Genomic DNA, 1009440 nt, shown 5'->3' on the forward strand with positions numbered 1-1009440 from the left:
CAATTTCTCACTAATCTTCAAATCATTTTGGAGTAAATAGTACAGTAAGGTATTATACAAACAGGAAACATGTAAGTACTACAGTAAGGCATTATACTATATACCCTCATTTTAAATTTAATTTTATTTATTTTTTAATTGAAGTATAGTTGATTTACAGTGTTGTGTTAATTTCTGCTGTACATAAAAGTGACTCAGTTATACACCTATATATGTTCTTTTTTTTAATATTCTTTTCCATTATGGTTTATCCCAGGATATTGAATATAGTTCCCTTTGCTATACAGTAGGACCTTGTTGTTTATCTATTCTAAATGCAATAGTTTGCATCTACCAACCGCAAACTCCCAGTCCAACCCTCTCCCTCCCCACCCCCTTGGCAACCACAAGTCTGTTCTCTATGTCTGTGTGTTTGTTTCTGTTTCGTAGATAGGTTCATTTGTGTATATAGGCCTCCCATTTCCTTGGGTGTCAGAATCCCCCACCAGCAGCCGGCAGGCGCCCTACTTGTTGGGAGACAGTAAGTCTGCGTCTTTCCACACCGCCATCTTGACTCCGCCCTCCATAGACTTTTTAATGGTGGCCATTCTGACCGGTGTGAGGTGATACTCACTGTAGTTTTGTTTGCATTTCTCTAATAATTAGTGTTGTTGAGCATCTTTTCACTATGCCCTCTTTTAACTGATCCTCTCTTGATGGATGTAGTGGTTGTATTCAAAATATTTAATAACTAGTACTAACCCTGACCAATCAGAGTGGACCTGGCTATACACACCCGCAGGGGCCCAGCAGCTGATGCCCCACTGCAGGTACGCACAGCTGCACTCTTACAGAACTTTTTCCCTCTCCTGAAAGCTGGGGAAGTAAAAATAAGCACATACTGGTTTCTTGTTTGCACTGTCTTCCTTCTCTGTGTCTTCATCTCTGGATAATTTTGGAGCCTGTATGTCTAACAGGATGAGCCCTGGGTTAGGAATTCTGGCATTCTGTCATTTCGACTCATCTTCAATCAGGTCTTGTTGTTTTACCTGTTTACCTTGTTGTTTTACCTTCAATCAGGTCTTGTTGTTTTACATTTCGACTCATCTTCAATCAGGTCTTGTTGTTTTACCTGGGGTCTCAGGGTTCCCACTCTAAAACTGGGGCAAGGGACTTTTAAATCCAGTTGAACTCAGCAAGTTTCTTAAGGTCTGGTTCACCTAGCATCTCTCAGCAACGGGTAACCAAGTCATTAATTGTAGAAAAGCTACGTGCCCTGAAGGAGGCGGCCACTCAGAATCCGGCTGTTCCCTTAGATTGAACAGCAAGATCGCCTAAAGTTGGAGATTTCGGTCTCTCACGTGGATAAAAGTTAAAAGTACACGCACTAGTGCCTGTTTAGCATCTCTGCTGTCAGAGCTAGCTTTACACAGAGAAACCTTCCCCTCCAAAAAAACAAAAACAAAACAAAAACAAAAATAACAGCTTAATGTCTCAGCCATTTAGAAACCAAATCACTGGTATGTTTACTAATGAAATGTTTCATGCTCTTTGGAGCCTTTGAGAGGAGAAAGGACAAACGCTCAGGCCAATCTATAAATCACGTTAAATAATTTCTATTCCTTTCCAAGGAAACTTTTTCCACCCTCTGTGTGTTATATTATCTGTGTGCAGCAGACACTGGCAGACGGGAAAATGACAGGACACTTTAAGCAAATTGAATGAAGTAGCTCCAAATATTGTATCAAAATAAATGAAGTGAATAACGCAAGAGTGTGTTCCTGGGTCTCTTTTCACAACAATAGCCATTGTGTGAACCACACACCACAGGCCATTCAGATGGACAGCTGAATGTAAAGGTGCCACTGTGATGTATTACGTACCAGGAGACAATAGGCAGCTTCAATTGCTGTATTTAATTTCAGTAATTCTTTGCGTCCACGAACTGGGAAGAAACAGGAGGGGAGGGGAGAATGAGAGTTACAGCCCCTTTGAGCCCAAGTTTTCGCTTTAGATTCCATCAGATAGCCCAGACGGGTTCTTGGTTTTTTTGGGGTTTTTTTGTTTTTTTAGTTTTATTGAAGTATAGTTGATTACAATGTGGTGTTAATTTCTGCTGTACAGCAAAGTGACTCTTATCCATATATATTCTTTTTCATATTCTTTTCCATGATGGTTTATCACAGGGTATTGAATATAGTTCCCTGTGCTATACAGTAGGACCTTGTTGTTTATCCATTCTATATATACTAGTTTGCATCTGCTAACCCCAAATTCCCAATCCATCCCTCTCCCACCCCACCGCTCCTTGGCAACCACAAGTCTGTTGTCTATGTGTGTGAGTCTGTTTCTGTTTCGTAGCTACGTTGATTTGTGTCGTATTTTAGATTCCACATATGATATATGATATTTGACTTACTTCGTTTGGTATGATCATCTCTAGGTCCACTCATGTTACTGCCTGGGTTCTTGGGTTTTAACTCTTCTGGATCTATTGGACCCCCTCTGTTTTCTGAGGGAACATGACTCAGAAATTAGCGGCTCCCTTTGGGGTGGATCTTTGTCATCTTTTGATTGTGCAACACCGGTGATCCCTTTAGGGAAGCCCTCACTGTTCTCTGCTGTAGAAGCTGAAGGAGTAAGATTCTGTCTCTGACAGCGAGGGGTTAGCACGTGGCCTGGACTTGGCCAACCCGATTCTTTCTCCAAGATTCTGATTCTTGAGTAACAGGTACAGGGAGGTAGGGGATATAGGAGGTCACACCTGTGGCCGGGACATTAAGAGGCTTTTGTCACCTTTGCCGTGGTTTCCACTATCTGGGTCTCTGCAGTCCCCTCCGTCCCTGCTCATTTCCCAGGTTTCTTTTATCCCTGTCTCTGATATCTTTCCAATAATGGGTCAATTTCCGTTGCTTGCCATCAAGAAAACTGACCATCTTAAATAAGCTTCTTAGGAGAAAATGCCATTTTTTTGCCACAGGGAAAGAGAGGTGAGGTATTTTTAAAACACCCTGGGGCTGAAGATAAGAAGACAGTATGCCAAACACTCATTAAACTCTTGCTGTGTCAGAAATGGTTCTAAGTAGTTTGTACCTATTAGCTCAGTGCTCACAATTATATATATATTTTTCACAATTATATTTTAAGGGAGTTCACTATTATTTCCATTTTACAGATTAGAAAATGAAAGGTGAGAGATGATCAATTACTTAAGTGCATCAAAGTAAAAAAGTGGAAGGGCCAGAAATTGAACCCAGGGAGTCTGGGTCTAGTTCTTCCCTCTTAAGGATATTCCATTGCCTCTCTTGAACGGTAAAACTGCCCACACCCAAGATAATGCCAAACAATGAGGCAGGTCGGGAAAGCCTCTTACTGTGGTCACAAGAATAGTGACTTCTTTGGTGGACAAGGTGTATTTTGATGCTCCTGTGGGTTCTCTCTGCATCCTCTCCAAACAAGGTACCTGAGAGCAATTTCCCATCCCTATTGCCAGTGGTATCACATCACTTAGATAGCACAGTAGGCTAGAAATATTATTAATCTGGATATAAGGGAGGTGGTACTTGCTGCTTTGGGCAATTATCTGTCAGCCGTGTGCCCTCTGTATAGGTCCTGGCTAAGCTTCCTGTACCTGTCCCTCTCAAACCCTGTAGAATTAATATTCCTCTATCCAAGGACATCATTATGTCGTCACATCAACGCCTTGCACACATGTTACTTTGTCATTTTCATACCGTCAGTGGACAGACAGCATAGCAAAAATGCCTAGAATTTTACTCCAAATGGCATGTGAGAGTTAGGAGCTCTGGTTACTCGAGTCATCTCTGAAATCAGGAAAGGTGGTTTTGGGGTGATTTCACAACAGCACAGCTGGGGATGCAGGAGGCTTGGGAAGCTTTCCTTGGGGCTTCCTACGATGCTGACAGACCACTGCCACCATCTCTCTTGGGGAAGGAGGAGCCTTTACTGATTATCACCCAGCCCAGACCTCTGGAATCCGTTAATAACGATTTACCCTTGGTGTTGACTGCAGAATTCGGAACTTGTGTACGATTTATGCATAAGGTTACTCCTTGCCGCTCCCACCCCAAGCTTCAGCCTCTGTTCTTCATGGGATTACTTAAGCTTTACCTGGCTACCTTTTCTCCAGGTATAGCTTTTCTGGCTTGGCCAACCTCCCTCTAATCTTGCAGATTTGGAAATACAACCCAGTTACTCTCAATGTCTCCCAGTTACCGTCCAGGTCTCGCATCTAGATGAGCATGTATTTTTATTCTTCTTTATTCTCCACTGGGTTGATAAGCACCATGGACAGGTCTACTTATTACCTTGTGATAATGACCAAGTTGAGTGAGTTCTGGGCTCAGCCTTGGTGTCATAAACGCGTGATCGCCTGCGCAGCCCAGTTAACAGATTGAGAAGCTGCAATTAATATGATAACGTTTCACACAGGACATTTCATCTGCAGATATAAATCACAAGGAACATGCATGGTGTTCGGCTAAGGTGAATTCAGCTGAATCACTGAGAAGTTATGGTCTCACTGGGACAGCTGAATGCCTTGAAAACAAAAATAGAAAATGAAGGAATTAAAGTGAGTCTTTTTTTTTAACGATTTTTTTTGATGTGGACCATTTTTAAAGTCTTTATTGAATTTGTTACAATATTGTTTATGTCTTTTTGGTTTTTTGGCCATGAGGCATGTGGGATCTTAGCTCCCCGATAAGGGATCAAACCCACACCCCCTGCAGTGGAAGGTGAAGTCTTAACCACTGGACCGCCAGGGAAGCCCCCTAAAGTGAGTCTTATCTGTAGCAGACATACACAGATGTAAGTTGGGATTGTCACCTTGAGTTACTGTGTGTATGTGTGTACATACATGCCACATGTATCTATGGAACAGGGATTAAGAATGCAGGCTCTGGAGGTAGCCTGTCTTATTTCATATCCTGGGTCTGCTACTTATGAGATGTACGATCTTGGGCAAGTACCAAGGAACTCAGAATTTGAGCCCAGGCATTCTGGCCACAAGTCCAGGCCTTAAGCCACCATGCTGTACTGCTTCTCTAGCATACATAATAAGTCAAGAAGACAAAACAAATATCCTTCCCATTCCACCTTTTGTCCTCTGATTCTTTCCAGAGTCAAACAGAGTTACTAGTTTCTTAGTTTTTAAGATTTATTACTGTTTTTATTTTTTAATTGAAATATAGTTTCAGGTGTACTGTACAATGATTTGATATTTGCATAATTATGAAATGATCACCACAATACGTCTAGTAACCCTGTCCCCATACAAAGTTATTACAGTATTATTGACCGTATTCCTTATGCTGTATATTACGCCCCCATGACATTTAATATATGAATACAGGTTTGTACCTCTCAATCCCCGTCACCTGTTTTGCCCCCCACGCTCTCCCCTCTGGCAACCACCTCTTTTTTCTCTGTTTCTAGGCATCTGTTTTTTGTTTTGCTTTTTAGATTCCACATATAAGTGAGATTGTGGTATTTGTCTTTCTCTGACTCATTCCACTCGGCATAATACCCTCTAGATTCATCCACGTTTTCACAAATGGCAATATTTCACTCTTTTTTATGGCTGAGTAATATTCCATTGTGTATATATAGTGTTTATTTTTGTGTATGGTGTGAGGAAGTAGTCCAGTTTGATTCTTTTGCATATAGCTATCCATTTCCCCCAACACCATTTATTAAAGAGGTTGTCCTTTTTCCACGGTATATTCTTGCCTCCTTTGACATAGATTAATTGACCATAGAAGTGTGGGTTTAGTTACTGATTTCTTATGTATTGCTCCAGTAATAATAGATTTTGATGAAGCGTGACCTAGCCCTAGTCCTTATATCTGCATGTTTGACTTAATGATAGAACACAGAGTGTTCCATATTATATAAAGGCGTCCTTCATTCCTTTTAGTATGCTTTACATAAACTCCACGGCATAGAGCTGTCCCTGGTGTGAGACACGGTGTGGGCGGTCCTGCTAGAGTTGACATCATGCTGGTGAACAGGGGGGTGGGCAGCTCAGCCAACACCCAGGTTGACTTTTCCAGAGCCACTCACAGTGACAACATCCCCTTGACGGCTGTGGTGGCACTGTGGCCAGCGTCTTCCCCAGAGACACCTATTTCGATGTTGATAGAAGGGGGTTCCTGGGATCCTGTGGTGACTTCATATGTCCAGGGAAGACCCCACGGACCCCCTGTAACCATGGAAACCATAGAATCCTATGTGGCAACAGGAAGCCACACTGACTCTGGAGACTAAAGAATCATCATGGCCTTACCAACGTGTATCAGTTGGCTATTGCTGCGTAACATCCAAGCACAGAAATCCAATTGCTTAAATTAATAAATATTTCTTTAGTTCCTGAGTCTGTGCATTGGCTGGACGTTTCTTCTGATCTTGGTTGGGCTTACTGATGTTCCTATGTCAGTTGGTGAGTCGACTGTTAGATCGATTTTGCTGATTTTGGCTGGACTCTCGGGTGTCTGGGGACTTGACAGGACGACTGGATTTCCTTTACTGCCCTACATGACTCATTCTCTGGCAGGCTACCCCAGGCTTGCTGACAGGGAGGCAGCGAGCTCCAAAGAGTGAGGTGGAGCAGGTCTCTTGAGACGTAGGTGTGGAAAAGGCACAGTGTCACTTCCACCATACTTTGTGGGCTAAAGCAGGTGACGAGACTAGCTCACATCCAAAGGTGGGGAAATACACTCTACCTCTTAACAGGAGGCGCTTCAGAGTCATGTTGCAGATGGTGTGACCCACAGGGAAAAGAATCGGAGCCTCTTTCTGCAGTCAGTGCCTCACGCCAGTAGAGTATACTGTCCCAGAAGCTTGGAGACACTTACGGGCTGAGAAAAGGCCTTGGAAGCCTGTACTGAGCCCTTGGGGCCTGAGAGCTGGTTATAACCCAGAGACCCAGAGGAGCCCCGTGGACTCTGTAGCCAGTTCCCTGTTTATGGACATTTAGATTGTTTCCAGGGTTCTGTCATTCAAAAGAGCTCTGCAAGAAATATCCTTAGGCCTACATCTGTCTTTGTGCAAATGTGCAGGTCCAGTTGTGGGATAAATGGCCTAGTGTACTTTGGAGAGAGAAGCTTTCTTTGTGGGGGGAGCGCTTGGTGAGGTACCTAAGTAACTCCGCACAGGCTCCATACAAGAACGGATCTCCTAGAGGCTGATCCATCATCGGAGGCACCAGTGTCTGGGACCAGCGGCCGTCCTCTGCACCCAACCTCTACTCATCACCCCTCCCCAGCATTCAGCGTTGGTCTTCCTGACAGCATTCCACTGAGTGCTTCTCCCGAGGATCCCTCTGCCGGGCGCGCTGAGCCAAGGGCTGCATTAAATCAGGTCTCTGTTGAATGGCTCAGTAATGCAGAGCATCCCGGATCCAGTGCTGCGAGCCAGGGCTGTTGCTTAAGGAGAGCATTCTTTGCCCATCTCTGACCTCAGGAACCTCAGAAACTTACAAGCAGCTCATGCAGCTCAATATCAAAAAAACAAACAACCCAATCCAAACATGGGCAGAAGACCTAAATAGACATTTCTCCAAAGAAGATATACAGACTGCCAACAAACACATGAAAGGATGCTCAACATCACTAATCATTAGAGAAATGAAAATCAAAACTACAATGAGGTATCACCTCACACCAGTCAGAATGGCCATCATCAAAAAATCTACAAACAATAAATGCTGGAGAGGGTGTGGAGAAAAGGAGACCCTCCTGCACTGTTGGTGGGAATGTAAATTGATACAGCCACTATGGAGAACAGTATGGAGGTTCCTTAAAAACCATATGACCCAGCAACCCCACTACTGGGCATAAACTCTGAGAAAACAATAATTGAAAAAGATACATGTACCACAATGTTCACTGCAGCACTGTTTACAATAGCCAGGACATGGAAGCATCCTAAGTGTCCATCGACAGATGAATGGATAAAGAAGATGTGACATATATATACAATGGAATATTACTCAGCCATAAAAATAAACAAAATTGAGTTATTTGTAGTGAGGTAGATGGACCTAGAGTCTGTCATACAGAGTGAAGTAAGTCAGAAAGAGAAAAACAAATACATATGTTAACACATATATATGGAATCTAAAAAAGAAAAAAAAAAGGTCATGAAGAACCTAGGGCAAGACAGGAATAAAGACGCAGACCTACTAGAGAACGGAACTGAGGACACGGGGAGGGAGAAGGGTAAGCTTGGACAAAGTGAGAGAGTGGCATGGACATATATATACTACCAAACGTAAAATAGACAGCTAGTGGGAAGCAGCTGCATAGCACAGGGAGATCAGCTCGGTGCTTTATGACCACCTAGAGGGGTGGGATAGGGAGGGTGGGAGGGAGGGAGACGCAAGAGGGAGGGGATATGGGGATATATGCATATGAATAACGGATTCACTTTGTTATAAAGCAGAAACTAACACACCATTGTAAAGCAATTATCCTCCAATAAAGATGTTCTATAAATGGTATCCATATTGGAAGGGAAGAGGTAAAACTCACTCTCTGCAGAGGACTTGATAATTTACATAGACAATCCTGAAGTCTCCAATCCCAAACAAACAAAAACAAAAACCAAACCAAACCAAAAAAAACACCAACAAGTGAACACAGAGGACTTCAGGCAAGGTCAGCTTCCTTCCCAGCAGCTGAGGCCACACTGAGGTCCAAGCCCAGATTTCTGCCCACATCTGCCACTCACAGGAGTGGCAGTTGGAACCACGTTCAGTCCTGCTGTTTCCTGACCTTAAGCTGCTTGGTGGGTCAGGGGAGCCGGGACGGGAGCCAGGAAGCACGGCTGAGTGGAACTTGCCTCCTTAGAACTATAGCACCGGCATCTGTATGTCGATACGCATGCTTCAAAGGGTAGATTGGGAGCAAGGCCGCCAGTGGAGCTGGGAGGCCCAGCCAGCACAGAGGCCTTTGGGGAACGTCGGGCTCCTGGGCGACACAGCAAAGAGCAAAGCAGAGACGGTCCGTTCTCGGCTGCCTAATTGGCTCACACCAGCTATGAGGCACTGGCAAGAAAGTCCCCAATCATTCAAGTTGGTAGTGAGAATCCCAATTAGACCTCAAGAGACCTCTTCCCTCTCAAGATACTGTGCTTGTTCTGCTCCTTCGGGCCAAGCTGACACTGGCAACCGAGTCATGCAATCCTTAAAGGGGAAAAATAACCCAGTCGGGCATGCATCCGGTCGCCCCTCCCTCTGTCTTCCTATCTTTACAGGAAGGTTGGCTCTCAGGAATCCAGCCACTCCATAAACCAAGCAGCTTCTACTGGACGCAGCTAGTGTATTCATCAGGTGGGAGGAGGTACTGCTGTAAAGAAGCCAATATAGCAGTTAGTGAAACAGAATCAAGGTCTGTTTCTCGTCAAGAAGGGTCTGGGAGGGTCCGATCCTCTCCAGAGCCACCAGCGTCCTGCAGCCACTCAGGGGCCGTCCCAGGCTCCCTCCAGCCGGTGGTGCTACATGCCAACGTGTGTCTTCCCCAAATACCGTATGATATCACTTATATGTGGAATCTAAAATATGACAGAATAAATAATAAAAAAACAATAAAATAAAATATGACAGAAACAAACCTATCTATGAAACAGAAACAGATTCATGGACGTAGAGAACAGACTTGTGGTTGCCAAGGTGGGGGGGGTGGGGATGGATGGAGTGGGAGTTTAGGGTTGGTAGATGCATACTATTACATTTAGGATGGATAAACAACAAGGTCCTACTGTAAAGCACACAAAACTATATATTCAGTATCCTGGGATAAACCATAATGGAAAAGAATATAAAAGATGAATGTATATATGTACGTATAACTGGATCACTTTGCTGTACAGCAGAAATTAACATTGTAAATCAACTATATTTTAATTAAAAAAAAAAAAACCCAAAACAAAAATCATACGTCTTCCTGGTCACGCAGGCAGGGTAAGAGAGAGCATGGGGCGCTCGCTCACACTTGCTTCTGACCGCCCCTTCTGGGAGTGACCTGTCATCCCGGTTCACTCGTTGCCAGAACTAGTCACGTGGACCCAACTGGACTGCAAGGCTGGCTGGGAAATGTACCGAGAACAACTGTCTCTACCACAACTTCCATGTGTTAAAACACGCCCAAGTATTTGGGGGCTCTAGACAAAGAAGGGAAACCTCTCCCTTCCCTGGGGATATGAAAAAGCCAGAGAAATGTCTATTTGTCAGTAGACTTTGGAGGTACTGATTGGAGCACAGCTGGCAGGATTCTGACTAAAGTGAAGACGTCCACACAGGTTGATCTGGGAAGAGGGGGGATATTTAATTGTTACCATGCTACACTCACAGCCAGTAAGCCAGCAAGGTCTGTATAGAAAGAGATGAGAAGAGGTATTATCTCCTATGCCCCTCTTGAGGGCAGGAGTTGCATCAACCTATATTTGTCACCCCTGAAGTGATCGAATCTGAAGACTTGTCTACTGGCCCAGGGGAAGAGGCTGGTGTCACATCTATGAGGCAGCATAGCTACATTATAGTAGTTTCCTAAATTATTATTCAGTTTCCTGGTTTCCACTAGGTGGCCAGCTTAATTTATCAGACTATGCCTTTGTCACTCATGCTCTGTAAACCATTCATTGTCTGTCTGCCCATCCATCCACTCACTCAAACATTCATCCATCCATCTACCCGTCCAAACATTTGTCCATCCATTCAAGCATCTATCATCTATCCATCCGTCCATCCATCCATCCATCCATCCATCCGTCAAGACAAATGTTTACTGATTGCTGACTCTTGCTAGGCATGGCTCTAGTCATGGAGTACACAGCAGAGGACAGGTAGCACTAGATCCTTACTCTTCTGGAACTTACGTTCTGCTAGGGAAGACACACAACAAACAGGAAAGGCACTACTTGGAAAGGACAATGCCAGAGTTGTCTACAAAGTCTGTAAAATGGGATGACAGGAGAAGGGGGACTTGAACGGGAGGGGGTGTGAGGCTACTCTAAGGTGGGCAGAGAAAGCCTCCCTGAGGATGTGACATATGAGCTGAGACCTGAATGGTAAGGAGGGGTCAAGCCTGTGACAATACGGGAGAACAGAGTTCTGGAAAGGAGAGGCAAAAAGGGCAGAAGCTCCGAGGTGGGGATAAGCGTCTTTTGTTAGAAGAATAGACAGAAGGAAACCAGTGGGGCTGGCGTTGGTGAGGCAAGAGGGGCTGCAGTGGGAAATGAGGGTGGGGTGATGGGCGGCGCTGCATCGCGCTGGACCTGCCGGCCACGGTACAAGTCCAGGTTTCACTCTAGGATTTACGGGCATCTATTGGAGGGTTTTAAGCTGGGGAGTGACATGATTTGAATTACGGTTTTAAAAGGTCACCCTGTTAATTTTCATTTCGCAAACACTGACTGTCTACTTAGTAGATTCATTTAAGTGCCATGAAATGCCCTGGAGGCAGGGGGAGCAAAGGAGAGCAAGACAGAGCTTTTAAACTTATGAAACAAACGTCGGCCATCATGCTTTGAGTCCATTAGCGTAACTGGCAGATCTGACTAGATTGAACATCAGGGAAAAACCGCCGTGAGAAATTCAAAGTCTGGCTGTCCTGGAAAGAGGAGGGGACACAGGGTCTGCTGGCCCATGGGACCCTTTGATGGGGATCCAGCCAGAGAGTGATGGGTGGGTCTCCAGGGTGGACCCACACAGTTGGTTTGTGAAGAGATTTGCTACCTCTTCTTCAGCATGAACCTCAATTTTCTGGGGTCCTGTACCTGTGGTTCCAGGGTCTTCCCGAATGTCCAGAAAGCAAAGCTCATGGGAATGGAATTGTGGGCGGGAGAAGTGAGGAAGCCAGGAAGAGCCAGAAGGGGATCGATCGCTTTGCGGGACCCACATCCATTTTTACGGCAAAAATATCTTGATTCTCCCTTTGAAGTTCGTCCTTTCTCACTCTGAGTCCCTACTTTTTTGTTTTTTACCCGAGATTTAATGTACCTTTATTCTTAACACGTGGACCAAGAGTATAATGGTTTCATACTGAATAAAAGATACCCATTAAGCCAAAGAAGGAAAAAAGGAGGCATTTACATCAGGTTTTAGCTACATTGTTTGAAATACAAATATTTTATCACTGAAAGAAATCTCAGTCGTGTTTCTTCATCAGAAACTTCAACTGAACCTAGAACTTTTCCACACCTCGATTAGAAAGAAAATAGAACAAAACAAAAACCCAGAAAAAAATAAACTGTAAGTTGATTGGCTGCTGAAACAGCAAGGCACTAATCTCTCCCCCAGGCTCCAGCTGGAGGGAGATGTCTGTGATGGAGGCCTGAACATTACATCTTGCAGGTGACAGACTTATGTTCAGCTTGTGACTCCAGTCAGCCAATAGGGGTCAATTGAGGGACTTTATGTGAAAGTGTCAGGACACTTACTGTCTTTACTCTGAGATTCTTTGCTGTGAAATGCCAAGGATAGGGCTTCCGGAGGCCACTGTATGTATGACCTAAGCCTCAAATCAAACAGGCAAATACTAAGCCCAGAGTAAGAGAGGGGAGGAGATAGAACCCTGGGTCCAACCATTCCTGAAGCCAGCTTCACCTCCGCTTGTTCAGTCCTATGGAGCAATAAATTCCGTCCACCTCCCCTATTATTTTTCCTGAAGTCCAGTTGAAAAACAAAGTTTAAAATCACTTGCAATGCAAACATCAGGATAGGACTTTTCCCCTCCTAAGGGGACTACTTCCTCCCTGGAGTGGGTAGACTTGTCTCCCTCAAAATATGTGTTGAAATCCTAACCCTCAGAACCTGTGACTGTGGCCTTATTTGGAAAGAGGGTCTTTGGAAAGAGACAAGGGATTCCAAAGATTGCCAGCGACCAACAGAAGGCAGGGAAGGAGCATGGGACAGATTCTCTCCTTCACAGCCAAGGGAGGAACCCATTCTATTAACTCCTTGATTTTGGACTTCCGGCCTCCAGAACGAGGAGAGAATACGTTCCTGTTGTTTTAAGCCCCCTAGTTTGTGTACATCCCAAAAGACATGTAGCCTTTTTTAAAAATTCTATTTATCTATCTATTTATTTATTTATTTATGGCTGCGTTGGGTCTTCGTTGCTGCACGTGGGTTTTCTTTAGTTGTGGCGAGCGGGTGCTACTCTTTGTTGTGGTGCGCGGGCTTCCCATAGCAGTGGCTTCTCTTGTTGCATAGCACGGGCTCTAGGTGCGCGGGCTTCAGTTGTGGCACACGGGCTCAGTAGTTGTGGCGTGTGGGCTCAGTAGTTGTGGCTCGCGGGCTCTAGAGCGCAGGCTCAGTAGTTGTGGCGCACGGGCTTCGTTGCTCCGCGGCATGTGGGATCTTCCTGGACCAGGGATCGAACCCGTGTCCCCTGCATTGGCAGGCGGATTCTCAACCACTTCACCACCAGGGAAGCCCCGAGACACGTAGCCTTAGCACTCTTCAATCCTCCTATGTGCAGGAGGCTAGATTCACAGATTAGCACTCCCCCCCCATCATGTGATACGCACGTCAGCTGGGGCCAGATGCAGGCAAAATGTATGGTAGAGAACTTAACAGGAAGGCTTCTGGGGCCAGTCGGGTGTCAAACTTGCATCCGGATCTCTGGCCACAGCATCCTCTTCGCTCATCACCCCTCAGGTCATCCCTGATCCCTGGGCTGGAGGACCTGAGCCGCCCTGGGGGAGCATCCCTGCTTCACCCGCATTCCTGCCGGAGCCTCCACGGCTGCAGCCACAGCAAAGCGGGGGGGGGGGGCTCCCCGGGGGGGGGCTCCCCGGTGGGAGCTAATGACTGCATCTTGGAAAATGACACACGGGGTAGTTAACTCACAGTTCTGAGCTTCCCCAGAGGGAAACAGACAAACCATTCTCTTGCTCTCCCAGGGTGTCCTAGCACAGCCTCATTTGTAAAGTGGGTGTGAAACCGAGGCTTTTCTAGATAAGACACGTTCCTGGAAGCCCAGTGCCCTGGTGGGTCCGTAGAGCAGTCAGCTGCCCTGGGTCTGCACACAAGTTTAGCTGCCCTAGACCTCTGGCCAGAGGCCGGTGTTATGGCCTTAATTGTGTCCCCCAAATTCAGGTTTTGAAGTCCTGACCCCCCAGTAACTAGATGGGACCTTGTTTGGAAATAGGGTCTTTGTGGATGCAGTTAGTTAAGACGAGGTCTTCATGGAACAGGGTGGGTTCTACTCCCACTTGCCTGCTGTTCATCTAAAAAGGGGAAATCTGGGCACGCACACGGGCGCATCCTGGGGAAAACACCACGTGAACATGGAGACAGAGACGGGGTGAAGCGGCTGCAGGACAAGAGACACCAAGGGTGGCTCCGGGAGCCGGAGAGGGCCTGCACCAGAGTGTCCCTTAGAGCCTCAGAAGGAACCAGCGCTGTCGACACCTGATCTCAGACTTCCGGCCTCCAGACTGTGGGAGAGCACATTTCTGCTGCTCAAGCCCCCCAGCTTGCGGGACTTTGTTATGGCCGCTGGTAATGGATTGCTCAAGTCTGGGGCACCAAAAGCCGCAGGAAGCCACGGCCTCCACTGGGGGGCGCTGATGATGCCGGGTTCCATGCGCTTGGGGGTCTGGTCTTAGGCAACAGGACCTGAACTCACTGTCTCAGGGAGGGGGGCCGGGGCTTGGCGCGGGAGGTGGAAATGAGCAAGCAGGTCAGGCTAGGAGGAACCCAGCAGCATCACTTATTTTATTCACACCCCAAAGACACCCTGTTGAAAAGTCAGTTCGTAAGACGTTCATAGCATTTCTTTCTCGGGCTCTGGGCGCACAGAGGGCGGTGTGATCATCGTAAGCTGTGTTCTTTAGGCGATGTTCCCTCTCTTCCCAGGAGACGCACAGGGGTACGCTCTCCCTTTCATATAACAATACACTTCTCCTGATTCTGTCTTGAGAACACACAGCTCCCTCCATCTATTTTTGTTTTCTGTACTTGGGGGTTAGAGACATGGCTGGGGAGAACTATTTCCCTGTTAGAGGAGAAACGGTGACATAGACGGCAAATGAAAGTTTGCCCTCTGGGCTGGGGAGACTGGGTGTGAAGAGGCCTGCAGGGACGTCTGCCTGGAGACGACAGCAGCAAATTCACCATGTCCAATAAGGGCCACGCTGATTGTAAGCCCCATTTTCCCAGAGTGTCTGCATTTTCAAGAGAAGGCAGAGATCCAGATTTTTTAGGTGAAGTGGCCAAAGTCTTAAGTGTTGACTCAGTCTTTTTTCTATTCTGTAACCTGCTTTATTATCCTTCATACAATTTATGACCACCTGAAAATTATTTCGTTTGCTGTTAATCCCCCAGCCCCGGCTAGAGGCAAGGTCTTCGAGCGTCGGCCTGGGTCTGTTGTATTTACCGCTTACCTCCTGTATTTGCACCAGTTCCTAGCACACAGGAGGTGCTCAATAAATAGCAGGTGAATAAGTCAGCGACCCATCACTTGATACTGTTCGCACAAAGACCAGGATTTCACGCAACTTCTTTTTCTGGGGAATCGTCTCGGGACTGCATTCGATTATTAGAGGAATCTAAAACTCAACCAAAACACCCCAGCCCAGAGTCACCACGGGCACACACGTGCCTCAGGAAATTGACCTCTGAATGTACGTGTGAGAGCCAAAGACAGCACAGAGCCCTTTTTGCTCCAGCCCAAAGGGAGGCTGGACTACACGCTTGCCTGCCGTGGTTCTCACTTACTGCCATCAGTCAGCAGGCTTTTAGCAGAGAACTGCACACGTGATTGATTTTCAACTCCTTTCAGGTCCTGAAGGAGAGATACTTAGTACACAATGTACTTTGTCATCATGTGTCAACATCGCCTCAACGCAGAGAGAGGCATTACGCTGCGTAAGACTGTAATCGGATTGTTGCCGGGATCCGTCAATCTGCTTCTTCATTTCCCCAGAGCTCAGCTTTGGAGGGCCATTTGCCATGGATGCCAACCGCTGGGAGGGGGTCAGTGTGTAGAAAGACAAAGGACAGCCATAAAGCCGTGGAAGGCAAATTTTATATTTACAGCCGGTAAGTTTATAAATATATATTACATTCTTACTATCTACAATACATTCTGCACGCAGACGGATTCGAGAGGGGGCAGCGGCAGCGTTATGAAACGGAACATCACGCGGGAAAGAATGAAAGAAATGAGGGGGGGTTACTGAAAGCAAAGGATTATCCTTGAAAAGTGGTGACAGTTTAATCACCCAGCCAGACAATGTAAGTCAAGTGGGGGACAGGAGCAGGTAGCTGATGGCTGCTGGAATCTCAGTCTTAGAGCAAACGGACAGCACCTTAGTTTGGGGGAGAGTGCTGAGGTCGAGAGGGTGAACTGGTGGAATTTACACACTTGATCTCAGGAGAATTCAATTATATGCATAGAGACTGAAAGAGAGAGAGAGAGAGAGAGAGAGAGAGAGGAAGCAGAGGGATAGGTTCAGAAAGACACAGGGACAGAGAGGCACACAGAGAAAGAGAAACTGACCTTAGAACCCAACACTCAAATAACCCAGCTCTCTGCCCCGTAGGTGGTTACCTCAGGTCCCTCCATCCCTCCAAGGTGGAGAAGAAGCCTCCCCCGCCCCCCGCCACCCCCTGTGTGTGAATGGGCCAGGCTTCCTGCCCAACCCACCTCATCGCACACCCCGAGTCCCAACTCTCCCCGCCCTGTACCCTCCATGTGGACACCCAGATTTAGCTCATCAACCTTGAGCAGCAGACTGGATGGGACCGTCCACAGAGGCATCACAGAAGAACCCTGCTTTCCAGAAAAGCAAGGGGAAGGAGCATCCCTGGGTGTTGACTTCCTTGTGAGCGCTGCTGACCCTCTTCAAAGAAGGACACGTGTGAAGTTTGCCCAGTGGGGCTTCAGTGTAGAATGTCACCTGGTGGTTGACACAGACGCCACAGTGGAAGAGAGGGAATGGTGACGCTGCCCTCCACTGCCGAGTGACCAATGACTTTTGGAAAGGTGGCGATGTGGGGCGTGGTGGGGGAGGAGTACAAACGTGAACATAGTGAATTTGCTAAAAAAAAAAAAAAAAAAAAAAAAAAATTCTGGTCCTTCGAACCCAGTTGAAAGTCTACACCCAGGCTCCCTAGTTTACTAGTAAAGGGATGCTCTGAACGGCTCAGAGCGCTTTTGTTTGTTTGGGTGGTGGTTCTTGGCATGTAGTTACAAAGGTACTGGTGGCCTATTTACCCTCCTGTTCCGTTTCAATCCTCCTCAGCGATTGCCTTGCTTTGCCCCAGCCTTTGGGAGATAATAACTCGAAACTGGAAACTCTTGCTTCCCAAGAGCTGACTCTAGGTGGCGCTAGACTCCACCTCTGCTCATATGCTCACAGCCAGATGTGCTGCCCGAGGTCCAAGGACACGCTTCCTCCCATCCATCCCCTTGAGCCCAACCTGAGTCTCATTTTTCTCCTGTGGTCCACAACATGGAATACGGCAGCTGTGTGGCTTCAATGAAAGAAAGTGAGATGGCAAGAGAGGGATTGTTCTCTCCTGGAGGTTCTCTGAAGTTCAGTGATTCAGAACTCATCTTTCTTCCAATGTAAGAATCTCGCTATGCATGATAAACCCCTTAACACTGACAGAAACATTGGACCCTGGACTGTTGACATCAATTCCAACTCGGGGCCGTCCCAGGGGAGCCAGGGTCATTGTCTGTGGCTCTGTGGATAGCGTCACCCTGCTCTTGTCCCGTCTTTTTATTTCCCCACCGGGCACACGGTTGCCCCACATCCCCAAGTTAAAGGCCGAAAGGTGAGTGAGAACCAATGTCTGTGAAGGCCCGGCTTACACATCTTCATGTAATCCTTCCATGTAGCCGCATGACTCTTGGCATCCCCCAGGGTCCAGATCCTGGCAGACCCATTTCACGGCATCCTCACTGCTGGTCGCTATGGAGTTCACGGCGGGGCATCTGTCATCCGTAGAGACGGTGGTGAAAGTGGTGAACTCCACTCTTTTCCTTTTTGAGGTAGGGGACGTTGGGGGCTCGCTTTTCGGATCGCTCCCGTCCATGAGTGAGGGTCCTGAAGATGCGAACAGCTGTCCGTTGGTGCTGTTTGGGGAGTTTGTGCTGAGGAGATACTTACTCTCTTCGAAATCCATGCCCCTGTCGATGGCGGTGATCTGCTCGTCCTGGGAGGAAGCCAAGTTGATGTGATTCTCCAACAGTTCGGCCCGGTGGCTCAACCCGACCCAGTCATGGTAGTGACTCATACCTTCTTGTTCCTCGAAGGGAACCTGCTTGTGCCTGTACTTTAACGCAAAGGTCACACAGTTTATCAGGAAGACCAGAATGGCCAGGCAGAAGACACCCAACAGGGCGTACATCCCAATTTCCAAGTCGCTCAGCCCTTTGGAGGCCTGCGTGAGGTCATTCTCATCCATTTCCCCATAGCTTCTGGGCAGGTCCACCTGGGCAGGGAAGCTGGTGAGGTCAATGGAGATGGTCTGCAAATGGCTGTCATCATCCAGAAGGCTTTCCTGGCCACGGTTCTTCTGGAAGGTGGACCTTTCCGTGGTGGAGCCCCTTCCTTCCATGAGGCCCACAGAAGAACTGCCGTAGTACCGTCCCTCTTGACGCCCCCATTCTTGCGAGGGTTTTCTGGGTCTTCTGTCACTGACATTATTATCCAGGTGACCTCCTGCCCCCGTGCGTCTGCTGTCGCTGGTGTTGGGATTGGCATCGTTTGGGCCAAATTTAACTTTGACGTTGGCTGTCCCCACGGCCAACACGCTCTTCCGTTTGGATTTCTGGCATGACTCACAAATAACCATTTCGACCTTCACCAGGGCACCCTGTCCCTCGGCTTCAGCGGTGATTATAGGCCACTTGAATTTGGGGTCTTGGTGGATAGAGACCACCTTCTCATCCAGTGATGTGGCCATCAGGGAGAAGTCTTTCGCGTCGTAAATATCCAAGGGGGTGACAGAGCCGTCACTGAATTGGACCCAGCAACTGATGGCTGCTTCCTGTTGAAGAAAAAGAGTAAGTTCATCAAAACAGGCCCCAAAGCTCACTGAATACAAAGTCTTAGTAAAAACAGACACTGTCACAAAGATAATACTCCAAGAACAAAGGGAAACCTTTTATGCAGCGTAGAAATAAGAGGCGAGAAGTACTGAGGGTATGAAAGAAAATGAATTCCTGTAAAGATGTAGAAGCCAAAGAAAACTACAACAGCAAAACGACAATGACGAAACAGGCCCAGGAATAACCCTCCCTAATAAGATCTGCTTTCTCTCCTGAGGTGTTGAAAGAAAGATGGCTTCTTTCGGCGGTGCAAGATCTACTTCTGCAGAGTAACCAACTGCCTATCGACGGAGATCTACCGGTTAGTGGGGTCATTTACAAATGTTACACGTTTAAACGGAAAATATTTATTACGTTATTTTTAAGTTGCTTTAATACCGAGTCTCCGTGCATTACTCACAACACAGGTTAAAACCCCTGACCTAGACAAGGGTGCCCCAGAGCGGCTGCAGGCTTTGGTTGTGTGGGTCCTGCTACATCAGCATCTAAGGATGGGTTTGTATTGGCCTGTGGACAGTCTTGGCTTGGAGGTGAAGAGTAAAACCAACCAGCCAGAGAGAGGGTTAGGGCTAGGGTTAGGGTTGGGGTTGGGAAGGGTTAGGGTTAGGGTTAGGGTTGGGGTTGGGGTTGGGGTTGGGGTTGGGGTTGGGAAGGGTTAGGAAGCTTTCTGTTGGGAGAATCTTTGTCTTCCCTTCCACTCTCCAACCCAACCAGTTGGGGGAAACTGGGAGACCCAAAAGTAGCCAGGGTCAAGACTTGTGTCCACCTCAATCCCTTGTCTTTTTACTTTGTTGCTTTAGACCAGCTTTCCTTGGGACTAGTCTGTCCAGGGAGACTGTAATAGACAAGATAACCTCTAAGCCTTCAGTTTCAGTGACGATGTCATTGGCCTTGACAGCAAACTGGGAGGCCCATTGCTCCCTCCTGCCTCCTCCTAGCTCCCGGAGAAGCTGCTCCACCCCAAACCCAGAAGGATGCACAGCCCTAAGAGGCTTGTGTGCCTGCCCACCTGGCCACAGCTGATTGGACCCATAGGACGGCTGCTGTCAGAGCCATTCATCTCTGCAGCTCTGAGCCAGCCGGCATGTCCCCCTCCAATTTGAAATAAGCAAGATGGGAGACGCTTCCCTGGTGGCGCAGTGGTTGAGAGTCCGCCTGCTAATGCAGGGGACACGGGTTCGAGCCCCGGTCTGGGAAGATCCCACATGCCGCGGAGCGGCTGGGCCCGTGAGCCATGGCCGCTGAGCCTGCGCGTCCGGAGCCTGTGCTCCGCAACGGGAGAGGCCACAACAGTGAGAGGCCCGCGCACCGCGATGAAGAGTGGCCCCCGCTCGCCGCAACTAGAGAGAGCCCTCGCACAGAAACGAAGACCCAACACAGCCAAAATAAATTAATTAATTAACATTAAGATGGGAGTGGGAAGATGTGTCGGAGCTCATATAAGACTGGAGAATGAAGCCCCACTTTGGAGCCCCACGATGGATCAGGTGTAAGCAAATGTCTGGGCACGGCATTTATTTAATGAGATGATGGACGTGAGAGAGACTGTCGACCCCCCAGTTTCCCCAAGTTCTTATAGCTGGGGTCTAGGAGGGTCCCACCATCCTTGTAATAAATCCTGTGTTATTTAAACTTGCTTAAGGGGATTTCTCTTGCTTGCAACCTAAGAGCCACTGACCACGACAGAAGTTAAGTTTACCTGGTGGTGTCTGGTCTTTGAACTGAGAAGGGAGCTTCTGACATATGACTGGTGGTCTCTGCTTCTCCTTCAGCACAGCCAGTAAATACCGACCTTGTTAGCCATCGGCTTGGGGTGGCTGCTAAGTGGAAAATGCCTCCATGACACAGGCCGGAAGCCACTGGATGTGACCTCGGTTTACCTGGGCCTTCGGACTGGCTGTGAAATTGCAGCAGGAACTTCAAACGCACGTTGGATTTCTTGAAACTGAAATGTCAGAGCCAAGTTGCAGGCAGGGACTAAGCTCCATTCAAAGCAAGCACGGAGCAAACCTCAGGGTCACGTGCCTAACTCTGCATGTTGGAAATGGATTCGCTCTGTGGCCCTGTTCTAACTGTGTCTTATCGCTTCCTTAACTCCTAACCGGCAGTCACCTGATTTGATCACCCCAGGAAGACAGGAAGAAGCCTCGGGTCATTTCTCCTTTGCTATCTGTAACTTGCAACCTGGCTGGCATCACGCCCTGAGAAAAGGCAGGTTTGTCTCTGGCAAGAATTCGTATCCATTATTGAGATCATCCACTTTCAAGTGCTTTCTAATCCAAAGCCCTGCACACACAGACCACAGTGAAAGGACAAGGGGTTAGCTAACACCTGGCAGGGGAGCCTTCAGTGCTGGGTACGGGCTGGGAAAATGGTAAGGCTCTGTGTGTCCAGGGGCAGGTACAGCTTAGCCCACCTTCCTGCCCAAACATAGTCACAGCCTCAGCAGGTGCAAGAGGGGACCCAGATGGCAATGTACCTGCCGAGGGAAGAGCTTCCAGGAAGCGCTCCTGACCAATAAGGAAAGCTGCCCGAAAACCCCCTATGTGGGCTGGAGGCCTTCTAGCATCCCCACAGGAGGACAGTCCTGTCTCATGGGGCGCACAGAATCAGTAGCCTGAGACCACCGTCCTTGGGCATTAAACAAGGCTCACCAAAGTCTCCATCCAGTTTCCTTCTAAGAAATAAAGTTTCTCCATCTCAGATGAGGGAGGAGATCAGATGACGTTTCCAAGTGCCCTTCCAACAGTCCTCTTTGTTTGGAAACCATCGTATCAACACACAAACACGCACCACGTGATACACACCACAACAGGTACACATACACAACGCACACTACACACAACACACATACATAACACAAACATACACATATGCACAGTACACACATACACACACTATTAGCGCACGCTGGTTTCCAGCAAAGAGAAAGAAGGCCATGACTGATGTCACCACTGGCCTGTTACTTCTGCTTTGAGCTAAATGACAAATGTGGAAGCATCTCCTCCAATCTCCTTCCGACCCCCAGACCCGTTAGCCCATTTTTTTGAGCAGGGACTTAGCGGAAGGCTGTGGACCCCTCCTTGGAGTCTGTGCCCGCCCTCGCTTTCACCCCACTGCTCGGGGAGGTCAGCGGGGTCCAGAGCCAGGACTGTCTGGGGGGGGGGGGGTGGTGGAGAAGCAGCACAGGTGACGCGGATGGGGCGCGAGGAGACTGCGTCCAGCCTCTCTGGCTCCTGGTGCGCTATAATCCATCACTCCTGGCAACCTTGGGGTCTGGCATCTCCGTCGGGGGGTCTGGGAAGCCTGAGGCTGAGCAGTTGCCCCTTCACGACGCCTCTCCAGACTGCGGAGCGCCCGATGTGCGAGCCCACTCTTTTGCGGGACCCCTCCACCCCAATTAGTGATTCCACCACACAGGCAACCTGATCCAACGTGTGACCTCACCCCACTGTGCGACCTCACCTGAAGTGTGACCTGCTCGAGGCGGAAGCCCACCCAGTGAACGACCCCACTGACATGTGATGCAACCCCACCACGTGACCCCAAGAGACGTGGGATTCCCCCGCTGGTGTGGGCCCCACCTGCTGTGTAACCGCACCTGGTGTGTGACCTCACCTGGTGTGTGACCTCACCTGGGTGTGACCTCACCTGGTGTGTGACCTCACCTGGTGTGTGACCCACTCCCCCATGTGTAACCCCCCTGGATATATGACCCCACCTGGTGTGTGACCTCACCTGGTGTGACCCGCCTGTTGTGTGACACCCCCCCCGACATGTGACCCCTTCCCACGGTGCCCCATCCCCACCCCACACCTGTCTGGGCCTTTGCAGAAGTTCTTGAGCCACCGCGGTGGCGAAGATGGCTCTGTTGCTCCCAGGGCTGAGCTGCAGGGAGAGGGACAGCCCTGCCACCAGCTGGACCCCGAGGTCTGTGATCGTCACCTTCTCGTCTAGCACGGTGATGGTCTTCTCGGCCAAGATGGCATCTGACAGAGGCGACAGGATCTGAAAGGCAGAACCGACATAGGCAGGAAAAGCTCTCTGTGGTTCCAGAAATCCCCCCGATGGTGTAAACGATGGAGGTGGATAGGGACAGACAGAGCCAGAGGAGCAAAAACGGGTCTTTCCACTCACGCCTTCTTCTAAAAGATACAGCTTGCTTGTGAAAATATATAACATTTTTTAAGTAACAGCAAGATGGTATCAAGGAGTGGATGGGGTAGGACCTGGCATCCCACCCACAGCATCAAATAAACTCCATTGCCTACCGTGCACTGCCCTCAGACCCTGAGAGGAAGAATTAACATTTTCATTCATTTCAGCACTAACTTTACGATTCTTCTACAGCATGGATCATTTCTACTATTACTTAGTGCATATTTTGTTTAAAATCATTTTATGTAAATAATTTGTTTAAAAAAGCTTCATAGCGTCATAGAAAAACGGTTTCGATATGCTAGCTATATATTTCTATATCTCTCTCTTCTACACATGATCGCCAATGACCAGTTACACACAAAGAAGAGACGGTCGGTCCATGTACCACCTAAAGCATCCCGTGTGTCACCGGGAGCTCGCACTCCACACTTTGGGGAACACTGAGCAGTGACACTCAGTTGCATTTTGGAATATCAGCTTCCGTCCTCTGATAAACTCAGCTGCGAGTCCTACCCTTGACGCCGATGTCCCAAAGTCTCATTGGTCTCTGGACACCTGTGATGCCCTGGGGAATGAAGCTTCTGTTCAATTTAGACCCTGAGGAGGAAATCCTGCTTTGGAAGATTGTCTGTGGAAGCACCTCTGCTCCCCCCCGCCCCTCACCCGAGTTACAAAGTGCTGACTTAGACTCCCCTCTATGAATCCTTAACCTTCTGGGTGAAACAGGTTTCATTCTCCCTTCCCCAGCTCTTTTGACGTATTTCTCTTTTCAAGTTGTTGGTGATATTTATGAAGATGTATCTCAAGATAGTTTCCCCTGGATTCATTAAATTCCTTTATCAAAGCCCCACATTTCTGTTCAAATACCTTCTTCAGTTTCTAAATCTGGTTGGGACACCTTGAATGGCGCTGGGTATGAAACATGAGTCCCCAGAAGAAAGTGGCCAAATGAATTTATAACTCAGGAGGACTCGGTGGCCATAAATAAGAGGGAAAAACGAAGGGTCTCAGGAGCAGATGCCCCACTAGGACAATTTTCATGTTTCACGCATGGGAAGCTGGCCCCTTCGCACTCACTGATTTTCACAGAAATACCTGATTTCTGAACAGTGTTTCATTGCGTCTTTGTAGTTAACTGATCATCTTGAGTGGTTAGTGTCAAGTTGTCGTCTTGGTTCCAGTTTCCAGATATCAGCATCACTTTAGCCCATGGATCAACTTTAATTTAGATCTTTCAAGCAAAAGTCAACTGTGAAGATTACAAGTGCTTGTCTATGGGGCGGATGTGTTTTGTTTGACATAATACTTCAAAATGGGATGAATGGCCATCCTTAATAAACAGATGATTTCGTATGAAAGATAGATTTCTAGCTATTCTAGAAAAGTTGCAGCATCTCTCCACACTGGGCTCCCATTTCCTCTTGGCACCTTTTGGAGGTATCAGCCTCCCTTTGCCACACTCCTCACCACTCCCTATTGTCCTCCTAACACTTAGGGCCCAACTCAGTCATCCTCTTTCACCTGATGCTCTGGCTGCTTTCCTCACAGAGGGTACCTTCGCAGCTTTTAGAGAGCATTGGAGCATGTAACACCTGAGTCCCAGTTCAAAGTAATTTACTTTCCCCCTTGAATAAAATGATCTCTTTTATTTTTATTTTTTTCCAGTGGCTAAAGTATTTTATCAGATTAAGTACGTCATTTGCAAATGGTTTCATGTGAAAATTTAAAAGCAAAGTTATAAAACATTTTTAATAAAACAGTACAGAGTTAACAGCAAAATTACATTTTCTTGATTGTACAAATAAAAACATTTTGTTTCTGATAGACTGTCTGAAAATTTTATAATGTATTCTCCAACTGATAGCTGCAATATTCTATTTTAATGAGACGTCTCAGGGTTAATTCAATCATTTGATAATAATGGGTTCAAAAATGATCTCTCTTAAATATCAGCCCATTTTCCAGAATGTTTGAAGTCTTCTACAATCCAATAGAGTAAACCTCACTGTTTGGCTAATAGGATGATCACCTCTTCTATAAATGGGGCAGTCACTGAGGAACAATATTTGCTCTCAGACAGGAGGTAAGTGACTCCCAAGTGACCTCCCAGAACTGTGTCTTGTGAAAGTGTTTGTTTCAAAGCTCCCATGTTGCATACTGGTTCACCCCATCCATTCCTAGCAGCAGGTGCTTACAGGACCAGTGGAATCATAATAACTCTGTTGCTTCCTTCAGTACATTTCTGAAATGCTCCAGGTTTCATCATGTGGCAGGCTGGGCCCTGGTGGAGACAGCTGAGCATCACGGTGGGATGGGAAGCTTTTCAGTGACCATGGTCAGTGAGGTGGAGTGACCAAGTGAGAAGCTGCTGGCCACACCCATGATTCTGATGCGCTTAGCCCACCCCAAGAGCTTTTTTAAAAATATTTTTCAATTACAAAACTTTTATTTTATATTGGGGTTGGTTGATTTACAATGTTGTGTTAGTTTCAGGTGTACAGCAGTGTGATTCAGCTGTACATGTACATGTATCTGTTCTTTATCAGATTCTTTCCCCATATAGGTTATTACAGAGTAATGAGTAGAGTTCCCTGTGCTATACAGTAGGTCCTTGCTGGTAGTGTGTATATGCTAATTTCAAACTCCTAATTTATCCCTCCCCAGACCTTTCCCCTTTAGCAGCCATAAGTTTGTTTTCTATGTCTGTGAGGCTGTTTCTGTTTTGTAACAGTTCATTTGTATCATTTTTTAAGATTCTACATATCAGTGATATCACATGGTATTTGTCTTTCTCTGTCTGACGTACTTCACTTAGTATGATCATCTCTAGGTCCATCCATGTTGCTGCAAAGTATTTTATTCCTTTTTATGGCTGAGTAGTATTCCATTGTGTACATGTACCACATCTTCTTCATCCATTCATCCATCGATGGACATTCAGGTTGCTTCCATGTCTCAGCTGTTGTAAATGGTGCTGCAGTGAACATTGGGGTGCATGTATCTTTTTGAATTTGAGTTTTTGTCTTTTCCAGATATACGCCCAGGAGTCAGATTGCTGGATCATATAGTAGCTTTATTTTTAGAGCTTTTGTCCCAAGATAGTAACATCCACCATGTCTCAGAGACAAATAATGTCTTGGAGTTTCAAACATGACCCATCCTGAGAAGCCAGTCCATCATTATACCTCTTCTGTTGTTTATTTGACAGCTTCTTTCAGTCTATTCACTCTGAAAATGGATACTGTTGAATAGAGCTACCGTATGATCCAGGAATACCACTCCTGGGCATACATCTAGACCAAACTCCAATTCGCTACATGCACCCCAATGTTCACAGCAGCACTGTTTACAATAGCCAAGACATGGAAGCAACCTGAATGTCCATCTACAGATGAATGATAAAGAAGATGTGGTATAGATATACAATGGAAGATTACTCAGCCTTCAAAAACAGAATGAAATAGTGCTATTTGCAGCAACAGAAATGGACCTAGATATTATCACACTAAGTAAAGTAAGCCAGACAGAGAAAGACAAATATCATATGATATCACTTATATGTGGAATTTAAGAAAATGGTAAAGTGCACTTATTTACAAAACAGAAATAGACCCATGGACATAGGAAAAAAACAAACGGTTACCAAAAGGGAAAGGGGGGGGATAAATTAGGAGTTTGGGACTAACATATACACGCTACTATATACAAAATTGATAAACGACAAGGACCTACTGTACAGCACAGGGAACTCTATTCAATATCTTGTAATAACCTATAATGGAAAAGAATAGATGTATACATACGTATAGCTGCATCACTTTTCTGTACACCTGAAACGAACCCAACATTGTACATCGCGACTATACGTCAATAAAAAAATAAAAAAATAAAAATAGATATTGCTCTAAGTGATGACAAACGGCCGAGTTCTCGTCTGGGTAGAGACGTGACGGGAACACAGAGAGGCCTTGCCTTGGGGGTCTTACCTGAATGGCGGTCATCCCGAGCTCCTGGCCAATCAGGACTTGTCCCCCTTGCAGCTTGGCAATCCGGGGCTCCTCCACCTGCATGAAGTCATTTACCAGCTCCGTGATGTCCACCTGCCAATCGGAGCCCAGCAGGTGGGCCAGCTGCCCCCCGGGCTCAGCCACTTCGGCCACAAACTGAGTCAAGACCCGCACCATGGCGTGCTGGTACTGGAGAGTGCAGCCCCGGCCTTTCTTCTCATCTTCTTCCTCCTCCTCACTGTCCCGAGCTGGCCTGTCAAGGGGTCAGTTCGATTGAACAGATGCTGATTGGTCGGGTCAACTGACCTCAAGGGGTCAGTTCGATTGAACAGGTGCTGATTGGTCGGGAAAACGGTTGGGGGCTGGGGGTGAAGCATGGCAGGGGCTGCAGAGGTGAGTGGGCATGAGGCCTGCCTTCGGGGAGTTCACAGCCTGGGCCGGGGGGGCGGTGCTCAGACACATGTGCAGGGGTGATGCTCAGAAGATCGGAGCCCTGCTGTGGCCTGAGCGCTGACCAGTCAGAATGGGCTGGTGTGGTCAGCAGAGTTCTAAGGTGTCCCCTATGAGCCCCATCTCCTGGTATTCACTTTGTGAAATCCCCTTCCCTTTGGGTGTGGGCTGGACCTAGTAAAAGTTTCTTCCAATGAAAGATTACAGCGGGACTTCCCTGGCGGCCCAGTGGTTAAGACTCCGCGCTTCCGATGCAGGAGACACGGGTTCAATCCCTAGTCGGGGAACTAAGATCCCACGTGCCGCGCAGTGCGGCCAAAAAAAAAAAAATTTACAGCAAAAGTTACGGGATGTCACCTTCAAGATCAGGTTTTAAGAAACTATGACTTGTCGTGTTCAGCCCTCTTTCCTTTGTTCTTCTCTCTCTCTTTTTAATTAATCTTGCTTTCCTTTTCTATTACTTGTATACTTTCTTTTTTAAAATTTTATTTATTTATTTATTTATCTATGGCTGTGTTGGGTCTTCATTTCTGTGCGAGGGCTTTCTATAGTTGCGGCGAGCGGGGGCCACCGCTCATCGCGGTGCGCGGGCCTCTCACTATCGCAGCCTCTCCCGTTGCGGAGCACAGGCTCCGGACGCGCAGGCTCAGTAATTGTGGCTCACGGGGCCAGCTGCTCTGCGGCATGTGGGATCTTCCCAGACCAGGGCTCGAACCCGTGTCTCCTGCATTGGCAGGCGGATTCTCAACCACTGCGCCACCAGGGAAGCCCCAGGTTCTGCTCTCTTGCCTGCCCTGGTGAAGTCAGCTGCCGTGCTGTGTGCGGCCCTATGGAGACACCTGACAGCTGGAAGCAGCACCCTCTGGCCAACAGCCAGTGAGGAGCTAAGGCCTCCCAGGAGCCACATGGGCTTGGATGTAGGTCCTTCCCCAGCAGAGCCTTGTGGTGAGACTCCAGCTCCGGCTGACAACCGGACTGTAGCTTGCGAGAGATCCAGCTAAGCCTGGCCTGGATGCCTGATCCAGGGGAACTGTGAGATGACAGGCTTTTCTTTTAAGCCACCTGGTTTTGGGGTAAGCCACTCATTTATGTAGCAATAGATAATTAATACAGTAAGGCTCTGGGTGACCAGTATAGCCCTACAAACCAGTACACGAGGGAAGCGAGTGTTTAACTCAAGGGAAGGTATTTTGTGATAATGAATGTAGAGAGGGCCAGGCAGCAGGCAGATGTTAGCTGCTCCCTCAACATCTGATGCTTTATGTGCTGTCAGTCCTTCCCAGCACCATCACGGTCTCCATCAGAAGAGCTGCTCACTCCTCGAAGTGGTTCTCTTGCCGTATCTGAGCTGGACAGTCGTGACAGCACCTGGACTGTTCACAATCACACTCGGCCAGTCCTTGGGTGAGTCTCTCCCTGCACCCACTTTCCCTCAGTAGCGTCAGTAATCATGCTGAACTCCATGCTCCCACCTCAACCTCAGAAACCCCTGTGGTTAAGGAAAGGGTCATGGCCGAAACCATCTTCCAACGGCACGCAGGACCCAAGCCTTCATTCCTGAAGCCCTGCCCTCTCCCAGGTGCCATAAGAACTCAAAGGGGTGGACTTCCAAGGGAAGGAAAATAAAAGCTGCCCCTCACCTAAGTACCAGTTCACTCCTCCTGCTGAGTACCCAGACTCCAGGAATAGTTCCTGGGCTAATTCTTCACATGCTCGCTTTTTACTTTCAACAAGTCCCTTAAGCATGGGTTTCTCCAAGGTGACCGAGTCTCTGAAAAAAACTCTCTTTGTACCTGATGCCTGTTTATTTGCCCGAGGTGGGCGATGCAGACTTATCAGTCCATCTAACGCCACCAGAGGCACACAGGTGACAGGCCACGGACTTCATCTCCCCAAGGGAAACTGATCTCAGTGATTCTGGGGGAAAAAGAGACTGCCCAGGTCAGGTAGCATCTGTTAGACAGCTCTCTAGTGGACCTCCGTTGCCTGGGGCCTCCAAGAATCAATTCTTCCCTCCTCCTGGCATTGATCTCTTGCTTCAGGCAGGGTTGACCTCTTCCCTAGCTCCTCTGGCCCCAGCCAGGGGAATGTGGCTGCAGCCTCGCAGGCCAATCAGTGTATTCTGTCCCCTCCCCTCCCCTCCCCCCTCCCCTCCCCTCCCCCCTCCCCTCCCCTCCCCTCCTTCCCCCTCCCCCTCCCCTTCCCCTCCCTCCCCCTTCTCCTCCCCTTCTCTCCCTTCCCCTCCCCCTCCCCCACCCCTCCCCTTCTCCTCCCCTCCCCTCTTCCTCCCCTCCCCTCCTTCCCCCTCCCCCTCCCCTTCCCCTCCCTCCCCCTTCTCCTCCCCTTCTCTCCCTTCCCCTCTTCCTCCCCTCCACTCCTTCCCCTCCCCCTCCCCTTCTCCTCTCCCTCCCCCTCCCCTCCCCCTCCTCCTCTCCCTCCCCCTCCTCCTTCTCCTCCTTGGCTACAGTGATTGGATCAGGAATGGACATATAACCCAAGTGAGGATAACACTTAACTCCAGGATTCTTGCATGAGTTACTGGGCAAAAGAGGATGTACTCTCTGCACAGTCACGGAGAAGGTAGAGTGAAAGTGTGGAACCTCGTGAGAAAAGCCTGATGGATGACGAAGCCAACACAAAGCAAGCAGGAGCCAGGAGGTGGAGAGAGACCCAGTCCTTGGGGTACCAACGGACCCCTGGAACCAGACACGCCTGAAATCGGCTACCCTGTAAACTTCCGTCTTCAGCCTAAGCGCACTTGACTTGTTTCTGCTACAGCGCCTGACCTGCACACCCACCTCTTGCTGGAGACAATGGGGACTCTCCAGCCCTTGATCTGGTTGAGCTCGGTGTCCGAGACCTCAATCTGCAGGGGCAGACGGGGCACCCACACCATCATCTCCAGAGGACTGGTCAGGTGCTGGTACGTGAAGTTCACCACCACGTTCACCTTGCCCTTCATTTCCTTCCCGTTGACAAAGACGTAGTCACACCTGTCAGAAACCTAGGAAGAGGGGAGAGAAGGGTGGGGGACGTATGAGTTCTTATCACATCCCAAAGCAAGAGCAAGAAAAAGCGGAGGAGGAAAGCAGTGTCGTGACTCTTTTGGGGTCACAATCACGAGGAGCTGGTCCTAACGTGGACACTGGATCTTGCTTTCCGAGACAGCAGAGGCTGTGACGACAGATGCCACGGAGCCCACCCACCTCTCCTGGGAGCTCTTCGACTGGCTGGGTACACTCACCCCCAGCTGCTGCAGGTGCTTTGCTGACAATCTGTGCTGCACCTCCTCTGACAGACTGCCCTTAGGTGCTGGAGCCGAACCTGCAGAATCACCTGGGTGCCCTGTACCGCTCAGCCCACCTTTTTGCCCGACGATGACTTCCTGGTTTGCCTCAAGGAGGAACGAACCGTGTGTATAGGTCATGACCCGGAGCTCCTCTGGGGATCGGCCGAGGCTCGATTTCCTCTGAAACCATCCCGGCTCAGCTTGTCCCCTTTCTGCATCCGGCCTCCCTCACTCCCAGATGGATGTCTCCAGAGAACATCCTCAGTAAGTCATGTGCAGACAAGCTCCCATCTCAGCTGTGCGGGCAGATTCCGAGATATATTCCTCACGCTTCCTGCGAGCCTCTCAGTGGGATTCTCCCCACCTGCCCGCCGTGGTAACTAGCTCAGTAACTCATTTCCCGTCTCTTCCATTTAGGTGTCCTGTCCTACCCCCCACTCCCGCCTCCACATCCTGGAATCAGTCCCCAGACGCACCCGCTGCCCTCCAGTCCGTGGCCCAGGCTCTGCTTTCCAGAGAATCCAGACACGTTAATCCAGGCCCACGTTAGCTCATTTCCTCCTCAGAACAACCCCGAGACGAGCATTCGCATCAGTCCCCTATTCCAGATGCGGAGGCTGAGAGTTAAAGGAGCTTGACTGTGCTCCCGACATGCGGCCCTGGGGTCCTGCTGTGGAATCCACGATCTCAGCCTGTGCTGGTCTACCAGGCTGCCCCCCTCTGGCCACGTGTGACGGAAAAGCCAGGTTCAAAGAAAAGACCTTATGCCCTTGTCTTTGTCTCCCAGCTCTCCAGGGGAGCTCGTGCTCATCCTAAGCAAGACTTGGGGCAAAGCTCTGGGGTCGTGTGGTAGCATGAAGACGGCCCCCAAAGATACCAGGTTCTGATCCTCGGAACCGGTACGTTACCTTATTTGGCAAAAAGGACTTTGCGGGTGTGATTAAGGGTCTGGAGATGCGCAGATTACCCTAGATTACCCAGGTGGGCCCTAAACGTAGTCCGAGTGCCTTTATAGGAGAGGAACAGAGGGACATTCGACCACCGTGACAGAGGAAGGACATGTGTCACCGAAGCAAGATGCTACACGGCCGGCTTTGAGGATGCAGGCCAGGGCCAAGGAATCCAAGGAAGGCGTCTCTAGAAGCTGGAAGAGGCTGGGAATCATTCTCTCCTAGAGCCTCTGGAAGCAGTGCAGCCCTGCCGATACCTTGTGAAGCTGATGAAGGACTTCTGCCCCCAGAACTGTGAGAGAATAAACGTGTGTGGTTTTCAAGTCATTTTTTTTTTTTTTTTTTTTTTTTTTTGGCCACACTGCACAGCTTGTGGGACCTTAGTTCCCTGACCAGGGATCGAACCCGCGCCCCCTGCGGTGGAAGTGCAGAGTCCTAACCACTGGACCGCCAGGGAAGTCCCTAATGTGTGTGGTTTTAAGCCACCGGGCTTGTGGTCATTTGTCCCAGCAGGAGACGGCCACAGAGAGGGAGAGGAGGATGGGCAGAGGCCACGCGGGCTCCTTCCCGGCTCTGGGGCTTGGCTGCTTGAGCTTGGAAGAAAGATGGGCAGGAGCAAGGCCCCTGGTTTATTGAGCACGTAATACGTGCCCGGCCGAGCAGCTGAACACATCCCAGGTGTGGTCCCAGTTAGTGGTCACGAGAACCCAGGACGTGGGTGCTGTTACTGTCAGTTCACGGGAGGTCAACCTGAGGTCCAAGACATTAGGTACCATTTCCCAAGGACGCACAGCTGGGAAGTGGAAAAGACCAGACTCAACCCAAGTCTGCCCCCAGCTGCCCCGCCTCCAGCACGGGCATCGCTCTTGCCCGGATGCTCTCTCGCCGTCTGTTGTTTTGTTCGTTTGTTTGTTTTTGCGGTACGCGGGCCTCTCACTGTTGTGGCCTCTCCCGTTGCGGAGCACAGGCTCCGGACGCACAGGCTCAGCAGCCATGGCTCACGGGCCCAGCCGCTCCACGGCATGTAGGATCTCCCCGGACCGGGGCACGAACCCGTGTCCCCTGCATCGGCAGGCGGACTCTCAACCACTGCGCCACCAGGGAAGCCCGCAGTCTGTAGTTTTTTAAAGGATGCGGGCCTTCCCTCCAGCACTTAGAGGGGCGTGAAGAAAAGCAAAGCAGAAATCACTAGGTTGTTCAAACATCTTAGAAAGGATTGCTAGTGACGGCCCCTTTGATCTTCCTGGTGAGGGGACAAGGGCACAGCACACACGTGGGGGCACTGGGAGGCTTGGCACCAGGGGATGGTCAGTGACCCGGAGGGAAGCACGGGCCCGGGTCCATTTCTGAGCTGCAGCTGGTGACCCTCCTGTAGCGGAAGTACTTAAATCTGATGAAAGGCAGAACGGAACCAGCCCACGGGGCTCTGCTGTAACTTGTGTCCTGGCCACGGCCCTTTCTTCTTCAGGGCTGGCGAGTCTTGAATCTAGGCTTTTCTCTTTTTACGCCTTTCAAGTCTGAATCAGGCTGAATTGCCACAGATAAGCCGACGGGGGCGGGGGGCGGGAGGTGGTGAGAGAGAGAGGAAATAGTGACAAGACTTGGTTTCAGAAAAAGAAGCTGTTTCATGACCTTAATTTTCTGGGCCCTCTTGCCAAACCAGGGGTTCTAAGAAGAGACACGTGGAGATCATCGTGGGTAAAAGCCCATCCCCTAATCCCCCTGTGGGTGAGAGATGCAGATGCCTGGTGTGCTTAGTCTTCATGTTTTGTTGTTTTGATTTTAAAACTCTGTGTTTTCTCCTTGAGGAAATAAGAAGAAGTTGGGGCTAGACACGGGTAAAAGGGCCGAGGAAGGTAAGCGGAGGGAAGGCAGGGCTTGACACCCAGGAAGCTGCTCTTAGCAGACACGCGTGGGGGCAGCTGATGCCCCGGACTTGGAAGGGCAGTGCTGGGTCGGAGGGGCGGAGCGCTGAGGTAGAGATTGTGTGTGTGTGTGTGTGTGTGTGTGTGTGTGTGTGTGTGTGTGTGTGTGTGTGTGTGTGTGTGTGTGTGCATGTGCATCAAGTAATAAGAACAGCACCCTCATTTGATGGGGGGTTTGTAAATCTCTGCCCCAGACGCTCCTTCGGGATGGACTGCAGTCAGCACCCAGCCCTCTCTGTCTCCCCTTGGGCTCTGCCTGAGCTGCACAGGTCACCTCCCTGCGGCAGGTCACGCCAGGTGCATGGGAGAGGAGGCAGCACCGCCCAGCAGTTCAGCCGGCAGGGGACAGAGCCCCTGCTGTGGCCCGATTTCTCCCTCTGCCTGACGCTCTCCCTCTTTCTCTTCACAGGGCTTGATCCCTAAGAGACATCTTGGGACCTCCCTGGCGTTCCAGTGGTTAAGACTCTGCGCTTCCATTTCAGGGGGCACAGGTTCGATCCCTGGTGGGGGAACTGTAAGACCTTACATGCTGAGCAGATAGGCCAACAAAGAAAAATAAAAGACCCGAGACATCTTGGCCCCAGATTCCAGCTCAGCATCTGTTTCTGCAGAACTCACCTGTCTTAGTCAGCTCAGGCTGCTATTAAAAAATGACCAAATGGGGTGTCTTATAAATGGCAGACATTTATTTCTGACATTTCTGGGGGCTGGAAGGACAAGATAACGGCTCCATCAGATTTGGTACCCGCTACCTGCTGCATAGACGGATGTCTTCCTTTTGTCCTCACAGGGTGGAAGGCGTGAGGGAGCTCTCTGGGTCTCTTTTATAAAGGGCACTAATCCCAAAGTGAGGGCTGCATCCTCACCTAATCACCTCTCAAAGGACCCACCTCCTGCCACCATCACATTGGGCACCAGGTTTCAACGTATGGGTTCCGGAGGGACACAGACCCCTCAGTCTATACCACCACCTATGACACGAGCTTCTTAGTATGTCCTTTCCTCCAGGCAGCCCTCGATTTGTCTTGTGTTAGTGGAGAATGGTTCATGTCAGCAGGTTCCTCACCTTGAATGGTCATGGACCAAGGTCATGGTTCCGATGGTTGAGTTTCTATTAACAGGGTGCTACGCAAGATAAGGACTGACTACATTTCACTGTTATTTGAAACCATGTGGAATATTGCCAAAGAAGAATAAAATCTAACAAAGGCAGACTCCAAGATCTTCTGCAGACCTACGATAGTGGATTGAATCCCCCCAGATTCCTGTCTACCCAGCACCTCAGATTGTGACCTTACTTGGAAATAGGGTCTTTGCACATGGAATTAGTTAAGATGCGGTCAGACTCGATTAGGGTGGATTCTAAATCCAATGAGAGTGTCCCTGTAAGAGACAGAAAAGGACACACAGAGACTGAGGGAAGAAGGCCAGTGATGACAGAGCCAGAGCTTGGAAGGATGCGGCCACAGCCAGAGGATGCCTGGAGCCCCCAGTAGCTGGAAGAGGCAGGAAGCCTCCTCCCCTAGAGCCCCCAGAAAGAGCACGGCCCTGCCCATGCCCTGATTTTGGGATTCAGGCCTCCGGAACTGCGAGAGAATGAATGGAGTGACCCAGTTTGTGATAATTTGTTACGGCAGCTCCAGAAAACGAGCGGACCTCCCAGGCGAGACCTCCCAATTAAGCCAGTGAACCTCCATTTTGACGGACGCCACGGCTGCTTCTCATTTACACTGACAGTTCAGAGCTACCGACAGGAGGACGTCCCACGCCCAGAGAAGGGGTAGTTCTATTACCTTCTCATTCCACAAAGAACGGGCTGATCTGAGTAGCTTCTTCCAAAGATGAAATCCACCCATCTGTTCGGAAAGGCTCTGGCTTTGATTGCATCTTCTAAGGTGAGTGAGAACTGATCATGAAGCCCCTTGTCCCTGTCAATCCTTCAACAAAAGCCCAGCTTTCCTGGCTGCTTTGCGCCGTAGGATTCTCTGCTTAACATCCAGCAGTGCTGGACAGCAATCCTTACGAGGCTAACATAAATGCCATCTGAAACACGCATCGCAAATGCAGCCTGATGGCGCCTGTGTCGACTCAGCGTCACCTACTTAACATGTTTATTCACCACCGCCGTAAGTGACGTTACTGGTGGTACAGGGGTCCTGGATCAGCAGTTCAGGGGGTGCCCCTGCAGCACCTTTTGTTTGGTGGAGGTGGTGGGGTGGCAGTGCCACGGCTGGAAATGACTGCTACATTTCTGACATCACCCCCTCCCTCCCTCCATGCATCCATCCCTCCCTCCCTCTCTCCCTCAGTCCATCCATCCATCCATCCTTCCATCCATCCATCCATCCATCCTTCCATCCATCCATCCATCCATCCATCCTTCCATCCATCCATCCATCCTTCCATCCATCCATCCATCCATCCATCCATCCTTCCATCCATCCATCCATCCTTCCATCCATCCATCCATCCTTCCATCCATCCATCCTTCCATCCATCCATCCATCCTTCCATCCATCCATCCATCCATCCTTCCATCCATCCATCCATCCATCCTTCCATCCATCCATCCATCCATCCATCCATCCTTCCATCCATCCATCCATCCATCCTTCCATCCATCCATCCATCCTTCCATCCATCCATCCATCCATCCATCCATCCATCCTTCCATCCATCCATCCTTCCATCCATCCATCCATCCTTCCATCCATCCATCTATCCATCCATCCATCCTTCCATCCATTCATCCATCCATCCATCTATCCATCCATCCTTCCATCCATCCATCCATCCTTCCATCCATCCATCCATCCATCCTTCCATCCATCCATCCATCCATCCATCCTTCCATCCATCCATCCATCCTTCCATCCATCCATCCATCCATCCATCCATCCATCTATCCATCCATCCTTCCATCCATCCATCCATCCAACCATCCATCCATCCATCCTTCCATCCATCTATCCATCCATCCATCCCTCCTTCTTTCTCTCCCTCCTTCCTTTCTTCCTTCCTTCCTCCCTGTATTATTTAAATAATCTTATTATGACTTATTTTCTGTTTAACTTTTTTATTGCCTACAGATAGGTGTACACATCATGACTGTTCTGCTCAATGACATTTCACAGTGAACAAACTTGTAACCTGAACCCAGTTCCAGAGGCAGAGCACCGTGGTTCACATGGGAAGCCCCTCATGCCCTTCCAGCCCTAGCCCCACCCCCGACCTGAGTAAGGGCTCTAACCTCTCTCCTCATATCTTTGCTTCGTCTTCCCTGTTTTAAGCCTTTGGTATAAATGGGCTCACATCCCCTGTACTTGTGTTCGTGAGACTGAGTTATGTGGTTCATTCCTTCTCATGGTGCGATACACCACAGTTTGCGTATCCATTCTCTCATCTGTGGACATTTGGGGGTTTCCAGTTTTGGGCTCTGACACATAGTGCTGCCCTGGACCATCATACACATGTCTTTGGGTGAACAGACATAGGCTTTTCTGTGGGTACATACGTGGGGCACAGAGTTTACATGCGCCCCACTTTTATTTGTACAAAAGTGCACAGGGCATTCTTTAAAGATGCAAACATATATTACTACCACGTGACTCTCTGGACACTATTCTAAAAACTCATCCAAGGTTCTCCACTGCTTTAGGGTAATATAGTAGAGTCTTCACATGAGCCGCCAGGTCTGACGTGGTCTGGCTCCTGCTGGGTTCCTTGGTCTCATGCAACACGACTCTCCTCCTTGACCCTGCATTTCACTGCCTTTCAGTTCCCTGGAGTTGGAAAGATGGGACAGTCTCCTTAATCAAGACTCTAGGATGTGATGCAATCCATGGACGAGTGGTTGGGTCTTGGACATCTAGAAGGGTGAGGATGGTGACGAAAATCGGGCTCACCCACACCTGGGCATCATGGAACTCAAGAGAATTGGCTGGAAATCACTTACTAAAGAGAGGTGAGGCCAGAACACATTCCTTTTCTATTAATAAGTAACACTCAGACTGTATGAAGGAGAAAACACGTATGCAAGCATAGTAGAGACATGATAGATGGGAAGTGGAAAAGTGAGTCAGGAATAGCGAGTCTGCTAGATGGACACCAGGAGTCTGCAGGCACCCTGGCCGTCAGGAAGGCTGAGCGCTGCCCCCAGGCTGGTGGAAGCCCGCGCCCAGGACAGCCACATCACAAGCACCGAGGTGGCACATGAGGTTACCTGGATGAGTTCCTGCTTCTTCCTGGCAGGACTGGCTGCAGGCTTTGGTGCAGGGGGCCCAGCAGGTGGCAGGTGAGGGCAGCCACACCTCCCCTTGGCTGGACACACTCTTTTTGAAGGCATGGAGGAGGGTGTAAGCAAACCATCTTAGGGTCCCCTGGGTTCCCTTCCCAAATGGAACAAAAGAAGCAGTGTAGCAACCTTATGCAGAAACATCCGGCACAGATTTCTTTGGCTTTTGACTGAATTTTGCAGTGAAAATGCTTCTCCAGGCCACCTGCAGAGAAGTTCGCCCTCCCTGCCTCTTGGCAGGCATCCCGTGGAACTCCCATCTCCAGCAAGGTCTCCCACAGGGAATCCCTTATCCAGTGAGACCCCAGATCTGTCCTCAACCACAGAGCCTTCCTCTGGTGCACCCCGGGCAGGCGAGTGCACGAGAGGCTGATCAGTTAGGAGATCTGATGGGTCATGCTAAGCCCGAGGGCTTGGCACAGAGATGGAGATAACATGCTGTCGCTTCTCACTTAAAAAATGATGCAAATGAACTAATTTACAAAACAGAAATAGACGCACAGACATAGAAAACAAACATGGTTGCCAAATGGAAAAGGGGTGAGAAAGGGATAAATTAGGAGTTTGGGGTTAGCAGATACTCACTACTATATATAAAATAGATAACCTAGGACCTGCCATATGGCACAGGGAACTATACTCAGGACCTTGTAATAACCTGTAATGGAAAAGAATCTGAAAAGGAATATACACACACACACACACACACACACACACACACACACACACACACACACATGGCTGAGTCACTTTGCTGTACACCTGAAACAAGCACAACATTGTAAATCAACTACACTTCAATCAAAAATAAAATGATAGGGCTTCCCTGGTGGCGCAGTGGTTGGGAGTCCGCCTGCCGATGCGGGGGACGCGGGTTCGTGCCCCGGTCCGGGAGGATCCCACATGCCGCGGAGCGGCTGGGCCCGTGAGCCATGGCCGCTGAGCCTGCGCGTCTGGAGCCTGTGCTCCGCAACGGGAGAGGCCGCAGCAGTGAGAGGCCCGCGTACTGAAAAAAAAAAAAAAAAAGAAAAAGAAAATGATAAAAAATTCTTCTTGGGTAAAGGAGCACCTAACCAACCCTTGTCATTTCTTAGCAAGAAAGGCACAAGAATACTGCAAATCTAAATTTACATGACTGATGGAGAATGATAGTAATCACAGCTAACGTTTAGACAAGCCACAGCCTGGGAGAAAATATCTGCATGCATCTGATAAGGGCTGGCGTCCAAAATATACAAAGCATTCTTAAAACTTAACAATAAGAAAAACAAAATAAAATGGGTGAAAGAGCTAAACAGACACCTCACCCAGGAAGGTACACAGATGGCCAAAAAGCACATGCAAAGGTGTCCCATATGCTGTTAGGGAACCGCGAATTAAAACAATGAGATACCACCACACACCCATCAGAATGACTAAAATCCAGAACATTAACACCACCAAATGCTGGCGAGGATGCAGAAGAGGGATACTCTGCTTCACTGCTGGTGGGAATACAAAATGGTACAGAGCCACCCTGGAAGACAGTCTGGCAGTGTCTTACAAAGCTGGGCGTATCCTCACAATAGGATCCGGCAATTGTACTCCTTGGTATTTACCCAAATGAGCTGGAAAACATATGTCTACATGAAATGTTTTTAGCAGTTTTATTCATAATCGCCAGAACTTGGAAGCAACCAGGATGTCCTTCAGCAGGTGAATGGATGAATAAACTGTGGTCCATCCAGACACAGGAGTATTCAGTGCTCAAAAGAAATGAGCTATCAAGCCAGGCGAAGGCGTGGAGGAACCTTAAAAGCACGTTGCCACGTGAAAGAAGCCGATCTGAAAAGACTACACACTGTATGATTCCAACTCTATGACTTTCTGGGAAAGGCAAAACTCTGGAGACAGGAAAAAGATCAGGGGCTAGGAAGGAGGGAGGGAGGGATGAACAGGCAGAGCACAGAGGACTTTTAGGGCAGTGAAGCTACTCTGTGTGATACTGCGATGGTGGATACGTATCATTACGCTTGGGTCAAGAATCACAGAAGACACAACATAGACGTTTCACCAAGAGTGAACTCAAGAAGATGAAATAATGCCATTTGCAGTAACGTGGATGGACCTACAGAGGATCATACGCAGTGAAGGAAGTCGGACACAGAAAGACAAATATCATATGAGGTCACTTATAGGTGGAATCTAAAATATGACACAAATGAACTTAGCGATGAAAGAGAAAGAGACTCACAGACATAGAAAACAAACTTGTGGTTACCAAAGGGGAAAAGGGATAGGAGAGGAATAAATCAGGAGTTTGGGGTTAACAGAGACACACCACTATCTATAAAACAGATAAACAATAAGGACCTACTCTATAGCACAGGAAGCTATATTCAATATCCTGTAATAAACCACAAAGGAAAAGAATCGGAAAAAATACGTATACGTATGTACAACTGAATCACTCTGCTGTACACCAGAAACTAACAGAACGTTGTAAGTCAACGACACTTCACTAAGAAAGAATGGAGACTATGAGCTTTAGTTATCAATAAATATCAAAACTGGTTCAAAAAGCCCCCTTAGTGTTTATTATAGTATTGTCTATACTCCAGACTGTTCTAAGTGCTCTTCATGTTTTATTTAATCTTTATAATAACTCAGTCAGGTAAGTATTGTTATCATGACTATGTTTTGAGAGAGGAAACTAAGGTATCGAACGGGCCAGGTCACAGCTGTCAGGAATCTAAGTATCCCGGCTCCTGGGGCTGCACTTTCAGGCTCTCTCCTATACCGAGCCTTGGACTCCAAACCAGAACACACCAGTCAGCTCTGAAATGACAGTCTGATCTCAGACTGCATGGCCACGCAAAGAAATACTTCTGTCAATAAGGTCAGGTTTCCTCTCGATGAGTTTTTAAAACTTATAAAGCTTTGTCATATGTTGTAAACGTTTTAGATTGGCTTTGCAAGTCTGAACACCTCGTTGGAGATTTTCTTCTCAACTGTTAATTATTTTTCAGTATAAGAATTGGAAGTTGATACAGGCTCATGGTTTAAAGTCAAACAGAACAGGAAGAAGCCTGTGCAGTGAAATGTAAGCCCCGCCCCCTCCCAGCCTGCGCTCTCCCAGCTCCCCACCCTGAAAGTAACTGTCATCATCAGTCTCTTGTGCCTCCTTCCAGAAGGTTCTATGCATGTACAAGCATTTAAGTATATATTTTCTTATTTTTTTAGAAAACATGATGGCCAACATTCTATGTTCTGTGCTTTTTCCTTAAAAAATCTAGCTTGTGGGTAGTTCTAAATCCTTCTCAGTCCATTTCAGGTTTCTAATATTCAAGAGTCTAAGAATCAAAGCCATACTTTTGAGTTGCCATATCCTACTCCTAGACATATATCCAGACAAAACTATAATTCAAGAAGATAGCTGCACCCCAATGTTCATTGCGGCACTATTCACAATAGCCAAGACATGGAAACAACCTAAATGTCCATCAACAGAGGAATGGATAAAGAAGATGTGGTGTAGATGCAATGGAATAGTACTTAGCTATAAAAATGAACGAAATAATGCTATTTGCAGCTACATGGATGGACCTAGAGATTATCATACTAAGTGAAGTGACTCAGAAAGAGAAAGACAGATATCGTATGATATCACTTATATGTGGAATCTAAAATATGACACAAATGAACTTAGCGATGAAACAGAAACAGACCCACAGACATAGCGAACAAACTTATGTTACCAAAGGGGAAAGGGGGTGGGGGAGGGATAAATTAGGAATTTAGGATTAGTAGATACACACTACTATATATAAAATAGATAAACAACAATGTCCTGCTGCATAGCCCAGGGAACTATATTCACTACCCTGTGATAAACCATAATGAAGAAGAATCTGAAAAAGAATATATATATCTGAATCACTTTGCTGTACACCTGAAACTAACACAACACTGTAAATCAACTCTACTTCAATTAAAAAAAAAAAGCAGGGGATGGTAGAGATTAAGTGTCTGATTTCAAGAAGCTGATGGCATCGTCGGGGGCAAAGACACACATTCAGATCACGGTGGGATTGAGAACATGAAACAGAACCACTGCTAGGCTACAGAGGGATGAGGGAGGGGAATGGAGACAGGGGAAGAAGGCGATATTTTAACTGAGACCTGAATCTTAAGTCATGGGTCAACCATGAGAGGACATGAGCTGAGGGTATTTAGGAAGAGGAAAAAGCAAGTGTAAAAGTCAGACAGTAGAAATGACCATGACGTCCTGGAGAAATAAAACAAGTGCAGGACACGATGGCCGAAGCCCAAGGGAGAGAAGCAACGTGGGTGAGTGGAGGTTGGCAGGGCCAGATCATACACGGTTAAGGTGAGGAGGTTAGATTTTAGAAAAAGCAGTGCGTAAGGCCATCAGGACGCTTTGTGCATGGGCCTGATTTACGTGTTTAAGAAGCCAGTTCGGCTACTTGGTGAGACGTGGGCTGTGGGGAGCAAAGGGGCTGAACGCAACGTCCCCAGGTGGATGCTAATGTCAGTGCACAAACGTCTGAGGAGAAGCAGGATGTTTGCATGGTAGCAGGGTGCCACCCCGAGATTAACTGCAAAGGGGAAGAAGTAACTTCACAGTGGAGACACCTGCCATGTCATCAAAGTGAACACCACTGGGGAAGAAACCACACTGATATCCCATCACATCACTTTTGGGCTGTGTTTGTCAGAAAAGCATAACCTCCATCTACTCAGGAGAAAATATCAGACAGACCGAAATCGGGAAACACACTACAACACATCTGACCGGGACTCTTCAAGGATGCCAAGGCCATGAAAACTCAGGACGGACGGAGGGATGGTCCCTGGTGCTCACCTGGCCCCAGGAGGGCCAGTTGCACCCACGCCCCGGACCTCCAAGTCTCACCTGTAGGCACACATACTTGTTTGTAAAACAAGTTGAGTTATAACTTCCTACCCAAATGTGCACGCATCTTACCTGCACAACTCGGTGGCTGCTTGCACGTGTGTACACCTGTACAGCTCTCCCAGCTCCACACCACCCGCAGCCTCCCAAAGTATCCCTCATCCTTCTTTCCAGCACTCCCCCACCCGTTAACCCTTATTTTGGCTTTTCTTCCTGTGGATTAGTTTCACGTGTTCTAGAACACTCCATAGAGAAGAAATGATATTGCATATGTCCTCTCTTCTTTCCGGCTTCATTAGCTCACCTTTAGGCTTGTGAACTGTGTCCATGCTCACTGCTCTCGTTGAGTAGCATTTCATTTCTTTCTTTCTGTTTTTTTTTTTTTTTTTTTTGTGGGAGAGCGGTATTTCATTGTGCGAACCCACGACTCTATGTTTATCTATCCTCCTGGCTCATGTCCAGCTTTGGGCAATCACACATGATGCTGCTGTGAACGTTCTCGTACACAGCTTTTTTTCCTTAATTAAAAAAATTATTATTGAAGTATAGTTGATTTACAATGTTGTGTTAGTTTCAGGTGTATAGCAAAGTGATTCAGTTATACATACATATAATATATGCATATATATATATCTATTCTTTTTCAGATTCTTTCCTCATATAGGTTATTAAAAAATATTAAGTATAGTTCCCGGTGCTATACAGTAGGTCCTTGTTGTTTATCTATTTTATACAGAGTAGTGTGTCTATGTTTATCCCAACCCCCTAATTTATCCCTCCCCACGCCCTTTCCCCTTTGGTAACCATAAGTTTGCCTTCTATGTCTGTGAGTCTGTTTCTGTTTTGTAAAGAAGTTCATTTGTATCATTTTTTTTTTAGATTCCATGGATAAGTGATGTCACATGGTATTTGTCTTTCTCTGCCTGACTCAGCCATAAAAAAGATGGAAATAATGCCATTGGCAGCACCACGGATGGACCTAGAGATGATCCTGCTAAGTGAAGTAAGTTGTACACAACTTTTGATGATGCGTGCACGCCCTCATTTTTCTTGGATGCATTTGCTCAATTCCGGACAGACCTGTGTTTCATCCCCAGCACTTCCTCTTCTTTCTTGGCGGATAAACTCAGTTTCTGCTGAGCTACTGATGTAATTACATTTCCCCAGCCCATTACAATGAAGCGGCTACAGCTGTAAGTAATCCCAAGAGGAAGACGGGAGGAGAATGGGCCGTTTACCTTCGGCATGAAGTACATCCGAATAAGCCTGGGACGGGGGAGGGGGGAGATGACTGATGGTTAGTAATGGTGCCTCATGCTTTTCTGTCAGTTCCCACAGAGCCATGATGCGACCCGGCTCAGAAATAATGGGACGTCTTCCTGGAAGTGTGCTCGTTTCTAGAGGGATTATGTACGTTGACGTTGGAAAAATCTAGACCCACCAGTAGGCACTCTTCTGGGATACTATCTCCCAACAGAAATTGTATCCGCGCGGTTGAGCACCACATCCTGGAAACTCATCCCCTCCATCCTTCCAGAATTTAGCAAGAAACTAGCTCAGTGGGTCTGAGTTATGCCAACATAAGAACACAATTCTTCCAGCTCAGGGCTCCTTAATCTCTGTGTGATGGAGAAAACTATTTATTTTTCTTTAATTTCCATCTGGCACAGACTCACACTTTTGTAAAATACAATAAAAATGTGTTTGGAGGATGTGTCAACGTTGAGTTACTATAAGCCTTTCTATCAGTAGATGCTTACCCTTGATTTCTGTACCTGGCTCACTGAGGATGTGTTGCAGAGAATATGTGGGTCTGGGCTCATCCACGGACCACCCTGAGATCACAGCGATGAGACGCGGTCCTCTCCCTGGCCAGAAACTTCCTCTCGAAACATCATCAACACGGCCTTCCTTGCCCCTCCCAATCTCTTGCTAATTTACACGGTGCACAGGGCCAGGCCACCTTCTGGAGGATGTGCCCTGCTTGCCCAGCCATGCCTGACCCAAGCATGCCTCTCCGTGAGATGAGGGGAGCTCAGAGCATCGTGTGCTTCTTAATAAATTTCCCTTTACTTCTGCTCAATGCGAAGCGAGAAGTACATGGGCTTTAAAATCAGCCCAGGCCAGACGTACAGACAGAATATTGAAATGCACTGATAATGATATCTATAATCGCTCTCTATGTTTATATCTATGTATCCATAGTCACATAAATATCTGTGGCATCTATTTCAGTGGCATTCCAGAGCCAATTAAAAATCTTCGCACTCAGTCATAAAAAAGAATGAAATAACACCACTTACAGCAACGAGGATGGACCCAGAGATGATCATACTGAGTGAGTCAGACAGAGAAAGACAAATACCACGTGATGTGACTTCTATGTGGAATCTAAAAAAATGATACCAATGAACTTCTTTACAAAATAGAAACAGAGTCACAGAATAGGAAACAAATGTATGGTTATCAAAGGGGAAAGAGGGGGCAGGGATAAATTAAGAGCTTGGGATTAGCAGATACAAACGACTCTATATAAAACAGATAAACAACAAGGACCTATTCAACATCTTGTAATAACCTATAATGGAAAAGAATATGCAAAAGAATAGATTTATACGTATGTACAGCTGAATCACTTTTCTGTACACCTGAAACTAACACAACATTGTAAATCAACTCTGCTTCAATTAAAAAAGAATCTTTGGGTGGTTTTGAGACCTTGGGGACATGGCTTTCTCTCTCTTGTCTCCATTTTTTCATTTTCCAGCAAGATCTTGTTTGCAGTTTCTGGCCCCCAGAACTCTCCTCCAGCAGAGTTCCCGGAGCACTTGAATGTATTTAAGGAAGGGACAGACGTCAGAAGCGGCGAGAAATGCTACAGTGGGTTTCTTCTATCTTAGTTTAATTAGCGTAGATAAGATCTCGTGTACATGAGCCCACTCAAGGCTGTAAGCATCCCATTCGTATCTAAGGAATTTGCCTAACTGAAGAACAAAAATACGACAGCACTACGGGATGGTGGGTGAATGGTATGGGAATAACTACATGAAAATACGTACACATTTGGCAGGAATTTATATTAGGGATTGAATTAGCATTCCTTGAATTAACACAGGGTTCTACTTCAATACATTTTTCAAGAGTCTGATCAAATGAACTAGCACCGAGAGTTTTTTTCTATCTTAGTAGCACTAAAATTTTAAATTTAACAAAGAGCTTTTCTCTTATTAGCATCAGGCAGTTACAAGAGAGGGCTAAGGTCTCCATGAAAGGACGTGTCATGAGCGCTAACAGATTGGGACACTGAGATGCCAAGAGTCACGAAGAGGATATCACAGCCGCGGTGATTCGGGGTGTGGGACGCCCTGCAGTCGGAGATGACATCGGAGGGATGCAGTCCAAACGAACTCAATGGTTTCAGGGAAACATTTAGAGGAAAAGCATTGGGCGTCAAGGACCGACAGAAATGCCCACGTCAATCACAGAGGCCGAGAGAGAGGGACTCATAACACGAATGAACACATTTGCGTCCAGGCTGTCCCATCACGCTAAAGGTACCAAAGCACACATTTCCTTGATTATGTTTTTGATATTTCTAATCACTCACATCGAAAGAGTGCTTCTTCTCCTCACCTTAGATATTTTAAAGAAAGACTAAGACTAAGCCTTGTGGAACAAGGCACAGACAAACCTTTCCCGCCCCCTCACGCCAAATGCCTCACAGGCCCCAGAGCCAAACCACCCCGGAGCACCCGAGGCTATAACTTCATGACAGCGGCCGAGATTCAACAACCATCAGACGTGGGGAGACTTGCCCAGGGCCTGAGGCTTCCGGCAGGTCCGGAAGCTTTCCCAGGAGCCAAATGTTTGTCCTTTACTCATATACAAATGACAGCAAATAAGCCAAAGGCCCAAGAAAGTCGACCATTTAAGAATATGTAAGCAAGCGACGCTCCAGGCATTTGCTAAATACTGGGGCTTCTGAAAACGCTCCTATCTTACCCTAGAGTTTTGGCCAGGCTGAAAGCAGAAGGCCACAGAAATACTCCCTCAAGCCAAGAAAGAAGCAACTAACGCAACCACAGCAAAACAGATCTTTGCTTAATCGGTGTATCTAATTTTCTGAATGAAGATGTCTGGCTGATCAAGAGGAAGGGTGAAGATGACTGGCGTTCTGTGCCGGACACCTCCTGTGTCTTGTCTCGTACGCGCTCACCTGTGATGGTTCCTCCTGCAGTCAGCATCTGCAGGCGTAGCCCAGATTGTGTCCGACTGCCACGCTGACACCTGGAGGAACCTGTTCATGGGGGTGACCAACCACCCCGAGGTGCCCAGGAGGGAACAGCACCCTAGGCTGTGGGACTTGCAGCACTCAAAGTGGGGCAGTCAGGGCAGCTGGTCGCCTCCTGTTGGCCGCAGGGATGCCCGTGCACACTTGAAGCGCAAGGGCGCTAAGAGTCCTGGTCGCCCCTGGACCAGTGGGGGATGGGAGCTGGTAGGCGATTACTCCCCCTCGTGGTGTCCTGGGCAGATGATTCTCAGGTGCCCTCTGCACGCCTCCCGAGGGTCCTGAGCAGGACTGAGCCCTGTGGCCCACAGCTCTCTGGTGGCTTTCCTCCTTCCCTGCGTCACTCTCCCCAGTCCTCCAAGCCTGCTCCTTGGGATAACACTGAAGTGAGGTGGACCCTCCATCTGCACGTGGGCACGTGGCTCAGGACTCGCTGAGTAGAGCGTCTCATTTCCTTGCAGTCTTCAGTTAGTTGAAGGTGCAACTGGCTGATAAAAGTTCTATCCACAGCCGTTGTTGGAGCTATGGGAATACAGGCTGGTATGTATTTCCTCCAGGGTTACTAAGGTGGGGGAAGATAAACTTAGAGCTGTTGGAAACCATATTTGCCACCTAATGGAAGAGGCTGCCTGAGAACGAACCCGGTACTTAGGGAAGCAGAGCCAAGAGATGGAGAGAGACAGGTCCTCGGGACACTTCTTGAGCTGCTGGATCCAGCAGTACCTGAAGCTCACAGGATTTTAAAGTTATAGGAACCAACAGAGTATTGTGTATATTAAATTAGTTTGAGTTGGGTTTTGGCCACTTGCCAGAGAAAGAGTTCTGAAAACCCAAATTACTAACAACGGAGTTACGTATGACACTGCCCTTTCTCCAACCAGCCTTGAAACGTTTGTTCTCATCAAGTACACAGACAGAGACAAGCAGCCTGGAACTCTAGCGGGGGCATGGCTTGTTGCTCTCCCTCTGCCCACCTTGTGATTCAGGACTGGCTCCGTTTCCTCCTCCTGACAACAGCTTTAGCTCAAGGTAATTCTTTTCCCTGACACAGACAGGGGTTGAAAATGATTTAGAGCCTTTATTCTTTGCCAGACACTGTTCCAAGGACCCTGTGCACATTATCTCATAGAGGCCATGTGACCGACGTGTGAGGTAATTTGTATTATTATTCTCATTTAATAGTTAGAAAAGTGAAACTCCAAGAGGATAGCTTGTCCGGTGGTATTCAGTAAGTGACTGATGGAGTCCTATTTCAAGCCTAGGCCGCCCACCTCCTAGCTTGGGGTCTTCACTGTTACATGAGGTATGGGATTGTGTTCTTGGCCCTTACAAGGCATATTTCCAAGGACTGAGGGAGACTCTGGGCTCAGCAGGTCAGAAAAAGGTTGTCTGTGGTTAATGGTCTGATCTTTGATGGTGGACAGACCAGCCCACTGTAACCACTCGTTATGGGGTGACGTTGGGCACTTAAGCAAAGACCTAAATGATTCCTCTCATGGCCATTCCTTTGATTATCCCACTTCTTCTGGGATAGACCTCATCCCGCAATTGGCACAGGTCTTGGCTGGACCCATCACAGCACCTGGCTACAGTGACCTGTCCAAGGATGTGCCCTCAACCCAAGCTGGACCAATCAGAGTCCTGCCCTCAACCCAAGCTGGACCAATCAGAGTCCTGCCCTCAACCCAAGCTGGACCAATCAGAGTCCTGCCCTGGTATTTTGCTTCAAAGGAAAGTCTATGAAGAGGCATTCTTTCATCCTCTCTGGTCATGGGTCTCCATGATGGAAGAAATACATGAATTTCTCGTGCCCGTGCTCCCATTGCCACGGGGAAAGCTTGCTGGGGGTAAGAGGAAATTATGTGAACACAGGAAAGACCAGCCAGGATGGAGAGATCAGAGACTGAGGACAGTTCCTCGGTCTTTTCTGATCACTCACGATCTCGACAGTTCAGGGAGTATCATTCAGTTATTTGGGAAAATGCCCCCTGATTTGGATGTGTCTGGTATTTACTCATGATTCAACCGAGGTTATGCATTTTGGGGAACAGTGGTGTGCCTGTCTCGGGGGGACATTAGCACCACTTCAAAACTCTATTCGAATTTGAAAAAGAATAGATACATGTGTATGTGTAACTGAGTCACTTTGCTGTACACCTGAAACTAACACAACATTGTTAATCAACTCTACTCCAATATAAAAGAAACATTAAAAAAGAAAGTTCTATAGCTTCCATCTATAAGTTCTAAATGAAAACCAATCACCATCATCACCTTTTATGATTGCCAACCCTGTGCCAGGTACTGTGTGAATTCCTTCATAGTCACGAACTCATTAACTCTCACGAAAATCTGATATGATAGGTACTATCACTACCTCCATTTACCAAGTTAGAAACTGCGGGTCAGGGAGACTAAGTAACCTGGTAGTAAGTGGTTAAGTTAGACCTTGAATCCAAGTCTTAGTGACTGTATGTCCCATATTATATTCACCCTTCCTCGAATCTGATATTCACCCCTTTCTGCCCATACAGTGTTCAGTGCTGCAATGTGTCTACTTTTCTAAATTCCCTTGAAGGTGCCTGGCTATGTGATACCTTTTGGACAACAGGAAATAAGCTAAAGTGTTCTGGGAATATTTTACTTTCTTGATATAGTTTGTACTCCTTTCGGTTTCATTCTTTGTCCTGTTTGGAATGTAGACCCGTGGCTGGAGGTGAGGCAGCCACCTTGCAACCATGAGGCAACAGACCTGAGCAAGAAAACCAACCTGCTAAAGATGGTGCCGCAAAACCAAAGAAAGAGGCTGAGCTCCCTGTTAGCATTGCTGAGCAGCTACAGCAGCTCTGGACTCCAACCTGTGGACTCCTTGTCACAAGTCCAATCACAAAAATAGAATTTTGGTTTTGTGTATGTTGCTACTGTCAGATCCTTGTTATTTTTAGCAATGTGGGATCCTGACTGATCCCCAAACACAAACACAGCTTCCTTCTGTTTAAGGCATGCTAGTTTCTAAACCTTTTTTGTAAAATTTTTAGTCAAATTTGGGGGTCACCAAAGTCAAATGGCTCCAGAGGGTATATACCATAATATAAATAATAAATAACATAAATAAATGAGTTAAATGTGAACTAGAAAGCTCCCTCCCAGGCAGAAGAAGAGCAGCTGTTAGATTATCTCGCTGTTGCCTTGTGAAAAAGGGGGTCAGCTACCAGTTATTTCATTCTCTGAGAGAAGCTATAAATCCCATTTTAATATAACTTCTAATGTAACAATTCCAGATTTTAAAATCTTGGCCACTATGCTAAAACTTTAAGGCCAAACACAACGTGTGTATTGGCTGCACGTGACCCAAGGACCTCGAACTGGCAACCTCTGACTTAGAATAAAAAGCTGGCATCATGATATTTATTTATTTTGGGGATATAGGAGAAGAAAAGTGCTTCAAGAAAGCAGGCTGGAACTTTGTGATCTTTGAACCAGCCGTAAAAACAAACAGCAGAAACACGTTGACAAATAGAATCTTTTCACATTGCCACTGTTCATCAACACAGAGGCTGGAAACCATGCAATATTGTGACGGGAAGCCCATTCTTCCGGCCTCTGCTGTGTCTCTAACTGTAGCACCCACACCAATGACCCTCACCTTCATTCTGATGACAAATGGTTGCCCCCAGACTCAGCCTTGGACGCTGACTTTTAGAGTTGGAAACAGCAGCCCTGACTATTTTAGTAAGAGCACATTAAAATCCTCCCCTCACCCAAACACTGACTTTTTTTCTTTCTTTTTTGCAATATTAGTTGAAGTCTGCAGGGAGCAGGAAAGCTGAGTCCCAGTTTATAGTTAGAAAAACAGAGAGGGAAAAAAATTATCAATTCTCCGAGATCCAGCAGGAGGAAATTTGATGTTGTCTGGAGCACATGATGGCTTGGCATGACTTTCAAAGTTTTTCTCTTTCCAGTAGTTTCTGGCTCCAAAGAAGGTGTGTGTGTGTGTGTGTGTGTGTGTGTGTGTGTGTGTGTGTGTGTGTGTTGGGAGGTCTGAATGGTTTTTGAGTTGCTGTTACTTGCAATGCTGGTTTTCAGAATCTTCGACTTCCATGGCTAGAATGGCCACCTAACCAATCAGATACCAGCTGTCAACTCGCGGTTCAGTCACTGAGTGGAATCTTGCTGAACGCCCACCTTGGTCACAGAGAAGACCCAAAGGGGTAAGGACAGAGGGAGAGAAAGGAAGCCTATTTACCCGACTGATTCCACTTGCCACTGGTAAATAATGACATAAAAACACATTTGAAATCTTGTCTCTGCCGCAGAACTGTTGCCTGGTCAAATAAACAATTGGTTCTTCCAAAGGCTGTATGCACTTATTTTAGTGTATTTCAAAGTCTGTAGAAATACATGCGTTTTTCAAACCTGCCATGAACTTGTCCCTCTTTTTTGTTTATTAGGATACTATTCACGTAACAATAATATTCAACAATATTAAGCGTACAGTTTGATGGATTTTGGTATTTGCATACAATCGTCACAATCAAGATACGGAACAATCCTTCACCCTGTGAGTGTCCTACGCCCCTTCTTATGGGATTCCCTTCCCACACTCCTGACCGCAGGCGACTACTCATTTGCTTTCTGTAGTTATCGTTTTTTTCCCCCCAGTACTTCACACAACTGGAATCCTACAGTATGGAATTTTTAAAGTTTACTTCTTTCATGTAGCATCATGTTTTTGAGATTCATTCACTCCTTTGGATGGCTAAGAAGCATGCCCTCGTACGTGTATAACACAATTTGTTTATCCATTCACCACTCACTGGACATCTGGGCTGCTTCCAGGTTTTGGCTTTTATGAATAATATTGCAAAGCCCCGACTTTTGCCTTGATTTTTAGCACTGCACCTCACACTGATGGTCTTGCAGATCTTACTTAGAAATATATAAAAATAGAGAGATGGAAATAACTTGGCTTTAAACAAGTTTGTCACTGGTATCAGTAAAACTATGAAAGCCACAAGAAGGTTGATGCCCTTGGTGTTTATGTTCCTTATCAGGTTCAATGGCCAACACGATTAGATGGGAAATCATTCATTCAGCCAACAAATGTCAACTGAGCACATTTTTTTTTGCGGTACGCGGGCCTCTCACTGTTGTGGCCTCTCCCGTTGCGGAGCACAGGCTCCGGGAGTGCAGGCTCAGCGGCCATGGCTCATGGGCCCAGCCGCTCCACGGCATGTGGGATCCTCCCAGACCGGGGCACGAACCCATGTGTCCTGCATCGGCAGGCGGACTCTCAACCACTGAATTGAGCACTTTTGATGTCAAGCCCTGTTCTAGTATTTGGGGACACGATTATGAATTAGACAGAAAACGTCTTGGTCCTTTTGGAGATTACAGTTTAAAATAGGGGGTGGGGCAGGAGGTGCACAAAGTGAAAAAATAAATGAACAAGAGCACTTCGGGTATTTAAAGGGCCTGATGGTGAGCCCTGGTTTTGATTGAGTGATCAAGGAAGGCCTCTTTGAGGGGTGTCGATAGGAAAAAAATGTGGTCGTTTAGGGAACTCAATTGACAACTGTCTTTAGACTTAATTGAAAGAGACCAGGCATAACCTAGGACAAATTATTGAAAAATAGGCTTCTTTGGGGCCGCGCTCTAAAGACTCAAAACAAGCACCATTTTCATGGAAATGACAAGATTGTTTAAAGGTAAGACTAGCCGGAAGCAATAAACTGGACATTTTCTCATAAGCGGACAAAATGTACGTATGACACAAACCGTGTCCCACTAGTCACAGATCTGTGGTGCATCTGGGAAGGTGCCCCCAGGTCTCCTGCTCCGAAGACAGAGCCCGGCACCTGCACGTACGTCTTCAACCTCAGCAGATGGTGACCTTGATCCTCCGCATGAGTGAAGAACATCAGATGCCCCCAAAGGAATAACAACGTGAATTAGAGACGAACAGATTCACAACCATGGTGTCAGTTTTCATTTATATCCAGTTCCTGTGTGGTTCAGTGGGTTGGTTTCATATTCTTTGTTTACTGTGTGTTCTGCCGAATTTAAAGCGTTTATGAAGATCTGATATATTAAACTTGTGATTTTAATTGAATGCTTGGAAATTTATAATTGATTATGTTTATAATCAATATTTAAATCTCATCTGTAAAATCTGTTGAATTCAAAAGTATTAAACTTTTTGGGCTTCCCTGGTGGCGCAGTGGTTGAGAGTCCGCCTGCCGATGCAGGGGACGCGGATTCGTGCCCCGGTCCGGGAAGATCCCACATGCTGCAGAGCGGCTGGGCCCGTGAGCCGTGGCCGCTGAGCCTGCGCGTCCGGAGCCTGTGCTCCGCAACGGGAGAGGCCACAACAGTGAGAGGCCTGCGTACCGCAAAAAAAAAAAAAAAAAAAAAAAAAGTATTAAACTTTTGAATGGGAGTAATATATGACACTTTAGGGTGTGTTGACTCATTGGTTAAAGATTGATCAATTGGACAGGAGAGACAGTACGAGGAGTTGTGAGCACTGTCTTCTGAGAACAATGGTGCCAGTGGGAAATTCTCTCTCTCCACGGCTTTCCTTTGCTGCCTTCTAGTCATAAACCTTCTCAGGCAAGCATGCCCCTTTGGGTGTATGATGTCTACTAGCAGTGCCAGCCAATTTTCCAATAATACACGCTAATTTCCAAGACTGACTTTCATTGGACCAAGCTGGGTCCCATGACCATCCCTCAACCAATCACTGTGACCAGAAGGATAAAATTTTCTATCCTGCAAGACTTGAGCCAGAGAGGGTTGAATTGGTCCATTCAAACCACAAGCACACACGGGATACTCCTCTGCTCCTCCTCAAAAAACCTCCAGGGGAATGGCCAGGCCGAACCAACATACCCTAGATTGACGAAAAACTGCAGAGATAAGGAGAAACAGCAATTCTGAGTTCCTGGCAGCCCGTGCAGATGAAAAGTTTTTACTGAATTCCTGTGCTTCTAGACTGTTCTTATTTCCCCCCTGAAAGCCAGTACAGTTTGAGAACTCAAATGACGCCCTTCAGAAGAGAGGTGAGCAGATCTGCTGACCGGCCTGGTGACCCCGCCCACTTTGGCGCTCCCAGAGGAAATTCCCTGGATTTTTTCAAAAAATAAATTTATTTATTTTATTTATTTGTTTTTGGCTTGTCGGGTCTTTGTTGCTGCGCACGGGCTTTCTGTAGTTGCAGCGAGCGGGGGATACTCTTCCTTGTGGTGCGCGGGCTTCTCATTGCTGTGGCTTCTCTTGTTGTGGAGCACGGGCTCTAGGTGCACGGGCTCAGTAGTTGTGGCTCGTGGGCTCAGTAATTGTGGCTTGCGGGCTCTAGAGCACAGGCTCAATAGCTGTGGCACACAGGCTTAGTTGATCTGAGGCATGTGGGATCTTCCCCGACCAGGACTCGAACCCGTGTGCCCTGCATTGGCAGGCAGATTCCTAACCACTGCACCACCAGGGACGTCCTCGATGTTTCATTTGGAGCTGTCTTGTGACAGCTGAGCGCTGCCCTGATTCATTATTTAGCATTTCTCTTGCTGGACCCTTATCTACTCAAAGAGCTGACCAGTGGCCTGAGGGCTAAGATGATATCTTCTTACCTCTCCCGGTATCCTTTCCTACTCCTAGCATTGAGGCTTCCCTGCAAGAATCTCAATTAATGAAGAAGAAACATGGGGAGAAAGGAAAAGAGGGATGAACCAGGGTGAAGGACTCAAGAACAAGCAGAGCATGGAAAAGACACGGCAGGAATCACGTGCTTGTCACTCTGTAGTAGACGTTATGCTAATGGCCCCTGATCACTCGTGCACCCCCCGACAGTGTCCAGATCCTCGGGGAGTCCCTTCCCATATCGGCTCTGGGCTTCACGTCAAAATGATAATTTTCCAACTCACTTTGGCTAATGTAACATCAGTGAGCATGACACAAAGGCTCGGTAGGTGCCTACCTGTCCTTTAGGAGCCCAGGGAGCCCCAGCCAGCCAAGTGGAGAAGGCTGGTGCAGAAGAAACGAGGTCACCAGCCGACAGCCTAGCTGACCGCCAGACCTGTGAAAGGGTGCCTGGGACCATCCAGCCCCGGGTGGGCTTCCAGACGACTGTAACTACTTGCGAGATCGCTGCAGCAAGTCTAAACTGCAGTCATACATATATTTGCACATAACTGATTGCTGTTTGAAGCCGCTCTGGTTTTTCATGCAGTAATAGGTAACTGACACACACTCCATTTGCCATCATCAAAGGCAGTATGTGTGTGTGTGTTTATATATGTACATATAAACACATATATGAATTATTTATATGCGTGTATTATTTTATACATGCATAGCCTGAGACACAGTGTTCCTATAGAAGCACATATAACCAAAACGAAAGTGGTAAAAAGCAAGGCTTGCTTTTGCTACATCATGCATGTTATTTCCTTTCTTTTCATTCCATTCTTTCTCTTGTTCCCTCTCTTCCGCTTTCTCTAATTCTGGTTAACCCACTAAATTGATTTCACAATCCACTAATGGCTCGTTACTCACAGTTCAGTCCCTGACCCAGAGAAGAGGTTTTTTAACCAACGAGGAGGGAGCGGTTGGGGGGGATGAGCTTCCAATGGTCGTTCCTTAAATTTATATGAAGATTTCTCAGCGTAAGTGGGCATGTGCGTTTTCCAGGAGAGAACCACAGGTTTTGTCAGGTTTAAAGACCCTGCCACTCATCCTGAGAGTCACCCTGTCTGGGTGACATCATCCACAATCACATGGTCACCAAGGTGACAGTGATAACCCTGAGCTCTGGGCTCACAGCCAACCGCCTCTTGGACATTTCCAACTGGATGTCCATTAGTTTCCAAACTGTTTCAATTTTTTTATTGTGTGAAAAAAATTTAAATAATTTAATACATTTAATGCCTTTCTTTCAATTTACACTATGACAAATTACAAAGTATTGCTCACTTCACAAAACAAAACCATTTCCAGATAATTTTTTTTTTTTTTTTTTTTTGCGGTACGCAGGCCTCTCACTGTTGTGGCCTCTCCCGTTGCAGAGCACAGGCTCCGGACGCGCAGGCTCAGCGGCCATGGCTCACGGGCCCAGCCGCTCCGCGGCATGTGGGATCTTCCCGGACCGGGGCACGAATCCGTGTCCCCTGCATCGGCAGGCGGACTCTCAACCACCGTGCCACCAGGGAAGCCCTCCAGATAATTTTTGACAGTATCCAGAAGTACGTAAGCTACAACCCACAAACCTGTACAGTTGGGAGGAACGATAACAGCAGGGACCCTGCAGAAGCATCTTGACCCCTGTGGGCCAACAGAGGCCATCCACACAGTCCTTGGGCTGTTCCAGGATGACAACTGCAAGTCCTCTGCCCCAAACGAGCTCCTCCTATCATTTTCCAAGCCAGAAGCCTGAGAAGGCATGCTTTTTTTTTTTTTTAATTGAAGCATAGTTGATTTACAATGTTGTGTTAATTTATGCTGTAGAGCAAAGTGACTCAGATATATATATATATGCACATATATATTCTTTTCCATGATGGTTTATCACAGGATATTGAATATAGTTCCGTGTGCTATACAGTAGGACCTTGTTGTTTATCCATTCTCTATATAATAGTTTGCACCTACTACCCCCAAACTCCCAATCCACCCCTCCCCCACCCCCTTCTCCTTGGCAACCACAAGTCTGTTCTCTATGTCTGTGGGTCTGTTTCTGTTTCTTAGATAAGTTCATTTTTGTCGTATTTTAGATTCCACATATAAGTGGTCTCATATGGTATTTGTCTTTCTAACTTATTTCACTTATGATAATCTCCAGGTCCATCCATGTTGCTGCAAATGGCATTATTTCATTCTTTTTTATGGCTGAATAATATTCCACTGTATATATCTACCACATCTTTATCCATTCATCTGTCGATGGACATTTAGGTTTCCATGTCTTGGCTACTGTGAATAGTGCTGCTATGAACATTGGGGTGCATGTGTCTTTTTGAATTAAGAGTTTCACCTGAGTATATGCCCAGGAGTGGGATTGCTGGAACCTATGGTAGCTCTATTTTTAGTTTCTTAAGGAACCTCCATACTGTTCTCCATAGCGACTGCACCGACTTACCTTCCCCCCAACAGTGCAGGAGGGCTGGGAAGGCATTCTTGGTGTCTGCTCGACACCCACCAAATCAGTCACCCAAACTGTGTCGGTTCTACCGATTTTACCTACTAGACATCTGCAAATCCTTCCCTCCCGTCTAGACTTTCTGCGGTTTCCCTGGTTCCGATTCTCATGATCTGTTCCCTGGATCGTCACCATCCCTGTCCACTGGCTGGCACGTCACTTTGATCTGTCAGGTCTAGTTTCTACCGCAGCTACCAGAGTGGTCTTTGAAAATTACGAATTGCTATGCCACCACTGACCCGTCTGAATCTACATTAGTCACCCAAACACCGCACTACGGAACGGCAAATAGTAACACTCCTTTGCAAGGAAGAACCACACTTCGTCGTCCGGCCCCTGCTCAACTGTCCAACTTATGCTACGTCCCACCTCTCACTGGAGTTTTCAGCAACATTTCCCTCGAATCGACAATGCTCTTGCTCTGCAGAGCCAGCTGGCAAACTTTTACCCATCTGCCAACTCTCAGCTAAATATGACCTCTTCTAGGAATAATAACAACACAGTAGTTCTGCTGGGCACAGAGCCCCCTCTTCCAAGGGCTTCATGTGAGTTAGTTCATCTGACCTGCACACGGCCCGACCAGGGAGGTGCTGTGTGTATCCGTATTTTACAGATGGGGAAACAGGCACAGGCTGAAGTTCACATAGCTAATGAGAGGGCACGGCCAGGACTCAGCCCCAGGCAAGTCTGGCTTTGAACTCACACTTTGCTCACTTAAAAAATGCTTTTTATTTGGAAATAATTTCAAACTTACAGAGAAGTTGCAAGAATAATACGAAGAGTGCCCTTGACCTACATTCATCTACTGTTAACATTTTACCCAGTTGCCGTAGTTTGTTCGAACCATGAGTCTATTCTCTATCGTCACTCTATCAATTATCTATCTATCTATCTATCTGTGTTTTCTTTTTGAACAATGTGACAGTGAGTTACATACATCGTGGCCATTTGCTCTTAGAGACTCAAGTATGTATTTCTCAAGAACAAGGATATTTCTTCTTGAGAAATACATACTTGAGTCTCTAAGAGCAAATGGCCGTGATAACCATGGTGCAGTTATCATGGCCATTTGCTCTTAGAGACTCAAGTATGTATTTCTCAAGAACAAGGATATCCTTCTTGAGAAATACATACTTGAGTCTCTAAGAGCAAATGGCCGTGATAACCATGGTGCAGTTATCAAATTCAGGAAACAACATTTTATTTAAATTCATCTAATCTTCCTTCCATATTCCAGTTGTCTCCACTAACCCAGGAATCATGTTTTTCTCTCCAGTACAAGAGCCAGTCTTAGATTGGGCATCGCATTAGGTGTCATGGTTTTTCTTTAATTTGGAACATTTCATCATATATCGCTTATATGTGGAAGCAAAAAAATGATACAAATGAACTTATTTACAAAATAAAAACAGACTCACAGACTTAGAGATCGAATTTATCGTTACCGGGGGTGGGGGGAAGAATAGATTGGGGGATTGGGATTGACATATACACACTACTATATATCAAACAGATAACCAACAAGGACCTATTGTATAGCCCAGGGAACGCTGCTGAGTATTCTGTAATAACCTAAATGGGAAAAGAATTTGAAAAAGAATAGATAAAAGAATTTTGGAACACTTCCTTGACCTTTTGTTCTCTTTCACAATATTGACATTTTTGAGGGATACTGCCAACTTTTCAAAATAAGATGTTCTCCATTTGGGGTCCGTCTAACAGTTTCCACAGGATTCGATAACTCTATGCCTTCCCAGCTGGGATGCTACCAAGGGGATATTGTATCTTTCTTGGGGGAATCCCAGCCATAGGCACTAGATGTCCATCTGCCCCTCATTAGTGATGTTAACTGACACCCTGGTCAAGGTGTTGTCTGATTTCTCCACCCTAGAATTACTACCTTTTTCCTCCTTGCAACGAATAAGCTTTCTTTGGGAGACACTTCAGACCGTGAGAACATCCCACTCCAACAAACACCCCCTCCCACCCTAGATTTAGCATGACTGACGATTCTTGTCGGAATCAACTTCAGTATGATTGTTTCAAAATCATGACTTTCCTTTTCTAGCACTCTCTCCTCGTTTCCTGGCCAGCACCTGCACATATGCCATGATTTCCTTCATTCTTCCAGATTTAGGCATCCCTCATCTATTTCCCCATGCTACTATAAGAGTAATGCATTGCTTTGCAATTGTTTCGTTTACCTAGCTTTTTCCTCTATTAAACCTACAAGCCAATTGAGGGCAAGCACCCCACCTTTTCCTCTTTGTATCCACAGCGCTTATGAAGAGCTTGTCCTAAAATCTGCTTTTGAATGAGATAAATCTGTAGCCTAGTGGGGTAGACAGACCAATGGCCCCCCCAAGATGTCCACATCCTAACCCCTGGAATATGCTGCCTTACATGGTAAAGGGAACTTTGCGGATGTGATTAAGTCGAGTCTCTTGAGATGGAGAGATTAGCTCTTTGGCTACCCCAGACCCCTTCCTGGGACCCTCAAGACATGCCCATTATACAGCAATTAAAGGCAAGGGCAGGCTTCTGGCATTGACTCTGTGTCTGCTGCCTGCCTCTGCTACCTTTGTTACATATTTGTATATCACCTGTCCAAAACCCCGTGCCTTTAATATTATTATTTAGTTACTCTGTACCTTTTATAAATTCCAGCTAGATTGAAGTATAAAATTGTAAGATATTAAAAGTCCACATGGTGAAGATTTGATCTATGTATACATTGTGAAAGGATTCTCCCCATTTAGTTAATTAACCCATCTATCACCTCAGATATTTATTTTGTGTGTGTGTGAAGATTTAAGTTCTACTCTCTTAGCAAATTTCAATGATATGATACAGTGTTACCACCTCCAGCCACCACAGTGTACCTTAAATCCTCACACCTCATTCATCGTATCTACCTTTGAATCAACTCTCTTTAAAAATCAATTCACTTTATGAATTATATGAAACATTTAAATAGCTACATAGTTTTTTTTTTAATTTTTAATATTTTCAGCTGTGCCGCAAGGCTTGCAGGATCTTAGTTCCCTGACCAGGGATCGAACCAGTGCCCCCTGCAGTGGAAGTGCAGAGTCTTAACCACTGGACCCCCAGGGAATTCCCTAAATCAATTCGCTTTAAAACAAACAAGCAACACATTCTGGGTTTCCGTGGCTGGGCTGGGACATTTTCCCTGCGGTCCTGCAGCCTCTGTTGCTAGGTGATAGGGTGTTGAAATAGAGCATTTCTCTATATTCCTGCCAACTTGAAAATTCCATCAGCCGAGGTCTTAATGCAGAGACTCCAACCCATCTCATCTTCAATCTGCATTTTGATCAGTGTCAGGGGAGGGAAAGCAGGGGCAGTCGGACTTGTTAACTCTCCAGTCCTCTTAACTTTCTGCTCAATAAGGCAGGCGCACCACGAATGTGCTTGAAAATCCCCCCGGTGGGACCTGAGATAGGTCCGGGCTCTGGCAGGAAGGCACTGCAATGAGCAGCAGTTTGCCTTGGGCTGGCCGCCCTTTCAAGAACCTCCAGCCACTGCTGCAAGGGCGTTTTCTCCCCCAGACAGAGAAGGATTCCGGCGCATCCAGGGAGAGAATCGGCATTCCTGGAGGCCGGCTCTCTCTCTCTTCTGTAACACGGAAGTTATATCCTGCGTACCTGGCATTTCCTCCTATAAATGTCACCCCCACCCCTCCCCGTCGCCTTCCACTGCTCTGAATCACACAGGTCTTTGCAAACCATTCCCAGGCTTCAGTGTCAGCTGGCTTCCAGGTAGGTCAGGCCACCTGGAGGTAGGGGTGGGAGGGGTAGGAGCGGGGATGCTGGGGGATGTCCCCACTCTTTCTGTGTCTTCCATAGCATCTCTGGTAGGGGCCGGGTCCCTCCGTGGTTCTGCAGACACCGCCTCCTCCGTTCATCCTTCCAGACCTACCACTAATGGTACGTGCTGTTGCTAATCTCTCGGTTCTTTCAGCATCTCCCCTTTGCCCTTTCAGCTCCTTGACGCCAGTCCCACATCTTAAGTTGCCTCTCTGGAGCCTGCTGCCTTGGTTTCCAGTGTCCTGATTGGACTTTGCTTAACGCCCTGACTTTGTATCCAGCCTGGCGCCAGGTATGGGGAGAGAAGAAGGATTCAGACGTGATGATGTATCAGGTGCAGGCCAGAGAGACGTGCGTAAGGCATCCTTGGGGGAGCGGGCGCTCACCGATCACAGAGTTTAAATGTGGCATTGCCCACAGCAGAATCCGAATATGGTGAGATCAGGGGTTTCTGCCTACAGACATGGACATAGATGCTCTGTAGCTTCTTCTGTCTCTCCCCTGAGGCTGGATCTCGGCGTTCAGGTCCCAGTGATATGTCACAACCTCCTAGGCTCTGTTGGGGAGACAGGAAGAAGAGCTGCACACACTAATCATTTCTACCCTCGACTTTTCTGTGCTTCCAGCTGACTTGGTGAGGCACTTTCATAGTTCTAAACAAATATGATAAATATTCCATCTGAAAAATGAATAAGTGCTTTTCAAAACTGCCAAATCAGAAGGAAGTTGGCTTTTCCCAGAACCCCAGGCTTGGCTGACTGTGGCCGCCACCAGCAAGACCAGGATTTCCTGGGACCCCCTCGTTTTAACTGAGAATCAGCAGAGAGGCAGAGTTATCAGGTGAAGTTTATTGGGGTGACTCTGGGGGTGGTGGTGGTGCTCCAGCATCTTCGCCTGTGCGCCTGGGATGACGTCGGCTCTGATTTCAGCTGGGAGTCATTTCATGGACTGGAACCTGACATGGGAAATGTATTTTGCAGGAGTGAAGCCCTTTAGAAGTCGGGAGATGATACATCACAGCTGCCCATCCCAGGCAAGACCATTCAGAACATTTACTAAGTTTCCGGTTACTCTTTCACTGTTACAATTTTCTTTGAAAATCATAATTCATCTTATGTTTAAAATGCATGACATCGTCACGTTTCATCGCCTCTTTTCTGACAACTGAGAACAGCTTGATAGATTGCTGGGTGGTCCGCAGACCACAGTTTGAGATGTTCTGGGGATGCAGTGAGGGGGAGTGACAGAGAGACAGTGCACTGGTGGGATTATAGTTCAGTAGGGTAGCAGAGACACAGGCAGGTACCAGCGTCCAGAGGGACACCTGTATCATTCAGGTTTGAGCGCTACCTTCCTGCACGTTTTCAGAAACTGTGGAAAACATGCTTAAGTTTCCCCAATTTTGCAATTTATATTAGAGAGCTAGGATGAGATGACATAGATTTATTCGATAATTCAACAAATATTGACTCTTTTTCATCCATGAGGATTCAAGATTTACAGAGAGTGTAGAAGATGGATCTCGCTTTGGGGTACTCTTTCTTCAACGTTTGGCATCCTCAGATCATTTAATGAGGATTTGGATGCAAAACACAAATTTATAAATAAAAAATAATATCTTAAAATGTAATAACAATGATACGTATATTACTAAGAAGGGTTGTATTTCTGATAATTCCCTGTTACATCTCTGAGTCAATGACAGATAGCTTGCACCCTAAGCCATTTTTCTCACTCACTTGGTTACTTTTCTCTCTCTTCCTTCCTTCCCTCCTTCCCTCCTTTCTTTCTTTTCTTTCTTTCTTCCTTCCTTCCTTTCTCTTTCTTTCTTTTTCTTTTCCTTTTCCTTCCTTCCCCCCTTCCTTTCTTTCAAGTTTTTTTTTTTTAAATGCGGACAATTTTTAAAGTCTTTATTGAATTTGTTACCATATTGCTTTTGTTTTATGTTTTGGTTTTTTGGCCGTGAGGCATGTGGGATCTTAGCTCCCTGACCAGGGATCGAACCCACAGCCCCTGCATTGGAAGGCGAAGTCTTAACCACTGGACCACCAGGGAAATCTCTCTTTCTTTCCCCCTTTCCCTCTTTCCCCCTTCCTTCATCTCTTTCTTTCTTCCTCCCTCCCTCCCTCCCTCCCTCCCTTCCTTTCTCTCTCTCTCTCTCTCTCTCTCTTTCTTTATCTTTCTTTCTCTCCCTTCCTTCCTTCCATTCTTTCTTTCTCCCAGCTCATGAGAGACAGCAGGTAGAATGCATTGGTTCTAACAGCTCTGTATGTCTGAAATGACCACAGACCCAGAGCCTTTGATGTGGCTTTTAATTGTCAACTGTTTCCTTAGAGTTATGTAATTCCTGCCCCTTTTGCCGCACACTCCCTAAAAGGACATATTCCCAGGACATCTTTGATCACATTTACACCTCTCTGGCATTACAGAGTCAAGATCAAGAAGCATATTGTTGACCACAAAATAATGAACAGAATATGAAGTCATCTAACGTTTCTTTCTCATTCACACAGGGAACAGCATACACACAGAACTGTTTTGTTTGAAACACACGTTATCAGTGATTGCTTACATTTGTAAAATAAAATATTTGTGAGAATACACAAATACGAATGATTGCTTTTCCACATAGAAAGCCACCTGATAAAGGAACTTACCAATACCGTATTGCACTCTCTCCCCAAGCATCTCTCGCATTCAATTTGCACCTGACTTTGCAAGCTTCTTAGAACTAGTGTGCTAGGTACTCATTTTATGGTACAAGGAATACATACGTCTTTGTTGGTGATTATGTAATTTTGATTTCTTTACCTTTAACCATGATGCTAGTTTGGCACAAAAAGCACTATGTTGCTCGTGTTATAACGGGTTTATCAGAGAGAGACTTCTTTTGAAATGTCGCAAATATTTCCATGGCTTCCTGTCAGTTTAATAAAATCCAATTTTCAGGGAGTCATTATCATTCTTACTAGTTGGTCTTTTCTCTTTCATGAAAACTCATCATATTGGCAGATTCACCAGACTCAGTACCTTCAGATCTACACTTGGGATCTGTCCACTCTTTATGTTAATATCATCATTCTAGATAAAATACTAATATTGCTATTTTAATCACTCAGTTTGACACTTGGTTAGCCTGTGTGGAGTCACTGACCCATTTTTATGAATTCGGAATATAATGACAACACGATAGAAGCAATCCACCTTGCATACTTAACAAATGTCAATGAAACCCACAAATTATATAAAAATACAGTAGCTGATGTTAATTCCACCCTGATCACTGAATGTTCGCTGCAAATAAAACCCCAGGCCATCTGGTCTTTGCAGCGCCCACACAGCTTGAAAGTTATAATGATTATTAAGAACAGAATGCGGTTTCCTTGATAATCACAGCCCATATTTACAATGTATGACATGTCTAACTCCATTGCTTTTTCCCCTGCAGCTGTCAAAGCACTTGCTAGATGGCTAGATGCAATCTATCAGGAGTAGGGTGTGGAATTTATAGCACAGTGTGTTGGTGGAAGAGTAGTTCAGTTTGGCTGGAAAAATACTTTTTTTTTTTTTTTTGCGGTACGCGGGCCTCTCACCGCTGTGGCCTCTCCCGTTGCGGAGCACTGGCTCCGGACGCGCAGGCTCAGCGGCCATGGTTCACGGGCCCAGCCGCTCCGCGGCATGTGGGATCTTCCCGGACCGGGGCACGAACCCACGTCCCCTGCAACGGCAGGTGGACTCTCAACCACTGCGCCACCAGGGAAGCCCAACGCCATAGACTTTTAAAACAGGCTTCAAATATAAAACCCCAGAACTTTCTGGTTAGCAAAGCTTTCTGCAGACATTTAGCATGATAACTGAATTATCTCAAGGAGCTATTTCAGAGAGCTGGGAAACATTTATAATAGATCCCTTCTATGTTAACAAAACAAAGGCAAGCATATCTCACTTCTAAACCAATCCTTTATGTGTTTCCAGTAATTTTACAGTCTCTTATGTAACTGTTAATGTGTAAGAAGTTAGATCATAATCCCACTCTTTTCTTTCAGCTTCCAGTAAAGCATTACTCCCCAGAACTTGCTGGTTTTATGTCGAACTGCTAGGTTCTCCCTATATTTACCTTATCGTTTTGGACAATTCCAATATTTTTTCCTGACTTTTAATTTTTCACAGCCCCAGCAATGCCAAGATTTTTGTTAGGATCTTGTTTAAAAGCTAAAGCTTTGAGCAGATTCCGAGATGAAACTTTCTTCTTCCTCTATGGGCTCAAACCCACTTCTTTTTCGCTGTTACCCCCTAAATCCCCGAGTCATAAATTTCTCTTTGCTTCTCTCTACAACCTGGATTGATTCTCACCTGGTGGGCACATTAACACGCTGGCTGGCTTCTGTTCCAATTATTTGGTACCTTGGCCATTCTGGACCATGAACTGTTCCGAGTACCAGCTCCCCTACTTAGGAAACAGCTAAACAATCCCCTGAATCCCCTGAATCCTCTGCCCTCTTCTCTCCCCTCAGGTCCTAGAACTTGGAACTTATACTCCCTTCTTGAGAAATAGTTGGAATAGACAGGAAAAACCGAAATGCCCCTCATTGAGAAACAGATTAAATAAATCACGGTACATCCACGCTACAGAATACTACAGAGCGGTTAAAGCAGAATGATGCAATTCTATGTATGTGTCATATTGTGATTCATAATACGAAATACATATTTGGTCTTCTCCATGGTTCCTGACTCACAGCTCCCCAAACCCTTGGAATTTCTTCAGCTCTAAAAACAATGGGAGCATCTTTTGTTGTAATATTTGGTCTCTCATTCTCAGTTCCTGAAAAACTGTTTCAGAGCCATAAAGATGAAATGGGTGTCTTCTCATTCATAACAAGCCCCCTTCCACCTCAACAGCGTTCATGCTAATGAGGTGACTTTTGGAAATCCTTTCAAGGTGGGGAAGCTGGCTGCCAGGAGAACCACCCTTGAATAGAGTGTTGGAACTTTCAGTCCCACTTCCTGATTTTCTGGAGCAAAAGGGAGAGGGGCTGGAGGTTGAATCAATCACCAATGGCCACTGATGGAGTCAATTTTGCCTATGTAATGAGGCCTCCATAAAACCCCCAAAAGGATGGGGTTCAGAGACCTTCCAGGTTGGGGTATCAGAACACATCCACGTGCCACTGTGTCAGGGCCCAAACTTCACTAGGACAGAAGCTCCTCTGTTCGGGACCCCACCTTATGTATCTCTGTCTCTGCCTGTTGATTTGTACCCTTTAATATCCTTTATAATAAACCAGTAATCTAGTGAGTAAACTGATTTCCTGAGTTCTGTGAGCCATTCTAGCAAACTAGATGAACCCAAGGAGTAGGTGTGGGAACCTCTGAGTTATAGACAGTTGATCAGAAGCACAGGTGATGACCTGGACTTGCAATCGGTGTCAGAAGTGGGATGGGGGGGTTGTCTTGTAAGACTGAGCCCTTAACCTGTGGGATCTGATGCTGTCCCCAGGTAGAGAGTGTCAGCATTGAGTTGAATTGTAGGACACCTAGCTGGTGTTGGAGAATTGCTTGCTGGTGGGGAATTCCACCCCTCCCCCCAAACAGACACACATTTGAATGGATTCCTGAACTTTTAGTATGCTAATCTGATATGATCTCCGAGTTTTAGGGTTAAGTGGAAAAAGCAAGGAGCAAGACCCTACAAATAGTGTGATACATATTTGTATCAAAAAGGAGGGGGTTAGAACTGGATGGGCATTTGAACTGTTGCTAAGTAGAATGAGTAACTCATTCGGATGAGCTGGGCACTGGGGTTCACGTGTGCCTTTACATCATTTCACTGTCAAGACAGCATTAAAGTTAATATATGAGTCCTATAACCAGACAGCCTGGGTGCCAATCCTGGCCTCTCCACTTACCATGAGTCACCACAGGCAAGTTATTTAACCCCAACGAGCCTCAGTTTTTCCGTCTCTATAGTGGGGATAATAATAGTATTTACCTTATATGGTTGTTACAAAGATTATGTGAATTAACATATAATAGTATTTACCTTATATGGTTGTTACAAAGATTATGTGAATTAACATATGGCTCATACTAAGCACTATATGAGTGTTCATTATTATATAATCCCTGGTTGGAACGCTTTACCATGGACATGTAAAGCCTTTGGTAAATTAGGGGAAAATGTGTGAAAAAAATAGATGAAGGTAAAAAAGTAAAACACTTCACACTCAGACCCTGATTTGGACTCAGAAGACCTCCTGTCAAGCCCAGGAAATGAATGATCTTTTCTCTTCACTGCCTGCTACCTCAGCTCCCAGCATCACCAAAGATGAAAGCAGAGAGAAGCAAGGCTGCCTAGAGAAAAAGACAGTACTTTTGAAAAGGACTAAATAACAGTGTCCACACGCAATAAACACCAAAGGACACGGTACCCAGAGGTTCTCAAGTTGGGGGGCTCCAGGCATCAACTTGAAAGTTGACTTGAAAATTCAAATGGACACTTGGAGCCTCCAGCCCACCTTCTATGGTGAGACCTTTCCTGGCCTGAGAAACTGAAAATAGCAAGAGCTCCACACTCTTCCTGTCAGTTCAGTTCAGAGCCCACTTCCTCTTCACCTCTTGGTCATGACCCTGTGGTTCTCTTTGTACATCCCTGTGACCCCTGCATGGCCAACGCCAAATTCCCTTCGTCCCCCTCCCCCTCCCAGAGGTAGCAAACATACCAGACTTTTACTGATTGTTTCAGAGTAAGAGAGGGGTCTGCTGGGCAGAAGAGGACAGACAACAGTTCCCCTGCATGCTGGACAGACTGCCAGCAGCACAGAGTTGCACGTCCGACCACTAGGGGGCGCCCCTTGACCATGGAGCTCCATCGTTTCTTCCTAGTCCCTTCTCTTTTCTTCCTTCCAAATGTCAGTCTCCAACTTCTAGGTTGTTGCTTCTGTTCTTGCAGCACTCGCTTCATATTCGTCCCCTCCTTCCAGATGATGCCTCGTCCTTAGGTTTAAAGACAGTAGCGGGGGCTTCCCTGGTGGCGCAGTGGTTGAGAGTCCGCCTGCCGAGGCAGGGGACGCGGGTTCGTGCCCCGGTCCGGGAGGATCCCACGTGCCGCGGAGCGGCTGGGCCCGTGAACCATGGCCGCTGAGCCTACGCGTCCGGAGCCTGTGCTCCGCAACGGGAGAGGCCACAACAATGAGAGGCCCGCGTACCGCAAAAAAACCCCCCAAAAACAAAAAAACACAGTGGCGGGGTGGAGACAGTGCCCGGTGGAGGGGGTTGTGGCTTACTTTCTGTCCTTCAACAGCTATTCAGGTGGCCTCCTGAATCTGTCAGCAGTTTCCCGAACCCAGGTTCTCTGATACAGCTTTGCCTCTCTCTCCATCCCTCTGCCAGGCAGGGGCAGGGTTGGAGGACCGTTGAAACAGTCATCCAGATTAGGCCTCCTGTCCTATGCCGACAGGCGGTCGCCACAGGCCCCCTTGAGGATGACCTACTTTGCTGTGTCAGAGTCCCATCATTCTAAAAATGGAGTGTTAGGAAGCATCTAGTGTCCTGGAGAACGGGGGCAGTTAAAACCTGGGGGCTTCTAGAGCTGGGCCCTCCTAACACTCCTTTGGTTCTAGGAAGGAGGTAGATTTTTAAATCATGTGACGGTACTGGATGACCCCACGAGGGGACTGCATCAGGAGTAAATGACTAGTCTGCCTTGGTGACTCACGATTAGGACAAAAGCCCAAGGGTGTTTTTTTTTTTTTGCAGAACATGTGGTTTCACCTTCTGGAGTGTCATGTTTTGGAGAATAATCGTTTTCAGTTTTAGACTAAGTTGTGTGTCTCTCCCCACCTCCAATTCATATGTTGAAGCCCAGTATCCCACTCCTCCCTACCACCGCCAAATGTCTTTGGAGATTGGTCCTTTAAGGAGGTAATCAGGGTCATAAGCGTGGGACACCCTAATCCAATAGGACTGGTGTCTTTATGAGAGAAGGAGGAGACATCAGGGTCCTCCCCACTCCCCCGGCCCTCACCCATGCACAGAGGGAAAGCAATGTGGGAACACAGCAAGAAGGTGGCCATCTGCAATCCGGGAAGAGAAATACTGGAAACCAACACTGACGGCACCTTGAGCTTGGACATTCAGCCTTCAGCAGCGAGAAAATAAATTTCTGTTGCTTAAGCTGCCCGGTCTGTGTTATTTTGTAACAACTGCCCGAGTAGGTTAATGCAGTGAACGTGTGAAGTAAGTGAGTGTTGATCTTGGCATCTGTGCAGGCCTGTCTCAGACCTGGGTTAGCAAGGTCTCCACCTCAACATCAACCACATGGCCCCTGGACTCTGCAAACCCAGGTCTTGACAATGCCACCACGTGGCTGCAGGATGCAACAGCAGTTGTGAACCTATCACAGGGCGTCCTGTACGGGTGGGAAACTTCCCCCTCGCTTCCCACCTATGCCCCCTATCCTCCTCGTTCACTGAAAGCCCCTGTAACTCTTGGACAATGCAAGAGTGGGTGGCCATGGAAAAGAAGATTCTAGACCTCCTGATAACAAGGCAGGTGTGTGCTTAAGAAATTAGTTTACAACAGTACAAGAGGTAATTAATTGTATTTGTGTCCAAGCTGGTGAAGCGTTTCATGAGACAACAATGCAAAAGCAGCTGCAGCAGTTACTGTTTTTGTTTTTTTGTTTTTTTTTTTGCGGTACGCGGGCCTCTCACTGTTGTGGCCTCTCCCGTTGCGGAGCACAGGCTCCGGACGCGCAGGCTCAGCGGCCATGGCTCACGGGCACAGCCGCTCCGTGGCATGTGGGGTCTTCCCGGACCAGGGCACGAACCCGTGTCCCCTGCATTGGCAGGCGGACTCCCAACCACTGCGCCACCATGGAAGCCCAGCAGTTATTGTTTTAAATAGCATTTTAATTTCTTCCTCCTACAGCTGAGCAACAGCTACTATGAATTCAGTGAGCTTTGGGACTGTACTGTGTGTGTGTTTTTTTTTCTCTTTCTGCCTCTTTGGATACATTCTCTGCCCTTCCCTGTCCGTGTCCTCCCCCAGGAAGCCGACGTCCATGAATGAGATCAACAGATCTCCTTTTCCCACTTAGATTCTGGGCTGGCTTTGACCAAAGGAAGACAGTGACAGGAAATCAGACTGGGTGCAGGGAAAGGCGGGGGTATTTATTCCTGCCTGCCGGGGTGCTGCCTGGCCCCTGGTGCCTCTAGCTCCTGTATACACGGGCACAGCTACTCAGGGGCAGTGTCTCTCCTGCTGTGACTCTTCCTGGGGTCCAGCACCAGCTCCTTCTCGCTGCCCCTCCCCACCCCAGGAGTTAACGGTTTCCCGCTGTTACTGTTTCCCGGGCTTTCCACTTTGTCTGCCCACACCTCTGAAAATGCCCTCCGTTCAATTCTGTTCAGTTCTCTCTTCCAGTTTCCCGCTAACCCTGAGTGGTATAGGATAATGGACTCCTTATTCTACTCTTGTTCACCTGTCTTGACTCCCCAATCCGCTTCACCCAAAATGACAATCTACTCTGTAGGAAAGAGGAACGTTTAGCTGTTCAGCTGGATGGAAACTGGTACCTAAGGATCGTCTGTTCTTTTTCCAAGTGTGTGATTTCTGTGACGCTACATGGCCTCCTGTGGGACCGAGGACCCCAATACTGTGACCTTCTCCAGCAACTCAGCGAGTTTCCCCACAGGCATCTTGATTGATAGATATGCAAAGTCTTCAGGAAAAACCCACAATGCACGCTTGGGGTCTGGAGGCTGGTGGGAGATCATTTCAGCTCCCGGCTTTGTGCTCACCAGGACCCACGTTCCCCGGTCAGCCAGCGGCAAGAACTGGATATGATCCATTTGCTCTGAACCAAGTCAAGCACTGACGTCCCTGGTACCCACAGTTCTACGCTGGCCCGGTGGCTCCTTCACTGCAATGGGATCTGACTGTGCACCCACTGGAGCGGCTGCCATGAAAAGGGCTAAAGGCATCATTTAAATATTGCTTGAACGTTGGCAAGAACGTGGAGCGACTGGAACTCAGACTTGGTGGGTGGGAAGTCTGGCTGTTTCTAATTACAGGAATCGTACACCTAGCTTATGACCCAGAAATTTTACTCACAGTTACAGGAAAGCCATGAAAATACATGACCACGTGAAAACCCAGAAATGTTCACACCAGTATTCATGTGAGCTAGAAACTGAAAACGTCACAGGGAAACTCACAAACAGTGGTGTATTCAGACAATGGAAAACTACTCAGCCATTAAAAGGAAAGAATGATTGATTCACACAGTAACATGAAGGAGTCTCAGACATATTGCACTAAATGAAAGAAGTCTCCCACACATACTGAATGGTTCCTACGGAGCAGCGAGCTCCCCTGACAACGCCTATAAATGGCTGGCATCTAACACCAGACTACCGGTGTCTAGGTCGTCTGCTGGTTTACCAGGTGCTAGGGCTGCTTCACACCTGCCAGGTAAAACGCAACGGCAGCAGCAAGAGTCAGGGCCCCTCTGCAGGTACCCTGCAGCCCTTGGTCTCAGCACATCTCTCCACGGGACGATGAAAGATCAGGGGAACTTGCCTTCTCTCGCTGCTTCCTGATTCATAATTTTCCCCATTAAAGCCCATCCCTTAACACGTATCGTGTGACCCTGTGGACTTCGCCGTAACTCCCTTTGCACAAGAGGAGGCATAACGTAGGTCTACAGGATGTGCGTCTCTGTAACATTTAAATAATCTAATTTTTAAAAATTATTATTTATTTATTTAGGCTGCACTGGGTCTTTGTTGTGCCACGTGGGATCTTTAGTTGCGGCATGCGGGTTCATAGTTGTGGCATATGGAGTCAGTTGCAGCACGCATGAGGGATCTAGTTCCCCAACCGGGGATCGAACCCAGGTCCCCGGCACTGGGAGTGCGGAGTCTTACCCACTGGACCAGGGAAGTCCCTACATAATTTAACTTCGAATTCCAAGGGCAGTTTGACAAGTTGGGAGCCGGCCCACGCCCCGCATGCAGAGTTTCTAAGATATGCGAGCTCAGGGAAGTGCAAAGAATCACCTTGGCCCAGAATACTACGGAGGCTGCCCTGAGCACAAGGGCTCATGCACTCTGTAGCTGCTCAGGGAATGTGTGAGGAGGGTTGGAGGGAACCCTCCAGAAGAAGAAAGCTGTCGAAAATAAGTCTTCTTCCTCTGATCCTCTCGTAGTGGTTTCCAAAACAATCAAGCCTTTTGCAAAAGGTAAAAATGACAGCCATATTCACAGAGAGAAGATGACAAATTCAGAGCTAATAGAAGGAAAAGTACCAAGTCATGATGATTCTTGGAAACATGTATTCTCTTTTGAAAAAAGTTAAGTTATTAGCAGTGGGAAAATTGCAGCTTTTTCTATGAGATAGAAAGAGAAGTTCCCACCGCAGGTAATGCTTTCACTAGAGTCCTCTGTTTAGGCTTTTCATTTCATCCCCTCATCCTTTTTTCCCCAATAATATAGTTCACATACCATAAAAACAACCCTTTTTAAGGGTGCAATTAAGTCGTTTTGAGCATATTCACAGAGCTGTGTAACCATCACCACTTCCAATTTTCATCACCAAAAACAGAAACCCTAGACCCATTAGTAGCCACTGCTCTTTCCCCCTCCTGCCGGACCTGGGCAACCAATAATCTACTTTCTATCTCTATAGATTTGCCTCTTCTAGATATAAATGGAGTCTCACAATATGTGGCTTTTTGTGTCTGGCATCCTTCACTTAACAGAACGTTTTCAAGGTTCACCTGTGTCGTGACATCCCTAGGGCCATCTCAGGGCTCCCCGGCGTTGGCACTATTGACGTTTGGGGCTGGATAATGCTTTGTTTGGTGGTGCTGTGCTTTGTACTGTAGTCTGCTCAGCATCGTTCCTGTCTTCCACCCACTAGATGCTAGTAACACCCCCTCTCACTTTGGTGGCAACCAAAAGCGTCTCCAGATATTGCCAATCGTCCACTGGTGGGGGAATCGCCCCTGGTTGAAAACCACCGATCAGATCAAACCTCTTCCCAAACCTGTCCCCCAACTCCCATTACCATCTAAATAAATAAAATCTGGGAGGTTAAGTTACTTCCTGAAATCACACCGTTCGCTAGTGGCCGAGAGAAGGACCAAAACTCTAGCACTTGATACCTACTTTGTCTTTTTAGCAACTACCTTTCAAACTTAAAATCAGGCTGCTTTTTACCCAAATAGCATTTTCCTAAAGCAGTGTTTTTTAAACTTCATCATGCAACGAAATCATCTGAAGGGCTTGTTAAAACATAGATTACTGGTCACCACCCTCAGAGTTTTTGATTTGGTTGTTCTGGGGTGGGGCCCAAGAATTTGCATCTCTATCCGGTTCCCAGGTGATGTTGATGCTGCTAGTCTGGGGATACCACTTTGAGAACCAGCGGCTGGAGGAAGCTCATCCTACCCTTTATTATGGACTAAGACTCTCAAACACAAACATCTGCTGTGGCCAGGCAGGAAACATAACCATGAGACATGGTGGTGTGAGGATGTTGTAGCTGGAGCTGTGGCAGCCATTCTGTGACAGTGAGTTAAAAAGCCAAGAGATCACTGGAAGCTAGGTTGGAGCCCTGATATCAGGGGCTGCTGACACAGCCGCATCTGGAACTGGCAACCTCTGGGCATGTCGTCTTGTAGAATGGATTATAACTCCTATTAACCACTTTTAGTCTGTTGTTCTATTATTTTTATCTGATAGCATCTTGAAAGATCCATTCCCATCTTAGAATGTAAATACACTGAGGGAAGTTACTTCATCTGTTTTTGGTTTATCTCTGTATTTCCATTATCTGTTACCGAAGAGCGTCTGACATTCAGAGGGGTTTCAAGATGTACTTATTGAATGAATAAGTGAAAGAATGAATGAATTTTCCGCTATGACCCTTGTCAAGCTTCAGTCATCCATATATACCATTTTCATTATTTTTGCCATGTATCTAAATACCACTTCTACTTTTTTCTTTTTTAACAAAAATACCCTTAACCTTCTTCCAAGCAAAATATTTGCAATCCCAGTTTTGATATGTTACTTATATTTTTCTAAGAGAGTAAATGAAATCCACACATACTGTGTCTCAGGAACATCCATCTATGTCCCACCTAGAATCCTCGTGCTTGCTATGGGCTGTAGTCATGTCCACACTTCAGGATGCCCTGCTGGACCACAGCCAGTCCTTAATTGGGTCCAGGGCAGTCTGACTTTTTCGTGAATAATGAGGAAGTCTCCAAATCCCTTTCTCATTTAGAGCTGCTCCTTCTAGGTCAGGGGTGAGGTGATGAGGGGAAATTGTTCCTGAATGCTCTTATCATATGCAAACTGTGAATAAATAGAAGATAATGACATCTGAGGCTGGCAGAAAAGATCCTCAAGGCAGTAACTAATTCACCAACAGATCTGGGGTACGGATTACAGTGAAGAGAGCAAAGCAAATACGCCCAGTAGGTATTTGTTGCTCTAAAGATTAATATACCTTGTCTCCTCCAAAAGTCTCTAAAATGGACTCTGGTTTTAGAAAAACTACTTTTGAGGTGAAGGACATGATGCTTTGTGCTCCTGGACATTTCTCTTACATCGCACCTAAAAACTGTAAAAAGGATGTTCCCTAATGAGACATTATTTCTCAGGCCAGTTCAAGCAGCCTTTTTCTAGCTGCCTCTTTTTGTCCAAACCCCGATTATTTCTCACCAAAGATTTCCAGGGGCTTTCCTGGTGGCGCAGTGGTAGAGAGTCTGCCTGCCGATGCAGGGGACACGGGTTCGTGCCCCGGTCCGGGAAGATCCCACATGCCGCGGAGCGGCTGGGCCCGTGAGCCATGGCCGCTGAGCCTGCGCGTCCGGAGCCTGTGCTCCGCAACGGGAGAGGCCACAGCAGTGAGAGGCCCGCGTACTGCAAAAAAAAAAAAAAAAGGTTTCCAGCCTGGGGGACTCTTCAGCCCATGAGTGGGTGATCTTTTCAACACCAGCAGTTTCTGACTCTCATGTTGCACCGATCCAATCTTCTTTTGTGATTTATACTTATGCCGATGTTCAATTCTGCCCCCTTTTCCTTCCCACAGCCGCAATTTCCTCGCCAATGGTTTGGTCCTGATTCCATCATTTTTGTAGCTACGTCATAGGCTGTTACTTTACATTTATGAACGGAGCGAGAAACGTGCGTGGTTATTTTTATGACTGTCCATAATGACTCATGCATCGATCGAATCTCTAGGAAGGGGTTTTAACTTCTGCCTAATGGACTGTCCCCCCACCGCCCACCCCAAATGCTCAGCTTTTTAACACTCTGCCTGTGCGGGACAGGTGACGAAAATCTGTCATTCTTTTTCGGATGTTCTTTTAGATATTGTGAAGAAAGCCAAGCCTATCCTCCAATTGCTTGAATTTCAGAATAATTTTAAGTTGTGGTTCAAGACAAGAGGGTGATGCACATCTATTTTAATAAAAATTGGACAAGGATGAACTTAGCCTGGCTAATATAAATACTCCTCCAAAGTCATAGTGAGGCCGTCTGGAGAAACGACGTTCTGCTTTTGCAAGGGAGATGCAGCGTGGTGGGCTGGTATGACTCCAGGGGGGACACGCAGAGCCAGGTTCTGATGCCACCTCTTACTTGTTCATCTGATATCAAGCATGTCAGTTAACATTACGTATTTCAGTTTCCCTATCTGTCTTACAAGTTTTTGTAAATGAGGAGAATATAAGAAATTATTCAGAAACCTGTAAAGTGCTATATAAATAAAATCACCCTAATAAGGCTAGGCCAGCTTGACCAAATTTATTACTGCTGCAGAGGCAATGGTGCTGTGTCTACCTAACTTCCTAGCATTAGTATCCTTAGCCTTCCAAGCTTGTTTTTGTCACACCCAGGGACCGTCTAGTTTTAGCAGAATGGAATCTCCTATAGGGGTTAGGATGTAAGGCAAAATATTTTGGAGAGCCCACAACCCCCTTTCGAACTCCTTAGAGCAGCATGGGGTTGGATCTGGAGACTGTCTCAGTAATTCCAACACGGTCGTGCCTCCTCCCAGCACTTGACTTGGTCACCGTTTCTTTAGCTGGGCAGTGGATCCAGTGAAGAGGCTTGTACCAGGGACCACGCTGTGTGGAACCAGGTATTTTCAAAAGCTAGTGCGGGAAGATGCTCACATCCGGAGAAGCATCTGGGGAGGAAGATGGTCAGGGGAAGAGGAAACTCTGGCTCCCTTCTTGCCATTGGCCCCAGGGAGCTCCTGTGTGGGTGGAAAGTGGGTGGAATCTCCTTGTTATCTGATTAAGGCTTCTCTCTCCAAGCTCATGCATGTACTTGAAGTTCCATGACCGATTCACACACGACGTGGCTCCACTGGGCCTAGCTCTGACGCCTGAACTTCATAAAATCTTCCCACCACGTGGCAAAGGCCATGGAGAAAGTGGGTCTCCAAGAGACGTCTGAATATTAGAAACACAAGCTTTCTACGCTACAGAGACGACCCCTGACCTTCTGGGACTTGCCATCTCTGCTTGGATGACTCTCTCTACAACCCAGCAGAGAATACACTTCTAATTACATGCATTAAAATCCATTTTGAGGATGGAGAGAACGTGAAACATCCCTCTGTCAGTAATTCGCTTTGCTGAAGGGCAGCCAATGATGGCAGGCCTGGCACTGCTCATCACAGCTGTGAGGACCAAGTTCAGAGGGTCACGTCTAAGAAACAAAACGACTTTCCTCGACACGCGCCGTGGGCACTGCCCGGTACCAGCTGTGACGAAGCAAAATGCCACGTGCAGAGGTGTATTCAGCCTGAGAAGAAAAGCTGCCATTTGGGAAACAGTCTGTCAAACACGTTGCAAGGGAAATATGCCAATACAGCCAAGGATCGCCTTCAATGGTCTTGCGCCAACTTCACCGTTACTCTCCTCTTTAACATGGCGCATGGCCTGGAGGAGATTCCTTACCAAGGAAGGCACCCAGAGCCCTGAAAAGTTTGTTGGTAAAACCACAATGGGTGAGGTTTAGTCCTCAGGAAATGGGGAGTTGATGGAACTCAAGGAAAAAAGAATGACGTTAAATACTTATAGGTGGAATCACAAGGAAGGGTTTCTCTCACTTGTAAGTTAGGTTCTAAGTCAATGAATTCATTCATTAAAACAAATGTTTACCGAGGGCCTAATGAGTGCCTGATGAGAAATGTCCCCATATGGGCTCCATCAGTCAATACAACAAACAAAAATCCCTGTTCTTATGGGTCATGTATTCTACTGACGGTAAAGGGACAATGAACAATCAATACGGTAAATAAGTACGTTACACAGTAAGTTGGAAAGCGATCCATGTTACGGAAAAATAGATCAGAGTAAAGGAGGATGGAGAGCCCGTGAGATTTTAAATAAGATGAGTAGCCTAGGCTTCCTTGAGGTGATATCTGAGCAGAGACTTAAAGAGGATGAAAAAATAAGAGTAGTCAAAATGACTATCAAAAGCCCTGAAATTGCTTTAAAAAAATTATAGAATACATGATATGGGTGAAAAAAAAAAAACAACGGCTGCACGTTCATGCCACGCACGTGCATTTGCTACTGGGCTTTGCTGATGTCGCTACCATCATGAGACCGATGTCTTCACCCCTCGCACCTGGGTTTGCTCCTGCGGCTGCTTTGGCCAACGGAACATTAGCAAACGTGAAACAAGCCGAGGTTTCCAAAGCACGTGTGCAGTGAGCTTCTTCCCTTGCTACCCCTGGAACCCTGGGACCACGGTGAGAACGGCAGGAACTAGCCCGCCCGAAGATAAGAGATGCATCGCGAGTCACACCCACACCTGAGCGGGACGCCAGACCGTAGACCGTCCTGCCCCAGATGAGCAGCCAGGTGACTGCAGCCCTGCAGATGTCAACTGAGCTGGCCTGGGGTGAGGTGTGGCTCAGAGAAGAGCTGCCCTCTGCCACACAGGTGGGGCTGGGCAAAATGTGGTCTCTGGAGGAGGATGGAAAACCCATCAGCAGGAGGAATGGGATGGAAGAGGAACAAGCAAAAGGGGCCACAGTCCCAACAACGACTCCCAGAAAACCCAAGCCCAAGGTGCCCCTTCCCAGTGCCGGGGAGGGGGCCCCTCCGGAGGCGGCTCTTTTGGAGAAGATAAAGGAGCTATAGCTTCTCAAGCTGCGGTAGGACAGCTGTAGAGAGTTTCCAGCTTCTCTCCAGTTTGGGAGTCAAGACACAGGGGGCAGGGGGGATCCCTGGGGTCTTGCTCTGTGGCAGACGAGGAATCTGGTGTCATCCTCATCAGCTGTTTCGGGATCCAGAGGTGTGGAGGGACGCTGGTGCTGCTTCCTTTATTTCCATCCTACCAAGGCCATTGGGCGATTCAGGCCTGGAGAAACCATGGCTTCTCTCTGTCTGTTTAGAAGGCAAACAGACCCACAACGAATTGTACACTTTCTCACTGGCTATGCAGTGCTCACGTAGGAAGCTGCTGACCTGTGGTCTTATGAAACATGAACTTGGGTCTGATGAAGACGGGGCAGCTTTTATGTTGTCCCCAGCTTCCAGGAAGTGACACCAGGGAGGTCAGAGCACTGTCATAAATGGCAGATTCTACACCTGCCATTCTCTCTGGACCACTGACCAGTGAGCTTCCTTCAAGAGATGTCCAATTTATTCTCAAGCAACACAAACAGGGAGGAGAAGGCAGTCTGTACTTAATCTTCTCCTCCCTCTATATTCGTTCCCCGGGCAATGAATCCATTCGCACGGTTTCAACAGCTAACTTACATGAAGGCAACTCCAGCTGGACACAGCTGGCCCACAATCCTTTGAGGGACACCCTGACTCATGCTGAGTGCCTGCGTATGCATTTATCCGCTAGTTCACACACTCATTCGGCCATTCATTTATGGATTTCTTCAACACTGACATGCTGAGCCACTACTGTGTGTGTGCCCTGCACTATTCTAGGCATTTGCAAGATGCTGAGGCCAACATAGTCAGGTCTTTGCTTTCATGGATCTTAGAGGGAAGCTTTCAGATAGTGTTAAGCTCTGTGAAGGAAATGAGGGGAAAGATTAAGCAGAGCAATGGGATGGTTTAAGATGCGGGTGGTCAGGAAAGGTCTTTGAGAAAGTGACATTTGAGGGCTGAGTGACGGGAAGCAGGTGGCCGTCCCCGGACCTGGGAAAGAGCATCGCAGACAGGAGACAGAAAGGGCAGAGCCCCTAAGCTCCTTCTTTAGTCTCCTGGCTCATCCAGAATTGGCCTCCAAGAGAAAAGGAAAGAAGACCAGGGTAGTCATAACACGGTGAGTAGGGGTAACGTGGTCAGAGAGAGGGGCAGAGGCCAGAGGACATCAGGCCTTATAAACCACGGAGAAGAGTTTAGATTTTTTTTCCCTGGTGGGATGAGAAGATACTGGAGGGCTTCAGCAGTGAGAGGACATGATTTGATGGAGTTTATGGGACCACAGAAGGAAATATGGACACTCATAAGAAGGATGTTGCAGTTATCCAGGTAAAGGATGATGGTGGCTGGACACAGGTCGTAGTAGTGCGGCTGGGGTATGTGAGCAGATACAGGAAATGCTGCAGGCAATACACACTCACTATAAACAAACTAAGTTCAACCATTTTTCTGCAAATCTGTTCCTTCTCTTTTTTTTTTTTTTTTTTTGCGGTACGCGGGCCTCTCAACTGTTGTGGCCTCTCCCATTGCGGAGCACAGGCTCCGGACGCGCAGGCTCAGCGGCCATGGCTCACGGGCCCATCCGCTCCGCGGCATGTGGGATCTTCCCGGACCAGGGCACGAACCCGCGTCCCCCGCATCGGCAGGCGGACTCTCAACCACTGCGCCACCGGGAAGCCCCCTTCTCTTGCTTAAAGGTCAGGTGCTGCTCTCCACCCAGAATTCTGGAAGCCTCTGAACTTCCTCCTCCTCCTCCTTTTTGGACACCGAATCAGTCACCTAAGCCTGCAGACTCCATCGAAAGACAGCCTCTAAAATGCACCCTCTTCTCTTCAGCCCCGTTTTATCATGTCTCGCTCAGACTATTACCGTGGCTTCCAAATGGATCTCTCTGCCTCTGATTCCTCACCCTGCTTTGACTGATTCTGCAACATGAGGGCGATTTTTCTGAAATGGAAATCTGAAGATGCCTTTCCATTTCTGAAATCCATTCAGTGGCTCCCATCCCTACAGGACAAAGCCTGAACCTCGGCAGGGCACACGTTCTGCTCCCCGGATGATGCTTTCCCACGTCTCCTGCCTTATTTCCCAGTGAGCTCCAGCCCTAACTCTAAGCAAGCCTGCCGCGCATAGGATGCAGGCTGTTTTCCCCTCTACGCCTTGTTAAAAGCCATTCCCTGTGCCTAGGATGCATTTCTTCTAAACCACATACTGGATGAAAGTCTGTGTGATCTCAGATGACCCAGCTTCAACGTCATCCTCTGACCATCCTCTTCTGCCGCGTAGCTGTGACTATTCCCTCCTGTGTGTACCTGCTATACTCAGTTTACTTTTCTATCATCTCCCATGCAATTCTTTATTGCACTATTTCGAAAAACTGTTTTTCTTTTAGTGCAGATTTCTCTGTTTCTTACTGCCACCGTGTGTTTCATTCATCTCAGTGTACCTAGCACCTAGTAGAGCATCTGACACACATCAAACACAGAATATAGCCGGTGGAAGGCATGAGCGAAGGTAAGAAGAATTTCTCTGCCACCCACGTGAATGAAATGTGGGGCAAAAGCAATTGACCTTCCTGTTGACCGGTGCATCCAGCAACCGGAACACTGTCAACACCAAAACCAACCACGCTTGCCCTGGTGGGAAGGTGCACAGGTCAGGGTTCTCTAGAGAAACAGAACCAGTGGGACGTATGAGTGTGTGTGTGGGTGTGTGCCTCTGTGTTTGTACACGTATATTTATATAGACATCTATAGATATCAGTGGATATCTGTATCAGATATCCATACCTGATATAGTGTCTATATCAGATACTTTGCTATATCTATGTATCTATCTATCTACCTTTGTATCTACCTATGTATCTATGCATCTATCATCTATCTATATATCTATGTATCTATCTTTGTATCTATTATCTATCTCTTTGTTATCTCTCTACAGATCTATGTTTTTATGTATATCTATGTATCTGTATGTATATTTGGCAAAGATATATATAATATAGAGAGAGAGATTAGATATATAGATATGGCAAAGTGTCTGATATAGGAACTATATCAGATGTATCTATGATATAGATCTATGTTTTTACAACTATGTATCTGCATGTATAGTTGGCAAAGATATAAATATATTAGAATATATATAAAGATATTAGATATATAGATATGGCAAAGTGATGTAGGAACTGTATCAGATGTGTATGTCTGATATACAGATATAGAATCAATTGATAGCTATGGATATCTGTCTATGTTTCTATCTATCTACCTAAGTATTTATGTCTTTGTCTATCTAGAGAGATTTTGAGGAATTGGCTCACGAAATTGTGGAAGCTGGTAGAACCAAAGTCTGCAGGATAGACCGTCAGGCTGGAGACCCAGGGGAGAGCTGATGCTGTGATCTGAGTCCAAAGGCAGTCTGCTGGCAGAATTCCTCCTTCCTTGGGAAAGGACAGCCTTTTTTCTATGAAGACCTTTACCTGTAGATGAGGTTCACCCACTTTACAAAGGGCAATCTGCTTTACTCAAAGTTCACTGATTTATAGATTGACCTCACCTAGAAACTAACTTTACGGATGCATCTAGAACAATGTTTGATCCAATACTCAGGTACTGTGACCTAGCCACTCTGACACCTAGACTTTACCGTCACACAAGGGAATGACGTCATCCAGCTGTTTGATCCTGTGCTGCTGGGGGACACATTGCCCCAAGGCTTAGTGGCTAAAGCAACAACCATGTTATTGTTTCTCGAGATCACGCGGGTTGGCTGGAGCCCATCTGGGTGGTCTCCTGCTGGCCTCCACTGGGATTTCTCATGCTCTTCGATAGCAGCATGGCTTGGAGGGGATGGCTGGGAGGCAGAGACTCCCCTCTCTCTCCACACGGCTAAATAAAGCTTCTTTATGACAGCTGGATTTAAGAACAAGTATTCCAGGAGCCAGCCCGTGTGTGCACTTATCAAGCCTCTGGTTGCATCACTCTTGTTAAAATTTCATTGGTTAAAATTGCCACATGGCTAAGGCCAGCTTCAGTGTGGGAGAGGACAACATGGGCGTGTCAGTACCAGGAGGCCTGTTAACAGTCAACCACAGCAGTCAATGCCAGGCTGCATGGCAGCCTTTGATGCCAGAGGGCACGTTATAGGCGAAAGTGGTACCCTTGCTGCTCCCTGAAAGAAGAACTTCCTGTCACTGTCTTCTCACCAGTGAGAAAGTTCTCTGGAGCCAAAGGCCATTTCCTGTCTTTGTTTTCATCACTGTTCATCTGTAAGAACTTACCTTTACCTGTGCCCCAGGTGCATTTCCATTTCCACAGCACTGGAGCTCTTAGATTACAGAACTTCTAGAAGGAACCTTGGTATATTTTAGGCCTGAGGTTACTTACAGTGGCCTTTCAGCCACATTGGGCTCATGGAATTTGTTTTTCTTTTTTTCTTTTTAACATGTATCTGTTGCCACCATTTCAAAAAAAATGAGAGATTTTACTTTCAAATGATGAATATACTAACAAAATGTGGCATATCTACATAATGGAATATTATTTGGTCATAAAAAGGAAGGAAGTACTGTCCATACATGGATGAACCTGGAAAACATGATGCTAAGTGACAGAAGTCAGTCACAAAACACCACATGTTCAATGATTCCATTTATATGAAATATTCAGAGTAGGCAAATCTATAGAGAAAGAAAGATTAGTGGTTTCTTGATGCTGGGGGGTGGGGATGGAGAAACGGGGAGGGTGAGAGCTAAAGGGCACAGTGCTCTTTTGGGGGCAATGAAAATACTCTGAAATTAATTGCGGTGATGGTTGCACAGCCCTGTGACTCTACTTAAAAAGCTGAATTGGAGGCTTCCCTGGTGGCGCAGTGGTTGAGAGTCCGCCTGCCGATGCGGGGGACACGGGTCCGTGCCCGGTCCGGGAAGATCCCACATGCCGCGGAGCGGCTGGGCCCGTGAGCCATGGCCGCTGAGCCTGCGCGTCCGGAGCCTGTGCTCCGCAACGGGAGAGGCCACAGCAGTGAGAGGCCCGTGTACCGCAAAAAAAAAAAAAAGCTGAATTGGACCCTTTAAATGGGTGAATTCTATGGTATGTGAATTATATCTCAATAAAGCTGTTACCAAAAAGAAAAAAAAGAGAGAGAATTTACCTAAAAATCTGGGTTTCTAGTTTCTGTTGAAGAGCTACTAGCTCCGGCAGCACGGGGGCGATGTCTGGTCACAGGACGATTATTTGGGGCTGAGTGGCGGCTGGCCCCTTGAAGTGGGGACCTTCTCGCCAGTTTTGCAGAAGGCCCACCACTCCCTGTTTTCCCTCCGAAATTAAGTCACGCGCCAGATGCGGTTTATCGTTGAGCGAATGTTGTTTTTCTTTTCGTGGAGGCACATTTCCCCGTGACCGTGGTTTTAACCCAAGAGAGACAAGAAAAGCTGGCCTGGGAGAGGGATGTGCTCCTCAGACCCCCCACCTCCCCGCCACAGAACCCACTCGTGTCACTGCCCTGCTCCGTGCCACCACTGAGCCTACAGTCCTTGGCCAGACCGACTCGAGTGGAGCCAGGCAACCCTGCATCCCCGTCAGCAACAGGGCAGGGAAGAGGGAAGGATCTGGACAGGCTCCAGGAGAAGTGGGGATGCTCTCCTATCTCATGCCTCTCGCTGTCAGAATTCCTCACGTCTCACCAATGACCAGTACGGAACCCAGAAACTGGTCTCATTTCAGGAGCGCCTGTCTGCCTTTGCATTTCAGTAGAGGCCCGAGGTTTTCAGAGCTACGCTCCTCTGCCAGCTGTCCTTTGTATGAGCTGTTTCGAAGCAAAAGAGAAGCGTACTTGCTGATGGGCTTCCATGGGGCAAAAGTGCTTACAGGAGTCGGGGGCTTAAGGGCTGTCACTCCCGGGCACATTCACGGCATCCCCACAACCTACAGAAGGGTTACACTGGGTTTAGTCTCTTCATGGCTTTCATATGTGAAGTTCAAGACCACCCATCCTCAAGCACAACCCACTCTAAGAAGATGCACTTGTGATCACATCCTCAGGGTGGTTTTGTTTTCCCCCCCAGTGGCCTCTTCTTTTTGGCCCTGTATTGTTCAGCGATAGCTCACTTAGCTGAGTCTGACTCAGAGAGGGCTTCGTGCTGCTGCCCTTAGCACACTTCCTCTTTCCTACAAAATCATCTTTGGTTGTTTCATCAGAAATGCGATACATTAAATTCTGGGGAAATCTACCCAAAAAAGAATTCGTAAAGACGATCCAAGACCACAGAAAAAGAATGGAGGCACAGATGGAGAAGATACAAGAAGTGTTTAACAAAGAGCTAGAAGATCTAAAGAACGAACAAGCAGAGATGAACAATACAATGGCTGGAATTCCGGTGAAAAACAGGACAGGTGTTCGGGTGAAGGCAGGACAGGGGCCTGTGTGTTTCTGCCTCAGGCGACCTGAGCTGACCCAAGCCTGAGCCTCACACGAGAGGAATGGGGACTAATTTGCTAAACAAAGCAAACAGAACCTGGGTAGAAATTATATCGTGGAATCGCAAGGCTAAAACCAATGCACGTGAGCTGGGTTGAACCTGCACTTAAAATGTTTATTTTCTAAAATTACAGAATCATCTTGGAATTGAACTTGAAGCTGATCTTACAGGTTAAAATTCCCACTTCTACCTCCACGGAGAGAAGATGCAGGAGCTCATTTACGCCACCCCAAGAAATGGACCAAAGGATACACAGAGCATCAGGAATACGGATGATCACCTACATATGAAAAAACATGGCTAAGGTTTCAAGAAAAGACGATTTCTGTTATCTGTCAGCACTAGGACAAAGGGTGTGGCAGGACAGAAAAGAAGAATCACACTTTCAATTCAAAAGAGCCTTTAAAACAAAACAAAAGACCAAGTTATCACATGGCAAGTTCTTGATTAATTGTCCACCTAGAAAGTGATTTTTTCCCCCAAATATATCAACAGTTGGTGATTTAGTACGCCCAACATTCTAAGCTTGCTTCTCAAAATCAGCTGGTTTAAGATTTCTCATAGGAATGCTTGAAGTTTCTATCTATCACCTATCTATCTGCCTTTCCATCTGTCTATCCATCCATCATCTATCACCTATGTATCCATCAATTCATCTATCTCTATCATCCATCTATTATCTATGTCTATCTGTGTATCATCTGTCTTCTATCTATCTGTCTTCTTATCTATCTATCTACCTATCAATCTATCTAGTTTGATAGGTAGTTATATCTAGTTATATCTGCCTTTCCATCCGTCTATCCATCCATCATCCATCTATCATCTATCTATCCATCCATCCATCAATTCATCTATCATCTCTATCTGTGTATATCTATCTATCATCCATCTGCCTATTATCTATGTCTATCTGTCTATTATCTATCTGCTATCTATCATCTATCTACTTATCTATTATCTATCTAATCTATCAATCTATCTAGTTTGATAGGTAGGTAGTTATATCTAGTTATATCTGCCTTTCCATCTGTCTATCCATCATTCATCTATCATCTATCTATCCATCCATCCATCAATTCATCTATCATCTCTATCTATCTGTCAGTGTATCTATCTATCTATCTACCCATCTGTCTATCATCTGTCTGATCATTTCCATATCACTGAATATAAGCAATTTTGCTCTGAAATAGACTGCATATAGAGCTTCTGAAACAATCCAGAGACCCTGGAAAAGCGTCTTATTCTAATGAAGTGATCTTCCCCTGACAACACCGTGGGAAACCTCTAAACGGAGCTGCCACAAGAAATCCTCAGACCTGTCGAGGGTTACACTAAAGAGTCCAGATCTGGCATTGAGCTCCTTGACTCCCACTGACAGCAGAGCTCAGAGCCTTGAAGTCTGCAAAATGCCCGACCCTTCCTTGAGGAGGTGGCTGGGATTCCCGTGGAGGGAGAGGAGGTCCAAAGGGGTCTCATTTGTGCACCTGTTCAGAGTGCAGGAGCCTTTGCATATTTGAAATCCAGGTGAGCCAAAGCCTCCCCTCTGGCACACCTCCGGCTTAAGCCCTGCTCCTCTGGCCTGAGATGGGCATCTGTGTTTGCAGCCTCTGTAAGGAGCCCTCCGGGCTCACCCAGCCTTGGCCCAGCTTCGCCTCCTTGACGCCTCTGCTGGGCCAGACTTGACCTTCATTCCTCCCAGGCCACCGCGTTTCCCCCTGTGCCACTGGAAAGGGGTCCAGACATCCCCTGTGGAGCAGAGAGCTCCGGGCTGCCTCTCTGCACCTCCCTCTGCATGACCGTCCACCCCATCCCTTCGGCAGTCTGCATTTTCACGGGTCCCCACTTTCTGAAGGAGGGCTCTCCCTTTTTTTTGTCTTCTTGTTCATCACAAATTGTGTTTATCTGTGATGAACACCCTGGAGAACGCTGGAGCCAGACAGCCTGGTTCCAAGCTTGGGCATGTGCCCCGGATTCCTCATCTGTAGCACAGTCCCCTTATGGGGACTTTAGGAAGGTGAAATGAGGAACGGGTGTAAGTGCCCAGGACAGTGCCAGGACCAGATGACCATAAAAGGTTAGTACACTTATCATCATTTGCTAAAATGTAACAACAATTGCAAATTCATTGCAAAAATCACAACGTCATTTTTTTCAGAACTGATTTTGCATAACATTAGTATCTCATGTTCTTCAGAATTCATTAAATTAAATATTTATTCATAGAAACACTATTTATAATAGCCAAGGCATGGAAGCAACCTAAATGTCCATGGACGGATGAATGGATAAAGAAGATGTGGTACATACACAGAATGGAATATTACTCAGCCATAAAAAGAGTGAAATAACACCATGCGCAGCAACATGGACGGACCTAGAGACGATCATACTAATTAAAGTCAGTCAGACAAAACAAGTATCAAATTATATCCTTATATGTGGAATCTAAAATATGCTACAAATAAACTTATTTACAAAACAGAAACAGACTCACAGACATAGAAAACAAATTTATCATTACCAAAGGGGAAAAAGGGGAATGATAAATAAGGAGTTTGGGGTTAACAGATACACACTACTATATATAAAATAGATAATCAACAAGGACCTACTGTATAGCACAGAGAACTATATTCAATATCTTTTAATAACCTATAATGGAAAAGAATCTGAAAAAGGCTATATATATATATATATATATGTATATATATATATATATAAAACTGAATCACTTCACTGTACACCTGAAACATTGTAAATCAACTATACTTAAATAAAAAAATTTTTAAAAACCTAAAATTTAACACATTTTAGATATTATAATTTTACATGTTATACAAATCTGTAGTAAATCATATATTTCTAACATGACACATGTGGAACAACTACTGTCAATTTAATATAAATAATTAGTTGCTATAGGCTCTCCTACATCTTTAGATGTGAGTCCCCTCCACCCGGAGAGAGCTCCTTTGCCCCTCTTCTTCACGGGTGCACACCTAGCCCCTCTTGCACTTAGGTAGGACCATGTGACTGTGTTCCAGCCAATGGCACATGAGCAGAGGTGCATCGCTTTCAGGCCTGGCCATCAACCATTGGGCATGATTTTCCATGCTCTCCGCAGCTCCACCAGATGGCGCTAGAGGAGCCCCAGGGACGGAGGCGCCACAACAGGGAAGCTCGGGTCCCTGAATCACCATGTGGAGGATGACAGCCAACATCAAGACTGGACTGTTTCACAGAAGAGAAGGAAACTCTGATTGTGTCAGGGCCCTTAAACACGGAGGTTTATTTGTTACAGCCGTAAGCCTTACCCTAACAGATACAGACAGAGAAGGGGAATGGGAGAATACTAAGAAAGTAGCTTCAAGGTATTGGAGGAAAATGGGGCTGGAGGGATTTAGGTGAGGGTGTCAGGGATGTAGTGGTGATGTGGGGGTGAGTAGGGAGGAACTGGAGTGAAAGTCTGAAATAGTATTACTTAAAAGGTATTTAAAAATTAGCGCAGGTTATAAACCTCTAGCATAAGCATGAAGCCAGAACCTTTAATTTTTAAAATAGTAATAAACTCAGCGGTGCAAAGTGGACGCTTCTTCTGTGTACGACTGCATCCTCACAGTTAGAAGTGATGGCTTGCAGCTCTCTGCCTTCTAAGAAGTGATGCATCATTGTGCGACACTGGAGCTTTACTTGTGTCTTTTCCTGTAGAGTCATACTTCTAACGAGTACAAAACAGAGCAATTGGGAATTTCCACAAAGAGGGATACCTGTGCTTATCGGGGTAGGTAACAATCTCTCCACTTGAATGCAGTCATATGTCAAAGCAGCATGGTCTGATCACTTGTGTACAACCTTCACTGTTTGTCACTCTACCCATGTACCACCTGTCTTATCATTTACTACAATGTTTCTTTACATCTTCTTTATACTAACAACTTTTAAAATTTAGTCTGGTCCCAAGGAAGAATATACATAAAATCACAGTTGGACGTCCCAGACGTGTTATCCTAGTAAACATTAGAATAAATAGAAACCTACTAACATAGAAAACGTTCTCACCCTCTAGAAAAATGATGTTATTCTACCTTAGAAAACACTGCATGAAAGGATCCAGGACATGAATTTTCCTTAAAAGCAAACTGCTCAGTGTGTGAACCCTGGAGAGCTTCCAAAATCACTATTGTGTTCTTTCAAAGTCTTACCTCAGGGGTGACTTTTCCTTTGGAAATGGCATTCAGCTGTAGGTTGCTATTCAGTGAGAGACTGTTTCCCAGTTCTGAGCCACAGAAAACACAACAGTGCTCACTGTTAAATTTCTCTGAGCTCATGATTCTCGCCCTAAATACCAGATGCACCCCACCCAGTGAAACACATCCTCTTGACCCACATTTGGGGTGACCACACATCCTGGTTGGCCCAGAACAGGTCAGCTTTACACCTGTCATCATGAATACTGTCTCCTTCCATTCTCAAAAGTGGCCCAGTGTGAGAAATATACTAAATTATATTCTACCCATAAGCTGTCCTGATGACACTATTCCCTCAGCATCTGAAATCTCAAACACAGCATCTGTAACATCTGAACTTCATTTCTCCTCCCATCCCCCATGAACCTGCTTCTTCAGTATTTTGATGAATGGAACCACTGTCCCCAGATACGCTCAAGCCACCCATGGCTGATCAACCAAAGGGTTCGGGATTGCAGGATAAGAGGTCGTTCTATTGGGGGAGGGTAGTGCTCCTGAGAGGAACTCTCTCTGGTCCTCAGTTCCCCTTGAGAGAGGAGAGGAAAGCCCTTGAGAGGTTACTGTCCATCAAATCATCAGATGCTAAATCACCTACAGCATTTGGAGGTGTCCAAGCTGTCCCCTCTCACAGAGTCAGAGGCTGATGACCCGCGATCTGAAAATGTGGGGGCCCATGGACCAATAAAATGCTTGGTACTGCTTGGAGGTAAAGAAAGCGAGAATAAAAGGATGGTCTGATGTGAAAACTCTCAAGTTGCCAACTGAGAGTAAGGAAGAGGGTTCCTGCTCAGGCTTTGGAATCGGGGCCAAGAGATTAGATAACGGTGGGGGTGAGGCATGCTTGCTGGAGGCAAGAGGGACATGTAGAGGAATGTGGAGCACAGCCCCACCCATTCCTGCAAAGTGCAGCTGGATATGAAGGGCTGTACTGGCCTGGAGCCAGCAGTCCAGGCATCCCTACTGATGGATAAAACGTGTGATGTTCAATCTGGAAGAAGATGTGCATGGCCGCGGCAAGCCACGGGAGACCACGTATGTGCGTGGCCATGGCAAAGCCACTGGAGACCATGTATGTGCATGGCCATGGGAAACCACGCATGTACATGGCCACGGCAAAAGCCACGGGAGACCACGTATGTGCGTGGCCAAGCCATGGGGGGCCACGTATGTGTGTGGCCGCAACAAAGCCACAGGAGACCACATTGGGTTTTTCTTTCTCCTGTTGTGTCACCTCCAAGCCAGAGACGTTTGTTCAGGAGAAAGGGGTGTGCGTGACACTTCTTCATCTAAATATCAAGAAAGGCACATCCAGTTGGCTGAGAAGTTGGCAAGATGGCAGTGGTAAGCAGGGCAACGTGCCTCCAAGGAGGCCGACACCCTGGTTCCTGGAAGCTGTGCGTAGGTTGGGTTACGTGGCAAACGGAAATGAGGTTTCTAGGTTCCTAGATGGAATCAAGGCTGTGATCAGCTGACCATGAGCCATGGAGATCGTCCTGGGTGATTCCAGTGGGCCCAGCGTAGCAGTGGAAAACAGAGGCAGAAAAAGAGAATCAGAGAGAGCTGTGACCTTGGAATAACAGACTAGTCAGAGACGCAAAGCTTTGCAGATGGAGGCAGGGGCCACACACCAGGGGCTGAGGGGGGCCTTTATTTACTTACTTTCTTTTTAAAAAATATTTATTTATTTATTTGTTTATTTGGCCACACCAGGTCTTAGTTGCGGTACGCATGCAGGATCTAGTTCCCTGTCCAGGGATCTAACACGCGGCCCCTGCATTGGGAGCACGGAGTCTTCACCACTGCACCACCAGGGAAGTCCCTACTTACTTTCTTAAAGGCAGATTTTAAATTTTAAGTGGGAACATCTTTGAAGTTTTAGCCAATACATCTCCTGCTTTGTGCATTTAGACAAACCTTCCCTAAGGATATTGAAACGTAAAAAAGTAAATACCTTTTTAAAAGCATTTGCCTAAAGCAGACTTTATAAGCCTAGGATTCTGTCCCTAAAGGACAACTGAATTTCATCTGTCCTAAGACTGCTCTTTTCTCCTTCCCATGTGTAACATTTCTGAAACCAGGACGCACTTTACAATTAACAGTGTCAGCCTTGGGTCCTGTTTTTAGCTGCAGCATTTTTCTTTCTTAGTGGTATTTGAAATCAATGTGAAAATCAATGATGGATTAAATCAGATGAAATATGAAAATTGATTTATTCTTTCATTTTTTATAAGTATTGTATTTTATTATTTTATTATAGCTATTGTAATCCTTTCTGTTTTTATGAGTTTTGCTTTCACTCAGAGACAAAACTGGAATCACCACTGGTTTCAATATTAAACCTATTTTTTCCTAGTTTTTTTCCCAGTTTTTTTCCCCTTGCTTTATTGGGATATATTCGACATACAACATTGGGTAAATTTAAGGCGTACAACGTGATGGCTTGATACAAGTATATATTGTGAAATGATGACCATAATTAGGTTAGTTAACACCTCCACTTCCTCACATGGTACTGGTGATGATTTTATTTGTAGTGAGAACATTTAAAATCTGCTCTCCTAGCAGCTTTCAAGTATATAATACAGTATGATTATTTTTTTCTACATGATGTACAGCTTTATTTTTTGGGAGGGGGTACATTCTTTTCTAAAATTAAAAAAAAAATTAAATTGAAATGTAGTTGATCTACAATGTTTCAGGTGTACAGCAAAGTGATTCAGTTATATATATATATACACACACACACACACACACACATTCTTTTTCGGATTCTTTTCCATTGTAGGCTATTACAAGATATTGAATATGGTTCCCTGTGCTATACAGTAGGTCCTGATGGTTTATCTGTTTTATGTATTGTAGTGTGTATAACACAGTATTATTAACTGTATAATCACCAGGCTGTACATTCGATCCCCAGAACTTACTCATCTTAAAACTGGAAGTTTGTATCCCTTGACCAACATCTTTAGAGGATGATAAAGTCAAGGGAACAGATTTTCCCCTAGAAACGTCCCAGAAGGAATGCGGCCCTACTGACCCTTTGATTTCAGCCCATACTGGCCTTCTAATCTACAAAACTGTAAGATAATTAATGTGTGTTACCTTAAGTCAATACATTTGTGTATTTTTTTTACAGCTGCAATGGAAACTCATGCAGACTTCAAGGGGGTTTGAGCAGTCCCGTCACTAGCCATCTACCGTCTACAGCAGCCAGAGACCTCCCGCCACGTTCAGACAGATGGCGGCCCCGCTCTGGTCCAGGCCTGCTGGCTCCCGGCCCCATCACGGTCAAGGCGCGGTTCTCGTGTCCCCACAGCCTTCACCGACCTGCCCCTCTCACCGCTGCTCCCAGCTCTTCCCCGACGCTGTCTCTCACTCACTGCTCTCCACTGCTGTTGCTCTGGTTCCTCCCACACACCGAGGGGTTCCCACCTCCGGCCCGTCCTGCCCGAAACGGTCCCGCCTCTGCTCTCAGCGACGCGCTCACTCGGCTTCGAGATCTGGACCCAGCGCCACTTTTCCAGGAGGCGCGGACATTTTATATACACATATATATGCGCACACAATACACCTTGCTGAAAAGGCACAGAGGAGGAAGATAGGATATATGTATGAAACTATTATATAGGATATAGGACTACATATATATAAAGGATAAATATAGAATATATATATGAAAAGAGGATATCTATATATGTGGAACTATTATATAAGATATAGGACATTACACTACATATGTATAGGATAAATATAGAATATATGTATGAAAATAGGATATTTATATATGTGAAATTACTATATAGGATATAGGACATATATGCTACACATATATAGGATAAATATAGAATATATATATGAAAAATTGGATATTTATATATGTGAAACTATTATATAGGATATAGGATGCATATATTATACATATGATATATATATATGAAAAGACTATGTAGGAAAATATGTATATATAGGATATATAGAAAAGTGAAACTATCTCTTCTTTTCCTCCCCTATAAAGGACACTATATAGATGAAACGTTCTTTAGGATATAGATAGATTATATATAATATACATACATATATGTAATATGTATATTAATATGTAAATAAATAATACACAAATAGGATATTTACATAGGTGTCCTATTTTTCGCCTCCATGGAAGAAACTATGTGAAACTATATATAATATATATGAAAGTATACATATAGGATATATATCTGCCTATATGTTAAACCATATATTATAGCTTATATAGGATATAATACATATAAGAAAATATCTCCTACTTTCCTTCTCTGTAAAGTATATATGAGAAACAATGTTTGTGAAGAAATATATGTAGGAGATAGGAGATATATATATACATGAAAATAGAATTTTCTGTTTTCCTCTTCAAATCATGAGGGCAGGACTTTGTTTTGCTCACTGCTGAATCTACAGCACCTGAACCATGCCTTCTGTGCGTCAAAAACTCAGCAAGTATTTGTTCAATGATTTATGTTTATAATTTAGCTCTTCATTAGACCAGTTACAAGCATTTCAGTGCAGTTTGAATTTTGACTACCATATGGGAGCCTCCACAATATTTTCTGCAATTTGGGCTTCTACAGTCTTAACCTGGCTCTGCAAAAAAAAAAGTATTTCCATGTACAGTGGTGGCCCAAACGCTCATCTCTGGTCTTCACCAATACCTGAGCATTACCTGGGCTGGGCCTCTGCTGTTTCTTACAGCCTGACTTGTGTTCAGACCTGCTGGAGGCCTGGGATTTGGGATGGATCTCTGAACCCTCCATCCAGTTGCTCAGAGATTTGAGGGTCCAAAGAGGCCCCTCATTTGCGATTTGAAACCACACTGATTCCCCTCCTTGACTGTGACCATTGCCTCCAAACTGAGAAATCTAACTCACTAGTTTTACTTGGAAGGGCCCTAAGCTGGGCTTTCATCTTGGTCACAAACACTCATTATGCTCCTGGCACTGTCTCTCCCTCTCTTCTTGGATCAAAGATCACTCCCTCAGGGGAAAGCCAGCAGAAACTTCTGCAACTCACCCTAAAATTAAAATCAAGACTCTGTGTCAAGCTCTTGTCAGACAGAAACCCTCAGTGCCAGGCCCTGAAGGACAAATAATGAAAAAAAAAAAAAAAAACAACCTTTTGGCCAAGTATAATCTCAAATTTTGGATTCCACATGTACATTTTTGCCATCCTTTATCCCCCTATTAATTTTAACTCAGTAGAAGCAGAAGACAAGGATGTGCTGCTGGGTTAGTACTAATTATTACTGCTATCTTCATTAATGAGAATTTCTGATGTAAGTTGGGGTATGAATCACAGCAGGTGTGTTGTACATTCAGATACATTTTAAATGTGATGTGCGAGCTGGTAGCTGTGTGCCTCATTTTACCACCAATGGAGGTTTGACTCCTAACTCATCATGCAAAACACTACCATTCTTTTGTTAGGTTTCAGAAGAACAATGCAATGGCTTTGTGCCAATGACATGCATCCTGTACATGATGCAGTCTTCAAATGCCTGAGCACTGAGTCAGAGGATTTAAAAGGGCTTATGACTCATATCTCATGCCTTAATGCACCTGTTGTCAACATGTTTTCCTTCTTCATATAACAATGTCCTTGTAGTCACAGAATTATAAGTCAAAGAAATAATTTCCATCACAGAAATGGAGGGGAATTAGCCAGGCTCACCATTATAGGCATGTTAGAATCCTGGAAGGTGCTGTGCCTGCAATTTGGGCTTCTGCCACCAGGAGGTGCCCATCAGGAATCCTTTGGCTGATAATGAGCATCTGGCTCCAGGTGTACAGAGATGATGCCTACTGGCATCAAGCAAACAATACATCCGAAATCCAAATTTCACAAAGTATGTGTGTTAACAAAAAAAATCAATGTAACAGAAAATACCATGGGAAGGGAACGGAAGATCTGACACTTTGTGCCTTGCTGGATGTTTATTAATGTTCAACACAAATCTGGGTTTATTCTACCATTGATTCATTCCACAAACATTTATTTATTAAGTAACTGCTATGTGCCAGGCCTTCAGTTAAGTCCAAGAACACAGAAATGAGTCTGACAAATACCCAGTCTAGAATGTCTCCAAACCTGGCAGTCTGTCCACACATAAATAACTGAGGATAACCACATCCCAAGCACAGTCACACCTTTACCTAAGAGTTAAGGTCTAAAGAAAGGTGCCTTCACCTCTAGTGAAATTACTCTTGAAAAATTTTTTAAATTGGGGCTTTTTGGACGATGAATGTATTGTTTGACCTCTAAAGAGGTTCCATCAGAGCATATCCCAGAATTTATATAGGACTGGCCTAGAAACCATATATTCTTTGCTCTTGGATTTGAGCCAGTTCTGAGGCATCCATTTTGCTCCCACAAGGGGCAGCCTCTGTGAGAATGAAACTCATACAGAAGAAAATGTGGCTATAGGTGAGGGGGTGGGAGAGAGAGACAAGGAGAATATTCTCATGGTATCTCTTGAGGTTCTGAACAAAACCCCCCAAAACTAGCCCTGAATGAACTTTTCAATTACATCAACCACACTTATTTTTTTATATAAACTTATGTCAGTGTGGGTGGGATTTCCTGTTATTTCCAACCCCTAAGAATCACAAAGGATAGTCTCATCAGTATCTGAAATGCATCCTGAGGGACCCACTGCCTTCTTAAAAACCCAGCATCCTTGGGAGGCGTAAGGTATCATGTCTTCACATAATTTACAATTCAGCGCGAATAAGCCTTCCAGTGATTTCCTGAGAGGAGGTTTTGATATGGATGGAGGAGAACACAGCAGCTTACTGGGCCTCTGGCTGGGAAGGAAGAGAAAGCAAATAAAAATAAAAAGATGGGGGGCAGGGGAGATGGGCTTTAAAGACAGACCTGCTGCTCAGAGGTTTCCCAGGAGCCTCTGAACAGGTGTTGAGATGCTTCTCCAAGGACCCCTTGGCTTCTTTCTCAAGGGCCTCTAAATGACACCGAAACATTATCTACACCAAGTGATTCTCTTTCAACACCTGTGATTCACAGAGCAGCATGGTGACAGCAGTGGAGGTTGTGGATTTTGAGTTTTAAGTTGTGCATCAGGTGGTGAGTCCTGTGGATGGATGTGAAATTGAATGCAGGGAGCTTCTCTACTTTCCTTGAGTCTCTGCATTTCTGACGGTGATTTCATGACTCCCAAGATGACTCAAGTCATTCGGAACTCTTTAGGGCACAAATATCAATGCAGACTTCTTTGATGACTGGTATGGTAAGACTTACACAAATTGCTTTGCACAAAAGGACTCTATTCGCTCTTATTTAGGAAGTGGTGTGGTGGGATTCAAGTGTTTGAGCAGTGTCATAAGGAACTGACTTTTCTGCACAGCGGTCCTGGCTTCCTCTGTTGTTTTTAACTCCCTGGCAGGCTCTTTTCTCAAGATGGACCCTAATAACTCCAGCATATCCTCTCAGGGATAAGGAATAAGAACAAAAGGAGATAAAATGCTTCTCTTGCAGGAGTTCCAGCCAGAGTCTCAGGACTGCATCTGATTGGCTGGGATTGGATACTGGCTCTCTCCCTAAGCCAATGACAGTGTCCAGAGGGATGCAGAGCTTTGATTGGCCACGACAGGTCACATGGCCACTGAAAGCTGAGATGGACATACCATTTAAATTGCATGGATTTAAAATAAATGAGGGACCTCCCTGTGGCGCAATGGTTAAGAATCTGCCTGCCAATGCAGGGCACATGGGTTCGATCCCTGGTCCAGGAAGATCCCACATGCCGCGGAGCAACTAAGCCTATGAGCCACAACTACTGAGCCCGCGTGCCACAACTACTGAAGCCCGTGTGCCTAGAGCCCATGCTCCGCAACAAGAAGCCACCACAATGAGAAGCTCGCGCACCACAACAAAGAGCAGCCCCTGCTCGCTGCGATTAGAGAAAGCCCGCGCACGGCAACGAAGACCCAACGCAGCCAAAAATAAAGAAATTAAAGAAATAAATTTGTAAAATAAATTAACTGAGCCACGGGTATGAAATACACACTGTGGGAATGCAGTCAGTAACTATGTATAATATCTCTGTGTGGTGACAGATCGTAACTAGACTTATCTTGGTGATCATTTTCAAATGCATAGACATACCAAATCACTAGGCTGTGTACCAGGAACTAACAAACATAGTGTTGTAGGTCAATTATACTCCACAACCAACCAACCAAACAAAAGAGATCAGATTTGTGGTTACCAGAGGCGAGAGGGGAGGGGAGGGGGAATTGGATGAAGACAACCATAGGTACAAACCCTTAGTTACAAGATAACCAGGTACTAGGGATGGAATGTACAACACGATAGACAGAAGTAACCCTGTCGTGTGTTATACATGAAAGTTAAGAGAGTAAATCCTAAGAGTTCTCATCACAAGAAAAAACACTTCTTTCTGTTTAATTATGTATCTATAGGAAGCGATGGATGTTCACTAAACTTATTGTGATACTCATTTCATGATGTAAGTCAAATCATTATGCTGCACACTTAAACTTATACAGTGCTGCATGTCAATTATATCCTCATAAAACTGGAAGAAAAAAATAAAATAATTAAAAAAAGAATTTTGAAAAAGAAAGAAAAAATTTGCACAAATTTGCTGCAAAGACGTGGAGGAATTTTCTAGAGAAAACCAGGTTATTGTTATCAGAAAAAGGGTGGATGAAAGCTGGAGAGACAAAGCATACACGTCCATGACAGGAATCGGCAGTGCTTCCTAAAAGCTGTGCAACCGAGAAGAAACGCACAATGGATGACATACCCCGTTCATAACAAATAACCGACAAATAGACTTTCCGGAATCTAAAATGACACGCAGAGCGTCGCAAACCGGAAGCTGATAAAAGTATAAGTAATAGACCTCCCCAGGGGTATTTGTGGTTTCTGAGATCTTTCTCTTCTGCAGGTTCACCTGCATAGTTTCCTTAGCACTTTCCTGGGGCCATGATGGAGAGGGTCCTCAATAAATGATAAACCAGACGGAATGGCATATGGCTTCAGTGATAAGGAATAGCGACGTGGGGCAGACGCATCACAGAGGACTTCATGGAAGAAGCACATCTTCAACAGGACCTTAAAAAGCAGGAAGAGCTTGGATGGGTCAGAGCAAGCTGGTCAATGGTCTTCTTGGCCGAACTTCCCGATCGTGGTTCAATAAATGCTTGTTTGAGGAAATAATAATAAAGTTAAGTAAACCACCCCTCTGCCTAGACTCTTGCAGTGATTATCTGACATCTACAGGACTAAAACCCCAGGACCCGGCTTCCGTGGGTCCCCTGCATCTGAGTTAGACTCCCTCTCCAACTACACGTCTTCACATATCAGGTTGTGATGTTTGACTAGTGAAATGAGACCCAGTTTCCTTATTTTTCAAATAAGGATCCTGCCCGTCTCTAGAAGTCAAGACCATCACTGCTCCTGGCACGTAGTAAACGCTTCAGAGAAGGGAGTTATTTTTATCATTAAAATGAACAATCGTCCTCCCACATTCAAGCCATGCTGAGCTCCAGTAGTTTTCCAAACATCCCACGATCACTCATGCCTCTGTCCACTATCTTAGTTTGGAGTCTCTTTTTAAAAAATAATTAATTAATTTATTTATTTACTTTTGGCTGGGTTGGGTCTTCGTTGCTGGGCGCAGGCTTTCTCTAGTTGCGGCGAGCGGGGGCTACCGTTCGTTGCAGTGTGCGGGCTTCTCATTGCGGTGGCTTCTCTTGTTGCGGCGCACGGGCTCTAGAGCGCAGGCTCAGTAGTTGTGGCGCATGGGCTTAGTTGCTCCGTGGCATGTGGGATCTTCCCGGACCAGGGCTCGAACCCATGTCCCCTGCATCGGCAGGCGGATTCTTAACCACTGCGCCACCAGGGAAGTCCCAGTGTGGAGTCTCTTGAAAGCAGAGCCTGAGACCAATAGCTGTAGGCAGGAAAGTGGTTCCTGGCAGCAGATGGGAGGAAGGTAAGGAAGACAAGAAGAGGAAGGAGGAACGACAATCAAAGCTGTGCTGTTGATTTGGTTGCCCCTGAAGCATGGGGGCTCAGCCCTGCTGGGGGCTTCTGAGCAACTGCGTGGGAGGCACAGGCGTTCAGAAGGACGGAGGCGGCAGCTGCTCTACGGGGGTAGGGTTGCCCCTGGGTATGCTCACTCCCCAGAAGACTGAGAAAGCTCTCCCAGCTTTGGAAACATCCCTGAGACAGATAAGCTGAGAGGCTCACCAGGCTCTAGGGCGGGACACCGTCAGAGCATGTGCAACAACTTTCCACTTCAGTTACAGCTGAAATCACAGGGGGCCAAGGTAATATGGCCACACAGCACCAAGACCACCTCCGACCACCTTCCTTCGCGCTGTTTCCTCTGCCTGCCATGTCCTTTCATGTCTTTTTCCAATCTAGCCGACTGGATGTATACTCATCCTTCAGGTCTTAATTGAAATATTTCCCCTGAGAACGCTTTCATGATTCAGTTACACATTTCCTCTTCAGCGTTCCTTGTTCATTACTGCACTGTTGATTCCTTCATTCCACAAACACCTGTTGAGTACCTACTACAGGCCTGGCATTGTTGTAAGCGACGGGGATACAGCAGCGAATGAAGGAGAACAAGGTAGCACTGCCCTCGTGGAGTTTACATCCTGGTGAGGCAGTGTGACAATAAATAAAATGAAAATTTTGAATATATAATATAGTTGAAGACATATAAATGTATGATGTACAATTATATAGACTAGACTATAAATAGATGACATATATGAATAAATATGATGGATAAAGGGGAAGCAGGGATGGAGAAAGGCAGGGCTGTGTGAAAATTTTACGAACTTTGTGCAGGAAAGGCTTTGGCAGGAAGGTAAAGGAGGGAGCGGGCTGGGCAGCCATCGAGGCAAAGAGAGTTGGCAGATGGGGGAGGAGAAAGGGTTTCTGAACTGTAAGAGGAACAGCAAAGTCTCGTGGCTGGAACAGAGGTAGCGAGAGGGAACTTGGCAAGAGGTCAGACCTGAGGCAGGCGTGGCCGGCTGGGCTGCACTTGCCCTGTCCTCATAAACACTCTGACTTTTCCTTTGAGATGGGAGGGAGCCAGGGGATGGTTCTGAGCTGAGGAGTGACATCACCAGGCTTGCACTTGGGTCATCCCGGCAGCTGCATGCGGCCAAGGTGGCCCCTGGGAAACCAACGAGGAGGTCGCCGCTTTGACCCAGGAGGGTTACGGCGGCTTGGAGTGGGGTGGTGGCAGGACACCTGGGGAAGGGTTGGCTCCTGGCTCCTCGGTGTGTTCAGATAGCACTGCCAGCGGGAGAGAGAGAGAACGGGAAGTCCAGGGTGTGCCATGATGCTGCTCTGGGCCACTCGAAGGATGGATGTACCATGTACTGATGTGAAGGGGCTTCTGGAATCAGTGGGCGGCGGCGTGCCATGTAACGTGCCACAGGGCTCTGTCGTCTTCTCCCATCTCTGCCTTCTCTCCAAGCAACTAAGGACAGGGATGTGCCTCTAACTTGTGGTCCTAACATCTGAGACGGCACCCAGCGCTTAGCGGCGAGTCAAAGCTGCGTTTGTCCGCGGCCCTCTCGTGGGTGGAAACGCGCCCTGGGGTTCTCACGGGGGCAGAGAGGTCTCGCGGTCCCTGCGCAGAACAGGCAGGAAGGCTGTGCCTAGTGCCGGGACCACAAGGCTGGGAGTCCCCCTCCCCGGACCGCACCCCTCACCAGCCTGGGGCGTTTGCTGGCATCTCACAGCATCAGAGGAGGTGCCGGGATGCCTTCGTCTCCACAGTGGGTGGTGGCAGCGTGACAAACCCCTCTCCGCTGCCGACTGGCATCGTGCTACAAGCTGCCTGGCAGAGCAAACTCAGTCCCCCGCCTGGCACAGCCCCCAGGGGGCCTTTGCCTTAGAGCACTTCTGCGTTCAGTGGAAAAGGAGAAAGGAGACGCCAGAGGAAAGGAAAGAGTCTGCGGCACTCACATGAGGCCCGGCGGGAGCTGGTCACCTCATCCCTAAGTCAAGGAGAATTCTGCGGCTTGGCCAGGGAAGCGGAGACCGGTTGTGAATCAAAGCTGGGGGTAACTGTATACTTTATACCCACACTGACGTTCCCCAAACGCTTTGCGCACTTAAGTCACCCCAGAGCGTGGCTGCATACGTGTCCATCTAGCCTCCCTCCCCTTCCCAGCCGGGCGGTCGGGGGCCCGGAACCTCGCTCAGGATGCTGGTCCCTCACCCTCGCAACCTCCCCAGGAGGTGGGGAAGAGGCCACAAGCACTTGGAAACGCGGAAGGTCAGAGCATCACAGACCAAGACTCCTCCCCAGACCAATTCTCATCCTGTTCTATTCCTGGGCAGGGAATGGAGGCGGCAGAATAACCAGAGCGGGATCGGGGGGCATCCCGAAGGGCCCCGTGGTCCCAGCGGGTCAACCAACACTGATGCCGACACGACAGCGGATTTCTGCGGGGGCCGGGATGTGTCGACTTGCCTTAATGACGTCTTCATCGGAAGAGCGGCACTCCACAGACTTGAGATCGGTCACGGCGCCGTCCTCCTCCACGGAGACCACCTTCACCGGCACGGCCACCGTCTTCCCAGTGAGGACGGCTGTGTTCAGGATCTCCGCCTCCTGGAAGACCAAACACACGCTACGGTCACACCCCTGCACGCACGCAGGCAGACCGCCTTCCCCAGCCTCCCTACCAAGAGCCCCACCCCTACTCAGGCTCAAAAAGCCCGGCACTGGGCACCGGCCGAGGGGTCACGGCGGCCAGGAGAGAACGTTCCACCATCACCCAGACTTGCGCAGGGAGAGTACGACGGAGAAGGGGTATCACATGTGGGGGCGAAGGAGCAAATGTATCACTAATATTGTGCTCGACAAACCTCACCACGTACCAGGAACTGCCCTAAGCACTTTATAAATATGGACCTATGAATTCTCACAGCATCCCAACGCACATTCGTATTCACTCCTTTTTGTGGATGGCACAGAGAGGTTTTGTCATTTGCCCAAGGTCACACAGCTAGGAAGTAGTGAAGGTGGGATCTGAACCCAGGATGCTCAGCTCCTGAGTCCATGTGTTCGCCATTCCAATTGGTATAAATCCACACAAAATGATTCCAATGTCAGCAGTCAACTGTTGACCAGAGGAGCAGGGTGCCTAGATTAGTAATGATGCAGGGGGCAGGCAGAGGCTGTGAGAGACCCTCACTCTGTAGGCTGTCGCTCAGGCTTCTTTCACTTACTGCCAGTTTTCACATCCTGGCCTCTGTGCTTGTCTGGAACGCTGTGATGACCCCAGTGACACTCCCAATGCCCCATCAATGTGACACACGCACGCACAACACACACCCAAGCACGTGTTTTCCCTACTAAACACTCCCTCCAGAGCTCAGCTCAACACACGTGTGTCCTCTGGGACACCCCCCGCCTGCCCCTGTTATTTGCTTGCAGAGGCCGAGGACATGACAGCCCCTCAGAGCCCAGGAAAGAAAGGCAGGGCCTCTCCTTCAGGCACCCGACACACCTGCCGTTTTACTGTTACTTATAGTCGTTCAATCCTTTCATCCCTCTTCTAGAAGGTAAGCTCTGCGGGCTCCATCTGCTTTCTGCTCACCAGAACCTCGCCCAGAGCCCGTGGAAGGCATGGAGAAGGGCCCAGCAGGGAAGGAACTGGAATCCACATCGGCATGAGCATCTCCTTGCTGTGTCTCAGTCCTCTGTGCATGAGGACCTTCTTTTATTAATTTTAATTTTTATCGAAGTATAGTTGATTTACAATGTTGTGTTGGTTTCAGGTGTACAGCAAAGTGATTCCCTTACATATATACATATATTTATTCTTTTTCAGATTCTTTCCTACTATCGGTTATTACAAGATATTAGAGTTCCCTGTGCTAGACAGTAGGTCCTTGTTTATCTCTTTTATATATAGTCGTGTGTATCTGTTAATCCCAAACTCCTAATTTATCCCTCCCGCACCTTCCCTTTTGGTAGCCGTAATTTGTTTTCTATGTCTGTGATTCTATTTCTGTTTTGGAAAGAAGTTCATTTGTATCATTTTTTTAGATTCCACATGTAAGTGATATCATATGATTATTTGTCTGCATGAGTCCCTTCTGCTTGGCACTGGGTACACAGGTGACTTTTCCCGGACACTGAGCAACAATCCCTACTCTGCACTCAGTGCGCCCAAGCCCTCTCTGGCTGCTCTGCACTCAGTGCGCCCAAGCCCCCTCTGGCTGCTCTTACTTATACTGTTGTGGCTTGTGAACTGGCACAGTCCTGGGAGGTCATATGAGCCCATTTCTCAGATGGAGAACACTGAGTCCTAGGAATCTCATTCTTCTCTGCAGGGATTGTCACTTCGAATCACATGAAAATCAAAGTCCCTGGGCTTCCCTGGTGGCGCAGTGGTTGAGAGTCCGCCTGCCGATGCAGGGGACGCGGGTTTGTGTCCCGGTCCGGGAAGATCCCACATGCCGTGGAGCGGCTGGGCCCGTGAGCCATGGCCGCTGAGCCTGCGCGTCCGGAGCCTGTGCTCCGCAACGGGAGAGGCCACAACAGTGAGAGGCCCCCGTACCGCAAAAAAAAAAAAAAAAAAAAAAAAAATCCAAGTCCCTGTGTAACCCGAAATCTCTGTATAACAAGACTTCCAAGTTCTAGCCCATGGCATTCTCAGTTCAGCCCCCATTCATCACACGTCCATCGTGTTCTAAGAGGTTCTGTGTCAGCACGCACACCGAGTTTCTTCTGTCAGTCTGAACTTGACTGACTTAGCCTGGGAACAGCAACAAGAGAACATCTGGACAGGCCTTAGGAGCTGTTTAGGGAGGTTCTGCATCTCTTAGAGACAGGCTTGCAGAGATTCTGGTTAATTTGGTTTTCATGTGAAATCACAAACGCCTGTTTAGCTGCACGCCAGAAGAAGGCGTAGAAGTTTATCATCTTAAAATTACATAACCGTTTTCCTTATGTCAACTTTCCATTTCTTATATAAGATCTTACTTTTCCTTTATAGGACACGGTTCATTTTATACTTAGCTCATTTGGTTTAGCCTTTGGAAATGATAATATATATATACACATATATGGATATAAATATACATTTTGTTCCTTTATTTTAATTCTGAAAGACAAGACTACAGTTTGTAATGTTCCTGAATTTCAAAGACCATGCCTCAAACTGTCTGAATATGCATAGGCCTCCAAATGCCCCATTGCTTATGCACCTTTTTTTTCCCTCCCCTGTGGGTTCCCAGCCAGATTTTGTTTTATTTTGGGTACAAACATAGTAAAAGAATAAAGGAGCCCAGTCAGAATGTGGTGCTACTTTCTGTTGCCTCTGGGAAGGAAAAAGGCCAGCCGTATTTTTCTACTCTAAAGGGTAGAGATCAAAGGGAACTATTCTCACTTTGGGAAGAAGTGGAAAAAATGCATTTTAACTCTCGGGCCCAACCTGGCCCACTTCACAGGGAAAAAACAGACTAGAGGAGCAGCATTAGGACGCCAGTATCAAAGAAAACAATTTTGCACATCAGTGGTGGAAAAGTAAAGAGCACGTCTGCTCCAACTCAAAGGCCTTTAATGCATTTGCAGTCAGCTCAGCATCATGAGAAACGACCCTGCGGTAACCAATGAGCAGCTGTGAGCCCGCACATCTGGGGTGTTTTCTTATCCTCTAAACAGAAAGCATCGCTCTGCCTGCAGGATCTCGGTGGGGATGAGGGACTGAGATTTCAGGCTTGGTATTCCCCTGCCTTCTCTGGGCAATTCTTTGATATTAAGAACCTTCTCTTAACTCTGCTCAATATTCGGTAATAACCTAAATGGGAAAAGAATTTGAAAATGAATAGGAGATATATATATATATATATATATATATGTTTACAGAGAATATATATAACTGAGTCACTTTGCTGTACACCTGAAACTAACACAACATTGTCAGTCAACTATACTCCAATATAAAATAAAAATTACAAAAAAAGAAACCTAGATCAAATCCACCCAATAATCCGTGGACTTCATGGTTATAAAAAGCAATATATTCCCTACTGCTTTTTTTTTTAAGTTGTTGCTGTGTTTCGTTTGAATGAGTTAAGTTTGTTTCTTTCACTTGCATTAATAAAGTTTTGAGTAGTGCAAAAAATAAAATAAAATAAAAAATAAATAAGGTGAAAACAAAAAAGAACCTTCTCTTGTGCAGCACTGGCTTTCTCTAGGACGTGAATGGTGGGTGGATGGCTCACAAGTCTCTAGACAAGAGGGTGGTGGTGATAGTACCTGCTGAGCCCTGGCTTGGGCTGAGACGTCATCCCATAAAACCCTTGAACTCAGCTGCCTTATTGCCGTGAGTTCACCTTACCAGAGCCCCTGCGCCTAGGAAACAAAGGCAGCATCTCTTGAGAAAGCTCTGTCTCAGTCCTTACCGATAGCTCCATGCTCGCCTTCTGCCACCTGGACATCCTGTTCTTGCCAGTAAGTCCTTCCTGGGAATCTGACAACACAGTTGCAGAACTTCAGGGTCACCAGAGGATAGGAGGGAGTGTGGGTGGGGGAAGAGAAGCTGACTGTGGCACCAGAAAAAGGGACAACCTCCTGAGTGAGGCCACACATCCTTTTCTTGGAATCTAACTAATTATCATCTATTGTAAGGAAACAATAACCGTCCTCATTTTGCTGGAGAAATGATGACCCACATCTCGTTTTGGAAAGCCCCTAGAATAGATGCTGGGGCGAGGACTCAAGGGCCACTTGTTTGGGAGGTTCAGGAAACTTCAGGAAGGGAGTGGGGAAAGGATACAGGGAGGAAGAGGCAGCCAATGAGGGTGTGTGTCCTGCCAGCAACCACAGTGGAGGCTGGACCTTAGTCCTGCAGGGGTTGATCTCTCTTACGAAATATGCCGTGCATTTTATATATTTTATATATTTCAATAGGTTGAAATGGATTACGATATATTTCCCTGCGGGGACGTTATCTGAAATCACCCCTAAAAATAATTCCCCGGAGGGGCAAGGGAGCTGGGGTATTTATACATTCGTCCAGCCTGCTGTGTGTGTAGGCAGACAGGCTTCGACAGTCCCAAGGAAAGCTCCTGGCAGACGGTAACACTGGGAATTGGTCTGGAAGGGTGTAAGGGAAACGCATACAGCACCGACAGTCTGCTGTGACTTAAGTGTGAAGTAATTTGACATATGGAGGTCTAACGGATTGGAACCAACATTAGAGTGTTTGTTTGTTTTTTAAAAATTTCCTCCTGCTTCTAGGATTCCAATTTTCTCTTCGTGTACGAGCACCGTCATGTGTTCACAGGCACTCTTGAAAATTAATTGTAAAACAGAGAAGAAGATAATGGGCACAGGAAAACATTACATGAGACAGGAAACAGTCTAAATCACGTCAGAAACAGAAACAGACTCACAGACATAGAAAACAAACTTATGGTTACCAAAGGGGAAAACAGGACAGACGGATAAATTAGGGGTTTGGGATTAACAGAGACACACTACTATATATAAAATAGAGAACTAACAAAGACCTACCGTGTACCACAGGGAACTATACGCGATATCTTGTAATAATCTATAAGGGAAAAGAATCTAAAAAAGAATATATATGTATGACTGAATCACTTTGTTGTACATCTGAAACTAACACAACGTTGTAAACCACCTATATTTCAATAAAAATTTTTAAAAAACACATCAAGGGGGCTTTCCTGGTGGCGCAGTGGTTGAGAGTCCGCCTGCCGATGCAGGGGACGCGGGTTCGTGCCCCGGTCCGGGAAGATCCCACACGCCGCGGAGCGGCTGGGCCCGTGAGCCATGGCCGCTGGGCCTGCGCGTCCGGAGCCGCTGCTCCGCAACGGGAGAGGCTGCAAGGGTGAGAGGCCCGCGTACCGCAAAAAAAAACCAAACATCGAGAGGTGGATCTGTGTGTTAGAGACAGTTTGTAACTCACCCAGTGTGCATTCTGCCTTCCTGCCTACTTACCAAAATGCCAATTTCGTTTGCGGCTGTAAAATGCCCAGCTAAAATTATTCCATTTCTCTGGCTGTACTTAAGCTGTGACACAGTTCTGGTCTGTGACATATAAATGGCAGTGACTGGGTGAAGCTTCCATGGAAGTTTAAAAAAAAAAAACAGACTCTGAAGGTTGTTTCGTGCTACCCCTTTCTTCCTTCCCACGGTGCACAGATGATGCTGGAGCTGGCGCTGTCTCTTGTACCCCCAAAGTTGGAGTTTTCTGTTAAGAGCCACACGGTTCAGTGTAGTACAGTTGGTTAAGAGTGTGGAAGCTCTCCCTGGTGGCACGGCGTTTGAGAGTCCGCCTGCCGATGCGGGGGACACGGGTTCGTGCCCCGGTCCGGGAGGATCCCACATGCCGCGGAGCGGCTGGGCCCGTGAGCCATGGCCGCTGAGCCTGCGCGTCCGGAGCCTGTGCTCTGCAACGGGAGAGGCCACAGCAGTGAGAGGCCCGCGTACCGCAAAAAAAAAAAGAAAAAAAAAAAACAGTGAGGAAGCTCATATAGGACCATTGGGTTCAAATCCCACCTTTGACACGATTCACTGGGTGACCTTGGGCAACTTAACTCCATTTTTAAAACAATTTTTTATTAAATATAATTTTTTTTTACTTTTTGGCTTAGCTCCCCAAACCCGCGCTCCCTGCATTGGAAGTGCAGAGTCTTAACCACTGGACTACCAGGGAATCCAACTTACTTAACTCTTGGTGCCTACATTTTCTCAACTATAAAATGAGGATAACAGTATCCACCCTCACGTTTGCCCTATAGGTTTAGGTGAGTTTATAATTGCAGACTGTTTACAACACTGCCTGGTGTCTAGGAAGTTCTAAGTGTTCGATAAAGACAGTAGGTCCCTTACATACGAACCTTCAAGTTGCGAACCTTCAAAGATGCAAACGTGCATTCCATCAACGTCAGGCGTGAGTGCAATTGCAGGGCGCCCTCCGTCCCCTATTGCTGACGATCCTTCAGCTCTACCACCTCCCACCTCCTCTCCCTCCTCCAGTCAGTAACTCTTCCTGCCTGTTCACTCGATGCCAGCCCCTGTGTGCCAGCTGTTGTACTGGTACTACTGTACTTTTCAAGGGACTGTATAGTAAGATTAAAAATGTTTTCTTAATTTTTTGTGTTTGTTTTTTATGTATTATTTGTGTGAAAAGTATTATAAACCTATTACAGTACAGCACTATATAGCCGATTGTGTTAGCTGGATACCTAGGCTAACTTGGTTGGACTTGAGAAGAAATTGGACCTCTGCACCCGCTCTCAGAATGGACCTCAGAATGGACTTACTGGACCCAAAGGTGCACGATGACTGCAAAGGAGTAATGTCCCCCAGAATTCCTGTCCGCTTGGAACCTCAGAATATGACCTGATTTGAACATAGAGTCATTGCACATATAATTAGTTAAAATGAGGTCATGTTGGGTTTGATAATCCAATGACTGGTGTTCCCCATAGGAAGAGAAAACACAGTCAGAAGCTCAGGGAAGATGGTCCTGTGAAGATGGAGGTGGAGACGGGAGGGATGCAGCCACCAGCCGAGGGGCATCAAAGATGCTGGCCTCACCAGAAGCTGGAAGAGGTAGGAAGTGTCCTTCCCAAGAGCTGGCAGAGGGAGCATGTCCTGTTGACAGCTGGAGTTTTGATCTGGAGATTGCTGAACTGTGAGAGAATACATTTGTTTTTTTTTTTTTTTAAATTGAAGCATAGTTGATTTACAATGTTGTGTTAATTTCTGCTGTAGAGCAAAGTGATTCCATTATACATATACATACATTCCTTTCATCTTCTTTTCCATTGTGGTTTATCACAGGATATTGAACATAGTTCCCTGTACTGCACAGTAAGACTTGTTGTTGATCCATCCTATATAGAATATCTCATGTCTGCTAACCCCAGACCCCCAGCCGGTCCCTGCTCCCGCCCCCTTGGCAACCACCTGTTCTCTATGTCTGTGAGTCTGCTTCTGTTTCGTACATAAGTTCATTTGGATCATATTTTAGATTCCCCCATAAGTGATATCATATGATATTTGTCTTTGTCTGACTGACTTCACTCAGTATGATCATCTCTAGGTCCATCCATGTTGCTGCAAATGGCATGATTTCATTCTTTTCTATGGCTGAGTAGTATTCCACTGTATATATGCACCACATCATCTTCATCCATTCATCGGTCGGTGGACACGTAGGTTGTTTCCACGTACATTTCTGTAGTTTTAAGCCACCGCATTTGTGGCACTTCGTTAGGGCAGCCCCAGGAAACTAGCACAATGACTGAGCCCCGAGGAGAAGCAGCCTGGATGCTGGAGGCCCCACAGCACTAAGCTGGGACAGCGTCCTCTGAACACACCTGGAGACAAGACTAAAATCGTGCTCATTTCATCCTTCTGTGTTTGTGTGTCCTGCTACTCACAGATAATCACAGTCCTATCTGACACCCTGGAGGGAAGAAATCCTCATCAGTTTTCACAGGTCTTAGGCTGAAATAAGCAAGGTAAATTGCCTATTGTCCCTTAATGAGAAGAAAACCATGTTTGGACCTTCAACATTACTGTGGCTTTTGGAGATCATTTTAACATGTGGTTTTGAGACGATCCCACGTTTGTTCAACTGGACAAACACGGTTGGAATAGAACAAATGCGGTGTCAGCCGCATCCACTGCTTCCTCTCTGAGCAAAAGCATCATAGATGAAGCCGTGGGCACCCCACTGGAGGAGCGGCGAGAAGGACAAATGTCCCATTAAACAAACAGAACGGAGCACAAATGGAAGCACCGCCTTCGGCTACGATGTGCGAAGCTTGGCTGCACGTCCGCGTCTGGGAAAGTTGGAGGCTTGTCTGATCAAAGCGGCACGCAGCCCCATCCCTTCACCTCCAAGCAGGGCGTTTCACATCTTTTAACTCAGTGAGAGAGAAATTTGAAAGATGGGCGTTATGAGGAGTTGGCAATAAAAGTTAACTGGCACACTCAGCTTGCTTTTACTTAGATTTGCACAAAGATAGCATCTCCTCTGGGGGCTTATAAGGACAGAAGAAGAGGGTGTAAGCTCTCCAACAAACAAGATTTGAGGGAAATATCAAAGTAAATTTCCTTATAATATTTTTAAAGGAAAATAAAGAGTTCCTGGGATGGACAGCTTTTGTTTTCACCTGCCCCAAGTCCTTCTGCCTAACAGGACTTCAGTTTTCCTTTGGGGAAACCATCCCTTCTTTTTAGGACTGAAAATCACTATAACCCTCTGCCCCTGGCCACAGAAGTCGGCAGACCTCTCTGAAGCTATGACAGTCAGGTCCTCCTACCCTGGATTTGAACTTCATTCAAGGAGAGTGAGGCAAGGGCCAAGGATGTTTCTATTTCCTTCGTCCCACTGGCGGCACCTGGAAAAGTCTGTCATTTGTCCTCTTACCTGTATTTCCACTAAGGTAGTGGTTCCTGCCTTTTTAACTATTTTTATCTACTCTCTGAGAGAGCCTGGATTCATTTGATAAATTCCTTTTTAGAGGGTAGAACTTATGTTAAGTGTTCTCACCACACACACTAGTAATAATAATAATAATAATAATAGGGGAGGGAAGAAACTTTGGGAGGTGATGGATATGTCCATGGCCTTGGTAGTGGTGCTGTTTTCACAGGTACAGTTAAGTCCCCTACATACGAACGAGTTCCATCCTGAGAGCGCGTTCGTAAACCCATTTTGTTCCTAAGTCCAACAAAGTTAGCCTAGGTACCCACCTAACACAATCGGCTATATAGTACTGCACTGTAATAGGTTTATAATACTTTTCATGCAACTAATACATAAAAAGAAACAACACAAAAAATAAGGAAAACATTTTAAATCTTACATCGCAGTCCCTTGAAAAGTACAGTAGTGCCGCACAACAGCTGGCACACAGGGGCTGGCATCGAGTGAACAGGCAGGAGGAGTTACTGACTGGAGGAGGGAGGGGGGTGGGAGATGGTAGAGCTGAAGGATCGTCAGCAATAGCAGACGGAGGGCGAGCTGCAACTGCACTCACGCCTGATGCTGATGGCTCAGGTGCTGGTTCCTTGCTGGATTCAAGTCTATCCACCCTCTTGAAAAAATGATCCAGTGATATCTGGGTAGTAGCTCTTTTTTTCTTGTTGTAGATGACACAGTAGCACTGGATTGCATTCTGAACGGCAGCTGCAACCTTCGTGTACCGTTCTACGTTAGGGTCCTGTGCCTCAAAATCTAACAGTGCCTCCTCAGATAAAGAAAATCCCCTGCCACTTCCTGCGTCGTGAATCTCTTCGGTTCTTCAGTTACTTCTTCTTTCTCTTGTTTCTCACGAAAGCACAAACACTTGTAGAGGATACACGCACGTGACAATGTACGCCAGACACGTGAACTAACTTATGTGACTGGACATGTGGACGGACGTTCACGTCTTTGAAAGTTAGCAACTTGAAGGTTCGTATGTAGAGGACTTACTGTATATACTTATCCCCAAACTCATCAAGTTGTATACTCTAAAACGTACAGCTTTTCACATGTCAGTCATACCTCAGACGTGGTTAAAACAAACAAACAAACAAAAAACAGAATCATTTTCTTTTGCTTACAAAGAATCCTACTTGATAAAGGCAACCAGGAGACTTTAGATGAAAGCACATTGTTTTATAGGGTTTCCTTCTAATTCTTATTGAGAGGCAGACTTTTTATTTCTTTAATGATTATCAATTTGTTAGCCAATCTGCAAACTGGATACTGCATTAGTTTGAGTTTTCCCCCAAAGCAGAGCCTGAGACAAGGCTCTGGATTGAGTTAATTTATTTGCAGGGGGTGGGAGTGAGGAGTGAAGCATGGGAGGCAGGGAAGGAGGGAAAGCCAACAGTAGGGTGTGCACAGGCTGGAAGCACTCGTCCCCCAGGGGTGTACTGTCCACACTTGGGCACAGGCTCCCAGGATGCAAGAAAAGCCCTGGACCCACCTGTGGGAAGTTGTCTGAACGACTCAAGCTGGGACCAGGTCAGGGAACTGCCCAGAGGAGGGCTGAGGGCACGTGACAGGGCACCAGCGACAGCAGCTCCAGAAATGGCCCCAGGTGTTAGAAAGTTGCTCCCATGTCGGGTAAGAAATTTCCCAGGATAAACTCTGGGATGAGTATTTTACTTCATTTTTTTAAAAAAGAAACACACCTGGACATTCCCGCTTGCACGGAAATATGTGGGCAGAACTCACACTAATTGAAACAGCAGGTTTCAGAACTCAAGCTTCTTTGCTTTCCTGCTTATCATCCTTGGATAGACTAAAATAACTTATCACTGAATAAGACCAGATCAAATGCTCCACTGAAGCAAAGACACAAACACGGTGGCATCCCTACGGGTCGTCAGGAGATGAAGAATTCACACACCCTGAATCAAGGACCTGCACTGAGAGCAATGGTACCATCTGGGGAGCTGACCTTGTGCCTTTGGGAGCACAGCTGAGATCTGCCTGCAATTTGCAACATTCGTATTCTTTTCCTGACACTTCTGCAACTTCCTGTATTGCTAATAGATTTGTTTTTTTTTTAAAAAAAATAGGTACTCGGGCTTCCCTGGTGGCACAGAGGTTAAGAATCCGCCTGCCAATGCAGGGGATACGGGTTCGGGCCCTGGTCCGGGAAGATGCCACATGCCGCGGAGCAACGAAGCCCGTGCGCCACAACTACTGATCCTGTGCTCTAGAGCCTGCGAGCCACAACTACTGAGCCCGCGAGCCACAAGTACTGAGCTTATGCGCCACAACTACTGAAGCCCGCACGCCTAGAGCCCGTGCTCTGCAACAAGAGAAGCCACCGCAATGAGAAGCCCGCGCACCGCAACGAAGAGTAGCCCCCGCTCGCCACAACTAGAGAAAGCCCACGAGCAGCAACGAAGACCCAACACAGCCATAAACAAATAAATAAAAATTTTAAAAAATTTAAAAATTGGTACTCGATTTCTTACCATATTTACCCATTCTTCAAAATATCTTGGAACTAATGTGCAGTTCCGAGAAACACTTGTCAGTCAAGGATCTCAGTTGCAGACAACAGAATCCACCGCAGCTCATTTCAGCTGAAAGGGATTTGTCGAGTGCGGGCAGAGCCCTGCACTGTTGATGGACTTGAAGGAATGGTCTCCAGCCCACGTCCCAAGATCAAGGCCTGGAGCCATGGACTGGCCGCCTCTGCCATGATTAGGAAGCTGACAAATCAGCCAGATTGTTCTAGAATCTCATTACCTCTCCCCAGATCTCAGGCAGCCATGGGGATGCCCACACACTTCCTTGCCCCAGCGTTGGAAACAAGGCATCACAGGTGCCTCTAACTGGCAGAAAGTAACTCGCAAGCCTGAACCCTCAGACACTTTGCTCTCTCCCAGGAGGGCTGCATAAAGTAGGCTTCTGGAAGTTACCTAGAGAAGACGAGATTTATCCTGTGGGGAGCTCTACGAATGCCAAGAGGTGCGTGCCTCTGGGGCAGCTACGCACGATAGTTTTCCACTACATATATCAACACTACATGTGCTGGTATTTTCCTGATGTTGAAACACAAGAAGGCATATTCTGTTGTCTGTTAATTCCCTTAAATTAACATTTTATCATATTGGCACTATGCACCCCTCTGATTTTGATGCCAACTCCAGTGACACAACAAATAATACCTTATGATTCCTTGTCTGCAGCAGACTGCATTCTAGGACATCGAGCGTCAAAGGGATATAAGAAGCGAGAATTTAGGTTTCATACTAAAATAAATACACTGCTGACTTAAAGACGGATGCCCAGATCAGGTCTAAAAATGATTTTTCCCCTTCTTGCCAAAATAGATCATATTCAAACGTGACATTTAAAATACAGGTGAGGGGAAACCCTAAAACACCAGTATGGCATGGGTACCCATCAATCAGAAGAGATGCCTGGTCCATCAGTCTAGATGTCGGTGGGTACGCCATGCAGTGAATTCCAGCTGACACCAGAGAAAGGAAGGCTCAGCAAATATGCCATTTGCGCCTCTGTATTTTCCACCCTTGCTGTTAGGCAGGGCCACGTAAACACTTACAGTCACTAAAATGTTAGGGTCAATGTTGTTTGCTACCTCTGGGTTGAGGCAGTAACGCTTTCAGGCACAATTATCCATTCTTATCCATTCTTTCCCATCACCTGCCCTGACTGAAGAGGCTGCACATTCCAGGCGGTTCAGCTCCAAGGTGGTAGAGCCTGTTAGACCCAAGTCAGTGTACGGAGAAGAGCTTCCTGCTGCCCCCTGTGGGACACAAAGCAGGAGGAATAAAAATGCTTTCCTTGTCTTACGGCAATGAGACGGCAGAGCTACTTGTTACCGTAATACAACTAAACCCACCCTAATACACATTTCCCAACTCCAGTTTCAGCAAGTATGTATCCATTGAGTTCTGGACTGTGCCCCCAGCCAAAGGAGACGGCTCAGGTGTGAAAACTCAACACTGCGAGGCGACTGGCCCTTCATCTCCGGGTTGACCGGCCTGATTCCTGCTGAAATGAGCTGGGGCGGACCCAGCCTACGTCAGTGGGGGACCTAACATCTCTGTAGCCAAGCTCTTCCTCAATGTGATTCCCTCACTGCGGTTAATTTCTTAAATCTTTTCAATTTAATTTCTTAAATTGAAATTTCTTAAATTAAATTTCTTTAATTTCTTAAATTGCGGTTCATTTCTTAAATCTTTCCAACAAAGATCAATAACCTAATAAATAGAATAGTGACTCATCACCCTGTCTTTGTCTCTTGCTTGTTTGGCCAAGCTCTGTTATTCCAGTACCCCTAATGAATACCAAACGTGCCAATTCAAACCACATTAAACAGAAGAGCCATTAGATGACCACGCAAATACTCATCTCATTAGCGATAACGGTACATCACGATCAATACTCTCTGTGCGTCTCTTAACAAGTGAAAGCATCAGTCAATTTGGCACCTGCATTGCAAACAAATTTATAAACCACTCTGTTTTTCTAAGGTACAGCAGCCCTTGGGTTTAATGGCTGTCGTGTGGTATGGAGAATTATTTCAACAGCCATACGGGGTAGAATAAAATTATTCTCCCTCTCATGGGGAAGCAGGGAAATGTCCCACCGCGGAGCCCCAAGGCGGCTGGCGGTCTGCTCATGCCTTTCACCAGTTAGGCTGTTTTTTGGATGCCACTGAACCACAAGCCCAATGCACGGTGCGTTTACATTTTTTTTTTTTTCCGGTACGCGGGCCTCTCACTGCTGTGGCCTCTCCCATTGCGGAGCACAGGCTCCGGACGCGCAGGCTCAGCGGCCATGGCTCACGGGCCCAGCCGCTCTGCAGCATGTGGGATCTTCCCGGACCGGGGCACGAACCCGCGTCCCCTGCATCGGCAGGCGGACTCTCAACCACTGCGCCACCAGGGAAGCCCACGTTTACATTTTTGTGTGAATTTTAAAATTTTATCAAGGTTACACAACCTCGTTGTTAAAATATTGCATTTGTGATAAAAGGTTTATCATAAAATATCACGAAAAGCCATCCCACCCATTTTTGTTCTCAGGTAACCACTTTCAACTCTCCTACTATGTTATGAAGACTTTTTTCCATATATCTAAATAACATGCTCTATTACAGTTTCTTGACATAGTAGGTTCAAGTACTATCTACTGATTTTCTGGGATGATGGATGAAATCTTCTCTCTCCCTCCGCAGTCTCTCCTGTCCCTGTCCATATGATTAGGTTCCTGTTCTGGTCCCTCTATTAGCTCTCTTTTTCATTTTAAGCAAACATACCTCTCATCAAGAGATAACGTGTTGACTCCCGAGTGGTTTAAAAGTCTGTTTGCCCAGTTCTGACACTTTTCCTATGCAGAAGTGGAGTCTAGGGACCCTCCCCTGCAGTACAGGCTGGCCTTAGCGACTAATGTCTGAAGCTTAGAGTGCAGTGAAGTGATGCCCTGTTATTTCTGAGGTCGGTCATCCAAGGCAATATAGCTTCCACCTGGTTTTCTCCCTGGGGCCCCTTGTTATTGGAACGCAGCCGCCATGCTGTGACGAAGCCCAGGCCACATGGAGAGGCCGCTGTCGTGTAAATGATCTGGTCGGCAGCCCTGACCCACCAGATACAGCAATGAGGAAGCCTTCGAGGGGACTCCCCCAGCTGAGCAGAAGCCAGCTAGCCGAGTCAACTCCCAGAACCACCACAGAAAACAATATAAATGACAATCGCCTTGGTTATGCCACAACGTGAGCTTTCTTATGCAGCGAGAGGTAACTGAGACTCCACACACTTTAGAAGATGAGACTTATAGTCTCACACACTGAGACTCCACACACTTTAGAAGATGAGAATATTAGCACCGCTTAAACGCCCCTTCAGCTCTTAATACCACACGGACCTCCCAACTTTTCTCATTTCCAACTTTTCCTTTTATCCTCTCAAGGTTGATAATATCTACATTGCGTCCTGAAGTATAATGAAGCCTCCGGTGCTTTCTACAAAGGCTGAGTCTAAAAGCTGGAAACCAGTAATGGATCCATTATACTCATACAAATATGTTCACTGGGGAGCAGAGGTTCTCCGTCTAGATGCTATTGATGTTTGGGGCCAGAAAACTCTTTGTGCTCGGTCTAGTCTCTGCACTTTACATGTTTAGCAGCGTCCCTGGACTCAGCACACGAAATGCCAGTATCATCCTCCTGTTGTGACGGCCAAACATGTCTCCAGACGTCACCCAATGCCACCTCAGTTGAGAACCACCGTGGTAGGACTAAAGAGTATCCTAGGATCCGTTTCTTTCCACTCTAATATTTACAGATGATGGTGTTACTGATCACCTGTCTCTTCTACCTTTCTCAATTTATCATTTTCATAACCTTCATTGTTGTCAAGCTCTTTACTGACCTCTCCATTCTCCTGGGGGTCTTCCCAGCAGAACTTCCCGTGCTTCTGTTCCAACAGATACATTCTCCAAGGAAACAGCATAGATGTAATTTGGGGACTTTCCTTTACTAGATTCAGAGTTTAATAAATATATGCACCAAAGGATGGAAAAAAATTTTAAATGCTAAAGCAGGAGGGAGGGAAATCCTTAATTTTCTTCATCAGCAGCAATTACAAACTCTACTGTGTACAGGGTTTCGTGCAAGCAGAACTGGCTGTCTATAGTAGATGTGCCTTTGAAAACTGAATGTAAAGAAATTTTTAAAAATCATTTTGTGTGTGTGTGTGTGTGTGCCAGTGGAGCGCACTGTTAAAAATGATCCTAAAATGGTAAGATCAAGGTCCGGCTCAAATGCTACATTCTTCTCAATCTCTCCAGGTAGAAACAATTGTGGAAAGTTTATTATAGATATTATAGAAAATAAATTATATATGGAGACAGCAGAGCATAGAGTGAAGAACACTGACTCTGGAATAAGGCAGCCGGGCTTTGAACCCCAGTTTCTATACCTACGAGCTCTGTGACTCCCGCAAACCAGTGCCTGCGCTGTGCCTCTGTCTGTCCATCTGTACAATGGGGGCTGTAAACGTTTCCATGTTATTGGGTGGATGTGAGGATTGTATGCACGAAAAGTACTTAGAACTGTGCATGGCTTGTGGCAAAAGCAAAAATACATGCTAGCTATAACTGGACAAAACTAAAATTCAGGAAGATACACGCACCCCTATGTTCACAGCGGCACTACTTACAATAGTCAAGACATGGCAACAACTGAAATGCACACTGAGAGATGAATGGATAAAGCAGATGTGATACACACACACACACACACACACACACACACACACACACACACACACACACACCATGGAATATTACTCAGCCATAGAAAAGAATGAAATAATCCCATTTGCAGCAACATGGAAGAACCTTGAGATTGTCGTACTAATTGAAGTCAGAAAGAGAAAGACGAATTTCACATGCTGTCACTTCTCCATGGAATCTAAGATATGACACAAATGAACTTGTTTACAAGACAAAAACAGACTCACAGACACAGACAGCAGGCTTTGGGTTGCCAAGGGGGAAGTGGAGTGGGGGAGGGATGGATTGGGAGTTTGGGGTCAGTAGATGCAATCTATTACACATAGAATGGATAAACAACAAGGTCCTACAGTATAGCACAGGGAACGCTATTCAATATCCTGTGATAAACTATAGTGGAAAAGAATAAAAGAATACATGCTAGCATTGCTATCATCATCCGCTTTGCCTGACCTCAAGACCCCTTCCAGCCCTGCCTCATACGCTGTGGGAACAGGAGAAAGGGAGCCCAGTCTGAAGGATTTGAGCCCCAGCTTTACACAACTAAGCGACCTCGGGCACATCGTGACTGCTCTCGGGGGCCAAGTTTTCTCACCTTAAAAGAAGATCTAAATGAGATATCGTAGAAGCCTCCCTCTGTGTTTCCTGCTCAGGCTCTGGACTCAGCCTGCCTGGGTTCAAAGTCCAGCTTTGCTCCGTCCTAGTTCTATGACTTGGCAAGTTACTTAAACCCTCTGCCCCTTGTTTTTCTCATGTGGGAACAGAGTTCTAAATAGCATCTATCTCTGAGAGTTCTTTTGAGGAGCAAAGGAGTTAATGCATGGGAAGTGTAAAAACCGTGCGTGGCATTTATTAAGTTTTCACTAAGGTTGTTTATCATCGGCAGAATCATGCGATACACACCATGACAGATACGTATTCAATATGTTCTTGGCAACTGACATAGTGAGAGAGGGAAGGAGGGAGACGAAACCATCACACCATTCAGTGAAACCCTGCTGCGTGCTGGGGGCAGGCAGGAATTCTCTGTTCCCTCAGTCACTCTCAGCAACACAGCCCCTCCCACTGGGAGCACGGGAACCGCACTGACAGTCACTCTTGGATTAAGGATGTATTTTTCACACACAGCCTCCCCGCCCAGAAGCCAACTTGGTGTTCAACCAAGGAACGCTAATCTGCTTCAACGCCGGAGGAAAAAACTGGAGGTTTTGAGGCTTCTAGATTGTATCTTATCAGCGGTTGAAGGAATTTTCAAGGGCAAGGTGGACTGCGTGTTATTTTCACGTCACACATTCACTTTGGAACCCGAAATCCCATAGAAGATGGGCCTCCACTCCCATGTGCAGTGCCTGGCACACAGTGGGCTTGCAGAGAGATGTGGGTGAATGAAATCTAAAACCATGAGTTCATGCAGATGGCCAACAGGCACACGAAAAGATGCTCATCGTCGATAATCATTAGGGAAATGCACGTCAAAACTACAAGGAGGTACCACCTCACACCGGTCAGAATGGCCATCACTAAGAAGTCTACAAATAATAAATGCTGGAGAGGGTGTGGAGAGAAGGGAACCCTCCTGCACTGTTGGTGGGAATGTAAATTGGTGCAGCCGCTATGGAGAACAGTATGGAGGTTCCTCAAAAAACTAAAAATAGAGCTACCATAGGATCCAGCAATCCCACTCCTGGGCATATGCCCTGAGAAAACTACAATTTGAAAAGACACATGCACCCCATTGTTTATAGGCACTATTTACAATAGCCAAGACGTGGAAACAACCTAAATGTCCCATCGACAGATGAATGGATAAAGATGTGGTACATATGTACAATGGAATACTACTCAGCCATAAAAAAGGATGAAATAACGCCATTTGCAGCAACATGGACGGACCTAGAGATGATCATACTAAGCGAAGTAAGCCAGACAAAGAAAGACAAATATCATATGATATCACTTATATATGGAACCTAAAATACAACACAAATGAACATATCTATGAAACAGAAACAGATTCACAGACCTAGAGATCAGACTTGTGGTTGCCAAGGGGGAGGGGGAGTGGGGCAGGGAAGGAATGGGAGTTTGGGATTAGCAGATGCAAACTATTATATATAGGATGGATAAACAACAAAGTCATATAGTATAGTACAGGGAACTGTATTCAGTATCCTATGATAAACTGTAATGGAAAAGAATATGAAAAAGAATGTATATATATATGTGTGTGTGTGTATGTCTGCGTGTGTGTGTATAACTGAATCACTTTGCTGTACAGCAGATATTAACACGACACTGTAAATCAAATATACTTCAATAAAATTTGTGAAAACTTCGTGAGTTCTTGGCCACATTCATTCTTCATACAAATGCACATCGGGTTTATTTCTGGAGGAAACATCTGGGCAGGACTGCAGGATGACGCAGCTCAAACCTGGAGCATTTCTGGTCACATCCATGTTTCCTATGGAGGTTTTCAGAGCCTCCAGGTGAGGGCTCACATGGCATCTCAAGGGATGGGGCAATTCTCATACAGTTTGCTCTTGCCTTGAGTGGCACCTTATCTCTTTGTCCAGACAAATGTGCCCGGACTCGGTGTCTCAGGACATGGTATCAAAGCTTTGGTTTCAACCAGGGGCCTGGAAGGTGATGATGGTAAACTCTGGTGAACCTGGGTCTCATGCCTGATCAAAAGTGGGCGGTTTTAACTCCAGCTAAGGGATGCCTTGTAGGAACGTGGACCTGGGGGTTGCACATTTCCAGATTTTTTGAGAGAAGCCAAGAATCAATATTTTTATGTAAGATCTCTGATTTTTCTTACATTTGGCTCACCTTTGGTGAAAGCCCCTTGGAAGTCCAAACAAAACACATTTACAGGTTGTGTTGGCCTATGGGCTCCAATCTGTGACTTCTGTCCTAGTAGATAATAATCATCCCTAACAGTAAAGTCCTTTGGGATAAAAACAGGAAGAGTTTGAACTCTACTTGTCTGCACTCCCCAGCGAGTTGAGTTGAGGATTTTCCCAGGACCCCAGTTCATCTTTTTGGGTCACCCCACGACCCCTGCTGGCTGCGAATAAGGTCCCCTTTATTCTGGGCCACCTGAAGAAATCCCCTGGTATCACAAAAGAACTGCTTACTTCTGCATTACTAATTTCCAATCTTATTTAGCATCAAGTTTCAGAATTAAGAAGCTAAGTGACAGCTGTTTAATTAACTCCTTAAGCTGATTAGACAGCATTATTGAAATCCCCTCAAGGAAGAATGTGTAGCTGTAGGGAGAACCCAGGGCCATGCTGCTGCCCCTGTTTAAATTCTGTAAGATGCTAAACCCATCAGCCAAGCAGTCTTGACATCTTCAAGGATGTGGTCAAATATAGATTTTTATTTATTACATTAACGGCTACAGAAGACTCCAAATGATAACAGTCACACGAACTTCTTTAGATCTGCTAAGCAAATGTGTCCTGCATTGAAAAAAAAAAAAGAAAGAGAAGAAAAAGGAATTTATTGGGGGTTTCTCAAAAAGCACTTTATGATGTGCAGAAATCCCAAGTGTTTAGTTGTGTTGTATTAGGAGAAGGGTTTGAATTCCCCCTTGGTCCTCACATAATGGGTTGTCAATCCTCCTCCTAATTAAAAAGACAAAGGCATATTAATGAGTTTAAGACTTTAAGCCAATTTTGTCTTCAACATTTTTGTTTTTAAAGTGGAATTTCCAAGGAAGGGAGGAAGCCACCATTTTTTGCCTGATTTTAAATGTGAGTCTGAGGTTGGCTGGACATCCCTGCACTGGAGAAAGAGTACAAAATGATGGATTTTTAAAAAAAATTTCCACTTTTTAATCCGTCCAGGCAACACTGAGCAGATGCCAACAGAACATGGAGTGAAGAGAATGTCAAAGATCTCGCGGCAGAAAGAGAGGCTGGAGCATAAATTCCCATTTGCCTAAATTCTTTAGAAATGGAACGTAAGTTTAACTTAAAAATTTTTTAAATTTCGTTTTTAATTGAAGTATCGTTGATTTACAATGTTGTGTTAGTTTCAGGTGTACAGCAAAGTGATTGAGTTTTCCATATATATAGGCACTCTTTTTCATACTCTTTTCTGTTATGGTTTATCACAGGACACTGAATATCGTTCCCTGTGCTATACAGTAGGACCTTGTTGTGTATCCATCCTATAGTGGTTTGCATCTGCTGTAAGTTTAACTTTTGAATTGAGTTTTAGGGGGACGTTTTCAGGAGGCTGGGGAGGCATGGTGTGACACAGATTTTGTGGGCTGGTTTTGTGTGCTGAAAATTTCACCTCCTTGCTCAAGGCACAGAGGTCTTTGCTGTTATCTATTTTCCAGACAGCTTATGGAGATGTAATTCCCATATTATACAGGTCACCCATTTAAAGTTTACTGTTTTTTAAAAATTTCTATTTATTTATTTATTTTTGGCTGTGTTGTGTCTTTGTTGCTGTGTGGGGGCTTTCTCTAGTTGCAGCGAGCGGGCTGCTCTTCATTGCGGTGCGCAGGCTTCTCACTGCGGTGGCCTCTCCTATGGTGGAGCACGGGCTCTAGGCGTGTGGGCTCAGTAGTTGTGGCCCGTGGGCTCAGTAGTTGTGGCTCGCAGGCTCTAGAGCGCAGGCTCAGTAGTTGTGGCGCACGGGCTTAGTTGCTCCGCGGCACGTGGGATCTTCCCAGACCAGGGCTCGAACCCATGTCCCCTGCATGGGCAGGCGGATTCTTAACCACCGTGCCCCCAGGGAAGGCTATTTATTAGTTTTTAATATATTCACAGGTACACGCCACCATCACCACAGTAAATTTTAGAACATTTTTGTCACCTCAGAAAGAAACTCTGTATCCGTGGCTTTTCTTCCCCTCCAATCACCACCCCTACTCTGACCCTAAGCGATTACTCATCTATCTCCTGTCTCTAGGGGTTTCTCTGTTTTGGATATTTCAAAGGAATTGAAGTATGCAATATGTGGTTTTTTTTTTAAACCTCACTTTTTTTTTTTTTTTTGCGGTACGTGGGCTTCTCACTGTTGTGGCCTCTCCCGTTGCGGAGCACAGGCTCCGGACGCGCAGGCTCAGCGGCCATGGCTCACGGGCCCAGCCGCTCCGCGGCATGTGGGATCTTCCCGGGTTCATGCCCCCCTCATTGGCAGGTGGACTCTCAACCACTGCGCCACCAGGGAAGCCCCTCACTTTTTAATTTTAAAAATTGAGGTGTAACTGATGTATAATATTATATGTTACATGTATAAAATATAGTGATTCCCAATTTTAAAGGTCATACTCTATTTATAGTTATTACAAAATATTGGCTATATACCCCCATGCTGTACAATATATCCTGGTAGCTTATTTTATAACTAATAGTTTGTACCTCTTAATCCCCTACCCTTCCCTCTTCCCTCTCCCCACTGATAACCACTAGTGTGTTGTATTTTTTAGATTCCACATATAAGTGATATCTTACGGTATTTGTCTTTCTCTGTCTGACTTATTTCACTTAGCATAATGCCCTCCAAGTCCATCCATGTTGCTGCAAACGGCAAAATTTCATTCTTTTTCATGATTGTGTAATAGTCCATTATATATATATATATATATATATATATATATATATATACCACATCTTCTTTATCCGTCCATCCACTGATGGATGGACACAGGTTGCTTCCATATTTTGGCAATTGTAAATAATGCTGCTATGAACACTGGAGTGCATGTATCTTTTCAAATTAGTGTTTCTGCTTTTGTTTTTTGGATATATAACCAGGAGAAGAATTGCCGAGTCATAGGATAGTTCTATTTTTAGTTTTTTGAGGAGCCTCTGTACCGTCCTCCATAGTGGCAGCACCAATTTACATTCCCACCCACAGTGTAGGAGGGCTCCCCTTTCTCCATATCTTTGCCAGCATTTGTTATTTGTGTTCTTTTTGATGATAGCCATTCTGACTGGCTTCCTTTACAAAGCATAACGCGACCACGGTTCATCTATGGTGTGGTGTGTATCAGTGCTTCAAATCCTCTCATGGCTGAATAATATTCCTCAAGGCATGGAGTTTTACTGTCTTCCATTTTGCAAAAGTCAATTCTAATGCTGTTCAAATCAGAGTTTGTAAATTAGGGCTCTGTAGACTGAATCCAGCCCACAGACATGCTCTGCTTGGATTGTACAGACTTCATTCTTTTTAATGGGTCACAATATTTAAAAATTGGTACATATGCAAAAATCTGGATTTTTGGTTTGTCTTGAAAAATCAGAGGTGCAGGCAATTCTGGGGCATCGTTCAGTGGGCATGGAGTAGTGACCTCTCTCCACTTCACCAAATTCCACTTGTTTGTACAACATGGCCGGCCACAGGAGGCTTTGAATCTGGGGTCCGTTGTTTAGATCTTTGCAGACTAGCAACACTTGTAGAATTCAGCAATGCCAGGATGCAAACATTGCCCAGTCCCAACACTAAAGCTAAAATGTATCGGAAAGTATGAACGACACAAGGGTAAGTACCCAACTTCCTTTATTTATTTATTATTATTATTATTTTTTGCGGTACGCGGGCCTCCCACTGCCGCGGCCTCTCCCGCTGCGGAGCACAGGCTCCGGACGCGCAGGCTCAGCGGCCATGGCTCATGGGCCCAGCCCCTCCACGGCATGTGGGATCCTCTCGGACCGGGGCACGAACCTGCGTCCCCTGCATCGGCAGGCGGACTCCCAACCACTGTGCCACCAGGGAAGCCCTATGACACTTTTTTTAAAGCAAATTTTAAATCCAGTGATGCACTGCCCTCCCTGATAAGGAAGTCTGACATATGACAAAAATACCATTGAGTGCACTTAACATACATCAAACACTGACAGCTCTGGACGTTGGTGAGGGTTCTTCTAAGAAACTTAAACTTCATTTATGGCCTCCAAACAGCAATTCCATGAAACTCAGCGTGAATATTTAATTTATGTCTGTTGACAGAATCCTCTTGCTATTGTAAAGTATTTGCTCTTTGAACATGGGGGAGTTTTTGCCTATAGCCTTGAACGAAACCAGCTGTCAGACCCTTTTCCCTATCACTACAGAAAAACGCATGTCAAATTGTCAAAGGCGACAGAATTTTCCATAGGCTGGGAGAAGTTTATTGGTTTTATGAAACCAAGGAATTCATTCAGTTGAGGTGGAAAGGACATACAAAATTAAGAAACATGAAAGAACTTCATTTCACTGAATGGGTACACCTAAAAGTGGGTCTAGTTTAGCATCTCAACCCTCCAGGGGGACTGTAAGTGGTTCTGAGTGCTTTTCTGACCTGCAAGCCACAGGGATCTCAGCAAGACTTATTGGTGGGGCTTGGAGCCCAGCCTTGATTATCTATGCTAATGAGGATTCAGTGGTACGGCTAATTTGAAATGGTGTAAAGTCCAAAAGTCGTTTGCAATTTGGCCCCGGAATACATTATGTGCTTTTTCCTTTTTTCACCAGACAACTTCTTAATTATGTTTTTCTTAGGCTAATGTCAAAATGAATTTGCATGTCTTGAGCCCAAACTAATTAGGAAGAGAGCGGACACAATTAACATTATTCTGGGAGGCAGGGGAAAGTCCATCTGGGATTTTATTTTATTTATTTAATTTTTTTGCGGTACGCGGCCCGCAGGCCCAACCGCTCCGCGGCATGTGGGATCCTCCCGGACCGGGGCACGAACCCGCGTCCCCTGCATTGGCAGGTGGACTCCCAACAACTGCGCCACCAGGGAAGCCCCGGGACACACAGTGTTGAGGGTATTATCCCGCTGTGGCCCCCCTTTGCCTGGCAAAGCAATGAAGCTATTCTTTTCTACTTCGCCCCAAACTCTGTCTCTGAGATTCAATTCGGTACTAGTGTACAGAGGCCACATTTTCAGCTACAATATTCACATTCTGGTCATTTCCAGAATACGTCTCCAGCTCTGACCTTTCCCATGAGCTCCAGACTAAGATGTTCCCTACCTACTCGACCTGTCTGCCGGGGTGTCTCAAACTCTCTGGGTCCGAGACAGAAGTCGTGATAGACTCCCTCAAACCAGCTCGTCTTTTCAGTGTTCCATGCACTGGGCAACTGGCTGCTCCCGCCAGAACCTCAGGCACCATCATTCATTATGTTCTTCAGCTCATCCCCCAGGTCACATCCATCCACGAGGTCCTGGCCGTGGAAATGGTCCTGTGGGCATCGTTCCAATACGTTCTGTCAACCCAGCCACCTCCTTCCAGCTCCACTGCCGTCACCTTAAATCAAGCCACCACGATGTGTAGTAGTCAGGATTATGGAAAAGTCTTTGAAGCCACCCATCTTGTTTATTTACTCCATAGGAGAGCACCTGTCACTCTCAGACATCACTTTTTCCCTCTGAATTTATTGCCTGTCTGACCACATCAGAACATAAGCTCTAGAAGGGCAGGGCTTTTGTGTGGCTTCTCACCAGCCCAGAGCTGACCCCAGGAGGCAAGTGGGACTCGCATGTCAACCTGCAGAGGATCACGTGCTTAACGCGGGACTCATCAGTACTCCTTGAGTTGGTGTTGAAGTCCGTCCCGTAAACGTCCATCTTCAGCAGACACTCTGCATCACGGCCAGGTTCTCTTTGCTATTTTGTTCCGCGGTGAAAACTAAATACATCCTTGGTGGATCCTCATAGAAATATCTCTAGCGCTCCACATTTCCTGGCTGGAATTGGGAAATCTTGTCACATCCATTACAGCTCGAAGTGAAAAATGAGTCACACGTCTAAAGCAACCAGACTTCATTGGACTTTGTCCAATTCAGAGCAAGAACTTAAGGCAGTGTTGCTTCATTCGCTGGGATCGCCAAGCTGTGACCACCGTGTGTCACCATTATCGTCATTAGTTTTTATTTAGTTCAGCTGGACTTGGGCAGGAGCGTTCCTACTGATGGGCAGCAAGGTAGCATCTGCCGCTGACGAGTTCGGCTGGTCGCAGCACAGTATTAATGAGCCCAAGGCCATGGGTTCACCCTACCTGGCTGCAGTTTTGCTCAGAATCAGCTGCTAATTTTTGGAATAAATATTCCAAGCAAAACAGAAAGACAACGACATCGAATATAAATGTATCTCATGACTTTCAAACCAAATCTTTCACCCAGATTCTGGCCAACAGCTTAACACGTACAAGAGGAACCATGGACATATCAGAGCCAAACCGTCTTGTCTTCCTAACGCTCTGGGGCACTCGAGGTTGAGTCCAGAACACTGGTTCTCAACCAAGGCTATGGAGGATAATCCCACAGGGAGGCCTGAAAAACACCAATGCCAGCGATCCCACCTCGAACCAATTATATCAACATCTGGGGAGGGAGACTCAGACACCAGGCTTCTTTTCATATCTTCACCAGTGATTCTAACCCAATGGTCCTCACACTCTGCTGCACATTAGAATCACCTGGGGAGATTAAACATACTGATGCCGGATCCTGCACCCATGGATTCTGATTTAATTGTTATGGGCTGCAGTCCAGATCTTGGGAGGTTTCAAATCTCCCCAAAGTTCTCATGAGAACCACTGAGAATCACCTGTGTCCATAAAGGATGGTCACTTTCCTTAGTGGTTCAAAAGCACCCTCCACTCTGTCTGATGTATAAAACACCTGGCCCACGCGCCAACATGGCCCAAGACAAATGACTAGACAGAGAGTGCTATCGGCAAAGCCGTGTGAAACAACAGGTTTACTGCTCAATGTTGAAGGAATATTCAAAGAGAGTGATGGTGCCGTTAAAGGAAAAACAGAAGCAAGGGAAGCCGGCTGAGTGCAGAGCTAAATTCAGGAAGAACCACGTGGGCTCTGACTTGCCTGTTGGACCCGATCTGGTCCAGAGGTTTCAAGCTGTAGCCCAGGCGAGGCACTGCCTCATAGCTCCAGCTCTTCTTTCAGGTTTCCACTCCAATACCATCGTCTCAGAAGGGCTTCTTCTCAAACTGATTTACTATTGTTTGTCCCAGGTCCCCAGCCCTCCTCACAGCCCTCCCCACCCCTCCCCCATTGCGAAGCCTCCTTTTTCATCTTCAGTTGGAAATGATCTTATTTTTATACATATTTAGTTTTAAAATGTAATTTATTAAATATTATTACATGATTTAAACACGAAAATAATTAAAATGACTGAGTAATTAAGATGAATTATTTAAACTTTTAAAATGTCTACCTCCTATGCTAGACTTTAACATGCGTGCGCACAAGAAGGATGTGTGTTTTGCTCACAGCTCTGAGCCCATCCCACGATGTAGTGATGCACAGTGCTGGCTTTCAATCATCCTTGAACGGACGGATGGATGAATGTTACCATGGGTTTTAGAAGAAAGAATTCTTTTCTTTCCTAGACTTAGTCTTCTTTTCATACTCAAACCCCCCAAACGGTAATTTTTCTCTCAAAAATGATGTCCTGCTATAGTGGTTTTGAAAGCTCTTATATCCTAACTCATTACAGGATATATTTTTGGTGAGAGCAGAATTGATTCTGTGAAATACGCTTCCTAGTATATTGGAGAAACTGAAGCAAACAAGGTGATAAATACCAATGAAACTTGGGAGAATAGATTGAAATCACAAACTGATATTAATTTTTTTTTTTTACGTGATTGGGTCTCTATATTGCCAAGGGGCAATGGATTAAAATAAAAACAGCAAAGTATATATTTTAAAAATCACTACCGGGCTAAGTTTTGGAATAAATATTCTAAGCAAAACAGAAAGACAATGACATCGAATATAAATGTAGCTCATGACTTTCAAACCAAATCTGTAATGAGGGCTGTAAAGCCTACTTTGTTTTCCTGACCCATAAGTCAGAACTGCGCATACAAATAGGATTTGAAATGTAAATTCTGCTCAGCCTGTGGCGAAACGTGACTTTAGGAGTTTGGCCATTGAGAAGAATTCGTAAAAGTGATGGTAGAAAAAATTCAGTCTAATCCGTATCTTCTTTATTGCAATGCAGGAAGGATGGTCAGAAATTAAAGAATGGAAATTAAAAAAAGGGAAAAGCATGAAGATCATGCTGTTGGTCATTTGCAAATCTAGGGAGGTTTGGAAATGGGGAATTGAGAAGCCATTATGAAAAGACATGATTGGTCTTATAAAAATATTCTTAGAAAGTCCTGTAAGTAAAGGCTTCCAAGCCTTTCTCATTGTACGCTCTGCAGCAACGTTTAAATAGCTAATCTTTTCTGACTGGTTCCAAGAGAATTTATGTTAATGCCCACTCTGTGCTCAAGAGAATACATCTAGGCTTGACTTCCGCTTTCCAAGACTGTGCTTGAAAAATCTACATTTCTCCAAAATCTGATTTACAATGACCTGTAGACTTGTTCTCACCTGCCCCGAACACAAAACCCGTATTTCTTTGCTCCTTCTTTACAAGAATGAAGCACATTTCATGAAATTTCCTACTTTATCTAAATCTCTTTAAAATACCATAGGCACACAGAATCACAAATCCATAAAGAGTGCCAATAGTAATGACTTCTTGTGTTAATTGGATAGGTTTTTAATAACTGATATAGAAGTGCTATTATTGTGGGTGCATATAATGATTTTTATTCTCAAAGGCAATCTATGTGAGTGAAATCCATTATCTCAGAAGTATTCTGATACGGATAAATCTGTGGAGAAAGGGCTAGGCATCTCGCCTGCTACTGTTAGCTCCATTAAACATGCTGCATGATTAGTTGGCCGAAGACTCTCATTAGATGTACATTAAATGGGTATTTAAGGCACATCTGAGACACTTCATTAAGAGCGACATGGTAAGCTTTACTGCATACCTTTAATAAACATTCTAGTTAAATTAAAACTTAAATTTATGGTCACTCTTACACTTTCTTTGCGAATAAAGTATTGCCTTGAAGTCTATTCTATTTTTTTTTCCTCCACAAGGACCAGTCTTGGCCATGTTACATATTTCATAACTGCTGTGTTTGGGTATAATTTACATACAATAAATTCAACCACTTTAAAGAATCTGACGTTTTAGTAAATGTATACAATTTTGCAACTATCACCACAATGCAGTTTTATTTTTTTTAATTTTTTTAACTTTTTTTTTTTTTTTTTTTGCAGTACCAGGCCTCTCACTGTTGTGGCCTCTCCCGTTGCAGAGCACAGGCTCCGGACGCGCAGGCTCAGTGGCCATGGCTCACGGGCCCAGCCGCTCCGCGGCATGTGGGATCTTCCCGGACCGGGGCACGAACCCGTGTCCCCTGCATCGGCAGGCGGACTCTCAACCACTGCGCCACCAGGGAAGCCCTTAACATCTTTTTAAAAAAATTTATTTTATTTATGTATTTATTTTTGGCTGCGTTGGGTCTTCGAAGCTGCACATGGGCTTTCTCTAGTTGTGTCGTCGGGCTTCTCATTGCGGTGGCTTCTCTTGTTGCAGAGCACGGGCTCTAGGCGCGCAGGCTCAGTAGTGGCACGTGGGCTCAGTAGTTGTGGCTCGTGGGCTCTAGAGCACAGGCTCAGTAGTTGGGGCGCATGGGCTTAGTTGCTCCGCGGCATGTGGGATCTTCCCGGACCAGGGCTCGAACCGATGTCCCCTGCACTGGCAGGCAGATTCTTAACCACTGCGCCACCAGGGAAGCCCTTTTTGTCACATCTTTATTGGAGTATAATTCCTTGACAATAGTGTGTTAGCTTCTGCTGTATAACACACACAGTGCACTTTTAGAACATTCCATCACCCCTACAAAGTTCCTTCATATCCCTTGGTAGTCAGTCCTGACTCCCAATCCACAGCTGATTTTTTCACTAGTTTCGTATTCCTAGAAATTTCGTATATGTGTCGTCATACAATACAGCATCCTTGGTGACCGGTTTCTTTCACTTAGCATGATGTTTTTGAGATGAATCTATGTTGCTGTGTATATCAGTCATTTTCCTTTTCACTACAGAGTAATATTTCATTATGAGGCTATAATACAACTTGTCCAGACATTTGCCAGTTAATAAATATTTGGGCTGCCTCATCTGGCTGTGATGAATAATGCCTAATCGAATATTCACATACATGTCTTTGTGTGGACATATGTTTTCATTCCTTTTGGAGGGTGGAAATCCTGGGTCACATGGGAGTTTATGTAACTTTGAAAATCTGTCAGCTGTTTTCCAATGAGGCTGTACCGTTCACCTTCCTGCCAGAAAAGTATGCAGGTTCCAGTTTCTCCACATCCTTTCCCACACTTGATCTTTCACATTTTAGCCATTTTAGTGGGTTGTATAGTTGTATCTCATTGTGATTTTACTGTGCATTTACTAATAACTAGTGCTGCTGAATATATATAGATTTTATATTTTATTTATTATTTATTTATTTATTTATATTATTTATTTTTGGCTGCGTCGGGTCCCAGTTCCTTTGAGGCACGCAGGATCTTCGTTGAGGCATGGGGGGGGGGGGGTCTTTCGTTGAGGCGTGAGGTCTTCTCTCTAGTTGTGGTATGCAGGGTTTTTTTTTTTTTTTCTCTTCTCTAGTTGTGGTGCGCAGGCTCCAGGGACACGGGCTCTGTAGTTTGCTGCATGCAGGCTCTCTAGTTGAGGTGCACGAGCTCAGTAGTTGTGGCACGCAGGTTTAGTTGCCCCACGGCATGTGGGATCTTTGTTCCCCGACCAGGGATCGAACCCGCGTCCCCTGAATCGGAAGGCAGATTCTTTACCACTGGACCACCAGGGAAGACCCTTGAATATATTTTTAACGTGCTTATTTGCCATTTGTATATCTACTTTCATAAAGTGTTTATTCAAATCATTTGGCTATTTTTATAGGACCGTTTGCTCTATATCCTGACTTATAGGACTGACATTGAATTATAAGTGTTTTTAATACACACTGGATACAAATCCTTTGGAAAAGATGTTAGTTTTTGAGTCCCTTTGGTGTCCTTGAGTGACTATAGTATTGGCATAATCCTGGCCTCATAAAATAAATTGGAAACTTGCTCCTAATTTAAAAGAGATTGTGCAGGTTTGGTATTGTTGAATTTTTTAAACTAAACACCTTTGTTGGCGTATATCTGTCATGCAATCAACCACACATATTTAAAAGTCCACGGTTAAGTGTTATATGTATACCAGTGGAACCATCTTTACAACCAATACAATAAACATATCCGGCAGCCTCGAAATTTCCTTGTGACCCTTGGTCATTCTTACTTACACCCCTGCTACCACCTCTCTCCCCCACCCCATCTCCTGGCAAGTATGCTCTGCTTTCTGTTATTATAGATTGGTTTGAATTTTCTAGACTTCTATATAAATGGAATCATTACATAAGTATTACTGTAACATACCACTAAGTTTGAGAAAACCTGTATTGAGGGTTGAACTGAGCCCCCCCCGCAAAAGATATATTCCAACCCTAATCCTCAGTATCTGTGAACCTAATTTGGAAATGGGGTCTTTGTACATGGGATCAAGATAAGATGAGGTCTTAGGGCTTCCCTGGTGGCGCAGTGGTTGAGAGTCCGCCTGCCGATGCGGGGGACACGGGTTCGTGCCCCGGTCCGGGAAGATCCCACATGCCGCGGAGCGGCTGGGCCCGTGAGCCATGGCCGCTGAGCCTGCGCGTCCGGAGCCTGTGCTCCGCAGCGGGAGAGGCCACAACAGTGAGAGGCCCACCTACCGCAAAAAAAAAAAAAACCAAAAAAAAAAAGATAAGATGAGGTCTTACTGAATGAGGGTGGGTCCTAATCCAATGACTGGTATCCTTGTGATAAAAGGGAAATTTGGACACTGACACAGAAAAGGGGGAATGCTACGTGACTGCTATGGCAGAGACTGGAGTAATGCATCTACAAGCTAAGGAGTGCCAACGATTGCAGCCAGCAGCGTTAGGGCTAGGGCTAGGGTTAGGGCTAGGGCTAGGGCTAGGGCTAGGGTTAGCGTTAGGGTTAGGGTTAGGGTCAGGGTCAGGGTCAGGGTCAGCGTTAGGGTTAGGGTTAGGGTTAGGGTTAGGGTTAGGGTCAGGGTCAGGGTCAGGGTCAGCGTTAGGGTTAGGGTTAGGGTTAGGGTTAGGGTTAGGGTCAGGGTCAGGGTCAGGGTCAGGGTTAGGGTTAGGGTTAGGGTTAGGGTGGCAAGGAAGGATTCTCCCCTAGAACCTTCAGGGAGACAGCACGGCCCTCCTGACCCTTTGATTCAGACTCCTACCTCTAGAAGTGTGAGAGAGTAACTTTCTGTTGCTTTAAGCCATCCAAACGTGTGGGAATTTGCTAAGGCAGCCTTACGACACTAATACACTTTGTCTGGAACAATTGTGATTTCAGTCCCCCGGGTCTGGACCCAGATTTCCTGAACATACTCCCTCTCAACAGTTTAATAGAACTGGTCTTCTCTTAGCAAGGAAAAGTGAGAAATGGCCACAAGGTTTGCAATCAATGATGTCTGTCTCCCTGTCCAAAAGGATGGATATCCATTCTTTCGCATTAGAGATGAAAGTGGACTCAGTGTTATTGCAGAACATTTGGAAGCTACATCTAAGCCTAAAGAAGAAAATAGACATAAGCAGGAATCCTACCATCCAGACAGAACTACTGTTAAATTCTCATTGCATATCCTCCAGGATTTTTTCCAATATGTATGAATATCTGTTGGTTTCATGTATAAAATGACTCCCTAGCTTGCTTGTGCCATGTGGATGCCTCGCGTTTCCTATTCTACTGCTCATGTACACGTGTTCGATCCTGGTCCAGTAAATTGGTTGGAATTTCCCCCAAGATAGCAGTGATTATGATGCTCAAGTAGATGTTACAACACAGAGGAGCTGAGGCAGTTGGGCATCGTCAATTCTTAGAAAGTCTGTGCTGAATGAATAAGAACTTTAGAATTATCCCAGAGGAGCTTGTATCCACCTAGACAATATAATGTTTCTAAACTAGGACATCAAGAAGCTGAAGAACGACGCAAGTCATCAGAATCAACGTGCAGAATACCTTCCTGATTTGTGATTTAAAAAAGAAGGCTTGGTGATTTTTAAGTGTTGAATTCACCTCTGTCATCATTATATTTTTATGGATATTTTCTCCCTCAGACTGAATTCTTCAAGGTCGGGCACTGGGCCTTGTTTATATTTGCACTAATGCCCAATTTCTAAGGTACTTACTTCAAGTTCAGTAGACACATACCTAAGCCTATACTTCCCCCACAAACTTGGTTTGCTTCAGTTTTCCTCATCTTAGCGAAGCACATTACCTTCTCTCCAGGTGTTCAGGCTATCAGCCTAGGAAGTTAACAGACATCTTCACTTCCCTGTGCATCACTGTTCTGTCTCTATTCAACCTTCTGACTCTCCCCCTAGCCAATCCCCCTCTCTCCACATCCATCCCGATCCACAAACACCCTCATCCAAGCCACCATGTTCTCCTGCCTGTGTTCTGGCAACAGAAAGGACTCACTCATTGGCTCACGCACCTCCAAACATACTCCAGCCAGAAAACTCCTTGTAATCTCCTGGCACCCCATTCCGCTTGCCCTTCCCCACCCCTGGCCCCAACCCAACTTCAATACTTTCCATTGCTCTTGGAATAGCAAACCTTCCTGGACTGGCCCACAGGTTCTGAGTGATACAAGCCATTGGCTACCTCTTCCTCCACTATTTATGACACTTGCCCTGCTCTCTGTTCTCCAGTCGGAGTCCTGCTTCCCGCATCTCTGTGAGATGCTCCCTCCTGCCCCAGATTCTCTGCATGTGCTGTTTCCTCAACCTGGAACACCGTTCCATCCCCTGGGACCCTGGTTCCCTCCCATCTACCCTTTAGATCTCTAAGTATCACTTCCTGGGAGAAAGCTCCTCTGACCTCTCTTAATAAGCCAATCTCTGTACTGTAGCTCTTCTAGCACGTCCTCTCTCTCCTTCATAGTACTTGTCAGAGACAAAGTTTTAAATTTATTTGTGTAATTATTTGATTAAGATCTATCTTGCTCACCGGATTCTGTGCTCTCCAGGGGCAGAGACTGAACGGAGTGCTGGGAAAAGAGCAGAAGACGAAAGATATTTCCTGAATAGAGGATGCACAGAAGGTGCCCATGATTAAAAAGAGGAATGCAAGAAGGGAGAAAACCAAACTTATTTAAGGAGAGAAAAACATGCACTATCTCCTTTGATCTCACTATTCTGAAGGAGAGAGAGAGAGACCCTGAAGATTGAGCCACTGATCCTGGGTGTTTGGTCAAGGGATGTTTTGTGACATCCACTCCTAGTGGTCAAATGGGTCTCAACTGGGACACTAGAGTCCATCAATCAAAATGTCGTTGCAAAAGTGGCTGTCAGCCCTATTCTTTCCTATCTCTGACAAATGGGATTTTACAGCTTCTCCCATTGACTAGTTCTACAGTTGAATCCTCCCCCATTCAAGAAAGGTTTCCTTATGTCTAAAAAATTTGCTTTTCATCTTAGGGGAGGAGTAAGGTTTCAGAAGCCTCTTATTTTTGGTGAAATATTTATGCATTTAGAAAGGGTATAGAATGTGTGTATATGGGTACATGGATAGATAGACAGATCTATCTATGATAGATAGATATAGATAGATAGATAAAGACCATTTGTAATATGTCCCTTACACTTTTTGCTTTAAAATCTATTTCACTTGATAGTTATATAGCCACACTAACTTTCCTTTGGTTAGGATTTGTTTAGTATACGATTTTACAACCTTCTACTTTCTTTCTGTGTCCTCATTTTGTAGGGGTGTGTGTGTGTGTGTGTGTGTGTGTGTGTGTTTAACACAAACATACAACTGCTGTATTATATTTTTAAAGTTTAGTCTGACATTCTTGGTCTTTTAATTGCAGAGTGTAATTCATTTTCATTGGTTATCATTACCTATATGTTTGAATTCATTTCTTTTGTGATTTGTATATTTTGTGCTTCCTATTTGCGTAGGCTTTTAAAATGTGTGTTTTCTTCTCTTCTTGTCTTTATTTTTTCTGATTTTTTTTGATTGTGATTTTCTCCTGTCTTTCAATTTTTCTTCCTCTTCTATTTTCTATACCCTCATCTCCCCACTATTTTCAGTAATTACTCCAGAGATTTTATTTTTAATGGTCCATTGATTCGTTCTTTAATCATTTAATTGCTATTGAACTGTGACAAAATGTCAGACCGTGGGAATGTGAAAATGAATATCTAGCATCCTTGAGGACACTAGAGTTCAGGGAGAGAGGCAATAGTTTTCAATTAGCGTCTACAAGTGTGGCCCAAAGCCTGGCTTTCCCATAGCTTGTGTATGGAAAACACTGTTAACGGAATGCAGAATCTAGACTTCGTTTCATGATTCTGTTCAAAACCAACGGTTGGATTCAGCCCTCCAGCACAGCAAGGCGACGCAAAGCAAGCACACGTGTGCACGCGCCCACACATTCACACACGTGCTTCTGCCCCCTCTGGTCAGAATAGATGAACCATCACACAAATCTCTAAGCGCTTTTCTGAATGTAACGTAAGCACACGGAGCGTTATAGTTGTAGCTAAAAGCACTTCTACTCGCTCACAGCTTTTCCTCGTGGTGGTATTTCCTATTCAATTTTACAGATGAGGACTTGTGAGTTTAGTAGTCAGCAGAGTTGAACCCAAGATTTACGAGCAAGTCTGGCCCTCTTTCTCTTATACCGCAGTTGCTGGATAAGCATAATTTTCATACAGGACATATTTAGGTGAGAGTTGCCTTGTTGTTGGTAGGCTGTAAACGTGTATACGGGTTAGAAGCCCTGGGGGCGGGGCCTGCAAACCTCAGCTCAACCTAGTCCTACCCTGCATGCACGTGCAGGTGCTGAAGCAGTATAATTTTGCACCCCAGGTTAGAACAGCTGCAAAGGGTTCGAACTTTGGTTGATCACTTGGTCAACACAGCGCTTCGTCTCCAGATACTTCGTAAGTCTCATTGTTATCATCAGGTGAGATTTGATTTCCATTCTTGTATAGGTGAGTTTAATGAAAAGTAAATTCGATTCTTCAATGGGATTTTCTTTAGCATGAATGAGAAATATAAAATGTCAATATCATACAGCAAATTACTCTTGACTAATTTTTTTTTTTGTGGTACGCGGGCCTCTCACTGTTGTGGCCTCTCCCGTTGCGGAGCACAGGCTCCGGACGCGCAGGCTCAGCGGCCATGGCTCACGGGCCCAGCCGCTCCGCGGCACGTGGGATCTTCCCGGACCGGGGCACGAACCCGCGTCCCCCGCATCGGCAGGCGGACTCTCAACCACTGCGCCACCAGGGAAGCCCTTGACTAATTTTCTAATGGGTTTAGCTAACAGCCAATTGAATACACCTTAGATAAACACTTCTATGACCCCCGCATCTTGGAATTTTAATTAACTGGTGAAATGCTCCCGTTTTGATGGATTTCATTTTCTTGGGTAAATGAAGCAGGTACCTGCCTTAGGTTTGCATCTGGGATCTTAACACCCCTCAGGGGAGGAAGTGCTGGGGACTCCAATAGTCACAGTCACTGTTCCCACAAGGATAGGGACAGTGGTGAACAGTGAGGGGCATCACGGAAAGTGACTGCCACTGACCACAAAACAAAGGGCAAACATTAACATGTCTACATGCATGTTGAGTCTACTGTGGAGAAATGAGAAAGGGGCAAGAAATGAAGAGGAAACTAGGAAAAGTGAAGCGGGTGGACTTAGAAAGATCGGTTTATTACACCAGAAAATAAAAATCTAAAGGGCCACTTAACAGCTCTCTCTTAAGCACTGAACAGTATTCCATTGTCTGGATGTGCCTCCGTTGGGTCATTCCTCTGTTGAAGAACATCTTGATTACTACCAATCAGGGCTCAGTTATGAATAAAACTCCTCTAAACATTTATGTGCAGCTCATTTCTTATTATGTGAGTATATATTTCTGGATAAAGACAGGTTTTGCCCTTGGTCGATTTCTGATGTCAGCTGATAAATTAATAGCTGTCACTGCCCATATTTTTATGGGGCTGTGGTGTGTCTGTAAAGGGCAGTGACAGCCAATGTAGTAGGAGACAGGGTACTGCTATGGGCTGCAAAGCAAATAGTGGGCAAAGTGGTAAAGAGAGAAGAAAATTGACACAATATGAAACAGAACGTGAGAACTGTCATCCCAGAAGGCAGACCTGGTCCACGGATGGGTTCTGCTTAGCCTGCCTAGTGTTAAAAAACAAAAACAAAAAACAGAGTTACTTGCCAGCCTTTAAAAATCAGGAAGTTTCACCTAAAAATAAGGAATTAAGGATTTTATTGAAAAAACTGGAAAATCTGCCAACTCGAGGTGTTACTCTGGCAGACATCGTTTGACCGAGTTGAGAGGCAGAGGCTCCTCTTAGGCTAGAACATGTATTGGCTGATTTGTCGTCTTTCCTGCCTGGCCCTTTTCATAGCATCCACTGACTTCTACAGGCATTTACGTTTTTCATCTCACGAAGAAGGGTACCATGTTCATAGAGAACTTAAGGCAACTGAAGTTCTTTTAGAGTAAAGATCACTAGAAGAGAAAGGAAGGATGGTGTATCATGGCAGGACGCAGAAGCGTCGAGGCTTTTTCTTTTCAACATACGAACCTAAGCTGGTAGAAGAAGAGAGATGGAAATCAGTGGAAAGAGATGGAATGATAGCTCAACAAGGTCACAGAGGAGACTGTACACAATAGGATCAAAAGTTCTCATACCCGAGGGACTTCCCTGGTGGCACTGTGGTTAAGAATCCGCCTGTCAATGCAGGGGACACGGGTTCGATCTCTTGTCCGGGAAGATCCCACATGCCGCGGAACTACTAAGCCCATACACCACAACTACTGAGCCTGCGCTCTAGAACCCATGAGCCACAACTACTGAGCCCGCATGCTGCAACTACTGAAGCCCGTGCACCTAGAGCCCGTGCTCCGCAACAAGAGAAGCCACCACAATGAGAAGCCGGCGCACCGCAATGAAGAGCAGCCCTCGCTTGCCACAACTAGAGAATGCCCGCGTGCAGCAATGAAGACCCAACACAGCTAAAAATTAAAAAAAAAAGTTATACCTGAGACATGCCAAATACATTATTATTATTATTATTTGTACAGCAGAAACTAACACAACATTGTAAAGCAACTATATCCCAATCAAAAAAAACCAAAACCAAAACCAAAGTACATTATTATTTAGCGATAGGCCAGTTTCGTTCATTTACTGGAATGGGAGGGTCTTTTATGGTCCAGAATAAATTATATACTCATACAACCAATTTTTTTTCTGCTCATTAAGTTGGTAACAAAGGTATGAAAACTGTACATACTATAGTATGGATTTTTTTGTTTATGTCTCTTGTTCCTTAATCGAAAAGGTGTTTCAAAAGCCTTCTGAGTAGCTGATTTTGTTTTCTAGAAAAATGTATGTCAGCAAATTGCTAAAGCTAAAAATCTGGGAGTCAAAGTACAGATTTTCTTTGGGAAGTGGACAAATTGTTATCAACTTATAGTTCACTAATTCTTCAGATTTGGGCTTAGTCGTAGAGGTTTTTCTACATTTCAGGCCTCAGAACATAAACAGGCAGACCTCACATGTGCGGAGGGCAAGGGTTGGGATCAACATGTAAAATGATGACACTTACAAGGGATGTCTAGACCAGATTGCCAATTTCTCCCTCTCCGGCTTTCAGAATTCTCAACACATATTAAGCTATCAGCCTCCTAAAATATTACTAAAATAGGTCACGCTCTGGATTTGGCAACTAAATGATATTTTCTGGTATATAGATGACCACAAAACACAAATCCTGAACTGCTTTCTCTCCTGTAATACTGTTCTGTGGCTTCTCATTCTTTTTCACAGACAGGAAACAAAATTTTAATGTAAATTGTCCTGATAAGATTCACAGGGACGCGGAACAGAGGATAGACACAATACTATCGAAAATAACTAGACACGATACTATCTAGAATAACCGGATATAATACTGTCTAGAATAATGGGGCAGAATACTATCTAGAGTAACTGAAACAGTCATTAGCTCTCAGGAAAGTTCCCTCATAATGGGGGGGATGTCCTTCCACAACATCTCAAGTCAAGGTGCAGCGTTGGCTAGTGTGGAAACAGAAAATGATTCTGCCTGGCTAGAAAGGTGTCACTGCAATTGGAGGCTTCCAGCCTCAAAGAGCAGTTTTTCATGATAAAACTTGAAAGAATAGAATAGGAAACTCGTTGTGCTTTGAAGCAACAAAGTTCCAAGCTAGCAATGACATTTTAATAGATAAATAGGATTGCACTGATTGAATATTTACATACCTATAACACAGAATTTAGGTCAAATCTATAATTATTCTCTATCTTGATATCATGGAGTGGAACCTCTGCAAGTCTATTTGCAAAGAAAGGTAAAATGTTTTCATATCAAATTCAAATACCTAATAATTCCAATCACTTTTGACTTGTGATTTTGAGACAAAGGATGATTGTTGAGGAATCTACCTGTGTTGAAATGTCTGCTGAAGGAAAACAGCATTTGTTCCCTTAATGCTGAAACTGTCATAGATGGTTGATTTCCCCATCAACTTGGTGCCGGAATTCAATATAATCCTCTGATCTCACACTGATTAACTCAGCTATCATGAAAGGATGCTGCAGACACGCTTAATATTATAAAATAGCGAAGATATTCCTCCTTGCAAAATTCATTCTCCAAGTAAAATGAAGATAACTCTAATGGATTAATTTTAAAATTGAATTCAGAATCTCATCGTGGTATAGCATGGAAATCGCTGAAAGCGCTAAATGAGAACGAAATAAATGGTTATTTACTGCCACACAAAGGACTTAGAAGCTAATGAGAACAGAGAGGTTTTTTTTTTAATTAAAAATTCTGTTTTAAATTTTCTTTTCAGACAAGATTGGTTATTACAGAAGCTATCTCATCTCTAAAATCCCACGATGCTATGAGGGAGCTCATTAAGCATAATAAAATCACCTTACAATCATGTAGGCAGTCACGTTTCAGAATACTGAATTAAATAGAAAAATCACGTTCATAATCAGTGCTTCCTGGGGAAGCCCTAAAATGCTTTCCAAATCTTTGACTACCCGAAGTACCCTGTCACATCCAGGCATCATACAGTTGCTTGAAGAAGGTCTTCTTAGCATTTAGAATTACCTGCAATTACTATGTCCATTTATTAGTTTATTCATTGTCTGTCTTGCCCCCCCAGAGGAGGCACCACCAGGAAGGGGTTGGAGGATACACTTGCTTGTGGAGGGAGTGAAGGAAGCTGTTGTCCTCAGGAGGTCACTGTGTGACAGGTGAGGGGCTGTGGTCCTGGCCGCCTAGCCTCCGTCTAGCTGCCTCTGCTGGCCTTCTTCCATGTCTCCTTCCAGATGGAATCTCCCTCCCTTTGCCCCTGCTGGGTGGCCTGGGTAGTGCCTGGTATGGAGTCCCTTTGCCCTACCGGCTTCTGGTTTGGTTCCTGGATGGGTTCAGCCAGTGGGAGGCGCCAGAGAAGTGGGAAGCTCTTGATGGTGCCCATGGCCCTCCTCCTTGCAAGTTGTCCCCTGATGGCTCCATCCCCTTTACTGAAGGTCTCTGTAGCTGTAAGTCAGCCTTGGCCACACAACCCTCTCTGCCTCCCACTTCTGATAATTACTTTCTCTTCTCGTCCAGTCGGGTTTCAGGGGTCTGCTGTCACTATTCGTATCACATCCTGTGAACAGCTCTGCTAAATTCTTTGTTAAAATCGCCTCATGTCTCCTAATGTGAGTGAGTCATGTGTTTTCTACTGGGACCCTGAACGATCCACTGTCCATTTTCTAAATGTGGTTCTAGGGTTTCCCCTGTGATCCTTTAAGCCATTCAGTATCTTTTCACATATATTCCTTTTCTGTCTCTACCAGCCAAGGGAAATATCTGTTATTGCAACTGAGAACCCCAGTAGACACAGCAATTGGTCACTCCACATGGGCAAGACCCTGGCCCAGCTATGGGGACTGGCACATAGTAGGAACTCAGTATATGTTTGTTGAATGACTGAATGAGTGTGGCTAATGAAAGAAGACTGATGATCCAACATATGTCACAATTATATGCAATGACTTCTGGGACATTCAAAGTTGTTCCCTTGGAAAATCATCTATTTACTTCATTGCTCAAAGTATTCTTGGAAAACGATGCGACCAACAAAGGCTTAATTTCCCAAATATACAAAGAGCTCATACAGCTCACAAACAAAAAACCAAATAACCCAATCAAAAAATGGGGAGAAGACCTAAACAGATACTTCTCCAAGTAGACATCCAGAGGGCCAACAGGAACATGAAAAGATGCTCAACATCACTAATTATCAGAAAAATGCAAATCAAAACTACAATGAAGTATCACCTCACACTGGTCAGAATGGCCACCATCAAAAGTCTACAGATAATAAATGCTGGAGAGGGTGTGGAGGAAAGGGAACCCTGCTACACTGCTGGTGGGAATGTAAGTTGGTGCAGCCACTGTGGAAACACTATGATGTTCCTCAAAAAACTAAAAATAGAGCTGCCATATGATCTCGCAATCCCACTCCTGGGCATAGAACCAGAAAAGATGAAAAGTCTAATTCCAAAAGATAATGCACCTCAATGTTCATAGCAGCCCTATTTACAACAGCCACGACACGGAAACAACATAAATGTCCATCGACAGATGAGCGGATAAAGAAGACGTGGTCCATATATACGGTGGAATATTACTCAGCCACAAAAAATGAAATAATGCCATTTGCAGCAACATGCTGAACCCAGAGATGACCATACTAAGTGAGGTAAGTCACACAGAGAAAGACAAATATTATATGATAGCATTGATATGTGGAATCTAAAACATGATACAAATGAACTTATTTACAAAACAAACTCACAGACATAGAAAACGAACTTATGGTTACCAAAGGGGTAGAGGGAGGGAGACATTAGGAGTTTGGGATTAACAGAGATAAACAAGGTCTTATTATACAGCCCAGGGAACCATATCAAGATCCTGTAATAAACTATAATGGAAAAGAATCTGCAAAAGAATAACTGTATTATATAACACAACACTGTAAATCAACTATACTTCAATTTAAAAAAATTCTTCAGAAGTCTTCTTTCGGAATTACTTTTAGAGTAAAACAGTTCATTATCTGTGTAAATTGCGTGGAAGCAAGCGCTTACTTCAATTGGCTCAGCAGCACGAATCCTTCTCAAGTCCAATCCTCTTGCACATCTAATGAGGGTTTGGGGCAGACAGAGCACTTCTGCACAGGGTGAATTAAAAAAGCCATGAAGTCCCCAAGCTGCTCTGAGATCCGTGGTCCCTCTTAGACCAAATGTCTGCTTATGCTTAATACAGGGAGGGATTCATTCATTTTTCTCTATGGGGTGGTTTAAAATGATTTAATGACAGAGCTGCCCACTTTCCCCACAAATATACGGTGCTAGTGGCTGACCCTGGGGAGGATAACCAGATCCTCCAAAGACAAGAACACAAGCCCGCCTGGTTCTGGTCCTTTGGGCGAAGTTCATGTACCCCAGGCTCATGAGATGAGAGGACAGTGGGAGTTACTAATTCATAGTATTTCTACCCCAGATTTCCTGATGCAGAGGTGTTGTATTTTACATAAGAGGTAGTTTAGGTCAGCAGGTGCATCAGGTAAAACTCTGTGTAATCAAAAAGAGTTTTGAAAATCGGCTTAATTGCCCATAACTTTCAACTTCCATGGTTTCATGTGTGCAGCCCTGCCCAAACAATTCTCATGCACGATGAAGTTTGGAAGCACTGAGCAAGATGAAAGGAAGGGGTGGGAAGACAGCTCCCATGTGGACCCTATAGGCCATTGAAACTCCTCCACCTTGAAGTTCACCAACAGATCCCTTGCATGGATGAAGGATGGATAAATAATTCTCAAGTGTGTTCCTACTCGTCTGCAGGAAGTCCTTCAGTTTACCTTACAGTAAGCCTCTGACTTTCACATCTTCACATTTTCCTTGAAGACTCCATGAGATGGAGAGGCTGCATGTGGTGTTAAAGTGTTAAGGTCATGGTTTTGGGCAGAAACTCGGGCTATCACCTACCTTCACTCTCCCCTTTTTATAGGACACAAGGCTGGACTACATTTCCCAGCTTCCCTTGCTGTGGGCTGTGGTCACGTGACTCAGAATGTCCAATGAATGGGCTGAGATGGAATAACGAATGCTCTTTGGAGCATCTCCTTTAAGAGAGCAAGGGTGCCTGCTGCATGTTTTTATCGACTGTGTGCCTGGACGTCCGATGTCATATGCCTCTAGGGCGATGGCAGAGACACAGGATAGAAGGAACCCAGGCCCCTAGATCACTACTTGTATGAGAGCTCCTTGGTAACTGCAAGTGTCAACCTGTAGTTTTATGCGAGTGAGAAATCCTTCTATTATAGCTGGGCCACAGCAGTTTAGTCTCCCTAACTAATAATACGAGGTAGTCAAGTCATTCACCTATTTAATAAATATTTATGGATCTACATGCATATGATGAAGAGTACAGAGCCTCCCCGACTCGTATATTTCAAATTTTCAAAACCTGAGAAAATGAGAGGATTGTTTAGAAAATAAAAGGAGGGACGTAGGCATAAGATCTCAGCCCAATAAAGAAAGAGAAGAACCAGAATATGGACAGAGTGTTTTGTCTAGAGCAGAGGACTGGTTGTGGGATTTGCTTGTCCCCCTGAGATGGAAGGGCTGTACCCGTGTGTGTGTGTGTGTGTGTGTGTGTGTGTGTGTGTGTGTCTGCAGGGACAGGGGGCAGGGGGCAGGGGGTACCAGGAGAGAAGGTGATTTCTGACTTCAGGCTTCTCGCCATCACCGCTGGGGAAGCGTGAGCACCCACAGATGCAACTGGTGGTGAAGCCAGGCAGAGCAGACCACGGGTCGCCTCCTGGAAAGATTCCAAGTTCCCAAGCGTTGCCTGGAACCCTCAGACAGCTCCCGGTTCACGCGACCAAGATTACCGAGGCAATGGCCCCCCAGCAGTGACCAGACTGGGTGGGCGATCCGAGGACCCGATGGGCCCACCCCACCCTAAGTCCCAGTACTCTGAGCTCATTCACCACACGTTTAAATGACTTCAGAAACAAACAAAATGACACCAGGGTTAATTTTCCAGCCAAACCATAAATAACGGGGTCTGGGAAAAGTAATTAAGTTGAGTGACAGCAAAACAAAGAAATAGTTCTTGGGGAACTAAGCCTGTCCACTGAGATCTATATCCACTAGAGACAGGCTTTGGGTGTTGAGAAAAACGGAGACCTCAGGTCTCCTAGTCAGGAGTGGGTTTTCTGTTCCGTGTCTCAGCTGAGCAAAGGGTGGGCGTAGCAAGGCAAGTAGCCTTGGAAGGAAGTGCAGATCTAGCTGGGTCCTTTCTGGTGCCTCTTGGGGGATGCCTCTTTTGTTTTCACTTCACATTGTGGGAGGGAAAGGGACCTACTTTCCCGCAAACTCAAAGACTCCTAGCTGAGCATCTATGCTTCTAGGTGAGCTGGGATCTGGTAAGTCTTCCCACGGTAACAATTAAGAAGAGAAATAAACGCACAGTTGTGAAAAATTAATCTCCTACCACAGCCATTTGAATCGAAAGAGCTCTTTGAAAGGAACTGGGAGTGGGCAATAGAAAAACTCAAAACGAAACCCAACCTCGCAGACTCTCCCCGAAGGGATCGGACTTAGGGATGTTGGCTTTCTCCGCGGAAGTGGAGGAACTGATGTAGCGATAAGGCCGATTACTGATATTATCTTACTGTGGGAGGGTCTGGTGCCGAAAAGAGCTGAAGGCACAAATCCTCCAGCCAGGGCATCCCCACCATGTGGGGTTTTGTGGGAAATTACCCAAAGGAGAAAACTGCGTGACAAAGCAAGACTCAAAATGGAGGGGGGCTTTGAAGATGGTGCCTCTGTCTCACGGCATCCCTTTGAAGGGTGGGGAATTTAAGTATGAGCATGGAGTGTTACGTGGCCTTGGTGCAGTCCCCAGCTCTGCCACTTACTGGATCTGGGACTTTGGCAAATCAATCTTGTCCAGTTAATCTCTCAGATCCTTCAGTAATCAAACGGAACTAAATAAGAGTATCTAAATTGTAGAGGTGCAGGGAGGATTCAATGAGACCACGTCTGTAAAGAACTCATGGCAGTGCCTGGAACATTCAAAGGACTCAACGAACGTCATGGAGTTTTGTTTCTCCTAAGAGAGCACGCCTGACGAGAACAAGGCTCTTATGACCACTTCTGGGATGGGCCCTGCCCAGGGACACGTCTGTGAGTCTCCTTTCTCATCTCCCCCACCTCCTGCATCTCCTTAGGGTCTATACATGTCTTTATTTATGTTAACCAGGTTGCAGTCCAGTCTTTCTAGCCTTGAAGTCTCCTCTCTCTCTCTACACTGTCCCTGGGTAGTGGTCAGGACCCAACTCAAGCTGAAGCTGAAAGGGAATTTATTGTTTTGCAACTGATGAGTTCAGGCAAAGCTTGATCCAGGGGCTCAAGCTGTGTCCCCCTGCAGGGACCTGATTACACCCCATCTCAAAGCGTCAGCTTGGCAAGAGTTAGCAAATAAAAATACTGAGTTTCAGATAAACAATTTTTCTTTAGTAAAATTATGTTCAAATATTGTATGGGACATACTTATACTAAAAATTGTTGTTTATCTGTATTTTTGTCTGGCAATCGTATGGCTTTATAAGTTCTCAATTTCCACCTCTCTCTCACTGCACCCCCTAAGTGCAACCCATCTCTGTTCTCCAAGATCAGCACTCTTGCGAGTAAAGTAGCCACAGTATTGCCAGACTCCAAGTCTTCCGACGATGTCCATAGAGGGAGAGGAAAATAATTTACAAAGGAGGGAGTTTTCTCTTTTTCAGAAGCGCTAACAAATATCTCCTTACTTCTCATTGGCTCTGATCGGGCTTACTAGCCGTTCAGGAACCAATCACTATGCCCTGTGGTGTGGAGCGTGCTGAGTGGCTTACATCGCTCCGGGGCCACCCCTGTAGTTGGGGGAGGAGTTAATCCCACCCAAGTCACGGCTGATAGAGCAAGACGGCACCGTTTGAAGGATTCTTCCATAAAGCGGATGGCTAGGTGCTGGGGGTCAGATGAAACGTGTCCATTTCCCCAAGTAGCTCTTCTCTGATAGGACACATCTTGTTTTTATTGTTTAACTACCAGCAGGAATCCTAGCTTTGAGGCTTCCTGGGATTTTAGGCACTGTCCACAGGCAATTATGTGAGCAGATTCTCCAAGAGTCCACTCTGATGTTCTAGAACTGGGTCAGAGACCCACCACGTGGTACGCAGCATCCTAGCTCACCGGGAGAGGCCACATGCCCACACGTGACATGCCAAAGGGACTTGGCAAGAAATGAGCTCACGGAAGAGTGAACTTACCTGTGTTTGACAGGTAAACGGAGCTTGGCGGTAGAGGCAGTTCTAGCGGCACTCCCCTCCCCGTTTTGACCACCATCCGCCTTTCTCCTGCTCAGGCCACCCCATGATGTACTCCCAAGGAACCAAAGCCTCTTCCCATACCAGCCTAGTCCAGGGGTGAACACGTGACTCAGGTCTGGGCAATCGGAGCTTCGCATTCTTTCGGGCACAGCAATGGGTCTACATATGGCTATGTGACTTGTGCAGAGATAAGGCAGCAGAAGAATGTCACTGGGGTTTCTAAGAGATGCCACTGGATTTGAATCTAGGAGGATCGAACTTGAACTCGAACTACTGTGGGCATCCGGACACCACATGGCATTAAGCTGTCTGGGAATGGAGCGGGCTCAAGGGAGGGAGAGAATGCAGATCCCAGTGACCTTGTTTGAGCTCCTGGATCCAGCCACACCTGAAGTCAGTGCTGACTTCCTATTCCCTGTTATTTACATGCGATGCAGAGTTACACGAGCCTTTTCTACCTAAGCCATTTTGGGTTAGGTGATCTATCTCTTGCGACTAATAGAGTCCTAACGGATGCAATAATTAAGAGAGGATGCACAGCCCTCACACTCCGCTGTTTAAATAGGACACACTTTTTTTCTTCCATAAAACTAGATACATGTGTTTGAATTCTATTCGAATCCCTTCTGGATGGCTAATCCTGGCCAAGTCATTTAAATTCTCTGAGCTTCAGTGTTCTCATTTATACAGCTGGGCTAGATCCCACCTAACTTACAGGGACTGAGGGTTGTTTTTGAGAATTAAATGAAGTCATCTACGTAAATCAGAGAGTACATATATGAGCCACAGTCAGAACACTCTATCCAAGGTAATTATTATTATTATCAACATCACGATTAATAGTAACTGGAGTATCAAACATGCACGTATATAAGGCGACTCTATTCTGGACCTATTCTGCAAAAACGGAAAAGGTGCATTCCATGCCTATAAATTGCTTATCCTCAAATTAAGGAATAAATCATTCCTAATATATATTGGCTTATAGTAGGCCAATGGGAGAAATCATTTCTGAATGGGAAGTTATGTGACAGTCCTAAACGAACTCCCATTGACATCTGCAAGGGGAAGGATAATGACCTGAGCCACGTGTTCACTTTTTGCCTCAGTGCCCGAAGCCAGTCAGTTTGCTAGTCGGTCACGGAAGACAGGCTGCCTGCTTTGCGTTCACTCATTTGTTCAATTTTTCATTTTCTTGTGTAATATTTCTAGGCACCCATTATCTGGGCTCGAATGGCACTGGACATGCATCACCTCCTTTCAAAGAACTTACAGCGAGAGAAACAGACAGAAAATAAGCAAACAAATAGATCGACTGGATACATTTAGAACATGATAAGTGCTATGTAGTAAATAAATAAGATAACGGGGTAATGTGTGTCTTTGGTCCAGTTTCCGGAAGCAGAGTCCGAGATGGGGTTTTGGGGTGTGTGGCTTATCGAGGGAGTGGTCTTTAGGAAACACTCTACAGTAATGAGGGAAGCAAGAATATGTCTCAAGCAGAGTCCGGGCTTGGTGGACCCTCACGGGCTTCTAGGGCATCAATCATACAGCATGAGCGTCCACAACTTAGATGCATACCTCAACCAACCGTTGGCTCTGGGCCGCCCTCAGGAGAGGGAAACGGGCGTAGGAACATCGGTGGAGATGCTGGGCTTAGAGCTGGGGTTCCCAAATTGGCAGTGAAAGAAGAGGGCTGTGTGTGGACGCTCGGGTCACTCTCGATTTGGGGAATTGAGAAGAGCTATCCAAGGAGACCAAGAAGGAGTGGGCCACGAGGTGGAAGGAGAAAAAGCAGGAGAGCCTGAGAGAACCGCAAGTGTCTGGAGGGAGGGAGGCACGCACTGTCTTAATTCCGCGGGCGCTGGTGGTGGTCAGATGAGAAGAGAGGGGACACCACTTGACTGGGCAGGCTGGACTTCCTTGGTGGCTGTGATAAAGAGTGGTTTCAGCCACGGGGAAAAAAAGTGAGATGTGAGCCAGGCACCAAGACACGCATTGAACAATGTTTCCAGGAAAGCGGCTTGTAGCTGGAGGTGGAGGGGAGGTCTAAGGGAGGGTTTTTTCCCAAACTGAAGCCTAGTTCCCGAACCATATATGTTACAGGTGTACAAGCTGGTGATTCGCAATTTTTCCAGGTTATACTCCTGCTATTATTACAGAATATTGGCTATGTTCCCCATGTCGTACAACACATCCCTGTAGCTTATTTCATACCTAGTAGTTTGCACCTCTTAAGCCCCGCCCCCTATCTTGCCCCTCCCTCTGCCCTCTCCCCCCTTCACCCCGGTAACCACTAGTTTGTTCTTGATATCTGTGAGTCTGCTTCTTTTTCGTTCTACTCGCCAGGTTGTTGTATTATTTTTTAGATTCCACGTATAAGTGATGTCATACACTATCTGTCTTTCTCTGTCTGCCATTTCACTTAGCATAATGCCCTCCAAGTCCATCCACGTTGCTGCAAATGGCAGAATTTCATTCTTTTTTTGTGCCTGAGGAGTATTCCATTGTATATATACACACATCTTCTTTAACATGCATCTGTTGATGGACACTTAGGTTGTTTCCATGTCTTGGCTGTTATAAATAATGCTGCTGTGAACACTGGGGTGCATGTGTCTTTTTGAATTAGTGTTTTCCTTTCCTTCAGACATATACCCAGGAGTGGAATTGCTGGGTCCTATGGTAGCTCTATTTTTAGTTTTTTGAAGACCCTCCATTCTGTTTTCCACAGTGGCCGCACCAATTTATACTCCCACCAAGTGTAGGAGGGTTCAAAGGGAGGGTCTGTATTAGTGAAGCTCGCCTTCAAGAACAGAAATGTAACTTTCTCACAATTCTGGAGGCTAGAAGTCTGTGATCAGGGTGTCAGCAGGGTTGGTTTCTCCTGAGACCTCTCCCTTTGGCGTGTAGATGGCTGTCTTCTCTCTGTCTTCGCTTGGTCACCCCTCTATGTGTGTCTGTGTCCCAATCTCCTCTTCTTATAGGGATACCAGTGATTAGGGTCATCACCTATTTAAAGACCCTATCTTCAGTTACATAATCTTCTGTGGTGCTGGGGTGAGGATTTCAACATATGAATTTGAGGACATTACAGGATGCTACAGCATATTTTCTTGTTGATACAAATGGGAGAAATTGACGATGCAACAGAGAGGAAGAAACCTCAGGTGGCCATGTCCTTAGGCTGGTTAGAGGGGATGGGTCCAGTGGCACCAGCACAGGGGCTGGTCTTTTCCCGGAAACCCCTGTAGCTGAAAAATTCCCTCCAGAACCTATGCTTGTGTATTACTGCCTGTCATGGCTGCTCATGTACTATTTGTGAAGAGGATGTACCAACAGAGCAGAGTTTCAGCTAATTTCTTACGGTAATATCCTTGATCACGTCAAAAGACCTTCACTGTATAAGCGATTAGCTTTGAAAATATCAGTGCACACAAAGGCATAACAAATGAGTTTTCTAATTATTCTTCCCTTCCAGAAGCATCAGCTGTTTTGGCCTTTGACAGGAACCTTCTAACCCTTGTAGGTATGCCATTAACTTCTAGGTACGTACTGAGTTCTGGGCATGTTAAAGGTATAAGGCGGATGTCCCAAACTCAAGTGTCTGCTGGGTTGGGAAAGTTTATGATGGGTGAATGGCTACAGAGGATCAGAGCCATGAGATTCTGGGAAGTACACACTGCAACTAAAGAAATAATTGTGGAAGAACGTGGGTTCAGGGCTGCCTGATGGGTCTTTCACAAAAAAGGCAGCAGGACCCAGGAAGAACTTGAGTGTATCCTTGTCGATATGACCCTAGAGGCTCCAGTGTGCCACCTCTGGTCTGGGGTACCAGCACCCCTTTCAGAGGCTCATGGTTCATGCAGAGGAGGGTGGGAAGGTTAGCAAAGTCCACGCCTGAGGCGTTCAGAGCACAGCTCAGGACAGGGCGAAACAATGACAATAACGTGTTAATGCTTGTCTTCTAGGTACCTCATCCTCCAGACCAGTCCTACCCTTCCCCAACCTGCTCAGTGACCTGGAGGTTGACCAGCACGGCATATCCATGGCTCCTTGGCCTTGGGTTTCCAGTTGGGTTAGTCCAATGGGGAGCTCCAGCAGCAGACCAGAGAGAAGGGAGAAGGTAAATCTCAGGGTTCATTCCCCTGCCTGAGCACCTGCTCTTCTCTGCAGGGTCACTGCCTGAGCACCTGCTCTTCTCTGCAGGGTCACTGCCTGAGCACCTGCTCTCTGCAGGGTCACTGCTCGAGCACCTGCTCTCTGCTGGGTCACTGCCTGAGCACCTGCCCTTCTCTGCGGGGTCACTGCCTGAGCACCTGCTCTCTGCGGGGTCACTGCTCGAGCACCTGCTCTCTGCAGGGTCACTGCCTGAGCACCTGCTCTTCTCTGCAGGGTCACTGCCTGAGCACCTGCTCTTCTCTGCAGGGTCACTGCCTGAGCACCTGCTCTTCTCTGCGGGGTCACTGCCTGAGCACCTGCTCTCTGCAGGGTCACTGCCTGAGCACCTGCCCTTCTCTGCAGGGTCACTGCCTGAGCACCTGCTCTCTGCAGGGTCACTGCCTGAGCACCTGCTCTTCTCTGCGGGGTCACTGCCTGAGCACCTGCTCTTCTCTGCAGGGTCACTGCCTGAGCACCTGCTCTCTGCAGGGTCACTGCTCGAGCACCTGCTCTCTGCGGGGTCACTGCCTGAGCACCTGCTCTCTGCAGGGTCACTGCCTGAGCACCTGCTCTCTGCAGGGTCACTGCCTGAGCACCTGCTCTTCTCTGCAGGGTCACTGCCTGAGCACCTGCTCTTCTCTGCAGTGTCACTGCCTGAGCACCTGCTCTTCTCTGCAGGGTCACTGCCTGAGCACCTGCTCTTCTCTGCGGGGTCACTGCCTGAGCACCTGCTCTCTGCGGGGTCACTGCTCGAGCACCTGCTCTCTGCAGGGTCACTGCCTGAGCACCTGCCCTTCTCTGCAGGGTCACTGCCTGAGCACCTGCTCTCTGCAGGGTCACTGCCTGAGCACCTGCTCTTCTCTGCGGGGTCACTGCCTGAGCACCTGCTCTTCTCTGCAGGGTCACTGCCTGAGCACCTGCTCTCTGCAGGGTCACTGCTCAAGCACCTGCTCTCTGCGGGGTCACTGCCTGAGCACCTGCCCTTCTCTGCAGGGTCACTGCCTGAGCACCTGCTCTCTGCAGGGTCACTGCCTGAGCACCTGCTCTTCTCTGCAGGGTCACTGCCTGAGCACCTGCTCTTCTCTGCGGGGTCACTGCCTGAGCACCTGCCCTTCTCTGCAGGGTCACTGCCTGAGCACCTGCTCTCTGCAGGGTCACTGCCTGAGCACCTGCTCTTCTCTGCAGGGTCACTGCCTGAGCACCTGCTCTTCTCTGCAGGGTCACTGCCTGAGCACCTGCTCTTCTCTGCAGGGTCACTGCCTGAGCACCTGCTCTCTGCAGGGTCACTGCCTGAGCACCTGCTCTTCTCTGCAGGGTCACTGCCTGAGCACCTGCTCTTCTCTGCAGGGTCACTGCCTGAGCACCTGCTCTTCTCTGCAGGGTCACTGCCTGAGCACCTGCTCTTCTCTGCAGGGTCACTGCCTGAGCACCTGCTCTTCTCTGCAGGGTCACTGCCTGAGCACCTGCTCTTCTCTGCAGGGTCACTGCCTGAGCACCTGCTCTCTGCGGGGTCACTGCTCGAGCACCTGCTCTCTGCAGGGTCACTGCCTGAGCACCTGCCCTTCTCTGCGGGGTCACTGCCTGAGCACCTGCTCTTCTCTGCAGGGTCACTGCCTGAGCACCTGCTCTTCTCTGCAGGGTCACTGCCTGAGCACCTGCTCTTCTCTGCAGGGTCACTGCCTGAGCACCTGCTCTTCTCTGCAGGGTCACTGCCTGAGCACCTGCCCTTCTCTGCAGGGTCACTGCCTGAGCACCTGCTCTTCTCTGCAGGGTCACCGTGGGCTGGCTGTGTCCTCTGCCTGAGGCCGTCGCTTGTGCTCAGCGGTCCTCTCCACCTAGCGTCCCTCTGGATTAGAGTAACTGCACCCTCTGCTCATTTCTTGAGATCTCCGGGTGGAAAAGTTTCCTTGCTGTTACTAATCCTGACACACAACACTGTGCTTTGTTGCTTCCCTGCATCCCTTTATTGTACTCTTCTCGAATGCCCCCATTTTGGTGTCCTTTCTTTTTTCTGATGGGATCTAGAACACACCAATAATGTTGTTGACAATGTTCTAACTGGTTGGAACTCACTTCATCAAATACTATATTATTTCTATTTCGCAGGCAGTAAGACTGAGGTGTAGACTTGCCCAAGGTCACACAAATGGTAAGCGGTGGAGCTGGGGTTTGAACGCAGGCAGCCTGTCTCCAGATGCTGTGCTCTTGACTGCCATACAGAGGGAAGCCCTTTATACCAAGATAGGAGGAGGCCACAGTGATCAGGACAGTCTTAAAGGAGCTATTTTAACCGTGTCCTGAAGGATGGACATAGGCAGAGAGGAAAGAAGGAAGAAGGAAGGAAGGACACACCAGACGTACGACTGCTGTGAGCAGAGGAGGGGGTTCTGTAGACGTGCCGAGGGGCTGATGAGGCAACTGTTCTCACCCGAGAGTAAAGTACAAGTCCTAGAACAGGGGAAAAGGAAGCAGAACGACACGGCAGGCAGGGTTCTCTAGAATCACTAAGATGGGTCAGAATATAAGACAGTGAGTGTAACTAGTCAGTATGATATCAGATCCAAGTGACAGGAAATTAGTTGAAAACAGACTAAGAGAAAGCAAAAGGAACTTGTGGACTCATGTGACTGGGAGTCCAGGGGTGGGCGTAGCTTCAGGGCGCTGGAGTCTGTGACCTGAAGGAGACCATCGGTCCTCGCTCTCTCCATCTCCTGGCCCTGCTTGCCTCCATGATGGTGGTCACTGTTAGGCAGCCCCTCCCCCAAAGTCCAGGCTGCCATCATCCTGAAAGATACAGTCTTGGTGGGAAGAGAACGGTCCTCTCACAATCGTTCCTACAGAATCCAGGACTTCACTGTGAGCTGCCTGGCTGGGGTCTACTGCTCACCCAAGGACCAATCACCAGGGCCAGAGGGATGACATGCTTTCATTGGTCATTCCAGGACCAAATGACCACCCCTGGAGCTGGGGGGTGGGGGTTAGCCCCATCTGAACCATGAGGATTAAGGGTGGGGCAAGGATGGTTCAATAAAGAAAAACTGGGTTGAATGTCAGGCAACTAAAAGAACGAACGTCCACTATAACGGTGGATGGCAAGCCACAGGAAGTTCTTGAAAATGAGGCGACACGGAAGATCTGTCTGAGAAATCTGCTTTTGCTCGGCACGTGGCGTGTAGAGCTATATACGTGGCCAATAACCTACAGTGTTGTCTAAAACACCCGTACGCCCTTCTTCACCTTACCTGAGCCCCATCTCCCTCGGAGTCACACCCAGCGTTCTTCCTATGACCTGCGTAGCCGTGCGCGAGGGGTCGTGTTCCTCCTGCATCCTCATTGCTTCTGTGAATACATCTCTTCTCCTCTCCCCTTGGCACCTAACCTCCAGCCACCACGGCCACCTCCGTGGGTCTGCATCGCTCTCCCACGGTAGGTTTTTGTCCTTGTTACCCTCTCTGCTTGCTGGGCTTTGCCCCCGAGAAACCCAGGCGCTCTATCACTGTCTTCCTGCAGATGTCATGTCCCCAGTGACGTCTTCTCAGACCGCCCTAACCAAAATTTCTGACCCCTCCCCTTCCAGACACTGCTGTCCCTCTTACATGCTTTATATTCTTTTTAGCACCTATCACTAACAGAGCATGCATCTTACTCGTCTCAGTTATTATGTCTTCCCAACAGTGATGTCAAACAGAGATTTTTTGTTTGTTCATCGCCTAGCTTGACACCTAGTAGGTGCCAGGTAAATAAGCACGTTGAGTTGATTGGATGAATTCCACCTCCATCTGCTCCACTGGGGGTTCTGTCTTGGCTACTAAGGTCACTGATGGCCTTTGTGTTGCCCTATCGGACGGACATTCCAACCTTCTTATCTTTGCAGAGGCAACATGAAGCACAGATGTCTCCTACCTCCTTGAAACACTTTCTTGTCCCGGCTAATGAGTGTCCAATGACCACCACACAGTGCTTCCTCTTCAGCCTCCTGGGCTGGCTCTTCCCTCTGTGCTCAGTCTCTCCGGAGCCAAGTGCCAACAAACTCTCTCCTCCTTCCGTGTTCATCTCCCTCCATCTCCGCTGTGACCGCCTGATCTCACCCAGACAGACAAGTCTCCAAACGTTGCTGTATCTTCTCTCTCTCTGGACCATCCCGCATCCCCATCCATTCTTCACCCAGCAACAGAACGAGCTTTCAACACCTCTCCCTCACTGCTTTAAAAACCTCCAGTGCCTTCAGATCACACCTTGGAACCAAACCCAACTTCTCACAAGCCCTGAGACAGGGCACCCCCCAACTCTCTGAGCTCCCCCGTTTCTTTCTTTCTCTGGGTCATCACATTCCAGCCACAAGTGCCTTCTTTCACTCTTCAAACAGGCCAATCTGGTTCCCGTTTGGGATTTTCCACTAGCTGTTCCGTCTTCTAATTACACTTTTTTCTGATCTCTGTGTTACTAGCCCTTTCATCTTACTCAGATCTCAAGACTTTGTCGGAGGGAAACTTCCAGATACCCCAGCCTAAGGGGGGTCCTTCCTATTGCATTACCTTACGTCCTTTCCTGAACAGCACTTATTCTGATATTTTCTCCCCACTCCTTTTTTTTCCTCCCTCCCTTCCTTCCTTCTGGATGTCTGTTCCACTAGAATGTTAGTTACACAGAAGCAGGGACTTTGCCCACTTTGTGCTCCGCTACCTTTCCCAGGCCTAAAGTGGTGCTTCGTACGCAGCAGACGCTCAATAAATATTGTAGAATGAATGAATGAATGAATGAATGCATTACGTGTTCAGGGCCAGCATGGCAGAGAGAACTGAGAGGGTTATCAGCATAGGATGACTGCAGAGCGGGGAGGGGATAAGCCTGGTGACTTCGTACTTAGAATCCTCAGGGACCCTTGTTCTCAGCACTGCTTCAGCTCCTTCCCCCTCAGTCCCACTGGCAGTCTGGTGCTTTGTGTCTCATTATTGGGTTAGACCCAGACCCAGCTTCCTCCAAGCAGAGACTAGATCTAATTTCCATGCTGTATGCAGAGCCCAGCAACTTGTTAGTGAAAGTGTCAGAACAACAGGGCTTCCGCTACTGCCACTTAGTAATGGATGGAATGTGACCAAGCTCCTCCAAAAGGGAAGGCAGAGGCGTGAATTCAAAGGGGTACCATCTGATGAGTGAGTGACACTGACAGCCGGACCGGAAGGGGAAAACCCAGCTGAGGAAGCGAGGAAAGGGTCTCATAGGGCTTTGGTAGGCTCTGGCTTCTCAGAGTTGCACTTCGTTTTGATTCTCGGTGCTGGTGTCCTGTAGGCAGATAAGTTTATGCTGGTTCTTCCTTGGTTCTTTTCTCATTTTTCTTCCTGCAGTGATGCCTCATCAGCACCTCTGCTAGAAAGGTAAGTGTTGTCAAGAGCAGGTTCCCACAACCGAAGCTCAGTAGCCGCATCAGAATCAGAAACCCAGCCCCCGCCTGCCTGGCCTGGTTACCACAGAAACCGCCTGGAGCACAGGGTACCACCTGAGTTTAAATTCTCAGACCGAAGAGTCAGGGATGACTTCTGGAAAATGAAGGTATTTAGACAATCTATCCAAGAACTGACTGCATCATTAGGCAAGATGGTACCAGCCTGCATGTGTCATCTTGTATTTCTGTGAAAACAAAGCTTTGCGACATCCCCTACTTAAATGCCATTAGAATCAAGTCTAGACAAATCTCCATCAGGTGACAGAATATGAGATGCAATCGCATATTCAGAGGGCTTCCCTCTAATCTCTGGAAGTGCCTTCCATTCTTCACGGTCAAAAGCCCACAGGGTTGGCCTGAGCGTGAGAGCGTGTGTCAAGGGAACGGGTGGGTGATAACAGCTTACGGCTCAAGTCGCAAAAATAAGTGCTTTACTAGGCAAGTGAGATTCTAAAGTGTTCCACCAACAGAAGGCTGAGCTGCTTTCAAATTAGCCCTCATCCTCCAAGTTGGTCACATGTCAAAATATTAGCCTCCATTTGGAATTCATCACAGATAATGACAGTCATGACAAGGTTCAACTTGCATTTTAAAACTGGTTGTCCCTGAGTATCTTCCAGGAGCATCTGCGGGCCTGGTTTTCTGAGATGCAGGGATACTTTTGCCACAGACAGTGCTTCCCCATGACAGCTGCCTCAAAGGCTTCATTGTTGAGAGCAAATAGAGGAATAAGGCTCATTTTTTATAATGCCACAGACGTGGACACAATGGTTTTGTTGCTGTCTTTTGGTTTTGTTTTTTTTTTTGGAGTATATTTTCCCTAAAGCTGTAGCTTTTAAGTCATGTTTGTGAAGCTGATTTGAAAAAAAAAAAAGACCAAACCATGTTTTACTGGGACTCAGTGATGCTGCCAAGGGAAACAAGACAAAAAACCACCTCCTAAAAAAACACCACCACCACCAACAACACCCCCCCAAAAAAACCCCAAAAGCAAACAAACAAAAAACCCCCCAGACAATCCACTATCAGAAGATTGGGGGCTCCCTTTAGTGGGTATTCAAGAAGACTGTTATCCTCAGCTTTGTAACATCACAGCTAAAAGCAGGGATAGAGAGTTCTCCTGTAATGTTCTGGCTCGAAAAATTATACCTCTTCTGTAGAAGGAGAGATCTCAGGAAGATCTTCCTTCTCCAAAGTTGGGGTGGTTGAATGCCAGGTACTAAAACATCTCAGGGGTGATAGGACCAGAAAGAAAAGGACACCCCAAGCCACATAGCACTTGGCTCTTCCAAAGAAGGTCCTTGGGGCACCAGAGATGACACCGGAGCTTGCTAGCAATGCAGAGTCCCAGGCTCAACTAGACCAACGCAATCAGTCTTCATTGTAACCAAATCGCCAGGGAATCCGTATGCAGATCAGATCTGGGAGGTACTTTTCTATCAAGTCAGGGGATTAAGTCATCAATAACCCTTGACTGTAATACTGAAGGATCACCTACCAGCTTTTTTTCCTTTTTTTAATTTTTAAGGGGTATAGTTGATTTACAATGTTGTATTAGTTTCTGCTATACAATGAAGTGAATCCGTTATACATATACATATATCCACTCTTTTTTAGGTTCTTTTCCCATATAGGCCATTACAGAGTATTGAGTAGAGTTCCCTGTTATACGGTAGGTCCTTATTAGTTATCTATTATATATATAGTAGTGTGTATATGTCAATCCCAACCTCCTAACTTATCCCTCCTCCCCCATCCTCCCCCACCATCCCCAGTAACTATAAGCTTATTTTCTACCTCTGTAACTCTATTTCTGTTTTGTAGACAAGTTCATTCGTAGCTGTTTTTGTTTTTAGATTCCACATATAAGCGGTATCATATGATATTTGTCTTTCTCTGTCTGACTTACTTCACTCAGTATGATAATCCCTAGGTCCATCCATGTTGCTGCAAATGGCATTATTTCATTCTTTTTTATGGCTGAGTAATATTCCATTATATATATGTGCCACATCTTCTTTATCCATTCCTCTGTCGATGGACATTTAGGTTGCTTCCATGACCTGGTTATTGTAAATAGTGCTGCAGTGAACGTTCGGGTGCATATATCTTTTCGAATTATGGTTTTCTCTGGATATATGCCCAGGAGTGGGATTGCTGGATCATATGGTAATTCTATTTTTAGTTTTTTAAGGAACCTCCATACTGCTCCATAGTGGCTGTACCAGTTTATAGTCCCACCAACAGTGTAAGAAGGTTCCCTTTTCTCCACATCCTCTCCAGCATGTATTGTTCATAGATTTTTTGATGAATGGTCATTCTGACCAGTGTAAGGTGATACCTCATTGTAGTTTTGATTTACATTTCTCTAATAATTAGTGACATTGAACATTTTTTCATGTGCTTCTTGGCCATCTGTATATCTTCTTTGAAAAAATGTCTATTTAGATCTTCTGCCCATTTTTTGATTGGGTTATTTGATTTTTTTGATTTTTTTTTGATATTGAGCTGCATGAGCTGTTTGTGTATTTCGGAGATTAATCCCTTGTTGGTTGCTTCATTTGTAAATACTTTCTCCCATTCTGAGGGTTGTCTTTTCGTTTTGTTTATCGTTTCCTTTGCTGATTCATGATTCATTTTGTAATTTGAAATCCCACAGATCTTAACATCTTAACACTTAACTCATGAGCCCGTTCACAAATTGGATATTTCTTTACTATTGAAACACAGTCTTGTCCTTAAGTGTGTTTGCACCTGACTTCTAATACAGGACTCACCATGTCTTTACTTTGCCAGTTATGGAGACTGAAAACACACCTAAATTAGACGTCCTGTACTTGCCGTGGTAAAGAAGATACATTCTCTTTGCTGTGCGTCCCATCGTTGTGGAATAGAGAGGATGAACTTTAAAGGACCAGCTTTCCCCTAAAAATGGGGAGCTGGGCATGAATGTGAAAAAGCATGGTGGCTACTTTGTTCCCCCTGCCTCTCCCCCTACGGGAACACTTTTACTCAACATTGCGGGCTCTTCAAGCTTATAGAAAACAGGACAGAAAACTACAATGAGGTATCACCTCCCACCAGTCAGAATGGCCATCACCAAAAAGTCTACAAATAATAAATGCTGGAGAGGGTGTGGAGCAAAGGGAACCCTCCTGCACTGTTGGTGGGAATTGGTACAGCCACTGTGGAGAACAGTAGGTCCTTGTTAGTTATCAATTTTATATATAGTAGCATGTATATGTTAATCCCTATCTCCTAATTTATCACTTCTCCCCGCATTTCCCCTTTGGTAACCATAAGTTGGATTTCAAGATCTGTGAGTCTGTTTCTGTTTTGTAAAAAAAAGTTCATTTTTATAAGTACAACCACTATGGAGAGCAGTATGGAGGTTCCTTAAGAAACTAAAAACAGAGCTACCATAGGATCCAGCAATCTCATTCCTGGGAATATATCCAGAGAAAACCATGGTTTGAAAGGATACATGCACCCCAATGTTCACTGCAGCACTGTTTACAATGGTCAAGACATGGAAGCACTGTATGCATGGAAGTATCTGTCAATGTCCATCGATGGATGAATGATAAAGGAGATGTGGTACATATATAAAATGGAATACTACTCAGCCATAAAAGGAATGAAATAATGCCATTTGCAGCAACATGGACGGACCTGGAGATTACCATACTAAGTGAAGTAAGTCAGACAGAGAAAGACAAATATCCTATGATATAACATGCGGAATCTAAAAAAAGATACAAATGAACTTACCTACAAAACAGAAACAGACTCACAGACTTAGAAAACAAACATCGTTACTAAAGGGGAAAGGTGGGAGAAAGGGATAAATTGGGAGTTTGGGACTGACATACACAGACTACTATATATAAAGTAGAAAAACAACAAGGACCTACTGTATAGCACAGGGAGCTCTGCTCAATATTCTGTAACAACCTGAATGGGAAAAGAATTTGAAAACGAATAGATACATGTATATGTATAACTGAATCACTTTGCTGTACACCTGAAACTAACACGACATTATTAATCAACTATACGCCAGTATAAAATAAAAATTAAAAAAGAAAAAAAAGAAAACAGGACAGAGTCTGCTCCAACAAAAGATGCCCCTGCAGTGGAATACCTGGGTCTGGAACTTCTCAGAGGATGGCCCTGGGGGAGGTTTCAGTCAGTGACACGCAGGGTCCCCACTTTATTCCTCCACCAACGGTTCTGAGGACGTTACAGGGTTTGATGCTGATGCGATTTGATCATCCTTCAAACACTGCCAACACCTCCACCTTTTCTTCCTTTTAACAAAGAGCAAGAAGCCTTTTCCTGGCAAGGAGATGCACTGGGATCGTTTGCTTTATAATGCTGTTATTTTTACACTTACACTTTTGTAAGCAATCATAGCAATAAAAGCGATATAAAGTGTCGTTTAAAACATATTTATTAAAGGAAAAGTTGAGTCTGTTCGAAGAAGAGCACGGAGCTGTTAGCAGAAGCAGGAACACAGAACTGCCACGCAGGTTGTACTTGCGTGACTAAAACGGGGCCAAGCCTGCTGTGATCTAAACAATAACGTGTTTATTCATATTTAGTATCGGTCTATTTCTGTGCCACTTCCCAGCTTTGAAAAGACGCTAAAAACGCAAAACACGTGCTCAGAAAATGCAAACTCCTTGTAGAGTTGAGTTACCAAAACAAATGGTTCAAGAGGGACCCAGGGCAGCTCAAATACTGCACCCCAGTGGATGGGAGGACACAGAGATGAAGGTCAGAGGGATCCGTGTTCCATCTTTTTTCATTCTGCAGTCGTTTTCAGATCGCTTCCAGGTCCCACATCCCCTGTGAGTCACTAAAACTATTCTTGAGATCAGGGAACTTTCCCGCCCCCAAAGGAGTAACGTCTACAAGGGTGTGGAGCCTAACCGGGTCTTTCAGACTCTGTCCATTTAGGAAAAGAATATCTACATAACTCCCTGATCATTCTTGCATGCAAACTTTCTCTTTATATTGTTACCCAAAGATAAACTGTTTGCTACCCAAGGCACCATTTCGTTGAATAGCAGCTTTGATGGGAACTGAGTCATTGGCAACTCTGAAAACCATAGTGTCAATCTGCCGGGAGTGTGCAAAAAAAAAAAAAATTTTTTTTTGAGACAGCTTTCAAGGACACTGACGATAAATCTTGAAAAGAGAGCTACTTACAAGCCAGGGATTTATGGAATCTGCCAGTCACTTGTGTCTTTGCTTTTGTCAATAGCAGTACAATTTGCTGTTGGTGCGGAATTAACGACCGACCTAAATCCTAGCAAGCTATCAAAATCTGTTTCTCAGATAAAGTCGTGCAGGAGTGCGATACATATATCAGTGCCAGGCACGAGGCCACTCCACAGAGGGGGCTGTTTGCGACTCCTTTCAGCGCCGGACAAAGTGGGGAATCAGAGATGAATCACAACCGACTTACACGGAGAGTTTTTCAACCATCACTAAGCGCTCATTGTTTAAGAAGTACAATAACACGATCGCTGTCTCCTGGTTTCCTGCAAACTATTTAAGGATAATGACACACAATTTGTTTACCTAATGCACAGCCCCAAGAATTACTGACAAGGCCAACATGATTTATTGTTCTTACATTATGCAAAGTGCTCCGGGGAGATCACGGCTCATTATGCAAAATCAAAACCATTGCTGTTCACTTGAATGAGTCCCAACGTGTCATTGCCAGGTACCCTCCTTGACTGAAGACAGCGTTTGTTAGCGTGCCGCTGCCGAGGAGTTCATGGCAGGACCGAAATGCAAGTACGCAGTCTTAAGGGGGAGACGCAAGTTTGGACCAAAGGCTGGGCTTCCAAAGCCAGCACGAAGAAAGCAGCACAGAAGGTGCTCAGTAATAAAAAGGTGAACTTCAGGGTCTTAAAATACAAATGCGAGAGAAAAAGGTGGCTGTGTATAAACAGAAACTGTAGAAACAAGCCTGCCTTTCTCCCTTTATTTTTCTGGCTAGAGGGATTTGGCCTTGTGTGCCTGTGAGTCTCTTTAAAAAAAAGAGATTTATTCTTCTCAACCACCAGACTTAGCGGTATCTCTGTCAGATTAGAGTTTCATCATTACTTTGAAATATATATATATATATATTTTTGCGGTACGCGGGCCTCCCACCGCCGTGGCCTCTCCCGCTGCGGAGCACAGGCTCCGGACGCGCAGGCTCAGCGGCCATGGCTCACAGGCCCAGCCGCTCCGCGGCATGTGGGATCTTCCCGGACCGGGGCACGAACCCGTGTCCCCTGCATCGGCAGGCGGACTCTCAACCACTGCACCACCAGGGAAGCCCTCTTTGAAATATTTGACATAAAAAAAGTTCATTTGATTAGCGATCTACTCATATTATCACAAAAAATTTCAACATTAAATTTGTCAAGGGAAAAAAGAAGAGGTAGCTTCAACTGCTGTACATTTTTGAATGCTTGTAAAAAATGATTAAAAAATTTTTTTATCAACTGCTCATCAATGCTATCAAGAAATTGAAAGATTCATTAAAAAAAAGATTTGATGCGGCCATTTCAAGAATAAAACCAGATATTTAGAAGTTATGCTCAGGCATGCCAGGTAAAGTTTCTCATTAAGAAATTTAAAAGGTTGTATTTGGAATTTATAAACAAATTTAGTATCTAACGTTTTCCTTAATTGCTTCTATTGTGTTTTTCCTATCATAATCATATCCTCATAAGAAATATACCACTTTTTCAGGGACCCCCATAGACGCTCTGAAATGCCTCTCAATCCCCCCCAGGGCTGCTCAAGTGTATACGGATGATAAAGCTTGGTACATGCGGATACCGAGAATGATTTCATAGGAGTAAGAACCCCCCTCTCCTCATATCATCTTTGAAAACTCCCATCTCTCTGTAGAGACAAATGTCCAGGCCTTAGTTGAGTATCAGCTTTCTGGTCGACCCTCTGCCTTTTGCAACGAGTGAATCCAAGCCAGGGGTAGAGATCAGAGAACTCAGGAACAGGTGGTCCCAACAATAGGTCCTCCTCAAGACAGACATGGTCCTAGGCTAGCTTGAGTCTGTTTTCTTTTTTCTTTTTTAACTTTATTGAGGTGTAGTTGATTTACAATGTTGTGTTAGTGTCAGGTGTACAGCAAAGTGATTCAGTTATACATGTATACATATTCATTCGTTTTTAGATCCTTTTCTCATATAGGTTACCACAGAATATTGAGTAGAGTTCCTTGTGCTAGACCGTAGGTCCTTGTTGGTTATCTATCTTATATATAATAGTGTGTGTGTGTTCATCCCAAGCTCCTGATTTATTTCCCCCCACCTTTCCCCTTTGGTAACCATAAGTGTGTTTTCTATGACTGTAAGTCTGTTTCTGTTTTGTAAGTAAGCTCATCTGTATCATTTTAAAAAAAATTAGATTCCACATATGAGTGAAATCATACGATATTTGTCTTTCTCTGTCTGACTTGAATGTAAGTTGGTAAACCACTATGGAGAACAGTATGGAGGTTCCTTAAAAAACTAAAAATAGAACTCCCATAGGATCCAGCAATCCCACTCCCGGGCATATACCCTGAGAAAACCATAAGTTGAAAAAATACATGCTCCCCAATGTTCACTGCAGCACTGTTCACAATAGCCAAGACATGGAAGCAACCTAAATGTCCATCGACAGAGGAACAGATAAAGAAGATGTGGTACATGTATACAACAGAATACTACTCAGCCATAAAAAAGAACGAAATAAGGCCATTTGCAGCAACGGGGATGGACTAGAGATTGTCACACCGAGTGACATAAATCAGCTTGAGTCTTAATTACTCTCTCCTTTACATACCACCCCAACCCCTGCAAGCCCTCAAGGGCAATGCAAGCTTTCACAGCACATTTCCTTGAGGCCTCTATGAGTTCAGCACAGCAGCAAACTTCGTATCACAGTGGTGGACGTCAAATGAACGATGAACTCAGAGCTGGGGAAGGGGAATTCAGGGACTGTCATTCCTGGGAATGACTCAACGACAGCAACCACACACACATACACACACACACACACACACACACACACACATACATGGCCCCGAACGCCCCTGGGTGATGCTATGTTACTGCTGGGTGACTAGAGAAGGTCAATGAAATACCTGGGGAGGAATTCTTCAAAGAAGGGAAGGGATTAGTACAGAAGGCAGCAATAATGATTTCATTCCAGACCACACACTCTAAGACTCCATCCTAACCCCAGTCTTGCAGCTGGGTCCCAGCCACTCTTGGCTTTGAGATGAGAGAGCACAACACTCTCAACTTTCTAGGGTCAAGTGACCATTTAACTGCATTTTGATTCCTCCTTAGGAAACAGGAGAACTACCGCTATTTGAAAAAGTCACCTGTGGCACGAAGGGCTTCTGTGGACTTTGGGTCCGGGAGGAATAAAGAGAATTTGGCTTTAGAAAGAATCATGCTTTCCTTCCTTCAAAGAAATATACTATGTAGTCTTAATAGCCAGCCCTGGATGGTCCAGAGGGTAAAAGAAATGCAGAGAAATGAGCAGAAGACAGGATAAGCGTCACGGGCATCAACAACTTGCTCAATATTTATTTAGAGATCACTTTGTTGTTGTTGCTGTTTAGATCCGAGGTCTCCCACAAATGCCTAGATGGGGCCAGAAATGGAGGGGACTGGGTGGGTCCTGAGGTCAGCTGGAAAATGCAGTGTCTGAATCGGACAAGCTCAGCTGGCTGTGACCAAGCAGAGTTCTCACCTGCACTTCTGAGTTTTACAAGAGAACTCAGACATCCAGAACTGACATAAAATTTGCCGATGTTAAACTTAGCAGTGAAATTTAATTTCGTTTTCTTTTAGAGAAAAGCTCTGTGAGTAATCAAAATGCCCTTCAATAGGTGAATGGACAGATAAGCTGTAGTTATTGTTTATAGATTTTTTGATGATGGCCATCCTGACCGGTGTGAGGTGATACCTCACTGTAGTTTTGATTTGCATTTCTCTAATGATTAGTGATGTTGAGCATCTTTTCATGTGCTTTTGGCCATCTGTATATCTTCTTTCGAGAAATGTCTATTTAGATCTTCCACCCATTTTTTGATTGGGTTGTGGTTAAAAATTAAGTATTCTTTAGGGCTATAAAGAAATGAGCTATCAAGCCATGAAGAGACAAGGGGGAACCTTAAATGCACATCCTTAAGTGAAAGAAGCCATCTGAAAAGGCTGCCTACTGCCCAATTCCAACTTACGACATGGAAAAGGCAAAACTGTGGAGACAATAGAAAGATCAGTGTTTGCCAGGGGTAGGGTGGGGGGATGAATAGGGGGCACAGAGGAGGCTGAGGGAAGTGGAAATACTCCATATGAGACCATTATAATGGATACATTTCGTTACACGTTCGTCCAAATCCACAGAGTGTACCACACACAAGTGGACCCTCAGGTAACTTATGGACTTCCGGTGATAATGGATGTCAGTGTAGGTTCATCACTTCTAACACATGTACCACTTTGGTGGAGAATGTTGACAAGGGGGTCATGCCTATGTGGGAGCAGGGGGTGAAAGGGAAATCTCTGTACCTTCCCCTCAATTTTGCTGTGAACCTAGAACTGCTCTAAAAATATAAAGTCATAAAAAAAGGTCCTGAGTAGCCAAGCCCAGCATATCTGACTCACGGGACACCAGTCTGCAGCTTTTGATTCAAAAGGAGACGTTACTATCATCTAATTAGTGTGTAAGAAAGACACTTAGGGAAATAGGATTTTCTCTCGCAGATTAATGGTCAGTACCTAAAACTCGGTGAAGCCAATAGCACATTAAGTAAGTAACTCTAATGGACCTTGGCAAAATAATAAATGTTACGGCAAAGGATTCTTTTTTCCATTTCCTTTGCTTCTTAACGAAATTTTAGGAATGAGGACTTTGTACTCCTTTAGGAGAGAACTGCCCAAGAGTTCCAGCAGCTTGCGAAACATCATTGCTAAAACTGCAAACCTGGAGTAGAAATGGTAACCACACTTCATGCTGTTTGAAAAAACAGTCTGAGAATTCCCTAATGGGTACAATCTTTAATATTTGATTTTTTTGTTTGTTTTTGGTAGAAAAGCCCAAAACCTAGGAAATCTTTTAGCAAGAGATTAAATAATGAATCAGAGCCAATACTTTAAGGGTGTTAGGTCAATGGGAAACCCACCATCTCTAAAGGTGGAGCTTTTGGTCTCATGAGTGAAAACTGAGAAATCGTGCAAAAAATTTTCTGTCCACCCTTCTCCACGGCTCTGTCACACGACTTGGAAAATCGATAGCAGTACAAGTATCCTATGATGATCTCATTTTATTTTTTTAAGGAGCTGCGTCCATTCCCTTCTAAATGACAGGACTTCATAAAGGACAGAGTCAGGTAATTCCGTTGGATCTGAAGTCGAGTACGTTAATGTAGCCTGAATTAATTTTCTTGGTGTTAAAGTGCAAACTGGGCTAATAAAAGTGACAAACTGACTATTCTAGAGAATAACGTGCGGCTTATGAGGGATGGCAGAGCATAAATGAAAATTAGCCTCAAGACAATGTTAATTATCCTCTATCCATTAGCAGGAGGGGAACTGAAGTACTCATTTTATAGCAAAGAAAACCCTGCTGGCTTCCTAAAGGGAAACTATAGTATTTAATGTTCTAATTAAGGCTAACAATGTAGCTGTATAGAGAGAAGAGGAAGTGAACCACACAGAGTATATTCGGGATACAACCTGTGAGTGCCACCTTGTTGAGTTCTTTTAACACCCTCATCATCCCTCTAATTTGTAAGGAGGTGAGTCACGAAAGGCGTTCAAGACAGGAGCTATATAATGGCAGTCATTTCTACGACACACACACTGACCCTGGCAACACACAAAGTCGGTGTATCACTGCTGATGTAATTTAAACCAACATAATTGTGTTTACAGTGGAGTCATAATACAGTGTTTGTTTTTCCAAAACAAACAACAAAACATGAATATCAAATGATTGATTTTTTACAACCAACGGCCATTTCCTTAGGTCTTTTACCAAGTCCAACTCCCTACTCCGCTGTGGACCTTCAGAAGACGGCTGAGACGGGCTCACGCTAAGGCTGCTGGTGGATATGTATGGACTTCCCAGTGGTGTGAACCTCAATTCTGTGGATGCAGAGGCATCTGTTTTGCAAAATTTGGAATACTGTGGCTAATCTAGATTGTCAACTCGCTGAGAACGGAGAGGAACTCCTCGATGCCCAGCGGCAGACTGTAGCGCTCAGATGTATCCAATTATCTTGTATGTCTAGATAAACGGGACCACGAAACCCCTATCCCAACCCTGAATCTGCTCTGGTGGTTGGATGCTAACAGCTCACAGCTCAGGAATCCCTGAGAACTGCCTTTGGCCAATGGGACCTGCCTCCCCTGGTATTATCTGGAAGGTTCTGCTCTTCTCGAAAGCCAACCCAAACCACTGCCCAAGTTGGACTGATCGGGAAGACAAAAGACCGTCTTCTTGGCTTGAAGGGGGCTCACGTCAGTGATGCATTCACACCCTGGAGCTCTCCATGGGGTCAGGCTGAGGGTGGGCTTCCCTGAACCTTTGCCTGGCTTCTCACTCAGCTACCTGGTTCCCTTCCTTCTCTCCTTACAGGTTTCTCCTGAGAACGTTCCCTCAATTAATCACTTAGACGAGAAACTTCATCCCACTCCTAGAACACCCAACCTAAGACAGAGTCATAGCCGTGATATCCCTAACCCAGAAATAAGAGTGAAGAAAAAGCTAAGGGTTCCTGAGAGGGCAGCTGTAACCTGACTCCATCCTGGGCTGAATTCCAGAAGGAATAAGGTCACCTTCAGGTAAGGGTGGGAATACGAGGGCAGAGGGAACAGAACCCTCCCCCCAATTCCATCCCAGAGCATAAACTAGGAGCTGACAAGGGGTAGCCCCTGAAGACAGCAGCTGAAGTATAAAAAGAATCTGCATGAACAGACTCACAGACTCAGAAAACAAACTTATGGTCACCAAAGGGGAAAGGCGGGGCGGGGGAGGGAGGGATAAACTAGGAGTTTGGGATTGACATATACGCAATACTATATATAAAAGAAAGAACCAACAGGGACCTACTGTACAGCACAGGGAACTCTACTCAATATTCTGTAATAACCTAAATGGAAAAGAATTTGAAAAAAAAATAGCTACATGTATATATATAACTGAATCACTTTGCTGTATACCCGAAACTAACAGAACATTGTTCATTAACTCTACTCCAATACAAAATAGAAATTAAAAAAATAATCTGCATGAAAATAGGGGTTGAGACAGACACGGACCCTGCTACATCTCCCAGTGGCACAGGGAGTAGAAAGGGCACAGTCGTGGCTCGGAAAGCTGGCGTGTCTGCAGAGGCCAGTGGTCCCAACGAAGACCAGTATCATCTGGGTTGACCCACAACCCCAGGTGGCAAGAAGGACTGACCCGGAAGTTCAGTGACCTTCTCTTGAACCCAATGCATGCTGCGGCAATAAGAAAGTCCATGGAATTTGTACCGGATCCTGGAGAAAGTGTGAGTTCAGACTTTGGATCACCTGAGATATAAGTGGAATGCAGGAGAAAATGAAAATCAAGTTGAGAATTAGAAAACTACATACATTTACATTTCTTGCATGGCTAAGTTACTGAGATAATGGTTGTACCCACTAGGCTTCAGAAGCATTTCAGGTCCTGAAAATCTGTTGGCTGCTACGGCCCCAACGCACATGCTATGAAAGGTCAAGTATCTAAACTGAAGCACAGGGCTGGTGGTGCTTTTCTCACTTGTGAGGCCAGCCAGAAGGTGGGAAACTCCCCCAAAGCCCATCAACCGACGAATGGATTAGCAAGATAGGGTCCATCCCTACAAAGGAATCTGATTCAGCCATAACAAAGGGATGAAGTGCTGACAGACACATGCTACAAAATGGATGGACCTCAAAAACATTATCCCAAGTGAAGGGAGTCGGACATGGAAGGTCACATATTGTATGATTCCACTTATATGAAACGACCAGAACAGACAAATCCATAGAAACAGCAGCAGGCAGATTGGTGGTTGCCAGGGGCAGGGCGAACGGAGTGGGAGGAATTATTTCACGGGTACGGGGTTTCCCTTTGGGATGACAGAAATGTTCTGGAACTCGACAGAAAGGGGTGGCTGCCTGACTTTGTGACTGCAACCGAATTGTTCACTGAAATGGTTAATTTTATGTTATTTGAATGTCACCTCAACAAATTATATTCAAAGCAATCATATTACCTTCATGCCACTAAGACAGTATCCTTAAGTGGTGACGCTGTCCTTTGTGCAGGAGGGACCCGTTTAAATCTCAGATCGGGACCATAACGCAACAACAGGTCAACAGTAAACCAGACAAAAGGTACCATTCTGATGCCAAGAACTGGGAAACCAACCCCAGGTCGCTACGATTGATCGATGACATAACTCGAGAAAAATATGTCATCGTAAAAGGGAAATGATTGAAATTCATTTTCACCTTTATTTTCTCAAGTAAGTTCCTATTTTGATACTTTTATATTTAAATCAAGTTGCCTAAAATATAGATGTGAAAAGAACCTACTTTCTCCTTCCATCATTCTAAAAATATAATTTCAGTCCACCTCAGTCTTCTCTTCCTACACCAGCAATATTCTTCCTTCTGCTTCTGCAGTTTATCCATCAGAATCTGCTTGTCAGAGAGGCTGCTAATCTAGATTTTTCTTTAGCCATAGTTTGTGGTAGAAATGATGTAACTTTTTACTAACCATAACTCACAGTTTCATATTCTATTTATTCAGATGGGTGCTTTTAAAAAACATGTTATGGAAGTCTCTGATTTTCTTCTTGCTAACAAGAGAGGTGTTTTTTTTTTTTTTTTTTAAATGAACAGTTTATAGAAGGCTGTGGCCACCAACCCCTGAGTCTAATTATGGAGAGAAGGTTTCTCTAGTTTTGGGTTCATCAGGGAAAAAAAATCAAACTAAAAATAAGGTAACTAGAATCAGAGTTTCAGACATACCAGCTTGCTACAATCCACTTGAGATCGTTATACAGGGAAACCAGCTGATGACAGACGCAGAAAGAGTGCAGAACCCAAAATATATGTGGGCCATGGTGTTTCACTTGTGGTGGCAACTAAAATTCAGAAAACATCACCATGGCCATATTTGAAGCTGTCCTGATCTTCTTATAGATCAGCTGAGATATATTTTAGTTACAAGGAACATGGATAATCTACTGGGAATGTGACCAAGGAGACAGGCGTGAAGGAGTACATCGTGGGGCTATTTTTAAGAGTGAAAAGTTGGAAAAACAGGACATGGGTAAATAAACTACCGAGGGCTCAGCACACTGAGTGCTACTGTAGTGGCAACGATGCTCTGTGCTCATCACATTGCATCCTCTTCTGGGTACCGGAAACATAAGATTTCTGTCTCCCTGATTCTTAGGCTGGGAGCATGTGATGGAGAGCTGGCAACTGGGAATGAGAGCAGGGGACGATGCATTGTGTCTGTTCAAAAGCGGTGAAGAGCAAGTGTATGCCCCTAGGACCCAGATCGTGGAGCCTAAATAACGTCTCCAATAAAAGGAATCAGGGATCCTTGGAGAAATGGCAGATTCCAGTCTGTGACATGAAAAGTACCAGGTGAGCCTGGGAACTCTTATGATGGCGGGACATTTAAAAAGTGCTCCAAAAAAAAGGATGGTGACATCCCCCAAAGACACAGGACCAACTGGAAGCTTCTGAATGGACACATCTGGGATCATTTGAGCCAGAAACGAAATCATGAGAGTGATGGATTATATCCCATAGAATGAAAGAAATACCCACGGGTCCACAGCTGATATAAACACCTAATGGGACACATCAATGAACCGCAATTAATAAATATAGACGCAATGATGGAAACAGAAAGCCAGCAGGGGCAAACACCACGGTGATGATTGTTTCGGAGTACAATTATCCAAAGATGCTACGATTTGTGGGCAAAGTGTGACAATGAATAGGATATTTACATAGTGTCAAAGTATCTCTAGTTATTTAATACATAGGGGAAAACAGAAACGTTACAGTTGATACATCTGGCAGATGCTATCCTAACCAAACGCCCCAAGCTAACCTCACCTGTAACAGGATATGATGACATCATCCACCTGCCAATACAACACACCAAGAAAGGCACAGCATAATTTCCATGGTGTTCAAGCCAAAAAAGGACATCCTGAATTTAATCACAAGGAAACATTAACCAAACCCCAACTGAGGCACATTTTATAAAATAATTGGCCAATAGTCATTAAACATGGCAAGGTCATGAAAAACTAAGACAGTATAAGGAATTACCCCAGAGTAAAAGTGTGTAGCCCTGGGCTAGCTCAGTCATGCCAGAAAAGGACATTAATGGGTGGAATTCAAATATGTCTGTATTTCGTCACAGAGTTCCATATCAATGTTTATTTCCTAGTTTTGATCATTGCACTGTGGTTACATAACACATTTAGGGAAGTTCAGTAAAGGGACTATGGGAACTCTTTCCATTATTTTTGCAACATATTCTTAAGCCTAAACCTATTTCAAAATGAAAAGGGAGCAAATACAGTCCATGTGTTTCCTTCACCCCTCTCTTTCCATTCCATGGTATTCTTGGAAACCATGCATTGAGGTGGGAGCGTCACGAAATGGAAAAAGCCTGGATCCCTGAGTCACCAAATGAAAAAGCTCCTTGCCAACCTGACGGTAACTCTACATGAGTGAGAAATACATTTTTGTTGTGCTAGGACCCTGAGATTTCAAGGAACGTTTGTTACTGTATTATAACCTACATTATTCTGGTTAACATAACTATGTGATAGTTAACGGGAATAGCTGGTTCTAGGTGTAGAGACGTGGGCTGATCTCTAGAAATATTGCTGGTTAAAGAGAAAGGAAGTTGCAGGACAACACTTTCAGAATGACACCTTTTATGTTGAAATAAAATTCAAAAATTCAATATAGGTTTCACCTGTGCAAGAATGTGTACGTGTATGAGATGTGGATGAATGTGTAGGAAATGTGTATATGTTACATGTGCATGAATGTGTGTATGAAAGTCTAGGAAAAGGTCAAGAAGGATACACAATTGAAACAGTGGTCATTCCTGATGAGGGGAGAAGGCGTCAGAGTGTATACAGGAGGGGAATTTTATCTGCATATTTAAAATATGATAATATATTCAGAAATCGTTCTTGTAATTAAAATTGAGAATAAAAGCAGGCCGTCTGTTAACTTGTTGACTTCAATGAAGTGATTTGTAAACCCACGGCAAAGATGTATTTTCATAACAGACATCATTAGTCTGGTAGGACCAGACTCTCTATTTACTGTATAATGAAGTTGCATCTCCCCAGAGGATAGAGGCTCAGAGTCAGAGCAAAAGGCAGAAACAGCATAAAGTTCATTCCTCTTAAAATTTTCCTTTAACTGTCCATAAAGTACAGTGTAGATGGTTTCATGAATCCAACACAATACAGTGATTCTCATGGACTTGAATGTTAAAGAATCATTAGGCTAAAGAGAGAAGCCAGACAAAATTCTAGTTGCAGACGTTTGGGCTAAGTCCCTCCAATGTTAAGTATACAATCCCTAACGGTCAATGGCTGGAGAAACATCCCTGCATGATTTCTTTTATTTTATTTGAATATTTTCTGTCTCTAGTATAAGGCATGCTAAGAGATGTGTCCGTTGTTGGAAAATTAAGTAAAATAATGAAGTTTCACCTTCCTGGGGTTCATTTCCAAAGACAGTTCGTAAGTTAAAGTAATTACAGCCCAACTTCACTTTACGAGGCTTTCTTTTCTCTTTCTTTCTTTCTTTTTTTTTGTAATTGGAGTATAGTTGATTTACAATGTTGTGTTAGTTTCAGGTGTACAGCAAAGTGAATCAGTTATACATGTACATATATCTACTCTCTTTTAGAGTCTTTTCCCATACAGGGCATTACAGAGTATTGAGTAGAGCTCCCTGTGCTTATACGGTAGGTCCTTATTAGTTATCCATTTTATATATAGTAGTGTGTATATGTCAATCTCAATCTTCCGACTTATCCCTCCCCCACCTCTTACCCCCTGGTAATCGCAAGGCTTTCCTAATGGGGGCTACATCTTGTCTGTAGTCTTTGCACCTGGCTCTTCCTTACAATGATCTGGAATAATTACAATTCTCTTGCTTTCTTCTTGTTCATCCAGACGTTTTGTCTTAATCTGAGCTACTGAACTGCGACTCAGTCCCCCGTCTCTCTCCCCCTACCCACACCTGGATGGACCAACTTTTGAGATACTTATTCAATACTTTTACAACAGCAGGTAGGCAATAGAGGAAGATGCTCAGTAAGAATTGGGGGCACAGGCTATGAAGTTGGAATTTGAGGTCTCTTCAGGGTTAGTTTTGACTTGAATGTTAAGATAGCCCATGGACCGCAGGGTTCCCTCCAGCCACTCCAGGGCTCCCTGGTTCCCTCTGGGGTCCTGTATCATTGGGAGAGGGAGGATGGTGAGGGAGAGAAGATCGCTGGGAGAAGGGCTCAGGAATGATTATAAGGCCATTGCAGAGCAATGATTCCTGGCCTGAGCAGAGGCTGGGAAGCTGGGTAAAATCAAAGTAAGTATCACTTCCAAGGGAGAAGGCAAAAAGGTTTGCTGCAGGGAATCAGAAAGACAAAGTGAATGGGTTTGAAGAAGCCCACGTGAGAAAACCAGGAGGTTAGGGCACATAGGGGAGAAAGCGCTGTAATGTGAGTGCACAGCGCAGCCTGTGGTGGTGAGGAAGTACTGCAGGCTGAGATGATTAGAGCATGCCTGTCACATAGGATGGGGTTTATAATCAAAAGAATATACATATATCAATGGAACAGGATAGAAAGCCCTGAGATAAGCCCACACACATATGGTCACCTTATCTTTGATAAAGAAGGAAAGAATGTAAAGTGGAGAAAAGATAAGTCTCTTCAATAAATGGTGCTGGGAAAACTGGACAGCTACATGGAAAAGGATGAAATTAGAACACTCCCTAACACCATGCACAAAAATAAACTCAAAATGGATTAAAGATCTAAATGTAAGGCCAGACACTATAAACCTCTTAGAGGAAAACATAGGCAGAACATTCTATGACATAAATCACAGCAAGATCCTTTTTGACCCACCTCCTAGAGAAAGGGAAATTAAAACAAAAATAAACAAATGGAACCTAATGAAACTCAAAAGCTTTTGCAGGGCAAAGGAAACCATTAACAAGACCAAAGGACAACACTCAGAATGGGAGAAAATATTTGCAAATGAAGCAACTGACAAAGGATTAATCTCCAAAATATACAAGCAGCTCATGCAGCTCAATATCAAAAAAACAACCCAATCCAAAAACGAGCAGAAGACCTAAATAGACATTTCTCCAAAGAAGACATACAGATGGCCAACAAACACATGAAAGGATGCTCAACATCACTAATCATTAGAGAAATGCAAATCAAAACTACAATGAGATATCATCTCACACCAGTCAGAATGGCCATCATCAAAAAATCTACAAACCATAAATGCTGGAGAGGATGTGGAGAAAAGGGAGCCCTCCTGCACTGTTGGTGGGAATGTAAATTGATACAGACACTATGGAGAACAGTATGGAGTTCCTTAAAAAACTAAAAATAGCACTACCATAAGACCCAGCAACCCCACTACTGGGCATATACCCTGAGAAAACCATAATTCAAACAGACACATGAACCCCAATGTTCACTGCAGCACTGTTTACAATAGCCAGGACATGGAAGCAACCTAAGTGTCCATCGACAGACGAATGGATAAAGATGTGGCACGTATATACAATGGAATATTACTCAGCCATAAAAAGAAACGAAATTGAGTTATTTGTAGTGGGGTGGATGGACCTAGAGTCTGTAATACAGAGTGAGGTAAGTCAGAAAGAGAAAAACAAATACTGTAGGCTTACACATACATATGGATTCTGAAAAAAAAAAAAGATTCTGAAGAATCTAGGGGCAGGACAGGAATAAAGACGCAGACATACAGAATGGACTTGAGGACACGGGGAGGGGCAAGGGTAAGCTGGGACGAAGTGAGAGAGTGGCATGGACATATATACACTACCAAACGTAAAACAGATAGCTAGTGGGAAGCAGCCGCATAGCACAGGGAGATCAGCTCGGTGCTCTGTGACCACCTAGAGGGGTGGGATAGGGAGGGTGGGAGGGAGACGCAGGAGGGAGGGGACGTGGGGATATATGTATATGTATAGCTGATTCACTTTGTTATACAGCAGCAACTAACACACCAGTGTAAAGCAATTATACTCCAGTAAAGATGTTTAAAAAAAAAGAATGTACATATATATGTATAACTGAGTCACAACATTGTAAAACTCAATTATACGTCAATAAAATTTTAAAAAGAGATGGAAGAACATGACTAAAGGACAAACTTATGTCCACTGGTGCTATTCACATTCTTTGTATGATTCATTGAACAAATCCATTCTCATCAGTAAGAAGAGATATGGGTCCCTGTAAAGATGCTTCCTCTCCCATTTCCCGAACATAGCTCTGATGTGGTCAGTAGAGCAATAAGAGAAGAAATCTGTCGATTTCCTCCCCATTAGCCTGCCTGAGCGTAGCAAATACTAACAGAGCAGCCACAGATCCTCATAAAAAGGAGGGAGCCACCCACATATGCCTCTTATCGCCAGTCAGATCACATCCACGCGAGCAAATGAGGTTGATCCGTCCTTTAAAGAGAATCCTTTAACTAGAGAAGGGCAGGGTTAATTAAAGGAAACAGACTAGCACACTTCAACCTTTCTCGGGCATCTCAATTCCAGCCTCAGGTTTATAAACCTTACTTCTGGTTCCTCATATCCTGCCACCAATTTTCCTTACTATAGAAGGACATGGATAAATGCCAGCAGAACCACCCAGAAAGTCCAGCTGGTATTACTGAGGATTATAACGACATTATTTTTAATAATATTCAATGATGAAAAATACAGACATACACATGATCAATTATGCCATTGTGTGGGACAAGATGTGTGAATAAAAAGTAGAGAAGAAAGCAAAAGGAGAGAAAAGTCTTTTCCTGGCTTTTAATTTCCAAAAGTCTACACTGGACTAGAAAAGAAAAATACAGCCAGTGTTAAGATTTGAGGGAATACTCAGTGAGTAATAGCAAGGGTCCTTTAACTTCCTGAATTTGCTTTCTCAAGCTAAAAATAGGGGAAGATGATCATCGAAGAAGTGGGGTTGGCGGGTTTCACATAGAGTCTTTGACTTCAAGCTAAGGAAAGACGGGATCTGAGAACAGAGAATCTATTCCATTACTTGCTCCCTGTGGCAAGTTCCCAGGGATGTGGAGAGTCTCCGGAGACAGGAATTGCCCGAGATTTCACTAGGCTGCCACAGCATCTTGGACACGTACCATGCCCTGAGTTGTAGAGAAGCACACAGTTCTTGTGTGCCCAGGAGTGGCTTGGAAGTAGCCGAGAGAGCTTCGGGACCTGAAAAGATGCTTTACTATACAGACGAGGGTAAAACGCTTTTCCCAGTGGCTTGTGTGCACGGGAATTTTCATGGACCAATGTGTAAAAGCCAGATGGGAGAGCTGGCATCTCAGAAGACGCTCACATGAACAAATTATATGCACTCAGATGTCCCCGTCTCCATACGCGTTGGAAATACATTCTGGGACTTCCCAGGATGTAAACAATTCAAGAAGAAAAGGGGAGGTGGGGCTTCACAGTGACGGAGATTAGGTTTCTGGTAACTAGCCTAGCAGAACTTGGAAACTTGAAACAAATCAAGTTACTGAAAAGTAATAAAAATATTTATCTTGCATCTTGAAGTTTATGGCTCAGGACACCGTTCCCATGGATTGATCACGAACATTTATGTAATCAGAATAGTGAGGGATACGGACCAAAGTTCAATGTCTCTTCCATGATTCAGAACACACTTCAAGACGTTCGGTGCCTCACATGCAAATTATGGGTACAGGGAAAATCACTGGTTGGCAGATCTCTACGTCTGTTTCCTAATCTGCAAAACAAGGTCATTGGCTGAAATATTTTATAAAGTGAAACAACGCAGTGAAGCTTACTGTAAAATCATAAAGCTGGTCATAAAGTTGCTTGCCCTGTGTTAGTGATTTGGGGCTCGAGCAAGAAAGGCATCGCAGGGAGGCGTCTCACCATGGGGTGTGCAATTGCTTAGCACAGTCTCCTGCTCAGGACAGAGCCTCTCAGCAGGGCCAGAGCCTTTCTCACTCACCCTGTCCAGACAGCAACCCTTCTGTCTCACAGTGGGAGCTTGGTGGACAGGTGACACTAGCAAGGGCCGCAGGAGGGGCTCTGGGAGGGTTAAGTATTTCTTACACAGAGTTTCAGCTTGCCTTCCTATTTTCAGTAGCACCTCACACTGATTTCCAAGATAACTGGAGCCAAGTCCTGAGCTTTTTTATTCTCTCTCTGCCACACACACGCTGCCTCTCTCTCTCTCTTAATCAACATATCCCCCAGACCGCTCTGCACGTGGTTAGCTACCTCTGGTCTGCTAATTCAGTGACCACCTGAGAGGCTTCTTTCCACAATTTCAATATTTTGTTGCAATCTCTTATATGACTGTTTACTTGTTTCTTCAGGTGACGGGTGTTTGAAAAAAAGATTCTTCACTGTTGCAATGGTTAATTTTACACATCAGCTTGACTGGGTTACGGGGTGCCCAGAGCGCTGGTTAAAACATCACCCTAGGTGTTTCTGTAAGGATGTATTTGAATGAGATTTTAACATTTAAAGCACATGGCTCTCCATGATGTGGTGGGCCTCATCTAATCAGTTGAAGGCCCGAATAGAACAAAAAGAATGGTCCCTGCCAAGCAAGAGAGAATTCTGCTGCACACTGCCTTTGGACTTCACTGCAACAGTGGCTCTTCCTGGCTCCGTAGAAGACGGCCTTTGGACTCACACTGGAACATTAGCTGTTTGTGTCCTCAGTCTGCTAGTCTACTCTGTAGACTTCAGACTTGCCAGACTCCATAACTGCTCTTTATAATAAATCTCTTCATATATATATATATATATATATATATATATATGTGTGTATATATATGTGTATATAAAATTCTGTATACGTACATATATAATGTATACATACATTAAACATATATAATGCATATATTGTATATGTACTTTTATACACATATATAATGTATATATGTGTGTGTCTATATATACATATATATGTAAAAGTAAAAAGTATATATAGGCAGAGACCTCATTCCATTGTGCTTTGCTTTATTGTGCTTTGCAGATACTGTGGTTTTTTTTTTTGCAAATTGAAGGTTTGTGGCAACCTGGTATCAAGCAGGTCTGTCGATGCCCTTTTTTCCAACAACGTTTGCTCACTTTGTGTCTCTGGGTCCCATTTTGGTCATTCTCTCAATATTTCAAACTTTTTCAGTATTATTATACTTGTTACAGTGATCCGTGGTCAGTGATCTTTGATGTTACAACTATGACTTGCTGAAGGCCCAGATGATGGTTAGTATTTTTAATCATGAAGTATTTTTGAATGAAGGTGTGTGTAGTGTTATTTTAGACATAATGCTATTGCACACTTAATAGACCACAGTATGGTGCAAATGTAACTTTTATAGGTACCGGGAAACCAAAAAATGCATGTGACTCACTTTATTGTGCTATTTGCTTATTGGCAGTGGTCTGGAACCAAATCCACAGTATCTCTGAGATCCGCCTGTATATATACTATTGGTTCTGTTTCTCTGCATCACCCTAATACAATCGTAAATATAAGTAACAGTCCACCACAGAAACCTAGATTTGGCAACAATAACGCCTTTTGACTGTGTTGTATGTACTGGGAGAATCTGAAAGCATTATCCCATTTAAACCTCCCAGTGGTGTTGTAGAGAGATGCTTGGACTGAATAACAACTGGATTGTCAAAAGGAAAATGGCAGTACAGGTATTTTTTAATATGAAAAGTGTTTTCAGCTTTATTGAAGCATAATTGACAAATGAAATGATAATATAGTTAAAGTGCAGAATATGATGATCTAACATATGTATAATTGTGAAATGATTATCACAATCAAGCTAAAGAACACATCTATCACCTCACCGTTCCCTTCTTTTTGAAAGAACACTTTACATCTACTCTCTTAGTAAATTTCAAGCAAAAAATACAGAATTATTAACTATAGTCACCACGCTGTACACTAGATCCCCAGAACTTATTCATCTTATAACTAGAAGAGTGCACCCTTGGGCCAACATCTCCCCATTTCCCCCACCGCCAGACACTGGTAACCGCCATCCTACTCTCTGTTTCTATGAATTCAACTTCTCTTTATTTAGATTCCACATATAAATGATACCAGAGAGTGTCTGTGTTTCTCTGTCCAGCTCATTTCACAGTCTCATGTCTTGGAAGGAATGTAAGTTGGTGCAGCCATTATGGAAAACAGAATGGAGGTCCCCCCCCCCCCGCCACCCCTGCAATTTAAAATAGACCTACCATTACTATCCAGTGATCCCATTTCTGGGTATATATCCAAAGGAAATGAAATCAGTATCTGGAAGAGAGATCTGCACCCCTGCACTGCAACGATTGCAAACTTATTCACAATAGCCAAGATAGGGAAACAACCTAAATGTCCACTGATGGATTAAAAAAATGCACTATATGTATACAATGGAATATTATTCAGCCATAAAAAAGTAGAGAATCCTGCCACTGGTGACAACAGAACAGATATTTTAATCTAACTGCACTACACCAGAGTTACCTCTCTAATCACCTCTAAATCACCTTTATGTTCTGTTCTAGAAGCAACAAGATATTCTTTGGGCAGGACGAAAGAATCTCCTGCGTTATGTACTTTGCCTTCATGCTTTTCACAGCCATGCGGCATGATCAGTGGACGAGTGTTAGAAGCTTCCGAACCATGCTCTTGTTTCTATGTCTGAGTACTGTGTAAATCTGGATAAAACCTGTAATTCTGTTTTACTGAAGTGTATCTTCCTCCCCATAGTTCCATCATGTCCTAGGTGTGTGAGGTACTTTAAGGCATCTAAGAAAGAAAAGGCACCCATGTCTTCCAAATAAATCATAAATCGTCACTCAGCCTGTGTGGAACAGAAAGCAGAGCCCGAGGCAGAGGTTATGTGCTATGAAAGCACGAGGGGCGTGCCAGCCTTGGGGCAGAAGCGCCGGAAAAAAGGAGAGGGGCAGGGAAGGAAGGAAACTGATGAACACACGTGAAGGAGTGGGCCAGTGTTTGATATCAAGCATGAGAAATTGCCCAAATCTGCCAGACTCTTTTCTGGGAGACCATACTAATGGCTGCTTCTCAGATCCGTCCACCTGGGGAGGGGTTTATCCACTAGTTTCAATCTTTTGTTGGTCAAAGGTGTGCCCTGCAGGATGCTAATTCCTCTTTGCTTCTGGGTAGCGTGTGTGTACTTGTCCAGAAAATGTTGCACGTTACAGAGTGAACAAGAGAGCCCTAGGGCGGGACAGCACAGGCCTAAGGTCAGGCACTGTTTTCTTGTGCCAAAGCAAATTCCCTGGTGTCATTAGGGAGTTTAGTGCTACAGCAGCTGAAAAAAACAGCCCAATGTCCCTGAACCAGGTAGACCTGGCCTTCAGAGAAGGTCTGAAATGGCACAGAGATGTGTAACTGATAGAAATTCTTTGGTCCAGCTCTCTTACCCTGCCCTCCAAAGGCCATGGTGGGTGATTCTGGCCTGGCTAAATTTCACAGTGGGTACAGGGCAAGTATCCTGATAATAGTGTTTAAGCGCCTGGATCAAGCCATACCTGAAACCCATGTGCAGACTGTTTCTTATGGAAGTCGACCAATATCTCTCTTCTGTTTCACCTAGTTGAATTGGGTTTACAGTCACTTGCAACAAAGGGTTCTAACAGTTTCACATTAGACGGATGTTTCTGAAAAGCACATTTTGGTCCAAAATGATATAAAGAATCATTTACAGAAAGCTAGGGCAGCTCAGAAAATGTTTTAGGTGTGACAACTCATGACAATCTCCACCATCCCGTCTCTCATCAAACTGGACATTTTTAATGAACAACTGACATTTTTTAAAAAACTCCTGGAACCTGCAGACACTATTAATAATCAGATCTCATTTTGACATCTTCATTCGCACTAAATTTAATTCACTGCTGAGACAAAAGGGAAGGGTACCCAACATCTTTCTCAGATGCCCTTCAGGATGTTCTCACAGCGCTGCTAAAGAAGAGGGAGCTATCATTTCTATGAACCTTTTGTGCTGTCAAGTTAAACCAGTTTCTTCAGTGAACCATTAGGCAAGCGACGTACCTCGAGCCCTTTCCTCGTGCTTTCAAAATCTGAAATTAGTCAAACACAAAGATAACTCGAGTGCTTTAGAAGTTGACAAAAAAAAGTGCAAAAATGAAGGAAAAAAAAAACCTCACTTTTTTTTTTTTTTTTGCAAGTCTCCACATTTGGAGTTTGGGCACAAAGGAGCTTCAGAGAACAATGGCTGCTTTCACGGGCCTTTCGCAGTGTACCGGGAAGCCGACTCATCTTAGAGGCGACGGTGAACACCTGAGCAGCTACTTTATGAAGATGCAGGCGTGTGGGGTGTGAATGCAAAACTCCCACTGGCCAATCAATGCTCAGAGAAGCCATGAACCCGCAGAGCAAAAGGCACCTTGCCAGAGAGTCACCCTGTAAAAGGAGAGAATTCTGAGAGTCATAAGAACGGGAATGTCATGGACCCGCTCAAGTGAAAAGACATCCGATGTTGTTTGGAAGCCAGGGCCAGGGATGGAAGAACAGGCCTACAGATGAGCACGCTGGGCCCCGCCCAACTTAAGAGCTCACACACATACAAGTACCTGTTAAGGACCTTGCATTAGTTTCCCGTTGCTGCTGTTAACACGTGACCACAAGCCCGGCGGCTCAGAACAATGCAAATGCATTCTCTTTCACTTCTGCAAGTCAGAAGTGTAAGAGCAAGGTGTCCACAGGGCATGTGCCTTCTGGAAGCTTCAGGGGGAGAATCTGTCCCCTTGCCTTTCCAAATATCCAAAGGTTGGGGCTTCCCTGGGGGTCCAGTGGTTAAGAATCTGCCTTCCAATACAGGGGACGTGGGTTCGATCCCTGGTTGGGGAACTAAGATCCCACATGCCGCGGGGCAACTAAGCCCGTGCGCCACAACTACTGAGCCCACGCACTCTGGAGCCCACGAGCCACAACTAGAGAAAAACAAAAGCCCTTGTGCCACAACTAGAGAGAAGCCCGCAGGCTGCAACAAAAGATCCCACGTGCCGCAACTAAGACCCAACGCAGCCGAAAATAAATAAATAAATAAAATTTAAAAACATATACATATCCATACAAATCCAGAGGCTGCCAGCATTCCACGGCTTGTGGCCCCTTCCAGCATCGCTCCAATCTGTTGCTTCCCTCCAGCCTCCTCTGAAAAATCCTCACGTGCGTGTCCTACTGTAGCCGATTCTCTGCTTTTCTCTCCTTTATCAGGACTTTTGTAATCACATCCATGTGGATGAAGACGGCAACCACCTCGTGTCACACCCTTAACCACACCCGCCAAGCCCCTCTTGCCATGTAAGTTAACATTCCCAGGTTCCAGAGTTAAGGATGTGGACATCTCGGGGGCCATTCTTTATCCCACACAGTCTTGAAAGTGGATGATTGAGATCAGAGCACAAACTCTCATTCTAGAAAGGACTGTCCCATTGGAGCAAGCCCTGGGTTTGGCTGTGTCATTTATTCAAGCTTCTTGCTAATGTCTGGTTTTTTTTCCCCCAGAGTCTGGTTTCTCAGGTCCCTGTATTATAAGTATCTGGATCGTCTTCTGGGTGCTTGTATAGAGCACATCCCAGTACAGAGCTCGGGGCTGGGCTGAGGGCTCACGGCATTGTCCCACTCTTCTCTATCTCTTAACATTTATTCAGTAAATGTTGAGCAAAGACCTTTGGGGAGATGTTTAAAGAAAAGAGACTCATACAGGAGACTGAAGTGTCCCTGGTAATTTACCTCATCATCAAACTTGCTTCCAAAGCATAGACATTCTTCTTATTTTCCAGATTGGGAACCTAAGCACTTCTGTTGTATTAGGCACTGTTCTAGGACTTTCATGTATTATTTACTTACATCTACCCTCCTCCCCAAGCTGAGTGGGTGGGTATCATTGCCTCATTTAACAAATGAGGAAACTGAGGTTTAGGGAGATTAAATGAAATACCCAACAGCAAGAGCAAATAAGTGGCAGATACAGAATTCACTCTCAGTCTTGCCTAATTTCCGGGCTCTGCCTTTTAAGCACCACATTCTATTGTCTCAAATGATGACGTCTCTGGGAGGGAACAGAATATTTTAAGCGGGTGCATTGTTTTTTGTTGTTGTTTAATTTTTATTTTATACTGGAGTATAGTAGATTAACAATGCTGTGTTAGTTTTGGGTGTACAACAGAGTGATTCAGTTATACATATACTTGTACCAATTCTTTTTCAAATTCTTTTCCCATTTAGGTTATTACAGAATATTGAGCAGCGTTCCCCGAGCTATACAGGAGGTCCTTGTTGGTTGTGTGTTTTAAACATAGCAGTGTGTATATGTCAATCCCAAACTCCCGGTCTATCCCTCCCCCCGACCTTCCCCTCTGGTAACTGTAAGTTCAAGTTCGCAAGTGCATTGTTAAAGACCTTCACAGCACCAAAAGGCCTGGAGAGCTATCAACTCTTTTCTTTTTTCTTTTCTCTTTTCTTTTCTTATCATCTATCTACAGCATTTATCTTAAGGACATACACTGTAGCTACTGTGAAACCTAGCAGATTCCCAGGCTCCAAAGGCTTTGCTTATGAAGAGGCAGAGCAGGGCTTATCCATATTCATAAGGCTTGTCTGCCACACTTCCTACGGCTGGGCTGGTGCCTCTGAAGGGCTCTGCCTCAGTTAGCCAGCGGCGTACCATACGGAGCGTTTATTCTCAGCATCCCTGATCCGTGGATCAGACGGCGATGCTCTGCTTCAGGCTGCGGGTCAGCTGAGCTCAGAAGGTCCACAGAACTTGGCTCCAGGCTCCACATGGGGTTCAGGCCTGCTCCACACTCTCATTCTTCTGGGGCCGCCTGACTACATGGCATGTTTTTCTCGTAACGATGTCAGAAGCACACGAGGGCAAACCCAGCCACGTAAGCACATTTCCAGGACCTGCTCTGCTCACCTCCACCAACATCGCCTTGGCCAAAGCAAGTCGCGTGGCTAAGTTCAAAGCTAACGGGAAAGGAAGTGAACTCCACCCACCAGCAGGCAGGGAGGCAGCTATAAAGTACGGGACGGAGGGCTGGGGTCCCAGTGTAATCTACCACAGCCTGTTCATATCTGGTTTGTTTTCCCTCACTGATGGTGATTCCCTCACTTCTGCATCTGCTTTGATGGAGGAAGAACCAAAAAGTAAAACCCAAGCTATTCTACTCCACTGACAAGTTCTTACTCTTCATTCCATCCCCATATATTGAATCCACCGCAAGCTCCAAGCGTCAATGTCTCCACCCAATTCTTCATCTGCACTGTCTCACTGCAGCCCACCTCCCACATCACTGGATTCTCAGAGCCTCGAAGCAGTGCCCTTGACTCAAGACATCCCCTCTGGACTTCACACACTGGCTGGGGTGATCCTTTAAAGTGTAAACTCCCTACCTTTCAACTCTGCACTTACAATAAAATTCAAATCCCAGATCATGCCCTAAAAGACCCCATCTTCTCCAAAGCCCTGCCAACCTCTCTCATGTCATCTTGTAACAGTCCCCCACTCTGACCTCGTGTCCCAAGCATACCTGGGTCTTTTTTTTTTTTTTCAGCTCATGAGTAAGTTATTTATTTAAGCCATCTCCTGCCATAAGCAAAGGATGGAAGATATCAAGTATAATGGTCATCACCGGACACAGGAAGGTGAGCTTAAGGTCCCCTAACTTTTCTGGTCCATGTGTGCAGAGTAATGGCCCAAACTAGTGCTGTGGTCCCCACTGTAGTGGTCCAGGTTCTCTTTATTCATCTTCGTAGCCAGTTGGAAGCAGATTCACATGAGGGTTATGGACAAGGGTATGGTTACCATCTTCCCAGGGAAAGGGCTTGGACCTGATGCGGAGATGGGGGTAGTCGACCGCCTCCGGTCTGCCCTCCTCTCCGTGGCGCGACTTCAGGAAGACGTCCAGCATGCTCGCTCCACCCTGGGGAGCGCCACGAGGCAGGTGAGGGCCTTCCACATGCGAGCTGTGGGCACCACTCGACATAGGCCGACTCAGCTGCAGCCGGGAACGACCCAGCGGCCCAGAAACCCGGGATCCAGCTGCTGCCGCCATTTTCAACCGGGATCACCGCCTACCTGGGTCTTCTCATTTGTTGTTAGCACTTGCTGCTCTCTTTGTCTGGTGCCCTGGGACCCCGGATCTTCACACTGCCAGCCCTTCTTTGTATCCAGGTCTCTTAAAGGCTAACTGTGCTTGTAAAGAAGGCCGCACCTTGCCACGCCCACACTACGTGCACCACCACGCACTAAACTGTTCTCAACTGTTCGGATTTTGGTATCACTTGGGCAGTGCCGGTCTCTTCCTTAGAAAGGAATTTAACTGACAGCAGAGACCTTACCCGCCCAATTCAGCGTTGTACCCCAAATAGGAAGGCAGAGACCTTATCCGCCCAATTCAGCATTGTACCCCAAATAGGAAGCACAGTGCGAGCTTGTGTTAACAGCTTGCTATATACTGCATCGAATTCAAAAATGATTAAAGGCATCTGAACAAGAAACTCACACGTGCTCCAGAAAGTTGGAGGAAGCATGGCTTCATAGAGATTACCGGAAACTAAAGCACTATTGCTCTAAGTCTGAGCTGCTCATCAACGTCAGCGGACGCCTACACACATCGCTGATATCTGGGAAGTGGAAGCTTGATTTGAGTTTCACGGAGTCCAAGTGTCACTGTATTCCTGAGGCTTGGCCAAGGGCCCCCAAAGAGTAGGGGCCCCCTAAGAACATTGAGTTCTGTGTTAGTTACCAAGTCAAAGTGAAGGAATTGGGCCCCCGAATTGGGCCCCCAATTTGAGTCCCCAAAGAACATTGGGTTCTGTGTTAGTTACCAAGTCAAAGTGAAGGAATTGGGCAGGAATGTATGTCTGAGGACAGAGAGCTATGCGATGTATTGCAAGGCTGGTGAAAGACAGCATGATAGGAGTGTGAGCTTTGGAGCTGCACTGTCTGAGTTAGAATTTGGTCAGTTTCTTAACCTCTCTTAACCTCAGTCTCACCATCATTAAAATGAGGACAATAATAGCGCCCACCTCCTAGGTTATCACGAAGATTAAATGGGTTAGTTCATGCAAAGCCCTTGTGAGCACTGCCTGGTACAGAGTGAGCAATCCATCTGGCTTGGCTATTATTAGTATAAATAAATATTAATTTGGATCAAATTGTAGATACAAGCAGAAAGAGGGGGAAAATCATAATTAGAGCTGTTAAATAACACTTGGTATAATTTTCTGTGCTGCCTTCTCAAAATAAGGTCTTCTGTAAATGCTACTTCAAATCTCAGAATTCAGCAACTCACCCACGAGCCAGCTGTCAGGGAATGGGTTTAACTCGTAGAAGTGGTTCTGTTCAGCCATTTCTTTTTCTCTGACAACGTTATCTCAGGGTTACCCGGTAGAAAAGTTACACTGCTTATTATAACCACAGTACAAACAAGGCCTGGGATTTATATAACACCCCAGATACCAAAAGCTAAAAAGCACATCTAAGTGATGCAGTCCTGTCTCTTTTCACAACATCCACTCAAAATCAAGAGTTTGATAATATTGTCCCCTGAGCAGATAAAGAGATTAAAAAGAAATCAAAGAACTTCTTCAGGGAGACCCAGGAGAGAAGTTCCATAGCTGAAAAGAGGTCTGAAAACCAATGTTAGCCTACCAAGCCTTCGGTAATTTACCCGCCTTTACATTTTCAGTTTGTTTACTTATGTTTCATCTCTTTCCAAAAAAGGAATTGGAAATATATTTCCAATTAAGAGATCCCAAACTGCATCCCATGGAACAATTACGGATGGTGGTCATCGTGACTTGGGAAATAGCCACTGGCCAATAGGATTCCACGGTGAAGAGAATCTTAACTCCTCTCATGCAGAAAAGGATCGTTACTTACAGTTCCGGGTGGTCTGACTGTGGAGAATCCTGCTAACTTTGGTTAGCCCAGCATCTTACATCCCTGGCAAAGCATTTTTTAAAATACAAAATCAATACTACTCAGGGCACCAGTGTTCCATGAATCATCTGTTTGGGACACGCTGACTTGAGGAAATCACGGTGCAGAGAAAGATGAGGGTGATAATGAGAAATCCAGGGTCAGGGCAGTGCGTATCAGTCCAGACCACCACCCTCTCTGCGTCCAGCTGCTACAGGCGGGATGCAGACGTGGCCATCAGCATACCCTACAGGCCAAGGGAGAGGAAGGAATACAAGCGGTCCTAAGGATCAGCTTATGGACAACAGGTAAATCTGGAAACAGGTAGTTTTGGGGGACTTGGTGAGCCTTTAACCCAGGCTTCTTCTTCAAATATTTCAAGATCTGAAATGAAGAAGCAACACAGGGCACCGAGCAAAGACTACCTTGGATTTTCTTCCCTGAGCAAATTTAGCGATTCCAAGTGCAACGCGTGACATTCATAGAGGCACTATTTAAACTTGTTTTAAAATTAGTGCTACTAGTTTGAAAATGGTAGTGTATATTAATGCAGAAAGATTTTAGAGCTTCTAGAAGTAGAGAGAAACTCAACAACACCATGGAAAGGATATAAATTTTAGAAATGACAGCAGCTATAAGGCACCTACCATGCACCTAACAGAGAGCGGGCATTCAGCAAATGACTCCCTTGTTGTTATTATTACTGCTATTTAAAAAAAACAAAAAACACCAGTGGAAATACCACAGCTTAAGCTTCAATGCTGTGCTTAGTTGGTAATTCAAGCCTAGAGATTCTTCTTGGCAATGAACATCTGATTTATATGAAGGTCATAACCTTAACATAACCTTAACTCTTCTTCCTATTTCCCAAGCATCCCCAAATTTACATATCGAAAACTAATTTTTTTTTTATTTCTCCCTGACATCATGCCGCCCCCTTCTTCACCTCTCCAGTTCGTAGCAAACGCCTCCTTATTTCCATTTATTTGAAATCAGACACAGACTTATCAGGATCCTCTTCTTTCTCTCGATGCCCCCATGACCATCCACCAGCAAGGCTCAACAGCTCTCATTATTATACAGTTAGTCCCCTACATACGAATGAGTTCCGTTCCGAGATCGCGTTCTTAAGTCCAGTTTGTTCGTAAGTCCAACAAAGTCAGCCTAGGTGTCCAACTAACACAATCGGCTACATAGTACTGTACTGTAGTAGGTTTATAATACATTTCACACAAATAATACATTAAAAAAAGCAAACAAAAAATAAATAAAACATTTTAATCTTACAGTACAGGACCTTGAAAAGTACAGTAGCACCAGCTACATCACTGCTGCTTTTACGCTTGTTTCTGGACACCCTGGGCTCGAAATAAAGGTACTGTACTGCTGTACTCTATACAGTACCGTACAGTAAAGTACACAAAAGCACAACCACTTGCAGAGGATGAAAGCACACGACAATGTACGCCAGACACGTGAACTAACTTACCTGACCGGACATGCGCACGCACACTCGCATCTTTGAAAGTTCGCAACTTGAAGGTTCGGATGTAGGGGACTCACTGTAACCTCAGGGAACTTGACTCCGCCCCCTTCTCGCTGCCCCTCCCTCTGCCATTGTTTCCCTGCAGGATGCTGTAAAGTAGTCCGCAAATTCTCCTGCTGCCTGCATCGCTGCTCTCCTCCAATACAATCTCTACTCACAAAGTATTTAAAATTCATAAAATATATATTTAAAATTTCTCTAATTGACACCCCCCGAATTCTAACCACTGCACTTGGAATAAAACCCAGATGCCGCTTCAAGCTCATCTTGGGACACTTTTCTCTGACTCTTTGCCCTCGGGCCACCCTGGCCACTGTGAGCTGTTTTTTGCCTTAGACCCCACCTGTAGAAGGTTCCTTCTGTCTGCAGCGCCCACATCTCCTGAACTGTGTAGGACTGACATGTCTCTATCCCGCAAGCCTCAGTTTAAACACCACCTCCTTAAGGCTGACCTTCTCTGATTTTCCAAACTAAGTGTCCCCCTTCCCCAATCCTTAATTCTCCATCACTATATTCTGTTTGATATTTTAAAGCATGTTGTCTGATACGTGCAATGTTCACTTATTTATTTATTTACCTGTTCATTATCTGTTTCCTACATCTTTACCGCTAACATCACAGGAGTGGGATTTATCTCTGCTTTATTCACCAAACCTTACACTATACCTAATATATTCAAGACACGTGCACACACACAGACGCACATATTTGTAGACTATATGCACGACTGAACGAATGAGGAAAACTCCAGAAAGGATTCTTTATGAAAAAGGAACGTAATTTGATTTCATGGTACAGTATGGAAATCATTTGTAAACCATCCGTGAAAGGATGATTCACTGATTAATTCCCTTCCATTTTCTCTCTGTCGCAAAACCCACTTTGGCCAACATATCAAAATACAAGCAGGGCTTGCTGACTATTATTTCCCTTGAAAATAATCAACGACCCCTTGCCTGTTTAGAAATCATAAATTGATTGCAGCTGCAAAATAAAATCATTCTCCAGAAAGAGCAGAATGCCACTTAGTTAATTCTCAAATGAATAATAAAACACGATAAACAGCCCATGCCACTTAGATGGACTTATTAACTAGAGTTCAGGAAAAGAAAGAGCAGTCATAATTCAGCCAATCTTTCTGGGGCACTCCCAGCTACACGTGCGCAGAGAATGTTCGATGGAATGAGAATGTCCTAGGTAAGTGGTCTCTACCTACCAGGACGGGGTCAATAGCAGACTCTAGGTCGATATTGATTAATTCTCCATTTTAGATGTTCATCTAAATGACATTCTTATAAGGGAAGTAGGTAGTTGCTGGAAAGGAAGTAGGTAGCTTTTGGTCAAAATTTGTAAGGAAAATTAAGTAAGGATAAGTAGCTTACGTAAGAGGAGAGCCAAAGAGTTAGTCCTCAGGATGTACGGGATGCTCTTCTGAGCCTCAGTTTACTCATGCATTGGAGGGAGGCCGACCCTTCCTCTCTTTATGTCACCTGTGTAACCTCCTGAACAAACACACTCAGAAGCCAGCTATGTAGTATGGCTGTCAAGAGCAAAAGCTATCATCATTATCTTCTCTAAAGAGTGAACTGCAGGGCTTCCCTGGTGGCACAGTGGTTAAGAATCCGCCTGCCAATGGTTCGAGCCCTGGTCTGGGAAGATCCCACATGCCGCGAAGCAACTAAGCCCGTGTGCCACAGCTACTTAGCCTGTGCTCTAGAGCCCGCGAGCCACAACTATGAGCCCACGTGCCACAACTACTGAAGCCTGCGCGCCTAGAGCCTGTGCTCCGCAACAAGAGAAGCCACCGCAATGAGAAGCCTATGCACTGCAACGAAGACCCAACACAGCCAAAAATAAAAAAAATAAAAAAGAGTGAACTCCACCTGGGTCCTCCACCCTATGTTCCCTCTGGTTCTCTGTGAAAGTTGAGTCTTAACGTTCTTTTTATGGTTGCTGGTGACATGTTGCTGTTGTTAAACACAGAGGTTTAATAGTTGTTAAACTGTCCAGTCACCTATTTAATTACTAGTTCAGCAGTTACTTTACCACAATTAGGTACCAAATTATCTCAGTAGCTTTTGTTCCAAGATCTGTCTTTATAGCCCTCTGGGGTTTGTCTCCTTAATGTAATTCTGGCTCTCTCTCTCTCCACACATGAACGTGGGTGGCGTCCATAGGGATGAAAGTAGGATTGGGATTGGGGTGACACATGGTTAGAGATGCTCTGCAGGTGATGATCCAACCTGCAGTCTGGTTTCAGAAGGACTCCCAGCCTGACCATGTAGGGCAGAGCTGGGCTTCGTGCAGGACCCGTGAAATCTGACCTTCGCTGTCCCTAATTGCTAACTGGCCCCCGCACATCAGGAGCACTAGGAGTCTTACACACTGAACCATTAAGATGTGCTCAGTGAAGCTCTTATTGGAAAAAGAAACACAGGGCACTCCAAGCTCACTGGAGGTTAAGAGGCGGTCAAATCACGTAAAAGGGAATCCTGGGAAAAAAAAGAAAAGTGAAGCTAGAGCTCAGAAAACTCTAAGAAAGCAGCCTATAAAAGCTAGAACGGAGTCACTCTCTACACTTGGAACGTTCCCACGAGACACCTGGCTGAGTTGGAAGTGGTCAGTGGGAAAAAGTCACTTGTCACCAAGCAGGGTCACAGAAGGAAACCGGATTTCTAAAAGTTTTGAGAAAAGAAAAAAAAGTTCTACGGACAGAAAATCTAGATGAGGTCTGACCAAGGGGGAAAACTGAAATTCTGATTTCACAAAGGCAAATGATTGCTAGAGGAAGGAAAGCCAAAAACATCTGAAGGTCTAAGTTTGGCCAGGGAAGGGACAGCTGGGGGGCTGTGGTGAGAAGTGGGTCTTTTTTAAAATTTAATTTTTATCGGAGTACGGTTGCTTTACAAGGCATTAGCTTCTTGCTGTACAGCAAAGTGAATCAGTCATACGTATACATATATCCACTCTTTTTTCTTTTTGTTTAACTTTTTGTTTCCTGTTAGACTACAGCCGATTAACAACGTTGTGATAGTTTCAGGTGCGCAGCGAAGCGACTCAGCCGTACGTGTACATGTATCCATTCTTCCCCGAACTCCCCTCCCATCCAGGCTGCCACGTAACATTGAGCAGAGTTCCCTGTGCTCTACAGTAGGCTGTCATTAGTTGTCTCTTTTATACATAGTGGTGCATATATGTCAGTCCCAATCTCCTTGAGGGAGGATTCCTAGAGCATCAGTCAGGGTCCCCACAGAAAACAGGAGAGCAGGTGGATAAGGGTTAATTTAGAAAGGTGGCGACACAGAGGGACCACAGAGAAAGCATCAGTAACCTGGAGCCAGCACCTGCCCTGCTGTTGCCGACCCTTGGGGGAGGAGGGACGCTGCTGGGAGGAGCAGTGATGTTTGGCAGAGGGACCGCCCCCCGCGGCACAGGCAGAGAGACAGCCAGGAGGCAAGAAGCTCCGCCTCCCTCCACTGCTGCCCTCTGGCCTCCTGCTGGGGCTTCCAGAGGCTTCTCTCTGGCCAGATCTGGCTGCAATCCAGAGGCTCTTGAAGTCCTTTAAGGCAGAATATGCAACAGGATGGCAAAGCAAATGGGTCTGCCTGAGCAAAAAGAAGGTTCCAGGCACAAACATCTAGGAAAAGGAAGGCTTCTGGAAAATGGTATCAGCTACCAAAACAGCTCATTTCCATTTCTGCTTCGATTCCATTGTCAGAAAGTCATCAGAGCAGAAGTGAGAGTGGTTAAGAAGGAATTAGACCCACGTTGGGTGAGTAATTTGCAAGCCATCACCGAGCCTTTTTAAGCGAGAGCAAGCCTCCAGAATTGGGTGTATCACTCCGAGGGACAGACAGACTTTGTAGTGTTTTTACTGAACCTGTGAGGAACCATATACAGACAGAGAGGCCCCAGAATAATTTCCAGTGAACAAAAATGGACAGGACAGAAAGTCGGTTATGAAAACTGCAGACCAGTAAGCCTGATATCAACACAGACAGAGGTGCAGCAAAGGTTGTTAAAAATATCATGCGTACTCTAACAAAGAGCTACCACTCCCTAGAAGATGCTATGGCTTCATAAGGACACGTCATGCCTGAATAACCTCCGTTATTAATTGCTTGGATCTTAGATGCACCATCGTTTAATCATCCAGCAAGTATTTTGAGCCCCTACTATGTGTCAGTTCATGTTCCAGGTGTGTGGATACTGCATCCATCAAGGTGGACAAGCTCCCTGTGTTCAAGTCTAAAATCTAGTGGGGAAAAATACTCGCAAGGACACGTAAAAATAAGGAGGATAAGTTCCCATGATTAAAGGTAAATCAAAGCAGGTGAGCCATGTGATGGAATAAACATGTCTTGATGGCGGTGGGTACAACACTGATTTCTTCACTGACTGAAGAAAACTTATACAGAAGGACAGGACGAGTGATGAGTCAGCTGTGAGACAGGCTTGTGGAAGAGACCTCCAGGCAGGGGAACAGCCAGTGCAAACACCCTGCGGTCAGGGGAAGTTTCAGGAACACCAAAGGATGGGAGTGTGAAGCTTACCGGCAAGGGAGTTGGTTTTAGGAAATGAGGTCAAAGAGGTAGGTTGGGACCAGACAATGAAGGGGTCTTTGAGTCTTAGTAAGAACTTTGAATTTTTCTGTAAGTGTGGATGGAATTGGATGCAACGATCTTAGGCAGAAAGGACGGGTAGGTGTCTGGTGTTCCGAAAAGATCTCCCAGCTGCTATTGGGGAAAATGGGTCAGGTGGGAGTGGGGGTGTGGCAAAAGTAGAGGACAGGAGACCATGTCGTTAGGGCAAGAAATTAAAGTGTCTTGAACTCGGGGAATAGCAGAAGAGATCAAATTCAAGGATATACTTTGGAGACAAGACTAACAGGGTTATTGGTTGGTACGTAGGGTACGAAAAGTCAGTACCACGGACAACTCTTAGGTTATTGGTTTGAGGACAGATTTCAGGCTGAAAACATGGGAAGAAAAGGTTTAGGGAAAATTTTTAATTAATTTTTAGAATATGGCAGACATGTTGTATCTGGGATATTGGCCAGACAGTGATAGAGTATCTCGTCGTGTTATTGTGGACGGTGGGAAGTGATACGAATCTGAATGAGGGGGCGCCTATGATTTATTCATCTGAGACATTTTTGAACACTTACTGTGTACTACAAACTGTTTTAGATACTAAGAATAAACACGTAAGAAAACACACAAAAATTCCTGCCCCCGTGGACTTACAGTTTGAGGAACCAACCAATAAACTGAACATCAAGTGAAAGAGATGGCGTGTCCGCTGATGTCTCGTACCGGAGTATTAGCCAGATATATGATCAGGTTCTGGATTTACTGTTAAGGTAGAACTACTGGGACCAACCAAGAGACTGGATGTGAGGTCTGAGAGTGAAGGATTCCATAGTTTGGGTCTGAGCAACTGGAACGATGGAATTACCATTGACTGAAATGGGGACATTTCCAGAAGGAATACGTTTGCAGGGTGAAGATCAGAAGTTTGGTTTAGGACATGCTAGTGTGAAACGCCTACTGAACAGCCGAGAGTAGCTGTGGAAACTGGAGTTCAGGGGAGAATTCCAGGCTAGAGACATACATGGTGGAATTATCAGTGACTAGATGATATTTAACATCACAAGAAAGGATGCCATCACCAAAGGATTAGATTAGGCAGGAAGGAACTCTAAGGACTTCCCTGGAGCAGAGCAGGTGGGCAGATGAGAAGGAATGAGAAAAGGGGTTCAAGAAAGTAGCCCATGAGTTCGGAAGAAAAGCCGGCACGTATGTGTGTTAATCTCAGAAGCTTTGGAATTCCACAGAGGGTGCTGTCCTCGTCCACGTTCTGTTCAGAATTCCTAATGAACTGAATGCGGACACTGATAGGATGCTAATTACAGTTACACATGACATCAAGCTGAGATGTATCATCAAAATGCTCCACGACAGATTCAGGATCCTAAAATATTTCAAGGAGCTGGAATGACAATGGACTGCATCCAACGAGATCAGCTTCCTGGCCCCAAACCCTCACGGAACCAGAACAATCAGCGATAAGATGCAGCTGAGGACCCGCATGTGAAAAGAGCAGAGATCTATGTAATTGGGAGTCGACAATGCCACGCAGCCTCCCAAGAAGGGTCATGGCAAACTGGCCGGCATTCGGGGGAATATGTTGCCCCAAATAAGATGTTAAAGCCCAGCTCCACTCTCTTCTTGTTGGTTCATGCCCTGAATACTATTTTCAGTTCCAGGACTAAAAATTCAGTTTGGGATCAAAACTGAGACTCATGGACAATTGAATGCTGAAAAGAGGAGAAACTGTCATGTCCAAGGATACTAACCAACCCAAGGGTATTTAGGGAGGAACGCCTGGCTTAGTTAGACAGTGATAACAGTTGAAAGAACTGAGAGATATTTAAACTGGAGAAAGACTGGATTTGCCAACTCCTCAGGCAGGGAAAACGACACTTTTCAGCTCTCTTATAAAAGACGGTGATGCTAGAAGAGGCTGGAAAGGGAGGCAAGGGGTAGATCACAGACAGTAAGTAGGCTCCACGTGCCGTCTTAAGCATTCTGGTGTCTCTTCCCAGAGCAATACGTCATGTCATTCACATGTTTCAAACGGAAGGTAGTAACATCATCAAAGCTGAATTTCTAAAGGATTACTGTCTGCCACGTAGAGAGCAGAATGCAGAGGGATTAAGAGTGGATGAAACATATGTTATGACTGGAAATGAAGATAATTTGCACTACGATAGTGGCAGTGGATATGGAAGAGAAGGATGGGTTTGGAATTAGGAGGTAAAATCAGAAGTTCTTGGTACTGGGTTGGATATAAGGATACGGGACAGACGGGTTTCAAAGATGGCCTGAGTGTGTAGTGAAATGGCAGAGATGCCATCCACTAGATGTTGAACATTACAAATCTCTCCTCTCTCTCTCTCTGTCTTTATGTATATGTCACCTATAGCTAAATTATCTCTATCATTCATATTCATATCCATATTTTACCCATATCTTTACCTTTACCTATTATGTCTATGGTGTGGGTTTCCCTAAGAGGTAGTGCATTATTCTCTATACCCAGAGAAGATCCGTAAGAGCCTATACAGTTCCCTAGAGGGGAGTGCTGTAGAGGAAATTCCATCGTAACATGGAAAATTCGTTCGCTGTTGTGAAACAGATCACCACTGATCTAACAAAATGTCAATAATTCTATTCAATGGATGGGCTCAATGCGGCAGTATTTCATAGATAAGAAAAGGGAGAGAGGAAGACAGAAACTTGCCAAAGTTACTATGAGAAGAGGTGACAGCGACAGGGGTTTTATTTCTTGGGAGTCTCGTGTATTTTCTCCTGTCATTTAGAAAGCTCCTAACGTCATCCATCTACCACTTAGTCAAACCGTAGCTCTGCTTTTTCGACTTCCAGTTTGGAGATAAATGTATACAGGATCACTGCGTGAAGTACAGCTTTATCATCCATTCACGTGTGGGACTGATGCTGTACGTCTGCTCATCTTCAGGCACATAGATGTGCCTTATGTCCTGCATCTCTGTTCAGAGGACAAGTGATGCTTCTGCATATTCTTACTGGCATAGCTCCACCCTTAAACCCTGCTGGTTAACAAGTACCAGACTCTTTCTAGCCGTGTGACTTTCAGTAGCTTATTATCTTTCCATGAGTCTCAGTCTTCCCATCTGAAAAATGGCCATGATGCCTCTCGTGTTTTTGTGAAGCTTAAATAAGAAGTTCTATAAAGAGCCTACCTGGTGAGTCAGGGAACAAAACACAATAACTCCCTAGATAATCAATAAATGAGACAGTCTCTTTCTTTTGCAGGATTGAGCCCTTTTCTCAGTAATGTGTGCTTATTATGATTCCCCAACTTCATTACCACAAAGGGAATTTCTTTAAAATAAGGACAGAATTTTCTAGAAAGACATGGGCCCTGGGTTCCATCACTCTACCTGGATTCATAGACTGGGAGGTTAACTTTGCCACCTGTCTTGTATCTCGGAAATGAGTTCAAACTTTTCCTATGTTTTTAAAAGATGAATCTGTTATACACAGTAAGAGGTAGGTAATACCTAACCCGCTTATATCCGTTAAAAGAATTAACTGGCTAGTCACACATATTTTCGAAGTGGAGAAAGGCAAGATTTATGGATAGAACCCTCAGATCTCTGGTGACATGCTTAGCAAAATCCTTTTCTTAATTACTCCATTGCTTTTCCATATGTTACCTTATTATACTTGCATATAACTACAAATTCATAAGGCCTGATGGCCTCCATTTCCATTTTAAAATTGTCAGGCAAACAGATCTGCATGGAACACAGGAGCAGTTTAAATGCTTCCTGTCCCACAGTTTGTTGCTGACACGTTTAAGAAAAATAAGGTCTGTTAAAAAAATCACTTTGAACTGTAAGTACGTCATCCCTCAGGTAGTAATTCTGAAGAATTCTGCTGCAGGGCAGTCGTTCCGCTGCTTTACGGTACAGCTGCCTTTTTAGACGAGGCATAAAAAAGTCCCTTCTCCCTGTTACTGTTAATATTTCTCATGTTTTTACAATTTAAAAAGCTTAAAGAGTAACTTCTTCCATCTTTTCTGATCTAGCCATGATATTCTCTGATACACACGATCATTCTATTAGTAGAAAAATGGATACACATGCATTTGCTACGGCCTTGGGGATGAACACCAAGCTTTGTGAACACATTCCAAACAGAGAAATTAACAGACAAACACAATCTAGCCTTAGATGAATTAATCAACCAAAGACTCCCCACCGGGGAGCCACAGAGAATTAAACGGATTCTGAAGGAGAGTGCTGATTCTTCAGGAAAATGTGATTAGAATTAGTTTGGACTTGAGTTTCAGATTGTCCGATGACTCTGTTTCATGTTTGTTAAAATCCCTTTTAGTGGGAAATTCACAGGCTATAAATAAACACATTTCAAGGCTTTAAACCTTGGCCGACACTCAATCTTCGGCTTCTAATATCACCAAGCATTTCAGATCAGCTATGGACGATGAGCTACAGCAGGACCAATATGTTTGCTTCAGTAAGGACCGCGGTACCGTTGGTGATATTCCGAAGGTGGGAAGTAATTTGTTTCCTACTGTACACAGGTGTGTTTTGCTAATGAAGGATGGGTTCTTTCTTCACATGTCTATTATTTTGATTTCCGATCACCTTTCCTATAGAAAGTGTTTCACTGTTTTTGTTGGAGGTTTTAAGGTTCGTTTGTACGTGATACGGAAAGGTAATTAACTCCTTTCACCCAAAACCCTATGCAATCATATTTGTCCTGTATTTTTCCGCCAGGGATTTTCTAGGCAACTTTCGTGTAATTTCATGCTTCCATTCTTCCTCCCCTCCTTACTATCAGAAACCTGGTTTTATTCAAATATCCATCCTTACTTACAGCCTGTGGATTCGGAGAGCTGACGCTACCTGCCCTCCTAACCGAGCACGTCAATCCTATCCCCTCGGCTATGATGAGTTTAGGAAGCCAGCCTTAGACTTTTCAGAGCATCTGGTGACTGTTCAGGGGCAGGTGATGGCTTAACCTGGAATGAGCTGACCAAGAGGAAGGACTTCCGTTTGAGAGTTGGAGGACAGCTGTTCTTTCTGTGACTGGATCCCTTTGCTCCAGTGGTTTGGTGATAACCACGAAGGGAGTGTGGAGGACAGGATCCCACAACAGCCGAGCAGGACTGAGAGGATTACAGTGAAACAGGGTTGGCACCTGGACCGGCCACCCCGGACACCGCCCCTCTAAACTCCTTAGGGTGTGGCACGAGAAGTCTGCTCGTTGGGTCCGCATGCTTGAAGTGGGTCCCCTGTTTCTTGCATTCTGAAAGTGTCTCAACTGATAACACACTGACACCTGATAAATTCAGTAATAAGCTCCTTAGGCATCCCACAAGCTAAAGGCCCAGGAGAGCTGGCAGTGTAAGTCCAGGCTGGGTCTGAAGGTCTGAGAAACGGGGGAGCTGCTGGTACAAATCCCAGTCTGAAAGCAGGACAGGGTGAGATGAGACGTCCCATCGCCGGGAGGGAAAAAAGGGACAAATTTCTTCCTTTTCTTAGTTTGTAATGTAATATTAATATAGTATAATATAGCATAACATTAAGAAAAGGAGAATACTAAGAGATAATGATATAATATATATCCCTCCTCATCTGTCTGTCTCTCTGTCTAGATACATATATAGATGTAGAGATAGATATATCTATGTCCCTATCTATCTGCTATTGATTCTGTTTCTCTGGAGAACCCTGACTAATACAGGAGGAGAGAAAGGAACAGGGGAGAGAGAAGAGGAGGGGAGAAAAAGAGGAAAGATAGTCTCCTCCACCAAAGTAAGAGTAGGGAAGTGATGTCTTCTGCATTTGCATTCATAACCTCCTCTCTGAAGCAAAAGAGAAATTGCATTTAAGGATAAATCAATCACTTTCGCTTAGGCTACATTTAAGGGATAACTGAGCCACACACTGAAAAGACTGGTTTATACAAACGGAGATGGCAGATTTTTATTTCTTATTTGCCCACATGGTAAAGCTCTAACTGCATTTACCATCCGTCACACAAAGATGAATAAAGAAGTTGTGGAATTGTTACTTCAAAAGGAGTTTTCTTGAACTCTACACCAACTCAAATTTCAGCATCTATTGAAATTTCCACTTTTCTTAGCATCTGTCAAGAAAATATTTTTTTTTGTTGATAACTTCCCAGAGTTAAAGAAGACTGGGAAAATATTTCAGTCCCACATGAGACAACCACTACTTTGTGAAAACACATACTTTAATGTGCTATTTGAAAACAATTTTCAAAAATTTTAATATTTTTTTCTCAATATGACTGCCACGTAATTACCAACGTGTTTGTAGTTAGATTTTTTCACGTTTTGTATGAAATGAGTTTTCTCCGCTTTCCCGTATGCTTTACAGCCAACACTGGTGAATACTGAATGGCTTCTTATCTAAGACAAACATGGTCTAAAAGAAAGAAAATAAGGTTCCCTGGAGACTCTCTTATTTGGGGCTGTTTTTCACATGCTGCTCTATTACATGACATCTGCATCTGCATTTAAAAAAATTTTTTAAACATTGTTATTGGAGTATAATTGCTTTACAATGTTGTGTTAGTTTCTGCTGTATAACAAAGTGAATCAGCTATGCATATACATATATCCCCATATCCCCTCCCTCTTGCATCTCCCTCCCACCCTCCTTATCCCACCCCTCTAGGTGGTCACAAAGCACCAAGATGATCTCCCTGTGCTATGCAGCTGCTTCCCACTAGCTATTTATTTTACATTTGGTAGTGTATATATGTCAATGCCACTCTCACTTCATCCCAGCTTACCCTTCCCTCTCCCCAGGTCCTCAAGTCCATTCTCTACGTCTGCATTTTTATCCCAGTCCTACCCGTAGGTTCTTCAAAAAGAATAAAATACCCAAGAATAAACCTACCTAAGGAGACCAAAGACCTTATGCAGAAAACTATAAGACACTGATGAAAGAAATTAAAGATGATACAAACAGATGGAGAGATATACCATGTTCTTGGATTGGAAGAATCAACATTGTGAAAATGACTATACTACCCAAAGCAATCTACAGATTCAATGCAATCTCTAGCAAAATACCAATGGCATTTTTCACAGAACTAGAACAAAAATTTCACAATTTGTATGGAAACACAAAAGACCCCGAATAGCCAAAGCAATCTTGAGAAAGAAAAATGGAGCTGGAGGAATCAGGCTCCCTGACTTCAGACTATACTACAAAGCTATAGTAATCAAGACAGTATGGTACTGGCACAAAAACAGAAATATAGATCAATGGAACAGGATAGAAAGCCCAGAGATAAACCCATGCACATATGGTCACCTTATCTTTGATAAAGGAGGAAAGAATATACGATGGAGAAGAGACAGCCTCTTCAATAAGAAACTGGACAGCTACATGTAAAAGAATGAAATTAGAACACTTCCTGACACCACACACAAAAATAAACTCAAAATGGATTAAAGACCTAAATGTAAGGCCAGACACTATAAAACTCTTAGAGGAAAACATAGGCAGAACACTCTATGACATAAATCACAGCAAGATCCTTTGTGACCCACCTCCTAGAGAAATGGAAATAAAAACAAAAATAAACAAATGGGACCTAATGAAACTTAAAACCTTTTGCAAAGCAAAGGAAACTACAAACAAGACGAAAAGACAACCCTCAGAATGGGAGAAAATATTTGCAAATGAAGCAACTGACAAAGGATTAATCTCCAAAATATACAAGCAGCTCATGCAGCTCAATATCAAGAAAACAAATATCCCAATCCAAAAATGGGCAGAAGACCTAAATAGACGTTTCTCCAAAGAAGACATACAGATGGCCAACAAACACATGAAAGGATGCTCAACATCACTAATCATTAGAGAAATGCAAATCAAAACTACAATGAGGTATCACCTCACACCAGTCAGAATGGCCATCGTCAAAAAATCTACAAACAACAAATACTAGAGAGGGTGTGGAGAAAAGGGAACCCTCTTGCACTGTTGGTGGGAATGTAAATTGATACAGCCACTGTGGAGAACAGTACGGAGGTTCCTTAGAAAACTAAAAATAGAACTGCATCTGCATTTCAAAGTCTTGAGTTCTTACTAAAAAGACAACAAATGCTTCACTCATGTCTTGACAATACTTTTGGATAGTGGAGTCACCAGGTTTTGTAGAAGCTATGTGGCCAGACATCTGAATTCTCAGTCTTGTCTAATGGGTTTGCAGGCTACTTTGCAGAGCAAATCTGCAAAATCTATGGAAGTTCACCTCTACTGGGCAACATAAAGAGGCACAGTGGAATCCATTTGAGCCCCTTCCAGCATCCAGTTCTTTCCTCTCCCATTAACAGCCACAGATAGTTCTTTGAGGAACCATTTCTCTTCCCCTGGGTTTGGAAAAATGAAGATGTGCAAATCTGTATAGTCTTCAGCATTTTGCTGCCAAGAGGGAATCAGCCTGAGGATGAATCTGGTTCCTGGATGAGAATACGGACGAGAGAATTTCCGGGAAGCAGACTCAAATCAAAATCAAAACAAAACAAACAAACAAACTCGAAACAAAATCAATCTATGATATGTTAGGTATCAAGAAATACCATGACGAGAAAGAAAATGAAGATGAGGGGGTCAGAGTGATTGAACATGCTCATTAGACAGGGTGGTCAGGGAAGGCTTTTCTGATGAAGTTGGATTTTACGGACCATGACCCTGACCACATGCTATGTAATGCCAAACTCTGACCCTGACATATAAGCCAGGTGGAGCTGGATGTTCTCTCAAAATTACGTGGATCCTGAGATCTTCCAAAATTTTGAGTTGGGTTTAGGTGGTCTCTCTTGTGAGAAAGATAACTTTCACAGAGAGGAGAGACAACAGTGGCTTGGAAGTTGGCATAAATGTCTGAAAAGCCTGTGGATCGTCCATGCAATCCCATTTTCTGAGCGGTGTTTTCACCTCCTGGTAATTGCTACCAAGATTTCAGAGGTCTTGGAGACAGCCAGGCTTTGAGAAATAATTCAAGAGGCAAGGAATTGTCGGCTCTGAGATTCGGTGGCAAGCACGCTCATAAATCCGTTACCACCTCTCTCCTTCCTGTACCACCTTCAACTCTTTGATAATGAGGTTAATTGAAAGGTTAATGGAAGGTGTACCGCCAACAAATTTTTATATCGTCCAGTGGATATCACCAAAGAGGAAGATGATGATGTTAACCAAACAGCACGAGGGATACTGAGGCAGATTTAAGAAGAATAAACGTCCTGAGGGTGGGGGACCCCCCAGGACTCTAGAAAGATGTGAGACATTCATTTGACTGTAAGTGTCAAGAAGGGTTTGGTCAAGAGGGGAATTCACAAGCGTGGGGCTGAGTTGTCAAACCTGAGATGTTGATCAAGGCTCAGACTCTCTGCTCTGGCTAGCCTGAATCTTGTGGAAACTCTCCACAGAGTGGAATATGATGGGAAATGCATCCCTCTGTACTGCAGAAAATACACGTTTCTCATGCTAATGTTACCTTTTAAATTTGTTTCTATTTTTAGGGAAGTCTTCAGGCAAGGAGGTCAAGCTTTACAGCATGACTGGACCCCACGGGAGGGATGTTCTCAACCTCCAGAAGGAGAAACTGAGACAAAGATAAGAAGAGGCTATGTCTACCTTAGACCAGGGATGGGCAAATTATGGCCTGCGAGCTGTAGTTTTTGTACAGCCTGCAGCTAAGAGTAGTTTTTATATTTGGGGGAAAAAAATAGTTTTTACATTTGGAAAAAAATCAAGAGAAGCATACTTTTTTTGGTGACACATGTACATTACATAAAATTCAAATTTCAGCACCCAGAAATAGTTCTGCTGGAACTCAGCCACACCCATGTGCTTCTGTGTTATGGCTGCTTCTGAGCTACAAGAGTGGGGCTGCCTTGCTGTAACACAGACCGTATGGCCTGCAAACCTGAAAATATTTACTACCCGTGCCCTCACGGAAAACACGTGCCAACGCCATTGTTTTCAGCCCTATTTGAGCTATTGCTCCTTTTATATAACAAATGAAGTATTTTATTTATTATTATCCCAAAATAAGAACCATAGTGAACATAATCTACCAGCACACATGCTTCAAAAAATCAATATAATGTCTTAACTGAATTATAAAAGGAGAAATACAAGCGAATCGTTTATAATAAAATAATATGTATTTCCACACATGCATTTGGGGGCAGGAACTATACAATAAGACATAATAGTGCATCAGATACTTCCACCTAATTGTAGAAGAAGTGTGAATAACACAACGATTGGTGCATAGGGACACAGATGCTTGTCTTTGCGACACACACCCCACAACTTGTACTGACCCTGTCCCTTATTCAGAATGTTGATTGACAGGAGCTGATGCCATTGGCAGAGCAACACAGCCATTGAGAGACTGTGGCCCATCAGGGAAGGAGATAGGGGACGCAAAACCCAACCTTTCTCTTCACCCAATATCTGATCTTCCATTGCCCTCCACTGACTGGACCCAACCAGAATCCAGTGGACAAAGCAGCCCGCTGGAGGCAATCCATACAGGAAAGACTCCAAGGGCATAGCTCAGGGTGCAGAAGAGGGAGTGCGGGTCCACAGACCACGTGGCGAACGTGCAGACCACCACCTCAGAAAATAGCATGACAGCCCTCTCAGCTTCCCAAGCCAAAACCTTAGCACTGTACCGCCCAACCTGATAGCCACCAGCTCATATGGCTATATAAATTTTAATTAATTCGATTACATAAAAATTCAGTTCCTCTGAGATATTAGCCACCCTTCCAGAGCTCAATAACCCCACGTGGCAATGGCCGCCATATTGGAAGGCTCAGATTTTAGAGCACTTGCATCACCTCAGAGAGTCCTACTGGACTGTACCGTCTAGTCTAGGCTCTTTCATCTCTCCCGTGCAAACACGCTCCTTGTCTATAAGCAGGTTCTGACGGCTATACTTAGAAAGGACATCCCGAGACCTTCCATTTGTCTTCAATATCACCATCATCTTAGCCCAAGTTCTCATCTCTTTCCACTTGAACCATTAAAGTAGCCTCCAGTACGGTCTTTCCATTTCCATTGTTGCCCCCCGCCCCAATCGGTTCTTCCCTTAGTGTTCAGTGTGATATTTTAAAAACAGATCATGAATCAGATGAGATTTAAACACAGTAAATCAGAATCCTACTGCACACACCATGGCTGATTAGGTGCCTAATCCAGTGGCTGCCGGCTCTGACCTCATCTCCCCATCTCACTATTGCCCAGCTGCACTGGACGTTCTCCATTCTAAGGTACACCGAGCTGGCCCTGCTTTGGCATCCACTTCTCCTGTCTGCAAAGCCAGCTCTTCTTGGATCTCCCCAAGCTGGATCCTTCTTCGCAGCTCAAATGCCACCTCTGCAGAGATGACTCCGTCTCAAAGAGCTCGCCCAGCCCGTCCCCCTTCTTCTCAACATCCTGTTCTGTCTTCTTCCAAGCATAAGTCAGTTCTGAATCCATCTCTGCTCAATTATTTTTTACTTATTTTTTTTAAATTAAACTATACTTGATTTACAAAGTTGTGTTAGTTTCAGGTGTGCAGCAACATGATTCCACTATACACATATATATATTCTTTTCCATTATAGGTTATTACAAGATATGGAGTATAGTTCCCTGTGCTGCACAGTAGGTGCTTGTTGTTTATCTGTTTTATATGTAGTAGCGTGTATCTGTTAATCCCAAACCCCTAATTTATCCCCCTCCCTTTCCCCTTTGGTAACCATAAGTTTGCTTTCTATGTCTGTGAGTCTATTTCAATTTTGTAAATAAGCTCATTTGCGTCATTTTTTTAAGATTCCACATATCAGTGATATTTGATTCTATTTCAGTTCTATTTCTATTCTATTTCTATTCTATCAGTGATATTTGATATTTGTCCTTCTCTGTCTGACTTATTTCACTTAGTATGATCATCTCTAGGTCCATCCATGTTGCTGCAAATGGCATTATTTCATTCTTTTTATGGCTGAGTAATATTCCACTGTATATACGTGCCACATCTTCCTTATCCATTCCTCTGTCGATGGACATTTAGGTTGCTTCCATGTCTTGGCTATTGTGAACAGTGCTGCTGTGCACATAGGGGTGCATGTATCTTTTCAAATTAGAGTTTTCTCTGGATATATGCCCAGGAGTGGGATTGCTGGATCATATGGTACATTTTTACTTATTTACCAGCCACCTCCCCTGAGCGGGATACGAGCTCTGTTATCCCCTCCACACAAAGGTCAATGCCCGGCACGTAGAGGGATCTCAGTGAATGTTTTGTGAACGGACTGCCTTTCTGTAGTGTCTACAAAATGAGTTACATTATGAGCATTTGTTCACTGAGAGCAGTTGGTTGTCCAGTCTCTGGGGCTGTAATGACCACCCAACAGACAACAATAGCAGTAAACCTCCTGATTTGTTTTGTTTGTACCATGTACCTTTAAAAGCCCTGAGGTGCAGCCGCCGCTGTCTCATTATAAATCACCTCTGGAGAGGGCAGCTCATTAGGGAGCACCAAAGGCAGCCGAGTGGGCTGAAAAGAAAAGGCTGTGGCTTTATTCGTAATAAACAATTCATTTTCAGATGACTTTTCCTGTTTCAGTAAGACTTCTCAATTTCATGTTTGTATGAGAGTGCTTTCTTGCATTCGCATTTTCCAAAGATCTTTTTGCACACTGAACTGATCAACAGTCTTAACTCTGTTTTCACCTAACTTTGTTTTCGCGCTGCAGTGCACGGGTTGCGAGCACAGACTCTGGAGCTCGTCAGTCTAGAATCTACTTCCAGCTCAGCTTCTCAGCTGAATCACTCGGGGCCATTCTTCAAACACGGTGTGCTTTCATCCATCTGTGACATGGGGATGAGAGGAGTACCAGTATCAATGGGTCTCTGTTAGAACTGAATGAGGTAACCCCTAGAAGGAGGTACCTAGAGCCATACCTGGTACATAATAAACAGTAGGTACCTGGTGTCATTATTACTGATGCAGTTTAGGGGGGTCACGGTGACTCAACAGAAACACAAAGCAAGAGTGCGTCTTGGGGCAGAGATTTTTCTCAAAGCCTGTTGCAGCATCTTAATTTGCACTTGGTTGAGAAAGTGTAAAAATGAAAGCAGTGCTGTGCTGTTCAGTGTGACTGAATTTTCAAAAAGTCTTGAGGAAAACAACAGAGGGTATCTGGCATATTAATTAACAGGCTGACACAGGAAAAGGGTATCACGAAAAGTCGAATAAAAAGGAGCCAAGAGTCTGCTTTCATGCCAAAAATTACAAAAGAAACTCCATTATTGGAGCCAGAAAAGACAGTTTCCCTCCATAATTTGGGAGCCTTTTCTCAAGTTCTGATCTCAGAAGGTGACTGTCACGGCCAACGACCTGTGCTAAGTTCACAAGTGATGGGGGATGAAGCAGCCAGTGTGACCCTATTCCACAGACCCATATGTATTCCAGTGGGTGGTAAGACTGTTCTCTGGGCTCCTACTACGAGTTGTGCCACGCCTTCTGCCAGGTGTACAAACGGGAAGGGGACATAGTTTGATAACAGTCACAGAGTTGGCAGGAGATAATTCAGGGAAGGTGGACGAGCCAGATGATTAAGTCCTGAGGGTTCTAACGATTAGGGGAGGGCGCAGTGGATGAAAAGGCAGTTCATTTTATCTAACAAGAGAAATGTATTCAATTCAGGAAAGCTTATGGAAAATGCATTTATTTCATCAGAAGCTTTACAATAGTAAATTATATGGTTATGAACACGTGGGTGAGTTTTGTCTGTGAGGTTTACAGAAATAGGATTTCTACTGAATCCTAGATTTACGAGGACATGCCCTGATCAGCAAGATTTAAGAAGATGCAGATAAGATGAGAAGGGAAGACGTTATTTGATGATTACTTTCTTGGAATCCCAAGAATTATAGAAGAAAGAACTCAAGACTCAATCAAGTAAGTGAAGGGTCTGGTGAAGTCTTAACTGCATGGCTCCTACCTGCCGTTGTCTGGGTTACAGAGGCCCTTAATGCAAGCTCATGAGAAGAAGGCATTTGAACTGGAAATAAATGGAAAGTCAGGAGTGGTGCACCGGAGTCTAGCTGCTTCTACTTTGGAAGTGGGACTTGGAGATCAGAAGGGTTTAGGTGGGGTTCCAACAATAAGGTGACATAAGGAAGGACCTGGAAGGTCAAATGGACATCCTGAGTTTAGGTCTCCCCAAGCATCTTGGGTCCATTTCGACTTCCAATGGTGTGATCTCAACGGGCAAAAAGAACTCAAGAGTGTTTGAATTCCCCAACTTGACTACTGTCCTCGATGTGAGCAAGGAAACCATGCGGTAGACAGAGCAGGAGAGCCAACAAGAATCATGTCTGGCTCTAAGGATCCAGGAGGACCCCCTGGAGGAGGTGGCATGGGTGGCGGGCTATACAGAGAATTCTGAGTTGTATCTGTGCTCCCATGAGTGTCACATTTGAGGAAAGGCTTGCAATATATCAAATTTCACCTCACAAGAGCACGTATGACTCTTTGATCTTGCTTAAAAAGCTCTGTTGGTCTTCTCCAAGCAGCTGCAGGCCTGGGTCTGGGAGACACACCTGTACTCTTACAGCATCTCATGTAGACACCATGAAAGGCTGCCACCGCCAGGTCACTTTAGGGTGAGAGTCCTCCTTTGATTTTTTTCAAGGATGACCTGTCTGTCCAGACTGTATCTCCTGATTACATTTCATCTAAAGTCACAACTCAAGTCTAATCACTAAAATTCAGTGGTCAAGGCTGAGACACAGCGAAATGAGAAACTCATCAGAAACCCAACACGGTAAAAGGGTGTGTCCTTACAAACCAGAGGAGAGCTGAGTCACACACATCCATCCCACACTTAGAACAGCTACCACAGTCACGGTACCTGAACAGCCACTGCCCAACAGGAATGAAAATAATGTTTGTTTTATTTTAAAAGAAAGAGCACATGTTAATATGTTTGAAAGGATGTTCCACTAGCCGGTATGGCATTCAAAGTGATGAATATCAGTATCATTATGTCTGAATCCTGGCGGAAGCTCAGAACACTTATTTTAGTGGAAACTCAGGAGGCAGATGGGAGAGAAGAATAATGAAGAGCTTGAGAAACTGGGCACCCCCTGCCACCCCAGAAGGATGTGTTTCAACTCTTCTAAGAAATGCAAACATTGCTCTCCAGAATCTGACACTGACACGCAGCTACAGATATGCACTAACTAGATTAATGGTGGTACTCACTTAATGACCTTTTCCTCAGAATTTTCTCCCAAAGGACAAAAAAAAAAAAAAACAACAAAAAACAAAGATTGACCCACGACATAGTAAGGCATCATTTCCTGAACAGAAAAAAAGACTAATGTGATAAAGTCCTAGAAATACATGAACGGATTTAAAAAAAAAAAAGAAAATGTTTTAAGGCCATAGACATCAGGAAAAAGTATGCAAAATATCGAGGAAGAAATAAACGTCTTTTGGAAAATGAGCTTTGAATGGAAAGGCTTAACTGCGTCTCATCTCAAAGCTTTCCTGGAGATGGAATTATACATCCTACAAAGAATAGTGGGTCATGTGCTCACTCCCGAGTTGATCTCAAATCCTTAAAAAGAGTACAAGGAGTCACAACTGCGTTTACTTTTAGCATTCTTTTCTGAAGATTATAGTTCTACCTATTCAAATATGCTGTGTGCGGGTATTTTAATATTTGGAGGTTTTACGAGAACACATAAAACAGGCACGTTTTTTTCTTCTTGGTTATAACTGGGGAAGAGGAAGGAGGTCCATTATGGAAAAGATCAGTAGATTTGACTACATCAAAACTAAACAAATACCTCCCCCTCAAACGTCTGCATACTATTATATATACGATCTGCGACATCAGAAGGCAAACGGGAAATTGGGAGGAATATTTGCAGTATGTCGATCAAAAGGCTGGTATCACTAATACATGGAAACTGAAAATAGAAGGTGGCTTCCAAGGGCTGGGAGTAGGGGGATGGGAACTAGTGTTGAGTGAATGTAGAGTTTCAGGGTTTTGCCAGATGAAAACATCCTGGAGATCTGTTGCACAACAAGGTGAAAATATTTAACAGCAACAGTTAAATTGCTGTTACATTGCAACAGTTAAATTAAATTTAACAGCAACTGTTGAATTAACAGTTAAAAGGGATCGAGATGGTAAATTTAATGTTTTGTGTTTTTAAACAGCAATGAAAAAATATACTTCTTTTAATGACAAAATAAGAAGCTGAATTTCCAATAGGAAAAGAAAGTTGGCTCAGATCAAATGTTTAATAAGGAAATGTTTAAAATTAAACAAAACAGGGCGAACGAAAGCCACACTGAGATATAAATTTTGCTTAACAAATGGTCTACTTTATGATTTTAATATTCTGTGTTAGTGAAGTTGCAAGGAAATGGGTATCATTATACACAGCAGGTGGAAGAGTAAATTGGTTAAACTTTACGGAAGGCAGTTTGGTGACCGTTATCAAAAAAATACTATAGTATTGCAAATCCTTTGATTCCCATCCTTTGATTCAAATGTATTTCTAAAGGTTTATCTCAGGAAATTAATCAGAGATGTGTGCGAAGATTAGAGGGCAAAAAGGTAAATCATAGGATATTTTATAATAGAAAATCCTTTAAACATTTCAAGTTTGTGCGTTGGTATCATGGAGATATACAGAACTTTGGGGTTGGGTCTAAAACTAGAATTTTTTTTGCCAGTGCCAATAATTTTTAATATATTTTAAACAAGTTTAACATAATACATTGAAAGATGCACAGATCATAACTGTACATCTCCATGAATTCTCTCTCCTAAAGGTAGCCACTACCCTTAGCTTTATGGTTTAGTTTTGCCTGATTTTTGATCTTCATGTAAATACAACCACACAGCTTCCGCCCACCCCTGCTTCTTTTGCTCCACACTGTATTTTTTTAAATCGAAGTCTAGTTGATTTACAACGTTGTGTTAATTTCTGCGGTACCGCAAAGTGACTCAGTTTTATATATATATATATATATATATATATATATATATATATATATATATATATATATACATACTTTTTAAAAATATTCTTTTCCATGAGGGTTTATCACAGGATATTGAATATAGTTCCCTGTGCTCTACAGTAGGACCTTGTTGCTTATCCATTCTATACATAATAGTTTGCATCTGCTCATCCCAAACTCCCAATCCATCCCCCCAACGCCCCCTCCCCCTTGGCAACCACAAGTCTGTTCTCTATGTCTGTGAGTCTGTTTCTGTTTTGTAGATATGTTCACTTGTGTCCTATTTTAGATTCCACATATGGTATTTGTCTTTCTCTGTCCGACTGACTTCACTTAGTATGATCATCTGTAGGTCCATCCATGTTGCTGCAAATGGCATTATTCCATCCTTTTTTATGGCCGAGTAATATTCCACTGTGTATCTGTACCACATCTTCTTTATCCATTCCTCTGTCCATGGACATTTAGGTTGCTCCCATGTCTTGGCTGTTGTGAATAGTGCTGCTGTGGACACAGGGGTGCCCTCCCAAATCTGCTCTCAACGTAGTGCTCTTCTAAAAAGATACATCAGTTCAGTGGCTGCTGTGCTGGAAACCTTCCAGTGGCTTCCCATCACATTTAAAGATTTGCCTCATTCTAGCTTACAAGCCCCTGTGGGACCCTGAGCTCAACTCAAAGTATTCTCTCCTCATGGACTTATCGTGGTCCAGGTGAGCTGGCCTTCCCTCTGCCTCTCTAACATTTCAAGAATGTGTAACACAGATGTGTAGATAAATAGATGCAATGATATCAGATGCCTTTCAAAATCTCTCAGTGAATACATAATGAACAAAAACAAAGTAAAGATGAAATAAAATGGCAAAAGGTCTGTTTATGGAAGGTAACGCCCCTAAAAATGGCAAAAGTCCTTTCACCAGTCAAGTCAAAGGTGAAATGAAGCAGCTTTCTCTGGAAAAGGGACTCAGCATTCCAAATACAAAAGACTGGGGGTCAGTACTCTGAAGACTTTACTCTTAGTTCCAGAGGAAGATGCTCAGATAGTATTAGTAAAAACTCACCAGACCAAACATGTTTTTTTTTTTTTTTTTGTGGTACGCGGGTCTCTCACTGTTGTGGCCTCTCCCGTTGCGCAGCACAGGTTCCGGACATGCAGGCTCAGAGGCCATGGCTCACGGGCCCAGCTGCTCCACAGCATGTGGGATCTTCCCGGACCGGGGCACGAACCCACGTCCCCTGCATCGGCAGGAGGATTCTCAACCACTGCGCCACCAGGGAAGCCCAGACCAAACATGTTTTAATGCAATTCGTTCATTTCAGTTCAAGAATCAGTGAGCATCCCCCAATGTTCCTAGCAGCATTATTTACAATAGCAAAGACACAAAGAAACAACCTAAGTGTTCATCAACAGGTGAGCAGATAAAGAAGATGCGGTACATATACACAATGGAATATGACTCAGACATAAAACAGAACAAAATTTTGCCATTTGCAGCAACATGGATGGATGTGGAGGGCATTATGCTACATGAAATAAGTCGGATAGAGAAAGACAAATACTGTATGAAATCACTTATATGTGGAATCTAAAAAATACAACAAACTAGTGAATATAACAACAAAGAAGCAGACTCACAGATATAGAGAACAACCTAGTGTTTGCCAGTAGGGAGAGGTGGGGGACAGGCAATATAGGGGAGGGGGTGGGAGGTACAAAATATTGGGTGTAAGACAGGTTCAAGGATGTGCTTTACAACACTGGGATATAGCCAATACTTTGTCATAACTGTAAATGAAAAGTAACCTTTTAAAATTGTATAAAAAAATCAGTGAGCATCTACACAGTTCCTAGCACTCTTCTTATCTTAGGATCATTCCCTTCCCGAAAGAATTTACAACATAATTGCCAAGGAATTATTTATCCTTTGCATTCTGTAACTAAGTGATCATAATAAAAGCAAACATTTACTGTATGTTTGACTGTACTCGGTACTCTTCCAAGCCCTCTTGAATTATCATTTTATGCTTACATCAACCTTATGAGTAAGTATCATCTCTCCCCACTTTACAGATGAGGAAACTGAGCCACAGTGAAATTAAGCACCGTTGCATAGCTAGTAAGAGCAGACCAAGATATAGGTGTCTTATTTTGCTTCCCAGGAGGCCCAAAAAGATGAATACAGAATGGAAAACACTCAGGTGCCGGGATGAGGGACCTCTCTGAGCCTCAGTTTCCTCATGTGGAAATGGAGGAGGATTGTTTCAAATACTGCTCATTGCCTCAGAATATCTAATCTCCTCTTGTTCCCTTGTAATAACAAAGCCTGAGTGATGTGTCATGCTAAAAAGTCAATTTACAAGCCTTCCTTCCAACTAAGCACGTCCATGTGACCAAGTTCTGGCTAATTGGATATAGCCAGAAATATTATGTTGGATTCTTGCGAAGACTTCTTGCAAGGGAAAAGGAACTGATCCAGTGTGATTTGCATTCTTACTTTTTCTGGTAAGCAGAATATGGATATGTTGGCTGGCACTCCAGCAGCTATTTTGGACCATGAGGTAACCATGAGGATGGAATCTATACCCTTGACTGCTGAAGCAGAAATAAAGATGGAGCCTGAATCTCAGATAGCATGGGGAACCATACCAGCCCTAGACCACCAACCTTAGGAGTTCTTTTACATGAAAGAAGAAACCTACTTGTATTAAAGCCACTATTGGCCTGGGTAGAGTGGAGTGAGTGGGGTTCGTTAGGGTTACGGTAAGGGTTATGGCTAGGGCTTGTTCTCGGCCAAATGCAATTCCTAACTGATAAAAGGGTCAGCTAGGTCTTAGCTGAGATTCTTTCTAGCTCTGCCATTACACACACTTCTGTGATTACACGTATCATAGCCAGAAAGGTTGATGTAAGGTGAGAACGGTTTCAGAGACCAGCGGCGGACAGAGAAAGAGGCTCTTGTGAGCGTGGGGATTCCTGTGAGTTGTGAAGAACAAGGGGGTTTGGAACGGGTGGACAGTCCAGGCGGGAGAAATGCTGAGCGAGGGAACCAAGCACAGCACCTGGTGCAGAGCCAAGCAATGGAAGCCGCTCAGAGCACCACTAAAAGCTCATCAGACCAAAGGTGCTGAAAGGGAGCAAATTCAAATAACTACTTATTTGAGACAAATGGTCTCGCCATCCCCAGTCATAGAATCACGAATAGCCTAAACGAAGGACTGCTGCTGTCACACGTGAACACATGAAATAATGTACCAGGGGAGGCTCGGTGCCTTTAAAATAAAAGAAATCGTTAATAAGAGCCCTGATCAACTGAAGGCCCTCAACAACTTTGCGTTTCCTAATGAACAGTATAATAACTAACTTATTGTCCCTAGGCAACTGTCCGCGTCACCTTGTATTGAAAGACTGATTCCTGACGTCCTTTCACAACCACGACACTTGTCAATAGTTCCTGATAGATGGTGAGGGAGAGACAGCAGGCTGTCAACGGATAGGTCAACCCATCCCTCATTTCCGACAGCAAAAGTACTTTTGTAACAGGAGAAAGCTCAAATCACCGTCCTCAGTCACAATCCCAAGGCATTTGAACTGGGAAAATTCCCATTAAGAAAATGTGTTATTCCTTTGCAGAGAGGCCCCGGGGAAAGGCGGGGCTAGAGAGGGCTTTAGTGTGCTTTGTTTAGGTGAACCTGGGTGATCAGTCCTCCCACAGGCAATGTATTCCGTTGCATAGCAACCAGGGGGCAGGTCCTTTCAAGGAGGAAAGCCCATCTCTGTTCGACAAATCCTAGGAAACACATGGACAGACCTAGAGTCCTAAACCGTTTAGAGGCAGGTGACAAGTTATACATAGGTGGCCTGTGAATGAATTATAGTTAACTCTTTCTTAGATGGGCTTGATTAAAAAAAAAATTAGTTCTAACAGGGACAAATTGCTGTTTCGCATTAAAACTATATTGACGGCTTCTCTTGAGAAGTCAGTAGATATTAAGAGTTCAGAATCCGGCTTGGTTTTCCTGCGTGGCAAACACGGCAGGGCCCTTTCACCGGGTAGGTGTTTGGCAAGTCGCCTGCCACATTTCACTCAGATACTTGATCTGTCTGGTCTCTGCAGGTGTATGTGTTTGAGATCCTTGAACAGTCTCCAATGTATCATACAAACATCTCGATTAAATCATTCATACTTTTCATATAATGGAAGACCCAAATCTAATTCCTGGATTTTGATTACTTTCTAAAGAATATTCTAAAGATACTACTTAGAAAAACATTTTTACAGAATCGGCGATTTGCAGTAACTTCATCATTCAGTTTCCCCCCACCCTGGTTCTGAGCTCACTGATATGTCCCCACTGTGTCTGGGTCACGGTGTGGTACCTTGCCTTTCCCTGAGGTCCGTACTAACAACCCAGGGCAGGGACATTCTTACCATGGCCAGTGGGATGACGCCAATCAGGTCCTTCTGGCTCACGTAGATCTTGGAGACGCCCAAGTCAGATGTGATGTCTCCTGGGTATTCAACCTGCCACGTAACAAGCTGTGTGGTTGGCGGGTCACTGGCCTCTTGGATTTCTACGTCGATCTGCATGACTTCATAGGAGGCGCCCTCCGCACTGGAGAGAAGGAGAGAACAACTTTGAGGACTGGGGTGGGAACCCTTGGCAGGCAATGGACTATTTCAATGTGTGTTCACATCACCCCTGCAAAGAGCTTGTCAGAAATGTGATCCCCAGCGTCCACTGACAGATGAATGGATCAGGAAGATGTGGTACATTTATACAATGGAATACTACTCAGCCATAAAATAGAGTGGAATAATGCCATTTGCAGCAACATGGATGGACCTAGAGATGATCATACCAAGTGAAGTAAGCCAGAGAAAGACAAATGTCATATGATACCACTTATATGTGGCATCTAAAAAAATGATACAAATGAACTTGTTTACAAAACAGAAATAGACCCACAGACATAGAAAACAAACTTATGGTTACCAAAGGGGAAAGCAGGGATGGGAATGGAGGAATAAATTAGGAGGTTGGGATTAAAAGATACACACTACTATGTATAAGATAGATAAGCAACATGGACTTAACTGTCTAGCACGGAGAACTATATTCAATATCTTGTAATAACCTATCACGGAAAATAATCTGAAAAAGAATATATATGCATCCCTTTGCTGTACACCTGAAACTAACCCAACATTGTAACTCAACTATACTTCAATAAAAAAAGAAAGAAAGAAAAAAAAGAAATTCGATCCCCAAAAGAACAAACAACCTTTAACAAGATTCACAGCCTTCGTCTGGCCTTAGACACCCTCACTCAAACTTCCCAACCCCTGTTTTCTGTGAGCCTCTCAGAGTCCCCAGGACAGGTGTTTGTGGATAATTACGAGAAATGCTGATTGAATTTCCTAAATGCTTTCTTCCCTGTGCTCCTTCTAGGAGGGTGGAGGATAGGATTCTTTCCCTCACTCCCAGAAATCTCTTTGCTGCCTATATCGGATTTTCCAAAGCCACGGTCCATTCAAGTTGGGGGCACAGACTTTTAAAGGACTTTGAGGGTGATGTGGCTTTGTTACCCAGTGGGGGCGAGAGAGAATTGCAGGGAATCAGAGCTGAGGCGTGAACAGGAGAATGGGACCACAGGACCCACACGGATGAACAAGGAGACGTAGCCAGATGTTACCTGGATACAGGAGTCATTCTGACAATGATTAGTTTTTAGACAGTCTGGGTTTTCTAGAAACACGTATCCAGAAATGAACCCAAGTTAGAGTATCGGGATGATTTTTGCAGCTATTCTGGTTAGTTTAATTTACTGGCTACCCCTTCTTCTTTTTCATAGTCTGCTTTTAGAAAATGTGTGCTCTTCTAAGTGACAGGTTAAACAAAAAAAAGGCAGAGGTGGTACCAGACACTCCCTGAGGGAAGAAGTGAAGAAATACAGGTGAGAATTCACCTGGGAGGCAGCAAGGAGAGACACTTTTTAACCCTTCGTGACCAAAGCCACTTCCACCTATCAGATCCTTCTCCAGAGGTTTGAATTTCACATAATTGCAAAATGACCACTGATTCTGACATTTAGGAGGACAAGGTTTGGCCTTTTATATACATATGACCAAGCTATTGAGACTTCTTTATCAAACCCACGCAAATGTATCAATAAGAAGCTCAGAGATAAATGGTGGTGATTTCGGGGAGCCTCCTTCTTTAAGTAAGGGATGAGGTGGGATACTGGGATATCAGGGGTGACTAGGATAAGAGGAGAGAGGGAGGGAGGAAGGAAACAAGAGGAGGAGGAGGGCAAGAAACAGAGAAGGAAGATCAGAAGTGTTGCCCAAAGAGACCGCCCCCGCCACAGAGGTTAAATTCCTGCACGAGCACTGGTCTGTCACACAGAACAAGAGTAGCTACAGTTGTTAAGAATCCGCCTCCCAATGCAGGGGACACGGGTTCGAGCCCTGGTCCGGGAAGATCCCACATGCCGCGGAGCAACTAATAAGCCCGTGCTCCACAACTACTGAGCCTGCTCTCTACAGCCCACGAGCTGTCAAATTCTTCCCATTCCGCAAGACCCACCTAGGACAACATCAGTAATAATTTTAATTTTAATTTTTTTATTTTTTATTTTTTTGCAGTACGCGGGCCTCTCACCACTGTGGCCTCTCCCGCTGCGGAGCACAGGCTCCGGACGCGCAGGCTCAGCGGCCATGGCTCACGGGCCCAGCCGCTCCGCGGCATGTGGGATCTTCCCGGACCAGGGCACGAACCCGCGTCCCCTGCATCAGCAGGCAGACTCTCAACCCTGCAATAATTTTTAAAGTGCTCTATTTACTTCCTCTAATTTTATTCCTTCAGTAACCTTGCATGGTTGTCCTATCAAGTTTGATTTTCTCTTTTCCCTTAGATCCCTTGTCTGGCCAAGACGTAAAGGAAACAGTTTCTTTTGAGCTAACTTTCCTCTATCTGACGCGCTGATGAAAACACCCTAAGTTGGGAATTCTTCACCTGGAGACCACAGCAAACTTTAGGAAGGTTGCGTATCCTGAAATGGTAGCTTTCCTTGAATGACTCCTTAGCTTGCACGAGCGTCTCAATATTTCTGATGCAGGAGGGTGTGCACCAGGTTCCTGACAATTTCCTCTGTAAATTCTGCATATGGTGATCTAGCTTTGGAATAGCTCATCATGTGTGTCTTGTCGAGTCAGTGGAAATTTGAATTTTAATAACTTTTTGTAAATATTTAGCACTTGAGAGCTTCCAGAACGCTTGCATATTTGGCAACGTTTACCACGTCCTCATGTTTAACTGGAAAGCTCAGGGCTGTACCTTTGCAGTTGGAGTGTGTTTTAGCCTGAAGCATCCTGAAAAGAGTAGCCACGCTTAGCCCGTGTGGCCAGCACAGAGGATGATGCCTGGCATCTGCTGTGTTACAGGAGATAAACAGAGTAGAATTAAGTAGAATTTTATATAACGTGGCTGCGTATTTTACATGCGGTGGTTCTCCGCTTTACCAAGGCACTAGCGTGGCCTGGGCAGGGGGAGCTTTCCTGGTGGTCCAGTGTTTAAGGCTCCCCACTTCCACTGCAAGGGGCACGGTTTGATCCCTGGCCAGGGAACTCAGATCCCGCATGCCACACGTCAAAAACACCAAAAACCAAACAAACAAAAAACTGCCTGGGGGAATTTTACAAATAAACCAGTGGCCACAGGCACCACTCAGATTTCTGACTGTTCCTGAGTGGCGTCAGGCACCAGTTTTGTTTTATTTTCTCTTCTTTTCTTTTTTCTCTTCTCTGCTTTTCTTTTCTTTCTTCCCTTCCATTTTCCTTTCTTTCTTTCTTTCCTTCTTTCCCTCTTTCCTTCCTTCCTTCATTCTTTCTTCCTTCTTTCATTCTTCTTTCTTTCTCTCTCCCTTTCTTTTTCTTTCTTTCTTTCATTCTCTCTCTCTCTCCCTTTTTTCTTTTTCTTTCCTTCTCTTTCCCTTTTTCTTTCTTTCTTTCTTTCTTTCTCTCTCTCCCTTTCTTTTCTCCTTTTCTTTCCTTCTTTCTTTCCCTTTCTTTCTTTCTTTCTCTTTCTACTTCTTCTCCTCCTTCTCCCTCTCTCACTCTTCCCTCCCTCCCTTCCTTCCTTCCATCTTTCTGTCTGTTCTTTTATCCAGGTGATTCTATTATGCAACCAGGATCATGAACAACTGCGTTCGAGGTTTATAAAGGTTTAATTATGTGGATATCCACGCTCTTGGACGTACTTTGTGTATACTGGTATTAGAAATAGAATGTCCTAAGAGAGCGCATTTGGGAAATACGGTCAGTAAATCGTGAAGACACAGATGAACCAAGAAGAAGAAACATTCAGGGTTTCCGATGTCCCTGAGTATGAAGGTGAGGAGGGACAAGAACAGAGTTCCAGCCGAGGGGGGCAGAGGGGCTGGATTAGCATAAAGCATTCAGATGCCACTTCTGGTGGCCCTACACCCAGCCCCACCCTCCCTACCTCCCTGCTGTCCACCCGCCATGGGCGAGTCAAATAGCAACACGGATGGGCAACGCTCGATGTGCGAGCTCCATCTGGAAGGCGGTACTGCTGTCGAGTGTGGGCAGGGTTTGCTTGGAGAACAGTGCAGTCACCCACGGCGAGGCTCAGGGCTGGATATATATAGGCCTCAGAACACTGTGGGCACGGAGCTGCCTGTAGGTTTAGTTTCTCCCACGGCATAGGTGCTACCAGCACAGGTAAGCTAGGAAGCCAGCTTCCTGCCCTGTTCTGCTTGCAGCCGTCCTTTGTATGGAAGACAACAGACGTGGAAGCAAAGGAAGGAACGCAGGCTCTCCTGGGCACCTCAGATCCCTACTGACTGGTTCCACATGTGCGGGTGTGGAGGGATCTCTTTGTAGTTTATTCTCTTTGACAGAGAAGATGAATAACATCTCGATTTGAGGAACTCTTCTCATTTTCCAATAACGTTCCCCTACGTGGGCCCCTTGGTACACTGGGTTCAAAATCTAAGCCTCTTAGATAAGCAACAAGGACTTACTGAATAGCACAGGGAATTACGCACATTATCTTGTAATAACCTACAATGGAATATAATCTACAAAAATACTGAAACACTATGCTGTATGCCTGAAACTAACACAATATTGTAAATCAACTATACTTTAATAAAAATCTAAGGTTTTTTCACTAGGAAGGGCTCCCTTTGAATAAAGACACACGGTTGGTGACCTAGCCTGAGGCCTCCCCAGATTTAAGGAAACTAAAATGCCCTTCCAGGAAACAAGACACTGGGTCAGCTCAGACACAGGCAATGGCCACATCCTCCCGGGCCCCGGCTCCCAACTCTAAGAAAGGAAACTGAACATGAGGCTTTGCAGGACCACCTCAGTGCATCCCAAGGCCACAAAAGGGCATCATTTTCAAAGAAGAAGAAAAGCCTTGCTTTGGGATGGTCATGCTGCTTCTTCCTGAGTGCTGGAACAACTAACCTCCATTGAGTACTTTTAATGTGATAAGCACTGTTTTAAGGGCTTTTTATGTCTTACGTCGTGCAACCCTCAACGTATTCCAATAAATAACTGTTATCTACTCGCAGTTTGTAGACTAGAAACCTAGGCTCAAGAAGGGGAAAGTATTTGTCCAGGGTCACCCAGCTACTGCATGCAGGAGCCAGGTGATCTGGCCACAGGACGCCCACACTCCTGATCCTGGGTTCCAAGCCCCCCACCTCTTTTTCCAGTGCGAGGACAGGCGTGCTTATTAGCGATGAGGATCATTAAAGCAACTTCTCACCCCCCAGTAGAAACACAGGTCAGGACGTTACATAGGGCTTCTTCAAGACCCCAAACTGGATGCTTTGAGCGAATTCTGCACAAGCAAAGCTGGGACATTTCTGTAACAAGATGCTTTGAGATGAGCACGTCTTCATGGTCTTCTGACAACTCTTTAAGTTCCGTGATGTGTCGATAAATCAAAGCAGAGATGGGCAAACGAGAGCTTTAGATACGGAAGCCTACCATTCATTTGGAGAGATGAGAAACCAAGCAGACACGGACCTGCTAGCACTAGAACAGTTAAGAGCTAAGTGTTTGAGATGCAAGTCAATGCGTCTTGAAGCTACCTGTATTTTTCTCCAGTTTAGAAAAACAGCATATCACGGTAGGTCCTTACAAGAGCACACCAACGATCAGACCGCGTTCTGCCACCACCCACGTGGGCAACTGGCTTCCACCGCGAGTGTGAGTGTCGCAGGTAAGCTCCTGGGGTGGGTGGGGGAAGAAGAGAGTGAAATTCCATTTCCAACTTAGGTTTTTCCAGATGGCTCTCTAAAGGATAAATGGGTGAAATTTCTGGAAACAAAAGTAAGGCCGGAGAGAGGGCGAATCTATATCTGAATGATCACAATCCTTAGGAAAGAGTGGGAGATTCCTTCCCAAAACTTCAGGACACTTTCTAGAGGTCATATGAATGAGAGCCATTTACGGCTGGGGAGCAAGTTATGGTGGACAGTGTCAGGGTTCCCCCCAAATCTCCTCATATCCCTTCATCATTTCCACATGTCTTACCCCTGGCTTCTAAGTGCTTTTTCTTTTTATGATTTTAGGTTTTTAAGTCTTTATACAATTTTTAAAGGTTACTTTCCATTTACAGTTATTACAAAGTATTGGCTATATTCTCCGTGTTGTACAATACATCCTTGAGCCAATAGTTTGTACCTCCCTGGCGCCCAGCCCTACGTTGCCCCTCCCTCCCTCAGTGGTAACCAGTAGTTTCTTCTCTATATCTGCGCTTCTGCTTCTTTTTAAAATTATATTCACTAGCTTGTTGTAGTTTTTACATTTCACATATAAGTGATATCATACAGTATCTGTCTTTCTCTGTCTGACTTACTTCACTTAGTATAATACCTTCTAGGTCCATCCATGTCGCTGCAAATGGCAAAATTTCGTTCTCTCTTATGACTGAGTACTATTCCATTGTGTGTGTGTGTGTGTGTGTGTGTGTGTGTACACACACACATCACATCTTCTTTATCTATTCATTGGTTGATGGACACTAAGCTTGTTTCCATGTTGTAAATAATGCCGCTATGAACACTGGGGTACATGTATCTTTTCGAATTAGTGTTTTTGTTTTTTTCAAATATATACCCAGCAGTGGGACTGCTGGATCATACGGTAGCTCTATTTTTAGTTTTTTAAGGACCTTCCACATTGTTCTCCACAGTGGCTGCACTAGTCTACATCCCCACCAACGCTGGAGGAGGGTTCGCTTTCCTCCACATCGTAGTGCTTTTGTTTTTCATGACATCTACCTGTGGCTGTTGTTTTTCATGACATCATCTACCTGTGACTTTCCCCGGGTGGCTCTTCTTGAGTTTCTGGAGCCATCTTGCCCACAAGTGCAAAGAGCTGCACGTGCCTCAGTGTTTCCTGCCCTGGGAGATGGCCCTTGGCCAGCGTCTGATGGTGCAGCAGGCAAACCCAGCTCCCTGGCCTCCAGCTGGGTCAGTTGGGGGCACTGTGCATGCGCCAGAGTCCCCCCATGGGATTAGGCTGAAGCCACCCTGCACGTAACTTCCGAAACGGCACTAGTGCTTGGGTTCTTCTCTTCTTCTTTTATTCTCTCTGCTCTCTTACTGGTTTCTCGGGAACTCTTCCTTCATAAATCACTTGCACACACATTCTTGTCTCAGGGTCTGCTTCTTGGGAAACTGAAGAAATTTTTCAAGTAAGGAGGACACCAAGGGCAACTGACAAATGCCATGTGAAAGATTCTGGCAATGGAAGAGAAATGAGGAATGCGTGAAGGGGCGGAGGGGCCATTATTCAAGGTACTAAGCTGTCCTAGCTCCACTTGGAGAAATCCTTCTAACCAAGCCAATATTTGTCTGCAATGGCATTCTGCAAATCTGCATCAGACCCAGACACGGGCAACCAGATGTCTCCCAAATGCAGGAGCCGTGGTCCTCGTTTTCCTTCCCTTCACATCTCATTTTCAAGATTAAAATAAGGATATTACTCAAATTGTTTCTTCTTAGACATTATCACAGGATTAAAATTTTCCATTACTGACATCTTTTTTCTAAGCTTTTTCATTAGCATATTCAGAATAAAAACTTTTCATTATGAAGTAAAGTATACTCAATCCCTTTAATGCATGTACTTTATAATGAGATTTTTGTCCCCATAAATTTGTCTTCTCACGTCCTCTTGTTTCTGCCTTATAATACTCTGAGGTCTGGTAACCACGGTTATTCTAGAGAAGAAAAATGGAAAGCTTGCAGCTTGAAAGAAATCATGCTGCATTTCTTCCTTTTCTTCTGTGCTTCATTGCTCTCTGTCCCAATATTTACTTCATTCATTCATTCAAATGATATTTCTGTAATTCTTCTTATTTACTGGACACTCTTCTGGGTGGCAGAGATGCAGATACAAAGTGAGTTTAAAAAGATGGAGATCCAGTGGGCGCCCAGACAAAGCTGATTCTCAGCACCTCTTTCCACCTCCACACTCAGTGACATCCTTTTGCTAACTTGACATTGACTAGGGGGGGAATATTTTTTTCTTTTTTAAAAAAATTTTTATTGGAGTAGAGTGGATTTACAATGCTGTGTTAGTTTCTGCTGTACAGCAAAGTGTATCAGTTATACATATACATAGATCCACTCTTTTTTAGGTTCTTTTCCCATATAGGTCATTTCAGAGTACAGAGTAGAGTCCCCTGTGCTGTACAGTTGGTCCTTATTAGTTATCTATTTTATATATAGTAGGTGTATATGTCAATCCCAATCTCCCAATTTATCCCTCCCCCCATTACCCCCTGGTAACCATAGGTCTGTTTTCTACATCTGTAACTGTCTTTCTATTTTGTAGATAAGTTCATTTGTATCCTTTTTTTAAGATTCCACATATACGTGATATCATATGATATTCATCTTCCTCTGACTTATTTCACTCAGTATGACAATCTCTAGGTCCATCCATGTCGCTGCAAATGGCATTATTTTGTTCTGTTTTATGGCTGAGTAATATTCCATTGTGTATATGCACCACATCTCCTTTATCCATCCCTCTGTTGATGGACATTTAGGTTGCTTCTCTGTCTTGGCTATTGTAAACAATGCTGCAATGAACGCTGGGGTGCATGTATCCTTTCAGACCATGTTTTTCTCCAGATATAGGCCCAGGAGTGGGACTGCTGGGTCATATGGTAGTTCTATTTTCACTTTTTTAAGGAACCTCCATACTGTTCTCCATAGTGGCTGCACCAATTTACATTCCCACCAACAGTGTAGGAGGGTTCTAGCACGGGAATATTTACACCATGGAAATTGGCAAATGCCATAACTCAGGGTTCCCTCCAAACCCCCAAAAAGCAGATGGCTGAAGATCTTTGCTCTTCTCAAGCATACAGTCTAGTGGGGAAGATGGTCACGCAATAAGTTGTCACTTCAAAAAGCGTAAATTGGCCACTGTAAGAAAAGATGAGAAACAGAGGTAGCTGGCGAGATACAAGCTATGTTAGAGGACCCTGGTGTAGTCAGGGAGACACGGACACGTTCCCTGGGGCAGCAGGGCTTGGGCTGTGATCTCTATACAGGATGGGTTCCAGGCAGAAGGAACTGCACATACAAATGTCCTGTGCTTGGGGGAGCAGGGTGGGTTGAAGAAAACAAAAGAAACTGGCGTGGATGGAACACCCAGAGGGCTTGGAATTGAGGCGTGAGATGCAGGGTGGGTAGAGGGAGACAGTCCTCGTAGCCACATTCAGAGCATCTTTTTTTCCAGAGTCAGCAAACTATGTCTGGTCAGTCAATTCCAGCCATAGCTTGTCCATACACAGATCTTAGGCTAAAAACACCTTTGACATTTTTAAACACTGTCAGAAAATAAATAAGAATATGCAGACTAAAACTCCATTGTAGTATTCCCCCACTGAATAAAGTCTTCCTTACTGTAAAAAAAAAAAAAGAATATGCAGGCTACAAAGCGGAAAATATTTACTATCTCACCCCTTACGGGAAAAGTTTGCAAATCTCTGCTCTTTATCATGGGAAACGGGAAATCATTAAAACTTTAAAAAAATAATAAACTAACATTGATTTCAATATGTAAATGCTTGGAAAAAATCATCACTGGAAGAGATTAGGAGATGGGCCAACATTTATTCCCAATGATGAAAAATAAAATTTGGGTTTAAGAGTTGATCTGAGACTGTTCTGAGTAGGAAAAATAGGAAATGAAAGAGCACGGGTGCAGGCAGAACTCCTTGAATAAAAACTGTAGCTAGGATAAGAATTCACAGACCAGACTTATTTGTATAAGATAAGAAAAAGTATAGAATGACACAGAGAACTCTATTCAAAATCCTACGATAAACCATAATGGAAGAGAATATTAAAAAAAAAGAACGTATATATATGTATAACTGACTCACTTTGTTGTACAGCAGAAATTAACACAACATTGTAAATCGACTATACATCAATTTTTTTAAAAAAGTACAGAATGGTCTTAATTGAACTAGGAACAGTTGGTCAAGCCAAATTATAGATCATTGTAATGGGAGAAAAAAATGGAAACAAAAAGTGACATTCTTTCAGATGGGTTATGAGTCCTACAAAAATGTCTGCAGAACATTAGCATTTGAAACAGAGTAATGGACATTCTTCATTGTGTGGAACCACCTGTCATCCTGGGCCCTGCCCTATAGGTGCTGAAAGCAAACCCCAATTATTATGACAATTATTATTAGGCTGAACCACACCCAACACTCGCTAAAGAGAAGCACAGACCCGCTGCGCGTCTAGGATCTTTAGTCTGATTTATCTGTCCTTAGGGAGTCCTTCTCTGAACCAGGTGGGGAGCAGAAGTGGTCATTTCCTTTCTTTTCTCCCAAGTGCACACCCTGTTTTGAACACCGCGATCCTCCATGTGAAAGTATAAGTGTAGGATCAATGGGGATGAAGGTGGGGGGACGGACAGAACAAGAGGAGGGATTCTTGCTCAGGCCTCTGGATGGGGGGAGAGGAGGAGGCAGTGGTGACTCTGCTCATTCCACAGCGTAGGGGTGTGGGACAGGCTCCCCTGAAACTTGCGACCACAGCTACCCTCCATCTGACCACCCAGTGAAGGTTCCTGACCTGGGCATGCTGGGTGGGTTTGCAGCGGGAATGCGGAAAGAGGGTTTTCCAGATCAGTCCACGGATGGGTGGGGGTCAGGAACGGCTCCCACAAGGAAGTCAATCCAAGAAGAGGTGAGGTCTCCCCTGGAAACGTGGCCACCACCTTCTGGGCCAAGCAACTCCTGATTCCTCACCTGGATTCCTCCCACGGCGCAGTATGGCTTTTGCCTTCCCCGTTCTGATGACAAAGGTGGCTTGCAGAGTCTGCATTTCAGCCTACGGCTCCTTCGTGGATAGGCCCACTGCTGGGGTCTGACGGAGGGGACCCTAGGGGTCAAGCAGTCAAACCACGTATGGGTTTGTCCTTGTCTAGGAACACAAATGAAGTTTAGTAGTCAGGGCATCCTGGGGTACACCAGGACCCTGCCACCTGCCAAAGCAGCCCTAGAGTCCCACAGTCTAACTGGGAGTCCATCAAAAGGGTGAATGGTTTGAAAACATCAAGACGGCTACAGTGTTGAGAAAGGATCAGAGGTGGACCAGAGAATACCCAGTAGAGATTCAAAAGCAATGAGGTTGTAGGAGAGACACACTTGAGCTTAGGTGGGTGGTAGGAATGGGCAGGACTGATGCTCAGGGTGTACGTATATGAGCTTCTGTCTTGATTTAAAATTTTAAGCTCCTGTTGGTAGAGCCACTGTCTTCCTGCCCAATGACTGTCTCCACTGGGTACCACATTCTAGTGCAGATTTGCAAGAAAACAGACACACCACAAAGGTATTCACTGCTCCTGTTAACCACAAAGACACTAAAGCATACAGACCAGCCTTCCCTGCAGCAAGGAAGGGTAAATGAAGAAACTGAAAGCAGGGAAGATACTTGAAGAAATATAGGGGCTCCTTGTATCTGGACAAGGATTCTGTGATGTGCCACTGACAGAAACACAGACCTCCTTCAATGATCTCTCCTCACTCAGCACCTGCATCCTAAATGTCCATCATAAACGTCACTGCTATGCAAACTATTATATAGAGAATGGCTAAACAACAAGGTCTTACTGTATAGTACAGGGAACTATATTCAATACCCTGTGGTAAACCCTAAGGGAAAAGAATCTGAAAAAGAATGTATATATATATGTATAACTGAATCGCTTTGCTGTACAGCAGAAATTAAATCAACTATACTTCCATTAAAAAAATAGAAAAAAACAGATTGAAGTTAAAAAAATTAACTAAATGTCATTGTTGATTGCTATTTGTATATAGAATGCAGTCACAGGCAAACACCATGCAAATCTACTGCAAAGGGATATTTTTAATCTTTTAAAAGATGTCATATTTAATAAAATCCACCAATGGAATCTTGGGTAGAATTGCTTTCATTACTTGATTCACACATGAAATGACTGATAAATGGGGACATGGCAGACCTATTAGTGCTTCAGATACAGGGAAAATCAGGAAGGATGATGACAATTTAAGAACTTCAAAAACATATGACATGACTAACAAAAGAATGAGATAAGCCTTTGATAAAAGTTGATGAAGACCTAGATCACTTTTACAAAATTGATCAAAACTGAAAGAGGGTGTTTTGTTTTTCCTTCTGAAAGATTACCTCTCCCACCCAATGAATACTGGTTTCAGTCTTTATCTGAGAACAAGGCCATAATTCTTTTTTTTTCCTGCTTTTTTTAAAATTATTTTTTAACATCTTTATTAGAGTATAATTGCTTTACAATGGTGTGTTAGTTTCTGCTTTATAACAAAGTGAATCAGTTATACATATACATATGTTCCCATATCTCTTCCTTTTTGCGTCTCCCTCCCTCCCACCCTCCCTATCCCACCCCTCCAAAGGCCCTAATTCTAATTATAACTTTTGTTTACTTAAGGTGAAATAACCTGATCTTCTCTGTCTTAAGCTTCATTTATAAATGGCAAGCTCCTAATCAAACTCATTTGTAACGAATTTTATTATGACATTTCAACCTCTATTTGACATACATGGATTTTTTTTTTTTAGAGTATAGTTGATTTGTTACATTGATACAATTTTGATACAATGTTGTGTTAGTTTCAGGTGTACAGCAAAGTGAATCAGTTATACATATGCATATATCCATTCTTTTTTAGATTCGTTTCCCATATAGGCTATTACAGAATATCGAGTAGAGTTCCCTATGCTATACACTAGGTCCTTATTAGTTAGGTATTTTATATACAATAGTGTGCATATGACACAGATGGACTTTAAATGATTTTTTTAAAGAGTATGTATTATCCTCAGTGAAAGAGGGTTTCCAACACTCATAGTAAAAGAGACACAGGGATGAAGTGGGAAGGATGGAGAGTCAGAAACCACGAAAGGTCTCCGCTCAAAAAGAGGAAAGAAAGGCAAAGTCCTACTTAAAAGTGAAATGTTCTTGGAGTGATCCTGGAAGCGCCCCCACACCCTCCCACCCCCATCAGGAAGTGTTTTCCACACGTGAGTTGAAACTTCTGCTGCAGACAAATATAGAAAGAAAAATATAGTAAACTCTTTCCTCTCCATATCGTGACATTTTCTTAAACATATTCACTTGGAGATGGAGAGATATTTTATTGTACGTATTTCTTTCCGTCAGGAGTTTTTTTTTTATTATTTAAAAAATCCGATTTGTACGGCACAGACACATTAGCATCCTTGCCAGGGCTGCGGACGGTTGGAGATCACATCGCATCTGCATAAACGGGTAACAGGAATGCCATCAACTCTTTCTGCCTGGCACCTCCGATGAAACCCTAGATGCGCCTTGGGCAGAACACACAAAATCAGAATACAGCGGAACTGGCAAGGAAGGGGAGCAAACTAATTATGCGCAATTAGCTCTGAATATCTCAATCTCTCCTCTTCGGGTCTCAGCCAGAGGGTCTATCTTTGAAACACCAGCTCTGCATGCAAGCTCCTTCAGCCTTGTAACTCAGACTGACAATTGTACATGGCACGGCGTTTCCCCTCAGTCTTTGTTCTTGATAATTTTTAATGAAAAATATTTCCTCTGCGATTTACTGTATAGTACAGGGAACTATATTCAATACCTTGTAATAACCTATAATGGAAAAGAAAGTGAAAAAGAATATGTATATAATAGATATATTATATACACGTATAACTGAATCACTTTGCTGTATACCTGAAACTAATACAATATTGTAAATCAACTATAGTTTAATAAAAATAATTTTAAAAATTAGTATTTCACAACTTCAAAAAATGTTTCCTCTAATCCCTCCACTTTTATTATATTTTCTTATATTTTAAGAAGAACACACTAAGAGCAAAGTTCATCTCAGCAGACGGGTCAAAGGAAGGCAGTTTGGAATGAAATTCTTTGTGTGTTTTTTTTTTTTTTTTTTTACATCTTTATTGGAGTATAATTGCTTTACAATGGCGTGTTAGTTTCTGCTTTATAACAAAGTGCATCAGCTATACATATACGTGTATCCCCATATCCCCTCCCTCTTGCGTCTCCTTCCCACCCTCCCCATCCCACCCCTCCAGGTGGTCACAAAGCACCGAGCTGATCTCCCTGTGCTATGCGGCTGCTTCCCACTAGCTATCTGTTTCACGCTTGGTAGTGTCTCTATGTCCATGCCACTCGCTTTGTCACAGACAAGGGTTTTTAGTACCTCGTCTTAGGGGAAGCGCCACGGCTCACAAGTGACGGCCAAAGAACTGTCTCCATCAGGCAAGCAAGGTAGGATTCCCCAAACGTGCACCTCTGACAGCTACACTGAATGTAAAACCTTAAGCACGAAAACCTAACACCGTCAGCTTGATCCTGAAAGAAACGACAAGCAAAGACGAATTTTCTTTACCTAGCTGTGATCACTCGAAGCGCGCAATCGAATTGCTGGAGTGGAAACAAAGGTTCTCTGTTCATGTGGACATGCAGACAGGATTATTAACTGATGGAGATGACCATGCTAGCTCTCCCAGTGGTTTTCTCAACTCCCATCTGATGCGACAAATGAAAGCACTGAGAGGCTCAGTCATTTTATTCTTTTGCAATAAGAAACCAATTAAAATATGTATCTAGTTAACTGCTCCTAGGAAAGCGAGGATGCTGTTTCTTTAGGCTTACCTGGTCCACTCCCACACGAACAAGCCACACCACCCCCCACGATCAATATGGAATCGTGCTTCAGTCCCTCACGTGCTCCAGGTCTGAGGTTGAAGAATTAATTTGCTGGTTGAGTTAATAGAATGTCAATGAATTTCTCGGTATAAATGTCAACACATTCACTTAAGCTTCATGATTTAAATATAATTAAAGATAAACTTTAAGTCAATGGTGGCTTTATGGTTTGGAACAAAACTGCTGGGAAGGAGAATTTCATCACGAGTTTGTTTTTCTCCTGCAAGCAGTTGTGTTCGTTATCAGTTTCAAGTGAGGAAAGAGAAGTCACTCACATGATTTTATTGACGGCTTCAAACATCCACCTATTAACCTTCACAGTTCGGGTCACTCCCAGAGAGATTTTACAGCATGGAAGTTTATTTGGTCTTTGTGAACATTCTCTAAATGGGATATAGTAGCTATAGGCAGGGAAATGTAGTGGTTGAGAGAATGGACTGTGGACCGAATTACCCTCAGAATAGAATCCTATGTTACCAGTTATGTGATCTAATTTTTTTTTTTTTTGCGGTACGTGGGCCTCTCGCTGTTGTGGCCTCTCCCATTGCGGAGCACAAGCTCCGGACACGCAGGCTCAGCGGCCACGGCTCACGCGCCCAGCTGCTCTGCAGCATGTGGGAGCTTCCCAGACCGAGGCACAAACCCATGTCCCCTGCATCGGCAGGCGGACTCTCGGCCACTGCGCCACCAGGGAAGTCCCGTGATCTAATATTTAATCTCCTTAAGCTTCAGGTTTTTCAACTATAATATAGTCAATAATCACAACTATCTCAGCACAAATAATCCCATTTAATCATCATCACCAGGGCAAGGACTCCCTCATACATCCGTGCAGGTCGTGCACTGCCCAAGTCAAAGATATACCGCACTGACTGTGTGACTGATGCCCCTTGAACTGTTCAGTGCACCCCCTGCACACTGTACTTAGAGGGCTGACCACCATACCAAGAGACAGATGCGGTTCTTGATTAATTACCCATTTTCATATCTGTTTCTCTTAGCAGAGAGTAAATGTTTTGAGGACAGGAAATATTCCTTCCCTTGCTTCTCATTTCCTTCCTCCCCCCTTCCCTCCCTCTGTCCCTCCTTTCTTTCATTTCTTTCCTTTCAACTGTTTCTTTTACTCAGACTTTATAGACCCTGTATGTTCTAGGTTCTCAGTAGATTAGTATTCCATAATGGCGTGATTCGATAACTGTGTGACCAATGTTGGATTTACTCAAATTCCATTCTCCCCTCCCTCTTTACCAACAGAGCATGATTTGTTCAAGTTGAAAATACCTACCCCCCCCCACCAACAAAAATATAACTGACTGGGAAGCTGGGTTATGTGTATATTTCTGGCCAATAAGATATAAGCAGAAATCTATTGTGTGGAGCTTCCAGGAAACAAGATTTTCCCCTGATAGAGAGGTGGAGTTTCAGAGGGCATATGCTTTTCACCCACCCTCCTTTCTCTTTCTTTCCTGAAACACTGATGTGATACCTGGAGTCTTGTGATGGTGAGATGGCACAGGAGGAAGGTAGAAGAAGGAGACCCCATTGCATCAGTTACAGCCATCATACCAGCCACGGAGTACCCACCTATATCTTTTTGTTGTCTGGGATACACAAACCCCAATGTTTTAACGGTAATTATGTTTGGGCGTTGGTTACGTGCAGCTGAATGCCATCCTAATAGTACAGAGAGGGTGTATACCTCTTGCTGTGTGTATCTGTGGTGTCTGTGTGAAGGTCTGCTGGGATACAGGAAACAAAGCCGGGAAAAGGAATGTTTGCTTTTCTGGACAGTATGTGACAAACAGAATGCTCACTGCCCAGCTCCTTAATCAATAACCCACCTTTAAAAAATCTAACTTTATAAAAATGATCTGTTCCTCATGCTGTTTTTTTCTGTTTTTAATGCAGGTATCGGTCTTGTTGTATTAGTACTTCTGTATCCGAGCCTTGTCAGGAGAATGAGGTAAGAAACTGACGGCACGCTATACTAACCTGGAGAATACAATCACAGGGTTAACCCATCATGTTTAAATGCTCACAGGTAGCTGGATCTGATCCACGGGAGCCAGCACCCCCTCTGTCATTTATTCTTGAAACGTCCTGCCTCGCCGTTGAGAAGCAACTTGGGGCGGATCTAAATAGCTGGGTCTCTGTCTGCCAGAAAGCTAATTTGCAAAGATCGCTGCATGATGAAAGTGATATGAGACATGACAACTGAATTTTCCAGCAGCAAAGAGAAGAGCCGAAGGCATGAAAGTCATCTTAAGCTACAAACAGGGAAAGGGAGGGGGAGAAGTTTCTCTTAAGAAGAGATTAAAGCCAGGTGAGATCAAGTAATTTTAGCGTGCTTGTAAGCTCTCTTTATCTTTGACACATACAAGGATATAGGACTGGGAAAGAGAACTCCAATTTCAAACACTACAAAGGCCAACCAGGTTAAACAGTGAGGGGCGTAGCCAGCTGAAGGAAAACAGCAGTGGTAGACACTGTCGTCAAACGGAGGAGGTTCTGGAAAGAAACGCAATATTGGCAGATCTTCTGATTCTTTTAAAAGGAAAATCCATCAATCCGCTTTTAAAAATTCAAAGCTCCTGATTATTAAACATTGAAAACGAATTCAAAAGTTCTTAAAACCCCATGTAGACCAAACAAATATGTCTTCAGACCAGGTCTGGCACAAATGGTTTGCAATGTCTTCAAGGAAACTTAGAGACTGGATGTTTCATCCTTTGTTGCCACAAAGCTGTGAAAGGGATAAAGGTTTCTGGAGAATCCTCCTAACTTCTGACATCCATGGTTTCCAAGGAAGGCTGGCCCGTACAGTGCTCGTGTGAATGAGTTCACGGCCCCTTCTCTCTATAGTGACAGCTCATGGCAAGAGGCATGGGGTTGGGGTTCAGAGCCTTCTGCCTGCAGAACTTGAATAAGCAGGCTTGTCCATGAGGGGCCTCTGTTAGGTCTTAATCTCAGGATGGAAGGTATATTCTCTTCTCTCCACATTTGATAAGTCCACTTTTCTTAGTAAAGGTTTTACAGAATAAAGTAACACTAACTATCTGACCTTTAAGAAAGATGATTTTTATGATGAGGACAAAGGTGGTGATGATAATAACGATAATGATGGTGGTGAAGGTGATGGTTATGGTGATGATGGTGATTATTATGGTGGTGGTGATGATGATGATGATGGTGGTGATGGTGATGATGGTGATGGTGGTGGTGGTGGTGGTGATGGTGATGATGGTGGTGGTGATGTTGATGATGGTGGTGATTATTATGGTGGTGATGGTGGTGGTGATGATGATGGTGGTGATGGTGATGATGATGGTGATTATTATGGTGGTGGTGATGATGGTAATGACGATGGTGATGATGGTGGTGATGGTGATGGTGATGATGATGGTGGTGGTGGTGATGATGATGGTGGTGATAATGGTGATTATTATGGTGGTGATGGTGATGGTGGTGATGGTGATGATGGTGATTATGATGATGGTGGTGATGGTGGTGGTGATGATGATGGTGGTGATGATGGTGATTATGATGATAGTGGTGATGGTGACGGTGATGATGATGATGGTGGTGATGGTGATGATGGTGAGATGGTGGGGCATTGATTAGACATGGAAAAATACTGAAGTCTATACATATCTATACTTATCTGCTAAACTTAGATCAGTGTTGTGGGGTTATCAAAAGACATTTAAGAGCTCATCTGCCCCACATTGTCTCACCACACCACGTCACGGCCATGAACGGCAGGACACTTGCCGTTGGGCCAACACATGTTCTGCAGCCCAGATTCTGACTGCGCCAATACGCTTGCTGTGATGGTACTTAATGCGTTGGCCAGGCCGAGCATGTGATACAATTTATCCCTCAGTTGTTACAAAGAAAGAAGGGGCTGTTTCAGTCAGCCCCAGGCAAGGGAGGTTTCCTGCTGCCGTTGGATAGGTGGGTGTCATACGGCAGAACTGAGGGCTGTGGAGCAGGTAGAAAAAAATATGCATTACTGCTTTTATTTCTTTTTCTCTATCAGGTCCCCAATATTTCTTTCAACTAAGAACCAGTGTGGTCAGCTGACTAATGACCCCCAAAGACACCCACATCCTAATCCAAAGAACCTGCAAATGTTTCCTTATATGGCAAAAAAGACTTTGCAGCTGTGACTAAGATAAGGCTCTTGAGATGGAGAGATTATCCTGATTATTCAGCTGGGCCCTAAATGTCATTATAAGTGTCTTCATAAGAGGGAGATGTGGAGATTTACCACAGGAGAGGGAGAAGACCGTGCGACAGGACAGAAACAGAAACTGCAGGGGTGAGTTCTGAAGATGGAAGGAGAGGTTATAACCCAAGGAACACAGGTGGCCTCTAGAAGCTCAGAAAGACAAGGAAACAGATTCTCCAACAGACCCTCCAGAAAGCCCTAGCCTTGCTGACACCCAGTGAAACTGATTTCAGACTTCTGACTTCCAGATCTATGAAAGAATAAACTTATATTGCTTTAAGCTACACGTTTGTGATTACAGAGGTTCATAGGAAACAAATACAACCAGGGACTCCCTCCGTGTTAGAAAAACCAACTTACTAGGGCAACATGCTATTTCAAATATTTAGAAGGTCACATGCCAAGTGCTATAGACTGAATGTCTGCGTCCCTCCAAAATTCATGTTAAAACCTAACCCTGGGGACCTCCCTGGTGGTCCAGTGGTAAAGAATCCGCCTTCCAATGCAGGGGACGCGTGTTCGATCCCTGGTTGGGGGGCTAAGATCCCACGTGCCCCGGGGCAACGAAGCCTGCGTGCCGCAAACCACAGAGCCCACGCACTCTGGAACCTGAGTGCCATAACTAGAGAGAGAAAACCCGCACGCCACAATTAGAGAAAGGCCCACACACCACAACTAGAGAGAAGCCCACGTGCCACAAGGAAAGATCCTGCATGCCGCAACTGAGATCCGAAGCAGCCAATAAATAAATGAATAAATAAAATATTTTTAAAGACCCCCCAAACCTATGATGTTAAAAAAAACGAAACAAAACAGGGCTTCCCTGGTGGCGCAGTGGTTGAGAGTCCGCCTGCCGATGCAGGGGACGCGGGTTCGTGCCCCGGTCCGGGAAGATCCCACATGCCGCGGAGCGGCTGGGCCCATGAGCCATGGCCGCTGAGCCTGCACGTCGAAGCCTGTGCTCCGCAACGGGAGAGGCCACAGCAGTGAGAGGCCCGCGTACCTCAAAAAAGAAAAACAAAAAAAACACCTAACCCTTAATGTGATGGTTTTAGGAGATGGGAACTTTGGGAGGTGATTAGGTCATGAGGGGAAGCCCCCATGAATGGGATTAATGTCCTTATAAAAGAGACCCCAGAGAGCTCCCATTAGGTGAGGACACAGCCAGAAGAAGCCATCCATGAACCAGGAAGAGGGTCCTCACCAGACAATGAATATACGGACACCTTGAACTTAGACATCCCATCTCCAGAACTCTGAGAGGGAAATGTTTGTTGTGTAAGCCCAGTCTATGGTATTTAGTTATAGCAGCCTGAGAGGGCTAAGACACCACGTTATTTTTACATAGATACATGCATCTGAATGCATGTGGAAAGTGATTTCATGCCATCACTTACATGAACAAATCCTTCCAGCCTAATTTATTACCTCTCCACCACCCCATCTTTCAAACCTCATTCCAATAATAACTGTATTTAAGTGATAAAAGTTTGGGCCTCATAAAAATAGAGAAACAGAGTAGGACCTTACACTCAGCATCATGAATTTGTTAAAAAAAAATTAGGTAGGAAACTTGTTGGCACGTAAATAAACACTTCCTATTTCCCATTGGTGTCATCCGGGTCACATTTATATTAACTCTAGAAGGCCAAGATCTGGTTAGTCCTTAAAGATTTCAAGATATAAAATTAAGCCAAGTCAACTGAGGATTATGGTAGGGTAATGTTTTTGAAAAAAATTAACTGTTTATTTCCCTTTTTCTTCCTTTCACCGCGTTCAGGCAGAGAGGGTAGTTGGTGCTTAGTGTTTCTGGGAAACAAGAAAAAATGGAGTTTACTTCCTGGCTGTTAAAGGGCCTCTCACTGTTGTGGCCTCTCCCCTAGCGGAGCACAGGCTCCGGACGCGCAGGCTCAGTGGCCATGGCTCACGGGCCCAGCCGCTCCGCAGCATGTGGGATCTTCCCGGACCGGGGCACGAACCCATGTCCCCTGCATCGACAGGCGGACTCTCAACCACTGCACCACCAGGGAAGCCCGAAATGAAAATCTTGAAGAATAAAAAAGAATGTGTAAGAATGCGTTTCCCCCACTGCCCAGAGAATAGTCCAACATGCTTTCTTCATTGGCCGGGGCTGCTGGAGCAGAATATCACAGACTGGGTGGTCTAAACAATAGAAATTTATTTCTCACAGTTCTGGAGGCTAGAAGTCCCAGATCACGACCGGTTCTGGTGAGAGCCCACTCCCAGGCTTGCAGACGGTCGCCTTCTTTCTGTGTTCTCACGTGGTGGAGAGAGAGCTCTCTCTTCCTCTTCCTATAAGGACTCTAATCCTATCAGACTAGGGCTCCACTCTTATGACCTCATTTAACCTTAACTCCCTCTTAAAAGCCCTGGCTCCAAATACAGTCCCTTTGGGGGTGACGGCTTCAACATGAATTTTGGAGAGGGGAGACACTATTTTGTCTATAGCAGATGCCTTGGGCTGTGAGTGGAAGGGGATTCAGAGATGGTAGGAAGAAGATGTCTCTAGGTGAGACGTAAGGACCCGTGCTGAGGAGAACAGAGTCATGGGACAGACTCACAGCCTTGTTTTGAGAAAGCCAAGAGGCATCATCACCAGGACCCCAAGAGCTATGCTGAGCATTTCCAGGTTGCCTGTGAGTATTGCCTTTTGGCCACTGCAGCACAAGTCCTGGTGAGTGACAGCAAGAAGGACACTCATTTTTGCCCCAAGAGTACTTAACATACTTTGGCTTACTTGATGTAAACAACCCTTTGACCCAACAGTATTTCAAGAAGCATCAGAGAAGGAGGAGAGAAGTTGGTAGGGTAGCAGCAGAGTGGAGTATAATGCTTCAAAAACTCTCCTTGGATGGGGCTTCAGGTCACCCCTGGGGAACCACCAAAATGCACCCCAGCTCCAGGAAACATCACAACGACCCCTACCCGGCGCTCTCCCACCTGGGCAGAGCACCAGTACTCCAGCCACTTAGAAGAGCTATGCCTTTGCATGGTCGACCAGGCGAATTCTCGAAGTGACATAAACGTCAGCCACGATGCAATGCACAGGGAGCTTGGGCGCCCTCCAGCTTACTTTATCTGTCATCATTTCTGCCACAACGAATCCAACAGTCATTTGCCACTTTAAGTAAAGGAGCTAATAAACCAACATCAAATATATTATGCTCAACCTTATAACAATTCAATAACTTATTCACGACAGCAGTCAGTAAACACAGAGCAATTTACAAAGAGCCCAGTCACAGGAGATTGTGATTCAGGCCAAACATCTGCAGTTGTGTCTACACTGCAGACTCAAAATCGGTGTCATGTTAGAACAGAGGTTTAGGATGCTGGCTGCATGTTGAGGATCACCTGGGTTGCCAGGTAATACGGATGCTGAGGTTCCGCCTCCCACAGAGTTGGATTTCATTGGTCTGGGGTGTGCTCTGGGCATGCCTTTGGGTTTTAAAAAATGTTGCCTTGCATGCTTCAAATATAAAGCCATGATTTAGAACCATCATTTCTGAGTGCAAGGAAACTAAACTGGGGCGGTAATCCTATCAGATCTGGGGAGGAAGTGTGGAGAAGGGACCCTTTAAATCAACGTCCTCACCTGGGCAGCATATTAGAATCACCTGGATCAGGTGAAGCCTCCGCTGAACTGGAGGTCAGCATCCCCTTCTCCCCATTCCTTCCTCCCCCATTCCCCCTTCCTCCCCAATAAAACTTCTGCACCCAACTCTTTTCCTTAAAGTCCATTTCCAGGGAACCCTACTAAGAGAAAAGCTCTGTAGAATACATAATGAAGGGAAGGGATAGAGATTCCACTTTTGATATGGTAGGCATAGGAGACGTTACGGGCTGAATGATATCCCCCCAGCATTCATATATTGAACTCCTCTTCCCCCCAGTACTTCAAAATGTGACTCTTTGGGGAGAAATGACTCCTTTAAAGAAGTCTTTAAGCTTAAATGAGGTCTTTAGGGTGGGTCCTAATCCAAACCAATTGGTGCCCTTATAAAAAGAGAAGATCGGGAAACAGACACACACAGAGGAAAGGCCACGTGAAGACAGAGAGAACATGGCCAGCTACAAACCAAGGAGAGAGGCCTCAGAAGAAATCAACCCTTGAGCTCAGATTTCTAGCCTCTAGCACTATGAGAAAATAAATTCCTGTTGTTTAAGACACCCAGGCTGTGGTCCTCTGTTATGGTAGCCCAAGCAAACTAATATAGAAGGCTTCTCTGGGCATTGGGCATTTCAAACAAGTCATAATTCAAGAGCGATGTGAGCCATGGGGACATCTTAGAGAACAGCATGCCAGAAAAGAGAAAAGCAAATGCATTAAGCTCTCAACCTACATTGAGCAATATTAAAAGAAACAGTAGAATAAAAATGAAATATTCTTCCTAATTGTTGAGATCTTGCCAAGGGCGTGGTCTGCCATGTTCCATAGTGGCCCTTCTCTGAGGACCAATATAAAACATCTACTCAGGTCTTGTTACCAAGAGAAGTTGTGCATCTACTGAGTAACTAGTTTGGATCCATTTTGTGGTCACTTTGAATCTTTTACTTGATTGCATTCTTTGGTCTGTACATCACTAGGATTTTAGAAAGAAACATCTGGTCTACCCCCTGCAACTGTGCAGAACCATGCGGTGTATATTTCCATTATGAATCCCCACTTGACTTTTCTGTCTCCATCCAAGTTTTCCTTTCCTTTCCTTTCCCCTAATTATTTATTTTTTAAGTCTCTTCTATCATTAACTAGAGTAATCAACCACTTGAAATCATCTGTGGAATGAAGTAGGTATAATTACACAAACTATGAAGTATTCATATCATCAGTATGTCTGAACTATGGTCACCATCTCCAAAGCCAACACATCACATGATTTTGTAATCTTATCAGTTTCTGCCATTGCTGGACGGTATCCTGAAATATTTGCGCGCATCTCTTTTAATGACATTTAATAATCACTACCGCCTCTTTTCTTTCTCAAGGTCACATCAAAATAATCACTTCCTCAAAGTGAAACGTCAAAATATAGTGGAGAACAATTAAGTGCCCTACACCTCAAAGGGTATTTTAATTAAAAGTGAGGGTATTTTAAGGGTGAGAACATGCACATCATACATCCAGTTCTGTAGAGCCAGGCAAGTCCAGCCTTTGAGGCCGCCTTCCAAGTCTAAAGTTGATCAAAGCAACATTACTTTCAGTTATCCAGTACTTTGGGGGCAGTTCAAGCACTCTTGAAGCTAATTGAAAGCTGTGGTCAGGCTGTGTCCTGAAACACACACACTTTCAAAGTTGTCAGTGGCTAGGAGTAGGTTTCTAGGAGCTAATCAAAGGTTTTGGGGGGAACCTGAGACAAATAATGTCAAAGCCAGCTGAAAGCTAAAGAGCTTTGGCTGAAACTAAAAATTAAATAATGGGGTCTCTCCATGCTTTGCTAGCTCGCTCTTAGGGCTGTCTGCCCTGAGCAGCATGGGCCAGCTCTAAATGGAAGAATGCTACCTTTCCATTCAGCTACTTGCAGGATCCCATTTCCTAGCTATCGGGACTCGGTGAACTGTGGCCGAGCTGAGCTATTTTCAAACCTAGCCATCAGCACCATTATTGCTGGCTGTACATTTTTAGCAAGGACTCGGATGCCTTTGGAAGGTTCAGTCAACACAAATGGCAGAGCTGATGGGGTAAATTTTGCAATAAATGTCTTAAGCAGATTCAGAGACAGAAACAAATATAAGCTCCGAGTGGTATTTTCAATCACAACATATGCCTTTGAATGCTGTAGGGAGTTAATTGCCCGGGAACACTGGTGTAGTCAATCAGATAGGTCTGTTGAGAATAGGCCTTTAATTCAATCAATGGATTACGTTTAATGAACCTGATTATGTGTAATAAACGATGAAAATGTGTTATCCTGGGGGGGCTTTCATTCTAAGATGTGATTTAATGTTGTGGAAATACTCTTTCAGTCCTGTTTAAATCTGTTCACAGCCCTGCTGTCAATTACACACACACACACACACATACACACACACACACACAGAGACAAGCATAGGTGGTTATATTACATGCTTAATAGATTTTACTCAATGAGAATAGAAAGAAGGGAAGATATTCTGCACAGTTTTTAGAGCTGCACCTATTGTCTAGGTGGCAGCAATCACCAAAGGTCTATGAATGAATGAATAAATGAATGAATGAAACTGGGCTGAAGATGTCTCTTTCCACAACAAGACATTTGGATTAGTAAGTGGGAAATACATATAATTTTAAAAGATACACGCACCCCAATGCTCAGTGCAGCACTATTTATAATAGCCAAGAAATGGGAGCAACCTAAACGTCCATTGACGGATGCATGGATAAAGAAGATGTGGTGTAGATGCAATGGAATACTACTCAGCCATATAAAAGAATGAAATAATGCTATTTGCAGCAACATGGATGGCCCTAGAGATTATCATGCTAAGTGAAGTAAGTCAGACAGAGAAAGACAAATACGATACCACTTATATGTGGAATCTAAAAAAATGATACAAATGAGCTTATATATTGTACAAAACAGAAAGAGACCTATAGACATAGAAAACAAACTTATGGTTACCAAAGGGGAAAGAGGGGGAGAGGGATAAATTAGGGGTATGGGAATAACATATACACACTACTATATATAAAATAGATAACCAACAAGGACCTACTGTATAGCACAGGGAACTCTACTCAATATTTTGTAATAACCTATAAGGGAAAAGAATCTGAAAAAGAATACACACACACACACACACACACACACACACACACACACACACACATATAACTGAATCACCTTGCTATACATCAGGAATTAACACAACATTGTAAATCACCTATACTTTAATTAAAAAAAGAAAACAAGTGGGAAATACAACTGTTGAACCTGAGATTTAATCACAAGCCTACATTATCAGAAACGCCCTTAGTAGTAGGGAAAAAATGCCAGTATTCCTCTCCTGGCATAGTTGAGTTTTAATAGGAAAAAACATTCCACAAAAATACGTTTTATGAGAGGTGGGTGACAAGAAGATTTCACACATAAATTGAGATGTTACAGAGGGAGAAATATTTGCTTACAGACATAACCCACAGACCTTGCTGAGCTGTATAGTTTATTTTCTTGCAATACCAGTGACAAACCGAAGTTGGCCTTACGTTGCTTTATAATATCTCTCTGGTATTCCCTAGACCCTGAAACTTCTTCATTTCCTCAGTTCTAAGATGACTTTTTCCCTTTTACATTTTCACCCCTTTGAAATTGGCACGATGGGGTTGTCTCTGCAAATGTGTGAACTTGGTTGTTCCACCGCTGGTGTACCTGAACAAAGGCCACCCTTAGATATTTTTTAGTCAACAATCCACTTCAAGGGACATTTGAGGGAGGACTATGAGTCCTGGTTGTGTTCCGAAAACCTTTCAGTGACATCGTCTGGAATATCAAGAAAGTGTCAAACTCTAGCATTGCTGCTAGAAGGGGTGGCAATGGTTCGGAAGGGAATTCTGAAGACAACAGTTGAGAATCCTTTTAAGAAGTGCTTTCCTCTTGAAGGTGAGACGGTATTACTGGGTTGGCCCAAAAGTTCGTTCGGGTTTTCCATAAGATGTTACAGAAAAACCCAACATACTTTTTGGCCAACCCGTACATACTCTTCACAACCGGGGTCACTGATAACTCAGAGGTGACGTGACTCAAAGAAGTTAGACTCGATAGGAGAGGGTTAGAAATGCCACAGCCAATTTATTTTGCTCTATCTTCCTTTATGTGATAAAAACCTGAGTCTAAATAGGTCTAAAAGAGATCTTTCATTTAGCATAAACAACGATGAAGAAGAAAGATGGTGTCATAGTTTAAATGGCAGAGTTTTTCTTACGGCAGTCAACATATTAGTACATTTTATAACCTGTGGCACTTCAGCTCTAATAGAACACGGTAGTAACGACATCCACTTACACGAGAAGGCAATTAATGAGGTATGTTTCTAAAAACTCCAGACAAATATGTCATAAACTGCCAACTATCTTGAGGATTCCCTTAGTCGGCAAACACATGATGCAGAAAAGAAAACTTTCCATTTCTTTACAGGAAATATTTTTAAATGATCAACACTCAAAGACTGCACATTTGTGGTATTAATTGAGTATTTTTAATTTAAATTTATATTGAGATAATTGTAGTTTCATGTGCAGTTATAAGAAGTAACAAAGATCTCCTTTACCCAGTTTCTCCCAATGGTAACATCTGTGCAATATCACAGTTAAAATACTGGCATCGATTTAATCCACTGATCTTATTCAATTTCTCTGGTTTTACTTGTACTCATTTGCGTGTGTGCGTGTGTGTGTGTGTATTTAATTCTACACAATCACAAGTATTGGTTCTGTATCCATCACCACAATCAGAATACCGGAGTGTATCATGACAAGGATCCCTCATGTTGCCATTTTATGGCTGCATCCACATCCCTCCCGTCTCCCTGCCCCCCATCCCTAATCCCTGGCAACCACTATTCTGTTCCCCATATCTAAAATGTTATCATTTCAAAAATGTTATATAAATGGAATCATAAAATATGTAACCTTTTAGGATTGGATTTTTTTTCCCACCCAGCATAAGTTTCTGAAGATTCTTCCAAGTTATTGCATGTATTGATAGTTCATTCCTTTTTATTGCTAAATCAGGTGTTTTAAAGAAAGAAAATGGATACTGGATCTTTTTCAGTATTGTTCTGAGTGGGTATTCGGATAAGTGTATGAAGAATGTCATTTGTATGGTTTCTGTAAAGGATAGAAGTGATCCTTCGAGGCTAGTCGTAGCAAATTTGATATAAATCATTAATCACGCCTGTGAGGTGATAAGAGGGCTGAAAGATACAGCTGAAACTCACCGGTAATTCTAGAAGCTTACTGCATCTGAAATCATCTTTTCAACACCTGTATTTTCTTTTTACAACAAAGTTACTGCTAAGCGCAACTATGCCTCTTGGTATGTGATTTCTTGTTTCTTTCCTCCTACAAACTCATAGATATACAAATAAATAGTGATAAAGTTGCCCAGAATACCTAGCAAATGAGGAAGATTAGGCTCTGAATGGCTCACCAAAGGATCATCTGCCTCTGAGAACACTGGAAATCACTTCTATCCTTTCAAACAATCACCCGACTTGGAATTACAGCTTTTCATTGCAGTTAGGTTTGGAACATTCTTTCTGGGGTTTTTTTAGAATTTATTTAACAAGTGCTTCTAGAGGGCCCGCTGCCATGTCTGAGGTAGATCTTCTTTTTATGATTCCCATTTTTCACGTGAGGAAATGTAAACCCGTATGGTTACAAGAGTTTCCCCGGGTTCTGTGGCTCTGAAGGGAAAACCCAGCATCTGATTCCAGGCAGTCTGACGCTACTGTTGCCTCTACTCCCTTTTCACTGTTTACACTTTTCACTGAAGTATATGACGCCTATGCCACGTGGCGTAGGTGCAGAGCTTGACAACTTTTCACAAAACGAATTTGTTGGGTAAAATCAGCAACTGGATCAAGGAACAGGAAATTAACAACGTCCAGAAGTTCCTCTCCAGATACTCTGCCCTTTTGCCAAACAGTAACCACTTATCTGACTTCTCAAAGCATAGATTTGTTTTGCCTGTTTTGGTACTTGAAGTAAATGAAATTACAGAGAGTGGACTCTCCTATGTCCGACTCATTTAATAAGACCTCATCCCTATTGCTGAGTACAATCTTAGATCATTTATTCTCAGAGCAATATAGTATTCCATTGTGTGACTGCGTTGGAATTTATTTATTCGTTCTACTCTTGAAGAGCATTTGAAAAGTTTGCCATTTGGGGCCATGTTCTATGAATATTCTAGTACATTATCTTCTGGTAACATACATGCACCCGTTTCTTCTGGAGTATAATTCACTCAGGAGTGTAACTGTTGGGTCAGAATCCATAATCTGGGCTTCCCTGGTGGCGCAGTGGTTAAGAATCCACCTGCCAATGAGGGGACACGGGTTCGAGCCCTGGTCCAGGAAGATCCCACATGCCGCGGAGCAACTAAGCCCGTGCACCACAACAAGAGAAGCCACCACAATGAGAAGCCCGCACACCGCAATGAAGAGTAGCCCCCAATCGCCACAACTAGAGAAAGCCCGCGCGCAGCAACGAAGACCCAACGCAGCCAAATAAATAAATTTATATTTTAAAAAAGAAGGTGCAGACAAAGAGTTGCATTGAAAATATTTGGGGGACAGCTGGATTAGCAAAACCTTAAAACCTTATGTATAAAAAAAGATGAAAATGCAATATTCAGCTACCTAGCCGATTATGAAAATTTAAAAGAGCTTATTGAAACTTTGAGTGAATTCAACAAAACCGAACAAAGCAAAACAAATAATGAATAATAGTCAAAAGACAGCTGGCAACGAATTGCATCACAATAGGATGGGCTCCACAAAGCTGTCTGGGGGTAAATCTGCAAGAAACTAACATTAGGTAGGACTCCTGGGGATTTAGACCATGCTTTTATCTTTTCTGCAGATGAAAACATCTCAAAACTCAAGGGTATCCCTGGGTTCCTAGGAAACAAATGAAATGACAACACTTTGCTCTCCTGGCTCTATTTATGGAAGGAGGGTCTACACCAGGTTATTGTTCCACTTCTTCCTCAAGGACAAACCCTGGCTACTCAACGTGTGCTCCACGGACCAGCATCTCTTGGAACTGGTTGGAGAGAACACTATCACGCCTGCTCCAGACCTCCTGAAGCAGAATCTGCATTTGAACACAATCTCCAGGTGATGCATACATACACGACAGTCTTAGAAGCACCAGAAAAAAATGCCCTCTATTTCTTCCCATGTTAGGCTACAAGTGTTTTTGCTTCCGTTTTAAAGTATCACGTCCTATTTTCAAGTTTTGGAAATTCACAAGAGGAAGCCAATCACCCCTCCCTCCCAAGACAGAATGTGCTGATAGACCCCTTCTTTTTTTTTAAGTGGTGATGGATTTCATTTTATTTATTTATTTAAAAAAAATATTTATTTAATTATTGGCTGCACTGGGTCTTAGTTGCGGCATGTGGGATCTTTAGTTGAGGCATGTGGGATCTAGTCCCCCAATCAGGGATCAAACCTGGTCCCCCTGCATTGGGAGCGTGGAGTCTTAACCACTGGACCACCAGGGAGTCTGATAGACCCTTATAGAGCAAAACCGTTCCATTTATCTCAAATTGTCTATAATATACATACATCCTAGAAACTACAGTTTTGTCCCTCTCTGCATCCAAAGAGCATTTTAAACGGTTCAAGTTCTTCTTCAACTTACTGGACTACAGATCTACTAGGATATTTGCAGGAAAATAGTTTTGTATCTTGGTTATTCCCAGTGACCTGAAAATAAACGGGTTATGCATTCAGCTCCCGCCCACCACACTGGCTCAGTAACTGATCTCTGACTCTCCGGTTGGTTTTTAAGAGAATAAGACTGCAATTTCCCTCTTCTTTAAAAAAGCAGCAAGAATTAGTGGGAAACACAAATCACATTTCCTACGCACTGACAGGAGAGTGAGGAGACAAGATGAACGGCTAAAAATGTCTGTCTTATCTTTAGGTTTAATAATTTAGAGCTTGAATTGTTTGCTCAGAAGGCAAACCATGTCTTCTGTTGCATATTTCATGACTGTGTATTACAGAGAGCAGTGGGCTGACCCACTGGTGCCTACTTCACGGACTCCTCGGGGAGAGAAGCTTTATTAGGGAAGAGAAGGAAGAGGATGGGATCAACGCTGGCCAGCGCAGAGGTTCGCAGACAATCAACTCACTGCAGTGAGTTAAGAACCTCTTCATTAATTTCCACCAGAGACAGGCCGCTCTGTGGCGTATGCAGCTCACAGGCTGTTTCTGCAACCTCCCGTCCCTGATGTTCTGTCTACACACCGGCCAATTAGGACAACACTTCCCTGATAATTCACGGTGCCTCAGTCCTGGGTAACCAACTGGTTTATGGGATGCACACAGCCCTAATCCCCTGTTACATCCGGCTATCTGACGCTGGGGATGGAAAGACCTCTGCCCAATTATGGAAACAGTAACAATAGCATAGAGTGACTGTTTCAAAGGGCTGAAGACACTAATACTAACACCAATACTAATACTAACCCCAATACCAACACTAATACTAACCCTGACCCCAAACCCAACACTAACACTAATACTAGTACTAACCCTGACCCCAAACCCAACACTAATACTAATAATATTAACAACAAACCCAAACCCAACACTAACACGAATACTAATACTAACCCTGAACCCAAACCCAACACTAATACTAATACTAACCCTGACACCAAACCCAACACTAATACTAATACTAACCCTGAACCCAAACCCAACACTAATACTGATACTAACCCTGACCCCAAATCCAACAGTAACAGTAATACTAATACTAACCCTGACCTCAAACCCCAAACTAATACTAACACTAATACCAACCCTGACCCCAAACCCAACACTACCACTAATACTAATACTAACCCCGACCCCAAACCCAACAATAATACTGATACTGATACTAACCCTGACACCAAACCCAACACTAATACTGATACTAACCCCGACCCTAACCCAATACTAATAACAGTAACACTAACACTGTTACAAATACTAACTCTGATACTAACACTTAACACAAGTAGTAACCCTAACAGTAACAGCAACACTAACCCTAACCCTAACCCCAACACTAACACAAATGCTAATACCAACCCTAACACTAATACCAACCCTAACACTAATACCCTAACACTAATACCAACCCTAACACTAATACTAACCCTAACACTAATACCAACCCTAACACTAATACCCTAACACTAATACCAACCCTAACACTAATACCAACCCTAACACTAATACCCTAACACTAATACCAACCCTAACACTAATTCCAACCCTAACACTAACAGCAATGCTATCCCTGACTTGAACCCCAACATTAATACTAATGCCAGTGTTGATGCTAATACTGTGCTATGTTCATACCAATATGAATGCTAATACCATGCTAATACTGAAACGAATGATATTCTATAAATAAAATAATAAAAGCTAACATAGATTGAGCATTCACTATTTGCTCTAAGCTATTTAAAGTTTTGACTCATTTAATTCCTGAAAACTTCTCTGAAGTAGAGATAGTCCCACTTCCAGGAACAGTTGAAGAAACCGAAGCAGAGAGTGGCTAGGTTGCTTGCCCAAGGTCAAATGTCTGATGAAGACAGAAGGTTTGAAGATGGGCCGTCTCATGGCATAGCTGAGGCTTATAATTCCCCTCCTACCTGGGGACATGTCAGGTGTTAACCCCACAGATGGGTTTCTAGGACATGCCGTATAGGAACCACTGTTCTCAGTGAGCATCGGGACCTCCTCTTTCAGCATCAGGATCCCACTTCACAGCACCGAAAGCTCGCCACCAGCCGGGATGCTGGAGGACCAGCTGGGGAGGAAGGTAGTTGTGTGACAGGGGTTATCACTGTTGTGGATGCCCGGATGTTCCTGTACTTTCTAACAGCAGTAAACTTTTCTAGAGTATAGTCTACACCAGAGGCTAGCCAACTATAGCCTAGGGCGAACCAGGCCTATCTCTGCTTTTGTACATGAAGTTTTATTGGAACACAGCACACCCACCTGTTTACAGATGACCTGTGTATCTCTAGTGTCCCAACGACTGGGAATGAGTACTTGTGCCGTCAAAGCAAAGATATTTACACCCCGACCATTTTCTGGTGTATAATTACCACCTGAACTTCTTTACCCCTTCACCTCCCCCTGCCCCCATGATGATCTGGAGTCCACGCCACTGACCAGAAACAGGTTTCCAGTCCTTCTGAAGTTTCTAGAAAGCTGCAGATAAAAGGCACAGAGGAGTCAACTCAGAGTGGCTTCAACCACAAAGAAAGCATTAAGTGCTTTTTAGAACTAAAAAGATCAGACTGACGCTGGCTTTAGATGTGGAGGGAGCCAGAGATTCCTGAGGTCCTCTGGTCTCCACGTGGTTGAGCCATGAGTCAGGGCAATTCTCTAGAGTAGAACCCAGGTGTCCTCACTGGCAGAGTGGGTCCAAATGCTGGGAGGCAACTGATACGATTGTCCATTATCACCTCCCATCTGCTGATTTCAAAGGACTGTTCTCGGTCCTCATGCTTCTTCTTGCTGGTGACCCTGTGATCACCATTCCTCCTGATCTTGTCACCTGACACTACCTGGGTCAACTCTCTATCTCAGGCTATCTTATCGAGAGAGGGTATGGAGCCAGGAGCCAGGCTGCGTTCTCAATCCCAGCTCCACACTCTGGGTGGGGTGCTGGGAAAGTTACTTAAATTCTGTTCATCTTAATTTATTTATTTGTAAAATGTGGGTCTTAATATCACCTATCATAGGATTCGTGTGAATCTTAATTACTTAATACGTGCCAACACACACGCATATGTACGCACCATATATACATCTAGCACATTGTAAGTTCTATATATCTGCTAATTATTATATCTGCTGATTATTAAGATCATTATTCTTTCCGTGGCTACCTTTCTCCCTTTAACCTAAGAAAGTCAACCCCAAGTTTCTGCCGTTAGCATGCTTCTTGTAATTTCATTATTTCCCTTAGGTGAACTCACGTCTACTTGCACATTGACACAGTAATGACGTAATAATAAGATTATCAGCAGAGGATATGGCGTGCTTGCAATATACCCGTTCTAAACATTTTGAGTGTATTATTGTATCTGTTGAGAAAGCCCTCCCCTCAAAGGATACCGATAGGTCGGTGGTGCTCTAAATGAGACCCCGAGGCCAGCTGCCTAAGGATCACCATGAACTTGTTAGAAATACAAGTTCTTGGGCCCCCAACTATGTTTACCGAATCAGAAACTCTGGGTGGGGCTCACAACCTTTGACGTAACACCCCCCCCAGCCCAATTTTCATCCCTTATGTGAATTTGACGCATATAAAATTTGAGGACCGCTGTGATGTGATAACCCCATTTGAGAATATCTGCACTATATCAAATGTGACAAAGTCAAATGCTTATAAGGACCAGACAGGTAATTCAAGTGAACAGACTGGGCCAGTAATAAGAAAAAGAATAAGACAAGGTGGATGGTAAATGCCTCATGACGGTCCCCTTCATGTTGAAATAAGCATCAGAGAGAGGGACGTGGCTACCTGGAGCTGCGTCCCATCTTAAGGCTCTACTCATCTCTGATCTATGTTACAGACGTTTTTGATTTTTCAAGATGCTAGATGCCCAGATTTTCAGGTGAAAGCCCTTGATTTTTCAAACAAGGCATGTAATTAATTTTAATTGAAACACGATTCAAAACCACATCCCATGGCAGCAACGTAAATGTCCACTGACAGATGAACGAACAAATAAGATGTGGTATATAAAGACAGTGGAATATTACTCAGCCATAAAAAAGAATGAAATAATGCCATTTGCAGCAACATGGATGGACCTAGAGATGATCATACCAAGTGACTTAAGTCAGAAAGCGAGAGATAAATACCATATGATACCACTTATATGTGGAATCTAAAACATGCTACAAATGAACTTATATAAAAAACAGAAACAGACACAGAAAAACTTATGGCTACCAAAGGGGAAAGGAGGTGGGGGAGGGAGAAGTTAGGAGTTTGGGATTAGCAGATACAAACTACTATATATAAAACAGATAAACAACAAGGTCCTATTGTATAGCACAAGGAACTATATTCAATATTTGTAATAAACAATAATGGAAAAGAATATATTATATATCCTTATATATATCTTTTATATGTGTATATATACATATATATATATTTGAATCATTTTGCTGTACACCAGAAACTCACATGACATTGTAAATTAACTATGCTTCAATTAAAAAAAAATCCTATGGGACAACAGAAGACTTATCTGTGGAACAGACTCAGCCTGTGGCTCTGAGTTTCTGATTTCTGATCTAGACTGTGGAGGTTCCTGGAAGGAAGGGCGATGCTGAATGCACCATCTTTGCCCAGTGTGTGTGATTGCAGAGGCACAGAATGGTGTTCACCGAATAAATGAGTGAATGAATGAATAAACCAAAACGGACGCCACCCAGCTCTTTGTTAAAAACGTCCATCCACCTGGTGTGCCAATTTGTTTAAATGGTCAAAATTTAGTGTCAGTGATTTCTGGGGATTTTCCCCGTCTCTTTCCAGAGAACAGCGGTTGTGTCTGAGGAGTGGCTGAGAGTATGTTACGGGGTTTGCTGAAGACATACTTAACCTTCTTCGGTTTGGACGGCACGGGGCCAGACTGCAGCCTTCGTGTTCTCTATTTGAGGGGAGCAAAGTTCACATAATTGCCGTACGCTGCTTCTCGGAAACTTGGCTACATTGAAAACTACTCTTTTCCCCCTATCCTGAAAAACTTTTCAAAAGCCCCTCTGGAAAAGTCTTGAGTGGCTGTGCTCTCATGAAGATAAATAGACTCCAGCTGGCTTGAACGCAGCCAGCAACTCACGGCAAACTGAAGTAGTTTCCCTCTTGCAGGTAACATCCATCACTCAAAAATGCCCATCACAACCCACAGCGGTGCATGTACACAGACGGAGCAAAGCAGTGCTCGCCAAGTACTGACCCTGGGAAACATAAATATCACCCCAGAACTCAATCACTGATCTGTCAGCCTTCTCCAAAGACACATCCACCTCGCGACCAAATAGAAATATTTTTCTCGACAGGCCCATCATTTAAAATTAATATGGAAATAAGTGACAAAACTTTTTCATCATCACCACTTCGTTAACAAGGCAGAATTACAAGTTGAATTAAACGGCCTCCATCTCAAAGCGGTTTTGTGGCATTGCACGTTTTTCAGTAACAAGCCAAGAATGCTAAACCACTGATCAAACTCTGCCATCTCAGAAAGATGGGCGGGGAAAAAATACAACTGGCTTCTGAGCTGGGAGTCGTAGCTGTTACTGTCAATTACGATTTCTGCTGAGAAGCATGAAGAGATTTTATCCTGACTCCCTGCTGCTTCCTTCAATACGTTTTTGTAAGAACTGGGGATACAAACCCCGAATGTGAAAGGAGGCCATTACAATTGCCCGCTAAGCTGAAATACGACTCGGAAACTTGAGGACTAGACCCAGTTGGTCAATAAAATGATTGAGATCAGTTGGCTTAGAAATGACAGTAAATGTTTTTCTCACTAATCACTAACTAAGAAAACAGTTGGATCTCTGGGGGCCTGCATTATTTCTTGGAAATTTTGTGGGAGGTTCTAGAAGTGATAAAGGACTCCCAAACCTGGGCCATCCTGGAGCTGGGGGAAGTCGGGAGAGGTATCCCAGGGGGAAGGAGTTTAGAAGCAGGGGTACGTCAGTGCAGCATGTGATGACATTCTGGGCTTGGTGGCTCTGATGCGCTAAACTGTGCACATAAGATGCCCCCAAACATACTCCGTGACATGTCACATCACACCTGCTGAAAACACAACAACATTGAAAAGACCACAGATTATATGATTCCATTTATACGAAATGTCCAGAAAAGGTAAATCTCTAGACAGAAAGTAAGCGTGTAGCTGCCTGGGGCTGGTGGCAGGAAGGGAGACTGACTGCAAAGGCTCACGGTGATTTTTCTGGGGTGATGAAGGTGTTTTAAAATTGGATTGTGGTGACGGTTACACAACTCTGTAAATATGCCAAAAGCCACTGAACTGTACACACACAACAGGGGAACTTTATGAAATGTAAATTATACATCTATAGAGTTTTTAATGAAACATGACATTGAGGACTGTCATCCATCCACCGTGCTCTCCATAAGCACCCCTCCAAGGGTGTGAGTACTCCAAGCCATCTATGAGTTTCTACCACCAAGTAGAACAGGAGACTCAAGTAGAAATTAACTTGTGTTTTCGATTTGAATTTTATTTTATTGTTTTATACAGCAGGTTCTTATTAGTTATCTATTTTATACATATTAGTGTATATATGTCAATCCCAATCTCCCAATTCATCTCCCCCCTGCTTCCCCCCTTGGAGAAATTAACTTTTATTATGAAATATTAGAGGTGCCTTTTTTTACCCACTAGATGGGTGCCAGTTATGATGTCTGACAGTGAGAAGGGGAGCCAGAATGAGGAAGTGGTATTCTAGTGTAAGACTGGTGGGGTGGTGAGTTGCGAAAGCCACTTTGGAGAGGAATTTGGCTGTACTTGGTAAAACAGAAAATATTCATAACCCAGAGTCCAGTAACTCTCTAGTATACACCCGAGAGAAACTCTTTTTCATGTACTCATGGGGATATGCACGAAGATGTTCATTGCAATAATGTTTATCCCGGTGAAAAAGAGACAACAACAAAAATGTCCAAATAAGCCAATGAGCCAAAAAAGGATGTATTCATAGAGTGAAATACTATTTAATAGTTAAAATAATCTAGAAAAATGGTATAGATGATCTTATCTGCAAAGCAGAAACAGAGACACAGACGTAGAGAACAAATGTATGGATACCAAGGGGAAGAGGGGGTGGGTGGGAGGAACTGGGAGATTGGGATGGACACATATACACTATTGATACTACGTATAAAATAGACAACTGATGGGAACCTACTGTATAGCACAGGGAACACTACTTAATGCACCGTGGTGACCTAAAGGGGAAGGAAATCCAAAACAGAGGGGATATATGTATATGTATAGCTGATTCATTTTGCTGTACAGTAGAAACTAACGCAACATTGTAAAGCAACTATACTCCAATAAAAATTAATTTAAAACGTTTAAATAACGTGATGCATATATACATTTCTATACATGGCATGTTTCTATGTGTATATGTAGATATATTGACACATATACAAATATGGGTGTGGCTTAATCTCAAAAAGCAAATTCACTGAAAGAAAATATGGCAAAATGATACGTTCAGTATCATTATTTACGTAAAATGAAAATAAATACACATCCACGTAAAATTTAAAGGTGCGCACCAAACCAAGGGCAGAGGTGGGTCGCGGGATGGTGAGGAAAGAGATGGGACTGGAGAAGGCAGTTGTGGAAGGAACTGCTAACTGTCTCTCGTATTTCATTTCCCTTCCTCCTGCTAATAATAGGAACCTCTGATTTGTGAATTGAGCGTATGGCCCCCTAACCTCATACCATGTGCTTAGGTGCAGACATGCGACTAAGCTGTATCCACTGGAAGAGGAGAAAAAATCATTTGTGCACCCCCAAGGTCACATCCATAAGTGGGATGTGCTTATCGGCCACCTGCCCTTTCCCTTTCCTACTAACTGAAAGAAGGACTTGATGGTGCTGGGCCATTTGTGTCCATGTGGACGAGGGCACCATCCTAGAAAACAAGACAATACAGGAGCCTGGGTCTTAGGAGACGGTGTAGAGTGGACCTGCCTTCCTCATCGGGGTGGCCCGGCAGCCTGGCTTTCTGTGGGAGAGATGAACACATCTTTTATCCTGTTCCCACTGCTAGTGATTCTTCCTTAAAAGCACCTAAACTCAACACCCTGCATAAGGTCATATTTAAAGATGATGTTATATCTGAATATTTTTATTTCTTAACATATCCAAGAGCACATATGATAAAACCAAATTGTCTTTCATTTTTATGGAGGTGAGCTATGTCTCCGTAGTTATTTCTACATCTGTGTTAGTTTTTAAGCTTTCCTGAGACTTTCAAATGTACCCAAGAAAATATAAAGACAGTCACGTCACTTGTACACCCAAAATTGTGATCTAAGATCTGTTTCCAGGGACTTCCCTGGCGGTCCAGTGGTTAAGAATCCACGCTTCCACTGCAGTGGGCCTGGGTTCGATCCCTGGTCAGGGAACTCAGATCCCGCGTGCCACGAGGTACAGCCAAAAAAAAAAAAAATTCTGTTTCCACAAGGGATCTATCCATTTGTTTGGTTTGTGGGTCATTTGTTTAATGTCTCAGGCATTTATTTAATGCTTCTGCCAAGCCCTGAGCAGAAGAATAACCCCATTCTTAAGCTTATAGGAATATTGCCAACACGCTCCCAGGTTTTTAGTGCCAAGGTCTATACAGAACCCACAGTCCACTTTGAGCATCTCACCACACACAGTGCATCTCAGCACAGAAAACGCAATGGGTATTTATTAACCTCTTCAAATAGCCTTTTATAAATTCCTCTTTGCCCTGTGAGCTTTCGGAGGAGTCTTGCTTCTCCGGGAGATGGAGTTTCCCATGCCCATCACTCACCAAGTGTGTGGCTGTCACTTAGGGTCAGAAACTAGACTGAATTGTGTTCTTGATGAACAGGGGTCTTTACAACTCCACCAGTCCTTAACTGCGTTATGCATTTAACCTTTCCAACGAACACCATAAGACTTAATGAAATATAGCCCCAGAAGGCAATCAGAGTGGTACCCATCAAACACTTGACTGAACACTTTCTCGTCTCTTGATTCCATTAAGCCTATCCTGGGACCGAGGATAAACAGAGAACAGAATCTGGGAGTTGAGAATTCAGGAGAACTTTAGTGACAATATCTTCACTGCCTGGGAACGTGTCTGACATAATCAGTGATCATTATGGGTTGGTTGAATGATTTTCCAATCAACAAATTATTCTGTCTCTGCCAACATTTTTCTTTTCCAAAATGGCCTAGAATGGAAAGCAAAGCTTGAGAGCAGCATCCACTCTTGAGAATTCACATCCGCTTTAGCTACACTACTTTGATTCATCTCAAGTTACGGAGCCAGAAGTCTTCCAAGAAAGCAAAGTCAACCCGCAGACATGGAGCTGACGGACCTCTGCAACCAGGGCCTCATATGTAGGCCCAATACTTTGGTTCCTACATGGGAATGTACTGGGGAAATAGTGTACGTGGTACCTGAAAGTCACAAGAGGTGAGAGGAGAGTGGATTGGGGAAACTTGTAACCCAGGAGTTCCAAGGGAGATCCAGAACGAAGACTAGGTGAAAAGGTCAAGTTCAGGGTTGGTGGGAGCAAACACATAAGGCCAAATCTCCAAAATTATTATCCAGATGAGGCAGGCTGGGACCTGGGCCCCTTTGCTGCAGGGCCTGCACCTGGACAAACCTCTCCTTCAGCAACAAAATACAAAGAAACTATAAGGGACTAAAAATAACCGCCCGGCATGAGCAGTTGGAGCAAATTACGGACAAAAAGATACAAAAACGCCAAAAACCCAACTGCTGGGGAGCGTGCGCATAAAGGTGGTGGTTATAGGACCACCCAAGGCGCCAGTACTAAAAGGTGTGCTTCACACACACTAACCCATTTAACCGTCCTCCTGACCATGTGAGGAAGGATTGCTATTCTCCACTTTAGGCACAGAGAGGGTAAGCAACCCCTCCTAGGTCACACAGGCAAGGAGCAGGGATTGCAGCCCAGGCTTCTGGCTCGAGTCTGCGTGCCCTTCCCTCCACTCCTCTGTTCTCCTGCCTCCTCACCCTCCGTGTCCAGCACAGTCTGGCACTCTCTAGACACGTGATCACGTTGAAGGATGTGAACAGACCCAGCAAGGTCAGCCTGTGGAACGACGCACTTCTTGATGCGTCCGCTGGCTCTGTGATGGTGGTGCCCGTGTCGCAGTACCACCAGGGGAAGTGGACAGAGGGGGATGAGTTCCCAGGGGAGCCCAGCCACCAAGCCTCCATTTCCATCCATTTCCACAACCCAACGTCTCCAAGGACAGAAAACAACTACCCCAGGCAGTCTGGGGGGTCAATGTGCTTCTTGACTAGTCAGGTCCCATGTCTGCACTTAGCATCTACTTTTGGAATTTGTTGTTGTTGTCTGTCTAGGGAATGGCAGAGAATGATGGGAAACTCTTAGGGGAGTCTTGATGACAAACTTGTAACAGATTTCCTAGAAGTCTGCCCCTAAGTCTTCATGAAAGAAATCAAACTCATGTGCTATCTAGAATCCTACATTCGTTTGAGCCTGTACAACTCCGGTCAATGACATTTTCCCCCAAAGGAAGAGGGGCTGTAACAGTCCCTCTGAGTCCCTCTGAGAAAATGCCCAGGAGGCAGGGGTTAGTGTGTATCGCACGGGTCTAGGAGATTTCGTCACTGGGGTACTCACCGGAAATGTTCAATCTCAGCTAGTCAACATGCTTCAACCCTTTAGTCCAAGGACGGGACATGGTCCACCCATTTCATTTTTTAACTGATGGGATAGAGAAAGTGTTTCTTTTGCATTGGCCATGAGGCTGAGAGGATGGGCAGGGAGTCTGGAGGGACAGCTGGTGTAGAGCAGAGAGACTAAGGATCTAGTCCTGGGGGTACTTCTCGCAGAATCCAGCGTCAGCCTTATTTCTGAACGGCGGCTTACATACACCAACCAATTCTCCTTTGTTTCGTAGTTTGGATTGTGTTTCCAGCCATGGAAGCCCCATCCAGCAGAATCATTTACCAGGATTGTGGTAGGCTCTTTAAAAGTCCCAACTCAGTGTTAAATACAACTTATTAAAGGACTTTAAACAAGAGTCTTCATTCGAGGTCCTTACTAGCCACCTCGATACCCAAAGGATAAAGTTCCCAAGGCTTGAGTAATTCAACTGCTTGTTATCAAAGACTTGTCAGGCAAGGCAACTGCTACAGTGAGCCTCAGATTCGAAGACTTATCTAGAAAGCTCAAAAGCAGCACATGGCTTCAGAAAACGCTCCCAGGCATGTCTCTCTTAGGAGAATCTAGACACATCCTTGAGAATACACACATATCTCCCTCAAAAAAGACAGTGTAGCAAGGACTAAATTCACAAAACAGAGGTTAGGAGTGATGGCAAAGCAACCTGAAGTGAGCAACCTCAAACAGAGAACGCATTGATCACTTTAAATAGATTTCGACCTGTGAAAATTCAGCTCACACATAACTTTTGAGGAACACACCTGGTGTGGAAAGTGCAATGCACTTGTAATGGGGAAAAAAATCAGACAAAAGCGAGGACCCCTCCTGAACAATTTGTCAATGTTCATTTACGTGTCCGGTTACCATCTCTTGGGCATCTGCTGTGTGTCAGGCAAGGTTGTAACAACTGCAGATACAGAGGAACATGAGAGGGAAAAAAGGTCCCTGCTATATGCATCTGTTAAGTGACACTGGGTTAGTTTTTTTTTTTTAATTAAAAAAAATTTTTTAATTTTAAAGTCTAATTTTAAATAAATTTTTAATGTAAATATAATTGATTTACAATGTTGTTTTAGTTTCAGGTGTACAGCAAAGTGATTCAGATTTTTTTTTTTTTTTGCGGTACGCGGGCCTCTCACTGTCGTGGCCTCTCCCGTTGTGGAGCACAGGCTCCGGACGCGCAGGCTCAGCGGCCATGGCTCACGGGCCCAGCCGCTCCGCGGCATGTGGGATCCTCCCGGACCGGGGCACGAACCCGTATCCCCTGCATCGGCAGGCGGACCCTCAACCACTGCGCCACCAGGGAAGCCCTGGTTCAGATTTTTTTTTTTTACATTCTCTAAAAATCATAAATTCATGACGATGCTGTAAAGTGGATGGAGAATAATGAGGACATTAATTAGAACGGTTGGTCAGGAAAGGCTCTCTGCACAGGTCACGTTCAAGAAAAGAGCTCGGGCTGCCAAGTGGCCCAATTAGGGTTTCTTTTGGAGAGCAGACCCAGCAGCATTTGCTGATGGACTCAGGGTGGGCCTTGGGTGACATAAGGAAGTCCAGGCTCCTTCCAAGACTGCCATATTTCTTTACAACGCAAATCCCTCTCTGCTGACCCTACGCTCCCACAACTCATCACTTGTAGGGATACAGAGTAAGTAGAAGACTTCCTCTGAATCTTAAAAAAGAGGGGAAGCAAGAGTTTATGAAAGATACCGGGCTTTTCTTTAGCATTCTTTTTTTTCTTCTGGAGGGGAAATCTTAATCAAGTTCTCTATTTTTAGATAATGGTGCATTAGACAAATTAATTAAAATGCCCAAACGTCCATAAAACTCAATTTGCTAATTCACTCAGAAACCCCATAGAAAGACAAGTATCCTTCTTCATAAATATACATACATTTTCATGACGGTTATATAAAAATGAAATTTCAGACCTGTCAAGGCTTTAGGTAAGTATTTGTATTTTAGAGTAATTCAGCTTTACAACCTATACTTTTTTAAAACAGTGCCTTTTTATATAATTTAACTGAGAGTGATTTAGGAACAAAGAAGGTTATTTAAGCAGACTTCAATATATAGTTTTACGAAATACATTCACATATACCTACTTATACACAAATATTATACACAGACAGACAAACGTATATAGGTGCACCTGCACATCTGCACACACGCGCTTTGCGTGTTAATGCATACATGCGTATTTATGTGTAAGCACACACACGTGCGTATTTATGTGTAAGCACACACACGTGCACACACCATACACACATGGCACACGCTGGGCACACACAGAAACTTTCAGTACTGAGATGACAGGCTGGGCTGCTTCACAGGTCATGTGCTGTGTAATCAGATTCTCATGTGAATGGCGGCAAACACCCCACTCACCCCAGACTGTGCAGTGCGCCAGCTATACCCCCAGGAGCGGCGCTCTCAGGTACAGACACAGGAGATGTGAGATCTGTTTCCAGCCCATTCATTTTTCTCCTTGCCTTGTGTCCCTCTGCCCCAACACACCCTGCATATTAATGACAGATTAATTTTCTTTTATCCATGTCCCTATTAGATAAAGCAAAGGTCCCCTTGATCCAGGAAAAACTTCTACAAGAAAAAGGCAACTCGAAGTGAATCTTCTTAAGCCAGGGTCCAACGTTTCAAAATCAACAATGAAAAAAGGCTTAAGGCTTGATTAAGACTTAATTTAGGAAGCTCAAGTTATTAACATCAGTTTGCTTCATATCACATCAGCAAAATTTAGGTCCTAACTGCAACTATAGATGGATTCTCAGGAAAAGCAGAGAACGCAAGCCAAGTCATTCCCTAATTAACACAATTTTTACAGAGGTTAAAAATGTTAATTTGTTAAATATAAACCTTTAAAATGCAACACCACACTTGTAACTCTCTTTGCCATCTCTTCATCGGTAAGAATCATAGAATCCTTACAAATGGGAAGTGGCCCTACCCCTCTACCAGACTCTAAGAAGTTCAGAGAAAAAGGCGTAAGGCTTTAATAAATTTATTAATAAATGATAAATAATTTAATAAAGTCATGTATTTGTTTTATTGGACACAAATATAAAAATATCTAAACCACCATGGTGGGATGATTCGAAACGTCATCATTAATAGATGCTAAATTATTAAAATACACAAGTTCGTTTCTGGATTAAAGTCTGTGCCGTTGACCTATCTTTTCCAGAGAAACCTTTCCCGGCAATCCAGCCGAATGTAGCATCCTCCTGACCCTGGGCCATCATCCCTCACAACACACCGTTTCATTTTTACCATCACTCTTGTCCATAAGCATTTTCTCTTTGTCTCCACATATGACAACATAAGGGATCTTGCTTTCTTGCTTATCTTCTGCACTAGGACAGCGCCTGACATGATACATACTCGCGGAATATGAATGTTTTCCATTTCTGTACCAGCATTACGTAGTTATTAGCACGTAGATTTATAGTTTGTTTGTAGCATGTGTCTTCCTTCGTTACGTCCTTTTTTATGAAATCTTTTGGTTCTTTTAAGCATTTGTTCTTCTAGATGAATGAGAATTATTTTGTTATTTTTCTGAATACCCTGTTAGGGTTTCAATGAGCGTAATACTGCATTTATAAATTAATTTGCTGTGAATCTACCACTTCTTGGTATCAGCTTTTTTTTTTTTAATCATCTAGGAATATGGAATGCTATTTCAATTACTTAAATCTGTTTCTTACCTCTTAGTTGAGTTTGGGAGTTTTTTCCATGTTGTTCCCAAACAACTGTTCTTGAGTTTATTATTGGGTATTTGACATTTTTACACAAGGCCATTTAATATCATTTAGAGACGTTCAGAGGAAAAATAACAAAGCATGCTCTGGGTCAGTGGCTCCAAACCTTTTTGCGTCATGAATTTCTTTGAGAATATGATGAAGTTTAGTGACATTCATGAACTCTCTGTACATATGAAATGTGTGTATGTGTGTGTGTCTGAGTTTCATGGGTTCCACGACCATGGGTTGACCATAAGTTAGGTAAACCTTCTGTAATGACTTTTTTTTTTTTTTTTTTTTTTGCGGTACGCGGGCGTCTCACTGTTGTGGCCTCTCCTGTTGCGGAGCACAGGCTCCGGACACGCAGGCTCAGCGGCCATGGCTCACGGGCCCAGCCGCTCCACGGCATGTGGGATCCTCCCGAACCGGGGCACGAACCCGCGTCCCCTGCATCGGCAGGCGGACTCTCAACCACTGCGCCACCAGGGAAGCCCTGTAATGACTTTTTAAGTACAGAAACTGACACACCACCAGAGAGAAATCCTCTTTTATTTAAAGAGATCATTATGTCCGTACGTCTGTCCTCCAACTTATGTCTTTCTTGGGGAAAAAAAAGAGTGAGGAATAGAGGTAAATTAAGGTAGGAAGCCTGTCCATCTGACTCTTATACATACGCATGCACACGCGCACACACCCGTGTGCTCTTAAGTTCAGGAGACGACAAGGAAAGCAATGTAAACATTTTTCTGGATCCTCTGGGAGAAAACATAAACATTTCTGTGTCTTTAAGCATTTCTGTTCCAGCAACAAAAACACCATGGGAGAAAAATTTTCATCCTGTAGATGCTGAGAACCTGGTGGTGAATCACCTGTAGGAACTGTGAATGGCTGCGTTCAGCAATTCGGGAGGTTATCTTGTCAGCAGTGTTCTGAAACCCCCCTGTATTGTTCTAACTTCCGTAAAATACACAGAAGTGTTTCTTTACATGTGGAGCGTGAAGGCACTGGGTATAATCTAAATAGTAAATACACGTATTTGAACAGTATTTTATTTCATACTTATATGTTACAGAACTCCGACTGCGGAGCTTAATAATGCATATAAGATAGTAAACACCATTCACTCAATTTGATACAAACACAAAAGCACAACTCAAATGCCTGAATGGCCCAGAAAGGCGGGCATGTTTATAAATGGAGAGACAAAACACTAGAGGGTTGTAAAACCTGTTAACAGATTTAATTGGGTAATTGAGCGTCACCCAATCGGTAAGGCTCCAGGAAGCTGATATGCCTTTGGAATAAATCTTTGTTTTTTTAAACACTGTATTTTAAAATACTTTTATAATGAACATTCAAATAATAAAAATCGTAATCACCATAAGCAATAAAGCTATTTCCACTCAGAGAGTAAAAGGCATACTATCACAATATAATACAAAAATTCATTTGAACGATGAATCCTAGATCATTGGTCAACATTACATGAACAGAGCCCGATAAAACGGCATCACTATTGGGTTCTCGGGATACAGCCCTTCATTTAAGGAGGTCACCCACCACCAGCGCAGAGGTCGGCTCAGCAGCGAGGGTACTGTGAATCCGGCTGCGGTGAGTTCTTGGGCTCTCACCTTAACAGCTTCCTAGGGCTGTCGCCCTGGGAACTGATGGACAACCGTAAAATGGGCCCAGCAGTCCAAACCCGAGTCCAGTCTGAGTGAAATTGCATTTGGAAAGAACTTGCATGGCTGCTTCTAAAATCACCCTTTCATGCACTCAGAAACCTCGTTCAAAATACTGGGTCCTCGTAATAAAGATGTTGGTGCATGTGTTGGGATTAAAGGGAAGATGTCTTGGCATTTCCCGAGGACGGACCGTTCCTTTACAGGGATCTTATGTCCTCTAATACTTTGATCATCTGCTTGGATCGCCTGGCATGCTTGTTTCCACATAGAGATACTGAGGTGCGGAGAGTCTGTGTAATTCACCCCAAATACAAGTTGATTCTCTCATTTTTCCAATGAGCATATTTCTCCAAGTTTCTTTTCACCCAATTGGATATATCTATATTTATATCTGTATCTATATGATATACATAAACCTTTAGGGATATAAATGAACTCATCAAATAACCAATTACACACTTTTAATATTTTAAAAATTATGTGATTGTGACATATTGATTTGGAAATATTTGTTTCCCAGGCTGAAATTTTATGATAGTTTTGTACAAACTCTCCACATATCTTTTGAACATAACTTCACTTAATTGGATATACACACACACACGCACTCACACAATATATGTATATATATGATATAGAAGACTTTAGGGATATAAATGAACTCATCAAATACTCAGTTATACAAATGTCTTTAAAATTATACAGTGTATACAGTGATATATTGACTTTGAAATGTTTATTTTTCTCATGCCGAAATTTTATAATTTTGTACAAACTTTCCACGTCTCTTCAACATAGCTGTCTTTGTCACAGACATAATTGTTTTAGTGATTCAAGATTTTTATAGATTATACTCCATTTCAAGTTATTATAAAATATTGACTATCTTCCCTGAGCTGTACAATACATCCTTGTAGCTCATTTATTTCACACACAGTAGGTTGGACCTCTTACCCCTATCGTGCCCCTCCCCCTTCCCTCTCCCCACTGGTAACCACTAGTTTTTTTCTCTATAAGTCTGTTTCTGTTTTGTTATATTCATTCCTTTGTTTCATTTTTTAGATTCCACATATAAGTGATAATTTGTCTTTCTCTGTCTGACTTATTTCACTTAGCATAATACCCTCCAGGTCCATCCATATTGTTGCAAATGGCACAGTCATTCTTTTTTATGGCTGAGTAATATTCCATTGTGTGTATATATAATGTATATACCATATTATGTATATACCATATACCACCTCTTACAGACACCATTTTTCAATCACAGTTTTTCAGAACACATGGTGGTTACCCCCATAAAGGTTGTTTGAGGACATGTGTAACCACTTATGATATTAACACTGTAAGTTTTACTCCAAGCTGTGAGAACTCCTTCATGTAATATTTGGACAGTTGATTTTCTCATTTATTCTGTAGGTGTGTGCTCACGAGCCTTAAAAACTAACTGCTTACTGTACTGCTTTTTAGACTGAATCTTCTAAATCATGTTCGCAATCATGGTCATTTCCTCAGGAATGATAACTTGTTAAATTTCATCCCTTCCCCCTCCCTCTTATTTTGTTTAAAATCTGTCCTGTTAAAGCTCTGTAAACTTCTAAAGCTACTATTGGTTGAGGGAGGTTCAGCTGACGTGTCTTCCCCAAATGGCTATTAGCAAGTAAATAAGACGGTTTCAGATGCTCCCTGCTTTCTAGAAATCTCGCTATGATCACACTAAGCAATGTTTCTTTTGACAATCTTTGTTTTCACCAGCACACAGGGCTACAACGTTTTTCCCATAAGCAATTATATTTAGCACAAGGTAACCCTTGACTTTTACCTTCACTGCTGTCTCAAAGTCATACGCTTTAAAAAATAATCACTTTGGTATACGTTCAAAATCAAACGTCATCGTGTAAGAAACTTCTTAAGAACTTCAATATTAAGAATCCTCCCTCTTTTCTGAAGGATGACTTTTTGGGGAAAACTCACTTTATATTTGTTCATGTAAATGTCAGACACCTGAATTAACCCTAGAATTTGACTCCAAAACGTATGCTCTCCTCACCACACAGCCACTAGCCCCACGTGGCTATCCAGCACTGGAAATGTGGCCAGTGAGACTGAAAGACAGAATTTTAAATTTTATTTCATTTTAATTTAAATAGCCACAGGTGGCCAGTGGTGTCCATACTGGGCAGTATATTATGAGTCCACTTCCATGTAATAATAGTGAGAAGCAAGAAAACAAAGACCACATGGATTTAAAAATACCTGGTTTATTTGTCCTGGTCCTAACAATGCTGTGGGATGAACAATGCTTGTGCCCAAGGTGCCCTCAAGCAAGCAGGCTCACATATTCTCTTATTTACCTCCCGAGCCCTTCTTTGTATGTTCTTACGCTTTCTTTTTGCAAGCTCTCCCAACCCATCTCCTAATTCCTCTTCACAGGCTGTGCTTACAAAACAGGTGTCACTATCGCGAATTACTGTTCATGTCATCTGAATAGGATTCTGTTGTTTGTGATGTAATTACAGGAGCAGGGGCCAACAACTGAGCACACTGCAGTGGTACCCAAGTAGTTCAAATGTAGGCAGATCTCAGCTCCAGTGGTGAAACCCCACACATTTTTTACTATTACAGCCTTGCAAGAAAGTCTTGTGCATATCCAGCTCTTCATATACTTGGCAGTGTACCCCGGAGAGAGATCTCTTGGCATGGAATTGCTGGTCAGAGAGCACATGCCTGGATAATCACTGGGATATTGTCAGATTCTCTTCCTTGTGCCGTTTTTTATTCATCAGAAATGTAAGAGGGTGCTCACTTCTTCACGGCTATGCCAGCAGAGGATGCTGTGAAACTTTCAGTCTTTTATTAATTTGGGGGGTGAGATGTGGTAGCTCAAAATACTTTTCATTTGCATTTCTCTTTTTATGAGCAGGACTGAGCATATTTTAATATGCTTAAGGACCATGTGCTTCTACCTTCTGCAATCTGTTTATATTTCTGACTGTTTTTCTATCGGGCCATTGATCTTTTTTCTCCTCCGGTTTTAAACTTTCTTACAGGGATATGGTCAGGTCTGTCTTACGATTTGGAGATATTTTCTAAAGCTTGTTATTTTCGCCTTCTTATGAATTTTTCCCATGCATATCTTTATGTCATCCTGTTTATCTTTTTCCTTCTGAATTTTGTGTCCTAGAAGACTTTTTTCTCAGTTTCAGATAACAGAGGAATTCATCCATCTTATCTACTAATACTTATATTTATTGTTTCAATTTGTTTTGTTTTTACATTTAAATCTCTGATTCCTTTGTTATTCATCCTGGTATGATATGTGCAGAGCAGATCCAATTATGTAATTTTCATATGGCGTTTCCAGCTATTCCCATACCTCTTATTAAAAACTCCATCTTTTCTCCACTGATTGTGATCCTACTTTCTCTTATAATAAATTTCAGTATGATAAAGGTTTTTTTTTAAAATTTTCTACTATGTTCTATAGACTTATCTTGCTACCCATGTAACATACCGCAAGGACCAATACTATAACCCTGCTTTAATTACAGAAGATCTCTGATGTGTTTTAAGATCTGATAGTTATACTGCACCTTATTCTTCTTGTTCAAGCTATTCCTGGATCTTTTTGTTTGTTTATTCTTCTAAATGGATTTTTAAAGCAACTTGTGTAGCTCCAGAAAAAATATATATAATGGTAATTTTACTAGAAATGCATTGAATTTATTTATTACTTTAAGGAAAACTGACATCTTCATGATATAAACACTTCTTATTCAAGGACATGGTGTATCTTTCCATTTCAAGTGTAGGGTTTTTTTTCCTTTTGAACATTTAAGACGGTTTTATAGTATCCTACATTTTGGTTTTGAAATTTTTTTTGCTAAGTTTGTGCTTCAGCACTTTAATTATGTATATATATATATATATATATATTTTGCTATAACAAGAGGGATCTTGTTAACTGTTTTGTTGTTTGCATATACAATGGCTATTAATTTTTGTGCTGATTTTTATAAATCCATTATTTTGTTATTTTGTCTTACTCTTTTTCTTAGTTTTCCCATTGATTACTTGGCATTTTCTAGATACATAATTATATCATCTGCAAAGAGAGATGCTTTCACGTCTTCTTTTCCAATTCGTATGCCTCTAATTGCTTTCATTTGTCCAATGAATGACCTGATATCACCAATGCAATGTTAAATGGTTGTGAAGAGAATGGACATCTGTATTTTGTTTCTGGTTTTAGAGAATTCCTCTCCATTTGTTAAACGGCTCTAACACTAGTTTTCTGCAAGACTTGATATTTTCAAGTCCTAAGCTCTCTGAGGTTCCGAGAGGACACGCAGCCCTTCAGCTGTTCATCCCTACGCCTCTCCCCAGCCCCTTCCATCCACAGAGACCTCGACATCCCCTCCTCACAGGTCCCCAGTCCCTGTCTTTCTCTGTTGTGTGTCCATAGCTTTTTCATTTCCTTCCTATATTTTATATGGTACCTTGGCAGGGAAGGATGTAATATGTGTGTATAATCCTCTCCTTAAACTAGATTTATCAAACGAGAAGTTGACTGAAATATAATCCTCTCGTCCACCACCTTTTTCTGTTCATTTGCTTTGAAAATTAGTTTCTTATCAATAATCTGCATTGGAACAATTAGCCAAAATGCCAGAAAATCTCATTTCAAAGATAGTCCAAATACACACACACACATATATATAATATCAATATTATTTTAAATTTATTTATATTTAAAAAAGAAATATGTTTAATATACATATAGAATATACATGTATATGACAGACTATCCTATATATAATATACGTATCTATGACATATATATATATATTTATGACATATATATGTGACAAACACTATGGTAAATGCTATAACAGAGGTTTTAGACGGTGAGTTAAAATGTACAAAAACACTCATTGCTTTTGCAGAGTCTAAATTCCTATTTGTTTGGGATTTTTTTCCAATTCGCGAATCGCTTGGTTTATTCCACACAATTACCACACAGATTAGTCAAGTAGCGAAAATAGAAAAGAGGGGAACGAGCCTCTCCAAGAAGTCTGGGAAGGAAGAAACTTCTTGTTTTTGAGGAAATAAAATATGACTGGGCTCTCTCTCCAAAGCATGAACAGCTTGAATAAATTGACTCGTTTATTCAGGAACCCTGCGTGGATGACATTGCTAGTCATCTATCCATAATCCAGTTCCCTTCTCTCCATTATTTAGAAGAACCTCAATTTTGCTTGGGTTGGCAAAGATCCTACCCTTGACAAACCCAAACAATGACTCCCCTTGCCTACAGGGTGGCCGGGGCACAGTTTTGCCCAGCATTTAGGACGCAAAAGTCTGCCGGGGATTCTGAAAACACCTTGCTTTCCTGCTGCAAGTGCCACCTCTGTCTCATTCTTCCTTCAGAGGAGGAAAGAGGGGGAGGAGCCTCTGTCTCGTTCTTCCTTCAGAGGAGGAAACAGGGGGAGGGGTTTTCTGAAAACCAAGAGGGAGAGAAAGCCATGCTTTGGGGACAGAAGAGTGGAAATGAGCCAATCTCGGACTTTCGATTCATCGCGTCTTGGGCCGTCTTCATCTGGACTAATTTTTTTTTTTTTTTTTTGAGAAAAACATAATCCTCTTTTGGGTTTAAATAGGTTAAATTATAGTAGTCCAGTTTTGGCCACACAGATTCAAACACTATCTAATCAATACACGTTTCTGTATATTTAATATTATTGGTTTGAGATCAAAAATTCCTATAGAAAGTAAGCTATGCTATTTCCTACAGTTTGGGCATAAAACTCATTTAGGAAGATGGGGTGATTTTTGCACCCTGAGAAATATAGGCTATATTACAAAACGTCAGATAAATCCCTTTTTCAGCAAGCACTATTCTAGAACCTTTAGCCTTTGGAAGATGGTAGTACAGCCCCCAAGGTTTTATGTTCCACAAATATTTATTACATGCCAAGTACTTCGCTAAGTGCAACATGAAGAGGAAACTCTTACCTTGACCTTGGAGAGATTATACTCTATTCTAGGAGACAATCAAACAATATGCTAAATACTGTCATAGAGGTTTTGGACAGTGATCTACTGAAGTACAAACAAAAGAGTAATTATTCTTTCCATGAAGTCATATGAATTAAGTACCAAGAACATCTTAGCTGGCCACGAATTAACAATGTCTTACACTCAATAAGCACTCACAAGATACTTTATAAATAAAGATGTTAAAAAAAAGATACTTTGTAAATGGAATTAAAGCATTTCATCCTCCAGGGAGAACACAACCCATGCATAGCTCCGAGTGCTCTGGCCCTGTGACGCTTTCTTATAAAGAACCAAAATCAAGTCACTACAACTGAACTGTGTGCCTGGGCTACTCCTGTTCAGTCCTCCTGGATCTCTTTGTATAAGCCGGGATGCCTTATTACTCTTTCTCTTGACGCCACACACTTTTTCTTCTTAGCGCTTATTACAATTTTAAGTCATGTGTTTGTTTTGTGTTTATTTTTAACGTCCGTTATTCAAACAATATTGGAACCTTTGTGAGGGAAGGGAATGGATCTCTGGCTCGTTATTTTTTCCAAACGTCCAGCACATAGTACACACTCAATAACCACGTTAGCTAAATGAATGAATGTCAGGGTTGCTGTGAATGTGTGATAGCCATATTTGAACTTGATATTAATAAGTCACTTCTTCCTTTGCAAGTAGAAGGTCTGGTTTGACACAGAGACCATTTGTGACAGGGAAATGTCAAGACAGAAAGGAAGTTCTAGCTTTATAATTTGAAAAATATCTTATACAAGAAACACAGGTGAGTAGACATAGATAAATAATGTTTTCTGCCTGGGACTAGATTCACTTCCCAATACTGTCTCTGACCCAGAGGAGCTGTGACTCAGGAGACATGTGCTGAATTACCTTTTAAAGTATAAATGTCATTCAAGGGCAGTGGGGTCTGGACCTCGCCTGCAGTCCCCACGTTAGTCTCTAGGTGGCGCCAGAGGATCCACGTCTTTTGCAGTGATGCTCTCCATCCCCTCCTCCAGCAAACTCACAAGTGCATCTGGTTGCACGGAAAGCAAGCAGTGCCTGCCTTTAGGGACCATTCATGTCAGTAAATCTGGTGATCAGACAATAGGTGGAGGCTTTGAGATTTTCACTGAGATCAAGGAGAGCCTGATTCTCCTCTGGGGAGTTCAGACCTCTGCTATTCTTTGCTAACTTTTGGCCACTCTTGGTTTCGAGGTGGGTTCTGTTTGGCTTAAGGAAGTTAATACTTTCCCTTCTGTATGGGGTTGCATAGTAACCCTCAAATATCCATGTGTACAGACTTTATGATGATGCCAAAGCGATATGCATTCAATAGAAACTGTACTTCGAAGTTTGAATTTTGATGTTATCCCAGGCTAGTGACACGCGGCACAATCCTCTCTCGAGATTCTGGGCAGCGGCAGCTGTATCTCCCATCAGCCATGCCATCACCAGGGTAAACTGACACACACCATCCTGGATGCAGACCACCATTCTGTTTTTCACTTTCACTACAGTATTTAACAAATTACATGAGACATTCAACACTTCATTATAAAATAGGTTTTGTGCCAGATGATTCTGTCCAACTGTAGGCTAATGTAAGTGTTCTGAGCATGTTTAAGGTGGGCCAGGCCAAGCTATTCTGTTCAGCAGTTTAGATGTATTAAGTGCATTTTCAACTTATAGTATTTTCAACTTAAGATGGGTATATCGAGACATAACCCCATTGTAAGTCCGGGAAATTGTGGACTTGGAACCTCAGAAGAACTTGACCTTATTTGGAAGTAGGTTGTTATGGTTGTAATTAGTTAAAATGAGGTCATACTGTATTAGGGTGGAACTTAAATCCAACAGCTGGTGTCCCTAAATCCCAACGGCTTGTCACAAAGGCAGATAAGAAGGCCATGTAAAGATGCAGGGGCACAGATGCACGTGGGGAGAAGGCCACGTGATGATGGAGGTGGAAATTAGAGGGATGCAGCTACACCCAAGGAACACCAAGGATTCCCGGCAACACCGGAAGTTGGAGGAAGCAAGGAAAAATCCTCCCCTAGAGCCTCCAGAGGGAGCATGGTCCTGCCTACACCTTGATTCCAGATTTCTAGCCCACAGAACTGTGAGAGAATAAATTCCCATTATTTGAAGCCACCCAGTTCGTGGTACTTTGTTCCAGCAAATTAGGGGCAGGAAACTAATACACCATCTTTTTTGTATTTTCTTTGGGGAGTCACCATTTCCCCAGTTTAACCCCCAGGTTCAGGTGGGGCTGATGCCATCAGCGTGTTCCCATGGTGATCACAGGACCCATACCTGGCCCATCAGCCTCGGCTGTGACGGGGTCAGGAAGAGGGATATGACCCAGTTTTGGTCAATGAGAGAGGACTGACTCACAGAAATTCTGTGGAACCTACAGAAGAGTCTCTGTTTCCCCTGGATGCTCTGGGATGAAGATGTAAGTTCAGGCACTACGGCAAGTATTTTGTCACCATGAGGGAGACAGGTGCTGGCAGGAGACGTGTGTGCAGCTTAAAGATGAAGACTTCTACAGAAGAATATGGCAAAGGAGATAACAACCCTGCTCCTGGTAACATCACTTAGGGTAATTAATGAAGCTTAGCCTGAAACCAGAACTAACACTCTACTTTTCAGTGGCTCAAGCTAGTATTACCTTTCATGGGCAATCTACCTCAGCTTGTACTTTCTGTTACTTACAACCAAGAAAATCCTAAATATATACATACTTGAAAAGGGCTATACGATATATATAGTTTTCTTCACTGCATCTATGTTTAACCCTACCCCGTATAAACATAAATTGCGAAGTCCATGGCCTTTTGTTTCAGAGGTAGCAAGTTATCTTTACAGATTCTATATAGCCATGTCTTTCTGTAAAATTATCTGGGGGCTAACATTTCTAGGGGGAGGGTTAATTTTTGTTTTGTCCTAGTTGACTATCGCTCACCATCTAACCAAAATGAACCTAGGATATTAAAACTGTTGTAAGTAAAAATTTAAGACAAGTTGGGCAAATTAGTTTCATCTTGAATGGCCATCCTTAGACCCTGGTAGTAATTTCTGGAGAACAGTGTTAAGGAGGATTCTGAGTTCATGACAGCTCAGGGGAGAAGTGTGCTGTGATCAATTAATGATGCCTGTTAGAGCAAGATGCTGTATATCTTTAACTATCACAAAGAACATTCTGAAGTTCATTTTAAAAGATTACACATTTTGGAGGGATTATCTGGGCCACTTCCATTTGCAAGAATAATTGTCAGTCATCTCCACCTCACACCAGTCAGAATGGCCATCATCAAAAAATCCACAAACAATAAATGCTGGAGAGGGTGTGGAGAGAAGGGAACCCTCTTGCACTGTTGGTGGGAATGTAAATTGGTGCAGCCACTATGGAGAACAGTATGGAGGTTCCTTAAAAACTAAAAATAGAACTACCATACGACCCAGCAATCCCACTACTGGGCATATACCCTGAGAAAACCATAATTCGAAACGATACATGCACCCCAATGTTCACTGCAGCACTGTTTACAATAGCCAAGACATGCAAACAACCTAAATGTCCATCGACAGAGGAATGGATAAAGAAGATGTGGTACATATGTACAATGGAATACTACTCAGCCATAAAAAGAACGAAATAATGCCATCTGCAGCAACACGGACGGACCTAGAGATTGTCATACTGAGTGAAGTAAGTCAGACAGAGAAAGACAAATATCATTATGATATCACTTATATGTGGAATCTAAAAAGAAACGATACAAATGAACTTATTTACGAAACAGAAACAGACTCACAGACTTCGAGAAGGAACTTATGGTTACCAGGGGTAAAGGGTCAGGGGGAGGGACAGATTGGGAGTTTGGGATTGACAGGTATACACTGCTATGTTTCGAGTAGATAAACAACAAGGCCTACTACCACAGGGAACTCTGCTCAATATTCTGTAACAACCTAAATGGGAAAAGAATTTGAAAAAGAATAGCTATGTGTATATGTATAAGTGAATCACTTTGCTGTACACCTGAAACGAACACAACATTGTTAACCAACTATACTCCAATATAAAATAAAAAGATTAAAAAATTGTCAATCATCCCCACACAAAACTGTCACTGATAGGCTCCGCTAGTTTTTACGTGAGCACTGACAGTTCCAAATCATGTCTAAGACAGCGGAGTGTAGTTTCCTGTGATCAGCACCATGGCAGACCTGCCTGATAAACGAGGAAAGCAGCAGGGGGACAAATGCAAGCCAACAGGACAACCAGAACCGACAGGAAAGCTAGTTCTTGCTTTATATCTTTATTGGAGTATAATTGCTTTACAATGGTGTGTTAGTTTCTGTTGTATAACAAAGTGAATCAGTTATACATATACATATGTTCCCATATCTCTTCCCTCTTGCGTCTCCCTCCCTCCCACCCTCCCTATCCCACCCCTCCAGGCGGTCACAAAGCACCGAGCTGATATCCCTGCGCCATGCGGCTGCTTCCCACTAGCTGTCTACCTTACGTTTGGAAATGTATATATGTCCATGCCACTCTCTGTTTGTCACAGCTTCCCCTTCCCCCTCCCCGTGTCTTCAAGTCCATCCTCTAAAATGTTCATTGCAGCTCTATTTACAATAGCCAGGAGATGGAAACAACCTAAGTGCCCATCATCGGATGAATGGATAAAGAAGATGTGGCACATATATACAATGGAATATTACTCAGCCATAAAAAGAAACGAAATTGAGCTATTTGTAATGAGGTGGATGGACCTAGAGTCTGTCATACAGAGCGAAGTAAGTCAGAAAGAGAAAGACAAATACCGTATGCTAACACATATATATGGAATTTAAGGGAAAAAAATGTCATGAAGAGCCTAGGGGTGACAGGAATAAAGACACAGCTATTTCTTTTGCTGGCTTGTTTGTGTGCTGTCTCACCAAGCTCAGGTCCTGCAGGAAGTCACAAAGGCAGGTGATTATTCCTGCCGCTAAGAATCTGTCTGCCCAACTGACAAAACGGTGAGGGATAAAGCCCCTGGTAGACACCCTCATTTCTGTCTGCCTCTGAAATCTGTCTCCAACTAAACCAATACAGAGTAGGTGCGACCTCCAAGTAGTTTTTGAGTACTGACACAGGATACCCAATATTAACCTATTAACTGGCGAAACATTCCAGGAATGTTTATGTTTCCATATTTAATCATTCCATATGGTGTCTGAAGGGGGTCTTTGGTAACTAGCCTTCATCCAGTTAAGAAAATTCTCATCAATTCCTACAATTTGAATGTGTGTATCTATTTTAAAAACCAGGAAATGGCATTCAATTTTGAGACATTTTATTTAGACGTTTATGAGACATCCGTTGAGATGCACATATGTTTTTTCATTTATTCTGCTAATCAATGATATTAATCCAGCCGTTCTCATCTAGGGGAGATTTTGCTGCCTGGGGGACGCTTGGCAATTTCTGGAGATTTTTTTTTTTTTTTTTTTTTTTTTGCGGTACGCAGGCCTCTCACTGTTGTGGCCTCTCCCGTTGCGGAGCACAGGCTCCGGACGCGCAGGCTCAGCGGCCACGGCTCACGGGCCCAGCCGCTCCGCGGCACGTGGGATCCTCCCGGACCGGGGCACGAACCCACGTCCCCTGCATCGGCAGGCGGACTCTCAACCACTGCGCCACCAGGGAAGCCCTCTGGAGATATTTTTGATGGTCATATCTGATGGTGGAGGGTGCTATGACATCTAGTGGGTAGAGGCCAGGGATGCTAGTAAATATCCCACAGTGCCCAGGACAATATCCCCCGACCCCTCGACAAAGAATCATCTACTCCCAAATGCCAACAGTGCTGAAACAAACACACCAGGCTGGAGAGACTGCTAATGCCGATCCCCCCGATGTCCTAATGTTGAATTCCTAATGAGCTACATTCCAAAATAGTCTCGACTTGGTCATATTTTTAATACATGGTCTGACTTGATTTACTAATATTTTATGTAGGATTTTTGCACCTATGCTCGTAAGTGGTTGACATTTATTTTTCTTTGTTTTTCAACTATTGTCCAATTTTGTGATCAGGGTAAAGCTAGACTCATAAAATAGTTGGGAATCTTTTCTCCTGTCAAATTTGATTTATTCATTTAGATTAACATGTAGTACAATTCCCTCTTAGGGTGTGCATTTCTGTGAGTTTTGACAAGAGCATAGTTACGTGACCACCACAATAGTAAAGATACAGGAAAGTCCCATCAGCATTCCCCCCAACCCCAAGATGACTTCCTTGTCCTGCCTCTTCATGGTCAAATCCTCCCTTAACTTCCTTCCTTCCTTCCTTCCCTTTTCTCTCTCTCTCTCTCTCTCCCCCCCAGTCCCTCCTTCTCTATATTCTTAATTTTAAAATTAATTCATGCTCATTGCCATTAATCAAACCATACAGCAATGTCAAATAATGCTTCTCTATTCTTCTCTCATTCCCACTCCTTACTGGAACTAAGGTTAGTATTTAAGAGAATATTTACATACTTGGGGATTAGGAAATGTCCTCTACAAGAGACAACACTTCACATCCATATAATTTTAAAACTTTTGTCGGTGAGAGTCACCACCAGCAAAACCAAAAGAGGGGTGTGTGGTTGCCGTATCACCACACAGAAATGTTGCCTACTCGCCACAGGACAAGAGTGCCTACAGTGGACAAGGTAAGACACACAACGAGAAACAGAAACATTAGCAGAGGGTATCAACAGGCAAGTACCCAAAGAGAAGATGCTAAAGGCCAAGAAACATCTGGAAAATGCTCTTCCTCATTAGTAGTCAAGTCAGTGCAAAATAGAACCACAAAGATAACACTTTTCCTTATCAGATTAGCAAGAAATAAGCGAACATCTAAGTCTGGGAAGCTCACTGGTAAATAAGGGCTTTTACAAAGCAATTCAGACAAATGAATTGCTTCAACATTCTGATAATAATCTGGCCAATGTCTATCATCCTAAACAACTCAACGTATTCTTTGACCCATAAATCTCACTTGGGAATCTATCTACAGTAATAAAGTCACTAGTAGGGAAGGATGTGTGCAGAATTATTGATACTGACAAAAATATTGGGAGGAGACTTACCTGTCAGTAGGTGAATGGCTGAATCGATTATGGTTAAACTATTCTTTTGATTATCATGCAGAGTTTTAAAAAGAGAAAGAATTCATTCTATAGGTATTGCTCTGGAAGAACATACAGAACATAGTTTAAGTAAAAATATGTTAATCCCTTATGAAAAAACATGCAGACACATACAAACACTTATTTAGACAGGTGTGGCTGACAGTTTAAGTCTGAAATGAGATCATTTGATAGTTTCCTTTCTTTCTTTTTCCTCTCCTGCATGGAAGCATGAAGAAGTGCTCCGCAGATTAGAATCAAATTAAGGATGGAGATAAGCCCAGTGGACTCACATGACGGAGGGCATTGCAAGTCTTTGCACTGGTGACAGTCTCTGTACCTGCCCTGTCTTGTCACACAAAACATACTCTCTTCTGTGACATTTTGGTGACATTCTCATTAGAGGCCTGATTCTTCCGGAGTTGGGGCAGCGAATGGATTTCAAGAGACAAATTTAGTCGATTGGTAGTGGCAGCCTGGAGCCACATCAGGGCTCGATGGGAAAGCATCATGATTGATCACCAATGCCTTCCACACATGGGGGAGGGGATTGGCGAACGAGAGTCTGCATGCTGCCAACCTAGTTCTAGATGCTGTTCAAGACAGGTGCTCTAGGGGCTTCCCTGGTGGCGCAGTGGTTGAGAGTCCGCCTGCCGAAGCAGGGGACACGGGTTCGTGCCCCGGTCCGGGAAGATTCCACATGCCGCGGAGCGGCTGGGCCCGTGAGCCATGGCCGCTGAGCCTGCGCGCCCACAGCCTGTGCTCTGCAACAGGAGAGGCCACAACAGTGAGAGGCCCCCATACCGCAAAAAAATAAAAAATAAAATAAAATAAAAATAATTTACAAAGACAGGTGTTCTGGGGTGGGAAACAGAAATCGCTGTGTCCATCAGTAGAAGACACTAGTACCAGATACCTTCAAAATGTCTCCATACATAAATATTAACTCCTAATATTATCTATGGTAATATCTGTTGACTTGAAATAGAAAGATGTCACAACTTTGGACAAGGAAAGCCCACTGCATCCTAATTTTTAAAAATATTTTGTCCAATCAGAGCCATTTAGGGCATGAAATTCAATTCATTAAAGCCAGACAGATCATAAGTCTGAAAGTCCTTCAATTTTTTTAAAGATTTTTTTTTTGATGTGGACAATTTTTAAAGACTTTATTGTATTTGTTACAATATTACTTCTGTTTTATGTTTTGGTTTTTTGGTCCCGGGGCATGTGGGATCTTAGCTCCCCAACTGGGGATTGAACCCACACCCCCTGCATTGGAAGGTGAAGTCTTAACCACTGGACCACCAGGGAAGTCCATACTTCAATTTATAATAGCCTCCTTTTTTTCAAAAAAACTTTTTGGCCGCATCCCATGGCATGTGCGATCTTAGTTCCCTGACCACCCTCATGGGAAAGTCTCCTGGGCAGCTTTGGCTGAGAAAATATTTAACACTTTTAGGAAATTACATAAAAATTTTCCAACCTTTTAAAAAAATCACCTTCACAAAGATGTATTATTTTCTATGAGTATTATAACTGTCTGCTACTAATGACAGTTGGATGATGATGGTGATGATGATGATGATGGTGATGATGACGGTGATGATGATGATTATGGTGATGATGATGGTGATGATGATTATGGTGGTGGTGATGATGATGATGTTGGTGGTGATGATGATGGTGATGGTGGTGGTGATGATGATGATGGTGATGATGGTGATGATGATGGTGGTGATGATGGTGATGGTGGTGATGATGATGATGGTGGTGGTGATGATGATGGTGATGATGATGGTGATGGTGATGGTGGTGAGATGATGGTGATGATGATGGTGATGATGGTGATGATGATGATGGTGGTGATGATGATGACGATGGTGTTGATGGTGATGATGGTGGTGGTGATGATGGTGGTGATGATGATGGTGGTGGTGATGATGATGATGGTGGTGATGATGATGGTGATGATGATGATGATGGTGATGATGGTGGTGATGGTGATGATGGTGGTGATGGTGATGATGATGATGGTGGTGATGATGATGATGGTGTTGATGGTGATGATGATGGTGATGGTGGTGGTGATGATGGTGGTGATGATGATGATGGTGATGATGGTGGTAGTGATGGTGGTGATGATGGTGATGGTGGTGGTGATGATGATAATGGTGGTGGTGAAGGGGGTGATGGTGATGATGATGATGGTGATGATGATGATGGTGATGACAGTGATGATGATGATGGTGGTGATGATGATGATGATGATGGTGGTGATGGTGGTGATGAAGATAGTAATGATCACTGTGATGACGGAGATTGTGAAGAAGGTGATGATGATGATAGTGAGGGTGGTAACAGTGTTAATGATGAAAGGACATGAGGATGGGGATGACACGAGGATGGTGATGGTGATACTGGTGATGATGGTGATGGTGGTGGTGGTGATGATAATGAAATTTCAAAGCATCTCTGGGCATGGATGATTTACTTTCCAAAAAGCTACTTGTAAGTCTTTTCATTTGTGCCCAAGGGGAGTCTATGACAAAACTTCCATAAACAGAACTTCCACTGTTTTTACCACCAAGTTTCCCAAGTATGTCATACCTTTCTCCTCCATTTACACCAGGAATATAGGTGTTAAATCTTGGGGCTGACCCTCCAATAAAACACTCAGCTTTTTCCATCCCATCATCCTCCCCTGCCTCACCCTGATTTTGGCGTAGCCAAGGCATTCCCACCTTTTATGTGATAATACTCTTTAGCCTTCAGAATTCTTCCCGTTTTCTGATGACTCCTAAACAGGAAGAATTCTTCACTGTGAAATGACTTTGGGGTTTTCAAAAACATGGATTGAAGTACATCTTAAATAGTATTTAATTCAACTATTGCTGGTGTACATTTCAATTATTTTAATTACATTTACCAAGTTGTGCGACCATCATCCTAGATCAATTTGAGGATATTTCCATCATCCTAGCAAGACCCCTCATGCCCATTTGCAGTTAATCTCCATTTCTGCCCTAAGCCCCTGGCAACCACCAATCTACCTCTGCCTCTGTAGATTTGCTTTCCCTGGATACTTCATATACATGGACTCATGCAGCATGTGTTCTTGTGTCTGCTTTGTTCCCTTAGGATCATGGTTTTGAGGTTCAGCCATGTTGCAGTATATATCAACAGACCATTCCTTTTTATTGCACAGTATTCCTTTGTACGACTATAACACACTGTGCTTATCCATTCATCAGCCGATAGGCATTTGTGTTGTTTCCAATTTTTGATTATTATTAATAATGGTGCTAAAATCGCTCATGTGCAAGTCTTTGTGTGGATATATAATTTCATTTCTCTTGGGTAGACATCGAGCACTGAAATTGCTGGGTCACGTGGTAAATTCATGTTTAACATTTTAAGACAAAGTTTTCCAAAGCTGCTGCACCATCTTCCATTCCCATCAGCGGGATAGGAGGGTTCCTGTTCTCCACACGCTTATATTGTAGGTTTGTTTTTTAATCCCTAGGTTTGTTCCATCGTAATGGAAGCTTTTATATTCCAGTTGATTTTAACCTAATTTACATTATAGGATTAAGATACACCCAGTGTTCACAGCAACACTATTTACAATAGCCAAGATGTGGAAGCAGCCCAAGTGCCCAACAACAGATGACTGAATTAAGAAGATGTGATACATATGCAATGGAATATTACTCAGCTATAGAAAAGAATGGAGCACTGCCATTTGCAGTAATGTGGATGGACCTAGAGAATATTATGCTTAGTGAAATAAGTCTGACAGGGAAAGACAAATACCATATAATATCACTTATATGTGGAATCTAAGAAATTCTACAAATGAATATATATACAAAACAGAAACAGACTCACAGATATAGAAAACAAACTTGTGCTTACCAAAGCGGAGAAGGAAGAGGGGAGGGGTAAAGCAGGGTATGGGATTAACAGATACAAACTTCTATATATAAAATAGATAAGCAACGGGGATTTCCTGTACAGCAAAAGGCATTACACCATTATCCTGTAATAACCTATAATGGAATCGAATCTGCAAAAATACTGAAGCACTACGCTGTACACCTGAAACTAACACAATATTGTAAAGCAACTATACTTCAATAAAAAATATTAATCTCTTTTGAAAAACACTTTGGAAGCAGGACAACATGCCGATGACTAATGACCACGGTGGTCAAGAATAAAGTGACCACACACACCCCCTGATATATTTTAATCCTGCCCTGCCCTCCTTTCTGAAAGTGGAACTTTGCTCCCATTTACATAGTCAACTAGAAGTGATTCTGCGATACTGATGTGGGGAGCAGGATATGGTATTTGCAGCTGACATTCACCGAACACTTTCCAAGAACAAGCATCTACTGAAGTAATTTCCAGCTTTATTGTGTGTAAAAGACCCAGTGAAGCAGCTTCCGCTGTCTCCATCCACAGGTTCACAGACTGATGTCTGGAAAAGTCCAGCACATTCCTCAGGGCCACACGGGCCGTAGAGGACTGAGTAGACACATGAAGGCCTGCTTGGTCCATCATGAGGTCTTTGGGAGGAGAGTCTGACAATTGGTGCATGTTTGAGGAAGAACGGGACATTGCTGTGTGTGGCGCACAGATTTTCAGGGGCCCATGAAACTGGCAGCTGAGAGACAACCATCTCCCCATCTAGATCCACTGAAGGTCACTGTTTGTATTGGCTAGAAATTATGTTCAGGTGCTTGTAAGTGAAACCAGAGGAGCGATTCATTTTTCTCAAATGCCCACAAGTCCAGAAGTAGGCACTCCAGGCTTGCATAACATCTCCTTGTGTCTTCATGACCTACTGCATGGCCTTCATGCTATGACTGTCTCATGGTCACAAGATGGCTGCACCATCTCAGTCCTTCCATCAATAATTCAGGAAGGGAGATTATGAAGGAGAAAACAAGGAGAAAGGAGGCTCCCTGAGCAAAAAAGCAAAACCTTTCCAGAAACCTTCTGGGAGCTGTTTCATAGGACCTCACCTATGAGCAGAGGAGACTCAGAAATGTAATCTTATAGCTGAGACACTTATTCCCCAGTGCAGAGTCAAGATTTTATAATAAGAAGGAGGATGGGGAAGGTAATGAGCAGTAGTTACCACATTAATGCCCAAATGTCTCTCATCATGCTGAGATGCTGAACACCCTCCTCCCTCTTTGATCCTGTCTTAAATTGTGAAAATATTGGAAGAAGCATTTGTAAGCATGAAGTTCTAAATAATAATAGCAGCAGCTAATACATGGTGCTTACTCTGGACCAGGCACTCTTCTCTAAGCTCTTTACGTGTATTAATTAAATTTAAATCTCACAAACATCACGTGAGGGAAGCACCATCATCATCACCATTATTCAATGGGGACACTGAAGCACAGAGAGGTTGAGTAATTTGCCTCAAGCCACACAGTCTGGAAGTGGCAGAAGTGGGAGGGGCCACGGGGCAGCGCGGCTCCAACGTACATGTTTCATTCATCCGACCCCCTGCCTCTCACAAGCAGAATGTGTGGTCTCGTTCAGAGACCTACAACCTCTTAAAAGATACATGACCTTGGCCAAGTCACTTTCCTCCTGCTGAAACTTTCTTGCTCATGTGAAATGGGGGTGACGACACAAACCTCAGAGGAAGCTTGTGAGGAATAAATAGGATCCCACACGTGAAGCACACAGACTGAACGATCCTCGTATTCTCAGCGCGTTTGCCGAACCGTGTGTCATCTACTCGATTTGAATCTCCTCCAGGGTAAGAACCACGATGTGTGGATGGTGAGAGGGAGATGGACAATCTAGGAGGTAAACTTGCAAGGTCTGGCCGAGAGATAATGCTGCATCACTTCTCGTGTTCAGAACATAGAGCCTAATATTATGAGAGCACCCTCTGCTATTAGTTCGATCCTGGTCATTTCCACTCCCTTTGCATCCCAGTTTTTGTAAGAAAAATGTAAAATTAAAATGTACTTTTAAGAGAATGGGCTTGAGGACACAGGGACGGGGAAGGGTAAGCTGGGACAAAGTGAGAGAGTGGCATGGACATATATACACTACCAAATGTAAAATAGATAGCTAGGGGGAAGCAGCCGCATAGCACAGGGAGATCAGCTCGGTGCTTTGTGACCACCTAGAGGGGTGGGATAGGGAGGGTGGGAGGGAGGCGCAAGAGGGAGGGGATATGGGGATATATGTATATGTATAGCTGATTCACTTTGTTATACAGCAGCAACTAACACAGCATTGTAAAGCAATTATACTCCAATAAAGATGGTTTAAAAAAAGAAAAGAAAAGAAAAAAAATACTTTTAAACAACTGCATTTCTGCAAGAAAGTAAATTTTGTAAATTTCCTACAGGAGGAGAATAAAATAGTCGATCTTAGGATACCGCAAGGCAGTAAGTATTAAGACTTTGATTTTACTTCAAGGGTGATTTTCACTTTAATTGCTATATTAACAGATTTTCCAGGTATCAAGTCCCACTGAGTTGATCCCAATCCCCCTTTTCCCATCTTATCTCTGCTCTCATTGCTGTGTTTTCAAACCTCTCTAGGATTAATGGAAATTTCTGGATGGGTCATTTAAGCTTCTATAAAAATGTATATATGATAGTAAATGTTTTCACCGACCTGACAAAGAAAAACACAAAATCCATGAAGAGTGGATACAGGGACAAAAAACAAAAACAGAAGCACAAAGAAGAGAAAACCAAGAACACAGTTACGTCAAATGTAACAGAATTAGGGATAAGAAATCTGTTTCTTTTATGTGGATTTATAAATCAATTTTTAATTGGATAATTCAGCTTCCAGGTGTACTTTACAAATATGCCACAACGCAACAGCATCATGTTAACAGAACATCAAAACACCTTTCCTTTAAAGCAAAAACAAAAGAAAAGTAAAACCTTCAGGGCCGGAGTGTGAAATTTAAATGATGAAGACCAAAGAGGTGAAGCCTTCGAATTTGCATTTTTCTATTTTGTAACTTTGTGATTAATGCTATCCATGTTCAAGAATTCGTAACAAGTGTTATTGCTTGGATGAGGGATTTCATTGCTTTTATTTGACATAGAGGGTTCAAACAGAAACTTTCATTTTTATTGATTTTTTTAGCCCTAGGACAAAATCTAGTTTTCCTTAGTAGAGAACAATTTTACATTATTCATAGAGGCTGACATAAACCACTATTTGGCAAAAAACACCCAAAACAAAACAAAACCCAAAAAACAATATTTGGCTTCAGGAGGCATTAAGCTTTTTATGCAAATGCATGACTTGGACATTTTCTCAAGGGAAAAGCTATTAGGTTTCCTCCTCACTCCTTAAGAAAGCACTTGATGAGAACAATGAATTCCTTTCACTACCGCGGGGGTGGGAACAGAAACACGCCATCAGCGGTGGCTGGATGTTCACATCCGGACACAGAAGACTCTTGGGAGCAGCTGAAAAAGTGTGAATTTTGCCCCTTAATTGCATTCAACAGTTCAACATCACTCGTCAGAAATCACTCATCAGAAATGACCAGGTCTTCGGGAATCGCGCCCTAATTCTACGGGAAGATGGATTATATGAGCTGGGTCTGTCCGTCGGGGTTCCGCTGACATTCACAGAAACCCCCCTTGTGGTGGAGGAAGGGGGTTCAAGATGGGATGACTTTGCAAAATCATTGTCAGCGCTGGAGAAACTGGCCCCAGGGTGGGATTCAGGAACCCACGGAGGACGACCACCTCGGAGCAGCTGCAGCCTTTACTAATCAGGAATCCAGAATTCGGGAAACAGTGCCCCGCCAGTGGCTCCTGGGACACACTTCAGCTCTCGCTGGGGAGGTTTTGCCAGAAATGCTGGATCCAGAACGGCGCTGGCCCCGCCAGATCCACGCCAGGGAAAGGATGCCCGGCACCTGCTGCTTCTCATCTTGTGAGGTAGTTTCGCGTTTTGATTGCGTTTGAGAGCATCGGATGGACAGATCCTTAATCTGCAAGGTCCTGGCTGCCAGGGAGTCTGGGAAGTAGAGTGTTTAGCTTTTCTGTCTTTAAAGTCTCAGAGGATGTTGACTGGGCCAGCTGACCATTTCTGCCGCACCTGGGTTTAAATCCAGCTCTGCACTTTGCCTGTGGAACAGCCCTAGACTACACTCTGCCTCATTTTCCTCATCTGTAAACAGTGATAAGCGTCACCTTTCTCATAGGGTTGACTGTGAGAATTAAATAATCTCTATGAAGCCCATGACGATTTGCAAATGCACAAGAAACGCTGGTTCCCTGTGACTTCCCTGACCTTTCCCGTGGGTACGATTCCCCAGCTGCCAACAAGAGCAGACTGACATGGAGACTCACGGGAAGGAAGATGTTCTGGCTCCTTAAACTTGGGGAGGGAAGTGGGGAAACTGCTAAGGGGAGTGGAGGAGACCAGCATATTTCTCAGCCAAATTAGATTGAACACCGAGCTCGCACTCTGGCTGGGCTTCGCGGATGCACACCTGGTGGAGGGAACCTGGCCTGAGATTAAGTGTTAATGCCAGTCAGCTTAGACCCACTGGGCATAGGTCCCAGGAGCTCAGGTTCACGTTCTTCTGCCTTATTCTGGGGAGCTTCCGCGGATGGGAGCTGGTCCCGCACATCCTTAACACAGCGAGTGGGAAGGACGCCTCCCACCTGTGTCTCATCAGGTCCTCACAACTTCCCCTCACGGGGGCTACTGTCCTTAGCCCATATTTGTGACAAAGGACACTGAGTTTCACAGTGATTCAGTGACTCGACGATCCCAGCAGCTGAGTCTAGAGTCTGCGCTTTTCCAGTTCAACATGCTGCTCTCCTGGATTTCCCCAATGATTATCCCTCTTGGCCACAGATGTTCCAGAAAGCCAACTTCTTTCCTGTTTACCTCTCACAGAATATGAAGGGCAAAGACACATCTGTCATGTCTGGGCTGAGAGCCTGAAAACCCAGCTGCCTGGAGTGTCTCTCATCTTCTCCAAAACGATGCAAAAACAGGATTCCTTTTGGGTATTGGATGCCAACCTGTGGGCCCTACTCTACAAACCAGATCCAGCTTCCAACCACATGTTCCCACTCCTGCTCTGGTGCAAGCCATCCCGGATAATTACAAGAACCTCAGGCCCTAATGCTCCACCGGGACCCCTACAATTTCTTGTTCATGCAGCAGCCAGAAAGGACTCAGAAGAGGCCCCTCCTCTCCACGGGTTTCCCATCTCACTCTGGACAGAACTTAACTGAGCGCCGCCCGTATGATGTGGAACTGGGCTACTTGGTTGACTCACCTCCTATCATACCCTGCTGCCCCTCTGCTCTATCCCCACTGGCCTCCTTGCTTTCCTGAAGCACAGCAGCCACAATCCTGCCCCAGAGCCTTTGCACATGCGGTTCCCTCTGTCTTAGTGCCCTCTTCCCACATACGTACAGGACATTCAGGTCTCTGCTCAGATGTTACAACATCAGAGAGAACCTGCCCTGACATCCAATACAAAATTCCACTGAACCCTGCTCCATCACCTTGCTTTATCCATCGCCAAACACTTATCATGACTCCCAGGTTACGTACGTACGTATGTTTGGATCTTACTTCCACCCACTAGAATGTAAGCTTCTTTTAATGCATACATAGGTCAGAATTTTATATATATATATATATATATATATATATATATATATATATATACACATATACATTATTTTTCATATTCTTTTCCATTGTGGTTTATCACAGGATATTATATAGTTCCCTGTTGGGCCTTGTTATTTATCCATTCTATATGACTTTGCATCTACTAACCCCAAACTCCTAATCCATCCCTCCCCTCCCCCTCCCCCTTGGCCACCACAAGTCTGATCTCTATGTCTGTAAGTCTGTTTCTGTTTTGTAGATAAGTTCATTTGTGTCCTATTTTAGATTCCACATAGAAGTGATATCATATGGTACTTGTCTTTCTCTTTCTGACTGACTTCACTTAGTATGATCATCTCTAGGTCCATCCATGTTGCTGCAAATGGCTTTATTTCATTCTTTTTTATGGCTGAGTAGTATTCTGTTGTATACATGTACCACATCTTCTTTATCCATTCATCTGTTGATGGACATTTAGGTTGTTTCCATGTCTTGGCTATTGTAAATCGTGCTGCTATGAACAAAGGGGTGCATATATTGGTTTGAATTATAGTTTTCTCTGGATATATGCCCAGGAGTGGGATTGCAGGATCATATGACAACTCTACTTTTAGTTTTTGGGAGAAAACTCCATGCTGTTCTCCATAGTGGCTGCACCAATTTACATTTCCACCAACGGCGTAGGAGGGCTCCCTTTTCTCCACACTCTCTCCAACATTTGCTATTTGTAGACTTTTTAATGATGGCCATTCTGACCAGTGTGAGGTGGTACCTCATTGTAGTTTTGACTTAAAATGCATAGGTCAGAATTTTTAAGTACAAGCAACAGAAATCAACACTGATGGACTTAGCCAGAGAAGGAAGATGAGGCAGCCCCAGCATCTCTCAGAGGAGGAAAGCCAGGCTCAGCATGAATCATCTGGGAGCAGAGGTAGACAGGAAGCTGCAGACCTGGCAGCCCACGGGCATGTGATGCTTCTAACAAGCAGAAACGGCTGAGCTCACCCGATGAAAGCTCAGTACCCGCCACGGAGGTTGCTGTTGCTGCAGGGGCCACGTGCATCACACTTCACAGCCATCCCCACCTGACCTGCTTCACACCTTTGCGTGACTCTCCTGGCCACTGCAGGCAACTGACTTTGATGGTCAAATCAACCCTAAAGGTTGGTTTCTCACCTCCTCGCTTTTCCCACACCACCTCTCCACCTCAAATGTTCTCCTCTCCATTTTCCTTGGCGAACTCTCCATTCATCTTAGGGCTTACCTCGCCAAGAGACTCCTGGAACCCCCTGGTTTGAGCACCTTAACGCAATGCTCAGATAAGGCACCTGTGCAGACCTATATTCCTGCCCTTGCCCCATCACTCATCCCTCCCGCTAGGACTAAGAGCCAGCATCTATGGTCTGGTACTGCTCTACGAATATTATATATAACCAATCACTTATTCTTTACAACGAGCCAGCAAGGAAGTACCGTTTATACCATCTTCATTTACAGAAGAGGAAACGGAGGCACAGAGGGTTGAACGAGCTTTGGCCAAGGATATTCACCCAGCACGTGGCCAAGTCAAGACTTAGCCTCAGGTTACCTGGCTCCAGAGTCCAGGTCTCTATTTACTATATGAGACTATCTCTCCTGTACACTAGAGTTTGTTTATTGAAATGTCTCCTTCATTAGTGAGAAAAGTCCTAGAAGGGAGGGGATTTGTCTCTTCCATCCTCTCCTTCTGTTGCTGCGTCTTCTCTTCTGACCTAAGAAGGATATTTTCATTCTATGGTAACTCACATCTACTGTATGTGAGACCCTAGAATGTCACTCAGGTCTGTATAACCCTGGAAAGAACACCAGGGATGGTGTTCCAGGTTGCTTCTCCACCAAAATATTCCCCTGGTGACACTTCTCTCGTTCCTTGGTTATTGGATATGAATCTAGAGTCATAAACTTAGATGCACAAGAAATATCAATGTCTCTGTTTTCTACAGCTCAAATCACTTTCTGATTCCAGACCCGATCCGTCCGCCTGGAGGGACACTTAGCCTTTGTTATGCTCAAGGATTTTTCCCCAATCCTCTCGTTAAAGGGTTTTTAAAGAATGGAAACATGATCATACTTGTATTTCCAAAAGATCAAAAAATTAAATTAAATTTAAAAAGACTTTCGACGATGTCAAGTGTTGGTGAGGACACGAAGTAACTGGAACGCTCCTACACTGCTGGGGGGAGGGGTGGAACTTGGCATAACCAGTTTGGGAAAGTGTTTGTCAGTGTTCATGGTCAACATACCTATTCCTTACGACATAGAAATCCCATTCCTGAGTACACACCCTTGGGGAATGAGTGTTCATGTTCACCAAAATGCACACGCGACGATGTTCAGAGGAGTATTCTTCATAACAGTCCCAAACTGGGAACCACGCAATTACCCACCAGTCAACAGAATGGATAAATCTTGTGCAGTAGACACATGTAATGGCGACCACACAACAACAAAAGAAAACACTCCTCCTTACAACAGCATAGATAAATCTTGCTGCTATAATTTTGAGCAAAAGAGTGTATACTCTATGACTTCATTTCTGTGAAGTTCAGTAACAGGGAACACTAGTTTATGGTGAGAGAGGTCCAAATAACTCTTCTCCTCCAGTGGAGGCGGGTCCTGGCACAGAGGGACGAGAGCATCTGTTGGGATGATGGAAAAGTTCTGTATTTAGATCTGGGGAGTGGGGACCTGACTGCATATATGACATTTCATCACGATTGACACTCAAGATGTTGCACGTTCACTGTATATATTAGAACTTGATAATTTAAAAAATTATATTGTTCTATCACCAATTAGTTGAAGAGAAATAAATTGTAATTAAAGGGTAACTCAGACATAATATCACAGAGCAGTATGTGTTTTGAGAATCAATTTACTTGTCAGTTCCATGTATAGTATGCCATCTGCTTTGAAAGCTTTTCTTTCTTTCTTTCTTTTTTTTTTTTTTTTGCAATTCTCAATGGAATCGCTTTCACAATAGCTTCTTGGCCACTAATTCCTCATTCCAAATCCCCAGGTTTTATCCTGGTTTTATCCTGATTAAAAGTAGACCAATAGCTACCGGATTCACAACTCTTTTCCAGGGCTTTCCTCCTACAAACAACACTGCAGGAGGTTAGGGGGAAAGGACACTCAAGCAGGATTTGGGACTTTGGGAACGACTAAATACACGGGAATTAATAGTAAATACCCCAAACTGGAAATGCACAAAGTTAATCAGGTTAACCTTTGGGAGCAGATTCCTTTCTTTGGGGGCTCTGAAAAGCAGTACGAGAACTTCTGTTTGAAAACAATACCCTCATCTGGTAACAGAAAAATCCCTGTAAGTATAAGGTCAGTTCAAACGCCTGATGGCCAGTGCTCTGCTTGCATTTATGGTGAGACCACGTTTGTTTGTTTTTTTAGTTTTTAAAATTGCACTACAGTTGGTTTACAACGTTGTGTTAATTTCTGCTGTACAGCAAAGTGATTCAGTTATACATGTATATACATTCTTTTTTAAAATTCTTTTCCATTATGGTTTATCATAGGATACTGAATATAGCTTCCTGTGCTATAGAGTAGGACCTTGTTGTTTATCCATCCTATAAATAATAGTTTGCATCTGCTGACCCCAAACTCCCACTCCATCCCTCCCGCAACCCCCCCCCACTTGGCAACCACAAATATGTTCTCTATAAGACCATGTTTTTTAACATGACCTTAGGTCCTCCTCTCCCCACTCTCTACCTTTTCTCTTCACCCACTTTCTCTCCACCATTCACACATAGGCTAGTCTGTTCTGTTCTGAGTGTTCAGCATAAGGGCAGACACAGAGTGTCTTCCAGGCACTGACATTTTTGAAAGTGTGGTAGATTGTTCTATCGTTTCCGAATACGTGCTGGCGCTCCCTTTGGTAGGATTCTGCCTTCCTGCCTATTGACATCAGGCTTGGGCACGTGACTCACTGTAACCCATGGAATACGGGCAGAAGTCATAGAGGGCACCTGGGGGCAGACACCTGAAGAATTATGATGCGGCTCTAAGGTCTCACTTTTCCCCAGAACAAACCCGTCCTGACAGCAGCAGCTCCTTTGCTCCTGTCCCAGAATGGAAAAGAGGAGGCCCATAGCTAAACACCACCAAGCAGAGGCTGGCAGTGAGGGTAGAAAGCAAGCTTCGGCTGGCATGAGCCCGAGGCTTTGGGTTCATCTGTTACGTACGCTGACTTCTACAAAATACAGTTCTCCTAGGAAACAGGAAGGATGCAGGTGCATAGAAGAAGTAGTGGATGCTGGAGGATCCATGATAATTTAAGAGCGAAACTTCCCGTTGTCAAGACAGAAAGTTGTTTTTTTCAAATAACTTTACAAGGTAGATATTTGAAAGGAAAGCAAGGAATGAGTAGAGATCGTGGATGTCCGATTTAAATGGCCAGGTCCTCTCCCTAAGTCTCAGGGAGAGAAGGCCGTAGATGAAGAGATTTAGAGAGTGAAGAGCACCTCTTAACTAGAAGCAAGAACCCAGAGAGGAAATGATCGTGGGGTGTGACGAGGCAAAGAACTCAAAAAAGAGGGTGGAGTTTCTCCAGATCCAGTGATGTAAGAGCATGAGGATAAACAGCTCACGTGTCCCATAGGAGCACGGGGGTATCTAAGAGACATCTCCATGCAAGTGACCTGTAGCAGGACAGATTCATGATGTAGAAACAACCTGGACAGACCCGCACCTGAAGTCCAGGTAGACCTCAGACATCTCCGGAGACGTCAGCTGGCGAAACGATGGGCAAATCCGACCTCCCTTCACCTTCCTCTCGAATGCTTGGTAACTGCAGACCACTCAGAACGTAGATGCAATTGTTCAAAGAGACTGGGAGGCCGGAGAGGCAGGGTGCGTGTGTGAAAGAACCCGAGTTGATTGAGACTGACGGGCCTTCTTCGAATAGAACGGAAGTTTGAAACAGACCCTAAGATCAACTACAGAAAAATCAGATTAGGTCTCACTCCTGCGAGTTTTTAGATTGGGATTTGTATCCATCGCTATTCTATTTACCAATTATTTTTGAGGTCTTCATTTATCTAAGTTTGATTAGTAATTTTATGGATTTAGAGTCCAGTCAGGAAAACACCGACTTCGTCTGGAGTTTAACAGGGTGACTTTAATCCAGGGGATTAGTTTAGAAGATGCTGGATGTTCCCAGAGATGTGAAAAATTATATGAACTTATCTGTATACATAATACATTTCAGCAAAACTTCAAAAGGTATTGGAAGAACCAAAAACCATACGAGGAAATAGCGAGGCAGCCCAGGGATCAGTGATGGCAGCAAGCAACTCACCTCTCTAGGGAGGGAGGCAACCAGAAGGAGGTGGTCTTACCAGAGCCAGAAACTGAAGCCACCTGATAGGAGCTGGAGTCATGGCGGAGGATGTTTGGTGTTGGGGGGGCTACAGGGGAGGCATGACTGCTGCCCGAAGCAGAGACAAAGAGACGTGGCGGGGGGAGAGGGAGGGGGAGAGAGAAAGGGAGGGAGAGAGACAGCGAGAGAGAAAGAGACAGAGAGGGGGAAAGAGAGAAGGAGGGGGGAGGGGAGGGGGAGAGAGGGGAGGGGAAGGGAGAGAGGAAAGAGAAATCATCCTGAGTCTCCTGTGTCTCTGCTCTCAAAGCTCCTAAACTCGTCTTCCACTGGCTGAACCTTACCAGCATCCAGGGAGCAAGGGAGCCTGAAAAATGGCATTTGGAGCAATCAACCCTTTGTGATCGCGAGTACAGCAAGGAAAGTGTGAAGAAGGGATCTGTGAGCAACTTGCCAGAAACGCCTGGTTCTACATCTGCCCAGATAATTAGCGCAGCTGTTCTTCGGAGCGAGCTCCATGCCTCCGTGTTAAAGTAGAAGTGATCCTGGACTTAAAAGGCTCAAGATTCTTCTCTTTCCCCACCGTGTAACCCTGGGAAAGTCCCTGAACAGCGCCCATGTACTGAGGGATACGAGCCAGGACTCACAAAGTCTTTGGATGACCCACCCAATTCCCCTTCCATTCTGTCACGTCACCTCTTGAGTGGCAGAGACGGAATCGGAACAGGGTGCTGGACATGACCGCAGTCTCAAAGCACAGCAAAACGCTGAACGCATATTTACGGTTGATGGTGCTGGAATTCACACCCAGCACAGCACAAGCTGCATTTGGATAAGACGGGGGAGGCGGACTCTCCTTCCACGAACACAGTCCAAATAAGCACAAGGGAAAAGTCACATGCATTTTGTTCATGACCCAGTGTTTCTAATTCCTTACCTTTGGTATATGAAGAGAAACAGCCTCATGGATGCCATGGGGCGCTGCCCAGACCCCTGCTTCTGGATTAAGGCAACGATTCCCCAGCTGACTGGAGCACTGGGGGTGGACACTCTCTGGGAATTGCCCCCAGATAAAGAGAAGCACCTCCCCTGGGGTCATGCTCCCTCCCGGATAGAAGCTCCCATCAAAAGACTGGTCAAGGTGAATGCAAAGACCTGGTACCCTGGCTTCACCCCAGCTCCAGAGCTCCCCTTGGGGTGGGCTAGGACCTTTGTAGAAACCACATTGAATATGCCCAATCCTGCTTTCTCCATAAGCTTTTCCCAAGGACACACTTCCAAACACGCCCTGTACACACCAACCTCCATCTCAGAGCCAGTTCCTGGGGACCCCGCCAGGGATAAGTGTGCATTTCAGCAATGGGATCCTCAAGGCTATCGGCCTCCTGCACTCTGTCCCAAGCCTCAAGGGCCCTGTAACTCCGTGGCACTGCAGAACCCGAGCATTTGAACCGCCACGTCCCATTCTGATATCATCAAAAACAGCTTTACATGCCCTCTGATGGGAGGATAAATGTGGGAGGATAAAAGCGAAGCTTGTTGAGCAATGACTCATCCTAAGATGGGTGCCCAGGTGTCCTTGGACACGGTCTCCCATGGTCTCCCCCCACTTCCGCCTCTCCCCTTCCTCCCTCTCTCCACGCCCTCTCTTCCTGCCCCCTCTCCCCTCCCAACTGCAGTTAACATGTTTAATTCCCACTTTACTGCTCACAGCGTCTCTCCTTTCCTCTGGAGAGCCACCCTCCTCTGCTACTCCATGTGATTCAGAAGCTATGCATGCTTTCCTGCTCCAGAAATAAGCATCTAACCCAGGCCTGGTCCATAAACGTATCTCATATTCTCTGTCCAAAGCCATTGCTTTCAGTTTGACCATCTGATCCGAATGACTACAACGATCTAAACCCAGCATTTATTTTTCTCTGAACTGACAAGGGAAAGAGTCTCTTTCTTTCAGAATCCAGAGTACTAGGATCTAAGCCTTCAGTTTCTGGAGGCCATGTTTTCACTGCCTGAGGTGTCTGCCGGAGACTAAAGCCAACCCAGAGGAAAGAGGAGACAAAGGTGGAAAGAGGTTAAATGATGGTATCATCGTATGAACCCCTGGATCCAGCTATACCTGACGCTCCCCCCACCCTGAATTTTTCAGTTTATGAGTCAGTCAGTTGCCTTCTAGGCTCACGACAGCATGGGTCGGGTGTCTGTCCCTTGCACCTTAAAGTCCTAGAGTTCACCCCAATAAATCAATCCCAGCAAATCTCACAGCAAAGCCCTACATGGCACATTTTTACTCTTAGGCGTTGCAGCTCAGGCGTCCCAGGAAGCTGATTCTGAGGTGGATTTACATGCAGAGAAGTTACTGAGGAGTGTTACTGGGACAAACGCCTGTAGGGGAAGGAAGGAAGGAAGAGGGATAGGACAGAGGGAAACATCGAACTGTGATGCCGTCACAGGGAGCCTATCCCCGGGGAGGTATGGAGCTTGGGGGGCCCTTCAGGGCCGGAGGTTGTACACAGCTATGTCCCCCAGTCACTGGCCAGGGGCTGCCTCCTGGAAAGGAGCCAGACACCCAGGATGCTGCCCAGGGCAAATCCAGAAGAGGGGCTACACGTTGATATGCACCGGCTGCTCCCATCACTCCCCACCCCAGTAGCCAGGGCGGGGGAAGAGCCTCAGGGCTGGAGCAGAAGATCTGCGGGGCGGGGGGGCAGTGCACCAAGACCCCCACCACTGGTGCAGCGAGTCCTTGAGGGGAGAGAAAATGGGAGACGTTCGAGAGAATATGGTGTGACGTGGTCAGTCCTTCCATCCCTAATACCCAGGGCTGCAGGACTGCTGCTTAAACGTGACACGGCCTGACTTCCAGGGGTGTGCAGGGCGCCCTCCAGAGCCGTGCACCTTAGCTGCCCTGCTGGTTCCTATGCAGAAATGACTTATCTTTTCATTTGAAGCTATTTGCTGGGAATCCAGTGTGCCAGATGGAGGAGGTAGAGCAGGGAGTGAAGGGGACAAGCTCAGCGCCGCCACGTGGAATGAGATGAGCCCATGCATTTATTAGCTGATGGTGAATGTCCACTTTTTTTTTTCTGAACAACAACCAGGGCCAATTTTATTTTTATTTATTTATGTTGGCTGTGTTAGGTCTTCGTTTCTGTGCGAGGGCTTTCTCTAGTTGCGGCGAGCGGGCGCCCCTCTTCATCGCGGTGCGCGGGCCTCTCACTGTCGCGGCCTCTCTTGTTGCAGAGCACAGGCTCCAGACCCGCAGGCTCAGTAGTTGTGGCCCACGGGCCCAGCTGCTCCACGGCATGTGGGATCTTCCCGGACCAGGGCTCGAACCCGTGTCCCCTTCATCGGCAGGCGGATTCTCAACCACTGCGCCACCAGCGAAGCCCTGAACGTCCACTTTTGACATGAACGTTTCTCAGACCTCTGTCCTTAAAGAGCCCAGTCCTCCCCTGCCTTCGGAGCAGTAAATATCTCCACTGTTCCACGTGCTGTGGCCAAGGCAGGTGCGTGAAACTCATTAAAGGGAGGGAATTAAAAGCTGAAGTCAACACTGTCTTTCAGGCTTTGGCTTTTCTCCTTCTGTTACTTTAAGAAGGAAAAATGCTGTAAGGGCTGAGTTCTCTATTAGAAACAGCAACTGCGCCTGCCCACGTTTAATCAACTCGTCTGGCCGTGAGACCAGGCTGGCATTAACTGTCTTCGGGAATGACATGCCTCCGATTTTGAGCATACGAGTAGCATGGGGCCAAGTCCCCAGGTGGACACAGCATTATTTAACTACCATTTTGACTCTAAGATAGGCTAATCTGCGGTGACAGAAACCTACAGCTCTGGAATTCCAGGTGCTGGGTTTGTCCTTCACAGACAGAAACTGACAATTTCTCTGTTTCTCTTCGCATCTCCCCTGACTGCAGGGAAGTGACTTTTCGGCACAGAAGCCAGTGAACACATGCACAGTTTGCTTTTCCAACTATTCAAAGTTGCACTTCCTCCAATTTTATCTTTTCTTTAAAGAGTTATTTTTAGCTCAGTAAATAGTCTGGCTCAGGGATTTTCTACTTCAGTCATTCTGGAATCTGACGTTTGTTCCATATGCATGCAAATGGCACTCTTATGCAAACTTAATATTTTTATTAAATTGACTTGCTTTCTTGACTTAAATACATGCATTTGGAAGGGACGTTTTATTGCACAACTGTTAAGTGAAAATGGTGTCATTTGCCGTAAATAGAAAGCAGTCGTAACCATAGGCAAGGAGCAAATAAACAGCATGATTAATTCTAAGTGTATACTGTTGCCTGCCAAAGGCCCTGCCTCTGACTCGTATTTCACTGTGAAAAATGAGGGAAGCGAATACTGGGGTTTAAAGACAGCCTGGAATGAATGGATAAAGAAGATGTGGTACATACATACACAATGGAATATTACTCAGTCCTAAAAATGAATGAAATAATGCCATTTGCAGCAACATGGATGGACCTAGAGATGATCCTACTAAGTGAAGTCAGACAGAGAAAGACAAATACCATATGATATCAGTTCTATGTGGAATCTAAAAAACGATACAAATGAACTTATTTACAAAAAACAAAAATAGACTCACAGGCATAGAAGATACACTTATGGTTACCAAAGGGTAAGGAGGGGAAAGGGATAAATTAGGAGTTTGGGATTAACAAATACATACTACTATATATAAAATAGATGAACAACTAGAACCTACTGTATAGCACAGGGAACTATATTCAATATCTTGTATTAACCTGTAATGAAAAAGAATCTTAAAAAGGATATATATATGTATATATGTGTGTGTATACATGTGTGTGTGTGTGTGTGTAGAACTGAATCACTGTTCTACACCTGAAACTACCACAACATTGTAAATCAACTACACTTCAATTAAAAAAAAAAAAAAAGGACATCCTAGTATCAAATAGAGCCTTTCTCTGTAAGGGAATCCGCATGGTTGGAAAAGAAAGGAAATGAGGTTCACATTCTTACCCTGTGAATCATCGTTATCTACTGCTGGGTCCACGTACCTGCACTGAAGCACTTCAGCTTTCCAAGATATACAATAACGTAAATATTATACACGGTCATTCATTTGGTGATGTGGAAACAGCAACAGGATCAAGAGACCTTAGTTCCTTGTCTCTGCCACTAAACCAGCTGTGTGAAGCTACCTAATCACTTTGCCCATCTGGGTACCACTCATCTGAGCTGTAATAATCTGTAAGTCTGGCTGCCAGCAAACCATGAGCTCTGGGAAGTTGAAAATTACCTCTTATGCGCTGCTATCTTCAGGACAGGAACAGAAAGAGATAAGGTCTGTAGAACCTTCAGCATGATGCTCAGTGCGTTGTAGGTCCTTAGTGAACTTATGTGTTGAATGTCTGTGCACCAGGCACTTTACATACTAATCTCTTTATTCTTGATAATTATACAACAGAGTGTTCATTCCATGTGTTTTACAGTTAAGGAAACTGAGGCTTACTTTGGTTAAATAACTTCTTCAAAGGATGTAACAATATATGGTGAAGTGTGTATATATATATATTTTTTAACTTTTTTATTCTGAAACACTTCAAGCCCACAGGGAAAATAAAGGCAAAGACATAATGAAAGCTTGCAAATCCTGCACCTGGATGTAAACGGCTGTCTGTGCTTTGCCATATTTGCTTCATCTCATACTGAAAGGCAGAAGTACTTCAACGTAATATAGTAGTTTGTTATTAATTCCTACACTATACTTTCTGCTATAGACTGAATGTCCCCACCCCAAAATTCATATGTTGAAAGGCGATGGCCAATGTGATGGTGTCAGGAGGTGGGGGCTTCAGAAGGTGATGAGGTCATGAGGGTGGAGCCCCCATGAAGGGGATTAGTGCCCTTATAAAAGATGACGGAGAGCTCCCTCTCCCCTCCTGCTATGTGAGGACCCAGCAAGAAGCTGGCCGTCTGCAACCCTGAAGAAGGCTGTCACCAGAATTCACCCTCACTGCTCCCTGACCTTGGACTTCCAGCCTCTAGAACTGTGAGAACTAAATTTCTGTCCTTTGCAAGCCGCCCAGTCTGTGGTATTTTGCTATATAGCAGCCCAGACAGACTAAGTTCCTATTTGACACAATGCCACTAACATATCACAAATGAAATATCTTCAAATGACCAAAAGTAAGAAGACATGTTATGTACTCCAAATCTCCTAAAAGAAAGACAAGGTACCCAGGTATTCCACCCAGTCATTAGTCCCCAGGAAAGTGTGACGAAGATTTTGCAGCTCTCTTACCCCCATCTGACTTGCCTGCTTTGTATCTTCTGATAAGTGAGATTTCACTGTTCACGGTGGGAATACAGTTTGATTGAGGGGATGGGGAGGGTGCTAGAAAGAGCATGACTATTGGTGTTGGGAGGTCCAAGGTTCAAATCCCAGGTCAGTCACTTCATCAGTCTTGGGCATTCATCTATTAACTAGTGACAATTAGAAAAATATCAACTTCATAAAAATGCTTTGCAAATAAGCTACTTGAGGACAATGTTGAACCCTGCCTAGTGTTCAGTTAAGGAGCAGGGAACTGACCAGGTCAAGTTCTAGTAACCTTGCAGTGGGTGGTTAGACTGCACTATAAGTTTCCACCACACCTACTGGGGCTTCTGAGGCTTAGGAGAAGGCTCTGAGGTGTGACACATCTTTATGTCTTCATACGTTGTTGGGGAAGCAACCATTATATGACCCTACCCTCCTAACCCACACCCTAAGTGTGGAGCATTCCTGAGACGGAGGCCAGGTGACGAGCACTGTTGGTCCGGATTCTTCTTCCATGTTGGGAGAAACCTTTCCCACAGAATGAACTTCATAGTATTGGCCAAGGATGTGGTCATATCATGTGGGGTCATACTGGCCCCACCAGTACATCTGCCCTCCATGGGGTGCAATTGAGTCTTCACCTTCAGCACGAGAGGGGTCTCTGCAGCCCATTGCCTGGTGTGGGCTTTTGGGAGGCACCTGTCCCTTCTTCCTGTGAAGAAAGCATGCCAACCTGTCCCTTGTGTGTTCAGCCCTCCTTGGCATCTCCAAGCCTGGAGAAGATGCAATGGCCCTAGGTCTGTGGGCACCTGCTTCCCGTGCGTGGCAACATCAGGATCTTCGTCCTTCACACCACGGAAGGCCTCCCTTGGGGTTGGTAGGTGGATCTTCCTGACTCCCCCGGCCATGCTAGACACCAGCACAAGTCCTGTAGAATCTCAGCATATATGTGGTCACTTATACAAATGCAGCTTCAGACGACATTGACCATCAGGTTGGCTGGCCATCCGACTGGTCAGCACCTTGGAGAGGGATGCAATGGGCGACACGGATGTGCTGTCTTCTAGAACCTCACAGTGTGAAAAAAAATCTGAGCACACGGAGTAGGAGTCCAGGGTTTGAAAATGTCCATTTTCCTGCAGTGTGGTCCTCAGTAGCAGCCAGCCAGCGACCTCCTTGGGTGCTCCAACAAGACAAAGCGAGCCTCCTAAGACAGAAACGATGGTCTACTCCGTGCTGGGGGATAAACGGATATGTTTGATTAGTTTAAAGTGAGTGTATGGGTCTTGTGATGAGGGATTTTCAAAAACGATTTTGCCTCTAAGTGATTTTCAATGATGCTTTGATTTCAGTCTGATCCTTATATAAGTTAAGATTCCAGGTATGATTTTTAAGTAGAAGTGAAATGCACTCCTATTAGAAAAGAAAAAAAGCGAACTCTGCTATGTTTTGAAAAATTATTAACGAGAATGTGCTGACAGTAGCATCAGCAGTGAAGCCTGCAAATTCCTCTGCTTCTCTGCAACAAGCAGGTGTTAGTGCTTATTAAAGAAATCACTTGGCATCCAGACATGCATTTCGTCCCGGAAAGTTTCCATAACTTCTTATCAAGGTTTCCCGGGCTCACCAGCAAGTGTGTCTGACTTTTGCTTCCTGATGCAGTGACGTTTAAATCATGGCCCACAGATGCTCTGTCCTCTGTGAATGCTCACTTCTTGAACTTCCCACAATGACTGAAGCTCCTCCGTGTTCTCAAGGAAGATAAAACACACAGATGCTGGCAAGGAGGTCTTCATAAATAAACATCACCAAAATCTGCTGGAATGCATCCAGCTGGCACCACGGAACCATGATAAACAGGCATTAATCATGTAGAAACATCGTTAAAACTCAGATCTGCATGACTTTATGCCTCTTGTTTCCCTGTGTAAACTTTCTGCTGCATGTCCGGTGCCTGCAGACTGAACACTAGTTATAGCTCCTACGGAACTCACACAGAAGTCTGAGTGGCAATCGCAGGGTAATACCTCATGTAAATTAATGAAACATTCAGAAAGAAGGAAACCAGCGTACGACTAACCAAGCAAAATTATTATGCAAAGATCTGTAAAAAGCCAAAGAAAGAACTTTAAGAATGAAGCAGAGGTAGAGTGAAGTCATTCAACGTGTCAGAAATCAGACACCTGACTATACAGGTTTGTCATTGTCTCAATGCGACCTGCCTAAATCAAGGTTTTTCTTGTGTAACAGGAACGTCAGATAAAGGATGGCCAGGATTGAGCAGCAGCTTACTAAAGGCCATAGGAACCCAGGCTGGAGGGGAAACTGAAGATGTATGTCACTGAAGTATATTCTCCTAGAAGCTCCACCTGGAAAATTCCACCTGTGCTTATTACAAGAACTGTGTCACATGCCTTCTTAGTGGCAAAGGAGTCTGGGAGGATGGTTTCACCTAGAACACTGCTCTCTCCCACTGTTAGTGGGGAGGGAGTGCAGAATTGATATGAGGCAGACAGATAGCCATGTGCCACGGTGACATAGAGGCTAGAACCAATAGTTCATCTTGAATCTGGGTTCCTTGAGGTCAGTTTAAAGAGATGAAATGCTACCTCCCGGCCCTGGAGCATGCTCCCCGCTCCTCATTTCCTCGGAGACACCCCATGGGAATCATGACGGATGATACCTCCCCACCACTCCATTTGGCCCACTGTGCAGAGCAGCTAGGAGGATTATTGGATTTTGCCTGAAAAGAGGGCAGTGCAGTATAGCGCCTGCTTGCGGGCGGCGGGGGGAGTAGTGTGCGGCTGACAGATAGAGAACCAAAGTCCTCAAACTTGTTCTCTTGTCTGTCAGTAAAACTCGGAAGCCACCTCCAGAGGGAAGGATGCAGTTGTCATCATCCGCATTCATCCACATTCACAAAGGGATGCTGGTTGCATTCCTTCCTCTTGCTTTTCCTGGATGTTGACTTAACTCTTATCGGGGTTATTATCTCCATCACAACCCAAGTCTGCGATTGCGTTTCCCAGCCAACATCCGGGAAAATGAAAGGGTGTTCAAATCGGTGGTGAAGTTATCTTAACAGAAACATCCTGGGAATTCATAAGTTGACCATTTTTCTTTCTAAACCTTTGTTGATCCATGGTTTGAGTATTTGTTAAAAGGAAGGAAGGAGGGAAGGAAGGAGCTTGGGAGGGAAAGAAAGCTGTTTTTTGCCTCTTGTTTTTAGAAGCACTCATACCCCTCCCTCCCCCATGCCGTGCAACAGCTGAACCAGAATACAGTGTAAAGATTCTTCTGCAACGTTTTAGGATTCACTTTGTATTCTAGCTCTTAGCACAAACCCAGGCATGTTGCAAATTATCTAAAAGATCTTTGCGGACGAAGTGAGCAAACTTTGCAAAAACTTTTGCAAAAAGTGAGCAAAGTGAGTTTCTGACTCTTGGCTTCTGCGTGTGGCAGTCCTTTGCCTAGAATTCCCTCCCACAATGTCCCATCTTTTCTAAACCCCAGTTGTGTTCAAAGAAGGGGTTAAAGCTGTCTCCTCCAACTGGACAGGACCCTTTCTAATAACAACACATGTTCATCTCAGTTGGTTGCAAATAATAGAAACCTCAACCTAAATGAAGCCAACAATAATAATGTAAAAAAAGATTTATTTCACATGCAACGAAACAGTCTAGCAGTGGCTGGACCCAGGGCTTCAAACCAGGTGCAGGCTTAGCTGCTTCCTCTAGTTTTTTTTTTTTTTTCCGGCTCTTTTCTAGCTTCATCGGGGTGTAACTGACAAATAAAATTGTCATATCTCAGGTGTACGATGTGGTGATTCCTCTTGACTGGGCGATCTTCCCTGTGACTTCACTCCATCCCCTGGACAGGCCCCGAGAGCTCCAGGCTTCCCATGCTCAGTGCCATTAAACCCAGGGGATTGGAACCGTCTCTCCTTTGACGTGTACCCAACAGTCCTAGAATTGAGTCCCAGCACGTCTTATTGACTTAGCTAGGATCCTATACCCACTCTGGAGCTAATCACTGCCCCTCCTGTATGTGTACGTCTGTGTATCTGTGTTTGTCTGTGTGTGTGCATGTGTGTCTGTGTGTATCTGTGTGTGTCTGTGTATAAGTGTGTGTATCTGTGTGTCTGTGTGGGTCTCTCTGTGTGTATCTGTGTGTGTCTGTTTATATGTGGGTGTCCCTGTGTGTATCTGTGTGGGTATCTCTGTGTGTATCTCTGTGTGTGTACCTGGGTGTATCTTTGCGTGTATCTGGGTGTAACTGTGTGGGTCCGTGTATATGTGTGTATCTGTGTCTGTGTGGATATCTCCGTGTGTGTATCTGGGTGTATCAGTGTGTGTCTGTGTATATGTGTGTGTAGGTGTGTGTGTGTGTCTGTGTGATGCTCTCTTTGCTCTCCTCTTGTTCTCACGTCCCCGCTGGAGCCAGTGTCCTGTCATTTACTCAACCACATGACAGGACAGTACAGGAGAGGTAGCTGGAGTTCTATTTCTCAAACATACTAAGCAGCAACTGTAACATTAACCCTCTATCGCCACTCATGTTACACCTTGTATTATAAACCTCCGTAGCGTTTGATTATCCCTCAGGCCAGAACTCCTTGAGGTTGCATTCTGTGTCTCTGGGCTTTGTTTCCTGCCAGTGGTAAACAGAGCGCGTTGACTATCACGCGTTTCACTGAATGACAGTTTTGAGCATCGCTATTGCCACTGAACAAGGATATTTAACTCTTCTAGAACTACTGCATGGGAGACATTAAACTACTATTAATGTTGCAAATACGCTATGGAATTTTGGAAAAGATTAGACTTCAGATGCAGGGCTTTGGGTGTAAGGCCCTCCCCTCAGCAGTGACGGAGCGGTGGGTGTGATGCAAGTGACGGACTCAGGAGGCAAAGCCAACAGGGGCAGAAACATCTGGGAAACAACCAAGGCCCGTTCCTGTGAAAGATTTTCCTTGTGAGAAGATCCCACAAGGGGCTACCACTGACTTTAAGAGTTTCTCCCATTTTGCTTCCAGCTGGGGGATGAAGGAGTTCTGAGATGGTTGATTTAAGGCACTCTAGACACAATGATACTTCACTAGCGAGTGAAAAGTGTCTTTCCCAACATGATACACCAAATGATCCTTCAGCTGGTGTATGAGACTAGCTTACGAAGCCCTGCATTTGCCCTTCAACACGGCAAGAGCTTTCTCCCTAGAAATCACCTCTTCAGCCGTTGCATTAGCCAAGGATGATACGATCTGAGAGAGAGCTGATTCTCCTGCAAGAGGATGCGCTTCCTGTCTCTCTCTGCCTCTCCTCTTCAGTTTGCCAACGCTCCCTTCTGAGCCACTGTCTGTGACTATCAGTGCAATCCAAGAGCTCCGCGGCTGCACACACTGGGCGTGGCCTCCCATCTTTAATGATGACAACCAAAGTTAAGTGCAAGAAATCCAGCTAACTCACAGCCAACCTTTAGAGAGTCTGAAAAGAGTCCAAAAGGCAACCAGCACTCACAACCCAGCTTGAATGCCTGGAACCACGGGCAACATGTCTAAAGCAAACAGACGTAGGTATGGGAGCCCCGAAGCTCGCAGGGTTCATCAATGAATACAGTCCAGTGTCTGGACTCTGGCTACTCATTCCAAGAGGGAAGCTGAGTTTATCCAATACACATGTATTTGGGTTCTATTACGTTCTAGAATTATAAAAGTGTAAGGTAGTCAAAGACAAGTATATAAAGCCACAGGGATGCGACACACAGAGCGCTGAGTGATTCTAGAGAGGAGTTAAGAATGAGCAAAGCTTGGGGGCTGGGGTGTTGACATCCTGGGTTCAAATCCGACAGCAGCACTTAAACGCTGTGCATCTTTGGGCAGAGTACTTAACCTTTCTGAGTCTCCATTTCCCCAACTTTAATTGAGAATCATACACTTGTCTCACCAAGCTTTTCTTGTTTTAGTACTACAGGAGGTAATATGAATGACTTAGTTACTATTTTAAAGATTACAGATTTGAGGTGGAAGCTGACTTCAGCAAAGCGATTACAACACATTGTGATGACAGACACACAGAGTAGAAAGGACAGAAAAGGAAGACGAGTATCTGAGAAGGAGGAGACTGGGAAAGGCTTCCAAAGAGAGCATCACTCCCCTGGGTGCTGAATTATTACTAAGAATTCTCCATGGCAGAGGGGGTCGGGGGAGGAAGGAGGGAACTGCGGGCGGAAATCACAGCAGGTGCAAGGCCATCCTGTGTTCTGGACGGGGTCTGATACATGACCCATTAAAGCTCTTCAGCTTGAAGAGCAGGAAGCAGTGGCCTCACGAGAGGCTGCTGGTGAGATGGGTTTAGACCAGCTTGTAAGGACCTTGCCTGAGGCGAAAAGGAGACTGAACCTGTCCTCTGGGGAGCCAGAGGTTTTTAGTTCAGGGTGACACAATGGCTGTGTTTTTCCCGAAGGACAACCCTACTTTTCATGTGTAGAAAGGACCCACAGGGAGGGACAGGGCAGGCAGGGAAATGATTTCAGGGCCCATTGCCATCACCCAGTGATTGCACACTGGGTGTGCACAACGGTGGGAGGTGAAGGGTTCAAGAGATGCTTAGTAGCTGGAACACCCAGAACGACGTGATGGACTGAACGTGCAGAAGAAAGGATATTGCAGACGTTAAGACTCGAAAAGCACCTGCTTCAGATCTTCACTGTGCTACCTAACCGCTCTGTCTGGATACGTTATTATGCCTGCGGATACGGTTTCCTCATTTCTAAAGTGGAGACAATTTTAGTGACTCTTTTTTAGGGCCCTCATGAGGATTAAATAAAAGAACATATAAAAAGTTGTTAGCATAGAGCCAGACACAGGGAAAGCGTCCAGTAAACGATAGCGGCTGTTACCGCTGATTTTATTACTGTCGTCATGATAATGACTGTGGCGGCGCCGGGGAGGGGGGAGAGGAAACACACCGAGTTCTGTGTTCTCCGCACTCCTGGCGAGCCCGTCTCAGGGGTCCCCTGGCTTAGAAGACAACCCCAGTATCTTCCCTTCTTTCCAATCACTGACTCCCTAGAGTGTCTTCAGATTCTTTCTGGAACAAATGGAGCTGGCCTTCCAGATGGCTCTCCTGCTGCACCTATAACGCAAACAGTCCCTGTGCACGAAATCAAGAGTCTGTGTTTGTCCCTAAAAAATGAAGTGGCAGGGCTACCAGCCATTTTCTTTTGAGCTGTAGATAACGCAGGCCTCTTCATCTGCTCCCTTTATCAATAAATGATCTTTGGAGCTGGGTTTTCTCTATTAATATCACCCCTCCCACCAACCCATCTGCCACCCCAGGTCCACGCCCCTTCCTTCTGCTCTGCTGTGGGACCCCCTATAGGCTGCATCTCCGAGATCCCTTACTTTCTGGTTTCTGGTTGGTTTTGGACAAAGGGCAGAAGAAGACAGCGGAAGGGGTGTTTATACCCCAGTTCTACCCTGATTTGCTGCCCCATTTCTGACAGGAGCTATGTCTCTCCGTGGTGAGAGCTCCTACCCCCGGGGCCTTCTTCCAGGGGTCCAGCTCGACCTGCACTCTGATGGTATCATTTTCTCCCTCTGTCCTCCAGACCCGGGGAAGTAAGAACTTCCTGCTGCTGTTGGTCACTTAGTGGGTCTTTCTTCCTCCCCACACCTCTGAATAATCTCTGCCTAATTGTTCCTCTGCATACTCACTGTGTGTCTCCTGTTTCTTGGCGAGACCTCGGCTGTAACCACAATAAATGGGGCAAAAACTCAGCCAGGCTGGCTCGTCTTTTGGTATAAGGCCTCCCTCTCCACTGCAAGGGATATTAAAAAAATTAAAAGTAAAACAACAATATAATAGTGTTGCTATTTCCCAAGCTGGTATTTGCCTTACATCTGAGAAGGAAAGGAAGAGGATTGTGTTTTCCTTTGTTCTCTCTTTTTTATTTTAAGATGGGGTTTGAGTCCACTGATAATGGTATCACAAGACACAAGCTAAATTCATTACAGTTTTCTGCCTTTTCTACTAAAAGATCTTCTGAAGTGGTTTAATCAGATGCATCTGATAAGGATAATGACACAGTGAGCTTTGGGTATCACACGGAGATAGAAACGGATGTGGAAGAACTGCTGATGAAACTCGGTCCTAAGGGGATTTGAACACACAGCCTTCCAAGCAGGAAGGAAGAGGCGACGGGCTAAACGATGGAGTTCCAAAGGAACACCGTGCAGGTGCTAAATTATTCCCCAGAGAGGCCCACGGTGGTTATGAAATTCATCAGATACGACCTACAGGAAGACTGGAATTGAACACACACATATAAGTTGGCTCTCCACTTCTGACAGTTTCACCCAGTGCAGTGGAGAGAGATGACATCCAGCTCACAGCTGGTAGGTAAGACCCACTGAGTCATGGACCTGGGAGCTGGAAGGCAGCTCAGAAACTGTGGACTCCACTGTCTCCCCTGAGACAGAAAAAGGAAAGATATTTTTCTGAATTATCAAGAAAGAGCCCAAGGCTAGCGTTTGCTGTCTGAGGCTTGGAACAACGCAAGTTTCCTGAATAAGAGCATCAGGGCTCGGGGCTCAGCAGGTTGTAATGATACCAGAAACACCTCCTTGTGTGTTCCCTGAACATCTCCATAACTTTTCTGTCACCTTGGCTCCTGGTGGCTTTCTGCTGGATGGATATCCTGGGCAGCTCAGAGAATCACCCAGAAATGAGGACAGGCTGCAGACCGGCAGTTCTATTGGTGCCCCTAAAAGGATCCCTTCTGCAGTCAAAATCAAGAGAGTAGCTGTTTTGTTCAATGACCAGGATCAGAACACTCTTTCCTCATTTGCAATGCTTTGTTTTTGCACGCTCTAAATGATGGGTCACGCTAACTCAGTCATCAATCCATCAAATGTTTATTGAGCCTCCGTAACTTGCCAGGAGCTGTTCTTGGTGCTGAAGTTACGTGGTGGACAAGTTAGACAAGTTTCCATGATGGTGGGCCATGCAGACCATGGCAAAATGATTTCCATTTGTCATGGAAGTATGTATTTTAGAAAATGTGAATTGCCTGGCTAGAAGTATTCTAGAACACTGGTTAAAAGCAAGACTGCATCCAGGCTGGTGTTATGAATTCTTGAGCGATATGAATATTTGGGACTTGCAAAAGAGAAACTGAACGTCCCAGCAATTCTCAGAGGATTTTTGAAATCACAGATTATTCTTAAAATACTTCCAACACTCTTCACATCCTTTACTCATTATTACGGATAAATAAAGTGTGTCTAATAAGTACTACTTTTAGTTGCATTTACAAATAACGAGAGCCCATGGTGAATATTCCAACACTAGAAAACACCAGCGAACATTTTGGGGTAGACTATGAATAAATTTACATTAAGATGTCACACCAAGGTTAACAGCAATCACAGATTGGGGTTTGAAGTGACTGATTTAAGGACTTATTTTGCTTCGAAGATGTGTTATATCTTGATATGTCATCCCAAGTGTTGACATAAAGTATGCTGTGTGTAAAAACGTTTTGCCATTTCTTTTATTAGCAATAATGAAACTCACTGTTAGCAGAAGACAGGGCCCCCAGCAAACATCATAAGGGACACAGTTACAAGCAAGACCCATTGGATCCCAAGGGCTTCAGTCCTACGTGCTGTGGCTTCACTGTCCCCAAATGTCCACCTTGTCCCTCAGGGCCACTCCCAGTGTCCCCTCTCTTGTTTTTCCCTTGACTTTGGTGGATTCTCCTGGAGCAGGACACCTCTGTGTGGTTTGTTGAGCTTTAATAACTTGTGTGAAAACTGTCATACTTTTTCTAGATTTCCCCACTCAGTTTTCTCAGGATTCAAGATTTGGAAGAACAGATATGTTTCTCATGACAGGCTGGGAAGAAATTCCTGCCTGGGAACGCTAACTCATGCTGTCTGGGTCAGAGGAGCAGCTGCGACTTTGGACGTGTTTTCTAACCTTCTATGGGACTCCATTTCCTACTCTGAAAAGGGCATAAAAATTAGCACCCACGTCATGGAACCGCAGTGAGATTCAATTCTTGAATGTGTAGAAAGCAGTGAAAACAGCGTTCGGCATGTCATTAGCACTGAATAAATGTTAGCTGTTGTTAAAAAGGTTACAGTGGGGGATTGCTGAAGACCACCTACAGATGACGAGGGATGGATCGCTGAAGAGACTTACTATGTGTCTGCATATGCGCGTGCGTGTGATCAGTGCCTATAGAATTCAGAGAGCTTGATCAGAAGGAGAGACAGCAGGAGAGCCACACACACACAAAGACCTATTAAGGTGATTATAAAGACCTTATTTCCCATTGAGGGGCTGACGAGAAGTACATGTTCAGATGCCTGTGGCTATAAAGGCAAACCCAGACTGCTGGGGACAGAGAAATGGAAGTGAAGTTGAGAAGCAGGTGTGTGGAGCAACTCACTGGATATCAAGCATGCATTAAATGAGCCGAGGTGATGCGGGCTTGTCGGATGTGAACGGAGGTGGTCCTCGAAGAGGTAATGGGGCTCTCTGGCTGCCAAGCTCATCACTGTGAGTTTAAGTTACGGCAGAGCTGGAAATTTTAAGGCAACTCTGCTGCGCAAGGCTGAAGGTGACGGGGGCGTCCAGTCAATGTAACGATGAAGAGTAGAGGCTTAGAGGAAACCAGCTGGATGGAGGAGGGAAAGATAAGAAAGAGCACAGAGGCTTGAAGTTCAGGATATTTTTACTGGAAGGTTCCGTTCAGGAAGATGAAGCAAAAGCCAAGAAAAAGACCGAGAACCAGAAAGGGGACTCCGAGAGCAAAGCCACGTGTCATCGGCTAACCTGAGCTTTTCAGGGGATGCGGCGAAAGAGATTTGAACAGAAGCCCTTAGAGGGCAGGAGTCGAGATGCGGATTGAGAAACCAGACCCAAAGGCTCTGTTAGTCCAGGGGCCTGAGAGGTGAGAGGGGTGTTTCGTTTGTAGATAGACATAGATGGACTCATATGCAAAAAGTAAATACAAAACAAAACAGAAAAACCAAAACCCAAAGAGAAACCAGGAAAGTGAGACAAAGTCTTCATCCTTGTGTCTCATGAAAGGATCAATCGAAAATTCCATGTTCCTTCTGACTCATTCATTTGTCTTTTTGAGGGTCTTCACATCAAACTGGAAAGGCTCGAGGGGGCTGAGCAGATGTGTAAGCTCTTCTGCAGAGACCAAGGAAAGAAGAGAAGAGAACCAAGTGATGGGTGGTTGGTACACACAGGTAGATACATACAGATGAACACGTTCTTCTCAAAGACGGAAGGTTCAGTTCAAGACTAAGCAAGGAGGCATCACAGGATAGACATTCCAGGAAACTCCAAGACCATATCTCAGTGGATTCTCCAAAATTCCAGAAGGTAGGCGTTGCTATCTCGTGTCACAGGTAAAACACTTCAGTAGGAAGAGTTAAGCGACTCTCACTCCAGGCTTCAGAGTCAATAGGTCGTGAGCGGGGATTTGAGTCAAATCTGAATGACATCAAAACCCAGGGCATTTCTCCTAAGAGGAGTCCCCAGGCAGAAGAGGTAGGAGAGAAGAGAAATTCACAAACCGAGGAGAAGTGAATCTTTGGTGTGAGATCACTGTAGGGGCCTCTTGTTCTGAAAGTTTAAAGAGAGGTATGAGGGGGAGGTGCTGTTTCAAGGAGTGCTTACGAAGCTCATTCCATAGCAGGAGAAAGAAACGGAGACAGAGACCAACAGAAGGCGGCAGAGATGGGAAAACAGAGCGAGGGGACCATGGAGGAAACCTAAAAGGAAGGAGGGCGGTTAATTTTCATCTTAAGACGGACAAGGAATTTGAAACATTGAAATGGTATCACAGCCCAGAAAAAAAAAAGTGTTACAATCTGAGTTGTAATTTTCGCGTTTGTATGATGGAAATAAAATGATGCTCAGGACAGAGTTTTATGGCCGCCTTTGCAAAGGAAATTATTACGAAATCTATGCGGTTAATAAACGCTATTCACATTACCGCTCTCTCAGCCCTCGGACTATTGTGGAGGTTGAAGCATAACACACCCAATTAATTTCACAATGGCACTAAATATCCCTCTTTGTTAGACAGAAATTGCCTCTGCACAAACAAGGCTCCAGCACTTACATTTTGGCTACCCTTGGGATACGGCAATAAAGAATCCTTTTGTCCAATTAACAATTTCAAATTGATTATAAACGGGACTTGGCGAATGGGAGGTCAAGGCAATAGAGAATTCACCCACTGAATTCCAAGCCTTCCATGGAATGAGACACGTAGTCCATACATACCCTGTCCATCTTGTGTCTTTCACTGCGTTTATGAGAAGGGAGGTCTTGGCAAATAGAGAGGCAGGCTCCGTCGCCTTTGCTTCAGGAGACCTAATCCAGGAATTCTCAGAGCCCACAGCAAACCCCAAAGATCCTGAACTGACAAACACCTGAGATTCTTATTTTAAGAATTCTGACCTAAGGGACACACAAAGGGACACTGGGTCCAGCCAACATCACTTGTTCCTCAGATACAGTGGATCAGGTGGCTGTGGACAAGAGCTCACAATGGAGACAGTCCTTCCTGGGATCAAATTTTGGTTTTCTCTCCTACTAGCCTTGAGCGAGCATATCCCCTTAACATCGAATGAACTTGGTCAAGATGAACAGCATCCCCTAGCCCCGTTTCTCTCATTAAAAACAGGGATATTCATAGTTTCTGTATCGCTGGATCAACGTCAACAGTGATTGACACAATGCAAGTCAATCGCTCGGCACAGAGAAAGCACTCCACAAATAACAAACCACTGCTAGTTAAGAATATTTTTGTTGTTGTCATTTGCTACATGCTCAATCCAATTAAATGTCAAAGACTGTCATGTCTGGTCTCCCATTCAAAGTTGGTTTGGCAGGAAGGACTGGTGTAACACTGGTTGGTTGAGGAGACTTTTAGGTTTCATATAAAAATTTACTTATCTGAGCCTCAATTCATCACTCCTTCTCATAGTGATAGCTGTTATGAATCTTCTACTACCTATAATAGCACTTGACAATGACATTCACTCATTAACTCACTCATTCAATGAACATTTATTAAATATACTCCATGGGGGAAGCACTGTCCTGTAGGTACTTCAGAGATCATTTGGGAACACTGGACAGTCTTCCTGCCATGACGAATTATGTGTATTTTCCCCCAGATTCACTATGTGTGCTCTTATCTGTTCTCACACATTACTTCCTTAGCCTGGAATGCTTAGTCCCTGGTGGCCTGTGTAGGAAACTCCTACTCATTCTTCAACATGTAGCTTACATGTCACTACCTCCAGGAAGTCTTCTCAGATATATCCAGGGTTGCATGAACAAGGGAGATTCTCCAAAGTGTCTAGTGAGATACTTTGCACTGCTGTAATTATTTACATCTCCCCCTTTAGTCATTAGCCCTTAAGAGGTAGAAATCTGACAAACAGGGAATCCGACAGATACTATGTACTTAATAAAAATGTACGTTAAATGAATAATTGAGAATAAAACTTAAAATATGCATTCATGATTATAATCCAGCCAAGAAAATAAGTACTACTGCTTTTATAAGTACCTGAATGAAAAAGTCAGTAACGCAACTCTGGCTTAGACCAAAAAATTAATAATAATTTATTGGATAATATTCCTGGGAAATTCAAGTGGTGAGTCTTGATCCAAACCTAGCTGAATTTAGAGTTTAAACTCTGTCTTCAGGTCGTGCTTTTAGCCATGCTTTTCTCTATCTCAATTTTATTCCCAAGCAGATTCTCAAAGATGGTGATTGAGCCCTTCCAAGATTAAGTGATATCAGCTCCGTACCACCCGTGCAATGAGAGCTATTTTCCTAATAGCTCCAGCCAAAGTCCTGGGATGGGATCTTATTGGCTACGCTTGAGTCACATGATCATCCCCGACCAATCACTGTGGCCCACGGGAGTGGGCTGTTCTGATTGGCTGAGGCTGGATTACCTGCGCACACCTGTGAAAGGGAGCAGGTTCCCCTCACACACTCAGGATGCAACAAGGGTAAGAAGAGGCAGGGATGCTGGGCAGCCAGAAGAGCAGACCTCCACCTTTCAAACCTTATAAAGAAAATGAGATGCATCATAGGAATTCGGAAATGATGACAGGGCGGGCATGGAGGGGTCAAGGCATTTGCACTTGGCCTTCAAACCAGGAAGAATTTAGACAGGTACACGGGGCTCTTATGGGAAGAAGGCACAACGGGGTGATGCGTTTTGCGTTGGAGCAATTATAATGGGCTAAACATTTGGAAATGCAGTTTAGAACCAGCTCCCCAAAGGCCTTGAGTGCTGGGCTGCAGGCGCTGACTTTTACTTGGAAGCCAGTGGAAGACCACTGGAGCTCTTCACTTGGAAGGAAGAAAGCTGGACCCTATTCGTGCTTTCGAAAGATGAATCAGTCAGCTGCGCTCGCTATGCCCTGGGCGGGCGTGGAGAGAGCGTTTCAGTCATCCAGGTAATAGGTAACGAAGGGCTGGCGTTCTAAGAAAAGCACACGGGACAAGGGGGTTGTAGAGCAGCTGGGTAGGGAAAGGTCGCTCCTGAAGTAGTTTTTCCACCCAGGCCAACTCCGCACTTCAGCCATTCGGCGTCTGGGGATGGCATTTATGAGAAAAGCCAAGACGTTTCCAAGCGCTAGCATTACGAGGCATTACGCACAGCTGCATTTTTTTTTTTCTGGCTTCTGCCTCCCAGGGGTTGCTTTTGCTTTCTCTTGCAGAGAGAAGAGGGCAGTGAGCTAGGAAGGTGAATTCCGTCACTCTCTGGGGCGCTCGGACCCTGAGCAAGGCCACTCGTGGCTGATTCCTCCCAAGGGTGATGACCAGAGACAGAGAAGGCAGAAAAGCACATTCCTGGCTCCCTTCCTGGACGCACATCAGCATTTATTATTGCAAAAGACACGTGGATGATGCCAATGCAAATGTCCCCCAGGCATCATTCCTGCATCCCCCGGAAGGTGGGGGGGGGGGGACAATGAAACAAACAGAGTTCGTCCCCAACCCCGGCCTCAGAGAAGCTCCGAGCATCTACCCAGCCTCCGGAGACCTTCCGTCCACAGCCTCTGGTTTTCGTTTTTTCACCTTTTTGCCTTCCCAAAATGCAAATCATGAGGGCTTCATCAAAAATGCAACTAGATCCATAAATGTTTCCCCAGTTGTATCTTGGTGATTACACTTCTTTCAAACGCTCCTTAGCAGCCTCTGCGTGGCTCTCTTCACACTTCATGAAACAGTGTTTTCCGTAACGTACTTTGCAAACCGCTCTCTCCCCCGACAGCCGTATATTTCTAATGACGCCAGGCCGAGGGTGCGTGCTGCACGCTGCATTTTATCTTGCTTTATCTTTACGATTAGATAAACCAGTTTTAACGTCATACCTTTAAAGTCTGGCTTCTTCCCGATGAACAGATTTTTGCTTTCTTGAAGGTGCCTTAATGAGGCGTTCTCTGAAAGAGGCCCAAGTGGTAAGACAGGCTACTTAAATTCTCCTCTCTTACGCTGTGCTCCAAACCTGCATGTCACCTAACAGGGCGGTCCCCAACCTTTTGGGCACCGAGGACCCGTTTCATAGAAGACAGTTTTCCCGTGGAAGCGGGTGGAGGGGGGGATGCTTTAGGTGGTACCGCGAGCGAGGGAGAGCCGGAGGGAGCGGCAGGTGAAGCTTTGCTCGCTCACCTGCCACTCATCTCCTCCTGGGCAGACAGGTACTGGTCTGCGGCCCCGGGGTTGGGAACCCCTGACCTAACACATTAAAACAGCAAGAAAACAAAACCTTTCCTCCCTGACTTAATGAAAAAAATTGGCCCACAAACAAGGGACCTTAAGATCAAAAAGAAAGAGTTTGGTTACATGCTGTAAAGATACAAGAGACTGTATCTTTTAAAAAAAAATTTTTTTTTTTTTCCGGTACGCGGGCCTCTCACTGTTGTGGCCTCTCCTGTTGCGGAGCACAGGCTCCGGACGCGCAGGCTCAGCGGCCATGGCTCACGGGCCCAGCCGCTCTGCGGCATGTGGGATCTTCCTGGACCGGGGCACGAACCCGCGTCCCCTGCATCGGCAGGCGGACTCTCAACCACTGCGCCACCAGGGAAGCCCTAAAAAAATTTTTTTTAAATAAGGTTTTTAAAAATTATTTTCTTATTTCAAAGTAACATACGGTAATTGTAGAAAATTAGGAAAATGCAAATAAGTAAAAAGGAACAAGAATCAGCCACAAATATACCGCTTGTATATAAGTTTTTTTAATATAAAACAATTTGGGTATTTTCTTTTTTTACTTTAAACTGTGTGCCTTTGTAATCTATCTACCTACCTGTCTATCTATCATCTATCTCTTTTCAATGAGGTCAGACTATACATACTTTGGGCAGTTTCCTTTTTTTCCTTCAACAATATGTCATAGATAGCTTCAAAAGAATTACTTTCAAGTAGTTCTTTGCTTTTCCGCCATTCCCTTTCATAGAAAGACCTGATAGCTCTTCAATACTGTACATTCATTTATTTTGAATTATTTGATATAGTTTTTTAAAAAGTGTCTTGTGAACAGCCTCATAGTAAGTTCAATCGGTTTATGAAGAATTTTAACTGAGAAAGTGTCAAGGCAGGCAACGAAAGCAGAAGCAAAATGACCAGGACTAGAGAAGTGTTAACTAGAAACATAATATTCTGATATTTAAATGAAAACAAACCACTCCAATTCCCAACCTGTCTCAGAGCTCTTGTGACTTATATCTCAATTCAACACCCATTATTCATAAATTGCTATCGTGATTGTATTCCTATGGTGACGCGAGGGCCTGTAGTCCCACAGAATGATTGCCTTTTAGATATTTACTGCACGTTTCACCCATATGAGGCTGTATCTTACGCAGTCATTCAGAGAGAGCAAGGTTGCTACTTTTTTGTCTCCGTTAGTACAACAGACATTTATTCATTGCCTCAAATCAAGAGGTTAAAAATGTCTGTCTTGATGAATAGATAAAGAAGATGTGGCACATATATACAATGGAATACTACCCAGTCGTAAAAAAGAATGAAATAATGCCATTTGCAGCAACATGGATGGACCTAGAGATGATCGTACTAAGTGAAGTAAGTCAGACAAACAAATATCATATGATATCGCTTATATGTCAATTTAAAAGAAATGATATACAAATGAACTTATATACAAAACAGAAATAGACCCACAGACATAGAAAACAAACTTATGGTTACCAAAGGAGGGGGGGGAGGGATAAATTAGGAGTTTGAGATGAACAGATACACACTACTATATAAAATAGATAAACAACAAGAACCTACTGTAGAGCACAGGGAACTATACTCAATATTTTGTAATAACCTATAAGGGAAAAGAATCTGAAAAATAATAGATATATACGTATATGTATAACTGAATCATGTTGCTGTACACCTGAAACTAACACAACACTGTAAATCAACTATACTTCAATTAAAAAAAAGTCTGTCTTTTCTAGTTTCTATGCATGCAAGACATTTTTCCTTTCAAGTCTACAGATGTTTAAAATAATTAATGGGATGAAAAGTGATAGGAGTTCTCAAAGTGTGTCCCCAGCACCAACTGGGAGCTTGTTAGAAATGCAAATTGTATGCTAACACATATATATGGAATTTAAGAAAAAAAAATGTCATGAAGACCCAGGGGTAAGACAGGAATAAAGACACAGACCTACTGGAGAACGGACTTGAGGATGTGGGGAGGGGGAAGGGTGAGCTGTGACAAAGCGCGAGAGAGGCATGGACATATATATATACACTACCAAACGTACGGTAGATAGCTAGTGGGAAGCAGCCGCATAGAACAGGGAGATCAGCTCGGTGCTCTGTGACCGCCTGGAGGGGTGGGATAGGGAGGGTGGGAGGGAGGGAGACGCAGGAGGGAGGGACATGGGGATATATGTATATGTATAGCTGATTCACTTTGTTATACAGCAGAAACTAACACACCATTGTAAAGCAATTATACTCCAATAAAAAAATTTAAAAAAAAAGAAATGCAAATTCTCCAGACCTGTTGAATTAGAAACTCTGCGAGAGGCCCAAGGATCTGTGGTTTCACAAGCCCTCCAGGTGATTCTGATAAGTGTTAAAATTTGAGAACCACTCCTGTCGGGTAACTGAGAAATTAAAAACAGTCTAATAAGAGAACAGAATGTTTATTCCATCCATCACTCAAGCAATCACTGATCACCTGTTCTGTTCAAGATACACGACGTTGACCATGCCACCGGGCACAGAGAGTGAGAATACTGCTCATTATTGCTGCTGTAGTATAGCTCTTCCTTTCTTACAGAGCCAGACAGAATGACCCTTGTATGCTTCTGAAATTTACACAACGCCTTCAGATTACAAAGGGCCAAACACTGCGGGTTTCCCGCTGTGGTAAATCTGTGTCGAGGGATTTTCCCCTCAGGAAGCTGAACGGACACACTTCAGCTTCAGTCTTCACATCACTTCGATTTTGTCACTTGTTGTCTCTGTTGAAGATCAAAACCCCAGAAGCACCTCTAAAGTGGCCTCACAGACAATGTCTGGCAAGCTGAAGCTAAGAAACTTGAAACTGAAATTCCCCAGCCCCTGCTGGACGCAAAGATAACCTCTATGAGTTACCTCCTCCCCGTCTCGCTGGGGTCACATTCCCCTTCAAGCCTTTAGAAGACACGCTGAGTGGAAAAGGTATTGACTATGTAATTTTGAAGAGGGATGGAGTGCGGCTGCCGGGCCTGTGTACAGTATGCGAATCAACCTGGAATCTATAGATGGGAAGATATCGGGGTGATCAGTCTTTATTCCCATGCAATGAAGCAAAGTAGCGTCTTCAGCTCTCCCCATAGACAGCTCCTAAAATGGGGTAGTGATCAAGGGGTCCAAATTTGTAGTTCTGACTATAAAAGCCATTTGTTTCGTGGAACTGTCATAAAAGATGAATGCCTTAGGGTGACGAACTTCAAAAACAATTCCTCTGGGTAACTCTGCAAGGCTCTGCCGCAGGTTTCTTTATGAAGTTACCACGCAGTTTTCGAGTATTTTTATGGGCATGTGCGTGTACATCATTTTAGGCGATTTAAGTGCCTACCAACACACCTGGAAGCGTAATTCATACTTTGCGATCCTCTGAATGACACGAGCTAGCAGTTATTAAGGACTCCCTATTTTGCGTCAGGTGTTTAATGGGGTTTTGCTTTTGATTCCTGATTTAATGTATCCTCCTGATAATTCTATATGTGGGGTATTTACTTTTCGTCTTTATTTTTCGGGTGAGGAAATTACTGCTATAGCAGCGACGTAACGTGCCCAAGGACACACAGCTAGTAAGCCAAGAACGGACTCAAGGCTGTTTGTCCCTAAATCCCGTATTTCTTAAGGGGGTTGCAAATATTGCGGCAGTTGTACGTGCCGGGTTCCAGGCCACACGACAACATGCAACGATGTGTACAAATCTAGAAACAGCTTCTTCCCTCAAAAACGGACATTTATGAAACGAGTTGCTCCTTCAGGGCGCTAAAACTAGCCCATACGTTATCTTAGCACCTTTTGCCCCTAGCAAAGCAGAGGAAGGTTGCCATTTGTGGTGAGAGTCTGCAGGTAACCAGGGCTACGTGTAAGTTAGTAAATGATCAGAGAACTAGTCCGCAGGGTAAGAAGAAAAAAGGAGAATGTAATAGAGATGAGGAATCATGAGGACCCAGAGAAACAGAGAGAGATGAGAAAGTAGGTACCCGAGAATTCTGGGGACCTATGAAAGCTGACCATGTATCTTCCACTAATGTGTAAGTATTTGGATTTTCAGCATGAATCCTTGATGACATAAGCAAGCATTTGTGAGTTTCTCCTTGTGACATATCCACTTAACTAGGATATAAACTACAGTCTATGAGCTACAAGGAAGCGAACATTCAATCTTTCTTCTTCACCATTGTTTCCACATGCCTAGCACAATACCGGGTACATCACAGGTACTCCACCAAAAACTGACCAATGGGTGAATTAATTCCTTAAATACGTGTGGTTGGAAACCACGTTTCTGTACAAACAACACAAGCCAACTCTGAACCCCTGATCTGTGCCTTTTGGGTGGAACTCTGGAGACTTAAACAACAGGGCTTTCCAAAATGCAGACACTGGCAAAGTGGATCAGTGTGCGTCCCCTTTGTTTTCCTTTCAAAGATCTGTCTTCTCCCCTTCTGACAGTTCCGATGGCTGTATTAATTCAGGTCAATGGATGACAGTTATTTCTCAAAGTTAATCCTTCAAAGGCATCTGCATTATAATAGAGGATTCTGGGATACAACGGTCTTCCAAACTGTAGAAACACTATTAATAACTACATGTGTGCAGAGATACATTCTCTTCTAAAATATTACCCATTAATTTGTGGAGTGCTTGCTCTGGTCTAGGTCTAGTGACGCTTTAGGTAATTTATTATGTTTGATTCTCACATCAATCCATCAATCGGGTGTAGCTGGTGTGATTATTCTCTTGCTAGGGCTATAGAAACTAAAGCTTAGAAGTGAGATATTTTGTATAAGTTCACAGAAAATAAGTAGAATAATTGGTGCTCAAATGATGTCCATGGCACCAAAGTGTGTAGGGCTGACATCCAGCTCACTGTCCTTTTGTTCAGACTAAACCAGTGTCTCTACTGACCCACTGGAGTGGAAGGGATCCAGTGACAGAAGGCTGGACGGATACACTTAACATTGTGCCACACCGGGAGGTGAAAATTCCATCAACTTGCATGGCTCACGTCGACCGTCTCTAGCCTACAGGCCACGGCAGGGGCAGTTACAGGCAAAGACTAAATCATAGGGTATCTCTACCGGCTCAGTCTACTGGTCCATTTGTCCAACTCATGTACCTGACTGTCATGCCAGGAGATATTTCCTGGAATGTGTGACATTGACCTGTAGATGTTGGTACCATATTCTAGCTTCTCAATATCTGAGAGAGACAGAAAAAGAGAGAGAAGACACACGGAAAGGCTAAGGTTCCAGGTAGACTGTGCTGGGGGGGAAGAAGCTTTCTTCTGCCCTTCTAGGTTCATCTGGCTGGTCTAAGACTTGGGAAGCAGATAAAGAGGAAAAACTCAAACAAAAGTTTAATCCCATGTATACTTGGAAGAGACCCAAGAACACTGAATAACTCACCCAAATGGCCGAGACCCTCACCTTAAATACCATCTTCAGCTAAAGACAAAAGAGGATATTGGGGTAGAGGTTTGGGACCTCAAAGGGGAGGGAAGGCAATTCACATGGAGATGGAAAAGCAAATGTTTGGTAAATAGATGTTTGCTGGGCCAGACAGAGACAATGGAACACAGAGAGGAATTTAACAAACAGACCTTGCACGTTCCCCCCTGTCTCCATGGCTAGTTCAAACTATGGTACAGGTCCTAGATCTACATTCTTTAGGCAACTAAGGGGAAAGGTAAAAACTTCCCGAGTCTTCTGTTTCTTTTTAAAAGAATAAACCTAAATGAATCGTCATGCCAAAGAAACACATTTTGGGGTGGCCTATTTTGCTCTCCTACAGTTTTTGGTTCACTGAATATTTCCTCTGTCCCTACTCTGCGCTAATATCAGTCACTCCTGAGCATACAAAGGTGAATAAAAAACTTTAGGAAGCTTGTACGTTGGAGGAGTTAACAGGAGACACACAAGGGGGCAAGACCCACGTGTATAATTATAAACTGGGTCATTGCTATTAACAGGCTGGGTCTTGAGAATGCACACCAGGGGGACCCTTTCACTCTATTAACAAGAAAAGTGGCATTAACTGAGATCATAAAGAGTAAGCTGGACTCTGCCCCATAAGTAGTGAGGGGCCAGCATAGATGAAGATCCTGGTGTAGAAACAGCTCGGTGCTTCAGGAACCTCAGAGAAGGCCACTGTGGCTGGACTTGCCCAGATGTGGGGAAGGTGGGACGTTGAACTTAGGCAGGCATCTCCCATCTGCCACCTCCCATTCCTGTGCTACTCATTCTGTGCACATGACTCTTCATGCAACCGGACCTGCAGAAACAGGCTTCCCTCCACAAACTGCTTCTTTGATTCAGGGAAGATAGGAGAGAACACACATAAGGCACAGAGAGGGAAAATAATGGGGTCAGACCTTCTCGAAAAGTAGATTTTGCCTTCAATCTGTCCAACACAGTATTTTCAATGCCCCCCTCTTTGTAACAAATATTTTGTTTTGTCCTCTTTCATCTCTAAAGTGAAATTCATAGATAAGGGGATTATCTACATCCATAATTCAAACGAAATACAATGACTTAACCATAAGGTAATGGATCAATGAAAGGAAAGTGATTTCTAATGAAATAACACGCATGTCAATGTGAAGAGGCATCACATGACTACTTTGAAAGGCACGAAGAAGTCATCAAAGGCTTTTGCCATTTGAAGACGTATCATGAATGTGATACCACGTAAAGTGATAGAACTCTCTGGAAAGTTATACAACTTTTGAAAAAGTTCTGAATTCAGTGGAATGCAATCTTGTTTTGCCCAGTGATTGCATCCTCAAAATTTGGTGTAGAGTAAAACGATGCAAAATACATTGTGTTTATATATAAACAGCCTCAAGTAGGAAGATCGAACACTTACATATAGGCTACCAATCTTTCATCACCATTGTACCGCAGGGCATGTGAAAATCGTGTGTGCACGCAGGACTCGATTCTCCGTTGGACAGACAGTCCCCCACACTGCAGGGCATTAAACATCCCTGGTCTTTGTCCACTAAACACCAGTGGCACCTCCCAGTAAGTGCGTCAACCAAAAACAATGCCTTCTACACATTAACAAAATGTCCCCTAGGCATACGTGCGTGCGTGTGTGTGTGTGTGTGTGTGTGTGTGTCCACGTGTGCACGCAGTGGGAGAGATTGCTATGGAAATTTATGGGGTTGTTGCTTTTGGTTGGGGAATCACCGTTCTGAGAAGTGATACTGCTTGTGACCAGAATGACGAAGACACCAGGACGACGTCCCGAGTTTTACAGGACCAGGTGACCCACGGCCATTTTGAAATATATTGACGTATTAATAAAGGAGAATGAAAACAACATGATCAATGGAATGTCATATTCCTGAAAAGAAAAATTCATAATTTCAAAGGCATCTGTCCCCCCGCCAATTAACCTATAAATTTATTACAATTCCGATCCACATACCAATAGTAGTTATTAGGAGATTTTCCAAGACAATTTTTAAATCCACACGAAGGAGGAATCTGTAAGAATAACCACCACGATTTTGCAAATGGTGAACCATTATGAAGGAAGTGTGGTACCCACGACTAAAGGCAGAAGTATAAAGTTCATACAATTAAAACAGTGTTAAACCTGTTCAGTGGAGAGGGGAGCAGGGGATGAAACAGAATATTGAGTCCAGAAATAAATGGACTGGATTCACATGTAGAGATTTAGTACACACCACAATTGGGCACTTCAAATCAGCAGGAAAATAAGACTATATATTTAGTAAGTGGTCTCGGAACATTTTGGTTATCCATGGCAGAGCTGGTGGAGGGGAATCTATAAGGTGTCTGTGAGCTCAAATAGAAAAACGAGAAAATGCAAACTGAAAGAGTACAGCAAAGTGGTTACTACAAACGAAGTGAATCAGAAATGGTAGAATGTAACAGTAGATTCAATGTGAAGAATGACCCCTCCCCCCCAAATGAGCCAGTGTTGAAATTCAGGATGAAAAGCTGTATGATGGTTAAAGGTCGCAGTGCCCTGACTATTCATTTTTCAAGAAATATTTAGCTTCTTCTAAAAAATAACATAATGAATTCACTAATTAATTGATTTGTGGATCCCCTGCACAAAAACTAAATTAACTCCCAAAGCCTTGGCTCTCTGACTCTGGGTGTTCCACACTTTGCTTAGGTAACAGAGTTGCTCAGGTGTACAGAACGTGGCCCAGGTTACCCTGACCTTGATCGTCCCATCACTACCTGGGGCCAGTGACTGACACCTGCCACTCGGTTTTATGCTAAAGCTCACTTCTCTAAATCAATTAAGAGCACATCTCTGAGCTCGCCATGATGGAATACTGTCAGGCACACCTTCTCAACCTGGACATTTTGAGCCAAATAATTCTTTGTTTTGGGAAGCCATTCTGTGCACTGTAGGATGTTCAGCAGTAACCCTGGCCTCCACCTGCTAGATGCCTGTAGCAAACCCCTCTTCTGCCAAAAATGTCTCCAGAATTTGCCAAATCTACCCACACTGAGAACCACTGATATGAGATGTGATATTTGATGTCTCTTGGTAGTCATATGAAAAGAACGTACACAAACTCTTCAGCTGTCTTAAGATTGCTCCTGCACTTTACAGGCTTAACGTCCTGAGATATTCTAGGCTAACTCTCATATATGCCCCAGGCCCAAATGGAGAGGCCAAGGGAGAGACAAAAAAAAAACTAGGTAATTTTTTAAAGTCTTGTCTTTTCTTCACTAGATTGTCACCTTCTATTCCCAAAGTATCTCCTCCTCTTAAACCTGGCCTCTTCTTCAAGGTCTAAGTTTGGAGAGAATCAGGTAAAAAATATATTTGACCAAACTGACAAGGCTAGGGTTTGGATTGGCCCTTCATCTGTGGGGCAGTTCAGAACTTGCAGGCCAGTATTTTCATTTGGAACTAGACTGAGGCACCCAGCGGTGTCTCTGCAGCCCACATCCCAAACCTCCTTCAGTGTGCTGAGAGAAACTCCTCTTGGCTTCAAAACTGACTACATATGTAGCTGTGTCCAAAATGTCTTGTATAACTGGCAAATCTCAGAGGCTGGGGAGCGTTCCTGGACCCCCACCCTAAATCCAAGAGCAGGGATGCAGGATGCTGACTTCAAATTTTAGAATCTGAGCTTCATGAAGAAGTTTTCTTTGAATGGGTCTGAAGCTACAATAAAATGTGACTACCTGCCTCGTTTTTTTTTTATTTTTATTTTTTTTTTAGGATTTGGTATTATGCCCTCCAACCTCACAAAGACTTAAAATATGTTAGAAATACATAAAAAACGAAACCTACACACATGGATGAGGACATATTCGCTGAGCACTGCCGGAGCCGAATTCACTGTTACCTCCTCTCTGCTCCCTGCCCTCTGTGGGACTTCCAGCACCTGCATCTCTATTTTACACCCAGTGGGTTGGGACCATCTCAAGAACTTGGTCCTGAGATGGAGCTCTTTCAGACCATGGTGTTCTCTCAATCGCCTCTGAATCTTCAGCACCCAACAAAGCATGTGAAATGACTTTGATTTTAGTTTGTTAACAAAGTATGCTGAAAACCAGGGAAGTTTTTATTATTATTATTAAGGGAAGTAGGAAGGGATTGGACCACGTGAATAAGCCCTGGTAAAACAAAGCAAAACAAAACCCCCATTTTGCTGCAAATTTATGGACTCTGTAGCTAGATCGCGAAGGAAGAGAATGATCTTCTTTACTGGTTGAATGTCTGGAGTGGAGATCAACTCTGGAGTTTCTGGGAGGATGGAACCCTGATGGACACGACTGGCCCTCATCACCTCTTAAATATTTATGGAGCTCCCAGGATGTCCCAGGCACTGGGGATACAGGAGTAAGATAGCAAAAAATAAAATAAGATCCTGTAGCCATCTAGTGGAAGATGATGCTCTGTGGGCCAGCCCAATCCTCGGAGAGCCTCAAGCAGAGCTTTGAGTGGTGCTGTCCAATAGAACTTCCTGCAGCGACGGAAATGTTCTCTAATACATGATCATCTCATCCTGAGACCCCACAGTCAAACATTTCTTTAGGGTCAACTGGAGGACTGTGGATTTCCAGGGTCCAGATAAATTTGTTGCCATATTTAGAAAGTAGGACAGTGCTAAGTGTTGGCAAGAACATGGGGAAAAAGGACCCACCCTGCAGAGCAAGCTGGAAGAACGTGCTGAAATGAAGTCGACACGTCCCCTCCTCCCCAGGGATCCCCTTCTGAGACACAGCCAGAACGATTCCCACGTGGGACCGTAAGGCACACGTGCGAGGATTCTGCTGCAGCAGCGTCTGTGCAGCAGGGCTCTGGGGCCAACCTGGTGGCCTCGATGGGGATGGGCAAGCACAACGTGGTCCATGAGCTCTATGGAATATTTCCCAGCAGTTAGAAGTAACTAACCAGAAATACACACAGCCACATGGATGGACTGTAAAGGGACAGGGCTGCATGAGAGAAGCAGGAAACAGAACAAGGTCTAGAGCACAATGGGATTTATGTTCAACGTGGTTGAGCTCTATGGAATATTACATGAGCTCTATGGAATGAGCTCTATGGAATATTACACAGCGGTTAGAGGTAGCTCACTAGAGCCACACAGATGGACTGTATAATCACGGGGTCACATGATTAAAGTAGGAATCAGAGGAAGATCTAGGGTACATCAGAAGTCCAGATATCTAGAACAGGTACACACAGCCACACACATGGACTCTGTAATCACGGGGTCACGTGATTAAAGTAGGAATCAGAAGAAGATCTAGATCAGAAGTCCAGAGATCTAGAACAGGTGGTTCCTATTGAACTAGAACTTAGGGAAGAGATTCACACACAAAAAGATCCCATGAAACTCTACAAGAGCCACCTTTATATAAAAGGAGAAAAATATAAAACAATTTACAGAAGGGGAAATTCAATGCACCAACAAATATATGAAAAGATTCTCAATCTTAGTCATGGCAAAGGAAATGGAAACTAAAAAGATACCAGCTTTCACCTACAATATTGTCAAATTTAAAAAATTAACCTTTACTATGTACATTGAATTAGTAAACGAGCTCTCATACGTTCCTCGCGATAATGTTAATGGCCACACCTTTCGGGAAGGTGATTTGGCAGCGTTTACTAAGATTAAAACTGCTTATACCCTTTGACCAAGTAAAACTACTCTTGGGACTTCCCTGGCAGTCCAGCAGTTAAGACTCCAAGCTTCCACTGCAGGGGGGCAGGGGTTCGATCCCCAGCAAGCCATGCGGGGCGGCCACAAAAAAAAAGACTGCTCTTGGCTGGCCCCCAGTGAGCCATTTCTCCCAGTATTCACAGCATTCTGTACCCACCCATTGCCACACACCCACATAGATACTGGACTTGACCATGACACTTGCACTGGCCAATGGGACTTGAGGAAGTATGAGACATGAAGAGGTTTGGATCACTCCCTCTTGGAAACCTGAGACCACCCTATTGTTAGAAACTCCAGCCACATTGACAGACCATCTGTTGGAGAAATAAGGGGTCCAGCTGACCAGCCAGAATGAGGTCCCAGACCTACGGCCTTAGTAGAGCTGTTTCAGCCAAACCTAGCCATTCAAGCAATCCCAGCTGAGACCTCAGATGTCATGGAGCAGAGCTGAACCATCTCCACCACGGCTGTAGCATTACTCCAGTCAGTGGAGTGGTGAAAACTGGAGGCAGCCAGGATGCCCACCAACAGGGGGATGATGGAAGGACTACATCCATCCTACAGACTCATGTGTGAGGAGCACAGAAGGAAAACTCTTACACCCGCCCATCCAAACACATACCATCCTATCATAAGTGGAAAAGCAAACGGCAGCATCGTGAATAATCCCGATTTTGTAAAAATACATTCAAATCCTTAAATAAATGCAAAATAAATGTGTGCAGGAGCAGGAGAAAAGTGGAAGACTGCATTGGGTTGATGACACGACTTATTTCAGGAAGGTGGGAGGAGGGACATGGTGAGGTGGAGATTATTGACTTTTTAAATGTGTTTTTAAAGTAATGCACTCATTACACGCACGACTCTGCTAATTAAAGAAAATCTAATGAGAAAAATGGGAGTGCAAAACCGGTTTTTAAAAAAGATCAGCCTCTGAAAAAAATCAACATCAGAAAACTCGGAAAGTAAAGCTGAGGGTGTCTGCAAGAAGTTTCTCTCACGAATTTGAAATGCAGCATCTTTTCTTTTCTTTCTTTTTTTTTTGCCAGCCTTAAATTCAGATTAATTCTGTGAAAAGTTTCAGTAGCCTTTTTCCACCTGGGTTTTCAAGATTCATTTACTATGACTGTTTGGCACTTTTCCTAGCAAGTTCCACTGGAAAGGGCAAACATCTGGTTTTATCTCTGGGAACATATTTACTGCGTCTGTGTGTTGCAAGAGGTGTACTGAATGATCAAACCTTCCAGAGCAAAAGGATTTTAATTCCTTTTGCTCAGGAATTCAAGTGACCTGAAAGCTTAAAAAAAGATCTTGTTTTCTAAATACCAAACTCATGAAACAAATGGCCCCAAATGCTGCTGTCAGATAGATCCCTGTCATTGTGTTTCTTTTTTTGTAGGAAACTTCTGCCTGTACAGTAGCATCTGGACAAATACATGCCAATAAGCTTGACTTTTTCCTTCTTTTGTCTAATATGCTGGTCTCTACTTTGCCTTCCCATTGGAATCTTCCAGAAGGCTCTGGAAAAAATACAGATGCCTGGGTCCCACCCAGAGATTTTGATCTAATTGGACGAAGCCTGGACATGAGGATTTGAGAAACAAACCTCAAGTGATTTTAATCTGTACCCAACATTAAGAGCCATTGGTGTTATGATGAATATAAGTCACAACTACTCTCAACGAACACTTAACATATTCTTATCTTATTTTTTTCGAATCCGTGACAAATTGAATTATATTTCACATAGTTTTAATATGAACTTCACTTTATGGAAGTTGAGTCGTTTGAAAATTGGTAAAAGAAGTATCATTTAATTAAAAATTCTGCTAACCAGGAACATAATTTAGAGTGAACACAAGCCTTGTGTGAATGCTAGAGGTTTTCAGAGGCTGGCATGTGTGTCTCCATGTCAAAATATCAATGCCTCACTTGAAACGGACACAAAATACAGTGTCCAGGACTCGGTGCTGTAATTAGGTGGCATTTCGTAGCTCTTTTGTAATATTTTATCAAGGTTGTAGCATTTCTTTCACAAAATTGCCCCCATAAGGTAACCCCTGATAAAAAGTATCTGCATTTCTCAATGATTTTTCTCTAATTTAGTTTGAACTTGCCAAAACACATGTGGACAAGCTCTCTTTAAAATCGTGAACTTGCCCTGAATTGATCTTTACTCAGTTCTTTATTTTTAAAAGCATGTTTTGAGCACTTGATTTACTGCCTCAAATTCCCCTAAACTCTTCCTCTGGACCATACACTTCTCCAGGGGACAGAAAGTTTGTATTCACAGTGCTAGGCACACGATAATTAATTAATTAGGTAATTAAATGCCTGCTCCCCTGGTTAATATTTTTGCCTGGCAATGTTGTTTGCTATAAAATATCATCCCACGTGCTAGAAAGGTCACAAATACTCTGGCTTATTTGAGGAAAGGTCATCAGCTCTCCAGGGACCTGACAAGTAGTGTATCTGCTCTATGAGTGGTGAGACAGACTTCATCTTGTTGCTTTTCTCAAAAGGTCTGACGTGTTCTCTTGCAACTCCTGTGTCTTCATCAGCCCAGGATACTATAACGAAGTACCACAGACTGGGTGGCTTATAGAAAACAGACATACATTTCTCACAGTTCTGGAGGCTGCAAGCCTAAGATCTGGATGCCAGTGTGGTTGGGATCTGGTGAGAGTCTCCTTCTAGGTTGCAGCCTTCTTGCCTCCTCTTATAAGGGCACTAATACCATTTGTTGGGGCTCCACCCGCATGACCTATTCAGCTTCCAAAGGCCCCACCTCCAAATACCATCACACTGGGCATTATGACAATGACTTCCAGAGGGACACAGACATTCAGCCCATAACATCTTGATCTGGGGAAAGAGTGGCATCCACCCTCCCCTCTCCTCTCTGTCCCCACTTTCTGGGAAAGTTAGAGGCAAGTTAGCATCCTTAGCTCATTTACCCAGTGTTTTCCACAGAAACTTCAAGGAAGTTTATTAACTGAAATCACCCCTAAACACAGTTTTCTTCCATTTATTAGAAATAGCTGGCACATGTCAGAAAGAATGCCACATAAGAAACCCAAAGATCTGGGTTTTTAGAAAGCGATAATAATTACAATACAAATACCACTGACGGGGCTCTTACTAAGTGGCAGGTGGGGGTGCTCCTGGCCCCAGATCCATTTGTAAGGGACCCTGCTCGGTCACTCCTCCCCACAGGACAAAAGGGGCAGGGTCACCTAAAACTGTGACACGCTTCTAGACCATACTATGGGGACCCAAGGGAGATAAGAATGTGAGTGTAAGTGTTTAATTTGGAAGGTGATCTCTAGAGCAACCACAGAGGAATGTGAACGTTGGGAGGGAAGGGAAGGATGCCAATACATGGTGTGTTACAGGGCACGTGAATCACTGTGGCCAACTGGGTTCGGTCTCTCTGGGGAGCCCCGTAGATCTCGCCCCAGATAACCCAACTGTGCACGGGTGAGGGAGCAGGTTGGGGGCAGCTCTGGGTGGCATGAACCCTCAACACATCCAGCCTGCCCCACAGATGAGCTGAATGCACTCCAGCCATCAAAACAAACAAACAATGACAAAAAAACCAGGAAAGTCACAGGCGACTGCCTTTGGCAGCTGTGAGGTGAGCTTTCAGGGCTACAGTGAGGGCAGTGGGGCTAGGAGTCAGGCAGTGTCCGTGTTCACCCTCTGGGGACCCTACAACGTGGTGTCCCAATGGACCAAACCCACTTCCACATCTGCACATCCTCTTCCCTGAGGATCCTCTAAAGGATGGACCCACCCTGCCCACGTGTTTACGGCCAGACCCAAGCGGTGGCCCGGGGGCAGCTCTTTGTAGAGCTGCACCAAAAGGACCCTTCAAACACCTGAATATGTCCCTTGCAGTTACTGAGACAGTAAGCGTGGGACGTGGTTGCAGCCTGCTTGTCCCACGGCAGGCAGACTCCAAGGCAGAATCTGAGGACTCACGTCCAAGAATTCTGAACTCTAACGTGGCATCCCAGGTAGTTATGAAGGTAGATTTGTCACGGCGGGAGGACAGAGCATCTTTTATTTATCAGTTTGTTCGCTTGATTTACAACTCTTGAGCATGGAGACCTATGCTGTGTGCAGCAGGTGCTGCGGGTGCCCCTCCCGTGGTCCTGGGCTCCCCTACTCAGGTGCACTCAGCCTGACTTCCAACTGCCAGGTCGGCACCTCTGTGCCTTGGGGCTTCTGGTTACTGCTGGAGTCTGCTCTGCTGCCGGGACAGCAGGCAGAACAGGCAGAGGAACGGGGCTCCCGGGAGCCACTTCCAACAAAAGGTCGATGGCCTTTGGGATAGAAGTAGCCCAGGCTCCTCACCCTGGGGTGGACGCTCTCAGAGCTTCCCTGTCGGGGGAGGCTACAGTCATCCACAGGAGGGACGTGCTTGATGATGCCTTTTATTGGCTCTCTTCCCTTCCTGGTGTTTTCCTTTGTGTCCACAACAAATATCTGCACGCTGACACTTGTCTCAGCACCTGCTCCGGGGAGAATCCAAACCAAGGTGGCGCGTGGGCCTGCATTTACGTTCTTGTCCCAGGCCTACAGACGTGAGGGTGTGGAACCGGCGTGACCGCTCTGTCCCATGCGCAGTGGTTAAGCATCTCGCTCACTACAGCCAAGTGAACAAGGTTATGACGATCCCCATTCAAAAAGGCTTTGAGCGTGAAAGTCCTTTGTCCAGGGTCCCAAAGTAAGACATAATAATAAAAACATGCTTGTGACCTCAGCTCTGTCCCTTATTTGCTGTGCATCCTTGCGCAGGTGGTATCTGATGCTCACGATGGGGACGATGGGGAGGCCGTATCCACCTGACCTATTTACTGGGTTGCTGCGAAGGTCCAGGGAGATGATGACACTGAGAGATCAGATACGCTATAAACCACAACATGGATATCAGGATTGCTATGTCCACACTGCCGTAACCTCAGGAGCATGGAATTGGGCCCCCATCTCTTCTCTACCTGTTTATCGTTTTCTTATTTCATCCTCCTTTTCCTCCCCTCCTTCCTTCCTTTCTGAGGACTGAATGATAAGAATGAGGATTTCTTATTCTATGAAAATCACAATTATTTCGAAGGAAGAATTTTTCTTCTGGAATCAAATTTAAAAAAAGATGAAATTTTCTCCACGAATGGCCCTCTTTCTCAGTGTCACTTCAGCTGAACAAATACTAAGGTCTTTACTCTAGGCTCAGTGCTCTGCTAGAACCATGGAGACGTCAGACATCGGCATTCCTACTCAAAGAGCCTACCAGCTCTTGGGAATACATGTCATCTTTAATCAATGTTTACTGGGTCTCAAAAAGGCTTCAGGCATCGAAAGAAAACAACAATATAAGATACTACCTTATTTATTTAAAATAAAATGATAAGGGATACTTGTAAATGTCTATGTGTCACTTGTATATGTCAAGACACACATTCACTGGCCCTGTGGTGCTGACAATGGCAGCTGTAAATGTTCTCTGGCTTTGGCCTTTTAAAGAACGCCATTGTTTATGTGTTTTCGTCCTGTGAGATCATTTGAGGGAAATGGGGATCATTAGATTAGAATATAATTATCTCTTTTTAAACTTTTATTATTTTCTAAAACACGCAAATAGTGTTTCTAAACAGTAGACAAGTTCATAATTACAGATATGCAAGTGGATTTTTAAAGTGATCATTATAAAATTCCGCCATCCAGAGATAATCACATGAGCATTTGGGTACAGGTTTTCTGAAGTCTTTTAAAAAGTATCTATAATACAACAGTTGTCCACACGAATAGTTGACCCATCCCTTCAGAACAGTGACTAAGCCCTCCTTCTTACTGTCCGTCTGGTCAATGAGAGAGAGAGAGAGAGAGAGAGAGAGAGAGAGGGAGGGAGGGAGGGAGGGAGGGAGGGGGGGAGAGAGAGAGAGAGAGAGAGAGAGGGAGGGAGGGAGGGAGGGAGGGAGGGGGGGAGAGAGAGAGAGAGAGAGTGAGGGAGGGAGGGAGAGGGAGAGAGGGAGAGAGAGAGAGAGAGAGAGAGAGAGGGAGGGAGGGAGGGAGGGAGAGAGAGAGGGAGGGAGAAACATAGGCCCATAGGGACAGAGACTAAATTCAAGTACCTCCCGAAATTCTACTAAGCATGCTCTTTCTTAAAATGCTTTGGGCTTAACCTATATCAAGGATATCTTTCCGAATCTATGTCATCATATCTAATGACCGCATGCTATTCTGTTTAATGTAGCTACTATAATCCATTTGGTCAATTCCAAACGACTGTATATTTGAGTCTTTCTAGTACTGATCTACTATATGCAATACTCAGAAAAAAATAAGCTTCTACCCTCATTTCAGTACACTTGACATACTCTGCCAAACTATTTGCTGTAGGCCTCCAGATACCCACCTGGGTTTCTAAGACACACAAAAAAATCAGTTCCTCCAACTCTCAGCCAGAAATTTGCAAACTGATGACCCACAGATGTATGTTGTCTGTCCTAGACAAACAATATTCCCAGTATTTGAACATATGCCGTATGAATGTCTGAACGTCTTCCTCCTCAGAAAGATCTCTGGCCACCGTAGGTCCACGACTCCATCCAGCAACAACAAGCAGGGTCTGAGTTTCAGTGCCCCGTTAGTCTGCACCCCAGCTTCCACAACAACCCCCCTCCCCATACCCTACTCACAGTCTGTATGCTCATTTATATTTCCTGCCTGCCCTCACTCCCGAGTCATTTCCACGTGTGACGCTCTGTTGGCCGCCATGCATTTCTTTGTCATTGAACGGCACCAACCTATGTCATCCTACAAGCATTGGAATCCGGGCCAAAATATGAGGTCCCAGCAACTTCAAACAACTGAGTCTCCCTGAGGCTGAATTTTCCCTCTGACCCTATCACCTCGTTAGTTCGTGACATTTGTGAATATCAAATGTGATGACTCATGTTGAAATCCCTCTGAATACAGCACCATCCCCAACGAACGTGTGGTATAATCATCAGCGGGTGGGGAAAATCTTCCTGGTCTATTAATGTGACCACTTTTGACTGCTATATAAAAATGAGGGCAAGGGTAGGTCAAGAAGACCAGTTAAGCGACTGCCCCACCCTATGACATAACAAAACACCAAATTTACAGTATTTATGTAGACAATGCTCATTGGCTGTTCACCAAAGACCATTTCTTCTCATCTGTGGCACAGAGCTAGACTACATTTCCCAGGCTCCCTTGTTGCAGAGATGGTCATGTGACTGAGGTCCACAGAACCTGAACGGAAGTGATGTGCGGCCACTCAGCACAATCCCAACAACCTCTCCCATGATCCTCCCTGCTCTTCCCCCTCCCTTCATTCCATCCTAATGACTTTGGTAACCTTGGAAACCATGTGCTGAAGACAAGGGGACCAAAACTTGAAGGAGCCTGGATATGTCAATCTTTGCTTAGTGGAGAACTATCTATTAGCAATACCTGTTTGGATTTTACCTGCGTTGGAAGTGAACTTCACTTGTGTATGAGCCATTATCAATTTGGGTGTGTTTGTTAAAAGAAAAAAAAAGAACGTTCCATATTAAAGAGTGTCAATGGAAATAATCAATACACCAAATATATAACAGGAAGAGAAAAGAATTTTATTCATGCCAAACTAAGGACTATAGACCAGGAGACACAGATTCAAGAAGCACCTGAATTCTGTTCTGTCGAACTACAAAATGCGGGAGGCTTAGAAAGGAAAAACTGCAAAATTACATAAGTTGTTTTTCAAGAATTAGGACTGGAGTTGGCAAGAAGTAAAGGTGCTTATTAAAGCAAGGATTGGTTGGGGTCTGAAATGGTTGCTTAGTTACAAGGAGAGACCTTAAGACCATAAGGCTGCAGGTGGCAGATGCTAACAGACATTGTTCTGAGAATGTCTGGTGGTATCCTTGAGTCTGATAGAGTTCAGAAAAATTCAAGTTCTCAGTAATACAGGAACGTGTCAAAACCCAAGTCCACAATGGCCACCCAGCTCCATTTTTTTTTTTTTTTTTTTTTTTCCCGGTACGTGGGCCTCTCACTGCTGTGGCCTCTCCTGTTGTGGAGCACAGACTCCGGACGCGCAGGCTCAGTGGCCATGGCTCACGGGCCCAGCCGCTCCGCGGCACGTGGGATCCTCCCGTACTGGGGCACGAACCCGTGTCCCCTGCATCGGCAGGCGGACTCTCAACCACTGCGCCACCCGGGAAGCCCCCCATTTTTGATGCTTGAACCACAGTTGCTACATTTTGAGTGTTTAAAGGCATTCTTTTATTTAATGGTTAAAGCCTAAGCACACTGCATGTTTAACAGGCCACCAAGAGGCTATTTTGTTTACCTTAAAGTTCAAGTGAGATCACGTAGAAGCCAGAACGACTTCCTCACACCTCAATATGTAAAAATTTCTTCCATCAGTCGTTTGTAATGTCTGAAAGATTATCAGGTCGAAAAACTTCCCGGATTTAGTTATGAGATTCTTTTCTTTTTCTGTCTTTCTCTCTTTTTTTTTTTTTGAGTTAAAATTAGTAAGAAAAAATAGCAAACGTCAGTTCCAAGCCAATTAAGAATAGTTTTGGTTACAAATGCAGTACTTGGAAACTGATTATGAAATACTTCCTGGGAGACACATCTCCTTGCTCACAGAGTTTGCTGAAAAGCAATTAATTTTTATTTTAAGAAAACATGAAAGAAACAGACATTTCACCAAGGAAGACATACAGATGGCCAAGAGGCACATGAAAAGATGCTCAACATCACTAATCATTAGAGAAATGCAAATCAAAACTACCACAAGTTATCACCTCACCCGGTCAGAATGGCCATTATCAAAAAATCTAGAAAAATAAATGCTGGAGAGGGTGTGGAGAAAAGGGAACCCTCCTGCACTGTAGGTGAGAACGTAAATTGATACAGCCACTATGGAGAACAGTATGGAGGTTCCTTAAAAAACTAAAAATAGAACTACCATACGACCCAGCAATTCCATTACTGGGCACATACCCTGAGAAAACCATAATTCAAAAAGAGACATGCACCACAATGTTCCTTGCAGCACTATTTACAAAAGCCAGGACATGGAAGCATCCTAAGTGTCCATCGACAGATGAATGGATAAAGACGATGCGGCACATATATACAGTGGAATATTCCTCAGCCATAAAAAGAATGAAATTGAGTTATTTGTAGTGAGGTGGATGGACCTAGAGTCTGTCATACAGAGCGAGGTAAGTCAGAAAAAGGAAAACAAATACCGTATGCTAACGCATATATATGGAATCTAAAAAAAAAGGTACTGATGAACCTAGTTGCAGGGCAGGAATAAAGAGACAGACATAGAAAATGGACTTGAGGACACGGGATAGGAGGGTGAAGCTGGGGCGAAGTGAGAGTAGCATCTGCATACATACACTACCGAACGTAAAACAGTTGGCTGGTGGGAAGCAGCCGCATAGCACAGGGAGATCAGCTCCGTGCTTTGCGATGACCTAGAGCAGTGGCATAGGGAGGGTGGGAGGGAGGCTCACGAGGGAGGGGATATGGGGACATGTGTACGCGTACGGCTGATTCGCTTTGTTGTGCAACAGAAACTAACACAGTATTGTTAAGTAATTATACTCCAATAAAGATCTATTAAAAAAGAGAGAGAGAGAGAGCTTTTCAGTACAAAGCGATCAAGAAAGAAATCTGTCTATAAAGTGCTAGAGCATAAGTGCACTTAGGTGGACAGCAGAGAACATCTAATTATATATATTATTAAATACACCATCACAGAATCACAACTGGTGCACAGAATATAACCATATGCAGCCCCCGGTCTCTGTATCACCCTGCATGTATTCCACTCATCACCTCATCACATCTTATGATTTTCTTTTTGCCACGTTACTCATTAGGAGGTCTTTTTTTTTCCTCAGAGGTCCAAAGGAAATGCAGTGTACACACAAGACAAAGTTGACTTTGCCTTTCATGTGATGAGCGTACCTTTTTTTTGGAGATGTCGCCCTAAATTTTGTCTGTAGGGGCATCTATTTCCCATTATTTAGAGACACAAGAGGCTGCCCTACCCTCGAGTACCTAAGTCTGCCATAAACCAAGCCTGGACAGTGGGGCCTGTCCATACTCTAAGGCTCAGAGGGACACATGGCCCGAGGCAGATCACAGAGTTACAGACCCGGAACTTCTGTTGGGATCGTTGTGAATTAGCAATCCTCCTTTTTCCTGACATTATTGTCTACATGGTGAGCCCAAGCCACCACATGGAGTCTCCTGAGAATAATGAATAATAAAGCTGAGCCCAGCAGTGGAAAAACCATGCCCTCAAGACACCACCATCTGTGTCCGCATGTCCAGCTGTACCTGAAGCTACGTATGCTGTGTACGTCCAGGTCCTTGAGCCGATAAACGTGTGCTCTCTCATTTTTGTTTTTGTTTGTTTAATTCTGAGTTGGGATTCCATCACTTGCAATCAAAGAGTCCAAATTAATCCAACAGTGAATGGAAAAACATTTTCTTACAGCTACGATGATTAAGCATCTATTCTAGGACAGGTATCAAACTTGGTAATGCATAAACCCACTCAAATGTCCAAAACAATATTAAAGGTGATGTCAGTTAACATTTATTAGGTGCTCGCTGTAGGCTGGACAGTGCTCTAAGTAATTTTTATGTTGAAATAGTAGTAGATACATATTGTTAAAAAATTCAAACAGTACAGTTTAGTGTACAATTAAAAGTCCCTTCACTTTCCCAGACCTCATTCCCCAGTTCTTTTCCTCAGAGTTAATACTATAACCAGTTACTCTGTAATCTCTCGGGAATATTCTATGGAAATAAATGTGCATAGTAATAATATGCAGAGATACATGGAGGTGAGGGTGCGTTCATTTTTAACCCATACAACACCAGCTAACATGAATTGACTGGTTATCATGGACTAGGTACCATTTTAAACACATTACATTTGTTATTTAATTCTCATAACACTCAGGACGTAAGTCATCCTATGAGGAAGACGAAACACGGGTAAATCAGGGAAACCAACCAGGCAGTCGCCTTCCAGGCAGGAATTCTAGAAGCCACCCTGCTTGTGGACATGTTAGGAGATCGATAAATAACATCCCAGTTCTACACCGGAGTTTGCAACTCGTGCTGTCTCGCGATCAGGGTTAGGTTGTAGGACGCGTCTCAGGAATACCATTGGGAGGGTGGAGGATTCTTAAACCTCTCCCTTCCATGTGAGGAAAAGGGAGCCCTCCTACACTGTCAGTGGGGATGTAAATTGTTGCAGCCATTATGGAAAACAGTACGGAGATTCCTTAAAAAACTAAAGATAGGGTTGCATATGATCCAGCCATCCCACTCCTGGGCATATATCCGGAGAAAACTCTAATTCGAAAAGATACACGCACCCCAATGTTCCCAGCAGCATTATTTACAATAGACAAGACACGGAAACAACCCCAGTGCCCACCAACAGACTAACGGATTAAGAAGACGTGGTGTATATACAATAAAAAAGAATGGAATTCTGGCGTTCGCGGCAACATGGATGGACCTAGACAGAACCACGCTTAGTGAAATGTCAGACAGAGAAAGACAAAAATTATGTGATATCACTTCTATGTGGATATATTTTTTAAAATTTTAAAATACAAATGGATGTATATATAAAACAGAAAGAGACAGACACAGAAAACAAACTTGTGGTTACCAAAGGGGAGAGGGAAGGAGGGTTGGACAAATTAGGGGTATGGGGTTAACAGATACAAACTACTATGTATAAAATAAGCAACAAGGATTTAGTGTAGAGCACAGGGAACTATATCCAGTATCTGGTAATAACCTATAAGGGAATGTAATATGCAAAAATACTGAATCACTATGCTCTATACCTGAAGCTAACACAATACTGTAAATCGGCTATATTTCAATAAAATCTTTCCCTCTCTGTCTCACTCCCACCGTCAAGTCTAGAGTTTGGAAAGTTAGAATCCACAGATGCAAGGTCACCCAACATTCCTGCCTCACGCTGGTGGGGATGGAGAGGAAAATTAAGAGACACAATCCCCATGGTTCAGGCATTTAACAGAAACTTGGATTTAGGTGGAAAACTAGGTGGATGCCACCTACATAGTAAATAAGAGGCCAGAAATGGTTCTCTGGTGCCTGTATATGGACCCATGAAGAGTAAGCTATTCGTGTTTTCTTTAGCATCCTTATCCAGTTTACGGGGAATTAAGGATCAGAGAAGTTAAGGAATATGCCTAAGGTCACACAGCTAAGTATCAGGATTGGAAAATCTCTGTCTCCAAAGCGTGCACTGACTGTCATGAGCTGTCTCTCAGAGACACGCTGCATTGAAACACAGGGGCCGCCTACCTGCAGGCACACCTTTTCTTTTTGACACGACCCATGCATCTCATTTTCTTAACACTGTACACGTATGCCTGCCATGTGGACAGGATATGCAAATGACTTGTTTGCCTTGGCATATTAAGAAGTGAACAAAGCAGTATAAACCAGCTTATATGTAATAGATTTTCCAGCTTTAATCACTGGGATTGCCTCCAATTCTATTCCTGGGCCTCTGCTGGTCTTTGATAATATTTTATTGTAGAATGATTACCCCTCCCCCCGAAAAGAAAAAAAAAAAAAAGACAAAGCAGGTCATATCCCTCCTCTAACCTCACCAGTATCTTCCCATCACTGAATCAAATCAGATGACCGTATCCTGGCCTCAGTCCTACCTCTCTTCCTCTCAGCTCTAAGCATCCTGGCTTCTTGTTGATCCCCGAACACCTGAGTGGTCTCCCCTGCCTTCAACAGTGGATGTCCAGGGTCTAGAACAGCGCTTGGCACGTGGTACATGCTTCAGCTGAATAAAAGGGCAAGCATTTCCAGGCAGGGCAATGAGCATTTGAGGCCAGCATGGTGAGTAGGAGGAAAGAGGCTCTGAATGACAGGGTCCTGTAGGTCTGGAGAAGGGGAGCGGGCAGAGGCGGGCTTGGTTGTATCTTGAAAAACCTAATTTTCTCAACAAAGGGGTAAGGAATTCAGCCGTAAGATAATATGTGTTTCGACTGTCAAATGAGATTCACACCAACAACAGATCAAAGCCGTCATCAAGCTTCACCAATAATTTCAAGGATACAAATGTTTAGGCAAAGCGGGAGCAGCTTCAGGACAGTCAGGTTTTTCTCCTCACTTTGCACACAGCTCGCCCAGGTGAACATCTGAGGTCTCCAAGTGGGGCGTGTACAGAGTGCATGTCACTTAGAAGAAAGCTGGCAGTCATCAAGCATCTCGGTTTTACATGCAGATGGTCACTAGCTGATGTGATTTTCCTACGAGCCATGACCCATGACTCCATCGATTCCAGTTTTGTTTATGTGGGCAAAGAATGTCTCCTGCCATTTCAGTAAAGAAAGGATGTTCCAGCCATTAAGCCACTGCAGCCGCCCCTGAAGGTGCATGCAACCCTGAGGGGATTCAGGATGGAGAAAAGCAGGATACTGACCCTAGATAGTTAAGGTTCATATCAAAGGAATCATTTCAGTAAGCCCAGACTCTTGCATCTTCCCATCCATAGAAAAGTGTTAAATTCATTAAATTGATATGTCTGGGTTTTGTGATTAGCAGTAATCTTTTGATGTTCGACTACATGTGTTTTTCCAGCAAAAACTTCTATATGTCCTGGCTCCTCCCAGACCTCTTTGGAGTGGTCCCTCAGAGCTCTGGGACAGGCTGCCATCTACCATAAGCAATCTTAGGCTGAAGTATTACCGAGATAAGGACACTTCTGCCAGCAAGTGGCAGGTCTGTCATTATGTTCCTGAATTGGTCGACTGGACCCGTGCTGGGGTCCTAGCCCCAGCTGAGGCCCCCTGTCCTGGCCAGGGAGGTTCTTTTTCTGCTCGGATGAGCACAGCCAATAAGGAAACCAATGCTGAGACAGGAACAGCACAAGCTTTATTCAATGGCCAAAGAACGGAGAGGTGAGAACTTGGTTCGCAAATCAACTTCTCAAGCCAATTCGGGCAGAGACTCCAGAAAACAGGGTCCAAGTAAAAGGGAGGGAATTGGAAAGAGTGGGGGGAATACTGATGACTTATCCAAGAACAGGGGGTGTGGTTCAGACCCAGAACTGATGCAACTCTCCTTTTTGGTCCTTGTCTGGGCTTCTCCGGTGGTTGTCATGGCAACTGTCAACTGTCATGGCGCCAGGTGTGTATGCCATTTAGCTAATGCATTACAACGAGTGGGTAATGCGGCTCAAGGTCCGCTGGAAGTCAAGTCTTCTGCCCTCTTGGACCTCGGTGGTTCTAACCAGTTCTTGTTTTTCTTTTTGCACCTGCCTCCCGAAACTCACAGTAATTGGCTTCCAGTTGAGGGAGGGGCAGGGGTATGATCCTGGGATGACCGACTTGGTAACAATTAGTGAGTGGACAGGAAGTGAGATGGAATCACCCGGCTTCCTTCTTTCTGGAGGTGTCCCCATCACTGCCTCCTACACCGAGGGAGAGAATTGTGAACCTGCTGGTTAATAAGCCTTTCCTTCCAAACCAAAAACTGATGGAGAGCTTTGAAGGGTTTTTAAAAAGGAGTAACACAGGACACGATTAGACTGTCTTTATATCAAGGAGTTGCTTCTGATCACCCTCTAAAGAGAGGGGCGCTGCTTTCACATCCTTGGGCTGAGGACCACGGCTCGGGATTTTTTTTTTTTTTAATGGTGTGGTGGTGGGTGAGTGCTTTCTTTTTTTTTTAGAGAGCTTTTCTTTCTCTCTTTATTTATTTATTGATTGGCTGTGTTGGGTCTTCACTGCTGCACTCGGGCTTTTGTCTACTTGCAGGGAGTGGGGGCTACTACTCTTCATTGCGGTGCCCGGGCTTCTCATTGCGGTGGCTTCTCTTGCTGCAGAGCACGGGCTCTAGGCTTGCGGGCTTCAGTAGTTGTGGCGCACGGGCTTAGTCGCTCCGCGGCATGTGGGATCTTCCCCGAGCAGGGATCGAACCCGCGTCCCCTGCATCGGCAGGCGGACTCCCAACCACTGCGCCACCAGGGAAGCCCTCGGGTTTTTTTTGAATCTCCTTCCACCCTGGAGTAAAAATGTCAACCTCTCAACCAATGTTTTTTGAAGTGATTACAAAATAATTAGGAGTTTCATTTTGACTTTTACAAATGCATTACAAAATAAGATATGATAAATAGAAAACATGGTAGGTAGGGGGTCCAGAAATTCACTATGAACACACAGAGAACAATACACATGCTTTTTTTTTTCTTTTTGGCAAGAGATTTATTAGTGGAGAGCTTAAATTTTTTCATTCATCACCGTACCCTTCACATTTAGTCCAGTACATCCATACAATTAATATTTCCTGAATGAATTTATTGAACGAACACCAGTAAAGAGAAATTCTAAGCTACCGAGAAGGAGAACTGCTCTATTTAGAAGTGCTCTTAATGGATGGGGGTGGCAGGGCTGAGATTTAAGTGCACATGCACTCAGAGAAAATGACTAAGCCCTTTAGGAGAGAATCTTAAAAATCAGGAGACATGCTGAACTGGTTTCAGCAGCAATGGGAAAAAAATATCACGAATGATGACAAGGCTGGCTTGTTGAAGAAAGAAAATTGTTTGGCCGTGTCAGACTGGACCCCCTGATGCTGAAAGAGTAAAGGCTTAAGCGAGCACAAAGCAGGCAATGACAATAGTTAACGCAGGAAATGATGTCGGCGTGGATAATATAATGGGCAGGGTAAGGATATCTTTCGGAAACGTTCCAAAGGTCGTAGCAGGCAACTCACCAGCCAGAAATAGTCATGTGGGAAGAAAGACAATATGGATCTCAGTCGTAATAATATTATTATATTTCCCTATCGCAACTTAGAGTGTGTGTTGGGGGGGGATGGGATGGGGAAGTCGTGAACCACCAGTACAAGGAGAGGAACCAGAAAATCCCAAAGGTTTCAGTGGCTTTCGCGAAAGTAAACAGTACGCATCGACCAAACCCAGAATGCCGAAGACTACTGAAAGTCACGGGGTGCCGATTATTTTCTATTTGCCTCCCCCTCGCCCAAGATTCATGCTACAGCTCCTATCAACCCAGGGGCTGACTCAGATGGACCACATCCTCCAGGGGCTCAGATCAAGGTCTCCCTTGGCCTCTTCAGCTTCCAAATGGGTTTGCCAATGGGATTTCTGGCATGAGACTAGAAAACAGGAGGATAGGTGTGGGTTTCCTTTCCCACTTCTCTGCTTTATTCCGGATTGCCTATGGAGGCTGTATTTCTTCAAAAGTCTAGCTTGGGACAGGTGGTCCCTCATCTGTGAGTCCACCACTCACGGGGCCCTGGAACTCTGTTCCCTTCCTCCCCTTGTCAAGCAAGAGTCATGGCTTACTACCCTTGGGAGTCTCTGGGGGCACCAGTACAGCCGTTATTTCCCTTAATCCCGCTCTGACCTCACTCTTCACTGAAGTCTCTTCCATTCGAACCATCTGGAGTTTCCTGCTGGAACCCTGGCTCATACGAAGTACTTCAGATTCTTTCACAAGGAATTTGAACACATCTAGAATTCCAGAATGACCTGGGAGTGTCGAGTGACTATAGCTGCGAGGCAGAAACCAACTGTCCATTGGCTTCCGGAAAGTATTAGAGAAATTCTATCATTTGAGGCTCTTTTTTTTGTACTTAGCTACAGGATACTGACAAATTTCCCAGGCTTGGTTGTTGTGTTTCCCCTTTGAACAGTGAAAATTAAATAGATAAAAGAAATCGCACTAACACCCTTCCCCCGTGGCTCACCTCCCCACGTGAACCCAGAGAGGAAAAAGGACATGGGAAGCCCAATAATAAAATGTTCCAGTGGTTTCTGAGAGAGTTAAGTATGTCCAGGCCCCGTTAGAATGAATATCTCCAGGGCTGTAACTGCAAGATGAGACACAGCCTACCAGGACCTTGATGACTAGAAACAATGCTAATTGCAATTTCCCAAATCCTTCTCCTTCTCAGAAATCTACTGGCTGCTTTGGGTCAGAATGTAGAGGTTTGGGTACATAACAATTCAAATACACTTTTAGACAAAATAAAATAAGCTACTCCGTCTAGAATAATGCCTCTATTGAGTATCTCTTGTTTGCCTTTATCAGCTAAGCTTCTTTGGTGGCAAGAAAGAGAGTTTGATTCAAGGTTGTTTAAGAAGAAAGAAGTCTCACATGGGAATCCAGGACCACCCTATGGAATCTAAGGCTGGGGATATACAAGGACTCAGACAAGAACCAAAGTTAGGGGTCCGTACGGTCAGGGCTCTCTCTGCTGCACCCCGAGCATCACCTCCATCCTTTCTCTATTTCTCTATCATCTTCTATTTCTCTGCCTTTGAAAAATATGCTGTCAAACACAGTAAAGTACCAGCTCGCCTCTATTCATTCACTCATTTAAAATATTTATAGATTCCTTATCACAGGCACTGTATTATTCTAGGAGCTGGTGAAACCGTAGGGAGAAAAAAAGGAAGGTGATAAAGTTACTGCTCTCATGAAGTTTGTTTTCCAGTGGGAGATACAGGCCATACAAAAACATGTATATATATAAATAAATGGTGTGCTAATGATTTATTTTGTATTTTATCTAATTATTTACTATCATATAACTACAAAACATAATGAAATCACATCCTAGAATATGTAAGTTTGACCTTTAGAAGATGGCTTTACGTAGTAAATTATAAACCCCGGAGAGAGGACCTGGGTGACATTGATCAGAACAGATCATTGCACTAGCGAAACGAACAGAATACGGGCAGAAATTAGTGTCTAACATGAAAAGCCATGGATATGAGATTAAGCATGCTTCAGATACCCTTTGTGTTTCTAGAGCAGAAATGCAATGTTCTACCAGTTGACCTTGGTCCGTGAGACCAATGGCGAGGACAGAGGTATCGTAAGGAGGATGCAGAGATGCAGGGTTTTGACCTTCTTGGAGCCACAAGAACACATAAACTGAGCACACCAGTGGAGTCTGGTCCCAATATAAGAATTGTTCCTAATGTTCAGATAAGGGGCTTCTTCTCCACGCTGGTGACATCATGAAGAAAACAAAATGAAGCAAAGTGGATAGGAATGAGGCATTACGTGCTACTAGAAATGCAATTTGGGGACCTTCTCTGTAGGGGAATCTTTAGGGTAAGTTTGAGGAGGAATTTGAGTATGATCTCACCAAGAGTGAAATCATACATGGGAAGAGTTGTCTTGGTCACGGCAGTGTCACTTGATGTTTCCCCCACAGAGAGATCCAAGTGGGGAAGCAACTCACATGACCTCATCTGTCCCCTTGTTTCCAGCGTGGCTTAGAGGAGCTCCCCGCGTGGAGGAAAGAGACGACCCCAGCCTCTCAATGGCTGTCGTGAGTTGCCTGGACCACCAGCGGCTGTGAAGTCTGCACCTCTACCCTTGCTGCTGTTAGAAGAGGTAAAACACGCCCAGAGGACATGGGGTGGGGTCTTCCCAGACAGAGTGAGGCATTTAAGTGTCTGCTCCAACACTTGATGAACAAAATATGTCATTGCATGTACATTCACTCAACTGCACCCTCAATGTCCCACTTCCCCTCTCTCCCTGTTTCTGATGGACGAAGAGAAGTTCTATCACGGGTTCCCAGGAACATGCCTACTGAAAGCAGCTCGTTTGCCCCTTCCCTGTTTGCCCATTTCTGTTCCCCTCTAACCTTAAAAGAACCTAATTATAGGAATGAGATCCCTAGGCAATCTAACCGAATTCCTGACTTGTGCTCTCCTGAATGCACACCGCCCCTTGCCTAACCTGTTGATTCTTTTCCTACATTAAAAGAAGTCAGAGTAAAGAAAGCAGTTAAAGAATGACTAGATCCCTACCGCCAGGGGCCCCCTTAGCAATCCTGCAGGCAGAGAGTCAGCCAGTCTGCACACAATGGAGAAGGACGCAGAACCCACACCGCCCCAGGAACTCCCTGGTGGTACAGTGGTTAGGACTCTGTGCTTTCACTGCTGAGGGCACAGGTTCAATCCCTGGTCGGGGAACTTAAGATCCCGCAAACTGCGCGGTGTGGCAAAACCAACCAACCGATGAACAAACAAAAAAACCCAACCTCCTACCTTGATGATTCACTGAGATTCTTCCCTCTTTTTTCCTTTAAAAACTGTCACGGCTGAGCACGATCTTCGGAGTTGGTCTCTGGACGGGAATCCACCTCCCCAGATTACTGGCTTTTCTGATTAAAACAACTCTCCTTTCTATTGACACTGGCCCCTTGCGTTACTGGTGTTTGAGTGGTAACGGCACCTGAACCCTGAGCTCGGCAACACTCCTTGCTCCCCAGCTGGATTCCTCTCTGGCAGGAGACTGGACGTTCAGCTCATGAACGGCCACCACGTGCCCAACGCTTAATTGTATTTGTGTTATTATGCATCTCATTTTCTACACCAATGACCCTGGTCCTTTACGGGCATCTGATAAAACATCCCATGGGAGTGATAATAAGTGTTTTATGGCAATTCCAATGGTTTACAAGAAAACTGGGCAGGTAAAATGAGTTTATCTTCAAGACGTTGTAATTTCAATCATGATAGCATTTGCTTCTTTTCTGTTTTCCCCCACACTTTCCCCTGTAAATGAGGGTACAGTTTGAGCACCTTCTGTCTACCCCAAAGCACAATACCCTACATAAAGAACAGAACCTAGAAATTGCAGCATCAAAGTAAAATTAGATTTCAGGCTATCAAAAGAGGTGCAAAATGAAATAAAGCTTCCAGGATTAAGGGGAAATTCATACTTAAAATGACAACCAAAGTGAAAACCATTTCACAGAGATTGAAAGACTCAAGGTCTATCACCTCAGGTTAGAAAAATGAGGCAGGGGAGGAGAAATGGAGGTTTACTTAGACAATCCTAAAATGCAATCTCACGTCTCATGATTTCTGAGGCTGCTAAGAAAAGTAGCTTGGGGAACCACCCTGCAATTTCTCCCCCCCCCACCAAAAAAAAATCTGATTATATCAGATAGATGTGCTCATTTCTCATTTAAAAACTTTCTAAAACCTTCAGACTTCCAGAATATCCTCACAGCAATACATGGAAAAAAATATCAAAAGTGTGCAGCAGATTCTGAATTCAACTAAGGCTAACTCCCACATGGGAGTTGGTGATGATAACTGCCTTGAACATCCTGAGATCTGGATTCTAACAGTCCAGCTCAGAACAATTTCTCCATCTGTGAAATATATGTCTTGGACCAAACAATCCCTACTCATAATTTCTGTGATTTTCTTAATTCAAGTGGTGTTGGGGACCACCAGGGAGGCAATATCACGTATTAGATCATGGCTTCTCAATTTGGCGAAAGATGGGAAATCACAGGGTAACAAATGTTAATATATTCCCCACTTGTAATATATTCCCCACTTGAAGGCACAGATCAAATGAAGAGACACTCAGAGGACATCCTCCCAAAGACTTAAACATTTTAATATAAGCCGTATGCGTACTTAGAAGCCTAGCAGTCTCAAGCTCTATATCTTTAGTCATTTAAAATCATTGCTTTTGCACACTGGCTGGAACCAAAAGCTCTTCTTCTTGTGCCATTTTTGCAATTCTGTGACATGTACTATAAAATAAAATCTGACATTTTTATACTAATTAGTGGTATATAGTCAGAACTGTAACCTGGTGTATAAGACAGGTCTGCAAAGGGCAGAAACCCAGCTTCAACTGGTTTTAGCAAATAGACGTGATTGGCTCATGTATGTGACAAGCCTAGGGAAAGTACGGACTTCAGGTAGAGCTACATCTAGGTGTAAAACATGGCTATAAGGAATCTGGACCTCACCTTCAATTGGACGCTTTTCTCTGTGCATCTATTCTCAGGAAGAGTTATGCCACATTACTGGCAAATTAATTACCAGCCGCTCTAAGTTTGTATTATACCATTCCAGGTAGAAAGAGCAGAAAGAAAAACAAAAAGCTTATTTCCTGCAAAAGTCATGGGAATGATACTCATTGAACCCACGTATATATCTCTCACTCATCTACCTATACATGTGTCCAGGGGAATTGGTTAGATGTGGACCACGTTGCTGTCTCCCCTAGAGTTAGAATATGGAGTTAGCTCTACTCCAACCAAATGAACTGAGAACTGGGGCGGACTGGTCCCACTTTTACTTAGTTACGTGTTAGTCTGTCTTTTGCCCGTAGAACATAAGCTCCATGAGGGCAGGAAAGTTGTCTGTCTTATTTACTACTGTATCCCTAGTACCTATACTACCGAATATCACATAATAGGCACACAACGAATATTTCATGAATGAATGAAAAGAAGAATAAAAAATGATGGTCAGTCAAAAGCAACAGAAGTCCAGTACCCAATTTATTTTGTAACCTTATAATAAGTATGGAGTATCTGGTTGCAGTCCACAGATCTGTAAATCACCAGAAACAGGCTTACAGATATCAAGAGCAAACTTATGGTTACCAAAGGGGAAACATTGTGTGTGGGGGGGGATAAATCAGGAACTTGGGACGAACACACACACACACACTACTATATATAAGACAGATAACCAACAAGGACCTACAGTTATAGCACAGGGAACTCTACTCAATATCCTGTGATAATCTGTATGAGAAAAGAATCTAAAAAAGAATGAATGTATGTATATGGATAACTGAGTCACTTTGCTGTACACCTGAAACTAATGCAACACTGTAAATCAACTATACTGCAATAAAATTTTAAAAATTAAAAACCCAAATCTGTAAATCGCCAAGACTTATTCTATATTGTTTAGTACTTTCCAGTTGCCCTAATATGTACGTGTCACATGCAGAGTCTACAGAAGATTCCCCCTCTGGAGAAGGAGATAAAAATCCCAAACAGTAACATATACACACTACTAAGTATAAAATAGGTAGATAACAAGAACCTAATAATCTATAACGGAAAGAATCTGAAAAAGAATATCTATATAACTGAATCACTTTGCTGTACACCTGAAGCTAACACAACATTGTACATTAACTATACTTCAATTTAAAAAGTGGTTAAAAACATCCAAAACAGCAAGTGAATTATGGACAGAGCGTTATGGGAGCAGAGAGAAGAGACAGATACTCTGATCTTTGTTCAGGGGGCTAGGGATCGGCGATGCCCAGAAATGGGGACGTTTAAGCTGAATAATAAAGCATGCGTATATTTGGATAGGCAAAGCATGGAGGGAAGGACATTGCAGGCAACGGAAACAGCATAGGTAGATGCACAGAGAATTTGCTTAAAAAACAATCTTAAATATTTTATTCACATACTTTTAACCTACACGCTGCAGCTGTTTGAACATTTCACAGCACCATCACTTAGCTCACACAGGCATCTACCCCCAGGTTGTAACCACCATCATCTATACCATCAAGCTTTCTTAAACCTACTGAATCAATCCTAACAGTACCACGGAGGGGGCTGAGATGCAGGTAAAGAAGGATGAGAAACAGGCAAAAAGATGGACCCAAGTTTCTGGAATGTTTCTTCTCTCTGAAGTTGCAGCTGAGAGTCCAGTAGGTGTTCCTTCTTTTCCTTCCGTTCTGAAACATCAGCGTCCAGATTCTTCCTCCTCCTCTTCCTCTTCCTCCTTCTCTTCTTGTTCTCTTTCCCTTTCTCCTTCTTCATAATCTGAGCCCTCGTTCAACTGTTCTCTTATCTCTCTGGAACTCCAAAGCTTCCACGCCCCCTGTAAATTCATCTAAAGCCTATTCCGACATCCAACACTTCATCACTGCGGATCTGTTCCTCTCTGGCTCTTCCACATATTCTATGTGGTCCACTGCCACTCAGCATCGTGGCCTTCACGCTGTCCCTCTTCTGTGTACTCTTGAGTATACAGTCCAATCCACCAGCTGCGTGAATGACGATTTTATCCTCTCCTCTGAGAGGATGGGAACAGCCGTGAGCTTCAACTTGAGGACGGCAAGTGGTGCTGGAGGCATCTATGGACCAGACATGCTGAACGGACAGAGAGATTCTAGAATCTGAAGGGCTCAGGGGAGTGCTACAGAGTTTTGTTTATATTATACAATATTATTTTCAGTTTTTAAAATGCTATATAATATGTGAAAGGTAGTGCTTTGGAACTCTTTTTTCAGGTGTTGGCATGGAGGGAATATTTGATTTTTAAAAATGAAACTAGGAATATTTGAGGAGAGAATCAATTCAGATCAATGGCAGTGACGCCAATTAAGCACTGACTGCATGCTGGTTGAAGCAATGGATAAACCAAGACATGAAAGTATGAAGGAAACGGACATTAAATAAACCTTTATTTTAAGTAATTTCTCGGGACTTCCCTGGTGGCGCAGTGGTTAAGAATCCACCTGCCAACGCAGGGGACGCGGGTTTGAGCCCTGGTCTGGGAAGATCCCACATGCCACGGAGCAGCTAAGCCCGTGCACCACAGTGACTGAGCCTGTGCTCTAGAGCCCGTGAGCCACAACTACTGAGCCCGCATGCCACAACTACTGAAGCCCTTGCACCTAGAGCCCGTGCTCTGCAACAAGAGAAGCCACCGCAATGAGAAGCCCGTGCAGCGCAACGAAGACCCAATGCAGCCAAAAATATTTTTGAAATTAAAAACAAAAATTTCTCTCCTTCTCCTCCCCAAACATCCTCTTCTTCATCCTCCTTTTCACTAATAGAAGTATCGTGTAAGAGAAAGAGAGTGTTTGAATGCTAGACCTGAAAATTCCTAGCTATGTGACCATGGGAAGGTCACTTCATTTACGGACCTGATGTTTCCTCCAGTGTAAAACGGAAGAGTATCTGTCCTGGAAATTGTTATAGAAATTAAAGGACATGCCACATGTATCAAAATGCCTGTAAGTGCATACCCCAAACCACGTGTACCGGATAAACTAAGGGTTTTAAAAGATACCTTCAGGGAGTGATCAGCTACAGGCAGGCCTCAGAGATATTGCAGGTTGCATTCCAAACCACCACAAGAAAGCTAATATCACAATAATTTTTTGGTTTCCCAGTGCATACAGAAGTTACGTGTACACTATACGGTAGTCTGTTAAGTGTGCAACTGCATTATGTCAAAAAAACAAGGTACATACCTTAATTTAAAAAGACTTTATTGGGACTTTCCAGGCGGTCCAGTGGTTAAGACACTGTGCTCCCAACGCAGGGGGCACGGGTTTGATCTCTGGTCTGAGAACTAAGACCCCACATGCTGCACCACGCAGACAAAATTAATAAAAGACTTTGTTGCTAAAACGTGCTAACCATCGTCTGACCCTTCAGTGAGTCGTAATCTTTTTGCAATCCTAACATCACACATCACCGTTGCAAATATAACAGTAACGAAAAAGTTTTGAGATATTGTGAGGATTATTGAAATGTGACACAGAGACACAAGGTGAGCAAATGTTGAAAAAATGGCGCCTATAGACTTGCTCAATGCAGGGTTGCCGCAAACCTTCAATTTGTAAAAAACACAACTTCTGCAAGATGCAAGAAAGCGAAGCGCAACACAACAAGGTCTGCCTGTATTCAAAATGAGTGAAGGGTCCTGGCTCTCAGGACTGTGTCCTGATGCAACCAGGACTGTGATTCCTCCAGCAGAGGGTACCCACTCCACGCGCACTGATTGTAGCCACAGTCTGGCAGACCCAGACCTTGTCGATTTGCATGAGAAGCAAAAGGCTACATTTGGACGTAAAATTTCCCAAATTCTAAAAGCACAGGAGGAGGGAAATAAAATGTCTATGTAGCCTTGATCTGGCCTGCAGGTCACCCCATGGCAAGCCCTGATTATACACGTTGTTTACTGAAGCTACCATTTTGATCAATCAAACCAACTGCATGCTTCAGAACCTCCCTGCCTGCTGTACGGAAATGTCTAAACCTGTGCCAGCTCGATTTATCTGAGGCCATTTTAGAGGACTCGGTTTCTTTTACTTATCACCAGAAGGCTGTTTTAAACACCTGGGAGGTCAGATGAGGCCATATTTAAAAGTTAACTTGGGCTTCCCTGGTGGCGCAGTGGTTGAGAGTCCGCCTGCCGATGCAAGGGACATGGGTTCGTGCCCCGGTCCGGGAAGATCCCACATGCCATGGAGTGGCTGGGCCCGTGAGCCATGGCCGCTGAGCCTGTGCGGCCGGGGCCTGTGCTCCGCAACGGGAGGGGCCACAACAGTGAGAGGCCCGCGTACCACAAAAAAAAAAAAAAAAAGTTACCTTACTTTCCAATGAAATTTATTGAAGTACAGTTTGCATATCATAAAAGGCACCCACTTGAAGCATACAGTTGGATGAATTTTGACAAATGTATTCAGTCATGTAACCACAATCAGGTTATAGAACAGATCCATCAATGCAATAAGTCCCTTGTGAATCTGTGTAGTCAATTTCCAGCCTCTCCACTGCCCTAGGTAACCCCTAACATGCTTTCTGTCACTATGGTTTAGATTTGCCATTTATCGAATTTCGTATAAATGGAACAGTACACTATGCACCCGTTTGTTTCTGGCTTTTTCTACTCAGCAAAATGTTTTTGGGATTCATCCATGCTGTGTGCACCAGTACTTTACTCCTTTTAATTTTCGAGTTTTACTCCATTTACGGGTATTTGGAAGTGTGTTCATAAATTCACCTGATGGGGACACTGGGTTACTGTGAACAAAGCAGGTGTGAATAAATATGTAAATATAAGTCTATCCGTCTTTTTAATAACTAATAGTGTTGAATATTTTTTTCATGTGCTAATTTACCATCTGTATATGTTCTTTTGTGAAACCTCTGTTCAAATGTTTGGTCCATTTTTTAAACTGGGTCGCATTTGTCTTCTCTCCTGGATGCCAGCCCTTTGTCAGCGATGTGATTTGCAACTATTTTCTCCCAGTCTGTGAACTTGGTTTCAATATCAAAAACAATATTCTGTATTTTACAGAGTTTCCACATCCATCACCTCATTTTATCCTCCTTGCCAGGGAGGGAGAAGACACGTTGTATCTTAATATTGCAGACGAAGAAAATAAGAGGAGAAAAAATGACTGATTTTATGTTACACAGCTGTTAACCGACAAATATCGGGCCATTCATTAGATCTGCAGTGTTTTTAACCACCTCAGAATTCGTTCACCGAAAGGTAAGCAATACGAAAAGGACATTTTTTTCTTTCTTTTTTTTTCTTCCTTTTTGTTCCCTGATGTATCTCCAGGGCTTAGAACTGTGCCTGGAACACAACAGTCGCTGAAATAATTGTTGACTAAATTCCTCTTTTCATAATAAAACTAAGGTCTGACTGATAGAAAACTGCGTCTCCCCCGACCTCTTTCTGCGTTTCACTGACTGTTCCTCTCCATCACGTGACCTAAGTCCCAGCCACAGCGATTGGTCCAGAGAGAGGCACATGACCAAGGCTGGTCCAATCAGAATAAGTCTCAGGATTTCTGGAGGAATTAATTAGAGAGACACTTTATCGTGTCTTTCCTCCTGGATTGGAAAGTGCGATGATCTGATGCTGGAGCAGCGGTACCCAATGTGCCATGAACGGAGGTGACCTTTCTGAGAATGTAGCCAGCACAGAGAAGAGGCAGATGACAGACAGAACTTCAGTAACGACGCCAGCTTCTAAACTACAAATCCAGATCGTGTAACAAAACAACAGTAAATATTTATCATCCTCGTGTTCTTTGAGGTCAGGGATTTGGGAGGGGCTTAGTTGGGATGTTTTGGCCCAGGGTCTCTCAGGAGGCTTCGGGCACCTGAAGGCTTGACTGGGCTGGAGGACGTGCTTCTGACGAGGCTGAGACACAAGGCTGGTAAGCTGGCACTGGCTGTAGCAGGGGTGCTTCCGTGCATCCCCGCGTGGCCTTTCCATGCACTACTTGAATGTCCACATGTCATGGCAGCTGGCTGGCTTGTGCCACAGTGAATGTTCCAACGAAGCGCAAAGCAGAAGTGGCGATGTCACTGACGATCTGGCTTCAAAAGTCACACCTCATCACTCTGCTAGGCTTAGCCACTAAGTCGGACCCACACATAAAGGGAGGGTTAGTAGACTCTGCCCTTCTTTTTTTTTTTTTGCGGTACGCGGGCCTCTCACTGTTGTGGCCTCTCCCGTTGCGGAGCACAGGCTCCGGACGCGCAGGCTCAGCGGCTATGGCTCACGGGCCCAGCCGCTCCGCGGCATGTGGGATCTTCCCGGACCGGGGCACGAACCCGAGTTCCCTGCATCGGCAGGCGGACTCTCAACCACTGCGCCACCAGGGAAGCCCTAGACTCTGCCTTTTGAAAGGAAGAATGTCAAAGGATTCCTAAACATTTAAAAAATGTATTTCCTTGAAGTATCGTTGATTTACAATGTTGTTACTTTCTTCTGTACAGCAAAGTGTTTCAGTGATACCTATATGTGCATCCTTTTTATAATCTCTTCCCTTATGGTTTATCACAGGACACTGAATAGAGTTCCCAGTGCTATACAGTAGGACCTTGCTGTTGATCCATTCTATATATAATAGTTTGCATCTGCTCATCCCAACCTCCCACTCCATCCCTCCCCCAACCCCCCTCCCCCTTGGCAACCACCAGTCTGTCTTTAGACATTTTAAAGCCACCACACCAGCCATACTTGAAGCTCTACTTCAAGAGTTTTTTGTTTCATGAGCCAATAATTCCACCACCACCATCTCCACCAAATCTCCTAATTTACTCTTTTTTTGCACCTTGAGTAAACTAGCTGGACCTCAGTTTTCTGTCACTTTCACTAGAAAGAGAGAATCCTAACTGATATAGAAATCAGAAATATGTCTTCTCACTCTAAATGTAGCATTCCTCCTGACACACCATAGCTGTCAAATTATGGTCTGATTTTTGACACTGAAAGGCTAGATTTTTATGTTGTACATACAACACTGGGGCTTCTTAAAAAAATCAATAGTAATGCACACATCTCTCATCTTGCTTACCTCAATGAAATGACATAGTTTATCTGTGCACAGGAGCTGCACGAACACGCAAGGCTGCGTTTTATTCTCTTTGCATCCCCAGTGCCTAGCAAAGTGTCAGTTGTAAATTAGATGTTTCATATACATTTGCTGAACAGGGCAGATTGAATTGCACTGCTTGAAATGAGTGTCAGTGTTGAAGATGCTTAGCATTCTGCTTCTATGATACATTCTTTTCATAGTTATGATTCGTTGGAAGCTGGAGCCTCTCCATCAGCAATGCAACCCTCCAACTGCAGCCCTGTTCTTATGGGAAAATACGGTCCAGTGTGAGACAGATATGCTCTACGATTAGCGATGCTCCAGAATGCCCAGTGATGGAAAACAAGAAGTGCCGATAATAGAATTGCTCTTTAGTCATTCAGAGAGACTGATTTAATCAAAGCCTTCCAGCACCAACTGCTGCTTTGTGCCATGAGAGGCAGTTTCCAAAGAACATTAACTCTTACCTCTCCCCAGAAGCCCAATTCAGCATGCTTTTTAAAATATCTATCTATCTATCTATCTATCTATCTACCTATCTATTTATGGCCGCGTTGGGTCTTAGGTGCGGCATGCCGGATGCTTTCACTGCTCTTCGTTGTGGCTCACGGGCTTCTCTCTAGTTGTGGCGCGTGGGGTCCAGAGCGTGTGGGTTCTGTAGTTTGCAAGCACGAAGGCTCTCTCCTTGAGGCGCGTGGGCTTAGCTGCCCTGCGGCATGTGGGATCTTAGCTCCCCGACCAGGGATCGAACCCACGTGTCCTGCATTGGAAGGCGGATGCTTTACCACTGGACCACCAGGGAAGTCCCTCAGCATGTTTGGAAATCAGCATTTACCTCCTAAGCACCGTGGATACAATGCTACCCAATGAGTTTCCTCATCTCTTAATCTAGATGCCTGTCAATTTTCCCAGTAGGAGACCACGCAACCACACACACAACTGTCCCCAGAAGTCAAAACTCTGTGTCTCATGACTATCAGTAAGTTGGTTTTCAGACTTCCACTGCCTTTTAAACTCATTTCAGGAAAGATTTTTGGACACACACCTCCCCTCGCATACTACTTATGAATAAATGAGTGAATAAATAAATGAATGAATGAAGAGTCTGAGAAACAATGAAATTTGACATCTGAAACTTTACTGGCCTTATAAAGTCTTGCAGGGGCACCGACAATGACGCAAGAATCACGCAAAGCGCTTTTCACGCATCAACCTCCTCCATCCTCAGGACCCCTGAAGGCAGGTGTCACTATTATGTCCACTTCACACACGTGGAGAGTGAGATTAGGAGGCCATATATCCTGGCCATCGCCACACAGCTGACAGGTGCCAGGGCAGGGACACTGTGAATCCGCATTCCCGTTCACTTAACCACTAAGCTTTCATAACTCCGGGGGACCTTACTGGAGTCACATGACCTTTTAGTGCAGCATTGCGGCTGAGAGCTCAAGCTTGGGACCCGTCTCCCTTGGAGTTTGAGACTTCATTCTGCCAATATTGCAGGAGTGAACTAGGGAAGTGTCCTAGATTCCTTTTGCTGCTCTAACAAATTACCACCAACTGAGTGGCCATTCTCTTACAGTTCTGGAGGTCAGAAGTCTGAAATCAGGGGTCAGCTGGGCGGGTTGTTTCTGGAGACCTCAGGGGAGCAGCTATTGCCTTGCCTTTTATAGGTTTTAGAGGCGGACTGCATTCCTGGGCCCCTTGGCCCTTTTCTGAATCCTTTAAACCCCTGATTCCATTGTAACCTCTCTATTTCTATAATCAAGCCTTCCTCTACTTCCCCCGTGTAAGGACCATTGCAATCACATTAGGTCTCTACCAGGATAACTCATGATACTCTCCCCATCCCAGGATCCCTAAGGTAATCACATCTGCAAAGACTTCTACCTGGTGAGGTAACACAGTCACAGGTTCCAGGAATTAGAACACAGACAGTTTCTGGACGGAGGGAAGGAGGGAGGCATTATTCAGCCTACGCCAGGGAGTCACTTAGGTTACCTAAATTGTGCTGGATCTCCGTTTCATGATCCATAAAATGAGGATGGTATTTTTGCCTTTAGTGTTGAGAGAATGAATCAGATGAGCTCAGCGTACAGTAGTTATAGGTAAAACACTTAGAAGATGTTGGAACATACTCATCTCTTAATAAGTGGAAGCTATTAGCAGTCGATTTACTGTTTGGAGGCGTCCCAAAATAGACATTATACTGTAATGAAAAGGGCTAATCTGAGGTTCTGGGAATATCTAAAGATGGAGGAGATGAGGGAGGGGATCAAAGACAGCAAAGCCATTGGGGCTTGGAGGGACCACAACTGCCCACCCAGGGTGGGATAGAGCTGACCTCCATCTTCAGTGGTGTCAAGCCATCTCATTGCCCTATGTTAAAATAGCCCTCGCCAATAAATACTAAATGAAATTTCCCCTCCCCATGCAAAATTCAATTCACATCTTCTCATAAACCCTGCCTAAGCCTTCTGCTACAATTTCTTAGGCTGTAACCCCATCACAAGGTCGCTCTGAAATTAGTTTGGAGGTAGTTTTCTCTGTGGCAGGCATGGGTGAATAAGGAATAAGGGAAGGAAAATTATGCTTTTTTTAATATTTGTGCTTTAAAAATAAAATTCAACTTCTGATACTATCCATTGAGTCAGAACTTGTTGATTTCCTTTATTTTATATGATTCTGATATATGTCCTAAGAGTATTATATAATGGATCAATTCCAATGTATCTTACTAAAAGATAAGCAAGGTACATTATATCTCATCAGCACTGCAAGTATTTTCATTAATCCAATCCAAAGTGAATTTAGCTTTGTGTTCTTAAATGTAAACACACACAAAAATGTACCAGGTACGTAATTACTAAGATAGTCAGAAGGCAATCATTTTTCAAAGGTAATTCTTTTTCGAAGGAGAGTAAACGATTTCATGAATCCCTTGACAGCTCCCTTCAAGCCAGCCCTCGTTTCAGTCCTAAAGAAAATGTGTGTATTTCTCTATGGCAAGTTTAGGATAAAAATAAAAGAATTAAACCTTCTCGATATTTTATGTCATTAATAAAACTAATCTATGCTTATTGTAAAGACTGGCCAATGTCAACAAATGAAAGACAGACTTAAGATCCATGAGAACAGATATTCTGTTTTGCTTAGCATTGAACCCATGTACAATACAGTACCGAGCACATGCTGGGTTCTCAAAAAAAAAAAAGGTGTATGGTCTGAATTGAAGAGAAAATAAATCTCACCCATAATCTCACTGTTATTAAAATTTTGTGGTAGAAATTTCATTTTTAGCCTTTGGACTATGTTGTATGTATGTGTACGCATATCAGAAAATTAAGAGCATTTTCTTTTACCAGTAAATCTTGAAAATAGCATTTTATTGGTCCTGTCACATTCTCCTATGTGAATATGCTCAAGTTTTTTAATCATTCCCCTATCCTTAATGTTTAGTGGATTCTAAAATTTTTACTATTAATTAAAGTGTGAAGACCATGCTTAATATTTCTGATGGATTATTTAGGATAAGTTCCTAGAATATAGGACCAAAGGGTTAATCAACATTTTAACAAATCCTGGCACATACAGATACACTGCTTTTCTGTGTGGGAACTTCTATGAAGATTTTCTGTTGTTTACAATCATACTCATGTGAAGTTGTACTAAAAGACACTTTTCTCGAATGCAGCACAGAGGGGTTTAGGCTTTAACATGTTACAGATATTTTGTCCTTGAAATATGTCTCACCCCACTTTTTTTTTTGTAGATAGTGGCCACTTTAATTCACGCAATGATTGATACAAACCATTTGAAGGCAATAAAGCAGTTTGACACAGAATTTTTTGGCATGAAAGTGGAGAGGGGGTGAAGAGAAGAGAAAGATGCTGACATTTCTGTCCCACCCCATTTTAAGGCACCTAAACTTTAAGGAAGGGTTATTAATCTGGTATCCATGGAGATGGAATTCAGGGATCTTGGATGGGAAAAATGCATCTTTATATATATATTTATCTATCTAGCCGTGAACTGAAATCTATCTATCTATCTATCTATCTATCTATCTATCTATCTATCATCTATCTACCTATCAATCTATCTATAATTATCTGCTTTTCCATCTGTCTATCCATCCATCATCCATCTATCATCTATCTATCCATCCATCCATCAACTCATCTATCAACTTTATCCATCTATCTATCAATGTTCTGTCTAGCCTTGAACTGAAATTTAGCATATCCTTCAAAACTAAATGTAGGCAACGACCAAAGTAGTGGTGACGGTGACTTTTCAGCAATAGAAGTCACGGTGATCTTCATATCACATTGCATTTGTAATAGAGATGTCAAAATATATTCCACCCTTGACGTATATTTAAAAGTGCAGTACTTATCAGACGTGCCGCTAGGCTTCGTTCTTAGGGTTTTATTAAGGAAGCACACATACCGCATCACAATGGAAAATATTTTGAAAGACGTAAAAGAAAAATCTATGCACACGGCCATGAAGCCATGTATGTTGACAAACATCTTCATTCCAACTCATTACTGGTATTTAACAATCATTCTCTCCACACAGCCCCTTCAGGGACCCATACTGTCTCATTTCTTTGCTAGGGCTTCACACAGGTTTTCTCTGTAAGGATCTGTTATACAAGCACCCACACGCCACACAAAATGCTGCTCTCATCCGCGTTCCATTCAGCTCCAGGCGTGTGTAATCAAAACCACATTTAGCGAGTATCTCGGGCTTCAAGAGTTCCACGAGGAAAACGGTGAGTGGTTATAGACAAACACAATACCCTTGACAGAAGCTGATGTCGACTGACTTGAAAGAATACCTTGGGGTGTTTAAAGAGTCCCACATGACTTCTGCACATCGTGAAATTGATCCTAACACAATTACATCCTGCCTCTATAGGTATTCTGCCCACAACTGAAAAAAACAACAACGCTTTTTTCTTCTGAAATATTTCAGACTTCAGAGTATAGGAAAGGGGTCCCTGACCTTGCAGAGTGAGTCATCCTAGGCACCTTATTTCTGTAGTGTATTTACTGGATCTACCTTTATGACAAAGATGAAAGAGCTAGAGTCCCCTGCATTTACTGACTGGCATCTTTTGTTTAAAGAAACAAAAGCTCTTTAAAATAGTGAGATGAAAGCTTTTGATGCTGCCTGTAATTAGAATGGCCGGTCAGTGGGTCATTTCTCCTTGTGATGATTACAGAATATTTAAACTGAAGCTGTTTTCCTTTGAGAGGAAGTTTTCTAAAACTTCTAAAAGAGCAAGTTTATATAAAAAGAAAAGGAAAATCAATTTAGAAAGAATTCAGGTAAACTGGTGCCTGATAACTTAGTGGATCCCAGTGGAAAGCTGAAAATCAAGTAATTTAAAATGAGATCTAGAAATTGTAATATACAGCCACCCCTCGGTAACTTGGGGGATTAGTTCCCACCCTCACCTCCAAATACCGAAATCTACGGATGCTCGAGTCCCTCATACACAATGGTGTTTAGTATTCACGTATAATCTATGCACATCCTCCCACATACTTTAAATCATCTCTAGGTTACTTATGATAACTGATACCATGTAAATGTTACATAAAGAGTTGTAAATACAATGCAAATGCTATGTAAATAGTTGCTGGTGCGAGCAAATTCAAGTTCTGCTTTTTGGAAAATTCTGAAATTAAAAAAATATACATTTTTGATCTGCAGTTGGTTGAATCTGCAGATGTGGAACCCGTGGTAAGGAGGACTTCCTGTATGCGGACTCATAGAATGTGTCATGTCATGTGACTGGCCCCTACCTCTCAGTATACTTCTGAGATTTATCCAGGTTTTTTTTGTTTTTGGGTGGTTTTTTTTTTGCCATGCTGCACAGCCTGTGGGATTTTAGTTCCCCGCCCAGGGATTGAACCTGGGCCCTCGGCAGTGAGAGCGCAGAGTCCTAACCACTGGACCGCCAGGGAATTCCTTATCCACGTTTTTTCATGCATCAGGAGATCGTTCCTTTTCACTGCCATGTAGTATTCCACCGCTAAAATGTAGCACAGTTTTTAATCCACTCACCAGCTGATACACATCTGGGTTATTTCCAACTTGGGCTATTATGGAAAAAGCAAAATTATGGATTCAGAAAAGAGACAAGTGGTTGTCTGGAATTAGGGAAGAAGTGGGGATTCATGGCAAATGGGTAAAAAGGGACTTTTTCTGCTGATGGAAGTGTTCTTAAACTGGATGGTATGATGGCTGGACCAAAAAATAAATTTTCTAAAACTCATTTAACTGCACACTTAAAATGGGTTAAGTTTAAGGTATATGATTTATAACAAAACCTGTTTTTTGTTTTTTTTTTAAAAAAAGAGCTCTAGGTAGGAATATAAAGTCCCAAGCCCTTATTGCTAATTTTTCTAACTATGTCTCAGTTCAAGTACCATTCCTAAGAAGTGAAAGTCCACCAGGCTAACTGCTGACAAAATCAATCACCAGGGTTAAAAGACTAAAAAGTTACCAAAGAGACTCCTTGAACTGGCACACAGCATGGAAGATGAGGGCTGCCAGGGAAAGGTGCGTTTAGAAATGATAGCAAATCCAAAACACAGACACTTAAAAGAAGACATCCCATCCAAGAGCACAATAATCAGAGTGAAATTTTTAGAACGTAAGAAACAAGGTGATGCTTTTCACAGTTGGACAGTAAATAAAGCTTCTGTGGATGGGTCCCATCATTTTTTCTTTTGTTTCTTCTTTTAATGTTCCATGAAATACTATTATCTTTCTAAACTGCTCCCCAGGCTTTCAGGAGATAGATGATCCAATTACAGCATTTGCTTCAGCAAAGCTGAGCACACCAGGGAGACCTGGGGATTTCGAGATGCTTGCTAGGGTGCTGACAGCAAAGGACTGTCATGGAGGATGAGAGGTCCGTACAGCTACGTGATCCAAAAACTGACTTCCCCAAAGAACTTGGCCCTCACTCTCAAAAATATCTAAGGTATGCGGAAATCTGTGCACTTTTTTTTTTTTTTTTGTATTTTTGCGGTACGCGGGCCTCTCACTGCCGTGGCCTCTCCCATTGCGGAGCACAAGCTCCGGACGCGCAGGCTCAGCGGCCATGGCTCACGGGCCCAGCCGCTCCGCGGCATGTGGGATCTTCCCAGACCGGGGCACGAACCCACGTCCCCTGCATCGGCAGGCGGACCCCCAACCACTGCGCCAACAGGGAAGCCCTTTTATTTATTTATTTTTTTGTATTTTTGTGTGCACCTTTTTTTTTACAGTGGAGACTTACCAAAACAAATATGACTACAAAAGCTCATGAGCCTTTTAAAATTAAAATAATTTTATATTTTGCATTGTGCATAGATATTACGCATACATATGTAATTATAAATATAGTTAGGTTATAGATACGGATATATATGTAGAGACAGAGATAAAGATATCCAGATATATAGATACCAATTTCCACAGATATAGACGTGTTTTTTCCTGTAGGACTTTTATTGATAATGTTTTCCATGTTTGGAAGGAAGGACCCTAAGGGCTATGTATCCATGGCTGTAAACACACACACACACATTCACTGAAGTTTCAAGTTCAGAAATTTGCATGAAGACAAATATTAAGCCCATGGTTTTCTTGATGGGATGTTCACATATCACATCAGATATTTCTGCTACTGCAGATATTTTTGGTCGTTCCAATGAATGAAGATGCTTTGTGAAATCACAAGCCCAGGGCAACTCAACACTAGCCATGATCTATGACCCTGGAGCGTGTTTACGAAGTATTCTGATGAACACCAGCAAGTGGTACCATACAATTATTGTCGCTATTAGGTTATTATTTATGCTGCATTGGTGTAGCTCTAGCAGAAAAAACAGTCGGTGTTTTTTATTACAGCGCCCTGGAGATCCTATCCAAAGCAAAGGCAATTTCCCCAGTAAAGATGTGCAGCGGTAACTCACTGCTGTTACCCGCTGAAAGTGGGTGCTAAATAATTTAATTCTAAATTTGGTAGTCTACTTGGAAATGGGAGATGTTAAATACCAAATATATGGATGTAATAAGAGTAAAGCAACACAAAGGTAAATTAAGGCAAACCTCACACTTCCCCGTGAGACTGCCTAATGGGATTGTATGCGTGTCAGGAAGTGGAAAATGAGTCAGCCTGGGGTATAATTTCATAGGGAACTGGGCTCATAACTCTCCTTCACTGTAATGCCATCTGCTTGAACGATCACCGCTTCCTTTCCTAGTCTATATGTTTCTAATGGGAGTGATACAAATAAGCTTACATTTCCTGGGACACACTCAAATGCTATTTTAGGAAGATCTTAAAGCGCTCTCTTCCAGGATGCCTGCGAGACATCCTTGCACACCTTCCTCTGGGTTGTCTTTCAAATGCTGGTCTTTTAAGTAGCAGCCGTGTCTCATCCCGTTTATATCTGTATTATTTCAGCATTTTTCTGTGGGTCTCTTTTTAGAATTCCTAGAGTGGTATCATACTGTACATGCTATTATTCAAGTTTCCCACTCCCCTTAACATTACATTTTCAGGTCAAACTGAGACAGGCTGGGAACTGGGACCTGGGACCCTCTGCTGCACTGCTTGCACCTGGACAAACCTCTCCTTCAGCAACAAAATACAAAGAAACTATAAGGGACTAAAAATAACCGCTCGGCGTGAGCAGTTGGAGCAAATGATGGACAAAAAGATACAAAAACACCAAAAACCCAACTGCCACTTCTGAAGGGCCAGGAGCAAAAACAGGGTGTTGGGAGCAAAAGCAGGGCACTGCGCATGCTCCCTGCACTCAACGCCACGAGAGGGGTGGGCAGACCTCCTAAGCCACGCCTCTGCCCCAACCCCTGGACCCACGCCTACCCTCACCCCAGATAAGCAACAAGCTCGCCCCCCCTCAAGGAGTGAACAAGAGAACCTGTCCCTTGTTCTCGCTCCCCACTACTGCAGCAGGGGCCCCAATAAAGCCTTTCCTGTATCTCGTATCAATTTCTATTCATTAAGGAAGGCTAAGAACCCTAGTTGGTAACAAAATTAATGTCGATAAACATTAATCACTACATGTAGGCAATTCTTCATAGTTGCTGCATAAGTTTCAATTATATGAATGTATCATTTTTAAATCAATTCACCTTTTGATGGATATTCAGGTTGCTTTCAACAGTTAGCTATTTTTTTTAAATGCAGCCATGAACACTCTTCTGCACATCCCTCCATATCCACGGCTAAGCTTTCACCTGGAGGAGAGGTACCTAGACCTGTCATTTTAGGGTCACGTGGTTGCATGTTCTAAAAGTCGGTAGCCAGTAGGTCCTTGTTGGTTATCTATTTAATATATAGTAGTGTGTATATTTTCATCCCAAACTCTTAATTTATCCCTCCCCCTCCCCTTTGGTAACCGTAAGTTTATTTCCTATGTCTGTGAGTAAGGACCTACTGTATAGCACAGGGAACTATACTCAATATCTTGTAATAACCTATAATGGAAGAGGATGTAAAAAAAGAATATAAATATTTATATATATGTATAACGTTGCTGTACACCTGAAACTAACACAACATTGTAAATCAACTATATTTCAATAAATTTTTTTTAAAAAGTCAATAGCCAGATATTGATAAGTATCCCTCCAAGGAGGACAAACCATTTTATAATTCCGCCAACAGTGTATAAGGATTCTGGGTTCTCCCTTATTCTCAGAAAAACATTTTATTATTTGCATCTCTTTTTCTGCCAATACGATTAGGAGAAATGATATCTTGTTCTATTGGAAACAATACCTTTGTCTGTTGTATCCCTAATGCAGAAGTGATTAAAACAAACTTGAATGGAAATGCTTCTGACAAATTCTAAATGTAAAGACGATCTTAAAAAATGACACAAATGAACTTATTTACAAAACAGAAACAGACTCACAGACTTAGAAAACAAAGGGGAAAGGTGGGGGGAGGGATAAATTAGGAGTTTGGGATTAACGTACACACACTACTAGATATAAAGTAGATAATCAACAAGGACCTACTGTATAGCACAGGGAACTCTACTCAACAGTCTGTAATAACCTATATGGGAAAACAATCTGAAAAAGAACAGATACATGTATATGTATAACTGAATCACTATGCTGTAGACCTGAAACTAACACACTGTAAATCAACTATACTCCAATATAAAATATAACAAAAGAATAAAGACAATGGGGAACCTTTGCTCACACTTGATACAGACTCCATGTACAACTAATGTAATTCATCTGGTACTTTGAGAAATTGTCAGGAAATAAAGTATAATCTTTCATATCTAGGAGGACTTGGGTATATGTGCCGCATATACTGTGTAGTCACATTAACAACTTAAGGACAATTAATAGATGGGTTTTCTTGAACTGTTTTTTTTTATATAAGATGCGTATTAAAAAGTTTTCTTTTTTTTTTACATCTTTATTGGAGTATAATTGCTTTACAGTGGTGTGTTAGTTTCTGCTTTATAACAAAGTGAATCAGTTATACATATACATAGGTCCCCATATCTCTTCCCTCTTGCGTCTCCCTCCCTCCCACCCTCCCTATCCCACCCCTCCAGGCGGTCACAAAGCACCGAGCTGATCTCCCTGTGCTATGCGGCTGCTTCCCACTAGCTATCTATCTTACGTTCGGTAGTGTATATATGTCCATGCCTCTCCCTCGCTTTGTCACAGCTTACCCTTCCCCCTAGAAAGCCCAGAGATAAACCCACGCACATACGGTCACCTTATCTTTGATAAAGGAGGCAGGAATGTACAGTGGAGAAAGGACAGCCTCTTCAATAAGTGGTGCTGGGAAAACTGGACAGGTACATGTAAAAGTATGAAATTAGAACACTCCCTAACACCACACACAAAAATAAACTCAAAATGGATTAAAGACCTAAATGTAAGGCCAGACACTATCAAACTCTTAGAGGAAAACATAGGCAGAACACTCTATGACATAAATCACAGCAAGATCCTTTTTGACCTACCTCCTAGGGAAACAGAAATAAAAATCAACAAATGGGACCTAATGAAACTGCAAAGCTTTTGCACAGCAAAGGAAACCATAAACAAGACCAAAAGACAACCCTCAGAATGGGAGAAAATATTTGCAAATGAAGCAACTGACAAAGGATTCATCTCCAAAATTTATAAGCAGCTCATGCAGCTCAATAACAAACAAACAAACAACCCAATCCAGAAATGAACTGATGTTCTTGACTGATTATTTCAAAGTTTGTCTGGTCACATGCAGGATTATGTACGAGTCTCACAGTCCAGCGAAGGCTGACATTGTTGGGGCCGATGGTACAGAACAGGGTGTTTTGCCCCTTGTTCCGTCTCTGGTGAAATGTGAGATGGCTACTAGCATAAAAATGAGAAATGAATATTAGATTTCCTGAATCCTACACCCATTCTCTTCCTACTCTCTGTGAAGGCATTATCTTTCAGATGGTAATATGTATGGCTATTACAATCCGTAAGAGCCAATGATAAGGATACTGAAAGCATTTAAGGCATCAGAAAAATCCCACTCACCACAGGAAAGACATAACATTTTGATAACTTTATACCATTGTCTCAGGTTTTGTTGTTATCAAACTCAGGTTCCGGATGTCCGTAGAGCTGAACTGTCTTGCCGAAGACAGATTGCTAGAAAATACCTCTAATCAAATTATTATATTAATTAAAAACCTCAAGATCTTTTTTTTTCCATCACTCGATCTGTTATCCTGAGTCAAGAAGCAGTAAATTGCAATCATTAAAACTGCTTTCTAAAGCAAAACCGAACATTTTTAAACAATCTATAATATCTCCATTACAAGTAATTTTTGCCCAGAACAACAACCAAAAAAAAGGCCAGATCTTTCTGGCTTCAAATTTGGACAAGTCAGCAGATGAATTAAGCATCCCAAAATTGTCAGTATGCCACTCGGCGATGACAAGGACAGATGTCCAGACTCTATTAAACAATCTTCCCAGCCACGCTGCATTATAACTTTATTTATTGTTTGTTTTCCATATCTTATCTTTTCCTAATTAAAAAAAAAATCTATGTTTACTATGGGACTTTTCCAAAATACAAGTAATATTGCCATCATAGACAACAGCCTGACTGAATATCTTCTAATTTTCCCTGTCCTACATTTATTGATAAACAAAATTGGTATTATCTCGTAGGCCCTTTTGTAATCAACTGATTTTCATAACAGATTTATCAAGATATTATTCATATGCTATAAAAGTCACCATTTTAATGTTTACCATCCAGTGGTTTTTAGTTGAACAACCGTCAGCACTATTTAATTTTAGAATATTTTTATTACTTCTGAAAGAAACCTCATAACCATGACCAGAATCTCTCCATTTTCCCCTCCCCAGGCAACCACTAAGCTACTGTGTCTAAAAATTTGCCTCTTCTGGACATCATGTATAAATGGAATCATACAACGTATGGTCTTTTTTGTCTGGTCTATTTTACGTAGTACCATGTTTTCAAGGTTCATCTATGTTGTAGCATCTATCAGCACTTCTCCCTTTTTTATTGCCAAATAATATTCCATTGCATGAATAGATCACGTGTTTGCCCACTCATCTATAATACACACACACACACACACACACACACACACACACACACACACATATGACAAATGCTGCTGTGAACTTGTGTGTTCACATGTGTGGACATTTGCTTTCAGTTCTCTTAGGTGTAGAACTAGTAGTGCCGAATCTTATGGTAACCAGGTAATCTCCAGCTGTTCCTGTGGTCATTCTTTCTATATACTCTTGCTTGACTGGTTTTCAGGTGTTTCTCTTATTTTCACCTCTTTCTCATTCTCTTCTGAAGGTTCTCTTTCTCCTAAAGTTTTCTCTCAAGTTCACTGATTTCGTTTTCTACAGCAGCAAATCCAATAGACATGGAGTTTCTCACCCCATCTTTATCTCACATGGCTTCTTCTCCTTGCGGGCTTCCTCTGTCTTTGATGATACCATGCTTATTTTGAATCTGAGACCACTGATCAATGCTTAAAATCATCTCTATTTCATGCACAAAGTTCTGTCTTTGTCTCTGATACTTAAGAGTTTTCCCCCAAATTCTTATGGTTATATTTTCATATGCCTATGGGTTTTCTGCCTGTTTGGGTATCTGCTCCAAAGGTGTGTTCCTCACCCAGTAACGGCCTTTTATTGTTACTGGTCCAGAGAGGAAACCTTGCTGGCTTTGACATGTCCATGCTCACCTGTACCAGCACCTACTGGCGATATTAGGAGGTAGGCCTGATTTTTTTTTTTTTTAATGCCTGGGTATCCTCCACTCACATTCCTGGTCCTTTTCTTTTTAATGCACAATTAAGATTGGCGATCTTTTCATCCTCCTTCAACCCAGTCCTGCAGTTTTCACAAACGCTTCTCTATGTTTCTAACATACACATGATAACTTTTCTTATTTATTTAATTGGAGTATAGTGATTTATAGTGGTGTGTTAGTTTCCGATGTACAGCAAAGTGATTCAGATATATATGAATAAGGTTTATTACAGGATATTTAATATATTAAATGTACTTAACAAGCACGGGCAACATCCTGATTGAGTATCTTCTAAATTTCCCCTGTCCCATATTTATTGATAAACAAAATTGTTATTGTCTCTTTTCCATTATGGTTTATTACAGGATTTAATATATTAATAGTTCCCTGTGCTATACAGTAGGACATTGTTGTTTATCTATTTTAAACATAATAGTTTGTTTTATATACACTAGTTTGTAATCATAACTTTTCCAGTGCATTGCTAATGTGGATCTTCACACCCTTATTATAGTTCACTGGAAATTTCCATGGGAACCTGGTAGAATGAAGGAGATAGTTAGGTACCATGCTCTTTCCATCATCCTATTGGAAACCCCACAACATTTATTCTTTATAGATTTCTGAGATCAAGGTTTCTGGTTCCCCAACCCATCCAGTTTGCTTTTCTCTTTGGAGCAGAAAACTGATTCTGAGTTAAGTATACTGCTGCCTGTAATACATGATGTTTCTCACCTCCCTCTGAAGTCTGGTGTGGCCATGTGATTAAGTCCTGACCAATGAGAGAGAGGCAGGAGAGTATTGGGGGTTGGCATGAGTTTCTAGAAAAGTTCCTTAAAAGGAACTGATCCAGTGGTGAAGGCTCTTTTCTGTCAGTTTTCTTTAGCCTGCAATGCAGATGTGATGACTGGCGCTCCAGCAGCCATATTAATCTATGAGGATAAAAGCCATGCATTAATATTGTGTTAAAGAAAGATAGGTGCCTGGGACCCTGACAGTACTGAGGAGTTGCCATGCCAGCCATGGCCTGCCTACATCAGGGCTTCTTCTATGTGACAGAGAAATAAACTCTTACTTTAAGTCACTTTTTTTTGTTAAGTCACCCTTATTAAATAATCAAACCTAATCCTAACCAATGTATTATGAGATGGATTTATCATGCCAGCATACATTTTTCTGAACATACATTCATGACTGCAATCTTATCTCTGTATACTTTAAATATTACTCTTTATTTCTGACACTCATGTTACCACTTAAGCTATATTTGTTTTAAAATGAAACATGTCGTAATGGGGAAAACCAAATCTGAATCCATATTGTATCTCTTTCTTTTACTTTAACCTCTGTATTCTATTGCTTTTGCTACAAGTTAAGAATTTGCCTAGACCCTGAAATATACAAGACAGCCCATTCTCAAGGCTCTGACCTTTAAAGGTATAACACTTTTCCATTCGTATAGAGATAAAAAGTTGCAGAACAGAGTGTAAGGTTTACAGAAACAGGGACAGTTGCAAGAACAAAGGATTCCGGCACCAAGAAGTGTGGCGCAACCAGCCACACCCCTCCCCTTTTAGTATAAAAGAAGGCTGAATTCTAACTCGGGTTAAGATGGTTCTTTGGGACACTAGTCCACTGTCTCCTGGGTCTGCTGGCTTTCCGAATAAAGTCACTATCCCTTTCCCCAACAACCCGTCTGTCAATTTACTGGTCTGTCGTGTGGTGCGCAGGCCGAGCTTGAACTCGGTAACAAAATTACCTATAAATAAATGGAAAAGCGGTATAGTACGAAGGATTATAAACAGATAATTATGAAAAAGGATTAAATCAAACTATGCACTCTTGCTTGTCTACAATCTATTAACAAAGGATAGAGATTTTATAGACATATTAGCCCCTAAAAGAGAAGAATCTCTCTTCAATCAGTAGTCTTGCTGGAGAACTGGAAAGCACATATGTTTCTGTCATTCAAGTCAAATATTTGACCCCATTTCTTTGTACCACCTAAAATCATTTAAATAGCAACTGTGGCAAACTCTGGAAAATGCTCATCTGTGCAGAGAAGAGCAAAGAAATAAAAAGTACATGTACATGACTTTTGTTACACATTTATCTAAGTTTCCATAGTGCTCTAACAGTGAGCAGGATTCAGAAAACGTCAAATGAAATTTGATGGATGGAGCATAGTTAGTTATCCTCCTTCTGTTCCATAATATTTCCTGGCAATGCTTAGGCAAAACAGATCTGATTGATAGCTGTGGGTAACATTCAGATATTAATACTGTGATGATAAGGCTTTCAAAAACCAAAGTTCTGGGCTTCCCTGGTGGCGCAGCGGTTGGGAGTCCACCTGCCGATGCAGGGGACAAGGGTTCGTGCCCCGGTCCGGGAAGATCCCACATGCCGCGGAGCGGCTGCGCCCGTGAGCCATGGCCGCTGAGCCTGCGCGTCCGGAGCCTGTGCTCCGCAACGGGAGAGGCCACGACAGTGAGAGGCCCGCGTACCGCAAAAAAAACAACAACAACAAAGTTCTTCAAAAAGCAAAGGATGTATTTCAACTTAGATAAGAACCTTCACTCACTCCTGTTGAGTTCATCACTAGCACAAGTGTCTGTCTCCTTAATCCATAAAATTACACCTGTCACAGGGACTTAACTTCCTTAAGACAACTTCACAATCCACGGTGAATTATTACCAATACACAATCCATGATTCTCAAGCTCATTAAGGCTCCCTTTTTTGCATCTCGATGATCTGATTCTGACTTTTTAAGAATAACTGAAAGTCAAAGAGAGTGGGAAGAATGTATAAAGCAAAACAGCTCCTGAAGCAAAACCTACTAATGTGAAAACATCCACTCCATAATACATTCTCCAATTATCCTTCAAAGAAAAGAGAAACAGATCTTCTCCCGGTCCGTGCGCGATCCCAAAGAATGGAGCATGATTCTTCTGTATTTAATTCCATAAAGACAGAAGCGAAATAAACAATTCTGAAGTGAGGAGAAAGGCTGAACATAGAAATGAATATATCGTATTCAAAAAAGTCTACTTTAACTGTATACATTATATTAAGTGGTAATATAGGCACATAGTGAAAACCAAATCAGAGCCCAAATGGCTCGCAGTAGAAAGTAATTTACGTTCAGCGCCCTCCCCCAACCTGCCAGCTCCTCCAGCAGAAATCACAGCTGCTAGCCCCTTTGCTCAAAAAGTATTCTTCTCTGGGTTTTCCCCAAATGGGGCATCAATATAGACGCTGTTGTGCACCTTGCTTTTTTGAACAGGTGTATCGGAGGCCATTCAATACATGTACGTACAGATTTGCATCATTATACATAGAGTAACAGAGATACAGTCTAATTCTAGAACATCAGTAAACAAATATTTATGGAGAGCCTCATGTGTCCCAGATGCTGCTGTAGGGACTGCAAACAGCTACCAACCAGACCGACACGGTTCTCCAACTAAAAGAGCTTGCATTCCACAGCTTCCTCATTAAGCAAAGCCTTCCTGGCTGCAGTGTAAGAACTGGATTCCAAAAAAAGAATAAACCTCTGCACCATCATAACACACGTGAGTACATAAATCACATAAAAATGTACGTGTGTATATAGGCACATATTTAAACACCTGTATCACATATATGTTCTGTATACACAAACTATGTATAGATATACTGTATATATACCATGTATACATATATGATGCATTACAAAGACACATAACGTACTGTATATGCACATATAGTATTCTATATATACACATACACATATATTACATACATAGACATACATATGTGTGTTTGGGTATGTCTGTGAGTGTACATATGCTTCTTCCATCATCTAGACCCACAGCAGGAAACAGAAAACTGACTTCAGAATCTACAGAGATAAGGAATATTCTCCACGGTGAATGGCATGCTGATGCCAGCCCTTTGAAGGACTAGGTTGATGGTCCATTTGGGGAATTTGTTTCTTAAAGAAGATACTGTTACAGATAAAAGGGGGAAAGAAATGGCAAGGACCACACATATGTATGATTTGCTATGTTCTAGAGCTGTTGATTTTTTGTTTCATTTAAGGAAGTGTTAAAACCCCTTGGGAGTGCCTGCCTTATTTGATCTATGAAAAGGCAGCTTACACTTTATACCTTAATGGGGATGAGCTGCCCTTGGAAAGTTTCCTTATTTCTCCATGCCCAAGACAAACCGAATGAATACTTAGCCAGAAATTTAATAAAATGTTTCAAAACGGTTCAAATCTCTCTGCATTTCATACGTAACACTACAATCACTACTACTCCCACTAACCCACAGAGGAAATAGCAAGAAGAAACACGAGGGAAAATCAGCACATTGGTTGAGAATTCTCCCAAATCCCCCCACTCTTTCTGGTAAAGAAGAGTAAAATATCTATCCATCTATCATCTATCTATCTATCTATCTATCTATATCCATCTCGTCTACCTATCATTATCTATCTACCGAGCTACCTACCTATCTGCCTATCTATCTATCCTTCCTAATTTTTGCTAACTTCGCAACACAAAGGAAACCTTTCATGGAGGTGGCATCTTATTTCCCAAATCGTATCACTGGCACAGACAGCTTTGGAAGTGAGCTTGTTTGTAAGCTCAGGAAGGTACTCCGTGTGGCACAGCATTACTATGTAAACATTTGGGGCAGAACTCAGATACAGACTTCTTCTTTGCCCCTCTCATCTGCTCTACGAGCAAATCTTCAAGAAAAACATCTTGAAACACTGCTCACAAAAGCAAAGTCACAGGCCAGAGCTTGACAGTTGCTAACCCGAATCCCAGAGCACCCACATGAAACAGAGGAGCACAGAGCGAAATCCACATCACATCACCCCCAAACTGGCATCCAGTGCTCTTTGGAAATAAACCCCCCAAAAGCAGAAGAGCCATCAGCTGAGATTCACGACCTCTATATTAGAATAAATAATGAAAAATAAATATTTTCCAAACATTGAGCTATGAAGTTCAAACAGCTGACTCCTGAAATAGTGCTACATACCTAGGACTGGTCCATTCGTAATTATTTCTATCGCCAGCAATACAGGGAGCAAAAAGCAACCAACCTGAAAGCGGCAAAAACCGATCGGAAATTTTCTGGAGTCACAAATGAGGTTTCGGAAACAGAAATAAACCAAGAACCACTGAGCTTCTGTCTCTGCCCAGCTGTGAATAGACTGTTTCTAACTTGGTGGGTATCAGAGACAGCGTCACAATTCCCTATAATTCCACAGCAGATCATTCGCAGGTGCATCCGAAAATCCCAGCACAAAATGCAATCCACGCGTCATATGTAAATCGACACGGCAAATGTGCAAGGCGCCTTCGTGTGCCACGAGATCTACAAGCTCTGGGTGTTTTGTTTTGTTTTACAACAAACTCTTGTTTGAAACGCTTGCAAAATGGGCCATTTTATCAGAACTGCCCAGGCTTCTCGTTTTACCTAATCATCTGGGATAGAAAGAGGCCGTGTTGCAGTGGAACATCATTTCGAGATAAATTCCGTTTGCATGGAGTAGTCCCTGCAGGGGACCGGGAACTGTGCTGGGATCGTAAGTAGGTCCACTGTGAATAACAGCCCACCTTTTTCCAAGTAAAGGATTCTATCCATCTCACCTGGAAGCACTAATAATACAGACGACGCTCCCCAAATGCAAACCGCGGTCAAAGTGGCTGTCAGCAAAGTTGGGAAAAAGGAGGCCATCGTTGCAGCTAATCTGAATATATGGCAGGCCACTGGGACTCACCTGTTTTCCGAGCCCGCTGATTTCTTCTGACAAACGATGACAGCCGGTGTGTACTTCCCAGCGTAATCCATGCTCTTCTTAACCTCCCACACGGACGGGCTGCTGGCTCTCACCCCAATGATGTTCATGCCTTTCATCACCTTTACCCTGTTGGAGACAGCAAAACGCACAGCTGAGACGGCTCTGGGGCATCCCTGAGTTACCGCTGCTTCTGGGGACACAGTGTACTTAATGGCCCATTGTCGCCTGCCAGGTGTAAGCTCGTGTTTAATAGAATTTAATCACACACTGGCAATCCCCTTCCAATCCATCTGCCCTAATTTTCCCCCCAGTCATTCCTTCCTTTAACAGAGCAGCTAGAACAGTACACTGACATAGGCAAGCATCAGTCACATAAAGAAACAGAGTAACGCTGTGCTAGTGGAAGGCTTTACTTTTAAGAAAATTAACTGAATACCCTCAGACGGTTAAAACTAAATAGAAAAAGGAAATTCATTAACACTGCAAAAGTGGGATTAAAAATGACAACGCACATTCACTGAATGCCTCTTCCATGCCAGGCACTGATGGGACCGTTCCTCCGTATTATCTCATCTAATTTCCCAAGCAACGTTCCAAGTTCAAAGGTGGGGAGGGGCTGCGGCTCAGACAGGTTTGGGAATCATGATGGTTCATCGCAAAACACAGATGCTGAGAGGTGCACAGAGGCGCCTGACTTCCACGCGTGTGCCCCTCCCATGACATCGTCATCATCGTCGTCATCAGCAGGACCATCATCCCATCATCATCACTATCACAACAAACCAGGCGCTCTGCTGAGTTCATGGCCCTTTTATCTCATTTCACTCTCACACATGCCCTGTGAGGTCAGTACCATTTTAATTTTCACTGACCGGCTCAGCAACCAGGGCGATCAGGTGGCAGGTGACCCAGGATTTGAAACGGCTCCCAACCACAGCGCCGGTCCGACCAGGCTCAGTGCTTTCCTTGGCATCACATAAAATGTCCCGGTGCTGAAGCCACTTACTTGACCTGCTCAAGTCCTTCGTTACCCAACACTGGCCAGTACCTGTCCTGAGACCTAACATCTGCTCAGACTTTAGACAAATTTGCCGAAGCAGGTGTGCCCTCCATCACAGACTTGGCTTATTATTTCTCTCTTCCATTCACTTATTCCTTCCTTCCTTCCTTCACAGAAAGGGACAGGTGACTCGCTTATAGGTTTTTCTCGAGGATGTCAGAGAAGCCGGATGAGAGAGGCAGAAGGATGTGCAGCAAAACTGGTTTCCTAATATGCCCTAATGTCCAGAAGGAGGAGAAAGGTTCTGGAGGTGGAATTAATCACCAATGCCTAAGGATTTAATCAACCACGACTGTGTAGTGAAGCTACCATTAAAATCCAAAAGGAGGGGTTTCAGAGAGCCTCCAGGGTGGTGAAGAAGAATGCCACTACGTGCCACCATGCTGGGCTCCAAACTCCAGGAGGACTGACGTTTCTTTGTTCTCGACCTCACATATATACACTACCAAATGTAAAATAGCTAGCTAGTGGGAAGCAGCCGCATGGCACAGGGAGATCAGCTCGGTGCTTTGTGACCGCCTGGAGGGGTGGGAGGGAGACGCAAGAGGGAGGAGATATGGGGATATATGTATACATATAGCTGATGCAGTCTTTTATACAGCACAAAGTAACCCAACATTATAAAGCAATTGTAGTCCAATAAAGATGTTAAAATAAAAACATATATGGAATGGAAGGGATATGGTAAAAGGACAATGCAATACATCGCAAACAGTTAGATGTATAAACTGCTGCAAAAATTCATGTTTCCTGTTGTGTTTTCTTTTCTTAGTCCCTTGAGGAAAATAAAAAGGGTTTTGAAGCAAGAAAGCCAGGGGACAAATGGGGCAGGTTGATGGGTGACTGGGTGGGAGATGCTGCCAGGAGGGGCAGCCCTGGAGGAGGTACACTCCCCAGATTTACAACCGTGGTAGCTGTATGAGCACAGAGGCAAGGAGGTGGGTCCTGAGGCCGTCTCTTAAATCCTCGCTCTTATCATCAGAGGAGATGATCCAGGCCACCCCCTGATATTAGGATCAAGGCAGGAGGAAAAGATGGTATGTTTAGGGCTGGTGCTTGGCGAGCAAAGGACGTGCCTAATAGAACTAAGAACGCTCTCTCCCACAGAAACAGCTTGGAGACATATTGTGCAGAAGAGTTAACACTGCAGCTCTGAGACCACCGCCCTAGAAAGGCCTACTGGCAAGGCTGGCCCCTGAGTGGCATCTGGAAATTTGGATTTCAGGAGGGGTTCCCCAACTCCTTAATAAGAGGGGAACACGGAGCCTCTGCTTTTTTACAAACAATATAGCTGCTGCTGGACACCTGCTTTCCTTCTGGTGGTCTGGAGGTATGGTGCCTGTCAGGCAATGGTGCCCAGGGGACCCGCCCCCAGTAAAAATTCTTGGCCCCCAGGCTTGGATGAGCTTTTCAGACAGACAACAGTTTACCCCTCTTGTCACAACTCATTGCTGGAGGGGTGAAGGTCATCCTGTATGATTCCCTGGGAGTGGACTTTACTGAGCTTGTGCCTGGTTCCCCCAGACTGCGCCCCATGTGCCTTTTACCTTTGCTGAATTTGCTTTGTGTCCTTTTGCTGTAATAAATCTTAGCAATGATTATGACTCTACACTGAGCCCTGCTGAGTTTTCCTAGCAAGTCATCAAACACAGGGGTGGTCTTGGGGACCCCAAAACACACACTGATTTGGTCTACAAAGACAAGAGGAATCGCTTCTCACACGTGGCCCCCAGGGCTAAAGCTAGCATTTTTAGAAGGTGAGCGCCACGTAAAAACGTTTTGTGTTGTAAATAATCCTTGTAGAAGCCAACGTTTTGAACGCAGTCATTTAGAAATTGGGAATTGCATGCGCAGGCCAGAAAGCCATCTGACCTTTTGGTGACACACGCTATGATTCCTCATTTAAATTGTAAGCAAACTAGATGGGGTGATGAAAAAAAGTTCAATTCACTATGGACAGCTGCTATTATATTAAGATGAATTCTAAGTGCTGTCCCAATTACTGTGTACTGGAATTTTCCTGAATCAAATTTGCTTGAAATAAATAGGTCATCAACCTGGATTTGGCAACCTTTGTATTATACAGGAGCTATCAGGAGCTAGGGCTTTTCTGATACAGAATGGGCTCTTATTTTTCTTACATTTTATTCACAGGTAGGTCACTTGGAATTCAGATAATGTTTCTCCAATGAATCATTTTTAAGTTCTCAGGAAAGAACATGGTTGCATATTTAACCCAGAAGTACCCGATATCTGTTGCTAATAATTCTAGGGCAGCTACACAGAGTTGTAATTTATAGCACTATTTCTCAGGGGAGATTCTGAAATTTAGTGCAGGGCAATAGGAAATTGTCTTTCGTAGACACAGTGTTCTCATAAGAGAAGACACATGTCTACGGCATACTTCAGATGTTCTGAACTGGATAAGGGGTCCCTGATCTGTACAGCAAGAATGAATGTGTGCAAGAAATCGAATGGTTATTTCTCAGAGACACTTCTATATTATACACTGAACACGGTTTATGTTGGGTTCATAGTTTTGAAACACTTAGAGCTGTAAGTGGCGGCGTTTTGGAACTATTAAGATAATCCTTAGAGCATGTGAAATTTGGCTTCACTGGGTCCGAACCAAATGCTAATTACTTCCTTTGTTTATGAGAGCTGAGTTACTTAACATTCATTAGTGCAAGTTTTATTACCTACTTGTGGCTCAATAAATACAGGTTACACTGACAGCTTCATTACACAGAGATAAACATAGCACTTGATTTCCAAAGACGTTTGCTATATATTTACACTTAATAATATATCTACTATAGCGATTTGGGGGAAAGCCATAATTTCCCCACCATAGAACGCACATGCACTGTGGACTGGAATAAACACTGCTTGACTTAAGGGTATGTTGTATTTTTAAAACACAACAGAGCTATTGTGTGTGTGTGTGTGTATGTGTGTGTGTGTGTATATGTGTGTGTGTATATATATATATATACACACACATACACACACATATATATACACACACAAATATATCCATACGTAGACATATATACAAATGCAAACATAAAAACACACACATTTATGCACACAAATATAAACACAGAGATATACACATATATACACACAGACATATACACACATACACATACAGATATATATACACATACATATATACACAGAGAGACATATATACATGGACATATATACACACAAACATAAATATACATGTTCATATACACACATATAGACATACATATATACACATACACAAATATGCACACAATGACACATGCACACACATAAACACACACATATATACACGGACACACATATATACACAATGGACATACATGTAGGCATAATACGTATATACACACATACACACATATATACACACATACATATATACACAACACATACACAGAGATATAGAGGCACTCACATAAACACACATTATGCACGCATATACACACATACGTATATACAGACACACGCCCATATATACACACACGTACACACACACATATATGTGTGCATGTGTGTGCTCCAAGCACAGTATCCAGCAACAACGGGAACAGCCAGCAGCGTGGGATCCGAGCTGTGCTGTACACATTTTGTCTCTGCTCCACCACATCCCACCTCTCATATGCTGGGTAACAGAAGGATGCAACACACTGCCAGGTGTTGTGGGTTTACTTAGTGGCATCCTTTCCGATTAACTGATGGGAAACCTGTCTTTCCCCATTGGGAAATTATCCACATTTATGCACATATTCAGAGTATTAAAAATTGCTATTGGAAAATTATAAATGTTTATACTATAAACCTGAAAATATGCAATAAATATGAATGAGATTTTTTTTAATTAAAAAAAAGCCATTCTAGAGCTAAATGAGTCCTGTACATAATCCTCAGTCTTTCCAAGCATCTGGTTTTCCTCTGACTCTCAGTTCATTCAGAAGAAGGTTCCAGGGACCCGTCTCTCCTAAGGGCACAAATTCAGAACAGATGTGGTGAGTAGAAATAGGACAGATGGGGCTACACACCAAATGGGAAGCACACCCGCAGGATGAATATGGATACCAATGGTTAGAAGCTTTGGAGGATGGGACGGTCGTCCCCTACCAGCACCCCTCCCCCGACCAAAACTTAAGATATAAATGCCTAAAGCAGGTCATGAATAACACTAGGTGAGCAAACCAAACCTGTCTTTTGTTTGCTTATTTGGTCATTGGTTCATTCAACAAACACTTTCTGAGTCCCATCTGTTTCCCAGGCATCATTCACAGTACTGGAAAGTCATTAAGAAGAAAACATACACGCTTCCTCTTGACATGGAACTAACATTGTAGTGGGAGAGCCAGAACACACACACACGCACTCACACACACATTTATTATGTTGATAAGTTCTATGAAGAAAACGAAAGCAAGACAGGGAGATGGAGAGCCCAGTATGGGTGGCTATCTTAGAAGATCGATTTTATTTTATTATACACATAGCTGGCAGCAACCAAACCACATGGGCAAGTAGAAGGGAAAAGGGTGTACTCTGGGGGGAAACTTTGCCACCCCAAAATGTGGCATTCAGATTATTTCAAGGTGAAAACAAACATGACCCAAAAGACTTAGGAAGAAACTCTGACCTTCCCCCTAACTGCATGAAGAATTTTGATAGAGGAGCTGTTACAGGAACTGAGCTGTCACCAGAGACACCTGCAAAGAACATGGACCAGGTGTGGTGAGGGGAACTCACAGAGGTCAGAGACCTCGCCGTGTCCACTGCCCCTGCCTGGCCCAGCAAACATCTGTTCGCCAAACATTTGCTTTTCCATCTCCATGTCAGTTGCCTTCCTCCCCACTAAAGTATCGAACTCCTACCCCCCACACCCTCTTTTGTCTTTAATCGAGGATGGTATTTAAGGGGATAGCTTTGGCCATACTGGCAACTTACTCAGCTTTTGTGGTCTCTCTCCTGTACACATGTGATTCAACTTTTGTTTGATTTTCTCGTGTTCCTCTGTTTCATCTCAATTTAATTCTTAGACCAGCCAGAAGAACCTAGAAGGGGAGAGGAAACTCGCCCCGTCCCCAGCAATACACATTGGATATCTTTGCCTGGCATGTGAGCGGGGAGTACAATTCTCCTTGTTCCTACTGAAAATAGACCAACACCCAACAGTCAGGGATGCTATTCAAATATTCCACAGCTCATTATGTGAGAGTCCAGTTTACGGATTCCTTGGGAAAACCAAAGCCTTGATATAGACAAGGTCGCTCAACACAGCCTCCCAATAAACGACGGCTGAGTTGGGAAGAGGTGGAAAAGGAATGCAAAAGATGTCGCACGAGCACATCACATTTCTGGAAAGACAGGGCAAGTTATTTGCCTCACTGGTACCAAATCATTAAGTGACCACGCTCTCTGAACTTCCCATATGTGCATGATCAGAATAGGGCCACCTCATTCTTTAAATGCTACTGAATCTCCCGTCATGGAGTCATCAAATAAATCAGCAAACATGCAAGAAAAAATAGTCCTGTTCTTTGTCGAACGTAATGAACTCTACAAGATACGGTGGGCCAAGTCCATAACGCCCGGTAAAAACTCATTTTTCTCATTATTATTATTATTTCCCTTGTTACACAGAAACCCGGACACCTATTTTGAATCAATTTTCACTCTCCTTCCATCTCATCCATACAACAGTCACTACCCAAAGCCCCGGTTTTCCTAAAAAAGCAAAACAAAATGAAAAAAATCCATCTGTGCATTCTCGTGGGAGGTGGAAGATGCAGACTTGAAGTTCACATTGGTCTTAGAAGTTCCATATTTCGCCAAGGCCATAATCTCAACAGCAAGCAGGATGAGTATTTGCAGAATAGCAAGTCTGGGTGGCCTTCCTCAGTAACTAGTGTTTGGGAACATTAGGCTCTCTTCCCTGTTCCCAGGGCACCGAGAGGCGCTGGGGGCTGGGATGGGGCTGGTTCCCGGGTTTGAGCTAAGACCTAATTTTATTGTCTCTTATGAGTCCCAATCCTCTAATTTCACTACAGCACATAACAGAGCAGGACTGCTGTTTTCTCTAGCCTTCAAGGTTACCAGGGTTTTAGAGGGACTCTTTAAATATACTTCTTTAATTAAAGGAAACATTCTAAACTAAAACCAGAACTATGGTTAACTAACATATTTTCAAGGACCCTTTTCTGAGGGATGGTTACTTTTTTTTCGTTTTAGAAATATTTTTATTATTTTTAAAAAATGTATTTATTTAATTTTTTTTGGCTGCGTTGGGTCTTCATTGCTGCACAGGGGCTTCAGTAGTTGTGGCACGCGGGCTCTAGAGCACAGGCTCAGTAGTTGTGGCGCACGGGCTTAGTTGCTCTGCGGCATGTGGGATCTTCCCCGACCAGGGCTCAAAACCGTGTCCCCTGCATGGGCAGGTGGATTCTTAACCACTGCACCACCAGGGAAGTCCCAAGGGATGGTTACTTTTTAATTAACATTTTTTTCATTGAAAGTAATCATACAGGCATGTTGGTGAATGTTCCAATATGACAAAGGGGGAAACACAAAAAGTTTCACTGCAGACTTCTATCCCCCTACTTCTCCCCAGTTTAGTGTCCATTTTCTGGGCGATCAACACATTGAGAAATGTAGATCTTTAAAAAATACCAATGGCAACACACTGTATGCACTTTTACGCATCTTATCTATACATGTACTTAAAAATGTATCTTGTAGTACGTCTATATCAGCATTTAAAGATCCACTTCCTCCTATGCACTACTCCAGTGTGCAGATTTATTTGAACAAAATCTAATTGCCTGGTGTCATCTGATGGACCCACAGGTGGCTTCCAATCTTTGCTACTACAATCTGTGCTTCAGAGAATTTCCATACACAACCAGCTTTGCACGCACACACAGCAGGTCTACAGTGTAAATTCCTAAGAAAAGAAATTGCCAAGTCAAAAGAGATGCCCATGGACAATTTTGATAGAACTTTGCTAAATTACCACTCAAGGAGATTCTTCCAATTTGCACGTTCACTGAGTGTCTTAATGTGTCTTTTTGATCTAATAAAAACAATATTTCATCAAGTCTGAGGGGCATTGAATATTTTTTCATATCCCTATAATCTTCTTTACTAAATGCCTGTTCACATCCTTTGTCCATTTTTCTATTGTTTTGTTGGTCTCGTTTTTCATGTCTATTAGAAAACTGATTAGTAAGGAAATTAGTCCCTTGATCCATCTGGAATTCATTTTAGTGCGAGAAGTGAGTGAAAGAGGGATCCAACTTTACTTTTTACCCATATAGTTTCTACCGGCACTATTTATTAAATGATTCACCCAGTAACTGTTGATTTAAAATGCCGTCTTTAATATGCACTAAATTCATCTTTTTTAGCCTTACTTTGGCCTCTCCGTCTGCTTTTATCGATCTGTCTGCCTTCTCATGTGCCAGTACCCAGATGTTTTACACACAATAGCTTATGACGTTTTAACATCTGGCTGGGCTATTCCCTTCTTATTCTTTCCTTTTCTTCAGGAGTATCTTGATGCGTATTTTAAAAGGAATCATTTCTGTCGGCACATTTTCAAAGGTGGCCTTTCAGTTTGCAAGAAAAAAGAAAAGAAAAGAAAAATGTGCTCCTGTAACATCCCTCTCTGAAACTGAAGCTCATACGTGTCCATCAATTATGAGGGGTGACGGCCGCAGCAGAAGTTACCTCTTCGAAGGGTAACAGGCAAGTGTGCTGCTGTTGGGCGCAGGGTGACTGCTGGATCCGAACACAACACCGGCTGCTTCACACACAAGGTTCTTTACAACAGTGATAGCCTTCCAGGGATTTGTGGTTTGCCTTGAAAGTATTCCAGTTCTTTGGGGAACAGCCTTGGGTCCATGGGGGGCTACCCTTAGCCAATCAGCACACTTCCTCCTTCTGGTCACAGTGGTCCAGTCCAATCAGACTGATGGGCTCAGGAATTTTCCAGGATCTACAAGAAAAGAACCACCCCCTGCCCCCCACCGGATTCTCACCCCTGACCTAACCAGAGCCTTGGGAGGGTGCGGGACTTGAGCTATTGTGCTGTGCAGGGACCGAGACTGAAGTGACTCCAGGAGCCTGGAGGAGAGAGATGGAGTCTGGCTGGTCCTGGAGTCCTGCCTCCAACGGTTAGAAAAGAACGGAGACCAGGCTTGAAGATTCCTCAAGCAGACAAAACCATTTACCCACAACAGCAAAACGAAGTGCAGCCTCTTTCATGAACGTAAGCGAAACTGAACTTGGCTTATGTCTTGTAAGTGCCTCTGATCATCACAAAAGAAACTTAAGTCATCTGCCTCAAAATGATGTAAGATCACCACTTTGAACCAATCCCCTGCCATCTGGAAACCCCCGTGGTAATAACCTATGGTTGTTAAGGTTAAACCATCCTCATGTCCATGTTATAAGCCAACCCGTACCGACATGCCTCTGAGCTTCACATTCATTTTGAATTTGAAAGCTCCCAGTTGGAGAACTGTTCTTAGAAGCACGATAAACTCTTACTACTCTTCAACTGATCTGGTGGCTTTAACTTGCTGTTTCTGGGTTTTTGACATAACCACGTCTGAAGCAAGATCTACGCCTGCCTGTTTGTTACCAATTCCCCATTAGCTATCATCCATCCAATTCTCCTCCATCCCACATTTTAAATTTTGTTTTCATCATTTTGAGTTTGGGCTTTTTTTTTTTTCATTTTTATCTTTACTTTTAAAAAAAATGTGATAAGAACGCTTAATGTGAGATCTACTCCATTAACACATTTTTAAGCGCACAACACCGTGTTTTATTCATTATATCTGCAAAGACTGTATTTCCAAATACAGTTATCTCCACAGGTACAGGGAGTTGGGAATTTAGGGGGACAGAACTCAACTCACAGAAAGGTCAGTTCAGTGGGTTCTCTGAGAACTCTAGTGGACAGCCTTTTATTAATGTAATTCCACCCAAACGTGATAGACAATTAAAATTTGTTCTCCCCGATATTCTCCAACTAAAAACTGACTAGAAAGCGTCCAGTGAATCAATTAGTGAATGTGTCTTTGCTTAAGACTTTAATGTTTAAATAACACTTTTTAAAAATTAATAAATTTTATTTTTTAGAATGTTTTAGGTCTACGGCAAAATTGAGCAGAAAGGAGAGAGATTCCCTGTGTACCCCTTGCACCCCTCCGCACACAACCTTCCCCCACCAACGTCCCGCAGCACAGTGGATGGACCTACAATAACACCGCATCATCACATCTCATACTGTGTTTCTGGACAGAAAAATCAATACACCACATAGAAGAATCTTGTCCAACAAAGAGAAGAGATGTGTGGTTGCCAAGAGGGAGGGGGGGTGGGGGAGGGATGGAGTGGGAGTTTGGGATCAGCAGATGCAAACTATCATATGAAAACTGGATGAACAGCAAGGTCCTACTGTAGAGCACAGGGGACACTATGCAATATCCTGTGATAAACTGTAATAGAAAAGAACATGAAAAAAAAGAATGTCTATATGTGTATCACTGAGTCACTGTGCTGTACAGCAGAAACGAACACAACATTGTAAATCAAGTGTACTTCAGTTAAAAAAAAAAAAAAAAAAAGAATCCTGCCCGGAAAATGGTATAATTTTGCAAGGGCAGTTATGGAGACAAGATGTAGCCTCATTTTACAGATGAAGAAACTGAGGCACAGAGAAGTTAAGCAAGTTGCTTAAAGTCCCACAACTAATAAATGGTAAGAGCCAGTTCCAGGAGCCCTACTCTTACCCACTACGTTCTACTATGACTTTTCTCTCCCCGTAGGGTATCTTTTGGCCATCTTGACAGTCCGCGCCCTCAGCTACCTTCCCTGTCCCTCTAAGGACACGTGGGGACCTGGCCCATGGACACCTCTATAGCACACAATTACCATCAGGCTGACATAAATTTCGACCTCGCCTCACCAAGCCCTGACGATCAGGTCGCTGAGTAACCAAGCCTTCAGACAATCTCCTCTCAGAGCCCAAACGCTGCTTGCTAGCAGAGACCCTTCTGGCCTTGGAGTTCCTGATGACTTTTCTGGCAAATTCCTCTCTTCCTGATCAGGGCTTCTCTGTCCCGCTGGTGGCAACACAGACACACAGCTCACCCTGTTCCCACTACCTCTGGCCCCTTTCTTCTTTCCACAGTCCCTCAGGCCCACATTTATGTCCTCAGAGGTGGTATTTGGTGTTTGCACATCCTCTTCTCCCCCTCCCCCTATATATTGTGCAGTATAACACAATCTATTGATTGTATCTGTCAGGTCTCCCTCATGGCGTGTGACCAAGGCAGGCTGGCATCAGGAATACTGCCAAGAGGTTCTTCTCTCGCTCCAGAAACCTGACTTTCCAACGGATGGTCTCTCCGAGGACAAGAGAATCCCACTTTGGAAATCAGGAACTGAATATTGACCCTTTTTATTTCTCTCTTTGACTGCCACGCTGTACCGTTCCCTGCCACGATGCCATGGGGTGGCTTCAACTCTTCCAGCTCCCACCTGAATTCCACACCTGTCAGTTGCCTTCACGTGTTATTGGCCACAGCAAGTCACGTGACTACACCTACCTTTAAGGGGGTGGGGTGGGGAAAGCTGATCCTACCGTCGGCCATTCTTAGGCAAGCAGGTTCCTTGAACTAAGAAGAAAGTCGTTTACCCACACGAAAGTATTTCCAAAACATTATCAACTTTCTCATTTTACAAATGAGAAAATAAAGACTAAAAAGAGATTAGAAAGACTGGCTGTTTCCTTAGAATACCTGAGTGGCCTGTTAGACACACAAAGGAGAGGGGACACTTAGCACATGCACTGTCACTTGCTGAGCATGGCAGTTGGTAGGGCTTTACTCAGCTTTTCTTCCAGGTACGAGGGAGGATTTACTTCTCCACTCCCCTTTGAAGCGAGGTATGGGCTTGTGGTTCTGGCCAATGAAATGTGGGCTAGAGGGGCACGCATCACATTTGGTGAGGCTGGAGGAGTTAAAGCATGCCCCCAGTGACCGTGAACGCTCCAGACGGTGGCTTTCCATCATCTGGGACCCCGACTGAGGATACACCAAAGCAGAGGCACCGGCAGATGTGTACTGTGACAGAGAAATAAAACTGCGGTTTCAAAGCACCGAGGTCTGGGGGTTGTCTGTTACAGCAGCATAACCTAGACTATACTGTCTCTTACAGAACTCCTTCTCTGACTCCTTTTCCTAGTAGCAGGTAAACTGAAAGCTTGAGTAAGAATCTGTGAAGGTTTACTCAGGCTGGATTAGGTAAGAGGTAACTGACCTGGTAGTCATTGGAAAGATTTATTCTTTGGGTAGAACAGAGAGAAGTTTCCAGAATCTATGGCACTCACTGGGTGAAAAAGGACACATTCCATTTTAAAAAATGTATTTTATTGAAGTATAGTTGATTTACAGTGTTGTGTTAATTTCTGCAGTACAGCGAAGTTATGCATATATATATGTTCTTTTTTGTATTTCAATAGTCCTGTAGAATTTGGCAATATCTTTCTTTTGATGCAACTTTTTATAAATTAAAAAAATTTTTTTAATTTATTTTTTATTGAAGTATAGTTGATCTACAATACTGTGTTAATTTCTGCTGCGCAGCAAAGTATTTCAGTTATATTGTACATATATATACATTCTTTTTCATTATGGTTTATCACAGGATATTGAATGTAGTTCCCTGTGCTATACAGTAGGACCTTGTTGTTTATCCATTTCTAAATATAATAGTTTGCATCTGCTAAACCCAAACTCCTAATCCACCCCTCCCCTCTGCCCCCTCCCCTTTGGCAACCACAAGTCTGTTCTCCATGTCTGTGAATCTATTTCTGTTTCACAGATAAGTTTGTTTGTGTCATATTTTAGATTCCATATACAAGGGATACGTGCCATTTTTGAAGCTAGTTATTATTCCACCGTGATGTGTTTTCTTGTATTTTTATATTTAAAACAATCCTGATAGAGAAACTTGATGCTGAAACCTTGGGAGCCAAAGGTGAGGACTTAATCCCTCTGCTTTCACACCTGGAAAGGGGGGTTTATTCAACAAGGGAAGGCTCAGGATTCCTCCTCTCTGATTGCCCCCCACCACCCGGAGACTGTTCTTTTGTGCTGTAACTCCTGAGACTCCTGAGCGACACTGAAGCAGGATCCTCAGCGGCACACCTGAACCAGCTCCTCTGTTGACACTGCGTGGCGGCCCTGCACAGCCCACAGGCTGCAAGGCTGGTATTCGTCAGCAGCCGCCTGCTTCACTTTCTGCAACACTTAAGGAACAATTTCACAGCCATTACCACCCTGCAATCACGACACTGTCTGGAAGCTAAGTATTAAGCCGGTTGCAAACTACAAAGCAATCCAGGCGAGGTGAAGACAGACACTTTGATAAATAAGGAGGGACAGCTTGTACATTTTAATCAGTTGACTAAAATCTCCACTCAGCTTCACTTTCATCACCTCAGTCCACGTGGTGTTTAGCAGATACGGGAGACTGTCTTTTCCAAAGATGACCCCCAAGAGCGTCTATCTCTGGTCCTATGTGCCCTTCCTACACCGGGAGCTTGTCTCTCTTTCCATGAAGGAGGAAGGCTTGCATGGAGGGTGAAAGAGATGCTATGAGACTGTGAATTAGGTCACAAAAGATCCATCAGCTTCCACGGTCTTCCCATGATGCTGAGCGCCCCCCGAGCAGTCTGAGACTGCCATGCTGTAGGGCAGTCCCACCGCTAACGAGGCCATGCGCCAGGGTCCTGGCTGACAAGCCCAGCTGAGGGCCAGGAAAGAGCAGACATCCAACATCGGGCATGTCTGCAGTGAGACTTCAGAGGATTCCCTCCATCAGTGGTCTTGTCTGACCTCTTTGAAGCCCTCCTGGTTGAAGCCTCAATGATCATGAGCAGAGACAGTTACTGTGTATACAGCAGTCCCCAGCGCCTGACACACAGAATCCACCAACGTAAGAAAATGACGGCTGTTACAGCAGCAGGTTTGGGGTGCTTTGTTACGTAGCACAAGAAAATACAACAGCGTTCTGATGCAAAACGGGAAAACCTTTGCCCGCCTGTCCTTGGTTTCCACTGGAGGCTAGGCTCTACTTGGGAAGATGGGTCTCTCCCTCGGAAGTCATAAATGGCAGCCCATGGACTGAACTTAGCCTACAGGTCTCTTGTCTGACATCGTTTTATTCCATTTTGAAAATCTGAACCAGTTGTTCTAAAATTGAGACATTTCTGGGACTTCCCTGGGGGTCCAGTGGTAAAGAAGCCGCCTTCCAAGGCAGGGGACGCGGGTTCGATCCCTGGTTGGGGAACTAAGATCTCACATGCCGCGGGGCAACTAAGCCCACGCACCACAACTACTGAGCTTGCACGCCTCAGCTAGAGAGGCTGTGTGCCACAACCAAAGAGAGAAAAACCCTCACGCCACAACTAGAGAGAAGTCCGCGCGCCGCAAGGAAAGAACCCGCGTGCCTCAACGAAGATCCCGCATGCCGCAACGAAGACCGGATGCAACCCAAAATAAATAAATAAATCTTTAAAAAAATAAATGAATAAAATTAAGGCATTTCCTTTAAAAATCCACATCATTGGCTTGTCTTGAAACGTAGTACTGATATAATAATACTTGATCTGCTGCCTTAAACACCAACGGGCTGAGACCGCCACCTGTAAACAGTCCACGTGTTCTTCAGTTTTCCATGGTCTCCACCATCCCCTAGCGATCTCCAAACACAAACATCTTTCTTACACCCAACCAACCTGAATTAATTCACTCAATTTTATTACCTGCCCGTCCCCTGAAGGCAACTGAGTTTGGGACCCCTGCTTTTGCCCTTGGAACGAACAAAGGGTCTGATGTTGCTTGTGCATCAGCAACTGTAGAGTCTAATGATTTAAGTACCGTCCTGTGACATTAAACAACAAATGGAACTCAACATCCTCTGATATTCTGGTTGAGGTGATGAATATATTACTGGAAAGACAGAAGTAACATACATGGGCAGAAACAACAGGAAGTCCTCTTCTGACTGGGAAGTCCCTGTACAGCGTTTAGTGAGGCGTCTCTCCTGCTCTAAATTCCTTCCCATAAGATTGGAAAGGAATATGTCTGTTGAGGCCTGAGAGTCCATGAATAAACTGTGTTTGGAAAGAAACATCACAAAGAGACGAGCAGGGTGAACCCATGTGTTACACGGACAACTTCCAGACACACCATTCTCCCTATTCCTGACGGAGTTCCAGTCACTTGCATTATTCTCTCCTCTAGCCCTTCTGTGACTTAAACATCCAGTCTTCCAAACAGTGTATTCTCCCCAGCTACTTTACCGTCTCTCTGTGTCCTTCCAAGACACCAAATATCCCACCAGTTCTTAGGCTGCCAGTGAAAACAACGCCAATAGGAACTGCACCGTCACTAAACCCATCACAATGCCTTCTGGCCCAACTTGGAAAGAGAAGCTGATTATACAGAACTTAAACTCATTGTTTACTCGGGCTCAACAGCCCGGTGGCATTGATGTAGAGCTGGCTGGGTGTCAGCCAGATTGAATGCATAAGAAAATATTTAACCTACAATAGAGCATATTTGAATTTGAGGATGCCTTAATGAAAAGACAGGTTTGTTCCAGGCATTACCTTTCAAAGAGCAAAGCCTGCAGGTGGCATGACCTGCGTCTGCAGCCACAGAATCACCCTGCATTGACCCCCCTGGCAAGATGGTAACTTGAGAAGAGTTGGATTGTCTACTGGGTAGAACAAGTGTCAGGCCTTGCGAAACACACTCACAAAAAAGCTAGGGAAACAAGAGACATTTATGGCAAAGGTACTGATCTATAAAAGGACATTAGATTGTCATCAGAAGAAAAAAGATTTTTTGGACTTTTGAAAATGTATTTTGTAGTTCATATTTTATTTCTACTTCAAATTAATTAGCAGAAGAAAGTGGATCTCATGATCTGACAGTGCCCATGACTTTTAAGGTTCTTAGTGTGATTCCGCTAATCTACGTCAAATCTCCCCTAGAGTCTGAACAAAGTGAAAACAAAGAGGAAAGATCAAGAAAATAAACTTGCTTATGATATAGATTTAAGTGAATAGATTTTTTCTGACATTACAGTTTTCATTGTCTATGCTCCTTCCTGTAGATAATATAGATGAAACTAAGAAAGCTGGACATATATGTCAAAATTGGATAGTTATACCTTAGGCGATTGGGTTACAAGTGACTTACATATTTTGCTTTGTATTTTCTCCATCAAGACACCATTTTCTATCAGGAATATGCATGAATTATGTAGAAAGGGAAAGTTTAGAAGATGTCACATGCAGTTTTACATTTCCTTTTTGCCTTCATTGCTTGCATATATAATTGGGCTTAATACCGCCTTGAGGAATGTGCGGGGCAAAGGGAAAAACATTCACTTGCTTTCTGAGCTGTTCATCCTCGAATGTAAACACCTGCAGCCGACCATCCCCCCATCAATTGTCCACACTTCCATCCCCCCCCATCACTCGTCCATGCATCAAAGTGGGAAGGAAAGGTATCTCTGTCTGGGCTACTACTTCTGCCAACACCTGACCACTTGGCATCTGGATCTGCACTGGGCTGAAAGAGGTCCCTGAAACTCTGCTCCATCGGTCCGAGCTCAGGCAAATGTCGACACATCCCTCATTACAACGGGGTGCCTCTCACATCTTCCTCTGGCAATGGACTGGGGCTTGATTTCTCAAAGGTGCTGAAGTGGGAAGTACAGGGTTGTCTCTGTGTTTGGTGAAAGTTTGCTGGAAAGACCTCAGATGCTTCTTTCTATAGTAGGTTACCCTTCTTTTAAATCAGTGAATGGAAATAATATCACAATTTTACTTGGACGTTTTTTAACATCAGAGGGCCCAGTAACCTAGTCGCCTGGCTTGCACAGATCCTGAAAATGCACTGTCCAAAAAGGTAGCCCATGGTCATGTGACTATTTAAATTTAAAATAGTAAAGATAAAATAAAATAAATTCAGCTCTTCAGTGGCATCGCCAGAATTCGAGAACGTGACAGCCACATGCAGATAGAGGCTACCGTTACATAGTACAGGTAGAGAACATACTCATCAACGTGGAAAATTTCATGGGATAGCGATGCTCTTGAATAATTTCTACAAAACTAGGTGCGCCCAGGCACATTTTAAAGCTGACATTTAAAGCTTTCCCTCCTCAGCAACAAAGGTTGAAATTTCCAGTATATTGTAACGACTGACATTTTAAAATTAAACTGTGATATCATTCTCTTAAAAGCATTCACTGGAATCGGAATATCATGGTGACTTGATATCTACCATTATTTGTTTTCAAAAGGAACACAGACAACCCCTTCTTTACCGGGCTTGAATTTTATATTTCTTCTCTTTTAGTTTGCATATCCATTTTATTTCTTTCAACAGAATTTTATTTTAATGTGTTCTATTTCTGTGGCAAGGTCTTTTATTGATCACTCTGTCATACTTCTCTGCAACAAATATATGTATATAAATTCAAATTTATTTTTCCTGGTGTCCGGAAGTCTCTAAATGTGGTTTTTAAAATTCTAGATTGAGATGCATTACAATTATGTTCAGTACGTGCTTAAGAAAAAAAATATATATCTATAACTTTGAAAGAATAATTATTCAACATAAGACAGTGAAGAATTAGTGGAGATGCACTGATTAATAACAGGAATGGGGGGCTTCCCTGGTGGCGCGGTGGGTGAGAGTCCGCCTGCCGATGCAGGGGACGCGGGTTCGTGCCCCAGTCCGGGAGGATCCCACATGCCGCGGAGCGGCTGGGCCCGTGAGCCATGGCCGCTGAGCCTGCGCGTCTGGAGCCTGTGCTCCGCAACGGGAGAGGCCACAACAGTGAGAGGCCTGCGTACCGCAAAAAAAATAAAATAAAAAAAAAAATAACAGGAATGGGGTTATACAGTCTGGAGAGTCTATCTTATGCTCGAGTAACAAACAACCCTGACTCTTACTGGTTTAAACGAACAGATTTATTTTTTGCTCCGAGTTAACATTCTATGTGGAGAGGCAGGAATTCAGACTGATGGCACTCATGCTGTGACGGCGGCATCACTGCACGGTGCGTTAGAATTTGCCAACCAAAGGAAGAGAGAGCATAAAATACCACCGTGTGCTTTACACGTGCTTCTGCATGGAAGTGATGTACATTGTGGCCAAAGCAAGTCACACGACCGCAGTTTATTTCACGAGACCAGAGAAATGCAAGGCTCCTGTAGGGTCCCATCCGGAGAGAAAAACTGAAGCAAGTCTAGAATGTTCCAAGTGGAAAGTACTAGGAAGCAGAAACTATTGGCAAGCTGGAAATGAGGGCTGGGAAGCTCCTTCCAATTATCTCCACCATCTGCTGCATGAAAACGGAGGATTTCCGGCACTGTCTCCCCAGCTGCTGGGAACCTCCACCACCTCTGAGAAGCCGCAGGAGAACCATGCCTATTCTCTTCTACTTTCCAAATCCTCACGCGTCTCCTTGGCAGACTCACCCAGAATGACGCGGGGAAAGGGCGTCTGGGAAGTGCAGGTGCAGGTTTCTGCCCCGAGATGCAGAGAAGAATATAGAAGGGGTATCAATTATGGTGAGTGGCTACAAGCTGCCGTAGTTCAGGAACCTTCTTCCCCAGACGGGACATATCAGTGGATCACAGGGCGCATTTCATGTATGTCAAGAATAAGACGGTCAACTTCTGTTACACCTGCATCTCCATGCCATAGGTGGGGTCCAACGCACTTTGTTACGGCGACATCACTCAGGGCTCCCAACTCCTTAGAGGAGAAAAGCCACATCGTGATCCATCCTCAAAAGGGATGTTTTAAGGTCTGACAATTCGATCAGGTTCCCCTCCTGCTTTGTCGAAAGCAAAGCATTAGAAATCATGTGGTTTGCAAAGGGATGTGTTATCTAGTCATCAGAGTAACCTGCCTTCTCAAAGGCATACCCACATCACTAAACTGGCTACCAGCTGTCACCTCATATGCTTCTACCCCGTAGGGCAATCCATCATAGGGAGATCCTACGTGGGTGAATAGAGCAAATACAAGGCTGACCACCTCGACGGGTACTTTCTTAGCAGATCAACTTTAGCAAAGAAGTAGAGAACTCAGAAAACAGATTCTCTTAAAACGACCTATGTCTATATACTCCTTGAATGGCTTGGTATGACCCCAGGCATCCACATGCCCAGTTTAAAGACTTTTACAATTTAACAATTCCTTCAAAATTCCCAAAGGGGAACAGAGCTCAGGTAGATGAATAACCACAGCACAGCCCGCCAACACCCAACTCAACACACCAGCTATGTTTCTTCCAGCAGCTACAAAGACTCTGAGTTTTCTGCACATGTCATATTTTGTACGTCTTGAGGGGTCACATGAGGTACTATCTTAGAGAATAGGGAGGAAATCTATTTTAATTTCATTCTTCTTCACCTAACATGCAGAGGTTAGGATTTAACCTTGAACGATTCTCCCTCCCTAAATCAGAAGTGTTTATTAATAGTCTTTCTACCTTGGGCTCAGTGTCGGAAGATACCCCGCAAAAGTCGACTAGACAGATTCTCTGATATGAAACCCACTTTAAAAGACTTCAATTTCTCTATAATATTTTTTGATGTAGAAAGAACAAGCCTACATTGCTTTCCGTCGTGTGAATCTAATCTAAATCCGAAAGATACAAGGGAAGTTTTCATATTGAAAATCTGCTGGTAAAATAAGAAAAGACATGGGCATGGCTTCAAGTAAGATGAGACGTGTGAAGTGGAATGGGGTGTGGGTGGGAAATGAACACCTGTAAAGGCCAGAGAAAAGTATAAACATGAAAGAAGGCATATTTTGGTTCAATGTGAAGAGTGTCAGAGCGCTCAAAGCTAACTGAAGCTTAAGGAGGCAAACTCATGAAGTGCTGCAACCTGTAGATTTCCAAGAATGGGCCCGATTATCCATCAGTGAGATCCAAGCGTTTTACAGTAATTCCCCTACATACGAACAAGTTCCGTTCCGAGAGCGCGTTCGTAAGTCCAATTTGTTCGTCAAGTCCAACAAAGTTAGCCTAGGTACCCAAGGAACACAAGCGGCTCTACAGTACTGTACTATAATAGGTTTTTAATACTTTTCACACAAATAATACATAAAAAACAAACACAAAAAATAAAACATTTTTAATCTTACAGTACAGTATATTGAAAAGTACAGAAGTACGGTACAACACGGGCTGGCATCAAGTCAACAGGCAAGAAATAAAGATACTGTACTACTGTCCTCTATACGGTACTGTACAGTAAAGTGCACAAAAGAACGAACACTTGTAGAGGATGCATGCAGGTGACCATGGACACCAGACACCTGAAATAACTTACGTGATTAGACATGCGAACGCACGTTCACATCTTTGAAAGTTCTCAACTTGAAGGTTCATAGGTAGGGGACTTGCTGGATTTGAAAAATTAAAAACATTTAATATGCATCATCTGCGTACCTGGTACTTGCTAACTGCTAGGGATACAGCAGCGTACAAAATATTCCCAGTTCCTACTCTCACAGAGCTTATCACCTAAGTGGAAATGAATCAGTCAGGTTAGGGCATGTGATGCTGCAGTAACAAATAACACCTACAAAATAAACAATACAGGTTTATTTCTCATTTGTGCACCTGCTCACTCAGGGTCAACGACTTCCTCCCTCAGGGGCACAAAGAGAGGCTGTACCATCTGGAATGTTGCCAGACCTCCACTGGAGAAGAAAAGATGGACATTTTTTCACACCAGTTTTTCCTTGCATCCACCTCAGAGGGACTTGCCACTTTCACTTATTTGTCCTTAGTCTGAGCAAATAATACAGCATGCCTGACTTCACGGTGATGGGGAAATATAACCCACTCCTCTTCCTAGAGAAGGTATTAGTGGATGGTAGCAACGGCCAATAAACGGAGACAGACAATAAGCGACTGACAGATCACGGTGAGCGTAAGTAAGAAGTCGTCTAAGACGCCATGGGAAAGTAAACGGGATCTAATGGAGCTCGAGAGATTCAGAGAATACCTCTCCAAGGGGATGATGCTTAATGTGGGATGGAAAGGAGCTAGTAGGATAAGAACCTAAAAATCCCGTCCCACTTGGAGAGTCAATGACCTTATCATTCTGACTCTAACCTGACTATACCTGGGCCTGATGCAGGATAAACACTCTGAACATCTCATCCAACCACCGGCTATGGGAAGTTCTTTCCCGATGGCCTTGCATGAAAGCCTGGGTCCCTCTCTGCCTGTGTTGCTATTCACCAGGGACAGAAGGCAAGGCTAGTTTCTCCAGAGTTCATCTCATTTATGGGACACTAGGCATGCCGTCAGTGCTGTTCTTCATAGAAAAAGGCTCAGAGTTTCTTCGTGTCACTCTAAGAGTTTCACTGATTGAAAATCCGCAGCAGACAAGAACCAGGAGTACCCGAGGTACCAGGAGTTAGAATAAATTATGCAGAGCAGTCTAGCACAACACAAGCTATTTAGAGTTGCATAATACACCCGCACACTCTTATCAAGGGCTGTGGTGTTCAACCCTAGGAGACAGAAACTAGTTATCAGTATGCATCACCATGAAAGCAGATTAAAATAAATCAATTTGTTTATCTCTGGGTTCTGCGCCAAATGAACAGTTCAGAAAGAAGAGCGTTCCGTCCAGATAACAGGACAACCCTCATTCAAATCGAGATATTAAAAATATAAATCTCGGGAGGTTTCAGTGCTGAATTTAATTACCCAAAGGGCAGAAGACCAGCTTATGAATGGTTTGCACTACGAGTTAGAGCTGGAATTCTTGGACACCATCCACTTGAATTAAAGGTAGGTAAAAATTTTCTGTATATGATAATTCCGATCATAAGTGGATTTCTCTCCAGAAACAGAAAGGCCACTTTATTTTGATGGCTTCTGTATGTGTGTGTTGTCACATATACATACACACATTTCTTAAACAATGTTTTACAGTGGAACATTGAAACGGTGGTGGAATACTCTATGTACGTAATACGCCATGTATTTATAAATTAATAAAATTTATGGAGGCCTCTGGCTTCACCTAACCAAGGATGTTCTCCAACTCCCAAGTACCTGGCTCAAAAGTACATGCCTCTGAGTGTGGAAAATCTACTACAGCTGATTTCCACTGGACGGTCCACGCCCAGGTAATTCTTGGATTCCCAAATCATGTGCTTGACGAGTGACACTGAATTCAGCGATTTTTCCATAGTAGAATGGAACGGATTGCGAGCATAATCTACTCTCAGTCAGGAAGCTAATGTTGCTTCAGGACCAATTAGCCCACTTTAAAGAGTCATCCTTACTAGCAAGCAACACTACTTTTGTGTGTGTGTGTGTGTGTGGTACGCAGGCCTCTCACTGCTGTGGCCTCTCCCGTTGTGGAGCACAGGCTCCAGACGCGCAGGCTCAGCGGCCATGGCTCACGGGCCCAGCCACTCCGCGGCATGTGGGATCTTCCCGGACCGGGGCACGAACCCGTGTCCCCTGCATCGGCAGGCGGACTCTCAACCACTGCGCCACCAGGGAAGCCCAAGCAACACTAGTTTTCATCAAATTAGTTAAGTCATTCACAGACAGATAACCAGACAACAGAGAACAGATTAGAATAGAGACACTGTGAGTAGCCCTGGGTCCCCCAAACCTCCTGGAATCTCAGGGAGTAATAGAAGTACCCCCATCTTAGCAGAAGGAAGACCCAGATTCCAGCTGAAGGTCAGGCAATCACTAACTTTTTCTTGGACAAGGAGCCCGACAATCTCCCTGAACCTCAATTCTCAAGAATCAGCAGGCTGTGTGAGTACAAGACCTTGACCACTGCATCCTCGGCCGTTCCCCACATTATCCCCACACTCCCATATGCGTGTTTAAGCGCCCATGCTCTTCCTTGGTCTAGGATGTACTAAGACCTCTTCCTCACCAGCATAAATCTCATGCTTCCTTTGTGACTCCGTTGATAGAAAGTCCTCTAGTGAAGTCATCCCTGATTTACCCTTCTTTGACCAAGTTAGATAAACCTCCCCTGTTCTCCAGCAGTACTTCTATCATGGCGTCTGCCACCCTGCATGTACTCAACATGCAATCAATGTGTAATGTATCATACTAAATAGCAAGCCCTTTATCTGTGTGCTTCTCATCAAGGTCACCCTGGCCTCTGGCAGAGTCTTATGCATGATAGGTGCTCAATTAACAGGGTGACATCACATGGGTTATTTTAGGGGGAGCTTTCATTTACTGCAGATACAAAACTGGGATGCTAAAATTATATAACAGAAGATAACTGCGAGATATAACTCCCCAAAAGAACATTTAAACATACAGTATTTCTCTGTCCTCTCCATTCCTCCGTTCATCTCTATACAACTTCCAAGACCTTGTTCAAGGGCCATGGTGACATAAACGTCCACTTTCCCAGAATGCTGTGTTTTTGGTCCTCAGCACTTTGGTTCTGTATATTCAGGTGCACCATAGATGCAGATATATATGGATGGCTTTCCCCATCCTTCTTTCTTCTATTCCTCTCCTAACCCTTCTTGAGGGATAGAAGGAAAACAACCCAGTTCTGCTTGAGAGATCCAGAACTGGGCAGCACAACAGAACAGTTAACCTATGTGAAAGCTTACGAGAGAGATGTTCATTTCTCCGGTAGATATTTAGTTCTCTACAATCTGAAGGACGTAAAGCCTCCTCCTGCACTGAACATCAAAGATCAAATAAAGCTGTCCTTTCAGGAAGAATTCCTGGAGGCCCTGGGGGAAGAACAGCCTGATTGGGAAAAGACATAAGATTGTCAGGGAGGAAAAAGAGAAGGCTGACGGACAATGAAACCCTTATCTGAATGTCCATCTGAGATGGAGTTTTGTATCCGGGGGTAATAAGCAAATGATTTTTAACAACTGGTACCTTACTAAAACCAGTCAGGACAGCCATGCATTCTTATTTAGCTGCCCCTGATCTGGGACAGTGGGGGCAGGGGGCGCTAAAAGGAAATGGTACTGAAGAAAGCATCAAGCCCGTGGCCGAGCTGATGGGAGGTAAGTGTTTATTTCTGAAGACAGAGGCCAGCTACTTCTACACACTGGCAGTATTTCAGGTAGACTGACAGAGGGAACAGACCAAGAGGAACATAATATGACAGCAAAAGGTGTTTCACAGGATTTTCACTTATTTCTCCCATAGCATCTGGTCTATGCAACGAATTTACTGATTATCTTGTCAACCTGCCTGATTTTTTTGATGAGAAGACAGACACAAGAAGTTGAATGACACACCCTTGGGACTTCCCCGGTGGTGCAGTGGTTGAGAATCCGCCTCCCAATGCAGGGGACATGGGTTCGAGCCCTGGTCCAAGAAGATCCCACATGCCACGGAGCAACTAAGCCCGTGAGCCACAACTACTGAGCCTGTGCTCTAGAGCCCGCGAGCCACAACTACTGAGCCCTCGCACCTAGAGCCCGTGCTCCGCAACAAGAGAAGCTACCGCGATGAGAAGCCCGCGCACCACAATGAAGAGTAGCCCCCACTCGCCGCAACTAGACAAAGCCTGCGCGCAGCAACGAAGACTCAATGCAGCCAAAAATAAATAAATAATATAAATAAATTAAAAAAAAAAAAAAGTTGAATGACACACCCAAAGTACAAATCACTGATCAGTGGCAACACTGGCCTTAGAATCTGCTTCTCCTTGACTTGTTGAATTTATTGAAATAAAAGCGGGCATTTTTCTGATGGGTCATGTGACACAGTTGCAGTGCGGTCATAGGATCTGACAGGGTTAACAGACTAAAAGGAACTTGAAACAACAGCCCGGTGCCTTCTGGCGAGACAAGGCTTGAATCCTCTGGGCCAAGGTCGTCTTCTTCGCTCCCCAGTAACTCTGAGGACAAAGGGCCTCACAACCTCCTTGGACAGCTGTCTGGAGCATCCGCTATTTTTTTTTTTTTTTTTTTTTTTTTGCGGTGCGCGGGCCTCTCACTGCTGTGGCCTCTCCTGCTGCAGAGCACAGGCTCCGGACGCGCAGGCTCAGCGGCCATGGCTCACGGGCCCAGCCGCTCCGCGGCATGTGGGATCCTCCCGGACCGGGGCACGAACCCGCGTCCCCTGCATCGGCAGGCGGACTCCCAACCACTGCGCCACCAGGGAAGCCCCTAGCATCTGCTATTTTGTCACCTTTCTTTAACTCTTCTTTCGTTAAAACAGTGCATTTTTGTTTCTCCAGAGAACATTTCCCTCACCCACCCCCCAGCCGTGCGGCTTGGGTGGAAATGAACCTTCTCTCTGTTGCAAGAGGGTCCTTGATGGCCTCTATCAGTGATTCTCCAAATGTAGCCTGGGTACCCTCAGAGAATCCCCAAAACACCTTCAGGGGTTCTGCAAAGTCAACACTATTTTCATAATGAAACCGAGATGCTACCCACATTTTTTACTATGCTTTCATTTGCCCTAATAGTGCAAAAGCAACAGCGGATAAAACTGCTGTCACCTTAGCACAAAACAAGACAATGAAATCAACCTGTACTCCTAATAGTGATATTCACGGTAACACACTCCAGGTAAAAAAAGGCCAATTTTACTAAAGGATGTCCTCGATGGAACAGAAAAATGATTATTTTTTATTAAATGTGTCCTTGAATACATGTCTTTTTAATATTCTGTGTGAAAAATGTATGTATACACTTCTACTACATACTGAGTTCTTAGGGTTTTCTCGAGGAAACATATGCATGTTATTCTCTGAGCCGTGAGCTGAGCTAGCTACTTTTTTTTTCATGGAACACCATTTTCATTAAAAAAATAACTAACAAACTATGGGTATTCAGTCTGCGTATCTGACAAACAGTAATGAACAAAGCGAGCCTGCCACTTCAAGAAAAACATATGACGGTACTTATTACCAAAGATCCAAGTACAGCTTTCATGGAAAAGGTGAATTCTGGAAAACGAGTACCTGCCACTGTGATTTCTGAAAGGTTCTCACTGGGTACAGGCTCTTTCTGATGAGATTGCTACTGATGTTTAAAAGAAGAAGTGAATTTTTGATGCTTTGTAATAAATGGGCCACCGTATGAAAGTTGTACTTAACCAGTCAATCAGTATTTTCCAAAGGACCAATGCATGATGTTGTAAGTCATGTTTAGGTGAGGGAACCAGTAAAAAGTTTTAGTATCCACATTGCAACTAACCTTTACGTTTTGGTGTAGTATTAAAAAAAAAATACACTCATACAAACACACACACACACACACACACACACACTGATCTCTTTTCCAACTACACCTACATGTGAGGCCAAACTCTATCTATACGTCAATAAAAACAATGTTATCACCACAGATTGAATGCAGAAGCAGATATGAGAACCCAGCTCTCATCTGTTAAACCAGACTAAAAAATCTGCAAAAATGGTAAAGAGTGCTACCTTTCTCATCAATTTTATTTCGGTTTGGAAAATAGAGCTGTATTTCATAAAAATATATCATCCCGTTAACATGCAGTGGCTTTACGGTTGTTTTTTATTTCTATTTATCTGTTTTATTTTTTGGGCTACACCATGCAGCTTGCAGGATCTTAGTTCCCCAACCAGGGATTGAACCCGCACCCCCTGCAGTGGAAGAGCAGTCTTAACCACTGGGCTGCCAGGGAATTCCCAGCTGTTTTTTTTTTAAAAACAAACTCATAAATACACATTTTTTGCATTTCTGAGTTTTAAGTTCTAATGTGGTAGTAAGTATTGATAGGTACAATCTAAATAGACCAACATTTTCTGGAGTCCTCAATAATTTTCAAGAGCGTGAAGAGAGCCGGAGACCAAAAAGTTTGAGAACTTTAGGCCAATGAGTGCATCCCAACGTCTGGCCATCGTAGGTGGTTTCACGGATGGACCTGTGACCTGAATAGAACAAAAGTTAAGAAGATGTTCTCAGACCTCCGGAAGAGAAAAAAATCAATTTTATCACCCACTAGGGCTTCCAGGAGGTGCCTGTTACGGGACCTTCAAGGGGAGAGCCGACAGCTGCTCCGCACAGGATATGATGGGACAGCCAAGTCCGAAAGCAAAGGTCTTGGGGATATTGTTTGAAATGCTCAATTAAACCTCCCTAAAGGCACCTTGTACTTGGAATGTTCAGTTTCACAAGTATATATTCCCTTTGCTGTTAAGTGAGTTTGAGTGTTTTCTGTCACTTGCCACCAGAAACCTAACTTATACAATTGCCCGAGATGATGGCCCATCACCCGGTAGTCAATAATTCCCGGCACCGACACATCAAAATTCCCTCCCGCTAGAATCTGAGGAGAGTTTTATATCCTGGAAAGCAGACATATCCCCAGAGGACTCATGAATCATTATTTTATGACATAATTTTCCCTAGGATTGTTTCTTAGACATTAACTTGGATCATCTTGACACCATTATAGTAGAATGTATCTGTTGTATTTTAAAATCTCAAATCAAATTGTTCTCCTCCCTGACAAGTCCCCCTGCACATCTGCAGAAAGGCAGGTCATTTCCTAAAAAATTTGTTTCTAAAAAAAAAAATCTTCAAACACATGAAACTAACATAACATTGTAAATTAACTAGTCTTCAATTTCAAAAACCCCACAGATTAAACTAATTAAAAGAGAACAGTGTTTGAAAAGATAGGTGACTACCACACAGTAGAAAGAGCACAGAAAATGACACCGGTTGGTAATTGTATGGTGACACTTTTTTCTCTACCAAAATATTTCCTTTAATCTTCTTTTCTAAATGTTCATTCCAACTTTTCAGAAGTTTACTAAACTTTATATTGAACAAAGAAAAAAAAAAAGTCCAAGGAAATCAGAGGTTGAAACAGACTGGAGGTAAACTTGGACATCTGGGGACAGTTTCAGTACATAGGTACAAAAAAATAGATAATGGTTTTTAGATCAGCATTATAGTAATAAGATGTTTGCCACTGGCCACAGCAATTATGCAAATGTCACCATCTTCTGGATTTGATCAGTGATTTCAATGACCGCTAATACCCTACTGTGTGCTCATTACTATAGGAAGTGCAGGGTGACAGAGAGGTGAATGAGAATAAAAGCGTTTCTCCTCTGTATGACACTGCAGAGTGAAAATATTTCAGTATTCAAAATTTTAAATACAGGTTTATTTGACTTTTCAAAACTACATCTGTAAAAGCTGTAAGCGCAAAATGAAAGCATTGCTCAAGGTTATACAACGTGCCGATTTCCAGAACACCCATGAAAGCTGATCCTCCGGGCTTTGCAAAGGAACCCGGATGAAGTAACCGCTTTATCTCACCAAGCTCCCCTGCGAGGTGACTGCCTGCTGGAAACTAACACCTGGGACCAAAACTCAAGGTGAATTCTCACCCAGTTGCTGCTACCATATTGGGAAGAGGGAGCTTTTTATTTTCACTCTTGGGTTTTTGTGGGAGGTGGATGGAAACTTACTATGATCGTTTTTAATTAAAGTGGACATAGCTCATCAGCTCCGAATCCCTGTAAAGCAGTTGCTGTGTGATTTTTCCTGGACGGCAAATAAAGCCAGCTGTTTCTTCAACTCTAAAGAAAGGGGCTCTTACTTAGTTAAAAAGAACGAAATAATGCCATTTGCAGGACCATGGATGGACCTGGAGATTATCAGACTAAGTGAATTAAGTCAGACAGAGAAAGACAAATATCATATGATATCGCTTTATGCAGAATCTTAAAAAAAATGATGCAAACGAACTTGTTTACAAAACAGAAACAGACTCAGAGACTTAGAGAATGAACTTAATGGTTACTGGGGGAAAGAGTGGGGGAGGGATAGATTGGGAGTTTGGGATTGACATATACACGCTGCTATATTTAAAATAGGTAACCAACTAGGACCTACTGTAGCACAGGGAACTCTGCTTGACACTCTGTAATAACCTAAATGGGAAAATAATTTGAAAAAGAATAGATACACATACATGTATAACTTTGCTGTACACCTGAAACTAACGCAATGTTGTTAATCAACTCTACTCCTATATAAAATAAAAATTACAGAACAATAAAAAGATTAAAATGAAAAAAAAAATAAAGGAAGGGGCTCTTAGTAGAGGAGCAGGGTGACAATAAATTTTTAAATATTTTTCTGTTGGCTAAATAAGGCCACCCAGAAATGACTTAGTAGAGACAATGGTGGGATCAAAAGACCAAACAAACAGTGGGACATCAGTTAGGATGCTATGGCCTAATATAACAAAAGACCATCTATAAGCTGCTTAAATAAATAAGGAGTTTATCATCTTACAAACCACTAAATCCAGAGGCAGAGCAGTATCAGGGCTGGCTAATTTCGCAGCTCAGTAAAGACTCTTCTTTGCTGCTATCTAAGTCTGGGGGCTTCCTCTCCTCATGATGCCAAGACGGCTATGGTACCTCCAAGCTTCTCAAGGGGGTGCAACGACATCAGTCTTAATTTAGTTTTATCTAGAATTATACTCTGAGGCAGGACTCAAGTGCAAGGAGTTTATCTGAGAAGCGATTCCAAGAATCACCAGCAAAGACTAGAAGAAGTCTGGGAAGGAAAGGCAAGAAGTTACAGATTCATTACGAAGCCAGTTGCCACTACAGCTAACTTCTGGTTAATCCTGCTGGAAACTCTGATAGCCAGCATGAAATACACAGCCCAGCATATATGCGACTGCCCTAGATATTGGATGAGAGCTGCTCCTGAGGTTGCTAATTCCATGGCAGTTGTCCCCAGAGGGATGGGCAAAGTGAGCACCAAAAACAGTCCCCAGAAGAAGTGAGGATCCTGGCTGTTGATGTTGGATGGGAATGTACCAAGTGACAGGAGCAAGGAGGTATGGTCCAGGCACCAACAGCACCTGTTAAAACATCCATCAAACAAGAAGGGGGTTCCCTCCCATATGCTTTACAGTTGGTGTTACTAGTGCTTATAGCAGTGATACTGGGAAAGGGAAAATCGTTTCTCAAAAGTCCCTTGGGTCACATGTCCACAACTGAACCAATCATCGACACGGATAGCCAGACCCCTGAGGCTGGCCCGGTAAACCATGACAGACCCTCTGGGGCTGGAAGGGGGTCTTATTCCTCCAGCCCAGGAAACACAGAGGATGAACACAGAAATGACCTGGGCTCCGCAGTCACCAAGGAGAAAGCGGAGGGGCTGGTGGAGGAAAGCACTCCTGTTTGGGGGAATTAGCCTAGGTTAGAGAGAATTCCATTTATTTAAATGTAACTGGAAGAGAGGGCCTCTTCTTTGTCCCCAGGTGGACACTGCTGAACAGAAATTTCATCCTTACTGCAGGGGGGCTAAAAATCCCTGTGAATGCTACATGTTATTTGCAGATTACTCTCCACTCTCCATTCAAATATTAATTTAAAATTTAAAAAGTGTGCAGGGAATGGAGGTGGGGCACACATACCTTAGCAGTGGTTTGTAGAAGAACTCAGTGGTCATTTTGAAGCACGGGCATTCACAAAGCTCACCTCTGTAAACCTAGGGAGTGACCATTTGAAAGTAAACTGATCCCATTCTTACTCCGATATTCCAGATGGAAAGGGAGGAATAGTACCCACTACCTTAGAGAATGGAGGAAAAGGCAAAAAGGAGAAACTTGAGAAAACACGTCATCCTTCATTAAAGATTTTAGATGGTGCAAATCAAGAGAATGAATGCCTGCTCTTGGGAGATGAAGATAACAGTCAGTCAAGAAATACAACAGCTAGGGCTTCCCTGGTGGCGCAGTGGTTGGGAGTCCGCCTGCCGATGCAGGGGACACGGGTTCGTGCCCCAGTCTGGGAAGATCCCACATGCCGCAGAGCGGCTGGGCCCGTGAGCCATGGCTGCTGAGCCTGCGCGTCCGGAGCCTGTGCTCCGCAACGGGAGAGGCCACAGCAGTGAGAGGCCCGCGTACCGCAAAAAAAAGAAAAGAAAAGAAAAGAAAAGAAATACAACAGCTAAAAGCAATAAGGGGTCTCTGGGAATTACACCGATGGGGATTTTTGAAATGACTTTCTGCCCCAAGAACGAGCCACTGCAGCCCCGGGTGCCACGTCAGCAAACCAAAACTCATGTAACTTTCACATCCCTATAAATGCTGCGTTTATCCAGAAACACAGTATATCCAGACAGCCAATCCGAAAACGCCAAGCCAACTCTGGGCCTTCTCACCCCAAACAAGGTTGAGGCTGTGGCCCCAGAAACTGATATTTTCCATTCTTCTCTGCCTTTCTCTTTAGCCTTTATCCTATAAGAGCTTCCTGGCTTCTGCCCCATTTTGCAGTCCTCTGAAAGGAGACTGCCAGCTTCATGAAGCGTTAGGTTGCCTGCATCACCTCAATGCAAACAAGCGTTAGTTTGCCTGCATTGCCTTCTTTAATCATGAAACAGGGGATACAAGGAAGAGGTAGAAGAGGGGACACACCCTAGACCTGCTTCCTCAGGCTGCACAGAACCTAGAACACTGAACTCTGCTCTGCGGGAGATGGTGCTAGCCGTGGACCACCACTGGCTTCACTGCTCCTCCCAGGGAAGACACACTTACATCCCAGAGTGTAACCCACACTGACTGACTCAGACACGGGGACACACTTACATTTGACATGAACTTGAATTATGTAAATTCAGAACAGCGCAATATAAAACACGTAAAAAAAGCCTTGCTGTATGCACCCTATTTGAAATAGCACTGAAGTGACTTGACATTACGCTTACATGTGTAATGAGCAGACAGGAATAAAGACCACCGCCCTGAGCAAACAGGTGGAGTGTCGCAGACAGTGTCTGCAGACTAGAACGGGACGGTGGGTGGATATGGGGAGACAGGCGCGGATTGAGGGCAGAGGCGTCTGCTTATGAACCGGAGGTTCACCCCAGCAAGACTTGCATTTCGAAATAATCAGTCCTTACATACTGTCACTTGGATTCTGGGGAAAGCCAGTTTAGTGCTGTTGAAGTCTTTTCTTTCTTTAATTGAAGTATAGATGACTTACAGTGTTGTGTTAATTTTTTCTGCTGTACAGCGAAGTGATTCACTTATACATATACACGTTCTTTGTGTGTGAATATATATAAATATATATACACAATCTTTTTTTATGTTCTTTTCCATTATGGTTCATCACGGGTTATTGAATATAGTTCCCCGTGCTCTGCAGTAGGACCTTGTTGTTTATCCATTCTATATATAACAGCTTACATCTGCTAACCCTAACTTTTCTCTTTTAAATTAGTCTGATGGCCACAAAAGAGCAAAGCAGCTTTGTGCGGGGGTCTTGGGACGACTGAATACCCAGGGTGGTAGCCTTGGAGACCCCATGCCTATAAGGGGCGGCCAGTTCTTATAAGGGGATGATGCTTCAGCCAGGACAAGATTCATTACCATGAGGAATGGTCCACAGCACGGCTGGAGATGATAAAAGGAAAGAGCAGAGGGCACTGAGGTGGGCAATTCTAGAGAGACCTGAGCCCAAAGCTTCTGCTTTCCCATATGGACCAGAAGAGCCGAGAAAAGGGAGGGGGATGGTATTTTCACCGCTCCAGTAACATTTATCAAGTACCCGATAGCTTCAACTTCTGGAGTCTCTACCACGTGGAATTCAGAAGATGTCAGGTTAAGCAACATTATGTTTCATTTTCACAAGGACTCAGCCTAGTAATTATTACCTCCGTCTGTATCTCAGGAAGTTGGGACATCTGAGGTTCAATGACTAGCCCAGGCTAACTCCGTTAGTAAGTAGAAGAGGTGGCATTTCCCTGTAGGTCTCTCTGACACCAATGTCTAAAGTTCACATTCTCCACCTAGGCTTTAAAAACTAAAACTACGGATCATGACAATTTGGAGGGTTTTCCTTGTTCACATACTCACAGTAGCTTTACTTCTAAGAGCCCCAAATGGAAACAGCCCAGGTATTTACCAAGGGGAAAATGGATAAAGAGTTGACGGCATTTTCAAACAATGAAAAATTACTTAGCAATAAAAGTACTGATACATACAGCTACATGGATGAATCCCAAAATATTATTGTGAGTGAAGGACGCATGCATTACACAAAAGAGTACGTGTTGTCTGATTCTATTTATAAGAAACTCTAGACAGGGCAAATGTGATCTGTGAGGGAAAACAAAATACAATAAGGATTGCATCTGGTGGGGGAGAGATGGGACTGACCGGGAAGGGGCATGAGGGAAATGTGTGGGGTGATGGTAATGATCTCTATCTTGAGAGGGTGATACCTTGGTTGGTATTCATCAACTAGTACATTTCGAGTGAATCATTTATTGGAACCCATCAACTACTGCATTTCATCGTGTGTCAATTTTATAGTAGGAAGAACAATAAACAAATATTGAACTCTAGTTAATGACATGCACGCTGAGATATTCAGGTGAAGTGTATGGATGGCTGCTAATTATTTTGAAATGTATCAAAAATAAGATGGATCAATAAATGCAAGGAAAGATACATTGATAAACGTATGATAAAGCAGACATGATTAAAATGTTATTTGTAGAATCTAGATGATCAGCATGGGTGTTAACTGTAAAATGTGACTGACATGACTGCATGTTTAAAATTTTTTATAATAAAATGTTGGGGAAGTATGTATGCCGGAACTCCATCCATTTTGAATCAGGATCTTTGGGGATATTAAAACCCAAAAACTTTACAAAACTTTAACAAAAGCCCAAGCTATTACACACGCTGGAATTTGTATTTGTTTTTCTAGGGAATGGATGATGTTACATGAGCAGGAATGGCAGCTGTGTGCAGAGCAAAACACATTACAAACTACGCTGACGCCCATTCACTTGTCTGACAGTGCGGGGCGGGGGGGAGATGTTATGGACGCCCTTTTGAGCGGGGAGGAAGCTGAAGCTCAGAGAAGGAAAGTGATGTGTCCAAGCTCACACAGCAACTCAGCATCCGAGTTATAATGCACATCTAGGAATTGAGTTCACGGCTCTTTCCCATATTTGGGAATCTAAGGTTTGTTGTATCCTTCAGGGTTCTCAGATATCAAATGACAGATGATGGGATACGAAATGAAGTAAATGAGAAAGACCTCCAACTAAGGAAGCAGCAAGGTCAACAGGATAGAAGCTACGAAGAAGCTTGATGCCGCAGAAGAGGAGCCAACCATTCTACCATGGAGATGGTTCCATGTAGAGATGGAACCAGAGGGACAGTGCAGCCAAAAGTCTATAGGAGGGCAGATCATTTCCTCACCACGTCTGCCAGGAGGTACGTATCAAGGCTAAAGAGATCTTTCTGCCACCCAGAGTGTGTAAGGAAGTTTTTCAGAAGAACTGGTCATTGAAATGGAAATCCTCAGTTTCCCGGGCGATTTTCAACACATGAGCACGGTTGATGGTCCCTGCATTACTATGGCTTCCCAGCTGCTGTTTGTTGAAATTATTCAATGCTCTTTGTTTACATGCAGGTGTTAGAAATCTCTCCAAAAATTAGTGAGTAAATAATTCTTTATGGTCAAAAGTGAAATGATTACAGGAGCTGGCTGGTAATATAAACGGGCTGGGCGTCAAACAGGAAACAGGAAGTAATGGTACCAGTCAGAATGGCCATCATCAAAAAGTCTACAAACGGTAAATGCTGGAGAGGGTGTGGAGAAAGGGAACCCTCTTGCACTGTTGGTGGGAATGTAAACTGATACAGCCACTATGGAGAACATATGGAGGTTCCTTAAAAAACTACAAATAGAACTACCATATGACCCAGCAATCCCCCTACTGGGCATATACCCTGAGAAAACCATAATTCAAAAAGAGTCATGTACCACAATGTTCATTGCAGCTCTATTTACAATAGCCAGGACATGGAAGCAACCTAAGTGTCCATCGACAGATGAATGGATAAAGAAGATGTGGTACATATATACAATGGAATATTACTCAGCCATAAAAAGAAATGAAATTGAGTTATTTGTAGTGAGGTGGATGGACCTAGAGTCTGTCATACAGAGTGAGGTAGGTCAGAAAGAGAAAAACAAATACCTTATGCTAACACATATATATGGAATCTGAATTTTTTAAAAAAATGGTTCTTAAGAACATAGGGGCAGGACAGGAATAAAGACGCAGATGTAGAGAATGGACTTGAGGACACGGGGAGGGGGAAGGGTAAGCTGTGACAAAGTGAGAGAGTGGCATGGACATATATACACTACCTAACGTAAAATAGATAGCTAGTGGGAAGCAGCCGCTTGGCACAGGGAGATCAGCTCGGTGCTTTGTGTCCACCTAGAGGGGTGGGATAGGGAGGGTGGGAGGGAGACGCAAGAGGGAGGGGATATGGGGATATATGTATACGTATAGCTGATTCACTTGGTTATACAGCAGAAACTAACACGCCATTGTAAAGCAACTATATTCCAATAACGATGTCAAAAAAAAAAAGACAAAAGGAATGGAAGAAAATACATCTGAGTTACTATACATGGAGCTGCCAGAGTGGTTGAACGCATGATGAATTGTGTTTTCTTTACCCTATTTTTATTGTTTTAATGATCAGCTATAGTCTTATAAAGACAAATTATATTTAATTTTAAATATATTTAATAATGATGTCTCCAGAATCACATCCAAAAGGGAAAATAGAAAAATCACTTATCATCAGTATTCGTGGGAACATTATCAGAATGACCTTCTTCAACTGTGCCCTACAATGTTGGATTAAAACAGGAAACTTCCTTGCAGCAGTGCAAATGGTTTAAAAGAACTCACTCTTTTTTATTTTTTTTTAGACAAGGGGGACATCTCTGCCAGAAGTTCTTTTTTGTTTTCCTGATAAATTTATTTATTTATTTTTATTTTTAATTTAATTTTTAATTGAAGTATAGTTGATTTACAATGTGTGTTAGTTTCTGGTGTACAGCAAAGTGATTCAGTTGTGTATAAATATACATATGTATACATATACACATATATACATATATTTATATACATATATATATACACATACACATTTTTTATATCCTTTTCCATTATGGTTTATTACAGGATATTGAATATAGTTCCTGGTGCTATATAGTAAATCCTTGTTGGTTATCTATTTCATATATAGTAGTGTGTATATGTTAATCCCAAACTCCTAATTTATCCCTCCCCCTCCCTTTCCCCTTTGGTAACCATAAATTTGTTTTCTACCTCTGTGAGTCTGTTTCTATTTTGTAAATAAGTTCATTTGTATCATTTCTTTAGATTCCACATGTAAGTGATATCATATGATATTTGTCTTTGTCTGACTTACTTCACTTAGTATGATCATCTCTGGGTCCATCCATGTTGCTGCAAATGGCATTATTTCATTCTTTTTCATGGCTGAGTAATATTCCATTGTGCATATGTACCACATCTTCTTTATCCATTCATCTGTGGATGGATACTTAGGCTGTTTCCATGTCCTGGCTATTGTGAATAGCGCTGCTATGAACCTTGGGGTGCATTTTCATTTTGAATTAGAGTTTTCTCCAGAAGTTCTTTACCTTTGGGGAGGGCTGGGGAGGAATTGGTAACTGGCTACAGATACAAGAACAAATGCTCCAAATATATAGATAAATATCTACATCCAGCTGACCTTTTTGCTATTTTCTACTGCAAGTCTAGATCCCCACACAGATTTTGACGATTAACTAGCACCGCAGGGGAAGAATACTGAAACAGGTAATACACATTCTTGAGGACAGCCCCTTGATTTCCACTTGGTTCTTCCGGGCCGGTGAAGGAGGCTGACCTTCACGGCTGGTTTGGTAAATTTACTGCACAGTCCCGCAGTGAGCAGAGAATGACCACATCTCAACATAAAAACATTTATTTCAATCTCCCCAACAGGACTGTCCATTAGGCAGTGAATCTTCTGTTGCAAGATTGGTGTGATCAGACGGACTTCACTGCCTGGATTGTTCCTCAGACCTTTAGAGCACATTTCTCTCTTTTCTGAATTTCACCGTTTTTCATCATTTCCTCCTAAGACTATGTTAAATGATTCCCCCTTCCATCTTTCTGGCTTCAAATCTGTTACATTATAAACTACCCTTTTAGTTACCACTAAGGATACATATTTAGTTGGTTTCATCTTCCTTCATAAATCAATTTCTTCAGTATCTTGGTTCATGTGTTGTTCTTTTTATGTTTAATTTTTTCCCTCCTACAAACCCCTTCCGATTTGCGTGCATCTCTCTGATACTAAGGTGTCTGCAATGAAATGCACTTTTCCAGGTCTCATCTCATTTGTGAGTCTGAGATGAGCAAGCCCTTCCCATAGCTCTCTGCCACAGCTCCCGAGATACCAAGAAAAGCCAGACCAGGGTGGTCCCTTTCCTGACACAGTCACCATTGAAACAGATCTTTTCAGCACACGGCCACCCCAAAGTCTCTCTTAAAACAGGTGAGGCCCCTGTTTCCACCAATTACCCGTTTTTCATATCACAAGTTCAATTTAAGGTGCAAATTCTTCCAAATGCCATTTCACTTTTCACCTCTCTTTCTCAACATGCCCAAAGAAGAGGACAAAGAATTTCACTCCCTTTCCTCCTGGCTGGCTGCGTGAAGGAGAGATGAGGGTTGTATCACTTAGGGTAAAGTTGCGGCGGCTATAGCAGAGAGCAAAAGTAACAGTGTCTTCAATAAAACAGCAGTTCCTCTTTTATTTTTTCTATTTTTTAATTGAAGTATAGTTGATTTACAATGTTGTGTTAGTTTCAGGTGTACAGCAAAGTGATTCAGTTATATATTTTTTAAGATTCTCTTCTCCTATAGGTTATTGCAAAATATTGAGTATAGTTCCATGCGCTATACAGTAGGTCCTTGCTTTTTATCTATTTTATATATGGTGGTGTGTATATGTTACTCCCAAATTCTTAATTTATCCCTCCCCCCCACCTTTCCCCTTTTGTTTTCTATGTCGGTGAGTCTGTTTCTGTTTTGTAAAGAAGTTTATTTGTAACATTTTTTTAGATTCCACATATAAGTGATATCATGTGATATTTGTCTTTCTCTGTCTGACTTACTTCACTTAGTGTGATCATCGCTAGGTCCATCCATGTTGCTGCGAATGGCATTATTTCATTCTTTTATGGCTGAGTAGTATTCCACTGTATATATGCACCACTTCTTCTTTATCCGCTCATCTGTCAATGGACATTTAGTTGCTTCCATGTCTCGGCTAATAGCGGCTTATTTATTATGCTGTGTAAGCAGCCCAGGGCTCATATGGTGGTTCAGTGGTGATGGGGATGGAGCTCCTTCTGGCTTCGCTCTCCATACTGTCCTGTCCGGGAAGCCTCCCTTCCACACCCTCCTTCTAACCAGCATGGAGGAGGGAGGGAGACTTGAGGGCCTGCCGCCTTTCTATGGCACAAGTTGAAAACTACACACGTGGTCTTCATCACATGGCATATGGTGTCACCCAGCGCAAAGGGAAGTTTAAATGTCCCGCCTTTATCATCAAGTGACCAGAAGAAGTTGTGGTTGTGTTATAATGAGGAGGAAAAAAAAAGAACGTTAAGGACAATCAAGAATCCCAAGCATCGCAAGAGGGATGAAGGTGGAATACCTTCAGATCAATGGGAAGGGAGGAAGAGGTAAATGAACTCTGACGAGCAGAAGAAAACCCTGGAATGAAGCTGAGGAAAAGGAGAGACATTGTGAAGGTCCTGGCAAAGGAGATGCTCTCCCTGGCTTTCTACAAGTTCCTGATTGACCCGTGAATGACAACATCACTTACCTACTACAGGTGTCTTCCCTCTGAAGATGGCTGTGGGGAGAAAGCGCTACAGCACGCAGCCTCCAGGTCATAAAACGCTGTCATGTTTCAGTATCAACTAGAATATCGTAATGTTTCAATATCGACTAGAATAGCACACTCTGGAAGAGGCTTAAACAGAAATGAACACATGGGGTGCTTTGTAGTGTTACGACACATGCCACTCTCTCTTTTTGAAAGCATCATTCACAACAAATAGAATTAATTCCACCATTCAATCAACATTTAGAATGAGACTGGTTTTTGGTTTTGGGTTTCCATTGTCAGAACTATGATGGGGCCATAAAGATATTTATCAAGTGTCTGCTATGAGACAGTCCCTGAAGGTAGAGTGCTAGATGATTTTTTTGAAAGTCCTGCCATCAAAGAAACTTTTTTCAAGGGGCAAGCGTTGTTAGCCAAATAAATTTGTGCAGAATTCATTCCTACAGGAATGAGAAAACAGGAAACATGGAGGGTTTTGAGCGCAAGAGTGAATGACGTGATGCGTATTTTGAATGGATCATTTTGGTTGCTTAAGAGTTCATTGAAAAGATGAATGAAAGAATCATCTTTCCATAAGAAATTCGAGATGGATCCAGCCTGACAGTGAAATTCAGCACCAACAACAAAAGTAGTCCTGAGTGAGTAACCCAGAGAATTTGCACTGATCAACTCGAACATGGATCTAACATTTGGAAAAAAACACAAATGGCTCTCATTGCTCTAAATCACATTATTTGTTCTAGTTTCCATTGTAAAAAGTAGCACATTTCCCTGAATCTAAGACACCACCTATTTGCAAGACGTGTGATTGTTCCTGTATGACTAGGAAGGCAAAAGCACTGCTGAATCTAATTGTAAGACACCACCGAGGACAACACCCATCTGATTTCAGGAGTGAGAAAAGAGAGTGACTTGGAATTGGTCAAAAATGGTGAAATGTCTTGCTTTCCTGTCACAGAAGGTGTTCTGTCCCCCGGTTTTACTAATCAGCTTTCTAGATGGAACAAGAGGTCGTGAGGAAAACTAAAAGGCAACCCCAAATTACAGACTGTTGAAAGACTACTCCTGCCTATCCTAAGTACTATGACATTAGCTAGGCTTTGAAATCTCCCTTTTCACAGGATAATCCAGTAGTCCTATAGAATCTGGCAATACCTTTCCCTTGGCCCACATTTTTTTTAAGTTTATAAAAAATTATTTTAATTAATTAATTTTATTTTATTTTTGGCTGCATTGGGTCTTCTTTGCTGTGCACGGGCTTCCTCTAGCTGTGGCGAGTGGGGGCTACTCTTCATTGCGGTGCGTGGGCTTCTCATTGTGGTGGCTTCTCTTGTCGCGGAGCATGGGCTCTAGGCACATGGGCTCAGTAGTTGTGGCTCGCGGGCTCTAGAGCGCAGGCTCAGTGGTTGTGGCGCATGGGCTTAGTTGCTCCGCAGCATGTGGGATCTTTCTGGACCAGGGCTCGAACCTGTGTCCCCTGCATTGGCAGGTGGATTCTTAACCACTGCCCCACCAGGGAAGCCTCTATAAAATTTTTTTAATTTATTTTTTATTGAGGTATAATTGATTTACAATGTTGCATTAATTTCTGCCATGCAGCAAAGTGAGTCAGTTATACATATATATACATTCTTTTTTATATTCTTTTTCATTGTGGTTTATCATAGGATATCGAGTATAGTTCCCGGTGCTATACAGTAGGACCTGTTGTTTATCCATTCTATACGTAATAGTTTGTATCTACTAACCCCAGACTCTCAGTTCATCCCTCCCCCACTCCCCTCCCCCTTGGTAACCACAAGTTTATTCTCTATGCCTTTGACCCAACTTTTAAGTATTTATTAGGCAGCTGTGTTTACAGACGTCTGAAAGGATATAGGCACACGAATATTCTGCAGCACTACATGAAATGAAGACTGAGGACAAGCGAAATATCTAACAGTCGGTGACATAAATGTCACCGGATGACATAAATCATGGTACGTTTACCCGATACAATACTACCCACCTGTTAAAAAGAATGAGTCAGCTCTATGTGTTCCGATATGGAACTTACGTGGAAATACCACATAAGATACATTGTTAGTAGACACAAAGCAAGACGCGGAACTGTGCTTTAAATATGCATGAAGACAAAACGAGGACTATACAATACAGTTGACCCTTGAGCAATGCAGAGGCTGAGGCACTGGTCCTCTGTGCAGTCAAAAATCTGCAGAGAACTCCGTGCGCCTCCGTATCCACGGTTCCTCCACCATCTCAGATTCAGCCAACTGCTGATGTAGGAATCACAGTACTTGTGGCTAAAACATGAACCGCGAAAGCCCAGAAAGAAGTGAGCCCCTTGTTTTTGGTAGGAGGCCTTGGAAATCTGTCAAAATGGAACCTTTAAGGCTTTCTGATCGAAAAGAGTTCCCATATAAGTGGACCCGTGCAGTTCAAACCCATGTTGTGCAAGGGTCAATGGTCTATACAACTACATAATCTTGTATAATCCTTATATATAACACGGATTATATGTAGGTAGAAGCAGATGTCTGAAAGGAGAGACCCAAGGAAAAGGCCACAGCTCAGAAACTGGATGACTGGGCGACGCTGGGTAGAGGATTCTTCTGATAGCGTGTATCTCTGTACCTTGTACTTTTTTCATGTATATATATACTGCCTACTCAATAATAATGAGGAGGAGGGTGAGGAAAGGGAAGGGAAGCAGGGAGACGAAAGCCAGAACACATTCCCCAGCTGGCATGAAATCGTGTCCAGGAGTACCTAGAGCCCTTTGAGGTTTGGGTCTCGTGAAGTTTCTTTCAACAGTCAGAATACACATTTCATAAGACCAATCGCTACGAAAATAGGTTCACTGGTGAGAGACAAGAGTACATATAGGGTCAGGGAAGTGAAATGTTTCGAACGTCTCTCTTTCTGACTTGCAACGTATGAGCTGGTAGGGTCCCAGACAGCACAATGATGGTGAAGGAAGCTTTCCTGTACGGCACGCTGGTAAAACTATACCAACTCAAGGACAGAAGATGAAAACGCCATGTGACCCAGATATTTTATGACGCCGTAAAAATTCCATTACCCAGCATGGGAGAAAAGCAAGTAAAACTGGTCACATACATTGGTTGAACTCAAGTGTGTTTTAATATATCAGTGAAATAAATCAGGCCTCAGACACCTGGAAGCCAGAAAAGGCTTGGACTGATTTTAAATGTACTGGAAAGTGGATGGGTAGCAAGAGGCAGGGAAAGTGTAGAGACTGAGTTAAGAGAAAAAATATTGGTCCCAAACACTAACAAATTACGGGTTTGGTTTTGGGGGAAAACCAGCAATTCTCAAAGCACGAAGACCAACTTCTGAGTGGAAGAGGTTTTTCCTTAGTTGCTCAGTATTCGCTATTTTAGGCTAAAATAAATAAGCACGGTGCTGAATTTCAAGGCTATACTTCTCACCTTCCATCCCCGGGAGGTATACGCAAGGGCAGCTGTGATCAAATGTCATAGGGAACTCCTCCACTTGACAGGGAGTTTTCTAAAATATTAAGTTCCTTAAAGCTTCTAGGGTTTTTAAAGCTTGCATGATTTCAGCTACTGTTCACCAGCGCCCTTCCTTTCCCTGACCGCTCCACGTATCACCCTGATCTTAAGCCACCGCCTATTATCTATCATTCGATGTCAGACTAAGAGAAATCCCTAGAGGTCCCACTCTGACAGCTTGCCAAGGCCTTACCAAAAACAAGGGCCTTGCTTCTGGGCTTTCCTGGTTCGTGTTTAAGCTGTGACAAAGTGAGAGAATGGCACGGACATATATACGCTACCAAATGTAAAACAGATAGCTAGTGGGAAGCAGCCGCATAGCACAGGGAGATCAGCTGGGTGCTCTGTGACCGCCTAGAGGGGTGGGATAGGCAGGGTGGGAGGGAGACGCAAGAGGGAGGAGACGTGGGGATGTATGTATATGTATAGCTGATTCACTTTGTTATAAAGCAGAAACTAACACACCATTGTAAAGCAATTATACTCCAATAAAGATGTTAAAAAAAAAAGTCCTCAGGGAAAAAGGTTAAAGGTGAAAGCTGGGCAGGCTGTCTCTGTTTATTACAACCACACTGTGAGTGAAGAAAGTGCAAACATCTACCCATCTCAATATCCTACCTTCCCCAAAGAACAAACACTGATGCCAGGACATATTGATGTAGCTATCAAGAATCTCTTTAAATTTTGCTTCTAAAAGCAGAGAGCAGTAAGGCCTGGATGCTGCTGGCTTATTTAAACGTAGGGAGGAGACAATGACAAAATGAAAAGCACAAGAAAAAATAGCTGAAGAATAGAAAAAAGGAACACAGGAGGGGAGAGGGAAGTTGAGGTAATACTGGAGGTTTATACCAGTCACCTCCGACTCTCACGACATCAGCTTTCCGGCCTAGTGACTGCATTTCTTTGGGCCTAGTATTGATTTCAGTCACAGGGACGTACGCTATGTTTGATCCAGAACATCACAGATATCATCATTTCCAGACCTGACCCAATCGTCCAGTCTCTGGTAATTGTTTTCAGTTGAACGAGGAAAGAAAAGATGCATTCAAAGCACTATAAGGCAACTAACCAATCGGAAAATGACATAGATAGGAAAACCCCCTCCCTCGTGCCTGAAGCATCATCACACTTAGATGCTGAGGCATGAGATTTAATTATCATTGTCGTTATCTAAGCTTGACTAGCTGCAGATGCATTTCAGGTTCCAGGTACACATCCAAGGCACAAAATTAAGATGCTGTCAGCAGACTTAATATTAAACCATACAAATGCATACCTTCCTAAGAAAACAGCTCTAATTAAAACAGCCTTGCCCTTGGGAGAGAGAAGGGGAGTGAACACTTGGAGACCTGAGATATCAATTTCAGAACAAAGATTTTTCCCACTTGAGTGACCTATCCACATACTAATTTTAGAATTTTCCGCTTCACAGTGTAAACATTTATAAAATGGAACCATTTTTCCTTAAAATTTTCCTTATTTTAAGGAAAATCCAAGACAAACCCAAGATGACCTTGATGGGACATACTCTTAAAGCGTCTCATCATCGGTCCTCTTTCAGATTTTTTTCTCACTTATTTTGTAGTTTGTGTTCTGTGTCACGCAAACACACACCAGTGTGTCAGTGAAGACTTAAACGTGGTGGGTGTGATTATAAAAGTGACATGCACTTGTGGGGACACGACTGTGGATTTCCTCTCTTACTGATTTATCCCTAAATGTACATGGACAAAATACACAGCAGGAGACAACTGGAAGAGGACACACAGATGCCCTCACTTCAAATCCTCAACATGCTATGAAGGTTCTAACCTCTCTCTCACCTCCAGGAAAAAAACGACCTTGTGGCATCTTATATTCTCCTGAACATCCTTGATTGACACTTGGATCTCAGGGCTAGAAAATTCTCTAGTTTCTTTTGTAATAACGTCATACCTCCCACACAGCTGTTCAATTATTAATGGGGCAATTAGGGCTCCCGATATAGTATTTGTATTTAGGGAGAAAAATGTGCTGATTAGCAAACACTCTTTGGAAGCCTTGAGAGTCACGTTTCCCACTGTAAACTAATAACCAGGCAATGGAGTTTTTCATATATCCCTATTTTTACGGGTTGGAGTTCTCGGTTGTAGTCAACAGCAGCCGCGTTGAACCTGTGAAGGCCAGATAACCAGGCTTAGTTGCTTGGAAGCCAAAAACAAGGCAGCCAGGAAAAAGGCTCTGCTCTCCCCCCGTGGCAACAACATCACAGCAGATGTTACTCCTTCTGTGCAGCTGTACAGGCTACGGATTAGAAGACACACAAACCAACAGAGCCGGCTAGGACGGACCAGACTCTCAGCCTCCATGCTCCGTCATTTCTCTGCACAGGGTACCCTGAGCTCTTACGGTGCTCACTTCTCCCCCTCGGTCTTGTGAGCTGTGTCTCCTTGGGAGAGCAGGTTATAGATGGAATCCTAGCTACGAAGGCCTTTGGGAAATGTCACGTTTGGTTTTTTTTCATCCTTCACAGTATAAAAGGAAAGCTGGAAGGGAGTCAGAGTGGGTGTGGATGGAGACAAACTATAGATGCCTCTACAGACTTTCTTGAGTAAAACCTGGGGCAACTGGCAAGGGAGATGCAGAAGGATGAGCCACGTGGGGAAGCTGCTGAAATTCCCCTGTATCCATGAGGCGGTATAGATTTTCTCAGTTACCAGCTTGCTTAGAGAGAAGCCTGCAGAGAAACTGAGCGGGGCCATAGCTTTGATGGGAGTGGATGATAGTTGAGCAACAGGCTTAACAAGATGGAACCCGTGAGCACACCAGCATCGCCCTCCATCACTCCAACCCAAGACAGGTACTACCAAGCTGCCTGCAACTTAGAAGCAGCTTCCTGGGAAAGGCAAAGAGAACTCCAAAAGAACCGACCAAAAGAACCACACTGAATTACCTATGACCGACTGAGATGACTTTTCTGCCGCTTGGGTAAAAAGAAGGGGGCAAGAAAGAGAAATTACCTTAAATTTGAAGGAATACAACTGCACCTCTTATGTACCTGAGTATATCATCTGATGTAAGCACCCTCTACAAAAATGCCTGGTGTAGAGTGTCACTCTCAGAATGAAGCCTTATTCGAAAGCATGAGTTTGTCCATAGAAAGGGCAGTATATGCAATTGTTCCTTTGCATTTCCAACGAGGCTTAATTATGCTCTTCCGCCGTGGTTGGTTTCCTTATCTCTCTTGTCAATGAAGAAAGAGACTTTGTTCTCGTCTCTGTATCTCCAGCACTAACATAGTTCCTGGCTTTCTGAGCACAGGTGGTCCCCACGTTTACCCTGAACAAGAATCCACGGGAAGAACTCAGAGAACTCAATAAAGCTGTTACACGTACAGCTACGGTTTATTACAATAAAAGGACGCAGACTAAAATCAGCAATGGGGAGAGACGCATAAGGGCAGGGCCCAGGGGAGACGGGATGTAGGGCATCCTGTGGTCCTCTCCAGCAGAGCCATACAGACAGTGTGTATTTCTCCCATCAATGGTGTGTGATAATATGCATGGAGTATCGCCAGCCAGGGAAGCCCACCTGAAGCTTGCTGTCCAAAGATTTTACTGGAGTTTGGTTCCATAGGTATGGCTGACCTTCGTCTCCATGTCTTAGAGACTTAGCCTCTAAGTCTCTCACCTTAGTCTTAGCTGACCCAAAGATGGAGGTGGTATCGTTCAGATGGATCAAAGGCTCTGCCGTCAATCATACTGTTGGCATGGACTACCTGGCATGGCCCAAGGTCCCTAGGTAAACAAAGATTCTTATCAGGCAGCACATTCCAAGGGCTTAAAGGTTGCCCCCCAGGAGCTGCAGACTTAGGACCAAAACTGTCTTCTGACAAGGTTAATCTTTTACTGCACCATTCAGTGTTTGTTGAATAAACAGAACCTCTGACAAATGAATAAATGAATGAATGAACGAACGACAAACTCCAAAGTAAATTAAATAGGGACTTCCCTGGTGGTCCAGTGGTTGGGACTTCGCCTTCCAATGCAGGGGGTGCGGGTTCGATCCCTGGTCGGGGAGCTAAGATCCCACATGCCTTGGGGCCAAAACAACCCTCAAAAAGCATAAAACAGAAGCCATATTGTAACACATTCAATAAAGACTTTAAAAAGGGTCCACGTCAAAACATCTTTAGAAAATAAAAATAAATTAAATACGTATTTTGAATGCCTCTTTCTGTATCTACGAGCACTTAGATTTCATACTGGCTTCCCTCTACAACTCTCAGAGATCTAGAGGTTGCTTTCTGAGTTGTTCGTGGCATGAATTCATCTTTTAATTCCATCCATCAGCTTAGGACATACTTTTCGAGGTCGGCGTTACCACCACCCAAGTGTACTGTACCAGATGATATCCCGAGTCCCCAGTGGATGCGCTGGCCGGGGTGGAGGAGACCGACAGATGAGGGGATGTTTCTGCTAGGTTCTGTGACACATTGATTGCTATGGGGAAACCAGATAACACACTGCAAAAACAACAGAATCACCACCCACCAATCCCTGGCTTTTAAACGAAAATCACTGTGAAGGAACAGTGAAGTGTGTTTTAAGGAGTTTTAATTCAGCCCTCTTGACCCTGCAGCGGCAGAAATAAGAAAGCTGATGTTTATTCATTCGAAACGCACTGCCTTTGCACTTAGCAGACTAGGGGAGTCTGCAAAGCCTAACAAAATGCCAACTTTATCGCAGGGGGTGGGCTGTGATTCCAGCCGGGGAGACTAAAAGCTCTCTTTCAAAACCCATCTTCATTCTATCCAGATCCAGAGTTGTTTTTCATCCGCAGAGACGGAGCCTATGTCAATGATGGATGAAGGTTCAAATGTCACAAGAAAAGGTAAGAAAGTCGTGAGGCAGGACAGCTCTTAGACAACCACAGCCCACAGTTGACAAATGACGGATACCATTAATAAGAGGTCAGTTTGTTCACTGGATGGAAAAGCAATTGATTTCCTTTTTGAAACCTGTACAGAGTCCCCTTTTTATTCACTTTGTTTCTGGGGAAAAATTGCTGAGTTTACAGATAAAGAACAACATTCTGTGCCCTGTAGAAAACTACGTCACTCCTGTTAATGGGTAAACCCCAAATACCAAATTATTGACCCATCAGCTCCTGTCTTTCTCTGTCTCTGCACCATCCTTATTCCTTCCCAGCCCACAGTTTCCAGACAACTCTCATCTTACGTTGGCTACAAAGAAACCTACCAGAGAAGGTGACTCTCAAGGCTCAGGTGTACCCCCAACCGCCTGTTGGGCTTGTGAAAACACAGATGGCTGGATCCCACCCCCAAATCTTCCAGTGGCACAGGTCTGGAAATTTTCACTTCCAGTAAGCTCTCAGGAGATGCTGATGCTGTGGACTGGGGAACTACCCTTTGAGAGGCACTGTCTTAGGGATTCATCAATGTATCACTCAAAAGAAAATTGCAGGGCTTCCCTGGTGGTGCAGTGGTTGAGAGTCTGCCTGCCGATGCAGGGGACGCGGGTTCGTGCTCCGGTCTGGGAGGATCCCACATGCCGCGGAGCGGCTGGGCCCGTGAGCCATGGCCGCTGAGCCTGCGCATCCGGAGCCTGTGCTCCGCAACGGGAGAGGCCACAGCAGTGAGAGGCCCGCGTACCACAAAAAAAAAAAAAAGAAAAAAAAAGAAAATTACAGGTGTCTTAAGCTAGGATAGGGAGGTAAGTGACAAGAGCATAGTGATAAGGGGCAGCAGGAAAGTGGACTCGTCTGACCTCTAAGGTCTCGTCAATGATTCATGCCTCCCTCCTCCCCTGGGCACGAGTGGTCTCCCAGGAAATATGGTGGCCTCTTGCAAGGTTATAGGAAAACTGACAATGATGCAGGGCTTAAGGTAAGATCATGGTTATTGACAAGCGTAGATTCTGTCTTCTGATCACACCAGGGAGGGGCTGGTACTCCCCCAACCCAAATGCTGAGCTGGCAGGGTGGGCTCAAGATTCTGCCATCCTCCTTCTTATGCGCTGGTCCCAAATCCCGCCGGAGGGGGAGCCAGGGCTTTCTCCATCGAGCTCAAGGGCTGGGACCCCTCTCCTTTAACACTTTAACCCTGCTAGGTCTCCACGTGCTACTCTAGACAGCAAGGCTAACTGGGACACACACACCTGCCACCTCTCCTATTTCTGTGATTTTTCTTCCCCCCAAAAGCAGCGTTCCACAGTTTGGTGTATATGCCTCTTGCCCGTTTGCCATTGTTTTAAAGACAACTAGAAAAAAATGATGAATTTTTTGGGGGGGAACATGGACGTATGATCCAAAAGCCTTTGTAAGAGGCAGCAGAAAAAGTTAACAGGTTTTCCTCCCTGGTCATTTTTTTCATATGCCTATTACTGCAACTGTACGCCTCTCTCCAAACAGATTTTTTTAAGAGTAAAGATTATGTTCGCACTCAACATTTCTCAATGTTGTGGTTAAAGTGGAGATTCTGATCCTGTAGGTCTGGTTGGGGTCAGAAATTGTGTTTCTAACCTACTCCCAGGTGATGTGGTCCAAACTTATGTAGCATGGTCTTAGCTCACATTTTTTTAAATCTCATGAATGTAGAAGAATAATTAGTACACAACGGGCCCCAAATTTAATAAACACTTCTTTAATAGGAATAGATAAGCACTCTACTTCTGAATCAGTCACAATTCTTAGTTGCAAGCAACAGAAACCAACTCTGGTGAATTTCAGCTTTTTTGTTGAAATTAACAAGAATCAATTGCAAGGACACTGACCACAGAATTGATGAGAGCTTTGGGGATGGGCAGGAGGTTAAAAACAGGAGTACTGGGGGCTTCCCGGGGGCTTCCGGGGGCTTCCCGGGGGCTTCCCTTGTGGCGCAGTGGTTGAGAGTCCACCTGCCGATGCAGGCGACACAGGTTCGTGCCCCGGTCCGGGAAGATCCCACATGCCGCGGAACGGCTGGGCCCGTGAGCCATGGCCGCTGAGCCTGCGCGTCTGGAGCCTGTGCTCCTCAATAGGAGAGGCCACGGCAGTGAGAGGCCCGCGGACCGAAAAAAAAGAGGAAAGGGGGGCAGTATGTTATCACCTTGAACGGACACACACGCTATACTTTTTTCCATCTTAAAACTGGTAACCTAATCTGTCTAAATAGCTCCAGCAACAATATTCCCTAACATATTAATGGATCCACTCCCTGTTCCAAGACAAAACCTTCACTTCTATTTCTTCCTTGTCACCCACTTCAATAAAACATTTAAACAACTCAAAACACCTGAGATTCTTTTTCTAAAAGTCAGGCCATTTCCTGGAGGCTTGGGGGTTCTGTTGGAGGTGCTCTGAGAAGCTATCATCCAGCCAAGCAGAAGGGAGGAAAAGAGTTCTGATCGCTTTGGTCCACACGTGCATGTCCAGCATCACTTAAAATGTCAAATGTATGAATTTGGGGGCTGTATTCCTCGGATTATAAGCAGGCAAGGAATGGATGACATTAACAGGAAAAAAAAAAACCGATTAGGAGGTGGCTCTGTTCGTCGGTAAGCAAATTACACATGTGTTCCTAGGACGTGTTAGCAAATAAACAGCACATAATCAGAGGGATTTACAGGGCGATTAGGTTAAGTACCGACAAAAGTGCATTCGTCAAACACTGCACTAATATTCTGATAACAGACCTGAGAAATACTGGTCCAAATTGCTCCCCAGGGAGAAGCTCGCATTCACCTAGATCCCGGAAGAAAGCAAGGTCATTAATCCCCCCACCTCAGGATTGCGACACGTCTCAGTTAGGTACTATCACTATCTAGATCTCACTTAGGAGGAAACTGAGGCATGGAGAGGTAGAATGGCCTGCTCAAGCATGACCGCACTGCTGGGGTATCTTTACGGTAGTTAACATCGGCACCCTGACTTTGCTGCCCCATGCAGGAGGGATTCTCTTGTCTGTCGTTTTGCTTCTGGGTTTGCATCTTGGGGGGTTTTCCTCTCCGTTATCCCCCAAGTACATCTGAAATGAACATGGTGGAGGAACCGGAGGGCTGCACAACTTTCACACTTGTTCCTTCTTCCTAGAAGCTGGGGGGCCCAAGGTTTATTTTAAGCCTGACACAACAAAATTTTCATTCTCACTCACACCAGGTCCCGTGTGTAATGTCTGGCACTCTCCTCCGTCCCCTGACTCAAGCAACCAGGCCCCCGCCGTCCTGTGACGCCACCCTATCGACACAGTACTTCCACGTTCATCCCATCCCGGGAAGAGAGAGATGGAGAAGGAAGGCACACTGATGCTGACTTTCCCTGGACCTGGGCCTGGGATCTGAGGTGATGTACTAATTCTCTTCACATCCCTATGTGCCAGAACCCAGTCCCAGGGTCTCACCTCAGACCACAAAGGAGGCTGGGGATGCAGGAAGGCCAGTGGACTGCGGGTATTCATGGTCATCTCAGCAACAACCGGGATGCAGAAAAGCCAGCATGGACACCCAGGCAAAGTGGCTCCAGAGACAATGCTCTCGGACATTCGTCAGTTAGCGGTGTACTTAGGTACAAATAACGAGAATATAACTAGAGCGGCTTAACCAGAGAGGCATTTATTTTTCCCACATAACAGAATGCCCAGAAGCAAGCTATCTCTAGGATAGTTTTAATAGCTCTGTGATGTCAAGATGGACGGAGTCATCTTAGCTGTAAAGAGGCTGGAAAGGTGGGTGAAAGCTTTGTCATGAGTGTCCTGGATTAAACAGACTTTGGATGCAGAGGAAGAAGATAAGGGGACAGTTGACAGCCAGTCGGCACAGATCCAGTCGTTCTGCTGTAGCCCCTCTTGGTTGGAATACTTCTATTCCTGGAGCTGAACTTCCAATCACATTCACCTAAAATATCTTGGCTGTTGTGAACTACAGTATACTGAATTCTGCTAAAAGGGAGGTGAACTTCACTGAGGAGTTACAAACTGAATGCCCGCAGGGGCCAGGTAGATAGAAAAAATGAGCGAAACAGACTGGGTGGGGACCGTGGAGAACTGGGATCCACACGCACGTTGTGCCCCAAGGAAACACGGCGGGTGGCAGCTCTCGATGTCAGCAAATCGTGGCCACACAAAGCAAGTCATCCCACATCTCCTGGGGCTGCAAACGATAGTACAAATGTGGATTCTGTGTGACATGTCCCGATTCTAAAAGGTGGTACTTGCTAATTAATTTGTAATGTGCCCTTCCGCCCCCAAACCTAGAATGGTTCTGCATTCCTGAATCACAGCTGAGATGCTAACAGAAGAGATTTGATCAAGCAGGAGCCAGTGGGATTCAGAGAAGGATAAAAGTCCAGATGGACATGAATCCCTACCCCCAGTCCCAAGATCGAGATCCGGTTAAGGGACTATGGGGACCAGACCTGCTTTGATGACAGAGAACAAGGTAAGAACGAACTTGGGATTGGATGGAAACTAGGACCCAGGCTGAAGGACCTCCAGCAAGTCTGCTGATGCTGAGTGACAGAGTTCCTGCAAAGAAACACAATACCACCTCGTCTAAGGTCTAAGGAAAGACTGAGCCCTGAGCCCCATGCTTGTGGACAAAGTTTAAGTTTGGGTATGTCCCTGCCAATGAAGGACTTATTACCTAATTAAAAACGGAGTCACTCAGCCAAGTTCCCCATGTTTAGCTAATGTCCCAAAGTGTTCCTATTCGTAGGTATTCATCTGTCCTGGGTTATCCCACCCTCTCTGCCGCTGTTTGATTTTTTTAACTTTAGCCAAATTGCCTTCTTTTAAACTCAATTAACTTTGGCAAGGAAAGGTATCACCATGACCCCATTTGCTGAACTAAATTCTCTTAACGTTCCCATTACCAGTTCCTGTTTTCAGTGTTTTAACTAGGAGGACCATCTGACATTTGGTGTAAAGGTCGCCATCAGTAGTGTTGATGAAAATCGTTACACTTGCTTTGATTCAAACAGAGCTTCAGTCATCATTTTCTTCTTAAACACCACCAAGAATTTTTTTTAAAGGACATTTCATTTTACAATCGAGTGCACTGTCCTAACAGGAGAGGGACATTTAGGACATGAAAACCAAACTTTTCTCTAGAAAGATATCCAGAATTAGCTGTATTTGATTACAGAACCCTAAAATAGCCCAAAGTCACCCAATCCAAGTCAGCAGTGTCTCCGTTCTATACGCATCCATGTCTGCTTTTGCCTCGAAGCCTGTCCCACCCACGAGAGCCGTCTGCCGAATCTCTGGGTCATCTTCGACGATGCTCGCTCTTGCTCTCACAACCAGCCCACCAGTGAATTCTGGTAACGCAACCTCTGAGACTGAGCCAACGTCCAGCCACCTGTTACCACCTTCCCTGCCCCCACCGGGGAGAGCCACCATCTCCTCTGGTCCAGACTATCATCGTCACAGCCTCTTCTATTTGTTCCCAAATAGAAGTTTGTGTGCTCGACACACAGTGAGGCCAAACGGCGGAGTCTGGAGCAGAGAAAGGTTTGTTGCAGGGCCAAGTAAGGAGAACGGGTGGCTTGGGCTCAAAAACCCAGAACTCTCCGATGGTTTTCAGGAAGAAGTTTTCACAGGCACAATTTGGGGTGAGGATGCATGACTCTCTTCTGATTGGTTAGTGATGAGGTAACAGGCGGTGCTCCAGGAAGCTTGTGCTCAGCCTGAAGTTACCATCCTCCACCTGGGTTGGGGCCTGAGTCCCTGCAGAAGAACTCAAAGGTAGCGTTAGGTATACCCCTCGAGGAGGACCCAGGATCCTGCTTTCATCGCTGCACTATTGTTTCCTGACTGCTCCTCCTTTGTTTCTGCATCCCCTTGCTTCTCTGGTTAGCAACTCTCTGAATCTGCTCTTTGGTATTCAGGAAGGTCTAAGAGGCTGAATGAAGCCTATTTTCTATAAACAAGAAATGGGGGACATAGAAAGGTTTGTACCCCAGAGGCCCACAGGGTCCTGCTCTATTTCATATTCTGCACACAGAAGCCAGGGGCATCCTTTGAAAATACACCAGGCCATGCTATGGCCGGATCCAAGCCACCAATGGCCTCCCATATTGCTCAGAGTGAAGTCGAGGTCAAGGTCAAGGTCTCTCCTGCACCTTCACTGGCCCCCATGTTCCTGCCCATCCCCGCCCCTCTGACCACGTTCTTCTCTCTTGTTCTCACTCCAGCCACAACTGCCTCCTTAAGTTCTCCAAGCCAAGACATGCTGGTCTCCAAGCCATGGCCACAGTTGGTCCCTCTGCCCAGAGTGCTGTGACCCCACCTCTGCCAGCTCTGCCCATCAAGGAGGGCTTCCCTGTCCAAACAAGGAGCAGTCACCCCCCTCCCACCACCCCAACCCTCTTATGCTGCTGTAGTTCTCTCCGGAGCACTCAGTGCTGCCTTAACACAGAACGTGTCAGGGAGGAAGAGAGTTTCCCTGCCGCTTTCACATTCTTCTGGCTGGTCAAGTCCAGCAAGAAGATGATCCTTAGAACCAAGGACAGGAATCTAAGGGAGAGGTGACACTTCAAAGTAGGAGACCCTCATTACACTGAAACCTGAGATGATTGAACATGTCTTAGTATATGTTACCACCCTTCTGCTGATTTCAAAAAGCACCATGACAGTCCTAGTTTGACCTCATAGGATCAAACACTCTCCTGACGGATGCGAAGGAAGAGCTAGTGAGGTAAGCCTGACGTCTATTCAAGGAATGCGGAAGAAGGCAGTCTTTACCCCCTCCCCACTTTCCTCTGATTATAACAATGCAGGCTGTTTAATTCTCGGGGCAAAGCCCCCTCACCTACCCCCTTGTATCCGTCACAAACATCCTGTATGAATAAATCTATTTCTTGCTTATCGCTTTGTCTCTCGCTGAATTCCTTCTGTGCCAAGACACAAAGAACCTGAGCTTCAGTAAGTCCAGACACCAGGTGAGTGATTCTAATTAAAAGACTGTGGGTTCGGGCTTCCCTGGTGGCGCAGTGGTTGAGAGTCCGCCTGCCGATGCAGGGGACGCGGGTTCGTGCCCCGGTCCGGGAGGATCCCACATGCCGCGGAGTGGCTGGGCCCGTGAGCCATGGCCGCTGAGCCTGCGCGTCCGGAGCCTGTGCTCCGCAACGGGAGGGGCCACAACAGTGAGAGGCCGGCGTACAGCAAGAAAAAAAAAGACCATGGGTTCAAGTCCCAATCTGAGGTGCAATATGGCCAAAGGCGTCACCTTAAACGATCCTCAGCTAAAGACAAAAGAGGACGTGGGGATGGCGGTTTAGGACCTCAGAAGGGAGAAAGGCAACTGACACAGAGATGGAAGAGCAAGTGTTTGGTGAACGAATGTGCTCTGGGCCAGGAAGAGACCATGGAACACAGAGTGGACCCCATCCCTCCCTCATCACACCAAGCCCGTATTCTTTAAAGAGATCTCTGGTGGTCGCACTGTTCCCAGCTACACCCCTCGATCTAAATTCTTTTAGGCAGTTAAGTGGGGGTGGGGGAGTTTCTTCCTGAGTCTTTTGGGTCTTGATTGTTTTTAGCTGGAAATAATCTGCCTTCCAAACAGGCATGTGGGGCTGCCCAGTGTTGTTCCCCTGCAAATGCATTCACGTCTTTATTTTCTCTCTCTCTCCACTAGAAGGTACATTTCACGAGGCAGGGACTTTGCCTATCTCTTCACTGCTGTATCCCCACTGGCCACAACCGCGGGCTCGGCACCGTGTCTGTACTCAACAAATGATGCACATGAACGAGGCCCCTGGCCCCCGGCTTTAGTATCATATTAAAGTTAGCCGATGCTCGTGGGTACCAGGTACGGTCCCCGGTCTCTCAAACATTCGCACATTAAATCTTCCAACTATGTGAGGTCAGTTCATTATCCCATTTACCAAGAAAGAGTTTGAGGCCCAGAGAGGCAAGAAAACGTGCCAGAGGACACACAGCTGCTTGACAGGGGCAAGCTGTGAACCCAAGTGGTCTGGGTCCAGGGCGCCTGTGCATACCTGCTCACAGCCACTCCTGCTGAGTGCTGTTATTTTCTTTATCTATTTATTATATTTGTCTATGCCCAGCACCCACTTGACTTTTTGAAAAAGTGAAGAAGGTTGTACTTTCTCTGACTTAAAACCCTGAAAGGTCATCTATCCACAGTGAGGGAGGGGACCACTCCTTTTCTCAGAAAGAGATGCAGTGGGTCCACGGAGAATGATCTCGGTTTAGACACATGCGCTGAGCCCAACGAAGGTGGAGATGTTGGGTAAGGGAGTCTGCTAGACCCTGGGGGGACACCTGCCACCAAGGAAGGCAGGCTGAGCTCTCAGAGGTTCAGTCCTGGATGGGAGGCAAGGACCAAAAACCTGCAGATCCATTAAAAATGGCTGCGACCCTGGGAATCTTCAGAGCTGCCAGCACACAGGAGATGCTCTATATGCAAACGTAGGGGAGCCCTTGAAAATCTTAACGTATCACGTGGGAAACTGAATGTGAATAAACTGGGGGGAAAGTAAACCTAGGAAAAGGTTCAAAGGTCCGACACCGAAATGGTTCTCTGATGTTCCACATCCTATATCCTGGGGCAGGTCCAGCTTTTCAAAATATAGAAAAAAAAAACCCCAGCTGATCCCCCACCTCCCTCAGGTGGGAGAGGACCCATAACTATACCCGCCAACAGGGCTTGCTTCCTTCTCTGCACTCCTCCACTAAGTGTTATTACAAATATCACGAGCCCCTGGCTATTTCTATAGTGGAGACATGCCTGCTTTATCTCCCCAGCACCCCTGTCTTATCTGCGTGGTCCCCGTGGAGCTGTCAATCATGGTGCCCTACTCGCTAGTTACAGGCATGACCACGTGACACAGGACGGCCAATTAGAATAACCCATTCTCGTTGCCATGGTGCTTGGCTAGGGCATGGACAGATGACCCAGTCTAGGATGGTAAGAGCCCTCCTTTGGACTCTGTCACAGCCAGCGGGGTAAACCTGGCTTTGGGCGGGGGCGCCGAGGAATAAAAGTTAAGGCTGGAATGTAGGCATCTTTCCAGGATATATGGTGCAACGTAAGTTCGTCAGCAATAGAGGAAAACGAAAATAACACACAGAGGAAATCAGAGCTGAGAGGAAGGTAAGAAGGAGAGAGAGAGAGAGAATCTAATGGGAGCACTTGACTAAGTGGATCCAGCTGTCCGGGAAGGCAGAAGCATGCTTTTTGCTTAAACCGGTTGGACTTGGGTTTTCTCTCTTATTTAACAACAGCCAAGTGAGAGAGTGGCATGGACATACATACACTACCAAACGTAAACTAGATGGCTAGTGGGAAGCAGCCGCATAGCACAGGGAGATCAGCTCGGTGCTTTGTGACCACCTAGAGGGCTGGGATAGGGAGGGAGACACAAGAGGGAGGGGATATGGGAACATATGTATAACTGATTCACTTTGTTATAAAGCAGAAACTAACACACCATTGTAAAGCAATTATACTGCAATAAAGATGGTTTAAAAAAAACCCCAAAAAATCCGTAACTACAGATTTTAAGTACCATTTTCATGTTATTGTGCTGTCTCCCTTGCTGGATTCTCAGCTCCTTCCAAAGCAAGAAACTCAAATAGACATTTGTCTGTATCTCTCCACCTCAACCCTAGCACACAGCACAATTTCCTGCCTATAGGGCATCATTAAATAAAATATTTGGTTGAATAATCCAATACATGAATGAGCTCATCATACCCCTTGCCTTTGTTTATCTTACCTTGCTCTCCTGGAAAACTATGTGGCAGAGAATATATAATCTTTAATTATAAAGCACATCAAAGTTTATTTAATTTTCATCTCTTGATGGACATGTAGCTTGTTTATACTTCTTCAACTTTACTACAGTACTATGATGATTATCCTTCTCCATGTCTTTTAGGGGCTGATGCAAACATTTCTCTATAAAAATGAATTCTACGACCACGAGAGCTATAAGCCTTCAACTTTCCTTTAGGGTCCTGGCAGGAAAAAGCTGGAATATCCAAATGGAACATTGAAAAGCGTTTTATGAAGAGCCTATTCACAGAGATGTGGATGAGATTAAGAAAAAGCTATATGGGCCAGCGAATCACTCTGGGACAAGGAGCTGTGTAGAGCCCAAAGGGACAAAGGGAGGGCACAGTTACCAGGACTCCTCAAGACCAACATGAAATACCCACTGCCGACGCAGAGGCTGCCAAGTAAGGAAAGCAACCACGGTCAACTCAGGGCCCATCGAGAGGATGACAAAGGAAAACGCCTTGGGCTCACCTGACCTCAGATCTCCTGCTCATGTGCCCAGTGGCTGGGCTTCCCAGAAACTAGAGGGAAAGTGAGCCCATTGGTTTGCTGCATCCAGACATCCTCTCGAGGTACAGAGCAGAGAGAAGGGAGGAGAAGGGGTGTGGCGAGGCTGAGGGGGATGCCCGGGCAACACCACTGGGAATCCTGTTGTTCTCCCTAGTGACGTAGGGCAGCTTCTACCCTTCCATGTCTCACTGTACTCAGTCCCACTGCTGGTACTGGCAGATGTCTTAGCATTGGCCAACTCGATAGGTAAGGATATTGCCTCACTGGCTATTTCATTTCCCCGTTGACCATCTTTTCCTAGTCTCATGAGCTATTCCAATATCCTCTTCGGACTGGCCCGTTCATACCCTTTGCCCACGTGTCTTTTGGGTATTCATATATTTTCCATTGATTGTGACGAGGTCTGTATGTTTTCTAGATTCTACTGAGCCCGTCTTTTCAAGACCATCCAGGTCTGGCCCTGGCACCCAACGTTTTTTAAAGTTTCAAGAGAAAGATACAGAAATATAATTTTCCCCAATCAAGTGACATTATTCTTTGGACCTGTTTTCACTCTTTACAAATTACTGTTTTACTCCACCCTAGGAACCTACACTCCAAAGGTTTGTTTTTGTCGTGTTGATACCCAGAGAGCTAGTGAAGGGTAAAAACAAAAGCAGAGAAGCCAGTTCTGTCTCTAGGATCAAAACGTTCGCATGACTCTGGTGTCCCCAGTAATGAGCACCGCCTCTGTCTCAGACTGATGTTATCTACAGTTTCTGCAGTTTGCTTCAGCCTGCAGACCTGCAAAGCAATTACTGTCTCCAGCAGTTAGGGTGTGGTTGAGATCCGCCACACTTCAGAAACACTAGTCAAACACGAGCTATTTCAAAGAAAGCCCTGCACAGTAGCTGCATTATGTAAAGACGGGATTTATTACCTCCAACACAATTAGTTACTGTACACCCACAGGAACTTCTAACCCCCTCTACTTGTGCGGTTGCATTTAAACAACACCTACTCAGAGGGGGTATGTGAAGTCTCAATTTGGGATGTTTCAAGATGATTGCAAATTACATAAATAACTCTGTCTAACTTTAAACAACTTAACTTGGAGAACTGCTCTTCCTGTCAAAAAGGATATAATTGACTGTAGCTGTAAGTGGTCCGTGGCTATTATAAATGTATCAACTTACAGTTGTTTTTCCACTTGTGTTTCCTTGGAACACTAGCTTCGAATGGAATTTTAATCAGTATTAGGTTGACAACAAAAAAGCTCCACGGTCTATTAACTTTCAGAAACACTGAGTTAAATAAAGCTAGATAGGTCTCTCCTCTGTGTGCCTTCTCAGAGGCCCGAGTGGTGCAGGGCTCTGAGATGCTCTGGGCGGGGCGGGGTAGATCCAGGATGCAGTGTTCTCCAAACCTATTTCATGATAACCTGGGTTATGGGCAGTATGTGTTCCCCTCAAATGATTTTAGAATATCAGCTTCCAGCACTTTCAGGAAACTTTGATCAGGAAAGAATTAGCTGTTGCTATCTATATTATGTTTCAAATTTTGCTGAGTTTCTGAAGGACAGGTCCAAGAGAGGGCAAAGTGATACTGCGGGGGGCAGGAAGGGTAGATGGACAGAAAGTCTGCTCAGGCATGACCCCTGGATGCCCCTGGATGTCTTACCAGTGGGTGGAGTTGGTTGTATCACAGACAAAGTGGCTGTTAGGCTGAGAGCCTTGGCCAGTCATTCATACATTTTTTTCCTTCCTTCAAGAAATACATATTGAGCACCTACTACCTGCGAGGAACCGTGCTCGGCTTTCGGGATCCAGCAGTAAACAAGAAGGACCTGGTCTCCAGCTTTGCGGAACTTACCGTCTAACTGGGGAAACATACAACAGGCAAGTAGATAAATAAGTGAACAAGTCAATTGCAGAAAGTGATTCGTGTCACTAAGGAAAACGCAGAATAAGGATATCGGGTGTGATCACACTCTCGCCTCGCCTCTCTCATCTTCTAGTGAAATTTCTTCACTCACTTCCTACCGTCTTTAGAAGAAAGGCAGAATTCCTTACGGTGGTCAACAGACCGCATGGGGTCTTGCTTCCACCACATTTCTGTTTTTATCCATTCCTCTCTCTCTCACACACACACCTTCTCTGTCTCTCCCTCCATCCCTCCTTCTGTACCAGCCAAACCCAAGCCCACCTACAATCCTCTGCTCCCATCACAGTGCCTTTGCACGTGCTGTGTCCTCCCTCTGGCATATTCCCCCCTCCTCTGTCCCCCTAAATAGGCTCCTTATCTTTCAGATCTTGCCTAGAGCATCTCTGCCCCCAGGGCAGCTTCTCTTCACACTCCCTGAACCTTCTCAGAGTATCAGGTAAGGCTCCTTGGTAGCACTTACCACAGTTAGAATGGGGATTTCTATTTACCATGTCCCTCGTTCTACCCCTCGCGCCTAGAGCAGCGCACGATATAAACGTATGCTGGACAAGTTTCTGATGAATGAATCCATCAAAGCTCAGTTCACCTGTCTTCTTCGACCCCCTTCTTCCACCTGGAAGACATCATCCTCAATCCCCTTAATTTACCTCCACCTCTTCCATTGTACCCATCTGCCACCTTCTTCCCTCCAGTTACTGAAGCTCATGTCTTATGCTTCCTGTGACTTTATTTGTGCTCTTGTATTTTACTCAGGAGTTCGGTCCTCCAGTGCATGCATAAGAAAGAAAAACTGTACCATCAAAATCATCCTTAAAAACCCCTCCCCCCCGCAAGGTCAGCATTTACGACTTTGTACACAAACCTGTGACCATATACTGTCTCTCAGTGTGGCCACAGAGAAGGGGCAGAGCACCAGATGGGACAGTGTGTCTCCTGTTGAGGAGACACTTTGTATAAAAATAGGAACACAAATAGCTGAATGTTTGAAGTTAGCTAACTGTTTATCTGGTAAAAGTGCAATGTATTCAAGGGGGAGGGGCACATGAGGGGCATGGAATTCAGAGATACAGACTGTGTATTTTATTAAACTACATATAAAATAGATAAGGGCTTCCCTGGTGGCGCAGCGGTTGAGAGTCCGCCTGCCGATGCAGGGGACACGGGTTCGTGCCCCGGTCCGGGAAGATCCCACATGCCACGGAGCGGCTGGGCCCGTGAGCCATGGCCGCTGAGCCTGCGCGTCCAGAGCCTGTGCTCCACGACGGGAGAGGCCACAACGGTGAGAGCCCCGCGTACCGTAAAACAAAATAAATAAATATAATAAAATTAAATAGATAGCAACAAGGATATATTGTACAGCACAGGGAATTATTGCCATTGTCTTGTAATACTTTTAATGGAATATAATCTATAAAAATACTGAATCACGACACTTTACACCTGAAACTAATATAATACTGTAAATCAACAGTACTTCCATTTTTGAAAAGTGCAGTGTATCCTTGAAGAGCAAGATTTGTTTCTGATTTATCTTTGGATTTAGACAGCAACTGAAAACGAGCTTTGCACACAGCACGCAGTTCATGCGTATCTGCTGGGTGGCTGGTTACCTAGTTTTTCAAAAGTGGCGTATTTTGATACATACCAAATACACAAAAAGCATTTGCATGTGAGGTCGGCATGAAGGTTTTCCAGATGTTCCCGCTGGCCTGGGAGCTCGGGTTTATGCCTGTTGTCTAGATATAATAATGGGTACTGTCTATTTTCAACTGAAAAGTGCTCTGGTTTGGAACGTAAATTATACGTGGCATGCGTGTGTTCGAGAAAAACAGACAGATGGAAACAGTGCAGCTCAATGGTTTACGTCTGGAGGTCAGGGCGGTAGACACAGAACGAAAGAAAAGAGGAAAATCCTGCAGAGGTTCAGAAGACATCCAGGAATCAGATGGGGAAACCAGGAATATGAGGACTGCAGAGGCTGTTCATTCTTTGTACAGGGATTGTCGTGGAATAAACAAAAGGGGTCAGAACATTTCCTGGGTCACAGAGAAATGAGGTCTCTCGGAACACTGCTAGTAAGGAAGTACTTAAAACATTGAAAGAAAGCAAACAGAGACGGGGCTGTTAGCCAGACCCAGTAATTTCCACCTAATCTGTCGTTCTAGTGATCACAGTAGTTCTCAATAATAAGTGATATTTACTGAACGCTCATGACATGCCAAGCCACATGATGAATCCACCCCAGGCCTATTCTTTTACAATGACTATATGGGGTACAGCCCTATAGTTACGATCATTATACCCATTTTACAGATGAGAACACTGGGGCTCAGAGATGTTCATCAACTTGCCCAAAGCCACCAGAGTAGGAGGTGGAAAAGCCGGGATTCAACCCAGGGCTGTGATGTCAGAACCTGCTTCCTTCAGGGCTCCTCTACACGTGCTCCTGGATAGAGGAGCACAAAAGCCCTGCACTGTCCAGTACCATCCCATGAGAATGAACAGAAAGCAACAAAGTCCAACCTTAAGAGCAAAGGCTTCATCCAACCATCCAAAGGAGCAGAAAGGGTTTTCAACATACCTCAGAAACCTCCAAACCAACAGAAGCCACGGATTCAGACATGGCTTTTGACACATGTTACCTATGAACAACTTCATGTCGTAACGACAACGACGGAGGGAAATTCTGAACGTCCAAACTGAGTGTTTAGAAGCACACACTTAGAAAAGCAAACAGGTTCTCGAGGAGTGAAGCAAAGCGGCTGGGGAGGAGATCACAGACCTGATGATCCCTGGTGAGGCATCTGACAAACTTTAGCTGGGAAAAGACCATTTGGAGACAAAATGAGACGTCAGGATTCTCCAAAGTCTTGCCTCCCAGACACATGAACCTTCATCGAAGAGCTGCATTCAGATAGTTCGTATCTTTCTGACTGACAATCGGAAAGGATGCGCACTTCGTGAGCAATGCCATTCTAAGGAAGAATCCCTTGTTAACAGTTGTGACTGTGACTTGTGGACAAACAATGTCACAGCCTGCCATTTTGGTAAACAAAATATGTTGTGGCCATAAAGCCATTAGTCTTAGCAGCAAGCCCCCTGCACCATGGTGTGCCCGGAGGGGAATTCAAGACGAAGAAAAACAGGATAATGGCCCTGCAGAATTAAGGTGCATATCAAAGGAATGAGTTCAACAAGCCCAGACTCTTGCATCTCCCCATTGTCGATGAAAAATTAATCAGCTGGGCTTCCCTGGTGGCGCAGTGGTTGAGAGTCTGCCTGCCGATGCAGGGGACGCGGGTTTGTGCCCCAGGAAGATCCCACATGCCGCGGGGCGGCTGGGCCCGTGAGCCATGGCCGCTGAGCCTGCACGTCCGGAGCCTGTGCTCCGCAAACGGAGAGGCCGCGACAGTGAGAGGCCCACGTACTGAAAAAAAAAAAAAAAAAAAAATGTTATGCTGCTTTGGGGAGCAGAAACCGTGTCTGGGTAAAAGGACTTGAACCTCCTGGGCATCTTGTGCTGCTCCTTTCTTGAAACCTTCGCGTTTCCAAGCCAAGTCTACAACTGTAATAAAATGTCGCCCCGTAACGTAGCTCTCTTGTTGCATTTACATATACATAAATTAGACTGAATTACGAACGAGAACATTTCTAAACCTTCTGTCTGATGGCGATCCTCACCTTCCCCCATGGTCCCAGCAACCACGTACCTGGTTGTGGCATGTATATTATTTGCCTAAAAATGTTGGTGGCTGAGGTCTTGTGTCATTTCATCTCTGCGATATCTGTATAAGAGGAAGTCCTAAAAAAAACCTAAGCAAACAAATGCGAACGGAAAAGAGATTGCCCCACAGAGAGATGGAGGTGAACAGGGGCCAAGCGGCCTCAGAAAAAGGAGAAGTCATGCAGGTGAGTGACCTGTCTGTCCCCACGACCTCGGTTCCTGGCAAGCACCCTCCATCTCAGTAAATACCTTCCCTACTCTGCCATCTTCACTCCAAGCCGCAGCTGAAGTTGAAACCGTCGGTCAGAGACAAGTACTTCGTCTTCATCTGATGGCACGGGGCTCTCATCGCTCGGAATCAAAGCAAGTTTTCATTGATTGCATTAGGCAGAGATGACAGTTAAACATCTGGAGAAACAGTCTGTCAACACACAGCATCGTGTCCACATCCCCGACCTGGTGATTCCCTGGCGTTTGCCCAGGGGATGAGCAAGTATCTTTGTACAGATGCAGGGTGAGCGTGTGTGTGAGAGAGTGAGAGAGACAGAAAAGAGGAGGAAAGCGCAGGGGGGGAGATGGCCTGGATTCAAAAGCCAAAAGTGTTAAAAAGAAAAACACAAGCCCAAGATGGAGTCCCATATGTGAGGCCACCGAACTGGGGCTTAATATCTAATTCACCTCATTGAAGCTGCAGCCTCCAAAAATGTAGCCTTAACCGGTCGGTCAGGAATCTCCCGGTCAGCACCAATGAGGTCACCTATCACAAGGGCCCTCCCCATCCCCTGAAGGAAGATAGAGTATCTGACACACAGACCCCTTCCTTCCCTCGCAGGTAGGTTACCTAAGCCCAAAATAATCTTTTTTAAGACTCTTTGTCTTGCCTTTAAAAGCTCTCCCTTTCTGTAGCCCTCTGCAGATGCCCTCTCCTCGCTAGATGGGAGGCTGCCCCATTCATGAATCGTTCAATAAAGCCAATTGGATCTTTAACATGTACTTGGCTGAATTTTTTTTTTTTTAACAAAGGTGACATCTGAATCTCCTTTTCATTCAGGGTGAACTTTTTCTCCACTTTTTGGCAATCGCAGACCATGTCAAGACTAAGGATAAATGAGGATAAATGAGGATAAATGAGGATAAATGAGGATCAGACAGTTACAACATAGCTTTGCATTTATAAAGTACCCATAATGAGAAGTGACTTAAAGATGCCGTAGACATAAGACTGCTGGGCACCGAATCCCCCAACACTGACACACACACAATACTGCCACACGTCCTTCTCAGCGCTAAATGGAAAAACACACACGGGTCAAATTTCCAAAGCAAAGATGACTCGGCTGTACACAACCGCTCTAAATGCTTTGGATAAAATCCCCACGTCACCCTACAATAGCTTTTTTTCTCAAAAAGCTTTGATTTAACTAAAATAGCCTTTTTGGTTAAGCTTATTCCTTCCCTACGCAAGTGACTCAGCAATTTGTTCAGTTAGTTACACTGTATTCAAATCTAGACTTTTTCTCTAAACTTTACACTGAAAAATGCGTCTGTGAACCTGCTTTTCTCTTGGATTTTCATAAAGGGAATTATTTGAATACCTTGGGGAGATCATTATTAGGAAGTTTCCTAAGTTTTCTTTTTTTCTATAAAGAAACCATGGATTCAACGGATAATCACTCTTCAGTTTACCTTCCACAGGGATCTAAAAATTCCAGGATCAGGTTTGCATATCTTGGGGCAGGCGTGGTCCTATGTCCATGACCCAGAGGGCTTCATGGCCGCCCCAGCATGACTGCACCGTAGCCAGGCTCCGCCGGCCTTCAGCCCTCACTGAATCTAGACAGCCTATCCATAGAGGCCCCTCCCTCCCTTTTTTAGAGCATTTACTTTAGAAACCTTGTCACCAGCAAGTTCTCTCTCTGCCCCTTTGAGGTGTTTTAAAATTTTTTAAAAAGCCTCTTGACAGTTTTGAAACCCAGGGATGTCTTTCTCAAGGAAGGACCTGGGAGCCAGCCCTTTGAAAAGTTAACTTCGAGGGAGGCAGTGCCCTCGGCCTCCCAGTCTTTTAGGAAGGGAAGGAAGGTGGGTGAGAGCCATGCTCTAAGTTGTCAACCTCCCTCCGGTGGGGAAGACGTGAGAAAGTCTCCTTTCCTTTGGATCAAGTTGATTAGCACACACAGCTGGCCTCAGATCTCACATCCCAGCTCTTGCAAACCCCTCTGCCCTTCTTCAGGGGAGCTGAGCTCAGACTGGGTACCTGGTCTCTCTCCTCTGTTGCAACAGCTTTGAATAAAGTCTTCTTGCTTGTTTAACTCTATCCAGTGCAACATTTTTGCTTTGACACCTGTTTTAATTCATGACTTGCTACAACAAAATTGTGATCTAAGTATTATTGTTTCTCCATTTTACAGGTAAGCGGTCGTGAAGGCCCCAGGTCCCACTGAGTGTAACTGTTGGGAGTCAAACTCAGGCTGAGATTCAAATTCCAGAGCATGCTTCTTACCCCACAGAGAGTAAGGAGACATGTTTCCCTGGAAATATCTTACAGGTTAAATTTCTTAACTCTCACACTTAAGCCAACTCCTTCACTGTAAGTGCTCATGGCCACTTCTCTTCATTTGCAAAATTCGAGGTGAAAAAAAAAATCAATATGAACTATGAATCTGCCATGCCTCTACTGAAAAGACCCTGAAACAGTTCTGTTGCTTTCTGGAGACTTTGAGAAAAGGGCTGAGTATGATACCACTTCTCAAATAACTTCTCTGTACCCAAAATGACACAGGGGTCAGCCCGCCAGCCAGGTACTGGAAGACGTTCTCTACGCACCCATAGACATTTCAAAGTGACACAAGACACCTAAAAGAAGATGGCGGAATAGCTAGAACCTTGTGTCCTTACTTCTTTTATTAATTTGATCTCACACCATGATCTTGATTTCAGAACAGTGGAGTGCCCTGCATGAAAGAGCTCCAGTAAGTGAGATTCAGAGTACAAAGTTACCTGCAATTCCCAGTCCTCCTGTATCCCTGTTTGTAAATTCCATGAAGGTGCACATTGTTCTAGAGGAAAATGAATCCTCTGACATTGAGGATGATTTCTCCTATGATGTCAGGGGGGCAAGAGTAAGCTCCACGTCGCACGGGAAGCCAGACTTGCTGCCTAACGGCTGATAAATAACCCCCAACCTTCACCCATAAACACTGGGACACCTGCGGGGTAGGAAGGGCAGTGTTCTAGGTTCAGCCCAACCACCTGGATGATTCTGTGAAAAGAGGTGATGCAAAGACACACGTGGAATTTTGAAATGAAATTCCCTTTTTCACTGCCAAACATTTAACAAAAAAATATTGTTCCTGAACCACTGAAGGCATATGGAAAACGGAAGTATCAAATCTTTTAACAGTTGTGGATGCCATCGGCACCTCTTTATAGACTGTGTTCTCGGCTCCGGCAGGGGACTGGTCAGCCACACAGGTGTGAGGCTTCTGAGCGTCGTTCCCGGGTAAGCACAATGTGACAAAGGGTCTCCGCAGTTACGTGTCTCAAAGGTAATTAACGCTGAAGGCGTCCACACTGCTTCCTCACTTAGCACGGCAAGCGTGCAGGCACCTTAGATTAAGCAGAGATCCACGGAGCCCTGGGAAAACCAGGCGTTCCCGACGGCAAAAACGAGACCCAGGGGTGACCTGTGCAAAAGAGGATGCATTTCTAATCATCAAATTCTTGGAGCAAAAAGTCCACCACGAATGGGCTTCAATTTGAGTTGGTAGTTTCAATACTGTATGAAAAGTAGTAACTGTGAGAGACACTAGCCCTCAGGGAACACGTATTTCTACTGTTTCAATGTGTACCTGCACAGAATGTTCTTCCTGTAGCTCCCGCTCATTTTTCCCACTTGATAGCCCTGTGCCCACCTCACTGCCCCGGTAGCTTAGACTACTGGCAGATATTCCACCTGGAGTTCACATTTGCACACCGGCTGCTCTAAAGAACATTTTCTACAGGGCAAGCAGCAAATGTAAACATGTAAATCACAAAGAACTAAAAATAGAGCTGCCACAGGACCCAGCAATCCCACTCCTGGGCATGGATCTGGACAAAACTATCATTTGAAAAGATACATGCCTGCCAACGTTCGCTGCAGCACTATTTACAATAGCCACGACATGGAAGCAACCTAAACGTCCATCAACAGGTGAATGGATAAAGAAGATGTGGTACATGTACACGATGCAATACTACTCAGTCATAGAAAAGAAGAAAATAATGCCATTTGCAGCAACATGGATGCAACTAGAGATGATCATACTAAGTGAAGTAAATCAGAAAGAGAAAGACAAATACCATACGATGTCACTTACAGGTGGAATTTAAAATATGACACAAATGAACTTATCTATGGAACAGAAACAGAATCAGGGACATAGAGAACAGAATTGTGGTTGCCAAAGGGGAAGGGGTTGGGGGAGGGATGGATTGGGAAGCTGGGGTTAGCAGATATAAGCTTTTATATATGGAATGGATAAACAACAAGGTCCCACTGTATAGCACAGGGAACTGTATTCAAACTCCTGTGATAAACCATAATGGAAAAGAATATAAAAATGTATATATGTATATATATATATATAACTGAGTCACTTTGCTGTACAGCAGAAATTAACACAACATTGTAACTCAACTCTACTTCAATAAAAATAAAGTAAAAAAAACCTAATCCGGGCTTCCCTGGTGGCGCAGCGGTTGGGAGTCCGCCTGCCGATGCAGGGGACGCGGGTTCGTGCCCCGGTCCGGGAAGATCCCACATGCCGCGGAGCGGCTGGGCCCGTGAGCCATGGCCGCTGAGCCTGCGCGTCCGGAGCCTGTGCTCCGCAACGGGAGAGGCCACAACAGTGACAGGCCCGCGTACCGCAAAAAACAAACAAACAAACAAAACCGAATCCACATCACCTCCTGCATTTCACGTGATTTCCAATGAAGCCATCGAGAGCCATCAGGAAGTTCTACAAAAGCTCCACTGTGTCCTGGCTCAAGGGAGTTCCATCCGGATGGGCCTCACATGGCCACAGACTCTCAGACCCCTCCCCCCCCCGCACTTGCTCCGCCTGGGCCTCGGTGACACGAGCACCACAGCACCCACCTGACGAGCTACTGTCATAACATCTGGAGCCGAGCTCCAGATGGCATCTGAGACTCATTCCACTGCCCTTATCTTTCAGATGAGTTCAAGCAGCTTGGAGTATGCTTTTCCTTGTACAACAGCAACTCCAGCAGCAGTGACTTTTAAGAGCCCATTATTCTATTTTCAGATTTTAACCGTGCAAATGTCTCATTGCAGCTCATTTTGTGGCTTACTGAGCTGTGTTTTATCATGAAGATTCTCCAAGTACAAACTGAACATGTCTCAGAGGACAATATTACAGCTCCATCCCACCTTAAACCAAGCAGAAAATCCAGTGGTTTAGAGGTGTGGGGATGGCAGGATTGCTAACAGACAGAGGAGATGCTGGCCGGGAGGGCTAAGGCTACATGATCTGAGATTAACTGGGCAGCTCTGAATGGAAGGGGTCTCTGTTGTCAGAGAGAGAGAGAGAGAGAGAGAGAGAGAGAGGATGGAAACAGGTGAGAGTTCATCATAGACTTTGAAGAGTTACAAAAGCAAATGCATTAGTTCATCTCCTTTCACCAAAGAAAATGCTCCCAAGTTCCACTTTCTGTGATTGCTAAAAACAAACGCATCAGATCCCAAGCAAGAGAGGGCAAAAGGCCCTCATACACAGCAAGTGTTGTTACGGACGTCAGCCCTAAAATGACACAGGGGCTGGTTCGTGTCCAAAAGAAAGAACAGCGCCCGGGAGGAAGTACAGTAAATCACTGATTGTAGCCAGAGTCACTGCTTTACAGATGCCCAGACCAACCAGATGAACTCTCTCGCTCCATCCTTTGACTGTTTCCACTTCTGACCCCTGGGTCCAGCTTATCCTGTATTCTCTAACCATCCAAACTCAGGCCAAGTTTCCAGCCCCCAGCTCGGCAACCAAAGCTCTCTCTCTGCAAGAGGATTTGTCCCTAACAGGCTCCACGGTTTGGGATCGGCTACCATGCTCTGAGCTTCATTTTCTTCAACTACCAGAAAATGTAGAATTTGGACAAGAACTGCATCTTCCATACCTCAGGTATTCAGGTAGAGCCTCTGTGACTTTTTTCGGAATGTATATACCACCAATCTTGTTACAGACTAAAGACTGTCCTTTTTTAATAAATTTATTTATTTTATTTATTTATTTTATTTATTTATGTTATTTATTTATTTTTGGCTGCATTGGGTCTTCGTTGCTGCACGCAGGCTTTCTCTAGTTGAGGCGAGAGGGGGCTACTCTTTGTTGCGGTGCGCAGGCTTCTCATTGCGGTGGCTTCTCTTCTTGCAGAGCACAGGCTCTAGGCGCACGGGCTTCAGCAGTTGCGGTATGTGGGTTCTGTAGTTGTGGCTCGTGGGCTCTAGAGCCCAGGCTCAGTAGTTGTGGCACACGGGCTTAGTTGCTCCGTGGCATGTGGGATCTTCCTGGACCAGGGCTGGAACCTGTGTCCCCTCCATTGGCAGGTGGATTCTTAACCACTGTGCCATCAGGGAAGCCCTAAATACTGTCCTTTAAATCAATTCACTTAAAAAATACATTTATTTTGAAAAGAAACCTCACGTTATTACTGTAAATTGAACCCCATTAGCACTCTAGAAAAAGTCTTAGTTTGGTGACGGTATGTCTTTGACACCTATCTTTGCTGAAATCAGAAATTTTCAAGAGTTAGAGACATGTTAAACACATTCTGACTACAACTGAGAATTTCTCCTTGACATCACCAAAAGGACTCACAAATAATCTGAAAAGGAATTTCCTTCTCAACTCTGGGCTCACATATTACGTGTGCTGAGTCATTGAACCACCTAAAATCATTTCACACACCCTGATGAAGGGGTTGGCAATCTACAACCCATCCGTCCAATCCTGCCCACCGCCTGCTTTTGTAAAGAGTTCTATTGGAACACAGCCCAGGACAGTCATTTATGTATTCTTTGTGGCTGGTTCCTCTACACAGCAGAAACTTGAGTAGTGACAACAGAAACTGTGTGACCCCCAAAGCGAAAAATATTGACTATCTGGCTTATTACGGAATATGTTCGTCCACCCCTGCACTAGTGGATGTATGCAATTCTTAGAACATCACTGTCTATGAAGCTTCTTTCCTGAGTGCATACAGCTCCTTCCGGGCTTCCCTGGTGGCGCAGCGGTTGAGAGTCCGCCTGCCGATGCAGGGGACGCGGGTTCGTGCCCCGGTCCGGGAAGATCCCACATGCCGCGGAGCGGCTGGGCCCGTGAGCCATGGCCACTGGGCCTGCGCGTCCGGAGCCTGTGCTCCGCAACGGGAGAGGCCACGACAGTGAGAGGCCCGCGGACCGCAAAAAAATAAAAATAAAAATAAAGCTCCTTCCCTCTGCTTCTCAAACACGTTTCTGTTACAGACTCATCACTGCCTTAACTGTTCGTCCATGCATCTTGTGGCTTTAATTGACTATCAGCTCCATGAAGGCAAGAAGGACTCAGAAAGAACGTTACTTTGGAATCAGAGAGCCTGAAGTTGTGAACACAGACAGGTGACTAACCCTCAGGAGATACGGTCTGGTTCCTTCTCACGAAAGGAGGAATTATAATACCTATTATGACAATTAAAGAATAATAAAGGTTCAGAGAAAACTCTAATTCAAAAAGATACATGCACCCCAATCCCAATGTTCACTGCAGCACTATTCACAATAGCCAAGACATGGAAGCAACTTAAGTGTCCACTGACAGATACTATGGATAAAGAAGGTGTGGTACATATATACAATGGAATACTGCTCAGCCATAAAAATGAATGAAATAATGCCATCTGCAGCAACATGGATGGACCTAGAGATGATCATACTAAGCGAAGTAAGTCAGAGAGAGAAAGACAAATATCATATGATATCACTTATAAGTGGAATCTGAAAAGTAATACAAATGAACTTCTTTACAAAACAGAAACAGACTCACAGACACAAAACAAACTTACAGTTACCAAAGGGGAAAGGGGGGGAGGGAGGAGGGGTAAATTAGGAGTTTGGGATTAATACACGCACACTATATAAAATAGACCACCAACAAGGACCACTGTATAGAACAGGGAACTCTCCTCAACAATATCTTAAAATAACCTATAGTGGAAAAGAATCTGAAAAAGAATATATATATCACTGAATCACTTTGTGATACACCCGAAACTAGCGCAACACTGTAAATTAACTATAATTCAATTTAAAATGGTTTAAGAAAGAATGATATAGGTACACCACCAAGCACATCCTATCACACTCAATGCATATTTTGAGACTAAATGAATGAAAAAAATCCATCCATCAACGTATTTTTAACACACTGATTTTTCTCTTCATTCCAATTTAAAGCCCTTAGATCTATTAGTAATTATACCCAATCAACGTTAGCCTAGTCCTCTAGGGCTACAACGTCCAATAAGGCAGGCGCTACTCAGTGAGATTCAGGCCTCTTCTTAACTGAGCTGTGCAGTGTGTGTAAGACCTCCACTGGATTTCAAAGCCAAGTACAAAACAGAAGACCGTACCATGAATATCTGTATGATGATTCTATGTGGAAATGACCATCATTTGTATTTCCTGGATTAGATAACCTATTTTATTAAAATTCATTCATTCTGTTTGTTTTTATTTTTTAGCATGGCTACTAGAAATTTTTTTCTATTTATTGATGTATTTATGTAGTTAATGGGAGTATATCTGATTTACAATGTTGTGTGAGTTTCAGGTGTACAGCAGAGTGATTCAGTAATACATATACACGTATCTATTCTTTTTCAGATTCTTTTCCCGTGTAGGTTATTACAGGGTATAGAGTAGCATTCCCTGTGCCGTACAGTAGGAAATTCTAAATTCTATACGTGACGCACACATGTGGCTCACATTATATTTCTCGCGGCCACCACTGCTCCACAGTTGACAAAGTGCATTTCTCCTTCACTGTTCACCACTACCATTGAGCAGTAATGACCTTGCCCATCTTGCAGAGGAGGAGGCTGGGTGTCCAAGAGGCTAAGGATTCTGTCTTGAGGGGGACTTGTTCATAACTGCTGGTGCCTGGACGCCCACTCCTCACCTGCCTGCCACATAACCAAGCCTCTCTTGATCATAATGGTCAGCTAGGGCTTCTTACATCTCTTCATATCCACGTAAGAGAGGGGCAAAGGCTTCTGTATCAGGAAATATTTCAGGAATATAAAAGACGTTGCTGTATTAGAGTCAACATCCATGTGGACACCACCCAGTTTAAGAGGAAGACACTCTTCCCAGATCCCACGGGACTCTCTCCTTCCCTCAGAGGAACTACTACCACGAACTTGCATTTATCGCCATGAACTTGTGTTCATCATTCTTAGTGTGTTTTTATACAAATGTATGTATGCATATATTTATATTTATAGAAACGTGCATATACACACATGCACATATGCACAGATATATATACACATATATTACATGTAATATATATGCATGTGTTTTTAATATATGTGTTTTTAATATATATGTGTGTATATTACACATGAGCCAGAGTACTACTTTGCTTGTTTTTCAAATTGCTACAGGATCACATCATGACTTTTCAACAACTCGCCTTAGTTGCTGACCGTCTGTTTGCATTTTGGGGGGAATGTGTCCATTTTGATGCATAAGTGCTACTTTTTAAACTCACGTCCATTGCACTATCCTATGCATAAGCTACATGGTTTGTATCCAATTCTTTCCCTGATGGAAGCTCAGATGGCTTCTAATCTTTCTCTGTTGCAGCGAGTGGACATCTTTGTAGCTGCCTCGGGTTTCAGACGCAGAGACCTTCAAAGGTGTCTGTCTAGAAGAACTGCCAGGTCACAGAGGAAGACCCTCCACTTGGCTAGATATTGTCAAATTGCTCTCTTGAGTGGACACACCAATTTCCACGCCCACCGCCGGGGAACCAGTGTTCCCATTATCCCACCTCTCATCAGAATTTACCTTTCTGCCAATAGGATAAATGTGAAATGACATCATATATTTTGCACTTTCCTGGTTCCTGGAGACACAGAGCATCTTATTGGCTGGTGACATTCTTTCCTCTGAGAACGGCCTATCCATGCTCTTTGCTAGATTTTCTGTGTTGTTTAGCTTTTTCTCACTGATTTGCATGAGATCTTAATTATTCTGATCTTGAGTTATCCTTTGTTGTTTCAGACTCAGCCTGCTTTATGATTCACTTGTCATATACTTTACATAGTGTGCCAAGCACAGGGCCTATGCTTGAAAAACAATAAAGGATTAATGATGAATTGTTTTCACCCTTAAGGATGTATCTAGTTATGCTCAATTGTGATACGTGTCGATTTTATCTGCAACAAATCCTCAACGCCCTGTCTAAACAACTGTATTTTATTAACATAGAATTTGATTTCAATGAATAATGCATCACATAAATGGGAAATTCTGCTCTAAAATTTTCATATGATACACACGTTCACTCAAATAAAATTTATTAGAATAGTGTTATCAATTTGTTTGTATAATTGGTAAACTAAAACCTCAGAATGAATTAACAACAGAATGCCAAGCACAATGGATGAGTCCCGCCAAACCTAATGGTAAACACACTTCACATGGCCTCACTGGGGATGCTGGGAGGGGAGAGAAAACCATCTACTGTGGGCAGACATAACTCTGCAGGCCTTAGGTTCGTTTTTTCATTTAATCCTCACCATAATCCTGTAAGGTAGTGTTGGAATAATCTGGGGTAGGCCGCCCCCAAATGTGCCTCGTGGCATAGTATTTTGAATTAAAGTTACTTAAGAAAAGGCCAAGGCAAGAGAGACACTCTAACCTTCCATGTCTGTCTCCCTGAAGCAGAAATAAATCTCCCAGGACAGGGGATTCGCATCTGGAGGTAGAAGGAGATCGGGGAATTCAGGCCAAGAAGCCTCTATAAACAACCCTTGCTGCTGCTTTAACTGACCACCCCAAGCCCCAGCTCTGTTTAGGCTCTTCACCAACTGGGCACCCAAACCTAAGTTTCTTTGTCCTGTCAGTTCTTCACCAGTTGATTATGCTTCGTCTAAAAAGTATAAAAGCTGCCTGCTTTGGCGACTTCTTAGGTTCCATTTCTATGAGACTGAAACCGAGCAGGGCCCTGTGGGGCTCCTGGGCACGGAAGCCTTTCTGTGTCCCCCGTTTCTTGATTACAGGAAATAGGCTTCATTCAGCCTCCATGACCCTCCCTGAGTTCCAAAGGGCAGGTTCACACAGTTGCTAATTAGGGAAGGGAGGAGATGCAGAGACAAGGGAGGAGCAGTCAGGAGACAAGAGTGCAGCCTTGGGGCAGGTCCTGGCTCTCCCGCAAGGGATGCACAGAACAATATCTTTGAGCTCTTTTGCAGATACTGAAATCCCCACCAGGTGGGAGAAGTTAACTGCCTGCTGCCCACAAGCCCTAGACCCCAGACCAACTGGAACCAGAAGGTTGATGATGCCGACTCCCACTTACCTCACCACCAACCAATCAGAAGAAGGTCCATGAGCTGACCACGCCCTCTTTGAGCCATTGCTATAAAAGTCCTCACTACCCACTCCAGGCTGGGGGACACAGTTTTCAGGGCATTAGCCCACTCTGGCCCCCTTTGCCTGGCAAAGCAATAAAGCTATTCTTTACTCCTTCACCCAAAACTCTGTCTCCAAGATTAATTCGGTACCAGGGTACAGAGGCCAGATTTGGCTTCAAGACCACCGTGTTGCAGGAGTAAGATTTTTTTCTTTTTCTCCCGTTCAACTGTCTTGCATCAATTTTACTATCACTCCACCCACAGCACTCAAGACCGGTACGGGGGAAATTTCCCCTCCCTGACAGCGGATATTACTTTCCAGTGTTTTCAAAGGAAGAAACTAAATACTCATGGAGGATGAGGAACTTCCCTGAAGTCACACCATGAGTGATGGGGTCAGGACTCACACCCACATCTTTTATTTCTTATTCAACAAGAGTTTTCTTCTAGTGCACCAGGTACTGAGTTCCAACAAGACAGATAAATGAGGGATCATCACTTAACTGGCTTTCAAATGCTTTCTCTTATGGATCCATCCCCAGATGTGGAGGATGGTAGAGGGTAGCTTGGAGCTGCACCGTCAGCTCTAACACGCCCCCTGCCCGCCCCCCGGCCTCGCCCCGAAGTCATCAATTAGCTAAATACCAACGTAAACATAAGAAAGCATTTCAAAAAGTAGGAGAGGGCACAGAATGAGATGGAAACCTTTCTAATTTGACTGTGAACTTGTTATCACCCATCACTCCACGGTCTTTGCAAAAGAATTATGATGAATACAACTATTCTTCTCTAATCCCTAGAGAAACCTGAACTCTAAAAAATGTGGTTTCAGTTACATTCTTTATTCAGTTTGCAAACTATTTCAGATACACAGTAAGACACAGGTACCTCACACTCAGCTACAGAAATGAAATATTACAAATCCACCTGAAGTCCCCATGTAACTTCCTTACTGTTTGCTTCACCACAGGCACCCCATCACCCCTCCACCCAGCCACCAGGTATCCATCTCCTACCCCGTACTTGGTGTTGCAGTTCATATGTATATAATTACACTCTCAGTACACACATAAATCTACATCTATGTTTAGATGCAACTATTTTGCAAGTTTACAGAAAGTATATCACACTGTCCATGCCTACCTAGAATTTGATCTTCTCCCCTCACTATTGTGTACGTGATACTGACCCCACTGTAGTGCATGCATTCTCTCTGCTGTAGGATACGCACTGAATAAACATTTCCTAATTTATGTATCCATTACTTTTTGATAAACATGTATGCTGTTTCCTGTGTTTTTCTATTAAAAGCAATGCAGTTTTGAACAGTCTTCTATTTATCCTAGTTGAGATGAGCAAGAGCTTCCACAGAAACAGATAATTTTAAAAAAAGAAACAAAACCAGAATTACTGGGTCATTGGCTAGATCATGCATCTTCAAGTCAACTCCACGTGGCCAAATCACTTCTCAAAATAGCTGGAACGTTTGATCTCCTCACTGGCAACACGCTGGAATGTCCATTGTTTCATTTCATCCCCAACAGTTGGTCCTGTCACACTTTTTCATTTTTTCACTCTGACGGGTGTAAAACAGTCCCTTGATGTGGTTTTAATTTTCCATCTCCATGACTTTATTTCATTTCATTTCTTTGTGAAATTGAGCATCTTTTCTATGGCCATTGACGATGCCGGTTTCCTCTCTTACGGATCACCTGTTCACTGTTGTTTTTCCATTTTACTTTGAATATTCTCCATGACAGGGCAGCTGCCATGACTTTTACACCTTGAACACTTTATAAGTAAGTTACTCCTACTTTGTTTGACCTTGAATACTGGCTGGCTCATAGGTAAACAGGGAAATCAGAAGTTAGCATATATAAAGCCCCAGGGCGCCCCCGAAACCACTTTATCTTTCTACTTCGCTGGCTACTGCATCCAACCCAGCATCCCTACACATGCATCAGCACCTGGCCGTGGTGCTCCTTATGGAGTCCCTAATCCCAGGCAACGAATGAGTTTTGGCCTAGTTACCATATTCCTTTCTGGATGGGCCAGTATGCTTGTGGTCATTTTGGTTTTTGTTTTTTTGTGTTCTTCTTTTTTAGATTTTTAAAAGGAAGCTTTATTTTGCTGAAAATAACAGGAAACCAATATCAGGGGCTGCCAACAGAAGGTGTCTTCGAAAAGAAACACAATGGAAAGAAAACACCATGAAAAACCAGCCTTTACGGTGTTCCTTGCCTGTTGTTTTTTGCTTGTTTGGTTGGGTTTTTTTTGTTTGTTTGCTTTCGGGGTTTTTTGTTTTGTATTTTTATTTTGTATCGGAGTAGAGTTGATTAACAACGTTGTGTTAGTTTCAGGTGCACAGCACAGTGATTCAGTTATACATGGACGTGTATCTATTCATTTTCAAATGCTTTTCCCATTTAGGTCATTACAGAGTATTGAGCAGAGTCCCCTGTGCTCTACAGGAGGTCCTTGTTGGTTATCCATTTTACATAGAGCAGTGTGGACATGTCAATTCCAAACTCCCAATCTATCCCTCCCCCCACCTTCCCCCCTTGGTAATACATTAGTTCTCTGAGTCTGTCTGTCCCTGCTCTGCAAACGAATTCATCTGTATCGTTTTTCTTTAGATTCCACCTATAAGCAACATCCCATGATATTTGTCTTTCTCTGTCCAACCCACCCCACCCAGCATAACAATCTCCAGGTACATCCACCCTTTACTCCCAGGCAATGAATGAGTTTTTGCCTAGTCATTGTATTCCTTCCAGGACGTGCTGGTATGCTTGTGATCATTTTGAACACTTAACCCTCTCTTCCAGCCAGGAGAGAGCCACTGTGCTGCCGAAAACAAGGACTTAATCACGTTGATTTAAAGATGTAACACACCCCCGTGTTAGCTGAATCTATTCTCTTCCTTTGCGACCGAGCCTCATTAATGCTCTAAGGCAGGGGAGTTACAGGGGGATAGTGCACACCCGTGGTTCCCAATTTATTTTTAATCTTGGTTCATGTACACAAAACAAAAAATCCATTTCTCTTTTTTTTTCCCCCCAGTACGCAGGCCTCTCACTGTTGTGGCCTCTCCCGTTGCGGAGCACAGGCTCCGGACGCGCAGGCTCAGGGGCCCAGCCACTCCGCGGCATGTGGGATCTTCCCGGACTAGGGCACGAACCTGTGGCCCCTGCACCCACAGGCGGACTCTGAACCACTGAGCCACCAGGAAAGCCCCAAAAGATCCATTTCTTAGGCTGCTTCCCCACCATATCCTGCTCCCCGGTGCGGGGGAGGAGGTGGATTGCACTAGCAAAAATAAGCACAGTATTGGGAGAGACATACATTTTATATGTTTAATATAATAAATATTATTTATATAACATAAATATATTTAGTGTAATAGATATTATATACTTAAGATAACAGAATATATTACAAATTTCCCCAAATTGTACTTATTTATTTATATACATTGCTCTTGTATTTATATACATACCTGGAGCAAAGGGGAGATGAAAACAGTTTTATTTAAACCACAGCATGTCGTTCAGTGCAGCTAATGGAAAGTTCCAGGCTATTCAAGAAATAGTCTCTCCAGCCTCACAACCATTCTGAAGTTAAACAACCCCAAACAAATGAAGTGGATATAACGCTGCGAGTAAAACAAGCAGGGTTGTTCATAACTGAGAAGCAAGAAAAGCAACGACTGAAAAGTGCAAACAGCTCAGGACATCCTGTCACGGCCACTCTCTGGCCACACATGCACACAGTAGGGGCTTTGTATTATTGCAGGGGTTATGGGGCTATAGCCTCTTTAGTATAACAACACGGTCTTCAGCAAATTGCACGAAAATACTGATTTTAGTCTTTGAATTCCAAATTTCTGTAACTTTGGTAACTCAGCCGGTTCCTAGGAGTAATCTTTAGTCACATGTAAAAATGACATCTGTGGCCTTGCAAACCATTGAAAGAATCAAAGCAAGGGTGGGCAGCTTTAGATCAGTTGGCCTAGAAGGGGGCTCTGATAACCTCCACTAGTGCTTTGAAGCCCAGTTTAGGAATCACCCATGTAACACATTCTTTGAATCAAGGTAACCCATTGGAATCCCTGCCTGGTTCTCTCCAGCGAGAAGAGAATCATCTATTTCTGATAATGTTCAGCAGGAGACTGCAGGGCCCGCCTCTGCCTAAGAAATTTTGATGGAAAACACTCATTCATTCACTTATTCATTCATTCAACAATTATTAATGCATTTTGAGCACTGCTGGTAAGCAGAAAAATAGCCCCCAAAGATACCCATGTCCTGCTCCCAGGAACCTAAAACAATGGAATACTATGACGCAAGGGGGATTGAGGCTGCAAATGGAATTGGCTGCTAACCAGTTGGCCTTAATGTCAGATGATCTTGGATTATCTGGGCAGCCTGATATAATCGCAAGGGCCCTTTTTATGTAGAAAAGGGAGGCAGAAGGTCAGAGTCGGAGAGAGATTTAAAGATGTCATGCTGCTGGGTTTCAAGATGAAGGAAGGGGCTACAAGCCAAGGAAGATAGGCAGCCTTTGAAGAGCAAAGAAACAAATTCTTCCCTGGAGCCTCTAGGGAAAAATGCATCCCGGCCCACACCTTGACCTTAGCCCAAGGAGATCCATCCACTTCTGACCTACACAGCTATACATTATAAAATTAGCTGTTTCAAGCCACCATGCGTGCGGTCATTTGTTACAGCCGCTACACAACACTAACAAAAGCACCACTGTTTGCCAGGCATGTGCGAGGGGCTGGGTGCAGTGATGAGCCCAACGGGTCTGTTCACACGTCTCTGTCCATGACCCCACCGTCGGCCCACAGTCCAAAACAGTAACTAAGAAAACAAGCCATAACATATATATTTTTTGTTTTTGTTTTTGCGGTACACGGGCCTCTCACTGTTGCAGCCTCTCCCGTTGCGAAGCACAGGCTCCGGACGCGCAGGCTCAGCGGCCATGGCTCACGGGCCCAGCCGCTCCGCGGCATGTGGGATCCTCCCGGACCGGGGCACGAACCCATGTCGCATGCATCAGCAGGCGGACTCTCAACCACCACACCACCAGGGAAGCCCAGGCCATAATATATTTTAAATTGCCTTAAGTCCTCGAAAGAAGTTAATGTGATGTTAAGGAATAAATTAAGTCGACACATTTTAAGTAAGACGGTAAAGGAAGCTCCCTCAGACAAGGTGGCCTTTGAGGCAGCTAGGTGAAGAAAAGAGAGATGAGAGCCCCGTTGGAGGTCATGATGGCTGCACATACAAGAGGAGAAATGGTCGGAATAGGGCTGGAGACGTAGGCAGGGCCCAGATCATGCCAGGCCTGTTTGGTCTGATTTCAGTCTAATGCAATGAAGCCACTGGGACAACTGAGCCTGACTGCCAGCTTGTAAGCGAAAGTGGGGTCCGGGCCGCTCACTGCTCAAAAGCCAATAAAGAGGCCAGGTTGGTGGAAAGGATTTTTTATTTATTTATTTTGGATGCCAGCAACCCGCGGAGGGGGACGCAGGTCCAAAGGCCGACTCCCCCACACTGACAATCGGGGGCAAGTGCTTTTATAGACGGAGCGGGGGGGCTCCATGCAGAACCAGCACAGGCAGCTCCGACAGGCATCTTGAACTTGGTCATGTCATGGTCTCATCAGTGTCATCTTGATTGTTCTAAGTACCGTTAATCTTCAGTTCCAGGGTCGGTTTGTTCCCATTTCCTCGAGGCCAGTTCTCGGAATGGTGGCAGCTTATGTCATGGCTACAGCCTGGTCATCGTGTAGTTCACTTCTTCTACCTGGGAGGGGTTTCCGTGTCTACAAGACGGCTCCCAGGACACGGCTCAGGATATGATCTCTAGCCCTTGAAGAGGAACTAAGGAGCCTTGACTTTGCCTACTGACCAAACTATTATATTATTATTTAGTCTTGTTGGACGGTTTTCCTTTGTTTCTTCATTTTTCTCACTTCTCTGATGAAACTTATTCTTTGGCTGAAGTTTTTCCACAGACGAAAGGCAGGTGGAGGACATGGGTGGGAAGGACCATAAGGCCCCGCTCCGGATTTCAAGTTTACGGTGCAAAACAGGCACACAAGTGCATCGTGAAAGATTGTCTCCTTGGAAGAAGCCTCAAGTTATGTTGCAGTTCATTCTATTTTGCTACTTTTACTTTAAAACTAACTGAATCAAGGGAGAAAACTGAGAGTAGGTAATCTTGGATAAGATTAATTCGGATCAGAAAAAGCCAGCAGTCACTTCAGGACTGGAACTGAGCCGCCCACCAACTGTAACCAGCTGCATTTCTGGATCAGTGTTTTTCAGCCCTTAATTTTTTCATTATGGCTCCCTAGGGAGACTATTTTTAAATAAACTTTTAAAAATTTTAGAACCGTTTTAGAAAAATAGCTAAGAGAGTACAGATCTAATCTGTAGATCTAACCTGTAGATCTAACCTACCCCACACTCAGCATCTTCTATTCCTATAGTACATTTGCTACAATTTGTGAACCAATGTTGGTACATGATTAATTAAAGTCCACAAGGCATTCAACTTTTTTTTTTTTTTTCTTTTGCGGTACACAGGCCTCTCACTGTCGTGGCCTCTCCCGTCATGGAGCACAGGCTCAGGACGCGCAGGCTCAGCGGCCATGGCTCACGGGCCCAGCCGCTCCCCGGCACGTGGGATCTTCCCGGACCGGGGCACGAACCCGCGTCCCCTGCATCGGCAGGCGGACTCTCAACCACTGTGCCACCACGGAAGCCCCAGCATTCAATTTTTTACCTAATGTTTTTTAGGGATTTCCAGGAGCCTAACCGGGGTATCATGTGACATTTTTTCACCAGATCTCCTTGGGCTCCTCTTGGCTGTGACTGTTCCTCAGACTCTCCCTCTTTCTGATGACCTTGACAGTCTTGAGAAGTACTCACAGGTATTTTGTAGAATGTTCCTTAATTGAAATTTGATTTTTTTTTCCTGATTAGACCGGGGTGAAGTATCTTTGGGAGGAAGTCAATACATGTAAAATGGCATTTCCCTTATATCATGTCAAAGGTACGTGCCCATCTGTGGCTATTGGGAGCTTTTTCAGGTGGCTTCTGTGTCTCTGGCATATTGCCGTGTGTGTGTGTGTGTGTGTGTGTGTGTGTGCGCGTGTGTGTGTGTGCGTGCGTGCGTGTGTGCCAGCACTTCCATTACAAGATGTTCCGGCTCTCAGAAGCTCTGTTACACATATATTTCCTAATCACTTCTCCCTATGAAATTTTAAGACCACAGATGCACTGTACATCTGTTAAGTACTTTAAATATATCTGTATTTTCTACATAATAAGGGAAATATTCTTTTTGTCCCCCACCCCGCCCCCAGCAAAGAACCAATTATATGCCTTTGGGGGGCAATTCTAACTGCACGGAAAGTGCATGACCTATACCTATATTTACCACTTCAGAAAAAGCCTTCACTATGATGATGCCAGGTCACCATATATAGTTTCCAGCCTGCTCCTCGCTAGAGAGAACAATTGGATAAATGATTGACTCCTGTCTAATTTAGAATTGCTCTTTTTCTTAAGGGCTGCTCAAAGACTCAGGGTGTTTGACATCTGCTGGAGGGGGAAATGCATCTATCTGAGAGAAATGAAAAGGGTATACCATTGAAATGGAGGGAGAAATTCTAAAAACAAAGAAAGCAACAAACCACAGCCCTTTATACCTAAAACACTTTCCTTCCATTTCTGTCTCCTCTCATTTCCTCGAATTCCTCTCCTACAGTGTTGGATGACTCTGAGTTTTCAAACTTCACGTAAGGACACCGAGAGCTGACTTCACAAACCGTGAGCAGCCGTGCTCATCACCCCAGCGTGGTCTCAAAGCCCTTCATTTGTGCTGTAATAACTGGCTAGAGCAGAAATGAGCTGCCGGTAGCTGAACCAGAAAACAGCATCATCTTAAAAGAGCCATTTCTGGGATGGGGCTGCATTTTGTCTCTCTTTGGACATTGCAATATTATGAAAAGAATGCGAACACACAGAAGCAAGTGTGGTGACTTCCTGCGTGCTGAACCGTTTGGATACAGGCAAAAAAGTAGCCATGGAGATACAATTTTAAGTGAACAAACTTCTCGTTCGGTTTCTCTAGCTTGCAAGCGGGCTCCCATGAACCCAGGCTCCCAGGATGCCCCAGTGCCAAGCCAGCCCCCAAAAGAGTGGGCTCTGATCCCTTAGGTAACAATGAGGAAGGACAGAGCTGACCCCAATCTTTCCACCATCAGTAGGGATGGTGGAAACAAAGTCTCCAAGCAGATCTATAACCACCACTCAAATACATGTTTGCAATTAAATTCAGAAGGTCATCATTTCAGAGGTCAGCCTCCCCTTCGAAGCAGCAAGGGCTTGAGGTCTATAAAACTGCGTGGGTAAGTGAATGGCAATGAACGCAATGGGCCATTTGTCTTTCTCTCATGTGCAAAGCACTTGGCATCCAGTCATGGGTGGTGATGGTCTGCGGTAAAACAACTGTGGTTAAAGAAGGAAAACCTGAAACTGAGATGCTGAGTGGTGAACACGGGTTGCTGATAACAGACAGTTTCCTGAGCTTGCAGACAAATCACATGGGCTTCTGAAAAGGCGGCTTGGTACCTGGCATTTTCCCTTGTGTATTTGACTATTAATTCAGAACACCCTCAGGCCATCGCCACCCTGGACTGGGCACAGAGGTGGGTGGTAGATGTGAACCAACCAACCAATTCTCCTCCTGGACCCTGCCTTCCAGCACCTTGGGACAGTGAAGCATTGAAATCAAACAATACAAGGGGACTGCCCTGGTGGTCCAGTGGTTCAGACTCCATGCGTCCACTGCAGGGGGCACGGGTTCCATCCCTGGCTGGGGTACTAAGATCCCGCAGGCCACACAGTGTTGCCAAAAAAATACATGTAAATAAAGCAATTTTAGGTAATGATACGTGCTGCAGAGAATTGCCCTGGGAAGTATCTCTGAGGAGCTGACATCTGGATAGACCTGCTCCCTGACAAAGCACTAACTACGCAAAGATGACAGGGAGGGACTTCCCTGGGGGCGCAGTGGTTAAGAAACCGCCTGCCAATGCAGGGGACACGGGTTCGAGCCCTGGTCCGGGAAGATCTGACATGCCACAGAGCAACTAAGCCCGTGCGCCACAACTACTGAGCCTGCGCCCTAGAGCCCGTGAGCCACAACTACTGAGCCCATGTGCCACAACTACTGAAGCCTGTGTGCTTAGAGCCCTGCTCTGTGTGCTTGTGCTCTGCAACAAGAGAAGCCACCACAATGAGAAGCCCGCACACCTCAACGAAGTGTAACCCACACTCGCTGCAACTAGAGAAAGCCAGTGCACATCAACGAAGACCCAACACAGCCATAAATAAATAAATAAATAAATAAATAAATAAATAAATAAATAAATAAAAATAAATACATAAATAAATAAATTTATTTTTAAAAAAAGACAGGGAATGAATGAGCTTTCCAGGCAAAGGAACCCACCAGAACCCAATAACCCCTGGTGATGACAAAAACCACTAGTTTGAGCAATTTAGATAAACGGTTGCAAATAACTTAGGTAAAGTAACTCAGAAAGGTCTTAGAATGTCTTCTTTCATGTCTCCCACAAGCCTTCAACAACTGCCCTTTGTCTAATAGGGGATTTATTCCTTGTCATTAGTCAACAATTCATGGTTTACTCCCTTGCCCTAAATTCATTCCTTACTTTCAAGCTTTTCATCCTATAAATGTCAGCTCCACCAATCAGCGTCTCAGACTATCAGGGAAACCACAGTAGCAAACACCAAATGGTACATTAAAGAGGGCTACAAATTCTTTGCTACTCCTTCCGTTGGAAGGTGATGTCTGATTCCCTTGCCCTGCAACCTGGGCTAGTCTCCATGAACTGCCTGATAGACAGAACGGCTTCTGAAGCTAGGTCCTCAACAAGACTGAAACTTCAGCTTAGTTCCTTGTATCATGAATCTTTGGAAGCCAGCCTCTAGGTAAGATGTGTGGCTATTCTGAGCCCAGCAAGCTGTGAGAAGTTTGGGGATGGAGGATACAAGGCCACATGTAAAGAGGCCAAGGGCACCATGGTGCTAGGTATGTGAGTTTAGGAGCCACTTTGTCAGTGGGGTTCCAGCTGACCGCACTTGGAGCCAAGATGAACCTCCCAACTGAGCCCTTCCTGAGTTTCTGACTCAGAAAGAATTGTCAACAAATTAAAAGCTGTCTTAAGCCACTAAGTTTGGGGGTGGTCCCTTATACAGTGATAGAGAATCAGAATACATCTTTTTTATCAAGAATCCCAGCACGGGGCTTCCCTGGTGGCGCAGTGGTTAGGAGTCCGCCTGCTGATGCAGGGGACACGGGTTCGTGCCCGGTCCGGAAAGACCCCACATGCCACGGAGCGGCTGTGCCCGTGAGCCATGGCCGCTGAGCCTGCGCGTCCGGAGCCTGTGCTCCGCAACGGGAGAGGCCACAACAGTGAGAGGCCCGCGTACCGCAAAAAAAAAAAAAAAAAAAAAAAAAAAAGAATCTCAGCATGATCAGATGATTGCGTGTCTACTCAAAAGGAAACTTCCTAAAATGTTTGCCATAAAGGGAACAAAGGTCATTTTCGTATATTCCAGCTACTTAGAAATTCTCAAAAACGAATTAGTGTTTACTCATGTCCCCTGCTTCTATCAACTGTAAAGGAGTAGTCAGCTTGAAAAGTTGTTACTTTGTGAATTGAGAACAACTTAACTTTCTCCTAATAATGGGTAAGATAATAGGTGAGTAAAAAACAAACAAACAAACAAAAAACCCAGAAACAAAAGCCAAAGCCCTGCTGCTCTTCTCTGTCAAGTTTTGTGCAATTAGTCTTAAGAACACAGAATACCTTTTTTGGTAGATTATTATAAATAGTTTTAGCAATATTACAATATAGGACAGGGTGGAGTAGATTCTGATTATGACTATTTTCTTATGAAATGCCGTCAGCTCTTTAAAAACTAATACCTATTTCAGAGACTGATTCAGATGGATTTACTGAACAGTATTCTCTAAAATCTTCCAAGTAGGTATAACGAACAAAAGGGTTGCTATCCTTAAGTGAAAACCAAGGAATTTTATTTGGGAACGCCTGTGAGTTAAGAATAAAGTGGATGAGAAACAGAGACCCAGACACAGAGAACAAACGTATGGATACCAAGGAGAAAGGGAGGGGGTGGGATGAATTGGGAGACGGATTGACGTATATACACTATTGATACTATGTGTAAAATAAATAACTAATGAAAAAATTTTTTAACTTACAGCCTCCGATGGTCTTAAATTTTCTATCTGCCACTGTAAAACATCCTGATGTGAAAATATTTCAGGATGGAAAAATAAAGCCTACAAACTTCCTCTGTTTAAAAAAAAGAAAAAAAAAAGTATAAAGTGGATGACATTACCAGGAGGCATCAAGTAGATGACCCAGAAAGAATGCCATCTGAGTTGTGAGAGCAATTATCGCTGGGTCATGATTCAGAGTCACCGTCTCCGTTCCCAGAAAAAGACCAGAATTATGCTTTACCGGAAGGGGTGAGAGTAACGGGTCGTGGAGGAGGATGGAGGCTCGTGGATGGGATCAAACACACATTGTAAAAGAAGAGACACGCCCCAATTACTGGAGGTGACGTAGTAACATTATATGGATGTATGAGGAAGTGATAAATAAATGGGAAAGGTGATTCATTCTGTCCCCAGGTGCTTTGAGACCTCCGGGGGGTCTCATGTCTAAGATGCAAATACAGCTCCGGGGAAAGCTGTAATGATGTCGTCTTCTTATTATCGCCTCTGAAACACGCGCTTCCTCTCTCTTGCTTCTTTCGCTTGCGTCCCCTATTCATTACACTCCCGACAAAAGTCTGGTTGAACTGGCTTGAGGCCATCCAATACGGAGAACCACGTTAGGTGGATGGCTATGTCCAGCGCTATACTGAATACAACTCACTGACGTGGCCTTGCTTAATGTTGGCGTCCGTGTTGATCCCAGAGTCTGGTCCAATCAACTGTGCAAGAATAAGACTCCCATGGCATAAAGCTGCAGGCTGGTGCTTTCCTTAAGAGAGGGCTGTCCAGCTCAAGCTCAGGTGCAGGGGCTACTCATACGTCTTGTGCCAAAACGTACCACCCTGACAGCCCTTGTTTGTGGTGCTGAAGATACGCCATGAACTGGCAGAACAGACACCAATGGGATTTGGCAAATCAGGCTCCATCACAGATAGCTTCTATCTTATTTTCTCCAACTGACATCCTCTTGACACAATCTGGTGGGAACATCACTATTGCCAGTACCTGGACTGAGGCAGGAGTTACGTGGGGGACTAAAACTCACTACCACCAACATCCCTCTGCGAACTAAGAATGTCACCTGCCCAATCAGTGAACAAGCCCTCAGCCACTGCAGCTGCCCTGCTCGCAGCTGTGCACCCTGTGGGGATTCAGGATGGAGCAAAACAGGATACTGGCCCTAGATATTTCAGGTGCCTATCGAAGGAATGTTTTCAGTGAGCCCAGACTCTTGCATCTTCCCAGACACAGAAAGCACTAAATTCTTTAACTTGTGTTGTCTGGTTTTCTCTAATGAACAGTAATCTGATGTCCCAACTACCTGGATGTTCTTGCAAAAACCCTTATATATCCTGGCTCCCCCCTTACCTCTTCGGAGCCGTCCCTCAGAGCTCTCGGAGAGGCTGCCTCCCAGGTTTAAGTCCTCAGAAAGCCCACCTAATAAAGCATCATTCTCAACTTTTAGGTTGTGCATTATTTTTTAATCAACATCTCCTACAATGTTTATTTTTCCAAAGTCCAATTTACTTCCGGAGTCTTAATGGACCACTCAAATACCACTGCTAAAATATAAGCCACAGTGTAGCAAGAGAAAAAAAAAGTCTCTTGCAGGAGAAGTTGTTTGCATGGTCTGGGTTCAAGGGAATCTCCCACCAGTGGCCATGTGTATACAAGGCCTCTAGACTTGAGCTGGTGTTTGAAAGCCAGGGACACAGGCACATTTCTGTGGCCATCCCAAGGCCACTACATTTTCATGGAAATGAAGCTGCCAAAGGTTCATTCTTCAGGGGCTTCTGAAATTAACAGATGAAAAGAAACTCACTGAAAAGCTAACTTTCGCGGACTGCAAAACACATTTCGAAAATGAAGAAGAAGGTGGAAAGGTTACTCGGTGCTCTGAAAACACAGTGCTCCGGTGATGTGCTAAGCTATTTTAGTCTCTGAAGCCCCATTAGCCAGGAGACTGGACCTCAGCTTCATACCTCCATAAAGGCCAAACTGTAGTCGACAGCACCACAGCTGAAGGACGATTTGACGCATCTGATATGCTACCTCAGGTCGTAGGTGGGAGCACAGTTACATGCGCCTTTAAAACATTCTCTCCAGCTGGGTCTCTCTGTTCTCACCTGTTTTACCTCTGAACGCAACAATACTGCTAAATGAGCAAAGGAATCAAAGCAAACGCTTACTTGCATGTCTATCGGTATATACACATACGGTTAGCCGACAAGGGACCAAAGCACTGCACTAGGCTTTGGCCAAACATATGCCCCCCTATGAATTACATGCTCCTTGTCATCAGGGGTAAAGAAAAAGAGAAATACAATAGCAATGCAGCAAAGACGGAGCTGGTATTCTCTCTCTTCTGCTCCGTAAGTACGCCCCCACTGAATTCATCAAATAACACAATTTGACAGAGTCCACAAATCAGTACAGGGCTAGATGTGCCCTATGGGATATTCGAGTCATATAAAAAGTCTATGATGGGGGTGTGTGGGATGAACTGGGAGATTGGGATTGACATATATACAGTACTATGTATAAAACAGGTAACTAATGAGAACCTACTGTATAGCACAGGGAACCTGACTCAGTGCTCTGTGGGGGCCTAAATGGGAAGGAAATCCAAAAAAGAGGGGACATATGTATGCCTATAACGGATTCACTTTGCTGTGTAGCAGAAACTAACACAACATTGTAAAGCAACGACACTCCGATAAAAAAAAGTCTATAGTATCTTCTTAGATGATTGGCTGGAAGGGTAAATGTGATTAATATTTGAGAAGGAAGGAAACAAGCTCTAACACATGGTACAGCTCAGAAGTGTAATAAAAGTTCAGCTGAGGGAATATTCTCAGGCGAGAGCAGGCAGGTTAGCTATTCTGTCAGGACACATGCTAAGAACCTTGAGATCAAACACGACCCGTGAGCTGGGTGTAAGTTTGAGCCTTCTCTTTGTGGTAGCCAGGCCACAGATCTCACGAAGAAGATGAGGATAGGTCTAGCTTTTGCCTTAAACTCAGAAGTCTCTTCAGAGTGAAGACAGCATCAAGCCACCTTTAAGTTGCACGTGGAGCTGCTTCCACTCAGTGGAATTTGCTGGCTCATGCATTTGTGGATGGACTCTTACCTGGTCCGCCTCTGCTCCCTGAATTACTCACAAGGAGTAGCCAGGTTCAAGCAGGGCAGTCTTGTAACTCAGTAAAGCTACTGACCTAGGTGGAGAGAACACACAATCTTGGCTTTTTCTGCCCAAGGCTCAAATCAACTGACCTAATAAGACAGGTAACAATATGAGTCATTAACAATTAGGACAGGGCTTCCCTGGTGGCGCAGTGGTTAAGAGTCCGCCTGCCGATGCAGGGGGCGCGGGTTCAAGCCCTGGTCCGGGAAGATCCCACATGCTGCGGAGCAACTAAGCCCATGTGCTACAACTACTGAGCCTGTGCTCTAGAGCCTGCGAGCCACAACTACTGAAGCCCGTGTGCCTAGAGCCCGTGCTCCACAACAAGAGAAGCCACCACAATGAGAAGCCTGCTCGCCATAACTAGAGAAAGCCCACTCGCAGCAACGAAGACCCAACACAGCCAAAAATAAAATAAATAAAATAAACAAATTTTTTTTTTAAAAAAAAACCAATTAGGGGGCTTCCCCGGTGGCGCAGTGGTTGAGAGTCCGCCTGCTGATGCAGGTTCGTGCCCCGGTCCGGGAAGATCCCACATGCCGCGGAGCGGCTGGGCCCGTGAGCCATGGCCGCTGGGCCTGCGCGTCCGAAGCCTGTGCTCCACGGCAGGAGACACCACAACAGTGAGAGGCCCGTGTACCGCAAAAAAAAAAAAAAAAAAACAATTAGGACTGCAGGTAATAGATTTAATCACAGCAGTTTAAAAAAAAAAAAAAGGGAGATCTTTTTCCCCTGTAAAAGAAATCCAGATGCAGATGAAAGGCAGAGCTGGAGCTGTGAACTGAAGAAGTTAGCAAGGACTCAGGCTCCTTCTAGCTTCCTGCTACCATATCTAGATCATGACACTCAGTCTCCTGGTCTCAAGTTTTATTCTCTACACCCATCCTTATGTACCAGGAAGGAAGAAGGGTGAAAGGCACATAGTGTGCCCTGGTTACCTCTGCCCTCTTTTATCAAGACAAGAATAGTGTCCCAACAAGTCTCTTCCAAAGATCTCCAGTTAGATCTCACCAGAACATACTGGATCACTCCAGGGTCTCAGAGTGTGTGGGATTTTCTGTGGGCACTTTAAGAGCAGACTCTGCTTCCTACAGCTCTCCCGCACGCAAGCTCCCCTGACCTCCAAAGCCAGATGTTCTGGGGCCTTGTCTTCCTGGTTCAGGACCCCTGGGGCTGGGGAGCCTGATGTGGGTCCTGGATCCCTCGCTCCTTGAGGAAAACCTCTGCAACTATAATTATCCTCCTGTTTGTGCGTCGCCTACGAGAGGTGAGGGTCTTGACTACTCTGCATCCCTGCCCCTCCTACCTATCTCAAGTGGCTCCTTCTTTATATCTCTAGCTACGAAAAACCTTTCCTGCTAGTCTTCAGGTCATTCTCATCAACAGTTGCTCTGTAGAATAGACGTGTAGTTGCCAAGGGGGAGGGGGGTGACGGAGGGATGGATTAGGAGTTTGGGATGAGAAGATGCAAACTGTTATATATAGAATGGATAAACAACAAGGTCCTACTGTAGAGCACAGGGAACAATATCCTGTGATAAACCATCATGGGAGAGAATATGAAAAAGAATGCACATATATGCATAACTGAATCACTTTGCTGTACAGCAGGAATTAACACAAGATTGTAAATCAACTAGACTTCGATAAAATTAAAAAATAAATAAATTAAAAATACTCGCTCTGAAAGCTGTTGTAATTTTGGTGTGCCAGGGGGACAGGTGAGCTCGGGGTCTTCCTATTCTGCCATCTTGGCCACATCAGAAACTGAAGATTTTAACTGGACGCCTTGCCCCCCTGAATTACATGACTAGTTTATTAGCAAGAAATAAGGGGGAAATGGATGTTGGCTAGGCAACTAGCAGCTTCTGGCAGACTGACCACGAATTAATTCTACATAATTGATAGCACATCAACGTGTAGTCCATCTGTGGCTATCCAAGTAAAGGAACAAAAGGAGAAGAGAGACTTTTAGTCCATGACAATGAATACATCCCGCTCCCCAAATATTTGTATTATGAGATTCCCTTGGGGGAAACTCTCCCCCACGGGATCATGGAGTGTTTTTACTTTCTGTTCTCAAAGGTACAAATCATACAGGATTAAGTGACTTCGAAAATTATTCTCAAATTAGGAATAATCACTCTTTGGGGGCCTTTTTCAAAAGTCAGCCTACAGTATTTGTCTTTGTGTGACTTGCTTCACTTGGCATAACGCCCTCCAAGTCCATCCATGTTGCTGCAAATGGCAACATTTCACTCTTTGCTATGGCTGAGGAGTAGCCATAACAATGGCCAATACTCCATGACATCACTTACATGTGGAATCTAACATATGGCACAAATGAACCTGTCTACAAAACAGAAACAGACTCACAGCCATAGAGATCAGACTTGTGGCCGCCAAGGGGGAGGGGGTGGGGGAGGGATGGAGTGGGAGTTTGGGGTTGGAAGATGCAAACTATTCCGTTTAGGATGGATAAACAACAAGGTCCTACTGTAGAGCACAGGGAACTATATCCAATCTCCTGGGATAAACCCTCATGGAGAAGAATGTCTATATGTGTGTAACTGGGCCACTCTGCTGTACGGCAGAGATGGGCATGACATTGTAGATCAACTATACTTCGCTAAGAAAAAAAAAGAAAAGAAATACAGTTAGCACTTGCTACCTGCCAAGACTCCCGCAGCTTCTGTGTAAGAACAGGCATAGGGTAGGTCCCAAACGCTACCCTCTTCACACTCACCAGTAGTGCCTCCAGCTTGGCTGATGGGCAATCCTAGGTGTGGAGATTTCCTACGACCACACAGTAGCAGTGATACTCCAAGAACGGGCTGACCGAAATCTAACCCAGGTAGAAACCTAAGAACCAGAGGGATGTGTAGATCTATCAGCCTTGGGAGATACCTCTGTCTTTCATGGAACGTGCAGTCCTCAGAGTGATGCGAGCAGGGCTCAGTATCTGCCTGACAGATATGAGAGAAAGGTAGGAAACCAGAGCAGATGCAAGATGAAATAGGGCAAAAGGCAGCAAAACGTGGTTCTCATGGAAAATTAGAAGCAGAAAGCAGAGGGATTCAGAAAGGGACTTGTGTTACATTTTTTTGTTTGTTTGGTTTTTTTTAATTTTTATTTTACATTGGAGTATAGGTGATTAACAATGTGTTGGTTTCAGGGGTACAGCAAAGTGATTCACTTACACATACACATGTATCTATTCTTTTTCGAGTTCTTTTCCCCTTTAGGTTATTACACAAAATTGAGCAGAGTTCCCTGTGCTATACAGTAGGTCCTTGTTGGTTACCTATTAAATATAGCAGTGTGTATATGTCAATCCCAAACCCCCTACGTTTTAATGTTCTATTTAAAATACTGACCTCTTTCAGACACAGAATAACTGAACACGTCATCATTTGCCAAGTCATTTGCAAAGTTTCATGGGGGTTTGTAGACTTTCTAACTAAGATATGAGCATCTCTATGGGTAGAGATTGTTTTTATTACCATTTTTTCTGTATAACATGTACATATATATATATATGACGACCTTTTATATACATATACCTATAACGTATTTTTCACGCTGTGATAGGCATATAGGAAACATTCGAATACATTTTGATTTATTGTCTAATAATTAAGAACTTCAAGGCACTAATCTGCTTTAGCACAATTTGAAAAAGTCTGCAAAACTCATACTCGATGCCTTTCTTCTGTATTTGAGAACCAACCAGATTGAACTTGGTAAGTCTTGAGGGGCCTTCAATCACTTTTTTTTTTTTTTTTGCGGTACGCGGGCCTCTCACTGTCATGGCCTCTCCCGTTGCGGAGCACAGGCTCCGGACGCGCAGGCTCAGCGGCCATGGCTCACGGGCCCAGCCGCTCCGCGGCACGTGGGATCCTCCCGGACCGGGGCACGAACCCGCGTCCCCTGCATCGGCAGGCGGACCCCCAACCACTGCGCCACCAGGGAAGCCCCCACTCTCTCTTTTTATATGAAGTATGTTCTATTTTAATTCTTCTTCCACAGGAAAAAAAACCCTCATTTCTCTCTTAGGCACTATGGAAACAATAGCTCAGAAATCCTCCCCGGGGCGCCGCCAAAAATCTGAACTGGGGTTTGAGCCGGGGGGAAGCCGAGAGCTCCGGGAATATTTGGAAGACACACGTGTTGACATTTGGCGGGAGTCTGTACCATATTTCTTCCTCATTTGCCAAAGCAAAAAGAAAAAAAAAAAGAAATTTGGAAGCTTTTGTTAAAAAATCTTGGAACTATTTCTGATGTTTCCTTCTCATTGGAGTGAGGAGGTGCTAAACACTTCTTTTGGCAAAAGAGAGAGGAAACGAAAACAAGGAAAACATTGAGATAATATATAAAAGCTATTGTTTCAGAACATCCCAAGCAGAGGCAAAAGAAGAGTAAACAGTGACAGTCAGAGGAAAGAAGCCAGGTGGAAACACTTTTCATATTCAGGAACTTGTATTACTTTGGGGGGAACACAAGCAACTTAAGATCAGTGGTGGATCACAATTTGTGCGATAGATGTGCTCCAATCCCTGGTGAAACAGTTGTTTCCCATAGGTTTCCAATGTCAAATGGAGAATGAGTTTCCACTATATTCAATATTCTGTAATAAACCATATGGAAAAGAAAATTATATATATATGTATATACTGAATCACTTTGCTGTACACCTGAAACCAACATAACATTGTAAGTCAACTACTCTTCAATTTAAAAAAAAGTTTCCATGACAAAAAATGCACCCCAATAAATTAAGGTGAGTGCATTCTTGGATAAGAAGAAGCAAATATGTCTAGGACCCTGGCCAGGGAAGGCTTTGTCATCACTGTCAGAAATCACAAGACCAGCTGTTTAAGTTAATTAAAGAATGTAGCATATTGATAAATACCAATGGGGGTGTAAGAAAGTGAGAAAACAGAGCTGGCTGAAGTCGTAAGGAAAGGCTATATGGAAAAGTTACAATAGTGGGGCTGAAGTGTTTAAACAGTCTGGAGCAAGGCTGGGGAACCAAGCGTGATCACAGGAATAACTGGGTAAAGGTCACGGGGGAGAGGAAATCCCCAAGGAAACAAAGACCAAATTCTGAGTGGAGGTACGCATGGATCAGAAGGGCAGTCCACTGGTGTAGGGTAAGGGGATAGGCACTCTTAACTACTGAAACAAATACAAAGAGTTCATTCGTAAATTTAGGAGAGACCGTAGCTCATCTGACCTGGAAGAAAAGCGGTGGAAAAGCCAGGTAGCAACACAACAGCGCTGCATGGTTTGCATTCCTCTAAATCACGAGCCTAAGAGTAGACAACAGAACAGTGGGGATCAGACCACAGAAGATGAAGGGTTAAAGTAAAAGGAAATGTAAAGCATTTTTAATGTCAGGATGTACTTTCCAACTCCGGGTTGCTCTAGTGATAGAATTCCTGCCTCACAGTAATGACATGATAATGGGGGGAAAATGCAAAAGAGGTAGACAGGGATTAAGGGGAAAGTACCATGTTACCTACCTTTGAAGACCAAGAATAAAATCATGAGGGATGTGAAAGAGACGGCCATGGACCAAACCAGCATCATCTGAGCACATGGCCAGGTCTCATGTTCTCATGGCCTTTGAGTCATGCTAACCACGTGACCAGTGGCATCTGGCCAACAGCATCTGGGCAAACTGGTGTCCATTTCCAGGATGGTCCAAACTCCCTACATGACCCTCCACACTCACTTCCTACCTACTGGCTGGAAGTGAAGGACTTCAAGTCCTGTAGGATGGCAGAGCCTCAGGGGAGCCTCAGTCCCCACATCCTCCATGGAAGCTCCCTAATGAACACTGAACTCTGTGTGGGCAAGATACACACATGTATCTGAGATGTAGTGGCTGGCTTGTTACAGCATCTGCAGATACCTACTCTAACTAACGCAATGAGAAAGACCATGATTTAGGTAACCAAAGCTAACCAGAGCCTGTATACTTGAGAAGAAACAAAAAGAGACCATCCGGGTTGAGGCTGACAGCAGCAAGAAATATGGAGTTAAAGATTGATAGTTTCATACAATTAACTTCATCCATTTGACATGTTTGTTGAGTTCTGACAATCTGATAGAGCCATGTGATCATGCAATCTACATGCATGTATATCTGTATGTCTGTATATATGTATAAATATTTTGCTGTCTGTTTTCTGAGTTTTCAGACCTGTATTGATTCAGGTAACCACCCACACAATCAAGATACAGAAGTTTCCTCACCCTCCAAACCTCCCTTGTGTATCCTTTTGTAGTCAAGACATCTCTCCTCTCAATCCCTAGCAACCACTGACCAATTTTCCATCCCCACGCTTTGCCTTTTCCAGAATACCACAGCAGTGGAAGCACACAATAGGTGGCCTCTTGTGGTTGGTTTCTTTCCCTTAGCATACTGTCTTTTAAAAGCCGATTCTTAAGAAATGTTGGTGAGAGGGAAAAATGACACAAAAGTGGTGAAAGTTGGTAACTGATGGATCTGGGCAACTGGTTCATGGAGGTTCATTATTTCATGCTTTCTACTTTCATACATGTTTGGAAATTTCAAGAATAAAACGGTTTTAAATTTTGAAAAAAATAATGTCTGTTTCCTCTGGTCGTATATAAGCACTGCTGCTTAAAAGGGATCTAAAGATGGGACTTCCCTGGCCGTCCAGTGGTCAGGACTCTGAGCTTCCACTGCAGGGGGCACAGGCTTGACCCCTGGTCGGGGAACTAAGATCCCACAAGCCGTGCAGTGCGGGCACAAAATAAAAAATAAATTAGTATCTCTTTAAAAAAAACTTTAAAGAAACCAAAGACCCTGGACCGAGAAAAAGCCTGGACTCATTCAGTCCAGGCCACCTGGTATTGGAATTATGCTGGTATCCCTGCAAGAGGCAAGGAGTAAACACCTGACAGCTTCTAAGTCTGCATTTTTAGGATCTGACTGTTCCCAGCCTCTGACGATGCCAAGAGGCAATGTCCTATTTCTCCCGCAAAAACCAATATCAAACCTTTGCTCTTTTCCAGTCTGAGAATTCCTTAAGTTTCTGATTCAAAGGCTCAACAGAGCAGAAATAGGCCAGTTCCTTCCCTAAGATGAAACTTACCTAAAATGAGGGAACCTACTGTAAACAATGGATTTTGCCCCTTTTCCAAGGTGACACAGGTCTGTAAGGAGAAAAGACCTACCCGATCAGCCCAGCACAGAGAAAACTCCTGCCGGCAGACAGCGGATGACAGGGGAAGCCTCAACTCTGTGCATCCGAGATCCTCTCCATTTGTACTTGTCTGAAAGATAAGCCCCCCCGAGTCTTCTTTGCTGTTAATACAGTCAGGAGTCTGAAAAGCAGAATTAAAATAAATCTTCCTCAAACCAATGGAAAAGGGCATCAGGTGCTAATTTTGAAGGCATCAAGGAATTGAAATCAGCTTTGGAAAGGACACATTTTCTGAGCAGCATGTTGGCAATCCAGGCAGCCCGGCCATGGGTTGTCCCTTCTGGCGAAGAAAATGGATAGATCCGCCTTAAGAAAAGGCGGCTTTTCATGCACTTTGATTTTACTTAGGTAGAGAATGTCAGCAGCTTTTTCTTCTGAGAACGTGTATTCAGTTTCACCAAAGCCACCCGATTTTCAGACATCTTTTCCCAACAAATCATGTCTCTAGCAGCACAGCGATTCTCTTGTTTGATTAATTCTTGGTTTAAAAGATACTCCCAGACTGAAGTCTTAACTCCACATTTACGTTACATTGTAATCCTAAACCCCATCCATTCTGGGGGAATTTTCCACATAGAAGGTGGTGCTGGACCTTATGATACCACAATCACTATTACTCTCTTATATTCTGGTTGCTTTTAGCATGGAAGTCTTGGCCCTCAACAAACAGTTTCCTCTGCTTCTTTTGTTTTCTTTCAACAGTATCTAGAAAGTGGTAATATACTCCTCTTCAGAGCCAAATGAGACTGTCTACCAGTAAGTAACGAGAAATGCCTAGAAAACACCAGGTGATCATGGCAGAAGCATGTAAATCCTGACGAGTCAAAGAATCAGTGAGAGGATGGCTATAAACTTCTTTGAAGATTACTGTGCAGGTGAGAAAGGCGGTCTGGAATTCAACTAATATGCCATTCCATGATAAATAAGAAGGAAAAGTTTCCTTAGGATAATAATAATGGCCTCAACCAAGGACGATCTGGACCCTGAGGAGACATTTGGCAATGGCTGGAGACATCTACAGGTCACAACTGAAGGAGGAGGCAATGGCTGGAGACATCTACAGGTCACAACTGAAGGAGGAGGAGGGCTACCAGTTGGTAGAGGCCAGGGATGCCCCTCGAAACCCTACAAGTCTTAGAGCACTGCCCCCCTCCTCACGCCCCACACAGAGACACGGCAAAGAAGTATCCAGTCCAGTCAGTGGTGCTGGGGTTGAGAAACCCGGCCTTAGGATAAGAGCTGGGAAAAACTTAACCACAGAGTCTGAGATGCAGGACCAGAGGCAAAAGGTCATCCCGTTTCCACATCAGCAAAGCTGGGCTCTACCAACACACAGAGAATCTTTTAGCGCTTTTAAATTCATCATGGTCTTTGGCTTTATATTAATCAAAGCACTCGATCCCCAGAGACATGTGGGGATCGACTACGTGTCAGACACTGCACTGGGGTTTTGAGCATGCGCGAGAAAGGAAAGAGATCTGCTCACGTGGAGCTCACAGAGGGAGGAGACCCAACCGTCAAAGCACAATGACCCAAACAGCTGAATTCCAGGCAGTGGTAAGTTCTAGTAAAGAACATATTAAAGCAAGATGATGGCGGGAAGGGAGGGACCCTGCTTGAGATGCAATAGTTAAGGAAGACCTACCAATATCTATGTATCTATGTATCGACAGCCGTCAGTCATCCACCCATCCACCCATCCAGGTAAGCACTTATCCATGTATCTTTGTATCTGTGTATCTACCTACCTACCTATCCATCCTTCCATCCATCCAACCATCCATCCATCCATCCATCCATCCTCTCTATCTATCTATCTATCTATCTATCTACCTACCTACCTATCTTCATCATCATCATCATCATCTATCTATCTGCCTTTCTATCCATCTACACTATCCCTTCTTTTGCCCTCACTTTTCTCACCTAATGTTTTGGAAAACTTTCATATCACAAAAGCTATATAGTTTTCTGTGAATAGTGTTATGCTAATATAAAATAACCACTATCCCTTTAATGAGCACTTCAGTGATCTGCAGACATCGCTCTATTACCTTCTGCATTGAACAGCGTGGAACGTTACTGCGGAAAAGTCTACAAACAGCCTGAATTTCTTCCCCTGGTAAATGACAAGTGACTCGCTTTTTCCTTACAAAGCATTTTGAAATCTGGCACGTATCACTCACATACACACACACGTACATAAGTATATATAAAGTATTAACTGAAATTAGATATATGTAGTATAAAGAAAAGAATATATATCACAAATGAACAGTTCAAAACACAACAGTAAACACTCTTGTACTAGCGCCCAGGTTACGAACTAGAATATACCCAGTATCTTTGAAGCCCCCTGCATGTTTCTCCCCATTAATGTCCTCATTCTCCCCACTGAGACCTATTATTCTAAATTTTGTGTTCATCTCCTTGTCATTTTTTACAGTTTTACCTAAATGAATGTATATATCTATCAACCGTGAATACTTTGTTGTTAATGTATGCCTAATTTTTAATCTTTGCATAAATGTATTTTTCTGAATCTTTCAATTAAATATTTTATATCAGAGATTACCCACAGGGATGTAATTGAATCATTTTCATGAATGTATAGGATTCCACTGTAGGAATATGTCAACATTTATTTATCCATTATCCTCTCAACGGTCATTTGGGACATTTCCAGTTTTTTGCTATTAAAACAGCACTGCTATGAATATTTATGTATGCCTTCTGGTAAACAAATACAAGAGTTTCTCTAGATTCTAGACTTTAGAAGTGGACATTTCGGGTCATAGTGCATGCGTATCTTCGACATTGCTGGGTGTATTTCCTAAAAAGGCAGCACCAATTCTGCCCACCAGGAATAAATGAAGGTTTCCTTTGTTCCGCATTCTCTATAACTTGTGCTATTATCAGGCTGCCTGACTTCTGGCAACCTGGTGGATATGAAATTGAAATGTATAGTAGTTTTAATTTGTTCTTCTCTGATTTCTAATGAGATGGAGTATCTTTTCTATTTATTGGCTACTTTGTGTTTTTTCTTCTGTGAAATGTCTGTTCATATACATATATATATATATATATATATATATATATATATATACAGTTTTTTTTTATTGTTTTGTTTTTTTTTTGCGGTCCGCGGGCCTCTCACTGCTGTGGCCTCTCCCGTTGCGGAGCACAGGTTCCGGACGCACAGGCTCAGTGGCCATGGCTCACGCGCCCAGCCGCTCCGCAGCATGTGGGATCTTCCCGGACCGGGGCACGAATCCGCGTCCCCTGCGTCAGCAGGCGGACTCTCAACCGCTGCGCCACCAGGGGAGCCCTGCTCATATTTTGTGCCCATTTTTCTTTCTGGTTATTTTTCTTAATGAATTACAGGCATATTCTTTATATATCCTGCATCCTAAATCTTTGTTGGTCTTGATGTGTTATAAATACCTTCCCCCAAATTATGGTTTTTGATATAAAAAAGTACTTCTTTTAAAATATAGTCAACTGTATTCATTTTTCCTTTGTGGTCAGTGTTTTGGTGTCTTGTTTAAAGAAACCCTTTCCTCCAGAGCTTGTAAAGATATCCTTTAGTATGTTCTTCTGCACTGATTTCTTTTTTTCCTTTGAATACCAAATTGAGCTGAAATTGATGTCTAAGAGATCTGATTCCTTTTTTTCTCATTTGGATAATCAATGTCTCAGTGCCATTTCTGAAAAATACATCCCTTCTCACTGATCTGCAGTTGTAGTTCCCTTACACAAAATCTCCTTTTTCTGTTCATTATTCTATATACCTATTGTGTTCCACTATCACACTGTTTGAATATCTATGACTTTCAAATAATCCATCTGTATTTTTCTACTCTTTAGTGTTCCATCTATTCTTGACCGTTTTATCTTCATATAAATTTAAAACTCAACTTGTCGGGGCTTCCCTGGTGGCGCAGTGGTTGAGAGTCTGCCTGCCAATGCAGGGGACACGGGTTCGTGCCCCGGTCGGGGAAGATCCCACATGCTGCGGAGTGGCTGCGCCCATGAGCCATGGCCGCTGAGCCTGCGTGTCCGGAGCCTGTGCTCTGCAGCGGGAGAGGCCACAACAGTGAGAGGCCCGCATATCGAAAAAAAAAAAAAAATCAACTTGTCAAGAAGTTGATTTGCATTGGATTGGAATTGCATTGACTCTACAGATAAATATGGGGGGAACTGTACACCCTTCTATCTCTGAACATGGCATATCCTATTTCTTCAGTTTTTTGTGAATAATTGTTCTACCTGAATGATTAGCTAATTAGCAATATGACTGAAATTTCGTAATTAGGATATGTCTCGGCATCGATTTTCGTTGCTCATTTTTTCCTGTAACACAGATTTAACTAGTCCTTAGTTTTAGGAAAAAATGTATTTCTGAATAAATTTTTTGGTTCATTTTGTGGAATTCTTAGCTCTAGGACATTAATCATCCTTATATTGGATTAACTTTCTTCTTTTCTTCCAAATTCTTTCCTTTATATAAATTTATTTATTTATTTTTGGCTGCGTTGGGTCTTCGTTTGCTGCACGCGGGCTTTCTCTAGTTGCGACAAGCAGGGGCTACTCTTCGTTGCGGTGCGCAGGCTTCTCATTGCAGTGGCTTCTCTTGCTGCGGAGCACAGGCTCTAGGCACGCGGGCTTCAATAGTTGTGGCTCGCAGGCTCAGTAGTTGTGGCACATGGACTTAGTTGTTCTGCAGCATGTGGGATCTTCCTGGACCAGGGCTCGAACCCATGTCCCCTGCGTTGGCACATGGGTTCTTAACCACTGAACCACCAGGGAAGCCACCCAATTTTTTTAATCTTTGCATTTCCCCAGCACTCACCAAGATTATCTCCATCTTTTCTATACATGCCAGTAATCCCTCTTTAAACTATGTCTATTCGTTCCTTGTTTTTAATTTCTATTTTGCACAGTCTGGATCTTCAATTCCTGTATTAGCTCTTTGGTCTACCTTATTATCTTTGTCATTACTTCCTTTTTATATTTTAACTCTTCATTTATTAAGTTCATGTTCTTTTAATAATTTTTTCGACCCATTTAAAACTCACAGAAAAGAATTACTTTTGTTTGTTTTTGTTTTTGTTTTTGCGGTACGCGGGCCTCTCACTGTTGTGGCCTCTCCCGTTGCGGAGCACAGGCTCCGGACGCGCAGGCTCAGCGGCCATGGCTCACGGGCCCAGCCGCTCCGCGGCACGTGGGATCTTCCCGGACCGGGGCACGATCCCGCGTCCCCTGCATCGGCAGGCGGACTCCCAACCACTGCGCCACCAGGGAAGCCCAAGAATTACTTTTGGTTTATGCTTCTTCCCAAATAAATTCTTCCTCTCTCTTATAGCGTTGTATTTCCTTCCTCCCTCCCTCCCTCCTTCCCTCCCTTCTTCCCTTCCTTCCTCCTTCCCTTCCTTCCTTCCTTCTTCCCTTCCCTTCTGCAATCTGTCTACACAGATGGACCGCCATTTCTCTTGTAATCTGATTCATGCCCCACTTGGACGACTCTGATCCACACCCAGGCCTTCCATCTGTGTGGACAGAACATGGATGAGTTCTACTCAACATGCATTATCTTACAAAATATACACCAACACCTGGGTTTTCAACAGCCTGGGGTCACGGAGAGAGGAGGAGAGTTCAGGCAGGGCTCTGATGGATGGAATGAGGACCTGTTCCCCCTTTATGCAGTTTTTCAGATGCTCTGTGCCTGCGTCCACTCAACGCTTTGTGTGTTGAGATGGGAAAACGGAAAGGGAGAGAGGGTCAGTCTTGTATTTCTTCCATCTGCTTGGAATAACCCTGGGCTTCAGATTACACCTCCGATTCATCTCCGGGTCTGGGATCCTTGCTTTTGATAAAGACAAGCAGCCCTGGATGATCTCTTTTGTCATCAACAGTCCTTCCACTGCCCAAAACGAGAACAGAAAAGAAATGCGAACGCTGAGTTTTCACATTTGCATAAGGAGCTCACAGCCTGAAGAGGAAAAACTATTATCTTGCCTCTCTGTGTTCTTTCTTCTGCCTCTGGCTCCTTCCAAAGCTGTTATCATATTTATGATGTTTTCTGTTTGGGCAAATGCATTTCTGCATTGCTTACGACCCTTCTGCCTTTGCTCCCAGCTGGGGTTGACACAACTTGACAAACCTTCATGATTGTCTCTGCTTCTGGTACAATATGGAGTTGATGGGAAAAGATACTCTGCTTTCATAAAAATTATCTTTTCAAACAGCTACACCCACAGGGTCAAGTCAGGGAACAGAAACCACAGCAGATAACTGACCAGAAGGGCTTTAATACAGAGGACTAGTTACAGAGGGGCTGAAATTGCTGGCAGAACAAGTAGATGGTGATGCAGCCCTGATATAAATAACTGCAGAAGTCTTTTCTCCTCGCGTCAGAAGGGCAAAGCAAGGAGGGGGCATCATAAGAGGCCATCGGCAAAGTCTCCCTGTAGGATTTGGAGCCGTGGCACAGGCTGCCTGGCGGGAGCTGCAATCACAGACGGACGAGCTTTCTGGCCTGAGCAGGGACCGGGGAGCAAGACAGAAAACTATGCCGACTTCTCCCATCTTCCTGGCCACAGGATTCCTGCCACTGGGTCCCACTGGCCGAAGCCATCAGAAGCCAGATCTGGGCAGTGTAGGGCATCTGGGAAATGCAGGTTACAGAGGTGGACCTACTGAGAGTCACAGCAGAGCAGAAGGGTGAGCTGTAAACTGCAGAGCAAGCAGCCGCAGGGCATCACCTCTGCCCTTTCGCAAGCAGAGCTTACGGGCGAAATTCTCTCTGACCGCTAATTACTTACTACTGCAGCTAACAAACTACCCTAAAACTCAGTGCTTTAGAACACCACCATGTTGTTATACATCACTTTTTATGTACCAGGAATTTGCACAGGGCTCAGCCGTGAGATGTGTCTGCTCCACCTGGAATTGGTGCGGTCCCCTGGTGGTACCAAGTTGTCGGCTAGCTGACCTACAGCGGCCAAGACAGCTTCACGCATGTCTGGGGCCTGGACAGGAATGGCTAGAAGATGGGGATCACCAGGTCCCCCCTCTCTCCATGGAGCTTCAGAGCTTCTCATGGGATCTCCCAGAAGACGAGCTGGACTTCTTACAGGCGGCTCTGGGCTCTAAGAGCAAGTGTTCCCGGAGACCTAGGTGGAAAGTCACAGCTTCTTAGAGTGTCTAGCCTCAGAAGTTCCAGATCCTCACTTCTGCTATATTCTACTTGGAAAGCAACACACCAGGTTCAAGGGGCAAGAGGTGGGGAAGAGAATCCAAGTATATAAGCCACGTTCAGGTGTCATCTCTCTTTCAAAGAGGCTCTGAAGGAGGGGAAACTGCACACTTGTGGTCAGATGCACACTTGTGCTCAGATGCACACTTGTGCTCAGATGCACCACGTTGGTTTTTGCACCTACATCACTCAGCCGATCTCTATCTTACTCTTGAGCTGATGCCTTCCCCAGGCCTTTGTGTGTTGATGCCGGAATGATTTCTGCTGGATTTTTTAAAATCAATTGACTTGCATACCTTCAGAATGCAGGAGACAGAATTCTGACACCTGGGTCCGCTCTCCTGTCTCCTACCAGTAGGTGCTGAGTCAGTCGCTTTCCTAAGTGACCCAGGGAAATGCCTCTTCAGCAGCTTTGAACATGCTCCTTCGTCTGTTTCTTCTTCATCGTTTACGTCGGAGGCGACCCGCGCCTTGTGTTAACACGGCCCTCTTTCAGAATGAATGGACACTGCTCAGCGTGAAGTGACCTGAGGTCATCTGTCTGCATTTCAGCTGATACCTGATGCGTCCCTTGGGTGACTGGTTATTTCCTAAATGCCTGATCTGAGGCCACGCAACCGGCTCACCTGTCGTCTTTCCTTTACACCATCAACACCGGAAAGCTAAGAGCCCAGAGACTGAGGCTCAGTGACCTTCGATGACCTTCCCAAGGGTGCGCAGGCAGTGAGGATGCCAAGATGGGTGCCCGTGGCCCTGGCTCCAGCCCTGCGCTCTTCCTCATAAACCCATGTGGTCTCCAAGAGGTGTGCCCCCTGGATCTGAAATTGCCATTCCTCGTGATAATTATCAGCGTCTGAAGTGCCCGGAAGGGCCCACAATAATCCCCTGGCATCCTTCGGAGCTCTTTACACTGCAGTGACTGGTAAGCCTGACAGATGCTCATGACAGTGGACACACCTTCAACTGTCTATGCTCCAAAGCACTGTCTTAAGTTGGCATCTTATCCTGCCAAACAGACCCCCTGGTCTCTCTCACAGCACCGACTACTCAGTACAGGGCTGGGTCCGTGTCTCGTATTTGCTGTTACATCCCCGGCACCAAGCTTCACACTCAAGAAACGTCTCCTCAATGAGGGAAATGTTTCAGGTAATTCATTCCCTTAAGTGCTTTTAAAAAGAATGAGATTTAGGAGTATCGGTGTCTACCTTCCCGCCTCGCATTGACGAAGAGGGATTTTCCAAAACATGGTTTCTGGGATATAGGTCAGCGAGGGCGAGTTCTCCGGACCTCAAAGTAAACATGTTATGAGCTCTAGGGCGTCTGTCAAGTTAGTCACCTCTTGTGTTTCTGTGCCCAGTTCTGGAAAACATAGGTGATGAAAGCACCTACTTCGTGGGGTTGTTCTGAGGATTCAATGTGTGAAAAATATTTTAAGCACTGAGAACAGTGCCAGACACAAATAGATACTTAATGACTGCTGCCTATTATAATTACCATTATTATTATATCCAGCTATCTCCCCAAACTTCCTGGACCCAGCACATCACACCTGAGTTCCCACGAGTAACCCAGAAGAGATACAGAGAAATCACATCTGAAGGTGCTGGGAGAAGGATATGAAGATATTCCCTCAACAGCCTCTGTGGCCAGCCAACCAAAGACCACCCTGGAAATGGAATCTCCATGGATACCAGTGAATGAACAGATGACACTAAAGACGAAACCCATCCCCAACTCCTCCCCACCTGGCCTTGTAGAAACCTCTACCATCTCCCCACTCCTTTCCACCCCAGAACACAGAAACGTGACTGGGGGCAGGGAGAGGCCGTAACACTCTCAAATGGCTGAGTGCTCTCACCCAACACGTATCTACCTTTGCTCACCCAGATCTGCAGACCCACATTCACAGCAGCCGTCAGAGCAATCAGCCGGGTACCGCCGTGATACACTAGTGAACCCAGCCCTTTCCCTCCAGTGGCTTTCAGTCTGGTTGAAAAGGAGACTGTCAGGCGGGTCTACCATGCAGCGGATGTGATAAGGTCCTTACACAGAGATGAAGGTCAGCTCAAGGTTACAGAGTATAAACAGCGATGAGCAGAAGCTGGTATAGCCAAAGAAGATCCCAGAGAGCTTTGGTGGCCAGACTTCGATCCCCAGAACCTCTTCATCTTAAAACTGCAAGTTGGTACCCTTGGATCAACATCTTCCCTTTTCCCCCTCCCCTCAAGCCTCTGGCAGCCATCCACCTATTCTCTGTATCTGCGAGCTTTTGTTAGGCTCCACGTATAAGCGATAGTATCCAGAATCTGTCTTTCTCTGACTGACCTCACTGAACACCATGCCCTTGAGGTTCATCCATGTTGTTGCAGAGAAAATAGAAATCACTGCGTCGAAGAGGTGCTCCCCTGTTCACTGCAGCATCGTTCGCGATAGTCAAGACATGGAAACAACCTGAGTGTCCATAGTGGATGAATGGATAAAGAAAATGTGATGTACATACACAATGGAATATTATCCAGCCATGAAAAAGAAGGAAATCCTTCCATTATCTTCTAGAACTCCCAGCCCTGCCAAGTTGGCCAAAGTCAAGTTCTCTTGCTCATGAGACAAGCCTCCCACTAGAACATGGGAAAGAGATTCAGTGAAACCTCAGGCAACTTTCCCAGTACCAATCTGGGAGCACAGCTGGTGCCACCGTTGGTACCTTCCTCCTCTCTTCTTTTCCCCCAAGAGGATCAGAGCCGTCGACCTTGGTCAAAAAAAGTATCGCCAGAAAGGAAGCATAGCTGTCAGGTGATGGAGGGATTCTTGAGTTGGAGGTCACTATGCATTAACATCCTGAAACGCGTGAAGCCCGTGAAGTTGTGTACAGAAAGGCTGTGTGTATTGTTACACAGTGGAGTTTGCACATACATGCAATTATGTGTGACTCAATTATACAGGGTGGGGGGCACAGGGGACTGAGAGAGAGAGAGAGAGACAGAGAGAGAAGGCGGTTTAAATAGTTAAATTTCTAACTTGACCATTCTACTCAATAAGCATAGCCCAGGATAGCAAGAAGGATGACACGGACCCAACTCCAGCTGCATGTCCGCATCTCTTGGACACCTTTTTAAAAAGACTAACACCAGACACAATACTGTAAATCAACTGTACATCAATTAAAAACAACAATAATAAAAGAGATCATGAAAAAGACTGAAGAACCATTTTTTAAAATCTGTTCACAGTATAGCTTTAGATTTCCGTTACCTTAAGGTATATGAACTGTAATAACAGACTGATGAATTATTTAAAGAAACTCATGTGCAGACATTTAGCTTCATGGGTATTTTTGTTACGAAACAAAATACTAACACCAAGGCTTCACCCCAGACCGGTGCTGGGGCCAGAGGATCTTAGGACCACTCACCACTGGAAGCAGTGGCCTCAGCTCATCTCAGCTCCGGGTCCCTCTTACAGCACAAGTACCCTAATACGGCTGCACCCGACCCTTGTCATCTTGTATACATGACATGGCCTTGAAATAGACCAACCCTCTCACCTCAAGTCTCACAGAAGAACCTGCTCTCTGGCCCCTCCCTTAACAGAAGGTACATGGAGTGGACTCATGGCACCAGTGACAGCCATTCGATCCCCCAGTAGTTGACAGGTGTCCAGGGCGGGCCAGGTAGTGCATGAGAAAGGAGGAAAGGGCGGTGAGCAGACTGAAGTTTCTGCCCTCCTGCAGCACGCATTCAAGCGGAAGTAAAAACGTGTGGCAGGTACAACTTAAGGGATTTTCCAGAAAAGCTGGACCCTACCCAGTGTTACCTTCATTCTAACCTGGGAGCCTCCCTCTGCGTAAGAGCTGAGTTTTTTCCCGACAGCCAGGATCATAGTTTTTCACTTGCAGGGGCGATTTTATCCCCGAGGGGACATTGGGAAACAGCTGGACCCATCTTGGGGCATCAAAATTCGGGGTTGTGTATACAGTGGGTTGAGGCCAGGGATGTCGCTAACCATCCTACTATGTACAGACCGGACTGCCCCTCACAACAAAATATCTGACCCAAATGTCAATAGCTAAAGGCTGAGAAATGTCTACTCTTTTGAATTATAACCCAAACTGTAAAGTCAATTTCCAGAAGCCCTTACTGAAATGAATGAACGATTGAATAAATAAATACGTGAGGGAGAATAAGCAAATTTCACCTGCAGGATTCCAAAAAAATTTACGTAAATATACCACCCACAACGAGGCAGAGTGTAGTTCCGTAATTGTGAGCTGTGGATCACCACTTCCTTCTGGAAAATACAGTATAGGGAGTGCAGAGAAAAGCAACTTTACAGACGAAAAACCTGAGAAATACCACACCGGCCAGCGACCAGATTTCACATCAACAGTGATTAAGTCAGGGCGGGAGTACGCGTTCTTGATACAATGCAATGAAAATGGCATTTTTCGTTTGTTTGTTCTTGAAAATCCCAATTGGCTTTTATTTCAAGATGATGGGGGAATAAAAAAGAGCACAGAGATACACCTGATGTCTTTGTGCCTTTACCTGTGCTGTCCTCTTTGCCTGAAATCCCTTTTTTTTTGGCCCATGAAACCACTACATAATCAACAAGGACCTACTGTACAGTACAGGGAACTCCACTCAATATTCTGCAACAACCCATATGGGAAAAGAATCCAAGAAAGAACAGACACGTGCATATGCACAACTGAGCCATCCCACTGCACACCCGAAACCAACACAACACCGCAAGCCAACTACACTCCAATACAAAACAAAAATCAAATTTAAAAAAAAAAAAAAACACTACATATTCTCCACTCCCCCAGGGCCAGGTCTTACTGTCTCACGCTCCTGTCCCTTAGACAGGACTCATCTCTCCTTTTTACTCATCTGTGTATTTCCTGACTTCCTCAATAAATGCTTCTTCAGTGGAAAGTGAAAGAGAATAGAGCGGATGATTTTAAACTCTTGTGGTTGGCAGACGAATAAAAACAACACTTTATCTCTGTGCTGTTTTACCCCCAAACCCATTACTTCGGTCTCATCACGAGGAAAACATCAGATAATCCCAACAGAGGGACGTTCTTCAAAAAGTCTGAACCGGAAGTCTCAAAGCTATCAAGACAACAGAAACAAAGCAAGTCTGGGAAGTTAGTCACAGTCAAGCGTAGTTCCAGACATGATGACTAAATGTACATGATATCCTGGGTGGGAGCCTGGAACAAAAAAGGGGCCATCGGGCAAAGACTAAGGGGATGTGAACGAGCGTGGACTTCAGTTAATAATAATATGGGTCACTGATTGTGACAAATGAACCATGCTAATGAAAGATGCTGATTACAGGGGGAAACTAGCCACCAGGCGCTTGGCATTGTCCTGTACTCATTTCACAACTTTTTTTGTAAATCTGAATATATTCTCAAACAGGAGCTTTACTGAAAAGAGAGGGAATGGCCTCCTTTCTCCGTCTGCCTCTCACTCCATTCCGCTCCAGAAGCAACTCCCTTAATTCCCACCGGATGGCAAACGGAGACGCAGTGCCAGGCACAGAGGTCACGGACCTGTGCAGGGTTTCGAGATACCCAACATCATCCTCTTCTTAAAAGCACCCAGTTTTCTCAGGAGGGAAACACTGCCTCCCCGGGATATGCTCTTAGTGAAAGATGACTCCAGGAGCCCACCTCTCATTCTGGAAGCCACACCGGCTCCCTCCCCTACCTCGGGCACAGACAGCAAGTAGGTAGGTGAGCCACTGGGAGCTTCCCAAGAGTCTTTGCACCTTTGATTATAGTAAGAACAGAAGGAACTTCTGAAGGAATTCGTTGTGCCGGGCCGGGGAGGGGTGCTGGGCAAGAAGGCTAATTGCATCTACAGCAGGGGCAACTTCCCCCTCCCACCCTGTGCATTGCCAAGGCTAGCGCCCCCGTGCCTTATTAATATACAAAAATATACATCCAACTAACCTTTCGTGTATTTATTTTCTTAGATTAGCAGGCTGGGATTTACGGCCTGCAGCTAAGAATATTATTGGCTACACCAGGGCATAGTTCACCTGAAATAGAATAAGAAGAGATCTTTTCCTGGTCCAAGGCAGGTTCAAAAGCTACATCATTCAAGTGAATCGAGTTCAGGGCCAAACCACCTCAAACCACCACATATTATTTCTAACAGTTGAGATTCCCAAACCATCAAAGAACATCTTTTGAGGCTTACCAACCCCAGGCCCACTTTGTCCCCTTGTCCAATATTCTTACTTTATTCTCTTTCTCTTTTGTTTACAACTCTTTATCTTTGCAAGAATATCTACTTGGTAATAATGCCTTATTCGGAGATGGTCTTAGGTCTGACCACAGTCTGGGCACAAGATTCTTAACAAACTCTTGAGTATTTAGCATGTAAAACTGTAAAGACTTCAGCAAAGTATATGTATTGGTTAATAATTAACAATATGCCCATTCATTCAATCATTTAACCAATCTAAGCATATCTCTGACTTTGAGAAAAGCACCCAGGCATCTGAGTGCCAGGCCTCTTTTCTGGACCTTTCCACCTGCATTTCCTGGAGTATCAGGGAACCAAGCTAATGCTATGCAAATATCTGGCTTCACATTCAGATCTGACAACCAGACTCCTTTGAAACTGACTTCCTGTGGGAAGAAGCGACCAAAAAATAGGTGGGAAAGATGAGCAAGAAAGAGCTTTCGAGGCCTTTGATTCTCCGGACACGTAATCAGGTGATGGGAGACCTAGGATGCTTCTGACATTAGCTCTCTGTCGGGGAAGGAAAGGAGACGGGGTGGTGAGAACATGCAAGAAAGGGTACAAGTGCTGTGGGATACTTCTGTTGTCCACTGGAAGGAAAACATTCTCTGAAATTAAAAGGGATCCTTAGATGTCTAAAGAACAAAAGCATTTTGCTTTTCTTCCTTTGTGGAGGTCTGCTTTGGAAGACTCGAGCTCCAGGAGAGAACAGAACTTCTAAGATGACAAACAGCCCCATCCTGGTTTTCCTCTGTGCGATGGTCAATGCACACGCGTGCACCCTCCCAGCTGTTTTCGTAAATTGCCCTTACGGATCATTTGCACGACAAAACTTGTTTCCCAGAATGGAAGCTGAGCCCCTGTGTGTAGCCACAGAGTCACCCAGAGATCACAGGCGCAGAAATGACAGGAAGGTGGCAGTAGGTGGTCAAACACTGTCTGCAGCAGGAGTCCTGTTGGAGGCAGGTAATTTGGTCCCCCCTCCACCCTGGCCATCCTTAAGTGGTGAGGGAAGTCCTGCTGACAGCTGATCTATAAAACATTAGCCCGGCTCTGGACCTCGTTAGCACTGTCACCGCCGAGTCTAGAAACAAGTCACCCTTCCTGAGGAAAGCACCCAAAGATACTTGGCTGGATCCTTCAGGGTCATTTATAGCAGGTGGCCAGACAGAGCAGGCCCCTGCTAATTCTAAATATTTGGAAGCCATACTCACAAATGGGCTTCATTAAAAAAGATACACAGTTTCCTTATTTTCCAATTATGACAATTCCGGCTAAAGGCTAATGACATTACCAGATGCAGGTTTCCCTGTCAGCTGTTTTCATAAACAGATAAGACTCATTCCCAATTAGAACATGTTAAGTATTCAACAGGCACATTATTAATGCCAGCCTTTCACAAGACGGAAAGCGTGCCACTTTACCAACTTAAACACACGTTCATGAAATATTTACCGATTTACTCTTGTCTTAACTAGAAAACTGATTTTTTTAAACACCTTTCTAACTGATGGACTCTGAACACATACACTTTGGCTTTACATCCAAAATTTTCCAATCTTTTGACTTGGAAGTGGAGCCACCTGATCTAGACGCTTCAAAGGTGCTTCTTTCTGAATCTGCAACGACTTGGATCCTTTAGATCACGTAGCCCAGGAGCAAGTTTCTCCGTGTCACAGCTTGTCGATGACAAGGCAGCCCTCAGGACTCAGAGGAACAGCTCAGTGGGCAGTGGACTGTGGCTGGTTGCACAGCTATTTGTGAAATTTAATTCTACATATATAACCGATTCCCAAAAAAACCGACGTGGATATCATCTCCTGGAGAGTTAAAACTTTTAAGAGATTCTGGTTCGTAAACCAGGGTCCAAGAAATCAACCGTCAGTAGTTGACCAACAGAAAAAAATGTCGGAATATGAAATCACGTGACTTCCCCTTATTCAGAACCTTGAGTTTCCATCAGCAAAATATTTCTCTATATACACAGCCATCTCCATGAAGAATATTACTTAAGAGCGCTGAGCCCGAGAAAACCAAGCACAGGGCTAGCACACCAGCCCGAGGGCCCACGACCAGCTCGATCTAGGGCTGATTTCTGAAGAACAGAAGGGGGAGATCATGAGGCCTCAGACCCACAGATGTGTTTATGTGCCCTAAATCCCTGTGCGTAATCCCCAGATGCGCCTCCAACCCCAGCCAAAGGTTTTACCTTCCAACAACCAGCCAAGTTCAGTCATGAGGTCAATGCTGTCTATTGGTTTCTGTTTCTTCAGTTGAGATTAAAAGGGAATTCCCAGCACTAGGTCACAATCAACAAAACTGAAACGTGCAAAGTGTAAGCAGAAGAATGACTCCTTTCTTAAACTCACCCACCCCTTAACAAACACAGAAAGAAGTTTAAAAAAAAAAAGAAAGAAAGAATGGAAGAGGGACAAGAGGGTGATCGTTACTGGATGAACTTTAAAAACCAACATATAGATGTGTGCCACGTCCACGAACCCTCCTGTGTTCAGAGGTCACAAACAAATTTGATTAGATGGTGCTTCAGATCAAGTTTCTGGAGTATGCAGCAGTGTCAGGACATATTTAGTGACCGAACAACACTTACACCAATAGCTGTTATCATCAGACTCATCTGTGTTTAAAACAAACGAACCAAAAAACCGGTATGAAAATCCAGTGGAGCCAAGGCAAGTCGCTTCCCTCCCGTACCACATTCCAAAGAGAAAATGCACGCATCCTTTTTCCCAAAGCTCACCGTACTCACTTTCAGTGCCTCGTCTTTGGTATAGTCTTATGGAAGACACTCGACAAATTCTACTGGACAGCCTTCACACTTTTTGCTCTTTTGTATTTTGAGCAGTAAGCTCTATTTCCAGAGAGAAACAAAATGGTAACTTTGCGGTTGGTACCATAGAGCGCACTTAGAACTCACACGTTTGGAGGAGATTTTGAGTTGGCGCAGCTGCATCCCTTATCCTTCCCGACAACTGTCTCCATCCCATTTGCAGGCTGATTTCAACTGTGAGCCATTTATCCTAAAACCTGCTGAGACCCGCCTGAGCCAGGGCAAAGGCAGGACGTCAGCCTCCTCCCGGCTTTTCTGGGATGGCCCGGAAAACCTAGGAATAAGAAGGTCTTCACCGCCCAGCTGCCAACGCGGAGAGATCCAGCTGGTCTCTCGATTTGACAGCGAACACGGAGCCTGTAAACCTGGAAGGATGCTTCTACCCCGGACAACGCTAACACATCGCTCCGGATCAAACAGACAGGGTTCCCAGAAGCGCCCTTTGACCTTGGAGATGCTACAGGGAGATACTCCCAATGAACTCACCTCAGTGTGAAGCGGTCCTCGGTGGAGTTTTTGGAGATGGAGACGGGAAACGTCAGCACATCTCCCTGCCTGACCGTCTTTGGCACGTACTGCACGGCCACGTGGTTGTCCAAACGCAACTCTCTCAGGGGCGGCCGGCTCGGGGTCTGGTGAAGAAAAACACTGCCGATCCTCTGCAAGGGAGGCCCCGACTCATCGATGTCGCTGCGGCCCGTCCGCATCCCTCCGGCTCTCCTGGCACAGTCTCCGCGCTCGTCCCCGGGCTGCAGGGCGTAGTAGAGCTCCACGGGGCTGCCCTCGGGGGGCTCGGGCGACTTCTTCCTCCCGGCCACCACCGTGGGGGGCCCGAACCAGCCGGCCGGGAGCTCCAGCTGCGCCACGCACAGCCCCAGGGCCCCCTGCAGCCGGCAGCTGCCCCTCACCTCCCGGGTCTCCCGGAAGGCGAACACCCGCAGGCAGGGCAGCCTCTGCGCGGGGCCGGCATCGTCCCAGTCCCTGCCCACCACGTGGAAGAGCACGTGCACGCGGGGCCGGCTCAGGGAGACCTTGTCCCGCAGGATGTGCGCTTTCAGCTTCCAGTTCAGGGAAAACGTGCTGGTGAATCCGAACGGGCTGGAGGGCAGCATCAAGTCCTGGGGCACCACCTGCTCAATGGCGAAAGGCCCGTAGCTGGCGTTCAGGACGGGGAACCTCTTGGATCTGTAAACCAGAAAGGACTCCACGCGCGACTGCAGACTGGAGTTTCTCATGACGTCCTGGTTGGCTTCCTTCAGGAAGAAGGACACGTCCGCGTGGTGGATGTGGTAGGTCACTGGGAGGTAGGTGGGCAGCGAGGAGAACCTCTGGATGCTCTCCAGGATGCCTCGGCTTGCCACCACTGTCGGGAGGAATTGGGGTTCAGGGGTTAGAAACTCCAGGGCAAGGGTACCAGTATTTCAGACCTCTTCCCCCCCTTTATAAGGATTGCCTTGTCTTTGCACTAATTATGTAATTCTATATTCAAAAGGTCTTACTTAAATCAACTCGTCTTATAGGAAATATATTTCTTCAAAAAAATTGATGCCACTGGAGTAGACAACAGGCATCACTGGCCATGCACAGAAGCTAAGTGTGCAGATAAATAAATTTCAGATCATGCCTTTAATTTTCCGCTAGCGGTCCTGGTGCCCTCAGGAGGCGATGGGTTATGCCTAAGACTTGTTCTCTTTTCGTTAAAGGGAGAGATGCTCATGGGAAAGGTCTTAAGAATGTGCTGGCATCCAACAGAGAAGGGCATTCCCGTTAACTCAACCAGATGGACCAAGATCGCAAACGAGAATGACTTTCTCAGCATGTGGTTTGAGGCTGTGTCCATATTCCACCCAAGACTATTTTATGTCCCACCAGATACACACGCTGCACGTAAGGACTCACTGACCATCGGGAAATGATAAAAGGACGTTAAGGTGGGCAATCACATATCAGTTGGACATCACATACTTTCCTGGGGGTTAAACTGAGAGATGGAGAGAAAAGTCCCCGGAAGGATAATGTTAGGAGGAAACCTCCAGAAACAGATGAGATGGGCTGACCACATCATGTTGGGTCCCCGTGTCCCTAGAACCCAAGAACCAAGGGAAGCCCATCACTCATCCTTCGTAAAAACTATGTTGACCCCAATGCACAGAAAGCATTCTTTTTTTTTTTTCTCCTTACTAAGCATATCCCTCCCTCAGGGAGAACATTCCAAAATGTTATTTTTACATTGTGCCTTATATTCTGGAAGAAAAACACAGACACAGAAATTACATAATTCAAGACCCAACTTAACAGGCTTTAGAAATGGAAATTATTGGCTCTGGGATCACTGACTTTCTAGGCAAAGCTCCACAAGATATCTGAAGCCCTTCTCATTAGTCGCCCTGTAATTATCACTGGTTCTTTTGCAGTAAAAGCAACGGAAGCCCTGACATTGAACGGGCCAAACTGTTTCAGAGGCTCACGTGAGCACACTTTCCGATGCAAGACGCCTACATGAGCCTGGACCCCTCCTGGCTGTTGTCTGTGAACAGAGAAGGAAGCAAAGGACTCAGAGAAAAAGGGGTCCTGACTGTGGCTTTGCTGCACAGATCTCGAGAGAGAGCAGGCAAGTCACTGAGCCTCTCTGCCTCTCCTGGACTGGTCTGAAGTAGGAGGGCACCAACCAGAGTATGGAGGCCCCCATCCAGTTCTAACAGTGCAGGACACTCAGCTGTGGTCCATCCTGCTTCTGGACAAGAAGCCAGCCTGACATACACTCATCCCGAGTTGATGGACAGCCCCAAGGGAAGGGCTCCCTCAATTCCATGGTACCACCCAACTCAGGCCAGGCTGAGCGCCCCAGTTCAGCAACGAAGGTGTCTACGGCCCTGAACCATTTGAAACTTCCAGTATCTGAGCAGTTTCGATTCACCCAAGCGGCGATTTCATATGATTCAACCTAATACATCAGAAATTCTTTTTCAAACATCAGAATATCACAGACCTCACAAGAGACCTCATTCCTTTATCAGGACTACATTTTTCTTAACGTTCTGGAAATCCCTCAGGATTTATATTTTCAATAAACGTGTATTGTCACATGTGAGTGTTTCGTGAAGCTGAAGCAAAGGCAGTGAGTTTCGTGCTCATGTTCAGGGCTGAAGCTTCCTCCTTCATCCCATCTCTGGGTACCACCTCCCCTCCCCCACTGTGCTGGCTACACTCCTGGGACTGCTCAGGCTGCGTCATAAATGTCACTTCTCTGGAATGCCTCCTCTGACTGCATGATTCTGCGTTTCTATGCACCAGCGATGTCCTTCTGTAGATCTCATACTTCCCCATCACAGGACTTCATGCTCTTTCTGTAATTCCCTTCATGCCCCAGTGGGTTATACGCAAGTGAGCAGAGATGACATATGAGCCTTTTCTCTGTTTTATTCATCATCCTTAGAAGAGCACCCGACAAATACTAGCTTCTCAGTAAATATTTGAAAAATGAATCAACAAATGAATTATGCTTCCAATATTATAAAAGCAGATTATATTTTTACACCAGGATTTTATATGCTCTCTCCTCCGCTGCCGTCACTCTATAATTAGAATCCTCCATCCTTTTATCCCATGAAGAGCTCCACGTAATCTTGGAGATAAAAGGCCTACATCCGTCACACAGTGCCCCCTGATTCTTTTTTTTCTTTTTTAATGTCACTGGAGTGCAGTTGACTTACAATGTTGGGTTAGGTTCAGGTGTACTGCCAAGTGTTTCAGTTATACATATACATGTACCCATCCTTTTTCAGATTCTTTTCCCATTTAGGTTATCACAGAATACTGAGTAGAGTTCCCTGTGCTGCACAATAGGTCCTTGTTGGTTATCTGTCTTATATATAGTGTGTGTAGATGTTCATTCCAAGCTCCCAATTTATCCCTCTCCCCAGCCCACGTGTCCCCTTTGGTAACCCTAAGCTTGTTTTTGAGATCTGTTTTGCTTTTGTAAATACATTTTTAAAAATGATACAAATGAACTTATTTACAAAACACAAACAGACTCACAGACGCCCTGATTCTTATAAATGCATCTCGGCACCACTCGGGTTGTCCACACACCAGCCTGTCATCCATTGTAGATACTGCTGAAGCCAAACAGCCAGGTTATAGATAGTCAAACAGTAATACCAGACACCAAGGCTCCGTGAACTTTCCTGCTGGAACACCTGGCCCCTATTTGAGTACACCAAACTTAACCGTGCAAACTAATTACATATTCCAAGGGCAGTGGCTGTGGGTCCTCTGACTTTATTTGGGAAAGCAACCAGGGGGACACCATGGGCACCATTCAAAGGGAAGTCATTTCTAAGCTTCATTCCACGAAGAGCCTATTTGTCTTTTCGCCTGGTAACTGACCTACATGTTTACTGCTTAAAAATGCTCCAAGTTGGGGGCTTCCCTGGTGGCGCAGTGGTTGAGAGTCCGCCTGCCGATGCAGGGGACACGGGTTCGTGCCCCGGTCCGGGAAGATCCCACGTGCCGCGGAGCGGCTGGGCCCGTGAGCCATGGCCGCTGAGCCTGCGCGTCCGGAGCCTGTGCTCCGCAACGGGAGGGGCCACAGCAGTGAGAGGCCCGTGTACCGCAAAAAAAAAAAAAAAAAATGCTCCAAGTTGACCTAAAGCTAGTGTTATTTCCTTTTCCTGTCTTTTTTTTTTAAACAAAATTCAAAAAATAATGTTCCACCAAGCACAGAATAGATTAAGAAGTAAAACTTAACCTCAAATCCCCACGGGGGTGGCTATTATAACCTACCAGCACCAATTCCACATAAAAAAAAGAGCAAGGTATCAAATAACAAAGAAGTTGCACGTGGTAAATCACACTTAACCCATTAAGTGCGCACTTAACCCATTAAGAAAAAAAATGACATTTGATTTTGGTGCTGTGACTTTATATGCTTATTTGAAAGAAAGTGACATGTTCCCATCGTTAAGCAACGCAGTGACCTCATAGAGATTTTCTATTAGTTTACCATTTTGAAAAAATAATTTCCCCTAAATAATACTTTTACGAAACCTGAGAAAGACGGTGATTTGAGCACAGACTTTTAAAATTTCCCCTGAGTGGACTCAAAAGCAGTAACTGAGGGAATATAGTAATAAGTAAAAATCTGCGTCTGTTTGAATATTCAGTGCAAATTGCACGCCCTGGCCTGGGAGAATTCCTGAGAAGTTACATGGGATACCAATGCTTCATGCAGAAAACAGCATGGTGAGGGTTGCCAGATACAACATACAGGAAACCCAGTTATGTTTCCATTTCTAATCGACAGAAACGTTGCATGGGGCATGCTTATAATTAAAAACAAGAACAAAATTTGTTGTTTATCTGAAATCAAATGTTACTGGGCACCCTGAATTGCTGTTGGCTAAATCTAGCATCTCTAAGCATGACATCATAAAAGAAGACAATAGCCTGGTGGAACTACCTTGATATTTCTAAGAGCAAAGGCCACTGTATCCCAGGGATGCCCCGCGCTGGGTAACGTACCTGATGCCGGCTGCTGACAACATCTGTAATCAGCTGGATTGAAAGACTCAGGAGTGAGTCGGACCACACTGTGCAGAAAACCCCAGAATCAGGGCCTCTTGCTAATGTGGAACAGGAGGTACGACACAGCCTCACTGTGGACTGAGTCCAAGCCAAAGCAAAATGACTTACAGGAACCTGGTCCCCAGTGTAGCAGCTGCGCCAAACTGACAGAAGGGACAGTACCAGGAAAGCCAAGGCATCCCCGCGCTGCTCGGGCTACTGCATCACCGATATGGGAATGCAGGGCCAGCGCCCTTCCAGGTGGACGTTTCACGTGCAGCTCTAACAAGAGCAAGCGGAAACCAAATGGAAAGAAGAGGAACCCACTCCACTGTGTCAGGGAAATTCCAATGCACTAGAGGCTACCCTCATTCAAGGACAGCTAGAGAGAAGGCAAATACAGACGAAAAACAGAAGGAGAATAAAATGTTTGTTTCATAAATAAAACCTGCACCATCAAAGAAGGGCATTTGAAAGGGCCCTGAAGAGACAGAGGAACAACAAAGCTTTGAAGGGTAGTTACCACAGAATACTGATGTACATTTTACACAGAATAACCTCTGTGCTCTCGCTAATCAAGAAAATCCAGGACCCTTGTTATTTTATAATGAAATAAGACTAAGATGGAAGAAGATATGGCAGTATTAAAAGTAAGGGATTTAAAATGGTCTCAGAAGCAATAAAAAAGATATGAAAAAGGAGAAAATTGAATTTATCCTGTGAAAAAGAGAATTTTTGAAGCTTTCCCTAAAGCTAAATGGAAAATACAAGAAATGAAAATGATGATCGGTGGCAGGCTGCAGACATGACACACATTAGATATATATGCAGATAACAGGGCTTCTAAGAAAAAGAGCAGAAAAATGCAAAAGAAGCCTCATCAAAAGACACTCGAGAAAGGAAAACAGTCCTGGGGTAAAAATAAATAAATATTGCACTGAATTCCAAGGAAAACTGGAAACACCCCTTTTAGGGATTTCCTAAAGCCATTTCTTAATGTCAAGGATAAATAAATAATTCTGTAAGTGCTTATTTAAAAATAAAACAAAAATCCAAAACAAAAAAATCAAACTGGCCTCAGTTGCATCTACTGTACAAAATTAAGTCTTAAAAATTTCCATAAATCTGATGGAGAATGTTCAAACTGAACAATTCCCTAACCTAGAGATTTTCCTGATAATATGTGAGGACAGTAGAAAGATGCAAGGCTACATCCTATCTATCCTTCCTTAAGGAAAAAACCCCAAAACACTGAAGCCTATTATTCAGGCAGCCAGGAGGTGTTTAAAGTGTAATATTCAGGAACAGGAAAGTCATGACATAAACATGAAAACATTTAAGCACCGAATAAATTCAAATACAGTTTTAAATGTAGGCAAAACCAACAAGGTCAAAATAGTTATTGATCAAAGAAAAACCATAATCCAAACATTTTGTTATTTAAAAATCATAAACATGGTAAAAATGCCAAAAGAAACATGAAAAGAAAAAAAGTAAAAGGGTACTAATTTTGTATATCCATAGAAGTGGCTTTATTTTTGTCTATGGTAACCAAATAAATATATATTTAACTATAATTTTTTACAAGTTTAAAATCAGGCTGTTTGGCTTACAAATTGGGAAGGGAGAGAGAGAAAGAGAGAAAACAGAAACAGCTCATTGAGTGATATATTGAAAATACAGAACACAGATCATCAAGAAAGAAAAATGATAAAAAGCATAAAATATGATGAAAGGAGTAAGAACAAATTTGTTAATTATGACACTAAATATAAATGAGTTAAACTCTCCTGTGAAACGACAAACACTGTCAGGATGACTCAAAAATTATAAGACAATGAGTTTAAACTGTCTGCAAGAGAACTCCTAAATAAAGTGACTGAGAGATTAAAATAAAAAAATCCGAGCATAGACATTGCATAGTGGGTAAAAAAAAAAAATAGCACAACTTTAATATCAGAGGATAAAAAGTAAATTCAAGAGAAAAAATAACTACCTGGGTTAAAGGTCTTAATTTTCATGGAAAGATACAACTCATAATGCATGTATAGTAATAAATACTTTAAGCAAAAATATATCTCCAAAATTAATATAACAAATCTCTTAAAGTTACAAAGGAAAAATTGATAGTAACAATTTTTTTGGAAAATATTATATACCTCCTTTCCCAATCTCGACTTATGAAGGATGGAAAAGTAAGTAAGGCTAGAAAGTTATAAATAATATAAATTATGAGGTTGTAATTTCTACAAAGGCTACTCTTATTTATACTCTTCATGGACTCTTGCCAAACATCATATACAAAGCCACAAGAAAACCTTTAAAAAAAATCACAAAAATAATTTAAATTGTATTCCATGATTCCATGAGCATATGCAATCAAAATATAAATCAATAACAAGAGAAAAACAGAAACGCTGCTCCCTGCTTGGAACAAAAAACTACTAAATGGTTCTTGGATAAAGAATAAAAAGAAAGCTTTTAATTACACTGTATTTACAAGATACTGATAGTGACAACAGTGCATATCAAAACACATGTGAAGCAGCCAAGGCTGTAGTCAAAAGCAAATTCATACCACCTCATACATGAATCTCATACATTCATATAATGAAATTGATAAATTAAGCATTCTACTCAGGAAAAGAGAAATCCCAAACAAAACAATCCAAAACAACAACAACAAAAAATTCTAAGAAAAAATGATAAAAAGTAAGAAATAATGATATAAAAGATTACAAAATTGAGAATTAAGCCAAAGAAGTGCTAAATTTTAAAAAAATTATAAAATTGATTGTTACAGATGGCAGATTAAGATCATTCATTTACATACGCTTCCACGGAAAAATCATCACTGAAACAGCCTAAAAGAAAAAAAAAAAAATAGAAAAGGTGGTGTAAATCTGAACGCAAATATAAAGACAGGATCAATGGGCCAGAGATACTGATGAAGTTCTAAAAGTATCACAGATGGGGTGAACTGGCCCCATATTGTGGTCATTTGGTAACTGTACACTCAGTTTTACTATAGAATCTCTTACTTTTGTCTGCTTTATTTATCAATGTCTGAGAAAGATGTGTTGAAGTTTTTCCCAGAGATTTTGAAATGGCTGAGTCCTTGTATTTCAAACGATTGACCGTACTTGTCCTCAACATGTAGGCACTACATAAGTATGTCTTATGTCTCCTGTCGCCAATAATAAAAACGTTCCTTTGGTCCTTCTTAATGCTTTTGGCTTTGAAGGGTATTAGGGTGGGCCAAAAAGTTCATCTGGGTTTTTGCCTGCTTTTATTTTGTGTCACTGTGTCACTTTTCTTAGTGTCAATGTCAAAAAAAATTCTGATTGTGAGCCTTTGACTGATATGTTTGAATTTATTCCTGCTATCATATTCTATGCTTAAATGTCCCACGACTGTGTGTGTGTGTGTGTGTGTGTGTGTGTGTGTGTGTGTGTGTGTGTGTACGCGTGCGTGCTTCATGTCTTCTCTCTTGCTGGATGGATTTTTATGTGCTCCTTTTTTCTTTCTAGAGATTGAAAAATGCTATAGAGGTTCTTGTTTGTCAAAGAACAAATATGCATTCAAATTGATTAATTATCAAACTGAAAATATACAAATTTGAACTGATTCATAACCTTATCACCATGGCAAAATATTCTGGAATTTCTGTTTAATAAATCCAAATGAAAGACAGCTCACTCCACTCCAGTCTTCTCCCTTAAAAGTTATATTGGAAAACAACAAAATCTTAACATAAAGGAAAGAAGAGTTTCTAGCTCCAGTAAAGTAGGAATAAGAATGCAGACCAGGGCTTCCCTGGTGGCGCAGTGGTTGGGAGTCCGCCTGCCGATGCAGGGGACACGGGTTCGTGCCCCGGTCCGGGAAGATCTCACGTGCCGTGGAGCGGCTAGGCCCGTGAGCCAAGGCGGCTGAGCCTTCGCGTCCGGAGCCTGTGCTCCGCAACGGGAGAGGCCACAGCAGTGAGAGGCCCGCGTACCGCAAAAAAAAAAAAAAAGAATGCAGACCAAAACTCAAAACAAAAACAATATCCAACTTAACATGAATTGGATAGCTTTCCCCAAGAGTGAATGAAGGTCTCATCATGGACCAGAAGGGTCTAAACATGCTTAGAATGGCAAGACCTAAGGAGGTAGCAGACCCCACAAAGGCTGTGGTTGATGGGGAAACCCTGGCGCTTCCCTGTTTCCTGTGACCTTGCCGGGTCCCAGGTGAATGTGTCAGAGATAAGAAGGAAAGCGGATGGCGTTACTGAGAGCTGGGACACGCTACGTATTCTGTGAGCTTCACTGCGTTCCTGAAAGCCCCAGACTGAGATGAGAAGTATGCCTCTAGGAACTTGGATTAGAGGTTGTTCAAGACACAAAGCCTAATCAAAGTGCCTAACGGGCTCAGCTCACTCCCCTGGTTCCCTCTTACTCCTGGGTACCGGGGCTGCCCTATGCAGAGATGAAGAGTCAACTGTCCCACCCGACCCCCGACACATGCTCAGCTGATGACCTGTACTTCGGAATCCACCAGAAAGGAACTCTCTCATCTTCCCTCCAGCAAATCTGACAGCAACTTAGAATTTCCTACCCATCTTTGCCTATGATGATAAGCATCTCCTTTTCCTTCAAAAACCAGTCCTTAAGGTCCAGCAACTTTTCCTTCTCAAGCTTCCACATCATCTATTTCTCCCTGTCAACTGGATAGCTCATCGCAGTATAAAAACCTAGTATACTCAGACTTCAGAAACAAACACAACTGGCCTTTGAGTCTGAATCCTTTTTTCTCTACCACCTCATCTCTCTGCTTCTCTGTATACACATATGTAGGTATAGAGTCACTATTATAAATATGCTTTGTACCTGTTTATATTTATGTCAACGATCGTAGACAGCTCCGTAAACATGCATGCACACACAGACGCACACACAGACGCACACACAGACACACACACAGTGTTGTCTATGGTCACTGTCATGGGCCATATAGTGCCTCCCGCCAAAGATATCCACAACCTAACCCTCACCTGTGAATACACGACCTTCATGGCCTAAGGGACTTTGCCAGTGTGATTAAGTTAAATGTTTTGAGATGGGAGATGAGCCTGGTTTATCCAGTGGGACCAACGTCATCACAAAGGTCTTTATAACAGAATGTCAGGAGGTCAGAGAGGAAGAAGATGCTTCTTTCTGGCTTTGAAGATGGAGGAAGGGGCCATGAACTAGGGCATTGAAGCAGCCTCTAGAAGTTGGAAAGGCAGGGAAACGACTGTCTTCCGGAACCTCCGGAAGGAATGCTGCCTGGGGAATAATTTTAGACTTCTGACCATTGCCTTTCTCTTTTAATGATTGGAAGTGTCATTTACGTTGTTTTGTATTATTTTCCCCCTTTTGTAGATAAGGTAATCGAGAGTCAAAGGGACGGACAACTTGACCAAGGTCACACAACCAGTCAGCGCCCAGGGGGGACTGGAGAAGGTAGGTCTAGGGCAACGGTGGCTGGACCTGGCAGGCAGGTACAGACTCGCAAGAGCTGACTCTATGCATCTCCTTCCAGCTCCACATCCAGTAACTTCAGGTGGGTAGATGTCAGTCGCCCATGGTGGGAGTGTTTACACTATGGACACTGGCAAACCTTACAGACCAGGTGTCCATCCTCCCTCCCATCAGAGCCAGTGATTAAACACTGATCCTACTGGTCTGCTGCCTGGGCTTGAATTCGCCACATTCCACTGTGATCCTATCAACTTTTTCTGTTATCATTAAAAAGACTTCCTTGGCTCGCCAACGACTCCCATGTGAAATTTACATTCTGTAGCTCAACGTTCAAAATCTCTGAGGATATTCACAGCCACCCTCCCTCCCCAGCTTCAGGATCTTGCTATCTGCCGCATCTAACCTACGCTCCGACCAGACTGAGCGGTCATTCGTCAAGTGCAACCCTAGGTTCCCTCTTCTGCTGCTCTCACCCTCCGGGTTGTCATGCTCTCTCCCCAAAGCAAACCTCTAACAGGAAAATGGCCATTTGTTCTGGAACACTGCATGTGAGGGCCTCCAGATCTAAGAAGCCCTCCCCAAACACCCCAGCCAAATGGGGTCTCTGTCTATGCAGCATTTTGATTTCTCCTTGGATGTGTAGCAACTTCTGCTTTGTATCACAGTTAAGGGAGTTCGTTTTCCCCACTAAATTATTTATTTAATGATAACACTTACTTCGTTCTGGACACTGGTCCATACTCTTAGAATGATCAAAGAATGTAATACTCCCAGCACCCCCATGCGTTAGGTGCTTTTTATCATCCTCATATCACAGTGAGGAAACTGAGATCCAGAGAGGTCAAGGGACTTGCCTAAAGTCACACAGCTGGTACATGGCAGAGACAGAATGTCAGCCCAACGGCCTGGCTCCTTTAGCACTAAGCAATGTGACCCTCAAGGAGGGATTCAAGGACCCAGCCCTGTTGTGTTCACCTTTCCATATTAAATCATGCTTTTGCCAGAAGGTGGCTTGAGTTTCAATGGCACCGTGCTTGATTAATTCCCAGTGGTACACAGAAAAACGTGTTTTTAAAAATTGTAATTAGTCACGCACCTCTCTTAATAAATACTGGAAAAATATAATTTGTACATCAAGCCCAAGAGTCGTGGTTGTTATAGCTGAGGTTGACACAAGAATAGTTACTTTTTGGTGACTGGTCTACAGAGGCTGCTTGAATTTCAGGTCCAGGGCTTTCAGGACCTGCTCTTGCAGCAAAAGCTGGGCGATGACATGTGTGATGCCCCCAGAACCCAGCACAGAACTGACCACATTTGGGGGGCTTGTCATGTACTCTTTAAGTGAGAAAATGTTAGCTCCGGGGAAAGACACAGGTTGTTTGTGTCAGGAAAGGGACACTTTTTGAAGACCTTGAAAAGAATTGCATCCCTTTTACCCCTTTCCCCCAGAACACTGCGGGGGGGGGGGGGGATAAAAGTATAGGAGAAAGGTCCGTTTACAGAGGTGAACACATTTCCTTTATCCACGTGGTTCTTAATTTGTTTCTAAAACGCTGAATTTGTTGATTCCGATATTTCAGAAGGGAATCTGTCTTCCTTTCTCAAGCACATCTTCATACTTTGAATGACTGAGGAAACTGGCATCTGACTGCAGCTTCCCAAAGGAGCCTGACAACTAAAGCACGTAGCCAGGGGCAAATGCAGCAGATTTAAGTGTAGATTTAAGTGTGAGAAAGCCCTCTAGCTTCAAGAATAATTTGTTATGAGAAATGTGTTGGGAAGCTGTGGAGTTCTCTTAAAAGATACGTTTCCGTCTTTATTCCTCCTGTCATTCGTGGCACGAATAATTGTGCCAGGAGCTGTCCGAGGTGCTGGAGAGACAGGATTAAACAGAAGGGATGATATCCCTATCCTCGCGAGGCTGACATCCTCGTGAAGAGGGAAGATTTAAAAACACAAGTAAAGAAATAAACTCATGTAACGTAATTTCACGCAGCCGGAAGAGCCATGGAGAAAAATAAACGAGGGTGCACAGACGGAAGCATGGCCAGTCAAGCAGACCTGTAACCTGAAATAGAGAGGCTGTAAGGAGAGTTATACGTTCCCATATATATTAATCATTTTTAGTCCCTGTCGGCCTTTACATTTCACTAGCTAAATGCAGAAGCCTGGAAATAAAATGGAAATTCAAGCAGTCTTAACCAGGGGCTTTCCACCCCAGGACTACTGAGGATAATTCTCTATTGTAGGAGGTTGTTTAGTGCATTGTTGAATATTTACCAGCATCCTTGACCTCAACTCACTAGATGCCAGTAGAACTCCCTTGCCCCGTTGTGACAACCATAAATGTCTCTAGACGTTGCCAAATGCCCCTCAGGGTAAAGTTACCAGATAAACACACAGGGCATCCGTTTATATTTGAATTTCAGGATAAAAACGATACTTTTCTTAGTGTAAGCACCAAACATTGCATGGGACATTCATGGTTTATTTGAAAATCAACTTTAACTGGACATTTTGTATATTTATCTGCTCTACCTGGCAACCCTAATTGGGAAGCAAAACCATTCCTATTAGGGAACCATCACTCCAGTTTTACAATTTAGGAAATTGTACGTATATATGCCATGTACGTATGTAGGCAGACACGCGTGTCAGTCATGGATGTATATGTTGAAAGGTCACATCAAATGCTCTGACCATCCAAGGTAGCGAAGGCATAACCGCAGTGACCTTCCGGACAAAGTGAGTGTAGGAGACCCACTTAGATGAGATTCTGTTACCAGGGTCTGAAAATAGAGATAAAATTCGTGTCACACTTAACATGGTATCTTTTTCCTCACAGACTTGACACAGAGCTTTTGATACTGCAATGAACAACGCTGCCCAGAGTTCAGTCATAGCTACACTCTCATACAGGGCTCATGTGAAAGCGTAATTATGGTCATATTCCCAGGAGATGAATACCTGGAGATACCTAGTACCTTCTCAATACCTCGGAGAAGCTGCAGTTCCCTTTCTCTCTGCCCCATTCATTGCATGCCTTGGAATCTATTCCTAGACATAAAAAAATAAAGAAATGCTCAGAAAAGTTTATATTGTTAGAATGTTCGGCACAGTGTCAGGCTTAAAGTGAAAAATTAGCAACAAACTAAATATCCAGCAAAAAGTCTACATAACCACGACACACCTATTAAAAAAACACTGACAACACCAAGAGCTGGTGAGGATGTGGAGAAACAGGAACTCTCATTCAGTGCTGGTGGGAACGCAGAATGGTGCAGCCACTTTCAAACACAGTTTGGCGATATCTTATAAACCTAAACATACTTCTTCCATACCATCCAGCAATCATACTCCTTCATATTTACCCAGAGGAGTGGAAAATTTATGACCACACAAGAGCCTGCACAGGAGTGTTTCCAGCAGCTTTATACATAACTGCCAACCTTGGAAGTGACCAAGAGGTCCTTCAATAGATTAATGGATAAACAAATTTATCCATTAGTACATGCAATAGTGAGAAGGAATCACATGTTAGAAGAGGGACAAGAGAGAAGGGGTCCGATTCCCAGGTGACCCCAGTGCCGCCGCATTAGCTTGGATGTTTACGCAAGAGAGAATCGATTTCTAGTTTGTTGTAGCTTCTGTTACTCACAGCTGAACCTAATCCTAGTTTTAAGACAGAGTCATATCTTTCTGAACTCTGTGTTCCAGCAATGGGCTCTCCATGTGTGGCCCCGCTCTGGCAACTTCAACATCACCTAAGAATCTGTTAGAGATGCCAGTTCTCAGGCCCCACTGCAGACCTACTGATTCAGACACTCTGGTTGGGACTCAGTAATCTCTGCTTGCACAGTCCCCCAAGGGATTCTGATACATGCTACAGTTTGAGAACCACTATTCTAGTCAACTTCCATAAAATGCTTCTGCTACATAATGTGCAAACATGCATGTAATGACTGCAAACATGCATAAAAATCCATCTGCAGAAGAATTTTTGGGGGTTGTTCAAATGGAGATCCCTCTTATCCCAGAGAATTTTTTTCCTAAGTAAAAATCGCAAGACTACTTCAAATAATGGGTGTGCAAGAGCTCTGGGCTCTTAGGAAGAAGGGGGGGATGATAAATCCAATGTCATTTTTTTAAGACGTGACCAGCCAGGTATCCTAGACAATCTGATTTAAGAAAGCCTGGTCCCATCTACACCTGGCACGTTTCACTTGCGCTTCTGCATACAAATGCCGTAGCTACTCTGATGCTCTTACCTGGTAACTATGACTGAGAGGGAGGTGGGTGAGTTCCGGCCATAATTTTTGAGGTTGCAAGGAATCAAACACAGAGGAAAAAATTTAAAAACCCTCCTGCTGTCACTGGGTGCTTCTCACCCTCTGGCCGTCATCGGAATCACTCGAAGGGCTTGCCGTGCTGGGGCTTCACTGCAAAGCTTCTGATTCAGGAGGTCTGGGGTGGGACCCAAGAATTTGCATTCCAACAAGTGATACTGATGCAGCTGGTCCAGGGGCCCCACTTTGAGAACTACATACTTCCTGCATCCTAGGCCTGGAAACTCACCTGAGAACTGTCCATATGGGTGGACAAAAAAGATACCTTGAGATGCCCTGGAAGGCCATGTACAAAGTCCTGCCTGACAAGGCTGTGGCCTCTGTCACCGGCTGTGGCCTCTGTCACTGGCTGTGGCCTCTGTCACCGGCTGTGGCATTCCCCCCACCCCGGTCCACGTCCCTCCGTGCACACTGCCCTTCATGCCCTTTCTCAAACGCACTAAGCTAACTCCTGCCTCAGGGCCTTTGCACTGGCCCCTTTGCTACTCCTTTTACGTGGCTAAGTCTTTCTCCTCGTGCAGGTCTCAGCATTAGAAGCACCTCCAAGTGGCCTAAGTAGCCCTACCTGGTCGCTGCCTCATGCCCTGCTTAGTTGCTTCCCATCTTAAATGGTCTTTTCTATTTGTTTTCTTGATTAAACCTGAAGACCGCTCCTTCTTTGTTGGGTCCTTGGAGCAGAGATCTGACTCGACGTGTTCACGGCTATGGGTTCAGGACCGAGAACAATACCAGAGAACAGAAGGACACTAAGTAAATGTATGAATGAAAGAAAAAAACAAATGGATAAATGAAAGGATGCTGGGCAAACAACTCAAAGCCAACCTCTCTGACTCAGGGTCAGCAGCTCATCACCCCCAGACCTGCCCTTGAGATGGTCGTCGCTGCTGAACCTTCCTGAAAGCCCGATGAGATAAACACTAGTGAGGAAGACGCCACCTGAATACAGAGCACCGATTTCATTTCTCATATCTGACCTCATGACAACGCCTAAGCACCCCCGACGGCCGGATACACACGCTCGGTATGTAGGGAGAGTTCTTCATTAAGTTGCTTATATTAAAACTGGCAGGGCTTCCCTGATGGCGCAGTGGTTGAGAGTCCGCCTGCCGATGCAGGGGACACGGGTTCGTGCCCCGGTCCGGGAAGATCCCACATGCCGCGGAGCGGCTGGGCCCGTGAGCCATGGCCGCTGAGCCTGCGCGTCCGGAGCCTGTGCTCCACGGCGGGAGAGGCCGCAGCAATGAGAGGCCCGCGTACCGCAAAAAAAAAAAAAAAAAAATCATAAAAATAAATAAATAAATAAAATAAGCTACAAGGATATATTTTACACACGGGGAATATGGCCAATATTTTATAATTATAGAGCATAACCTTTAAGAATTGTGAATCACTATATGGTACACCTGTACCTTATATATTATTGTACATCAACTATACTTCAATTTTTAAAAAGTGGAGGAGTGAGGCAGAAGTGGAGGTCAGGATGATGGGACAGGAAAGGCTCAACCCACCATCACAGATGCTGAAGAAGGCGGCAGTGAGCCAGGAGCCCAGGAATGCAGGCGGCTTCTAGAAGCTGGAAAAACCAAGGAAACAGATTCTCCCTGAAAACTTCCAGAAGGGAACGTAGCCCCAATGACACCTTGCTTTTAGCTCAGTGAGACCCGTGTCAGGCCTCACAAATTTGTGTTATTTCAAGCCACTAAGCGTGTGGTGATTTGTTACAGAAGCACTAGAAGACTAACACAGCTGCCAATGATGAATTAACAGGGGTACCAATCCACATGGTCATAGCATCTGTTTTTCAGGGACATTCAGCATCCCGAGCTATGAATGGAGCAGGTAAACACTTAGGTGGAATTCTGCTAGGTCTGCAACTAACATGCAAGACATCTTTGCGTTAATTAGAAACGTGTCCCTCTTTCCAGGCCAATGGTCTCATGGCAGCCAGCACAGCTCACAGAGTGCAACACAGACTGGCCTTTAGCTCCACGAGTCCTCTAGCACGGGAACGCTTGTGCAGTGCACAACCTGAACAACCACACACGGCAGCCCGGAGAAGGGATCATGCCACGCACCTTCATCACAGAAAGCTACTTATCTCCATGCAGATGAAGAAACTTTATCTGCATTCTAGAGAAGAGGGGCACTTGGTTTCTTATGTGCTATGCAGGGGACACGAGTTCGAGCCCTGCTCCGGGAAGATCTCACATGCCGCGGAGCAACTATGCCCGTGCACCATAACTACTGAGCCCATGTGCCACAACTACTGAAGCCCACGCACCCAGAGCCCGTGCTCCACAACGAGAAGCCACCACAATGAGAAGCCCGCGCACCGCAACGAAGAGTAGCCCCCACTCGTCGCAACTAAAGAAAGCCCGCGTGCAGCAACGAAGACCCAACGCAGCCAAAATAAATTTAAAAAAAAAAAAAGTGTCTCTGCACATAAATGGGTCAGGTTGCATATGCCCAAGTGTTTGGTTACGTGTTGCTTGCTTGTTTGTCTGTTTTTTTGAAAGCTGTCAGAAAATCCAAATCTAAGCAACTTAAGTAAGCAATTTCTTTTACCGTAAAATCTAAAGGCCCCAGAGGCATCAAAAGTCAGAGTCCAGGTACACTAGCACCACCATCTCTTCTATCTGTCTCCTCCAAAATGAATGGACCTATTTTCAGGGTGGCTCACTGACGCTAGCAACCCCTATAGCAGCTCCTGGCTTATCTTCTCCCAGGGTCCAACCCAGTGAAAATAGTAGCTTCTCTTCCTTAAACAGTTTAAAATCCCAGGTCTGTCGATCATTGGCCCAATGTGGGTCATGTGCTCGTGACTCAGCCAAACACAGTGCTCAGGGAAATGGAATAGGCTGCTTGGCCAGGCCTGGGCCACATTTCCGCCCTGACACGGGCGGAGTCATCCCCACGTGTCCCTAGACTGAGGCGCTGGGGCAGGGGTACAGGAGGTTCCCCAGAGGATGTCAAGGAGCTAATAAAAACATTAGTGTCTGCTACATCATGTTGCTGTGAACAGTTAAAGGTTTATTCCCAGTTGAAGTACCTAAAACTGAAACAGGCCTGTTGTCCTTATTTTATCCACTCTGACGTTCACACTTTTGCACTTCGGTTTCTCTGAAATCAGTTTACTTATAAAGGTCCCTTTTACAGGAAAAGTGAGGAAGAGAAGGAAGAGAGAGAAAGTAATATCTTTTGCGAAACGTCAGGCACTTTTTATTTCTGATGTTGTTGGGCGCTCCTGTAGTACGAGAGTAAGGAGTTTATTATCCCCATTGAGCAGTTAGGAAAATTAAGGCTGAGAGAACTGAAGATGTTCAGCCCACTGAGTTTGAAAGTGCCCGAGCCTGGATTTGAAGGAGGCTGTCTGATTCCCGAATGTGACCTCTTTACCTCTAATATGCCCAGTTTCACAGCAAAATGGGGATTGATTTATGATCAAAGTACTAGTTGGGGTATTAGAAAGAAGTAATTTCCTTTCTACTCATCTCTGAGGATAAATATAAGTTAGAGAAACCACCACACCCCAACACACACAAATTGTTATTTTCCTCCTAATTTATGTCCTTTTAATAAGACGAGGAATAAACAGCCAATAATTAACTCATTTTCTACCACCATTTTAAGAAAAAAAAATTAGAACATGAAAATCAGGCAGTGAAGGGAAAGTTAAGAAAACAGGCTCTAGGTCAGGTGGCCCGGGCTTCCGTCCAGTATAACCATTTGCTAGCTTTCTGTCTTGCTCGCTGTGTAACTTCGGGAAATCATTTAATCATTTAATTAAATTAAATTTAATCATTTAAGAAACTTTTTTTTAATTAATTTATTTTATTTATTTATTTTTGGCTGCATTGGGTCTTTGTTGCTGCACTCAGTCTTTCTCTAGTTGCGGCGAGACGGGGCTACTCTTCATTGTGGTGTGCGGGCTTCTCACTGTGGTGGCTTCTCTTCAGAGCATGGGCTCTAGGTGCATGGGCTTCAGTAGTTGTGGCACAGGAACTTAGTTGCTCCGTGGCATGTGGGATCTTCCCTGACCAGGACTAGAACCCGTGTCCCCTGCACTGGCAGGTGGATTCTTAACCACTGTGCCACCATTAAAGCCCCATTTAAGAAACTCTTATTCTCAGTTTCTTTATCCCTAAAATGGGGATAATAACAGCAGGTGCCTCATACAGTTGTTAAGAAAACTCCATGAGTTATTTCACGTAAGTGCTCAATACACATGAGTCAGTATATTATAAATATGACTGTTTTCAGAAATGGTAATCTGGCCATTCTGTTGAAAACCCACCAGAAGCTACCGACATATTTAAGACATAGCCTAAAAAACTAAAGAGGTGAAAATTTGTTAGATCCAGCTCAGTTCCATAATAGAAAAATGTATTTCCTTGAATGGAAACGATGCTTGAGTCTGAAAACAAAACGAGAGGCATACCATGATTTACAACACAATTACAAAATATTTTTCAGTAGTTCTCTCTCGAAAGGTCGGAATCCAGATGAATGACAGACACAGGAAAAATCTTAATGGTTTATTTATTTATTTATAAATTTATTTATCTTTGGCTACATTGGGTCTTCGTTGCTGCGCACGGGCTTTCTCTAGTTGTGGCGAGCGAGGGTTACTCTTCATTGCGGTGCGCGGGCTTCTCATTGCGGTGGCTTCTCTTGTTGCGGAGCACGGGCTCTAGGCACACGGGCTTCAGTAGTCGTGGCTCGTGGGCTCTAGAGCACAGGCTCAGTAGTTGTGGCGCACGGGCTTAATTGCTCCACAGCATGTGGGATCTTCCCAGACCAGGGCTCAAGCCTGGGGCCCCTGCATTGGCAGGCGGATTCTTAACCACTGCGCCACCAGGGAAGCCCAACGGTTTATTTTTACCATCAGATATTTCTTCGTATAGGACACGTTTCTGTGAGCCTCCAGAAACATACAGTGTTTCCCATAAGGGAAAAAGTGCTTTTTAAAGCACCGAGTTCTATAAACGTCGGGTCGCTGAGATGCTCTGAAAATGACCCCGTGAAGTTAGTTACTCTACCAGAAAGTGCTTATTTGAGAGCCCTGGGTCCTTCTGTGAAGTATGTGCCTAAAACACTACTCACCATCATTTCAAACTTTTGATCAAATGTTATGCCTCTCGGTGACAAGTTTATTTCACGCTGACAGAGGAAATACCTGGTTCTAAACGTATGTCAGTATTTTTTAAACACGGCTTTGGAGACTGACTTGCATGTTTGTTTACTGCCTTCCTCAAAGCTATTTAATGGCTGGAATTTGCCAATCAAATTTTATAACCAGTGGTCTAAACCCATTATTCCCCCCCACCGACACACACACACACACACACACACACACACAAGTTTCAAGTGGGCCATTAAGGATACACAATCAAGAATACAGTAAGTGCTCTAATAGGACTAGATTTTGGAGTCATCCTCAGTGTGGAATGGACCCATGTAAGATGTGTGATACACCATGAGTTAAAGACGATGCTTTTGTAAAACGCTGCACACGTGAGTGATGTCAGGCCAACCTCAACAATTTTCTAACTTAAAGTGTTGACAGGACTCTGTGATGGTCCTGGTAACTGAGATGTGTAAAGAACAGAACCACACCTAGGACTGTCCTACTCACTGAAGAATCCAATCACAAGAGAGCTACATCCGCATAGAGCTTTGCGTGGAATCTGACAGGAAACAAAAGGAGGGCAGGATGCCCTGATGCTGTCATGTGACAGGGAAAAACAAATCTCACTCCATATGGGATCTGTTTCTTTTACTTTAACCTTTGTATACTATTGCTTTTGCTACAAGAATGTTGCTTATAGCCTGAAACATACAGGAGAACCCATTCTCAAGGCTCTGACCTTTAAGAGTATAACAATTTTCCATTCATACAGAGAGAAAAAGTTACAGAACAGAGAATAATATTTCCCTTGGCGATTCACCTGAACATGGTGACCTGACCTACATGCACAGCTGCAAGCACAAAGGATTCCAGCACTAAGAAGTTTGCAACAAACCACCATGCCCCTCCCTCACGTGGCCTTTGAAAATGCACTGCTGAAACCCTTTAGGGAGCTCAGGGTTTGGAAGCACGAGCCACCCGTCTCCTTGCTTGGCTCTGCAATAAACCCTTCTCTGCTCCTAACTCCAGCCTTGCTGTTCGCTTCACTGTGCGCTGGGCGCACACACTTGCATTTGCTAACAGTGACCTTCTCTGGATGCCCAGAAATAATCCATGTCACTGTGTTTCTAAGAACAAGAACCGAATTAGGGTCCTGCCCAGAGAGGAGAGGGCCATTCTAGTGGGTCCCTGAAACTTACTGTTGGAATCTAGCTGGGAGGGGGCGCTCCATGGCCAGTGGGTACTCTGCTGATTCTCCTAGATGAATCTCCTAATCCCTCCCCAGTTGGTCACTGAGAACTGGGTCCCGGGTTTGCCAGCTGGGATGCTTCAGCGACAGACGACTATATAGGATGAGAGTGAGATGTGCAGAACCTCAGACCCATCGTGCATCCTGCACGCATAGACCCTCAGAATAAAGTGCTGATGGTGACACGGATGTGAACAACCATCATAAATGCATCCCATGAGAGGGTGCATTAGTGAGACCCTCTCACCAGGAGGGTCTTCCAACTGGGCTTTCCAGTGGGCCATGCTTCTTATGCAGAACGTATAAACTATGTCACAAACCTGGGTCCCAGGAAATCTAACTTTCTTAATTTGTCTATTAACACAATTTCATTGCCTTTGTAGATCCTCATTCTACCGCATGGTGTAAACTGAATTCCAGTCCATCTGTAATTTCCCAATGTTGTGTCCGATTTCCCTTGTGTGTTCAGGTGGTAAGTCCCCAAGAACCCAGATGACTAATCATCTATTTTGATCCCAGGCTGCTTTTCATATGTGGACGGATCTGATTGATTTCTCCCTCTCCCATATCAATAAGCCATTAGTTTCCTAATTCCTCCCTTCCAGGAAGAAATGATGGGGTCCCTGAAGAGCAGGCTGCAGCTGAAAACACACCATTGGCTCGAGAATCCATCCAGACCAGGCAGAGAGCACCACTGGCTCATGGCTTCGCATTCGGTGAAAACTGAAATGCCACATGCTCGTTATTCTTCCTCCAGCTGGTGCCACACCCACCTGAGACTGGACCCCACCCCCCACCTACAGGCACCTGTCCCATTAGTGACAAACTCCGTGTATTAGTTTGTTTTCTGCAAAAGGCCTTTCTATGTCTCCTTCACCACCAGAATATCAGACTGTAACAAGGTAACATCCTGAGTATCTCAGGGGTGATTTAAGAAATGTGTGGTCCTCCATTCTTTAATCTGGATGCCCCAACACCCCTGACACAGCTTCCCCGAGCAGGGAACATTCAAACAGAGACCCAAATGAAGTTCGGAAGTAGCCACACAAATGCTGCCGGAGATGCTTTCCAGGCTGGGAAGACAGCAAGTGCAAAGGCCCTGAGGCAGGAGCAGCCCCACCCAGCTCCTCAAAGGCACATTAAAAAAGTTAGGGTGTCTGGATGGAGATGCTGGAGGTACAGCGAGAGGAGGATGAGGTCAGACACAGCCATGGGCCAGACCGGGCAAGTACCATGAAGACGCTGAGCTTTATTCCATGACTGACTAAAGTCCTTGAAGTATCTGAAGCCAAACTAAAGCGATGGAATCTATGACCGAAAGGGTCTCTTGCTGGGCAGGCAGCTGGGTTAGGAAGCAACAGCAGCAACAAACCCCAGTGGTTCAGTGTGGATGGCGGAGGTGATAAGATGTCATTAAATATGCCTAATTCAGCAACTTCAGGGAGGAGGTCTGGGGATCCCTCCTTAGCTGAATACATTTGCCCAAAGAACGGGAGCTCCATTCCCATCTCCAACCCTCACTATCAGCGTCCCTGACTCTTAACAACAGGGCAGAGTCATAGCAGGATTCTCAATCCTGGCAGCAGGTCTGGCCAGTTTAAAGGAATACAGATGAACTTCAAAAACAGAAACAGACTCACAGACTTACAGAAAGAACTTATGGTTACCAGGCCGGAAGGGTGAGGGGAAAGGGACAGACTGGGAGTTTGGGATTGACATGTACACGCTGCTATATATAAAACAGATAACCAACGGGGACCTACTGTAGAGCACAGGGAACTCTGCTCAGTCCTCTGTAATAACCTAAATGGGAGAAGAATTTGAAAAAGAATAGATACATGTATATGTATAACTGAATCACTGCTGTACACCTGAAACTAACACAACATTGTTAACCAACTATGCTCTGATATAAAATCAAACTTAAAAAAAATAATAAAATATATGGGAGGAAAAAAATAAAGACATACTAACACCCACTCCCACGTGCACACTGATTTCTTTGTACGGATGTAGCCCAAACATAGAATTTTTCAATATTTCCAGGTGACCCTGAAGTGCAGCTGAGATGAGCAGCCCACGACCAGATGGTCTCCGAGGTTCCCTTTTCGATCTCTTAGGACAACAATGGGATTGTCCCCATTTTAGCGACTCAAAGACCAAGACTGAAAACAAAACAAAGCAGAACAAAACAACAGGGATATGTATGTCCAGGTCAGAGACAGAGTGAGAGGGTCGGCTGCAACCCTGTGGGTCTCTCCACTATCCCTCCACGCCACCCATGGTTTATATCACTAAGATCTGGTTACTCAGCACAAGCTGTCTAAAGTGACCTGTAATCAAATTAAATGAACAACTCAAACGTGGAATGCTAAGTGTGGAAGGATTGATAGGTATCACTGGAAGAAGTTTTGAAACTTCAACCTTAAAAGCCTGACATATTTTTTGAACTGATGGGGGAAAAAAAAAAAAGAGCGAGGAGACCCCTATTAGCATTGCAGACAGCTAACCCTGCCCTGGTTTATGCAATCTTCTTACTCTCCCTCCCCCATCCTTTTCAATCAGGAAATTATATTCTTTTTTGATCATAGGCTATATCCAGCTTGTCAGCATTTCTCTACCAGGACCATTATGCTGCCTCTATTTCTGCATCTCTTTTGTAGAGCATGTTTAAAAAGTTTTTTTGAAAGAATGGGTACGAAACCAGAAGGATGGCGGCCCGTTGAGAGCACTGTCAGGGCTGGGGGTGGGTGGACAGAGGTCTCCTAGGAGTCCCCTACTTCATTCCATCATAAAAGAAGAATACAGACGCAGAAAGTAAAGAATGCAATATGACATGATGCCTGGGGAATCTATCCGTCCAGAAGCTTTGCTAAAACCAGAACAGAAATAAAATATGCCCTGTTTTCTTTAGCGCGTTATCAAAGACATTCACATCTAATATTTTTTCTTGTCTCTCAATTCATTTGCCAACAAGTTTTGTTTCTGAGTGAGCACAGCTCAGAGTTTACTCTTTAATAGGAGTAATTATAATTCATGTGCAGTCCGCTCAGTTTTGCCCAGAAATTCTTTCTCTCCAGCAATCAGCTGCTTTCTCTTGGGAGAACTCTGGAAGGTGGACAGCATAGAGCAAGGGGCAGTCATGACTGGGGAAACTTAGCAGGACCAGCATAGCCTGTGAGACTCGGTCCTCGTAAGCATATCAGATGCCTGGGAGGCAATGGCACTTTTGACTTGGGAGTAAATTCTGTTTCCCTGAGTTCGGTTCTGGCCCCTTGGAAAGGAAAAGAGCCAGTTTCAAATCCCCTTTTTAAAATTCTACTTATTAGAAGTAGAAGAAGACCTAAATAGACATTTCTCCAAGGCAGATATACAGATGGCTAATAGGCACAAGAAAAGATGCTCAACACTGTTAATTATTAGAGAAATGCAAATTAAAACTACAATGAGGTACCACCTCACACTGGTCAGAATGGACGTCATTAAAAAGTCTACAAAATGATGAATGCTGGAGAGGGTGTGGAGAGAAGGGAACCCTCCTACACTGTTGGTGGGAATGTAAATTGGTGCAGCCACTGTAGAGAACAGAATGAAGGTTTCTCAAAAACACTAAAAATGGAGTTGCCATATGATGCAGTAATCCCACTTCTGGGCACATATCCAGAGAAAACTAATTCAAAAAGATACACGCATGCCTACATTCGTAGCAGCACTATTTATAATAGCTAAGAAACAACCTAAGTGTCCATCAACAGATGAATGGATAAAGAAGATGTGGTACATATATACAATGGAATACTACTCAGCCATAAAAAGAACAAAATGATGCCATTTGCAGCAACATGGATGGACCTAGAGATTATCATACTAAGTGAAGTAAGACAGACAAAGACAAATACCAGATGATATCACTCATGTGTGCAATCTTAAAAAATCATCCAAACGAACTTATTTACAAAACAGAAATAGACTCAGACATAGAAAACAAACATGGTTACCAAAGGGCAAACCGGGTAACCGAGGGGTAAATTAGACTCACAGACACAGAAAACAAACATGGTTACCAAAGGGGAAACTGGGTAGCTGAGGGATAAATTAGGAGTTTGGGATTAATATAAACACACTATTATATATAAAATAGATAACCAACAAGGACCACTATATAGAACAGGGAACTCTACTCAATATCTTGTAATAACCCATCATGGAAAGGAATCTGAAAAAGAATATATATATATATGTGAATCATTTCTCTGTACACCTGAAAATAACACAACACTGTAAATCAATTATACTTCAATAAAAAGTTATTTGTTTTGAAAAAATTCTACTTATTAAATTCCAAGGTTGCCTTCACCTGGCAAAGGGGCAGCTGCAGTTGTGAAGAGTTATATAGTGGGCACTGATTCTATACTATTCCAAGAGGAAACTGTCATTTCCCCAAACTCATGCTGAGGAGGAAGCCCAGGTGGACGGTGGCAGAATGTCACCCTCACAGGTCTTTCTGTTACTTCTTTTTTTAAAACTCTCCCCACTGCCCACAGCAGATGCTGTAACCTGGGCTGAATCTGGCTCCAGAGACTGTTTTACTTGATTCTGCATGGTGTTACTGAAATTCACATTTCGCTCTTAAAGCCCATATTGATAAAACAGAAGATTTCAAATAAAAATTTTGATTTTACCTTTTTCTTTAAAACACTGCATGATGTGAGAAATCTGTGAATCCCTCACCATACGGCAACAAGCCACAGAGCTGTGCCCTTTAGATGGGGCATGAGTTCACTACTTGGCCACAGTCCACACCCAGCCCTTATGCCTCATTTATGTCACATACTTACCCCGACGGGCATTTGATTTTTTTAATCTCTAGGCTGTAAGATCATTCACAAACCCCCCAGATGTTTAAAATGATCATTCTGGCTACTACAGGGAGACTAGGTAGGGTTGAGGGAGGAAGGATGAAGAAGGACCCAATGGAGGATGTGGCAGTAATCCAGGTGAGAGAGGATGGTGGCTTGGGCCAGGGTGGCAGCAGTGCTGGTGATGAGAAGTGGCCACGATATGGATAAGGTTTAAGGCAGATGCTCTGTTGACGGATCAGACACGGCAAGATGGACACACAGTGCACTTAGCCTAGCCAATCGTGCCAATTTTGCCTCCCATCCCATTCTCCCCAGTTTTCTTCCCCCATCGCAAAGCACAATGGAAGAATCAGAAGATAGAAGTGGAGCAGCTGGCCAGCCAATGTCAGAGATGATGACTCCAACAGCTTGCCACTGAGAACATCAGTCATTCACGACAAAACAAGAACAGTACTGGCCAGCACGGGGAGACCCAATGCCAGCTCGCCTTGAAGAATAAAAAGTCATGGTACTTAATTACCCTTAATTAGGTACCATGCTTGTTCTATGCATGCCGCCCTTGTATTTGGACCTAATGAAAATGTAAGATGTCATGGATAAAGAGAATATATTTACAAAAGCCACAAATGATGTCCAAAAAAACCCTTCACCTATTGTTTTAGGGTGTTTCAGCCACTTGAAATGAGTTTCTGCCCCTTTCACCAAAATTCTATTCAGAATAAAAAGAATCGGGTCGTATTCCACCTCTTCAGCGAAGCTTTCTTTCTGATCAAACTCATTTGATCCAATTCCTCTCTGAACTTCTACAGCAATTATTATTTATTTGTTCAGTTCATTGTGCAAATAGCCGCAGAGTTCCATGCAACATTCCCTCCATCATTCTGGAACTGCTACTTAGATTACTAATTGTTATGAACAACTGAATACTTTATCAAATCCATAACCCTATAAACTCAATTAAAATGAAGTTTACCCAAAATGAGATCTTATATTCTTTGGTCACACTGATATGACAAAAGAAAAACACCTCCATATTTTAACAAAAAATGGAAATGACTTGTTTAATTTAGAATTTAATTCCCAGCAAATTCTCCATTCCCATCCACCCGCAGTGTTCTTAGGACTTTTTTAAAAAAAAAAGAGGATAAAGTTCTAAAGTGTTGGAGAATTTGGTTTCTCTACTCAGAGAAATGTAGCTTCATATGGAGACATCATAACTAAAATTTCCAAATACATCTAAACAAATATACTATTTCTCAGTGGTAATATAGTACAGAGACCAGGAGACAATCAAATAGGAAAGAAAGTGCATATACAAAAAATAGGGACTCTAATCCTCATAGATAAAAAATATCATGAATCAATGTTATTTCCACAGTTGCTAAGATATCAGATGCTAGAATGAGTCTGAGTCACCCATGTGACAGTATGACAACAAAATATTAAAAGTTAAAGGTTACAAGGATTTGAAAGTGATACATCCCAAATATTATAATTCAGAAAAAAAAATACTCAAAATTAGCCGTAATTGTTTGCCCACCACCTAATTACATGGCAACAGGAACTATTTAATGAAACTGTTAACATTCCCTATCTTAGTTTTAGTTTTTTACCACATTTTGCATTCTTGCTTATCTAATTGTCTGTGAAGGGCAAGAACTTCATTCTGCTCACCATTTATCCCCAGATTGTCACACAGTGTCTGGCACTTAGAGAGCCTTTATCCAGTACGTTAATTGTGGAGTAAAGCACAATGGTTATATAAAGTAGGCAGCTGCTCAAATGACACGTCGGAATAAAAACATGTAATGGTCTGGGGATATTTTCATCATACGTGTATGTACCAACACACATTGATATTACATTTTTGGAAACAGAAACACAGAGCCCGGTATACTTATGCATATAAACAAGGCTGAAAGAACAAAAGAGTAATAAAATAGAAAACCCAATAATAAGTTAGGCAAAAGGCTGGAACAGACACAACCACCAACAGAAGACTCATGCACATCATGTAGCACGTAAGAAGCCGCACACAAAGAGCTACAGAGTACAGGATGCCATGCGCGTAAAATTCAAGAACAGGCGAAACCAAGGTATGTTCAGAACGACGGTTACTTTGAGAAAAGGGGACAGTGACCTGAAAAGGGTAACGGGAAGTTGTAGGGTCCCAAGGAAGTTCTCCTTTTTCCCTTTGTCAGACTGATGGAGGTATAATCCACAAATAAAACTGTAAGTTATTTAAAGGGTACCTCATGATGATTTGATACACTTATACACGCTGAAAGGATTCCTTCCACCTAGTTAACGGCCATCACTTCACACACTTATTTATTTACATATAAGTGAGACATGTATTTATATATAAGTAAACAGAAACATTTGAACATTTAAATTCTACTCTCTTAGCAAATTTCAGTTACATAATACGTTATCATCCTTAGTCACCATTGCATTAGAACCTCCAATTACTGTTTTCCATTAGTTCCTCAGACCTCATTCAACTTATAGCTGAAAGTCTGTACCCTTTTCCCAGCCCCTCCCTATTTCCCCAGCCCCCAGCAACTACTTCTATCTCTTGGATATGTTAATTATTTATAATGATTCATTTGTTCCATTTTCTTTATAGACGTTATACTTCAATAAACAACATTTATTGTTAAATATTGATATGGCTTCTCACTGGGTATCGAATTTATGATTGATTTGCTGATTTTCTTATTTTTGCTCATCTGTTTTGTTTTCTATTTTCCACAGGGATCAAGTATTACTTTTTCTTCAATCTACTTTTATTTATGGGACATAAATATTCTATATCAGTGTGTATCAATCACATTTTGTTCTATAATGTTCGACTACATTTAACTCACCAACCCTCTATTGGTAGACTTTTGGACTATTTCCAGTTTTTGCTTTATAACATTGTTTGTAACGAACATCCCTATGTAGGTATCTTCGTATATTTGTGTTATTGTTTTCCACAGGAAAGGATTACTTTTAGAATAATACTTCCATAATATGAAGAAGTATTTTTATTTTGGCTAGAACGTTTTGGACTCCTATTAAAAGTCCCACAGATCCTTGTATCAGGGAAGCTGCAGCACACAAGGAATGGAGTTACTGTGGCGCTTTCAATGCAGCAAAACCCACCGGGGAGTTGCAGTACTCCAGGTCAGCACTAGAGGGAGCCACCACTGCCCCGGCAGAGAGCCCAACCGTGATGTCTGAAGGAATAAACCTGACCCTCCTGCAAACCCCAAGGATCATCCTCCTGGGACACCAGGCTGATGGAGAAGGCAGGAGGGTGAACAGGATGCAGCAAACCGAACGTGATCATTCCCACTGGGTGGAGTCCCTGCCCTGCTTCATAATCTCATCCTCTCTGGGTCCTCCTAACTCATGAATGACGGGTGGGACCCCCCATCTCTCCTTCTCTCTATCTCTCTCTTTCCTTGGAATGTTATCTCAGCCTCCTCTGGATTTCCACTCTTACCAGCACACTGTTCTTTTGCATCCGCTATTTTCTTCCGTTTAGGTAACAGACCACCTTGAAGACAAACTGTATTTATTTCTGTTTCTCTCAAGAAGTACGTGCCCAGCAGAAGTCATCCTCCTTATAGACCGCTCGTTTATAACAGTGTTATCCTTCTTTTTTAGGGTCCATCTAGTTTCCCTAGATGTGGGTTTTGCAGAAGCAGGAATGAATATTCTTTTACTAGCTGTAGCGATACGACTCACAGGGAGAAAAATGTATTTCGTATCTGAAATACTGCTCTCCCCAAGTATTTTCATAAGCACTTTACACATGATATAAAACATCTGGTAATTCTGAAACAAATATACTATATTCCAGGGGTAGCAAAGAGAACGGCAGGAAAAGGGATTAAGTCACTGGTCAGAGAGGAAGAAGGTTGGCAGCGGTGACGGAGTGACAGGCTTCCTGAGGATCTACTGTTCCAACGGAGAACGACAGTAACTGTTTATTTTGAAAAAACTTAAATTTGCCACATGTAAACCCCAAGATTAAAAAATGCTCAAAGACAGACGAAAATGGCCTTACTTTATATAAAAATGGATTTGTACTTCTTAAAAGAGAAAGAAAGTCTGAGACATAGATATTTTGAGAAACACTGATGCGTTGGGTGGCTTTTGTTCAAAATCAACCTAAGACGTAGTTTCTCAACCCAACGCGACTGACATTTAGGGGCTGAACGTTCACTGTTGGGGGCCTGTTCTGTGAAGTAGGATGTTTAACAGCATCTCTGGCCTCCACCCAGGGGCCAGCAGCATCTTTTCCAGGTGTGACAACCAAAAACGTCTCCACACATTACCAAATACCCTTTTCATATGCTCCAGTTAGCTGCCAACACTGACCACTTGGGCTAGTTCACTAGGAAATCTTAATTTCTTATATCTCTTATCAGAAGATAAGGAATCTCTGAACTTAGCTTCCACTGTTGGGCTAACTGGTTTGACACAGCTCGCAACCCCTCTAGAGGGTACCCCAATCTCTCACCCACAGTCCTCACCACTCCCCACAATTCTTCAGCGACGGTGTCCATTGCCATGTGCCATGTGGTTGACACTATTCTTTCCATCTTATACTTGTTAGTTTCACTCAGATAGGTTTCATCTTTGGCCCCTATGGAATCTGAATTTGCAGCACCTCCCCCAAGCCCAAAGGACCTAGAAATGTCTGCTATGAACAAAATAACTGATTTTTGGCAAATAAAATACAAACAGCAGTAAAGGGAGTTACCTAAACATCAACATTAAAAATAGTCATCGTGAGGCTTCCCTGGTGGCACGGTCTGGTCCGGGAAGATCCCACATGCCGCGGAGCGGCTGGGCCCGTGAGCCATGGCCGCTGAGCCTGCACGTCCGGAGCCTGTGCTCCGCAGCGGGAGAGGCCACAGCAGTGAGAGGCCCGCGTACCGCAAAAAAAAAAGTCATCGTGGTCTCACCGAGACACAGAGCAGCTGCCCATTATCTGATCTGTTGGGGGAAAACTAGGTCCACACTCTGTTCATGTCTTCAGTTCATAGCCATTGCGGCAACGTCACCAAGAGTCACCTGCAACCAAAACTGAAATTTAAAAAAAAAAAAAAGGTTTTGCCCCCCGATAATCTACAGGGCCATCCATCATGCGACAGTCTGCAGCATCTCTACAGCCAATAACGCGCCGTATCGATCGGCCATTACTGCACCAGCAGATTAAGTGACTCCTCCGTTCATTTAACAAAATCTTCTTTGAATCGTCTCAGCTATAATATCCTACCAAATACCAAGAAGAAGCAATGAGACTAGAGATCTTGCCGCTAACCCTAAGGAGCCGCATTAGTCCTTGCTGCGTAATGGATGGACTTAAAATAACCATTGTCGGCAGCCACAGTCCCACCAGACACGGGGACAGAACAGATGCTTTTGCAGGAGAAAAGAAGGAAGAATGGAAAGGGGGGGGGAAGGGAAGGAGGGAGGGCGGGAGGCTATGTGAACACAACACGCACCAAGCATTCGATACACAGCCTTAGACTAAAAACTCCAGAGATAAAGAAGAAAGAAAACAATCCCAACGCATTACAGCAAGACATGGGAACACCCACGCGGCAGGTGTGAGGGGATGGGTGGGTCCACACACGCACACAGGTCCCAGCCCCGCACCTGCCCTGTTCTGCTTCAGAGGCTCACCTGGCCTTTCAGAAAAAGAACTGCATTTCCACTACGGGGGACAGGTGAGGGGGGATGCCCAGGAGGGAAGACTTCCCGCCTCCCAAAGAACTGATGAGCCCCCAGCCAAGATAAGGTGTGTGTCCTCCACCCACCCCACGGCCCCCGCTGTGAACGCCAGAGGAAAAGAAGACATGCCGACAAAGCCAGTTTCCTTGGAGTTCCCTCTAATACAACAGAGGAAGAATAACCCTCTACCGGGGACAGAGAAGGGATCTCCCGGGCTGTCTGGGGCGCGTCCATCACGGCCCACTGAAAGTCACACACAGCAAGCTCTACGTAGGATACAGCGTCAGGAAGCCACACGTGGTTAACCATCCCAACGAACACCGAGGTGGACGTTCCGCTCCCTCGCTCATAACTGTGCCGCACGCGTCTGCTCTGTGTGGACGGCATCCACCGAGCAACACGTCTGCTTCAGCTGAGTTCAGCCGGCAGCGGACGGGGACCAACAGGAGACGCGGGAGGGGAAGCAAAGGAAGAAGCGGAGAGTCTCCTCCGTGCTCGCTCCCCTCTGTGCCTCAGCCTCGGTGGAATGAACCCTCTCCCGAAGGCACCCCTCTCCGGGTCCCAGCCTCAAACTTCCCTTTCCCCACCCCCAGGCCAGGCGGCCGTGACTCCGCCCACTTGTGCTGCCCCAGGGTTTGGTCCCTTAACTCTGATCACACCTCCCTCACTAACCCCCCCATCAACACACTCCCTGCAAGCGTCCATCTGGAGGACGACGCCCCTTTCCTTCTGGAATTTTGACTCATGCCCTAATGCAGAAGAATCTTGTGCCTTTCATAGTTTAAGCTTTTAAGATATTCACATACCTTATCAACACTTCTACAATACACTCGGCAAACGTTCACACCTTTAGTGGTTATTATATACCAGGCATCATGGCCGGGCCTGGGCAATTCAAATGAATCAGGCGGGGGTATCTACCCAAAGACGGTTGTTTTCGATGCTGGAAACCCCTGTCTTCTCCGATGTCTATTTCTCCCCCAGCAGCTACAGAAGTTTTCATCACTCCAGGCGTCAGCACCCTTGTTACACTTACACATACTGATTCTACTGACTGACACCTAATTATTGACGACTGGAAAAAATATTCTAGGGCTTTCGAAGATCTCACATCCCCGACACAACAGAGCATAAAGGAAAGCATGGTAGGAAAATACATTATTTTCTGGCTTGTGCTACAAAGTCTTTTTTGTACCCACCGAAAAATCATTTTAAAACCACTCAATTCCTTTAAAACATAGTAAGGTGGTTCTATTATAAGATGAATAGACGGTTCACTCTGGAAAAGTAAATGGATGGGATGGGAATGTATTTGTACTTTTCTGTTAGCACAAGGATTCATTCTATACACCATTAAGGTACCCTCAGATCTTCCGATTTAATTATGACATTAAAGATGGATGTCACTTTCATATTTGGGGGTCCTGACTTATGTCCAACATACAGCCTTGTTGAAGAGCTTTGGAAAGAGTATGGTTTGTATCAGTGCCATCTCCCAGTGAATTTCTACCCTGGCTTTGATGTAAAGTGTCTCCCAGGTGGAATAGCACGAATTCTTGAAATGCTGATGGATATTACTTCATATTCCACAAACAAACATACAGGGCAGGTGTAGCAGGATAATATTTGAAATATGACGTTGATCTCCCCGCCCAATGCCTGAAGACCCTTGGTACAGTCGGCCCCCATTTTCTGACAGGAGATACGCCATTTCTTGCTGTTGTCTCAGACGAAGACAGAGCCCAGGAAGTTCTTCCTTGTTTTTCAGGGGTTTTTTTGTTTGTTTGTTTGTTTTAATTTTTTGGCCGCACTGCACGGCATGTGGGATCTTAGTTCCCTGACCAGGGATCAAACCCACGTCCCCTTCATTGGAAGCACGGAGTCTTAACCACTGGACCACCGGGGAACTCCCTCTTCCTTGTTTTTGATTGTTAAAATGAAAGTCCTATAAAAGACAGGAGAGGATTCACGGTGTAGGCCATAGATGATGAGTTTCAGTGAGGTTCCTGGGGGGCAGAGATGGGTAGGAACACAGACACTGATGGAGCCTCTCCGGAAGGGATCTGGTCCCTGCCCCACGGAGTAAGCCAGGCCTGTGCTTTTTTCTTTTTAAGTTCTGAAAGATCTTTCTTTCTTTTTTTCTTTTTTTTTACATATTTTTAATTGAAGTATCATTGATTTACAATGCTATGTTAATTTCTGCTGTACAGCAAAGTGTCTGTTATACATATATATATACATTCCTTTTCATATTCTTTTCCATGATGGTTTATCACTATTGAATATAGTTCCCTGTGCTCTACAGCAGGACCCTGTTGTTTATCCATCCTATGTATAAAATGTTTATCCATCCTATGTATAAAAGCTTACGTCTGCTGACCTCAACCTCTTACTCCTTCCCTTCCCCACCCCCTCCACCTTGGCAACCCCAGGTCTCTCCTCTATGTCTGTGACTATCTTTCTGTTTCATAGACAGGTTCATTTGTATCATAGTTTAGATTCCACATATAAGTGATACATGATATTTACCTTTCTCTTTCTGATTTACTTCACTGAGTCTAATAACCTCTAGTTGCTGCAAATGGCATTATTTCATTCTTTTTCATGGCTGAGTAATATTCCATTGTATATATGTACCAATCATCTTTATCCATTTGTCTGTCGATGGGCATTTAGGTTGTTTCCATGTCCTGGCTATTGTAAATAGTGCTGCTATGAACATACGGGTGCATGTATCTTTTTGAACTAGAGTTTTGTCTGGGCAGGCCTGTGCCTTGAATCAGGGTAGACCCCAAGGAGAGAGGCAGCCAAAGACTCAGAGAGCCAAAGGCAGCCAGTGCTTCCCTGGTGGCGCAGTGGTTGGGAGTCCGCCTGCCGATGCAGGGGACACGGGTTCGTGCCCCGGTCCGGGAAGATCCCACATGCGGCGGAGCGGCTGGGCCCGTGAGCCATGGCTGCTGAGCCTGCGCGTCCAGAGCCTGTGCTCCGCAGCGGGAGAGGCCACAGCAGTGAGAGGCCCGCGTACCACAAAACAAAAATAAAAAATAAAATAAAATAAATAAAAAGAAACAGATGAATTTAATCTGGAGATTAAATGCTTGGAGAACCTCTTAGAATATCCCGTGCCTTAAGCAAGGATCCGGCTGAGAAAGGCCCCAGATCTGAAAGAGCCTCGTGCACACGAGTGGAGCCTGTGCAGGAACTTCCGCGGATGGACGTGCGAGGATGATGAACATTTCAGAAGATCCAAGTGTAGGCAAATGGCACGAGGAACCCAAACGGCCGCCCGAGACACTCCTGGGCACAATGCATGTTCCCCGGAGCCAGGACAAAGCCTTGGCACTGGGCCCGCTGGGGGCCCGCTTCTGCCCCCACCCCCACCCCCCGGTGAAATGAGTTCACAACAGAAGCTGACTCACGTTACAAGGGGAGTCTCTGGGATGTTCAGACCCTGGCCTGAAATCTTCAAATCCATCTCCATCTTCTGTTCGTTCTGCGACTTCAGCGACCTGTCTTGACCTCTCTAAGTAGTTTTCTCCTCTGTCAACTCTGCGGATTAGCGGCAACCGTATCCTAGGGTTGATGGATTTAATGCGTTGGTCCATGAAAACTAGTGTCCAGCACTTTGTGAGGCCTCAGTAAACAGAAGCCATTGTTTCAGAACCATAAAGACACGTCCCTTTACCAGCTACTCCTCATGTGAGAAAGAACAACAAGGTCTCAAAAGACTCTTAAATCGCCCATAAGACATTGACAGAGATGGATAAGTAGAGGCACGACTGCAGCAAGTGTGGAGAAGATCATTATTACCTCTCAGGATGGCAGGAAAGCTAAGAGCAGGAAGCGCTTCAGCTGCGACTCACCTTGTAAGTTCTGCAAAATGGCGGCCCTGCTGGAGGACCAGAGGCCGTCAGCATTGGGTCTTTCTGCACAGGCCGCTGAATTAGAAATTAGGCAATATGACTGCAGGTCCTGACTCTGTCACTTTGGATGAGCCATGCAAGGTCCAGGGACTTCCGCAGCTTATCTGCAACATGAGGACAGTCTTCAAGGTGCTGTTTCAGCTTTGAATGTCTGAGATACTGACTCACCGGGCAGAATCTTGAGGTTTTCATCCTTGAAAGAAAATGGAAAATCACCACAGCTGACCTCAGAGACTTTGAAAGAAAGCCGATTCCAGGACCGTGACTGGGATCGTTATTTGTTCCTGAACTAATAACATCTGTATCTGTAACATATCACACAGTATACAAAATGATGCGCTGAGTGAATTAGTCAGGGTTTTTCAGTAGAAGAGAACCAACAGGAGATAGATGACAGATAGATACATAGATAGATACATAGATGATAGATAGATAGATAGATGATAGATAGGGAAACAATAGATAGATAGAAAAATGATAGATAACAGATGATGGATGGATGGGTGGGTAGACAGATAAATGATAGATGAATAGACAGATGATGGATGGACAGCTAAATGATAAACAGATGGACAGATAGGTAGGTAAATGATAGATAATAGATGATGGATGGATGGGTGGGTGGGTAGACAGATAAGATAGATAGATGATGGATGGATAAATAGATGGACAGATAGGTAGATAAATGATAGATAATAGATGACTGATGGATGGATGGATAAATGATAAATATGTCGATAGATAGATAGATACAGACACAGATGAGAGAGAGACTGATTACAGGAACTGGCTCACGCTGTTAGAAGTCCCATGAGGGACCTCTGCAAGTTGGAGACCCAGGAAAGCAGGTGGTGTTATTCCTTCCGAGTCAGAACCTCTGAGAGCCAGAAGCGCTGATGTTTGAGGGCAGGAGAAGATGGATGTGTCTCAACTCAACTCGCGAGAGAAAGGGTTTGTTCTTCCTCCGTCTTTTCTTCTGTTCAGGCCATCGAAGGATGGGATGATGCCGTCCCGTGTGGGTAAGGGTGATCTTCTGTACTCAGTTCACCAATTCAAAGGTTAGTCTCTTCCAGAAACACCCTCCCAGACACACCCAGGAATGACGTTTCACCAGCTCTTCGGGCATCCCTAAGCCCAGACGGGCTGACACCTAAAACTGACCGTCACACGGGGTAAAGAATACTAATGCTCTTGTGGTAGGCTCTCCTGACGACGGGAAGTGCCCTGTGGCAGGTACACTGGAATGACTTCCAACCAAAACACGTTTTTCGGTTCAAATACTGAAAAGTTTCAAGGACAGCCTTCTGAGAAAAGGCGGCTACAGGGAAAATGCATCCCTTCTGTGTTCTTCAACAATTAAGATTTGCTCCTTGTACACCTGCAGAAAACATATTCCACTCCAACAAAACCAGCCATGTGTTCCATGAGAAGTCAGTTTCCCTGGGGTGCCCGTGCTCTTCCGTCCCTCAGGATCCTTTAAAACAAACTGTCAGGTGGAGGCAGGCATCGGTGCAGGCCCCGTCCTCCAGCTCTGGTGACTCTGCTGATCGCCTCCATCCCAGAGACTGAAACTGATGAAAGCCCTGTTCTTTGAAGCCCTGGAATGCAAGAATCTCATCCATTTCAACTGCCTTCTGGCTTCCAGAAGAGAAACCCGCTGGCAAGTTAGACCAAGGACTCTGACCCCGCGCAACCGAGAAAATGAACACACCGCCTTCGCTTAAGGCGCCTGAGGACCCACCGGGGCAATCACACCGTGAGAGCATCCCCGAGAAGGGTTTCAGGAAGCTCTGTCCAGTCCGGGGGTAAAACTCCAGCCTCGTGTCACAACCACCTTGGCTCATCTTGGTGCAGGCCCGTGTCTCTGCTCAAGGTAAGAAAACCTGCCCACGTCCACGTAGCCTCCCTCCTGTGTCGGAAAATTCCTAATCTGTTCTTAGGGTTTAGAGTAGACAGAAGAATGCCTTCCCTCCCCTGCACCAAAGAAATCCACATTCGAATCCTCGGAGCTTGTGAATATATTACTTAACAGGGCAAAAGGGGCTTGATAGATACGACTGATTCCAAAATCCTGAGATGGGAGATCATTCTGGATTATCAGGGCGGGCTCTACGTGATCCCAAGGGTCCTTAAGAGAGGGAGGCAACAGGAGACACGATGGGCATAAGTAGTTGGACCAGGAAGACAGAGAAGGGCCGGTAGCAAGAGGACAGAGCCTCTAAACGCTGGAAAAGGCAAAGGAAACTCCCCGGGACCCTCCAGAAACAACAGAGCCTTGCTGATACCACGATCTGAGCTCACTGAGACCCACCTCAGGCTTCCGACATCCAGAAATGCAAGAGAAAAGAAAAAAGTGTGTGTTTAAAGCCACTAAATCTGTGGAAATTTGTTCCTGCCACAATAGGTAATTAATCCAGGTATTTGTCATGTTGTAAACTGCCTGAGGGCTATGCAGCCAGACTGTGAGGGTAACTAACTTTATCTTTGGTGTATATATATGTGTATGACGCAGTCATAAAAAAACAATGAAATAACGCCATTTGCAGCAACATGGATGGACCTAGAGATTCTCATACCAAGTGAATTAAGTCAGAGAAAGACATCACATGATACCACTTATACGTGGAATCTTACAAAAATGACACAAATGAACGCAGTTACAAAACAGAAATAGACTCACAGACATAGAAAACAAACTTACGGTTACCAAAGGGGAAAGGGTGGGTGAATAAATTAGGAGTTTGGGATTAACAGATACACACGGCTATATATAAAACAGATAAACAGGGCTTCCCTGGTGGCGCAGTGGTTGAGAGTCCGCCTGCCGATGCAGGGGACGCGGGTTCGTGCCCCGGTCCGGGAAGATCCCACATGCCGCGGAGCGGCTGGGCCCGTGCGCCATGGCCGCTGAGCCTGCGCATCCGGAGCCTGTGCTCCGCAACGGGAGAAGCCACAGCAGTGAGAGGCCCGCGTACCACAAAAAAAAAACAAGGTCCCACCGTATAGCACAGGGAACTATACTCAATATCTTGTAATAATCTATAATGGAAAAGAATCTGAAAAATTAAAAAATACATATATATATATACACACACGTATAACTGAATCACTTTGCTGTACACCTGAAACTAACATAACATTGTAAATCAACGACATTTCAATTAAAAAAAAAACTCATCTTCCTCATCTGTGCAATGGGGGTACTAGCTCACCGGTTATTTTAAAGATGATTACTCTTCAAACAGTGGCCAGCACGTATCAAGCACGAAATCCACGTTAGCTTTCACTATCCTATCGAATGTTAATTTTTAAGTGTTTACTATCGCAAATGCTACAAAGTTAAGATAGCTCCGGGGAGGTACGTTCCTTAAATCTGTGTGGAAAGCGTTATTGTTACATTTAAAGATTCCACTCCAGAGTCTCCTGGAAAATTCCTATTTAATTATTAAAAACAGGTGGGGAAGGAGATTTTTATTGCCCGCAGCAAGGGGAGACAGGCTGAAACGGAGCCCATATGCCTGTGGGTAAGTGGAAAAAGCAGCACTAACTGTAAGGAGTATGGATTTTGCAGCCCTGCACATATCCCAGAGTCTTAACGCTCTCCAGGCTTTCAGGGCTGGAGGAGGGTGAGGCAAGAGAGGGGCCCCGAGCTCAGAACACAAGGAGGCGTTCACTCTCCAGCACAATCCCTGGACTGCAGGAGCTGGACTGAGTGCCCAGGGCACCCCATCCAACTCACCCTGGTTCCACCCTGAGCAGACCCCAGTGAAGAGGAAGCCCTCAAACTGGAGACTCGTAACGACCTGGGGGAAACATGTAATGGCACCGAGGCAGGGAAGCTGGATTCATCTATACAACATCGCCTCCAAAACCAATCAGGAGGATTGGCTGGAAAGGCTGGGTAGGCAAAGTTCTACCCCAGAGCATTCGTTCATCTTTAGACCATTCCCTTGCAATAGTGACGCCTCCAGATGGATGACAGATACATAGACAGGTGCATAGATAGATAGATAGATAGACAGATGGATTATAGGTAGACAGATGATGGATGGACAGATGGATGGATGGAAAGGCAGATAGATGACAGATGGATACATGGATGGATAGATAAATGATAGATAGATGGACAGATGGAAGATGATAGATAGGTAGACAGATAGACACAGATAGACAGATGGTGGATGGACAGATAGCTAGATGACAGATAGGTAGATAGAAAGAAAGGTAGATAGATGATGACAGACGGAGAGATGGATGGATAGACAGAGTCAACACCCACAAATGCAGACCTAGTCATTGTTCCAAGACCCGAGGTGGTCCTGCCCAGGGATCTGGGAGTGTCTTCTAGGCTGTGTGGTAGTTGCCACCTTCTCACGACCAGCCCACGTGGACAGTCCTCTCACTCCACCCATCCCCAGAATATCTGCTAATTTAAACTGAGAGATGGAGCCCCAGACTGCATGGGTCCAAACCCTCCACCTCTCTCACTAATCTCCCCATTGCTCATTTTCTGCATTTCAAAATGGAAATCCTAACAGTGGCAAGAGGACACCACGAGTTGATGTCTGTGTCAGGTCTTAAGAGTCGGGTCTGGCACGTAAATGACGGCTGGAAAGTGTCAGCTATTGGCATCATCATAAAGAATAGCATCTGTGCTGCTCCTATCTGTAGGTCCCGCAGGACATGGAACACACAGAACATGGCACACGCTCAATAGGACATTTGTTAACTAAATAAAACAAGAAGCAAATTAGTGAGCTTGTGGGGCAACTTCCAAAGATAAGGATGACATAATAGTTCTTCTGTGTAGAATAAAGGTCTTTGATTCCACCTTTAGCCCATAAAACGTTCCTCCCCACCTCCAATCAGAACCACCCGGCCCTACTGAGTGAGGACGCTGGGGAAGCTCTAAGGTGGGCCAGGTGTGGACACAGCTCTTAAGGGGCGGTGCGCCCATCAGTCAGGCACCTGCCCTGGAAGAGTGAGCCAGGCCAAGGAATGAGCATTCTAAGACCGAGAACAACATCTACAGATGAATGAAAAAAAGTCAACTAAGCAACTTTCTAGCTCGAGGAGTGACACTTACAAGGGCCATGGGGAAACAAGAGGTTTGAACAATCCAGTCAGAGAAGCCAGGGTGACTGGAGCACAGCAAGACAGGCTGGTTCCAGGTCACGCACAACCTTGCAGGTCAAGAACCTGCGTCTTATGTCCACACTGCTATATTTAAAACGGATAACCAGCAAGGACCTACCGTACAGCACGGGGAACTCTGTTCAACGTTATGTGGCAGCCTGGATGGGAGGGGAGTGTGGGGGAGCATGGATACATGTATACGTACAGCTGAGTCGCTTTGCTGTGCACCTGAAACTACCACAACATTGTTCATCGGCTATAGTCCAATAGAAAAATCAAAAGGTTTTTTTAAAAAAAGAACCTGCGTCTTCTCTTGACCGCAATGAAGTTATTATCGAAGGATGTTAAGCTGGAGAGAGATTTGATCTCATTTGAACTGGGAGGGGGATGGCTTCTCAGGAGCCAGGAGCAGAACTGGGGGGAGACCGATGAGGACATTAACAAGGAAAAAAGATGTCATTGTCCTGGACCAGCACAGTGAAACAGGAGATGCGGAAATGTCGTGGGAGTCAAAATACATTAAGGACAGCTCAGGACTTGAAAAGAACCATAAAGCTTGGCGGTGGGTTGGCAGCGGGTTGAGGTGCTTTGTAATATTGAAAAAGAATGTTTTAGTTTTTTCCTCTCTCAATAAAGAAACACTGGGCTTCCCTGGTGGCGCAGTGGTTGACAGTCCGCCTGCCAATGCTGGGGACACGGGTTCGTGCCCCGGTCCGGGAAGATCCCACGTGCCGCGGAGCGGCTGGTCCCGTGAGCCATGGCCTCTGGGCCTGCGCGTCCAGAGCCTGTGCTCCGCAATGGGAGAGGCCGCAGCGGTGAGAGACCCGCGTACCGCAAAAAATAAATAAAGAAAAAAAATAAAGAAACACTATTTCTCATATATACACCCAAACCATTCTTGCTGGGAGGAAAGAGATTTCATCATTTATGTAATCCTTTATTGAGGACCTCCCAAGGCCTCAGTATTTGGTGACGAGGGTAAAATGCTTTCTAGCCTACAGAAGCCCCAGTGGAGTGGGAGAGACACATGGTTCACGGAATTTTCGAGTACAGTCCGGGTCTCCCCATCCCAGAACCCACTTCTCCTGCAGCCCCCCATCTCCGTGGACAGAATCCTAGCCTTCCCTTGCTCAGTACTGTCAGAGACTCTTCGTCTCAGGCTCTATGTAAAATGTATCACCCAGTTCTGTTGGCTCCATCTTTAAAAGACGTGCCAATGTCACTACTTCTTCCCACCTCCAGGGCGACCTCGCTTACCTGGTTTCCTAACTGGTCCCCCCCACCTCCTGCCCGTTCCTCCCTAGAAATCCGTTCTCCACCCAGCAGCCAGGGAGCCGGCTAAGTTGGAAGTCAGCTGAGGGAAGCCCAGGGGCTCTCCAGTCCCTTCCAAGGAAGTGGCACTGCCTCTACACGGCCTTCCAGGGCCCAAGCCACTCTCTTTCCGCTCCCTCCAGCCAGCCACACTGTCCTCTGCCCACTGACCAGAACTGGCCAGCTGCCCTCCTGACCCGGGCCTTTGCATATGCCTTTGCTCTACCCGGAGTGAGCTTTACCCAGGCATCCACGTGGCTCATCCCCTTGCCTCTTCCAAGGCGATACCCAACTGGTACTTTCTCACTTCCACACATTTTAAAGTCACACAGACACACTTTAACTCACCTCCTTGCTTTACTGTTCTACCTAGCACTATCACCATATATGAAGAGAGATATAGATAAGGATATAGACGATATAGATATAGTAAATATGAGTTTAAACATGGGTTTGAACTGCGAGGGTCCATCAACACCGATTTTTTTCAATACTAGATACTACAGGACTACGAGATCCTTGGTTGGTTGAATCCACGGAGGCAGAACAGCAGATATAAAGGGCGGCCGACTATAGCTATTTAATTTATATGCGGATTTCCAGCTTCAAGGAGGGCGGGCACCCCTGCCCCCCTCCACCGCACTGTTCAAGGGTCAGCTATATACGCGTATATTATATAGTTATTTATCTGTGTATCGTCTGGTCCCCATGATTAGGATGTAATCTCCACGATCAACCTCAAGAATTTGTTTCCTCTGCATCTAGTACAGGGCTTGGACATGGCACACGCTCCATAAATACTTGTAGAATAAATGGGTCACTATTCAGAACAAAGTAAGCAACAAAACAGAGGGTTGTAAATCAGTATAGGCACAGAGCACTGGGCTCTCTCTGCCTGTTAAAATGAAACAATGTTGCAAAAGACAACTGAGTCCAAAAGCATCTCACTGTAGTTTTGATTTGCATTTCTCTGATGATTAGTGATATTCAGCATCTTTTCATGTACCTGTTGGCCATTTGGATGTCTCCTGGTTAACTTTTAAAAACCAGGAGTTTCACATTTAGAAATTGTGTCGGGGCCATGTTCCCACTCAGCCATGATTGGACACCTGCTACCATCATGGGCATATTCTCCCATCCTTCACCTGTCCCATCATTTCCGGTCTTTCCCAACTTTCCAGCACTCATCAGCTTCCTCACAGCCACGGATTCAGGATCCTGCCTTTAAAATGCTGGCTGAGGGACTTGGCTGGTGGTCCAGTAGTTAAGACTCCGAGTTTCCACTGCAGGGGGCATGGGTTCGATCCCTGGTCCAGGAACTAAGATCCCGCATGCTGCACGGCACAGCCAAAAACATTAAATATTAAAAAAAATAAAATAAAATGCTGGTTGATACATGAAGGGAACTTTGGAAGTCATTTGCTTTCGGACCACCTTAGCCAAGGCTACAGCCAGCACCATTATCACACTCAGTAGGACATTATCACTATGATAAACTGCACAGAAAAAACTGCTTGTATTTTGTGCATTACCTGTGGCTTGTCCGACAAGGGCACATCTGCATCTATCGACAAGGATTTGCAACTTCTCTACTAACATGGCGATGACTCTGTATTCTGTTGAAGAGTTTTCCTCAGAAAGCTTAAAGCCATTTCCAAATGGCTTAGCTGGACAGGAACCTGGTCTTAGAATAATTTCACTATTTCACTTCGGCTGTCCTCACTCTGCCTTCTGATCTTAACTAAAACCAGCCTCATCAGAGACTAACTCATACATTAATTTTGCAAAATGTGTCACCAAACTTCAACTATTATTTGCTTAACCAAATCCTAATTCTTTAAAATGACAAGGAGAGAAACATCAATTTGCAACTGCTCTGCCCCTCTCTCCCAAACACACTACCGTGAAGATTTTTTTAAGTGAATTATATTCCCACCTTCTAAGATGTGGGGGGAAAAAACGAGATGACTTCAGTATTTTTTGAATGTTAAAAAGGGGTTACATTTTTGCTATATTTTAAAGGCTTATGATTACAATTTTACACCCCTACACACACACACACACACACACACACACACACACACACACACAATGTGTGTGTTCCATCACTGGAAGACAATACAAATGTAAGAAATGCTAAGGGGGCTTCCCTGGTGGTGCAGTGGTTAAGAATCCACCTGCCAATGCAGGGGACATGGGTTCGAGCCCTGGTCGGGGAAGATCCCACAAGTGGCCACAGAGCCACAAGTGGCCACAGAGCCACTACGCCCACAAGCCACAACTACTGAGCCTGCGCTCTAGAGTCCGCGAGCCGCAACTACTGAGCCTGTGCTCTAGAGCCCGCGAGCCGCAACTACTGAGCCTGTGCTCTAGAGCCTGCAAGCCACAACTACTGAGCCCGCGTACCTAGAGTCCACGCTCCGCAACAAGAGAAGCCACCGCAATGAGAAGCCCGCGCACCGCAATGAAGAGTAGTCCCCCGCTGGCCGCATCTAGAGAAAGCCCGTGCACAGCAACGAAGACCCAACGCAGCCAAAAATAAATAAAATAAATAAATAAATAAATAAATGCTAAGAATGTGAGACTTAGGTCCAGTGGCACCTGGTATATACTCTTCTCCTCTTACATCCTAAGAAAAGGCTCTGGTTCTGTGAATATCTTGATAGCAGGAATTTCTGAAGGAAGAGCTAGCAAATCAAACTTTCATGCATCAGAACACTGGGAAAAATAAGCCTTAAATTCTCGGTGGCTAGAAAGCTCTATCAAATTATCCTTTGACGCTATTTGGAAATTTCAAGCTCTAACATTGCCTCCAGAGGGTTCTGCCTGCTAATACACGACTCAGGACCGCCTAGCCGCAAACAGGAGCCGCAGGGTGGCTAAACTGCAATCCAGGGAGATTTAAGAAGGCTCTAGGGCTTGATCACTGCGATACTGATATTTATAAGAAGGATTATACATTTGGTCTTGTCCCCATTTCTGGCATAGCTCCTAAAACCCCCGGAATTTCCTGTTAGGAGAGCCGGGAAGGTATCTCTGGAGATGTAATGAGGTGACTTCCGGACCACGTCTAAGGGTGAGGGCTGGCTGGCAGCGGAGCCAACCATCTGATTAGAGGCTTGGGACTTTCAGTCACTGCCATCCCCACCCCATCCCCAGCTCCACGCTGACCACAGGGAAGGAGAGACGGGCTGCAGGCTGAATCAATCGTCAGTGGCCAATGATGTAATCAGTCACGCCTCTGTAAAGAAGCCTCCAAAAAAACCCAAGGGGACTAGATTGGGAGAACTTCCGGGTTGATGACCGGGTGGAGACTTGGGGAGAGCGGCGCCTGGAGCTCCATAACCTTTCCCCATGCCTTGCCCTGCGCATCTCTTCCATCTGGCTGTTCCCTGAGTTATAGCCTCTTATAATAAACTGGCAATCTAGTGAGTAAAATGTTTCTCTGGATCTGTGAGCCACTCTAGCAAATTAATCGAGGCCAAGGAGGGGGTCATTGGAACCTACAATCCACAGCCGGTCGGTCAGAGGCACAGGTGACAACCTGCACTTGTGACTGGAGCCTGAAGCTGGGGGCGGTCTTCTGGGACCGAGCCCTGAGCCGGTGGAAGCTGATGCCATCTCCAGTTAGAGTCAGAGCCGAGTTGCACTGCAGGGCACCCCGCCGGTGTGGGAACTCCACCCCCAGCACACAGCCCTTGGAACTGGTCCCAGAGCAGCAGCCACTGAAACAAAATCCGACCTGGCAAGGACAGCGCCCTGAGCAGCTTTGGCGATTCAGGTGTGAGAACCGAAAGAAATCGTCTCCAAGATGCCCCAGCTGCAGTAAAATAAATCCCCACCAGTTCTGGGTTTTGTGCCACTCCACTGGGCAATAGCACCTGATGGGTCCAGTAGTGGCAGGACCACATGCTCCTGGCCAGGAGCGGGGAGGTGTCTTAACTGCTATGTCCACCGAGCCCGCATCCAACGGAGGAAGGATGGTACCCAAAGGAACTTTGGCAGGAGGCTGCTGGAGGAATGGGGCATGGACGGTCGACAGGCAAAAGCCACAGCTCTCCACCAACCTGTATGTTACATGTAACTTTCAGGACCAAAGGGCATGGCTGCTTGCTCCTGAGGAGGATTTGTTGAGGCAAGTAGAGTGAAACTTATCTCTCAAAAAAGCTGGAGATGGTTGTTTAAACACAGGCTTTCTCTGTAAACCCAGATTTACTATTTCTATCAGTGCAGCCACCCTCAGGACTTAAGGATAAGAGTCTGCCAAAATTCCTTTTGATGTGCACCTCACATTAACAGCAGGACCTCCCAGACTGAACAGCCCACGGGCATCCTTTCTCGGCGCGCTTGTCCGGGAAATGCCAAAAGTGCCGCGATATCGAAAAACCCAAGAAACACAACGTCATGGATGAAGTCCTTTAACGCCAGTAGCTCTTGCATTATTCAGATCTGAAAGAAATCAGAAAGAATCTTTTCCCCTAAACTTCACCCGGTTGATTAAAATAAGGAATTATTTCTTTATAGGTTTCCAAAAGTTCTCCAAATGACAAAGAGATTCTGGTAAAAACACTGCAGACCAAATCCTGGATGTTCACAAATCAGTAAGCACATTTATTCAAACAATTTAGAATAACTTGAAATGCTTTCTTTTCCTGAAAAAGAAGGGTAGACTGACAAGTTAACTGAAAAAAGATACGCACACTCATACACAATCACACAATATTCAGCAAGTACTGGAAATGACACACTTAAGATTCATCAGTTTCAACAAAAGGAAATTAAAATAGCACATCTCCTGCGTGTTTTCTATTATATAAGGCGCATCTGTCCACTTGATGACTATATGTGACTCTCTACTGATGAAAGGCACCGTGCTCAGCGTAGTGGGAAAATATCTTTAACTATTACTCGATGAATGCCTCCCTGTAACCGTTTTCTAATCTTTGTCGTAACATTTTCCTTTACTCCTTCTCCTGGTGCCTCCCTCCCCCCGCCCCCCCCAACATCCCTCCATCAGGCCCTGATACTACCAGGCTTCAAATTCCCCTTTCTGTTATAGCATAAATGCAAAGAATAAAAGCAAACTCTTTTGAGTGTGAAAACCAAGGGCCACCCAGCCCTATACAATAGATTTTGAAGAATAATGTGCTTTATTCAAACTCTTAGAAGACAATTTTCCGGTTTGAGGAAGGGGAACAGATACGAAGAAAAGAAGAAGAAAATAGATGTCGGAAAGAGTCTATGAAATGGTACTTGACTCTGCCTCCCCCCTCAGAACCGCCTCCAAGGGAAGCTGGGGTGAGATGACATGGAACCCCTCCCCTTCCAGATATACTGGGAGGTCCCAGAGCAGAGGCAGTCTGTGTCCTCAATTTCCACGTAGAATCTCGGGCGGCATCCAGACCTACCAGAGTCCCCCGCTCCTCCACGGCAAGAAAAACCAGAGAGCCGATACGAGTGGCTGTTAAGTCAGGACGCTTGAGAAACAGAGGCAACACCACTAACAGTCTGGTGACCCCAAAGAAGAAGAGGAGATCTATTCTCCCAGGGTCCACACTCTGTTGGAATCATGGGTCTGGCCCTATGGTAGAACTAGATCTGGACCAGCCAGCCAGGGCGCAGACGAGAAGGTGATGCTCTCAGAAGATGCCAATACAGGTGCAAAGGTGGAAAAGGCTGGAATCCGGATGGGATAACGTGCATCTAGCTGAAGCCCCATGACCTGGGACTCTGATCCCACCCAAAGGAAAAAAGAGGTGGCCAGAAAACCCTCAAAGATTACACTTAAACCGCGGTGCTTTTCCACTTGATTAAGTAGCCTGAAAAATCGCCTCCACTGGGGCAGGGCGTTGTGTAACATAAAGAATAAAGAGACAGCAGTTCCGTCTTCAGTAGCATGTCATCCGGACAGAGACTTGGCCCTTAAAATCGAGAAACATTCCAACTTACACTTACGTGGGGACTTGGAGGCATCTTGTGATGTCTTAAGTAAATCGAGCAGAAATGGGTTTGGGAAATCTGCTGCGTTTCTCACCAGGACAACACAGAGACAGGTGGGCATTTTCCTACAGCAATAACGTTCTGTTGAGAAATTTTGTCCAGAACTTGGAAACAAGGCAAGAGTGTGACATCTGTCCTTCCATTATCATGGGTTAACAGGCTCGCCCAAGGGCTGTTTAATTATCTAGAAGGCGCCCGTGTTTGGCTTGGTTATTTACTACTGGCCTGGGGTCTGTACACATTAATTTGGGGTTACGGCTTAATGCCCTGTGGGACATGAACCAGCCTTGCAGCTAACTCGGCAAGCCCAATGCAGCATCACTTTACCAAGTTGCCCATAAATACCCAGCTCCTCCAAGGTGCTCAGAGCCAACCGTGCCACCTACCAGGTCTCCTCATTTACGAACTAGGGGTGTCACGCTCATGTTAAGTGCCGACATGTGCTCATGGTATATTTTTATGACAAATGTTAGTACATTTTTGACAATTGCATTTAGACACTAAAAACAGGGGCTAAAGTACCGTATTGGTCCTAGAACTTGAGCCCCCGTGATCCATCATACTCATTCACATACTGGGATTCTGGAGGTAAACAAAGCAAGTGGGTGTCACCCACACTCATGTTTGCCTCTAGGGACGAGTTATCTGTTTCTGCCTCTTCTGTGTTTTATCAGGTGAAAAAAAAAAAAGGGAGTTTCTCCGGCACCCAGTAGCTTATGACTCTGAATTTGGAAAGAAAGGTAAGAGAATTCAGGGGGAGACTTGAGGGCAGCGTGCCCTTTCTCAGACAAGGTGAGAAGATGACAGAACCCTACTTCCCACCCATTCCTGCCACAAGTACAGGGTCAAGCCTACCTTCTATGAACCCCCGTCTCTCCTCCAACAGCCTGGTTTTCTCAGGTCCCAATTCTGGTCACCCTACCCCAGACAACCATGGGGGAGATGCTCTAGCATAGCTGGGCTGCCCGAGTACTCCCCCAATACCCATGATCTTATTTTTGCCTGGGCCACACGATAGACACATCCGAATAAAATCAAGAACACAAGTCCTATCTGTCCTTCTGCAACCAGTTTATTTCACTTAGCACAGTGACAAGGAAAACTACTGCGTGATTCCACTTCTGCGAGACACCTGAAATAATCAGGCTCGTAGAAGCAGAGAAGCAATGATGGTTTCTAGGACGGGAGGGGAGGGGGGATGGGGGGCATCTAATCAGTGGGTATAAAGTTTCAGCTATGCAAGATGAACAGGTTCTAGAGGTCTTCTGGAAACAGAGCCCACAGCTAACAATACCACGCTGCACACTTCAAATGTCAAGTGGGCAGATCTCACGTGACGTGTCCTTATCACAAGAAAAACCGAAGCAAAACCTGGTATGCACCCACAATGGAATATGATTCTGCCTTCAAGAAAGAAAGAAATCCTGACACATGTTACAACATGGATGAACCTTTGAGGACATCAGATTACGTGAAATAAGCCAGACACCAAAAGACACGTACTGTGTGATTCCACTTACGTTAGGTGCTTAGTCATCAGATTCACGGGAACAGAAAGTAGCTGGTGGGTACCAGGGTCTGGGGGAGGGTGGGATGAGGACCCAGTGTTTAATAGGTGCAGAGACTCACTTTTACAAAATGAGAAGAGTTCTGGAGATGGATGGCGGTGATGTTGTCCAACACTGGGAAGGTACCACTGTGTGTTCACTTTAAAAGGGTTGAGATGGGAAATTTTATGCGATGCATATATTACTTCAAAAAATCAAATTTTTTAAAGACAACAGAACCAGAGTTCTAAGGAATGATTTTATTCAGGGCCAGAATAATTCAAATCGAGTTTGTTTATCACTTGCCCAGCGGCCCAGCATGACAGCTCCCAGGGCTCCACCCTCAGCAGCTGGCATCCCACCCTGCCTCCTTCAGGGCCTGAAAGGTTGGGAGGGCTCTGACACTTCCTTCCCCAGTGGAAGCCACTGTCTCTCACCCTCCCTGGGCATCTCTCCCTCCCTGTCTCTCTCAACCTCTCTCCATCCCTTTTGCAACAGATGGCTATTCCTTAGAAGACACTAGGTCTTATCATTACAGATATGTGGATTCAACACACACAAAAATTATGTTTTTGGGCAGATTCCTTTTATTTTTTTAATTTAATATTTATTTTATATTGAAGTACAGTTGATTTACAATGTTGTGTTAGTTTCAGATGTACACCTAAGTGATTCAGTTATATGTATACATATATCCACTCTTTTTCAGATTCTTTTTCCATTTAGGTTATTACAGAATATTGAGTAGAGTGCCCTGTGCTAAACAGTAGGTCCTTATTGGGTATCTATTCTATAAATAGTAGTGTGTATCTGTTCAGCCCAAACTCCTAATTTATCCCTCCTCCCCTTACCCCTTTGGTCACCATAAATTTGTTTTCCAAGTCTGTTTTGGAAATAAGTTCATTTTTTTTAGATTCCACATATAAGTGTATCATATATTTGTCTTTCTCTGACTTACTTCACTTAGTATGATCATCTCTAGCGGTATACATGTTGCTGCAAATGGCATTCTTTTGTTCCTTTTTATGACCGAGTAAGATTCCGTTGTATATATATACACCACATCTTCTTTATCCATTCCTCTGCTGATAGACATTTAGGTTGCTTCCATGTCTTGGCTACTGTAAATACTGCTGCAGTGAACACTGGGGTGCAGGCATCTTTTCACAACACACACAAACAGTCTGTTGCAGTAATCATGAAAACGAATACAAGCTGAAGTCAGAGTCAAGGCAAAAGGGAGAAAACCACTATCCAATTGTGTTACCTAACTCCTCACTCCTAGGATGTGCTGAAGAGTTCTGACACCAAAAATGAGATTTAACAGCAGCCCCCGGGGCTTCTCTGGTGGCGCAGTGGTTGGGGGTCTGCCTGCCGATGCAGGGGACACGGGTTCGTGCCCGGTCTGGGAGGGTCCCGCGTGCCGCGGAGCGGCTGGGCCCGTGGGCCGTGGCCGCTGGGCCTGCGCGTCCGGAGCCTGTGCTCCGCAACGCGAGAGGCCACAGTGGTGAGTCCCGCGTACCGCAAAAAAAAAAAAAAAAAAAAAAAAAGCAGCCCCCGTTTACTGGCAGGCAGACTTTGCCATTATTTCAAAGATTGATAGCACCTGGGGGATGATGGGATCCCGGCATTAAGGAATAATCCAGTATGAGATGTCTTCTTTTTTTCTTTTCATTTCAGGCTTTGTGGCAGAGGGTCACTGCTACAAGTCTGCCAATTCAGTTTGTTCTGACTGTGTACCTGTGGTTTCAAACACCATCTATATGCCGATGACTCAAAAATTCATTTTCTCGGCCAAAATCCTGCCACTGAGCTGCAGACCCCTGTGTCTAGCTGCCTGCTCACCAGCTTCATCTGCATGTCTTGCTGGCATCCCGAATGCAACTTGTCCAAAGCCAGCCTCAGGATCACTCCTGCCCCCGTGGGCTTCTTGCCCACAGTCCGTTGTCTAAGCAGAGGGTGGGAATCCCGGGGACCCCCTTGTCACTTGCTTTTCCTTCATTCTCAAAGTACTCGTCTGCCAAGTCCTCTTAACTCCACCCACTGCTGTCACCCTAACCCATGTCACCTCCTCAGCCAACCCCATGGTCCTTCCTTTTTTTTTTTTGTTTTTTTGCGGTACGCGCGCCTCTCACCGCTGTGGCCCCTCCCGTTGCGGAGCACAGGCTCCGGATGCGCAGGCTCAGCGGCCATGGCTCACGGGCCCAGCCACTCCGCGGCATGTGGGATCTTCCCGGACCGGGGCACGAACCTGCGTCCCCTGCATCGGCAGGCGGACTCCCAACCACTGCGCCACCAGGGAAGCCCCCATGGTCCTTCTTGAAACCACTCAATGCAGCGAGAGTCAATTACCGTTTGTTCCTCTTTAACGCAAACACGATCGTGCCTCAGCTTTGCGGAAAAGCCTCCGAGAGCATCCACAGCTTAGGGAAAATCCAAGATGCGTCCACCCAGGACCTTCCTGTGCCGCCCTCTCTGCATCTCCCTCACCACCCGCTCCCCCCGCCCTCCCTGTGTTATCCACACGGGTCTTCTTTATTTTACTGTTTTGTTAATGACACTGGCCTCCTTCCTGCCTCAGGGTATTTGCTGATGTCACTCCCTCTGCCCCGCGTGACGTCCCTTCCTCCTGTGTGATCCCAACTCCTTTCTTGCGACCTGGTCTCCCTGGCGTGTACTCGGGAAGTCCTCAGGAACAGAGCAAATGCCGCTGCTGGAAATTCTTATAACACTTCTGACCTTAATTGTGCTACTACTGAAATTCATTATCTGGAGAAAACCCTAATTCGAAAAGAGTCACGTACCACAATGTCCATTGCAGCTCTATTCACAATACCCAGGACATGGAAGCAACCTAAGTGTCCATCGACAGAGGAATGGATAAAGGAAATGTGGCACAGATATACAATGGAATATTCCTCAGCCACAAAAAAGAATGAAATAATGCCATTTGCAGCAACATGGATGGACCTAGAGATGATCATACTAAGTGAAATAAGTCAGAAAGACAAATACCATATGATATCACTTACATGTGGAATCTAAAAAAAATGATACAAATGAACTTATTTACAAAACAGAAATAGACTCATAGACATAGAAAACAAACATGGTTACCAAAGGGGAGGGGGGGGATTAAATTGGGAGTTTGGAATTAATATATACACACTACTATATGTAAAATAGATAATCAACAAGGACCTACTGTATAGCACAGGGAACTCAACTCAACATTCCGTAATAACCTGAATGGGAAAAGAATCCGAAAAAGAATAGATGCGTGTGTGTGCGCGTGCGTGTGTGTGTGTGTGTGTGTGTGTGTATAACCAAAAAAAGGAAATTCATTATGAATGTGACTTGTTTTTACTTGGTATCTGCTTTCTTCACTAGAATAAGCACTGAGTGAGGGGTTACCCTTATTTAAGTCACCTCTGTATCCCTAGAACATCCAAATGCCTCACAACCGGCGGCCATAGTATATATATTTTCTGTATGAGTGAGCAAATGAATGTGTGATTATAACGTGTATCCAAGGCGGTGCCAATCCGTCTAACAACAGACATGAAATTGAACTCACCTGGCAGCTTTTGTACTTATTTAAAAATCCTTCCAACCTAAGTATTTTCTGAAGGACCCAGAAGTAGAAATATTGGAACTTTCATGCCTTGCAACCTTCTGTTTCTAATTATGGTTTGGGGCAGATATGTTCGGAACTTCTGAGCATTCCTAGCCTCCAATCTTTTAAGGTTATCTACTCATTTATAGATATATAAACTGAAGCTCTAGAAGGGCAGGGACGCTTAAGTAAATCGCAGCCTTGCAGCACTTGTTTCATTTCTTACCCACTGAGCTATGTTCCCACACTGAGACTATCCATTTGGACAAAATTTAAAGAAAACATTTGTTGGAATTGCGCCTTCGGTCATTTTTACATGCCGTTGATAAAGTGTAAATTAATATAACCTTCCTGAAAGAGAAACTGGCTCTTAATCCAAAGACCCTTTGAACCAGCACTGAGAGTGGAAGCTTGGCCCTCAGGAGACAAGAGCTCAAAGTCTGCACCAGCTCATCTGGAAAATGGAGATTATTCTAATGACTTACTCATTAAATGAGAGAGTATCCAAAAATTACAGTGCCAGACACACCTAAGAATTAAATTTCTGTTATTATTTTATCACTCCTACATGTAGGGATTTATCCAAAAGGAAAAAAAAAAATCAAAGATAGGCAACAGCTGACGCGTATCAACGTCGTTACTGACACACCATTGACAACAGTGACACATCAGACAAAACGTTGCTTTTAGGTAAATAAACCAGCGAGAGAAGACAGGATAAAACACTAAAATCAAACTCCCAGAGACCATTAAATGTGACTGTAGACTACGACATTTCCTCTCTCTGGATACACAGAAATCCACCCTGAGATTCAGAGAGGATCACATGTCTGAGATTTAGCCCATGGAATGGACAGACGTGATTAAGCCAGTTCCAGATCTGGTCCTTAAAATCATGCCCTTTTGTTCCTCAGAAAAAAACTAGAGTTACCATAGGATCCAATAATCTTACTCTTGGGCATACATCTGGATAAAACTCTAGTTCGAAAAGATACACGCACCCCTATGTTCACAGCAGCACTGTTCACAATAGCCAAGACATGGGAGCGACCTAAGTGTCCATCGACAGATGAATGGATAAAGAAGATGTGGTACATATATACAATGGAATACTACTCAGCCATGAAAAAGAATGAAATAATGCCATTTGCAACTACATGGATGGACCTAGAGATTATCATACTAAGTGAAATAAGTCAGAAAGAGAAAGACAAATATCATATGATATCGTTTATATGTGGAATCTAAACTACGATACAAATCAATATATCTACGAAACAGAAACAGACTCACAGACATAGAGAACAGACTTGTGGTTGCCAAGGGGGAGGGAGTGGGGGAGGGATGGATTGGGAGTTTGGGATTAGCAGATGCAAATTATTACGTATAGGCTGGATAAACAACAAGGTCCTACTGCAGGGAACTATATTCAGTATGCTGTGATAAACCATAGTGGAAAAGAATATGAAAAACAGTATATGTATAACTGAATCACCTTCCTGTACGCCAGAAGCTAACACAACATGGTAAATCAACTATTCTTCAATAAAATATCAACTAGAAAAAAAATCACGCCTTTATAGATGTCCAACTCTCCCTACCCTTTTCACATTGATCTTGGAAGCTCTATGTTCCAGAAGAATCCCTGTATGATTCAAGCAGCCCAGATACCTGGGTCAGAGCATGGAGGATCCTCAATAGAGAACCTCCAACCAGAAACTCTATATAAAGGAGACTTTTCATGATGAAGAAATATATTTGCTGTATGAAACTACTAATAGTCACGATTTATGTGTTACCACAACAGAAGCTGTCCTATCTTGACTAATAGTCATGCCAAAATACATACAGAAAATGGAAAGTGTTTATGATCTCAGATAAATAAAAATCCATAAATATGCATAGAAAAAAAGGAAGGATGTTCACCAAAATGTCAACACTTGCTCTAACTGAATTTAATATATAGTAAGTGACTTTTATTTTCTTTTTTTCTTCTATATGATAATACTTGTCCTATGGATAGCTTTCATAAACCATATTTAGTTTCAAAATAAATTTTAAAATAATAAAAACACGTATCACACAGCCAAATTCACTCCTGGAGTTAAACTTCTGGCATTGAATTCATCCAGATCATTATGATATTAGAACGTATTGAGAGCAATTATCCTCCAACAAAGATGTTAAAAAAAAAGAATACATTGAGAGAAATGACGCACGTGGCTAGGATTTTGCGGTGGGGAAGAATAGGTGCTTTAAATATAGGAATTTAAGTAACAAAACAAGCACACCCGGCCTGAGCCCATCCGTATTTTAAGTGTATTTAATAGCACCTGGCATAATGCACGGCACACTGAAGGCATTTAGGAAACCCTAATTATCCTACGGTTTACGCATCTTCACTCTTCTAGTCCATTAGGAGACAAATGCCTTAAAAATGCTAAGAACGACTCAGTAAACATGGGTTGAAGGATCCAATTGTATCATCTAAATAGTGCTTTATATGTGGCACACATCTGCTGTAATATTAGCAGAAAGAGGGAGCTTTACTCTGGGGCAGACACTCCCAACTCTCCAGCACTGGGCTGGCTGCCTCCCATACAAGGCCAAGTTCACGTACCCTCCTCACCACCCTCAGACTGAATCCACAAGCCTCAACTCTGCGCTCGGCTGCCCCCTCCCATCTCAGGTCCCAGGATGAGCCCCTGGGCTGGACCAACCCCCGTGAACCTAGAGGATACAGTTTCCCCCGGCACCTCTGAACTCACCTGTAGCACCACAATGGATCTGGCTCCCCAAGCACCTGCCCCGGAAGAGCTGATCACAGCCTGGAATTGCTGGGGCATTTCATCCAGTGATATTTGGGAGTCTTTACGGAACTGACAGATAGATTCACTTCCATCCTCCCTGTTGGACTGCCCACCCTCTCCCACGCGCACAAAAAAGTGATAGCAGGCAAGCTTTGCCTCAGAGTCTGCTTTTTAGGAAAGCTGGGCTGACAACCCCGGGCATCCAGGTCCGCTTTTAACTTCCAACAGCTTCTGTTTGCAGCCGTGACAGGTTCCTGGAAGCTGAGTCCACATCCTCTCCCCAGAAACGGACTTGCAGACCTCATGGGCTAAGTCATGAGATGACTGCATTTTCCCGCCAACAGTGATGGGTGCACATGTGAACCCGTAGCCAACCTGGATCCCAACCGGTGAACATCAAGACACACGATTCAAATGCTGCACTAATATGCTCGCTTCCCCTCTGGACCGGGGTCAATACAGAGAGTTTTCTGCCGTGAGAAACACCAGCCTGAGGATGAAGCTGGTCACCTGGGCCAGGACAGAACTGGGACAGTCAGAGAGACGTGAAGCCAGAGCTTCCAGTATACAGGTAAACCCCTGGATCAATCTGTACCTGACGTCAACTCTCCCTAAATGTTTCAATCACGTGTGCCAATAAATTCTTCTCATTGTTTAGGTCAGTCTGATTTGTCTTCTCCGTTATTTGCAAACAAAACATGCTCAGTGAGGGTAGGGATGGATATTTGATGATCTAAAATAGTTCAAATCTAATCTATTCCCACTGATAACATGAGCTGACAACCTCCGTCTGCTTAAGGTGGACAGACTGAGTTTTTAAAAAAATCACCCAATGCTTCTCCAAAAGGTTGTTTTTTGTTTTTTTTTTTTTAATCCCAGAATCAGGCTCTATCACAAGAGTCTCACGACTTAGCCCTGGTCCGCAGGTTTATTTCCAGGGAAAGGATGTGGACTCGGCTTCTATTAGAGACTGTTCCGTCAGAATACAGAGGACTGTTCCAGCTCTGTTCAAAGTCCTGTGCTGTGCAGGTATTCTGACTCTGTCTCCCTCCCACCCTCCTGAAGTCGCTGGCACTTATGCTCATTTTAAGTGCGGCGTTAGCATTCTGCCTTCATAAGCAAGTAGGCGAGACAGACAATGCTAATGGCTGAAGATGCCTCATCAAAGCTGCAAACTCCAGGGGCTTCCTGTCACGCATATTTTCTCCTGACTTACAGCCTGGCCCAATTCACAAGAGCCAGGCAGTCCGTTTCTGGAGTCTTCGGCCATTTATCGTGCAAATCAACTGGTTTATCCCGGTTTGGGGAGATGGGATTGAAAAGCTATTGTCGTCACTCTCACAGCCCCTTGCCTCAAGTCGCTGAAAAAGCATCCAATGTTTTCTGCCACCCATGCAAATACACTAGCGTGGGTGGAAATGCATCTATTGAACTCCTACAGTCGTCGTTTTTCCTACACCTTGCTTGCAGAGTACAAAAGGATCTATTCTCTGCAGACAGAATTAACAGCCCACTAACTCCCAACTCCAAGGCGCAGATTTTAACAAGTAAATTTATACGAAGAAACACGACTCACAGTTACCACACTAAAGGTTGCAAACTGGACTCCCAGGGCTAAAGCTGACCTACATGAATGTATTTTTTAAATTGTACTAGAACTCAACTTTTTAAATGAGAAATTCCATGTGAAAAATCTAGATTTCTGGCTTTTTTTCTGGATTATCAAAATACCAGCTGCCCTGGGTGTGGCATCTGGAATGTCAATCATCAGCTTCTCATTGTCTTAAACCAGCCTCCTTTACACATATGTGTCACCTAACTGTGCCCTCCTGTTATGTGAGTCTTTTAAAGCGTATCCTTAGCGTACGGACTTGTGGTTGCCAAGGAGAAGGGGGGTGAGGGAGGGATGGATTGGGAGTTTGGGGTTAGCAGATGCAAACTATTACACATAGAACGGATAAACAACAAAGTCCTACTGTAGAGCAGGAACTATATTCAATATCCTGTGATAAACCATGGAAAAGAATATGAAAAAGAAACGTATATATATAGATAACCGAATCACTTTGCTGTACAGCAGAAATTAATACATTGTAAATCAACTATACTTCAATTAAAAATTTTTAAATAAAGCATGTCCTGTTTTTGTTATTGTCTTTAGACTGACATCTGACTGCCCATGAAAATCTTCCCAGTAAGACATGACAGTGTTGAGAAAGGCTCTGAATAATAGAAACCCTCTGTGTTTACAGTGTAAACTGTGATTATCTCATCATATTCATTTTTCCTTTTTTTTTTTGCCTCCTAAGAATTAGAAGCATGTAATATATATTAATACAATGTTTATGGAAAATAGGAAACCATAAAGTCTCTTCTCTCCTCCTGAATTTCCACCCCGAATCCAAACTCTAATAAAACAGCAGGGTCAACAAAGGTGAAAAAGCAAAATTACTTCCACACAACAGGAAAATAATTTGAAAAAGAAGTTCACAAATTATAGGCTTTTCTCACCAGTGGTCTTTCCCCTGGATATGAACAGGTTACAGATGTTCCGGCAACAAGCAGATTCTGAGAAATCAGTAGCATATTCCTTGTAGAGAAAATACTAACACACACACACACGTATTCACACGTGCAGGTATGTATGTGATGAGGTAACATGGTAGACTCTATTCATTGCCTGCTAATAAGCAATGTCTACCAATTCCTTGAAAATAAACTATCTGTTCAGGTAATGAAGAAATACAGGTTCCTCTCAGGCAGCAGCAAGAGAACCCATTCTTGGCCTGGGATTGGTCAAACACCAGCCATAGGATCTGGTTCTGGCTACAGGAAAACATGTGTGTGCTTCAGGGCTGAAGTGTGTATTATCTAGATTCTAGAGGGAACCCCTGGGGTCATCTATTACGGAATTTCAGCAAACTTGTAGGACATGTTGGGGTTACATCTTATGTTGGCAATTTGGTTATGAAGTCACCAGCCAAGGAGAAAATCACATTTGTTTCCAATTATCTTTGAGCATCTCCTCCACATAAGGTACAGTTAACATGGTGGACGTCAGCACGGCTCCATAGATCTGGCGGTTGCAGAGGAAAAGATTATATACTTGGGGTTTGAAAAAAAGACTTTTTCATCTTATGAGAACTGTGCTAATGGGATGGAAGAGGAGATGCTTCCCAGCCAGAAGCTGGGGCCCCCGCCCCTGACTTCCTGACACACCCCGATTTCAGGCTGTGTGAGGACACGACTCCCCTCCCAAAACTGCCTTGACTGGAGAGAGAAGACCTCTTGACACTCAGGTAGAGAAGATGAGGTCTTGGGAAGGACTCGTTTGGAAGTTAACAGATCCTGGGAAGGCCATTACAAGGGGGTGCTGACCACATGCATCTGAAGGAAGGCCGAGTACCCGTCCAGGAGGAGTTTTGGGTTCTATAAAGGGGTGTTTATCCAGGGGAGTAAATATTGAAGGTTGTAAAGAATTCACACAGTTGTCCAGGAAAACAAACCATTAAGGATACATTAAGTGAGTTAGGATACACAAAATGGAATTCTTCTGGTGATGGGAGGGGCTGATTTCCTTATTTCGGTCACATTTACGTACCACCTAGGAGACAGAAATTCTCTCCGTGACGTGAGAACATGACGTGAGAACGTGTCACCGAGGACCCGCTGCAGTAGCGTCTCATGTTTAACTGAATACCTGCATCTCGCTAAGATCTGAGAGGCACACTGCGCCGAAGTCCCCTGAGGATTGAGAAGTTTTTTGTTTTGTTTTGTTTTGGTTGGTATTTAATGTTTTGGATTCCAGACACTTGGAATGATTTGGATTTAGAATTCAGGATGAGGTAATGACTTGGATTCCATATACTCGGGAATCGCTTGGGCCATTTCATTTGAAAAAAAGAGAGGATCAAAGATGGGGACAAGAAGGGGCTTCCCTGGTGGTGCAGTGGTTGAGAGTCTGCCTGCCGATGCAGGGGACGCGGGTTCGTGCCCCGGTCCGGGAAGATCCCACGTGCCGCAGAGTGGCTGGGCCCGTGAGCCATGGCCGCTGAGCCTGCACGTCCGGAGCCTGTGCTCCACAATGGGAGAGGCCACAGCAGTAAGAGGCCCACGTACCGCAAAAAAAAAAAACAAAAAAAAAATGGGGACAAGTGAAGTATTTCAAAGAAAGCAAATGTATCAAATATCTAAATCCTGCCCACCACTTGCAGAAAGGGCTTCACACCAACATAACAGTTGCATCCAATTTCCTGCAGGAAATAAATCCACAGGCACTGTCTGCAATGGACCCTTGAAAGCTCAGCTCTCGGGCAGCACACATGTGGATAAATCATGAGTTATTGTCTCTTCCCACTTTTTTTTCATTTGCACGTAAACAGAATCTAGATGTTTCTAAAAGGAATAGGAAGCCCTATCAGAGCCCAAAAGGACTATTTAAGGTAGCAGAAGCCCAGGACTGTGTAACCTGAAAATTCCAAGGGCTGGGTGAGGCCAGGTCCCTGGACCTGTAGGCACAGAAGGGCCATGCTCTTAAGCCAGTTGGAGCTGGGACTTCTCCCCCATCATTTATCTTCCTTAGCATCTTTGAGGAAAGGAGGAGACATAGATGCTGACAGAGTGCACAAGATTCATTGCTGTGCCACTGAGAAAAAGAAGTAAGAGGAAACAGAACTCTTTTCATCTCTGGGGCAGAACGGCATGGGGGAAGAGACAGGGGATTGTTCGAGGGAACTGGGAGGGAACACAGGCTGCTTTTTTGTGCGTTGGCCATGCTGGGTGCCTGGAGATTTGGGGCACAAATGTTCTCTGGGCAGAATAATCCCATTCTTGGGGGATTCATTCTGATGAAATAATTGCATAAAAATCCAAAAAGGTATAGTTAGGCCATCACAAGTTCAACGTGGAAAGCCTACCGTATGTTATGTACTGGACCAGGTGCCAGGGCTGCAAAAGTGAACAGACAGATGTACTGCAGTGGGAGTGAGACAGAAAAGAAGGAGAATGCAGCAGACAGAGAATGATCAGAGCTATGAAGACAACAGAAGATGACAGATGAGCAGTAGCCGATAAGGGCATCCAGTTTCGATGGACTCAGGAAAGCCTTGACTGAAGAAGTGGAATTTCTTTTTTTTTTTTTTTTTTGTGGTACGCAGGCCTCTCACTGCTGTGGCCTCTCCCGCCGCGAAGCACAGGCTCTGGACGCGCAGGCCCAATGGCCATGGCCCACGGGCCCAGCCGCTCCGCGGCACACGGGATCCTCCCGGACCGGGGCACGAACCCGTGTCCCCTGCATCGGCAGGCGGACCCTCTGAGTGGAGGGCTGGCTATCAAGAAAGAGTTGGGTGAATGAAGATGTGGAAGTAGCAGAATATTACAGGCAAGGGAACAGCTAGTGCAAAGGCCCTGAGGTGGAGATAAGTTTGTCTTCTCTGGAGAACAGAAAGAAGGCTTGAGAGGCTGGAGGTTATCTTTTGTACATTCCAAAGATGTTCAGACTAGGATCATCCAGACTAAGGAAGAATGGAAACGATCCACACGTCCATGAATGCAAGAACGTGTAAACATATAGTAGCACATCCCCGGATAAAACGTGTCTGTGTTAGCTGGGACGCCAGTGTCAGGTGGATGGGGTGGAAATTCCAGCTCTACCACTTAACGATCCATGGAAACTTGGGCAAATTCCTTAACATCTCCATCTTCTCAGCGGTTAAATGGGGATAATAACGTAGCTCTGTGGGTTATGGTGAGTTTTTAATGCTTATAAACATTGTGCACGGTGCTGGGAACGCTGTACACCCTTAGTAAATGTTTGGCATCATTATGAGGTGGAGGTTGGTGATACCACGGTGAACAAAAAGCAGAAGAAGAGTATCAATCAAATAATCACACAAATCGGGGCTTCCCCGGTGGCGCAGTGGTTGAGAGTCCGCCTGCCGATGCAGGGGACACGGGTTCGTGCCCCGGTCTGGGAAGATCCCACGTGCCGCGGAGCGGCTGGGCCCGTGAGCCATGGCCGCTGGGCCTGCGTGTCCGAAGCCTGTGCTCCGCAACGGGAGAGGCCACAACACTGAGAGGCCCGCATACCGCAAAAAAAAAAAAAAAAAAAAATCACACAAATCAATGGAAAACTGCATCTGTCCTAATCTCTAGGGTTGAGATTTTCTGGGTGCTGTGACAGCCTCAAGAGGAGCCCCGATCCAATCAGGGAGTGTGAAGCAAAGTATCCCCAAGGAAGTGACAGTTTACCATGCTTTCATGGGGACACATGTAATACGTCCATGGGCTCCATTTCCTGTCATTCATCTCTACTTCTTTGGAACTCACTTCTTCCTTCTTTTCTGCTTTTATAGCCCACGTCCCTCTTCTTCACAGGCCCACCCTACAGCTCTTAAGAAAATCCGCCTTGGGTCCAAACTCACGAACAGTGACTGCCCATGGGTCTTGGTCCCAAGCCTGTGTTTGCCACGAAGGGATTTTCAGGGATGCTACCTAAACCAGGGGTTATCCCAAGGTGAGGTCCATCTTAGACAAGCAGGTGGGGCGTCACTGTATTTGCTGCATTGTGGTCGAAATCACTTTTGGATGGGATGGAGAATAAGCTGGGACGGAAAACCCAACATTGATGGTAAAAGTTAGGGAGTGAAGGGTAACCTGGGCAGACACTCTAAACACATGACTGCTGTAGTGACACAGCGATTATAGGAAGAACAGAAATGCAGAGTTTCTGATAACGCGGGAAGGCAACAAAAGCACAAAGCAAACTCACGTACACAAGGGCTGTGACTACAGTAAAACAGGCGCCTATGTGGGCAAAGACCGGGACGGAAGTGGCAAAACGGGAGACACAGTACTGCCCTGAACTTGTTACTGGCTCAGCCTCCACAATCAACCGGAGTCCGACCAGTCCCTGCCACTCCCCGCAGGACGGCCTTGGACAAGCGGAGTGGTCCCTGTGCCTCGGTTTCCCCATCTGCAAAGTGGGGGTAAGGACAGCTCATACTTCACAGAACTCAGAGGATCGGGCCGAAGAGCAGGATAAACAGGCGGCACAATGCCGGCCTTCATCTGGAAAGCACGGAGTCAGTGTTAGCCGTGACCGTTAGCGCCCTGGAATTCATTGGACTGCAGCTTCCTTTTCTTTCCTCATGTTTTTTTTTCCTTTAAAAAAAAAAAAAACCACCCTCCGTAAGTGCTTAACCTTAATCCCCACAGAAGTTCAATAATCCAAAGAGGAAAAGAGCTGTATTCTGCAGCTGGTGACTAGTTCGAGAGGCGTTGCTATAATTCTGATTTATATCCTGTCTTTATTCAAAGCAGCCCTCCTTTTCTCACGCACGCTTTCCTACCCCGCATCGCCACCCTTCCGCAACCAGGGCTCTGCGTAACCCGCACCCCCAAAATCAAACATTTGGCGCACACTCCAGGCATCAGCCTCGCAAGGTATCTTGCTGGAGGCAATGTCCTAATTCGCCGAAGAATCAGGCTTCTGAAACCCAGCCGGGCTGCACAGAGGGATCGCTCTCAGGCTACTGGAGAGAAGTACAAATCTCCTCTGTTCCCAGCTCAGTGTCGCTAAAGGATTCTCCTCCGGGCTGTCACATCTCTGCCGCCGTTAGCGTTTCTGTGACAGAAGCTGAGGCCAATTAACCAAGTGATGGAAAGCAACCCGCGTCTGTAGAAGAGACGTGGGTAGATAAATACAAAAAGTATAAACGCAGGAGGAAATCAAGGAAGTGAGGATAAAGCCACAAAGAGGACATCAAGTCATATGTGCACTCTGTTAAAAGTGACCTCGTTCTCGTCCCCAGGGACACCCCTCCCTTTGCACTCTTGCCATATAGCAGCCACTAGAGGCATTAAATCTGCTGCATAAACACACACACACCAGTCATAATTATGGTAAAAAATATATACACACAAAAAAATACATATATATATGTCTGTATATATGTGCATACGTATGTGTCTATGTGTGTGTATATATATATATATATATATATACACACATATATGCATATTTTTTGATACTGAGTACTCTATGCTACCCTGCTTCAACAATAAGAAAAAAGAATTCTCTTCTGTCTTGGTGAGAAACCGAGATCCAACAACTAATGAGCCTCGAAACGGAGTTGTAATGAATTTTGTATTTGTGCTGTGGTTTGAAAAAAAATCATTCCAGGAAGGCTGAAAAGGGGGTATATAACTTTAAACCCTTTGCTCCGTAAAAGTAAAATCTTGGAACGAAGAAGGAAAGGATGATATTCCTGTGCTGGGATGCTCTGAATCTCGTTCAAGACGCCAAATACTCCATAATATCCCAGGAACCGTGAAACACCTATAGGAGGGCCGCAAACTCTGCCCCCGGGGAACCTGCTTTAACACACCTGATGCTTGAGAGTTCAAAGGGCTACTACCAAAGAGATTTTAGGACTACTGCTTGGGAAGTCTTTTCAGAAGCTGAGATGGAAAAGCTCAGCCCCTTCCAACAGTTTTGCTCTTTCCTTATTTTCAAAGACTAGTGACCGCCCACCCCCAATTTCCCAAAGTCTCTCCCTTCTGGTTCTTTGTCAGGGACCAGTGATTGACAATGGAGTGAGCCCAGCCCTACGCGGAACACTTCCTGGCTGTTAGCTACTAGTTAAAGAAGCAGGATGTCAACCCGTCATACCTTACACGTCACAGAAATATGGGAGCCTTACCTTGCTTCTTCTATTCTGTTAGCTGTTTTGTAAAAACTGCTCAATTCATTTTTTCAAGCATACTTGCTGATAAACATATTTAAATTGGATACTTCAGGAAAAGACTGAGTTCCTTCATGATTTATGCAAGTCCTTGCTCCTTAACTAGGAAAAGAAGTAACAAGAATAACTTGTCAGGTCCGTAGCTGCATTTTTAGGTAATAGGCTTCAAAAAATTCCCTCTTTCCAGGGAGGACAAAAAAGACATCCTGTTTAATCATCAAGTCCATTGCTTCTTTAGCTGTTTTTAATCAACCTCTACACACTTGAGTAGGAAAATAAATCTACACCTTTGAATAGTGGCATTTCCAACCACAGAGTCAGACACCGGGATGTCTTTTCTTATTACCAAAGGTGTTTTTAAATTTCTACCACATATATGTTCAATTCTGTCATTTTAGAAAATTCTGGGGAACAGCTGAGTGGGTCTGTACATTGTAAGACTCCCCCAGGGCAAAACGTCATTTGTGATGTTTGTTACTGTTATATCCTGTGCCGTTTAGCTAAGGAGGAACGGCAAACCGAAATGCCTAGGGTTTCAGGGTGAGTCTAACATTGTGAAGGTGAAAACTTAGTCAGGTTGGAGCTGCAGGGAATTGGAGCTCATGCCCCATCTCGAGAAGAAGTTAGGACTCTGCTGATGATGATACAGAAGCCAGACACCCTTATGTTTCCCTATGTGACATTGAGAGATTTTTTTTAATGGCAATTCATCCAGACTTTACAAAAAGACAACTCTGTGAGGACAAATAAAATAATCTGTGAGTTAGATAATCAACAGCTTCTCCACTGGACCAGAACAGCCACCTAGCCTGTCCCATGCCACCTCTGACTTTCCAGCATCAGAACCACCAAAGAGTAACTATTTCACATCCTGTGAAAATGGGACCATTTGGGAGACTTTATAAAGCACCTCTCGAGGACTTTCCTCTCTTCTTGTGATATACCAATTTCTTCTCATGCTTTCAGAAAATACAAGGGCATCATCAACTGTCGCCAAGTTCACCCCAGATATCAAACAAAAATCTCAAGTGCAAAAACATTTAAATTTGAAGAGAAAAATGAGGAATGGCAAGTTAAAATACTCCACAAAGTATGTATCATTTTTAACAACCTAAGACAAAGAATCTATAAAAAAGGACAAACCAACAGAAACCCTTTCTCCCTCCCCCCAGCATAACAGAAAACTATTGTCGTAAACTGCCCTTTGAATGAAATAATGCCATTTGCAGCAACATGGATGGACCTAGAGATGATCATACTATGAAGTAAGTCAGACAGAGAAAGACAAATACCATTTGATTATCACTTATATGTGGAATCTAAAATATGACACAAATGAACCTCTCTATGAAACAGAAACACCCACAGACATAGAGAACAGACTTGTGGTTGCCAAGGAGGGAGGGATGGATTGGGAGTTTGGGGTCAACAGATGCAACTATATATTGAATGGGTAAACAACAACAAGGTCCTATGGTCTACCACAGGGAACTCTATTCAGCATGCTGTGATCAACTATAGTAGAAAAGAGTGTGACAAAGAATATGTGTGTGTGTATATATATATATATATATATATATATATATATATATATACGTATATGTATAACTGAGTCACTTTGCTGTACAGCAGAAACTAACACAACTTTGTAAATCAGCTATACTTCAATAAAAGAAACTTTAAAATAAATAAATAAACTGCCCTCTTTCAATTTTAAAAAGTTTTCCTAATTTGCTATACAAGCTCAGCTACCCAGATGACATAGTTCCCAAGCACGATGCTCAAACAACCCGGGGTAAACTCTGGGCTCAATCCTAAAGTCTTGAGAATCTGCACTGATCTAGAATGAACTCAGTTGCCAACACACTGGTAAAAAGCACCTGGAGAATTTGTCGGTAGTTATTTCCAGCTGTTTATTACTCCTGGAAGACTCCTCGGAACACTCGGCACCATCAAGTTCGCATTAATAATGACTCAGTCACCCCACTGGGTACAGTAATCCTGTGCATCAAAGATGCTTTAGAAAATTGTTTGCAAGTTGCTGTTGCATTGGGATGATTTTTGACAATCTGAGACTTTTACACTAAATAAATGTTTGGAAAGGATGACGGTAAAAAATAGTAGCTTGAACTCTGACCCAGATATGGTTTTATTCTTACTTATTTGGGGACACGATGCTGTGTGGAAGAAGTTGCTATATCCCTAACATTGAGGAGCTTAAATTTTTGTACATTTTTTTGTTTTTTAATTTTTAATTTTGGGCTGGGAGTTCTAACATGTCTCTTTCAACCACACCTGGACTGGTCCATCATCGTCAGACCAGCTCCTGCTGCTGCACATGACAAGGGACTCGGTTTGCGAATACAAGGACAATAATAAAGGTCACATGGACAAAAAAAGGACAGTGGTTGCAACAAGTTTATCTGTCATGGAAATGTCCTCTAGTGCTAAGCTTTCCAGGACTGGAATTGCGCCTTCACGACCAGAAGGGAATGTGGCTCCTTCCACCTTTTCCCACCTATGTCTTTAAAAATTCTCATGAAACATGGTGGTTGCATCAGTTCCAGCCATCACATTCCAAATTCAGGAAGGACAGAAGATTAACGAAAGGCCTTTGCATTTTAAGGACACTTCTGGAAGTTTCCATTTGACACTTCTGCTTGTAATCAAATGGCTACACCTAGTTACAAGGAAATGCAGTTTTTCCTCTAGGTAGCCATGTCCTTTTTTAAATTAGGGTCCTGTTTTTAAGGAAGAAGAACAGATATTGGGAATGACAATGAGAAGGCTCTGCCTTAGTAAGGGTCCCCGCTATTTTTCAATCACAGCCCCTGTGCTGGCAAGTCTCGTATACTTATGGTTCAGTATTATTATTATTACTAGTATTATTATCATTATTATTAATTATTGAATATTGTGGGACCACATGCATTTACATATAATTCTCATAGCCATCCTCCAAGGTAGCACTCTCAGCCCCATTTCAACAGGGAGGAATCAGGCCCAGAAGCTAGAGCTGCCCAAGGAGACACAGCACGTTGTGTGAAGAGCTGAGCATCCCCTGCAAAGTGAGGAGCGTTCTGTTGCCTCAGAGATGCCCTACAGCACACCACTTCCTGCTGAGCTAGTCTCCGCACGACTGGCTTCAAATCGACTGAGATGCATCTCGCTCAGCCTGCCCAAGTCTGGGGACTCACTGTTGATCTGACACTTGGGTATCACATACCCATTCTCACTTGACCCATCAAGTAATTATTCAGCCCTACTATGTGCAGGTCACTGCGTGAGCTCTGACCTTTCTACCCATTAGGCATCTGCAGGCTAGCAGGTCTTAAAGAGGCGGTCAGTGTTTTAATTTAGCTCACAGGTTAAACTTTTTTTTTGGGGGGAGGCAGTAAAATGTTTTAAAATCTTTTGTGAAAATTAGTTACTAACCTTTAAACGTCAGGTTTCCCATCAAAATCTGGATGTCTGTCTTCTTATAAGAAAGAGGACCGGTAACCCTGGGCCCACATTCCCATCAGGATGGAGAAGCGGCTCCCTCCTTTAGCTAGGAGGCATCTCCATGGAGACCATGGTTCCACCTGGCCTGCTTCACTTCAATTCACTCTACCTGCCTGGCTCTGTGGGCATTTGAGTTTATGACCCATGGGAACGGGGGAGGGAATTACACAGGGAGGTAAGCTCCAGGCAAAGGCTGTAATAACTGAATTTCAAGCTTCCACAAGCCCTTGTACCTGCTACATAGATAAATAACTGAAAAGGACCTCAGGGCGATTAATCCAGGACCTTTTGTCATCATTAAATTGAAGAGAAAATTGAAACAGTGGCTAGAATCTCTCTTTGATCTATAGCAAAGGGATGTTAATAACCATATTTCTGGGGAGAGAGCTGATTAACACGGAATTTAGTGGTATTCCTGTAACAGCCATTATCAGGAATGCTCCTAATAAATGAATTTCTGACTAGCTGTTGAATATATGAATGAGCGGATTCTTTGGGTTGCTATGGCCGTTCGCTCTTGGCAAGTGAAAGCATCTTGAGCTTTGCGGGCTCAAAGGAATATGTGAGGGGTGCAACATGAATGGTAAAGGGTTAGTTAGTCAAAGGCTCTGTTGCAAAATACATTTCTTTTAAAATCTATGACATCCTAAGATCAAGGTTTGGTTTTAAGTTTCTTAAGCCTCCCAGTACAAACTAACAATACAGAAATTACCACACTTGTCTTTCTTGGCCCTTTATCTATAAACGTTACGGTGGTTAATCTGTCTTAGCCCATGCACACCTCATAATATTTCTGACTTGTGTGTCATAGAAGTAGTTGCAAGCATGAAATGAGACAGACTTTGCAAAGCAGCCTAGGAAAAATTCTACAGATGGCCAGATCTGAGGCTGATGTATTGGAAAAATTCTACAGACGGCCAGATCTGAGGCTGATGTATTGGAAAAATTCTACAGACAGCCAGATCTGAGGCTGATGTCTTGAGAGTATTAGTTGGGGTACTATAAAAAGTGACCCCAAAATACAGCACTTATACAACACGAGTTTACATTTTTTCTCACATAGGGAGTCTTGGGCGAGTAGGGCATTTCCAAAGTTTCACCATGTGGCTTCCATCTCTGGGTCCAAAATGGCTGCTTCAGTTCCCACCATCACATCTATGTCCCAGGCAGTGGGAAGCAAAGATCCAGGAAGCACTTTAAATCACTTCTCACTGGCAAGAGCTTAATCCCAGGGGCTCACCAAACTACAACAGAGGTCAGAAAATGCAGCCTTGAACTATATCCAAGTGCCCAGCTAAAACCTGGGAGTTACACTATTAAAGGACGAAGGTGAGAAAGGATCCTGGTAAGCTATCAGCCGTCACACCCACACTAGAGAAGGGAGCTCTTCCTGAATTTAAAACACAAAAAGTCCAAAATATTCATAGCCTTTCTGAACATAGCCTTATATGCCATGCGATAATAACTCTTGAAGGACAGAGGGACATTCATGAAAAGATTAATACATCACATGATCCTCAAGGTAAAAACACGTGGAACCATGTAGCACAGCACTTCAGAACATGTGCTCTGCAGTTGGACCCTTTGTACTGGGGTTAGGAGATATTTGGTCCTGTCCGAACGTCCATAAGGCATTTGGTCCATGCCAAAAGGTCCTTGACATATGGTCCTGTCCAAAACGATCTGGCATGAACCAAATATGCTCACGGACATTTTAGATAGGACCAAATCTCAAGGACCTTTTGGTGTGGTCCAAACGTCTTACGGACATTTTGGGCAGGACCAAATGTTCTGCAAAGTGTATTTGAATGCTGCTTTCTAGTCCTTTCTAGCTGTTTGACCTTGGGCAAATGATTCATTCTCTCTGTGCCTTTGTTCTTTACTGGCAAATACTGGATAAATATAGAACCTATCTCAGTGAGATAGTGTGAGAATTAAATGGCATAATGCTTGCCAGGCTATAAAATCATGCTCAGCTTCAATCCCCAAAATCCTGCCTGCGCCCCAGAGAGTGGGAACGAAGGGAGATCATGGGAACCCATGCTTATTTCTTACAAATTAATGTCAGTGACGAGGCGTGGGTTACTCCTGCTCATATGTTAGCGGCCAGAAATGAGTCACACAGTTTCACCTAGCTGCAAGGGAGGCTGGGACATGGAGTCCTGATGCATTCTGTGCTCTGAAAATTCCAACCAAGAGGCAAGTGCTCCGCAACGCAGCTCAATTCCTGTTCACCGGAACCCCCAATCATCTTTCCAGAACCGGGTGCTTTTTTGTTTGCTTCTGTTACCTTGGTCGTGTGGTTGGTAGGTGAAGTCTTTGCTAGTAAGTATCACCCCAAGCTTGGAAACCCAGTATCCTTCTGCTTCTCTGAAACGGTCACTCCAGTTTCTTGAAGCTTTGAAGACTCGTGAGAGAGGTTTCTGGAAAGAGCCACCCTATCAGACTGATGGCTTTCGTTCCAAAGTCCTCCAAACAGACAACTCTGAGAGCCCAGGGATAGGTCTGATTCAGTGTGGGGTTCACAGTTAACTGAAAACTGGCGAGCTTTGGTCTTGCCTCAGAGGGTCAGCGGGGTGAGAAAAACACTAAAGAAGTCCTATGTTCAGAGATGCAAATGGTCAAAAATAGGGTCATAGATATGATCTCCGTCTGCAAAGGATGTTGCTGGTAATAAATTGCTTTCCTCCCCATCATCTGTGTTTTATTCTCAGAACCTTCCATGGATGTGTTACAGTGCTTGGAATCGCCTTTTTCTCATACAATGCACAGGGCTCACGTGTGGCCAAACCGGAATTACAGTCCAAGTTCAAGTATTTTCATTTGTAGGGCCCAGATGTGCAGGGCAAGTGTGGCAGACAAAAGCAATAGGAAAAACAGGTCTTTTGCCTTCAAGTTCTGATAGTTGTTTGATTTGAACCCCATGTTTGGAATAACTTCAATTTTGGTTGGAGTCAAAAGCTCGGTACTTGCGTTTTATGAACAGTGAAGCCGGTGGACAGCACTAAAGCCAGTGTGTCAACACTATGAATATTAAAGATATTTAACAACTGGTTGAATGGTGCTTTCTGGTATCCTGTGCCAGACCTACCAGCAAGGATCACACTTTTGCCTGTGAAGCAAGAAAGGGTCGTAGATGATCTCTGAAATCCCTCAGCAAGGCTCAACATTATAAATGAGCAGAATGTCTTTCCGTAATTCCAACAGAGTCAGAATCTTCATGTTTGCTTTCATCTACCTTTTCCCGCTTCCAAGATGGGAGGAGATAACAGTTTCTTTAGAACATCCCCAGGTAAAGTCACTGGCTTGCATTTAGTGCCCATTTTGTAGGAAAAACTCATCTTAAAATCCGAAAATTACTCCCTGCATAGCAGGAAGCTCATTCCAGGAAGAAAACGAAGCGTCTCCCATCTGTGCGCACGGGGTGTAATTGCCCTCATTGGTGGTTTTTTCTTCTTCTTCTTCCTTTATCAATTCTTAAATTAGCTCTTTAAAATGCATTTTCTTTATCACTCACGATTTTCAAAAGTATTTATTCTCCCGGCATGGTATAAGGTAATAAACCCACTCCCGGCCCATGTGCCGCCCACGCAATTTCTCCCTTTTTCTCTTTCTCTCATCTTTGTTGTGTCTGAAAGCACATATTTAAACTTAAAATCAATGAAGTTGGAAAGCGTATGATTTAATTCCCTCCTATTAGCAAACAACCTCTGGGTGAGTTGAAGAGCAATCCTGTTGGGATCGTTAGAAGGCTTACCCTGCAGCGAGCACTCCTCCAGGTCCAGAGCAGAGGCCTTGCATTTTTAACCCCATAAACCACTGACAGTCGGGAAGTCATCCTGTGCAGAACGTCACATCGCGTGTGCGCACAGCAACTTTCTGAAAGATGCTCCACGGCGTTCTAGCTAACCCTCAAAGGCCATCCCTGGTACCAGCCATGTGACACAGGTTAAACACTGGCAGTGTGAATTTTATGACACCCACCACTGTTTCTGCTTGAATAATGTACTATCGGCCCACTTAGTGCCAAGCTTATCATTGTTGCCACCAACATACTGTGAGCTTTCAGAATCACGAGCTTTCACGTGACAATCCAAAATCCCTTGCGTCAGTGGCCTCAGAGCCTTTTTTTCAGCTAAGATGCACTGGGTACCCACTGTGTGCCAGGCAATGTGCTAGGTGCCAGGATTACAGTGATGCGCTGGGCAGACGGCATCCAGGCTTCCTGGAGTCCCGAGCCTGGCCGCTGCATCCCACAGCCGGCCTGAGCCACTCATTTACACCATCTTCCTTATTCTGCTCACGTCCAACTTTTCTAAGTTCTGAGGTCAGCCCTGCCACTCGCTGGGTGGGGTGTCTGGGCACAAACAACCTTTAGGGGACCAAGTCTTCTCATAAGTAAAATGGTTATAATAGTATCTACCTCCTGTCAGGATGAGGATAACACACAGGACTGCCTGGTATAGAGAAGGTGCTAAATAAATGGTGTTTCTGGACGCCCATCACTCCCCAGCCACTCAGCTGCTACATCTTCCAATGAACACTGCATCCATGAAGCTGAGCGGCCTTTAGAACCACTGACTCTGTTCAGATCTATAAATCTTCCCACACAGTGGTTTGTGTGCAGCCTTTGAAAATGTGGCCTCTTCCTTCATGGCTGCTGAGGACTGAATCGTGTCCCCCCAGATGCATATATGGAAGCCCTCACACCACCCCCGTGGCGGTGTTTGTTAAGGGGCCTTTGAGAGAGGACCAGACATTGCTGAGGTCAGGAGGGTGGGGCCCCATGATGGGATCAGTGCCCTCATTAACAAGAGGAAGAGACACCTGGGCTCTCTCTCCACCCCGTGAGGACACTGTGAGAAGGTGGCCGTTTGAAGCCAGGAAGGGAGTCCTCACCAGAACCCACCAGGCTGGCACCCAGGTTTTGGAATTCCAGCCTCCAGAACTGAGAGAGATAAATCTCCGTGGTTTAAGCCACCCAGTCCATGGTACTGTGTTACGGCGGCCCAGCTGGACAAATACAGTATCTCACATGGGATAAATGTTGGCTAAAGGATGCGCCAAGCTCTTTCCTATTGTCAACATTTAAGTCACCTCTTTAAAGTAAGTGTGACTGTCAAATGAACTCTTGTACGAAACAGAAAGAGACTCAAAGACACAGAGAACAGACTTGTGGTTGCCAAGGGGGAGGGGAATGGGGGAGGGATGCACTGGGAGCTTGGGATTAGCAGATGCAAACTATTATCTATAGGATGGATAAACGACAAGGTCCTACTGTACAACACAGGGAACTAGATTCAATACCCTGTGCTAAATCATCATGGAAAAGAGTATGAAAAAGAACATATATGTATGAGAGTCACCATGCTGGACAGCAGAAATTAACCCAACATTGTACGTCAACTGCACTTCAATTAAAAAAAAAATCTCTAGGGCTTCCCTGGTGGTGCAGTGGTTGGGAGTCCGCCTGCCGATGCAGGGGACGTGGGTTCATGCCCCGGTCCAGGAAGATCCCACATGCTGCAGAGCGGCTAGGCCCGTGAGCCATGGCCACTGAGCCTGTGCGTCTGGAGCCTGTGCTCCGCGACGGGAGAGGCCACAGCAGTGAGAGGCCCACGTACCGCCAAAAAAAAAAAAAAAGAATGCACCTGCCAATGCAGGGGACACAGGTTCGAGCCCTGGTCCGGGAAGATCCCACGTGCCGCGGAGCAACTAAGCCCATGCGCCAGAACTACTGAGCCTGCGGTCTAGAGCCCGCGAGCCACAACTAATGAGCCTGAGTGCCACAACTACTGAGCCTGAGCTCTAAAGCCCACGAGCCACAACTACTGAGCCCACGAGCCGCAACTACCGAGCCTGCGCTCTAGAGCCCGCGAGCCACAACTACTGAGCCCGCGAGCCACAACTACTGAAGCCCGTACACCTAGAGCCTGTGTTCTGCAACCAGAGAAGCCACCGCAGTGAGAAGCCCGCGTACCGCAATGAAGAGTAGCCCCCGCTCGCCGCAACTAGAGAAAGCCCGCACGCGGCAACAAAGACCCAGTGCGGCCAAAAATTAAAAAATAAAATAAATAAATTTTAAAAAAAGAAGTGATCGTGTTCTGGAAAGGAACCCTGCCCAGCCTCCAGCCTCCCCTGGCAGGAGTTGCAGGGGGCCCAGTGTCCATGCTCTGGAATAGCTGCGTCCTCTGCCGCCTCTACATCATCGTTGTCAGGTGCGAGGAAGAAGCTCCAGAACCTTCTGGGCTGCTGGCAAAAGACCTTTCCCCTCCCCCACCCACCCCTCTCCATCTCTCTGTGCCTCAGAATTAACCACTAATCAATGAAACAGAAAGACACTCAGAGACTTAGAGAAGGAACTTATGGTTACGAGGGGAAGGGTGGGGAGAGGGTCAGTTAGGGAGTTTGGGATTGACACGTCCACACTGCTATATGTAAAACGGATAACCAACAAGGACCTACTATACTATATAGCACAGGGAACTCTCCTCAATACTCTGTAATAACCTAAATGGGAAGAGTTTGAAAAAGAATAGATACACGGATCTGTATAACTGAATAACTTTGCCATACACGTGAAACTAACACAACGTTGTTAATCAACTCTACTCCAATATAAATAAAAAGAAAAAAAGAGAAACAGGCTCACATACAGAGAGTACAGGCTTGTGGTTGCCAAGGGGGAGGGGAGGTGGGGATGGATTAGAAGTTTGAGATTAGTGAATGCAAAACTATTATATAGAGGAGGGATACACAACACGAACCTACTGTAGAGCACAGGGAACTGTATTCAGTATCCTGTGATAAACCATTATGGAAAAGAATATGAGAAAGAATATATATATGCACAACTGAATCACTTTGCTGTACAGCAGAAATTAACACAACATTGTAAATCAACTATACTTCAAAATAATAAATTCTAAAAAAGAACCAATCAGTGTATGTGCTTAATCCTCATCTATTTCTGACGCTACAGGAAGCCCCAGACTCCCTGATCAGCCCCCATCCTTCAGGCTCTAATCCATGTGCATTAATCAGGTACAAGTGCAAGCACCTCCCAACCACCCCACTTCCTGTCCCCTATCCCACATTCTGTATATTCCACTTGCTTTTCTGTCCCCCTTCACCAGACTATATAAGGATAGCAGCAAAGATTTTTATCTCTTTTGTTCACTGGTATGTATCCAGGGCCTGGAACAGTGCCTGGCATGGGTGGGTACCAAAGAATCTGTGGTGAATGGATGCGTAAATGAATGACCGAAGGGATACATGAATGCAGGAATACATGAATGTAGGACTAAATGAACGTGTAAATGAATTAACTCATGAATGAATGCAGGAATAAATGTATGCATGTGTGCAGAGATGCATGAGTGAATGCAGAAGTGAATGCATGGATGCATGGGTTCATGAAAAAATGTAGGAATACATGAATGCGTGCATGAATGAATGTACGGCAGAACGCACTGGATGATGCCACGGGTTTAAGCCTGGAGTTGAGTGCCCGCACTTCTGCAGTGGTCCGGTATTTCTTGCCTTTTGTGAACAGAAGGCATCAGGATGAGTGAATGAACATTGCTCCCATCACCTGGACCAGAGCACGCCCACTTACCTTTCTGTTAGAGACTGGGTTTAGCATTAAGATTTTAAGCTAAAAAGTAAAAACTGGTGCTTATATTTTAAAAGTATGAACCATCACTGTCTTAGTTGAGCGAAGTTGGAACGAGAAAAAAATGTTACAAAACAAGGGCATGGACACACAACACGAGTTGGTGAGAAAGGCATAAATTACAAAGGTCCTTTGCGCGCAATAAAATACAAGATGATGGGGCTGATCTATCTGTAAAGCTATGCTCTTTCACCAGTTCCTAAGAGACGACCAGGGCATTAGAAATAGAGAATTTTGACCTGAAGGTGATTTGCATAACAACAAAAGCCCCAGCTCATCCTTCGGTCTGACCAGAACAACTCACTGCAGGAGCACAGGCATTTGTATGGCCACAAGATTAAAGGCTTCCGTGTTACTCTGTCTCAGCAAAGCGGAAAGTCCCTAAGGCACAGGAAAACACGCCTCGCTCCACAAACCTTTCAATGTGTACCTGACTTGCCGGTAATCAGAAATGAAGTTAAATTTATTGAATTTCCTGACAGCTAGCTCCTTCAAGCCCTTCTGTCTTTCAATTTTATTGACTCTATTTATATGTGGGTTGTGAGTTTCAGGGCTGACGCTTGTCCATCAGAGCTGCCAAGGTGGGGAAAGGACCCCCAAACCGACAGGAAGGGACGTGCAATTAATCAGTTCCCTGACAGGAGCAAAGACAAACTTTCATGGGCATGATGTCCTCGTGTCATGCTTCTTCCTTCACTCCAGGGCAACTGGATGGTTTCATGCTGTCACAGAAAATAAAAGAGAGAGAAGGAAAATAGTGAAGGTAGGAGCTCCAAGCGCATTTGTGTGGGAGGGGGCAGTGGGGACTCCCACTGAGACAGAGAAAGAAGGGACTGGGCGGAACACACAGCAGATGGGGGAATCCTGGACTGTACGTGGCTTTGGACAGCTCTGCCTACCCTAAATCAGGGGAGGTCAACCCAGGAAACACCACTCCCGGTATTAGGATTCTCTCCCTCTGCATTCTAGCGCCAGCTCCGCCGAAGAATAATTTTGTGACCTTGGGGATATCTTTTCTCTTCTCTGGGCCTCTTTCCTCCCAGTACATGGAAGCATAGCACTAGATGGTCTCCAAAAATTCTGCAGCTCAATCTTACTGCCGAAAAAGGTTAAGTTTTATTTGTCCAAATTGTCCCAAAAGTAGTAACAACATTTAATTGATTTTCCCTAAAATCTCAGTCCTGTGCATTTCAAGAAGGACCACCTTCCTCCCAAGAGGAAACACCATTCCAGATGCTTCTGGTAAAGCGTGGAGTAAATCATAGGTTTATCTCTGCTCCCTCTTCCCTGAAACCCTATTAACAAGACCAAATGGAATTTCAGGAGGAAAAGGAAGACGGCCGCCAGAAAGAACATGCAAGACAGACAGCATCAGGTGCAAGGTAACTGCCTGGGGAAGATCAAAGGCTGATGGAGCCATGAGGGCAACTGTGCTTCCAGAGCAGAGAAGCCAGCAGCCTAAATGCCCACAGAGAAGGGCAGTGCTGGAGAGGGAGCAGATGGTCCCTGCTCATCCCAGAAAGACCCAGACCTAGAAACATCAGGCCAGGCGAGGTGGGGGGCAAGGCAGGAGCCTGAGAACAGGAGAAGGGATGCAAGGTTTGTACACCAATCCAGACCCCGAAGTCAGCCTCCCTCCCCAAGCATCCAGGTAACTGCCCTCAAGACACAGGAAATTTACACAAATTTGAGTATAAGAGAAACCAAGGCATTCAAATAGTGCCTCTTCTGAACTCAACAGCTGGTGAAAGGAAGCCATGACAAAGGGTCAGCAGGTTGCCGGAAATGGGTATTTCTTTTCTCTCTTTTACGCCCACAGACATTCAGGAATTAGATTTTCTTTTTTTAATTTTTATTAGAGTATAATTGATTTACAGTGTTGTGTTAGTTTCAGGTGTACAGCAAAGTGAATCAGCTATACATATATCCACTCTTTTCTTTTTCTTAAGATTCTTTTCCCATATAGGCCATTACAGAGTATTGAGCAGAGTTCCCTGTGCTGTATACAGCACGTTCTTATTAGTTATCTATTTTATACGGAGTAGTGTGTATATGTCAATCCCAATCTCCCAGTTTATCCTTCACCCCCCTTGTCCCCTGGTAACCATAAGTCTGTTTTCTGCATCCACGACTCGACTTCTGTGTTTTAAATTTGTACCCATTTTTGTTTTTTGGTTCCACCTATAATCAATATCATTTATTTGTCTTTCTGTGTTTGACTCACTTCACTCAGTATGACAATCTCTAGGTCCATCCATGTTGCTGCAAATGGCATTATTTTGTTCTTTTGTATGGCTGAGTAATGTTCCATTGTATATATGTACCACATCTTCTTTATCCAAGGAACTGGATTTTCTCGAAGAGTAGCTTAGAGTAGATCCCTTCTAGAATTCTCGGTTTAAACTACTATTTCCTCTGTTCTAATGAATGCCCCTGGGATCAATTCCAAACACTAGGTTAGAAGCTTTGTGAGAGCAGGAATTTTGTCTTCTGCGTACTAACATCCTCAAAAGCGTGTAGCTTAATAATCTGCAGGTAGTTGTATAAAATGTAGTTGAATCAAAGCTTGGAAGCTCAAGGATCAAGGATGGGAGATTACTGCCCATCTTAATTTTCAAAAGAAAAAAAAAATCATTATTTTTCGGCAGGATGGATACACACACACACAGATCGCCATACTCAAAGCAGAAGACTATCTGAGGTCTTCAAGAAGGCTTTCACACACAAAATATTTAACCAAAATAGGATTCAACTCAGGAGGGAGACATATAACCTAGGGCATGGATGGGTTCATCCATCCACAGAACAAATATTTACGGAGCGTGTACGCTGAGCCAGACACTGTGCTAGGCTTGGGGGGACTCGTCAGTCACCAACTCAAGGAACTAACATTTTCTCCGAGGAGTTGACACTGGATGTAAAAGACAAGGAATCAAGCCATGGAAGGAGTTGGGGAAAGAGCTTTCCAGCTGGATGCCAGAGCAAATCGACAGCCAGGAGCTTGGCATCTGTGGGGAACAGAGAGAAGACCAGCGCGGCTGGACCGTGGTGAGTGATGAGCAAATGATCGGAGAAGTCAGGGAGATAAAAAGAGATCCGTTCCTGCAGTGAGTCACAGTAAGGCGTTAGAATTTTGCTCTAAATCTGATTGCAAACCGTGGTGGTGGGGGGAGGGAGGGGGGGATAACCCAGAATCTGCAAAATCTCCTCCAACAGAGACTCTAATACAACATCGTAAATCAACTGTACCGCAATTACATAAACAAACACGTAAACACAATTTTAAAAGAGAATCTGCAATCTCCTACAACAGAGACTAATACAACATCGTAAAGCAACTGTACCCCAATTAAATAAACACATAAACAGAATTTTTAAAAAGAATCTGCAGTCTCCTACAACAGAGAGTAATACAACATCGTAAGGCAACTGTACCCCAATTAAATAAACAAACACATAAACAGTACTTTAAAAAAGAATCTGCAGTCTCCTTATGTTTATGTGTTGACACATCTTTTCAACGACTGATTAAAGACAAGTGTGGAGGACAAGGGTTGCAGCAAGGAGCCCCCAGAGGAGGCTCAGACTCTAGCCAGCAAGGACATGATGGCTTGGGGATGGATGGGGTCATGGAGACGGGGACAGGTCAATGGACTGGGGATCTATCGAGAAGGATCGTGGGTGTCTTCTACATTTTTGCCCTATAACCACAAAATAAGGAGCCTCAAAATCTTATTTTTTTTAATGAAATATAGTTGATTTACAATGTTGTGTTCGTTTCAGGTGTACAGCAAAGTGATTCAGTTCTACATATATATATATATATTCTTTTTCAGATTCCTTTCCATTATAGATTATTAGAAAATATTGAGCAGAGTTCCCTGTGCTATACAGTAGGTCCTTGTTGGTTATCTATTTTATATAGAGTGGTATGTATGTGTTAATCCCAAACTCCTAATTTATCCATCTCTCAAGACCTTGTAACCATGGAAATTTCTCGATAACCCTTAGAAATCCACTAAGAAGCAGAACGTGTCTTTCATCCTGGGTGGTCTATCAGGACAGCACGTGTCTATACTCCATAAATGAGCACACAGACTCCTTTTTGCTATCATTGTCATAACTGTTTTCTCTACAAATAAACATCTTGTATCCTCCCCAGCAAGCCCAGTATCTGAAAGAAAAAGAATGCTTAATAGATACTAGTTGAATTGTATCTATTAACTCTCTGGAGAGTCAATAACGCTCCAGAGAAGCAGATTATCTTGATTTAGAAGTTTCTGAATTTGTTTTCAAAGGAAAAAAATTGTAAACTGCCAACCATCCAAGGGTCAAAGGTACCGGGACCTTTAATCCAGTATTTCCTTTCTGTCATCTATAATCTGGTGACATATCCCCATTTCAGCCTCCACTGGACGTGTCGTAAGTTTAATGTCAACTGCATCCGTTTCTTTCATTTCAACAGCTTGCACAATCTACCTGGCAAGACACAATCAAATTAGCAGTGTCTGGTCAAAGGCAACAGGGCAGAGAAGAGGGTAAAATCAGTGGAAATGGTCTCATTAGAATCACAAAGGCTTACATTTTTATGAGTTGCTTCAGGAAACAAGTTCTGAAATATACTGATCAAAAGCAAAATGGCAATAAAACTCATGGAATCATACCTACACGCGGACAACAAAAGAGAAACTGACCTCTAACCATTAATTATGTGGAACATTTGAATAGTATAGAAAGTTATAAAACCTGTTTCATCTTTTTTCAAATAAACTGTTGCTTCTAGAACAAAGGAGTGAGAGGAATAAATTACTAATTCTCTCAAGCAAGAGAGGTGGTGAAAAATGTTTCAAATGGTTTAAAACCTATCATTGCCTCGAACCCTGACCACTTTAGAATACAAAGGAAAACTATTTTAATTTAGACTCTTTTCCGGTCCAATCACAAACATCCTATTCTTTGGGAGGAACAGACTGAATTAACCTCCGCGGTAACCAATCTGGGCTTCCCCACACATTTCCAAGAACCAAGGTCATGTTTTCTCAAAATCTAATTACAAATGAATCTTTCCATTTCTGCCCAGCTTTCAGTTTTTTTAGCCACTGATGCCTGGAATCCTGGCTGAAAAAAAATCAATTTGAAAAGCAAACATTCTAATAGCCATCAGCAGAGTTAGACAATCTACAGATACGCTTTTTAGAAAGCATGCTCGATACACTCCCATTAGGGTGAAGACCAAAAGAAGCTATGGGACCTCCTTTCCTCACACTCTCCCTCAGAGAGGAGAGATATCCCATTTTGATTTTTCCAGGGTGTTGGAAAACTATCTGTTATCTGTTACAGTGCTAAGCTACAGGCGTAAGTGAACTGATCTCTCAGAGAGCCATTCAGACTCCAAAGTAAGTGTCTGAATTACTCTGGGTAGAAAAGTCCCACATTACTCATCTCTGGAAGGACTAAACATCACAGTTAAGAGATGATTCCCCCATGGCAGCCTAGCTTAAGGTACGTGGACTGCTATGTTTCCTTTTCACTGTGTCAGTTGTTGAAAGGCAAAACAATCAGAAGCCCCCGCCTTGGAGTTCATTTCAAACTATCCCTCTTGCCATCTACGTAACCTTCTTAGGGTCTTTCAACTCAAGGAGCCTCAATTTCCTCACCTGTAAAATGGGAGCAATGTGTACAGGGTCGTTATGGGAATAAATGAGATAGGATATGTTAAATGAATAGCACATGAGAAGCATTCCATCAATGTTAGCCATTTTAATGAGCACCCATTCACTCATTCATTCTTCATCCAGTAAATGTTTACCTATTAGCTGTTAGATATGGTGCTAAGTACAATGTGTGGCGCATGACCAGACCTAGTCCCCAGCAGCACGGAACACACGGTCCAGTGGAGAGGGACAGGCATTCAACAAATCAGTACACCCATACATACATAAGAAAATCTGTGATAACCACCAGAAAAGCAAGATGGTTCCTTAAGGGACTGACTGAAGAACTCTCACTAGGATGGGGGGTTTCTGAAAAAACGATCTTTAAGAAAGTGACTTTAGGGTGGTCCCTGCGGGTCCAGTGGTTAAGACTCCATGCTTCCACTGCAGGGGGCACAGTTTTGATTCCTGGTTGGGGAACTCAGAGCCTCACATGCTGCCCACGACTTGGGCAAAAGAAAAAAAAAAAAATGACTTTAAGGGGAAGGCTAAAGGATGAACAGACATACTCAGAGGGAACAGTCAGGGAAGCGCATATGTGGCATTTTTCTTCTGACTAGAATTTATTACATGTTCACTTAGTCTCGAAAATATTAAAAAGTCCAAAGAAAACTAATATCACCCATAATCCACCACCAAGAGGCAAACTGGGGTACATTCTACCAAATGCTTCTTTCTACGATATATATATATATTAGGTGACATTATATATGCCCACACACGTGAATTCTTAGCCTTGTATCTGTGCATTGGAACCATCATTTTTACTTACGATTATGTTCTGAGCCCCTCCCCATGCCCTCAAGAATTCTATAATAAACAAAGATGGTGAGAACATATTTGAAAGTAGATGCACGTCACCCGATTTCTTTTCCACAGGAAGAATTCTCCAGCTGGGCTGTGGGATGGAAGGGCAGGAATATTTTAACGTCTCTCCTAAGTATTGCCTGTGAAACGTTTGTATGATTTTCCAGGCTCCACTCTCACCAGGAGTATGGGAGCGTCTCTTCACTCTACTGCAGGTTAGGTCCCTAAACCTCTGTCAGTGTGTTAGGGGAGATCGGTTCCACATCATTCCTGTTTCTTCGGTTTAAATAAGGAATGACAGTATTTTTCAGATTTTATTTTAGATTATTTTGTGAATTGCCTGTTAATATGCGGTCTTCTTTTTCTGTGTTAGCATTGGTCGACAACTACTTGTTAAAACCACACTGTATGTTGTCAGGTATTTTGAAAGTGTTGACACAGGTCAGCAAGACACTTTTAAAATTTTAAATATGGTATTTTAAATATACGTAATCTTTGTCTGTAAGTAATCAGAACTACAGACGTTGTTAAAGCTGTTCTTTTATATATACACACATTATGGCCAGGCTTTCTGTTTTATTCTATTGAACTTCTTATTCTTAAGCCTGTACTGCAGTACCTTATTTATTTTTAAAGTGTGTTTTAATATTTTACAGTTAAGTGTCTTCAAAATTACTCTTCCTTTAAATATCTGCCTTATTACATATAGCCATTTGTTTTTCTAAATAAACTTCAGAACTATTTTGTCAAGTTACCCTTAAATAAAACACCGCTATTTTGATTGGAAAGGTAAAATTATAGATTAATTCCAGAAAATTATACTGTATAATGTTGCCCCTTCCCTAATTTCACATAAGTGGCCTTTTTTGCCTTCATTTACGTTTTATAGATTTTAGTTTTGTGAACCAGTTCCTTCAATGTTCTGCATTTTTATTAAGTTCTTCCTAGATCGTTTATATTTTTGTTGTGAGTGGAATCTTTTTTTCCACGTTATTTGCAAAGTAATTGTTGCTATTTTGGGGCAACGTGACAGATGTCTGAGTTTCTCTAATCCTCTAGAAAGACATCATATCTTCTCTCAATAATTATTTTCCCCTTGCGTAAATAAAAAGAATATACACACGTACATGCATTTCTGGAAGGAACTTAAAGAATACTATTAAACTTTGCTTCATGTGAGCAGGCAGGCTGAAGAAAACTGGCTTTGGTTTCTTATTTAGCACCAGCGTACACACACTTATTTGAGTAATCTCATCTTGTACGCGTGTTACCGTTATTATTTTTTAACATGAAGGAGGTTTACCAAAGGGAAGTGAATCATTGACTTGTATTCTTTATACTTCTTCATATTAAAGACATTAACAACAATTTATAATCCATTCTTCGTCTTTCCAGTGGTTAGTCTGATCCTTTCTTGCCTTATTGCACTGACTGTAGTACAGATTCCTGATTGTTTTTAGCCTCAGCCCTGACAGAGGATATGCTCACGAGCCCAGGGCATCCCGAGGCATGCGCTGTGCACCTGCTGAAATGCAGACGCTCCCAGGTACAAGTCACATCTCACACCTGAGAACGTATACAAGACCATGGCCAGGTAAGAAGAACTGGGTCATCCAGATCGTGCTGTATCCTCTACAGCAAATCACCTATGGACGTTGATAAATACACACAGTAATAAAAAGAAGTTTTGACCAGCCTCACAAGTGATCCTGACAAAATAGTATTTCACGGCACCAAAGCGACTGTCCTCATTTACAAAAGCACTGCTACATCACTGTGCCCTCAATGGGCATCCTTCATTGTGTTGTTACTTACATTTTGCCATCACCTGTAATGTGGCTACTTGACTCAGATACTGTGTACAACTCTGGGAAAGTGTCACCCTATTCCTATCGTACTGTTTCTATTTCTTTAAATCAGACACGACTACTGGATTCAATCAAAATTGTTGTTGGTATAGATCAGGAAGTCACCTTTACCCTTAAAAAAACTAAAAGTAGAGTTACCATATGATCCAGCAATCTCACTTTTGGGCGTATATCCGGAAAAGAGGAACACTCTAATTCCAAAAGATACATGCACCCCAGTGTTCATAGCAGCACTATTCACCATAGCCAAGACATGGAAGCAACCTAAGTGTCCATGGACAGATGAATGGATAAAGAAGATGTGGTGTGTGTGTGTATATATATACACAATGTGTATATATACACAATGAAATACTACTCAGCCATAAAAAAGAAGGAAATAATGCCATTTGCAGCATCATGGATGGAACTCAAGATTATCACACTAAGTGAAGTAAATCAGACAGAGAAAGACAAATATCACTTATATCTGGAATCTAAAAAAATGATACAAATGGACTTACTCACGAAACCAACAGATTCACACACATAGAAAAACTTACGGTTACCAAAGGGGAAATGGGGGAAGGGAGGGATAAATTAGGAGTTTGGGATTAACGGATACACACTACTATATATAAAATAGATAAACAACAAGGACCTACTGTATAGCACAGGGAACTATATCCAATACCTTGTAATAACCTATAACGAAAAAGACTGAAAAAGAATATATATGTGTGTGTATATATATGTATAGAATCACTTTACTGTACGCCTGAAACTAACTCAACATTGTAAATCAACTATACTTCAATTAAAAATAAAGTTACCGGGCTTCCCTGGTGGCGCAGTGGTTGAGAATCTGCCTGCTAATGCAGGGGACACGGGTTTGAGCCCTGGTCTGGGAGGATCCCACATGCCACGGAGCAACGAGGCCCGTGAGCCACAAATACTGAGCCTGCGTGTCTGGAGCCTGTGCTCCGCAACAGGAGAGGCCGCGATAGTGAGAGGCCCGCGCACCGCGATGAAGAGTGGGCCCCGCTCGCCACAACTAGAGAAAGCCCTTGCACAGAAATGAAGACCGAACACAGCCATAAATAAATGAATTAATTAATAAACTCCTACCCCCAACATCTTCTTTAAAAAAAAAAAAATCTGGAGGCTCTAACACCAATGCAAATTTTAAAAAAATAAATAAATAAAATAAAAATAAAGTTACCTTTAATAACACCTTTCTTAATATTATACCATTCTTGCAGATTAAAGTTTTTGGTTTTATTAATGTATTATATTACTCCACTTGACAGGTCAGTATTTTATTGGAGATTTTTACAGTTATTTTTATGCATGAGATTTTTCTTTAAAATTTCTTTTACTATTTTATCAATTTTCATTTAAGAATTATGCGGCCTCATAAGATTCACTGAAAGAGCTTTATTTTTGCCTATGTCGTGTTTGTATTTCCTTTCCATTTATTTCTGTTTATATACAATGGAAATGAACATTTCTTTAAAAATCACAGGAAAACATCGTATAAAAACATCTAGGCCCAATCCCTTTTTTTCAGGGTAGGAGGGTTTAAATTAATAATACTTTGCTACAGACTCATTGGTTACAATTTGTGTTTTTGTTAAAAAAAAAAGTTTCCCTACAATAGCATTTACTGCTTCTGCAGTTTTCATTTCTATAAACACTTTTCCTACCAAATCTAGCTCTTCTAATTCTTTCTTTCCCCAGTTTCATCCGATTCTGCTACCTTATCTCAACTTCCAGTTCTTACTTTATGAAGTCTGCCTTTCTCAAATGCTAAAGAGATGCCGTCTAACATTTACTTGTCCTGTGTATCAACATTTTCTTTCAAAACCGTACACACCCTCTGCATCCTTACCACCACACTCTTTATCTATTATGTAACCAAATCATTTCATTCTGCTACTGTTTCTCTTTCTTCAACTTTGATTAAAATTTCTATCCAGCCAGGTACCATTTGAGGGATGGAGGATCTTTTCTGAAGATATTTAGTTGTGGCACGTGGGCTCAGTAGTTGTGGCACACGGGCTTAGCTGCTCCGCGGCATGCGGGATCTTCCCAGAGCAGGGCTCGAACCCATGTCCCCTGCATCGGCAGGCGGATTCTTAACCACTGCGCCACCAGGGAAGTCCCTAAGCCACTTTAAATGTTTTCAGTTCCATGTTTTGGGGGCATCTGTTGTTGTTTGCAATAATTCCCTAATAATTCCCTAATCCCATAGTACTTCTTTGAGAAATGTTAATTTCCCAGCAACATGACATATGACTATCAGCTAATCCTTACTCAAGAGCTATTCAGAGCATCCTGTTCCCATGGACCTTCTGGGTTCACCCTTCACCATGGCTGCCTGAACCTGGGGTCTGCCTGCAGGGATGCTTCATTACATCACTGACTATAATCTCAGGTTAATATGATTGGGGGACTCCTGGGTTGGGGAGGTGAAGGAAGAGAAATGCCTCAGAAGGTTCGAAAACTAACTGCTGTGCACTTATCATTAAAGACCCCCAAGGGCCTCTAGGACACTTGTTAGACATGATTAATGAGTTATGGAAATCCACAGTCTCCTCCCGAACCATCCCACACCCGGGTGTGGGGGAAGCCGTTATGGCTGAGGGCTTCACCAAAGCTCTGTCCGTGGACACTGCCCTTGACAGCCCAGAAGGCTACAGATATTCTGAATTCTGGGTCCCATGCTTATTATCTTGGTAAAAATATCCAGTTTGCAGTTAGGGTAAAAAAAAAAAAAAAAAGATGTTCAATTTCAGAGTTACCACAGGATTCATTTATCCCGTATAGGAAAAACAGAGTAACACATTGAAAAAAGCAAAATCTCTGCAGCTTGGCAACAAGACATGAACATGATTAAACTGATGTATTATATTTATTCATATAAACATTCTGCAGGTTAAGTGTTTTTCAGTTCCCCAAAGGAATGAAAAGAGCCACGATTATTAGTAGAAACATAACTAAACTCATTGAATTTGTATTAATTTAACTGCATGGAATTAGTCCAATTTGGGCAAAAAAACCCACAAAAGGTTAAGTCGTGCAGGAAGATTCTTAGCCACAGCCCCATCTAATTTGTGCCCTGGAGGAAGCAGGGGATGGGAGACAGGCTCCCGTGTGAGCTCAGGGGGCCTTACTGCGCAGGTTCCCCTCTGCCGAGGGGAGCGTCTTTGAGAGGGAATGAAGGGTCGTGGGGAGGTGAGACTGAGTAGGAAGGCAGGGTCTGGCTTTCCAAGGGCTGCCTGGTGCAGAGTTCCTGGTTTCCGGCTTGAGCAGAAGTTGCAGACCGGTGACCCGCAGGCCAAATCCAATGTACCAAATGCTTCTGTGTGGTCTGCACAACGTTTTAAAAAATAAGTGGTTAAGAGCTGGAAGACTTCAGGGACTTCCCTTGCGGTCCAGTGGTTAAGACTCTGAGCTTCCGCTGCAGGGGGCACATGTTCGATCCCCGGGAGGGGAACCAAGATCCTGCGTGCCGTGCGGTGCAGCCAGGAAAAAAAAAAAAAAAGAATTGGAAGATTTATAGAAGCAATAGAATATTCTTTCTCAATTGGTCATCTTCTGCCCCGCTTCTCCCTCACAGCCCTCGTGTATAAAGTGCTCCTATTCGGCACTGCTGCTGTTGGCTTTTGTAGCTTATTTTTGTAAAGTTAAGAGAGGAGTTAATACGGTTGTTCAAATCCGTCTTTGGTCTTTCCCTGTCTTCTACCTGAAAGCAATTCCTGCCTGCGAAAGGCAGGCAGGCTGAACCTATTCTGATTAGGTTGGACCAATGTTGATGAAAATAGCTACATGTGATTGAGGTCCAAGAGTAGCTCAAAAACAACCCAACAGCCATTCACTTACAGCTGCCCTACATTCTTCCATCATCGCTCCTTTTAAAGCAATCTGTGCTATCTTAGATAGCACTCTGGCTTAATATTCAGCATCCTCCTGGGAGGGAGGTTGACTTAAGGGTGCTGATTAAGACGGAACAATGAACACCAGAGCAGCAGGAAGTCTTGGGAATTAGCATGAGAAAAACCTTAAAAATGTAATTAGTTTGGCTAACAAGACTCACACTGTCTGTCTTCTGATTTAATACCATGTCATTACAAAACATAGGACTCTATTGAGGAAACAATGATTTCAATTGTCAGCTGAAAGGAACTAGGTGCGTGTTGAATATGATTGCTATGATGAAAGAAATCTGTCACACAAATATTGTACAGCACAGCTTAATCACAGACATCGACACCGTGCTCTCCTACCCTTTCTGCCTAATAAACTCTATTCTTTATTCAAGTCATGGGAAGAGCAGAATTAGATCTCCAACAGAGATGTGGAATAAAAAGACGGACCCCAAACTGCCATAACTCATCTACTCAAAGAAAAACACTATCAAATTGGGTCAGAAAACAAAATCTACCCCTATGTGAACATTGGAAAGGGTAAAAATAAAGACTGGGCACTGGTCAATCAAGAAAGCAGGGGTTGCAATAGGAATATAAGAAAAAGTTAAGGGCTTCCCTGGTGGCGCAGTGGTTGAGAGTCCGCCTGCCGATGCAGGGGACGCGGGTTCGTGCCCCAGTCCGGGAAGATCCCACGTGCCGCGGAGCGGCTGGGCCCGTGAGCCATGGCCGCTGAGCCTGAGCATCCGGAGCCTGTGCTCCGCAACGGGAGAGGCCACAACAGTGAGAGGCCCGCGTACCGCAAAAAAAAAAAAAAAAAGTTAAGTTGAAGATCAAAAGAACAAAACGAGAGAAAGACAATTTATGGATACGAAGAGTAAAATGTACAATGTAGACACAGTGATTATAAACTTTTAAGGGCTGACTTGCATAGCACTGGAATATTAAAAATAGAATTGTAGATTGAAATATATAAAGCAAAAGTTGAAAAACACAGAAATAAGGAGAAATTGGGCAGAACACATTAGAAACAAGAAATATTTTACATACTACTTTTACTTCTGACAGTTCATGTGCATGAAGAATGGAAGGAAGAAAACAGCTACAGAGAATGTGAAAAATATAAGTCACACAGTTCACTTAATAGCTTTCTCTACACATGAAACTAAATATTACAAAGACTATACTTTTTCAGATGTGCAAAACTACTTAGGAAAGATGTCCACAGGAAACGTCAATAAATCCTTGAAGAAGAAATAAGACAGAGTAAACTTTTGGACCACAATCTAGTAATACTGAAATCAGCTCTTTTGCCCCTGTTCTGTTTTCCTATTTCTGTTCCCCTCTAACCTTAAAAGAACCTAATTCCAGGAATGAGATCACTAGGCAATTTAACCGAACTCCTGACTTGTGCTCTCCTGAATGCACACCGTGCCTTGCCTAACCTGTTGATGCTCTTCCTAGATTAAAAGAAGTCACCATGAAGAATTAAGTAGTTAAAGAATGACTAGCTCTTCACCCCCAGCAGTCCCCTTAGCAAACCTGCAGGGGATCACATGGGCAAGACAACATCTGAAGAGAGAGTCGGCCAGTCTGCCGCAATGGAGAAGGATGCAGAACCCACCCTCCTGCCTCGATGATTCACTGAGATTCTTCCACCTTGTTTTTCCCTTTTAAGACTATCATGGCTAAAGCAAAACCTTCAAAGGTGGTTTTGGGGACACGAGTCTGCCTTCTCCCCAGACTGCCTGCTTTCTAATGAAAGCAACTTTCCTTTCTACCGACACTTGCCTCTCAAGTATTGGCTTCCGAATGGCAAGCGGCCGAACTTGATTTGGGTAACAATAGTCTAAAGTAGGAAGAAAATAATAGCAACAAGCCAACTACTCAGATCTTCATGAACTCTTCAACCAAAACCTTGGGTCAAGGCGTTTGCAGAATGGCTGATAAATCATTCCGTCGAGAACAGAATGCATGGGATCCTGCAGTAGACATCCTGGGGAGCCCACTCTGTGAGTCACTGAAGGAGGGGCCCCTGAGCTGGCTGGAAGACAGCCTCCTGCAGAGAAGTAGGGCAGAGCTTCCCTGTAACACTGTGTCTAACGAACACTTCATCAATATTATCAAGCCCTCTGTTTTTGAAAATCTACTGACCTCAACGTAGCTCAGTTATAAAGGAGATTAGAGGCTCTGGGAGAAATGGCAATTCATGTGCATGGTGTTTTTTGTTTTAAGCATCCCGTAGAAAGATTAATAATAAAAAATGACAAGCCTCCACTTCACCTAATCTAGGAAATGTGAACAGAAAAAATAAATGATGAAAATTAAAAATGAGAGAGGGTAAATAAACACAGATGCTCTGGAAATTTAAAGGCTTATAATACCGTATGAATTAACCCAATGTTGGGACTTCTTCCCTGGTGGTGCAGTGGTTAAGATTCCACGCTCTCAATGGAGGGGGCCCGGGTTCGATCCCTGCTCAGGGAACTATATCCCACGTGCATGCTGCAACTAAGAGTTCACATGCTACAACTAAGGAGCACATGTGCTGCAACTAAGGAGTCTTCCTGTTGCAACTAAGACCTGGTGTAACCAAATAAATAAATTTTAAAAATTTTTTTAAATTAACCCAATGTTAATAAATTATAAAACTTATCAAGGAACTGCTCCTAAGGAAAAGCATTTGTACTTAGGAGGAGAAGAGGAAGAGGAGAAGAGAAGAGAAGAGTCTAGCTAACCAATAATAGAAGGCAACTTTCCAACCTGGAATCTACCAAAAACCTACAACAAAAAACAAAAATTAATGGTGAAACTACACTGTACCAGCATTTTTATTAGGAAGAAGGGCAGAGTACTTCTAGCACCAGCATTTATCACTAGAGATCTAGTGAAGAGAGGAAACAAAAATAAATAAGCAAGAGATATACTGGATTCAAAAAAAAGAAAATATTATCCTTTGCAGACAAAATACCCATGTATTTAAAAATCTCTAAGATACTCCACAAATCTGAAATAGTCTGGTTTTCCTTATTTTAAAAATCTGAAGAAAAAAAATCACAAATGTTAACATTTCCTCATCTGGGATGGTTAATAAATAAGTGACTATTACACTGTTTCTGGTTTTGTGTGTCTGTGTGTGCGTGTGTGTATGTGTGTGTGTGTGTGTGTGTGTGTGTGTGTGTGTTCTACCTTTAACAAAAAACGGGCAGCAGGGGATGGAAATCAGACTGCCTTGGTGGCTTGAAATGTAAACTGTTTCAAATAGTCAAGGAAAATTATCTACAATCACTGTTTAACCTGTTCCCCAGCACACAGAAAGAAGAGCATTCTAGAAAAATACCAACATAGAAATGTATCAAAGATGGAACTTAAATAAAATTTTTAAAAATTTAAATCAAATCAATTTTGGCAGGATTATGTCTAAGTGGAATCTTTCTAGGAATAAAAAGGGAAACATTAAAACATTTATTAATTTATTATTCAGCACATTAATAGAGTGAAAAAGAAACATACAGAACCATCTTGAACACTGCCCAAAAGATCCATTTAAGGAAAATCAAAATTATCCCTAACTAAAAATTAAGTCCCAAGCAAAATAAATGGGTGTTCTTAAAGAAAAAAAAAGTATTAATATTTACCACTAATGATATCGCATGCCTAGAAAACCCAGTCAAAACTACACGAGGGCTTCCCTGGTGGCGCAGTGGCTGAGAATCTGCCTGCCAATGCAGGGGACACGGGTTCGAGCCCTGGTCCAGGAAGATCCCACATGCCATGGAGCAACTAAGCCCGTGCGCCACAGCTACTGAGCCCGCGTGCCAGCCTGTGCTCGGCAACAAGAGAAGCCACCGCAGTGAGATCCCCGAGCACCGCAATGAAGAGTAGCCCCTGCTCGCCGCAACTAAAGAAGGCCTGCACGCAGCAACAAAGACCTAACGCAGCCAAAAATATAAATAAATACTACATGAAAACACTGTTACTTATCTTTCAATATCTTGTAATAACCTATAATGGAAAATAATCTGAAAATATATATATATCTGAATCACTTTGCTGTACACTTGAAACTAACACAATATTGTAAATAAACTATATGCCAATAAAAAGAAAACTATAGGAAAACAATGATAAGAGCATTCAAGGAGGAGACAGTCGACATAATTAAAACACAGAATCAAGGACTTCTTTATACGAATCCATGAACCAGATATAAACGCAATGATGGGAAGATTCCATTTATAATTTTCAAAGAAAAACACAGTATCAACGAGTAGATTAACAGGAAACTTGTCAGACCTCTTTAAGAAAATGTTTATACTATACTCAGGAACAGAAAATGTTTGGGGAAAAATGACAGCTATCGGTTCCTTTCTAAGGTAATCTGTTGGCTCTGACATTTGTGCATGTACATTGGGCAGGGACTGCGGTCAGCTTTGCCCTGGGCCCACCCCCTTCCTCTGAGGCTCACACCAGCTGGTGTTACCCCACCTCCCATTCTGGGCCCCCCCATCCCTGCTTCACCACAACCTAAAGTCACCCAGATCCGCTTCACCAACAACCTAAAGTCACCCAGATCCTCAGTGCCTGGCGGCATTCTAAGTGACCTCAACAGCTACAGAGGCGACCCTCCAACCTCTGGGGCTCCCAGTTCCTTCCCTCAACCTTCACCTTCTGAGGCGGGCAGAATTATGGACCCCCTGGAAGATTCCTGCCCTATTCCTGGGGACCAAGAGTATGACAAGATACCGCCTCTGAACATGTTACTTCACCTGGCAAAATGGACTCTGCAGGTGTGATTAAGGTTATCATCGACTGTCCTTCAAGTAGGGTGGCCGCTGGGATCATCGGGGTGGGCTCCACGTTATCCTGGGAGCCCTTCAAGGCAGATGCGGGAGAGGAAGCCAGGCTGAAAAGCGAGATGGGTGCCCTGTGCCATGGCTGGCTTTGAAGGTGGGGCCAGGAAGGTGGGAGATCCCGGTGAGCAAACAGGGACCTCAGTCCTCCGCCTCCCAGAAACTGGACTTTTCCAACAGCCTGAACAAGTCTGGAAGTAGACTGTCCCCCAAAGCCTCCAGCTGAGAGGCCAGCCTGGCAGACACCTGGTTTTCAGCCCTGTGAGACCCTGGGCAGAAAACCCAGCCGGGCCCACTGGGACTTCTGATGCAGAGAACTGAGAGTAACACATAAGGAAACCTTATCCACTCTGCCGTTCATTCCCACTCTGTCTTCGGAAGAAACTGTGCCAGGTCCCAAACGCCCACACTCTCACCATCAAGTCCTACCCTAAGCTCTGTCCCTCCTCCAGCCTCCCCCCTCTCTTCTGCTTTCATGGAGCTAATTCTCTCCATCTCCGTGGTGTTTGCACAAAAGGCACCTCTGTGGTATCACTGAGCATGATTCCCGGCTGTGGAATTTCAACATCTGCCCTGCAGCCCTCCCCAAGTCTCTGTGAACTACAGAAGGTTCTTTGGAAAAACTATTCTTCTGCTTAAAGTTGCCAGTGTAGCTTTTCTCACTGGTATCAAAGAGCCTGACTTGTACAGTCATGTCCTACTATTCTGCATCTTCAAAAACATCCCTTTTCCCTTTTACACACGCTCATTATTCAATCCTCTTCTTTGTCAAACCTCTCGAAGAATCGTCTCTGGAAGCTGTCTGTTTCCTTCGATTCAGTCCTCAAGACTTTCCAGTTTGGTCTGTCTCCACCAGGCCACCGAAATGCCACCAGTCATCTCTGCCTCTGAATCAAAGGGTCAGGATCTATCCATCTGGACCTTCAACAGCATTTGATAGTATCAGCTCTCCCTGCATGGAAGCATTCTTTTCTCTGGGATACCACCAACTCTTGATATTCCTTTTACCTCTCTGGCCACTTCTCAATCTCTATTCCTGGATAATCCTTTGCGAGACAACTATTAAATGTTGGAATCGCTCAAGACTTGACCCCTTCTATTTTTTCTCTACTCTCTCTCCCTAGAACTCATCCGTCTTCCAAATCTAAACACCATCCATAATTTGTCACTTCCTAAACATATATGCCCAGGCTAACAATTCCACCAAACCCCAGATTTGCATATCCAACGTCTGCCTGACAGAGCCACTCAAATTCCTCCCAGGTTTCTCAAATGTCCGAAGCAGACCTTGTGCACTGCTTCCTAACCTTGTTCTCTCCACTTTTCCCATCTCCGTCAGTGGCACCCTCTTAGCGATAGTTCCTCAAACCAGAAATAGTTGAGTCGTTCCTGATTCCTTCCTTTCCTGCCCACTCAGTCCTTCGGTAAATCTCGCTAATCTCACTTGCTAAGTATCTCCTGAATCGTCCACTTCTCTCCATATCCAGTCATCACCCTAGTCCTACTCACTGCTTTTGTGGACCACGGTGAAGAGGTACCACTGGTTTCTTTCCCTCCCCCCTTCCCTCCAATTCATCCTTCATCACTTGTCAGTGTGAACTGAAAACACGTAAATAAGATGATCTCACTTGCTGTTTAAAACCCTTTACTGGCTTCCTGTTTGACTGTGACTAGAACCTAAGGTCCTTGGTTCAGCGGTCCTAAGTGTATTGAACTCTAGCTTAGCTTCCCAATGGCTTTTCCAAGGTCAAAGTCTTTCCCAGCCACGACCCGCTTTACTAGCTAAGGGCTGACCACGCCGGCCAGCATTCGGTCCCTCCCAGACTTTCTTCCTTTCCCCAGGACGGCTCTGCTCTCGTTCTACGATGCCTTCCTCCTGCTAGTCATTTTATTGACACCTTTGCATCTTCCATGAGTCAGCTTCCACTTAACTGTCACAGAGGCTTTCCAGACAAGCCGATCTCAAGTTCCTCCATCACCTGTTACTCTCCGTCAAATTACCTTTTCCTTTCCTTCCATCTGGAATCATGTGCTCCCCGTCTGTCCTCAGACTCCCCCGCCAGTCTAAGAGCTCCATGAGATTGGAGACGTTTCCTAGAACACCCAAGATGCTTAGTGGCTGTTTACTGTGAAACTATTTCAAGATATAAACAAGGGTGTTAATGACGGTGCAGTAATTCACCTAAGGGCATCTGTTAAATAACGCTTAGTAGATACACACAGTGGATGAATATGCCACCATTAGGACAGTGATTTAGTTTCTCGTTCTATAAGAACACGTCAGAACCCAGAATACATTGCTGAATAAAAACAGCTGGATGCAAAACAGCGAGTAGGATACGATTCTTCCGGGCACTGCTTGGGAGAACCGTTAAGCAACATGATAAATAAATAAGTCCCTGCCACCTCTCCGGGCGGACTGCACATGTACCCAGAGATCAGGAGTGATCCACGCCCGCAGCTATTTGGATGGGTGAACGTTTCTGGCGCTGTCCCCACCCTCCCGAGCCCCAGGTGCCTTGCTCCAAGGCCATTTGGCTGATATGCTATCAAATCACTCCAAGCATTTCTTTTCAATTAGATGCATATGCAGTATCTCTCAAGGACTTAATTGTTGTTTCTAAGCAGAGGTGTGCCTGTGCTTGGGTGTGTCTATCTGTCCGTGTGACTGTTGGAAAGTCCCCCAGGCATGAGTGGTATTTTCTACGGGTGGTGGGATTTCAGATACTGTTTATTTTTCTGATCTAGGCTTGTCTGCACTGTCTGAATTTCCTACAATTAGTTTGTATTCGTTTTCCAATTAGAAATCAGAGCTCTTTTCCTTTGGCAACAGAGACAGGTACAATGATTGAGAAGTGGTTTGAATTCAGTGTCAGTTCAGGAAAGCTACTGACCACCAAGAATCGTTGGTCACTGCAAACCAGATGACTCATGGCATTTCATTTGGTCTCATTTTCTCTCCTCCCTCACCAGGCCATTGGGACACAACGGCCAAGGAAACTGGGTGCAGGATTACCTGCTCTGCCCACCATTACCTCTTGCCTAACATTTACCTTGAACAATAAAACCCACCAAGCAGGCAGCCACCGTCAGACTCTTTTAAAAAAACTGCCTAGGGCTTCCCTGGTGGCGCAGTGGTTGAGAGTCCGCCTGCTAAGATGCAGGGGACATGGGTTCTAGCCCTGGTCTGGGAGGATCCCACATGCTGCAGAGCAACTAGGCCCGTGAGCCACAACTACTGAGCCTGCGCGTCGGAGCCTGTGCTCCGCAACAAGAGAGGCCGCGATAGTGAGAGGCCCGCGCACCGTGATGAAGAGTGGCCCCCGCTCGCCGCAACCAGAGAAAGCCCTCGCACAGAAACGAAGACCCAGCACAGCCAAAAATAAATTAATAAACTCCTACCCCCAACATATTCTTTAAAAAAAAAAAAAAAACTGCCTTATTTCTACCTCAACACTTCAAAATATATTTTCTAGAGCACTTGCCCTTTTTTTGAGAACGTAAAAAAAAAAAAACTTCCAGAATATAAATATCTGTGCACGTGAGACTACAAATAAAAACTTCACCCTTTTACAAATATGATTTGCATTTCTTACCATGCCTTGGACTATCTGTCATTTGTATGCCCCACATGGAGGTCAGTGGAACACAGGGAGATACTAGCTCCTTTTTTCCAGACAGAAAAACTGAGTTACTTACCATGGGGCTAAGTGATTGCAAAAGGCCCATTCGACCTTCCATCCTGCTTGCATCAGAGAAAAACTTAAGTATTAATTATATAAAAACAGGCGTAAAATAAAACACACACAAATAGAAAAAGTCCAAATAAAAGAGAAGCAAATTCTATGTTTGAACCCATAAAAGGATAATAAAAATGATGAATACCACAATTAAGATGTAAGGGCAGAGATCTATTTTGTAATCACCAGTCTTCCCAAGTCTAGGGGAAAAGGTTTATTTCCCAGACACATATCAAAGGCTGCCTGTGAGCTCACCCGAAGACTATTTATTGTATAGCTTCTGTGGCCTCTCCAACCTGAGGCCTTTGATGACAGCATTTGCCGAAACGAATGCAGACGATGTTCTCATGCATGAATATTTCTAAAATACTGAGATCGTTCTGAGACAAAAAAATCTGGAAAATAATCACCAACAGGAACATAAATAGACACCATGCTTTCCTATTCCAATAATGAGTCAGCTTTTATGACAGTCATCCAACTTTATCCAAGAATAGCACTTGGCTAATTAGACAGGAGTCAGTTTAATAACTAGCTGACATTAATAAGAAGAGAAATGGATTACATGAAAAATTGTTTACGATTGCAAAAGAACTGTAAAAAACTGGTACAATGTTGTATGAAATTGGAGGGGTCATAAGTTCATTTCTTATAAATATGCAAGGACTACAATTAAAATTCCTCGCAGTAAGAGCTCCACTACACCTTAATATATTCATGCATTCATTCACTGACGATGTATTTACTGAACACCTACTAAGTGTCAGGCACTGTTATGTTTTTCTGATGTTTTATTTCTGCAAGGGACAAGGAACCGGGTGCTTTAGCAGCCGGCGACCACAAGCTTCTTGGTAATCATCCTTCACTGGGAAGACCAGAAGCAGAAAAGTAATCAGAGGCAGAAGTCCACAGATTCAGTCTCTGCATTGAAGAGATTGGGGAAATCAAGCTGGGTCTTGACAACCAAGCATCTTCTCTCTGTGGAGCCTCAGAATATTCTCGCTCCGTTTTCAGTTTGAGAAGCGAAGGAGGCTTCATTTCAGCCAACAGGAAGAATGGAAGGAATCAAGACAAAAAGTGAAGATAAGAAGAGACGTGTGTGTTTATGTGTTTTTCCAAGATGGCGGGTTGGCTTGAACCTGCCATCTTGGAAATGCAGTCTTCAATACCTGAAGGCTGTATTGACAAATGTACGCACCTGAGTGCTCACGTAGCAGCTGTGTTCACGGGGCACAGGGAAGAGCGTGCTGTTGTCATTCCTTAGGAGCTATCGGAATTTGCATAACAGCCCTTTCCCACCCCCTCCCCTGCCAGTTGCACACAGTGCCTACCTTGCTGGAGAAAGCCTTCAGATGGAAAGAAAACACAGGTTCATCCACTGAATACAAGAGCACTTTCTTGGACTATAAAGTGCTTAAAGACAAGGACATTTGTTTTATCCTTCTTCAAACCACCCCACCCTAGAGTGCCGAACACGACACTTCACTCATGGAGGCTGACTTATGGAAAACTCAAGAACAGGGGCCAGAAAGGAGAGCTGGCCTCTCGCTTCATCTTTCATTACAAAATAATCGGGTAGATAAAATATGCTTAAGAATGGTAACACCGTGTAGACGTTAACTTAGATGCTGGGTGGGGAGGGAAGCCCTAGCTCTTGAGATCTGGGTAATACTGGTTCTAGCCCCCAGCTGCACCATACATAAAGGTACAAATCCAACCTAAGGTGGTGTGTGTGTGTGTGTGTGTGTGTGTGTGTGTCTGTGTGTCTGTGTGTCTGTGTGTCTGTGTGTGTGTGTAATTTAGCACGTTGATTAACTGTGTGGACTCTGGCACCTGTGGAATCTGACCTCTGGCATTTCTTTTAACCTGTCTAAATATCATTTCCTTCACCTGTAAAATGGGAATAAAACAAGCTTATCAGTGAGAATAAACATAACACGCTTTGAACACTGCCTGGCACATACTAAGGGCTAAGTGTTAGTGGTCAGTGATGCCATTGGTGTTTACCGCTACTACTAGTAAAACTACTATTATGATCATCGCTATTGTTTAATTCCATATTTTCCTCTGATTCTGGGCATGTTTTTTTTAAACAGTCAGTCAACAAGGAACTGCTGCTCACCTAAAGTATTCACAAGTGTGATACACAGTATCTGGGGGCCGAGGCTGGAGTTGGGGAGGAATCCCAAGGCTAACTGGGAGCAAAAGGTCCCAACAGTACCCAGGCCACTCCTGCTCTCAGATTCTTTCTGACCCCACCTAAGGCTTCTCTTAGCCTCTCCTCTCCTCTCACTCCTTATCTCGCCAATCTCTGAGATCTTGGCCGTGGCAGGAACCAGCTCCCTCAAGTACCTGAATTCCTTCAAGGTATTTTTTTTTTCCTCTGCAGACTATTCTCCTTCTACCAGGAAATCGAGGACCAGTTGTTGGAAATGATGCATTTCAACCTCATCATGAGCATCAATATTTACAAAGCTCTTTTCCATCCATTGCTTCACTGGCACCTCCTCACAACCCTGCCAGGTTAGTGGCGATTACGGTTGCCCCTTTGCAGGAAAGGGAGCCAACGGCAGGGAGTCTACGGGGCTTACGCAGGTGTGGCAGAGCTAGGACACAAACCAAGGGCTCTTCGCTCAAATCCGGCATTGCTTTCCACTCTGGAACACGACCCATACCTTATGCAGATCTTGATGTCAGATTTAGCCACAAGATTCTCTAAGTGGAATGTTAGCATTTCATTGGAGGTAGACCATATATCCGTTTATGTCAAAATACACTTGCTTATGTTTTATGCCCAATACAATACCTTGAACTTCACTTGGAGAGCGCCAACTGTAAATAAAATACGTGTGAGGGCTCCTCCGTGAAGGAGTTTACATTTTGGGTCTAAAGATATAACCTATATGCATGCAAAAGCTACAACAAAAGGCAAAATTCAATTAGGTAACCCCCAATTTTGAATTAATAAATCCGAAAAGAGTCAAGAAAAGCTCTGATCCATCTGACAAGTAGCACAGGTGATGGCAGCCTCTCTAGTCGGCCCCTCCAGTCTTATTCTGCACTTTCCTCCCCTCCTCCCTTCCCCTGTCTCTCCAGCCCTCATCGGAACCTAAACCCAATCTAAACCTGTTCCAAGAATGGAGCAAAATGAGCCAGGCTAAGGGGGCATTTTCTGGTTCTGATTCTAATCTTACACATCCCGTATTAAAAGCAGTCCATGGTCAAAATCATTTGTAAAACACCGGGCTCGAGGGAGGACAGGTTTCCTCCCTGTGGGACTTCTCAGAGTCCTTAACATAACCCTGTGTGTAGTAAGCTTGCATTTCTCCAATACATTTAACCAGAGAGGACCTTATTTCACGGAGAAAGTCATGGGGTTGGTTTTCTCAGGAACACGCCATCAGAATGCAAACTACTAGAGAATGACCGAAGGAATGCAAAGGGCTGAACTTCCAAGGGTTTGAATTTCCACAAGTGAAAACGACAAAGCAAACTGGAATCTCCAGCATCAAAAAACAGGCCAATGGAGACCTACAAGGCCTTAATTTCCAAAACATACAAACAGCCCATACAACTCAATAACAAAAATAGCAAACAACCTAGCAAAAAATGGACAGACCTAAGCAGACGTTTCTCCAAGGACAACATACAGATGGCCAATAAGCACATGAAAAGATGCTCAACTTTGCTAATTATTAGAGAAATGCAAATCAAAACTACAATGAGGTACAACCTCACACCAGTCAGAATGGCCATCGTTAAAACGTCTACAAATAATAAATGCTGGAGAGGGTGTGGAGAAAAGGGAACCGTCTACACTGCTGGTGGAAATGTAAATTGGTGCAGCCACTATAGAGAACAGTATGGAGGTTCCTTAAAAAACTAAAAATAGAACTACCATAGGATCCAGCAATCCCACTCCTGGGCATATATCCAAAGAAAACTCTTAATTTAAAAAGATACATGCACCCCAATGCTCATAGCAACAGTATTTACAATAGCCAAGACATGGAAGCAACCTAAGTGTCCATCTACAGATGAATGGATAAAGAAGATGTGGTGTGCGTGTATGTATTTATATATATATAACTCAGCCATAAAAAAGAATGAAATAACGCCATTTGCAGCAATGTGGATGGACGTAGAGATTATCATACTAAGTGAAGTAAGTCAGACAAAGAAAGACAAATATCATATGATATCACTTATATGTGGAATCTAAAATATGATACAAATGGACTTATTTACAAAACAGAAACAGACTCACAGAGAACAAACTTATGGTTACCAAAGTGGGAAGGGGGGAGGATAAATCAGTAAATTGGGATTAGCAGATATGAACTACTATATATATAATAGATAAACAAGGACCTACTGTGTAGCACAGGGAACTATACTCAATATTTGTAATAACCTACAAATGAAAAGAATCTGAAAATGAATATATATATAGATCTCTGAATCACTTTGCTGTACACATGAAACTAACACGACATTGTAAATCAACTATAATTCAGTAAAAAGTAAAAATAAAGAAAATAACATACAAAAGCCAAAAAAAAAAAAACCCAAGTAAGTGAGAGCAGGTGCTGTAGGTGAACGACCCAGACCACAGGCTTTCTGTGTTGAGGAGCTGTTTTGATCGCCTACCCCTACGTCAGGCAGCATGCCTGGTGCCGAAGGTGTCATGGTGAAAAAGGCAAGACGTGGTCCTTGGACTCGTGGAGCAAATTCAGTGGAGGAGACAGAAAATTAATATATAGAGAGAACATCAGAGGCAAGCTAGAGAATCAAGAACATGACAGGACAGAGGCCAGAGGGCAGCAGTGGGGTGGTCAGCTCCCACCGTACAGCACAGGGAACTATAGTCAATATCTGGTAACAAACTATAATGGAAGAGAATCAAAAAAAGAATTTCATATATATATAATATACATATATATATATATATATACCAAAAACTGAATCACTTTGCTGTACACCTGAAACTAACACAACATTGTAAATGAACTCTACTTCAACTGTTTCCAGTGCAAAGATAAAACGGTGTCCTCCTGCTGACCAAGGATGGGCTTGTAGCGTGAGTGAGAAAGGAACCTTCTTTGCTGTGAGCCACCCGGGTTCTGTGGCTGTTTGTGGATATCACGTAACAGAGCCCGCTTCCTCAGGAGGGTGACAGGGAGGGGTGGGTGACCTTCCAGACCTACAGCTCCCCTCAAAGTTGACCTGTGTCACTCCTGCGTCTCCCGACGATTCTACATGGTGAAGGGCACCCAGGACTCAGCCCTTCTCGCCCCAAGAACACAGTCTTTTATCAGGAGTGAAGAAGTCCCCTTTGAACTACACCCTGGTGAATGCAGCCACTCCGGACTGAACCAAGTGCTGGTACCCTTGCACAAAGTGACAACCACTCGGGGTCAGGAAAGGCCACCCAGGTGCCCCACGTGGTCACATCACACAGTAAGTTCAAAAGCCAGAGCGTGAAGCACACCCAGCCTGGTCACAGGGCACAGTGGGGTCTAAAGGCGTCTGAGACGGGGAGCCCCCAGAATACTGCCGTGAAATACGAAGCGTCAGGGTCCCTTTTAAAACGAAAATTGCCTGTATTTAACGTGTGCCACGTGGTGATTTGCTTTACGTGAACACAGTGAAATGATCACCGCCGTCAAGCTAGTTCATCTGCCTCCTCACACAGGTTCCGTCTTGGGGGAGCTGAGCGCGCCTGAAATCTACTCTCGGTTAATTTCCAGTGCTTGGTACAGTACTATGATTAGAGTCGCCACGCGGTCCATTCCTCTCTAGACTTGTGCATCCTACGCAACCGCAACTTTGGAGCCCGCGGCCAGCGTCTCCCCAACCCCTACCCCCAGGATCGGTCCGGGGCAGGGGAGGGACGCAGTGATGGAAAGGAGGGGAGAGGTAAAATAAGGCAAACAGAAACCTTGCTATGAACTGCATGTGAAAGAAAGAAGAGGCAAAAGCAGTTTGAAGATCTTCTCAGAAGCTGAGTACATGAATTATGCCCGGAACTGAAATGCAAAACCACAAAAAAAAAAAAGAAAAGCAGGGGAGATGGGGCTCTGCTAAAAGCTTTATTCTAAACATAGGGATTTGATGAAATATGAAAATATTTTAATGAATATAATATGATCGTTATCTCTCACGGCAATAAATATTGATGCCCGCAGGTAATAACAGTTGAGCCCTTCTCTCCCTTTGCTCTCTTTGCATGCCTGACCTCCTTAAATCTTTCCTACGAACCTATGAAATAAATATTACTACTAGCATCCCCATTTCCAGGTGAAGAAATTGAAGTTTGAAGAAATTAGGTAACTTGCCCAACGGTACCCAGTTAACAAATAGAGTCTAGAGTCTTGTCTCAGAATTCATGCGTTCGTCCTTGCTGGTCAGGGACCGCTGAAAACTCTGGAACACAGGATACAAAATATGAACAGTTGTACCGACACTGCCTTACTTCTTTTTTACCTGGTTCTCATATAAGCAAAGGGTAGAATCTGCAAAATACTACTAAGCGCAATTCTAGCTTTATAGTTTATTAGAGTCCACGGTAACTTCTGTCCTTCCTAATTATTAGTTGTTGGAACCCATGTTAAGCAAGGAACCTCCAAGGCAACTTAGCACTTCTTGCTTCCTATTCTGACATTTCACGAAATTAAATTTTATAACATTCCTCCCCGCAGACGAAGACATCCTTAACCAATGAATTAGAACGTCTCAAGTGTAAAAAGGTGTCTGAGGAAGTTGCTGTTTGTCACGGGAAGAGAAAAGTTCATTTTCAACCGCCCTCACCCCAACTGAGTGCATTCTGAGCGAACAGAGGCAAAGTGCTTGGAATGATGTTTTTAATGCGAATATGGAAACAGCGAAAGTGCAGCCATTAAAAAATAAAATATGTAGAAGCTGCCTGCTACCTTCACTAAGTGATTAAAAACGTAACCCTCCTGAAGAAATGGGCCCCATATTTGTTTATATTAATGTTAATAACCTGCTAACTCATGATAAATGTATGATAATTTATTCTAAGTGAAATGAAGTGTGCCCTAAAGACAGACTCTGTAAATGAAAGCTTATGCTCACCCGAGTTTTGAACAGGCACATGAATAACTACGTTCTTTTACTGCAGTGAAAATGAATGTATGCAAATTATATGCAAAGGTGCCCACTGTTGCCAAATAATGGCAAAGCAGGGGGAGGGGGCGTGGGTCTCAGAAGCAGAAATTATCGCAAAGCCTCTGTGAAATGATCTTGGTATCTTTGCAATGGCTCAGAAACTCCTCTCACAGGGCAAGAGAATTTAAGAGCCTGTTCTTCAGGCATATTTAAGATTCAGGATTCTCAGTCTTGGTTTCTCCCTACGTAAATAGCATTAATAAAAGCCTCCTAATTGTGATGTTGTGTGCATTAGAAATCATCAAGCCAAACTATTTCTGTGAATTTAGAAATTATATAATTATCCATACAAACAATGTTAACAATTCTAATTTATCCACGCAGATACATCTCAAAATATCTACTAAGCGTTCACAATGGTCTTTCTTCCCCTCATGACTATCATCTGTGATGTTGGTACCATATGACACTCAAATTAAAATCATGGTATTATTTGTGGCAGACGTGGTTGGTGAGCAATCTGAAGACCTTTATCCGCCCTCTTTGCTGGAAGGAAGGAAGGGAGGGAGGGAGGGAGGGAGAGAAGGAAGGAAGGAAGGAAGGAAGGAAGGAAGGGAGGGAGGGAGGGAGGGAGGAAGGGAGGAAGGGAGGGAGGAAGGAAGGAAGGAAGGAAGGAAGGAAGGAAGGAAGGAAGGAAGGAAGGAAGGGTAGCTATCACCAATGTCAGCCCTCAGAATGTTACATCAAACCGCGTTCAAAACTCCAGATAAAACCCCAAGCTCTAAGTGTGTCTCCTTTTGAGCTATACTTCATTTCTCACTTGTGAAAAAGAATCCAGAGTGTGATCTCACTGAGCTCCGTATCTCTCAGGGACAGAGTGGTACAGCGGTCAGGCTCCATTATCTGCTGGCACCTCCAACTGTAAACTCGGGATAATAACAGTATCGACTCCATGCGGTTATTGGACGGATTGAGGAAGAGAAAGAGGAGAGAGAGAGACAGAGAGACAGAGAAAGACAGAGACACAGGGAGGAGAGAGAAAGAGAGAGACGGGTAGATGGATGATACACACAGGTCTTCCAGGATAGCACGTGGAATACAGTAAGTCTTTATCAGGGTTGTTATTATTAAAATGGTTATCACAAGAACTGAAACCTGAAGGTTTTAGTCAGAATTTTCAGTAACTGGTGACAGAAAAGTCAACTTAATTGGACACAAGCTGAGAAGTGATGTTTACTGCTATATGCTACTTAAATTTCTGAGTGGCAAAGGGTTCAAGTGTCCAAATGGTCTCAGCGTTTTCTCTCTCCCTCTCCCTCCCTCCCTCATTTTCTCGTTCCTCCCAGACTCAGCCTATAAGTCAGCTCCACCCACAAGCAGCCCCTCTGCTACCTTGACCTTGGAAGGGTCAAGGTCAAGGGAAATGTTATAGGGACTACATGTGATTGGCCAAAAAACAAAAATTATCATCAAGCCCTTTACAGAAAAATTTTGCTGACCCATGCACTATACCGTGGGGGAGCCTGTTTACTTATGACACGGGGATTGCATCCACCCAATTTTTGTCACAGGACAGCGGGGGGATCAAGCCTGATGTCTACGGAAGCAAGGTATGGCTTACCCATCAGCAGTTAAACACCAGCATTGTCTCTCCTCCTTCTGGGTCTCTGTGTTTGTCCCCTGCGGGATGGAGGGCTGATTACACAGGTTCAGACGCTGCCAGGATGTGTTCAGCTCTGCCTGTTACCATGGCCCCCAACCTGACCACGATCCCACGGAAGGCTTCCTTTACTGAGTTCCACATCTCTGGGTCTGGGGAAGTCCATCCTAAGGGATGCCGCCTATGACCCCACTTTCACCTGTCAGGGAGCTTTTCTCTCTGTGGTTCAGTCCTTCTATTGCACGTCTCTCTTACAAAGAACCAGAAAGATCCTCTGATGCTTTCTACTGCTTCGCATCTACCCCAACTCCAGCTTGTCACCAGCAGAGAACTGCCCTTGATATATGGGGCTCTTCACGCTGATGTCACTTGCAAATTACAAACAGCTCTTGCAGATTTCCAGGCTTGGTGAAAAATCCTCGTGCCTGAGTTTAGGTTGCCCTTTGGTTTAGGTGTACGTTGGCTCCTGAGACATTTCTCTAATTAAAGCTGTCCTAGGGTTTATTTATGAAATTTGCAATGGAATTATTTTTAATACAGACCATACGTCAAACACCCTCACTCACACACACACCCAAATGCAAACCTATTTCCCTTAACTCACCGTTACAGAATTTCCTGTTTGATTCATTTATGTTTGTTTTTTTTTTAATGTGAGTTAGTGCTTTTTATGAAGAATAAAATGGGAATTCTCCAAGGGTCAGGACTCCACGCGTTCACTGCTGAGGGCACAGGTTCAATCCTGGCCAGGGAACTAGGATCTCACAAGCCCCGTGGCCAAAAAAAAAAAAAAAACACAATAAAATTACCCCAACGTGAAGTCCACACCCCTGCCCCACAGATACCTTCCTTAAACAAACAGCACTAATTCCCACCCTCTCCCCTAGGGCAACACATCAAATCATTTGGTGTGTGTCTTCCAGAAATACATACTTCTAAACCACATACAAAAACTAGGTCTGTGGATCTCCACTGCTGTCTCCAAATGCCCGCATCCCTAAAAATAACGGGAGCTTTTTAAAACAATTCCTGCGTGCTGCATGGGGCAGGGGGTGCCCAAGATTTTTCATTTTGAAACAAGCTCTCCAAAAGCGTCTGCTCCCCAGCCTTGTTTCGGAATCGCTGGCGTGGGTGTCAGCCCAGTTGCCCTCTCCCCAGAAGGCCTTTGGGAGCCTCGTCAGAGTCTGGAGCTCGTCTGGAGCTATTCCTGCATTAAAGGCAGTAGCTGGAGGGGTCACACAGAGATCTGCAGATGGGAACCAGCCCACAGAGGGGCTGTGGACCAGCGCAGCATTGTAAATCATTTGAACCCAACCATCATAAGTGGAAATTGCATGTTCTACTCTTCCACAGGCTGCAATACTAGACCATTTTATTCCTCAGGACCCACAGCTTTTCCACATTCTACCAGGAGCTGATAAACTTGGCAAATGAATGCAAACTGAACAAAAGTTAGATAAACAACATGCCTAGATCTTAAAATATACCTGCTGCTGAGTGAAACAGTAAGAAACAGAAGCAAGGATGTAACATAACTCCCATCGAATGCATTAACGCATACCTACAAACCGTGACTATTTATTTTACAAAGATACATGATAGCTGAGGCTCCCTATCAAATGCCTTAGGACAGGCACCCTCGGGGAAGAGAAATGGACTAGGGTTAGGAGGTAAGGGAAAAGCAGAAAGTAAAGCAAGAAGGGGTCCTGCTAGGGGTTAATAACAGTCTGACCTCAAACTGTTAGGTTAACTCAATTTTCTGTATTTGAGGTTTTCGGTTTGTTTTTATTAAGACTGTTCTTTAGAGCAGTCTTAGGTTCAGAGCAAAATAGAGGGGAAGGTACAAAGATTTCCCTACGCCCACACTTGCACAGCTCCGCCATCATCAACATCTCCCACCAGATGGTCCATTTGTAACAACTGATCAACCTACACTGACACATCAACAACACCCAGAGTCCAGAGTTTACAAGTGTCCACGTTTTTTTTTAATACATATATACATTTATTTACTTATTCATTCATTCATTCATTCGGCTGTGCCGGGTCTTAGTTGCAGCACGCGGGATCGTGGTCGCAGCATGCATGTGGGACCTAGTTCCCTGACGAGGGATCAAACCAGGGCCCCCTGCATTAGGAGAGTGGAATCTTAACCACTGGACCACCAGGGAAGTCCCAAGGGGGTCACTCTTGGTATTGTACGTTCTATGAGTTTGGACAAATGTATAATGACATGTAATCCACCATGAAGGTCTCATATAGAGTATTTTCACTGCCCCCAAACCCCTCTAGGCTTTGCCAAATTCATCCCTCCATCCCCACGCCCCTGGCAACCACTGATCTCATTCCTGTCTCCACCGTTTTGCCTTTTCCAGAATGTCACAGAGTTAGAATCATACAGTGTGTAGCCTTTTCAGATCGGCTTCTTTCACTTAGTAATATGCATTTTACATAAAGTCATAAAAACAAAGCATACAAACAGGTTATATGAAAAAAAATGTACTGATCGGAAACGTGAAAACACCTTGAAGTTTATAGTTGTCAAATTCTGTAGCAGGATATTTACTGCAGGCCCAATAGCCACGTACTTTCCCCAATTCTCCCAGCACCTCTGCAGTTGGATGCAGCCCCGTGATCAGCTGTGGCCAAGCACTTCCACGGGTCACAGACACAGCCTGGCTGACAACTCAGCATTCGGAGCTGGTGTGCGACCAGGCAGTCTCTTCTCTGCCACAGGGAGCCTCCAAGCCAGAGGGCACACCTACCAGCTCTCTACTCTTCCACCAGCCTGATCCCCGCACACAGGGACTCTGCTGTCCTGCAGGAAATGTGTGATGAGGGTGAGAAAAAACCCTGTCCGGTCCTGAGATTTCACCGTACTCAGCATGTCCCAAGAGTCCCAACTGATGTAACTGTATCCATACATCCTCTGCAATCCAACTATTATATTTTTACCTATTAATTAAATTTAATGCGGAGCAAGTGGGTTTCACATGTTTGAGAAGACAGAGGTAGAGCCTCTAAGAGTATGGGTGCTACCATACCAGGTCCTTAAAGGTCTCCACTACTATCGTTTCACACCTGGCAGAATGCACCGCCTCCAGCACCTCCCTGATCTCTGCAGGTTGGGGCTTGGATCTCATGATCCTGGGGTCCTCTGGGCACAGGAGAGAGAGAGTTTTCCATCCACTGGCTGTCAATATCTATACGTTGTTGTGCAATGTCAGAGAATTGTTGTTTGTGAGCTAAAGAGTTCTTAAATTGAGTGGACTGCTTGTGTCTCCAGGGATGGAGACCGAGTGTGTATGTGTGAATACCGACTGGGAGCAGGTAATATTACACAAGTACATTCTGCATTTTCTAAATATGAAGACGTATACATTATTAGCTCTTTATCAAGCAAAAGTAGTGCTTACCTACCAACATAACGACACTGTTTTCCTTCTATTCACATGAAAGAAACACCTCCCATAAATCATTAAAGTCAGAAAAAGGGTCCCCTCTCCAACACCGTAAAAAGAGATGAATTACTGCAGTAAAACGACTCCCTGGCTGTCTACTGATGTGTACAAACTCACGATTAGTAAAATACAGCAGTCTTAGGCAACGATTATTATACTTGTATCTCTACAAACCTAAAGATTTGGGCAGCTCAGAAAAAATTACTTTGTGGCTGTAGGTATTAACAGACTAATTAAGGCAACCGTTAACAAATCTATCCCCCTAATTGATTCCAAATTTTACAAACCAAAGAAGAAAAAGCAAATGGGGTGGGGGGGAATCTATTCTTTACCCAGAGGGAAAAGGAATTTGATTCAAAGACATTTGCTAGGAAATGAAAGACATGACTTTAGCGTTTCATGCGTGTGACCACCACCATTTAAAGTAACGTCTCCAAGGAGAAATGATGTCATTTATACAGCAACAGATGTGCTGCCGAAATCTAACAATTATTTTATTAAAGGCGTTGCTTGCTTCACTTGGAATATGTACCTTTGTGGCAAATACTTCCTGAAAATTTTCTCATTTGACATCTCCCCCAAAAAAGAATTTACCCTCAAGAGTATTACTTTTTAATGGGAAATAAATCTGGAAATACCCAAACTAAAACTCAAGCCCTGAGTGTTATTCCCAAGGTGGGGAGTTTAGCAGTGAAGACTTGAGTATGAAATTCACACATGCAAATGAATTTACTTAAATTACTAGGTTTACAAATGAAATGTCTTCTAAAGCTTTCTGTAGGTTCAAAAATAGCACCTTGATTTTGTCATCCTCAATGAGGCAAGTTCTCTAGATAGAAGCAAGTATGCTTTTAATGGAAAAGGAAAGAAAGAAGAAACGTATTCCTACTCCAAACCTTCTCAGACCTTACTGAATTTTCCACCTAACTAAAAGCTTTAGGGGTTTCTGACTTGTTGTGAATATTTTTAACCCAAAACTTAAATGCAGACTATTTATTCCCCAGCTACGTGCCCGTGTCTGCTTTGGATTCAATGGCCTGTGACCTCACATTACTTCACGGCCTCTTCTGGCTCTTTGGAGCCCATGAAATATACATGAAATGGTTTCATGCCACCTGCAAATGAAAAAGTCAAGTAAAATTTACAGTATAGAGGCAGAACTCCAAAAGCCCTGGTATGGCTAATTGAATACATCTGCCATATACAATTACACACAAAATGTAATCCAAAACAGCTATTTTTTCCCCCTCTCTCCAGACAAAAAATAAAGCAATTGCCCAGATTTGGAATTAAACAGCTGCCCCACCAAACAAAGGTATGCACTTCTAACTTTTTTTATGAACAATATACCATTTGATCATTCAGCGCGCTTTTCAGGGCGGTGGCTCGCTCCATTAGAGAAACTGCTACACCGAATTCCTGGTCTTAAACTGTTTAACCGTTTAAAACTGTTTAACATAGATGCGGCTCTGTAATCATTGCTAAGTTGTATTAAAAAAAAAAAATCTGTGATATATTTGAGAAAGGTTGTCCTCAATATAAAAGAAGCTCTTAAAAATTAAAAAAAAAAAAGATGGACACCCCGACGTTCAAAAGTTAACCTAAGATATGAAAACACAAAGTTGATTCTCAAAAGAAAGAAATAAAGGGGGGAAACCAACAAGAAGATGATTTAACCTACTGGCAATCAAAGATATGCAAGTGAAAAGAATAAAGAGATATCCTTTTCCCTCACGATACCTACCAACTGCAGCCAAGGGGGCAGGGAACTGAGATTCCCAACACAACAAGCCGTGTATTGACTACATCTTTTTGGAGGTCAATGTAGAACAGGATTTTCCAAGTTCAAACACTAAAGATTTTAAAAATATTCTTGGCCCCAGAAATTCCACTTTTAGGAAACTGCCTTTTAATAAGATTGGACAAAATGTCATAGGATATGGCTATAAAGAGAGTTATCACAGCACAACTGCAGAAGCACGAGAAACCCTGCACCAAACTACAGGAAGTCACAGGGAAGGTCTGAAAAGAGAGAGAAATGCACACGCCTTCAGGGCCTCCAATAGAGATACACAGTAGGTGCTTGAAAGAGTGTTTACAGCCCAGGGTGCATCTGATTTTAGCAATGAAAAACGCTAAAACCGAGACAAACTTTTCTGAGCTCTGGACTCACACACCAGGCCAGCAAGGGTTCAACCCACTGGCTTCTGCATTTTTCATTGTAAAATCAACTGCACCCTGGGCAGTAAACAATATTTTCGGTACCCACTGTGTACGTATATATGTGTGTGTGTGTGTGTATTTGAACTTATATTCACACATAAATACATAAACATATATATCACATATATTATACGTAACATATACAGTGCAAAAGTATATTAGCACAGCAGTAAGTGTATAATTCACACATAAGCAATATTTATATACCTTTATATATATATGTACAGACCATATATTCTGTACTACATAGGTATATATGTATATAATACAATATTATATACTTATATATATTTTCCCTTATGTGGGAACTGGGTACACAAAGTACTATAATAAAATATTATGTTCATTATAAAATGTAATCTCAAAACTTCTTCTATCCTGTGATAAACCATAACGGAAAAGAATATGAAAAAGAATGCATATATATGTATAACTGAATCACTTTGATGTACAGCATAAATTAACACAACACTGTAAATCAACTATACTTCAGTAAAGTAAATTTTTTAAAAAAGCTTTTTTCTAAACATCGTTTAGGATAAAATATAAATTGTATGTAAGGAGAAGCTCCACTATTTTCGTCCCACAGCCCCCAGTGCATCACCCTCTGTGGAAACCACTGCTCAGAGAGCCTCATTTTCTCCTCCTTTCAAACGCAGCTGGGGTCATGGACGAGCAGTGAGGTTGGGAGGGGAAGGGACCTGACCATCGGGCAGCCCTGGGCAGGGAGCCACACCCGCCTGGGTTCATTCCCCTCATCCATCAGGCTCCAGCCAGCGCTGCCTCACAGGCCTGGCATGAGGAATAGTGACACGCGTGTGTCAAGTTCTGGCGCCCAGGGACAGATCCCTTCATTTGAATGCGTGTCCAGTGGTGCTTCGCTGTGAGTTCTCAGTACATAACAAGTAGAAATGAAAAACAGAAACCTTCCGAGTTTAACCCAGGAAGCGAATAATCCTTAGACCAAAGTAAAAAAGGGAGGATAACGAAGACCTTCTAAAATGCACAAAGGATAATAAAACGTCCAGTTCGTTGTGCTATACAAACGACCCACCGGCCTTCCCGAGGCCCCAGCAGGAGGCCCACGACACAATCCCTTCTCCAGCGACTACAGACGTGGGTCCAGCTGGCCCCTTACTGCCCCGGGACTGAGCAAGTTTCAGACGCTCTCCGAGCTTCTGTCCCTTATCTGTCGGTACAGACGACAGAGACCAGCCCCCCGCAAAGGACTGTTGTGCCAGTTAAATAAGAAAACACCCGCAAGACCCACTGTACGGCCCAGGGAGCTACACTCAGCGTCTCTTAACAACCTATAATGGGAAAGAATCTGAAAGAGAACATATGCATATATAACTGAATCACTGTGCTGTACATCCGAAACTCACGTGACACTGTAAATCAGCTAGACTTCAATAAAAAATATTACTGGGAAAAAAAAGACAACACCCCACTACAAGGGCTGACATGCACTAAATGCTTAAACACTTGAAAGTATTACTATTAATAAAATCACTAAATTTAAGAATAATCATTCATTGAGTTTGCTGTTTGATGATAAAACCGTGGGAGTCTTTAGGAATAGTATAACTTAAGTTTATTCAACTTTATCACAATACAGAGGTACAAATTTGGAAACAGTAAAAAAAAATATGTATATATATATATATATATATATATACACATACATATAGACACACACAACCCAACATATATACACACATATATACATATAAAACACATTATATACGATTGCATAATACATATGCTATATGCACATGCATGCGCACACACACACGTACATGTGCGTGCGTACATATATAGTGTATATAAGTCTTTTATATATTTTATATTATATAAGTTTTAAAACTCTCAATAATGTAGCCACCGAAACTTTTCAAGGTGCTGGCAATCACGTGCTTCCTCCTTGGAGAGTGTCAAATCTCAACTGGAAGAGAAAAAGATTCTGAAAATCCACTTCTAAGATTAAGAGAAGGGAAACAATCACCATAGGGAGGTGTTGCAACGCCCCCCGTAAGATCGTCTAATTAGACTGACTGATTTTTTGTCTCCCTCATCAGAGCTGAGAGAGGCTGCAAACCCTAGTTTAATCAACCCTAAGCCCCCCTGCACCTCCGAGGAAACCTTTCCTTCAAAGCCATGAACTTCATCCAAGAGTGTGTTAATTTTACCTTTTGTATTTCCTGTCCTCCTCTTAATGAGGTGCGCTGAAATGTTAATGCTATTTGGAATTCTTATTTAAACTCTTTCTTATACTTTTTCCCTAAGTTCTCGCCTTTCAATAGACAAAGTTACGATTCACAGGGAGTGGCAAAGACAGAGAGAAGGAAGTAGGAACAATGAGAGGCTGAAAGATGACTCCATCAATACTAAAACATTAATTGTATTTCAATGAGAACCCCCCAAAAGTACCAAAGCAATAATCGCAGGACTATTCTGTTGGATAAATAGGTCTCTAGTCCCTTTAATAAAAATTAAAGTAAGATAGAGAAGTAATAACAATATTATTATATTACATATAATTATATGTAATTATATATAATTATCCATCAATATATAATTATATATTATATATTAATATACAATTATGTGTTAATTATAATTAATATAATAGTAACAATAATAACAGTAATATTCACTGTTTACTCAGAGCCAGACCTGCACCTTTGTGTTTTAATTTCGTTAACTTGAATATCACAACAGTCCAGTTTTTCCACCAAGTCCGACAGACACCCACCCCTGAACATCCACTCAGAGATTGCAGACAGGTCACAAACCAGCATCAAATAGGACAAAGTCCCACCAGGAAGAAGTTATTCTCTTTTCCGTGTCTTTTCCATGATTTACACCAGGAGAACACTCAGTTTCACGCTGCTGTATCTCTGGTCTCTCTCTGGGTGGAGCTACAACAGGTCATAGTATCTAGCGAGAGAACCTCCATCCCGTTACTTTTCACTGTGCTTAATTTTTATTTCTATTTTCCATAAATAATTCACATTTCCCATTTATATTTATAATATAAATATAAATACATTTTTATTTAAAAAGCATCTCTTTCCCAAAAAAAAGAACATTAAGCAAACAGTAGTACTGTTGGTTCCAGATATAGTAAAAATTGTAAAGGTGAGACACAAGTAACTCAAGTTTGGAAATCTTTGGCCATGCCCATCGATGTGGGTAGTCTTTTTTTCTTTCTTTATAGATTTATTTTATTTATTTATTTTTGGCTGCGTAGGGTCTTCGTGGCTGCGCGCGGGCTTCCTCTAGTGGCGGCAAGTGGGGGCTACTCTTCGTTGCATTGCACAGGCTTCTCACTGCAGTGGCTTCTCTTGTTGCAGAGCACAGGCTCTAGGCACGTGGGCTTCAGTAGTTGTGGCACACGGGCTCAGTAGTTGTGGCTTGCAGGCTCTAGAGCACGGGCTCGGTAGTTGTGGCGCACGGGCCTAGTTGCTCCGCAGCACGTGGGATCTTCCCAGACCAGGGCTCGAACCCATGTCCCCTGCATTGGCAGGCGGATTCTTAACCACTGCCCCACCAGGGAAGCCCAAATGTGGGCAGTCTTTGAAAACTACTGTCTTCAACAGACTGCTTAACTCTGACAGTATTTCTTCAATGTATTTGATGGCAGGACCCACGTTCTAAAGAAGAATCTCCAAAGACTGATCTACACAGTGTCCCTAATCAGTCCACATAAGACTTTCATTTCAGAATTTTTTTAAGAAGCTAGATTTGCTTGTTTTATTTTATTTCATTTATTTCTTTGGCTGAACCACATGGCTTGCAGGATCTTAGTTCCCAGACCAGGGAGTGAACCCAGGACACCGCAGTGAACGTGCCAAATTATAACCACTGGACCACCAGGGAACTCCCATCATTTCAGAATTTTTTGAAACATGAAAAATGACACATTTTAAATTAAAGAAGGAATATGACTCAATAATAGATTAAGATTTTTAATAGATTTATTTATTTATTTTTATTTATTTATTTAGGCTGTGTTGGGTCTTCGCTGCTGCGCGCAGGCTTTCTCTAGTTGCGGCGAGCGGGGGCTACTCTTCGTTGCTGTGCGTGGGCTTCTCATTGCAATGGCTTCTCTTGTTGTGGAGCACGGGCTCTAGGCGTCCGGGCTTCAGTAGTTGTGGCTCCCAGGCTTCAGTAGGTGTGTGTCTCATGGACTCTAGAGCGCAGGCTCAGTAGTTGTGGCCCATGGGCTTAGTTGCTCCTCAGCATGTGGGATCTTCCCGGACCAGGGCTTGAACCCGTGTCCCCTGCATTGGCAGGCGGATTCTTAACCACTGCGCCATCAGGGAAGCCCCTAGATGAAGATTTTTAAGAACACATCTATCGAAAATATTAAATTCTAAACTACTGAATTTTTCAAACATTTATCACATTCTTACCATAATGGAATATTTAAAAATTATGACATGGGTCCAGCTCATATGTCATTATAATTTCACAGGAAACACAAGACATAATTCAACTACAGGGAATGGAGAACACCACAAAAAATCATCCAATGAAAATGATCCAATTCTAAAATGAATGATACTGACGAAGTACTTTTATCATCAGAAAGGGAAAGGATCAAAATTCCCCAAGGAAACAAAAAAAAAAAAAAAAAGAGAGAATCATCTCTGGGGTCTGTGGGCAAGATGCTTGGAAGAGAAAACGTGAAGTTCAAATGTAAGGAGTTTGCTGCAGCTTTTGTACTTTAAACCTTCTCCATGTTCCATTCTTAAGAAATATTTAGTCAAATCTAGGCTGTGTTTCTGTTAGGAGTGAATACTTCCTGGATAATGTGAAGAGGTGCTGTCCCTTTTCTAAGCAGGAACAGAGACCACATACAAGATGAGTCCATGTGACAATTTCTGTGTAATTTAGAATGTTTGTACTGCAAATAGATTGCTTTCGTAATAAGAAAACACCATACCAGTCACACACAAAAAATGACTACTGATAAACTAATAAAACAGATACTGAAAGACACTTTCATGACCAGGTTAACTAACATGTTACCTGGAATCTATCAGAACCTATCCGTCCCGTGGAATGGGCATCCTTTTCTATCCTGTCAATATTAAGATGCACATTTTAACATATCTGAAAACGGGAGAAATCTTACAAGATGACATCTTATTTTCAATGACATACAGCAACTTAAACCAATTCCATTTTATGTGCTGGTAAAAACTGAGAGGGAGAGAGAGAGAAAGGCAGAATCATTTAAAGGATGCAGGTAAGCCTGGGAATTATTCTTCTACATGAGCATCTGTCCTGGAGGGAGTGTGAGGTGGGGGACACACCCATCTACCCTTTCTTCAGACTGCTGGGTCCCCCTGTGCCTCTCATAATGCAAGTATCTTTCTGAGGCAAGTGTGAGCCCAACATTTAGGGATATTATTTAATCACTATTAAAAGATCCAATCCTTTCACCTGAGGCTCATCCGAAGAGAGAGGGATCTTTTCTAGCTTTGAAGGAAAACCTTCCTGTACTGGACTCCCTGAGAAAAAGGCATGGGAGCCCTTCCAGCACCTCTAAAAATGATGGAGCGCCACTGCACTTTTAGACACATCTAAGTCTAAGCAGCTGCCTTACGCCCACAGTAGTGAAATCACGTTGGCAGTTCCCAAAGAGCCATGCCCTCTCCCTCTTCAAGTTCCAGAAGTCGTCCTTCCCTTAGCCAAGGGATTGAATCCAGCCCTTCACAGACAAATCACAATAGCACATCGAGTTAGAACGCACTTTCCATTTGAGCTGTAAGTGATGCAAGTCACAAAGCGGAGCGCTCTCCATTTTAAAAAGGATGCAGTCACCTAATTCATGAGACAGGAGGCGCAGTCAGGACATCCGGCCATCGTTAAGCTCCATCGTCAGCCAGCACTGACCTCCTTCACCACTGATGTCAGGTCAGTGAGAAGGTTTGGGACTTCCTGACAAAAACTCCCACGGAATAAACCAGTAAAATTGTTAAAACACTCCTTTTCTCTGTGTTCTTAAAACAAGAAGTTTACCTGTTGGCAGAGAGAGAAGTGGTGAGGCCAGCCACTTTCCTTATTCATTATTTTTCAATATCTAGAAGGAAAATATATTCAAACTGTCCAAGGGAAATAAACGTGAAATTGAACAGATATACACATATGTATACATATGTGTATAAACAGGTGTATTTTTTTAAACATGCATCCAAAGTACATCTGTTTTGCGGCTAATAGTCTAGCGATGGCCAATAATCAAAACACCACTTTCCTATAAGCTTGTCTAGATGCAGAATAAATGGCTGAAAAACAGGCAAAGTCTAAGAGTAGCTTCTAAGAACCAGAGCAACCCTCCCTCATGTCACTCTTCTAGAGCTATTAAGACTAGCACGTCTGTCCCACGTTAATCAGAAATCAATAACAGCAAAACCACTTATAACCGTTTGGGGAAAGCAAAACTTGGAAGACTAGAAGGACCATTGCCTATAATCACCACAAAAAGTGCCCTCTATCTTACTAGGTTTAAATCTACTAGATTAAAAAAAAAAAATTTCTAGATATATTGTATTCAAATGTTACCCTGCAGGGCTTCCCTGGCGGCGCAGTGGTTGGGAGTCCGCCTGCCGATGCAGGGGACACGGGTTCGTGCCCTGGTCCGGGAAGATCCCACATGCCGCGGAGCGGCTGGGCCCGTGAGCCATGGCCGCTGAGCCTGCACGTCCGGAGCCTGTGCTCCGCAGCGGGAGAGGCCACAGCACTGAGAGGCCCGTGTACCGCAAAAAATAAAATAAAATAAAATGTTATCCTGCAAAGGTATGCCTCCAAAGTTAGTTACAAATGCATGTTACATTTATCCCAAATTAAAATGATTCTCAAGAGAAAAATCACCATGTCTTAAACAGGTGTTAGTAAAATTCAAGTAAAAGGCTCCTAACAGGTTTCTCATTATCCCTTGGCGTGGTCAGTTGTCATTCAGATTACCCACACATTTACCATCACTCTTCCTGCATTTGTACGCTTCCCATTGGGGGTCATGTTCCTTCTACTTGAAAAATGCCTTTCAGTATCCCTTTCACTGAAGGTCTGCAGTAACAAATTCTCTTTGTTTCTGTTTGTCAGAAAACATCATTACTTAGTCTTCATTTCTGAGTCATATATTTTTTATATAGAGAATTCTAGGGTTTAACAGTTAATCCTCCTGCGTTTTAAATATGTGGTTCTACTGTCTTCCGAGTTTTATGTCTGTTGGAAGTCAACTGTAAGTCTTACTGTGGCTTCTTTCAATTTAAATGTCATTTTTCTCTTTTTAGCAGTTTTATGATGATATACTTGGATGTGACTTCCTTTGCATGTGTGCTGGGGGATGTCACAGCACTTCTGGAATCTGTATCTGCGGCTTCATGTTTTTCACCAATTTTATAAAATTCCCTCTCTCTTTCTCTCTCTCTCGCTCTCGCTGTCTCCTCTCTTCGCTCTTCATAATATTTTCTATTGACCTATATTCCAGTTCACCTCTCCTAATTTGCTCTTAAACCAATTTATTATATTCTTAACTTCAGTTACTCTATTATTCGGCCCTTGAACTTTCACTCAATTATTTTGCATATATTTTAATTCCCTGCTGAATCTCTCCATCCATCACGACATCTATTTTCTTGCATACACTTCTTATAGTTATTTGAAAATCCATTATGAAAATTCCAGTATCTGGATCACCCCTGGGTCTATTTCTGCCCCCTCTGCCAGTGGTCCTGGCCTCTGGTGTGCCTAGCAATTTTTGATTGAATGCCAGACAATGTATATGAAAAGCTGTAAAGACTCTGGATTACGTTAACTCCCCGCAGAGAAGATTTATTTTGCTTCATGTAGGCAGCCGGAGTAAGGGAAGATGATTTTAATCCAGCCTGCCACTGAACTATTTCAAGGCTGATTTTGAGTTTTGGGAGGGTTAATCTATTGCTGGTTCACCCTTATACTTGGCCTCTGGCCCTTTGGGAACCCCAACTAAAAGCCTGTTTACGGGCCCAGGTTCCTTGGCAGGTCCTGAACTGCATTTTTGTCTCTCCTCAGTAAACGCATAATGAGACCACCGAGAGCTCCCCGCCTATCAGCTCATCAGCCTCTTAGCTGCCACTTGCTCTAATTCCTCAGCCTTTCAACTGCTTCTGTCAGTTGGCAAATACTTCAAGAAAAACAGGAGACAGATGCAGAATGCTGGGCTCACTTCTAAGCCTTCTCCTCCTCTCTGCCTTCTTAAACTCAAAACTCAGTCCCTGCTGCTTTCATAACCTTGATCTCCAGTTGTGATCCTTCTAAGTCCGACGGACCTCCAACAACTCTGATCTACTTTGTTCCTTCTTAGCTGTGGCTCAAAATTTGGACGTGCCATGAGTCAAAAAGTGGTTCAGAATATGAGGAACACTCAATGCATGAATGTATGTCTCTTTTGTGGTGGGTTACAGAGATCTGCACATTCTGTGACACTCCTCCCATGGAGAGATGAGGTCTGCCCTTGAAGCTGGGCAGGTTCTGTGACTGCTTTGACCTACAGACCATGGCTGAAGTGATGTTCTACCATGCTCCAGGCGCAGGCCTGAAGAGCCTGGTAGCTTCCCCCCCTGCCTCTTGGAGTAATTGCTCTGGAAGAAAAGAGGTGCCTTGTTAAAAAAAAAAAAAAGTTTGACTACTCTAAAACCTCCATGTTGGGAGGAAGCCCCAGCTCACCACATGAAGAAGCTACAGTGCATCACCCAGCCCAAAAGATAGACATGAGCATGGAGAAGGCTAATAACTCCAGCCTCGACTACCAACCGCTTACGATGGTAATGGGGACCCCAAGCAAGAATGACTCAGCTGAACCCATCAAGTCCAAGAACCATGAAGGATAATAATGAATTATTTTTTAAATTTTTACTGGAGTATAGCTGATTTACAATGTTGTGTTAGTTTCAGGTGTATGGCAAAGTGACTCAGTTATACATATACGTATATCCACTCTTTTTTAAGATTCTTTCCCATATAGGACATTACAGAGTACTGATAAATTATCGTTTTAATACCCTAACTCTGTGAGTGGTTTGATTCTCCGTAACAGATAACCACATATCTTCTTTCCTTAAGTTTTGGCCTTTTGGTAGTCTGTCCAGCGTGTGTGTGTCTGTGTGTGTGCGCGCGTGTGTGGGGTGTGTGTGTGTGTGTGTGTGTAAAATGTTACTCCACGTCACTGCTTGGCCTCAGAGATCTAGTCTAATTCGAGACAGCCTATCACACAGATATAGATGTCGTGCCCATGACAACCATAAAATCATTCACTAAGCCTTCACTGCAAACAGCAATCACAGCAATTTTACTGTGTCAGAGTAACAGAGACAGACCCTTGTGGCTGTTCCCCTCACTCCATTCGGGCCTCTCATCAAGTTAACTCATCAGAGACACACTTTCCAACCCTCCTCTGCTGAACGATATCCTGTCATTTTGAACTCCCCTCACCATCTTGAACTTTCTTTGTCGTATCCGTCACAACTTCATACCTCTATACTTCTCCTCTCTGCAAAGTCATTTCCATAAGTGCTGCGTGACAGTCTTTCAGACTCTTTGCAACGCCTGCGCACACGATAGGAATTCACTTCCCTACCCAGACAATGCATTCGTGCATGGCTACATGGTTGGCTGTGGCCAGTGAAAGGTGAGAGGCTGACATATGTCCCTTCAGCATGAAGAGCCAGAAAACGCTTTGCCACCCTCTCTTTCCCTCCACAGTGTGACGAGCCTGGGTCCCAGAGTGAGAACCGTGCCAGACAGAACCCACAGCTGAAACTCAATGGATACACAGGATGAAGAGACATAAATCTCTGCTGTTTTATTTTTTTACAACTCAATATATAAGTATTTTTCTTTAATTTAATTTATTGTTTATGGAAGTGTGGTTGATTTATAATATCTTGTCAGTTTCAGGTACACAGCACAGTGATTCAGTTATATATATTGTTTTTAAGATTCTTTTTTTCCCTTTTAGGTTATTACAGAATATTGAGGATAGTTCCCTGTGCCACAGAATCTTTGTTGTTTTCATTTAAACACCAGAAATTCAGGGGACTGTGTGTTACTGCAGCGTATCACAGCCCATCCTGACAGCATCAAGCACAACTTCCTGTGTTATGATCACTGCCAGAGACCAGATCCCTTAGTACCTAGTGTCGTACCTAAAAGTATCTGAAGATGGTGAACGAATTTAAGGGAATCCTCATCCCAATGTATGTAACAAGTAACTCAGTTTTACAGACGACAAATAATTCTCTCCATGATACACTTCAAGCCTAAGGGCAGAATTTCATAGAAAATCATCTATCCCCAAGTTTGCTACCATTTTACTCGATTTTATTCGTCAGTAAATCATAATCCAAACACAACGTTTTCTGCAAAGCAAGTTGTTCACATTCACTCACCCAAATTATCATGTTTTTAAAGAAGGAAAGAAGAATATTGTCTGAAGCAGAGGCGCGCTGGCTCCAAATGGGAAGCATGACGTGTAATTTGTGGCTTAGCAGTGACTCTGCATCATCAGCAGATTATTAACCTACTCAGTTAACTTGTAAATAAGTGAAAGTTGCTTTTGCCCTCTGGACGGACCGCGGGCATCACAATTCATTCCAGTAGGATTTCCCCTCTGAGCCGCAGGTATTTTCTTTGTATTTGATATCTGAAACACTCAAAGATAATTTCCTAATGGTCCCTTTGAAAATCATCACAGCAGGTTTGTAAAGACTTCAGGTGCAAACAGTCCCTTAAGGATCTGCCCTTAAAGGAAACGAGGAGGAATCGGGACGCAGAAGTGACAATTATTGTTCCTTGATATAGAAAAAGAACTGTCACCTAGTACATAAATACTTTAGCTTAGTCTTGAGATAAAAATGGCTTGTTTTGATAAGTTGGTCCTAGCAGCAAGGAGATCTGAAAATCAAAAAAATATGCTTTTTCCAATGAGGAAAAACGAAGAAAAATAAGAAGGTAAAACAGTCCACATGACTCTCAGCCAGGGCTACTGTATGGGTAGAAGCATGCACTAGGCATCTGCAAAGGAAAAGTTTTATTTTTAGGAAAATTTGAGCACTTTGGGTTTTTTCCTTGCGTTTGTCTTTTTTGATTAGATAATTCAATTTCTCCCATTTCTCACTTTGAATCACGAAGATTAAAAATCATTTTGAGGGACCATTTGAATCATCACTTTCAAAGACTCAACTGACTCCTTGATTATTCTGCGATGAAACCAACCAGGTTTAAGGTCCCTTCGCCCCGTGTGGGTCCGCACACGTCTGATCAAGGAGTCCACAGGGAAGGAGAAATGGATTCTCATGTTCTCACGCATCTTCTTTTTTTGCTTTGCTCAGTTCCATCCCATTGACCCTGTTAATACCCCCTTTCTTGTTACACCCCAGCCATCTCTCTTCCCCAATCCTACCTCTTGTCTAACAGGAAAGTTACCATTTTCACACCCCAGACAGGAGTGTGGACTCAGTAATTAAAAGGCTCCAGAGAAAAACATGTTCTATGCAATCACGGACAGGAGGTTGTAATGCAAAAGATCAGACCATAAGCATCTCTGGTTTTCCAACTTCCATCTTTACAAAGGGACATCTCAAAGCCTCTACGGTGGTATGGCCATGTCTGATCCAACCGCATGTTCCAAACCCAAAGTTATTTCATTTTGTTATTTTTCTGAATCAACACACAGCTTTTTAAAACATTATGTTTGAGGATACAAATGAGCTCTTCTAAAATGCGGAACTAAATTTAAAGCAAATACAAACATAAAACCATACTTCTGGCTTTTTCTTGGTGGTGGGGGGCACAAATCCTCCCTTAGTTTGAGAAATCAATCTAAAACCAACATCAAGACCAAAAACCTTGGGATGTAGTTTGCTCTGACTCTACCAAAAACTGTTTTATTTATTCCATAATTAAACTTGAATCTACTAGAGTTGTATGGATATAGCTACCCATGACGAATACATATACAATATAATTATTAAATTACAGCACCACTGACCCCCCCCCCCAAATACACACACACACACACATAGATTTATCACTTTGAAAAACTATTCGGTCTAGTTGGTCACTTTATGAATGTTCCTGATCGGGGAAGCTGGAGACAAAAGAGCAGGAAGGAACTAACCTTTACAGAGGTCAACTCCTTGCCAAGCATTTCCTAGATGTTTTCTCGTTTCAATCTTGCTATTCCTATAACTGTGACATCAGAACAACCCATCATGCAGATAAGAGAACTGCGTCAGAGGAGGTTCAGGTTAAATGGTGAATAAAGAAGCAGAGCTGAATTATTCCCAGTAGCCAAGACATGGAAACCGCCTAAATGACCATCGACAGATGAATGGATAAAGAAGATGTGGTACATATATATAATAGAATTCTACTCAGCCATAAAATAGAACACAAGAATGCCATTTGCAGCAACGTGGATGGACCTAGAGATGATCACACTACGTGAAGTAAGTCAGACAGAGAAAGACCAATACCATATGATGTCGCTTGTGTGTGGAATCTAAAACAGGACACAAAGGAACCTATCTATGACACAGAAACAGACTCACAGACAGAGAGAACAGACTTGTCGCTGCCGAGGGGGAGGGGGGTGGGGAGGGATGGAGTGGGACTTCGGGGTCAGCAGATGCAAACAATCGTATATAGGGTGGATAAACAAGGCCCTACCGTACAGCACAGGAAACTATAGTCAATATCCTGTGATAAACCATCATGGAAAAGAATCCGAAAAAGAATGTATAGATATGTAGAGCTGAGTCACTTTGCTGTACACCTGAAACTAGCACAACATTGTAAATCAACTCGACTTCAATAAAATAAATCTTAAAACACTAAGCGGAGCTGAGATTTTCCCTTGTCACTGAGCGACCACCTGAACACACCCGTGGGCTCTCTACCACGTCTCTCCACAGCACACCTCACTGCCTACCTTGTCCAATAGGGACACTTGGGAATGTTCGTAACAGCCGAGAGAAAAACGCTCACAGACGTAACCATGGCCTGTTTGGTAAGAGTTTCCACTGCCATGGAAGCTTCCATATATTAGTAGACTTGAGCTTTGAAAACTCTGGCCCCTGACTTAATGTTTGGAGTTCTTCAACGTGAGAGCTGAGGAATGAATAAGCCCAGGTCTGAAACCAGGGGTGACTCACTCTCCAGTGTTCACTTGACTTTGGCCGGGCCGTGATGGGCAACGTGACGCCAAGACAGAGGAGGGAGCAAGCCAGATGGGGTCCCTCCAGAGTTCTGGGCAGAGAATGCTCCAGAATAACTCAACACTCAACCCATCAATAAATCTGCCTTTAAAAAAAAATGGTTTTATTGAAGTATAGTTGATTTACCAAGTTCTGTTAATTTCTGTTGCACAGCAAAGTGACTGTTTATTCATTCTAGACGTGATAGTTTGCATCTGCTCACCCCAAACTCCCACTCCACCCCTCCCCCACCTGCCCTCCCCCTTGGCAACCACAAGTCTGTTCTCTATGTCTGTGAATTTGTTTCTGTTTCATAGATAAGTTCATTTGCGTCATATCTTAGATTCCACATCTAAGCAGTATCATACGGTATTTGTCTTTCTCTTTCTGACTTACTTCACTTAGCAGGATAATCTCTAGGTCTAACCATGTTGCTGCAAATGGCGTTATAATAATTCTGCCTTTGAAATCGGCCAGGCTGGCCCTTCTGAGGACATATACCAGCTGCTTATTTTAAAGCTTATGGATAAACAACAAGGTCCTACTGTAGAGCACAGGGTACTATGTTCAATATCCTGTAATGAACCATAATGGAAAAGAATATGAAAAAGAATGTATATAGAAGTGTAACTGAATCACTTTGATGTACACCAGAAACTAACACAACACTGTAAATCAACTATACTTCAATACGATAACTCTTTTCAAAAAAAGCTAATGGGAAAACTTGCCATGCAAATATGAAAGCGGATGTAAGTGGGACAAAAATATCACTGAAAAGCGACATCGAGTTTCGTGTAAATATGAGACGTACACTATGTAAGGTTTCGGGGGGGTGTTGAGCTATAAATGTTGTTCTGATCTCTCTTTGTTTGTAGGGGTCTAGGTGTGAAGAGGACATTTTAGAAACATGTTCTCTGTAGAAACCAGAATGTTTTCTCAAATACTTCCCAGAGTTAAGGAGCCTGACGGGTCAGAAATCGGTGTCATTCCATCAGAGGAAACTTTCTGCAAATATGTCTGAACCTTTTAGGAAGGGCAGCAAATCAACAGACCGAGCTGCATGTTTGGTACAAATGCTTTAATTACGATCAACTATGAGTAATTAATATGTACGCTAGGACACACAAACTCAGGACTTTTCCTCGGCAAGAAACAAAATAAATGTTTTCTTAATTAGTTTATTTTAAAAGAAAAGGGCCGTCAAGAAATAACAGCAGCCACTTTGACCGGTTCTAGCAGATTCAATCCTATGAAAACCGATTCCATAAGCAGTGACTGGTGCGTGTAGATCTCAGCACTGAAATAACGGTGAGACTGAGGTCGATCATCTGCTTTGGAGGGACAACATCTCAATATTCATTCAAATACTGGCTCCGTTTGGAAGACACAGCCTGTAGCCTGAATCCTTTCGTCCAAACATCCAACACAGATGTAGGCAACGGCAGATGTTGCTATCCATAGGGAAAACGACTTCTACAGAGTGAATCAGGACCCAATTTGCATAGGGAGCTAAGCCCAGCACGTGCAATGCGCTATCTTCTCCATGCTGAATAGTTTCCCAATTATTTGGAAATGAGTTGACTTGCTTTTCACATTTAGAATCTGAAAACCTCCCAACTCATTACAGACTTTTTTTTTCTCTCTTAACCAATCAGAAGAGATTCTCCTCTCTCAGCCTGCCATCATAAATAGTAAATTGAAAAATTGTTCACTTATCACAAGTTGCCACATTGTGGATGAAATGGCACACACGCCAGCATTTACACTGCTCTCGGCTGGAGATCTCTAACTTTAGGAACACACAGAAGCCAATCTGAAAAGACAAGGGCATTGACTACAGCATTATTTACCACCGTGAAAAATTAGAGGCAAGCAAAGTGTCCGCCGTGATAAAGTAAATGACAGGATGACAACATTGTTTGATTTTGTAAAATCTGTGTGTGCCTGTGTGCCGCTTCCCTACAGCTGTGCATGTTGTGCACTGCACAATTCCAGGGGGCATCCACATCACAGTCTATGTCATGGGCAGCAACTCTGTCTGTAAAGGGCCAGATAGTCAAGATTCTAGGCTTTGCAAGCCGTAGGTCAATGCCACAACCACTCAACTCTGACATTATAGCAAAAAGCAGCCAAAAACTTTATACTTGGACGGTGAATTGGAATCTCATCTAATTTTCACATGGCATTAAAAATCATTCTTCTTTTGATTTTTTAAACCATTTTCCACTGTGAAAACTGCTTTTAGCTCAAGGGCCGCACAAAAACAGGTGTCATGCTGGAAATGACCATCGACCCGAGAGCCACAGAGTTCTGTGACCCCAGAATGTCACCCAATCTATATGAATGTCACCAAATGAACTTGTGCCCTATACAGTCTGCACTGCCTGACATGAAAAACTCGTGCAAACGCAAAAACAAAGTCTGAAAATTTTCACACCAAAGTGCGAACAGCTGTTATCTCTAAAACTTTTTGGGGTGGGGCTACTGATGAAGAATTTGCAAGTTTTACCTTATTTGCTGAGTATATGTATTTTTCTCAATAGAAATGCACCACCAATTCTTTCCAAAGGCTATAAAATGAGTCGGAGCTAAAGCTGATTGTTTGGGGTCCACACTTAGGTAAAAGTGATTCCCCTGGGAGTCCAAGCAGTGGTAGCCCCCGGGAGATGAACAGGAAGAGATGTGTTTACAGAGCAGCACACGGAGGGTGATGACAAGGTTTCCTATGTTGTCCTGAAAGGTGGTTCCACAAGGGAGTGCTTTATCACAATTCATTAAACTGTCATTGATGTTTCATGGACTTTTCAGTGTGTGTTTTTCGGTGGATGATGGAAAGAGTTCCCAAAAAAGATTCTAGGATAGAGTAATCTTTCTTCTTCCGAATACTCTCCAAACTTCCTTGAAACAATCAGGAGGCTGAGTCTGGTCATTAAAAATTAAAATAAATTGTGCTGTAATTAAATATCACATCTAAATTACCATCCTTTAGTCCACTTCACTGCCGCAAAGCCTCCATTCGGTATGATGGAAGACGGATGGAAATTTTCTCTGAACTGTGTAGAAAGATCTGAGACCCCATCACAGCTTAAGAAATACCCGTTGAAAAATGAGTCCACGGGACTTCCCCGATAGTCCAGTGGTTCAGACTCCGTGCTTCCACTTCAGGGGGCACAGGTTCGATCCCTGGTCGGGAACTAAGATGCTACATGCTGCATGATGTGGCCAAAAAAAAAAAAAATCTTTAAAAAAAAGGAAAATGATTCCACAAGAGGATTTCTTTGTCCTGTGTCCCACCTGCATCTATGCCTGCTGGAGTCAGCAGTTACAAAAGGAAAGTTACAAGATACTACGGTGTGTAATCCGCTCCGGCATAATTTAACTCTGGAAATCACCGTCGCTTTTAAATGAGAGAGAAGGGCTTCCTAGACGCTTACAAGGATGCTACGGTGCCCTAAAGCCCCAAAGAGAAGCACGGCAAACAGACCAGGGCTAAGGGGGAGATTCCGCTGGCTGGAAGGACCGTGCTAGAGTACCATATGCTAAGGTTCTTCCCGCAAGGTCAACTCCTCAGCCAGCCAAGAGCCAGAAGAGGACATACCTCGCAGAAAACCAAAGCAATGACTTCTTCAGGCTTCACTTGGGCTGGTGTCAGGAGCCCAGGACACTCCCCCATCACCACAGACTGAGCCTCATTCTTGAAGAGCCTGCTTTGGGGTTGACTGGGAATCTGGACATGTAAGAGCCTCTGGGGGCTGGATGCCTCCACAAAGACCACCAGCATCTGTTAAGGAGGGCAGATGACCAACTACCAGCCCCCCATGGCTGCCCGCCCTCACCTGCTCCCCTGCCCTGCCCTCCGCCAATGATGTACCTCCTGTGCTAGTTTTTAAAATCACTGCAGGTGCACTGGTACTTTTGTCTTTTCTTACAATTATTTACGTAACCGACCTCTCTTTCTGAAAATGACTCAGTGTCCTGCCGCTGGTGGCTGCTGGGTTATCACGTGCTGGGCGGTTCAGGGGAAGGGGTAGGGCCAGGATGACCCCCAATCATTCTGTTTCTCTTTCTCTGTGTGTGTGTCTACTTCTCCACATGTTTGATTTCCTCTCTCTTTTCCTCTTTCTAATTCTGAAGCCGCTTTTTGTGTGTATCTATATGAACATTTATTTCTCCAGGCCTGTGTTTACAGTTCTTTCTGGGTGAATCAATCTCTCAATCAATCCCTCTCCCTCTCTCCCCCTTTTCTCTTCCCTCCTCTTCCTTTCTGTGTTCCCCATGCCCCACTCAAGACTGCAAACATTTACAGGAGCCGCTAAGAAATCGGCTGAACTTCCCAGAGCAGGTGTTCTGTTCTGGGTCTTCAGAACGAGTGTGATGTTTCAACTCAAACAAACAGTCCGTGGAATCTAAGTAAGGAGGTTTGGAAGAGGTAGAAGAAAATCGTGCACAGCTCTGAAGCAGGACACAGACAGAGGGTCCAGAAGATGGCTGGACTACATTCTGCTTTGCAGCTTAGTCTTTTAAGGATGTTTTCGGGGGCTTCCCTGGTGGCGCAGTGGTTAAGAATCCGCCTGCTGATGCAGGGAACACGGGTTCGAGCCCTGGTCCGGGAAGATCCCACATACCGCGGAGCAACTAAGCCCGTGCGCCAAAACTACTGAGCCTGTGCTCTAGAGCCCGTGAGCCACAACTACTGAAGCCCTCGAGCCACAACTACTGAAGCCCGTGCACCGAGAGCCCATGCTCTGCAACAAGAGAAGCCACCACAATGAGAAGCCCGCGCACCGCAACAAAGAGTAGCCCCCACTCGCCGCAACTAGAGAAAGCCCGCGCGCAGCAACAAAGACCCAATGCAGCCAAAAATAAATAAATAAAAAGATTTATAAAAAAAAAAAAAAGGATGTTTTCTGATTTTCCCTATATGGAGAGATCCTGGACTTTAATATCCCTAAAAAAGTTTCCCACTGGATAAAAGAGAATAAATTTCATTTATTTAATAGGACATCTGTGTGTCTAGGGTCGCCAAAGTTTACCACGTGAAATGGGGGAGAAAGAAGAGGTGAGAACCTAAGGTAAAAATTGTACGTACTCAAGATCAGCTCGGAAAATCCCTTAAGCTTCCAGTTACGCACAGTACGTACTCTAGTACCGAATTGTTACACCTCCTGAAGGGTCAGAACCACACAGCTAGACAAAAGAAAGGTCACACACAGATACCCAGCAACCAACCTCTTGCCCTTAGCTGGCCGTCACTGCCTGGGGGCCATCACAGGTGACCAAAACTCAAGTCGGCCGGCTTGCCTGGAAGTTTCACGTGTTCTGCTTTAACCCAAAGCTTCTATATAAACCAGTCATGGTAACAGCTATGTCACAAGTATAGTTGATTACAATGTTGTGTTAGTTTCTTTTTTTTTTTTAGTGATAAAGCTGTTATTCTGTATTTAAATTCAGTTCAATTCAAAGTGATTCTTGTTTTGAATTTCTGAATTTTATTTTATTTTTTATACAGCAGGTCCTTATTAGTTAGCTATTTTATACATATTAGTGTATATACGTCAATCCCAATATCCCAGTTCGGTGGTGGGATGAATTGTTGAGTTAATCTCTGCTATACAGCAAAGTGACTCTGTTATATAGATATATATATATATTCTTTTTCATATTCTTTTTTTTAACATTTATTTATGCATTTGGTTGTGCTGGGTCTTAGTCACGGCACGCATGTGGGATCTAGTTCCCTGACCAGGGATCTAACCCGGGCCCCCTGCATTGGGAATGTGGAGTCTTAACCACTGGACCACCAGGGAAGTCCCTCTTTTTCATATTCTCTTCCATGATGGTTTATCACAGGATATTGACTATAGTTCCCTGTGCTCTACAGTAGGACCTTGTTATTCATCCATCCCATAACAGATCTGTTCTCTTAATGTGAGTCTTAACAGGGAACACAGGCTTGAAAGCACCTATCAAGTGTTTTGCACACAGTAGGTAATGGGTTAATTTTGGTGGGTGTGAATTCTGCGGAGGGCCACATGCAAAGTGTTCCGTCCGGTGCGGCATTATGGAGGAGAACCCTTCTGCCCTTGGCATTGGGTCCCTGCTTGTGCTTGTGCCCCTGATCTCCGGTCTCTGTCTCCCCGGCATTTGCATCTTACTGGGGGTGGGGGTGTGTTCTGGGGGAGGGGACGGTTTTGCTTGGCATCTAAGAGTAAGGAGAGCACACTCACTCGCAACTCCATTCCATCACTCCAACTGGAGCCTGACTGCCCACGTGGAATCAAGAAACGCCCTGAAGGGTTTCCAGGTAAGAGCGTTCCATCAGGTTGAACAGGTAGGACAGTAGGTCACGAACGAGGAGGGAAGTAATGCAATGATGCAAAGTAAGGGAGAGTCACCACGGGGGACTGGCCTCAGTTTTCTCATCTGTAAAATGAGGGGGCGCACAACTAGCTCTCATTCAAGTCCCCATCACCCTCCCCTCCCGTAACCACCTTGTATCACACACTCTGCCTGAGTGTGTGGTGCGCAAGGCACGCAGGGAAACCGAGCCAAGGAGGCTTCCGGGGTGGGGGGGACCCAGAACAGCCCACGTTCATCAGGCTCTTACCACATTCCAGACACTGTTCCATACATCACCACATGCACCCCTCACCCATCCCACGAGGTAAGCGCTACTGTCACCCCACTTTACAGAAGAGAGAATGAGATGGACCCCCTGTTACAGGACCAGTGTGGGCAGGAACAGGATTCCACCCGCGCCTAGAGCAGCGGGCTGTTCCTGGATCCGTAAACATAATCATCTCTCCACACCCTACAGGAAAAGCACGACAACGGGGTAAACGAAAGTGCAAGAAAAACCAACCTCATGGAACAAAAGCAAAATCACGGTGCGTGCTGGCCACCGGGAGAGGGTCTTAAAACCACCTTCTCCGCAGCACACAGGAGGCAGCATTTATCGGGGGACCAGGCATGCCCCCCACTCACGGACGCGATCCTTGCCTTGTAACCGAGCAGGACCCAGTGAGGCCTTCGCAGAACAGACCCTCACCCATGCTCTCTACCTGCCTTTTGTCTGTAGAAAAACTGTAGTCAAAGAATAAATTTAATCAGAGAAGTGAGAAAATGCAGAAAAGTCAAGCAAGACAAAATAACACTTGAGCCATTAAACGAAGTCAAGGACCTTTTAGTTCTTCCTCGAAGATTATAGATAATATTCTGAGCCGCGTCCTTCGAGCTGTTTTGCAGATACTGAAACCCCCTCCAGGTGGAGGAAGTTAACTGCATGCTGCCCACCAGCACGCAGACCCCAGACTGGCTGGAACCAGAAATTTGACTATGCTGACTCCGGATTACCTCACCACCAACCAATCAGAAGAAGGTCCCCAAGCTGACCACGCCCTGCTCCTTGAACTACTCTAAGACTCTTCACTGCCCCCTCCAGGGCGGGACACAGTCTTATGGGCACTAGCCCACTGTGAACCCCTGCGCCTGGCAAAGCAATGAAGCTGTTCTTTTCTCCTTCACCCAAAACTCTGTCTCCGACATTCAATTCAGCATCAGAGCACAGAGGCTGGGTTTTGGTAACAGCTTCACCAGGGGATGACGTGGTGCCGACACCACCCACCGAAGCATCTTCCGCAGCAGCAAAGCCCAGCGCTAGATGCGAACTGACCATTCTCCTCCCCAGCGCCTCACTCCCAGCCACTCTCCCAACTGAGCCAGAGGGGGGTCTAGTCAATCACTTTTCATAGGCACCACCTGGCAACACCAGACCTGTTTTGTGTGGCCCATGTTTGGGGCCCAGGGCCATGCCACCCCAAAATGTGTCTCAGTGGCATACTGACTATTTTGAACTAAAGTTTCTTAAGAAATGTGTGTTTGCCAAGGGGGAGGAGGGAGGGGAAGGGACGGATTGGGAGTTTGGGGTCAGCAGATGCAAACTATCATATAGAGAACAGATAAACAAGGTCCTACTGTAGAGCACAGGGAACTATATTCAATATCCTGTGATAAACCATCACGGAGAATATGAAAAAGAATACATGTGTGCAGAACTGCATCCCTTTGCTGTACAGCAGAGACTAATACAAGCCTGCAAATCAACGATACTCCAATAAATTTAAAGAAAGAAAAAAGAGGGACACTCTGATCCTCTCTGTCTCCCTGAAGCAGGAAATAAAGGTCTCCCTGTATCTGGATGTAGAAGGACACCCTTGTCATCAGAGATGGGAGATTCAGGCCAAGAAACTGGTATAAAAAACTGTGTTACTTCTTTGCTTGATCACCCCAAGCCCAAACTCTGTTCAGATTCTTCACTAACTGGGCACCCCACACCTAAGTTTCTTTGTCCTGTCAACGCCTCACCAACGTACTTTTTCTTTGTCTAAAAAGTATAAAAGCCGCCTGCTTTGTCCACTTCTTAGGTCCCATTTCTATGAGGCCTCCACACACATGAATTAAAATGTACTTCTTTTCTCCCATGCACCTGTCTTGCGTCCAGTTAATTATTAGTCCAGCCACAGCACTCAAGGGGAAATCTTGAGTGAGGGGAAATCTCCCCCCCACCCCCCCAACACCCACATACATTACCTTTTCTTTTTAATGAACTAGTTGCCCGCATTTTTTAAATTGCGATGTTTCCCAGAAACACCTGGAGTGACAGTTTCTCGCGGACACTTGGAAGTCCCGGCCACAGGGCACTCACCCTGCACCTGGGAACAAGCCCTTGGCCTTGGGTGGCAGCTGCACCGAGTCGTGGCCTCCACTCCCCAGGTCACCAGCCCCACTCGGCCTGCTGCCCCCTCCCTTTCCATCACCCACCTGGCCTTTGAAGAATGCAAACTGCACAATTTGGAAATAAGGCAACGAGCTCACGCGTGCCCTTTTAAGATCATTCGAGAACACTCAACAGCCACATCGAAATGTCACGGCATCCTCTAGGGAAAGGGGACTCCACTGGACTTACTATTTACTATCGATTAGGGCCCAGACTCCATACATGGAGATGTTAAATTGCAGAAGACTGACAAGCTGCAAACGACTTTTGTCCAGGAGATGCAAAGCCTTTCCGCCACGTGGGAAAGAAACCTCAGAGGTGACTGTTTACTGCTCACGGGGTGTCAAACTTTACAATCCTATTCCAGCTTTCTTTTACTTTTCCCACTGAATGTGTGTGTGTGTGTATCCGTTTCTCACAATCCCCTTTTCCCTAGATCTACCATGTCGCCAACTCTGAATTTGGCTGACTTTGTTCCATTAGGTTTTTAACTTAACATTTTGAAAAAAATCACAATTTTTAGAACGTTCTTCTCTGACAAACCTTTGATTCCTCCAGCGGGATGAACCCAGGGATGCTCCGGGTTCCACTGCAGGGGGCGTGCGTTCGATCCCTGGTCCCTGGTCAGGGAACTAAGATCCCACAAGCCGCACGCTTTCAAATTCATTTTATGAGGCCAGTCTTACCCTCGTAACATAACCGAGCAAGGACACCACACACAAAAAAGGCCGATATCCCTGATGAACACAGATGCAAAAATCCTCAACAAAATATTAGCAAAATGAAATCAACAACATAAAAGAATCATACACCACGATTAAGTGGAATTTATTCCAGGGAAGCATGGATGCTAAATAAATAAATATAAAATAAAACATAAGACTGACTTGTCCACAAAATGCAGACGCTCTCACCCCTACATTTCAAGCCCCCAAATGAGGTGGGAATTTCAAGTTCAGTAGCCAACCAGGGAAAATTCATCCTTGCTGAGGGCTTGCTGGCTCTCTCCCTGCCTGATGAGACGAGAAACAGACCCACCTTATGGAGCGAAAGAGACACCAGGGCCGCTGGACGGCTGCACATTCATGATACGTTCAACGCACAGGCATCTCTCTGCCCACAAAGCGCAAAGCATACCTGCCCTTTCTGTTCACTCTGAGTCACTAGTTCAACCTACTCCATCTGTGCTGTCTGAACTTTGCATTCCCAGTACGTCCAGACTAATTCACAGCAGCCACTGAGGTTGATGGTTTGTACCTTCTTGTCACATCCTGGGGGCTACCAGCGGCCATCCTTAAGAAATTTTAGAAGTAAATCTAATAGAGGGCCTTTCACACCCTCTATTAGATTTATCTGTTTATCTGAATTCCATCAAGAGGGAACACAAGTAGAATCAGACCAAGAATGGGTCAAAAGCTCTTAGCTAAGCCGTTTATCTACATGCTGCCCAGAACCATTCCATTGTAATAAAATTAAAACACCACTGAAAGTTGCCACCACCCAGGCTAAATGCTTGATGCTTTAAGAAGAAGCAAGATCAGCTTAGTTTTTAAAAATTTTTTTAAAAAGCCACAGGGCTTCCCTGGTGGCGCAGTGGTTGAGAGTCCGCCTGCCGATGCAGGGGACACGAGTTCGTGCCCCGGTCCGGGAAGATTCCACATGCCGCGGAGCGGCTGGGCCCGTGAGCCATGGCCGCTGAGCCTGCGCGTCCGGAGCCTGTGCTCCGCAACGGGAGAGGCCACAACAGTGAGAAGCCCGCGTACCGCAAAAGAAAAAAAAGCCACAGCAGCCAAGCTACAGGACAGAAGCACCTAACAACACGCCTTGCATCTTGATGGAAAGAGGATACTGGTGGATGCAGACCCTCCCTCCACAGCGATGGAGGAATTCCAGGGCAGACTGAAATGAGGATTCAAGGCCACTCATCAATTCATTCAGATTACTGAGGCATCGAAAAGGAACGTGGACTTGGAGTGGGCAAGAGGCTGGTTGTCAGACAGATAAGTGCTGTGTCACACAAAAGTCACTACAATTTGTAGCTCGGGCAAGAGTCTGCATTACAGATCTTTGTGTCTCTCTTACAAGCTGGGTTTAAAAGGAGATGGTTCTTCTGTGGGAATGCTGGCGGGGAACATTGGGAACCCTTACCAAACAGCAAGGGGTTGGTTCTAGACCATCGCTAAGGGACCAGCCCAAAGGCACGGAAACCAGCAGGTGTCCAGATGCAAAACCGCAACCTTTTTGCTGGGTTACCCCTGCTGAGACTGGGGTGCAGAGCATGTGACATTTCACGTTAAGATGGGGAGTCTACCATTTTAAGTAACCTGCTGGTCAGTTCTTTTGTAAAAGAAGTAGTCTTATTTTGCACAGCCTAATTTTTCCAATTTACAATGATGGATTTTTGTCTTTGTTTGTTTTTTGCGTATATCAAGTTGCCTACAGCAGCCCTTACACATCTGTACCCAAGCGAGATGTCCATAAGCCTGGCCAGTACTGCTTCAGGATAACACATGTGTCCTAAGAGCTATCAGAAAATGAGAGCACCGGGAACTATATTTAATATCTTGTAATAATCTACAAGGGAAAAGAATCTGAAAATGTATATATATACATATATATATACACACACACACACACACACACATGCATAACTGAATCACTGTGCTGTACATCTGAAACTAACACAACATTGTAGATCACCTCTACTGCAATTATCATAAATAAATAAGTACATGCAAAAACATATATATATATATATGTAGGGACTGGTGTGAAATCAGTGGCTTTCCCCTGAGAAGAAGAAAGTCTCCTGTAGCCCCAGCACATTTTAGTATATAAAATACTAGTGCGGTGATATCATGGTTTGGGTTTTTTTGGGTGGAGGAACATAACAGAATCTTTCCTGTCCTCTCCCGGTGACAGCGCCCCCATGAACTGCTGCAGCCTCACCAATCAGTAGAGTCCATTCTTCCAGCAACTGTGTTTAGTCTAGGGCTGTGGTGGTTTTGAAATATGTCTGCAAATTCTTCTGTCACTCATCCCCTTAAAGTGGCAGCCTACCTGTACCGCTGCCAGCCCCACTGCAAGCTGGAACCGCTATTCGCTTCCAAAGAGTAGCACGTGGTGGAGATGATGGTGAGATCACAAAGGGCATGGTGGCACCCAGCCTGCCCTCTCCAGGTTGCCCTCTCTGGGGAAGCCAGCGCCACCTTGCAAGGATGCTAACAGCCCTGAAAAGTGGCCCAGCTGGGAAGGAACCAAAGCCGACTGGCCAGCCTTGGGAGAGAGCCATTGTGGAATAATTCTCCAACCCACCCAAGCCTTCAGATGATTCCAGACTTCAGCCTTCGAGCCTCCCAGCGGAGGCCCGGGACATCGCAAAGCAAAGAGAAGCCACTCCCACAGGGCCCTGCCTGAATTTCTGTCCTAGAACCTGAAATGATAAAGGGTTATCTTGCTTTATGTCACTGTCATCATCTGGAGGTTGTCTGTTCCCTGCTGTCATTGTCACCATCCAGAGATCGGTTATTATAGAGGAACTGGTAACTAATACAAGGGCTGAGCACATGCCCACAGGCAGTCCAATAACAGGAGGGGCCTTCGGTGGTAACCATGGGAAAAGAGGAGGTGTTTTTCCTGCTGAACATGAAGCCTGGGGGGATGTAAGTCAGGAGCTGCTGGAGGCCGCCATGTGAGCAGACTGCCTGAGAAAAAGCCAATCCGGAGAATAGAAACAAGAGATGGGGAGAGACTGAGTGCTGAGGATGTCACTTGAGCTGCTGGATCAAGCTATGCCTGAAGGCCACCCTGGAATTTTTAGTTGTTTGAGCCAGTACATCTTCCCACCACCTGTGTTTTTACCTTAAGTCAACCCGGGTTGGAGTTCTCTCATTAGGTGTTCAAAGACCCCTGACTTGACACACTCAGTGTTTCCTGGGCTGCCTCTAGCATAGTAGACTAGGCGGTACACTTGATCGGCTATGTCCTTCTGAGGCAAATGGGTAGGTCCAAATGTTTGGAGCAAAAACAATCCTGCTACCTTGGCCATAGCCAATTAGACTAAGGATTAGGGAAAGGCAGTCCAAAAGAGGGGAGGCGTACCCAAACTCCTTGTGATTCATTATGAAGTCTGCTATCAGGAACTTCTGCCCCTTACAGGGTCTCCTATGACAGAACCTATTTCCTAGTGGGAGAAGTTGGAAATCCAGAAAATAAACAGGCACACAAATAAATACACAAGATAACTCCAGATGTAAGTGAGTGGCGTTAGCTAAACACGACAGAGTGTGGCCCTGGGGAGCTACGCGCACAGACTGGGCAGGGAAGACCCCTCCCCCTGTTCGCCAAGCAGGCACCGAATGCCAAGGTGCGAAGCCTGGGGAAAGATTTCTAGGCAGAGGAAACAGCAGGTGCAAACACCGTGAGAAGGAAATGCACTTGAAGGGGGAGTTCCACGAACAGACAAATGTGTCTGGTGTGGCTAGAACATGGGGAGGGGGAGGGGATACCAGGAGATGAGTCCAAGAGAAGCAGGAAGGAACACTGTGCAGCGAAGAGTAGGAACTTGGGTTTATTATAGGTGTGATGGTCTGCCCTGCATTTTCTCCAAGCATCCTGGCTGCCGTGTGAAGGATGAACTGTCAGGAGTGAAGAGCCAGCAGCTAATCCGTAGGCTGCGTGGACTCAGCACACCTGATGGGATTACCGGGGCTGCCTCTGTGCACTCTCTGCTCTAAGCTCTTTACCGCTATCACCTCACTGAATTCTCACAATCCCGTGAAGGAGTCATTTTCTAATTTGCATTTGGGAGTCAAAGGAATGGAAGAACAGCCTTGCCCATGGTCAGGTGCCTAGCAGGTTGAGGGGTCTGGATGTGAACCGCGGCAGTCTGGCTCCAGAGTCCCACCCCGCTGTGATGCTTCCCTTGCTGTGTTCCAGGTCGGGGGTTATCCCACTGTTTCAGGCGGTGTCTGCCAGCAACCCAGAGGCCATTGTTAGGAGCTGGCTTGGGTTTTCCCTTCACACTACTGTGGTTCCACTGAACACACCTGGGGGCAAAGATGTACGTTCAAGGCAAAACCAAACCTACGGTGACAAGTAGTGGTGGCATGAGGCCAGAGATGCAGTGGGGTTGACTTCAAGTGGGTAGAAGGTACCTCCCGGGATAAGAGAAATCATCTGTATCTTGATTGTGACAACGCTGGCATGGTGCATACGTTTGTCAGAATATCACGAACTGTACAACTGAAAGGGGCGTGCCTGACTGTACGCAAATGACACCTCAGTAAAACTAACAGAATTCGTCAAGTCTATATTCATTTCTAGTGAATAACTTCTTTGGATTTCAGTGAGTATATCCCATACACACAATGAAAAGGCATATGACAGCTTCCAGCAGAACCTCCCGGAAGATGTATGCATGAGAAAAGGCTCCTTCAGTCAGCCCCTGTGATCCAGGCAAACTCCATCCATGCAGGATTTCATGGAGCAAACGCATCTGGGCTGATCCAACCCAGCCCACCGCTACGCCCTGCGCGTCTGTAGGCAGGGGCCAGCCGTATGCACAGCTGATTCAAGTAAACCTGGGCAGATGCTTCAGAACCCCAAGACCACACAACCGGCCTTCTACGGCTGAAACAAGCTGACGTTCCGGAAGTTCCTCTCTCCAGCAGCTCAGGATGTAACACACTGCCCCCCATGCCCTCTCTGCCCCCCGCCCCGTCCTGCCCCCAGCACTTTGGCTGTCCTCCAGCAAAAGGAGCAAGTTCAGAGGCACCTGTCTGGCCATGAAAAGGCAAGGAGTGAGGCAGGAGCCCCCAGCAGCAAAGCGACAGCAGCTTGACATCGCAGATCCAGACTTGCAAGGACCTGGCCCCCGCTTCACCGCTGTGGGCTGCAAACTGGCCACTTCCCCGCCGCACCCAGCCCGCAGAACTATTCCCAACCATCACAGTGTTTCTGTTTTTCTTTGTTTCTTACTTACTTTTGAATGTGAATGTCTTAAGGCAGGACCAGACACTCCAGCACCCCCTGCACCCCGTTATATTTTGTCCTATGCCCAGCCAATTCCCATAATTAAAACACCTCCTGGTACCTAAAGATACGTCCCCATCACTCTGCTTTAGACAAAGCACCGCAAGCACCGCAAGCAGACACCTGCCCAAGGTCAGCACCAAAGCACGGAATGGCCTTTTTCAGCTTAACTGTATGCCCCAAGTTAAATATAGTAAACTAGAAAAAGTAATTCTTTTTCAAAGTACGCACGAAAATCCTTTTTCATCTGAATTAGGAGCAATTATCTTGCTATGCTTCTTGAGTTCTACATTACCCAGTGGAGATTTACGGAAGGAAGGGTTTAATGATTAATTTTTCCACCAATGGGTTTGCAGCGCGAGATGAATATACAGGCATGTCTATATCCGTATATGTCATACCCATACCTATATCCATACCTGATATATTAAAAACTCTACCTGGCCTCTGTCTGGGTCCCTGTCACCAAGCTTCAAAAACCTTTGGAATTTTCCTCAGTGATAAAAGACTTTGCTATTCACAAGTGTGTGCTAATGAGGTGACTTGTGGGTGGGGCCTTAGAAAATGTCAATGGAGGGGCTGACCACACCAGAAACATCAAGGAAGTGAGCAGAGGGATAGAACTTTCAGCTCACACCCCAGTCCCTGGGAGATGAGGCGGCCAATAGTTTAATCAGCCATGCCTTTGGAATGAACTCCATAAAAAACCTCTGACCTCTACACTCAGCGGAGCTACCTGTTGGTGAACACGTCCAAAGCTGACAGGGTCATCTACCCAGACTTCCCAGAGTTCATCAAAGCTCTGCGTCCACTGCCCAGACCTTGTCCTGGGCCTCTCTTCCATTTGTCTGTTCCTGACTTGTGTCCTTCATAATAAAACCATCATTGTAAGTACAGTGTCCAGGGAGGTCTGTGAGTTGATCTGAAACCAAGCGGGGCCCTGCTGGGGCTCCTGGGCACGGAAGCTTTCTGTCCCCCGTTTCTTGTAGGCAAGACTCCAGCCTCCATGACCTCTCCTGAGTTCCAAAGGGCAGATTCGAACAGTTGCTAATCAAGGTAGGGGGGCAGCCAGGAAACCACCTGAGGCGAGATTAAACGGACTCGAGAAGCTCATCAAGGTGAGGAGACCCGGGGGCTTCCGTGGTGGCGCAGTGGTTGAGAGTCCGCCTGCCGATGCAGGGGACACGGGTTCGTGCCCTGGGTCCGGGAAGATCCCACATGCCGCAAAGCGACTGGGCCCGTGAGCCATGGCCGCTGAGCCTGCGCATCCGGAGCCTGTGCTCCGCAGCGGGAGGGGCCACAACAGTGAGAGGCCCGCGAACCGCAAAAAAACAAAAGTTGATGAGACCTGACTGCCTGAGACCCTGCACACACCCTCATCTTGTCAGCAACCCACCCTTGAACTATTGCTGTAAAACCCCTCATCAAATCCTCCAGGTCGGGACACATAGTTTTCGAGGGCAGGAGCCTGCTGTGGCCCCCTTGGCCTGGCAAAGCAATAAAGCTCTCCTTTTCTACTTCACCCAAAACTCCGAGATTCGATTTCACACCAGTGCAGATGCTGAGCTTTCGGCATCAGTTCTAGCAAGTTATGAAACCCCAACAAAGGTCACGGGGACCCCCGAATTTGTAGCCAAGTTGGACAGAAGCACGGGTAGCCTGGGGACCCCCCTCGCAGTTGGTGTCTGAAATGAGGGGGTCCGGTTGGAATGGAGCCCTTAAACTGTGGGTCTGTACTGACTCTGGGGAGGCAGTCGGGATCGAACTGAATTGTAGGATATCCGGTCCATGTCAGGGAGCTGGTGTCAGAGACATTATCGATACGTACATCTATACAAAGAGACAGAAGAGTCCAGTGGTCACTAAGGCTGCCATCCCCAGAATTGGGACCCTGGGACGCACACCCACTTCTATTCTGAAGGAGCCCGTGACCCAGGAGTAGTGGAAATCTATTGTTCGTCCATCTGCAGTTGCAACTTGGGCCTTAGGCCAAAGACAATTCATCATGGAACTAACCATCATGGAACTAACCAATTCATCATGGAACTAATTCATCATGGAACTAACCATGATCCATTGCAAATCCAATGAGAGTCAAGTTGGAAACTCTTGGGAAAGCCTCAGGGCAAAGCAATGTTCTCTTTCTTTTCTACTGAAGTTGCCCAGTGGATAGGATGCAAAACTGGAGTTGTTAACAGTCATCCTGGCACCGTGAGGGCAGGGCTGCCCAAGAATGAAACCAACATAAAATAAAACAGAGCCAAGAAACAGAAAGAGATGGAGTCCTGATGGCATCTCTACGCCAAAATGCAGAGTACCCCGGCCTCTTAGTTATGAAAGTCACTAAGTCCCTCTTTCTTTGTGAGCCAGTGTGAGTTGGGTTTTCTGTCATTTGCACCCCAATGAGTCGTGAAAATACGCGAGGCTGAAATCCACTCAAACAGAGGCAACTTAGGAAGCCTCTAGATATTGGTTCTCCTTGGTAGATGCTGGAACTAGCTCACAGCAGCTTTCAGGAGCCAAGGGTTAAACCTCCAGGAATTTCGCAAATCATCTGTTAAACTCTTAGTAGCTTGCAATTAGCCACGCATGTGTGAGAACCCACTGCTAAACGTTTACCAGCAAAATTGTAGTTCTCGAGTCGAAAAAACTGTCTTCAGAGGTCAGAGGGTGGTTCAAGGCCAGTCTTTGAACCCTCTCTCAAAATCCCCCCCGAGCCCCTCCAGCTTTGATGTTCCCTTCTCATTTCCAGCCTCCGCAGGCCGGGCCCCAGGAACTGGAGGGGAAAGGGATGTGCGGAAGATGCAGCGTCCTATCCACATGTGCCGGGTCTGTGTAGACCTCCCTTTCTCACAGTCTAGACTCAGACAAAGATACAGGCTCCTGGAGGCTGTCAGATTCTTCAAAGCTGCCTAGACACACATGCTGCCGTACACCTTCCAGTAAGTTCCATCCAAGACCACTTTCTAATTTAGGGGCTTCTCAGCGTTGACAGTGGGCTACACACATAGGACAAAATCCCTCTACTGAGTTGTTAAAGAAACAGACAGCAGAGCCTGTTTTAATACCTGGTCTCTTTCTCCCGATAGGAGGAACTCTCCCCAAGAAAAAGTAGGAGTTGAAAGGCACAGAATCCCTAATCCGAAGTGGAAAAATGGAAGACGTTTACAGCGTCGAGCATGTGAACTCCGTGATCCTGATCTCCAAACTGAACATCGCAGTCCACTGTGATGCAGCCTCTGCTCAGGGCCCCCAGCTGCGTGCGGTATTATCTCCTCAGCATTAGCTGTTCAAAAAAACTTTCTATCTTTTTTTTCTTTTATTTATTTATTTTTTTAGCATCTTAATTGGAATATAATTGCTTTACAATGGTGTGTTAGTTTCTGCTTTGTAACAAAGTGAATCAGTTATACATATACATATGTTCCCATATCTCTTCCCTCTTGCGTCTCCCTCCCTCCCACCCTCCCTATCCCACCCCTCTAGGTGGTCACAAAGCACCAATCTTGGCTGCAGGATGACTTAAGAACGTATCTTCCTCCCAGTCTAGAAGCTTTAAAGGCCAAATCTGCTCCCCCCAAGGAAGAAAAGAAATACAAGGAAGTTGTTTAGAGGCCTGCTGTTCATGTAATGTGTCCGTCTAAGAGCCAAAACTGTGAAATTTTCACAGCAAAAGCCAACGAACAGTTCTGAAACCGAGCAGGACCCTGTGGGGCTCCTGGGCACAAAAGTCTTTCTGTTTCCCCACCCCCCCACCCCCATTTTCTTGTTTGTGGGAGGCTTCATTCAGCCTCTGAGACCTTCCCTGAGTTCCAAAGGGCAGGTTCAAACAGTTGCTCATCAGGGAAGGGAGGGGATGAGGAGACAGCAGAGGAGTGGTCAAGACACAATAGTGCAGCCTTGGGGCAGGTCCTGGTTCCGCCCCAAGGAATATACATAACAGTATCTATGAGCCCTTTTGCAGATACTGAGACCCCCATCAGGTGGGAGAAGTTAACTGTCTGCTGCCCACAAGCACGTAGACCCCAGACCGGTCGGAACCAGAAGGTTGATGATGCCGATTCCCGACCACCTCACCGCCAACCAATCAGAAGAAGGTCCACAAGCTGACCACGCCCTCTTTGAACCACTGCTATAAACCTCCTCACTACCCTCTCCAGGACAGGACTTTGAGAGCATTAGCCCACCGTGGCCCCCTTTGCCTGGCAAAGCAATAAAGCTACACTTTTCTACTTCATCCAAAACTCTACTCCGAGATTCAATTCGGTACCAAGGTACAGAGGCCGAATTTCGGCCACAGTTGTCAATGCACTTTTCAGACACCTCTATGTCTATGGGGTGTAACCCCAAACAGAAGTTTCTGGGTTAAATGCCAAAGGGGGATGTCAACGGTCCATGCTTGGATGGGTAAGGTGATTTCTCCCACATCAACAAATCCATTAATAAAAGATGGATTTGCTTTGCTCGAGATTCAAATAAGTTAGAGCTGAACGTGTCCTTGGAAATCATGTAAATTCATCCTTCACACAATACAGATACAGAGAGAGAGACGCGGGTGCCTTTCAATAAACATCAGAAAGCATGTTCCACGGAGGCAAAGATTCCTTCTTTCAGAAGAGACTAGGCAGCTCTCCCGGGAATACCTAAATCTTACTCTTGTCTTGTTGGAAGCCCTAAACCAGTCACATTTCTGGCCTGATTGCTCTATTAGAAAAAGAAAGTGAGAGAAACACTTAAAAATTCTTGTACTATGATTGTCGTGTTTTGATCGAATAGTTCAGACGGTTATTTTTCCTTTAATTCATTGCATCAGACGTGCAACAAAGACTATTTATCTTCCGATCTCTTCGTCTCTCCTTCTAAGATCTGATGGGAGAGGGGCCCTCTGAGCAGATGCATTATTCTGATTGTAACAAAATGGAAAGGCACACTGCGTGCCAAGAGGGAAAAAAAGCTGTTGTGATTGTCATTATCACACCATTTCACTGATTTACTGCAACTCAAAGAAGGGCAGAAATGAAGACAACTAAGAGAACCAGACTGCTGTCGCCTAAGTGATTATAAAAACAAACAATAGGAATTTAAGCTGATTTGTCAAAAGCAGCAGGAAGTTCCAGCAACAGAATTTTTAAAAGCCCAGCTCTTTGCCAAACTATTGCAATGGTGAGACACTAAACCAGCGTGAACCCCTTGCACAAAGAAGGACGCATCTCCTCGAGGTGCTACCTTGTTTCAAATCAGCTCTTTTACAAAGAGACTCAATCAAATCCACCAACAATCAAACTCACAGAGATCTGACTTCACAAAAGCAAAAATATACCCTTTGCTTTCATTTTTGTGGGTAAAAACAAACAAACAAACAGGTTCTTTTTGAGAATAAATTTCATATAATTTGTGAGAGAAAAGTATTCCAGGAAGAACTGAGAGTTAAGGAGATGACAATTTTTTTGAATGTAAATTGGATCGTGTCCCTCTGTTTTTTTAAAAATTCCCATCAACTTCCCATCGATTTACCCTCTGTGAACTGTTTTCTGCCTGCATCTCGGATTCCACTGCCTGTATTGGCTACATCCCACCCCCAGGAACCTGCTTACGACAGGGGTCAGAAAACCAGGGATCCTGGATTGAATCCAGACTGCCATCTGTTTCCATACAGCCGCAAAGTGAAAATGGTTTTTACGTTTTTAAATGGCTCCAAAAAAAAAATTTTTAATAGAGGAAGAATATTTCATGACATGTGAAAAGCATATGAAATGCTAATGCAAGTGATTATAAATAAAGCTTTATTGGAACAGAGGCAGGGACATTTTGTTTACACAACGTCTGGCTGCTTTCACATTGCAACTTGAGAGTCGACTGGTTGTGACAGAGATCGTAGGGCCCGCAAAGCCTCAAAGACGTGCTAGTTTGCCGAACCTGGCTTAGAACATCAAGCTTACTCATACTTTAGGGCCTTCACGGGGACTCTAGAAAGTTCTGGTCCCAGATATCCTCATAAATGCCTCAGGTCTTGTCTTAACCGGTTCAGGCTGCTGTGACAAAGTACCGTAGATGGCATGGCTTACAAAGAACCTCAATTCATTCCTTGCAGTTCCGGAGGCTGAAGTCCAAGACCAGGGCACCAGTATGGTCGGGTGCTGGTGAAGACCTCCTTCCTTCCGGGTGAGAGGGCCATTTTCTCACTGTAACCGCACATGACAGAGGGCAGAGGCAGGAAACAAGGGCACTAATCCCATCCATGAGAGCCCCACCCTCACGACCTCACCTAATCCTAATCACCTCCCAAAGGCTCCACCTCCTAAGACCATCACAGTGCGGGTAGGGGTTTAACATCGGAATCTGGGGGAGAAACAAACATAATGGGTCTCTACTTAAATGTCACCTCTACCGGGGTGGCTTCCCCGACCACCTCATCCACAGACCAACCCACCTCATTCTTGATTCACTCCGTATTTCTTCCTTCCTGGCACACAGCATTTCTGAAATTATTCTGTACATCACTTTTTTATTGTCTGCCTCCCCACTAGAATATAAGCTCCATGTGGGCATACTCTTCTGTCCTATTCACCACAGTGCCCTGCACATGCAGGCGCTCACCAAATATTGAAAGAATGATGAATGAATGATTGAATGAACTCACAGCAGAGAAAACACCAGGATGACTGTTTGGCCTGAACCTGCTATGTGCAAAGGACCTCCTTTACAATGCTGTGTTAGTTTCTGCTGTACAGCACAATGAATCGGTTATACATATACATCTATCCACTCTTTTTTAGATTCTATTCCCATATAGGTCGTTACAGAGTACTGAGTAGGGTTCCCTGTGCTATACAGGAGGTCCTTATTAGTTATCTCTTTTATATATAGCAGTATGTATATGTTGATTTTTTTAAATTAATTTTTATTGGCGTCTAGTTGATTTACAGTGTTGTGTTAAGAAGCGTTAATTATTAAACGTAAACGTTGAATGCCTCACAGAATTTGGGCATTTCTTCTGCTTCTGGTACTCTTCTATCTTCTGCTTAAATGTAATGATAGACTCAAAAAGTAATGAAACAATGCTGTCCTGACTCACCCTTAGAAAGGCCTTGTACGTTCAAATTAAGACAGTGTTAAAGGGAAGAGACAGGGACATCCAGCAGGCTCGACTCAGAAGAGCGGCACTGCCATCCTGGCCACTCAACGGCCTGGAGCTGCAGTTCAGGGATGGGACGGGTGACAAAATGAGCGAGGCCTGAGGCGAACAGCAGCCCTTTAGCCCCCAATGAGGGACCCGCGCCCAGGCTTCCAACTTTCAAAGGCACCAGAGACCCAAATGCTCGTGAACTCTCCTGATGTGAAAATGTCGACAATTAAGAAAACAACCGATTGATGAAACACATGCCTACAGGCAATGTCTGACCTACCGGCTGCCGTTCTGTCAACTCTGGCCCGGAGAGTTCCAAATAAACCAACATTCCCACATTCACTCATGCATTCATTATTTACAAGAGCTCTGAACCTCTTCTCTATGTCCTCAGCATTGGTAAGTGGGCTCCCTCATGCTGTACACGAATTTTCACCACTAAAGGGGCGGGAAAGGAGCCCACAAGTGTTCATTCCATTCCAAATACAATTGTTTGGTGATTTACACTCAGCCCTTAGCATCCTCATCAAATCGTTATTTCCAACTCTGCAAAAGCTCTCCACTTAGAAGCCTGTGCTGAGATGCAGTGGAAATAACGGCTGGCACTCCTCCCGGCTGTCTCCATGGCCATGGCTGTACTCCCCCCATGAGTGTATCTATCAAGACTCTTTCAGCAACAAATGACACAAACCTAAATCAAATCAGCTTAAAGGAAAAAAAAAAGAGAGAGAGAGATTTTACTGACTCATGTAACTGAACTGTTCTGGGGTCAACCTGGTGGCTTCAGGCCTGGCTGGATCAAGCCTCATATAACACCGTCACACTTGTCTTCTCTCTGTGTCTTTGTGTTGGCTTCATTCTTGGGCTCTCTGAGGTGGCCCCCAGCATCCCCAGCTTGCAACACCCTTACTGCCATTCATCCCCACAAAATGTGACCTTATCTCTTCCAAGGTTTCCACCAAAAGCCATGAAACTGTCTCCCGTTTGCTGACACTGGATCAGGTACCAAGCCTCAGCTCACTCACCATTGCCAGTTGGATGGAATGTGGTGGCGGCCTCACTCCGGGTCCATGTACCCACATCTGGAACCGGCCTCACTCTAGGGACTGATATGGGGGATGGGGTGACTCCCCCAGAAGGAAACAAGATGAAGCTGTAAGTAGTGGGATGGAGGCTGGGTGTGCAAACACACTTTCTGTTCACTGCGATGGGCGTGACCCTCCTCCCCACCTCAGAATGCGGCGTATCTTTATGAAGAAACAACCTCCTTCTGACCTCGTGAAGAAAGAACAACAGGAAACTATCACTACTGTCCTGAGACAGAGTGAAACGGCTAAGGTGCAGACACACTCGGACAACCACAGACGGGTGAGATGAACTACAGAGAGATGCTCGTGACCTTTCCTTAATCCCAGCCACTTCCTGCCCACGTGTCAGACTCAGGAACCCAGCAGATCGACAGCTGATTCTACCAGGCGCTTGTGAGCCAAGGGAAGCGTGTGCCCCCATCTGCTCAGCTGAGAAATATCCTTCAACGCTTAGGACAAATAAGGTCAAAGAGCGTCATTCATCTGCCTCCTACTGGCAGCCTGCAAATCAACAGGGGCCAAACAGCAGGCATGCTCTTGGAGAACAGCAGCCTAACTCTACCTGCTGACCAAACACACACACACACACACACACACACACACACACACGTGCGCACGCACGCGATAACCTGAGCCTCATCCCGCAGCCTCCCCACAGAGCTGTTAGCACCGATGACCACCCATTCCAGAAAGCTGACTCCTGGGTGTCTCTCCTCCCGGTACACCAGAGAGGTTATTCTAATGTCTTCATATCGACCACTCACTGTAACATACACGCGTGAGGCCGCACGGACTTATCTTCGATCCCAAAGTGATGACTAAAGCCTAGAATCGATCTTACGGACGGGGGTCACTTTCTGTCCCTTTTGCCCTAAGAACTGAGACCCTCTGTATCCCCAAGGCTTAACCAACAAGACTAAAAACTAAGACCATCTACATTGAAACGGCCTTACGATCTGTTCCAGGAAATTCCCGTCCAGGAAGATAAGACTGTGAAATAATACGGAACCTCACTGTTGGCTTCAGGAAATTGCTAAAAACTGTTCTACGGAAACAATCTATTGCTCTCCTGGGCAAAGAAGCCCGTTTTCAGAGCAACATACAGCTCACCTGGCCTCAAAGCTCACTTATAAAATAACTGTGGTTCCAGCTTCCCCACAAGCCCTTCACTTTGCTGTCCACCTGATCCCCAAACTGAAAGACTCGCCCTAAGCTAGTGGGGCTCAGACTCCAGAATTCTAAATATCCATCCCTGACCTCCCTTTTCTGGGATACTACTGTCAGACGCAAGAGGTGCTTTTTTTTTTGGCTGTACCACGTGACTTGCAGGATCTTAGTTCCCCGACCAGGGATCGAACCCAGGACCCGGCAGTGAAAGCACTGAGTCCTAACCACTGGACCGCCAGGGATTCCCCAGAGGTGCTTTTTTTTTTTTTTTAAACTGCAGTAGTAATAAAATGAGCTCTGATTAACTAGGCGATTATACTGGAGGTCTTTTGGTGATGAATGGCTGCCACCTCCGGGGATTTCCTGGAACGTCCCTGCAGATTTCATTCCCAGGCTCCCATGTCAGCTGGCTGCAGGCAGGGCTGGAGCAATGAGAGCTACTGGCAGGACACTGGAGGGTAAAAGAGAGAGATGCCAGGGCTTCTGTCCCCTCACGTTGGGGTGTCTTCCTTACCCTGCAGTCAGCTGCATCTTTTTCTTTTGGCGGTCCAGCAGGTAACGCTTCTCCTCGAAACAGGACGGTAGGGACCCATCTCCTCCCCTTGTCCCTTCAGTCTGGAGATGCTGGGGGGCCCTGCTGTAGGCAATCTCTGAATTCCCTCAGCTGTCCCCAAAATGAAATAAGACGATGCTGTGAGAAGCCGGATGGATGCTGAGTGTGCAAACATACTTCCTGTCCACTATGATGGGCATGAATCTCCTCCCCACCCAAGAATGTGGTATATTTTTATGAAGAAACAACCTCCTTCAACCTTGGAAAGAAAGAACAATAGGAAACTATCACTACTGTCCAGAGTTGAGACTGAGTTTCTTCTACTAAACTGATGTCTTCTCCTACATTCCCTGTGTGGACAAATATTTTGACATGCTTTCTGTTCTCCTGGTTAAACCAAAAGGGATACATAAAATAATTCCACTAGGGAAATAAATGTCGTGAAGTAAATCCCGAACGTCACCTCATCCCCGTATCACTGCCCCACAGCATCTGTGCCTCAGAGTCAAAATCACCTGGGAAGCTTTTAGAACTAGACCCTTGTCTGAGCCCCACCACAAATCAAAGAAATCAGAATCTCTGGGTCTGCATTTTTTTAAAGTTTTTGCCTAAGATGCAGAGAACAGGGGGGAAAGGACTGCTCCCCTCCTAACAACAACAACAGTAACAAAAATGCTGGATACACTACAGACTAACAGAGTTTCACAAACACATCAAAGAGCTGAGGTTGCATAGAAACCAAATAGCCTGAAATCCGAGAAAAGAGAGGTTCCTTCAAAGGACAAGAGACACTGGCTCACCTGTGCCGGAGCTCGGGCAGAAGGGATTCCAGGTGCCGTGCAGGTGGATCCTGGTATTCAAGGTGGACAACCTCATGGCCAGATGGGGGAATCTTGGCAAAGAGATGGAAACTTAGAAAATGTCAGATGGGAATGTTAGAAATAACAGAGTAATGAAAAGTCCGCAGTCAGAGATGAAGAATGTCTTCAATGGGCTTATTCGTAGGCTAAACATGGCTAAGGGAAGACTCAACGATAGGAAAACAGGTCAAAAGAAGTTACTGAAACTGCAACACTACGAGAAAAAAAAGAAGAGTAAGAAAACAGAGCATCTAGGACCTGAGGGACAATGTGAACAAGTCCAGCATATGTGTGATTGGAATCACAAGAGAAGAGAGAGAGAAAAGAAGTTAATACCTGAAAACAGAACAAGTGCTATTCCCCCAAATAATGAAAGTTATCAAACCACAGACCAAGAAGCTCAGAGGATCCCAACCGGATAAATAAATGCAAAAGAGCACATCTTGACACATCTTATCCAAACTGCTGAAAAAGAAAGAGAAAGAGAAAACTTAGAGGGCAGCCCAAGAAAAAAGACACATTACAAACAGAGAAACAAAGATAAGGATTTCAGTAGACTTCTTCTCAGAAGCTATATAAGACAGGAGACAGCAAACTAACATCTTTAAGTAAATACTTTCAGAACTAAAAGGAAAGGTTTTTCGGAAAAGTGAAAACCAGGAATGCATCACCATCAGATCTCTGATATGAAGTTCTTCAGGAAGAAGGAATATATTACCAGACAGAGACTTGGATCCACACAAAGAAATGAAGACTTCTGGAAATGGTTAAAATGTAGGTAGATATAAAATCCACTTTTTTCTTACTTACAGTTGTTCTAAAAGATGACTGATTGTATAAGGCGAAAACAATAACAACAGGAAAAAGCATAAAAAATGCCTGACCCATGACAGAAACTAAATATTCATTTCCTTCCCCCATTTCATTTTTTCCAGTAAAGAAAGTATGTTAAAAAAATTAACAGTAATAACTATATACTGTGGGTTTATAGCATGTGTAAAAATAAAAAATGATATTAATAAAACTAAAAGTGGGAGAGAGGAAATGTAAATATACTATCTGGAGGTTCTTACACTGTATGTGAAGTGGTGTAATATTCTTTGGAAATTAGATTGTAATAAGTTAATAGTCTGTATTCAAAACTCTAGGGCAATTACTGCAGTGATTTTAAAAAGGTACAAGTGAGAATTCCCTGGTGGTCCAGTGGTTAGGACTCTGCACTCTCACTGCCGAGGGCCCAGGTTCACTCCCTGGTCGGGGAACTAAGATCCCACAAGCCACACAGTGTGGTCAAAAAAAAAAAAAAAAGGGTACAAGTAATAGCCCAATAGTAGAGATAAAATAGAATTACAAGTAATGTTCAATTAACTAAAAAACAGTCAAGGGGGTGCACAGGGAACAGAAAGAATATCCTGCAACTAGGAAGATGATAGATTTTAACCTAATCGGATATGAAATTATATGACATGTAAATTGTCTAAACACACCAATTAAAAAACAGATTGTTGGAGTGGATATAAAACGACACCCAGTTATATGCTACCTAGATGACACACTGTAATTATAAAGACATTATCCGGTTAAAATTTTTTAAATACGGAAAATATACTCTGCAATCACTACCAAAAAAAAAACTGAAGGAACTATATTAATGTCAGAAAAAATAGACTTCCAAATAAGCAATAATACAAGGGGGAAAAATGCGGTATTTTATGCTCATAAAGGGGTCAATTCATCTGCAATATGTAACAATCTTAAATGTGTTTGCACCCAACAACAGAACTCCAAAATACATGAAGCAGAAACTCACAAAACTAATAGAAGAAACAGAAAAATCCGTAATTATAATTGGAGAGGTCAACACTCACTAATGGAAGGAACATGTAAACAGAAAGTCAGTAAGGATGTAGGATATTTGGACAACACTATCAATATAACCTTCTCTTCAAGAACACAGGAGTAGTTAGCAAGATAGACCATATTCTGGAACATAAAAAATACTCAAAAATATAAATGAATTAACATCCTACGAAGTATATTCTCTGAGCAAAATGGAATTAAACTAGAAATCCATAACAGAAAGGTATCCAGAAAATCCTCAAATATTTTTAAAGTAAACAACAAACTCCTAAATAACATACGGGTCAAACAGGAAGTCACAAGGGAAATTATGAAAAAACTATAAAACTAAAAAACTATATAAATTGCATGAAAATAAAAGTATAACATAAAAGTTTGAGAGACAGAGATAAACCAGTGCCCAGAGGAAAATTTGTAGCATTAGATGCTTATATGAGAAAAGAAGAAATGTCTGAAAAAATGATCCAAGCTTCAATGTGAAGAGACCAGATAAAGAGGAGAAAATTAAACCTGAAGCCGTGAAAGGAAATAATAAAGATTAGAGCAGAAATCAATAAACATGAAAAAAGAAAACAACAGAGAAAAATAAAATTGAAAGCTGTTTCTTTGAAAAAGACAGGTAAAAATCTTAAACCTCTAGCCAGACTGACCGAGAAAAAAGAGAAAAGAACATGCAACTAATTGCAGGAATGAAATAGGCGGCATCACTACAGATCTCAAGGCATGAAAAGGCTAGTAAAAGAATATTACCAACATTATTTCCATAAATTCAACAATTTAGATAAGCCAGACCAATTCACAAAAAATACAACTACCAAAACTTACTCAATATAAGATCATTTGAATAACCCTAACACTATTAAATTGAATCTATAATTTAAAAGCTTCTGAAAAAAATATCCAAACAGAGGCAGTTTCATCAGAAAATTTAAACCAAACGTTTAAAGAAGTACTAGCACTGCATTTATAGTGTCCTCCAGAAAATAGAACAGGAGGGAACACTCCACGTTTCACTTTATGAAACTGGTTATTACCCTAATACAGAAACTAGACAGAGATAGTACATAGAAGAAAACTACAGAAAATAACTTAGCTACAAAAGCCCCACACAAAATATCATCAAATCAAATACAGCAATGCATTGAAAATTATACCAGGACTAAGCTGGGTCTGTACAAGGAATACAGAGTGTCAATACTGGGAAATCAATGTAACCCACACTATCAACAGACCGAGAAAAATCATACGCTTGTGGCAACTGATGCAATAAAAGGATCCGTCAAAGTTCAACATCCATTTATGATAAAATCTGCCCACATATTAGGAACAGAGCAGAACTTCTTCATCTCCATATTTTTATGAAACCTACATATTTCATAAACATATATATGCATCTACAAGAAACCTACATCATAGTTAATGGTGAAAGACTGAATGTCTTTCTCCTAAGATTGGAAACAAGGCAAGGATGCAAACGCTCCCCACTTTTTTTTTTTTTTTGCGGTACTCGGGCCTGTCACTGCTGTGGCCTCTCCCGTTGCGGAGCACAGGCTCCGGACGCGCAGGCTCAGCAGCCATGGCTCACGGGCCCAGCCGCTCCGCGGTATGTGGGATCTTCCCGGACCGGGGGCACGAGCCCGTGTCCCCTGCATCGGCAGGCGGACTCTCAACCACTGCGCCACCAGGGAAGCCCCGCTCCCCACTTTTATTCAACATCATACTGGAATTTCTAGCCAGTGCAAAGGGAACGAGGGGAAAGGCATACAGACTGAAAAGTAGGCAGTGAAACTATATTCACAAATGACATGACTGTCCATAAAATGTCGCCAAGAGTCCCCCCAAAAAAAGCTACTAAAATAAATAAGTTTAGGATAAAAGGTCAATATCTAAAAATCGATTTTATTCTATATATTTGCAATAAATTCACATTTTAAAAAGAATACTATTCACAAATAGCACCCAAAACCCTGGAACACTTGGGTATAAATCTAAAACGTTTGTGTGGCATCTGTATTCTGCAAAGTATAAAACAGTGAAGATAAAAATCAAAGAACGCCTAAATAAATGATCAGATGTACCATGTTCGTGAATCAGAGAGTTCATTATCATTAAGATAGCAGTTCTCGTTATTATGAAGGTGTATTTTCTGCACTGTCAGTGTAATCCCGATCAAAATCCCAGCAGGATCTTTTTTCAGAAATTGAGAAGCCAGTCCCAAAATGCATATTGTAAATCAAAAGCTAGAACAGCCAAAATGTCTTTGAAAAAGAACAAAATTGCGTGATTCCCATTACCTGATTTCAAGATGTATTTTAAAGAACAGTAATCAAGACAGAGCGGTATTGGTAAAAGGATAGACACATAAATCAGCGGAACAAGACAGACTCCAGAATCTGCCTACCGTACACAGTCAAATGATCCTGGCAAAAATATAAAGCCAATTTGAGAGAAATAACTGTCTATAACAAAAAAATACGCTGGAACAATTGAGCAGTCATATGTAAAAACCTAAACGTTGACCCATACATTGCAACGAATACAAAAATTAACCCAGAAGAATCATAGACCTCAGTGTGAAACCTGAAACTATTAAACTTATTAGAAAAAAAAAACAAAGGAAAAGCTGTTTGACCTTTCTTTTGGCAAAGATTTCTAAGATATGACAACAAAAGCAATTCCATTAAAAAATAATTAGACTTCATCAAAAAAGAAGTCTGCTCTGCCAAACATCTGTTAAAAGACATGACATGCTATATACTAAGAAAAAAAATTCAAATCACATGTATAATAAGAGACTCGTTTACAAGGTATACAATTCTCAAAACTGAACAGGATGACCCAAATTAGTTGCCCATTTTAAAACAGAAAGAATTTGATCAGATACTTGATCCAAAAACAAGATGGCAAATAAGCCACTAAAAACTGCTCAACATCATTAGTGATTAGGGAAATGCAAATTAAAATCACCGTGAGATACCATCACACATGTATTAGGCTAAAATAAAATCGCAATGTGAAAACAAGTGTTGACAAGGATGCAGAACAGCTGGAACATTACACAGTGCTGGTACAAATGGTTCAACCATTTTGCAAAACAGTTTGGCAGTGTCTTATAATGTTAAACATGCAGGGTCCACATTGCCCAGCAATCTCATCCCCAGGCATTTACCCACAAAGAAATAAAAACACAGACTGACACCAAAATGTGTCCACAACCTATGGCAGCTTTATTCATAATAGCCAAAACAATTAGCCACTCTGGCGTCTGTCACCTGGCGACGGATAATTAAACTGTGGTACATCCATACCATGACATACGACTCAGCAGAAAGGAACTCCTGACACATCTGTAACAGATAAGAACAAACCTGACTCCGCACTGGATCTTTTCTAAACTTGGTGCTCTGTTGCCTGTGCTGAGTCATGCTGGCTCTGCACCTTTTGTAAAAGAATGTTGCCTTTAGCCTGAAATATACAAAATAGCCCTTTTTCAAAGCTCTGCCTCCCAGGCTTGACCTTTAAAGGTATAACACTTTATATTCATACAGAGATAAAAAGCTGCAAAAGAGAAAGTAACAGTTGTCAGTGTTGAAGGTTTACAAGAACATTGTGATCAGACCTGCATGGACAGCTGCAAGAACAGAGGATTATCACATCCCCTCCAGGTCTGGCCGGCACCCGGAAGTTCGAAACAGCCAGCCACAACTCGTCCCTTTTTGGAGGACAAATGTTGGCCAGGATGTGGAGAAAAGGGAACCCTCCTGTACTGTTGGTGAGAATGTAAATTGGTGCAGCCACTATGGAGAACAGTATGGAGGTTTCTCAAAAAAACTAACGAGAACTACCATATGATCCAGCAATTCTACTCCTGGGCACGTATCTGAAAACAACAAAAACACTAATTCTAAAAGATACATGTACCCCAATGTTCACAGCAGCACTACTTACAGCAGCCAAAATACAGAAGCAACCTAAATGTCCATCAACAGATGAAAGGATAAAGAAGATGTAGTATGTATACATGAATAATACTCAGCCATTTAAAAAAAAAAGAATGAAATTTTGCCATTTGCAGCAACGTGGATGGACTTGGCATTATGCTAAGCAAAATAAGCCAGACAGAGAAAGACAAGCACCGTATGATGTCACTTATACGTGGAATCTTAAAAATACAACAAAATAGTGAAAATAACAAAAAAGCAGACTCACAGATACAGGGAACAAACTAGTGGTTACCAGTGGAGAGGCAATATAGGGGTAGGAGAGCAAGAGGTACAAACTATTAGGTATAAAAAATAAGCTACAAGAATATATTGTACAACACAGGGAACATAGCCAATATTTTACAATAACTATAAATGGAGTATAACCTTCAAAAATTGTGAATCACTATATTGTACACCTATAACTTATATAATATTGTACAGCAACTGTACTTCAATAAAAAATAAAGTTTATTGAGATATTTTATGAAAAAAATTTTAATTTAGATTTTAAAATTTAATTTAAAAAAATGTTTTTTAAAAGAGGAAGCCTGATTTCTAACTGGGGTAAAACGGTTCTTTGGGACACCATCTTCTCTGTCTGCTGGCTCTCTGAATGAAGTCACTATTCTTCACCCCAACACCTCATCTCTCGATTTGTCCCATCGTGTGGGAGCAGTACTAGCCTGGACTAGGTAACATCTCCAACAACCTGGAAGAATACGAAATGCACTGGGCTAAGTGAAAGTTACATAAGGTATAGTAACATGTATATAAGATTTGGTACCATGTATATAACACTCTGGAAAAAGCAAAACTTTAGTGACAGGAGACAGATCCATGGTGGCCAGGGGATGAGGGTAGAGGGAGGGACTAGCTCTGAAAGGGTAGGAGAAAACTTGGGGGGGGGGGGTGATAGAGATGTTCCATCTTGAGTGTGGCAGTGGTTACAAGACTATATGCATTTGTCAAAATTCACAGAACTGTACAAAAAGGTGAACTGTACACCACGCAAATCTACCTCAATTAACCTGACACTCACCCACCCCACCCAATACCTTCTCACGAGATTCCACTGCGCGGCCAGCGTTCAGAATCCCTGCTTTACTTCTCCACACGGACAGATGTTTTCCCTTGACAGCTTTTCTTCATGGTTCTCAGCCTCGATTTCACATCAGAATCAATTGGGGGGGGGAAGTCTCTCAAAATCCCCAACGCCTGGATGTCACCCCAGGATATTCCGATTTCCCTGGGCAACGGAATGTTGGAAAACTTGACAGGTGATACTCACAGGTAACCCAGGCTGAGAACTACCATTCCAAAGGCAATGCTTTTCCAAGAGGATGTTCCTCTCACTCTGGAGAGAAAACTTCTAAAGCTATGGACCCACTTGTACATTGAAGAACTGATACCTAATACTTTTCATCAGAGTTCCAACAGTTGCCAGGGATAAAGTTTCCTGTGTACTGTACACCCTGACATTTAAAATAGAACTGTTACATCACTCTTTTAAACGCATCCACTGGAATACAGATAACAGAATGACTCGACACCTACCTTCAACCATGTATAAAATCTTTAAAAAATCTTCCTTAACAATGGCAATCTTACATTGTTCCTTCTTCCCCTAAACTCACACTTCCATCCTGGTTCCCATACAGAATTTTATCCTATTGTTATATACCTTTTTTTTACTGAAGTATAGTTGATTTACAATGTTGTGTTAGTTTCAGGTGTACAGCAAAATGATTCAGATATATATAGATATATATAGGTATACACAGATAGATAGATAGATTCTTTTTCAGATTCTTTTCCATTATGGGTTAGTACAAGTTATTGAGTATAATCCCCTAGGTCCTCGTTGCGTATCTACTTGATACACCAGTAGTGTGTATATGTTAATCCCAAACTCCTAATTTATCCCCCACCCACTTTCCCCTTTGGTAACCATAAGTTTGTTTTCTATGTCTGGGTTTATTTCTGCTTTCCACATAAGCTGTTTAAATGATGAGACCAACAAGGTATTAATCTCTAAAATATACAAACAGCTCATGGAGCTCCGTATCAAAAAAGAAAAAAAAAAACCAACCCGATCAAAAAATGATCTCAATAGACATTTCTTCAAAGAAGACATACAGAAGGCCAAGAGGCACATGAAAAGATGCTCAACTTCGCTAATTATTAGAGAAATGCAAATCAAAACCACAATGAGGAATCACCTCACACCAGTCAGAATGACCATCATCAAAAAGTCTACAAATAACGAATGACCGAGAGGGTGTGGAGGAAAGGGAACCTTCCTACACTGTTGGTGAGAAGGTAAGTTGGTGCAGCCACTATGGAAAACAGCATGGAGGTTCCTTAAAAATCTAAAAATAGAGTTGCCATATGGTCCAGCCATCCCACTCCTGGGCATATACCCTGAGAAAACCATGATTTGAAAAGATCCATGCACCCCAATGTTCACTGCAGCACTATACACAAGAGCCAAGACATGGAAGTATCCTAACGTCATGTACTTTTAATCTTGAAAACAATGTACCCATCATCCTATTACACTTTCCTACAACAAAAATATAGGTGTGTCTATACTGAACTTAAATTTTTGTTTCTTCTTACTGTAAGATTCTCAGTATTCAAAAACTTCATCAAGTTGGCATTGTTACAATTATATTATGACACAGCATAAATACATGACAATTTTGATAAATATTTTTTAAAAATGAAAAGTACTTCTCTTCTTGTAAATGTACCTCTTAATGAGCTATGGGGTGGGAGTGTTATGCTGCTTTGATTAAATTTATAGTTAATAATTGTACCTGGGGGATTGTGGGGGCTTTAACACCTGGGAGAAATGAATCATACAGAGCAAGACGCTAGATGGATGAAAGTACCCTTCTATTGTAAATTCAAAGAAGGTGTGTGTGTGTGTGTGTGTGTGTGTGTGTGAGAGAGACAGAGAGTCAGGGAGGAAGAGACAGAAGATGCACAGGGTAGTTGTAAATTAACTTAGAGGGATCAAGTTTAGGACCAAATACATACAGAAGTTGAGGATTTGTAAATGCATTTCTTTTCAAATATCTCCACTTACACACCCCTCAGAAGGGCTTTGCATGACCCCTCCATTCAAATATTCTAGTGTCAAGCGCACTCCTCCAAATAAAGAAATAATGTAAAAACAAAGTAGTAAACAAAATCAAGCAATTCCTGGAAATTAAAAGTAAATATTATCCAGCAGAGATTGTCAATTCACACAGCCCCAGGGCCCAGCGAAATATAAATGAGTGAAGCTCTGCGGATTCCAGAAACACTGGGATTCCACTCCAGTGTTCATCTCCCCACATTTGATAGGCACCCAAACCCAGGGCACCAGTTCTCTGGTAGTCCAAGTCCAGGGATAATGTAACTAGGAAAGAAAAGAAAAGAAGATGGACGCAGTGCAGAGCATCTGGTGGTGACAGCAGCTGTCCTGCTTGGAACCATTGTTGACATGCAGAAGTATCAGGGCTGCTCACCATGGAAAAGCAGCAGGAAAATCCAGGCTCTTATGAAAATCTGCTGATCTCAAAAGGATGACAAGACATTCACCGCGAAAGCCACACAGAATGTATCTGCAGGCCACGTGTACCACCTGACACCATCTGTCAATCAAAAGCCACACCCCTGACCTCCAACTACAGCAGGAAATCCGAAAGCTTTTAAAAAAGATACTCAATACCTTTAAGTTAACCTTCAAAATGCATTCCAATACACAGCAGGTGCAGACCAATACTGTTTGATTCCACTTATACGAGGTACCTAGAATAGCCAAACTCACAGAGTCAGAAAGTACATTGGTAGATGCCACAGGTGGTGGGGGTGGGGGAGGGGCACGAGGGGTGGGGATGGAGAACAGGGAGTCAGTGTTTAATGGGGACAGAACTTCAGTTTAGGAAGGTGAAAAATTCGGGGACTTCCCTCGTGGCGCAGTGGTTAAGAATCCTCCTGCCACGGACTTCCCTGGTGGCACAGTGGTTAAGAATCCGCCTGCCAATGCAGGGGACACGGATTCAAGCCCTGGTCCGGGAAGATCCCACATGCCACGGAGCAACTAAGCCCGTGTGCCACAACTACTGAGCCTGCGCTCTAGAGCCCGTGAGCCACAACTACTGAGCCCCTGTGCCACAACTACTGAAACCCGCGTGCCTAGAGCCTGTGCTCCAACAACAAGTGAAGCCACCGCAATGAGAAGCCTGTGCACCGCAACGAAGAGCAGCTCCCACTCACTGCAACTAGAGGAAGCCCAAGCACAGCAAAGAAGACCCAACGCAGCCCAAAAAAAAAAAAAAAAAAATTCAGAAGGTGGATGATGGTGAGAGTTGCACAAAAATGTGAATGTACTTAGTGCCACTGACCTGTACAGTTAAATATGGTTAAAATAGTATGTTTTATATTACGTGACTTTTGACCACAACAAAAGAAAAACTTTTTTAAAAAAGATTCTTGTAATAACGTATAATGGAAGAGAATGTAATAAAAGAATATGTATTTATATATTTATATATATGTATAACTGAATCACTTTGCTGTACACCTGAAACTAACACAACATCGTAAATCAACTATAATTCAATAAACATTTCTTTTTAAAGAGCATTTTCTTCTTCCTTATCAGTTGAAGGCATATGGTACCCTACTGCTTTATTTGTTTTGCATCCTTTAGAATCATGAGGCTTGCTTTTAAATTCCAATCTTTAAAGCACAGTATAAATGTCCTTTCCCTATCAACAGTCTCTTTACCGCATCCAAAATAATTCTGGAAAAACTACTGTAGGATAGTTAAAAGGTGACACTTGGCCCAAAGGTGCACTGCCAGCTTTGGTCCTTCCCAAAATGTAAATATTAGGTTCTCTGTAATACCAGAACATCCTAGAAACTCTTCTTCCACATTGTTTTAAGGTTACATTTATCTGAAGTACAGGCAAAACCCAGCTCCCTAATGTGTGTTGCCTAATTAAGGAATTCAGAGCACTCCATTTATGAGGACCAGATATGTAGAAATTAAAGGGAAAAGTCAGAACTCGATGGTAAGCTGCTTTTACATGTCTGTACATCAGAATCACTGTTTTCCCTCATTTCGTGGACACAGTTCCCTTGAAAATGTAAATAATATTATTTAAGCGGTTCTTTCTCCCTTTCAACAGAATTCTCAGTTGTTTCACTGATCTCACATTTCAAAATGTCAACTGCTTGTTAAACAGGCAATTGTGTGTCTTGATGCTTGCTTTTAACAGCCCATAATGCAAATATTTATTCACAACAGTTATTTCCATTGTGCACAGTTTTTACATCTAATTAAGGACTCTGAAAAATTATAATCATGGAAACAAAAGCATACAGTACATTTAAACAAACATCAAAGGATAAAGTAACTTCTCCAAGAGGGGACAATTCTCTACTGGGAGCTGTCGTCTGGGCAAGAATACAAAATTCTCATCTCCCCACATTTGGTAAAAGTATTCTGAATTATTTTGCATTAACTCCCTCTCATTTTTTATCGGGTGGTCTGGGTGGGTTCCTACTCCAGGCTCCAAAGGGGGAGCTTATTGGCTAAACTTGAGTCAATCAGCCTGCACCTATCCCGTCCTTCTGTGCTCAGTCACTGATTCAGAAGACTCACAGAGCAATGTGGACCTTTAAGAGGCAGGTCCGAAACTTTGATGGAATTGTTGAGAGAGATGCTCTATTCACTGAATTTAGGGTAAAAAGGTGTAATTCTGAGCTGGGGAAGCATCTTGCTTAAATGAAGGACAGTGTGCGTTGGAACAGAACCAATAAAGTTAAAGAGAAGCAAAGAGAGTCTAGGTCCCTTTGGCGTCCCGTGAGCACCAGGATCAAGCCTTGCCTGATGTCAGCCACCCCCAGAATTTCAGCTATGTGAGCCATTATATTTCCCTTTTCCTTTAGGCAGAGACCGTTAATGTTTACCAAATACTGGGTCAGCCAAAAAGCTGCGCCCGAATGAACTTTTTGGCCAGCCCAATACATTCTCCTCTACATTTCCCAGTTCTCCCTGCAGTCAGATGGAGGCTCTGTTTCTCATGCTGGTCAATAGGATGTGGGTATAATGAAGCCATTTCCAAATCTGGACTTTCAATGCATCCCGCGTAACCCCCTAGGTCCTCTCATCCCCTACGGTCCTGTGTTCAAAATGGCATAACTACAAAGTCAGAGAGGGTCAACTGGACTCTAACCAAACAAGAAATAAACCTTGGTCAAATTAAGCCACAGAGACATGAGTCTTTACTCATCTATATATTACATATGTAATATATATATATATGTACGTGTAACGTATGTATCTTACATCAGAGCCTACCCATCATACTAGCCCATCCTCACTAATGTATCCCTTAGGCAATTTTAGATTTTTGTTTTGTACCTGCAACCAAAATATGTCTAGTTATTCATCACTAGAAAGTATTTCCTTATATAAATCAAACTCAGGCGGAATTCTTCCATCCAATCCATGGCTTCTTGGGGAAGCCATGCACTCTGCTTCCTATTCCCAAAAAGGAGCCTCAGCTGAAGACCTGCTTTGATTTCTTCCTTCACAGCATCTGTTAAAGGCTGACTGAGGATAGTAATCTAGAGGCCTTTGGGAGGATAAAACGGGACCTCCTCTTGAGAGCCTCCAGTTCAGAGAAACCCAAGGAATACTTTCAAATCCCAGAAGACTGTCCAGAAAAATCAAAACTGAATCAGCCATTAATTGAGCACATGTTCACCAACACCATGACCAGCAACATAAGAAACACACAATGAGGGTCCTTGTTTCCTTCCCACAGTCCTCTTGGGAAGAGAAAAGTTACACAGATGAGATATTTTAACATGACTCTTTGCAAGGTCACTGAGATCAATTTTAACAAGATGAGAGTTTCTCTGGATACCAAAGACTGGCGCATTTCACACCAATTGCGGGTCTCTTCCTGAAGCGGCTGGTGTCCTGACAGCAAGGTGGGCAGGAATCTCTTGATTCTGGGGTTCCAGATCTGTCTTGGGTGCCACTGAACAGATGCACCCATCTGAAACCAGAGAGAGACGATGAGCAAGGGGAGGCAGCAGCTACAGGAGATCAGTCCTTCTTGCAGAGAGAAGAGTGTCTGGTTCAGTCGGGTTCGCCCTGAGGGAGGGCAGCGCCGGATCCTATGTGCGCTGAAAGGAAGGCAACCGTGATAGTGGGATCTGGGCCAGAACAGGAGATAGTGTGGCTGGGGGTTTCTGCTGGCTTCTGCTGTCTCTCCCCCAGCCTGGGTCCCTGGTGTGCACGGCGGGTCTATACACCCCCTCACACGATTCAGGAAATCCACCTCGGCCAGAGCAGGTTCTGTTGTCAGCAACTGAGAACCTCGGCCGACAAAGAAAAAGCAAAGATCATAGAAAAGATGTCTTAAGGGTTCTAAGGGGAAATCAAGGCTGCCATTCCTTCCTCTCTCCGCTTAATCAAACACGTTTCCATACCTGTATTCGTTGGCTTACCCGAGACAGGTAGGAGTTCACGTCTCAGTCTCCAGCACTTCGAGGGCAGAGTTGATTTCATATTCATTGACACATCCTCAGAGCCTATCTTACTGTGTTTGCAACTTGCCCTCAACAAACTAATTGTTGGATAAATAAATCAAAGCCCTTGGTGCTTAGTACGGGTGACAGTCCCTGTGGCAGACAAAGGAGGAGAACTAGGTCAATCTCAAGGCTGAACTTGAAGAATTTTTGCTGTATTTAAGCAGCAGGGGCCCTTTTAATTCTATCAACGTCCCAGAATCAAGGAATTCAGATTTATTTATTGTTTAATAAATTTATTTTATTTATTTATTTTTGGCTGTGTTGGGTCTTCATTGCTGTGCTTGGGCTTTCTCTAGTTGCAGCAAGAGGGGGGCTACTCTTTGTCGCGGTGCACAGGCTTCTCATCGCGGTGGCTTCTCTTGTTCCAGAGCACGGGCTCTAGGCACGCGGGCTTCAGGAGTTGTGGCTCGTGGGCTCTAGGGCACAGGCTCAGTAGTTGTGGTGCACAGGCTTCATTAGTTGTGGCACACGGGCTCTAGAGCACAGGCTCAGTAGTTGCGGTGCACGGGCTCCAGTAGTTGTGGCACGTGGGCTCAGTAGTTGTGGCTCACAGGCTCTAGAGCGCAGGCTCAGTACTTGCAGTGCATGGGCTTAGTTGTTCCACAGCATGTGGGATCTTCCCAGACCAGGGCTCAAACCCGTGTCCCCTGCACTGGCAGGCAGATTCTTAACCACTGCGCCACCAGGGAAGTCCCAGAATTCAGGTTTAAATGTCCACCTGTTGTTCTGATTCTGTTCTATAATAGTGATTCCCAAACAGCAAGTCCCGGAGAGATTCATCTTCCCAGGTAACTAAATCACATCCTTCTCACTGAATTTCTAAATGCATTTTCATTTTCCCTCATAACCTTGAAACCGCAGGCTCTTTACCTCCACATTATCCGTTGACCAGAGTCCTCTTCACACAGCATCCCCAGGAGCACCCACTGTAAGCAATTCTGCATCTTCCCACTGGCCACAGACTGTATAACCTCACCCGCTCCAACCGCACAGCCTTCAAGAGGCAAAGCATCGCAGGGACCTGGACCACACTTGGAGGAAAACAGCTTCGGGGCCTCAGAAGCCACATCCTCGATGTGACTCTCTCCATGACACATTTTGAATACTTTTCGGGGCCACCAAGGCACTCGGCAAAGATTGTGAGGTACAGCAGATGCCCACAGTGCCATCGCTAAGGGCATCAAGGTTCAACAAAACGGATGCCTTCACGTATCGCTAACACCTGCACAAAAAGGTAAAGCCTGTCTGGGAAACAGCTTGTCAACAAAAGCTCTACCCATACTCTTTGGCCTAGTAATTAAATAACTGTGACTCTCTTTAAGAAAGTAACTCAAAGCAAAAATTATGCACAAAGATAATTATTTCCTCATAATAGCAGAAAACTATAAATTATATAATTGTCCAACAAGAGCTGAAAATTTTCAGCTATGGCGCAGACATTAAAAATATATCCCTGATACATTTTTAAAACATGAGGAAATGCTTATATAAACATATGAACTCAAAAAAGTCAAAAACCAATTATGTGTCCCAGAGACAGTGTGAACACAACCTCTTTAAAAATTCATAGAAAAACAAACTAGAACGAAAGACATCAAACTGTTGAGGCAGTCATCTTCGGGTAGTGAGATTATTTATTTTTACCTCTCCCTCATGTCAGGATTCCTTTGAAGTAGCTTACAAAAAATAAATGCACTGGGATAGAAGAAGTAAGCAGGGAAGCAGACAAGAGAGACAGAATAAGGAAAATAAAATAAAGCCAAGGATGAAGCTGAGTCATGTGTGTGTGTCTTAAGATGTGTGTCTTAAATTTCCTAGACTTATAAATAGTAAAGTCGCCTCAGAGACTCCTAGGAGTTCAAGCAAAGACAGACACTTGGGAAATTCACTTAGAAAATTCACGGTGTTCATAGGATAAAGTGTAAACTATTTCTCAGGATAAACACAGCTTTTTTTTTTTTTCCTGGTACTAAAGCCTGAGAACTATTTCTTAGAAAAGGAACTTGGGAAAGAAACAGGTTTTTTTGTTAGTTTGTTTTTTTAATTTGATTTATTTTTTATACAGCAGGTTCTTACTAGTTATCTATTTTATACATATTAGTGTATATATGTCAATCAAAATCTCCCAATTCATCTGATAAAGTCCTTAAATATCCCTCCACTCTGTCTTTGCACACGTCCCTTTCAAGCTCCTGGCTGCTGTCCTTCCCCAGCTGGCATTTACGGCCCCAAGTTCAGCGGGCTGCGCTATCCACTTATCTCAAGTGTTAGACTGTTCTAACTTCAGATCTTTCCCAGAGCAATTCTGCCACACAGCATCCTTGCTCTCCTTCTGTGAACCTGCTCCTCTAACGAAAGAGCATCCCATCTGTTGTCACAGCCAGTCTCGATACAGACGTCCACCATGGACGGGCTGGGACGGGGTCCTGGGACGAGAGCCTGCAGACCGCGCTCAAGGTCGACACCGGCCATCAGACACCATCAGGCACCCACGAACGGCCAAGGCTCAGTGCCACTCAGGCGTGTCTGCCCAGCGTGCTGACAAGGGTGCTGGAGTGAATGCAAACTCGGTCCCCAGCTTCAGAGAGCAAGAAACACACGTGTCTTCCTTTTTATGGGATGGAACTTCATTTCTATTTGGATTCCCCGTTTCACCCAGTAGCCAAACAATACCCCCCACCTCCAATTATTACAGAGATCACGTGTAAGTTCTGAAAGATTCAAAGTGCCCACGACAACCAGGAGGGTTCACTTCAATGACAGACTTTGTCATCGGTCCAAATGGCATCCGGTCTCCTGCGGTCAGTACAGGCAGACCACAGAGACGCCTCCGTGATCTTGACCGCAAGGCCTCCTCAGGCTGATTGGGCTTCCTTCCGCCATGTCTGCTCCAGCTTCCTCAGCTGATCTGGAAAATATTCTGCCACTCTCAGCACCTCGCTGGAACTCACTGCCTGGTCACTGCACACTGGTCACTGCCTTCTGCTTTTTACAGCAGGTTCTCTTCCTCTAGGAATCTCCAAATATATTTGGGAAATCTAACTTATATTGCTCTAACGATGTCATCCTTGGAGTGAAGTGACACAGAGCATCTCAGAAGCACTCTGGCATCTGAACTAACCTCTGAATCCTTCCCTCTCCCCCCAGTGAAAAAATATTTACTGAGGTGAAGAAGGAGAGGGTGTGCCAAGAAAACACATGCCCACGAACATATGCTTTTCCAAATCTTTTGTCTTTTGCTGGAAATCTAAAGTCAGGAACCTGGCTTTTCTGTCCTGGGCTTTCTGCTGTAGCAAGAGGCAGTGGTTGCCATGTTTTACCTGCGAAAGAGATGAGACTTAAAGGGTGATGAGGATTAAAGGCAGGCAGAGAATTGGCGACATCAACATCGGTTTTGATATCAAAACCTTTTCCTGCCACAATGTCCTAAGAGATTGTGTCCAGAGCCTTGAGAATCTCAGCGAGTTATATTACAACTTAAGCATCTCCCCACCTACCAACACGGCTTTCCTGACCAAACACACAAACAAAAACAACAACAACAAAACTGAAGTCTGACTGCCACCTTCTTTACTTAGTGAGTCTGCTCAGCAATTCTCCCATAAACATAAAAAGATACTATTTTTCACATGAGGAAAATAACCAATGTCGCTAATTGGCTAAAAATTCTTTGTGACTGCCTGTCTTTTCAAATGTATATCGAAGTCTCATTTCTAGGCTTTAGTTCAGAGAAAGAGAGAGAGAAAAGTTTTTATTCCCTTTCAACTTTTTCAAATATATTTCTTAACCTCGGTTACTGCTGTCCTGTCATGAAAATATGTACTTAATCTCTTTGAATATATGTCACAAATCTTTTTACTTTAAGTTCAAGGGCCTTCCTCCCCTATAGATACTTAATTTCTGGAAGTTGATGGGACACACATCTTGGGTGATAGGTTTGTATAAAAGGGACCCTTTGAACCCTCCTACACTGTTGGTGGGAATGTAAGTTGGTGCAGCCACTATGAAAAACAGTGTGGAGGTTCCTCAGAAAAATAAAAATAGAATTACCATATAACCCAGCAATTCCACTCCTGGGTATATACCTGGGCAAAACTGTAATTCAAAAAGATACATGCACCCCTGTGTTCATTGTAGCACTATTCACAATAGCCAAGACATGGAAACAACCTAAATGTCCATCGACAGATGAATGGATAATGAAGATGCGGTCCATATATACAATGGACTATTACTCAGCTGTAAAAAAGAACAAAATAATGCCATTTGCAGTAACATGCATGGATGCAACTAGAGATTATCATACTAAGTGAGTAAGTCAGAAAAAGAAAGACAAATACCATATGATATCGCTTATATGTGGAATCTAAAGTATGGTACAAATGAACCTGTCTACAAAACAGAAACAGACTCACAGACATAGAGAACAGACTTGTGGTTGCCAAGGGGGAAAGGCGGGGGAGGGATAAATTAGGAACTTGGGGTTAGCAGATACAAACTACTATATATAAAATAGATAAACAACAAGGTCTCGCTACTGCATAGCACAGGGAACTATATTCAGTATCCTGTGATAAGCCATAATGGGAAAGAATATAAAATAAAGAATGTCTATATGCGTATAACTGAGTCACTTTGCTGTACATCAGAGACGGGCATAACACTGTAAACCAACTGTACCTCAATTTAAAAAATTATAAAATTTTTAAAAAATCAGTACTCTGACACTTAAAACATTTTTAATAAATAAAATCTAAAAAGAAGCCAAATCTTGAAAAAAAATAAATTAAAAAGTTGACCCAAAAAATTAATTAAAAAAGTAAATAAAAGGGACCCTTAAAACTGACATTTAAGTGAAGACGACCCTGGCCTCAGGTTGCTGGGTGATCCTCTTAATTCTTCCTAGATTTTTTTTTTAAGTAGATTTTAAAAAATAAACGACAAAAGTGATATAGAAATATCCTGAGTCTCTGGTCTCGTCTCACGACAAATCCACGCTGGATTCCTGTGCTCACCACTCACTTCTGCTACGGCACCTTCACAATATTCGCCCCATAATTCAAGCTTGTCGTCTGGCATCAAAAGTCAAACTTACCAATCCATATGTTCACAGAATCCAACCTTCTCCTTTTGGAAACAGGAAAAATGTTTGTCTGCCTTCATGCTCCATGCTTCTCCCTCGTTCTTTACAATTTTACTAAAAAGCTACCCAGACTTTTAGTCCTGGTGAAACAGAGGCCGCGTCAGTCTCCCCTCCCCCAGGGCCCACGCATGTTAGTGAAGCGGATGAACGATGGGATGCTGGGATTCAGAGAGCACAGCCGAAGTCTCTTCAGCATCCTGGCCTAGGAGACAACCACACAATTTCACATCATCAGATCACCCCCTCCACCTCTGTAACAGCCTTGGGATTAAAATCCATGTTTTAGTTCCTTGTAGGTATCATTCCCGATTGCTGCTGGAAAAATGAAGGCTGAGAAAATTAAAAAACAGGGTATTCACTTATTCATTCCTTCAACAAACAATGAACCACCTCCAAGGCTCAGAGCTGAAACTCCACGGAAACCCCTCTGCCCTCAAACTTCAGCACGTCAGGCACCGCATGTAATTTTTGCCTGACAAATGGATTCCTTTTTAGTTATTATACATAATCACGAGCAGAATGTAAAACAGTTAACGGTGTGGGCTGAAGCATCAGGATTCAGACTGTGACACTTCAGTTGTAAGAGCTTGGACAAGTTACTTCTCTGAGTTTCCATTTCTGCATCTATAAAATGGGGTGAAGAAAATCTAACCCATTGGTTTTATCTGCAAATTCACAAAAAGCACTTTCAGCAATCACTCAGTGCAGTGCCTGGCATACAATTTTAAATTACTTTAAAATTCGCTGTTATTATTATCGACAGAAGTATTTCCTGCAGCACTTTGAAGTACTGGGAGGGGGAAAAAAAAACCCCGGCATCAAACCATTTTACTGCTGTGCAAAGTTTCTTTCAGCAATAGTCTACAGTCTTAAGGATACTTAAAAATTTATTGAGCCCTTGCAGTGTCCAAAGTACTAAACTCAATACTGAAGAGAAATCAGAGAGAAAAATACACAGAGGCTGCCTCTGGAGGTACTAAAAATTTAGGAGAGGAGACAGAAAATGGTTTTAGAATGTGTCACCCCCGTAGAAGGTTGAAAAGTGCTTCCCCACCCTCACCAAAAGATATCTGCGTCCAAATCCCTCAAACCTGTGAATGTCACCTTATTTGGGGGAAGAGAGGGGGAGAGGGGGCTTTGCAGGTGTGATTAACGTAAGACGGGAGATGATCCGGATTATTCCCGTGGTCCCTAAATGCAACCACGTGAATCCTTACATAAGAGGGAGGCGATGGGAGGTTTTAGACACAGAAGAGGAGGAGGCATGAGGACAGACCCAAGAGAGACGGGAAGACACTACCTTCAAGCGATGTTGCCAGAAGGTAAGCCCGCCGGCGCCCATAAGGAGGGGGCACGATTCTCCCCTAAAAGTCTCCTGCCAACACCTTCATTTCGGCCCTGGGACACTGATTTTGGACGACTGGCCTCCAGAACTACGTGAGAGTGAAGCTCTGTTGCTTTAAGTCACCATGTCTGTGGTCATGTGTTAAGGCAGCCATGGGAGATTTACAGACCCTCTGATTAAAATCCATCCGTACCCTCCTTCTACTCACCAGTGCCTGGGAAGGGGCGACCACAGAATCCATCCCCCGCCTGGACCATCTTGAGAGTGCAAGAGGCTGCTATCACTAGCCTCATCAGGACGCCACGGGCAACTGGTGGTGGTCCAGGGGAAAGAGGACATGCCACGGATATCCCCACACCCTACCTGACCGCTGCCCATCTCTAGTTCACTTCCCACCCTGTCCTTTCATGCAGTACCACAAGCTCCACGGCTCTCTCTCCCGGCCACACTGGCCCTCTGGAGTCCCCGTACGTGTCTGCACCCTCCCACTCACGTGCCCCCTCCCTGCAAACACCAACCCATCCCACAGATGCTCTACGTCCAACGCCAATATACCTGCGCTCAGAGATGCTTGCCCTGTCCCTCCAGCACTTCGCAGCTGAAAGTTTACACTCCTTTACATAACAGTTTCATACAATGCATAATTACATTTTTATATAATTAACATCTTTTTCTATCTCCTCTATAAACTCCCAGTTCCGGGAGGCCAGTAACCGTATCTGTGTGGGTTTTTCTCACTACTGTTATCCTACGGCCAGCATGGCGTGGGGTATACAGTTGGTGCTCCAAAAGCAGTTACTGTGATAAAATTAGGAAGGAGAGGGGACCCAGAAAACCAGGAGAGGAAAGGAAGAGGGAACTGAACGCCGAACTGGTGGGGTTTGAGCCCATGACTTAACACCATGGACGGTCTGTGCACTTTACAAGCTAGACGAATGACTGACAGTGAACCACCCTGAATCGAGCGACACTTCAGTACCTTCCTAACCCTGTGTCCTCAGAACACCAGCAAACAGTTCTTGCAGGATTCCATGCTCACTCAAAGCCCGTGGCCTTTAGTATTTGTTGAGTCATCAAATTTTATGGATTTATGGATGAAGGGATGGATGGATGGACGCACGGAAGGATACATGGATGGATACATGGATGGATGAAGACTGGTTGAATAAATGGGCGAGTGGATAAATGGATAGATGAACTTAAAATATAGGGTACTATAAGCTTCTGCAATAGCGTATTTTTGGAGTTTTTGTTTTGTTTTTCATTTTTTCTTGGCTTTCAGAGTTGAACTAAATTAAACAGAACTTAATAATTAGAATTCTAAATTTCTGTGCCTGTATTTTTTGTAAGATCATATTTAGTACCTAACTTTTTAATTCAAGAAAAATGAAACTTCTTGGTCTCCCCATCTCCTCTCCTTTTAATTTTGACAGTGTTTAAATGTAAGAAATGAAGTTTAGTCTGTCTCTCTCTGTGTCTCTGTCTCTGTCCCTGTCTTTCTCTCCCTCCCTATCTCTCTCTCTCTCTCTCTCACACACACACACACTCTCACACACCCCAACGTGCTCCCTCCTGGATACTTCTTCCTCCCCTGAGAGCCCAGACAAGGTGTCACTGTAAACCAAAGCGCCCTCCAGTCCAGAGCTGTGGGAGGATATTGCCTAAATAAGAGGTGATGCTCTGCCGCCCAGATGCTTCACTGCTGACCTAAGAGGGAAGCTATCGAGGTGGAAACACTGCGCGAAGGTGCCCTCACAAAGCCACTGCCCAGGAGGCTGGCTGCACTCTGCCACGGGACGCAGGCGGAGCACGTGCCCAACACGGCCCACGGACGGGGGTCCATCACTGCAGCAGCTGCTCTCCCGGGATCCCAGACCTCTGAGTGTCTGCTTCTCAACGGCATTTGCAAGAGAACATAACTCCGGGGGATGCAGGTCAGGGTCATCACAAGCAGCCTACACGGTGCCACGTTCCTGACTCTGTACTGAAAACCTGCCTGGCTCTCTGCCCATCTCTAGTATTATTAATTTGTCTTTGGGCCCCTTTACTTTCCATGCCCTGCCCCCCACCCCCCATGAAACGAATAGCAACATGTTAAAACACATCTGCAAGCTGGCACAGCTGTAATCTGCGTCAGGTTCCCCAGGAAGACTAGACTCTAAACATAAAACACAAACTCTCTGACAACTTAATATAAGGCTGTTCTCCAGGAAAAGGCTGGGACTGCACCCCAGTGCTGGTAAAAACTTTTTGTTTCATAACAGAGTTCCCAGGTCCTACAGGATAGAACTGCAAGCAATGAAGCTTTATTTTTATTTGATTTTCAAACGATCTATGAGGTTGCTCTATGACCAATCACTTCCTGCTCAGAAAATTTAAACATATGGGTTCAAAGACGTTAGCCTGGTAATGAAAATGTGCACATCTGTTCCTTCAAGTCTCCATCTTTGGAAAGAACTAAAGCAATGCAGTAGATATAAAAATATGCTGAAACACATATTTAATATTTGGTAATAATCTCCATCTTTCCATCAGACCCAGACAAATTAGGCACTTTGGATGGTGTGTGTCTATGCATACGTTTCCTTCCAACTAAAATCCTCTTAAATGTAGTCCATCTTGGATTTCAAGCTTTTCTAGAACTTTCAGGTGGTCGGAGGATCTGAGAGGGGGAAGAGATGTGAACATATGGGGAAAAGAACTGAATGGTCCATGTGTTTAGAATTCATATCTGCACCAGGAAATTTTCTACAACTGGAAGGTTTCAGGGCTGTGGAACTCAAAATATGTCATAGGCTGGGCTTACAGCATCCTTCCACAAGCCGAGACCTCCACATCAGAGTTCCTCATGTTAAGGTCATTTTCAGTGTCTCCCACTTGAAAAGTTCAGAACTAGCAGGGGAAATACGGTTCTCTTCAACCCTGCTCAGTCTAATCAAGAAATCAGTAACAGAACTATGTGTGTACCTAACCGAGGAAACATAATAGGTCATATTTACAAAGCTATTCTGAACCTGAACAAAACCTTTTTATTGCGGCATAAAAACAGAGAAGTCTACTCCTATTATCAAACCAAGCGACAACCAATAAGAAACATGCCTCGTAGCCACAGGCAAGCAAGTCTGCTGGGCTGTTGTTGCTGCGGATCTGGGGTTTTTTAACCTCATGTCTGCCTGGGGTGTATTCACTGAATTCCTCGAGCTTTTCTTCCGTTTCTTGTGCACATCACAAATCCCCGAGGCGCTGGTTCTCAGAATTGTTCTAACTCGTAATTAGGAGACATGAGCCCATTACGACCGCACTTGAAAAGACAGCCAAGCAGGGTGGGCAGAGGTCACCCTCTTCCTACGTCACACCAGCACAAAAGCCGGCTATTGTCAGATCTAAAGCAATGTAACCTCAGGGATGCCTGAGGAGCTCAGAGAACAGAAAATTCCTGTCATTAAAAAGGCTCTGTGCATGACAATTGGCTTTGAAGTTTCTGAGAGAGATCTCATCTCGAAAATCTTCTCAGGAAAAAAACGACTCTGTTTACAGGGATTTGGGGACACACATGGGAGACTGCTAAGATGTTCCACTTTGCTCCTTATACATCTCTCTGTAGGAAAGAGGCCCCTGTGGGAACCCTACACAAATAAAGAGACCTGATCAGTAAGGAGAAAGAATGGCTGGTCCTTTCTACAACCTCCGGTGTGAATCGAATAATTTCCCTTCAAGGAATTCGTGTCCTGAGCTTCCAAACTTGCTGTGCCAATGACAGGCTGGGATGGAGACAGATGAGGGAAGCAGATGCGGAATCCCCGCCTTCCTCACAGCTGCAAGTCGGGGGCTCTGCTGGGATAACGCAGGTGACAAGCAGGGTTTAAACTCCGCGTCCAACCTGCACGGACGCTGCCACCGGACAAACAGCCACAGAAGGCAAAGGGAGAGAGAAGCCTCTTAGAGAAACGCAGGGCCACCTCTCCGGAGCTAGCCCCGGGCCACAGGCACGGGAGCCCACGAGGCACGCGACAGCGCTCCCGTACACAGGCGTGCTCCGGCATGATTTCCTCACGGGTCCGTGCCAGTAGGGAAAGTCAAGCCCAAATTCCAGAACCTTTCCAGGAGGTCACTCAGTCCCTTCCTCTGACATCTAGCTCAGCCCTCCCGGGGCCCACCTCTCCTTTCAAGGTTCTCCACGGCCCCCTCCCAGAGTGGAACACGCGGTCGGGTGAACGAGGCTATTTTTCCGCCCGGGCGGTCTCACTCAGGGCCTCCAGCCCCAGTCTTCCGGGGAGGCACCTGCTACGAAGGGGCAGCGGGAGGACCTCGGCCGCCGCACGCGCGCGCGTGTACAAGCACAAACGCACACCCACACCCACTCTGCCGGCCGCCCCCATCCATGCACGCCCTCCCACACACTCACTCCCAGCAAAGTTCGCCCCGGGGCCCCAGAGGGCGGCGGCGTCCCCTTACCTTTGGAGAAGAGGGCGGCCAGGCTGACGAGCACGGGGGACCAATGGTGCCACAGCGTTCCCATCGTAGACGCGCACATCCCGGAGGCCCGGAGCGCAGACCGGCGGCTCCCCGGCGCCGTCTGGGCGGTGAAGACACAGTCGCCAAGAGCCCGGAGGACCGGAGCGGGCCGGGAGGGCGAGGGAGCGCCGGGCTAGGGGCGCGAGCGGCCGCGGCGCCCTGCGTCCTCCTCCCGCCCATCCATGGCCTGCGGGAGGCGACACCGCGCGCCGCTCCGGAGTTGCTCTCCCGAGTCCAGCGCGCGCGCAGGCAAACCCCACCTCCCTTTCACCCCCACCAGGATATTTTTACTTTCATCCACGCGAATTTGTTCCTTGCCGTTTACCCAGAGAGGACTGGCCCCCAAGTGGCCCCCAAAGGGCGCCTCCGGGAGCGCGGGGACGCGGGGCGGGCGTCTCCGGGTGGGCTAGCGGGCGACGGCGGGGCGGCGGGGCGGCGGCATCCGGGGCGGAGGCGGTGCGGGGACCTCCGGCCGGGTGGCCGGGCGCCCGGAGCGGCGCGGAGCGCCCGAGCGCACAGCCCCCATCCCGCCCGGCCGCGCCCCGGGGCGCGCGCCGGCGCCTAAAGTTTGGCGGGGCGCAGCCGCTGCCCGCGCCGCCCACCCCGGCCCGGCCCCGGCCCCGGCTCTGGCTCGAGGGGCCCTGGGCGCGCGGCGCGCACGGCCGGCTCCGGGGATGCGGGGCTGCCCCCGGCGCCGGGGGGAAGCGCGCCACCCGCGCGCGGAGGAGGACCCGCAGGCCCGGGGACCTCGCCGCCCGCGCGCCGCCCGCGCTCGGCCGAGCCTGCCTCCAGCACGGACGCGAGCGCCACGAAGCCCTGCGCGCGCTAGGGGTCTGCCTTAAAGATTAGTCTTTTTTAAAAAAAGCCCCACCCTTTCGGAGTGACAGCCGCGAGCCCCAATCCGCACAGCCAATCCCTCCTCCCGGGTCTGCCCCTCACCCACCCTCGCGGCCACCCCGCCCTGCGCGCGCGAGCGGGAGGGGGGCGCCTGGGAGGCGGGCGAGCTGCGGGCGTGTTCTGCCTGCTCGGAGGAGGCGGGAGGGAGCTGCCCGCTCTCCCAACAGGTGTCAGGAACGCCATCTGCTTTCTCTCGCTCTTCAGACCTCAAGCTGAGGGCAAGTCCTACAGCCTGGGGGTTTCTAAGGCTCTCCGCCTGCCCGTGAATACAAAGATGCCTGCAGAGGCCCTCACCCCCGCGCCTCAGTCTCTGGGTAGGAGGACCTCTGACTTGCCAGGCGTCCTGGGGGTCACGCTGACCCCACCCCTATCCTGGAATGACCACCAAGTCAGTGATCCTAAAAGAATCCTGTCCTGACTCCCCGCTGGCCCCTTTGGAGCTGGGAATGGATCCATTAAGGGCCAACGCGGCCTTGAGAAGATAAGAGACAAGTTCTTCATTTATCCTTCCTGAATCCCTAATTAAGACACCCCGGAAGCCAAGGACACAAAGCATCAGTGTATGATTTTTAGCCCAAGGACTTCCCCATGTGAGCCTTTGAATTAACCGGATCAGAAATCAGAGCGAGGGAAAGCGTTCTGAATATTTAAAGAATACTGCAAACCAACAACAACCAAGTCAAATGAGGTGAACTTACCCCAGCAGGTAAAAATGGGTCGTCATCATCCAGCCAGGGGAGCCACAGGTGTTTTAGTCTAGATGGCGGTGGTTGCAAAATATACCGACGCTTTAAGAGTGTTGAGCTTCCAAAGTTTCAAAAGACTGTCTGTCTGGGTTTCACTCCTGATGATGAGATGTGCTTCTACTTTACTCTGTGTTTAATTTTCTGAATGTCTGTCCTGTTGTTCTTTCCTTTATTTCTTAAACTTTCTGCCTTTTCTCTTTGCATCTCTCTCCTATAAAAATTCTGAAGAATTTATGCAGCAAAGAACCTAAGAGATTATACATTTCAGTGCTTCTGAAACTTAAGTTTCGACATCACCTGGGACCTTGAGAACCCGCCCCCGCATTCATCAGGTCCAGGTGGTACTCAAGAGTCTGCATTCCTAACAATTGCCAGGTGTTACCGATGCTTTCCATCCAAGGACCACCGGTCTAGTCCACTATCCCTTCCACCTCAGTGAAAGGGAAACTGAGGCTTAGTCCCCGACACTCCGTCACCTGGCCTCTTAGTGGCAGAGACAGTAAACTGCACAAAATGCCAACCCTAGCTTGCCAGAGTCAGTTTCAATGTGAAACTGAGTCTATTTTAAAACATTTTTCCAATTTATTGACTAGGAACTAGTGGTCCCTATTCTTTACTAAAAACAATCATTTTATATATTCTAAATCAAATTGAGATATTCTTGTCCAGAATTGCAATCACTAGATACCTTTTTTGGGGGGAAGTGGTATGTCATTGCAAAAGATTTTCTCTGTCTGCATCCTCAGAACTAAAGGTGGCTGACAGATTCCATGTTAGGTGATTTCCCCATTATACACAGTTGGCTTACAAAGTTTTTTCTGCTCTTTGGCGTGGAAGCTTTTGGGGGAAGCTGCAACTCCAGATACCCGATCAGTGGCTAAAATAAGATGTAAGCATGGCTACTCACTCTCCAGAATGCGGTTCTAGCTAATACATCTAATCTTCTTTGGGTAATTAGCACAACTGATCCTGGGAGAAGCACTGCCTTAGGAAGATTTGGAAAAGAAGGCTGAGGCCTGCCAGCTCTTAGCTGTGCTGAGGCCTCGGGGACCACTTCCCATCCGACGTGCCTGCCTTTTCTCTCTCAAATTAATTGTGAGAAATCTGCTTTCCTCCAAGAATATGTGTTTCCTCTGCAAGGCCATAAATCAATTTGTAAGCCTAATTTTGTCAGTAATTAAATAGTACTAATTGTTCGTGCTGTGTGGATTAGGCTGTGACACCAGGCAGTTTGGGTTGTCGTCTTTCCATAAAACAAAACGTTTTTCTGCAGCAGTTTCCAGGAAAATTAGGAGATGGTAAAGGTGGAATTCAAGGATTGAAGGCAACTGTCCCATTGGTGGTTAGAAGAGGTTTTGTGGTACCTCAAGGATGGGGCATTCTTGACAACGGAATCAGTCCTCTTCCAACCCTTCTCATCACATCAAAGGAGAAAGGCTCAGGCCTGAGCAACTCTTGGAAGAGAACTTTTCACAATTGCAAAGCCCTTGCTTTTAAAACAAAAGGCAGGGCTTCCCTGGTGGCGTAGTGGTTGAGAGTCCGCCTGCCGATGCAGGGGACGCGGGTTCGAGTCCTGGTCTGGGAAGATCCCACATGCCGCAGAGCAGCTGGGCCCGTGAGCCATGGCTGCTGAGCCTGTGCGTCTGGAGCCTGTGCTGCGCAATGGGAGAGGCCACAGCAGTGAGAGGCCCGCGTACCGCAAAAAAATAAAATAAAATAAAAATAAAACGAAAGGCAGATCTTTCTGTTCAGAGTGACAATGTCTAGCTAGAATTTGTGAATGTGGTTCATTTTTACTTTCATTATTAATACGTTTGATGTCTCAGCCTCCCTTTAGTGATGTAAGCTGCCTTTTCAATTAAGTTACCCAAGTCATTGAAGAATGGGCTGATTTCAAGGAGGACATTAAATCACCACTGATAGGACATGTGTCACCTTCCCCCCCGGACAAAAGTCATGAAGATGGTGAGAAACGCCTGAAGTCTGAGAATCGCTGGGATGAAACGTGAGCTACCAGATCAATCCCTGCTGAGGGTGCAGAGGAACCTTTCTGAAACTTCTTTTCTTCTCAGTTTCCCCAAATCTGTGGAGTGGCCAGGAAATAGAAAAGGCCACAGATCCAACAACTTGTCTCTTTCAAGAGTGGCAACAGCATTCCGACGTGGAGTGCACTGTTCCCAGCAGGGATACTTCTCGCCCTTCCTGGTGAGGCTGAGCAAGGCATCCCTCCAGACAGAGCCCCCCCGGAGACTCCCCATGAAGCGCCTTTGAGGACGGTGCAGGATCCGGTGTCCTCTGCTTCCTGCACGGGGATGGCGATGCTTCTCGGCCCCCTTGCGGGGGACCAGCTAAGTGTGAGTGGAAGTGATGAGGACACTTCTAAGATGAGGCAGTGACAAGCCCGCCTGTGGCTGTCCACAGGGCACCTCCCCACACCCCCACCAGGGGGGTTGAATGGACCACCAGCTCAAGCTTCTCCAAGACGGTGGGACCTCCATCAGCCAGCCCAGGGAGGCAAAGCCCCCTGCAACCCACATGGGACATCTGGCAGGAGAAAGGAATCGTCATTCTGCAGTCTGGGTTCTTCTGGGTCACCATAGTGAAATCTAGATGCTTCTTCTACTCTCCCCTCCGTCCCCTCTGACTCTCCTCCTCCCAGGGGTCCACAAGCAGATGTTAAAAACCCAACATATGGGAACTCTCCTAGGTGACCTCCGGCCTCTCCAGGTAACCCCTAGGTGAACCTAAGGGATTAGGTTCCTTTTGCAAAGATTAAGAGTAGGGTGCTCTTTTTGCCTTATGTTACTGTTTCATGGATCAATACAGAACGCTCAACGGGACGTTAAAGTCTTCATTGAAGTTACATGCAGTGCTGCCTGGAAGAAATCCTGCATTTCTTTACCTGCATTTCTTTACCTGCATTTCTACCTGTAGCTTGGTCAGCCCCCGGGGGCCCCCTCTGTCGGGGCCCAGGCTCTACCAGAGGTCAAGGAGAACCCGCAAGGCTGCCTCTGCCGTAGACCCACCGCTAAAAGACCTCCTGGACTTTTTCGTTCACTTGTTCATTCGTGGGAGCCTGTGAGGGATGCTTAATGTTCACCAAAACCTCTACCTGTGGCCAAACCACACACCCTGAGCTCCCTAAGGTTAAGGTTAAGTGTGGCTATAGGTTGAGTGGCCCAAAGAATGTGGATGGAAGTGATGCCCATCCCTTCCAGGAAGAGCCTACAAAACCTCCCTCGGGCGGGACCCTCCAAACTCTTTTCCCACAACTTCCAGCTGGAGGCCAAAGTCCAGTAGGGAACCCCAAGGCCCCCAGCAAAGACAGAGGGACGAGATGGAGGGAGGCTGGCCCCCCTAAGTCTGGAAGGTCACGTTCTAGCACTGGGTTTGGGGCCAGCGAGAAATAAGATTGTATGGTGTTAAGTCACAGGAGTTTGAGAGTTTCTTTGTTACGACAGCTGATGTGAATAATTCTAACCAATGCACCTCCTTTGAACTCAGCCTGACTCCACAGACGCAGGAGTGGGGTACAAGCAAAGCCTAAAAAAATAATCCATCCGCGTCCAACTCTACCCACCAAGAAATGGCTTCTAGTCCAGTGGAGGGAGAAACATGGGCACTGGAACCACAGCTAAGCTTTGGACTAACTATGATACGCATCAGGAGAGCTCAAAGGAGGGAGGTGTGGCTTTGCCCTGAAGTGATGGCTGTACCAACCACACTGCACCAATTGATGGCCATGCAAGGTGCTCCGGGTCCTGCACCAGGCACCAGACAGAATGCAGTGTGGAGGACCATGCTGCCCTTAGACTTGATCTTATACTTGATCTCTTGGGATCTGTAGAGTGTATCACAGAGACGAAGGGCTGGGACTTCCAAGGGAGGGTCCTCGTGGGCTGGGGTGCTCAGAGGAAAGGGAGTTAGGTGGATCCCATACTCCATTCAATACGTATTTATTACATGCCTATTACTGTCCAGGCACTGGAGGTTTAGCAAGTGTACAAGATGCCACCAAGCTTATATTCTCCTGAAGACAGGCAGACGACATACAAGCAAACTGAGAACAAGATACTTTCAGAAAGAGCCTAAGAAGAAACTCAGGACAATGTTTAGTTAACTTCTGAGAGGTTGGGCCAGGCTTCTCTGAGAAGATGGCCTTAGAAAGGGGACCTCACTGGTGAGAAGAACCCTCTGTGTACAGATCGGGTCCTAACCATGCCTGGTGCAGGAAACAGCAAGTGCAAAGGCCCTGAGGTGTGAAAAAGCTGAGAGGGTCAGAGAGAAAACAGTGCAGCTGAGGCTGAGTGAAGCCAGGGAGAGCGAGGAAGGAGGTGAGGTCAGGGGACGGATAGCAGATATGCAGAGCCTTGTCGGGATTTGGGTTGGTGTAAGGGAATTGGGGGGCCAGCGTGGGATGTCGGGTCAGACGCGCCGAGTCACGTTTCTGGAAGATCTCCAGGTGTTCCGAGAGCACCTGAGAGGCAGGGGCCAAGCGTGAGCTCCCCAGACTCTCTTCCCCTCCTGGAGCCCCTGCCTTCCTGCCTTCACAACACCTGGCCTCTGTGTGGCCACTGGGTGCCAGGGAGGCTGGTGAGCTAAGAATCCCACGCCCAGAGCAGGATGGGCTCTGCCGTAGCCAGGGCGGCTGGCCCCCTGCACGCCGAGTCCTTCCCCACTTTCCTGTCTAATTCCTGGTCCCTGTGTTCTGGCTTGAAAACACTTCTACTCATTCCTCACCTAACAAAATCTCAATTGTGGAGCTCCTCTACGTGCCCTGCACTGGCTGTATTATCCTCCAGGATGGAGAAAACGGGACGGCGAGGCTAATCACCATGGAAGTCCAGGCCAGAGCAGGAAATCTGTCTGACAGCGTGTGGCTGGGCTGGCGGCAGCCACCTGCGTTTGGAGCGCCAGCCTCTGTGGTCCTTGGGAGCCGCCTTTTCTCAGCCTGGTTGACCAAGGCTCCTCTGTTGAGGGTGGGCTGTCTACGCACCATCAGGAGGAAAATGGGGGTGTCAGTCTGAAGGTCTTAAGCCAGAAAGCATCCTTCCCAAAGAAAGAGCCAGCCCCCACCTAATTCTTCCAGAGCACTTGATCACAGACAAAAGAGAACGCTGGCGCTCCGACCAGTGTTCTGACCAGATCCTGAGCCAGGATCCCATGACGAGCAAGACGCAGCCCAAGGACCCAGTTTCTCTTCTCAGCTCAGCATCAAATGGTCTGATTTCTTTAGCCCCTTTGAAATCAGCATTTCAGCTTGAAAGGCTGGGTCTTGGGTTCCATACACCTTTGTCAGGGAGTGAATTAACCCCTTTTTGTGGACTTTGAATCAGATGTGCACATCCCGGGGTTGTGATGGATGGAAGGAAATGGCTCCCCATCTCTGGCCCAAAAAAGAAAAAAAGTTTATGAAAGTGACACAGAGGGAGTTGATCCTGCCCGGGAGGAACTCAGAGCAGCCACAGAAGGAAACACTTTATTTGGCAATTTGTAGAGTTTGCCAACGTCAAAGGGAAAGTGAGCCCTGCAGGTTGTCACAAGCAAACATTCCACAGCTTCAAAGCTGAAATCTGAGGACACTTTCAACGGACTAATTTGGAAGTTACTTAAGGATGCTTTGGGGAATAAACAAATGGCAGTGATAGGCCTGGGAAGACTTCTGCCTTAAAAAAACTCTACTTTTCCTCTTAATAAAAGTCCTCTAAGATCACCCAGTAAATCAGGTGTACACTCCAATTTCTTCCCGAGGGCTAGCTTTTCTCAACAGTATAGAGCTCTCTGCTTGGAATTTCAATAACTTACTCTCATCTTTTCTCTCACAGATATGTTGGTCCAAGTCAGGATGTAGGGTCCCCACCTCCAAACAGCCACAAAAGTCTTTAAAAAGATTATTTCTCACAATTCTCAAATACCAGTTTTTCATTTTGGCCAAAGGTCTCTGTCAGTTGGGTGTTTAAATTGATCAACATAAGAGTCATCCAGTGTGATTAAATATGATCAATTATTTGTAAATTGATCTTTGTCTCATCGCACGAGACATCTGGAGAAGATGACCAGTGACATCAGTGAGCTCTTTGGGTGTAAAAGTAAATGCAGTGACCGATGCTGTCCTGCTCCAATGTATCATTGGAGGGATGGTTTAGAAGATTATTTTCAACTCTAACCACCAAATAGTAAAATATATGTGACGCTGGATAAATGTTGCTTTTGTGGTTATTTTAATACATCAGAAAGGCGGCAAAGCAGCACCTAGAAACGAGACCGTCTCAAGATTTCCTTTTGCACAGACAGCAAGAACAGCGGAGCAGTACTGTGGTCCTCTGGCGCCGGGGAGGCTGGGTGTACCGCCGCCCGGACTCACAGCATCAGTGGACCTGCAGCGACCCCTAGTGCTGAAGCGGTAGCAGCTCATCTTGTTTTCCCATCCGAGAATCAATGAATTGACATCTCCAGCTGCCACCAAAGGTCACAAGCTGTCATGTTTTAACTAGTCAAATTATATATTTTTTAAACTAGAAATGTATCTTATCACATCATTTTAACAAAGGAACAAGGTTGCCAAGCCCTTTGCATGGTGGTGAAGGAAATCCTGAGGCTGGAACCTTGAGCCTTATATGCTCCTAAAAGTGTAAATAAAAACATCATGGAATTGACTTAAGAATGAAAACATAAGCACTTATACCGCATGCGCCCTCCGTAATACTTGAGTTGAACTTGGGTTGTTCTTTAATATCTGTCAAGCAACTGATCATTTTTAAATGAGTATATGCACCCATGTTGATTATTCAAATGAATGTTTCTAAACAAGAGGATGCTATCAGCATCCTCCACTTTCTCAGGATCAAATGCATCTCTTAAGTAAAGGCAAAATCCCTTAAGTAAAGGCAAAATCCCTGGGGGAGTTTAAAGAGTTGCATAAGATATGTTCATAGCAACACTGTTTACAATAGCCAAGACATGGAAACAACCTAAATGTCCATCAACAGATGAATGGATAAAGAAGATGTGGTACATATACACAATGAAATACTACTCAGCTGTTAAAAGAATGAAATAATAAATACTACTCAGTCATAGAAAAGAAGAAAATAATGCCATTTGCAGCAACATGGATGCAACTAGAGATGATCATACCAAGTGAAGCAAGCCAGAAAGAGGAAGACATATTCCATATGATATCACATATGTGGAATCTAAAATGTGACCGAAATCAACCTATCTACGAAACAAAAACAGACTCACAGACATAGAGAACAGACTTGTGGTTGCCAAGGGGGAGGGGTGGGGGAGGGCTGGAGTGGGAGTTTGGGATTGGTAGAGGCATATTAGTATATATAGAATGGATAACCACAGGGTCCTGCTGTAGAGCACAGGGAATTCTATTCAATATCCTGTGACAAACCATAATGGAAAAGAATATAAAAACGAATATGTGTGTGTGTTAAAAAAAAAAAAAGTTGCATAAGAAAAAGATCTCAGATAGAGAGAACACTGGGTCCTTCTCCTGGAGAAGACACTTTACATGTGGTTTAGAGATGAGTGGGCTGTGAGACGTCTGGAATCATACCAGTGTTATTGACAATGGCAATGACCATTTAAAATAGAGAATCTTAGAGCTGGGGAAGCCTGGCCATCCCCTACTGCAATCCTCCCACATTAGATGTGAGCAAATAAAAACCAGAAAGAGAGAATTCATTAACTTAATTATTGCTGCCTTTTAAAAACACTGCTACTAGGATAAAATAATTTAGGAAGTAGAAGTCTGAGCATAAATTGCTCGTGACCATCAAAATTGGCCCCTTCTACTCATCATTATCAGTGAGATCAAAAGTAGCTACTAGGGAGTGTCTATCTGCAGCTGTTATATGTTTAAAATAAACTAAAATACAAGTGGTTGGAGTTTCTTTTCTTTTCCTTTGATTCTGACATTTCTGTACTGGGGCCACTATGGAAATGACTTCTAGAAAATCTATTATGAGAAATGTGTACTTAACACATATTTACTTAGCAAACATTTCAAAATTCTTTCCAAAATTAGCCTTCAAGAAGTTACAGTTTGGGGACTTCCCTGCTGGTCCAGTGGGTAAGACTCCACGCTCCCAGTGCAGGGGGCCTGGGTTCGATCCCTGGTGGGGGAACTAGATCTCGCATACATGCCGCAACTGAGAAGTCTGCATGCCGCAACTGAAAGATCCTGCATGCTGCAACTAAGACCGGGAGCAGCCAAAATAAATAAATAAATGAAAATAAAATTACGGACGTCCCTGGTGGTCCAGCGGTAAAGAATCCACTTTCCAATGCAGAGGACGCGGGTTCGATCCCTGGTCGGGGAACTAAGATCCCATATGCTGCGGGGCAATTAAGCTGGCGCGCCTCTAGAGCCCTCGAGCCGCAACTAGAGAGAAGCCAGTGCTCCACAAGGAAGAGCCTGCGTGCCTCATCTGAGACCCGACCCAGCCAAAAATAAAAATAAATGAAAAAATAAAATAAATCTTTAAAAAAAGGAAAAGAAAAAAATAATCTGAACTTCATCAAAATTAAGAAATTAAAAAAATAGATAAAGTTACAGTTTGACTAAAATTTCCATGGTATCAAAACTAGAGTTAACTGGGAAGCAGCTGCATAGCACAGGGAGATCAGCTCCATGTTTTGTGAGCACCTAGAGGGATGGGACAGGGAGGGTGAGGGAGATGCAAGAGGGAGGGGATATGGGGATATATGTATACGTATAGCTGATTCACTTTGTTATACAGCAGCAACTAACACACCATTGTAAAGCAATTATACTCCAATAAAGATGTTATACAAAAAAAACCCAAAACTAGCGTTAGTTACATATGCACCCACTTTGAGTGGCAGGTTCTGAAACCATCTACCTTGTTGCAGTATCTAGCACTACTGTGTTTCAGCTACAAGACTGGCCCCCTGGTCACGATGACTGTCTGGAGGTGGCACCTAAGCCCAACTCCTCACAGCCCTGCCACAGGACCTTTGCACCTGAAGTGAGGGGGGGGCGGAATCCATCTCCCTTTGGATACCTGGAATATATGATGCAAAACTGAGAAGTTGCTGGCCATGTTACCACCTCCGAATGATCTGGAGGAAGCAACACAAGGAGAATAGAGTTTAAGAGACAAAGCCTGGCTGCCGTTCCAGTCCCTCATTCTGGTCATTTCTCACATTCTGTGAAACATCCTAGTTTCCACATAAACTCCTCTTCTTTAAGCTGGTCCAGGTTGAGTTGGTTCCTCACTACCAGAAGATCATCTTTCATCTCTCCTCTATCCTGACCCACTGGTTGAACTCCTGTTCTACCCAGGTTGAAGAAACACTGGAAAGACGGAGTCGGCTCTGGACACTCCTTAGTCAGACCCTCGCGTGGCTGCCACCTCCGTGAAAAGCTCAAGCCCCCAAGTGCCCTCCAAGGCTGGCTGCGGGCTGCTCCTCTCCTGCTTCAGCAAGCCCTGCCCCACTTCCCGCACACAAGCTGTGCCCCTGACGCAGGGCCTCCGCACAGACTGTTCCCTCTGCCGGGAACACGCTTCCACCCCATACCCATGTGGCTGGCTCCCTCACTTAATTCTGGTCTCTGCTAAGGATTCCTTCATCTTTCTTGGACACAATATTTAAGTGGCAACCCCCATCGCTTTCTCTCTTCTTACCCTGTGCTGTGTTTCGTGTCATTTGTCAACACCTGTCTCTCTCCCCCACCTGGAATATAAGCTCCCTGAGAACAAGAACTGTGTTTTGCTCACTACTCTATCCTCACCGCCCAGAACGCTGCAGAAAAACGCAGTCCCTCTGTAACATTTTAAAAAACAAATAGGGGGCTTCCCTGGTGGCACAGTGGTTAAGGGTCCGCCTGCCAATGCAGGAGACACGGGTTCGAGTCCTGGTCCGGGAAGATCCCATATGCCACGGAGCAACTAAGCCTGTGCGCCACAACTACTGAGCCCGCAAGCCACAACTACTGAGCCCACATGCCACAACTACTGACGCCCGCGAGCCTAGAGCCCGTGCTCCGCAACAAGAGAAACCACCGCAATGAGAAGCCCGCGCACCGCAACGAAGAGTAGCCCCGGCTCGCTGCAACTAGAGAAAGCCCGCGCACAGCAACAAAGACCCAATGCAGCCAAAAATAAATAAATAAAATAAATAAATTTATATTTAAAATAGACCCAACACAGCCAAAAATAAAATAAATAAAATAATTTCAAAAATAAATAAATAATAAAAAGCAGTAAGTCAGAGAAAGACAAATATCATATGATATCACTTCTATGTGGAATCTTAAAAAAATGATACAAATTAACTTATTTACAAAACAGAAACAGACTTAACAATATTTCAACAATATTGAAAACAAACTTAGGCTTACCAAAGGGGAAATCTGTGGGGAGGAATAAAACAGAAGCCTGGGATGAGCATACACACTATATATACAGATAACCAGCAAGGACCTATTTTATAGCACAGGGAACTGTACTCAATATTCTGTAATAAACTAAATGGAAAAGGAATTTGAAAAAGAATAGATATATGTATATGTATAACTGAATCACTTTGCTGTACACCTTGAAACTAACACAACATTGTAAATCAACTACGCTCCAATATAAAAGAAAAAAGAAAAATCAAGTAATGAATCAGCAACTCCTTCCCCACCCTCCCGCGTCTTCCCCAGCCTGAGGGGAAGTGTGCTCTCCATCCTATTTGAAGAGCACACTGCTTGGGTACTATTTACCTGCTGTCTCTGGGCAGAACAACTGGTCAATTTAATGAATTTAGCATTGAACTCCAGCTTGGAGCTCACTTAATTAGACCACTCACTTCACTGATGGGGAAGCGGATACTGAGAGAAGCAATGTGACTTGCCTTGACTGTATTTTCTTTTCCAACAGGGCAGGGGTGTTAATATGAAACTCACCACAACTGATTATTTCCCAGTTCTCCTGTCCACCAGATGACTTTCTGAGGCAGTGCAGAAAGTCTGGGGTGGTTAGAGAGATGTCCTAACCCACGTGCTTGGATTTGAATTAATAGCTGTGTGACTTTGGCCAAATTACTTAACCTCTCTGAGCCTCAGTTTCCTTAGCTTAAAAAATATATAGAATATTACTATCACCTAACATGTTGGGCTGTTACAGAATTAATTGAGAAAACCCACATAAAGCATCTACATGGTACTTAGCATCCTAGCATATAGTTACCATTATAATAGAGAGCTATTGCTAGTGACTGTTCCCTGAAGGAATAGAAATGTGTTTTTCAAAATGTCATGTTTATCTTTGTCCAGTTCCCTATTTAACTGTCTGCACAGTTTATTGGGTTTCTGCAAGATCCAGGCCAGGAACAGATTTTCTTAGCATGATGTTGAATCAGCCTGTCTGATCCATGAGGATCAGACTTATAAACGAAAGTCTTGTTTCTATCATGCTCACGTTAGATCTCTTAAAAACATCAATCATTAAGAAGTCAGAGAGACAACGCATGCAAATCAACGTTACTCATCTTGGAGTTTAAGAATCTTGCTCTTTTCTCAGATAAGTTTTTCTTTTCTGTGTGTGTGCGCGCGCACACACACACACACACGCACACACACGCACACACACACGCACACTCCAAGGCTTGGAAAACAACAACAACAAAACAAGATGCCTTACGTAACTGCAAATTTTCCACGATGGAGAGTCCGCGGGTGTCAGTTCTGTTTGTTGATTTTTCATTTGGTGCACACAGTTAGGAAAAAGTGCTGACCAGGATAAAAACCGTGTAACATTTCCAGGTTTTGTTCTTGAGTTGTTGCACCTCCAAGTTCAAGTTGAGTGTCAGACTTGCCATTTTAAAATGGTGTTGCTGGGGTGTTTATATAACTTTTGCAGTGGGGCAGGAAGATGGAGCCGCTCACCTGCGCTGGGGGTGGCGCCCTGTCCAGAGCTCAATGCCCCCACGGTGAGATAACTCAGTGGAGAGAGGAACAAGTGGTCTTCATCCTCTCCCAAGGTCAGTACAGATGACCGCTTCCCCCTTCCTCCTCCAAAGCACCCTTGCCCTTGACGCTCTGCCTTCAAGCTGGTTGGGGAAACCAAGACCACTTGAACTAATGCTAATAAATAATTCATTGCTAATTCCCATCATGTACTTCATCCAATAACGCCAGTCTCTCTCCACCATGCTCCAAGGAAACATCCTTTCCCAAACTGCAGCATCGTATTTTCCAAATATGGCCACAATGATGTCCCCAACCATCTCATCTTCTCAATGTGATGTTAACACCCTCCCCCATCAGCAGGTGGCGTCTCTATCCCCTTCCCTCGACTCTACATGGGCCTGTGCCTCACAAGTGACCAACAGAAAAGTGATGCCACGGGACTTCCAAGGTAAATCAGAGAAGGTGGGTCACCTTGCTCACCGGAGCCCTTGCTTGTGGCGCCTTGCAGTGTCGTGAAAGAAGTCTGACTGCCTGTGGGTGAGGCCAACTGAGTCACATGGAAAGGTCATGTGTCAGTGTTCCAGGGAGGGGTCTTAATCTTCAGGGCCTCCAGCTGAGACCCCAAATAGGTAAGTCTAAGAGCCTTCAGGTAACACCAGTCCCCGGCCAACTGGTCAACCCCTGCGCAAGGCTTCCAATCGAGGCCCTGGCCAGTGTGGAAGAGAGACCCAACCCTACAGTGTGAATTACTGACCCACAAAATCTGTGACCATTAAAAAAAAAGTTGTCATTTTATGCCATTGGATTTGGGTGGTTTGGTAAGCAGTATGGATAACCAGAACACTTGCTAAGAGCAAAGCAGTCCTTTGTTCATTTCAGCTCAGCACAATAACTAATTGGCCGTCTACATTCTGCCAGGCTCTGGGGATAGAGAAATCATAAATGGTTTCTGTCCTGCGTTCGTTGTGACCCATTAATTTGTAAGTTAAAGAAAGCAACCCACAAACTGAAAATTTGAGGGTAGATCCTTCAGGGATGGCTGGATCCAGGTGGTCAAATGGAATCACCAGGCCTTCGTCTCTCTCCACCTCTAGGCTTGACCTTCCCCAGTGTTGACATCTCTCTCTGACAGCCCCCATCCATCCAGTGGCCCCCACAGCTACTCTCTTACAAAGCCACAGCCCCACATCTAGCGGGGAGGGAACTCCTTTTTCTGATGATTCCAACAATAGTTCTCAGTCTGACTGTTAGCTTCTCAAATAGGGCCACAGACCCACTGCTTAATTCCTGCGACTGGAGTCTGGGGAGAGTCTGGTGGAGTTGGATTTGAGCTGTTACAGCTACCCAAAGCACACATACTGAGAGTAGGAAGGGCTGTTTCGCCAAGGAGAATCCTACTGTGGTTACCCAAGCAGAACGGTTGGTGAGCTCCAGTAACAACACAAGGCTGTACCTCCTGCTCCATTGGAGGGAAGAATGGGTATCAGTGCTCAAGAACGTCCAAGAATATGAACACAAAGACTCTGGGGGCCTCCTCCTCCTTTGGCAGATGAAGAAGTCAAGACACAAACCCTTTGATGGCAAGTCAAGATTGCACATGGAATCTGTGGACCAGATGCAGGTCTCCTCAGAGCCTGTGCTGGCCGCTTCTACTGACCTGTCCCAGACCATCAGTCCCACACTTCAGACACACCCTTGATGTCTGATCTCCAGATGGAACGGATTTAAGCTCATGATTATTATTTTTTTAATTAAAGTATAATTGATTTACAATATTCTGTCCGTTTCAGGTATACAGCAAAGTGATTCAGTTATATATATATATATATATATTTCAGATTAGTTTTCCTTTATAGGTTATTATGAGATATTGAATATAGTTCCCTGTGCTGTACAGTAAATCCTTGTGTTTTTAATCTACTTTTTGTATAGTAGTTTGTATCTCTTAATCTCATACTCCCAAGTTATCCCTCCCCCCGCTTTCCCCTTTGGTAACCATAAGTTTGTTTTCTAGGTCTGTGAGTCTGTTTCTGTGCTGTAAATAAATTCACTTGTATTATTTTTTATATTCCACATCTAAGTGATATCATATATTTGTCTTTCTCTGTCTGACTTACTTCACTTAGTATGATAACCTCTGGGTCCATCCATGTTGCTGCAAATGACATTATTTCCTTCTTTTTTATGGCTGAGTAATATTCCATAGTTTTATATGTACCACATCTTCTTTATCCATTCCTCTGTCGATGGACATTTAGGTTGTTTCCATGTCTTGGCTATTGTGAATAGTGCTGCTGTGAACACTGGGGTGCATGTGTCTTTTGGAATTAGAGTTTTTGTCTTTTCCCGATACATGCCCAGGACTAGAATTGCTGGATCATATAGTGATGCTATTTTTAGTTTTTAAAGGAACTTCCATACTGTCTTCCATAGTGTAAACTCATGACTATTGATTCCAACTTCAGATAAATGGAACAGTAAACCAGAAGCAAATTCTGTCAGTTTTTCCTGACTTCCACCTTGTCAAACTCAAATCCTTAAAGCCCCCAAATCTTGCAAAGTGTAGTATGTGAAGGGCAGCATTCTGGTTCTGGTCTGGTTCAGTCCAATAGCTCACAGCTCTCTTCCTCTTAGAGTAGATATGACCAAGGGTAAGATATTGCCCCATCTAAATCTCAGTTTCTTTACCTGAAAAACAGGGATTGGGGATGAGAGTAAGGTTCTGAGCCTAAGCTGAGATGTGTTTTTGAGTTCATGGGATGGACGAGATACAATATTTGGTTAGCATGGGTTGATTTGCAGGGTATGGTGGGGCTGGCCAGGAAGGTTTTCTGAGCAAGCACCTCGTGGTAGAAGTGGGACGCTGGCTGCAGTCATAGGTGTGTTTTCGCAGAACCTCTCTGCAAATCCTCCCATAACTCCTTGTCCCAGACACAAGACTGGGCCTGTGGTCTATACTGGACCCACCATACCAGCTCTGCCCTCTTCCCCCAGGCAACAGTGACTGGTCCATGGAATGGATGTGTAACCCAGGAGATAACAGTGACTGGTCTATTGAGTGGATGAGTAACCCAGGAGGGCCAGTAAGAGTCCTTCCCTGAGAATTTTCAAACTGGATCTTGGAGATAGAAGCCCTTATTTCTCCTTGCTGAAAAGCTGAAGAGCTGTGAGTTCCAGAGCCACCAGTAACTGTGTCCTTCATGAGGTAAAAAGCGGATCTGAGAGAATTAACCCAATGTTTAGTGAGCAAAAGAGAATCCCGAGGGAATCTGAGAGTCTGGTTCCAGATTTTCTTCACACCAGATCTGTGCCTGCACTTTAAACCATTTTATAACGTGAACCAATGAATTACTATTTTGCTCGAGCCCTTTCGAGATGGATTTCTGCTGAGTGATGGCGAACACCATAGACTCTTCTCCAACTATACCTGAGAGACGACTTCTAAAAGAGGTAGTGACAAGTAAGGGGAGAGCTAAAACAGTGAAATTTGGACATCAATGTCATGGCCTCACTTGTTCTCAGGGACACAGGGACCCTAGAGTTGTAAGGATGGAAGAAATAAAACAAGATATGGAAAGTTTCTGGCTCATAAGAGTTACTCAATAAATATTATCTCTCTTTATTATACTTATCACATGTATACATATCTGCAATTTGCATCAGTAATAGACTTTCAAAGAATATTGACATTCCATTGGCCTTAAAAGCTACAGTTGCAACTGCAACAAATGTTCAATTTTGAGTGTTAATTTTGTCATTATTCTGCAAGTGTGTCTAGCATTAAATCTTCTGAAGAGTAGAACACTCATTCGTTAATTGGTCATAGAGTACAAATCATCATTTATCCTTCACTGTTAGAATCTAGGGTTCCTGCTGAAAATGTCTTTTGCCTGCCAATACTAAATAGATTTTTCGTTCTTCAGCCCACTGCCATTTATGTTTTCCCCATCAGTCTGTGGAAACCATTTCCAATCGTGTCACAGGTGACCTACTAATTGCGAATCTCAAGGATGAGTTTCATTTCTCATCTGTCTTATTTCTCTATAACACTTAACACGACCCACTTCTTTCCTCCTGAGGCTGTGATCCCATGGCTTTGTAAAATGTTTTCGTTGTTTTTTTCTCCTTCTCGGATTCCTCCTTAGGATTAATCAGTGGGCTTTTCCCCCCTCTACATACCTCTTAAGTATCCTCTGGGAATATATTCTTTCTTCAATTCTATGTACCCTCCTTGGCCTCTTATGGGCATTACAGCCTCCACCAGCAGCCATGAAGAGATGACCCCATATCTAGCCAAGAAATTGCTCCCAAGATCCAGACAGAATTCCCAAGTGCCTATTGGACACTTTCTATAGGCTATTAACATTTAATTTTTTTTTTCTATTGTCACAAAGGGACTTCCCTGGTGGCGCAGTGGTTAAGAATCTGCCTGCCGGTGCAGGGGACATGGGTTCGAGCCCTGGTCTGGGAAGATCCCACATACCGTGGAGCAGCTAAGCCCGTGGGCCACAACTACTGAGTCTGCGCTCTAATGCCCGCAAACCACAACTACTGAGGCCACGAGCTGCAACTACTGAGCCCACGTGCCACAACTACTGAAGTCCACGCCCCCAGAGCCTGTGCTCCACAAGAGAAGCCACCGCAATGAGAAGCCCGCGCACTGCAACGAAGAGTAGCCCCTTCTCGCCTCAACTAGAGAAAGCCCGTGAGCAGCAGTGAAGACCCAACACAGCCAAAAATAAAAACAAATAAATACATTAAAATATAAAAACTAAAAAACATCATTCTTTAAAAAAAAGTCACAAAATATATACCTTCTATCCTTTTTCTGTCCCTTGTATCCATAAATGGCCTTAAATATTCCCTAGTTGTTCACTGAATTTGAAAATCTTCTCAAAGACTTACCTCCCCCGTTATCCCCTACGTAAAATTAATTATCAATCTCTGTTGACTCTTCGTCCTAAATACATAAGAATTTTCTCTTCCCCTCCTTCCGCACTGCCACGGCCCTGGTTCAGGTCTTTTGTTTCTCAAGTAGGATGTTGCAGGAATCTCTATATCATCTTCCCTGCTTACCTCCTTTCACCCCCACACAATCACAAGAGTGATGTTATTAAAATACAAATCAGATTGTGTTCGCTTCCTGCCTAAGCTTTTAATGACTTTCCAATACCTTCCGGATCATGCCTCAAGCCCTCACAGGAAGCTTGTCCCCTGTGAAGCCTCATCTTCCACCTCCGTTCCACATATTCAGGGGTCCAGACTCTGCAGAAGCAGCCCCTTGGGTTGGTGGAGTTCTTTTTCAGCTCTATGCCTTTATGGGTGCTCTGCCGTTTTCTTGGAAAGGCAGCAGTTTTCCTTTGCTTCCCTGGTGAACTCAAGCTTGAAGACTTAGATGACGTGCCTTCTGTCCCAGCAAGCCTTCTCTGATTTCCCCAGGAAGAGTCACACTTGTCAACCCCAAAGCCTGACAATCCTGCACTTGAATGATGAAGCCTCATTCCCCTCCGTGGAGTGTGGGCTGGACAAAGCAACTCGCCCCTAATGCCTAGAGTGTGGCAGAAACGATGGGGTGTGTCTTCTGAGACGAGATCTTCGAAGGCATCCTATCTTCCCTCTAGCCCTCACTTCCTTAGAACACGTGATTTGAGAGAAGTCAAGTGCTGGCTCATGAGGACCCTCAGGCTGCCCCGTGGAAAGAACCAGGTGGCTGGGATTTGAAGCCTCTGTCGACTGAAAAAATGTACAACCTAAAAGTTGAGAATTATGTTTTATTCAGTGGACAAAACTGAGGATTAAGCCCAGGACACAGCATCTCAGACTGCTCTGAGGGACCGCTCCAAAGAGGTAAGGGGGGAGCCAGGATATATAAGAGTTTTTGCAACAAAAACCAGGTAATAGAACATCAAAATATTACTGTGCATTAAAGGAAAGCAGACATCGCAAGTTAATGAATATAGAGCTCTTCCATGGATGGGAAGATGCAAGAGTCTGGGCTTACTGAAATCATTCCTTGGATACGCCCCTTAGCTGTCTAGGGTCGGTGTCCTGCTTTTCTCCATCCTGAATGTCCTCAGGGTGCACAGCTGGGGGCGGCTGCAGTGTCAGAGGACTTGAATGGCTGCAACATTCTTTGTTTACTGATACGGCAGGTAGCATTTTCCACCCACCCCTCCTTGCAACAGTAACGCAAGTGAGGCATGAAAAAGGTGCATCCTCCAGCCACAGACAAGCCTTCAACGATGCAGCCCCAGCTGTCATCTTGGCATCAACCACGTGAGCCACCCGGCTGAGCTGACCCACCCAGAATTCCTGACCCACAGAAACAATGAGATAATGAGCTTCTCTCTAAGCCAGTAAATTTGGGGCTTGTTTTACGACAGTAGATAACTAATACAACCAAAACGTGCCAACCAGCAAAATAGTTTGATAATTGTCCAGACAGTCTTTTTCTGGGCGTATTTATACCCCATTCCCCTCTCCCCTCCCCATATGCTAAATATTGTTTCAAGGCTGGACACTTCGTGCACATCTGTCATGGTTTTTCACAGTTGTAGAGATCCCAGACGTTATGTTACCTTCCTTTACCAAACCACTCACTTCCTGCCGTTGGAGATTAGGTAATTTACAATTGTTTGCAATTAAAAACAGGCTTGGAATAGTACAATAGATTAAAATTTTAGTGCAAGGTATTTCCCTCAGGATAAATACTATGAGTATAATTGCTACATAAGAGAGGACATACATGCCTAAGTCTTTTAATAAATATTTCCAACTTGCCTTCCAAAAAAATCTAAGCCAGAAATGTACAAGACTACAGATTTCCTCATATTCTAATCACGTGGGCAGTTTTGGCCCCAAGGGGATATGGGACATATGTCATATGCGAGACTTTTCTCAGGGTCAGTACTAGAGGGAGATGGTGCAAGGGGCGTCTAATGGGTAGAAGGTTGGATGCAGAATGACCCTTCCCCGCAAAGAATTATCCAAAAATATTAATAGTGCCAAGGCTGAGAAATGCTGTCTAACCAAAGATACCAGGGTGTTAATATATCAAAAGTGGTTTGCCATTTGAGAGTTGAAAAGCATTATCTCATTGTTTTAGATTGTTTTCTTAAATAAATTTATTTATTTATTTTTTATTTTTGCCTGCGTTGGGTCTTCGTTGCTGCATGCGGGCTTTCTCTAGTTGCGGCGAGCGGGGGCTACTCCTCGTTGCAGTGAGTGGGCTTCTCATTGCGGTGGCTTCCCTTGTTGCAGAGCATGGGCTCTAGGCACACGGGCTTCAGCAGTTGTGGCTGGTGGGCTCAGTAGTTGTGGCTCTCAGGCTCTAGAGCTCAGGCTCAGTAGTTGTGGCACACGGGCTTTGTTGCTCTGCGGCGTGTGGGATCTTTCCAGACCAGGGCTCGAACCCACGTCCACTGCATTGGCAGGCGAATCCTTAACCACTGTGCCACCAGGGAAGTCCCTAGATTGTTTTTACTTCTATTTTTTTGTTTGTTTCACTTCTAATAAGTGTACATTTTTTTTCACATATTTTCAGTCCTGTTTGGTCACTTGCCTACTCACTACTTTTCCCTATTTCTTTAATAACGTGCTAGACGTTTAAGGTGGTTGGTATGAGTCCTAGATGTTGATGCTTTGTGGTACATAGCAAATATCTTCCCCCAGTGGTTCATTAGCTCTTTAATTTTATTTATGGTCTTTAGGGCCTGAAGGAGTTTGTTTTTGTTTTTATGTGGTTGAAACCATCAACTTTGAAGTTTCTTCCTCGGCTCTCAGGCTTGGGAGGGCGAACGTCACACTGAGAACTGCTAATTAACCGCCTCTATTTTCTTGGTTTCATCTCCTTAGATCTAATTCTTTCATTTATCTGAAATTCCTCACACTCTGTGGTGGGAGATGAGCGTATCATTGTCTTCTACATCAATAACCAATTGTCCCAATGCCAGCCATTAAGCAGTCTTTGTGTCCCCTCCGAATAGAAATATAAACAGTATGTTTAAACTTCTTAAGAGCTTAAAAACAACAATTGTGAGATCATAGGGATTATGAGGCAATAAGTCACGATTTTCCTTCTGCATTAACTTGTCTTAGTCGTGAGGAAATGTAATTATAGACACACGCTGAGTGTATTTCACCTGAATTGGTGCTTCACGTGAATGGTTAGGAGTTTATACTTCACATGAGTGGTTAGGAGTTTATGCTTCACATGAGTGGTTAGGAGTTTAATATTTGGCAGCCGATCCTAAACCAACACATTTTGCTTTTCTAGTATAAGGTTACTGACGAAAGGGAATTGCTTTGTTCCAAGTAATGCCTTGTTTGCAACCATACAGCGTGAACACATAACAACAGAATTTTTTCATATTTCATGGAGTTTTAATCAAAGCTATTTCATGCACCATGGCAGAAATGAAGCTTTTTCTTCTTGATTCCCATTGCAGAATTTTAATGGCCGTATTTAATCTTAATTGTATAAGAAGGAATCCCCTCCCAAATGTACAAGTGTCCTCAGAAAGCGCTGTGGGATCTTGTTTCATTATTGAGTTTTCTGTCGACTGGACACAAGGCTGGTAAATGCTGCGATAAAAAAGCTTTCATTAAAATAAGGAGGTAACTCGCCAGGCAGGCTGTGTCTTATTGCCATTTTTATTTTCTTTATTATGGATTTATGTTTCCAAGTGCAGTTATTTGTTCCCTGTTCCCTGGCAACTAGGAATGAGGGGATGCTTGCTCCAGAGAAAAGTGGCCTTTGCCCTGGGAGCTCTTAGTGCATATGCAGAATGACCCTGTGGAAGATTTACAGCCTGGCCCGAGGAGCCTCATGAGTAATTTGGGCCACGTTACACTGTCACTCCCACTGTCTCAGGCTCCCCCGGGACCCACCAGGTCTTCTGCGCTGCTCCATCCTCTGAGGACACAGCTCTCCAAGGAGTCCCTCAGCCCCAAGCATGCACGATTTCCTTTCCTCACACCATCTCTCCTCTTCTTTCCTTCTGCCACTTTCCCCCCTCATCTTTGTCTCCTCTCACTCTGAGGAAACATCCTTTGCAACATCAACATAGCTCCAAAGACTCCTCTAATCTGTCTCTGCATGGTGGCTCCTGGCAACCATGTTTGTACAGTGGGAGACTTTCTCTGTTGGCCACTGTTGATCAGATCATTGGTAGGTCACTGTCACAAGCCAGACCCACCAGAGAGCTTCCCCACAGGAGTGTCTAGGACCTGTGGATAGGTGTCTTCCATCTGCTGCAGGAGCTGAGCTGCAAAGGAAGGCATATTACAGACAAAGAAGAACTGAACTCACTAGCACAGAGCAGTGGATACAATGCAGAGCTCTTGCAGCTGCATTCCATGGAAAAGTCCTGGGTATATATTTTATATTTACTCAAGTTCTCATATCTGTTACTTCCATCCAAACATACCAAATTCCCCCACAAAAATCTTCCCATGATAACATGACCAACTTAGCTTACTTATGTGTAGGGATGGTATTAGGATTATTAGAAATAATGATTGAGATTGTCATCAGATCTGTATTTTGTATAGATTTTCTTGCTGTGTGAAGAGAATATTCCATCATGGTCTAGATGAGGGTTTACGTATATGTTTATTTGAATTGGATAAACTGGACTCTGGTGACTGACTTACAGACATGAAGCTAAATAATGGATAAAAAAATGTAAAGTTTAATAGGTAAAAATAAAATTTAAAAATCACAAGAACTAATCTGTGGGAAAAAGACAAAGGAACCAGATGAGGATGAGGCACCCTCATATATTCATGGCAGGATTTTTAAATGGTGCAGATGTTTCAGCCATTAAAAAAAAAAAAAAAAAGAAGCACTGACACAGGCTACAATATGGACAAACTTTGAAAACATGACACTGGGTGAAAGAAGCCAGATACAAAAGGCCAAATACTATGTGGTTCCATTTATATGAAATGTCCAGAATAGGCACATCTGTAGGCACAGAGGTAAATTAGGGGCTGCTGGGAGCTGGGGGTGGGGGAAGTTGAGGGGTGACTGCTGACAACTATGGGGTTTCTTTTTGGGGTGATGAAAATGTTCTAGAATACACAGTAGTGATGATTGTACAGCCCTCTCAATATGCTAAAAAGCAACAACTTGTACACTTTAACACGATTACATTTTTTTAATTCAGTTTTTTAACATCTTTATTGGAGTATAATTGCTTTACAATGGTGTGTTAGTTTCTGCTGTATAACAAAGTGAATCAGCTAGACATATACATATATCCCCATGTCCCCTCCCTCCTGCGTCTCCCTGCTTCCCACCCTCCCTATCCCACCCCTCTAGGTGGTCACAAAGCACCGAGCTGATCTCCCTGTGCTATGCGGCTACTTCCCACTAGCTATCTATTTTACATCTGGTAGTGTATATATGTCCATGCCACTCTCTCACTTCGTCCCAGCTTACCGTCCCCCTCCCCGTGTCCTCAAGTCCATTCTCTACGTCTGCGTCTTTATTCCTGTCTTGCCCCTAGGTTCTTCAGAAGCTTTCCTTTTTTTTTTTTTGATTCCAAGAAGGAAGAATAAATGTTATTTGCTCATTGGACTGAGCTTGCCGGGATCTCTCCCTGCTCTGGACCCTCCTGCCTGCGGTTCTCCACTGGGATGGCCTGTTTCAAAGTCCCTCCTACGAGAGTCTGCTTTTCATGTTAGACTGAGTGTCAGCTCCTTAAGCTCGGAGGCTGTGTCTTGGGTTCAGGGTCCACCAGCACCATGCTAGAGCAAGGCAGTTGGTATCTGTTGATTGACTGATCGTGAACTGACCGATTCCATGAGAGCCATAAATGCCCGGCCACGCTGAGGGGGATGGGAACGTTGTTTAGGCAAAACCGGAAGACAAGAGGGCAGATTCAGGCAGAAGGAGTGGGTTTCCTTGGTAATCAGGGGGTGAATCCAAAGCAAAAGACAGGTTCTTTGGGCTGGAATTAGAAGAAATAGGAGACGTTGAATGAAATAAACTTCTTCCAGATCCAGACACTGAGCTAGGAAAAAGGCTCTACTCAGTACTCTCTTCCTTCCAAGATGAAGGAATCTCTGTTAAAGAATGTCAGTATGTTCTGTACTCACAACTCCTCTCCCCAGAGGGAGTCCTCAAGTCTTTAAGTGATAGCTGCAGAAATGACAACAGAAAAAAAAAAGATATCTCAAGTCTGGGCTTTCATCATAGTTTCCATTCAACCCCCTTAAGAACAGCAGCAGTGGCGAATCACGCACAGAACACACTAAACCCGAAAGAAGTAACAATTCTTCGTCCACACCCCCGGCCTCCTACACGGAGCTTGACACAATGGAGATTGCTAGAAGCTTCCGGAAGAGTGACACAAACCCCGAGAGCAGAAGATATAATCAGAAGTGACACGCGTCCTCAACAAGCTTCTCAAAATTCAACAAGTGAACACGCCTGCATTTTGCCTGCTCTGGATCCATTCTTTTAAGATAACACAGCTCCCCCGGTCAAGCCAAGCAGGTTGGATGATGCTGACGTCAGCCCTAGTCCTGGGATGGACGTACGGTCCAGGGGTGGTCCATCAAGCGTCACACTCCTCTGCTTCAGTGATTGGCTGAAGGATGGGCACGTGACCTCATCAGAGCCCGTCATACCTCCTCTTAGGTCTTCTGCTGGAGCCACTGGAAGGGCACTAAGTGATTGGGGGGTGGATCTGAGCTGCGCCCTTTGCCATCTGAACACCATGAACGGATAATGCTACCTGGGGCCAAAAACAACCCAGAAGACTGGAGAGCTTAGTGGTGAAAAGAGATCAGTCTATTGTTTGAGCACCTGAATCCAGCCATACCTCCACACCTGAAGCTAACACTTCCTATCAACTTGATGGTTTTATGAACCAAATCCCCCTTTTTGCTTCTGTTAGTTTGACTTGCATTTCTGTCATTTGTAACACGGAGTCCTAACTCATTAACCACCAAATTGCCCACAACATTAAAAACAAGATGGATTGCAGGATCACCAGGTGACATGGTACCCTTTTTCAGAAGTAGTGAGGCACCACTCTGCTGCTGTATTTCTTCATTGGTTCACAAGATAAACTTTTACCTGGTACTTATGATGTGTTAGTTGCTATGGTACCTTCAGAGGAGATGACTAATGGCTAAAACAACAGGATCTGGGATGGCCAGAGCCAGCTGTGAGCTTGGACCTCTTTCTTAGCCCTAGATCACAATGTGACGGTGGGAATTTAATCAGATCATGTTTCTATTCCACACAGTAACTTACACATAGTTTACACCCCTTCAGTGTTCGCCAGTACTCTTAAAAAGTTCAAAATGTGGTTACTGCTCTCAAGCAGCATGCAACCCAGGAAACTTTTCTGCATGAAACAGTTGCAGTTAATTTCCTTGACTAAAAGAAGCCATGTAAGGATTTCAAAGCATCTGTACAATCATTTATCTTAACAGAATCTATGACCGCAAGTGAAAAGAAACCTAGAAAAAAAAAAAAATTAAGCCAACTGCTAATGAGATACTGTTGTATTTCCTTAAGGGATGGCTAATTGGCTTCTGGCAGCCTTAATCAGGGAGGAGAAAATGACACACAGCCTCCACATAATCAAAGGTCCTCAAAATTAAACAATTCCATGAATAATTCACTCTCAAATCTGTTCCATAGGAATAAAAAATGGAAAACAATGGTCTGTTCTCCAGCTGACATCAGACGTGCACAGAAAACACCCAAGATATCAAATTAAATACGTACCATTAACAAATAATTTGAATTGCATTGCCTGATGTGTTGAATAAACAGCATCTGCATCCCGAAAGCTCAGGGGCCCTCAGCAAAGACAGAAAAGTAGGAAATTCATATTCCATGGGGGGCTGGTTTATATTTTAATAATGTATGACGATAAACACTGCATTTCCCTTTTCTATTTAATTATTATCTAATAACAAAACGTTGGGGCACTGATGGGATTTTCAAAAGTAATTTCTCTTTAATTGCATCCCTTCCATCTGTGCCTCTTATTTTCAAGCAGAGAGTTGAATTCAAGCCTTTCCAGGCACCGGGTGCGGTTTCTCCCCCTTCCCCACCATCGTCAATCCCGCACCACTGACCTTGCTTTCAGATCCATCCTGGCTCCGCCCCTCCACTCTTCTGCATCGCAGAGGCTTGACCCTTAAATTTTATTTTCCCCCGCGATCCCTGGCCACCTGGTTTCTCCCTAGGTTGGCCAACAGGGGCTCAGGTGGCAGGAAAGGTGTGCCCATGGCACCAGTCCTCACCAGGCAGCCTCAGAACTGCCGCCTCCCTCCGTGTCCTTCTAGCCCTAGGAGTTCTGATTTCCTCACCACCCTCTGTTTGGCTTTTCCTCTCTGCCAACGATTTGGACAAATGCCCCATACCCTCCTGTCAAGCAGCTGTTGTGGACTGTATTCCCGACCAGACACTGACTAAAGCACCCACTGCCCCCGTCCTCTTCTATTCACACTTATCCCCTTATACCTCCTGATGCCTCTCATCAGAAGATGCTACTTCTTCTTCCCCTGAGACTTGCATCTCCCCTGAAAACACCACCTTCTGAACAGCCCTCCAGACTGGACCTCTATCCAATGATCCTCAAAGGATGTCTTCCATCTCCTGGTTCATGATGTTCAGACAGAAAACTTCTGCTGAAGCTCACACAAGCATATTCTCTACCCATCCTGGTGTCTCTTCAATTTTGACCTTTAAGACAATCTACCAGTTTTATTGAGAACTGGTCCAAGGCACTTTTCTAGCGTTGCTTTGGGGCTACTTCCATCTGGGAGCCTCATGTGATGCTCTGTCCTCTTTTTCCCTTCACATCCTTACATCTTAGAGGTTATGAAGAGGAAACTCATCCCAGCTCTACTGAGTGTGTGATCTTGAGCAGGTAACCTCATATCTCTGAGCCCGGTTTCTTCATTCTGACGCCCAATTGTTCCCAAGGTCCTACGATGTACAAGGGAAATAGTAGTAAACAAGATTACATAAATTTTGTCTTATTGCAGTTATATTCTAGCAGAAGAGAGAAGCAGTAATAATTAATTTTCCTTATGTTGCTTCTAAAGATTTAATTATTACTGTGATAATTAATACAAGGGAGAAATATAAGAGCATATCATAAGGGGAGAAAGATATATGTCTTTTTATATATGTAAATATAATATATATAACAATATATAATATATATAATGTATATTATATATAATATAATAATATAATATAAATATAGTAATTATGATATATATAACATATCTTTATATATATTATTTTATTATTTTATTTTTTTTCCTGAAGCCACCATCTTCTCCCTTGGTCGTTCCAACCACAATGCTATGAAATTAGAAATCAACTACAAGAAAAAAAATCTGTAAAAAACACAAACACATGAAGGCTAAACCATATGTTACTAAACAACCAATGGATCACTGAGGAAATCAAAGAGGAAATCAAAAAATACTTAGAGACAAATGAAAACAAAAGTACGATGATCCAAATCCTATGGGACGGGCTTCCCTGGTGGCACAGTGGTTGAGAATCTGTCTGCCAATGCAGGGGACACAGGTTCGTGCCCTGGTCCGGGAAGATCCCACATGCCGCAGAGTGGCTGGGCCCGTGAGCCATGGCCGCTGGGCCTGCGCATCCAGAGCCTGTGCTCCACAACGGGAGAGGCCACAACAGTGAGAGGCCCGTGTACCGCAAATCCTATGGCATGTGGCAAAAGCAGTTTTAAGAGAGAAGTTTATAGCAATACAACCTCACCTCAGGCAACAAGAAAAATCTTAAATAAACAACCTGACCTTACACCTAAAGCAACTAGAGAAAGAAGAACAAAAACACCCAAAGTTAGTAGTAGGAAAGAAATCATAAAGATCAGAGCAGAAATAAATGAAATAGAGATGAAGAAAACAATAGAAAAGATCCATGAAACTAAAAGCTGGTCGTTTGAAAGGAAAAACAAAATTGATAAACCTTTAGCCAGACTCATCAGGAAAAAAAGAGAGAGAGGTCAAATCAATAAAATTAGAAATGAAAAAGGAGAAGTTACAACTGACACCACAGAAATACAAAGCATCATCAGACTACTACGAGCAAGTATATGCCAATAAAATGGACAACCTAGAAGAAATGAACAAATTCTTAGAAAGGTACAACCTTCCAGGGCTGAACCAGGAAGAAACAGAAAATATGAACAGAGCAATCACAAGTACTGACAGTGAAACTGTGATTAAAAAACGCCCAACAAACAAAACTTATGGTCACTTATTCGGGTGAAAACAAACTAAGTTCTGTGTATTGTTGCCTATGGCTGAATCGTGTGCCGCTCTCTGTCTGCCCTCAAGCACGGTGATATCAACACTTAGATCTCTCAATGAACTCGAAGGGCAAGATTGCAAATGTCAGGCTCTCATAATAATTAACATAAAGGCCATTTAACCAATAAACGGGCCACCTTTTCTCCTTTGTAGCCAGCAAATAATTCAAGCCAACCATCAATCTTTGGCCCTTTGATGTTTCACTTAGAAATGAGACTTTTACAACCCAGCCCAAACGGGCAGGCATAAGGAAAAAGATAATTTATTAAACCATGTAACTGGAAAGGCTCAGATCTGGCTTTACCCATGGCGTAATCTGAGGTCAAATGATGTCGTGGAAATCTGATTTCTCCCTCTCCCTCTCAGCTGTACTTTGATGCAGACTCCATTCTCCACCAAGCTCTCTCCTCCTGGGGGCACAGTGGTTGCAAGAGTGTCAACCCACAGCCTCCCAAATTCAGGCGAGGTGCTCAGGCGTCTTCTTACAAAGCCCTGAGCCTCATTCTGATTGGACCTGCTTAGGTCACGTGTCCATGTCTGAGCCAATCAGCACGGTTGGAGGATACTGTGCTTGGCCCCCGGACCACTCAAACTAAAAGTAGAAGGGAAATTGAGGGCTATTGCTGACATTTAGGGGTCAAGAAAGCCAAATCAAAATGATCTCCTTGGGCTTCCCTGGTGGCGCAGTGGTTGAGAGTCTGCCTGCCGATGCAGGGGACACGGGTTCGTGCTCCGGTCCGGGAGGATCCCACATGCCGCGGAGCGGCTGGGCCCGTGAGCCATGGCCGCTGAGCCTGCGCGTCCGGAGCCTGTGCTCTGCAACCGGAGAGGCTACAACAGTGAGAGGCCCGCGTACCGCAAAAAAAAAAAAAAAAAAAAAAAAATCTCCTCAACCTCAAAAAAGCAAAAAAGTGGAAAATTTCACCATCGTTTCTGCAAAGTTCTTAACCTCTATAAAAATAAGGAGTCATAAATTAAGCAGGATATATATACACACACACACACACACATATATACATATATATATATCATCATCATCATGACAGGTTGTTACGCTCACTGAACTTCTGTTTGGAGGACAGGCCGTTTGCACTTCTTCAACTCTGACTTCTTCAACTTCAACTTTAAAAAAGCATCACCTGGGCTTCCCTGGGGGCGCAGTGGTTGAGAGTCCGCCTGCCAATGCAATGCAGGGGACACGGGTTCGTGCCCCGGTCCGGGAGGATCCCACATGCCGGGGAGCGGCTGGGCCCGTGAGCCATGGCCGCTGAGCCTGCGCTTCCGGAGCCTGTGCTCCACAACGGGAGAGGCCACAGCAGTGAGAGGCCCGCGTACGGCAAAAAAAAAAAAAAAAAAAAAAGCATCACCTGTTTCTTACTGACCTTTTAACGATGTAAGCAATTAATTCACACAATCTTCTGGACAATTAATCTTACAGACAGGTTCCTGCTTGCTGGAGTTAAAAACAGAACTTCTGAAAAACAAACAAAAATAATCTTTAATATATGTGAAAGTTCCCCAGACTTCTGTAATAAGACACACCATCTATTCTATGACAGGAATTACAGGGGCTGTATTAGTTACTAGGGCTGCCATTACAAAGTAACACAAGAACTTAATTTTCTCACATTTCCAGAGGCTGTAAGTCTGAGATCAGGGTATCAGCAGAGTTCATTTCTTTTGAGACCTCTCTGCTTAGCTGGCCGTCTTCTCCCTGCGTCCTCACATGGTCTTCCCTCTGTTCATGTCTATGTCCTAATTTGCTCTTCTTATAGGACAACAGTCATATCAGATTAGATCACCCATATGATCTTATTTTACCTTAATTGTCTTTATAAAGACCTTATCTCCAAGTACAGTCACATTCAGTGGTACTGAGGGTTAGGACCTCAACATGTGAATTTGGGGAGAGACACACAATTTAGCCCATACCAGCGGCTTCACACTGTTGCTGATAAGAACAGTACTCTTTCTGTATAAATGAAAATGAGACTCATGATATATAAAAATCCTATACAGTAAGTCCCCTACATACGACCCTTCAAGTTGCAAGCTTTCAAAGATGCAAACTTGCATTCTCATGTCCAATCACCTAAGTTAGTTCACGTGTCTGTGTCTAGCGTACATTGTCACGTGCGTGCATCCTCTGCAAGTGGTTGTGCTTTTGTGTACTTTACTGTACAGTACTGTTTACAGTACAGTAGTACAGTACCTTTACTTCAAGCCCAGGATGTCCAGAAAAAAGCGTAAAAGCAGCAGTGATGTAGCTGGTCCTACTGTACTTTTCAAGGTCCTGTGCTGTAAGATTAAAAATGTTTTCTTTATATTTTGTGTTTGTTTTTTATTAATTTTTTGTGTGAAGTGTATTATAAACCTATTACAGTACAGTACTCTAGAGCCGATTGTGTCAGTTGGGTACCTAGGCTAACTTTGTTAGACTTACGAACGCACTCTTGGAATGGAACTCGTTCGTATGTACGGGACTTACTGTAGTTGCATGTTATTGCCTTTGCCATCAAAACGTGAACACGTTTTAACCGTCCTCTCCACAAGGCAGATTGCAAGGGACATAAGGAGGTTCAGACTCAGAAGTGTGGAACCTTCGGTAGGGTGTGGGGCCAGCATGGGAAGGCCCTGAGTGCACAGCTGTAGTGTGTGTCCGTCCAGCATTGCTCCATCTGTTCTGGGAGCAGCCCCTCTTTTCCTTGGAAGAACCCCCAGCCCCCAGGTGCACGTGGCCTTGGTGAGCCTGTGACACAGGCTAAATGCATCAGATTGTCTCTTCCAGGAATCTGAATCTTGAGCGCCACGACAACGATGGGAGAGAGCGGCGTGGCTCCAGGCCCAGGTGCCTGAGATCGTGATCACGGCCCTCTGTCCCCTTAAATCCACCTTCTCTAGCTCTGTTGAGCTGCTTGTAGGACACTATTTGTAACTATGTTGATCCCAAAGCTGTCACACCACGGTCGTGCGCCACCTCTGTGCACTTTACACTGGAGACTCGAAGGGCAGGAAGGAACCACTTAAGAGAAAGGCCGGAAGGGACCTGTCTTTTCGTAGGAAAGTGTCTCTGCTGTTTATTCCTGAAAAGCAGCGTGGAAAAGGGTCTATGTGGGTCTGCAGAGCACGAGACCTGAGGGGCCCTTCTCCAGCCACAGCCCTACGTGTGACCCTATAGGCCCATCCTAGGTCCCTGTAAGGCTTTGACGGACAGGCTCATGGGGGACGCTGCCCTCCCCACACCAGACTTGGTGAACAGCCAGAGTTCTGAGTTTTCTGGAAGGACTGGCATCAAGGACTCAGGTCCCCTGGGCCAGCCACGCTCATGTGACAGCCACCTTCCTAGCTGAGGCATCTGCCTGTGGAGGCCTTTTGATGGGTCCCCCGGCTAAGGCACTTTGCTCTGCTCTGGCCCCATATTCTCCCACCCCCAGCCCTTCCTCTCCTGCCTCTCCTCCTCCCCTGGCTCCAAAGGTAACCAGCCAGAAGCCCGTGTGGAGGCGTCCTGCACACTGAACTCATCTACCTGACCCTTGCCCCGTGCCCTTCTGCCGGGAAAAATACAACATTGGGAGCTGGAACGCTTCCGTGTTTGTGTCTTTTCTCTTGCCTGCATTGTCACAGTGCATGAGTAAAGGCTTCTTCTTGCTGTCAGTTTGGTTCATTGTCCTAAGACCCACCCTCCCGTGGTGGGTCTTCTGACTCTTGCGCAGTTAGCGCACCTCCGCCCAGTGGCAGCGACCAAGGCTGTGGTGGCCACTGAGCTCTGAGCACAGGCAGTGGGCGTGACGCTCGGAATCATCAGGAGACATGGCGGACACTCCTTGCAGAGGTCGCCGGTGGGGGTCCTGGCAGCAGCAAGTATTCGGTTATATATCCAGGGTCTTTCTGGATGCAGGGGCTCCAGCCCCTCTCAGTCTTCTGGTCACAGAGCTCAGGATCTGGATTCCAGGGAAGCAACTTGAGCCGTCCCCCAAAGCCCTGGGAAAGAGCAGTTGTCTGGGTTAGCAATCTGCTGCACGGCATCCCGCGGGACGCTGGTTACTTCCCAATGAGGAAATCAGTGTGCTATTTTCCAAAGAAGGTGAATAGATGCTGGACTGCCAAGAATGAAATGTCCAGTGCAGTGAGACATCTACAAAGGAAAAATCCAGGAGCCTGGGAAGGAATGTTCTACAATGGGATTCTCCCCCAAAGCCTTGTCCCTCTTAAGCCTGGAATAAATCGGTGGGGATCTAGACCTGTGGGTGCAGGCGGAGACTAAGGTAGATGGGAAGAGGGGAAAGAGCGTATTAGGACTAAAATCATGTCAGGCCATGGGAGCCTGAACCCGCCACTCACAGTTATCTCATGTCTTCCTGGAAACTGTAAGATGAGGTGTTCTCTGGCCTCAGCGTGAAGCCCAGTCCAGCCTCTGAACACTGACACTGAATTAAATCTTGGAGAGAGAGTTTGGGGTGAAGTAGAAAAGAACTGCTTTATTGCTTTGCCAGGCAAAGAGGACCACAGTGGGCTAGTGCCCTCAGAACTGTGTGTCCCGACCTGAAGGGGGTTGTAAGGAGTTTTATAGCAATGGTGCAAAGAGGGCGTGGTCAGCTCGTGGGCATTCTTCTGATTGGTTGGTAGTGACGTAAGTGGGAGTCGGCATCATCAACCTTTTGGTTCCTATTGGTCTGGGGTCTACGTGCTTGTGGGCAGCATGCAGTTAACTTCTCCCACCTGATGGGGGTTTCAGTATCTGCAAAACGGCTCAAAGATATTGTTCTGTGTATCCCTTGAGGGGGAGCCAGGACCCTGCCCCAAGGTTGCACTATTGTGTCTTGACTACTCCCCCCTTGTCTCTGCATCCCCTCCCTTCCCTAATTAGCAACTGTTTGAACCTGCCCTTTGGAACTCAGGGAAGGTCATGGAGGCTGAATGAGGCCTATTTCCTGTAATCAAGAAACGGGGGACACAGAAAGGCTTCCGTGCCCAGGAGCCCCACAGGGTCCTGCTCGGCTTCAAGACTTCATGCTGCCTCCTCCCAGAGACATGGGCTTACTGGCTGGTCCTTGTCCAGCTCCATCCTCATCCATCACCTCAGCCTCCCATCCCTGGAGACTCTCCTCTTGTCCTCAGGGGCAAGATGGATCCCAAGGCGCTCTGTGTGGATACCAAAGTGTCACCCTTTAACTGGACAGGCTCCTTGCTTTATCCAGCGCCCATGGCTCCAACTTCTGGAATTCAAGTCACCCTTTAGGGTGTCATGGTGCCTAAGAGCTTAAGCTTCATGGGAGCAGGAACTTGGGCCTGAGTCCTGATTTTAACACTAACTGGCTGTGTGACCCCGAACAAGTTATTTGACATCTCTGAGCTTAGGTTCCTCTTGTACAAAATGGGGATGATAATGAGGCAGGAGATAGATGGGCTCTAGGCTAGACACTTACAACTGGCCTCCTGTTCACACTTTATTGTTCGTACTTCCTGGGGGGAGAAGAAGATGGGCTCCAGGCTGGACATTCATTACCAGCCCCCTGTTTACATTTCCTGAAGCAAGAGACAAACGGGCTCCAGGAATACATATTTATGACCAGATTCCTGTCTGTATTTTGAGATCTGCACTTCGATATAAGAAACAGCAACAGGAATAGGGTAAATAACCAGACATTGGACATTTTTGTGGCAGGGACGGAGTGGGACTAAACCCTGTTAAAAGATCAAGAGGTCATACATTTCCCATCCTTGGGGCAAGGGAGACACTGCACATGCGCAGAAAGCCTCCTTGGGGGTCAAAAAGGAGGGGGCACCACCCCATAATAGGTGATGCTGAGGCCGTCCCATAGGCCTCTGGGCTGGGATCCATCTTGGAAAGAAGCTGCACGCGTGTTAGGGAGGGTCCTAGGGCAGGGCAGTTGTGGAGAAGGAAACCAGATAATTGGCCAGAGGTGAACAGAGACCTGGAAGACCTGCCCTATATAAGTGACTTAACTGCCTCTTTACTGGGGTCCTCCTCGTTAGGGGGGACGCCGACACCCTTGCTCTCCGGGTGTGCATCTCTGCCCTGCTTCTGTCTTAACCAAACAAGCTGTTTCCCTGTGTGCTCTCCCACTTGTTGTTGTGCTGTGTCTCTAATAATAAATTTTGCACCTGTTTTTACAGTTTTGCCTCCATGAGAAATGCATTTTTCACTGGGGGGCAAGAGCCAGGGGGGTGTGCTGGCTGGGATTCCTGGTTTTCATCCAGGCTCCCCAGGTTCAAGTCCTAGGCAGGGAATAAAGATCTTGCTTCATGCCACCACTCACTGCTGCCTCTCCGAGATCAATAATAGTACCTTCCTTAAAGGGCTGCATGAGGATTCGATGAGAAACCATAAGTTAAATACTTAGCATGTAGTGTTCACTAGGGAGCATTAATTGCTAATGATTTATTGCTATTAGTATTATCCAGTTTGCCTATATCATAGAGCAGTACAATAAAATAATCCACTGCTCTGGTTCACTTTCTTCCCTGGAGGGATTCAAAGAAGTCATCTGGTTCTCAGCAAGGGCTCAGAGGACTTTGAAGGTAAGCAGGGAACTTCCCAGCGGAACCACAAAAGACTTACAGCTTTTCAAGTCAGCTGTAGACTTGCTATCATATATAAACTATAAGTTACAGTAAAAAAAAAAACCCAGGAACGCTTCAGCAAAGAAACTCGGATTCTAGACCTGGGAATAAAGAGAGAATCCACGTTGCCCGACTTGGCAATAGATTTACGTTGGAACCGACAAAAATGCCTGAAAAACAAACAGGAGCCCCACGCAGATTTCTGAACTGCGTGCAGCAGCCTGCAACCGGCAAAGGTAATTCACCAGCATAAAAACAAACATCCATTTTACACTCACACGGCAATGAGGATGCTCTTATTTGCATAATGATGGTGATTTGCATATGATAAAAATTCGCCTGAATGAGTGTGGAGCTCGAAATACATTCAAATATGACACCGTCGGTACAATTTTCTCAAGGATCCCAATTTAATACTATTTATCTAATGAAAGGAAAAAAATAAATATTGGCTGTAACATCCCATTATACTCAAGAGTTGGTTTTAAATTACACTCAAGTAAGTGAGTGAGTAGCATTTGCCTTTCTTTATGGGCAAAACAAAGACTATTGTCTATAGGTGAGAATCCTTCCATTTGATATGGAGGCCTTCAGCCACATACATGCAAAATGACCTGCAATAAGCATTTTGCTGCGTGAACGCAATGCCTCCACGGTAGGTTACGCACAAGTCAGGAGCGGAAGATGTGCCTTGAAGTTGAATGTCCTCAAGGGAAGGAAAGGGAAGGGAAAAGGATGGGAAGAAAAGGAAAAAAGAAAAGAATGGATATCCTTCAGGTGTGTAAAAAGTGCATTACTTCCAAACCTGCAGCACAGATAGAAGCAGAAGTAGAGCCGAAGTGTTTCTAGGCTCCATGTCTTAAGCCCGAATGGTACTGGAAACTACCTTCCATCTGGCTCAGCAAAACAGAGAGACGCAGCGTGGGCCTCTTTGGGTCTGATTGAGCCCCGGAAGTTTTCCACGTGGCTGTCTAAAAGATGCTGTGGTCCCTCTTTGCTTCCTCCTGCCTCTGCAAGTGGGTGGACAGAGCTTTCCTTTAATTTCCATTTCCAAGAGAGGGTCTCCGGTGTAATCAGAACCAAAGCAGTATTTGTCTAATGCCCGCATGCATACGGCACGAGGCTGGTGAGCGCACGCTATCCGAGCCACCGTCCTTCCCACTCAGACGGAATGTTGCTGACGGTGACGTTCTCTGTACACAGCTGGGGCTGGAGCGGGTGGGGTGGAGGGAAAGGGTGAAGAGTCTCTTCCATATAACGTATGCCATTCACACCAGTTATCTCTTACAGTTTTTGACTGCAACGGAGAGTAAGAAACAGATCTCATATTACCTGCAACGTACAGATCTGTGCGCTGCTCCCACGCCCCCCCCCCACATCACAATTGAAACAAAATTTCAGAAAATGATACTTATTCTACTACCTTTATTGCATAAAGCATCTTGTTATTTTCTATCCCACCCTGTCCTGCATTCAATTACTTTACACTCTGCTATGGCATGGTCTCCCCTTTCTTTTTTTTTAAGTGATGACCTCTACATTAAATTCAACACTCACAAGTGGACTAAAACATTCTAAAAGACAGGTAACAAAATCTTAGGATTTGTGTGTTAAGGACAGACTAATACACCGTATTCCAAATGTTTCAGGTTCGTTTCTGCTTTCTATTAAACTTCCTTTTTCTCTGCCTTAAACAAAAAGTCAATTCTTTGGACCTATTACCTGTGAATTATTGAACTACTGTGCAAAGTCTTATGGGAAAACTAAGGTTTACACTTAGAGAAATGAGACGGTGGCTCAACAAAGGTTATAGAAAAATAAATAAAGAGCTTCTCAAGCAGAACTGTGGTACAAGCATAAGAACTCGCCTCTGGATCTGGGGACTAATTTGAGCTTTTATCTTTAAAGGAAGGTGCATTTTGAGCTGATAAATGAGAAATGTTCCCGTCAACTATAGTTTAAATATCTGTATGTAAAGCAAACCTATTGACCTAACCATCTGAAACTACTTAAGGCCATTATTCCAAGGGTGTCAAATTTGTAAGAAGTACGATGCTATTTCTCACTGACCTACCCACGGCAGACATCAATAGTAGATCACATATCAATAGTAGATCACACTACTCGTGGCCTGTGAACCCAGATTAGACTTCAGAATCTCCCTCCCTGGAAGCCTCCACCTGTCAATCTTAGTTGGAAAGGTCGATGAAACGTACATGAACCTCAAGTCTACACAAAGACAAGTGTGAGGTCTTTCAAGTAAACATCAGATGGTTGACAAGCCTCTACATAGGTGAATATTTCACTTTTCATCCAGGAGATTCTGGTGTTGATTAATCATGGCTAGTGTCTGAAATGTCTTTTTTATTGTTTAAGAAAGTGAAACAAAAAATATTGGATTACTGTAAAAGTTCTGGGTGGTAAAGAAAAGAACTTCCTCAAAAATTACTGGCAGTTGTTCAGAGTTATTTTTAAAATTCCTTGCAGCTCTGGTCTTCAATAATTAAATCATAAATAATAAATCAAAAGCAGTTGATGATTTTAGTTTCACCAAGTCCTAGCATGGAAAAAATACTGCTTCCTAAAGAATGAGGGTATTCATTTACTTCTCTGTATGGATTCAACAAGTGTGTATTAAGCATCTGCTAGGTTATGTAGGTTAACTGGTTTATATTTATCTTTCTAATGATGGAATGAAGTAGTTAGTTAAAACTTCTATGAAATAATAGGTTTTTAGATCTTTTATAAGAGTCTTTGGAGAATGTAATAACAAAATGAGCTGCCACCACAAAGATGAGAAGTCACAGAGGCAGAAAATGCAGCCGTGCCCTGTGCAGCGTTTGTTGATATGTGTATCCCCAAAGAGACGTATAACCTGGGGAAGGGGACTGAGTTTACCCTGAGATGTCCATTCACAGAACCAACTAGATGCTGCTTTGATTTCTAAGACCAACCACACTGACCAACAACGGACCAAGAGAGTTGTTCAGAGTCCCCCAAGAGGGATTTTTTCCCCCAGTGACATTCTGTTTTATCCATCTTAACCACTGACACACCCAGAAATAATGTTTAACTACATATCTGGGCATCCTGTGGCCCAGTCAAGCTTTATATGTATACGTATATATAATATATATATGTATCATGTAGAAAATATATCATATGTAGACAATATATATCATATGTAGAATATATCATACATAGAATATACATCATATATAGAACATATGTACCATATATAGAACACATATCATATGTAGAATATATGTATCATATGTAGAATATATCAAAGAGAATATATAGCATATACATAGAATATATATCATACATAGATTATAATATATATATATATTCTTTGGAGAACCCTGACTCTACACCTCCTCTGCCTACAAGGGTGCAGTGACTTCCATCCCATGCAGCATAAAATCCAAATTCCTTACAGTGGGGTCCCCAGGGCCCTGCATAACCCAACCCCATCACCTTGATGACCTCACTTCCCCCACTGGCCCCCTTCCTCACTGCGCTGCACCCACACTGGTCTCCCTGCATTCTGTTCTCTCTCTCTGAAAGCCTTTCCCCCCAAACTCTTTCTCACTCTCTCCAACTCTTTTATCAAATGCCACCGTACGTGAAATATCCCCAGGACCTAAGAACAGCACCTCACCATGACGGGGGCCTTTCTAATAGGTCCACCATTGCTGTACCCCTGAAGCTAACACAATACTGTAAATCAACTATACTCCAATAAAAATTAAATAATAATAATAATAGGTCTATTAGGCGATGGCCACTCTTGCATCTTTTGAAGACATCTGGGCAGCCACTGAGTCACACGTGCCTTCCAAGCTGATGTTTGCAAGTCCGTCATCACAAAGTTCTCTTTTGTATAAGGAGTTGCCTCCTTCTTTAGTCCTTTATTAAAATGAAAATAGTCTGAGTTAACAAATTATTTACCATATTATTTCCTTAACACCTCAGCAAGAAAGATTATGTCAGATAAAGTTTTCTTCTAGCCAGAGAAAGGAAGCTTAAGAGGGAAGTAAAAAAACCACCCTTGTCTCTCCCAAAAAGAAAGTGGTACATTGTTTCTTTTTTTTAAATTTAATTTAATTTAATTTTTTATACAGCAGGTTCTTATTGATTATCTATTTTATACATATTAGTGCCTATATGTCAATCCCAATCTCCCAATTCATCCCACCACCACACCCCCCAACATTAAACTATTATTTATTTATTTATTTGGCTGTGCTGGGTCTTAGTTGTGGGATGCTGGATCTAGTTCCCTGACCAGGGATCAAACCCAGGCCCCCTGCATTGGGAGCATGGAGTCTTAACCACTGGACCACCAGGGAAGTCCCAAGAAAGTGGTACATTGTTTCTGTTTTACGGGTTTACATAGAACAGATCCTGAAAAGGGCTCTTAACTTTTCAAGCTCAGCGATTTTAAAATTTGCCAATTTTAGAGTGGATTTTCAGTGCAAATTCTCACTTCAATCATAGTAAAATGTATTGGGTTGGTGTATTTGTTTACTATGGCAACAGTAACAAATTATCAAAAAGTTGGTGAATCGTCACAGTTCTGGAGGCCAGAAGTTTGAAATCCGTTTCAGTGGGTGTCAGCAGGTATTGGCAGGGCTGGTTCCTTCTGCAGGTCCTGGTGGAGAATCCATTCCCAAACTTTAACAGCTTCTGGAGGATGCCTGCATCCCTTGGCTTGTGGTCCCTACCTTGAATTATTCTAATCTCTTGCACCCATGATCACATCTCTATTTCTGTGGTCAGTCTCCCTCTGCCTCCCTCTGCTAAAGGGACTTATGATTACATTTCAGACCCACCCAGATAATTCAGGAAAATCTCTTCATCCCTAAATCCCTAATTTAATCATCTTTGCAAAGTCCCTTTTCCTTCTAAGATAGCATCCACAAGTTCATGGATAACTTTAGGGGTCGTTATTCACCCTACACAGGGGGATTCTCCTGTGCGTGATAAGGTTGATTTTCACTGACAGTATTTTTGACACAGATAAAAGACATTAGCTGGACTCGAAAACTGCCAGGAGAGATTGGGGATATTAATTAAATCCAACATGATTCAGGCAAGTCAGGCAAGGTTTAGGGGGTAACTTTCAAACAGAAAGAATTAAGGTGTGACTTTCAAGCGAAGGGTTCAAGGAGTGATTTTTCTTCAACATCATTCAAAAAAAAAGTGTAGCCTCATTTTTATTTTATTTTCAGCATTGGGATATCATTGGAATTGTTAAATAGGCACCCAAGATAGCTGTCCTGAAAGGGACAGCCATTGTTTGGCAATATCATTATTTCTGATACATTCATTTAGAAATCAGTCCCCCTATCTTGCAGTCACAACCTTTATAAATAGAAATGCCATGAAACTCTTAATGTAGTTTTAGCATTTCTGGGACCCTTCCTCCAGTGGTCACTTATGTTTCAGGAATAGAAATGAGTACACTAAGAGGTTGCAACAAAACGTAGGTAAATTTAATATACAGATATTTGATAGGGATGGGCTTTTTCAACAAGAGAGCAAAGAGAGAAATCACAGAAGAAAAAATATAGATAGGATAGATTGAATAAAAACTAACTTTTTCTGAATGTCAAGACACACATGCACACAGAAATACACACACACTAATAAGGCAAATGAACACTGGAGTAAATATTTGCATAAGCAAAGGATTAATATTTTAATGTATAAAGAGTGCTTGCAAATCAATAAGGAAGAGGTGATGCCGGTGGTTAGAATTTCGGCAATTTTAGGAGAGAGGGTATTCTTATCAGTAAATCTGCAGTTCTACCCTAAGTTGACTATGGTTTTCAATTGCTAATTTTTTTTGGTAATCTCAAATTCATGCTACTTTGGCTTTATTATTATCCATTTAGTTTCCTATTGAGGTTTTTTTTAAAAATAAATTTATTTATTTATTTATTTTTGGCTGCGTTGGGTCCTTGTTGCTGCACACAGGCTTTCCCTAGTTGCGGCGAGCGGTGGCTACTCTTCCTTGAGGTGCGTGGGCTTCTCATTGTGGTGGCTTCTCTTGTTGTGGAGCACGAGCTCTAGGCGCTTGGGCTTCAGTAGTTGCAGCACACGGGCTCAGTAGTTGTGGCTCATGGGCTCTAGAGCGCAGGCTCAGTAGTTGTGGTGCACGGGCTTAGTTGCTCCACGGCATGTGGGATCTTCCCGGGCCAGGGCTCGAACCTGTGTCCCCTGCTTTGGCAGGTGGATTCTTAACCACTGCGCCACCAGGGAAGTCCCTCCTATTGAATTTTGATTGACTTCACCATGTGTATTGAAGCATACACAGTTGCATATTTTGGGCTATATTTCTAATAACTAATGTTGGAGCTATGCATACATCCACTTATAACTCATTGAAGCATCCTTATTGAGTAGGCTGTTGCATGAATAATTTATACTCTCATCCTATCCCCAAATATACTTGTACAGTGGTATTGTATTGGTAATATAGTTCAGTATTATTTAAACAACCTGTGATATGTTATTGTAAGCTAAATTTAATTAGATAAAGGCACAAAGGTTGCTTTTTCTTTTTAACTTGTAGCCAGAATAATGTCTAACACTTATACAACACTTACTAAAGTACATCATTTGTTGTGCTTCATTTGATCCTTACAACTCTATCAGGTGGATAATACTTTTTTTTTTTTTCATTTGAAGGTAAGGAAACTGAAGCACAGAGAGGCTCAATAACTTACCCAGGGTCACACAGAAAGAAAGTGTCACGATGGAAACCCAAACCAGGCTTTCTAGCTCCAGAGCCTGGACTCTCAACTGTTATGTTATTCTGCCCCTCCTTACAGTTTCATAATAGGTAATCAGGTACCTGAGATCTTGATCATCTCACAAACTCTAAAAACACATGGGTCAGTAACGTTCCTCTTCAATTCTTTTTTTTTCTTTTTTTTTTTCTCTCCCCAGCATGTCTGCCGGAAAGCAGGCATGAGTGAGGAGGTGGACTTACACGTCTTTTGCCTAAATTGGCCCTTTGATCATCAGTGAAGTTCCAGCTCTCAGGGTCCCCAGTGCCCTGCTTCTGGGCAGCCCCGCTGGCTTCCTAGGCTGATGGCCAAATTCCCTCCAGCTCTTCTTTTCTTCTGGAAGGCAGTGGTCCAGTGTCCTCAAGCATTGCTGGAGGAGCCTCAGCGTCCTCAAGAGCTGAGCAATCTGCATCACGACATCCGTCCAGTCACGACCTCCTGGTCCCTGAGGGTCACTGTTTCCCATCTGTGAACAAGAAGGGTCCTCCCTGAATCACCATCTTGGTGCCCCGTGTGCTGATTATTAATTCAGCGGCCAGAGCATCTGTCACCATGAAGATTCACTGAACCCATCCACGGGGACCTTGCAAGTCCACTAACAGGACACCATGCGCTCCCCCAGATGTTCACATCCAGGGTTCTGTCGTCAGGCGGGATGACTTCCGTGTTTATTGGTATAAAAGAGAGCAATCAGCTGAAACCCTGGCACCATCTGGAGGAAAATCGATGTCTCTATATTTAGACCAGACGGAATGCACATGTCTGTGCAAGTACGTGCCAACGGCGTGCTAGACGCCCCACGTCTCACTTCCATTATTTACCGACCTGGAAAAACAATGCCTTAAGCCAGACTCTGGGCAGGGTCCTTGTTTATAAGGAATGTAGAAAGCAACCCCTAGAAATAATAAGAAGAGTGAAAGCAAACAGCACCCACCAGACATCACTGGAAAACACAGCTTTCATATCCTGCCCTGAGCTCTGTTTTACGGGAGTCCAGCGGCCAGCTTCTGCTTCATAAGCAAAGGGCATATGTACCAGACGTGGTGTCCTCCTGGACCTCATGGTCCTTGCTCACGCTTGAGTCATTAGAGCTCTGTGTCGGTTGCATGGATGCCTAGCTGAATCCCTGGTACTCAGGAGGTGTTTATTAATTTGTCATTCATTCAGTGCAATGGATATTAATTGTCAACCGTGAGCAAAAGGCAGCTGGATAAGTGTCTGCAGTGGACAATCGCATTTTCTTCCAGCTTTATTGAGGTATGAACGATAAATAAAAATTGTCTGCATTTAGTCTGTACAACACGATGTTACGGTCTACATCGTGACATGATTACCGCAGTCAAGCTATTTGACGTATCGATACTTTCACATAGTTACCCTTTTTTGTGCTGAGAATACTTGAGATCTCTTAGTGGAATTTATTAGGCTTTGGAGTTGCAACCAACAGAAAGGAAGTCTGGCTAACTGAAGCAGAAAAAGATTGAGAGAATCTCGGGTAAATCATAGGCGCTCTGGGTGCAAAAGCCACACAGTCAGCAATGCTGAGCAAGGTGGTGTTGGGGTTGAGGTGGGAGAAGACATGTGTGTCCCAGCTGCTGTGCAGATGCTGTTCTGCCTGTGTGGCTGGTGTGCTGTCTCTGATCCACAGCAGAACGGAGATCTGCCCATTTTAAACCTCTCTTCCTGGAGCAGCACAGTGCCTCTGAGAGTGCTAACCTCAGCCTTGGGCAAGCGCCTTCTCCTGATGGTGGCAACGGCCAGCTCTTGGGTTACCTCTCCTTTGGAGAATGATGGGCACGCATATATTTCCTAACCTCCCCTGCTGCTAGCTGTGGCCATATGCCTGAATACTGGCCAAGGAAATGTGGGGAACTGGCGTACACACGCCCAGGTGTGCCCTGTAAACACTGCTGTGCTTGGTCCTCTTTCTCTGCCTCTGTGCACTGGCTTATATAGAGGATCTAGAGGAGAGCAGAGCCACAAGATGCAAAGGACTTGGGTCATCACCTTCCAGATAAAAGAGTCTCTGCCAACTCACATTGGGTTGTGACATGAAGGAGAAATAGACTTATTGTGTTAAGACACTGAGATCCTATAGTTTATCTGCTCAGTCAGCCATAATATTTATCTTAATTAACACAGAGATATCATCAGAAGTAGCCCATCCTATATACCAAGAAGTTCATAGGTTTTTGTTCTTTTATTTTTCAACTTACAGATTACCAGTGACCTGTAGGTATTCTCCTCAGAGTTTTCTGTGTTTTCCAGATTCTTTATAAAGGAAATGTTTTCAAATATGGGAAAAATCTTACAAGGTTGGTTATGAAGAATTTGCAATAATATTCATTTAGCAATTCATTCCTGGTACCATATTACTCTGTAATGGAAAAATAAATAATAACCTTTATTAAAATTTTAAAAGGGATAGAAAGAGACCCCCTTCCTCCCACCAAAAGTAATAATATCGGGACACGAGGTACTTGAGCTATTAGGAAATCCATCGAGATTTCAGCAAGAAAATATTAAGCTAACATGATGTTGAGACATGGACCAAATAAAAAGTGCTATGATTCTATAAAAAAAATATATATATATCCATAAAAATATTATGAATATGTATTAAAGTGACTAGTGGCATTTCTGTAATATCCATTGTGAACTGATGTCTTTACTATCAACAATAATCATCAGTCATCATTGCGCACCTGAGTACTCTGTATTTATTATTTATTTAACCTTCACAATGCCATTTAGTTAACCCCCAATCCACTTCCAAATTCCCTTTCTGCTGTTGCTTTCCACTAAGGATGGAAAACCAAATATCCCTTTTCCTACAGCAAAGGGAGGCCTTACAACACAGTACAGACCAATAACATGTAAATAGAAGTTTAGAGGGTAGGGTAGGGTAGAGGCAAGTCTGGTAAAGCTTGCTTTCTTATTAAAAATGAACATATTTGGGGGACTTCCCTGGTGGCGCAGTGGTTAAGAATGCAGGGGACATGGGTTTGATCCCTAGTCCGGAAAGATCCCACAGGCTGCGGAGCAACTAAGTTCGTGCGCCACAACTACTGAGCCTGGGCTCTAGAGCTGGAGAGTCACAACTACTGAGCCTGAGCGCCACACCTACTGAAGCGTGCACGCCTAGAGCTCATGCACCACAACTAGAGAAAGCCCGCGAGCAGCAACCAAGACCCAACGCAGCCAAAAATCAATAAATAAAATAAATAAATTTATTTTAAAAAATTAACACATTTGGGAGAAAGGGAAAGGAAAGGAACAGCACAGCTACCACCGTCCCCAGTTCATTCCTGCCTTGACCACTGATATGATGGCAGGAGCTGCAGCAGCCATGCTCATGAGGTAAAGATTGGGGGAATCCTAGACATAGTCTTTGGACATGACTAAGCCACTGAAATGATACATCAGGACTTCTTCGTTGTGAGAAAAACAACTCCCTACTTGCAAAAATTACTAGCAATTCATGCGTTTCTAATTGATATATCTTATCTCCATATTACAGATGAGGAAATTGAGGCAGAGGGAGATTAAGTGGCTTTCCCAAACTAGTGAGCAACTAAGCCAGTGCCAGATCCAGATCTGTTTGAATCCAGAGTGTGTACAATAAATTACAACCCTACACTATAGAAAGAGTAGAATAGGCAGTCAAGAATATGAGCATCTGTTCAGTCCTGCTTAGGAACGAATTATGTTAACTTAGGTGAAAAAAAAATTTGATCGCTAGGAACACGTCTTGATCATGAAACAGGAGAAATTCATCAGGTATGTTTTCATAGCTTGGATGAAATATCCTCCAGGATCATCTATCCTCCCACCTGCCTCTGGATCCATGTGTGCCAGACTTCTCTGCTGATGAATTAGCCTGGGAAGTGGCAGGCAGGATTGTGTGGGGTTCTAGAAAGTTCTAGACCGTCACAAGTGAGCTTTTTAGTGTCTTTGGTGCCTGGCTGTGAGGACTTCGTGCATGTCTCCACCGCTAGATGCTCCCCGGGCGAGCTGACTTTTATCAAAGCTGAGAAGCAAAAGTTGGTGGAGGAAACCGCCCACCAACCCCAGGAAGCAAGGCTGAGTCCTCCGGGCTGCCGAGCACAGACGAAATAAGGGCAGGCGACGGTTACTAGAGCAGCGCCCTTCTAGAACATTCTGTCAGAGGGTATCGGACTGTAGACACGGAGCCGGTTTTTCCCTCCTTGAGTGGAATATGTAATCCGATATCATAAAGATGAAGTGATGTGGTGGGTTTGGGAGAGGCACAGTAACCTTGAAGGCGTTAAAGTAGTTCGCTGGCTTCTCTTACGTCTTTTCTTGCCAAAAAAGCTGGAATTCTCAAAGGCACCACAGACTGTTTTGCCTCAGCTCAGATTCCAGAGACAAGGGTGATAGCTGTTGAGCGCAGTAACAGTGGTAGGAGGAGACGTCCTCGTAATCCCTGTCTCCAGGCTCCTCCGACGGGGCTTGCTGGAACCCTTAAATGAGTCAGGACTCTTTTCTGCAAGATGGGGAATGTATTGGCTCCTGAAGAAGGGGTGGGCAAGTAACAGCAGGAAGGGCATGAACGCCAGGAAAATCGGAAGTGGGATTTGAAGGACACTTGGACCGTTTCTTCCACGTCTTATCCCTCTCCATGCAAATCAGTTTTAGTCTCTCTCTCTCCAGGGACCTGAATTCTTTGTCCAGTGGGAAATGTGGCCGCCAACAGCTCCCAGGTTTTATGGACACTGGTTCCACTACCACCAGGGATTCTTTCCTAGTTCCAGTTCTAAATATCCTTCTCTGATGGGCTTCAGTTTGCTGGTAGCCAAGGACTCATCCAACATGGCGGCATGGAGGGACGGCCAGGCGAAGACGTGACCCACTCCTCTGGGACCATATGGTTTAGCAGGTCCCAGTAGGAACTTGTTTCTAGAATAAGGGGAGATGCCGACCGCAAAACAATGTGTCTCTTCATCCCCTGAGGCACGTGACAAGCCTGGTGAGAGTTTTCTCCTTATCCATCTCTGCATCTCATAACTCAGCTCCTATCTGTCTCTGGGCTGCTCTCATAAGGAATGTTGAGCGTATTCAACCCCCGAGCACAAAGTGTACAATCTACAATGACAAGCGTTAGCAGCGTGTGTTGATTGAACAATTTCCAGAAAGCCTTGGCCATCTCTTGCGTTAGGAAAAAGAAGTCTTAATCTCACATAGCAAATCAGAGTGAGAATGACACCTTCAAGTGGCAATGCCATTTTCTTCTCACACTCCCACCATACACACACACTTACATTTGGTTTTCTGATTTGTAGCAGTAGTATTTTTAAATTAAATTTTAATTGCACCGGGAATACATGTATCTATTCTCCTTGTAAGATGCTGAAATTCAAGGATAACACTGAAGTTCTCATCTACTTTTCCCTCAAACCCAGATCCCTTTCCCTCTTCCCCAGAAAGAATCATTCATTCCTGTTTGTTTTGTATCTTCTTGGACTTTTTTCTATGAATTTCTACGCATCTTTTGGAGCTGAAGACTTGAGAGGTGTGTGTTTGTTGTGTCTATCAGTGTAGGTTTATCATGAAAAGTCAATAAACTTAGATAACTTTACAGAACTTTTTTATTCAACAATATATCACGGAAATATTTATTCATCTTTATGTGTAGGTTTGCCACATTCTTTTAAACTACATTTTTCTTACTAATGGACATTTTAGATTGTTTCCAGTTTTCCCCTGTTAACCTATGCTGAAATATATATCTTTGTGTGTGGAAGGGAGAATTTCCCTAGCGGAAATTTCTAAGATGTGGAAGTGATGCATGCTTTTAAAATACCAATTTACGCTCCTGTCAGTGGTATAAAAAGATACCCGTTTCCAACATACTCACCAACACATGATAATAACAGTCCTTTTAACTTTGCATTATCATTTTCTCAAGTGGCATTTTTTAAATTAAATTATTTTTATTTATTTATTTTGGCTGCCTTGGGTCTTCGCTGCTGCGCGCGGGCTTCCTCTAGTTGCAGCGAGCGGGGGTTACTCTTCGCTGCGGTGCGCGGGCTTCTCATTGCGGTGGCTTCTCTTGTTGCGGAGCACAGGCTCTAGGCGTGCGGGCTTCAGTAGTTGTGGCTTGCGGGCTCTAGAGCGAAGGCTCAGTAGTTGTGGCGCACGGGCTTAGTTGCTCCGCGGCATGTGGGATCTTCCCGGACCAGGGTTCGAACCTGTGTCTCCTGCATCGGCAGGCGGACTCCCAACCACTGCGCCACCAGGGAAGCCCTCAAGTGGCATTTTTAAAACCTGAAATGTGATCCGTGAACGTTGGGTTTGTATATTATAGGCAGCTGACGAGCACTTACAAAACGTGAAGATGATTTGAGGAAAGCATAGCGTTTTACTAACAAAAGCTGACTTTTAAAATCAAGTGGCTTAATAGTTGCAGGATTTTAGCCATTCACTCACCTTTACAGTTATTAGTAAAATTGACAGTCTTTGTAAGTGATATACACGTAGATTCCAAACAAGGTGCATCAAGGGGCTTCATTTTACACACATAGTGGAACAGCAGCTGCCTCTTTGCCTACAAAAGAAGAGTATTTTTTAAAGGGTCTTAAAGTCAGAAAGACATTCACAGACTTGATTCCGTAATAGATGGCACTCTGAATGCACATGCTGGGTAGAAAAGCGGACTGGAAGAAGTTTAAAGTCCGTTCCAACGTTGAGAGCCTGCGTGTCTGTGATTGATTTGGTGATTCTCAATCACAAGGACGACTCATTCATTCAACGAACTTTGATTTCTTTCCTGCCATCTGCCGGCACTGCTCTGGATGTCAGGAAAGGAGGAGAGAACAGGACGGTCACGGCACCTGCACTGAGTGTTAGGATCAAACGTGCAGGCTGTCACGATGGAGAGAGACTGGACGGGGAGCTCAGGACACGCAGGAAGGGAAGGGCACTCAAGCTCAGCTGGTGAGGAGATACCCATTTAGAAAGATTTAAAGGAACTGAATTCTGGGATGAGGTCCTGAGGGAGGGTCTAGAGCCTGCTGCCTGGCCTTCTTCCAGGACAGGGAGGACCATCGACTTGATCTAAAGACAGGGGACTGGATGGAGTGACTTTTTAGCATCCCTTCCAGCTTTGGATTTTTGGAATATCTTTACTGTACAGCAGAAATTAACACAGCATTGTAAATCAACTATACTTCAATTAAAAAAACTGGGAAAAAAAGTGTAATGAAAGCCCTAAATAAGTAGAAACATATCCTAAAAAAAAAAAAAAAAAAACCCAAAAATTAGCAAATCTTACACCTTAGCTTTTCTCTCTGTGGACCCAGGAGTCCACAACCTGAATGACATGGTCAGCTCAGCGCAAAAGAAACAGGTTTCTGTATGTTTCATGGGTTTATCTAGTTGGGTTTATCTTTAATTTCCTTCTCTATGAGTGATGGTAAAGTACAGTAAGAGCTGGGAGCCAGACTGCCTGGGTTTGAACCCTGGCTCGGTCATACTAGCCAGATGACCTTGGGAAAATTCCTTGACCTTTCTGGGCCTCAGTTTCCCCATCTGTAAAGTCCTCATAGATTCAGGAAGAGTAAGCTACTTACCTGTGTGAGGCACTGGATGTCTGACACATTAAGCACCTAATATAACCTAGCTAACCTCATCTTGGGGACCCTCCTCCTATGTCCAACACGGCGTCAGGGTTCCTTGAGGGGAGTTACACAGGGGGACACAAGGTCCAGGTAGGTTGCCCCTTTTCTTGTGCCCACAGAGGTGGTCTCTCAGATGACGGCTGAGGTGGTGAAGATTTCCCTCCAGGCCCACCTCTGGCACACAACTGTCTTTCCAGGAGTCTGCCCAGGTCTGCCAGACATCACCTTCTTAAGCATATCTTGTTCCTTCTTTCTCTGGGGTCTTGACCCCTTCACATCAATGCCAGGAGGTCCGTATAGCCCTTGGCCTGTGGAAAAGTCCCTCCATGGTCCTTCCTGCTTCTGAAGTGGATAGTATTGTCCCCAAGTTGTCTCTCCACCCTGGGGTATTAATTTGGGGGCAAACCCAAGAGGTTTCCCAAGCCATTTCTGCTCTCTTCTCCATCACGTCCTGAGATAATGAATGCAGAGCTGACTTCATGTTGGGGGAGAGCCAGCAGTACCTAGCTGACGCTCCAGAGGGGACGCTGGGGAGAGGTTGGTAAAGGGACCATTGACAAAGGTGGAGGCAAGATTACAGGAACCAAACAAAATAGGACACCAGCAAGAAAAAAGCCCGAGGCCACCTCAGGTCCTGCAGGGACAGAGAATCTTCCCTACAGGAGTTGAGGGGATCAGTGGAGGCATGTAGCCCACTGGCAGTGACCCTGCCGGGAAAGAGCTAGGGGAATATTTAACCCTCCCTCCTTCCCTCTGCTCTGTCTTCTGCCAGGTGTCTCATTAGCCAATTCCAACCCTAAGACAACTAAACTTTTGATGCCATTCATGAAATGTAGTCCCCTGAGACGTAGAGCAGTGCAGAAGAATCTAGAAGGACAAATGGGAAATGTCTAGTTCAACAAGCTTCTGCTCTGATCTGCAGTGACGAACGCTAGGGTCTTCTCTGCAGGAAAGAATGTTCGTCACACTTGATATAACTTCTACACTCAGGGGAACAGACTGAGGAATTCAATCTCTGCACACTCCTGACTCCCACTAGCTAAAAGCTGCCCAATGAACAATATATGTGCAGAAAAAATACCAATGTGGTGACAGTTAGTGTTGCCCTCCGTGGTGGAAAAGGGGCAGACGCCAAATACCATCAGATAGAGCGTGCACAATGTCTGAGGGATGGGCCTCCTATTCACAGGTAGAATCGTATTTAATCATAAGCTGGAGAGAAGAATTTGCTACCTCACATCCGATCCATAAATTATCCCAGTATACTTAAAGAGTCCGGTTCATTGACTTATAATACAGTTCATTTATAAAAACCAAACTTATTTCACAGATGACAGCAGCTGCTTGAAACACTCTTTAAAGTGAAGGTGGGCTACAAATTATCCACTGGTTTCAAGTGAAACAAATTATTCATGAGGAATGCAGTGTCAGCAGGAAAGAGGCTACATATTAATCCCCGACAGGGGCGGTGGGGAGACTGTATCTGTTATCTGATAATTATTTCAACACTTCAAGATGGGAAAACAACGATTTGATGGGGAAAGGGAAGTGCCGAAGGAGGTGACAGGTCCACAGTAGCAGAGAAATGTCACGCATAATATATAAAAAAGCGTCTCAGGGCTGCTGATCTTCCTCTCTTACAAGAGGTGAAGTGGGTATATCTACAGCTTTGTAACAAGTTATTAGGAATTTCGCACCGAAAAAGAACGCGCTGTTATTATCTCACGGTTGCTATGAGTGAGGAGTGTAGGTGTGGCTGCGCTGAGCCCTCTGAGAATGTAATCAGGTGTCGTGTGTCTGTGCGTGCGCGCGCGTGCGCGCGCGTTTGCATTAGGTCTCATCCGACTGCCCGGCAGGGAAGGGTCTGTTTCCAAGCTCACCCTGGGGGTCAGCGGAGGTTCCTCCTGGCTGCCCTGGGATTCTTACCTTGTGTGCCCCTTGTTGCATCAAGCCCACAAGAGGATCCTAGCAAGACGAGGGTTACAATACTGCGTTATGTGAACCTGTGCATCCCATCGCTCAGCTGTCTGCTGTCGGTCAGAAGCAGGTTGCAGTCCCTGCTGCACCCCGACACTTGGGGAGGAGGTCACACGAGATGTGAACATCAGGACGTGTGAGAAGGGGGCCCCCTGAAGAATCCGTCCCAAGGAGAAAGGCGAAACAATTACACTGGGGGAGGAAAAGGAAGCCGAGAAGGGGAAAACAGAGTAATAGAGATAAAAGTTGCAAGAAAGTAGCTAAAAAACATGGGTTACTTCTGGATATCTGAGACTCTGGTACAACGTAAAGGAAGAAAACAGCACTCTTAACAAATGCCAGGAAGAAAGTCTCAGCCCTTATTTTATTTAGTGAGGGAAACCGTATTTGACTGGGCTTTCTTGGGGAGGAAAAGATAAAAGCTCTTTCCTCTGAAGTGGCTGGGAACTCCTTCAGTTAGCGCTTGGTGCCGGTCTGTTTTACACTAATCAACCCAAGGAACAACATAGGAGCCTCAGAGACCATAGTAAAAAGATGACTTCGTATCTTCGTATTGCTTGGCTGCATTCAAATTCCAAGTGTCTAAAGTAATGGTCACTACATTTTGTAAACACTGTGAAAGAAACCCATTTTACAATCTTCCCCCGGTGTCAGCATTGCCCTTCCTGACCTCCTGTGTTCAGGTGGGTCCAAGTTCAGTTCTGACGAAGCACAAGGGCCCGTGGGGACCCTTCAGTCACGGCCACAGTGGGCAGCAGAGTTGGCAACACCATTGATAAAAAGCCCAGCGTTCATCAGTTTTTATTCCCACTGTGATTTTTACCAAATACGGAGGAAGCCGAGCTCCTCCTGTTACTGCCTTGTCTGAATGAGGTGCTCAAGTTCAGAGCTTCTCTTGGAAGTGAGCCCGCACTGCATCGACTTACAGGAAAGTGGGCTGCGATCCATAACCCCATGATAGGAAATTGAATGACATTAAGGTAATGTCACAGTAAGGGATGCATGGAATACAATCCATTCAATTATCGCAAGTTCAACTTTAATCTGAGAGGAACTTCTTAATTGCCTTGGCTGGACGGCAGGTAATGGAAAGTTTAAATTGGCTTTGGACTTTTATTTTATTTATTGTGAGATAACTGATTTCCAATATGGGACTTCCTTCAGAGGAACAATAAATTACCCTCTGAAATATAGATTATGCCAATAATGGATGAGCTAGATATAAATGGAATTCCAGCATCTTTGGAATGTACCTTGTGTGCATTTTTCTAGAAATTGGAAGAAAAGAGGGCACTATTGTGGTGAAATAAAACAGTATCGCTGACATATAATTATACACTCTCTAAAAGTGAGTGGCCAGTGCTGACTAAACAGAAACGCAGAAGTTGAGTATTCTCAAGAAGTTGAAATCCTCAAACGTTAAAAGAATGACGAAAAACATTAACCCTTCTTGTTTATAAAATAACCGAGTACCACCACCGAGAATATTAAAGGTCATTCTTTTCTGGGCCCTTTAAGATTTTGCAGAGCTAGTCAGGGTCCTGAGAACACAGGGGAGGTAAAGTCGGTAGTTTCCACAAACAAGCACTCAGCATTCGCCATTTTATTCTATTTTCTGAAGAAGTACAACGAAAACCCAAAAAGAAAATGTTCTCTAAACAAAGCACCCGTTGTTGTTCCTATTTGCTCCATGGATGCAGGCAGAATTTATCGGTGGAATGCATTGCTTCTTTATTTGGTTTGAGGGTAACACTTGATGAGTCTTTCTGGACAGAAAAAAAGTGAAGCTCAGATTTTATTCTAGAAATAAGAAGTGGATATAGAGGTGCCAAAGTATTTAAAATTTTATTTTCTCCATCCAAAAAAAAATTTATTGAGTGCCTACTCTATATGTGGGTACTTCTCCACATACTAGGAAAAAGGTAATGCATGAAATGGACAAAACTGTCATCCCATGAAGCTTGTCTCCTAATGGGATGGACAGAGCGTTAATGAAAAGATGTCATAGTATGTTAAAAGCTGCTACATGCTATGTAGAAAAATATGTTGGAAAGGGGGTCAGGGAGTGTTGGGATGAGGGTGGAGGGCTGCAATTTTAGATAAGACGGTCGGGGAAGGTCTTGCCGAGAAGATGACTTTCAAGCCAAAATTTTAAGTGGGTGCAGAAGACCATACAGAAATCTGGGGGTATAGATTTTGCAGATAGACGTAGGTGTTCTCAAACTTGGCACTATTGTGGGGACTGTCCTATGCATCACAGAGATCTAGTAGCATCGCTGTTTTCCATCCACTATATCCCAATAGCATCTCTCCCCTGTTGTGACAAAAATATCTCCAGACATGGTAAAATGTCCCTTGGGAGGCAAACACCATTGACTGAGAGGCAAGGAAGCATGGGCGATGTTTTCCAAGAGCGACAAGGAGGGTGGTTTGCCCAGAGTAGAGGGAGCATGAGGGATTCATAGGAGACAAGGTCAACGAGATGACGGAGGGACACCCACCCAAGGTCCCAGGGGCCACACTAAGACGCTGGCTTTTCTTCTGCATGAGATGAAACGTCACTGGGAGCCTTTTAGTGGAAGGACACTGTGATCTGCATTACATTTTAACTGAGTCACCCAGGCTGCTGTACGTCTTCTCTGTTTAGGCAAAGGAACAGAAAAGGGGCAGCCTCCCAAGATAGAAAACCTTCAGACAATTACTACACTGCTCCAGCCACATACCACAGAAAAAAATCTGTGGCCTCACTCCCCCACCACCAGCAAAGGTTGAATGGAGAGCCTAGATTTCCAGCCTCATCTGGCGGAAATGAGGTGTCCCGATGCCTCTGTTGGACTAGTGTCAGAGAAGGCCAGGTGCGGGCCTGGACATCCATAGCTTCCAGGGTCAGCAAGGCCAGCCTCCCCACACTGTCAATGGATGAACAGCAGTAATGAGGTAGACCTCCCCCTCCTAGAAAAAAATGATATCAGTGGAGGTCTGAATTCCCACCCCCACCCAGCAGTAATGAGGAGCCTTTCCCCCCAGGTGTCAAAGGACATTGAGTGAGGAATCTGGACAAACATGAGGCAATGCTACTTGTCACCACCCACTGGAATTCTGTCAGAGGAATCCTACTAAAACAGGAGATTTAAACAAGATCCAGGGGATTCCCTGGTGACGCAGTGGTTGGGAATCCACCTGCTAATGCAGGGGACGCGGGTTTGATCCCTGGTCCGGGAAGATCCCACATGCCGCGGAGCAGCTAATCCCGTGTGCCATGACTACTGAGCCTGCACTCTAGAGTCCATGCACCACAACTACTGAGCCCACGAGCCACAACTGCTGAGCCTGTGTGCCACAACTACTGGAGCCTGCATGCCTAGAGCCCATGCTCCGCAACAAGAGAAGCCACCGCAATGAGAAGTCCGCACGCTGCAACGAAGAGTAGCCCCTGCCTGCCACAACTAGAGAAAGCAACTAGAAAGAAACAAAGACCCAATGCAGGCAAAAATAAATAAATTTATTTACAAAAACAAGATTCAAAGTCAGGGCATAATACCTAATGTGACCAGATTTCAATAAAAAATCCTTCATCATATAAAGAATTAGGAATACATCAACTTGAATGAGAAAAAACATTCAATAGAGGCCAACGTCTAGATGACACAGGATTTTTGAGCAACCATCATAAAAATGCTTCAACAAACAATCACAAACAGACTTGAAACCAATGAAAAATAGAAAACTTCAGCACATAGATATAAAGTCTTAGCAAAGAAGTAGAAGATGTAGAGTAGAACCAAATAGAAACTTCAGAACCGGAAAATAAGTGAAATGAAAAAGCTCAGCCAATGGGCTCAACAGGAGAATGGATGGGACAGAGGAAGGAATCAATTGACTGTAAAATAGAACACTAGAAATCACCTAATTGAAACAGAGAGAATAATAGGCTAAAAACAGAGATAGTGGGACTATAATAAGAGATTTAATATTTGTGTCATTGGAGTTCTAGAGAAGAGAAGAGAGGTGAGGCTGAAACAGTATTCCAGCAAATAATGGCTCAAAATTTCCCCAATCTGGCAAAAACAGAAAGAAAAACAAACAAATGAACATCTGGCCAACCTTTTTAGGGTATCATCACTGAAATGAGTCACTTCAACTATGTCCCACTCCTGTATCACTCTGCAAAGACTCAGATTGCTGAAAGAGAGCATGATGACACTAGAATGGATTACATGCTCATTGATGGTGAAAGAGACCCTCACACAAGACCACATGCAATAAGGAAGAGCTCATTCTTCAAAACAGAAATTGGAGTGTGTCTTAGTCCATTAGGGCTACTATAACAAAAATATCATAGCATATCATAATGGCTTAAACCACACATCTATCTCTCACAGTTCTGTAGGTTGGGAGTCCAAGAGCAAGTCACCGGCAGATCATGTGTCTGGTGAGGCCCACTTCCTGGTTCATAGATGCCATCTTCTTGCTGTGTCCTCACCTGGTGGAAGCGATGAGGGAGCTCCTTGGGGTCTCCTTCATAAGAGCACTAATCCCATTCGTGAGGGCTTCACCCTCATGACCTAATCACCTCCAGAAGTCCCACCTCCCAACACCATCACATTAGACGTTGGAATTCCAACAGATGAATTTTGGGGGGATCACAAACATTCAGCCCATAAGAGAGAGCTACTGCTCAAAGAACTGGAATGGGTGCTGGCAGGCTAAAGTAGGCTGTCCACACAACCCAGGAAACATGTCAGTGTGACCAGTTATCACTCTGCGAGTGCAGCATTTCAGGTCAACCATAGGTGAGAGATGAACATGTTCAATAGCTTTACTAGTTGGAAGGACAGGATTTAATATGAATCAATGACTTTCACAGCTTTGTGTAGCTGTAAGAAAAGGCAAGGAGGAAAAAAGGAACATCATAAAAACAGGATTGCCTTTTTGCCTGGGCAAGAGTTTTCTGGTAGCATTTGTTAAGAATCCAGTTTGTTGTTCCAGATGCAATACCTAATCTCTTCCACTGTTCAAAGCATCACATGAGTCAAAGATGGAGATAGAGATGGTGTTGGAGACAGAGTTGTTCCTGCAGAGAGATGGAGAGATCCAGAGGCAGAATGCACATGTATTTGTATCTGTCTGTCCAGTTTCCTTCTGGAAACAGGGTCCATGCCCTTGTGGTTGGGATAACCTAAATGAAAAGGCAGTTTGCCCACTGCTGAACCCCCCAACAACCAGAATAGTACCTGGAACTCAAAAAACATTAAAAAAAAAATAAATTTATTATTTATTTATTTATTTTTAGTTGTGTTGGGTCTTTGTTGCTGCACGCGGGCTTTCTCTAGTTGCAGCGAGCGGGGGCTACTCTTCGTTGTGGTGTGCGGGCTTCTCATTGTGGTGGCTTCTCTTGTTGTGGAGCATGGGCTCTAGGCACGTGGGCTTCAGTAGTTGTGGCGCACGGGCTCAGTAATTGTGGTTCATGGGCTCCAGAGCGCAGGATCAGTAGTTGTGGGGCAAGGGCCTTGTTGCTCCTCAGCATGTGGGATCTTCGCGGACCAGGGATCGAACCCGTGTCCTCTGCATTGGTAGCCGGATTCCCAACGACTGCACTACCAGGGAAGTCCCTCAAAAAACATTTCTTAAATGGTTCCTGAACAAACACCCAGACTGACAACTAGTAGACCCACATGGACCACTGATTTTTACTTTTATTTCTTTTTCTTTTTTTTCCCACTTATTAGAGTCTATTTTTTTTGACTTTTTATTTTATATCGGCGTATAGTTGATTAACAATGTTGTGTTAGTTTCAGGTGTACAGCAAAGTGATTCAGTTATACATATACATGTACCTATCCTCTTCCAAATTCTTTTCCCATTCAGACTGTTACATAACCATTGATTAGATTCTAACAGGTTCCTTTAAACTGGGTATAATGTTTGCGTGGAAATTGAATCAGTACCGTTTTCCTGTTTAAGAGTGGGAAGAGATCTCTCTTGAACTGCTGGTCTCATGTCTTAATAACTCTACATGGCTAGAGATTATGAACTTTCTTCTCTTCCACTTTTTCCTTTCTTCTTACATGACTAATGTTATGATAAAATGTGGATCACTGATTTTTAAACCACTCCTCTTTTGCTGTTCTGATGAATCTTAAACTCTATTATAAGGGTCCCACCTTAGAGCCCCCTAGAACAAGGATTCTTGCTGCTGTAGTCCTTTCCACAAGTCTACTGACAGCTCTATTAGGGCTTGGTTCAGAAAATAATTACCCACTGTTCCCATCCCTCAGAAACACAAAGAAGTCAATTTGGCTGGTGTCATGGTCCTATTGGGCTGTGACACTCACATTGCCGTTTTTCCCCTCTTGAGTGAATCCCTCAATTAGCAAAATGCACCTCTTTGTCGCTGGATTTACATTTATTTTATGAGGTTTGCAGAAGATCTGATGTTGAATCCAGCCTCTGAACAGTGACACTGAATTAAATCTCGGAGACAGAGTTCTGGGTGAAGTAGGAAAGAATAGCTTTATTGCTTTGCCAGGCAAAGGGGGCCACAGCTTGCTAATGTCCTCAAAACAATGCGTTCTGACCTGGAAGGGGTAGTGAGGACTTTTATAGCAACGGTTCAAAGAGGGCGTGGTCAGCTCGTGGACCTTCTTCTGATTGGTTGGTGGTGAGGTAAGTGGGAGCCGGCATCGTCAACCTTCTGGTTCCGAAAGGTCTGGGGTCTAGATGCTTGTGGGCAGCATACAGTTAACTTCTTCCACCTGGAGGGGGTTTCAATATCTGCAAAATGGCTCAAAGATACTGTTCTGTGCATCCCTTGAGGGGGAGCCAGGACCTGCCCCAAGGCTGCACTATTGTCTCCTGACTGCTCCTCCCTGGTCTCTGCATCCCCTCCCTCCCCTGATTAGCAACTGTGTGAACCTGCCCTTTGGAACTCAGGGAAGGTCATGGAGGCTGAATGAAGCCTATTTCCTGTAATCAAGAAATGGGGACACAGAAAGGCTTTTGTGCCCAGGAGCCCCACAGGATCCTCCTTTGTTTCAGACCCGCAAAGCTGAACTGGTTTAGTCCCTGCCCAATTATGCCAGGGGGCTGCCTGTCTGGCCCCCTGTGCCCAACAGGCCGGCCTTCCTCTGTTCCTTGGTCTCTGGGTCTAGTGTGTTCTGTTAGGGCCACAAAGATGGGGTCGAGCCATCAGCTGAGGGTGAGGGAGCCCAATCATCTTCCCAGGTGAGCTGAAATTGAGGTCAGGTCGCACATGAGATGGAGAATTAGACAGAGTCCCAGCTGCTGCAGAAAACAGCTGCTGGGTTATGCGGTGGCTTGAGGTGTGGGCAGCTCCCCAAGGTATGGAAGGGGCCCTGGAGTCCTGCTGACCAGGGCCAACAGCCCTGTTCCATCCCAGCCAACAGCCCCGACCGACCTAGCAATTCTCCTCCTTAAAGGCAGATTTTTTTCCCTCTCTGTGGTCATTTTGCTCGTCGGAGCGGTTCTGCTTTTGTGATGCAAAACGGTTCTCTGCTGCCAAATCTAGTCCCCGTAAATTCCTTCCAACCAATTTAAGAAATGAAATGAGAATCAACACAAGGGGAGGAAGAAACATTTCACGGGAGAAGAGAACAAAACACAAGCATAAACGTGTTTTCCTGGCTGTGTGTGAAGTGGGTGAGACCCTCCTCTCAGTCATTTGAATCCAAACAACACCTCGCTTTCAAGCCCACATTAGTCAGAGTCTGACGAGCCGCTGCGCTGTGTCTGTTACATGAAGGCGCTGGGTGTTTGGGAAGGAAAGCATCTCCCCATCACCCACCATCCCTGAAATAAGAAAGATGGGTTTGAGAGGAGATTCCAAAGCCGCAAGAAGCTACTGCAGAAGGGGTCAGTAGCAGCAAATGTAGACAAGCTAAATCACTCTAGAAAGGAAAGGGGCTGGAAAGACAAAGCTTCGTGTGAGATGGTCCGAGCCCAAGATCTGCAAAAGAAGGTAAACAATTGGCTCTAAATTCAAGAGCAATCATGAGGCAGAGTGGCTAGTTTGCCTGGCACATCCTGTAAGACCCTCGGTGACACTGTGATTTATCAAAAGAAATACGTATTTGGTCTCCTTCCCCATTCCTGGCACAGATCTCCTAACACTGTTGGAATTTCCTGTGAAGGGAGCGGTAATGGTGTCTTTTGTTATATTAATGTGGTGACTTTTGGAAAGTACCGAAGGTGAGAGGGGCAGGGCGGGGGGACTCGTTGCCTGTGGAGCTCCCTGTGATTAGAGAGATGGAACTTTCAGTCTCACCCCCCGACCTCTGGGAAGGGAAGAGGGGCTGGGGGCTGCATCAGTACCAATGACCAATGATCTAATCAATCATGCCTATGTAATAAAGCCTCCATGAAACCCCAAAAAGAACCCCAAAGGGGTGCAGAGAGCTTCCAAGTTCTTGAACACCTGTTGATTTGGGGAGAGAGGCGCCCAGAGCTTGGAAACTCCATACCCTTTCCCTATGCCTCGCCCTGTGCGTCTCTTCAAACTGGCTATTCCTGACTTATAGCCTTTTCATCTAGCAAGTAAAATGGTTCTCTGAATTCTGTGAGCCGCCTCAACAAATTAATCAAACCCAAGAAGGAGGTCGAGGAAACCTCGAATGGATAACCTGTTGGTGAGAAACACAGGTGACAGCCTGGACTTGCGATTGGCATCTGAAGTTGGGGGGAGGGGAGGTGGTTTCCTAGAACTGAGCCCTCAACCTGTGGGTCTGATGCTGCCTCCTAGTGGATAGTGTCAGAACAGAGTTGAATTGTGGGATACCCAGCTGGTGTCTTGAGAATTGCTCGGTGATGGGGAAAAACCCACACATTGTAATTGGTGTCAGAATCAGACCTTCTATTATTAAGAAAAGGACACCTAGGACATTTTAAAGTGGAATTTCCAGAAGACAGAATGAAGAATTTCAGTCATTAGAGATTTCCCAGGAATTGCACTTACGAGTTTGGGGATGGTGGGAAGAGGTTCCAAAGGGTCTTGGCTGGAGGATGGGGGTGGGAAGACCAAAAAAATATCTCGCCTCATGTCTCATTCTTCTATTTCTCTTTCCTCTGCAGTTTTAAAGAAACCACACTCTGAAGAGAAAGGCAATTCAGAGATAAAAACTCAATTTACATGCATTTCCTTTGGGGGGAGGAAGGTGGAAATCCAAACCAAACTGGAAATCATGCGGGAGACCTTACCTGTCAGTATTCTCATAAAAATAACAGACATGGAACTCAAGACAGAAACACATACCAGAGTTTAATGACCAGCCAGCTTCTAGTTACTGGAATATTTCAACTCTGGCTGGAGATCCCCCTTCCCTCCAAAACACTGAAGACTGAATAGGTAAATAAATATATATTTAAGTTCAAACAAATAAAATTTACTCTCATCTTTGATGAGTCTTGTTTCGGTTCGGGTTAATCCCATTTTTATTTCACTAGCACCACCATCTCTCCAAAGATTCCTATTCTTCTGTCACATTCAGGAGAGAGAAAACAGATATTTTTCTCATCACATTTTGCCACATCTCTCATTATTTTGAGAGAATTCCTGAAATAATTATTTCACTTCTCCCACCCAGGCCCCACCTTTCTGAAGGTTGCCTGATTGCCAATCATAGAGCAACTTCAAAATCATAATAATGAAACTATCCTTTTATAGTTTTCTTGGCAATTTTCAGTAGGGTCACTTTGAAATTTCACTTGTTCGGACAAAGCAAAACCAAGTACTACACAAAATTTTTCCCCCAAGTACGTGATCACAGTGGAATTTTTTTTTGAAAATACTACAGCACATGCAAGTTAATGGCGGGACCAGGGGACTCCAAGAAATCGACGAGCTGAAATACTGTCAGACAAATCGTGCGCAGACGTTAACTACGTACTCAATTATGGATAACACAAACAGTAGCCTCCTCTTGAGGTTATTAGTGACTGTAATGCTACTACCTTTAATTATGCCTCTGCTGTCTATTCCAGAACACTAACTCTTCAGAAAAGGAATGCATGGAAATTCTTTGTTAATCACCAGTGGCAGATGCACTTGCCCAAATAGTGGATGTAGTTTGTTAATGTGTTTACTTCCCAAGTCTTGAAATCTATTAAGAAACCTGCCTACAGGAAAACTGTCTGACAGCTAACACCAAATTCACTCTAACGGTATTGGAAAGTTTTGTGGTTACCAATTACCAAGGGCAGAACCTTGCAAGAAAGGGTGGCGGGGTGGGGGGAGGGCAGAGGATGTCGAATCCATGAATCCATTGGCGGGGAGACTGTCTACTGAATACTTATATAAATGCATGTCTCTGTATCAGTGTTAGGGAACTAACAGTCGCTGGGAAGGGGAATACAGCCACATTAGGATGCTTTCACACCTGAATTCACATCTAAGACTCTTTTATCACTAGTTACATGGAAACAGATGGAGGTGAATAAATCAGTCAGTATTCTGCAGTAAAGTTTTGCAGTAATTTGCTGCTCAGAAATAGTAACTGGAACACAGGGAGGGAAGGGCCTGGGGTTGTTTTGGAGAACTTCGTAATATATGCTCACTTCTCAGGCCAGTAGATTATAAGCTCAAAATGACAATATTGTAGAGGGAGAGGTAGGAAACACGTTTAAACATTTTTTAACACTTTAAAAGATTCTGAGTGCATTAGCGGAAATTTGAATAGGGGCTGAATATTAGAAGATATCATGAAATTAAAATTATTTTGGTAAAGGGTGATAATTTCATGTATTATGTTTAGGCTGGACGAAATCCATCATTATTCTTAGGAGATGCCTGTTTAAGGATTAAGAGGTGACGCAGCCTGCGTCCTGATGTCTGTAGCTTTTCCTTTCAAGTGGCTCAAAATCGGCAACAAAATTTAGAGAGAAAAGAAAAAGAGAGAGAGAGAGAGAGATGGAAAGAGGGAGGGAGAGAGGTGAAAGCAAATATGGTAAAATGTCAACAATCCTTGACTCTAGATGGGGGGTATTTGGGATGAAAATAAAAAGGGGAGGAGATAAAAAGTGAGAGAGAAGGAAAACTTTCAATTTACCTTTTATAGAATCGTGAGAAGCAAAACAATGAAAAAGATTGTGGAATAGAAGGGAAGACTAAAGACTCATGGGATTCCTGTTCCTGGTCCCATACGCTGATCAGTTTATTTGGAACCAAGATGACAGGCTTATAGTAGTTATATTGATAGCACCGGGAATTTAGCAACGTAGACAATTAGTTCAATAGCAGCGATCAAAACAAGGGCAGGACTTTCTCCTCTCACGATTACACAACTGCAAATTGGAATGCCTACAGGGTCTAGGAAAATACCAAAATTGAGGGAACCCAGAATGTTTAGATGCTAATAAATGAAGGCTGATGTTCTGTCTACAGGGGCAGCCTGCACACAGCTCCAGTCCATTGTTGTCATTCAGAGACAGGAGCCAAGTGTGGTCTGATCTTCCAATGTTTTTTTAGAAGCCAGAGATCGGAATTATTATGAGAGAACTTACAATTTTTTTTGACATTACAATACTTTATTGATAAATTGAAAGTAGAGCTAAAGCATGAGTATGGACTCAGCAAATGAAGTTTTTTTTCCCTTCCTAAATACTAAAAAAAATTTTGTTGGATTATTATTGATTTACTATGTTGTGCTAGTTTCAGGTGTACAGCAAAGTGATTCAGTGTATATCTCTATATCTATCTATCTATCTATCTATCTATCTATCTATCTATCTATATAGATATATACTCATTATTTTTCAGATTCTTTTCTCATATAGGTTATCACAGAATATTGAGTAGAGTTCCCTGTGCTATACAGAAGGTCCTTGTTGGTTATTAATTTTATATATACTAGAGTATGTATGTTAATCCCAAGTTCCTGACTTATACTTCCCCCAACCTTTCCCCTTTGGTAACCGTAAGGTTGTTTTTGATATCTGTAAGTCTGTGTTTTGTAAATAAGTTCAGTTGTATCATTTCTTTAAAAATAGATTCCACATAAAAGTGATATCATATGGTATTTGTCTTTCTCTGTCTTACTTCACTCCGTATGACAATCTCTAGGTCCATCCATGTTGCTGCAAATGGCATTATTTCGTTCTTTTTATGGCTGAGTAGTATTCCACTGTATATATGTACCACCTCTTCTTTATCCATTCCTCTGTCGATGGACATTTAGGTTGTTTCCATGTCTTGGCTATTGTGAATAGTGCTGCTGTGAACATGGGGGTGCATGGATCTTTTCAATACCTTATAATTTTTAAATGCTGAAGATGAAATTACAAACGTAGAAGTACAGTGCAGGTCAAATGAACTTCTTCTCCATGTCTTATTCAGTTTGGGACACAGCTACAGTAAAACCTGTCTAGGCTGACAGGGTGGCTGGCTTGGGGTAGCATCCTGCTGTGCTCTCATTATGTTATCTTCCACCATGAGGGTGAGAAGGAGCACGGCTACACGTTCCCAAAGCAAGGTCCCCCGTATACAGGTCCAGGGACTCTCCTCCCTTCCATAACACCTTCCCGCCAAATGTCCAGGACCTCCTCTGAGGGCATGTCACGTCCTGGACCTTTGAAGGGCAAGTTCCCCCACGGTGTAAATTGATCCGAGTCTTGGGGACAGACAGGTATACTGTTGAGTGGTGGGTGAGTGATGGATGGAAGGAAGGACGCCGAGGGTGAACACTGCTGTGGGTGCCTGATGGAGAGCAGCTTACCTGAGGATGCTGTTTCTAGGTCTGTCTGAGAGGAGGTTTGGATGCATAACTCTGTCTCTCTTGTCACCTCTCTTTGCTCCCTTCTATCCCAGGAAAACACAGTCTATCATAGAACGAACTCTGGATGTAATGTATTGTGTCCATTTGATACCCCGACTCCCCTCAGAGCCCAGGTTCTAAAGTTCAAATTTTTTTTTTCTGCTGTAACACCAGCTGCATAAACCCCCAACCAAAGACCAAGGTCGAGAAGGAAGAAAACACCATGAAGAAAAAGAAAAAACACATTAAACATATCATCCTATACCTTACGTTGTATAAACATGACCAGAACAGATAAAGGGAACAAGGGAGTTTGAAAAAGAGAAATATAGAGGAGAGGTTCATAAAATTCTTAAAGTGAATCCAGAGAAGAGATTACTCCACAGAAAGACTCCCTGTGATTATTACCTTGGAAAGGGCTATCACATTACCTCCAAGCTTCCTGGACTCTACATGAGGTCAGGTTCAGGTCAATGCTACTGTCCTTTCTGGATAGAAGTCAGGTTGCAAGCAGGTTGCTGAGTGAAACTCTAGGGACGTAGGATTGGATCACGGTTGTAACTTGCTGAATGCTGCCCTTTTTGTTGTTGTGTTGTTCTTCTCTGCTTGGAGAGGAAGGGATGGTGGCCACAATGGTCGTAACCAGGAGTCCGGAGATGAGAGATGGCTTGGTCTCCCTCACCATCTGCTGCAGTTGGGGAGGGAAGGCGCCCGGGCAGGGGTATGGAGCCATTAGGTATATGGGATGTCTCAGTTCGGTGCCCCAACAAGTTCAGCCCTAGACTCTTATCAATCAACTTCGTGATTGGTATTTGGTGACTTTGTCCTCTACGAGAACATGCAGGGCAACAACCGTTAATTCGTGCGATACTGGCGGATCTGATCTACAGGTAGGAGTGGCCCTGCTTGATCAGACATGAAAGCGGCAAGGTTGCCATGCAGTTAGCCCTTCGCTCATGGTGCCGGAGTCAACGCAACCTTGACTTACGTTCACAAACCACACAGCTGGTTTCCGTGTTCATTTTCAAGTTCTAGCGCTGGCCCGATCATTACAAGATCTTCTTCTCTCTAGGAAACTGCAGACGCGGGGTAGGAAGAGACCTGCCTCTGTGCCTTTCTGACGCTGAGCTTATGGTTACATTTCTCATTAAGCATTTATAAATGTACCTTATGAATTATTAGTTTTAAAAAGAGACACTAGGTTCCATGAAGATAAATACATAGATATTATTTCTCTTCCATGTTTCATTATGGGTGAAGCAGAGGGTGTGGGCAGCCATGTTGGTGAAGGGAGGGTACGGGTGGCCATGTGGTGAGGGGACGATTTGGGTTAACATTTGCAATGTCTTAATCACATTGGACTCACATCTCACCACCTCCTCTGCCCCCTTTCTCCTTTTCTTACTTGAGACCAAGTTGCTGATGTAGCAGTCTCTTTGCTTTAATCATCCTTTTGAGAGAGGAGCATTAGGAGGGGCCTGGAGGTACCGTAGTGAAGGTTGTCCAAATGATGATAAAAAGCTCTACAGAAATCGTAAAGCTCCCAGGGCACAGGAAGTACCAAGCGCTCTCTCGCTGAAGGGACTAATAAACCAGTAAATGGCTGACCCTGGCCTCATCTCTCCAGCCTGTTTGTTGCACAGATAAAGGAGGAGTTTTGATATTTGCAACAACAGGTGGCAAACTGCAGCCTCACGGGGCCAGGACAGAGGCTGTGTAGGGCGTCGTGGTCTGTGACACTTAGTGGCTCTACCACGCTTCAAGGAGAGAAAGCCAGCAAACACAGTTCCTTCTGAGACAGGAGTCAGCAGACCTTCTCAGGAAAGGGCCAGAAAGTACACGTTTAGGCTTTAAAGGCCATCCAGGCTCTGCCACAACTACTGCAGCTGCATCACTCACCCACCACTCAACAGTAGCACAAGGACAGCCATAGGTATCAGGTAAATGTGCGTGGCTGGGTTCCAATAAAACTTTATTTACAAATACAGGCAGGGGCCCTGCTGCAGTCTGTTCATAGGTTACTGATTCCTGTTCTGAGGCACCACTAACTTCAAGATGTTTTAGGGAGGCAAAATGTATATTACCAGGTCTCAACCAGCTGGGCTATATTGTATGAAGGGTAGACAATTATTGTCTTTTTTTAATAAAAATGTATTTATTATTTATTGATTGATTTATGGCTGCATTCGGTCTTCACTGCTATGAGCAGCCTTTCTCTAGTTGTGGCGAGCGGGGGCTACTCTTGTTTGCAGTGTGTGGCCTTATTGCTGCGGCTTCTCTTGTTGCAGAGCACGGGCTCTAGGCATGCGGGCTTCAGTAGTGGTGGCTCACGGGCTCAGTAGTTGTGGCACACAGGCTTAGTTACTCCACGGCATGTGGGATCTTCCTGGACCAGGGCTCGAATCCGTGTCCCCTGCATTGGCAGGCAGATTCTTAACCACTGTGCCACCAGGGAAGTCCCAATTATTGTCCTGTTATATCAATTATTGGCCACTAATTCCTTTTTTTTTTTTTTCTTTTGCGGTACGCGGGCCTCTCACTGTTGTGGCCTCTCCCGTTGCGGAGCACAGGCTCCGGATGCGCAGGCTCAGCGGCCATGGCTCACGGGCCCAGTCGCTCCGCGGCATGTGGGATCTTCCGGACCGGGGCACAAACCCGCGTCCCCTGCCTTGGCAGGCAGACTCTCAACCACTGCGCCACCAGGGAAGCCCACTAATTCCTATTTTGAATGGGCTCATGATGTCGAAGTCTCTAGGGGAAAAAAAAATTGTAAATTGTTGATTTTCATCACCAATACAAAACCAGATAAGGTCATCAGAATCACAGAGTAGAAAGGTCAGCATCCAAAAGACTTGAGCCTACATCCTGGTTGTAGAGGGTGGGAACCTCAGACTTTCCAAGTGTTGTTCAGGTACAAGCTGTCCTCCAAATTTCAATGCTTCCATCCTCCCAGGCAGGGTTGCACCCAGCCTGGCTGCTGAAAATAATCTCACTATGACAAACAGGAAATCCTCAGTGGAAGGCAGCCTAGAAGATAGAAGTATAGCTTTTTTGTGTGTTTTCTTCTTCTTTTATAAAATTAGTCAGCCATGTGCCTGTGTGTGTCACGCCATAAGATAGCAATTTATGGGAGAAAAAATGTCACTTTTCATAATTCAGAGGCTAGAATGATTGCACTGCTCCTCCAAAACATGAATATTCCCAACCATTATACAAGCATAATGGCATTTGACAGATGCACGGGAAACACCATGGAACCAAAGAGTCATTTGTCACTGCTGGCATTTCAATTGTCAGAGTCTGGGAGTTCTGCTGGACCTGAACATTTTGCTTCTGATTAGAGACAATAAAATGAAAAGTGCTGTGTTAAAAGAAGTACACGAACCCATAGAAATGTACAAGTATCCTACTTTTTCAAAAATCTACAAGGAAACCCACATGTGCGTGTAGGATGGTTCCAGTTCAGAGTTTGGATTCTGAAGCCATTTCAAGCATTGTTCTTGGTGAGCACCTGGCTCCTTTTTGGGTTAGGCTATGGCCACCAATGAGTCCAGGAGAGACCCCTTTATAGGCAGGAGACTGATCCTGGGATGTGGGGCTGGAAAGAGCCCTAGTATATCTATACAGACACTCGGAAAATGGAGGATGGGTGCAAGGAGGAGGAGGAGGCAGCATGGTATCACCAAAAGGGTCTTTCCATTTACTATTTCTGTGACCCAGAGAAATTCACTGTGTCTTCATTTTCTCACCTTGGAGGCAGAGGATGTGAAAGGGTTTGAAATTTTTAATGGGATAGACGGATCTATGGGATCAGAATTACCCTCATTGTCCTGTGGGACCTAAGAGGAGTGTGTGGAGGGGGTGGAGGGGTGTGTGGAGCACTTAGTGATGGTCAGTGTGACACTAGCAACAGGCTGGGAGCTGAGATGCATCATCACCCCTTTCATCATCATCTCCATCATCACCTTCTCCATCGTTATCACCATCACCATCATCGTCTCCATCATCACCTTCTCCATCACCATCAACATCATCACCATCACCACCATCATCACCATCTTCATCTGCATCATCATCCTCAAGGGAGAGAAAGGAGAAAAGAGTGAAGCCCAGGTAGAAAATATTGAAGCCCAACAGGAACCCAAAGACCAGTTCCAGCTCACAAACATTTTATTTGTTCCATGTAATGTGGCCACCCTATATTAAAAAAAAAAATAACGCAACATTTTAAAGCTGAGATTTTTCACATAAAAGCCATAAGTTCTCTTAAAATGGGAGACTGAACCACCTTGGGCTCTTCCACTGGGGACAATTGACTACAACTGAGAAGTCATTGCCTTCTTTAGAAGAGACATACTCTTTCTAATGCACCACTGTCCTCACCACTTATTATCTAAAGACCGGCAGCTTTAATAATTTATATTACCTGATCTGTTCTTGCAGGTATATGATTTTGCTGCTCCTACATTTCAAAATGATTTGATTTAGATTTTTTTCCTAATTTGCCAATTTCTCCTTTGAAGGGGTGAGTGCTAGACACACAAATGGTACTTTTGTGCCTGGATATGCTATTGAGGACCACACACGTGCATGTCAGGCAGATGTTTGCATCCACGTACATACATTGGGGATTGTCATGGCTTTCCTTTCAACCCACGGGTCTTTGTGGAAGGCAGGCAATATGGGATGGACGAAATCAATTATTCCTCCTGTGAGGATGTTTGTGCCTTTGAACTTTTGGCTACTCCACTGGTTTCACAGGTGGAAAAATCTCATCCTGGGGCCACTGAGAAATCCAGATGCCAGCGCTGGACTCTGGAGTTGAGAGCTTTAGCCAGACTGTTGATTACCCATAAGGCACCGCAGCTGGTTTAACTTGTCTGTTGGCTGAAAGTACTGGATGGTTAGGTGCTGGGACATACAGTCTGAGTCTGCACCCAGGGGACAAAAACCAACCAGGCAGCTGTCGCAAAGGCAGGGGGCTGGGGAACGTAAAGGGTGCTTGGACAGCTGACAGAACTCACAGGGAAATATGGGCCAAGTCACTTTGTCTCTGCTTATCTGTTAAGTGAAAACATTGTCCCAATCAAAGGTTCTTACCTGAGAATGTACATCAAAATGACCCCTTTTCAAAATCTAAATCCAAGTAGTCGTCAGGATGGAGTCATTGTGTTTTTGATTTCAAAACACTTCCTCAGGACTTCCCTGGTGGCGCAGCGGTTGAGAGTCCGCCTGCCAATGCACGGGACACGGGTTCGAGCCCTGGCCCGGGAAGATCCCACATGCCGTGGAACAGCTAAGCCCATGCACCACAACTACTGAGCCTGCGCTCTAGAGCCCGCGAGCTGCAACTACTGAGTCCACGTGCCACAACTACTGAAGCCTGCATGCCTAGAGCCCATGCTCCGCAACGAGAGAAGCCACCGCAATGAGAAGCCCGTGCACTGCAACGAAGAGTAGCCCCGGCTCGCCGGAACTACAGAAAACCCGCGCAGAGCGATGAAGACCCAATGCAGCCAAAAACATATAAATAAATTTAGAAAAACAAACAAACACTTCCTCAGTGATTCTCAGGCACAATCAAGGTTGAGAAGAATTGAACTAGGTGATTTCTCAACCTTCTTCCATCTCTTAGGTTCTTTAACTCTGTGCTTTTCTTTCTTAATCTACAGGTAGAAAAACACAGAGAGAAGACTGATGGCTCTGCCACTCCTTTGCCATCAGATTCCCAGAAGACTGAGGTCTTAGGATTCCGTGTCCCTTCCTAGTAGAATCTTATCCAGATTCCATGTCAGATCCTCTAAGAGTCGTTCTCCTGACCTCATACGCTGCTTGATTCACCAAAGCTCTACCCAGTGTCCTTACAGCAGAATCCTACCTGGAAAACCAGTCCCCCCAACACCTACAGTCTTTCATGGGACCTTAAATGAATCGACTTCCCTCTCTCCCTTTGAAGAGTTTCATAGTTACCAATATGCACTTAACCCTCTATATCTAAAATATTAGAATATCAATAATCCCTTGTTAAATAAAACACACAGAGAACTTTCTTATTATGTCAAGGTTCGTAAAACTTTACTTGAGGGCTTCCCTGGTGGCGCAGTGGTTGGGAGTCCGCCTGCCGATGCAGGGGACGCGGGTTCGTGCCCCGGCCCGGGAAGATCCCACATGCCGTGGAGCGGCTGGGCCCGTGAGCAACGGCCGCTGAGCCTGCACGTCCGGAGCCTGTGCTCCGCAACGGGAGAGGCCACAGCAGTGAGAGGTCCGCGTACCGCAAAAAAAAAAACACAAAAAAACCCCACGAAACTTGAATTGTTAGATCACTGGCACAAAATGACAAAGGAGACTGTGCTGAGTCAAAAGAAAATGGCAAGTTTTTTTAATTGACCTGAAACTTTCTTTCTTCCTTTTTTGAAGGAGTTTGGCCTATTCTCTTCAACATTTTCTTTCATTAAATTAAACTATAGGGACAAAATAATGACCAAAATGAAAAACATGATACGATGAGAGTTAGGAAGGGGATACACAGGCTGATTTAGGACTGTTTAATAAGAGGACTTGTCTGGTCTCTGGTTTCTAGGACACACTCTCTGAAAAATCTAATGTGAGAATTAATGATGAGAAGTTGACAAGGAGAAAGGCGAGGCTTGGGTGGGATAGAACAGAGGCTGTTTGCCTGTTTGAGCTCAGCCCCGTTCCTACTCTCCTGTGCTCTGCTACACTGTAGGGAGCTAAGAGTCTGAAAACTACATTTCCAGACTTCCATACCAGCCACTTCCTGTTAGGTTCTGCCGGTGAGAGGTAGTGATGGGAGACTACATAGTAGGAGGAAGAGAAAAACGATTCTCCTTCTGCTTCTTTTCTGCTGCATCTAGAGACAGTACAATAGTGGCATTACAGCCTTGGTCCAGAGAATGTCTCTTGAGATGGGACTTTGAGGGAGCCTGGTAAGCATTGTCCAGCATGACCCCTTTGTTTATTTGTTTTGCGGTCTGCGGGCCTCTCACTGTCGTGGCCGAGAGGCCTTGCGGAGCACAGGCTCCGGACGCGCAGGCTCAGCGGCCATGGCTCACGGGCCCAGCCGCTCCGCGGCATGTGGGATCTTCCCGGACCGGGGCACGAACCCGCGTCCCCTGCATCGGCAGGCGGACTCTCAACCACTGCGCCACCAGGGAAGCCCCGCCCCCAGTATGATCCCTTTGAATGCTGATTTTATAAGTATCTGAAACAACACTCAAGGCACAAGTGGACATTTTCAAATCAACGATTAGAGAAAGCTCAATTCCCAGGACCAACCCTCCCACACATTCTATTCTCCTATGTTTGGTTCATTCTGTAGAGCAAAAAAGGAGATATTTCCTGATAGATATCTCAAAATGAAAAAAAAAGTATGACTTATATGGACTGGAAATAGCAGATGTGCGTGGAAGAGCTGTTTGGATGGAGAAAAAAAGAGTTAATTTGCCTTGGAATAACTAAAGTTGTAAGATATTAATCATAGAAACAGTTGATTCCATGTGCAGTGGCAGGACATCATTCTTCTCTATGTGTTTTTCTACCTGTAGATTAAAAAAGAAAACCGCAGAGTTAAAGAATGTAAGAGATGGAAGAAGTTTTAGAAATCACCTAGTTTAACTTTTCTATTTGTCCGTAATGATGGAGAGGTGTTTAGTCTATAGAATCTTAGTTCTCCCCCTCCTTCTCATCTGTCATTTCGACACAGGTAATCTTTTGGCTGAAAAACATGGGTAGCCAGCAAATAGACGTGTTTATTATTCAAGGGATCTAGGTAACTCTAGAACAAGGACATGTTGGAGGCAACAGAGGTGCAGCTGCGTCTCAGAGAAACTGGACTCGAGGACTTGAATCCTGCGGGGAGATTTATTTTTTGCTGTTGTTGCTTTTCCTTGTCTCTATTTTGTGAGCTACACGTCAGCTCTCTTTGTCGTTCTTTCTGCATACCCAATTTCTCCACTCTCTGAGTCCCTTTCCTTCATCTACTGAAAGGTAAAATAAAACAACACACATGACTGATGTGTGGATTCAATGTAATAACATATGCACAGAGCCAGGCACACAGCAGATGCTCAATAAATGGAACTTGAATTATAAATCTCTTTAATTAATTTATTATTATTACTATTATTTATTGGGGGGGGGGCTATGCTGAGCGGCTTGTGGGATCTTAGTTCCCCAACCAGGGATTGGAACCCAGGTCTTCGGCAGTGAAAGCGCAGAGTCCTAACCACCGGCCCACCAGGGAATTCCCATAAATCTCTTTTTTAAAAATGGAATCATTGTTAGAATTATTTTAGTGACAAGGACTGAAAACAGTTCAAATCTCTTTAGAGGTGAGCTAATTGAAAACTCAGTGGGTAGATATATTGGTGTCCAGAGCCACCTGATCTAGGGGCTCCAACAATGTCCCCAGAACTCAGGTTTTCTACGTATCATAGCTCTCTTGTCCCCATACGGGCTTCATCCTAAGATTCCACGTGGCAGCAAGACGACAGCCAGCAGCTCAAAACCAAAGCCATCCGGGTCAAGTCTGGAGAGAGGTGTGTGGGATGCTGAGGGCTATGAGTGTGTGTTTCTTTTTCAGTAGTACCGAAAATACCTCAAAACCAAAACCAAACAATTTCATTCAGTGCCGCAGGTTCTCATTTATTGCATTGCTTATCCCTGAACCAATCGCTATCCTCGGGGGAGTGTGATGTTCTGATTGATCAGATCTGAGTCACATGAGGAGCCCTGGAACAGTGGGTGGGGGGTCAACTCAACCCAGTGCACCTGTACTGAGTGTGAGAGAAGAAAGGGTGAGTTCCAAAGAGGTAAGTCAAATCCCTCTTCTCTGGAGAAGAGGAATTGAACGGTGGGAAGCCAAACATCGATTATCTGCTCTAATCAACCCTCCACAAAACGCACCACAACAGTGATATATGGATACACGTTTGTCTACTTAACAATCCCCTCTCTCTACAGACAGTAACTAAGCCACGCCAATAATGCTCTTCCCACAAACTTTTAATTTTAAAAGGAAGAAAATCCAGTTCCTTTGTCTTGGGATGACTAAAGTTTTAAGATATTTGTCATAGAAACAGTTGATATCCATGTGAGAAACCGGGTATTCAGGAAGAACGACAAAGAGGGCTGACACATAGCTCACACAGCAGAGACAGGGAAAAGCAACGACAACAAAAAGAAATCTCCCCGCAGGATTCAAGTCCTCGAGTCCAGTTTCTCGGAGACGCAGCTGCATCTCTGTTGCTTCCATCACGTCCTTGTTCTAGAGATGTCTCTTTCCCTTGAACAAGAAACGCATGTATTTGCGGGTTATCCATGTTTTTCAACCAAGAGATTTCCTGTGTCTAAATGAGAGGTGAGAAGGGGGGATAGAACTGAGATTTTATAGCATAAACACTTCTCCTTCATTACGAACAAATAGAATCGTTATCACTAGCTTCTGCCTTCTGATCAATGTTCACAAAAAGATCGATAAACGCAGGTCACCGTGGATCATCTGGAGGTGGTTTGATTTCAATCTTAACCCAGTTTGGAGTTCATGCCATAAACTTCCACGTCTTTAACTCAACCTGTGGGAAAATATATTCAGCACACTCTTCGCCAAGCTTCTCTTTGTAAAAAAAATATTCTCCGTTCAGAGGGTGGAAACACTTCTAATATATTTTTCCTGTTCATTCATTTCAAAATTTAGAGACAGGAGAAATCACGCTTATGGTGAACATTTCTAAGAGTCTGACAAGGGCACACAGTTGAATAACAATCACCAGAAACAGAACACAGGCGTTCCATCATTTCCCTCGTGCTGCCCATTTAACATCAATTCCTCTCCAGCCCCTGGCAAAGTCTGATTTTTGCTTTTTAACGTGGCTATACATTTTCCTTTCCCAGAAGGTCATATAAATGGAATTCTAAGGACGGTAGCTTCTTTCACCCTGGTGCCTCTCACCTTCACCATGCATTTGAAATGTATAGAATTGTTGGGCATATGAGTTCATTCTTTTCATAACTGAGTAGTATTCCATGGCACAGAGGCATCAGGGTTAGTTTATCCGCCCATTAGCTGAAGGACGTGAAGGTGGAAATAGGGCAGATGGATCATTCTGGGGGGATGCTAGCAGCGCAGCCTGAGTCTGAGTTTACACGGAACCACGCACCACAGCTGCGGCTGGATTCGGACGTGGGCTGGGGGCTGTGAAACGGACACCAGCGGCTGGCGCGACGCTGGGGCAGACAGTGCTGGTTTCCTACCCTATATCCATCCCTCTCCCCTTTCTTTCTCCCTGCCAGAGCCTGCCAGATACTCGGTGAGAAGGTCAAGTCACTCACGACGTCTCCCATTTACTCGTTTCCCCCGTCTTGGACCCTAGTTGGCCACCGCTGCCCATTCATTTCCTCCAAGGCTAGTTATTCATTGGAATGTGCGTAAAGCATTACTGGAGACTCTGGGGGCAAAACAGTGACCAAGAGAGTTTGGGGGTCTGCCCGCTCGATCACACAGGCCAGAGCATTAGGGACATGTAACCAAGCAAGAGGTCGCGACGGTGGGCTCTACGAACTACTACGGGGCATACAGACATCACAGGACCACCTGTCCTTGCCAGTGACACAGGCACGAGGGAAAGACGTTTAAGCTGAGAACTGCAAAACGAAAATAGAGTTTCCCAGGGAAGAGGGTACGGGCCCTGAGGGCCCCTGGCCCACTGCCTCCAAACATCCTTTGTTTCTAGAGAGAAACCAAAATGCTTTTAAGGGCGACATTTCGGGAAGTTGGCGGCCCCATGTGCTGTGCTCTTTCGAGAAGCTGAGGAAGCACATTTTATTTCCACGTGAATGATCTGACAACAATCCACCCAGCAATTTCTTTTTCTTAAAAACATCGTAACGGGGCTTCCCTGGTGGCGCAGTGGTTGAGAGCCCGCCTGCCGATGCAGGGGACACGGGTTCGTGCCCCGGTCCGGGCAGATCCCACGTGCCGCGGAGCGGCTGGGCCCGTGAGCTATGGCCACTGGGCCTGCACGTCCGGAGCCTGTGCTCCGCAACGGGAGAGGCCACAACAGTGAGAGGCCCGCGTACTGCAAAAAAAAAAAAAAAAAAAAACACAACAAACATCGTAACGGAACTGAGCTCAGGTCGTTACGGAAACTCCACTTGAAGTTTTAACACATTCCAGGCAGCAAGACAAGAATCAGAAACCGCCTTTGTCTGGTTCCCAACGTAGGATGGGCTGGGAGGGGATGATGGTACCCATGACCAGAAGGGCAGGTGTGCGGCTCTCCTGGGGCCACACCTGGAGAGAGGCCCCAAGTTGTCCGGAGACCAGCACTCCAGATCCTGAGACATCAGGAGGGTCCACCAGCTGCTACCGTCCAATGTGTGCACTGGCTCTGGGAAAAAAGCCCGGGCTGACTACTGCAAAGCCAGACTGGGGGATCATTTTCAGAGGCAATTAGGAAGCGAAAACCAAGTAGCTACGCAAGGGCATCATTTCTAGAGACGCCTTGGGACTGAAAATACTCTCGGGCGTATAAGAATCCAAGATAATGTGTCATCAGCCACCTAACCCGTACCTGGGGAGACTTCACACGTGCCCAAGCCTCCTGTAGACACCCTCCTCCCACCTTGCCAGGCTCGGAAACACAGAGCTCCAGATTACACTGCTTTGAAAGCCTTTCTGAGCACGCTCTTCATCCCTGCAGTTTGCTAAGCCCTTTTCTGTGGACCATTATCTCAACCTTGGCAGAGATCCTGTGACTTAGGTCATCACCAGGATGCCCAAACCCCCATTTGCCCCGGAGGTGGTCCCAAGTTTGCACCTGTTCTCCCAGTGTGATTATTAACAGCACTCCCTTTGCCTCTCAGAAGTGTTCCAGTTTGGAAGATAAATTGTACGTCATTCTAACGATTATCCCATTTTACATAGGAGAATATGTGAGAATACAGAGCCCTGGGTTGTATCTAGGAAGCAATGCCCCAAGCTGACAGTGTGCTTTGGGTGGAGAAGTCTTTGGCTCCAGGAATGAGCACCGTCCACTCAGCATTTCCACCATCCTGGCCACGAGGGTGGCATATACAGAGGACCAGCCCTGGACTGAAGCCAACCGAGGAAAATGGACCCAAGAGCATCAGAGGCTTCTGACACCTCTAGACAGCATCGTCTAGGTCATTCACCCCAGATCTTCGTGGTCAGGTGTGCCATTTAACCCGCCCTACCAGCTTGGTTGGGTTTCTGCATTCGAAAGTAGAAGAGTCAAGAACAATTCATTGATGGATACAGAGAGGACCAGGGGTCACGTACTCCACCCCAGGCGCAGGGAAGCATCCTCTGCAAGCCGCCACCTTTCAGCCTCTGGGCTGGGGACACTCGCCAGCCCCACGTTCCCCCCGGTGTCCGTCCGGCCCCCACCCCGCATTGGTGCACTCGGGCTGCTGACTGGGATTTATTTCTAAGGGGGGGAGGAAGCGTGCAGACCCTCTCTGGCAGAAGCTGCGGTCTGAGCATCTCACCCTCCGTCCCCCCGCCCTCCTGCACACCGGCCTGCAGATAACGTGGCAGCAGCGTTTGACTTCCAAAGACAGCCCAATCAGATCCCTTTCTTGAGGTAATAATGCTTCATTTTCTCCCTTTTTGTGGGAAGGAGATCATCTCCTACATCCTCCTTCCCAGCTAAACACATCATCAAAATTTAACTTCCTGCATCTGTGTGTGATAAATAGGGCTTTGCAGAAATGGACTGCAAACCAATATTCATCTCCCTCTCCCCCACCCCAAAATAAAAGGACACCAGCCAATCATTTTCTTTTGAAGGGAGAAAAGGAAAGGTGATGCAAACAAGGCACAGGAAACTCACGGTTGATCTGGACCCTCCAAGTCACAGGAAAGGGTGGGAAAAAAAAGGTGGTCGTGAAGACCAATGATCAAGTGGCGAGGCAAGAGAAAATGAAGACTTTTTTTCCCTGAACATCATTTAAATGAAGTAGATCATCTCTATAAACTTTATATAATGACGCCATCAGCTCCTAGAACTATAGAAAGCCCCCTCAGTATCATTTCTTTAAACAGATCACCCACTTGATTCGATTTGATTTTTTGCTTCTTCTACAAAATCATTTATTTTACAGGATTGAAAACATACCAATCAGACCCACAGACATAGAAAACAAACTTACGGTTACCAAAGGGGAAAGGTGGGGGAGGGATAAATTAGGAGTTTGGGATTAACAGATACACACTACTATATACAAAATAGATAAACAACAAGGACCTACTATATGTAGCACAGGGAACTATCTCAACTATCTGTACACCTGAAACTAACACAGCATTGTGAATCAACTATACTTCAATTAAAAACAAAGGTAAATAAAAATAGCATATGATATTTGTCTTTCTCCATCTGACTGACTTAGTATGATAATCTCTAGGTCCATCCATGTCGCTGCAAATGTCATTTTCATTCTTTTTTATGGCTGAATAATATTTCACTGTATCAATCAATGTGATACACCATATTAACAGACTGAAGGAGAAAAGCCATATGATCATCTCAATAGATGCAGAGAAAGCTTTTGACAAAATTCAACACCCATTTATAATAAAAACCCTCCAGAAAGTAGGCATAGAGGGAACTTTCCTCAGCATAATAAAGGCCATATATGACAAACCCACAGCCAACATCATCCTCAATGGTGAAAAACTGAAACCATTTCCACTAAGATCAGGAACAAGGCAAAGTTGTCCACTCTTGCCACTATTATTCAACATAGTTTTGGAAGTTTTAGCTGCAGCAATCAGAGAAGAAAAAGAAATTAAAGGAATCCAAATCGGAAAAGAAGAAGTAAAGCTGTCACTGTTTGCAGATGCCATGATACTGTACATAGAGAATCCTAAAGAGGCTACCAGAAAACTACTAGAGCTAATCAACGAATTTGGTAAAGTAGCAGGATACAAAATTAATGCACAGACATCTCTTGCTTTCCTATATGCTAATGATGAAAATCTGAAAGTGAAATTAAGAAAACACTCCCATTTACCACTGCAACAAAAAGAATAAGATATCTAGGAATATATCTACCTAAGGAGACAAAAGACCTGTATGCAGAAAATTATAAGGCACTGATGAAAGAAATTAAAGATGATACAAATAGATGGAGAGATATACCACGTTCTTGGATTGGAAGAACCAACATTGTGAAAATGACTCTACTACCCAACGCAATCTACAGATTCAATGCAATCCCTATCAAACTACCACTGGCATTTTCCACAAAACTAGAAGAAAAAATTTCACAATTTGTATGGAAACACAAAAGACCCCGAATAGCCAAAGCAATCTTGAGAAAGAAAAGCAGAGCTGGAGGAATCAGGCTTCCTGACTTCAGACTATACTACAAAGCTACAGTAATCAAGACAGTATGGTACTGGCACAAAACCAGAAATATAGATCAATGGAACAGGAGAGAAAGCCCAGAGATAAACCCACGCACATATGGTCACCTTATCTTTGATAAAGGAGGCAAGAAGATAGAGTGGAGAAAAGACAGCCTCTTCAATAAGTGGTGCTGGGAAAACTGGACAGCTACCTGTAAAAGAATGAAATTAGAACACTCCTTAACACCATACACAAAAATAAACTCAAAATGGATTAAAGACCTAAATGTAAGGCCAGACACTAAAACGCTTAGAGGAAAACATATCCAGAACACTCTATGACATAAATCACAGCAAGATCCTTTTTGACCCACCTCCTAGGGAAATGGAAATAAAACCAAAAATAAACAAATGGGACCTAATGAAACTTAAAAGCTTTTGCATAGCAAAGGAAACCATAAACAAGACGAAAAGACAACCCTCAGAATGGGAGAAAATATTTGCAAATGAAGCAACTGAGAAAGGATTAATTTCCAAAATTTACAAGCAGCTCATGCAGCTCAATATCAAAAAAAAAAAAACAAAAAAAAACCCAATCCAAAAATGGGCAGAAGACCTAAATAGACATTTCTCCAAAGAAGATATACAGATTGACAACAAACACATGAAAGAATGCTCAACATCATTAATCATTAGAGAAATGCAAATCAAAACTACAGTGAGGCATCACCCCACACCAGTTAGAATGCCATCATCAGAAAATCTACAAACAACAAATACTGGAGAGGGTGTGGAGAAAAGGGAACTCTCTTGCACTGTTGGTGGGAATGTAAAGTGATACAGACACTATGGAGAACAGTATGGAGGTTCCTTAAGAAACTAAAAATAGAACTACCATATGACCCAGCAATCCCACTACTGGGCATATACCCTGAGCAAACCATAATTCAAAAAGAGTCATGTACCAAAATGTTCATTGTAGCTCTATTTACAATAGCCAGGACATGGAAGCAACCTAAGTGCCCATCAACAGAAGAATGGATAAAGAAGATGTGGCACATATATACAATGGAATATTACTCAGCCATTAAAAGAAACGAAATTGAGTTATTTGTAGTGAGGTGGATGGACCTAGAGTCTGTCATACAGAGTGAAGTAAGTCAGAAAGAGCAAAACAAATACCATATGCTAACACACGTTTATGGAATAAAAAAACAAACAAACAAAAAAAACAACGTTCTGAAGAACCTAGGGGCAAGATGGGAATAAAGACACAGACCTACTAGAGAATGGACCTGAGGATACGGGGAGGGAGAAGGGTAAGCTGGGACAAAGTGAGAGAGTGGCATGGACATATATACACTACCAAACGTAAAATCGATAGCTAGTGGGAAGCAGCCGCATAGCACAGGGAGATCAGCTCGGTGCTTTGTGACCACCTAGAGGGGTGGGATAGGGAGGGAGGGAGGGAGACGCAAGAGGGAAGAGATATGGGAACATATGTGTATGTATAACTGATTTACTTTGTTATAAAGCAGAAACTAACACACCATTGTAAAGCAATTATACTCCAATAAAGACGTTAAAAAAAAAAAAAAGAAAAGAAAAAGAAAGGGCAAGCCCCAAAGTGCAACTACTTTCAAGATTTGACTCTCATCACCTTGATCAAAGCAAGTCACACAGACAAGCCCAATCAATATAGTGGAGGATTAACCAAGGGCATGGATACAGAGAGGTGTCATTTATCCTTGGTGATTAATATGACAATATAGCACTGTCCTCCCTCTGGTCCCTGTGATTCCTGTTCCTCCTATAGGCAAAATATACTAACTTCTCCCAAGACACCAAAAAAAAAAAAAAAAAAAATTCACTGTATTATATATGTACCACATCTTCCTTATCCATTCCTCTGTTGATGGACATTTAGGTTGCTTCCATGTCTTGGCTATTGTAAACAGTGCTGCAATGAATATTGGGTGCATGTATCTTTTCGAATTATGTTTTCTCCAGATATATGCCCAGGAGTGGGATTGCCGGATCCTATGGTAGCTCTATTTTTAGCTTTTTAAGGAACCTCCATACTGTTCTCTATAGTGGCTGCACCAATTTACATTCCCACCAACAGTGCAGGAGGGTTCCCTTCTCTCCACACCCTCTCCAGCATTTATTGCTTATAGACTTTTTGAAATACAAATGAACTTATTTACAAAACAGAAACAGGCTCACAGACTTCTAAAACAAACTTATGGTTACCAAAGGGAAAAGGTTGGGGAGGGAAAAATTAGGAGTTTGGGATTAACAGATACACACTACTATATATAATATAGATAATCAACAAGGACCTACTGTATAGCACAGGGAATTCTACTCAATATTCTGTAATAACCCCATATGGGAAAAGAATCCAAAAATAGAATAGATACATGTATATATATAACTGAATCACTTTGCCATACACCTGAAACTAACACAACATTGTAAATCAAATATACTCCAATATAAAATGTAAAAAAGAAAAGAAAACATATCAACAAAGCATTGATCCAAGAGATGAAAGACGTCACCTCCCAGTTCTTCAAAATTGGTGCTATTTACTTATTGAAGAAATGCTGGTAAAAATTCCAAACAGTCCAGAAGCATAGAAAGAAAAAAAAAAGAAAGGGACTCTCCCCTCCTCACTTCCGACACCTCCCCCCATGTCCACCCCCACCTGATTTTTAAGGACTGTTTTATTAGGGGAATCTGGCTCCCATGGCAGTGAACACAGTAATGAAAGCTGAGTCCCGCTGCAGGATGTTTGCGGTCGCGGTGTCACGGGAGCTGATTCAGGAAGAGAAATATGATAGCCCTGGGTAGATGGTGAGGCAGAAATGGCTAGATGTTAAAATCTCTCCTCTCCTTCCAGTATGAGCCCAGCTGGCTGCCACTCCTCCCCGCTAGCCTCTGACACCATGGTCTTGCCAGTGAAGTAGGCCAGCACGTCTGGGGACTGTTTCTCCTCCACCTTCCCTCAGGGGCCTGCCGTCCAGGGCCACCCTTGGTCCCATTGCTGTGAGTTACAAAGCAAACTCCGGCTATGGGAAGCCATAGGGGCCTGCTTGTTACAGAGGTGAGCATGGCCATAGCCCATCAAGGTGCTACCTCTTCCCCAACTACACACACCAGTGGTCCAAGCACAAGTGACTTTTCCTTCAGTCTCTAACAGTACGTGCGCAATTTATTTTTAAAAATTCTAAACTTCTGCAAAAATCTTCTCCATGCAGGTGTGCTTAAAAGTGACACATCTTGTTACAAAACCACGAAGGTGTTTCTGCCTTAAGCAAGCAAAGTGGTAACGGCTCAAAGCTCTGTGTCCTCAAGCCTCAGGCTTCCCCTTGGGAATGCGACAGTATGCCCGTGTCAGGCAGGGATCTCCAGAGACATGGAACTAATAGACTATATCTATATAGATACATATACGCAGATAAAAACATATATGACATACACGTACGTCTGTTACAAATAGAATACCTATATATACTATATATTATATATGGGATACATAGGCTATAAGACGTAAATTATATATAGGATACCAAAGAGATAGAGATAAAGACCAAAATCTATAGGGCAGGCCAGCAGGACGGAAACTCAGAATTTCTATGTTACAGTTTTGAGGCAGAGTTTCTTCTTCTCTGGGAAACCTCAGTTTTTGCTCATAAGGCCTTCGACTGACTAGGTGAGGCCCACCCAGAGGATGGAGGGTCATCTCCTTGACTTAAAGTCAACTGCGTAACTGTTAACCACATCTACAAAATGCCTGCCCATCGAGACTAGCGTTTGACCAAACGACCAGGCACCGTAGCCCAGCAAAGCTGACACGTCGAAGTAACCATCGCAACTTGCCTCACAGCCTTGTGGGCTCATCGGAACGGGTGTGGTGTGAACGGCGTGAAGATTAACCAGCAGAGTCATTGGACTCTTTGCAGTGGGATTGGGGTGAGGAATGCAAGGCTGGACCAGGATTCACAGTGGGAAGTCCTCAACAGAAACCTCAGTCTTCCTTTGCATGGGACTGGGAAGGATACAGGTCATCAGAGCCTTCTAGACCTGGACAAATGGTCTTCGTGTCTTTGGTTCTTCACAGCCTGAAGTAAGCTGCTTTGGGCTGGGGCTGGGAAGCAGCAGGACTGGGGAAGAAGTGGAGGAGAGAAGGAAGATGATGGTATCTTGACAAGGTCACTCCAAGGTCAGCTCAAAGTGGAGGAGCTTGGGAAAGAAGGCAGAAGTTGTCAGGTTCATAAAGCAGGCACCCGTGAAGGGTTCCGCAGACCCCAGGAACCCAGAGAGGCAGCAGCTGTGGTGCAATGCTGCCACCCCGTGTCCCTCAAGGGAATTGCTGCCACCAGGTTTTCTGAATTCACCCAGCTCGTTCCTTCACCCATCCATCCAGACCTTCTAGGCGAATAGCTCTCCTGGAAGCACAAAGATGCAGCACAAACTAAAAAAAAAATGTAATCACTAAATAACCACCAAGGTACCGATAAAGAGACAGCACACCCTGCTATTGTTACATCCAGGATGTCAGCTGTCTTTATTGAGCACATAGTTACATGGTTCCAGGCTCTTAGGACAAGTTTCACTTCATCAACACTGCAATCCTGTGATGGTTGAAACAATACCTGTTACAGATGATAAGAGTAGAGCTCAGAGATGTTACACAACGTACCCTAGACCACACACTTAAACTACAATGAACATAGAACCTGAACTCAAGTCAGCCTGTGCCCCTATGCTGGCTCTCTGTTCTCTATCAGCTTTGTCCAGAAAAATGTAATGTGAGAGACATATGCAGTTTAAAAACGTCCAGCAGCCTCCACCTTTAAACAAGAGAAACAGATGAAATTACTCTTCACTGCACATTTTATTGAAGCGAGTATATCCCAGACATTAGGATTCCAACACATAATCAATATACAAAATTATTAGAGACATTTTGCCATCTTCGTTTCTGGACCAAGTCGTCCAAATCCGAGCCTTGGTGTTTTGTTCACGGCACATCTCTGTTGGGACCAGAGCCACGTGTCCAGGGCTCAGTGGCCACGGGGCTGGTGGCATCTACATTGGACGTGCTGCTCTGATGATGAAGAGGTATCTGACTCTGATAACACCAAGTTTTCCCTGAGGAAAGCTCTTGTTTTTGTCTTGTGTTTCAGTCTAACCCGTCGTTGTAACAGTAGTTTTGGCCATGGTGGCAGCTAGCTGAGATATGACAGCACCTAGGCCATGAAGATGCTGCACGGGCACCTCACAAATGATCCCATCCTGTGCCCCATTCCCTCGAACTGGGCTTTTCATTGGGATTCCATTGAATTTACAGACTAATTTGAGAAGATGGTTTGTATCATCTGCCACATGCAGGCCACAGCGTCCTAACCAACACGCATCTCTGTAGTTCTTCAAGGGCAGTGCATCTTCGTAATCACAGCATTTAGCCCAGTGCCTTGCGTATAATTGGCTATCTATAAATACTTCTGGTCTGAGTTAATTTAGGAGTCTGTGGCCTGAAGCCTAACCTCATCTGATGAGAAGTGGGGATTTCATATCAATCCCTCTACACCTTTGATAACTTATTTCAAGCAGTGTGTCCTCTAGGTGTCTGTCATTCACAGCCTGAGCCTTGAAGATACATCTTACATTAAATAAGCCATCTGAGAGAGAAATGAATAGGGAGTCCTTTAGGAGACGAAACAGGTAGGGCTGTGGACACATATCATCTTTTATGAAACGCTTCATCTCTGGGACCGGGGTGGGGAGATGTGTAAGTTTAGAAATGCCGGGACAATTGATCAACTCTAGACGTTGACGTGAGGTGAAATAATGTCGTTAGCTTGTAAAATAGAGGATTTTGTTTTCCCTACATCTGTCCATCTATTTTATGGTTGGTTCAGCCCTGCAATAAAATGTGAAGGAATTAGAAAGACTGCTGGATTCCCTGCCCCTGGAATACACTTTCTGAAATAATAGACCATATGATGTGGACGTTAGGTCCCAGTCAAGAAGTTTTTATGCAGATCGTGTATTCCAATAGCTTTCTAGTTCTTGAGCCTGGCCAAAGGATGCTGCCGGTAGCAGGAATGCGATGACAATTAACGTGTGGCCCATTGAGTTATACCTTCAAGCGACCTCATAAATAAGGAGACAGGTCATGACAAAGTTGTCTGCTTCAGGACAGATTTAAAAAGAGACAGAGAAGTTACTCATACCAACATGGATTAAGCCCAAAACACTATTCTGAGCGCAAGACATCAGACCAACAAGAGAGTACATATTTTATGATTCCACGTATATAAAAATCTAGAAAAGGCAAATCTAATCTATAGTGAGAGAAAACAGATTGGGAGTGGGTGATGGAGAAGGGATGCAAGAGAACTCTTTGGGGTGATGGAAATGTCCTTCCATGTCTTTTTTTGTTAGGGTAGTTACTTGAGTGTATTCATTAATCAAAACTCACGGCACATGAAGAGAGGCTCAGCGTCACGAATCATCAGGGAAAAGCAAGTCAACCCCACAATGAGATGTCACCTCACACCTGTCAGAATGGGTATTATCAAAAAGAACACAAATAACAAATGTTGGTGAGGGTGTGGAGAAAAGGGAACCCTCGTACATTGTTAGTGAGAATGCAAGTTGGTGCAGCCACTGTGGAAAACAGTATGGAGGTTTTTCAAAAAACTAAAAATAGAGTCGCCATCTGATCCAGTGATCTCACTCCTGGGCATATATCTGAAAAATACGAAAACACTAATTCGAAAAGATACGTGTACCCCACTGTTCACAGCAGCACTATTTACAATTGCCAAGACGTGGAAGCCACCTAAGTGTCCACCAACATATGAATGGATAAAGAAGATGTGAGATAGATACCACTCTGGAACATTTTTTCAGTTGTTCGTTTCGTTACTTGTTTGAGGACCACGGATCAGCAAACACTGACAACACAGGTGAAGGGGCTTCAGAAAATTACCAGATTGTTCGCTAGTCTCAGTATTTCCAGTAAACGTGTGTTTTATTCTTCCTCTAAATTCCTAGTCTCCGCTTGTACACGTGGAAGTCTCGGTCTCTTAGAGACAGATTCATTAGTCTTGGGAACAACTAACTGGTCGCCTGGAAGTCAATATGAACTTCCAGGCAGGAGATCAAGGGGGCTGATCTTCATTCATTCACTTGCTCATTATTTCATATTCACTTTGTTCATTAGTTCCTGAGTGCCTGCATGGCGTTCAGCAATTTTATTACAGAAAAGTGAATTTAAATCTATTCTAAACACTTTACATGGATTAATTTATTTAATAGTAGCTGTCTAGTCTCCACATGCAGAAAAAAAACCTTTATGCTCCAGTGAGATACTATTATTTGTCTAGAAGGACAGCCTCTAGATTATCTGGTTGAGTCTCTCCTTGAACTATTTTACAACTCTCTAAGTTGTAGCTAATTGGAAGCATTGCAAAAATAATTCTCATAGCAAATCCTACCAGGGATAGAAATTCTATCGTGGAAAATCACCTGATACAGTTCCGGCTGACCTCCCATCCCCTGAAAAGAGCATTCATTTCAAGCTTTCTGATCTATAAATGTGTCTGTTCTTTGGATTCTCTTTGGAACTGGTTATAATATCTGTCTGGTTCCCTCACTGATTAGTGAGTAGAATAGAATACAATCTGTAACATGCATTCATTTTTTTTTTCTGTATGACGGTCATGATTTTACCTTTTGGGAGAATTATCTTTTAACGCATGATATCCCGGGAACCCTAATAATTAGTGGGATGGACAAGGGTACTGACACCCCAAATCACAGGAGATGGAAAACTGGCTTCTTGAGGTACTATCCAAATTCTGGTACAAGGATTTTCTTCTATCCCCGTCCTCCTACACCTCAAGTTGTCCTAGTGTCTAGCTCTCTGGGAGTGTGCTCCTCTTGTGACATTGATACTTCCAAGGTAAGGGGTTAGCACTGGGCAACCTTTCTGGACATTGGTGGGGATGATGCCTATGGAATGGTCAACAAGTAAAATTGTGCCTACTGTCAACAGGAGATCCTCAGCAGACTCTGGGGTGAGGAAGGCTCACATGACATCTGATGCTGGTACCTGATGGAGGATGGGCGGGCTGCATGGCAGCCTCAGGTCCCCTGTGGTCCCAGGTGGTAGAGACTAAAGTGGGTCACACTGGTCTCTGCCCCTGGCACCTCTGTCCTCGTTCCCAGTCATGTAGGTTCATGGTCTTCCTTCCCACAGCCTGAGAAATGCTTCTGTCTCTGGAAGGAGCAATGAGTGGTGGTCAAGAATTACTTCTCAGATGAGCGGAGAGGGTCAAAAGGCATAAACTTCGGGCTTCTCTGGTGGTGCAGCGGTTGAGAGTCCGCCTGCCGATGCAGGGGACGCGGGTTCGTGCCCCGGTCCGGGAGGATCCCACATGCCGCGGAGCGGCTGGGCCCGTGAGCCATGGCCGCTGAGCCTGCGCGTCCTGAGCCTGTGCTCCGCAGTGGGAGAGGCCACAACAGTGAGAGGCCCGCATACCGCAAAAAACAACAACAACAACAACAGAAACTGCCCTAGTTATTTCAGGCGGAAAGGGATTTCATGCAGGGAACTAGATGCCTCCGAGAGCATTGCAAGGGAAGGAGTAGCAGACAGGAACCAAGACTTCTAGAGCAATCCATGGACCCGGCCCACGTGGGGGAGGCCCTACCTCGTCCACATTCAGCAGAGTGCGGAGCCAGGATACCCACAGTCAAGCGTCAAGAAGCCACTTATGTGCCCCATGACTGTCTTGGGACACTTGTGAAATCAGTGAAGGTGCACTGGCCACAGATGCACCAAAACAAAACAAAGCAAAGCAAACCCCGCCCCGTCCTCCCTCCAATCATGCTTGCCGGTAGAAAGAGCAGAAGCTTCGGGAGGACAGCCTCTTCTCCCAAATGCAGAACCTAACGCACGTCCGCACTCCTAGCATCAGGGAGCCCGAAAGGCCGTTTTCCAGCCACAGTGTAGGAGGCAACGGGTACCGAGTGTCCATCCAAAATACCTACCTCAATACTGACGAAACAAAACGCAAACTGCCTGAGTCCTTGTGAGACGATGCTCAGACAAACACAGACACTGATATGAGACAGTTTCCTTCCCTCAGCCTCCTCTAAGGAAGCTTCTCAAACTTGCTCTGTGCCCACGTTGCAACAGAAGGCTCAGAACCAAACCCGCAAGGTAATGGACCACAGTGCCTCCCGAGAGTAGTGTCAGCAACACAAAATATTCCAGCAAAGAGGCCGATTTCACACCCTTTCCACATGTTTTTTAGCTGAACGGACAAGCTGTAGATCGCACAACCAATCAGAGGTGGAGATTAATTCACACCCCAACATTCTGGATTTAAATTTCTGACTGCCGTAATGCATGACTCAGAAGAACATCGTGGTAAGTGTGATCATAGATGCGAGCTTAATGTTACAGGCTTTGAAAGAACAGGGTGATAGCCCTAGTTTTCAGTCCCACCAATCTGAAAGATGAGGAACTTTTCCCACTGGTGTCCTGGAGTCCAAAGCATCTTATAGATGAACAGTCAGGTACCAAGTTTGGTAAACAGTTGAGGCTGCTGCCCCCTAGAGGGGTTTTTGGAATAGGAACTGACGCCAAAGCAGTTTCCTATCTTATTGGTGACGTGAAATTGGATTGTCACAGGCTGCAAATACCTTTGGTTTAGCCTTGGTCAAAATTAAGATTAAAACAATTTCCCACAAGTTTCTAATCACTTGAGACGATAAAAAGCAGTTGACACGAGCACTTTTAAAACGCAAAGCTTTTTTTTTAATAAAGAAGGAAGGTTACTAATATTTGCTTATTCGTTAAGATAAAATTTAATTTAATTTGGATTTTATGAAAAGTTAAGTTACTTAAAAGACAAGGAATTTTCTCTTTCTAGGAAAAGATTTATTTTAACTATTCCATGAAGCATTAACTACTGTCTTTGAGAGTCAATGTCATGATTTTTCATGTGGAAAAAAAAAGTGTGCCTTATGCACAAAATTTTGTGGGTTTTTTTAAACGATTATTTTTTCCAGAACATTCAAGTAGTTTAAAAAGTGCTGAAAGACTGGAAAGCGGGTGTATTACCCGCTTACAAAATTACTTAAGTATAAATATTTTATTTACACCCAAACAGAATTCTTTATCCTTTTACTTTGGTTTAGGTTAATTAAAAACTACTTAAGGTCATCACTTGATCAGGAGAAATTGTCAAGCACGATCATTCTCTTTACTGAAACTGAGACAGGCAAAGAAGAAGCTTCTGAAGACTGTGTTGGTGAGTTTTCTTCCACATTTTTCCTTCTGGCTCAGGTTCCAATCCGGCTCTGCATGCATTGGTTCTCATCTGCAGTTTTGGTGTTTTGTTCATCATGGATTTTTTGCATTAATTTAAAAATTTGTCCTTAAAGCCAGGGCCTCAGGACCTGAACTAGGAAAGTCTATTATAGAACCTTATACTGAACAGACTTTTTGCAGAAAACTATACTTGATTATTAAACATTATAAGGTTACGACACATTTTTCATAGGAGATTGATTTTTTTTTTCACCAACTTGGTGACCATTAACCTGAGTTGTAACGTCATTGATCTAACACTATTGAAATCAAGCAACATCAAGGCCCTGAACCAAGATGGTGGAGCAGAAGGACGTGCTCTCACTTGCTCTTGTGAGAACACCAGAATCATAACTAGCTGCTGGACAATAACCGACAGGAAGACACTGGAACTTACCAAAACAATACCCCACATCCAAACACAAAGGGGAAGCTGCAATGAGACGGTACGAGGGGTGCAATCACAGTAAAATCAAATCCCATAACTGGTGGGTGGGTGACTCACAGACTGGAGAACACTTATACCACAGAAGTCCACCCACTGGAGTGAAGGTTCTGAGCCCCACGTCAGGCTTCCCAACCTGGGGGTCCGGCAACGGGAGGAGGAATTCCTAGAGAATCAGACTTTGAAGTCTAGTGGGATTTGATTGCAGGACTTCAACAGGACTGGGGGAAACAGAGACTCCACTCTTGGAGGGCACACACAAAGTAGTGTGCGCATCGGGACCCAGGGGAAGGAGTAGAGACCGCAGGGGAGACTGAACCAGACCTACCTGCTAGTGTTGGAGGGTCTCCTGCAGAGGCGGGGGATGGCTGTGGCTCACCGTGGGGACAAAGACACTGGCAGCAGAAGTTCTGGGAAGTACTCCTTGGCATGAGCCCTCCCAGAGACCGCCATTAGCCCCACCAAAGAGCCTGGGTAGGCTTCAGTGTTGGGTTGCCTCAGGCCAAAGAACCAACAGGGAGGGAACCCAGCCCCACCCATCAACAGTCAAGTGGATTAGAGTTTTACTGAGCTCTGCCCACCAGAGCAACAGCCAGCTCTACCCACCACCAGTCCCTCCCATCAAGCCTCTTAGATAGCCTCATCCACCAGAGGGCAGACAGCAGAAGCAAGAACTACAATCCTGCAGCCTGTGGAACAAAAACCACATTCACAGAAAGACAGACAAGATGAAAAGGCAGAGATAAACCCACACACCTATGGTCAACTAATCTATGACAAAGGAGGCAAGGATATGCAATGGAAAAAAGACAGTCTCTTCAATAAGTGGTGCTGGGAAAACAGGACAGCTACATGTAAAAGAATGAAGTTAGAACACTCCCAACACCATACACAAAAATAAACTCAAAATGGATTAGAGATCTAAATGTAAGACCAGACACTATAAAACTCTTAGAGGAAAACATAGGAAGAACACTCTTTGACATAAATCACAGCAAGATCTTTTTTGATCCACCTCCTAGAGTAATGGAAATAAAAACAAAAATAAACAAATGGGACTTAATGAAACTTAAAATCTTTTGCACAGCAAAGGAAACCATAAACAAGACGAAAAGACAACCCTCAGAATGGGAGAAAATATTTGCAAACGAATCAAGGGACAAAGGATTAATCTCCAAAATATATAAACAGCTCATGTAGCTCAATATTAAAAAAACCAAACAACCCAATCCAAAAATGGGCAGAAGACCTAAACAGACATTTCTCCAAAGAAGACATACAGATGGCCAAGAGGCACATGAAAGGATGCTCAACATCACTAATTATTAGAGAAATGCAAATCAAAACTACAATGAGGCATCACCCCACACCAGTTAGAATGCCATCATCAGAAAATCTACAAACAACAAATACTGGAGAGGGTGTGGAGAAAAGGGAACCCTCTTGCACTGTTTTTGGGAATATAAATTGTTACAGCCACTATGGAGAACAGTATGGAGGTTCCTTGAAAAAGTAAAAATAGAATTACCATATGACCCAGCAATCCCACTACTGGGCATATACCCAGAGAAAACCATAATTCAAAAAGACACATGCACCCCAATGTTCATTGCAGCACTATTTACAGTAGCCAGGACATGGAAGCAACCTAAATGCCCATCGACAGACGAATGGATAAAGAAGATGTGGTACATATATACGATGGAGTATTACTCAGCCATAAAAAGGAACGAAGTTTGGTCATTTGTAGAGACGTGGATGGATCTACAGACTGTCACACAAAGTGAAGTAAGTCAGAAAGAGAAAAACAAATATCGTATATTAACGCATATATGTGGAACCTAGAAAAATGGTACAGATGAATTGGTTTGCAGGGCAGAAATAGAGACACAGATGTAAAGAACAAACGTACGGACACCAAGGGGGGGCAAGCTGTGGCGGGGTGGGGTGATGGTGGGATGAATTGGGCGATGGGGATTGACATGTATACACTGATGTGTGTAAAATGGATGACTAATAAGAACCTGCTGCATAAAAAAATAAAATAAAATTCAAAATTTCAAGAAAAAAAGCGCAATAGAATACAAAGGTCAAAGTAAAAGAAACATCCGATATGGAGTCAGTCCTTCTCTATTACGTCGGGACCCTGGTAGCCTCCTGGGTAGGGGCTACAGGACACAGGCTCCTTTCGATTCTGAGCAGTGCCTGAGAGAGTCATCCATGTAATATCAGTAACAGGACAAAGTTGTCTGTTATCACTGCTAATGACGAACAGTTTCAGAGATTTTCACTAATGAAATGAGAAAGGGAATGGAATAGTCCATATGAACATTATTAAAGAAGGGAAAACTATCTTTTTGTCAGGTCAGATTGCAAACCTAGTCTCATAGCAAATGATTAAAATTAATAAGTATTAAAATTACCAATAGAATTTTGAAAGGGGGCCATATACAAGATAAATGTACAAAAATCAGTAGCTTTTCTCTGTATTAACACATGGAGAGATTCACTCCATACTCATAGGTGAAACAACTTAGTATAAAAATATAACTCCTTCTAAAATTAATATATAAGTTTAATGCCCTTCTAATCAGAATGCCAGTATGTGTGTGTTTGTGTGCACGTGTGTGTGCTTAAATCAGGGTTAAATGGTTTTAAAGGTCTACCTTGTTGATTAGGTTGTTTAGATTTCTATGTCTTTGCTCAATTTTTGTCCATTTGATCTGTCTTATACTGAGAATGGTGTGTTAAATTCTCCCTACAGTGTATTTCTCTCCATTTTTCTTTGTTTTTCTACTTTACATAGGAGGAACATTCACTATCTCCATCCAAGAATAACTGCTATCTTTACTTTTGACACCATAGATTAATAATTTTCCCTGTTCTGTTCTTAAATAAATGGACTCATCTAGCAAAAAAAAAAAAAAAAAAAAAGAGAGAGAGAAAAGAAATCACCCAACATCAAAGCTATGTTGATATGGTTACAATTAGGAACATAGCTAACATTCTTCCTTGAAAATATTGACTTTCAGGGAAAATTAACAAGGGGCTCTAAGAGAATGTTTTGAAACACAGTAAACAATATAGATGTTCCATGACAAGAGTTTTGTTACTAATCCAACAACAATAAACAAGTAAAGCAGGGCACAGCTGATCAAAGACAGACCCTGGATGATTTTATTAACATCTTAACATCTTACTGTAATCTGACTCACTAACAGAATTCACTGAAACTAACATGCTTCTTTTTAGCTATGTGATTTTATCATCTTTTCTTGGTTAGTGAATTAGCTAGCATCCAAGATTTCCTACTAAATTATAGTGTAGAATATATTCACTTGACACAAATGTTTCCTTATTAAAGCCCTTCAAAATGGCCTTCAATTATGTACAGTAAAGATGACAGTTTTCCCCCAAAGAGGTTCCTTGTAGCCCTGGGACCCATCAGAAGTGGCCGGGCTTCTTAGGAAATGGAGCGGATGGCCTGATGCACCTAAGGGCGCCTTGGATTGATTCTGGGGCTGTGTCACACTCCCAAGGAGTGTGCAGCCGTGCACACATGGAGCCTTTTGCCCTGACCTCCCTCACAGCCGATTTTCTGAATCTGAGAGGTCAAGGCTTTCTATTATTTTTTGACATTAAAATATATTTAATATTCTCAGAGGGATAAGAGAGGATGTTGACTCCATTGAACAAGAACGACCTATTATGGAAAAGAATTAGAAATCATGAATAAAATATTTAATCATCAAAATTTAAAAAAATATCAAAAGACAATGAGGAACAGAATAGATACAGATTCAGAGAAAATTACTGAGCGGGAAAATCAGGCGAAGGTATTTCCCCAAAACACAAGAATAGAGACAAAGAGTCCTGGCAAAACCGGCATAGGCTGTTAGTATCCACTATTAGCAAGGTTTTAGAGAGTCTGGCGTTTGCAAGTATTTTTAACGGGAGTATAAATGATTAAGTTTTTCATATGAGGCTTTTTCTAGATTTCTTGCCATGTGAAGCCTTTCTATTATTATTTTTTTATTTTTTTGCGGTACGCGGGCCTCCCACCGCTGTGGCCTCTCCCGCTGTGGAGCACAGGCTCCGGACGCGCAGGCTCAGCGGCCATGGCTCACGGGCCCAGCCGCTCTGCGGCACGAACCCGCATCCCCTGCATCGGCAGGCGGACTCCCAACCACTGTGCCACCAGGGAAGCCGTATTATTTTTATTACATTTTTATCATGCTAGTTCTGTCTTGATGTTCCTGGCCATCAGAAGCTTCTGAATGGTAAGTATATCATTTAAACACCTGCTTTTTCTGGGTCATCCCTAAATCTGATCATCGTGCGCTCCAAGCCTTTGATAAAATGGTTCAACAGAAGTAGACGAGGGCCAGATCGTGGTGTTCCTACAGCAAAAACTGCCCTCGGGTGACTCTTCATCCAGTGACTGAGCAGGTAAGAACCCATCTCCTAAATGCATCCTCTCACTTGCTAAAGTTCAGATACATACAGCTGAAGTATTCTCAGATCAAGAAATTCATCTCCAAAAGGAAATAAAATTGGCTTTTGCGGGGGGCGGGGCTTGCTCTTGGTAAATGTAAAAAAAACTTCACCGTTTTCTGTTTGAGGGCTCACAAACCAGGTAACTACGCTTCCTTATTAGTCAAGAATATTTCAGTTATGGATGACAGAGACCATATAAAAAGGGCTTAAGAATAGAAGGAAGTTATAGGATTGAAAACTCTAGGGGTACGTCTAGCTTCAGGCATGGCTAGATCAAGGGGCTCAGAAATGGTCAGCAGGACCTGGTCTGTCCCGAGCTTTCTTTTCTGCTTTCACATATGTTGACTTCATGAATAGGCAGCTTCGCTCTGTTTGGGAGCACGATGGCACCCAGGATCTCCAGGATTCATTGTATTAGCTATCATTCCAGTGGGAAAACAGTCCTACAAAGACTAGGAGTAGAGGCCCCTTGGCCTGACCACCCAACTTGTATCAGTGGTCTACTCCCTGTTGCTACCCATGCCAATGATCTGATCAGCCAGGCCCGGGTCAGGTGGCACCTGCACAACCGAGAGGTGGGGTGAAACCCATGCAGCCCAAAATGAACAGAGAGTGAGGTTTCCAAAGAATATCACCAAGGGCGTGAAGCGTCCTCCACGCAGTCAGCCCCAGACGACTTGGCCCACTAGGGGGCTCCACTGGGGTCTCCACTTGGGCTGAGCTCCCAATGCTGCGAAGCTATTCAATGGGGGAGGGGACTAGGGGAGCGCAGATGGCAGGGCACACACAAAGGCCCGGGGGTTGAAAGGAGCCCGGCAGACTCAGGGAACCAAAGGGAAGACAGACAGTGGGAACTGGGCCACCCAACCCTCGGGGACGGGTAAAGGGAATTGGGATCTCAGGTTGCTGGAACAGGTGAATCAACGAGAGAAGAGTCAGAGGTCTTATTCGGAGCCGGGGAGGGGTGGGGAGGTGAGATCCCTTCAAAGGAGGGAAAGCAGCTCTTTTTCACTTGCCTCCCTGCCTGGGGGCTGAGTCTGTTAAGGCAGAAAGGGCATCTGACAGTCCCGCCAGTGGGCCCAGGCTTTCACTGGGGAAGTTAATGGCACCTCTACCTCCAGACTTTGAGCCAGAGGGGACCCTCCCCAAATAGGTCCCAGTGTTGACTCATTAATAGACTGGGAGGAATGGCCGTGCCCCCCCTGGAAGGAATGGGGAGCAGAGAAGGTGGAAGAAGCTGGTGGGAGGGGGCAGGTTGAGAGAGTCAATCAAAAACCTGGCAGCAAAGAGGTGAGTGTCTGGCCAGCATAGCACCGGGTCCCAGACATCCATCCGGCTGAGACCCTGGGGACCCCTCCCCCCCGCAAACCAGGCATCCCCCCAGGTCCGGCGTTCCAGGCTTCCAGCCCCAGAAGCAACCCTGAAATACATCCCCTTGTTTCACACTCACCATATTCATTCTCGTAAAGGAAAACACCAGCCCATGTTTGGTTCATGTCGGAAACATACTCTTCCTCGGTTGTCACCAGAGTTGGCTAAGGATTCAGGAGTTTGGTGAAAATGAACAGAAGAATTCTATGAGAGTTAATTGTCTCTAGTGGAATTTATAATAAATAGGATCTTATATTTTTATTCTTTGTAAGTTGTGTGCTACACACTTGTTTCATCAGTAAAAATTATGATATATGTATATAATGTGTGTATACATGTTATATACATGTGTGTGTACATATACACCCCAGAGAGCCTGTTATTAAACCTTTTCAAGCAAGAATACTGCACAAGACCCTCTACCTTCGTGGAATTCATGGAATTTTCATTCTGGTGTCAAACACCAGGGTGGCAGCATAGGGAGGATGGAAGAGAATTCAGTCTAAAGAAAAATAGGTGGATGTGAGCCGTGATGGGGGAGGTCAGGGAGGAAAAGCATTTAGTGTCAGACGCCCCCACCTGCCCCCCGCCACAGAAGTCACCCTGACTCTGCAGTCCACCTAACAGTGCGAGCTTGGGCAACTACTGGATCTCCCTAAGACTCAGTTTCCTCATCTGTAAAATGGGAACATAGCATAATCACTCGGAGTCGTCATGGAGATGCATGGTCACTAAAACGTAATTCCTGAGAGCCTGACCCTGAGCTCAGCCCGGTAGGTGCTCTCATCTCATTGACTCTTCCAATATCCCTAGAAACCACCTGTCCATTTTGAATGGGGAAACTGAGGCAGAGGGAGGCGAGGACAATTCGTCTCCACGGCACAGAGCTGCTACAGAGAGGACTTAGGCTCTGAGAGCACAGAGTCAGCACCCACACCCCAGATCTCTGTGCTCAGCTGCCTAGGAAGACGCCCAGCTCAGAAAACGTCCAATAAACGTTACAGGCCAGCTCACTTTCTCTGGACTCTGTCACCTGCCTCCTAAACCCTAAATCCACAAAAGTGCAAATAAATGGGGCTCATTGGCATTCCAAGAAGGTGCCCGCAGCCCTCTGGGAGAGCCCACAGCAAGAGGAAGAGGATTTTCCCATCAGGCACAGCAGGGAGAGCATCCCTGGCCTCGGCCTCCGGCAGTGTCCCCGGATCGCCACCAGGTGGCGGCATTTGCACGAGTTACACGAAGGCTGGTACAGCAGAAACTCCTAAAGTTGAAGCTTGCTGTTTCCCACTCTGCTTCCTTTGTTCCCTGCACAAGACTCTAGAAGCTCACCAGACCCTGGTGCGCCATGCCCCACACTGTGACCCCTGACAAGTTCCTTTAGTCCCTTGTGGATGCATCCGTCCCTGCCCTCAGAGGTCTCCCCCACACTCTCATCTCACACCCGCCCAACAGCTGGCTCCAAAGGAAGACTCGGGGCCAACTGTCCAGGGTCACAGATGCCAAAGAGAAGCGTCCGCCCAAGGGCCAGACGTGGCCAGAAAGTAAGACCTGGAGGGGCGGCTGTTAGGAGATCATGCATGCACACACGGACCCCCCCCATGTGCACACGTACATGCATGCAGACACATGCACGCACACACTCTTACGGGTGCACACACACATAAACACACTTGCACACATGAACGCACATATACACACTTTCCAGGTATGCACATGCATATGCATGTGGAGACGTGCACACAACACACACATGCACGCATAAGGGCAAGGGTGCACATGCGCACGCACACGACCTCCTAAACAGCAGGCAGCACCTCCAGGGTTGAATAAACACTTGCTGAGCGAGTGAAGACACGCACGGGGTCACTGCGGATGCTTCCTCTCCTTCCCAGGGCCTTTGAACCCGCCGTTTCCTGGCTTGTTTGCTACCTTCTCACCTGGCAAATTCCACTTAGCCCAGCTCTGGCAACGCGGGCTCTGCAGGAAGCACTGCCCACAGATGCGTTTAGTGTGGTCCCCTGCGTGCTAGCAGTTGTGTGTGCTGTCAACAATTACAAGCTGGGAGATTTCATACACACTCACAAAAGTCCTGTGATCTGGGAGAATCAGAGACCTGGCGAGGTGAGCTGGTGTTTCTACGACCCAGCAGCGGAGCCAGCCAAGCAGAGGCTGTCTCTTGGGACGGGGGTGTGTGGGGGGGTCACCCTTTCCCACAGGGCAAGTGCCCTTTGTCACACTGGACTTCGTCAGTCACCTGCTTGATGCCGGCAGGCTTTTGAATTTGCAGCTCCTGATTTCCACTTTACTTCCTCTTCCAGGAAGACTGCCGTGAACCCCTACTCCCGTGAGCTTTGTTTGTTTTCTTTTCTTCCATCAGAGAGAAGATTTGTTTATACAGGCCAGCCTCGGAGATACCGCCGCATATTTGCTTCCAGGCCGCTGCCTAAAGAGAGTCACACGTTTTTTGGTTTCCCTATGTGTATAAAAGTTATATTTATGCTGGACTGTAGTCTATTAACTGTGCAACAGCCTTACGTCTAAAAAGCAATGCACATATCTTAATTTAAAAACCCCTTATTGCTAAAAAATGCTAACCATCCTCTGAGCCTTCAAAAAGTTGTAGTAACCACATCACAGATCATGGAGGTTTAAAATATTGAATCACCAAAATGTGACACAGAGACACAAAGTGAGCAAAAGCTACAGGAAAGACGGCACCGATAAACACCCGACGCAGAGTGGCCACAGGTCTTCAATTTGTAAAAAACACGTTATCTGTGAAATGCACTAAAAGGAGGTCTGCCTGTATTTCCTTTCATTTTCTATAAAAAGGACTGATGTAGCCAAGGTCTACTATAGTATCAGTTCCCTGCCTACCTGTCTTCTGTTTCCCTTCAGGGACCTGGCAAAGTAGAGGGATGGCCTATTCACAGCAGAGAACATCCCTGGAGTGCCTACACTTCCAAGTTCTTTCCGAATTCCCAGTTTACATAGAAGGGGACGGGTGCAGAGAGGTTAAGTGACCTGGCAGGGCCAGGGGTCAAACCGAGGCCACACAGGCTCTGAGCCGCTGCCTCAGCTTGCTCTATGCCGACCGCAGGTGGACCTGGGGCTACAGGTAGGCAAGGCGGGTGTAACTCTCATGCAGGGCTCAGATCTCCCTAATCATGCTCTGATTTCTCCTGCCTTGAGCAATCCAGCTCTTCCTGTCCTGAGCGCTTCCTGGGAGCAGGTAACGCTTGCATCCTGACTCTTCTCCAAGGCCTCTGGGTGCATCCCCTACAGGCCACGTCATCTGATGGGACGCGATCCCTTGCATTCACCCCACTGGCACAGTCCGACACCCGCTGGGGTGCCAAGACCTGGCCTGAACGGAGTGCTCCCCGTGTTTCTCTTTCCAAAGACCCTGCAGGGGCATCACAGGGAGCGAAGCTCACCTGCCCATTGAAAGGGACTCATGTGAGTCACCCAGGAAGCCATGCCCATATGGTGCTTCTCTCTGGACCGCCTTCCTTCCATCTGCCCTGTGCTGCCTGCCCACCCTGCCCTTGACACTGGAATGAAAATTCCAGAAGGGCAGGGGATCTCATCTAGTACTTTGCCGGTGAATATCTACCAAACAGCTCTCTGGGGGAAAAGGTGTGTATACCGCTAAGTGTCATATAATTTTACTACTATAATTACAGTTTATAAAGAATAACACCATTTACAGAGAAATTAAATTATATTAATAATCTGTTTATATTTAATAATAGATGAATAACAAATTAAATAACACAATTTACAAAGCATACAATTTACAGAGAATAATAAAATAGTCCTCTATCATTACAGTTTATAAAGAATAATACCATTACAGAGAAATTAAATTATATTAATAATTTATTTATATTTAATAATAGATAAATAACAAATTAAATACACAATTTATAAAGCATACAATTTACAGAGAATAACAAAATAGTCCTCTATAATTACAGTTTATAAAGAATAATACCATTTACAGAGACATTAAATTAATAATTTATTTATATGTAATAATAGATGAATAACAAATTAAATAACACAATTTACAAAGCATACAATTTACAGAGAATAACAAAATAGTCCTCTTGATTGTAAGCTCCGTAGAACAAGCTGGTTTTCACAGAATAATGCAGCCTGTTTTTGCTGAATCCTTAGCCAACCTGTTTGCCATGGATCTAATCCCACGAACATCGGCTGATGTTTTCGTTGATGTTCAGGAGGAAGAATATAAAGCAACGAAGATGCTGAAACAAAGTTCCGATGACAGAACTTCACTAGTTTGTCAACAGCAAATCTTTGCTGAATCAGATCATCGTTTTCAAACACGAGAAGAATATTTTCTTGACTTTTTGGTACTCTTCTCAATGTAAATGTATTTGTAAATTTAACCTGCATGATTAACACTTTTCTCTGTTATGTTCTTAAGTCTAGACAACCGACAAAACAATGAACGAGCCCCGATTCATAGTATTTGCCAGTGACTGTGGTGTAAATACTCCCACCAGGGCCAATTTCAGCCTAACCGCTGAGACATCACCGAATGAGAATTAGGAAGAGGCCCTCGATAGCACAGCATTTGTTTTATTTATTTACTTACTTACTTACTTATTTATTTTTGGCTGTGTTGGGTCTTCGTTGCCAGTTGCGGTGAGCAGGGGCTACTCCTTGTTGAGGTGCGCGGGCTTCCCATTGCGGTGGCTTCTCTTGTTGCAGAGCTCGGGCTCTAGGCGCATGGGCTTCAGTAGTTGTGGCTCACGGGCTTAGTTGCTCCGCAGCACGTGGGATCTTCCCGGACCAGGACTCGAACCCGTGTCCCCTGCATTGGCAGGTGGATTCTTAACCACTGTGCCACCAGGGACGTCCAGCATCAGTTTTAATCTCACCACATGGATTCAATGGACGGAAATCCCCTGGAGAGAGCACATAATAGGAAAATGTAAACTAGTTAATAGGAACTAGGAAGTTTGGGTGTTGAGCCCCTTCACTGAAAATATAATTTATTTGATTGTAAGTTGATACCATTTTTTTTAAAAAGTAAGGACTGTGTTTTAAATGGAGTGCAAAATTCCGAAAATGTAGCTGTTGGCTCTTGGACCCACTCTGAAAGGGCTCCAGTGCCCCCCGGGGTTGGCTTGTGCTGCATCCCTGGCCCCTGACCGTCATCTCTTGCATGGTACGCACTCCGTAAAAGCTTGGTCGTTCTGGGCGTCCTGGAACCAGAGCATGCAACGTGAGTCCACGTGCCTCAAACCCATCCTTCCCTCGAAGCGCAGAGAATGTTACTGCAGGAAGAAGACCCACAAAATAATCTCGTCCTGTACTTAAAAAAAAAGATCCACAGGAAACCAAGGGTGCACTGGAGCTACTGGAGAAGATGAAGAACCCCCATCCCAACCGGGGCAACTTCACCATTGTCCACTTCCTTTACTGGAGTTCTAGGCTGAAAGACACATGCACACATACATGCAGACATGTGCACATGTGTACACATACATGCACACACATATACACACATGCACACAGATGCTCAAATGCACACACGCATGCACGCACACGCACACACACACACACACACACACACACACACAATACTGATTTGTCCACCAGCTGGGAACACACAGGCTCAGAAGCAGCTAGAGCTCAAGTTTTCATCTTCCCCGGGAACCTGGTCTCCGCCCCACTCCCCCGTCTCTCTCTCCAGAGCTGTGATCTCCACGTTCTCTGCATCTCTGAACCCCCAAATCCCTGACAGCTGATGCTCCCCATTGTTGCCTGCATTTCAACTGCCTGCAGAGCTCACAGTTAATAAGAAACGCGTGGAAGTGTGGGGTGGATGTGGTTCCAGCTCACATCTGTGATGGGTGGTCTACCCACGAGGGCATCTATCGTTGCCAGGGTGGAATGCGGGGGCAGAGAAGGGATGAGGGCCAGGGAAGATGAAGGGACTGGCATCCTTGGGAGAAAAATAAGCTCTCGAGTTATCCCCTAAAGTAACCAGCACGACGTTCTTATCAGCATTTCTGAGTAGTGATGCTGTTAAGGGCATTGGGCACGCATGCCTTTCTGTCTGACCCCTGCCTTGGGCTGAAGTAAGCAACGCACGAAGCTGGAATTTCTAAGGCCTGGATCCCTCCAGGTAGTGAATGACCCGGACTCTGGAACAAGGCAGATTAGGGGCAGGAGAGAAGAACCGCCCATCAGCCACGTGTCTGTGGGCAGGAATTCGTGGCTGAGGTCTGCGCTCCCATGGAAGGGACAGCCATGGGTCCAAGGACGGCTCCAGCCTCCCTGGAAGCTGGCAGAGAAGCTTCCAAGGGCTTCGTGGAAAAGGCAGGAAGTTCAAGATCCTTTTAATGAGTTGACTCAGCTTTCGGAATATCAAGTATTTGTTTTCCTAAGACTGGAAAGAAAGGGTCACCAGCCGGCTCCATCCTGGGCAGCCCAGCTGGCTTGTCCTCGATTTGCCTGGGCCTCCAAAGAGCTCCCTGTCATCAAAGGCCTCTCGCACCTGAGGCCCCATCACCCGCTGCCTGCGACACAGGGCTTGGTAATCCACTCAAATCCCCAGGCCAAACACTGGCACCAAACAGCCCTGCCCCAATGTCGCTTTGAACTTCCATCCCGGGAGGCGTTCTGGTTTAAGCAGGACGGTCTTTGAAGAGGAAGTCCCTGTCTTCTGTGAGCCGGAGGGGAGGACGGGCCTGGGCAGGGCTGAGGTGTGGATTTGCCCAGCCGGCCCTCCATCCTCCGTGGCGTGTCCTGCATCCTCCACCGGCTGCCCACCGGCCTTCCCAGGGCTGCTCTATCCCTTTAAGGGCTTCTGTCATGTTGAATTTTGACATACTTTCAGACTTATGGAAAAATTGCAAGAGTAAAGAGTAGTACACAGGATTCCTGGATACCCTTTATTCAGATGCCCTACATCTTAACATCTTACCATATTTGTTCTCTCTCTCTCTCTTTCCATATATACACACATGCACATATATATATATGTATAATTTTCCCTTTATCTTTCAAAAAATTAATCTCTAATGATACAATTAAACTCATTCTCCTTATAAAAAGCAAACACGGGCTTCCCTGGTGGCGCGGTGGTTGAGAGTCCGCTTGCCGATGCAGGGGACACGGGTTCGTGCCCCGGTCCGGGAGGATCCCACGTGCCGCGGAGCGGCTGGGCCCGTGAGCCATGGCCGCTGGGCCTGCGCATCTGGAGCCTGTGCTCCGCGGCGGGAGAGGCCACAGCAGTGAGAGGCCCGCGTACCGCAAAAAAAAAGCAAACACGTTCCAGGCCCAGGTAACATCCTGCCTGACCACACCCCCTTCCCACTTGGTCCTCCCGCCATCCTCCACAAAGGACGTTTCCCTCTGCATGCGGGTCACGCACGTGACTGGAATCATGCTGTTCGTCTTCCTGTACCGTGTTTTCCATCACTCCACACCGTGTTTTTCTATACCCTGTACCGTGTTTTGTTCGCTCAACGATTATCTCAGAGATCTTGCCAAACTCGTACGTAAAGTCTACTTCATTCTTTCTTAACTGGTGCCTTTTTGTTTTCTCATCAGATTGGCCAAAAAATTAAAGTTTGATACTATCGAGTATGAGGGAATGTGTTTGGGAGACGTTCTCATTGGTGGGAGTGTAAATTAGCAGAGAGGCTTTAGGGCAACTTGGCAAACCTACTGCAATTCAAAATGCGTCTGCTGTCTGACCCGCGATTGCAGCTCTCTGGATCTAAGGATAGATGGGGGCTCAGGCACATAGGGGCGCACAGCAGGGCTCACCCACAGCCTGGCTGCATGCCAGCTTAGAAGCTGGGGGATGACGGAGGAGATCATGCCCAAGGTGGTTCTCAGCCCTGGCAGCCCATGAGAACCCCATGCAGGTGCTTTCACAAACAGCTATACTCAGGCCACATCCCCAGTGATTCAGTTTCATTTAGTTTGGGGTGGGATTCGGGCATCAATATTATTTAAACCTCCTAGGTGATTCTGCTGTTCAGCCAGGATGGGGAACCACCACTCTGATGATTGTGGTAAAATGGTGATGATGGTGATGATGGTGATGGTGATGATGAGGGTGATGATGGTGATGATGGTGATGATGGTGATGATGGTGATGGTGATGATGATGATGATGGTGGTGATGATGGTGATGGTGATGATGATGATGGTGATGGTGATGATGTTGATGGTGATGATGATGGTGATGGTGGTGATGATGGTGATGATGAGGGTGATGATGGTGATGATGGTGATGGTGATGGTGATGGTGATGATGGTGATGATGGTGATGATGGTGGTGATGATGATGATGGTGATGATGATGGTGATGATGATGATGGTGGTGATGATGGTGATGATGGTGATGATGGTGATGATGGTGATGGTGATGATGGTGATGATGGTGATGATGGTGGTGATGATGATGATGGTGGTGATGGTGATGATGGTGATTATGGTGATGATGATGGTGATGATGATGATGGTGGTGATGATGGTGATGATGGTGATGATGGTGATGGTGATAGTGATCCCTCCTGACCTCTGGTTGGTAGCCAGCCAAAGTGGTACCTTCTTTATGTGACTAGACCTAGGGGTGACTTCTGAAACCCACCTTCCTGATGGTGGGAGGGGTGGCAGTCTCCCGGTAGGCCAGCACTGCAGCACTGGGGAAACCTACCCACCAGGCCTTCCAATGACTTTGCAAGAACCTAATCCCCTGTGTTCAATCCCTTCCTGCTCAAGATAACTGGAACAGTTTCCATTCCCTACGACCGAATCTGGACTGATAAGCTTCCTCTCCCACCACCCACCATGTCTCAGCCTTACTGACACAGGTCTCACCCTTTCTGCAGTAACATGGCGTTTGCCCAGTGCAGGCCTGTGTTACTCCTTCCTGGAAATTCTATAGCGGCAGTCTTTGGAGTCACCTTGCCTCTGGCTCTCCACATTATAATTCCAGCCCCTACTCCTCTGGTTGGGTTCACAGCTGCTGAGGAAGAGAATACTCGAAAGTATTTAAACATTTAAAGAGTTGACTTATCGCCAAAACCCACGACTGACGTTTGTTACCACCTGTTGGGCTTCGTCTTAAGAGCTTAAGGTACGTTAATTCACTGTTTTGTTCTAACAACCTTCTGAGGTAGGTACAAGTATGATCCCCACTTCTTATGAGGAGTCTGAGAAACAGAAGTGATAAGTGATGGGACTTCACGTGTATTTAAGGGAGAGGTGGGTCTAGGAGTCAAGATCAGGCCTTGAGTCAAGGTCACAGCAAAGAAGGGAATTCATTTTATATCACGGTCCACACACATCAAATGAAGCAGACATCTCATTAATTGACACACTTAGCATGTATTTTGCACTAGGATATTTTCTGATTGATCCTTTTCTATCTTATTGATTTTATTCTAATCCATTTTATCCAATTCTGTTCTATTCAGTACAATCTATTCTGTTAAGGCGCCATAGACTCTGATACTGTCTATTCTATTCCAACTTTATTCCATCCTCTTCTCATCTCTTCCATTCTTTCCTTCTTTTTTTTTTTTTTTGCGGTACGCGGGCCTCTCACTGTTGTGGCCCCTCCCGTTGCGGAGCACAGGCTTCGGAAGCGCAGGCTCGGCGGCCATGGCTCACAAGCCCAGCTGCTCCGCGGCATGTGGGATCTTCCCGGACCGGGGCACGAACCCGTGTCCCCTGCATCGGCAGGCGGACTCTCAACCACCGCGCCACCAGGGAATCCCCCCATTCTTTCCTTCTTAACTGGGATTCTAAGAGAAGTAAGCCCTGGCCCCAGCCATCCACTGTACATAAATAATTAGCTTCCCCTAGGCACCTCCAAGGGTGCTAGTTGTGTTCCATCCTTGAGAGAGTGGAGGAAATGTTTGCAGATCATTTTCGATGATCAAATAAGAAAGACTGGCTTGGAGTCTAAAGTGACTTCACACCGCTACTGGGTCACTCATTCCATCTGCCCTTCAGCCTCTTAGGTATGTAACAGAGTCCCACCCAGGCAGGGCTCACATGTCAATACACCTCAGGTTTTCGCAGCCCTGTTTGAGCATTTGTTTGCTTTTTTTTTTTTTTAAACATACCCGGAGTTCCCCAAATTGATTGGCCCCCATCTCTGTCAACGTCCAAGGTGCTGACCCCTCCCTCAACATTTTCCATGGCTTCCTGCTTCTTACAGAGTAAAGTGCAGTCTCCGCATTTTGATGTGTAGGATCCTTCATGGCCCAGCTTCTAGCTGCCCCCGTTGCCACTGCCATTCCTCCTCTCTGTCCCTTGACCACACTGCTGCTTCCTCCAGGCTTCCCTCAGGGACTGCACCTGGCCTTCCATGTCCGGCTCTGGCAGCCCTTCTCTCCACACCCTTTATGCCCCAGGTTACTCCCCAGCGGGAAGGGGTGGCTCTTTGTCTGTCCTTCTGAAGCCATTTAAGCATCATCCCGAGGCCGTGTGAGGCAGACCTGGTGCTGGGCACTGGAGATGTTGCAATGAAAAAACAAGTCCTGGTCTTTATGCTCACGGAGCTCAGTCTCATTAAAGAATATTCATGATCGATAACGTCTTTATGTGGCACTTACTAGGTGTCAAATATTGCTCACAACACTTTACATATATGTGCTCACTGAATTCTCAAAACAACCCTGTGAGGCAGGTCTCACTGTAATTCTCACTTTGCAAATGAGGGCAGAGGCACAGAGAGGGTGAGTCATTTGCCAAAGGCCACACAGCTTTTGAGTGGTCAAGCTGCAACTGAACTCCTGCTGCCAAGCTCCACAGCTCATGCTCTGAAACATTTAGTTAAAAACCAGAGTCTGCACACAAAGGAGAAGTACAGAGACAATCCCAGGATCTTGACCTGGTCTGTGTACTCAGGAGAGGATTTTCTCTGTCTGTACTCTGCCCCAGGTGGATTCTGTCCAAATTTATTTACTGATGACTCCAAATTTATTTCTCAGACCCATTTATGCAGGTGCCTCCTTGATATTCCCACTGAGATGCCTAATCGGCCCCTCAAACTTTACCCGTCACCCCCACTTCACTCATCTTCCCCATACTCATTCCCCTCCTCCACCCTCATCCTAGAACCAACAGCCTGGTCCTTCCTGTAGCTCGGCCCCCAAGTCCCAGCATCATCCACCTCGCCCCCCTCTTGCGTGCACGCGGGACCCATCAGCAGGATTACACCCAGCATCCCACATACCTGCCTTCTGCTAGCACTGGTCCAGCCTCAGGGCCTCTCGTCAGACTCTGCCCAAGTCCTAACTGGGCTCCCAGCTTCCTTTCTCAGTTTCTTTCCAACACAGCAGCTACAGGCTCCTACTAGGATGCAAATCAGAAAATGCCACTCCTCTGCTCAAAACCCTTCCAGGCTCAAGCAAACACACGCACACGCGTGTTCACAGCATCACTATTCACAGTAGACAAAAGATGGAAACAGCCCGTGTCCCTCTACAGATGAATGAATAAGCAAACTCGGTATATGCCCGTGGTGGAATATCATTTGGCCATAAAAAAGGAACAAGTGACTGATTCATTTGACAACATGGATGGACCTCAAAACCATTTTGCCAATGAAAGCACCCAGTCTCAAAGGGTCACCTCTTATATGAAGCCATTGGTATGAAATGTCCAGAATGGATGAATCCATAGAGACAGACAGCAGGTTGATGGTGGCCAGTGTCTGGGGGAAGAGGAATGGGGAGGTGTGCAGGGTTTCCCTTTAAGGTGATGGAAATATTTTGGAACTTGAGACAGTGGTGGTTGCATGACATTGTGAATATACTGCATATCAACGAATTGTTCACTTTAAAATGGCTAATTTCATATTATGTGAATCTCACCTCAATAAATTGTTATTTAAAAAACTCTCAATAGCAGAAACTAACACACCATTGTAAAGCAATTATACTCCAGTAAAGATGTTAAAAGAAAATTAAAAATAAATAATAAATAAATAAATAAATAAATAAATAAAATAGATAATAGATAGATAAATAAATAAATAAATACCACTCAATGGCTCACTATTGACCTCAGAGAAAAGTTCAAGTCCTGGCAGTGCTCCCAGGCTCTGGACCTCGGCCTCACTGCCCTTACCTCTTGCTCTGGGCCCTTGTCCGCTCCTGGATCCCTCCAGGTAGTGACACCTAAAGGCCCTCTACCTGCCTTCTGCCACAGTGGCCTCCACTCCTCCAACAGGCCAGGCATGCTCCCTGCCCAGGGCTTCTAATTTCTCTTCCATTTTTGTGGACTGTCTTGTGTCTGAGCACCTACTTACGGCTCCTCTCGCCTCCGGTGGGTCTGTACTTGTGTCTCGCCTTCTCCGACCACTGTATTTAAAGTGGCAGCTTCCCATGTGGTGCTCCCGTATGCTCCATGCCTTATTCCCCAACACCCTCCTCATCAGCACACAGCTCTTTCCTTACTGCTGCTGGTGACAGTCTCCTCCACCCGAAGAGTGCTTCTGTGAGGGTAGAGATTTTTGTTTTTGCTTGTGTTCATTGCTGTATTCCCAGCATTTAGTTCAGGGCTGGGCAGGCCTTCTCTGTAGAGGTTAAGATAATAAATATTTTTGGCGATTCAGACCCGCATGGTTTCTGCTGCAGCTACTCCACTCTACGGCAGTAGCTCCAAAGCACTCACAGACGGTGTATAAATGAAGGCGCTTGGCTGTGTGCTAATGAAACTTTATTTGTAGACACTGACATTTGAATTTCATATAATTTTCATACATCACGAAATATGCTTCTTCCTTTGACTTTTTTCCCCAACTAGTTAAAAAATGGAAAAATAATTCTTAGCTGGTGGGCCATGTGGAAACATGTAGCCATCTGAATTGAGCCCTCAGGCCATAGTTTGCTGACCCCTGATCTAAAACAGAGACCGGCACGTAGTAGGTGCTCAATAAATATTTGATGACTGAGTGAATGAACGAATGAGTGAAGTGACTTTTGGTTTCAGATGTGAGGGATGAGGAGGATTAACCAGGTAAGGATGAGAGAGAACCAGTGAGATGGAGGGAACAGGATGGGAAAAGTGCTGATACAGAAAGGAAAGCAGCTCATTCCAGAGCTTGAGGAAGCTCAGGGTGGCTGGAGTAGAGAAAGCTGAGTGCCGAGGATGAGGGTAGAGAGGTAGCAGGGCCTTGGCGTCCCTTTGTTCGTGGCCGTTGTCACAGTGGGTCTGGGTAGTGATGACTGATGCTGATCCAGAGTTTACCTGTGCCAGGTACACTTATACATTCCTCGACCATCACTTTGTCCTCCCAGTCCTCCAGTGAGGCAGGCACCATTCTCATCCTCAGTAGACAAATGTAGTAATTGAGGCACAGAGAGGTTAGGTCAAGTGCCCAAGGTCACACAGATTGTAAGCAGCTGAGCTAGGATTCAAACCCAGGCAGTCTGCCTCCAGAGCCATTCTCCCAAGTGCTGGGGTCTCACAGACGAGTAGGATTGCCATAGTTAACAGATAAAATATAGGACCCACCGTTAAATACAGATTTCAGGTAAACAAGGAATGGTATTTTAGTATAAGCATGTCCCGTACGCTATTTGGGACATACTTATGCTAAAATTATTTCCATTGTTTATCTGAAGTTCAAATGTAACCAGATGTTGTGTATTTCATCTGGCAATTCTATGGGACAGCCTGAGGCGAGCAGAGCTCAGTAAGTGCTGAGCATGTGAGGACGGGACTCTCTCCTGTCAGTCTGGCCCGTTGTGCTCCCAAGGATGCCAGCAGTGGAAAGTGCGGGCATCCAAAGTGTGGCGCGGCAGGATCACAGTTAATGACCTAGGAGATGCTTAGCGAAAAGGAGCAAAGCTGGGGACGGGGGACCGTACAGAGAGCCCTCCGACGCCGCACCCTGGCTGAGAGTCAGACACCCCGGTCCCGCTGGAATGCTCCACGATGGGCCGCTTCTCGCACTCAGGCTGAGAATCAGAGGCCGCTTGGTGACCTGCACAGAACCGGGCAACAGGCCAGAGGGGCACAGCCCACCCGCCCTCCAGCTGTCTACCGGGCACAGTAGCTTCTAATTCAGAGGAAAACTCACGCTGGGCAGCTCAGGTCTTCATCAGGGAGACAAGGAAGAATGCTCCTCTGCTGCTTCTTTCTCTCCTGCTACAAAGAGGGCTGAGGGCAGTGGGTGAGCTGCGGTCACTACCCAGAACACTGGCAGGCTGTCCCAGCTCACCTGGCTTCTGCATTAAAAGTTATGGGCGACAGAGGCGACCTTTGTGAACCTTCAAGGCAACAGACGTCTCTTCCGGGAGCAGAGCCTTTGTTAATGAATTTATCAATGCACTCCTTGAATCCACCCTATTCCCCTTGCTAATAAGAACAATTTTTGCCCAAACTTACAACTGCTGAACAGTATTGGGGAAAGAGTGTCGGTGTTGCCTGGGGATGTGGCAAGCTATCAATTCCAGTGTTTTCCCATCACGAGGACCCTGGTGATAAGTTTGGGTGCTGGGTTTTGAGAGGGCTGCTGGGAAGCCAGCATTCATGTAGACCAAAGTGGCTTAAACCTTGAAGAAGCTGGAAACTTTTATGTGTATCTGTGGGAACCAGGCAGGTGCGTGATTCACGTGGCCTTGATGTGTTACCGTAGGGATTAGTGAGGCCCCATCTAGAAGGGGAGGTCGCTATTTAGCTTTGGCTGAATGTTGCCATTGGTGAAAGTAGGCCAGACCTTCCAACTTTTCAACTAAAGTTGGAAATCCAGATTTTTTACAATGTAAATTCTCCTAAATTCTAAATATTGTCAACTATATTTTTAAAGAAAGCAATGTATGGGACTTCCCTGGTGGTCCAGGGGTGAAGACTCCACGTTTCCTTTGCAGGGGATGTGGGTTCGATCCCTGGAGGGGGAACTAAGATCCCGCATGCTGCACGGCGTGGCCAAAAAAGAAAAAAAAAATTAAAAAGCAATGTAATATCATATGGGAAAACGGAATGCATCTGTGGGCCAGATTTGACCTAGGGACTGCTAGCTTGTGATTTCTTATTCAATTATACTGCTGTCCCTGGTTATAGCAAGAGCCATGACTACAATTCACGGGTGTGTAGGGAGATGTGAGAAGCCGTGGATAATAACACGCACACGCACACAGGTGCACACGATGAGAAAAGTGGGGTTGGAGAAATTTTATTCAAAATTGAGCGATCAGAAAATCTAGAAGGAAGGTATTATATTGCAGAGTCCATGATTAACCCTAACTGCAGGCTAACTTATAATGAGCACTTACGGTGTGCCAGGCTGGACCCTTGAGATTTTATATGCGCCCATCCCATCCTGAGGAGCATCCTGAAAGGTAAGCGCTGGTATTATCAGCCTCCTTTTGAAGATGGGGAAACGGATGTAGATTTTCACTGGCCAGGCACCTCCATCCACTTCTTAGAAGTGCGGAGGGAGGGAGGAGTTGCTGAGAAACTCACACGGGGGATGTTCTGACCCAAAGGATGCTACTGTCTCCCTCCGTGAAAGGCACTGACCCAGCCCAGGGCACCCTGAATGCCAGCGCATGTGACACCCACACCCTCTCCTGCCACGAACTTCTGAAAGCTGGTTGTGTACGTTTCCAAACGTGTTTAGGCCAGCTGTATCTGTTGCTGTCAGCGCACGATTTAATAAAACGTAATCTCAACTGGTGAAATGTGAACGCAAAATTGTTTCTGTGAAAAATACTTGGCATACTTTGGAAAAATTTAATCAAAGCAGGTCGCCAAAAAAATGGCCTTCAAAGTCAATGTGGACCAGACAACTGACATCTCTGGGTGATAAATCATGAAATGCATAAAAGAATCCTGGGCTTGGGTTGCTCCTGAGATGCCTTTGTGACCTCACCGCACTTTACAGAGACACATGTGCCTTTTGCACATGGTTTTGCAACGAAGAAAGTGGAACGCCTGTCAGAAGGCTCCCGCCGAAGAACTCATTCCTGCACTGAGCTATTAGCAAATAAACGCACATTTCCTTTCTCTGCTGCGCCGCATGGCTTACAGGATCCTAGTTTCCTGACCAGGGATCGAACCCACACCCCCTGCAGTGGAAGTGTGGAGTCTTAACCACTGGACTGCCAGGGAAGTCGCACATTCCATATTTTTAAGTTAAAAGAAAATATTTTTGTCTCTGTGTTTAACTCATTTTCACTGTTCTAAAGTCATCAGTTACTTTCCAAAGTTTCCACAACTGAGATAATGTGATTCTGTTGTGGGCCACGTAAATTACTTTTGAAATTCACAAAGTCTACATTCGGGCAGACCTCATTTTATTGCCCTTCCCAGATACTGAGTGTCTATAAATTGAAGGTTTTGTGGCAACCCTGCCTCAAGCTTATTGGTGCCACTTTTCCGACAGCATTTGCAGACTTCATGTCTCTGTGTCCCATTCTGGCAATTCTCACATTTCAAACTTTTTCATTATTATTATATGGGTTATGGTGATCTGTGATCAGTGATCTTTGATGTGACCGTTGCAAAAAGATTATGACTTACTGAAGGCGCAGAGTATAGCTAGCATTTTTTTAGCAAAAAAAGATTTTTAAATTAAGGTGTGAACATTTTTTGAGACATAATGCTATTACACACTTCACAGACTACAGTATAGTGTAAACACAACTTTTATATGCACTAGGACACCAAAAAATTTGTGACTTGTTTTATTGCAGTATTTGCTTTGTTGCGGGTGTCTGGAATGGAACCTGTAATATCTCCAAGGTCTGCCTGTTTAAGCAAAAAGGAGGCTCCTTGAGCTTCTGTCAACAGTGCACAGGGGGAGAATTTACTGCATAACTGGGTTTCTGTTACTGCATCATTTCGTCCCCTCTTCTCCCATGTACCTTTTCACTGCATCGTTTTCATCCTCCTGGTTTCCCCACCTAGCCAGCTCCACCTGCGTGCCGTTCACCCACCCACCTGCACAGCTGGCTTGTGATCAGGACATCTAGGCATCTAGATGTGATCAGGACATCTATGCATCTAGGCAATACGTACTGATTTGAAGAGCAAACACTCAGTTTGCAAGGAAAAACCCTCTGCCCCAACTGAATCTCATCAAAAACACAGAAAGGGGCAAGTTGGCTAACTGTTTTCTCAGATATCCTTTGGGGGGAACTGTCTCAAAGAATATTAACTAAATCCACAACTTTTTTTTAAATTTAATTTTTATTTCATATTGGAGTATAGTTGATTTACAATGTTATGTTAGCTTCAGGTGTACAGCAAAATGATTCAGTTATACATATACATTCTTTTTTTTTTTTTTTTTTTGCGGTACGCGGGCCTCTCACTGTTGTGGCCTCTCCCGTTGCGGAGCACAGGCTCCAGACGTGCAGGCTCAGTGGCCATGGCTCACGGGCCTAGCTGCTCCGCGACATGTGGGATCTTCCCGGACCGGGGCACGAACCCGTGTCCCCTGCATTGGCAGGCGGACTCTCAAACACTGTGCCACCAGGGAAGCCCTATATCCATTCTTTTAAAAATTCTTTTCCCATTTAGTTTCCTACAGAATACTGAGTACAGTTCACTGTGCTATACAGTAGGTCCTTGTTGATTATCTATTTTATATAGAATAGTGTGTATATGTTAATCCCAACCTCCTAATTTGTCCCTCCCCCAACCTTTCCCCTTTGGTAACCATAAGTTTGTTTTCGAAGTCTGTGAGTCTGTTTTGTAAATAAGTTCCTTTGTATTTCAAAAAGTCTATAAACAATAAATGCTGGAGAGGGTGTGGGAAAAGGGAACCCTCCTACACTGTTGGTGAGAATGTAAATTGAAGCAGCCACTATGGAGAACAGTACGGAGGTTCCCTAAAAAGCTAAAAATAGAGCTACCATATAATCCAGCAATCCCACTCCTGGGCATATACCTGGAGAAAACCATAATTTGAAAAGATACATGCACCCAAATATTCACTGCAGCACTGTTTACAATAGCTAAGACATGGAAGCCACCTAAATGTCCATCAACAGAGGAATGGATAAAGAAGATGTGTACATGTATAACACAATGGAATATTATTCGGCCATAAAAAAGAATGAAAATATCATTTATAGCAACATGGATAGACCTAGAGATTATCATACTAAGTAAGTCAGACAGAGAAAGACAAATATCATATGATATCACTTATATGTAGACTGTAAAAAAACGACACAACTTTCTTCAGTATTAGCCTGGGAACATATCACCTGTCAGTCATCTGGGACAACATTCCAACGTCCATCTTCAAACTTCAAAAGTCTTCCCTTTGAATCTTGCTGTGGACTCAGGTGGCACTTGGGACCATAGTGATTCAGATACACAGAGCAAATAATGATATATTCTAGGAAAATCCGGGACGGGTCCCCACTTTTTCCTTCTGCTCTCTGTCCTGCTGATAAAGATGTGGGTAACCTGACTTTTCCATCCAAACAAGCTTCAGATGAACGTAGCTCAGATGCCACAGCCTAAAACAACTTAAAGACAGTTTTTAAAGAAATACATAGACAAAAATTTCATTAAGAATGAGGTTGAGCACAAAAACAGAAATATAGATCAATGGAACAGGATAGAAAGCCCAGAGATAAACCCACGCACATACGGTCGCCTTATCTTTGATAAAGGAGGCAAGAATATACAGTGGAGAAAAGACAGCCTCTTCAATAAGTGGTGCTGGGAAAACTGGACAGCTACATGTAAAAGAATGAAACTAGAACATTCCCTAACACCATACACAAAAATAAACTCAAAATGGATTAAAGACCTAAATGTAAGGCCAGACACTATCAAACTCTTAGAGGAAAACATAGGCAGAACATTCTATGACATAAATCACAGCAAGATCCTTTTTGACCCACCTCCTAGAGAAATGGAAATAAAACCAAAAATAAACAAATGGGACCTAATGAAACTTCAAAGCTTTTGCACAGCAAAGGAAACCATTAACAAGACCAAAAGACAACCCTCAGAATGGGAGAAAGTATTTGCAAATGAAGCAACTGACAAAGGATTAATCTCCAAAATTTACAAGCAGCTCATGCAGCTCAATAACAAAAAAACATACAACCCAATCCAGAAATGGGCAGAAGACCTAAATAGACATTTCTCCAAAGAAGATATACAGACTGTCAACAAACACATGAAAGGATGCTCAACATCACTAATCATTAGAGAAATGCAAATCAAAACTACAATGAGGTATCATCTCACACCAGTCAGAATGGCCATCATCAAAAAATCTACAAACCATAAATGCTGGAGAGGGTGTGGAGAAAAGGGAACCCTCTTGCACTGTTGGTGGGAATGTAAATTGATACAGACACTATGGAGAACAGTATGGAGGTTCCTTAAAAAACTAAAAATAGAACTACCACACAACCCAGCAATCTCACTACTGGGCATATACCCTGAGAAAATCATAATTCAAAAAGTGTCATGTACCACAATGTTCACTGCAGCTCTATTTACAATAGCCAGGACATGGAAGCAACCCAAGTGTCCAACAGCAGATGAATGGATAAAGAAGATGTGGCACATATATACAATGGAATATTACTCAGCCATAAAAAGAAATGAAATTGAGTTATTTGTAGTGAGGTGGATGGACCTAAAGTCTGTCATACAGAGTGAAGTAAGTCAGAAAGAGAAAAACAAATACTGTATGCTAACACATATATATGGAATGTAAAAAAAAAAATCGTTCTGAAGAAACTAGAGGCAGAACAGTAATAAAGAGGCAGATGTAGAGAATGGACTTGAGGACAAGGGGAGGGGGAAGGGTAAGCTGGGACAAAGTGAGAGTGTGGCATGGACATATATACACTACCAAACATAAAATAGATAGCTAGTGGGAAGCAGCCACATAGCACGGGGAGATCAGCTGGGTGCTTTGTGACCACCTAGAGGGGTGGGATAGGGAGGGTGGGAGGGAGACGCAAGAGGGAGGGGATATGGGAATATATGTATGCATATAGCTGACTCACTTTGTTATAGAGCAGAAACTAACACACCATTGTAAAGCAGTTATACTCCAATAAAGATGTTAAAAAATAAATAGATAGATAAATAAATAAAAAGAATGAGATTAAGAACATCCAAATCAAAAGGGTTCAGGGTGTTAAAAATCAAGGGGAGAGATAAAAGTCTGTCATTTCTACAGCGCCTTTGTCCCGTTAGGAAAACACACCCCTCGGGGCTGATTCAGCCACTCTGATGTGAGGGTTAGCTAGCGAACTGTGGTAGGTCTGGATTAGAAGGAAGTATCCCTTCTCCAGTTTCCTGGACTAGTGCCCTTATGCAGTGTGCAACCTGCCCAACAGTACATAGCAGCCCTGAGTAATAGGAATTTCAGCTTCCTCTTCCAGCTCATGGAGCTTTGTGAAATCAGGGTCACCTGAAAGTCCCCTCTTCCCTGGTGGCTGCACAGCCTCAGAGGTCCCTTAGAGTCGCTGAGATTCAGAATGTCTGGATGGTAGGCCCAGCCCTGCCTGTCCTGTTCAGGTTTCACATTGAAGCCACAGTTATAAACATGGGACAACACTGGAAGCTGTCCTTTGCTCTGAATTCTCTAGTCTTTTATTTTCAGGGTTTTTTTTTTTTTCTGATTAAAATGTTAAGAAAGAACCCGACATAGGTTCAACTCATGGTTTCATTTCAATCACCAAGTTATTGATCAAAATGAAAAAAGAGCTTCGCACCAAATAAAAGAGTTCGATTACTGCTGTGTTTGTGGCAGACAGGATGGAGAGAAAATAAACCAATGTACGGGACTCGGAGGCAGTGGTGTCCTCCAAACGGCTCACACAAGCTCACAAAAGCCAAACGTTAAATGTTTAGGAATTTTGTGAGCCGGCTGACAGCAAGTTGGCGGCTTGAACTCGGCCACGGTCGGAGTATCTACACTGCAGGAACTGGCAAGTGCTTCCGAGGAGGGTGATCGTTTTGCCAGCCCATCCCTGACTCAGGGTCAGAATACAGGCTGAGGGTCAGAATGCCTAGGTCCTGGTTTCAGTTTTGCCATGAAGTAGTCATGGGGCAGCTCTCCTTCGTCATGTTTAAGATCGGAAGAGAAGTAATTGACGTTCCCTGCAACACAGAATTGCTGTCAGAAGCCAATCAGAGGCGGCGCTTTGTTTGTTCATTTTTTTGTTTTAACTTAAAAGATGTATAGAAAGGAGGGTAGAGGATGTGTTTTGAAAGAGGTGTCCCCAGAAAGTCTGAGAGTGAACCCCCAAACCCTGGAACTTCTCAAGACAAACCCGATTTCTCTGGCTACAACACGGCCCCTCTGCACTGCTGCCTGGACATCCAGGCACACGCTGCCCTGCCTTCCTTCTGCTCCCGCTGAGGACCCGTCCCTGAGGGCTAATTAAAGCAGAGGTTCTCAGACACCGTCAGCCAAACCGAGCAGCGTCAGCGGCTTGGAAGGACCCGGGATGGAGGTGACCTTGGCGGATCTCCAGCCACAGGGTCCTGGGTTTGGTTCACCCTCCCCAACCTGTTTCTTTTTGTTTTTTTTTTTTTGCGGTACGCGGGCCTCTCAGTGCTGTGGCCTCTCCCGTTGTAGAGCACAGGCTCCGGACGCGCAGGCTCAGCGGCCATGGCTCACGGGCCCAGCCGCTCCGCGGCATGTGGGATCCTCCCGGACCGGGGCGCGAACCCGCGTCCCCTGCATCGGCAGGCGGACTCTCAACCGCTGCGCCACCAGGGAAGCCCCCAACCTGTTTCTTTATCTTCAAGACGGGGAAAGATGACCTAAGTCAGCATGCCTGTCATCCGGAGCGCGTGGTGCGTGTCACGGAGCGCACTGCATCCCTGGCGGCTCTGGGATGCGGTCTGGTTTGGAGGAGGGCCTGCTCCATCCGGCTCCTTCATTTCCACTGAAAGCCCTCGGCCGGCGTCCTCTGTGTCTTGGTTTTAATTCTGAGAAGTTGGCAGTTTTGAGGCTGGAAAGGAAGGTGAGGAAATGCTACCTTTTATCATCCCAGTGATGGCTCACGGAACAGAGCTTATGGAGACGCTGAGGCATGGCGGGGGGGGGGGGGGGGTAGGTGAGGAGGGAGGGGGTAACCCACCACCTGCCTCAGGGAAGGGGCCCACCCACAGGGAGGGGACCCGGCCCAGGGATTCTGCCGGTACGCCCGCCTCTTTGAATGATTGAGCTCCATGGTTAGGGTGACTGCACCCCAGAGTCAGCCCCTCACAGGAGCAAACAGAGCTTCGAGCTCCCACAAGCCCCCTGGGGGTCCCCTGCAGCCACGCCCCCTGAGATGACCACTGTTCTGACTCTGTCACCATTAGTCGTCCCCACGCGTGAACTTTGCACCAGTGGAAGCACACGGGACATTCTTTTGCTTCCGGCTTCGTTTCCCAGACTTGGTGCGCGTGAGATTCCTCCGCGCGTGCCAGCAGCTGAGGACCTCAGTCTCCCTGCCCTTTGTGCAGACACGCCGCCATTGATCGACCCATTCTAATTCCCTGTGGGTATCCGTGTCGTTTCCAGGTGGCGCTCGGATGTATACGTTTGTCGGGGCTGCCTAACAACCACAGGCTGGGTACCTGACGGGGGCAAAAATTTGTTTTCTCACAGTTCTGGAGACCAGAAGAGCCAGAGGAAGCTGTGAGCAGGGTTGATGTCTCCCGAGGGTATGAGGGACAGTCTGACCCTGGCCGCCTCCTTGGCTTGTAGACAGCCGTCTTCTCCCTGTGTCTTACATCATTTCCTCACTGTCACTGTCAAAGATCACTGTCCCTGTCTCTGCGTGCAAATTTCCCCGTATTATAAGGAGCCCGGTCATATTGCATTAGCATCCACGGTAATGACCCCACTTAGCTTGATTCCCTCTGTACAGACCCTGTCTCCAAATCAGATTGCATTCCGAGATTCTGAGGGTTGTGATTTCAACATATAAATCTGGGGGCGGGGAACACGACAGGTCTCTCACAAATCAGATGGCCGCGGGTCCTTGTAGCTTTTCTCTGGTGAACATATATGTGCCCTTCTGTTGGGTGATGAGTCTGTTTTGAGTTGAAAATCATGGTTGTTTCCATTTTAAAAGAAGCTTTAAAAGATGTCACCTCCACCTAGGATGAAAGGCTATAAAGCTGGGGGCTCAAGGAGAGGCCAAAGCCTTAACCCACAGACGCTGGGTCACACAGACGCTTGGAAAATTCTGGGCTGCATAGCTTTGCATCTGATTGGGCATGAAATCCTTTTAAAAATAGCTAAAATGTATTGAGTGCTGGCTAGGGGGTAGGCACTGTGCTAAGTGCTTTACACCCAGTAGTTCCCTGCCTTTCTGGAGACCGATGAAGACACTGAAGGTCAGAGAGGCTAAGTATCATGCCCGAGGTCACACAGCAAGGGAGCGGCAGAGCAAAGCCTTGAACTCGGGTCTGTCTAACTCTAAGCCTGTGCCCTTAACCTTGGCCATGATGTCCTTACTTCCACAGGTAGCAGGAAACTGACTGCAAGAAAAGAACACCCAACTCAGAAAGGCATAAGTAGTTGGATACTTATTATTTCACATTATAAAGGACCACAAGCAGACTCAGGGTTGGTCGTCTCAGTGGAGCAGGAACCACCAGGTTCTTTGCATCGTCCTCAGCGTGTTGGCTTCTATCCTCAGATTTGCAAGATGAGGTTGCAAGATGGCAGCTCCAAGAAGCGTCACCTCAACCAACATCTTCCAAAGGTCTGAAGGGGAGAGGTCCATCTGTGGGTGTAGGAACTTGACCCCGTGGTCCGGCGAGTCCATGGCAAGTCCATGGCTTTGAACCCAGGTGGCCTGCATCCAGGGCCACCCTTTCAACACTAATCCTAACATATGGCTCATGTTAACACAGTGTTTCCTTAATCAGTTCTGTTTTCAACCAGAATCATAACATCTCATAGTGATACCATGCACGCAGTTGTCTAAAATACGGTTTGTGCAATAAGTGATAATTCCACAGAATTACTGGCCCAACTGGCACAAAAGATGCCCCGTGAAAATCAGACTCTCTGAGTTCAAACCCAGATTTGAAACTCCCTGGCTGGGTGGCGTGGGAAAGCCACTGAAGCCGTCTGTATTGTATTTCCCTTATCTCTAAAAGGAGCATAAGCTCACGCACGCCCCGCCAACCTCAGAACTCGGCCAAGGACCTCAAGCGTGACAAGGCGCAGGGTCATGCTGGAGAGCTCAGGCCAGCTTTCCAGGGCTGGCCACCACAGTGACTAACGCTGCCCTACTTCCACTTAGTGCTGGGAGATGAATGAAAGCCACACACCGCCCCCCCCACCCATAAAGGAGAGAATCTGAATTTACTCCACGTCACGTTTAGTGACAGCAAATGTTGCCTTATAAAGAATGGTTTATTCGGATTAAGTGTTTCCCCTGTCCCAGGCACTGGGACAAGTTAACCTTGATTATTTTGTAGTCACCCTTTGGAAAGCATGAAGACAACTGGCTGTAGTTTTCAGTTTTGTACTAATAGCAGGCATACGTAGACACCAGTGACTGTCTGTAGTTTAAAATCTGATAGTAGCTTTGCTCAGATTATAAATCATGGCTTGAGAAGTCATCTTCTCCTTGTAGGAAGGTCAAACACCATATTATTTTTGTTATCTTCAAATTTAGCTTTAAAAATAATTTAAAAAATTAACTTCAGCAAAAGAAAGTGCTTACTGAATATTATGTTCTGCAGCTTACCTTCCTTCAAGACCTCTTCCCATCTTCTCAATTCACACTGGCCGGTGTGCGCAAACTTATCATCAATGTCACGTCGTGAACTGCAAGACCTTTGAATTCAGATGGGTCTTGGCCAGCCTGAGAAAACTTCAGAGGGGGTGGAAAGCAGCGGGATGTCCTCCTTAGAGTGGCCCCTGGGACCCGTGTCTGACCCTAGAAGGTCCGGCTGCAGGTCACAGCTGCAGAAGGTGTGGGAGCCCAGGTGGTGTCCAGGAGACACCAGGCTGTGCTGGGTGAGAGAGATGGGCCCTGGTCCCACTGCAGCGTGGGGCACGGCGCCTGCAGGGCTGCAGGAGCTCAGCTCCATCTCAGACCTTTCGGTGGAGACCTCAGGGATCTCTGATTGTCAGCACGGTCGTGAGAGTCACCAGCAATGCTTCCCAACAGGGCTGGAGGTCTGCCCTGGAAAGAAAGCGATAGACACTTAGCGAACACTTCACTTTGTGCCGGGCACTGTGCTGAGAGCTTCAGATGGACTGCTTTCTTTATTTTTAAAATTAATTATTATTGGAGTAGAGTTGCTTTACAATGTGTTAGTTTCTGCTGTGCAGCAAAGTGAATCAGTTATACGTATACATGTACCCTTCTTTTTTAGATTCCCTTCCCATTTAGGTCACCACAGAGCACTAAGTAGGGTTCCCAGTAGGTTCTCACCAGTTATCTATTTTATACATAGTAGTCTATATATGTCGATCCCAATCTCCCAATTCATTCCATCCCCCCCCTTTCCCCCTTGGTAATCATAAGTTTGTTCTCTATATCTGTGACTATCTCTGCTTGGCAAATAAGTTCTAGAGGTACTATCTTAAAGCCATTCCCCATAACAACCCTGTAGATGTTATGATCCCCATTTTAGTGGCAACAGGGCCCCCCAAAGGCAGGGGTAGGTGGTGAGTGGACACACCACAGTAAAGAGTGTCAGAGGTGTCAGAGAGCAGCTAAGGCTGGGGGCGGTCCCATACATCTAGAGGTGGTGTATTGGTTATCCGCTGTTTTGGAACAAGTCACCCCAAAACCTAGCAGCTTAAAATAGCAAGCCTGTATCGTTTGTTTCTGTGGTTGAGAAATGTGGGCATCTGGTGCAGGGGTCCCCCAAGGCTGGGCTACAGTCCTCTAAGGGAGGGCTGGAGCGCCCGTCTCCAAGGCGAGGTGCTGGCATGGCTGTTGGCAGGAGGCCTCAGTTCCTTGCCTTGTGGGCTTCTCCAAAGGGCTGCTTGCGTGTCCTCATGAAGTGGCGTCTGGCCTCTCCTGGAGACAGTGCTCTACGATACAGCAGGGAGAAAGGCAGAGCGCCTCCGGGGACCTGGTCTCAGGAGACACACCCTATCACTTCTGCTACTATTTTATTCCTTAGAAGTGAACCTCTAAGCCTCCCCCACCCTCAAGGGAGAGGAGTTAGTTTCCACCTCTTGAAAGGTGGAATGTCAAACAGTTTGTGGACCTGTTATAAAACCACCCAAGATCTTTTTAGGGAGTGGTACCCACAGTAGCAAGTGGGCGTGACAGGCTGACGAAACACGAGTAGCCACTCCTGCAGAGACCCCCTTTCCCTGGAGTCACGTGGGCACACGCATGTCCACACACAGGTGTGGTCGACACACTGGACACACACTACGAGTGACCGTGCACCGTGTTCCCTCTCCTCTTCTTTGCTCTCTGAGTGGCTTCTGATTCTTTTTGCTCAACACATCAGCGCTGCTATGACCACTTGGTAGCGTGAAGACAAACTCAGGATCCATTCAAATGCTCAGACGATGCTCTCACTGGGGGATGGGATCCAATCACAGTAGCACAAATATTTCTTATGTCATCGGAGAATCCCAGGACAGAAACAGGCCCACTGAGCTGGGGGTGGGATGCATCCCTCTTTAGTGGGAGAGCTGACAGGGGTGTCTCAGAGACCTTTCTCAGGGCCCTTAATTGTCTCTCTTCCGTGTCTGCTCTGCAGAAGGTGCTGGACGATGTGTCCCCTGAGTAGACTTCTAGAGTCTTCTGGAACAGGTGCTTCTGAGTCAACAGAAAACCTGCTGTGCCCCTGTTATGAGCAATGAGAACTAAGGATAAGGGACCGGAAGTAAGCAGTGCCCATGAGTGGCTGAGAGCGCTGCCCTGGATGGGATGGCGGGGAAGGCCTCCAGTGGAGGTGATGTGGGTGACGTTTGTGCAAAGGCCCGCGTGCAGTCGGCACAGAGCTGTGGGCTAAAGAACCAGGGTGGGGGCGGCAGCAGGAGCAGAGAGGAGCCCGTGGCACAGCTGGGGCCTCGGGAGTGTTGTAAACATGGTGGAAACCCGTGGAGGGGCCGGGGGAGCAGGACTTGCAGGTGGTTTTGGAAGAACCGCACTAGCCTTGGGTGGAACATCGAGTGTGGAGGGAGGATGGGGGAAGGGGTATGAGTGAGGAGTTTGTGGTCCAGGAAGGAGGTGATGGGGGCTGGACGTAGGATTGGGAGCTGATTCAGAGGGAGAGATTCCAGGAGTGGCCCCGACCCACGGATAAGAAGGGGAAGTTCTTGGAAGGCAAAGCAGAGCTGTTTTATTTATTTTTTTTAAAAAAATTCAAATTTAAATTAAAAAAAAATTTGTATTGAAGTATTTTTTTGTATTATTTTGACTTACAATCATGCAGGTGTACAGCAAAGTGATTCATATATAATATATGTAGTGCATATATGTATTCTTTTCCATTATAGGTAATTACAAGATATTGAATATAGTTCCCTGTGCTGTACAGTAGGTCCTTGTTGGTTATCTATTTTATCTATTTTATATATAGTAGTGTGTATCTGTTAATCCCCAATTCTCAATTTATCTCCTGACCACCTTTTTCCTTTGATAACTCTGAGTTTGTTTTCTCTGTCTGTGAGTCTGTTTCTGTTTTGTAGATAAGTTCATTTTGCATCATTTTCTTTAGATTCCACATATAAGTGATATCACATGATATTTGTCTTTCTCTGTCTGACTTACTTCACTTAGTATCATAACCTCTAGGTCCATCCATGTTGCTGCAAATGACATGATTTCATTCTTCTTCATGGCTGAGTAGTATTCCATTGTGTATATGTACCACATATTCTTCTTTTCAGCAAAAAATAAATTTATTGTCTCCAATAAAGTATAGGGTAGACCTGGTTTTGGGAAAAACTGAATGTAAAATTCAAATCCTTTCTTCAGAGTGTTCTCTCTCTCTCTCTCACACTGTTTTAAGCATCTTAAGTTATGGGATAGGAAATATGACAAGAGCTGTACCACGTGGCATCTCGTTCATTCCTCCCCATAACTCTAGGAGCTCTGCCCTGTCATCACGCCCATTTCCCAGATGAGGACACTGAGACTTAGAAAGGTTACATGACTTGCCCAAGGTGAAAAAGCAGGAGGTGGCAGAGCCGAGGTCTCTTAGGGAACAATATGCAAGGTTTAAAAAAAAATTAAAAGATGCACTACCATTCTACTTATTAACAGAATGTGACAAAATTTGCCTAAAATCGACATAAGTAAAGCAATATTCCTTCTCCACGTGTTATGGCATAAGTGCAGTATAAACTCCATTTTTCTCATTTTAAAACAGTGTCCTAGTAAGACAACATTGTAAATCAACTATACTTCAGTAAAATAAGTTAAAAACAAACAAACAAAAAAGCGTCCTACGGTCAGCCAAATAAAAGATGAGAGTCCATTCAAAGGCTCCACTCGACTTTTCTCTCGTACTTCATATCCCCGGTAAAGCAGACCTGCTATAAAATCACTCTATTGCTTCTGTTCCTGACTATAAAAGTGATGTCCATTCACCCGAGAAATAGTCACTAGTAACAGTCTGATATATTCCTTCTCATCTCTCTTACCCCCAGAGTTTATGTAAATGCTAGCTTGTGCATGTGTAACTAAAAAAATATTATAATTCCTGTCCAGCGAGAAGCATATCTTAAAGAAGAGAGAAGTTGTCTTGTCAACACGAGGAGATGCAAGGGTCCCGGCTGTTCCCAGATAAAGGCAGTCCCGGAGACCCTTGGAATGCCAATACTGTCCCGCCGGCCACACCACACTTCCCGGAGGCTCAGCGACAATTTCCTCTCCTCTTTGACCAGATGACATTATCATCCACTCAGCCTTTTTGTTTTGCTTTGTTATAGACTGTTTTTGAAAGTCTCCAGACTTCCTGTAGACTTGTTTGTTTTCTAAGCTTTTCTCGTCCTTTCCCTTAACTGTGTAGATCCAGGCAACACTCACTCTCAACGGATCCCCTACCTCTGGTTTTGTTTAACGAGGAGCTAGGTCTATGTGAGGCAAAACGAAGATAAACAGACGATCGTGATGGTGACGATGACATCGATGACGGCAGATAATCCGTTTTCAAACACATTTATATGCCAGTTGCAGTGTTTAGAGGTTTCCATGTGTTCAGTCACTCAACGCTCATCACTATGGCCATTTTTCAAATGAAGAAACTGAGACAAGCCATTTGCCTGAGGTCACACAGTTGGTAAGGATCAAGTGCTAGTCTCTTTGACTCTAAAATGTTCCTAATCACTTATAAATGTTGCCTCCAGGGGGATAAAGGAAAAAAGAGATAGATAAAGAAAAAGGAGAAAAACAAAGAAAAATGAGGGAAGATGACAGACACGAAGGTGAAGGATGTCTCTTGGGCAAGACAACCATAAAACCGTGAGGTTTCATCTTTGCTCAAAGGTTGATTGTGTGGATGGTCAAGGAAGTTGACAGAGTGTGAACAAACGCCAAAAGAATGTATGACTGAAGTTACCATGAAGAGAGATCAGTAAGAATGTGGGTTGGAGAGGGAAGTCTTCTTGAGGAGGTGGCTGTGAAGCTTTGGAAGGTACAGAGGTCTTAGAAGAATTACAATTCTTTGATACCCTTCCCATGGAGAGAGGGAGTCTCTGTTATTTCCCCTTGGATCCGGGCTGGCTTGTCACTGCTTCACCCCATGGAGTACAACAGAAGTGACCCCTGAGGCTGGGTCCCCCTTCATTCCCTGGAGCATAATCTGTGGAGCCCCCAGCTGCCACGTCAGCAGCTCAGCTACCCTGGGATTCCCACACTGGACACTCTGATGGATAGTCCCAGCTAAGCCCAGCTCTGCTGAAGCTTTTAGAGCAAGATGTTTTGCAACCCAGCAGAGTATCAATAACCAGCTTAGCAAAATACAATGCAGAAAGCAAGCCACTATCTGAAAATATTATTTCTGGATTATTTGTTCTCACAGAGTTGGGTTCAGATAGATGGAAGAGAATTAAATATTAGAACTAATTATTGTCACTTAACTTACTAGGAGTTTATTTTTTCCAGTGTTATAAGGATTCTGGAGGCAGCCTACCCTAACTGCTCTAGGGACCAAGTTCTTCTTCTCTCTTTGCTCCATTGTATTTATTTGTGACTTTTGCCCTTATGGTTGCAAGGTGACTGAGAATTGCAACCACATTCCAGAAGGTGAAAGGTTAAGGTCAACAGGCAGAGCCAGATCAGCCTACAACCCCTTAGAAGAGTTTTCCTGGAAGCCCCACCCACTAATATCTGCTTCAATCTCATTGGTCAGGATGGGTCCCATGACCATCCCTGGCCCAGAGGGATTCTGGGAAATTGAGTTCTTTAGGCACATGGTGCCTTCCAAACAAATTGGGTTTCTGCTAGTGAGGGAGAAGAGGAAACTGAATATCGTTGACCAGTCCTCTGAAATTGGGCCCCCTGGATTGTGCCCCAGAAGCTGTTAAGCCTCACAGGTGGTGGGAATCGGGAGGCGCTGGGAAGCTACCAAAAGTCATTAAAAGTAATTTGGTTCCAGGTAACAATTACGCCCCACCTGCATGGCTTTCTTCCCATCCACCCAAGACAGCTCTGGGCACTCGCCCCGCTGCTCTAGGAGTGGGGTCCAGGAGGCCCCGGGGGCAGAAACTGACGGGACAGAGAATGATGGCAGAAGCCTAGAGAGATGATGAAATTCTGAACATGAGGTTTATAATCCTCTTGCACAGGTACGAGGTCAGGTAGAGGTGAGGAGAGAGTCAGGGATGAAGATTTCAGTGGACATCTCCATGGACCACAATGGGTCCTACTTCTCCTGGGCTCAGCCATCATCCCCGAGCATGCACACCGCAAACCCCCGCTAGGGGCTGCAAATGTAAATGTCTCCCAGGGCTGACCTGGTAACATTACTGAGTGTATAGGCTGGGCTTGCCGTGGGGGGAAGGAAAGCCCTGCCTCAAGAGGGTGCCGTTACCCAGCCCCTGCCAGGAATCACCGTGAGACAATGAAGATGCGAAGTAGCAAAATCCTGGATTTTTTTCAAGGAAAGGAGGAAGTCAATTCATTTACTTTACATTTCCTGGTCTTTAAATTACGGCAATTTAAACAATCCAGCACTGTGCAAGTCAAACAGACATCTGAGGACAAATCTGGTCCACCTGCCGCCAGCAGATAACCTCCCCCTCAACGTCCATCTCGATTTAGGAGATACATGCCCTGGAATATGCTTCCTCCTGCAGGACTGAAGGTTTTTGTTTTGTTTTGCTTTGTTTTGCTATTTCATGTTCTGATTGACCCTTATATGTTCCCTACTGGTTTTACTTTGAAGCAACAATGTCTTACATATGTGTCCCCTTTGTGCTTTTAAAAGGCTTTCATATCTTTCATCGCATTCGGTCTTCAGAAACCTGGAGGTAGACTGGGCCATCCCGTTTGCAAATAAAAAGTGAGCAACTTTAGTAAGCAACTTTAGATAACTCTTGCTCATTGCAAGATCCATGTTTAAAACCAAAGATTCTGTCTGTTCCTGAGAGTAGAATTGAACGACCTACAGACTTGTTTCCAAGTTATTGTAAGACTTGTAATTCTAGATCCTTTCTACTCAACCACACCAAATTTCCATTTCTGGGATTTATTCTCATGAAACAGACCAAAGAAGACCCAGGGAGTACTTGAGAATGATACACAGATATGGATAGAATTCCCCAGCACGTTTTCTGCTGGCATGACATATTATCAAGTTGGGTCAATCCAAATTCCTCAGAGTTCAGCCTCCATGTCAGTGAGCATTCTTTTTTTGTTGCTTATAGCAACATCTTTGTCTCATTAAAGCAAAGGATCATTTACTGGAATTCTACAAGGGAGCTCCCATCAGTAATGGGAGGGCCGGAGGGCTAGACTTGGAAAAAGAAAGTAGCCCTAGGGACCTCCATAGCAGGAAGAGCTTGGAAGTCTCATCAGTTGCCACTGGGATGAATCTGCTTAAATTCATTAAACAAACAAACAAAAAAACAAAACACTTTTTTTTCTGTCCAGGCAAATGTCACTCCAATTTAAAACCCATGGGAGAAAATCTGCTGCCCATCACCGCTGGAACTTTGATGACCTGTTGGGAAAGACCTGGGACTGTCTGAAACTAGTTGAGCATTTACACCAAGCCCAAAGGCCAGTTAGTTGGCCAGATTACACATCCCCAGTGGTGCCGCCTTACTCTGGGACCATGGTGGAGGATTTCTGCATAAAGATTCACAAAAATCTTATCAAAGAGTTTAAATACCCTCCTGTGTGGGGTCTCTCTGTGAAACATAATCCTCAAAAAGTGGGTAAAGACCATATGTTGGAGGACGAGGATGTCATTCAGATTGTGACGAAGTGACACCATCCCCTTGCCCACCTGCCGGGCCAACCATAGCAGCTTTCTCCATGATCGGACACCTGACTGCAAGCCTTTCCTGGCCTTGGCAGACACTGGATCACGATACAGGGGTGGGAGAGGGAGGCACCCAAATTGAACTTCACTTGTCTTAACTTGGTGTCACCTTGTATGTTGAGCTGCATAAAAGACCTGGTTGGCCAAAAAAATAAAAAAGAAAAGAAAAGAAGGAAAAGTCCATTCGGCCAAGTTTGGATCACACGCCCATGCCTTGTTGAGAAGAGGCCAGACGACTTGATGTACAGACCCACTAAGACTGCACACTGAGGGTAGAATTCCTTAAGGGTTGCTTTCTGAAGTCCATTCTCCCCTCCTCCTTCCGGGAAGAGATCTAGTTTGGCATTCCCCAGCCTCCTTTGCAGCTAGATGTAGCCACGTTCCTCCGTCCCGGCCAGAAGAATGTGACCAAAGGTGACCCCATCTGGCCCAGGAAACGTCTCACTTGCTCTTGCCAGGCTCTCTCCACCCATCAGCTCGCTGGAATGGTGGCTGCTAAAGGTGATTGTGGAAGTTGAGGGTTAAAGGTGGCGGAGTCGAGCTTAGCCTGGGTCCCTGAGTGACCACAGGGAACGCAGTGCCCCACCCTCCACTGCCTTGTGCATCAATAAGACATAAGCTTTATCAGGTTGAGTGATGGATTCTGTGGTCTTTTAGCTACAGCAGTTTGATCTCTCTTAACCTATAAATGCTATTACCCAAATAAGGGTAAGTGGCCTTTTGGTGGTCAAAAAACAAGAAGCATCCCCTGTGTTCACAGAGAAGGAATTAAAAGGAACCTGGAAACTCATGTGCCTGGCGTGAAAGTAACATCCCCTCTTTTTTTCAACATGTTAGGAAGAATTTGGCCAATTTGGGGAATTAGAATAACCCAGCTTCTCAAGGGCCATCTGTACCAGGTCACATGTAACTTGGACACTCCCCAGAGACCCTCCAAGGAGCCACATACAGAGATCACTGGGTCCTCTCCCATCCTCCAGCTGGTCTGTGGATTCTCATAAATCCCGATCAGCAGGGCTGGTCTCACTGCTAAGCATTCTGACTTTCCTCTCCGCCCCTGGCACGTTTTTCTGCCTAATCCAGTGATAACAGAAGCTAGAGGATTTACCCACCTTCTTCCCTGCCCTTGAGGTTACTGAAAAAACATAACTCATAAACCTGGCCTCACTGGGGGCCTGACACTGTGACACAGAGACACAAGATCTTTTTTGAGCACTTGTGGGAAAATCAGAGAGAGAAACGGCTGGCCCATGCAAGCATTCCAAGCCCAAACACAATAATGAATTTTGCACACATCAGTGGGTTCTGACTCTGTTGCCAATTAAACCCTCCGTGGGGGGCAGGCAGTCCACTTAATCTTCGCTGCCAAAGACACAATCCCCCCAAATACCACAGGGGTGGGGGTGGGCGGAGGGGTGGAAACTGTATTACAAAGACGACCCCAAATCCTACCCTATTTCTCTGAAGTTTTCCTCATTCTCTTTCAGTCTACTCATCCCTGACTCTGCCCATCAGTAAGGAATGACCAGATACATGGAAGGGGAGTAAGTCCCCCCCCGCTGACCTGCATTACCAGAAGTAGGAGTCTGTGTACTTCAGGTGCCAGGAAAAGAGTGGTCCAGCTACCCAAAGGGTGAGTGTTTTTGCCTAATATGAATTCAAAGGGAGCTTCTGAAACAAAAATGAAGGGGATGTGGGAGTTACATAAGTTGTGGTATGAAATTCTGCCAATAGCGTCATTCAGAATCGAGAGGTGTTTGCGTTTTCGTTCCTTCTTTTATTTTCTTTTTAAAAGAAGAACCCCCAAGGGGTTATCAAATCAAATTTATAGTTAAAATAATCTTTAAAAACTCAGCTTAAAAGAAAAACTGGCCCCAAATGTAATGATTAAGCTGGAGCCAAACGACAGCCTGGGAGAAGCCCCCCTTTGGAAACAGGGCCTCCTGGGTTCAAGCGCATCGATGCCCCACAGTTCGCTCTTTATACTGGCGAAGCCCTGGCTGCCCCGGGCCTCAGGTTTCTAGTTTGTAAAACAAAAACAATGATTTAAAGAGACTGTAAGGTTTCTGGCACATAGTAGGAGCTTATGCAATGTTAGCTATTACTATTGTGAGCAGGGGTGTTTAAACAGAGCTTAACTTACATTTCTTGTAGGGACTTAATTAACTTCTTGGCTTTTAAAGAAATGTTTACGGTTGGTCTGGAAGAGTCTGGTAGAAAAGAAATAAATACTAACCAGCCTTTGTATAATATTGCTATTTACACACGCAGAAGAATTTTTGTACATACTACTTCGTTTCTCATTACAACTCTGAAGCGGCTAGAACTGGTATCCACTCTATTTTCTCTATATTTTACAGAGGAGACTATATATCAGAATATATATTATATATATATAATTATATATATATAATATATCTGAGAATATATATTATATATATATAATATATCTGATTATATATCAGATACATTAGATATATGTGATTTTATACATTATACTTAATATATAATCAGTTTTCTCCTCTGTAAAATATATTTTATGCATTATATGTGAGTATATATGGATCTATATGTATACATGTTATGTGTGTGTATATGTGTGTTTACATGTGTATCATGTATACATACGTGTGTTTATGTGTGTATGTATGTATGGGATATCTATGCATGCATATGCGTGTTTATATGTGCTCCTGTGTGTGTACAGGTACACGTGTGTGTGTACTCACATACACAAAGTCAGGCAGGTGACAGTAGTTAGCGGTGACTGTTTCCTCACTGAACACAGAGTATTTGAGCTGAAATGTAAAGAATGAGCAGAACTGGCCCAAGGAAGTGTTTTTAAACGGGAACAAAACCCACGGAAGACACACAAGGGATAGGACCAAATTAAAAACTCTGTACAACTCTCCTGACCGCAAACAAAAGAGAAGCTAGAACAGGAAGAAAGTACTTGCAGAGTATATCACAGGCAAAGGATCCTTAGCCCGAGGAGCCCGTGGCACATTCAGGGGGAGACGCACAGCAGGAGATCCGAGGAGAAGGGGCCCTGGGAGTCGGGAAGAGCTGGGTGGTGGCTGACAGTCACGGACAGGAGAGGTGTGCAGAGAGTGGGGAACCGGGAAAGAGCAGAGCCTGGAGGACTCGGCCCTGGAAGGGAGAGGTGGGGAGAAGAGGAGGGAGTGAGGCAGCAGGGCGGGGGATGGTAAAGTGGGGAAACCAGGGAGCAGAGGTGGGTGGGAAGGGACCAGTGGAGGTGGAGGGTAGCGAGCCAGGCTCAGGGGAAGTCACCTTCCAGGGCAGTCACAGTGGGGAGAGGAGAAACGTGGGGCTGCCGTGTTGGGGGAAGCTTTCTTTGTTGCCAGGGGTAGGTTTTGTTTTGTTTTCAGTGATGCAGGAGGCTTAGCCTCTTCCTATTCCGGAAGGAAGGAAGGAGATGGGCCTGGGGACCAAAGCCCAGGAGCCTCGGCCATCAGCCCAAACCTTGGTCTCTTTCTACAGAAAGATGTGGTCTCCATGAGAAGCTCTTCTCACAAGACCAAAGCAGCGGGCCCCGCAATAGACCGTGAAGCAAACTTATCTTTCTGGGGGAAGGAACAGGGATGCCACGGACCTGCTGAGACACAGGCTAACCCAACAGCCCACCTTGATGGGCCCTTCGTCCCTGCCGGCCAGATTTGCGGCTGGAAAGAAATGTTGGCCAAGTGATGGGAAAACTACGAGATTCCACAAAGAGAATTTGGGAAGATGTAGATCCTGAAGCTTGGCTTGTGCCGGCAGGACCTCAGGGCATGCTGACGGGGATGGTGTCTGGCAGACCTCAGCGTTACAGAGTTTAGACACGCCTATTCTGTTCAAACTAGTTATACTAACGCTACGTCAATATACTTTTAAAAATCAAAGCAATACCGTGGCTAAAGAAAGGCAGGATGGTGGTGTGGCTGAGCGCCAGCCCAAGGCCAGACCACCGGGTTCAAGACCTGGGCTCTGCCCCTGCAACTGTGCGGGTCCTTGGTGAGAACTTACCTTCTCTCTTCTTGCCTTTCCCATCATTGAAATGCAGTTACCTCACAGAGCTCTTGTGGGGCTTAAACAAATTCCTACACGTGAAGCACTTAGCACAGAGCTTTGGCATAAATAGTAGCTACTCAGAAAACAGTAACACCATAAGGGCCTCGAAGGACTCCTTTGACCATCGCCCTTAATATGGTACTCCGCCCTTTCCCGTGGGAAACCATACTTGCCCGTTTCACGGGTATTCCTCTAAACCCTTTTCAACTGATTTTCATGAATATATGGACAAGAATATGACCTGGTAGATTTCCATTTTTACATGATGGCATCATATCCTATAAATCAATATGATGGTTTTTTTTTTTTTTTTTTTTTTGCTGTACGCGGGCCTCTCACTGTTGTGGCCTCTCCTGTTGCGGAGCACAGGCTCCGGACGCGCAGGCCCAGCGGCCATGGCTCACGGGCCCAGCCGCTCCGCGGCACGTGGGATCTTCCCGGACCGGGGCACGAACCCACGTCCCCTGCATCGGCAGGCGGACTCTCAACCACTGTGCCACCAGGGAAGCCCTGATGGTTGTTTTGACTCAGTAGCATGTCTTGGAGAGCAGTCCATGGACTGACATGTGGGTCTAAGTGACTTTCTGGGTTGTTTTTTCCCTAAATGACTTTCTTTAATCACGATAATCTACCATATGACTCTTCCTGAGTTGAGCCATCTTTGGTCACCTGGGTCATTTCCTGTTTGTCATTATTACAGATAATATGTCTGTAACATCCTTGTTCCAGACTTTAAAAATTATAAAACATTCCAACATGGAAAAACGTGACAATAAGATAACAAAACTCATGGCCCCTGCCCCTAGATTCAACCATTATCACCATTTTATCCCAGTAGCTTCATCCATCCCTTTTCCTCTGGTCTCCTCCCTCCCTCCCCCTCCCCCTTCCTTTCTCCCTTATTTGGGATATAATAGTTTAAAGCAAATCCCTGACTTCATGTCATTTTGCCCCTGATCTCTATCCCTAAAAGGAACATGTCCACTCATTTAAAGTGATGGCGATGGGGTGAGGGTAGTTTCAAGAGAGAGAACCCCATTTCTCACCCTGGGAGACAGAGCGCTTGGCTGTAGGTGCTCTGACACTGCTCGGCGGGGTGAAAAGTGCCTTGCAGGTGAGAAGCGCCGTTTTCGTGATCCCTGCTGGAGAACGTTCCTGAAAATACAGGAGGAAAGCCACAGTTCTCTCCTGACTTTTTGGGCCTCACATTGCATCATAGTTGTAACAGATGTTTCGGCAATCGAGACTTACAGACCACCTGCGTCTCCTCCGGTGTCAGCTGAGGTTGGTAAATCCCTGCCAATCCTACAGCACCTTCCAGAACCCAGGGAAGTGGCTCCCACAGATATGGTGGAGATGAGCCGGCACCGTGGTGTTCAGTATGCAGACCTGCCCTCCTTGTTCACGATGGGAGGAGCCCCGTTATCATGACCGCCATTCCCCCTATTTAAAGCAAACTAGCAAAACGTGGCAGTCAGACACCCGGGGCGCTGTCGGATGGAGGGATGCGGCGTCAGCTGGCGGGGCCCCCTGGTCGATGGCAGTCACTGCTGGGTGAGAGCTGGGCCCTCTCCCTTCGCAAGAACTCTGAGGACGGCAGCGCTGATAGCCTCGGCATCAAAGCTCTAGAACATGTCAAAGAGTCGGGACACGGGGCGGGTGCCCAGCCCAGCCGCCCACCTGCAGGGGCCTGTCAGTCATCCTCTGGGCAAGGATGCTCCCTCCTCTGTCTGCAGGTTCCAGAGGCCGACTGAGTGGGTTCGGATCCAACTTCTCCTCAGGCACCTCGTGTTCTTAGCTTGACCGTGTCCAGAGCAGAGCTAGCAGGGAACACTCTCCAAGTGTCGCTGGTGAGTCACCTGCTTAGGGTGATGGTGTCGGGGACACGTGAGGAGGCAGCTTCCCTGGACAGAGATTCTTTTTCACCATCCAGAGGCTGCGGGGCAATGGCTGCCCCTTGGATTCACTAGAATGGGCCAGCGCAAGGCTGGCCTCTCTGGCTGAAGCAGACGGAAACGCCAGAACACAGCAGGCCCAGGCCCAGATGTCTGAGGCTCTGGGAGCTGCTAAATTCCAGGCGTCCTTCGATGTGTCTGCTCTTCCCAGGTGAGTGGGAAAAGCAAGGACGCTTCCTCTACCCCACCTCTCCACTGCCCACCCTCTTCCCTGAATTTTCCAGTATCGTGGAGCTCCCCCAGGAAGGGCTGAGCAATAACTCCACTGCCTGCCTTCCCACAAAGCGGCCCGCGTTTCCTGCCACCCCCATCCAAAGCCGCTGCTTTGCACATCTCCATCTGAAAAAAGGTAAAAAAGGAAAACCGTCGAGGGAGATAACGGGCTACACAATGCCGCGCGTCCAGGGCCCACCGCGTTCAAAGCCCGTTTGCTCGATTTTACGTGCGTTTCCTGTGCCCCTCACGCCCTCCTCCTCGCTTTGTCTTTCATGTCCGAGCTGCAGAGATTCGCGGGGATGGATTATAACTTTCTTCCGAGGTGAGATCAAAGGGTCTGGGAGAGGCCTGCTTGTCGTTTTCCGACAAAGCAAACTTCCCAACGTCTGTTCCGGCCTCTGGACGGGCAGGGTGGCTATGAGGATGCTGCAGACGTGCCCGACTTTCCGGGCGGGGTTTTCAGCCCCTGCCCTCCCAGAGGTAACAGTTGAGCTCTAGAAACGCAGGGGCCCGGGTCTGGACACCGGCAAAGGGGGCAGGCCTACGCTGGTTCACACCCCACCGCGCAGCACACCTGGAGCATGACGTCATGCTGTTGGGACAGAGCCCAGAGCCTCGCCGCGTACCCAGGCGGGGTTTTGCCTTCTTGAAACAAACGTGTATGAATCCCACCTGCACCGCTTGAGGAATTTTTCCACGGGAACGTCCCCAGTGTCCCCAGCATCCTGCTCTACGTTCAGAAGTTGAGATGATCTGTCCTCCTTTGGAAGCTGCCTTTGACTCCCTACCTGTTTCCTGGGGCTTTAAGTAAAATCTTCCCTGGTTTGTGACTTCAGGGCTGTGGGACAGTAATAAAAGTGGCCGTGCTTTCTTTTTTATTAATTTTTATTTTATATTGAACCACAGTTGATTTACACTGTTGTGTTAGTTTCAGGTGTACAGCAAAGTGATCCAGTTATACATATACGTGTATCTATTATTTTTCAAATTCCTTTCCCATGTAGGTCATTAAAGAGTGTTGGGCAGAGTTCCCTGTGCTACACGGCAGGTCCTTGTTGGTTACCTATTTTATATACAGTGGTGTGTAGCGGCTGTGTTCTCTTCTTCCAGAGAGTTTTCTGTCCGTCTCCAAGCTTCGTTCCAGAGGCCCTGGGAAGGAGTGTGTGTGTCTGTATGTCTGTCTGTATGTGTGTCTGTATACAAGTCTTTTGTAAGTGTGCATGTGTGTGTGTGTGTGTGTGTTTATGTGTACACGTGTGCGTGTAAGAAGAAGGCAGCTTTTGCCCTCATTCTGTTTCGAGTCAGACTTTGTGGAAAGTGATTTGCTTTTTCAATCACAGTCCGGGCCCTTGGAGTCCAAACTGCAGTCAATGCCCTTGTTTTGACTTCCTCTGCCCCCAACAGGCCGATCAGCACAGGAAGGAAAAGAAAGATAGAACCTCCTAAGGCCTTATTTAGCATCTCCTCTTTCAGCAAGGCTGTCTGCCCCGTTAGCTGACCGGCATCCGTCTGGATTCCTCTGGTCCGGGCAGTGGCTCCTGATCAGGGAAACAGTAAGGCCCTGAGTTGAACTGTTAGGGGTCTGGGGCCCCCGGGCGGGACCGACTTCCTCCTAGCAGGGCCCTGACTTACGCTGGGCCCTCAGACCCAGATTCTGGCTTTCACAGCCACTGCGTCCAGCAAGGGTCCACACGGGTGAAAACCCTTCAAAGATTTGCCAGATTCTCCCGTAAGCCTCTGTAATTGTTACCGACCAGCGTTCTTGGCCCCCTTGATCAATAGAAATTGATCAGAGGCCAGACAAGAAATTCAGGCAAGGCTTTACTGGGGCCCCTGTAGGGGCTGCTGCAGGGGGAGCGAGAACCAGTAACAGGTTCCCTTGCTTGCCTGCTCCCTGAGCGGGTGCCGGCTGGTTCCTTATATGGGGTGAGGGGAGGGGTGTGTCCAGGGGTCGGACTGGAGGCGTGGCTTAGGTGATCTGCCCACCCCTTTGGTGGTGCTGAGTGCAGGGGGCATGGGCAGTGCCCTGCTTTTGCCCCCTACCCCCTGTTTTTGCTCCTGGCTCTTCAGAAGTGGCAGTTGGATTTTTTTTTTTTTGGTCTTTCGTATCTTTTTGTCTATAATTTGCCCCAGCTGCACATGCACGCAATTGTTTTTAGTCCCATATGATTTCTTTGTATTTTGTTGCTCAAGGAGAGGTGTGTCCAGGTGCAAGCCCTGCAGCAAAGGGTCCCAGGTCCCAGGTCCCAGCCTGTCTCATAATGGTGAGAAGAGGATTCGGAATTGGCGGAGAATCGGCACGGGCAGCTTGTGTTAGTGGGTGCCTGTGTCACGTGCATCCCCTCACTGACCTTCATCCTGACCTGGAAAGAAGGGGCGATGATCCCATTGTGTGGACAAGAGTCTTGAGGCTCAGACTTGAGGCCTGCTGCCGCGTGGACTGCCCTCAGTGAAAGAAGACGAACACAGAGAGAGACGCACTGCGTGATTCTGTGTGTGTGAAGTGTCCACCACGGGCAAGTGCATGGACACAGGAAGCAGAGTGGTGGTGGCCAGGGGCTAGGGCAAGAGGAATGCGGGTGACTGATGAAGGGGTACAGGGCTTCCTGGGGGGGGATGAAAACGTTTTGGAGCTAGACAGATGTGGGCTTTGCACAACACTGTGCGTGTACTGATTGCCACAGAATTGTACACAATTAAATGTTTAATTTTATGTAGTGTGAATTTTACCCAAGAAAAGAATATATAACTAAAAAATATAACTAAAAAAACAAAAACAGAAACTTACTGAGATATGCCTACTCACACACAAGGATGGCTAAAATGATGGACAGCACCAAATATTGGTGAGATGTGGGGCGGCTGGACGTCTGGGGCACCGTGGGCGGGCGTTTAGGACAGTGTGACTGCTGTAGTGGAGTGCTAGGGCCGCTGTGACAGAGGCCACAGGCCGAAGAGCTTCAACAACAGAAAAGGACTCTCTGGAGGCCAGGAGTCCAAGACCGAGGTGTCGGCAGAGCTGATTCCTTCCAAAGGGAGGGATCAGCTCCAGGCTTCTCTCGTTGGCTTGCAGACAGCTGTCTCCTCTCTCCGTGTCTTCACGTCATCTTCCCTCTGGACATGTCAGTGTCCAAAACCCTCCTGTTAGGAGGACCCTCGTCATGTTGGATGAGGGTCCCCCCCCCATACGACCTCCTCCGAGCTTCCTTACCTTTGTAAAGCTCCCACCCCCAGTACAGTCACACTGTGAGTTAGCAATTCATCACATGAATCCTTGAGGGGACCCGATTCGGCCTATAATAACTACTCTGAGAAATTGCTTGGCCAGTTCTTAAAACGTTAAACATATACTTACCATACCATCTACTAGTTCTGATCTAAGTATTTACCCCAAGAGAAATGAAAACATATGTCTCCACGAAGGCTTACATATACATGTCAAAGCAGTTTTATTCACAGTGTTCCCAAACTGGAAACCAATGTCCACTAACAGCTGAATAGACATAATTCGCGGTATGGTTGTAAGTGGAACAGAACTCAGAAGACGGAAGGGCTATAGGTGGTTCATTCGGCGACATGGCTGAACCTCCAAAAGGATTAACTTGCTTGCTTTAGGTCCTTCCTTTAGGTCCAGGCATTTACAAAATGTTTTTTTTTGGGGGGGGGGGGTCAAAAAATGGAAAGACTAGAACTAGTTGAACATGTGTCTCTTAGAAGATGAGAATCTGTTCAGGGGATCAGTTATCTTTTTCTTTCTGATTTGTCAGTACTGAACCTCAAGATGGCCTTTGTACTCAGAACGAAAACATCTTCTAGTAAAGACCTCGAGCAGGATGGAGAAGATCTGAGCTCTCCAGGGTCCTGGGTCATGTGGGTGTAAGAACAACAATCTAGAAGAGGACCTTAACGGGGAAGGAGGAACGGCAGCTATCGATCAAAAGAAACAGGAGAAAAGGCTCCGTGATTTAAACGGCCATGGATACTTGCAATGAAACCACTGGGGAGAGATGTCGGTGCAATGCTGTAATTTAAATGAGAACTGGTAATGTGGAGAATGGCCTCCCGCATCCTGGTCCCTGGTCCTTGAAGAGTTTTCTTCTCCAGTAGGAGCCTCCCATGACACCATGGTTTCATTTAATTTATGTGTGTTGCTGGTGAGAGGACATAGAAGCCTGACAGGTTATAATGCAGACACTTCGTGGGGGGAGACCGAGAAACTGTTTCCCGGGATGAGGGGCACAAGCCTGAAGCCAGATGCCAGGGTGCTGAACAGGTAGAAATGCTGTCATTCCAACTTCTATCAAAGGTTGCGTCGTTAAAAACTGGGGGTTGCGTTGAGAATGGAGAGCTTCTTCCCTGAATGCTCAAGCCAGATCTAGAGTTTGTGTGTCCACCCTCTTACCTCCTGGACCCTGTGCACGCCAGCCCCCTGCCCCCTGCTCCCACCTTCTCCCGTCACGGAGCTGCCTGCATTGTAAAGTGTCAAGTGTAAATACCAGGTTGTTACGAGGATCAAATGAAATAACAAGCAGGAAAGTGACTGGCGGCGACAGGTCCCAGTTAATGCTGCTGGAACACTCGTCTGGGAGGGAGACGGAGTAGGGTCTGGTCTCACAAGGGTTGAGTCCCAGCTCTGACATTTCCAAGCTGGATGGCCTTGTCTCCCGGTTGAAGAAATGGGTGTAATGGGAGCACCTGCTTCCGTGGGTGGTGGAGATTGAGTGAGTCGGCTGGGCTCATTTCCAACAGACGGGAGTCTGCTGCATCCCAGCAACAAGGCGTGAGTGCTACGGCCTTGGCCGTGAAAGACAGTGGGAACCGTGAAGGACTCAGTGAGAAGAATTCCTAATTCCTGAGCACCTCCTGTGTCTGGCTGGCCCTAAGCACTGACCGTACCCCGTCTATGCAGCCCTCACCCCGGTCCTCTGAATGCAGGTGCTCCTACACCTTGGGAGGAAACCAAGCCACAGAGAGGCCAAGTGACCTACATGAGCCTTTCCGGCCAGTTGGTGACAGAACCAGAATTCACACCAGGGATGCTGTGATTCCAGGACAACTTACCATGCGGTTTTCAGTGAAGGGAGACCTCATCAGCCAGAACAGCTAGGAAAAATTTTGTAGGCGTAGGAATTGATCTAAACCCAGATTCTGCTGTTTGGGTTAATTAATTGTGCCCTGCTCCCCCGGAATCTGTCTCCCCAGCTGGAAAACAAACTGGTCATTCACCCCAAACTGATTGACGTCTGTGCACCGCTGTGTGTAATAGACAAGGAAGAAAAGCCAGTTTCTTAAGGAAATGTTTAGTATGAGAATAATTGCATTTCGGGGCAATGGGCATCACCACCAACACACTAGAATTCTCTTCCTCTACTACGGAGATCTCTGAAGATTTACCTCTGGGCCAATAATTCAAACCAAAGGAACGATTCGAGTGCGTTCATCCCTTTCCTTCCTTCCTATCTCCTGCCTGCTCCTCTCAAACGCACACATCCTTAGAAACACATCCCAAATCATTTTGCCCGCCCTGATATACCCCTACCGACCCTTATGCAACCAAACATTTTTCCCTTAGCAACAGTTTGAAGACAGAAGACTTTTAATTATGCCGCATTCAAATGGAGAGCTCTTTAAGTCATCATCTCTGGCGCTTTCTTTTCATGCAAATATGATTCTGGGTTCCATGGCCGGTCTTGATTTTTAAGAACTCCAGATGTTCAGAGGAAGCAATCGTCATGCTTTCCCTCTAAGTGCCTTAATGGAAAGTTTGCGTCTAGCATGTTTCAAAGTCCCCCAAAGAGAAGCTTTCATACTCGAGACCAAAGTAACTGAATTCAAAACTTTTATTAATCACGGAAAAGGCTTGTGTGACACACAGAAGCTAGAATAATACCGGGAAATCAGAGGGGACTTTGCTTTACCAAAAAGCCTCCAGAATAAAGGTTGGTCTTGATTGGCGGGAAGGAGGGAGGGGGCTGAGTGGGATGGGGTGGGTGGCGTCTGCATGGAGAAGGAGGTCAATGTCTTTCTCTCCCTAGAACGCTAGTTCTTATCCAACTTTGAGACCAGGGTCTGCCAGTGCTGTCCTGGGACAGCACTTTAAAGCCTGGGGGCTTTAAAGGAACACTTGTGGGTATCGGTTGTTTTTTTTTTTTTAACATCTTTATTGGGGTATAGTTGCTTTACAATGGTGTGTTAGTTTCTGCTTTATAACAAAGTGAATCAGCTATACGCATACATATGTTCCCATATCCCCTCACTCTTGCGTCTCCCTCCCTCCCTATCCCACCCCTCTAGGTGGTCACAAAGCACCGAGCTGATCTCCCTTTGCTACGCGGCTGCTTCCCACTAGCTACCTACCTTACGTTTGGTAGTGTATCGGTTTTTGATCCAGCTCTGCCGACCTCCCCTCTGGGGGCAGCGTGGCTATTAAACATTTTCCCTCAACGCCCAAGCAGACCCTCGGCTTGTAACGAGGGAAGAGGCATCATTTGCTTCTTATTCTTAAAGCAGCGACTTGCCCACGTTAATACCAGGCGCTGACTGAAGCAGTCTTCCAGACGCCCACAGCTGTTTTCTCCAGATCCTTAGCTTGTTACCGAAAGTGGGATCTGTCTGCTTGCCCCTCGAAAGTGAATACTCGAGGGGCAAGGTTGGTGGAAAGGAAAGTTTGCTTTAATTTGGAGGCCAGCAACCTGGGTGGGGAGGGGGGATGGCGGACTCGGTCCAAAGTCCGACTCCCCTCTGACAATCAGGGGACAAGAGCTTTGAAAGGAGAGTTTCAGGGGTGCACAGGTTGAGGGAGGGGCTCCACGCAGAAACAGCACAGGCAGCTCCGACAGGCTCCTTGAACTTGGTCATGCGGTGGTCTGATCGCTGTCATCTTGACGGTTCTTAAGTACAGTTAATCTTTAGTTGCAGGGTCAGTTTTGTTCCCATTTCCTTGAGGCCAGTTCTCGGACTTGTGGCAGCTTGTGTCATGGCTACAGTCTGGTCATCACGTAGTTAACGTCTTCCACCTGGTGGGAGTTTCAGTATCTATAAAACAGCTCACAGGACACGGCTCAGAGTATTATTTATAGCCATGAAAGAGGAGCTAAAGGTCCTTGACTTTATCCAATGGCTAAAGTATTATTATTTTGTCCTGTTTGCTTTTCCTTGCTTCTCTGTTTTCTCACTTTTCTGATTAAACTTATTCTTTGGCTAAAATTTTTCTACAGACAAAAGGCAGGCTGAGGACATGGGTGGTGTGGGGAGGGGGGAGAGCCACAGGGTCCTGCTCTGTTGTGTGTTTGGTTTTGGAAAATGTGGCATGTTTGATTTCACTTTGGTTGCTTCTAAATAAGAGGTCAGCTAACTGACCTTGATGAAGTTTATTGAGTTATTGAAGTTAACTCAGTAACTGTATGAATTTACATCACTCTCCTCTTTTCCCCTCCTCACCCTCCAATTATCTGTGTTCTAAGGATTATTTTCTTAAGTCTCTGCAAGTAGGAAACAAAAAGAACCTCAATTATTGTGTTGTTTCCTTTATTTGGGGCACCTGCTTGCAGAAATTTAGGTATAGTCATGATTCTGTTTGATTTTTTTTTTTTTTTTTTTTTTGCAGTACGCGGGCCTCTCACTGTTGTGGCCTCTCCCATTGCGGAGCACAGGCTCCAGATGCGCAGGCTCAGCGGCCATGGCTCACGGGCCCAGCCACCCCGCGGCATGTGGGATCTTCCCGGACCGGGGCACGAACCTGCATCCCCTGCATCGGCAGGCAGACTCTCAACCACTGCGCCACCAGGGAAGCCCTGAAACTTAAAAGCTTTTGCACAGCAAAGGAAACCATAAACAAGACAATAAAACAACCCTTGGAATGGGAGAAAATATTTGCAAACAGAGCAACTGACAAAGGATTAATATACAGGCAGCTCATGCAGCTCAATATCAAAAAACCACAAAACCCAATACAAAAATGGGCAGAAGATCTAAGTAGACATTTCTCCATAGAAGATATACAGATTGCCAACAAACACATGAAAGGATGCTCAACATCATTAATTATTACAGAAATGCAAATCAAAACTACAATGAGATATCACCTCACACGGGTCAAAATGGCCATCATCAAAAAATCTACAAACAATAAATGCTGGAGAGGGTGTGGAGAAAAGGGAACCCTCTTGCACTGTTGGTGGGAATGTAAATTGATACAGCCACTATGGAGAACAGTATGGAAGTTCTTTAAAAAACTAAAACTAGAACTACCATATGACCCAGCAATCCCACTACTGGGCATATACCCCAAGAAAACCATAATTCAAAAAGTGTCATGTACCACAATGTTCATTGCAGCTCTATTTACAATAGCCAGGTCATGGAAACAACCTAAATGCCCATCAACAGATGAATGGATAAAGAAGATGTGGCCCAAATATACAATGGAATATTACTCAGCCATAAAAAAGGAACGAAATTGGGTCATTTGTAGAGATATGGATGGACCTAGAGACTGTCACACAGAGTGAAGTTAGTCAGAAAGAGAAAAACAAATACCGTATGTTAACACACTATATGGTCTAAAAAAAAAAAAAAAAAGGTCCTGATGAACCTAGGGGCAGGACAGGAATAAAGACGCACATGTAGAGAATGAACTTGAGGATATGGCGAGGGGGAAAGGTAAGCTGGGAGGAAGTGAGAGAGTGGCACGGACATATATACACTACCAAATGTAAAATAGATAGCTAGTGGGAAGCAGCCGCAGAGCACAGGGAGATCAGCTTGGTGCTTTGTGACCACCTAGAGGGGTGGGATGGAGGGAGACTCAAGAGGGAAGAGATATGGGAACATATGTATATGTATAACGGATTCATTTAGTTATAAAGCAGAAACTAACACACCATTGTAAAGCAATCATCCTCCAACAAAGATATTAAAAAAAAAGAAATTCCTATATTTGGTAGCAGATTTGTTTTGAAGATTATATATATATGCACATTATTCCTATGGGTGCTCCAAATGGAATCCAGCCAGGCAGAGGACAAGTACTCGGCCCTCCCCGTCTTTGCCTACCACGCATTTTTGTTTTGTTTTGTTTCAGCCGTGCCGGGAGGCATAAGGGATCCTAGTTCCCTGACCAGGGCTCGAACCTCTGTCCCCCATAGTAGAAGTGCAGAGCCCCAAACACTGGCCCGCCAGGGAACCCCCATCCTAAGCAATTCTTGTGTAAATAGGATAGGTAGCCTTTTTAAATCTTAACTTTTCATTAAAGTGTAACACACAAGGAAGGGTCAAAATCATGAATGTTACCCGAAGAATTTTCTCAAAGAGAAGGCACCTTTGTAACCAACACCATACCCACAGAGAGAATTTTGCCATCTTCCCAGAAGCTCCCCTGAGGTCCAGTCACTATGCCGCTCACAGGCTGACTGCATCTGTCACTGGTTTCGTGCCGTGGATGGTGCCAAAAATGCTTCCAAAGTGCTCTTACCAACTCACACTCTCCCCGTGGGCGCCAGAGTGTGCTGGAAGTTACAAGGGGAGCTGTTTATGGTGCTTTCTGCATAAACACTCTAGGATGCTCCCCGGGGGTCTCCCCACCCTCTGGGGCACTACCTGAAAGTGAACTCCAGGCCCTTCTGTTCTCCATTTTCACATGCTCATCAGGGCTTCTGCAGCCTCCCTGGGCTCAGCCCTTAATCAACTGTCCTTCATTCATTTGCTCATTTGACCACTATTTTTTTTTTTTTTTTTTGCGGTACGCAGGCCTCTCACTGTTGTGGCCCCTCCCGTTGCGGAGCACAGGATCCGGACGCGCAGGCTCAGCGGCCATGGCCCACGGGCCCAGCCGCTCCGCGGCATGTGGGATCTTCCCGGACCGGGGCACGAACCCGTGTCCCCTGCATCGGCAGGCGGACTCTCAACCACTGCGCCACCAGGGAAGCCCTAATTTCTTCTTAAATAAACATTTTATTTGGAAAGGTTTTGATTTACAGAAAATGTGTAAAGATAGTACAGAGAGGCTATGAACTTAAAAGTGTTCTAAAAACAAAAGTGCCCTCGTTTTGTAAAAAGTAGTCCAGAGAGTTCCTGTATGTTCCTCTCCCAGATCCATACCCGGCACGTCTGTCAACGCTAAAACACCAGCTCGGGGACGTTCCTCTCCCCCAGACTCCATGCTCTCCTCGGATCTCACCAGTGTCCCCATTAATATCCCTCTTCTGCCCCAGCATCCCATCTGGTCCCACACCGGATGCAGCCCTCAGATTGCCTCACTCTCTTCTCATCACGGGCATTTCAATCTTTCCTCCTTTTCCAGGACCTTCGCTGATGGGGAGGAGAAGCACTGATCAGGAATGTTATAAAGTGTGCCTCAGTTAGGGTTTGTCAGGTGGCTTTTTCTTGATGAGACTGGGTGTGGGGAGAATGCTGCAGAGATGACGTGCCCTCCCGTTTGCACCACATCAGGGATATAGGACATCCACTTGGTACCCTGGCGATGGCAACCTTGACACCTGTGGTGTCCCCACGTCAAGGTACCGCTTGTCCCTTCTGCATCCTCTCCTTAGAAACGAGTCTCTATTGGATTCCACAGATAAGTGATATCACGTGATATTTGTCTTTCTCTGTCTGACTTACTTCACTTAGTATGATCATCTCGAGGTTCATCCAGGATTGCTGCAAATGGCATTATTTTGTTCTTTTTTTTAATTGAAGTATAATTGATTTACAATGTCATGCCAATCTCTGCTGAACAGCACAGTGACTCAGTTATACACATATAGACATTCTTTTTTTTCATATTCTTTTCTATTGTGGTTTATCACAGGATATTGAATAGAGTTCCCTGTGCTCTACAATAGGACCCTGTTGTTTACCCATTCTAAATGTAATAGTTTGCATCTGCTAATCCCAAACTCCCAATCCATCCCTCCCCCTTCCCCCCTCCCCCTTGGCAACCACAAGTCTGTTCTCTATTTCCATGTTTCTGTTTGTAGATAGGTCCATTTGTGCCATATTTTAGATTCCACGTATAAGTGACATCATACATATTTGTCTGACTTACTTCACTTAGTGTGATAATCTCTAGTTGCATCCATGTTGCTGTAAATGGCATTATTTCATTCTTTTTTATGGCTGAGTGATATTCCACTGTATACATGTACCACATCTTCTTCATCCATTCCTCTGTCAATAGACATTTAGGTTGTTTCCATGTCTCGGCTATTGTGAATAGTGCTGCTATGAACACTGGGGTGCATGTATCTTTTCAAGTTATGGTTTTCTCTGGATATATGCCCAGGAGTGGGATTGCTGGATCCTATGGTAGCTCTCTTTTTAGTTTCTTAAGGAACCTCCATACTGCTCTCCATAGTGGTTGTACTTATAAAAATGAACTTTTTTTTTAACAAAACAGAAACAGACTCACAGATCTCGAAATCCAACTTATGGTTACCAAAGGGGAAATGTGGGGAGAAGTGATAAATTAGGAGATGGGGAGTAACATATACGTGCTACGATATATAAAACTGATAACTAACAAGGACCTACTGTATAGCACAGGGAACTTTACTCAATATTCTATAATAACTTATATGGGAAAAGAATCTGAATAAGAATATGTATATATATATATATATATATATATCTGATTCACTTGCTGTACACCTGAAACTAAAACAATATTGTGAATCAACTATACTCCAATAAAAAAATAAAGAGTTAAAATTTTAAAATAAAATATTTATTAAGCAAAAAAGAAAGAAAGAAAGAAAGAAATGAGTCTCTAAGTGCGGCCCGCCCTCCAGGGGCGGGGCCGGGGGCCGGAAAGTCTCCCCTCCCGGAGGGGGAAGAGCCACACATTGTCTTTGCCAATTTTCTTTTACCTTGAAGCCCTTCTGTAGCATCTTCAACCTGTGCACATACTCCTTCCATAATTGAAAAATACAGTTCCTGGGGCTTCCCTGGTGGCGCAGTGGTTGAGAGTCCGCCTGCCGATGCAGGGCACACGTGTTCGTGACCCGGTCCGGGAAGATCCCACGTGCCGCGGAACAGCTGGGCCCGTGAGCCATGGCCACTGGGCCTGCGCGTCCGGAGCCTGTGCTCCGCAACGGGAGAGGCCACAGCAGTGAGAGGCCAGCGTACAGCAAAAAAAAAAAAAAAAAAAAAAAAAAAAAATATATATATATATATATATATATACAGTTCCTGAAACAAATGGGAGTTGCTGATTAAAAATCAAGGGTAGGTCTCCTTCATATTTTGCCAAAAGCAAATATTTTGTTCTCCGGGAAAGAAAACACGCGCAGTTCACTTCCCGATCCTGGGCAGGGGAGATCACGATGACTCCATCTCTGTCTCGAGGAGGTAGGTGTCCGAGATGAAAGACACTTTGAGCCAAGACCCCAGCCCTGGGCCAGAGGAGGCTGCCAGTGTTCCGGGACCTGCTGCTGGGGCCACGTGTTGAATGGGGGAGGGTGGAGGACGAGCGGAGCAGAGGCGCTGTCAGAAGCACGCAAGAAACCAGAAACTCATTAGCTGCAACCTCAGCTGTGACCTTTGCCCCGCATGTGACCTTGAGAAAGCCTCTTAGCTTCCATGGCCACTTCCGTGGGGATCAAGTGAGCATTCCGAGTCCTGCCTGCCTGCGTGGAAAATATCTTTTGATGACTGATTAGCTAATGCTTGGAAACAGCGCCGGCGCTAGAAGCCAGGTCCCAAGAAAGTGCTAAGCAGTGTTATTAAGGGATCAAACAGGAGGGCTTTTGTGTGTGATGCCAAGATGATTTTGTTAAATTATGAAACTTGCTTTGATAAACTGCCTGGAGGTACCATCTGTGACATGCTTAATGTTTTTTTTTCCCACTTCCCTGAACTTATTGAATTATTTGTACACAATTTATTTTACTTTCATAGGGCATTAAATTACTCTGAGACCTTGAAATATTTTACAGCCAATTCAAGGGATCTAGAGGCTGTCAGGAGAGTTTTTGATGAATTTCTATCTTTAGGAGATGAAAGGGGGGGAGGATACTGCAAATTGGGCGGGGGGACTCATGGTGTGGAAAAGGAGCTTTCAACTCTGTTCAGCGTGGGTCCTTTAAATTCACAGCTGCTGCTGAAATGTTTTTATAAACTACAGCAAGGAATTGGAGTGCATTTCGTCATCTCCGTATCTTAACCAGAAACATTGATTGAAACCTTTTATTATAGGAAATTTGAAATATGTATATACATAGAAAGAAGAATATAATGAATCCGTGTCTGTATCATACAGCGCCCGTGACCATCAATGCAGGACCAGCCTTGTGTTTTTGCTACCCCTTCTCACTCCATCAGTCCCATGGGTTATTTTGAAGCCAAGTCCAGATATCACAGCGTTTCATCTGAAAATAAAAAAAACCATTTTTTGTAGGATAAAAGAGTTGTAGCCACTTCCTCTGGGATGTGCCAACTGTGACATTAAAACAAGCCCTGCTTCCCTGGTGGCGCAGTGGTTGGGAGTCCGCCTGCCGAGGCAGGGGACGCGGGTTCGTGCCCCGGTCCGGGAAGATCCCACATGCCGCGGAGCGGCTGGGCCCGTGAGCCATGGCCGCTGAGCCTGCGCGTCCGGAGCCTGTGCTCCGCAACAAGAGAGGCCATAACAGTGAGAGGCCCACGTACCACAAAAAAAAAAAAAAAAAGCCCTGGTCTGTCCCTGGAAGACAGTTGAAACCACTATGAACACTTGTTTTTGTTCTTGTGACACTGAAGCAGCTCAGTGGCTGGAAGAATCCAAGCATTAAAAGGGCACCATGGTCCGGGCTGCTCAGCTTGAAGAAAGGTTGTCCAGACAGGTGGGAGAATCCCTGGACATCTCTACCTCACTCCCACATCTAAGCCCCGGCCCTGGGAAAGCGAGCAGAAATGTTTGTCTTGGATCACATGTGACATCACAGAGCTGGGCCTCCCTGCTTGGCTGTGCTAACCCATGACCCCTCTTTCTGCAACATCTTCTTGCAAAGCAGCCTCCTCTACCTTTCCTCGGCTGTGTCTTTCAGAAGCTACTAGCAGTGCATTGCCCCAAGTATCACAGCTCTCAAACGTTTCTGTATCTCAGGATCTCCTGGGCAGCTTGTTAAACATTTTATTATCCTATACACCCTACTTGGTATAAAATAGATAAACAACATGGAGCCAGTGTACAGCACAGGGAACTCTACTCGATATTTTATAATGACCTATAAGGGAAAAGAATCTGAAAAGAGAAAGAAAAAAATATATATGTATGTATAACTGAAATCACTTTGCTGTACACCTGAAACTAACACAGCACTGTAAATCAACTATACTTCAATTAAAAAAAAATCTTACCTACTCTCACACTTCACTGATGGAATTGTACATTAATGATGTAACCTATAGGAAGTGCAACTAGGCTGAAACTATCACAATTTTGAAATGCTCATATCATTTGACATTTAAAGAGTCCTGTGTCTTAGGAAGACTTGCCCGTGTGTGAATGACATCCATGTGGCATATTTCTCATAGTCAAAGACTGAAAGCAACCTGCAGGGCCTATGACATAATAACATAAGTGAGCGCCCATCCACACAGGGCAATATGGTGCAGGCATTCAAAAGAATAAAGACTGGGCTTCCCTGGTGGCGCAGTGGTTGAGAGTCCGCCTGTTGATGCAGGGGACGTGGGTTCGTGCCCCGGTCCGGGAGGATTCCACATGCCGCGAGCGGCTGGCCCCATGAGCCGTGGCCGCTGAGCCTGCGCGTCCGGAGCCTGTGCTCCGCAGCGGGAGAGGCCATAGCGTTGAGAGGCCCGCGTACTGCAAAAAACAAACAAACAATAAAAGAATAAGGACCATTCTCCGAGATGTATGGTTAAGTGAAAGATCCAAGGTGCAGAACTGCAGAAATAGAATGTTGCCATTTGAGAAGGGAAAATAGAATATATGTGCATGTATTTCTGTGTAGATACAGATATACAGAGATGGATACTTATACATCTATTATACTTTCACAAAGGAGATCAAACATATTTATACACATTGTACACGCATATGTTTTATATATGCATGCTTGCATATGCTCATATCTACTTTTGTTTAAAAATATGCATGTAGATGCCTAAAATATCTCTTCAAAAATACCCAAGAAATAGCAACAATGTCCAGTTCCTTCTGAGGATGGGAACTCGGTGGCAGGTATCAGGGATGGGCAAGAGGAAGACTTATTTTTCACTTCATATTCTCCAGTCCTGATGAGTTTTGCACCCTAAACATTCATTACCTTTTCGAAAAGATAAATAAATGATCTGTTCAGTGAAGCTGCTTGGACCCCTGTCCAGATCTACCGAAGCAGAAACTTCAGCCGGGGGACCCAGGAACCCATATTTTGAGCAAACCTGCTCTGGGTGTCCTGATGCACTCTGGGGCTGAGAATCTCTACCCTCCAGCTCTGCCCTTTTGATCTGGACTAATCTGCACTTATGGCGTGTGCAACACAAGATCTTTTCAAGCGGGTGTGCTTTGTCTCCCCGATTACTTAAGCTTCTGAGGGCAGGGACTGATTTTTACATGCATGCATGGAAGATAGGAAGGTTTTGAAATGCACTGACTTCAGTAAGTGGCCAAAATGCAGAAAGACAATAGCCTGATACTCAAATCAGTTCTTGGACTGTGCATGGTAGATAAGAGATGACTGCTGCTCCCTGCATTACGAGATGAAATTAAATTCCCTTTCTCTTGAATATCAGGTAGCCTCGCTGACTTGCTTCATCAGTAGAATACGGTAGAAGTAATGAGACTTCTGGGACTACATGGTATGAAGCCTTGCAACTTGGAACACTCATTCCGGAGGAAGCCAGCCCTATGTCGTAAGTCAACCTACCATGAGACCACTGTGCTCTGAGGAAGTCCAAGAAGCTCCTGCAGAGAGACCTGCAAGCCAGCAACCCCCGTGGAGCTTCCGATCAATAGGCACCTGCCGCCCATGCAGGGTGAGTGAGCCCCAGGACTGGACCCTCCAGCCCTGACTGAGTTGCTGCAGCCAACACTGGGTGGAGCTGAGACAACCCAGTCCCACCATGTTCCACCCACATTGCAGATTCTTGAGCAAAACAAATGCTTATTGTTTTTTTTTTAACCCTAGGCTTTCGGGGTAGTTTGTTGTTCAATAGTAGATAAATGGAATATTCTATGTACATGAGGCAATTGTATGCAAGTGTTGTAGGATGCGATTTGGATCAAAAGGTTCTCTTGACTCTAACTGATGAATAATTGCCCCCATTTTTGAACATTTACCATATGCCAGCCTGTATGCCAAGTACTCTCATTAAAACCTATAATTATCCTATTTTCCAGAGTTTATGGATAAGATAGGAAGACAGATGCGAAGCATGCTACCAACAGGGACGTCTATCCAGCCCTCCCTTTTCCTTGAAACAGGTTCCTCAATCATACAGATGCAGCAGCGTGTGACCAATAACCGTGTTGGGATAACATGGGTTGTCATCTAGACAAGAGCTGATTGAACCAGGAAGGGATGTTTTACCTAAGCTGGACTAGAGTCCCTCCCCTGGGAATCGGGAAGTGGACCTAAGAGATTGTCAACTCGATCTGACTTGAAAATAGGAGAGAAGTGAGTGGCTTTGGCATCAAGCAGACTAAGAAGTGATGAAGGTCTGAACTGCAGCAGACATGCCCGGGTACCACTGAGATAAGACAGGACACGGACGTCCCCATAGCGATCCTGGCCTGAGGTCCAGCTGGTCTGGAGGCACAGCTGCACCTGTCCTCTTGGGTTTCCCCAGGAGAGTTTCCATTCTTCGCTTTTGCTGGCTCTAACTGGTTTTTTTGTTTTTTTTTGTTTGTGGTTGTTGTTTTTATTTCTGGCTGCACTGTGTGGTTTGCCGGGTCTTATCTCCCCAACCAGGGACTGAACCCATGCCTTTGGCAGTGAAAGTATGGAGTCCTGACCACTGGACCACCAGGGGATTCCCAGGTTTCTGTTGGTTTTGATGAAAATAAATATCATGTGTTTCAAAGAGGGTCATTTTCCTAAGGTCCCGACATCACAGCTCTCAGACTTTCCTGTGCACCAGGATCTCCTCAGCAGCTGGTTAAAAGCCTTGCTGGCCCTCACACGTCACTGATGGAAGTATCCATTAATGCTGCTGCCCATAAGGAGTGCAGTTAGGCTGAAACTCTCCCAGTTTTAAAATGTGCATACCATTGACCCTGAAAGAGGACTGTGTCTTAGGAAGACTTGGCCGTGTGTGAGTGACATCCATGTGGCATATTTCTCATAGCCAACAACTGAAAGCCACCTACATGGCCTGTGACATAATAACATAAGTGAGGGCCCATCCAGGGAATTCCCTGGCGGTCCAGTGGTTAGGACTCCAAGCTTCCACTGCAGGGGGCGCAGGTTCGATCCCTGGTGGGAGAACGAAGATCCCATAAGCCGCGTGGCACGGCAAAAAACAAACAAAAGAGTGAGGGGCCATCCACGCTGTGCAATAGAGTGCCGACATTCAAAAGAATAAGGACAGTTCTCCAAAGTGTGTGCTGAAGTGAGAGATCCAAGGTGCAGAACTGCAGAAATAGAATGTTACCATTGGGGGAGGGAAAATAGAATATATGCGCATGTATTTCTGTGTAGATACAGACATATGGAGATATGGACTTGTATATCTAATTTCATAAAGGAGACCAAACATATTTATACACATAGATTACACACACACACACACACACACACACATTTTAAGACACATCGTCACACATGCAAATGGGAAGGTCAAGGTGGAAACCCTGCTCTGTGCTCCTGACTCCTTAGTTACCATGGCAGAGGCTGGTAGACCTTCTCCTCCTCCCTCTAAGACTTAATGAAATATCAGCAAAGCTAAAGTCTCCACAACTGCACTCTCGTCTCACCTTTGGCTCTAGAAGGGCAGCCCTCTCTCCATCCATCCAGCTGATTTTTGGATAATCATTCTAGAGTAAGTTGCAGACATCAGTATCCTCCACCCCTAAACAGGGCAGTACACAACCTTCCCTAATCTTCTATTCCAAAACCTTGCCACACGCATGCCCGTGACTTGGCATTTACAGAGCTTGTTGATTTATCCAGCCGGGTGAGTGGTAGGAATTTGTAACCAACACACAATTAAGAGGAGATGCGGTTACTGCCCCAGAGCTTTCTTATACCACATTTTATTACAAAAATGTTAAACACACAGAAAAGTGGAAAGGCTCACACAACCAATATCTGTGTACCCACCACCTAGTTCCTACTATTCATATTTTCCTAGTTTGATTTATCATGTCTCTCCAGTGATTCTACGCACCATTAGCACATCTTTATAAATGCATTTTCAAGTCGGCTGCAAACGTCAGGATGGTCCTCCACACACACGTCAGCCGCAGACCTCTTGTTGCTTGTGTTCTGTAACCAAGGCATCTCATGTCCATCCCCACCATCCCCACGGTTACCAGTATATTAAAAAGGAGAAGGAATAAGCAAGCTTAGGGCATTAACTTAGGATAAACTGTGATGTTTATCATCATGGCAGGAAAGATCATTGACAGCATCTATTTCTCAATTAGATTTCCTCCATGCCAAATTCTCCCTGTGCACCCGGACCATGAAATGAAAAGAAACACCGTCCAGGTTTGGGTCTCTCCCAGTGCCTGGAATTCAGTGGCAGATCTGATTTTTAAAAAATTTGCTTGTATTTTAGAAGTTCTGTGTTATACGGGTAACCCACCCACTGTACTACACTCTTTTCCTTTTTTCCCTCTAGGGAAAGCTTTTATTAGTTATCAGATCTCTAACATGAAACATGCGGTTAAGAGAAAGTAGTCTCAAAAAGAAAGAAAACAGAAAAAAGAAAAAGAAGAGAGAGAAAATAGTCTCATGATTCTTTCCCTGCCTTCCCGTGTCTGATGTCTGCATCTCCAGACTGACAGAGATTAATGTGCAGTTAACCTCGTGTCGTCTTCTCTCTGCTTCACGCTCTGCAAGTTTTATTCTTTCAAGCAGTTGTAAACTTTTGGGATCAGATACACCCAGTGGATCTTAGCAGGGCTGAGTGAAGAGAAGAGGAAGGGGGAAGTCAAAAGGAGAGTTATAAATATTGATAATAGTACTAAGATGTATTCGGCAATGACCGCGTCACGCTCTACACCAGGCCCTTTGCACATGCGATCTTTTCCAATCTGTTCAATCCCGTCAACAGTTCTGTGAGACGTACACCACAAGCACTGAGCCCTCTTTAGGGGATGTTTCTCAATTGGGTACCCAAAGCCCAGTTTAGGAATTTTCATAGAAATGAACTCTTAGGGATGGGTCTAGCTTTGGGAAGAATAACAGAATATTCATTGTGCACTTGCTACACTCCAGCCGCTGGCTGAACACACAGCATTGTGCCGTCTGAGCTGACTTTTGTGATGCTCCGAGGGAAGTCTTATTATTTCCCCTCGTTTTATACATGAGGAAAGTGAGTTACAAAGAATCAAGAGTAAATCTCTCTAGAGAGTAAATGTTTCAGAAATGGGCTATCTACAGGTCAAATTGATTCTGTTTCTGAGTTTGAAGAGCCCAGGAACTTCATCACTTAGTTCAGCTGACACGCTGATGAAGGGCTTCCCTTGTACCGGGGGCCGGGGTCGGGACGCTAAATGATGTACGGCCTTCCACGCCCTCGTTGGCATTTAGTCCAACTAGACGGACCCATCAATATTCCACTCACGCACTGCGTGATTGGCCTCTAGAAGGAGAACCAGACAGATGGTCCAGAGCCGTGGATACACAATCAAATGATCATCGTTGGGGTGATTCGTTCCACAGGAGAAGGTGAGTGGGGCTGCGGCTCTGGGGGAAGAAAGCAGCAGACCGGGCCGAGGCGGGAGCTGAGCTGCAGTGCAGTCACTCAGAGTCTGCGCCACCTCTCCGGGGCCCTGAGGCTGGGATGGCCCTGCATGGTGTCCCAAACTGGGGCACAGGGCATGCCTGCAGGCCCCGGCATTTTCACCAGATGCCCGCCGGCCCTATGGAACTGCGGCGTGACCTTGTGCCGGGAGCTCTCTGTAGCCTGGAGATTGCAGGGCGATCGCTGGGAGGGGCCTGATGCGGAGCTGTCAGTCACCAGAGGGGGAGGAGGGCTTTCGTCCAGAAAGCGTGGAGTGCGGTGGTGCCGGGCCCCCTCAGGCTCCAGGCACTCAGGACGGCTCTGACTTCTTTTCGGCTGCACTGTCAGGTCCGTGCAGACCAGGGGTTACGTGATGAAGGGTCCTCGTTGTGGAAACGACCTGGTCGATCCTCAAAGCTAAGCAGAGGCCACATGACCCAGTAGTGCCACTCCTGGGTGCGCCCAGGAGAAATGAAACCATGCTCTGCACAGAAACGTGTACACAAACACTGAGCAGCTCTGTCCACAGTGGCCCAAACGTGGAAGCAACCAGTGTCCCTTCGCCGACGACACGATGCACAGTGTGGCCTGTGCATACGACGGAACTCGACTCAGCCATGAAAAGGGATGAAGCACTGACGCCCTGGCACCGTGGATGAGCTTTGAAAACCTCGTGCCCAGGGAGGGAAGCTGGCTCAAAAGGGCATTATCGCATGAGTCCTTTTTTTTTCTTTTTGCGGTACGCGGGCCTCTCACTGTTGTGGCCTCTCCCGTTGCGGAGCACAGGCTCCGGACGCGCAGGCTCAGCGGCCATGGCTCACGGGCCCAGCCGCTCCGCGGCATGTGGGATCTTCCCGGACCGGGGCACGAACCCGTGTCCCCTGCATCGGCAGGCGGACTCCCAACCACTGCGCCACCAGGGAAGCCCTCGCATGAGTCCTTTTACGTGAAATGTGCAGAATAAGCGAGTCCACAGAGATGGAAGTGAATTAGTGGTTTCCAGGGGCCAGGGATGGGGGCGGGACTGCTCACGGGTAGGAGTTTTCTTTCGGGGATGATGGCAATGTTCTAACCTGAGATAGTGGTGATGGTTGGACAATTCTGTGAATATAGTGAAAGCCACTGAATTTTGCACGTTTAAACCTGTAAAGATATGGATTCTCTCTCTCTATGTGTACATATATATATTTAATATTTTATATAGATTATATGTTTATATTTATATATATCGTATATGTTTATATATTTAGAAAATATATGTTACATATATTTATAAATGAAAGCCTTCGAGGCAGAAGGTAGGGGCTGAAAGCCTGACTCTGCTTGTGACTGTGTGACTGTGAGTAAGTTTCTCGACCTCTCTGGGCCTCTGTTTCTTCATCTGCAAAGTGGGGGCAATAACTGGGCTCCCACGGGGAGCCCAGAAGTGAAGGGGTCTGTGTGCAGGCCGTGCTCAGCTCAGCAATGGGCGTGTAGTATGGGACCCATAAGTGTTCACTGTTCCTACCCCATGTCCCTTCCCGCCAGTCCCCGCTCAGCCCCGTCATCTGGACCTGGACCGCTGCAGACACCTCCTCCCATATGCATCTTCCAGCTCCCATTTCGCCGGGGAGGGTCTGCTCTGCGGCCGCCCATTCCGCCTTCGTGCACAGAGGTTGGAGCTGCGCCCAAGCCCGAGTCCCCGGCCCTGCCACCTACTAGCTGCACCTCCTGGGTCAAAGCCAGCTTCTTTCTTGAGCCAACTTTTGCTCAGGTGTGAATGGGAATCATAAAAATAAATAGCATAGAGGGTTATCGATATCATAATTAATAGGTATAAAGCAAGTCCCGAGAATGAGAGTGCTGGGGAGTTAATGCTGAACGTTTGCCATGATGGTTACTGTTAACCTCCTCTCCTTTCCCTCTTCCTGGACCGGCTTGCCATCCGCATTCTAAGTTCAACAAGCCTGGAAGGAGGGCTTCTAGGTGCCAGGGACGACCCCTTTTCACTTCACCCTCACTATAACGCCGTTTGAGAGATGAAGACGCTGAAGCCCAGAGAGCTTCAGTCACCGCCTCAGGGTCACACAGCTGGCGGGGGCCAACGCCAGGTCCACCGGCCTGAAGTCTGTGCTATTTCCCCCACACACCAGTGTCTTCTAAGTGATGATATGCACCTCTGTTGGCTCACAAAGAGATTTTAGGTGTAATGCAGGTAGCCATTAGCACAGAAAGGCTACTGTATTTATGTATATTTTATTAATAAGAAAAATATTTACATTTACCTCCAAGTGGTCATTTCACAGGTATTTTTGCTTATCTTGAAGCCAAGATGGAAAGTCAGTCGATTTTTTTTTAAGTTACAGTAAATAAGTTTGACTTTGAGTTTAAGTAAATAATATTGTAGATAGTAAGCGCCAAAAAAAAAAAAAAAATGTAAAGGCATTTCTGTCCCTTTCCCCACACACTGAACTCACAATAGGGGTCCGACGTTTCCGCCTGGAAGAGTTTCCTGCTCACAGCAGTTGCCCTGCACACAGCGCACGACTTTTTGTGCAACAAAAGTCTATCTAACAATTGTGCAAATGACCAGAAGGAAATACATGGGGGGAGGGGGACGGCGGGGGCCTGGTGGAAATTGGCATTTCCATCCCAACTGGAACCAAAGCAAATGTGACTCACTTCGGTGCATCAAGTGATATTTTAAAATCTCAAACACAGAAACCATCTGAAAAGATTCTGCCTCTGGGTTTCATCCGGAAGAGCAGGAAGCAGCCTCGCCTCAGGAGTCAAGGCTTTTCCTATTTATTCTCCATCCCCGTGTGACGCTGTGCTGCTTCTCCAGCGCCAGCTGGAAGTCCAGCTCTGTCCCTTCTGTCTGTCCTCACCTGGGGCATCATTTCCCAGCCCCTCGGTGAACGGGAGGAGAAGGCAATTAGGGGACCACCAAAGGTGTGGAGGGAAGTGTGTCACCAGGACGCCCTGCCAGCCCATCCTGCCGTCCGGGTTTCTCGATGGTGGCCGGGTAGCCCTGGTTAAAGTGTGGTCACGTTTTACCTCAAAGCCTCCTTTTGGGGTGGGTGGTAGGTGAGTTTCTTCAAGACAATTTCTAATGTCCTGTGACCAGGCCATTGAATTCTAACATTCTGCTCTGCAAATGACCTTTAAGCGCTGTCTTGCGACTAAACCAGCAATGAATAATAATAATAATAACAATAATAATAATGATAGCTATTAGGTATCCAGCTCGGTGCCAGGGATGAAGTGAGCATTTTTCCAGCGTTCCCTCTTCAATTCTCACTCCAATCTTAGAAGACAGGAGGAAGGTCCCCTTTAGGACCTGGAGAAAGTAACTTTCTCCAGTTCACACACCTGGTCTGAGGCAGAGCCAGGATTTGAACCCACAGCCAGGAAGGCCCCTGCAGGCGGGGTTTTGGGGAGCTCAGCTCCATCCCTGGGCCTCACACAGCACTCAGTGAATACTTGGTCAATGAATGCATGTCGCACTCTGGTACATCTCCTGATGCAGAGGTTCTCGGAGACGAGCCATTATTAAATGAAAAACGCCCAAATAAGGAAGGAAGATGATATGGGATGCTTCCCAGGGCGTGGCTCAGCTCTGTATGTGCCGGCGAGCCCAGCAGGAAAGGTTATCAGTTCTCAGTCCACCCCTGGGTGCAGCTGACCGCATCCTAAGTCCATCAATCGCTACCACAACAGCCCCGTCCTCGGCATACCCAGCTCCTTCTGTGCCGGCCAAGCAGGGGTGCCCTGGGCTGTGGCCTCCCGCAGAGGAGGGGTCGGCTGGCCCTGGGAGCTGCGCATCGCTTCACACTTCCATCCTTGTGTGAGCGGCTCTCGCGGACCCGCTGGCGCCTTTCTTGTGCGCAGCAGGGGTGAGGCGGTGATGAGAAGCTTGTGCGCTTCAAAGAGCAGGCGGGCGGACAGGGCTGCCCTTTCCGCGGCTCCCTCCCAGCTCCCAGCTCCACGCAGGGCTGGTCCCCAGGCCGGGCAGAGCCTCTGAGCCCCCATGGGGCTGTAGACCCCAAGCCAAGGTCCCGGAGGCCCGGCCTCGGTCCTGGGGTCCCCCCTGGCTGCTGCTCTTTTCTCCCCCTAGAAACTCGCTCTAAGATGCTGGGGAAATGCGGGGGGAGGGGGGAGGGGGAGGGGGCGGCTGGGGCCCGTCCCACCCCTCAGGGGTCAGCAGAGAGCGTTGCCTCTCACTGTCAGGACTCCATCACTTATTAAGAAAGGAAGCCTGGGGCAAACAAGGCCTGGGACCGGCAGTGCCATCTTTTATTATTCTGAACTCAAAAGAATGGCGCAGTTGCAATAAATGTGGCCAACCCAGAGCATCAGGATTTCTCCAGAAAAATAAAGGCAATTTCCTCAGGAAACTATGAAATCCACCTTGGGTCTAATGAGAGTCATTTGCCCTTTGTAACGCAGAGGTTGCATTCTGGTAAGGCTGCCTACCTGCACCTGGTGGAATGTCCTAGGCATGATTGTGCTGCCTGTAAGGTCACCGCAGGGTTTATTTTAAAAGTACTGCCTCCCGGTCAGTACTGAGTACTGAGTACTGAGCTCGGCCTGGTAGAATGCGCCTTCCTTCCTTCCTACGGGCGTGTCTGGGGGCAGCGGAAGGACCCCATGCGGAGGCTGTGGGTAGGCTGGAGGTCTTTTCTGGAAGCGAGCTCAGGCCAGGCTGAGGGGAACGGCGAGGGGGTGGGGGACTCCGTGAATCCACCCAGCCAGGCCAGCCCTGGTCTCCATGACTACAGAGAATGTTCTAGAAAAGCAAGGGCGATGTTCACCTCAGGGCAGGAGGCCTGGTGAGCAAGCCGCCCGTCAAACTTCTCATGTTGTGGGTTCCACGTGAACAAGAGTGGAAAGTCCCAGGAACCCCTCCGGGGTCTGAGACCTCCAGCGCTGGGATGGGGGGAGCAGGGGCTTGGGCGTCCGGCAGAGATGGGTCCCCTCCCTACCAGGCTCCTAAGGTTTGTGTGCCTGTGTGTGTGTGTGCGTGTGTGTGTGTGTTTTGTTTGTTTGTTTTGAATCCTCCAGAAAACTGTGGTTTTCCAGGTAGCTTCAATTAAACCTTGGGCGCCTTACTTCAAGCACTTACACGGCTGACATTTCAAAGGCCTGATGCTCTGGCTTGGCCGCTGTTTGACTTTGCAGGATCCCTGATGAAGAGCATGTGTTTGGGATCGTGAGTCCCCTACACACGAACCTCAAGTTGCGAACTGTCAGAGATGCAAACCTGGGCTTCCCTGGTGGCGCAGTGGTTGAGAGTCCTCATGCCGATGCAGGGGACACGGGTTCGTGCCCCGGGAAGATCCCACGTGCCGCGGAGAGGCTGGGCCCGTGAGCCATGGCCGCTGAGCCTGCGCATCCGGAGCCTGTGCTCCGCAACGGGAGGGGCCACAACACTGAGAGGCCCACGAACCGCAAAAAAAAAAAACACAAAAAAAGATGCAAACCTGCCTGCGCATGTCCAATCACGTAAGCTAGTTCACGTGTCTGGCGTACGTGGTCACGTGCGGGCATCCTCTGCAAGTGGTTGTGCTTTTGTGTACTTTACTGTACAGCACTGTACAGAGTACAGCAGTACAGCATCCTTATAGATAGAATTGAATCCAGCAAGGAACCGGCACCCGAGCCGTCAGCGTCAGGCGTGAGTGCGATTGCAGCTCGCCCTCCGTCTGCGATGGCTGAGGGTCCTTCAGCTCTACCATCTCCCACCCCCCTCCCTCCTCCAGTCAGTAACTCGTCCTGCCTGTTCACTCGATGCCAGCCCCCGTGTGCCAGCTGTTGTACGGCACTACTGTTCTCTTCAAGGTCCTGTACTGTAAGATCAAAAATGTTTTATTTTGTGTGTTTGTTTTGTACGTAGTATTTGTGTGAAAAGTATTGTAAACCTATTACAGTACAGTCCTGTAGAGCCGATTGTGTTAGTTGGGTACCTAGGCTGACTTTGTTGGACTTACGAATGTACTCTCGGGATGGAACTCGTTCGTCCGTAGGGGACTTGCTGTATTTCTGAACAGCAAATGAGATCCTCCAGGACCCTTAGACTGCAAGACTGGCCTCACGGCTCCAGCGGGGGCCGAGGGGACCCCTGCCGGGCAGGGCAGGCCAGGCCCACTCTCTTCTGCTGCCCCTTGGCCTAGACACCCAGGCCCTGCCCGAAATCTAGGACGCATCACTTCAGGCACTAAGGGAGCAGGTCAGGAGCAGGTTCTTGCTGGTGGGAGATGCAGGAAAACTCCCCTTTCTAGCGGGCTGTTTGGGTTTAGGTTCTTGAGTCTGTGTGGTTCCCCCAGAAGATGTCCATGTCTTGATCCCTAGAACCTGTGTCTCTGGGGAAGAAGGCATTGCTGGCGTGGTGGGTCAGGGGTGGGGAGATTACCTGGGTTAGGTCACCAGGGGCATAATGAGATGGGCAAGAAGGTGGGGAGAGGAGGTAGCTGTGATGCAGAAGCAAGAGATGAGAGTCATGCCAGGAGGGGTGGGCAGCCAAGGGATGCAGGTGGCGGCCTCCAGAGCTGCGAAAGGCGAGGGAAGGTTCTCCCCCAGAGTTGCCTCTGGAGGGATGCACCTCCTCCCACACCTTGATTTTATTGTATTGTATTTTTAAAAATTTTTATTGGAGTATAGTTATATATACAATGGAGTATAGTATATATTTACAATATTGTGTTACTTTCAGGTGTACAGCAAAGTGAATCAGTTATACATACACATATATCCACTCTTTTTTCGATTCTTTCCGCATATAGGTCATTACAGGTCATTACATAGTTCCCTGTGCTATGCAGTAGGTCCTTATTAGTTACCTATTTTACATATAGTAGTGTGTGTATGTCAACCCCGATCTCCCAGTTTATCTCTCCCTGCCCCTTACCCCCTGGTAACCATAAGTTTGTGTTCTACATCTGTGACTCTATTTCTGTTTTGTAAATAAATTCATTTGTACCTTTTTTTTTTTTAGGTTCCACATATAAGCGATATCATATGGCATTTGTCTTTCTCTGTCTGACTTACTTCACTCAGTATGACAATCTCTAGGTCCATCCATGTTGCTGCAAATGGCCTTATTTCATTCTTTTTTATGGCTGAGTAATATTCCATGGTATATATGTACCACATCTTATTTATCCTTTCATCCATCCATCGGTGGACATTTAGGTTGCTTCCATGTCCTGGCTATTGTAAATAGTGCTGGAATGAACACTGGGTGCGTGTATCTTTTCGAATTATGGTTTTCTCCAGATATATGCCCAGGAGTGGGATTGCAAGATCATACAGTAGCTCTATATTTAGTTTTTTAAGGAACCTCTGTACTGTTCTCCATAGTGGCTGCACCGACTTACATTCCCACCGACAGTGCAAGAGGGTTCGTTCCCTTTTCTCCACACCCTCTCCAGCACTTATTGTTTGTAGATTTTTTGATGATGGCCGTGCTGACCGGTGTGACACCTTAATCTTAGCCCGGCAAGACTTGTATCTGACTTTGGGCCCCCAGAGCTGTAAGACAACAGAGTTGTGCTGTTGAAGCCTCCAGGCTTGTGGACGCTTGTCCATCAGCCCGAGCAGACTGATGTTGACAAAGCCCCGTCCCACCCTGACCTTGACCCTGCTCGGTGACGGACAGCCCAGAGGGCCCTGCCCTCCTTCCATGAGGGTCCACCTGGAAAGCAGTTAGCAGATGCAGCCTCAGGACTCTACAAGCAGGAATTCTTATCCATCCCCAAAGCAGACACAGCTTTGGACCCCAAGACACCGGGATCCGGAGACGAGGGGTCTCCAGCAGGGCGTCCAAGCCCATCTCTGCCACACTCAACCCCCCCAGCAAACCCACTTTGGGCTCACTCCCCACCCCCCATCCAGTGGGCGGTCTCTGGACTTGCTGCCCTCCAGCAGAACTAATCAAGAAGATTACAGGGCAGGCCATGCAAGAGGATTCCTTGGTTTGCCGGGAGAAACCAGGGGAAAATCCCCTGGCCCCATTTCCCCAAGCTTTCCTTTGATTTTTTTTCTTTTTCTTTTTTTTTTTGTAAAGTGTCTTCATCACAGATTTCCGGATGCGTCGTCACCGGTGGCTCACACAAGTCCTGGCAAAAACCAAAGCCTTACTTCTCATCGGGCTGGAGGAAGTTTGAGCTATGCCCACCCCGCCACCCAGATGCAGCCCAGTTAACGAGCAGGGGCCGGGATGAAAGGAATTCCAGCCTGTTGACAAACTGCACTTCTCATTTCCACAGGAAAGTCACAAGGTGGAACTTGCCGTCCAGCTGGCTCGGGGAGGGGGTTAGAAATGTGGGCGGCAGGAGGCTTACAACGGATGCGGGGCCTGGGGCATCCCTGCTGGGGTCCCGAGCTGCCCATCTTTGCTCTGTTACCTGCCCCGTGGGCCCCCGGCTCACACATCCAGCCCACTCCACGCAGCAAGGCGGCTGCAGGATGGCAGGGGCGACAGGTCTGTAGCTCTTTGCAGATTCGGTCACGTCATGTGTGAGGCGGGGCTGACACCACCACCAACCTGTGGGCTGTGAGCGGGTTCGAAGGGGCACCCACGTGGAACGCAGCATCGGGCAGGAGGGTGCTCTCGGAAATGGCAGTGCTCTTGGCATCTGTGTCGTGGTTCCTTACTCCGCATCAGGACCATCCCCCGCCATGCCGCCCTCCTGGACCAAGAAAACTAGCCCCCACGCTTCCTCCTTGTAGAGTTCCCCGAGGCCCAGGGGAGAGCTGGCCACACAGCAGGTGCTCAAGAACGGTTCCTTTCTTTGATGCTGTCTGGCTGCTGGGGTTTCTCTTTTGATGTGGGATCTGCACTGCACGCCCCCAGGTGTGAGTGCAGGGGTGGGTGGCCGTCCCTGTTACATTCTACTTGCTGAAATGGGCTGGGGCCTGAGACTGTGCTCCTTACACGCTCTGTCACACACACTCACACACTTACACATGCACTCACATGCTTACACGCTTGCACGTCCTTTCACACAATCCCGCATTCGTTCACAACAGGTACTCACATTCACACACTCACAGGTTTGCACAGCCACACCCCCAACCCTTGTTTGCACACATGTACACTCTCCCGCTCACACCCCTTAATGCTCACATACAGTATGCACACTCGCCCACACGCTCACACCCATCTTCGCAGGACCAGATGCCTGGCCTCTCCAGCTGTGCCCAGGGCCTGGCTGGGGGAGGGGCCATCCAGCTGGCTGTGGAACATTCCTCAAGACAGGAGGCCTGGCCCAGGGAAATTCCATCCCCTCCAGGCCCGCTGACCCTGCCCTTCTTTCCCTGGAGGCCTGACCTCGTGCTAGGGACGCTGCCCACAGGCTGGGCCAGGGACACCCTTCTTTCCCCGGGGGCCTGGGGACACATTTGCTGCCCACAGGACTGGCCCTTGCAGATGTGACACCCGGTCTGGAAAGCCAAGCACGGCCCCATGAGGCTTCCACGCCTGGCACGCCTGGGATTCCTCCCGTGCCCTTCCCAGCACCATGGGTCAGGTCCCAACTGAGAGCCCCAATGTATTCACAACCGCTTCTCACGGACGCTCCTGGAAAGTGCAGCCCATCCTTGCGGAGGCCCTAGTCATCCTGTCCACAAGCGCTGCTGACCTCTCCAGGGCCTTGATGGGAGTGTGCAAGCGGGGGCCTGCCCGGAACCCCCCAGCCCCACCTCGCACTAGTCAGTGCACCTGGGGCCACAGCCGCTGGAGGCTGAACCAGGGTGAACCCCGGAGCCTGGTGACAAGCTTGTCACCCAAGGGCGGGTCCTGTAATTCTGCAGCTGCTCCTGAGGCTGAAGACATTCCAAGGAGGGGGAGTCCTCCAGGCACCACGTGGCACACGCCGTATCCCCAGCCTCGCTGGAGTTCCCATCAGATCCAGGGTCTGCCGGGGGCTGAGGACCAATTCCCTCAACAAGCCCTATGTGAGCCAGCTTCCCCGGGGCTGGGGTGTTCAGAGGCGGGCAGTAACGAAAGGTGCACCAAGCGCTCCCCCAGCCCACAGCTATTTCTGAGTGGCCTCCTTAACAGTGATCTCCATGGAAACAGCCCAGATATCCATCAACGGATGAGTGGAGACACAAATGTGGCCACTCCACACAATGGAATATTATCCAGCCCTATACAGAGACAAAGTACTGCATGCTACAGCACGGCGTTCTCGAGTGCTCAGCCTCAAAAACACGAGGCTAAGTGAGGGAAGCCAGACACCCGAAGTCACGTGTTGTAGGATTCTATTTATAGGAAATGGACCAGAAGCGGAAAATCCGTGGAGACGGAAAGCAGAGCGTTGGCTACCAGGCTCTGGGAGGAGGGAGGGATGGGGGGTGATGACTGACAGATACTGGCTCTCCTTTTGGGGTGACGATAATGTTTGGAACTAGGTAGAGGTGGTGTTTGCACGACACTGTAGACGTTCTAAATGCCACTGAATTGTACACTTTAAAACGATTTATTTGGTCACACGCATTTTACCTCGATTTTTAAAAAACGTGATCTCTGGCTTATAAAAGGCTAGTTAATATTTCAAAAGACACATGTGACAACCAGAAAGTCCCTTTGATCTGTGGCCCAAACGCTTAGAAGTCAGGAGCTCTGCCAATCATGGAAATTTCATAAATACCGGGCATTGGTTTTACTTGGAAAATTGGACCAGACTGCTCGGCTATCAGCTTAGTTACGTATTACATGCAAAGGGTCAGACACCTCTAACTCACAATTTCAGCTGAGTGGGGGAACTGAAGCCCCAAAGTCCTAAACTAGTATGTTAAGACAAAACCCCCTAGCCATGCTTTTCCAGTGGGCCCTTGGTGAGGGGCATCTAGTCTTCCCTGTGACAGAAGAGGAGAAGGTGACCATCCCAGATGGTGATGTGAGGGGCCGGGGGATGGGAGTCCATGGGCTGGGAATAATCAAGAAGAAAATGGGAAATGGAGTCGTTTGACTTGTGCAAGATTTTCCTGTTGTGTATCTATTGAATGTCTTCAGGCAGCAGAATTTTTCTGGGTGCTGGGAGAAAAATTCAGTATAATAGTCACCGTGGCCCCAGCAATAATAATAACACTACTAATAATAATACCCTTTACGAGGCTGTCACACGTGTCAGCTTATGCAGTAGCTGGTATGACATTGGGCAACCAATTAATCCCTCTGCATCTGCATGTCCACGTCTGTACAACAGGACGAATAATAGTGTTCACCTCGTGATGCTGTCATAAATATTAAACTAAGGCTCAACAACAAATCTTCCATTTTTTAACAAAAGGTTCAACTCACATTGACTGTCAAGCATTAATGTCATCTGGGTCCGGTTCCACAGTGCCGATAGGAGAGACATACGTTCCTTTCATATGATACACAATATTTCTAAAGAGTTTCACCTGCATTTCTCAAAGTGATGATACAATCACTAGTCTTAAGAAGTTTGCAAAGCTATCCAGAAGGTTGGACTGTGTGCATGAACAAAGAGATAATACAAAACAAAATAGTGCAAAACAAAGGAGATAATACCACAAAAATCATAAAATGCTCTAATAAAAATTATGCTGTCTATTTCCAATGTGGTCTTGGGAAGGTCAGCTCTAGATTACTGTCCCATGCTGAATTTAAAATGTCTACTGAAATGAAGATTAGCTAGTTGTTCTAAAGGAAAGATGAAAAGATTCCCACAGGCAATGGCATAATGTTGGAGTGTGAGAGGATAGAAAATCCTAATAAAAGGAAGCGATAACATCAGGAAGCATAAATCCATTTTCTATTATTTCAGCCATGTGGCTGACAGGGTCTTGGTGCTCCAGACAGGAGTCAGGCCAGAGCCTCTGTGGTAGGAGAGCCAACTTCAGGGCATTAGGCCACCAGAGACCTCCCAGCCCCACATAATATCAATCAGCGAGAGCTCTCACAGGGATCTCCATCTCAATGCTAAGACCCAGCTCCACTCAACGACAAGCAAGTTCCAGTGCTGGATACCCCATGCCAAGCAACTAGCAAGACAGGAACACAACCCCACCCATTAGCAGAGAGGCTGCCTAAAATCATAATAAGTTCACAGACACCCCAAAACACACCACTGGACGTGGTCCTTCCCACCAGAAAGACAAGATCCAGCCTCATCCACCAGAACACAGACACCAATTCCCCTCCACCAGGAAGCCTACACAACCCACTGAACCAACCTTACCCACTGGGAGCAGAAACCAAAAACAATGGGAACTACGAACCTGCAGCCTGTGAAAAGGAGATTCCCCCCCAAACACAGTAAGTTAAGCAAAATGAGAAAACAGAGAAACACACAGCAGATGAAGGAACAAGGTAAAAACCCACCAGAACAAACAAATGAAGAAGAAATAGGTAGTGTACCCAAAAAAGTGTTCAGAGTAATTATAGTAAAGATGACTGAAATCTTGGAAATAGAATGGAGAAACTACAAGAAATGTTTAACAAGGATCTAGAAGAACTAAGGAGAAAAAAACAATGATGAACAACACAAAAAATGAAAATAAAAATTCTCTAGAAGGAATCAGTGGCAGAATAACTGAAGCCAAACAATGGATAAGTGACCTGGAAGGTAAAATAGTGGAAATAACTATAACTATAATATATAAATAATATAATATATATAAATAATATAAATAACTATAAAGAATATAAATATATAAATTTATAATTTATATATAAATATATAAATTTATATATAAATATATAAAAATATAAATAACTATAAATATATAAATAAGTATAAATATAAATAACTATAAAGAATAAAGAAAAAAGAATGAAAAGAATTGAGGACCGTCTCAGAGACCTCTGGGACAACATTAAATGCACCAACGTTCGAATTATAGGAGTCCCAGAAGAAGAAGAGAAAAAGAAAGGGACTGAGAAAACATTTGAAGAGATTACAGTTGAAAATTTCCCTAATATGGAAAAGGAAATACTCAGTCAAGTCCAGGAAGCACAGAGTCCCATACAGGATAAATCCAAGGAGAAACACGCCAAGACACATATTAATCAAATTGTCAAAAATTAAATACAAAGAAAAATATTAAAAGGCAGCAAGGGAAAAGCAACAAATACCATACAAGGGAATCCCCATAAGGTTAACAGCTGATCTTTCACTTGCAGAAACTCTGCAAGCCAGAAGGGTGTGACAGGACATATTTAAAGTGATGAAAGAGAAAAACCTACAACCAAGACTACTCTACCCAGCAAGGATCTCATTCAGATTCGATGGAGAAATTAAAATCTTTACAGACAAGCAAAAGTTAAGAGAATTCAGCACCACCAAACCAGCTTTACAACAAAGGCTAAAGGAACTTCTCTAGGCAGGAAACACAAGAGAAGGAAAAGACCTACAATAACAAACCCAAAACAATTAAGAAAATGGCAATAGGAACATACATATCAATAATTACCTTAAATGTAAATGGATTAAATGCTCCAACCAAAAGACACAGACTGCCTGAATGGGTACAAAAACAAGACCCATATATGTGCTGTCTACAAGAGACACACTACAGACCGAGGGACACATACAGACTGAAAATGAGGGAATGGAAAAAGATATTCCATACAAATGGAGATCAAAAGAAAGCTGGAGTAGCAATTCTCATATCAGACAAAAATAGACTTTAAAATAAAGACTATTATAAGAGACAAAGAAGGACACTACATAATGCTCAAGGGATCAATCCAGGAAGAAGATATAACAATTGTAAATATTTATGCACCCAACATAGGAGCACCTCAATACATAAGGCAAATGCTAACAGCCATAAAAGGAGAAATCCACAGTAGCACAATCATAGTAGGGGATTTTAATATCCCACTTTCACCAATGGACAGATCATCCAAAATGAAAATAAATAAGAAAACACAAGCTTTAGATGACACATTAAACAAGATGGACTTAATGGAAAATTATAGGGCATTCCATCCAAAAACAACAGAATACATTTTCTTCTCAAATGCTCATAGAACACTCACCAGGATAGATCATAACTTGGGTCACAAATCAAGCCTTGGTAAATTCAAGAACATTGAAATCATATCAAGTATCTTTTCAGAACACAACGCTATGAGGCTAGATATCAATTCCAGGAAAAAAACTGTAAAAAATACAAACACATGGAAGCAAAACAATACACTAAATAACCAAGAGATCATGAAGAAATCAAAGAGGAAATTTAAAAAATACCTAGGAACAAATGACAATGAAAACACGACGACCCAAAACCTATGGGATAGAGCAAAAGCAGTTCAAAGAGGGAATTTTAGAGTAATACAACCCTACCTCAAGAAACAAGAGAAATCTCATATAAACAACCTAACCTTAAACCTAAAGCAATTAGAGAAAAAGAACAACAACCAAAAAAACCCCAAAGTTAGCAGAAGGAAAGAAATCATAAAGATCAGATCAGAAATAAATGAAAAAGAAATGAAGGAAATGATAGAAAAGATCAATAAAACTAAAAGCTGCTTCTTTGAGAAGATAAAGAAAATTGATAAACCATTATCCAGACTCATCAGGGAAAAAAAGGGAGAACACTCAAATCGATAGATTTAGAAATTAAAAAGGAGAAGTAATAACTGACACTGCAGAAATACAAAGGATCATGAGAGATCACTACAAGCAACTCTATGCCAATAAAATGGACAACCTGGAAGAAATGGACACATTCTTAGAGAAGCACAACTTTCCGAGACTGAACCAGGAAAAAATAGAAAATAAAGAGACCAATCACAAGCACTGAAATTGAAACTGTGATTAAAAATCTTCCAACAAACAAAAGCCCAGGACCAGATGGCTTCACAGGCGAATTCTATCAAACATTTAGAGAAGAGCTAACACCTATCCTTCTGAAACTCTTCCAAAATATATCAGAGGGAGGAACACTCCCAAACTCATTCTATGAGGCCAACATCACCCTGATACCAAAACCAGACAACGATGTCACAAAGAAAGAACACTACAGGCCAATATCACTGAGGAACATAGATGCAAAAACCCTCAACAAAATACTAGCAAACAGAATCCAACAGCACATTAAAAGGATCATACACCATGATCGAGTGGGGTTTATCCCAGGAATGCAAGGGTTCTTCAATACATGCAAATCGATCAATGTGATAAACCATATTAACAAACTGATGGAGAAAAATCATATGATCATCTCAATAGATGCAGAAAAAGCTTTTGACAAAATTCAACACCCATTTATGATAAAACCCTCCAGAAAGTAGGCATAGAGGGAACTTACCTCAACGTAATAAAGGCCATATATGACAAACCCACAGCCAACATTGTTCTCAATGGTAAAAAACTGAAACCATTTCCACTAAGATCAGGAACAAGACAAGGTTGTCCACTCTCACCCGTATTATTCAACATAGTTTTGGAAGTTTTAGCCACAGCAATCAGAGAAGAAAAGCAAATAAAAGAAATCCAAATCGGAAAACAAGAAGTAAAACTGTCAGTGTTTGCAGATGACATACTAAACATAGAGAATCCCAAAGATGCCACCAGAAAACTACTAGAGCTAATCAATGAATTTGGTAAAGTAGCAGAATACAAAATTAATGCACAGAAATATCTTGCATCTGTATACACTAATGATGAAAAATCTGAAAGAGAAATTAAGGAAACACTGCCATTTACCACTGCAACAAAAAGAATAAGATACCTAGGAATTAACCTACCTAAGCAGACAAAAGACCTGTATGCAGAAAACTATAAGACAGTGATGAAAGAAATTAAAGATGATGCAAACAGATGGAGAGATATACCATGTTCTTGGATTGGAAGAATCAACATTGTGAAAATGACTATACTACTCAAAGCAATCTACAGATTCAGTGCAATCCCTAGCAAATTACCAATGGAATTTTTCAGAGAACTAGAACAAAAAAAAATCACAATTTGTATGGAAACACAAAAGACCCCGAATAGCAAAAGCAAACTTGAGAAAGAAAAGCAGAGCTGGAGGAATCAGGCTCCCTGACTTCAGACTATACTACAAAGCTACAGTAATCAAGACAGCATGGCACTGGCACAAAAACAGAAATATAGATCAATGGAACAGCATAGAAAGCCCAGAGATAAACCCATACACATATGGTCACCTTATCTTTGATAAAGGAGACAAGAATATACAGTGGAGAAAGGACAGCCTCTTCAATAAGTGGTGCTGGGAAAACTGGACAGCTACATGTGAAAGAATGAAATTAGAACACACCTTAACACCGTATACAAAAACAGACTCAAAATGGATTAAAGACCTAAATGTAAGGCCGGACACTATAAAACGCTTAGAGGAAAACATAGGCAGAACACTCTATGACATAAATCACAGCAAGATCCTTTTTGACCCACCTCCTAGAGATGGAAATAAAAACAAAAATAAACAAATGGGACCTAATGAAACTTCAAAGCTTTTGCACAGCAAAGGAAACCATGAACAAGACAACCCTCAGAATGGGAGAAAATATTTGCAAATGACACAACTGACAAAGGATTCATTTCCAAAATATACAAGCAGCCCATGCAGCTCAATATCAAAAAAACAAACAACCCAATCCAAAAATGGGCAGAAGATCTAAATAGACATTTTTCCGAAGATATACACAGTGCCTCCAAACACATGAAAAGAATCTCAACATCACTAATCATTAGAGAAATGCAAATCAAAAGTACAATAAGGTATCACCTCATACTGGTCAGAATGGCCATCATCAAAAAGTCTACAAACAATAAATGCTGGAGAGGGTGTGGAGAAAAGGGAACCCTCTTGCACTGTTGGTGGGAATGTAAATTGATACAGCCACTATGGAGAACAGTGTGGAGGTTCCTTAAAAAACTAAAAATAGAACTACCATACGACCCAGCAATCCCACTTTTGGGCATATACCCTGAGAAAATCGCAATTCAGAAAGAGTCATGTACCACAATATTCACTGTAGTACTATTTACAATAGCCAGGACATGGAAGCAACCTAAGTGCCCATCAATAGATGAATGGATAAAGAAGATGTGGCACATATAGACAATGGAATATTACTCAGCCATAAAAGGAAATGAAATTGAGTTATTTGTAGTGAGGTGGATTGACCTGCAGTCTGTCATACAGAGTGAAGTAAGTCAGAAAGAGAAAAGGAAGTACCGTATGCTAACACATATATATGGAATCTAAAAAAAAAAAATGTTCTGAAGAACCCAGGGCAAGACTGGAATAAAGACGCAGACGTAGAGAATGGACTTGAGGACACGGGGAGGGGGAAGTGTAGGCTGGGACGAATGAGAGAGTGGCATGGACATATATACACTACCAAACGTAAAATAGATAGCTAGTGGGAAGCAGCCGCATAGCACAGGGAGATCAGCTCGGGGCTTTGTGACCACCTAGAGGGGTGGGATAGGGAGTGTGGGAGGGAGACGCAAGAGGGAGGAGATATGGGGATATACGTATATGTATAGCTGATTCACTTTGTTATAAAGCAGAAACTAACACAACATTGTAAAGCAATTATACTCCAATAAAGTTGTTTAAAAAATAAAATAAAATAAAATGCCTCCTGAAAGTAGAAAAGGGAGGGTGGAGGGTGGAGGAAGAAATTTTGGACAGAGACCAGGAGCAGGCCTCTGAAAAGACACAACAAAGGGGAGGATTTTTTTTTTTTTTTTTTTTTTTTTTGCGGTACGCGGGCCTCTCACTGTTGCGGCCCCTCCCGTTGCGGAGCACAGGCTCCGGACGCGCAGGCTCAGCGGCCATGGCTCACGGGCCCAGCCGCTCCGCGGCATGTGGGATCTTCCCGGACCGGGGCACGAACCTGTGTCCCCTGCTTCGGCAGGCGGACTCTCAACCAGTGCGCCACCAGGGAAGCCCCAAAGGGGAGGATTTGAAGGCTCTCAAGAAGGCTGTAAAACTGTGCACCCTGCAGACCTGGCTGAGGTTATGAAATGCCTTCTGGGCAGAAAGGACCCTAGACAGAGAACTTGCCAGCCTTAACTAGGAGGGAATAGTTAGAGCAGCATGGATAAGAAAGACACATAGGAAAAAGCAAAAAAAAAAAAAAAAAAAAAGTCATCGTCATCACAATCATCACTATCACCCCCATCATCACCACCCTCACCGTCATCACCACCATCACCATCATCACCACCATCACCGTCATCGTCGTCACCATTAACATCAGCATCGTCAGCAACGTCAGCATTTTCTGAGCACTTGCTTGGTTCCAGACACTTCAAAAAGGCTCCATGTGCATTATTTCATTGAATCCTCCCAACAGCCTTATGTTGTAGGTTCTACAATGACCCCATTTAACAGATGAGAAAACTGAGGCTCAGGGAAGCTAACAACTTGCCCAAGATCAGACACTGGGAGTGGTGGGATCAGGATTTGGTAGAAGCTGGGTGTTGTAACCCCATGTGGCCACTGGAAGTGTTGAGTGATTAAGCCGCGTGCACGGGAAGCTGGGGTTGCGTCCATGCCTCCTGGCAGGGGTCTGTTGTGCCGGGGATAATTACCAGATGTGACTCTGCCAGCTCACTGCAGTTTACTAATTCTAAGACACGTGTTTTTCATATATTAACATCTTTGAAGTTGGGATGGTATGTCATAGTTTGCTCTTAGATGACATATAATAATGGAATCAATGGTGTCTTCAACTCAATGAAAAGTGAGGGCTTAAGTTCCTAGAAGGAATATGTTTCGTTTTTATGGCAGACACTGATTGTGTTGTTGTTACCATTAGAGTTAAACGTGAAAAAGAAAAAGCAACTCCTCGATTAGATGTGTATGTAAACGATCTGTTGTTGTGTAACAGATAATCACAGAAGTTAGCAGCTTACAACAACCTTTGTGTTTTACCTTGCAATTTTGTGGGACCAGAATTCCACAGGGCTCATCTGGGTGACTTTCTCTTCCACTCGGCACGGACAGAGTTTCCTCGGAGGTATTTACCTATGGGAAGGGCTGTTCCTGAGGGCCCAAATGACGTCACTCACTCCTGGACAGGGTTGGCTGTAAGGCTCAGCTAAGCTAGCAGCATTGACCTGAGCACTGCCTGTGGCGTCTCTAACGTTGGCCTCAAAGCAGAAGGGCATCTTCCACCGTGGCTGAAAGCATATGTTCCGAGACCCCGAGGCAGAGCTGCAAGGCCTTAGATGGAGTAGCCTTGGAAGGCACGTGGCATCTCTCTGATTCCGCGTGGGAGAGACGTTCATGAGGGCGCGGGTGTTGGGAGGTGAGTATTGGACGCCATCTTGGAAGCTGGCTCCCAGCCCAGGCATGAATAAGGCCTCCTTCACCATCCACTCGATTCACTCGATGGCTGTTATCGGACACCTACTAGCTGTCAGCCACTGTCCTCAGCAACAAATAAACAAGAGGCACACGGTTCTGTTCTCACAGCAGTGACCCTGCAACAGGAGGTGGGGTGGGGAAGAGGCGGAAATATAGCAAGTAAAACATCAATAGGGTAGTTGGGAGTAGTGACCCCCATTTTAGAGAAAGACCTAGAGGGAGTTCCCTGGCGGTCCAGTGGTTAGGACTCCACATTCTCACTGGCGTGGTCCGGGTTCAATCTCTGGCTGGGGAACTCAGGTCCCACAAGCCATGTGGTGCAGCCTGAAAGAGACAGAAAGACCTAGATAAAGCATGGAAATATGATTGATCTGAATGACGAACCGGAAGTGATTCTCTGGGGGAAGAGCATTTGGGTTGAAGGGAACAGCACGTGCAAAGGCTGTAGGGTAGAATGGAGCTCAGGTTCTCAAGGGACAGAGGACAGGCCTGTGAGGGGTGGCATGTGGGGAGATGGGGTGAGCAGCTAGAAGAGCTTAAGAGGTGGGGAGGCCAGACTGGGGCGGGAGGGCGTTGGAGACCACGATAGACGGTGTGGGCTTTACTCCAAGTGGGACTGAGACAGGGACTTGCCCCAAGGCAGGAGTCACTGGGTAGCTGGGTTTTGTGTGGCTTGCAACTAGCTGGGTACAAGCAGGGGTGAGGTGCTTCAGCAAGACCAGCCTGCCCTTAGCACAGCTGCAACACAGGGGAGGCGCGTCTGCCGCACCTACACACCTCCCAGGCCCTCCCTGACGCCTCAGGCGGCTCCCTCCCGGGGCTTGCCACTCCTGCCCACATGTATCTCACAGCCATACCAGGAAACCATGTGCAGGGCTTGGCCAGCCAGACAGGGAGAAAAAGGTGCTGATTGAAGTTGATGACAAGAAAGCTTCACCCAAGAGAAGGCTCTAAAACTCAGCCTAGGAAGGATTCCTCCAGTCTCTCTGTGTTATTTTGCACGTGTCTTTCGAAAAATCAAAGGAGAAAAGTGACTCTTGTTTTGGCTGTCAGCGAGGAGCCCCAGGGTTGCGCATAAGTACAGGGGAAGCAGTTCAGTTTTTAGAGTTCTAAACACATCAGACCTTCAGTCGTGGGACATCTGAACCTGTGGTTTCTCCAAGCTTTCTTGATTCGATTTGATTTTGTTACTTTTTCATAACCCCTTTAGTCCTCCCCAAAGAGCGCAGTATACAATCGGTGCATAATAAATGCTTGAATACTAATTGTGTTAGGCAGAACAATGTCCTCCCCGCCCCACACTCCGGAAAGATGTCCGCATCCTAAACCTTGGAAGTGGTGGCTGTGTTACCTTCCAGGGTAAGAGGGACTCAGCAGATGTGATTAAAGTTAAGGATCTTGAGGGGAAATTGTCCTGGACTATTCAGGTGGGTCCAATCTAACCATATAGATACTTAAAAATGAAGAACCTTTCCCAGCTGTGATCACAGAGACGTGATGACAGAAGAAGTGTCAGAGAGGTGAGACATCAATGACTTTGAAGATGGAGGAAGGGGCTGTGCGCCAAGGAATGTGGGAGTCTCTAGGAGCTGGAAAAGGGAAGGAATGGATTCTCCCCTTAGAACGTCCAGAAGGAACACAACTCTACCGACACCTTGATTTTAGTCCAGTGAAACGCATTTTGGACTTCTGAACTTCAGGGCTATAAAAGAATAAAAATTGGGGTTGTTTTAAGCCACTAAATTTGTGATAATTTGTCAGGGCAGCCATAGAATCTTTTCCAGGAATTCTAACTCACACCTCTTTCTTCTGTTCTGTGGCAAGATGCACCTTCTTTTGGAAGGTATATTCTATTATTTTTGAGATGGGGTAGGTTTTAGCCAGGACTTTTTCATTTATGAGCCCCTGAGACCCAACTCAAAATGGCTTAAGAAACAAAAAAAAGGAGTGTATTGACTCACTTAAATGGAAAGTTAAGAGTCTGAGGCATGGTTAGATTTAAATACTATCATCAAGAAGATTTGGTGGTATATTTCTACAATGGAATATTACTCAGCCATAAAAAGGAATGAAAGAATGCCATTTGCAGCAACATATGGATGGACCTAGAGATGATCATACTAAGTGAAGTACGTCGGACAGAGAAAGACAAATATCATATGATATCACTTATATGTGGAATATAAAAACAAATGATACAAATGAACTTATTTACAAACCAGAAACAGACTCATAGATGTAGAAAACAAACGTATGGTTACCAAAAGGGAAAGGTGCAGGGAAGGGATAAGTTAGGACGTTAGGATTAACATATATACACTAATGTATATAAAACGGATAATCAGCAAGAACCTACTGTATAGTACAGGAAAAATATTTTGTAATAATCTATAAGGGAAAAGAATCTGAAAAAATATATACGTATATGCGTAACTGAATCACTTTGCTGTACACCTGAAACTCACACAGCACTGTCAATCAACTCTACTCCAATAAGTAAATGAATAAGCAAATCTCCCAGCCCTGCCCTCTTCCACACGTCCTCACTCTCAGCGTGTTGTTTCCCCACAGCATCCCTAATTTAGAGTCCCCAGCTGACAACCTCTCTGCTTCAAGACCGGTGGAAACAAAACATTCTCTCTCTCACCTGTGTGAACAGAAGTTCTCAGCTTGATGGTTATTGGCCAGGATTGGGTCACATGACTATCCCTGAACCAATCAAACGGCCAAAGAGATACAGTGCTCTGATTGGCCAGGTGTGATACCCACAAGCATCCCAGCGGACAGCGAATGATGGAGGTTGTAAATAAGGAGAGAGGTTCCTCAAAATTTCGGAGACTGTTACCCAAAGATGGAGAAATGGATGCTGGGTGACAAAACAATGTCTACTACAGGAATACTGGGCATTCACTGGTTTACTAGAAAACCAGCTGGTTCAGCACTGTGGCCCCTTCCATGAAACAGTGTTTGGGGGATACGGGGGCACCGTTTGCAGAAACCATCCTTTCAGTGAACCCTCAGGTCCACCCTTCCCGGTCCCTCCAGCAAGAGACGAGGACACTGTCATGGATGCTTTATTCCCATGTGAAAGTTTACCTCTGGGTCTGGTCACGGGCACTTAACCTTGGGTCTTTTCCAGTTTCTCTACAGTTTCCCATCCTGCAGCTGCCCTCCTGGAATCCCTTCTGGTTGTCTTCTGTCATGCTGGGACTAGGAATATTCACTCGTGTTTGTTTTCAAACTGGAGTCTTGGCCTTAAACCAGGGAAATAAGGCTTTTTCCATCCGCCCACCACCATCCCAAACTGGCTTCCGGAAAAGCCCTGGGAACATTGTGGGCAGGACTTCTGATGAGCCAGAGAGAAGGGTATCCCAGTTGAAGCTTCCAAACAAGCTAGGCTTCCTTGCCAGCCCTTAGCACCTGCCCACCGTGGTTGGGCTCCATGTCTATTGCCCAGGCGAAATTCTTCTTTCCTGTGAGTGGGCATTTATCCTCTCCCAGCTACCCTGGTACCTTATCAGATGCTCAGCGATGGCTCCAAATGTGGAGACCCCATGGGGACATAGAGCCCAGGGCCCAGGCCTCTCTTTCCCACAGATCTCTGTGATACCAACCCCACCTTCAAGGTCCGACACTGCAGAACTGAAGGCCAAAGTACATTCACCCCAGGATGTCAGTCCTTCAGGGCAGCAACAGAGAGCGAGTCGCAGCTAATTCCGCTTCGGCTGCCCTCAACTGGCACAGCCAGACCAAAATATTTTGGGCTAATTCATTTGGCAAGAGCATCAAAGCCCAGAGAAGATTGAGTCCAAGTTTTCTCCTCTTTTAAAAATAAAATAAAACAGAAACAAAAACAAATCCTGGCATGAAGACTAGCAAAACTCTGATTACCTTTCATCTTCTGCGTTTGCTAGAACACAGGTGCCATGAGGGTGTGACTCCTGCCTGGTTTTCCTCACCAGCACACCCCCTGCACCGAACATCATCCCTGGCACACTGTAGGTGCTCAGGAAGTGTTCGCTGGATGGAGTGCTGGTTACTATTGCTAGATAAGAAACCACTTGAAACTTAACAGCGGAAGACAACCGTGTGACTATACCCATGAGTCTGTGGGTTAAGAATTTGGATAGGGCACAACACGGATGGCTTGTCTTTTCTCTGCAGCATCTGAGGTCTCAGCTTTGAAGACTCAAGTTTGGGGGTGACTCAATGGCTGGAGCCTGGAGTCACCTGGAGGTCTCTTCACTCATGTACTTGGCATTTGCTTTCCGTCGGTTGGGACTTGGCTGGGTTGCCGGACACAACACCTACATGGGCCTCTCCACGTGGTCTTAACACATGGGTAGCTTGGTCTTCTTCACAGCATGGCAGCGTCTTCAAAAGAACCAGGAAGAAGTAGTGTCACCTTATATGACTTATTCTCAGAAGTCTGGTAGCATCACTTCTGTAGTCACCAGCCTGCTCAAATTCTAGGGGAAGGAACATAGATTTCTCCTCCTGATGTGAGAGTTGGGGTCAACGTCACACTGTGAGAAGAGCATGTGAGATGGACGGTGACGTTGCAGCCATTTTGTGACATACAGTCTGCCACAGACGGTGAATGGGTGAGACTCCGATAGGCTAGTCAGTCAAGGTATCTTTGCAGTGACACGCTCCACCCCATTCCAGGTGTTTTAAAGTAGTCGTAGGCACCATGAAATAGCCTTAAACATCACTAAAAGTGGACAGATTGATCTCAGATTCAGAGTTGGATTAAAAGCATCTTCCCGGAGAAAACAGCATATCAACCTGGGTGGTAACAGTGTTTGGGTTAAAAGTGAAGCCAGACCCATGTCCACATCCTGGTCATGATATTGTGCTGTAGTTTTGTCAGATGTTATCATTATGGAGGAGACTGGGTAAAGATATGCAGGCTATCTCTGTGTTATTTTTTATGACGCTCCAATTATTTCAACAATAATTTCAGTCAGAAGAATGTAAAGCCAGGCTCTTGGGATTCAAATCCCGATTCTGTCACTAATCAGCTGGGTCTGTGCACACCCACAACTTAATGTATCTGTGCCTTTCTCACCTGTAAGATGGGGCCAACAACAGTAGAGACTCCCCGTAATAGGATAAAATGTCTTTCTATTGGATCCGCAGGCATTCAAGACAACACAAGTATTCTGAACGATTGGAAAGAGAAAGCTAATGAGTACCCTGGAAAGATCACCACGCCAGCAATTTTGCCCCAGAGACCTGCTGGACAGTTGTCTGTTCGCTGACTGACGTTGGCTGCAGGCATTGCCTGGGACATCGGTAAAAAGAGCCAGGGCGAAAAAAACATAGCAAGTGTTTAAAATACCTGGTCATTGGCCGAGGAGTCAAGACACACACGACCCCAAAGAACGACTTGACCGAGAACCTGTGTGCTGACCGTTTCCCAGGCGCTGAAAGGCCTGTGCACGGAAAAGGGAAAATCCAAGCTCAGAATCTGAAGGGTCACGCCCTGCACCAAGCTCTGTGGCTCTGGTCTCATATTTAGGTCTTCGAACAGCCTATAAAACACTATGATGATAGATTGATAGATTAGCTCGTGAAGGCTCAGAGAGGCTGCCATTTGCCTAAGGCCACACAGCTCAGAAGTGGAGCAAAGCACGGCTGGAAGCCAGTTGGCTGGCTCAGAAGTCTGTTTTCTTCTGCTACTCCTTCCCCTAGGCCTGCTGCCAGAATCAGAGACAATCCCCTCGGCACTCTGCACACCACGCTCCGCCCCGCTCCCGAGGGGCCTCGTTGTTAACTCCCGTGCCTGCATTTTTGCCCACAGACGTGCTCACGTGGGAGCGTCTCCCCCTGCCAGGTGCAGCAACGTAAGCAATGCTGTGACTGACGGCAGCAGAGCTCCTCCAGCCCCACCCCCAGAGCTCCGCCGGGGCCAGCAGTGCCTGACCGTCGCACACGTGCCGGTGAGGGCGACCCCAGAAAAGCAGCCAGGAGGGCTCTGCAGCTAGACCACGTGTATTTAAATCCCAACGGGACGGCCGTGGCCTCAGCTTCTCCATCTGCAAAACAGGCATCACAAGAATGCCAACATCACGGGACCCTTTGGAGGATGAAATGAGGTGATACCTGCACAGAACTTTGGGCTCCCCAGAGAGACATCTAGATAAAGTGAGCAAAAGAAAGGGACCAAAAGCATCAAATTCAACGGCACGTCTTCCCTGCACCTTCCTGGACTGTCCATCTTATGCGGGGAGGGGATTCTAAAGCCTTTTCAGGACCCTCCCAAACAAAAGTGGAGGAGGATGTTTGTTCTCAGATCTCATCTGCACCCTCTCCACCCTGCTGGGCATCAAAGCAAGCTTCACGTCCGGGCTCCCTTGCCATCTGGCTTAGGGTGGATTCAAACAGAGGGAGGCTGACCAAGGTAGGCAGAAGCGGGGAGCACGGCCGGAGGAGGCAGTGTCTCGCCCCCTCTCCCTCTGCTCTGGTACATGTGGCTTTTCCTCCGTGGCTCCAGCCCCCACTGAGGGTCCCTCCTCCTGGGTCCCTCTCCTGCTGTGCAAGCCCCGGCCTCCGGTTTAGATCCGGCTGGCTTCCCAGGTCAGGCGACACCGTCTCTCCTGCTGTCCCTGCGGCCCACGCGGGCGGTGGCTCCCTGCCCCTGCTGCTCTCTGGGCGCTGACATGCCCCGTTGGGAAGCTGCAGGATCCTGTGGGGCAGGGATGGAATTTGAAGCCAGGCGTCTGCGTGAAGGCAAGACCCGCAGGTCTTGGACCACAGCATCCCTGACCCAACGAGCCTCTGCCCCGCAAACCCCAGATACTCTTGGTAGTGGGTTGAACGGTGTCTCCCCAAATGCATGTTCACCCCAGAAGGTGACCTCATTTGGAATAAGGGTCTCTGCAGACGTCATGAAGGTAAGGACCGAATGAGATCACACTGGATCAGGGTGGGCCCTCCATTCAATGATGGGTGTCCTTAAAGAAGAGGACAAACAGAGACACGTGATGACAAAGGTAGAGACCGGGATGAAGATTCTACCAGTCCAGGAACGCCAAGGACCGCCGGCCACCCCAGGAGTTGGGGAAACAAGGAACAGAGGCTCCACGAGGAGCCAGCCCTTCTGACACCTCGGTTTCAGATGTCTGGCCTCCAGACCCCTGACACCCACAGGCCCTTCATCTGGGATTCGACTCCACTGGCCGCTCCCCCAACTGGGCGCCCCTGGGAGATGGGTTCTCCACGAGGCCCAGGTACAAAGTGCACAGTTGCCCTTTAAATACATTAAAAGAGATCCTGTGAAGAGTAAAAAAAATAAACCTGATGAACAAGATAAGACTTCAACTTGGACTTGAAAGATGGAGGAAGAACAAGACGAAGCGGGGCCCGGGCAGAATCCACGCAGCTCAGCTCCCGCTGCCTCAGGCCATTAAACCACCGGCGATCGGGGAAAACAGCTCAGCAAGGCAGGCCCCTCCCGTGTGGACGTCTGAGGCCTGTGCCTGCCCAGGCCCAGCCGTCCCCGTGGCAACGGCAGACACTGGTCAGGGCAGGCAGAGCTGTGGCCCACCGGCAACCCCAGGGCTGAACACACTCACATCGAGGGCTGATGGGGGACGGGCTGGGGTGGCAGGGGTGTGTGTGTGTCTGTGGGCGTATGTGTGTGCAGGTGTGCATGGGTATGTATGTGTGAGCGTGCACGCACGTGTCCATGTGTGCTGTGTGCATGTGTGTGGATATGTGCATGTGCATGTATATGTGTGTAGGTGTGCATGCATGCACGTGTACACACGCACACATGTGTGATGTGTGCATATGCATGTTTGTGTGTGTCAGTGTGAGTGTGTGTGTGTGTGTGTGTGTGTGGGAGGGTCTGTTCCTTCCACCCAGCGGCTCTGCCGTCCCCTGGGGCTCTGAGGCCCCCGCTGGGTCCTCCAGGCCTGGCTCACAGATAGAGAAAGAGAGACGACATCCAGCAGAGAGTTTGCAGGGGCCACCCTGGAAACATGACGCCACCTCCTTCCAATGCCACTGGCCACACTGGGTCATGTGGCCACGTTCAACTACAAGGGGACCAAGAAAGGTCCCATTCTGCATCCCGAGAGGAAGGGGAACGGGCCTGGGGATCACATGGCACTGCCTCCCCGCCCAGCTCTGACGTCCGCATTCTCAGTGCGTGTTTCATGTGGGGACAGCCTCCTGCCCTCCCTTATCCCACCCCTCTAGGTGGTCACAAAGCACCGAGTTGATCTCCCTGTGCTATGCGGCTGCTTCCCACCAGCTATCTATTTTATATTTGGTAGTGTATATATGTCCATGCCACTGTCTCACTTCGTCCCAGCTTACCCTTCCCCCTCCCCGTGTCCCCAAGTCCATTCTCTACGTCTGCGTCTTTATATGTTACAGCCTTGAAGCAGGATTTCTTCCTCAGGAAACCTCAGTGTTTGCTCTTAAGGCTGTCAGCTAATTGGATAAGGACCACCCACACCCCGAAGGATAATTTCCCGAACTTAAAGTCACCCGATTGTGGATGCTAACAACAGCCATGAAATACCTTCACGGCAACACCGCGAGATTAGGGTTTGATGAAACTGCCTCACCGAGTAGACACATAAACCTGACCATCACATGCTGCGTTTTTCAGATGAGAAGTTAGAGGCTCAGAGAGGTCACCACCCTGCCCAAGGTCACAGAGCTAGTGATCAGTGGAACAGACTGGGCGGCCGCGTCTTTGGATCTCCGTTGCCTGTGCTTTAAAACCAGCGAAGTGTCAACCACTTCAACTTCTTTATGTTTTGGCCACGCCGCGTGGCATGCGGGATCCTAGTTCCCCGACCAGGGATGGAACCTGCGCCCCCTGCCGTGGAAGCGCGGAGTCCCAACCACTGGAGCGCCGGGGATGTCCCTCAACCACCTCAACTTCTGTTGACCTGAGTCGCAGGCGTGGGGCACAAGGGGGACCCCAATCTTGAGGGGACCCAGGAAGGCAGGACATCCACCATCAAGCACGCCCTTTTGCCAAGAACTCTGTCCTCCTGCCTGAGAAGTTTTTCCGTGCAAGGGGATGGATGGGATGGTGACCCCTAGGAGATCCCAGCGGTACCCCAGCCCTATCCTAGCTTTGCAGACCACCCAGAAATTTCTCCACTGCCTCTTCTCCTGAGCCCTCCCGCCACACCTAACCCAGCCCAGGCTAATGGGTCGCTACAGAAAGAGAAGTTTCCAGCAAAATGCCGTCTCATAATCCTTTTAAGAGGGGCCCTCGCAGAAGTAGGCATGCAACAACACTTAGCTCTCAAAAGCAATCCAAGAGGAAAAGCATCTGTCCCTGCATATTCCACAGACCCTCCCGCGGGGTCCCAGGGACTGTCATATTGTTTCCAGTTGTGTTTATGGTAAACTCAGGGCCATAAAATGCCTTTGTCGTCCTCGTAAGAGACAGAAGGAGTCTTAGGAGATAAATTTTCATTCCAAAACTTTGAGGTGCATTTTCCAGGTGGTGGATTGAAACAGAAAAACATGAAGTGGCTCAGGACAGACCATTTTTCCCTCCAAGCCAGAGATTAAAAAGTGAAAAGCATTAGGTTAAGATGGAAAGGAAAAGAGATATTTTGCAAATTGAGTGTATACAGCCCGAGGAAAGGGCTGGGGGTTGAGCCCACGGAATGTTGAAAACTCTCCAAACACAGGCAAGAGGGGCAGGTCAGAAAGGCTGATGTGCAGATGCTGGGTTGCAAAGAATACAGCAGAGGCCCTCCTCACTGTCAAAGGGAGATGGAGGTGTTTTTGAGGGGCCGACTCCCAGCCCCGGGGGTAGCTGCCTTGGGGCTCCGGGTATCACTTAGCTCTGTGCCCTAGGGTCAGCGTCTCCACCACTCTGGCGTTACCTCATCTCACCCCCGGAAACCTGTCCATCCAGATAGGGGACTGGGGTGGCGTGGGGCTCGAGCCCTCCCACATTCTCAGCACAGCCCCAAAACTGGATGAACAGCCAGCTTGCACTCTGCACGGGGAACAGAAACCAGAACCAAGCTTGCCTCGTGTGCACCCCACACCAGAACCCAAAAGTCAACCTCCCGTTGGCACGGAAACCCAATCACCAAGCGTTTCAGGGAGAACAAAACCACAGCTAGGTTGAGTTTTCTAAAATGGTGTAAATATGATACTGAAGATAAAATGTTACATTGAGAAGTAAAAAACTGGAAATGATCTTAACGTCCAATACTGGGGGAATTCATGAAACATTGTGACACAGTGGAGTGTGGACTGGCCATCACAGTGATCTTTTAAAGGGATATTTCATGATAGGGAAAGATTCTCGTGGTATCTTATTGAGTGAGCAATAAAGCAGGTTATGAAAAGGTAGGTACAGTACGATTGCACTTACAGAATCACACATAATTGCGGTAGGTAGCCTTTCCAAAAACAACACCCCACACCAAAAAGGACTGGAAGGCTCTGCATGAAACAGCAAAAGCACGGGGGTCTCCGGGGGTGGATTCCGGTTTTGACTTTAATCTTTTTGCCTGTGTTTTATGTTATACACACTTTATCTACGAACATGTGCTCATTCTGTGATCAGAAAGTAAGCTTTTATTATTATTTTTAAGACAGCTTTGTAAAAGGGATTTCTGGGAAGGATCAAATTTCAGAGGACAGCGTGGTTGGGACCGGTTTCATGATAGCTCTGTTAGTGACGCCCGGCCCCCTCCCAAGGGCACGGCCAAGGCCACCCGTGGTCTGGATTCCTGCCAACATCATCAGAACCTCATCCTGTCACCCCACGGCTCTGCCTACCGCCCCTCCTTCCTGTGACATCAGCACCACCGGGCAGGCGAGGCCGAGGACACAGTGGTTGAGTGACAGGGGGAGGGTTGTATCTGTGTCTTTGCTGTGGCACCTGTGGACCCAGTGGACCAATGAGGGCCCAAAGCCCTGAGTCCCAGAGGTGGACCAAGCCATTCAGGGCGCCCCTGCTGCCGTGGGTTCTCAGCCACACAGAGGGGGTCATCGGCTTCCACAGCTACATCATGCAAACCGTCCGTGTTCTTCTTCTTAACCTGTAACAGCTCAGAAGTCACACTCCGACTAGCCCCTTCGAGGGCTCTTCCCTCCCCCCCAGCACCACATGAATGATGAAGGTCACAGGCTCTGAGGCAGTGGGCACAGGCTCTGCCCCGTGGCTCTCGGTGACCTCGAGCAGATTGCTTAAACTCCCCGGCCTCAGTTTTCAGGGCTGTAAAATGGGGATAGTAATGTCTGATCTACCTCTGGCACTGGTGGCGAGGATTAGAGGATGTAAAAACACAAAGGAAGTGCTGGGGCAGTGTTGATATTATCAAAACTGAGGATGATTTCCACATAGAGCTGGCCAAGAGTTCTTCACACCATCTGTCCATCCATCCAAGCTCTGGCCTGGGTACCACAGAAAGGGGAAAAAAAACTGAGAGAGAAAGGAAATTCTTGTCTCCAAGTAGGCAACGTCTTCAGAGGTCCGAGTCAGAGAGAACAGGACAGCGCTGGCCACACTCAACAGCGTGACCCTGATTGGAGGAGAGATGAGGGGGAGGGGACAGTCAGCCAAGGCTGGCAGGACCGGGCGCAGCGGTGTCATCGATGTCACAGCAACGTCTCCGTGCTTGTGTCTGAGGACAGACATTTTTTTGGTTTTGTTTTTTTGTTTTATGTTTGTTTTTTTTTAACATCTTTTTTGGAGTATAATTGCTTTACAATGGTGTGTTAGTTTCTGCTTTATAACAAAGTGAAGCAGTTATACATATACATATGTTCCCATATCTCTTCCTTCTTGCGTCTCCCTCCCTCCCACCCTCCCTATCCCACCCCTCCAGGTGGTCACAAAGCACCGAGCTGATCTCCCTGTGCTATGCGGCTGCTTCCCACTAGCTATCTATTTTACATTTGGTAGTGTATATATGTCCATGCCACTCTCTCACTTCGTCCCAGCTTACGCTTCCCCCTCCCCATGTCCTCAAGTCCATTCTCTATGTCTGCGTCTTTATTCCTGTCCTGCCCCTATGTTCTTAAGAACCATTTTTTTAAAAAATTCAGATTCCATATATATGTGTTAGCATAAGGTATTTGTTTTTCTCTTTCTGACCTACCTCACTCTGTATGACAGACTCTAGGTCCATCCACCTCACTACAAATAACTCAATTTCGTTTCTTTTTATGGCTGAGTAATATTCCATTGTATGTATGTGCCACATCTTCTTTATCCATTCCTCTGTTGATGGACATTCAGGTTGCTTCCATGTCCTGGCTATTGTAAATAGAGCTGCAATGAACATTGTGGTACATGACTCTTTTTGAATTATGGTTTTCTCAGGGTATATGCCCAGTAGTGGGATTGCTGGGTCACCATATGTGCGTGGGTTTATCTCTGGGCTTTATATCCTGTTCCATTGATCTATATTTCTGTTTTTGTGCCAGTACCATACTGTCTTGATTACTGTAGCTTTCTAGTATAGTCTGAAGTCTGGGAGCCTGATTCCTCCAGCTCCGTTTTTCTTCCTCAAGATTGCTTTAGCTATTCGGAGTCTTTTGTGTTTCCATACAAATTGTGAAATTTTTTGTTCTAGTTCTGTGAAAAATGTCAGTGGTAATTTGATAGGGATTTCATTGAATCTGTAGATTGCTTTGGGTAGTATAGTCATTTTCACAATGTTGATTCTTCCAATCCAAGAACATGGTATATCTCTCCCTCTATTTGTATCATCTTTAATTTCTTTCATCAGTGTCTTATAATTTTCTGCATACAGGTCTTTTGTCTCCTTAGGTAGGTTTATTCCTAGATATTTTATTCTTTTTGTTGCAATCGTAAATGGGAGTGTTTTCTTAATTTCACTTTTAGATTTTTCATCATTAGTATATAGGAATGCCAGAGATTTCTGTGCATTAATTTTGTATCCTGCTACTTTACCAGATTCACTGATTAGCTCTAGTAGTTTTCTAGTAGCTTCTTTAGGATTCTCTATGTACAGCATCATGTCATCTGCAAACAGTGACAGCCTTACTTCTTCTTTTCCAATTTGGATTCCTTTTATTTCCTTTTCATCTCTGATTGCTGTGGCTAAAACTTCCAAAACTATGTTGAATAATTGTGGTGAGAGTGGCCAACCTTGTCTTTTTCCTGATCTTGGTGGAAATGGTTTCAGTTTTTCACCATTGAGAATGATGTTGGCTGTGGGTTTATCATATATGGCCTTTATTATGTTGAGGAATGTTCCCTCTATGCCTACTTTCTGGAGGGTTTTTATCATAAATGGATGTTGAATTTTGTTGAAAGCTTTCTCTGCATCTATTGAGATGATCATATGGTTTTTCTCCTTCAATTTGTTAATATAGTGTATCACATTGATTGATTTGCATATATTGAAGAAGCCTTGCATTCCTGGGATAAACCCCACTTGATCATGGTGTATGATCTTTTTAATGTGCTGTTGGATTCTGTTTGCTGGTATTTTGTTGAGGATTTTTGCATCTATGTTCATCAGTGATATTGGCCTGTAGTTACCTTTCTTTGTGACATCTTTGTCTGGTTTTGGTATCAGGGTGATAGTGGCCTTGTAGAATGTGTTTGGGAGTGTTTCTCCCTCTGCTATATTTTGGAAGAGTTTGAGAAGGATAGGTGTTAGCTCTTCTGTAAATGTTTGATAGACTTCGCCTGTGAAGCCATCTGGTCCTAGGCTTTTGTTTGTTGGAAGATTTTTAATCACAGTTTCAATATCAGTCCTTGTGACTGGTCTGTTCATTTTTTCTATTTTTTCCTGGCTCAGTCTCGGAAGGTTGTGCATTTCTAAGAATTTGTCCATTTCTTCCAGGTTTTCCTTTTTTTTGGCATAGAGTTGCTTGTAGTAATCTCTCATGATCCTTTGTATTTCTGCAGTGTCAGTTGTTACTTCTCCTTTTGCATTGCTAATTCTATTGACTTGAGTCTTCTCCCTTTTTTTCTTGATGTGTCTGGCTAATGGTTTATCAATTTTGTTTATCTTCTGAAAGAACCAGCTTTTACTTTTATTGATCTTTGCTTTCATTTCTTTTTCATTTATTTCTGATCTAATCTTTATGCCTTCTTTCCTTCTGCTAACTTTGGGGTTTTTTTGTTCTTCTTTCTCTAATTGCTTTAGGTGTAAGGTTAGGTTGTTTATTTGAGATGTTTCTTGTTTCATAAGGTAGGATTGTATTGCTATATACTTCCCTCTTAGAACTGCTTTTGCTGCATCCCATAGGTTTTAGGTCGTTGTGTTTTCATTGTCATTTGTTTCTATGTATTTTTTGATTTCCTCTTTGATTTCTTCAGTGATCTCTTGGTTATTACATAGTGTATTGTTTAGCCTCCATGTGTTTGTATTTTTTCCAGATTTTTGCCTGTAATTGATATCTAGTCTCATAGCATTGTGGTCCGAAAAGATACTTGATACGATTTCAATTTTCTTAAATTTACCAAGGCTTGATTTGTGGCCCAAGATATGATCTATCCTGGAGAATGTTCCATGAGTACTTGAGAAGAATGTGTATTCTGTTGTTTTTGGATGGAATGTCCCATAAAATCAATTAAATCCATCTTGTTTAATGTGTCATTTAAAGCTTGTGTTTCCTTATTTATTTTCATTTTGGATGATCTGTCCATTGGTGAAAGTGGGGTGTTAAAGTCCCCTACTATGATTGTGTTACTGTGGATTTCCCCTTTTATGGCTGTTAGCATTTGCCTTATGTATTGAGGTGCTCCTATGTTGGGTGCATAAATATTTACAATTGTTATATCTTCTTCCTGGATTGATCCCTTGATCATTATGTAGTGTCCTTGTCTCTTGTAATATTCTTTATTTTATAGTCGATTTTGTCTGATATGAGAATTGTTACTCCAGCTTTCTTTTGATTTCCATTTGCATGGAATATCTTTTTCCATCCCCTCACTTGCAGTCTGTATGTGTCCCTAGGTCTGAAGTCGGTCTCTTGTAGACAGCTTATATACGGGTCTTGTTTTTGTATCCATTCACCCAGTCTATGTCTTTTGGTTGGAGCATTTAATCCATTTACATTTAAGGTAATTATTGATATGTATGTTCCTATTGCCATTTTCTTAATTGTTTTGGGTTTGTTATTGTAGGTCTTTTCCTTCTCTTGTGTTTCCTGCCTAGAGAAGTTCCTTTAGCCTTTGTTGTAAAGCTGGTTTGGTGGTGCTCAATTCTCTTAGCTTTTGCTTGTCTGTAAAGTTTTTAATTTCTCCATCAAATCTGAATGAGATCTTTGCTGGGTAGAGTAATCTTGGTTGTAGGTTTTTCTCTTTCATCACTTTAAATATGTCCTGCCATTCCCTTCTGGCTTGTAGAGTTTCTGCTGAAAGATCAGCTGTTAACCTTATGGGGATTCCCTTGTGTGTTATTTGTTGTTTTTCCCTTGCTGCTTTTAATAGTTTTTCTTTGTATTTAATTTTTGACAGTTTGATTAATATGTGTCTTGGTGTGTTTCTCCTTGGATTTATCCTGTATGGGACTCTCTGTGCTTCCTGGACTTGATTAACTATTTCCTTTCTCATATTAGGGAAGTTTTCAACTATAATCTCTTCAAATACTTTCTCAGTCCCTTTCTTTTTCTCTTCTTCTTCTGGGACCCCTATAATTCAAATGTTGGTGCGTCTAATGTTGTCCCAGAGGTCTCAGACTGTCCTCAGTTCTTTTCATTCTTTTTTCTTTATTCTGCTCTGCAGTAGTTATTTCCACTATTTTATCTTCCAGGTCACTTACCCGTTCTTCTGCCTCAGTTATTCTGCTATTGATCCCTTCTAGAGTATTTTTAACTTCATTTATTGTGTTGTTTATCATTGTTTGTTTCATCTTTAGTTCTTCTAGGTCCTTGTTAATTGTTTCTTGCATTTTGTTTATTCTATTTCCAAGATTCTGTATCATCTTTAGTACCATTATTCTGAATTCTTTTTCAGGTAGACTGCCTATTTCCTCTTCATTTGTTAGGTCTGGTGGGGTTTTATCTTGCTCCTTCATCTGCTGTGTGTTTTTCTGTCTTCTCATTTTGCTTAAATTACTGTGTTTGGGGTCTCCTTTTTGTAGGCTGCAGGTTCGTAGTTCCCGTTGTTTTTGGTGTCTGCTCCCAGTGGCTAAGGTTGGTTCAGTGGGTTGTGTAGGCTTCCTGGTAGAGGGGACTAGTGCCTCTGTTCAGGTGGATGGGGCTGGATCTTGTCTTTCTGGTGGGCAGGTCCACGTCTGGTGGTGTGTTTTGGGGTGTCTGTGGACTTATTATTATTTTAGGCAGCCTCTGTGCTAATGGATGCAGTTGTGTTCCTGTCTCGCTGGTTGTTTGACATGGGGCCTCCAGCACTGGAGCTTGCTGGTCGTTGAGTGGAGCTGGGTCTTGGCGTTGAGAAGGAGATCTCTGGAAGATTTTCGCCGTTTGATATTACGTGGAGCTGGGAGGTCTCTTGTGGACCAGTGTCCTGAAGTTGGCTCTCTCACCTCAGCGGCACAGCACTGACTCCTGGCTGCAGCACCAAGAGCCTTTCATCCACACAGCTCAGAATAAAAGCGAGAAAAAGTAGAAAGAAAGAAAGAAGGTAAAATAAAATAAAATAAAATAAAGTAATTAAAATACAAAATAATTATTAAGAAAAAAAATTTTAAAGTAAAAAACAAAACAAACAAATACAGACGACAGAACCCTAGGACAAATGGTAAAAGCAAAGTTATACAGACAAAATCACACACAGAAGCATATGCATACACACTCACAGAAAGAGGAAAAGGGAGAAATATATATATATCTTTGCTCTCAACGTCCACCTCCTCAGTTTGGGATGATTCGTTGTCTATTCAGGTATTCCACAGATGCAGGTACATCAAGTTGATTGTGGAGCTTTAATCCGCTGCTCCTGAGGCTGCTGGGAGAGATTTCCCTTCCTCTTCGTTGTTCTCACAGCTCCTGGGGCTCAGCTTTGGATTTGGCCCCGCCTCTGCGTGTAGGTCACCGGAGGGCGTCTGTTCTTCGCTCAGAGAGGAGGGGGTTAAAGGAGCCGCTGATTCAGGGGCTCCGGCTCACTCAGGCCGGGGAGGGAGGGGCACGGCTTGCGGGGCGGGCCTGCGGCGGCAGAGGCCGGCGTGACTTTGCACCAGCCTGAGGCGCGCCGTGCGTTCTCCCGGGGAAGTTGTCCCTGGATCCCGGGAACCTGGCAGTGGCGGGCTGCACAGGCTCCCGGGAGGAGGTGGTGGAGAGTGACCTGTGCTCGCACACAGGCTTCTTGGTGGCGGCGGCAGCAGCCTTAGCGTCCCATGCCCGTCTCTGGGGTCCGCGCTGTTAGCCGCGGCTCGCGCCCGTGAGGCTTTTTAATTAAGTGCGGCCGCCTCCGTGGCACCATCACTGTGCCCCTTCCCCCATAGGTGACTTAATGGGGACCCGGGCAGTAACCTCCTTATTGAGGTCCTTCGACAACGCCAGCCTGAGGTCCAGGGTCCTGCCTTCTCCTTTGATCTGGGTACAGGGACCAGCAGAGCACAGCCCCCGGGGCCTTAGGGCCCTGCGGAGAGACAGGACGACTTCACAGCTTGTTCACCAACCAACCTCCCTGTGTCCGTGGGTCCCTCCCTCTTCCACGGCCGGGTCTCCTGCTGGCCTTGTCAGCCCCCAAGTCCAAACCCACCACCAGCCCGCCACCAGCCGGCCCCGCGGGGCAGGAAGGTCACCCGTCTGGTCCCGTGGCAGCGCTGGGAGCCCCGGCTGGTGAGGGGGGTCGGCTCAGAGGCGGGCTGAGAATTACGCTGCTTCGGGCGAAGCGCCCGGTGGCTCCGTGCGTTTGAGACGCCCATCGCCACGGTGCGTCTGAGTTGAAGGTCGGAAGATAACGGGGCATCCGTTTCCCGACACTCGGCAGCCCTGGGCCCGCAGCCCTTACAGGGGAAAGGCCTGGATATTTAGAGGAGCCGCTCAGCCTGTCTGAGTCAGGCCAGGCCAGCGTCCTCCGAGGCCGCCGCAAAACAGCTGTTTGTGTTGGCAGAGCTGCCTGTATCCATTAGCCCGATGACTCCCCTGGCTTTAGCTTGGAGCCTGAACCCAAAGCAGAATCTCAACGAGAACCCTTCCCACAAGTCCTAAGCCAGCCACCCCGCGGAGCTTCCCAAACAGTCATTAAGCTTCCCAACTCCCGTCTGTACATACAAGTATGCCCACTTCACACGCAGCAAACTGAGGCAGAGCCCTCCACTGGCTCAGATCTGGGGACTGGGCTGTCACCCAAGTGATCTTGTCTCATTGTCTAGCCTAGAAGCAGGGGTCATACTGGATGAACTGGGACGTATTCCCCCAAGCCTTGGATCTGGGTCAGTCATCGCCTGCCCGTGGCCCCAAGGCCACACCCCAAATGAAAGTGACAGCAGCAGCACGGGGCCCACAGAGAACTGGACCCCAGGGGTCCTGTCGATGGGGACAGTGACCTCTGTCTCCAGCCAGATCTGTGCCCAGATCTGGAGATTTCTTGAGAATCTGAAAGTGCAGTATTTCTGTGAAAATGTGGCAATGTTGTAAAGTTACTAATCAATTAAACTTTCTTTAAAACACTGCCCAGGCCAAATAACTCATGTGTGTGGAGTGGGTTTAGGAACACATCTGGACCGTTTACCTAGATCAGCATAGTCTGACGGAAATGTGATGTGAGCCACATATGTGATTCTCCGTGTTCTAGTTGCCACTTTAAAAACGTAAAGGTAGGGAGTTCTCCCTGGTGGCCTAGTGGTTAGGATTCCAGGCTTTCGCTGCCGTGGCCCAGGTTCAATCCCTGCTCGGGGAACGGAGATCCTGCAAGTTGTGCGGCGAGGCCAAAAAATAAGTTAAAAAACTAAAAATAATAAAACACAAAGGTAAATTACAGTTAATTGTGATAATATCTTCTATCTAACCCAATAATCCAAAATATTATCAGCGCAATGTGCATCAGTATAAGGACTACTAATGAGACGCTTAAGTCTTTGAAATTCTGGGTGACTCTTCCCTTAGCGCACGTCTTCATTTGTACTCGAACTATCTCAAGAGAGGGCAATTCGGACAAGCTCCCATGGGATCTGGGGCTGCGCAATGGGACAGCTCGGCTTGACAGCCTATCAGATTCTATGTGATTAGCATTTTCGGTAGCACTTCCATCGCCAGCACGTTATTTCCCCAGCACTCAGGCCAGAAACTCCACTCACCCAACCCCCATCTTATCCACCAGGCAGAGAGCATTTCCAAATAGCCCTTGAATGCATCCCTTAAAAGAAAATGTCCTCAACCTCTTTGACCTAAACTGTTTGAGTGGATACCTACTAAACCTCTCTACCTTCTGTCTGTACACCCTCTGCCCCAATCCCTTCACACCGCTGCCAGAAGGACCTTTTGAAAGCCAGCATCTGACCCTAGGGATGCATCTCTGCTCCCCAAACGTGCTACAAAGCTTTGAGACCCCGTGCCTTTGTGTGTGCTGTTCCCTCCACTTCGCATGCCCTTCCCCCTTTCTCAGTCTTTGGGATTCCTACCCACCTTTCTAAGACTGTTGAAATGTTGCCTTTTCTGGAAACCCCTCTCCTATCTTCCAAAACAAAACAAATCATCCTTGCCTTTATCCTACCAGCCCTTCTCTAGAAGACTCGTCACGCAGTCCTGAACTTTCACGTGTGTCCTCTCTTTCCTGCCGCTACTAGTTATTAGAGCACTCGGTAGGTAGCGCCGCAGCCTGCCCAGGGTGGGGTCTAAGTGAACTGCACCCCTAGGGCTGTGTGGTGCACAAGCCGCGTAAGTGGTGGAGTGTCTTTGTATCAGGTACTGCCGTTCGCCTTTACATGTTACCGTTGCCCTGAGTCCTACTATTATTTTGTTGTTAAGAAAACCGGGGCTCGGAGAGGTGAAGCAGCTTGCCCAAGGTCACAGAGCACTTACGCGGTAGAACTAGACTCCAAACCCAGGGATCTGGTCCAACCACTATGTGAGGCCACTTGGGAATTCCTGAATGGTGACAGGGAACAGGACTTCGTAACATTCTAGCACCGTGGCTGGCACTCAGAATGTGCCACGTGCTTACTGAGTAAGGACTGCAGGAAGATGCACTCCGGGGCTCGGTGCCCAGAACTTTGCCTGCCGGGCTTGTTCTTGTCTTCCACATTCAGGACAGATGTCACCTCTTAAGAGACCATCCCTGACCACCCCATCAAAGCAGTCACCCTCCCGCCACTCAGAGGGCTCCAATATATCACAGAGCTGGGACAATCAAAGTGCAGTAAGACTGGAAAATCTGCCCCATAGACACAGGCAAATAGAATCACGTGTCCCTGTGATGACCCCTCTGCTCTGAGAGGCAGCAAAGGCTTTCTCCAAAGGTCCAGATAATAAATACTTTCCACCTTTCAGTCTGGACAGTCTGTTGCAATGACTCAACCCTCATTGTCTTGGGAAAATAGCCATCTGCAAAATGTCAAGGAGTGGGTGTGTTTCGATAAAACTTTATTTACAAAAGCAGGCATTGGGTGGATCGCAGGACGTCGTTGCCAGCTCCTGCTTCGTTTAAGGAAAGAGTTGTCATATAAATAAAAGAACCAGCAGACGGCTAGCACGGTGTTTAAACATTGTCCTGAAATATAGGGCAGAGGCATATTACGTAGAGGATTTGTTCACGAAGATCTTGCCTTTTGTAAATCTGCTGCATAATTCAAGGCTAATTTTTGCAAAGAAGTACGTCTCAGGAAGGACCTTGTCAGTATTTCTAGCTCAAAGGGGACAGAGCTGCAGCCATAAATGCAGTACTATTGACTTAGTCTGCCGGGTTTCACATGATTTGATTTTTTTCAATTGAATTTTATAATTGGGGTGTAGGTGCTACTATGTATAAAATAGATAACCAACAGGGACCTACTGTATAGCACAGGGAACTCTGCTCAATATTTTATAATAACCTATAAGGGGAAAGAATCTGGAAAAGAATAGCTATATATGTTTGTATAACTGAAACACTTTGCTGTACACCTGAAACTAACACAACATTGTAAATCAACTATACTTCAATAATATAATAAAATAAAATAAAACTGGGGTGTAGGTGACATTTTTTCCAATTTTGTTTTAGTGAAACTCTATTAATATTTGTTGTACCAACCTAGTTGACATTCACATAATGTCACAAAAGGCAGCCACCTTTTGGTGGCATCTGCCTCCCCCACCGGCCGTAATCTCCCCAAGAGCAAAATGCCATCTTCCCACCCACCCCTTTCCTCCAAGTGGGGGTCCCGTGCTTGCTGCGTGGCAGACACTCAACACACACGCATGCACACACACACGCACACACACACGCACACACGCACACACCCATGATCTGAACGGAGGATCTGTTTTACCTCTAAGAGCAAATCAGGAAGGAATAAGCTTCAACTACAGCTGTGGCGATTTCAGGGAGATACCAGCGCTTTCTGATTACAAAGAATGTTAAACGCTGCGGCTTCCGGTGGTTCTGCAGTCTTTTCTCTGGAAACTCTTTGTGTGTTTGTTTGTTTTGTAACAGCCATTCATGTTGGATGGCATAGAGACCCGACCTGGCAGGAAGCAGAAGGAGGGAGCAGGAAATATTCCCGATATCCTTCCAAACTTAGCATCTAGGATCTGAACATTCCTTCTTTACAAAGTATGGCCTGTGCCTTTTTTTCCATACCCTGCACCAAGCACTTAAAATTCACATGTCACCGTGGCCTCGTAGCTTTAATAAACCACATCAAAAGCATTTTGCAAAGATGCTTCTTCCTCTATGAAACCTGAAGCCGTAAGTGGACCTGCTATTAGGCTGGTAATTAAGCCGCTCCCTGGGCCCAGTGGATATGCATTCAGCCTGCCAGAAGATGATGCAACGCATGCCTTCCTCAGTGGGATCCTCAGGGCCTGACTCCCGTGTTCCGCCAGATACCTCGCTCCAACTCTGTGTGCAGCCGGGGAGGTACCAGCGTGTGAAACTCGGTTTCAACCACAAAACCCAACTGACCGCAGCAAACAGCTCTCACCAAAGAGCCACGGGGTGACCAAAAAGACGGCTTTTCCCACTGTTCTCCCTGAGGAAAATGCAGTCACTGCAGTCAAAATGCCGTCTCCCTCAGCTCACTGCCTTGGCTGTCCTCTGAGACACCGAAACAGACCTTACAGATGCCTGTCCAACCCCTGTTATTTTCTCCCCTGCCGATGAGGCCTGGCCCTGCTTGGGTACCTGCCCTCCTCCCCAGGGCTCCAGGGCTGCATCCCATTTGGTCCACGCCAATCACAGGGCTCTTATTGCCCCAGCCTCTGTCAAAGCATCGCCCTTTAAAATCCCAGATAGAGGGAACTTCTCTGGTTTAAGCCAGCTCCAGTTGAGTTTTGTCACTTGCTAATGAGACTCCTAACTAATGCAATGAAAAACAAATGCTCTAATACTAACAGATACCAACGTTGATGGGTGCCCCGTGCTCGATACCATGATAAGCTGTTTGCATAAATTCTTTCATGTAACCCTCCCCATAACCTGTTGAGGACATAGCTCCCATATCACAGGTAAGGAGCAGACGTTCAGAAAGACTTAGTAAGCTATCTAAGGCTGTCTACAAGGTAGGCACCAGCCCTCGTTTGAAGTAGGAAAGGCTGGCCCCTCTCAGCAGAGGGCACACACCTCGGTGGAATGAGATTTCAGGATGCTTCTGCAAATCGGAAGAAGGGGCAGACACAGGCCCAGGCCAGGGAGCATGGTTTAGGAGTGAGGTAGCGGGGGCTGGATTGCAGTTCCCTTACCCCCGTAGCTAAGTGCCTTTGTGTGGGTCACGTCTGCACACCTGAACAGAGTACAGCGGATGACCCCACTCCGATGTCGCGCAACCAAGCCTGGAATCTCCATCCATCTGACCCCAAAGCTTCTTGACCAGTGTGTTAGTTAGGGGCCAACCAGAGAAACAGAACCTACAGTAGGAGGTAGAGAGAGAGATTTATTGCAAGGTATCAGCCTACGTGATTTTGAGGGCTGCTGGCTGGGCAAACTTGAAATCCACAGAGCAGGCTGGAAACCTTAGTTCTCACGTTATTGAGGATAATCTCCTTTACTTAAACTCAACTGATGTGGATGACAATCACCTCTACTAAACACCTTCCCAGTAATACCTGGATGCAGGTTTCATTGAAAAACCTAAGTGTCCATCATCGGATGAATGGATAAAGAAGATGCGGCACATATATACAATGGAATACTACTCAGCCATAAAAAGAAACGAAATTGAGCTATTTGTAATGAGGTGGATAGACCTAGAGTCTGTCATACAGAGTGAGGTAAGTCAGAAAGAGAAAGACAAATACCGTATGCTAACACATATATATGGAATCTAAGGGGAAAAAAATGTCATGAAGAACCTAGGGGTAAGACAGGAATAAAGACACAGACCTACTAGAGAACGGACTTGAGGGTACGGGGAGGGGGAAGGGTAAGCTGTGACAAAGTGAGAGCGTGGCATGGACATATATACACTACCAAACATAAAATAGGTAGCTAGTGGGAAGCGGCCGCATAGCACAGGGAGATCAGCCTGGTGCTTTGTGACCACCTAGAGGGGTGGGATAGGGAGGGTGGGAGGGAGAGAGATGCAAGAGGGAAGAGATATGGGAACATATGTATATGTATAACTGATTCACTTTGTTATAAAGCAGAAACTAACACACCATTGTAAAGCAATTATACTCCAATAAAGATGTTAAAAAAAAAGCAAAAAAAAAAGCTGGAGACAATGGCCTGGCCAAGTGGACACATCATGCTGACTGTCACAACCACCTGCGATCGCTGCTCTTCTCACCGTGTCACAGGTGTTAGGCTGGAAGGGTCTCTGGTCATCTGTCTCCATCTGCAGGGGTGGCCCAGACTTGCCTGGTTCCCCCTTCGTGTCCCAGCGTGATTAGTTATATGGTACGTTAATCACATATAAATCAAACCCTGCGAGCTTTTTGACCCTCCTGCAGGATCTGTAAAGCTGCCCTTTCCTTTCTATCCCACCTCCTAAGCTCTGGCATCTCTGCTTCTACCGTCAGAGGCTGAAGGGCAGCGGAAGGGAGTGATGCGGAGCCTGGCTTCAGGGTCTGCCTAAGGTCTTCAGGCTGCATGAGTCACTTAACCTCTTTGAACTTTAGTTTCCTTCTCCATAGCACGGAGATAACGATAGTCCCAACTAGGTGGGGCTCTAGCAAGGATGAAAAAAATGACAAAATTCCTAAAGGGCTGAGGACAGTGCCTGGCCGGTGGCAAGTGTTCAATAAACGAGATCACCATGGTGATCAGGACGCTGAGGATGCCCCTCTGGTTCCCTCACTTCCTCCTGGTCCAGGCAGCATCTCTCCAGCCATAGTCCTTGTGATGTAGCTGCCCAGAGTCTTCCATCACACAGGGGCATCCTAGGACGGACCCGTGCATCTCGCTGCCTGTATACACGGGACGGAACAGGAGGAGGTTCCTCAACGTCTTGAAATTATTTTCGATTTGTAATTATTACGCAGACTTTCAGGAATGAAGGGAAATAAATATTTTCTAATATTCAAGGAACAAAAAAAGGTTGAGTCTCCTCTTTCAGCTGCAACCTCGGGGATTTTGAGAGGGCACGATCTTTTGTGTAGGATGTCAGTATGGAAAAAAGTCACCCACAGAATCATTGAAAAGACATGCATTGGGCATGGTTCTTGGTCCTGGGAATGCAGAGAGGATCGAGTTTGGAAGTTCAGCTTGAAAATTAGACTTTGAATACACATATAGATTTATATATCTGTATTTAGATTATATAATTAGATTATGCATTTAATACATGTATATTAGACAGAAAGAGAGAGAGAAGGGGAAAGACGTTGTCAGAAAAGAGAATCTTTATTCTTCAAGTTACCATTCTTAACTACAAGAACAGTCACAAAGACCTTCCCAAGTGTTATATTATGAAAAAAAAGGGTGAAATGCATGCAGGGACAGCAAAACTATCTTCCCTACCCTATTCTGGGCCTTAAAGAAAAATGGGATTTTGCATTTGAATTGTCATTTACAAGGAGGAGAGCGGAGCAGGTGATCTGAAGGAGTTTCTTTTCTGGAAGTGAAATTCACAAGAGAAACGAACTGTTTCTGAAAGCAGCAGAAATTCATCACCGCGTTTCAGATCTAGGCTGGAGGTAAAGGGGAAGCAGACGTCCTGGAAAGGGATCTGCAGCCGCTGAGAGTGGTTCCAGCAGGAGGATAGGGACTCCGCAGCTGTGTTGCGAAGCCCACCCCCATCTTTGCTTCCAACTTGTCAGCTGCTTATTCCTAGTTAAATTCAAGGAAGCAGAGGGAAGCTATAAGTGTAGCAGTTGGACTGGAAAGAAAAAGACTCGTAAATGATGCTATGGGCAGACTATCTTGCCTTCTAACCAATGACGATAAATGAAGAAATTAACAAAGAAAAGTCAAAAGGCGACTGACCAGAGTTTATACACTGGTTAATCCCAGTGCCAGACACAGTTCGAAGCACTTTGAGTTGTCTCACTTAATCCTACCCCAGACCTTATAAAGGAGGTGTTGGTATTATCCTCATTTTATAACAAAGTTCAGAGAGGTTAAGTAACTTGCCTGAGATCACACAGCTGAGGCCAGGGGTAAACCAACACAGGAAACTCACACGTGGTGTTTCCTCTACCTTTTCCTCACCATTTGTGACCCTAAAGAATCCCTTCAAACACAAGAAAGCAGAACATCAAAATGATAAGAAAGTGGCAGATGCCTCCCAGTCCAGGAGGAAAGGAAAAGAAAGCCATAAACCAGGGCTTTGTCCTTCTACGGGCTGCTGACATGATACCAAAACAGGGGCCCTTTCTGAGAGTCGGCACTGAGTTCCTGCACACCTCCTACCCAGGGGCAGGCAGGGCAGTGGAGGGAGCTCGGAGCCCACTGCCCAGTTTTGAAGCCTGACTCTGCCCCACCAGCCGTGTGGTCTTGGCAAGTTACTCAGACTCCCGAACTTCAGTTCCTCACTGGGAAGTGGGAATCTCCCCTGGACCTGCTTCATGGGGTCACGTGAAAGGCTTAGAACAGTGCCTGGCATGGGTCAAATGCTCAATCAACGTTTACTCTGGTTAGCACTTTAATTATTGACGTACATGATTATTGGCTTATATTATTTCAGGCCTAACATTGTCATTGCCCAAACCCCCTGCTCACTAATGTCACGCCCTGTTGCATCCTTGATGGTGCTCTCAGCTTCCACGGACACTGCATTGCAACCATCGTGACAGCTGCGGTGAACCCTGCACTTGTTAGCATTGCTCTAAGTGCTCCGCGTGTATCACAGCACAATCCTCCCCATGCCCTGTGAGGTTGGAACCCCACTGCTGCCCATTTTTCAGATGAGAAAACTGAGGCATGGAGACAGGAAGGAACTCTCCCTAGGTCATGAGGCTAGAACATGGGGCAGGGGATTAAGACCCAGATCCTACATAGTCACCACCACGGGTTAGAGCTGCCCCTGGTTTTGGCAAAGTGGTTTCAGACTCATCAGGGCAAAACTGGGAGGTTGGCTCTTTTCCCTTTCTTCTTAAGGCAGGACCAGGCTTGTGGGTGTATCCGCTCTGTCCCTGAAGGGAAGGTCTCCCCATCTAATCCGCCCCCCTCACCTGTGCAGGGGCAGCGGCCTCTGGAGAGGGTGGTACTGGCCTCTTTCTTAGCATCCCATCTCAGGACAGGCAATGAAAAAGGGTCCCAGGGTGGAGGCGCAAAGCAGAAAGGAAACAGATGGGAAGGTGAGTAATTAAATCAATATACACCCAACAGCCAAGGGGGGGAGGAGGGGGCGGGGCAGAAGCAAAGCAATCCCATCCAAAACTGAAGTCTGAGCTCCTATCATGTGTGTTCATTTCCAAAAGGCCGTTTCTTAAAGCTGTTTGGAATATAAATGCAAAACAAAACAAAACACACACACCCCATCCCTGCAACACACACACGCACGCATACACACAAGGATGCCCTTTTGTTTCATTTTTCTGGAATTCTGATTTTTCTTCCCATAGAATTCTCCTCCCACCCCCCGAAGCAGCTCCGTACAGAATTACAGGTTTAAGTACTTTGATGGGGCCGGTTCTGTCAGAGGTGAAGGGTCAATTTGTTTGTATTTTAGAGCAGACGTGTGCTAAGCCTTCCTATATTTTAAACAGATAATGTCCTTGTAATCTGGAAGCACTTACATCGAAGGCCGGCTTTGTCCCCTTTTTCAGCGTGTGTGTCGCTCTCGCCCGTCTCTGTTGAGATGAAAAAGAAATACTGTATCTTTAAATTAGGAGGCGCCGGATAATGAATCTTGGGCAGTGAAAAGGCTAATGCCATGTGGAGGAGAAGGAGTTTAATCTAATTTAGTTGGAGGGTGTCTGTCTGCGGTGTTGTTTTTGGAGTGTGGGAATAGAGGGGAAAGCTGTCCCCTTGAATGGTCGCTCCAGCGCCAGAAGCAGTGGGGAGCCGCGTAGACGCCAGTGATCCAAAGCCGGGCCTTGAAAGGGGGATTAGAGACATGCTCTGATTTGCAATTCACACTAATGCACCCCGTGGAACCTTTGGTAATATTTCAAACCACGTTTCAAGGGAAGTGGCCTTAAAATCGCTGTCTAAATTGTGCTGGGGAGACAGAGTGCCCTCCAGTCATCCGTTTTATGATGTGGACGCTTTGCTGTTTGTTTCTCATCGCCCCACCCCCATCTCAACCTCTTCCGACGAGTGTTTTTAGGTGGAATTGAAACTTCTGTGCCCGCTGAATCTGCTGCAGCTCGCCTGGCTTCTCGGGTGGCGCACGCTGTGTGTTTAGTAAAGCATCCCTTCAGATGACCAAAGGTATTTTCCTTGGAGAAAAATGTGGGGCGGTAGGGGTGGGGGGAAAGGGCACGCTCGCTTGGTTAGAAAGCAGAATTCTCCATGCCTGCTTTTTTTTTTTTTTTTTTTTTTTAAATCTGATAATAAGTGTCTGCAGAAACGTAACCCAAGAGGAGGTCAGGGAAAATGGCGCCTTTTGGTATCAGAGATCGCTCTGCATGTCGGGCAATTATGAGCATCTCGTTCTTACTTGAAAGGAGAATCGGAACCGCGCTGATGAAATACAAATATTGATGATAGTAGGAGATAAAAGAAGTAACACCACGCTCACTTCATGGGATCATCAAACATCAATGTGCCAAGAGAGATGCTCCCAGCAACTGTTCCTGGAAAACACAGATAACCTGAACCACTTTCTACCTTCAACTTTATTAACACCCTTCTCCTTTCCTAAACTCTGCTGATATGCTACAAGTTCACTCTCGCAATTAGCTTGTAACGTGCTAAGTCTATGGTTCAATTTCTCTCTATTGCTGAAAGAGCTAATACTTTTTATCTGAAAGAGATTACTGTGAGTTTTCTCAAATCTCATTTCAGAAAGATCTCACACAGTGCTTATAATTTCCACTGACCAGAACACCGTAAGAGGAGATACCACTTTGATTTTTAGCAATATCTGTGTCAAAGTGTTTTCTACTTCGGACCTCGCTAGAACGAGATGAAACTCTGCCTCTCTCTCAATTCCCTTCCATCCCAAAATATTTAGTTTTCCATCAAAATATTGCCTGACTCCTGAAATCATATTCCCATTCAAAAACCTTATACTTTTCTGGGCAAACATTTGCAAGAACTTGAAGGTAGTTAATGTTTAAGAGTGTCTCTCCCATATATATATTTTTAGGCAGTTGGGGTGAAACATATATATATACAAATATATATATATATATATATATATATATATATATATATATATTCCTTGTCCCGGCATGTTATTTGAAATCATGTTTAATTATAAAGTTTCATTAAAAACCTTTGCTCAAAATTTTAGAGGCCTAATAAGATTTCCATTAATTTAAACATATCGCTATTCCCACGACAGCCCCAAATGCTTTCTTTTCCCTCTTTCATCCGTGGTTAAATATGTAAATAAAATGTCTAAAGTCATTCTTCAAAGAAGACAAAAGAAAAAAGAGCTGAGGGGAGAGACAGCCATAAAATTCCTCCCAATTCTCCATAACATTTGCCAGAGGGGGGCCAGTTGCCAGCCCGGGCTAAGCAGCAGGGAACCCGCTGCTTCTTAGAATCACACATCTCAAATCCCACACACAGGAAAATAAAATAAAATATCTTTTCAGCCGGAGCCATCAAAAGACCCTTTTCATTTATTAGTTACAGAGTTATCTTGCAGTTGGTGATTTCTCAGAGCCTCATTTTTCTATCATAATGTCTATTTGTTGGTTTCCATCTCAGCTGGGCAGAGCGAAGCACTTCTGCAGACATTTTTTCTAAAAAAACGAGAGAAGAAAGCAATCTGAAGTGGTTGTAGTGAAAATAATGGGTCTGAACATGGCCGAATTAAAACAGCACAGAAAAGATCAATTAGGGGGCACCTTCTCAAATAGCTAACACCCCACTCCCGGTGTTTGGCACTGCCCCTGACTCTCTCACATTTATATTTTCAGAGCTTCTGAGGGAAGGAAAGGAAAAGGAAAAGAAGGAAAATGATGTCCAAGGAAGGATCTTGGCAAGGAAAATTCTAGAAAAGCCAAGGGATGTCCACTGAATCTTTTTTAATGGAAAGGTTTGGAAAACAGCTCACTAGACTCAAAAAATATATACACACGCACAAAAAAACGCCCATCCCCAAACAAACTAACTATCATAAGAAAACTGGCAGCCTTGGAAAAAGCATCTCGGCAAACAATCCAGTTGAAGGCGGTTGTTCTGACTGCCTTAGCGTTCACCTCGACCACCTTTTTCTCCACTCTCTTCCTCACCCGAACCTCTTCCAACACCTCACACTGAGATCCAGGGACACTGATTCAGTGCCCGGTGCAACTCCCAGCCTCATTCGTCTCAGTGTTTGCTGGATGGATGGATGGATGGATGGATGGATGGATGGATGGAAAGAAGGAAGGAGGGAAGGAAGGAAGGAAGGAAGGAAGGAAGGAAGGTGGATATGTGAGTTCTCCCAAGTTTACTAGATGTAAAATCCTGAGACTTGTTTCAAATAAAAGCCAATACTCTAAAAAGCCTTCTCAGAGGAAGTGCCCCACTTCTGCCCCCGCCGACAAGAAGCTTCCTAGCAGTAGTGTTTCCTTCTTCGGCGCTTCCTAGAAATAGCCAGGGACCCGCAGCGCCCGCCGCTCCTGCAAAGCCCCGGGGGTGGGGGGGAGGCGGGGGGGCGGCAAGACCGGGGGCCCCCCGCACCGACTCTCAGGGATGTCTGGACACACGGTACACCGCTGCAGAGGGCTAACCCCAGAAAGGCAGGAGGACAAAGGAGGCCCCGGTCCGCAGGGCCCGCTCCTCTGACCTCTCCTCCCGCCCGGGAAAGTCCTCCAACTGCCCCCGCTATGCGTGATCCTGGGAGTTTCCGGAAAACTTTAAGAGATCTTGATCTCGAGAGCGGCTAAGAGGAGAGAGGCCCGGCCACCCCCTAGGGGTCCTGTTTACTGAAGGGTTAATACGGGCAGCCAGGTGACGCGACGGGCAAGTTCTCTGGAGGTGGGGCGTGGGCGTGCGTGGCCGAAGTGACTTCGTCCCCAATTGGCGCCCCCCATCCGAGGGGGGTGATCTAAGGGCACTGGGCCAGGGCGCTCCCTCCGCACCTTTTAAGAGAACTGAGAGGCACGGACGCCTCCCCTTGCCCGGGGAGTTGGGGACCCTCGGAGCGAGCTGACTCAGCGCCCGCCCACCTCCCACCCTCAACGCCGCAGCATCCCGCGGGTCTGCAGCCCAGGAGGGAGCAGTCGGGCAAATCACTGGCCAAATAATATAAATACCCGACGAGCGAATGACTTCCTATAATAAATAAACCCAGCCGCCCAGAAGAAATCAGCAGCCCTGCCTGGCGCGAGGCCCCTCAACTCCGCGGCGCTGTCGGGGGCGCGGGTCCCTCTGCTACACGCCAAGCCCCCCACGGCCCGAGGCGGGGGGGGGGGGACCTAAAGAGCCCCAGGAAGCTGCCCGCCCCTCCCCCTCCTCCTCCCCCTCCCCGCCTTCTCCGCGGAGACCGCGGAGGAGCGGTCCTAAAATCTGGATTCCCAGAGCCCTTCCCCCCCGGCCCTTAGCTCTACTCTTTGAAATTTCAAAGAGACCCCTCCCCGGAGCCGGAGACCCGACGCAGGCCTGGTAACTCCGCAGCCTCGGGAAGATGCGAGCAGGTTTACAAGCTAAGGGGCCACTTTATGGCCGAGGCCATAAAACGCAAATCCCACCTCGCTTTGAAAGCGCCCTCCGCCCAGGACCCACCATAAAAACCAGGGGCGACGCGCCCCCAGCCTCGGCCGCGGACCAGCCCGCCCCTCCTCCGGCCAGGCTCCGAACTCCCAGTCACCCCGGCGTCCTTGGGCTGCGGGGGACGAGGCCGGGGGCTCCCCGGGAAAGGGGGCGCAGGCGGGGAGGCGGCGGGAGGCCAAGTTGGAGGCCGGCGCAGAGGGCGAAGGAGCGGCAGGAGGGACGCACGGGAGGGCGGCGGCGCGGGGCCGGGGGCCGGGGGCCGGGGGGCGGCGGCGGGAGCGGGCGGCCCGGAGCTGCGCTTTCTCATGCAAAGCAGCGGCGGGGCGGGGCGGGGCGCGCGGCCCGGGGGCGGGGCCTGTCACCGCTCGGCTGTTTCCCCCTTTGCCTTTTCGCTCGGCGGCTCCGGCCGGGACCAGATCTCTGAAAGGCTGCGGGCCGGGCCGGGCAGAGGCCGGCGCGGGGAGGGCGGAGCCGCCGCCAGCCGCCGGCCCCCGTGCGCCCGCGCCGCCCGCCCTCTCCGCGCGCTCCCACGAGAGGCCAAAGTTGGCGGCGGCGGCGGCGGCGGCCCGCGCGCCGAGAGCTCCGGGGGTCCTGTCGCTTCCCGGTATTGTTCGCAAACTTTGCTCGTCTCCTCCGCGGCCTCACCTCGGCGGAGGCGGCGCGCGGAGAGCGGGGCCGGGGGCGCTCCGTGCGCATCGCTCGGGTTGAGCTGGGCGGGCATGGGCGGGGGCCCGAGCGGGGACGAGGAGCCGGAGCCGGCAGCCCGAGCCCCGGAGCGGCGGCTCTGAGGGCGGCCGACCTCCCCGCGGGGACACCTCCGACGCCACCATGCAGCGCCCGGGCCCCCGCCTGTGGCTGGTCCTTCAGGTGATGGGCTCGTGCGCCGCCATCAGCTCCATGGACATGGAGCGTCCGGGCGACGGCAGGTGCCAGCCCATCGAGATCCCGATGTGCAAGGACATTGGCTACAACATGACCCGCATGCCCAACCTGATGGGCCACGAGAACCAGCGCGAGGCCGCCATCCAGCTGCACGAGTTCGCGCCGCTGGTGGAGTACGGCTGCCACGGCCACCTCCGCTTCTTCCTGTGCTCCCTGTACGCGCCCATGTGCACCGAGCAAGTCTCCACCCCCATCCCCGCCTGCCGGGTCATGTGCGAGCAGGCCCGGCTCAAGTGCTCCCCGATCATGGAGCAGTTCAACTTCAAGTGGCCCGACTCGCTGGACTGCAGCAAACTCCCCAACAAGAACGACCCCAATTACCTGTGCATGGAGGCGCCCAACAACGGCTCGGACGAGCCCGCGCGGGGCTCGGGCATGTTCCCGCCGCTCTTCCGGCCGCAGCGGCCGCACAGCGCGCAGGAGAACCAGCTGAAGGACGGGGGACCCGGGCGCGCCGGCTGCGACAACCCGGGCAAGTTCCGCCACGTGGAGAAGAGCGCGTCGTGCGCGCCGCTCTGCACGCCGGGCGTGGACGTCTACTGGAGCCGCGACGACAAGCACTTCGCCGTGGTCTGGCTGGCCGTCTGGTCCGTGCTCTGCTTCTTCTCCAGCGCCTTCACCGTGCTCACCTTCCTCATCGACCCGGCGCGCTTCAGGTACCCCGAGCGCCCCATCATCTTCCTCTCCATGTGCTACTGCGTCTACTCGGTGGGCTACATCATCCGCCTCTTCGCGGGCGCCGAGAGCGTCGCCTGCGACCGGGACAGCGGGCAGCTGTACGTCATCCAGGAGGGGCTTGAGAGCACGGGCTGCACCCTGGTCTTCCTGGTCCTCTACTACTTCGGCATGGCCAGTTCCCTGTGGTGGGTGATTCTCACGCTCACCTGGTTTCTGGCTGCGGGCAAGAAGTGGGGCCACGAGGCCATCGAGGCCAACAGCAGCTACTTCCACCTGGCCGCCTGGGCCATCCCGGCCGTGAAGACCATCCTAATCCTGGTCATGCGCAGGGTCGCGGGGGACGAGCTGACCGGCGTCTGCTACGTGGGGAGCATGGACGTCAACGCCCTCACCGGCTTCGTCCTCATCCCGCTGGCCTGTTACCTCATCATCGGCACTTCCTTTATCCTCTCGGGCTTCGTGGCCCTTTTCCACATCCGGAGGGTGATGAAAACGGGTGGGGAGAACACGGACAAACTGGAAAAGCTCATGGTGAGGATAGGGGTCTTCTCCGTGCTCTACACGGTGCCGGCCACCTGTGTGATTGCCTGTTACTTTTACGAACGCCTCAACGTGGAGTATTGGAAAATCCTGGCCACGCAGCACAAGTGCAAAATGAACAACCAGACTAAAAACCTGGACTGTCTGATGGCCGCCTCCATCCCCGCGGTGGAGATCTTCATGGTGAAGATTTTCATGCTGTTGGTGGTGGGCATCACCAGTGGCATGTGGGTCTGGACATCCAAGACTCTGCAGTCCTGGCAGAACGTTTGCAGCCGCAGGTTCAAGAAAAAGAGCCGAAGAAAACCGGCCAGCGTGATCACCAGCAGTGGAATTTACAAAAAAGCCCAGCATCCCCCAAAAACCCATCTCGGGAAATATGAAATCCCTGCCCAGCCTCCCACCTGCGTGTGAATGGAGGGAAGGCCGGCGCGGAAAACTTTCCCAGGGAGGATGCAGTGGCAGAGTCAGAGCCAAACATGGTGCTTTTCTCCGTCGGTTGGTTGCTTGCTTGTTTTGTTCTGTTTTTTCTTTTTTTCTTTTTAAATAAAAGTAAAAGGAAAAAAATAAAAAGCTTCTACCCTGAAATTCAGGATGCTGTGATAACACTGAAAGTCAAAATGTACTTAAAGGGGTTTGTTTTGTTTTTGTTTTCAGTGAAGGAGAACCCTCCCAGTTAAGTAGCCTCTTGTGTAACTAATTTGTGGTAACATAGTTGATTCAGGCCCCCAGAAGAAAACTTTTGTTTAGAACCTTCCATAAATATACATCTGTGTGTTTGAGTTGGCTTTGCTATCCATTTACAAATCAGAGAAGAGATAACTTCTTTGCAAATTAAAGAGCCTCTGCTGAGTTTCAAAAAGGGAGAGAGAGAGAGAGTCACTGTCCGGCAGGGGAGCCCAGGGCCACCCTCAGGAAGGCTGCGTGTAGACAGCAACTTCTGTGCCAACAGGAAGAAAGAGAAAGCCTGACAACTCAGTACCCTCCAGTGGATTTGGAGTCACTTAAAAGAGACTCCAGCCTCCACAAATGGTCTTTCTCCGACATAGAAACTTCCACCAAACCTCATATTGGTCAATGCCAACGATGTGCAATACATTTTTTTTTCTCTTTACGTGAAAATCAAAAGAGAAAAAGTATTTTGCTGTACATAAAGACAACAAAAGAAATCTCCTAACAAAAGAACTAAGAGGCCCAGCCCTCAGAACCCCTTTAGTTTTACAGTTCGTGGCTTTTTAATGGAAACCAAGCCAATGTGACACACGTTTGGACTGATTCGCGGAAGGGTGGGTGGAGAGGGGGGAAGGATCCTTCAAAAGTGCCCAAAGGGCTCATTGACTCTTTCTATTGTTAAACAAATGGTCTCCATGAATAGACGCGGGAAGCCATCTACCAACCTTGGAGTTTATTCTCCTCACCAGGAAACGCCAGGAAAGAGTGGTCCTGCTGGTGTCTATCTGTAATATATGATATTTTTCATGCTTCACTATTTTATTAAAAATAAAAGATGTTCTTTAGTTTGGCGCTGCTCCCTTGTGCGTTGTTAGGTGACCCTTCTCAGTGCGTGGAGAGAACAGAGAAAACTTTCTCCTTCTGTTTGCTTTTCAAGCAAATCCTGCGTGTGCATCTCTGTCTAGAGGTCATTGGTTATCTATGTGAAATGGCAAATGGACGGATTCCACAGTGGGCACAGGATGATTTAATTTCAGGCTTCCTCCATGCAGGAAGCGGCTGTGGTTGGAAGTTGTCTCTTGAGCGGCAGGATGCAAGGGCTCGGTTATAGCACAGTTCATTAAGGAGCAGCTTGGGTACCAAGCGGGGATACACTCGTGCCCCTGCACTAGGGTCCGGAGAATGGAGCCAGCCAATCAGGAGAAGTAAATCAGAGTAGGGCTCAGTTGACCTGCTGGGGTCAAATTGTACTGAGATAGAATGGTAGACAGCCGTCCAAAGGATGCTGGCTTTACAGCAACTCCTGGACGCGTTTACAAAACAGACTGTAGGTCTGGACAGGATAAACTATCTGCTAAGAGTGCTGAGTCATCAAGGAGAAGTTCGTCTGCTTTGCACACCCTCGTACTCGCTGCTCCTCCCGTGTTTGCTGTCTGAGTTGTGTGCTGTAGACCTGAAGTGGGCCTGGGTTCCTCTTGTCAGAGGCACCGCTAAACTCAAGTTCGAACCCAAGGGCACCGTTCAGACCAACTGCCCTGGGGATCTGATAGCACAAGCCCAGCCATCTGTGGGTCATCCTGATGCCAAGGTCCAGGTTGAACAAAGAGCTCTTAAGCATTTTGAGCATTGATTAAACACTTATCAAGGATGGACAGAAGCCTGAAGGACAGGGCAGCCTGTTTCCTGCAGATGGTGTTTAGGAATTAAGCCTGAGGACCCAGGCCACCCTTGCATCAATGACACTAGAATTGAACAATGGTATCAATCTTTTTTTTTTTTTTAGGGGGGCTCGGAGGGGGGTTTGCTGTAGCATATACAGGAGCAGGGAACTTGGATGATTTGAGAAACAGCAACTAGGTAGGTCAGGTAATTTAAGGTTAAATCCAGAATAGCCTTCAGTGCATTAAAAAAGAAAAAACGTTTAAAACAAAAATGCCCACAAAGAGAAACCTATTTGTCGACTGTTCCCATGTAGCTCCCGAAAAGACTAAAGATATTTACGTACGTGTGTAAGTATGTCACGTACCCTTTCTGTAACTCCGAGGAGAAATAAAAAGGACATTTGGGGAGCTCGGAGAAGTCGAGGAAGGTAACTGTCAGAGCACTGCGGTGAGAGTCCAAGCTGGGTACGAGCTTAAAATACTCAGTTCTGAAATCATTAGACTAATTGGCGGTTTCGGGTCTGCCCGTGTTCAGGTACGTAGGCTTTTGACGGTGGGTCCAAGGGAAATCAAGGCATCCATGAGAGCCTTTGCTGTTGTTTAGAACAGCGGTCCCCAACCTTTTTGGCACCAGGGACCGGTTTTGTGGAAGACAATTTTCCACGCACGGGGTAGGGGGCGGGGGCACGCTTCAGGCGGTCATGCGTGTGAGTGACGGGGAGCCGCTCACCTCCTGCTGTGTGGCCCGGTTCCTAACAGGCCACGGAGCCCTGGTTTAGAATGTGCAGGATTTCCAAAAGGACTGTTGACTTCCTTCGTTTGGAGACCTCCCCGCACCAAAGGCTGCGTGCGGCCTTTAGCTCCAGGAAAATGGAAACCTGCCTTGGGTGACAGATCGGAGGGGTGAGGTCCTGGTAAGAAGAAGCTCAAAGAAGGTGATGGGCCAAGGTCACGCTGCTGGCCACAGCTGTCCGCTTATTCTTTGATTCATTCCGTTATCCACACGCAGGTATCCACCACCCAGTGTATATGCCAGGGCCCGGGAAACAGAGAAGCAGGCTTTGGCTTCAAGAAGGTCACAGCCTGGTAGAGGAAACCTGCGTAGCTATAACGGGCGCTTGGGCACGACGCATCTTATATGTACTTACATTCTGAGTCAGGGACGCATCCCAGGGGTGGCTCGAAATTCACAGAAGGCAAAAGACTCCACGCGTATAATTTCACTGCAGGGTGAAATTGAAGCTACGTGTTGATGGTTGAGTTACACACAGGGAATAGAAAACTGCATGAGGACCTAGACTATGCCCGGCACCTCAGAGTCGTAATAATAACTACAACAGTAACAATGTCACAGTGTAGCAGACCTTTCAGAACACTTCCTTTGTGCTGAGTGCTTGACAGTGTTGTGTCATTTAATTATCAGGACAATCCTTTCAGGTAGGCACTCTTATCAGCCCCACTTCATATATGGAGACCCGGAGGCACAGAGAGGTTACGTAAACTCCCAGCGTCATACAGCAAGCAATCAGAGCCGAAACAGGAACCTGGTAGTATGATAATAGATCGCAGTTCCGTACGTAATTGTTGAATGGAATGATAGCTTAGCCCTTTTTTTTTAGCTTAGCACTTTGTACCAGCTACTACGCGAAGCACTTTACATGCACTCATTCAATTCTCTAGCAAATTTTGGTAGAGCTATTCTTATCCCCCGTATTATAGATGAGGAAATTAGAGCACAGAGAAGTCAAGTCACTTGCCCAAGGCCACAGGGTAGCAGGCAGGGAGCCCAGAATGGGAACCCTGGCTTTGTGCCTCCAAACCTGCCCCTCTGACCACTAGGCCCTCCTGCCTCTCTCGGTGGTTCTGAGGACTTGACGTGGATCAAATCATTTCGTCTTCACAGCAGCCCTCCGTGCCTTTGCTGCAGGCAAAAGAGGCCCAGGATCACGTTGGCGAAGTACAAAGCTCCCTTCGCCAGCATGGGAGGATGGAAAAGCAGGGGGTGTGACAAGCCGCCTCTCTGCACTAGTCCTGAAAGTGAGCTGAGGACATAGCAGCGGGGATGAGGAGAGGGTAGATCGAGAGGCACTTAGAAGGGAGACACAGCAGGGCTTTGCTTTACGCAGAGAAGGAGCAAGAGGAAGTGGATGGTCAGGGAGGACCGTGTTTCTGACGTGGGTGGTCAGGGGACCAGCGTGAATGTCCCCGGGACAGGAGGAGATAAACAGAAGAGAATGGAGCGAGGCGTGTGATGAAGGAGGAAAGATGAATGCGGTGTAGACACTTGGAGCGTATCTGATACCTCCATGTGGACAAGGCTGTGATGGGGGTGTCACACAGGTGGGTGTCCAGAGATGGTCAGGGCTGCAGGGGAGAATAGTCAGGCGGGTGGGGGTCTCTCCAGGGACAGAGGAGGGAGGAGGACAGAGTGCAGTCAAGCCTTGACTTAACCCCTCAGGCTCCAATTCATTTTTATAGTAAAAGGATCGTAGGAGATGATGGAAATGGTCTCATCCAGAGTCAGAATATGTGATCCAGATAGAGATAAGGGGGAGTTAGGGGGCTGAAGGCCTGAGACCCCTCCTCTCTTACCCGCCCGTGCCTGGGGCACTGCCTCTTTCTCTTTAACCCTTGGGCCACCCGAGCAAAATGGACGTGAGCCCCACAGGCTGGCATTCTTTAATCCTCGCACCTACTGAGCTGCTCCAAGATGGAAAACCAGAAAACAAAAATCAAGACGTATTATCGAGACAATAGATATGATGCTATTGACCATATGATTTTTTAGAAGAGCGAGAGAGAAACGCAGCAAGGAATAACAGGTCGGAGTGCAAACTGGCATCTTACACTTAAAGGACGTGGGGCTATAACACAGTTTAGGATTGAACAGTATCTGGCTCCAGCTATGCCCTGGTGTCCAGTCTGACGCAGCCCCTTGGGAAGTTGCTTTACCCAAATGGAGGTGATAGTGGACCCCCTCCCTGGGCTGTCACTCCCTAGGTGCCCAGTGGTTTCAATAGCTCTCTATGCATTAATCTGTCCATTCCTCACCACAGTCCAGGAGATATGAGATTCAATAAAATCATATGTGTAAAGTGCTTCGAAGATTGTCGGCATTGAGTTCGTCTCAATAAACACTATTATTGTTTATTTCCCCTCCCCCAGAAAGTTCAACCCTGCGCGCTAATAAGTAATGATCTTTAAAGAGAATGAGTTTTTCTTTTGTTTTTCTTAGAGAAACACTTTTTCCAATGCCCGTGTTCAGGTTCCACAGAATACCCCGCTGATCTTTCAAGTTTAAAAGGCAGGCACAGTGCCTCTGCAGCGGTGGAAAATATTCTCTGTCTTTCTCTTTGAACACATTCACATCATAGCCGACTTCCCAGGAAATCAGACCTCACGCGCGGACGACGCCTCTGTACGCAAATGGATAAGATGGCTGTAATGTGGAGATGGAGAAAAACGGCCAGACTTCAGGGAAACTCGCTGAACACACTCTGGCAACATAGTGTGGAGTGTTTTTTAATGTTTTATTAAGAGTGTGAAGGCCAAGCTGGAGGGAGGAGGGAAGGAGATGCGTTTGAAATCTGCAAAGAATAAGTTTCAGTTGCCGAGGTTGTAATTGGGGACTTAAACAGTCCCACCCCTACGAAGATGCTGTTAGATCCTGCACAATGGCCACAGCCCGGTCGGACTTTTCCAAAGTCACTGAGTTTCACTTTGTTATTTTAAGACATTTTGGGGGGGGCGTACCAGGCTGGCATTCAGGGGGCTTCGGTTTATAGGAAGGATTCATTAAAATCCATGCTTGGAACACACCCACCTCCATCCCACCCAAAGGAAGTTTTGCAGTCGGTGGCTTCAGGGGTTCTGTAATGGTGGGAGAGGATGTTCTCAGGGGGTCTCTGACGACAGGTGGTGTCTCAAAACAGATGTCCCCAAAGGGAGCAATTTGTGGCATTTTAGGGACTATTTGCACTAAAAAAACAAAAACAAAAACAAAACCCTTAAAAACCTATTCTAACAAAGTTTTCAATAGTTTAGGCAGAACTACAAAGTCATCAACCTGACAGATGATAAATCAGTGTCTGCTTTAAAAGGTGGGAGCCGGTGATTATGAGGTGCAGGTGCCGACTTTGATCAGAAGTGACAAGCCCTGGGGTTGGGGCCACTCTTCTCCCCTTCTCACCCCAGGGCAGAACAGCCCCTGTGTACCTTCCAGGGCCACCCCTCTCATAAAACAGTTGGATTTTGTTGGCTTTGAGTAAGATACTTCATTTGCAAGGTGATTTTCTTCCTGCAGCTCATCTGAAGCCATATTCCTGAAGCTGTGTCAGTATCATGTAGGTTTCATTGGCTTCCAGGCTCATAGCAGATGGCTTCAATTTGAACTAAATTCAGAAATAGTTTTGGCCAACTGAAATATTGTTGTTGTTGTTGTTGTTTCTGAAAGGGACTTTCTTTAAAAATTGAGAAAATAAAATCCACACACGGCGTAAAGAGAACATGAGAGATTTGTGAGGAGTTTGTACTTCTGATTTTGCTATAATGGTGACACAGGTCGATGCGGACCAAACAAAAACAATATGGAGGATAGAAAAAACCAATTATAAAGTTTGCCATTCTTTTATGGGTGTCATGATTGCAACCCTTTTTTCAGTCAGCAAAACCCAATATGCAGCAATGCTCAGAGTATTGGGTCACATCTCTTGGGTAAACAGAGGATATTAGAAAAAACAGGAGAGCATCAAACAAAGTTAGATGTGTCATTTTTACTTTCAACCCACCTCTCCCTTCTAAAGGTTTTATTCTTACCAAGGCAAAATTTTCCCACGTATCCCAGGGGATGAACCAAAATTATCAATACTAAATCAGGTAAAATAATCCCACTGGATTAGGGGTGTGCATGTCACTCAGACCAGTAAGTGAGATGTAAGATAAGTTCTCCTGGTGGGATAGAAGAATGGGAATGTGCAGGTGGAAGTCAGGGAAGATTCAAGGAAAGATTCTCCTAGATGATAAAAAGACAGATGTTGAGGAAGCCTGTCGTTTTCCTCACAGAATGTGGAGTGTGAAAGCCGTATGTGGAGCTACTGCAATCATTTTGTGACCATGAGGCAATAAACTCAATATTCAAGCCCACACTCCAAGGACGGTAGGTGCAAAACAAGAGCCAACTTTGTGATGACTCACTGAGCTACTGCACTTCCAGGCTTCTTGTTATTCAAGGTAATTAACTGCCTATATTCTCTGAATGTCAGCAAGTTTGGTGTTCTGTGACTTGCAGGAAAATATATCTGTTAGAACCAAATAGTCCAGTGCTTCCCAAACCTTAAGGTGCATACAAATCACCTGGAGCTTTCACTAAAATGCAGATCCTGATTCCATAGGTCTGGGTGGGACCCAGGATTCTGCACGTGTAATAAGCTCCCAGGTGAGGCTGACGTTGCTGACTTTCCTGACCCTACTATGATCTACTAATAACCACCACTTGGGTGTCCTATCTTGGACGAGCTCTCAGTTTTGTTTTGTTTTTTAAATGGCAGTGCCACACTTTTTTTAAAAAAAAAATAATTTATTTTTGCCTGCGTTGGGTCTTTGTTGCTGCACGCGGGCTCTCTCTAGTTGCAGCCAGTGGGGGCTACTCTTCGTTGAGGTGCGCAGGCTTCTCACTGCGGTGGCTTCTCATGTTGCAGAGCACGGGCTCTAGGTGTGCGGACTTCAGTAGTTGTGGCTCGCGGGCTCTAGAACTCAGGCTCAGTACTTGTGGCGCACGGGCTTAGTTGCTCCGCGGCATGTGGGAACTTTCCGGACCACGGCTCGAGCCCGTGTCCCCTGCATTGGCAGGCGGATTCTTAACCACTGCACCACGAGGGAAGCCCTAGCTCTCAGTTTTAAGGCATGTCTTATATTGAGTCAAAATCTGCTTCCTTATGACTATTTCCTACTAGTTCTACTTTTATGACAGTGGTCCTCCTATAACACATCTGATGCATTTTCCATATGAAAGCACCTTATGTCTTTGAAGTTGGGTGTTATGTGCTCTCTGCATCTATTTTGATTCTTAAAACTGCTGCCCAAATAACTTGGTTCTCCCTTTGCTGACTGTCCTCAGAGTGTGCTTACCTTGGTCTAAGCCCTTGCTAAGGAAGATGCCCACAAGTGGATGCAATTCTCCAGGAATTGTTTGACAAGGATACGATAGAGTGGGATCATTGGACACCCACAGCAAATATTATACATAATAATGGGGCACTAGACGCATTTTCATCAAAGCTGGAACCGAACAGGGCTGTCAACTATGATTCGATGTTACCCTGGCCATGCTAGACCATGCAGTAAGGCAAGAAGTGGTGAGACAAGGTAAAATCATTGGAAAGCGATTGAAAGGAGAATTAGCCAAAAGTGGAATGGATGAGAATTGATAAGGAGACTTAGACAAAACAGATCTACAAAAATCAGTAGCTTCCTTCTATACCATCAGTAGCCAGTTGAAAATAGAAACAAAATAAAAGACCACCTTTACAATAGCTACAAAAACCATAGGTACTATATATAAAATAGGTAACCAACAAAGACCTATTGTATAGCACAGGGAACTATACTCAATATTCTGTAAGAACCTATAAGGGAAAAGAATCTGAAAAAAATATATATATATATTTCACTTTGCTGTACACCTGAAACTAAAACGAAATTGTAAATCAACACTTAAATTTTTGAAAAAAGTGTAGGCAGACTACCTAGAAATAAACTTAACAACATGCAAACTTTTTGAAAAAAATGTTGCTATCTTACTAAAAAGCATAAGTAATTGGAAAAATTATGCCATGTACCTGGTAATATGTCAATTATCTGCCAAATTAATTCCTAAATATAATGCAATTCCAATTTTAAAAGCTGTAATTTTTGGAACTCTACAAAATGGTAGGAAATCCATCATATTTGAACAAATACCCAAGGGGGGGGAAAAACTGTAAAAGTGATGAGCAAGGGCAAAATCTATTAGATAGTGAAATGCACTGTAAACCTACAGTAACTAAAAGAGCATGGGACAGGCATTAAAACAGACAAATTAATGGAACAAAATATGGTGACCAGAAAGAATTGCAACTGAATTTGGAACTTTATTTCAAATAAGAAAGAATGGATTATTCAATCACTAGTGTTGAGGCTTGTTTTAGATTTGGGGATATTTTTATATTAAACCTTTACCTCATGCCTTTTATCAAAATACATTTTGGATTGTTAAAAGATTTACATTTATAAGATTTAAATGTAAAAATAAGACTACCAGTAGGCGGGAAAAAAGTTCTCTAAAATCTTCATTCAGTAGAAAGGAAAGGCAGGTGAATACTTTTATAAACTTATCAAGAAGCAGTTTTCTGGGCTTCCCTCGTGGCGCAGTGGTTGAGAGTCGATGCGGGTTCGTGCCCCGGTCCGCGAGGATCCCACATGCCGCGGAGCGGCTCAGCCCGTGAGCCATGGCCGCTGAGCCTGCGCGTCCGGAGCCTGTGCTCCGCAACGGGAGAGGCCACAACAGTGAGAAGCCCGCGTACCGAAAAAAAAAAAAAAAAAGAAGCAGTTTTCCTAGCATGACATCATAGCCAAAACTATTTTTAAAAGTCATGATTTGGCTACATAAAAATATTAAAATTCTGTATGGCAAAAAGTTAATAAATAAAAAATTTAAAGATGCAAAACCTCCATTACAAAAAAAAAAAGTGGAATAACAAGGTACGACTGTATAGCACAGGGAACTATATTCAATATCCTGTGATAAACAATAATGGAAAAGAATATTTGAAAAAAGAATGTATATAAATATATATATATATCTGAATCGCTTTGCTGTACACCAGAAATTAACACAACATTGTAAATCAAATATACTTCAATAAAATAAATTTTAAAAAATAAATAATATTTTTGATGCAAAAAAGTGGGATAATCACCTACTTTCTTCTAGATCAGGGGATGCAAATTAAAATATCTATAGGGGCTATAGGAAGACAGTGCGTGAAACAGTATCAGACAATAGACAAGGAGTGTTATAGGGACTATGGGATCTATGTCTAAAAGGGAACCTACAGCTAAGTTCCAGACCATTGTTGCCATTGAAGATTTGAGAGCTTGGTGTTAATAGAAATTCCGATTTTTCTTTTTTTTTCTTTCTTTTTTTTTATTTACGGTACGCGGGCTTCTCACTGTCGTGGCCTCTCCCGTTGCGGAGCACAGGCTCCGGACGCGCAGGCTCAGCGGCCATGGCTCACGGGCCCAGCCGCTCCGCGGCACGTGGGACTTTCGCGGACCGGGCCACGAACCCGTGTCTCCTGCATCGGCAGGCGGACTCTCAACCATTGCGCCACCAGGGAAACCCTAGCATGCTAATTTTTAACTCAAGGTTTTATCCTTGAAAGAGGCAGCTTAGGAGCGATTTTGTCAACCGTGCTGACAGGTTTGGACTCCGGGTCTGTTCACCAGGCCGGTGAGGGACATTTTTTGTGGGCTGAGTTTGTTTACTTCTGGAAAAACTTGGCTTCCTGTTTCTAAGGGGGAACAGGTTTAAAAGGCCTCATAAAGAAGGGCTCTGAGCCTCTAACCATCCAATGGCTCTTAGAGAGCAACACTTGATGAGTTAAGTGTAAAGGAATCAGCAACATAAGGGTTGAATTTCCTCACAGATACACAAAGGTTATAAATTAAGGGGGGAAGAGTCATGTCAAAACATGTTCCAGCTCGGAGCCAGAACTGAAAACATTTGGAAATTGATTTGGAGATGGTGGAGGGACCCGTGTCCTATCTCAGGACATCCTTCCTGGTTTGTAAGATTTATTTATTTTTTACAGAAACGGCACAGGAGTTTCAGACACAGGGGCGGTTCTCGTGTAAATCACCAAGGTTTTTTGTTTTGTTTTGTTTTTTCTTCCTGAAAGATGGTCCTGCACGGGGGCGCTAAGCATTCTTGATTCGTGTTGGTTTTAACTGAGGTTTCAAACAAAGGACTGTAGCTTTTGTGCTTTCAGTGTGTTTCTTATTTCGATGAAGACCTCAGGAAGCATAAGGCTCATTAAATTCAGGGCTCTATCGGAGTGACTACGTGGCCTTTCTTTCACCTGTTGTCAGATTTATTCATCGACAACCTTTACATTTGATTGTGGGTAGAGGAGATTCTCTCACTTGGCACGTGAACGAAGAAGAAGTAGAAACCCCAAGACTGAGGGGGCAGATGCCCATGAAAAGAGAGATGTGGGAGCTTCTGCTTGAGACGATATTCCTGGGAAATGGTTAATGATCTAGGACTGCAAAGACATGAACACATTATTTGTTTCTTTTAAGATTTTTATTTAAAAAAAAAACTTTGAAAATCTTACTGTTATGAAAAATGAATATGCTACTGCTGTCCAAAGTGGACTTTTTAAGCACATACATGTCTAGCGTGCTTACGTAATTTCTTGAATTCATTTACAAAGGGTGGTGTGAGCTCTGAGCAGATTGAAAACAAAGCCAGGATACCAAGGGGTCCACACCAGAGACATTTGTTTCCCTCCCATCTTTAAAAAATAAAATTGGCAAGAAGAATGTTTTCCTAAGCCACTCCACCTACTAATTATGTCGCACCACCAGCTCCGCTCAGCAGAGACCAGAAAGACTGGTCACCAGGACCTGAAAAACAGCATAGACTTGTCCTCCTAAACCACCTTCGGCCAAGGTGCCGGCCGGTAAGATGCTCGCGATTCCTAGAACTGCCTGTTAGTTCCTGTTCACAGGGATGCCTAGCAGGGATGACACAGGGCACAGACGTCGTCACGAGTGCAGCTGAGTTCCTTAAAGTGGCAGGTAATTATTTGTCACCGGCTGGATACCTTTGTCCATGCTTGGTGCTGTAAATATAAGAAGACTAGGGACTTCCCTGCCAGTCCAGTGGTTAAGGCAGTGCACTTGCACTGCAGGGGGCATAGGTTCAATCCCTGGTCGGGGAAATAAGATCCTGCATGCCTCGTAGCACAGCCAAAAAAACACACACAAAAACACAAAAACCAAGAAGAATGGAAGGAACCACAGATGATGTAGGCATCCATCACTAACTCTATCTGGGTTATTTGGGAAGGTCCAAGTCCCTCTAAGGACCCCCCCCCCCCCCACACACACACATTCTCTGCTGCTTCTCCATTTGCTCCTTCAGATTCACTCTCCTCCCTCTCTGTTCCCTGGGAGGCTGACCCCTGCTCTCTGTGTCTCCCAAGGCTCCTTGACCTCTGGGTTGGGTCACTTTTGGCCAATGGGAGAGCAGAGGATGGGAGAAGGGTGTGCCCAGGTCCAGCGTATTTCCTCTTCATCCTGGCAGTGGAGGGATTCCTTGCCCTACAGCCCCACTCCTGTCTGGCTGCGGGTCCTCTTCAGGGCTCCATCCATTGCAGGGTGCCCTTGCTCACCTCTCCTCTGCCCCATCAGACCAGAGGCTTCATGGAACCCCTCTTGGCGGTTCTCTCAGGGCCCTGCCATTCGCTTTTGGTTCTTTTAAGCGTTGCCACACTTCCATCAAGAATCCCTCCTTGGGCTTCCCTGGTGGCGAGGTGGTTGAGAGTCTGCCTGCCGAGGCAGGGGACATGGGTTCGTGCCCCGGTCCGGGAAGATCCCATATACCATGGAGCAGCTGGGCCCGTGAGCCATGGTCGCTGAGCCTGCGTGTCCAGAGTCTGTGCTCCGCAATGGGAGAGGCCACAACAGTGAGAGGCCCGCGTGCTGCAAAAAAAAAAGAATCCCTCCTTTAAACTCTCCCCAGGTAAACCCTCTCTTAGCTCAGGCTGCTATAACAAAATACCATAAATTGGCTGGCTTCAACCACAGACATTTACTTCTCACAGTTCTGGAGGCTGGAAGTCCATGGTCAGGATGCCAGTGGATTTAGGTGCAGGTGATGACGCTCTTCCTGGCTTATGGATGGCTGCCCTCTGGCTGTAACCTCACACAGCCTTTCCTCTGTGTGTGCAGAAATCTCTCTGTTTTCTCTTCTCATAAAGGCACTAATCCCATCCTGGGGGCTCCACCTTCATGACCTCATCTCAACTGAATCACCTCCCAAAGGGTCCTCCTCCAAATACCATCACATTGGGGATTAGGGCTTTAACGTGTATTTTGGGCGACACGAACGTTCAGCACATAACATCCTCTGAGTGCCATCCGTCTTCTTCAGAAGCTTTACTGAACCGCGTCTCCTTGCCATGTAAGAATTTAATTCATTTCCACATTCATTGAATGTCTATCTGTGGGTAGGCATGGGAGAAAAAAGGCAAAGCTTACAACTGAATGTGCGTTAGGGTTATAAAGTGTTTGAAAGACGTGATCTCCTTCCGTTCCCACAGAGATATGGTGTTATCCCCATTTTACAGGAGGGGAAAATGAGGATTCAAGAAAAGAAGGAGAAAGAAAGGACACAAATAACAGAGCAGTCACTGGTTGCCTAAGAGCTCCTGGCATGGGCTAGATCGGCTCAGTCAATACGCAGAATGTTTTGAGACAGCAAATACACGGTAGAAAACGGTGAGTGGCGAGAACTGGGGAGCCCTTCCCAGAAGTCAAGAGAGAACAAGCATTTGGTTCAGGCAGTAAACGGATCTGCAGTGTCATCTCCTAAATATAGCGCCGGCAGCCAGTTGCACTGGGGCTGCTTGCAGTTTGCAACCTGATGATTTCAAGGCTTTTGCCCTGGAGGTGGAGACAGTACTCCTGCCAGGAGGGGTCTGTGTTTCCCCTGAGGTGTCACCTGTCAGAGCGGTCTGCAGCCATCCGCACCTGCCCTGCAGAGCCCCAGGTAGGTGACTGCAGAGGTCAGGCTCTCCCCAGCTCTGCAGCTCGGGGGGGACACCTGGTCACCATGGTGGTCGCGTTGACGGATCTCCTGGAATTCCTGGGTGACCCGATTGGTCCCACTGCACACTTGCTTCCCTCCCTGCTTCACTTTTAGGTGGATTTTTCTTTAAATAATTATTGAGGTGAAAGTCACATAACAGAAAATGAAGCATTGGAAGTGTACACGTCAGTGGCACGTAGGGCATTCACTGCGTTGTCCAGCCAGCACCTCTATCAAGTTCCAAAGCATTTCCGTCACCCCCCAAAGAAGAGCCTTTCTATTTAGCAGTTGTCCAGCCAGCACCTCTATCAAGTTCCAAAGCATTCCCGTCACCCCCCAAAGAAGAGCCTTTCTATTTAGCAGTTGCCCCCATTCCTCCCCACCACCCCCACCTCCGGGCAGCCAGCCATCTACTTCCTGCCTCTGTGGTTTAATCAGTCCCCGATATTTCACATAAGTGTAATCGTATAACATGGGGCCTTTTGTGCCTGGCTTCTTTCTTAGCATTATGTTTCCAAGGTTCATCCATGGCGATCAGGATTTCCTTCCTTTTCAAGGCTGAATAATGTTCCAAGTACGGACGGGCCACCTTTGTGTATCCACTCACCAGTTGGTGGACCCTTGGGTTGTTTCCACTTTGGGGATACTGCGAATAGTGCGGCTGTGAGCATTTGCGTACGAGTTTCTGTGTGGACGTGTGTTTTCATTTCTTGTTAGGTTGATATTTTAATCCAGTTGGATGGTAGGTTTGTTTCGTGTAGAGATTAGATGGTTCCAGGGAGAAAGTTTGCAAAGAGGAGGGAAGCATTTCTCTTACTTTAGGACAGATGGGCTATAATAGAAAACCACGCTCTCCCACGCTGGCTGGGCCCCTTCTGCTCCTCTGGGGTCTTTCTAGCCCCTCTGATTGGCAGCCCCGTGTCATGGAGTGTCATCCTTCCCAGACCCTGAGCTCCACCGGGTGCTCACACGCTCATCAAGACCAGCCACACTCCTCCCTGCAAAGCTCGAGGGCATGAGGCCGCCGTGGATCCCAATACGTGACAACTGTCATCACCCTTCTCTCACTCCTGCCTTAAACCCAAGTCTGTGCCCTTGCCTAAGGTGGATCCCCCATGTGTTCCCTCGTTCCCAGCCCCTCCTGTGTTTCTCACGGTTCATTTCTTTCATTTCCCCGTCCCAAACGGAATGAATAAACTCCCCTGGAGGGTTTTGAATTGGGTCCTTCGGAAGACACGTCTGAGTCCTGACCTCTGGTTCTGGGAATGTGGCCTTATTGAGAAGAAAAAGGTCTTCTCAGATGTAATCAAGTTAAGGATCTTGGGATGTGATCATTCTGAATTTAAGATGTGCGCTCAGTCCAATGACAGGCGTCTTTATGAGAAAGGAGGGGACTTCCCGGGCGGTCCAGTGGTTGGGACTCTGCGCTCTCACCGCCGAGGTTCCTGGTTTGATCCCTGGTCGGGGAACTAAGATCCCGCAAGCCACCCCCCCGCCAAAAAAAGAAAGGAGTGGGAGATTTGAGACGCAGAAACACGGGGCAGAGGACCAGGTGAAGATGGAGGCTGAGGTTGGAGCGATGTGGACACCAGCCGAGGAGCCTGGCATCACCAGGAGCTGGAGGAGGGAGGAAGGAGGTCTGTGGACAGAGCACAGCCCCGCCCACACCTTGGCCTCACACTTCTGGGCCCCTGAACAGTAAGAGAACAAACTTCTGTTATTTTAAGCCATCGACTTGGCGCTCATTTGTTACGGTAGCCCCGGGAGGCGAAAAACAAAGTATGTTTAACGAGTGGCTGTGACGACACAGATGCTCGAGTCGCCCGGGCTGAGTCCAGACCCCGCCTCCTGGTATCCACGGGCTGCATGGCCTCGGGCGAGTCATCGCACGTTCGCCGGGCTCACTGGAAAATGAGGACCCGTGGCCGTGCTTCTCGGGGCAGTGAGGACCGCAGTTCGTGCACCTGTCCAGAGCATCGCCTGTGACTCAGGGCCAGGGAGACTGGCAGCTGCGGTCCACCCCTGCCGTCTCAATCCGTGAATAGCACATCCTCATCCAAACCCAAACCCTTGGCCACCATTTTTAAAATGCGAGTATCATTGATTTACAATGTTGTGTTAATTTCTGCTGTACAGCAAAGCGATTCTGTTATACATACATACATATATGTATATATATTCTTTTTCGTATTCTTTTCCATGATGGTCTATCACAGGATATTGAATGTAGTTCTCGATGCTCTACAGTAGCACCTTGTTGTTCACCCATCCTATATATAATAGTTTGTATCTGCTGACCCCAACCTCCCACTCCATCCCTCCCCTAACCTCCTCCCCCTTGACAACCACCAGTCTGTTCTCTAGGTCCGTGAGTCTGTTTCTGTTTCATAGGCAGGTTCATTTGTGTCCTATTTTAGATTCCACATATAGCTGATAACACATGGTATTTGTCTTTCTCTGTCTGACTTACTTCGCTTAGTATGATCATCTCTAGGTCCACCCATGTTGCTGCACGTGGCATTGTTTCATTCTTTTTTATGGCTGAGTAGTGTTCCATTGTACACACGTACCACATCTTCTTGATCCTTGGCACCATCTTGAATCCCTCCTTCCCTGTCCCTGTATCCAAGGAATATCTGTTCTGCACTGGTCTGTAAGAGCGCTCTCCTGCTCTGCTTTTCCGTGAGCCACGAGCCGATTTTTCAACCCCCACCTACCATCTGGACCAGTGTACTTGCCTCCAGATTGGTCTGGTCGCCAGCATTCTCTCCCGCCCCAGTGCGTGCAATGGAATTTGCCCCTCAGGGATTTTTGGAAAGGCAGTGAGTGTGGCCTTCTCCCAAGTCCTGCTCCCATGGGAGGCACGACCCCATGTATTTTTTTGGCTTAAGAAATGTGAAATCTGGGCTTCCCTGGTGGCGCAGTGGTTGAGAGTCCGCCTGCCGATGCAGGAGACGCGGGTTCGTGTCCCGGTCCGGGAAGATCCCACATGCCGCAGAACGGCTGGGCCCGTGAGCCATGGCCGCTGGGCCTGCGCGTCCGGAGCCTGTGCTCCGCAACGGGAGAGGCCACAACAGTGAGAGGCCTGCGTACCGCAAAAAAAAAAAAAAAGAAATGTGAAATCTGTGGGTACAATGATCTGAACAGGGTGAAGAGTGGGGCTCAGAGAAGCACCCTGGGGTGGGCACAGAGCCTCCAGGCGCTACCCAGTGCCCCTGGGACGGTCCCAGGGGACACCTTTCCTGTCTTCCCCCCCCCCAGCCCTCCCAATGGCAAGTCACTCTGGGGACGAAGGGCTTTCGCTGTGTCAGCCAGTTGTAGCCACTTCAGAGACACAGCAGAAGCAGGACAGCATCAGGAGGTAATGGGTGATGATGACCTGCTCCCAGGCCGGCCACCCTAAACCCTCTCTCCACGCCGCAGTCCCTCTGGGAGCAGAGCGTGGAGTCTTGTCACGTAACATCAAACAAAACAGTCACCAGGGTCCTGTGGCTTCAGGATTTAGGCTCTGAAACGCAGGGCATGTACCGCCATGTGCCGCCTGTGTTTGTCTCGGGGTTATCACGTGTCTGCATCTTCTGGAGAGATCGCAGGGGGCTCTGCCTGCCTGGTCCCGCCCTGGCTGTCTGCAGTCTGGGGGGCGGGGGCTAGAGGGGGGGCTGCACCTGCTGAGGGTCCGTTGATGGATGTGGTCCACCCCGCTCCTCCCTTTTTCCTGGACACGGGGCAACCCTGATGATTGAAGGCACGGAACACGGAGGTTCGGTTGCTCCAGCATCAAGGAGGCAGAGCTGTTTCTCCAGTGACGTCATCTTCCAACGGACTGCGTCCCGAATTCCAGATGAAACGCAGCAGACAGAGCCGGGGCCTTCCCCCTCCCCACCCCGGTCCACCCCTCGTGCTGACTCAGGCGTTTGGGGACAAGCGGGCAGAAACAACTGCCCCCGGGCCTGGAGTGAAGCGCCGGCTTCAAAAGTCTCAACGGCTGTTTGCCGGGACCTGGCTGCTCAACCCCACCCCCTCCGAGCTCGTCCAGGGTCGTCCCGGCCAATGCCTGGCCCGCTGGCCGCGGAGCAGAGTCTGGGGGACATCTGACCATCCTGCGTCCAGGAAAGCAGAGACGGCGACCTTAGGTCATTTGTCATGATTTTCAAAAATCCCATTCTGCTGGCCGAGCCTACCCGGCTGCCATCCCCAGGCTGAGCCGGGTCAGAAAGGACGGGAAGCTCTTTGGGCTTCTGTAGTGGGAAGTAGGTCTCCAAGACAAGCTCTCAAGAAGGCTGAGGGATGCTTTCTTAGGAAAAGAGGGCTGGATGGTGGTAACCCCTCCCCACGAGAGGGCAAACCTCAGCGGTGCGGCACAGCACATCCTGGGAGACACCCAGGAGGGCAGTAAGTAGGCGTGGGCTGGCCCTAACTGGGCCACGGTGGTATTTTCCTCTCTCTGTGATGCCGGGCTCCACCTGAGAAGCCCTGTACGATCCAGGCGTCTATGGGTGTCTCCCCTCCCCCTCCACACCTCCCCTGCCTGGCCTGCCTTCAGGGGTCTCTGCAGAGGGCAGCCCAAGTTCACGCAGCTGGGGCTTGGGGTGGGTCCGTATCTGGAAAGAGACGGGGCCTCGACACAGGCTGGCCTTACATCCTGGGAATAGGCAAGCCAGTCCCCTAAGAGAGCGATGGGAGCCCTCTCCCCTGCTCCGGCTCAGACTGCAACCCCGCAAAAGACACCAACCTGGGGACTCTGACCTTGACGCGGCCTTCCCAAGTGCAGGAAGCCGGGCACCAGACACCCGATCCAGCTTCAGGCGGATAAACAATGCTACGTCCTGAGCACGCGCTTCTCTCCCCGGCGGCATAAGTCACCGCAGAGATTTCCTCTCTGACCGGTGCCGGGATACCTAATTGGCCGACTAATAACGTGTCTGAGATGCCAAAACAGTGGGGCCGCCAAAAATGCAACTTTAAGAGTCTGATATTTCAAAGGGAGCATTAAAGACCAGTCTGCATGGGAAATCCTGGACATTCGCTGGACCTTTACTTACCTTTTGTTTTGAACTGTGTCCAGGGGCAGGGGGTTACTGTAATGTTTCCCAGCGGTAGACATCTCTGAAAACCTATCCAGCCTGGCTCACCAAGAGAAGGGCCAGTGAGACTTCACAGCGTGACACTTGAAGCTGATAACAAACTGCTTCTGTTCTCCCCTCGTTGGGGCAAAATTAGAAATTTCTTTGTTGTGGTTCTTTGCTTTCCGCGGGTGAAAATTCATTTGGCTAAGTTTCCACTGATGTTTAGTTTTCCTGCAGCTGAGACCGTCCGCTGACTTAGACCCCTGGTTCTCAAAGTGTGGTCGCTGGGCTGGCAGCATCAGCATCGCCCAGGGAATTGGGTGCAAGTAGAGAACAAGCCTCACCCCAGACCCGCCAAATCAAAGACTTGGGAATCACTGACTTAAGTAAAATAAATCGAGAAATCACACCACTGTATCTCACAAGGATAGCATTCCTCCAGTCCACACAGGCCACTCACTTCTTCCTAGGAGGATCCCAGCCACCCTGGAAGAGGGGCTGGTAAAAGAGGAAGCCGATAATAATTGCATGGAAAGTTTTTATTAAAATGCGTTACTTTTCAATGAATTTGGCTAGTACTGAGAGCTTTACTTTATTCTTCTTGAAGAACCTGTACATTTATTGAGGTCCTTTTTAGATGAGCCTCAGAAAAATATTTTAGTTTTCTTCCTGGTTTTATACGTTATTCCTGGAAAACAAAATAAGAACAACAAATATATAAAGGGTGTGTATGTGTTGTGTATTTTTAAGTATATTTAGAAAATGTTTGGGTTTCTTGTATCATCGATTTGTTTCTTTTACTTCGATTTATTTCACCTTTTTACTTTAATTATTTTTCATATTTGCATTTATTCCTCATTTTATTGTATTATATTCCTTGGAGAAATATGTGTGTGTATAAATCACTTTGATATATTATTTGTTACCTCTGTTAGATTCTTGATTTAAATGGGTGTCTCTGTTTTGCTCTTTTTCTCTGAAGTATTCTTTCTTTTTTAAAACATTGAACTAATTGGGGATCAGTAAAACTTCCCGTGAGATCAGCTTTGGACATATCCAATACGTTTTAATATTTCATGTTTTTGTCATTATTCTTCTTATGTCTCTAATTGAAACCCTGTTTCCTCTACTCCTCAAGAGACTTTTAGAAGGTACATTTTTATTGTTAGAAAACTGGGTTTCTTATTTAAACCTTTATAATTCCTCTCGCATTCTGGTCAGAAAACATGGCCAATGTCAACACTTTTTGAACGTATTAAAGCTTCTTTGTACCCAGTTGTTGTTTCGTCACTGGTCCACAGGTACATGAGTGAAGGGTCTATTTCCTGGGGGGCGGAGAGTTATGGCAGTGAGTTGTGGTCAGTCTTAGTGTTGGATGTTTCCTCTTTTCCCCGTCTTCTAGAATTTAATTGGGAAGTCTGGGGGAGTCACAGGGGGTTGCTGCCAGTGCTATTTTGAACAAGAGGGTCAGCAGAAGGAAGACGAGGGGCCTTGCTGCTGGGATGGGTTGATGCATCTAAACAACACCTTAATTGGAAAATGGGGAGAGGAGGAACAAAATAGTATTAATAGTCACATGTTTTTCTCATCAGTGTAGCTATTGTTACTTAAATACCTACAGCCATGCCATGTTGTCATCTGAGGCAGTGACTTTATGTACTAGGTGGGTAGGAACTGTCTTCATTCAAGGAGGCATTTCACGGGGAAGCTGTGGGCAGAGAAATCTCCACCTGCTCTAAAGGAGAAAGTCAGACACGACTGATCGTGTGTGTGTGCGCGTGTGTGGGTTGTGTATGTGTATACGTGGGCTGTGATACAGTGAACAGAGAAAAGCAAATCCAAGGTGTTTCTGGAGACGCTTGACTGACAGTAACACTTCTCAAACTTTGGGTCTCAAGACCTGTTTATACACTTAATAATTACTGAGGACCCCAGAGAGCTTTTGTGCATGTAGGCTATATTGTATACCTTGTTGGAAATTAAAACTGACAGTTGTTAAAATAATTATTTATTCATTTAAAAATAACAATAATAAAACCATTGCATGCTAACAAAAATAACATTTTGTGTTACAAAAAATATTTTTTTACAAAAAATGTCATGTCAACCCTTCTCTGCCATGTGTGTGTCGTGAACACATTGTGTGGTTTCAGAAATAAAGCAAGACGTGGCCAGAGGCCCCAGATCCTATGCATCCAACCAACAAGTGCCTGCTGACTATACTTTCCTGGGAGTAAAGCAGAATTATCCAGGGCCGTTCTTAGTTTTTTCTATATTTTAGTTAGGATGCAGGCAAAGCTGCAATAAGAGGCAGAAGTATACTGACTGATGAACATTTAATTTATTTCTGCCACTTGTAGAGTCACAGAGGTGGGTGGCCCAGGGTGGGCAGGTCTGTCTGCTCCACGAGCTTATCCAGTGACCCAGGTTCCTTCCGTCTCATGGCTCTTCCAATCCCTAGAGCCTCACCCACATCTGCCCGGTAGCAGCTGTTTCACCAGCACCCCATGGACGCTCAGCCCGCCGGAAGGGGAAGAGGCATAAAGGATGAGCAGTTAGAGCCCTTCCTCAATACCGGATGGCTCCAGAGCTGCACACGTCACCCCATGTGCAGACTCTCCCTAAGTGTTCACTTCAAACCCAGGAGGATCTATTTCTACAAAGAAATAGGGAATCGGGGAAGAACGGATTCTTGGGAGCCTCTGCCACATCCTGAGGCCTTTGCAATTTTAGTCATTCTGCCTTTGGCCTTTTGCCCTGGGTCCCAGGAACCCATCCCAGTGGTAGGCAAGGTTTAATCAATATGGTCATTTGTTTCTGAGAGAGGCAACTCATTTACTGAGTGCCTTAGTGGGTTCAGGCTGCTACAACTAATTACCATGGGCTGTGTAGGTTAAACTAGAAATATTTATTTCTCACAGTTCTAGAGTCTGGGAGCCCAAGATCAGGGTGCCGGCACCGTCAGGTTCTGGGTGACAGCCACGCCTCACTGTGTCCTCACTTGACAGAGAAAGCAAGCTGGCTCTTCTTTTAGGGCACTAATCCCATTCATGGGGGCTCCACCCGCATGACCTGATCATCTCCTGAAGGACCCTCCTCCTAATACCATCTCACTGGGGATTAGATTTCAACACTGAGTGTTGGGGGGACACAAAGCTGTGCTTAGCAACATTCCTCTTGAGGTGACTTTCTTGATCAAGAAAGGTGGCTTCTGGTGGAACAAGGCTCTTTTAGAAGATTTTCCCCATTTGGTCTGGTTTGGTTGGACTTTTTTTGGTTTCCATATTTGGTCTCTGAGATCTTTGACCTGCCGTGCCTAAAATCTCCATTCTCGTGTGGTCGCCTCCTTGTGAACCAACACAATATGCCATCTCCAAACAGGGCAAAGCAAAAACAGAACAAGACAATAACCCAACCCCTGCATAATCACGTCAGAGAACACCGAGCGTGGTCTCGGTCAGCTCACGTTCTGATTTGTCGTGTGGCCTAACCAGTATTTCATTGCCAGGAGCCGCCTCAGAGTGTCTGAATGGACAGGCAGCTGCACACAATGAAAGCGGCTCCTTAGAGCTATTGTTGTCACAAGGAGTCTGCAGGAGGCAGCAGTGCGTTCATCCTGACCCACTTCCCTCGGTCCCCTCCCAGGTGCACGCACAGCCAGAAGACATCATTGGAAAGGATTTCCCATCAGCACCTCACCGGCTTCCCCTCTTCCCCTGACTGCCTGGGATGGAGAGGCTGCCTGGCTCCTATTAGACTTTCAGGTTATTAGACAGCCTTCCTAAAAGTAAGGAACGGGACGTAGGGACACTGGGTGCTTCACAGTCTTGCTAACCCTGCTGGCTCCTGCAGACGTATACCTTCATTTACATCTCAATCACGTTTCCCCGTCTCACATCTATGACCTCAGCTCAACACCTTCACTGAGAGGCTAGTTTTAGGAAGGAAGATGCAGAATAATTTTGGGCAATGAGTTAAAGTGCTGAGAAGGAGGGAAGAGGAGAGACGAGCATGAGAAGAAAGAAATAGTGCTCAGGAAATAGTTCCACACTCTTCTAGAAACAGAGGCCACCTCAGAGGATTTAGAGCATGAAACTTAGGCATGCAGGACAAAAACTAACAATCTCTTAGAAAATCCGTTGTTTAGGAAGTCGGATAAAGTACAGAGCCTCCAAAAACCAAAGGAGCATTAAGATGTTACATAGCCCATGCCCCCGTCTTTGAACAAAAACTTGTCCCTCCTCGAAATACAGCTGCTTCCAGGAAATACTCCAAGGGCAGGAGTCTATAACTTATCTCGGTCAGGTGCTCATTTCTTGAGACCATACTGTTGATAAGCTCTTCCAAATGTATATTTCCCCTGTTCTGATTATAGTTTGTGATGATAACAAAGGACCACTCCTAATCCGTTATTTCACCAGCTTTAAGGTGGTTAATTAGGTCTCCAGACGCGCCCTGTTAGATACTTCCCAAACTCTTCCAATCAAAGGGCTACTTTATAGTACAGCAAAAGATGCCTCCCTGCCTCACGCTGCCATAAAATAATAATCATTAATTGGAAAACTATTGCTCTTGATAAATGAGTACTTTATTAAATATCATAAATTTGATATGACATTTATTAGAAATTATAAATAAAATGTTATTTCATGCCAGCACTGGAGTGTAGAAATTACTGTAAACATTATCTTGTCAAAGGAGCTAACATAGTAAGATGATGCATTGGGTTGATTCGCACTCCATCTGAAGGACTGTCACGCTGCTGTGTCACCCACGCCTTTAGTTATCCCATTGGAAATTTTAACTCAGAACCACACTCCAACCCCTTCATAATCATGTCAGAGAACACCGAGCATGGTCTCAGCAGTAATTCCTAGAAAACCGTTCTCCAAAAGTACTTGCATAAGGGCACATAGGTGTGAGGACAAAGAGGTTCCTTGCATTATTTTTGTAATTGCAAATAAAATAAAATAAAAAGGAAGCCAGATGTTCACACGTGGTTAACGAACGTATTTCATATTTCGGATGAGTATGGAGCCATTAAAAGAACAGCTAAGGTTTACAGAAGCTCACAGAAAAGTCTCCAAGACATATATTTAGTGGAAAAAAGCACGGAGCCGACAAGCAAGCAAATCACGACCGTACTAGTACAAAAACAGACGCGTGTGTTCATTTACTCGCGCGAATATTGGGTTGAGGAAATGGCGGCACACACGGAAATCTTAATAATGGTAACTTTATGGCACAGGGAGTGACAGTGAATCTGTGTGGGCGTAAGCTGTGTAAAGAGGGGCTTTTGGTCTTTTCCTCTGTATTTTCTTCTGTTTTTGTTTTTGGTTTCATATTAATGATACAAAAATACAAATTTATAAATGGTGGGAAAACCAACAGTCTTTAACAACAACAAAAAAACCTTCAGCAATAATTGAGGAAATTGAACACAGTCTGGGTATTATATTAATGAATTACTGATCATTTTGTTGAATATGACAGTGGTATTGTGGTATATTTCAAAAAAATGCTTATCTGTTAGAAATACATAAGTATGTGCAGATAAAGTGGTACATGTGGCTTTAAAAACTCTCTCTGAAAAGGAGCCCTCCTCCTACACTGTTGGTGGGCATGTAAACTGGTGCAGCCACTGTGGAGAACAGTATGGAGGTTCCTCAAAAAACAAAAAATAGAGCTACCATAGGATCCAGCAATCCCACTCCTGGGCATGTATTCAGAGAAAACTATAATTCAAAAAGATACATGCACCCCTATGTTTACTGAAGCTCTATTCACAATAGCCAAGACATGAGAGCAACATGAATGTCCACTGACAGATGGACAAGAATGAAATAATGCCGTTTGCAGCAACATGGATGGACCTAGAGGTTACATACTAAGTGAAGTAAGTCAGACAGAGAAAGATAAATATCATATACTGTTTATATGTAGAATCTAAAAAAAAAAAGATACAAATGAACTTATATACAAAATGGAAATAGACTCACAGACATAGAAAACAAACTTATGGTTACCAAAGGGGAAAAGGGGGGAGGGATAAATTAGGAGTTTGGGATTAACATACACACACTAGTATATATAAAAGAGATAAAAAACAAGGACTTACTGTATAGCACAGGGAACTCGGCTCAATATTCTGTGATAACCTATATGAGAAAAGAAGCTGAAAAAGAATATATATGTATAACTGAATCACTTTGCTGTACACCTGAAACTAACACAACACTGTAAATCAACTACACTTAAAAAAAAGTAAAAAAACATAAAAACTCTCTCTCTATATATACATACATATATACATGCGTAACATGTATATAATCTACAAAAAGTAAATAAAATTATATTATATAAAATTTGCAGCTATTAAATAAGTATTTTCAAGATGACCAAATAAAGAAACAAACAAAATGCTATGCAGTTTTATCCTGAGAAGGGGCAGAATTACAAGAGCCTCCAGGAGCCAGGCAGGTGATGACAAAGAGGAACTATCAGGTATGAGGTCACAGCGGGTGGAGGGGTCCCCGCTCCACTTCCAGGGCCAGGTCCACCTCAGAGCCAGCCTCCGGGTCCACGTGAGGATTCTGGCCCCATGTGGTCAAACCTTCTGAGTTCTCAAAAGAAAGTCGACGTCCAGACACTGGGGTCTGACTCAGGGGAGGCTGCGAGGGGCTTGGGCTGCCAAACTGAAGGCGGCATCACTCTGGGGGCTACCCCACCCTCGCAGACCTCAGACTGAGCCCCACTCAATGATGTTCCAGGCTTCTGCTTGCCCCCAAATCAGGCCCTGTCCAGGCAGGGTATTTACATCCCAATACGTAAATACTGAAGATGAATACAATTCTGTGTGTGTGTGTGTATGTGAGTCTGTATATGTGTGTGTGTATATGCGTGCATGCCTGTGTATGTATATGTGTGCATATGCGTGTATATGTGTGCATGTGTATATGTGTGCATATATGTGTGTGTATATTTACATGCGTGTATCTGTGTATGTGTGTGTATATGTATATGTGTGTGTATCTGTGTGTGTATGTGTGTATATGTATGTGTGTGTGTGACTTGTGTGGTGAAGGAGACCGTCTCTGAGGGCAGTAGAAGACCAGAGTGACTTCTCAGCTAAAAGAGTCCCTGTGAAGGGGCCCTTCCCTCCCACAGGGAATGAGACCCAGCAGCAAGTGGCTGGGTACTCAGGACCAAGCAGGTGGTTAAAATTTTGCCCAGAGCTCCTATAACCAGTGGCCAGAGGGAAAGGTCACTTCCGACCACTTCAAGGTTGGTCTGCACTCATCTCGTCTCTCTAAATGTGTCCTTTGCAAATATTCTGTTCAACAGAAGCGTTTCTTACCCCAGAGACAGCTACCCCATCCAAGTCACTCATGTTTGAACCCCCTTACTGGGTATAAATGCCTTTATAATTTTTTTTTAATATAAACTGGGGACATGGTCCCAACACTTGAAACGCTTTCTGTTACCTCTTCTACAATCTGAAACCTGAACATCTAGGCCTTGTCGGATAAACCTCAGGGGAGAAAGACACCTTCAGTTTGGAAAGAGACGTGGCCTTCGAGTGGACCCAGTGGGAAATTACAACCCAGGATGAGTGCAGGCATGTGGGGCTGTGGGCCCTGCGGGGGACAGAGGTGCACTGGGACCATGATACAGGAATACCACATCCCATGCTGGCCAAGGGGCTGGTTTGCCATCGTTCAAGACTCAGTTTCCTGAGTGCACGGGACAGGCACCGTTCTAGGCACGGAAGATGCCACTGTGAACAAGACAGAAAAGGTTGTCCTTTTTATCATGGGGATTTTAATCTAATAGGGCTGCAGAAAATACACGTGGAAAATACAAGTCCACAAAGAGATAAGCTAGATCATCCCAGGAGGCACTCAAAGAAACTGAAACAGTCTCGTGTGAGGGGAAGTGATGAAAGGCTGGACCCAGGGCAGAGTCAGAGATCTGGGGGTGGAGGGGAGAAACGGTCCGGTGCTCTGCCCTTCTTAGTAACTCCAGGCTGAATCCCCTCTCATCTGGGTCACTGCCACGTATGCCATCGACAAGGAAAGTTTCTCTAGTGCACGGGGTGCAGGATCCGTAACAAAAATCCCTTTGCACTCACCCCTTCTTCCCTTTGCTCTCTGATTTTTTATTTCCACCCTCATTTCTCTCCTTAACTTGCTCAGCTAACTGGCTTCCGTGCTTGTCTTCTGCATGAAAAAGATTCGGGCTTATGTTGCTTGCTGTGTTTGGGGCAAAGCGGTGAGAACAACGTACCTTGGGATGGATGTCCACGTAAGTTGAGCAGGTGATTGTGTTCGATTCTGTGACACTGGAGCAATAAAAAAATCTGCCTCATGCAAAACGAAGGGGCTTTTTAGACGCGCAAGCAGGTGGCTTCCCTTTTTCTTTAACTTTAGGCTTGGAAAATGCTGGGGGAGGGGCGCCTTTGGAAAGGTGGGGAAGCCTTTTACCTCAGGTTTGCCTGAGTAAGAGGTTCCCGCGGAGACACTTGAAAGCCCGACAGACACGTCTGAATTTATAATACACCCTTGAAGTGTTCATTCATAATCCTGAAGGGATTTTCAAAGCCATGAAGAGGATGGATGACTTTTGACCGGCTCACGTGTTGGGGAGTGTGTCTACGAGGCTCTCAGTGCAATGGTATTAAACAGATTTGGGGGAAAACGGCAGCCCTAGCTATGAATACTGAAAACTCCCTGGCACTTCATTTGATTCAGATACTTAGTGTGTGCTGTCTGTGGAGTACAGATTTAAAGAGGGCAAGAAATCCTCCGAGGTGCATGTGACTCAGTTCCTTATCTGAGTTGGAAGGAGCATCGGATAATCTTTCCATTCTCTCTGTGTGTGTATGTGGTCCCTGCTATGTCCAGAGCTCTCTGCTGAGCGCTGGTGTCCAAGAGCTTCCACTCCACCCGGGGAGTGGAGAGGAAGATGCGTACTAGTAAGAATGCTGATAACTGCTTCTTACAAGGGCTGCCATGTGGCAGGCTCCGCTGGCGGTGGCTTACTTACGTTACGTCATATAAACAGATCATTACAAAAGAACAAGGTGTGTGAATGGTAGGAATATGAGTGAGGTATTATGGAAACATCAAAGAGGAATTCCAGGGCTTCCCTGGTGGCGCAGTGGTCGAGAGTCCGCCTGCCGATGCAGGGGTCGCGGGGTCGTGCCCCGGTCCGGGAAGATCCCACATGCTGCGGGGTGGCTGGACCCGTGAGCCATGGCCACTGAGCCTGCGCGTCCGGAGCCTGTGCTGCGCAACGGGAGAGGCCACAGCAGTGAGAGGCCCGCGTACCGCAAAAAAAAAAAAAAAAAAAGAGGAATTCCAGGTTGGGGTGAGTGTGGGCTGGGCTGGGGTCAGGGAAGGCTGCTTGGAGGAGCCGATTCTTGTGGGAAAAGGCAAAGGACTGAAAGAAGTAAGTAATGCTAAGAGGAAATTCATTCCACAAACACTCACTCAAAAGGTTATTGAGACTCTATTATGTGCCATGTGCAGTTGTAGACCCTGGGGATAAATGAGTGAACAAAACCTGCTATCATGAAGCTTACATTTGTGGACGGGTGGCATCGATGACCAGATGGTATGTAAACTACAGAATTTGTTACTGATGAGTGCTAAAATGACAAGGAAAAAACAGGAAAAACAAGGCTGGGGTGTCCCCTTTTTAAATAAGGTTGCAAGGAAAGTTGTCACTGAGCAGGTGGGATTGGAGTCAAACCCTAGAGGAGGTGATGAGGTGAATCGTAGGAATGTCAGGGAGAGGAGTGCTGCAGATAGCAGACCAGATAGTGCAAAGGTCCTGAGGCAGGGACTGCCTATCCAACAAAAACAGGCAAGAATGCAGAATGAACGTGGGAAGAGGGATGGAAGAGGAAGTTATAGACGGGATGGGGGATCCACCATACTGAGCTGTAGTGACCACTGAAAATTCTTTGGTCTGCTTTGAGGGAGGTGGGAATTGTTGAGGTTCTATGAGCAGATATTCCTGGCGGGATTGGCTGGCCAATTAGATGTGGGATTTGAGAGAATGAGAGATGTGGAGAATGATTCCAGGGTTTGGGGGGGGGTGAGCCAACAGAAGGCTGGGATTGCCTTATGTTGCCATGGGGGAGACTGAAGGAGTGACGGGTCTGAGGCTCAGGGCAGGCACTTCAGAGAGTTCATTCCGTACAGACGAAGCCACGGGGATAAAGCAAAGCAGCCAGGATCATGCAGTCATGTGCGTGGAGGGCCACAGCCCCTGGAAATCACAAGAGCAGCCGTGGGCTGGGTGAGGTCAGAGGTGCCATTCCATCCACCCCAGCTTGGAGTGTTGCTGGGCAGGTCTGGGAGGCAAGAGCCATGCAAGGACTCAGGGATGCTCCTGAGAATCTGTGTGTCATCCCATCTACGACGGCATCAGTGGTAAGACCTGTCACTATTTTAGGTTCCTTTAAGAAAGAAATGATGCCAACACTTAAATTGTGGTCTGAATACTGTGTTATCACGTAGAATGTGCATTTTGTGCGTAATACATGCATATTAAAGGCACTCTTTCAGACTTATTTACATGTAGAGATTCATATCATCTCTCTCCATGTGCATATGCGGAAAAGGAAAACACAAACAAAGTTGGCGAGGGTGTCTGCGCACTTCGTCACATTCAGAGTTCAGCTCCACTTCGTCTCATTCAGAGTTCAGCTCCACCGAAACGTTTTGAGACCAAATCATCAATTTCCAGGTTTTCCCACACACCTGGTAACCACGTGTGATTGGGGGCAGTGGGTGAGGCTGCCTTTCTGGAAAGAGTTCTCGACGATGGTCTCTGCTTTTTCCCCAAACCACTGATAGCCATCCTGCAAGTGTTAAAGCTTTGTAAGTACTTGCTTCTCTAGGACAGATCAGGAAGAGCAAATACATCACTGTTGCAGCTGGACACAATCAACTGTAAGATATCCTGAGATCAGAGATGTTAAAATACAAAAAGTACACATTATGGAACCAATGGCATATGGTTGGAACCAATGGCATATGGTTGGAACCAATGGCATATGGTTGGATCCAATGCCTGATGACAGGGTCCAGACTAGGAAGGGGAAAAAGAGAACTCAGAAGAAATGGATGTAATGAAGCAGGTCTTGAAGTTGTGATCTGGCTAAGTGCAGTAACGCGCAGCCGCAGACCTTCGCAAATCCCGGTGACCAGCGAGCGTCTGTGGCTCACACATCTGGGGTGGTCCGTGGCCAAGTGACTCTGGGGGGTTCTGCCAGCCTGGCTCACGTGGGTGGGCTCGGTGTTGGCTGATGTGGGCTGGCCTTGGTTCCACGTGTTTTTCACTGTCCGGCAGCATAGCTCAGGCTTGTGCCCTCACGGTCAGGACCACCAGGGAGACCCAGTGGAGACGCACAAGGTCTCCTGAGGCTTGGGAGTAACACACTATCACTTGTACCACGTTCTATGGTCCAAAGCAAGTCCTGGGGCCAGCCTAGACTCAAGAGGCAGAGCAATCGACTCTGCCTGTCTCATGAGAGGCACTGAACATTCACATGACAAAGGGAGTGGATACAAAGCTGAAGAAGATTGGGAGTCATCATTCCCACATGTCACTATAAGGTTGAAGAGAACTTGTACTTGGAATAACATTGTGACAAGTGCAGGGTAGAAGGACGCGGTCAGACTCAACAAGGTTCTGGGGTGAGATTATTCCAGGTGCTGCTAAGATGAGGGTGTGTCCCTTGGTGTGGGTGACTGAAGCAAAGCGGACTTAAAGGGGAGTCAAAAATCTCTAGCTGTGACTGTTGGAAGGGTTGTCTTCCTGGAAGGTTAAGTCTCCTGGGATTGTGGTAGGATGCAGGATGGAGAGGGTATTAGTGTATTAGTTTCCTGCAGCTGCTGTAACAAAGTACCCCATGCTGGGTGGCTTAGAACAAGAGAAATTTATTCTCTCACAGTTCCGGAGCCCAGAAGTCCCAAATCAAGGCTTCAGCAGTGCCCTGCTTCCTCTGAAGGCTCACAGAAAGGGTCTGTTCCGCGCCTTTCTCCTGGCTTTTGGTGGTGGCCGGAAATCCTTGCCTTGTAGGTGTATCACTCTAATCTCTGTCTCCATCTTTACATGCTGTTATCCTCTCTGTGTCGTGGTGCCTCTGTCCTCTTCTCATAAGGACACCTGTCACACTGAATTTAGGTCCCGCCCTCATGCACTAACTCATCATCACAAATTATATCTGCAAAACATTATTTCCAAATAAGACTGCATTCTAAGGTTCTGGCTGGACGTGAATTGGGCGGGGGGGACATTATCCAACCCAGTGCAGAGAGGAAGACTGAGTCGGTTCTCCAAGTCATCAGTGAGAGGGAGGGATGGAACAGGAGGTTGGTAGATGACAGAGATGTGAGAGGAAGAAGTAGTACGACCAGATGGTGCAGGCCGGATGCTAGGGGGCCTCGGGCTTGGTGATGTCACAGATCCCCTCTAGTCACTGGCTCAGCCTGAACATCCAATTAAAATGCTCCATTCCCTCCATCCCATCACCTTGGTGAGCTCAAGATGCTCCAGGGCACTGGGGCTGGCTGGCTCTCTGCTGCCACCCCTCCGTGTCCACTCCAATCCTTGCTCTCCGAACACTCAGAGGATCGGTGCTTCTGACCTTCCCTTGATTCCTGGACCATCCTTGCCCAGATACAGGCTCTAGCCCAGCATCCCTTGGCAGAGCTCCAGGCACACTTACTGCTCAGGAGAGAATATTACACATCAAAGGAGTATGAAATTTCACACGAGAGGAGAGGAGAAATGGTCCGGAATTGACGATGGAGACCAGGGAGATGTTCATTCCCAGCTGTCCCTGGATCGAGAGTCGGAACAAATGATGACATCTGAGGACACAGCTCCCTCATCTGTGAATGCTACGGTCTGGTTTAGAAGACCGACCATTAAGGGTACCTTTATAGCTAACATTCTATCAGTTTAAAAGCAGGAGTGGGCAAGGGAGGCATTGGACAGGCATTTCTGATTCCTTGTCTGTCTTTACAAAGAGTATTTTTCCCGCGACGGCTTTAATTACTCACCTCTTCTGTGGAAGTAGCTCTCAAATCTACAATCTGCAGGCAGTAACTCGGTTTAATGAATTCTACAGGAAAGAGAAAACAGCTAGTATAGCATAGATGTTTTAAATTCCTCTGTAATTCAGTTTCCATTTTATTGGCACGCTAGTATCACTAGTTTTGTATATACAGGTTGTGGGCAGGATAATGAAATTATGGCCCCCTCCCAAAGATGTCTATGTCTTAACCACAGAACCTGTGGATATGTTAGGTTATGTGACAAAGGGGAATTATGGTAGCAGATGGAATTAAGGTAGAAAGCATCTGACCTGAAATAGAGCATTCTGTATTCTCCAGGTGAGACCAGTGTGATCACTCAGGGCCAATCTGACTCTATGTACACCTTCATCCACTTTCCCCAACCCTTTATTCTTTTATTCATAAATATTTCAGAGCGTATCTCTAAAAGATAAGGATCCTTTCTTTGACATAACTATGATACCACTGTCTTAAGGTAACAATAAGTCCTTGATATCATCAAAAATCCACTCAGTGTTCAAATCTCCACCTGCCTCCCCTACATCATGCGTCATCCAACCACATCTCTATGGTTTTATTTTTTAATATTATATGTTTTGGTTTGAATTGGCAGCTGAAATATCTCCTCACATGGCTGCTGGTTCCAGTATCTCTAAAGTGTCTTTTAATCCCTACAGCCTCCCTCCATCTTTTTTTTTCCTTTAATATTTATGGAAAAACTATTTTGTTCCTTTTTATGGCTGAGTAATATTCCATTGTATATATGTGCCACATCTTCTTTATCCATTCATCTGCTGATGGACACTTAGGTTGCTTCCATCTCCGGGCTATTGTAAATAGAGCTACAATGAACATTTTTCGTACATGACTCTTTTTGAATTATGGTTTTCTCAGGGTATATGCCCAGTTGAGTTATTTGTAGTGAGGTGGATGGACCTAGGGTCTGTCATACAGAGTGAAGTAAGTCAGAAAGAGAAAGACAAATACCGTATGGTAACACATATATATGGAATCTAAGAAAAAAAAAAAAAGGTCATGAAGAACCTAGGGGTAAGATGGGAACAAAGACACAAACCTACTAGAGAATGGACTTGAAGATATGGGGAGGGGGAAGGGTAAGCTGTGACAAAGTGAGAGAGTGGCATGGACATATATACACTACCAAACGTAAAATAGATAGCTAGTGGGAAGCAGCCGCATAGCACAGGGAGATCAGCCTGGTGTTTTGTGACCACCTAGAGGGGTGGGATAAGGAGGGTGGGAGGGAGGGAGACGCAAGAGGGAAGAGATATGGGAACATATGTATATGTATAACTGATTCACTTTGTTATGAAGCAGAAACTAACACACCATTGTAAAACAATTATACTCCAATAAAGATGCTAAAAAAAAAAAAAAGATAAACTAGTTTCTTTCATCCCACAGTGCTTCCTGGTTTGGCTTTTACCAATTACGTCTTCGTGGTACCCGTTTAATAATTTTCTCTGTCTTTTGTGTTTTCTGTAAACTGGGAGTCAGATCGACAGGCTTGATCAGTTCTGATTTGAATTTTTGGCAAGAAAACGACCCAGGGCATATTGTTCCAGCAGGAGATCAAAGTCCAGCTGTCCTTCCTTGAATGATGTCAGGAGACACCGTGTGCGATGCCGGGTCCATTATTTCAACAGGGGTTGCGGAATGTTAATAATCTGTTCTTTCTTCTTCCTCTGTTTGGCAGAATAACTCTACAAAGAGAAGATTCCCTTCAACTGCTCTTTGGTTATTCATGGCCAACCTTCTTAGAGTTGTTTTTTCATGAACAAACATCACCAACAAACTTAAGATTTGCTGTATGTGTGGAGCCTGAGGGCTCCATGTGTTGAAGACTCATAGCTCTGGCTCCCTGACGAATTCCAATACGTCACTCATCGTCATTGGGTCATTGGTTGGGGACTGGGAGATAGCGGATAAGGGGATGACCACTGTCCCTTTGAAAGGTCCTCTGCCTCCAGAGTTTTTCTTCCTTAAGACTCCTCAACTTTTCCATCTTGGCTTGTGTTGAAGTGTGTCCCTCCTCCCCCCAAATTCATGTGTTGAAGTCCTGCCAGATGAGGTCACATGGGTGAGCCTTAATCCAATATGTCTGTCCTCCTTATGAAGAGGAGACATTTGGACACAGACACACACATGAGGAAGGTCACGTGACAGGAAGGCAGAGTTTGGAATGATGTATCTACAAGCCAAGGAATGCCAAAGATTGCCAGCAACCACCTGGAGCTGTGACAAAGGCAAGGGACAGATTCTCCCTCAGAGTCCTAAGGGACCGGACCCCAGCACAGTTAATTCGTGGCAGTGTTTATGGACAAGATAAGCTACACCTACATCTCTCTGCCCACTTCTCCTCACGCACCCTGTTGCATCTCCTGCTTATATAGCATTTTGCATCTACACAGCATTCACTCAACAATATTAATCCAACAAATATTTATGGAGATCTCAGGTGATGCTACTGAATGATGAAATCAAGCATGTCCCCTGCCTCCATGCTGCTCACAGAATGCTTGGGAAAATAGGCACATACATAAATATACGCCACGGTCACTCGTGACTCCTGCATTTTCATGTGAGCGTGAGGAAAGGACGATGCGCCGGGTCTGGGAGGCAGGGTTTGGAGATTTGAATGGGGGAAGGCTGAGAAGAGGGAGGGGGTGAGACTCCAGGGTCTGCAGCCCAGGTGCTTGGAGACACAGAGGTAGCAGCCCCCAAGATGGAACTACAAGAGGAAGAGGGGTTCAGATTCAGACTTGTTGGGCTGTAGTGCCTGAAGGATATCCAGGTGGAGAGCTCTAGCAGACACCTCCATAAATGAATCCGCAACTCCAGGGAACAGGCTGGGCGAAGCTCTGGAATGAGGCCCCTTGAGCCAAGGATGGAACCCTGGGGACAAAAACCTCTTAAGAGCATTCTTTTAACTTCAGAATATATTAAGGCCGGGGGTGGGGGGATGGTATTCAGATGATTCAAAGACTTCCCTGTGGTTTCATGTGTCAACTTGTAATCCGTTAAGGGAGAGAATATTAAGTAAAACCCCTGTAGTCTCAACAGAGCTCCTGAAATTGGAAGAGGAGCCAGGCATGATTACTTTTCCTGCATGAGCTGCCTAGTTTTGCTTTTTGTTTCTCCCGTATTCCTTTCCAATACTGGGATAGGAGTAAATTTGGTAGCAGCCGTGGGCACGCCACCAAGCCAAAACCACCAGCAGGAGAGCAGCGGAGGAAGAAAGAACATGGGCTTTGCAAGTAAACAGGGCTGAATTATCATTCCATTCCCATCACTTACGAGCTCAGTTTCCACATTTGCAAACTGGAAATAATCACAGGGACTTCATGGTCTCATAAAGAGCGTTACATTAGACTAGGTTATGCCTAGCTCCAAATCATTCCTTCTTCTCCTATTTATATAACCACCCTTACCACATTACATATATTTTTTTCCTTTACCAAAATTGGGAATAAGAACACAAGGGTCTGTGAAGACGAAAAGTGGTCTGAGGTATTTGCTGACGTCCAAAATACCAAGCTCCCAAATGAAAGAGCGAAAGGGACCCTCTTCATCTTGTGTCAATCAGAAAAAAAAACACTAAATTTTCATCAGAGGACATCATCTTGCTTTGTGGCTCAGAAGTCCCAGATTGTGTGGACGGCGTTTGTGTCCATATCGTAGTTTCTAGATCCACTTAGAAATGCTTCAGATAAAGTTCTCAGGAAGCAAGGAAAGTGGAGGCGTAGTTTCTGTTCTCACAGCTAAATATATTGTGCCTAATAGGAGAAATATGTTTAACATATGCGAGCTGAAGCACGGCTCCCCATTTGTCCACTTAGCTCTTTTGCGGAAATCCCTGAATTCTCGCAAATTCTCCAGGAAAGACTGGTCATGGTGGAGGAGAAAGCACGTTCCTGGCTTTGGGTTTTTGTGGGGGATTTTTTGGTGGTGGCAGAACGAGACGTGTTGGAGAAACACAGCACACGTGAGTGTGTAACAGGGAAGAACAGCTCTGACTCCATATTAGATCTGCTCTGTTGCCTGTGCTGAGTCGTGCTGGCTCCGCCCCTTTTGTAAAAGAATGTTGCCTTTAGCCCGAAATCTACAGGAGAGCCCATTCTCAGGGCTCTGACCTTTAAGAGTTGATTCATATAGAGATAAAAAGTTGCAGAACAGAGAAGAATACTTGTTTTATTGGAGGTTTACAGGAACATCATGACCTGACCTACGTGCACAGCTGAGAGAACAAAGGATTCCCAACACCAAGAAGTTAGCAGCAACCAGCCACAGCCCTGCCCTCACCTGGCCTTGAAAAGTGTTTTGCTGAAACCCTTCGAGGAATCTGAGATTTTTTTAGGCATGAGCCACCGGTCTCCTTGCAGGGCCCTGCAATAAACCCTTCTCTGCTCCAAACTCTGACATTTCGGTTTGTTAGGCCTCGCTGTGTGCCGGGCACACGAACTTGGGTTTGTTGACAAGCGTAGTTGGGAGAAGGGATGAAAGGGCTGAGATGGCCCGGGCAGCACAGCTTGGTTGACAGGAAGGTAAAAGGCCCCGTAAAAGTCCAGTTGCCTGAAAATAGTTGATAAAACTCTGTAGTACGTGATGTCATGCTGTAAACACGCAGACCTCTGTAAACATTCAACACGGACAGGAGAAAAGCCCAACGTTTTGTTTGGAGCCTGCTAATTACATTTAACCCTCCTTCAGGACTGGAATATGTGGGAGGGGTCCTGCTTTGTCAGAATCAAAGCAGGTGTCCCGAGTGTGAAGGCTGTCTCTGCTTCCTGCACACTTGCAGTGATGGGCAGGCAGTGAGGCTCTTGATGGAGTCCAGGGAGGATATACTGAGTAGAACATCCCACAGCTGGTAAATAGAGCATCTGAAGAGAGGTGCAGTCTGGGGCTGGCCCAGTGGGCCCGTGGCTGCCGGGAGGGACACGGGGAGAGAATTCTGTGGGCAGAGTCTGCATATATTGGACGTCCCTTCCAGACTCCAAGCATTCAGCTGGCTGAACCCTCTCTGGGAAGGACTCCTTCCAAGGTGGGAACCACAGGGCTGTATCAGAAATGGTGCCCGTTTAAAATAAAATGCAACCTCCACCAGGGGGTTCCTACCTGAGCTGGCATGTGCAGCGAGGGTGGCCATTCACCCTGGTTTGCCTGGAACACGGGTCCTTTGGTACCCGAACCTGGCAAGTCACCCTACCTGGGACCACCTCTCCTGTGCACTGCCCTCACACACTGGGGGCTTTGGGCATGTTTCTGGAACACTGGCCCTTGCTCCTCCCTCTGTCTAGAACACTCTCGCCCCCTAGTCTTCGAGTAGCAACCTGACTGTTGTCATCCAGGTCTCAGTCCAAAAGTCACCTCCTCTGTGAAGCCCTCCTGGATGCCCCCACCCCCTCCTCACTCTGCTTTACTTTTATCATAGCAGTTGGTTATCTCTACCGGGAACGACTTCATTTAGGTGTTTGTTTACTTGTTTAATGTCTCTGTAATCCTCTAGGAGGTGAGCTCTTTGAATATTCAATGAATGAATGAAAAGAATAAATGAAAACATAAATCGGAAGTAGTATTTTGGCTGGTATTGAAGCGAGGGGAAGGGACGAGGGGAAGAAAGAATCGAAGAAACCCCAAGCCCTCAAAAGCACAGGTTTCCTTCGTCCCCACTGGTACCCTGCACACGCAGGCACGCCCACAAGTGTAATTGCACGAAAGCGGGCTGGCAGTCATGCATGGGGGGTGGGGGGATGGTGTTTTTAAGTGTGTGCATTTCCTGTTTGTGCCAGGGCAGCTCTTCTTCTGACTGCAGGCTCTCGGTTTACAGTTTCACCGTCCTCCTAGCTCTTAATGCTATTACATCTTTATTTCACAACTGGGCTTTTTGAGATTTATATCCACCCGATGGCATTTTTCACCACCACCACCATCCCCTTTCTGTTCTGCTCCCTCCTGCTGGCAAACCCATCCCTGCCCCCCCCGCCCCCCCCGGTCTCTCCCACTCTGTCCATCCGACCCATCACCTCTTCATTTGCTCGATTTCCTCCTTTTCTCCAAAGATAACTTGGGCTCTAAAATGTAGGTCTCAGACCCAAAATTTGCTTAGGTTTAAAAAATTTTATCAGTATTTCTTTTTCCTTTTTAAATAGGCTTTTTTTTTTTTTAAGAGCAGTTTTAGGTTCACAGCGAAATTGAAGGGAGGATCCACAGATTTCCCGTATCCTCCCTGCCCCACCCATGCACAGCCTCCCATTATCAACATCCCCACTGGAGTGGTGTTTGTTACCACTGATGAACCTACAGTGATACATCATCATGGCCCAGAGCCGTAGTTTACATCAGAGCTCACACTTGGTGTTGGTTGCTCTGTGGGCTTCGAAAAACTGTGTAATGACACGTATCCACCATTATAATATCACACAGAGTAGTTTCACTGCCCTAAGAACCCACTCCTCTCTGCCTATTCATTCCTCCCCTCTAACCCCCGGCAACCACAGATGTTTCTACTGTCTCCGTAGCTCTGCCTTTCCCAGCATGTTGTATAGTTGGAATCATACAGTACATAGTAGTCTTTTCAGATTGGCTTCTCACACTTTGTAACATGCATTTAAGGATTCCCCATGGTTTTTCATGGATTGGTCCTTTCTTTTCTGTTTTTTTTTTTTTTTTTTTTTTTTCGGTACGCGGGCCTCTCACTGTTGTGGCCTCTCCCGTTGCGGAGCACAGGCTCCGGACGCACAGGCCCAGTGGCCATGGCTCACGGGCCCAGCCGCTCCGCGGCATGTGGGATCTTCCCGGACCGGGGCACGAACCCGTGTCCCCTGCCTCAGCAGGCGGACTCTCAACCACTGCGCCACCAGGGAAGCCGGATTGGTCCTTTTTGATTTTCTCCCTATACCGTTTGTCCTCTCATAGAGCATCTAGATAACTCAGCAACCCGGATGGGGTACAGACAGACTGCTCAATCCAGTGCAGTCTCAATCCAAGGAAGTGAAGGAAGAATCCTGGAGCTTCAGAGTCTGAACCAAAAGGATGTTTTGGGAACTTCCATCCTCTCGCAGGTCCTCACTGGATGAGCCTCCGTCCCCAGATTCTCGTCTCACTCACAGTCACCCCCCAGCAACCCATCAAGTCCCATAAAAATACCAAACGAGAAAGTAAAATTTCTCTCCGTTTTTCAAAAGCAAATCTTTAACGAAGGGTCTTTGATCCACAAATGTAATTAGCATTAGAATTGGAGATGGAAAGGATATTTGTCTAAAAGCATTAATTTAATTCCTGGCCCAGTTTTTTTGCTTTTTTGTCTTATCAGTGCTCTAATTCTAGCAGCGCCTGTGGCAGAATCAGAAATCAGAGGGAAAGGACAAGTGGGTCTTCACACAGCAAGAACACAAATAGAAATTACATTGAAAATATTTTCCAAATCAAGACAGATGGGGGGACCCAGGGAAGTGAGTTGATCTTGCATATTGTCAACCCCAACTTGCTCCCAACATATGAGTGACTGAGCCGTGTAACTGTCTTCATACTCCCTGCTCATATTCAACAAGTTCGAAAATAGAGCAAGGAGGATGCTAAGGACAGAAGCTTCAAGCTATTGTCCGTTGGCCCCCAAACCCATGTGCCCCCAGGTTTCTTTGGCTGGAATTTTAGGAGTCACTTTGATTTATCATCTAGAGTTTACAGGCCATTATCTTACAGCCCAGGTTGTAAAGTTCCAACGAGGATTGGGGGGATGGAAGATGCTTTTTATTATTTAAAGTGGAAATACATGTGAATTTAAAATTCAATTCTTCTAGCCACCTGCTGTATCACAAAATATCACAGACATTTTTTATTTTTGGCTGCGTTGGGTCTTCGTTGCTGCGCGCAGGCTTTCTCTAGTTGCGGCGAGCGGGGGCTCCTCTTCGTTGCGGTGCGCGGGCTTCTCATTGCAGTGGCTTCTCTTGTTGTGGAGCACGGGCTCTAGGCGCTCGGCTTCAGTAGTTGTGGCTCACGGGCTCTAGAGCGCAGCAGGCTCAGTAGTTGTGGTGCACAGTTGCTCCATGGCATGTGGGAATCTTCCCAGACCAGGGCTCGAACCCGTGTCCCCTGCATCGGCAGGTGGATTCTTAACCACTGCACCACCAGGGAAGTCCTCACAGACATTTATTGTCTCACAGTTCTAGGAAGTCCTAGGTCGAGGTGTGGGCAGGGCTGTTTCCTCTGAGGCCTCTCCCCTGCGCTTGCGTGGCAGCCTTCTTGCTGTGTCCTCCCATGGTGATTCCTCTGTGATCACCCACCCCTCCTGCCTCCCCCTCTCATAGGGACACCAAGGACATTGGATTAGGGTCCAGCCTAACAACCTCCTTTTAACTTAATCACCTCTTTAGAAAACCTCTCTCCAAATACGGCTGCATTCTGGGCTCCTGGGGGTTGGGACAAATGAATGTTCAGCCCATAACATCCGCTCAGACGAGCATCCTTCAAGCCCCAAGTACGCGTCTCACCAGCAGGAAACCCATTTCTGTCTCTAACTCATGAGTCCTCTCTGTGAACCTAAGTTCATACAGTACAGGGGGAAATGCAGAGTGTTCACAGCCAGCAGAGAAGCCAGAAGCCGCCCCAATTAAGCCACCCATCCTCTGCCCATCTCAGATAACCGACCGCTCCCTAGAAGCTGGAGTATGTGAACTATCCCACGTATTTACACCCGGTTTTCCTTTGCTCCTTAGAACGTACTGCAAAGCCTGCAGTTCAGCCCTCATCACCCTGATGTCTCTCTCCTTCGGCTAGAGGATTAACGGTTTTTTAAAGGTTAATAACTTGTAGGTGTTTCTCCACTCCCTTGATGGTGTTGTGTCATCTTCCATCTTTTTTCATTTCCTAAGGAGGAAAATAACTTTGGCGGAACAAAGGCTGAGTGACTGAGCCAAAGGCGGCCCTCAGAACTGTATCAAAGCCCCACCGAGTGGGAATAATTACTCGGGCTCAGCTGGGGGTGCCAGTGACACCATCTGAGCACGAGGATCTCTCACGCCTTTCAACGAGGAGAAATTAAAAAGAAAACACAGGAGAGATTCTGGGGAGCGGCCAGCTATTCAGAGACAACCGAGGCTGCTGGTGGTCACCCTCCCCCGAGAGCGCCCCACGGGCCCTGTCGCATCAGCTGTAAATGGTGTTTTTTAAAAATTGTAATATGAGAAAGAAAAAGGACAAAATCTTCCTTTATCTTCCATCTTGAAATCAGAAAATCCAAAAGGTTGACTGGTGAGGACATTGTGGGTTAGTTGGAAAACTTTCCTTTCTTTAATAATTGGTCAGGCAGCTCTTCAGAAAAGTCGGCTCTGATTCAACTTTTATTTCAAAAAATGTATAAACTCGTGTAAGAGGACAGCTTGAAGCCCTCTCTGGAAGTCATGGGGTCCACCTCCAGCCCCCGGCTAGACCCTGTATTAATTTGCCAGCACTTCGACCAGAGGATGGGTTATGTAAGTCCCCACATCAGGTCGTGCTCGAAGGCAAATGATGTCACATCCCTCCATCCTTTGAAATCTCTGTCCGAGGGGCTGCACCCCCAGAAGAGCACGAGATGCGAGCAGGGACCCTTAGATAGAGACCTGGGGTGTCACACTGGGTGAGGGCGAGGGCCAGAGTGTCTGTGCATGAGTGAGAGTGTTTGTATGAGCAAGTGAGTGTGTGCACGTGTGCACACAGTGTGTGGGAGTGAATGTGTGCGGGTGTGTGCGTGTGTGTATGAGTAAAGTGTGCGTGTATGTGTCTGAGCGTGTGCACACGTGTGTGCATGTGTGAACATGCATGTGTCTGAGAGGGTGGCACACATGCATATATGTGTGTCTGAGAGTGTATGCACACATGTGTGTATATGCATGTGTGTGAGAGCGTGTGCATAGGCATGTGTGTGTGAGAGCGTGTGCACGCATGCATGTGTGTGAGACAGAGCGTGTGCACGTAAGTGTGCATAGGCATGTGTGTGAGAGAGTGTGTGTGTACGGCGTGCCTTCCACCTCCACAATCACTCTGGACCTGACGGTCTCAGCGCGGGTGGACCCGACGGCCTTGTCCGCGGTGACAGCTCCTCTCCTCTTCCGGGGCTGGTGACGAGCAGCCAGCGAGCAGAGGCCGGTCTCTCTTCCTCGTGCTTTGTTCATGTGGATAATGACCCTACCGCTCATGGAAATGAGTCCCACCCGCCTCTCGGATTCCCACTCCTCTGGAGATCAAAAGCCCTGCGTAGTGGGCTGCACAAAATGGCAGGGGAACTGGGATGAAAGTCACAGGGAAGAACCTGGGAAACGGCTGGACGGCGGACCTGCTCTGGGGCAGCGACGTAACCACTTGCTAAAGGGGTCCCTGGTCACTACCCTTAGAGATCTGGTCAAACAGCCGACTGCCAGCATGACGAGAGAGGGCTCGCAAGCTTGAAGGGTGGACGGTCTGACCTGCATGCAGAGAGAGGGAAAGGCGTTTCCCTCCCAGGAGGAGGCACCCCGTTCTGCAGGAGGGGCGGCCCCTGGGGTTGCGCATCCCCAACCTGGGGGCCACGCAGTCGCCAACGTCCAGCATCTCCATTCAAAGCTGAGCAGCGAGCGCCCTCTATCGCACGGCTATCTGAACTGCTAGAATACAAAAAGATCTCTGGCTATTTCGTAATCCCTCAAGAATAACAAAATACGGTCCTCGTTCTGATAAAGACAGGCGAGGGCAGTCAGGGAATACGTGGAACGAAGCACCTTTTCCTTTTCACACGCAGCCTTTGTAGCCAATGTAGACAAACCCAAGGCAACTAGAGAAATGGTGGATTACGTGGGCAGGAGAAAATGAAGCGAGAGTTCCTTCAACCAACGCTTCTAGCCTTTGCCTACTTGTGGAAGGCGCTGGATGAGCCCCTGTGGCCCATCCTAGGTTCTGCTTTCTGTCTTTTGAAGTGATCTAACGGCAAGGCTCACCGCACGAAGGCAGGTCTCAGGTGATACTTCAGAAGGGGGCTTCCTGCGGAGGTCGGGGTCGTGATAAAGAGCAAAGCCCACGCAATTGTGAGCTTGGGACGTGCGCGGGATGAAGACTTCCTTTCTGGAATAAACAAGTTGATGGCTCTCCTCCCGCGTCCCCTCGGCTGCCAGTCTGCTTAGATTTTCTGTAACAGAAATAGTCCGTGCAGGGCACGTGTTTGGGAAGGCTGGTAGAACCGTTTTCCAAATGAGTTGAGTACCAGGGGGAAAAGTGCTCTCCATTGTCGAAAAGAAATGGTTGGTAGGGCTTTCATTTTTTTTTTTTTTTCCCTTCAAAAAAAGCAGTAGCTACTTTCAAAGTCAGGAGAGGCAATTTTTTTTTTAACACAAAGAAAGAAATAGTCACAGCGGGGTGTTGCCTCACTCTGTCCCTTTAACATTCCAGCTTCAGGAGATGCTATTAATTTTCTCCTTTCTCTTCTGGCATGAGGTTGTGAAAAAGGCCCGTGGTGCTTGCAAATCTCCAGGCAAATTATCTTAAGAGGGCTTCCCACGCTGGATAGGGAAGGGGGAGGAATTCCTTCACCAGCTGCCCCCTGCCCCAGGCGCTGGGCACCCCAGTTCCACCCCAGGGGTGACTGGTGACCACATGGCCCGAATCCTGCTGACTCCCCCTTACAAGAGCAAATGATAAGTTCTGTGTCCGCTTTGCCCCAAGAGGCAGGGATGTGTCACGCGGAAGCAGGTCAAAGTGCCAAACATCAATAACCACCATCCCGCCTAGCTACCCACCCTCTGCCAGGAATGTAAACTGCTGCAGTGCGCTGCTCACCTTTGCCCCCTGCCAGCCTCATGGCTCCTCCCTTCAAAGGATGCTCTTCACGGGGAAAACGCTTTATGGAGAAAACAATGGCCATCGCTACACCATTATTTTAGAAGCTCGACATTGTATTTTAACGGAGGGCAGACGGCCTGGCTGAAGTCTGGAGGGCTTTCAAGATTGAGATCTAAATCCCGAGGTTCAGAAATACGCAGGTCAGAAGTACAATCAGCCCAACGTACGAAGCCTATTCTTTGCTCCTTGAAATATATTAAATTAAAGACTGAGTCGCGGTTTGACAACTCACCTCACCGTTTTCAAATAAAGAGGACAAAATCCCAGTGCTAATGAAGGCTTTTTTTTTTTTTTTGAGAGTTGGATTACACTGATGATTATTTTACAGCTCTTCGAGCCTTCCAACAACAGGCACTTTGAAATGTCGGCTGTGCCGGGAGAGGAGGCTGTTGACCTCTCTGTACGGGGATTTCTCTTCTGGATTTCACAGCCTAACCCTTTCCTTGGTGAAGTATAATATGAAGATGCTACATGTCAGCTTTGCAAAGAGGAACATGGAGGACAGCCCAGAGCAGAGAAAGTGAACGGCGCAGAATCAAAGGTACCGGTGGGCTCAGTCCCGACATCACCTGAAGCTCAAACACGTCATTGGGGAAAATGTTAATTCAACAGGAGGGTTACAACAGTAACCACAGTAGCACGCCGTACAAAATGGGATCCCACAACTCAAAGAACCCACCTGTCACCTAAAAGAAAGCATCCAAGGGAAGCCTCCAAAGAGAGATTTTGAATGATTGAGTAAAAGAACGAAGGAAGGCATAGAAAACACAAGCGAAACCAGGGATCTTCTCCCGTGAAGCCAGAAAGAAGCACATTTTAGATCAAGCCTTTTGAAGGATTTTGCTCTCCCAGTTCTAGTTTAAAAGATTATCTATAGAAGTTGGAACAAATGCTTCTTTTTCTCTTAAAAATTTCCATCAGGATTCTGGAATGGGAAGTGGCATGGCACTGTTTTTAACTCTCAGAAGTTCCTCGCGAAAATATACAGAGAGATAGGAAAACCAAAGGCTCATGGTAAAATCTACAATAAAACCGATGATGAGAAAAGCCCCACGAACCTCAGAAGACACACGGGAAGCACGCATGGGAGGGGGCAGACCACCAAGAACTACCATACGTGTCAGCAGCCGTGCAGGAGACAGAGAAAGAATGGAACATCTGATGGACCTGAGGGTTTCCAAAGAAACTGGAAATCTTGGAGGACTAACGAAGACAAGACGCTGAAACAGAGGGATTTTGCTCCAAGAGGAGGTGAGTTCAAGGGGTCTAAGTGTTACCGAACTCAGGTCCGGCTGCTAACTGCTCAAAAGCCAATCATCTGAGGGCTTCCCTGGTGGCGCAGTGGTTGAGAGTCCGCCTGCCGATGCAGGGGGCACGGGTTCGTGCCCCGGTCCGGGAAGATCCCACATGCCGCGGAGCGGCTGGGCCCGTGAGCCATGGCCGCTGAGCCTGCGTGTCCGGACCCTGTGCTCCGCAACGGGAGAGGCCACAGCAGTGAGAGGCGCGCGTACCGCAAAAAAAAACAAAACAAAACAAAACAAACAAACAAAAAAAAAACGGAAAACGGGAGGAAAATCTCAGGGAATCGTAGAGGCAGGAGGGTGGGTTCTGCATCCTATTCTGTTGTGTGCAGATTGGCTGACTCTTCAGATGTTATTTTGCCCACGTGATCCCCTGCAGGATTGCCAAGGGAACTGCTGGGGGTAGAGGGCTAGTCTTGTTTAACTACTTAATTCTTCATTCTGACTTCTTTTAATCTAGGAAAAGAATCAACAGGTTAGGCAAGGCATGAGTGCATTCAGGAGAGAGCACGTCAGAGTTCAGTTAAATTGCCTAGTGATCTCTTTCCTATAATTAGGTTCTTTTAAGGTCAGAGGGGAACAGAAATGTACAGACAGGAAAGAGGCAAACGTGCTGCCTTTACAAGGAAGGTCGGAAGGGACAGAATCACACTGGACCCCACGAACTCTTGAAACTTAGAACTCCCCTACAGGGCAAAGCTTTACACCAAGAAGAAACTTCTGGAAATAGAATCCAAACTGGGGGCACTGGGACACTACAGAGAAAATGAAGAGGGGTCCGTCAAAAAGTGTGCTGGAGAACAGGAGACATGTCATCTCAGAAAGTAGGTTGCCGTATAGCTAAAAACAGAAGAGAGAGCTCGGTAACTTGGCGCTCAGAAGAGGGCCTCTAAGACATGCCTCCTTCTCAAATTTTAAGAAAACTATGTTCCCATGACACTGAGCAATAGAAGGGATTGGGATTAAATCCTATAAACCGTTAATATAAACGAAGACAGAAGAGGCAGAAAAGTAACCCTACGGACAGTGAAAGCACAGTGTAAGTCAGAAGAGAATGTGGCTCTTTTAAAATCAAATGACACAAGACTTTTAAAAAAGAACAGTATAACTCAGAAATGAGATGAGAGAATTTAGGAAAGAATTATAAATAAAAGGCAATATTATTTTAGTAATGAAAACCGTACTAGAAGGAACACAGAGTGAATAAATACATCAGAATGCCTTAACGGATATGGAAGTGGAAAGGAGGACATTTTTGAAAATTAAAACGGCATGAAAGAATATTTAAGAAAAAATATTTTCGAGAAAGTGACAAATTTAGAAGACAGGTAAAGCAGATGCAATCAACATAAAATTTAAGTCCCCAAAGAAGAAAATCCAAGCAAGAGAAGAGGGTCAACACTAAAATCATGAGGCAACAAAAACATTCATGAGATAAAAAATAAATAAATGAAGTGATGTATGGAGAGCACACATCCCTTATTTGAGAAATTTGCCCCAGAACATGAAGTCACTTGTAAAGAAAAGTTAAATTGTCATCAAATTTTTAAATGCCAACATTCCTTATTCAAGAAGAGGAAATGTAATCCAAGGGTTTTAGATCTCACCTGTCGACTTTTCAGGAATAAAGGTTGCCGTCAAATTGTTGTCACCCGGTAAGAACTCAGGGAGTATCACTCCGCTGAGTCCTTCTTGAGAATCTATAAGAATACAGCTTCAGACAACCAAAATGATTAGAGAGATGTCAGTATAACTGGTGTGACCTATGAATATGTGTTTATTTGTAGGTGAGACTAATTAAGGGGCATAAGAAAGTATAGTAGGTAATCGCTGCACGTGCTGACAAAGTTAACAGAGGACACCTGTGCAGATCAGGAAGTGGACGGGAGAGCAAAGACAAAAGGGTTTTACTCTCTTCAGTGGGGGGGTGTTTGCTTCGTGTTTCTGAGACTCATGTGTGTGATGCGGCATAAAACAAATAAATAATTACGTGATACACTTATCTGGGATTGAGAACCAGGGTCATCTCTGTGGAAGGTACGTGAGACAATGTAAAATAGAACATGTTAAGTTAAAAACCTACAGTCCTGAATTTGAACTGGACGGATCAGTATGAACGCGGGAGAGAGTTTTTTCTTTGCAGAGCTAGATATGGAAACATACAGTTCCTAACTCTGTCCATTGAAAAGGCCTAGAATTAATGAACAGACTCATAGAAATGAGCCTAGAATTAATGAACAAACTCATAGAAATGAGCACCCTTCGTGTCCAGATTGTGGTTTCCAGGACGGGGGCAAGATAAGTAAGGATGAGCCTGGAAGGTCTTGCCATGCTAGTCGGCAGTGAAGGTGTGAAAGTCTTCTAGAGTTAAGTAAAAATATCTCAAAAACCAACGTGAAGAAATCCCCACTAACTAAAGGTGAGAGAAGTTGAACATTAATAAGAAAAATAAGTGCAATGAATTGAAACCTATAACGCATGTTTAAATCCATGAGTTCATAACGATGCTCTGAAAATAGAATTGGTTGTCTTTGAACGTTAAATTAACTCATTATTTTGAAAATAAGTAGCAAAAGAGGAAGAAGACAGTACTATATGAATTGTCCTGTAGGAGACGTATCACTAGATAATCCAATAATAGATGAGGGAAATTGCCTTCTTATGAAATGATTCCTGCTAATAAAGAAAAAATAATAGAATTAAAATAGCATCATTGTGCTACTTCTAATAAATGAATGGTTCTCGGCACCGAGGATTCATGTCTGCTGACATCAAAAAAGGAGACAATCCGTTATCATGTTTCCTGATGGATAACCACCACGCCACCTCTGAAGTAGTCTTACTGGAAAAAAAAAAATTGAACCGGAACCTTATTAAGTTTATGTATTCCACTACTCACTTACAGGAAATACAAAGAACAGAAGAACGTGTTAGATCACACCACAGGGGTGCTTTCAGGAATATTCCAACCATGGGAGTAAAACATGTCAAACAACTTGGTTTCTTCAACAGATAAATTACATCGAAAAGAAAAAAGGAATAAAAGAGAAATCTATAGGTTTTTTAAAAAAGACTTAAAAGACATATTAAATTGGACAAAACCAAACTACGGTGTTTAGAGATGCACACTAGAGTGATAAAATTATAAAGGGAAGTCAGGAAGTGATTATCACGTGATCAAGGTGGTGGTGCTTTCCAGAGTGGAAGAAAGGGCTGTGAGTGGGCCAGTGTGTACAGACCCTCGTGGGATGGGTGGGGGACAGGGGAAGGGGGAGGCAGCAAAGTTCTATTTCTTGTCCTGCACAGTAGCTACAAGGTTTCAGTTATAATATTTTATTAGGCTACATGTTTTCTTCATGTAATGTTCTGTGTCTATTCTATATTGTATACTACACTGTAGACAATAAAAAGAAAAAAATTTCACATAACAAACAAACATGTTCAAATTTATTCTGCAAATTCTAAAGCTGCACTTGAAAAACGTCCTGTGATTCTCTATTGATAACACCCTTGGGATGTGTTTAAAAAGAGACCATTTTGCTAGTGAAGATGGTGCAAAAGGAAATCTAAATGAAGAAATATAGTGTGAATAGTGCTGTAAGTTGTGAAATGGTAAAAGGTAAGGAGTGAGTGTGTGCGTGTGTGTGTGTGTGTGTGTGTGTGAGATCAGTCTGGTGAAAACTCCCAGTAAGAAAGAACAATTAACTACTCTGCTGCACGTATGTCTAGTCTCAAGGCAATTTATTTATTTAAGGTGTTTTGTCTTGATCAGAAGTATTATCGCAGGAGCATATCTGATGAGCCTGGCTTCCTGATGTACAGGGCAAGAGCTGTTATTGTCAAATACAAATGTAAAGGTTGGGCGGCTTCATTCACTAAAGGAAGAACTCTTTATTTAAGTCAATATATAAACAGCTTTGGGAATAAAAGTATAAATAAAATCTGTGAATGTAGATGAATAAGAGTGAATAAGTGCTGTGAATATTAATCAGGGCATTTCCAAGACTAGCTATGGGACCTTCAGCCAGTTTTTTCCTTCGTCTTAGCTGTAAAACGGGACAAGAGTACCAACCGTGAAAGGACATTTTGAGCATTCAGTGAGACGATACATTTCCAGATGCATGGTAGATATTCTTTGAAAAAGCCTCCTAGTGATTCTGATGCAAGTTACTGGAAAAAAAGATGAGCTGGAGGGAAAATAAATTTCTACCTGGAGATAGATTCAGGGCTGTTGTATCAGTGCAGGCAACAGAGTGGTCCAGGTGCAGGAGGTGAAAGAGACAAGACTTGACATCCAAGCGGATAGGATTGGGAGCCACTGACGTCAAAAATGACCCAAGAGGAATCAGACTTGGGTCATGGGAGAGTGAATTTAATAGTAGACTTGTTACATTTGACATACCTAGATACCACTTAGAATGTGACATTCAGGAAGCACTTGGGAAATAGCATTGGCTCAGAAGACAGGCTGGGGTGCAGTAACAGAGTTCACAGTGTGGTAGCAACTCCAGGAGCAGATGCGATGCTCAGGAATGGTCTGCAGAAGAAAGAGGCAGCAGACTGACCAAGAATGGGACTCAGGGCAAATGTGTCTGGGGACAGGAGGGACAGAAAAGGAGTAGCAGCCAGATGGGCAGAAGGATAATCCCCCAGAAATCAAAGAGAGGAAGAATTTTAAGAGTTGGATCATCACAGCGTCAAAAGCTCCTAGGAAATCCGATAGGATGCGAACTGAAGTTACACATGGCACCTGATCATCAGAAGGTCAAAGGGGACCTTCACAACATCCATTTAAGAAAACTCTAATTTGAAAGGATACAGGCGCCCCTAAATTCACAGCAGCACTATTTACAATAGCCAAGACATGGAAGCAACCTAAATGTCCATCGACAGATGAATGATAAAGAAGATGTGGTGTATATATATACAATGGAATAGTACTCAGCCATAAAAAAGAACAAAACATTGCCATTTGCAGCAACATGGATGGACCTAGAGATGATCATACTAAGTGAAGTAAATCAGACAGAGGAAGACGAATACCATACGATATCACTTACATGTGGAATCTAAAATACGACGCAAATGAACTTAGTTACAAAACAGAAACAGACTCACAGACATAGAAAAACTATGGTTACCAAAGGCAGGTGGGGAAATAAATTAGGAGTTTGGGATTAGCAGACACAAACTACTATATATAAAATAGATAAACCACAAGGTCCTGCTGTATAGACAGGGAGCTATATTCAATATCTTGTAATAAACTATAATGAAAAAGAATATATATATGTACACCTGAATCACTTTGCTGTATACCAGAAACGAACACAACATTGTAAATCAACTCTACTTCAATAAAAAATTAAAAAGTCCTGCAAAATCTCAAAAAGAAAAAAAAAACAAACCCACATCAATTTAATTAGAGGACACTGGGGATGGAAACCAGGCTCATCACGGGTTGAGGGGTGAACAGGAGAATGGGCGTTTGGGATGCCCTAGGTGGAGGGTAGTACCCGCTTGACTGGAAGCAGCAAACAGGGAAGAGTTTATTTAGCTCAGAAGCAGGTGGAGGTACGTTCGGTGCCTGAAGGGAAGAAAGGGCGTAACCATAAGAGCATCAGTGGGGGGATAACACGAGGAAAGAAGAGGTATTTTGTTTTTCTCCGAAGAAGAGATTGGGTACCACTGTAGAAGTGTTTATAACCAGAGGATGCGGAAGTAGGGGGGCATTTTGGCTTGAGGACCTGTATTTTCCCTGCGAAGGAGAAAGTCGAAATAATGGATTTTGTGGGTGGCCAATTTGTACAAATTGGGGGCAGCCACCCCGAAACACACAGAGAAATGGTGTCTTATGAATCCATCTTTAGGGTGAGCTATATGTGTTCTTTCTTAGAAGATGGGGGTGGGTATTTTGGCCCCTGAGGTCCATTTTTACCTGCTGATTTGGGGAAATGCCTTTTAAGAACTCTGGAGAAAACAGGATTAAAGAAAATGGGGCTGGTACTGGGAGGGCCTATGGCCCTGGGGTGTTTGGTGCTTTATGGACGTAACTAAAAATTCCACTTCTGAAAATATGCCAACGCTAAACTCAGGAAAAATAAAACGCATTTGTTGACAAAACTGACTGTTAGACACTTTAATTTGGAAAATATTTTGGAGTAGGGATTTCCTTTCTGGTCCCTTAAGAGGTAATAGAGACAGATCTGAAACATCTTCCCCCATGTTCTGAAACAAGGCTGAAATGCTTTCATCGTTAATTGGATTGTGGTTGGGTTAACAAAGAATGCATTTTGGTTTTCTCTCTCTCTCTCTCTCTCTCTCTCTCACACTGTGTGTGTGTGTGTGTGTGTGTGTGTGTGTGTGTGTGTGTGTGTGTGTTTGCGCGCATGCGCACACACGCTTGCTTCTCTCTTCTCTCTCTTTAGAAAAGGCATATGGCCCAACTTTATTATTCATTAGACATTTTGCTTCATCCATTAAATTTGCTCATAAAATGTTTCTGAGATTCTAAAATGAGACGAACACATGCATTCTCCCCATTCCCCTCCCCTACCTCCTTTTCTTCCTTTCCGGGATCACAGCTTCCTTTCACTTCAGTCCTGTTTGCAATCCTTCCTCCTTTTGACACTGCACATCTTTGCAGCTACGGTGTCTAGAAAAGGGAAAGCATTCCAAGCTGAATTCAACTCAGCCTACAGATTTTAGCATTTAACCGCTTCTGGAAAAGCAAAAAAAAGAGTCAGGAGAGGTTAAAAGATGAGTGAGATGAGAAATAGATGGGTCCCACAGCAAAGAGGAGAAGGAAGGTTGAAGGAGGACCGTACTCCGGTTTTGACTCTTTTCTGCTGGAGAAACAGGTGGGTCTAAGGGCCAGAGACAAACACCTACTACGTTCTGGGGGAATCTAAATAGGGCAGGTGGAGGAGGTGGCAGAAACAGAGTCGTGAAGGTGATGAGCTTTTTCATTTCAGAGCACTAAGCAGAAAAGAACCATTCAGACAGGTAACATCCACCTATGAAGATATCTTATGAATAGAATTGTCCTGGGGGGATGCGAAAGGACAGGTCATTCCCACCAAACCTGAAGGCTATTATGAAATCAGGACTCTTCCAGTCCAGGCTGTGGTCTGGCCATATTTTATATTTCATCTGCACCAAATCATCTTTGTGTGTATAGAATTTCTGCCCCCAAAACATTCCCATGAAAACCTAGAGGTCAGACCGAATCAAGTGACAAAGTGTAAAGTAAAAGTCACCTGCCCAGCCAGTTCTCACCTTGGTGCCTTTATTTCTACTCCCTAGTGGTCACTCCTCTGAACAGATTGCACATATCTTTCCAGAAATTTCCTAGGCATGTGCGAGAATGTATATAATATGGATATCCTTTCTTTTTTTAAATTGAAGTGTAGTTGATTTACAATATTGTGTTAATTTCTGCTGTACAGCAAAGTGACTCAGTTATACATATGTATGTATAACTGATCCACTTGGGAGTTATTATCAAGAGTCCAGAAGAAAAAGAAAATAATATATTATTTTAAATTACAAAGTTTTACCTACATATGTAGGTAAAACTTGTCCAATATCCATCCATCCATTGACACGTCTATCAATCATCTATCTATCCATCCATCCATCCATCCATCAGTCAGTCATCTATCTATTCGGCCATCCGTCCATCAACACATCTATCAATCATCTATCTATCCATCCATCCATCCATCCATCCATCAATCAATCACCTATCTATATAATTGAAATGACATAGAATTCAACAGTGCTCACTTCCACTGCCACCCACTGGTCCAGACTGCCTTTATCTCTCACCTGAATTATTACAGAAACTCTCTGACTGGTTTTGCTGCTTCTGCTCTTACTAACTCCCTCAGTTTATTGCCCATACAGCAGCCAGAGTGACCCCATAAAAGCCAAAGTCATCACTCCTCTCCTCTGACCCTTCTAGGAATTTTCCACCTCACTGGGAGTAGAATCTGAAGTCCCTAAGACTTCTCCGAGGCCTTTTGTGGTCCTGGTCCTCTTACCTCTTCAACTTCATCTCCTGCTCTAGTCTCCACACATCCTCAATGGTCCATGTTTGCCCTACCTCGGGGCCTTTGAATTTGCTGTTCCCTCAGCCTGGGATGCTCTTCCTTCTGATAGCCACTTAGCTCCTTCCCTTTCCTCCTAAACTCTCTGCTCAAATGCACTAGGTCTCTTCTGGAATCACTGTCGAAAGTTCCAGCCTGTAACCCCGGCACTCCCTACCTTCCTTCATTGCTTTCTTCTTTCCATACCCTTGTCACCATCTAACACACTGTATACGTTAACTATTGATCTTATTTAACCCCTGTGTCCACCCACTAGAAGGTTAGCTCAGGAAGGCAGCCCTTTTTGGTGTGTCTTGTTCACCACTGTGTCCTCAGCATTGGCAACAGTGTTGGCACATAGTAGGTGCACAGTAAATATTTTTTGAATGAAATGAATGGATGAAATTATAATTTATAAATTGGGTTTATAAACAAAGTGAAGTCATGATAATAGATGAGAAGTTTCTCTTTTAGGATAAAATAAAGATGGTGCATTCAATGGACTTTTGTGAGCTTAGCACCCCAGGGTGCTGAAAAACCAAATAAAGAAATGTCCTGTTCCTTTACGTACCGTCTCCTTTTAAAATATCATCAAGAATCCTGTTATTTGGGGAAGCTGGAAAGTTCAGACACTTTGATCGTGATCCGTTCATTGATTTTTCAGGAAGAACTTTAGGTGGGATTTTGACTGTGTTTTATGTACCTGATTAGAAAGTGAAGGCTCTCCCACCTAAATTTCTGTTTTAAAAGCCTAGATCTCTATGTAGATGCTCACAGAGGTGTATTCTGCAGACTTCAGTGGGTTCATCCAAGGATCAGGTTTTGTTCATTTGGAAGGGAACAGCATCTAAAGGATTTTGAGATTCACTCCCACTTCTTGGCTAAATTAATTTTAGAGTCAGCCCTCTCTAGTCTTGAAGGTGGGAGATGTCTTCCTGCATCTTGACTTAGAGCTATTCTTAGCTGGGGCATAGTATGGGTACCTTTGAGCAGAATCCTATATTTTTCACTCTGCAGATTGCTGTGGTCATGGGGTAATGACCCAGGTTTTCTCATCCTCTTTGGGCTCTTTCCTCTTCCTGGGAAATTGTCAAACAATCCCTGAGAGTCAATTACTATTATTATTCCCAACCTACAGATAAAGACAATAAAGTTCAGGGAGTGTAAGTAACATGCACAAGGTCATATGCTAAAAAGCACTGGAGATATTGAGGTTTTTTTAACGCATAGTCATATTTTAAAAGAAACTGGCGAAATCACCATTTGGCAAACTGCAGTAATGATCGTTTCAGACAAGAATCATCAACGGATGCTAAAATTAGTGGGTGAAAGTTTGATGAGAAACAGCATTATTCACGTAGTTTCAAAGTACCCTCCTCATAAGATACTTATTACTTACAAAGGGAAGAATAGTAACTTTACAGGAGAGAAATCTGGTCGACCCCATCTTACAGTTGCATTATTCATTCATCCAGCATTTACTCCCTGCCTCAGAGGATGTAAAGTTGAATAAACCACTATCCTCGACTGAGAAGTCACCGAGAGGAGCAATCACTCATCTCTATCTTTCTTCTGCTGTAAAGGATGTTTGAGGTCAAGGCAACTTTTATTACTTGTTGAAAAGATTAAAAGAGTAAGTGTGAAGGGTGGGGCCAATGCTGATAGGATGAGGTTGTATAATGAACATGTTGTATGTCTCTACTCCCCACCAGGCACAAGTCAGTAACCTGGAGAGAAAATCCAGTAAAGTCGTGTTTATGTCAAGTCCTTCTTCTGTGAAGAGTTAAGCAAACAATGAACTGTCCTTTCACAGAATGCACACATTCACAGAGAATTCCATGTTTCTCCCACCTATAAAATGTGAAGATTAATAACAAGGACTACATTTTAATTATCTCTGTGTCTTGACGAAATTGCACACGGTATTTGGTGTCCTATAGACTCCATGACTATTTTTGAATGAATTGATTGATAAAATCATAGGTGTTCCCTTAATTTTGAATCTCAGCTTCTTAATAACGACTCTTGTTGTGGTGGGAATGTAGATATCAGCCATTATTTAGGATAATAAAATGATGTAGTAAAGTTGAATCCAAGTAATCGATTTTTATTTAAAAATGCACAGAAAGGGGCTTCCTTATACTAGATCGTTAAAATAGAGCAAGACGCTTTTCAACTGTGTTCTGTGAAACCAAAAGGTGTTTTGGAGGACACCAAGTCATCCTGTCTGGGTATTTCACTAGTGGAATGAAGTCTCCATACTTTAAGTGTTTTGAAAGCCTAGTTTCCAGCCCAGTTTCTTCCCGCCTTCTATCTTCAGGTTACCTTCTCAGGCTTAGATTGTCTCCTCTGCAGCATTCATTTGTAAACACCTCCTAAGCGCTGACTCATTTATTTATTGAGTTAATGCTTACTGAATGCCCACTCTGCCTCAGGCGTGTACTGGGCTCTGTGGGAAACCTTAGTAAAACCAGGTGAACCTGCTCACGGGAAGCTTAAAGTCCAGAGGAGGAAACAGACGTTGGATAAGCGATGGCAAATGTGAGGCATCGGGCCAGGCAGGAGGCACAGGAAACGCCTGGGGAGACATCCAGTCGCTGCTCCCCAAGGGACTCAGGGGTTCCTCCTGGGTAAAGAAATGAACAATAATCATGACACTAGGAGGAGACACCCAGCTATATGCCATTTACAAGCGACACATTATAGATATAAAATGTGTGAAAATAAAAGAATATAGTAAGAGTGTAATATTAATATTAGACAAGTAAATTCTCAGGGAGAGTCCAGAGAAGAAAACGGTAACCTTAGATTAGCAAAGGTAAGAAAATGTGACAACCACAAAATCTTAAGCCCCAGAAGTTATGGGCCAATCTTGCACGTGAATATAAATACAAATTTCCTAGATAAGTGTTAGCATCCCGGGTCAGCAACACATTAAAAGGGTAACACGTCGTGCCAAAGTTGAGTTTATCCCAGGAGTCTTTAAAATGGTGAAAGAAATAAAAGAAGGAACGAGAAAACCAGAAACGAATAGGACACTTTTTGTTTGTTTGTTTTTTAGAAAAGTATAGATTTGCAAAAGAAGCCCATAGAGATTCTAAGGTGAAAAAATACAGTGATTGAACCAAAACACTTCATGGATGGATTGAAGAGCAGATCGGATTCAGCTGAAGAAGGAATTATGGAACTGGAAGATAAAGCTGAGGACATACCCACAATACACCATGGAGATAAAGGGATGGGAAATGTAAGAGAGAAGTAGAGTTGTAGGATCTGCAGGCACATATACAAGTCTGGTCCTTAGTCTGATGTGACTTTCCGTTCTTTTATATTGCTCTGATCTCCCATCTGCCCTTTTTCTCATTCCAACCTCTTTGCACCTCATAGCTTTCTATGTGCTGTTCCCTGTGCCTGGGTCTCTTTTCTCCTGACTCTTCACAGCAATCATTTCCATTTTGCAGGCGTCTGCTCAAATACCACTTAATTCACCCAAAAAATATCTGCTGTGTACCTACTGTGGTCCAGGCACTATGGATACAGATCCAGAGAGCGTCCTTGTTCTCATGAAGCTTGCATTGAAGATCTGGAGGTGAGGTGGGGAACAGATAATGCACAGAATGTAAATTAGGAAGTACAGTTTAATTTGTGATGAGTGAATGAAGCAAATAAAACAGGGCCTTTTCAGGGAGGCTTTCCTTGCCCATCTGATCTAATGTGGCCCCACTACTCTCTAAAACATTAGCCAATTTACTACATCTATTGAATAATATCTTAATACCTGATAATTCAGCTCCCTGAGAGCAGAGACCTCAGCACTCTGTCCATGGCTGTATCCCCAGTACTAAGAATGCACTATGTGCTGGTCCAACAAAGGAACTTTCAAACCAGTAAATGACTTTCTGGCTCTCAGATGCAAGTGCTGGCTTCACGTGGCTACATTTTAGCCCAAGCACCTCTTGAGTCATCCATCTCCCACCACCGGCCCCCAACATGGCCAGTGTGGTGCTGGTAAATGTTTAACAACCAACTCTTCAGAGAAACAAAGCAACAGCAAAAATAAGTACATTTTAAAATAACCTTGATTTACAACGTTTGCCAATTTCCATGGTTTAAACACTCCCACCTTGGTCAATTTCAAGACACCAACAGGACATCACCAATTAGAGCTAGAAAGAGATACACTGCAGCCCTGCATCAGGTAGCACTCCCTCCCTAGGGATAAACCAGATGTAATTAACCTCAAGAACATAGGTCATAGTAAAATACAGCAAAATAATTAGGAACTGATAAACGTTGAGGATTTACCACCTTTGTTTCTAATACACTTTACATAATTGTAAATATAAAATTAAGTTTTTAATAATGGCTACATTTAACAACTGGCTTACAAAATTCCTGAAAAGTAACAATCAGTTCTCACGAGCCAGCATGAACTGATTCCATCACACCACTGCCTAATGCTGAGAATTACCAGAAATTTAAGAGAGTTGAAGAGAAGAAGCCAGGCTGTTAACCCTCGTATGGCTTAATATCAAACCACACGAAGCATCTTCATTCACTGACCCAATGAAGGGCAAAGACACGTTTTAGTACAGAGGAGGGGTGCAATATGCCATTTGATTGTATTAATGGAACCCAAATGGAACCCAATGGAACCCAAAACCTCCTTTTGTGAGCCCCATTCTTGCAGAATCTGAAATAAATGGGTTCCGTCCTCCAGAATCCCAGCTAATTCAGCTAATAGGAATGCAAACATTGATCTAAACTGAGGCCCAAGAATGGTCTCTTACATCTTCCTCGCCCCGGGGGGGATGAATGGGAAAGATTACTTGCGGATTATAATTGCTTAAAATAGGTCGTGATGTAAAAATCTAATCCCGTCTCCTCTTCAGTAGTAAAGTTCTACAGACAGAGAAATTATGCTTAATGCCAGTGTCTTGAAGGTAAAAAGAAAATTCTGTTCTCCCTCTGGGGGATGAGAAAGGACATCTTTTTAGAGCTGTCAGAATTCACAAGCCATAATAAATTATTCTTTTTCATTACTGATTTATTAAGCAGGCTGCTTGGTGTAAAGGCAGACAATTTCTGTTTAATTTTCAGAGTATTAGACTACTGTGATTCCTGATCTGAAATCAGCTTGAGTTATTAAAATAAGGGAATGTACTTAACATGATGCGTTAGGGTTGGTCTTTACTAAATTTTCCCAAGTGCAGGGTTTAAGCATTTATGTAATATGGTCATTGTTTGGCTGGACGCAAGGCATCAGCCGTGTTCTTGGGACAGTCTCCATCAGGTGTGAACACCTCAAGACTCTGCTCTTACAGTGACTGGCAGGTAGATCACCTATAAAATACTAAAAGTGTGTCTGGAAATCCCAAGGCAAAGAGTCCTAGGAGCCAAAGAATTCTCATTTTCACTGGAATTAGAATTGTTTTTAATGACAAGCGATCGACGACAACGTTAGAATCATGTAGCTAGAATTTGGGTAAGTGTAGGATGTTTCAGAAAACTTTCAAATGCATACATAAAGTTATAATTATGTGAGCAATGTGTGAGACCATGAGAATCAAAATTTATTCTGTTTCCCTGTATACATCGCCTCTGCTGATGAGATGGTCTCAGACTGAATTTTCTTCCTTCCACTCACAGATCTTCTATAAAACAGCATTCACCAAGCTCTTACTAAGGAATGCTCCAGCCCACCAGGAGGTTTTGAAATATCCTGGGGAAGACGGCTGTGTATAGGAGGTCCAGATGACATACGAGCTGTACAGGGCAGGTGTGGGGAGGCGTTGAGGAATCAGTGACCCATACTCCCTGGGAGGATCTGCTGATTCTCACTCACCAGGTGCATCGCAGCTGTCTTTATGGATTTTGTGGAATTTACCTGAAATGGAAATTATAAATAAATCTGGTAGCTTATTGCCTTTTTTTTTTTTTATTGCGGTACATGGGCCTCTCACTGTTGCAGCCTCTCCCATTGCGGAGCACAGGCTCCGGACGTGCAGGCTCAGCGGCCATGGCTCACGGGCCCAGCCGCTCCGCGGCATGTGGGATCTTCCTGAACCGGGGCACGAACCCGTGTCCCCTGCATCGGCAGGCAGACTCTCAACCACTGCGCCACCAGGGAAGCTCTGGTAGCTTATTGCCTTTTACAATGAGACATAACTATATTTTACTGAACTGGCAGAATGACTGAGTAAAAGGGTACTATCCTATTCCAGATAGTATAATTTCTAGATTGTTCTACCAGGGCTCATTTTGTAATCCACCTCTAAATTTGCAGAAACTGGTCAGGTATAAACTAAGCGTATGATTGTATCCAACTGAATGAACTTGGGACTTTTAACCACATTTTAAATATTGCCTTTGGGTATGCACGAGAATATTCACCTTTTTCTGATTTAGTTGGCCAAATGGTAGAGACCGTTCCTGGCATCCTCTATGGTGCTCTGCTCTTGAAACAAACTTTAAACATGATGCTCTTTTAAAAATTGAAGTATAGGGCTTCCCTGGTGGTGCAGTGGTTGAGAGTCCGCCTGCCCATGCAGGGGACACGGGTTCGTGCCCCGGTCTGGGAAGATCCCACGTGCCGCGGAGCAGCTGGGCCTGTGAGCCACGGCCACTGAGCCTGTGCGTCCGGAGCCTGTGCTCCGCAACAGGGGAGGCCGCAACAGTGAGAGGCCCGCGTACCGCAAAAAAAAAAAAAAAAAAAAATTGAAGTATAGTTGATTTACAATGTTGTGTTAATTTCTGCTATACAATAAAGTGATTCTGTTATATGATCAAGAAGATGTTGTGTATATATATATATATATATATATATATATACTACTCAGCCATAAAAAAGAATGAAATTTGCAGCAACATGGGTGGAACCAAATGATGCTTTTTTATTACTAGGGCCACACTGAGGACAAATACCACTCATTCTCTATGAATAGGGGGACTCTGTCTCAATCACTGTGGATCACTCACCACCTAGAAGCATGCCTGGCACACAGGGAACATTCAAGAAGTAAACACTGGGTTTCCCTGGTGGCGCAGTGGTTAAGAATCCGTCTGCCAATGCAGAGGACACAGTTTCGATCCCTGGTCCGGAAAGATCCCACATGCCGCAGAGCAACTAAGCCTGTGCGCCACAACTACTGAGGCTGTGTGTCACAACTACTGAAGCCCGTGTGCCTAGAGCCCGTGCTCCGCAACAAGAGAAGCCACCGCAATGAGAAGCCCGCGCACTGCAATGAAGAGTAGCCCCCGCTCGCTGCAACTAGAGACAGCCCGCGCGCAGCAACGAAGACCCAACACGGCCCAAAAATTAAAAAAAAGTAAACACCGAGTGAACAATACCATCTGGGCGCCCAGTTTCCTGCAACGTGCGCTCAGCGGAAGGAATTGGCTCACCCACAAATAAGTTAATTCAGGTAAAGGTAAATGCTTTGAAAAGAATAAAATGGGGATGAAGAGATAGAGAGGAACATCGTGCCAGACGATTGGGTGAGGGAGGAGGTGCGTACATGGATCCTTGAGGGCTGCGCTTGGCCGAGGCCCAGCTGAACAAAAGGGCCGGTCTTTGAAGAGGGATAGAGACAGCAACCAACATGGCGCCCGGCGGAGAGGGATGGCCGAGCAGAGTGCATGAGAGCTGGGCAGGCGCCAGGCCATGCAGGGCTCTGCAGCCACCCACTAAGGAGTCTGGATTTCCTTCTAAGAGAACTAAGGAGCCACTGAGGGTTTAAGCAAGACAGTGATGTGAGCTTCATTTTAGAAGGATCCCACCGGCGGCAGAGTTAGGAGGGCCAGAGGATAGGAAAGGGAAGGCAGGAGACCCTGAGACTCAGATTGTCCTCCAGGCATGAGATGAGCCAGCCAGGACTTGAGCGGGAGTGGACAGGAATAGAAGTGGTGTCCTTGGGACATATTTTGGGGGTTGAAACAACACATCTTCCCGACTGGCTGGATATGGGTGAGAGGGAGGGGAAGAGTTAGTGTCAAGAATGACCCCTACATTTTGGGGACATGACACTGGTGGATGGACTTGCCGTGACATCGCATGAGGAAGACAGAGAAAAGAGCAAGGTTCGGGAAGGGGTGGATAAGGACGGAGGAATCCCCTGCCTGTGGGATGATTCTGTGCTTGTACTTTTCTGCCTCTGACCAGCACGATCCCCTGGGCCCGGGACGTGTAACCACCGCATCGGTCCGTGGCCGGTCTCCCAAGATGGTGCCAAGAAACACAACGGTGAATCTTCAAGGAAAGAGAGACGTTCCCTGCCAAGGAATTCCAGGCCGTTTCAGAGGAGGTGAGGTTTGTTTGAATAAAACCCAGTCCTCCTGGGTTGCCACCATCTGTCTCTTCCCCAGGAGCTCCGCCTCCGTGGACACCTGGATGCTTTGGTCTTGGGGTAGGTGGTCGAGTTTGCAGATGGCGGAGAAGGGGTAGGAGTTGTATTCACAAAACCCAGCGATCCAGAAAACCATTGTGAGGCAGGATTTTCAGTTTCAACAAGGGTGGGGGGGAGAAGAAGCAGAAACAAAAATAACAAGGCCATTAATCTTTCATTAAGTTAAAGGGATGAAAAGGAACTCCTTTAAAGTATCATTCTTCCCTTGCACCACAAGCATGTTGCCCCCTGCTGACTTCAAAGGCCCTGACGAGAAGTTGGTTAATGTTGTTGGCACAGTATCAGGCCGTGGTTTACTTTTGCTTAAGTATGATCTTTTTTTTTTTCCTTTTCAACAAAGAAAGCGTCAGGGTCGGGCACTCTGATGGGAGGAGGCCCACCACGGAAAAGATGCCTTTGTGCTGCGTGCAGAGGCCTTCCGAGGTTGGCCCTGCCGACACGTGCTGTTTGCACACTGTCTGTCACAGACCCGAAAAACTGCCACACACATACACACAAAGGCCTACCAGAAAGAGCACAGAGAATAAGACCATTGTCCTCGTTCACTCTCCGCTTCCTGCCTCTGGAGAGTCAGGCCTGTTCCCCAGCTCGGCATCTGGGCTCCTGGTGGCCTTGATGGAGATGCAGTCTGCAAGAAAGCAAGCCAGCAACCCCACTGCTTCTCAGCCCAGCATCTCTCACCTGTGCGGGGGCAGCGGGGAGGGACCTTTGCTGCTTTGGGAGGCTGTATTTTTCTCCAGGGTAGCGCTGTTTGTACTGAAAGCGAAGCTAACTGGCGGTGAGTGGCAGGGTTCCGTGGTCAGGCCCTGGCTCTGTGCTGCCAGTTGCTGAGCGTTTAGGGCAAGCTGTCCTACCTGGCAAGTGCAAATGCCCTGGAGCAGCAAGAGGATGAGGAGGGCGTGTCGGGAGGGTCTGTGACCTGCTTGAAGACTCCATTGCTGGAAGCCCACCAGAGGGCTCCTGCGGTGTGAGGAAGTTGTTTCCAGGCCCTTTTCTTTTTGTTTTCATGAGAAAGGCAGGGAGAGCATGAAGGAAACCAGTTGCTTGTCTTTTTTTTTTTTTTTTTTTGCGGTACGCGGGCCTCTCACTGTTGTGGCCTCTCCCGTTGCGGAGCACAGGCTCCGGACGCGCAGGCTCAGCGGCCATGGCTCACGGGCCCAGCCGCTCCGCGGCATGTGGGATCCTCCCGGACCGGGGCACGAACCCGTGTCCCCTGCATGGGCAGGCGGACTCTCAACCACTGCGCCACCAGGGAAGCCCTTTTTTTTGTTGTTGTTGTTGGCTTGTCTTTTAAGAAAGATTCTGCAAATTTGATTCGCTAAGTGCAATGTTTGTTGGGTGCCATTGCAGGTAAGCGTTAAGTCTTTCAGTCCCAGAGAGGGAGAGGTGACCAGTGGTCCCAGTTTTCCCAGAACTGTCTGGAATACACAGAATTAACAGTCTCTGCAATCCTCGACTTTCGCTTTTTGAAGCACCTTCCCCCGGAGTCAGATTAAGCCGGGTGGGATCCCGGCTCTGTCCTCACTCCTTGTGAGATGCCGAGCAGGCTCCCCACACTCCAGCCCTGCTCTCCACTTGGTAAAGGGACAGTAACTGTCCCCAGGGTGACCGTGAGGACCGATGGGGACAGAGTGCGTGAAAACAGCCGGCACCTACACGGGGTTCAGTGAGTGTGGCTGGTTCCCGCCATCATCACAAACATCGACTGCCCCTGCTGAATGCCCGTGCGAAAGGGCACAGCCCGTGTTAACTCTGCCCCCAAATATTGACTTTAGAAAAGGGAGGGAGGGTATGGTTTGTTCTTTAAAAATACCACACGGAGAGGCTTAAATAGGATATCATGACAGCTCCCCTCTGCATAGAGAACCAAAGAGGGCACCGTGGGGAAGCAGAAATAAGCTATGGGGGAAGGGAGGGGTGGAACAAAGGTCGATCCCACCGCGCGGGCTAGGGATGCAGCATCGGAGCCCGCAGCCACTTGGGAACCACACGCGGCAGGCTCCTCCCAGGGCTTTTGTGAACAACAGAGGCCAGGGCGCCTGCGCCCAGCACCACTCAGGGTGAGCGGTTCACGTCATCAGCACTTTTAATAAGGGAGCTGACCCAGCTCAGGCCCTTTGGAGCAGAGAGCTCCTAATTTGGAGTTCTACGGGAGGTCTGGATTATTACCATTTAAAAAAATTTAAAAACTTTTTTAATGTAAATTTTTTTTAATTTTAAAAAAAAATTTTAAAAATTGTAAACTTTTTATTGGGGGGATTATTAACAGCAGCACGGTGAGGAGTCCTGTTCTGCTAGGTCCCTTTTTTCCCGCTGGAATCCCCGACCAGCGTATCCTCACATGTACGGCTTTGCCGTTGGGATTTTCAGGGCAGAATCAGAAGCTGAATGGGGTCTCTCTGCCCCGGTGAATTCTGACCTGCTGCTAACTTTCTGCACCGGGTCGAGCCCTGGTTGACCTTTAAAGGCGCTCCAGCTGTCCTTGTGTCTTTGCCTGGTGTCTTCCTCCTTCAGCTGTGTCCGCGTGCCGTGTCCTCACCTGGATCGGATGGTCAGTAAACATTTGATCCATCGGGCTTCAGCAGGACAGTCTACCTGGGGCCGAATGGAAACAACCAACACCGATAGGCAGGTGGGTAGGCAAATGGGTATGGGCGTGGGTATGGGCATTGGCATGAGTATAGATATGGGTATAGATATGAGTACGGGTATTGATATGGTTATGGGTGTAGATATGGGTCCGTCTACAGATATGGGTATGTGTATCGATAAGGGTATGTGTATTGGGTACGTGCATGAGTATGGATGTCGATACAGATATATAGATATAGGCATAGGTACAGATACAGATATATGGATAGAGATATAGATACAGATGTAGATATAGCATGTTTTTTTCAAAACAGGCCACTGGTGGAGAGTCAATAGCCTTCCAAGGCTCGGGGGATGCTGACAAGAGAGGCATTTGGAAAGCACTGAGCATTTGAGAATTTTATAAATAAGCGATTCCAACGCTGCTAGTAAAATAGGCATTTTTTTAAAAACCAACTTTCTTAACTGCCGGTTAACTTTTCTTCCTTTCAGTTTGGAGAATGGAAGTATTTCCCAGCCCATAGTGTCTGTAAGATAATCACCGAAATACCGAATTCCCCACCCCTAATCCCGGACGCTATAATTCAACCATGAGCATCTAGATCTATATTCACATCTGTGTGTCTGTCGGGATAGGCTAGGTCAATTGCACTGATAAACAACTGCAAGACCAAAGTGATGAAAGAAACCAGGTTTCTGTGTCGCTCAGGCTCTGAGCCCATCATGGATCTCTGGGGGTCCTGCTTGTCTCGTCCCCAGTCGGGGTGCAGCTGAAGCATCCACCACACAGAAAAAAGCGATGTGAGGGGACCTGAAGGTGACCCGGGGCCTGGGAATGACCCACACTGTTTCTATTCAACACTCAAAGGTCAGAACTAGACACGGTCCCACCCAGCTGCCGGGGTGGGGGTGGGGTCAGGAAGTGCAGTCATACCCGTATGTAGCATCCGGTGTACCAGCCTCAAGATTCGGAATACTACCGATACCCAAGCACCACCAGCACTCCTAAATTCATCCAAAGTCATTTCTCCAGGCTGAACCTCTTCCCCGAACTCCAGACTCACATATCCAACTGCCTTCTTAACATCTCCATTTGGATATATTCAGGGTAGCGCTGTTTGTACTGAAAACGAAGCTAATTGGCGGTGAGTGGCAGGGCGGTGAGTGGCAGGGTTCAAAGATCTCAAGGGTAACATTCCAAAACCCAAACCTCTGGTATTTCTCTCCAAACATGCTCCTCCCACAATGTTCCTCAATTCAGCGGATGGTAATTCTATTCTTCTAGTTAAGTTGTTCAGACCAAAACTCTTCAGCTCATCCTTGACACAACCCTTTCTCTCAAAACTCACACCTAAACGATCAGCAAATCCTGTAAGCTGTCTCCTCAAAATACCCAGGACCTGGCCTTCCACTGCCCCTGGCCTGCTCTGAGACACCATCTCTCTTGCCCAGATTATTGCAATAGCCTCCAAACCAATCTCTCTGTCTCCATCCTTGTAAATCTTCAGTCTAATTCCTGACATGGCAACAAGATGGTCCCTTAAAAGATAAGTCAGTCCAACACCTCTGCTCCAGCCTGCCAAAGGCTTCCCATGATAAATCAGAGTGAAGGGTTTTGTGTTGACAATGACCTTCGAGGCTCTCCATGTTCTGGTCGCCTGTTACCTTCATAACATTATGTGCTCTGTCCCCCACCACTCACTCCTCTGCAGCCACACTCTTCTTTACACCCAGCAGGCACTCGTCCACCCAGAGGCTCTGCGTGTCCTGTTTCCTTTGCCTGGTGTCTTCCTCCTTCAGCTGTGTCTGAGTGCTGTGTCCTCACCTAGATCAGATGGTCAGTAAACATTTGATGAATCCAAGAATGAATGAATGAGCGAAGGTTTATGTTCACTGGTAGTTGAAGCCTGGGCCATAGAAGGTGCAATTTAAGAGTCAGCGTTAAAACTACTAAATCTTTCGAGAAGCAGTATGTATTCGCCACCGTCCCCTAGAAGGGGGACAAGCGATTGTGCCACATGAGGGCAAACTCTGATGGAGAGGAAATGAGTGAGCTTGACACACAGTGTGGAGCACAGGTGACTCAGGGGCTGTGCACAGACTGCTAAACGATTTTATCCCCAACTATCCCCCAGTTTTACGTGGGCACGTGACCACCCACCTAGAGACGCTATTCTGTGGCTCTTCCTGCAGCTTCGTGTGGCCAGAAGCTAAATTCAGATCGATGGATGTGAGCAGAAGAGGTGGAGGCAATTTCCGGGTTCTAACCTTCCAAGGAGAGCCGGCGGACGGGAGGCTAGTGCAACCAGCTTGGCCCCGGGATAGAAGGCATGTGTCCAGGTCAGCAGAGCCCCGTCCACCCCAGACTGCCTCTCTGCACTGAATGGTGAGAGAAAGAAGCTTTGTTCTTGTCTCGTTTGAACCGGTCTATCTTGCGGTCCCTTTGTGATTTTGCAGTTAAACCTATACCCTTAACCGTATTAATACAGAGCTAGGGGCAGGGCCAGGGTTGGCCTTTCAATGACAGTGGCGGATAAAGAATGAGGGTCACCAAGGGGGAAATCATGGCCTAGGAAAGTGGACATTGTCCCCTAAAGTGTGCTGAGAGATATTTTATCAAGCACACATATTTTCAGAACAATTAAGAGACCACGGTCTTTATGTCAGCAGAAAATAAGAAGAGGCAATACATTGAAATTTGGGGGAAGATAGCCTTCTAAGAGTTTTAGCACAAGCTTTCCTTCACCTAGTTTCCTCGACTGGCCTCAGGTTTTACATGAGAAAGGCCTTTGGAAGGCAGAACAAAGGAACTGTATGCCTTTAACCTGTGCATTTACGTATCTATATACTTACACATTTTCCCCTTTACCCCGTAGCCCATGTTACTAACTTCAGATGTTTGTCCATTTCAGAATTTCATAGATCTGAAAATTGAAGATCCTACATATCTTTGTTTCCTGGTCTGGTCACTCTATTCTAGAATAATATCTTCCCCGTTATCGAAAAAGCATTTCTTTGAAACTGTCTCCTTAGAGAGTTGGCTTACACATGAAGAACTGTGCGCATACCTACCGGGCTGGGAAAGGCATTAGGGTACAGAAGTGATATTGCATTAAAGTAGCACAGGAGAGTGGGGTGTCTTGAAAATCACAGAATCAAAGGAAAATGATCCAATATTTCAAACAAAATCACGTCTCGTGTATTTCTGCTCCATTACAATAGGGTAAGTTAGATCTAGTCTTACAGAGGCTGCTATCTTAGACGTGGAACTCTGTAAGTGCTTGAAATGTCTTCTATTTTATTACATATACAAAGGAGCTCTTTAATACAGCCACTGTCTGTGACACGGAAGTCATATCTCAATTTTCTTTTTCAACTAAAACCACTCTAAACTGGAAAGCTATCCCACTACTGAAGAAGTTATCTCCCCAGTATTCCCCACAGGCGAATAGGCAATACACCTTACCCTTTCTTAAAAAGGAAACTGTTCATTGGCTGAATTATCCAAATAGTCATATGTGAGTTGCATATTTTTATGAGTTTTAATATCTTCAAAATATTTTTTGGTCAAAACTTAAATCTGCAAAGTAAGCATTTTCTCTAAAATTAAAAAGGAAGCCCTTTGTAATTATAAATAGTTTTTCCCCTCTCTTTGTTAAGCTTTGAAGAAATTTAAATGCTTAATGGTTTTAGAAAGTAAACTTTCTGGGATGTAATTACTTTTTCATAATTTATCCATAAGCAGACCGTCATAAAGGCTCACTGTCTGCTCCATAAAAACAAATCTAAAGTTAGTGAACCAAAAAAATGTTGCAAATCTAAGACCAAGTTTATGAGATGCATGACACATGTATCCTTATAAATGACTAGGTTTATGCCCACACTCTGACGATCATGGCTTTGGTCGTCCTCAAATATATCAATACAGGAAGTAACATGCAGCAGCTTTCGAGAGCTGGCTATAAAAACGTGGTGTGGAATCTCAGTCTTTTCATATTCATTCAACGTATGCTCATTGAGAATCTGCTATGTGTTGGCAATAACACTGTCTCTGTTCTCAGGAAATCAACCATCAAATGAGACCGACCACGAATAAACATGTGTAAGAGATCTGACGGTCCTGCACTAGATCCCTTTTTACTGGAGGAAGCACAGAGCATCATGGGACTGTATAAAAGGGTACCTTGATTGTGATGTTGGGAAGATTTACCACAGAAATGACATCTAAACAGATTCCTGAAGAAGACGTATGAATTTTCCAAACTAAAAGTAGAAGTTACTTTCACCACACTGAGCAGAGGAAATAGCTTGAGAAGCAAGAGAGAAGAGCAATTTCCAGGGACTGAAAAAATTTCGGTGTGGCTGGAGTGTAGGCCATGAGCCAGGGATGATGTTAGAGAAACAAGCAGGGGACAGGCGATAAAAAACTGAGCACGCCCGTGGGGATGGAGGAGCGACTGCTGTGAGAGGTATTTGGGTGTTGGGATAGATAGAACTAGATGCTTGGTTAGACAGACGGGGGGTTGGGGAAGAACGGAGAATGACACAGATTTCTGGATGGACAAAGACAGGGAACCCAGGGGAGGGAGGGAGAAAGTGAGTTCCAGTTTGGATCTGTTGAGTTAAGGTGTCTGGAGATCTCTAAGAGAAGATAGACAGTTCCCAACTGGACACATGACTCTATAGCTCAGAGACCTAAAAGTCAGTGAACTGAGTACCATCACCAGATGGGATGGTGCCCGATGTGATGAGAGACAGGCTTGCTTCATTTGCTAACCAGGGAACCCAAGAGGATCCTTTGTCATCTCATCATTTAAAGGCTCAAAAGATTCTGAGATGGGAGACTGTAAAATGAGACAAGACAAAAGTGACGGAACCACGAGGGTAGACAACCTCTAGCAGATGCGCAAAGAAAAATGAGTCAGCAAAGGGGACTTGGAAGGTAACCAAAATCTAGGAAGCGGCATCTAGAAAGAAGGGATAGATTGGACACCGGGGAGCAGGAGGAACAGGGACCAAGGGTCATCCATCAGGTAAGAACAGGTACAGGACAGCAGGGAGAAAGGAAAGCAGGTAGGATGAAAAAGGAGGAGGAAAATCTACCCTGCTTCTCGAGGAGTTTGCTGTGTGGGGAGAAGAGATTGTGCAAAAGGGAAACTGTATCGCAGGAGTGTTTTGTTTTCTATTGCTTTGTTTCATTGTGTTTTAAGACGGGAGGGACTGTAAGTCTTTCAACTCACGTCTGTGAGATTCCAGAGGTGAAGGTATTTTACACATGCATTTCCTGTTCACTGCATTTTAGATCCTAGTTACTCTACAGAGCCCCCCAGTGAACTTACACGTCTCAGTATGGAAACTCACCTTTAACCATCCAGGTTAAGTTACTACAAAACCCTACCCAGGAATATCCAGGCAGACAAGGCATCAACTCACTCACCCTCGTCCCTGTGCGTGTTGCCGCTGTTTCACTTTTTCTTGCTTTTTAACTGTATTTTGTTAGACACAGGCTTTGTCGACTCCCCATTAGAACCATAGAAAACAAGCTTTGTAAGAAATCTTCAAAGTTTATCTTCTCTGACCTGTATATCCTTCATGTAACCCCATCAAGGAGCCCCCCAACCTCAGCCTGAAAATCTCTGGCGACTAGCTAGTCACAATTTCCAGAAGCAGCCTGGTCTGTCTTGGAGCACGTATGACTTCCAGAAAGTTCTCCGTTACATGGAGTTCAGACTGCTCTCCTGACAAGTTTCTTCTGCTTGGGAATGATGAGTAGAAACTTTCACGTCAAACTTGATAGGTCCCAATTCCTGCTCTGCCAGTAACGGATCATGTGACTTGGGCAAGAAACTTGGCGTCAGCTGCCTCAGTGCATTCATCTGTAGAATGGGCATGAATGTCAGAACCAGCGTCACAGGGCTTTTGCTCAGAGGAATCCAGGTGGTCCACGCAAAGAGTCTGGACCTGAGCTCAATAAATGTTAACCATTTAACATTTGGTTTAAATGTTAATTAAAATTGTTTTAAAAAATCCAATAGCCTTGATATGCCCTAACCTTTGAAATACTTCAAGGAGACTTCTGTCAACTCTGCATGTTTCACTTTTAAATTCCATGAGTTTCTTCACATCGTCTCATCTGACACAGCTTGACATGCCTTCACCATCCTGCTGCCTTTCCTCTGGACACTGGTTTATTTATAGCCCCTAAATCCAGTTTATTTATACCCCTCCCCTCAGAGAGAGCAAGGGCCTGGAATAGGATCAAATACTCCAGGATGGTATGTCCTGAGCAAAATGGAGAGAGCTTATCACTTCCTGTTTTCTTTATGCTGAAGTGCTATGAAGGGCACCCGAGGTGCCCTTAGCTTTTGTTGTTCTTATGGTCACGGCACACAGCTGATGCCTGTGGGACTCGGTACTGAGTCCACTGTAATCCCCGAGCATTCGCACACGTGCTGTGCCTGTCCCGGGTGGAATACAGAGCAAACTGGGGCAAGTCCTAGCTCCGTCCCACCAGCTGTGTGCTGGTGAGCGCACTTTCTGTGCCTTAATTTCATCGTGTATAAAATGGTATAATTATAGTTTTCTCCGTATATAGGCCCAGGAGTGGGATTTCAGGATCATATGGTAAGTCTATGATGATGCAATCCCACTCCTGGGCATATATCCAGAGAAAACTATAATTCGAAACGATGCATGCGCCCCAATGTTCATTGCAGCACTATTTACAGTAGCCAGGACATGAAAGCAACCTAAGTGCCCATCGACAGATGAAGGAATAAAGATGTGGTACATATATACACCATGGAATATTACTCGGCCATAAAAAAGAATGAAATAAAAATAATGCCATTTGCAGCAACAGGGATGGACCCAGAGATGATCATACTGAGTGAAGTAAGCCAGAAAGAGAAAGACAGATACCGTATGATATCACTTACATGTGGAATCTAAAATATGATACAAATAAACTTCTTTACAAAACAGAATGAGACTCACAGACACAGAAAACAAACTATGATTACTAAAGGGGGGTGAGCAGATAAACTAGGAGTTTCAGATTAGCAGATACACACTACTATCTATAAGACAGGTAGACAACAAGGACCTACTCGATAGCACAGGGAACTCTACTCAATATGTTGTGATAACCTATAAGGGAAAAGAATCTGAAAAAGAATTTATGTATATAAATATATACACGCTGTACACCTGAAACTAGCACGACATTGTAAATCAACTCTACTTCAATAAAACTTTTTTTAAATGGCACGATGATAACTACACCGACATCACAGAGGCCGTTGAGATCGAGAAGGGCTAATACATGCCAGTTCTTGGCAGTGTGCCCAGCAGACAGTAAGCCCGGCACAAATGTTAGCTATTATTATTGCCCTTTAAATTAGGTTTTCTATCCCACGTGTAGGATGTTACAGAATTCTGCCCTAACGCGTGTTTCAAAAATACAAATTTGTTCCCGCGCAACTGGTGTATTAGGGGACAATTTGAACATAACACGGAACTCGTATTTGCTCAGGGGCGATCTCGTCTTTGAGAAATGCTAGGGGAACACAGAAAACTGCAGGCAGCTGAATCAGGCATGGAGAAGACACACAACGCACACACGCACACACATCAAACACCCACCGGCGACCCCAGCTCTCTGAGGTTTCGTGAGGCACTCCTGACCTACCGGCTGACATCTCTTCCTTCGATTTCAGGGAACCCTTTCCACCATTTCATGGTAACTCACCAGTTACCACGCTTCCGAGGCCACAGGCAAACGTCAGTTCTTTTCCCAGGTAGAGTGCCACAGTCATTGTAGTATTGATGTGTTTTTTAACCATTTAACATGCATAAAAGCATGCTGGCATTTTTACTCTGTTCTTATTTTTTTTAAGCGTCACTGACGAAGTTTTTGAGTGCTGTGTCCCAACCCCATTTTTCTAGTAAACCGTGAGATTTTTCATAGCACCGTGGTTTCTCGCCAGGCATATGACCCGTTACAGCAGAGCTGCCTATAATTCTCTCTGCTAAGATTTGCGAACTCTCAAAATCTTTAGATCCTGATTTTGCTATTTCCAGTCTTCGTGTTATGCATGAATTTGATGTGACTATAACACCAAATATCTGTAAATCATCGAAGGGAGAGGCTATGTGCTGGGGGAGAATCTGACAAAAAAATGAAACAGGCATTTCCTGCGGGAGAAAGTATTTTCAGGATAATAATGAAGCTTCAAGAGTGTTATCAAGCACATAAGCTATTCTCCAATTTAGCTTGAAGAAGGAAAATCTGAAAACCTCAAGCCCTGTGGGACTGGACTCTGGATGGCTCATGAGGAAACATCTAGTCCAAATCTCTTTGCTCGAGGTGAGTCAGCGTGGCTCTGGGAAACGAACGCCTTGCTAAGTTCGCCCAACTTTACTGGTGGTGATGGAGCCAAGTTTCACGGCTGTTCTTACGATCCCAGGCTGACTCCCAGTTACATGTTGTACAACTTTATATCCTTGTAATAACACGACAGCTTATCCCAAACCAGACCTACCCATACCGCAAGGGTGGTTTCGTACAGTAGGCAGCTTCTCAGACTGTACGGGGAGCAAGAGAGGTGACAGCCTTCAGAAGAGGACAGACAGCCTGATGCTGCTAACTGGGCAGGCATATCCCTGCCCACGCCATCTGCCGGGGGTGGGGCAGTCGCCCCAAGACGGAGCAAATGCTGGCATTAGAACCTCAAACCTATAAAATGAGGACAAACCCAGCTCCTCCAAGTAAATCTCTTCAATTTCTTCCCCTGTAAATCGGGTTCGTCCTTTTTTTTTATGAATTTTTTTTTTTTTTTTTTTTTTTTGCGGTACGCGGGCCTCTCACTGTCGTGGCCTCTCCCGCTGTGGAGCACAAGCTCCGGACGCGCGGGCTCAGCGGCCACGGCTCACGGGCCCAGCCGCTCCGCGGCATGTGGGATCTTCCCGGACCGGGGCACGAACCCGTGTCCCCTGCATCGGCAGGCGGACTCTCAACCACTGCGCCACCAGGGAAGCCCTGGGTTCGTTCTTTTCGAATCACTGGCTTGAATTGTTCATTCATTCGCTTGTTTGTTTGCTTAGAAGAGGTAATGCCTGCACAAGGCACAGATTTTAAAGGTATTAAAGCATATACAAGGAAAAACAGATTACCTTTCATTTGTCAGCTGGAAAAAAGAGAGTACGCATGCTCTATTGGTGTTGCTTATAAAATGGTAGAATAAAATCAGACGCAATGACCTCAGTCACTTTCTATAAGCATACCCTTGTTTTTACTGGAATAATTCGGATTAATGCTATGTTTATACCATCAGAGTTAGTTAAGTGATTAATCTCTTTATAAGTCTATTAATAGAACTTGTAGGGGGCCTCAGCAGAATATCTTAGCCATTCATGTACTTGTTTACTGATTCATTAATTTAGCTCTTCACTTATCTCTGGGAAAGCTCCTGGCGTGAATTATCCATTCATTCATTCGTTTGTTTGATTACAAGAGGTAGTGTGCACACAAGGCATATGATTTAAAAGGCATTAAAGGGTGCACAGGGCATAATAGGTCAGTTTTCCTCCCCTGTTTCCCCTTCATACTTTTTACCAGATGAGAATTTTGTGTTCCTTTCAGGATGGTTCCTGCATTCACAGTTGTGTGTGTGTGTGTGTGTGTGTGTGTGTGTGTGTGTATGTGTGTGTATGTGTGTGTGTGTGTGTGTGTGTGTGTGTGTGTTAGAGAGAGAGAGAGATGCAATATACTATATATACATGTCCCAGTGGTCTCACCTGGGATGGCTCTGCCTCTCAGTGACATTTGACAATTATGGAGACATTGTTCATTGTCACAACAGTAAGTGGGCTGTCGTTGGCATCTGACGGGTAAGAGACCCGGACGATGCTCGGCACCTACAATGCACAGGACTCCCCCCAACAAAGGATGGTCTGACCCAACGTGGCAGGAGTGCTGAGGTTAAGAATATCCCGCTTTTCTCACACCGGTCAGAATGGCCATCATCAAAAAATCTACAAACAGTAAAGGCTGGAGAGGATGTGGAGACAAGGGAACCCTCTTGCACTGTTGGTGGGAATGTAAATTGATACAGCCACTATGGAGAACTGTATGGAGGTTCCTTAAGAAACTAAAAATAGAACTACCATATGACCCGGAAATCCCACTACTGGGCATATACCCTGAGGAAACCATAATTCAGAAAGAGTCATGTACCAAAATGTTCATTGCAGCTCTATTTAAAATAGCCAGGACGTGGAATCGACCTAAGTACTTAGTCTATCAACAGATGAATGGATAAAGAAGATGTGGCACATATATACTATGGAATATTACTCCGCCACCAAAAGGAATGAAACGGAGTTATCTGTAGTGAGGTGGATGGACCTAGAGACTGTCACACAGAGTGAAGTAAGTCAGAAAGAGAAAAACAAATACCGTATGCTAACACATATATATGGAATCTAAAAAAGAAAAGAAAAGAAAAGAAATGGTCAGAAGAACCTAGGAGCAGGACGGGAATAAAGACACAGACCTACTAGAGAATGGACTTGAGGATATGGGGAGGGGGAAGGGTAAGCTGTGACAAAGCGAGAGAGAGGCATGGACATATATACACTACCAAACGTAAAATAGCTAGCTAGTGGGAAGCAGCCGCATAGCACAGGGAGATCAGCTCGGTGCTTTGTGACCACCTAGAGGGGTGGGATAGGGAGGGTGGGAGGGAGGGAGACGCAAGAGGGAAGAGATATGGGGACGTATGTATATGCATAGCTGATTCACTTTGTTATAAAGCAGAAACTAACACACCATTGTAAAGCAATTATACTCCAATGAAGATGTTAAAAAAGAAAGAATATCCAGCTTTTATTATTATTTTTACTTCTCAAGCTATTTTGACTACTGTTCCTCTAACAATTTAGCCACAGGTTTCCTCGGAGTGTGGAGAGAAGCAAGTTTTAAAGTCGCTGGAGAAGAGAAGCTTAATTTCGTTTTTGGACACCCAGCATCTGGCGGAGAGCTCGGCTGTCAGTGAGTATACTTTGAATGCATAGATGATTAATTCGTTGTGGGTGGAGACCTTTGAAATAAAATAAATAAAATAAAATAAAATAAAAAAATAAAATATCCCGTAAGCTGCGCTTTCTTCAAATCTGAAATACCCACTTGCTCCGGAGCATTGATTAGAATTTGACTCAAGTGCCGCAGAGGACGTTGCAGCTCTAGAATATTCTTTGGACCCTGAGAAAACAGTGTGGGTTCCAAAGGAAAATTTCTATTTTGGAAACAAAGTTTGGAGAAATTAGCTGCCTCATCGAAGCCCCCCGTTCCTTCCCCTGTCCTTATTTACAAAGACAAGTTATTAAAATAAACAGAAAGCTTGCCTGACTTTTTAAATGACGAGGCCAGCCAGCCTCCCTAAAAACGTTAGAACATACATCGCTGAGAAGGCAGAAGGTGCTTCAACTTCATCAAAAGCCTTGAAAAGGAGGACATCTTTTGTATCTGTGCTTTCGAAAGTTTTTCAGGGCTGATATTTATTTTAAATCAGAACCACTTACAAAGCGAACCTCCTTCACAAACGGCGTTGGATGGAGTCATCCTCGAGATGACCTCTATCATTCGAGGCTGGACGGAAATATTATTTTTATAGAAAAAAAGAAGGATCTCTTTAATCAGCTTTAAAAAAACATTGTGAACAGTCACTTCTCTTATTTAAAAGTTTAACTTTACTTTCATCAATTTATAATCAGAGTTCCTCTGGTATGTTTGATTCCTGACAAACAAGGATAAAAGTCTTGTGCCCCCATTGCTAATGAGATGATAAAACAGCAGGGATCAAGTTTTTAATTACTACAGGCAATGCACTGGAGAGGTACCGATGATATTTTCTATTGCATGTCTAAGTTGTAACTTCAGGCTTATGACAGTCCTGCTGTGCTCCACTGCCTTTGATGATCACTCGTTTTTGTCTCCTGAGAGCACACAAAAATTTCTGAGCTAGGATCCTGGGGGGCTGGTAATTATTGGCGTAACCTGGTGCAGGTTCCCCTCTTCAACCAGGATGTTCAGTAAGGATCCAGGATCTTAATGCAGGCCTTTATCCCGAAAGGGAAATTGGACATTTGAAATATCTGTGAACTTTCCTACTCAAATGATACCCATTCTCATTCTACCAGCATGGGCTTTCCATTAATAATAAAATGTTTAATTGAATTGGGAGATTTCTAGTACATACATTTTCCTTTCTTTTCAAAGTCGTGCTTGAAACTTTTTCAAAAACCTTATTTTCATACACTTTTGTAGACGTGTATTTGTCACCGTAAGCTCTTTCAACACATTTCTGACAATGTTCTCTTTGTTACTGCAGACAGTTGATAATTGACATTTTTAATGGTGTCATTTGCGATCAAGTGTGTGTCACACCAAGGTCACATGCTCTTATCCTGATGGAAATGGATTCCATTAATTCTCAGTTTCACAAGACACACACACACACACGCACACGCACACACACACACATCCCTCTGAATGGCCATAGTATTGACAAATAAAGCTTGCTTTATTTTTAGCTATAAAAACTAGAGCAGAGAATTAATCTGACTTGGGGATAATCACTAACCCAATCTGAATCCAACTAACCAGCTTATCAATCAGCTACTCAGAGGGTCAAATAACTAATCTCTGATCACTCAAGTCATTTCTAAATCGTAAAGTAAGATTGAGTGTCAGAATCACAAGCACTGACTGAATCTACCAAGTGGTTTAAACTTCTAAGATTTTGAACCGTAAAGATAAACATGCGGCCTCAGCTCCTACATTGGGAAAAGCCCACAAATGAAAAGAGATTTCCAAATAATAAAAGTAAATGGACCTTCTTTTGGGCCAACACCTCTCAGAATCAAAATGAACCCTATCCATTAGAATTCCTATTTTTATCAATATGACTTACTTTGGCCTTTAAAACTATCATATATGTGAAATGTAAAGGCCAGATACTTGCAGTTTATTTTCTTCTCAACAAAGAGCAGTTTAAAATGTTCTGATTGTGTAATTTATATGGAATACAGGATTCATCTTCCTTGTATGAGTCAGGATGGACCAAGTGTTGAAATGAACAGTGCAGAGCCTCAGGGGCTGAACACAGTAGATGTTTGTTTGTTTCTCTTTTTTCCCGGAGTTTGTAATTTAAAAATTTTTATTGGAATATAGTTGATTTACAATGTTGTGTTAGCTTCAGGTGTACAGCAAAGTGAATCAGTTGTACATATGCGTATATCCGCTCTTTTTAAAATTCTTTTCCCATATAGGTCATTCCAGAGGACTGAGTAGAGTTCCCTGTATTACACATTAGGTCCTTATTAGTTATCTATTTTATATATAGTAGTGTGTCTATGTCAATCCCAATCTCCCAATTTATCCCTCCTCCTCTTTCCCCCTGGTAACCATAGATTGTTTTCTACATCTGTGACTCTCTGCTTTGTAAATAACTCATTTGTACCCTTTTTTTAGATTCCACATATAAGCGATATCCTACGATCTTTGTCCTTCTCTGTCTGACTTACTTAGTACGACAATCTCTAGTATGACAGCCGTCCATGTTGCTGCAGATGGCATTATTGTGTTCTTTTTTATGGCTGAGTAATCTTTCATCATCTTGCTTCTTGTTTGTGGACGTCCATGTGGATGGGCCTGGCTGGGCAGTGTTCCTGGGCTGTGGTCCCCAGGACCAGTTCCTCCCATGCAGTAACGTTCCCGTCTTCTCAGAGGGCAGAGCGCGATGCTGGAATCGTTGTACTGACTGGCAACAGAGGAGGGGCCGGTTTGAAGACGTCCCGTGGGCTTTAGGAGCCATGCCGAGAAGTGGTGGTTTTCCTTTGCCTCCCTTCCATGGATCGGAAGGGGTAGCAAGGTGTCCCTCAGGTGGAAATGGGCCCAGCAAGAAAATGAATTGGTTTGGCAAGCAAACTTAAGGGACTTTTCTGCATTAATTATGGTGATACATTACCTGTAGTAGGATGCTTCCTAGCTGTTGATAGTTTGATGCTAACTCATTTTATCTTCAGAGTCTTGGAAACTAGCCTTGGAAATTATCTATTACTACTTACAGATAAGAAAACTGAGGTTCAAAAATATTCATTTTCTTGCTAGAGGTCAGACAGCTGCTAAGAGTTAGAACCAAATGCTGGTCTTCTTATTTCTCTTCTCCTTTGATATTTGGTATAACATTTGCTCACCTTGATTTAGGAAGTCTATTGTTCTTTAGAAATAGTTATTATAAGGCTATCAGAGATTCAGATAAACAGTATCAAAAGACATTTAATCCTCTGCATAACATAGCTTGTTGTGAAATTGACCATAAAATTCTAGTAATCTAAGCTACAGGAATCATTCTCGTTTTTAATGTTCTACCCATTCACGTAATATGAAGACTACAAAATTTGGTAAAATGTGTACACAGAGAAAATAAGTAACCCCAGCTATCGAAGTGATGTATCTTGAAATTTTGTTTACAGATCTTACGCTATTTAGGACCATATCAGTCTTAACTAGTGCGTGGCTAACCTTGGCATAATTCTAGTGACTGTGGTGTAGTTAAACCTTCATATTCCTTTCATGATGTTAGGCGGACCAGAGAACAAGGGATAGATATTTAAAGTAAAACAATGATCTAACATAATGGTCGGATTATTCATACAGCTGACTAAGGTGGTAAAAACATGAGTGGAGACTCTTTCTGAGAAGTTTTTCCTTTGGAAACACATAGGTCAGAGCCCTGTAATTAGTCAAACTGCTCAGCTATGACAGTATTTTTAGCAAAACCGTTTATGAAGCAATTTAGCTTTGGGGCAGGTAGGAAGGTTAAAGCAGATCATTGCTGGGATAGTTCAAAACCGGGGTTGAAACCGTGAATGCCCCAGGGTGTAGCGGTGATGCCAATAATCGTAGACATTGACTGACTCCTGCAGAACGCCAGCCACCGTACTCAGAATCCCATGCACGTTATCTCGAGAACATACAACAAAAAGGCAAGGTAATAGTATTATTCCTCTCCTCTTTCTTTGCATCAAAGCCACACGAAGGGAAAATGATAGGTAGAGCCTTATTTCAGGTCAGATCTGGCTGGTTCCAAAGGCTGTACTGGGCTTATCGAAATTTACAGTACAACTCTCAGCAGGAGAGACAACCCTGCCACGTGTCTCTGCTGCAGAGTGGCCGTACAGCCCAGTGGTTAGGGGTGTGGGCAATGGTGCCAGACCTCTGGGTTCAATTCCCCCCCGCCTCCTGGCCAGATGACTTAACTCTTCAGTGTGTCAGTTTGCCTGTTTGCAGAGTGGGGGTGATAATATCTCGTTGTGTGGATTAAATGGGGAAGATGCACATGCCAGGTACAGAGGAACCAGGCTGGCTCTTACTATTATGCCTCCCGGCTCGCCAAAGTTCACCAGGAGATCATGAGTCACTTCAGGGGCGTGTTCAAAGCACCACCACCAGCTTGCACATCGGTCCTTGGAAATCCGAGGAAATCGCCTCATCATTTATGGACTCACATTTTCAGCAGCCGGCAGTGTCCTCATCCGTCCTCTAAATAAAGATCAACTTTGTTCACAGCGACAGATATAAGCAGTCCACTCCTATCGAGATGTCGGTCGGGACCAAAGTCGACCTATGACGTCAGAAAGGAAAGCTCTTCCCAGTAGGGTTCACATTCACTTAACTGGGCAGGTTCTCTTGAGCCCCTTCCTGTGTACCAGACCCTGTACTCGTCATCAGGAGCCTGGTGACCTCACACCCAGCAGAGATGGCAGAAGCAATTGGAAGTATGTCTGCCTCACATGCGTGGATTTGGGTAGAAGCTCACTTCGTATACAGTTGGCGCCGAGACACCCATACCTGGTCCTTGTCACCCTTCTGTGCATTTAATCCACGCAGGGCTCGATTTGAACAGGAGTGAATTCAGGGCAATCGTTCTGAACTTGCCGAATTTGAGGCACGGGAGAGAATCACATCCTTGGTGTAATTTCCTGATTCCCTCTCCCCACCCTGACTATAAAGGTTGCTGTCTGGCCCACATGCTAAGTCCCCTCCTCTATCACCCACCTCCATCCCCTCCACTGGAAGGTGGATGAGGCTGTAACATGGGACTTGGGCATGAAACCATTTCCAAGCCAGGAGGCCATCGGTTTAAAAATGTTAAAAAGTACTGATTTCCATGAAATATAAGCTATGAAATTGAAGGTATCAATAAGCCGCCTAGTACATAAAAATTACTATACCTGGCTACATTATAAAGTTCTCTACCATCTCTAAGGATGACAGGAAAACATCTTCTTTATTTGATTTCTTTTTGTAATACAAAGTTGACTAAGTAGGTACTCCCAACAATCATATTTGTCCCTAATATTATAGATTCAAGAGGAAACCACTTAAAATATCTTTGAAATATCTTCTATGGTGTGATGGCTAATGTTGCCAGCCAGTTGGCTGGGCGAAAGGATGCCCAGAGAGCTGATAAAACATTATTTCTGAATGTGTCTGAGAAGTGTTTTTGGAAGACATTAGCAGTTGAGTGGTAGACTGAGTAAAGAGGTCCCTAACCCACATGGGCAGGCATCATCCAATCCTTTGGGGGCTTGAATAGAACCCCCCACCCCCCCAAAAAAAGGCGAAGGAAAGATGAATTCTTGCTCTCACTTCTTGAGCTGGGATGTCCATCTTCTCCTGCCCTTGAACTTCGGAGTTCCTGGGTCTTGGGCCTTGGACTCTAGGACTTAAACCAGCATCCCTCCACCCGCCCCCAACCGGCTTCTCAGGTCTTCATTCTCAGACTGGAAGAGACACCATAGGCTCCTCTTATCCCCAGGTCTTTGGACTCAGACTGAATAATACCACCAGATTTCCTGGGTCTCCAGCTTGCAGACAGCTAACTGTGGGACTTCTCAGCCTCCATAACCACATAAGCCATTTCCTACTTTATATATACCTCCTATCAGTTCTGTTTCTCTGGAAAAACCTGACTAACGTTTATGGTTCACAACATATCCAGCCCAACGTCCTACATTTGGTCAGAGCTGCATTATGCCTCACGGGTGCTAAGTACTTTTGCCTTCATGGCCTCTTTCTTCCATTAAAAAACTGATAATATTTGTGATTGTACTGGTTTAAAGACTAATGTAATCCAGGCCAGATTATATTCATTTTTTCCTTCTGATTTTAAAAGAAATTAAAATATTTCTGTGGGTTTCTAAAGGAGTCAGGGGTCTTGTGCCTACTGTACATATGGTTCAGTCCACTCTGTATCTGGCCCTTAAATATTAGATAGCAAACACTGTCACTGAGAGTAATAGCCCTCCAGAATTAGAATGTTTAATAGTTAAAGACCTGAGTTATTCATTACCTGCATGTAATAAAATAAATGCTTTTCTAGAGCTTACTGGGTGCCAGGCATTTTTCTAAGTGCTTTTATATTTGCAAAGTCTTTTAATGGTTGGAGCTACGTTATGAGGTGGTTGCCATCAGCATCATGATCACCATCACCACCACCAGGCTCACCACTGCCACCATCTCCACCATCATCATCACCACCTCGGCGATCGTCACCATCTCCACCATCATCATCATTATCATTATCATCATCATCATGATCAGCATCACCACCATCAGCATCATCAACATCAGCATCACCATCATCACCATCATCATCATCACCACCATCATCACCATCACCACCATCACCACCATCACCATCATCACCATCATCACCATCAGCATCACCATCACCACCATCATCACCATCACCATCATCACCATCAGCATCACCATCATCACCATCAGCATCACCATCACCACCATCACCACCATCACCATCATCACCATCAGCATCACCATCATCACCACCATCAGCATCACCACCATCATCATCATCACCATCATCATCATCACCATCATCAGCATCATCACCACCATCACCACCATCACCACCATCATCATCATCACCATCAGCATCACCATCATCACCACCATCAGCATCACCACCATCACCATCATCACCATCAGCATCACCATCATCACCATCACCACCATCACCATCAGCATCACCATCATCACCATCATCATCATCACCATCATCACCATCATCACCACCATCACCACCATCATCATCACCATATCAGCATCACCATCATCACCATCACCACCATCACCATCAGCATCACCACCATCATCACCATCAGCATCACCACCATCATCACCATCATCACCGTCATCACCATCATCACCACCATCACCACCATCAGCATCACCATCAGCATCACCATCATCACCATCATCACCATCATCACTATCATCATTATCACCATCATCACCACCATCATCATCACCACCATCAGCATCACCACCAACACCATCATCTTCATTTCTATCGTCATCTCCATTTTACAGGGACGTAGAGTGACTTGTCCAGGGTCACACACCCATTAGTGGCAATGAGGTGGTTTAAGCACAGGCCACGTGACTGCAAAGTTCACACTTTGAACCTCTCTGCCACACCACCTCTCATTCGCATACTACTTGGTAGAAACAGCCAAAGTAGACTTATTATTAATATCTTCCTACTGTAAAGTGTGAATATTTAACAGAAAGACATTGCATGCAAAAATAAACAAGGAAAATACTTCAGTCATTGGGTTATGATCAAGAATTTTTCACTTTAATGAGAAGTTTAAGATATATGCAGAACATTTTGTAGAAAATATTATTTTAATAAATATCAACTTTATCTGTGTTCTCTTTTTGTACTATCTTGTTAGACTTACAGCAAAATATAGACATAATTTTTCCTGCTTTTTACTCCTTAATGTTACTTTTATGCAGTGTTCTCCTATAATAATATAGCTGCTCTACAAGAAAATCTGAATATTTATATCGTTTTCAATCTTTTAAAACTATTTTATTGAAGCATAGTTGCTTTACAATGTTGTGTTAATTACTGCTGTACAGCAAAGTGATTCAGTTGTGCATATATATTCTTTTTCATGTTCTTTTCCGTTGTGGTTTATCACAGGATATTGAATAGAGTTCCCTGTGCTCTACAGTAGGACCTTGTTGTTCATATTCAATCGTATTGATAAGCGATAATTTCCCTGAACTTTCCCCAGTTCTTTTCCAATTGATCACCATTATAAATACTCAGGCTATAAATACTCTGGATAAAATATTTTGAGATGAGTGGTTTCCTGGGTTATATTCCACAGAGTGGGATTTTTAGGTCAAACGTTTTTGGGTCAGGTTTTTAGCTGCTTTTACATATCTCCTTCTGAGGATGTTGATTTAAGTTTTCTAGCATATGGAATATACAATTTAAAATGACTTTTACAATGTAATTATATCAGTTAGGATGCCTTCAGCTACAAGTAACAGAAGACTATTCAAGATGACTTAACAAGACATTTGAAGGAAAAAATGGTATCAGATATCCGTTGGAACCCCAATTTTTCCCACCTCTCCCTCTGCCATCCTTTATATGATGGTTTGTCCTTTTAAACTGACTCTCATCGGGGTCCCAAGATGGCTGCCAGAGATCCAGAAGCAGAGCAAGGGGTTGGAGGGGAAGCATGGCATCTGGTTGTCATCACCAGCAGCCTCTATAGCAACAGTTTAGGTGAAAGATCGTTGGTGCTCAGGCCAGAGTGGGAGCAGTGAAGAAGTAGTCAAATTCCAGAAATTTTGTTTTTTTGACCACACCGCGCAGCATGCGGGATCTTAGTTCCCCGACCAGGGATGGAACCCGCGCCCCCTGCAGTGGAAGCGTGGAGTCCTAACCACTGGACCACCAGGGAATTCCCTCTAGAAATATTTTGCAGACAAAACGGAGAGAATTTTCTGATGGTTGGATGTGGGTTTTACGGGGGAGGCACTGAGTAGGATTCCGAGATGGAGTTGGTCCACCCGGGCCCCCAAGGAAAGACCAGCAGGGAAGATTGTTACATGAGAAAACAAAAGTCCCAGACAGCACCTCTCTATGGATGTGTTCACACACATCTAGGCAAATAGATAGAAACAAATATGGAGGCAGATGACAGAGCAATGACTGCCATTACCCTTGGGAAGAAAAGTTGGACGTGGGTGTGGGAGGAGGGAGGGAGATGAAGGACTTAGAGTTTTTACACGGTATATTTTGCTCACATGTTTTGCTGCAAACATTAATTCCTCTACTACCTACGTAATGTTTTAAAATGTTTGAAACCATTTCCAGAAATTAAAATTTCAGAGTATGCATAATAAAAAAATAGAGAGCAATTCTAGGGTGAAGATGAGCTTATACTATGATGCTATTGGAGTATTTTTTTAAAGGACACATCTGCAGAGACAGACAGATGGCCAGAGATGATCTCTGGGAAAGCCCAGAAGAAACTGGTAAGAGGACAGCCTCAAGGCAGGGGAAGCGGAAAGTTCCAGGTCTGGGGTGAAATGAAAACTTCCTTATACTTGGTACCATTTGAATGTGCACATATTAGCTATTTAAAGTTAATTACTTAAATATTAGAATAAAAGATAGAAAAATGTACATGCCCAAGTAATAAATTAACACACATAAAACAAAAATGAAACCATCCCAAGAAAGGTTAAGTTCCTGTGGTCAATATCATTTCTTGAGATTGGTTTTAGGTGAAGTCTGAGTGAAAAGGTGAATAGAATAGGTAGTTGGGGAAAGTTTCCATGAGCCTAAGATATTCTATAATCTCTCTCTTTTTTTTTTTTTTTTTTAAGCTGCACACAGGCCTTTCACTATTGTGGCCTCTCCTGTTGCAGAGCACAGGCTCTGGACGCGCAGGCCCAGCGGCCATGGCTCACGGGACCAGCTGCTCTGCGGCATGTGGGATCTTCCCAGACCGGGGCATGAACCCGTGTCCCCTGCATTGGCAGGCGGACTATCAAACACTGCGCCACCAGGGAAGCCCTATAATCTCTCATTTTAAGGCATGGTAGAAATTGATTTGGATAGCTCAATTCCTAAGTTAAAAGAGGAAATGGACTAATTCAAAAAGCATCCAATCAACAAAGATCAGTACATATTTACTGAGCTATGGCGCTGAGTTAGGCATTTGATTGCTTTCTAAGGGGAAAGATGTAACACTAAGTTATTTTGGTCGAAAATAGAAAGAAAACACTTCAAGTAACAACAGTGACAACAAAAACACCAATGGTTTCCATAACTTGGAAAACAATTTGTGTTGTTCAGGATACAACTCTTTGCCTACAAAAGGACAGCAGAGGATCTAGTAATCGCTATTACCTGGTGGGCTTGTAATTTCTGAATATGTTTAAATGTTTGCCTCTTTGGTTAGAAGCGCTACCGTCGGTCTACTTGCATTTGGTTTCTCTTCTTATGAAATCACAGATTAATCCTCCCGTTTCCCTTCAGCATTACTGAGAGCAGCTATGTAAGAGATGAGAAGGAAAACTATGGTTTGGTAAGAATTGCCACAAAACTACGGTGGTGCTGGTGAATGAAGGAATCGGGGCGAACACCAAATGATTCACATTTCAACAGTCTGAGATCCTTTAGAAGCAAACTTGTGTGCCAACGGCCCAAAAGCAAACACGGAAAAATCCATCTCACGATAAGGGGAGGGAAAGGGTTAAGCTGTTGACAAGATCTTGGCTTTCCTTCCAGATTGGACTGCGGTTTGTATGACATCAACACCTTCTGAATGGCAGATTAGTCAACAATTTCAAAAAAATATTAAATTATCTAGTTAGCAAAAGGTCTGGTGTACAGACACGGGTCAATCTACCCCAGGGCTAGGAAGATGAAAGCGCTTTTCCCAGCCATTTGCAGTGGAGTTAGCACATTACTCCTATCTCTCCATACCCGCCCGATATTCACACACAGTGATGCTCTGGAGACAAACGCGAAGCCGTGTGATTTCCCCCTGCTATGTTAAAAATGCTTTTCTATTTTTTCAAGCGTGCTTCCGTGAAAGAGGGCACATCTGTTTTAAGTCCTCTTTTATGAAAATTACTAAGCTTCCTCAGTGTGCTTATCTTTTAATTTTGAAATTCTTTGTAGCAATAACTTGAGAAAATAACCAACCATATTTCTGGTCCCTTTACAAAATAAAGGGTTGGAGGCGGGAAGGAAAAAAAGAAAGCACGAACGAGCCATTTTAGAGCTTTGAACTCCCTCTTCTAATCCTTCCCCTTTAGGCCTGGGTGGAAAGGGCCCCCCTCATCTGCGTTTAGAATGGCTGAGTCCCGCCTTGATGGCTGTCGGCTCGGTCCCCCAGCCAGACCCAGGCTTATTCATCAACTCCCCGGCAGGGGGGAGCGCTTCTCACGCCAGCGCTTAGCCGTCAAAGTTCAGCTTCCCTTTATAAGCTTCTTTATTCCTCCCTTCGTCCACCCAAAACCGTTTTTTACAAAGTTTCTCACCCTTTCCCTCCCTCCGGAGGGGTTCCTTGAATGGACAGGACGCTGGGTCACTGTTTAATACCTCAGCCTCCCACCCCCAGCATTTTTGTTTTGAATAGCACATAATAGACAGGGGTTTATTGGCCATATGGCTTTCTGCTTTTAAACTGGGGTTTAAGGCTCAGACATAATCAGCGATGGAGCAGAGAGTTGGATCCAAAACCTTGAGATTCCTCCTCTGGACTTCAGGTACCAATTCTTTTCCTTGCTTTTGCTCTAAGCAGTGATTCAAGGAGAGGTTGGAGCGCACGGTGGGAAATAGGACAGGACGTGAGTCAGGCAATTAAAGAAGAGATGGGGCATCCTGTAGGTGTCTGTTCTGTGGCTGACCCACTTCTCGGCTTCAGTTTGATGACTCTCTGCAAGACGCACAGTGAAATTCTCGGTTTTCCTCCCTGTCAGGTGAGGCTGATGACATGATAATACATCCAACAGTCTTATAACAGTCTTATCATCCAAAGCAAGGGATTCCTGAACAGCCAGAAAGTTTTCCTGCGTGCTCTGTTGAGAGGCTGAAGATTAAACAAGAGGAAATAAGAGGTAATTGAGCGCTTCTTGTCCGCCCACTTAGCGAGCCCAAACACCTCCGTCCCGGAAGCCCTGGATCGCGTTGCAATATTCACGTCCACGACATTGACTTGGAAGTTTCCTGGCTCCTTGACCACATAAGGCAGGAGATGTTGGTCCCATTTAGAGAAATTCTATGGCGTTTGATGTTTTCCTCCTCCCGTACAATGTCAGGGTCTTTCCATCCTTATCTTGGAGGAAAGGGTCAAAAATAGAAATGAAATCTAAAATTATTAGTTCTGCTAGGTGAGCAGCTCTGATGACCAGTATTTGAACGCGACTGGTGGTAACTTGTGGCTTCCGCTCACAGCACTTACTTTGCTTCATCATAGGATGTCGGATGTTAAATTTATACACTATTTAGAAAATGAACTGAGTCAAAAAACCTTGCTCACCATAAATAGCTATTTATTGTGCACCTACTATATACAAGAAACCTCTAGGCTAGGCACTCAGGAGAAATGCAAACCAATAGAGAGATGGTTTCTGAAGACTCCAAATCTAACAACAAGGACCTACTGTAGAGCACAGGGGACTCTGTTCAATATCTTGTAATAACCTATCATGGAAAAGAATCTGAAGAAGAATACGTATATAACCGAATCACTCTGCTGTATGCCTAAAACGCTGTAAATCAACTATACTTCAATGAAAAGAGACTCCAAATCTAGTTGGAGAGAGGAGGTCTGTAAAAAGAAAAAGTACAAGCCCTAATTCAGGATATTATTTGATCAATGTCAAAAAGAGGTTCAGGAGGGCTTCCCTGGTGGCGCAGTGGTTGAGAGTCCGCCTGCCGATGGAGGGGATGTGGGTTCGTGCCCCGGTCCGGGAGGATCCCACACGCCGCAGAGTGGCCGGGCCCGTGAGCCATGGCCGCTGAGCCTGCGCGTCTGGAGCCTGTGCTCCGCAACGGGAGAGGCCACAACAGTGAGAGGCCCGCGTACCGCAAAAAAATAAAAAATAAAAAAAATAAAAAGAGGTTCAGGAGCATTTATTCGGAAAATAATGCACAATGTTATTCTTGGTTCTGGGAATATAATAATAAATAAGACATGCAACATTTCTGGTGTCATGCAGGCTACATACTAACTGGGGAGGAGGGTGAGGATAGACAGTAAACATGCAAATAAATAAAACAATAATTTCAGATAGGGATACAAGGGATGAAAGACATAGAGCGGTGTCATGAGCTGGGGGGTGGTAAGTGATACTGCCGCCACCTCCGGGAAGGTAACACTGAAGCTGGGGTCAACCAGATGAGGAAGCAGAGCCAGCAAGGTAGGAAAGTCAGTCAGCCAGGTGAGGAAGGTAAAGCTGGGAACAAGCTAGAAGAAGAGAAGAGGCAAGGAGGTTGGGGAGAGGCAAGGGCTGGATCATCTAATGCTGGGTTTTGCATGCTTTGCTGTGCCTATGAATCGCTTGGAGACCTTGGCCAAATGTGGATCCTGATTCAGGAGACGTGTGTTTCAGGGAGGGTGAGATTCTGCATTTCTAGTGAAGTGATGTGATGTTCCCCTCCAACCACACTCAGAGTAGCAAGGACCAGAGCCTTGGTCTTCCACCTGGAGAGAGAGAGAGAGAGAGAGAGAGAGAGAGGGAGTGTTCACAAGACACAGGTGACTGTGATGAGCATCCCGGCTGGGCTAAGTGTGAGGGTTGTATTGTCTCTGCCACTGGAAGGGCTAAGAGCCACCCACTGGCCTCCAGAGAAGGTTTTCAGCGGTAGACCAGAAGTCTAGTTTGAGCTAGACCATGACAGGTATCACGTTCAAAGATGTCCATTTGAAATGGATAAAATGCATAACCAGGTTTCTCAACTTATGCATTATTAACATTTTGGACCACATGAGGCTTTGCCTTGGGGGCTATCTTTGTATGGTAGGATGTTCTCAGCATCCCTGACCTCTACCCACTAGATGCTAGTAGAACATCCCCTCTAGTCCAGAAATAACTAGAAATGTCTCCAGACATCGCCAAATGTCCCCTGGTGGGGAGGTAGACCCCAGTTGAGACTGGCATGAACAAAGATGAAGAGTCAAAGGTACACCCATCATCTGACCGACGTTCAATAAATATTTGTGGTTAATTGTTCTGGAAAGCAGTGAGCTTTGGGAGTAAGTCCCTCTCTCTGAAGCCAGATGAAACACATGTTTAGGGCATCAGCAAAAGCAAAAAATTTTAAAAGAAAAAAAATTGACGTTGAAAAAGGAAAAAAGGCTCCCAAGTAGACAATGTGGGAAGAATCAGAATTCTGCTAGTCTTCTTTATACTGACTTTATGCTTTCATAGTTCCTTATTTGAAAGAATGAGCTACATGCAACAACGTGGGTTCATTCAACAATGTTGAGGCCAGACACAGAAGTAAATCATATTTGAATCCATGTACGTGAAGTTGGAGAACAGGCAAAAGCAATGTGGGGTTTTTGAAGTCAGATTTGTGATTCCCCTGGTGGGGTTGGGGTACTGACTGGGATGGGGCCCAAGGGAGTCTTCTGGGTGCTGGAAATATTTGCTGTCTGGAGCTGGGTGGAGGTTATACAAAAGCATACGGATGTAAAATTCACTGAGTTGAATCCTTGAGATCTGTGCCCGTGATGTATGGTATGTGTACATAGAAGACCTCCTTTTTACTGAGCTTAGAGCTCCTCAAGGTATTTCCCAGTCTGACCCAGGGAACGCCTGGTTTATTTCTGGCTGGATGAAAAGAGCTACACCATATGGTTGTTAGCTGGGTGCAGAGCTTGGTGGAGGAAGCTTATGATGAAAAGGCCAGTGTCAAGATGGGCAGCACTGTCCAACCCATGAGGGTGGCTGGACTTCTGCTGGGGAAATACAATGCACTCTTCCAGCCACTGGGATGTCTTACCCCAAACAGGCTCGAAGGAGATATGTCTTCAAATCCTCTCCCTGGCAGAGAGCAGCTGACAGCAAAAATTAGGTTCTTGGCATCAAAAAATAGAGATGGATTGATGGATAAATAGAGACATGGAAAGACAGGGAGATTGAGGATTTTGCAGATCTATCCTCAATGTAGCACCTAGGACGTAGGCACTGGGTGTCCACTCTACAATTCTTCCCATTATTCTACATGTTTGAAACATTTCATAATGAAATCTTGGAGAAAAAAATCAGACCCCTTGTCTTTCTGTTTCTGCCAAGCGAAAACAGCCTGAGAGCTTATATAATGGAGCAAATATCATTTTAAGACTCCATTATCGTTTTTAAACCGTTGTTAAAATCACTAGCAATGAGGTGATTTAGGGACGTAATCTAAAACAGAATATCCAAATACATTTCTGGAAATACATTTCTTTTTTCATGTGGAGATGCTTTCTCAAGAAAAGACTTTTGCTATCTCCTTGGAGGCAATATATATAATTCTTTGAAATTCAGTTGTCTAGAAGAAGATGCCCAGAGTCTCCTTCCTAAAGATGCCCAATTAAGGATGAAATGAATTGCTGTTTTCTTTCCTTGCACAACTTTGTTATAAATAGCTGAGTTGGGATGAGACCCCTGTGCTGGAGCCGCTGGGAGCCTGTGAGGTCATTGGTGAGAGTGAAAAGAATCTGACTGCCCTCAGGTGTTGGGGGACTCTGTCCTCTTGGGAGGGGGATTTAACAAAGGAATACATTTCAAAGGAGACACTGTGTTTTCCACTCTTTTTCTGAAGTGTTTTCAAACACATTCCCAGCTCAAAATTCTTAGAAGTAAGAAAAGGAGGCAGCTATCAGACGACCCCTGAAGCAGCTGACAATTCAGAGAGAAAGAAATAGGGTCAGATTCGAGAGACGAGAATCCCAGTACATTCCCACCGTAGGAGGGCTTGATTTATTTTTGCTCCACCCACTGGGGTCTCAACTCTGAAATGCTCAGTACAAAAGATTTTTACTAATGCCCTACTTGCATGCATTCTCTTCTAAAATGTGACACGTCTTACTTCCATCTTATCCCAAGCCGGCGCACAGCATCTTTATTATAAAAAGATGTTGCATCCGCTTAAACTCACACACCTCTGGAAGGTGACAGAGAAGGTAAATTATAAAACAGGTTTGTTTCTTGTTCCATGGGCGTGTGTGACGTGTAAAGCAGTACACACATCTCTATTAAAAGAAATCAAATCAAACATTTTAAGGTAAAAAGTAAGATTTCCCCCACCTCTGATCTTTTCTCCCTTCTGTCTCTTTCTCTGGAGATAGCGGTTGGGTGTGAATATTTTAGGATGTGTAGGAAGAGAAATTAGCTAAACTGGATTTTATGCATGTGCATGTGACTATTTTAAAAGAAAGTTTATAGGGCTAATGTAATGGAAAGCATTTTTTAAATTTTATTTATTTATTTTTTGCTGCTTTGGGTCTTCATTGCTGTGTGCGGGCTTTCTCTAGTTGTGGTGAGTGGGCGCTACTCTTCGTTGCGGTGCGCGGGCCTCTCATTGCGGTGGCTTCTCTCCTTGCAGAGCACAGGCTCTAGGCGCGCAGGCTTGCGTAGTTTTAGCACTCGGGCTCAGTAGTTGTGGCTCGCGGGCTCTAGAGCGCAGGCTCAGTAGTTGCGGCACATGGGCTTAGTTGCTCCGTGGCATGTGGGATCTTCCTGGACCAGGGCTCAAACCTGTGTCGCCTGCATTGGCAGGCGGATTCTTAACCACTGCACCACCATTGAAGTCCCAGTGTAATGGACAGCATTTAAATTAGGTTTTGGCATGAAAAATACCTCTTGTTCATGATTCATCCTCAGACTCCTGGGTCTTACAAAGGGGTAGAGATGGTGCCTGATAGGTTTTCAATTTAACTGGTCTTTACTCGCTTACATTTTGGTAATCAGTTAAATTTTTCATAATTTAAATATATTTAAATCTTACTTTCATTTATAATATTTAAAATCATATGTACAGTTTATACAATCTATATAATATAGGTTTTACATGGTATAGTATGTAACATTAATCTATACTATATATAAGAGTACTATTATATTATTAAATAATCTATTATTATATACAGTAAAGATGATTTGTGATGTTACTAACATTATCAAGCCAAAAAATAAGCTAAAATATTCAGACTTAGGATTTCGAATTACCGATGTTTATAGCCACCAAGGTAAGGCAATCGTTTTTGACAATGAGATGGTCTCAAGCTTTTATTTTGAAAAAACCCAAATAATATTCCTCCAGTGATAAACTTTTTGCATCAGCAAGATGTCAACTTGCAGGACAGGTGTAACTCGGTCACTAGTGTTTCCCAAACACCACCACGCAGGGTGGTTGCCCATTTTCCTAGAATAATTGGAACAGAGACTTATGCTTGACCCGGCGCCTTGAATTTCCACCCAGTGTCCAAAGCCTCCACCCCAGTATGTCGGTCGTGGGAGCTCGGACTTCATTTCTGGAAATTCTCTGTCAGAGAATCAGACGCTCCGATTAGCAGTAGTGTGAAAGCCCGCATCCCCTGTTACCCTTTCTGTTGTCCTGGAGAAAACTGAAACGGAATAGTTTTGATTCTTGCATGGTGTTTGGCTGAGATAGGAAGCACACTGCCAGGAAGATGAACGCTGACATGCATGAGTTACGTTTTATTAAAAAAATCTACCTAGTTTGATGCTCCCTATGTTTCTGTATTTTTCCACTAGTCCACTCCAGCTAGCATTTCCGTGGCATTCACTATACGGCTGTGCTTGACATGGATGGTACCTTGACCCTTCTCCAAACTCCTTAGATATGTTTTGAAACTGGGGTTTTGAAACTGGGGTATGTTTTGAAACTGGGGTAGCATATTGTAATAACTGTTTTGAAACTGGGGTAGCATATTGTAATATGTTTTGAAACTGGGGTTTTGAAACTGGGGTATGTTTTGAAACTGGGGTAGCATATTGTAATAACAGGAATATCTCTACTGTGGCATTGTGTGTGTTCACACTGTGTAATATCCTGTGTAAGGCTATAGAGAGCCTCAGTTCTTGTTGCCAAATGTAGGGTTTCTCTTTGGATTTAGGCAAAGAGAGAATTATGGGTTTGGATGAACTCATTTAACTCTCAGAACAGCCCTATGCAATAGATACCATTTCCACTCAGTGGATAAAGAAATTGAGGCACTAAGAGAGTAAGTTATTTGCCTGAGGACACATGGCTGATGAGTGGTGAGGCTGGGATGTGAACCCAGGCGGCCAGTTCCAGGCTACATGGTCTTCACCACTATACCACACCGCCCGGCACTTTACATATATTGTTATCTGTGCAAAAACCAGAAAACAAAAAAACCAGAGAATTACCATATGACCCAGCAATCCCACTCCTGGGCATATATCTGGACAAAACGATAATTCAAGAAGATACATGCACCCCTGTGTTCACAGCAGCACTATTCACAACAGCCAAGACATGGCAACAACCTAAATGTCCATCAGCAGATGAATGGATAAAGAAGATGTGGTACATATATACAGTGGAATACTACTCAGCCATTGAAAAGAACCAAATAATGCTATTTGTAGCAATATAGATGCAACTAGAGATTGTCATACTAAGTCAGACAGAGAAAGACAAATATCATATGATATCACTTGTATGTAGAATCTAAAATGTGACACAAATGAACCTATCTATGAAAGAGGAACAGACTCACAGACCTAGAGAACAGACTTGTGGTTGCCAAGGCGGAGGGGGTTGGGGGAGGGATGGAGTGGGAGTTTGGGGTTAGCAGATGCAAACTATTACATGTAGAATGGATAAGCAACAAGGTCCTACCGTATAGCACAGGGAACTATATTCAATATCCTGTGATAAACCACAATGGAAAAGAATATGAAAAAAATATATACATACACAACATTGTAAATCAACTATACTTCAATAAAAAAAAATAACCAATGCACAACAACAACAAAATACCCCCTGCGTCTTCAGGTCTTTATTTTAATGAGCATCACATTATATTGTTCTGTGCAGTTTTTGTCAAGCTGTCACATTCACCCAGACATATATGAATGTAAATGTCATGTGATGTGAATATAGTGGAAAGAAAAATTTGATGGCAAAATGACATATTAGACTTTAGAATCTCTCACCTCAATGTGTATGAACGTCAATCAATTTGTCCTTTGAATTCAAAAGTACATTCATGGCAGTGTTGTTGTAGATGTGTTACAGACACGCCTGGGCTACAACCTTGTCCGGGTAACTAAAAGTATTTTGTAACACACACACACACATGCACACGCACACGCACACACACACACACATGCCCACACAAACTATTCTCTGCAGATTCCTAAAAGAGACAGCCTGGGTCCAAATTCTGCTCTAATGTGAACCCACATGTTCTTGAGTTATCTATACAGTATTTCTATGCCTCAGTTTTCTCATCTGTGAAATTGGACTAGTACCTGTATCTAGATCATTGTTATAATAATCACACAGCGTTTTCTCCATGGCTTTGACGTCTGCACCTCAGCCACTTTCGGAGAACTGACTACAGCCGTATGCCTGGCTTCATGGGAATGTGCCTTCCTCCAGTTTATTCAACCCTGGAAGCAGGACCACGGGAAGTGAGACAGAGATTTCCTGTCCAGGTGCAGGCTGCCCTTTCACCTCCAAGCTCACACTGCCAGACCACAGCCAGTGGGCAGTCAAGGACCCCTCCTGCCATCCTCTCATTGTTTCTTTTTGTCCTTCTCTCTTGAGATAAGGACTCTGGGGGCATAGGAAACATGCCACCTTCGAGGGTAAATGAGGAAATTCTGTAAACCTCCCCAGGACCCTAATGATGAATCCTAAACCAATAATCTGCTTTTAAAAGTGTTCCCCTAAGAGCAAACAATGCCTGACCTGTATGAGCCAGGTCACTGCCAGCAGACTAGCCGACAACACTATCACCCAGTTCAGACAGACAAGTTGCGTTCCACGAACTTGGAGCAAGTTCTTACTGAAAACAGTTTAACAATTTCAAAATCTTCTGCTTTCTAAATTGGGGAGGAGGGTCATTAAAATACTATTATTACTGCTCCTGCTAACACTCATATTGGACACTGAATTAATCATTTGGAATAAGTAGAAATGACATTGCTCAACTAACATTTCTTTACCAGGAAAAGCTTATTTTTAGCAGTTTTCTGTACCACTGGAAGCTTACACTATTCATTTGTGATTCCTTTGGGCTCCTGTATCAGTCAGGATGGTCTAGGTTATGCTGCAGTAACAAATAAGCCCTGATTCTTAGTGCCATAAAAGAACAAGAGTTTATGTCTTATTCTTGTTGTGAGTCCATTGGGAGTTGGCTGCAGCCACACCAGAACCTGGTAGCGCAGCCCTCATTTGCGTTGGAGACGGGTCTCTAAAGCAGAGAGGAAGAGGAGAAACACAGGGGACCAAACCTGATTTGAACGCCCTCTGCAGGAAGTTTCATGTGTCTCTTCCACACTTCCTTGATGAAAGCCTGTCACAGGGCTGCTCTCGATCTCTAAGGAGTGAAGAAGTACCTCCTACCACATGCAGAAGAAGGAACGTGAAAGCGTGGGGTGAATAGCACAGATCATCACATAGTTATCCCGCATCTTCAGAACCCCTGGCTGAGGTCTGAGGAATACCCCGCTCGATGCAGCAAGGACCCACCTCCCACTACGGATGCCAACAATGGCAGATACACGTGTCCTCAGACTCTCCTGCAGGTAGGTGACCCAGGCTCTGACAATCAGGGACATCCACCAGAGATTTGGGATCTGCTGCTAGCGTCGCAGAGAAGGAGAGATTGCATGCAAGCCACACTGACAGAGAGGGACGGGGCAGCAGTGGGATGCAGCCTCCAGAGGCCGTACTGGTGATGATATCATCAGGACACACTGCGGCATCCACGCCTAGTGATGGCTTCAGCTCTGCAGTGGAACCTGCACTGCACCCCTGCCCGTGGACCTCTAAGCCTCATGCTTTGGCTGTCCTAGAAATTCTAGTTGCTATCAATATCCTTTTTAAAAAACTGGGGTAAGATACAAATAACATATACCATCGAAACCACTCAATGGCATTTAGTACATTCACATTGTCATGCAACTATCACCCCCATCCATCTCCAGAACTCTTTTCACCTTGCAAAACTCCATACCTCTGAAGCAATGACTCTCCATTCTCCATTCCTCCAGCCCCTGGCAACCACCATTCTCCTTTCTCTCTCTGTGGATTTGTCAATATCCTTTTAGTAAATCCCTTTTCTGCTTAAATTATCCCGAGTGGCTTCCGGTGCTTAGAGTGAAGAACTTGAGTGTTGTTGACTGTAAGTGCCCAGAGGGCAGTGGTTATATCCCTGTCCTGTTTGTTTCCTCACTGCCTGGTAGACAATTGTTGAGCTGAACAGTTGAAATGATTAGAAGCCCATCATTTCAAAATGAGGCTGCTCGAACAGGACGCTGAATAATCCACTTCAATGCTGAACACATAGCTTTTATGTTCTGCCTGTAGGATTAAAAAGAAAAATCCTTTTTTTTTTTAATCAAGAAAGGCAAAGTGAACAGTTAATAAGCATTTGGTTTTCTGAAGAGATGATACATGAGAAATAGAGAATATATGTCCTTGTGATGTATTGATGCTTTTAAGGGACTTCAAAATAAATCTATTTGGCATAATAATCAGGAATGTGGGTATGAACAGCTGGTGTATTGCCTCATTCGAGCTATTGCTGTCAGATTCCGCACTGGCTTCACAACTATTGAATCTGCAGGGAAATGTCATTTGATCTGAGATGCATTCTTTTTTAAAGAGGTTCAAACATCCAATAGAATCAATCCAACAACTAAAGAAAAAATGGGAAGGAATACTGAATGTGCCATTTAACAGAAATCCCTAAAAAGAAAGAGGGAGAGAGAAAGAACCTGCTGTAGATTGAAATATGCCCCCCCAAATTCAGATGTTGAAGCCCTACTTCCCAACGTGATGGTATTTAGAGTTGGGGTCTTTGGGAAGTAATTAGGGTTGGATTAGGTCATGAGGGTGGGGCCCTCATGATGGGATTAATGCCCTTGGAAGAAGAAGAAACACCAGAGAACTTGCTCACTCTCTCTCTCCACCATGTGAAGAACCAGCAAGAAACTGGCCATCTGCAAGCTAGGAAGAGAGTTCTCACCAGAAACTGACCATGCTGGCACCTTGGTCTTGGACTTCCAGCTTCCAGAACTATTGTTTACAACCCCCAGCCTCTCGTATTTTGTTATGGCAGCTTGAGCTAAGAACCTTTTTTTTTTTTGAGCTAAGAACCTTTATATGTATCTTTTCTGATAATGGATCAGAAGCCTAACCATGGGGGCCATACATGACACTGAAGGAGTTCTACACCTTGGTCTATTGATACCTTGGGCAGGACAGTTGGTGGCCGTGGACGAGAGTCAACCCAACCTGTAGACTAGCTCTTGTCCAGGGAGTGTCTCAGAACAGCGTAGCTGTTGGAGGATTTCTTTCCTTGCTGATCACCTGAGCAGGTGGCATTTTTCTCATAGGTGGAAATCATTTGTCCATTCAAGATACATTTATTGTGCCAAGCATCGCCCTAAGGGCTAGGCATGTAGCAGCGAACAAGTCAAAGCAGGTTCCTACTCAGGAAGCTTGCACGTATGTATTTGGGTTGCCCAAAAAGTGCCTTTGGTTTTTAAGTAAAAATAAAAGACACATTTTTCATTTTCACCAAGAACTTTGTTGAAAAACATATTCACCCTTTTGTTCCACTACCTTCTGACATTTTTCAGGCAACTTCATAATTCCATCTTCCCAAAACTTTTTATCTTTTTGAACAAAGAACTGTTCCAGGCGCCTTTTACAGTCTTCCAGCGAATTGAAAAATTTTCCATTAAGAGAATTTTATAAAGATCTAAATAAATGGAAATCCAAAGGTGCAATGTCTGGTGAATACAGCAGATGAATCAGAACTTCCCGGCCAAGCTGTAACTGTTTTTACCTGGTCATCAAAGAAACATGCGGTCTTGTGTTATCCTGATGGAAGATTATGCGTTTTCTGTTGATTAATTCCGGACGCTTTTCATCGAGTGCTGCTTTCAGTTGGTCTAATTGGAAGCAGTACTTGTTGGAATTAACCGTTTGGTTTTCTGGAAGGAGCTCATGATAGAGGCCTCCCTTCCAATCCCACCATATACACAACATGACCTTCTTTGGTTGAAGACCGGCCTTTGGTGTGGGGCCTGTTGGTTCATTTCGCTTGCCCCACGATCTCTTCCATTCCACATTATTGTACAGAATCCACTTTTCATTGCCTGTCACCATTTGTTTTAAAATGGAATGTTTTCATTACATTTAAGTAGATAATCACATGCAGAAATATGGTCAAGAAGGTTCTTTTTTGCTTAAATTATGTGGAACCCAAACATCAAAGTGACGAACGTAACCAAGCTGGTGCAAATGATTTTCAATGCTTGATTTGGACATTTTGAGTATGTTGGCATCTCCCGCGTGGTATAACGTTCATTGTTCTCAATTAATGTCTCAATTTGATCGCTATCAACTTCAACTTGTCTACCCGATCGTGGAGCATCGTCCAGTGAGAAATCTCCAGCATGAAACTTTGCAAACCACTTTTGACACATTCGCTCAGTCACGGCACCTTCTCCATACACTGCACAAATCTTTTTTTTGCAATTCGATTGTGTTTTTGCCTTTCTTGAAATAATAAAGCATCATATGCCAAAAATGTTGCTTTTTTTCCTTCCATCTTCAATATTAAAATGGCTACAAAAAATTCACCAATTTTGATAAGTCTTTTATTAAATGCACGCTGACATGACAGCTGTCACATACAACCTAATAAAATTGCTTCGAATTGGACTTCCCTGGTGGTGCAGTGGTTAAGAATATGCCTGCCAATGCAGGGGACAAGGGTTCGATCCCTGATCTGGGAAGATCCCCCGTGCTGCCCGTTCACCACAACTACTGAGCCTGCGCTTTGCAGCCCGCGAGCCACAACTACTGAAGCCGAGTGCCTAGAGCCTGTGCTCTGCAACAAAGAGTAGTCCCCACTTGGCTGCAACTAGGGAAAGCCTGCGTGCAGCAACGAAGACCCAATGCGGCCAAAAATAAATAAATAAACATTGCTTCAAATGAAGTTAAAGACAACTGAGTGCTATTAGAACCATATTACGGACAAAACTGCATGAACCTTTGGGCCAATCCAAGTGGAAAGTCGAGATACGTGTTATGGAAAATATTTAGCTGCGAGGGGAAAGAGAAGGACAGAAGGACGTTATTTTAACTGGGCCGTCAGGGAGGCCACTCTGTGGAGGCATCACTTGAGTGATGTATCAGTGTAGGTCCAATCAAGCCACAGAAACTGCAGCAGACACTTCCACAGGTGGGATTCGATACAGGAAATGGGTAACATAGCAGGGGTTGGGGGCTGACAAAAGTCAAAGGCACATGGAGGAACCCAGCAGTTGTAACTGCAGAAGCCACTGCCACGCTAGGACTGGGGACCAAGAGAGCAAGGTTGGGGTGATCAGCACCCAGAAACTCAGAAGAGGGGGCGCTGCCCAGCTGGTGCAGGTATATCAGAGCCTGCAGGAGGGACTCTGCTGCTGGAACACGTGGGGCCGCCTCTGGGAGTACAGAAGAATTTCCGGTAAACCAACTGCTTCTGTGGGGATGAAGGGTCCCCAGCTGGATGCAGTGCCATGGCTGGGGGAGTCTGACCATGACAGCAAGCAAGCAGGGAGGAACAGGCTCATCTTCCTCCTGGCCACCTCCCTCTAGCGCTGACCCCCTCCCCCTCACTGGCTGAACCAGCCAGCAAAGGAGAAACACACTCGAAAGGGTCCCAGCCCTGGCATCACTGGGCAGAGCGTGGCAGGAGTGTTTGCAGCTGATTGAGGATGGCTCCGTAACCAGCATGAGCAGAGATCCAGATGAAGTGAGAGAATGGACCATGTTGATGCCTGGGGATAAAATATTTCAGACGGTGCAAGACCCAGAGAGGGGAGTACACCTGGTACCTTCAAGGAATGGCTCGTGTGGCGTGACCAGGGGTTACTTCTCTATTTTCCTTATATGATGGCTCACGTTTGCCAGGTAGAAATGCAAAGTCATATTTCCTTCTTTATTCCCCAAGTAAATTAGCTGAGTCCCGCTATTGTCTGATTCTCTAAAGAGTTTCTTAGAACCTGGCATTAAGCAATGATTATACTAGTCGCCTACATTTTATGGCCCTCCTGAAGATGCTAAACACTAGGTGTGGGTTATTATTTTTTTTAATGTCAAAAAGTTATAGAGACTGATACTGCCATAAGCGCTCAGTTTCTAATTTATCTCTCATCTGGGATCTTCTTTCTCTCTCCTGCCTGGTACAGATGCAAGTCCAGACCATTGGCAGCCATCTTGCAACCATGAGGTAACCATGGAGATGAAAGTCACTCTCTAAGGATGAAGGAGCCGGAAGATGAACAAAGGCTCAGGAACAAGTTAAATCATGGAGTTGAAGCATCGCCTTGGCTTTCCTCTCTCTCGACTTCTTGCTATCTGACCAAATAGATGATTGTTGATATTTTAACTCAGTAAAGTTTGAAACTGGTTTGTTAGCTACTAAGAAAGAAAAGTCCTGCCAGATAAAGTAAGGCACAAAGAGTTCATGATAACCTTCTGTGACACATGAAATGGTTGTATCATCTCCTCTTGGCTGTGAAACTCCTGTCATCTCTTCAGACAGATTTGCAATCCCTTTTGCCATGAGCTGCACTGCTTGGCGTGTGGTAGCCAAGCCTTTTGCTCTTATCTCCGCTTCATCTCTGTGTGGGTGTCTTCTTTACTTGGATCCCTGAAAGCACTCGGATGTTGCTTGGGAAGAAAAATGTGGACCTGGAGTCCTTCCTCTAAGACAAATATTTGTGATATCATATCTAGTCTCACTTTCCAAAGCCAAATCACAGTGTCGTTTTGTCGATAACATTTCTACCACCGCTAAACTCAACACAGGGAGAGTGCTGACAACGTGCGGTAGTCAATGCAGTAGTAAAAGGGTGAACAGCTGCAACCAACTTTGAGCCCAGGCAGGAATAATGACAACTATGTCACAACTGCCATCTGCCCCCCTCCCCTCCCCTCAACTCCAAGACACCCTTGAGCACAGAGCAAGTGTAGATTTCATGGATGACAAATGTGTCTTAGAATCAATGAAATACAGACCAAGTCCTTAATGAAGGTTGCTGTAACCATTGAAATTGTTATTTTACCACCACTGAGGGCAGTTGTGTGACTATTTCATGACTGAATTTGAGATATGCTTGAAAAGGAAAAACCAAGAGTGGGTCTTTAAAAATCTGTTAGACTAATTTGGTTTTTTTCTTTGTAGAGGTACTTTGTTATTTTTTTCAACTGAAGTATAGTTGATTTACAATGTTGTGTTAGTTTCAGGTGTACAGCAAAGTGAATCAGTTATATATGTATTCTTTTTCAGATTCTTTTCCCTTATAGGTTATTACAAAATACTGAGTAGAGTTCCCTGTGCTATACAGTAGGTCCTTTTTATTTCTCTATTTTATAGATAGTAGTGTGTGTATGTTGATCCCAAACTCCTAATTTATCCCTCCCTCCCTTTTCCCTGTGGTAACCATAAGTTTGTTTTCTTTTTTTTATATAAAGCTATTTTTTATTGGAGTATAGTTGATTTACAATGTTGTGTTAGTTTCTCCTGTCCAGCAAAGTGAATCAGTTATACATACACATATATCCACTCTTTTTTAGAATTTTCCCATATAGGTTATTACAGAGTATTGAGTAGAGTTCCCTGTGCTATACAGTAGGTCCTCATAAGTCTGTTTTCTATGTCTGTGGGTCTAATTCATTTTAAATTAGCATTCATACCCCCAAAATTGGGCGGGGGGGTATTTGAGTAGGGTAAACAACCTAACCATGGGTAAACCAGTCAATGAAATTACCAAACGCATGAGAAAACATTTCAGCTGGTTACATGGATTCTGTGGAATTTGGTTTTGAGGACAGGGCCAGGGCCACCTGCATCTCCGTCCTATGACCTTGTCACTCATCTCTTGTTCACTTCTGCCCCCGCGTGCTCAGCGACCAATTCTGAGGTCCCTCCGCCGAGACCCTGACTGTCCATCCAGGCTTTCCTTCCTGTCCCCCTCCTTTGCGTTGCTGCCCAGGTCTTCCTCCATCCATGTCGTCTTCCCTGAATCACACACCCTGCGTGGCTCTATCTGCTGCTCCCAGCACCACCACTCCACACCCATGTGGGATGAGCAGTTCGACCCTGCCCAGCACCCCCACTGTATCCTGGCCCCCCCGCTCTGGGCCCTGCCCATCTGCCTCCCTCTAGCTCCTCCGTGGACTGTGGCCCGTCCTCTCCCATACGTGCGGTGCCCTCGGGGGACCTGCGCTGCTTCTCCCCCTCCCCCTGGGGCCATGCTTATTCATCCTCGAAATCAGCGTTTTTCAAACATTTCTGACCACAGGTTTTGGTCAGAGAAGCACTTGATATCATAATTGTATAGCATTTGACCTATACATATATCACTCTGACATGCCCTCTGATATTATGATATTTTTTCATTCTGTTTTATTTATCTTGATAAAAATGTATTAATTAAAAAAAAAGACTTCTGAGAGGACGGCTGACTATGGCATGGAGTCAGCATGAGAGGTTTTTTGAACCCACTGGATACTGGTCCAAGCCACCTGCAATCCCCACCTGGACAGTAACAATGGTCTCCCCTCCTGACTGGCCTCCCTGCCTCCCTGCCCTCTCCCCAACCCTCACTCACTCTCTTCTCAGTACAGTGGCCCTCTGTGTTCTTGCTTTCACTCAGCTTCGGAGCCAAAGTCCCCACTCAGCCGCAAGGCCCTGCCGGCTCTGTCTTCCCCTTCTGAGGGCAGCACCCACACTCCCTCGTCCCCTCCACTTATCCGCAGTGCCTCCTGGGGGGGGCTCCAAACCCACTTCTGCCTGGAGTTTTTTGCATTTGCTCTGCCCTCTGGCAACCGCGTGGCTGGATTTGAAAGCTATTTAAGGAGGTTAGTAGCTAGGACTTGGCTATGAGTGAGAGTGAAAAGCTGCTCCGCCCCACGCGTGGGGTGGAGGGTGCAGGGCTTTTTTCTGCAGTGGCACCACTGGACGAGGCCCAGGCTGGGCGGGGTAAGACCCAGGCTGGGCGGGGTAAGACCGTGACTTCAGTTCTGAACGTGTTGAAGTTGAGATACCTGTGAGTCATCCAAAAAGAGACAGCAAGGAAGCAGACAGATATTCAACGACATGACAATCAGAGGAGAGGTCCGGAGGAGAGATGTGAATTCACATCTGTTTACTTACGTGACCTCCATGTGGGCGTTAAGTGAAGCCAGGTGGGTGGATGAGATGAGAAATAGTGTAGTGAGGTGGCCAAGGACCAGCCTTGAAGAACTGCGACAGAGAGTGACCTTGAAGAACAGGATGAGCTTACAGAGGAGAGGGGGAGAGAGGCCCGGGGCGGGGTGCCGAATCAGAGCGGAGGGTGGATGAAGGAGGACGTGGCCAGTGGGGAGGGAAGCAGCAGACCTGTTTCACAAGCTTCCCCATCTTAGGTGGAGATGGACAGTGCCCACTTTCTAAGGTTGTCTCGGGAAGTCAATGAAACATGACATACGCTAAGGGTCAGCATCACGTGTGGCACATATCAGAGGCTCTTACATGGAGATGGCTCTTCTGATGGGCGTGTTCCCTAGGACTAGTGTAGCTATTCATCCCAGTTTGCCCAGAACGGTCCTGGCTGACACCTGCGGTCCTGGTGTCATTGCGAACAGTACCAAAGATCCCCATTTGGCCTGTAAATGATATGTTCGCCCCACCTATGATGTGGACCATTAGGAGCACAGGGATAGCACAGCTTAGATGAGTTACAAAATAACCCCCAACAGGAGGATCCCATAGAGAGCCTGCTTCAGGACCAAGAGTATCAAGTCAGGCTCCCAAATGAGACATTCCCAGTTATCCACGCAATAAAATAAATAAAATCCAATGTCAAGGTTTTAAAAACAGATGACATTTTTTAGCCTAAAACCACCTACAGATATTTTCACATTTAAATAGCCTTGTAAATGAAATTCCATTGTGAAATGCAGCTTTAATAGTCTAGCCTTGGAGAAAAAATGTCCTATCTTGGAGATTTCTTTCCACTCGTAAATGAGACATGCATTTATGGAGCATGCAGACTTTTTATTTTTAATTTATATTCCTTTGATAAATAGCTATCTATGGTGACGAATATTCTATCCCTTTCTCCAGAGCCTCAGAGATCACATCCTTTTCACAGGATGCGATGTTATAGATCATCTTACATGGATTGATTAATTCTCAACCAGAGGTATTAAAAAAGATTTATAGTATGTGAGAAGCATAAAATTGTTTAAAAAGAGCCTTTGATGTTTACAAACAAAAATACTTTATTTCATCGCTGAGAGGTAATTTTTTTAAAAGTTGAGATACTAGGACGTGTTTAAAAGAGGAGAGAAAACGAAGATGAGAGTGACAGCATTATTCAATTAAAAATAATTTGTTGCATTTTTTAAAGAAATTTGACCATTGTGCAAAAAAAGGAGACACCTCCCCCGCTGAGGACACCCCACCGGAAAATAAACACAACTGACCCGACTTAGAAGGATATAAATTGTGTGGTAAAGTGACAGTAATATGGGTTGATTCTCAAGGGAAATTCCAAGACGGCCAAATAATTTTGTTAAAATATAGATTTTTTGTTTTACAAAGATCTTGGCAAGATCTGAAGAAAATAAACTATTCTCGAGGATCTAGAATCTTAAAAATAAATTTATTGAGCTGTCACTCACAGGCAATAAAATTCAGCCTTTTTAAGTTTACGATTCAGTGGGGTTTAGTATTTTCACAGAGTTGGGCAGCCATCACCACTATCTAATTTTAGAACATTTTCATCAGCACCGAGAGAATTCATATAACCATTAGCAGCCACACGCCCTTCTATGTCTCCCCAGGCCTAGGTATCCATTAACTTACTTTCCGTCTTTGTGGTTTTGCCTATTCAAGACATTTCATATAAGTGGAATCATATACTATGTGGTCTTTTACTCCTGGCTTCTTTCACTTAGTGGAATATTTTCAAGGTTTGTCCATATTGTAACAGGTATCAGTATTCTATTCCTTTTTTTTTTTTTTTTTTAGTTTTGTGTAGTTTATCTCTTTCATATCATGTCTTAACTTTCAAAACTTAAAGAGACAATACTTTAAAGAATATTCTTTGATTTAATTATTTTTTTGAATTTCATTTTATTTTTTATGCAGCAGGTTCTTATTAGTTATCTATTTTATACATATTAGTGTATACATGTCAATCCCAATCTCCCAATTCATCTTCCCCCCCACCCCCGGTTTCCCGCCTTGGCGTCCATATGTTTGTTCTCTACATCTGTGTCTCTATTTCTGCCTTGAAAACCGGGTCATCTGTACCATTCTTCTAGATTCCATATATGTGCGTTAATATATGATATTTGTTTTTCTCTTTCTGAGTTACTTCACTCTGTATGACAGTCTCTAGGTCCATCCACATTTCTACAAATGACCCATTTTCGTTCCTTTTTATGGCTGAGTAATATTCCATTGTACATATGGGCCACATCTTCTTTATCCATTCATCTGTTGATGGGTATTTAGGTTGTTTCCATGACCTGGCTATTGTAAATAGTGCTGTGATGAACATAGGGGTGTATGTGTCTTTTTGAATTATGGTTTTCTCAGGGTATATGCCCAGTAGTGGGATTGCTGGGTCATATGGTAATTCTGTTTTTAGATTTTTTTTTTTTTTTTTTTTTTTTTTTTGCAGTACGCAGGCCCCTCACTGCCATGGCCTCTCCTGCCGCAGAGCACAGGCTCCAGAAGCGCAGGCCCAACGGCCACAGCTCACAGGCCCAGCCGCTCCGTGGCACATGCGATCCTCCCAGACCGGGGCATGAACCCGCGTCCCCTGCATCGGCAGGCGGACTCCCAAAAACTGTGCCACCAGGGAAGCCCTAATTTTAGTTTTTTAAGGAACCTCCTTACTGTTCTCCATAGTGGCTGTATCGATTTATATTCCCACCAACAGTGCAAGAGGGTTCCCTTTGTTTATAGATTTTCTGATGATGCCATTATGTTGAGGTAGTTTCCCTCTATGCACATAAATGGGTGTTGAATTTTGTCAAAAGCTTTTTCTGCATCTATTGAGATGATCATATGGTTTTTATTCTTCAGTTTGTTAACAAGGTTTATCACATTGATTGATTTGCATATATTGAAGAATCCTTGCGTCCCTGGGATAAATCTCACTTGATCGTGGTCCATGATCCTTTTAATGTGATGTTGGATTCTGTTTGCTAGTATTTTGTTGAGGATTTTTGCATCTATATTCATCAGTGATAGTGGTCTGTAATTTTCTGTTTTTTGTAGTATCTTTGTCTGGTTTTGGTATCAGGGTGATGGTGGCCTTGTAGAATGAGTTTGGGAGTATTCCTTCCTCTGCAGTTTTTTGGAAGAGTTTGAGAAGGTGTTAGCTCTTCTGTAAACGTTTGATAGAATTCACCTGTGAAGCCATCTGGTCCTGGAATTCTGTTTGTTGGAAGATTTTTAATCAGTTTCAATTTCATTACTTGTGGTTCATCTGTTCATATCTTCTATTTCTTCGTGGTTCAGTCTTGGAAGGTTAGACCTTTCTAAGAATTTGTTCATTTCTTCCAGGTTGTCCATTTTATTGGCATAGGGTTGCTTGTAGTAGTCTCTGAGAATGCTTTGTATTTCTGTGGTGTCCATTGTAACTTCTTTCTCATTTCTAATTTTATTGATTTGAGTCCTCTCTCCCTCTTTTTCTTGATGAGTCTGGCTAATGGTTTATCAATTTTGTTTATCTTCTCAAAGAGCCAGTTTTTAGTTTTATTGACCTTTGCTATTGTTTTCTTGGTTTCTATTTCATTTATTTCTGCTCTGATCTTAATGATTTCTTTCCTTCTACTAACTTTGGGTTTTCTTTATTCTTTCTCTAGATCCTTTAGGTGTAAGGTTAGATTGAGATTTTTCTTATTTCTTGAGGTAGGATTGTATTGCTATAAACTTGCCTCTTAGAACTGCTTTTGCTGTATTGCATAGGTTTTGGATCTTCGTGTTTTCCTTATCATTTGTCTCTAGGTATTTTATGATTTCCTCTTTGATTTCTTCAGTGATCTCTTGGTTACTTAGTAACGTATTGTCTAGCCTCCATGTGTTTGTGTTTTTTATGGTTTTTTCCCTGTAACTGATTTCTAATCTCATAGTCTTGTGGTCAGAAAAGATGCTTGATATGCTTTCAATTTTCTTAAATTTACCAAGGCTTGATTTAGGACCCATGATGTGATCTATCCTGGAGAATGTTCCGTGTGCACTTGAAAAGAAAGCGTAATCTGCTGTTTTCGGATGGAATGTCCTATAAATATCAATTAAATCTATCTGGTCTGTTGTGTCATTTAAAGCTTCTGTTTCCTTATTTATTTTCATTTTGGATGATCTGTCCATCGGTGTAAGTGAGGTGTTAAAGTCCCCCACTATTATTGTCTTACTGTGGATTTCCTCTTTTATAGCTGTTAGCAGTTGCCTTATGTCTTGAGGTGCTCCTATGTTGGGTGTATATATATTTATAATTGTTATATCTTCTTCTTGGATTGATCCCTTGATCATTATGTAGTGTCCTTCCTTGTCTCTTGTAACATTCTTTAATTTAAAGTCTATTTTATCTGACATGAGTATTGCTACTCCAGCTTTCTTTTGATTTCCATTTTCATGGAATATCTTTTTCCACCCCCTCACTTTCAGTCTGTATGTGTCCCTAGGTCTGAAGTGGGTCTCTATTAGACAGCATATATAAGGGTCTTGTTTTTGTATCCATTCAGCCATCATCTTCACTATCATTATGCTGAATTCATTTTCTGGGAGGTTGTCTATCTCCACTTCATTTAGTTGTTTTTCTGGGGTTTTATCTTGTTCCTTCATCTGGTACATAGCCCTCTGCCTTTTAATTTTGTCTATCTTTCTGTGAATGTGGTTTTTGTTCCACAGGCTGCAGGACTGTAGTTCTTCTTGCTTCTGCTGTCTGCCCTCTGGTGGATCTCCCTTCCTTTTAATGACTGAGTAATACTCCATTTTATAGGCATACCACATTTTGTTTATTCATTTGTCCATTGATGAACATTTCGGTTGTTTCCACTTTTGGGCTATTTGGTACAAGTTTTGAACTGAACATAAATTTTCAATTCTCTTTCAGAATGTATCCTCTCACAATTCAGGAGTCCGGAAGTCTGAAATCAAGGTGTCGGCAGGGCCAGGGTCCCTCCAGAGGCTCTAGGGGAGGACCCTTCCTTGCCTTTTCCAGAGGCTGGTGGCCACCAGCATCCTGTGTTCCTTGGCTCCTGACTGTATCCCTCCCTGCCTCTCTCTTCCCACAGCTTTTCTTTCTGTGTGTCTCTCTGTTCTCTCTTCCTGTGATAAGGACACCAGTCATTGGATTTTGCCCCACCACCACCCCCAAATCGAGGATGATTTCATCTCAAGATCTTCAACTGTGTAGATCTGCAAAGACTCTATTTCCAAATAAGGTCACATTCTGAGATTGTGTGTGGATACGAATTGTAGTGGGGGGGGGCAGATATTACTTGATCCGCTAGGTGGCATCACCCAGGCCTCCTGTCTGACTGCTTTTGAGTTGGGTTCAGTCAATGGGGCACCGGCCAGAAACCAGCGGGCAGGAGGAGATTAGGGTGGGGTGTTCCTTTCTACAGCCTCTCGTCTCTGCATCCTAGGGGTTTGGCAGTGGCTGTGTCCCCGCCCATCTGCACTTCCTCCGACCAAGCCCACCTCAAAGGCTCTAGGCCCCAGTGGACCCTGCCTCTCTCCCCCTCTTGCCCCTGAAGGTCTGGGGTGGTAACACTCTGTACTGTTTTGTGCCCCTCGGTGGCCCCCTCTCTTCTGCTGTTTCCCTTAACCCTAGGAACCTTTGTAGGAACTCCCTTTGCTAAAATATCCTCCAATGAACATCTTAACCAAAGAAATTCTTTTCCTGCTGAGACCCTGACTGATACAAACATTATATTTACTTACTTTTCCCAGAGGAAGAGATAAAGATCATCCTTACTGGGATGAGTGACTTTTTTCACTTTATCTACAAAATAGCAAAATGTGAGTGTGCTGTGCTCAGCTCTGCACTCTAGCAATACTTCTAAATTAGAGTTAGCTCTAAAAAAGGGGAGTCTTTTTTAAATTTTTATTTTATATTGGAGTATAGTTGATTAAAAATGTTGTGTTCATTTCAGGTGTACAGCAAAGTGATTCCATTATACATATACATGTATCTATTCTTTTTCACATTTTTTCGCATTTAGGTTAACACAGAATATTCAGCAGAGTTCCCTGTGCTATACAATAGGTCCTTATTGATTATCCACTTTAAATATAGCAGTGTGTATATGTCAATCCCAAACTCCCAATCTATCCCTCCACCCACCATTCCCCCCGATAACCATAAGTTTGTTCTCTATGTCTGCGAGTTTGTTTCATTTGTATATTTTTAGATTCCACGTATAAGTGATATCATATGATATTTGTTTTTCTCTGTCTGACTTACTTCACTTAGCATGATCATCTCCAGGTCCATCGATGTTGCTGCAAATGGCATTATTTCATTCTTTTTTATGGCTGAGTAGTATTCCATTGTGTATCTGCACCACATCTTCTTTATCCATTCCTCTGTCAATGGATGCTTAGGTTGCTTCCATGGCTTGGCTATTGTAAATAGAGCTGCAATGAACACTGGGGTGCATGTATATTTTCAAACCATGTTTTTCTCTGGGTATATGCCCAAGAGTGGGATCACTGGATCATATGGTAGCTCTATTTTCAGTTTTTTTAAGGAACCTCCATACGATTCTCCATCATGGCTACACCAATTTACATTCCCACCAACAGTGTAGGCGCATTCTAAAGAAAGGGGTCTTAAAGGACAGATGTTTTAGTTAAATCAGCTATGATTTTCACTCTCTTCCCAAGCTGTTTAGTTCTTCGGTGTCTCTCCCATCCTGGGCACTATCTTCCCCATCAATCCTTTTGGTTTGCTTACCAAGCACTGTTGGTGTCCTGTTTGGTAATATCCCTCTGAGGAACCAATCCTACAAACTGTCCCTTTGCTGCCACTTTCTGCCATGCTCACTGGGCCTGGAAAAGGGAAGGAGCTCTATGATTCCAGTTGTGAGGCCTGGCTGCCAGAGACCGGAGCACACCCATCTGGGAGACACGGATTCATTTCTGAAGGAAGAGGGTCTTATATTTATAACCCCCTACGGAAGTTAAGTGAGGGAATAACCGTGCCTGAACCAAGAGACCGACAGATACCGTCTCTCCCAGAAAAGTCATTTCAGAAAGACACAGCTGAGAACGAGGACCTCTAGAAAGGGGGCTGTTCATTACCTGTTGACAGTATGATACTGGCCAGACAGTTCCTCAGAATGATTGGGTAAATCATTCATATGTATGCTGTTTGCTCTTATATGTCACTTTTTTTTTCATTAAAAATGTACTCTGACCTTTTGACAAGCCATGAAGGATCCTTTTGTGACTTATAGATAATTATTGCACAGATTTCCATTCAATGTCTTTTATTAATTAGCCAGTCACTTCTCATTGGGCATCTGACTTGTTTGCAGATTTTCAATACTATGGGTAGTGCTGTAACATCTTTGTTACCTGTACATTTTTGAGCTTATTTTTGGCTGTTTCCTTAAGCCGAGTTTCTCATGGTAGAATTCATATGTGAAAGGTTTGCATGCTTTTCACTTTGATATACTTTGCCTAAATGCCCTCTGGAAATATTGTGCTAATGTAGATACTCACTAATGGGTTATTATCTTTCTAGACTTTGCAGTGTGATGAGTATAAAATGAAATACCTTTGTTCTTGCATTTCTTTGATTACTAGTGAAAGTTACTATTTTTTTTTATATTATTATTAGGCATCTGAGTGAATATCTATTCTTTTTTTTTTTTTTTTTGTGGTACGCGGGCGTCTCACTGTTGTGACCTCTCCCGCTGCGGAGCACAGGCTCCGGATGTGCAGGCTCAGCGGCCATGGCTCACGGGCGCAGCCGCTCTGCGGCATGTGGGATCTTCCCGGACCGGGGCACGAACCCGTGTCCCCTGCATCGGCAGGCGGACTCTCAACCACTGCGCCACCAGGGAAGCCCTGAGTGAATAGCTACTCTTTACCCGCCTTTTCTATCGGGTATATCAGCTATACTTTGTTGATTAATAAGAAGTGTTTATATTTTCAAAATTTTAAACCTTGATCAGAAATATTTTTCCTTGTGAGTCATTTGAGTTTTCAGGTTGCTCTTAAAATTCTTTAATTTTATGGAAAAGTTTAAATGTTTATGTGATCATGTCTATCAATTTTTTCTTGATATCTTTTGAGAGAATTGCCTTTTTTATCCTTGGAAAAGTATTCTTCCCCATGGAAACACAGATATATTCATTGTGTCCTAGTATTGTGGACACACTATTGTGTCCTAGTATTTCCTCGGTTTCATTTTTTACATTTAAATATTCAGACCATCTAAACTGTATTTAGAGAAAGTTATAAATTGGGGGTTTCCATGAATTAATGTTGTTCTAAATGGTTATCTAATTGTGCCAAAACAAGTTATTAAGTAATTCACCCCTTACCTCTGATTTGAAATGCTATCTTTATCCTTATTTGGTCTTGGTCTTGTGCTTAACTTTGTATCCTGTTCCAATGACTGTTCAAAACCTTGCCAGTCCCCCTCTATCTTAGTTACTAAAATTAAAAAAAAACTCTATCTCTATCTATCTACCTACCTATCTATCTATCTATAAAATCAGTGATGTAAGTTCTTCCTTGTTATTCTTTTGCAAAACACACTTAACTTTGTAACAGTCTGTAAGTAATATGGACCTACTGTACAGCACAGGGAACTTACTCAATACTCTGTAATGGCCTGTAAGGGAAAAGAATCTAAAAAAAGAGTGGGTATATGTATATGTAGAATTGATTCACTTCACGGTACACCTGAAACTAACACAGCATTGTAAATCAACTATACTCCAATAAAAATTAAAAGAAATAGAATAAATAAATAATTTTGTATCAGTCTGGGTATAATCAGGAGACAGAAACTGCACCATGATTTAAAGAAGGAAAGTTTAATATGAAGAATCATGTAATTATGATAAAAGATTGACTCTAAGATACAGAGTACCTTAGCACTGCAAGAGAAAGGGCAAGGAAGGACCCATCAGAGGGCCCCTCCTTAGCCTGGGCTCAGACCTCACTGGAGAGAGTGCAGGGGGAGCTCTTTGGATGACAGAGAGGTTGCCTGGTTTGCAGAAGTTGCGAGGCCAGTCACTGGGGTGGCAGGAAGCCCCCTGCTGAGGCACAGGTGAGTCCCAGCCGGTGCCCAGGTACACGGCATGCAGAGAGAGGGAGATGCCAGTACAGGCAGGAGACTGGAGCCCACAGTGTCTATGCCAATGGTTGTGGGAGCTGATTGCTAGGTTGGGCCAGGGTTCAAGGGTACTGAGGAACCGTGTTCTGGGGGCATGGCCGAAGCAGGATGTCACTACCCATTACGCCTTGTGCCATGTTATTCTTCTATATGCAGGTTAGAATCATTTTTATCTAGTCCCGAAATTTATCCCATTGAAATTGAATTAAATATTTTCATTATTTTAGAGAAATTGATGTCCCTGTAATTCTCAGTATTCTTGTCCCAGAATACATATTTCTCTCCATTATTTTTATAGCCATCAGCAAAAATTCAGGGTTTCTTCTTGTATATTGTTTATTCCTTTTAGTCTCTTCCTTTTTGCTACTTATAGCTCATTTCTATTTCTTGTCTTCTTGCATTAGCTAAAGCATGATCAAATATGAATAGTGATATTTAAAATCTTTGATTCTGATCCTATGGGAATGTCTTCACCTTAGTTTAAGGTTAATATTCATTATCATGTCAAGGCCGTATCTCGCTGTTCCTATAGCTTCCTCTGTGTTCTATCAAATGCCTCTCTAGCATTTATCGGGCTGATCAAGTGGTTTTCCTTCTTTTACCCATTTCATGTGATGAATTACATTAATAAGTTTCTAAATAATGAGCTATCCTTGTTCCATCAAATTCAGACTTAATCGGCCATGCGGCATGATCTTTCAGCTTAGTACTGATTTTGATTTTCTAATATTTTGTTTGGGATTTAGAGATCTTTCCCTGTAAAGGGGAATAATCTCTATTTTCTTTCCTGAACTGTTAGGTTTGGGAATTGGGATTAGGCTGGTTTGTGAAACAATCTGGGAAGGAGTCCATCTTTTTCTACGTGTATAAACGAATGAGTTTTCAAGTTTTGGAATCTGAACTCAATAGTCTTTCCTATCATTCCCTCTTCCCAATCCCTGTGCACCCTCCTGCTTCTGGTCCATGCCACCTCAGATTCCTAAGCAGTGTCTCTCAGCCTCCAGTCTCTGCCCCTGCAAAGCTCACTGTAGGCGTTACGCTTCAAAACCTGGCCCCAGACCCATGCCTTCAGTCACCAACCTGCACGAGGATCCCGTGTCCAACAGTGAGTTTCAACTGCCTGACCACAAACCCTGGCCCTACCACTTGCTGTGTGACCAAAAGCAAGTTGCATAACCTCTCTGTGCCTCTTTCCCGATTTGTAAAAGAGAATCATAGTAGCCCCTTTGTGTTCATTTCCTGTGGGTTTATTGCGGAGAGATGAGCACAGAAATTACAAGTAAGCATTACAAGTAAGCATCACTGCTGTTGGACAGTGTTGCTTGCTGACTCTAATTTTTTAAATTGAGCTTGTATTTTGTATATCTTTGTTTTTCCCATTTCACTTTTCTGGGAATTTATTTTTATCCTGTTTTACAAAAGCGGCAGTCTGTTGCACATTGGAAGTAAACACTTACACAACGTTCCCCCACTATTGATAGTGTGGGAAGACTACTTTAAAGAGCCTGGGCAGTTCACCTCTCCGGAAACTCCAGAGTCCTGCGGATCACGCTTGAGACAAAGTCAAGACCAGCAGGGCTGTGCTTACACTGCTCGCCCATCGTATGTGAAATACGTCACATTTAAAGGATCTTGTTAGGTATCCAACATCCTCAACGCCAAACTGAGGCTTAGACATGTATTTGCATAAATCACATGAGGGCTCAGATCTGCGAAGCAGCAGAGACAATTCAAACGTGGAGCTCTCAAGTGCTGAAACACACACTCTTGCCATGTGACTGGTGAACTTGGCGGGGGGCAGCGGAGGAGGGACAGGAAACAGGGTGGAGATGGGAGATGATCTGTCTTGATGACTGACGAGCAGATGCCGCTCTCTCCATCGCCAGCCTTCTTCTCCGGGCACAATTAGATGGACTCCTCATCTAGGCACAGTGAACCCACAAGCGCCCTTTTTTTACAAAACCAGGGCACTATCTCAAATATTAAGTAAGAATCAAGAGGTGTTGAGCCATTCCGTCAGCCCACAACCAAAGCACCAGAATGATGGTAGTTAGAAAAAGCAACCTTTCAAACCTTATCCAGGGTGCCAGTCATCTTTTTATTTTTTTAAAAAAAAAAATGACAAAATGTAGCTCCAAGATCCAATATTTCAGATGCTCCGATTCATCCTGAGCTGCAAGACAATATTTTCTCCAGCATAAGCCTGTCTGCGGATTAAAGGCAAACATTTCAAAAATTATTCTGTAGCTTAAGAAAACATACTTCAACAATTACTGTTTCCTTTTCCATGTAACCAAATTCACTGTACATTACAACTTTAAAGCTGAGATCTAAGGTTTTGATCAGCCCTTTAATCCTGCCTGTGGCTTCGAGTCCTTCCTGCTCTTTATGAGAAGGGCTCCAGGCCAGCAGCTGTCTGTGAACTAAAAAAAAAAAAAAAAAAAAAAAAAAGGAGAAAAAGAGGGGAAAAAAAGAGGAAGAACTTAGCTGACTGGGAACAAAGTTCTAAGGCATTAAAAAAGGTTAAGCCATGGCATTTAAAAATCTGACACTTGAAGAAGACGTAACTTAATGACATGACTCCACCTCTGTGCTCTTCAGAGAGCTTTAGGTCAAATGAAATCACGAAAGAGAGAAGTGGCATTGAATCTCCTTCTTGTCCAGTAAGTTGAAAACATTTTCCATACCAGGACCACCTAACATCGTTTTCAGAAATTGAATCTGCGTTTGTCTTTATTTGGTATGCCACGTTCCAGATTTACCCAACTTTTCTTCTTTTTCTTCATTCATTGCTCTTCCTCTAGGTCAGCTTAGTTTCACTCCTGTGTATTAAGACGATGCCATCATGGGGGGCGGGGCGGGGGATGGAACCCAACAAGATTGCTGAAATCGTAGCTCATGATTCAATGCAGATGCTTCATAAAACACGGATTCGTGCACAGGCATTTGAATTATGACTCATAACTTACTAGTACGTGACCTTGAGCAAGTTGATTTATCTCTCTGGGCTCTCCACGCTACCATCAGTAAACTGGTCCCAGGAATATCTACCTTGCAGGATGACTAGGGAAACGAAGTGAGATGAGAAAGGTCCAGTGCCTACACCACCACCTAGCACTCAGGTTTTGCTCATGACACGTGTTGTATAGACCAGGGCTCCATGCTTCAAAGTGCAGCCGCCAAGTTTATTGTCACTCAGGCAAAAATTTGCCTTAGAAGCTCCATAGAGAAGGAGACTTACAGAGCCAGACCCTCTTAGAAAAAGAGAAAATGCCCTGATTCTACATCTGTCCCTCAAAATCTACCTTAGGGAGTCAGGAGACTTTAGTGTCAATTGTACCAGCTGAAAGAGGAAGTTCAGGTTCAAGGGTGTCCTGAGAAGTCTCTCCCTTTCCTTTTCCTTATTCCCCTCCCACTTTCACACTATTTGCATATTCATCAGAAATGTTGATTTCCTGCTCAGGATGTTCGAGAATGGATTTAACACAAAATCTGAGACCATGCTGTCTCCCAATAAAAATCAAGTGAGTAACAAGATTACGGTTCTGAAACAACTCCTGACATCCTAATGCCAGCCTGGTCCTGTTATATGTTCCAGATTTTCTTAAACAGGTCCAGGCCGTGTCAAAACACGGCAACATGTAAAGATTCTCAAATGAAGGTCAACCCGACCCTTAGCGGCTTGGGAAGGTCTTCCATTCCTGCGCCTTCAGCTCAAGTCATCATATCTTACAAATCACACAAAGAGGTGGTGTTCAGACCTGTTCAAAAGTCCATTTCTATTTACCTGAGCTAACGCCTCCTGGGAAATCTGAATAAACCAGATGCTCGCTGGATTCTGCTAATATAGATGTAACTTAAAATAGAAAAAAGAAAAGGCAGAGTTTTCCTCTCACCCTCTCCTGCCCTGTAAGTCCTTCCTGTACAAATCCACTGACGGCCCCATCTCCCCAGAGCTCCCGACTACACGCGTTAACAGCTGTCTACCCAAGCTATTCCGGTCTCCCCAGGCATCTCTTTTCCTGTTTATACTTGTACATCAAATGTGCCTTTGGAAAATTCCCTGATTTCTTTTGTCCTGTTTTCTTTGTTCTGTTTCCATTTGGAAATGACATGTAAGGGAAATGGTTTATTTCAACAACTGGAGATGATGGAAAAAGCCATAAGAGTAGGCAAAAGAAAACGCACACACACACACACATACACACACACACACACACACACACACATACACACACACACATACATACACACACATACATACATACACACACACATACATACATACACACACATACAGACGTACAAACACATACACACACGCACACGGAGGCTATGAGAAAGCAAATCTCCAATTCAAGCCTTCCTAAGTAAGCACTGTCTGCTGCTCCTTACATAGGATCAGGTATGCTAAGGTGTGGACTCCTTTCGGAGGAAGTTTGTACAAAATGACATAAGAGCACAAGCTTCTCTGGAACTTTCAGCTTCAAAACTACTTTGTTTCTGCAGATAAACAAGGTCCTACTTTATAGCACAGGGAACTACATTCCCTGTGATTACAGGGATTGTGACGTGATTACAGAATATTGAGCCTAAATGGGAAAAGAAATTGAAAAACAATAGATGCATGTGTATGTATAACTGGATCACTTTGTTGTACACCTGAAACGAACACAACTTTGTTAATCAACTGTACTCCAATATAAAACATAAATTAAAAAAATAAAAGGTGAAAGAAACATTTAAAAAATCCTGTAGTGGAAAAGAATATGAAAACGAATATATATGTATATATAACTGAATCACTTTGCTGTATACCAGAAACTAACACAACCTTGTAAGTCAACAATACTTCAATCAATCAATCAATCAATAAAAATAACCGCAGTTAATTATTTAGCATTTAACCTTTAAGACCTTACTATCTTAACAATGTTTTATCCTTATAAAAATATACCCTTTTGTTTTGTAAAAAAAAACTAGTTTGTTTCTGATTATCACCAGGCGAACCTAAATACCAGGCTGTTGGATGCTTCCAGATACCCCTTGACTTCCGGTCTCTTTGTCCCACAAGAAGACCTGGGCTCACAGCGTGCAGACAGCCGTGATGCTAAAAGATGAACGACTTGGCAGTGGAGGGAGGGGTTCATCCTCTTCAAAGTCACCCCAGGGACTTCCCTGGTGGCGCAGTGATTAAGACTCCGTGCTCCCAAAGCAGCGGGCCTGGCTGGGTTCGATCCCCGGTCAGGGAACTCGATCCTGCATGCATTCCACAACCAAGAGTTCACATGCCACAACTAAGGAGCCCGCATGTGGCAACTAAGGAGCCCGTCTGCTGCAGCTAAGAGAGGGCGCAACCAAATAAACAAATAAATAGATAAATATTTTTAAAGAAAAAGTCACCCCAAATGAGCATTAACACTGAAGTTTTTACTTTTCAGGGCTTTTGCTTCCTATGCACGGGGGCAGCCCCGCTGCCCCCAAACACATGGTCATCCCTGATCGAAAGGAAAACGGGGAGCTGTCACCTTTTGCTCCAGCGCTGTGACAGTTGAAATCCCTAAGAACATTCGCAGACATTTATTTTACTTGGTAGAGTTGAACAGATTAGGGAGCGGCCAGGAGAAGACAACCTGGAACACTTCCAAACTAAAGATAATCCATGTTGTAAATGTAACTTTGGGGAGTGGCGTTTAAAACCCTTAATATTTCATGGAAGTGATACTGGTGCTTACAGGTTTGGTTTTGATTAAACTTCCCAGCCCTGCACCTCTCTTCCCTCTCCCGTGGCAGGGCACTTAAAGAATATTGTAAAGAAGGCTTTGATAATCTTCCTGTTTATCTTTGCAACAGAGCTGAGCTCAGATGATTCACAAATCATATTTCTGCGGCTTTAGCCCCCTGACCCACCGCGAGAGCTCGGCAGGCTGCCATATAATAAAATTCCCCACTGTGAGGAGAAGAGCCCAGTGCAAGTTCAGCGCTAATCAGGAGAGGGCATGCCTTGCATAACTGTGCTCTGTTTTGATGAAATATTCATCTATATTGATATCGAAGCAATAAAATTTAGGGTTGAAAAGTTCCATAACCTCTTTGTGAGCTCAGTCCCGACATGTGAAATGTCATCCTTTCCAAGGGTCACCGAGATCGTGATTTGGTGCGATCCGTTCCTGACCTTGACAATGAAAACTAACCCACAATTGAACCCTTTTGAGCCGCTAGGGTAACGTCAGTTGCATATACGGTCTGATTTTCTTTTTAATGGAAAGAAGCTGCTGTTTTTATCATTTTCAAAGGAATGTATGTCCACAAAAACTCAAGAAAATGTGTGTGGTAGGAAATAAAAATGGTGTATGCTGTCAGCATCCAGGAGATCTAACCTTCCAGACTTAGAGACTCACATGCAACACACACACACACACACACACACACACACACACACACACTCACAGGATGTAGTTCTAAACGTATGGAGAGAAAGAGAAAGAGATAAAGGAGAGTCAAGAGCAGAAGAGAGATATACTAAAGAGAGGTCATCTTGCACGGAACTAGCTTTTACCAGTAACGATGAATTGTGTACGTTTTTTGCATGCCAGGGAACATGGGCCTGCACATAATTTTTAACAACTCTGTAGATACCCTCCATGCTGTAACTTATTCAAGCATCTTCCACTAAAGGCCATTTCTGTTAGTTGTCGCTTGTTCTCTTCATGGAGCCTGCATTTCAAGGACGTTTGTTCTTTATGGTTTTTAGGTAGAGGTGGTTCACACCAAACTCTTCTTGGAGCGCATGAGGAAAAGTCATGTTTGAACAGAACGATCAGTTATCTCATTCTCAGCTGTTACCAGCTTAGTGTGTAGGAATCGTTCCCTTAGTTTTTTAGGTCAGATCTCCTCAAGGAACCAGAAGGATTGGCATAGAGAAGACATGAGCCTGATCTAAAAGAGAAGAATAACGACAAGAATGAATGAGGCCGGATTTGGGAACCACTCTCAGAGCCTAACAGGAGTTGTATATACAAGTACTGTAAATATATCGATAGAATGTACATCTATAAAATTGGTGTATTTTGTATATGTTAATAACATTGTCAACCGTCTTCTTCATTACGGTCTCATATACCTCGAAAGTGTTTCATTTTTTAAAACTGTGCCAAGCCCCCAATCCAGCCATTTGTCTTGGGAAGCAAGGAGCACACAAGCAACATGAATTACTTTATGTGAATCTACAAATATCTTTTCTTTGTATTAATAGAATCATGCAGAACTTGATGCCCATCAACTATTACACTGAGAATTGTGTCAACATGGTTGTAATGTCTTGATGTGCTGTGCACTGAAATATGCGTGTATTTATTTAAGCAGATAAATACAAACACATGTTCGAGCTCTTTGTGCTCAAAAGGATGTATCCCTCAGCCATTGAGAGCATGCGCTTTAGGCGCAAAGAGACACAGACTCAAACATCTCCAGCTGCTAAATATGTGTCTTTGGACAAATTATTTCTTGGTCTGTAAAGCAGAGATAGTAACACTGCTTACCTGGCAGAGGAGTGCTGAGAAGTAAATGAATAATGTTCTTAAACCACTTAGCATAGCGCCTGATGCAAAGCAAACATTCAATAGAAAATACCATACGGTAGGGCTTCCCCGGTGGCGCAGTGGTTGAGTGTCCGCCTGCCGATGCAGGGGACGCGGGTTCGTGCCCCGGTCCGGGGGGATCCCACATGCCGCGGAGCGGCTGGGCCCGTGAGCCATGGCTGCTGAGCCTGTGCATCCGGAGCCTGTGCTCCGCAACGGGAGAGGCCACAACAGTGAGAGGCCCGCGCACCGCAAAAAAAACCCAAAACAAAACCAAAAAAATACCATATGATCATGATGGTGATGATGAAAACGATGAAAGCATATTTTAAGTGGAAGCCAATGATAATAAATTCTGGACACGCTGAAAGATTTTCAGGTGAGCAGTGACATGGTCCATCATGTATGATCTAAATGAACTGAAGTAAAACATGTATTGGAGTGCCACGTCCTTCTTTCAGATGGAAAAATTAAACCTTATAAAGATGTCAGTTTCCCCCAAATGAGCATGTAGGTTTCTTCCATCACCAATCACAATAGGACTTTTCCAGGAGCTTGATGGTGGTAGTAGCATCTTTACTAGTCATGGCTGTCCTTTAATGAGAGTTCAGGATATACCAGATACTGTACATTTCTCTACATTATCTCATTTTATCTCCACCACAGCTTTGTTGGGGTGCCATACAATCTGCCCATTTAAAGTGTAAAATTCAATGGTTTTTAGTGTATTCAGAGTTGCGAGATCCCCACAAGTTTAGAACATTTTCATTATCCCCAAAACGAACCTTGCATACATTAATGGTCGCCCCCAATTTTACCTCGACCTATTGAGCCCTAATAGATAATCTCCTTTCTGTCTCTATAGATTTGCATATTCTGGACATTCATATAGATAGAATCCTATAATTCGTTGTCCTTTGTGATTGACTTCCTTCATTTAGCATCATGTTTTCAAGGTACATCCACAAAGTAACATGTGTCTACGCTTCATTCTTCATATTCCCAGATAATATTACATTGTCTGGATAGACCGCATTTTGTTTATCCATGCGTCAATGGATGGACATTTAGGTTGTTTCCACTTTTTGAGTTTTGTAAATAATGCTGTTACGAGTATTCCCATACATGTTTTTGTGGGATATTTTTTTATTTCTCCTAGGTTTAAATCTAAGAGTAGGATTGCTGGGCCATGGATCCCTCCATGTTTGGCCTATTGAGGGAATTTCAGACTCTCCCAAAGCAGCTGCACAGTTTACATTCCTGTCAGCAGTGTATGAGGGGACCTATCTCTTCACATCCTCATGAACACTTGTCTTGTCTATTATAATCATCCCAGCGACTGTGGAGTGGTACCTATATCTCATTGTGAATTTGATTTGAATTTTCTTGATGACTAGTAATACTATCTTTCATATGCTTATTGGCCATTTCTAAGTGTTTTCTCTGTATCTTCTTTGTCCATTTTTAATTAGATTATTTGTCTTTTTATTACTGAGTTGTAGGAGTTCTTTATATATTCTAGATACCACTCTTTTATCAAAAATACAATTTATAAATATTTTCTTTCATTCTGTGAGCTGTTTTTTTTTAACTTTCTTGATGGTGTCCTTTTTTTACATAAATTAATTTTATTTATTTATTTTTGGCTGCATTGGGTCTTCGTTGCTGCACGCGGGCTGTCTCTAGTTGTGGCAAGCAGGGGCTACTCTTCGTTGCAGTGCACGGGCTTCTCATTGCGGTGCCTTCTCTTGTTGTGGAGCACGGGCTGTAGGTATATGGGCTTCAGTAGTTGTGGCTCGTGGGCTCTAGAGCGCAGGCTCAGAAGTTGTGGTGCACAGGCTTAGCTGCTCCGCAGCATGTGGGATCTTTCTGGACCAGGGCTCGAACCTGTGTCCCCTGCATTGGCAGGCGGATTCTTAACCACTGTGCCACCAGGGAAGCCCTTGATGGTGTCCTCTGAAGCGCAATTTTTAAAAAAATTTTTATGAAATTCAATTTATCTATTTTTAATTGTGTTTGTGTTTTTGGTGTCATAGCTAAGAAACCACGGCTTACTCCAAAGTCAGGAAGATTTACTCCTATGTTTTTTCTTAGATTTTATAGTTTTAGCTCTTACATTTAGGTCTTCAATCCAATTTGAGTTAACTTTTGTGAGCTGTGTGAGATAGGGGTCTAATTTCATTCTTTTGCATGTGGCTATCCAATTATCCTAGCATCATTTGTTGAAAAAACTATGCTTTCCTCATTGTATTGTCTTGTTAACCTTCTCAAAAATCAGCTGACTATATATGTAAGCGTTTATTGCTGAATTCTCCATTCTATTTCATTGTCAATGTCTATCCTAACATCAGTAAAAAAACAATGTCTTGATTAGTGGAGCTTTGTAGTAAAATTCGAAATCAGGAATTATAAGTCCACCAACTTCGTTCTACATTCTCAAGACTGTTTTGCCTATTTGGGGTCTCTTGCATTTTCATGTAAGTTTTAGGGTTAGCTCGTCAATTTGTGCAAAGAAGACAGTTGGGATCTTAATGGGGATGGTGTTGAATCTGTAGATCGATCGGGGGGTATTTTCATCTTAACAATATAAGTCTTCTGATCCACGAACATTGCACGCCCTTCCATTTTTTTTTAGATCTTCTTTCAAAAACTATAATACTTTTTAGTTTTCAGAGTATGTATTTTGTACTTCTTTTGTTAAGTTATTCCTAATTATTTTACCCTTTTTGATGCTGGTGTAAACAGAATTGTTTTTTAAATTTCATTTTTGGTTTGTTCATTGCTGGGATATAGACATAAACTGTTTTTTTGTATATTGATATTGTATCCCATCACTGTGCTGAACTTGTTTACTAGTTCTAATAGTTTTTGCGGGATTCCTTAGGATTTTCTATGTACAAGATCATGTCATTTGCAAATAGAGATAGTCTTACTACTTTCTTTCCAATCTGGAGCCTTTTGTTTCCTTTTATTGCCTCATTACCCTGACTAGAACTTCTACTACATCGCTGAACAGAAATCGTGAGAGCAGAATTCCTATCTTGTTCCTGATCCTGGAAGGAAAGCAGTCTTTCACCATTAAATCTCATATTAGCTGTGGGTTTTTCATAGATACCTTTTATCAGATGAAAGAAGTTCCTTTCCATTGCTAGCTTGCTGAGTGTTCTATCATGAAAGAATACTGAATTCTGTCAAATGCTTTTTCTCCATATATTAAGATGACCCTGTGTTTTTGGTTCTTTAATCTATGGATGTGGTATATGACATTAATTGATTTGTGGATGTTAAATCTACCTTGCATCCCTGGAATAAATCCCACTTGGTCGTGGCATATAATCTTTTTTATATGCCCTGGATTCAGTTTGCTAGTATTGAGGATTTTTGCACCTATTTCATAAAGAATGTTGGTCTATATTTTTCTTGTGATAGCTTTGATTGATTTTGCTATCAAGGTAATGCTGGCTTCATTAAACACACACACACACACACACACACACACACACACACACACAAACCTCGGCAAATGTTCCTTCCTATTTTGTTTCAAGTTTGTGAAGAATTTATATTAATTCTTCTTTAGGTGTGTGGTTAAATTAACCAGTAAGGAAAATAAAGCAAGTGGGTAAAACGTTTCATCAGATATTAAAATACATTAGAAAACAATAGTAATTAAAACAGTTTAGAACTGACACAGTTTTATATACAGTTTATTGGAAGAGATTCAATAACCTGGAATACACGCTGACATATATTTATTAATATATGATTGTAGTGGTTGGAGCAGATATTGTCCCTGGCCTAACCAGCATCCCCAATACCCTTTTCCCCCTGCCTAACAGAACCTGAATTTGTTCAAGACTGTACCCACCTCCACCCCACCCGCATTGGGCTATGGACCTCAGACTGGCCTGATCTTAGGGAAATGTCACATCCTTGCTAACAATTGGTTCATAAAAGCATGTGTCACACATTTCTGGCCAATGAGACATGAAGAAAGGTTGCCACTACCTCTGAACCAATGGGTCTTCAAGATTACACAACCACTGTGTCTCAAGACCTCCTTGAATTATCATCCTGGAATTTCCCTAAACTATTATCCTATCTGGAACTTTCTCTTTCTTGGTTCATCCCTTTATTGTTTTGGTGAAACGCATTCTGCAGTGGCTTCCTGAGAAAGGGAAGTAAATTATTAATTCCCTGCATTTCTCAAATGTCTTCATTTTATCCTTAAACTTGATCCATGGAGAGAGTTAGTAGAACATTCTAGGTTGGAAATCACTCTCCCTTGGGATGTGGAAGACATTCTTCCCTGACTTCTAGCTTTCAGTGTTGCTATTAAATAGTCTGATGTTATTTTGATAAAAGCAGTTCTTGATTTGTGATCTCTTTTTCTTCCCTATAGATACTTTCTTTTTATCCCTGATGTTACTGTCTTTTGCATCTTACTACTTGAGAGATTTAACATCTTATTGGCCATTTTAATGCTCCTTCCTGAAATATCTATTCATACCCTTTTCTTGCTGTTCTAATGGATTGACGAGTTCTTCATATGTTATAGCTGTGAACACTTTGTCATCTGTGTTCCAGATTGTTGTCCCCAAATGTCATTTGTTCATGTGCTTTATTCATGGTACCCTTTGCTGTACAAAATCTTACATTCTTAAATATATATATATATATATATACACACACACACACACACGCATACTTATACATACATAGTTTCTGGGTTTTCTAAGTTATAAAGACCTCCTTAACCCATAGGCTGTAACTTGCAGTCTCCCAAGTTTTCTTCAAATATTTGTATTGTTTATTTTTTACGTGTAAATCTTTAGTCCATCAGTAATTTGATTTTGTATACACTGTAAGCTAGAAATGCAATGGGGTTTCCTCTAGAATCTGTGTTGGTTGTGTCAGCCATTTATTAAAAACCCTTTTTCTTACCAAATTAAAAAATCACCTTTGCTCTCTCAAATTCCATTTATACTGGGATCTATTTCTTATCACCCATTATTCTCACTGGTCTATTTGTCAATTCCAATGTCAATACCATATTGTTTGGAATCAAGTCTTCATACTTGGTAAGAAAAGCTACTGCCTTGTCATTATTTTCTTTTTTTATGAGAGCTATTCTAATTTATCCTCCCATACAAATAATAAGACCATTTAAAAAATCTCCCCAATACAAGCTTTAATTTGAATACTTTCAATTTATAAATTAATTTAGAGGAAATGACATTTTAAATTTTCTTCCCATCCTAGAACGTGATGTGGCCTTCTATCTATTCAGATCTTTTTTTTTATGCCCTTCAATGTGACTTTATAGTTTCTGCATGTAGATCCTACATTTTTTGCTGAATGATAAAACCCAGCACTGGAGAGGATGCAGTGAAACTTCCATCTACTTGGCTAGTGGCAATGAAAAGTAGCCCAATCAACTCTTTTTGAAAAGCAATTTTACAATATACAAAGGGCCCTAAAAAAAACGAACATTTGATTGGGAGAGAATACATGGATTAGAGAATTTATCCTAAAGGTATTTCTAAAAGAAAGAAAAAACTACATGTGGGGTGAGACATTGTTTACAATGTTGAAAATTTAGAATCAATATAAAAATGAAGTCAAAAGGAGATAGTTTTTCAACTTATGACAAGCCCACCTAATAGCATGTCATTAAAATGGCATGTGAAATTTACATCACAGGATCGTTATAGGATAAGAGGGAAATGGGATATAAAATTCAATGCATAGCTACAACTGAAAGAAACATACATATAATCATAGGGGAAAGCACAGATTAGAACACACCAAAATGTTAAATGCATTATTGGTTTCTTGAGATGATAGATGAGCTTTTCCTACTATTTTCCAAACTTTCAAAACATTTTATTTTTAAAAACATTAAGTGTTACAAATCAGGATTAAATGGAAGAGTAACAGGTTTGATTGGAGGGGGGAAGGAGTTTTGGAATGTTTTCTTTAAAAGGCAATTTGACTAATTTTAAACATACATAGCAACAAGGATAAACTGCTAACGATGAGTTTACAAATAGAGGTTCACCTCAAACAGATAAAAGTAATGTACTAGAAGCAGTTTATATGCAATACATGATGCAGTTTGAGAACAGTTTTCTCTCTTAAGCAGGTTAAATCTGCCTCTGTAACCTTGCTCACACCATTGCTTTGCATCTGACACCCTCCTTGAAGTTCAAAGATAAACTTCAATCCAATTAAGACTACCTTATCCCTGGTTCTTATTAACAAAAGTTAACATAGCAAAAATTTCTCATGCATCATCACTTATCACATGAATAAGGTTTTGTGTTCATTAAAGTAAAACCAAAGTACTGTAACTTTGTCTACCTGTAACTCTGATTTCTAGGTCCCCATTCTCAGCCCAGCACTAAGATCTATTGTGCACCTGCACTATATGAGGAATGGTTTTAGGCATTTTAAGTATATTATCTCATTTAATTTTCATGATGATCCTATGAGGCTGGAATTGTTTGTTTTAATATAATAATGAGACACTGGGTATCAGAGAGCTGTGATTTTCCCAGGGTCACACACCCGTAGATATGTATTCCATCATTTATTCATTCAACAGATGTAAACTGAGCCACTATTATTTTTTAATTGAAGTATAATTGATTTACAATGTTGTGTTAGTTTCAGGTATACAGCAAAGTGATTCAGTTATACATACATATATATATATATATATATATATATATATATATATATATATATATATATATATACATATATCTTCATCAGATTAATTTCCGTTATAGGTTATTACAAATACTGGATATAGTTCCCTGGCTATACAGTTGGTCCTTCTTTTTTAATCTTTTTTACATAGAGTAGTGTGTATCTATTAATTCCTAATTTATCCCTCCTCTCTCCATTTCCCCTTGGTAACCATAAGTTTGTTTTCTACTTCTGTGAGTCTATTTCCGTTTTGTAAATAAGCTCATTTGCGTCATTTGTTTTAGATTCCACATATCAGTGATATCATATGATATTTGTCTTTCTCTGTCTGACTTACTTCACTTAGTATGTTAATCTCTATGTCCATTCATGTTACTGCAAATGGCATGATTTCATTCTTTTTTATTGAACCACTAGTTTTGTGAGGTTCTAACAGTGGCAGCAAATGGTGGCGGTAAGGGAGGGCTTAGCTACCCCCATAATCTATCAACCATGACCCAAGCCAGCTCGTGTACATCTAAAACTTAGTCGCAGCAGTGTGCTTGCCATGCAGACGAGCTTCCAGACGAGGGCCCCAGTCCCCTTCCCCTCCCATTGCCCCTCCTAAATAGAAATGCTATTGGTGTCACTAGTATAGGCTGGGCACTTAGGATGCAAAAATACCCAGTGTATTTGGGCTTCCCTGGTGGCGCAGTGGTTGGGAGTCCGCCTGCTGATGCAGGGGACACGGGTTCGTGCCCCGGTCCGGGAAGATCCCACATGCCGCGGAGCGGCTGGGCCCGTGAGCCATGGCCGCTGAGCCTGTGCGTCCGGAGCCTGTGCTCTGCAACGGGAGAGGCCACAACAGTGAGAGCCCCGCGTACCTCAAAAAAAAAAAAAATACCCAGTGTGGTCAGCCTAGCCCACAGCCAGAGTAGAGCTAGGGATTCATTAGGGTCCAAAACATCCTGAAAATGTGTGGGAAATTGCATGCACATTCACGTATATACATGTGAGTTTCTAAAACCAGGTCCACAGCTTCCAGAGTTCCAAAGGTTTGCAACCACTGATATCATATACTCAAAGCAAGGTCTGTCTACTGCTAAAGTCCAAGCTCTGCTCACCGTATGGTACAAATCGCCCCAAACTTACACTTTCAGTGTAATTCTCTATGACCCTTCTGACCAATGTAAGAAGAAATCCTCACCACGTGCATTTCTTCACAATAGATCAGTGATGCCTCAGGTCACAGAGCTCAAGCTAACCGATCATAATTTTGTAGCAAGCAAAACTGTAAGGGTTTGGTTTTTGCTCTTTGAATTGAAGAGAAGATGGATGAAATGAAGAGAAGATGGATGAAATTTCAAAGGGACCAATATGTAAATAATTAATAGTATAGATTGGGTTGACCCATCATGACCCAAATCATTCCTGCCTCTGCTACTGGTCGGTTCATATGCTAGAGAGAGAGACGTATTTATACTAGTTAGAAAGAGAGACGTATTTATACTAGTTAGAAACCCAGAGTAACTATACTATTAAACATAGGGAGAACCTGAAATTTCTACCAACAAATTTAATTATGTGTATGTAATTTTATTATTGTTATTCAAGACAACCTGAACCTTTTTCTGAATGATATTTTTCAAAGTATTCTCTCACACGTGGGCTCCACATACTACAGATGCTGAAACGTGACAATTTTTACTAACATACAAAGTAACTTGGATATCAGTGGAGGTAGACGTTCAGCTTTATTCGGAATAGAGATTAATGAGCAATGGATGAATATAACAAGAGCATATATTTTAGGGTCGTTGTTTACTTCAAAATAGTCACCCTTGAAGTTTACCAAGATAGGCAACATGTTTGTCAAAATGGGATGTTTTCCCAACTAAATTCTAAATTTCATTTCTGCTTCAAAATTTACTCAAAAACATAACTTGGATCCCAGAATTTGATCTTATCTACTGACACGAGAATCAATTAGAAAGCCTTCTAAAATTTGAAATCCCTGCAATCTACAGGCGCAGTTCAATTCTATAGGATCATTGTTCAGGCTTGGAGCTGGGACTGCTCACATGCAAGTTCCTTGGGAGCAATGACCCACGTTTTGGGGTGGGAACATCTTGACTTAGGGTGTCTTGGGCGGCAAGATCAGCTTGACATCCTTGATTCAACTGGCTTCAGCCCTGAAGAAGAGCTCTCTCGCGTTATGTTGCTTGGACCAGCAGCTCTGGACATCATCTACTTCAAAGTCTGGAGCCAGGATGGATCATCTCTTTGTTATGCCTTCTTTTTATTTCTTTTTTTTAGTGACCCCAGCTGACAGCCTCTCATGGGTCTTTGGCCAGAGTTGTTTCACATGCCAATGTCCAAAAGCACTCACTGGCAAGGGTTTGGGAGTCATCATAAGTAGTTGAGACTAATAGAAAACGAAACCCAAGTTGCTGGGGGCGGGGTTATGAGCGCAAGGAGGTGGGAAATGGCCCTTGGGAGTCCCAGGTATGAGGAAATTGCACTTAATCTAATTTGAGAGTAACACAGCCAGTTGTTACTGCCACTTCCAAACAAAACAGCACAGCCCAAAACAAAAAACCCACAGCTATTAGCAAAAGGAAAAAAAAAAAGTCCAGAGAGAAGGACACGTTATTTGAAGGAGAAATAAACACACGTGTTAGAGAACTTAGAAGCCAACAGTAAGTGACTTAGACCCTCCGGCTGACTTCTGAAAGGCACATGAGAATGGAAATGAGTAAGGTGCCTAAAGGCTTTCAGTAAAGCCAAACATTGCCAGCTGGGCTCATTTATTCAAGAAACATTTCCTGAGTTCCTACGCTTGCGGGAACTGGGCGACGTGAAGTTGAGTGACTCGGGGATTCTGTCATCAGTGAGAGTTCAAAATAATGAAGGAAACTAACATCCATGCACTTCATTGACAGTACAGAGTGGTGAGCGTGATCCTGGATACATCACAGAGACGAAGGGCTCCGGATAGGAAGACGCTGATCCAGCGGAGAAAAATTAGGAAGACACCTGGGAGGCGCGCCTCGGAGCTGTTTTGAAGTTCATTGCCACAGGAAGTCAGAGCTGGGTCGTGGGAGAGCAGTGGGAAGGGACAGAGCTGCACAAGCAGCCAGAGGGCAGGTACACCAGGCTGCAGATGTGGACCTCAGCTTGCAGCCCAGTGGCCTCCAAACACGCACCCCTAACAGCAAAACTTGGAGCATGTGTTTATTTGTAATACACCATTACACATGTTTACAATATACCACTACGTTAGGCACATGATAAAATACACTCCAAAATAAAGATCAAAAATTAAAATCTGGATAAAATATACTCCGAAATAAAGATCACCTTTCATCTTAAAGATGAAATTTTTATTTAATAAAAGCTTTTTATCACTGAAATAATTATTATTAATAATAATATTTGTCAGGAGAGCAATGTGATTGTCAAATCTGAAGAATTCAGCATTTAGGACGGCCAAGAGCTTTGCACCATGAATAGAAGTATTAGCTCTACGACGCTTTTGTTGTTCCCTTATGTTTGCATTTTTTTTTCTATTGTTGTTTTTGGCTTCTTTTATTCAACATCATTTTTTTAAACAACTTTATTGGAGTATAATTGCTTTACAATGGTGTGTTCGTTTCTGCTTTATAAGATAGTGAATCAGCTATACATATACATATATCCCCATATCTCCTCCCTCTTGCTTCTCCCTCCCACCCTCCCTATCCCACCCCTCTAGGTGGTCACAAAGCACCGAGCTGATCTCCCTGTGCTATGCGGCTGCTTCCCACTAGCTATCTGTTTTACATTTGGTAGTGTATATATGTCAATACCACTCTCTCACTTCTTCCCAGCTTACCCATCCCCCTCCCTGTGTCCTCAAGTCCATTCTCTACATCTGCATCTTTATTCCTGTCCTGCCCCTAGGTTCATCAGAACATTTTTCTTTTTTTTTTAGATTCCATATATATGTGTTAGCATACGGTATTTGTCTTTCTCTTTCTGACTTACCTCACTCTGTATGACAGGCTCTAGGTCCATCCACCTCACTACAAATAACTCAATTTCATTTCTTTTTATGGCAGAGTAATATTCCATTGTATATATGTGCCACATCTTCTTTATCCATTCATCTGTCAATAGACACTTAGGATGCTCCCATGTCCTGGCTATTGTAAATAGAGCTGCAATGAACATTTTGGTACATGACTCTTTTTGAATTATGGTTTTCTCAGGGTATATGCCCAGTAGTGGGATTGCTGGGTCATATGGTAGTTCTAGTTTTAGTTTTTTAAGGCACCTCCATACTGTTCTCCATAGTGGCTGTATCAATTTACATTCCCACCAACAGTGCAAGTGGGTTCCCTTTTCTCCACACCCTCTCCAGCATTTATTGTTTGTAGACTTTTTGATGATGGCCATTCTGACTGGTGTGAGGTGATACCTCATTGTGGTTTTGATTTGCATTTCTCTAATGATTAGTGATGTTGAGCATCCTTTCATGTGTGTGTTGGCAATGTGTATGTCTTCTTTGGAGAAATGTCTATTTAGGTCTTCTGCCCATTTTTGGATTGGGTTTTATGTTTCTTTGATATTGAGCTGCATGAGCTGCTTGTATATTTTGGAAATTAATCCTTTGTCAGCTGCTTCATTTTCAAATATCTTCTCCCATTCTGAGGGCTGTCTTTTCATCTTTTTTATGGTTTCCTTTGCTGTGCAAAAGCTTTTAAGTGTCATTAGGTCCCACTTGTTTATTTTTGTTTTTATTTCCATTTCTCTAGGAAGTGGGTCTAAAAGGATCTTGCTGTGATTTATGTCATGGAGTGTTCTGCCTGCTTTCTTTCTTTGTGATATCTTTGGTTTTGGTATCAGGGTGATGGTGGCCTCGTAGAATGAGTTTGGGAGTGTTCCCCCCTCTGCTATATTTTGGAAGAGTTTGAGAAGGATAGGTGTTAGCTCTTCTCTAAATGTTTGATAGAATTTGCCTGTGAAGCCATCTGGTCCTGGGCTTTTGTTTGTTGGAAGATTTTTAATCACAGTCTCAATTTCAGTGTTTGTAATTGGTCTGTTTATATTTTCTATTTCTTCCTGGTTCAGTCTCGGAAGGTTGTGCTTTTCTAAGAATTTTTCCGTTTCTTCCAGGTTTCCATTTTATTGGCATATAGTTTTCCTCTAAGAGTTTGATAGTGTCTGGCCTTACACTTAGGTCTTTAATCCATTTTGAGGTTATTTTTGTGTATGGTGTTAGGGAGTGTTCTAATTTCATTCATTTACATGTAGCTGTCCAGTTTTCCCAGCACCACTTATTGAAGAGGCTGTCTTTTCTGCATTGTATATTCTTGCCTCCTTTATCTAAAATGAGGTGACCATATGTGCATGGGTTTATCTCTGGGCTTTCTATCCTGTTCCATTGATCTACATTTCTGTTTTTGTGTCAGTACCATACTGTCTTGATTACTGTAGCTTTGTAGTATAGTCTGAAGTCAGGGAGCCTGATTCCTCCAGCTCCATTTTTCGTTCTCAAGATTGCTTTGGCTATTTGGGGTCTTTTGTGTTTCCATACAAATTGTGAAATTTTTTGTTCTAGTTCTGTGAAAAATGCCATTGGTAGTTTGATAGGGATTGCATCGAATCTGTAGATTGCTTTAGGTAGTAGAGTCATTTTCACAATGTTGATTCTTCCAATCCAAGAACATGGTATATCTCTCCATCTGTTTGCATCATCTTTAAGTTCTTTCATCAGTGTCTTACAGTTTTCTGCATACAGGTCTTTTGTCTCCTTAGATAGGCTTATTCCTAGGTATTTTATAATTTTTGTTGCAGTGGTAAATGGAAGTGTTTCTTTAATTTCTCTTTCAGGTTTTTCATCAGTAGTGTATAGGAATGTAAGAGATTTCTGTGCATTAATTTTGTATCCTGCTACTTTAACAAATTTATTGATTAGCTCTAGTAGTTTTCTGGTAGCATCTTTAGGATTCTCTATGTATAGTATCATGTCATCTGTAAACAGTGACAGCTTTACTTCTTCTTTTCTGATTTGGATTCCTTTTATTTCCTTTTCTTCTCTGATTGCCGTGGCTAAAACTTCCAAAACTCTGTTGAATAAGAGTGGTAAGAGTGGGCAACCTTGTCTTGTTCCTGATCTTAGTGGAAATGCTTTCCGTTTTTCACCATTGAGGACAATGTTGGCTGTGGGTTTGTCATATATGGCCTTTATTATGTTGAGATAAGTTCCCTCTATGCCTACTTTCTGGAGGGTTTTTATCATAAATGGGTGTTGAATTTTGTCGAAAGATTTTTCTGCATCTATTGAGATGATCATATGGTTTTTCTCCTTCAATTTGTTAATATGGTGTACCACATTGATTGATTTTCGTATATTGAAGAATCCTTGCATTCCTGGGATAAACCCCACTCGATCATGGTGTGTGATCTTTTTAATGTGCTGTTGGATTCTGTTTGCTGGTATTTTGTTGAGGATGTTTGCATCTGTTCATCAGTGATACTGGCCTATAGTTTTCTTTCTTTGTGACATCCTTGTCTGGTTTTGGTATCAGGGTGGTGGTGGCCTCGTAGAATGAGTTTGGGAGTGTTCCTCCCTCTGCTATTTTTTGGAAGAGTTTGAGAAGGATAGGTGTTAGCTCTTCTCTAAATGTTTGATAGAATTCGCCTGTGAAGCCATCTGGTGCTGAGCTTTTGTTTTTCGGAAGATTTTAAATCACAGTCTCAAGTTCAGTGCTTGTGATTGGTCTCTTTATATTTTCTATTTCTTGCTGGTTCAGTCTCGGAAGGTTGGGCTTCTCTAAGAATGTGTCCATTTCTTCCAGGTTGTCCATTTTATTGGCATAGAGTTGCTTATAGTAATCTCTCATGATCCTTCATGTTTGCATTTTTCATTGGGTTTTTTTTTTTTTACCACCCATGGTTTCTTTGCAGTAATCTTTTCAAGCTGCTTTTGCAATTCGTGAGGGTTGGTTCAGAGAGAGTTGGAAAATGTAACCCGAGCCGCTGCCCGCCGGGCCACACACAAGCTGCAGCCCATCAAAATAGTCTGACAACAGGCGGGAGATGGGATGTCTGTCACCCCCTGCATATGGTGCCTCACGTAGAGATACAGGCATCCCAGAGGGCACCAGTGTCATCTACATCTTAAACATTATTAAAGTTTAATTTCTCTTTTTATTAAAAAAAATTAGTTATAAGTAGAAGCTCTTTCCTTACCTCCTACAGCTGTCCTGCAAATCCTGCTTACAAGACCACTGCCAAAGCAACTGAAGACAGGATTAGTTCAGACAGAGTAACTGCTACTAGAATATACTAATACAAAGCTCAGGGGCTGAACACAGGCTTGACACAGACTTCATGAAGCTGAAGAGATCATTTGATGTCATGGTACCCCAAAAGAGTGAGACACCCCAAAAGACTGAGAAAGGTGGTAAGCTTAACCCCTTAGCCCACTGGTCAGTCCAGTGGTTCTCAAACTATGTGGTGAATTGGAATCAACTGGAAGCCTGGTTAAACATAAATTTCTGGCCCCCCACCCAGCGTTCCTGATTCAACAGATGTAGGGTGAGATCCAAGAACTTGCGTTTCTAACAGGTTCCAGGTGAGGCTGATACTGCTGACCTGGGGGCCATATATTGAGAACTTTGGTCCTCATTGATATTTAGGAGACGGGCAGAAGAAGAAACTCGCATGAATCATGCAAAGAAAGACCAGCCAGGGCTTCCCTGGTGGCGTAGTGCTTAAGAATCTGCCTGCCAACACAGGAGACACAGGTTCGAGCCCTGGTCCGGGAAGATCGCACAAGCCGTGGGACAACTAAGCCCGTGCGCCACAAGTACTGAGCCTGTGCTCTAGAGCCTGCGAGCCACAACTACCGAGCCCGCGTGCCACAACTACTGAAGCCCACGCGCCTAAAGCCCGTGCTCCGCAACAAGAGAAGCCACCGCAATGAGAAGCCCGCGCACCGCAACGAAGAGTAGCCCCCGCTCGCCATAACTAGAGAAAGCCCGCGCGCAGCCACGAAGACCCAACGTAGCCAAAAATAAAATAAAAAATAAATAAATTTATTTAAAAAAAAAAAAAAGAAAGACCAGCCAGAGTGGAGGAAGAGAACCCAGATCAGAGGAGGCAAGGTGGGATGTTGTCAGGATAGACGGAGCCAGCATCCCTCTCAAAAGGTACCGAGAAGACAGGTTGGTGCGACAGGTGTCCACTGGATTCGGAAACAAGGTCTCTTAGAGAAGCTAAATCATACTGTGGGAGGGTAAGAAGTGGACGGGAGGCGATGGGCCAGAAAGAACAGTTCTTTCAAGGAGTCGGACTAGGAAAAGGGGAAAGAGAAAGGAGCAGCGATAAGGGTTTCTTTTCTTTTGTTTTTTTTTTTTTTTTTTTTTTGCGGTACGCGGGCCTCTCACTGTTGTGGCCTCTCCCGTTGCGGAGCACAGGCTCCGGACGCGCAGGCTCAGCGGCCATGGCTCACGGGCCCAGCCGCTCCACAGCATGTGGGATCTTCCCGGACCGGGGCCCGAACCCGTGTCCCCTGCATCAGCAGGCGGACTCTCAACCACTGCGCCACCAGGGAAGCCCTGTTTTGCTTTGCTTTTAAGATGAGGAAGACTCACGCCAAGGAGAAAGCCCCAGTAGAGAGGAGAGCTGAGGATAAAAGTGAGGACTTGTGATAGAGAGAAATCGTGGAGGCAGCAGGAAGGGGGACCCAGAGCACAGACGAAAGGGTTCAGCTGGATGAGGCTGAGGGAAGTCTGACACTCAGCTCTCATGGCCATGACCTCACCTTCCTTGGAGCAGTAGAAAGGCCAGTGGGGTAAGGACTGTGGGGGGGGCTTGTGGAGACTGTGAAGGTTCGTGACAGCCCAGAGTGGGGAGGCGGGTGGAATTAGCCAGGAGGAAGGGGAACACGATGGTCAGTGACGATGCCGAGCTGAAATCCCTACTGTTGGAAGAAGGACCACAGAGCGGAGATGCTGAGGGCACGGGGGCAACAGTGGGAGGAGTGATTGCACCAGGGTCTGGCTACTGTTGGAGTAAAGGGCGGGACTGTGGATTGAACGCATTCATTCATTTATTCATTCATTCATTATTTCGTTAACGGAGATTCTTACAAAGCTTGTTGGGTGCTAAGCACCGCTGTGGAAACTGGGAATATCCGTGTGGACGCAGCCCATTCCCTGATCTCATGGAGAGTTTATTCTATCAGGCTAGACAATAATAAATAAGCCGGTAATGTCAGGTAACAAATGACCTTGACAACCAATAGAGCAGGATGTAGTGGGTAGGATAGTGTGTCCTAAAAATCCGTGGCCATCAGGAACCTCAGAATGTGACCTTATTTGGAAGTAGTATCTTTAATTAATTTGTTAAGCATCTCGAGATGAAATCATCCTGGATTTAGGGTGAGCTCTAAATCCAGTGACTGGTATCCTTCTAACAAGAGGAGAGGACACAGGGACACAATCAAGGAAGTCAAATGAAGACAGAGAGCAGAGACTGGAGCAAGGTAGCCAGAAGCCAGGGAGCATGTGGGGCCACCAGATGCTGGAAGAGGCAAAGACGGATTCCTCCCTAGAGCCTTCAGAGAGCATGGCCCTGACAACCGACACCCTGATTTCAGACTTATGGCCTCCAGAACTGGGAGACAATAAATTTCTCTGTTTTTAAGCCACCAAGTCCGTGGTAATTTGTTACAGAGTCCTAGGACCTGATATGCAGCGTGAGGGTTAGGGTGATGGGAGGTGGGTAGAGGGACACTCAGGGAAGGGCCCTGGGAGCAGGGGACATTTGTATGGAAAGCAGTGACAATCTAGGGGAGAGAGCTTCCAAACAGAGAAATGGGAAGTGCAAAGGCCCTGTGGTAGCAGATGAAGGAATGGACTGGAGAGTGACTATGTGGGGAGGGGGGCCCTGTGGATGGGTGTTCAGGGAAGGGCCCTCTGAGGATGGGGCATGTGAACAAAGACCTGGATGAGAGAGGAAGCCAGTCCCTCCTGGAGGCAGGTGCCCCTAACAGAAGGAAGAACCAGGTTAGAGCCCCAAGCAAGACTGAGCTTGGCATGTCTGGCCCCAAAGGCCAGTGTGGCTGGGTGAGGTTGTTTGCAGAGGTGAGTGGGGGACGTCTTGTGGGCTGGGGGCTACTGGTACTGACTCTGACCGAGAAACTTGCTGGGGTTTAAAGCTGGGCAGTTAGAAAATTTTTAACCACTTGGGGGAGCCTGGAAGCAAAGATGAGACCACCGAGGGCACTGTTCCCACGCCAGCACCTCTCAGCCGTAAGTGGCAACAGAATCACGAGGAAGGCTTATTAATGCAGAGCCCCGGGCACCGTCCCAAGGATCCCGTTCAGCAGGTCTGTGCAGGGCGCGCCTGAAAATCTGCATTTTGTACAAACTCACAGGTGGAGCTGCTAGTCCACGGACGGCACTGTGAGAAGTGCTGGTCCAGGCCAACGCCCCCTTTTCTAGAGTGGAGGAAACTCAGAGAGCTTAAGTGGTGCCCAGGGCCACTCCTTACAACAGAATCGGGCCAGTTTTGTAGACCCAGGTCAGTGCTCTCTTTTCCCGACCCCAAAACATCCCACCTGTGGCCAGACTGTGATATTTGTTAAAAATTTGAATTTAGAAAACAGATAAACTCTGGCCTCACCCATCGCCCTCCCTTACAATAAATATCCCCAGGTATTCAGTGTGTGTGTGTGTGTGTGTGTGTGTGTGCGCGCGCGCGCACGTGTGTGCATGCTTGTGCTTGTGTGTGTGCGTATGTGCTTGTGTGCGCTGTGTGTACATGTGTGTGTGTGCACGTGTGTGTGTGTACCTTGGGGCACACACCCACCTTTCCATTCTGCTCCTCTGGGTAGGTCAGGTACCTAAGGAGGTGAGAAGCTGGACAGTTCTGTAATTCAACAGAACCAGATCAGAACCAAGATAAATATGAAGGGAGGGGACAATTGCTTTAGAAAATTACGGTTGAAGAATTCACGGTAACTTGCTCTGAGTTTTTTTTCTTTTTCAAAGGCTTCATCTATCACTTTACCTAAAAAGTCTGGATTATGATTTTAAAGAGGTTTTGCCATCTTGGAATGAAAGGAACTAGGTCAAAAAGTGCTCTGATTATGTGGTTTTCGGCTTTAAAAATTTCAGAAGCTGATGGGTTACAGAATACGGTCGACAAAACTCCTGCATGTGGCGCTTGGGACTCACAATGACTGACCAACTTTCTTTTCCAGCCAGCAGTTTCTGACGTACCTGCCACCATCAACCAAGACCATATTTACCAATTTGTACCTAAACTAACTTGGGATTTTTCTGTCTGTTTCTCTCATTGTGTTTCCTTCTACTGGAAAGCTCTTCAGAGCAGCTGTCATGAACTTAATGGCCGTGGGCTGAACAGGAATCCACAAAGGTTCCTGCTTCTCTGTAAAAACATTAGACCCATCCTTTGGTGGATGAATGGATAAACAAAAGGTGGTCTATCTGTACCATGTAATATTATTCAGCCATAAAAAGGAATGAAGCGCTGACACGTTCTACTACATGGATGAACCTTGAAAACATGATGCTGAGTGAAAGAAGCCAGACACGGAAGGACCACATGTGATTCCATTTATATGGAATGAACTGGCTGGATGAATCCATAGAGACGGTAAGTAGATTCATGCTGGCCAGGGGCTGGAAAGGTGCGGGGCGTGGGATGGGGAGTGACGATGTAATAGGAACGGGGTTTTATTTTGGGGTGATGAGAATGCTCTGGAACTAGATAGAGGTGTGGTTGCCCAGCACTGCAAATGTACTAAATGCCAATGAATTCTTCACTGTGAAATGGTTAATGTTATGTTATGTGAATTTCCCCTCAACGGAACAAAACAAACAACCACAATGAAATCTCATTAGACCCAGCAAATCTGGTACCTCATTCCTCTTGGTAAGGATGGCCTGGGACCCAGAAGTCACTGACCTTTTCAGGTACTGTTGTTTAGGCTCTCGTTTGCTACAGCTGCTGCTTCTCCTCCTATTCGGCGACCGGCCCACCTCTGATGTGTATTCCAGATGGTCTGGCCTTAGCATCATCAACAAGAAGACAGAGTGTATTTTATTCACAGCAGCTAGCAGGGTGCACCCAGCAGTCAGGATGTTCCGTTTTTGTTACTCACCTTCTAGAACCTGGTCTGTCCCTTCAGTGGCATCACCTGTCACATCACCATCACATGTCCCATCACTCCTGCTGGACTAACTGCAATTCCCTAACCACACTCTGTCCGTACTTTCCCCATGGCTCCCTGCAAACCCCATTCAAGACTTTAACAGCATCGTTTCCACGAAGCATCTTCCAACCCACCCTCCCTCCAAGCACTCAGAACATTTTTTGTACTCTGCTCACTTTCGGTGTTGATTCGCCCCCTTGACCCAGCTCCTGGGAGGAGAACCTACATCCGTTCCGTTTCCAGTTTCCAGAAGCAGACACATACATCGCTGTTCCCCAAACTGATGCCACTGGGGTCCTGGTCGTGCTGTCAACATAGAAACCTAAAAGAAACAAAATTTCCCAACCCTTCTCTCTCTGAGCTTTTCTTTTTAAGTTTTAGGTGAGCTTTGTGAGATGTGATGTTTGCAGCATCAGAAGAATGATGGGCTTTGCCTCCATCTGCTGTCTCACTTCTTTAGAAAACAGTTTCATACATTGCACACACCAAGACGCTCAGTGGTATTTCAGACAAGCACTGTATCTTCAGCAGTTCCAAGAAGTATCAGGCATATAGAGAAAATAAACAGAGGGAAAAGTGTCACTTCTACCCTCTAATGTCCATTGGCGATATTTTTCTCCCCTACTTTGAGTTGAGGCTGTAAAGATATATTTCTTGTTCTACTGCGCCATCTGCTGGCAAAACGTCACAGAACACCTTTCTACTAAGATTTTACGTCCTCCCTGGGAAAGTTAAAGTTCATATTGTATTCCAAATTGAGCCCTTAAAAAAAAAAAAAGGTGAAAACCTTTGTGAGGCCATTTCTCCCTCCAAACTACTCCTCGCTTCAAGTGTCTTGCCTTTTCTCATGAATTCCTTTTTTTTTTACATCTTTATTGGAGTATAATTGCTTTACAATGGTGTGTTCATTTCTGCTTTATAACAAAGTGAATCAGTTATACATATACATATATCCCCATATCACCTCCCTCTTGCGTCTCCCTCCCACCCTCCCTATCCCACCCCTCTAGGTGGTCATAAAGCACCGAGCTGATCTCCCTGTGCTATGCGGCTGCTTCCCACTAGCTAGCTATTTTACGTTTGGTAGTGTATATATGTCCATGCCTCTCTCTCACTTTGTCCCAGCTTCCCCTTCCCCCTCCCCATTCTTTAAGCATCGGAGATGTCAGGATCACAGAGCTTGCCCCACATTTCTCAAACTTCTCTGAGCATAAGAATCACTTGGTGTTACTTGTTGAAAGAAAATTCCTTGCTGCCAGCCCAAACTTACAGAATCAGGGTTACCTGGGAATGTGTGTGTTTTCAGAAGTTCCCCCAGTGGATTTTTTAATAATCAAGCTACTGTGGGAAACACTGAAATCCAGCCTGTTCCTTTCAGCTCACGGATGAGACTGCAGCCCTCTCCAACCCCCGCCTCCGCCGAAGTATACCCTCTTAATGAATAAGAAGCAATATTTTTGCTGTATAAACGCCCCATTAAAGCCAGTCCCTAGACGCACTACCCCTACCCCCCATTATAAAGAAGTTATTGAATTATTACTGGACTTCACTAGTCACCTGGTCACCAACCGTCCCACTTCCCAGCCTGACAAATAATTCCGTTCTATTTTACAATATTTACAGCAGCTTTAACTGTGTTGATTTTTGCCCAGTGAGGAAATGAACTCCTGTTAAGGGCATCTAGCTTGCTCAGTGCCTCTGCTATCAGCGCAGACGCTGGACCACCTGCATCAGCATTTTCTGCAGTTTGTCAGAGATGCAAATTAGTGGGTCCCACCTGTGGAACCTGCTGACTCAGAGTCTCTAGCGGAGGCAGCGGCGCGATCTGTGGTTTAACCAGCCCTCCAGGTGACCCTGATGCAGGGCAAGTTTGAGAACCACTGTCATCCACAGGAACACCATGCCCTCAGCACCCAAATGTGTTGACGTGGAAAGTTAAATGCGTAGGTACACACCCGCTGGCATTCTGGCTCTAGAATGCAGTTTTACTTCTTTGGGGGCAAAATTCAAATCTCATTTTCTTATTTGGTAAATGAAGTACCTTATCTTTTAAGGGGTCAGCCCAAAATTGAGTCCTTTTTTTTTTTTTTTTAAACAGTAGGCCTCAAAACACACACTTGGTCACAATTTCACGGTTTACCGAGGGCGTGCTGAGTGCATAGACCTGCTCCACGAGCAGGAACGAGCCGAGCACACCTCAATCCTCGTCCACACCTTGTCACAGATGCTCCAGGTACAACGGGAGGCTCGGGCAAGGAGTGGGCGGGGTCTGGCGAGGCAGGGGCGGAGCCTGGGCGGGGCTCATCTGGCCCTGCCTC

General features: G+C 44.7%; 2 protein-coding genes, 2 long non-coding RNA genes and 1 pseudogene across 5 annotated transcripts; 3 read left to right on the forward strand and 2 right to left on the reverse strand.

Moving 5' to 3' along the window:
• Nucleotides 1-15708: 15708 nt before the first annotated feature.
• TMEM132D (transmembrane protein 132D) lies at nt 15709-661298 on the reverse strand. Its single transcript, XM_079941954.1, has 9 exons — nt 660288-661298; nt 485506-486382; nt 371755-371901; nt 216207-216390; nt 101829-101969; nt 30487-30692; nt 27218-27491; nt 22887-23078; nt 15709-19009 (listed from the first exon to the last, which is right to left on the reverse strand). The coding sequence occupies exons 1-9, from the start codon at nt 660364-660366 to the stop codon at nt 17825-17827; spliced, it is 3285 nt and encodes a 1094-aa protein (XP_079798080.1). The 5' UTR covers nt 660367-661298; the 3' UTR covers nt 15709-17824.
• On the forward strand, nt 25183-30621 carry LOC307196724. The gene is made up of 3 exons (XR_013831201.1): nt 25183-25314; nt 28962-29092; nt 30156-30621. It is a non-coding gene; the product is annotated as an uncharacterized lncRNA (long non-coding RNA).
• On the forward strand, nt 35262-44283 carry LOC307196723. The gene is made up of 3 exons (XR_013831200.1): nt 35262-35747; nt 37631-37816; nt 43941-44283. It is a non-coding gene; the product is annotated as an uncharacterized lncRNA (long non-coding RNA).
• On the reverse strand, nt 186164-188780 carry LOC307196721 (cytochrome c oxidase subunit 6A1, mitochondrial-like; annotated as a pseudogene). The gene has a single exon. The product of its transcript is annotated as a cytochrome c oxidase subunit 6A1, mitochondrial-like (transcript).
• A 204559-nt stretch (nt 661299-865857) lies between the features above and the next one.
• FZD10 (frizzled class receptor 10) lies at nt 865858-868895 on the forward strand. Its single transcript, XM_079942720.1, has one exon. It carries the CDS (start codon nt 866118-866120, stop codon nt 867861-867863), a length of 1746 nt encoding a protein of 581 aa, XP_079798846.1. The 5' UTR covers nt 865858-866117; the 3' UTR covers nt 867864-868895.
• The last annotated feature ends 140545 nt before the right edge of the window (nt 868896-1009440 follow it).

The sequence above is a fragment of the Stenella coeruleoalba genome (genome assembly GCF_951394435.1).
Source record: "Stenella coeruleoalba genome assembly, chromosome: 14".
NCBI classification, from domain to species: domain Eukaryota; kingdom Metazoa; phylum Chordata; class Mammalia; order Artiodactyla; family Delphinidae; genus Stenella; species Stenella coeruleoalba.

Coding starts and splice junctions, on each gene's coding strand:
- TMEM132D (XM_079941954.1), bottom strand. CDS start 660,366: ATGTGCGCGTCTACGATGGGAACGCTGTGGCACCATTGGTCCCCCGTG. Junction 27,492..30,486: donor CCCATTGTCTCCAGCAAGAG/GTGGGTGTGCAG, acceptor ACCCCTTGACAG/GCCAGCTCGGGACAGTGAGG. Junction 23,079..27,217: donor TCGGGATGACCGCCATTCAG/GTAAGACCCCCA, acceptor TCTGCCTTTCAG/ATCCTGTCGCCTCTGTCAGA.
- FZD10 (XM_079942720.1), top strand. CDS start 866,118: ATGCAGCGCCCGGGCCCCCGCCTGTGGCTGGTCCTTCAGGTGATGGGC.